The sequence below is a fragment of the Lissotriton vulgaris genome, chromosome 9, assembly GCF_964263255.1.
Source record: "Lissotriton vulgaris chromosome 9, aLisVul1.2, whole genome shotgun sequence".
Classification (NCBI taxonomy): domain Eukaryota; kingdom Metazoa; phylum Chordata; class Amphibia; order Caudata; family Salamandridae; genus Lissotriton; species Lissotriton vulgaris.
Window position 1 is genome coordinate 102857485 of NC_141697.1, and position 1153433 is coordinate 104010917.

At 46.7% G+C, this 1153433-nt stretch overlaps 3 protein-coding genes across 10 annotated transcripts; 1 reads left to right on the forward strand and 2 right to left on the reverse strand.

Moving 5' to 3' along the window:
- Window positions 1–371406: 371406 nt before the first annotated feature.
- Window positions 371407–372345, reverse strand: LOC147689671 (sperm surface protein Sp17-like). Its single transcript, XM_086936576.1, has one exon. The coding sequence runs from the start codon at window positions 372008–372010 to the stop codon at window positions 371537–371539; it is 474 nt and encodes a 157-aa protein (XP_086792702.1). The 5' UTR covers window positions 372011–372345; the 3' UTR covers window positions 371407–371536.
- A 205-nt stretch (window positions 372346–372550) lies between these two features.
- Window positions 372551–893900, forward strand: PACS2 (phosphofurin acidic cluster sorting protein 2). Of its 8 annotated transcripts, none has more exons than XM_086937135.1 (24): window positions 372551–372906; window positions 748199–748286; window positions 765854–765943; window positions 769181–769306; window positions 777857–778019; window positions 787254–787327; window positions 804867–804947; window positions 820579–820638; window positions 824043–824200; window positions 827926–828016; window positions 828691–828768; window positions 829230–829369; window positions 832023–832155; window positions 833250–833354; window positions 834269–834375; window positions 835603–835757; window positions 836351–836461; window positions 839881–839989; window positions 873626–873668; window positions 874970–875012; window positions 875131–875263; window positions 886762–886988; window positions 890269–890382; window positions 892184–893900. In XM_086937135.1, exons 1-24 carry the CDS (start codon window positions 372791–372793, stop codon window positions 892300–892302), a joined length of 2664 nt encoding a protein of 887 aa, XP_086793261.1. In that variant the 5' UTR covers window positions 372551–372790; the 3' UTR covers window positions 892303–893900. The 8 variants fall into 8 exon arrangements, with proteins under 8 accessions (XP_086793261.1, XP_086793263.1, XP_086793267.1 ...); XM_086937137.1 differs by having other exon boundaries at window positions 372553–372906; window positions 829230–829348; XM_086937141.1 differs by having other exon boundaries at window positions 372566–372906; window positions 804867–804923; window positions 829230–829348.
- An 87048-nt stretch (window positions 893901–980948) lies between these two features.
- LOC147689673 (matrix metalloproteinase-18-like) lies at window positions 980949–1069051 on the reverse strand. Its single transcript, XM_086937143.1, has 8 exons — window positions 1068538–1069051; window positions 1062237–1062384; window positions 1045680–1045861; window positions 1032925–1033159; window positions 1019753–1020124; window positions 1006399–1006562; window positions 1002487–1002658; window positions 980949–981195 (listed from the first exon to the last, which is right to left on the reverse strand). Exons 1-8 carry the CDS (start codon window positions 1068772–1068774, stop codon window positions 980951–980953), a joined length of 1755 nt encoding a protein of 584 aa, XP_086793269.1. The 5' UTR covers window positions 1068775–1069051; the 3' UTR covers window positions 980949–980950.
- Window positions 1069052–1153433: the final 84382 nt, after the last annotated feature.

A 1153433-nucleotide genomic window follows, 5' to 3' on the forward strand; every position in this document is an offset into this window, starting at 1 on the left:
TTATCGGGTCCGCCCGAGACCTTAAACTTTCCGTGTCCTCGGACACTTGTTTTAATTGTGCACTTGAAGTATTTTCCTAAGAGATTTGGTTTGTGCTTAGTACCCTGTCCTCATAAAGAGTACAGGGCTGTTGTGATTCTTAATAAATATCCTGTTTATTTTCATAACACTTGTGTGGTGTCCTTTCACTTGGTGTTCAAGGGGTACATGTGTGGTAAACAGCTGGCTTAACACGCCCTCTCGAGTCTTTAGCCTTAGACTGCTCGTATCCACGCTACTAGGATAGCTGGTCTTTAGGTTGACTTACAACCAATCATCATAAGGGTCGTTTGGAACGATACATAGCGGTCGCTAGAATAGCGAACGCTGCATATCGGGCCAACTTCTCACATTGGTGAGCAGCGGTTGGGATTTGAGCTTGCTGTTGTTTTACCACACGTATCCTAAGAATATCTTGTTGAAAGATCACACAAGTACTGTTAGTACATATAACTAAAGCTTAGAATACTCTGAGTTCTACTGAACCAGCCGTTGCAGCTCCTCAAGGCTTAGCACACCTTGGCTGCAACTCTTAGCAAGGGAACAGTAGGTAAACACATAGTGTAGGTAGGTGCATCACTTACACCACACTAGAAACAGTATGTCGGACAAAGGAGGAAACTCTGAGTCTACCCTTGTGTCAGTTGACCCTCCACAGGTCATCCCTTCGAGATATACTGTGCTGAGCTTCAAGGAGTTACGACAAGTGTGTCACTCCAGGAAGATCAAGCAGGGGTCTAACCCCACAACGTCCTTTCTGATTGGTCTCTTGGAGACTTATGATGCCAGAAAAGCTGAGACCCGTCCCAGCTCTTCTAATCCAGAAGGAGACATGCCTCCCCTCGAGGGAACCAGAGATGACCCTGACCTAATCCTCCTCGCAGCCGAGAATGAGAATGTGGAGGAAGATGAGGATGAGGATCTCTCTGGGGATGAGGCAGATAAGGGACAGGTAGAAGTCGTTAGACTAAGCAGGTCCAACTTGAGCAAACATGATAGTGGTACTGGGGGACCCCCAGCGCTACTGTCAGGTCCGCTTAACATTGGGAATGGACGAGCCCGATCTCTGTCGAGAGACTCTGGCAGATCCCTTCAAACCAATGGCTCTCACAACTCTTCTCAAAGAGGGATGACGTCCCCTCAGAGGAGAGTGTACGAAGCTAAGGAAAGGGCAGCTAATCTGAGGATCGAAAGGGAAGAACTTGCCCTGGCCAAAGAAAGGCTTGCCTTTGCTAGAGAGCAACAGTTAAGTGGGGTAGTCCCCACTGGTGGCAGCAATGTACCTAGCAATAGGGAAAGGAGTTTTGATACGAAACACCTTGGTAAGATAGTGCCCCCCTTTAAACAAGGGGACGACATCCACAAATGGATAACTGCTTTGGAGAGGGCCTGCACTGTGCAAGGTGTTCCCCAGAGTCAGTGGGCGGCTATCTTGTGGCTCTCCTTTGAAGGAAAAGGAAGAGACAAGCTCCTCACCACAAGGGTGGAGGATGCTAACGATTACCAAGTCTTGAAAAATACACTCGTTGAAGGGTTCGGCCTAACCACTGAGCAGTACAGGGTGCTGTTCAGGGATACCCAGAAAACGCAGTCTCAAGACTGGTCTGACTTTGTCGATTGTGCCACTAAGGCTTTTGAGGGCTGGTTGCTGGGCAGTAAGGTTACTGATTTTAAGGGATTGTATAATCTAATTATGAGGGAGCAAATCTTAAATAATTGTCAGAACCAGTTATTACTTCAGCACCTGGTAGACTCTGATCTGACCTCTCCACAGGAATTGGGTAAGAGGGCAGACAAATGGGTCAGAACCAGGGTTAGGCCTAAAAACCAGGGTGGTGACCAGAAAAAGGAATCAACCAAGCCTCAAGAGAAGGGTGGGGATAAATCCACAGAGAAGACTTCCCAAGGGCCCCAAAACTCCAACAAGGGTGGTGGGTCCCAGAACACTCCTTCAGAACAGAAGAAACCTTATTGCCATACCTGTAAACAGGTGGGCCATTACAAAAGTGATGCCAAGTGCCCTAAAAATAGCAATAAGGAAAACATACCCCCAAGTAACACTCCTAAACCTCCTGTTACCACTAGTGGTAATCCCCCAGGTGGTGGGAGTGCCCCCAAGAATGTGGTGGGCATTACTTTGGGCAATCAGGAGGACTATGGCTTAGCCAGGTTCCCTGACCACACTCTTGTCTGTGAGACTGGCATGGGGTTTGCCAACTTCACTACTGGACCCCACATTCTGGGGAAGTATAGACAAGAAGTTTTAGTGAATGGTCAGAAAGTTGAGGCATTCAGAGACACAGGGGCCAGCCTCACCATGGTGAGTGACCATCTGGTCCCCTCTGCTCAACTGACCCCTGGTTTTACTTATCAGGTGACAGACATTCATGGAGTGAAGAGAAGGCATCCCATGGCAGTAGTCAAGCTCAGTTGGGGTAATGTCACAGGGCCCATGAGAGTGGGAGTGACAGATAACCTACCTGTAGATTGCTTACTGGGGAACAACCTGGAACTCTCAGCATGGGCTGAGGTGGAGCAAGAAACTCACTCCAGAATGATAGGCCTATCCAGACAGGTTAGTGGGGCAGTAATAGCTACAGCCCCAGTCCAAGCACCATTCCTCCCTGAAAAGGTTGGAAGGGAAGTGGTAGCCACTGCCCAGGCTCAGACAGACTTTCCAGAACAGGATAGGAGGGCTGTGACAGTCACAGCCCAAACACAGACTGAGTGCCCTCCTGAAAAGGTTGGCAAGGTTGAAATGGTCTCAGCCTCTACTCAAACAGATAGTGAGGTTGTGAAGCCTGAAACAATGGATCACTCCACTCAAACAGAGAGCATTGAGGAGGAAGAAGAGTCTTCCCCCTCCCAGACACTAGGTGAGAGCCAGCCTCCTCAGGGAACTGACTCTACCCCTGTTGAAGGAACTGCCCCAGAGGTAGTCAGGCCTAGCCTGGCAGAGCCCCTGATGACAGTGGACCCTTCCCAGGTGGGACCCAGTCTGGAGCAGGTAACCTGCACCTCTCTACCCTGTCTCAGTCAGCCCAGGGCTGAAGAGATTAGGAGGCCAGTGGTGGACCCAAAAGGGCCCCCTGTCCAAAAGAACCCCTTAATCAGCAGATTAGGATCACTGAAGCTGGTAAACCTAGCCAAGTGAAAATAGAACAGACTCCTGAGGGATCCCCCTTAAAAGTAGTTAGGGAACTCCCACAGCTGGACACTGTTGGGCACAGCCAAACATGGGGCCTAAAAACCCCAGACCTGACCTGTCCCTCCAGTAAGCCAAACAGAGGGACTCAGCCTCCAGCTTTAGGTAGCCAGAGGCTGACCCTGAGAGCTCAGTGCATCTCAGCTAAAGAAAGGAAGGCACACATGATGAATGGTGATTGGAGGAAGTTGAGCCCAAAGGTAGAGGAGCCTCACTTCAGTACTCCATCCCAGCATCAGCCTTCTTCTTTCCCAAGACACACCAGAGACAGAGATTCCCTATGGTGGAGACCCTCAGATACCCTTAGGGTGAGGGGTTGCCTAGTGGACCATGACACAGGGGGAAACCAAGCCAGAGCTGGTCCTTCCTTATATGGCCACTTAGGTAATAGAGGCTTACCTGGACAAGGATAGCCTTATCTCCTTTCGTTTGGGGGGGGTTGTGTAGGAAGGTACCTCCTGACTATGGTTGCCCCCAACTTTTTTTGCCCTGTGTTTTAGCTGGTTTTGGACATAGTCGACCTGGGACCCTGCCAATCAGGACCCCAGGCCTACTGCTCTCTCTTTAAAATGGATTCCATGTACCCTTGGTGCATTTACCAATTGGTACTGGGCCACCTTATCAGACCCTGTAACTCAGGGCATAGGTGTACCCAGGGCCGCCAGGGGCTGCAGCATGTATTATGCCACCCCTGGCTGGCCTCCTAAATTTGACACAACTGGCTGCGTGACAGCTGGGGCGAAGTCGTGTAATCACACTTTGCTTTAGATATAGTAGCCCTATATCTAACCATACAATGGACACCCGAGTTCCTATCAGTCACTCCTATGGCAGGCCTTGACAATCCTGAAGGCAGAGTGCATGGGCTCGTGTGAACTAGGCTCTGGCCCGAGCCGAGCCCGGTTGCAGCTTGCGGAGCCAAGACCCAATGGCTGTTCCATGGTAACGCGTACCACATCGGTAACTTCGGTGTCGCGTTATCAAAACATGTCGAGTAAGGTGTCATACGAATCGGGATGCTGCCCTCTCACCAACTCTGGCGACGAGGTTAGCATTCCGCCCTTCTAGAGGGACACGACATGTACGTAACTGTGAACCCCGGTTAAAGTTAACTAAAGCCTCAGCTCCACAAAATGGATGCTGCCTCCACAGACACGAGTCTGACCTCCTGCTGCTGGGAGTCCTTCCAGCGAGGAGCGCTTGGACAAAGGGTTTCCTGTCGAGGGCGGTGTTCGCACCGTCCCAGACAGGGTTTGTGTATTCTGGGTAGGTAGGGCTTTTGCGAGAAGGTGACTGCGGAGTGGCACCCCGGTGCTCACTACGCATCTGCCGGTCAGAACCAGTTCCAGGGGCGCCAGCCCTGGCCTGGGGAAAGTCCGGCAGGGGAGAGGGGTGTAACTACCCCCCTTCCTGGTCCCACCCTTAGGGCAGGACCTAGTCATGTACCCACCCCTTTCTTTAGAATAAAGGCCGGAGCGGGGACCCTTCCAAATTAGATCATCTTTGAATCAAGAACTACTTTCTACGAAAGGACACTCAAGACTCTTCTCAAGATTTCTCCCTTGTGACTAAGGAGTAGTCACCCTGCATCAGTGGGCACCATCTAAGAAATCTGCGGTTTGCTGCAAGTCCTTCCTCAAGGATCCGACGGCCCAGCTCGACGAGAACCGGCTTCCCTGGCACCTCTGACCTCTACCCACGTCATCAGCTCAGCTGTGATCTGTGGGTGCGACGAGACCTCGAGGGACCGGCCATCATCAGAACCTGCACGCTCTTAACCAGCACGACCATCGAAGCAATTCTCTGGTGAGTGCTCTGGGGTCCGAGAAGCCCCGACCCTGAGCCGCTCCAGCACCGAAGTGCAGTCTCCCAGCATCTCCACGATCTGCGTGGGGCCCTTCTGCTCGCTGCTCAGCACGTTGTCTGGTCACTAGCCGCTGGCTTGTGCCCTTCTGTGACGACATCCGACAATCAACACTGCTGGTCTGGTTGCTCCAGACTGGCCCTTGCTTCCATCTTTGCGAGAAGCACCCCGGGCCCTCCTGGTCCACTCAAGACGCCATCTTAGGCCCACCACGTGGCCCTGAGATCTGCCAAGGCTTATTGCCCCATCCTGGGCCCAGCGACGCCGACAGCATCATCCTTCGTGGGACAGCTCGCACCTCCACCGTGGTCGCCGACAACGCCTCCTGGTCCGTGAGACTGCAGAGCCTAGCGTCGCCCACTCGCCTGGTCGAGGTGACGGCCAACCGGTGCCCTCCTGGTACCCTCTGACTACTGGCTCGTAGTACGAACTTGGTCCCCTCTGCTTTCAGGTATCAACGATCTCTGATCCAGGCTTGGATCTCTACGAACTATTCATCACTGGTCGCCGGCCAGCAACTCTTTTTCTTCCGGCTCCTGGCTCGTCAGCGAAGACCCCGACGCCTGTAAGACTTGTGCAGCCGCAGCCCTCGTGGCTAGGTAACTCGGCATTTCGGTGCCTGCATAGCCTCTTTACTCTAGGGTCCTGAGTCCCTCGCTTCCGACTTGCCTTATCGGGTCCGCCCGAGACCTTAAACTTTCCGTGTCCTCGGACACTTGTTTTAATTGTGCACTTGAAGTATTTTCCTAAGAGATTTGGTTTGTGCTTAGTACCCTGTCCTCATAAAGAGTACAGGGCTGTTGTGATTCTTAATAAATATCCTGTTTATTTTCATAACACTTGTGTGGTGTCCTTTCACTTGGTGTTCAAGAGGTACATGTGTGGTAAACAGCTGGCTTAACACGCCCTCTCGAGTCTTTAGCCTTAGACTGCTCGTATCCACGCTACTAGGATAGCTGGTCTTTAGGTTGACTTACAACCAATCATCATAAGGGTCGTTTGGAACGATACATAGCGGTCGCTAGAATAGCGAACGCTGCATATCGGGCCAACTTCTCACAATGGTGCTTAGGCATAATGAGTTGTGCTAAGGGCAGTGCCCTATTACCAGTTGATACTGGTTGTTCTCAACTGTGATGGTCATGCCTAAGAGGGCCTGATAGGCTTATGAAATATGCAGTGATAATACTGTGGTGCACTGCTGATCTAGGCTGTATGCCTAATGTGGTGTATACCTAATGTGATTATGCATACTGTGTTTATGCCCAATGTTGATGCATAAGGTGTTATTACCAGTAGTTACTGGTGGTTTTACTACTTGTGCTTTCTGATGGGTCTGACCGTGGCCCGATTGGCCCGGTCATGTCATTACCCCCTGTGAATTTCTACCTGGTACCAGTTGGAACAGTGTATATTTTGTGACTATGATTCTAATGTGTTTATGAAAATACAAAGGGTATTTTTGATATAACCTTGTGTGGAGTCTCTTTTGCAGTGTGCCTAGTGTGTTGCTGCTGTGTGCGTGTGTGTTGCGCAAACGTTTACACGTTACGATAAGCCTGACTGCTCGTGCCAAGCTACCAAGGGGGTGAGCAGGGGTCATCTTCGTTGTGTAACTCCCTTGCCCTGACTAGAGTGTTGGTTTCTGCCTGGCTTAGTCGCTTGCACTAGCCAACCAGAAATTCAATTTCTAACACAGGTCCTCTTCTCTCCTTCTGATTTCTTCCTTCTCTCTCCCCCTATCATTATCTCAGTCTTTTCTTTTCTTTCCCCCTCACACCTCACCTCCAAGTCCTAGAAGACCCTTCCTCTTCACCTCTGCAATTCACCCTCGCTGACCGGCTTCAGACAGGGAGTCAAGACCAGACTCTTTGATTCATACTACCCGCACAGCGCATGGATACGCTCTAGGGTGACAAGTCGCGCTATAGAAATACCAATTGATTGATTGACACACACACACTGCTCTCTTTGTCTTACTGTCTCTCTGCCTACCCCTCTCTCTGACTCACTCCCTCTTGTGCTCCGTCCCCGCACCCCACACTCCTTCTAGTTAACAAGTTAGACTATGCATGGCACCTTGGTTACGCCACTGCTTGAAAAGGAGGGTTTTCAAACCTTTTCTGTGGGAAACAGTGTGAACAGACCATTCTCATTTGCTCCTAACTCACACAAGAGGGGAGAGGGTCAAAAAGGAACTCCACTACCCCGAACCCCCTAAAGTAATATATAAACACATAGAGGGGTAAGGAGAAAGAAAACACCCAACGTGGACACGAGAGTGGCAAAACTAATATGTTTTGAAAACTACCCTCACTCACACACAAATGTGTGTGACATGCTTCATCATCGGGTCTGCTTACAAAACGCCCTGGCGTAGCCACGCTCAGGACGGAGCATAGGGAGCGGGGGAACAAAAACACAAACACATACACAAAATAACACAAATGTGACAAAACAGTGATAACACCGTGAGTATCACCCTGTGACTGGGTATCGTGATAGAACAAAGTGCAGCATAAGAAAGTGCTTTAAAACTGGCTCATGGATACCATCAGGACCTTTATTCATAGGTTCCACGACCAGGATTAAAATAGTGAAGGACGGACAGTGTTCGAAGAGAATATTACGTTCTCAAAACACCCCTCCTTAAACTGCTAGTGCCAACATGTTTCAGCCGATTTATGTGCAAATAATAAGTTGGTCACCCCGGTCTTCTTCAGGACGTCTATCTGACCCAACCCTAATGTCCACCTTACCTCAGTCAGGCAAATAGATGGAGTTAAAAGGATCATGAATCGATCATAAACGTGTGGAGGATAGTTCTGCCATCACGGGCTACAAATACTGAAAAAGAAGCACATCAAATCGTATGCTTTCATGTATTGTGCATGTTGTTACAAACCACCATTCAAGACTACATATATCTTATATCTTAATGATGTCCCCCTCAGTTTGAAAGGATCTAGGACTGTTACATTAAACAGACCCTTTTAGTGGCTCGTGAATACACTCACCACCCTTCATACCATAATACGATATCATCAGAAAAAAATTAAAATATACTGCTGCATAAGATACCCCACACTCTCCTGCAACGCGACCTGCTGTAATTATGATTTAAAAACCGACATTTATACAAGATAGTATAAGCCATCTGCACCCAAATCTTGCGGCCAACTTACTGAGTTTATCAGTGAATTAAACTCAAAAGGGCGCCCGGTAGGGAGGATGCCAAAGAACACAACCTGTGTTCATGGGAGGAAAAAAGAAGAAGGGGGAACCGATTCGTTTTGTAACCAAAGGACGGTAGGGAATCGTTTCCTGCAAACGACTGGATGTTCCCTACAGTCAGCGTGTATAATATTCGCGAAGTATTCTGTAAAAGTTATCCAACACTTTACGTTATGCCCCCCTATGGGGAGATACTCCTTACTGGTCCGAAGGACATCCACACTAGTCGTGCCTGCTCCTGGACCGCCGCGTATAATACCAAACGCGAGCCGGCTCCGTTAATTTATGAAAGTCTCTTCGGCATACGCCCCCTCGCACTCACTCGGGAGCGTGTGCGTGTCAGTACCTCTTTGCGTGGGGGGCTGCTGGGAGGTGTAGTCCCTCCCGGATGTTGTCATGGCAACCCGCCCGTCGTAATCCACGAAATAGTTAAATACTTGAACCATAAAGTTTATCAGTCGTGTTCTCTTTATAATACCAGTCTATTTTATAAGTCGTGTTCTGGTGCGCTATTTAAAATTCAAGCCTACTATATTCATAGCAATGGTAATTTTATTGTCAATAATGGATGTTCCGATCTAAGTATATACTACCCCTGCGCCACATGTTGAAAGGGGGACTGTAACCCATTCCACAAACAATGGATGTAAACAAACACATTTTTTTTCATAAGGTCTGGTAGGTACCAGTATCTCTAAGGCTTTTTAAACAAATCATACAGAACCGGCAACGGGGAGGGGGTATACTTGTGGTCACAAAAAGGAGGAAAGCCATCCCGAAATTCGAAGGTAGCCGTTTAACAAGTTATGTCAAGAGTGTATTGTCAATATATTTTCTTGCAGATCACAACAGTCCTCATCGTCAGCAGTTCACATTCAAACTCCGGATATCTATGTTCAAAGTCAATAAATGAAAGGAAATCACAATTCGTCTACTAAGAGCTAGCCACGGTATATCATCATTCAGTCCCACAATGTGGCTCTTAAGCCGATAGACCCATTTCTGTTCACGCAGCAGTAATGTTCGATTGTCATCCCCAGCATGCATACCCAACTGCAATTTCTCGATAACAGTCCACCTCAAAACTTCTGAGGTGTGCCCTACCTCTAGGAAGTGTGAAGTCAGCCTAGTATTACATCTGCCACATCTAATAGTGCTGCGGTGTTCTGTAATTCGAGTCTTCACCTTCCTACTGGTCAAGCCTACATACTGTTTGTGGCATGGGCACATGATCAGATAGATGAGCCCCTGTGAATTGCAATTAGTATGGGATCTCTGTTCCCAAGGGGAATTAAGTCCCAAGTCGATATGCTTAGTGTTAGAGGTTAGATGACAGACACTGCATGAGCCACAATGAGTGTGGCCCATCAGTCTGGGTAAACCTGTAATTTCAGAGGTGGTCCCGGTCTTGAGAGATGCCCGTGGTCTGGGTTGAATTAAAAGATCTTTGAGATTTTGGCTCCGTTTGAAAGAAAATAGTGGTTTGTCCACATTCAAACCACCAGAGTTTAAGATCTTCCAATTCCGTAGCAAAGTTCATCTGATTTTATGTGACGCAGTGTTAAATGTTGAAACAAACACTGGTTTGTTAATTGCTGGTCTGATGGTTTTAGACAAAAGTATTTCACGATCAACATGGGTGGCCCTCTTTCTGGCTCGTTTGATTACCCTAGTGGGGTACCCCCTCTGTTGTAATTTTTTGAATAAAGAATCCACCTCTGCCATGAAATCTGCCCGTTCTGAACAATTCCGGCGTATACGAAAGAATTTTCCTACCGGCAAGTTGCCCCATAGGGACCTAGGATTGAAACTGTCAAATGCCAGTAGTACATTCTTTTTGGTAGGTTTATGGAATACTTTCGTATGTAAGGTCCCTCCTCTTGGTTCTATGACTGAATCAAAGAAAGGTAGAATTGTTTTGGTAACGGTTGAGGTGAAGTGGAGTAGAGGATTTCTTTGATTGAGCCACTCCAAAAAGAGGGCGACTGATGGTTCATCGCCCTTCCAAACCGCCAAGATGACATCAATATAATGACGCCACAACTTCAAGTTTGGTCCCTAGGGGCAGGAAATGTCATAGATCATTGATTGCTCAAAAGCCCCCACATACAATCCTACCAAACGTGGCACAAAGACACTACCCATTGAGGTACCATGGGTTTGCAAGTATATAGTACCCTCAAATTCAAAAAAGTTTAAAATTAGGGCAATTTCTGCCAAGTGTAAAACAAATGCCCTGGGCGTTTGGTAAAGCCACTCTTCCGCAAACAGAATATCTTCCAGGACCCTCAGAGTTTCCCTTTGTGGAATATTAGTATATAAGGCCTTGATATCGAGGCCTGTAAGGAACTCAGTATTAGGGAAAGGCATGTCTTTCAAATGGTTAAGGATGTCAAGGGTGTCTCACAAGTAGGCAGGCAATTTTTGTACACGAGGTTTCAGATAGAAGTCACAAAATTGGGACAGAGGTTCCAGCAGGGACCCCATCCCGGAGACAATGGGTCTACCTGGAGGGGGGTCTTACTGCTTTATGGATTTTTGGAAGAACATTAAAAATAAGGCGTTTTGGTTTGCTTATTCATTAAGAATTCAGCCTCATGTCTGAAATCATTTAATCGAGCCGTCTCCACCACTGTCATAATCTCCCTAATGATTTCCTCAGTAGGATCCTTCGTAAGCCTACGATAGTTCCTTTCATCTAATAAAAGGCGGGCACATTCCTCATTGTACGTGTCTCTATACAGAATCACCGTGGTCCCACCCTTATCAGCTGGCTTCAGGACGATATCCCTGTTATCCATAAGCTCCTTCAATACCATTTTTTCTACATTAGACAGATTAGAAAAAGGGTGGTGTTGTGATTGATTTAAACTCTCCAAATCGTGTACAACCGCCTGCTCAAAATGTTTACATTCTCATTTGCTCACAGTGCAGTCTTTAAATATTTTCTCCTCATGGTACCCCCTGCATGGGCTGGCTGCCATTGGTCACTCCGTGACATGGGATTTGTACTCTGCCTTACGATTGGACTGTAGATGCTTCCGGAATACAGAGGTGTTTCCATTAAAAGACCATCAGAGGCTCAATAATATGCACATTAGTATCAGCAGAGTCACAAGTTACAGGCTTGAATTCTTTTGTGCCTTAATGATGTCCTTACTGCAATTGCTTTATCAACCTTCTCACTTTTTCAAAATTGATTGAAAGTGCACCATTTGCCCACTCTTTTTGCAAAATGTTCACGGGGGAAACCCACCCTATCCCACTTATGACAGTTCAGCCCAAACTTTTACACCTCATCACTTTCAAATGTCACCAGCCACCACTGCCCGCGCCCATATAAACACCATCCCTGCAACAATCCAAAGGGATACGGAGATGCGGACACAGCGCAATGGGCATGGCAGACACCGGGACAGGGTGATGCAGGCAGTCCATCCGAGAAACACAGACCCAGATTCAATAGGTCGTGTACACTGTGTTAGGAAGCCACAACACTCTGAAAGGGAGTGACAGACACAGGGACAGAAAAACACTGACATTTGGAGATAGTAAAACAAACACTGGAACAAAGTTACATGGACACTGGCATTGGCCTTGAAAACAAATAGATTGCGTTTGGGAAACACAGGCAACATGCACACCGAGAATGGGACAGGGACATATGACCAATAGGACAAAGTTAAACAGATTCTACAAAAGGAAGGCACAAGCACTTCATTAGTGGAGACACAGACTCTAGGGGAATAGGGCAAGAGGAAGTTTGTGCATTGACACAGAGACACTAAGATGAGCAACACAAAGACACAAACACTCTGAAAGACAGCATCAAAGAGACAGGGATAAATGAACACTGAGAGACAGGGAGACTACAAAATGGCAGGCAGCAGCGGCTGCCATAAACAAAGGGTAGGTGAAGGTAATGCAGGAGGGGTCGGCAGGAGGGTCATGCAGGGGGAGAGAGCGTTAGGAATACAATATTTTATTTTTTAACTTACCTTTAGCCACCGCCCACCTCCAGCGTCACACCACCTCTCCTCTTCCTGGGTCCCAGCAGCCCCTGGGACAGACTCCCATCAAATCCTAGTGTTGCAGAGTAGCGAGGGGATTGGCCTGAGCAGGCAGGAAAGACGCTCCTCTCAGGCCAGGGAGTCTATGTGTTTTCTCGAGCCAGGCTGTTTAATGCAGCTGGGCTGCAGACAACCTAAGGGCGCATGTGTGTCTTTTTTGGTCTGCCTGAGGCGGCCGGCCAAACACACATGAGCACTTATGGAGTGCACGTAGCACTCCTCCTCCCTCCTCCCATGCCTCTGCCCTGCCCTTCCCTTCCCTAAAGCATTGGCTAAGACTCCGCAAATGCAAAATAAAGCGATGCAAGAATGGTGTTTTCTTTTTCACTTGCTGGCTGTGAGCAAGGCAGTGGGGCGACGCTCCTCCGCCATTGCAGAGGAGCTGGCACTGGTGGCAGGAGGGACACGCAGACCTCCTTGGAGAACGGCTTATCTCCCTTGATAAATCTCTTAGCTGTTTGGAAACTTACGGCCTCTAGCACAGTGCACACCATCGAAAGATGACTGAAGCACCCCCTTCAAATCTGGTTAAGTAAAGTTGATTTTTATTGCGAATCTAAGTTAAAACATGGCCAGCCGACACATGTTTCGCACTAGGAGTTTCTTCAAGGATGCTGATTCAAAAGTCTATTGCTTGCTGGCTCTAACTATAATTTTTTTTTTAAAGGTAACATACAATAAACAAAAACAAAAAACTTTTCTTTCGTCATCAAGTGCTTCCTGAAATTGCAGAAGACGTTAAGTGGATTTATTTACATTGCGTGTGTCCTCTTTTCCCGCCTCCACCCCTGGGGCGATCCCTTGTCTATCCTCCCCCCCCCCCTCGCCCCCCCCCCTTGCAAAGCTAGCCCTGCTTCCCCTCGCTTAGTCTCACATGTTCCTTGAGTTACAGCAATTTACTCTCTATAGGTCTTTCTCCAGATGCATGCATGCACGCGCGTGACCTGCTCACTTCCTAAGAGGAGCAGGGATTGAACCTCCCCACCTCTTGCCACTCTATGGACCTTGAGACGGTGGCGTTGCCTTGAATCCTAAATATAAGGAGAATATGTATAGACATGGCCTGCGCGCCTCCAGCTTCATGCTAAATTGTACTTCATATCAGTTAATGCTGGAATGAGGACCCATGAATGGCCCTGTATCAGTCCACATGTTTCATCATAGTGACGTGTAAACTCGACTGCAGGAACTCGATACCTCAGCATGTGACCTACATTTGCAAGGTAGTTATGTATAATGGCAACCTACCGCCCTATCCAAAATGCAAACTCGCCTTAGTCTGGGCCATGATATTACTGCTTTCACTCAAGTCAGTGAAACTGATTTTATAGACAATTGCAGGATGAAACGTAGCCCCAAGCAGCTGACCAGGATTCAAATATGTACGCTGCCAATCTCTGCATTAGGCGCCTTTACCCACCGAACTATCTACTGATTAATTCTAAGTATAATTTCCATCCAAACAAACATTGCACTGTGGTCTCCTTTGCGGAGTTACACATCTCTGCATGTGCTGCGTTCACCCACTGAGCTATCTGCTGATTCATTGTAAGCACCCACTTCATCCAATCAAATACAGCAATGTGGCCGCCTCTGAGGAGGTGATCTTCAGGGGGGTTCTCGGTATTCCCAATGCACCTGGCCCACCCAGGTGCCCTTGAGGCATCTGCATTCGAGGACTGGTGACTCATTAGAAGATACCCATTGTTTCCTGCCCTCCACCCCAGGCTGTGACCTCTTGTAAATCACAGAGACCCCGGCAGTGTTTGCTGCGTCCAGCTGTGATGTGGTTTGTGGCTGGTGAAGGCGTGTGTGCTCTTCTGCATACAGACAAGATGTGTTTGTCTTGGGCAGGGACATTTGGGCCCATTCTCTCCTCATTCACCTGCCCTCTTTCCACGTTTGGCGCCAATTTCCCTCTTCGATCACCTGCCTTCATTCTAGGTTTGGCGACCCTTATCTCCTCATTCACCTGCCCCAGTCCACCTTTGGCGCACATTCTCCCCAGCATGCATCTGTCCTCGTTCCACAGTACCAATAGGTGGCCCAGAAGCAGCAAGGGCTACCCTGAAAGTGTTGAGCAAAGCACTTAGAAACCAAAGTCATCGGTGACGCCTGGCTTTTTAGCCTACAGCAACTTGCAATCCGGGATTTCCAGGCCGCTATTGAGAATGGGAAAATAAAACTACATGCTGCAGAATTGAACCGGCGTCTGTTGACTAAAACGCCAAATCTTTGGAAAACTGTCACACACGCTACAGGGCACGTTGCACACTTTTAGAAATATATGTTAAGGCTCTCGGGGGCCCATATCTATAAGCCACCGGTTTGGCTTGGCTGGTAGGAAGATGGAAGTGCGGTCAGCCGGGGACACAGTGTGCGGTTTTGCAGCCTCTCTTAACTGTTTTGCAACCTCTGCAACTTTTTCACTTCAGTTTTTAGGTCTCGCCTGTCGATGCGCATGCGCATCGAGCAAGCGAGACTATAGGGGCTCATCGACTCTTTTCTAGCTTGCAAGGAATCGTGGCGATTCCTTGCAGTGCCCGTGACTTTTAAGGTCAATGCGCATGCGCATTAAGCTTATGCGCATGCGCATTGACCTTAAAAGTCACGGGCGCGTGCATGTCCGTCTTTGTTTACCCGCTCCTCCCCTCTCCGCCCCCGTTCCGCCCCCTCCCGCCGTGTCGCATTTCTCCTCCCCCCTCCCCTCTCTTCCCTCCGGCTTCTTTTTTTTTGTTTATTTTACTCGCACCTCTCCCCTCTCCGCCCCCGTTCCGCCCCCTCCCCTTCCCGCCGTGTCGCATTTCTCCTCCCCCCTCCCCTCTCTTCCCTCCGGCTTCTTTTTTTTTGTTTAGTTTACCCGCCGTGTGACACAGATCCAGCATATACCCTTTCTAAAATACTAACCAGCTACCCCGTTCACTTGTTGTCCTAGGATCGAAGTACATCTCTGGTCTTTTTGCATGTCCCCTACATACATGCACAGGCCGCATGCTAAATCCTGAACTCACCAGCTATCAGCCTCCTCACCACGTCTTCTCTACTATGCTCCTTACGCCAAGGGAGCATCTTCACTACATGATGTCCTTCACAAGCATCCACACGTTGCAGCAACACTTTTCAGCTCTCCGCCCCCGTTCCGCCCCCTCCCCTTCCCGCCGTGTCGCATTTCTCCTCCCCCCTCCCCTCTCTTCCCTCCGGCTTCTTTTTTTTTGTTTAGTTTACCCGCCGTGTGACACAGATCCAGCATATACCCTTTCTAAAATACTAACCAGCTACCCCGTTCACTTGTTGTCCTAGGATCGAAGTACATCTCTGGTCTTTTTGCATGTCCCCTACATACATGCACAGGCCGCATGCTAAATCCTGAACTCACCAGCTATCAGCCTCCTCACCACGTCTTCTCTACTATGCTCCTTACGCCAAGGGAGCATCTTCACTACATGATGTCCTTCACAAGCTTCCACACGTTGCAGCAACACTTTTCAGCTCTCCGCCCCCGTTCCGCCCCCTCCCCTTCCCGCCGTGTCGCATTTCTCCTCCCCCCTCCCCTCTCTTCCCTCCGGCTTCTTTTTTTTTGTTTATTTTACTCGCACCTCTCCCCTCTCCGCCCCCGTTCCGCCCCCTCCCCTTCCCGCCGTACATTTAAATATCATTGGGAACACGATAAGCAAAGGCGGCTTAGAGGTAAAAGTGATATTAACATCAGTTACGTTGCTCTGGGACGTGAGTTTTAAAGGCGGCTTGGAAATAAAGGTTAATGCTCACTGTGCGTTCTCGCTGCAATTAAGGTGCGAGTGGAGTTAAACTAACTCATTTGTTTAAAATACATTAACACAGCGGAGCTCGCAGAGACACTTGCTTAGGAGAGGGTGCTCAAGGACATAGATGTTAAAGGCGGCTTAGAACTAGAGTTTAATGCTGACTCGCCATATATATAAAGGTAACCTGTTTCATTAGGTTACATTTAAATATCTTTGGGAACATGATGAGCAAAGGCGGCTTAAAGCTAAGAGTGGATATTAGCATAAATTAAGCTGCCGAAAGACGTGAGCGTTGAAGGCGGCTTGAAAATAAAAGTTAGTGCTCGCTGTGCGTATTCGCTGCAATTAAGATGCCGTGCGTGGTACTTGGGAAGGCTGCCCATCTATGCACTATCACTGGGTTATTGAAGCTGTTCCTTCTGCAACCGCAAGCACATGCTATCTCGATACACAGTTGTATTTGCGTGCTCACCCCCCCACGCCCTCTTCACTGCTTGAACCGTCCTCCCAACCCCTCTCTCATAGGGATGAGGGATAAAAAGCCTCAACACACACTTGCGCTGTTCTGTACAAAATATAATTATCCCAACAACCCCTCACCCTCAATCCCTCACCCTCAACCCCTCACCCACCCTCAACCCCTCACCCACCCTCAACCCCTCACCCTCTATCCCTCACCCACACTCACCCACACTCACCCACACTCACCCACACTCACCCTCACTCACCTTCACCCTCACTCACCTTCAACCCCTCACCCTCACTCACCCCCAACCCCTCAACCCCTCACCCTCATTCACCCTCACCCTCAACCCCTCACCCTCACTCACCCTCAACGCCTCACCCTCAATCACCCTCAACCCCTCACCCTCACCCACCTTCACTCACCCTCACCCTCACTCACCCTCACTCACACTCACCCTCACCCACCCTCAACCCCTCATCCTTACTCACCCTCAACCCCTCACCCTCACTCACCCTCAACCCCTCACCCTCACTCACCCCCACTCACCCTCAACCCCTCACCCTCAACCCCTCACCCTCACTCACCCTCACTCACCCTCACCCACCCTCAACCCCTCACCCACCCTCAACCCCTCACCCTCAATCCCTCACCCACACTCACCCACACTCACCCTCACTCACCTTCACCCTCACTCACCTTCAACCCCTCACCCTCACTCACCCCCAACCCCTCAACCCCTCACCCTCATTCACCCTCACCCTCACTCACCCTCAACCCCTCACCCTCACTCACCCTCAACCCCTCACCCTCAACCCCTCACCCTCAATCCCTCACCCTCACCCACACTCACCCACACTCACCCACACTCACCCACACTCACCCACACTCACCCACACACCCTCACTCACACTCACTCACCCACCCTCACCCACCCTCACTCACCCTCACCCTCATGCTAAAGATTTACAAAAAAAACCATTAACAATTCTAAAAGCACTAACTCTAATGCTGCGAGACCTATTGCATTTCTAATGCTTGTTTTTTTTGTACCGCACTCCTTGCCTCTGGTCCTGTTCTACAATGGTGCCTCAAAAGAAAATAGTCTCAGAAAAGAACAAGGAGAACCCTACTCACATAGGAACCAGGGCATGAATTTATATCAAAGAACAACAGCTCCCGTGGACTAGTACTACAAATATATCTTTTAACTATGGCTAAATAGCAATTCAAATAAACAAAGGCTAGCAGGGATGTCAAAAAAGGCCGCACCGTCAATTTGAGAGAGTACTCAAAAACTGTTTATAAACCAAATCACAGATCACAAGATTGTACAATTCTATGCAGCTTGTCACGTAATCATGTGAACACAAAGAGAAAAATAGAAAAATTGTGCACAGTGTCCCAAGTGTACATGTGAAACCAAAAACATTAAATAGACAACATATATAAATTACATACAAATAGGTTTCTCATACAATAACAAGGAAAAAGGAAAATGACCAAAATATTAATAGTGAATGGATAAAAGTGTCTCTAAATGATTGTAGGCACTAGTTGTTGGTTCATTTCCTTATGGCGTCGACGGCGTTTCGACCCTTAGGAATGTGGGTCTCATCAGGACAAGACAGTAGGGGACATCTACAATTAAAGAAGGCAACGTGAGAGTGAGTATGATGTGTGACATGGAAGAAAGAAAATAGAACAAACTTACCTTTAGTGTTTGCATGTTTGAATAGCTGTGCATTGTGTATATTATTCAAAAATATTATTTACTTGCTGCAGCCAAAATGTTTTAACATTAGCAAAGCCAAAAGATTTCACCGTTCACTTGTAATCATCGACAGTTTTACTTTGCCAATAGAAAAAATAATGTTTGCCCATTTGGAACAGCCTCAGCAACAACAAAAAATTGAAAAAAAGCACAATGATAAACGCGCAAGTATATATCATCACTCACGTGCATATAGGCGTCATTGTATTCTATTTGATTGTTTTTGCATTTATACAGCGCTTACTACCCCTGACGAGGGGTCGAAGCGCTTTTTCAGCGAGTAGCACGCTACTGAGGAACCAATACGGCAGGCTCAGCAGGATGAAATATACGCATGCATGTATCATGATGTGGCATTTGTGGGTTTTTTGTACCCATCTTAGAGCTGTAAAGTAACAAAAAATGTAAAGAGTGCCAACGCACATTTATTGCAGAAAGGAGGAGTTCGGCAGCAAATTGCAACGGCCAGGCCCTATAAAAAAAGGATGAAACATTTAAATAAAATAAAAAAACGAGAACGAGCGGCGAGAGCAGCGGGAGGAAGCAATGGAGGAGCTTAATGTGTTTTTTAAATAAAAAGCAAAAGCAAATAAATGTGGGGGACAGGTTTGGGAAAGCAGCAAAGGAGTAGCTTGGCGGGGATAAGCAACACAGAGTGCAGGCAGGCGGGGTTAGGAGGAGGGAAGCAGCACACAAGCGAAGAGTAAGAAAACACATGCATTCCCATGGGTTGCTGGAAGCAACATTAAAAAAATGTTTCCTGATGTGGAGCTGTGGAAGGATACAAGTCATCCAATCAAAATGATGATGAAGAAGTTGCACTTCACGGAAGGGACACACACAAGAAGGAGAAGGTAATCCACAGTCGGGGTCAAGGGGCAATAGTGCCAGTTCAAGTGATGTCAGCCAGTCAGGGATTTATTAAGCACAGCAAGTCACCTGTGAGTGTCTCAAGGAGTTGTCATTGCTAACTGCTTTGTGGTGATCTGTTCATTCGAGCAACCGGGTCTTGAGTTCTTTCCTGATTTGCTGGAGCGATGAGGTCATCCTGAGATGCAGGGGAAGGTTGGTTGCCAGGTGTGAGAAGGAGCAGCCTCCTCTGTTGCTTCAACGGATTCAGGGGGTGTCTGTGAGGAAGAAGGAGGTGGATCATAAGTGTCTGGTCAGTTGGTGGAAGGTCAGGCTTTGGTTGCTTGTATGCTAGTCCTTCGTTGTGCAAGGCTTTGTATACATGATCTTGCACTGGCATCTCTCGGGGATCGGGAGCCCGTGTAGCCTTTTCAGGTGGGGTATGATGTGGTTCCATCTGGGGAAGGCCAAGGATAAGTCGTGCAGATGAGCTTTGTATTGTTTGTAGCCTCTTCAGGAGGCGTGTGGTGATTCCTACGTAGAGTGTGTTCCTGTAGCCCAGCCTGCTGGTGACGACTGCCTGCTTGACCGTCCTTCTAATGTTGTTTGGGAGCAACCTGAAGATCTTTCAGAGCATGCAGAGGTTGTGGAAGTAAGAGACTGCCTTTACCTGCATCTTCATAGATAGCTTACTGGCCAAGATGATGCCGAGGTTACAGGCGTGGTCTGTTGGATAGGGGATGGGCTGCATTCAGCCGCCCACCATGCGTCGTTCTATGGCGAGGCGTTGTTCCTGAAGAGGAGGACTTCCTTCTTGTGCAAGTTGAGATAGTGACAGTTGTCTTTCATCCAGTCGGTGATGTTCATCATGCAACTGTGAAAGTTGGCTCTGGTGGTGTAGGGGTCCTCTGACAACAAGAGGATGATCTGGGTGTTGTCAGCTTAGGAGATGACGCTGAGTCTGTGCGATCTGACGATGTAGGCGAAGGGTGTCATGTAAGCGTTGAAGAGGGTTAGCTGAAGGTATGATCCTTGGGGGATGCCGGAGATGATCTTCTTGGGTTCTGAGGTGAACAGTGGGAGACAGATAGTATGAGGAGATCTATTTGAGGGTGTTTCCCTGTATTCCAATGTGGTGGAGTCTGTTGATCAAGATGTGATGTGAGACGGTGTAGAAGGTGACTGACAGGTCCAGAAGGATGAGGGCTGCTGTTTCTCCTCAGTCCAGGAAGATCCTGATGTCATTGGTGGCTGTGATTAGGGCTGTCTGTGCTGTGATTGGCTCGAAATCTGGATTGAGAGGGGTACAAGAGATTGTTGTGTTCCGGGTGTTCAGTGAGTTGCTTGTTGATTGCCTTCTCGAGAACCCTCACTGGAAAGGGGAGCAGGGAGATGGGGCGGTAGTTTTTCGGAAATGCTGTGTCGGCGGATGGTTTCTTCAGGAGGGGCGTCAATTCAGCATGTTTCCAGTGCTCTGGGAAGGAGTGCAGGACATTCTTGAGCTTGTCGCCAATCGTCTTGCTTCCGAAGTTGAAGACGTGATGGGGACAGTGGTCTGTGGGTGCTCCAGAATGCATGGACTTCATGATGGATATCGTGACTTGAGGTGTAAGAGGGTCCCAATGGGTGAGCAGGTGTTTGAGGTTAGTGTACATGGGTGTGAGCACGCTGATGCTGTCTGGAGCAGGTGTTGGGGTTTGACGTTTTTGTAGGTAACTGAGATTTTGCTGTGAAGAAGTCCACCAGGGTGTCGCATAGTTCTTGGGAGGGGTGATGTAGTTCTCAGCAGCTTTGGGGTTGGAGCACTCCTTTACATCATTCTCACATTGTGCTGTGTGCTGCAGGTTTTTATTGCATTTCTCATGAGTACCACCTGTTGGCAATGTTTTCTGTGTATCACCAGGTGATGTGCTTTTAAAACGTTGTATGACTCTAATATGACATGCCATACATGTTTTTGGCAACTGTTCCTGTATTTCCAACTATAGGATTACCAATTTGCTCCAGAAGCAAGTGAGTACTTTTGTATGAGATGAATGCATTTTCACCCCTTAATTTTGCAAATAGCATGCCATTGAGTCCTGATGAAAGCCACTTACCTACATAGCATATTAAATTAGCTGAAACATTTTGATGATGAATGAATGTAGGAGATACTAAAGCCACTGATACATCCACTATAACCCTTTTAATCTTGTCTGTAGAGTCCCATATAAATTATTATTGGATTATTAATCTAAGCAATTTTTAACATCCCTTTTTTCCCTACGTACTATCTTAAACACTCCTTCATTGAGACTAAGCCCACCCTCAACAGACATCACGGGGTGCCATCCGATGATGAAGCATGCCGCACTAGAGGGCGAGGGTCTCTTAAATAAAAGAAAATACTTTTCCTTTCTGTTAGAAATGAGGTATCTAGTTGGCTAGATTATGTCCCTATGCCAGGCAGAACCCACCACTCTAGTGGGGGAAAGTCAGATACACACCAAAGAAAGCCTGTGCTCACCCTCTGGCAGCTTGTATCAGAGCAGGCAGGCTTATCAGAGGAAATGTGTAAAGTGTTTGTGCAACACACTCACACAGCAACACAATGAATACACCACATGAGACTCCACACAGGTTTAGAAAAATATGAAATATTTATCTGTATAAAATTCGACCAAAATAAAAACAATCCAATAAGTAGATCAAGAGATATGAATTTTATATGAACAGGGCTCCTGTTATATCCTTTACGGTAATTCTTCTGGGAAAGAACGTCACAAGAACAAGGTTTGAATCAAGACTCAAAGCGTCTCTACGTGGCTTCAAGAGGGGACAGAAATGCAGCCAATTAACTTACCCCGCAGCTGCCCAGATGTTGCGTGGTCAGCATCAAGGACGGCACGGTGTCTGTGCACACAGAACCTTAGTGAATGGTTTCAGCCACTATGCAGTGGTCACGCTGCTGCACGGCTCACAGTTGAAGGCGGGACTGTGACAAGCCAATGGTGGTTTCGGCAGATCTCGGACACGTGGCCCACGTCGCTGTGCACTGAGTCGTGCTGCCAAATGGCTCCTAGACGAAGGGAGACTAGGGAAAGCCGCTGGTGGTGTCGGTGGGTCTCGGATTTGGGGCACATGTTGCTGAGCAACATCCTTCATTTCAGGTGAGCTGGAGTGGAATGAGCATCGCATGGCACTACCTGTTGCCTAGGTAACGTATCAGGCCGGGCGGGTGTCAGGGTGCCCGCAGCCGTGAGGCACCAGGTTCCTGATCGGCCACATGAGTGCGGTTCCTCACTGGCCAGGCCACTCATCAAGATTTTTTAAAGGAGAGGTAAAGTGCATATTTTCCTGGCTGTAAACTTTCCGCTTGGGCAGGGTGACGGACTGTAGGACGGCCCAATGGTGAGGAGTGTGCGCCGCCCTCCCTCCTCGCTCACACCAGCTGGTACTCCAATACGCTTCCACAAAACAGAGCCCTTGTCTTTGCAGAACAGCCTCTGCAATATGGGTGTGATTCAGAATAAGCAGATAGCGAGGTCTTTAATATCTCTGAAACTTCAGAGTCAATAGGGGGCAAGCCACCAAGCTCTTGGAGTCACTCTGGGGCTTAGTCCTTCGTCCTCTATCAGGGCCGAGGTCAGCAGGCACCAGGGCAGCTCAACAAAGCAGAGAAGCTGTTCCTTAGCACAGTCAGGCACAGCAGAGTGGCAATCCTTCAGCACAGCAGTTTTTACTCCAGCAGAGAGAGTTGCTTCCAGTAGTGTACTAATTTGATAGGGCCAGGGCCCTAATAATTATGCTCCGAAGTGCCTCTGATGTAGGGGGTGACATCAAAATAGCCTTCTGAAGTGCATACGGATCTCTTTCAGCCCAGCCCTGGCTCCAGACTACCAGTAGGGGGTAAATCAGCCCTGTTTGTGAGGGCAGGACACAACCTACTGTAAGTGTGACCCACCTCTCCCTCTACCTGTCCAAGAAGACTATCAGTATGCAGATGAATGCAGATGTATCCCCTGTCACACCCAGCCCTTCTTGTGTTGTGGCTGTTTGGAGAGTATACACAAAGTGTAGCTGCCACCCAGCCCTGATGTGCATTGGAGGCAGGCTGCAGGCACAGAGAGCTAAGTTAGGAGCAGCAAAATGTTCATTTTCTAAAAGTGGCATTTCTAAAATGATAATGCAAAATCCAACTTTATAACTAATGAGGATATATCAACATAACTCCAAAGATATTAAACATGAAGTAGCTACTCCTCTACAATCAGGAATTACAGCTTAAATGGAAGGAGTAGGCCTCACAGCAGTGAAAAACTAATGTAACTCTTTGTCACTGCCAGGACATGTAAAACTTAAAAGTGCATGTCCTGCCTTTTAGTTGCACAGCACCCTGCCCTTAGGTTCACTTAGCAAAACACACAAGATGATGGACGGAATTGCACAATGGCAAAACATTCACCCCCAGTCACAGATCTGGGTTTAATCCATCATTATTTTGCTCACCAAGCCACCCCAGTTCAGACATGGGCATATGCAAATCAGTCTTGACTCTGTGCCTCATGGGAACAGTCCAGCCCGAACTACCAAGCCATGTCTTCCCTGAACCGGAATCAAGCATCCTAGGGCCGGTTTCTGGCTATCAGCCATCTTCAGCCAGGATAGCTTGACTCCAGTGGAGTAGTGAGCATGGGACCCACGTCTAGGCATACCCTTCCCACGTAGGTTGAACAGCAAAACACACAAGATGATGGACGGAATGTTGCACAATGGCAAAACATTCCCCCCGGTTCACTTAGGGCCTGTCTTAGTTGTGACATGTGTAGTAAAAAGGGGAGTTTTACAGCTTTGTAAGTGGTTTTAAACGCCAAGACTAAGTGGCAGTATATTGTGCACACGGGCCAAGCAATGGCAGGCCTGAGACAGGTTTGACAGGCTACTTGTGTGGCTGGCACAACCTGTGCTGCAGGCCCACTACTAGCATTTAGAAGACAAGCCCTGGGTACATGGGGTACCGCTTTACAAGGGACTTACAGGTAAACTAATTATGCCAATCAGGTGTACACCAATGTCAACATGAGATAAACAAGATACCAAAGCACTCCAGAATCACTATTAAAAAGAACACTTTTCAATCTTCGTATTATTTTAGCATCGTTTGATATATTCACCCTACAATTGAAAACAAAAGTCGAAAGGTTTGTTGATCGTAGCTGGTATTGGAATCAGTAAAAGACAGCCGACATGTGTTTCGTCACACAATGACTTCTTCAAGGCTGTAATTACACATATGTACAGTTCTTTTCATTTATAGCATTTTATTAAACCACCATCACCATAGTGAATGTTTGATAGTGTGATTTATGGCAAATCTCTAGGAAGAGAGAGAAACCTTGTGTGAAATGCAAGAAAAGAGGTATGCTGTAAAGATGTTGTATCCAAATGGTAGATGTATCCTGTAGTTCAAACAGGACAGGAACATTAGAGGATAAGATGGTTGTAGTAGTATTGAAAGTTGTATCAGGAAAATCAGCCCCACCGGGAGCAGCATCTCTGCTGCTCAGCCCACATTCATCAACTGACAATTTCACTCAGACATACACACAGGGAACATTCTGTGACATCACTTAGACTGGCTGAGCAGCAGCGTACAGAACGCAGAGAAAGGACTAGACAGAGAAGAGAGCAGGATACTACACATTGGTTTCACCTTCATGAATAAACTGCTGTGTATAGCAAGCATTACACATGCATTATGTGTACAGAAAAGTTCCTGGTCCATATAGGTTATGTTGATTTCTAAAAATGAAATTTAAAAGCAAGAGGAAAAAGAGAAAACAGGAAAAACACTTTTCCCGACTCGACAAGCAGTCAGTGTGGATCCTTCAACGTGGAAATAAAAAGTTAAAGAGAAAAGGAGTCCTAAGTCCTAAGGCCAATAAAAATAAGGTCAGAAAAATAGGCGAAAGAAGGCAAGAAGTTTGGGGATAACCGTGTAGAAAGGGTCAGGTCCAACACTTTCCCTCTCGGTACACAAAACCCCGAATTTAAGATGCTTTAGTTGGATTAGGTAGAATTCATTGTGTGATAAAAGAAGTTTAAATCATCCTGTGATTTTGGTGAAATGTGCTACAGGGTGCTGGTGCTCGTTATACGGTGAACACCACAGCTGTGTACAGGGATTACATATGAAGACGTGCTAATTACAACTACTTACGTCATATGTTATTTCAGATTCAAGTCAGACATGCAGATTTGATCTGTCTGAGGTATTTGTGGGACTGGGCCAAAGGCTCATCTCCACATTCCCTGTTTAAAGCATGACTTGCTGCTATATTTAACACACATGCTAACATTCTCGATTTAGGCAGGAGACTCACAGTTTTTCTAAATGGTTTTATGTTTGCTTTCTCTCACTTATAACATCCTCCACTTCAATGCAATTAAAAACAGTTTTTGTGGCTAGCATCCAATGAATACTTGGCCCTGCATATGTTGGGAAGTCTGCATACTGGACAGGCCGCCTTCAGGGACTGGAAAGCCTCTGGAACCAGACAAATGTGCTCATCAGAAAATCCTTGAACTAAGAAGACCGAGCTTGCTAGAACCAGTTATTAAGAAGAGGCATCTAAGCTGGGTTTTGGTTAAACTGCTGTAACCCCTTTGAATCAGCATTAACATCCACATCAAGCCCTAAATAATTTTTAAACTCCTGTTGTTGAACCAGCATCATGCTTCAGCCTCAGAAAAGCGCCTTCACTTAGTTGTCCCATCACAGACATACTGGCCGCTCACAGAACCTCAACCTTCAAGTTCACCATATTCTAATTTAGAGCTACAGATGGAGGCCTTGTTACAAGTGGCCAATAAAATCCAGTGGGTCCGGGTAAAGGGAGCCCAAATCTCTGTGTGAAACTCCAGGGGAAACAAGGTCAGGTCGGCATAGAAACACAGTCTGTTCCCTGGAAATCCAGAGTGGAGTAAAAAGGAGGCTTTTAACAGGCTGCCTATAACGAGAGCCAAAGTGTTTGGTCAAAGCACATCCAGCTTCAATCTTTCCTTTTTTTTAAATAAATATTTTATTGGTGTCATAAAATACAAACCGGCGCCATCGGGTACCAAATTACGTGCTACAGTCCATCATGTCACTATAAAGGTTCATCTTTCACATTTTAATCAAATGAACATTACAGTTAGAAAAAGACCAGTATGTGGCTGATCAGGTCCATTGCTGTTCTATCCCCTTTACCCCCATCCAGCTAATCCCGATCTCCCATTCCACCCAGAATTCAGCTTTAAGCTTGTCTGGATAGGCTCTGCACTATGGTTTATCTGTAGTTCGTTCAACTACTTCCACACAGATGCTTTGACGCCTTCAAACCAAAGGTTCAACAACTTTAAGCCTGTGTCGACTGGCTGCAAGCCAGGGTACCCCCAACGTGGAGCCACCAGCAGCACAGTTAGATAAAGCCTCTGAGACCACCAATAGCTGGCTCGATCTGCTAGATTTTGAAACGCTGTGGATCAGGAGGGTACACCCATCTTATTAAAACGTTTTTGAAACGTACAGCCAGACTGTGCGATTCTGATTTGTTACATAGATAACGTTTGTCTCTCTTTGACTCATAGATTTACAACTCTTGAAGTGCAATCTCATGTACTCATTATTAAGTTTTTAAAATCTTTTACCAAACTTTGTGCAGACCTAAAGGGGCAGATTTACAATAACTGGCGCATCGCTAGGGATGCGCCAGTTATTGTGCGCTGCAGCTCTGCCACCCATGGTGCGCCGCATTTACAATGCGGCGCACCATGGGGCAAAAACGGCACAGATGCGTCACCATCTGTGCCGTAAAGGTGACGCATTGCTGGAGTTGTATCGCAAGCGCGACGCAGCTCCAGCAATGCTCTCGGGGCCCTATCTGTTCAATGCTGTGTCAAGCCCTACGCCTGCTTCAAGCAGGCGCAGGGTTTTGACGCAGCATTGGCCTAAAAATGACTGAGTGAAATCTTGTAGATTTCACTCAGCCACTTTTAGGAGGCGTTCCTGTGCAGGAACGCCCCCCCAGCGCAGGAACGCCTCCTTATGGCGCAGGGCTTTACAACGTGACACATCTCCCACATGTGTCACGTTGTAAATACCCCGCACCATGGCGCTTCTTTTGCGCTGCGACTGCGTCACAAAAGTGACGCAAACGCAGCGTAAAAGAGGCGCAACAGGCTTGTAAATCTGCCCCAAAGTTCTTTATTTCACGTCATCTGATGTGCTGCTACACAAAGAATCTCAGATTTTTATTCCATGGGAGATTCGACTTCTCTGGACTAGCCAACAAAGATGTATCAAAAATATTCAGGGAAATTCGTTCATCTCTGTGGAATGGCGACTAGGCATGCCAAACACAGTCCATCTCTCACAGGTATGGTATGTTATAATAGCATATCTGTGCAAATAAAACAAAACACTACCAAAGCGGTGTACGTTGCTACTCTGCAAATGACTTCTCAAACATCCCACTGAGGCACAGTAGTTCAGTAACGCTTCTTACAATCAATAAAGCATTAAAAGAATACAGTCTGGACAGTGCGACTGGCTATTTTCTTAAAGGCAGATACGTATTGTGCAACCTGTAAACGTCGCTGTCATGTAAGCCACCAAAGAAAACACTACTGCCTATTCAAATTATAAAGCTCTATTTGCGCCTTCATTTGACAATGGTAATTCGCTGGACATAGGCATCCAGGTTTACCTACTGGACAGTGTCGAGGAAATCCAAAACGTGGCTGTAGATCTGGCCAGCAGATTAAGAACAAGCACTGTGCACTGATACCCGTTACCCGAAAACCGGAAGTTCGGGAGCGTCACACTTGTCGTGGGGCGGGACTTCCGTCTTCAGCGGGAAGCCCGCGCCCAAGGAGTGGCTGGCCTAGAGGAGCAGTGGTGATGAGGGGCTCCCATGCCTGAGGGAGAGCCCCCCGGTGGCTGCAGAAGTCAGGAGTGGCGGCTAAGGTTGCCGATGCGGTGAGTGGGGCTTAGTTGTATGGGGGCGTGACGGGGGACAGGGGGGTGTGTGTGCGTGCACGTGTGTATGTGAGCATGTGTGTGTGTCTGTGTGTGTGTGCTTTCGGGTGTGTGTCTGTGTGTGCGCGCGTGTGTGTGGCCTAAGTAACGCGAAGCGAAAGCAGGGGGGGGCTGGTTGTGTGTGTGTGTGCGCAGTTACTGCATGCGAGCCTAAATTAACGCGCACCAAGGGAAAGCGAAAGCAGGGGGGGCTGTGGATGCGTGTATATGTAAGCACGTCTGAGCAAGCTCGTTTCAGAAGCACGTCCACAGACCCCAATAGGCGCGTGCCTTGGTCTGTACCACTTGGCAGGCAAGTCGATAACAATAGATCTCGCTGGCGACAGCGTTTTCACGCTGCATCGCCAGGCGAGACCTAAAAAAAGGACATTTATTTCTAAATCTCCCTCTTCTCTTTTGGCAAATGTCAGCATTTGTGTATTTAATCACTATTCATTTACACATTTTTATGTCTAACACTAATGTATACCAAACAGAGTTACAGACTAAATATTAAAAAAACAAAGGACCTTAATTACTAATATTTGATTTGCTGGGACCCAGTGCTCCTTATACAAGCAACATTAGAAAATATTTGCGCGCTTTACATGAGCACCAGTTCCATTACACAAGGTCAAATTCATGTTTTTTAGGCATGGGGTGATTAAGTGATTTTCCCAGAACCACAGGATGTTGAGCCAATGCCGGGACTCAGCCCTAGTTTCCCAGTTCCAAAGTAGGCAGTTCTGACCGTTATGCCACATGCTCTCCCCTAGATGGGTCAGGGAGTTTTTACCCAGCTGATGCCTTTTCAATAAGTTCAAACAACCTTTCGCCATCAGCCATCTTATCACACCTTTACTGTCTGTTGTTGTGGTTGTGTTAGATGCTACAAAGGTATTTGCCTGGTGTAATTCTCTTTTTTAATTGAAGTTCTTCTGAGGATGGAAGGGGGGGCAGTATTTTTCTTCGGTAGTGAAGATGCTACACTCTCGTCCTCGGACAACGGTTTCAACTAGTGGTGTAATGTCAGGAAGTATCAAGTAGTTGAAGAAACAAGACATGGATGTCTCTTTTCACTATTATTATTTGCAGTTCCTATTGAATAACTGGTATGGTTTATCAAGGATAAACCTAAATAACCTATAAGTATTTTCTCCCACAAGCCTGTACCTTCAATTTATCCATCCGATGTTACTAATCTGGAAGTGAACCTGTTCCCTGTGGTACAAGAGGCGCAGACAATTGTTGAACTTCTAGGCCCACATTTACACGTGTAACCTTTTGCATCATGGTTACACCGTTCTTTTGGCAGATTTACCAAGCCATGATAAGCCTGTTTAGCGTGGCTTTGTAAAAACAAAAGCAATGCAGCTTGCGTTACTTTGCATTTGGGATGTGTTACATTGGTGGAGCTTGGCCGTTTCCATGCATCCACCCACATATTTTGACACAAACCCAGAATTACTAAAGTCTGTAAACCTGGGTTTGTGCCAAAATGGTTTGTGTTATATCCTACATAGTTAGAACTTAGATGACTCCAGCCAGCCTAGTGTGGTACCAGCCCCACCAGGCTGGCTGGAGTCATCTAAGGTGTAACCTGTTCTGAAGACTGAATAAACTAGTCTTGAATATTCATCCTGGCTCCTGGTGTCTTTCCACTAAGGACACAACAGTTTGCCTACCCATAACGAGGAGAAATATCTTTATTCCTCCTCATTACTTCCTTTTTGCACATGTGCTTCATTCCACAGCACACATTGAAAGATGAAATAGCTCCTAAGAATAGGTAACCCTTCTGTCACAAAACTATTCTGACCACAACACAGGCACCCTTGCGTTGTGCTGCAAGAGGGCCTGGGTTGGCGCTACGATGCGGCAAGTGCGCCTGCACAGTGACACATCAGTAATACGCCATATCTCAGTGAAAATGGCACTTTTTCTGCTCTCTTCCTATCGGGTAACGCAGCATAGTAAGTCACCTTGGTGCACTGCGTTGCATGAAAGGTTATTCAATCCGGGCCCCAACTCACATCATCATTGATGATGTAAGGACAGACAATTTAATGAAAAGAGAAACCGAGATTTCATGATGGATGGATTTCATGATGGAGGATGACATGAGATATAATGTGTGGGCTGAAATGTAAACAATGGTGCTGCTGGTGTTGTAAGAATTATGCAATTTGTCAACATATAAAAATAGTTACAAATATTAAAAAATCTAATTTATGACAAATACAATGTATTCTTTTATTTTGTTTTATTGATAGTTCGGATCTTTGTTAGTGTTTTATTAATGTTTGTTCCAATTCTTATTCATCAAATGCTGTTTTAATTAGTGCCTAGAATTTCTTTGAGATGCTAATAATATACATTTGTTATACCGGTATTGGTGTGATCACTTATTTTCAGCGACACTGGGGAATATTTACAAGGAAACTGTCAGAGTCCGGTGTAAAACCAAAATTGCTAATGCTGCGCTCGGAAAATGTCAAAACACAGGGATGCGCCATATTTACAAGAATGAGGCGCACCCCTGCGTGTCCCCTAGTGCTGGTACGAAATTTTGCCTGCCTAGCGCCAACGCAAGCTAATATCAAAAAAAGAGCTGGCTCTAATCAGTAAGGCTGAGCACTAATACCAATATAACAAGAAGAAATGCCTAAACCGATACATTAGTCAAAACAGTAATTTAGCTCAAACGGAAGAACAACTCATTTCTACCGGAGATTTGCTATTTAATAGCTATTTAATCATTTTAAATAGAAAAGATGCAATACAAAAATTCATAGCAAATTACATACATAGAATCAAAAAATGAATTGGGCACAACACAATAAAGGATAGTAATACATACACATTTACACTAGTCAGACATATCACAGTCATTCAAATCACATGCATACATTCATACAAAACCTGACACACCCTAAAGTCACGGATGTGCCAGTGTAAAGGAAATGAAAACACAAGTAGAATTGCTCTGTAAATCAAACAAATGTTATAAACAAATATTTTACAAGGAAGCAGTACATACAGAAAAATTTGGTATCAGTAGTAGTTTTCACCACTAATTTTTGGTAGTAATATGTACAACACAACTCTTTGATTTGACATTTTAGGAATCCTCTATCATACACGATGTAAAATAGAAACACGTTGTTCCGTGGCTCCAAGTACAGGACTGAACTAAATTACCACGTCCCTCCGGTAAGACATTTACCTGTTCCTTTTTTGTCTATTAGAGGCCGGTTCATCCTAGACTTATAGATGTTAACGGAAACAAATGTTTTTTGCTTTCAGCAATTAAACAAACTGCTCGTCTTCTCCGCTGCCATTAAAAGACAACCTCCGGTTCCCCGCCTTTGAACTAAAAAATACATAGATGCCTTTGCCGTGGAATTTCTATTTTCACTGAGAGGTAAAATGTAACCCACACTTCATTCAGCATGCGTTTACCCCCCTTAATAGAGCAAGGTTAAATCCTCTTTTTCCAACTTTTTTTCTTACAGAACTCTGTCACGCAGCACCTTTAATTCACCTCACATACCAGAAGGGTAAGCTGTGTGGTATACTGGTGGCTTCCACTCATTGGTTTTTGATAAACACTCAGAATAGACTGACATGTAGAATTTATTTTTCTGTCTTTCAGAAATTCGCTGGCCCTAAGGAGAATCCCTTTTGTGATCTGTTGTGAGTCGAAACGCGTAGGCCTCTGTTCTAAGAGTTGCTCTAATATAAACTCAAGTGTCGAGTGACACTTCACTAGAGTTGTGTTGTACATATTACTACCAAAACTTAGTGTTGAAAACTACTACTGATACCAAATTTTTCTGTATGTACTGCTTCCTTGAAAAATATTTGTTTATAACATTTGTTTGATTTACAGAGCAATTCTACTTGTGTTTTCATTTCCTTTACACTGGCACATCCGTGACTTTAGGGTGTGTCAGGTTTGGTATGAATGTATGCATGTGATTTGAATGACTGTGATATGTCTGACTAGTGTAAATGTGTATGTATTACTATCCTTTATTGTGTTGTGCCCAATTCATTTTTTGATTCTCTGTATGTAATTTGCTATGAATTTTTGTATTGCATCTTTTCTATTTAAAATGATTAAATAGCTATTAAATAGCAAATCTCCGGTAGAAATGAGTTGTTCTTCCGTTTGAGCTAAATTACTGTTTTGACTAATGTATCGGTTTAGGCATTTCTTCTTGTTATATTAGCGCCAACGCAGGCACCCTTGCACCATAGTGCAAGGGGGCCTGCGTTGCAGGGAAGGAGTGTTCAAATGCAGAAAGTTGACCCTTCCTGCACATAAACAATCAATAATGGTCATTTGCTGTTTCTATGCGTGCAGCGAATCCGAGTGGCATATTGAAGTTTATTTCAAGAACTGCCTCATGCCAGTCTGTGTCATGCAGTACTGCTATAATCAAGCCACAGAAGGAGGATCCAGAGGGTTAATATCAGGCAAGAAACAATTTCCCCCAGGTGATCATACTCACTAACAGACAGTCAACCAAATCAAGCATAACTATTTCCCTCAGGTGACCACACTCACAAATAGACAGTCAAACAACTCAAACATACCTATTTCCCCATTACGACCTTCAAGTTTGAATCCACTAGTAGTCAATTGTGCAGACTTATAGTTTAGACCACTTTTTAGAAATAATCTACAATCAAGGAGTCACTCTTCACTCTTCCAAGAATGGAAACCAATTTTTTGAAGGTAACAAACATTACAATTTGCTTAGCAGCCAAGAAAATGCTTGGGCACATTCAGAGATTGACAGGTAAAACCATCTAGAACTCAGTGGTGTTAAAGCAGAAGTAGAATTATCTTGTTCAAAGTGTTCTTCATGTGGGACTGCCTAACCAGCAATCACCATTGCAAAAACAACAGTTGATGGACAGAATGCAGAACAATTTCATACATTCACCCCAGAACAGCCTAAATCCATTGTTTCTTTGCTCACCAGGCCATTCCAGTTTGAACCCAGCCATATGCAAATCAGTCTTGACCCTGTGCCCCATGGGAGCAGTCCAGCCTGAACTGGAAAGCCAGGTCCTCCCTGGACAGGAAACAAGCATCCTAGGACCGGTTTCGGGCTTTCAGCCCTCATCAGCCAGGATAGCTTGATTCCAGTGGCATGGCGAGCACATGACTCACGTCTGAGCATACCCGTCCCACTCGGGGTGACAAATGCAAAAACAACAGTTGATGGACAGAATGCAGAGCAATGTCATACATTCACCCCAGTACAGAGATCTGGGCCTAAATCCATCGTTTCTTTGCTCATCACGCCATTCCAGTTTGAACCCAGCCATATGCAAATCAGTCTTGACCCTGTGCCCCATGGGAAGAGTCCAGCCCGAACTGCCAAGCCAGGTCCTCCCTGGACTGGAAACAAGCATCCTAGGACCGGTTTGGGCTTTCAGACCTCATCAGCCAGGATAGCTTGATTCCAGTGGCATGGAGAGCACGGGACTCACGTCTGAGCATACCCGTCCCACTCAGGGTGACAAATGCAAAAACAACAGTTGATGGACAGAATGCAGAACAATGTCATACATTCACCCCAGTACAGAGATCTGGGCCTACATCCATCGTTTTTTTGCTCACCATGCCATTCCAGTTTGAACCCAGCTAGCCTGCTCTAGGATTCTTGATTCCGGTCCATAGAAGACATGGCTTGGCAGTTCGGGCTGGACTGTTCCCATGAGGCACAGGGTCAAGACTGATTTGCATATGGCCATGTCTGAACTGGGTGGCGTGGTGAGCAAAATACAGATGGATTAAACCCAGATCTGTGACTGGGGGTGAATGTTTTGCCAATCTGCAACATTCAGTCCATCATCTTGTGTGTTTTGCTAACCAGAAATCACCACCTCAGCCCTTCAATCACCCTAACTGTCACCTCCAAATATCAAATTAACAAGGAAGTAATTTCAACTACACCGGAGTTTCCTGGACCATGATTTTAAAACAAAATGTGGCGTGCAATATCCATAAAGCTTCTATAACTTGGTCTGCCTTTGCTTTTTTGGCAGTTTTTTATGGTGCAGCCCTGGTCGAAGGGCATTAGTGTTTTACAGTAGAACCAGACTACATTACACCTTTTTTGCTTTTATTAGGCATTGAGAGTGTGAATTGACCAGAACCATAAAATGTTGAGTTGAGGCTGGGAGTCAAGCCTAGTACTACATGTTCCAAAGGGAACCAACCTATAATCTCAGTGGTAGCTCTAAACATTAGGTCATCTCTCCTTCCCAGTTCACCCAAAAATTGGGATTTCTCCTTGAAAGGATGTAAAATGCAGCAAACAAGTAATGAATAATATAATCCCTGGGATACCAAAACCCCTACATTCCGAGCCTTCACCTAGTTATCTGTTGAAGTGGGAGTCAACTTTAAAAAAGGGTCGCCAGCTTCTCGGATGCCTCAACTGGAAGTACCTGCTTTCCTACAGGAGATAATAGGTATACCAACTGACCAGAACCCTGCAATCGGTCAGCAAGTCAATGATGTAAAGTAAGCCTAAGGGGCAACATTACTAGTAATAACAAGAATGCTGTGATTGGTCAATGAGACTCTACCTAAAGTAAATCTTCCGCACAAGGGATGTATGACGTTACAACGCATACCATTACAACTACCTACCATTACAACGTGACCATTACAACGCATACCATTACAACGCATAGCGCTTAGAGGTGCTGGATAGTGGTAAGTATAATTTACTATTCCAACTCCAGTCCCCGTGGACACTAGGGAAGGTGTTGGATAGTAAATTAAACTTATTCCCTATCCTAGAGCGCCCCCCAGCGCAATGAGTTGTAATGGTATGCGTTGTAAAAGTTGCGTTGTAATAGTAGGTAGTTGTAAAAGTTGCGTTGTAACAGGTGTATACCCCTCAACAGACGACTCAGCTTCTACACCCCACCCGCCAGCTCCGCTCCGCCGACCTCGCCCTTGCTACAGTCCCCCGCTTCCGAAGAGCGACCTCACGCGTCAGATCGTTCTCCCACCTCGCCGCAAAGACCTGGAACACCCTCCCCATCCACCTACGGCAGACCCAAGACCTGCTGACCTACAGAAAACTCCTCAAGACCTGGCTTTTCGAGCAGTAGCAGCATTCTCCACCCCAGCGCCTTGAGACCCTTACGGGTGAGTAGTGCGCTTTACCAATGATATGATTGATTGATTGAACCCTTCTCTGGAAATTGCTACTGGTCACCTAAACTCCACCTAGTGTTTGCCTGACAGGCAATGTTCTCAGCGGCAGGTGCAGAATTCTGTCCCTTCCAACTGACCTGCACATTATGAGTGGGTCATGTAGAGGACGAGTGGCAAACATAGTTTCTCGGGAGAAGGCTCATCATTGAGGTCATACTTGACTATCAACAACCTATGAGCAGTAATTCAGCCTGTATTCTCAGCTGGTATTCCTGATCAAATCTACAACCCTGACCCTGACCCTGCTTGTGACTGGTAACCCAAACCGTACTTGAAACCTATGATCCAGACAGTACCTGAGACTGGTAAGCTAGAAAGCACCTGGGAATGGTAACCTAGAAAGTAGCTGTGAGAAGCTGGCCTGGTATATGATGTCCACTTATGTAAGTGAACACCTAGCACCAGTCCAGACAACCCTTTTGGTTATTTAGGAGATCTTGGACAACCTTAGAAAGCTATCTGAGTGGTAGCTCTGGAGAGCAGCCTTCCGGCTTAGTCCAGAAGGAGTGTAAAGCAGCTTGTTTTACAAGAATGCAAGCTTATATTATAGATTAAGCGAAAAAGAACCACACCAAGTATTTATAAAAATATGTATTTACATTTCAATATCTCCAACTCGGAGATGCACAATGCACACAATACGTTAGCAAAGAAACACAGTAAATAGCACAAAATATACAGTCGCCCCAGGGGGACCAAACCATATACTAAGAAAGTGGTATAAGAACCACGACTCGAGTCAAGGCAGTGTCAAGAGGATGTAGGAGTGCCTGGGACACCAAGGAACCACCCAAGGCGAGTAGATAGGGACCCCACGGAGAGCGTGTGCAGTGTGGAAACACAACTGTATGCTCTGTACAACTCTATGTGCAAGTCGCGGTTGAATTTTTAAGGACCCTTCCCAATGGAGCCTGAAGAAACCCCCTGGAAGACAGAAGGTTCAAGAGCCACCCCATCCGTGGATACCCTAGTACCCATGTTACCTACTCCAGGGAAGCTAGGTGCTTACGTGTGAAGTGGTGTTCGAAACCGCCGTCGAACCCAATGGAGGACTTCAGCAAAGTGCTGCTGGTGAAGAAGGAGAAAGTGTCCGATGGAACCCACGGGTGGATTCTTGATGAGAGGTACCTGCAAGCAGAGGGAACAGAGTCTATGTCACACAGAGGTGACCAGGAGACTTGGAAGATGAATGCCCTCCGATGTCAGGTGTTGCAGGATGGATGACGATGACCTTGACTCTGCAGTTGTGAGGACCAGGCGATGCTGAGGAGGACCAGGATCCATTCACGAGCTGTCCCACTAAGGATATTGAGTACAGAGGGGTCGGTGTCCGGTTGGAGCACCAACAAGCCTTGGGAAAGGCAAGCCATGCAGCCATCAAAGAATGAGTAACCAGCATGTCCAGGGGCCTTACCAAAGGGAGGGGAGTCAGGGCAGGCCCGAGCAATCTGGGGAGACCAAAAGAAACAAGTGTGACCCTCAAGTAGACCCACAGGCCTGAGGCAGTGGAGTTGTGAGAGGACCTCATGCAGCTCACCAAAAGATGCAGGTCACGATGAACACGATGTGGTGTGGCTGAAGATTCTGGCCACTGGAGGTGCTCGAGGTTGGGGCTACTTGGACCCGAAGATCTTCTTGCAAAGAAGCCAACAAGCCTTTGCAACTGCAAGTTGGACACGGTGCACAGAGGTTGGGTTATTGCAACCCCCACAAGGGATGCTGGCCTCCATCTTGGTGAGGGCAGGGCAGGCCTCGGGCTGTGGAAAACCACTGCATGTGTTGCAGAGCCCACGGACTCTGGAGGAGCTCAGGATCTGCAGACCGGTCTAAATTAGAGATTTCTTCAGGAGTCTTTGATGCTTCACAGCCCTTGGAAGGTTCCTGTATGATGCACAGGCACAGACGATGCAGCAGACTGGAAGGGAAACAAAGTCAGGCCCAAACTAAGTCAGGCCCAAACTAAGTCAGGAGTGCCCAGACTGTAGAAGTGCAGTGGCGTCTGATCTGAATCTTATCCCACAACGAATTTAGGGACCTACACCCAGGTAAGCCCTTAAGTCCCCTAGGGAAAGGGTTGGGAAGATTCAGCGGACCCTCACAGGGGAGGGTCTGGACAAGGGGGAGGTTACTCCCATGTCCTTTGTGCAGTTTCATGCCAGAACGGGAGCCAACGGCTTCCAGAACTTATTTGAACTGGACTATGCACAGGGACACCGAATGTGCCCCTCTTGCAGACTTTCTGGCACTGACAAGCGCACTCACCTGGTCCCAATACACTAAATCCTGTCTGGGAGGTGGTCACACCTCCCTGTGATAGGATGCCTATTGTTCCACCTTCCTCTGCTCGAGCTTGGCTCAGCAGCAGGAGGGCAGAAATGTGTCTCTGGTTGGCAGCAACTATTTTGTGCTGTCTGGGTCTAGAAGGTTGGCATTGGGAACATTGAGAGCCTAACGGAGGGCTCTTCCAGTGCTCGGAATCAAACCTCCCACAGAATGGACTGCAGGGGTGTCTGGCTCATGCAGAGGCGCCCTCTCACTTAGAGCCAAGCACCCTGCCTTCAGGATTTGAAAGGCATGCTATAGGGGTGACTTATAGGTTTTAAGTGCAGTGTCACTAGATATAGGAAACCTATATCTTAAGTAAGTGGTGCAAGCACCAACTTACACAGGCTGCAGTGGCAGGCCTGTAGTTTCATTTAGCATGGTCTCTCATTGGTGGCATAATGCATGCTTCAGCCCATGAGAGACCTCTAGGGTACCTATGCCCTGGGTACCTTAGTACCATATACTAGAGACTGATAAAGATACACCAGTATCCAATCTGGAATGTACCTAAGTACTCAACACAACAATTTATGGAGAAAGCAGATAGACTGGGGTCCCGATTAGCAGGATCCCAGTAAGACTAGTCATAAATAGCATAGCATCACACAAAGCATAAAGTGGGGGTCACCATAGAAGCAAAGCCTACAGTAGCTGTGACAAGTAACCCAGACTGTAGCTGCAAATGGTAAGGCAGATAGTACCTGTGAGTTTTTACCCAGACTGTGCCTCTGATGAGTAATCTAGACCATAACTACAAGCAATAACCCAGACCATACCTGTGACCTCTATCAAGCATGTACATGCAACCAGTTGTCAAGTCAATACATGTGACCAGTAACCTATACTATACCTGCAACTGGTAACCCAGACCGTCTTTGCAACCACTAACCCAGGCAGCATCTGTAGCTAGTTAGTAGTTAGCCAAACTGTACCTGCAACTGGTAAGCAAGAAAGTAACTGCGACTAGTAACCCAAACTGTACGTAGAACTGGTAACCCAGACGGTAATTGCAGCCAGTACGTAGATTACTGGTTTTTAACCTGTGGTCAAGGGACCCCTGAGAGTCCATGAAGCCTACTCAAAGGATCCGCGACTGCTTAGAAAATTAAATAATGTTAACAGATTAATAAAGTGTATAAAAATAAAGAAGCAAAATGTACAACTGATCATTTTAGAATAGTCTGTAAATGTGAAGGAATTTGAAAATGAAGTCTGAAAATTAAGTTAGTATCCTCATATTGATTCATGGGAGCAATGCAAGTGCATAAAAAAGATTATAGTACGGATGATGAGGCCACAATAAAAAAGCGCCAACCTTCCATTAAAATTTTGTTTTTTCATATTTGTCTGTGAATTTAATAAAATACTTCATCGTGTGTTTATTTGTTTGATGAACGTTTTTTCTGTATTTTTTTTGTAATTTGTGATTCAAATCATCAAAAATGCTTAGGTCCCCTCCTTCCAGTAATTACTCAGTGGGGGTCCCCAAATTTCAATAATGATTCAGTGGGGTCCTCAGGTTCCAGTAATGATTTAGTGTAGGTTCACAGAAGTCAAAAAGTTAAGAACCAGTTACATAGAAAATGCTTGTGACTGATAATCCAGACCATGCCTTCGAGTGATAATCTAAACCGTGCCTGTGACTGCTACCCAGATGGTACCTGCGACCAGCGTCCAAGAACATACTTGCAACCGGTAACCCAGATCGACCCGGTGAGTGATATTCCACGCAGTACCTGCGAATAGTTACGAAGATTGAACCTGTGACCAGTAATACAACTGAACCTGTAAATGGTGATGATCACCATGCTTGGAGTATTCCGGGTTCTTAGCAGAAGTCTCTCTTTTCTGGGATTCTATCCCTTTCACCCTTCATGTCTGTGCAAACTTTATCTATAAATAATCCTAAAATAGTTCTCTTTCTCTTTAAAGTGGGATGACACCGGCCCTTAACAAGCCACCTAACCATACTGTTGATCCTAATACAAGCCTGCACACAACAATTGTTAAAGAGACTGAAAACTTACATTCTCCTTCAGAATCTCAGGCAAAATCTATGTCAAATACAGTACTTAGGGCTCGATTAGGATCGCGGACGTAAAAGTGTTCCGTCCGCCGAGGAAGGGGGCAAGATACTCCGGACCGGTCCGCGGATAAACCGCAATAGCGATTAGGATAATATATGAATGAAACACCGATCGCGGCGGACGGAGCACACCAAACCCCGTCCGCGGCGGTCGGAGTACACCTGAGACCGCCGCAAGCGGACGAAACCGAAAAAACACCGACCGCCACGTACGCACATGACCGCGAGAACATCCACATCTCCCGCTATACCTGCGTAGTGTCCGTGTCCGCAATTAGGATAACTCCGCAAGTAACAGGGAAAACCAAGTTACTCAAGCACTCTCTAAGAAATTGATTATCTGGAAATTTTCCGTGAAGTATTGATTTTCAAGGTTTTTACACCAACATCAACAATAAGTTTAATTGTAGTTAGAGGGCTTCAAAATATGGATCCAAAACAGTCGTTGTAGTTCAAAATCTTTATTTTCAAAACACATTAAGAGTTTTCCAGCTTTGCACCGCCGACACGTGTTTCGCCTACTCAGAGGCTTTTTCAAGGCTGGAAGCATAAAAATTACAATAAGTATTTCTAATAAATGTGAGCTAACAATATACACATATACACATTCCCTAATTTTATACAATAAAAATTATATGGTCTCATATTTACAAAATTTACAAGAACCTTCAACAGTCTGTCCTAAGAAAAACCACTAAAGAAAGAACAACTCATACTACATATAACTCCGCAAGTACCCCGGTAGCCACCGCGATCCACGTCCGCTGCGGTACCAATGCAACGAGAAACCGTGCTTCACAGCGGAAGGCCAACACGAACAACATCCCTACCATCAAACCAATGCCAAACAGTGCGACGGAAGTTAATAGCAAACATAGGAAAATGAACGACCACCCACCTGAAACATCAAAACCAATCACAAGACACAATGACCCACCCCCAAGTACCACATAATGCACACCAGTCAACACACCCACCTAGCACCTGACTGCCAATAACCATTCAGACAGGACCAAGACACATACTATAAAATAACTCCCACCCACTCCCGAAATCCTCTGCATCACAGCATAGCTGCTAGCAAGAGACACCAGAGAACATACAGCACACACCGATATAATACACATAACCAACACCCAAACACACCCACTACACAAAGACCCACCACACCATTCCTACACACCACACACCTGCACCTCCCAACTCACTCAAACCCACACCCCGAGCACCACACACCATGGCACCAAAAAAGAACCCCAAATTCACAGACACCGAGTTAAAGGTAATGGTGGATGAAATCATCCGTGTAGAACCCCACTTATTCGGCGCCCTAGTGCAGCAGACCAGCGTAGCCAGGAAAAACCACATGTGGGACCGGATAGTCACCAGGGTGAATGCGTCTGGGACCGTGCAGAGGACCAAGCAGGAGATCTAGAGGCGGTGGCATGACCTCAAAACCTGTGTCAAATCCATCCGTGCCAAAAACCATCTCCGGGCAAATCACACTGGCGGTGGAACCCCCCCGGAGCCCTTACCCTACACCGACTGGGAGGACAAGGTGCTGAGCATCCTGCACCCAGAGACCCTTGAAGGAATTGAGGATGGAGAAGAGGCTGGTAAGTGCAAACCAAGCACCACGAGCACAACGACATGGTGTGCCTCACACAACTCAGAAGACATCTCCCAGACCCCAACCCATGCATGCAGTCCACATACTCACCAACATCTAAACCACTCCAACAGGCCCCCATGTCCATAGGGATGGTGGTGGTGGGTGAGGTGTGTGAGAGGACGGCACTACAACTCCCAACAGGCCCCCATGTCCATAGGGATGGCGGTGGTGGTGGGTGGGGTGTGTGAGAGGTCACTAGTCCAACTCCCAACAGGCCCCCATGTCCATAGCGATGGCGGTGGTGGTGGGTGGGGTGTGTGAGAGGACGGCACTACAACTCCCAACAGGCCCCCATGTCCATAGGCATGGCAGTGGTGGTGGGTGGGGTGTGTGAGAGGTCACTAGTCCAACTCCCAACAGGCCCCCATGTCCATAGGGATGGCGGTGGTGATGGGTGGGGTGTGTGAGAGGACGGCCCTACAACTCCCAAATGGCCCCCATGTCCATAGGGATGGCGGTGGTGGTGGGTGGGGTGTGTGAGAGGACGGCACTACAACTCCCAAGAGGCCCCCATGTCCATAGGGATGGCGGTGGTGGTGGGTGGGGTGTGTGAGAGGTCACTAGTCCAATTCCCAACAGGCCCCCATGTCCATAGGGATGGCGGTGGTGGTGGGTGGGGTGTGTGAGAGGACGGCACTACAACTCCCAGCTGGCCCCCATGTCCATAGGGATGGCGGTAGTGGTGGGTGGGGTGTGTGAGAGGACGGCACTACAACTCCCAACAGGCCCCCATGTCCATAGGGATGGTGGTGGTGGTGGGTGGGGTGTGTGAGAGGTCACTAGTCCAACTCCCAACAGGCCCCCATGTCCATAGGGATGGCGGTGGTGGTGGGTGGGGTGGGTGAGAGGTCACTAGTCCAACTCCCAAGGGCCCCCATGTCCATAGGGATGGCGGTGGTGGTAGGGCGGGGTGAGTGCGAGTGGCGACTGAATAGTCAACAATATGAAAATAACACGTAATGCCCACAGTACTCATCTTCACAATTCTGTTTTGCAGGTGATCGTAATCTCACAGGTGGAACCACCACCCGGCCTCCAGACTCGCCTCACTCAGGACTCTCTGGGGACGATTGCACAGCCAGCTCCGGTGCGGAGGATGGTGCGGGCACAAGCAGACAGCCAGGGCCATCTGGCTCCCAGGTGATACCAGCACCGACTACTACGGCCTCTGCTATTCCCACCACACCGGCCACTGTGACCTGCACAGCCACCACCAGCACCACCACCACCACCTCCACCACCACCAGTACCACCACTCCTGCCCCTGCCACCCTGCCTAACCCACCGCACGACGCCGGGCCTGCGCCATCCCAGCCACGCAGGGAGAGTGTGCGGCAAACCAGAGAGGCGAGGCCACATCAGGCAGGCAGGAGCACAACGCAACGACGTTCTGAGGAAGGACACCCACCCAATGCCCTGGCACAGTCATTGGAAGCCCTAGCCAGGGTCCAGGAAAACTATGAACGTGGTCAGGCACAGGCAGATCGTGCCCACCAGGACTCTGTTAAGAACACCGAAATGTTGGGGGCCATTGAGAGGCGGCTTGGCCAAATTGTAGACATCATGTCCCAGAACACAACCATGTGGATGGGATGGATAGCCGCCAACACCACCCTCCCTACCCTCCCTCAAACAACGCCACGGGCAGCAACACCACCGCCACCTGCGCCCCTGGCGACGGATGTGGAACCAGAGCAGCCTGCGCCCCCAGCTGACTCCGTCCCGCCTCAAAGACGGAGGGGCCGTCCGAGGCTGGAAGTGGGCGAGAACAGTGTGGATGCTCCTTCCACACGCTCCAAGAGGAGCCGACAATGACTGTGACACTACCTGAACCAGCCATTCACCTTGCCAACTATCCTGTCCCACCTAGCCAATCATTGGCACAGGCCTGCTGCACTAGGCAGACACCACCCTATGTGGTGTCAGCACGGACATTTCAACTGCCATTACCTTTAACTCACACTCCCCCACCCCTTCACTCATTTGTAAATATGCACCAACACCAATGCACAATCTGTAAATAAATACCACTTACTCACTCAATGATGTGTTGCCTCCATGTTTATTCACATGATTGCATCAGAAACAGACGTTACCAGGTTCAGGGATCCAAGTCGTACAGAATCATGCCGCAGCGGGAGTGACCTAGGGAAATACAGAAACCGCAAAGACACGTCAGGAAACAGATTCACACTCATCACAACACACTGCAGTGCAACATTCCACAAACCACACTCATCACAACATGATTGGATGAGAGTACACACATCATGGAGACTTGCATGTCCAAAAAAATAAACACACACACACACACATGCATACATCACATTTCAGAACACACAGATGATGCACACCACAATGACACAACACCAGCAAACATACACAGGGCATACACAACCAGCACAAGAGGTGCACACTAACATTCAAGGGAAGTAGCGATCAATGAGCTGGCGCCTCTGGTCCACATCTTCCTCCTCACCACTATCCTCATCAGTCGACATGGGTGGGTCGGGAGGGCGAGGAACTTGCTGTTCATCAGGGTCCAAGAGCAGTTCAATGTTATTGCGCACAGCCAGGTTGTGGAGCATGCAGCAGGCAATCACGATCCTGCATACTTTGCCTGGTGAGTAAGGCAGGGCCCCTCCAGTCTTATCCAGGCACCGAAACCTAGACTTCAGCAGGCCAAAAGTACGTTCTACCACTCGACGTGTCCTTCCATGGGCATCATTGTATCGCATTTCTCCCGCTGTAGTTTTTTTTTTTTTTTTTTTTTTGGTGTAAGATGTTTATTGCACTTTCCATCACATAAAAAACATACATTGTATTCGCCTACAACCGCAGTGGGCCGGCTACATGTACCCACAACAGAGAAAATTGGTGTTAGTTGTACACAGCCCATCAGCCGACATCCAGCGGACCGGCGGCGTGTTATTTGATAGCCCACAGATTGTCGTCAGTGCTTTACTCGCCTACTTATTCGTCAGTAGTCTTACATTTTCACATTTTCTGTTTAACGGAACTAAACATAACAATATACTACCCAAATTGTAATTCTCCTCTCGCTACAAACACTCTGCATCACAGCATCCTCCCTCCTCAGTACCAATATTATACAGTCTTTCGCTCTATGTCCTCACCTTCAGATGTATACATTACTCAGTGTCCGCTTCCGATTCTGACGTACCATGTTCTAGTAAATAGGCACGCAGGTACCCCCAATAGTCTTTGGGCCTAGATCTGACTGGCAACTCCTCCTGGTATGTGTTGAGCGTGTCCCGACAATAAACCATATCCTCAATCCAGTGCTTTACCTCCGGGGCTCTCTTGCTGTTCCAGTGGAGAGACACCCTTCTCTTGGCTAGCAGTAGTGCAACAGCGCAGAATTTGCGTTTCAAGGCTCTAAGCTGCGGAACAATACCTAACAGACAGACTTTCGCCTCACACAGCATGGAAACTCCGAGCATTTCATTCAGAATGTGCATGACCTGTTCCCAGTATCCCGCCACTTTACGACAGTGCCATGCTAGATGCATGAAGTCCGCATCTTCTTGTTTACACCTGCAACATTGTGAATCCTCCCTCAAGCCGTATTTATACAGTCGCTGAGGCGTATGGTACACCTGATGTAAATACTTATAATGAATGATTTTCAAGTTACCGTTTGGTGTCAACATGCCAGTAAGCATGCAGGATGAATCCCATTCTTCGTCAGTTAGGGGTTCTATCAGCCTAGCGCTCCATTTGTCCCTAGCCTTGTGTGTATTGCCCCCTACCGCCCCCTGTATACTTGCATATAGCTTGGATACTAGGTGAGATGCTGTGGGTGTAGTGTGGAGCAGTCGTAGGGGTTCAAGTGTTTTTGGCTCTTCTGGGTGTGTAGGGTAGTGTTCCTGGAGTGCCCTCCGCAGCCTGTAGTAGTTAAATCTGAAAAGTGGGGACGGGTTGCTGATGTATTGTAACTTGTCCAGGGTCTGGAATTCACCATCTATATACAAGTCCCCCAGTGTGTCTATGCCAGCCCGCTTAAACAGATCCATGCCAACCTGCTCCTGTGTTACCGAAAGGGCCGGGTGATGCGCTAGTGGAAGCGTGGGCGCATAGAGTGGTAGGCTGTCTGCTGCTTTCCCCATCAGTCTCCATGCCTCCGTGGTAGCGTAAACCGGATTGATGTCGTGGTCGTGTAGCCTAGGGCGTTTATGCGTCATTATGCTGGCTAGCGGGATCGGGTCAGCATCGCCCGCTTCCACAGCCACATGTGTCAAGAAGGGTATGTCGTGGTACCAGAAGTGTGCGAATTGCGCCTGAGCGCATAAGTAGTATAGGTAGAAGTCTGGAACTTTGAAACCCCCCCTAGCATATGGCAGTGTCATGGTGCGCAGTTCCATCCTCGCCTGTTTCCCCGCCCAAAGCAAACTAAGTACCAGCGTTTTGATATTACGGAATACTGCAGCTGGAGGTTTTATCGGAATATTGTTAAATAAATACAGGAACTTCGGTAGAAGGACCATTTTGACGATCGCGGCCCTGTCCGCCAAGGATAGAGGAAGTCTGTTCCATCTTTTAATTTTGTCTTCAAGGGACGCTATGGTTCGCCCGTAATTTGTCCGAATGACCAATTCAGGGTCTCTGTGAAACCATATTCCTAAATATTTTGTTGGTTCCTCCTGCCATTCCAGCGGGTAGTCCAATTGTGTCGGACGTGTGCTGTCCGTCAGTGATAGGACAAGGGATTTATTCCAATTTATCTGCAATCCGGATTGTTGACCAAATTTTATGTATTCTCTTAGAAGCGGATTCAAGTGCTGTTCAGGATTTTTAACATACAACACCATGTCATCCGCATAAAGCGAGATGTGTATGGGCCGGGAGGGCATTTGAAGCGCCGAGTAGTGATGGTGTTGCCGGATTTTACAGGCCAGCGGCTCCAAGATTAACGCGAAGAGCATCGGTGAGAGTGGGCACCCCTGCCGAGTACCCCTGCATATTTGAATGGGTTCCGAGATGTACCTGTTCACTCTGATGCGTGCAGTTAAGTTTGTGTATAGCATCGATACCCATCCCAGAAAGATCAGCGGAAATCCCATACGCACCAGTACTGCTTGGATAAAGGGCCAGCCAATAGTGTCAAACTCCTTAGCAGCGTCAAGCAACACTGCCACAGCCTTCGTCTCCGGAGCCAGATAGTGCGCCAATGCGAACAATGTGCGGGTGTTATGCGTGGTGGCCCTATCAGGGATGAATCCGGATTGATCAGGCCTTATTAACAACGGCATAAGCGGTTTCAACCTATCTGCCAGCAGACTAGCTATGATTTTTGTATCCACATTTAACAGCGAAAGGGGGCGGTACGAATCACATTTGTCTTCCTCCTTGCCCGGTTTCAGCAATGCGATGAGCAAGGCTTCCCTCAAAGATGCCGGTAGCGTCTGGGCTTCATGTGCCGCCCCATATAGTTGCAATAAGTGCGGGGCGAGTAAGTCAGCATACGTTTTATAAAATTCCGTTACGAAGCCATCTGGCCCCGGCGCCTTGTTATTAGGTAAACGCCTAATGGTGTCTGTAACTTCTTCTACTGTTATAGGGCGCTCTAAGTATTTCCAATGCCCATCTGCTAGCCACGCCATTTCTATATCCTCCCTATACTTCAGTAAATCAGCCTGTGATGGCGACGGGCGCGCCTTATAGAGTGTGCCATACGAGTTCATAAACTCTTTCAGTATCCCCTTGACATCCGTAATCACCTCTCCGGTTTCAGTATAAATGGACGCTATATTTTGTGGTGGTTTACCTGAGCATATTTTAGCGGCCAGTTCCCTGCCCGGCCTGCACCCCTCACCATAACGCTTAGCAGTTGCCCGCTTAGTTACATACTGAAGCTCGTCTGTTGCAAATTTGTTATGTTCCGTCAGCAGCGTTTGAATGTCCCCCAGTACTTTAGTGTCTTCTGTCTGGGTGTATGTCCGTCCCAGTGCTTGAATGGCCGTCTCTCGTGTGTGCAGTTGCTGTCGGATATCTCTGAGGATGCCTGAGGTTGTACTAATACAGACTCCCCTAATCGTAGCGTTAAAGGCCTCCCATAACAAACCCGGGTCCTCAGTTGTCGGGCCGTTTAGGTCAAAGTAATCTACTATTGCCTTATGTATGGTGGTAACGTATACAGGATCTTGCAACGCAGCTGCATTGAAGCGCCAAGTGAAGGGTGGTGGGTCATATTGTGGGATAACAACCTCCAGCATCACCGGGTTGTGGTCGGACAGTGTTCGTGGTAAGTGTTTGATATCTACAACCCATGAAAGTACTTCTTGCGTACCCAGCCAGTAGTCCAGCCTGGACCAACTGTTGTTCACCGCGTGTATGTGTGTTGCTGTTGCCACCCCTGGGTTACGCACTCTCCACAAATCCACCATATGCAGGTCCTCCATGGCGTCCTGCAGCATTGTCCTGGCATTCCCATGCTGTTCTAAAGTATGTGTTGCCCTGTCTAGAGTGTCACGCAGTGTAACATTGAAATCTCCCCCCCATATTACGTGATTCGTCTGTAGGTCAGTGATGGTGTGCCATACCTTACTGAAAAACCCCGGGTCATCTACGTTAGGGCCATACGTGTTCACCAATAGTATCTTCTGTCGTCTAACCGTGCCTGCTACAACAACGCTCCTCCCATCTGTATCCCTGTGTATGCTTGTAATCTCAAAGTTTGTCCCCTTTCGTATTAAGATGCTCACCCCCCTAGAGTAAGACGAGTAGCTCGAGTTGGTTACAGATTCTGCCCATTTAGCACCTAGTGTGGATGTGCCGTCGCGTGCCAAGTACGTTTCCTGTAAGAAAACGATGTTAACATTTAATCGGTCAAAATAAGCAAACAATCGCCTAATCTTTTTCGGGTTGCCTAGACCCCGCACATTCCAAGTGAGGAATTTCAGCGTACTATTACGTGACATGAGCATGTGTGTGGATGGTGATTATATACGCCAGGCATTTAGCCTGCTTCCTATAGTGTGTGTGCGCAGTGTCACACCTCATAACAATCGAAGGCGACAGTGGTATACGTTGAATGAAAACATTGTTCACATGATAATACACGACTAAGGAGTTCGCCATGCTTCTCAGACACAGAGGTTGTAGTTGAATAGATCCTGAATTCTCTGCCCTCCCCCCACCCACTTTAGCACCCAAACTTTGCCAAAGCCATCCCTGAACAACCTTTAACTTAGGTAGCAAACATGTCTCGGGGTACACCCTCAGGGGGGTGTCACCAGGTTCACACATCTCCATCCACATAGTGGATGTGGACAGACGCTTGCGTAAGTATCAATATACAACATACGTGTAACCTTCTCTAACCCCCCCAATCCCCTTAATATAACCAACAGCGATGAAATGGCACAAATACAGTCCTCCATACCCACCACAGTAATGTGTCTCAGTTCATCGGATATGCGGAACCGTGCCACGGACATTGTCTCTCATGCTAGATAAGCTGTACGACGACAGACCCAGCCAAAGTGCCTGCTAGGGGCATTCGGCCCAACACCCCCATCAGCTGGCCTACACAGCGCCCCCCCATCACTGTCAGCACTCCTGATACTCACATCTTGATTGTCTCTGCAGCGGCATATCATTGTCAAGGTTCGTACTCACAGTAAGTTCGTAAGTGCATCGCCAAGCCATCGTCCAATATATTCGCAGTTGCCTTGCCACGTAGCAGTTCCCACAGTCGGTTGCAGCTTCTGCCAGCCTGCGTCTTTCATGTGAGTTCCGTAGCTCAGTCCAGCCTTGCCTCGAACAACCTTAATCATTCCACATCGCTCGTCGGTTCATTCCGATCTTGAGGTTTCCTTCACTTTCCTTGTTGTTTGATATACTCCTGTGCCGCCTGTACTGTCTGAAGTATGACCGGTTTCCCGCCATTGGTGATTTTGAGTTTCGCCGGATATAGCATGGCGTACTCCAGACCCAGCTCCCTCAGCTTCTTTTTCACCGGAGCGAATTCCTTCCGAGCCAGTTGTACCGCCATGGTGTGGTCAGGATAGAACTCCAGAGTGTTTCCCTGATGAGTGATCTTGCCCAGTTCTCTGGCCAGCCGTAAGATCGTGTCTCTATCCCTGTAATTAAGCATGCGAGCAATGATCATGCGTGGGGCAGCGCCAGGCTTTGGGACGGGTGCCAGCGAACGATGAGCACGTTCCACCAGGAACACTGGGGACAGTTTTTCGGAGCCAAAGATCTCTCTCACCAGTGCCTCGATGTAAGTCTCCATCTTCCCTGTGTTTGTGGATTCCGGCAGACCCGAAATCCGGACGTTATTGCGCCTGGACCTGGCTTCCTGGTCCTCCACCCTGGCTCGTAGGCTCTCCACTGTTTTCTCCAGGCCACTGCAGGTCTTCGACGTGGTTCTGTGGTCATCCTCCACCTTTGAGATTCGCTGCTCGGCTTCCACAATGCGCTCGTCATGTTTTTCAATTTTCGCCGCCATATTGTCCACCCTCTGTACCACGTTATCCAGTTTACCATTCATCTCCTGCAGGCTCTGCTGGATCGCCCGCAGTACCGATTCCATGCCCGTGCCTTCCGACAGCTCTTGGCCACCTTCCGCTTCGGGGTCTGTCGCTGTATTTTTGCCCTGTTTCCGAGTTTCAAACTGGAGCTTGGTCTGTTGCCTGTCCGGTTTCCCCATTTCGTGGTGTAGCTTTGGTGAACTGTGCCCGGTCGTCTTAGGGCTGCTAGCCGTCGTCGCACTGGCCGTGGAGTTGGCGCGATGTGTCGTTGCTGTGGCCCCCCACCTTGCTGTACGCGTAGTCATCAGCTGGTAAATGCGAGTGTGGGTATTGCTGGGCCCGTGATGGTAGGGCGCCTTATAGGTTCAATGAGTGTTGCTGTCTGGGGACCTCATGGGGCACAGTAGGAACAGATCCCCGCACCTCCGCACCTCCGCACCCCCTCGCTGGAGATAGTGACTCTCTTGGTCCGGCGGGGCTGGTGTGCTTTTAGGGCCAGATTGCGTAGGTCTGTGGCGCGGCCTCGGGCATCTCTCACAGCGTGCACTCCCCTTGCCCAGTGCGAGTCACAGTCCACCTCGCTCACCTCGTGGTCACCGCCACAGGAACGCCGTCCAGGGGTCCGCTGCGCAGCTCAGCCAGCAACAAGGGCAGGGAGCCCTCCGCACCCACACACCTCCAGAGCCCCTCACAGCCGCCAGGCATCAAAGGGAAGCATCACCGTGTCTGCCTCGTTCGTCCGTCGCCGCCGGTCATATGCGTTTCACGGGCGCCGCCATCTTGCCTCTGGTGGAACGCACAACAGAGCACAGCGCTTCTGCACCCAGCCGAGGTCCCCGATCGTCTCACAGCCTCGTATGGTGGTCAGCACCCTCAATCCTTGCGGCGCCGGGTAGGCAACCAGTCCCAATTTACTTGCGTGTCTCGTGAGCTCAGATCAGCCGATCCTCGCGAGCGGCCATTTTGGATCGCCGCAGTCAGCTCTTCGCCATTCGGGTCGGATCTCCTTCAAACAGCCCATTTGGTGTCACCTCCTTGCCATGGCGACGTGGGTCCCGAGTTCCGATGCCGAATTCTCGGTTTATTTCGGCGTTAGCGGGGGATTTAAGGGGTCAAAGGCCGCTAGGCTCGCGACCGTCCGGCGGAGCTGACACACCAGCCATTCTGCAGTGCGCCCTCTAGCGCCCCCCTTCTCCCGCTGAAGTTGGATTGCGTATGGGACTCAGCAGCCAAGGCCTGTTTGGGTAAGCCGAGTCGCCTATGTTGGTGGAAGAGAGAGAGAGACAGAAACATCACAACCAGAATTGGTGGGCACACCATGCCACACAGATATCACTCCTGTCACCACAGCATACTCACCAACATGCCACGCTTGTGCCGGACGCAGATTTGCCATCATTTGGGGACAATGCTGCTCCGCATGATGTGGGCGTCATGTGCAGAGCCTGGAAATCTTGCACACACATGTGATATTATGTTGTCGGCCTGGCACACCACCTGCACGTTGAGGGAATAGAAGTGTTTCCGATTCCTATACACCTGCTCACGTGCCCGTGGTGGAATGATAGCGATATGCATGCCATCAATGGAACCCACAAAGTGTGGTATCCGACCCAGTGCATAGAAGTCTGCTTTGACCGCTGCCAACTCTGCCGCCTGTGGGAAATGAATGTAGTCATGCTTGTACAGCATCATGGCTCTCAGTACATCCCGAAGTACCATGCTGAACATGGACTGTGACATCCCCCCGGCATGTCCAACTGTGTACTGAAAGGTGCCTGTAGCAAAAAAGTGGAGTGCCGCCATCACCTTTGCCGTGGGTGTAATGGAACCTGGATAGGTTCTTCGCGGCTGCAGGTGAGGAGACAATTGGTTCACAAGCTCCATCAATCGACGTCGATCCAGCCGGAATTTCCTGATCACATCCTCGTCAACCATATCCTCCAGCACAGTGTATGGGCGATGGACATTTGGAGCCCTCCTGTGTGGGAGTAGATGGAATGGAAGTCAATTCACATACAACGCATGTCTGTGCAACTCACTCACATGTCAACGAACTCTACCAACACGTAAAATGCAGTGTATAATTGTCATATGTGTGACATCTCTGATTGTCACTACAACATGGATTGACGTAGCAACAATGTGCAGCCACTAGCAACATGATGTGTCTCAACATGTGCAATGCTACTTTGTCTCAGGTCAACATTACTGCCAACAAGACATGTGACATGACCCAAATGTGTAGACGCCACATCACATACACATATGCAAGTGCATGCACACAAACGAAAAGATACACACACACCATTTCATCATGCACCAATGGCAACACCAATAATGGTGGGCATACGTACATCACATGCATGGTGACACAATAGGCAACACACATGCACTGAACACATGTGTACCCCCACCATAGTCATTATCTCACATATACCACACACTGACAACTGAATCAGAATGTGCCGATACATCCGGGATGTACTGTGTAGATGTGAGGTACTAGAAACTTGTGTAGGGAAATACCCGATGTCGACATGCACATGTGATGCACATTTGTGGCACACTGATGGCCATGGTATGGACACACATGGGATAGAGCAAGACATGTGGAGTCACGCAATCACACACACAACCGTCATCAGGCAGCTGCAGACAATAGAACAAGGTGCATCGTCAGAAAACATACAATCATTGGCGCCGCCATGGCGGTGCACTGCTTCCGCTGTTTACGACTGGGCATACGCGGCCTGCGTTCCCTCTTCCCATTGGCTGCATGTGCACGGTCCGTCACGGTCACACACCGGCAACTGCATGTGCTAGGCTCCGGGACGGATGCTTCACTTGCAACAATGTTCAATCACTGGCACCAACATGGCGGGGCACGTATTCGGCGGGGGAGGTGCAGGCGGTGGTTGCCATGGCCGGCACGGCGGTAGTGGACGGGGCATGGCACGGCGGAGGTTGATATGGCCGGCACGGCGGTGGTGGACGGGGCCTGGCACGGCGGTGGTTGACATGGCCGGCACGGCGGTAGTGGACGGGGCATGGCACGGCGGTGGTTGACATGGCCGGCACAGCGGTCCTGGGCCGGGCTGGGCCGGCCGGTGTACGGTGGATGATGCAATGTGACTGTAAGGGGGGGTCATGACCTGACATGTCCATTGACATCAGCTAATGGATGTGTTGGCATGCACCTCCCCCGCTGAATACGTGCCCCGCCATGTTGGCGCCAGTGATTGAACATTGTAGCAAGAGAAGCATCTGTCCCGGAAGCTTCCACATGCGGGTGCCGGTGTGTGACCGTGACGGTCTGTGCACGTGCAGCCAATGGGAAGTGTGAATAAGGCCCGCATATGCCCAATCGAATGTAGCGTATGCTGTGCACCGCAACACCAGGGCCAGTCATTGGCCCATTTCCAAACATGCATCCAGGGCTGACCAATGGCTGGCGCCGTATGCCACTGACATGGCCTCAGGGCCCTATATATGTGTGATGTGCAAAAGCACACATTCTACGATGACCACCGACTGCTGCTTGTAACCATCACCTCCACCTGCTGCTGCGGAGCTGACCACTGACTGCTGCCTGTGACCATCACCTCCACCTGCTGCTGCGGAGCTGACCACCGACTGCTGCCTGTGACCATCACCTCCACCTGCTGCTGCGGAGCTGACCACCGACTGCTGCCTGTGACCATCACCTCCACCTGCTGCTGCGGAGCTGACCACCAACTGCTGCCTGTGACCATCACCTCTACCTGCTGCTGCGGAGCTGACCACCGACTGCCGCTCTAGTGCCATACTCCGTGAACTTGCCATGTCGAGAGTCAAAGAGATCCGGTCTCGTCCCTTCACCGCCGCGGAGCTGGATGTCCTCGTGGACGGTGTGCTCTGCAACTTCGGACGGCTGTACGGCGCACCCGGACAGGTGGTAAGTGCAGTGGGGGACATGTTGGTGTGCATGAGGTGGTCCATTACACCTGGGCTCTGAAATCTTGGCGGTGTGATGTGGGACCAACACATTAGTCGAAATGTGCATGGCTGCTGAGAGATACGTGTTGCCCATATCTGTGTGACTGGCCAACTGTCCACTGACTTGCACCCTTTTGTCTCCCATCATGGTAGGTCAAGCTGCACCTTTGCAAGGACGTGTGGAGGAGCATTGCACGTGATGTACGGGCAGTGGGGGTGTCCAATAGACTGGGTTGATTGGGCGTGGCGCACAGCGTAATGTTTATCAACAGTTGTTGAAAGAGTAAGCAGGTATTGGTTTTAAGGTGCTCCAACAGGTGGCGTAACTGTTCGGTACGCCCTAAGTGGTTTAGCAGTTGAGTGCGCTACTGGGGTGTAGGTGCATCCCTGTGGTGGGCACACTTGTATGGGACTGTGTGTAACAAAACAAGACAGGGAGTTTCCAGACGGTTAGCTCAAATTAAGTTCCATTCGTGTAAGGTTTCAAAAGTTTTATTTTAGGTGTTTCATATTCAATTCATATGAATCAGCAGACCAACAGTTTAATCCATCAAATACTTTGAATGGCTCCGATGCATTTCGGACAAAGGTGTCCTTTCTCAAGGAGCACTAAAACAAAGAGGATATATAAAACCAAATCAATGTACTTAATCTCAACATAAATAACGTCATAGTTTGCATGACTGACTCAATGTGGGAACTATATATATCCAATAGTGAAGTAACAAGAGGAAAAACGTGCAAAGAGTGATGTCTCACCAAAGGTGTAAAAGCGAAATCTCACCAAGATACGAGCGTTAAAAAGCGGAGGTAAAAAAGGTAACCGAGGTGTTTTAAATGAAAGGTCAGAACCGTAAGTATGTGCAAGCCAAGGTTAATGAAGACCGAGTGGGACGTGAGGAAATGTAAAACGTGGCGGGATAGTGCGGAGTGAATAGTTAAGGGAAACGGAGCAGTTAAATAGTGAAAGTGACCGCTTTGAAAAGCTGCAAACCGGGCTTACTCGATAGCTTGTGGTGTGTTCAGCGCTCCTGAAAGGGAAATAGGATCACCGTTATAAATCCTGTAGCGAGTAAAAAAAGGTTGCCGAGTTATGTGAACAGCGTGAGAGACTTACTAGGTCTGCCGGGGTGGCGGAGCCGAGTAGATGGGTTCCGGGACGGTAAAACTCCGCGTAGCAGATGCGGAGTTTTGAAAGGTAGTGGAAGGGTGAGGGAAACTGAAAAGAGACTAGTGGAAAGGGATAAGAATGAATCACAGTGTTAGGTGAGAATGGTGGCCATATTGGAAGGGAGAATATCCGACCTTAAGGTCCCAAAGAGACGTGAGGGGTAAAAGAAATGACAAGTGAATGCAAACAGCAAAACACAGTTAATATGCATCAATGTATGCCCGAGGGCGGCATTATAGGTAACAACTTAGTTCAGTCCGGTCATTGAGACCAAAAGGTTTCTGTGATTGTAGCCTGTACATCCAGGCATTTTCCCTTTGTAACAACGCCTTGTTGTTGTCTCTGCCTTCTGTTTTAGGGACAATCTCGAGGACCATATATTTAAGTTGAGCCACGTTGTGGTTGGCTTCATTAAAGTGGGTGGCGATGTTAGACTTGATGTTTTTGGTCCTTATGTTGGACTTGTGTTCGTTCAACCTTGTCTTTATCTTCCTGCTTGTTTTTCCCACGTAGGGCTTACCACATGGGCACTTTAGAAGGTAAATCAAATTTGAAGAGTCGCATGTGGCGTCTACATTCAGTTTAATTTTAAATCCTCTCATGGGGTGACAGATCGTGTTGCCCTTCATTACATTATTACAGTTACTGCAATGGTGACATGGTCTGGTGCCAGTGTGAGTAGTTGAGGTACCGTCAATTGTTTGCTTGGCTAGAATTTCTTTAACATTCATGGGCCTGGTATAGGCAAAGATCGGTGGATCTTGGAAAAGGTCACCAAAATCCGGTTCCGATGAAAGGATGCGCCAATGTTTCATTATGATCTGTTTATATTTGTTGCTCGAGGTGGAATACCTCGAGACTAATACCATTCTCTGGCTGTCAGTCTTTGGCTTACTCATCAGAGCTTCTGTCCGGGAGGTTACGGATATGCGGTCCGTGGCTTCCTTGAGGATGGTCTCTGGGTAGCCTCTACGTCGGAATCTCGATGCCATACTAGCAATTTGGTTCATCCTGATGTCTGGATCAGAAACAATGCGGGTTACTCTCAGCATCTGGCTGTAGGGCAAGTGTCTCTTAAGAGAGTTACGATGGAAACTGCTATAAAGCAGAGCGTTGTTGCGGTCTGTGGTTTTTCGATAGAGATCTGTCTGTATGCCTTGTGGAGTGATTTGAATAAAAACGTCCAGAAAAGCAATCTCTTGCTGATTGATGTTCCAAGTAAAGTCGATACGATCATCTTTGGTGTTGAGATCCGTTAAAGCAAGTTCTAGGCTCTCCTGGGAGCCTTTCCAGATGAAAAGTAGGTCGTCGATGTAGCGTGTGTAGAGCTTAAGGTTGTCCATCCAGGTTTTGTTGCTGTAAATGTGGTTGAGTTCAAAATTGCCCATGTATAGATTCGCATAGGAAGGAGCCGCACAATTGCCCATAGCCATTCCGGACATTTGTAGGTACCAGGTTTCGTCGTGTTTGAAATAGCTATGGTATAGGGTGTATACCATCAGTTCAAGAATGAATGGTTTCAAGGTGTCACTGATATCAGATGAAAGCAAGGCTTGTTCCACCGCGTTGATCCCTCCTTCGTGAGGGATAGAGGTATACAAACTCCTCACATCGGCTGTACAAAGGATTAGTTTCTCATTCTCAAGAAATTCCATTGTAGATAGTTTGTTCAACAGTTGTGTGGTATCTTTAATGTAGCTGGGTACGTTTTGGACCATGGGTTGTAGGTAACGGTCTATGAATTGGTTCATGAATCGACCCTCTGGTCGAGACGATAGGACGGAATGGTGGATCCATCAAGTTTTTGTGTATCTTAGGTAACATGGTTAAAGAAGGACTCCGGGGATGTTCTGTGACCAGGTATCTTTTGGTTCTATCTTCAATGACTCCATCAGATGTAGCTTTGTTGACAATGGACAGTAATTCCATTTTATACTCACTTGTGGGATTACCATCAAGGGGTAGATAAACATTGCGGTCCATAACATGCTCCATGGTTCTCTGTTTATACAGTTCAGTGTTAAGGATGACGAGAGCGCCACCTTTGTCTGCTTTCACGCATTTTATGGCTGGATTTCGTGCAATGTTCTTAAGGGTATCCATGTCTTTACTGGTGATGTTCTTGTGAGTCTTTTTCCGAAAGTTGATTTTAGAGATATCCTGTTTCACAAGGGTCTCAAAAGTGTCAATGCTTTTATGGCTGACTGGTGGTATAAAAGTACTGGAAGGCCGTAAGCCCATAAGTTGATCAGGTTTCGGATCGGTGGTGGGATCAAGAATTTTCTCAAAGAAATGTTTAAGTCGAAGTTTCCTTGTGAGTTTGAACGTGCTGACGTCCAATTCGAGTAGGTTGGTGTCGCTAGTGGGAACGAATGTCATGCCTTTTTGGAGGATCTTGGTCTCATGATCAGTGAGGTGGATGTTCGAAATGTTAATTACTAACGATTCCTCCTGGTTTTCTTGTTGGGCTTTGAAGGTTGTTGGGTCTCTCCGTTGTTTTTTGCCTGCCCTCTTGCCCCGTCTGGGTCTGCGGTTTTGTCTGGGCCTTCCCCTAAAAAAGCCTCGGTGGTAGTTAGGTCAATGTTTTGGGTTGGAAGTGCTTCACTAGATGAAGAAACAGATGTTGGTGCTCCCGTTGGGGTTCTCTTCGGGGGTCGGTTGGTATTGTCGCTCCCTGAGGATGAGGTGTCTGTATTGGGATTGTAGGGTTTGTTCCTGCGACGTTGGGCATAAACATCAGCCCACGTGTATACCTCACCTAGTTTGTAGTCCAAGGTGTCCCGACGGAATTTGCGTATCTTACGTTCATTTATTTCTTTAGTATGTTTGTCTATTTGTACGTTAATTTCATCTAGTGTAGCAGTCAATTCTTCAGGGGTGCTCAGTTCTTTTAATTCACTTTCAATGGTGGTTATCTCATGTGTGAGTTCAGTTAGGATGCCAGACAATTCTTCCACGATTAATAAGATTAGATCCAGGCTGCACTTATTGAGGATTGCGTTCCACCGCTCAATAAATGACTTAGAGTTCTTACAAAGTGACGGTTTTAATGCGATCCGTAGGCCACGAGGAATGCGGAGTACCTTGTGGTACTTAATCAGAGTGTTGGCATGTAATTTCTGATTGATGCGGCGTCTTGATAAATATAGAAGTTGCTTGATGCATTGTTCCTTAGTTCTGCTGGTCGCAGTTTGGGTTAAGTCTTCATCGATTAAAGCGTATATCCTCTCTGTTGCGTCAGTATCGAAAGCTAAAGTTTCAGCTCGAGCTTCTGTTGATTTGGATATTTCTTCGTACTGCATGTTGCAAGGTGCGTGCTGCCTACCCTGAGAACAGTAAGTGTAAATATCGGCTGGGTTGATTGGGCGTGGCGCACAGCGTAATGTTTATCAACAGTTGTTGAAAGAGTAAGCAGGTATTGGTTTTAAGGTGCTCCAACAGGTAGCGTAACTGTTCGGTACGCCCTAAGTGGTTTAGCAGTTGAGTGCGCGACTGGGGTGTAGGTGCATCCCTGTGGTGGGCACACTTGTATGGGACTGTGTATAACAAAACAACACAGGGAGTTTCCAGACGGTTAGCTCAAATTAAGTTCCATTCGTGTAAGGTTTCAAAAGTTTTATTTTAGGTGTTTCATATTCAATTCATATGAATCAGCAGACCAACAGTTTAATCCATCAAATACTTTGAATGGCTCCGATGCATTTCGGACAAAGGTGTCCTTTCTCAAGGAGCACTAAAACAAAGAGGATATATAAAACCAAATCAATGTACTTAATCTCAACATAAATAACGTCATAGTTTGCATGACTGACTCAATGTGAGAACTATATATATCCAATAGTGAAGTAACAAGAGGAAAAACGTGCAAAGAGTGATGTCTCACCAAAGGTGTAAAAGCGAAATCTCACCAAGATACGAGCGTTAGAAAGCGGAGGTAAAAAAGGTAACCGAGGTGTTTTAAATGAAAGGTCAGAACCGTAAGTATGTGCAAGCCAAGGTTAATGAAGACCGAGTGGGACGTGAGGAAATGTAAAACGTGGCGGGATAGTGCGGAGTGAATAGTTAAGGGAAACGGAGCAGTTAAATAGTGAAAGTGACCGCTTTGAAAAGCTGCAAGTGTGCCCACCACTATGCGCTATACAAATCCCAAATTCATTCATTCATTCATGTGTCGTGGGTTGTCGGAGTCATTCCTGCGTGTGTGATGCTGGTGTGTATTTGTATTTACTTCAAGGCAGTGGGTTCAGATACATGTCACTCCCCCCTCCCTACGTCACGACCCTTGCAGGTGCTCCCTTCCACACGAATCAGTGGGTTCAGATACATGTCACTCCCCCCTCCCTACGTCACGGCCCTTGCAGGTACTCCTCTCCAGACAGCGAATGGTTTGTAGCCTACCTGCGTCGTCCTCGATGGTGGGCCAAGACTAGGACGTGGTGGATCGCGAAGAGTATCGGGTAAGCGTGTAGTGCTGGGTCCATGTCGGCGAGCAGCTCGTGGTGGGTATGTTCGCTGTGGGGCATCCGCAGTGTTCAGGCAGGTTGTTTTTCCGCAGCGCTTTTATGTGTATTTTCCGCCATCTTGATTTGGAGGACTGTCCTAGACGTCAGTCCGTACTGCAGAGTCTCTGGATTGGTTACGTCCGCCACGTGGTCGGGTGTAGTTGGGCGGCAGAGCGTGATCTTCCGGCGCGGACGGATTTTGGCCCATCTTTCCTATCCCGATCTGGCGGACGGAGTGTCCGCGACGGGCGGACGCAGAATAGGCATGTTCTGCATGCTCCGGGGCTGCGGAGGCACTTCCGTCCGCCATCTTAATGTGCCCCTTAATTTGAGCCAGTGGTTTCAGGTGCTTGACACCAGCACTTAATTGCCAACACGGTTACTTATGACATGGTGGTGCTGTTTGTCTAAATTAAAGATGAGCATACAACAGTTGCTTATTAATTAAATAAGCATTTAAAAAGACTACTACCTGTTTACCAAGCCATTCTCATAGCTTAGGGGGCGTGGAATAATCTAATTGGCACTGTTGTAGGAGTGCAAAGGTTACTAGTTGGGTTGGTACTGTCACGGCTGGCAGGGGCAATGGGAGGTGCAAGCTGTAGTGGGCTTCTGAGGAGGGCCCTGGCACTTATTTTTTCACAAAAACAACGATTTCCCTGCAGATATTTGAGTACCAAACTCCAGTGGATTTTACTTTTTTCGGCACATAAATGTGGAGTGAGTTGCAAAAAAATACCATAATTTCCCAGCAGAGACACGGCCAGCTTTTGCAGGGGGCAGTTGAGCGCATTACATCTGCGCCTTGCAGTGGGATTTCTGTATTTGCAATGTTGTGCCAGACAGTACATCACACATGCAGTAATAATATCATGTGGTTCTTAAATTTGGCAAATGCACTAAACGTGCAGTAATCGGGTTAGCATGCACAGTCACTTTTTTGGGCACTTTAAAGAAGCCCTTTAGTGCTGATGACAGTTGCAGGCCTCCCCATACAGAATCTAAAATGAAATACAAACCGCATGAGCTATAAAATGAGCATTTACTGGTCTTCCTTCAGTAAATCGCGTCTGTTTGTCATGCACCTGTGAAGAGTGATTACTTCCCGTGAATCCAGCTGTAACGTCTTCATATATTTACAGCTTTCGAGTAATGATGTTGTCTCGGTGTCCCTGGTCAGCTGCCTGACGTCTGATCTCGCGCTCGCCCGGATCGATAGCGCGCGCAGCCCGGCATCGAGCCGGCGGCGGATTACCGTCCGGGGTATTCATGAGTTCCTGTAAACGAGCCCAGGACTGCAGACCCGCTTCCCATACGCACGGCTCGAGCTTGGGAGCCGTAAATCCCGGGAGCTTGGATTCACTTGTCCATTTCCCGCGGTTCGGTGCGTGGCGCGCGCGGCCTCGCGGTCGACGCCGCTGGGTCCACAGCGCCCTGGGTCACGCGCCGTTAGACATGACTCCTGCAGCCGATCAGCAAAAGCCGTGTGAATGATACCAAAGGATTTTAGACCGATGGGCGCCTTGTACATGCATGTAGTGGTGCACTTCAGAATACTTCGCACAGGAGGCTGCCGACAGACGGATGGACACCTATACAGACCCCAATAAAAGCCATATGTAAAATCAGACAGATCAACCCTCACATATCCAAAGCAAAACATGCCATTGAGAGCCGGATGAACGAACAAATGGGATCGCAAACACTACGGTTCGAGCCTCTTCCAAGTTGCGAATTGGTACCATATATATCAATGGATTACGACTGGAATTCAGTCACAGATCACTGAAAAATGACAGGCTTCCAAGTTGGAAAGGTAACCCATTTGCAAAAGGAAAGAGGAGCTTTTAAGACCACTTCCCCTTTGTAAATTGGAGTAAAAGTTTCAGGGAGAGAAGGCAGTGATCCTGAGACCATAACCAACTGTCACTGACGCTTTTTAAACTAGCATTGGCATAGCCAATAGGTCTCACTTTTGGGACCTTATAAGTATTTAGTTATGCAGCACAATATTCTTGGTGCAATAACATCAACTGTTGCATGGCTAAAAACTTATAAGGTATCAAAGGCAAGACCTATTGGCTATGCCAATGCTTGTTTACATTATAAATGGAATGGAGGAGCTGCAGTACCGAAGACGCCCTTCAAAGATCAACTTTATAAACATGTTTTTACATCGAGATGCCAATAAGGAAGCATGCAAACACCTACAATGAAGGAGTCAGTGAGCGGCCCAGAACCAGGAAAGCCTTACAATTTTAGTGTGGCATAGCCATGTGAGAATTAGTCTGACTGAGTCAAGGGTCACTACACTGGGAACAGCCATAACCACAGAAAGTGAGCTTTGTATGCACTTGATGTTCACAATCTGCTCTCTCCACTTTCACACTCACAGGCCGCTATCGCTGAAACTCGAAGAGCTGGGTGGACAAAACTGTCTGATCAAATTCTGGTTTAGCCCTCCAAAATCAGCTCTTAATGCCCTTGCATAATAACTCAGTGTAGCAGTGCCTGAGCACATGCTGGTCATCAGAGATCATGTCCTGTGCAAGGAGCGCTTTGCTTCTCTGCCTGTGCAGGCCACACTTTTTTGTATTCCGCACCACGGCCATCGAATTCTCTTCGTACTGCCTGGCAATGCGGATTCGCTCCTGGCACGGAACAGCTTGTGAAAGCCTGATCATCAGCAGAATGATGGCCCACACAGGCGTGGTTCTCTCGGTGCAAACTACTACAGCTGGACAGGTCTACTTGCATCACCGAATGACTTCTGCGTCACATTCTCCTCAAGTGACTTTGGCGCAGGCGCTGTCTTTTAACACAGTGTGGGTTAAGTTAATCTATTCTCCATCCGCCTGCTTGTTCGGCCAAAGACCAATGTACTTCATAATTCACTGAGCACCCAGGAACCTTCGACCCTTCTTAAAATGTATATTTCACAACATTCGATTAACAGGTGTGTCGGTTGAGAGAGATTTTTCTTAGCCTTATGAATACGATGGTAAGTTATTTTTCACACAAAGAATTCATCGTGAATGTCTAATATTAAAGGGGACATCCTGAGTAGAAGAAAAAACACTTCTGTTTACCCACTGCAGCATCTCCAACAATAGGAATTCCATAAAGTTTGCTTGTTTTATTGTGGCTCTGTGACAGTTTAGAGCACTATTGTGACATCATTCACAGGATGGCAGTGTGGTATTGCGCACAGCAGAATACATTTACTACTGTTTGTGATTCAACAAAAAGTTTTACTACTCCATTAACGCCTCCCGTGCTCATGACGAGCTGAGCTCGTTGGAACGCTCAAACAGGGGCTAATTCCCCTGCTGTGCTGAGCGTTCCATTAAACGGGCGTGGTCGTGACGAGCTCAGCTCGTCATGAGCACACGAGAACCGTGGCTCATGACGAGCTGAGCTCGTCATGAGCTCTGGGGCGCTGTGCGCACCTCCCCTCCCCCCAGCACAGCAGGGGAATGTGCCCCGCAGCCAAGGGGTTAAGATTCTCATTATGAGTTGAGATACTGGAGCGATAACTAAGAGGGAAACCACAAATTGTATTTCCAAGTGCGTCTGGGCCCGGACGGAATAATTGGATTTGAAAATGCCAGACACCATAGTTCCAGGCAGGTGAAATCTTCTACAGGACATGGGCTGCGAGCAACCCAACACCTTCAACTTTATGGTGGGAGCAAAGCTCTCCCAGACAGGCATGAACACATCTGCTGTCCGCCCCCCTCCATGTGGCTAGCATCTTAACTTGCATGGTGGCGGCAGGTGCGCGAGATGTAAGCCATGGGAATCACTGAGTAACTGGGGTGGAAAAGGTCCTTCTACAAGCTGTTAAGCCCTATATGAAGAAAAGATCAAATGAGTCTGCTATAGAAGCACAGGGAAATGTACAGGGTTATTATGTTCTTTCTACACTCTTGTCCATCTTTTTGAATGCCCCTGAAGAATTACTCTGCAGTAGGAACCTGGACATCCAAAAGCTGTGCAATAAAAAGATATTCATGCGAATGAATTGCACAAGTCACCGGACAATTTCAAGAGCTTCTGTTGTTCCAAGGACCTACTTAACACACAAAAAACAAAAATAATGCCAATGACATCATCCCCACCCCTGAAAAAATCTGCAAGGATAGCCGGACAACCACTCAAAACTGTTAAAAATATGACTACCTGAGGATTTGTTTTAACAGCAAACTGACCTGGCGGGACCAAGTCAACAAGCATTGGCTGCGCAGCCGTGAAAGTGAAAGGGCCGCGCGGCCCGCGAAAGTGAAAGTGATTGCGATCAAAGACAGATGGTGGCTGCGCGTGTGCGCGCTCTCGTGAATGCAAGCGCTAGGCCACCAAAAGCCTGTGGCAGCACTTTGAAATCCCACACACTAAATTTCTCGCAGCACATGCGCTGGCTCAGCGAGCCCTAAAAATAACAGTTGTTTTTTTTGTTAACCCCTTCCGCAAGCGCGAAATTTCCACGCTGTGCGGGATGTTTCATTAGTGGGTGGGGATTCAGACAGCTGGGGGCCATCCTCCGCACACGCCCACTGTAACGTCACGCGCACACAAGGGGTTAAAGTAGCCTGGTTTCCAGTAAAGAAATCGGCTTCTTTAAAAAAAAAAAACACTAATTCACCCTACTAAAAATCAATCACAGACATCGGGGACATCGGGGTGTGTTGGTCCTTGCGTTGCTGTGATTTTCAATAACCAGAATGAGTTGCAATTTGCTACCTGCCTAATGAGTATTAATTAGGTAAGCTGGATTCCGACTCCCGGTTTTTAGGGTGGTTTGCAAATAAGTCTGTGGTCACAAAAAGGCTGGTATAAAATTATAACTGCTTTTTGCGACTGGAAAAATAGTACATCTGGTAAATACTTAGGGGCCGATTAGGATTGCTGTGATTCCGCATCCTCTAGGCCGGCGGAAGCCACCGCCGGCCCGGAGGATGCGGAATCACCGCAGCAGTGCCTCCAAAGACCCCCTGCTAGATTAGGATGGCTAGGGGGCATCAGCGGACGGGAAAACTGTCCGCCGCTTTTCCGCCGCGGTCGCCTTCCGACCGTGGCGGAAAAGCTCTAATATGGTGGCCGTGTCTACCAGAATCCGCCAGCCATATTAGGATGGGGCAGGAAACATGCTTTTCCACGGCGGCTCTTCCGCTGTGGAAATGCATGTGGTCTTTTCAGTTTGGGGGCCCGTTGCAGGCCCCCAGGGTGTCAGGGGGTGGGGGGTTCACATGGGGGGTACCTATGGTACCCCACTGCATTTACATGAACAAAGCGGGAGGCACTTTGTGCATGTAAATGAAATACATGCATTTTTAACCGCAAGGTTAAAGATACGGGATGTGACCGCCAGGGTGGCGGTCCCATCCTAATTTGCATGGAGGGACCGCTGCTGCCCCTGCAGACAGTCCCTCTACCTCGGGGGTGGCGGACGTACGCAGGTCTGTCCGCCATCCTAATGACCCCTTTAGTTAGGTATCATCACTGTCCCTACAACGGCATTCCACACCCGAACATGCAATGTACTCGCTTTAAAGAGAACACATTATGTCATAAGTTCTAACATACATCCAACATAGCGGCTGAAATATGGCATATACTATTCTACTAAGTTACTCATTATACACTCTGACACCAGATACCTTCTCCTGGCCTTTGGGCAAGCCTAATGACAGAGAAGATGCATAAATCATTTGTTACAGTTTTCCGGCCTCACCCATCAAACACCCGGAAAATGATGAATAGGATGCATTCTCCTGAGAGGGGAAGACACACAACCACACTACAGACAGAAAATCATCACAAACCATATCTGAGCCCCATCGGGAGCCCTCACACTAAGGCAGTGGTTCCCAAACTTTTCTGACCCGCAGCTCCCTTGGCCACTTGGCCATTGGCTACGGCTCCTCTTTATGTTTCTTTTTTTTGGCGGGTAGGATGAAGTAAGGGGGGATTTAAATCCTGCCTCTGGAGTACCTCCATTTTTCTCCCTGAAAATAATTGGAATGAAGCTGATGAAGTTATTATAATTATAGTTGTAACAAAATGAAAATATAACAGTTGTTTAATAAAAAACTTTAATTAGTTAAGTCAGAAACCATACTCTTCAGCACTGGGGTCTGCAAATGGAATTTTTAAAACTATTTTTTTGTTTTAAAAACAATACAGTGAAAGTGGTGATGGCTTCGCTCTTGATTCTTAGTGAACAGTCCTCCAGTGGGAACTGTGAGGATTCTGATTACAGCTATAATTTTTGTGCCAAAGCCAAGTTTCAAGCCAACAGGGGTAAATCATCCTGGCTGTGTCCAGGAGCTGAATGCCAATATTCGGACACATGCAGGGCAACTGCATTCATGAAGTGCTTCCTGTGTGGAGATGTAACCTTGCAGGTGGATTGGATGCTCTCTTTCCCTCTACATCCCCCAGCCAGAAATTCCTCACAGCATTGACAAGGCAAAATTTATTTTGTCCAAGTTGTGTCCTATCTGTGAACAGGTGCTGGGGGCTTGCCATCAGTGTATGTATGTAAACAAAAATACACTCAACCATTTATCTATCACATAATTATTAAAGGCATTGATTTTTGGCACTTATTAATAATGGTTTACTTACTACTACACAGTGGACCCAATTTAATCTACCTTAAACTGGCAGTCAAAATTAAAACGTACATGGGCTGTAACTTTTTTTGGGCAGTTTTATTTAGCGCGAAAACTACCCAAAGGTATTGGAGCGCTTTACACGAGCTTCAGTTACATTGCACAAAGACACATTAATTTTTTTTGTAGGCCCATGGAGATTAAGTTATTTGCCAAGAATCATAGGATGTTGAGCCGCGTTGCAGCAGCCAGTGGGAAATGGACCCCAGCACTAACGGAGCTCTTGAGTTTCCCAGATCAATGCACAAGTCATTTTTCCAGCACAGGCTTTTCTTTGCATTTTGGTGCTTGTAGTTTTGTTTGAGACTATAAATTCAGGACTACGAGTCCCAACATGGAAAGAAACAAGCTGGATTGGACGAGCACTTATGCATGTATTTCACAGCTGTACAGTAGTTAATGTATGTGGATCATTATTTCTGCCTGTCCCGCAGTAGGCTTGGAGTATACAATAGTGTCTCTATTTAGTGAGCCGAAAAGATGAAACTTAGGAAAACAAAATGAAACATTCTCATGTCTGGGCTCAGCTAATTTTTGCTACTAGCTTCCTTTTAGAAGGAACTTGTAGAGCTGTAAGTAGATGGTTTGGCGCATCATTAAGCTGCATGGGAAACCAAAATGTCTGGGGCCTCATTTATTAGGCCTTGCGTCAGTTTTGCGCTTCCGATGCGTCACTTTTTGTGACGCATCAGCGGCGTAAAACATGCCTCCTGTTGCTCACTATTTACAAAGTGACGCATCTAAGCAGATGCGTCACTTTGTAAACCCCTGCGCTACATTATACCTGCGTCAGGTATAATGTATGCAGGGGGGGGCGTTCCCCTGCAAAAAGCCTCGTAATAGTGACGCAGTGAAATCTATGAGATTTCACTGCGTCACTTCTAGGACGCTGTTGCGTCAAAATCTTGCGCCTGCCTCACAGCAGGCATAAAACTGACGCAAGCCCTTTCACATGGTGCTTGCCCCATGTGAAAGGACGCATTGCTGGAGTTGCGTCACTTTTGTGACACACTCCAGCAATGCGTCACTTTTGGGCCATACAGATACGTCAGAAATACTGACGTATCTTTAACTCCTTGCGGCATGATGCGTCATACAGTAAATATGACGCATCAGGTATGTCTCAAGGAGTACGCACTGAGAAGTGACGCCTCGCTGCTTTTACGCAGCGATGCGTCATTTCTCATAAATGAGACCCCTGGAACGGGAAGTCGGCTAAGAGTGTTTACATTATCACTTCAGCATATTCCTCCATCATAATCCCCTGTACACCATTTGCTCTCTACCCGCTTCGACTCCGCATTCATTCCCGTCTTCTCTCCAGATAATCAAAGTTGACAAGAAGCGGAATTCTGGCGCTAGTACAAAATAAATATATTTGGCAAACAGAAAAAAGGGGGGGGGGGTCATGTTGATCTACTATGTGTTTACTTTTCATGTTTTGATAACGAAGAAAGCCTTTTAGGAGGAAATGTGTGCACGGTTAGAGACAACATTTTGTTTCTGTCCATGAAACACAACATGAGAAAAAGGTTCGAACTTAACAACAGAGGGCATGCACGCTGTCTGTTTGGTCGCAGGTTTACTGTTTAAGGTAGAAGAGCTGAGGCGATTCCTTTTTTAGCATATGAATCCTATAAAACCCATTTCCAGCTGCTCAGTGCTCGCACTACCCGACCCATGCACTGGTCTCCTCGTGAACTAAGACAAGCTGTTGCGCCGCCTCCAATCAGGGCTCGTGGGCAGTTAGGCATTCACATGTAAGTGAGAGATATATGTTCTGTAATTATCCAGCTACCATTTACAAAGTGAATAAACATATAGTAAAATGTGTTGATACTATACTAATCCAGATTTATGGATGTAAATTGCACGGAAAAAGGCTATTTGGAATTATTGGTACTGGAGTCACAATACACCTAGTACAGTACAGTAGACAAATCCAACACCTTCCATTGAAGCCTTTAAGATAGACATTTACAGGAACTATACAGATATATGTCATTTCCTAACCTACCGCATACCTGGTGAAATGTTTAATGTATAGCTTTATATCTAACCTACCTCATACCATTGATTTGCCATGCCATATAAGATGTATATCGAACCTACCTCATGTAAATGTGAAGCGCTCTGATACCAAAGGGTCACATTTGCGCTATATAAAACTCTCTAAATAAAATAAAAATAAAATAAATAAAACAAGTCGGATGAAACAAAATTAAGTTACATTTTACCAGGTTATAATGTCACACTCTCAGCTCGCTGTGCTTCCCAGCTCTTGCTTACTTCCTTCCTCCCTCCCTCTGAGTCAGCAAGTGCACCACCTAGTGGGCGCCAGGTGCAGTGCACCCGGCCTACATACTAGCAGCCGACTGAGGACGAGATGTAGGTAAGTGGTCGCTCCCCTGCCTCTCTGGCGTACCGTGGTATCGTTGTTCCGCTTTTATACTGATTATCTGCCTGCAGTCTGCCCTGCTTGCCGCTTTGCTTATATTACATTTTTAAAGCGCAATTGTCTTTGTTTAAGCATTTTAATTGTATTAGCGCATTTCGCCCCAAGCGCTCCGCTCCGCTAACCCCTCCGCTGCCATTTTGGTTGTTGTTGTCCTCCTCCGTGACCCGCCCCGCCTCCCAGCTGAGACGCCCTCCCACTGCCTAGATACAGCGCTCCGTGTCCTGAACGCGCTGTGACTCGCTTCGCTCTCCAGCTGAGTGGTCGCTCCCCTGCCTCCCTGGCGTACCGTGGTATCGTTGTTCCGCTTTTATCCTGATTATCTGCCTGCAGTCTGCCCTGCTTGCCGCTTTGCTTATATTACATTTTTAAAGCGCAATTGTCTTTGTTTAAGCATTTTAATTGTATTAGCGCATTTTGCCCCAAGCGCTCCGCTCCGCTAACCCCTCCGCTGCCATTTTGGTTGTTGTTGTCCTCCTCCGTGACCCGCCCCGCCTCGCAGCTGAGACGCCCTCGCCCCTCCCCCTTCACTATCCATATATGACAGATGTTTTCGCGTGCAGCGTTCACGCGCAGCGTCTGCGCCCCAGCCGCGCCGAAGGTGCGCCAAAGGTAAGCCCGTCTACACCCGTCCGCGCCTGGACCGCGCCCAGCGCCATACCCCCTGCCCCTCGCGCTTCCCAGCCCTCCCGCTTTGCCTACGATGCCGCCGCCCTTCTAGCCCTTAACCCAGGTCGCGCCCCCAACTGCATCCAAGCCGCTCCTGGACACACCCATGGACCTTTCTCCTGCTACTCCTGCAAATTCAGCGGCACCGACAACATCTCCGCTACGATCACACCACAGACTCTCGACCCCAACCACCTTCAATGCATCCTTCTCAACACCCGATCGGTCCACAGACACGCCATCGACCTATGGAATCTACTAGACACCATCTCTCCAGACGTCGCCTTCCTAACAGAAACATGGATGAACGCTTCTTCCGCCCCAGACATCACCATTGCCATCCCTGAAGATTATAAGATCACACGCAAGGACCGTACCGGCCACACAGGAGGAGGAATCGCTATCGTCCATAAAAAATCAATCCGCATCTCAACCAGCTCTGACGCCAACCTCGCCAACTCCGAACACCTTCACTTCTAGATCCACATCGACCCCAAGACCACACTCAGAGGCACCCTCCTCTACAGGCCACCAGGACCCCGCGCAAAATTCAGTGAAGACATCACGGACTTCATCACTCCACATGCGCTCCCCTCCAAAGATTACATCCTTCTGGGAGACCTCAACTTTCACATTGAAAAGAACAACGACCGCAACACCACCACCCTCTTGGACAACCTCGCCAACCTCGGACTTAAACAACTGGTCACCTCCCCCACCCACATCGCAGGTCACACACTCGACCCCATCTTCACCTCCAGCAACCATGTCTCATTCAGCCACACTACGGATCTCCTCTGGACTGACCACAGCTGCGTTCACTTCACCTACAACCAGCCGAAACCCACCAACCACCTCCAACCAACTCTGCAAAGAAACTGGAACAAAATCACCATCGACCAGATCTCCTCATCGCTCCTTCTAAACACCCCAGCCCACTCTTCTAACCCAGACCAAGCCGCCGCCAACTTCACCCTATGGTTATCCAACACCACCGACATCCTAGCACCACTGACAAAAACGTCAAAGCAAACCTGGCAGCAAGAAGGCCTCATGGTTCAACGATGATCTCAAGAAGTCCAAGAAACTCTGCCGCTCCCTTGAGAAGGCCTGGAAAAAAGACCCAACCACCAGCACCAAGGACGCCTTCAAAAACGCCACCCGCACACACCACCAACTAATCCGAAAAGCCAAGAAAACAGCATTCAAGGATCGACTAGACAACAACGCCCACAACAGCAAGGAACTTTTCAACATCGTCAAGGAATTCACCAACCCCTCAGCCAACTCCAACGACATCACCCCCTCTCAAGCCCTCTGCGACTCCCTGGCTTTATTCTTCCACAACAAAATCGCAGATATCCACAACAGCTTCGACAACCAACCCGGAGACCAACCCACCCAACCATATGCTGGACATTCTCCCCCCTTGAACACCCTCAACGAATGGAATCCAATCTCCACTGAGGACACCATCCGCCTGATGAACTCCATCCACTCAGGATCCCCCACAGACCCATGTCCTCACCACATCTTCAACAAAGCTGACTCCGTCATAGCACCGCACCTCCGAGACGTCATCAACTGCTCCTTCAACTCCGCCACCTTCCCGGAGAGCTGGAAACACGCTGAACTCACCGCCCTTCTGAAAAAACCCACAGCGGACCCCAACAAACTCAAAAATTACCGCCCCATATCGCTCCTTCCTTTCCCGGCCAAAGTCATCGAGAAAGCTGTCAACAACCAACTCGCCGTTTTCCTCGAAGCCAACAAATCCCTCGACTCCTCACAATCTGGCTTCCGAGCAAAACACAGCACGGAGACCGCCCTCATCGCAGCAACAGACGACATTCGAACTCTACTGGACAATGGAGACACAGTCGCCCTCATCCTCCTCGACCTCTCTGCAGCCTTCGACACAGTCTGCCACAGCACCCTTTTACAACGCCTCAGAAACATCGGAATACAAGGAAAAGCATTGGAATGGATCACCTCGTTCCTCACCGGAAGAACCCAGAGAGTCCGCCTTCCACCATTCAAGTCCGAAGCCACTGAAGTCATCTGTGGTGTACCACAAGGATCCTCACTCAGTCCCACCCTCTTCAACGTATACATGAGCCCCCTTGCGGCCATCGCTCGCCAACACAATCTCAACATCATCTCCTACGCAGATGACACTCAACTGATCCTTTCTCTCACCAATGACCCCAGCACCGCCAAAACCAACCTACACGAAGGAATGAAAGAAGTTGCCGAATGGATGAAACACAGCCGTCTGAAGCTGAACTCAGATAAAACAGAAGTCCTCATCTTAGGTACATCCCCCTCTGCATGGGACGACTCCTGGTGGCCAGTAGCCCTTGGAAAAGCTCCCATCCCGACAGACCACGCACGGAACCTAGGCGTTATCCTGGATTCTTCACTCTCAATGAACAGACAAGTCAGTGCCGTATCCTCATCCTGCTTCAACATTCTTCGCATGCTCAAAAAAACATTTCGCTGGATCCCTACTGAAACCAGAAAAACAGTCACCCATGCTCTGGTCACGAGCCGACTGGACTACGGAAACACCCTCTACGCAGGTACTACCGCTAAAATCCAGAAGAAACTCCAACGAATCCAAAACGCCTCAGCCAGGATCATACTAGACATCCCGCGTAACGAACACATCTCTGGCCACCTGAAAGACCTCCACTGGCTGCCCGTCGATAAGAGGATCACTTTCCGACTGCTGACCCACGCACACAAATCACTCTACGACATTGGACCAGAATGCCTCAACTCTCGACTGTCCTTCTACACCCCCTCCCGCCAACTACGCTCTTCCAGCCAAGCCCTCGCCACTGTACCCCGCATCAACAAGACCTCTATGGGAGGAAGATCCTTCTCATACCTTGCGGCTAAAACATGGAACTCACTCCCCACTTACCTTCGCCTTACCCAGAACCACCTAGCATTCAGAAAGCAACTTAAAACGTGGATATTTGACAAGTAATCCTCCTCCCTTCCCTAAGCGCCTTGAAACCCTCTGGGTATGTAGTGCGCTATATAAATTCTTTGACTTGACTTGACTTGACCGATTCGTAAATACCGAATTTTACCGATTCGGTATTTACAAATCGGTAAATGCTATGTAGGTATTTTTACCGAATTAATTATCGAATCGCTAAAATTCGGTAATTACCGATTCGGTAATTACCGAATCGGTATTTGCCATTGATTCCTATGGGCCTTGAAGCCCATCAGAATCAATGGCAAATACCGATTCGGTAATTGCCGAATCAGTAAAAATACCGATTTTCCAAGGGGAACAGGGTGTCACTTTGACACCCTGTTGCACCCCTGTTTCTGGCTTGTGTGCCATATGACACACATACATGCCCTTAGGGCATGTATGTGTGCCACATGGCACAGGTGTATATGCACAGATGTGCACAGGGGTGCAACAGGGTGTCACTTTGACACCCTGTTGCACCCCTGTTTCTGGCTTGTGTGCCATATGACACACATACATGCCCTTAGGGCATGTATGTGTGCCACATGGCACAGGTGTACATGCACAGATGTGCATGTACACAGGAATTCGTTATTTACCACCTAATAGTATTGGGTGGTAAATAACAAATCCTTAAAGCCCTGTTGCACTGTTGACAGTGCTACCTACATCCTAAAATACAGATTCGGTATTTTTAACGATTCTGTATTTACCGAATCGGTAAATTTACCGATTCGGTTAATACAGAATCTGTGAAAATATGCCCCCTACATAGGAAAAGGCTTTTACCGGTCGGTAACGGCCGAATTCGGCCGTTACCGACCGGTAAAAGCCTACCTACATCTGGCCCTGAATTCCTAATGGATTCTTCTCAGCAAAAGTAACCGTGGCACCCCTGGCTGGTTTTGGTGGCGCACCGGGGTGCCGCGGCGCACAGTTTGGGAACCACTGCACTAAGGGCCTGATTTTGATCTCGGCAGATGGAATACTCCCTCAGAAACTTGACAGATATCCCATCTACCAGATTACGATTTCCATTTGATATAATAGGATCGTAATACGGCGCACGGGAGATCCGTCACCTTTGTGACAGAGTATTTTCCTCCTCCAAGATCTAAATCAGGTCCCAAGTCTGGAAGCTTCCATACTTCTCTGCTGCAAGGCAATACTAATGACAGAATCTGTGCTATACAATTGCCTCTCACGTAACATACCATAAATGTGAGTATCTCCACAGTAGTACTGCGCTGCCGAATGTTTGGTATTGTATAAGTAAGGTTTAGTGTCTCCTAACTCTGATGACTCACTGGAGCTCTTTTTAAGACTCAGCATACATCTGTCACGGATGGAAGTGAACCCTGGGCGGGTAAGGCAAGGCAGCCAAATCTTTTGACAAGTATCATTTAAGAGCATTTAACTCTGCATAAGTACATGTCATTATTAACAGTATCACCATTCCTTGATGACATGTTATAAATCCTGCAGAAACTATTAGTTTTGTTATAATCACTGTTATTATCATTGGGAGTAGTAGTTTTAGTAGCAGTAGCAAAACTCAACTTTTTTTGGTTAAATATGTGTCCTACTTGTATAGACAGTGCCAGGATACCAGGTAATTGCTCGCTTTAACATTGTGAGGAAATGTGGTATATTCTATGGTGTGGTTGTGCGACCTCACCATGTAATAAACTCACAGAACAGTCTTGGGTCCATTCAGGCTTGTTTGTAAAACCTTAGCTCAACCCTGGGTAGCTGGCTTAAAGCTGTCAGGCTTTAACAAACGAACAAGTGGGAAACAGTTATAAGTACCAAAACAATTGAATAAGAAAGAAACACGACCTACAGGAAAACTAACACCAATCTCTGCTTTTCACTTTAATTGCAGACAAACATTGGCAACTACCACACTTAGGGCCAGATGTAGGTAGGCGTTTACCGGGTGGTAACGGCCGAATTCGGCCGTTACCGACCGGTAAGAGCAATTTGACATGTAGGTCCCTGTATTTTACAGACTCGGTAAATTTACCGATAGGTAAATTTACCGAGTATGTAAAATACCGAGTCGGTATCATTACGGATTCCGGTAAATTGGTATGTAGGTGGGACTCTTCTGAGTCCCACAAGCAGTACAAAATCGGTATTTTACCATCAAATACTACTTGATGGTAAAATACCGTTTCTGGTGTGCATGCACATGTGTGCATGCACACCTATGCCATATGACAGGCAGACCTGTCCTTAGGGCAGGTATGCCTGCCACATGGCACCCGAGCCTCTTTTGGGGGTGCCAGAGGCTGTCAAAGTGACACCCCCTGCACCCTTGTGACAGTCGGTATTTTCCGATGTGGTAAATACCGACCGGTAAATGCCCAATCAATCCTATGGGCTTCAAAGCCCATAGGAATGAATGGGCATTAACTGGTCGGTATTTCCTGCATCGGAAAATACCGACTGTTTCCGAATCGGTAATTGCACATCTGCATTTACCTACATCTCGGTACTTTTATTTTCCGACCTCTGAAATACCGAGTCGGTATGACTCGGTATTTAAGAGGTCGGAAAATAAAATTTACCTACATCTGGCCCTTAGCGGTAACTTTGGAAAACGTTTGTAAAGTTGTGTACAGTTACTTCAGCTGACTCTGGGCAACCAAATCTGGCAGAGAGCACATCGGAGGGGGGTCAGTAAGACTTAGCAGGGCAGTTACCTTGCAGTCAAAGCAGTCTCCAGTCCAGATCCAGGCTCTATTGGCAGATTTCCAAAGACATCAATGGAGTGGTCCTGATGCAAGAGACATAGGATGCTGAGGGTGCTAATTCGGTCGAGGAGATCTTCCGTTGGCCATCCCGTTGTCCATGAACACTGTTTGGGGATTTTGGCTAGAGAGGTTGATGCCCCTCGAGTGCCAGGTGAAGTCTAGCGAAAAAACAAATGCCACTGGTCTCCCGTCACAGCTAAACTAGCAGTTATCTTTAACTTTTGGTCTGGGGCGACCAAACTGCACTTTGACAACTCTCCTGGGTCAGGCAGACTCACGTACAACTTTTGAGTGTCACAGTACAGTCTCCCGGGCTGCCCTTTGGCGGTCAGCGGCAAAAAAGCAAGAGTGGCTACCAACCTGGCCAAGGCAGCTTCTTCAACTTTTGGTGCCCTGGTGATGTAACAGGAAGTCAGCCAACTGACGCTTGGAGTTCACCTCTCCTGTCTGGGACTCAGGGATGACTTTTCCTTTCACAGGGCACTACTGGCACAGTTCTCTCTTTGCTAGCCCATGAGCAACAGATGCAGTCTAGTCTTTGGTGCATCCTCTCTTTGCCTGGTTCAGGGAACAGCAGGGCAGTCCTTCTTCGGTCCTCTCTAAAATGCAATGTCTGGGTGCCAGGGTTGCCATTTGTATGCCCACAACTTGTCCTCTGGGGTTTCAGTGACTACTAGCCAATAGGCTACCAGGTCCCCACCCGCCTGAAGATGACTCCCTGCAATGTGTGGCCTCTAGCTATCCCAGTGTTGCAGGAAATGTAAAATATTAACACAAAGTAGAAAATGTAAAAGATGAAAACATAGCGCGAAAACTGACATCAGCAGAAAACATACAGCTGTACGTGGCTTAGGCCCAAATCTTGCGCTGACAAGAGCCAAGTAAAAAAGTTTCCTTGTGAACACAATGGAATGAGTAACTTGAAAGAGTTTTAGTTAAAGGCCTTCTCGTGTTTATGAAAATATATATGGGTTTAGCAAACAGGATCACCGGCATGCACTTCATGCTTCCAAATAAATTGTAACCTGATTAGACAATTGGTGCAGGGAATTAAATTAGGCTAGGTGCACAATGATAAAAGTACACACTCCACTAAATTGCATTTACCAAGAATACACAATCATTCATGAGTAGAAGATTTAACAGGTGCTACAGTAGTTCTCTTAATGACCATCAAATTAGGAACTTTCTAATGAAGTGCTTTAGGGAAGCTCACAGTGCTATTGTTTGATTTCATGAAAAATAGGCACATAATCAATATTTCCAGAAGGATAACAAAGTAACACAAGGCTGGTAGTCGTCTACCCTTGCTATTTGGAGAACCCAACTCTGTGTGTGGTCCAATTGGTGATTTTTTTATTAATTCATGGTTAGCAAGGATCAAACCACATTTTCTCCACAGTTCATAATTTCTCCCAGGTGTCAATTTGCTATTTCCACTGCAAATCTTGCCTTATAGGCGGATTGGGCAATGGAACTAGTGAGCACAGTTTTACTTTAGAGCAGATTCAGTAGGGGGAAATTGGCTTCAAGGACCTTTCTGGCAGGTGCCAGGTGGGAAGATATCCTCAAGATTGACCACTTACCTTGAGATGGATTCTACTGTAAGAAGTTGTACTTTAAAGTGATCAGCAATACCAATTCATTGATAGTTCGTCAGCTTTCACCAAGCGTAATCCTTACCTTCAGGTCCAAAAATAAAATGAAAAGTTTCCTCATGTAATCATCTTTATCAAGGGTTATCCAACCTAAAGTTTCAAGTAAACAATTTAGCACCTTGATTGCTTATATTGTTCTCTGCGCTCCTAACTTGATTAGTTTCTTTGGCTGTGTAGGTGCTGATCCAAAGCAGGCGTCTTGGAAATGTGTTTCAAATGAAAGAATACATTGGCTCTGCAGTCCAAAAGATGACTACCAGCAGCAAAAGTATGTTCTTTGGTTTTGAAGTTTGTGACAGTTCTGTCAACCTTTCCCTGGGCATCTGAGAAATTGAGACGTAGGTTTCGATCTTGTCAATCTGTGACATTTACACATTATCCTCCTCTCTGTATCCTTAATATAATTATTTCTCACGAAAATTATGAAAATTGGCATTTTCCATCCAGTGAAAATTGTATATGCATACATTTTATGGCTACGCCATGAACAGTGACCATAAAGAAGCAGATGTCTTGCCTTTTAACTCTGGACTTTGTGAATTGGGTATCATTTGTTATGAAATATCGAATATGTGGTAGCATTGTAATATTGCGGTCAGGACCGCCGACCGGAGGTCAGTCAAATCTGAATCTGCGATGATGTCGGTTGGAGGCAACTCCGACCAACATCATAATCAGGGCCTTAATGTCTACCTCAGTAATATTACACCGTTGTTGCTCATTGCAGATTTAATTCATCTAAATCTTCATTATAAAGTGTAGATGGCATTAATGTCTTAGGTCATACGTCTGTTCTTCCACATAGAGATGGTAAGGTTCTATAATAATTTACCTCCTGGAACCATCTCCTTATTAATATGTTTAAAACTCAAATAGTGAACTTTGGACAGAGAGGAAAATACTTGAGGAGACAACACCTAGGTAATCATAACTCAGTGAAACTTCAATTACTGATATCTGGGGAAGCTCCAAGATAGCGAGTTATTACATGAGCCCCCAACGTGCCGCGATAGAGCTTGGCAAATATTCTCTTCTTACTGCTGCGTTGCACCATCAGTTTACACACAGTCATCTACAGAAGCCACTCAAGAGGGCTGATGAGACCAAACCTATGCCCTGGTTGATGTATAGGGTCACCTTTAGTTCCCAAATGCGTAAAGAAATGTAGATAATCTAAAAGTTGAGCTTTAGATTAGTGAACTGGCATTGAAGTTATTTTTCTTCTTCCCATTTTCAAAACACCCTACCTTTCACTGACCCCCAAAAGGTGTAAAGACAAATTAAAGGTATACAACTTTTATATCCTGGCAGCTGAGCTTAGAGAATCAGAAATGATTTTATGACTCCAGGACATGAGCACAGACATTCAAATCTGAAGTTCACTTAAGAATGAGTAAGTCACCAGCGTTGCCAGTTATGGATCAGTGCCAGCCATACACTCATTTAAAGTATTGTAATCCTTATAGGGAAGGAGGCTTGTTGGGGTATAAGAAAGTTTAGATTTTCGTGCAGTGAGAACATTTTGTTTGTTCAAGTTTAGGGCTCTTTGCTAGATTTATGGAGGCATGCATGATTCTGTCATAAAATAACATTTAATAGTGATACAACTGCACACGTAGTGAATAAGTGCAAGATTTACATTAATGACACAAAATGTACATCCATTCTGTATAAAACTCTTATATGTAAATGGTATTCAGGTCTTACACATAATTTCTGTATGACTTCAAATAATGTCCAGCATTCTGTGATACATTTTTGAATGAGTTTAAAGCTTTGCGTTAGAGTTTTGTGTTTATGTAGCACATGTGCTAATATGGTTTAATAGCAGAACATAATGTAAATGTACCTGACCCAAAAACTCAATAATACTTTTTCCTTCGCAAAGAAAATGATATGTTCAGGTAGATGCTTCTCTTCCCTCACTCCTGCGGTGTGAATTCAGGGGGTTGTTTTCACATCTGGGGAGGGCTCAAAAACTCCTTGTGTTTGTTTGTTTGTTTGTTTCTTTTGTTTCTTTCTTTTTTCTTTATTTCCTTCTTTCTTTCTTCATGCTTAATTAATTAAAACATTGTATACATTAAATACAAACATTAAAATGACTATAAAGTGATAATGCTTAGTTACATAAGTTAGAAAATATTAAAACACATTCCTCAATAATTTTTATAAATTCAAATAGTTCCTCGGGCCACTTTCCTTCCGAAAGCCAGAGTTTACAGAGCCGCCAATCATCTATGCACAGTGATTATTATGACATTAGTTTATTTTCAGCCTGTATCAAGTACTTCACATTGATATTTAAAATGGGATAATTTAGATTGAAAGCACTTATGTTAGGTTGTCGACACAATCAAATTTGCCTTTGGTTACACAAATGTCATAAAAGGGTCCGTCTTTCCCTCATGAGGCCTGAGCTAATACAAATTAAAAGCTGATTACTTCAGACATCAACCTGATAAAGCTGCTAACCTCCCCAAGACACTTTTCGAATTGGTCAAACATTAATTGGTCCAAACCTCTCTGACTCTGGATACGCCCTCCTTCATGTGACTACCTTGCTGCTTTCTTCATTGAAAAATCAAGACTCATATCCATTGATCTCGCCTTTAAGAAGGCTCTCCTGCAATAACTCAGAGGACTGCCTGAAAGGTACTTAATAGTACAGAACCTATGGCCTTTAATAGGTGGACAATACCTGTCGTATCAGACAAGTTAATGATACGATTTACCATTCCTGCGAAATGTAAGGGTCTCTGCCGAAGACCTTGCGACTTGAAGATCAAAAGTCTCTCGAGCGGAGGTTAATGGCACGTACTTATGTACAAGAATGGCTTTCATTCTGCTCAAAGCATCAAACCGTATTAATGAAACATTTAGTGTAGGCCATAACGGCGCCTCCCTGACTGGATGTGTTGGTGGAGACAATACTTGCGTGCAGCAAGTAAGCCTGGAACTCACAATTACCAGATATGTGATGCACGGAAGCATCCCACAGCAACCTTGATCGCTCAGCATCAAGTAACTCCCATTTGAGAGTAGTCTGAACAGTGGAGTGATCACGAAAGCTGGGGCACCCCCTTTAAATGACACAATAAGTTTGCTACTGAACTGTCACTGGCACCATGAAGCATTATATCCTGGCATATGAGTGATCCACTTAAAGCATTCTTGCAGTTTGTGCCGCTTAAAAATACTTTTTCACCACTCCGGCATCAAAACCTGTATGGTAATTCCGAAGATTCCTTGATGAATTCCCTACCCATTTCTTCATATCTGCCTGCCTGGATTTGTTCAAGGCAATATTAGAATTGAAAAGTTGTGACCGGAAGAGTTAGGTGGCCATGGATTAACCATTCCGTGGCCGGTGACTCTGCCACTGTAAAGGCTAATCTGTCCAGCTAATCTGTCCAGTTTTTCAATACGCAGCATTGTGTACTTTGCTTCCCTCTGTGCTCGCAGCGGTTGGTTCTGCCTTGGACTTTGGGGATTGCAGCGTCAGGGACTGCGAGGACCAGCAGCCCGTTTTCCTCACAGCTGTGTCCTCTTCCCGCATTGCTCACGCCCTCTGCCTGCACTTGAAAAACTGCTCGCGGCCCCCTCTCCGCGGGAGCCGCTCGCAGTGGTTGGTTCTGCCTTGGACTTTGGGGATTGCAGCATCAGGGACTGCGAGGATCAGCAGCCCGTTTTCCTCACAGCTGTGTCCTCTTCCCGCATTGCTTGCGCCCTCTGCCTGCACTTGAAAAACTGCTTGCGGCCCCCGCTCCACGGGAGCCACTCGCAGCGGTTGGTTCTGCCTTGGACTTTGGGGATTGCAGCGTCAGGGACTGCGAGGACCAGCAGCCCATTTTTCTCACAGCTGTGCCCTCTTCCCACATTGCTCATGCCCTCTGCCTACACTTGAAAAACTGCTCGCGGCCCCCTCTCCGCGGGAGCCGCTCGCAGTGGTTGGTTCTGCCTTGGACTTTGGGGATTGCAGCATCAGGGACTGCGAGGATCAGCAGCCCGTTTTCCTCACAGCTGTGTCCTCTTCCCGCATTGCTTGCGCCCTCTGCCTGCACTTGAAAAACTGCTTGCGGCCCCCGCTCCACGGGAGCCGCTCGCAACGGTTGGTTCTGCCTTGAACTTTGGGGATTGCAGCGTCAGGGACTGCGAGGACCAGCAGCCCGTTTTCCTCACAGCTGTGTCCTCTTCTTGCATTGCTCACGCCCTCTGCCTGCAGGTATTTCATTAACCACACTTCCCGCTTCGCGGAACGCTCGCGGGCGTGCTCGGGGCGAAGCCCGGGCCAAGGGCGGGCCCGTTTAAGCCCGTTGCAGCCCGGAGGAGACCGGACTGGGCCACCTCTCTAACACCTAGTCCTCTGCATCCTGAGCCGCTAGTGGCACTCAGCAAGTTTTATTCAATTGTATGTTCGGGTGTTACTTTCACTGCAATTTCTGGACGGGAAAGTCGGAGCAAGGCTCTCACCTCAGGTGGATATGTGACCGGGACCTTGGATAATTTTATAATCAGAGCAAACTCTTTGTTGGGTCATGAACTAACTCTGCTGGAGCGTCGGCTTTCTTCGGGCATCTCCGCAGCCAAAAGATCCTCTCTGGGTCATATTGCGAATGCACTCTCACCGGACCGTACATTGAGTACGTTGGCTACTGACGCCACTGATACCCTGGGCACCCCTCAACGCCCGGAACCATTGCAGAATTTGGGTACATTATCACCGACTGGCGCAACACTTCTACAAACTGTACTGGAGTCCAGCCCAGTATTAGACCAGGGGGATATGTTGGTTTCTGATACCCTACCAAGGCCCACTACACGACAGACACGGGGGAACCGGGAGGGGGCAGTCCCCAAGAGAAAACGTGGTCCCCAAAAGGGCGGTGGAAGGCAGCCAAAGCTTCCTAAACATTCTAACACTAGCGACCATATTGGTCTGAGCAAGGATATGGAGGCTCCCACTACCCCGGATATCAGTACACTAGTCACTATACCCACATTTAACCCAACAGAAGGGACCATCCCTGTAGTTACACCAGCTAGGGAGGACTCATTTATTCAAAAAATGGCGGATCTCTTTAAGTCCATTCTCCCCCCTCTCGAGTCGAGACTCCTGCAGATAGAGCTTAGGCTAGGCAACATTGAAAAAGTAAATTGCCTAAAAACTCCCATTCCTGCGGTGAAGGGTGTCACATTAAACAACACTCAGGGAGGCTTACCGACATTAAATCATTCTGTGCCACCACCGCCGCCCCCACCCCCCCAGTAGAGGCCGCCAGTCGGGACTCTTGCTTTGTCCCTAACCACAAGAGTGCAGCTATGACCATTAACAACTTCGCTGCAGCAGCTATTCTGCCGCAGCGCTAAGGGGGTGGGGCAGCCGCACGGCGGTTCCGTGCTTGTGACGGAACCGCTCCGTCACGGCTCGGGGGTGAGCTGTGCTTGTGACGGAATAGTTCCGTCACGAACCCGCCTGCCCATTAAAACGTCAGCGCAGGCGCGGAATTCGCGGCGCACAGGCGCGGCGAGCGGGCCGTGACGGAACCGTTCCGTCACAAGCACAGCTCACCCGAGGCTTGTGACGGAACGGTTCCGTCACAAGCATGCAAGGGGTTAAGGACAAATCCCATGAGTCACACCAGGGTTCGGTTCCAATTCATAAAATCAGAATGGATATACCCCCGGAATCTAGTCCTTACGTAGTGGTCCTCACTGGGGTACCCGAGTTAATAGATCCGAATGGGGAATCTTTTACTTCTCTTAAAAATAAAGTTGCTGAGGGGGGCGTGGCTGGCAGCCGAACATGGCGGCAGCATAGAGGACTAGCTCCGGCGGGGAAGCGACCTCTCCATCTATCCGCACGATAATCCGTGACTGTTTGTTACCTCCAACGGCGGCACTGAACGCCCGGGACCGGGCGGGACTGGCGGCAGGTCTCCAGACGATAATCGAACATTGAATGCCGGAGTTATCGTCGAAAGTCGAATCGACCGGAGCCTAGGCCCACCTCCGGGCCCTCAAGTGCTAGCTGAATCCGACCGGAAGTGCAGCCTACCTGGCAGCCGCAAACAGGAAGTGGTCGGTGCAGGAGCCCCACGCCCAGTAACGGTCCTGTCCTGCGTCATTCGACTTGCTCTCTTCAGCGACGTCTCACTGGACGGGTGGCCACAAACTACTGAAGCCACCGACCACACTTTGCCCGACAGACCGTGTGAGAGTCTAACTTTTAACGACAGAGGTCCTTCCGCCCGGCACCGGGAACAGCGCGGCAACAGCCCGTCTACCTGGCACCCCACCGGACCGACGAACTGTATTCCCTCCGTGACCGAACGATGGCCGGGAAAGGTGTGAAAGGCGGCACAACCCAGACTCGTATTGACCGCTTCACCAGCGACAGGACCGCTTCCCCTCCGGCGGAGGGAAAAACTCCCCCTGTGAAACCAGGCGAGTCCGGGGGGTCGAAGAAGGCGACACTGGACGATATCATGAAGGCTCTCACCCAGGTCCAGGCAACGGTGGGCTGTATCTCAACGGAAATCACCCTAATCCGCGCTGACTTTCATAAAATGGCGGAAAAGGTTGGCTCTCTGGAGCTCGTCACGAAGTCGCTGGTCGAGGATGTCTCGGAACTGCAGACGGCCATGGAAGCGGTCATGGCCGAAAACAAGCACCTTAAGGACAAACTCGACGACCAAGAGGGCCGCTCCAGGCGAAACAATGTGCGCATTCTTGGCGTTCCGGAGTCAGAAGGTGTGAGGGCTACGGATCTCTATGTGGAGGAACTCATTAAGACTCATCTTAAACCCAAGGGCCTGTCGGCTTTCTTTTCTGTGGAGCGAGCCCACAGAGTCCCGGGTGGTCAACCGAAACCAGGGGCCGCGCCGCGGCCGATCCTAGCGAGACTTTTCAACTTCCGCGACCGGGACATCATCCTGCAGGCGGCACGTGTCTCGCCGCCGGTGAAAATTCTTAACTCAACGGTAGCTTTCTTCCCGGATTACACGGCGGAGGTGGCCAGGCGGCGAAAGACATTCTTGGACATTAAAAGAGAACTTAGGAAACGGGAACTCCCATATTCTATGATCTTCCCAGCCAGGCTTCGGGTGGTGGCGGAAAATAGGACATGGTTTTTTGATGACCCAAGCACTGCGCGAGACTGGCTGGACGGCTGGCGTCCGGCTTCCCACTCTCGTCGCCCTGGACGGACTAAGACCGGCTCGCCTCACTCTGATTCCACCGTGGCAGGTGCCGAGGGTACGAACAGTGGCAGAAGTTCTCCGATACGAGACGAAACTGTTTTGAGTCCGGAGGTGGACCCTTGACCACTTGGGTGCACTGTAAAAGTTTGGTACTGCGGCTGGAACCGTCATGGACACTGGGCCGAGGGCCTCCGTGGAGGGAATGAGGGGCCGCTTATTCCGGAGCGCTCCTCACCCCCAACGAGCAAGTAACTGTGTGTTTTCTTTGGGGTGGGATGAAGCACTCTGCTAGATTGGGGTGGCGGGCAGTTTGGAGTCCGTGTAGCAGGGAAGCAGGGTGGGTGGGGTTGTTGGGAATGGGGGGGTTGTGTTGGTTGTTTAATTTGAAATGTTTGGCTCAACTTCTTATCTTGGTACTGCTGGTGCTCACGCTTGACCGTATTCCTTACACCGGGTATATCACCTCTGCTCCTCGATCAATGTATCGGTACTCACACACGCTTAGTTACGATGGCCTGGGGTTCTCCCTATTTGTTATGCCTCCGCCCCGCCCTCCGGGGCGCTCAACTGTCCAATTAACCACGATATGGCGGATCCCCCGCGGCCTGCTGTAGTAACGCATGACACTGGGGCGGTACCACCGCTTCGGGTAGTGTCCTGGAATGTGCGGGGGTTGGGTGATAAAGTAAAGAGAGGGCTGGTCCTACAATGCATTAAGAGACTGAACTGTGATATCGCCCTCCTCCAAGAGACACATTTAGTGGGGGTTGCCTCCAAAGCCCTGGATAGGAGAGGATACCGCATGCTGATACACTCAGACTTTACTTCGGGGTCCCGGGGAACTGGGATATGGGTAAAAAGGGCGTCACGTTTCATTCACCACTCCACAAAAACAGATCAACATGGCCGCTTCGCGGCGGTGTGTGGACAGTGGGAGGGCGTGCCCATCAACGTGGTGTCTGCGTATATCCCGCCGGCGCTACATTCATCGGCACTTCCGGCCCTGGGTAAATTTCTTTTGGAACTCCCGGAAGGGGATTTGTTAGTGGGCGGAGATTTCAATGCATTGGCTGATTCTGATATGGACAGGTTCCCGGCTCGCCCCCTCCCTATTGGCCCAACGAAATTCAGGGACTTCTTGGAGGCACAGGGTCTGGTAGACATTTGGAGGCAGCTTCACCCTACCGATCGCCATTATTCATACTACTCCTCCACTCATGCTTGCTTGTCGCGCATAGACTATTTCCTCACACTGGGGGGCGGTAAACTCACTTTTGACAATGTACACATCGCGCCACGGGGTATTTCAGATCACTCCCCCCTGCTCGCTACGCTGTCCTGCTCTGCCACGGCCCGCACGCGTCTCTTTCCCATCTACCCTGGCTATCTTAAAACTCCCCCGATCCGAAAATCCCTTAAAACTGCCACTAAACTTTACTTCCAGGAGAACTCCGGATCGGTATCCTCGCCGACGGTTCTCTGGGAAGCATACAAGACGGTGCTCAGGGGCCAGGCCATTTCGACCATAGCCGACCATAAACGCAAACAGAAACTGGAAATGGTCGAACTGGAACTGCAATTAGAACAAGCAAACGCGACCCACATGGCCACGCCGTCAGAGGCCACCAGGCACGCGCTGACTCTCTGCCAGCAAAAACATGACGAATTTCTCCGCTGTAGGGTGTTGGAACGGATCGAATCGACGGCGTGCAGAGTTTATGATGTAGGCGACAAAGCCAACAAGTTGTTGGCTTGGTTGGACAAAAAGCGGGACGGAGGCAGGCATATCCTGCAGTTGCAAGACCACACGGGGACGCTTCACACGCACCCTCCCAAGATAGTTGACCTCCTGGCAGACCACTTTCAATCTGTTTACACCCCAGAAGTGGTGGTCACGCCGAGACAGGCTGAACTGGCGCTCCAAGAGGTTGAGGTGGAGGGGCTACCGCCGGAGGCGCAAACCGAGCTGGAAGCGGATCTCACGGTGGAGGAACTCCGTATAGCGATAGGCGCACTGCACACGGGCAGAGCGCTGGGCCCGAACGGGATCCCAATCGAATGGTTCCAAACGATGTCCGACACGTTGGGCCCACCGCTACTGGCCATGTTCGAGAACTGTCGTGAGTCAGGAACGCTGCCATTGGATCAGCGCCTGGCAACGATAGTAGCAATCCCAAAACCCGAGAAACCTCCAGAATGTTGTGCGTCCTACCGCCCGATCTCGCTACTCAATGCAGAGGCGAAGATCCTGGCGAAGGTGATCGCTAATCGACTGACCCCACACCTTGGCCAGCTGATCCACCCGGACCAATCCGGCTTTATGCCTCACAGGAGTACAGCACTAAATCTCCGTAGAGTACACGGCGCGTTGGCGCGTGCACACTCCTTGACAGAGCCAGCAGCCATCCTGTCGCTGGACGCCAGGATGGCCTTCGACATGGTGGAGTGGCAGTACCTGTTCGCGGTCCTGCACCGGATGGGCTTCGGCCCGAAGTTCCTATCCTGGATCCGACTACTCTACACAGGCCCAGTAGCTCACGTAGCGGCCAATGGACATATCTCTCGGGCGATCTCCTTGGCGCGTGGCACCCGCCAGGGCTGCCCCCTCTCCCCATTATTGTTCGCGTTGGTCCTTGAACCCCTCGCGATCGTCCTCAGAACGACACCACGACTGAGAGGCATCAGGTGGACGGAGACCTGGGAAGATAGAATATCACTGTATGCGGATGATATGCTGGTATACATATCGGCGCCCGAACTGAGTGTCCCGATTTTACTGGCGCTTTGCGACAAGCACGGTGCGGCCTCTGGTTACACAATTAACTGGACGAAATCGGTCCTTTATGTACTGAAGGGCCCTCGCCCAGTCCTCCCGGACCATTGTCCGTTGGTGGTGACAGATGTTTCCTTCAAGTATTTAGGTATCCATGTCACTAACGATATGACCGTCTTCACCAATCGAAATCTAGCGCCCCCCCTCCTCCGTTTGAAGGCAGACGTGCGGCACTGGTCATCCCTGCCGCTCACACTTTTAGGCCGCGCTGCGCTGTTCAAAATGATGGCGCTTCCACGCTTCCTTTACGTCTTTGAGAATGCGCCTGTCGCGATTCCGCCCTCCTACTTCCAGAAGATTACTGCGATGGTTACCACTCTACTTTGGGGTGAGCGTCCCCCGAGGATAGCGCACCTCAAACTGAACCGCGGCTGGTACGATGGTGGCATTGCGCTACCGAACGTACAGCTTTATTACTGGGCGTCCCAACTTAAGGTCCTTAACCAATGGATCCATGCACCACACACTGACCCGGCGTACATGGCGGACAGGGCCCAACTCGGGACACAGAGTCTCCTGGCCCCCCTCTATAACCATAGTCTACTCAAGAACCTGGTTGGCCCCACTAAACACACAATCATCCTCTGGTACAGGGCACTCACCAAACTACAGTGGAAGGGAGTCATTACGAAGCTTACCCCGCTTTGGGACACTAAAAAACTGGGCTGCCTGAGGACCAGTAAAGGGTTCACCCAATGGGACAATATAGGCATTTCTACGGTGGGGGACCTCTGGACATCCACTGGGGTGATACCATTCGAGCAACTCCAACAACAATATGAGCTTAGCCCCACGGAAACGTATAGGTACGTCCAAATCAGGCACGCTCTCCTGGCGGTGTTGGAGCCGGGAACCACAATCCCGGAATCCTCGCCCCTAGAAGACCGGCTCCTCACGGATTACATGCAATCAAAAGCCACCTCACTCACCTACCGCAAATTGCTGAACAATCTCCCTGACCCCTTACAGACCCTGCGAGAAAAATGGGAGGATGAGCTGGGCGCTATGGATGAGACGGACTGGAACGCTGCTGTAGCATCCCCGAGGGAGGCTGGGGTTTCCGCAAGGTTCAGACTCATACAACTGAAAATACTGCACAGAACGTACTTCACGAGGACCACCCTACACAAAATGCACAGGGCTGACTCCCCTCGTTGTCTTAGAGGATGTGGGGAGGATGGCACACTACTGCACACGTTGTGGGGCTGCCCTCTCATTGCCCGGTACTGGCAACAGGTCATGCGCACGATTTCCCAGGCCCTTGACACTTCCCTCACACCCGAACCACGCCTCTGTCTCCTGAATGTTTGGGAGGGCACTGATCTTAACCTCAGACAACGGCAGTGGGTTACAATTGGAACGATGCTGGCTAAGCGTGATATCGCACAGAGATGGGGGGTGGCTGAGTTACCTACCTTGTCGCTATGGTGTCAACATATGGACAAACTGATGTTAACGGAACGAACTGTCTACAAAGTGAGAGCGAACCCAAGGAAATGGAACGGGGTGTGGGAGGCCTGGAATAGATATAGAGGGGACATATGTGACCCGCTTCAGGAGGCTGAAGACGAAGACTCGGAAGATGAGGAGGAGATGATTGGCTAACCTGTGGGCTGCCACGGGGCAAGACTACTACTGTACTCATATAGTGGGAACTCCTGTTTATGTCCTGCGGGGGGTGAAGGGGTTAGGCCTGGGTGGGGGGTCGGTGTGTTATACCAGCGTATTCTGTTCTATATTGCTTCGCATCTAAGCACTATTATTGAGCCACTTTGTTTGGTTTGTTTTCCAACGTTTTATACATGGAACAGTTAGCGAAAATTTTATTTAAAAAAGTAAAACTTCATGACTCCGATGTTTCTCTCCTGATGGTCTGCCGTATCGTCCTCATCCTTTGCTGCCGGACCGGAGGGTTGTCGGCTAAATAGCTGTGTATTGCTACAGGACATCGTGTTCCTTTCTCCTGTCATGATTACTGTGTAATTGTCTTGTTGTTAAATGGATGATGAACATCAATAAAAGTTTTTACACCAAAAAAAAAAAAAAAAAAAAAAAAAAAAATAAAGTTGCTGACTGGTTAAATAAGAACAGATCGCTTCCACTTTATGTCAGCAGTGAGATAATTATGGTACGTAGGGTCTCCTGAGTGGGCCATAGTTCAAAGACCATCAATGGCGATTGTGTTTTGGTAAATTTTAGGGATCCCCGGACAGTATCCCATATATGTGATTGGGCCCATAGTTATACCGTCACTGCTATACAACCACTTCCCTTGACCTACTTTTACCCTTCTAATTCCACATGTTATAACCATGGGAGGGAATCTGATTGGACGAGAGTGGCACTTAGAGGGGAGGCCAGGATCAATAGGGATAGGTTGACCCAACCACATACATTTCCCCACATTTTGACCTTGGACCGGTACAGCTGTTTGGATTTGGTGGATTGACTGTACCCCAATCAGGGGGTTATTGTGGGGTCCGGGCGTAATAACGGAGGGTCCAAACCACCAACTTCATATATAGGACGATTAGGACACAACCGAGTAGGCAGCTATATGGGTCACAGTAGGGAGAGCACAAATTTCACATCTTTGCAAACTCTACCATTACTTGTTAACAAGGACCCTAGTGATCTATCCCCAGTTGTCAAAACAACTGACCTAAACGTTACCCTGGTAGGAGAACCCATGACCCAAGGGAGCAGTGGGGAAGGGGTAGGGGTTGCTAGTTCCCCCGGGGACCCTATACGTTCTATACTTAGAATACTGTCCTGGAAAGTAGCGGGGCTGCCTAACAAATTGTTGTGCCCGGAATGGGGATCCTTTATTGATAAGAGTGATGTATGCCTCTTCCAGGAGACATGGGCCCGAGACGACCAGCTACCTAGGGGTTTTGCTTCCTTTAGCGTGCCGGCGAGTTGGGGAGGGAAGGGGCGCCCGTCAGGGGGCCTCACCATCTGGGTGGGTTCACACCTGGGTTGTAGGGCTATGACATTGACCACTCATTCTCAAGATGTGCATTGTGTTGTTCTTGAATGGCCTAATCTTTCCAAACTTGCACTTGTTAATGTATACGCACGGCCGGTCAGTGGAGCTAAGGAATCTCCAACCATCGAGGAGTTGTCGTCCTTTTTACACACTATCCCCAGTGATGTACACCTTGTGGTGGGGGGGTGATCTGAACTGACCCTACGAGCCCTTGGCTGGTCTAAGGGATGGCGTTTCGATGACAGAGGATGACCATTGGGCAATTCCGCCGCCCCAGGCCCAGTATCGGGGTCATGGTCTCCCCTAGCCATTCAAATCACATCTCTAACCCTGAACCACTCAATTAGGGCTTGTAACGGTCGCATGCCTTCTGACATTCCAGCAAAGTGCACATTCAACAAAGTGGGCCACGAGTCAGTCCTGGACTATTTTCTGGTCGAAACAAGGATGTGGCCTCGGGCTATTGACTTTGTGATCTCCCCTAGAATCAAGAGCGATCACAACGCTCTAATTCTGGAACTAAGCTTGGCTGGATTTATAAAACGAAACTCGTACGAGCTCCGTGGACTTAGACACCAGGTTGACCATTTCTAACAACAGGCGTAGAGTTAGGTGAGACAATTTGGTATCACACCTGGAAGAATTGCATAATCTCTACTTAGGGATAGTTCCCGTATTTGATGAGGTGAGCGCCCTAATTGCTCAACCTTGCCCCACCGACTACCACCACAAACTACAGGCACTCCATGCTGCCCTAGGAAGCACCTTGGCTGAAGTGTTCACCCCCTGGCACCAAAGCGGACCAAGAGGCCCTATCCGACCTCCTGGTACAATGCATCATGTAGAAAGTCCAAATCCAAGCTTATACAGGCACTTAAACAGAACAATAACAAACTCCAAATAAAAGAAAGGAGAGTAGAATATAGATAACTGCTTGAGCATGCTAAGACAGAGTGGGACCATGATAAATGGACAAATTTAACAGCTGTCCTTGCGACCAGAAACTACCGGGAATTTTGATTCATTGTCAACACTGGTTCTGGGGAGCAGGTGTCGGCAATTGAACCTAACATAGCAGCAGAGGTCTGGGAGGAGCATTTTCGCAGTCTGTATAGCTCAGTTGAGGGCCCTAAAACTGGGGGAACCGACTGGACCTTGTCTATATCTACCACGTCCGTGGAGGTCCTTGAATTCACACTACAAGAGGTCTATGAAGCAATTGGCAAAGTTATACCAGGCAAAGCCCCGGGATTGGATAAACTACCAGGAGCCCTCTTAGGACACAAACCAAGGATATGGGCCCCATATTTATCCATCCTGTATAATGCCGTCCTGAGAGACATGGAGGTGCCCTGTACTTGGCTGGGCGCAGAGATAGTCCCTATATATAAGAAGGGCTCTTCTCTGCTACCAGCCAACTACAGGCCCCATCAGCCTCATAACTGTCCCGCAAAAGATCTTTGCTAGGTTAATTCTAAATCATCTGCAGGACTGGATTGATGAGCACTCGGTGATGAGCCCCTACCAGGCGGGGTTTAGGAAAGACACGTCCACCATGGATCAAATCTTCCGTTTATCTCTTCTTTTCTGGAAGACGGTCACGTTAGAGGGTGACTGACAGCCTCTACATGGTGTTTGTGGACCTAAGTGCCGCCTTTGATCTGGGTCCATGCCAGAAATTGTGGTCTATGCTCTATGAGCTGGGTTTACCCCATCATCTTTTAAACATCTTAATTAGGCTCCATGAAGCGAACTTCGCCCGGGTCAGGTCTGGGAGAAATGGAGCTCTGACAACACGATTTTCCGTTGACAGGGGGGTAAGGCAGGGGTGCATTTTGGCACCGACCCTGTTCTGCCTCTACGTCAACGGAGTGATTATTCATCTGAATGCGGTTCAAAACATCGACGCCCCAAAGTTGGCGGGAAATAAGGTGCCTGCAATTATGTTTGCAGACGACACCCTCCTGCTCTCAAAATCCCCAATGGGGATTCAACGTATACTGGATGGATTCGAGTCCTTCTGCATTGAGCAGGGATTGCAGATAAATGCACTAAAAACAACATTTATGATTTTCAATCCACCGGCTACTACATGCCCCAATCCAAATATAGGCACTATTAGACTGGAGAGGGTCCAGACATTCGACTACCTAGGGGTAACTATTAATGAGAGCATGACGTGGCCCCCCCAGCAAACCAAGTCCAAATAGAAATTGGCACAATTGGCAGGGGGCATCCTAAAGCTTGCTAATAAGTCGACCATAAAGCCAATAGGACCTCCACTAGAGATTTATAAAACACAAGCCAGGGGTGCGGCGATGTATGGGGTGAACTATGGGGCCATGCCTGCAAGCCTGACAATAGTATGACCGAAAATAAATTTCTAAGAAAACTCCTGGCCCTACCACCCAGTACTCCACTCCTCCCACTGGGGTTAGACTTGGGCGTAAGACCGATTGCCCATGAGCTTGGCGTCAAACCTTTAAGGTTTTGGCGCAGGCTCTGGGCAACACCTGAGTTATCAAATTACAGGTTGGAACTGGCAGAAATATTAAGTATGCCCAAGATAAGGAAAATACCTTGGCTTATGTATGTCAAGAATGAATGTGGTAGGCTGGGTATACCAGCTTTATGGGATGACCCTTTGAATAGTTGCAATGTGATCTCTCGCAAACACCTTTCGAGGTTGTTTTATGACAGCAAGATGGACTCTGTCTTTACGAGCAGATGGTCTACTTCCTCCCCAAAGAATTGCTGTGGTTGCAATTGTGACAATGAAAATGATCTTCATGTTTTATTTTTTTTGTGCGGCTTATTGTAAGCCTTGGAGGTATTGGCTCGTACCTTTGTGTAAAAATCTGGGGTTCGTTCATTGTATGTATGCATTCTGAATACTTAAATCAGATGTGACAAGATCTACTGTATTCGCTGTATCAAAATTCCTGGCTGCTATGTGGCTTAAGCGACGAACATTATTGAATACTGTATAAATTGTTAAGTAGGATGTAAACCTTAGCTTATGAATTGCATAAATAGTTTTTGTTATATTTTTAACTGTTTTTAACATAACAACTAGTTCCGTGGTTTACCTTTTAATTGCTCTGTGTAACGCCACCAACAAATTATGGCTATAAAAAAATGAATTTATGTCATTTATGTTTGTTTTAATTATGCATGCTCTTCTTTTATGGCTAATATGCAAACATAAAGATTTACAAACTGAAAAGCTTCCCTCTGTGCCATTTCTATCGGTTTTTCTGTCAGATTGTACGAAGAAAACAGAGATGTGCTGTTTATGAAACGCCATGGCACATAGCCTGCACGCAAATTTTGCGGCATCCAGCTTAGTAACATAATAGAACGCAATTGTGATTGCCCGTGTTGTAATATAAACAAATCCTGCTCAATAGCAGAAGATACAATGTTGCCCAGTGAATATATCCTGGAGGTCAATGTCTTTAACCCATTATCGACCACTGTTAGAGCTTTCTCTAGATTTATACAATCTATTTCTCGTAATATTTATGCAGAATCTTGTTGTGATATTTTCCAAATATCAATATAGAGAGCATAATAGAAACGTTTGTGACGTGGCTTCCTAGGACCTAATCAAAAATCCGGTAGGTCCACATCCTCTGTAAGTAAGGATAAGTGTTGTTTTACTTGTGTGAGTGTTGAGGTCTTTAGCCAATCAAGGCATAACTTCCCAACACTGTATGATGTAACTATCCCTGGGTGTTGTCTCTGTACATAACATGGATCTGGCCTGTTTTAGACAGATTTTAAGTCTATGGTGCCTTTCCATAAGTCGAAACCTTGTTCAGACAATTAGGCAATAAAGAAAGCAGAATAAATCTGTTTTCTGTTTGTCAACATATTTTTCTGTGCTGGTGTTGGTGCAACCTTATAATAATATGAGGTTGGTTCTGACATGTTGAACCCTGAAAAATACGGAAATTTCTGTGCAAATATTTTTGAACTGCTTTTAGGTGGTGTTGGTCAATGTTCCCATTTCTGGCATTAGCAGATGTATGCAGAAAGTGATGACCATAATGTTGATAGCAATACATTGTTCCAAAGTCTGATGCGTCCTTCTAATAATTCATTATAAGAAAAAGCAGCAGAATTCTCTAAATCAGACAACATATTATTTACAGTTTCGTAATCCCAATCATTGGAAAATGTACTGGAGGTGATGATATCACTCAATAAAATTGTAAATAAAAGTAGTATTTTTAAAAATTCTGTCAGGCCAAATATATCGTAATCAACTTTGTTCCATACTATAGTATAAGAACTGCTGTAATGTTCACTGACAATAGGTCTTTCTTTTCACGATGTGATGATAGATTCAGTTTCAGACTCACATTCTTTTTGTGCTGCAGAGCTTTCTTGAAGATAAGTTCCATTTATAAGCATACTAAATACAGTTACTAGGCCTATCCAGAAAAGGAAGAGAAGTATTCCGGTAGATACCCAGAGTTCCACCCAAAGTGATACCAGGTAAGTCTTTTAAAGAAAGATCAGAAAATGTTTGCATCACTGTAGACAAGTTGTTGGGGCTGACATCGTTTCAGGTTCACATGGATCCAGTGAAAAAGTGTCAAAGTCAATGAAATAGCCAGATGTAGCTCGATCAGTTTTCGGTAATTCCGCAGGTCTTGTGGAAACTGTTGCTTGCTCTTGTTGTTGTTGGGACGTATATATCCGTGTTTGGTCGAATCGAAATTTGTCTTTCAGTTGAGTTCTCATTTTGAACTTCAGTTTCAAGTGGAACAAGTTCCATCCCATTGTTGCATAGTCCATCATTTCGTGCAGGTGACCCTTCAAACGTAATGAGACTTTCTGTTTGAACTTCCTGTATAGTTGTGAGAGAAGGGTGTCTGTTACTCCGGAGTCCACGCAGCCTACTACTCAGTATCGGCCACATAGTGTGGTTTCATTAGGTCTTTTGACACAACAAATTTCTCCTTTTTACTGACAAGAGGTGGCAGAAGTACTGTTCTTGTCCCGTCAACTGCCAGGACAGGTACTGTTTTTTTGTATGATGGCCCAAATTATTTTTTGTCTGCTATTTTCTCTCTGACCAAATCCCCAACTTTAGGGATCCAGATAGTTCTTTCTGTGACAGACTTTGTTTCCCCAGTGGCAGTCCTTTTCACCTGGACATCACTCTGTAGTAATAATATATCAAAAGGTTTTCATACGCCACTGTGCCTTCACAATCAAGATCAGCTACCCACATTCTCATCCCAAATAGGACCTCATCAGGAGTGACACCCCCTAGAGAACTTCTTGGCTGATTATTTAATGCCCTTTGACCTCCATACAGATCTTTTACCCAATTTCCACCCAAGCCTAATACTCTAGCTGGTAAAGCCTGCTTTAAGTGCCGGTTTTTCCTCTTCACGACCAAATTTCCCTCGGGATGGTACGGAGAGGAGTACTGCAATGCTACACCCAGACTTCCCATGGCTTCCTTGTAAGCCCTAGAGCTAAATGGGGGCCACGGTCAGTATGTAATGTGCCAATTTCGTATATCCCTATAAAGACTCACAAATCTTTTATAACATTTCTAGCATCAGCTGAGCGCAGGGGCCATACACATAGGAACCTAGAGCAGGAATCAACTGCAACCATGATATACTTGTAAGCCCCATCAGATTGTAAGGGTCTGCTGTGGTGCAAATAAACACATGCAAGTGGTTTGTCTGATATAAGTAATGGTGTCTGCACTGGACGTGTTACGTGGAGCCTTTCATCTGCTGACAGATGTCACATTTCAAGACGTAGTCCTTAGTCTGATTTCTTAGTCCTGGCCACCAGTAGCACTGTTTCAATAGAGAAACAGTTGCTGTAACTCCTGCATGTGCAGAACCCATACCCTCGTGTGCAGCTAGAATTAATCCTAACCAACAATCCATATTTGGTGTTACTCTATCCCCACTCCAGGCATTTGAGCAAATGGAACATTGTTTGCATCTAACTTGTAGGAGTCCTTGACTGGAAATCTTTTTGGTACTGCTGAGTTACTGCGAGTGGCATTATCGCAACCATTATCGCACGTCTATTCTCGTTTTTGAATGAGTTATTGCAGCTAAGGAAGCCGTGCGTACAGCCTCCTTTGCAGCTTCGTCAGCCAATGAATTTCCTCCAACGTGAACGCCATCACATTGATGACTCAGTGTGTGTATCACATGAGCCCTTGGTAGTTTGTTTTTCAACTCCACTACCTGTTCCCATAGTTTTTTGTGCTTAATTGTGCCACCTTTTGCATCTTTAAACCCATTCTGTCCCCAGTGATGTAAATATTTATTGTATGACTGCACACAGTAAAAGGAATCACACACGATTAGTGTGGGGAATTCTTGATCCGTATTCACCAGTGCCAGTAATAGTGCTTTTAATTCTGCCAGCTGTGCCGTGCAGTCTTCTAGAGACTGTGTTTTTGTACAACTCGGATGAAACTTTCCATCCTACATGAGTGCTTTAACGATAGCATACGCTGCGCTGTATTGCTGTTTACTCCCTATGGCCTGTTGAGCTGAACCGTCAGTGTAAATTATATATTCATACTGATCTAGAGGCATTATTTCATTTGGTAGAGGATATTCTTGTTCGTATTGCAGGAATGCTTGTGTTTTTAGACTTGGGTCGTACCTGTATTCTACATCTGTTGAAGTAAGAAAATTAGCCCATTGTATCCATCTTGGATGTAAGGCTTTAGCGTTGGGAACTCTAGCCATTGTCGCAGCCTCCAAGGCTGGAAGTGGGGTAACGACTTTTATACGCTTCCCTGAGCCAGGACTCTTTCTCTAACAACAGCAGTCTGTACTGCGGTTAGAATTATTTCAGTTGATGCAAAGCGCAGCTACCACAGAGCACCACCGCCAAAGCACCCAAACTAAGCCGACCATCAACGCCTCCCTCGAATCCAGCACATTCCCTGACAACTGAAAGCGGGCAGAGGTCATGCCCCTCAAGAAACCCTTGGCCGACCCGACGGTACTGAAAAACTACCGGCCCATCTCCCTCCGTCCCTTCGCAGACAAAGTAACTGAAAGATTCATCAACACCCAGCAGACCACGTTCATCGAAGAGAGCACCATCCTCGACCCATCCCAGTCGGATTCCACAGCAACCACAGCACCGAGACTGCCCTCCTCGCCATCACCGATGACATCCACATGATACTCGACCAGGGCCACACTTTGGCACTCATCCTACTAGACCTCTCCGCAGCCTTCAACACCGTCTCACACTGCACCCTTGCAGCCGACTCCACGATGCCAGTATACGGGGAACTGCCCTCAAAAGGATCCGCTCCTTTCTCGCCTGCAGAACCCAAAGGATCCGACTCCCTTCCTTCCTATTTGAACCTATAGAGATCAACTGCGGAGTACCCAAGGTATCCTTGCTCAGCCCCATGCTCTTCAACATTTACATGGCCCTCCACGCCGCCATCACCAGACAGCATGGGCTCAGCATAGTATCCTATGCTGACGACACCCAGCTCATCCTCTCCCTCACGAAGAACCAGAAGACACCAGACTCAGCTTCCAAGAAGGAATAAAAGACGTCACAGCCTGGATGAGTGACAGCTGCCTAAAGCTGAACTTGGTGAAGACAAAGGTCCTCGTCCTTGGACTCACCCCCACTGCATGGGTTAATTCCTGGTGGCCCCCTGCCCTCGTAAAATCACCCACTCCGTCAGACCATGCCCAGAACCTCGGCATCATTCTAGACACCCCCCTCACCTTGACCCACTTGATCAACACTGTCGCCTCCACCTGCATTAACACCCTCTGCATCCTTCGCAAGACCTTCAAGTGGATCCCTACTGAATACAGAAGGACCGTCAGCCACGCACTCATAACCAGCAGACTGGACCAGGGTAACGCCCTCTACGCAGGTATCAACAAAACCCTGCTACACAAGCTCCAAACCATCCAGAATACCGCAGCCAGACTCATCCTCGAAACTCTATGACACGAACACATGACGCAGCACCTACCAGACCTCCACTGGCTCTCCATCAAAAAGAGAGTTACCTTCAAGCTACTCACCCATGCCTACAAATGCCTCCACAACATCAGAACCAAATACCTCAACAAAAGAGTTTCCTTCCACGTACCCAAAAGGAACCTCAGTTCCGCTGACCTCACCCTGACAGAAACCCCACGCATCCGCAGAACCAGAGCAGGTGGAAGAGCCTTTTACTACATTGCAGCAAAGACCTGGAACGAGCTCCCAGTCAACATCAGACGCTCCACCACCCTGCACTCCTTCAGGAAGAACCTCAAGACCTACGTTCCCTCTAAGGCGCGCGCGCGCGCGCGCACCGCTGCTGACCTCACCGCGCACCACCTAGTGTGGAGCGCGCACACAGTCAGGAAGTCGCGCCGCCGGCCGCTTTGAAAGAAGCGAGCGGCGCGAATGCGGCGGAGCGGTCGTGAGGCGTGCAGGTAAGGAGGTGGGGGAGGGCTTGTGGCGCTAGAGGCTATGAGGGAGGGCGGGGTAGACTCTGGCCTTTTGTTTAAGTATTGCTGTTAATCAGAGCCCCTTCACGGGCTCCGATTAACAGTAATACTTAAACAAAAGGCCAGAGTCTTCCCCGCGCTTTCCTAACAAAAGAGTAGACAGTTTCCAAACACACGCTGTGTTTGGAAACTGCCTACGCTTTTGTTAGGAAAGCTTGTTAACTGACTGCACCACAAGGGGCTGAAAACAAATTACTTGTGAGGCGCTCCTAGTTTCTTATGCACGGTAGATCCCAATATAATTGTAGTAAGCCAGAGGTCCCAACAGAGACTAGATCCGATTCGAAGTGGATTTTGCGGTTGGAAAATAAATCTGATGAACAGATGGTGGTAATCCTTGTCCAAGAAAGCTCTTGAGTAATACATCATAGATAAATGTAGGAGGGCTTAACATGCTGTTATTATTTGGAATCCTGGATTCTGCACTATGTTAGAGTACATCTAAAAATATTGAAGGACACACATTTCCTTGAAGGATGCAGACAACCAAATATAGTTAGTATAAAACATTATTTGTATGGATATAAGCCATTATCATACCATATATTGATTTACACGCTAGCAGCAGTTCATGCACTCCGAGAATTTACCATAATTCTCCACTGCAGGGACGCAGAAATATGCAACAACTTTTAGCAGTGGGTTAGCAGTAAAGTTATTCCTTATAATTTTTTCCACTTACATGTTCCAAACATCACAAAATAGTATTTACCATGGCATGAAGGTTAGGGCTGTAGAATATTAGAGATTTCATAAAGGAAAGAGACAATGTTTTTCTGTTAAGGTATCCCAATAAATACATTAATGTGTTCCATTACCAACTCAAACTATCCATACATTCAAAGGGAAGAAGTGGATGCCAGCCAGATTCATTCTAAGGAATACAAAGATGTCAATGTTAGGTGGTTCTCAGGTTTTTATTATTTTTTTTATTTCAAAAACGTCAGCAAATAAATGCGTTAATGTGTTAACCAAATTGAACACTTTCCTTCCATACAAAAATACGGTGCTACTGATGCAGTGGAAGAATGTCAATGGATTCTCCAGGCAGAAGTAGGATACAGCGCCTATGGGAACCCAGCTTGCAGCTTCCGCCAGAAGTGCCAATAGAGAGGGATTCCCTCCATGCCTGGTGACCTGCCAGGTTTCCACAGTGATAAGAGCACAAAAAAAGAAAGATTTTCGCCATAAAAGAAAGAAGACTGTCATGAGCTGTTGCTCAGGTCCAGCAGCGTCCATTTAAAAGCAGATACCTTCCACCATCAATCTGCAGTGAAGTATCTGTATCCATAGCGTTGAATTCCACTGCATGTCACCATCTTGCCTCCATTCACCACAAATCGATGTCCGTTTTGCCTCTGGCCCCAACATATCAAAAAAAGGATGGCGCCCTGTGCCTTCATGAAAATGCACCTCAGCACCAACCAGTAGAATTGCAATGGCAACCATTCCCTGAGCAGTTGGCGTTTTCTCTCCTCATCTCACCCAGCTGCACAACTGAGTATTTTGATTTTCCCGTAGCTCTTAAGGGGAATCAACAAAGGGCCAATATGCTTTGGGTGTGAGAACCAATAGCACTGGTTCATGGAAGGGAAGCAAGTTATCTCTCCGAGGTTTGGATATAAAGGCAATTGATGGGAGTGGCCCTGTTTGTGTATGACATCTGTGTATTTTCCAACTAGGAACTAAAGATTTTTTGGAGAGGGGGGGGTGGTCTAAAATCTACTGAGCAGATTGTGATAAAAAAAAACCTACCACACAAATATTAATATATTTGTTACTCAACTGGTCTAGCGCTGGTGTCAGAAGGGTATAATTTTCCAAAAACGGAGTTCAATTTGTCTCATGCACCTCCCTTTCTCAGCAGTAACTGGAATGTAACTGGCTATAGGACGAAAGGTCTTCATTCACAAAGTTCCTCAACTGCTGCTTTTTGGCAAAAATGAGATTCTGTGCTGAGCACACTTCAGTGTTGTAAGCTGCAGCATCCCTACTAGTGCAGGGGACAGATTTTTTCCAGCCAAAGCACCAATCGCCTCCTATTGCACATAGAGACTATTGAAGGACGTGCTGCTGATTAGCGACAGCATGCAAAAACATACAGGAGAGACATAGTACCAAAACAAAAAAGTTAAAATAAGACTACAGCGCCCCGATAACCCTGCATGGCATTTGTGTGCACTGAAATTCAAATAAATAAAATTCAAAACCGAACTAATCCTCAAGAAATTCAAGTAAGGAAATGGAAAAGTAAACCTAGCAGAATCTTGAAATTGTGATTGCTCAAGCGGAGCAAAGAGTGCAGGGCACCAAAAGCGAGTGGGACAGAGGGCAGGAGGGCACCAAAAGCGAGTGGGGCAGAGGACAGGAGGGCACCAAAAGCGAGTGGGGCAGAGGGCAGAAGGGCACCAAAAGTGAGTGGGGCAGAGGGCAGAAGGGCACCGAAAGCGAGTGGGGCAGAGGGCAGGAGGGCACCAAAAGTGAGTGGGGCAGAAGGGCACCAAAAGTGAGTGGGGCAGAAGGGCACCAAAAGTGAGTGGGGCAGAGGGCAGGAGGGCACCAAAAGCGAGTGGGACAGAGGGCAGGAGGGCACCAAAAGCGAGTGGGGCAGAGGGCAGAAGGGCACCAAAAGTGAGTGGGACAGAGGGCAGAAGGGCACCAAAAGCGAGTGGGGCAGAGGGCAGAAGGGCACCAAAAGCGAGTGGGGCAGAGGGCAGGAGGGCACCAAAAACGAGCGGCATTTGGCGCCGCAGACACGCGAGGTTCGGTTCCTGGCGCACATAGCCATGGTTGCAGCGCACAGAGACCTTCCACTGCCGCACACAGAGGAAAAAAATTAGAGGGAACATTGCTCAAGACCTGGCTATTCGACTGATCTGGAGCTGCACCTCCCTCCTCCCCAGCACCTTCAGACCCTCATGTGTGAGTAGCGCACTTTATAACCTCCTGATTGATTGTGTACAAATGTCTCACCTTCATTATATGTTAGAATGGTGTACCCTGATTGACCTGCAACTACACGGATTGCCAAGTTGCGTACATTTACGCGTGTCTGTAAGTGTTTAGAAGCAATCATGCCAGCTTGTAAGGAACAAAGAGTATCTGTGTGTTACTCTGTCCACTGTCTAACTGAAAAGTTCAGGTTTTATTAAATCATAGAAAGGTTTTATTCTTTCTGCATTATCCAAAATGTAAGTTCTGCCAAAATTCAGGAATCCCAGGATTGATTGTAAATTTTTTAATGATTTTGGAGTTTGGAACAGCACAGACTTTCCTAAAAAGTTAGCTGCTAGGCTTTTCCCTTCATTTGAAAGCTCATATCCTACAAAAAGGACATTAAGGTGGGCTATTTTTGATTTTTTAACTTTGAATTTGTAACCCTCAGAGGCAAATCCCCAAATTATGGTATTCACTCTGTTCAAGTGATCTTCCAGGTCATCATCCATTAGTTAAATATCATCCACATAGGAGAATGCCTCTTCATCCAAATTTTGAAGTAATTCAGGTACTCTACCTGACAAATAACCCCGGGCTGTTGTTTTACCCCTGGGGGAGTCGACAAAATTGACTTTGTGACCCTAGCGCTGAAAATGCTGTTAATTATCTGCTCACAGCCGCTATATTCTGGCAGCAAAATCCATTTGAGATATTTATCGTTGGTTTTTATTTTTTCCGTACAATGTTATTCATTAATGCGGCACTGTGTGCATTTTGAACTACAAATGTCTTAGTGCAAGTGTTTAAGTGTAAGTAATCTAAAACCAAACAATATGAATTATCAGGTTTTGATATAGGAAACAAAGGGTTATTCAATTTAGAGGTGCAAGTTTCAATCACCCGTGGTATTCAAGTTGATCTAAGTTCTCCCTGACTTGTTTTTTGCTTCTTGTTTTACTGGATCCTGCCTTTGTGCAGTTGGAGTATTTTTAAGTGGAATGATGTTGTGTGTTGAATCCTCATCCCATCCAACATGGTTTTTGTATAATGCCGGGGCTTGGGCTATCGCCCACTCCTGCGCATATGTATATTTTAGATATTTGGGAACATGGTTGAAAAATGCTTGTAAAATTACAATTTCTCCCCTAGGGCAATCCATGACGAATGCTGGCAGCCAAATCTTGTCAGCTAACAAAATGTCATAGCCAAACGTTAGGTTCTCTCAAAAGAGACCTCTAACTGTCCTGTATTTGTCCCCCTCCATTTGGAGTGTTATTTCATACAAGTTATGTGGGACACTTACCTTAGTATCAGGTGTTTCCACCGTGATATAATCATTCAAGTCAGCTGACACCAGAAATTCCATCAGCAGTGGCGGCCGCTCCTTTAGGGTATTGGAGCACCACCGCACTGCTTTCTCGCAGTGTTTGTGAGTGAACGGGTTGGGTAGGAGTGGCTTGCACCACTCTGAGTGCCCGGACTTCTTAACCAAAGCAGTCATTGGCACTCTACAGTTTCTCTATGTAGGCTGCGTGAGCCTACATAGATTAAAAGGCGTCCCTATTGGTGCCCGGCTGGGCTCCGTCTGGCACTCCCCACCAATCACAACGCTGCCATTGCAGCGTTGTGATTGGCTTACAGGAGCAGAGGAGGCATGGGACACGGCCCAGGAGCAGAGGCAATGCGCGCGGGACCCGGTCAGGTAAGTCTTATTTCTTTTTTGTTTCACCCCCCCCGTGTATTGCGAGCGGCAACTGGACTTCACATGCAGCAAAAACAGTTAATTTCATATCGGATCACCCATCAGTAAAAGCTATAGTATTTTGAAAGTTGGCGTCGATGTGCTCAATGTATGCAAAATATATAAATTACTGTCTCATAGCTTGATGAACTGAACACCTTGCCTTTTGCAGGGGTTGTTTCCGGCTTGAATGTCGAACTACAGCCTTGTGACGCGATGTGTGAGAAAAAATGTTAGGATATCGATGGCGCTCGGGGGAGATACAAGGGAACATGTGCAGGTGTGGAGGGAGGGGGTGCAGTGTTGTTTTTTATTCAAGCATTACCGACAAGTCCGGTAGCAGCAGGGTTTGTGTGCAGCAGCCCTGGGTGTGAGCCGGAGGTGGGTGCACTTTTAAATTAAATAAAAGGAAAAATGGTTGAAGTGCAGAGACAAAGGAAAACATTTGACACAGGTAGGTGGGGGTTGCAACAAGTAAGCGGCACAACAGCAAGCAGTAAGAAAGTGGGGAGGGGGTCTCATAGCGACAAGTGAAGTATGCCGGACAACTGTGATGTGGCCGATCGATCACACACTTTAAAAAATATGACTTTTAAAGTTTAGAAATACAGATGTTAATTTTGAAAGTTGCTGCTAATTGCACTTCCGTTGGTGTGCGCTCTCATCACAATTTATAAACTTTAATGTAAAATTGTAATGTGCAACTCAGAGGTGACAAGTAATCTAAATGTAAAATTGCCGCTAATTGACCTCGCCCTTCCCCTCATGCCTACAACGGTTTGTTAGCTCTTAGAGGAGTCATTTTCAGTGATTTCAGAGACTCACTCACAATGCATTTTTGCACGTTAACTAACCAGAGCTGACATGTTTTGACAGTTTACGATTGTCAAAAATCTTCTGATCAGGTGAAAACGCTAAATTATATGCACATGTTTTGGAAGATTATGTCGTACTTATTACATATGAATCTTTTAAAAATTAGTTCTACTATCTACACCAAGAACCTCGTGACTAAGATTTTGAGTACTTGTCGAAAATTGTGCATCTCAAAAATTGCATTATTTAAAAATAATTGTAAAGCATTTGTGTTTGTAATTGTGCGTGCATGTAAACCAGTGCATTCCTTGACCGCCTGTGCATTTCAAAGTGTGCACTTCAAAGGCTACCACATGGGCGCAGGTGCTTGTGTTGTTTGAGCAGGCCTGAAGTTGTCGAATGTCTAGAGGCACCCTTTAAATGTAGTCTGAAACTTTTAACATCCAGTAACGAGCTTATAACTTTTTAGACCTCATAATACTCATACAAAGTTTTAGTTGTGTTTGCATACGTTAATGTCCATCAACAGGCTTTCCGGTGTATATTTTAAAATGTAAGTTTTAAATTTACCAGCAAAAATAAAATAACCTAGAACTTATGGTATCATGGATTTTCCCCAGACTTCCATAGTTTGTATGTTAGCCTGTGGTTTCATTATCAAATGTACATAACTGACCTTTTTGATTACTTGGCGTTTTTGTTATTTCTTTCTTTGCGGTGTTTGTATAGCAAAGACCTAGTCATGGAGAGTCCTTAAAAGTATAAGTTAAAGTTTATAAAGCTGTATCTGTCGATGGGGTTCAGTATTAGTTCTGCAGGAATGTCAGTGTCTATCTACTTAATCTTTTCCCTCTACAAATCATCTTTCAGTTCTTCATCCCTCTTGCTCTGTGCTTCTACTCGCTTTACCTAAACTGTCTTTCTACACCTCACTTCTCATTTTGTCACTACTCCACCTCTGCTTTTCATCTCCTTATACTTTTGGAAAACGATACATGGGAAGCCTTTGCAGTTACATGCAGGCCTTTTTTACACAGATTACTACTTGAAATGCATTCATATTTTCTGCACATTTTTTAAAAATGGCGTTTCATGTATGAAAACAGAAAAATAATTTAAGGAAATAGTGTCACATATTGATGTACAGCACTGCACAGTCAATTAATGTATTTATTGTATAGTTAAAACCATTACAAGTGTATCAGTGTGTTCAAAAGTTAATATAGGCAAAAGATAACATCAGCATATGCAAAGACTGTCCTCTATAGCTCATAAAAATTGACAGTTTCTATAATGATAAATAATTCAATCTTATTGCTTTATTAACCTTCCTGCTTTCTCAAATTTGCTTAAAAATGCATGATTTATCTACTCTTTTTTCAAAATGTTCTCGGGGGGAAACGCCCCCAAATCCTCAAGTGGGTTGTTGGGGGCTCCCTTGCTGCGCTCGCTTGCCACTGTGCAGCATGGCAATAATTTTACGCCTCACCACTTTCGCTGGCTGGACTGTAAGTGTCCTTATGACGAATTGCGTCATGTTTCTGTAAAGTTTTATTAATTCTTTGTGGAGTATGAGTAAGTCTCCTCCTGGCACTGTTTCGATGTCAAGATGTGGTGTGTAGGCCGCGAATATTGGCCATGTAGCTCCCTCTCTTCCGAGTGGACCGAGTCTTACTCTACTTCTTGTATGGGGTATGGTGCCTTTAAACTAGCATAAAGGTTCCTGGTACGTGAGCGGAACCTCAATGTCCTCATACAGACAGTATTCCGCTGGTGGTTTATCTTCTGTGTAGAAATTAAATGTTTTTATTCTTGCGTTTGCTGATGGGAATGTAACGCACAAATAACATACCTCAGTTCTGTATGATTTGTGTGCATCAATCTTGAAAGCTACTATGCCACCCCATCTGCATTTTTTTCTTCATCTGAGAGGTGCACATTTTGCACGACTCTATCCACGTTGTCTGTTTCTTCAGTCATTTTTTTTTAGAAAAGGAGAGCTTCATCAAAGGAACTAAGCTAAGGTGTTTTGCAAAATTTTTAGGAACACTGTGTCCTTCAAGCTTGATTAACCAACAGCGAATAAAAAGGATTTTTGCCTACTCAGCTGTGGCGGAGTTTTGCCCACGCACTCCAGACGTCTCTGGTGGTTTGTGAATAGGGATTTCTGAGAATAGCACGACTGAACTACTCAGATTCTACTGTTAAATAAGTACCCAACCAACATTGGCGGCGCCATGTCGTGTAGCTCCTATAAAAAATATACAGGATCTGCGCGTTTAGACAACATACACTGTAGGATTGGTGTCGGACTGATTCCGGACACCCCACCAGGTATGTTGGCTTCTTATACCAACTAGCTCAAAGTCCCATTAGAATCCCTGTTTATCAATGAGAGAATAGTTCTTGGTAACCATTGAACATGACAACCCTGATCCCTCAGGATCGCAAAAACAATATACTACTTTTCGCCTAGTCACTCGTGCTTACTTAGTCTGTCTCTGAGGGATACTCGGAATAAACAGGCTGGGCGTTTTCAATAAGCATTTCTTGAACAGTTGTTTAATCTGGTGTATACTAGATGAGCTGCAACAACCATTAGACAGTATAAGATATAATTGATTAACAGTACTATAAAGGTGAATGGATGGTATAGTTTTACCATCTTACTATAATCATGAATACATCAGAGTATATAAAACACATGATAAAAAGATGCATACTCCTACGATGCCTCCCTAAGTAGATGTACCTAAATGTACCTAGCCTGTGTATAGTTGTTAAACCACAAATTTCTCTAGGATTTAGTCAAACCCATTACCTTAAGTGAGAGACTGTGGGCCCCATCCTGGTCTCGAGCTGGACACCCGCGAGGGATGTCAGACCACTGCGAGCTAGAGTGTCTTCATGTAGGAACCTCAGCATCTCTGGTAAGTGTGTCGGCCGGGAAGTCTCGGTCTCTTCTAGCTATCTTAGCAAGATGTGAAGTATATATACCCATAGGTCTTCCCCGGGGTCCTACCTGGTTGTATTACTATGTCAGCCTAAGGATGACGTTGGGCATGAACTTTATACATAGATATTATACAGGAGATGGTAGTCCTGCTGTGGTTCCAAGAATCCTCATGCATAATGTATGAGATTTTGAACTAGGGAAAACCCATGTTCTGAATGCAGTGTCATATCTAGGTAAAAAGTCAGTCCCTGTAAACCATGACAAGTGTAATGTAGCGACGAATATAGGTGAAGGGTAATGAATTTACAAAGGCCTATATTATGGACCCTACATGGAATATAACATTGGGGGTGCTGTGTTTAGCACTGATTTATTATTGGAAAGATGAGGGACACTTTTGCCCGGTGGAAGTGAGAGAAACGGAAGAGGTGGTCCTGTGGTGTTGGGGCACCAAAAATGAGTGTAGCATTGGGCGCCACCAGTGCTAAAGCTGGCCCTGTGTGCAAGCATGTTTGATGAAACCACTTCTAGCTTGCTGTTACCACTAAATGTCCTTATTCATATCTTGGCGGGTTGCCTGGTGGGCCGCCAGATCACTAAAGGGCTTCCCACCCAGTTTAGAAATCCCTGCTTGCTGTGCTGCAGTTGCTCTGAAGACACAAGAATTCAGCAGGCGCCATTTTTTCTTCAGCCAATTGTAAACGTTTTTTACCCAAAGTGAAAGCGCATCAGTGAAAAAAAAATCTTAATTCCCATGACAATTAGGGAGTGTTCTACCCAGCCGCGGCCGCTGCAGGTAAAAGCAGTGGGGCCGGGTTAGCGGGCATTTTGAGAGACGACCACAAGGGGAAATTAATTATTTATTTAATTTTCCCACATGGTCATTTCTCGATATCCCTCCTCACCTGCCCCACTTCTCTTACCTGCAGTGGCCGCAGCTGATTCTCCCTGTGCATGGGGTACATTGACCGATTTCCATGCCATTGGTAGCAATGCTTCACTTACGTAGCATGCCAGCATCTAGTAGGGAGATATAGTTATGGTCTGAACCACATAATCTCAAATATGCAGAAAACCTTTCATATTGTATTACATTGGATTTGTAAATTTGGGAGGAATGATAGTCACTGTCGGAGGCAAAATTAATTTGTGCAGTTATAAGGAGTGTACGGCTCTCAAGTTGTCCGATGCCAAACATGAGTAACTAACTGTAATGGCTGGATTTCCTGTCTAGATGGGATCAGCCCCCAGGGGCCCCTGTGACCCAGCCAAAACGTACTCACCTTCCCTTCTTAGATCGTATTCACAATGAGTAGCTATACAGATAAATATACAGATTGCACCTAAGAATGGGGAATGACAATATACATATATGGAGTTTTTTACAATATCTTATTCACATCAGTTGGCCTCGCGGTCGCCCCGACCCAGACCGTTCTACCCTAGGGCAGATCTGACACACAATCCGGCGTGTCTACACACGGGCCTGCAGAACCCAATGCTCCCTTTTCCAAGCGTTCGCGATCCTGCGAAACATCCGCGACAGTGTCCCCCCTGTCGTTCTCATTTAGTCTTATACCACAATCCGGTGGCTTTACACGGCAGTATCCCTCCTGCCGTTCTCATTAACGCCGCATATCAACGACGACCACATTCCTATGAAACATTATTGGGATGATATCTCACCAGTCTACTTAGGATAAAACTAAAATAATAACTTTGGATATGAGTTCAGATTGTATAATGTACTCCGTGCTCATGACATCAAAGGTCCACTCACTCCCTCTTTATTTGGCTACCATTCGTTTGATCGGGATTTCTCATCCGTTCGTCTTAATAGTGCTCAACTAGAAGCCTCATTTACCAAGATTGAACATAAGCACCAGGTACACAATAATTCTATATGAATTAGGGTATTTATTAACAATAGACATAAATCACATTACTAAGTAGCATTACATTTGCAAAGGGAATAAAAGATAAAGATTAGGGTGCACGCACTATAAGAATAGGTTGGACTTCACCTGGTTAGTGGGAAATCGGGACTCGGCAGTCATCTAGGCTCCTGTCTCGTCTCTGGGTCCTGGCTCGCTTTGCAGTCACCCTCGGCCGTCACAAGTACACGTCTGCACCTATAGGCTCAAACTCGTCTGCTCTCCCTCAGGACCTCGGAACCTTGCTGTTAATTAGCTACCGTCTCTCTCTCTCTCTCTCTCTGCATTCGTGCGCTCCGCGCCACTTCTCGTTCAGTCTATCTTCAGAGAGTTTCGGTCTTAAATCTTTCTCCGACTTCAAAGATGGTGACTTGTCCACCATAAAAGTGAATAATGGCAGAGATGCTAACGGCGAGATGCCGCCTACGGACTAACTGACTCAAAGACTAATACCTTCGCTAATATCAAAGCCCGTTCCTTCATGGAAATTCACGGCCAGTAACCTGCCGCCCACCAAATTCTTGTACCTCCCCGTACCAAGGACACTTTCCCAGCCGGCCGGCCTGAAGTTGTGTCTTCGGAGTGGAGAAAAATACATTCCTTCGATAAGGGTCAGCCTGAACCGGTTCTCTCCAAGCGAACAACAGCTTGAAACTAAAACATTACATTTCACCTAGAAAGCCTTCTCGAGCTACCGGGCAGAAAGCAAAATGGAGTCTGTCTCGTTTAAGGCCTACGGAGCCCATAATATGCATAGCTCCACGAGAAACAGATCGGCATGTTAGCAAATGAGTAAATCATAACTAATACTTATATATCTAACCCCTCACTTAAATTCATAAGCCTTACTCTAAGGGAAATGGCACGAAAATACCCTTATATCTGTAAGACAGGGTCCCTGTCTATCGGCCTAATCCCTATGTTTATGGGGGTGATAGGCTGGAGTCACTCTCCATCATTCTTCTTCTCCAAAGAGCTGGCAGAAAGGCAGCCATTACATTACACCCCTTGACTCCAGTCTATTAACCACAAACTAAATGGAACTAACGTCAGTAGACGAATAATATGAAACAAAACTAACTGATCTATGAGCCTTAGTAAGTCTAAAATATTGTAGCAGGGAAGGAATACACTGAATAAAGCAACAAATCGCTATAAGGATGCAAACAGTAATAATAACCCCTCCCAAAATTTGTCGTAAAAAATGCATGTCAGGGAGCCAATTAAAAAGCCAGTCAAAGAAACCCTGATCTATGTGTTCTCTAATTTCTGCAGTCAAGTCGTGGAGTTTATTAATATGGGACTGGATATCTTTAGAATGGTCAGACAAATTAAAACAGCATAGACCTTCAAAATCAGAGCATTCATGCCCGTGTTTTAGCAACAAATAATCGATAGCGGCACGATTCTGCAAAATAGCTCTACGTTCACCTTGGGAATCTAATAATAAATCGGACAGAACAGTAGAAGTCTGGTTGATCGATTTGACCATCCAGCAGGCCATTTTGCCGATTGTTTTGGCATTATAAACGGCCAATGCAGGAACACCAATAATGGAAAAAGCTAAACCAAGATATTCTGATCTGGAATAAAGATGAACAGAGGAATCACAGTCTTCATGCAATGACATAGAGTCTCGAACAATACGGGAATGTGAAGGAGGATGTGAAGAAAACATTAGCAAACTTAATCTAGTGATGGCACATGGGCCACCAGAAATATTCGCAGGAATATAGGGCCAGGATGAATTCCCGCATGAAAAGAGCCACCCAGCCGGTAACAACATTGAACGATAATGGCTAGTGGCGACAACTAAACTTTTGCAAGTCATATTGTTCTTCACTGAAAAACATGAATTAGGAAGTCTTTTCATACATAATAAACGCTGATGAAATGAAAAAGTAGTAGCGGCTTGGAGTTTCAACCGCAAACATTCAGAGATGGCTTTAGGATTACAAGTCATCATGAAGCAAAGGTCACCAGGGGTAATGTTAAAAGTAGTGATTCTGGAATTAAGTAGGACATCCTGGTCTGGAAGAAGAGTACATGAGGGACAATACTCATGGGCCAAGAAGTCGCCCAAAATGACATTAGGTCGGGCACTGGATATATTGAATACATGACGAAGTGTATCAGTAGATGCGGGGACAGCAACCAAACAGGTTGATAAAATGTCAGTAACGGACTTCATGGGTGTAAGGCAAAAATGCGGAGAGTTCGTCACTCGCTTCGCGAGTGTGATCCAAAAATTGGAGGACTTCTGCCACGCGGACCGCGCGGCTCTTGTTATCCCATCACTCGGCGTCGGTAGATGCTCTCCTCTCCCGGCGTAGCAAGCCAAAAGGAGTCCAACGACGACACATCCTGCAGCAGCAGTCCAAAGAATGATCTAAAAGAATACAAACACAGGCCTTAATCATTCTCGTAAGTAACATTTATCAGCTGGGACAGCTTCCCAGCCATCTTGCCCTGGCCTCATCACCAAAACGGTGTTGTCATGACCGGTCGCAATAATATCAGCCTGTTCAGGAGGATTTTTAGGCGATTGCACCCATATTTTAGCTCCAGGAAGATCAGATGATCCGAAGCCTTTTTGTCCTCGCACAGTTAGCAACGTTGGGGCAGAGCCTTTTTTGATCTCACCACTGAAGACAGGCATAATCAATAGCTGAGCAACACGGTCAGACTTTTTGATAAACAAATCCGTCTCACTGCTATTAAGCAAGAGAACCTTAATCTCTCCCTGATAATCACTGTCGATCACGCCACCAAGGACTTGAACACCTTTCAGGGCCAGGCCAGATCTAGGGGCAATTAATCCAAAACTACCGGCAGGTATAGAGACACCTATGCCAGTTTCAACAATGATTCGATCCTTTCCTGGGAAGTGTGCATCATTTAAAGCATGCAGGTCGAGGCCTGCGGAACCTGGGGTTGCTCTACATGGAGCCATAGCACCGGGGGTAATTTCCCAATAAGTCACAGTGGTAGCAACAGAATTAGGTTTCGCATCAACATGTGGAGGAAACAAACGCATCAGAGGAGATTCAGCATGCAACAAAGGACGATTATTCAATATTAATAAGGCTTGAAGTAAAACATCTCTCCACTGGCTGTAACGGTCATCAGTCAACTTGCGCAACTGTTCTTTCAACAAGCCATTCATTCTCTCAATCAGTCCTGAAGCCTGTGGATAATATGGAATATGAAACACCCAATCGATATTGTTCTCCATACAGAATTCCTGCACCAATCTTCCACGAAAGTGGGATGCATTATCTGATTGAATTTGGAATGGGACACCATAATATAAAATAATCAGCTCCAGGGTTTTAATTGTATTCACTTGGGTAGCATTCTTGCAAGGGAAAGCGACCAAAAGGCCACTATAAGTATCAACTGCTGTACAAATGTATTGACAATTTCTGCTCATAGGGAGCGGACCAATATAATCAATCTGCCAAATTTGGGCGGGCAATTTACCTCGATGTAAGTGACCTCGAACAATTTGAGGCACCTCTTTCTTTCTAGAATGCTGGCAAATGGGGCAATGTAAAATGGCATCTTTAATTAAAGAAAAGGGAATATGAATTCCTCTATCAGCAGCCCACCTGTTAGTGGCTTTCTCTCCAAAATGTCCTGCTTTCTGATGGGCCCATTTCGCCAATCCCGCCAAATCAGAATCTTGCATGTCAACCACTGCCTCAGAAATTTTAGACTGTTCATCTGCAATGTTATGGAAAAATTTGTCAAGGGAGTCGATTGGAGTATGAGCATCCACGTGAAAGATTGTTACAGTACTCTGCGGAAGCATTTCCCAAATTTCTTGCCACAACTCTTTACCCCATAATTCTTTAGAGTGCAATTCCCAATTGTGCGAATGCCATGTAGGCAACCACACCGCTAGTCCATTTGCAGTGGACCAAGAATCAGTGAAAATATGACATGTACCTGGTAACTCCTGTTTCAAAACTTGGTAAACTGCATAGAGTTCAGCATATTGACTACTCTTACCGTCTCCAGTTGTGCTCAACAATTTCTTAGTAATCGGGTTATAGGAGACAGCTTTCCAATGTCTTTTGTCACCAATGAACTTCGCAGAACCATCTGTAAACCACACATGTTTTCTATCCTCCACGGACAGATCATCAAATGATTTACCCCACTTCACGGGAGACTCCTGCACTACGGGAACCGAACGCTCACTCTCAGCTTCATTGGAGGGCGCCTGCGCCACTCGCTCATGTAGAACCGCCACACCTTTCGGACCCACACGTGCCCTGTCCTGAATGTACCATTTCCATTTAATCACGCTAGCCTCCTGAGCATGTCCAATTCGATGGGACTTCGGTGAACTCAAAACCCACTGCATGATAGGAATCTCAGGCCTCAAAACCACAGCATGGCCTAAAGTCAATTGCTCGGTATCCACCAGAGCCCAATAACAAGCAAGCAACTGTTTTTCAAAAGGAGAGTAACGCTCACCAGCCTCTGGTAGCTTTTTGGTCCAAAAACCTAATGGCACTTTTTGTCTGCCCTGCTTTTGCCACAAACTCCAATTGGCATACAGGCCTTCCATGGACACATTCAAATCCACATCACCTTCACTCACGGGCCACAAATCCAAAGCATACTGAATAGCTTCTTTAGCCAAATCAAAAGCAGTCTGTTGAGGTTCACCCCACTCAAACGCATTCTTTTTACGAGTGACTCGATACAGTGGAGCCAAGATTTGACTCAAATGCGGAATATGTTGGCGCCAAAATCCAAACAACCCAATAAAGGATTGCGCCTCTTTCCTATTTCTGGGAACAGCAAAATCAAGTATTTTACGTTTAACTTGTGGGATCACTTCTCTGTGACCTTCATGCCAATTAATTCCTAGAAATTTCACAGCTTGGGATGGAGTTTGTAATTTGTCAGGATTGATTTCCCAACCTTTTGCTCGCAAACAGTCAATAATCTGATCTAAATGAGACTGTACTTGGTCTTGCGTTTCACCTTGAATCAAAATGTCAACAATATAATGACAAATCTGAACTTGTGGAATCGAAGGCACTTCAGACAAATGTTCCGCCACCAGCCGGTGACAGATTGTAGGGCTATGTACATAGCCTTGAGGAAGACTCCGGAACGTCATTTGACGTCCATTCCATGTAAAACTGAATTGTTCTTGGCATTCGGGGGCAATCGGAATCGAAAAGAATGCATTAGCAATATCGATAGAAGCATACCATGTACCAGGATGCTTTTGAATTCTCTCGATCAATGTAACAATGTCAGGCACTGCCACAGTCAATTTAGGTGTATGTTTATTCAATTCTCGATAATCAACAGTCATGCGCCAAGAGTTGTCACTTTTGCGCACGGGCCAAACAGGATTATTCCAAGCGGATGTGACCGGAGTAATGACTCCCGCGTCAACCAAATCCTGAATCGTAGCTGTAATTTCTTCATGACCACCTGGGATGCGATATTGTTTCTGAGAAATCACTTTCGTCGCTAAAGGGATCTTAATAGGTGGCATGCGTAAACGGCCAACCCGTACGGGTCTGGTCGAAATGTACTGTCTAGTACCAAACTGATAGTAACCATCATCCAAATGCAAAGTCATACCTTTCAAGATGTCAATTCCAATAATGTATTCCAAAAGTGGCACAACCAACACAGAGTATTCTCTACGAGGAATCCTACCAATTTTAATCTCAAGTGCAGTTTGAACTGCGGGCGTTTCTTTACCACCCAGGCCGGTAATTGTAAAAGACTGTCCATGAAATTTCCTTGCTTTACCATGAATTAAAGTGGCCTCCGCCCCAGTATCAACTAACGCTCGGGCCCTTTGGATATTACGATGTTTCCAAAAAATCTCAATATCTACATATGGTCTGTAATCTCTGTGGGCCCACCTGCGTACCGGAGCTTGACCTATTTCCTAGTCCTTTTTCCCGCGTTCCGTCAACCAAGACAGATCAGGGTAGATGTTTTCAGTTTTCTTCGGTATCAGAATTTCTTGTTCATATCCGTCTCCAGTACGAAACGGATTAGTGTCAGGTTCAAAAAGTTGTGAGTTACGGTCAGAGAGTCTGTTACGATCCTCCCTCCTACGTACATCAGGGGAAAAACTCCTTGCATCTCTACGTCTGTTAGAACCACGATCATCTCTTCCCCTTTCACGATCATCCTCTCTCCCCCTCCCATCACTACGACGGGGGGAATCACCACGGTCTTGGCGCCGATCATCACGGCGATCAAAAGTCACACGTCGTCTCTCATCACCACTGTCATCCGAACCACGATCATAATCATTCTTTCGCACACGACGGGCACCTTCCTTCCGATCCAAACCACGCTTACGAAACATATCCCATAGGATATTATTAGGTTCACCATCAATCTCTTCCCTTTTGACACCATCAGCAATGAGAGCAAGAAACATGTCGCGCCTAGAGAACTTATAGTCCCCACCAGTACGACCCTCAGGTCGGGATTGTCTTTCAGGTTTAAACCATTCACCCAGCTCACCAAGCTGACGAACAGACTCAAGCACAGCAGACAAAGGATTGCCAGTTTGATTAATCAATAGTGTCATCATGACCTGCTTGTAAGCAACAGGAGAAGTACGTATAATGCGGTTACGCACGGAAGATGTCAACAAACCATCCAATAACCTGTCAGCAGTACTAAGGAAGATACACGTTTTCATGACTTCCTCCTTTAAGCGTTGCGACGCATCGCGCAGAGTATACCACGGCTTTTCATCAGAGGGCCAATCAGACTCTGTTGGATATTTATGATTACAGCCATCAGACGCAAGTTGGAGCAAAGAAGTCTGGACATTACCATTAAAATTTCGAAAATGGTCCTGAATAGTAGAATCAGAACTCAAAGAGCAAAATCGTAAGCAATCAACAGCATCGAGCATAATACCGGAAGCGCCAAGCTCATAAAGACGCACCATCCAGGTAAGCAAGGCCTCACCAGGCCGTTGTTTAAAACGTTGCAGGATGTCACTAATCTCCTGCTGAGTAAAATCTTCAATACAGTCAAGAGGGATGCCACCCGGATTACCAGGGGCTTGTTGTAATTTCCGTCGAAAGATCGGGTGAGCAGAAACTGCGGGAAGAGCTTCCGTGGAAGCCCGCATTTTAGATTTAACAGCACAATCAGGGCAAGCCACGTCATCCGCACGGGAAGAACGAGCACGGTCAGAATCGGTAGTCAAATCAATGCATGAAGCAGATTTACAATCACGTCCGGAGCGAGAAGACTCGCGCTTATCACCCTCCTCTGCCGAGGAGTCAGAAGTATGAGAATCCCAGATATTACCGTCCCACTCATCGGGGTTCCAATCCATTCCAGCTTTTGCTACAATCATACGCACTTTACGGGACGACACGCGCCCACGACGATGTTTGTATTTATATCGTGCAATACGGACCGCAGCTCTTTCGGCAATGGTCTGATACGTTTCAAGTTTGTCGGCAAGCAGTTTATTTTGACAACGTAAAAGAGTATGCGAATTTTGCAACTCAACACACTGTCCTTCCGTATCTTTAAATTGTTTCTGTAATTGAACAAACTTCTCATGCAACATTCTGTATGCAGTAAGAACAATCCACCCTCTGCGTCCTAAAATAGGAAGCTCATCACCCTTCACTACTGGCGCTTTCTGTAGGCACGAAATCACATCAGCAGGCTCCGCCTGCTCCAAGAATGAAGACCAATTTTCACTTAAACCAGTAGAATCGGCCCACTCGCGGGCCAAGGCCTCGTAAGGCGTAGACTCCCAGCCGGGAATCTGAATCGGCAATTTGAAAACCGACGGAGATTTTTTCGGAAACATATTAACACGCAAAAAATATATACACAATTATAAACAAAATTTTATACGTACAAGCCGAGCGCAAACCAACGAGATCAAAACAACAAAATACACACAGGCTTCGTAAACAGTTCGTGACGCCAGATGTAATGGCTGGATTTCCTGTCTAGATGGGATCAGCCCCCAGGGGCCCCTGTGACCCAGCCAAAACGTACTCACCTTCCCTTCTTAGATCGTATTCACAATGAGTAGCTATACAGATAAATATACAGATTGCACCTAAGAATGGGGAATGACAATATACATATATGGAGTTTTTTACAATATCTTATTCACATCAGTTGGCCTCGCGGTCGCCCCGACCCAGACCGTTCTACCCTAGGGCAGATCTGACACACAATCCGGCGTGTCTACACACGGGCCTGCAGAACCCAATGCTCCCTTTTCCAAGCGTTCGCGATCCTGCAAAACATCCGCGACAGTGTCCCCCCTGTCGTTCTCATTTAGTCTTATACCACAATCCGGTGGCTTTACACGGCAGTATCCCTCCTGCCGTTCTCATTAACGCCGCATATCAACGACGACCACATTCCTATGAAACATTATTGGGATGATATCTCACCAGTCTACTTAGGATAAAACTAAAATAATAACTTTGGATATGAGTTCAGATTGTATAATGTACTCCGTGCTCATGACATCAAAGGTCCACTCACTACCTCTTTATTTGGCTACCATTCGTTTGATCGGGATTTCTCATCCGTTCGTCTTAATAGTGCTCAACTAGAAGCCTCATTTACCAAGATTGAACATAAGCACCAGGTACACAATAATTCTATATGAATTAGGGTATTTATTAACAATAGACATAAATCACATTACTAAGTAGCATTACATTTGCAAAGGGAATAAAAGATAAAGATTAGGGTGCACGCACTATAAGAATAGGTTGGACTTCACCTGGTTAGTGGGAAATCGGGACTCGGCAGTCATCTAGGCTCCTGTCTCGTCTCTGGGTCCTGGCTCGCTTTGCAGTCACCCTCGGCCGTCACAAGTACACGTCTGCACCTATAGGCTCAAACTCGTCTGCTCTCCCTCAGGACCTCGGAACCTTGCTGTTAATTAGCTACCGTCTCTCTCTCTCTCTCTCTCTGCATTCGTGCGCTCCGCGCCACTTCTCGTTCAGTCTATCTTCAGAGAGTTTCGGTCTTAAATCTTTCTCCGACTTCAAAGATGGTGACTTGTCCACCATAAAAGTGAATAATGGCAGAGATGCTAACGGCGAGATGCCGCCTACGGACTAACTGACTCAAAGACTAATACCTTCGCTAATATCAAAGCCCGTTCCTTCATGGAAATTCACGGCCAGTAACCTGCCGCCCACCAAATTCTTGTACCTCCCCGTACCAAGGACACTTTCCCAGCCGGCCGGCCTGAAGTTGTGTCTTCGGAGTGGAGAAAAATACATTCCTTCGATAAGGGTCAGCCTGAACCGGTTCTCTCCAAGCGAACAACAGCTTGAAACTAAAACATTACATTTCACCTAGAAAGCCTTCTCGAGCTACCGGGCAGAAAGCAAAATGGAGTCTGTCTCGTTTAAGGCCTACGGAGCCCATAATATGCATAGCTCCACGAGAAACAGATCGGCATGTTAGCAAATGAGTAAATCATAACTAATACTTATATATCTAACCCCTCACTTAAATTCATAAGCCTTACTCTAAGGGAAATGGCACGAAAATACCCTTATATCTGTAAGACAGGGTCCCTGTCTATCGGCCTAATCCCTATGTTTATGGGGGTGATAGGCTGGAGTCACTCTCCATCATTCTTCTTCTCCAAAGAGCTGGCAGAAAGGCAGCCATTACACTAACCCAGACTTGTTTTCTATGATTTGTGGTATATATGTATTTGGGCATATATAATGGAGAAAAACAAAGCTATAAGTAACAGAATTGAAAAAAAGACAGGACTTGTCACATGGTTACATCAGGCCCAGATAGAAACACCATTTTACATGCTCATGTTGTTAAGTATCCTCTCTCCTTAAACAAGATAACATTTGACATACATTGATTTGCTTGCAAGTACAGGATAATATTCCATGAATTGAGCTTTGCTTACATTTCCACTTCATAGGCACATTATCAAATACCTTGAACATTCTGTACAAGGGCCAAGTTCGTAAAGCAAACTATTGTTATTTGTTTTGCCTGGTCTGTGACAGAGCTATCACAATAGAATAAACAATAGCAGCCTGACTGGGGCTTCGGCATGGTAGTATAGATCAAGTTATTATATATATATGACATTTATCCTTTGTTTAGACAGAGTATTTTGCTGACACTGAGAGGTCCACCCATGCTAGAACTCTAGCCCAGCTGATTCCTGTTAATGTCATTGAGGGATGCTGCCCAGCGCTCCACCAAGACGGGCAGCCTGATGACACTTGCCCACAGGCAACAGGAAGTTAGATCACCCTACAGAGATTTGGCAGATTCACCCACACTCGGCCTTCTAGGTTAAGAAGTCCTAGGCAGGAGTACAAACAATTACAGTGCTTATATGCAAGCATTTAATCTCTGTTATAGCAAAATGGTTAAACTGTTTACCTTCTTTACCATTCTACTTATGCTACTTACATTATTCTGTTTCCTATCAATGGATTATTGAAGCACAAATATTTTACTCGAGAATCACAATGCTTCAATAAATATTGAAACTGCATGTTGTGTATTTCTTGTGTAGCTCTTTGGGTATGCATGAGTAACCAGACGAAAAGGTTCTAGATCTGTTGCCATGATTTCCTTCGGGAATCAGGGTTGTCATATTCTGAGGTTGCACATTCCAGTTGTTACCTGATCAGATTTGGGGTACAAATGGTGCACTATGAGTGAGCAGGACTTAGGCCAGCATAATCTGATGGTGTACTTCGAATCAGTCCCACACAGTTTTAAAGTTTATGTTTTCCAATAAACGCACAGGGGCAGATTTACAAGCCACTTGCGCCCCTTTTGCGTCACTATTAACATGGGAAAAGTGACGCAAAAGTGGCGCAAGGGGCTTGTAATTCTGCCCCCCAGTTTTTACTGAGAAATTATAAGCCATATGACAGAATGAAATAACTATTTGCTCACAACTACAAGAGAAATCTTTGCATTGGCTCAGTATGACTGAATACATTTTCTCAAATTGTGGTTTCAAAGTGAAATGCTTTAAGGCACTCTTAAATATTTATGCTGGTGAGGGAAAATACATGCACAAAGTAATTTCTCCAGGATAACGCATTTTGATTAAATGTGGAAGCTGGGATTTTAGCCTGGTCTCTGGGTTCTACCGTTTGCTACAAAGCAGCTGCATGTTATGTATTCCAGTCAATCCGCCCAAGGAATTTCAAATGCAAATCCACCACTTTCTGCTTTCCCTATAGAAGTTGGGAACGAATGGTAAATGTGTAGATGGATGGCTTGAGAGGTGGACGTTACACTTTCTAAGGGCTTCCTGGATCTGCAAAACATACAGCAGTTCAAAAGCAGCGAATTTCCAACACTTCTTCAAAGGTGATTGCATATTTTAGTAGAAAACCTACATTTAACATTGGCTACTTCTGTTTTCTCCAAATATTCTTTTTCGTGCTATTTGTTTAGTAAAAGATGTTTTGTTAGATGGGGACAAAACACTGGATGAAAACAAAAACATTTATGTGGCAGCTCATATGATGTTTTAATACACAAAGTGTATCTTTGGTGAAAGTTTAATTTCCTACTGCTTATTTATTAAAATAAAAGTAATAGCTGTTCTGTTCAGATTAACAGAATTGTGGAAAGGAAAACAGAAATAAATGTTTCTTAAATGAGTGGTTCTTAATCTTTTAATTTATGTGGACCCCCACTGAATCACCACTAGAAAACGTGGCCTTGGCCTAAGCACTTTCTTTTTATACCACAAAAACAATATACAGAAATGCAAAATCGACTACACATCAAACCAATACAAACATTATGAAATATTTTATTTTATTCACTAACAAAAAATATACAAAAATTCTAATTTTAAGGGGAATGTTGGATCTTTTCAAAATTTGATATATTTTTAGTACATTAAATGATATGCTGGACTCTAACATAGCATTTTGTCTCTTAGCTCCTATTTTACAGTCTCTGTTTTTGGGCGCATACTAGCGCTTCAACTGAGGTTACCAAATGTCAATACTAGATTATGTTTGCTGTACTTGGGCTGCTCCTATGAATCAAGATATAAGAACACTGACTTAATTTTTAGCATCCAATTTGAAATTCCTACACATTTACAGAAGTAGAATTATTTAATTTCCCAAACATCCACTGACTTCTTGAGTAGATATCGCTGACTCCCAGCAGTCCAAGGACCCCAGGTTATGAGCTGCTGCCCCAAATCACTATTTGATTCAATTAAATGCATTTTGAATGTTCTGCTGTTTCTCAAATGGTGGAAAACAAGGGTGTTCTTATGTTCTAGGCCAGTGGCGTAACGAACGTTGAGGGAGCCCCCTTGCAAAGCACATGGAGGGGGCCCCCACGACTGCTAGACACACCACCTACCACTTTGCCCTACCACCCAGAAATCTAGACAGGAGCTAAACGACAAAGCCAAGAAGACAGGGGATGGAGCGGTCTTGAATGTATTTTATTGTTATATTTATAGAGGGCCTACTACCCCAATGTGGAGCACGGAAGCACTTGCCTACATGAGTAGCAAGCTACAATATGTGTAGGGTGTTTGGTTGGAAGGGCGTTGTATTTGTTTTGATGCTATGTTGGAAGTGTGCAAATTCCATGTTGTGCATGAGGACCACTGACTAGGGTGCATGCAGCTTATTGTGCAATAGGATGCAGCGCTTAGCATTGGCTTACGAGGTGAGAGATATGCACAATATTTTGTTTTTCATCTCTTTGCAGGCCCCTTTATGGTATTTATTTTGTTCAAATCCCACCCTTGTAATTACTGCACAGAGTCGTCCATTCTGAAAATACTGTGCCTACTAGTTAACGCCTTAACTGCGGCCGTTATTTCGGCGCAGTGCGGGCGTTCTGAAGAGTGGGCGGGGCTGAGTCGGCTGTTGAACGTTCGCAGCACCAGCCAGGTAGGGCTCCAAACGTTCAGCGGCCGAGGGAAGCACTGATAGGGTTAATGGTCTAGAGTAGGCATAGATTAAAGAGTGCAAAGTGAGTGATGCAACAGTGTGAGAGTAGGGTAAGAGGCGCGGGTGAGTGAGGTGACCATATGTAAGTGCAGAGTTGGACAAAAGAATGCATTGTTAGTGAAGGGCTTGTTTAAGTGAGTTTGCAGATTGAGCAGTGAGAGGGACAGGCGGGTGAAGTGTGACATGAGTGCAGGGTGAGTAGTGTACTCGTGTGACTGCAGGGTGAGGTACAGGGTAAACAGTGCACTTCACAAGTGCACTGCGACTGCAGAGTGATGACTGAGTGCAGGGTGAGTGTGTGAATGGTGTGAGTGCATGGTGGTCAGTGTGAGAGCATTGTGATTGCTGTGAGTGTAGAGTGAGCGTAAACGTGAAGGGCGAGAATGAGGAGTGAGTTGTGTGAATGCAAGGTGCATTCCCGGACACTTGAAGCAACTCAGCATGTTATTGACACCGGCACCGGGTTTCAGGTATAAGTTAAACTATTGTTATTCTCGCATTAATAGGGATAGAGGGCAGTAGGAAATAATGTGCTGATCGTGCAAAAAACCTCCAGTCTTATGATTAGGGTTGCCAGCTCATTATTTTGATGCCCCTACAGGACAAAAATAAACATCACCTAAAGCCGTATTTTCAGCACTTATCTGTGCATACTTTGAACAGCAAATATAAAAAGAAAACACTATTAATTGTGGTCTAGGGCTGCCTGAATGATCCATGACTGATAATTAAAGGGAACTAAGACAGAAACGTCACATTACAAATGAATAAATACATTTTTGTTATATCCCTGTTTAGTGTCAAGAGGAGGTCTTTCAGTGTCTTTAAACAACACATGGCTGGCATTTTTCTTTTGGCAACCCTACTTTATATTCTTTTTCATGAAATGCATTTTAACACTACAGCAGTAAAGGTACATTTCAAATGTAAGGAATAGGCAGAGTGGGGGCCCAGCGGGTACCGGAACCAGAAAAAAACTATGCCTAGATAACCAGTTTACAAAGGTATGTAAATATGCAACTGGTCTCTGGCCTCTAGGCAGTTGCCTTCAACCTCCTTGCTTCTTGGCCTGGTACCTTTATCCTAATCAACAACCTTTGATACTGTCTATCATCAGACACTACTACTGTGACTTGAGAAGCTGGACCTATAAATAAATGATCATCTCCCACCTCAGCGACAGATAAAGCTTTGTATCTAAATCAATATTTACCTCAGCTGCTCTGCGGCATCCCACAAGCGTCACTCATCTCATCAGTATTGTTCAACCTCTACCTTACCTGATCAGATCAATCAACCTCACTCGCTACAACTATGCAGATGACATGTAGATTATTCTAAAACTAGGAGACCCTACACGCGTCAATAGTCTGATGTTCTGTCTTTAAGGCACTTTACAGTTCCATAGAGACCTTCAAGGGGAAGGCACACAGTAGCTACAAGTGAAATTCCAATGGTACAGAGAAGAACACTACTGTTGAAACTACCACCTCAGCTCATCACATCTGCTAATTAAAAAAAGACCACTGGTGGAGCTACATTCTCAGTACAGGTGGAAAACACTTGACCTTCTTGCCAGCAAAGATATGAAATCTACAAGTCCACCTTAATTTCAGGAAGGGAGTAAAAACCTGTTTCTTCCAAAAATGAAAACGACAATAAATGGGTCCCCTGACTTCAAAACTAATGAACAGGACAGAAGAGAACACTTTAGTCAAGCATTCCGAAAGTCACAGAAACACCACCATTAGATTGCATGAGGGGTGTCTGCACACCGCGCAGGGTACATGAGAATAGTCCTCAGGTAGCACTGGAGTCTGACGCAATTTGATTCTATCACTGCTGAGTGTAATGATTGCAGGCTGGATGCTAATTATACTCTCTCAGTGGTGCCAAAATGTCACAGGACCATAACCATTGCACTGGCAGTTGGAGACTGAATGGTAAGTATACGGATTGCACATGGTGATAAATCACTTGTAGTTCAGCTAAGTATTACCATAACAGATCGAAACTGCAATTGGACACTGTCTGGAAACCACCAATCCACCGGAACCAAACCACTCAATACCAAAGAGAACATGCGGCTAATGCGTGAAGAGATCTGCCATATGTGGCTGCCATCTTTGAAGACTTTAAGATATTCCTTCCAACCAGAAGCTTCACCCTTCCAGTCATCACTGACTCATAGGACATGAATTATAATAAGCAAACCAACCAGGCAGATCTCTTTCTTTGCTGTCTTTTCTTCCTCTTTACTAGACATACAGGATTAAACTAGGTTACTGAATTGCAATTAGGCTTTTGTTCATTTAAAAATGCCTTTTTGCATTCAAAAAAGCTTTAAGAGTGCGGAAGACCTAATTGGTATGCTCAACAGAGGAAGTTGAATGAAAATTGTTTGTAATCACCATATACTACACACTGGGCTTCTAGAGTGAATTGTAGCTTTCAGCTATTTATAACAAAAGTCATGTGCCTCACTTACCCCTTCTCTCTTCACACTGTGAAGAGCTGTGACATAAGACACCATAAGAGCATTATTCTGGTCACACACACAAACATGCTGCCCACATAGGCTCATAGAAAGCACATCCTTCCAGCCAAGCACTCCCCTATAGTGTTGTGTGCTACTCATCCGACATTGCAATATGGCATCCTAAAGGGCATGAAGCGCCATATAAATGCAGCTTTGATTTAATGCAATAGAACGCACTGTCTATCCATGTGGCACAAAGTCCTTGCACCATTTATTTATATGCCTCAAGCTACATCTTATCTGTCCTTGGGTGCAATGTTTATGTGTGTGTGCGTGTATATATATATATATATGTATATATATATATATATATATACACACATACATACATATATACAGGAAAGTGACAACATTTTGGAACAGGGCAGTGGAAGATTTGGAAAATAAAATCATGGTAACCGATTTTCTCCTGTGACTACTAATGAAGCAGAAGCAATTTTAGGAGTGAGACAGGTGAAATAAAGCCTTTTTGGCTTTAAAATCTAGGGCCTCTCGCCTGAATCGGGTCGATTCTGTAGCATGCGTTTGACAGTTAATTCCATAACTATCTCTTCAATCCATGTTCGCTAGACAAACCACAAACAAATCACAGAATTCCCCAGTGTATTATATGAAATTTGTGTACTCTCAAGAGTGTTTTGCTAGTTGCAATTTGCTTTAAACTTGATAATAAAAACGTTTTTGTAAGGATGAAAGGCTGGCTGCTGAGGATGCCGCTCTGTTAATGCAGCCTCTTGCAAACAGGAGGTGGCACTCCTCGTTATGTGCGTGTCAAACACAAAACAAATATCACCTTACTGGTGCAGATCCAGGGTACTGCATTGCTCATCCTGTAGTCGACCCTGTGCTCCTCAGACTGTAAAGCATTGCCAGATGGACGTCCTCTATTCATGAGGGACCCAGGGCCCTTATCCTCCACTGGCTCCGAATGTTCCACTATGTGATTGGTTGAAAGTACTCTTACTTTTTGAGAGGCCTTGCTTGTTGCTCTTCCTCGTTTCCACATTGGTCCAGACTCTCTTGTGGGCAGGACAGCAGCATTCAGCAGGGCCGTCATAGGTAGCGCTCTCGCGCTATAGATGATTGACAGCCCTGCTCTGCTGCTAGTTAGGGAGCTACAATCATTTGATTGGTGGCGGCGCCGCCTCAGTCTACATTTTGCGCGCACAGGGCAAAATAAAAGCCCATGTTTCTGCATTCTGCCAGGAGAGTTATTTCCCCGCACAAATGGGTGAAGTATCGCCCATTTGTGCATGAAATAGCCTAGCCTGGAAACACTGTTAGAGGCCCGGGTGGGCTGCCGGCCAAGACGGCGAGGCCCGGGCTTGGAGACGAATGATTTATTAAGAGGCTGGGGCACCATTTAGGCTTGCTGTCTCTGCTCAGACTGAGGGGCCCCCCCGCACTGCGTGGGCTGCGTGGGCCTGTGTTACGCCCCTGTTCTAGGCTCACTACATGCTTACTTCACACTAATGGTGGAAGCTCGGCTCTCTCCTGGCATGCTTCTGAGCAGCCAATCAATCAATCAATCATACACTTGTAGAGCGCGCTACTCACCCTGGAGGGTCTCAAGGCGCTGAGGGGAGGGGGGTGGGACTGCTACTGTTCAAACAACCAGGTCTTGAAGAGTCTCCTGAAGGTCATCAGGTCCTGGGTCTGTCGCAGGTGGATGGAGAGGGTGTTCCATGTCTTGGAGGCGAGGTGAGAGAAGGATCTGCCACTAGTGGTCATCCAGTGGATGCCTGGCACAGTGGTGAGGGCGAGGTCAGTGGAGCGAAGCTGGCGGTGGGAGTGTAGAAGGTGAGATGTTTGTTGAGGTATGCTGGTCCGACGTTGTGGAGTGCTTTGTGAGAGTGGGTGAGGAGCTTGAAGGTGAGCCTCTTGTTGACGGGGAGCCAGTGCAGGTCTTTCAGGTGGGCAGTGATGTGGCTGTGGAGGGGGATGTCAAGGATGAGGCATGCAGAGGCGTTCTGTATGAGTTTAAGTATCTTCTGGAGTTTAGCCGTGGATCCCACATAGAGGGCATTGTAACAGTAGAGCCTCGTACATACTAAACTGGCAGTGAGGTCTAGTGTGTTTGTTACACCATGCAGGCAAAATAGAAACAGTGCATGCTAGCTGTCCTTCAGTGCCCTGTGCCCCACACCCAAAAACTGGGGAAGGGGTGGAATAAATCCAACCCACCCCACCATTCCCTCCTTTCCTACATCCATGAAAATGTCCCAGGAAAGGAAAGTATTGTAAATGTGACAAAGCAATGTGCAGTCATGGACAATGTTTTTAGCAAATGTGATTTTTCCTCTGCTCGTGATCTCGCGGGCGAATCGTCTACAAACTCAACAAAATTCTAACAAGAGGACCTTTGATTCTTTCCCTAATGATCAGCCATACACACCACTTCCTCCCAGTATCCCCGAGGCTCTTGGTCTCCTCGTGAATGTCCCATTAGTCCTAATCAGCATCTTCAATATGATCATCCAAGACTTTAAAAGATGTCTGGTACCTTCCTAATGAGGACTGCAAATGTGCCGCAGCTTTCCCAACGCACGCACTTCTAACGAAAACTGGAGACCAATATGCGCTCCAGCTCAAAACACACACCTCCCTGTGGGTTCCAGGGCTCGCTGGCTTTCTAATGAGAGCTTCCCCTGGGAGAAGACGGTGCATCCATTAGTAAAGTCTCTGTGATCACCTCAAAACATCACCACGCTAATGAGATGGCGGTATTGAAGAGACCCAAGTACAGCACAAGCAATGCTCCTGTCTCTCTCTCGTCACACTTTCGGAATATTTAATTTCTGTAGTTTCTACACTGTACTCAAGGGCTTGTGGTGGGAAACTCTGTCTAGCTAGGGTGCAATGTTTGATCAGCAGAGCTGACATTATCTTTCTAGCTGCTGGTTTTGACTCTTCTCGGGTGACCTTTCCAAAGCTTTAAGATGTGTCCAGGTTTTGCTGATCCAACCGGCAACCAAAGTTGACTAGAATTAGTTTTACCTCAGATCTAGGCTGTGGGACAACCAGCGTTTCGAAAAACTAAATTTCAATGATGGTGAGCATCGTCAATGGGTTAAAGGACCGGGTTGGTAGGATCGAAGAAAGCTACATTTACCTTGCTGTCGCTACCAGGCGATCCTTCTACATAACGCTGGCAATGAAACACCATTGCTTGCCTTATCTTTTGGAAACTCAGCAATGCTTTGTGTTTCTACAGTCAGAAAAACCTGCAAGAGGAATGTGAATGCAAACAAACATAGGCCTTTTTGGGTGGTCAACTAGTTCTGCTGGGTAGTCTGCCTTGAATGTCCTGTTTAGAGCTCTTTAACTGTTCACATCTGAATGGAAATAACCTGATTCTGTGACTCCGGATCTCAGAATTTCCGGCAGAATTTGTTTTTGCAAATCTAAATGTACTTCCTATGAAAGATATGAGTTACTTGGGCTGTCAATGGACTTGAGTAGGGGGTTGGCAGTCATCGCCAGTCAAACATCACCCATCTGCTGACAGTCCTTGCCACCACTACAAAAGTGAGTACCAGAGACAGCTAAGGAGCTAGATTATAGATTTGCTTCTCAGAAAAAAAACAACCCTATGCATATGAAATATGCGAATCACCCTGCGCATAGTAGCAATTTGCAATTTAAGTGACTCTTTCGTAAATACAGAGATCTATTCTGTTTCTTTCCACATATGTCTTTATTAATTTTAAGAATGCAGTTACATTGTGCCTTGAGACCCTTACAGGTGAGTAGCGCGCTTCACAAATCCCTGACTGTGAAAATATATAAAGGCCAGCCAACCCTGATGCGTGAACGTCATATTCAATTATTCAATTCATTCTGCTCCTCTCACCTTTGCTCGTTCGTACTGGCGTCAGCCAAGTGTGCCTTGTTGGTTTAAAGTTCAAGGTTCTCCGGCTTTATTTCACTTTAGTATTTGACAAAAACCCTTTTATTTGTGGTTATGCATTGGAAGAAATGGGTGACAGTGTTTAAAAGAAAAATAGGTCAAGTTGTACAAATTGAGGAACCACTAATGGCATGGAAGGACAGCAGCCACTTCATTCATGTGTCCACGCTACTGCTACACAGGATGCTCAGCTGTAGGACCAATCCACAGATGAAGTCCTTCTCTGCCGAATTCTTCAATTCCTACAAAATACCAGGAATGAACAGACATGTAAAACAACCGGAAATTCTCTATGACTTCCAACTTTCTTTCTTCGGACACATCTAAAAAGTCAAATACAAATGTTCTGAAACTGAAATTCTTCAACAAACTTAAATCCCATTTTAACCACTTCACCACAGATCACCTCAAATCCACATCAACCCCATCACCTGGGCTATCAAACACTCCTGGCTTTACTACTGTGCCTAGCTGTCCTGAGACCAAGACAATCTGACCTCCTGTCCTGCTGCTGGTCCAAGTTGCAGATACAAAGATGGTGGCCTAGAATTGACATTGAAACTACAACACAGGGACCTTGCACGGACCCCAGTGGTACAGGTTAGCTCCTAAAACCCATTAAAATACATGTGCACCACACACAGTCATTCAAAGCAGAGTTCAAACATTGCTAGCCACAAACACAGCACAAGCAGAATCTCTACTGTGATGCTATCTGACCTAAAGAAGAACAAACTCGCTCATGAGGTCACTCTTTCATAGTCCCTGGCTCTTCTCTAAGGAAGTCACTCTTCATACACACAACAATCCTACACTAAATGCAGATCTTTGCTCTCAGGCCAACCAACCCGCCCCATGCCATCAACCACCAGTCCTCCCAATACACAACCATAAACAGCATTTCATACAGTTCCCGGGCAGTAATCACCTTCCCGCCCCTCTTGCTTGATGTGGGAGTAGGCCAGAATATCGTCTACAGAAGTATCTTGTGCTAAATATAATTTACTAATTATCAAACCAGTGGGTGTTGATTTTCTATGTTTAACTCCAGTGGGGAGATATCTTTTGTAGCTGACATTAAGGACACAGTACTTAAGTCAGATAATATTCTGGTACAATGCCCTTGAGGTTTACACTGGAATGTGCTGTTCTGCATCCACTTCTGCAGAATGCTGTACAGTCTGGGGACACCAACCTGGTGGCAATGGCACAACCTTTCTCCTGGGATCCGCCTGCTCCAAGTGCTGATAGAATGAGGTGTGCGCATACCTCATTCTGCTGATTTTTTCACTTATTTTAATAAAAGTATTGTATTGTATGTTGGATTTATATAGCGCTTATAACCCAGGGGTCTCTAAGCGCTTGCCTTGGGAACCCGTCCTGGCTTTTCCCTGTGAGATAGCCACTACAGGGCATCCCCAAGGTGAATGCCAGGCATCCCACCGCAGGGGGACATTGTGGAGATTAAGCAAGCTTAATGCCCAGAGTTGCAGAGTGTGAACCCATGATTAGGTCAGGCACCGAAGCGAGAATTATCGAGTCCGTGGACATTTGAGCTCAAGACCCTGCCGCGTCGGGAATTGAACCCTGGTCCTGGGTCTGACCTCTGCTTCAGGGTCTGCCTGCTCTAACCAGTGAGCCACACTTCTCCACTAAAAAAAAGTCTGCCATTTACACTGCTGCTGGTCACCCAATGAAGCTTGTGGAATTTGAGTCCAACATATCTAAACTCTCATTAGTGATAATACATAAAGCTTTAAAAAATAAACATGTATGCTTTCAACCCATTGTTGCGCGCGTCAAATAAAAAATTATTACTTTTTTTACTTACTGGGAAGGATTTGATTATTTTCTTGCAAAGTCAATCAAAAAGATAATTGCAGGACCTAACCAGATGCCTTCCTCTGCACGTGCTTAAGGCGTCACCCATAGCTGAGGATGGGACAATGGATTTTTGTGGGGTGGGGTTTTGGTTTCTACCCTCCCTCAACTTTCTACTTAAAGATCTCAGGATTTTTCTAAAACTCTGTTTATTTGATGATCAGCTTCAGCCTAATTACGGTGCTAGTGGAGAAGATATTACCACACCCCTTGGAGTGAGGAGAGGGGTAAAAACGGGTCCTGTCCTCGTATCTGTACAATCCAATACAGAAAAAAGCTGAAAACGCCCAGACGCACACTCGTTCAGCGAGACACAACAACTTAAGTGAGGCGTAGGGACCATTAACGCATCCCATGAGCCTCCTCGCTGTTGACAAATTGTGAATTATGTCCAGTATTGCCTGCAGGAGAGTCATTCTAGAAACAGAACATGAGCCATGCACGCGGAAGTTCTGGTAGAGGGAATAATGGCGCCCTGGGGAGGTTAACTGTGGGTTTGTTATAGTTGGTGCATTGCCTCTTGGAGAAACTGTACTTTAGCAAATACTGCAACCTGCTTTTCAGTTTTCACCTGAACAGCGCACATGCGCTCTCAGTTAAATCTATTGTTAATAAAAAATAAAAAAAAACAGGCTTAGAGCCCGCCTATTACTTACCAATACTTAACATTGGTTGGCTTCCATGTCACTCTCGTTTCCATGCTTCTTATTTGTCACATCTCCTGATGCCTCCCAGCTGCTCACTTTCCTTCTGCTTTTGTCCCTGGGCTTCTGGCCCTGCTGTGGAGCATGGACCTATTACAGCGTCTGTTTGCAGCCAGTGTCCTTCCACTAGTGGGAAATGAGCCAAAAAGGACCAGGAAGCCAGCCCAAAGGAAGCCTCTAGAGATAGGAGAGATTCTTTGATGCTTCTTACAAGCTCTCCGCTTTCTTGCTTCCTGCCTCCCACACCTCCCCACCCCACAGTCCCCAGTGCCCCCAAACCTCTTTACCCCTCTTAGGACCTACTTAAGGTGGCCGCTGCGTGTACGTTAGCAGCTGGCTTGCTGCTGACATGCTAAAGGAAAGCCTTTCTGCGCCCATCCACTCCCCTCCGCACTTGAGCCATGCCTAGCACCTATTCCCTTGGTCCTCTTCCCGCCAATCTTTACCCTCCACGGTCCCTCATGCTCACAAACCTGGGTGCCTCGTGCAACACTGCTGCTGCACCACACAGCAAAGGTTGAGTGTTCACATGGGCCTCCTGCAAGTTCACATGCACTCTCTCACATACTACACCCATCACCCCACACCAAAGGCACTTAGTACCTGACTTCATCACACTCACACAAATCAGCCCCAAATACCAACCACACAGCATGCCACGCTTGCATGCATGATCCTCCTCACCTACTCACTCACCAAACAAGCCATGGAGGTATGGGACCTGCAGCACGACCACGCTCCAGACCTCATCTTCCTCACTGAAACATGGCTGAACCCAACCTCGGCACCAGCCATCACTACAGCCATCCTCGCCAACTACAAGATCACCAGGCAAAACTGTCAGCACAAACCTGGAGGCGGAGTCCATGGACACCTCCACCAGCTACATGGAACATTTCATATTCAAGCTACGTATCACTGCCATCTTCTCCCTGTGTGGAAACCCTCACATACCGACCTCCAGGACCACGCATCAACTTCTCCTGTGGCATCACAAACTTCGTTGCTCCCCTCATCATGGATTCCGGAACCTTCTTTCTCCTCAGATATCTGACCCTTCACCTGAAAGACTGCAATGATCCAAACTCTATAGTCCTTTTAGAAAACCTTGGAAACCTCGAACACACCCAGCACTATACTGGACCCATCCATGCCGCTGGATACCTACTGCACCCAATTTCCACCTCCTCTGTAACATCACAGTCGACAAGCCATCACTGATGACCTAAAGAGACATGTTACACTTAGTTTCACCTTCCGCAAACCTATATCGCCACAGAACTACCACCACCAGACGCACCTGCTACAGCTGAAAAAACATTGCAGAAGAGGACTGGGCTGCCCCCCCTCTCCATGCACTGGCCCAAGCACACTAACAGCTTGCCAAAAACCATCAAGTACTTCAACAGCTAGATTTATACATACGCCAACACCCTGGCCCAGCTCAAGCAAAACCCAATGCCAAGAGCCTGACCACATGCCAGCTTGTACACAGAGGAATTTAGGCTCACAAAATGTCACTGCAAGCATTTGCACCGCAAGAGGAGAATGAGCCAAGATACCCTGCTCATGGAACCATCTGCTGACCCAGCCATGGTCCCCAACTACATACCTATCTCCATTCTGCCTTACCCGGCCAAGATCATCGAGTCGCTCATCAACTGATGCCTCACCGATCACCTCAGCAAGCACCAGCTGCTCAACGCCACGCAATCTGGCTTCAGGCCTATCCACAGTCCAGAAACAGTGGTCATCTCCACCACAGATGATGTCCCTATGATCCTATACAGAGGAGATACGTCAGCCCTCATCCTCGTGGACTTCTATGCAGAATTTGACACAGTCTGACACCCCATCCTAATCCTCATAAGATACCTATACAAAATTGGTATCCAAGGACCCACTCTCTGCTGGATCTAGTCCATTCTAAGGGATAGATTACAAGCCCTCAGCCTGACACCTTACTTCTTGGAAGCTGGCCATTTCATCTGTGGAGTGCCTCAATGTTCATTCCTCAGCCCCATCCTCTTCAATGCATATATGATCCCTCTGGCCAACGTCGTCCATGCACACAACATCAACATCCTTTCCCACGCCAACAACATGCTACTCATTTTCACCCTCTCAGACAAGACCCCTAACACAAGAAAGAAGTTCACTGCCTGCATAATTGAAATTGCAAACTGGATGAAAGCTAATTGTCTCAAACTCAACAGTGGCAATACATAAGTAGTGATCTTTGGCAAGAACACCTCACCAAGTGATGCCAACTCGGACCCACATCCAGCATTCATGCCAGGAACAGCAAACTGGACATCATCACACAAGTTAACACTATCACTGCACTGTGCTTCCACACCCTAAAAATGCCAAAGAAGATCTTCATCCATGTCCTCATCACCAGAAGATGGATGATGGGAACACCCTCTATGCTGGTATGACCAAGCACCTCACCATAATCAGTGCTGAATTTGAACCGGTGGTTTCCGGTGCTTGACACCAGCACCAAATTGCCAGCACCGGGGCTTATGACAGTCTGCCACATGGTGGCGCTGTCTGGCCAATTTAGGTATGAGCACAACAACAGTTGTTTATTAGTTCAATTTACATTTACAATAACTAATACCTGCCTCCCAAGCCATTCTTATAGCTTTTGGGATTTGGAAAAGCCTGAATTGTCACACTTGTAAGAGTGTGATGGTAAGTAGCCATGTTTGTACTGCCATTGGCAGCTGGCAGGGGCACTGGGTGGTTCAAGCTGTCGTGGCCTTACAACAAGAGTCCTGACACTTATTCTTTTACAAATTAAGCACTGAATAATACACAACAAACCATCCAGAACTCAACAGCCAGAGCCATCCTCAGGCCATCCTCAGACCTCCATGCAGAGCTCCCATCACACCACACCTCAGGAAGCTCCACTGACTCACAAACAAACACAGTTCAAACTCCTCACTCACACGTTCACAGCTTCACACAACCTATGGACCTATACAACTTGAACAGTCACATATCCTTCCACCAACCTACAAGACACCTCCACACCGCAGAAATCCAACTTGCACACATTCCACACATACACAAAGCCAAATCCGGAGGATGGGCCCCAAAAACATGCAAAGACCTCCCACTGCATATCAGAGCCTCCTCCCTTCTTGAATTGCGCAAAAAGCTGAAGATCTAGCTATTTTACTAGCCACCATGCCCAGACAAGGCAAGACTACACCATCTGCCCAGAGCCAGGATACACTTGCAGGTGACAGTGTGCTCTACAAATACACATAGCATAACGGAACAGAACAAGATAGCGACTGTTCATTCATTTGGAACTTGAAGGATGCAATAGAGGGAAGAGCAGGCACTCAGGGGCAATAGCCCTTTATCCTTATTGATAAATGTTTCATTGAGCTAGTGGTCTCAAGAAAGGCAGATTGCCACCTTTATGCCTGGAAAATGAACTTGCCACTGTGCAGATAGGACCCTCTTACTTTAGAATAATCTTCTGGTGGTAGTATTGGAGAATATGACTTTACAAAGAATTCTCATACAAGCATGAAAGCTTTATTGATTTACAGATGCACCCTGTCCATGACATCATGTGCTCCATCAGGTGCTTCTCTCAAGCAGCATTAACTCCTCCTTTGAAATCTTCGCATTTTGACCTGGTGGATGGCAAAAGATACTGCCAGGCAGCATGACTGAGTTGACCCTTTCTCCAAGTCTTGGCTTCTGCTCTGGTTTGGTAGATGATGGAGCATGGAGAAACACAACTTCAGAGGCCTTGAAGGCTGGGATTGGAGTTCTCTCTTAGGGTAACTGTCTTCAGTGGACTTACATTCCCAGCCGGGTGTAGCTGACGTACCTGAAGAGAGGTAAGTTATAAAAACTAAATTGTTACAGGGTATCAGGAGGAAGAGATAGCTCAACGCTACGTGCCCAGATAACCACACTGAAGGATGAAGGAGTCACAAATCATCACAGATGCGTCCTCTTACACTGGATGCCCTGAGACACCTCTTCAAGAAAGTTTTCATACGTATTGGACAAAGCAAAATACTGTGTAAAAGAGAAACAGATAGGGTAAAAAAAATAGAGGAAGTGGACATTAGGCTAGGGCAAAGGAGGCTATGAAAGACAGATTATGATTAATTAAAATAGGGCTGGAATGGCATTATAAAGCGTTATTATAAAATACCTTGTTGGTGGGAGAAGGAATATGTACAACTCCATAAGACTATTAATAATGCTATCATTTCTTGCCATTCACAGTCTGAATGGAGCAAAGCATTCATCTAGCTCTGAAGGAATTCTTTTTTAGGTTGAGCCTACCAGACAGTGCAAGCTGTTTGGTTGCAAAAGACCTATTGCGGGCTCACCAAAAACATACAGGGGCTTACCGCACGCCCATTGCTTACTACTGATTGGCTTTATCGTCATTCTCATTTGCTTGCTTCTTATCTGATGGCTTTCCTTGTCCCAGCATCTAGTGTGTGTCCCTCCCCTAGAGAAGAGCATAATTACCAGCTCTCTGATTGATTGGCTTCCATCCTTCCACTACTCTCTTTTAGGGACTATTTTTTTCTTTTTACTTAAGCACTCCATGAGAGTGCATGTGTTTTTCAGCTCGCTTCCTCATGTTCTTTCCCCCCTCTGTCAAATACTGTGCCTGAGGTCCATGTTGGCGGTCGCCTCGTGTTGCAAGCTCTCTTGTGCGCTTCCCCCCCTCCAGCAAATCCCTTGCCTCCCCAACGTTCTGTGCTGCATTTTTGTTAATGTGCCTCTCACCCACCCCGTATTTCTCTCACTCTGGTGATGCTGTTCTCCTCTGTCTGACCTCCCCATAGTTCTTCCCACTCGCTCCTCCAGTGCCCTCCACACCCACCATCTATTGGCAGTTTAAACATTTTTGGGGGAGGAGGCAAGGCAGTAAATCATGCTAGTACTCCTTTTTAGGTCTCGCCTGGCGATGCAGCGCGAAAGCGTGGTCGCCAGCGAGACCTATTGTCGCTGACTTGGCTCTCAAGGGAGACAGGAGATGGGCACGCGCAGGCTCCAAGCCGGACTGGAAATGTGGACGCGCGCATGAACATGTGCTAGCATCCACTGAGACTGTGAGCCGTTGCCGTTCATTAACTTCATTACCTTTCACTTTCATTGCTAAACATGTACAGCTGGCGCCTAACGCTTGCTATCTGCTAGATTTACGGCCTGTACTTACTTTTGCAACAAGTTTCAGGAGAGGAAATAAGAGGTGCCCTGGAAGCCGCACGCAATTGTACGTTAAAGTTAGTTAAGCTCGCACTGCGGCTAGAAAGTTGGGTACTGCACACGGTTCTGTGTTTAGCAGTGTCGCTTCTCTCAAAATCACAGTCTGGTGAGGCGCTTTGTTTCAGTGCACTTAGACGTAGAAATCCCAGGCTGGTGAGGCGCTTTGCTTCAGTGCACTTAGTCGTAGAAATCACAGGCTGGTGAGGCGCTTTGCTTCAGTGCACTTAGTTGTAGCAGCGAGCGCTAACAGGCAAAGCAGTGCCATCACTCACCCGCCTTAGTCGCCTTCTGGAAGCTCTTCTCGGGCAGTCAGGCTCCTCGGCCGTGCAGGGGCTTCTTTTTTGTTGTTTTGGCGGCCCCCTCCCAGGGCCTCGCGAGCTGCGCAGCACTCCTCAAGCACATTGGCGAAGACCGCAGGCGTCGCCACTGGGCACAAGCCGCAGGCCACGCCGATGTGCATGCTCACGGCGTGCCTACAACGCGCTCATGGTGCTCTTTCACTTTCACTTTCACTTGTTTGTATATTGGTGTTACAGGTTCTTCACAGGCCCAGAGTAGACAAGAGAAACACGCTGCTGCTTGGGGGCCGTGCACGATCTGGTGTGAGCATGCCATCACAGCACCTTTTGAAATCCGGATTATGATTTGCCAGAGCAACGACGTAGAACTGTTTCCACAGGAAGTGACGAATAGACCAGGATGAAGTCAGCCAGGTTTGCACGAGGAAGTCTCTGACATGTCGGCTGACCATCAATAAACTGTTTATCTTTATTACAAACAACTAGTAAATGTATTTCCCTTTAATCCTGTTCTCCGAAAGGAGATGAGATCCGTGTAGGACTGCGGGTATTCTGGGTGTGCATGCGGGTAACCAGCAGTTAATCAAATCCAGGTGCGCAAAATATACATTTTTGTTTATTTTCAACACCTTCCCAATCTGAAACTAGCTTTTGAGAACAGCCGGGGCTCCCAGAGGGCACGTCCTGGCAGCCTTATCACGAGTGAATAGAGTGATGGGTAGAGCAGGGGTCTGCCACACACAGCAGGCAAGGGTTTTGGGGTACCCAGCACATTAGCGCTGCTCAAACTGGGGGAGGGATAGAGGCGAGAGAGCAGAACGTACGTTTAGTTACGTAGCATTTCTATGTATGGTGGAGTTGGGAGGGAGACAGCATCTTAGCAGGTGGCCGTTAATAAGAACAACATTAAAATATATTTACAATATAGCTTGCTGTATTACTAGTGAGGTTCGTGGTGCGGCGCTGCCATATTGGAGTGCTATAAGGGACGGATGCTTATATTATCCCATTGAACAGTACTCCGTTTACCCACCTCTTAAGGATGGAAAGCTGAGCTGCCTCGCCAGGATTCTTGAACTTGTGACGTGCCTGTCACAGTCGATGTCATCAGTGAGCACATATCTCACTGCGCCATCTTGCTGGCTTACTTCCCCTTCATTTACACAGCCTCTGAAGCAGCCGAAGTCGGTGAAGTACTAATCTTGGGTAAAGGCGTGACATGGGCCTTTCTTCTGCTGCACTTTATTCATCTGAAGAATGTGCCCCCTCCTGACATGGTCTCCTCCTCGGAACGCCACTTCCGCCTAAGAAAGCAAGGCTTGTGGTAAAGCTGCCCTGCTGATAATGCAGGGTTCTAAAATCAATCCTGGATGGAGGAAAGCTATTTCTTTGACCTGGGGAGGAGGGGAGAGAATGGTGTGTGGAAAGCCTGTGAGGTGAGCATTTCCTCCGTCTATGTGAGGACTGTCAGCTTTTGGAGGGGCAAGGATGGTGTGTGGAAGCCTGTGAGGTGAGCACTGCCTCCGTCAATGTGAGAACTGTAAGCTTTTGACAGAACAAGGGTGGTGTGTGGAAAGCCTGTGAGGAGGACATTACCTCAGTCTTTGTAAGTGAGATCTGGTTGCACTGTGGAGTGGACATTGGATCATGGAAGTAGGACCTAGTGGTATTGGTACAAGGCTGTTGATGCTTTTTATGTTGAGCCTGGGCAGCGCATGCCCTGCTCTGCGGCATGCTGTAATGGAGTATGGAATAGAAGCCCTGCCTACTCTCTACCCATATTTGCCATTGGCTTGTGTTATTGCTCTTCATGAATGCTGGCTTCTGATTCGTTAAAAGGCTTGTTAGTCCCTCCTTAGTACTGCGTTGTTCATTTTGTTATTTACTGACCCATCTCGTAATTGTGTAGGTCCACATGTGTAATGACGCATGTGTGCGCACACATCATCACACATGCTTTTGTATTTTAAAGTTTTTAAACATTTTTTTCCCTAAAGACAAGACCTGTTGGGTTTGCAAATGCTTGTTTGCCTCCCTCTGAATCCTGATGAAGCAAAGGCAGAATATCCAACATTCATGCAGAAGCATTTTTATTCAAGCCTCAAACATTCAAACAAAAACTCAAGCTCAATCCAGAAAAACACATCTAATGCCAGTCAACACCAGGATAAGATTGGAGCAACAATTTAATAAGAAGGCGAAAGGGGCAGGAAAAGGGAATGAGATGATGTGGTGAACGTGTTGAAAGAGCACACACCGTAACCTTGGGAGTTAGGGCAAAGTTTTAACCGTCGCAGAATTGGATCTCAACCCATTTATAATATATAGAATCCAAAAGCACTGAGCACGAGGCTAAAGCAGACCCGGTTGTCACTAAACTACCAGAGCCTTTTGAAACAAGGCCTGCAAAGCCAAGAGGTCTGGCTTGGCAAGTTGGCTATTTTTTCTATTTCCTTGTTTGTGCAAACATATGCAGTATACAAACCAAGCAACTCAAATATAAAGGGAGTGGCCAGCAGCACAGGGATAACAGCCCCGGTGTTGAAGTGCACTTCTTTTCAAGTCACTTTGTATATATAATCAGGTCAGATGCTGTTCACTCACAGTGCAAGGCATCCAATGGATGTAGTGGGATTACTCATAGCCTCATGCTATATCCTGTGGAGGGCAGAAGCAAAATGTGAATGGCATATAGTGGACCAATAGTCGAAAAGGACTGACGAAAAGCACCTGTATCAATGCATATATCTAAGAATCTTAATTATTAATATTTTTAGAGCACTTGAGGCTGGCAAGACAGCTAAAGTGGTCTATGTCCAGACCTATAAAGGGCATCTGCCCTTGATTCATCACTATCTGCAGTGGGAATTCAGCTGAGACATCTAAAAGAGGGATGAGCTACATTCTCCACATCTATAGATGCAAACATTTCTCTTTCTTTGAACTCAAACAAGCTCCCACATTACATGTCTCCCTCCTCACTTTAACACCAACATGCACCAGCACACTCACACAATCCTACACTACTCCCTTTAACACCAACATGCACCAGCACACTCACACAATCCTACATTACTCCCTTCAACACCAACATGCACCAGCACACTCACACAATCCTACACTACTCCCTTTAAGACCAACATGCACCAGCACACTCACACAATCCTACACTACTCCCTTTAACACCAACATGCACCAGCACACTCACACATTCCTACACTACTCCCTTTAACACCAACATGCACCAGCACACTCACACAATCCTACACTACTCCCTTTAACACCAACATGCACCAGCACACCCACACAATCCTACATTACTCCCTTTAACACCAACATGCACCAGCACACTCACACAATCCTACATTACTCCCTTTAACACCAACATGCACCAGCACACTCACACAATCCTACACTACTCCCTTTAAGACCAACATGCACCAGCACACTCACACAATCCTACACTACTCCCTTTAACACCAACATGCACCAGCACACTCACACAATCCTACACTACTCCCTTTAACACCAACATGCACCAGCACACTCACACAATCCTACACTACTCCCTTTAAGACCAACATGCACCAGCACACTCACACAATCTTACATTACTCCCTTTAACATCAAAATGCATCAACATACTCACACATTTCTTTTTGGGGGAGTTTTATATAGCGCAAACTCGACTCGAAGGTATCAGAGCACTTTATATGAGCACCAGTTGTGTTACAGACGGACATATCATTTTCAGGCAGAATCACAGGATGTTGAGCGTCCCTGCCAAGACTCGAACCAGGTTCCCCAGCTTCGAGGTCGACCGCTCTAGCCTCCCTTTTATATGCTCACACAATACTACTCCTCCATTCAACACCAAGACATTCCCACTATATATTTCTCAGTTTAACACCAACATGCAACAATATATGTACACAATACTTCACTTCTCCTCCTGTTAACACTAATAGGCACGAATATGCTCACACAATACTATTCTTCTCTTCCCTTCAACATCGTTGTGCTCCATCATAAATCATTGGTGGGCTTAGCTCCCCATTATGTGGCATCCAGGCTCTTAACCTACCCTCCTTCCAGAAATTTACGGTCTTCCTCTAAGAACCTTCTGGTTGTGCCACGTTTTGTCAGGAAAAAACATGGGGGATCAAGTTTTTCCTTTTTGGCTCCTAGGTTTTGGAATACCCTCCCTGACAACCTGCGATTTTCTCAATCATATTCTGAGTTCCGTAAAGGTTTGAAGACCTGGTTATTCATCAGAGCGTTTGAGGTCTAACTGCTGCCTGTTCTGTGCCGAACCGTTCAGCGCCATGAAACCTTTCTGGTAAACGCGCGCTCTATAAATTCCCCCAACTTCAACTTCAACTTCAACTTCAATATGCTCATTCAAAACTACACTCCTCTTACCTTTAACACCAATATACTGGCACAATCTATAGGGCTTATTTACAGGCCCCTTGAGCCACTGTTGCGTCACTTATTTTAAGTAGCAATGTGACGTACCGGCGGTGCATGGCGCTTGTAAATAAGGCCCTATATTTTCTCTTCCCTTTAACACCAGCATGCACCAATATGGTCACACAATACTGTTTTTCTCTCTTTAACACCAACATGCTCACAAAAAACTACGTCATCTCTCTTTAACACCGTGTTCACACAATACCACACTTCTCTCTTTAACATCAAGTGCTCCCATAGTTATACATCCCTCTTCCCTTCAACATCAACGTGCAAAAACATCCTCACAGAACACTACACTTCCATTTAACAACATTGTGCACAAAGAGACACACCTAATTACACTCCCCCTCATTTGAATGGCAACGTCTGCATGGACTAGCATAATCCCAGAATACTACGTCTCCTCTAATCTCTTTAATACCAGCATCGATGTGCTCACGCAGTGCTACACTTCTACGCCTGGAAGGAAATGCCTCTTTTTGCATGATCACCCCAAAGTTTTGGACGAATGCTGCTGGTTTTTCGACTCTGAATGTGCACTGAGTCCTGACCTCAGTCAGTGCCATTCCTCTAACCCTTAAAAGGTATATGTCTGATTGGTTCACCCACAATTGGCATAAGTTAACTTACTTATAGGTTCCTTGTATACGATGCCACAGGCACCCAGGGCCGTAAGCTTCAGTGTCTCTCTCAGGGCCTGCAGCACTAATTGTGCCACGTCTTTTTAATAATAATTTTATTGTGTAGTTAATTAACACAATTATAATTTGAGATACATATTCATGATAAACTTCCAGGTCAAGCAAAAGTACACACTTTTTTTTACAATTGACAAAATGGTAGTGCATATGGTAGACACGTAAGTTGGCTAAGACAAGAAACATGTTTAACTTTGGACCTTGTGGCTAAAGACAAAGCTGAAGACCCGTCTGAATCTAATTAACACTAAGTGCAATGCACAGTGAAGGTAACCGCTTTTGCGACCATTGAGGGCGCGAAGAGACTGTTGTGCACATCTGCAACAAAAGCATTGCAAGGAGTTGCAAGCAGGTTAGAACAGGCCACGTTAAAAAAGGCTTGTTAATTCAAGTAAGATGCAGAGTGCAATATCAAAATGATAGCAGCAAGATGTCATTGGTCGAGCCTGCCGCCATTGGGATGTCCAAGGACAACCTGTTATTCTCACCCAAGGTTGGCGCTAATGCCACAACAAGTCAGAGGGAAGGAGATCCGCGTAAAAGTACAAAATACCTGGTAAAAGGTACCAGTGGAACGGCCTTCAAAGTGCTAAACCAGTGGCTTGTATCACGCAGCACGCGGCAACATTAAAATAACAACAAACGTACACCACAAAAGGTGTGCGCCGGCAGCTGGTGAGAGATAAGTGCAAAGTGTAACAATTAAAATATCGACAGAGATTCAATAACATTTCATAAATGGGCATGGAAGTGAAACAATAAAAAAAGTTACACATCACGTCAGCCATTGATTTCATAGATACCACTCAAAAAACTAAGCATTGCTACAATCCAAGACATTCACCGCGTTTTTTTTAATTACCCATGATTCCGAGTAAATGCGCCTTTTTAGGTCGAGCAGACCTACCCTCAATGCGTGAGCATTGAAGGTGTCTGCTTCAGACCTATTGTGGCCCGTCGGCCTGTGTTCTTGGGAATGAGGACACCAATCTGTCACGAGCGTTTTTCCTCGCGGGAGCGCGCGTCTGACCCACGCATGCGCAGAGTACCCGCACATGCGCAGAGTAGCTCACTCAGACGCAGGCAGGCAGCCCCCACCCCTCTGCACGCACGCACACACAGGCGAGCGCATGCACACACAGGCACACAGACACTCGCTCACACACACCCCCCTCCCTCACAGTCACACACACGCACGCACACATACATACAAAGCCCGCCCGCCCCCCTCCTCGCGCGCGCACATGCTTTTCCCCCGCTCCCCGCCCCCCCTCCCCCTCCCCCTCCCCCTTCTCCTCCCCCGCTCAGCAACCCACTCACCGGCTTCCTTCGTGCGGCGGCTCTCCTCAGCTGCAGGGCCCGGCAGCAGGACTCTTCTTCCCTCCTTCGGCACCGGGGCGCAGGGTAGGCTCCTGCCTGCTCCGGTGCTCCAAACACGGCTCCGTTGAATCGCGGCTCTTCCGTGGGAGGCGGGGTAGGTTCTCATGTGAGAATTTCAAATCCCGTTTAGGGGCGAAGACACCCGGCAGACTCTGAAGCCCCACCTACCCCTCTATCGCCACTGTCCGCCATACCGGCCCTTCACATCTGCAGCGGAAGCAGGTCGCACTTTCCAGAGTCCTCAATATCTGTAAAGTAGTCATTGTATTGTATTGTATTGTAATTGCATTTATATAGCGCTTACTAAACCCGGACAGGGCGTGGAAGCGCCTCTTCGGCGAGTCACACTGACCGAGGCTGCAATCTTTGCTGTTCATTGACAGTTACTGAAGCAATGTTATCGTGGGCTTCAACGGATGACGTTGGAAATGCTGAAGAGCCCAGCCCCGGCCTGAATAGGTTTAGAAAGAGGAGGCAGGCCGCCTGTTTTTGGGCAACACTTGCATTTTCCTGGACCAAACAAACTTTCCATTAGATGCCCCTAAGTAAAAAAAGAAACAAATAATGGGCAATTGCTCCTGACTTGAATATGTAAAGCGAGCTTGTGGTCTCATCCACCTGGCGCTGACACCAAGCGGCTTGGGGTTTTATAGGAGTGTAAAGTTTAAGTTTGGTTGAGTGGGTTACTGGGCGTCAGGGAACCATACGAGCATGGCGCTGTGCGTCTATGCCACACAAGAGTTCAGGCGATCCCGTGCTACTTAACCTCCTTGGTAATCACGTGACAACTCTGTCCTTTATTCCACATCTTGCTTCGGTGCTAACACGCAGAAAAAATCTGTTGATACCACTCTTGGTGAGTGTGTGTAAACGGGAAAGGGACATCTTGAACATATAAGAATAGTGCCAGAAGCTGATTTTATTGCATTTCAGTTGTATTAATTTGTTTACATAATGAGGTCATGAGAAGGTGCAAGTTAAATCATTTTCACATGTGAATGTTGGATGTGGCTAAGGCACTAATCAGTCTTCACTCCTTATTATGTAAAAGCCAGACAACGCAAAATCAGTTATCTCTACTGGTACAGGGTTCCTCGTGGACTAGGGTTTCTTTGGTCATATCTCTATTACACATCCTAAGTAGTTTGTATTATAAAAAGTGTTGTGTATTTCGTCAATTCTTCTGCAATGTATGTCCCGCTGCAATAAGGACGGACTGGGGCAAGTGTATTTGCTACGTTCTGTATTACACACACACAGCAAGATAGTACCAACGATGTTCCCCTTGTTGATTGCATGGCTGCTTCTTGCAATAAGCTCGTACAGCATGTCAGGGGTCCGTGAGTGGAGCAGGATACGGAGGTAAGTGCCCGCGGTAAGACTGCAGCCCTGCCAAGGGTCAACCAGGGGTTAAACGAATGGACATTTGCTATTGTTATCCCATTCCCTCAAAATACTTTCGCATGCAATTCACAGCGCCAGTACTTGCTTGTAGTGTGTTGGTATTGCTATTGTTATCCCATTCCCTCAAAATATTTTCTCATGCAATTCACAGCGCCAGCACTTGCTTGAATTAGTGTGCTGGTATTGCGCTTTGCACAGACACCAACCGTTTAGAAGTCAGACTCCTGTGGCTCGCAGCATTCGACCCTGTTTTACTTTAATACTTATGGCAGTCCTGGCTGCTTTTTTTTCTTTTTTTGTGTGTGTGGTTAGAGGTGGTGCGCTTGGTGCAGGGCAGATTGTCTCTTAGGGAGATCTCGCCAGTAAGCTGTGCACCCCCTCCCTCTTCACACAGTGACATTTTATATACAGGTTGGCAGATCTAAGATCTGTATGAAATGTGCCATTAGTAGGAGACGAGGCAAACAGTGCGCTTGTGTTTCCTAGAACTCGCATGTATTCAGAGGGTAGGAGGCTTCTGAGTTTCTAAAAGCACTTTGCACTTCAGTAGGTATAGCCCACACAAGAACAGTTATCCCTCTTGAAAATCCTCCTTCATGAGCTGAATCGCGACTCTCCAGTTCAGGCGTGTGTGCTCTCTAGGGCTTAAGCATGATTAATTGTTGGCAAACTGGTCTGACACCTACCTAGGTTAGTGACCTCTCTGTGACAAAGAGCCATGCCTTGTGGACTACCAGATCCTGTACACCTGTGCTTGCATACATTCAGTTCATAGTGGGCACTTCACACACACTCTGTAAACACTGCACCCTCACACACTGTACACACTACACCCTCGCATACACTGCACACACTGCACCCTCACACACACTGCACCCTGACACACACTGCACCCTGACACACACCCTCCACACTGCACCCTCACACATACTGCACCCTTGCACACACTGCACCCTTGCACACACTGCACCCTTGCACACACTGCACCCTCACACACACTGCACCCTCACACACACTGCACTCACACACACTGCACACACCGCACCCTCCAACACACTGCACCCTCACACACAGTGCACACACTGCACCCTCACACTCTGCGCACCCTCACACGCCACATAATTACACTGCACTCAATTCAACATACACTGCAAATACCACTCAGTGCCACATAATTACACTCCACATAATTACACTGCACTCAATGCAACATACACTCCAAATACCACTCAGTGCCACATGATTACACGCCACATAATTACACTGCACTCAATGCAACATACACTCAGTGCCACAAAATTATATGCTACATAATTACACTGCACTCAATGCAACAACACTCCAAAGAATACCACTCGGTGCCATATAATATGCTACATAATTACACTGCACTCAATGCAACATACACTCCAAATAACACTCAGTGCCACATAATTACACGCCACATAATTACACTCTTCTCAATGCAACGTAAATACACTCCACATAACACCACTCAGTGCCATATAATTACACACCTCATACTTACACTCTACTCAATGCAACATAGATACACTTTATCTATCTGTCTATCTATCGCACTCACTCTATCTGTTTATCTATCGCACTCAGTCTATCGCCCTCACTCTATCTATCTATCGATCGCCCACACTCTATTTATCTATTGCCCTCACTCTGTCTATCTATCGCATCACCATAGCATCACTCAGCACCACCACAGCATCACTCAGGGGCACCACAAAATCACTATGCGCTACTACAGCATCACTGAACGCCACAGCATCACTCGTCGCCACCACAACATCACTCGGCGGCACCGCAGCATCAATCTGCGCAACCATTCAACAACAACTAGTTCAAATATGTTCTCTCAATGTTTCAAGCTTTATTACAAATGTCACAAAAAGATGTTAATATTTCGCTTCTGTTCTTGGATTTTCGTTAGAATAAAATACAATGAACATAATCTTCACAAAAGTTATTTACAAAAGCTATTGTCATTATAAATTACAATAAGTTTTATTTAAGTATTAATTATTCAAAAAAATAAAAGCCATTTCTATTTGTAATATCAATACATCCAAGTCACGTAAATACAACACATATTGCATTACAAATGCTTTAGGTGTCCCATTTGCGAAAGTTAAAACTATTGCCATTGTAAATGACAAAGCTATTAATTACGCTATTTTCAAAACCAACACATAAATAAAAAAATTGTCATTTACAATACCAATAGCTCAAACTTTCCTAATGCGAGACCTATTGCATTGCAAATGCTTGTTTTGGAGGTGGCTCATGTGGGCAATACAATAAGGGGCTGAGTGGGGCCTCCAGGCGGCAGAGTATCTTAGCTTCTAAAGCTACAAATGTAAACAGCAAACTGGCAGATTTACAAGCCCCTTGCGCCACTTTTGCGTCACTGTTAACATGGGAAAAGTGACGCAAAATTGGCGCAAGAGGCTTGTAAATCTGCCTCTAAATATTCAGAGCAATGTTAACAGGGGTAAGGGCAGGGCTCGAGTCGGGGTACCACGCGGGTGGACGGCGTCCCCCCCCCCTTATTTTACAGGGAGGTCGCCGTCCCCCCTGCCAAACAGCTGGACTTCACCTTTTTGGCCTCTCTGGGACGAGATCGGAGCCACCTTTTGTGACGTCACTTCTTGACGTGATGTCACTTCCGGTCACAGCGTCCCCCCACTTCTTTTATTAGGACTTGTGCCCTGGGTAAGGGCATCAATAATGGCCCACCGGCATGAGGCAATGCCCAGTTTGTTCCATTCCGACCTCCGGAGAGATTTTCGTTCCTCGAGTTAAGCTGTGGCAGCTGCAGACGATGTGTTCAAAGGGTTCATCATGCAGGACACACCTCCTGCACGTTGTTGATTCCGAACACCTGCCCCACCTAGCTAAATGTTCTAGGAATGGCCATTCCCCAATTCTGAGGGCCATGAATCTTACTTTTCTGTGTTTTGAAAACGTACAAGACAGATGGGGTGAGGGAAGCGCTTGGTGATAGGAACTGATGACAGCCCACACGTGCTTACGCTTTCCTAAAGTGTTCTTGCCAGCCTGATGAGAAAGGAAGTGCACACACTTCTTTTTTTATTCTTTTTTTATAAATCATAAAAATAAACATAGCACTTGCTTCAGAATCATTGCAGCATACATAGAATATGGGGGCATATTATCAAGGGGGTTTATCTCCGCTTTTTTGGCTTTAAAAGCCAAGAAAGCGGAGATAAAATTATCTCCCTATTACCAAGCTGTCGCTAACACCAGTTAGTGACACCTAGTAGGAGATAGCGACCATCTTGGGCCCCGCTTTGCATTTCAGTGATATTTATCACTAATGACATGCAAAGTGGGCGTGCCAAGATGTTAGCGACTGAAAACAGTCTCTAACATCGCTATCTCCTATTACCAAAGTTTGGAGATATTCGCGCTAAGTGCAAATATCTCCAAAAGCTAACACCTGCCCTGAGCAGTTCTTAGCCATGTTATCCAATGGGAGGTGGATAACATGGCTAAGAGCATTTGCTCGATAATGCATGAATATCGCTGACTTTTCAGCGATATTCATGCATTGCGGCCGTTTTTTATCGCATTTGTGATAAACCTTGATAATAGCAAGGTTTATCTGCGATAAAAATCGCCGATGTGCGGCGATAATTTTTGTCTCTAAACAAGTTAGAGACAAAAATTATCGCTAGTTGTTGGTAATATGCCCCTTAGATCGATATACATAAATGCATTGAAAACATAGCACTTTAAAGCCCCCCATTAGTGCACGCACTTCATGATACATTTATTTAAAGGCTCAAAGCTCTCTAATGTTCAAGGTACTAAGACAACCCTCAAAGTGCAGATGGTGACGTTTTCTAGAGCCACCAGTTTGAACCCCACCCCCCCAACAGGTCCTCTAGACAGAAATTTTAGTAAGGTCCTGCTCTAACCCCCCGCTGATCGAAGAGGCCCAATCCCAGCCGGGTCTGAGCAGCTGAGTAGATCTCAGCAGGCGAATGGCAAACTTGTATATCTTGGTGACAAGGTTAATCAGGAGTTTGCTGTCCCTCCCCAGTAAAATTTCACTACCGTATGTCAAAGATGGAATAATGTTTGCCCTCATTATGTTCAGGAGAGGGAGAAGACTTGCCCTCACAACAAACTTGATACTTTCGAAAGGGGCATCCGGAGGCCAAAGCTTCGATTTCAACTTCCTTCACTTGCCAGACAAAGGTGCACCTTGCATCACTGATGACCCCCAAGTAGTTGTATGACTGTTCCTTCGTGATCTTGATGTCATTAAAGTGCCTCCAGCTGCACTTGCTGGATTTCCTGCCCAGTGTTACAATTTTAGTTTTTCTTAACTTGATCTCCAGGTAGTTTGCAATTGTATAGGAGTGCAGTCAACTCTCGTACAACTAAACAGGGCTAGATAGTCTGCATAAAGCAAATTGATCATATTTTCTCCTCCTATCTTAGGGAGATGGCTGTTGATAATATCGAGGGCGCTGGTCAAGTCAGAGATGCCCAGGTTAAAGAGAAGAGGGTCTGACACACACCCTGCTTTACCCCCCGCGAGGTTGCTATTTTTCTGGATACACATTGGATCACTTACCCAGTTTGATGCGGGTCCATGTGTTAGCAGGCGCGGTGCGTCCATTGGGGCGTAGGGGCATAGCCCCACTAAGCCTCATGGACCTACCGCGTCGTCACTAAAAGCCCAATACAAATATTTTAAAAAATCGCGCTATCTGCCGGCCGGGAAACCGGGAGCCATCCGACTTTCCCGGAGTGCGCAGGGGGGTGTGGGGGGGGATGGAGGGGGCGAGGGGGGAGGATGGGCCTGCTGCAGCTGCGCAAGTGTATTTTTGGGCACAAGCATGCCCGCGCATGCGCAGATCGTTTTCCCGTGAATTCCCCCTTAGAGAGAGGACCAGGGGGCGGGCCGCAGCCCCCGGGGTTACACAGGGCAACTGGGCGAGGAGTCATGGTGCCCCCCCCCGCCAATCCTGGCGCTGCATACAGCGCCAGGATTGGCTGGTCAATACATAGCTGACTTTGGTGCTGGGAAACCAGGTTCGAGCCTCTTGTCGAGCCATAAAAATGTATAAATTACTTACTTTTGTGTTAAATAGATATTTTAAAAAACAAATAAAAATGATGTTCCGACTAAGGTGTGAAATTGGTGTCGAATAAATACATGTTTTAAAAACAATTAATATTAATCATGTATCATTGGCGCTGGAGTACAAGGTTCGAGACTGGTATTGAACACTGACAAGCTGTGTGCAAGTTATATGGTCATAAAAATACATGAATGATGGATGGATGCAGGATGGATGATGGGTGGATGGGTGGATGCATGAATGAATGATGGATGCAGGATGGATGCAGGATGGATGGCTGGGTGGATGGGTGGATGCATGAATGAATGACGGATGCAGGATGAATGGGTGGGTGGATGCATGAATGAATGATGGATGCAGGATGGATGGATGGATGGATGAATGGATGCAGGATAGATGATGGATGGGTGGATGGATGGATGGATGCATGAATGCATGATCGGTGCAGGATGGATGCAGGATGGATGGGTGGATGGATGGATGGATGGATGCATGAATGCATGATGGGTGCAGGATGGATGCAGGATGGATGGGTGGATGGATGGATTGATGGGTGCATGAATGAATGATGGATGCAGGATGGATGGATGGATGGGTGGATGGATGGATGGGTGAATGGATGGGTGGATGCATGAATGAATGATGGATGCAGGATGGATGGATAGATGGATGGGTGGATGCATGAATGAATGATGGATGCTGGATGGGTGGATGGATGGGTGGATGCATGAATGAATGATGGATGCAGGATGGATGCAGGATGGATGGGTGGGTGGATGCATGAATGAATGATGGATGCAGGATGGATGCAGGATGGATGGGTGGATGGATGGATGGGTGGATGCATGAATAAATGATGTATGGATGCAGGATGGGTGGGTGGATGGATGGGCGGATGCATGAATGATGTATGGATGGATGCAAGGTGGTTTGGGCTCGCTCGCTGCGGTGCAATATGCAAATTAGTTTACGCCTCACCACTTTCAAATGTCACCAGCCGCCCCTGTGTGTTAGTGAACAACTGAATGATAGCCTCCAGGAGTTTTTGAGGAGTCCCCAATTCCTTAACTTTATCCAGAGTGCCCCATTGGAACACAGTGAAGTGCTGCCTTGAAATCAATGAAGCAGAGGTGCAACAAGGTTTGCAAACTGATTGCCTTCTCAAAAAGCATGGATATGGCTAAACAATTTGTCAGGGTGGCAGGTTTTTCAATAAACCCAGTTTGGTTCTTCGGAATTATCCCCCTGGACTCCACCCATTGCTGTAGATCTTTCAGCAGCAGACTGGCAAAGAATTTTGCTTCATTGTCCAGAAGCGCTATCAATCTTTAATTACTGGGATCGGATGTGGAGCCTCCTTTGTAAATAGGTTGAATAATGGCCCCATGCCAGGACGGTAGAATTACCGATCTCCTCAGGCAATAGTTAAAGAGCAGAGAGCCAAAACAGGGAGATCCTGCTTAAAGAGGGCCAGGGGAGGCCACTGGGCCCAGAGGTCTCGCCCGATCAGGCATTAACCAGAACCTGTTGCAGTTGGCTGGTCAGAGATGGAATGTCTGCAATGGAGGAGTCCGGGCATTCGTGATCTCGAAAAGTGGCGCCGGTGACACTAACCTTGTTGGGGCCAGTATGGCAAGGCTCACCCCCTTGCTGGGAGATGTAGCAGTTCAGGCCATCAGAGTCACTAGACGTGAAATGCCTAGAGAGGAAAGATGACCATTCTAATTCAAGGATGTTTGCACAACCAGATCTGCCTGACCCATTCACTTGTCAGTTTACCAGGGCCCACAATTTCCATGAGTTTGTTTATTTACTTCCATGTACATGAGCCGCCCAGAAGTGGTCTTCTCTTCTTGCCTTCTCTGCCCAGACAGCTTGCTTCCATAGGTTTTGTGCCTGCTTGAATGCCATTGCTAACTCGTTATTGCCAGGGTGCTTAAGAGCTGTTCTCAAGGCGATGTTCTGGGCTTTCCTTACGCTTGAATCGTAGCTGTGAGGTGGAAAGACCTGGTGTCGCTCCGATGGGAAGTAACGCAGACGGCTGTGTGGGAATTTGGCGAGGAGCAAGGTGAGGAAGTTAGACCGCTCAGCTATCGTGCAGATGTTTCCGATGGTATCTGTTATGCATTCAGCCCTGATTTTGCCGCGGGTGTTCTCTCTCCATTTGAGTTGCCTGAGTGCGACAAAGCAAAGTATGACTCCCAGCTCACAACTGCTGCCTGGCAGAGCAGTGTTTGACTGCTAACTTGACTTTGCATTTTAAAGCTATGGGAAAGCCCTAACTTTCCTTATTAATATTTATAAGTTAGCCATAAGGCAGGCCTACTGAGCCCTAATGGCAGGGTGCATTATATTACAAACTTGGACATATGTCTCCTGAATTTACATGTCCTGACAGTAAAAACCCTGCATTGTTGTTTGTACTGTGGAAAGGCTACTAGCCCCATTGGCTATTAGAGGGTTACTTTCTGGCAACTCACCAGTGCTAACTTCTGAATGGGAGAGGTAGAGTAAAAGTCACCTTTGTCATGTGATGTGTATTCTATTTTACAATTGGTCGGCGTAATGTATCCTTCTCCTCACACCACAGTGACTGTCTACAGGTGTAATAAAAACCTTGATTTGGGAGAAGAGTCAAGGTTTCCCTGGCTTTCCTTGGAGGCAATGTCAGTCTTCCTATTATTTTAGGTTATTTTCAAGTTCCCTTAAATAGCAGACTCCATGTTGGTCTGTTAGATATTTCTCCTCGTTACTCATCTCTCGGGTGGGCACAGCATTTTGGTGCAAACCCAGGTTTACAAGTGCTTCTAAACATGGGTTTGCATGAAAAGTACATGGGTGGATGGACTGGGACGCCAATGCTCCAACCATGCAGCGCCTACTCAACACAAAGTGACACATATCTCGCAAGTTGACTTAGCATGGCTTAGTAAGGGCCAAAATGCATTTTGCTCCAGTGCTGCGCCACAGAAGTGAAGCAACCGTGACACAAATCCCCTCGGTAGGTGCTTAATTTATAAAAAAAAAAAAAAAAAAAGGAGCGTAAGGGCCCTCGTTACCAGCGCTGCCTATGCCATTACCAATACAATTACTATTCATCACACACAATTCAGCCTACTCTAGGCCCCCAAAGCTATGAGACAGGCTTGGGTGGCAGTCAACAGGCATTTTTAACAGCACCGCCACATAGCTGACTGGTGCATGTGCTGGTGTTGTCACTTAAGTTCTGAGCACCGGACAGCGCCGGCTCAAATTAAGCACCCCCTTTGCTGCCTGTACTGGCACTTGAATCCCCTCAGCTGCAGAAGCAGGTGCATGATGCCCCCTCCCGAGCTGCCTGAACTTCGGCCCGACGTGCCACGGGGACTCTGTGTTTATCATGGGCACAGACAGCCCCTGGGCCCGGGCGCGCCCGCTGCCGCCAGAGCAGGTCCGGTGTCATTTGCCCGAGTGCGGCTAGACGCGATGGAGACACCTGTTGCCGCAGCCTCGGATGGTCTCACGCACGCACGCACGCACGCACACACGCACACCTGGAGCTCCGCGCCTCCTCGGATCGTGAAGTAAATCCCCAGGGCGGCCCGGACTCCATAGCAACACCGGCAGCGAGACATCTGCTCGGGGCTCCCGGCACCAGGAGACGCTGCCGTGGCCCGCGCTTCATCTCAACCCGAAATAAATAAATGATGCTGCCGCGCTTTCATCGGACACCTCATCTAGATCGGGAAAAGTGCTCGTAGACTCCTGTTACTGCCTTTCACCATCTCGCAGACCTCCTTCTGCCCACCCGTGTTTCCTCCCTTCGATTCTGCACGCCCGGGCGCTGCTGCAACCGTAGCGCTTGGACGCTCCTGCGCTTTCGCGCTATGTTTTATTGTAATGTGACAATTGCCAGTGCGATATTCTCGTTCCCTGGACCTCTCACGCAGTCGCTCTGCCCAGCAGTTGCGGCCGTAGATTAAATGCCAGCGCGCCCAACCAATTTTTTTTTAAATGTTGAATTTGCTTAATTGAATCTGGTGCTCTACCTCAGAAGACGTCCAGGAGGCCTCCTATCTAAGTGAGAAATCACGAATTCTATGGGCACCCTCCGATCCTTACAAATAACTGTAAATAAATAAATTCCAAGCTGTTAACGAAGGGAGTGGTTTAATACAATTTTGAACAAATCACAACTTTTAGTACCTTATATAACCAATGTGGGATATTGGGTTCCAGGTTGAGAGGGGTGAAACTCGGCTCCAGCAGCAACCACAGTTCTTGTGAGAATGAAGCACAAGCAAACCCCAAATTAACCCCACCAGCCATCTGCACGAGCCGCAAAGTCTAATCTATCACACAAAAACACGAGTAAATGCATGGAATGGTTGTGTGAACGGAGAAGACTAATCCAAGCTACGGACGATAACCAATACCTCGAAATAACTAATAACACCAGACTACCCACTAACCTTGGGTTCTGGGGCTGCGAGCTGCCCTGCGTGGGGGTAATCAGTGCTGCATAAATGCAATTACAATACAATATTAAAGGTGGTCTGTCTTTTATGTCATTTGTCATAACCATATCCACATCCACCAAACGCAAGGTATCCTCAAGAGCAGTCAGGAGTATCCTACCCATTGCAGTTACTTCCCAAGAGGGGAGGGGTAGTGCCCGCTTCTCAAACTAGTCTCGGTCTCGCCTGGCACACTCTGCAGATTCCAAAGTATTTACATGTAAAAAAATTTTTTTTTTAATTGGCATAACTTGAATACTAAATTCAAGACTCTGCAATACTCATGCCTTTACCACCACATTAGGCCTTTTTTAGGCCGACAACAATCCCGAACGCCTTTTCAAATCAGTTGAGGGATCCTAGTGCTGTGCGTTGGGGTGGGGTTACCCTTCAGCGCTTGAGAGCCGGTAGATTCACGGTGGGGTGCTACAGTGTGAACTGGTTTTACTTCTGTACAGGAAGGACAGGTCCTCCTGGGTACTGTGGAAGACCACCACATACAAATCGAACATTTGGTCCCATTGCTAGGTTTGGCATGCAGTGGCGCTTGTGCCGTTCATGGCGAACATATTCTATTCTACTCTTACACTAAGTGGCTATGGTTTAGCCTCCTCCAATTGTTGGCTTCGTCAGCTCAGTAACCTTCAGTAATTGGCTAAGGCATTACCAATCCCATGTTTGATTAGGCCACATTATTTTACTCTCACCTTCTGGAGACCACAAGAAACAACAGAATGCGACCTTTGTGGTGCAGGCAAACAAGACATTATTCATATAGTCTGCATCTGTCCAGCCATGTATCAAGGTCGGCGGCATTGGCAAAGGATAAGCTCAATGAGCAAGGAGTACGCACCTGCCAGACTGCGATAGTCCAAATCCTATGTACAGTGGATCCACAGCTGATTTGCAGATCAGTTAAATTCCTGGATAGTTTTGTAAAAAAACGAGGCCTATTGTCATAGGCCCGACCTCCATTTTCACTTAAGAACTCTGTTATTAAAGACAATCTTGTGCTCTGAACAAATTTACTGAAATTTACGACAGATTCTCGGCCACACAGACTTTAAACTTTTTTTTTCTTTTTATTGTAGCACTAAAAGCTTGTTTTAAATATTGTGGAATATTATATATTGTAAGGGTTTAAACTAACCAAACAATAAAGAATTACTTACTTACTTACTCCCACCTTCTTACTTTTGGCCAGTTGGGCGTATACCTCTGCTTCCACTGGAATGCATGAGGGACTATTTTACATCTGAAAAGTACAGCCCGTCATTACACATTTAATTAAATACCTCATCCATGCACTAAAACCAATATTTGTTTCCAGTTGTTTTACACTGCAGTAGGCATTTTTATCCCTGGTGTCAGCACTTGACAGCGAGCGTCCCACCTATTGGCATTGTCAATGCTTGTTTCAAAATGTGCTCATGGTAGGGGCCTCCTCCCTCACCTCCTAAGTACATCAGCTGAGGGTTACACTTGCTGGCCATGCTTGGTTGCTGCATTATGGGCCTGGTTTTACATTTCCTCTAGCTGCTTTTTGTTCCTGTTCGGGTACACTCTTATTAGCGCCTCTCCCCGTCTCCGTAAATGAAATGAGGGCCAAGGAGCATTGCGTTCATCCCTCTCTAAATGGCTGACACCAAAGCTAGAACAGCCTGTACTGCACAGCAGGAGACAAATGACCAAGCCTGAGAGCGGGCGATGGTCGCTGCAGTGAACCCATGTACACAGTTCTAGACTAACGAGCGCCGGTGCCCAAAGCTCTGCTCAGAAGCCCAGGGCGGCGCTTTTAAATGTCGGCGCCCTTATTACCAAGGATGCGTAGTCTTGAATCCACCTCATGCCTCTTTAATCAACTACCAGATAGCCCAGTCTCTTTATCTCACTTTTTCAAGCACCTACTTTCTACCTTTGTGACAGTTTTTATCTCTTTCTCTTTCTCCTCCTTTCCCCTTTGTGTCTCTTTCGCTCTCTCGGGAAATGTCAGATGAGAAAAAACAAGTGCTGGTCCCCAAACATGAGTGGTGGCAGTGTATGTGGACATGTCAACTGATTTGTAGTTGTTCTTGTTTTGCTTTCCTGGATTTATATATAAATCCAAATAAAGAGTTATGATTGATTGATTGAGTGGCAGTGGGCCCCACCAGCAACCACCTACTCAAATTAAGCACTGCATGTACATTGGGAATGTTCTCCCTCCCTCTCCCTCTCCCTCTCTCCCTCCCCATCCCCCCTCCCTCCCTTGGATGTCCTAACTGTCTGGCACCATGGACACCACTGACCATGCTATTCTGCTGGTAAGGCTCAGATCTTATGCAATCAACAGTCAATTCAACAGTCAAGTGCAACACGTGAAAGTCTCCAGGCTCCTTCACCTGTTGAAAGGGGAAACAACCTTCACAACGCAACTTTTACAACGCACTACCATTACAACAAAATTTTTACAATGCAACATCGATTACAACGCATGCATTTACAACGCAACCATTACAACGCATGACACTACAACGCATACCACTACAACGCATGCCATTATAACGCAGTCATTACAACGCATACCATTACAACGCATAGCATACAAACACATAGTACCCTTACACTATCCAACACTTACCCTACTGTGGCACCCCCTGGAGTTAGAATAGTAATTGTTACCCCTACACTATCCAACACTTACCCTACTGTTGCACCCCCTGGAGTTAGAATAGTAATTTTTACCCCTACACTATCCAATACTTTCCTTACATGCAATGTAATGTTATGCGTTGTAATGGTATGCGTTGTAAATGTAGTATGCGTTGGAGTGGAATGCGTTGTAAAGGTAGTTTCAAAGAATTCGTGGTAATGGCATGCGTTGTAATGGTATTGGTTGTAATCGATGTTGCGGTTTAAAAAATGCGTTGTAAAGGTAGGCGTTGTAAAAGCATACATCTGTTGAAAGTCACCCTATTCAAATTTAAATAACACAATTGGCAGCTCATTTCTTTATAGGAGCGCTGACATCATCATCCACCCCCCCCCCAGCTGTATATATAGTTTCTTTGCATAGCAAGCAGTAATCCATGCCAGCACACATGATTTCCCCCCGCATAGAGCGCTCCCCACTACCCCAGAACCTAGCAAAACCTCTTTGCGCTGTCATCAGGCCTACAAAGCGGTAAAAAAGGGCGTGGTGATGGACGGAGCATCTGAACCAATCAAACACTCACACCCAGTCAAAAGATCTGTGTTTAATCCATCACCGTTCTTTAGCCCACTCTGCCACCCATCAGGCCTACAGCACAGAGAATCCCAGCATAGACATGGGTGTGCCTCTCCCTCATCCATGGATACCCCTGGACTATAATTCCCTGATGAGATTTAAGTAGGCCAAAAAGGGTCTGGGGTGGCCTATGATGCAAGTTAGAGGAGATTTGACTTGACAATTAGACCCAATGTACTCATTAGGACACATGTCCAGTCTGTGTGTGCAGTGGCACTGTAGGAGAATAGACTGGATGTGGCCCTGGTGATCACCAGTGACCGAGATCAATTTAAGCAATCCTTCCATCACCTTGTTGTTTGTTGCACTAAGCACCCAATACAGCCAGCAGGACAAGCTTGTGGAGGAGTGTGGCTCACTGATTAGAGCGGCAGACCCTGATGCAGAGGTCTGGCCCGGGACCAGGGTTCAATTCCCGACGCGGCAGGGTCCTGAGCCCAAAAATGTCCACGGACTCGATAATTCTCGCCTCGGTGCCTACTCTAATCATGGGGTCCCACGCTGCAACTCTGGACAATAGCTTGCTTAATCTCCACTACGGCGGCCCACCCGCTGCGGGATGCGTGGCTTTCACCCTGGGGGTGCCCAGTAGGGGTTATCTCACAGGGAAAAAGCCAGGACGGGTTCCCAAGGCAAGCGCCTTGATGCATTCGGGTGATACGTGCGCTGTATAAGTCGCAATACATTTACATTTACATTTACCAGGAGCATTGAGATTTAATTTTCCTCCTACAATCTATGCAGTACCCAGTCCAGATGGCCTGAATCACTGGGTACGACCATGTGGGGTTGAAAAAGTGCCCGGCTGGTTACAACCATTCGAAAGGCATTAGTCGTTCCCTTTGGAATGTCATCTATTGAGTAATAAATTCACTGCAGGATTTTATACTTTATCAATGTGTAGGGATTGCAGGGAGGATGTTGTTGCAACCTTACTGGGTATTACAAGCCCTGTTTCAAGTCAGGGCCTTCCAAAGTACACAAGGAAGACGACATCCTAGTTTGGAGTTTTTCCAGTGTGTGAGGTCTTGGCAAGTGATGTCCATACATCTGGGAGACAATTCCTTAGAGGTATCTAGTAGTTTATGTTACAGGCAGAGGCAGAAGCTAAACGTACCTTTTTCCTGATAAGAGTGTGTGAATTGAAGTTATCAGCAGTGCTTGCTAGGTGCTAAGTCATTAATCCGCACTTTGACTATCAGGGTTCAAAGGTCAGTATGCATGAGCTTCACCAGACCTCGCCCATGCTCGAAATCTGGCAATAAATCACGCAAACATCAAAGCAAAAGGTGATTAAAGTCACACCAATCAACATACCTGAAACAACGGAAAAGATTAGTTATGGGAAGGTGCGGTCTTATAGCTGACACAAGAAACAAGCATTTGCAATGTAATAGGTCTCGCATTTGTCAGAGTTAGAGCAATTGACGTTGTAAATGACAATGGGCCATACGTGTCATCAACCTGATTTGCGATTCTCAAATAGAGATTTTTAAGAAATCGGTATAAGAGAATCGCAAATAGGTATGTATGTACAAAATCGCATTTTTTTGCGATTTCTTAAAATTCCTTAATTGCGATTTGCAAATTGCGAATCGCAAATAAGGAATACTTTCCCATTCATTTCTATGGGCCAGGAGGCCCATAGGAATGAATGGGAAGTCATTCTCAATTTGCGAATCGCAAATTGAGAATAATTTCAAGGGTGCAGTGGTGTCCAAAGGACACCCTGTTGCACCCCTGAAATATGCATGGGGGCACATGTGGCGCACATACATGCCCTAAGGGCATGTATGTGAGTCACAAGGCACTTTGAAAAATGCAACAATGTGCATCTTTCAAGGAATTCGCAACTTACCACCAACTAGAAGTTGGTGGTAATTTGCGATTCCTTAAGGACATTTAGCAATTTTTTTTTGCTTCAAACATTGCATTTAAGGAATCGCAAAATTTGCGATTTCTTAAATGCAATTGCAAAATAAGGAATCGCACATTTTGCGATTTCTTGTTTTGCACCAGATTTTGCTTTATACATACCATTTAGCAAATTCGCATTCGCACTTTACGAATGCTAATTTGCTTGATACATATGGCCCAATGTCTTTTATCAGTGTTTTGGTTAGGAGTGTAGTGGATGTGTGAACAGAGGACTTAGAATGAGGAATTACCACTGGTAACAGAGACACAGCTGCAGCACTGACTAGAGGATTTAGAATGTGGAATTGCCATCGGGACCAGAATACCAGCCACCAGCACTGCCTAGTGGAGTTCGAATGAGGAATTACCACTGGGACCAGAGAAGCAGTTACCAGCACTGTCTAGGAGACTTAGAATGAGGAATTACCAATGGGACCAAAACAGAAGCAAGCAGGACTGACTAGAGGACTAAGAATGAGGAATTATCACTGGAACCAGAGACGCAGCTGCAGCACTGCCTGGAGGACTAAGAATGAGGAATTACTACTGGGAACAGAGACACAGCTGCAGCACTGTGTAGAAGTTTAGAAAAAGGAATTACCGACAGGACCAGAGTAGCTGTTAGCAGCACTGCCTAGAGGACTCATAATGAGGAATTACCAATTGGACCAGAGAAGCAGCTAGTAGCACAGTCTAGAGAACTTAGAATGAGGAATTACCAGCGGAACCAGACAAGCAGCTGGCACCACTGTCTAGAGGACAAAGACTGAGGAATTACCACTGGCACCAGAGATGTAGTTGCAGCACTGTCTAAAAAAACTCAGAATGAGGAATTACCACTGGGACCAGGTAAGCAAATGGAGCACTGGCTAGAGGACTTAGAAAGAGGAATTACCACTGGTAACAGAGACGCAGCTGCAGCACTGACTAGAGGACTTCGAATGAGACATTACTGACAGGACAAGAGGAGCAGCTAGCAGCACTGCCAAGAAGGCTATGAATGAGGAATCATCACTGGATCCAGAGAAGCAACTGTAGCACTGTTTAGAGGACTTACAATGAGGAATTACCACTGGAATCAGAGAAGCAGCTGCAGCACTGTCTAGAGAACTTAGAATGAGGAATTACCACTGGAACCAGACATGCCCCTAGCAGCACTGGCGAGAGGACTAAGAATGATGACTTACCACTGGGAACAGAGACGCAGCTGCAGCACTGTCTAGAGGAGTAAGAATGAGGCATTACCACTGGAACCAGAGAAGCGGCTGCAGCACTGTCTATGTTATGTTATGTTATGTTACGAGTTTGTTAGAGCGCGACAGCTGCCCCGGCAACGAGGCGTCCCGGTGCTGAGAAACCAGCACATAACCAACTGAGAGGGGGGGAGGCAAAAGGCTAAGGCAGGGGGAACAGATGGATTTTTATTGCCTTTCGGGAAGCAGATAAGTTGTCCAGGCGACGAATGTACAGAGGAAGAGAGTTCCAGAGTTTCGCTCCCAAGACTCTGAAGGAGCGACCGCCGACACGGAAGAGTTTCGTGCGGGGAACCACAACTAGATGTTGGCCTAGAGAGCGCAAATTGCGTTGGGGGGGTGTAGGGTACTAGGAGATGGCGAAGGAGTTCAGGGCCATCTGTTTTGAGGATTTTAAAGGCTGTGGTGAGAGCCTTGAAATGGATTCTAGATTCGACCGGGAGCCAATGAAGTCTCTGTATGGTGGCTCTAGCAGAGCATCTTCTAGGGAGACCCACTATGGCCGTAGCTGCCGAATTCTGTATCCGTTGTAGCCTTGTTAACTCAGCTTTGTTAGCGCCTAGTAGTAGGACGCTGGCATAGTCCAACCGAGAAAGGATGATAGATTGGACTATAAGCTGACGTGTTTTGGGATCGAAGAAGCCAAGAATGGGGTTGAGGCTTCTCAACAAGCCCACACAGGTAGCAGCCACTCTTTTAGTGTGGGTTTGGTAGCTCAGCGAGGAGTCTAACCAGACACCCAGGTTTTTTACCAGAGCTTTAGGTGGAGGGATGGGACCCAGCAAGGAAGGCCACCAGTGGTCGCTCCAACAGCTGGGGTTCCTTCCAAGGAGCAGCACCTCAGTTTTCCCTGCATTCAGCTGTAAGCAGTTGCCCATCATCCAGTGAGCAACTGCGGCCAGACCCTCCCTAAATCTCGTGGCAGAGATAGAGGGGCCCTCACTGAGGGTAATGACCAGCTGGGTGTCGTCGGCATATGACACCAGCGTGAGGTCCCATTCTCTGGCCACAGCTGAGAGGGGCTGCACATAAAGGTTAAAAAGGGATGGGCTGAGTGCCGAACCCTGCGGAACTCCCTGGCCGATAGAGTGAGATTGGGAGGTGAACGGGGGAGCTGAGACGCGGAAGGATCTACCCGACAAGAAACAGCGGAACCATTCGAGGGCCAGGTCACTAATCCCAATGTTTTCCAGGCGTTTCAGCAGGATGTTGTGGGAAACCGTGTCAAAGGCTGCGCTGAGATCGAGCAATATCAGCGCAGCACTTTGACCGGCATCCAGAATCTTCCGGAGATGTTCAGTGGTGGATAGGAGGGCGGACTCCGTACTGTGCCCTGGCCTGAACCTGTTCTGGGAGGGGTCCAAGATATCATTGTGGGTCATATGGTCTGACAACACGTTGTTAGCATGGACTTTTGCTAGTTTGGACACCCACGAGACCAGCGAAATGGGCCTATAATTCTCTGGCTTTGCGGGATCAAGGGTCGGCTTTTTGATAATGGGGGTGACCCATGCTTGTTTCCAGCAAGTTGGGACTGTTGCCGACGAAAAGGAGAGATTGAGAAGCGTGGCCAAAGATGGAAGAAAGAAGTCCAGAGACTCTAGAAATTGGGCCGGTCTCATGGGATCTGAGGGGGCGCCGGATTTAACCTTTCTACAGAGTTTGACTAGGTCCCCATGGGAGATATCAGGTAGGTGTAAAAGTCTAGTGCCTTTGAAGGAGGAGTCAGGGGGGTTAGTGGAATCAGGTGGGTTCTGTGGGAAGGTATTATAGATTTTCCTTACCTTTTCGATAAAAAAGGTAGCCAGATCCTCGCACTGCTGTGTGGAAGAGATACATGCGTCAGGATTGCCCTGGTTTTGTAGTTTTTGTACCAGTTTAAAAATGGTTTTGGTGGGGTTAGAGCTGGAGTTAATTTCTTTAGCGTAAAAGGATGCGCGGGCCGTGAGTATGGCTTTATGGTATATTTTTAATTTGGACAGGTAGAGAACTTTGTCCCTGTCTATAGAGTCCTTTCTCCAGTTACGTTCGGCTACTTTGCATTCCTTTCTCATGAGTTTCAAATTTTCATTATACCATGGGTTAGATGGGGTGCAGCGTCCTCTAGTCCATTTAGCTGGTATAAGGGTATCAAGTCCTTTAATGATCCAGTCCTGAAAAGCAGCATAGGACGTATTGACATCATTAGAGGTTTCGAAGTGGAGTGCTCCTAGAGTAGCAGAAAGATCCTCTTTTAGAAGTTTGTGCCAAGGTCTTTTAAGGCAGGGGGGAGGCGAATTTTTGTTGGGAAGAATGTCGGCCGATATCGCAAACTTAATGAGAAAATGATCGGTCCAGCCCATGGGTTTGGGTGGGTCAGCTCTGGCCTCCGGGATGTTGGTAAACACGGGGTCGAGTAAGTGACCCGCAGAGTGCGTAGAGGAGTGAATAAGAGGGATCAGCTGTAGGGCTGTTAAGTCCGCCAGAAGGTTTTTGATAGTGGGATCCGAGGTGGAGTCAAAGTGGAGGTTAAGATCTCCTAGAATAGTAAAGTTGGTTGAGGTCACAACCAGAGCGTGGGCTGCCTCCAGGAGTTCCTCCGTGAATTTGGATGTAGGGCCAGGAGGTCGGTAGATGAAGAGGCCTGAGAGGGAGAAGTGAGGGCTGGTAGTGATTTTAAAACGGGCGCACTCACATCCCATGATGTCTTCCTTCAAAAAGGAGCAGGTGTATAGCGTTCTGTAAATGACGGCTATGCCACCCCCCCTAGAGTCTCTATTCATAGAGAAGCCCTCCGGCAACGTAAGAATCGGAATGCTGGTTAGCTCATTCTGAAGCCAGGTTTCGCATAGGAAAAGTAAATCTGGGTTCTCGTCGAGTAGTAGGGTATTGACCTCCGGGTGGTGCTTTACAAGGGCTCTTACGTTAAGCTGGAGAATCGTAAGAGAGGTATGTTTTATCATATTGGCTATGTGTCCAGGTAGACATGGGTTAGGTGTGGCAAAGTTACAAGACTTACATTGAAGGTCAGTCTGTCCGAGGCACCCCACTAGCTTATCGCATCGTTGGCCCGAGTTCAGTGCAAGGAGGTAATCTTTATCGTAATGATAAACAGTCCGTGCAATTAGAGCAGGGTGACTGGCGAGAGGCGATGTCTTGGCGATGACGGGCAAAGACAGACTTGCCTTAGGCGCGCCTTCGGCGCGCAAACGGCGCACCCGCTGCGCCCGTCCGCTGCGCGTACGATGAATGCACATAATTTGTAGGGGGAGGGAAAGCAGGGGGCGTGGCCTCCAAGGGGGCGTGGCCTCTCTGCATGCCGGCAATGGCGTCGTGAATTGATAGTGGTTTCCAAGTCCGCTGACAGCGCAGAGACAGATGTGCGGAGTGCTCAGGATCCGAGTCCTGTGGTGCCAGGGGCGGGTAAGTGCTCTTAAAATCAGCAATAATACGAGTGACACACAAAGTTTTAAAAATTACAGCTAACTCCCGGCTTCCGCCTCAGGAGGATACGTGATTGTGGCAGACAACGCTAGTTTTCAGCGTTATATACCGAGCAGAGTGGGGGGCGTGGCCTCCAAGGGGGCGTGGCCTATCTGCACGCCGGCAATGGCGTCGTGAATTGTTAGTGGTTTCCAAGTCCGCTGAGAGCGCAGAGACAGCTGTGCGGAGTGCTCAGAATCCGAGTCCTGTAGTGCCAGGGGCGGGTAAGTGCTCTTAAAATCAGCAATAATACGAGTGACACACAAAGTTTTAAAAATTACAGCTAACTCCCGGCTTCCGCCTCAGGAGGATGCGTGATTGTGGCAGACAACACTAGTTTTCAGCGTTATATACCGAGCAGAGCGGGGGCGTGGCCTCCAAGGGGACGTGGCCTATCTGCACGCCGGCAATGGCGTCGTGAATTGTTAGTGGTTTCCAAGTCCGCTGACAGCGCAGAGACAGCTGTGCGGAGTGCTCAGGATCCGAGTCCTGTGGTGCCAGGGGCGGGTAAGTGCTCTTAAAATCAGCAATAATACGAGTGACACACAAAGTTTTAAAAATTACAGCTAACTCCCGGCTTCCGCCTCAGGAGGATACGTGATTGTGGACTTAAATGAGGAATAACCACTGGAACCAGACAAGCACCTATCAGCACTGGTGAGTGCACTAAGAATGATGAATTACCACTGGGAACAGAGATGCAGCTGCAGCACTGGCTAGAGGACTATGAATAATAAATTATCACTGGGACCAGAGAAGAAAGCTAGCAGCACTGGCTAGAGGATTAAGAATGTGGAATTATCACTGGGACCAGACATGCAGCTAGCAGCACTGTTTTGAGGATTAAGAATGAGGAATTACTACGGGGAATAGAGATGCAGCTGCAGCCCTGCATAGAGGACTAAGAAAGATGTATTACCACTGGGGAAAGAGACGCAGCTGCCACATATGTGACCAGATAAATAACAAGATTCACAGCCCTGTTTACAGAAACAGAGCAACGGAGATCTGTATGAGTGAAACATAAGTCTAAAAGCGAAAGTTTGGGTGAAAGGGAGCTAGTGAGTAAAGTAGCATTTCTAACATTCTGACTTGGGACTGCTCAGCTCAATCTTCATTGACCCGCTGCTAGGCTCGACCTAAAAAGCAAACAAACGAAGTTACAGTCACTTCTTGGGTAGTAGGATAGGAGCTGCAACTGGAAACAGAAGCTGTTCTTGGCAAAGAAGGGAAGAGTTGGTAGAAGGACATAGGCAGCAGAAGCGCCCAATGGTGGTTGGTAGACTACCCTTACGAGCGGCCAGGTCATTCACTCATTCTGGCTTCTCCCATCTTATTTGAGTTTTCCTGCTGTTCGGTTCCTACAATCCTTGGAACTCATGGTGGATGGGTTTCCTTGTGGTTGTTGGTCTGTGCTGCTCCTTTAATACAGTAGCAAGGAGCTCAGTTTCCGTCCCACCACGCAGACTGCTGGTAGCGGCATAAAGGGATTGTGTTCATAGTTACAATGGTAATGTTGGTATTCTCCTATAATAATAGCAAATTTTTACATCCTTATAGTATGGTGACTCTTGAGATGAACTCACAAGATACAAAATAGAGGTCTTCACGTGCGGAGGCTTCTGTGTCTCTCATTTTTCTCTTAGTCCATACCCTTTTCCGCTAACATAATCTTTGGAGTTCCATGTTTTCCATATCTTAGAACGACTCCAAGATTTCTGTGGGAGAAGACACATGACTCTTTCAGTCACTGATGCCAGTCCCTTCAGGGATATAAGTGCATCTTGGTTCTGAAAAGAGTCATTTGTGTTACCCCTTACTATATGGTAAGATGTGGGATCTCACAGGGATCCTCAATATTGCCCCATCTGTTCAATATTTACATGTACACCCTAATTAAAGGCTTACCACCTAGAGGAGTTGGGTTCCACAGTTAAGCTGATGACGCCTACATCTTCTTCCAGCTTTCAGGGAACTGAGAGAAGGATGCTTCAGCACATGAGAAATGCTACCATGCAGTCAAATCCTCATTGGCTGCCCTTAATGGAAGTGGGATGATATCATGATCCCTGGCACTGAATATTTGTAGAGAAAATAGCTCCAGAGGTGAAGTCAGATATACCAAAGTGTGACTAATTTCCAATGTACATAAATTTAAGACTTTAGCGGTAACGCTGCGTTCTTCATTTGTAATGCAAATAAAAATAAACAGTGTTGCCAAAATGGAAACTATTATTTGAGGTTGTTCATTACACTGCACCCATGGATACATAAGGATACAGCATCCACTGGAGCCAGGATAGACCCTTGTAACATCACTGCTTCATTTAGGATCACTAAAAAGACAAATTACTAGTTTTCAGAAGATTCGGAATTCTGCAGTGAAACTGTTGCAAAAATCCCAAAGTTCATTCATAGTTGAACTACACTTGGCAAACTTTTTCAAGAGGGTCACGTTGGTTTCTAGGGCTGAACAACTTGAGTGGAAGGGGGATAAATAATTATATAAAAATCTGGTGTTTCAGCTCATCCTATTCTTTGAACTAAACATTTCATTAATCTTTATAGATCCTTATTTTAACTCTACATGCCAGATACCAACGTCCTGTATATGTTATCAATATGAACCCCTATTTTTCAATGTATTACCTCTGTTCCTTACCTCTTGATTCTTGTCTATAGTACCCAGTAAATGTTTTTTTTAGTGTTGAAGTTTGTCCACCCTGAGATCAAGGAGAGCTCAAAAACACATTGACGCAATGGACAACAAACCACCACGTCAAAGAGCCTGGTTTCTGATGAGAAGTGGATTGAATCTTTGGGCCAATGCCTGTCAGTTCCTCAGGTGAGCACGTCCTGCTCCCTGAGAAGACACCTGGTTCTGGGGGAACCGCGTGCTTTGCAAGTTCTTTTCAGATGGGTTGTGGGGAGAGACTGTGCATCACAAAGGGACACACTTTCCAGAGATTCCCAGTGTTTGTTCTGTTGCACTTCCCAGAGCTGCTTGCCCAGTGGCTGCTACAATGTACATGAGGAGATTCCCAGGGCTGGTGCCTTGAGGCGACTGTACCTGCAATAAGCGCTAACTCTTTGGGTCCCACACTCTAACTGCCGGCACTCACCACATCCATTGGTACATGACAGAAAGTGTTCTATCAGTATCCTGCCCCACAGGCATTCTATGGCTGCCTTCTAGCACATTTCATTCCTCGACTCATGGTACTACGGAGGGTAGCCTGGCTCCCCACCCATAGAACTGCCCCTTGAGGACCAGCAGAGATCCCCAGAACATGCTGTCATACACCAGACACATACCTGTGACTCACATACATTATTACAACAAAGCTTCTCTTGCTCCTGTAAGGACAGAGCCTCACACCATCCCCTGCACGGGTGTCAGAGAGGTCCCTCAGTGCGCGGCATGGTTGTATGTCAATGCCTGTGATATCCTCCTTTTGAATGAGTACCAGCCTTAGTAGAGTTGGGTGTATCCTATCCTCTGTTCCTTAACGGTAAGCATCCGTTGTGCCCTCTCTTCCGTAGGAAAATGTTCACCATGCCGGCTGTGGCCCTATTCACCACCAGGTCCTTAGCATGTTCACTCTCGTACCTATATAAGTTTGGGAGCAAAGCGCAGACACATCTACCAGGGTAGCCAGGGTAAGCAGTCAAAAGCTTCTCAGTGATGTAGTGATGTAGTGTGGGAGGCAAGAACCCAGAACGCAACAGTCAACCAACAAACATAATAACATATTGCTTGGCCCAGTGCATACCTTTGGGTTGTAAGAACGTATACGGATTATTAGAACATTGGAATGTTGGTTGCTCAATTGAAAACAATGGAGTGCTCCGGGCTTATAATGGCTGGTATAATCCCGGAGCTCCAACATTCCAATGTTTCTTTGTTCACAGCTCTGGCTGTGAACAAAGGCTTCATGGAGCCTGAGAGGATTTCAATCCCCTCGTGCTCCCTGAGGCTTTGTTTGTTAGAACATTCTGCCCTCTAGTGGCAGAATGTTCATATAGCCTTATAGCCCTTCGTAGCAGGGCTATATGGGCTTTTAAAGTCCCTCTGCTTTGTTAAAGTCCCTCACCTTCGGCTCGGGCCTTTAACGCTGCAGCGGGCCTTTAATAGCTGGTATTGCCCGCTACGGCGGGCTATAAGGCTACAACATAGTACTACACAGCATTAAAAGGAGAATCAGACACAGTGTTGTGATCCCGTTTGCAGTCTTCCATGAGGCACTATACCCTTCGATACCGAAATCCCTCTACTGTGGTTCCCAAGCATCTATATTCCTTGGTGGATAATACAGGACCAGGCGTTGATCAGGTGCAGGTCATTCAGTAAACACCCAAGCCATACATGCACAAATCAAGTCTGTTTGTTTGCACCACCTTAAGTGTACCCCGTAACAGTCTCAAATTTGATTCGGAGACTTCAGCCTGTTTCCTTAGACTCTCATTCCACTCACAGTTTTAGAACCCACAGGGGCGTAACACAGGCCCCCACAGCCCCTGCAGTGCAGGGGGCCCCATAGCTGCAGGAGACCCCCTCAGCACAGTACTCAGGCCTGAGAGCTCCAGAGTGTACGTTGCAAGGGGGACCCCTCAACTTTTGTTACGCCACTGAGAACCTGCAATTACCTGCATTCTTCTTGTTGCAGAAAGAGTGCAGGAAAGGCACATGCAGTGTTCCTGCTTCTCCTGCGTTGGCTCGTGGGGCCATGGTGGCAGCTCTCAGAACTTGAAGGCTGGGAGATGTCAGTGTGACCCCTGAAATCGCGGCACTTGTCTTAGACGATAGTGTGTCACTTAACCCTGAGCTGGCGGGGACCTGAAATGGTAGGTGCGATCTCCATGCTGATTGTGCACACACAGGTACCTACAACAGATGTAGCCTGTGGCCTGATCAATCAGGACCCTCACTTTGGCAATGATGAAGTATTCCAACTCTGATTGGTGCGGTTCCTAACAAGAACTGGTCAGAGAGGCCAAGATACTATGGTTGCATGATGGAACAACACATGGAAATACTTTGCATGCCTTTACAACGCATTTTTTACCCCGCAATTTTTTTAGAACACATTTTTGAACACATGCCATTACCACACATTGTATATATATATATATATATTCCACCTCGTTTTTCGCGAAACAAACCCCCCAGCCACTAGCAGCGGCGGGCCGGGACGGGGTCGCGACTCCCAGCAATCCAACAACAATCGTTCTCACGTCGTTTTATATTTCGGTATAACTCAGAGTGAGTTATACGGAAATAAATACACGCTGATCTAGTGAAAAGTGGCCTGGATATCGTTTATTTGCTAAAACGAACGTGAGAATGATTGTTGTTGGATATATATATATATATATTCACTGAAAAAACCATAGGTTATAGACCATATATAGTTAGGAATTCGCATTTACAAAACCTTATTTTACTCACACAAAACCATTGAAATTCGCATATATAGTTAGTTGCACTAACTATATATCGCGCACCCGCAATCCACTGCTGATGATGTCACATATTACATCATTCATGACATGGTCAGTGACATCACTGATGACATCACTGATGACATCTCAAATGACATCACTGATGACATCTCAAATGACATCACTGATGACATCACTGATGACATCTCATTTGACATTACTGATCACATCACTGATGATATCATTCATGTGATAATACGATGAACCTTTTCAGACTCTAATATAACCTTAGATACAATCAGTGTAAACAGACACTCACAGACTGTCACTCATCCATGGAGTTACTCACACACCTAGTCAGTCATGCAAAGAATCAATCACACCTCCATTTCCTCAACTATACAGTTATACAAACTTTACTTATTCAAACATATACTAACACATATTTACTCTCTTATACAATCCCTGATACAAGTTCACAATGATCCATACAGCCACTCACACATTCACTGGCTCTTATGCACAGTTATTTATATATGTCAACTCTCACATGTACTGTGTTTTACATATGTACTTACTTTGACATGTAGCACTGAGATATCCATTCACTCACCAATACACTCATGCACACAGTCAACCGCCCATACAGCTGTTTCCACATGCACTTTTGAAACCATACATCTAGTGAATCAACTGCTCACACATCTATGCACAGAGTCATACACCTCCCAGCCACCCACACACACACTCAGTCTCCCATACAAATACTTGGGCAACCAATCAATAACCCATATAGTTACTCATATAGCTACTTATCAACACATGCAACAGTTTACAGAACAACAGACATAATGATGCACAAATTAAGACAGTTTAGTCACTAACCCATGCACTCAGTGAGACACATTTAATCACTCACTCATACAGTCAGTCATGCACCTACTAAATCCTTCATCCAGACACTTATACATCCACTCATTCTTCAATATGTAAGACATATTTTAACTTTACAGAAACATACAGTCACTGGATGTTGTCATCAGTGATGTCATCAGTGATGTCATTTAAGATGTCATCAGTGATGTCATCAGTGATGTCACTGACCATGTCATGAATGATGTAATATGTGACATCATCAGCAGTGGATTGCGGGTGCGCGATATATAGTTAGTGCAACTAACTATATATGCGAATTTCAATGGTTTTGTGTGAGTAAAATAAGGTTTTGTAAATGCGAATTCCTAACTATATATGGTCTATAACCTATGGTTTTTTCAGTGAATTTTCAAGGTTTTGTAAATGCTAATTCCTAACTATATATGGTCTATAACCTATGGTTTTTTCAGTGAATTTTCAAGGTTTTGTAAATGCTAATTCCTAACTATATATGGTCTATAGCCTATGGTTTTTTCAGAGAATATATATATATATACATACATATATAAACATATATCATCTGTATATCTATATAAATACAAACACAAATGCATGCATACATATACTTATATGCATACAGATGCATGTTATTTACATGAAAGTTGAAAAAACACTAATAAAAGCAAAGCTAAAAAGCCACCTCATTACAAACAGAATGGCTTTAACTTAAACGAGGGCGAGATCTATTGCATTTTCAATGCTTGTTTACTTTGGTTCCATCAAGAAGGCATTCAGATGTGTCACACATTTGCCATAAATTCTGAATGTTAGCACTCTAGTTGCACATTAGATCACTGTAGTAAAGCTACTGCTCACCAGGGACGTCTGCTGCTGGTATTCAAAGTGCATGTTTCAGTCTGCATGTCAGAATTTTTTTAATGAAATAGAAGAGGATTTGAGAAGTCACTCAAAATGATCCCTAATTTTTCTTTCTGAAGCACTAATCATACTTTCTATGGCAAAATTAACCCCCTCATGTTGTTCCTTTTTAAATTGAGTGTTTTCAGACTTACCACTTCATTCCAATCAAGATGGCTTCTGGTGTGCCATACTTTTGTCATAAGTAAGACTGTTAGCGCTCTAGTTGTTCTTTAGAACACTTTGGGGCATTCTGTCATTGGGCTATACTTGGGGTACATCTGGGTGATATTTGGGCTACATTTAGGCTCTTTTGTCTCTGGTGGCCATCTTGGGAGACTGTATGTCAGAATTTTTTTATGAAATTGAAGAGGGTTTGAGAAGTCACTCAAAATGTGCCCTAATTTTTCTTTCTGCAGCAATAATCATAATTCATATGGCAAAATATACCCCCTCATTTTGTTCCTTTTTAAATTAAATGTTTTAAGAGTTACCACTTTATTCCAATCAAGATGGCTTCAGGTGTGCCATACCTTTGTAATAAGTAGGACTGTTAGCGCTCTAGTTGTTCTTTAGAACACTCTGGGACATTCTGTCATTGGGCTATACTTGGGCTACATCTGGGTGATATTTGGGCTACATTTGAGCTCTTTTGTCTCTGGTGGCCATTTTGGGAGACTGTATGTCAGAATGTTTTAATGAAATAGAAGAGGATTTGAAAAGTCACCCAAAATGTGCCCTAATTTTTCTTTCTGCAGCACTAATAATACCTTCTATTGCATAATATACCCCCTCATTTTGTTCCTTTTTAAATTAAATGTTTTAAGAGTTACCACTTTATTCCCATCACGATGGCTCCAGGTGTGCTATACCTTTGTAATAAGTAGGACTGTTAGCGCTCTAGTTGTTCTTTAGAACACTCTGGGACATTCTGTCATTGGGCTATACTTGGGCTACATCTGGGTGATATTTGGGCTACATTTGGGCTCTTTTGTCTCTGGTGGCCATTTTGGGAGACTGCATGTCAGAATGTTTTAATGAAATAGAAAAGGATTTGAGAAGTCACTCAAAATGTGCCCTAATTTTTCATTCTGCAGCACTAATCATACTTTCTATGGCAAAATATACCCCCTCATGTTGTTTCTTTTTAAATTAAATGTTTTAAGAGTTACCACTTTATTCCAATCAAGATGGCTTCAGGTGTGCCATACCTTTGTAATAAGTAGGACTGTTAGCGCTCTAGTTGTTCTTTAGAACACTCTAGGAGGCTGCAGTAGAACACAAAGGAATCAACTGACAGTCTCTGTCCTTGTTGGATGTACATGTTTTACTGAGAATGTCAGACTTCATTTTCACATGACTGAGAAAGATAATGTGAATTTACAGAAAATATGCTTTCAGTTTAGCTTATAGATCCCCTTCCAAACCACTGTGGGAAAATCATGAGATATTAGTTTTCTTTCAAACAATATTCATGATATCACAGCAGAAGGTTTTTTCACATGGTAAAATCACCTTAGAACCCACCACAATTCCTAAAACGAGTATGGTACCATCAACAAATGATTTATAATGTAACTAAAGTCCTAAAACCCTCTATTAACTACAATGCTTTTTAATGAGGTGCTATCATGTATATTGGTCCCAAGATGGCTGCCAACACTTCTTGGATGAAGTGCTGACAGCCAATCAGATCAGATGTGTGGTTAGGCTCCGCCCAGATATATATCTTTTTTTGAACCTAAATTACTCAAAATCCACTGGAGCACATATATTGAGACCTAGCAAAGGCACATCGGGCTAACAGTCCCAACAATTTTGCCAAGTTTCGTGCAAATCCATTCAGCCGTTCGAGCTAAAAGTGAGGCCAACCGCCCTATGGAAATTAACATGGGAAAAACGCGTTTTGGGACCCCCCTTTTTTCTCGCCCCCCCCTTGATAAACCCCCCCCCCAAATTGTCAGGGGCTGCACAGAAACAAAATGTTCAATTTTCCTGAAAATTTCAGCCAATTCCGTCCACAAACGCCAAAGTTATTAGACATAGAATTTTCAAAAATCCCATAGAGAAAAAATCCTAACTATATATACCTACTGGCGACCGCCAGTAGGTAATATATATATATATATATATATATATATATATATATATATATATATATATATATATATATATATATATATATATATATATAACTGCATTCTGGGAGTTGCAGTCTTTCCACTTAGAACTACCACAGTGGTTCCTGCTGAACGAGGCACAGGTGCGCAATAAATCTACTTCAGATGAGCCAGTATAAAAGACACTAAGGATTGCAGCGTCAGTGGCAACTTGAAAGGTATTGCATCTGACGAAGGCGAAAGCTGAAACGCGTTATGCTACATCCTTTCCACAGTGAATTTTTAAATCCCGCTGTGCCCCCTTGTCTGCCTGGAAGGTGGAGGACTATTTTGCATATATATATATATATATATATATATATATCAATGTTTTTGTGGGAGGAGACGCCCCCACACATCCCAACTTACCTTCAATGCATGACAATAGCATGCGTTGTAAATGCATGTACGTGGTAAAAACATGCATGGTAAAAAAAAGCCTGGTAAAGGCACAACATGGTAAGAACCTTGTTGTAAAAGCTGTTTCCTGAGGCTGCTGCACACAAGGGTTGATCTGGGCTGCACTCCCTTACAGTTCTTTGCTCTCTCTGGTCCTTCCTCATTTTAGGAAATTGTTGGACGTCTCCTAATGGACAGTCTCTTCTGCTGAAGGGCCATGCACTCCTTCCCTCTCTCAGCAGACAGGCAGACCTCTCTCTAAGCAGACCCTCTGCTTCTCCAGCAGAAAGAGCTGGGTCTGGGTGACGCCCCCTCACCATTGAAAGACCAGCTGAAATGCAGGCACCAGCCTTGGCCATGAAGTCGTCCTTTGAGGACTCCGCAGAGCACTCCATTGGCAATGAAGAATTTTAAACTGGGAGAAAGAGGGATGGGTTGGATCCAACTTCTAGACAGATTTTTCAGGCAGGGGATGTGGATCCCGGGTTTAATGTTTCAGAACCGGTTTGTGTTTGTTCTCTTTCAAATGTCATTTTCTGGCTGTTCCTCGGACACAGCTTTGCTCGAGGTGATGGTTCACAGGTAGCACTGTAGCTGGCATGAAGCTGGAGTATACAAAACAAGGGCACAAGGAAGTCTGAGATCTCTGCACCTGGCTGTCATCAGCTTTCGCAAAGCAGTAATCACTGATGGACAAAAAGGCAGTCCCTTGCTACAAATGCCCTAACCTTGAACAACAGAAACTGCAATCACACTGCTAACCCCCACCATCTCGCAAATGACAACACTCAGGAAGTATTATTCTGCAACTCATTGCTGACAAGGCCCTCATTGAAGTTCTGCGGGGCACCCTGTCTGCATCTTACTTTACTTCAGTGTCTGGCTCTCCACCCTCCAACCAACGTAATGCAGTAACACAGCTCCACTGACTGGGGAAGCTGTAGCCGCCATCCATTCCGAGCCTTCCTCAACTAGGAGCCACCCAACATGGATTTCACTGGTCCCTGTACTCAGACTCCCATAACACACAGTCCTATGACCATACATGTGCCAAACACTCACTGTATGTACATGCACTTGACACGCACAGGGAATTACAGGTCAAGGATCTGGGGTTCACATAACAGCAGAACTTTACATGTGAGAGGTCAATAGACCCCACTCTCCTGCACATAGAGAAGAAAGTCTGGTCACAAAATGAATGTATTAAAACTCTGCAAACTGCCAGATCACTTTAAGTGACTCACCTTAAGCATGGCCATGATTCCTATGCCCGGTATGAAGATGTACGTCTGCGCACCTCCAGGACACAGGACAGGTACTGGACCGCGCACTAACACGGGCAAGTATAGATCTCTGTGCATGTTAGGTTAGCATGATGCTAGGGCCAAATAAAAAGTCAAGATTCCAGTTTCTTACGCCGGTTGGCGCTTGAGCTAAGGGTACACTCCCATTTACCATTCAGAGGGCATTCCCATCCTGACACTACCCCATTAATCCATTTCTCTACCTCCCTCTAGTCTTTAATTATCTATTAGATTGTGTGACTTCCTGCCAAAAACTATATTTTTATCAGGACACCCAGCACTTACTTCCCTGCTGCATTAAATATTTACATAATGTCCCTGTTTCTCATGTTGTGTTTTAAAAAGTTAATCCCCTCTCACTCTTGTCGCACAGTGAATGTAAACTGCTCCATGCCCCCTCAGTGTTGGTAACGAGTGCCATCTGAATCCCTTTGGCCTAGTGCCAGAGTGTGAACCCAGCTTGGAGTGATACCTTTCTTTTGCTTCGCTTTATACCTTACCCTACAGCTGTGGATCCCAGGGCTCGAGTCGGGGTACCACGCGGGTAAACGGCCTCCCCCCACTTATTTTACTGGGTGCTCGATAACCGGAGCAAATGGAGCCACACATTCACTCTTTGGCCTCTCTGGGGCGAGATCGGAGCTCATTCAGAACGCTGCTCACGCGCTGGCTTCTCTGACGCAATCGCATCTAAGGGGTGAGTGAGGGGAGGCAATGAGTCGGATGGTGCAATCCACCTTTCGTGACGTCACTTCCTGTCGTGACGTCAGCGTCCAACCACTTCTTTTTTTTGGAATTGTACCCTGGTGGATCCGGAGGTAAACTGGCCTCTGAGGCATATTCCTCCAATACCGGTAGGGCTGGGGTGGAGTCATTGACATCTCAGGCTGGTACCACTGCAGGTGCAATAGACCTGGGCTACAGTTTGCTGCATGTAAGGCCAGTAGGACTGGGGCAGCGTCAGTCACATATCAAGCATTAGATCGGCATCTCTAAAAGGCTGTGAAGCAGACACTCCCGTTAACTAATATCCATAGCAGCCAATAGCATCTAAGCAGTTGAGCACAAACATTTTGATCGATGATCATATAATAGGCATTATCCTTTTATCAATACACACAACAAACCCAAGATAAAGCAAACTATTTTGCCTAGATATGTTTCCTACATTGTCTATTTGTTTACTTTTATAAATGTGACTCTTTTTGTATTCCATTGATTGGCGAAGGTGCTTCCTTTTAGGTTTTTTCTAATTTCCTCAATTGTTGTTTTCTTTATGTCATTATCAGCTTTCCTTCACCCTCCCGTCCTGGGTGAGATAGATCCTTGGGCATCTGCTGAGGAAGGTGTGAGCATCCTGCAAGCGAAGGGAGTGATCTTGGTGGGGCTGGTTCCTCCCAGCGGCCAATGAGGTCAGTAAAACAACTACCAATTGAGCTCACAAAGAACAACAAATGCTATTTATTGCAGAGCGACACCAAGACAGGAAGCAATGCATGGGGAACATGCTTGACCTACTATTAAATAGCACAGATCTAGGGCCTGATGCACAAAGGTAATTGTTATTGCATTTATATAGCACTTACTACCACTACACGATGTGTTGAAGCACTTTTCGGCAAGTAGCGCGATACTCTGGAACCCAAAAAGGATTTCTGCATGCCAACTGCTTTGCAAACACACCTTCACTTTGCACTGCAACTCACCGACTGGTGCTCAAATTGAAGTGCAACATTTTTATTCACTTACATTATAGATAGTTGCAATTTGGGACTTAGTGAGACAGGTGCGCAACGCCCATAGGGCTAAAAGGGCGTCAGCCCCCTAATCCCCCCTCGTGGGTCTCAGCTCAAGCTGCTGTTGGCTCGGCTGGGCAGTGTCTGGAGTTTTATCTCAAGCACGCCTGAGTTTTTCACAGGTCTTTTATTACATACCTTTGTAAACTGGTTACCAAGACTTCAGCTAGAGAACCGGCAGTAAGGGATACTGGAAGGCCACACCACCTAGCTATACACACTTATTATTTATAGAACACAGATTCACAGTTGCCCACCTCTTTAGTCTACTGCCACAGGACTCACACAGTTGCTAAACAATATATAACATATAGAGAGGCAACAAAATAAAGTTTAAAGCATCATTGCACATGTAGTAAAAAGATCCGAATTTCTTCTTCGTTTCTTAAACACACTTCTTTTAATCTTGTCTTGTCGTCATACAGAGTGTCAAGAGATGTTACAAGCCCAGCAAAGAAAACAGCCAACGCATTTGGGCTTCCTCAGGGCAGACTTAACAAAGTTCCAACTCAAAGGGTAAGATATTTCAGATCCCCCTTAGATATTTCTCACAAACTATTTCAGAATTTATAAGACAGCAGCCGGTTGACAAGCGAGTAACACGCCTCTGGGAGCACTCAAAGAGTGCTCCCAGAGGCGTGTTACTCGGACCCCTTCCAGAGCAGGCTTCCAGCCTTGATTAACTCCAGGCAATTGATTTAATGACAGCCGGACCCCCCATTTTGCAGCAACTGTTTTGTCCATAAAAACTTCGAACCGACAATTGACCAATCGATGTGGCTCCGGTTCCAATACCCACTAGAGGACCCCTATTACAGTGCAATTAATTCACTTATAGGCACAAGAAAAGAGTCCGCCCTAAACCACCTTGCTGAACTAACCAGACCCAGCGATCTGACACACTTTTGAACTTAAAAGTACGCTTGTCAACCGGCTGCTGTCTTATAAATTCTGAAATAGTTTGTGAGCCTATAGGACTAACTACAGATTTCAGGAAGCTCCCCAGTCCTGATGATGATCTAAAATAATATAGATCGAAACGTCGTCGACCTACTCAAGGAAATATATTCCCCCCCCTATTGTATATATGTATGTGGTCTTTTACCTTGTTGTTGTGTGATATTCCGTTTTCACTATGTTCACTTGTGTCACGTTATGCACCTTGTCACTCATATGAGCACCTGAAACCTTTTTGATAAATGTTAAAAGAGAAAATAAATAATACATTTTTTTCTGTACCTACATCCTTCTGCTCCCTAGCGTGAATTATTCCTACGCTACACTTTCACACAGGACCTTATTAAGCCACCCTTGAACCATTGTTTTTTCAAAAAAATCTCCTCCCATCTGGGCATCTGCAGCGTCAGTCAAAACACAGTGTTCAAAAAGAGAAAGTCACTGAAGGTTTTGTTTGTTAGTGTGCCTCTGCTCGGGTATACTTAGCCCGTGACGGCGGCACGAATTCCGCCGCAGTGCAGGCAAATTAATCAGTGGGCGGGGTTCGGATGGCCCCCAGCCGACCTCTGCACACGCCCACTGTGACGTCGGACAGCCCATGGAACGGGTTAATTGACGTTTTGTAAGCAACCTTTCACTCCACAAATCTTGTTTCACCACTGCTGTTATTCGTTACAGTTTTCCAACGAAAACAAAAAAACACCACTGCTCCTATTATTAGTTACGGTTTTTAGGTCTCGGCCTATCCCATTTCAAAAGGAATGGATAGTCGAGAATTATAGGGGGCAAAAAAGTTCTCAAACCATCGGGCGGATTTCAAACAGTTCACGTGAACACAAGCACGCGCATTTCCCCACATAAAAGCCATCAGCCTCCATCCCACAGGCTTCCCGAGCGTGCGCAGTGAGCGCTAGCCTCAATTCTCCTCCCCCCTAATTGCTTTCACTTTCACAGCCACTTCAAAGGGATCCTTTCCCAGACGCTTTATTTTTCTTTTTTTGGTAGAATAGTCACCTCACTGTATGTCATCATAGACAGAGCTTTTTTCCAGTCCTGGACTTGCTTCTCTTTTTATATTTTGCAGTTTTATATAGCGCAAACTCGAGCCGAAGTTATCAGAGCGCTTTACATGAGTCCCAGTTGCATTATAGCCTGATACATTCAAGGCAAGGGGAAATTAAGTGATCTGCCCAGAATCACAGTATGTTTGAGAGTCTCTGCTGAGACTCGAACCTGCTTCCACTGCTTCAGAGTCGGCTCTTGCCGTTAAGCCACATCCTCTCCTGACAAACTATTTTGACCAGGGGTGTTAAAGGTGGTATGTGAGGACTGATTCCACACCACATTCCAGGATGACCGCAGATTATGCTAAAGACTTCCATTTAGGGTATTTATATTAAATTGAGACTTTAAAGAAAAGCTGAAGGGAGAGAGTTGTGATAAAATCAGTTCGAGCGGATGTTTTCATCTTTCACATTGGCGCTTTTACAGCAGTACTCGTGCTTCATGCTCTTGTGAAACAGTATTTCTTAAGATTATTTATCACTCGACAGAACGTTGGTTTTACTCAAATGTACATTATCCCTTAAAAGCATCTACATTTCCCCAAGGGAACCGCTCTCACTGTATCTATCGCCCTCTATCCATCTATCTATCTATCTATCTATCTATCTATCTATCTATCTATCTATCTATCTATCTATCTATCTATCTATCTATCTATCTATCTATCTATCTATCTATCTATCTATCTATCTATCTATCGCCCTCACTCTATCTATCTATCTATCTATCGCCCTCACTCTATGTATCTATCTGTAGCCCTCACTCTATCTATCGCCCTCACTCTATCTATCTATCTATCTATCTATCTATCTATCTATCTATCTATCTATCTATCTATCTATCTATCTATCTATCTATCTATCTATCTATCGCCCTCACTCTATCGATCGCCATCAATCTATCTATCTGTCTATATATCTATCGCCCCCACTCTATCTATCTATCTATCGCCCTCACTCTATCTATCTATCGCCCTCCCTCTTCTATCTATTGCCCTCCCTCTATCTATCGCACTTACTCTATTGCATCACCACAGCATAACTCAGCACCACCACAGCATCACTATGCGCTACTACAACATCACTATGCGCTACCACAGCATCAATCTGCGCAACCATTCAACAACAGCTGGTTCAAATATGTTCTCTCAATGTTTCAAGCTTTATTACAAATTTCACAAAAAGATGGGAATATTTCACTTCTGTTCTTGGTTTTCGTAACAATAACATACACTGAACATAATCTTCACAAAAGTTATTTACAAAAGTTTAAGCTATTGCCATTATGAATTACAATACCTTTTATTTAAGTATTAATTATTGAAAAAAATGAAAAGCCATTGTTATTTATAATATCAATACATCTAAGTCACGTAAATAAAACACATATTGCATTACAAATGCTATAGGTGTCACATTTGTGAAAGTTATAACTATTGGCAATGTAAATGACAAAGCTATTAATTTCGCTATTTTCAAAACCAATACATACATAAAAAAGGTGTTATTTACAATACCAATAGCTCAATCTTTCCTAATGCGAGACCTATTGCATTGCAAATCCTTGTTAAAAAAAGGCACACGTATGTGTGTGAATTACAGGAATGTGCTTATTTTGTAGGTTATGCTCGTCAGAAAACAAAATATATTTCTAATGTTGACGTTTTAGGGATTCGGGCACATTACATTAGAAAGGGGACTTCACGCTTTTATATTAGCAAATAAGAAAACATACATTTATTGGCTTGTATTTAGTTTTATGGATCATGGTGTAGGAGTTTAACTTTCTTTTATTGGGCAAACTCAACCGCAAGGTATCAGAGGCTTCACTTCATAAGCACCAGTTGAGTTACAGATTGACACATTCATTTTGTTAGGCAATGAGAAATTAATGACTTGCCCAGAAGCACAGGATATTTATTCAGCGTCCCTGCTGAGACTCGAACCTGGTTCCCCAGCTCCGAGTTCACCCGCTGAAGCCATCAGGCCAAATCCTATCTATTGACAGCACCAGGACACTTATCTTGTGAGGTTTACGGGCTACAAACATATGCCTCTAAGGACACAGGGGCAGATTTACAAGCCCTGTGCGCCACTTTTGCGCTGCCGTTGCGTCACTTCTGTGACGCAGTGGCAGCGTAAAGCTAGCGGCATGCTGCTATGGATTTACAATGTGACATATCTAGGGAGATGCGTCATGTTTTAAAGACCTGCGCCACATGAAACGTGCATCAGGTTTCATGTGGGCGTTCCGGCGTAGGGTGGGCGTTCTGGCACAGGAATGCCTCGGAAAAGTGCCTGAGTGAAATCTACAAATATTCAAATATGTTCTCTCAATGTTTCAAGCTTTATTACAAATTTCACAAAAAGATGGGAATATTTCACTTCTGTTCTTGGTTTTCGTAACAATAACATACACTGAACATAATCTTCACAAAAGTTATTTACAAAAGTTTAAGCTATTGCCATTATGAATTACAATACCTTTTATTTAAGTATTAATTATTGAAAAAAATGAAAAGCCATTGTTATTTATAATATCAATACATCTAAGTCACGTAAATAAAACACATATTGCATTACAAATGCTATAGGTGTCACATTTGTGAAAGTTATAACTATTGGCAATGTAAATGACAAAGCTATTAATTTCGCTATTTTCAAAACCAATACATACATAAAAAAGGTGTTATTTACAATACCAATAGCTCAATCTTTCCTAATGCGAGACCTATTGCATTGCAAATCCTTGTTAAAAAAAGGCACACGTATGTGTGTGAATTACAGGAATGTGCTTATTTTGTAGGTTATGCTCGTCAGAAAACAAAATATATTTCTAATGTTGACGTTTTAGGGATTCGGGCACATTACATTAGAAAGGGGACTTCACGCTTTTATATTAGCAAATAAGAAAACATACATTTATTGGCTTGTATTTAGTTTTATGGATCATGGTGTAGGAGTTTAACTTTCTTTTATTGGGCAAACTCAACCGCAAGGTATCAGAGGCTTCACTTCATAAGCACCAGTTGAGTTACAGATTGACACATTCATTTTGTTAGGCAATGAGAAATTAATGACTTGCCCAGAAGCACAGGATATTTATTCAGCGTCCCTGCTGAGACTCGAACCTGGTTCCCCAGCTCCGAGTTCACCCGCTGAAGCCATTAGGCCAAATCCTATTTATTGACAGCACCAGGACACTTATCTTGTGAGGTTTACGGGCTACAAACATATGCCTCTAAGGACACAGGGGCAGATTTACAAGCCCTGTGCGCCACTTTTGCGCTGCCGTTGCGTCACTTCTGTGACGCAGTGGCAGCGTAAAGCTAGCGGCATGCTGCTATGGATTTACAATGTGACATATCTAGGGAGATGCGTCATGTTTTAAAGACCTGCGCCACATGAAACGTGCATCAGGTTTCATGTGGGCGTTCCGGCGTAGGGTGGGCGTTCTGGCACAGGAATGCCTCGGAAAAGTGCCTGAGTGAAATCTACAAGATTTCACTCAGTCACATTTCTGACGCCGTTGCGTCAAAACCTTGCGCCTGCTTGAAGAAGGTGTAAGGCTTGACGCACCATGTTGTGTATAGGCAGGCCACGAGCATTGCTGGAGTTGCGTTGCTCTTGCGATACAACTCCAGCAATGCGCCACCCTTCCGACGGGAGAAGAGTCACGTATCTGTTTATCCGTGCGCCATGATGCGCCGCTTTGTAAATGCGGCGCATCGGTGGTGGCACAAGGGTAAACTTGTATGAAGCATCTTATCTGGCGCAGCTCTGCTGATTTGCAGGGATGCGCCAGTCGTCATAAATCTGCCTCACTGTGTTTAAAAAGGCACAGAATGTGTCGTTGCTTGTTGTATCTGTACTCCGGTATACTTCATTCATGTTTCACAAGCCACCTTTCACCCCAGGCATCGGGTTTCCCCACTGCTGGTATTTTTTATGGCTTTATATAAACAACACGCTTATTTCTGTGATTATCGACTAGAATGCCTTCTCGCTCTCTCTTCAATATGCCGTTCAGATAACACTCCCTGTGTTTTTTAAAAACACAAAGGACTAATCTGGTTTACTGGCTTAAACCTGCTCGTTTCAGTCCCCATTGTTTTAACGCGTATTTTTCGATAAAAGACACATTCAATACTTCTAGCCAAGGCTGGACTGGCCGTTGCGGGCACCGGGCAATCCCCCGGTGCGCCGCAAGGGTGTGGGCCGGTTTTGGGCCCCTGGGGGGCGTTTTTGTTACAGGGCCGTTTATGCAGCAGGTGGGTCGGGGGGGGGGTCCGGCCGAGCACTTTGCCTGGGCAGGTTTTGGTTCCCAGTCCGGCCCTGCAGTTAGGGGATCTGGACAAGTTCTTTCACTTTCTTTTTGCCTCGCTTTCTCTCAATCTCTATCCCAATCTTGCTCTATAGCCCTCTCTTTTCTCTCAGTGACTTTTGTGTCTATGTTCACTCTGCCTTTCCCTTATCTTTCCACATATCTTTCATTCTCATCACTTTCGTTCTCTTTCTTGCACATGTCACTCTTTCTCTCAAAGCCTCACTGTTTTCATCCTTTTTTCTCTCTATTCTCTATGCCACTTAGTTCTCTCACCAAATATCTCTGTATTGCTTGCTCTGCTCTCTCTCTCTTTCCTTATCTTTATACCTTGTTTCTTTCTCTTCACTTCACCTTTCCAATAGCAATTATATTTCCCAATTTTTTTTGCACTCTTTATCCCAATCTATACTACACATCCCTCCGTTCACTTTATATTTCTGTTCACCACTCTGTTCTTCAGTGACCTCTATGCCTTTTTTTTTGTTATCCATAGCCTTAAACTATACTTCTTATTGCCTGCTGTCCCTCAGCCCTCGGCGCTCACTTTCTGCCCCTGCCCTTTTCTCACTATAACCCTTGATCTCCATGTTCCTATGCATCAAGGTTGTATCTTTCTACATTCTAGGTATGCGTTATTTGCTGGGCCAATCATCATTAAAATTTGAAACGCAATAATGTAATTGGTGGTGTTCCATCAGGAAGGCTGACGTGCAACATGCACAGAGATGCTATCAGGCTGGGGTTGTGTAAAACATTTACACAAGCAAAAAAAAAAGCAGCTACCACGCCGGAAGCCCTTTGTTCATTATCTACATTCCTATCTTTTGGAAAACTGAACTAGGCACCCCGACACAAAAGACAAAGTACATTTAAACACATGCTCATACATTTTACATTCATTAGGGAAAAATCCGAGCATAGATCGGCATTATTTTACAACATTACTGGAAAAAACTTCTGTTTCTTGTAAAAACAGTGCTGATGCTATGACTATATCTTAAAAACAAAAATACCTTTGTTGCATTTATATAGTCCACACATTCTATTTAAGCACTGGTTTAAATATTTTTCTTTGTACAAAACAAAAAGCTTAGGGTAGATTGGGGTAGTAATGTGGGAATCATGAATAGACATCATTACAACCTATAGGTTCAGAAATTTTAACGTGAATATATTGTGTTGAAGGTCCATAGTAAAATTTCCGATTGATACTCCTTTATAGTGAATCCCCCAATGGTGTATTAGTGGGAAGATTGTGAACCCTCACCCATGTGCTGAATACTTAAGTGTTAGTTATTCATTTATTTATTCCTTTTTTTTTTTTGTTTATGGTTATTATTATTTTTTTTTTTCCCCTTTTTATCATTTCTTTCCCCCTCTTTTTTTTTTCCCTCTTGTTTGTTTTGTTTTTGTATTTTCCCACAATCTGCTTTTTTTTTTTTTTTAAATCATTCTTTTCCGCCATTTATTATTTATATTATTTTTATTATTTTTATTATTTTTTCCATTTTCCCATTTTTATTTAAACTCTGATTACAGAAGCTCACAAAAATGTCATCCCCGGTCCGGGTGGTTTGCGTGTTCGCTAATCTCAGCAAGCAGCTCGTCTGCCTCCAGGGGGGACTTAGCATTGTACATTTTATTATTGTACATTAACCTTAGAAAGGCACGAAATCTTAATTGCACTGTGGCTCCCAGGCTTCTGAACTTCTCCATCCGTTGACCCAATTCCCACTGCCTATCCAGCGTTGTTCTAGAGAGATCCGATCTCACTTCAAAAGAAAAATCAGATACTTTCACAGTCTTGGCTTTCAACGCTGCGGTCAGGATCTTCTCTTTCATGGAATATGTTAAGAAGTTTACTAAGATCTTCCTAGGCTTGTCTCTGCCCTGTTTAAGGCGGAACGGATCCCGATGTACCCTCTGAATATCTAGCTCTATCTCGGTCAAAGATTCGTCCAAACTCAGTGACTCTTTTAGTAGAGCTGCGACAAACTTTTTTAAAACTCCTCCTTCCTTTCCCTCCGGTATTTTTAGAAGTCTTAGGTTGTTCCTTCTGGAAAAATTTTCGAGAGACTCTACCCTCTCTTTGACTGAGTTCCCTTCTCGTCGTAGAGACTGGATCTTCCCTTCTGCGGCCTCCAATTTAGCCTTTAGCTCATCAACGCAATTCTCTAGTCCCCCGGTTCTTAGTGTAAGACCATCTACTTTAGATTCTAGATTTTCACACATTGTGCGGATCTCTGATTGAGTGTGTCTGGACTCTTCAAAAGATCTCTTTGACCCTTCAAACCCATTTCTGATCTCTTCTCTCATACTAAGAAGTATGGCTTGAATAGTATCGTCACTGCCGGAGTTTTCACTTCCTCCACTGTCTTGTTCCAGCCCTTTATTCTCACTCGCTGTTCCTGAGATCATTACTTGCTGTTCAGGCAAAGAAACTGCATTAATATCACCCTCTGCTGGGTCTCCCATCCCTGTGCCGCAAGTTCGCACACCAACCTCTACTGCTTCTCCTTCTTTCTCTTTCAATTGGAGTGTGGAAAGTGTGGAGAGTGTAGAAGTTATTGTGACCCCAATGTCACCTGCTCATGGGGGTGCAAGTAAAGTAGAGTGTGGGTTTTGGGGCTCTTGATTTATATTTAAGACCTGAGGGAGAACCTTAAAATACGACTTCAACGAAGGTGTAATTCGGGAGGTTTTACTAGCTTTTGTTATAGATCTCCCCTTACTCAAGCTAGCCTTATGTGGCAGCTCCTTCGGAGCAGTATACCGCAGCTGGCGTTCTTTTCCCCTTTTTGATACCCTTAACTCAGGAGGTTGAAAAATGTCGCCTGTTAACTCCCGCTCGAGTTCAGACCCGGACTCTATGGAGGGCTGCTCTTCTAGGGCTCACTCTGCAGCTAGTGTTTGCCCAGTATCATTGGGGTCTATAGGGACAGTTAATTCTTTGTCCTTATTGCAGCCCTTTCCTTTCCCCTTAGCCTTCCGCTTCCCCAGGGTTCTCTCAGTAGTTAAACACAGAGATTGTGCATTAAATCTAAAAAGACCTGGTGAAGGGTCCAAATTTTGTGAAGAGTAACAACCCCTTGTATCTATAGACTTCTGGATTTCAACAGGGTTCAGCTTCCCCCCCAAAAGGGTTTAACCAACTTGCCTGCTCCCTCTGTTGAGCCCCCTTACCGCACAATACAGTTGTTGCCAGCTTTTTTGATGAAGCGCTGTACACTGCAGCTCTTCTGCTTCTTCGAAGCTCCACAGCTCCGTTTCTGAACCTATAGGTTGTAATGATGTCTATTCATGATTCCCACATTACTACCCCAATCTACCCTAATCTACTGTTCTCCGTATTAGAGTATTATGAATAGTAATAATACGTCATGGAAGCGTTAATAGATAAAAGATATATGATTCCACCTACGAACCACCATTACTTACACCGTAATTATAGTGACCAGGAAAGAAAATGTAAAAGGTAGACATCTGGGTATGGAGCGGGAACATGTCAGAGATGACAAGCTGGCAAACCAGCATGCCAGAGTAAGTCGGGGGGGGGGGTTTCCAGGGGCGGGAGGGAGGGGGGAGGGAAGGCAAAGAATAAAAGTCCTCAAAAAACGAAGTTTACAATAACGAACAAAATAGATCCAATTGTGCCTCAAAGATATTGTTTGGCCAAAACTAGTAGTGATATAGTTCAGGATAAAATATCTGTTAAGATAATTAAGAGAATCAAGGACAGGGATATAGTGCTAAAGAGCTTCAAAATTAATGCCAGACATTACATTTTTATCTTGGAACGTAAATGGTCTGCGTGTTAGGACTAGAAGGAATAGAATTTTACAATACTTACGAGATTCACCCGCGCAGATAATTGCGATCCAAGAAACACATCTGAATAAACAGGAAATAACCGATATATTTAAGAAGCTCAAATGGGTCGATAAATTTATAACTACTGACCACAATGCTAGTATTCGTGGCAACGCCATTATTTTTAAAAAAACAGCTAAGGCCCAGATTATGAACTGGAAAACAGATGCTAGCGGTAGATGGCTGATAGCCAATGCTCAACTATATTCAAGGCCTGTTACTATCATCAGTTATTATGGGCCTAACCAGGATGATCCTTCTTATTTAAATATTTTACAAAACCAACTGATCTCTTGCCCTGACCCTATAATATGGGTAGGAGACTTCAATCTCGTTTTAGATCCAAAATTAGATAAATCGGCAACTTCTAGGGCCATAGTACATAGTAATATGAGGGAGACATTGCTTAGATCTATGTCAAATCTTGGGTTGATAGATTTATGGAGACAAAGAGCTGGGAGCGCTATGGCGTCTCATATCACAATTATAAATATAGACACAAATCGCGTATTGATTATGCCCTATTCAGTCTTTCAATTAAGGATCTGGTTAAAAACATAACATATCTGCCTCTACATATGTCAGATCACTCTGCCATTATCTTTTCGCTAAAATTAGAGCAGAAAGTTGCTCATCGATCCTGGTCTTTTGATAGAACAATTCTACTGGATGATGAGGAAGAAGAATATTTGATGCAGGAAACGGTTTTCTTTTTAGAGCAAAACATAGGTTCTGCCTCTCTGGTCAACGTATGGGAGGCTTGGAAGGCCTTTATTAGGGGTTGTATTACAAGTAGGGCTTCTTTCAGGAGAAAGAAATATGAAGAGGGGATTAGTCAAATAGAGCAAGAATTGTCACAATTAGAATCATCAGACCAGTTTTCATTCGATAACCAGGAGAAGAAAATAGAATTAAAGGCCAAGTTGGATACAATATTGCAGGAAAGGATAAATAAAAGATGGCAGGCAAGCAAAATTGCCCATTTTGAATATGGTGAATCGGCTGGCAAGGTGTTGGCTTGGAAAATCAAAGCTGATCAGTCCAGGAACCATATTAAGGAAGTGAGGGTTGCTGGGGAAGCCAATAGTAGGTCTACAGACACAGCTATTGGCGAAGCTTTTAATGAGTTCTTTCAGAATATCTACACAGAGGAGCTCAATGTTAACCTGAACGAAAGGAACGAATGGTTGAGTAATATAACTCTCCCAGAATTGGAAAATCACCAAATGGAAAAAATAGATAAAGCCATCACAGAGTTGGAAGTTTCTAACACCATTAAGCTACTAGCTCAGGGCAAAGCTGTGGGCCCAGATGGCCTCCCAGGAGAATTATATAGGGTACTTAATTCTACTCTTACCCCTGTCCTTACGAATCTTTTTAACAACATAATGATTAGGGGAGAGACACCACCAAGCTCCTGGGGAGAAGCCAATATAGCTTTAATATTGAAAACAGGTAAAGACCCAGCTGAGTGTGGATCATACCGCCCAATCTCGCTTCTCAATAACGATTACAAAATCTTTACTTCAATCTTGGCCGAGAGATTGGGAAGCGAGATTGGCACAATTATCCACCCTGATCAAAAGGGATTTATTAGGGGCCGGCAACTGGCCGACTTAACCTATGACTTGGTGGGAGCTGTGGATATTGCCTCAACTTTTGGTCTACCCCTGGCTATCATGACCCTAGATGCTACTAAAGCATTTGATAGGGTAAACTGGGAATATTTAAACTTAATTATGAAAAAATACCATCTGGGCCCTAAGTTTTGCAGGGCTATAAGTTTATTATATAATAATCCCAGAGCTTCCCTATTAATTAATGGTACACGGACCACTCCTTTTAAAATTAGTCGAGGAACAAGGCAGGGCTGTCCCTTATCCCCACTTCTTTTTAATTTGTATGTAGAACTTTTTGCTCAGTCTATTAGGGAGGATACTAACATACCACATTTTAATTTTTCGGGTTGGGAAAAAAAGATTGGTTTGTACGCCGATGATATAATCATTTACACAACTGATCCTGCGTTGGCATATCCAATTATTATAAAGAGAGCGGAGGACTTCGGTAGATTTTCAGGATATGAAATTAACGCAGGGAAAACCGAAATTATGGTCTGGAACATTCAAAATCTTCAGCTTCCGATAAAATCTTCGTTGAGGTATCTGGGAATTACAATCACTAAAGAGTTACAACATTTGGCCCAAAACAATTTAGCTCGTATTTCTCGAGAATCCCAAACCTTGATGAAAGCTTGGTCCTTTCTCCCGCTTACCATCTATGGGAGAACCAGCCTGATAACAATGAGTATCCTTCCGAAATTTACTTTTATTTTTAATTCTATCCCGTTATCTTTTGATACTAAACAGCTTGTAAAATGTCAGCAAAACATAAATTCATTTGTCTGGGGGTATAAATCCAGCAGATTATCCTGGAAAAAACTGAGAAGGAGAAGAGAAAAAGGGGGGCTCGCATTGCCAGACCTAGAATACTACTCCTGGGCATTCCATCTGACCCACTCTAGGATGCTGCTTAAGATCCCTTGGGAAAATGCAAATGGGCTTATGTATAAGGCTATGCTAATAGGTTCGGACCTTCCTGTGAACGGATTCCTTTTCAAGTTCGGGCACCAGAAGTTCTTCAAAAAAATTAGATTAAAAACATTATCAGGCACTGTAAAAGAATGGTTTCGAATAAAATCTAAAATTGGGATAGGTTACCTATCCAAACATGCCCCGATTTGGGATTTACCGGGATTAACATCACAAGAAGCCAACACAGTCAAAAGAGTTTTGTTAGATGCGGATATCACACAGTGGGGCGATATACTGGTGGAAAGATCAATCATAAGCTGGGATATTTTCAAGCATAAGGTAACATCAACACTCTCTTGGTTAGTATATTGGCAATTAAGTAGCTGACTTCGGGCTCAAACCAAGAAGAAAGCAATGATGGGCGAGGAGAGCTTGCTAGAAAACACCCTAGTTGAAAGACCTCCTGGGAAAAAGGAAGTAGCACTTTTTTATTGGCATATCATAGAGGATGGAGAGAGGGACCTCAACTTACCGGAAAAACTCTGGGGTGCGGAGGGGGAAGCACATATGGAGGACACATGGGAGGAATCTTTTCTCCTTCTTTATAAAATTATCAAGCCTGCATGGTTGCGGCGTAACCATTTTTATACACTTCATAGAGCATATTATTCTCCTAAACGCCTGTCAAAATTTCAACCAGGGAAGTGCTGTCCCAAATGCTCTCTTCCAGCTGCCTCAGACCTCCACATGTTTTGGGAATGCCCGAACATTGCTACTTTCTGGAACGAAGTTAGAGCAACACTTGAATCTATTCTTGGCTTATCCATCCGGTGCTCATGGCTGCTGATCATTTTTGGAACCAACGATAACATTAAGGGACTAGAAAGAGAATTTCTGTTTTACGCCATCTTATTGGCAAGAAGGGAGATCTGCAAAAATTGGATAAGCATAAACCCCCAATACATGCAGAGTGGCTGTCTTCATTATATGTAATATCAAAGCAGGACTTATCCAGAACATGTAGCCCCCGATCGGTGAGATTTTGGGATTTTTTGGTCAATTGGAAAAGGGACAGTTAGTCAACCCGGGGTTTTTTTTTTTTTTTTTTTTTTTTTTTTCTTTTTCCCCGGGTCCGATGATTAGGCCTAAAATCTCCTTGTCCAAAGGGAGGCACAGTACAGATTTTGGACAACTGGTCAAACTGGCCTGAAGGGAGAAGGTACGTCCAAGCTCTGCGGGCGACATCGGGGCGGACTTTCTGTGTACTGGGAGTTCACTGATGGGCTTCGCGGTGTTGAGTAGAGAGCCGCCCCGATGGCTACGTGGTCAGGAGCACAATTGGACCGAGCCAAGGGCTAATGAGGACACAAAGAAAAAAAAAAAAAAAAAAGGACAAAGGAAAAAAAAAAAAAAAAAAACAAAAAAAAAAAAAAAAGCTTATATTATGCTTTTTGCACATCAGAAACACACTGTATTTAGTTTGCACTTTTTGGCTTCGGTTCTGGCATTTAAACTTTTGCAAACTAATGTTTATTTACTTTCAGTACCCAAGAGTGTGTGGGAAAAGTTGCCGTTTTTGGGGGTTTCCAATCAGATCCTCCTTAAGGAGAAAAACATTTATTGAGTAAATGAAAACACAACATGCTTATATTGTGCCATTTGCACATTTTAAACATGCAGTAAAAGTATTAAGAAGCGTTATTTGCAGTAGGTACTCCGGATTCAGTTTATGCTTTTGTGCTTCGGAGGAACAATTGTCAATGTTTTGGCCACGTCATTACACTCTACTCCATACCACATAAATCCACTCCATATAAATCCACTCCATGCCATGAATCAACACTCCACATAAATACACACCACACCAAGCCACATAATACCACGCAACATAATTTCGCTAAACATCACACCGATTCACGCCACGCAATTCAAAAGCCACACAATTCCACAACACATTATTCCACTACAAACCACATGCATCCAATCTACACCACAAACATCCACCTCATGCCACAAAATGCAATACCACACCACATAATTCTACTCCATGCCACTCATGACAGTTCAGGGTGGTAAGAAGACAGAAAACATTGTTTCACCTCCCATAAAGTCTTCTACCACATCACCACTGTATATAGACAACAAGCATTCAACTCCACATAATTCAACACAATGCCACACAATTCCACAACACTCAACAAAATTACACTCGACATAATACTATGCAGCACCACATAATTCAACTCCACCTAATTACACGCTACTCAATAGCACATAAATACACCCACCCCACATAAATACACTCTAAGCCTCATAATAGTCCAGATAAATATACTCCAGACCATGCCACATAATTACACTCAACATAATTTCACTCAACGCCACACTGTTCCATGGGACACTATTCAACTTGTTTTTCAACAAAAGGTGTACAGAGTTCACACAAATCCATTTCACACCACATAATTCAATACCAGACCACATAATTCCACTCCACAACACAATTCCACTACACATTACATATATCCAATTCACAACACATAATTCAACTTCATACCACAACATTCAACAGCACACCACATAATAAAACCCCACTACATAACACTCCACAACACAAAATACTACTCCAAATAATTACACTTCATTTTTTTTTTTTTTGTAAAACAATTTTTATTGCAGATTCCAAGTTAAGTAGTACAGATAGTATGCAAGTACGTATATGCGGGATCCCAATGTCTCACACTCCTGCTAACAATTATTTACACAGCCTTATTACCCGCATCCCTGGGGCCGGGTGGCAATTGTCTCACATAGTGTATCATTGCCGCCATTACTCAATGGCGTATCCAGTGATCTACCGCTGTCTGCTTTTAGTTTTTTCCCCCTACCCCCCCCATCCCGCCTCCGGTCAGGGTGATCTGCAAAATACGATGTTGATGGGATGCTGCACCCCCCCCCCGCCTCTCAACACCCCCCCATCCCTCTGGTGTTCTATGGTGTCCCGTGCCCGGTTTGCAGTATTCTGAAGTGTGTTGGTGACCTGCGGAGTCTGTAGTGGGTTAATGAGTGTGTGTGTCCGTGGTAGGCGCTGGGATTGGCACCGTCACCTCGGGAACCCCCGGGTCTGATGCGTCCCCCTCCTCTTCACTCTCCACTGTACTATCCCTGAGTGCCTGGACTAGAATTTCCCACGCTAGTGCCGCTTCCTGAGCCTTCCCGTCAGATCCACGTCGTGCCAGTTGATACCTGATCGTGCTCTCTGCTGCCGCCCATTTCTGAAACTCAGCTAGCCATTTCCGGTGTGTCGGCGCTACCTTAGATTTCCATCCCCTGGTGAGTTCCCTCTTCGCAAGGAGTAGGCCCATGTCTATGAATTTGCTTGTCAGGTTAGTCTTACGTGTGTGTGGAAACCAGTGTAAGAGTGTAGTTGCGCCATCGTAATGTATTTCCCTGTCCGTGACCTCGTTCAGGGTGTCACCCACTTCTCTCCAGAAGTCCTGTAAGTGCGGGCAGTCCCTCAGCATGTGTAGCAAGTCCGCCTCTATCTGCGCGCATCTAGGGCACGCTGCGTCCACTGCTCCAAAGTATCGTGCTATTTTATTCGGGGTAAGGTAGGCTCTGTGTAGTATATAGAGCTGTATTAATTGGAATCAAGTGCAGTAGTGTGGCTCACTGGTTAGAGGCGGCAGACCCGAGAGCAGAGGACGGCCCGGGACCAGGGTTCGATTCCCGACGCGGCAGGTTTCTGGACCAGGGTCAGCGGACTCGATAATTCTCTCGCCTCGGTGCCCACTCTGATCAGCGATCACACTCGGCAACTCTGGGCATAAGCTTGCCTCATCTGCACTAACGGCCCCACCAGACTGCCGGGGATGCCTGGTCTCACCCTGGAGATACCCATTAAGGGACCATCTCTCAGGGAAGCCAGGAAGGGTTTCGCAGCGGTCGAAGCGCGGAGATACTCCTCCGGGAGTCGATCCTAGCGCTATATAAACTTGCAATTAATTAATTAATTAATCAGGCGTTTCTAGTGCTCTTCCTGGGCCTCTGAACCAATTGGGCCCATGTCGTATCCGGGATCTCTCGCTGCAGGTCAGTCTCCCATTGGGCCTTTAGGCGCGCTAGGGGCAGCAAGGTGCTCGCAAGTATTCTGGAGTGCAGGCACGTGACTGCTTTGACTGTTCCCGCGGCCATCATCACGTACTGACACGGAGGCGACGTCGCAGGCTCAATCAGTCCCTCACCCCAGTGCGCCTGGATCACCCGAACCACCGCTGCGTGCAGTAGGTAGTCCCCTCTCGGGAGGTCGTATTGTTCCCGTAAGGACTGGTACGGCGAGAGCACTCCGTCAGTGTAGAGGTCCCCCACCACCTGCAGGCCAGCCTCCTCCCAACCTTGGAGATTCGACCAGTCGCCGCCATGCGGCAACGCAGTAAGCATACCCAACGGGATTTCGGGTGCGTACGGGTGCCCGGGACCAGCACGCTTTTGCACGCGATTCCAGCATAGTCTCAGTGTTCGTTCCTCCTGAGACAGATCCCTGAGTGCTAGCCTCTGCTGCAGGGTGATATATGCCAGCACATGGCGGGGGGTGCCAATGTCCCTCTCCTGCTCCGGGCCCCGGTATACCCTTGCCACTTCCTGTGTGAGGAATTGCAGCTGGGCAGCCAAGTAATAAAGCTCGAAATCAGGGACTGCGAGTCCGCCCTCGTTCTTCGGGCGGGTCAGGGTCGCCAAGGCTATTCTCCGTCTACCAGGTCCCCACAGAAAGGACACCACTTGAGACTTTAGTCGTTGAAATACGGCACTCGGTATCCACACAGGCAGGGTCCGAAAGAAGTACAATAATCGCGGCAATGCGATCATTTTAAGCAGGGACACTCGGCCTGTCATGGACAAAGGGAGGGTGGCCCAAAAGGTCATGTTGCCCTGCAGCGTTCGGATACAACGGTTTATGTTGCCTTCTAGCAGGTCTGCGGGATCGTGGTAAATATATACCCCCAGGTAGGGCAGACAGGACGGCTCCCAGCGGAGTTCGGGACGGGTCAGGGGGCACCTCTCCGCCCTCCGGAGGGGAAAAAGGCAGGTCTTCGCCCAATTCACTTTCAGTCCCGAAACATCTCCGAAACGTGCCAGTAGGGTTTCCGCCCCCTCCACCGCCTCCTCTGCATTATCCAAGAACAGCAGGAGATCGTCCGCATATAACGATATGTGGTGATGAATCCCGCTCACCTCCAGCCCTTGGTAGGAGTCACCCTTCCTAGCTAGTGCCGCCAGTGGCTCGATCGCAAGGGCAAATAGCAAGGGAGAGAGTGCACACCCTTGTCTAGTACCCCTATGCACTGCATACCTATCCGATATCAACGCTCCCACTCGCACCCTAGCGCCCGCTGATGCATATAGAACCTCCGTCCACCGCACATAGTCATCCCCGATGCCAAAACCCCGCAGCACCCTGGACAAGTAACTCCAACCTAGGCTGTCGAAGGCCTTCTCTATGTCAATTGCCATCACCATAGGGGCTCTGGCGGACGGCGGAGGGTCCGCCACCAGCCTCAGCAACCTGCGAATGTTATGTGACGTATTTCTAGTGGGTATAAAGCCCGACTGATCCCTGTGGATCAAGTCTTGCATATGGGCCACCAGCCTATTGGCCAGGATAGTGCTCAAGATTTTATAATCAGTCGTGAGCATCGATAATGGTCTATACGACGCCGGGTCAGAGCTGTTCCTACGCGGTTTAAGTAAGGGAATCATGATCGCCTCACGCATTGAACAGGGCAGCTCCCCCTTCTCTTTCGCTTCATTGTATAGTATTTGGAGCCGTGGGGCAAGTATATCTATGTATTTACTGTAAAATTCGACGGGCAGCCCGTCTACCCCCGGTGTTTTCCTGCGCGCCATTCTTTTTATGGCCCCCCTGACTTCCGCTACGTCAATCGGGCCCCCGAGGGCCTCTGCTTGGTCCTGCTCTAGGCATGGCAATTGTATCTCAGACAACAAGGCCTCCAACCTCTCGGTTTGATCCTCTGGACCTCCCCTATATAGCCGCTCGTAATACGCTTTAAAGCATTGCAATATGTCCGGCTGGGTGTTATACGTGTCGCCTTCCGTGTCGGTCAGGGACAGTATTGAGGCAGCACCCCTACTGGGGTTCGCCAACCAGGCTAAGAGCGTCCCTGTCTTATCCCCCTCAGCGAGTGCCTTGGTTAAGTATGTCTTGTGATCAAAACAGCGTAGGCGCTCCACCTCCACCGCCACTGCTTCCCGCGCTGAACACACCCTATCTTGCATGTCGGGGCAATTGGGCCGGCGTTTCTCTACCTCCCTCAGGGCTTGTTCGGCCTTGTCCATGTCTTCTACGAGCGTTCGCCGCACTCCCGCGAACTTCCCTATACAGTGCCCCCTCACCACTACCTTGAACGCGTCCCATTCCACAGCCCTTGAAGAGGCAGTTCCCTCATTCTCGGCAAAGTATTGGGATATTCTATCTTCTAATGCTCCGCTGAACGGCGGGTCGTCCAATGTGTCTGGGTGAAGCCGCCAGGTTGGGATTGGCGAAACTTCGTTCATCCAGGCTAATGTGAGAAGTAAGGGGTTGTGGTCCGAGATCGTGCGTGCCAGGTACTCAGTTCGGGCAACCATTGGCAACACCGACTGGGAGCACAGGAAAGCGTCTATGCGGACGTGGAGGTCATGCATACCCGAGTAGAAGGAATAATCCCTGTCAGTTGGGTGTTGGATGCGCCAGGCATCCGTCAGGTCCCACATCCCCTGCCATTGTGATCTATGTTTTGCCAGTCTGTGAACTGGAGATGCGTGTAGGGGTGGGTGCGACCTATCGAGAATGGCGTCTTCCACAGAGTTGAAATCCCCCCCCAGCAGCACCGGTCCCGTTAAATAAGAAGCTAACTGTTTGGTCAGTCTAGTGAAGTATGATGCCTGTTCCACATTTGGCGCATAAACGCTGCAAAGTGCTAACTGACGACCCCTGAGCAAACCCTCAACTGCCATATACCTCCCCTCTGGGTCCACAGTGTGCCTAGTGACCTGGAAAGGAACCCCCGCCCGGATCCAAATCAATGTCCCCCTGGCAAACGCTGAGTATGTGGTATGGAACAGGTGACCCCTCCACCTCCTCTGCAGTGCGGCGCCCTCCTTTTTAGTTAAATGGGTTTCCTGTAGAAAGGCAATGTGAATCCCTCTGCGGACAAGGTAGGCGTGTACCTTATGCCTCCTTGCCATGGAATTTAGTCCCCGCACGTTCCAGGACACACATTTCAACGAACCCATATTAGCCATCACCCCAATAAGTGCAGATTAAGTCAATAACCGTGTGCTCCCGGACACCAGACACCTTCCCACCACCTCCCCCCCCCAACATCCCCCCCAACTCCCCGTCCCCAATTGTACCTCGAGTCACCCCAACTTCTCCAGGTCCCCCCTCCCCCAGAACAGGACCCAACCGCAAAGTAGTGGCTCCCATCCAAACTGGCGAGCAAACGTGCTCACGTAAACCTGTAGTCCGTAGTTTTCACCACGGAGGCCTTATGGGCCCTGTGGCGCGTGGGTTGGCTACTAAACCTTTCAAGCCTTGTTCCCGTGCCCCTCCGCCCCACAATACACCATGCGACTCATAAAAGAAAAGTCTCACATTAGTCCGTTCCTGTGTTCATGGAGGCGCCGCCTTCAGGTTCTTATCTCTCAGATACCGCGGACAGCTGTTAGGCCTCAAGGATTTCCCCCGAAGTCTGAGGGGTGACCTTCGGGCCCCTAGCCCCATCCAGCCCCGAGAAGTCAGTGTCTGAGCCCGTGGCCAGGGCCTCCGATGCAGATTCCCTTGCCGATTGGACCGCCGCCGATCCCGACACCTCTTTAACTGCCTGGAGCGCTGCTCTCCGTTCCTCTTCAGTTTGCGATGTGGACGGCTTCTTGGATCCCCGGTTGCGCCCTCGGAGCCTTCTCGATCGCCTGATCGTGTGGTTCTGGCGCTCCTCCTCGGCTCTAAATCGAGCTCCATCTGTGCCCGCCTTGTAGGAGTCCCACCAGGTCCATGCGTCCGCCGGAGTTTCAAAGAACAGTGCCTTGTCGTCCACTATCACTCGCAGCTTGGCTGGAAACAGTAAGGAGTATTGCAATCCCTCGGTACGCAGCTCTTTTTTGATAGGGAGGAAGGAAGCTCGCTGCTTCTGGGTTTCGAACGTGTAGTCCGGGAATAGTGTGACTTTACTATTGTCCACCTGAAAAGGGCCCGCATCCCTGGCCCGCTGGAGGAGCCAGTCTCTGTCCTTATAGTGGAGCAATTTGATGAGCACCGGGCGCGGTGGAAGACCCAGGCGCGGGGGTCGGGAAGGCACGCGGTGCGCCCGCTCCAGGGTGAAGAAGGGAGATAGACCCTCCGGGGCAACCACAGTCTGTAGCCAGCCGGTCAGGTAGCCCACCATGTCCGTACCTTCTATTTTTTCCGGCAGGCCCACTAGGCGCACGTTATTCCGCCGACTGCGGTTTTCAGCGTCCTCTGCCCTCTTCTCTAGGGCCTGTATCCGCTCCATCGCTTCCGTGAGCTGTCCCACCATTGATTTTTGGGCCGGCACGACATCCTGTAGGGCAGCTTCAGTGGCCTTGACCCTGTCCTGCAGCTTCGCGTGATCTGCTCGTAAGTGTCCAAGCCCCGTCGCCACTTGGCCAATATCGTGCTGCAGCGCCTCCTTCGTGGCAGCAATGGCGTCTAGAATCCGGTCCTGCATCAGTTGTAGCTCCGTGGGGGGTTGCGGGGAGTCGCCTGGCGTTTCCGCGGCCGGGCTCCCTTCCCCCCTGGGACCTTTAGGCTTCCCCATCCTGCACCTCTGAGCAATCCCGGATCCCCTGGGTTGAACCGGTGGCGACGGTGTCTCTCACTATAGGCAGCGCGGCAGCCTGAAGGTGGTCCTGCCGCCAGCCGCCGTCCGGTGGTGAGCCGAGTCTTTGGGGGTGGTGCTGCGGGGATCAAGGACGGCACCAGTGGCCTGTTAGGGCTCCGCAGTGTCTTCGGTAACCGGGCGTCAGGGGTCCGCTCCGGGGTCTGCCAGGCCGGCCCCGCCGCCACTCCTCTCGATCAGCACTCTCTCAAGCCCACCTCAACGTGCAGCAGTAACGGCGGTCTGGAGCTTCCCCTCGCTAAGGAAGCAGATCCCGGTCCCAAAGTTAGAGCGGGGAGTGGAGGGCGCGCAATTCCACAGCGGGCGCACCCCACTCCTTGATCCTGGTTCCTCGCTTCCGCGTCCCACAGGTCTAGAGGGACGGTACTGTGGCCAGACTCAATGCGCCCCTGGGCCCCTTGCAGTGATGGCGCCACAACTCGTGTCAGGCAAGGGTCAGCCGGCCTCCCAACCGGATCGCAGGCCCCGATGCCAGGCCGTCGAATACCACGTCCGGGCGGGGCTGGGCTTCCCCAGGGCAGCCCCCACTCCCGGTACCTCCGTGGGGATCTCCCAATGCGAGGCCGGCTATGACCCGGCAACGCACGAGCGCTTCGCTTGGGTTCAGGCCCCGGTAACACTCACGGGGATCACGGGCCGCAAAGCCGGGGTCCAGAGTTAGCCTCTCGCGGCTGTGGGCGGAGCTCCGCCAGCGCGCCGCTCCCGCTCGGATTCCACACTGACCTCAGGGTCCGCTGGCGCTCCGGGTAACCTCAGCTGTTATCCAGCGGTCCAGCGCTGCACGGCTCCCCTCTCAGCGGCAGTAGGTCTTTAGGGGCAGGTTCGTCGCTAGACTCCGGCGGCCGCCAGGCAGGATACCGCCATCTTGTTCCTGGACGTCGCGGGCGCTCCGCGCCCTCCAGCGCCCTTTGTGTGCATTTCTGCGGCGCGTTTCCCCAACCGGGACGGACCTGGAAGTTGGCTCCGGGATCTACCCGATTTCCACGGGGATCCCGGGTCTAAGGCAGGATTAGTGTCGGATGATGGGCATAGGGTCGGGAGCCTCGCTAGGCAGCGACCGTCCTCATCGGCTGCTGGCCACGCCCCCTCCAAATAATTACACTTCATGACACATAACACTCATATATGCTCAATAACACATCTGTAAAAGACATTGCAAATTACAAATCCAATAGCTCTAACAAACATGAGACGTATTGCATTTCTAATGCTTGTTTTTTTCACCCTTCTAGCTGTACACCCTACGCTTGAAAGCAGAATGTTTTATTTTTTGCCATTCCGCCCCCACACTGGCCCCACCCCACTGCACTCAGGATCACAGTTCCCATACTTTTTTTAAATGCACTTCGTCCACTTCAATGCGCTTTGACCAGTGCTTGGGTATATGTCCTGCGCTTAGAGGTGACAAAACAAAAGTTCAAACAAGCATTGGCAAAGCCACTAGATAGCGCCTGTGAAAGCTATTGGCTTTGGCAATGTTTTGTAGTAATGTTGTGCAGCAGCGCAGATGCTTTGCAGTGTGGCTATAACTAATTCAAAAAAGCGCTATGACACAGCTGGGGCTAATGCTTTTTTTAAGCGCATTTTTGCTGGATGCATGAGTCTTTTTAAAAAATATATTTTTTTTAATCGATGCTGCACAGCAGCCACATTGCTATACAACATGGCTACACATCATTGCCGAAGTTGCCAACGTCCATGCTGTACAGCCTGAACAAAAGGCAATGGCAGAGCAGTGCTTAATTTCAGCATTGGCACTTCATTTTCTACACTGGCACTTGTGACAGCCTGTCACAAGGTGGCGCTGTCTAGATAATTTAGAGATGACTAAAACAAAAGTTAATCATTAATTCAATATACATTAGAAATGACTATTACCTGCCCCCAACCCATTCTTAAAGCTTTTGGGCCTGAAATAGTTTGAACTGTCACACTTGTAGGAGTGTGATGATTAGTACTTGTGTTTTTACTATCAATGGTAGCATGGCAGGAGCAATGTGTGGTGCAAGCAGCAGTGGCCTCCTCAGGAGAGCCCTAGCACTTTTTTTTTTTTTTACAAATTAATCACTGTAGACAGAGTCGAAAAATCTCAAATGCGAGACCTATTGGGTATGCCAATGCTTGTTTTTTCTGGTTCCAGTACCCCCTGGGCCCCCCTTCTGCCTATTCCTTACATTTGTATTTTACATTTACTGCCATAGTGTGAGAATGCATTTCATGAAAAGGAATATAAAGAAGGGTTGCCAAAAGAAAAATACCAGCCATGTGTTGTTTAAAGAGCCTGCAAAAGCCTCGTCTTGGCGCTAAATAGGGTTATAAATAAAAAGGTATGTATTCATTTGTAATGTGACTTCTCTCTCTTTGTTCCCTTTAATTATTAGTCATGGATCATTCAAACAGCCCTAGAACACAATTAAAAGTGATTTCATTTTATATTTGCTGTTCGAATTATGCACAGATAAGTGCTGAAAATAAGGCTTTAGTTGACCATCTGGGACATCAAATTATTAAGCTGGCAACCCCAATCATAAGACTGGAAGTTTGTTGCAGGATCAGCACATTATTTGTTTCCTCACCCTTGATCCCTGATTAATGCCATAATAGCAGGGATTTAAGTGTGCTGGGTCCTGTTGGTGCTCAGCACCTGCAGTTCTTAAAACTAGGCCTCGAGACTGGTCCCTATCGAGCTCTCCATTCTCACCCTCACACTCAGAATGGAGAAAAAAAATCTTAAATCTGCAGCAGTTCACTGCAGCAGTTCACTGTTTTGATCTAACTTTTATGTTTTTGCAGTTCTTTATTGCTAAAGTTGAAGTGCTTTACATGAGCACCAACAAGGACATCTTCATTTATTTTTTAGTAGGCACGGACGATTTAGTGATTTGCCCAGAAACACAGGCTGTTAAGCCGGCGCTGAGACTCAAACCTGCTTCCTTTGCTCCAAAGTTGGCAGCTCTGACCATTATGCCACAACCTTGTGCGCAAGAACTAAAGCATTTTCAAAATTATATACAACAAAGCCATAGTTGTATGTATGCGTGTGGTATATTTATCTTATGTAACTAACAAGCTTTGACAAAGCCAATGTAGGGTAATGCTACTTATGTGGAGGCAACAACAGAAGCAGCGAAATACCAGTTGGCCGGCACATTATGCTGAGCACAGATTTTTGAGAAGAAGAAACAAAGTGCCCACACCTCTCAAAATAAACAATGATTCAAGAAATTGTACAAGTGTAACTTAATGACACATGTGGAGGTACTTTTATTTATACCCACTACTCATAATTTTTATATTTTTCAGAAATTTGTTTTGAAAAAGCAAGAAAAAGGTAAACCCACAAAAACGATACAGTGATTATACAAACGATTATAAACAATTATAAACAACAACAATTCATGGAAAACGTGAATACACAGAACAAAAATACTAACGTCACATTTAGTAATTCATGGTTACATATAAATGCCTGTTTTGAAACCACCAAAGCGAAGTGAAATAGCAAGAGCTTGCACAATGTTCATTAGCATAGGCACATTTAATGTATTGATACGCTCTTGCACAATGCCGACGCGTTTCGGGTTCGAGACAAACGTGTTCGAACCCTCATCAGGGCTTTGTGAGTTGTCTGTGTGAAAAAGAAAAAATGGAATAAAATTGAAAGCCAGGACTCACATGAATCAATGTAATTCATGAGGTTGTGAAAAAAGGGGGGGTACCTGTAATTATCAGGCTCCTATGAACTGATCGATGGACAGGGGGCGGCACCTCAAAGGTTTAATTCTAAAATAAATAAAGGGTGTATTGTTTTAGGAATTTCATAAACATACATTCTCATTTTACAACGATAAAGGGGAGGATATTGTGAATAAAAGCCTACCTCTATGTGCACCGTCCGGCGCCTCTTAGAGGGTGGAGAACGAGGTTGTATATCTTTAGATCCTATCAGATGAAAACAGAGGCTAGTATCGTCATGTAAACCTCACTAGAAAAAGTTTTTAACATTGTATCATTGAAAAAAGGGGAGCCCCGTACCTTGCGTTTTTTGTTCGATGGAGGGATTTTCTCTCTAGGATGATTATCGATCTACCTAAAAAATTAGAGTGAACGTCACAAAGGCTGCGAGTTGCAAACACTTGTTGGAAAAAATAGAAGCCGGGTGGACAGGAGCCTACCTGGGTTAGCTGCGTGAGTCGTGGCGGCCCAGGAGTCATAAACGGAGTGCGTGGATTTAGCTCCGTGTGCGGGGCGCGCTGTGAAAAGGGACAAAGGGGGGAAAAAATGAATGAATTCAAATATCGGGAGCGGTCGGATTGAAATGCATGCGGGCCCGGTGAAGGAGCAGTTTCTTACCTGTCCTCGGACAGTTAGTGTTCAAAATGCGAGGCTTCCAAACGAATGCCTGGCGTTACGTGGGCCCATTTTGGATTCACTAAATAAAAGACAAGCAGCGTCCCATTGAATTTTGGGATATGTAGTCCCGGATCAAAAAAATCTAAAAATCAGCGCGCCTATTCAAATAAATCCAATTTGTGCTTTTGAGGGGAGGTTATCAAAGATGTGGAAAAGCACCTAATTGGGAGGCAAAGAAAAAGGAAGGCCATTATTTTGGGCTCTTTGCGACTTAAAAAAGTGGGGGGTCTGAATTACTAAATGTGACGTTAGTATTTTTGTTCTGTGTATTCACGTTTTCCATGAATTGTTGTCGTTTATAATTGTTTATAATCGTTTGTATAATCACTGTATCGTTTTTGTGGGTTTACCTTTTTCTTGCTTTTTCAAAACAAATTTCTGAAAAATATAAAAATTATGAGTAGTGGGTATAAATAAAAGTACCTCCACATGTGTCATTAAGTTACACTTGTACAATTTCTTGAATCATTGTTTATTTTGAGAGGTGTGGGCACTTTGTTTCTTCTTTTCATAAATTACGGTCCAGCCCCCCTCAGTCCCGCTCAGGACCTGACTCCTTCTGTTCGCGAGCACAGATTTTTTGCATAAATGTTTTAAGCCACGCCCTTAATTATATCAGCCATACCCCTCCTTGAGAGACCCCCATAGTTTTTTCTTCCCTCTTAAAGCCCTGCATAATAGCAATAGTTTAACTGAAATCTGCCACCCTACGCCGCCCTCAAGAACATGCTAAGTTACTTCAAGTGCCTGGGAATGGACCCTGTATTCAGACAACTCACTCCTCATTCTCACCATTCACTTTCACGCTCACCCTGCACTCACAGTGATCCCTCTGCACTCACACTGATCACCATGCACTCACACCATTCACCCGCTCACCCTGCACTCACAGTGATCCCTCTGCACTCACAATGCACTTGCGCTGTTCACCCTGTACCTCACCCTGCTGTCACACGCCCACACTACTCACCCTGCACTCATGTGACACTTCACTCACCTGTCCTCCTCACTGCTCAGTCTGCAATCTAACTCAAACAAGCCCATCACTAACCATGCATTAATCCGTCCCACTCTGCACTTACATCAGCACCCAAATTCATATGGTCACCTCACTCACCCTGCATTCACTCCTCTTACCCTACTCTCACACTGTTGCATCGCTCACCATGCACTCACATGGGCACCCCTGCCACCCAGACAGCACAGAGGGTTAATGTGCCTGCTACAAAGAACGTGTACCATGCAGATCACAGAACTGAGTGTGAGTAAACTATGAGTAGCGCAATAACATTTTTTAGGTTTCGGCTACCGTCCCACTGCATAAGCAGTGGGTAGGCGGAGCCGAAATCTTTTGTTAGTAGTATGGGGGCCTGAAAACGCCCCTCTTCTCGATTGGCTGGCCTCGTAAATGCTGGCCAGCCATTGGAGGAGAGGAGCGTCACTGAGTTCAGGGCCCGCCTTGACGCGATTCGGGGGCGTTTCTGGGTCTTTTTTTAAGTCCCTCCCTCTCCTCTTCCCATTGGCTGGAATTTTACCTTCCAGCCAATGGGAAGGGGAGAGGGCGAAAAACACGCCCCCGAATCTCAAATTGACCTTGTTTTCTTTTCTGAATGCTGTACGCACGGGGTTACTTACTAATAAAAAGGATTATTCTACTACTTCCTGGTGTGTTGGCTCACTACATGCACTGTAGGTAAAGTGCAAGATGTAATTTAATCCAATAGGATGACACATGACCCACAAGTAGACTAAAGCAAAGCTGCGTCCAGCAAGATCTACTGTTCTCTGTAACTACCGCGGGGATCCGAACACCGCCACCCTTCACTCCAACACTTCACACTCCATGTACGAATACACTTACCTATACTACAACACATCACATGCACCACACACTGCACTGACCTCATCCAATTTTATCATTTCTTCTCTCGTCATTATTCGCGATTGAATTTAAACCAATATTAAAAGATACAAATAACGCTTCCAGTTTACCGCCAGCGTTTCACTCGAATAAACTATACCCAAGTCGGTGATCGCAGCACATACAAAGCTTTTCGATTGCCACCAGCTAAACTAATATTCGCTCTGCACAATTGCACTCGCTTAACCACTTAAAATATTGGAGGCTAGGCAAGGCAATCACAAGGCGACTTTCGTTTCAAATAAACCTATCCAGGGGACATCAGTGGCAGACTACAACACGGGAGACGGGCACGCCCCGCCAAGTCTGACCAATCACGTTGTACAAAAGGTGCTGTCCTCAAGCTTTCTGGAAAAGCCCGTCACTGAATCCGGAAGTGATAACAAACTTGCCACCCCCCACCCCCCACCCCCACCCCGTCTTCCACCGGTCTTGTTATTCGACCCAGAAGTGGTAAAGTTATTGAACGATTATATCCGTTGAAAGATCAGCAGGGTTTACCGTTTATAGTCTGAGTTTACAGATGATCCGTGTAAGTAGTTATATTTAGTATGTAAGTTGTGATTTGTGGCAATGCTAAGTGACAATGAAGTAAACTTTACATTCCGTTATCATCCATGTTAGACGAGTTCAGAAACCTGGACCTCAGCCCTAATTTTGGTTGCAAATGAACTACAATGTAGCTAAAATAGTGAAACCGTCTACTTATAGATTCTCTAGAGAGGGCGCTGCTGATTGCGTAGTTGTGTTTTAAAGATTGTTAGTAGCGTATTTCAATACGTTCATAACAATTGACTTGATCAGTTTAGAAAGCACAGTATTTCTCCAGGCAATAAATAAAGCATTTTTTTTAAACCGGGAAATAGTGTGATGCAATCACAAAAGGTTATGCTCAGAACTAGTATAATGTATAATATCGCACTGCATAGATTACCAAGAAACCATAGGTGTTTTGTGTGGTTATAGGGTTAAAAGTGAAGGCGAGCAGGACAGTCCATTTATTATCACTGACCTTATGGGACTTAGCACACAAAAAAACCTGCGTGCTGCCATAGATACGGTTATATTACACTTTAAGACCACTGAAAATGTAATGAAACTAAATTTCATTACAATGCGTTATTCAGCTGACTGGATATTGTTGGCCAGTTTCACTTTCTTCTGCCTTTAATTGGCTGCAAGTTCAGCGAAAGGAGGAAAACGCCCATTTTATGATTTCAGCAGGATTTTTTTTGTTCTTAAATTGCTTACTCGAGTAGGAGAGACTTGAATGTGAATACTGTTTCAGGACTACCTTTGAGCCTGCATTGTAACCACAACGAGTTGTCAAATTTGTGGCCTGAGTTGTGTTATTGATGTGGCATTAGGTTTATGAATATTGCACCTCGAGTATTTCCATTTTTTGAGGTTTGGTAACTGGTCTCACAACAGCTATTCTCAACCGCAGAAGAACTCATAACTTTTTTTTGTTACATATAAACAGTGCAGTTGATGATGCGATGTGATCAGTAACACTACAATTTATACATTTAGTACTTCTTTACATTGTTGTGCAATGCATTGCCCGTCAGGGAAATGTTTAATGTGCAGTGGGTGAAATAGATTTGTTATCAGTGAAGTTTTGGTCAGGTCTTCAAGCTGCAGAAGAGGGTTTTTAATGGCTACTGTGAACTCAGATCAGAGAAGGATGAGTTGTTAATGAATTGAATATATAGGGCATTCAACAAAACACGATAGCAGCATTAAGGCTCTGAATCTATAAGAGATAGACTCGGTTCAGGTGCAATCTGTCCCTTATTTTGTCATTGTAAGTATCTGTATCATTTATATTACGGAAACCCATCAAATAAACATTTGATTCTAAACGGAGAAAAGTTTAGGGTAATAATTATATTTATAGTGCGCTTACTGTGAAAGTGTCAGAGGGTTTATGCTCAATGAAACAGCAGTTCTTTCACCCCACGAGCGGACGCGTGTTTGTTTTGTAGGTTACATCGTGTAGTAGAGTTTGCAAGGCGCGCACTGTGAAACAAGCAGTGGTTTCTAGGCTTGCGTGTTTAGTGCTTTGTTGACCGGCGCTGCGAGATAAGCGCTGTTTCGTGCGTGTGGGTGTTGCTATCGTGGTGTTTTTCTCTGCATTTCCTAGCTGCCCATTCGTTTTCTGGTTATCAGTAAAAAAGCAGCAGGTGCCTTTTTAATGTCTTCTTCCATTGTTTTTTTTAGTTTCCGCGGTGACTCAGGCCGCAGGAAGGGCGTCCGCCTTGGCGGAGTGAATTTCTTGGATTAAAGCCATCCGTCCGCCATCCGGCGCGCACTGGTGTCTATCTTCTGAGTATGGCTCGCGGCCCTCATAGTCCGTACCGAGGGTGAGAATTAACTTCTTTGCATTTTATTTTCAAGCTAAATATAAACAAGCATTTGGAAAAGTTTGAGCTATTGGCATTGTAAATGACAACATTTGTATTTATGTGTTGGTTTTGAAAACAGATAAATAAATGGCATTGTCGTTTACATTGCCAATAGCTCTAACTTTTCCAAAGGCGAAACCGTTGCATTGTAAATGCTTGTTAATGTTTGTCAGAAAGGTGCTATAGAGAGATGAGTGCATTGTTGGTGAGTGGTAGTGAGGGAATTCATGGAAAAGAAGGAAATGGGGGAGGGCACGCCAAAAAAAGACTGTTGCACCGTGTTGGGAGTGTTAGTTACCCCCGAAGTTCTGGTCTAGTTGCGCCCCTTCAGTGAGATACAGACATTTGCGCACATTCACCCTTTTTAAAAGAACTCAAGCTGGGAGCAGAACCCATGTCTCTGGGGTTGCAATCTAGCAATGGCGTCTCATAAATCTTTATTATTGTCTTTTGTGCTTTTTGGAATCGGGCCATAGGGCTGACAGTTCACTTTCTGCTGGAAAAAAAGAACAGGTTGCACCTGGTTCCCCTAAAAATGTGCAAATCTGCGCCTGTAGGTTTACTCCTTCCTGGGGAGACAGTTGTTCACATTTTCAGGAGTACTCCCAGAAACCTGCTATAGTTTTACGTTTCCAGGAGGATTATTGGAAAAATATTGCTATTTACCAATTACTTGCAGGAGAATGTCTCCGCATGAGCGCCACTGCCATTTCATTCCCCCGCCCCCACCTTTCCACTGAATCCGCACAATTTCTAGGGATGTTGCTTCCATTCCGAGCGCGGAAATGGATTTAATCAGGGCTTTAAGTGACCCGGATCCTGCCGGTACGCGACATTTCTAAAAAGTAGGTGCTGAAACGGGTCCCTATCGGGCTCTCCATTTTTGCCCTCACCCTCGGAGAAAAAAGATCTTTACTCCGCAGCAGCGCCCCCCTTCACTGGCTTTGATACAACTTCAAAGAGACTCCTCATAGTACTTCCAGTCTCATCATTTCAGAACAGAAGCATTTTCAATGGTCCATACAACGACGCCATAGTTGCTGCTTTTTTAAATCTTATGCAACTAACAGCCATTGGTTGACAAAGCCAATAGTCCTTGCTTGTCATAGGTGAAATGTTACTTGTTGTATTATATATCTGGATGCAAGGACAGAAGCAGCAAAATACCAGTCGGGCGGCGCACTATGCTAAGCACAGATTTTTAGCTTACCTGTTTTTGAGCCACGCCCTTAATGACATCGGCCACGCCCCCTTGAGAGACCTAGATTTAATTATTTAGAAGTTTGTAAGTGATCCCACACTTGCCATGCTTTCGGCGCCCTGTAACACCCACTTAATTTAATTAATTATGCTCCGAGAGATTTGCTGACGTGTAATATTACATGATACTGGTTTATTATTAGGCACGTGTGCAAATTCACATTTTGTGAATTACAGACGTGAACTTGCACTAATAAGCTAGGCATGAAAGGTTCACAAGCTTGCTCAATCTAGACCCTGTTTCCATCCTGGGTTTTCCTTTCCCAACCATTGTTATCTGGTGATTGATTAAGTGATGTAAGTGGCAGGCCGGATTCCCAAACCTGACTGATAAAGAGTCCAGGGGTGGTGGCAGCCCATGGTTAGCTTGGAGGAGGCGGGGTGGGGAGGGGAAAGGAGTCTGACGCGCGCACTATGTGTAGCCCAGAGAGCTGTTTGCAAACCTGCAATCAGAGCTATCACAACAAGCCACTCAATGACCCCCCCCCCCCCCCGGCTGTGCACACAGCTCTTTGACCCAAAGCAAATATGTACTCTGGACGCAGATTGCCAATGCAGGCTTCACCTGTGGATGAGAGAGCGTGCAGATAAGGCAGCCCCTATTAGTTTGCTTCAGGAGAGAAAGCCAGGTTTAATTGTATCAACATGCACAAATATTACTCCACACCATGGGCCCAAACGCAGTTGTGCCTCCTGTGTCCTCACCTGTGTTGCTGTCTCCCTCCATGTTGTCAAGACACAATGGGCCAGATGTAAGATGCTTGCTTTTTGCGACTCGCAAATTGCGTTGCTTTGCGACTCGCAATTTTCGAGTCGCAAAATGCAATGTACAAAAGTGTCACAGACACTGTTAGCGATTCCCAATAGGGTCGCAAAATGCATCAATATTCATGAGGCAAGCGCAATTTGGAACCTATTAGGAATGCCTAGCACATCGCGGGATGGTGGCCTGCTGGGGTCAGCAGACCACCATGTCTGGGACTGCTTTTTAAATAAAGCAGTTTTAAATGCAGCCCATTTTCCTTAAAGGAAGGCTGCATTTAAAAAAGTAAAATGAAACTTTACAGTTTAATTTTTCAAGGGTAGGCAGTGGTCCCTGGGACCACTGCCTGCTCTTAAAAAATATTTTCCCGTTTGTGAGAGTCTTATCACCCTTTTGCAAAAAGTGGTAAACTGCGAGTGTTTTACGACTGCAAATGCGGTAGCAAAACAATCATACATTGGTCTGAGACTCGCTTTTAAGAAGAGACGTCCTTGGTATGCCCCTTCCTGATAGTGAGTCGCAAACCATATTTACAAGTCGCTAATAGGTTAGCAACTTGCAAAATATGGTTTGTACATGGGGCTGACCTATTTTGCGGTCGCAAACAGGCCAAATTCCCATTTGCGACCTCAATAACCAGTCATACAAATGCCCCTCAGTTTACAGGTCTGGACTTGTCTGATATAGATCATTGTTATCAGGCGCATCAGTTCACTTGACTTATCGGAGCTAACCTTTGACTACAAAATCCAGAACACACTGGGGTCCAAATGGAAGCCTAGGACTGGAAACATGGTGACTGTATGAGTGGCCTTCCAGGGAGTGATTCCATGGGAATGCATGAGCAAAGTACACCCAATCATCACTCTGTCGCATTGAATTCTATATTTAGTTAGCATTCTGTGATGAAAGTGACAATATGTGGATATTGTTTTCACCAGCAATGGCAATTACAATAGGAGAGGCTTTAATGTGATAACTTTCACCTGTGCATGCAAGGTATGTGTGAGCACACTAAACCAGACCTATTAGCTTTCCCAATGCTTTCTTTGTTGTAAAACCATATTGTGCCGTGAAAAGGGCTTCCTGGATAGAAACTCGACATAACCAGTTACTAACAATTTCTTCCTTCTCTAAATGCAAAACATGGGTTTTCTACATTGGGTTACAAACAAGCATTTACAATGCAATGGTCTCGGCATTATTAAAGCTAGAGCTATTGGCATTGCTCATGACATCATTTTTTTTTAAAATCATAAATAAATGGCATTGTCATTTACATTGCCAATAGCTTAATCGTTAAAAAAATGGCATTGTCATTTACAATGCCAATAGCTTAATCGCTCGCAAATGCATGACCTATTGCATTTACACCCACACAGAGCCACAGACACAAAGCCACCCACACACACATACAGAGCCACCCACACAGAGCCACCCACACAGAGTCACTCACATAGAGCCACCTACACAGAGCCACCCTCACACAGACAGAGCCACCCACACATAGAGCCACCAACAAAAAAAGCTAGCCACACACACACACACAGAGCCACACACACACACACACAAAGCCACACACACACACACACACAGCCACACACACACAGAGCCACACACACAGAGCCCCCCACACACACACAGAGCCCCCCACAAACCCACAGAGCCCAACGTACAGAGTCCCACACACACAGAGCCACACACACACAGAGACCCCCCCCCACACACACACAGAGCCCCCCCACACACACACACAGAGCCCAGCAGGTTGGTGGTACCTGGCTGTTTGAAGACCCACCTAATTAAAAACTGCAGTCAGGATACGAGGGAGCAGGCAGCGGAGCAAGCACTGCAGATAGGAAGCTCAACGCCCACCCCTTCCCGAGAAATCAGCGGATCAAACTGATCCAGGCAGTAGTTGCGCTAACCTCCATGCTGCAGGCAGCACCCAGAGCCCCTCCCCGGCTGTAGGCAGCAGTTCCCTCCCTGCAGCAGCCGCCATGGCCCTTCTCTACACTGTCATCAGGGTGCTGCTGGAGGTCTTCTTCCTGCTAGTGGGGGCGGTGAAACTGACGGATCACATCTCCGCAGAGATGAACCAGCAGCTGGTGAGTGGAGGGGTGTTGCAGTGACGACAGGAGGGTCAGCAGCCGTGTGCTGGTGGGGGCGTGGCAGTGTCCCTTCTTGTGGAACTTTTAAAATACAATTGGCAGTTTTGTTGTTAGCTCAGGCTGACCTCTCCTGGGGGGCGTGTGTGCTTCAGCCATGTTGATCGTGTGAGAGGAAGAAGTGCGTTTTAAGTGAACTTTTGTTTTTTTACCCTTTAACGGATTTACATTTTAATCCTGCTTGGCTGTATGTCTGTATATTTTTGTCGTGGGGCGGGGCATTAGTTTTCCCCCGCCTTTGTTTCAATGCCCTGATTGCTTCTGGTTTCCCAGTCCCCCCTGTCTGTGCCTCGGTCTTGGCGTGCGTTCCGAATGCTCCCCCCCTGTCTGTGCCTCGGTCTTGGCGTGCGTTCCGAATGCTCCTCTTGCCTGTGTTTGAACAGGGCGCTCCGCCGCCCCCATACCTCTTTCCTGGCCGGGCAGGCCGGGCAGCGCCTCATTGTACACACTGGGTTGCTACTGAGGGCAGGGTGTGCAGATAAGGACTCACAGGGACAGTGCGTGCAGGCAAGGGCTGGAGGTCTGGGGTGCACACACTGATTACATATGCATGTGTGTAAGAGCAAGGGCACACGCCACGGATGTGTGCAGTGGTATCGAACGTTTCGGTGTCTCTCTGCACTCATGGACAGACGGACCGCATGTGCCTACGTACCGGCTCTGAACGCTGCCGGTCTCAGCTCCTCCTTCACTCGCGGCGGGGGCAAGGGCCAGATGCGGTCGGGCAGAAATGGCTGCCGCAAAGCTCAGGAAATTTTCGGGATCGGGCGTGTTTTTTGGTGAGTGACGGAGGACTTCACAGATAGAAAGAACCTAAAAAACACGCCTGCGAATCCGAAAAAGACGGGGCTTAAAGGGAGTGATGCCCCTCTCCTCCAATGGCTGGCCAGCATTTACGAGGCCAGCCAATGGAGAAGAGGGGCAGGTTCAAGCCCCCTACACTAAGAAACATAAAATATCGGAGCTCTGCCCACTGCTTACGCAGTGCGACGGAGTTCTCGACCTAAAAAGGGCCTGCAGCAAACAACTGAAGATTATGTGTCAGAGTTGGGAGGAGAGGCCGAGTATTCTAAAAGTAATAACTATTCCTATATATAATTATCTACCTAAGTGTTCCAATTCATATATTGTCTCAGTGCTGTAAAAGTTAATTTGGTACTAAGTTTCTATTCTAAAATGTTAATTGTTTTGTTTAATTAACCTATATGCACTCGCAGGCACAAAAAACACATTTTATCACCCTCAAAACCTGTTCCAAGATGCAAGTAGAATCAACAAAATGTTCTCCACTAGTTCTGCAGTTCTTGCATGTGAACCAGAAAAAAAGAAGCATTTTTTTCAGAACCAATACTGACGCCATAATTTCTTATGATAATATCTGCTAAACTACAAAAATGATCCTTGGCGCATTTGGCGATTGATGATGGAGGCGTTTGGGAAGGTTGAGCATGGACAAGTCTGGTTTCCTCTTATGACAATCGCACATTTCAGGGAGAAAATGGTTAAAAAAGTGGGTCAGTAGTGAATTTATATGATGCATTTACATCACATACACAGCTCATGTTCTGCCTTTTTATGATGATTTGCCTTTTTTCTTGACGTTTTTTAGTGAGAACCTAGTTGAATGTAGGTTGGTTTATGGGATTTCAGTGACATGTTCATTCCACTGAAGAAGACTGTCGCAAAACAGACTGCGTTCAAAAGACCTGATCCAGGCACTGTTGCTGAACATTCATGACTAATGTCCCCACATTCTGGGAATTTTTTCACTTTTCTCTATATATTTCTCCTGTTTGAGACCAATATGGTTCACCTGGAAGACCAGGCAGAAAGGATGCTGGAAGAAATGGCGGTGGAGGGGCTGTCCTAAAATTGAAAACCTTTATGATGCCATTCCTGCCAGCTCTGGGTCACCTGTAAAGATATTCTATATGGCAGAGCTGGCATAGGCGACACCATTAGGAACCTGTCATCCCTGGCAGTCTGAATGAGGAGGGGAGTGAGATGAGGGTGGATGGGACATTCACCAAGAGTTAGGGGATTAGTGCTGGCTATATTGTTTCAAAAGAGCCTGTTTCAGGTCTGCATTAGCAGATGTCCTCTTTGCTAATCCAGACTTTAGAGCAGCTCTAAAGTACCAGCACACAAGTTTAATGATGCCACATACGTGATTTTGAGGAATACTGCTCCTGCGTAGCGTGTCTAACCCTGAGGTGCTAGAATAAATAATACATGAGTTTCCTTTCAGAATTGATTATATAATCTATTGATTTTTAAACAATAGCTTTGAAAAATGGTGTCACAAAATAAACCAGTTTAGCTGCAGATGGTCTTGTGAAAGTAGGCAGCCTGCGGAAAATGGTCCCCAGGGAAATAAAAGTCACGTCACGTACCCTCTTTTTGACTATCTGCCTTACTACGCAGCCATTGAAATACTTCTGGCAGAAAATTCGGGATTTCTTATGATTCCAAGAAGAACGGCTGATGTCAGCGTCCACGTCATCGCGGTACCGGGGACATGTAAACAAAAGGCGAGCCAATGTTTCTACAGCGGGAGCAGGGGCCGCTGCTTCCGCGTGCACGCATCTCTGTGGGATTTTTAAATCCCGCGCGTCACCGCTCACCATTTATACAAATATAGTTCAGTTCAGGAAGTCAGGTTTACCCCGTGTATTCAAAGACCCAACCGCTCGTCGCAAAAAACATTCTGCTCGAAGTATTTGAGTGTAAAACTGAAGCAATTCATATTTTTGGCTTTGGAAATTGGCCAGCTTTTAGGGCTGGTGAAAACATCTTGTGTACAAATTAAGGCTTAATTCAGGTTTCACCGTTCCCAGCACTTCGGGGTTTGGCTGATAAGAAAACGAGACAGAGAGATGAGCAGTGATTTGCCTGGAAACACAGTCCGATTAATCGAACGAGCAGGGAATACAGCTCGGGCCACCTGCAGTTTCACAATATTGTAGGTTTGATACTTTAGGTACAGGTTAGGCTCAAGACAATATAAACTTGATTAATAAGGGTAACACGCTTTCAGGACAAGGTACCACAATTTTACCAGGGGTAGGGACACAAAATTCAGGTTGAAGTGAAAAGTCCCAAGACTTGATCGACCATCCACCAACCCTTGATTTCGAAAGTCCTAACTGCACTAAAGGATTCTTGAAATGGATGAATATTGGAAAACATGAACAGACTGTAGCATAACTGGTAACCATAGCATATATCATGACCTAAAATAAGATATACCAAAACATAAGGTTTCATAACATATTCAAATACATAACATTGTAATATGACATATGCCATCAAATAAAATCTCATTACATATATATACCATGACATAACATTATAATATGACATATGCCATCAAATAAAATCTCATTACATATATATACCATGACATAACATTATAATATGACATATGCCATCAAATAAAATCTCATTACATATATATACCATGACATAACATTGTAATATGACATATGCCATCAAATAAAATCTCATTACATATATATACCATGACATAATATATTCCATAACATATCACAGCGCAGCATATCTCTTAAGATAATATCGACCATCACACGTCATAATACGACGAATACCATAAAATAGTATCATAACATATAGCATAAGATATCATACATATATCACATCTCTTATCAAACAAAAGTATATCATGGTGTAGCTAGAAGCCTGATTTGGAGTTTGACGGACAGGGTACTCCACCAAAAATGCCAAAATGATGGCCCGCTCACCCTATTGAAAGCTGGGTGGATCGACGCGTTTCAGGCAGCAACTCTGCTGGCTCTGCTGTCGGAAACCCTACATTATGCCATTAGTTTAGGTACATCAGACTGTCCACCGTATGTAGGGTGGGCGGTCAGATGTACTTTTTTCTGTTCAACATCGCCAGGGAAATCCTGATGGTCCAGAACAGAAAAAAATGAAAAATTACCCAGACACCCTGTGGGGAAACTTCCAGGGTTTCAGGGTCATTTAGTTTTTATTTTTCAGAAACAAACTCCCAGTTTGGAAGATAGTGTTTGGAAAACAAAAAATGTTTGTGAACAGCTGTCTAAAACATAGCAGCGATTCAACAAACTTTCAGTGCCTTCCGCCAAATTGCCGTGATGGCGTAAGATCTCTACCGGGCTGGCAAAGATCTCTAAATGTGGTGGGCGGTAGCCCAGCCAGGCTAGCGGCAGAACTACATCCACCAACCTGATAGACTGCATGCCTACCACCGTAGTTTAAATCAGGCTCTGTATCATAATTAAGGCTCCCAGTTTTCAATTTTTACTCATTTTTTCAGATAAATACAGACAGAAAGCAATGTGTTTCCTCTCTGTATTTATTTTCAAAAGCGGAAAAATACTAAAAATTGTGCTTCTAAAGTGTGAATTTCCATGCTGAGTGTTGTGAATTCCAAGACCGCAAAAAAAAGGAGAAACTACTGGTCTAACAGTGCAATACCATATGAACAAGAAAGCGTCTGTGGTGAAACTGTATGTGTCATAAGGAAAGTGAATGAATCCCATCAGCCCATCCAATGGCAGAGCTTCATCATCTGGGATTTATGTACAGAATGGTCTATACTCAGGCCACACGATGTTGCCTTGGTCATAAACCACCGGTGACGGATCATACCCACTAGTATAGAAAATGTGGTGAGCTTCAAATTTTGCAGTGAAAAACAAGTGTGAAAGAAAGGAAAATGTGATGTTTAAATTGACTACCAGGATATTAGAGAAACACATTTATTAAAGAGATACCATGGTGTCAAAGGTTAAAAGCAAGTGTAAACTGTTCGAAAGAATAACTGTTATAAGTTGGAAAATAGGGTCTACATGTTTCAGCCCTAGTGGGAAATGGTGACCCACTGGCTTTCGTTAGGACCTCAGTTACACTACTGCAAAAAATCAACGTGATAAATATATATATATTTTTTGAAGGTTCAATACATCCTACCATTCGTGATATCCGAAGTGAAAGGTGTATGTTCTCAATGAAGGATTCTTTTCCTGAAATAATACACAAGACAGATAGACTCATGCAAAAAAACCAAAGACACCTAATTTTACTTTTATCATATGTGTAAATGATTAGCTTATTCATTTAAATTATAATATTGCACAAAATCAAGTATTAAATAGTAACTCACCCAGCCTTTTGTGGGAGTATGCCTCACCTCGCCTGGCAACTGCTCAGGTGATGAGGCCCCGCTCTAGTTAAGGAAAAAGGGAGGGGAAAGGAAACATTTTTTTTACAGTAACCCTCTACCTTTGGCCAAACTGTTGTGATGCTTCTTCGTATGCAGAAAGGACAACTCCGACAACGTAGGCCTTTCCAGGTAAGTTTTATTGGAGAAAGCAACCTGGCATCTGATCACCTCAACAGCGCAGAACAACTGTCAGCTATCGAGTGTCGTATGCCTGACATTCCACAAAGAACACAGAAGATGAACAGAGCGTGCACAGAATCTTACAAACAGGTAAGATTCCAACATAACACATCCTCTTTCCTAGAGAATAAAAACAAAAACAAAACTGAGGAAAAAGATAAAATAAATTTATACAGAATCCATCCCACTCCTAGGGGAAGACAAAAAAAAAGAAAAAACTAAGAAGTAACATAATCTTTAGGATACGTTGGAGGTTTGCCTACTCTACGTCCAGCACACAAACCCTCATCCTGAGAAGGAAGAACAACAGAATCACACGCGGACTTTCGGGTACCAGAGTCTCTGAAATCAGAGTCAGGCATGAACATCGCACCCGAGCAACCCTCACCCTTGGAAGCTGGGTCATGGAGAGAACCACCCTTTTGATAAAGAGCAACATTCCTCAAATTCCACCTATCCCCACCTTCCACGATAAGAGAAAATTTGTTAACAGAAACAACACGGAATGGCCCTCTAAACTTATGCAGACCAGCTTTAGTTCTACCAGACTTTACTTTGACCCAATCCCCAATCGCAATCTTCCCATCAACAACCACCGGAAAACTCTCACCATCAGAAAGTACCCAATCCTTCAACCAAGCTGGAACCATTCTAGAACCAGGAGATCGCCCACGCATAACCTGAAAAGGGGATTGATGAGTGACACTGTGAAGAGTGGTCCTGTACGACCAAATCATATCGTTTGGGATCTAAATTGTTGGCTAATGCAAGTTGAATGTTACCTTTGATGAGTCTGTTGGACCTCTCGACCATACCATTTCCCATGGGATTGTACAAAGAAGTACGAGAGTGCTTGACAGCACATTTCTCAAAAAAACATCTAATTTCGTTAGAGGTTAACTGAGTGCTATTGTCAGTTAAAACCATATTGGGGAAACCCTCTAGAGAAAACAGACTCTCAAACACCTCAATAGTGGACTTAGTGGTGATATCTCTAAGAAACTCAGGGTTTCCCAGGATCTGAAATGTGACCTTGATTGCTTTGAAGTCCAACTCCTAATCTCTTCTCACTCTCCTTGCAATAACTACAGTTTTCTACCCAACCGCGGATCACATCATCCATGCCTGGCCACCAAAATTCCTGCTTTATTCTCCTAATAGTCATGCCCTGACCAAGATGTCCCCCATGGGCTAACTTGAAAATATGCAACCTTAAACCAAGAGGTGGTACAAAACGATCTCCTCTCATTATGATCTCAGAACCAGAAAGAGACAATTCATCCAAGAGTTTCCAATAAGGCCTGACAGCAACAGGCAACATACTCTCTCTGGAAGCACCTCTCCTTATAAGAAGAATCACTTCCTGCAAGGTAGAATCCTTCTTCATTTCAGACAACCACTGATCTTGAGAAAAAGCACCCAATGAAGATTCACACACATCACCAACCACAGCAACAGCCTCATCCACATTAGACCTCTCAAGATCCCAATCAATCAACAGACAAACGAGATAAACAATCTGCCTGAACGTTTTTCCAACCTTGGATAAAAACAATCTCATATAAGTATTCTTGCATTCTGGCAGCAAATCTGGCAAGTCGCGCTGAACCTTTGCCAGCACCACCACCTGACAAAATCTTTAACAAAGGCTTGTGATCGGTTCTCAAAACAAACTTGACACCCCACAAATATGCACAAAAATACTCAACACTCCACGCAGCAGCCAACGCTTCTCGTTCTATGACCGAGTAATTCCTCTCAGCTTGAGTCAAGGTCCTAGAAGCAAAAGCGATGGTTTTTTCAACTCCATGTTGAAGTTGTGAAAACACCACCCCAATCCCAGTTAAACTAGCATCCACAGCCAGGAAGGATTTGCACACAGGATCAAAAGGGGCTAAAATCCCAGCATTGCAAATATTGTCCTTAATTTGTTGAAATGAATCCTCTTGCAATTTATCCCAGATAAATCTACTGCCCTTTCTCAACAATATTCTCAAAGGTTCAGACAAATTTGCAAAACCCTTGACAAATTTCGAATAGTATTCGACTAACCCTAAAAAGGATCGAAGCTGGTCTCTATCTTTAGGTGCTGGGGCTTGACTAATGGCAACCAACAGGTTCTTCTTGGGAGCAATACCACCAGAAGAGATAGTATTACCCAAATACTCAATACTTTCAGTTAAAAAGACACATTTATCTTTATTAACAGTCAAACCTGTATCTTCTAACTTGAAGAGGACTTGGCGTAAAGCCAAATTGTGATCATTAACACTTTTCCCAGAGACAAGAATGTCGTCCTGAAAGTAGACAACTCCTGACAAACCTTTTAGCATGTTGGACATCATACGTTGAAAAACACTCGCAGCCGAGGTGAGACCAAACGGCATACGAGTGAATTGGAACGTACCCTCTGTAGTAATAAAGGCAGTCAGTGATTTGGAGTCAGGGTGTAATCTAATTTGATGGTATGCGCTCCTCAAATCGATTTTAGAGAAAAATCTTCCCCCACCTACTGATTGCAACAACTCGTTGATATTGGGAAGGGGAAAGGTATCAGTTATTATTTCTTGGTTGAGAGACCTGAGATCGATGCAAAATCTCAACCGACCATCGGATTTCAAAGTAATTACCACGGGAGAAATCCAGGGAGAAGCTTCGACAGGTTCAATGACTTTAGAAACTAACATGTCTTGCAATAAATCCTTCAAACCCTGTCTAACAGATAGAGGTACTCTCCTGAGTTTGTGTTGCACAGGAGAAGCATTGGGCTTCAAAACAATTTTATGAACATAGTCTTTGACACACCCCAATTTATCTACAAATACTCTATGGGCAGCATTTAAAATATCTTTAACCTGAATATCACTTTCAATTACAATACCCACATCAGGTGAGTTGGGATTGATCAAGATATTTAAATCGAACTGGTGCATCCAACGCAAAATTGGAGGACCTTCTCTGGCAACATAAACCTTACCATTGATACTCCTGGATTTAAATACAATGGCACCAAACATGTAAACTAAAACATCAATGGGTTTACCTTGGTACCCAACTGGACTAATGTCTTTTTCGGCCAAAGAAACATTATGCCATAAGGAAGAAAAGGTTGATTCAGGAATTATGGTAAACAAGGAGCCAGAGTCAACCATGAGTGAAACATTCTGACCACAACTAGTGAAAAAAGCGGAGGGTCTTGTTAACCTGGGAGAATCATAAGTTGCATTAACAAGATCATACTCAAGTTGCTGAATCATTAAAACTCTGTTGCTTACTACATTCACTTTAGATTTGAGTTTGTCAAGACTATCAGAAGATCTGACTTTATTGTTACTCTCACCCTGTTTACACATTCTGAGATAGTGACCCTTGCGACCACATTTTCTACAAGTCTGGTCTAAAGCATAGCACTTTTTAAAATCACCTAAATGGAATTGGCTTCCACAACGCCAACACTCTTTACTTTTGACCCTGGAAGGAAAATTGTTTGGATTATTTTTGTTAAAACGTTTTGAAACTGAATTAACTTCATAACCCTCTTCACAATCATCAAACTCAACACTCCCAATCTGTGAAGAAATCTTGTCTCTGCGTTCAAACTCTTTAATACACTTCTGTGACTCTTCAATAACCTTGGCCATGTCTATCGCATCTTTTAGGGAAGGATCTTTGGCAGCCCACAGCCTTTCCTGAATTTTCCTGTGTCGACATTGAACTATGAGCTGATCACGAATCAGCTCATCAGCCATGTTACCAAAACGACATTTGATAGAAAGTTCACGTAACCTGGAAACAAAATCGTCAATACTCTCATTTTCAGCCTGTGGATGAGTATAAAAACGGTATCTTGCCATAACTAAGTTGGCTTCTTTAGCAAATCTAGTCTCGAGCCTTTTCAGGGCCTCTTTATAAGCGTCATCCATAGGTTGACCATTGGGACCCAGAGCAACAGGTAAGTACTTAAAAACTCTCTGACCTTCATTTCCAAGTGTACTCAACAAAAGTGCCTTCTTCCTTTCAGGGTGAAAGTTTTTTCCATCCAGGGCAACGATGTAGTTATCCAACATTTCAACCCAGTCCTCCCAGTCTATCAAAGGTGTACCTGAGAGGATAGAAACATTGGGGGCATAACAATATTTGAAGCTATGATGGTAAAATAAGATTACGCAAATAAAGGAAGGCACAAAAGTTTTAAAATAAAGACGTGCAAACTTGTGTACAAACTTGGAATGAGAGGTGTGCAAATCACCGTGAAAGTGTCTGCAAAACAGGTGAGCAGATCACCGTAGCGATATTGTCAGCGTACGGCAAGAGAAGGGCAGGAAGAACTGTACGGCTTCAGGCTGAAGTCGTGAAAAGCACAATGGAATGCGGTGAAGAGCAGCAAAGGATGACGTGCACATTGCCTATCAGGAGGCAGGACGTTCCAACACGTTCCAACACGTAATAATGCCAAATGACGGTGCGTTTCAGTGACGCTAGATCGGAGGCGTCACAGAGCGTCAAAGCGTCAGAGCAAAACGTGAACGTGAGTTAAGTAGAACAGCGTGGCGCTTCACAAACGTCAGATGCGGTGCAGTGACGACAAACAACTGTAAGGCTTGGAACGCTGGGGGTTCAACAAGCGCGAGAGAAATAAAATTTAAGAGACAGTACCTTAAACAAAGGCAAAATCACTTGAAAACGGGAAGAGTCAACTTCGGGAAACAGCAGGACACACAGCGCCGAAGGAGATGACATCCGATCACCAGGTTGCTTTTCAAACAGAAAGTTGAGCAGATTGCCAGACGGTGTGCCGAGTCAAACAAGTCCGTGGGAGATGGAGAGCATCAGAAAACCGTCGCCAAAAATGTTGTGATGCTTCTTCGTATGCAGAAAGGACAACTCCGACAACGTAGGCCTTTCCAGGTAAGTTTTATTGGAGAAAGCAACCTGGCATCCGATCACCTTGACAGCGCAGAACAAGTCAGCTATCGAGTGTCGTATGCCTGACATTCCACAAAGAACACAGAAGATGAACAGAGCATGCACAGAATCTTACAAACAGGTAAGATTCCAACATAACACAAACCTAAACACCATTGGTTCATAGGGAGGTGCTTAGAGGAGGTAGTATGACATGGTCTCAAAGGGAACGACAATAACTAATGTCAGCCTTATAAGTAGAATCATGAGTTCTTACTGTAATTGATGGTTACCGGAAAGGCTGTCTAATTCTGCCTACAAAGTAAAAACTTAAATGCCTGATCTCAACATGGCATAAGAAATATAGAGAAACGAGGCACTCTGCTGAAAAAATGAAAGCTTATCATGATTCAGGTCGAAATATTGGAGAGATAATAATTATATTCCCCAATCTCGATGAAGTGCCGCTAAGCAGTTTGGACACGAAGGATTCCCGCTATTCAAGATCCATCGCCAGTGAAAGGCATCAGCGCGTCGTCTCACCTCTCCGTCGGTACCCCAGGCGAATCCTAAGCCGAAGGGGAGGTACCGACCGGAAGGGCAAGGGCGCTTAAATAATGCTTAATATCCAATCAAATCACTCTCGCCGTCTCGTCATCCCAAGAGCAGTAGCGGACCATAGAGTGAACATGCGAGTAGGAAAGTGCACATGCGCAGTCGAATGGGTATAAACGGACCAGAGAGGAAGCTTAATTTCACGATTTCCGTGTATGCGCAGTATAAAGTGCTAGAGCAGACATACGGGCAAAGAGCTGCACCTGCGCAGTCAAGTCAATGTGGACGGACCAGAAAGGAAGCTATCTTATATGATTTTCGTGTATGCGCAAAATGAAAATGCCCTTATGAGCCAGAAAGGGAACTGTCTCGACTTGAGAGAGCAAAGTCATACAGGGCATGCGGAAAAAATGGAGTTGTCAGCCCGAAAAGAACATATAGCGGACTGAGCATGCGCTTCATGCAAAAAGATATTGAACAAGGCCATAGAATTGGGATGGAGCCTGCAGAAAAAACCAAGGTACTCAGAGGACTTACCTCCTGTGGGTCTGACGACACTCATGCTGAAAAATAGCGTGAAGATGTTTTACCTATGCTATTTCTGCATTCTGGGTGCACCCATAGTATATGTGTACTACCAAAATACCAGTGCCTAATGTGTATTGTGCCTAGTTTGTGATATTGAAGGAGTTCTACAATTACAGATATAGTGATGTTCAATATAAAATAGTTAAATTAAATTACTATATTAGGTGCACACTGGTCAAAGCTCTGTTAATTGTACCTTCACTCTGTGTAGGTCATGTGTCATCGGCAGATAGACACTGAAGTTGAACAAATACACTCACTCGGGAAAATTCATTTTCGTATGTGTAGGCCTGATGAATTAACTATATAGATTGCGTATGATGATCAAATGGTGAGGACCACAGATATAGTGTGCCTGATGGTGCATAAAACATACCTGTGTGTATGCGTTAAATCATGACCCACGGGATGTCATCATTGAGTCCTTCTACATCACATTTGAGTTTAAAAATCCACTTTTGTTCTTTCAAAAAGAGGTAGCGTGAAATGTCACTTATGTGTTGAGGTATGTGCGGTTGCTCTAGGACAACCCATCTCATTTCCTCCGCTTTATGTCTCATTTGTATGAAATGACTAGTCAGGTGAGTGGATTGTTTGTTGCACCTAACTGTACTTTTGTGCTCATTTATTCTTGTTTTTACTTTCCTTGTCGTCATTCCCACATATCTCAAGGAGCATGGACAAGTGATTAAGTGAAGGACCTTCTCGCTGTTACAATTTGTATGTTTTTCCAAAACCCAAGGTCTCTCTGTACCAATGTCCACTGTCAATGTCTTCTGCGTTTGTGGACATGCAGTACATGACCAGTAGTTTCTCCTTTTTTTTGCGATATACTGTATTTGGGGGCTTTGATACTACTTGGTCTTTAAAAATTCTTTACCCTATGACTCCTGTTTAAACATTGTTTTTTTGCTGTGAATTCCAAGACACCAGATGAGCAGATAGACAGCATGGGGAGTTACAAAAAACAGGTTAAGATATCCTTAAATACATGCATATTTTAAAATATATTTGTAGTAAATTACTAATATTTACCTGTGGGTGCAGTGTTTTGCTATATTTGGCTGCTGAATTTGCTGAAAACTTTACAGATATTAAAGTATGAGTGTATGTTTATCAGTAAAATAAATGTGGAAATGTACCATTTTTTTACACCATTTATTTACAAACTACAAAATGAATATGGATACATACTAATATGATGGGCAGAAAATAAATATGGATAAATACATACAGAAATGTAAATTAAAAAAATCATAAAACCAGGATCCCTAATCATAATATAGCATAGATTATTACATATCATAACATACCATATAACAATTTAGAATGTCATACTACAATAGAAACCATAATTATATAGATAACACAGCAGATACATAACAGATTACTAAATAGCTTATACCATAACATAACACAAATTAACCTATAACATATTTTACACAATGGCATAGCTTAACATAGCATATAGCATGCATATAATATAACAAAACATAAAATGTAACATATTAGCAACTTTAAAGAAAGTATCTATCAAAAAAGATTTTGGGAGTACGCCAAATGCATATTAATTTAGAGCATTTCTACTGGGCATGCTACAAATGTCATTACCTCTTTGTGCTAATAACAGTTGCTACTACTGCCTAGCACAATGACACTCACTTTACTGATGACAGAATTACAAAAAAACTGAGACAGTATCTGGGTTCAATAGGTACAACGAGGACACACCCCAGCAGGGAATACAATAGCTGTCTGTGTAGCCAGGGCTTTAAGTGGGCCGGGTCCCTATGAGTTTCAGACCCAGTAGTAATTACATTGAAACGGGCTCCTATCTGGCCCTATATTCATGTCCTTAACATTAGATGCAAAAATACTGATCGATTTCTGAACAATGGGTGTAAAAATAGTTAAGGTCATAATACTTGTCAGTGATTTGATTCCTGTTTAAATATCATTTGTTTGACTTGATATCACATTCCCTAAGAGTGGTTGGTATTTCCATGATGTTGCTTTTCTGTCATTTTTCGGTGTAGCAGACTCTTGTATATTGCTTACTTTGAACCGAGTTGCCGCCACAATTGAGCGCTCTGGAGTTGAGGCAACAGGCTGCGAAAGTTTCTCACACTGCCTGTCAGTGGGTCTGAACGGTGTTGCGAATCCGTGGCCATCCAATCCTTGGCCTCTCTGCCGAGCCAAAGAGCAATGGTCACGCATTCTGTAGTAATTGTGGTTTGGTACAAATGAGTGTAAAGGAGGTACACCGTTGTGAACATATTGACAAGGTGAAAGTAAAAGAAAACGCAGTGCTTGGTGAAGTGAAAGGGATGCGAGGAAGTGCTTTCAGGAGAGAGTGAAAAGAGGGTGCTGAAGAGGAAAGATGAGGACAAGATATGCAGATGGAGGAGATGGGGAGAGAAAAAGGGCGGACACGTCTAACTCGGAGTGAATATAACAGGCGTGATTGAGACACTTTGAGCACTACCGCCGCTCCCACAGGAGCCGGTAATGTTTAATTTAGAGTCATAACTACGTAATTAAAACATTTTCAATATTAATTATTTACAACAAAATCATTGCTGTTACTCATTTATCTCAAACAGCTAACAATCATTGGCAAAGCCAATAGTCCTGATTGGTTTTAGATATATGTCAGTTGTTGAGTTATATATCTAGATGCAACAACAGAAATCTCAAAGAGGCACCAAAATGCTGGTTGGGCGGCATACTATGGAAGTCACAGAAATGTAGTTTGTGTGTTTAAGCCACTCCCTTAATTACATGTGCACCACCACTTTTAGAGACCCCACCTGCACCTTTTCATCCCAGTTCAATCCCTGTGTGTAGCCTACACTACTAAGTAGTCTTTCTGCTGTTTTATTGAATATTGCAAATACTCTTCTGAATGTTTCCACAGCGAATCATTGACAGTGGTTCATTGTATGCATAAAGGACATTCCTGTATTCATAGATGACATTACTGTATGTATTTATGACATTAATGTATGCCTAGATGACATTACTGTATGCATAAAGGACATTATTGTATTCATAAATGACATTACCGTATGCATAGATGACATTACTGTATGTATGTATGACATTACTGCATGCCTAGATGACATTACTGAATGCATAAAGGACATTATTGTATTCATAAATGACATTACCGTATGCATAGATGACATTACTGTATTCATAGATGACATTACTGTATTCATAGATGACATTACTGTATTCATAGATGACATTACTGTATGCATAGATGACATTACGGTATGCATAGCTGATATTACCTTCTGCATAGTCAACATTACTGTGTGCATGGACGACATTACTGTATTTACAGATGACATTACAGTGTGCATGGATGACATTACTGTATGCATAGAGGACATTCCTGTATTCATAGATGACATTACTGTATGCATGTATAACATTACTGTATGCCTAGATGACATTACTGTATGCATAAAAGACATTATTGTATTCATAAATGACATTACCGTATGCATAGATGGCATTACTATATTCATAGATGACATTACTATATGCATAGATAACATTACGGTATGCATAGCTGATATTACCTTCTGCATAGACAACATTACTGTGTGCATGGATGACATTACTGTATTTACAGATGACATTACAGTGTGCATGGATGACATTACTGTATGTATAGAAGACAGTACTGTATTCATAGATGACATTACTGTATGCATAGAGGATAGTACTGTATTCATAGATTACATTACTGTATGCATAGATGACATTACTATATTCATAGATGACATTACTATATGCATAGATAACATTACAGTATGCATAGCTGATATTACCTTCTGCCTAGACAACATTACTGTGTGCATGGATGACATTACTGTATTTACAGATGACATTACAGTGTGCATGGATGACATTACTGTATGTATAGAGGACAATACTGTATTGATATATGACATTATTTTATGCACAGATGACATTACTGAACGCATAGCTGATATATTTCATATTACATTATGCATAGATGACATTAATGTATTTATAGATTACATTACTGTGTGTATAGAGGCCATTACTGCATTCACAGATGACTTTACTGTGTCCATGGATATGCATAGATGACATTATTGTATGCATAGATGGCATTGCCGTATTCATAGATTACATTAATTTATGCATCTATGATCTTACTGTACGCGTAGCTGACATTGCGCTATGCGTAGATGACAATACATTGTTCATAGATGACATTACTCTATTCATGAATAACATTACTGTATGCATAGATGGCATTACTGTATGCATAGATGGCATTACTCTATGCATAGAGGACATTACTGTATTCATAGATGACATTACTTTATGCATAGCTGACATTGTTATGCGTAGACGACATTACTGTATTTATGGATATCATTCCTGTATTCATAGATGATATTACTTTTCACATATATGACATTACTGTATGCTTAGCTGACATGCTATGCTTAGATGACTTCACTCTATGCATAGATGTCATTCTTGTATTCATAGATTAAAATGTATGTATGAATACATTTACTGTATTCATAGATTACTTTACTGTATGCGTAGATGACATTACTCTGAGCATGGATCACATCACTGTATGCATAGATGGCATTACTATATTCATAGATGGCATTACTTTATGCATTGATGACATTACTGTATGCATAAAGGACATTACTGTATTCATAGATGGCATTCCTTTATAGATAGATGGCATTACTGTATGCTTAGATGACATCACTGTATTCATATATGGCATTCCTTTATGCATAGATGGTATTACTGTCTGCATAGATGACATCACTGTTCTCACAGATGGCATTCTTTTATGAAATACTGTATGCATAAAATACATTACTGTATTCATAGATGGCATTACTTTATGCATAGATTACATTACTGTATTTATAGATGACATTACTTACTTTATGCATAGATGTTATTACTATATGCATAGATGACACCATGGCTTCATAGATGGCATTACTTTATGCATAGATGACATTACAGTATTCATAAATGACATTACTTTCTTTATGCATAGATGACCTTACTGTATGCATAGATGACATCACTGTATTCATAGATGCCATTACCTTATGCATATATGACATCACTGTATTCATAGATGGCATTCCTTTATGCATTACTGTAAGCATAAAGGACATTACTGTATTCATAGATGGCATTACTTTATGCATATATTACATTACTGTATGCATAGATTACATCACTATATTCATAGATGGCATTACTTTATGCATAGATGACATTACTGTATTAATAGATGACATTGCTTACTTCATGCATATATGACATTACTGTATGCGTGAAGGACATTACTGTATTCATAGATGACATTACTGTATCTATAAATGATGCTACTGTATGCGTAGATGTTACTGTATGCATAGATGACATCACTGTATTCATAGATGGCATTACTTTATGCATAAAGTACATTACTATATGCACAGATGACATTACTGTATTTATAGATGACATTACTTACTATATGCATAGATGGCATTACAGTATGAATGAAGGACATTACTGTATTGATGGATGAAATTACTTTATGCATAGATGACATTACCCAATCCAATCCAAAAATTCTTCATTTCGGCCATATAGACCATAAAAGATACAGTACAAAACACAATAACATACATTTAAAATACATTTTTTAAGAAAATACATTGTGTAAAATTCCCTTCTCGTCCAGCGAGGAATAAGAAGTGTCATAACAGTATCCATAGTTTAGGGGGCTTTTTTCTTTCTAATTAGCCATACTGCCATTAGAAATTTGGATATGGCGAACACAATGTGACCCAGAGTGCTGGTTTTCATTAGTCTAAATGCCTGTGAGTAATTTCTGAACCCCAGGTTTCTACAGAGCGGCGCTATCCAATATTTTCTAGGTCTGTGATAGGCAGGGCACACAAACATGATGTGGAGGTCATCTTCCTCATGGATGTTACAGCATGGACACATTTTATCAACCCCCTTGGACCATTTGTGGGTAAATTCTTTGGTGGGGAGTGTGCCTAACCTCCATTGTACAAACAATTTCCTCGCCAGGATAGGGAAAATAAAATCCATAAAAGATTCAAATACATAAGAATTTTTGGACTCCAGAAACCGCGCGGTAAGGGTGCCGCTATTTTGAGCATTCATCAGAAGTGAAAGGCTCTTGTCTTTATAGATTTGGGTCAAGGCTTTACGTGAGATCCTTTGGCAGCCTCGCACGGGATCCTCCCATAACTCAAATAGGTTCATAGTGAGCAATTCATTTTTTACGAAAGCAAGCCAGGGGATTTTACTATTACGATTCAGGCTCATGACATGGATAAGGTCCTGCCTATAATGGTGTAATTCGTTTGTGGACCAAAGCCTGTGCCAGAACTTCACTGGCTTTGACACAAGCTCCTCAGCAATAGGGGGAAGACCCATGTCTAATCTCAATGGCAGGAGTGGTGTGCCTCGTGGAAGAGCTAATAGGCGTCTAAGAAAGCTGTTTTCCACTCTCGCCAAATCTTGGCCTGCTTTGTACCCCCATCGCTGCCTTGGCTTGAGTCCGATAAGTTTCAAGGGCCGGGCTTATGGGCTTAAAGGTGGAAGTGTTGGCCACCTTCAGGATTGCGCCCGACAGCTGGGACAGTTTAACCCTTGATCTTGTTATCTGACGGTCCCATGATAGATTTTCCTGTAGTGTTACCCCCAAGTATGTAAAGGTAGCAACCCTCTCAAGGCTGGCAGTACCCAGGGTGGGATTGGGCCTGGCTTTGTTTGGTGGATTGAAGATAATGGATTTGGTCTTCTCTGTATTCACCTCTAGACCATGTTGTCTACAGAAGAGACCAAATCCATCCAGAATCCTCTGGATCCCCATGGGGGATTTGGAAAGCAGGAGGGTATCATCGGCAAACATGATTACCGGAACCCTCCTGCCTGCCAAATATGGGGCGTCATTGTCCTTAACGTTTTCTAGATGTGATATAACGTTATTGATGAAGAGACAGAACAGGGTCGGTGCCAGGACACAACCCTGCCTCACCCCTCGACGGACAGGGAACCTGGACGAAAGGTTGCCATCCCTCCCACACCTGACCTGCGCATAATTATTCTCGTGCAGCCTGGTTATGATACTGAGTAACTGAGGGGTACTCCTAACTTTTCCATAACCTCCCAGAGTTTCCTGCGCGGGACTAGGTCAAAGGCTGACCTCAGATCCACGAAGACCATGTACAGCCTTCCCCCCTCTAACCTCACCGTCTTCCAATAAAGGAGGACGAGGCGGAAAATCTGATCCATGGTCGACGTGTTTTTTCTAAAGCCAGCCTGTAGGGGGCTCATGATATCATTAGCCTCCACCCAGTCTAGCAGATGGTTCAGGATGAGGTGCGCAAAAAGCTTTTGGGGAACATCTATAAGGCTAATCGGCCTGTAATTGGCCGGGAGCAGAGGAGAGCCTTTCTTGTATATCGGCACAATCTCCGCCCTCATTACATTACTGTATTCATAGATTACATTACTTACTTTATGCAAAGATTAAATTATTCGTAGATTACGTTACTGAATGTATAAATGATGCTACTGTATGCATAGATGTTACTGTATGCTTAGATGACATCACTGTATTCATAGATGGCATTACCTTAGGCATAGATTACATCACTGTATGCATATATGGCATTACTGTATTTATAGATGACATTACTTACTTTATGCATAGATGGCATTACAGTATGCATGAAGGACATTACTGTATTGATAGATGAAATTACTTTATGCATAGATGACATTACTGTATTCATAGATTACATTACGTACTTTATGCAAAGATGACATACCTGTATTAGTAGATTACGTTACTGTATGTATAAATGATGCTACTGTATACGTAGATGTTACTGTATGCATAGATGACATCGCTGTATTCATAGATGGCATTACTTTATGCATAAAGTACATTACTATATGCACAGATGACATTACTGTATTTATAGATGACATTACTTACTATATGCCTAGATGGTATTACAGTATGCATGAAGGACATTACTGTATTGATGGATGAAATTACTTTATGCATAGATGACATTACTGTATTCATAGATTACATTACTTACTTTATGCAAAAATGACATTATTCGTAGATTATGTTACTGTATGTATAAATGATGCTACTGTATGCATAGATGTTACTGTATGCATAGATGACATCACTGTATTCATAGATGGCATTACCTTAGGCATAGATTACATCACTGTATGCATATATGGCATTACTGTATTTATAGATGACATTACTTACTGTATGCATAGATGGCATTACAGTATGCATGAAGGACATTACTGTATTGATAGATGAAATTACTTTATGCATAGATGACATTACTGTATTCATAGATTACATTACGTACTTTATGCAAAGATGACATACCTGTATTCGTAGATTACGTTACTGTATGTATAAATGATGCTACTGTATGCGTAGATGACATCACTGTATTCATAGATGGCATTACCTTATGCATAGATTACATTACTTTATGCATGGATGACATTACTGTATGCATAGATGACATTACAGTATGCATAGATGTCATTATTTATTCATGCATAGATGACATCACTGCATGCATAGATGAGATTACTGTATTTATAGATGGCATCATTCCATCCATTGATGACATTAGGCCAGTGATCTTTGATACAGCCAGGTACAGCAGGTGATGGACAGTCACCGTGCTGATCAATGCAAAGTCGCTGCCTTGTTTTGTTTACTATTTGCATGTCTCTTTTTTCGCTTTCAGAAAGCTCTTTCGTGAAGAGAAGTTGAATAGTTCGAGGCTGAATATCCTCTGAAACCAGAGGCAGGCATTCCAAGTTTGCTAATTGGCAGCTCTGCGAATGGCCAGCAGCTCTGCCTTACCCACCCAGGAGCCCTGCTGAACCCGGGGCCCTTCCCCACCAGGCAGGGCCAGGGGAGAAACAAGGGCCCGCCCAGACCTGCTGGAGGCAGAGGCTGAGAGAGGCAGGAGTGAATGACACGTCACTGAGCAACACAGCAGCTCACAAAGGCCTTTATGGAGACGCCTTGCATCAAAATGTCACTTTTAAACATCCACAAAAGAGGAAGGCGCCATTCTGCAGACCGGCTTCCTTGTGACTGACCAACTGCAAGGAATGGGAAAAAAACACCCAGGGGCCACAAATCCTGCAGTGCGAGGAAAAAGGGCCAGTCTGCACACAGCAGAAGCCACAAATCTCATTTGTGTATACAGAACCCGCTGCAGGAGTCAAACTTGGTCCACACCGTGGCTGTTGCCAAGGGATTCCTAACACGTTCAGGCAGAAGTAAAACATTTTTTGAAGATACGCTGCTGGTAGAGACAAGATTTATCCACTGTGCTAATTTTGTCTCTAAATCGGACCCACCTTCCATGGCCCCTGGTGGAGGTACACTGCTTCACGAGAACCACATGCCTCGCTTGCGAAACCTTCTTTAATTCATTCCTGAAGGACTCGCTCCTGGAGCAGAAGCGTCTTTTAACTACACAATGCCTTCCTGGCAATCTTACAGACACGTTTAGGACTGCAACTCCTCCATTTTCAGGAGGAAAACTAACAAGCATTTGCAATGCAATAGGATTCGCATTTACGTGAGACCTATTGCATTGCAAACGTAAGGGCGGGTGGGAGGAGTACGATTAAGTCACGAACAACGGGAGTGGTGGGGGGGGTTGGGGGAGAAGACACGGACAGCGGGAGGCGGGGGCACGGGAACAAAATAGTGCTCAGAAAGCAGGAAGTAAAGGGGCCAGTAGCCATGGAAGGAGACATGGCCGTCATAAGGAGGGACTAGCAACCTATAAACCAATCGGAAGGCAGCATTTAGAAATTACAAAGCCACAAGCCAATGAAAAAGTGGGCGGGGGAGTGGGCTTTGGCTTCCCGCATGTAGTCCACAGATCAACCCCAGAGCAGCGCTTGCGCATTGGTTTAGGGCTCGACCTAAAATGGAGTAGAATCCACCACCTCCACAGTACTATCCCTGTGGATTTGATGTTGTATTTAGAGTTTCCTCTGAAATTGGAGGGTTGTCAGGTAGCAACCCTCTAAGGGGCATAATAACAAGGGCCTTATCTCTGCTTTTTTGCCTTTAAAAGCGGAAATAATCTTATCGCCCTATTTGCAAGCCGGTGCTAACATGCATTAATTAGCGCATGTTAGCAGCCGTTTTGGCGGCGCCTCGCTTTACATCTCTAATGAGATGCAAAGTGGGCGCCACTGGGCATATCCCTGACAGACTACCTTCTAAATTATCGCAAAATGCACATCGCAATATTTACAAGGTGGCCCTCAGGATTTTAGCAGACATCTGGTAAAATCCTGACTTACCTATTCACAACATAGGTGGTGGATTATGCTGATACGACCCAAGGTTATCGCCGTTTTCCATGGAACATCGTTGGAAAACCAGCGATGTTCCATGGAAAACACCGCTATTGCAGGAATAATTATCGCCATTGCGCTACGTGTTGTTGATACAGCGCTAGCATGGCGATCATTTCCTGCGATAGGCTGCGATAAGAAATCTATCGCTAAGCGCAGCCAGTGATAATTATCGCTGGCCGTTGATAATATGCCTCCAAATGAGGTCTTTACTCTTCTAGAGTTCGCAATTCATGTTCGATGTCTTTTTGATGGTGTCTTGATGCAGGTCAACACTTGAGATACTGTTATCTGCTAAGGTCAGCTGTTTCTCAACAAACATTCTCTGCACGTTTCGATCCTTCGTTGTGGTCTTAAACCCACTGAGCCCCACCCTGACCTTGTTTTTCACATCCATTAATGTTCACATCTGTGGTGTTAGGGTTTTTCACCCTCGCTCACTACAATCATGCTCCCCCATGTGTCAAGTTTCAAGTTTATTTTTATTTATGATTACGGAACTCCGAAGAGGTCCACAGAAAACCACTAAATCTTCCCCATATGTCCTGTCCTTCTTGTTTCGGATTCCCTGCCAATATTCATATCTGTTACCTTTGTGCCTATTCCCAACTTTGAATCACAATCTTAATTCAATCTACATACCATCCTGGCTGAATTTTTTTTTACCACCCTTAATTTATTAGGTCTGGCATTAGCCAAGACCCATGAATTAAAACAAGCAATGGCGTTGCCAATTGGTCTCGCAGTAGGAAAGTTGGAGCTATTACAATTGCAAATAACAATGCCTTTTATTTTTGTTTTCATTTTAAAAACATAAAGGGCTTTGTCATTTACAAAACCAATACCTCCAACTTTCCTACTGCGAGACCTATTGTGCACTGCACAGTGTGGCTGAAAGTGGCACTGCGTGGGTGTGAGTGGCTTTGAGTGAGTGGCGTTGCGTGAATGAGTGGCGTTGCGTGTGTGAGTGTTGTTGCGTGGGTGAGTGGTGTTGCGTGGGTGAGTTGCGTTGCGTGGGTGAGTGTGGCGTTGCGTGGGTGTGAGTGGCGTGTGGGTAAAAGTGGATTTGCGTAGGTGAGTGGCGTGTGGGTAAAAGTGGATTTGCGTGGGTGTGAGTGGCGTGTGGGTAAAAGTGGATTTGCGTGGGTGAGTGGCGTGTGGGTAAAAGTGGATTTGCGTGGGTGAGTGGTGTGTGGGTAAAAGTGAATTTGCGTGGGTGAGTGGCGTGTGGGTAAAAGTGAATTTGCGTGGGTGAGTGGCGTGTGGGTAAAAGTGGATTTGCGTGGGTTGATGGCGTGTGGGTAAAAGTGGATTTGCGTGGGTGAGTGGCGTGTGGGTAAAAGTGGATTTGCGTGGGTGAGAGTGGCGTTGCATGTGTGAGAGTGGGCTTGCGTGGGTGAGAGGCGTTGCGTGGGTGAGTGGCGTTGCGTGGGTGAGTGGCGTTGCGTGTGTGAGTGGCGTTGCATGTGTGAGTGGCGTTGCATGTGTGAGTGGCGTTGCATGTGTGAGTGGTGTTGCGAGGATGAGTGGCGTTGCGTGGATGAGTGGCGTTGCGTGGATGAGTGGCGTTGCGTGGATGATTGGCATTGCATGGATGAGTGGGGTTGCGTGGGTGAGTTGTGTTGTGTGTCTGAGTGGTGTTGTTTGGGTGAGTGGCGTTGCTTGGGTGAGTGTGGCATTGCGTGGGTGATAGTGGGCTTGCGTGAGTGTGAGTGGCTTTGCATGAGTGAGTGAGTGGCGTTGCGTGGGTGAGTGGCGTTGCATGTGTGAGTGGTGTTGCGTGGGTGAGTGGCGTTGCGTGGATGAGTGGCGTTGCATGGATGAGTGGGGTTGCGTGGATGAGTGGGGTTGCGTGGATGAGTGGGGTTGCGTGGAAGAGTGGGGTTGCGTGTGTGAGTGGTGTTGCTTGGGTGAGTGGCGTTGCGTGGGTGAGTGTGGTGTTGCGTGGGTGATAGGGGGCTTGCGTGGGTGTGAGTGGCGTTGCGTGTCTGAAAGTGGTGCTGTGTGGGTGAAAGTGGCACAGAGCCTTTGATGTGGCCTGGCGCAGGAGAAATGTTGCTGCTGCTAATTAAATATAAAAAGTGTTTAGGGAGTCACGGCTGCCGAGAGTAACAAGGCAGTCCTGGGAGGGGGGCTGCTCACCAACTGAAGTGCTCTGGTTGCACGGCCTGCGGCCGTGTGAAGTGATAAGCCTTTGAAGTACACAGGCATGCTGTGACGGAGGTGTGAGAGGTCTGGCAGGGAACAGATGGCCTGGCTGTGAAGCAGGGGGCGGGGCAGCGCTGGGGAAGCCTGTGGGAGGGTGATTGATGCCTTTGATGTGGGGAGGGAGGAGAGCCTTTTGCGAGCTTTGTGCAGGAGAAATGCTGCCGATGCGCGTGCATGTTTAATCACGTGAACTTCATGAAAACCGCGTCTGAAAGCCCTTGGTTTGACGATGATGTTGGCCACTTGAATTCTCGTTTCGTCAATGCGCTTGCGCGCATTGTAGGTCACGAGACCTAAAAAAGTATATAAATAAATTACTTTCAACCAGCCATCTTGATCCACTGGTCTATTATTATTTCATTCACATTTTTCTTCTGCCCTCTACAGCTACAGAAAGGGGAAGTAGGACAGCCCATTTCAGCCTTTGGCTGATTTCACTTTGAGTGACAACATTCTGCTATCGCACAAGTAGCACATCTGACGCAAAGTAGATCCCTACCATGCCAGGGACTACTGTGGCAATGTGTTTTTGAGACAAAAAAATGAATTTTTGCTTTTAGCCTATTTCTTTTTTTATTGTGGATGACCTATTGGCACGTAATTAGACCATTTGTGAAGCTCCAACCCACTGCCCATCGAATTGGCATTTCTACTGCAACAGTGGACCCATCCACTGCAACTTCTACTTTTCGGTGGGAGAGGGAGCATGCCGAACCCCTCACGGAGCAACTTCAAGTTGTGGATGCCAGACTGTGGAGAAACTGTCCATCTTGGCATGCGGCCTACTATGGGCTTCCCTCTTGTGCTGTGGATGCCCCATGCATCAAGGGCTTAGGGGCAGTGCTACATCATGAACGCTGATATGTGGTTGATTCCCCTCCAGCACAGGAGCCAGGGAGAGCAGTATTTGCCTAGGGAATGCCATTTTTTGGCATTTCTATGGCAAAGTCTTTAAGCATAGGATTAGCACAGTGCCATCCATGCCGAGCTGTAAAATGGCAAAAGACTTTTACGACTTCAGGCACAGTATTACAGCTTTGGATTGGTAAAATACCATCCAAGCCAACCTGGAATAAGGTTTAGCTTTGTCCAAACACAAGAGAGCACCTGGTATAAATCAAAGAAATATGGCACTGTGCTAATCCTATGCCTAAATACTTTGCTGTAGAAATGTCAAAATACTTTTTCCCTTTTTTGCTCGGCACGGATGGCACTGTTCTAATCCTATGCTTAAAAACTTTGCTAGAAAACCAGACATTTGAAATGAGCAGATTCAGAGTGTTGCTGGTGTTGCATAGTGCTCTATACAGGAGCTACTCTCCACCAAAACGTGATATCTACCCAGAGTTCACTGTTTCTTTTTTGCATAATGTATGCTACAATCTAAGCCTGAAAGGAGTTATATATATATATATACATATATATATATATATATATATATATATATATATTAGTTAGGACCTATTTTCCATAGGAAATCTGCAACATTCTATTTCCAATAACATTGGCGCCGGTCAACGAATCTTCGCGAAATTTTCAAAACGTATGGCCCGCTCCTGTCCGCTCCTATCCTGAGAGTCTTGGGGTGATTCGTCAGACGGGGGCCGAGAAAAAAGGGGGGTCCCAAAACATGTTTTCCCTATGCAATTTCCCACAGGAACCTTTAGCTGCAGCTACAGCCCGAACTGCTGAACGGAATTACCCCAAATTTGACAAAGAGGTAGTCCTTGGTTCAGACTCATGTCGTTTTGTTAAATAGTGGAAATCTGTTTAGTAGTTCCTGAGAAAATCAAAAGTAAAATCATATATATATCTATGGCCGAGCAGGATCCGCGCACCCTCCCGATGACAAGCTGTATGCTAACTGGCTGTCAACACTCCAAACCAGGAAGAGTTGGCAGCCATCCCACAAAGACCCCAAGGGCCAAAAAAATATATATATATTTTTTTTAAATCGGCAAAATCTGCGCAGGGTGCACGGATCCTGCCAATAAAAAAAAAACAAAGCGCGGGCTCCCACGTCTCCTTGGTAATTAGCCCCCGGGGCTTTTTTTCAATTATGTGGGGGGCTCTCAGGCCCCCCAACCCCGGGGACCGCCACCCCCCGGAGCTTCGGAAACTAATGAGTGGGGTGCTCAAAGGCTCCCCCAAGCCCCAGGGACCGGCACCCCTGGGCTTTTTAAAAGTATATGGGGGGCTCACAGCCCCCCCCAGCCCTTGGGAACCGCCACCCCGGGGCTTCTAAATATATGGGTGGGAGGCTAAAAAGCCCGCCCAAGCCCCAGGGACCACCATCCCTCGGGGCTTTAAGAAAAGAATGGCGGGGGCTCACGGGCCTCCTGCAGCCCCGGGGACCGCCACCCCTGGGGCTTTTTAAAAAAACAAATACCCTGTGTGGGGGGGCTCAAGCCCCCTCATACGCCCCGGGGACCAACACCTCCATGGGGCTCTAAATATTTAAATTGAGGGGTCTGTGACGGACCCCCCAGCCCCGGGGATTCCACCCCCCAGGTTTGTAGATTGTGGGAGGGGGGCCGCGCGTCCCCCCTCCTGGAGCCTTGTAGTGGCCCTGGGGACCGCTACCCCCCAGGGCCGGCTCCTGCAGTGTCCCGGGGTGCCTACCCCCAGGACACTATAGTTTGCTATTGCAGGGCGGGAGCCATGTGGCTCCCGCCCTGCCAAAGCAAACTTGGTTTGAATTTTGAAAGAGAGAGCAGTAAAACCTGCTCTCTCTTTCAAAATTCAAACCATATTGCTTTTCCACACGGGGAGCTGCATCTTAGCAGCACCCCATGTGGAAAAGCAATGCCCGCTCCCGAGGGACGCGGGGAGCCGGCGGGACTATGGGGGGGATTGGGGACCCCCCGACGGTACCCAATGGAGAGGGGTCCCCGGGGCTACAAGTGGCCCGGGAAGGGGGCCATAGAGCCCCCCATCCCCCAAAAATAAGCACAAAGGCCGGTCCCGGGGGATGGGGTCCCCGGGGCCATACATGGCCTAAGGAGGGGGGCAAGGCAGCCCGCTTCCAAAAAAAATGAATAAACAATATGGCCATACCCCGGGGGATGTGGTCCCCGGGGCAGATTTTGGCCTTGGGAGGGGGGCCACGCAGCCCCTTTCCCAACATTTAAAAAAAATTATAATTGGGGGTAGGCCCTGGGGGATGAGGTCCCCAGGGCCAAGAATATTTGAAAAAGAATTGGGGCCACACAGCCCCCTTTCTTTAAAAAAATTCAAAAATCTGGCATCGCGCCGGAGGCCACGCCCCCTCCTTTGAGCCCTCTGCAAACACGCCCCCTGGCGCATTTGCAGATGAGGACCTAATTCCCCTTGAATACTGGGTGTCCCTGGGGGCCAACTAGCCCACCAGGAACCTCCAGTATGCGCCAGGGGGCTGCGTTGCAGAGATATGTTCTGAGGCCAACACCTCTCTGCAACGCAGCTATGTGGCGCTTAATGGAGGTAGCTGGTGGGCTAGTTGCACCCCAGGGATCCTCAGTATTCAAGGGGAGTTAATCCCCCAACTTAAAACGGAAGGGGGCGGGACCTGAGTTGAAATGTGTGCAAACACACCCTGTGGCGCGGTTTAAGTTGGGGAATTAATTCCTCTTCAATCCTGAGGGTCCCTGGGGACCAACTAGCCCATCAGGTACCTCCAGTAAGCGCCACGGAGCTGTTTTGCAGACATGTCACTTCAGGCCACGCCTCCTTCCTTCACCACTGTGCAAACGCGCCCTGTGGCATGTTTTAAGTTGGGGAATTAACTCTCTTTTAATACTGAGGGTCCCAGAGGGGCAAGTAGCCCAACAGGTATCTCCAGTATGCGCCAGGGAGCTGCGTTGCAGACAGGTGTTCAGAAGCCACGCCCCTTTTTACACCTCTCTGGAACGCAGCTCTGTGGCACTTCTTGGAGGTACCTAGTGGGCTAGTTTGACCCTAGGGAGCATTAGTGGACTTAATCTATCAACTTAGAACAGGCTCAGGGTGCCTTTACATAGTGGTGAAGGGAGGGGACGGGGCCTGAGGTGACGTGTGCAAACACGCGCTGACGCACGTTTTAAATTGGGGAAATAATTCCCCTTCAATCCTGAGGGACCCTGGGGGCCAACTAGCCCATCAGGTGCTTCCAGTAAGCGCCACTGCGCTGCGTTGCAGAGAGGTGGTGCAGGCTGTGCCCCTTTTTACACCTCTCTGCAATGGTGCTTATGGGATGTACCTAGTGGGCTAATTTGCCCCTAAGGACCCACAGGATTCAAGGGGAGTTAATCTCCCAACTTAAAATGGCCACAGGGCGTGTTTACACAGTGGGGAAGGGAGGGGACGGGGCCTGAGGTGATGTGTGCAAACCCGCATTATAGCGCGTTTTAAGTTGGGGAAATAATTCCCCTTCAATCCAGAGGGCCCATGGGGGCCAACTAGTCCACCAGGTGCTTCCAGTAAGCGCCACTATGCTGCGTTGCAGAAAGGTGCTCCAGGCCGTGCCCATTTTTACACCTCTCTGCAACGCAGTTCTGTGGTGCTAACTGGAGATACCTGGCGGGCTAGTTGTACCCAAGAGACACTCAGGATTCAAGGGGACTTTATCCCCCAAATTAAAATGTCCACAGGGCGTGTTTGGCACATGTCTGCTCAGCCCCCCTCCCTCCCTTCACCAGTGTGCAAACGCACCCTGTGGCGCTTTTTAAGAGGTAGTTTTAATCCCCCTGCCCTATTATATACTAGGGGCTTACAGAGGAGGTCATGCTAATAACAGGGGTACCCCAACACATTGTGTTCCCTAGTGTGTGTAGGTGTTTTAACTGTATTCTAAGTGTCTTTTAGCATAGCACTGGCTCTAGAACTGCTTAGTCATAGTCAGTTGCCACCAGTACCCATCTGAAAAAGTTGAGGGTACTGGATGATTTTGCAACAAAGCTTCTTTCTGCTCCTCTGTTTGTTCTTTCTGCACGTCTTCCTTCTTCCTGCACTTTTCTTTATCTTTGAGGACTTCTGTTGCTTCTTTCTGCATTTCTTTTTCTTCTTTCTGTGTTTTTTTCTTCTTTCTTCACATGTCCAACCTCTGTAGGCATAGTTAGAAACTAGCATTTAAAAAAGCTTTGAAATTCACTTAAAAACCATAGGTTTCAGTTACGTTAAAGTTAGAAATGATCATTTAAAAAGCCTTTTAAATTCACAAAAAAACCATAGGTTTCACACATGTTATAGTTAGGAATTAGCATTTAAAAAAAACCTTAAAAATTCACTGAAAAGAACATAGGTTTCAGGGGCATTACAGTTAGCTGGACATTTCACTCGTACAAAACCATTGAATACTGTTATAGTTAGTTCAGCTAACTATAACTCATGCACCCGAAATGCACTGCTGATGACGTCACATATTACATCACTCATGACATGGTCAGTGACATCACTCATGACATCACTGATGACATTTCAAACCTATGTTTTTTTCAGTGAATATATATATATATATCTATCTATCTATCTATCTATCTATCTATCTATCTATCTATCTATCTATCTATCTATCTATATATATATATATATATATATATATATATATATATATATATATATATATATATATATAGATATATATATATATAGATATATATACTAGCTGTTCCCGGCCATGCGTTGCTGTGGCTCAGTCTGGTTAAATGTAAGAGAAAGAAAAGAGTAAGCGCACATTTCTAATATGTTTAATTTCACAATGCTTGTGGATATACAATATATTTTTGGCCATCCTGATGTATGTAGACTATTGTCTATATGCGTCCCTTGTATTTGTTGCGCAGCAACCAAATCGATATGATCTGTTTGGGTTGCAAAGTGACTCAAACAAAAATGGAGCTCAGAGGGAATACGGAAAGGGTCGCCCTCCACTCACAGTCAATAATACACAATGAGACCCAATCCAAAAAGCGAGCTAATGTATCAGTGACTCAAGGGGGGTCAAACACATCCTACTCCCCACTACTCTCTTATCAACATTATAATGAGATAATGCACTGTGCTCTGCCCTGTTTAAAATATCTGTTCTCCAAGACAACACAACAGAACAAAACACTCAGATTGACCCAAATCGTAGTGGTTCAAAACAGTCCACACCACACATTGGACCTTACTCTAAATAGAGAAAAAATGTGCGAGAAGCAAGTGACCCCTCACGGAAACACCACCAAGCGGGGTAACTGGTATGCAATTTCCAGACAGGCCCCTGTCTCATCATCGGTGGTCACTCGCTCCTCGCTTTTTGGATTGGGTCCCATTGTGTATTATTGGGTTGCAAAGTGAACCAACTCCTCCCCCCTCCCTCCACCCACTTACCCACTTCCCGGTCTGACGCGCTAATGTTGCAAAGTGAACAAACTCCTCCTACCTCCCTCCACCCACTTCCTGGTCTGCCATCCTGACACCAACTGTCCATCCTAATATATGTAGACTATTGTCTCTATGCGTCCTTTCTTAATGTTGCCAAGTGAACCAACTCCTCCCTCCTCCCTCCACCCACTTCCCGGTCTGCTATCCTGACACCAACTGTCCATCCTATTGTCTCTATGCGTGTATTGTAGTTGTTGCGCAGCAGCCAAATCGATAGGGTCTGTTAGTCCTTTTGATTAAAAACATGTGCGTATTTGACACACGCGTTTTCAAATCCAACTTTGTGTATATAAAAACACTTGCGTATTCGAATGCAACGTTGTGTCAAAATTTCAAAGCAATCGGTGAAGAACTTTCGTAGATTTAAGATTTTTATCAAACGCACATTAACATTTTTATTTATATAGATAGATATAGATAGATATGTATATATATATATATATATATATATATATATATATATATATATATATATATATATATATATATATATATATATATATATAAAAAAACAAAGGTTAAAGTAACGTTCTAGTAAGGTGACCTTATCAGTGACTGACAACATTAACACTTTGAACAAAACAAAAATAAATCATAAATTCACCAGTTATAGTTAGCAGAGCTAACTATAACTTCCGCCCCCCAATGCACTGATTATGACTTAACATATTACATCAATCATGAAATGTTCTATGCCATCATCTATGACATCACTGATGACATCCCAAATTACATAATTGATGACGTCACCCAAACATCTTTTGTATACATTGCTCTATAAACGGGTAGAGCGTTAGAACTCTGAAAGTTAGTACAAAATAGCTCTGAAGAATATGAAGCATCATTAACCCGTTTCGTGCTCCCATCAGCCAACGGCCGACGGGAGCACTCCCTCCCTGGTGCTGCGCATGACTGTTACCTGACGCAGCCCGCCCACCCTTCAAAATGCCCGCACTGCGGCGAAATGTTCACATCAGTAAACGGGTTAATGCCATCATAGCAACAACCCCTATAGGTGTAGAAAGCATGGGTTATGTGCCACATTGATCCAATACCATACGGGAAACAACTATTACAACGCGCATGTTACAACATGTTGCCATTACAACGCGGTTGTTACAAAGCAACTGCCATTACATCGCAATGCCATTATAAAGCATGGCATTACAATGCATATGCTTTTACCACGCATGCCTTTATAACGAATTTCGTTGTAAAGGCATATGTGTTTTACATGTAAGTATAAAGTAAGGATAGGTTTAGGGTGAGTTTGTGTTTTGTGGTGTAGGGGTATAGGTTTTGGTGTACAAATGTTAATTTTAGTGTTCAGGGTGGATTTTGGTTTTGGGGTGCCAAGGGCAATTTTAGGTTTTAGGGGGGCATGGGGTGTATGGGTTTTGAGGGAGCAAGGGTAACTTTAGGGTTCTGGATGGGTTTGGGTTTTGGGGTGTGTTAGAACCGGCTGTCTCTAGTTGGCAGAGGTATACACTTCTGACAAATAGGGACACTCCTTTTCTAGTCAGGGCAAGGGGATCACACTCTTTGATAACCCCTGCTCACCCCCTCGGTAGCTTGGCAGAGCAGAACAGGCTTATCTCAGAGGCTGTGCGTTAAGCAATTATGACCACATACAGTAACCCAGTGAATACACTACAAATGGACACGACACCGTAGTATTATAAAAATAAGTATTTTTATATAAGGCTTAGCACAAGACCAAATAACGGCAAAACTGTACACAATCGGAATAAATACGTTCGGGAAGGAAAAAGGATAGTTCAAAGGTAGTTTCTTCTTTAGCACAAAAGTCTTTTAGTATCAAGCAAATCTTCTTCTTGGAAACACAGTTCTTAGCAACAGGGTAACTCACACGGGAGCTACACAACGTCGAGGCAAAGATAATCCACAGGTGGGGCGTCGACCGCGAGGAGCGCTACGTCGGGCCTGGAGTCACACGGACCCCCAACAACACAGTACCTTAGGAAAATGAAGCACACGATGATCAGCGGCGTCGGGCAATCCGGCGTCGCGCCTTCGGTGTCGATCAGGCCTCAGCAGGCGTCGTCGATGAGGCGGTTGCACAGAGTGAGCAGCGCTCACGGCGTCGGAGGGCACACGGTTGATGCGATCAGCAGCGGGGCAGACACGAGGTCCTCTGGAGTTAGAGCCGTACTCCCACTCACTGGCGTTGCTGCTGGCGTCGGTCGGGCCCAGCGTCCGGTCGTCGTGATTGCTGTTCCTTTCAGAGGTGCTGGATTCACACTTCCAGCAAATAGCACTTTTAGCAGATGAAGTCCTTTAGCCCTGTGACTTCAGCAGGAGACTGGCACTCTTCCAGTCCTTGGAGATTTTCTTATCAAGCGTGAGAGTACACACACAGTTCCTCTCTCCTGGTTCCTTGGCAAAAATAAAGAAGCACTGCAGGATTCCCCCAACAACGGCACACTGGCAGAAGGGGTAGGCAGTCCTTTAGATCAGCAGGCCTCTTGTCCTTGGTTACAGGGTTCCTTGTCAGAAGTGATCTGATTTCCTAGTTCAGGGGTCCTTCTCTTATACCCCTTTTCGTCTTTGATCCCTTTGTCTATGCCGGGGGTTTCCCAACATCCTGGGTCTGTGGTGGGTGGAGCTAGGCAGTAGCACCTGGCCTATTCATTGAGCCGGGCCGGGTCCTCAGACGCCCCGCAGGAGGTGGAGCCAGCATTGATACTGGCAGGAGCAGAGCTATCGCCCTCCTGGCAGGAGGTGGGGCTAGGATCGTCCATGGCAGGCACAGAGCCATCAGTCGCTTGGCAGGAGGTGGAGCCAGCATTGTATCAGGCAAGGCAGGCTATCAACAACTACTCTCCCCCTACTCTCAACGTAAATGTCCCACTCATCCCACACTGACTCATCCAGACCTCTTGGAGCCACCCAGCTCCTGTCACACACACGCAAGACCAGCAGAGACCAGATATGGTTAGACAAGAAAATAGACACTTTCTAAAAGTACTATTTTCGAACCCAGAGTCCAAAAACCATCCACACCAACGGATGCGTAATTAAACCCTGAGTTCAGGGATACCAAACTCGACATTGCACCGTACTCTCCGAGCCAGCTAGGATCATAACCTTAATAATCCCGGCGGCCCATTCTAATCAATGGAGAGCAGGCTACCTCGCAATAGTGAAGCACGAAGATGGCGGCACTTCACTATCAGGACATGCCAACTTGGTCAGGCGTGTCCTACCTTACACTTACAATGCACCCTGCCCACGGGCCTACCATAGGGGTGACTAACATGAAGTTAAAGGAAGGTTGGAGGGGCTGGCAAGCAGGTATACTTGCGCAGCCGGCGTGACAGTACAAGACTGCACGTGGGTCTCGCAATGACCGACCCGTAGACATTCTTTTACAAGGCCGCTCCTGTGGGTGGCACAACACGTGCTGCAAGCCCACGAGCGGCATTTGTATTTACAAGCCCCGGCACTCCTGGTGCACTCGGCTAGGGACTGACAGTAAACCAAATAAGCCAAACATGGATACAATAGACACATCAATTTAACATCGGGAGCACTTGCGCTATGGCACTGATCAGCAGTGACACGGCGCCCAAAGCATATACCAGCAAAACATCGTAAAACAGTAGAGGCAAACAGAAAAAATGGAGGAGAGACTCAAGCCAATGATGTCAGGTCTAACACGGTGGCTAGGGTAATTTTGGGGTTCAGGGTGGGTATGTGTTTTGGGGTGCCAAGAGTAAGTTTAGGGTTCAGGGTGGGTATGGGTTTTGGGGTGCCAAGGGTTATTTTAGGGTTTAGGGTGGGATTGGGTTTTGGGGTGTCAGGGGTCATTTTGGGGTTCAGGGTGGGTTTGGGGTGCCAATGGTAATTTTAGGGTTCAGGTATGGGTATGAGTTGTAGGGTGCCAATGGTAATTGTAGGGTTCAGGGTGAGTTGTGGGGTGCCTGGGGTAAATTTAGGGTTCATGGTGAATTTGGGTTTTTGGGTGCCAGGTGTAATTTGGGGTTCAGAGTGGGTATGGGGTGCCAGGGGTAATTTTAGGATTCAGGGTGGGTTTTGGTTTGGGTTTTGGGGTGCCCAGGGTAATTTTAGGGTTCAGGGTGGGTTTAGGTTTTAGGGTGCCAAGGGTAATTTTACGGTTAAGTGTATGGGTTTTGGGGTGCCAGGGGTAATTTTAGGGTTCAGGGTGGGTATGGGTTTTGAGGTGATGGGTAATTTTGGTGTTCAGGGTGGGTTTGGGTTTTGGGGTACCAAGGGTAATTTTAGAGTTCAGGGTGCCAAGGGTAATTTTCGGGTTCAGGGTGGGTTTGGGTTTTGGGGTGCCAGGAGTAATTTTAGGGTTCAGGGTGGGTATGGGTTTTGGGGTGCTAGGGGTAATTTTAGGGTTCAGGGTGAGTTGTGGGTTTTGGGCTGCCAGGGGTAATTTTAGGGTTCAGGGTGGGTATGGGTTTTGGGGTGGAAAGGATAATTTTAGGGTTCAGTGGTATGGGTGTTGGGGTGGTAAGTGTAAGTTTAGGATTTTAGGGGGAAATTGGTACCGGGGTAGTAAGGGTCATATTAGGGGTTATAGGTATTGGGGTACCAAGGGGTAACAAAAAATATATAACTATTTACTTCCCTTAAGCGCCTTTTACCAAGTGTATGCCTTTACCACGCACGCCTTTGCGTTTAAATGGCATACGTGGTAAAGGCATATGCACTGTAAAATTTTGAGATATAATAGCAACACATTGTACCAACTGCGTTGTAATTGCATGCTATGTAATGGCATGCGATGAATCGTCATATATTCATACTATACAGTTGACGGGTAGCGTACCTCGCATTAACAATCAACCACAGATATATGGGAAACCCTCATTACATAGAGTGTTCAATCTGTATAGAGCTGTTCAGAGAAAGCCAAGTTCCTAAAAATAATGAAAGTCTGTTCCAAAAATAATGCCCTACTACGAACAGCTTTTATCTGTATCAAACCCTGACAGTCACCGAATAAACATGGAGAAATTAAGCTGATGAAAAGAAAACTGGGTAATGTGAACAGTTTTCCATCCATGGAGAGAGTTTACCCTGTACCACACTGTTTGCAGACAGTGAAACAATTGTGCGGAATACACTACAGAGTATTAAAAAGTATCTACTAGGAGCAGTGTACATTCTATGCAACACTTGGCAAAAAATACACTATTCTCTTAAATTAAACAACTTCTGAAGTTGCTAAAGATCATTTCATACTGTGGCAAAAACTTTACAGAAGCCCATCTTCTGAGGCTAAACAAGCACATGTGCGTAGCTCAAAACCTAGAGCACACATGTTGGGTGTTGTCATGCTGAGACAATTCTGTTAACTCAAGGCTGCTTATGATTAGTACGAAACAGCTTAGTATGTTGTATGTGGAAACTTTGCCCTGTTGCAAACCTAAAAACTTGCGTAGAACATGCTGGACGGTTGTTATCAAATGTCACCTGCACAGAGGGTTACTCCTCAATGCAAACATTTATAACAAGTTCAATACTTCTACACACCTATGATGCATTAGTAGTACATGCATTTGATAAACATTTACACCCATCAGCTGGACATAGGCTGTACAAAATTAGGTAGAAAAGTGATATGGTAGCTAGCAGTCACTATGTAAACTGTAAAACAAACTAAAACACTCCTTGGATTATGTCAACAATGAGGTCATCAATGATGTCATTTGAGATGTCTTAGGGACGTCATAAATAATAAATGGTAATAGAACGTTATGAGTGATATATTATGTGAGGTCACAAGCACTGCATGGTGGGGGCACAAGATCTGCTAAGTATAACTGGTGAATTTCTGTGTTTTCTTTTAGTTCAAAGTGTTATTTCTAAGATTTGATTTTGTTAAACAAAAACAGATCTTTTGATCACACCTGACTATAACGTTACTTTAACCTTAGTTTTTTTCAGTGAATTTCTAGGTGGTTTTTAACGTAAAGTAATATTTAATTAAAGACCATGCGCTGGGAGGGGTTGGCTGCACGGCCGGGCCCTGTGGCCAGTCGTGCAAGGTGGGGAGTTGGCCACAGGCCTGGCCTGCGGCCCTGTAGCCAACTACCCCGCATGCAACCAACCCTATGCCGCGCACTGTCAAATGCTTGCACAGTAGGGGGGTTACCCTGTGGCCAACCTGAGTAAAGGCAGCCAACCCCACACTGCGCAGGGCCATGTGGCCCACATCCACAAGCCTGGCCTGGGGACCCCATCCATCAGGGCCATTACTAAAATTTAAGGGAATTGGGCCAGGTGGCACCCCTGCTCGAGCTTTTTCAGGCCCCGGGAATCCCATCCCCAAGAGCTGTTTATTTTAATTAATGGGGAGGGGGGTGCATGGACTCCCAATCCCCGAGGGCCATTACTAAAAATAGAGGGGAGGAGGGGCACCTGGCCCCCTCCCATGAGCTTTGTTACACCCTGGGGACTTCATCTGGCTCCCCGCATGCAGCTGGAGCCAGCATTGCTCTCACCCTGAGAAAGCAGCTACTAATGCTGCTCACATATGGTGGGAGCAATATTTTGCATCAGTGTGGGCCAGGAAACAGATCAAAAGTCAATTTGCTGGGAGCAGACATTGTGTTTGCTCCTGGTTGGTCAGAGTTTTGAAAATGCTCCAGCCAAGTGAATGCAAGCACAGATTTCCTTGCCTGCACTGGTTGGGCTGGTAAACCGCTATGCCCAGGCTGGGCTTTCCAGGACATAGCATTGGAGCCGGCCTGGGACTTTTAACCCCTTCCACGCTGATGACGAGCTGGGCTCGTCATGGCGTAGCCTCCTCGCACGCTGATGACGAGCCCAGCTCGTCACGTAACATGCGTTTTCGCAAATCTCAGCGTGCAAGCGGAATTCCGCTAGCGCGCATGGTGTTAAAAACACAGGGAAGGGGGACTGTGCAGTACCCCTTCCCATTTTACCAAATTTTGGCCCGAGCATTGGCTCTCCGGGGCCTTTCGAGGCTCTGGGAGGAGGAAACACGTCCCCGTCCCCCCTCCCCCCTCGCCATATACAAGGATTTCAGCCCTTGGGGTGGGCTCCTTCGGGCATAAACGTAGTAAATGCAACCCGCTGCCATTTTTTCTTTCATAGTTCTGTGGGATCGCTGCATTTTTTGTTGTTGTTTTGTTTATGGCCTCGAGGTCCCTCTGGGTCTCCCCCATGGGGCCTGGGGGAGGGGGGCAGGGTATTCCTACCCTTCCCTCTTATATTATTTGTTTTCTATAAGTTCAGGACAGGGGACCAGGTGCCCGAGTCCTGTAATGGCTGGTAGCAACATTTTTCTCATGTTGCTGGCAGTCAATTAGAGAGCGTGTTCCTGCAGAAGTCTTACCCCACGGGAGTGAGATGGTCCAAGGGAAATAAAGCTTTCTGTGTCAATCAGAATGCTCCATTTTGAAATTATTGCTCCCGCAAGTGTCTCTTGAGACTCTTGCAGACCCAACCATCCAGATAAACAATTATTTTTAACCTTAATTTCTCAAAATATGAATAGATTGACACAAGATCACAAAAAAGCACAATCTGTGGACAAAGATCTAGCTTTTGTTCTGTGGAGGTTTGTCAAATGGTGCCAAAGGTATTAGCAACACAAAAAACACTTTTTCTATGGAACAGCTGCCCTAACTATAACTGCAAGTGGCAAGCGCAATATATATATATATATATATATATATATATATATATATATTACCTACTGGCGATAGCCAGTAGGTATATATAGTTAGGATTTTTTCTCTATGGAACTTTTGAAAATTCTATGTTTAATAACTTTGGCGTTTGTGGACGGAATCGGCTGAAATTTTCAGGAAAATGGCACATTTTGTTTCTGAGCAGCCCCTGAAAATTTGGGGGGGGGGGGTTCGTCAAGGGGGGGGCCGAGAAAAAAGGGGGGTCCCAAAACGCGTTTTTCCCATTCATTTTTCCATAGGGCGGTTGGCCTCACTTTTAGCTCGAACGGCTGAATGGATTTGCACGAAACTTGGCAAAATTGTAGGGACTGTTAGCCCGATGTGCCTTTGCTGGGTCTCAATATATGTGCTCCAGTGGATTTTGAGAAATTAACGTTTAAAAAAACAGATATATCTGTGACAGCGTCCTGGATAGCGCACCAGATCGCGTACTTTTCGCGTAACGGAGCTTTGCGAAGCGAAGCTGATTGGCTCTCTGATGTCTGTCAACATTCTAAACAGTCCAGAGCGGCCGCCATCTTGTCTCTCGGTAGGATCGAGAGACAAGAGGAGGAGAAAAACGAAGGGGGAATTTATTGAAAGGGGGCAAGGTAGACTCCTCTTGACCCCCTAGGAATGATGTTGGGGTTATTAAAGGGTCCCGTGGGGAAAATAAAAAAAATTAGATTTTTCGCGGTAGAAGCGCTTCCCGGTTCGCGAACCGGGCCGCAAACTGGTAGCGAAACGGGAATTCGCCATTTTGTGTTTCGGTTTAATTAAATTACAGGGTATAAGGGGGTACGGGAGGCGTATCCTGACCCCTTATGTTTTCTGAGGGTGGCTGAGGAGGCTCATATATGTTGATACATGTCTTCCAGCGGCTGTGCGTGAGCGTTTTTTTTTCTTGTTGCTGCGTGACGTCTGTTAACGTTCGATTCAATGGAAATCAGGAACTGTTGACCGCCATTTTGTCACTGCGAGTAAATATTTTGTTAAAAATAATTGTTATAAATTAATCCTTATTGATAAACATTGTCTGCGCCATCTTGCCTTTTTTGCAATGCCACACTTTTGTCGTGCACGGCAGCCATTTTAGATGCCTTGACCAGACCCACTCTCTGCACGCCGCCGATCCTCAGCATGGCTCGCACCCTCGCAAGCATCTCCCCCACGCACTGGTCACCCCCGCTCTCTCTCTCATGCATGGGCCAGAAACCTCCTCCCATCTGCGCTGTTCTTCTCTGAGAATCACACCCTGTGCCCGCCCGACACCTCCCTTTCACCCTATTCACTACCGCACTCTCTGACACTCCTCTTCCTCTGTGTCCGATTGTCCAGGCCGGTCCCAGGCTATCACCTAGCCCTGCAGATGTAGTTTATGGCCCCAGCTGTAAAGAATCACCCCTCTTCAAAGGAGTTACAGTAGATCAAGGCCCCCACCCGATGAGATCCGTCACACCACACGCGTTCCTACTATCTGATAACCATCCTGTATTGTGCTTGGGGAGGGGATTCTCACTGTGAGGGTGTGTGGGTCCGAGCCTGAAGCGGAAGATTCCAGGGATGCCTCTTTGTACATCAAAGTTTTTACAATTATGTGTCACATTAAAAATATATAGCACTCCAACAAAGTAGTAGGATTATAAAACTTTTATAACTTATAAATATATACAACGCAACAAAAACAGTAAATACATTTAAAAAATTTTTTGAAAAAAGAAGCAACAATGGTCAGTAGCTGTCTTTTGTGCGAATAGTCCCAAGGCAGCACAACGTGCTGAGTTCTGGACGGCACCCAGGTGATGTCACCTGGGTGCCGCACTGGTTTTGGTATCCTACAATGCTGCTCCAAAAAACGGCGTGGGGCGTCCCGGGGGGTGCGGGGGGAGGCCTCGTCAGTAGCGGTCTGTTGTGCGAATAGTCCCAAGGCAGCAGAACGCGCTGAGATGTGGATGGCACCCAGGTGATGTCCATTAAGTTGCCGCACTGGTTTTGGTATCCTACAATGCTGCTCCGAAAAACGGCATGGGGCGCCCCGGGGGGGGGGGTGGGGGGGGGGGTAGGCGGCGTGAACGGGCCTCCCCAGGTGGAGGCTCGTCTGCTGTAGTGGGGTGCCCCTTTACCGTTTCAGTTGCCATTCCGCCCGCTTTTGGTACACTGTGCCAAAATCCGCCATTCAGCTGAGTTGCGCCCACTCTTGCGGTTCAGCGATAGGCGGCTGCTACAGGACTCTCAAAATGGCGGCAGGCTCTTTCCTTTTTGGGCCTGGTCCACTAAAATGGCCCTGGGACACCTTGGAACTCGGACGCTTGTCTGCTCGGTCTTGGACCCCATTCTCGAAAGCGTCCCCTGAGCCTTGAAGATTCTACAAAAGTCTTGGGGGCCCCCGACTCCTGCAGGCTTCCGGTGGGGAGCGGCTGACATGATTGCTCGCGGAATGACCGCGACGGAGCCACGAGATGGTGGTGCTTTCATGCTGACGCCAGCTTCAGTCTGAAACATCCAGAAACAAGGTGGGGCTTTCATCGTTTGGGAAAAAAAAATTTAATCCAATCAAAAGTGTTATTTTTAGGTCATATGATCAAGCCTTCCATCATTAGGAAACCAAAAGTAAAATGAACCAATGAAAAGTTTTATAAACAAGTCACATGACCTGTTATGCGGCATAGGGCTATAAAAAGCGTAGAAAATCCGTTGGCACGTGAGGCGGCGTCAGTAGCGGACCGATGTGCGAATAGGCCGAAGGCAGCACAACGCGCCAAGATCCGGATGGCACCGAGGTGGTGTCCAGCAAGTTGCCGCACTGGTGTGGCCATCCTACAATGCTGCGCCGAAAGTCGGCGTGGGGCGCCCCGTTGGCCTGTGAGGTCGCGTCAGTCAGTGGGGGCTGTTTGAGGATCTGACTGCATTGGAAGGCAATGTGATGCTGTGCGTCGCCCCCAAGATGGAGGCTCCTCGGCTGCAGTGGGGCACCCCTTGGAGTTTCACTCGCTATCCAGCTGAGTTGCGTCCGCACTTGCGGCTACAGTAGGCCGAAGGCAGCACAACGCGCCGAGATCTGGATGGCACCGAGGTGGTGTCCAGCAAGTTGTCGCACTGGTGTGGCGATCCTACAATGCTGCGCCGAAAGTCGGCGTGGGGTGCCCCGTTGGCCTGTGAGGTGGTGTCAGTAGCGGACTGATGTGTGAATAGGCCGGAACCAGCACAAGGCGCCAAGATCCAGATGGCACCGAGGTGGTGTCATAGTTGAGAGTTCTGAGCAGCGCTTGTAACACTGTCTGAAGCTTATTTGCACCTGCTGCAGCTTCACTATTGCCCTGGTGTGGCCAAAGATCGCCCATGACATAGGCGGCCGGCTCCCGGGGTCCGGTGGAACTTTTTTCCTTTTCCTTTCTGCATCTTGTCCCACAATCCGTTTGACCTGAAGACACGACCAGGTCCCTGAATGTGTGCAGGGGGACGCTATTGATTGAATCAAAATGGCGGCTTCACACAAAGCTGACTCAAGCGTTGCTGCTGATGCTATACAGACAAAAACAGGTTTTCAGTTTGTACATTCTTCAGGATTTTTCCATCCAAAATGGCGCCGGTATAAATGGGACTCGTAACTCCTTGTTGTGTACTGGTTGCACAACCTTGATATCACGAGATACGTATGCAGTTTTGAAGCACATGGCGGGCGGGGACGAGAATTGATTGAATATTTCGACATCCCTATTGATATTAAGTTCTGATGTGTTATTGATTACTGTACTATTGAAAGTTCGAATTAACATCACCCATGGTACTTGCCCGCAAATGTATATCTAGATAATTTTATTGTAAGTGGCCCTATCGTATTTTAATTACAAAATGTACGTCCACCGATTCCGCAACTGTTAGACACCTTAGTTCTTGCAACCTAATGGCCCGCTCGTTACGTTCCTCTACAGTGTAAATGTCTCCTCATCATATACGATTCCAGTTTGCTCCGTGGCCGGCCCACGTGGTTATAGGCCCGTATTTGTATACTGACATTTTCACAATAAAGGTTTTTAAAACAAAACATGGTAGTAGTATTTACATTGGTAAAGTTTTTAATTTTAGTCACTGTTTTCGAATCAGTAAAAGGCAAGTGAAATAAAGCAGTCCAATTACATGACGGATAAAAGGTATAATACGCAGGAACGCAGTAAAGATAAATGGTCAAGGGCTGTTGTGTTTTCTACTCCTGCAACATAAAGTGATCGATAAGAATCTGATATTCAGGCGTATCGGCGACTAAGACAGCAGGCCGAGCCTCTTTTGCTCAACGGCTCCGTCATGGGACGAAGAAACGCCCTTTTTCTCGAAAAAGGAATATATTTTACTTGCAGGACAGTTGTAAATTTTCCGGGAAAGTACATTAGCCTGGAACATTATAACATATATGTTTAAGAAAAAATAATGTTCGAAAGCAATAAAAAGCGTAATTTTTAGGTCATATGACCAAGCCTTTCATCATTAGAATAACAAAAGTAAAATGAACCAATGAAAAGTTTTATTAACAAGTCACAAGACCTGTTTTGCTTACGTTACGCGCTGCGCGCCGCGCCCCGGATCGCTTCCGAGAAGCTGCGCTTCGCACACCGGAGCACTTCCGGGTGCGCTAACGCGGCGTGTCATATAACGCATTACGCGACAACGTAGGTCCAGAATATAGTCAAAATGTCTCCACCAACCAGCGGTCGGAACACAACCCCTTTCAGCAGTCTAAAAAGTTCTGTTAAATGACAACAGAAGGGACAGGCAACAAGAACCTTCAGTCAAAGAGGGGAGGGCAAGTTCTTCTCTATCGGGTCACGTTGGGGCGCTACTGGAACTGATCGAATTGGTAGTCTACAGTGTTTCTGGATGTTTCAGACTGAAGCTGGCGTCAGCATGAGAGCACCACCATCTCGTAGCTCAGTCGTGACCATTCCACGAGCAATCATGGCAGCCGCTCCCCACCAGAAGCCTGCGGGAGTCGGGGCCCCCAAGACTTTTGTAGAATCTTCAAGGCTGAGGGGACGCTTTCGAGAATGGGGCCCAAGACCTAGCAGACAAGCGTCCGAGTTCCAAGGTGTCCCAGGGCCATTTTAGTGGACCACGCCCAAATCTGAAGAGCCGGCCGCCATTTTGAGAGTCCTGTGGCAGCCGCCTATCGCTGCATCGCAAGAGCGGGAGCAACTCAACTACATGGTGAGCGAGACGCTGTAGTCGCAAGAGCGGGCGGTAAACAGCTGAATGGCGGAAGAGGCACAGTGTAGCAAAAGCGGGCGGAATGGCAACTGAAACGGTAAAGGGGCGCCCCACTACAGCGTGTCTTCAGGTCAAACGGATTGTGGGACAAGGTCCAGAATGGAAGAGTCATCAAAAGGCAAAAAGTTCCGCCGGACCCCGGGAGCCGGCCGCCTATGTCGGGGGCGATCTTAGGCCACACCAGGGCAACACGACTTGGGGAGGGGGCAGGAGCCAAGCGCCCCCTCCCAGTCCGCGCCACCACACCGTATGTTGAAAATCTGAAGCCATCGTTCTACAAACTCTCAACCAGCCTTGGATGGAAAAATCTTGAAGAATGTACAAACTGAAAACCAGTTTTTGTCTGCATAGCATCAGCAGCAACGCTTGCTATCAGAGTGCATGAGTTTCATGCTCGATCGATTGAGCTAGCCGGATCAGGCAACAAAAAGTATAAAATAGTTATGTAAATAGTTATTCAATAAAATGTTTCACCCTGTTACTTTGCTGGTGTGTTGTATATATTTATAATATTTGCATAGAGTTTATCGTTATTTTGGGCGGGGTGGGTGGCGGAGCCGAGCTGTCTTGCAGCCATCATGGTGTGGAGCTCAGTTCATCTCACTAGTTTCGTATTTCTCATGAAGGCTTGTTCCTGTCATCAGTGATGTCATTTGAGATGTCATCAGTGATGTCATCAGTGATGTCACTGACCATGTCATGAATGATGTAATATGTGACATCATCAGCAGTGGATTGCGGGTGCGCGATATATAGTTATTGCATCTAACTATATATGCGAATTTCAATGGTTTTGTGCGAGTAAATTAAGGTTTTGTAAATGCTAATCCCTAACTATATATGGACTAAAACCTATGGTTTTTTCAGTGAATATATATATATATATATATATACATATATATATATATATATATATATATATATATATATATATATATATATATATATATCCACAACTCTGCTCAACCAGGTCACATTCACCCCTGGGGGTCAGTGCAGAATAACGGGCGCAGAAAACCTGTTCACAAATGTTGAGTTTCTTGTATTTTGCACAAAAACAATTTGTTTGCAGGGATTTATTAACAGGTGACACGTTTCAACCAAGTGGTCTTTGTCACAGCGTAGATAAACAATGTGCACAACCACCCATAAATACATAGAAGAAACTCTTCAACAAATTATGTTTTCAATTCTGAAAAACAGAAATTTATCCCCCCAAAGAATCATATCAAAACAAAAGGAATTAACTTTACTAAAAAGAGATTTTACAAAAATTAATAAACAGTCAAATTAATTTCTTTTTTATGCTTCCACCATCATAATATGATCTCAATTTATAATTAATAAACATTTCATACCAATCTCATGTAAACTATAAAGGCATAGTGGCCATAGGTATTTGCATAAAACAGTGAAATGAAATAATCATTTCCATAGTTTTACCATCAACAAATTAATGTAACTACCTTCAAGAAACTGAGGAAAGACACCCATCTGTAGATATCATTAATTAGCACCCACTCATAATTAAAGTGCAATCCAAAGTGCAAAAAGTGCAATACAGACAAACCCTTGATATAACTGCATTCCTCACATATCATAGATGCGAATTTAATGCATTACGAAACAGAAAAATATTTAGGTCTGCAACTAAATTTTGAAATGAGGAAGTTCCTAATCTTCTTCCAGGCTGTTTGAGAGGAACATATGCTTCAACAGTAAAAATATATATATATATATATATATATATATATATATATATATATGAAAAAGGGAATTTTCTTATATAAACAAGTTATCCAATATGCACATGAAGCTCCTCCTCTGCATTCAATCCTTTCCGGCTCCTGGTATTGAGGAGGAAAATATATTTTGATTCCAGAAATCTCAGTTTCTTCTCTCTATCTCCTCCTCTTGGATTGTTTTGACCCTGCCAATCCCCAAAAAACAAAGAGTATCAGGATCGTGGCCATGTTTCAGCTGCCAATTTCTAGCCACCGGGCAGTTCTGGTCAGAATTTTTAATCACACTAGTGTTTTCAAGTATTCTTTTTTCTACAGGAAAAATCGTGCTTTCCAAATATTGTAGCCCACACAGACACTTTAATACATATATACAATAATCACTACTGCATGTTATAAATTGTTTTACGCGTGCAGTGAGGCTAAATTGTACTCTCTTCTGTTCGTGCTGCCTTTGCACCTTCCACAGTGAAAAAGCCCACCCATATATTTGAAAGTTTACCCAGGTAGCTTCGAGCTAGGACATTCCAAATAGACTTGGATTTCTGTTATGTTTCCAAGAGGTATGGGGTGACAAGGTGGGATCAGATCTCAACGAATGCCAAGGTTCGGTAAGTATACGTTTTAGCGTGGCGGACTCACTATTTAGGGGCTAATTACGATGTCGGTCGGACTTAAGTCCACGAGACACCATCTCAGTCCTGGGACTGACCGACCTCTGGTCAGTGGTCTCGACCGCCTAATTAGGATGCGACCGAGCATTGTTTGGTCACATTCCTACATTTCCCTATGGAAGCATGCATTACGGCCGTAAAACTGCCGTACTACATGCTCTTTTAGGGAAATGGGAGGTGCTGTCCATCCCTGCACCATGTGGCAGGTACCTCAAGGTGCCTGCCACGGAGTGCAGGGATCAACAGGGGTGCACCATAGATGCCCCCTCGGCCCCCAACCGGAGGCTGCGTACCCAAGGGCACCCTGCAGGGGGGCCCCCAAACACGCTTTCCAACATGGTTTTCATGTCGGACAAACCTGCATGGAAACCATGGTGAAACCGTGCATCGTAATCCCAAGGGTGGAAAGGCTCGCCCTTTGGGATTATGAGCCGGTTCCGACTGGCCAGCCAGCTCCTTGGGCCCGTCGGAAACCAGCCGGAATAAGCGGCCGGTTTAGTTTCTGACTGCCAGAATTGTAATGCGACTGTCAGAAAGTAAACAGAGGGGCCAATTACGATGAGACCTGGAAGGCTCTGATAGTCGGTCGTAGCTTTTATGGGTCGCATCGTACTCGGCCCCTAAAGGTCATGATTAATCCAACTTGATTAGATTCAGATGTTTGCTTTTTCTTTATCAAAAGACTTTCCCTAGATGCAACACTTACCATCATACTGCCCCCCTAAGTACCTTATTGGGGTAACCCCAGGCCTTATATCTCCTGATCATGTTTTGTTCTTCTCTATTAAAGGATTGTTCTGTACTACAATTGTGCTTAGCACTTAAAGACTCACCATAAGGTATACTCCATTTTAATTGCCTTGGCTGATGACTGTGTACATGTAGAGTACAATTGCATGCAGTGCTGTTACGATATAGGCTAGTATGCACTTAATTATCCTTAAACTGACGCATCCCAGAAAATCAATCATGGTTTTGTGTATTTTATGTGTGAAGCTAAGATTGCAATCATTCCTTGAGATATATGCAAGAACACTTGTAATTTGGCCAAGGAACCATCTGAGATAACAGAAAAATAATCTATGTAACAAGTTCATAGAACTACGTTTTGGCATCTCTGTATTAGTCTCAGCCCACACACATTGTTCATCCAATGAAGATCCCTGTATAACTTGGAGCAAACCAAATTCCCATCACTGTACCGACAAGTTGCCTGTACCATTGATAATTAAAAAAATATATATATTATTCAAGCAAAAACACATCTCAAGCAACATCATTGAATAATACATATAGATGGGCTTATCCCTAAAGGTCTAAAGGTTGCTCTAATCCCACCCGGAGGAACCTCGCTGTATAGACATGCAATCATGATGTTCAGATACCCCACTGTAACAACTGCACCTTTAACCTCACGGATGACAAAGGTACAAGATGTAAAACACTGGATATAACTACCTCCCCTAAACTCGATACAAATATCAGAGCAGGTCACTCCCTAGGCATGCCAATGATATATGGCTACTTTTGGAAACAAAAAACTGGGATATGATTTTCCTAACAGAAACATGGCTCAAAGACAGCACAACACCAGCTGTCTACTTGGCCATCCCTGATGACTATAAAATAGTAGTGGAAAATAGAGATGGGAATAAATTAGGAGGTGGCTTAGCTGTCATTGTCAAAAAGGAGTGGGAGCTATCATACATAAAAATAGTAACCAAAGATGTGCTGGAAGCTATCTCCTTTAAGGTTACCATCACCCCCACACTCAGTTTAGCAGGAATACTCATTTATAGACCACCCGGCTCAAAACCCAGCGAGTTATGGAAAATATGTGACCTAATAGCTGACCACTCTCTGAAGTATACAAACTATCTGGTCTTAGGTGACTTTAACATTCATATAGACAACGCTCACTGTTTCCTAGCGTCCCAACTAATTGATTCCTTTAAAGGTATAAATCTCAATCAAATGGTTACAACACCGACACATATAGCTGGACATGTTTTAGACCTTGTATTCACAAATATCCCTACTCTGGTGGCCGAGAAACCTATCCCCGTGATATGGTCAGACCACTATTTGGTCCCGTTCAATCTTAGCTTCACGACCAATCTAGACAGTAGAGAGAACAAACATGAGACTCGAAGAAACTGGCGGAAAATCAACCCAGAAACTATTAGCCCTATACTTCAGAATACTCCTCATGTTTTCTCGGGTGAACCTGATAGTGATGCAATAACTTTTAATCATTCGGTCACTACTGCCTTAGACTCTATTGCACCCCTGAAAGAAATGAAATCGGCTAGGCTTAAACCCTCTGCACCCTGGTTTACACAGGATCTTCAACTAGAAAAAAGCTGGTGCAAAAGACTTGAGCGATTATGGCGTAAATCCTACAGTATTGAAGCAAAAACTATCTATAGGAAGGCAGTGAATCAATTTTATAAACTAAAACACATAGCCATAAAAGATTACTTTGCCAGTCAAATTAAAGCATCCAAAAACTCCTCAAAAGAAGTTTTCAAAATTGTTCAAGGCTTTATGAAGCCAGAGGCCTTGAAAAGCAACATAACCCCTTCGGAAACTCTTTGTGAGAAGTTTTTTCATGGAAAAAATGAAGATATATATACTTCATTCACTGAGAGCGAGTGCCCAGTTACATCTAGGTCCCCAATCTTAGAAACTTGGACAGACATTGGCCCTTTTAGTACGGAAGATTCGCTAAAACTACTGCAAAAAACAAGTCTGGCTCCCCCCTGGATCCCCTTCCGGCCAGATTCTTCAGCACATTAGCACACTTGATTAACCCCTCATTAAATGAACTTTGGAATACCTCACTAACTACTGGCATTTATCCATCTCTATTGAAAACAGCCTTTATACAACCCATCCTAAAAAAAGAAAATGCTGATCCGGCCATTCTAAAAATGTTTAGACCCATTTCCCTTCTACCAGCCCCAGCTAAGGTTCTTGAGAAGGAGGTTCAAAAACGGCTGAATAGCTTCCTGGAATCCAACAAACTATTGCATGACACACAATCTGGATTTTGCGCTGGCTACAGCACTGAAACAGCTCTACTGAAAGTCACTGAATCTATCGGAGAATCCCTTGACAAAGGCTGCTGCACAATGCTGGTGCTGCTTGACCTGTCAGCAGCATTTGACACAGTGTCGCACAAAATTCTGCTTGACAGGCTCAGGCATTTAGGGATTTCTGGGACCGTGCTGGCCTGGTTCCAATCCTGCCTTGAAGTTCGGGTCCAGAAAATACGATTACAGCCATTTGTCTCATCATCTCGCCCCTTAATATGTGGAGTCCCTCAGGGATCGGCTCTTAGCCCGATTCTTTTTAATGTCTATCTTGCGCCACTAGCCCCACTCATTGAACAGCATGATGTTAGTGTCATCTCATATGCTGATGACACTCAGCTGATTTTTTCTTTCAAGGATCATTCGGAAGCAACCCTCACCAAATTTTGAGAATGTCTGGCTGATACAGCCACCTGGATGACCAGAAACTGTCTGCGGCTGAATGCCAAAAAAGCTGAAGTTCCTTTTTTTTAATCAACCATCACCTCCTAGATCTAATCTTTGGTGGCCCCTGGGACTCAATCCAGCTCCTTGTCCTGTTCCATCAGCAAGAAATCAGGGTTTTAAAATTGACGTGACTCTGTCATGTATAGCCCAGATAGCTCAAGTTTCATCCACATGCTTTTGGAAACTAAAAGCCTTGCGTAAATTTCTTCATCTGCTGCCGGTTGAATATAGGAAAACAATTGTTCACGCATTAGTGACATCCCAATTGGATTACGCTAATAGTCTATATCTAGGCCTGCCAGCCTACATGTACAGAAAGTTGGAGACAATACAAAACGCAGCCGCAAGGCTTATCAAAAACATCCCCTTAAGACATCACATTTCACCACACCTGCGTGCCCTTCACTGGCTCCCAGTAAGAAAACGCACAGAATTTAAGGCACTCATTTTCACGTATAGAGCAATAAATGGCTCTGGTCCGTGCTATCTAAGAAAACGCATCCAAAAACTAAGACACACAAGAAACCTAAGGTCAAACTACCTAGAACTTCTTGTCATCCCCCGTTTTTCAAAAGCCAGACTGGGTGGACGGTCCTTTTCAGTAAAAGCAGCCTCCCTGTGGAATTCCTTACCGCTACAAATCAAACTTGCCCCATCTGAACCCAATTTCCGTAAATTAGTGAAGACTCGCTCTTCAGCCAATTGTAGTTCAGTCGGGTCACACTATGTTGACCTCATTTCCGTTTCTCTGCTTAGCGCCGGGACACTCCCGTTGGGGGTAGCCGTGCGCTCTATAAGATGCATAATAATAATAATATTAATAATAAAGTAATGCCTACATGCTTCATTGAATACATGTTGGATACAAGTATAAAGGGAGGTAACATCAATCGGTGTCAGAATATAACTTGGATGAAATGGGATCTTTCCTACTTTGGTAATAAAATGTTTGCTTTCTCTACAGTATGACGGTAAGCTCAACAGACATGGAAATGTACTCTTATGAGACTTCATTGTGTCTTTGTATTGCTTATATTCTGTCTTCTTTATCTTTGTGTATTTCTAGTATATATTTAATCCGCTTTACAAATGAATTCTCTTTGTTTCTCTTGTCTTCCTTATTCTTCCCACTCTTCCGCTTTCTTTAATAAATCTTCCCTGTGTGTTATATATTTGTTGATTTTCTGGTCCTCATAGACCTTATGACTGATGGGTTACATATGGCATTGTTTTTAATTCTAAAATGTTGTCCAATGATGTACTCTGTTAACTTTGATTGTAATCATTATGTATATGTGTTGTATGTTTGTGTACTTAGTGGTGTTTTATTTGTACTCTTTCAGCCCTGATGAAGTTCCGAAAGGAACGAAATACGTTGGCTGAGGCCTTTTAAAGAGTGAAAAAATAAAGGACTTATTTTTCACAAAATTGAAAAGCTCTGGACTTTTATCTTTGGTGCACCATCCTTGTCTTCAAGACATGGAAAAAGGAAATGGTCCCGATATATGGAGGTATTCTCCAGAAGGCTCTCATATTTTTTTTTTATTTGTTTTTATTGCAGAATTAGAAACCACAGAATACAATAGCTCAACCAGTCCACTCGTAATGTCCCCCCCGTTCAATCAATAAGACGTATACCATACACAGCCATTCAGCCCGCATCCCGGAGGCCGGGCGGCATAGTACCTCAAATAACAGGAAGGCATCACGGTGAGTGTCCCTTAGGGACCATGGTCGAAAGAGCCTTTTTCGTATCTGCATTTTACCCCCCCACCCGCAACAAATAACAGCGTCAGCCATCCCACATGTGCAAGTCAATGCTATTAGCCGCTTCCAGACCCATCCCGCGCTCTGTGGGGCCTACCACATCTGATCCGCTCCCCTCTGCCACCTCCCGCTCATCGCCTACGCCCCACTGGCCCTCCTCAGCTCAGAGTCACCATCGCGGTCAACCAACCCCCTGGCTTCCGCCCCCCCCCGAACTCCCACGAACAACCCCCCAATGTCCCCTCCCCGGCAACTGCTAATGGTGTGTGTCCTGTACATAAGTGTAGTATGGATCCCCGCTGCAGTGTCAATGACATCTCTGAGTTAGAATGCCTCGCGGTGTCCACAGGTCCCATCCACTCAATACTCGTCTTCCACTAACGAATCACGCAAGGCTTGCACCACCAATTCCCACGCACGCGCTGCATCCAAGGCCTTCTCATTACCAAGCTTGACAGCCTGCTTCATTCTGAGCACACTCTCACAATCAGACCACCGCAACAATTCATTCGTCCACCTCCTCACTGACGGCCCGCCCCTGGACTTCCAATGCCATGAGATCTCTCTTTGTGCCAGTATCAAACCCAGGTCAATAAATTTGCTCGTCACCTTAGTGTGTTTGGTGTGCGGGAACCAGAGCAACAGACACGCCGCCATGTCGAAATCTACTTCCCTGTCGGTCACATCGTTTAGGAGGTCCCCCACCTCTGCCCAATAGGCCTCCAAATGTGAACAACCCCAAAACAAATGATCCATGTCCGCCTCCGGAGACGAACATCTCGGGCACCGTGCGTCCTGCACCTGGAAGTACCGCCGTATTTTTTCCGGGGTCAGATAGGCCCTATGTAGCACAAAGAAATGCACTTGTTGGAAACGCGCATTCCTCGTGCCTTTCCATGTGCGCCGTAAAATATGGCTCCATACCGTGTCCGGAATAGGCCTGCCCACACTCTCCTCCCATTTAACTTTGAGCCCCTGGAGCGGTTCCAGTCCCTCGTGCAACATCCTGTTATGGAGGCAGGTCACAGCCTTAAAGGTGCCCGCTGCCATCACCACGTATTGGCACGCCATTGTGGTGTCCGGTTCCATGAGCCCTCCCTTCCAGTGCTTCTGTATAGCCGCTAGCACCGCCGCATGCAGGAGAAAGCCCCCATCAGACAGCCCGAACTGTTCCTGAAGGACTCCAAAGGGCACCAAAGTCCCATCTACATATAGATCTCCCACCACCTGAAGTCCCGCCTCCTCCCATTCCAACAAAGGGGACCAATCGCCCCCGTGTGGAAGGGCCGTCAGCATGCCAATCGGTATTTCCGTCGCGTAAGGCCGAGTCGCCCTCGCCCTCCTAAGACTCCTCTGCCAGCACAGCCTGAGCGTCCGTTCCTCCATTGTGAGGCCCCGCAGCTCCAGCCTCTGCTGCATAACGATATAGGACAGCACATGGCGCTGTATCCCCAACTCCCGATCACACTCCGGTCCCTTAAACACCCGGGCCACATGTTGCGTGAGAACCTGGAGTTGCGCCGCCAAGTAATACAGTTCAAAATCAGGAACAGCCATCCCCCCCTCAGTCTTGGGGCGTAGCAACATGCTCAAAGCCACTCTACGGCGGCCATGTCCCCACAGGAAACCAATTATCATCGTCCTCAGGTCCTTAAAGATCCTCTGAGGAATCCAAATGGGAAGCGTCCGGAAGTAGTACAGGAGTCGGGGGAGCGCCACCATTTTCAAAAGAGCAATTCTTCCCAGAACCGTCAGCGGGAGGGTCGACCAAAAGGACATGCTGCCCCTCAGCGCCCGCACGCACCGACCAATATTGCCATCTAATTGGTCCGTGGCCACATGGTAGATACGGACTCCCAGATAAGTGAAACAAGATGGCTCCCAGACCACCCCCAAGTCACGAGCAGGGCAGGGCGACTCCGCTCTCAGCGGGAACACACAGGTCTTCGCCCAGTTAACCTTAAGGCCCGACAACTGGCCAAACTCCGACAACAGGTTCATCGCTCCTTCCAGGGCCCGCTCCGTATTGTCTAAATACAGCAGCAGGTCATCCGCATATAGCGAGATGTGATGTAGCCGCCCGCCGCTATGTATCCCCGCGTATCTGTCCCCCGACCTAGCATGGACCGCCAAGAGTTCCATCGCCAGAGCGAACAGGAGGGGGAAAGGGAGCACCCCTGTCTCGTGCCCCTACCCACCGGGTACGCCGCAGACACCAAACCACCCAAACGCACCCGCGCCGTCGCTGAGGCGTACAAGACCTTCGTCCACCGGCGGAACCCATCGCCTATGCCAAACCTCTCCAGCACTCCATCCAGAAAGACCCACTCCAAACTATCGAATGCCTTCTCTATGTCCACTGATAAGACCGCTTGGGTCCCATCCTCGTCCAGAACGGCGTCCATTATCCCAACCAGGCGACGGATATTCAATGCCGTGCTCCTCGTGGGGATAAACCCTGCCTGATCCCTGTGTACCAGGCCCGTCATGTGTGGAGCCAGCCTGGCGGCCAGAATCCGGCTCAGGATTTTGTAGTCCACCGTCAACATGGACAACGGGCGATAGGACCTCACATCCGTGGCATCCCTGCCGGGCTTTAGGAGCGGCACAATCAAAGCCTCCCTCATGGATCCAGGTAAACCCCCTAACTCATAAGCCTCCGTGTACACCACCAGCAGTCTGGGCGCCAGGCAGTCTACAAACTGCTGGTAGAATTCGATCGGTAGCCCGTCCACTCCGGGCGTTTTATTCCGAGCCATATTTTTAATGGCCGCCCGTATTTCAGTAAACGTAATCGGACCGCCCAACTCTTTCGCGTCCTCCTCGTCAAGGACCGGAAGCTGCCTCGCCTCTAGGTACTCCGTAATTTCCTGGGCCTCCACTCCCAACTGGCTCTGGTACAATTCCTCGTAATACACACGAAAGCACTCCAACACCGCTGCCTGAGAGTATACCGTCTCCCCCAGTGCGTTGTTGATGCTAAGGACCGGGCAGCCCCTAAGTTCAGGGTTAGCGAGTCTGGCCAAGAGCGTGCCCACCTTATCCCGTTCAGCATGCGCTCTGATGGCGTATTGCCTGTAGTCGTAACATCTCAACCGCTCCGTTTCGGTGGCGACCACCTCCTTCGCCTCCAACAACCGGGCCTGCAAGTCCCTCAGATTCTCCTCCGCTTTCGCAAGTGCATTCAACACAGTCGTGCGAGCATTCGAAAACCGACCCAGGCAAACCCCTCTCACCACCACTTTCATCGCATCCCATTCAGTGGACCTACACGTGGCCGTACCCTCGTTCTCGTCAAAGTAATGATCGATGCCCTGCTGGACAGCCTCTCTAAACACTGAGTCCTCCAACGTGTCAGGCCGGAGTCGCCATGTTGGAATCGCCGAGCGCTCCCGTTGCCACTGGATATGTACCAATAGGGGATTATGGTCCGAAATGGTTCTAGCCAAGTGTTCCGTGTGTGAGATCAATGGGGCCAGGGATCCGCCACAGAGCACTGAATCTATCCTCACGTGTAGCGCATGGAGAGCCGAGTAAAAGGAATAGTCCCTGGTGTCCCTGTGCTGTTCCCGCCACACATCCAGCAACCCCCACCTGTCCTGCCAATCCTTCCTAAGCATGGCCAACTTACGTACCGGGGAATCAACAAGGGGGGGGTGAGACCTATCCAAGACCACATCCGTAATCGAGTTAAAATCCCCCCCAAGTACCACCGGGCCCACTAGGAAAGAGGCCAAGGACCCAGAAAGGCCATCGAAGAATCGGGCCTGATCAGTATTTGGCGCATACACACAACAGAGAACCACATCCCTACCATACAACCGCCCCTCTACCGCCACAAACCTGCCATCAGGGTCCACCACTTGGTTCAGCGCCTGGAACGGTATCCCCACCCTCACCCAAATCAACACCCCCCTGGCATAGGCTGAATAAGTGGTGCTGAACACCTGGCCCCGCCATCTTTTCTGCAACGCAGCACATTCCTTTTTTGTCAGATGGGTCTCTTGTAGCATAGCAATCTGGACCCCCCTGCGCACCAGATATGCGTGCACCTTGTGGCGCTTGACCATGGTTCGTAGCCCTCGGTCATTCCACGTTAGGCATTTTAAATTAGGTAACGTCCCCATACCAGCAGCGAACAGTCCAGGTCAAAGAACGCCAGTTCACATCCCCACCAAAGCAGTTGCCCCCCCCCGAAACAAACTCTGAAAACACCCCAAACCCCACTCCCCAGGACAGAGCCCACAAACCCAGTGTCAGCCCCGATCCAAACCTCAAACCAACCACACATTCTCCTAACCTGTGGTCTCCACCACAGAAGGCCTTAAGGGCCCTAGGGGGGTGGGTTATCGCCGACCCCAGCTAGCGGAGCCCACGCCTCGCGCTCCATCCCGTCCTGCCCCCGTGGCACCCTACCCGGCAACCCACCCATCTCCAACAGGATACCGCCCTACCATCAGATCTTGTCCAAGTCCCAACACAGCCTCAACCGTGAAATATCCCATCAGAAGTCTGGGGGGTCACCACCGGCCCCTTCGAGCTTTCCGCTTCCGAAAGGTCCTCTCCTGTCCTGCTGCCCTCGCCGCCAGAGTCCGTCTCCGCCAGTTCACTTTCCTGCTGCGACCCCGTAATGGCCGCCGTCGCTGCGAGTGCATCTCTCTTCTCCGCAGCCATTTGGGCCTCCCGTTTCTCCCGCTGGCGCCTATTGCGGGACCGAATGCGTTGCGATTGTCTGATCTGAGGCACTTTAGGCCGATCTCGCCTACTTTTGTGCGACCTATCCATCCCCGCTCTGTACAACTCCAGCCACTGCCATGCCTCATCCGGAGTCTGAAAGAAGTGCGTGGTCTCATCCAGGATGACCCGCAGCTTGGCCGGGAAGAGCAAGGAGTATTGAATGCCCTCCTCTCGCAGCTCCTTCTTCACCGCCAGGAACGATGCTCTATTTCGTTGGACCGCCTGGGTGTAGTCCGGGAAGATTGTGACCCTGCTGTTCTCCACCTCAAACGGGCCCGACGCCCGAGCCCTCTGGATGAGGAGGTCCCGGTCCTTGTAATGGAGGAGCCGCACCACCATCGGTCGGGGGGGGCGGCCAAGACCCGGCGGGCGAGCAGGCACCCTATGGGCTCGTTCCAGGGTAAAGAAAGGAGTAAGCCCCTCCGGCGCCACCACAGTCCGAAACCAGTCCTCCATGTAGGCCACCGCATCCTCCCCCTCAATTCGTTCCGGCAGGCCTACGACCCGCACGTTATTCCTCCTATTGCGGCCTTCAGCATCCTCCGCACGTCGCTCCAGCGAGTCCAGCCGGGCCAGGATGTCCGTGATCTTATGCTCCGCGGTCACCACCGACGGTTTCAGGTCCAACAGCAGCTGATCATGGTCCTTGACCTTATCCGCCAGCTTCGCATGGTCCGCTCGCAATAGCCCCAGCCCCGTGGCTACTTGCGCGATGCCCTGCTGCAACGCCTCCTTGGTCGAGGCGATCGCGTCCAGTATGGCATCCAAGCGTCGATTCAGTCGCTGCTCTTGGTCCAACTCCAGCGGGGGGGTCTCGCCCACCTGGGACAGCGCCGCCCGGTCCCCCTGTCCGTGCTCCACGGCCACCGGCCCTCCCATAGCCGCCATCTTAGGGTACTGCGTCACAGGCCAGGAAACCCGTCCAGTCCCGGCACTTGTGGGTCGGTGCCAACTCCCCAATATCGAGCAGGATCAGGCGCCACCGCCGATGCCCGCAGCTCCAAGTGCCCAATGGGTGAGCACTGTCCGATCTGCCCCCTCGTGAACCTGGAGGAGGAAGGGAAGAGGGAGGGATAGCGGCCAGCAGGTGTCCTCAAAAGTCCAAGCGGAGCCGGGTCCCCTGTCCCCCGATCTTCAGGACTGTCGCCCCAGTCCTTACCGCTTCGATCTCTCGGCTGCAGAGCCCTCCACCAGTCAGCACCAAGGCCGCTCAGTTTCGACGTCCGGAGCCGCCCGTCCGCTCCGCCGCCATTTTCTTCTCACTCTCGGCGACACCTCAGCCGCCGCTCATCAGGGTCTCCTCGGGGCTAGCAGTCCCCCAGCAACTTTCTGCCGACGCCTAATGGTCCCCCTATACTTTGTAGGGCAGGAGTGTCGACCACGGGTCGCCCAGGGTGCAGAAATCAGGAGAATTAGCGGGATTCCGCGCGGAGCTGCGAGCTCACGCCGCCATCCCGATCGGCGTCCAAGCCACGCCCATTCTCCAGAAGGCTCTTATTGGCTGATATAATGGGTCTACCCGTGAATTCACCTGATCTTTGTGTATTTTAGGTAACATGTAAAAACATGGTGCCAGAGGTTTATGTACATAGAAAAACTGATATTCCTCTAGACTCAAGAGCCCTCTTTCTTAACAATTGTGGGACAACACTTGTAATATTTTGGGGAGGGGCCTGTGCCCTCCTACCCAGGAGCCTCTGAGAGGCACCGGAGACCCCATCCCCAGCGGCCGCTGTAGAAAAAATAACAGAGGGGGCACCCCTCCCCCTTTTAGAGCCGGATTTGGCCCCACAGGACCCTATTCCCTAGGGCCAAGTAATAATATGAATGTGGGGGTCCCACTGCTCCCCTTCCCAAACCCTAAAAAGACCCTCAGGCCTTCCCAGCAGTTAAAAGGTATGGGGGCTCAGTTACTGTATCCTGAAGAGCCCACCCCCGGGACACAATAATTTCCCTACCCGCAACAGTGTAGGCAGGGAAACATATGTTGGCTCCCATGTGGCAGGCGCATTTTTAAATCTCCAGCCAGATGGAAGCAAACATTCAAGTCTCCTCCCACCTGGCGGGATATTTAAACATGTTCCTACAGGCTGCGAGCAGACTTCTGTTCTGTTTCCCTGTCCTCACTCCAGAAGGCAGGGAAACAGAACACACATTAGTCCACATTGAAAGGGGGCAAGCATTTATAGCTCCTTCCTTTGGACAGGAGCAATGTCGGCTCCTGCACCATGCTGGGAGCTGGCTGGGGTCATGGAAGCCCCAGGGATCCCCATGCAGCCCCCAATATGTTGTTTGTGGCCCTGGGGGGTGGGGTCCCTGGGTTCCAAAAAGGTTGAGAAGGGGGGGCATGTGACCCAATTTACCCTTTTAAATAAGATAGGGCCCCGGGGCCTAATGAGGCTTGGTGGAGGGGTGTGAGCCTTTATTGTAAGTGGTATTTTGGTGGGTAAACTGGTTGGGCATGGACCGCCATCTACAATTACAGAGGCCCTGGAGGTCCTCGAGGCCTGGTAAGGCTTGGGGAGGGGGCCTGCACACCTCCCTACCCTTAAGATGCATGTTTTGGCACCAAGGGCTGGGTCCCCGGGGCCTAACGGCCAACCCTATGTCACGCACGCCAAAGGTGTGAGGCTTCTAACATTAGCTTGCCCACTGATGCATCCCAGAATGCTGATAGTACGGCCATGGTCAAAAGGGTGATGTGGCCCATGATTCCCCCTAAGTCAGACTTCTTTCCCCATCCTAGGAAAACCTCTGCCCACAATGACAGCAACCAACAAAGGCCAAAGAAAGCGGTCAGTGTCAAGAGTCAGGCACGGTCTTCCCTTCCAGGTGGACGTTCCAGTTTAGTGCTTTTGACAAGCTTCACCACCAGACAGGTAGCCGCCAAGCTGTCCCTCCTTTGCTTCTGAGATCTTGCTGGCCTCTTATGCGGGGGGTCTACGTTCTCAGGTGGTAGACACCCTCCTACTACTCTCACTTCTGTCATCTCAGGGGCAGTGTCTTTTGACTGGCTTCTCAGCCCAGGGCTGTACCCTGAGACTGACCTTTTGTCTGGCAGGCCAGCACTTTCAGGGGGAACCACAAACCCCCTCATGGCTGACACCCTGTCTGTGTCAAGCAGGGTTATTGCCTGGGGCAGGTTTCCTGTCCTCTGTCTCTGTAATAGCACAGGCAGCATCTTTAAGTGAAAAGTAGCCTCACAAGCGGCACTCTTGGGTGCTCCTCTCTCAGAACAGGTAACCACTGACCTACTGGTCCTTCCACTGTAGCTTGACTCAACTTCCACCCCGTATTGACAATACCCAAAGAAATCACAGTGGTGTGGGCACCCGGCATGGCCCCACACCCAGCTCTTCTCTCATAGTGAATGTTAATTACCACAGATACAGTCAATCGGCATCTGGGGACTGACAATGACCTTCCTCTGGGTCATTTCTCCCCCCTCAATTCCAGGGATACCAGGGAAGTAGAATGGAAAAAGCCCTGCCTGTGTGCCTGGGTAAACCGACATACCTATCATGGCAGATACTGCTCTGGGGAAAACAGCTTTTCCACCACCACCATGGTCTGGCTGGCAAGTTCTCCCAGAGCAATGACAGATCCCCCATTCACTGTAATCCAGTGAGAGTGATGACTCCTGCCTTCATGAACCACCAGCTTACCTTCTGGGCCCACTTTCAAATTAAAGGACACTAGGGCGCACTCTACCCTCTCCTCCTTGGAACAAACTTCCCCCAAGGCCACATTAATCACTGCCGTTGGTGCCCAAATATGGGTGTTTTCTTGGTACAGATTCCCCTTGCTTGTGCCCCGACAGGTAATAGTCATAACACCTGGGTTGGAAAAGGGGTGCCCTGCACATCTGCCAATCAGAACCTCCCCCATGTGCTCAGAAGGATTATATGAATCCTTTTCCTCCAAAATCCAATGAGGCCCACTTATCTCCTTTACTACTATCTGCCAGCTGGTTTTTGGAACATCCGCCAGTTTCTGAGTAAGGTATATGCCCAGATATCTAATTTTTTTTTAGCACCAGGAATCGGGGTCGGGATATTTCAGCACATTATGTCAGATTTTTCTTTGTTTATTTTATATCCCGACACTATACCAAATTCTTCTGCTAGCTTAAATATTCTGGGAATAGCCTCTACTGGGTTGACAGTATAAAGTAGGAGATCATCAGCATATAGTGCAGTCTTTAGCACTAGTTCTCCCATTTTAAATGGAATAATTACCGGGTCTAGTCTCAAAGAGCAAACAAAAGGCTCGATATATATATAGAAAAGAAGCGGGGACAAAGGGCAGCCCTGCCTGGTGCCTCTCTGGAGATGTAAAACCAGTTGGTCAGGCCGCCATTCATCAAAACCTTGGCACGAGGGCTCCTATATAATAATTTTATTCCTTTGATAAAAGAAGATGGGAACCCAAACTTTGCCATAGTCTCCCATAGAAAGACCCAGTTGACCTGATCTAATGCTTTTGCAGCATCAATCGCTACGATGGTAAGCGGCAGTCCTCTCTCCTCAGCTACGTCTATTGCTCCAGTAACCTGGAATGTGAGCTCATTCAGCTGACGCCCAGGTATAAATCCCCTCTGATCTGGGTGGATTATGGTCTTGATCACTTTAGCCAATCTAGTAGCTAATATTCCTGAGTATATCTTTAGGTCTGAATTAAGGAGGGAAATGGGTCTGTATGATTCAATCTTTTTGGGGTCTTTGTTTGGTTTTACTATCAGAGCAATGGTGGCTTCTGACCATGAGGGTGGAATGTCGACTCCAAGTTGGAAGATTCCATTAAAAAGTGACAGTAGTACAGGTAGAATTTCCTCAAGATTATCTTTATAGACCTCAGTCGGTATCCCGTCTGGGCCAGCCGCCTTGCCTCTGCTCATCTTGTTCACCTGTGCCCTTATCTCCTCCTCGGTGATGTGACTAGCCAAGATGACCTTATCAGACTCGCTCAGTTGGGGCAATACCCTCAAATTCCACCATTGCTCTAAATCTTCAACCCCCGTAGAGTTGTTTTCTTGATATAATTCCATCAAAAACCTCTAGCTTCTTCCCTAATGTCCTCATCTTCTTTCGCTGGATTAAGGAGTTAATGTTATTCCTGCTCCTCTCAGATCTTGAGCGCCGCACTTTTCTCCATACTCGAAATTCTTAAGCTTACTAATCTCCCATCTATCCTTGATAGCTTTTTCCGCTCAAGGTTTAAATCGCAACTGTAGTTCTAAGAGTTCCTTTTCTAATTTCGGTATATTACTTCTATTTTCCAAGGCAGCCAGCTGTAACTGTAGCTCCTTCTTTTTAATGCAGTCAAGGTCTTTGGAACTGACATAATGTGCTGGAATCTCCCGACCCCGATTCCTGGTGCTAAACAAAAAATTAGATATCTGGGCATATACCTTACTCAGAAACTGGCGGATGTTCCAAAAACCAGCTGGCAGATAGTAGTAAAGGAGATAAGTAAGCTGTTGACTAGGTGGGGCAGTCTACCCTTGAATATTAATGGTAGAGTTAACCTGATCAAAATGATCATCCTCCCTAAAATCACCTTTTTATTTAACAACTAGCAGCCCGCCCCGGCGTTGCCCGGGGCAGAAGGTGGCTGGGGCAGCATCGCAGCAGGAGAGGCGCAGCAGAGTGGCCGGGAGCAGCAGAGCGTACTTACAGTGTTTCCTTGCTCCGGTTTTGTTGGTCCTGGCCGCTTCTGCCCACGCTCGTGTCCGCTGTTCCCCCTGACGTCCCGACTTTGAGGAAAAGGCTTCCGAGCACTCATGGCCCCCGCCCGTCCCTCGGTGCGCACCCGCGGCTCTTGTCTGCTGTTTCCCCCGACGTCCCGACTTTGAGTAAAAGGCTTGCGAGCACTCAGGGCCCACGCCCGTCCCTCGGTGCGCACCCGCGGCTGCTTCACTTACCTCAGCCACCGCTCCTCCCCGTGCTGCTGAGTTTACCGCTCCACTGCTCCGCCGCTCCTCACCGCTTGTCCACAGCTCGCCGCTCCTCCCCGCCTGTCCGCAGCTCCTTTGCTCCTGAACGCCGCTCCTCCCCGTGCTCCCGATGTCATCACGCACGTCGAGGCCGGCGCTACTTGCAAGGGACTACTTTTTTTTTATTCCGAAATTTTTTAAAGAACGTATATTTTTTATTTTTATATAGCCTATGTCCTTCTGCTTGCCCTGAGGTTTCCAAAGATGTCTTGGGTGTTTGGATTGGTGGTGTACTTTTCGAGTTTACCTGGCTCAAAGGACACAGTTCTCTCTTTATAATAGTAATATAGATATTCCCCTGATCTTTAATCACAAAGACATTGGTAATCTTTAGGGGAAGATCAGGTCTTTTATTTGGGCCACTAAATCCCCTCGGATTGCGTGGAAGAAATTAAGAAGGGGGTTAAAAGTGGGGGACTGGCTCTTCCTGATTTGCTCTTTTACTGTTATGCTTTTCAGTTTAAAAATTTTAGACTCCTTGCAAACATCCTGGACTCCTCCTCTCATGGCCATCTCTTTCGAGCAATGTTAGCTGACCAACCACAAGGTTTAGAATTCTTCCTTTACAAATTCGGGAATCAAAAATTCTACAAAAAGGTTTGCCTTGAACTTCTACAAGCGGCACTTAAGAACTGGCAGTCGATATGCAAGATTCTGGGGATCCCATATTATAATGTTCAAGCTCCTATATGGGACTCCCCAGGCACCCCTGAATGTCTATTAGATCGACTGGCCCTCCCTTTAAGGGAGACGGGTTTGGTGAAATGGGGTGACCTCTGCAACAATTTCCAACAAATGGACTGGGGATCCCTATCGAATCTAACAGGAGTTCCCTCAAAAGATTTAAATATTATCAACTTTCGTCTTGGTGGGGGAGGCAGGGTTGGGGTAACGAGGATGCAATCCAGATCCTAGATTTAATCAATAGAGGGAGAGGTTGGAAAGGGGAGATCTCACTGTGGTACAATTCTTTAGTGGGCGCAAAGGATAGTGTAGAGCCTGAAATCACGAAGCTTTGGGACAACCTTTTAATCGATAACATCGATGAGATGACGAAGGTTTGGATAGACTCATTTATAATTGCACAGATGATTATAAAACCTGCCAACCTCAGAAGGAACCACTTGTTCACTGCATATAGAGTATACTGGACCCCGCAATATTATCAAAGATTTCCGGGAATCCATACTATTGCCCAAGATGTAAAATCCCTGCAGCGGACGACATACATATGTTTGTGGACTGCCCAGAGATTATTAGTTACTGGAGGCAGGTGGGTAAGTTTTTAGAAGAGGTATTATTAACACCAGTCATTTGCAGCTCGAGATTGATCCTCTTAGGCCTCCCACATGGATATAACATCAGAGACAGCGCCACACAGTTTCTATTCTATGTTATTGTCATAGCAAGGACGGAGATATGCAGAGAGTGGAAATCTGAGGCCCTTCCGAGATTTGCTGACTGCCTAAGAAACATCATGGCTATTAGTAAGTTTGATATGTTGTGTGGCGGAGAGGGCGCCACTAAAGTATGGTCTGCTCTGAAAGTATGGTCGAATAAATAAAGAGTCCAATGATTATGCCAGAGGTTTGTGGTCCGGTCCTCCCAAGGGACAAGGTATATCAGAATGGTAATGGGAGTTGGATAAGGAGACATCCTACCTCTGGGTGACCTCTGCAGGCCTAGCCCTAAATCCAGGGGCGGAATAAAAAAAAAACGAATGGCGTCAGTGGCTCTGAGAGGGATCCCATCTATAGTTGATACTTTCTGGTGATATATATGAGGACAAAAAAATTTCATAAAAAAAAAAATTCCAATGAGGCCCTTTGGCAAAATTCTGTTTTATCCTGGACCCATTACCCCCTCCTTCTACTGAGGGGGACCTGAGCCACTCTTCTTTGGGTCACTCCCAGGTACCTTTGCAGACACTATGGTCCTGATCCAGTGGGTTTTTTCCTTCACACGAGCTTTGGGGACGATGAGCTTAGAATCAAGACTGTGTTGGCGCAATTCTGCAAAATATTAGTGACCATGTGCTCCTTCAGTATTAATTTGCAAAGCCCATCATAATCATTTACTGTGGTGCCCTTCTCCCAACCATTCTGTGCATTACTGGAGTAATCCGCAAAATCAGCCCATTAGTAGGGGGGCTACTTCTGCCTATCCTTGAACCTCAAGTGGTATTTTCCTGGGGGTTAACCCAAACCTCACAACAAGGGCTTCCTCTATGAGAGCATATCTAATATTGTCAGCTTTCTCAAGGACTAATAAGGTATCCCTCACTGTAGTGGGCATGTGTCTCCACAGACTAACCTCCTAGCCATCCTCTGGGACTATTAGCATACACAAAGCCACCTCATTGGCAGGGCCGGACTGGGAACCAAAACCAGCCCTGGCAAAGTACTCGGCCGGCCCCCCTCCCCCTCCTTGGGGGTTGTGGGTGCCGCCGGACTCTTTGCCAGGGCCGGTTTTGGCTGAGTTTGTTACAGGGCCGCTTTTGCAGCTATGCTATCCTGCAAAATCGCCCTTGTAACAAAAACAGCCCCCAGGGGCCCCAAACCGGCTCGCCACCCTTGCGGCGCCGGTAGTTTCTCACCGCGAGCGGTCGCGAGCATACGCGACCACTCGCAATGAGAAACCTGACCTTCCAGCGATGAGAATCTCGTCAGGAGGTTTATTTTCCACGCTTGCGATCGGCAACTTGATGTTGCTGATCGCAAACGAGGAAAAAGTCTCGCTGGGATGTTGATTTTGCTCGCCTTCGGTCCAACTTGAAGTTAAGGACCGCAGGCAAGCAGGCGCTGGGGGGGTGCTACTGATCGAACAGCCAGGTCTTGAGTATCCTTCTGAAGGTCAGCAGGTCTTGGGTCTGTCGTGGGCTCAGTGGGAGGGTGTTCCATGTCTTGGCGGCGAGGTGGGAGAAGGATCTCCCACCGGTGGTTGTTCTTCGGATGCGCGGGACAGTGGCGAGTGAGAGGTCGGCGGAGCATAGCTGGCGGTTGGGGATGTAGAAGGAGAGCCATCTGTTGCGGTAGGCTGGGCCGGTCTTGTGAAATGCCTTGTGTGCATGGGTGAGGAGCTTGAAGGATATGCTCTTGTTGACGGGGACCCAGTGCAGGTTTCTCAGGTGGGGCATGATGTGGCCGTGACATGGTACGTCGAGGATCAGTCCTGCCGAGGTGTTTTGGATGCATTGTAGTGGTTTGATGAGCTTGGTCCGGGATCCCCCATAGAGGGCGTTTCCGTAGTCGAGTCTGCTGCTGACGAGGACCTGGGTGTCTGTCTTTCTTGTGTCTGTGGGGACCATCTGTAGATTTTGCGGAGCATGCGGAGAGTGTTGAAGCAGGAGGAGGAGACGGCGTTGACTTGCTTGGTCATTGAGTCGAGGTTGATTCCCAGGTTGCGTGCATGGTCGTGGGTGTCGGGGCTGTCCCCCAGTGCCATCAGGAGTCCACCAGGAGTCATCAGGAGTCCTCCCAGGCTGAAGGGTTGGAGCAGAGGATGAAGACCTCCTTCTTGTCCGAGTTCAGCTTCAGACGGCTGGTCATCATCCAGTCGGCGACGGCCTTCATTCCTTCGTGGAGGTTGGCTTTGGCGGTGATGGGGTCCTTGGTGAGGGTGAGGGAGAGGATCAGCTGAGTGTCATTGGCGTAGGAGATTATGTTGAGGTTGTGCTGTCGAGCTACTTTGCACGAGCGGGCCTGTAGTGTAGTTCCTATTTTCCCTATAGGCCCTGCGCATTGGAATAACATAAACAGCAGTGTAGACCTAGAAGTGCGGTCTTCTAGGTCTCTACTGACTATGTTAGACTTAATTGGGTTTGTACCAGCTAGCTCAGAGGTCACTGGAAACTTTCTTGACTGAATAGGAAGTGATCAGCTTCCCAGGCTCAGACAAGAAGGGATTCAGTTTTCCAACAACCGCATTAACATAACAACTTTGCTCCTCAGAATAAGAGTTAATCTCTAGAGTCGTGTGAAACAATAGACAGCTATTTCACTCAGCCAGTTGTGCAGATTACTTTCACCAGGATGCAGAGAATAGAGAGACGGGCGTTTTCAATAAAAGGTATTATTTATTGAACAGTCTTTCTTCTCATGCAAGAGAAATGAATTGCCACAATTGCAAGACTTGTTATTATAAAAAGTGCGTACAGTAAAAGGAGTATTGCGAAATAATACTGTAAAAGCATTGATATGGTTTCTTAGCCATACGATAGTTAAAATGAATAAAATATATACATTCATATATACATTTGGCTAACGTCCTCAACTGGTGCTTCAAACTACGCCTACCCCGGTGTACCTGACCTAAGCCTAATACATGGGAGGGAGTAAGTAAGTAGCAGTTTAAGTTAAGTTGGTTTTGCCAAGGGTTTGCTTCAAGAATTCTCTCTAAGGGTTTAGTCAACACCGTACCTCTGGAATAGAATGTTGGAGGTCTGGTATCTCCTCTCAGGACTCGATATTCCAGTTACACGCAAGGGTAGGCTGGAAACGCCGGAGCTGGATTTTCTCGGCAGGAGAAAAGACAGCGTCTTTCTCAGCGCGTCAAGGAGGAGGAGGGGCAGCGTCCGTGGGCTTCTCGCATCTGCTGGGCTCTGCAAGGGACAGCTGTTCTGCTCCTGTATTCACCACCACCATCGCGTTTGCTTAAGGCAACGTTGGTATTATTTATACCTGAAAGGTGCCTTGTTTGACGTAAGTTTTTGGACATAAGACGTCAATAAAGATGTCACTAAGAACTGGTCGTTCTTACAGTGCTCGTTAGAGTTCTATTACTAATCAAAACAAAGCAAGCGGGGCTTTCCCAGGTTGCTGGGGGTTTTATCTGTTGAAAGAACTCGGTGTGTTATCTAGGAATCTAAGATAGTGGCTTCTGCTGTGTCATGTACTTTAATGAGCTGCAGAGACGAGTTACTGAAATATGGCTCTGATTGTTTATGCCATTATAGGGATATGAATTGATTATAGCCGTATAGGGGCATAAGGTCATAATATTGATCAGGGTCCTAGATAAAACACAACACCCACTCCACGAATTTATGTCCATCAAATTACTAAAAACTAAAGCAATAAGATGCGCGTGTATTCCTACCCACCCCAAAATACATATTGCATTTGAAATGGCGTATTTGAAATACATGAGAGTAGAGGTACTGTACGTTTTTAAGCATAGAAATCATTCAAAATTATTGCATATGTAATCAGTTGAACAATTTTGCGAAAAAATTACACATGAAATGTCTCTTAATACAGAAAAGAAGGGCGAGACTATTTCATCACATATAAATGCAATTGCTGTAAAAATGTGCTAGAGGCCGAGGTAAAGGTTTTTTACTCTAGATCTACTAAAAATAGAAGTTCTGTTCTTTATGAATGGTTCTACTTTAAGCAAAAGTATTTGTGCCAGAAAAAAAGTAAATATTTTGAAAAATGTTCAATTAAAAAAAAAAAAATTCTCATGGTGAACGGGGGAATAGAGTTCTTAGTAGTTTTTGTTGATCAAAACTGAAGGCCGAATTCAGAGTTCATGGGAACGCTGTGCGCCGGAATGCTTTCAAAAAAATCATTGTTTCTGTTCAGGGGAGAACATCATATCAGACAAGCTCTCAAAGAATAGGTCTACATATTCAGGTGACAGTTCGACCAAGTTCGATAATGCTGTAACTTAGCAGGTGTGAGAATGATTGCTATCATCGATGTCTGGATCAGCAATGCTCACAGAAGGCCGTACCTGGGTGATGTTGCTTTTATGTATCGCTTCACTACCGCCACCTAGTCGTAGCGCAGGAGTCTCAACGAATGCCGTCATCAGGATTGGTAGCCGCTGGGGACAACACGAAGCATGAGCCGTTACAGGACTTAGCAAAGTATCGATATCCATTGGTACTGCTGATGGTAGTGCAAGACAGGTGTCTAACACGCATTCTTCTCCACATAGCATTCATCGAAGCACAGGTAAGATGCAGGTCTGCCATATAGGTCTGAATGAAAGAAACCAGGTCACGTTCAGATCTCTCAGCCTGGCAATCCAAGGACTCTAGTTATGCGGTCCCGGTAGCGTACTGCTAGGATTGTTTCTTCCATCCTTGCCGGAGTCATGTCTGTGTTTTGGCTTGCCATATCGGAGCAGGAGGGTCAAAAATAAAATGCCTGCTACAAGTCCCAAAATTAGTGGTATGGCGCCAAAGACTGAATGGACAAAATTGGGAATAATGCCCAGAATTGCTTTAAATGGTGTTAACAGTCCCAAAAAAATCGTCTTAAATACGTTTGAGATACCAATGGCATCCAACATATTTAGGATTTGGCTTAGCATTTCTGTGAAATGCACGGGGCAATTTGTTGATAAAAGTTCATGTATCTCCGATGCTGTCCTTGCAACTTGGAGATCATACGTCTCTTTTGATGACGTGATGGGCACTGTTGTCTGTAAAAGCACAGGCTTCATTCTGCGTAAAGTATCAATTCGTATAGAAGAGACATTCAAAGGAGGCCAAATCGGCGTCTCGGAATCTCCAAGGCCGTTTAGAAACAATGCTTGCATTCAGCAAGTGACCATGGAAGTCACGCTTACGAGATATGTTTTCCCTGGCACCAAGCCACAACAGCTGTGATCCGTTATTAGAATGTAACTCCCGTTAGAAAGCTGCCTAAAGAAGGGTTCTATCTGCGTTGTAGGTGTGACGTGTTGGTGGCATAAAAGGTTGTTTGAAGTTTCTTCACAGGCCCCGTGTAAATTAATACCCTGGCACAAAAGTATACCGCTTAGTGAATGTTTACAATTTTCACCACTAAGAAATACATTTTTGTTGTTGTCACTATAGCATGTGTGTGTATATGGTAATTTCCATGATGACTTAATGTACCCTTTACCCAATCGTTCATACTGGCTTGTCGGTATATACTCAAGGCAATTTTTACATCGGAAAGTTGTTATCGGAATTGTGATAATCCTGTGTATTATCCATTCAATGACAGGTCTTTCTGACATTGTCAATGGTAATCTCTCAAGTTTTTCGATGCTCAGGATTGTATAGTCTGCTCCTTTCTGTGCCAAACTGATTTGTTTATCAGTAAGGTTAAAGATGGAAAACAATGACGTGGTGTTGATTAAACGCCATGGCACATAGCCTGAACGAAGATTTTGCAGCATCCAGCCTAGCTGTACAATAGAACGTAATTGCGACTGGCCATGTTGTAACATTAGCAAGTCCTTATCTATTATATCGATGGCAGATGATACAGTACTGTCCAGTGAATATATTCTGGAGGACAGAGTCATTAACCCATTGTCCACAACAGAAAGTGATTTTTCCAAATTGATACGATCAATTTCTCGTATTTTTTCTGCTGTTTCAATTTGCATTACTTTCCATGCCTCGTTGTATGCCGCATATGCACTTGCCGCTATGAAACGTTTTTGACCCTGTTTGGGTGGTCCCATCATGAAATCGCGCAAGTCAGCACCATCTTTAAGTAAAGATAAATGTTGCTTAATTTCTGCTAGTATGGATGATTCTAGCCATTCAAGGCACAGTTTCCCTACACTGTATGTTGTTACTATCCCTGGATGTGGTCTCTGGGAGTATCTAGGGTCTGGTCTGGTCATTTTTAACCCCTGTGTTTTGTTCAGGAATCTATCTTGACAGTTATTTGTGTCAGTAGGCCAGATTAACCACTTTTTCCAATCAGGATGTGTTCTATTTAGATGTAACATTTTTGATACGTCTATTTCAATATCTGTTGTTGCATTATCAGGTATTGGCTTTGGAATAGACGGTTTGTTAAGGTCTTTAATCTTAGCTAGGCCAAGACAGGTTGTTTGGTGAATTGTGTCATTTAAGAACATTATTTGTTCTGGGATCATGCAGGCTCGAAATAATGCTTCTACACCTTGTACCTGCCAATCTTTTGTACCCCAGATGGTTTTTGTTTCAATGTTGTTTTTCCAGAAATCAAAACCAAATGTCATCATTTTTTCATAAAATGCTTCTGAATATATCAATTTAGTATTTGTCAGCATTGTTTTCGTCCCTGTTTTATCCAACAGTTTGTAATAAAACGTTTCTGCATCACTTGTGTTAAACCCTGAGAAGAATTGGAATTTCTCATAGAATGTTTTCGAACTACTTTTAGGTGGAGTAGCACAATGTTCCCATTGGTTATATTTAAAAACATTTCTAGGTTGTGCAGATTTATGTAAGTAGTGGTCCGCGTAATGTAAAAAGCAGTGCATCTGTTCATAATTAGACGAACCTTGTAAATAATCATGTTCTTGAAATCTTGCTGACAACACTAAATCCGACATCATATTATTTATACTTTCAAAATCCCAATCATCAGAGAATGTACTTGGTTTTACAAAGTCACTTAATGAAACCTTGAACTGGTGAGGATATTTCAAGATCTCGACCGGGCCATATACTTCATAGTCAGTCTTGTCCCACACTACCCCCCCCCCCGGGTATTGGAATGGCTGTGACATTTACTGATGATAGTCCTCTTTTCTTGACTTGAGATGATTTGTGTGGTTTCAGGGCTACGTTGATGTTCTGACTTGCTGTGTCCATTGAACAGTAATAAATCTACCTAAGATTAAAACCAAAATTAGGCATAGTAGGAGTATAAGTACCCCTGATACAATCCAATGCTCAAACAGTGGTGCATTCAGAAATGCTTCCTTGAGTTGATGAAAGAGTTCTGTTGCCTTTTCTTTAAAAGGCTTTGTTTCTGGCGTCACTTCAGGGTCGTTTTGATCTTCAGAAAAGTTATCGAAGTTGATGAAGTAGCCAGAGGCAGTTCTGTCAATTGTTGGTATTGTTTTCTCCATTTGCTTTTTATTAGCACATTCTGATGCCACATCATTGTAGACTGGAGTTTCATGACAAACTGTTTCAATCTGTGTTTCAAGAGGCACGAGTTCCATGGCATTATTGCATAGTCCCTCTCTGTGCACTGCAGGTTTATCAAATGTGATTAGTCTTTCAGTTTGAACCTCTTGGATTGTTGCAAATTTGGGTATTCTGTTATTTCTTGGGAGTCCACTTGGCCTACTGTTGATTATAGGCCACATGATTGTGGTTTTACCAGGTCGATTGATACAACTCGGTTCTCCTTTTTACCAGTAAGGGGCGGTAGTACTACTGATCTTGTTCCGTTGATTGCTAAGACAGGTACTGCTTTTCTGTAAGAAGGCCCAAATTCCTTCTTCACCGCTATTTTCTCTCTGACCAGATCCCCAATTTCTGGAATCCAGACAGGTCTTGCTGGGACTGGTGGTGTGTCTTCAGTGGTAGTTGGCTGTTGCTTTATTTTTATGTTGCTTAAGGATTTTCTTGTTTCATTCAAGTCCTGTAAAACAGCCAAACGATCTTTGATGTCAAAGTCTTTATTCTTATCTTTTACCACTGAAGCCTGACTATCAAGATCCTGAACATGCATTCTAGTTCCGAACAATAGTTCGTACGGGCTGAAACCTTTTAGAGAATTTCTTGGCAAATTATTTAGAACACGTTGGACACTTATTAAATGTTTGGCCCACCCATCACCCGAACCTAATACCTTCGCCGTTATAGATTGCTTTATGTCTCGGTTTTTTCTTTCCACTACACTGTTCCCCTCAGGGTGAAATGGACAAGAGAATCGCAACCCAATGCCCATACTGGTCATGGCCTCCTTATAAGCTCGAGAGCTGAAAGCAGGACCCTGGTCAGAATGAAACATGACAATTGCGTATGTGCCAATAAAGACTCACAGATCTTTTATAACAGTTTTGGCGTCAGCCGAGCGCTGGGGCCACATTTTTTTAAGTGAATGTAATCTTAAACAATTAATAGGACGCTGGATTGCATATAGACAGCATTACCCTGTCCATGAAGGGTATCTGGGCAACAGGCTGGACCGGTTCACTACTGCGATCTCTGCTGCAGTCTTGGCAGTTCTTTGCAAATATTTGATGTTGCACGCTCATCCCCGGCCACCAGTACTCTGATTGTAATTCAGTCAGAGATTCTTTGATCTTTTTGTGCCTCAGGCCCAATCCCATGTGTGCGTCTGCTATTAAAAAGATTCTCCGGTTCGTGTTTGGAATTACCCTATCCCCCACTCCAGGGATTCAAGCAAAAGGAACGGAGTTTGCATCAATTACGTATGTATAATTGAGTGGATAGTTCACGGGTAGTGCTGCACAGTCGCCTTTTAAGGACGTTTTTACTGCCAGCATGGTTCCCCGTCTATGTATTTTTCTGAACGCTTTTTTGTGGCTACGGAAGCCGGTTTAGTTGCTTCCGCTATGGCTGTATTAGCCAATGAATTCCCTGCAACGTGAACGCCATCACGTTGATGACTCAGAGTGTGTATCACGTGAGTCTTTTGTAGTTCTTTCTGTAAAAGAACTACCTGTTTCCAAAGCATTTTATGCTTGATTGTGGCACCTGTGTCATCTTTGTAATCATTTTGAACCCAGCTCTGCAACTCATTATTGTATGAGTGGGCACAAAAATGCGAATCGCACACGATTAGTGTCGGGAATTCACGTTCCGCATTTTCAAGCGCCATCTTTAAAGATCTGATTTCAGCTCGCTGAGCCGAACATTTTCTCAATGATTCAGTTTTTGTTATTTTCGGTCTGAATTTACCGCAGAGCCAGCGACCTTTAACAATCGCGCAGGCTGCATCGTAGGATTTATTTTCTACATTGTAATGCTGTACAAATCTGTCTGTATAGATTATACAGGAGTACTGTTGGATAGGAAGAATTTCGATTGGCAGAGGATATTCTTTTTCAAAAGTTAAATCATTTCGTTTTTTCATGTGCGGGGCGAAATAGTATTTCACGTCTTCTGCAGCAAGAGAATTTTCCCACTGTATCCATTTCGGATCCAGTGACACTGTAGGCAGGTTTACTGGGCTGAATAGTGCCTCGAAGGCGGATTCTGCTGTGAGAACAGTGATCCTTTTGCCGTGTGCTAGTTCTCGTTCATTCGCTATTGCAGTTTGCACTGCTTTCACAGTATTTTCTGTGAAACTGAATGTTTTTTCTGCTTGTGTGTACAAATGAGATTTGTAAGCTATTGGTACCGTTTCTCCCTCATTAGAGGTCAGGTACGTGAATCCGCATCTTCCTGGGATGACTCGGATTACAAGGTTGCGTGTATTGTCACGTGTTTCTAATTTTGTTTTTGCTAACATGTCTGTTTGCAGTGATCTCAAAATTTCTGTGTGTTTTTGAGTCCAGTTGATTGGTTTAAAATCAGGTTTAATTAATTCGTAGAGAGGTTTAACCCTCTCCGCATAATTTAGAATGTAAGTTCTTCTGAAATTCAGGAAGCCTAGAATCGATTGTAAGTTCTTCAGCGTTTTTGGTGCTTGGAGTACAGCGCACTTCTCAAAGAAGTTGTCCGCTAGGCTTTTTCCTTCACTTGATAATTCGTATCCTAAAAATAAGACTGTCAGATGGGCAATTCTTGACTTTTTAAAGTTGAATTTGTAACCCTCTGCAGCGAACCCAAGTATTATGGTGTTCACCCTTTTCAAGTGAGTATCCAAGTCGTCGTCTGTTAGATAGATGTCATCGACATAAGATAATGCCTCATCATCATATATTTGTGGTAACTCTGTTACTGTGGCTGAGAATAGTCCTGGGCTGTTCTTGAATCCCTGTGGGAGCCTACAGAAATTTTTCTGTGACCCCATTATTGAGAAAGAGGTCAAGTATCTGCTTTCTGGTGCAATATTTTGACAAAAGAAACCATTAGATATGTCTAATGTTGTTTTGTATATTTTTTGCTAACTATGTTATTCATTAGTGCAGCACTATGCGAATTTTGTACTGCAAATGTTTTGCAACATGAATTTAGGTGTCTGTAGTCCAAAACTAGACGCAGCCGAAAACAAATCGAAGGAAATCTTTTCGATTATCCATAACTTGGCGTTCTCGGACAGAACCTCCCTTAAACCTACTCCTTCACTGGATCTCTGTCACTCCCTCAATCACTTCTTTATCCAAAAAATCGCCATTATTAAAGCCAACATCCCCGCTCCTTCCCTTTCTTTTGTGGACCCACAGTGCCCTCCCCCTAAGGCACATCTCACTGTCCTTCCACTTCTTACTCAAGAATCTCTGACTGCTATAATCCCACTCGTCAAATCTGGTTCCCCTCTGGATCCCTGCCCGGCACATATCCTCCGCCACATCTTCCTTAGCTGTCCTGACCCCCCTCTCCACGCTCTTAATAGTTCTCTTTCTCAGGGCGTGGTACCTAATTCACTTAAATCTGCTGTTATCGTTCCCATATTGAAAAAAACGGGCGCTGACCCCTCAGTTCCAGCCAATTTTCGCCCCATCTCTCTCCTGCCGTTTCTGGCGAAAGTTCTCGAGCGCCATGTTACTTCTGCCTTGAGCTCTTTCGTGGAGAAGAATGGGGTCCTCGCCCCCCGCCAGGCTGGGTTCCGCCCGCACACTCTACGGAGTCCGTAGTACTTTCGGTCCTCGACAACCTCAGGGAGGTTATGGACACCAATCAACCTCAGGCCTTAGTCCTCCTCGATCTCTCAGCCGCTTTCGACACGGTGGATCATTCCATCCTGCTCTCCCGTGTCAGGGCGGCGGGGATCGGGGGTACGGCGCTGGTCTGGTTATCCTCCTTCCTGAGGGACCGCACCCAGGCTGTCCGCCTGGGTGACTTCACTGCGGACTTCCGTAATGTTCAGTGCGGGGTCCCCCAAGGCTCCTCCCTCTCTCCCCTTTTATTTAACCTATACATCTCCCCTCTTATTTTTTCACTGCAACAAATGGAGGTCGCCGTATTTAATTATGCGGACGACCTCCAGCTTGTCTTTAACCTCTCTTCCTCCCCTGACTCTGCTCTCAACTTTCAAACTATCATGATTCACATCCGTGACTGGATGAACCACAATCATCTCAAACTCAACCCAGACAAAACAGAGCTGGTGTTGACGGGTGGTTCATCCAGCCCCTGGTCCCCCATCTTCTGGCCCCCTTCCCTTGGTCCCCCACCTGCCCCCTCGACCTCAGTAAAAACTCTTGGCATCAAGCTCAATTCCAAACTCACTCTTCACTCCCAGGTTAGCTCTGTGGTTTCCTCTTCCTTTCTGGCACTGCGTACCATACGCAAGGTGTCCCGTTTTTTCTCATTTGATGCACTTAAACTGATTACCCTTGCCATGGTCGTGTCCCGCCTGGATTACGGCAACGCCCTATATGCAGGTATCCCTGCATATAGTCTTCGGCGGTTGCAGCAGATCCAAAACCAGGCGGCGCGCCTGGTGTTTAAACTCCCTAGATCCCATCATGTCACTCCCCTCCTGAAGTCCCTACACTGGCTCCCGGTCTGTGCCCGTGTCCAGTTCAAGCTTGCCTCCATCACTTTTCAAGCACGACTGGGCACGGCTCCGGCTTTCATTTCATCTGAAATTATTCCCTATGTTCCCGCCAGGGAACTGCGGTCCTCTACCCAATCACTTCTTACGGTACCACGGTTCCAGAGAAAGAAATGGGGAGGCTCTAAGTTCGCGACCCTCGCCCCGATTTTCTGGAACTCACTGCCTTTGGAGCTTAGAGCTTCCACCTCGTACCTACTGTTCCGGAAACAGCTCAAGGCACATCTTTTTGCAAAATTTCTGAACTAACACCCTCAGTTTTCCCCTCATGTCTAGCTCTCTGTCAGTTTAGCGCCATGAAACCGCTGGTGTACGTGCGCTGTATAAATAATTTTAAATAGAAATAGAAATAGATATGAGTCGTCCGGTTTGGAGACAGGAAACAAAGGATTGTTCATTTGAGAGGTGCATGTTTCAATCACCCCCTGGTATTCAAGTTGATCTAAAATCTCCTTGACCTGTTTTTTAGCTTCTTGCTTAATTGGATACTGCCTTTGTGCAGTCGGTTGACTTTTTAACTAGATTTTGTGAGGCAGAGAGTCCTCATCCCATCCTACATGATTCTTGTATAATGCTGGTGCCTGGGCTACTGCCCATTTCCTTGCATATATATATTTAGTATGAATTGGAATGTGATTTGAGAAGGCAGGCATAATCATTTTTTCGCCATGAGGGCACTCCCTGACAAACTCCGGGGGCCAATCTTTCTCTGCTAACAGGATATCATAGCCTTTAGAGAGGTTATCCCAAAATAGACCCCTTATTTTCCTAGTCTTATCTCCCTCTATACGCAGTGTTTTTTCGTATATCTTATGAGGTTCGCTAACTCTGGTGTCGGCAGTTTCCACTTGAATGTATTCATTTGTGTCCACTGTCTCCAGATGACTCATCAGGATCTTGCGAGCTATGGTGATTTCTGCTGCACTGTCTAGCATTGTCTGTGCCCACTCCCCGTTTTTCAACTGTGTCCTCAGTATTCTCGGTATGTTCGATTACTCTAATACTGGCTACCTTCTTTCTTGGAAATTGTAATTTTTTACTTTGAGCAGGTTCCTTGTCTTTGGACTTGGTGTGCTCTCCTGGTTTTGACCGTCCTCTTCTTTCCGATTTCTGCTAAAAAGATCGAGAGGGACGTGTATCAATACTTTGATATCTATCAGGCTTTTTCAAGTTATCCCTATTTCTAAGGTTATATCTTTTTCTCAAAGTGCTCCCTCTGGGGAGACTGGTGTTGTCGAGTCGGAGTTCTTTCCCTCCGCCGAGGAGACCTTCCTCTGGACTGGAAAACGTTTTCTTTGGGAGTGGATTGTTTTTTTCCATCCCAGCTCTTTTTAGGAGTGTTTAAATTATTTTTAATAAATAATTTTTCAGGATTTTCGAGTAGTTGGGATTTTACAGGTTTCCCACCTAAACTATCTCTACCTAATTCTTCATAGCATTTTTCTATAATTCTGGCAAGCTCAATTGGTTGATCTGTTATATCTGTTTCCTTCAATTTCTGGCAGATCGCCACAGATGCTGCTTCTCCTTTTATATTGGCTAGTAATATAGCCGAGATCTGCTTGAAGTCTTTCAGTAATTTAATACCAAGAGTTAAAGCAGGTTCTGGACCGTATTCATTCTGAATCTGTTTTAGCACATCTGGTATTACCGCCATGGATGGAACACCATGTGTTTTTGTGTAAATGGAAGCAAAAACTGTACCCCAAGTGTCACAGTCCTCCACATGTGGTGCGACCCCGAATGGAAGGCAGATGGTCAGAATTCTGTGTTTCTCAATAGGGGTAGTATTCGGAAATACTGCCTCTATTTGAGTAATTTTCTGCGCTAACCAGAAAGGAATTTGTTCCCGTTTTATGGGTGTTTTACCAAGACATGATTGTATGTTCTGTGGTGTAATTTCATTTGTGTTCCCCTGATGAGGGGTTTGCTGTGGAACATTAACAGCTGTTTGGACTGTTGCAGTCCGCATTACATATTGGACTAATTGTCTATGTATTTTAATTAATGTTTTTAGCTGTGCTAAAAGTTCTTCGCGAGACATTTTTGCAATGTTCGGATGTGGTGTGTAGCTGGCTAGAACCGGCCACGTTGCTCCTGGTCTACCTAGTGGACCGAGCCTGGTAATATGATCATTGTGTTTTAGGGCGCCTTTAAACCAGAGCAGATGCTCTTGGTATGTTAATGGGATTTCAATCTCCTCGAAAGGAGCGTACTCATCCGGTGGATCCTCTATTTTGTAATAGTGGAACTCGTGTGTTGTAGCGTTTGCCGCTGGAAATTTTATCCAAGAATAGAATACCTCTGTCTGCCGATATTCGTGTGCCTCTATCACGAAGACGACTGTGCCACCTTGTGTGGTCAATCCATTTTCCATAAGTTTTAACGTTATAGTTTTTCTTATGTTGACCAGAATGATAATCGCATCTGGTTCATTAATTCCTGTAACATCGGGACCCTGCTGAGTCGCATTTACTGCGTCTTCAGCGGTTCCGTTGTCTTCTACTGACATTGTATAAATGAAAGTTTTGCAGAGCAGGTCTCCAAGGAGACAAAGATTAGGTGCACAATATTTTGGAACACTGTATCCTTCTACGTTGAATAAACCAGAGCTTTACATAGGAATCTCTTCCTACTAAGTTTGGGCGGATTTTAACCTTTCACCCACTCCAGACGTCTATTGGAGTATTTACAGGAGAAAGGGTCTGTGTGAAAAAGCACGACTGAGTTACTCTAACGTCTTGCGTTAGTTTTATCGCCTCATGTAGTGTAGTTCCTATTTTCCCTATAGGCCCTGCGCATTGGAATAACATAAACAGCAGTGTAGACGTAGAAGTCCGGTCTTCTAGGTCTCTACTGACTATGTTAGACTTAATTGGGTTTGTACCAGCTAGCTCAGAGGTCACTGGAAACTTTCTTGACTGAATAGGAAGTGATCAGCTTCCCTGGCTCAGACAAGAAGGGATTCAGTTTTCCAACAACCGCATTAACATGACAACTTTGCTCCTCAGAATAAGAGTCAATCTCTAGAGTCGTGTGAAACAATAGACAGCTATTTCACTCAGTCAGTTGTGCAATTGCCACAATTGCAAGACTTGTTATTCTAAAAAGTGCGTACAGTAAAAGGAGTATTGCGAAATAATACTGTAAAAGCATTGATATGGTTTCTTAGCCATACGATAGTTAAAATGAATAAAATATATACATTCATATACACATTTGGCTAACGTCCTCAACTGGTGCTTCTAACTACGCCTACCCCGGTGTACCTGACCTAAGCCTAATACATGGGAGGGAGTAAGTAAGTAGCAGTTTCAGTTAAGTTGGTTTTGCCAAGGGTTTGCTTCAAGAATTCTCTCTAAGGGTTTACTCAACACCGTACCTCTGGAATAGAATGTTGGAGGTCTGGTATCTCCTCTCAGGACTCGATATTCCAGTTACCCGCAAGGGTAGGCTGGAAACGCCGGAGCTGGATTTTCTCGGCTGGAGAAAAGACAGCGTCTTTCTCAGCGAGTCAAGGAGGAGGAGGGGCAGCGTCCGTGGGCTTCTCGCATCTGCTGAGCTCTGCACGGGACAGCTGTTCTGCTCCTGTATTCACCACCACCATCGCGTTTGCTTAAGGCAATGTTGGTATTATTTATACCTGAAAGGTGCCTTGTTTGTTTGTAAGTTTTTGGACATAAGACGTCAATAAAGATGTCACTAAGAACTGGTCGTTTTTACAGTGCTCGTTAGAGTTCTATTACTAATCAAAACAAAGCAGGCATGGCTTTCCCAGGTTGCTGGGGGTTTTATCTGTTGAAAGAACTTGGTGTGTTATCTAGGAATCTAAGATAGTGGCTTCTGCTGTGTCATGTACTTTAATGAGCTGCAGAGATGAGTTACTGAAATATGGCTCTGATCGTTTATGCCATTATAGGGATATGAATTGATTATAGCCGTATAGGGGCATAAGGTCACAATATTGATCGGGGTCCTAGATAAAACACAACAGGGCCATGTAAATGTTGAACAGCGTCGGGCTGAGGAAGGATCCCTGGGGTATTCCACAGATGATCTCGGAGGCTTTAGAACAGAATGGGGAGGCGGACGCTCTGGGTTCTGCCTGAGAGGAAGGAGGTGGTCCAATCCAGAGCCTTGTCTCGGATCCCTGCGTCGTGGAGGCGTGCGTGTAGTGTGCGGTGGCAGCCGGTCTCGAAGGCGGCAGAGTGGTCTAGGAGGATGAGTGCTGCGGTCTCGCCGTTGTCTAGCAGGTCCTGATGTCGTCGGTGGCGGCGATGAGGGCAGTCTCGGTACTGTGGTTGCTACGGAACCCTGACTGGGAAGGTTCCAGGATTCTGTTTTCTTCGAGGTATCGGGTTAGCTGTCCGTTGACGGTTTTCTCGATGACCTTGGCCGGGAAGGGGAGCAGAGAGATGGGCCGGAAGTTCTTGAGGTCTCTTGGGTCTGCCTTAGGCTTTTTGAGTAGGGCGTTGATCTTTGCGTGTTTCCAGATCTCTGGGAAGGTCGCGGTATAGAGTGAGAGATTGATGACGTTGCGCAGGTGGGGTGCGATGGAGCTGCTTGCTCTGTTGAAGACAAGGTGCGGGAATGGGTCTGACGGAGGGCCGGAGCGGATTGTGCGCATTGTCTTGATGGTGTCATCGATGCTCACGCTGGCCCAGGCTAGCAGGGGGTCATGGTCGATGGTGTGCGGAGGGTCTGTTGTGTTGCTGTCTGTTGGTGCTGTCTGGGTGTTGAAGCTGTCGTGGATGACTGCTATCTTGCGGTGGAAGAAGGTGGCGAGGGAGTCGCTCAGGGCTTGCGACGGCGGGATGTCGTTGTTGGAGCTGGGGTTGGAGAGTTCCTTCACGATGTTGAAGAACTCCTTGCTATTGTGTGCATTGTTGTCGAGGCGGTCTTTGAAGAAAGTCCTCTTGGCCACCCTGATGAGGTGGTGGTGGTTTCGGATGGTGTCCTTGTGTGCTGCGTGGCTGTCTGTAGTTTGTTCACTGTGCCATTTCTCACTCACTCAGCTGATCCTCTTCTTCACCAAGGACCCCATCACCACCAAAGCCAACCTCCACGAAGGAATGAAGGCCGTCGCCGACTGGATGAAGACCAGCCGTCTGAAGCTGAACTCTGACAAGTTGACCTGTAAAGGGGATTTTTATCCTACTAGTCCTGAGTGTGGTTATTTATTGATTCTCATGGCTTATCAATGAATAAATGCTCTAGACATTTCGACCAAAAGGGAGCATCTTATTAATGAGTGAATCGGCCGTGAGTTTAAGGGATTCGGACAATATATTTAGCTGCTTCTGAGGTGTATTATAGGTTGCAATTTGAACACTGTAAGAAATGGGGTTACCAAATCTCCAAGGGGGTAGCATGGAACCAAGCGGCAGGCCAAACTTCGGAGAACATGTGAAGCACTCACGCAGTACCCACAGACAACACACCAGGCACACCACAAAAGAGGCAGGACACCAGTTTGAGTTGGAAAATTAGTAAGTAGTTTAGTATCTCCAACCTGCAAGGCAAAAATGCATCAACAGTGGTATCACAACACGGCGCCAACTGGCACAAGAACCAAGTGTATCAAGGGGGATTATTTACATGGGAAGTAAGGGCTGAGTCTTTAAGTCCAAAGCTGAAAATAAAGAAGAATGTTTACATTGTCATTAAACCTGGGGTCACAATGGTGGGGTCAACTCAGGCTCTCATCCTTGGCAGTGTAACTCCAACCCAACCCCTGTAAAGGAAAACTTCAGGGTATCACAGTAAATCCCAACCGACAGGAACACCTGTAATAAATCAGCAATGGGATATAACCAGGGGCCTGGAATGACACATCAGGCCAGCACCGGAGTAGGACACCAATAATAAAAGGGCACATCAATCACTAGATATCGGTCTCTTCACCTTAGGCCAGGGAGATGACCATCTCATCAGGGTAGTAGGCACCTTGTATGCAATTGAACCTTAGGCATACACATGTGTCATTAGGTATTTAACCATAAGCATTTCATCACTGGCGAATTATTCCTGAGCAATACCCTGGCATCTAACACATTGTGCACCTCACCAGTGCGTACATTAGGCTCACCTAGGCAGGTAAATAACATCTACAGGGGCCTACAACCTTATTTGTCTAACAGCCTGGAATCAGCGTAGGATCACCTAGCAGGCGGGAAACATTAATATGCATTGGCATCAGTAACATTAACAACTGGTCACAACCAATCAAACATTTCCTATAACCTGGTCACTATGCAGGTATAAACATTTCATTAGGGCAACCCAAAGGTCTCCTCAGGCGAATAACGCATGGGGGGGTGCCTACCATTAACAGGGGCATAAACCCTAGGCCATAAGCACACTGGACGCGAAATTCAGCAAAAGCACTGCCTTACGCCACACTACCACAAACACCAGGGCCTACACTAGCTGGCGATCACCTGGACTCCCAGGTAGGGGTTAACTAATGTCTTGGCCCAGTTCAGAGGCCTGGCAGTTCCAAAGGTACTTCTCTCTGGGGGCTCTGGTGTGCAATTAGGGCCAACGAACTCCAGTACAATGTCTCCCAGGGGGGGGGGCTGCTCTTCCTTTAGGCAGATTCCCAGAAGATGGGGAGGGGAGAGCACCGACCCTGTGCCCCGACATACACCCCCAACTCCCCTATCAGCAGCCCCACTCACCGGCTGCTCTTAGACTCTTTCCTCCCGCGGACCTCAGCAGGCGCGGGCATCAATGAGGAAGGGCAGGCACCGGCAATGTGCCTCGAGGCCCATTCCTCCTGGTTCTCCAGGCCGGCCCGGGCTCCGCTTTCCCCCTCGGGGCTCCCTCGACTCCACGGGGCCCTCTGGAGCTCTTTTTAGATGCGGGGGAGGGACGGACACCGACAGTGTGCCCCGCCCCCCCTCTCTCTCCTCCACCAGCCCCTGTCCTCGGGGCGCAGACCGGCGGGGTCGGCTACCGCTCCGGTCGCTTCTCCCGGGGCTCCCTCCTCTGCACAGGCTCGTCTTCTCTGACTGCCGGCCGGCAGCCAATCCCTGCGCGGCCTTCCAGGGGCACGGCCGCGCAGGCCAATCCGGACGCAGCGTTGGCGGGGGCGGGCCGATGACACAGCCGGGCCCCCGTCACGTGATGCGGGAGTCGGCGGCCTCAGGGCCTAATGCGGCCCTCTCTCCACTTCGGCGGCCCTCTCCTGGCACCGGGGGCCGCGCAACGTAAACCACAACAGTGGGGGTCCCTTCAAGGCAGCGCCGGGCCGCGGCAGTGATTTTCACCAATTTCCACTCGGCGCAAGGCAGCGCCAACACTCCTGGGGCTGCGGCGGTGATATCGGCGGCACAAGGGGTAGGCTCCCTTTAGTTATTTATTTATATTGCGAACAGCGCACCAAAACGAGGGTAGGCTCCTCAGTAAACGGCGCTATTCTCAGCGCGCTGCTCCTCCTTCTGCCCACACAGCTCTCAGGGCCAACAGCACTTCGGGGGCCACACCAGTCCCAGGGCACCGTGCTTCAGCACGCCAAAGTCCCTCGGGGGCACAATCTTCCCCGAGCGGTGCTTCAGAGGGGCCACAGCTTCCCAAGGGGGGGTAGACAGTCCCACTCCTCACCTCCTGGGCGCTTCTTCCTCGCAGCGCTGGCGTAATTCCAGATCCCCACAGTGTCAGGGACCTGGGTAGGGGCCCTCACTTATCAGGGGCCCAGGGGACAGCCGAGGGGGGGTTTAGTGGTGCAGGGCCCATGTGGCGGTAGCACCTCGCAGCAGGTCCCCTCTCTTCTTTGTCCCAGCTCTGACTGACTCTCTGGTGGCACTTCCCCCTTACTTATACCCTCCTCTCAGGCAGTGCCAGAGCCTTCTAGAATGTTGGCAAAGCTGGCCTAAACTGGCTCAAGGGGAGGGGGTGAGCAGCATCCTGGGTGCCAGGCTTTCCCTCCAAAAGCTAGGGGTGGCTGCGTAATATTATCTAGACCGCTGACCTGTGCCAGTCCAGTGGCAAAACCCATGGCCATGGCATCCGTTTTAAACATAGGACATTTCAGTCAGGTGCATTTTTAAAATGGGGAAATTTACAAGTGCTCACATCATTACATAACATTAAAATTTTAACAAGGTGTCTCACACCACTCATGGCCTATATAGGTTTAATCCCATGGGGGAGACATCCTAGACAAGGGGGTAAAAAGCAAAATATTTTGGGGGAAAAGGCCAAGTCCAACAAACACCAACTGTTAAAGAACCTCTCATGTATAACAAATATAAAAGGATAACCTTAGCACTAAGGGCCAACACACTGATGCAGGTAGTTCACTTTCATGATAGTAAATCATGTTAGCCCTTGGTAGTTAGGGGTATAGTCCCTATGCTGTGTGTGAACCATTTGAAATACATCCTTAGTGACGATTAGAACACAGAAGTTGGAAATCTATTATTGACATTCAAAAGCGCCCGTTATATGATCACCCACAGTAAATCTTCCATCGCTTGGACTACGATCATCTGACTTCAAACACATTGAAAGGGAATTCCGTTTGGGGGAAGGGCAACAATCTTAAAACCATTGTTCAATGAAATTTTGACTACTAATCTGATCTGGCATGAGTAGAGGAGATGATTACTAGTTTCCATTATCAAAAAAAAGTTATACTAACCGACAAGACAACTGCATTTTATTGAAGCTCTGATATTTGTAAAGCTGTTTTGTTGACAAGCTTGTACTATCCTATGTGTTCCCATTCCCTGTGGGTCTGTGCTGGTGTCTGGAATGCTTAGAGTGAATGATCTAAATGAATGCAGGTGTGTTAATTGAAGCAGAAGCTAGGAGGTAGGGACACAGGGGGACCCACCTCCTGTTGTTGTAACCTAAGGGCTTATCATGAAGTAAAGACCTTCCCTTCTCCCTGAGTAGCTCCAGACTCTTGTATGAAGGCCTTGTCCTTCAAATTCAACACTTTGGAAACAAGTTGTTGTTCACTTGTGTGAAAATGCAGTAAGACCGGTGGTGGCTGGGAGCCACTTCTGGCAAAGCAAGATACCTGTTGTGATGACATTGATTCATTGGTGGAAATGAAATAACTTTGACTTTTTACGAGGAGTATCTGGGTAAAATGTGACTCTAAGTTAACCCGAGGCCTGGCTATAAAGTCAAAACAAATACGATCCAAACTCTTGGCCACAGTCTTGTCAACTGCAATCATAAATTTAGAAATCTGTCCCAACGCACCAAAGTGCGGCCCGATGAGGCCAAAGTGACTTCAATTCGCATGCATGATTCCTAGCATTGGCTACCTAATTTTTCCAAGGCATTTGGTTGTACTTTGGGACAAAACTTGGTAGCTACTCTCACTGAGATCTACAATAGAGGTGTCAGACTGGAGTTTGAGTCAGGTCAGATTGGGTGGGGGCAATGACTTCCATTCTAAGCTGTTCTTTATGCTGAAAAAAAACACTCTCCTGACTGCCTCCTCGCTTGCTTCTGACTAGTATTTTTATCTTGCACCTGCCATATTTACTGCAATTTCATTCTGTACTTCTTGAAAAGGATCAAGCAAGTTAGTCTGTTATACGGTCTGGACTACGTCAATATATGATTTGCAAGACTTAAGAAGTCTAGAGCTGCAAACTTGCATTTCTAAAAGAGTGAATTGTTCAAGATCTGGGCAGTGGTTTTTAAACTGTTTACTATTGTGCAAAAAAAAATAAAAAATTATCAGCCCCCGCCCCCCAGAACGACAAATATTTTTTTCACAATTTCTTTATAAAATTGCCAACCCTAAACATACTTAATAGTTCCAACATTACAGTTATAAACCGCTATCCTTTTAATGAATGAATGAATGAATGAATGAATGAATGAATGAATTTGGACTTGTATCGCGCATGGCTACCCTGATGCCTCCCAGGCTGCTACAATCAAACACGACTGCCAACGTACTACAAGAAACCTGATCTCCCTACACTGGAAAAGTATCCACAGAGTGAGCCTTTATCAGAAGTGGGCTGGGGAATGTAGGGGACTTTAGAGTGTCCTTCCTTCCCTTTGATACCTTCTCCCACCCAGGATGTGAGTAACAAGAGAGGCTGGTTCAGTAGTAGATCAGTGTACAGAACACATCTTTGAAGAGTTAAAGTATCCTGCTAATATTAAGAACACTGCACCAGACTTGTACATTTGACATTTTATAGATAATTATGCACCACTTTGTTACACTGTCCAGGAGCAAGCAAAAAAACATCTCAAGAAAACTTGCAAAGCAGGCCACCTGGATGTTGAGATACAACAGTAAAGAAATAAGTGCTACAGTGGTATAACTCTATTAGGACCGCTTGCATGTATTTTAACAGCTTTCATTTTCAGTCACAGTTAAAGACTGAAGAAATCCATATCTTTGATTCATTTAAGTATTTCAACTCCATACTACAGAACAGCATATGTGTGCTATCACCTTAAAGATTAGCAGTAGCAAGCTTGACACTGACTAGAGTTGGAAGAAACAGTCTATCAACTTTAAAGGGTTAGTGAGGCGAGAGAGGGAAGTGTGACTTGGGTCACCCATGAAAATTCAGCACATGCCCAACTAGATGCATTGCTGGAAGTTGAAACGATGATGCAGATTTGCTTCACAGTGAGCACTCAGGGTCTCAATGAGTGCATACAAGGGTCCACAGTGGGCACTCGAGGTCTCCGTAATCACATACTTTGGGAGGATGCCTTGAAGAAACAAGGCCTCTATATACCCACGCCTTCACTGTACATGCTCCAAGAGCCAGCGCGCTATGTGAAGCAGTTGAGAAACCATGTAAGCTGATTCCTCATTTTATACCAGTGGCGGCTGGTGGACTTGGAAAGTGGTGAGGCGAAAGAAAATGAGGGCTGGTGGGGGGGGGGTCTTTATTTTAGCACAGCTCTCAAGCAGAGAACATGTGCCCCAACAGAGGAAAGCAGCAGTTGTCCTCAACGGTCAGGTCACTATAAAGGCAAACATGGCACCATTTCTGATGCACTACATACTCTCCCTGCCATAACGCAGAATACGTCACACACGGTTTGCAATTAAATGCATATTATCAAGAAATGTAGTGCTTTCTCTTTGAGAGGTCTTCCAAGACAGACATCCAGCACCAAAGACTTAAACAGGTACACATAGTACTTGCAAAGCGTCACACCTTTGAAGAAGATCTTCTTTTATTGCTAAACAAAAACATTCACTGTAGTGCACAATGCAAACTAGAAGCATTTAGGGCCAGATGGACTACCCTATTGTACTTGTGCAAAGAGGTCTACAACTGTGGATTTTGGGCGTCTTTTGGGGACCACCCAAAAGGTGTCACGGGTCACCCTATAGTCCACGGGTCCGTAATACAAACTTAGACCAACGCCGGAGCCAGAGAGAAAGGATATTTATTACAATCTCATGAGATGGAAAGGGCATCAACAACAGACACCCATAGCTGTCTGAGGAGGCAGTCTGCAGAATGGTCTTACTTTACATCTTATATACCCTCTATCCTGCCCTACGCATGTAAGGGAGTTACCAATAATACTTTAATACATTCGTAATCAATGATCAATGATCAATCTGGAGAATCAGCAGGTGAGTAGCCTTTGGCGGTTTTCGCAGGACATGGGCAAACATTATAATTACATTGTACACAGAGGTCAATCGGATTATTTGGTACTGCAGGGCATAGCATGATTACATGTCAAACAAATTTTAATCTGATAAGCACAGGTAACGGTGAAGCCCCTGCAGGGTGTAAGCGAAAAGCATGTTTATACAAATAAGTCCACAAATATTAGTTGTTTAGACCCCTGCAGGGCACAGGCGAGAGGTATGATCACACAGCAAGCAGGGATAGGCCTGTTGATGGACGCCTGAAGGGCGTAGTGTGCAGGATGAGGACGATAAACATCTGAGAAACTCCCTGTCCGACTGGTTGAGCACGGGCTCGTCGGTTTGTAGCAGGCCAAAGCACGAACAGGGTGTGAGTGTCCGTACAGCAATGTGGCAGGTCAAAAGTGGAGCTCCAGAGTTTTTGTGATACAGAGAGAAGGTCAGTCATGAAGAGGTTAGCACAAAATGGTGGAGTGACTCACAAAATGGTGGAGCGAATGGCAAGATAATAGACCCACTTTTCCACACAACCCTTTTGCGCATGCAAAATGTGAAAGGGTTATGTACAATTCCTAAATAGGGAGTCGCAATTTATTTGCGACTCGATATTTAGGAATTTGTGAGTCGCTATTAGGAAGGGGCGTTCCCTTCCTAATAGTGACCCCAACCATGTATGAATGTTGAAGGCAGTGGTCCCAGGGACCACTGCCTGTCCTTAAAAACTTAAACAAAAACCTTAAATTCTTTTTTTTAAATGCAGCCCCTTTTTCCTTTACGGAAAACAGGCTGCATTTAAAATAAAAACCTGCTTTGATTAAAAGCAGTCCCAGTGCGAGTGGCTCATTAACATTCATGAGCCTCACATTTTGCGACCACAATGGAATCGCAAATAGTGTCTGAGACACTGTTGTAAATTTCAAATTGCGACTCACAATTTGTGACTTGCAATTGAGCTCAAATTGCAAGTCGCAATTTGAGATGGTTATACATCTGGCCCTTAATGCTTTAATCTCTAGGCAGAATGCAGCCACATAATTATTCGATTCTACTGCTTTTTTTCCACATATGAGGCAGCCACACAATTACATAGGCCAGGCATTGAACACAATAAAATTATGACAGGCGTACGTATAGTCCTGTTGAAAAAAAAGGTGTCATTTAACATCTGGCTTCGTGCTAAGAATGCCAATAACTTTAGTTCAGAAACTTTTAGTCAAATATCAGAGGATGGCAAACTGCCCTATGCTACTCTAGCACCTTGTTTCCAGGCCTGAGTTTTCATTTAATAAATCAGTGCACTTTGGACTTTGCAGTCCTACTTTCTTATAATTGAGCATAAAGTAGAAACACATAAAAGTAAACATATGCAAATGAAAGGTTGTATCCGGGTGACACAAGTCATTTGGTAACACGACGACTGAGTATAGAAGCATATGCAGGGGCGGCTGGTGACATATGGAGGTGGTGAGGCGTAAAGCTTTTGATGAGTGTTGTGTCACATTGCGAACCGAGCGAGCAGGATTGTGATAAGGAGGGTTCAGGGGGGTTCTCCCATTGAGAAAATTATGAAAAAAGAGTGGGAAAATCATGCATTTTAAAGCAAATTTGATGAAGCAAGATGTACCTTGCATAATAAAGCAGGACATAAACATCCTGGAACCAACATCAAAGATGGACAAGAGAGAAACACCCCCTCTGTTTGCATGTGAAAACCGCATTTGGTGGGCCACCATTTTGTGCGGCTGCTTCTATGCAGTAGGGTAAACAGACATAATATCGATTCCAAAATATCGTTTGGACAAAATATCGAGTAAAAAATATTGACTAGCCAAAATATCGACCAGACATAATATAGACTACAAAAACATCGAGTAATATCGATATTAATAGCCAAAATATCGAATCAAAAATATAGACTAGACATAATATCGACTAGATAGAATATAGACAAAAAAGAAATCGAAAATAAGATAGTTATTAATAATTTTTAATAATTGTGTAATATAAATCTGTAGCGGGTTGTGGGTTTATAGGGGAATAAGGTGGGAAGTAATTTAATTATAATTAATTAATTATGTAAATTATTAATAATTGTTAATTAATTAATTATTGGTAAATAATTAAAATATAATTGGTAAAAAATAATAAATAAATAACAATTAATTTTTAGTAAATTATTTTCTGTAGCGGGTTGTGGGTTTATAGGGGAATAGGGTGGGAAGTAATTTTATTATAATTAATTATTTATGTAAATTAATAATGATTGTTAATTCATTATTAATAGGTAATTAATTAAAATATAATTCGTAATTAATTATAAATATTTAATTGATAAATAATAATTATTTAGTAAACTATTTTCTGTAGCGGGTTGTGGGTTTATAGGGGGATAGGGTGGGAAGTAATTTAATAATAATTAATTAACTATGTTAATTAATAATAATTGTTAAATAATTATTAATTGTTAATTAATTAAAATATAATTGGTAAATATTTATAAATATTTAATTGATAAATAAATAATTTTTAGTAAATTATTTTCTGTAGTGGGTTGTGAGTTTATAGGGGGATAGGGTGGGAAGTTATTTAATAATAATTAATTAATTATGTAACTTAATTAAAATTGTTAATTGTCAATTAATTAATAGTCATTTTAACCCCTACGCTATCCAGCGCTTTCCCTACTGTTGCACCCACTGGAGTGGGAATAGTAATTTTTACCCCTACGCTATCCAACGATTTCCCTACTGTTGCACCCACTGGAGTGGGAATAGTAATTTTTACCCCTACGCTATCCAACGTTTTCTCTACTGTTGCACCCACTGGAGTGGGAATAGTAATTTTTACCCCTACGCTATCCAGCGTTTTTCTACTATTGAATTCACTATAGTTGTTACAATAAATTTTAACCAATTTGCTATGCTACGGTAAAAATATTATATATGTTTAGTTAATAATATGTATTTATATATATATATATATATATATATATATATATATATATATATTTTTTTTTTTTTTTGTTATTTTCTCATCGATATTTTTGCAAGTCGATATTAATGGGCTCGATATTATTTCAGTGATCCAAGGTAGTCAAGCACACAGAGCAGAGAGGTAATGTTTGTAAGAATATCACTAAAACGTTATTCGCGCAGTTCCTTTAAAACTACTTAACAATCAGAGCACAGAGGCCTTTTCGAAGTAGCCCAACCCCTCTCTGAGACATAGTCACAGGTTGCAAACAGTATTGCAGCAACGACAGAACATTTAAGACCTCAGCAAGTGAAAATAATAACAGACTTTAGGAGAACACAAGAATCATATAAAATATGAGAGGCAAATCACACGCAGCAGTTCTGCTCAGGAGGTGGCCCGTAATGGCGGGTAATGGCAGTGAGGCCCGAGACTTGCTCTTGGTGAAGGATTTTTTATATACCGCTGTAATATGTTCATCAGGAATATGGGACAAAATAAAAGAGGGGGCTTTAGAAAGGCCCTCAAATCTGGAGGTTAGCTCACCCGAGTTTAAAGGACAGTGATTGTTTCACGAGCCTTTTGAGCATTCAGATTCAGACACAACACCAGGCACTTGCAATGCCTCCTGTGCTTCTCTCACCACCATAGTCATTGTGTCTAACCTCCTCTCTGACCTTCAGCTGTGTATTTTGAACCTAGTTAGGGCATGTGTACGTTGCACTGAACGAGTGAACCCCAGTCCCTTTCCATCCTAATTGTGTATGTGCGCATCCACAGTCTTGCACCTTTCCGTTGTGACTTGAAGTAGTGCAATTGCTCTTTAAATGACAGTCACAAATTATTAACCCTCAGAGTTCTGAAATATATTTGCATTCACAACACCCCTAAAATAATTAATTGTTAATATTTCTTTAATTGGACCAGGCTGTTCTTACCGCTGTTTACCATTCCCCCTCTACCTTTGACTCCCCTGAAGACGTGTGTACGCGCTAATAACTCATATTATTTTGTAATCTCATGTTTTTGTCTCCTAAGTCAATACTTGCCTATGTAATTATGTAACCTGTAACTCGCTGATCCTCATGTAAAGCGCTCTGATCCCTCTGGGTCTAGCCAACGCTATATAAAAAGTTGTGAGCAGTTTTAATTGCTACAATTAGAGATTTTCCATGAACTACTCAAATCTAGATAATTTTATTTTAGAAGATTTCAAAGTATGTTCCCACGGGCTTTGGTAACTTTTAAATTCACTCTTGACTTTAAGTGGTACTGAGGCTGTAGCTTCTAAATATACACATAAACCGAAATGAAACCACCAGCTGCACCCCGTTGTGCTCTTCACGGAGAAAGTGTGAGGATTCCTCAACAGTGCTTTACAGGGAGCAGTAGCTGATCTCCTTGGCTACCCGATACACACATTGCTACCGCAGTTTGAGCATGCATAGCCAGTGTCACCACCACTTAGGAGAGCAGTTAGAGCAGTGATATTCAAATCCAGGAGCCGCTTGCTGCCCTCTTGACCTTTACATGTCCCCCCCCCAATCACCAGCAAGAGATGCTGTTCAGTTGTTGAGAATTAATATTTAGGAAAAAATGTCAAGTAAACGTGCAAGCATTTATTAATCTGCAAATGAATGCTGGACAGTTTATTTAACATGTTTTAGACCTCCTTACACAATCCCTGAACCACCCCGACCCCCTATCACCACCCTGCTGGCATCAGCGTGGCCCTCCGTCACACTACAGACCGTCCTTTGTGACCCCCTGGGCCAATGTTTGTGAGTACCTAGGAGTTAGAGACTAATAACTTAACACCCACCATGCTCAAAGAGGCCCCGCAGAAAAAACACATCACACATGTGCTGCGTGTGCCTAATGTTCATCTATAGGCCCCCTGCAGCTTGCCTTGTCTGAGTACGTGTTTGTTTGCAAAGTGGCCCGCGCTCCTGGGAATCACAAACAAACACGCATTCAGACTGGCACTCTGTCTCTGAGGCATGCACACCAGTGCCCAGCAGAGGACCGTGGATTATGATTCACATGACATACATTATCAAAAGGAAATGTGACGTGTAATAGGTGGGCCGTATATATTTTTAAACACAGGAAAGTCGACACGGAAAAGCTGACACCACTGTGAAACACAATAAATCACCAATAAAAAGTCATCTTAGTTTTTTTGCCTCACATTTATGGTTTTTTGAACCAGGCTTTAGGCCTCTCTGACTCCTGTAGAGTTGGCGTTACAGTGGTTGCACGTCGCGTCGTGACGCGACGTGCCGGCGGCCATCATATAGGATGCGCGCGCAGCAAGTGAGTGAAACGGCACGAACCCGGGAGCACGGTTGCACGGGCTCGGCGCTCTCTGTATAGAAGAAGTTAAATAAATACAGCGTACAACTATATACAGCGTCCTGTCTTTATTGGAGGCATAGCAACTTTACAATGGCGACGAGGCCGGGATGAGACCTGCACTGGGAAAAAAAAAACTGAAGTTGCAGAACTGCACAGCAGACAAGCCTCAGCCAGAATCCAGGAGCCAGAAGCACCACAGGAGCGGGCCACCAGTAATTGCTACGCTAACAGTCAAGTGGACATCAGAGAGCGCGGCAGAGCCCACAAGCACAAAAGGGCAATCAGTCTAATCACCTGGGGAAATTGCACACCCTATCACCAGCTACGCTAGCCAACCAAGGGCAGGAGCACTGGCGACCCCTAGGAAGAGCGAGGGGGCAGACATAGAGATCCCCCAAACCAAGACAGAGGAACCAGAAGAAAACAGCGCACCAGGCAGCCCCAGAGGCCCCAGCAACACTTCACCCACGGTAAAGTGCGAAAAGATGAGTGCGCAAGCGTCAGCAGCGACGGCCTCGGTGCAATTCTTACCCAAGCCAGGGGAACCACTCATGCGATGGAAAGACTGGAGAGACTATATCGATAACTTCATAGAGGTGTTAGAGGACGAGAACGAAGAGAAATTCTCAAGCATAAGAAAGAGGCAAATATTGTTGCATAATTTAGGCCCGGAGGGACTCAGGATCTTCAAGAATCTGACACCCAAACAACGAGCGAGCACTGATGATGACGTGTATGCCCATGCAATCGAGGAATTGAACGAACATTATAAACCAACGGTGTGCGTTTCGATAGACAGGTATAACTTTCAGCAGCGGAAGCGAAAACAAGGGGAGTCAGTGGAAGAGTACGTGACGGCACTAAGAAAGTTGGCATCAACGTGTAGATATGACACGTTCCTGGATGAATTTATCAAGGATCAGATCGTGATGCACACCCAGAGCACCGCGGTGCAGGACAAGCTGTGGGCCAGTGGGGACGTCACATTACAAGAAGTAATGGTAGTGGTCAAGAGAGCGGAATTGGCGCAGAGATGCGCAGAAGCAGCAAAAAGAGAGGCAGTAACAAGTCCGATGGTGAACAGAATAGTGAAGAAGAGCCCCGCAAGGACGGAAGGAGCAAAGGAGCCATGCCGAAAGGACCGAATAGGTGGCAACAGAACCCGGGGCCACCAGGAAAACAGGCGGGAAACAGTAGGAAATCTTGCTACAGATGCGGAAGTTGGGCGCATGAAGCCAACGACAGGAAGTGCCCGGCGTTTCGCGCCAAATGTATGTACTGCGGAATCGTAGGGCACTATGAGAAGGTGTGCCGCAGGAAATCCTCCAGAAGCGTGGTCAAGTACATCGACCAAGAACAGGAGATGGGGAGGAAGATGACCAGGAGGAAGGAGACACCGTTCTTTGCATCTATGACCTAGTGTTGAGCGTAGACGGAAAAAGGTCAACTAAACCAGTATTGGGCATGACGATTGGAGGAGTGCCGATAAGCATGGTGGCCGACTCTGGTTCGCCTTACACCATAGTCCAGAGAACGGTATGGATAGAAACATTTGAGCCAAAGCTAGGTCCAGGGTTGGAGAGACTGGACATACGTCCGGTCACGTACAACGGAGACCGCATACCCATGCACGGATTCCGGCCGTTGAGATTTGAATTCAGAGGACGATCGGCCAACTGCAAGCTGTACATTTCTGAAAAGGGCCCATCGTTACTGGGATGGCTAGACCAGGGTGATCTAGGCATCAAGCTGGACCCGGGAGGCAAGGAACAGATCCTCCTCACCGAGCCGGAGGTGTGGCCAAACCTGGATAAGTGGAAGGAGGAGTACCCCAAGGTGTTTGGAGGAACGGTGAGCAAGTTCGAGAAGTTTGCACACAGAATTATCCTCAAGGAAGGCGCTATACCGGTCTCCCACAAGGTGAGGAACGTGCCTCTGGCAGTCAGAGATGCAGTACAGGAAGAACTGCAAGGACTAAAAAGAAGAGGAATCATTGAACCAATCACGTGCGCAAAGTGGCTGGTGCCACTAGTGGTAGTCATGAAGCCAAACGGAAAGGTCAGGCTATGCGTGGACCTACGCGAACTGAATAAGAATATTATGGTAGAGAAGTTTCCCTTACCAAGAATAGAAGAGATGCTGGCCAAGAGGAGAGGGGTCAAGTGGTACTCCACCATTGACCTGACCTCAGCATATCATCAAATCGCACTGCACCCGGAGAGCAGGAGGTTAACTTCATTCATTACCCACTTCGGGTGCTACCAATTTTGACGCATGCCATTTGGACTAGCATCGGCGGCTGCGGTATTCCAGAAATTGATGCACCAGCTGTTTCAGAAGGTGGGCGGCATTCAGTATTTCCAGGATGACATCCTGGTGGGTGCACAGACAAAATATCGACTCCAAAATATCGAATGGACAAAATATTGAGTTAAAAATATCGATATTATAAGATATCGATAAGATATTATCCTGCTTTATTTTTTTTTTTTTTTTTGTATCTGTACTTCTATCTCAAAATTTCTAATAAAAAATTTCAACACAAAAAATATCGACAATAATAAAATATCGATAACAAAAATATCGTTGGTCAAAATATCGAATAAAATAATGATAAAAAAATATCGAGTACAAAAATATCGACTCAAAAAAATTGACAAAACAAAATATCCATAAATAGTCAAAGTAAAAAATATTGATAATATGTAGAAAAAAGGTTAAAAAAAAAAATGTTTATTAATAGTAATATAAATTGTAGTTAATGTTTAGGAGCAGGATGTTGGGTTAATAGGGGATAAGGGTGGGGAGTAATTTAATAATAATTAATTAATTAATATATGTTTGTAAACATTTTTAATTAATAATTAATTGGTAATTAATCAATATTAATTAGTTAATTAATTAATATAATTTTGTACATATTTTTAATTAGTAATTAATTGGTAATTAAATAATATTAATTAGTTAATTACATTAATTAGAGTAATTTATTTATATATATAATTTTTTGTTATTGTTAATTAATTAATTGGGAAAAAATAATATTAATTATTAAATTAAATTAATTACAGCTAATGTGCTAATATATTTACTTTATTGTTATTGTTAATTAATAATTAATTGGTAATTAAATAATATTAATTAATTTTGGGTAAAGGGGTATTTTTAGGGTTTAGGGTCAGTTTTGGTTTTTTGGGTAAAGGGGTATTTTTAGGGTTCAGGGTCAGTTTTCAGTTTTTGGGTTAAGGGGTATTTTTAGGGTTCAGGGTCAGTTTTCAGTTTTTGGGTAAAGGGGTATTTTTAGGGTTCATGGTCAGTTTTCAGTTTTTGGGTAAAGGGGTATTTTTAGGGTTCAGGGTCAGTTTTCAGTTTTTGGGTAAAGGGGTATTTTTAGGGTTCAGGGTCAGTTTTCAGTTTTTGGGTAAAGGGGTATTTTCAGGGTTCAGGGTCAGTTTTCAGTTCTTGGGTAAAGGGGTATTTTTTGGGTTCAGGGTCAGTTTTCAGTTTTTGGGTAAAGGGGTATTTTTAGGGTTCAGGGTCAGTTTTGGGTTTTTGGGTAAAGGGGTATTTTTTGGGTTCAGGGTCAGTTTTTCCTACTGTTGCACCCACTGGAGTGGGAATAGTAATTTTAACCCCTACGCTATCCAACGCTTTCCCTACTGTTGCACTCTTTGGAGTGGGAATAGTATTTTTTACACTTCTGGTATCGTACGGTAATATAATAGTATCTTATTTAATTATAGTATGTTACTATATATATATGTTTTAACAAATAAGATTGTAAAAAATTATTTTTATAATTTTCATTTATTATTTAATTATTATAAGTTAATTTGAGTATTTTTAAGTATATTTTAGTAATTAAATTTGAATATTAATTTAATTTAACACTGTTTTTAATAAAGTCGATATTTTTTACAACTATATTATTGTAAACGATATTTTGTACTCAATATTTTTGTACTTACCTGTTTGTAGATACAAACTCGATATTTTGACTGTCGATATTTTGTCCACGATATTTTTGCAAGTCGATATTTTGTCCCTCGATATTATTTCAGTGATCCATCCTGGTGATGGGGCGAGACAAACTAGACCACGACGCCAAACTGACCAAGGTGTTGAAGGTGCTGGAAGAGAAAGGCCTCACGGTGGAGTGGGAGAAATGCTGCCTGGGCATGGACTCAGTGACCTACTTGGGGCACGAGATCGGAGTGCAAGGAATTACTCCCAAGGCAGACAACGCGAAGGCGATCTGTGAAGCACCACCACTGACCAACAAAGAAGAAGTACGGTCCTTCCTAGGAATGGCCGAATATTATAGTAAATTCGTGCAGCATTTCGCAACAAAGACACACCACATGAGGAAATTAACAAGGGAGAGCTCAGTGTTCAGCTGGACGGAGGATGCACAAAAGGAATTCGAGTGCATAAAGAAGGATGTGATAGGAGCAATACCCTTTCAAGGATACGATCCCCGTGGAAAGACTGTGCTCACGACAGACGCCAGTGAAAAAGGCTTGGGTGCAGTGTTGATTCAAGACCGGGACAAGGAACAATGGACACGCTGAGTTTTGCATCTCGCTCCTTAAGCGATACAGAGAAGAAGTACAGCGTCACAGAGAAGGAGATGTTAGCTGTGGTGTGGGCGATGACAGGATTCAGACAGTTCTTGTGGGGCACACGATTCACATTAAAAACAGATCACAAGCCCTTAGTGAAGGTCCTAACATCAAGTGGGCATGCGAGTGCCGCCCCCAGGATCTCGAAAATGACATTAAAACTACTGGAATTTAGATATGATGTGGAATATATCCCTTGAAACCGGAACAAGGTAGCAGACTATCTGAGCAGGGCGGCGGCCATGGAACCCGGAGAAGAAGACCAGATAGGAGGAGAAGAGATGGTGGCACTGACAGATGACCAAGAGAGGGTTATCAGCAATCAGGAGTGGAAAGAAGCATATGAGCAGGACCCTACCCTGCAGGAAGTGAAACGGTGCATAGTACAAGGATGGCCAGAGAAAAAACACATCAGCAAGAATCTAAAAATGTACTACGAAGTCCGGGAGGAACTATCGGTGGATGACCAAGGAGTGTTCACGAACAGAGGGGACAAGGTAATTCCCCCAGCTGACATAGTCCCAAACCTACTGGCGTTACTCCATGAAGGACATTTGGGAATAGTCAAGATGAAGCTAAGGACCAAACAAGGCTATTGGTGGCCAGGTATGGACCTAAGAGCGGAAAGGCACGTCAGAGATTGCCCGCAGTGCCAAGGGGCAGATAAGACACTCAAACCATTGCGCCCAGCGCTAGGAAGGTTCGATCCTCCACAAAACCCATGGGAAGAGTTGTCCATCGACATACTGGGCCCCATCTTGGACAGACAAGGTGTACAGAAGTACGTATGTGTCCTTGTGGATAGATACTCGAAATGGCCGGAGATGAAAGTGAAAGAGGTGATGGACACAGAAACTATACTAAAGTTTTTAAGCGGCACGTTCGTGAGGGAGGGCATTCCTAAATCCATCTTGAGCGACAATGGCCCTCAGTTCACCTCAGATAAATGGACCAACTTCATGGAAAGGAATGGTATCCTCTCCAAGCACACGTCGATATATCACCCGGCGGGAAACGGACTAGTAGAACGGTTTAAACTTGTGGTGATGGGATCCGTGTAAGCTGCGATATCCAACAACAAGGACTGGGAGAAGGAAATATGGCAAATGATATGGGCGTACAGGATTACCCCCACAGGAACTGGATACAGTCCCTTCCAAATCTTGAGAGGACCTGATCCCTTCAAGAAGGACAATAGAGTGTGGAAGGAGAAAACTATAATGAGCAAATGGTCTCCTGCAGTGGTGCAAGCAAACATGGAGAAGGCACAAGATGTCTACGCAAAGCACTACAATAGACGGAGGAATGTGAAGGATACCGGATTGGAAGAAGGTGAATGGGTGCGAGTTAAGTTGGCGACGATGCAAAGGAAAGGAGATAGCAAGTACAGCAAAGCCCTGCAAGTGAAGAAGATGTATGACAGAGCAGCTCTGTTGAGTGATGGTAACATTTGGTCCCAGGACCGTATGGCGAGATGCAACAAGGTACTGCAGTGGGACCAAGGAAGACAGGACCTAGAAAGTGTGGAGGAGTCTGAGGCAAGAGATGAACAATTCGATGGAGAGATGGACTTAGGAAGTGAAGAAGTCAGTAAGGAACAAGACAATGGAGGTAGCCCGGGAGCAGAGAGAGAGATGAACGGAAACAGGTTGACGGAGAATCAAGCAGTAATGAACAACAAGGGGAGCAGGGCAGAGACTTTGGAGCGAGAAGCCCTGACTACCCCGGCGAGACTGACCCGAAGGGGAAGAACAGTGACGAGACCAGCCAGGTTTCGAGACTTTGATATGAGCGGCAGACTGTGAGTTATACGTTTCATTGTTTGGGAAAAAAGGGAGATATGTAGAGTTGGCGTTACAGTGGTTGCACGTTGCGTCGTGACGCGACGTGCCGGCGGCCATCTTATAGGATGCGCGCGCAGCAAGCGAGTGAAACGGCGTGAACCCGGGAGCACGGTTGCACGGGCTCGGCGCTCTCTGTATATAAGAAGTTAAATAAATACAGCGTACAACTATATACAGCGTCCTGTCTTTATTGGAGGCATAGCAACTTTAAAACTCCGAGTGCCACTTCCAGAGACTCACCCACTACTGCTGTTACAGTCGCGAAGGATCAGCGCTCCGGAGACGCCGACCGAAACGAGGAGACTCCGTCCCTTAGGAGTCGAAAGAATACCTCTCAGCATCTGCCCAAACTCGTGTAGGACGTCTGATTTCCAAATTCAAAAGCCTACTTTGAACAGGCATCCCTGACCTCGTCCGTCTCCCCGTTCTAACCTTGATAGCGGACAACCATTTAGTCCCCGGTCCACTTTGATCAAGCAAGTGTGACTACGCCCTCTCCTCCAGTGAGCGCTACCCACCGCATCCCAGCTCTCTACACCTGTCAAGTGGCCTAGCAGACCAGTAGGATAACCCCTCCCGGCCCTGATGAGAGTCCTCTCATTGTACAGGACTCGAAACGCGTAGGCCCTCTGCAAAGTGCTGCTCTCTCAAAAAGTGAAAAACTTAAACAAATGAGAACTCGAATGCTTCAACCTGTATATACAATGTGTGATACTATTTAAGTTGTTCACGAGTAATCCCGTGTTGTGTATATATGTATAGATAGATGGTATATTACAGATGAGTATCGGTTGAGCAGCCTTTGTTTCTTTCTCTCTGAATTCTTTTCTTTCCCCTTTTTTGATAATTCTTTAAGTTATGTACATATGGATGTCTGATTTTGTATGTGTGTGATATGAAAGACTAGTTGAATGAGTGTTGTATAATATAATGGTGTAGTACTGTATAAAATGCATTAATTCCTTTGAAATAATTTTCTCTGAATTGATTGAATAAAACGCTATTTATTAGCAATATCGTAGGTTGGAATGAGTTTTTCTAGCTTATGAACAAAATTGTATGTTTAATTTACACATCAGTTTTGGCATTTTCTTCGGTTTATTATGTTACAGTCGCGGTTGGCATGATGACTCGCAGGTGGGGGAGGAGGGGGATTTCACGCGGAAAAGGGGGGGTTTAATTGAATAAAATAAAAGTAAACTTACCTTCGCCTTTGGTCCCGCATCGCAACTCGTCTCCTCTCTACGCCTAACGCTTTACAGGAAGCAAGCAGCCTCCCTCTCCTCCCCTTAACCAATCACAACGCTGCAATGGCAGTGTTGTGATTGGCTCGGATGCCGACTCCCACAGGCATCTATGGAGAGGCCATTTTCTCTACGTAGGCTGCATGCAGCCAACATAGAGAAATTGCAGAGTGTGCATGACTGGTTTTGTCAGCCCTGGGGCGAACCAAACAGTCAGCGCCCACAACAGTGGGCAAGCAACGCCTCCCCTGCCTGGAGCAGGAAATCCCACCCCCCCACCCGCCCTCCCCAAAACAAACCCCGCCTTCTGCTTTCTTGCAGTGCAAGAAGCAGAAACATAAAATGGTGAATACCATTTTATGTTTCTGCTTCTCCCACTGCGTGAAAGCAGTGGGTTGACACTCCTCCGCCCACATGGAGGAGCCGCCCCTGAGCATATGAGATGATGAGAAAAGAGTATACACCTTACGTGAAGCTGTGCACATTTCATTGGTAGAAGTGTCAGGAGTTGCCAAAATTACAAGAAGGCACAGTACAACTGGAGAGCCCATTCAGCATCACAGGGTGCGAAAGGCATTGAATAAATGCTATGTGTTACCATGTTGACACGGGATACCAGGAAGGCGGACCGCTACGATTTTTACAAGAGATGCTGACTATCCCCTCAAAGTATAAAGAGGAAGGAACCTTGAGATAAGCTAAGAGGAGATAAAAGAAAGAAATATCCTCGTTCAAGCAAGGTCAAGAACGAATTAACTTGAATATTATTTATTTATTTGCGAGTTTGTATCGCGCTGGCTTCACTCCCGAAGGAGTATCTCCGCGCTTTTGGCTTCTACGTACATATTGAGAGGGGAGGGTGCCATGAAAATTATGTGCGCTACTGTTTGAACAGGAAGGTTTTTAGCATTTTCCTAAAAGGAAGATGGTCTGCACATAGCCTAAGGGATATTGGGAGACTATTCCAAAGAGAGGGTCCAGCTATGGATAGTGCTCTCGTTCCGTGTCTTGTCATCTTTGCTCTAGGAACACACAGGAAGCCCTGTTCACTAGATCTGAGTGTCCGAGATGGTATATAGGGTATAAATTTAGTATTCAGGTATGCAGGACCCATTCCATTCAGGCTTTTGTGGATGGTACAGCATACCTTGAACTTTGCTCTCTGTTTGACCGACAGCCAATGGAGTTTTGTCAGCAGAGGTTTCGATGGCGTACGGGGAGGGGCATTCAGAACCAGACGGGCAGCCGTGTTCTGTGCCACCTGAAGTCTGTTCATAACTCCCTCGTTAGCAGACAGGAGCAAGCCATTACAATAGTCCAGGTGACTTAAAACAAGCGCCTGGACTAGTGTCTTCCTTATGCCTTAGAATTTACCGTATGTACTTGCTCTATTGCTCACTCTTATTACCTGGTTATGCTGCTTGATTACTACTGACACTTTGGTAATCTATAACTTATTACTGTGTAACCTATTGTATGCACCTGTTGTTTTGCACATTTGTTTTCCCGCACATCTGTACCACTATACTGCACTAGAGCACTCTCCCATACCCATCTAACCCTTCAACGCGACATGGACTCTATCGGCAAACACACATACAAAATCAACTACCCACCATCACTCACCAAAAAAGCCGCCAAACGCTTTAAACACAACTTCCTTAGGTCACACCCGGAAACGCCCTTTGCTGACACCTACTTCTCACCGGCCAATGGAACCCTGAACACTGATATCATCTTCCACACCACACGCAGAGCACAATGGAGAAAAGTGTTCCGCACCCTACTCACCGTCTCCTCCACCAGAAAATCCGCACATAGTCTAACACTCTCCATCACACCATCCCAAGTCTTCCCAGCCAGAGCCACCATCACTATTTACAATAACGGGATTGTCCTAGCACAATCGACAGACAGGAACCTGGAACTGCTAGACAACTTGTTCCCCACTTTCAAAGAACACCTCCCCAACTCACGGACAAACACTCACACCTCCCCCAGTCACACCAATCATGACCTCACAGCGACATACGCTTCATTCAGGGACATACCTACCACCCCTGACCTCCCATCCCCTACCCACAACCCCACTACCGCAACTCAGCTCTCACACACAGAGACAGTTCTCTCCCCCCCTTACACCGCTCTCTCTCCCGCCCCTTCTACCAATTCGCGGACCTCCACACATACCTGCAACACTCCTATCACACATACAGCGGGCATCAACACCCCGCTCGTCGCTGACAGCACGGCTATCACCCATAACACACCTAACGTAGTCCAGCACCAGAATAACACGCACTCCGACAAGTCCCCCCATTTATCCCCCCCATTCTCAGTCCTCAGTACCCTCCAACCAACTTCGCAGAACATACCCACCCTCTTAATTTAACTCCCCCCCCCCTCTACAGGACCATCTCCAACCCTACTTCCCCTCCTACCCTCAGCCCCCATTACCCTCCCTACACCCCCACCACGGCTATCAGGCTCCCAGTCTACACCTTGACCCCCCCGCCTACCTCCAATGCCCTCACCCATAACACCAACCTCCTCGCTACCTCATCCACACCCCTCATCCACACCAATGCCCTCACCCATAACACCAACCTCCTCCCTTCCTCATCCACACCCCTACCGCCCAAAACCCCTTGCCCCCCTAACTCCATCCCTCACACCAACACAACGCAGACCTGCTCAAACACCATCCCTCTCTCCCACTTGCACACGAATTCCCTGGTCAGCCATTCACCCTTGACGGTCACCCCCACCCCCATCACCTGCCCTTCGATGGAATACATCACGGCCACCCTCACTCAGATCAAAGAAGAGATACACGCCATCAAAGAACTACTCTCCAAACACCCCATACACCCCCCACCCACCTCCACCTCCCCTCCCAACTTGTCCCCTACTCCGCCGGCTGACTCCCACCCTAATCACGCCCCTCACCAGGCGTCAATCCCGGCTCATAGGCACAGCAACTGCCCTCGTCCCCCGCATCGCCCCCCGCATCGCCCCCGCAACCCCCCACCCCTCCGACTAACTCTCGCGCTCAGCTAACCCACCCCAATCCGACCTCAATCCCAGTTCTTAATCGCAACAACCGCCCTCGCCGCACCCACAATTCTTCCTCTGACCTCGACACACTCGCCCTTCTCCGCTCCTATGACCCAACACCCAAACATCACTCAACCACACCACACCGCAACATTCCCACAATACACCCAAATCCCCTTAGACCACCTACACTAAACAGCAGATCCTCTATCCCCGATAACCTTAGAAAAATCCCTCTCTCCATAGAATCATCTAACACCCTCTACACACCCAGCCTCAAATGCACTCTTCTCAACTGCAGATCGGCCACGAAACATTCCGCCGCCATTGCTGAACTACTCTTATCACAGGACCTTGATCTTATCGTCCTGACTGAAACGTGGCTAACTGAATCCTCGACACCCATAATGGACATTCTGGTCCCCCCCAACTATCACATTATCAGGCTCGACAGAAAAGGCCAAATAGGTGGTGGAATCGCATGCATCTACAGGGACAACCTCTCTGTTCAGAAAGTCAACTCCACATCCCTACCATCCCCTACATCCTGGGAATACATCTGCCTCGACATCATTAGTGAGGGCAAACCGATATGCTCTCTTCACAGCATCTACCACCCACCCAGGGACAATCTCACCTTTTCCCAAGAAATCATGGATATGATCTCAACCAACTCCGGACGGCAGCTCACCCAAATATACCTTGGTGACTTCAATCTCCACTGGAATGACCGCAACGACGCGGTGGTAAATGGTCTTAAAAATTTCCTCGCTGCCCTTAACCTCACCCAAATATGCAACAGCCCAACCCACAAGAAAGGCTCTACCCTCGACCTGATCATCTCCAAAGAGGAATCTATCCAACTCGAATCCATCCAACCCTGTGACTGGTCAGATCATTATATTATCACATTCTTTATCAATGAAAAAGTCAAAGTCATCCCGGCTCAACTCTCCAAGCCCAAAGTCTGGAAAAGAGACTTGAAAAAACTCAAACCAGGCTCTTTGCCCCCTAACAGTTGCAATCTCTTACTCCCACCTACAGGCGCCACGGACGTCCAAACTCTGACTGACCACTATATCAATGCTATGACCGCTATAATTAATGAGGTCGCACCTATGCAGCTAAAAAGAGTCTCTAATAAAATCTCCAAACCATGGTACGACGGGAGTCTCAACGAAGATAGACGAGACATGCGAATGGCAGAACGGACCTGGAGATCAGCCCCCTCTGCAATGCACCTACAAGATCTGAAGAAAAAGAGAAACGCCTACTTCAGGAAAATAAAACGCTCAAAATCCGACTTCTTCAGCCTCCAACTCGACCAAGCAAAAAACCGCCCGAGAAAACTGTTCGAGCTAATCAAGTCACAATCAAAAGAGCAACCGCAACCACTAAACACTGGGCGTGAGGCACCCTCCTGTGAAGACTTCGCTGCTTTCTTTATCCAAAAAACCGACAAAATAAAAAGCGATCTCCTCATTGACGCAAGCCTCTACTCCAAACCCCAATGCCTAGCACCCACTGAACCAAAAAACAATGCTACATGGTCAACCTTCAGCATATACTCGGAAGAAGAAATTGGCAAACTGCTCAGCACCCTGAAACCATCCAATCACCTCACGGACCCCCTCCCTGCCTCCGCTCTAAAAGACTTTACCCCTTTTCTTCTCCCTCTCTGGACTAAAATTATCAACAGCTCTCTCCAACAAGGCAGCATACCTGACTCCCTCAAAGTTGGCCAGGTCACACCTCTACTAAAGAAACCTACAGCCGACCCCTCGGATCTCAACAATTACCGTCCCATCACCAATATCCCCACTCTCGCCAAACTGCTGGAAAAATGCGCACAACTACAATTGTCTAAACACATTGAGCAATTCGATCTCCTCAACCCTCACCAGTCAGGCTTCCGAGCAGGACACAGCACAGAAACTGCTATGACTCACATAATTGACGACGCACTTCAAATGCTAGACCAAAACGACACCTGCCTCCTCATCCTTCTTGATCTCTCCTCAGCATTCGACACCGTCAAACATGAGAATCTACTAGAACTACTAAACACAAGAATGGGCCTATCTGGAACTGTCCTCAAGTGGTTCACTTCCTTTCTTCACAACAGGTCGCAAAAATTCAAGAGCAACAACCTGATGTCCTCGCCAATACCTGTAACGCTAGGCGTCCCCCAAGGATCTTCTCTATCCCCAACTTTGTTCAACCTAGTCATGGAGCCTCTCACCACCTTGCTACAAGCATCCAATGTACGCTTTCACATGTACGCTGATGACACCCAACTTTACCTCAAATTACAATCACCCAATGACATCCTGCTCCTGAACACAACGATCAGTTGCACCCAATCCTGGCTTGCCGATAACCACCTCAAACTCAATGCCCTGAAAACAGAGTTCCTTCTGATCTCACCTCCAGCTAAGATATCAACCACTCAACATTGGCTTAAACTCCTAACCGCACTCAATGTCCAACCCACCATCGTGGACTCAGCAAAATCTTTAGGCATAACACTCGACACTAATCTCAACATGCAGCAACATATCAGCAAGGCAACAAAGGGAGCGAACTTCCAGATCAATACTCTGAGGAAACTCAAACCCTACCTCCCGGCCAAAGACTTCCAAACTGCAGTACAAGCACTAGTCATCCCACAAATTGAATACGGCAGCACCGCCCTCTGCGGACTCCCCCTAACTACAACCGCACCACTAAAAGCTTCTCTAAATGCTGCAGCGAGACTCATCACTGGGTCAAAAAAGTACTCCCACATTACCCCTGACCTGAAATCCCTGAATTGGCTGCCTTTTGAAGGCAGAATACAGCTGAAAATCGCCTGCATGACACACAAGGCGGTACACCTAAACTCACCCGGCTACCTCGCTCAGAAGTTGACAATCTCTGGGGGAAGTAGAAACACGAGAGGCACAAACAATCTCCTGCTAAAACCTCGAAGATTTCGGAAGGAAAAAACATACAAGCGCTCCTTCTCAGGAATGGCGCCTAGGATCTGGAACTCACTCCCTCCCGAAACCAGGCTGATCTCCTCCACTACACTCTTTAAAAAAGAAGTAAAAGCTATCCTCATGGCTAAATACACTTGAGCTACTATTTCGAATCCCATTAACACCTTGCACCGTTCTGTATTACATGTTTGACTCTTGACTTATTTGTATGAGTTGTTTTATCATCCACATGAGTGGTTGTGTCACTTAGTAGTACTATTATACTGTGATTTATTGAGTTACTCGTCTGAATATGCTCCCCCTTGCACCCTTCTATGTAAAGCTTGATTTGCTTGTTTGACTTTGCTCCCTCATGTACCCGTCTATGTAAAGCGCTCTGATATCTGTGAAGATCTTGTTTGCGCTATATAAAACTCTTTAAATAAATAAATAAATAAATAAATAAATAGTGGGAAGATTTTCCGCATCATGCCGATTACGTAAAAGCAGGCTCCTGCTACCTGGTTGCCATGTTGTTTGAGATTAAGCTCATGGTCTAACCGGACCCCTAGGTTTTTAACAGTTTGTTTGGGGTTGGGTACTGGTCCGAGGTCTTGTGGCCACCAGTCTGGGGTCCAGAGCAGTTTTGCCTCCCCAAACAGCATTACTTCAGTCTTCCGAACGTTACATTGCAGATAGTTTGAAGACATCCATCGTGCCACTGCTTTCATGCCCTGGGCGAAGGAGTTTCTGACCTCAGGAATAAAGATCTTAAAAGGAAAGAGGAGCTGCGTGTCATCCGCATAAGATATGGGGGTAAATCCATATCTTCTCATGATGTTGGCCAGGGGTGCCACATATATGTTGAAAAGGGTGGGGCTCAGGCAAGAGCCCTGTGGCACCCCTTTAGAGATTCCGACCTCCTCTGACCTGTAGGTGCCCATAGCAACTTGCTGGGTACGGTCAGTCAGAAAACTCTTTAGCCATGCTAGGGCTTCCTGCTTCAGGCCAATTTTGACTAGCCTGGCTATCAAGGTGGAGTGGGAGACGGTGTCGAATGCCGCAGACAGATCCAACAGTACCAGGATAACAGAAAAACCCCTATCCTGGTACATGTGAAGATCGTCTGCGACTGACATCAGAGCGGTCTCCGTGCTATGTCTGGGCCTGAAACCAGACTGAGATGGATCTAACACTCCAGCTGACTCGATGTATTTGGACAATTTGTTATTTACATGTTTTTCTGCAATTTTGCCCAGAAACGGGAGCAGGGATATGGGTCTAAGGTTGGCTAGCTCTTCCCAAGGAATACCAGTGTTTTTCCTAAGAGGTTTTACCAGAGCCTTTTTCCATTCTTTTGGGACCTGGCCTGTGCTCAGTGAGAGATTAATTAGTTTTTGGATCATAGGTCCCAGGACCGTGGCTAAAATAGGCATAATTCTAGCAGGAATGGTATCTGTCGGGGAGCCACTCTCGCCACTAGGCAATAAATAAATTCTCTGATGAAATACAGACTTGAAGAGGAGGTCCATCAATTACTGTGACCCCAGGGATATATTTGGTACCCGAATAATTTGATAATAATAAAGAAGAATTGATGTTTTTAACCTGTACCATCCTGAGGAAGGTGTTCTATAAAAACGAAGCACCGAAACGCGTCGACATACAGATTTTATATGTATAAATATTGTTTTATTGGTGTACTGTGTAATATGTATTGATCCATTATATAATTCATATAAACTGAATGTAATGTTGCTATGAGAAATATGGATGATTGTTTTTTATGAATTGTTAACAAGCCTGTATCTAATTTGAAACTTCTTTTAATAATAATTACTAAGATACATATTTTTTTATGTTGTGATTACAATGTTGTGCACAGGGTTATATATGTAGTTTGAAATTGGTCTAAACAAATGGTGTTTTTGAAAGCAAATGCTAGTATATGATTTGTAACACACAGAAAGGAATTTCTTTACTTGATTGTGATACTTCCCGGTCCTTTCTGGGTTTATTTGGGAAAACTCTCTATTTTTAGAACCATGTTGACAGAAGTCAGTCCCTCTGCAGCAATCTAAGGAGGCTGGTCAGAACGAGCTCCACTCGAGTGTACCTCTAATAAATACCTTTGGTTTGTATTCTCTACTATCTGACTGACTCTTCATTTTTGAGGAAGGCTGAGAGGTGGTCGTGAGTGACCCTAATCGCGCCACTTTCTTCATTTGGCGCCCGAACAGGTACTCCATTGGGTGACTCATCCTTGCCCGCAGACAGGTGAGGAGGTCGGGCCACGTCGGGTCGGACTGGTGGACCGGGGATCCCTGCACCAGAGAGTCTGGTACTCGCAGCTGCCCTGTCTGTCTGACCAGGTGGTGCCTCACTCAGCGATCATCCCGACTGAGGTCCTGAACTGCAAAACCCTTGGATCTGACCTTTTGGTCCAAAGAGGCAGCCGTGGAGAATAACTTTGTTTGATCTGTGTACACCAGGTGAGTTTGCTTTGGTTCTTTGTGAATATGGCGCCATTTTGATTTGTATTTGACATGGTCTGAGGCCCATCTTTGGACAAGCGCTTGAATTTGTTTGAGTTCTTTATGAACATGGAACCATTTTTGATTTGTATGTGATGAGATTTGAGAACGGACTTTGGTAAGTATATTTGCAAATGTCTCCTAGACATAAATAGTGAACTTGATTTCTTTTGAAAAATGCTGTGTCTTAGTAAAGTGTTTTGTTTGAGTTGTTGTTGTTGTTCTGCTCAGGCTCGATTGGAAGAAAGTTACCCATCACCTCTAGAAGGCACTCCAAATTTCGATATGTACATTAAACATGGACTTGTCCCTATTATTTTTAGTACGTTATGGTACAAATATGCAAGGGACAATGCTGAGTTGCAGTGGTCATTGACCAGCACTTTTGATGAGCAGAAAATGTATTTTCTGCAGGAGAAATTGTTTGCGAGAAGGAGTAGGCAGTTGATGTGGCACTCCCTCAGAACATGGCAAATAGAGGCTAAACAGAGATGAATGAAAGCAGAGAAAGTGGCCCGGAAGGGGAGAATGCAGACATTGACTCAGAAAGCTGTAGCGTATGAAAGATAGAAAATAGAAAAAGGAATAGAGTGTCCTGATAGGAGAATTCAATTAAAATGTGAAAAGTCTTATGTTGCCAGAGAAGAAAATGACACATTTGTAGAGGAATTGTTAGATACTCGACCTCGACCTCCATATGCCCTGCAGAAAATATTCCCTGCCATGCCACAGCCTCAGTCATCCGTTCCTTCTGTCTCTGCTGCTTCTGTTTTTTCTGCTATTGATCAAGCTGTTTTGGCCACAGCTCCTTCTGTCCTGTCTTTGACTTCGCCCTGCAGCTACGATGACTGCCAGACTCCCTGCTACACCTATTGTTTCAGCTTCTATCTCTCCAGCCCTTATACTGTGTCGCAGCCGGCAGCGACGTTGGTGCCTGTCACTTCTGTTGCTACTCCCACCCTGTTCTTTCATCCCCGACGTTATTGAGTAGTAGAACGCTGGTACGAGGACATGGGGACGGAGGCTGGGCAACTGCTAGGGAGCGACTGGGGTGGATATTGATACGATCTGATGTGGCAGATGAAGAGAAAAGGATGGTAGCTAATCAGGCTGTCCAGTTGGCTCGTAACCCTATTTACAGTGTGGAAGAAGTGCGGAGTGTGATGAAAGATTATGAGCCATTTGTGCAGTAGCATGCCCTTAAGCACATGTCGGCTACTTTGATTGGACTGTAGGAACAGCATCTCAATGATGTAGCACCCTAGATTATTTATGATATTAGGGATCAGGTATATGCTGCTGATATGGCACCTGGTGAGGTTTTTAGTAATGTTGCGACGCTGATCACTTATCGAAGTAGGCTGCTCGAGAAGAGCCCGAAGACAGTATTCCAGGTTCCGATGAGGGAAGTCCATCCCATATACCACCCTGAAATACCAGAGCCACGGGATCAGCATAATGTTTTTACTAGACCACAGGTAGAGGCCCGGTTCCAAGAACAGTGGGTTTACATTCCATGGAAAAGGAGTGAAGTTTTATCTCTTAATACTCAATGGCCTGATCCTAGGAAAAAACAGACAGCGTATTATAAAGACTTGACTGAGGCTGCATCATCAACAGTTATGACTCTTGTGGATATTGAGATATTCTTTGGCTTGTTGGCTCCGGTTGATATTTGGAGACAAGTGCACACAAGATCATGTTGCAGAATCGGGGGTACCTGAGATCAAATAAAGGCATGAGATCAGGAGAGGATGCCTGGTGAGAAGCCTAGAGCGGAGATACTTGTCTTGTCAGGACCTATTATTACTTACATGCATTCTCTCATCCTGCCAAGAAGGTAGATTGGGACAAGCTCTCAGCTTGTTGTCAGAAGAAATACGAGAGTGTGTTGGATTTTTTCACTCAGTTTGAAGGTGTATTTCTGGACTACAGTGGGCAGGATTTGTCTGTTGATGGAGGTGTCCGATTGTTTGTTAATAGGTTTGTGTCATGTTTCATGTTTATTTATTTGTTTGATTAATTAAAATCTTACAAAACGGATACAAAATGTATACAATACTTAAATATTGATGCATTGCTTATATTCAAATACTTCTCATAAAACAATAAAAAGTACTCTGATTGAGTAACTAATCATCTTGACAGTAGTTAAACAAAATTCAAACACAAGCGTCCAATTTTTTCTTGGCCAATATAAGAAATTTCACAAATGCTGAATTATATGCTAGGTCTTCGGTATCTAAGCTTGCCATAAGAGCCTGTCTACAGGTCCTTATACAACGCTCATTAAATAGTTTCTTAAGTACAGCTTTTCTTTCGACTTCCAGGTTCGGTCAAAGGCACATTAGGTGTATGATGTTTTCTTGACCAGATTTACAAAGCGTACACGCCCCAAATTCTTCAGGTCTTTTCCATGGTGCCAAATGACATGAGCCTGGAAATATACCAAACCTAGCATTCATAAAGATTTGTTTATTTTTTTTCGTCCATGATGTTTCCAAATAGGTTTGGATCTTCTTTTTCTTAAAACCATTTACTATTGGCCACGCATGGTGTCTTTTAGTGAAATTATCTTTGTCCTTTATCATAGAAAGATAGTCCGTGATTTTGTTTACTGTCTTCTTGAAGCTCTCCTGTTTGACCGTGTTGTTCCAAATGGAAGCTAAACCATAGTCCTTGACTGCATATTTTAAATATTTAAAAAATAGTTAGGGAACGGTTGGTGCTTACTTCTTGCCAAAGAAGGCAGGACATTTTGTTGTCATAATCATTTTTTATTCTGTTCCACACCTTCATTATGTTTCCTTTTCTTGCACAAGATTGGTTGTTCAGACCAAATTCCAACCTTACTTGTGATTGTGAGGCATTCTTAGGGAGTGAAAATAAATGACGATAGGATTTTGCTACCGAAGTATTTATAATCTCTGTATCGCTCCCATTGAGCACCTCACTCCCATATGTTAGGGAAGGCAATAGTTTAGCTGATATTGATTTTAATAGAGGGCGATAAGACAAATCTCCAATGGATTTCTGGATAGATCTAAATGCAGCAGTAATGGAATTCGCTTTCCTTGTAATTTCACTTTTCTGATGAACGAATTTTCCATTATCACAGTAAGTTACTCCCAAGTATTTGTAATCATTTACTTGTTCCAGTTTTTTACCTTCCAAAAACCAGGTATGCGCATGCTTTAATCGAACATTTTTGGTGATTACCATAATTTTAGTCTTTGCGTCATTAATGTGCATACCGTTTTCCTTGGAGTATTTAGATATGCCGTTGATCAGTCGTTGCATCCCCACCTTTGTATAGCTCATTAGAACAACATCATCCGCATATATCAGGTTTGATATCGGAGTTTGAGCCAGCCTTGGTGGGTGGGCATTGATATCATTAAGGTCAGAAGTGAGATCGGATAAAAATAAGTTAAAAAGTAGGGGAGCTAACACATAGCCCTGTTTAAGCCCATTCGATGTTGGAATAATTTTAGTTACTGTTGAGCCATTACCCATCCTCACTCTAACCCAGGTATCAGAATGCAGAAGTTTAATCATTTTTAAAAGCTTGACTGGAATTCCTTGTTTTGCAAGCTTGGTCCAAAGAAGCTCACGATCAACACAGTCGAAGGCAGATTTAAAATCTACAAAACACAAATATAAAGGTAGATTTGCAATTATTGCCTTTTCAATAATATTGCTAAGATTAAAAGATTTGTTGTTGTACCAAGGCCTTTGACAAAGCCTGTTTGGTTTGGGGGTATTACCTGCACTTCTTTTGCCCACTCAGTTAAGTTCATTAAAAGAATATTGGCAAACAACTTTGCATCTGAATCCTGTAAGGTAATTAGACGGTAATTTTCTGGCTGTTGCCAGTTACCTTTTTTAAATAATGGGATTATAAGCGAACCTTTCCACGAGGCTGGTATTTCCCCTCTCTCGACCACATCATTAAAAACAGCTGTAAAATGATCTGACCAGAAGTCGGGCGATTCTTTAAATAATGCAAAGGGAGTGCCATTCGGCCCAGGGGCGCCATCTTTTTGTTTTTTTATCAATCTTGCCACTTGGCTGGGAGTTATAGTCACGTCTTTCACTCCTTCTTTGCAATTTCTTTGTTAGAGAACTTTCGACTTTAGGTTGTATCAAAAACCGTTGGTTTGGATTGAGATGAGTTTGTAGAAAAGTTACCCATTTTTCTTCGGATAAACTTGATCCAATTCCGAGATTCTTTGGTCTAGATAAGCCATTAATAAGTCTCCAGAACTCCCTTGAATTTGCCATTGAGCTTGCATGAAATATCTTTGTGTCGAATTTACTTCCAGAGATCACTACTCGGTTGCAGGCTTCTGAAAGTACTTGGCCCAATTCTTCCCCCTCTGTTATTTTGAACATGGCACAGTATTATGAGCATAGGGAAAATGAGGGCAAGGAGAAGACAGAGAAAAAGCATAAAGACTTGATGACAAAGGTGTTGTTGCAGCAAGCTTCTAGGGGGAATGGTAGAAAACGTGGTGGTTCAGACCGGCAGCTTCTGTGTACTAGCCGGAATAAAACACCCGTAGAGCCGAATCAGAGTGCGTATTGTAAAGAGGAGGGACATTGGCGTTGCGAGTGTCCGGTGTTGTTACAGAAAGTTGCAGCCACTAGAGGACGAGGTTCTCATGGACAGAGTCATGGAGATAGTGCAATGGACAGAGCTTAGCATGGCACAGCCTCACAGGACTGTCCCGACAGTAACTACTTCAATGACAATAGAGGCACAGACAGTATTACCATGATGACTATGACATAGATGAGGTGACAGGAATATCTCACAGCTTTTGGTGGATACAGGTGCAATGAATAGCTCTATTTCTCGTTCACTGGTCCCCGGGGCAGCTTTGTCTGGCCATAATAATGTTTGTTAAAAGCAAAACGACAATTATGAACATTACCTGCGCCATCTTGTCTTTCGTTAACATAAGCCGCAGTCATTTTGATCAACCACAGACATTTTGTATTCTGATGGTCACCTCTTTCTCACCCTGCCCTCACTAGCACCCATCTGGCCCTCTGACCAAACCTGATATGTGTGCTAAGGCCATAACTAACAGGCATGCCTTTGATGGTATCTTCAAAGAGACATTCTATTGCCACAACACCCCTTAGCGCCGTTTGGCTAAACCACCACCTCTTCCTGTCCTCGATAACTAATGAACTTATGAACTTTTGCATTCTTCTCCCCTTCCCTCCCCACACTTGTGAACTAACCAAAGATTTCAGATACTAAGATGACCCTTGCAGACATGATTTATTGCGCCACAAACAGCAAGACTTGTTTTCACCAACAATGGAACCTGTTTTATCAACGGACAGACTCTTAGATCTTGTCGGTATCACATGTTTTAGACCCTGAAGCAAGGCCCTGTTATACCATAATATTATCTGTTTGACCCGGGTGGGAGGAGAATAACAGGGGGGCTTGTTTGACAACACGCTTGGAGCGGGGACTCAAATCTTGTATAAACATGTTGATATAACAAAGGTCGGCTGATTTGACAACAATGCATTGTATAAAATCTGTATAAAAGGAAGAGCCCAAATGAGATGCAGTTAGAGCGCCTCCTGAACATAGCCCCGGTGTCTGAAGTGATGTACTCTCCTCTAGAGCTATAAACTTGTTCTTCGCCTTCCAACTTCTAGCGCCCGCCTCATTATTTTGATCACTAATCTTAGAGTGAATTAGAGGTGGTTTGCACCAAGCGGCATCGAAAGTCTTGGGAGTCTCGCTGCTTTTCATCAATTGGCGCACCAACGTGGGGGCCATCAACGACACGTGGGTCCGGTAGAGAGGTCCTAACGACGGAGTGAACGTCTGCAATGATCGGGAAAGTGCACCTGCCTGAAAGAGACCCTCGTCTGGCGGCCGATCATCTGAACTTCACTGGTTCCGAACGGACCTCTCTCGAGTGACCTACGGTCCTGACTAGGACCTTGTGGGAACGCTGCATCTTTGGAGTGAGAGGACAAATGGGCGCTGGAAGGGGACGACGAAGAAACTGTCCGTAACGGTCCGGGTAAGGTCGTGATATATGACGGAGAATAATTGTTTGATTGTATTGAAATTGTTCGCTCGAATACTGTTATTCCGTTCTTTGAAGTTATTGGTAGTAATTGAGGTATTCCCTGCTTGCAAACAAGTGTAGAATAGGAATATTCCCTCTTTGCAGGCAGCGAAGGACAGGTAGTGCGGACCTTTGTCCACGACCTATTGAGATATTTATTTTGACCGCTTGTACGTCATGCCTGTCTTCTCAAAATTGTTTGATTGTTTTGCACCCGACCGTTTGTTAGAGGTCAGTCATCCAGCACCGCCGCAAGGCACCCCTAACAAGGACATGTATGTCAAATATGGAGCAGCCATCGTCGCTTGCAGCAAACTATGGCACAAATATACTAGAAAGGACCGGGTAAATCAGTGGCCACTGACGGGATCTTTTGATTTAGCTAAAATAGAAATCTTAGAAATAGCGCTCCACAAAAAGAAAGCCACACCAGACATGCTTGCCAACTTTGGTCTGTGGCAAAAAGAAGCAACCCAACGAAAGAGAAGAAACTAAGCTAGACTGGATAAAGAGATGCGAAAAGCAGCTCACCAAGCTTGTAAAAAATTAGAAGAAGATATAAAAGAACGAGAGACTGATAGAAGTGAACAAGAATCAAAAATATCAGGCCAGTGCCCTGTTAGAACACCTTCGACTCTTTACCCCGAGTTACTGGCGAAACAAAGAATAGATGATGATTTATTATTAGGTCCCCCAATCATATACATGCCACCCGGTTACGCCCCTACTCATCCCGTAGTGCAATGCCAGGAACCCCAAAATATAGCCGCAGATGGCACAATTGTCTCGGTCTCCACCGACTCTGCGCCAACCGAGTCTCTTGCACCAAATGCCTCATCAAAAGATACAGTCATAGAAGTAGGATCAAAGGAAAAAGGGTTGCCTAGGGTCCCGCGGTTAAGTAAAAATGAACGAGCAGGCATTGACAAAATAGTTAAAACCCTCATGGATAGAAAAGAGACAGAAGAATATGTAACTGACATATGCAACTCCTATGTCAAAAACCACAAACGATACTTTATTGTGCGCCTCTGTTACCACACTCTTACTGAGTATGAAGAGAAATACCAGGATGTAGGGCCCGAGCGACTAGTGGCTCTTTATAGGAAAGTAGACACTGGAGATGAAGGTGACAACGACGTGACAGAACTTTTTTCATCCACACTAGAAATATTCTGTCATCTCATAGAACAAGGACGGATAGATAAGGACAGGACATCTAAAATGACAGGACTCCCGATAGAAAAACTAGATAACATGATGCCGATAAAAGAAGCTGCCCCTTATTGGGTTCCTCCAAGAGGACAAGGGACTAATGACGATATAAACCATCAAGACGCTAGAGGAAGGGTGGTCTACAATTGGGTGTATCAGCCATGGGACAGACAGGACATCTTGACATTCCGTAAATCTTTGCCGGATTTACGAAAGAACCCCACCGCCTTTTACACTGAGCTAGATACCGCTTTGGGATCAACAATAATGACACTTGCCAACATAGACTTGTTCTTTGGGTTATGTTTGCCAGCAAATGTGTGGAAACAGATTAGGAAAGTAGACCACACAGAACTGTTCGGTAATACCTGGGAACAACTCAGCACACTAGATAAACAGTGGAACCCTAGTCAAAACCCGGTTAAAGCAATATTGGACCTCCCCGACAAAATAGTGCAGAAGGTAAAAACGCTGATCCCAGAGAAAAAGATAGACTGGTCCATAGTAACCGCGTGCCGCCAGAAACCACAAGATGACGTCTCAGAGTATTTCTCAAGATTCGAAATTGTGTTCTCCGATTACAGTGGACAAGATATGTCCACCGCAACCGGACACCACTTATTTGTGCAGAACTACGTCAAAGGACTACTGCCAGAGGTATCCCAAAAATTACAGACCAGCGAAAGTAGTTGGGCAGCATCTAAACCAGCGGCCATCCTCCAAATGGCCCAGTACTATGAGCATCAGAAAAACGGAAATGACTGGGTTACAGAAAAGAAAAAGAAGGACTTGAAGGAAAGGGTAATGATAGCACAACTCCAAGGGGTGAATACAGGAAGGGAGCAATATAAGGGAGGATACCAGCAGAATGCCCCTAGAGTACAGCCACCTAGAAACAATTCATCGACATCATATGTAGGACGCCAAGACCTAGGACAGGATCAATGCGCATTTTGCAAGGAATATGGACACTGGAAATCCCAATGCCCGTCTTTATTAGGAGCTGGTAGGGGCATACGGACGAGGGAAATAGCAAGTGGGCAGAGAGGAAGAGGACGTGGGAGAGGGTACATGAGTGAAGCAAGCGAAGAAATGCCAGGAAGAGTGAACGCATTTGACCATCTTAGACAGAATCAGTACCAACAGACAGATTACAACAATACGTACGACTTTGCATAGGACAGCCAGGGGCAAGGGAGGGATCCAGTCGAACTCTATGTTGATCAGCAAGGCCCTTATGTTACTGAAAAGGTCCTGGGCACAATGTCGCCATTTTTGGTAGACATGGGAGCAACACGTAGTGCACTATCCAAACGACTGATTCCAAGGCCACCCTTGTCTGGCTCACATGTGACCTCAATAGGATTTGATGGTATGCCCTCCACCAACCCTTTGTCCAGACCAATCCCTTTTAACCTTGACAACAATATCATTAAAACAACATTCCCTCTCTATTCTAACACCCCAGATGTCATTATGGGTCTCGAACTTTTGAAACACTTCCATGCAACTATCAGATGCTCACCGGACGGAGTGCGTGTCATCCTGTATGACAACCACCAGCACCATAGAAATAACCCCTCTCAACACATGTATCCTATCTCTGAGACTGACGCATCCCTACTGGACACTTTGCCATCACACTTATGGGCAAGGGCTGATTCAGACGTAGGACAAATGATGATTGACCCAGTACACGTAACAATACGACAAGACGCAACCCTACCGAAAGTACCGCAGTACAAAATTTGGCCAGAGGGTGAGAAGGCACTGACAGAGATCATACATTCTTTGGTGGAAGCAGGGGTGGTAGAGGAAGTAGTGAGCAACATTTGTGACAGTCCCATACTACCGATTGTAAAGAGACAGGGAGAGGGAGACGGGAAAGCCTACCGCTTCATCATTGACCTGCGGGAGGTAAACAAAATTGTAGTGCCACAATACTCAGTAGTTTCCGACAACACAACAATTTTGACTTTAATCCCCTCCACTGCCACCAACTTCACTGTGATCTACCTCAAGAACGCCTTCTTTTCCATACCTATACACGAGGACAGCCTCTATCTTTTTGGATTTACCCTAAATTCTCGTTCGTATAGATTTTGTAGAGCACCCCAGGGGTACACAGAGAGCCCAAGCATCTACAGCCAGGCGCTTAAAAGACAGTTGGACGCCATACAATTGCCAGACGGAGTGGCTCTAATACAATATGTAGATGACATCTTTTAGCAGCAGACACCATACCAATAGCTGTCACAGCCACCATCAAACTACTCCATTTCCTTGCTGAGAATGGTCACAAAGTCTCCCGAAAGAAATTGCAGTTCTGTAAATCACAAGTGACCTATTAAGGTCACCTTTTATCAAAGGAAGGGAGGAAACTCACGCCTGACAGGATCCAGACAATTCTACACATCCCGGTTGTAGAAATCAAAAATCCACTTCTCAAGGGTCTCACTGATACTTAGTCCATTCAAACCAATAATAAAGAATTTGGCACAGAAGCTGAAATATAAAAGAACATTTTTATTAACCTCAAATGAGTGAGACTACGTCACACAGAAGCCTAAGCAACTGAATGAGGCAGTCTGCTAGAATGGTCTTACTTCACAACTTATATACTCTTTATCCTGCCCCAGGCATGTAAGGGAGTTGTACCAATTACATTCCTAAACAAATGGAAAATCTGGAGGGTCAGCAGGTGAGTAGCTTTGGGGTTTTAGCAGGATATCGGCAAAACATTATAATTACATAGTTCACAAAGGTTAATCTGATTTAGATGGCACTGCAGGGCATGGCATGATTACATGTACAGTATCCCAACCCAAAAGTTAATCATGAAGAATGTCCCAAATTCAACCTCCAAAAGCCAGACAAACCTATAATTGATAGCATAACCCATGTAATGAAGAAACATAAAAAGAAACAATAGCAGATAATGAACAAGATAAGGCATGTGCAGAAATTAAAAGTTAACAATATCCTGAACATTGATTGGCAATCTTAGACAAAGATCGATCATGGCAATTGACTTTGCAAGGTCAGTTTCAGGTGAAGAGGTCAGTTTCTTACAGTTCATTTCAGAGTCAAAAAGAACCCTTAGTTAATGTATACATGAACAAAGAAGGCCAGGCCACTTTATTCGCCAGCTACCTTCACAGGCCTACGTGAGGGCAACACAAAATGGTGGCACAGAGCAAAATAGAGTCAGACTCGAGAATTACAGAACCTCACTGTCCCCAAAAATCAGAAGCAAGTCCGCTCTTTGATAGGCCTCACCTCGTTTTGCAGACAGTGGTTACCAAACTTTAGCCTCATTGTCAAACCCCTTCTCTCCCTCCTAGCTAAAGACATCCCCTCACCTCTCCCCTGGACCCCTGAAAGCCAATCAGCCATCAAAGAACTACGCAATGCCCTTTGTCCAGCACCTGTCCTAGGAACACAAGATTACTCCAAACCACTCTTCCTCTACACACACAAAAGAGAGGGATGTGCATTGTCTGTCCTAACACAATCAATTGGTCACAAATAACACCCTTGTGCATATTTCTCTGCCACCTTCGATCCAGTAGCCAGAGCCCTGCCAGCGTGCTTGCGCGATGTAGCAGCTGCAGCAGTTTCAATACGCTAGAGCGAAGGAATAGAGCTCTCCAATCCAGTAACTGTATTGGTGCCTCATGCAGTCGACACGCTACTAAACCAGACCAAAACCCAACACTTGACTAGCGCCCGACTGACAGGTTATGAGTTGACCCTTTTAGCACCACACATTACCCTAAAGCAGAGGTCTTCAAACGTTTTGATGCCGAGACCCCCTTGTAAAACCTTTTTAGGCGTAAGGACCCCCTTCCGACAAAAGTTTCTAGAAACTGGTACTCCTTATCATCAACTTTTGACAACAATAAATGCGTCTGTTAGACCTCATCACATCCCTCCATCATTCATCCACCCACACTTTCACACATCCATCCATCCACCCTTTCATCCTTCCATCCATACATCCATCCTTCACCCATCCACCCTTTCATCCTTCCATCCATACATTCCTCCTTTACCCATCCACCCTTCCTTCCTTCCATCCACCCATCATTCATCCACCCACCTTTTCACACATCCATCCATCATTCATCCATGCAACCTTTTATCCATTCATACATCCATCCACCCTTTCGTCTTCCCATCCTTCATCCACCCAACATTTCATCCTCCCATCCATACATCCATCCATCCTTCACCTATCCACCCTTTCATCGATCCATCCACCCACCCTTTCATCCATCCATCTACCCATCATTCATCCCCCCACCTTTTCACATATCCATCCATCCATCATTCATCCATCCACCCTTTCATCCATCCATCCTTCATCTGCCCACCCTTTCATTCTTCCATCCATACATCTATCCTTCACCAATCTATCCTTCATCCATCCATCCATACATCCATCATTCATCCATCCACCCTTTCATTCATCCATCCACTCATCATTCATTCATCCACCCACCTTTTCACACGTCCATCCATCCATACATCCATCATCCATCATCCATCCATTCACCCATCCTTTCCCATCCACTTTTCCTTCCATCCACCCATCATCCATCCACCCACCTTTTCACACATCCATCCATCATTCATCCATGCAACCTTTTATCCATTCATACATCCATCCACCCTTTCATCCTCCCATCCATACATCCATCCATCCACCCTTTCATCCTCCCATCCATCCATCCTTCATCCTCCCATCCACCCTTTCATCCTCCCATCCATACATTCATCCACCCTTTCATCCATACATCCACCCACCCTTTCATCCATCCATCCACCCATCATTCATCCCCCTACCTTTTCACACATCCATACATGCATCATTCATCCATGCAGCCTTTTATCCATCCATACATCCATCCACCCTTTCATCCTCCCATACATACATACATCCACCCTTTCATCCTCCCATCCATACATCCATCCATCCTTCATCCATCCACCCTTTCATCCTCCCATCCATACATCCATCCTTCATCCATCCACCCTTTCATCCTTCCTTCCATACATCCATCATTCATCCATCCACTCTTTCATCCATCCATTCACCCATCATTCATTTCATCCACCCATCTTTTTACATATCCATCCATCCATCATTCATCCATCCATCCTTCATCCGTCCACCCTTTCATTCTTCCACCCATACATCTATCCTTCACCAATCTATCCTTCATCCATCCACCCTTTCATCCTTCCATCCATCCATCATTCATCCATCCACCCTTTCATCCATCCATTCACCCTTCATTCATCCACCCATCTTTTTACACATCCATCCATCATTCATCCATCCACCCTTTCATCCATCCATTCACCCTTCATTCATCCACCCATCTTTTTACACATCCATCCATCATTCATCCATCCACCCTTTCATCCATCCTTCCGTCCACCCTTTCATTCTTCCATCCATACATCTATCCTTCACCAATCTATCCTTCATCCATCCACCCTTTCATCCTTCCATCCATACACCCATCATTCATCCATCCACCCTTTCATTCATCCATCCACTCATCATTCATCCACCCACCTTTTCACACATCCATCCATCCATCCTTTAGCCTTTCATCCATCCATCCATCCATCCACCCATCATTCATCCACCCACCTTTTCCGTGCCTCTCTCATGGGGGGTGGGGGGGGGGGGCGGGGATCAGTATCTCTCTGCGTCGTCTTCCTTCTTTCCCACTCATGGGAGGGCATCTCTGTGCCTCCTTGCTGGGGGCGGGGGAGGTGTCACGGGACCCACAGCTCCAGGTGCGCAACATCCATTGAACTCAAAGGGCTACACTACAGCCCCCCAGCCCCCGCCACCCCCCCCCCCCCCCCAGCTCCCCCCAGCTCGTGTATGTGAGCCCGGCTGTAACAGCTTCAGGGACACACACACAGTCACACCCAAGTACTTGACAGGTCTTTAAAAGACCTTTTACTTGTTAATGAGGCGTTGATGTTTTTCACACCTCGGTGTGAATTAGGCCTCCGCCGTGAGCACCCTCAGCCCAATGCCAGGAACTGCACTCTGCAGAATCTGCGACCCCCTTCCCAGGACTCCACGACCCCCCTGGGGGTCGCGCCCCACAGATTGAAGACCGCTGCCCTAAAGCGATGCACCATCCTCAATCCAGCCACACTGTTACCTCTACCAGAAAATGATCCCAATGTGACACCACTACACGACTGTGTGACATTAACCGATGAGCAAACAAAGAATGAATGAATGAATGAATGAATAAATGAATGAATATAGATTCATAGAGCGCATAGTTACCCGAAAGCATCCCAGCTCTAAACCAAAACAGAGAGACCGGAGCGAAAACAAGAGAAATAAGTGCAGAAGATTTAAGGATTTGGGTTTTTAAGAGTTTCCGAAAGCGCAGCTGGCAGGATTCAGCCCGTAATTTCAGGGGGAGGGAGTTCCACAGTATAGCTGTGTTCACCGAGAATCCCCTTCCTCCTGTACGTGCCTTTTTCACTCTGGGCACAATGACCAGATGCTCGCCATCTGAACGAAGTGGTCTGTTGGCTTTGTAGGGTAAGACTAATTTCTTCAGTATGGGGAGCCTCTTACCCTGCAACAATTTGTGGGCGATACATAGGGATTTGAATTTTACCCTTTCGCGTATTGGAAGCCAGTGTAGCAGTTTAAGTGCAGGTTTGGCTGACATTCTGACTGAGGTGCCCGTGAGGAGCCGTGCTGCAGCATTCTGAATCTGCTGGAGTTTGTTAAGTGTGGTCTCTGGTGCACCGAGGAGGATAGCGTTGCTATAATCCAATCTGGACAGGATCAGACCCTGGATGAGCAGCTTCTTAGAGGAGTGTGGAAGAAGTGGCAGAACCTTCCGAGCCGATCGGAGGAGGCCAAAACATACTCTTGCCGTTTTTTTGGCTTGGGTCCTGAATGAGAGATCCTGTTCCATCCAGACCCCAAGGCTTTTGATCTCATTTTTCGAGGCAGGGGGGTCCCCCAGACAGGTGGGCCCGATGTTGGGGGGCGGGGAGGGCCCTTTATGCCCTAGTAGCATAATTTCGATCTTGGATCCATTCAGCTTGAGGGAGGACTCGCACATCCAGGTATAGATCTTAGATAGGCAGGAGCGGAGGGAGTCCGGGCACTGGGCATGTTGGGATAAGGAGACGACCAGTTGGGTGTCGTCAGCGTAGCTCACGATTTTGATTCCAAATGGGGCGACCACCTCCTCCAGTGGGGCCATGTAAACATTGAATAATGTGGGGCTTAAGGATGAGCCTTGTGGTACCCCGCAATGGAGGGGAATTGCCGCCGATTGTGAGTTGCTGTCCCAGACCTGGAAGGTGCAGTTGCTGAGAAATTAGGTCAGCCAGGACAAGGCGGTCCCTACTACACCCAGCTCTGACAGTCGCCGAATGAGGATTTGATGATTGACAGTGTCGAAAGCTACACTTAGATCCAGGAGGATCACTGCCACTGATCCTCCCGAATCCAAAATGCATCTTGTCTCCTCGACGACTGCCAGGAGGGCGGTGTCCGTACCCTGTCCAGGACGAAAGCCAGTTTGCGAGCTCCGGAGAAGGCCATTGGACAGTGGGACAGTTTTTGATTAACCAATCTTTCCATGACTTTACTAAGTCCAGGAAGAAGTGAAATTGGTCTATAGTTGGCCAAATCTGCCAGGTTTAGGAGAGGCTTTTTAAGAAGGGCTTTCACAATAGCTCCCTTCCAGCCAGGTGGAACCACTCCCTGAAGAAGCGAGGCATTAATGAGGTCAGTGACTGGTGTAGCAAAGGTGGTTGCGATCTGTTTCAGGATTCGCATGGGTACCGGATCACTAGGGGATCCGCTTTTGACAACGGCCAGGGTTTTAAGTACCCTGTCCACTGACACTGGACCGAATGCTTCAAGCTGGGTGTCGGGCGGTGCTGGTTGGCAACTAGTGTCTAATCCAGAATCGACTTGGGGCAGTGTGGCTAGGATGTTATAGATTTTGGCGTCAAAGTAGTTCGCCAATTCGTTGCATTTGGACCATGAGATGTCTTGAGCCACAGGGGGTTCGGGCACCTTGCGCAGTTCCTTGATGATAAGGAAGGTTTCTCTGGAAGGGTTCGATGAATTTTTAATTCTATCATCGAAGAATTGTTTCTTGGTGCTGCGCAGTGCAGTCTTATATGCTCTCATGGCGGTGCGGTTATCATCTTTGCTGGGTCCCGCTCAGTTTTTTCTCCAGGAGCGCTCCAGCTTCTTACATCCTTTTCTAAGGAGTTTCAGCTCGGGCGTGTACGATGGGGCTGAGTCAGCTCTCTTCTCCTTTTTCTGGATACATTTTTTTGGTTTGGGGAGAATAGAGTCCAGAGAGCTGGTAAGCCAGGTTTCAAAGTTAGCATCTGCAACCACAGGGTCGAGAGCTGGAGAGGGGTACGAGTGTTCAAATTTGCAGATCCAATTCTCAACCGAGAGTTTGGACCAGACCCTGTCCATGACATGATTTTTGGGGAGTTGTGGTGGCCTGGTCCTGACTGGCCAGAAGAAAGGGACCAGGAGGTGGTCTGCCACTGGAGAGGAAAAGGTGGTCTAGCTTTCAAAGCAAGAACGTTGGTGAAAATTGGGTCAAGCAGATGTCCTTTGTTGTGTGTCGCCCCTGAATTGATAAGTTCCAGCTCATAGGAGGTGAGGTCGAGGTGGAGGTCAGTCGCTACCGAGTCTAGGGAGTCATTAAAGTGGAGATTGAGATCTCCCAAAATCATGAAGTTAGTAGTAGAGGATGCCAGTACGGTAATAGTTTCTATCAGGGCACTAGCAAAATGTGTAGAGCATCCAGGTGGACGGTATATGAGTAGGCCAGAGAGGGATACTGTAGGTGAGAATTGTAAAAGAAAATGACAGCTCTCACAGTCGGCTATCTTTTGTCCTACATACGAAGTTGTCTCTATATAGAATGGCCAGACCGCCTCCTCTGCCAACGGGCCTGACCTGGTAGTGGATTAGGAACCCTTGGGGAAGAGCACGTACGATATCGGCCTCTGAGTTGGGTGTCAACCATGTCTCCGTGAGAAACAGGATATCCAGCTTGTGGTCCTGCAGTAGGAAATTGATCTCTAGGGAGTGTTTTGGAAGGGATCTTCAGTTCAGGAGGGCCATTTGAAGGGGGTAGGGTTCATCCATGGGGGGGCGGGGGGGGCTGCAAATAACGCAGTTGCGGAATGCCTTTTCTCCATTATGTATATAATGACAGTTCGTGTTTTTAATTGGTCTTATTGACATGAGGTCTCCTCGAGTATAGCTGATGTGTCCCCCTGGCGAATCGGGCATGGGTTTTGACCCTAGGCCCGGCTGGGCCCGGACGGGCACAGACAGGCTTGCCTTTGGCGCGCCTTCGGTGCGCTGGCGGCGCGCCCGCTGCGCATCTGGCTTATGCAGATTTTAATAGGGGGCCTAGCTGCCCTCGCTGATGGCGGCAAAAAGCTAGAGTAGAGTAGACCTCAGAGACACCGCCTGTCTAGAACCAGATGGAGAACTATGGGTGGATGGTTTGTGCATCAAACTCCCCGACGTCTCCACCTCAGCTGCATATGCTGTCACCACAGCCCGAACCATTCTAGAAACAGCCCGTATTGCCCAACGTTCCGCCCAGGCAGCGGAACTCATTGCCCTCACACGAGCATGTATTTTGGCAGCTGGCACGACTGTTAACATATTCACCGACAGCCAGTATGCCTTCGGGGTGGTTCACCATTTCGAGATTCTATGGAAAGAAAGAGGGTTCCTGACTTCACACGGTACACCCATCCTGCATGGAGATCTAGTCTCCGCCTTGACAGAAGCAGTCCTCCTCCCCAAAAAGCTAGCAGTGATAAAATGCCAAGCACATAGGAAAGTGACAGATCTAATTGGACAGGGAAATGCGCTGGCAGACGTTACTGCCCGAGCCACGGCAGAATACAGAACTACAACAAGAATGTATGTGACCAGGTCACAAGCTGAACAATGAACTGACGCTAGGACCACTGTAAGGGACATACAGACGACAGGCACACAAGACAAATTGACCGAGTGGGAAAGGGTGGGACTAAAAGACGAGGAAAATTGCTGGAGAACTAAAGACGGTAATAAATGGCTGTTACCCAATGCCTATCTAATTCCCATATTGACCATGGCACATTTACCAGCACACATAGGCTCCACCCTCATGATTGAACTAATCACCAGAGTATGGCATAATGTCAAGATAACAGAATCTGCAAAACGCCTAGTATAACAATGTATAGTCTGCCTACAACACAACCCAGGGAAGGGGACAGTAGTACCATGGGGAGGGTTTGGAGTCCCTGACCACCCCTTTTTAGTCCTTCAAATGGATTACATCCAACTAGAGAGATGCCATGGTCTAAAATATGTTCTGGTGTTTGTGTGCGCTTTTAGCAAATGGGTGGAGGCATCCCCCACCCGCGACAATACCACCTTAGCAACTGCAAAAGTATTGCTGAAAGAATTCTTCCCTCGGTATGGCCTTTGTAGAATTTTATGGAGCAACAACAGCCCCCACTTCGTAGCCGAGGTGATACAGAACATACTGAAAGGGTTGGGGGTAAAACAAAAGCTCCATGCCGTCTTCCACCTCCAATCAGCGGGCCTGGTAGAAAGACACAATGCATATTTTGAAAAACAGGGACCCCTACTTAAACTACATTTGGTAGTTGTAGGGAACTATAAACATTTATGAAAACAAGAGAGTGACACAACACTCCCACTAGCAGAACTTGAAGTTATAAACTGCCCATATATTGAGTAACAATCAAAGTGACCCTTCTTAATAGTGACATCAAATGATTATAGAAAAAGAAATTTGTTTGATTAAAATATTTTTATTTTGATTTTAGATATTTCCTGTTTTCTTTTTATAAATATATTGCATCTCTTAAATAATTCATTGATCAACATACATACATTACATACATTAATATATATATACAATAATCAATACAAAAATACACTATACAAAACCAAACACAACATCTCCGGTCGATGTAGCAGCGAAGTAGGCAAAGCGGTGGAATATAGCAACTACGCGCGTTTCGGCCAGTAGCCTTCATCAGGTTACCGTCATTGACAAAAAAACAAAACTTGACATAATACAACGTAAATTATTAAGGTATTTATATTTAAAATCTTGAATGGTTATTATCTGGTCTGTTCTGTGCCATAGGGTGGAAAGAGAATTCCGCACTTGTGTGGTGCCTTTTATTTTATCCAATCCAAAAACAGGAAGTATTTTGGACTCATCGAGTCGGTCCTTTATTTTTCTGACGTTCCAATTAGATGGTCTCAATTGTATTGGTATAAAAAGGGGAGGTTTTGAGATAAATCAGCAATCACGTCCTTATAAAGGAAATAGTGTTTTCTGGGTAATATCTCCCTTCAGAAGGAGGCCATCATTTTGTTGAGGTCCTCTGGTATCTATTCGGTCGTGCACGATTCTATTGTCTTTTCTTAAAATGCAATAGATAGCCTTCCGATATTCTTTATTAGTCATATGAGTTTATCTTTATAACGGGAAAGTCTATCCGTGCATAACGCCGGGAGTCCGCAACGATCAGGAAGCACCAACTTCAAGTTCTGCTAGTGGGAGTGTTGTGTCACTCTCTTGTTTTCAGAAAGACACAATGCAACATTAAAGTTAAAACTGGCCAAAATAGTTGCAACAACTGGGTTGAACTGGCCCGACGCCCTTCCATTAGCATTGCTATCAATGCGTTCCACCCCAACCAAACACAGACTGACCCCATATGAGGTGGGCTTCGGCAGGCCTATGAGCATTTGGGCGGCGCCAAAACCAACTTCCATTAACAATGTCCCGAACATATTAATGTCAGATTACTTGTATAAATTGACAAACGAGCTAACGATTATCCACCAACAGGTTCAGCAAGCCTTACCAGACACATCCAGGGACCCCGGACATGAGATAAGGCCTGGTGACTACGTCCTCGTCAGAAATTTCCAGAGGACGAAGAGTCTGGAGCTCAGGTGGACGGCCCCTGGCAAGTCTTGATCACCACTCGAACTGCCCTCCGAGTGGAAGGAAAACGAAACTGGCTGCACGCCCATCACTGCAAGAAAGTCCCTCCAACGCTGGCAACCTGCGAAGAGGTGGAGGTGCAAGAGGAAGTACTTGCAAAGGACCAACCAGCTCTGAGTTGCTACACACAAGAAGACACCCTCTAACTGTCTGAATTTCCCGACCCCACGGTGCAGCCAAGGAAGGGTACAACCTAAGATCGACAAAAAGGGGGAGCTCCAACAACCAGGCCACTAACTGAGTCAGTCTCAGATAGGTAGCACAAAGAAAGCTACCAGGAAAAGCACCAGACAAATGTCTGTGGTCCTGACAGTTGGTGAGCTCCTCGAAGATGATTGAAAAAATGGAACACCAGCAAAGCCACCGCAAAGACACCAAGATTGTTGAACTACACAGTACAAAGACAATTGCACTTGTAGCCGCATTTCTCACCTGCCTCCTGCTAATGGTCACACTCTGGATCATTGAATAGAATGCACCTGCATACAGAACATTGTCACCAACCATGCAACCAATCACCAAGAAAGAACACTACCTGGTATCACTGTCGCCACATCTCCGAGAACGACACAAGGAATTCTGGAATCATTATTTCGTGCAGATGCTGCACCAGCACAATCTTGCCACCAATACCACTAACTGTTGGATCTGTGGGCTGCTACCACATGCCACTGAACACTCCATCTCTTTCATCCCTTCGCCCTTTTCTGTTCACGGATCTTGCCTTGCCTGGATGATGCTCCTACAAGTAAGCTACAAAGACAATGCCACTTCCGATGGGAAGATTGCTCAATTCTACAGTGAGTTCTGGCTAAACAAAACAGGAAGAACAGCCGCTCCCTTCTGCCCTAACACCTCCAATGCGACATTCCCAATGAATGTCCCCTCCAAAGAACGAGTGGAAATGCAAGTGTTTAATAATCCTAACAGAGCCACATTTTCCTACTTAAAGAAAAGAACTGCTGCAACACTGACTGTGGCCCTATGTGTGGTGAATGTCTCTGGTCTTGTCTGCATTGAAGGCCGTGGGACTAAGAATGTGATTCACAGCACTTGTAACATTGTAAGGACTTTGAACACTGCCAACCCTCCAGCATTTGTTGCATCACTCAATATGTACTTTGTCTGTGGAACCAAAGCCTACACCTGGCTCCCAAGAAACTGGGGGGGACGTGCTACATCGCCTTTGTTTTGCCACCAACCTACATAGCCCCTGCAGTGGACCATCGAGAAAAACGTTCCAAAGACATTGATCAAGCAGACTCTGCTGCATCTCAGTTCCTCGACGCAGCAAAGGGACACGTCCCGCTATGGGGTACGATGGCAAACAGCCGAGCCATCAGACATCTGTCTCAAGCAGTAGAAACCTCCCTGAACATCACAGCTGGCATCCTCACCTACAACACTGCTGAGCTCCAAGCGGTCTGTCTGGTTGCTCTTCAGAATCGTATGGTCCTAGACTTGGTACTAGGGGATCGTGGAGGGGCATGCTGCATCATCGGTGCCAGCTGCTGTATATACATACCGGATAATTCACCTTCTGTCTATGAAGCAATCGAGCATCTCCATAGACTGTCTTCAGAAATCCATCAAGGAACAGAGACTGGGACAATTGGAAGTTGGCTTTGGGGCATCTTGAAGGAGTGGGGTTGGAAAATATCAATGATTCTCTTGGTCCCAGTATTAGCAATATGTGGTTGTTGTTTGGGTGTACACTGTATACCACCTTTGTGTTCTCTGTGCATAAGTTCCTTGCGCCCTAAGACTATGGACACTCAGCTAACAAAAATAAGAGTAATGTACGAGCAAGAGGTACAGGACATTATGGAGATTGAAATAGACTGACAAGCTGACTAGTTATGTTCAAAGGGGCAACTGTTAAAAGCAAAGCGACAATTATGAACATTACCTGCGCCATCTTGTCTGGCGAAAGTTCTTTCGTTACCATAAGCTGCAGTCATTTTGATCAACCGCAGCCATTTTGTATTCTGATGGTTACCTCTTTCTCACCCTGCCCTCACTAGCACCCATCTGGCCCTCTGACCAAACCTGATATGTGTGCTGAGGCTATAACTAACAGGTATGCCTTTGATGGTATCTTCAAAGAGACATTCTATTGCCACAACAACCCTAAGCGCCCTTTGGCTAAACCACCACCTCTTCCTATCCTCGATAACTACTGAACTTATCAACTTTTGCATTCTTCTCCCCTCCCCACACTTGTGTACTAACCAAATATTTCAGATACTAAGATGACCCTTGCAGACATGATTTATTGCACCGCAAACAGCAAGACTTGTTTTCACCAACAATGGAACCTGTTTTATTAACGGAACAGACTCTTAGATCTGGCCGGTCTCACATGTTTTAGACCCTGAAGCAAGGCCCTGTTATACCATAATATTATCTGTTTGACCCGGGTGGGAGGAGAATAACAGGGGGGGCTTGTTTGACAACACGCTGGGACTCAAATCTTGTATAAACATGTTGATATAACAAAGGTGGGCTGACATGACAACAATGCATTGTTTAAAATCTGTATAAAAGGAAGAGCCAAAATGAGAGGCAGTTAGAGCACCTCCTGAAGATAGCCCTGGTGTCTGAAGTGATGTACTCTCCTCTAGAGCTATAAACTTGTTCTTCGCCTTCCAACTTCCAGCGTCTGCCTCGTTATTTTGATCACTAATCTTAGAGTGAATTAGAGGAAGTTTGCACCAAGCGGCATCGAAAGTCTTGGGAGTCTCGCTGCTTTTCATCAGCTTGAGAGCTCCATTTCCAAACCGCTTACACCGTCTATAGGTCCTTTTACTATGGATTCGCCATTTTTGTTGACATCTAATTGCGGAGAAAATCTGATGGGCTTAGATTTATTAAAGAAGTTGCATGCTACCATTTATTATTCCCTGGAAGGTGTTTACGCGACAATGGGCCTGATTGTGGTCCTCCCTGTTGAATTTAAGGACTTGCTGCCCAGGAGTGGGCAATGGGTGACACGGATGTAGGACTGTTGAAGAAACCCCAGTTTCCATCACAATTAAAGCCAATGCCACTTTGCCTCATATTCCTCAGTACAAAATATTGCAAGCAGAGGAGCGAGCTTTGTTGCAAATTATGCAGGACCTGATTAAGTCAGGTGTTGTAGAAAAGACTACTGCTAATGTGTGTAATAGCCCCACCTTTGAGCTCCTCTGATGATCATCCAGATGATTGACATGCGCAAAGTTAATAAAATAGTGGTTCCTCAGTTCCCGGTGGTCCCTGACATTAATGCCCTTTTGACAATGATTCCTTCTACTGCTAAATTCTTCTCGGTCATTGATCTTAAAAATGCATTCTTCATTATTCCGATCAACCCAGATAGCAGGTACTTGTTCCGTTTTACACTAGCTGGCACAAGCTTTAGATTCTGTTTGGCTCCTCAGGGCTATACTGAGAGCCCTTCTATAAATAGTCAAGATTTAAAAGCCCAATTGGACTCCCTTGTGCTTCACTCCGGTAATGAATTGCTCCAATATGTAGATGTCCTTCTCATCGCTTCTGACACTGAAAATGGTTGCAAAGACAGTACGGTTAAATTGTTGTCGCATTTGGCACACCATGGACTAAAGTGTCCCTTTCTAAATTTCAATATTGTCAACATGAGGTCACCTACTTAGGTCACCTACTGTCAAAGGAGGGTAGGAGATTGACCCCTGAGCGCATCAATACCATTGTTAAAATGCCTATCCCTAAACCTCAGAGGGATGTGCGTGCTTTTATTGGCATTACTTCCTATTGTTGCCAGTGGATTCCTAACTACTTGTTACAAAAAAAACTCCTGCTTGCACTAACCACTAAAGAACACTTGCACTGGGTACCTGAATGTCAGCAGTCATTTAAGCAATTAAAAGTTGCACTTTGCTCTGCGCCTGTGCTTGGTATGCCTGACTATGTGAAGCCGCTCGTCTTGTACGTACACGAGATGGCTGGCTGCGCACTTTCTGTCTTAGCACAGACCTTTGGAGGTAAGCAATGGCCATATGCGTTTTTTTTGCCTTTCTTGACCCTGTTGCAAGAGCCCTCCCGAGCTGTCCAAGAGCGGTCGCGGCTGTGGCCGTCTCCTTAAGGCAATCGGCTAGGCTCGTACTTGATACTGAACTCACAGTCAAGGTCACCCATGCTGTGAATACCCTTTTGAATAATACCAAGACACAGCACCTCACCAGTGCACGTCTGACTGGTTATGAGCTAACTCACTTCTCACCACATGTCACAATCACAAGATGTGCCACTCTGACCCCAGCCATGTCGCTACCCCTCCCTTCTGAGAGTGAGGAAATTGACATATATGATTGTATTTTCCGGACAGAGGAAGAGACAAAAGGACGGGTAGATCTGACTGATGTTCCCTTATCTGACCCCCATGGGGAACTTTATGTTGATAGCTCTTGTTTTAAGTTATCATATGGCACTACAACCGCCGCATACGCAAACACAACACTGTACACTGTAGTTGAGAGGTCACAAGTTCCCTATCAGTCGACCCAAGCTGCAGAGTTCATTGTCCTTATTCGAGCCTGTGAGTTGAGTGAGGGACAAGCTGTCAATATCTATACTGACAGTCAGTATGCCTTTGGAGTCACCCATAATTTTGGACGGCTCTGGGCAGACAGAGGGTTTCTCATTCCCAAGGGATGAAGATCCAGCATGGCCCCCTTATACATAGGCTTTTGTCGGCTTTGACACTCGCTACGAAATTAGCGATAGTAAAGCGCAGCGCCCACAAGAAAATTACTGATGATGTGGGTAAGGGGAATGCCTTTGAAAACCAGACAGCTAAGGAGACAGCCCGAATTAGCAATATGACAGGAAAACACAACACATTTGGATGAGGAGAGGTGTTGGACTGATAAGTCAGGGAAACAGAGATGGATGCTACCAGATGCATATGTTTTTCCCATAGTCATCATAGCGCACGGGCCAGCTCATATCAGTGCTAAAGGTATTTGTAAGTTGTTAGACCCTGTATGGCAAAATGATAATATCCCAAAGACTGACGTTCATTTGGTTAAATATTGTATGGTGTGTATGACGTACTATCATGGGAAAGGTACCTCTACGCCACCTGGGTATTTTGCACCTCCCACTTTCCCTTTTGAATTCCTTCAGATAGATTCTATATAGATGGATCGAGTCAACAATTTGAAATATGTGTTAGTGGTTGTTGGTGTATTCAGTAACTGGGTTGAGGCCTATCCCATGAAAGAAAATACAGCCATAGCGACTGGAAAAGTACTCCTGAAGTAGTTCTTTCCTCACTTTGGCTTGCCCCGTTTGATTTGGAGTGATAATGGAAGTCACTTTAATGCCAAAGTAATCCAGTTAGTTTGTGAGGGACTACATATCAGACAGAAGTTTCATGCTGCAAACCACCCCCAGTCCGCATGTTTGGTTCAGAATTACAATGGTACTCTCAAACGGAAATTGGCAGAGATTCAGGAGACCACAGGGTTGCAGTGGCCAGATGCTTTACCCTTTTGTCCACAAAAACTACAGCACATTTTAGGACAGGACGGTTACCCTACGAGGTCGTGTTCAGGCACCCGGCAAATGTCTGGGGCGTCTCGAATCCTCGTAGGTTCTATGAAATTGAAATTCCTCTGTTAGTGGACTATCTGTTTGAGTTAACTAAAAGTCTGCGTTCTATTCACCAACAGATCCAGGATTCTCTCCCGCCAGTAGCCGAGGGGCCAGGACATTATACTCGGCCTGGTGATTATACTCAAATCTGAAATTTTCGGGGAAGAAGTTGGAGCCAAGCTGGAGAGGATCAGTCCAGGTTCTCCTTGCCACCCGCACTGCAGTCAAAGTCACTGCTGAAACCACTGGATTCATAGTCAACACTGCCGCAGAGTGCCTCTACCCTTGCCCTATGATCATTGGGTAAAGGAAGGAATGGGGGACTCGGGTGGGAGCAAGTCCCACGATTTGACCCCTTTTCGATGCCAAGCTCAAGTGGACCCAAACTGAGGCAGAGAACAATCAGGTTCTAAATACAGCAGTGCCCCCGGAGATTAAGGAAATTCAAGAGCCCCTTTCCACTGGCCCCTTTGTGTCTGAGCCCCTTTTTACGGACCCCTCTGTCCCTGGAGTAGCAAGGTACAATTTGCACCCCCGATGGAGGAACAGTGCACCAAAGGAGAAGTCAGATTAGCAGGATGGACTGCGCAAGTCAGGGTGTACTTTGCTTGTAGTACCAACAGTAGCTTAGGGAGAGGCGCTATTGCTCTTATGCTTAATCATTTTTAATCGAATATAAATATTTTAGTTTGTGTGCTCTTTTTAATCTCACAAGTTATTGTGCAGTTTGGGGGTTGTTTGCAGGGGTGAAAGTTTGGGCTATTTCAGTGCAGTGTTTCACTTACTAGTTTTCTGCCTTCTGCACACTGTGTTAGCGCTTTCTCCTGCTTCCCCCCCCCCCCCGTTCCGCAGCAGCTTTGTGCCGTTTGGACCGAGGGCATCACTGAACCAGCCAGCCTTGCGTTGCACGGCACTTCTGGGTTTTTCTCTACTTAAACCCATGCTGTGGTGGACACGCCTCAGTCAAGCCCGTCTGCCCCAGTCCGGCTGGGGCCAGAACCCCTGACCATTTTGCCTTGTAACCTCGTATCATCTACTCCTCTCAAGCTCTCTGCAGACTTAAAAATACCCCTAATACTCGTTAGGAGGTCTTTGCTCCTGATACAAGCATCAGGTACTGTTTCCATTGCCTATTTGACAATATCCTCCCCACTCACTCCTGGCCTGGCCCCCACCCTCCCTCTGTTAGGGAGGCCTTCCACATTTCTCTAGTCAACAAATCTATTCAGTGTCCACCCAAGGTTTTTCACTGTTTCAGTCTTAATTGTCTCTCTCTTTTCAAAACTCAGTTGTGCCTATTTCACTTCCTTGGTGACATGCATTTGGATGTCATTTTTTTAACTGAGACTTGGCTTCACGAGGGGTCCATGCCAGATGTGATTGCAGCGCTACCACAGAACTTTGCGCTGCTAGGTATCAACATACCACAGAATATTGGCAGAGGGATTGTCATTGTTTTTTAAAAACTCTATAATTGTAAAATTGAGGCACTCATGATCCCAAACTGTGAAGCCCTGTTTTTTTCTATTCCTTTCTCCTCTAAATTCATCCTTTCTGGTGCTCTCATTTACTGCCCCCAGGCCATCTTACAACTGGGATCTGCTTACTGAATCACTTACCCCCATGTTCTTCGGGTGGCAAATTTCTCAGTGCTCAGTGACTTGAATTTTCCTTTTGATGATCCTAATAATAAATCCGCCCTAACCCGCCTGGACCATCTGATGACCCTGAATCTCTCACTTATCAACTCCTTACCCACTCATGCAGCAGGGCATCTTTTGGATCCTATTTTTTAGAATCTCCCTACACTGTCTACCGCACCTCCTATTCAACTTGGTCGGTCGGATCACCTTGCTACTCCTTTTTTTATTGCTTCCTCCTTGGCTCCTTAGCCTCGTCCTTCTGTCTTTGAAACAATAAGCTGAACTGGTCTCAGCTTGATATGAAGGCTCTTAATGAGCTGCTTTTGAAGACCAATCCCTCCATTACATACATTGCAACTGGACTCAGATCAGCTCTTAGTAGATCACTGGTTGTCAGAGGCTATTGATTCTATTCTTCCGCTCTCCACCCAATCTCTAACTAGAGTGCTTTCCCCCGCTCCTTGGATTACTGACTCTCTTAAACTTGACAAAAAACACTGTAAAGCTTTTGAGAGACAGTGGAGAGAGCACTATGCACCAGACGCCAAAGTTGCCTATCTGGTGGCATTGAAAAAATAACAAGCTCTTTGTGGATCAACTCGTGCCTCCTACTACACGGTTACAATTATGACTGCCCAAAACTGCCATAAACCATATTTAAAGTTATAACAGAACTCTCTGCATCTAGCACATTCTTGCCGTACGCCACCCTTTCGCTACATCACTGCAACAAACCTGCGCTGTTTTTCCACAATAGTGCTGTGTCTATCCACTGCGTGCTTGAGTTAGACTCCTCCTCTTAAGACAACTTCATCTTTCCCAACACTCAACTCTCTGATCAGGTAAATACTGCTCCCCCTGATCTCTCATCTCTTGAGTCCTGTCAGTCAGTCAGTCAGTCAGTCAGTCAATCACTTTTATTCGATTAATAAAAAAATAAAAAAGACACAAAATACGAGTAATCACAGCAAATACGATACAACAGTACATCCAATTACAAAAGTGAGGAATAAATATAAATAACATGTCAAGGTTAAAATAAACATATCTCATGAGATCAGTAAAACATTTTAAAAACTTCCGTTTGGCAGTTAGCTTCAAGATTAAGAAGGCACCAACGCTAGTAGCGTAATTAAATTGTAATAGGTCTGTGCCGTAAATTAAAACGCTTTTTATTAATACGAACACCCGCAACTAGGAAACTTGCTACATGAAATGTTACACGTGCACCAGATAAAAGTTGTAAAAACAGAAGCGCTGGCCTAACCTGTAAGAAGCCCGCCTCCCGTAAAATAGGTAACAAATATTTTTTCCTGACCTGTACATAGTGTCCTGTGTGGAAAAGTGATCACAATCACATGGATTCACGTTTTCTGGAGTGTCCCAAGTAGAGTAGAAGCCAAGCATAAAATGTATCAAATTCAGCGGAATCTCGTTAAAAGAAACCAGTGAAACGGTCTAGTCACTAAAACAAGGTAGGGTTCAGGACCCGGAACAGTTATAAGTGCGTAATTCCTTCTAACAAACGTTTTTTTTATCTCTGTCTCCTCCCGCTCTGCCGTGAACAGGTTTACCAATGCAGATTTAATCTCCATGACATCCTCTTTTTTAATAAATTCTGGGAAATGAAAGAGCTCAGGTCGCCCCACATTTGTGAGCATCAATTTAACATAAACCAGCCATGGGATTCTGTGAACTCTGACCATGGCAAGGCAGTCTTTAAGGATCGAATGGTTTAAGGAGATTTCCTGGTTGAGCCATGTTTTTAAACAACAAATTAGAGGTGCGGATTTTAATAAATCTGTTACAAACCTCATGCCCAGCTCTGAGTGTATTGTAAAGGTAGGGGTAGAATGGGGAACAGAAAGCAGGGATCTAAGAAATTTGTTCTCCACCTTCTGAATGTTATCAGGGTTTGAATATCCCCAGATGGCAGAACCGTAGGTGGCTATGGCCAAACATTTGGCTTTATATACTTTAAGGATAGCCTCCATTGGTCGTGCCCCCATCCTTTTAGCAAAGCTCAACAGGGCTGCAGCCGATCTTGCTACTGCGTTGCTTTTTGACTTATATTGGGGACCCCACGTTCCTCTATCGTCAAAGACGGCCCCCAGATAGGTGAAAATTGGAACCCTCTTTACTTCTTTGCCTGTGCAAAAAATTGTTTTTGTTTTCTTTTTCCTACTGGCCGGTCCAACGATCATGTCCTGAGATGTTTGGGTATTGATTTTCAAATCTAATGAAGCCATGAAGTCGCTGAAGGAGGCCAATAGTCTGTTGAGGGCCACACCTGAGCGTGCCAAAAGAACGCCATCGTCCACGTACAGGAGGACCGGAATCTTGGTCTCCCCTGCACGCGGGACATCCACCGTTGAATCGGCCAGGGCTGGCTCAAGAGCATTTAATGTAATGTAAAGAGGAGGGGGGCAAGGATACACCCTTGCCACACCCCCCTCTCCGACTTGAAATAACTGGTGCACCTCCCCTCCCGAGGGACTCAAACTGAGGCCAGTAAGCCACAATGAAGGTCAGCTAAAAAACTAACCAGCGGGGGGTCAATACCCATGTCCAAAAGGACCCTCCACAGCCTCGACCTATTGACCAGGTTGAATGCTGAGGAGAGGTCCATAAAGGCCATATACAAAGACCCCTCCCTCGCAGTCGTGTATTTGCTGATAAGCAGTTGAAGGTTTAGGCATTGATCCAGTGTGCTCCTTTTCGCCCTGAAGCCGTACTGGGCATTTGACAGGGTTCCTCTACCTTCTAGCCATGTTGTCAATCTACCTAAAATGACTCTGCTCAAGATTTTGACGGCAGAGTCTATTAGGGAAATAGGCCTATAACAGGCAGGATCACCCCTTTGGCCTTTTTTAAAAATTGGAATAATGATAGACTTTGCCCAAGACTCCGGAAAGTTGTTATCTCTTGAGGCATTAAAAACATTGGTCAGTATCCTAGCCCAAAATTTCGGGGCACACTTATATAGGTCCGCAGGAACCCCGTCCGGGCTGGGGCCTTATTTTTAAGTGTCTCATTAATTGCTTTTTCCACGTCTTCCTCCCCGAAGGCCAAAACTGGCTCAACATGGTCAAAAGATAAAGTCTCCTGTGTAGGCCCATGGGTTGACTGGCTATAAATGCTTCCAAAGTGGCAAGCCACTGCTCATCTGGAATGGTACATTCCACATCCTGGTTCCCCACCCCAGAAAAATAGGGCTGATTAATAACCGCCCAAAATTTGGAGCTGTCCCGCAAGACTTCTTCTGATTGTAGGTCAGTCCAGGCCTCTTCCTTAATCTGAGTTTTACGACCCAGAATGGCCTGTTTATATTGTTTCCTGAGGGTTACTATATGTGCTCTATTTCTGGGTGTTTCCTTCAATGCTTTTAAAAGGGCAGAGTTGTGCCTTGAAGCAGTTTGAATCAAACCATCTTTTTCCTGTTTGCCCACCTGGTTTGGTTTTGGCCAGTAAATCAATACTCACTTTTCATTTTGTTTATTTATGATGGGAAGGAGCCAATGATGAGAAGTGGAACATACTGACGAGAACCTGTCAGTAGTTCCCTGATGGTTGCTCCCGTGAGGTGCCTTCCCATCGTCCACACATTTTTTCTGATCTTGATTTGATTTAACTGCACCTATCCCTCTCTGCATCCACACACGGGGCTGCACAAGCATAGCTTGAGTGGAGGGACTGTAGGCATACAGGGAATGACACACAGAGATTTTATGAGGACATTTTAAAGACAGGCATACCCTGTTGCAAACTCCTGGAGTGGGTGTAAGGTTAAGAATAACCGCACAAACGAGTCAACAAGAGGTATTATAAATATAATTGCCTGTAGCATAGTAGGACCAGGTTTTTGTGTATAAAAATGTTATGAGTGGAGGGTACCTGGGTCTGAAAATTTCCCTCTGTGCTCCTATTGTATGTGAAGGGAAACAAAAGCGTGCCAAGGCAACTGAAAAAGCAAGCAGGATGCCTCATTTTGTATGAGCTGGAGACGTCGGACGGAGGCTTTGTCTGCACCCAAGTACACTATATTACCATCAAGTCTGGAGACCACCGAGGCCTGCAAGACAGCTCTCTGGGCAGCTGGTTGGATTAGCTAAAGGATTTTATTTAGCCACTTGAGGCCTGCAAAGCAAGCAAGGGTGACTCCCAACACTTGGGCTACGAGAGAAAGCTTACTGCTGATGGTAAAACCCAAGTTCTTAACCTTAGGGACCGTAGCCGGTAACGGTCTTAAAGAGGCAGGCAAAGGGCTGGTTCTCCAGACCTCGGGACAGTTCCCCAGGATGAGGACCTCAGCCTTGGAACTGTTCAGCCTTAAAGCATTTCTGGACAACCACAAGGAAATGTTCCGCAGACCAAGCTGACGTAATGAAGAGTCCTAATGTTGAGGAGGTGACAGAGAAAAAAGAATCTGCATATCGCCTGCGTACGAAAAGATGGACAACACAGATTTTTCCGCAATGTCTGCCAAGGGGCGATCATAAAGATTAAAAAGCAGAGGACTCAGGATCGAGCCCTCCGGTACTCCAGATGTTGAGGCGACAGAGGCCGATTTAGAATCGTGAGAAAAGACTTGTAAGGAGCGATCTTGTAGAAAAGAGTTCAGCCACTGCAAAGCCACACCTACACTTCCTGAGGTTTCAAGGCGATCCACGAGAATGGAATGAGGGACCGTGTCGAAGGCAGCGCTCAGATCCAATAAAATGCCGTACCACCCCATTCAAGCTGCTGCCTAAAGGTTCTCCGTGACCCCAAGCAAAGCTGATTCAGTACTTTGACCAGAACGAAAGCCCAACTGTGATGGATGAAATAGCTTATGCCCTGTCATCAGAGCACAAGTCCTATTAAAAGAAGTGGGGGGACTGACAATATGCAAATTACCTCATGACGTCACGTGCTCACGTTGTTCCGGTGTCTGAAAATTACACCGGTACACATTCAGCATATTTCTGTGGGACCCAGCTTCTTGGCAAGGGGGACGGCATCCACCCTGTGAAAAGAGTGGGGGGGACGGTATGTACCTGCGTGTACCCCCGACTCGAGCCCTGCCTGTCATATGTGCAGAGAGTTGAGAATTAATATGTCTTTCCAATACTTTGGAAAAGGTGGAGAGAAGAGATATGGACCTGTAAGTAGACTGCAGAGGGGATCCAAACCAGTGTTTTTCAGCAAAGGGAGCACACGAGCATGCTTTCAGTTACGGGGCAGCTGCCCAAGATTTAAAGAGGAGTTAAGGAGATCAAAAATCACCTCAAGGGCAGATTCATTCAGAAGTTTGAGCTTAGATTGAGAGAGAGGGACATGTGGGAGCCAGACTTGATGTTTCCCAGAAAGTTTTTCAGAGGGATCAAATCTAGTGGGAGCCAGGCCTTAACTTGACAGGACTCAAGAGATGAGAGATCAGGGGGAGCAGTATTTACCTGATCAGAGAGGCTAGCTCTGTAACAGCTCCTCTCTACTCGGCAATTTGGTTTACGAAATTCAGTGAGTATTTTATAGAATTCTTTATTTGCACATTTAAGATTTTGAATTCTGTCTGAATAGTACCTCTTCTTTGCTTTTTTGATAGCGGACTTGTGTAATATGTTACTTTTCAGTAGGTGATGTTTGTCTTGCTTGGCTTTCTTTTGAGCCAGGAATGTTGCAGCTTTCTAATTTGTTGATTTATGTCTTTTATCTCTATATTTCTCCAAGGTACCTTTTTTCTTTTGTTCTGTTGTGTGGTATCATGATGTCAAAAGCTTCCTGTAGCCACTCATATACTTTTTGAACAGAATTGATTGTTTCCAGATCTGTACTGGATGTTAGTTGTGTTTCTAAGTATTCCAAAATGAGTTTGTTCCACGGTCGATAGGTGGATGCATGTAAGGTAGTTTTTGGTGAATCGCTTAGTGTTGTTTTATGTTGGAATGCAAGCAAATGGTGGTCTGACCATGTGACTGAAGTTATAGTTTGAAAGTTAACTAGTTCCGTATTAGCAGAAACTACATCTAGGATGTATTCAGTGCTGTGTATAGGTTTGTGGACGATCTGATGCAGATTCAGTGCGTCTAGGCCAGTGATTATTGTTTTTGGATGGAGCATATCGAGTTTGTCAAACCAAAAGTTGAGGTTTATATGTTTTCAGGGAATGGTGGAACATTATACCAAATTACTGCGACGGTTTGCAGAGGAGAGTTGGAAAATTAGAAATCGTTTGAAGAAAGGTATAGATTTTGTATGGGATAAGAGTTGTGAACAAGAGCTTGATGATATAAAAAAAATCTCCCTTTAATAATACAAGCAAATATAAGTACTGAACATTACTTAACACAATCTTTCAAATATTCTGGAATCCTGCAAAATATGTGCATCTAACTCAGTTCCTGTGCTTTCCTTATATGCACCACCCTCACATGCTCCTTCCAGATTTCACGTCCTCCATTTTCTCCTCCAACCACATCATTTCTAAACCCAACCCCTATGGAAACTTCTTTGCCATGCCTGCCCGAGTCTTCGTCATTGCCCATTAACATGAAGCTGCTACAACCATTCGCTTCACAATACTGTGTCACTGTTCTCCAATTCTATCATTCCCCATTTCCCAATACTGCAAAATAACGATGCACCTCTTACTTTAAATGGCCTACGATATTTTTTCAAACCACCTTCCACCTGGCCTGAACTTACCTGCACATAATCTACCACGCAGATGTTTCCTGTTCTCTTTTCTGCTCACTTACTTCTGGGAGAGTGGTCTTCAATTTCATTGCTTTTGAAACACTTCATCCATGCTGGCAACATCTTTGTGCCAGCTTTCCTGCCCCTCACCAACTCAAAGAGAACTTTTCCAGTAACTTCATTCTTAGTGTACATTTAGCCCATACTGCCGACCTGGCATCTTTTCTGTAAGCCACTGCTATTTGACTATCCCCTTTCACAATGTGATTAGCTCATTGCTTGCATTCTAGCATACCGGTGTGCGGTCTTTTGGCGGTCGAGTACTGCTACCAGTCCTTTTCTACCAGGAGCGTCACTATCTTCATCAAACCTCACGGGCAATGCTATGACCAGATCATCCTCCATAGTATCTTCCGCTCCTGGGACATCCTTTCTACTTTATCTTTAGGTGGATACAAAATATTCGTGCTAACAATTATACATCATTATTGCTCGCCTCCGGATATTTTATCAACTTGTGGAGATAAATACTCGCTTCCTTCACTATTGCTCTCATCACCTTACCATCTACTCACTGGAAGTTATCCTCGTGGAGGTTCTACAAATGTCAACACAAATAACGATCTGAATCTAAGCTACCTCCACTATACTGTTCTACCACCTCCTTTTCTCTGATGTCATAACATCATATGACAAGCTATAGGACTACATCGTTCCATATCTCAAGATCTTAAGAAGCTGCCTTTACCGACTGACCTTTTATATCCACGCCACACCTAACTGTGAGTCCTGGACTCTTTGAAACTCTAACAATAGACGGTCACCTGAAGAAGGCTCAAGAGCCGAAACGCGCGTAGTGGTGTCTACCGCTTTGCCTTCATCACTGTATATTTGTTTCATGTCTATTGATTTTGTATTTTCTCTTTTGTATTTTTTAATTCAAGACTATATAAAATGTAAACACATAATCACTTATAAAAACTATATATACAAAAAACAGTAGAAAACAAAAGAAAAATAGTCAACAACAATAAAGCTCTATCAGAAATTATTTTGCTCATTGGTTTCTGTACACAAGTGGACTTAATATACTGTTTCATTCTAGGTTTTTATTTACAAAAAAAACGTCAATTGTATTATCTAATCAATGTCTGTCACTTTGCTATAGACCTTTCCTAACTCTGTTTCTTCCCTATGTATAGCAAGTGCTACTATATTATATAGGGGTTCCCTTTTTCCAAATATTAGCTCATTCTAAAATGCCATTGGCTTGTAGGTTGTATACCCTAGTGGACAACGTTTGATAACACACTTTCCAAAAAAACGATCTTATCTCCTCCGAAACCAATTGTGTGCCATTATCAGTAATTAACTTCCAGGGACTAAATATTTCCTCTAGAGTCTTTATGGTAGCTTTAGTGGTGATTTCCCTGAGAAATTTCGCGATCATCTATTTAAAATGGACATCAACCACCACCAAGGCTAACTTAAGCTCCCCCTTCCAAACATCCCATTGGCCTTATAAAATCTATGCCACACCATCCCAGAATCATTTATCACACCTCCACATGCTGGACTACCAACTTTTAACCCGTTCTCACCTTCTTTACAATCACCACATCACTCAACACATTCCTCAACGTCACCATCCAACCCTGGCCACCAGAAATTCGCTTGCAACTTTTCTTTTAGACAAAGTCTGTCCTAAAAGACCCTCAGGAGGTACTTCAAACAATTTCAATTGAAGATTAAATGGAGGAAGAAATGTGTCGCCCTTCGTAATCAATAGTCGCCCCCCACCACGAACAACTCATCCAAAATGTTTATGGAACCTGCACATTCAACAATCTTTCCCTCCTGCTTTCCTTATTAATCAAGTCATTAACTTTAGTGTCAAACACCATTCCTTTGCACCACTTTTCATTTGATACAGCACCCTAAGTGTAATCACACACATCTTCTATACTCAGCCCTGCACATTCTTTCTCCCACGCTTCCACGTTAATCTTATCCACAGTTTGCCAGTTGAACTGTAAGCATGAAAAGCAGTAAGACATTCTTGCGCATGTTCAATGGGATAACAATACTCCTGAAGGAGATGCTAGCCTCGCCAATCTTGCAGATACCATTCCTGCACCTCCCGGTGGAAATTACTTTAACCAAAGGTTTGTGATCTGTGTGATTTGTTACTTGAATACCCCAGGTTATTATTATTATTAATTGGGTTTTGTAGAGTAACCTGGAAGCATCCCAGTGCTAAACCAAGACAGTCGAGAGAGTGGTGAGCCAGAGAGAAAAGGGAAATCAAGGGAAGAGGTGCGTTTTCCAAAGTCTCCTGAAACGGAGGTGGTCAGATTCCATCCTTAATTTCCGGGGGAGGGAGTTCCATAGGCTGGCCGTGTTCACTGAGAATCGCCGCCCGCCTGTGCGGGCCTTTTTCACTCTGTGGACTGTGATAAGGCGTTCGTGATCCGAACGAAGGGATCTTGTGGCCTTATAGGGTGTGATGAAGTTTTTGAGGATGGGGGGCCCTTGTCCTGCAAGAGTAGGTATGGGTACAGAAACACTCCGTTCCCCACTCTGCAGCTAGGGACTCCCTCTCAGTTATGGAAAAATTCCTTTTACTTAGAGTGAGTGACCTTGAAACACAAGACACTGTTTTGTCACCACTAGAATGAACCTGAGACAACACAGCAACACTATTTTGTACAGCACTGCCATCCACAGTAAGAATAGCTTTGAGCCCCATATCACATAGAGCTAAAACATCAGCCTTGGACATTTCACCCTTAATTTTGTCAAAAGTAAACTGCTGATTTTTTTCCCCCAAGCAAAGATACGTCCTTTTCTTAAACGTTTCCTCATCTCCTCCATTTTCCCTTCAAAATGTTTTATAAACTTAAGAGTAGTATTCTATAAGACCTAAAAACGATCTATGCTGATCTTTATGGACAGGAGCAGGTGCTTCCTTAATGGCTTTCAACAGTTCTTTCTTCTGTATCCCCCATCTTTAGAGAGTGTGTACCTAAGAGACTCAACTTATTCAACTAGAAAATGATATTTCTCCTTTTTAAAAGAGTTAAGCCCACCTCAGTCAGCCTATCTAACACTTAAGTTTGAGTGTGATGTTGTGACTTTCAATAGTTGCTACAAATACCAGGATGTCATCCTGAAAGACAATTGCAGCCAAAGATAGCCCAAACGGCATCCTAGATGCCTTTCATAGTTATTAAAGCTATAAGCCGTTTGGAATATATGCAATTTGATTTGGTGTAACGCACGTTTTTAGATCAAGTTTCATGAAAAAAGTCCCCCTTTATTAAATCAATAATACCAATTCATTTATGTTGGGTAAAGGGTCACAATATTACGATTAACACTGCACAGACCAATGCTGAATCTTAGGCCACCTTCTAATTTTTCAGTTATCAAAACTTAGAGCTTTCAGTAGGCTCAATGACTCCCTCACTCACCATATCATCTAACATTTTCTTGACCTCACTCCTCACACTAGGTACCCTCCTTAATTTATGTTGGACTACGACTGCATCAGACTTTAGGACAATGCTATGCACATATCCCTTCAATTCTCCTAATCTGACCGCAAAGACCAACAATTTCATCCAGTGAAATGTCATCTACCACCATAACCCAGTTATGGGCCTGTGGATTGACGACTATGTGAAGATCGTATTGGTGCTCCCACCCCAGGATTGGAGGTCCTGATTCTGCCACATATACTTTACCTTCAAATGATCTGTTTTAAACATTCATTTTGGTCGACATATGGCCAACAATATCAATCTGTTCTCCTTGGTACCCCTGGGACTTACATCCTTTGATAGCAAACAAACATTTGTTCACTCTCATGCAAGCATATGCCTGGGTATCTTCGTATAAAGTGAGCCTGGGACTACCTTGAGCTGAACAATTGTGCATTTGATCCCGAACTCTGCTTCTCCTAGAACATTAGTTTGTGTCATCAATGCAGAAGATTGATCTTCCTTTTTGTGTATCACATTCCCTTTGCATTCTTCACAGCAACTTTAGGTTTGGGATTAACTTTACACATACGAGCAAAGTGTCCTTTGCAAACACTTCCAGCAGTTCTTTCCCTCAGCGAAACATGCTTTGAATTCAGAAACTTACTTCCACACCTAGATGAACTTTTATAACTGGACTTGTGTTTTGCTAGAGATATTATAATGCTTTGTAGCTACCAGGACCTTATCCTCATCTGTATTTTCAACACAATTAACTTTTCCAGTCCCATTGTCTCTCTTGACCATTTCCTTTATCCAGAATTCTGATTGCTCTACTGCATTAGCTATTTTAATGGTGTCCTTTAGTGAAGGATTTGTAGCTGCCCACAGCCTTTCTTGCAATTTTTTTGTGTCTACACTGCAATATTTACTGACCACATATCAATTAATCTGTCATTCCCCCAAACTGACATTTGATTGAGAACTCCCTCAATCTGGATACAAAATCATCCACTGATTCTCCAATTTTTTGTGATTGGGTATAAAACTTAAATCTACACAAAACCACGTTAGTATCTTGGGCAGATGTATTTCCCAAACATGTCTCTGCTTCCTTGTAAAAATCGTTAAATTGTTCCCCATCCTGATACCTGGCAACAGTTAAGTACTTAAATACATGCTGACCCTCATTGCGAGTGTGCTCAAAAGAATTGCCTGTTTCCTAAATGGCAGATAAACTTCGCAATCTAATGCTTCCAAGTAGTTCTCAAATATATCTATCCACTCTTCCTGTTCAATTTATGGGAACCCTGCTTGCGTTAAAAATAGTGGTGGATGTATTATCCCTGAAGAGTTTGTAGAATCCATATTGATAGAAGTTATAATTTAGTAGCCTGAAATGTCTTTATGTTGTTGGAAGCAAAAATGTAGTCCTATTTCAGTGTGTATGGCTGTCTCTGATCCTTTGTCCTTTTATGCTTATGACCTTTTTTTAGGTCGAAACCTGCATTGCAGGGCATGGCCCTGCTGCAGGCAAAGACCTATTGTGAACAGGGGGATTTCAGTACTGCGTAAAACCACGCCCTCTTTTCCAATGGCAGGCCTCGCGAAACGGAGGCCTGCCATTGGAAAAAGCTCCTGTTTAGCAGATTTGTCTGCTTTGGATTCTGCCTCTCAAGGACTCCATGACCTGCCTTACGGTAGCACGCCAATATTTTCAGAAATATTGCCTTGGCAACCATGAGGCAGGTCAGGGAGTCCTGGAGGGGCGGGATTCAGTATCCTGTTTCCTCGGCGGTGGAGCAGGGGAGAGGCGGTGCTTGTTAAAACAGAACTCGGTGTTTTGTTTTTTTAAGTCGCAGCACCCTCTACAATGAGAGCCCGAGCCTGTAACTTCGTAGTAAGATCAATTACTTTCAGACCTACCTCGTTGTTCCAGTTTCTGTTCCAGCTCTGGTGGCCTTTGCCCCGTCCCCTTTCACCAGCCGATGCCTGATACAAAAGGGCATTAGCCATCCATTGATGACTCCATTCTTGGTCACTGGGAGGGTGAAGGGGCATCGTGGTTTCCTCCGCGCGCACACAGCAGTCGGCGGGGCCGGAGGTGCAGGTGAAAGAGGGCTTCTCTTGCTCACAGGAAACAATGGACCATTCTGAACCTGGCGGAAGTCACTCATGGCTGCGCGTTTCCCGGACCCTCATTGGGGTCCACTAGAGTTGGTCCATTCCAGAGCTAATTGCCGTCTTTGTGTCAGGGTGCCTCTGCCTTTCCACCATGTAAAGCCTCTAGGTTTTGTCCAGGCCCTTCACGCGTTACTTCAAGATTCCCCCTCTTGCTTTCACGAGTCCGACTTCCTGTGCCTTTCAGTGCTCCGTTCTTTCCAGCCCAACTCCCACCAGTAACAGGTGGGAGTCGTTGTTGTTGAATAAGCAGCAGCAAAGGATGGGTGGGGGTGGGGGGGCGGGAGAGACTACGGATGAAAACTCCATGCAAACCCTGTAGAAATATCTCACATGGACAACAACGGTGCCCCCAAAAGACCAAAAGAGCTGGGAGTGAGAAAAAAATGAAGGTTTAGCCATGTATGCGAAAAAAATGAAGGATTAGTCGTGTATATGAATGAGACTTCCCGAGCTCTGCCAACATCATCAGGGTCCTAGTGTGACATGCATGACTTTTGTATCAGATCTTTCAACCTTTGAGAGGCAGGGCCCTTCCATACAGGACACTACACCAGTGGCACGGGCCACCGATTTTAATGTCTCTCCATCCACGCAGGTGATCTTTCAGAATGTTATTTCACAGGTGCGCATATACCAGGAGGTTCTCGACCCCTGAAAGAACCGTCAAGTGCAGTTATCCCCACAGAAAGTGAGGCGTGTTCCGATCTTCCACTTTAAAGACCGAAATACTTGGTATTCTCAAAGAACAGGGCAGGGACATTAAATTTATGTTACCTTTCTCATATTTAAATGGATAGTACTCTTACAATGGGTGCTTATGGCTTTGTGGGGTCAGCTTTCAAACATTATAAGCAGGGATCTCTTAGGTTCAAGTCTGTTCCTGTCTGGATTTGGGCAATAGAGAGCACCATAGGCAGCTGTCGATTCACTTGTCTAAGGTCTCCTCTCCCTCTGTGATGACATTTTTACCTGTTGCATTTTTAATTGTTTAACTTCATTTTTTTTGTCTCTCATGTCTGTTAGTTGTTACTATAATTTGGTTAGCTTGATTCCATGTTTGTGGCAGCCATGCAAATTGTTAGCATTCCCTTATCTGTTACTAATATAAGGGTTACAGTAATTGAATTTGCTTATGTCACGTTTTATTTTCGTCACGTCCAAGGCTGAAGATGGGAGGAAGCCAACGTTTTTGGTGTGATTTCTGGTCTCTTCATTTGCAAGTCAGCTCAGCTGGTTGAGGCCGCCTGCAGAGATCTGGGTGAGGCTTATGGATCACAGCTTACATTATTATCAGGGAGACTTTCACCACCATAAGGCTCAAGCTGATGTTGTGAATGCTGTGGGTGAGGCAGCCTGTTAGTAATAGGTGCGCAGAAGAAGTTTTCAGAGGGCATTTATCAGAAGTTGAAGTGAGCAGGGATTAACAGGATCTTTGTTCCACTGCTTTTGATTTTACTGTCAAATTTTCAGAGTTCTGGTACTCTCAGTTTTCGAGTTAAAAGCATAAATCTTTTTAGCTTACAATTTACTTCAAAGAGGCATTTGTGTAAAATTGTATCACTGGTGCCCCTGATGAGCGTGGAGGTATATAAAGTATACAATGTTTTACCTAAACCCTTCCACGCACACACCCAGCCCACCAGTCACACTTCGACCTAAATTTTAGGTGGGTTCTCCAACTGCTAAAGCATTACTGCTGCATTGTACCTTGTTCTAATTATGTTCTTTGATTCAGTGGCTTGCCTTCAGGACTATTAAACTGTTAAGGAATGTGGCCATTGACAGAAGATGCCATACAGATTCATCTCAGTCATAATAGCAGTAGTCACGTGTTCCTGTATAGTCCATTTCATATGAAGCAGCCATACTGCTCATGCTCCCTCCCAGAAAAAAACAAGATCGAGGCTTGCTTTGATCACTCTCCCACACATCAACCGCTAGTGAAAGTCAGTGTTTTTGCAATTAATCATGGCATCATAATCAGGGCTCGAGTCGGGGTACCACGCGGGTGAACGGCGTCCCCCCACTTATTTTACTGGGTGCTCCATAGCTGAGTGCAAGCCACCTTTCGTGACGTCGCTTCCTGTCGTGACGTCAGCGTCCCCCCACTTTTTTTTTAGGACTTGTGCCCTGATCATAATAACTACATGAGCCCAATGTCTTCTTGCCACAACTATATATTCAGACTGATAAGACCGGTAATAATTCTTGCTGCCTTTATTTGGGAAAAAATTTGATCATCCTCAGCATTTCTTTGTAATACTTTGGATTTGATGTTACAGTTTAAATCGCTTTATTGGCATTTTCATATGAAATTGGCAACAGGTAGAGCGCAGCACTGCTGAGTCCCGGCCTCTGTCTCATCTCGGACCCCGACCATTGCCGGAGACTCGACCGCCGGCGCACTCACAAGCCTGTCACCTCTGAGTCAGAGCGCACGCTGCTGTCACCGTCCCTGCACTCTCGTCTCAGTGTCAGACTTCTCTCACTCTCGTCTCAGTGTGTGTCAGACCTCCCCCTTACTCTCCGCTCTCATCTCAGTGTCAGATCTCTCTCCCCTCTCACTCTCTGCTCTCTCTTCCCTCTCACTCTCCGCTCTGTCTCCGCTCTCACTCTCCGCTCTCTCTTCCCTCTCACTCTCTGCTCTCTCTCCGCTCTCTCTCCCCTCTCACTCTCCACTCTCTATCCCCTTTCACTCTCCACTCTCTCTCCCCTCTCTCTCCCTCCTCCCCTCTCACTCTCCGCTCCCTCCCCTCACTCTCCGCTCTCTCCCCTCTCACTCTCCGCTCTCTCCCATCCACTCACCCTCACCCACCCTCACACCCCTCACCCTCACACCCCCTCACTCACCTTCACCCCCTCACAACCCTCTCACCCTCACTCACCCTCACACCCCCTCACCCTGACACACCCTGTCACCCTCACACCATCACCCTCACTCACCCTCACGCCCTTGCCCCCCTAACCAACCCTCACACACCTTCACACCCCCTCACACACCCACTCACCCTCACACACCCTTACCCTCACCCCCTCACCCTCATACCCTCACGCCCCCTAACCCTCACCCCCTCACACCCCTTCACCCTCACCCCCCCTCACACACCCACTCATCGTCACCCTCACATCCTCTCACCCTCACACCTTCACTCACCCTCACCCACCCTCACACCCCCTCACCCTCACACCCCCTCACCCCCCTCACAACCCTCTCACCCTCATCCTCACACCCCTCACCCTCACACACCCTTACCCTCACACCCTCACACCCCCTCACTCACCCTCACACCCCCTCACTCACCCTCACCCCCCTCACCCACCTTCACACCCCCTCACACACCAACTCACCCTCACACACCTCACCCTCACCCTCACACCCCTCACCCTCACCCAACCTCACTCACCCTCACCCTCACGACCCTCTCACCCTCACACCCCCTCACTCACCCTCACACCCCCTCACTCACCCTCACACACGCTCACACACCTTCACACGCTCACACACCTTCACACCCCCTCACCCTCACACCCCCTGCACCCTCACACCCCTCACGACCATCTCACCCTCACCCTCACGACCATTTCACCCTCTCACCCTCACCCTCACACCCCCTAACCCTCACACACCCTCACTCACCCTCACCAGCATAGCATAACAAAACCTAGCATAGCATACCAAAACAAAGCATAGGATAGCAAAACCAAACCTAGCATAACAAAACAAGAAATAGCAAAAAACAACAAAGCATAGCATAGCAAAACACAACAAAGCATAGCATAACAAAACATAGCATAACAAAACACAACAAAACATAGCATAACAAAACATAACAAAGCATAGCAAAACAATACATAGCATAACAATACACAACAAAACATATCATAAGATAAAACATAGCATAACAAAATAAAGCATTGCATAACAAAACATAGCAAAACACAAAGCATAGTATAAAAAAACACAGCATACATAACAAAACATAGCATAACAAAGCATATCAAAACATAACATAACTTAGCATAAAACACAACAAAACATAGCATAACAAAACACAACATAGCATTGCATAGCATAACAAAACAAAGCTTAGCATAGCATAACAAAACATAGCATAGCATAGCAAAACATAGCATAACAAAATATAGCATAGCAAAACAAAGCATAGCATAATAAAACACAACAAAACATTGCATAGCATAACAAAACATAGCATAGAAAACACAACAAAACATAGCATAACAAAACATAGAATAACAAAACAAAGCATAGGACAGCAAAACTAAACATGGCATAGCATTACAAAAAAAGCATAGGATAGCAAAACAAACAGTAGCATAACATAACACAACACATAGCATAATAAAACATAGCAAAACACAACAAAACATAGCATAACTTAACAAAACACAGCATAGCATAACAAAACACAGCATAGCATAACAAAACAAAGCTTAGCATAACAAAACATAGCATAACAAAACATAGCATAACAAAACATAGCATAACAAAACATAGCATAGCAAAACAAAGCATAGCATAATAAAACACAACAAAACTTTGCATAGCATAACAAAGCATAGCATAGCAAAACACAATACCACTCAGTGCCACATAATTATATGCTACATAATTACACTGCACTCAATACAACATACTCTCCAAATACCACTCAGTGCCACATAATTACACACCACATAATTACACTCTACTGAATGCAACACACTCCACACAATACCACTCAGTGCCACATAATTACACTGCAGTGAATGCAACATACACCCCTAATACCACTCAGTGCCTTATAATTACACTCTACTGATTGCAAGACACACTCCACACAATACCACTCAGTGCCACATAATTATGTTACATAATTACACTACACTCAATGCAACATACACTCCAAACAATACCACTCAGTGCCACATAATTACACGCCACATAATTACAGTGCACTCAATGCAACATGCACTCCAAATACCACTCAGTGCCACATAATTACACGCCACATAATTACACTTTACTGTACTGAATGCAACACAGACTCCACACAATACCACTCAGGGTCACATAATTATATGCTACGTAATTACACTGCACTCAATGCAACATACACTCCAAAGGCCACTCAGTGCCACATAATTACACGCCACATAATTACTCTACTGAATGCAACACGCCACATAATTACACTTTACTGTACTGAATGCAACACACACTCCACACAATACCACTCATCGCCACTTAATTAAATGCTACATAATTACATTGCACTCAATGTAACATACACTCAAAATACCACTCAGTGCCACATAATTACACTCTACTGAATGCAACACACACTCCACACAATACCACTCAGTCCCACATAATTATATGCTACATAATTACACTGCGCTCAACGCATCATACACTCCAAATGCCACTCAGTGCCACCTATTACACGCCACATAATTACACTGCGCTCAATGCAACATACACTCCAAATACCACTTGGTGCCACATAATTACATGCTACATAGTTACACTGCACTCAATGCTACATACACTCCAAATACCACTCAGTGCCACATAATTATATGCTACATAATTACACTACACTCAATGCAACATACACTCCAAAGACCACTCAGTGCCACATAAGTATATGCTAAAAAATTATGCTGCACTCAATGCAACATACACTCCAAAGACCACTCAGTGCCACATAAGTATATGCTAAAAAATTATGCTGCACTCAATGCAACATACACTCCAAAGACCACTCAGTGCCACATAATTACACACCCCATAATTACTCTACTGAATGCAACACACACTCCACACAATACCACTCAGTGCCACATAGTTACACGCCACATAATTACACTGCACTCAATGCAACACACTCCAAATACCACTCAGTGCCACATAATTACACGCCACATAATTACACTTTACTGTAATGAATGCAACACACACTCCACACAATACCACTCAGTGCCACATAATTATATGCTACATAATTACACTGCACTCAATGCAACATACACTCCAAATACCACTCAGTGCCACATAATTACACTGCACTCAATGCAACATACACTCCAAATACCTCTCAGTGCCACATAATTACACGCCACATAATTATACTTTACTGTACTGAATGCAACACACACTCCACATAATACCACTCAGTGCCACATAATTATATGCTACATAATTACACTGCACTCAATGCAACATACACTCCAAAGGCCACTCAGTGCCACATAATTACACGCCACATAATTACTCTACTGAATGCAACACACTCCACACAATACCACTCAGTGCCACATAATCATATGCTACATAATTACACTGCACTCAACGCAACATACACTCCAAATACCACTCACTGCCACATAATTACACGTCACATGATTACACAGCTCTCAATGCAACATACACTCCAAATACCACTCAGTGCCACATAGTTATATGCAACATAATTACACTGCACTCAATGCAACATACACTCCAAATACCGCTCAGTGCCACATAATTACACACCACATAATTACACTCTACTGAATGCAACACACACTCCACACAATACCACTCAGTGCCACTTGATTACATGCTATATAATTACACTGCTATCAATACAACATACACTCCAAACAATACCACTCAGTGCCACATAATTACACGCCACACAATTACACTCTACTGAATACAACATACACTCCACACAATACCACTCAGTGCCACATAATTCCATGCTTCTCAATGCAACGTAAATACTCTCCACATAATACCACTCAGTGCCATATAATTACACACCTCATACTTACACTGCTCAATGCAACATTAATACACTCGATCTGTCTATCTATCGCCCTTACTCTCTGTCTATTGCAATCACTCTATCTATCTATCTATCTATCGCTCTCACTCTATCTATCTATCTTTTGCCCTCACTCTATCTATCGGTCTATAGGCCCTCACTCTACCTATCGCCCTATCTATCGCCCTCACTCTATCGCCCTCCCTCGATCTATCTATCGCCCTCCCTCGATCTATCTATCGCCTTCTCTCTGTCTATCTATCGCACTCACTCTATCTATCGCTTCACCACAGCATCACTCAGCACCACCACAGCATCACTAAGGGGAAATACAACATTACTAGGCGCTACCACAGCATCACTGAACGCCACAGCATCACTCGTCGCCGCCACAACATCACTCAGCACCACCACAGCATCAATCTGTGCAACCAATAAACAACAACTGGTTCAAATATGTTCTCTCAATGTTTCAAGCTTTATTACAAATGTCACAAAAAGATGTTATTTCACTTCTGTGCTTGGATTTTCGTCACAATAAAATACAATTAACAAAATCTTCACAAAAATTATTTACAAAAGTTTAAGCTATTGCCATTATAAATTACAATAACTTTTATTTAAGTATTATTAAAAAATGTAAAAACCATTGTTATTTGTAATATCAATACATCTAAGTCACGTAAATACAACACATATTGCATTACAAATGCTATAGGTTTCACATTTGCAAAGTTTAAAACTATTGTCATTGTAAATGACAAAGCTATTAATTTCCCTATTTTCAAAACCAACACATAAATAAAAAAAGTGTCATTTACAATACCAATAGCTCAAACTTTCCTAATGCGAGACCTATTGCATTGCAAATGCTTGTTTGGAAGCCTGGGAAGAAAGCGGAGTTGCTATCCAAAAGCATGGTTTTGGTCTGTGAGACAAAGCGGACGCCAGGTGTTCTCTGACAAGGGTGAGACTAACTTATTAAAGTCTCAATGTTACTGGTGCATTAAACCAGGTGAGAGTTGCACGCACTTGTGAGTGCTGTGCTTGGGTCATTCAGTAGATGTGCAGAGGTGAGGTGGTTGCTTGCAGTCCGAAACGGAGAGCAAGTTGTACATGCTCGCGATTGCCTTCCCAGGCAGTCAACAGACCACGAGGGTGCTCACAGCGAGCGTGTAAAGCTGCTAAATGCGGCTTATAGGCACGGGCAAGCGATAGCAGGGAAGAGCCGACAGCCCCGACAACGTTTAGCCTCCACAGCCTCAGACGGAAGCGGTGTACACACAGGGATTCATCTCCTTTTAGCCAGTCTGTCACAGCCAAATAATACCTTCAGGCACATGTGGGTGATCTCAAATGAGCCCTTGCTGAACAAGGCACACACGACTAAGTTAACTGGATCGCAGGCCCTCTTGGGAGCTGAGCTGGTGATTGTCACCAAAATCTTGTAAAAACTCAATGCTCCACAAAGCAAAGTTAAAACACTTCAGTTTTTTCAATGTAAAACGGCCTCATGCAGTCCTTTCCCCACAGGCCAGCTACCTAACCAACTGACTCATGCCTAACTCCTACGCAGAACTTTCACAAAACATTCAAAATGACATAGGGAACATTCTTAAGCTGGAATGAACCTACACCAACTCAGGTTACGAGTTACCTATGCTTCCAAGGTAAGACGTTGAGCTAGGCATAGTAGGACCTGTACATGAGGTAAGAAGACAAGTATAGGTTATGTCTCCGATACACATTTATGCCTAGTAGCCGTGGTGCCCTGCACATATGCAGTAGAGACTAGACATGTCACAGAGTGTTTGAAAATGTCTTTGGCAGAGAAAGAAAACACAAAATAATCTTAAAAGACAATGAAGTACAATTGGTGTCCAGAGAGAATGTGGTTAGACTTAAAAAATGAGTGTTGTATCATCCAGAAGCAAATGGAATGGTATAACACTTGAACAGTCATAAAAGACCACTGCGATGACAAAAGACAATGGAAGAGAATAGAAGGATGAAGTGAGAAGAGCAGTAGAGGTGTACCTACAGTCTAGAACAGGTAAGAGAGATGTTGAGTTGTTCATGGGTAGGAAGCCCAACAGTGTAGTTTCATCAGGGTTGATCCACCAGGATCAGGGTGGATGGGGTTCAGTATGACTGGAGGAAAAAAAAAAAAAAGAGTTGTTCAAAGCAAAGGAGAGGGGAGGTTTGATGTGAAAAGAGCAGTGACAAAGACGAGGGTCAAGGAGAATGATTGGATTTGCATATAAAACCTGTGAGTAGTAACGAGAACCCTATGTTTTCAAAGCCCAGCAGAATGATCAGCCTGTTTACAAATGAAGTGAAGGATCATTCATGCATTTGGCATCGCAACAGATCGATTGTGTTCAAATGAGAAGCGAGGGAGAATAAAAAGAACTGGAAATAATGTGGAAGAGAGAGGGACAAAAGTAACACTGTTGGAAAAGAAAGAGCTCAAAAAGAGTAACAGAAATAGAATAATTCTTAAGGGTTTGGGGGATTATAAAACATGATAGAACTATCCCATAGGAACAAGGAATAAGCTCATATTTCAATTTTAACTTTCCCCAAGAATTTGGATGATTATAAAACATGATAGATCTATTCTGTAACATGTGAACTCATATTTCCATTCTGTGTAACTTTTTTATTACTATGTAATGCTTTCAGGACTTCCTTTTATTAATTATGCAACATTACGTTTACAGGATGATCTTTCATTGTAATGGAAGTTTTGCTGCATTATGTTGTAGGATGGGAATGTGTGATATCTGGGGTTTGCGGAACACAAACAAGAACATCGAATGTGGTGTGTGTAATGACCAGTTGGAATTAGAAGGTAAGAAAGAGGCAGTTAAGTTCAGATGAGTTGGAATACAGGATAGTTTTATGGTTGGGACATTATTATTTGTGAATAAACATATGAAGTTAACCTAAATAACCCATGTCAGTATGTTCATGAGGTGGAAAACACTTACTTTGAGTTCTCGGGGTCAGCAACTCCCTAGCCTACTTACGGTCTCGAAATCATCTTATTTCATTAGTGTTAAGAACGAGGGTGATGTTGGTAGTGTTCTCAGCTGAAAACAATCTAGGACCATCCCCAAGAGAATCAGCCTGACAGGGATTTAGGCTGCAATAGTTTAAAGGTAGAACAAATCCACTATTTATTAGAGTGGAAGAATCCATATTCACCAATGCAGTTACCTGGATGAGCAATAAGGGTTAATGGTCCCTAAATGTAAGTGACTGGGACTACTTGATTTGGATCCCGGGTACTGAGGCATGGTCCATGGACTTACCACCGACAGAACGGGGCTTTAAATTCCTGACAACACATTATTTGTACTTCAAGCTTAGTGCTAAGGAGATGCCCGATGTTGTTTACAGTGCACATCCGTAGTGAATTCAGATAAAAAAAATGCATGAAGCCCCCATACTTATCCTTGAAGTACGTGAACTCATAAATGGAACTCCTATCCCCAAAATCCAATTAGCATGGATCGTAATTACTGCTTAAAGATGAGGCCATGACTTGCTCACTGCACGACACTGGTTCGTTCGATTGCCAAGATACATGGACAAAACGGAAAACAATATTTAGTAAAGGGTGGAGTTTTTCAGTGTTTCCAACTGCGACATTAAAACCAAAAGGGCAGTCAGGCCTAGTCAAGGCAAAATGTGAAGCAGGGATGTGGAATTCCTATAGCCCGACGTCCAGGAAATATTGTTTTGGGTCCAGGGCAACAAGTTTTCATGTGTAGTTTATCCTTGGGACAAGTAGACCCAACCCCCTACAGCACAAACCCTTTGGCTGCAAGTTTACAGTACCACTTTATAGATCAGGGAAATGCATTGACTGCAGTTAAGGTAATATGTGTGTCCAGGTCTTAATGCGGTTCAAACTTGTATTTATGGTTCATTAATGGAAAGCCTTTATTATTAGGATGAGCACTCGAAGTAAATGTTGTAACCTCAGACTGCAGTACTAACAGTTGTTCCAGTATAAAAACATCTACACATGTTTTCAATGTTTAGCAATATGAGGCTATGCATACTACTCCCAGAATGCGCTCTGCTTAGATGCAAATATTTGCAGAAGCTTGAAAGCAATATTGATGATTCTTTGCTTTCAAAATAAAATGTTCACTAAAAATGCTAAAACATTTCGCTAAACTACTGTAAAATTTTAGGCACCCTTTCTTTGCAACATCACTTAGTAAAATGTAATGATGTATGCTAGTATTTCCCAAAGAAATGTATGATGGAAAATCAGTGTGACCGTTTTTAATAAGATTATGGGAAACATAAAAATAAACAAGCATTGGTAAAGCCAGTGGGTCTGAAATTGTTGGTCAGCCTTTTGGTTTTGTCAATGACTGACTTGTTTTGGCATGGTTTTTGTAAAACCTTATTAGTGTGGGAACTGCTGGGTCCTCACAATTATAACAAACATTGGCAAAAGCAAAAATTGTTTTGGTCTCCAAAAGCACACATTGCCACAGTAGTTCCTCGCACTGAACAAAACGACTGTGTGATAATATGCTCCTTGTGAAAGTGACACCATTCTGTTCTAACAGTGAAGCTAGGAGAGAGAGAGAGAATGCATTTTAATACACACAAAAGGTCATGGTTAACGCCAGACTTAATTAGGGGCCCAATTATTAAATAAAGTCTCAAAGGTGCACCCATGTCCTTGCATTAAGTGCAGATATACTACTTTGTGAATTCACAGGACTTTACACAGGTAGGCCAAGAAATAGTACTTCTAGAAAACATTTGTGAACTGTATTTCAGCATGAGCAAATACCCAGGTGTAGATTTGCTCATGCGAAAATCTGAGTGTTTGCAAGTTCACTTTTCCTCTAACCACTTTTCTTCCCATCCCTGAAAGAAGTTTCATATCTGCCATTGTCAGGAGTAAATGTCCAATCTTTCTCAGTACGGGAAAAGATTAGAGAAGAGTTAGTGAAAACCTTTAAAACATGCAAGTTAGTACATTTGCACACACTCAAAATGGTATTCCAACCCTGAAACTGTTGCTTACCTCTACCTTCAGCCCCATGTACATCTGCAGAAACATGGCAACATAGGGGAATTGCTAGTATTCAAACCCTACTATGGAAGAAGTCATGGCATAATCAGAGAGGATATTTCAGAGCTCTTATATAATGAGATTGCTGCCATAATTTGTTGCTGCATTACATGCACAAAAGGAACAAGTGGCTTTTGTTACAGGGCAAATAGATTTATGAAGCAACCTGCCACATGGACAAGTAGATATTTTATTAAATTCCACACCCCTGGGAAGAGAGTATGAATCAGACAAACGTTATAGGGAAAGAAGTAAATCATAGGTCTAACCGGCAATTTAAGATTACTCATGAGATTACCATCTGAGATTTAAAAAACGTGTTTATTAAACGATCACTAAACCCATCTGCATTTTGGCATTCGGATACAATACATACTTGTCAATGTCCCTCGATTGTTATTTTGCATATTAAAAAAAAGGCTAGCAGATGTATGAGCTTCCTTTATTTCTTCAAAATGCAGTTGATTTCGCTTTCCATTTCCATTGTGTTTTAACCTTCCCTCATTTTCTGTACTTGTTTTCTAGCAAGAAACCCTCTGATGTAAGACTGGATTATCACGGCAGCCTGGTTTCTGATGAGGTCATTTTCAGTATCAGGCTCCTGAAACTGTTCACTCCACTCGCTGTATTCCTCAAATGGCTGATCCTCCTCAATTTGGGTCTCTTCAATTGCCTCCTCAAGCGAAACAATCGTGGGACTTTCACCAAATTCGTCCTCGCTCCCACTTGCCGAAGATTCCATAAACGCGTGGCTATTATAAAATCTGTCCTCTGATTTAGCTCCCCATTCGGCTGGATCAAAGTCCGTTTTTTCTCGCTGTTCTAGTAATGTTGTAAAATACATTGCAGCAAAAGCAGGGAGATCATTTGGTTGTTCTCTTAAAACTTCTCTAGTTAAACCTTCGAGAAGATTTCCAAATCCTTGGGGGACGCGGTAATGAGTGTTTGAGAACGGAATTGACATGATTAACAGCCTATCGCCCTTGCTGACCGCTTGTGAAGACTGGCTCTTTGTACCTGCTCTCTTGCTCCCTTCGCAGCGTTTTTCTCTCAAGCTACCCGCAGCTTTTGAACGTCTTCGACTTTTTTCCTGCCTTTTTTTTAAAGGTTTTCCTACTTTTCCTGGCGTTAGAACGGCCAGGATAGTTTTCCTGAAGCGTTGACAGGCAAACACGACCGTTAATCAGAACCTTCCTCTGGAATGCCTTGGCGTCATTTCCGGTATACGTCCAATCAACCCTCCATACTCTGTCCAGGCAAAGGTTCCCAAGGATCAATTGTTTTGGGTCTCAACTCCCAAGCTCCGCCCAACTGGTCAGGGACGGGGTGGGGCACTGCTCAACGCCCCGCCCACCCCCAATCTGCTGTCTGAACTGCCTTTGGGTTGCGAGCAAGAGGAGAACTACCAACCAATGAGACTCAACAGAGAAAGGAGCTTGCTGTCCAATCGTGTTCTCTGTATCGCGGGGACGTGCACTCCGGTGGTGCGCGAGGACCTGCGACCGTAGTCAATCCTCCAGGAGCGCGTGCTGGGCGGGACGGTCTCGCGCTGGTGAGGGAGCGCGCGCCGCTGCAGCAGCAGCAGCAGCAGACAGGGCTGGCCGGGCTGTGAGCGCAGAGCACGGGTGGTGCTGGTGCTCTGCGCCTCGTACGGGGAGATGTGACCCGCTACCTCACTGCCAGGAGCGGACCCTGCACGGCACCAGCCTAGGACAGCCGGAGCCTCCGGGCAGCACCCGGCACCATGGCGGAGCGGGGCAGGCTCAGCTTCCCCGGCACTGGAGCCCTCAACAGACCCGTCCCCATGAACCTCTTCGCCACTTGGGAAATCGACGGCTCGAGTCCCAGCTGCATCCCCAGGTAAGACCCGTCTCCTTGTGCTGCACTTTACACTCATGTCATCCATCCGCCCTAGCTCTACCCGAAGACAGCAACCCAGATCCGGAGAAAGAACTATCACCACAAGTGCACCATCACCCCTGGGTGCACCATGTGTGCGAGTCAGCACCCCTGATGGTATGCAAGCACTGACTGTAGACCCCCGTATAGGAGCACCCATGGGTGCCCAAGATAAGAACTGACACTCAAAGCTGCAGTCTGTACTGGCAACACCAGCACCAACTGCAGCCAGCCCTGGAGAGCGCCCATGTGTGCACAGGGCAGGCGAGCCAGCTGCCTGGGCAAGTGGAAAGGCTCATACAGTGGTACCCTCCGGCCAGCTATACTCATATGTTGAGATTTACCTCACATGTGCACTTTAACCAGCATCCATGTATGCAGGTGAGAGGAAAACACTCAAGAGTGAACCTGGGGATAAAATGAGCATCGGGAGCTGCACCCCGGATTATACTGCTGAGTCAGTTATTTTGCTCCTCCATAAGGTCAAATTATCACTGATACTGTTATGGTTCACTTCCCTGTTTGTGATGTGTCATGTCTTGTGAATTATGCTGTGTAATCCCTAATCTGGTCGCCTGTCCCAGTGCATTCTATCGAATTATGTATGGTGGTCCGTGGTCCCCAGGGACTTTGTCCTTCTATAGAAATATCTTAAACAATTCAAGGTAGTGCCAACTGACATAGTTAGCGCTCATGCAGGTACAGCCGGTCACTTCATTCCCAGACAAGGAGCTGGGAAGGGAACAAGAAACCCAGCAGCTGGGGATGTCCACGCGAACGGCATTCTCAGAACCTCTGGCGTGCTAGGGCGGGGAACCTGAGCCTATTAGAACTACACTCATGACAGCCCCTCTCAATGCCCGCCGTGCCATAAATCCGATCCCGTGCACCTACTGTGAAGGCAGACCCAGCGCAGACGAGGTGCAGAACCCTGGTGGTCCCTCATTGACCACTTTATCTGCGGAGAAGGCTGTCCGCGTGGACGACATAGAATCAGCCAGTCACAGAGTTCTCCTTCATATTGGGATGTTGACTAGAGTCTAGAGTGCAAGCGACCCCGTTTTGTTGTCAGTAAAAAGTAGCAACAAGGGGTGTACCCTTCACCTGATGCCAATCATGCCCTTTAAGTTGTGGTACCCATCACGAAAAAGATCCAAAGGCCCGTTGTGTTGACAAAAAAGTCCTTGCAGCTGATAAAGGGATACCCAGTATCAGAATCCATGAAGTGAAGATGCTACGAGTTCTCACACCAGGAGTCAGCGTATAATCTGTGTTCAGATATTAGAAAAGGCCCTTAAGACGTTGAGATGGATGGATATGCTTGTTGGTGATTAAGTTCAATGTCTGTATGAGAAATCAAGACCCCTTTAGAGGTGAAGCACCACGTGCCAGCTTGTGGTAGGCAGCCAAAAGGTGGTGTCCTGGGTGGTGGCTGGTGAGTACAGACCTGGAAGGTGCCAAGGGTAATGGGCCGGATTGGGAGCCAGAGGTTAGCAGTAGTGTCTGCTCCCAAGCCATGGCTGATGTTTCCCAGGTCAACAGCTTTCTTTTGTGCACAAAATCAGCTATATGCTGCTCAGCTCTAGGCTAGAAAAATGATTTAACATGGAGCACTGTGACCAGGAAGATGTGGAGGTCATTGGACGGGGTACATGCAACCCTAGAATCCCCTGCACGCGATCAACTTGCTGATGCCACCTGAGCAGCATCTGACCAGCTGCCGTTTTGACATTTCAACCAATACAGAACATATTTATGGCTAAATGTTTAGATTCTAACAATGAACTGTTTTCCACAGCCTCTTCTATAGATGTTTTTACCTGTGCTACTTCTCTTGTATGAGGATGTATTTGTTCAATCTCTTTGGGTTGGATACGCTTACTTGGCACCGCAGTGCCCATCGAGGGGGCACCCTCCTTCTCGTGGGTGACGGATTTGCTCTGAGCTCCGAGGGCATCGCTCTTGGGCACTGAGAAGACATGGCACATGCTCCGACCATTGGAAGGGCCTCTCGATCATTGAGCGGGCATGCCATCGAAGCTGTAACTATTAAGGTGGCACCAGACCGGCCTGGGCACGTGCTGACTGACCCTGAGGGCATTTCTTACTAACAACCATCATTTCTGTTCATAGAGTTGAGGCAGCCACTGTTGTCTTTCGGAGGTGTGTTGATAGTTTAGTCTTTGCTGTGATTTGTTTTTGGGTGTTTGCCTTTACCCGGTGGAAATGCCAATGTAGTAGGTTCCCGTGTACACGCTCACAAACTTGTTGTAAGACTTGTGTCACGCAGCAATGTTTTCATCACACCTATACAGAGTATAGATTTACCTGTAGACTGTGCTGGTGGGATTCGGAAATTTGTACCCTGGGATTTTAGCATTGCTGTTTTTGCTCTATTTACATTTAGTTTATATTCTCAGTGTTTTGTTCACAGGGCATTAAAATGCATGTATGTTTTGGTTTGCGCGTGTAAGGTGTGCACTGACTCCCAGTGTTGTGGAGTGGAATGAACTCGTTTCTTCATGCCGGGCGTGCATGTGCTCTCTGCCGGTCTCGCCGCCACCTGTTCTCCGGAAATCTGGAAAGATGACAGGCCGTGAACTTCCTGCAGGGGTGAGACGGCGTGAACGGAATCTAGCCTCATACTGTCTCGCTCTGCAATCCGTTCAACCTCCGCTCTTACTTCACGCCCTCGTTATTTCACGTATGCGTGGTGCTTGCTATAGTTAGGGTGACATGCCACCATGCCCTATTTAGAGAACTTGAAATAAAAGCAAGCTCAGGGCCCGGTAATATTTGGGCGTAGGGTCTGGTGGCCGCCGTCCTGAGATGTTTGTAGGGCCGGGCATGCCGCGGTGGCCTGTGGGTCTCCGGGATGGAATTCTAAGCAGCCCGCGCTGCTGTGGCGATGAGCAGAGTGTACCAGCTGTGCCATTGTCTCTGATTCCATGGATCCCTGGGCTGTGAGGCCAGTGGTTGGCACACACTCCAAGTGAAGTCACACAAAATAGTTTCTGTGTTCGTGGTCTTCATTCCTGTACATTGTTAGACAGGGAATGAAAATATGAAGACAAAAAATGGGGTGAGGGTCTCTCCAAGGGGCGTGGACGATCTAATTGACGGCGTGGCTTAAAAAACGTAAGGCTAAATTCTGTGTTTAGCATAGTGTCCACCCTGACTGGTATTTTGCTGCTTCTGTCATTGCATCCAGATATATGATACAACAAGTAACATTACACCTACAAGAAGCCAGAACTATTGGCTTTGTCAATGATTGTTAGTTTCCTAAGATGAACAAGCAACAACTATGGCTTCGTTGTATAGAACATTGAAAATGCTTCAGTTCTGAAATTATGAGACTGTGAAAGAAATATTATGTTATTACATTAGAGACTGTGATAGGTGGTAATGCTGCAGAGTTAAGATTTTTTTTTTACCCTGATGGTGAGGGTAAAAACAGAGAGCCTGTTAGGGACCTGTCTCAGCACCTGCTCTTTAGAACTGCTGGTGCTCAGCACTGACAAGACCCGGCCCACTTAAAGCCCTGTTTGGCAAGTGCTTGGCATGAGGCAACTGTAAAAACAACAGTTGATAGACGGAATGTTGCACAATGGCAAAACATTCACCCCCAGTCACAGATCTGGGTTTAATCCATCGTTATTTTGCTCACCACACCACCCCAGTTCAGACATGGCCATATGCAAATCAGTCTTGACCCTGTGCCTCATGGGAACAGTCCAGCCCGAACTGCCAAGCCATGTCTTCCCTGGACCGGAATCAAGCATCCTAGGACCGGTTTCTGGCTATCAGCCTTCATCCGCCAGGATAGCTTGATTCCAGTGGCATGGAGAGCACGGGACTCACGTCTGAGCATACCCGTCCCACTCGGGGTGACAAATGCAAAAACAACAGTTGATGGACGGAATGTTGCACAATGGGAAAAACATTCACCCCCAGTCACAGATCTGGGTTTAATCCATCGTTATTTTGCTCACCACACCACCCCAGTTCAGACATGGCCATATGCAAATCAGTCTTGACCCTGTGCCTCATGGGAACAGTCCAGCCCGAACTGCCAAGCCATGTCTTCCCTGGACCGGAATCAAGCATCCTAGGACCGGTTTCTGGCTATCAGCCTTCATCCGCCAGGATAGCTTGATTCCAGTGGCATGGAGAGCACGGGACTCACGTCTGAGCATACCCGTCCCACTCGGGGTGACAAATGCAAAAACAACAGTTGATGGACGGAATGTTGCACAATGGGAAAAACATTCACCCCCAGTCACAGATCTGGGTTTAATCCATCGTTATTTTGCTCACCACACCACCCCAGTTCAGACATGGCCATATGCAAATCAGTCTTGACCCTGTGCCTCATGGGAACAGTCCAGCCCGAACTGCCAAGCCATGTCTTCCCTGGACCGGAATCAAGCATCCTAGGACCGGTTTCTGGCTATCAGCCATCATCTCCAGGATAGCTTGATTCCCGTGACATGGAGAGCACAGGACTCACGTCTGAGCATACATGCTGTGAAGGCACCTTTAGACTCATGTATGGGGTGCAGAAGCCCTTTACATAACACATGTAAATAAGATGTAAAATGAGTAATGTTCTATAATGCTATAGACGTGGTCACCTGAACCCCGTGAGACAGCTTTTCGGCTGTGATGGATATTGCGCAATATGCCTGTTTCTATGTTACGCAAACCATGCAATTCTTCCCAATGTTTTGACATCTATCAGTAATTTATAGGAGTGGTGATTTTTTTTGTGGGAATTCGTGAAAGACACTTGGAATAGTCTTATAAAACAATGTCACCCTTATTAACCTGTGATGGTTTGTTTAATATTACAATGCCTGAAGGTTTAGGCACTGCGCATGTCTAGAAACAGTCACAGATGGTCACATGCTACACATACACACCATGCTCGCAGGAGCACGTAGATAGTTGTCCCGCAGAATTATTGGATGGGAACTAGCAGAGTTCTCACTTCCATTTGCCGTTTATTAATTGAGTCTAGAAATATATATATGCTGCATATACAATGTGCAATATGTAACCATGGTTTTAGGGAAACAGCTGTTATTGAGCGTTTAATAATAGTCTCATTCCTGGCGGCTTCAACTGTAAGTATGAGGTTCTGTGCTATCTGGGTTGAGGCCTGTGTCTTTGCACTTCGTGACGATTGGGTAAGTAATTCTAAAATGTGCTTGCAGTCTGATGGTTCACATTGTGTGGCAGTGGTTACTGCAATAGGCAACTTTTTTTTCCTTCTCATAGGCTGACTATTGCATGGAAACCCAAATTAAGACATATATAACACTTGGGATTCTGTAATTCCTGTATAAACAGCAGTCACCAATTCCTTGATAATTGGTGATGCATCAGGTCCCCGAAATAAAGAAAAGAAGTCAGAGCTAGACTAGTATCAGAATTACAGTTGTGTTCTGACGTCACAATGCCTGCTGCCTGAGGAACAGACCATGGGGCATAATTGACGCTGCTGCTTAACTCAAAAAAATGAACATTATTTTTATTTGTTCTGCTCTATTTTAGTAGCTTACAATGACAAGCAGAGAGAATGTTTGAATTTGCTCTCCTCTGGATATTGAAAAGCTAGAATCTTTCTTCTTGTTTGTGGAACTCCTTGGTGACTTGCAATATCATTAAAATGTATAGCAGGGGGTACTTTATACCTAATAATATATATTTTCAAAGCAGTAACTATTCCAATATCGTCTCGGAAGCTTGTTTTAAGCAGATCATAAATAGTGCACTCAGTAAACACATCAACGCCTACAATAATCTATTATTGACACCCACGTTTTCAACTTAGCAAGCAGATCATAAATCAGCCTTTTCCGTCTTCACTCTCTGGGTTTTGAGATGAGCATAGAAGCCAAGAATATGTTTGATGGTATAATAGTGGCTGTTGTCCAAGCACAATGGGGGCGGACATGTGCTCAGTAAAAGCTTGCCAAATATATATAAGGGCTCAGATATGTTGATATTAATCTCTATTCCAGGTGAGCAGAGACACCAGTGTACAAGCTGCGGCGTCTGCAGAAAAGTCTTGTAGCCGGAGAACAGGAACTCCAGCTGCATGTATATCCAGTAGTGCCTATGGCTTCTGTTTAGACTTTCCAAACACCTGCAGCGTCAATCCAGGTCACGGAATGGAGGCGCATATATTCTCTTCCCTTTACTGTATTGTAGCATGAGAAGGCATTCCCAAACCTCGTGTTAAAGTAAGCATCCCCTTCAATAGAAAGTCCTCTGCTGAAGTGAAGGAAACCCTGCAAAAGTCTTGAAAATTAAGAAACGTGTTATGAAGGTTCGAAGAAACTTTCAGAACAACGCACTTATTTGGTGTTGGGTAAACCATGTGCCCAAATCCATTTCTTGTCCTTGTTTGACACCTATGGAGATTGTAATGTACGTGTCTCTCACAATCTATGAAGCATTGAGGTCCGTGTAGGTGGTTGAACTTGCACTGACTCCCTGCCTAAATCACCTAATGCCAAGTGGATGTCTGGCATCAAGTGGGGGTTGGAGGCACAGTATGCTCCAATATCTTCTTGGGTAAAACAAATATAAAATTAGCCTGAAGTGTTATTTTTATGTGGGTTTGTTGCCACCAGCAATAAATCTGATGAACACAGTCGCTGCCTATACTTGTGACTTTGACCATGCAGTATGGATGGATTGAGGTAGGTGCATCTTTAGCGTAAGACGACAGGAGTCACCTATTCAGCACGTGGTGGGTAGCTGGGCTAAACCTTCCATAATAGGGTATCGGAAGATGAAGTATACAGGCAGGGTGATGGAGAAGGGAGTGAGAAGGGCAAGTGTGCTGACACTGAGCCACCTAGGGATCTGGTTCCATGGCGAGTAGCCCTAGTCCTGCCTTTTCATATCTCAAATGTACACACATGCCCCAATAGCAGTGACTTGTCCCTGGCGCGTCTGTGCCTTACGTTAAATGAAGATATCAAAGTTGCAGGATTGTAAGGAACTCTCTTTCTAAACTCTCCTCAAGAGCACGGTTCGCCTTCTTCTAAATTTTGAACGTTGCCCTGAAATCTTTCTGTTAATAACTTCACTTTTGATGTAACATGGACGCCAGGTACCTAACTCGAGAAAGAGCAAGCAGATCTGGAGATGTGCCAGGGGGTATGCCACCTTCACAATGACCCTTTCACCACGCAGCACCATTACTGGGCTGTGTGGTTCTTGCCTGCCTGATCAACCCTGTACCACACAGCCTATTTTAAAGGTACCTTTGTAGTGCGGTACTACACAACACAAGCATGTTTTTGTACTAACTGACGTAGTACACACACAGGTGTCCATAAAATGCATCCTCAGTAGAGGAACATCAGTGGCATCTTTCACTGCATACACCTGCATTCCTCACAAACAGAGCCTGTCGCTTCATGTTAAAGGCAATCACAAACTGAAAGATGAGCACCCCTGAGTGGGGTCCCATGTGTAACTAAAACACCTCAAATATGATTCCATGGTGCAAAGAACACATTTGCAAATGTTAACTAAATGTACCAAATTAACCATATCCAATGATGTTTTCTCTTCCTTTACTACATTTAGTGTGGAAGGTACCAAAGACCCAACTTGTCCCTGCAAAGGACCCCGATCTAGCAAGATCTGACAGATCCCCTGTTCCTAAACCTGAACATGTGTGCTAGCATTGGGCAAGGGGGTTGATGCATCTTATCAAAGTTGCACTGTTTCCAAGGAGACCGTTCTAAAAATAAGGCCACCACTGGAGAAACTTTGCAGGGTGTTAGGTGACCGCTTCTCCTAGCGACCAGATACCAATTGCATGCAAGAAAACAGGATAAGAACCGTGGCATGTTATTGTGAAAATAAATAGTAAAGCCATAGAGTCTGGCAAATTAGTTTAATCCATAGTCACCTCACTGAATACGATTTCCACCTTTTCTGTCGTGGTAATGCAGTCAGACATATGGCAAACTAAGGGGAATTCTCAAATTCACACTCGCCTTTAGAGAGTGATTTTACCTATTTTTATTTGGCGTTTGTATTTAACTGTCCGAAGCACAAACAAAATATTTCTGCGCCATTGAGTTGACGGTACCAAGCTTTAACTCAAAATTGCAAAAAACTCCTTCATTGTCGTTGAGGAATGCGTTCAGGTATTGAGAGATCGGTGTCTGGTAGCTTCCAAAAGTGTAGTAAATGCTGATGCTTTTGCACCCAGGAAAATATCCAGAAGTTGTTCTTTCACTCTCTCCTCTCACAGTGCTTTGCTTTTTTTCTTCCCCAAGTTAAGTCACTAAGAGGATAATAGTTGGAGGCTAAAGGTGGACCCCAATCTGTTGCTCTCCCTTCTTGAGGATTTGATTGGGTTGGTAAACTCTTTTGGTTTTCTGATCATTTCCAAGGAATCGTGTCAAAGTAGCCCAGATTCTGACAGGAGGACATTAGTGTTTGCTTGTGCATGGCCCACTTTTGTACCGCTTTTGGCCTCCATAAGTGTGGCAGGGTATGCTCAGACGTGAGTCCCCTGCTCACTTTGCCACTGGATTCAAGCAAGCCGGGCTGAAGACGGCTGGAATGCCAGAAACCGGTCCCCGGAAGCTTGTTTCTGGTCCAGGGAAGACATGGCTTGGCAGTTCGGGCTGGACTGTTCCCATGAGGCACAGGGTCAGACTGATTTGCATATGGCCATGTCTGAACTGGGGTGGCAGAGTGGGCTAAAGCACGGTGATGGATTAAACCCAGATCTGTTGACTGGGTGTGAGTGTTTGATTGGTTCAGATGCTCCGTCCATCACCACCCCCTTTTGTACCTTGTTTGGCCACTTATGTACATCACGTGCCCGCAAAGATTGGTGGTTGGAGATGCGAAAGTATCCGGGTAGAGCAACCGATGTCCTGTCCAGGTGGCAGATAGACTTTGATCGAAAATATAGGAGGGATCCAGGGTAACGGATGTTATTGGGCAGTCAAACAAGTCTCGGAGAAGAACAATGCGTGCTCCAGAAAGATCTACATGACTGCATCCACTTACGGAAGTCTTTCCCACAGTAGACAATAAATATTTTTAGTAAACGTTCACACACCTCACAAACCAGTTCAGACTGACGACCAAGGCTCTCACTATGGGTGCAGTGATGCAGAGCAAATCTCATAGCATGTACATCACGGCTCTATTGCAGTCTAATAACACCTTTTAATCGTATAGGATTTTCTCAATCTTAGTGTAAACTTGTAATTGAAGGGTAATTTTGTTTACTCTTATATGGCTAGATGATGGTTGATTTCATGGTGAAAATCTTCAGCATTGAAGAAATTGTTCGCGCATGACTCCCTTTTCAAACTGTGAAATGAATACATTTTCCATTTTTAGGTCTGCCTTGATGACGCTGCTGCAATTGACATGATGTTACAAATTCTTTGAAAGATGCAAAAAGTTGGCTTTGGCTGTACGCTGAGCAGTATAGCCCTCTAATCTCATGCTATTGGCCTGACACTTCGTGCGTGCACTAGAATATATGGGGGGATATTTTTCAACTGAAAAGTATACTGTCATCACGTTTGTTTGTCACATTGAGTCCTTTTTTAGGTCTGGCTGTACAGAAGATGCCTGTGGAGCTTGTTGTAATCGATTCTTTAAAAGATCCATATTGTGGGCCAAGGCTCCACCCACAGGAGTCTGACTGTCTCATCCTATTTTACATCTGAAAAGTACACTCGGTCATCACACTGTTTGGCACATTTAATGTTTACCTCCTACACATCTTATATGCAGCAGACAGTCATTTTTCACATCTATTTTCCTAGAATTGGCATAGAAAATATGGCAGACTTTACTGCGATAAACAGCAGTTGTGCATGCAACTTATGTAAACACTATTTGTGAACTCCTGCTTGCATCTGTTGGCAAATTAAAGCCAGAACCATTTGTTGGCTTGCCAGCACTTACTTTTGTTGTTGCTTAGCGCGTTATGCTGAAAAACAAAAGATGTAATTCCTGTTTAATTTATTCAAATGCAGACCATCTGGTAAATGTTCCAAAAACCATGTAAATCCCCACATAATTCTGTAGGAGACTCTTTACATTTCTGCCCTCAGATAACATTTGTAGAATGAGCCATTGCTCAGCAGAGATGCACGTGCACTCCTTTGTCATTGCGCTGTGGTCCTGTTTGCGGTACTTCAGTGGAGGCATGGTGCTTTGCAGGAGTATAATAAGGTAAATTGACACTGCAGCAGTATTCCTGCACGGGTCTACGGTTCTTGCTTAAAGTTGATTCTCCCCATAGTGCTCTCCTTCGTACAGGCGTGGCAGTGGACAAATAATCTTTCTTGGGGTGGGAGGGGAGAAGGACAGTGATATATTGCATAGTATATATTTATAGTGCTTCGTACTGCTAATCTTCTGTTTTAACCACTATAATTGAGCCACTGGAAAGATGCGACTTTTTTGTGTGGCTAGAGCTTTTACTGCACAAATATGGATTTGTTGGATTTGTCACATAATTCACAATATACAGATTTTAATGCACATTATTTTGTTTCTTGCTCAAACGGATCAAAAGTTGCTAAAAATACAGCAACGTGTTGCTGCACAGTGGCAGGCCCTTCGCAAATATTGGCTGGTCGTCTTTCTTTTGCTTATTGTTGTATTTGGATGTCAGAGTGGTAATAATGAGATGAACCATGTGCCCAAATAGTGTTGGCATGTGAAAATAACAAAATAATGAGGTAATACCATCACAGAATGAGCCACATTATGATGCATGAGTTGCGTTTTCTTGCCTCATAATTTAGTACGCCCTTCTCCATAATTCTGGTGGCCCGGGTTATAGTAGGCAACACTATTACCCTGTTTAATGGTACTCCGTTTACTGACCTCACCCTAATGCATGCTTGTGTTAGCCCAGGCAGGCTTCAAGGCACTGACATGGAATCTCAAAGACGTCAGTTGTGAACATTTACCTCACTGAGCCATCTGGTGGCGGTCACAGGTCTCAGGTTTTGAAGCAAGGGTCATCTTGCTTATCCTTTCAGTATGATTTAGGGTTTTCATGTGTAAAAGCAAAAGCTCAGCTGATCCTCACTACAGAGAGTGTGTTGCCCATGTTGTGTTTAAGACTGTTTTCTCTCCTCTTTACTAATATGTGTGATCTTGGACAAATGATTTCATCTCCTGGTGCCCGTGTCTGCCAAAGTTAGGATTGCTTAGAAATGGCTAAATGCTGGTTTGAATGGAAATGTACATTTTAATGAGCGAGTCCGAGCGCTTGAAGCAATAATAGGCCTGGTGAGGAACCTCTGGAGGGGTTACTTGATCGAAGCACGACCTATTTGTTTCGTTCATGATGAAGGTGCTTGGTGAGTTCACTAAATGCAAGACTATTGATTAAATTAGCGCGTTTACTAAGTTATACCTCAGGTGGCCCTATGTTCAGGGCCACTGTAATGATGCCAGTTTTGCGGCTTCAGCATTTTCCACATCATTCCGGATTTGCTAAATTTGCCACATAATCCATTATCTGGTACATAATCTGAAGGTGTCAGCCAAAAAATTGTTTCTGGCACAAACGGATCAAAAGTTTCTGAAAACTCGGCAACACCTATTGCTGCACAGTTTAAGGCCCTTCAGAAAGTTGACTGGATACCTTTCTATTGCTTATATTTGGGTTATAAAGTGGTACTATTAAGGTGAAACCTTTTAACGGTTGGTTGGTTGGTTGATAGCTTTATTTCGATATGCAGATATCATAAAAGCATTACATATGTATATAAAACAGCACATCATAATATAAAAGACTTTTTGGAGTTAAAACAAGTAAAAAGGAAGTACATTTGTACATAGAATAAATTAATTAAGGAAGAATTAAATTGAAATGGAAAGTCTTTTTAAGCGAATCAACCATGCCCATTTTAAAAATTTGGAGACAGCACAGACTATGGGGGGGGGGGAAGTGTTAGTTAATAAAATGCGTAACGCCACCATATACTGGCGAGTTCCCAATTGTCTACAAAGAGGTTTGAGCCAACGACTTCTTGGACGGGAGTAATCGAGGCACTCAAAAAGGAGGTGTGCCACCGTTTCGGGCCTGGTGGAACATAGGGCACAATGGGGTGATACCTGCGCAGGCATATTCCATCTTGAGAGTAGGTCTCCTAAGGGTAAAGTACCCACTCTGAATTTGATATAGAGTGCCCGATCTGCTGGTAATGTGATCAAATCCAGATAGGGCTCAAAGGCAACCACGTCTTTGATTTTTAAATAAACAGCGGTGGAATTGCAATGACGTGGTTTGCCGATAAGCTGGGCCGAGACCCACTCCCAGTAGAGTTTTTTTTAGGGTTGCCTTCGGTGGGGTGGATTTTGTAGTCCAACAAGACCCCAAGCCCAGTTCCCCCCCAGGGGGTTTTTGATGTCCCTTAGCCACTTGATCTTATGCCAACCACCCATTCCCATAACCTCTGACAGGCCATCCGCGTAGGATTTCAATTCAGGGACCCTCCACAGGCGTGCCCATAAAAGGAGGGGCTGCAGGCGAGCCTGGTCCTTGATTGATTTACATCCCGCGTCCAAAAGCACCGGGACTGTTGGAGTACTCAAAGGAATGGCCAGAAGGTCCTTCAAAAATGTATTTTCTGCCTTGGATAAAGCCTCCGAGTTTCCGAGGCCCCATAGCTCCGCTCCGTATAGTGATGCTGTGACAGCCCTGGCTTTATAAATGTCAATTACTGGGGCTACACATTGTTTTGATGAGTTCTGATACTCCCTTAACAATGCTCCCCCCACCCTTTTATGACTAAGGATCATTTTATTGATGTGGGGAGACCAGCTCATAGCGTCACTCGTACGAATTCCCAAATAGTCAAAATCAGAGACTCTCTCAAGAGGAACGGAGTTTAGGACTGGAGGACGACCAAGTTTCCGTGGGGGGGGGGTGCATAATGAAATATTTCGTTTTGTCCACATTGATGACCAGCCCTCTTTTTGAGCAAAAGTCCTGAAAGCGGTTCAGAAGCTTCTGTAGGCCCTGGGGAGTCTTTGAAATAAGAAGGGGGTCGTCGGCAAACAACAGGGTTGGGATCCGCACTCCCCCCAGGGAGGGTGCATCTGCTGGTTCGTCAAGCAGGTGCTCTACCACACCGTTAACGTACAGGGAAAATAGTGTGGGAGCTAAAACACATCCCTGTCGGACACCCCTATGGACCGGGATCCTATCGGTCTTTTCCCCATTCTGGCCCCTTCGCACCTGAGCGTAGTTGTCGTCATGTAATTTGATAAGGAGCAACAGTATGTAGGGGGGAAGCCCAAGACCCTGCAAAACCCTCCAAAGTTTATCCCTGGGAACCAGGTCAAAGGCAGTCTTTAAGTCTATAAAAGCCAAATAGAGACTGCCTTTGCCCAGCTCCACCACCTTCCAGTGAAGAAGCATCAGTCTGATCACTTGCTCAATAGTTCCCGTACCGGAACGAAAGCCTGCCTGAAAGTCTGACAATACGTGGTTTTCGTCCACCCAATGAAGAATCCTCCCCAGAATCGCCTTTCCCGCCACCTTCTGGGATGAATCTATCAGGATTATCGGCCTGTAATTCCCAGGTTGGTCCCGTCAGCCCTTTTTAAAAATTGGAACAACCTCTGCCCCTTTCCAAGATTCAAGGACCAGGCCTCTCTCTAAGATGGCATTCAAAAGAGCAGAAACCAATTTGCCCCATTCACTCGGGTAGGCTCGCAGTAAATCCCCTGGGAGCCCATCGGGGCCAGCTGCTTTCAGGGGTATCAGAGATTTGATAACATTTGTAACCTCCCGTGCAGTGAAGTGGTCGATGGCTCTGTCCAATGAGAATGGTGGAAGGGAAAATGGCTCGTTAAGAGTCCCTTCTACTGCAAAGTATAGGGCCCTGAAGTGGTTAAACCACGTCTGGGCTGGAATCGTACAGGTCCTCAAGGTGTCATCAGGACGATTCCTAGAGCCCACCAAGTTCCAAAATCCCTTAGCGTCCTTCCCTCGACTGGCGGCCAAGAGTTCCCCCCAAAAATTATCCTCCCACTCTTTTTTTGCCACTTTCATGCAATGGGAATAAAACTTCCTAGCCTCCCTAGTCCTTATTTGGGATTTAGATTTCACAGCTTCAATAAGGAGTGTCTTAGCGTCCCTGTATTTGTGGTTGAACCAACCCTGTCTTTTCCCTGGGCGTATCTTAGCCCCTGTGTAACTGGTTTGGACAATAAACAGCTTGCTTATGGCCTGGGTCAGATCACAGAACGACCCAGAGACCTCCACTGGCCCACCCTCCGAGGAATCCAAATTATCAACGACTGCGGCTAGAAGCTGCGTTATAGTGGTCACCTTCTCTACTGAAATTGTGAGCTTAGCCCACTTCAGCCGTCTGCCGCAGTTTGAAACAATGGCTTCACAAGAGACAGTGGTGCGTGGAGACGGGCCCCCTATGCCCTCCAGCCACCAAGGAGTCAAGGCAAGGGAGAGCAGATTGTGATCGCTCTCTACGGACGGTACAATCTCCATATCTCTCACCGCGCTCCATAGGTGCACGTCAAGCAGAATGTAGTCAATTCTTGACGTATGGTTAGGCCTATTAAACGTGTGGGCTCCCACTTTATCAGATCTTGTCCTGCCGTTAAGGGCCCTCAGGTCGAACTCCATAGTGAGAGTATTAATCTGGAGTGCCACTTCTGTCCATCTCTTGATTGGGGTTAGCTCCAGAGCCGGTATCCCCCTCCTTTGGTCGTCCTCCTCCTGTTCTAGGGTGACGTCCGAGCCGAGGGGCTCGAACGTACAGTTAAAGTCACCCGCGACCAGGGTGCATAATCTGTAAGGGGAAGACCTGAGCAAGCTCTTTAGGAGGGCTATAGTAGGCGAATGACTACCTCCCTTTGTGCCCCGAGCATAGACGTTATAAATGTTTAGAATGACACAGCCCCTAGAGTTTTTTAGGGTAATGTTGAGGAGATCTGGACTGTTAGTTTGATGCTCCTCAACCCTACAATTAAGGGAAGAGGCCACCCAGATAAGGAGGCCTCCCGAGGGACGTCCCCAACCTGATTCTGGGTGGACGGCAGGTATATAATGGGATGAATAACCCACCTTGTGGGCGGGCTCCCTGCCCCCTGGAACATGCAGATGGAATATTCCTCCACAAGGGTATTCCAGTCGGGCATGGCCAGCTTCCTATCTAGTCCAGCCACGTTCCAGCTGAAAACCCTGATAAGTGGGTCCGTCACAGCTGCAACACCACTGAACTCGATATCGCCGCCCGTGTCTGCCTCGACCGGACTGGAAGGGTCGCTATCATCTTCATCAATGTCCCTCCCCTCACCTTGTTCCTGTCTACCTATAGGGGCTACATGCTTTACTATTGGAGTAGATGGGGTAGTCAACATTTGGGTGTGATGGAGAGCCCCGCCAGATGTAAAATCACTCCGAGCCTCCCCGAGGGAATCAGCAAGTCAATACCCCAAAGGACCCCATCTCAACCTTGGCCATACTACATGCGGTTGGAACTGAGGAATCGCAGGATACCATTGGCTGCCAATGTTGTTTTGGCTGGTATCATAGGATGTGCCAGGGTAGTTTGTAACTGGCCGCGGGTAGAAATAAGATAAGTCCACCACATCAATGCCTGGGCCTCCCGCAACCTGATAAGAGTTGCAGATTGTGCGGGCAACTCTAGTATCTTGGAAGTTAACTACCACACAATCGCCTTCGAATAATTTCTTACCCTGTCCTACCCATCCTACCACCCTACGCACTCCAAGAATTAGACCATCCACATCCCTAGGTAGGGGTTTATTGGCTTTTAGCCAGTGCTTTTAACAGAAAGTGTTGGCATGTTTTAAAAAAAAAAGCCAAATAGTGAAGTCATGCTTATACTAAATGTGGCGCGTTACACCGCATAATTTGTCTTTTCTTGACGCATCATTTAGTAAACCCTGAGGCATGATTCGATCCTCCCTGACGCGGGATTCCAGTCGTCACCCCACGACCCACCCCCCCCTACATGATTCCCCAGGTAGCCCTGCTGGAGTTGGGGCTGCATCCAATCTTTGTAGGGCGGTGTCTGGTGATTGACAGATGTGTGTGTGGCGTTTGACGTTTGGTCAATCTTACACTGAATTGTGTGAGATGGTCGGTGATTAGCTGGTGAGGGAGGTGATTGCACGGCGGCTTATTGGATGTTTACAGGATTAGAATAATTTAGAAGATTTCTGGCTGCGTATCGATCAGATTTACGGAGGAGAAGATGCGAACGCCAAAGCGACTTTCCATTTGGATAAATTCTCTGGGGACCCCTCGACTGCCTTTCTCAACACGCAGAGTCGATGTCATGGTGGCAAGGCGAAGAACTCGAGGGGGCGTTTTTAAAATTTTTTTTTTTAGAGTTCACCCTCCCTTTGCAGACAAGTAATACACACGAGGAGCTTCTAGGTGGAGGCGCTAGCCGGGTCTGGTGGCTCAGTGATTGATTGATTAATGCGTCCATTGCAGGGGCCTGTGTTCGACCTCATAGTCACAGATTTAAATCCCGGCGGGTCCACTCAGCCTTTCATCCATCTGAGGTCGATAAAATGAGTACCACTAAGTTTGGTAACAGTAAAAATCTGTTATTCAGCGCCAAGATACCTGCGCCTTACAAATACACGCTATGTTGGTCAAGGCCGGCCTTTAGCATGCGCGAGCTGGGCCCACGCCCAGGGCGCCGATCACCAGCAGGTCGCTGGATCTCCCTGCGGCAGTCTCCGTGCACTTGTATACAAAGAAAGTGTATGTGAAATCTTTTTCTGAAAGCTGCCAGTGTCCTTGTCTGCTTTTTGTTTCGTTTTTCACGACTCTCCTCCATTTTGCCCCTTCGTGTACCTTCGACTCCTCTCAAAATATTAATATATATTATATTGAAGAGGACGAGTGGGGTGCCAAATTTGGGTTCGCCCAGGGCGCCCTCTGAGCAAAGGCCAGCCATGGTTCCAGATGTGCGTGGACCCCTGATGGGCGCCTGGCCAGGGCTTCTTGCCCGTGACTGGAGGACAGAAGGTGGACCATGGAAGTAAAGTTCTCTTTTAGGGGAGTGGGGAAGCACCTGGCCTCCTAGACGTCACTCAGAGCGAAGCTTGAAGAGCCAAAGTCTGGATGTATCTGCAAGGTTACGTAATACCTTTTCTTGGCCTTGAATCTAGCGGATTTACTAAATCTAGCGCCTAGTTCTTTCAAAACGGTCGCAAAAGCTTGTCCTTCTAACCAGAGCAGTATCTTAGGGAGCCGCTTGCCAAAATCAAACCCCTCCCATGGCTGGCTGTCGATGTGAGAACCTCTCCATGGGCTTGCTCTGCGCCCCCTGAAAAGCCCCCCTCCCTGGGCATCGCTGGCTGCTCCTTCCCCCGTCGCCCCTCCCCCCGCGGGAGCCATTGATTCCCCGCTATAAGAATGTCCCTCCAGGAATGCGGATGGTGTGATTATGCCGAGATGTGTGTGCGGACGGTCGCCAAGGTTCCCGTCCTCGGCAGCCTCAGCTGTCGCGGGCCTTCAAACGGCGACCTACCGGGCCTGGGACAGCCGTGGGCGGGTGGACCTTGTACCGCCCGCCGCAGGAGGGCACCCAGGAGTGGCAAAGTTACCCACCCAACTGCACCGAGCACCCCCGCCATCGCACACGTACTACCACAACGGCTGTGGGGGGCGAGCGCACCAACTCACGATTTTCAAGATATTCCCACAAGCAGGGCCAATGGAATCATGCTGCAGCCGCAGGTAGCAACCAATCATGCAGCAGGGTTTGCTAAATTATGCGTTCGAGAAAAGTAATATCAAACTGCAAAATGCAGCACATTTTGTTATGGTATTACCTCGATAATGTTGTCATTTCTGCACGTTGAGACTATATGGGCAGAGGTTTCTCTTCATTAGTCCCAGTCTGACACCCAAATGCAGCAATAAGCAACACAAAGATGACGTCGACTATTGCATAGGGCGTTCTGTTGTGCAGCAACAGGTGTTGCAGTGTTTTTAGTAACTTTTGATCCCTTGGAACAAGATTTTTTTTTGTTAAACTCTGTAGGTTATGTAGCAGGTGATGGATAAAGCGGCAGACCAATAATTGTGCAGAAAATGCAGCAGCCCAAAATCGCATGATTCCAGTGGCCCTGCTCATAAGATATTTTTATGTATAAGCCACTGTGCTCTGCAGATTTGCATCTTTGTTACCAGTATGTGGTAGATATCAGAGCCAGGAACGGAAGTGGGCACACGTGAAATGTATTACCTCATCATAGGAGCGCCCCAGCAGGATGACGTTCGTGGCCCAGTCTACAAACTAGTCCTAAAAAAAAGAAGTGGGGGGATGCTGACGTCACAACAGAAAGTGACGTCACAAAAGGTAACTTGCACCAGCAGACTCATTGCCTCCCCTCGCTCACCCCTTGGATGCGATTGCATCGGAGAAGCCAGCGCGTGAGCAGCGTCATGAATGGGCTCCGATCTCGCCCCAGAGAGGCCAAAGAGTGAATGTGTGGCTCCATTTGCTCCAGTTATCGAGCTCCCGATAAAATAAGTGGGGGGACGCCGCCCACCGCGTGGTACCCCGACTCGAGCCCTGACTGTGCCCAACGGTATAAGCTTGCGCAGAGTGCAGCCATTAGTAATGCTGATGGCAGGAGGGGGGACAGGGTAAGGGGAAAATGGGATAAACGTGCAGGGCTGGACGATAGATGCATTTGCATACAGTGAGTCCAAGTGGAACTTATTTACATAGTGGTCATCCTGAAAAACTGATGTGGATGTATGTGGGATACCCTTGCGCTCTTGCGAAGGCGAACCCTCAGTAGGGGTATTAAATGCACTGTCCCATACAGCACAATGGCACTCCTCGAAAAGCACTTTTGATGCCTCATCAGGGGTACCAAGCGCTCTATGAATGCAAACCCCTCCCGTCTTCTATCCCTCCACTATTCTTTACAACCCAAATAACACTCACATGTCAACTGCTCAAATAAATGTAATATTTTCCTAAATTAATTTACCACTAATCCTTTTTGGGTTCTGGAGTAGCGTACTACTTGCCGAAAAGTGCTTTGACGCCTCGTCAGGTGTACTAAGCAATATATAAATGCAATTGCAATTACGTATGCAAGGTGGAAGGAAGCCATCTTCACATCTTGCCAGATGGCGACAAACGCGTCCCAGGTTAGTGAAAGTGGGATCCTTGGTGGTGCGAGGGAGCAGGCTCACTACTCACTCCACGGGAGCAGCTCACTTCGTTGTTTCTGCTGTAGCTATTCAAACTGGTCCTCTAGGTCTAAGTGCGGGACTTTGTGAATATATTCAATCTTGCACTCCAACTGCCACTCGATTTATATTTTATTTTGAGTTGGAGTTTTCTTACTACCTCCCCATGTTGGCCCTAATCCCTGATAAACAAAGGAAAAATGGAAAGGAGGAGAGAGGCGGGGGGGGGGGGTAGGGGGGTGCACAGCTTCCTCCTAAACAGTCTTCAATCTTTCACTCAAGTCCTCCTCAAAAACACACAACTCTGAATGGATATGACAAAACAAGCAACCCTGAAAGGATATGACAAAACAACCAACTCTGACTGGATATGACAAAACTCACAACTCTGACTGGATGTGACAAAACTCACAACTCTGACTGGATATGACAAAACTCGAAACTCTGAAAGGATGACAAAACAGGCAACTTTGAATGGATATGACAACACGCAACTCTGAATGGATATGACAAAACACGCAACTCTGACTGAATATGACAAAACACGCAACTTTGAATGGATATGACAAAACACGCAACCTTGAATGGATATGAAAAAACATACAACTCTGAATGGATATGACAAAACACGCAACTCTGACTGAATATGACAAAACACGCAACCTTGAATGGATATGACAAAACACGCAACCTTGAATGGATATGGCAAAACACGCAACCTTGATTGGATATGAAAAAACATAAAACTCTGAATGGATATGACAAAACACGCAACTCTGACTGAATATGAGAAAACACGCAACTCTGACTGGATATGACAAAACATACAACTCTGAATGGAAATGACAAAACCCGCAACTCTGAATGGATATGACAAAACATACAACTCTTACGGAACTCTGAATGGATATGACAAAATACGCAACTATGAATGGATATGACAAAACACACAACTGTGAATGGATATGACAAAACACACAACTCTCACGCAACTCTGAATGGATATGACCAAACACACAACTGTGAATGGATATGACAAAACATACAACTCTCACGCAACTCTGAATAGATGTGACAAAACACACAACTGTGAAAGGATATGACCAAACATACAACTCTGAATGGAAATGACAAAACCCGCAACTCTGAATGGATATGACAAAACATACAACTCTTACGGAACTCTGAATGGATATGACAAAATACACAACTATGAATGGATATGACAAAACACACAACTGTGAATGGATATGACAAAACACACAACTCTCACGCAACTCTGAATGGATATGACCAAACACACAACTGTGAATGGATATGACAAAACATACAACTCTCACGCAACTCTGAATAGATATGACAAAACACACAACTGTGAAAGGATATGACAAAACATACAACTCTCACGCAACGATGAATGGATATGACAAAACCTGCAACTCTGAATGGTTATGACAAAACAGGCAACTCTGAATGGATATGAAAAAACATACAACTCTGAATGGATATGAAAAAACACGCAACTCTGAATGGATATGACAAAACACGCAACTCTCACGCAACTCTGAATGGATATGACCAAACACACAACTGTGAATGGATATGACAAAACATACAACTCTCACGCAACTCTGAATAGATATGACAAAACATACAACTCACATTACTCTGAATGGATATGACAAAACCTGCAACTCTCACGCAACTCTGAATGGATATGACCAAACACACAACTGTGAATGGATATGACAAAACATACAACTCTCACGCAACTCTGAATAGATATGACAAAACATACAACTCACATTACTCTGAATGGATATGACAAAACCTGCAACTCTGAATGGTTATGACAAAACACGCAACTCTGAATGGATATGACAAAACGCGCAACTCTGAATGGATATGAAAAAACATACAACTCTGAATGGATATAAAAAAACACGCAACTCTGACTGGGTACGACAAAACATAAAACTCTCACGCAACTCTGAATGGATATGACAGAACACGCAACTCTGAATGGATATGACAAAACACGCAACCCTGAATGGATATGACAAAACACGCAACTCTGAATGGATATGACAAAACACGCAACTCTAAATGCATATGACAAAATACGCAACTATAAATGGATATGACAAAACACACAACTCTCACGCAGCTCTGAATGGATATGACCAAACACACAACTGCGAATGGATATGACAAAACACTCAACTCTCACGCAACTCTGAATGGATATGACAAAACCTGCAACTCTGAATGGTTATGACAAAACCTGCAACTCTGAATGGTTATGAGAAAACAGGCAACTCTGAATGGATATGAAAAAACATACAACTCTGAATGGATATGAAAAAACACGCAACTCTGAATGGATATGACAAAACACGCAACTCTCACGCAACTCTGAATGGATATGACCAAAGACACAACTGTGAATGGATATGACAAAACATACAACTGTCACGCAACTCTGAATAGATATGACAAAACATACAACTCACATTACTCTGAATGGATATGACAAAACCTGCAACTCTCACGCAACTCTGAATGGATATGACCAAACACACAACTGTGAATGGATTTGACAAAACATACAACTCTCACGCAACTCTGAATAGATATGACAAAACATACAACTCACATTACTCTGAATGGTTATGACAAAACACGCAACTCTGAATGGATATGACAAAACGCGCAACTCTGAATGGATATGAAAAAACATACAACTCTGAATGGATATAAAAAAACACGCAACTCTGACTGGGTATGACAAAACATAAAACTCTCACGCAACTCTGAATGGATATGACAGAACACGCAACTCTGAATGGATATGACAAAACACGCAACCCTGAATGGATATGACAAAACACGCAACTCTGAATGGATATGACAAAACACGCAACTCTAAATGCATATGACAAAATACGCAACTATAAATGGATATGACAAAACACACAACTATAAATGGATATGACAAAACACACAACTCTCACGCAGCTCTGAATGGATATGACCAAACACACAACTGTGAATGGATATGACAAAACACTCAACTCTCACGCAACTCTGAATGGATATGACAAAACCTGCAACTCTGAATGGTTATGACAAAACCTGCAACTCTGAATGGTTATGACAAAACACGCAACTCTGAATGGATATGACAAAACACGCAACTCTGAATGGATATGAAAAAACATACAACTCTGAATGGATATAAAAAACACGCAACTCTGACTGGGTATGACAAAACATAAAACTCTCACGCAACTCTGAATGGATATGACGGAAAACGCAATTCTGAATGGATATGACAAAACACGCAACTCTGCATGGATATGACAAAACACGCAACCCTGAATGGATATGACAAAACACGCAACTCTGAATGGATATGACAAAACACTCAACTCTGAATGGATATGACAAAACACGCAACCCTGAATGGATATGACAAAACACGCAACTCTGAATGGATATGACAAAACACGCAACTCTGAATGGATATGACAAAACACGCAACTCTGAATGGATATGACAAAATACGCAACTCTGAATGGATATGACAAAATACGCAACTCTGAATGGATATGACAAAACACGCAACTCTGAATGGATATGACAAAACACGCAACTCTGAATGGAAATGACAAAATACCCAACCCGCAACCCTGAATGGATATGACAAAACCTACAACTCTCACGCAACTCTGAATGGATATGACAAAACCCGCAACTCTGAATGGATGTGACTGGATTACACTATACAACTCTGAGTCCTTTTCCTCTCTGCAGTGTCTCCTCTCCTGACTAGCCCCCTTGGGCCGGCTCTTTTATGCATCTCCGCTTTTCCCAGTGTCTTTGCCAGGAGACGGTTCTACACCTCCTCAGGCAGTCCCGGGGCTGACAGAACCCCACCCTCCATGCACTTTCTCACTCCCTGATGCACTCCAGGGCTCTGAAAGGATGGACCTCAGACTTTTCCCTGGGGGTCGAGAGGGTCCAGACATGAAGACGATCTAGGGTTGCTGCGGAGAAGACTGGTGCAACTGCAGAGAGCTACTGAGGCGTGGAGACTGAGCACCACGAATGGGTGGCTTGGAGGAGCCAGATCCCGACAATACGTCCAACAGAAGACGCTACCTGGCCAAACAGCTCTAAGGCAATCGCTTTACAAGATGATCATTAGTGACTTATCCAGGAGACCACTCTGGGTCCTGCTTTAACCTGCTGGCAAGGCTAAACTCCAGCCACATTGAGAGGGCTCACACAAGCTTCTCAGTGGAACAGTCTCCGTCATCCGCTCGCGCTTGGACCTTCTGCACCAGCTTACGAGGGAGGCCGAGCAACACACGTCAAGGGACAATACCGTGGAGGTGATTCCACTGTCCTAAAAGCAGCTGAAATAGCAAGACCTAACCATGCCTGTCTTGAACACTTGCTGTCCTAATCATCTGCTGTACCTTGCACCTTGACAGATGATCCACCCAGCGCTTGTGTGCTTTTTCCTAATTCACACCTGTATTTTTTGTCCGCGTATTAGAAAGTTAGTCACTTTCCAAAGCTCTGCCAGCAGAGGACAAAGTTCTGCTGGCCAGGGTTTACACACAAAATGTATCCGTGGCTACAGTAGAACATAACACAGGGAACCAGCCTCTTTCCTTGCACCCCGAGAGAGGAGTCCACAGATCCTCACCTCAGTAAGATCACTTCGATTTCCTACAGCGGTCTACCATCACCTGCTGTCCCCTACCTGAGCGGGGTCCTACGGCATCTCTGCATGCGGGCCTCGAAGCCTCCTGGCTTCTCAGAAAGCAAGATCTGGACAATCTAAATCTAATAATAACTCATGCTGTCAACAAAGTAACAAAGGCTTGTGAAAGAAGGACAGATGGAAGTTGATGCACAGGTCACTTGGTGGACATCAATGAGGTTCAAGTTCGACGAAAGGGCAGGGTCAGCTTATTTTTAATTCATTGGCGCGAAACAAATATATGTTAATGTTAATGTTAATGGGTGACTTATATAGCGCACGGCTACTCCAAGGAGTGTCCCGGCGCTTTCTGACCCATTACTGAAAGAAAGGAGAAGGACAACAGAAACAAAGCAGAGTTACTAATGAAAAAGCCAAGTTTTCAAGGCCTTTCTGAAGACAAACAAATTGGGAGTGTGGCGGAGATCAACGGGAAGGGAGTTCCATAATGTGGGGGCGAGATATTTAAAAGAACGTCCACCTATTCTGACTTTCTTAATAGGAGGTACAATTGCCAGGCCGGCCATTTCCGACCGGAGAGTTCTGGTGGGCTTGTAGAAAGAAATCCGTTTCTGAATGTATGAGGCCCCTACCCGATGGAGTGCCTTATGGGCCAGAGTAAGTGCTTTGAATATGATACGCTTCTTAATAGGAAGCCAGTGCAGGGAGGAAAGCAACTTAGATGATCTGGCATGCCGGGTAGGCCGAAGATGGCTCTTGCCGCAGAATTTTGGACAACCTGGAGTTTGTGCAAGAGATAGTCTGGCAATCCCAAGTAGAGGATATTTGAATAGTCAAGCCTGGAACAGATCAAAGCTTGAACTGTCAGCTTCCTGTGGGCCAAAGGGAGCATAGGAAGGAATTTGCGCATCATTTTTAATAGACCAAAACAGGTGCCCGTAAGGCCTGTGATCTGTGTTTTCAAGGCAAGGGTGTTATCAATTTTGACCCGAGGTTTTTAGCAACCAAAGATGAGGAGGAAGGGGGGGACATGCAAACCGGCCACCATTCCTGCCAAGGTGGTTCTGCCTGACAGCCGAAGAAGAGCACCTCAGATTTATCTGGGTTGCACTTGAGGCTGCTTCCCTGAAACCAGTTGAAGACAGCCCCAAGGCAGCCACGGATGCTCTCCCCGTCGAACTCCATGCCCTTCTTGCAGGTGAAGAGGAGCTGGGTGTCGTCAGCGTAAGATATGATCTGGGCACCCATTGACTCCGCCAGTACCGCCAAAGGAGTCATGAAGATGTTAAACCTAGAAGAGTGATCCTCGAAATCTCACATGCTGTTTTACTGCAAATCAAGTGCAGGTGTGCCCTGGGACTTTAGGCACTAGTGATGCGAGGAGGACCATAGGAAGACCCTACTTTGACGTCTGATGGAGTGAAGCAGACGCCGGTGGGTCCAGGCGAAAAACGCCTAGACTTCAACCTCTTCTCGAAAAAATCCAAAATAGTAAGAGGGGGTTGAGGGCAACTTACTTGAGTATTCCTATGAGGAGCCTGCAAGAAGAGTGGGCAAAAAAGGGCTACCACCCACTGTCAACATTCCAAGGGACAGGAAGCAGCATTCCAACCAAGTGGAATGTGGTGCTGGTGGGCAAGAGAGCCTGAAGAGGCACAGGTTGAGTTGCCAAAATCACAGCCTTTAGCCTTTTCTCCTTAGGTGCCCATAGCAGCAGCAACAAATGTCTGACCCTCCTTCTTTCGAAATAAAGATGGAGCAATGAAAATGTATAAAGGTGGTGGTGTGGAGATAATGGCCGTGAACAACTATGGTCTTTGTTTAAGAACTCAAATGTGTACACAACTGTAGACTTGGACAAACAACGCACACTAATCAGCTTCAAACAGTTCTTGCTAAGCTGCATTGAAAGAATGCCAAAGTCAACATCTAACTGGAAATGCTTAGTTGTGTTGCTTCAACCTTATTGTTTATTGTATGAAATGTTGTGGAAACTCCAGTTGCCATTCTGTAGCCGGTGACTATGGGCCTAAGTCACCTATTTGCTCTATTCGTCCAGCAGGCCAGGTGTCTTGCTATTGTTTATTCTAGCTCTTCAGAGAAGGAAGAGGTGCAGTTCTTAGGTGGTCACCTGGCCTGTGGTGCATCTTAGCGCATTATTTACTGCAGGGAGGAAAGAGGCAGCCATGCCTGGACCAAGGGCATGGAATCCTGACCTAAGCAATTCTTTCCTGAATCAAGAGGTATCCATAACCCTGCAGTAGAAAGCCACAAGGTTCAACCTTGAAACCTGGATACTGCTAAAAAATTCAATTCCCAAGGAAGCTTCTGGGGTGGCTGGCCACATCCCAGCTGTCGCAAGTCGATGCTTTTTCAAAACGCTATAGAGGAGGTTTTAGGCCAGGTACGAGAAGACGCAAGAGCGGCAGGAGGTGCCCTCTGGTCGGAAGACAAGGAACTGAATGCTGTTAGCATCTTAGGCCATCCAACAGCATTCGGCAATGACTAAAATACGATGTAATCACCTCATCATAGTTGACCACCAGCTGTTGAGGTGAGCCACACCCCACTGACCACCGGCCACGCTTGCATCCTGCTCTCGTGTTCTTTATAGGTATGTTGGTGCATTGCAAGTACCCTGCAAACATACTCAAGGTGCTGCTAGATCACCCGTACAATCACGTGCTCAGGGTCCTTGGGCCCGCTCTACAGCATCTGTACAGGCGCATGCTGAGGGGGGGAGGGTTTCAAGGCCCACTCTACTGCACCTGTATAACCGTGTCGGGCCCACTTTACTGCACCTGTATAACCGCGTCCTGGGGGTGTCGGGCCCACACCACTGCACCTGTATGACCACGCACTGGGGGTGTCGGGCCCACTCTATTGCACCTGTATAACCACGCACTGGGGGTGTCGGGCCCACTCTACTGCACCTGCATAACCGCGTCCTGGGGGTGTCGGGCCCACTCTACTGCACCTGTAAATTCACGTGCTGAGGGTGTCGGGTCCACTCTACTGCACCTGCATAACCGCGTCCTGGGGGTGTTGGGCCCACTCCACTGCACCTGCATAACTGCGTCCTGGGGGTGTTGGGCCCACTCTACTGCACCTGTATAACCGCGTCCTGGGGGTGTTGGGCCCACTCTACTGCACCTGTATAACCGCGTCCTGGGGGTGTTGGGCCCACTCTACTGCACCTGTATAACCACGTCCTGGGGGTGTTGGGCCCACTCTACTGCACCTGTATAACCGTGTGCTGAGGGTGTTGGGCCCACTCTACTGCACCTGTATAACCACGTCCTGGGGGTGTTGGGCCCACTCTACTGCACCTGTATAACTGCATCCTGGGGGTGTTGGGCCCACTCTACTGCACCTGTATAACCGCGTCCTGGGGGTGTTGGGCCCACTCCACTGCACCTGCATAACCGCGTCCTGGGGTGTTGGGCCCACTCTACTGCACCTGTATAACCGCGTCCTGGGGGTGCTGGGCCCACTCCACTGCACCTGCATAACCGCGTCCTGGGGGTGTTGGGCCCACTCTACTGCACCTGTATAACCGCGTCCTGGGGGTTTTGGGCCCACTCCACTGCACCTGCATAACCGCGTCATGGGGGTGTTGGGCCCACTCCACTGCACCTGCATAACTGCGTCCTGGGGGTGTTGGGCCCACTCTACTGCACCTGTATAACCGCGTCCTGGGGGTGTTGGGCCCACTCTACTGCACCTGTATAACTGCGTCCTGGGGGTGTTGGGCCCACTCTACTGCACCTGTATAACCACGTCCTGGGGGTGTTGGGCCCACTCTACTGCACCTGTATAACCGTGTGCTGAGGGTGTTGGGCCCACTCTACTGCACCTGTATAACCACGTCCTGGGGGTGTTGGGCCCACTCTACTGCACCTGTATAACTGCATCCTGGGGGTGTTGGGCCCACTCTACTGCACCTGTATAACCGCGTCCTGGGGGTGTTGGGCCCACTCCACTGCACCTGCATAACCGCGTCCTGGGGTGTTGGGCCCACTCTACTGCACCTGTATAACCGCGTCCTGGGGGTGCTGGGCCCACTCCACTGCACCTGCATAACCGCGTCCTGGGGGTGTTGGGCCCACTCTACTGCACCTGTATAACCGCGTCCTGGGGGTTTTGGGCCCACTCCACTGCACCTGCATAACCGCGTCATGGGGGTGTTGGGCCCACTCTACTGCACCTGTATAACCGCGTCCTGGGGGTGTTGGGCCCACTCTACTGCACCTGTATAACCGCGTGCTGAGGGTGTTGGGCCCACTCTACTGCACCTGTATAACCACGTCCTGGGGGTGTTGGGCCCACTCTACTGCACCTGTATAACTGCATCCTGGGGGTGTTGGGCCCACTCTACTGCACCTGTATAACCGCGTCCTGGGGGTTTTGGGCCCACTCTACTGCACCTGTATAACCACGTCCTGGGGGTGTTGGGTCCACTCTACTGCACCTCTATAACTGCATCCTGGGGGTGTTGGGCCCACTCCACTGCACCTGCATAACCGCGTCCTGGGGGTGTCGGGCCCACTCTACTGCACCTGCATAACCGCGTCCTGGGGTTGTCGGGCCCACTCTACTGCACCTGTATAACCGCGTGCTGAGGGTGTTGGGCCCACTCTACTGCACCTGTATAACCACGTCCTGGGGGTGTTGGGCCCACTCCACTGCACCTGCATAACTGCGTCCTGGGGGTGTTGGGCCCACTCTACTGCACCTGTATAACCGCGTCCTGGGGGTGTTGGGCCCACTCTACTGCACCTGTATAACCACGTCCTGGGGGTGTTGGGCCCACTCTACTGTACCTGTATAACCGCGTGCTGAGGGTGTTGGGCCCACTCTACTGCACCTGTATAACCACGTCCTGGGGGTGTTGGACCCACTCTACTGCACCTGTATAACTGCATCCTGGGGGTGTTGGGCCCACTCTACTGCACCTGTATAACCGCGTCCTGGGGGTGTTGGGCCCACTCCACTGCACCTGTATAACCGCGTCCTGGGGGTGTTGGGCCCACTCTACTGCACCTGTATAACCGCGTGCTGAGGGTGTTGGGCCCACTCTACTGCACCTGTATAACCGCGTCCTGGGGGTGTTGGGCCCACTCTACTGCACCTGTATAACTGCATCCTGGGGGTGTTGGGCCCACTCTACTGCACCTGTATAACCGCGTCCTGGGGGTTTTGGGCCCACTCTACTGCACCTGTATAACCACGTCCTGGGGGTGTTGGGTCCACTCTACTGCACCTCTATAACTGCATCCTGGGGGTGTTGGGCCCACTCCACTGCACCTGCATAACCGCGTCCTGGGGGTGTCGGGCCCACTCTACTGCACCTGCATAACCGCGTTCTGGGGGTGTCGGGCCCACTCTACTGCACCTGTATAACCGCGTGCTGAGGGTGTTGGGCCCACTCTACTGCACCTGTATAACCACGTCCTGGGGGTGTTGGGCCCACTCCACTGCACCTGCATAACTGCGTCCTGGGGGTGTTGGGCCCACTCTACTGCACCTGTATAACCGCGTCCTGGGGGTGTTGGGCCCACTCTACTGCACCTGTATAACCGCGTCCTGGGGGTGTTGGGCCCACTCTACTGCACCTGTATAACCACGTCCTGGGGGTGTTGGGCCCACTCTACTGCACCTGTATAACCGCGTGCTGAGGGTGTTGGGCCCACTCTACTGCACCTGTATAACCACGTCCTGGGGGTGTTGGGCCCACTCTACTGCACCTGTATAACTGCATCCTGGGGGTGTTGGGCCCACTCTACTGCACCTGTATAACCGCGTCCTGGGGGTGTTGGGCCCACTCCACTGCACCTGCATAACCGCGTCCTGGGGTGTTGGGCCCACTCTACTGCACCTGTATAACCGCGTCCTGGGGGTGTTGGGCCCACTCCACTGCACCTGTATAACCGCGTGCTGAGGGTGTTGGGCCCACTCTACTGCACCTGTATAACCACGTCCTGGGGGTGTTGGGCCCACTCTACTGCACCTGTATAACCGCATCCTGGGGGTGTTGGGCCCACTCTACTGCACCTGCATAACCGCGTCCTGGGGGTGTTGGGCCCACTCTACTGCACCTGTATAACCACGTCCTGGGGGTGTTGGGCCAACTCTACTGCACCTCTATAACCGCATCCTGGGGGTGTTGGGCCCACTCCACTGCACCTGCATAACCGCGTCCTGGGGGTGTTGGGCCCACTCCACTGCACCTGCATAACCGCGTCCTGGGGGTGTTGGGCCCACTCTACTGCACCTGTATAACCGCGTCCTGGGGGTGTTGGGCCCACTCTACTGCACCTGTATAACCGCGTGCTGAGGGTGTTGGGCCCACTCTACTGCACCTGCATGATGCGTACTGGGGGTGTCAGGCCCACTCTACTGCACCTGTATAACCGCGTGCTGGGGGTGTTGGGCCCACTCTACTGCATCTGTATAACAGCGTGCTGGGGGTGTCGGGCCCACTCTACTGCACCTGTATAACCACGTGCTGGGGGTGTTGTGCCCACTCTACTGCACCTGTATAACCGCGTGCTGGGGGTGTCAGGCCCACTCTACTGCACCTGTATAACCGCGTGCTGGGGGTGTTGGGCCCACTCCACTGCACCTGTATAACCGCGTCCTGGGGGTGTCGGGCCCACACCACTGCACCTGTATGACCGCGCACTGGGGGTGTCGGGCCCACTCTATTGCACCTGTATAACCGCGCACTGGGGGTGTCGGGCCCACTCTATTGCACCTGTATAACCGCGTACTGGGGGTGTCGGGCCCACTCTACTGCACCTGCATAACCGCGTCCTGGGGGTGTCGGGCCCACTCTACTGCACCTGTAAATTCACGTGCTGAGGGTGTCGGGTCCACTCTACTGCACCTGCATAACCGCGTCCTGGGGGTGTTGGGCCCACTCTACTGCACCTGCATAACTGCGTCCTGGGGGTGTTGGGCCCACTCTACTGCACCTGCATAACCACGTCCTGGGGGTGTTGGGCCCACTCTACTGCACCTGTATAACCGCGTGCTGAGGGTGTTGGGCCCACTCTACTGCACCTGTATAACCACATCCTGGGGGTGTTGGGCCCACTCTACTGCACCTGTATAACTGCATCCTGGGGGTGTTGGGCCCACTCTACTGCACCTGTATAACCGCGTCCTGGGGGTGTTGGGCCCACTCCACTGCACCTGCATAACCGCGTCCTGGGGGTGTTGGGCCCACTCTACTGCACCTGTATAACCGCGTCCTGGGGGTGTTGGGCCCACTCCACTGCACCTGCATAACCGCGTCCTGGGGGTGTTGGGCCCACTCTACTGCACCTGTATAACCGCGTCCTGGGGGTGTTGGGCCCACTCTACTGCACCTGTATAACCGCGTGCTGAGGGTGTTGGGCCCACTCTACTGCACCTGTATAACCACGTCCTGGGGGTGTTGGGCCCACTCTACTGCACCTGTATAACTGCATCCTGGGGGTGTTGGGCCCACTCTACTGCACCTGCATAACCGCGTCCTGGGGGTGTTGGGCCCACTCTACTGCACCTGTATAACCGCGTGCTGAGGGTGTTGGGCCCACTCTACTGCACCTGTATAACCACGTCCTGGGGGTGTTGGGCCCACTCTACTGCACCTGTATAACTGCATCCTGGGGGTGTTGGGCCCACTCTACTGCACCTGTATAACCGCGTCCTGGGGGTTTTGGACCTACTCTACTGCACCTGTATAACTGCATCCTGGGGGTGTTGGGCCCACTCCACTGCACCTGCATACCCGCGTCATGGGGGTGTTAGGCCCACTCTACTGCACCTGTATAACCACGTCCTGGGGGTGTTGGGCCCACTCTACTGCACCTGTATAACCGCGTGCTGGGGGTGTTGGGCCCACTCTACTGCACCTGCATGATGCGTACTGGGGGTGTCAGGCCCACTCTACTGCACCTGTATAACTGCGTGCTGGGGGTGTTGGGCCCACTCTACTGCACCTGTATAACCGCGTGCTGGGGGTGTCGGGCCCACTCTACTGCACCTGTATAACCACGTGCTAGGGGTGTTGGGCCCACTCTACTGCACCTGTATAACCGCGTCCTGGGGGTGTTGGGCCCACTCTACTGCACCTGTATAACCTCGTCCTGGGGGTGTTGGGCCCACTCTACTGCACCTGTATAACCGCGTCCTGGGGGTGTTGGGCCCACTCTACTGCACCTGTATAACCGCGTCCTGGGGGTGTTGGGCCCACTCTACTGCACCTGTATAACCGCGTGCTGAGGGTGTTGGGCCCACTCTACTGCACCTGTATAACTGCATCCTGGGGGTGTTGGGCCCACTCTACTGCACCTGTATAACTGCATCCTGGGGGTGTTGGGCCCACTCTACTGCACCTGCATAACCGCGTCCTGGGGGTGTTGGGCCCACTCCACTGCACCTGCATAACCGCGTCCTGGGGGTGTTGGGCCCACTCTACTGCACCTGTATAACCGCGTCCTGGGGGTGTTGGGCCCACTCTACTGCACCTGTATAACCGCGTGCTGAGGGTGTTGGGCCCACTCTACTGCACCTGTATAACCACGTCCTGGGGGTGTTGGGCCCACTCTACTGCACCTGTATAACTGCATCCTGGGGGTGTTGGGCCCACTCTACTGCACCTGCATAACCGCGTCCTGGGGGTGTTGGGCCCACTCTACTGCACCTGTATAACCGCGTGCTGAGGGTGTTGGGCCCACTCTACTGCACCTGTATAACCACGTCCTGGGGGTGTTGGGCCCACTCTACTGCACCTGTATAACTGCATCCTGGGGGTGTTGGGCCCACTCTACTGCACCTGTATAACCGCGTCCTGGGGGTTTTGGACCTACTCTACTGCACCTGTATAACTGCATCCTGGGGGTGTTGGGCCCACTCCACTGCACCTGCATACCCGCGTCATGGGGGTGTTAGGCCCACTCTACTGCACCTGTATAACCACGTCCTGGGGGTGTTGGGCCCACTCTACTGCACCTGTATAACCGCGTGCTGGGGGTGTTGGGCCCACTCTACTGCACCTGCATGATGCGTACTGGGGGTGTCAGGCCCACTCTACTGCACCTGTATAACTGCGTGCTGGGGGTGTTGGGCCCACTCTACTGCACCTGTATAACCGCGTGCTGGGGGTGTCGGGCCCACTCTACTGCACCTGTATAACCACGTGCTAGGGGTGTTGGGCCCACTCTACTGCACCTGTATAACCGCGTCCTGGGGGTGTTGGGCCCACTCTACTGCACCTGTATAACCTCGTCCTGGGGGTGTTGGGCCCACTCTACTGCACCTGTATAACCGCGTCCTGGGGGTGTTGGGCCCACTCTACTGCACCTGTATAACCGCGTCCTGGGGGTGTTGGGCCCACTCTACTGCACCTGTATAACCGCGTGCTGAGGGTGTTGGGCCCACTCTACTGCACCTGTATAACTGCATCCTGGGGGTGTTGGGCCCACTCTACTGCACCTGTATAACTGCATCCTGGGGGTGTTGGGCCCACTCTACTGCACCTGTATAACCGCGTCCTGGGGGTGTTGGGCCCACTCCACTGCACATGCATAACCGCGTCCTGGGGGTGTTGGGCCCACTCTACTGCACCTGTATAACCGCGTCCTGGGGGTGTTGGGCCCACTCCACTGCACCTGCATAACCGCGTCCTGGGGGTGTTGGGCACACTCTACTGCACCTGTATAACCGCGTCCTGGGGGTGTTGGGCCCACTCTACTGCACCTGTATAACCGCGTGCTGAGGGTGTTGGGCCCACTCTACTGCACCTGTATAACCACGTCCTGGGGGTGTTGGGCCCACTCTACTGCACCTGTATAACTGCATCCTGGGGGTGTTGGGCCCACTCTACTGCACCTGCATAACCGCGTCCTGGGGGTGTTGGGCCCACTCTACTGCACCTGTATAACCGCGTGCTGAGGGTGTTGGGCCCACTCTACTGCACCTGTATAACCACGTCCTGGGGGTGTTGGGCCCACTCTACTGCATCCTGGGGGTGTTGGGCCCACTCCACTGCACCTGCATAACCGCGTCATGGGGGTGTCGGGCCCACTCTACTGCACCTGTATAACCGCGTCCTGGGGGTGTTGGGCCCACTCTACTGCACCTGTATAACCGCGTGCTGAGGGTGTTGGGCCCACTCTACTGCACCTGTATAACCACGTCCTGGGGGTGTTGGGCCCACTCTACTGCACCTGTATAACCACGTCCTGGGGGTGTTGGGCCCACTCTACTGCACCTGTATAACCGCGTGCTGGGGGTGTTGGGCCCACTCTACTGCACCTGCATGATGCGTACTGGGGGTGTCAGGCCCACTCTACTGCACCTGTATAACCGCGTGCTGGGGGTGTTGGGCCCACTCTACTGCACCTGTATAACCGCGTGCTGGGGGTGTCGGGCCCACTCTACTGCACCTGTATAACCACGTGCTGGGGGTGTTGGGCCCACTCTACTGCACCTTTATAACCGCGTGCTGGGGGTGTCGGGCCCACTCTACTGCACCTGTATAACCGCGTGCTGGGGGTGTTGGGCCCACTCTACTGCACCTGCATGATGCGTACTGGGGGTGTCAGGCCCACTCTATTGCACCTGTATGATGCGTACTGGTGGTGTCGGGCCCACTCCACTGCACCTGTATAACCGCGTCCTGGGAGTGTCGGGCCCACTCTACTGCACCTGTATAACCGCGTCCTGGGGGTGTCGGGCCCACTCCACTGCACCTGTATGACCGCGTGCTGAGGATGTCAGTCCCACTCTACTGCACCTGTATGATGCGTACTGGGGGTGTCGGGCCCACTCCACTGCACCTGTATGACCGCGTACTGGGGGTGTTGGGCCCACTCCACTGCACCTGTATAACCGCGTCCTGGGGGTGTCGGGCCCACTCTACTGCACCTGTATAACCGCGTCCTGGGGGTGTCGGGCCCACTCCACTGCACCTGTATGATGCGTACTGGGGGTGTCCGGCCCACTCTACTGCACCCTCGCCGTCTTTTCCATTTGTAGTCTATACAGCCAGCAATGCATCTAGTAGTGCACCCTCTCACGCTCCCGGGTTTCCTCCTGCACACGGGCGCGGCAGAGCCGCAGAGGGGAGGTGTGTGCCCGGCCCTCCGCGGGGGGCGGGCGGCCCTGCTCGGATTGTGTCTTTTTAAAGTGCGTCTGTCAGCAGCGCGGCTCCCGGGCGCTTCCAGGCGAATCAATGGCGCTGCAGGCATTTTAAACATTTCCCTCACGTTCACCCCGGCCCTCGCCGCCACGCCCGGTGAACGACGGACGGGCCTTTCTTGTGGACAGCTGAGCAATGCGGGCCTGGTGCCCGCCCGGCCAGGCCGGGAGGGGACGTGCCAGGCACCGCTGCGAAACCCGGCGAGACCTAGGTGAATCTGCAACAAACAGGAGTTTGGGCCAACAGGGTGAGAAACAAGCAAGTCGATTAAAAATAAAATAGATAAATTGAGTGGGAGTGCAACATAGGATACATTCAAACGAAGTCTCGCGGTTAGACCTGGAGGAGCTGTGGAAAAACGGCAGCTGAAAAAGAAGTGAGCTGTCTCCTGGAGCGGCTGAGAGTTAGACCCTCGCACCACTGAGTAACCTTTTTGTTGAGGCGTGAACTCCCACTTACACCAAGGAACCTGGGGTTCGCTAGCCTCCATCTGGCGTGTTGCATAGATGGCCACCTTCGGCCCTGGGGGTGAGGCGGGTCTGTCTCTGAATGGCCAGGTCCAGAGTTTGGGACTGGACTTCAAGCCCAGCTTCATCTCAGATCACTGGCACTTTGTGGGCCAGGCAGACTTCCAACCTCCTCCAACAAGTTGCATTCCCAGGGGATTCTGGATCAAAACCTACTTTGATCCCAAGGTTTGGGGTAAGATGCTTAAGCAGTCTAGAACGCAGGCCTTCCAGTGCCTACAACCAGTCAATAAACCACAGAGCAGGGCCCTAAGGCCAGGGACAGCTCTTCCTGATCTACTTTTGAATGGTTAGTGGTGGAGACCGGCCTGCTTAATCTGTATTGCATTATAATTTTAGGGGTTTAGTAAAGTTATTCTATTTAAGAATCCCGCCTGGGCCTTCATATTTAATGTTTGTAATACTTGTGTTTGCGTGTAGCTGGCGTAGCCGTCTCATCTCTTCTTGAGCTAGCCCTTTGAGTGTTTACCGAGCTGCTGCGGAGAGTCTTTGTGGGCCCAGTTTTCCATCTCAGACCAAGTACCCCTTCATCGAGGTAGTTGAAGAGCAACTGCACCCCCCACCCCAGGTTTGGGATACGGCCTACAGTGCCAGTCCCAGCTAGTTTCCTGCTCTTTTCTTTCCTCCCCTCTACCTAGCTGAACTTGTTTTCTGCCAAATACCGGGAGACCACCTGGTCCTTTCAAGTGCCTAATGTTTTTTTGCACGCAGTGTCCTTGTTGAAGCCAACCCGGTTTCCACCGTTGGGTGGCATGGGTGCCATGGTAGGCACAAGCTGCATTTGGGTTCCCAGCGATGGACTCTGTTCACATCCTGGTCACTTCAGATACATCTTCAGTTGTAGGGGGTCCCCCACCTTCTCAGCATGTGTTTACTCTTATAACCGGGCAGGTATAGGGAGACCCGCCACCGGGCAGGTATAGGGAGACCCGCCACAATTTTAGCGATACCCTGGCTGGCTCTGTCCCACTGTGGGTTTTTGAACCCAGGTGAGAGTCTGATGTGACATTTTGTAGAACGCTGAACTGATACATATCCTTCTTCAAAACCTTCTAAGCCGCGTGTCCAACGCTGGTCCAGGAAGGCTGGCTCTAGACTAGATTTTCAAGATGGCCCCTGACCAGAAATGGTTCCTGTAAGAGGACTTGACTGCCTGTGAGGGAGCGAAGATTTGCTTTGAGGAAAAGGGAAAATAATGGCGCTATAATTCATTTCCTCTCAGCCTGATTGTCTGGTCTACCTTTTTATTTGTCTTTAGGGTATCTTTTTTATGCTTTATTTGTAATTCGATCAAGATGATTTACTGCTGCAAGTCACTACATTTAAAATCACTGTTATTCGGGAGCTGCGAGTGACTGCCAGGAGCACTTTGTTTGTTTGTCTTATCCGCTCATCTCTGGTGCAGTAAATATTAGTAAATCACAACCTTATTAAAACCGTTTCATGCAGAGACATTGGCTCAACATGAAGTCTTCCACTGAAACTGATTTTCCCAACCCCGGCTGGTCGGAGACCCCTAAGTGCAGCCCCGTGCTGTCCGCTGCAAAGCAGCCCTGGGGGTACAGAACTCCCTCGCCGCCACTGGCCCGGAAGGGACAGGTCACTTCAAGGCATAAGTGCCCCTGGGCCCACTCTGGTGGGTTCTTTCATCCCTGCTTTTTGCCTTTGTCTGTAGTTTCCTATATATTTTTGTTTCCTTCTTTCTCACTTTTCTATCTCTTGTTCTGGGTCAAACTATGGGGACATTCAAAAGTATATGCATTTATTTATGAGTTATTCCCATAGCGCCCACAATGTCAAGGCCACATCTGGGCACTGTCCAGAAAAAACGAGTCGTGCTCAAACATCACTCAAATATGCCCATATATATGTGAGTGTGTGTGTGTGTGTGTGTGTATATATATATATATATATATATATATATAGAGATCATTAAGTGAAATTGAAGCATACATGTTCTTGTCAATTTTAGTGATACAAGTTGTCAAACTAACGCGCCTTAAGAGCATCAAGTTAATACATAATGTAAATATATAGGAGACCAGTTGTTGACTAACTCTCAGAAAGAGGTAATTTTATAGAAATGGTGCTGGGTAGAGGACATTGGCTAGAAATAGTGCAAACTAAAAGATTCTGGCTACAACTAATGCTGAAAAGAGGCCATTGTCTAGAAGGGGTGCTGGATAGAGGGCTCTGGCTAGAAATAGTGCTTAAGAGGCCAGTGTGTAGAAGGGGTGCCGGATAGAGGACACTGACTAGCAATAGTGCTTAAGAGGCCAGTATGTAGAAGGGCTGCCGGATAGAGGACACTGGTTAGCAATAGTGCTTAAGAGGCCAGTGTGTAGAAGTGGTGCCGGATAGAGGGCACTGGCTAGAAATAGTGCTTAGGAGGCCAGCGTGTAGAAGGGGTGCCGGATAGAGGGCACTGGCTAGAAATAGTGCTTAAGAGGCCAGCGTGTAGAAGTGGTGCCGGATAGAGGACACTGGCTTGAAATAGGGCTTAAGAGGCCAGCGTGTAGGAGTGGTGCCGGATAGAGGACACAGGCTAGAAATAGTGCTTAAGAGGCCAGTGTCTAGAAGTGGTGCCGGATAGAGGGCACTGGCTAGAAATAGTGCTTAAGAGGCCGGTGTGTAGAAGTGGTGCCCGATAGAGGACACTGGCTGAAATAGTGCTTAAGAGGCCAGTGTCTAGAAGTGGTGCCCGATAGAGGACACTGGCTGAAATAGTGCTTAAGAGGCCAGTGTGTAGAAGTGGTGCCGGATAGAGGACACTGGCTAGAAATAGTGCTTAAGAGGCCAGTGTCTAGAAGTGGTGCCGGATAGAGGACACTGGCTAGAAATAGTGCTTAAGAGGCCGGTGTCTAGAAGTGGTGCCGGATAGAGGACACTGGCTAGAAATAGAGCTTAAGAGGCCGGTGTGTAGAAGTGGTGGCGGATAGAGAGCACTGGCTAGGAATAGTGCTTAAGAGGCCGGTGTCTAGAAGTGGTGCCGGATAGAGGACACTGGCTAGAAATAGTGCTTAAGAGGCCAGTGTCTAGAAGTGGTGCCCGATAGAGGACACTGGCTGACATAGTGCTTAAGAGGCCAGTGTGTAGAAGTGGTGCCGGATAGAGGACACTGGCTAGAAATAGTGCTTAAGAGGCCAGTGTCTAGAAGTGGTGCCCGATAGAGGACACTGGCTGAAATAGTGCTTAAGAGGCCGGTGTGTAGAAGTGGTGGCGGATAGAGAGCACTGGCTAGGAATAGTGCTTAAGAGGCCGGTGTCTAGAAGTGGTGCCGGATAGAGGACACTGGCTAGAAATAGTGCTTAAGAGGCCAGTGTCTAGAAGTGGTGCCCGATAGAGGACACTGGCTGAAATAGTGCTTAAGAGGCCAGTGTGTAGAAGTGGTGCCGGATAGAGGACACTGGCTAGAAATAGTGCTTAAGAGGCCAGTGTCTAGAAGTGGTGCCCGATAGAGGACACTGGCTGAAATAGTGCTTAAGAGGCCGGTGTGTAGAAGTGGTGGCGGATAGAGAGCACTGGCTAGGAATAGTGCTTAAGAGGCCAGTGTGTAGAAGTGGTGCCGGATAGAGAGCACTGGCTAGAAATAGTGCTTAAGAGGCCAGTGTGTAGAAGGGGTGCCGGATAGAGGGCACTGGCTAGAAATAGTGCTTAAGAGGCCAGTGTGTAGAAGGGGTGCTGGATAGAGGACACTGGTTGGAAATGGTGCTGAAAATAGGTCCTTGTCTAGAAGTGGTGCTGGATATATAACACTGGATAGAAATAGTGCTAAAGAGGACAGTGTCTTGAAATGTTGGTGCTGGACTGGTGACACTGGCTTGAAGTGGTACTGAAAAGAGGCCAGTGTCTAGAACTAGTGCCGGCTAGAAGTCGCTAGCTAGGAATGGTACTTAAAAGAGGTCCTTGTCTAGAAGTGCTGCCCACTGCCCTGTAGAGGGCACTGGCTGGAAATGGTGCTGGAAAGTGGTCTTTGTCTAGAAGTGGTGCGGGATAGAGGACCCATGGCTGGAAATGTTGTTGTTGTGGTAGAGTGGGGAGAGAACATTCCGTCGCTCCAAGAGGCAGAAAGTTAAAAGAAAGGGAAGTCTGTGTGTTCAGAGTTTGAAGCAGAATGGTAGGCCTTAGTTTTTAAAACCTTTACACGGTAATCCAGTCCTGCGGGGTATCGCGAGTTGTGTGCAAGCATTAATGTTTCACTTTATACAAGATTATCTACATGCTAATGCAAGCTATTTTATTGGTATGAAAGCCCCCAACCCCTACACCCGAGAAACGCCCTCATTTGAGCTACCCGAGTTTGTATCTTCTGCAATTAATGCACAAACAAAATTTCTCGAGCTGCGCGACACTGCTGCGCAGTGTACGCCAGTCGAGACCTAAAAATGAAGTCCTCCCTTGTCGTTGCATAGTTCAATCTTTCGCATGGATCTACCACAGACCAGATTACCTTTTGCCAGGTAAAGGGCTAGGCTGCTCGTGGGTGTGGCGTAGGGCTCTGCTGCCCTGGACCCCACTTTTCGCCTCCGGGTAGCAGAGTCTGCTACGCTGATGTTTCACACCGAACTCTCTGTTGCAGGTGGCAAACCCACTGTACTTTCTTAGAAGTGGTAGCACCGGACTTCTTGCTCCCCCCACGTGACTGCACCGTAGTCTGGGACACTCTTGGCCTGGAATGCACCAATCCAGGTTGGATGACTCTTCAATTTTACTGTCAAGTTTGGCGCAAAGTTCTGTTTTTAGTACCTGGGATTATTGATAAAGTCAAAGTAAATGATGAAATTAGGAATCCACTTCGTTACAGTTTTTTTTACCTGTCTGACAACTCAAAATTTTAAAGTACTACTAATATTTACTTCTTTTTGTCTATTAATTTGTTAACACGTTTTTACTTCATTGTCCTCCTTTTTTTTTTTTTCTTCTTTTTTTCACCCATTTAATGCATTTGTTTTTTCATACATCCTTTTCCCTTTTGTCCCCTATTTGGGGTTGCCTCATACCCTCTTTTTAGCACTCGCTGTTTCTTCCCTGGAGTATGGACCAACTACACATGTTCTTCCTAATCTTTGTTCTTCCTCGTCTTCGTTCTTTCTCGTCGTTCTGCAATGCAACATATGTATTTTTTTAAGGGTTTCAGTATTATTCCTGGATTATTCTGGTTTTCCTACTTTAACCACTCTCATTACAGCTATTGCTTTCACCCTGACTTCTGTCTCTATCGATACTTTAGTTACTTATACTCACAACTGTACTTCTTTATGCCACTCTTCTCTATGCAGCTGTACTCCCTTTCTCACCCACCCCTCTATGCCACTCCATACCATTCCACTCTATGCCACTGCACTCTGTGCCACTCCACTCTGTGCCACTCCACTCTGTGCCACTCCACTCTAGGCCACTTTACTATGTGCTACTCTGTGACACTATACTATGCCACTCTTCTCTATGCCACTCTACCCCACCCATGCCCCTCTACCCCATGCCACTCTACGCTGTGCCACTCTACCCCATGCCACTCTACGCTGTGCCACTCTACCCCATGCCACTCTACGCTGTGCCACTCTACCCCACCCCACTCTACGCTGTGCCACTCTACCCCACGCCACTCTACGCTGTGCCACTCTACCCCACGCCACTCTACGCTGTGCCACTCTACCCCATGCCACTCTACGCTGTGCCACTCTACCCCACGCCACTCCTCGCTGTGCCACTCTACCCCATGCCACTCTACGCTGTGCCACTCTACCCCACGCCACTCCTCGCTGTGCCACTCTACCCCACGCCACTCCTCGCTGTGCCACTCTACCCCATGCCACTCCTCGCTGTGCCACTCTACCCCATGCCACTCTACGCTGTGCCACTCTACCCCACGCCACTCCTCGCTGTGCCACTCTACCCCACGCCACTCCTCGCTGTGCCACTCTACCCCACGCCACTCTACGCTGTGCCACTCTACCCCATGCCACTCTACGCTGTGCCACTCTACCCCACGCCACTCCTCGCTGTGCCACTCTACCCCACGCCACTCTACGCTGTGCCACTCTACCCCACGCCACTCTACGCTGTGCCACTCTACCCCACGCCACTCCTCTCTGTGCCACTCTACCCCACGCCACTCTACGCTGTGCCACTCTACTCCACGCCAGTTCACCCTACACCAATCTGCGCCTCTCCACTCTGCGCCTAACCCACTCTGCTCAATGTCCTTTTAGTTTACACCACTCTATTCTGCGCCTCTCTATTTTATGCCTCTCCACTCTACGCCATGTCACTAACTTTTATCCATGCTGAACAGCTGCCAGGCTGCTGTACGACATGAGTAAAGGATATTGGCAAAGCCAATAGCTCTCGCATAGGCGAGACCTATTGATTTTGCCATTGCTTGTTTCCCTCTCCCCCTTTTTCACCCTGTTTTTGCAGATGTTTAAAATGTTTTTGTGTTGAATTTTTTTGAATAGTCTGTACGTTTTTCGAGAACTGGCTACAGAAAGCATCATTTCCACTTCTCTCGTTACAAATGGCAGCCTTAGGGCGCTGACCGCTCGCTCCCCTGAAGAGATGTATGCTGCTTTGGTTAGGTATCCTTGCCATTCGCAGGAGTTTGCTTTTCATTTTCGTCTGCCCAAAAGCATGGCCAGTTTCTGCATTAAGCCGCGTGCGTTTCATTTGCGGCTCATCCATGGCCTGTGTTATCAAATGCCCTCTCCGGGGACTGCTCGAGGAGAACCATCATGTATTTCCATAGTGCATGAGTAATTCTACCTGATGGGGACGCTCAGGCAGATCAGTCTGTGAAGGTACTGCGAGCTCGTCCTGCTGCTGTCTCCATTTCCATCCGGGATGCCTTGTGATGGCCTGTATTTAGCACCTGTCTCCGGCTCGCCTCGCGCCTTCTCCAAATGATGAAGCCAGGCCTTGCGCGAACAGCCATTCCAATCCATCTTTTTATGCCCATGAGATGTACACACATATTGATTTAAATGGCCATTTTGTTCATCTTCTAGTTGTGATGGATATTATCCAAATGCTAAAAGAGGGGTAGTTGATGGTGGTCAATGGAGCATTACTGGACAAAGAATACACAAAATAAATAAAGCAGGCAGCCGAACATTTAGGGAGTTCCCTGGACGAAGGCACTATTCTCCTTGACCCGAGCGCCGCATTGGACACTGTGTCGTATCAGATTCTTCTGCGGCGCCTACAGTAGATGGGTATCCGAGGGGCTGCCTTCAACTGGTTTTCATCATTTTTAGCTGAGGGAGCCTTTCAAGTGATCTCTCCTCCCTTCAGCTCCCAGATACACTCCGTGCGTCGGGGGGGGGGGGGTGCCGCAGAGATCAGCTCTAACCCCAGCTTTATTCAATATTTATATTCAACCTCTAGTGGCTGTTGGTAAGAGTAGGGGCCTCATTGTGGTCTCCTATGCGGACGACACTCCGCTTGTGATCTCTCCATCTATTGACTGACCAAAATGTGGCCAAGTTTCAAGATCGCAAATTGGGTGTCGACCAACTGCCTAAAGCTGAACGCTAATAAATAAGAGATTCTTCTCTTGGGTAGAAACACCCACCAATGGAGCGAGCGCTGCTGGCCTGCCATACTAGCCCCCCCCCCTCTGCCCAAGCAGACTGTAAAAAATCTGCGTGTCTGGGCCGACTCTGCTTTGACATATCAGGCACATGTTTCGGGCTGCCACGGAGACTCAAGCCATTGATTGGGTTCTTCGACGCCCATACCCCTCAGGTCATCATGCAGTCTACTATTGGACTATTTCAACTTCCTGTATTTGGGTGCCAAAAAAGCCGGGATCCACAGCCTACAGAGGGCACAAAACGCAGCAGCTCGGATGCTCTTCGCCCTTCCCAATTCTTGCAAAGCTTCCAACCTCCTACGAAAGCTCCATTGGCTTCCGGTGGAGAAAAGAATTCACTTCAAGGCACCTCCCACAGAATCATGCACGCCCAAGTTTCTACCATTTTAGCCAATCTTCTCACTCCTTACATCCCGAACTGCTTGCTGCGCTCCTCAGACCAACACTTAGCATGTGTTCCCTGTGTCAAAAGAAGACGGGCCGGAGGCCGATCATTCCGTGCTCTGGAAGGCCCTCCCTGGTACCATCAGAGGCATCCAAAACCATGGGGCTTTCCAGAAGGCAATAAAGGCCTGTCTCTTTCCAAGATAAGCCCTCCATCTTAGCCCTGACACCTTGTATTTTCTCTCTGTTGGCCTTTTCGAATCTTCTCTGGGACGCCCCATTGCTGGGGCAGCCATGTGCTTTACAAATCTTATAACATAACAGCAGCAAGATCTTTATTTCGCAGTTTGAATAGCATCATTATTCTGGTCCATAAGCAATAAAGTACTTGGCATGGTGAATTTAAAAGACAGAGGCAGCTTGACTTCTTTCTATTGCTTCCCTTGATGTATTTTTTTTGTATCCATTTTTAGTGCCATTTAAAAAAGACATGGTTATACATCTCAATGTGTAGTACACAAAGAACTTTAGATCAACTTTCCACCCCCACCCACGCCAGCCTCCTCCATTTAAACAAGTAGTAATGGTACAAAAATAGAACACTAATGACATGAGTGCATCCGTATGATAGATACTGGGACGCGAGTACATATAGGTCCACGTAGAAGTGAAATTTGAATGGCACCCATTCCATAACCACCACCTACATCTAGCCTCTGTAACACACCTCTAGCTCATGGGAGGTTGGGGCATCCGGGGACTCCAGATGTTCGGCCAGAATTGCCACCCATGCCTGCAGGTCATCTGCCAGTTTGTTCTCTCTACGAGTGCGTCGCGTATGATGACGTGATAACTGGGTACTCGGTTGGAATGAAAAAAGTATCCAAGCTTTGTCTTGGGTCGCCAGTGATCGTATCCACCATGTTGCTTCGTCCAGTGTCACAAAGAGAACTTCCTGTCAGTTGCAGCTGCAGCATGTAACATACGGACAGGTTCCCCCCCTGCCCCCAAGCCTGCATTGGACGGAAACGGAGGGCCTCGTACAGCCTTGGTTCAGTATGATTTTTTTTGCCTTTCTTGGGCTGAGATCTGAAGCTTATCCCTGAAATATGAGCAAATGAAAGAACTGTGTTGTGATCTGTGTGAGACCGATGCTGCCAATTCCTCCTGTGGCCTAGATCTTACCATAGGTGGAGGGATTAGGCGTTTGGTCAACGCTCTTCCAGTGCTTCTACGTAGGAACGACCTGTAAAATGTTAGTTTTTCCTTTCTACGCAGATCTTAGAAGACAAAACAATGCTTGGTTCTTAGAACTGTAGGCAGGTATGATGGGTTCTTTGAGACTATTTCAATATTCTTTGTATCAACAACCTGTGGAATATTCGAATTGAGCCTCAGAACTCCATTTCTACGTGTGGACAGACACCTAGGTGGTGGCGTATGAAGGTGAGCGCTGAGCCTTTGTTGCTGATGGAAATATCAGTGCTAGGTGGGACTTTCATGTGGAGGTAATAGGTTGATTTGGCTCGAGGATAGCAAACACAAGATGATAGACTGAGAGGTAAAACTTCTCAACCACTCAAGTCAAGGGATCTGGGTTTAATCAATCATTATTTTTCTTACCATGCCACCCCAGTTTAGACCCAGCCATATGCAAATCAGTCTTAACCCTGTGCCTCATGGGTATAGACCATTTTAACAAGCAAAATACCTCTGGCACCACTAATCACAATATTTCTTTTTGCCACACTAGTCCTTTTCATTGACTCAGGACATCAAATCTTAATTTTTCTTTTCCTTCAAACCTTGTATTCAAATTGAGAATCCCTTCATCAAATATATTTACATATCTCCAATGTTTATCACAACACATAAAACATTTATATACAAAACATAAACACAATTGTATCACTCTCTAGGCTGACTCGAAACTGATTGTATATGAATACACTCTTTGATTGAGGAATACAATACATGTGATATTTCTTTTACATGACACACTAAACAAACAAATTCACCGTTAATTTTGTGATAATTTTTTGGGGTGTTTGATTCACAAACTATATTACATAATCTCTTTCATGTTCTACTGTTTTATAAACACAGTGTCCTGGGACCGTATTGCGCTTAGCCCTCAGTGCTTTCTCTTTTTGTGGTCCTGTACAGGGTCGGAGGCTATTTTCAAGGACTAGTGTAAAAGAGCAGAGCTACTGCCACTTGACCAGTCCAAGAGGGATCAATATAATCTTTTCCTAGTTTACTCCGAACCACTGTGTAGTCAATGCCAACGCGTTTCGACCTTATGATAGGGGGACCAGAACCTCTATTTGCTTTAAAGTCTTCATCATGGCTGGACAGAATTCCGGTAGGACATCTTTTCACTGTTTCGTATTATGCATGCAGGTACAGTGGCTTCCTGCCGGGTTCACTGTTGTATAGATTCAATCTTCCCAGTAGTAATACCTCTTATACTGTATTGTGCGGTTCCTGTTGTCAGAAGATGGGTCTTCGAGCATGGAAATACTTCTCCAAGCGTGTCCACGGGTCACTGAATAAACAGGTTCCTCTGTGTTTAGTCTTGGGAATAGACCAGCCCAAACTGCCAAGCCAGGTCCTTCCTGGACCGGAAACGAGCATCCTGGGACCTATTTCAGGGTATCACCCCTCATCAGCCAGACTATATTGAGTCCAGTGGCACAGCCGGCAAGGGACCCACGTCTGGGCACACCCTTGGCCATTTAGGGTAAACAAGGCCTAAATACCGTGGCGTAAGATAGGTTAGGATTTCTTTTTTTTTTTAATTTCAAAGTATTTTATTACATTTTTACATACAGTTATCATCGCTTTACCATTACAGGTTATCAGCACAAACTGGCTGTCCTTGCCAAGGAGACAGGTAAGTGGTATACATGTTTGGCTGTCCCCCTTTCCACTGTCTTGCTAGAAGAATAAGAGTGGATGAAAGGATAAAGAAAGAGAATAGAAGAGAGAAGGGAGGAGATTGTATACAAGAAGATTGCTTCAGTCGTGGGTCTGTTCTGGGCCTGTGGGGATATGCTTTGTGGGCAGACACCCTTCTTCAGCTGAGTTCACGGGGGTTCGTAGGGGTCCAGGTACTCGTTCAGTGATGCCCACATTCCCCTGGTTGCTGGTCTCCCGGGTGAGTTCCGCAGGGCGGTACTGTCTGCGCCTCTGAGGTACGTCACCCAATTGAGCCAGCCTTTGAATGTCTCCTTAGCTGTATCCTTCAACTTGGAAAGTACCATTTTCACTGCCGAGGTCAGAAGGAGATCCAACAGGTCCCTGTTGTGCTGTGAATCTAGCTCTGTGGTCATAAACGCGGTGGCAAGGGTAGAGAACTCTGGTTTTAGTGTGCACCCCAGCGCTTTTTTTATGAAAATGAATGTTTTCTCCCAGAACCCTTTAATTTTTGGACAGTAGAAGATGAGGTGTGCTAGGTCCCCCTTTTAAGATTCTATTGGGTGTACAGTACACTTGAATTTTACTAGGTTTCTTGTGCACCAATGCAGGAATGTGTCAAGATGGGAGTTTGTTTCAGGGTTTTGGGTTCTTGAACGCACCACCAATAGGTAGCTGAGAGCATCACCTCTGAAGTCCCTTATTCACCTTTCATTCCTCTTTGAAACTTGTATTTATCGTATCTGATTGAAGCTAAATGTATAAGTGAACTTGGTGAGGACAAGGGTGCATTTCAACGGAGGTGCATAGTCTTTTGTTCATCATTGTAAATCTTTGTCTTAGAAAATATCTGGTTTTTAAAAAGGCGAGTAGCGCTTTGAAGTTCCGTCAAGTGTGAAGCGCGTTTGATCTTAATAGAATGACGTTTATTTTAATTTGGAATATGCTGGCTGGTATTGTCTTCATGCTGCTTTGTAGTGCTGTTGTGACCGGTTCTCCTCAGTCGCCTAGAGTGTGCTGCGAGCTGCTCTACAGCACCCCATTGTCACACTACATAAAAAATTGAAGTGGGAGGAGGTCTCCGACCTAATAAGTTCTTTCAGTTTTATCTAGATCAAATTAATGACTTTGGAATGAAATGTGTGTAATTTCTATAGCTTTCATGCCCTATCTGTAATGCCTTCTTCTGGGGACTTATATGACGCCCTTTGCAAGAATATGATTCATAGTTTTTAAAAAAAATAGTAGCGCAGAGCTATACCCAACCAATTTAATAAGGCCAGCACCAAGAGATCTTGCAGTTCAAGTGGAACTCGAAAACCTCCTTGTTTAAGGTCTGCTTTAGCTATTAAAAAGCGTAAATCCTGGGTTGCTACTGTACTTCTTGCGTGACCTTTCTTAACGTCTTCTAGAACTTTCCTACACTTTCTTTTACTCATGTCTCTCTTTCCCATCCTCCCAAGCTCATTTTCTGTTTTTAAGTTGAGCCTGGGCAGCGTATGCGCTGCTCTGCGAGGCATGCTGTATTTGAGTATGGGTTTGGAAGCTCCGCCCATATTTTTCATTGGCTTGTTATTGTCCTTTTGTAAATGCTGGCTTCCAATTTGTTAATAGGCCTGTTAGTTCCTCCTTAGTACCGCCTTGTCTTGATTTGTAACCTCCCATGAGGAGGCTCCTTTACTTCTGTTGTTACATGGTATGTCTTATTTCGTCTGTAAGCACTACTGTCTTTAGAGTTTTACTCCTACTGCAGGCACAACATGCTTTCCTACAACATTCAGTGGACCATGCGTGCTGTTACTTTCCAAGTAGCCCGGGACATTAGCAGCCGCTTCTTCGAAATGAAATAGGTCTCGCATGTACAAGAGTTTGAGCTATTGGCTTTGTAAATGACAATGCCTTTTCTTTAAGTGTTAACCCCTTCCATGCGGCCGCGATTCTGCATCTGTGCGGCAGAATCGCGAGTGGGCGGGTTTATGACGGCCCCCAGCCGTCATCAGCACACGAGCACCGTAGTGCATGACGGCTGGGGGCCGTCATCAGCATGCAAGGGGTTAATTATCAAAACAGATAAATAGAAGGCATTGTCATTTACAGCTCCAATAGCTTAACCTCTTGCTTTGCTTTGCAAGTGCTTGTCTTGCAAGCCCGATGGCCTGGTGTTTGAGTCGAGATGCGCTGTATAAAGCACATTAACAAACCCTGCCTGGGCTGGCAGTGCTGATTTGCATAGTTCGCCCCTCCCCTTGCGTTTGGTTTCATGTGAGGGAGGGGTCATATCTGTGCACCTCCATTCATGGCGACCCCCTGCCCCCTGTACTTGGTGTCAAGTTGTTCTTAAATCTCCTTCGAGGAGCTAAACAAGGCACAGTGAAGTGGCTGAGCTTCAAACTGGAATGCAAAGTACTTGGCTGAAGCCCCTCCCCCCCCTCCTTCAAGTGGATCATTCAGAATAATGAAAGGTAATGCTCATTGAAACACTCGCCCGGCGCCCTGTAGCTTGAGTTACTGCATTAAACCTTCCGTGGGAACACTGCTAGTAGGTTTTTTTTCTGACGGGTGCGTCAGAATTTAGTAGAGTTTCCCGTCTTGTAAGGTCGTTTGTTGGACGTGTAAGAACTCGACAGGCTTAAGAAACAACTTTACAGACTTGCAGTTTGGGAATAATGGAGTGGGGCCCTTTAAAACTTGTATTTCTCATCGCCAAACTTTTTTTTAATTACAATTTGTGACCTTTTACAAGTGTCTTTAGACTTTTCTTGTAAGAAAACTGGAATCCTGGTTAATGTTTGAGCCGAATAATGATTTGGTGGTATTTTGTTGTGTTGGGGGGACCCTTGATAAACCCAGTGTTGCCAACATTTGGAACGAATTTCCCGGGACACTTTGCAGCACAGGGCGGCTGCAGATAGAAAGTTCTTGTTTGCGTACCTGTGTGTAATAACGAAGACACGTTTCTGCAGCAATATTACCCGGAATAGTCTCCCACTTGCCGGGACTGTCCCTGCAAGAACAGGACAGTTGGGAACTATGTCAACCTCATGGAAGTCCTAGTCCGTCGTCGCCCTTCACTCTGCGGGGTCTCATTTGCATGGTGTGGGGTTTCAGCGAGGCCTGATTTGTCTGATTTGATAGCTCATTTGTCTGTTTATTGCATCGAATGCGTGGGATCGCCTGTCATGAGTTCCCTTTCACTGGCAGCCTTACCATTGCTTTTGGGAGCAGAGGAGGGCCGAGCCCATTACAAATGGAGACAAGTCCCCACTGGCACACGGCATGGCACTGCTCCAGGTGGTTGTGAAAACACGTCCTTTGTCAGTAAAAGTGAAGGCTGGGAGGGCCAGCTTGTTCTGCCCTATACACCTGTGCACCTGTTGGCATTGAAACGAGCGGTGATGTCAGCGGCTTTTCAAGAACTGTGTTTTCTTGTTACCGGTGGGGTGGGACCTTTTTGTGCTCAGTTATGAGTGGCGGGTCTCCGATTGCAAAAGGGACGAGCGCTGTAGTCTACTCTGGGTGCATTATTTTGGGGATCTCCGGTGGTGCTGTTCTGAGGTGAACAAGAGTCACATCTTGGGTTCCAGAAAGCTCATAATGGATGGTGCTGCTCTTAGTTGAACAAGAGTCACATCTTGGGTTCCAGAAAGCTCATGATGGATGGTGCTGCTCTTAGTTGAACAAGAGTCACATCTTGGGTTCCAGAAAGCTCACGATGGGCGGTGCTGCTCTTAGGTGAACAAGAGTGACATCTTGGGTTCCAGAAAGCTCACGATGGGTGGTGCTGTTCTGAGGTGAACAAGAGTGACATCTTGATTTACAGAAAGCTCACGATGGACGGTGCTGCTCTGAGGTGAGCAAGAGTGACATCTTGATTTACAGAAAGCTCACGATGGACGGTGCTGCTCTGAGGTGAACAAGAGTGACATCTTGGGTTCCAGAAAGCTCACGATGGGTGGTGCTGTTCTGAGGTGAACAAGAGTGACATCTTGATTTACAGAAAGCTCACGATGGACGGTGCTGCTCTGAGGTGAACAAGAGCGACATCTTGTGTTCCAGAAAGCTCATGATGGGTGGTGCTGTTCTGATGTGAACAAATGTAAATGTTTTTGTACTTGTATAGCGCACAGCTACCCGCAGTGGGTTTCCCGGCGCTTGTACGAATACCGCAAGGCAACCCTTCCTGGCTTTCCCTGTGAAGTGTCCACTCCTGGGTACCCCCATGGTGCAGACCAGGCATCCCTCACGTTGTGGGGGCCGTTGTGGAGACTAAGCAAGCTATTGCCCAGAGTTCCAGCGTGGGACCCATGATCAGAATAGGCACCGAGGCGAGAATATCCGGTCAGGGGAATTAATGAGCCCGAGACCCGCCGGGGCAGGAATCAAACCCTGGTCCCTGGCCAGAGCTCTGCATCGAGGTCTGCCTGCTCTAACCATTGAGCCACACTTCTCCACAAGAGTCACATCTTGCTTTACAGAAAGCTTGTGATGGGTGGTGCTGCTCTTAGGTGAACAAGGTTTACATCTTGGGTTCCAGAAAGCTCATGATGGACGGTGCTGTTCGGAGGTGAACAAGAGCGACATCTTGTGTTCCAGAAAGCTCATGATGGGTGGTGCTGTTCTGATGTGAACAAGAGTCGCATGTTGCTTTACAGTAAGCTCGTGATGGGTGGTGCTGCTCTTAGGTGAACAAGGTTTACATCTTGGGTTCCAGAAAGCTCATGATGGACGGTGCTGTTCTGAGGTGAACAAGAGGGACATCTTGTGTTCCAGAAAGCTCATGATGGGTGGTGCTGTTCTGATGTGAACAAGAGTCACATCTTGCTTTACAGTAAGCTCGTGATGGGTGGTGCAGCTCTGAGATGAACAAGAGTCACATCTTGCTTTACAGAAAGCTCATGATGGACGGTGCTGTTCTGAGGTGAACAAGAGGGACATCTTGATTTCCAGAAAGCTCATAATGGGTGGTGCTGCTCTAAGTTGAGCAAGAGTGACGTCTTGGGTTCCAGAAAGCTCATGATGGACTGTGCTGTTCTGAGGTGAACAAGAGGGACATCTTGTGTTCCAGAAAGCTCATGATGGACGGTGCTGTTCTGATGTGAACAAGAGTCACATCTTGCTTTACAGAAAGCTCGTGATGGGTGGTGCAGCTCTGAGATGAACAAGAGTCACATCTTGCTTTACAGAAAGCTCATGATGGGTGGTGCTGCTCTTAGTTGAGCAAGAGTGACATCTTGGGTTCCAGAAAGCTCATGATGGACGGTGCTGCTCTTAGGTGAACAAGATTTACATCTTGGGTTCCAGAAAGCTCATGATGAACGGTGCTGTTCTGAGGTGAACAAGAGGGACATCTTCTGTTCCAGAAAGCTCATGATGCGTGGTGCTGTTCTGATGTGAACAAGAGTCACATCTTGCTTTACAGAAAGCTCGTGATGGGTGGTGCAGCTCTGAGGTGAACAAGAGTCACATCTTGCTTTACAGAAAGCTTGTGATGGGTGGTGCTGTTCTGAGGTGAACAAGAGTCACATCTTGATTTACAGAAAGCTCATGATGGGTGGTGCTGCTCTTAGGTGAACAAGATTTAAATCTTGGGTTCCAGAAAGCTCATGATGGGCGGTGCTGTTCTGAGGTGAACAAGAGGGACATCTTGTGTTCCAGAAAGCTCATGATGGTTGGTGCTGTTCTGATGTGAACAAGAGTCACATCTTACTTAACAGAAAGCTCGTGATGGGTGGTGCAGCTCTGAGGTGAACAAGAGTCACATCTGACTTAACAGAAAGCTTGTGATGGGTGGTGCAGCTCTGAGGTGAACAAGAGTCACATCTTGCTTTACAGAAAGCTCGTGATGGGTGGTGCATCTCTGTGGTGAACAAGAGTCACATCTTGCTTTACAGAAAGCTTGTGATGGGTGGTGCATCTCTGTGGTGAACAAGAGTCACATCTTGCTTTATAGAAAGCTTGCGATGGGTGGTGCTGCTCTGGGTGAACTAGAGTGACATCTTTGGTTCCAGACAGCTCATGATGGGTGGTGCTGTTCTCAGGTGAAACAAGAGTGACTTCTTTGTTCGCAAAAAGCTTATGATGGGTGGTGCTATCCGAGTATGGGCGCGCGCTCAGCACTGATGTGCAGCATTGCACGTGCTATCTGTGTGCAGCAGGATGAGCTGTGCGGCTGCAATGGATGCATGGTTTAGAGGTTAGTTGAAGATTCGCAAAACTTCTTGCCTTCTGTTCTCCTGCTTGAACCAGACTCAGTTGTGTGTAACAAACACTCGTGGGGTTTTTTAGGCCTGCAAAATCATCACACCTGTGACATGTCGCCACTATTGTGCCCTCCGTAAAGTGACCAGAGCTTTATTTAGCGAATCGGAAGTACAGCCAGATTCCATCCACCGTAGAAGGAGGTCCGCGTGCATGGGAGAGGTATTCTGGTGCAGTTTTAATTTTCTTGGTCTATATTTCCATTTACGATAGTTCCTAATATTTATTACGGTTCTGGTTCCCATTGGTGCTGTAAAACCCTGCCTTTTTTATTTTACTGATACATGGGGAATGGTTTCAAACTCTGATCTCCCCAGCATACGACCACCCCAGCCCCCCCCCCTACAGTCTACTTATTTTTAGGTCGAGCTGATGTGGCATTCATGCGAAGCATGAATGCATCAGCTCGACAACTTATGCTGCCCGTATTTAGGAGAGCGGACAGCTATCAGACGCGCGCTTTCCCATTGTCAGATTTCACCTCGGGAGCGCGCGTCTGATAGCTGCGCATGCGCGGTGCAAGCCCTGGCTCTCACACAGACACAGGCAGCCCCCACCCCTCTGCATGCACGCACGCACACACACAGGCGCAAGCCCTCGCTCACACACAGACACAGGCAGCCCCCACCCCTCTGCATGCACGCACGCACACACACACAGGCGCGCGCATGCACACGCAGGCACACTATCCCCTGCCTCGCATTCTCTCAATCACACAGTCACGCATGCGCACACACATGCACACACACACACACACGCACGCACACATGCATACACACACAGGCCTTCACATTAGCCCTGGCCCCCCCTCCCCTCCCACTCACCGGGCTCTTTCGGCGTGTTCCGTGTCTCCTCTTCAGCGCTGGTCGGAGTCGGCCGGCTTCACTGCTTCCTCGGCGGCGGCGGGCGGAACTTCCTGCTGGATTGCAGGCCCCGCCCCCGTCTCGGCCAAAAGTGCCTGACTTCCGGTTTTCACGGAGCAGGGCTGCGGCGGTGATTTCGAATGCTCTACGTTATTGAATGGACGCAATTTACAGCACATCGTCACAATTGACGACGTCAAGCACGTAGACACCGGTGCAAGGTCACGCAGGGGGTCAAGAAACGTAACTCCATTTTGTAAAACCGGTAACCTAGCAACATACAGGAAGCACATCGGAACTCTTCCGTTAAATAAATGTAAGTACTAACAAAGCTGAATTACTCATCAGTGACACGCACACTGCGTGTCATTTTGGCAAACCATTAGTGACGCACACAAGGTGTCATTCCGGAAAACATTACCTCATCAGTGACACGCACACTGCGTGTCATTTCGACAAACCATCTGTGACACTTGTTTTTACAGCGTTCCATAAGTAAGGTTAACAACCCCCCACATACACACACACACAGACACAGCCCCTTGCATGCAGTTTATAAACGTAGCCCTTTGCATGCTGCTGTAAAGTAGGTTTATAAACTACACAGGGGAGGTGGGGTTGATTGACTGCATCTTGGAAGACCTTGTTTACCTCACTTTTAGGAAGGAAGCTGACTCGTGGTATCACAGAAATGTAAATATCGGGGTCACCACCAGCCCGAAGCATAGTTTTTTTGTGGCAAGATTTCAACTGGAGGCGTTCTGGTTACTCGCAGCAGGTGCATTAGCCGACAAAATTTTCTCTTGGCACGTTTCTCGCTGGATCGGCGTGACATCAACCTGTGCGTTGATTGGGTGCAATTTATCCGTGTAGTGCTGCAGGCTGCAATTTCGAGAGATGCCCCCTCTAGATAAACCTACCATATGGGTGGTTAATCTGTAATGCTGTGGACGTGACATCCTCCGCCTGGCTGAGAGATGTCTCTCCTCAGTTGTAAAAAAAGAGAGATTACAAGTCAGTCAACGGTGCTTGCAGTATTATGCACACTCCTGCACAGACAGGGCTCTCGAACGCTTGCGGCGCGCTGTTGCAAGGGCCCTGCGACCTCAAGGCGCTTTGCTAAGCCAGCCACCCGGCCATTAACATGCAGGTTGTCCAAAGTCCAGCGCGGTGAGGCAGGCAATCTGCTGTCATCCAGCTGTTACCATTCAAGAGGCACTTGCTGCAGCGGCGTAAGTGCACTTCAGCACAGGAAGTTATCTCCAAGGCCAGGCCAGGCAAACAGGATAAGCACACTCGAGTCTGCGAATAGTGCCTCTCACTCTGCCTCCGTCCCAAGAAGTCCCCTTTTTAGATACACCCTGGCAAGACTTTTCATTTTAAAGGCTTTATGCTTCTTAATAAGTTCCTTCCGTTTATAAATGTCTTTATTTTCATGTCCTTCTGTGAAACCTCTTGCCAGAGTGGCACCATTTTGAAAATCCGCTGTGAGTTATTTTTTCCAAAGGTCTGACTTTCTTCTCTTTTGCCTGACTTGTTGCGGACTCTCCCCAGCCCCACTAGCATCTCAGAGGTCTCCTTAATAGGACTTTACATGGTTTAGTACCTCTTCACCCTCTTTTTACGGTTCACTGTTAATGCAATAGGTCTCGCATTATTAAAGTTTAAGCTATTGGCATTGTAAATGACAATGCCTTTTATTTGTTTGCATCGGTGCATAAACAAGCACTTTGTACTTATAGTCCATGCTTATGAGAAGCGAGGCTGGCAGTCTCTGTTACTGCCAGCCTTGCTCATCGTAAGCAAGGACAGTACCTTCAAAGTGCGTGTTTATGCACCGATTGCAGATTTTAAAAACAAATGAATAAAAGGCATGGTCATTTACAATGCCAATAGCTCAAACTCTAATAATGCGAGACCTATTGCATTGTAAATGCTTGTTTTGTTTTGTTACACTTTGACACTTTGTGCTCTTATCAGGCTTGGTGCACGAGGAAAAACCTGTATCGTTGGAGTGGAATGGAATGTTGGATGAGTTTATAGCAACAGAGGTGCAGACACCTTCGATAGGGCAGCGATACATAACCTGTGAAAGTTGCAGCCACTAAAATATACGTTTCAAGGAAAAGACCAGGATGTGGTGAGGTTATATTGTGTGTTGGGTATTTACTTCTGGTCTTGTGCTACTAAATGTCCTTGCTAAGTATTGCTGTACTGCATGTTGAAGCGACTGCCTACATGCAGAACCGAGGTCGGGGGGAGGAGGGAGGGCTGAGGTATGGTTAGCATAGGTCTAGATACAAAGACAGGAAAAGGTTGTGTACTGCACTGCAACGTATATAATATGTTATATTCATAAGAAGAGATGACCCGGCTGGGACCAGATGTCGATTAGGGAAGAGACCGAAGGGTGAGCTGTCATTACAAGGGCGATCCCCAGGGCTGGGTCGATGGTTTACAAAGCGACACTAGGTTTCGTCGTGTAAACGTTGAGCATAATACAGAGGCGTCCACTCCAACCCCAGGTTACCTTGGTATTAATAGGGCTGATGGCCTCAGTGCACCAACCTACCACCCGTTTCACGCCTCACGCTCGCGTGGGCAGGATGCCCGTCTGGCTGGCGTTTAAGCCACGACTCCAGATGGTCGGCCACCTGAAGTTTTTGTGTGCACGGGGACCTTATAATTTCTCTAGTTCGGCCTAGAAGGAGTAGCTGAATTTGGGCCTTATGAAAGGTTGCACAGACGATACTTGGGTCACCAACATTGCTGGTCCAACTTTTATTTTGGCGTTTAAAGTACAACCTTAGGTGGAATCCCTGCCTATAAAAGGTTGCAAGGTTTCTTGCCATTTCATGGTAAGGATTTCTGTGATTCTGTTGTTTGGGTGTAAACGCACAAAAATACTCAGTGTGCAAAAACTACCACCCCCAGCTAGGATTACCTATGTAAGTGGAAAACCCCTTCTACTGACAGCAAAGAGAGGTGCTGCACCAGTGGTGACAAATCTACAAACTTCCAGCAGAACCCATTAGACAGACCACCCCCAAACAGACGCACCTCCCTGCAGCGAGTCCAAGGGGCGGGCTGCCACTGATGACAATAGCACTTCCAACCCTGATATGTGGTACACCTAAAGGGCAATGCACGTTTTAATGTGATGTTATGCTGTAGCACTTGCCACCTAGAAACAGACACTGCTTAAAATGTGCAGGGGCCCAGGAGTTCCCAGTGGTGCTCTTAGTAGCCCACTGCTGCAGTTGTTGAGTACCAAGGATACCTAGTCTTCATTTGTGTCTCTCTTCCCCCACCCTACAGTTCCCTTCTCTTTATGTCACTCTAACATGTTCTTTTTCATCATTGCTCTCCCCTTTGTCACTTCTTCTCTTCCTGCTTCTTTTCTTCCCCTTTTGTGACTTTCTGTCTCCTGCTTGTGTTAAAGACTGATGACAGAAATCAGTTCCAGTCCCCAAAAGTGAATGACGGCACCAGAACTCCTCTTTTGAGGTCCCCGTGCCCAGTACAAGTTTTTTTTCTTTCACTAATTCACCACCAGCTCAAATTAAGCACTCTACAAAAACACTTTTTCATTCTCGTTGACGATAATCTTCACTTTCACCTCTGAAGTAGGGTCAATAACCGATTAATCAACGTTGCAGCTCTGAAACATAAAGCCTTTTGCTGGCTTTAACGAAGTACCGAAATATGTTATTCTTAAGCACAGCCCAGATGCCGCACACTTTTAACAAGTGAACCCCATTTTAATGTTAAAAAGCAGCCTAGTAACCTGATTCTTTAACGATTTTTTAAAAATGTTTTCTTTCTAAAGCACCTACTGTTTGCCTGACAGTAGCCACTCAGCCTGGTTGGTTTCATCCGACCCTCCTTTGTTTACGCCTCTGAATCTGGCACAGCCAGGCGGCCACGCCTCTGTTTTGCTGCTAAAACAGGCTGCCTATAAAAAAGTAGGTTAATGATATGCGTGCACTTATATGAATTATGACTAACACTCCGAGTTCCCGTCGCTGGCCAAGACGGATTCCTGTTTTTATTTTTAATTGGGCTCCTAGACGTTGGCATCAGTGTTGCTAGTATTGCTTTGAGGTGTGCAGGTTTGGGGGAATGTGTTGAGCGATTCTTCTATACATTCTGTCCTGATTCGGTTCGTTTTGCGATGTGTAGGAATGCCTGCTCGACAAGGAGAGTGCCGCCCTGGGGCCTGAATGTGCCTCTTGCAAGAAGAGGATGGACCATGCGCACACTTATAACACAGAGGCACTTTGCAACGCTGTTTGCTTGTTGATTCCAGGCAGTGCTTTAAGTGGGCCGGTACTGAGCACCAGCACTTCTCATAAAGAAGCAGGCACTCTGGTACAGACTACTTGCACTTCTATTGTTCCATTGTTCCTTTGTTCCATTGTTCCTTTGTTCCATTGTTCCATTGTTCTATTGCTCAATTGTTCTATTGTTCCTTTGTTCCATTGTTCCTTTGTTCCATTGTTCTATTGCTTAATTGTTCTATTGTTCCATTGTTCCTTTGTTCCATTGTTCTATTGCTTAATTGTTCTATTGTTCCATTGTTCTATTATCCCTGATTCCATGATGTACAGACTGGACAGAACGCACATGCCAGTCGGTGCACCCTCCCCCTGGGTTCAAGGTCTCCCCCAGCAGAGATTTGTCCCTTGTCCTATTCCTCAGAAGTAGGATTTCAGTCCTGCGCTGATGGAAATGCATGTTTTCCCATGGGGCACTAAGGGGACCTCAAATTTTAGACACCCCCAAAAATGTTCAGAATGCCCACAATCCGATTAACCTGAGACCATATCAAACCTCAGTTGCGTGGGGCAATGTGTCCCCGAGTTGAGACACCTCCCAAAACGCAAACATTGGAAATACAGCCAATTGAATAAAAGGGTTAAAAGCCAATATCAGTGGACTAGTTAAAGGGTTTAATTACAAACATTCAAAAAAGTGGGCCAGAATCAATGCTGTAAAGACTCTCAGCAAATAGAATATTACAGAGGAATTCAAAGCCAAAAATATTCTGAGCAGCAAAATCAAGAGATAACCGGGCAGCGTCCCTAAAACTAGGAACCGAGGGGTTTAATACATTATTTGCGCATATGAAGTTATCAGAGCTGCAGACTCACTGTGGCAAAAAGTCACTTCTTTAGCAAATTAGAACAAAGTTGTTATTAAACATCTCACCTAAGCACTATTCCATTACATGAACAATTATTCTACCCATCTACGCTCATGCCACCCGGAGATGGTGGAACAAATTGGATACATAAACAATAATTAATATGTTGATTGAATGAATAAGGCCCAGTGAACCAGCGGAAGGACCTCGAGGTTATAGTTGCAGATTTTGACTGCACCTGGAAAAGTCTATCGAAAAGAACATCTCGACTGTGTACTTCAGAAATTGCGAGGGGAGTCGTGGGCAGTGAGGGGAGGCACAAGGTAAGCCATCTTGGTAAAAGGGCTAATAGGCCCAAATTGATGCCTAGTTAACCACGTCAGGAAAACACACTTCTGTGGAACTCTTTTTAAAGAAATCTGCCCAATATTAGTGTATACCTGTAGACGAGAGTTTACAACCACATTTTGCACATTATTAAAACACAAAGACACATGCGAAAAAATCTCTTGCATGGTGCAAGGCCTTTGGATCACTCCATGGTTGCCTTGGAGGTTAGCTACCATATTGAGAAGCTGTGATTTCAGAAGATGCTATACTCGTGCTTGTTACCATGTTTAAGCCGGCGCAATCTTAACAGAAAAAGCTAGAAATGCATGCAGGAAAGGAACCGTGCATGAGGGGACGTTTTACACAGAACTTATTAACTCCAGCTAGTGGGCAACGTCTTAAAATGTATAGTCTTGGTATGGCCTTGAGGGCAGGGTGAGGGTGCGGGTTAGAAATCCTTTGTCGGTCATGCCCTAAACTTGTAAAATAGCTTTGTGGAGGAGCTGGTGAATTGCCATCCTTTCACACCCCGCCCTCTGTCCAGCATTATCAGCTGACTGGCATGCATGTCCAGACACATGAGGCCGTGCTGGAGAGGCATCCATAAACCCTCCTCTCTCTGACAGCTGACGGACCTTAAACTCCGCTCTTCCAGAACAACTAGGCAACTATATTTGTATTTTTTTCTTGAAGGAAGAAGTGGCTCTCCCGTTACCTACTATTCCAGCTCACTTGGACTTCTTACTCCCGCTCACTTGAACCTCTTGCTCCCGCTCGCTTGAACCTCTTGCTCCCGCTCGCTTGAACCTCTTGCTCCCGCGCGCTTGGACCTCTTGCTCCCGCTCGCTTGGACCTCTTGCTCCCGCTCGCTTGGACCTCTTGCTCCCGCTCGCTTGGACCTCTTGCTCCCGCTCGCTTGGACCTCTTGCTCCCGCTCGCTTGGACCTCTTGCTCCCGCTCGCTTGGACCTCTTGCTCCCGCTCGCTTGGACCTCCTGCTCCCGCTCGCTTGGACCTCTTGCTCCCGCTCGCTTGGACCTCCTGCTCTCGCTCGCTTGGACCTCCTGCTCTCGCTCGCTTGGACCTCTTGCTCCCGCTCCCTTGGACCTCTTGCTCCCGCTCCCTTGGACCTCTTGCTCCCGCTCCCTTGGACCTCTTGCTCCCGCTCCCTTGGACCTCTTGCTCCCGCTCCCTTGGACCTCTTGCTCCCGCTCCCTTGGACCTCTTGCTCCCGCTCCCTTGGACCTCTTGCTCCCGCTCCCTTGGACCTTTTGCTCGCTTGGATGTCTTGCTCCAGCTCACTTGGACCTCTTGCTCTCGCTTCTGTTGCTCCTGCTCCTGCTCCATCATCCGCCTTAAACCGGATACTTAATTCTGGATTTTCACTTCTTTAATTAATTGGAGAACCTGATGAGGAGGGTACATTTGCAATCCTGTTGTGTGCCACTGAAATGAGTGATTAGAATCTGGTGTACATTGAAATTCCTACACCAGCGACCTCCAGTGTCACTCGTCACGAGTGAGATGCCCGCATTTAGAGGCCGTTTAGCTCTCATGCGCAGCAGGCGGAGTTTTCTGAGCTTCACTTATAACTTTGCTCGGACCACTTCTATTTCCAGGAGCAGCTCCTTTTAGCTGAAAAGACTGCAGGACTTTGTCACCGCAGGGGTAACTGTCTGACAGCTCTTCTGGCTTGGAAGGTGGGGGGAGAGCAGTATTTTGCTCGCAGCAGATTTCAGCTTCGCCTTTTAGTAAGACATAGTTTGTATATTTCATCAGAAACGCTACTCCTGTTCTACTTTCAGTGCTATTTCTCCAGTTTTAATGTGTCCATATTAGTAGGCCTTTTTATTACATTACGCTTATTTTGAGAATTTCATTTTTTTGTTGCTGTCAACTTGTGTGATGTAATCCTTGCCAAAGGCTGTTTCATCATTTCCTGTAATATCATCTATTCTAATTTAGTAATATTCCTTTTGAAACTTGATAACTATAGTTTAACCTGTTTGTTATGTGCTTTGGCCAACGGCCTTCGCGAGCACTACCGCCGTAGTCCTACGCACGTCCGTTGGCCGACGCGGCCCTGCCCGCACACGGAATTGTCCACACCAGAGCGGATTCTGCGCCGTGATTAAGGGGTTAAGAGCTCAGAATAATGTCCTATATAAAAGGCAGTGTTCTGTCAACGTGACTCGGCCAGCTACTATAAGGCCATTCGTGGAGATGTTCAACAAGCACAGATTAGCGTCGCCCTATTTGTGCCTTATCTCAAGCACTGATAGAATAACCAGCATTGGCAAAGCCAAGCTATTGGCTTGGCCAATGTCTTTTAATCATGTTGAGCAGCGCGGCTGATGTGCCACATGGCGAAAAGTTTATAAAAAGGCACTGCGGTTAGCCTAGCCACGTCATAGTGTTTTTTTCTTCTTATGACAGTTGGAGGTGGGCAACATGGACAACTGGAGAGCGGGTGGGAGAGAACAGGCAACACTGACAGCTGAAGTGAGGGAGAGAAGGAGACAGTTAAAAAAAAAAAAAAGAGCAATGATGTGGCCAGTGCTGGCTGTGCTGTAGCGCTTTCTTTTTCTTATTTTAGGAGGGGATGGGCAACACAAACAATAGAATGTCACCCAAGAAAACGAACAGGAGGAAGGGTGCGCCCAGCTCTTGCCACAACTTAGCGTTTTTGTTATTGAATTGAATTGGGTACTTATAAAGCGCATCTATCACTCCGGAAGGAGCATCCTGGTGCTAAGCGGGTGAGGATCAAGCTAAGCCGAGAGTGGTGAATTCCCATATGAGCGCTCAGCAAAAATCATCCGGGCCTCCATAGATCCAAGTCTTCAGTGCCTTCCTAAACTGAGTTTCTGTTTCCACGAGCCTCAGTTGAGCAGGATTGAGCTTGCCTGCTTTGGCTCCTAGGGAGGCCACCGATTTCACTCCCTTGGAATTGTACCTAAAGCAGGGAGGCTTATCGTGGGAGGGAGGCAACGCAGACAAGGGGAGGGTGGGTGTGGGATGGAAGAAGCCACATGTGCTGAAGATGGAGGGGAAGAATCAACATGGACAAAGGGGTGGGAGAAGAAGCAACATGGACAACGGCGAAGTGAAAGGGGGAAGAAGCCACACAGGTAACAGTTAGGGTGTGGAGGTGAAAAGCACCACATACAACGATGACCGGGGAAGAAGAAAAAACAAGGACAAGGGAAGAAGAAAGGAAAATAAAATATCAATCACAGTACGAGTAGTAGACTGACGCTAATCAAAATGAAGCAATCTGTACTTGATCCATGCTCCACAGGAAACAAGAGGAAGTGAGGCCGGCATGCACTTGCAACTTGTGTGGCAGCAAATAAGAGTGACAATGAAGCCAACAAATGTTAAGCCGTGGTGGTGGGTGCTCCAAGCTGCATGTTGTATAAGACACCTCTAACAAGCGACAGCGCGTGTGTTCTGTCTTAGGTGAGACCTAAAAACGTAGAAGGCCCCCATGACATGACGAGTAAACTTCCCTGTGATCTTTCTTATGCAGAATGGGGGTGTTTTGTGTTTTTTTTTAAATCACTGTGTAAGGGTTAGTTTAGTCTGACAAGAGCACACCCTGCTCCTTGTTAGGCAGACTATTTATTGACCGAGTAAGTACAACTCGCCTTTTCCCTCTTTAGGGTGCAGTTTTCATGTTCTGCGCATGCGCACAAGCAGCTGAAGCCTGAGCTGGGATTTACTCATTGCTCGTCCCAAACGCGGCTTTTAGGCGTCTGATCAATTATTGAAGATGCTTCGGGGCGACGGTCTGTAATGACAGCCCATAAATAATGGAAGGCGACGCGCTCTCCGCATCCCGGCGCTGCTTGTTTGAGGAAGATGGCGCTTTCTAAGAAGGCCAAAAAGGATGTGGTTTCTGAAGAAGAATTGAAGAGAATCCTGAGGTGCGGGGCTGATGAAAGGGGCTGAATGTCCTTTGCTATGATGTAGGACACCCCACAGGCTGCGCGTGGGCTATCAGAGACCTCAAATGAGCCGCCGTATCTGTTGTGTAGTAGCCAGATGTATATGTTTCAGTAACTGGGACGTAAGGGGAAGCTCCTATCACAAGTTGTACCATTCAAGCCGGGTCTGGTGGCTCAGTGGACTAAAGCAGCCATTCAGGGGCCTGTGTTCGACCTCATGGTCACAGGATCAAATCCCGGCGGGTCCACTCAGCCTCTCATCCATCCGAGGTCCATAAAATAAGTACCATTGAGTTGGTAACAATAAACATCTGTTATTAAGCGCCACGACGCCTACGGGTAATTGTGCGCTTTACAAAGATCTAGTATTTGACTTCTCAACTGAAATGGGGATATGATTTTTTTGTGTTTATTTCTGACATCAGGTCATTGAACGTATTAATTGACCATTGGATGTGTAAGCGGATGGTTGCAGAGGCTAAACGCTGTTAATAGTGCAGCCCACTTGGTCTCACCCCAGCTGGCTCCTCGTCACGGGTGCAAATGCTGTATTGATAACAATATAAGAGGTAATCAATACAGTGATTCTTAAGTTCCCAAGAGGTGAATTTCAGATAATTAGCTCGCCTGATCGTCATGGCTCTGAACTTTGTGCATCATCCCTTTGGAAATAAACCTGCAACAGTCGCTGTCCTTGGTTTTCAAAAGCAAAATATAGTTATTTATTTGCATTTTTATGTAGATATGCAACCCCACTGAAAAATGCTGCCGCTTGTAAGATGCTTCATCGCTCTCTAAGGCTGCCTCCGAGCCCCGAGGGAGACCAGAAGAGTGGAAGCGAGAGGAAGTCTGGAGCCTTGAGGACACAATGACCCTCTCCCCGACCTCTGACCTTGTGTACCTCACTGCATGGACCTCATGTACCTCATTCTATGGACCTCATGTACCCCACTCTATGGACCTCATGTACCTCACTCTATGGACCTCATGTACCTCACTCTGTGGACTTTATGTACCTCACCCTATGGACCTCATGTACCTCACTCTGTCGACCTCATGTACCTCACTCTATGGACCTCATGTACCTCACTGCATGGACCTCATGTACCTCACTCTATGGACCTCATGTACCCCACTCTATGGACCTCATGTACCCCACTCTATGGACCTCATGTACCTCACTCTATGGACCTCATGTACCTCACTCTGTGGACTTTATGTACCTCACCCTATGGACCTCATGTACCTCACTCTGTCGACCTCATGTACCTCACTCTATGGACCTCATGTACCTCACTGCATGGACCTCATGTACCTCACTCTATGGACCTCATGTACCCCACTCTATGGACCTCATGTACCTCACTCTATGGACCTCATGTTCCTCACTCTATGGACCTCATGTTCCTCACTCTATGGACCTCATGTTCCTCACTCTATGGACCTCATGTTCCTCACTCTATGGACCTCATGTACCTCACTGCATGGACCTCATGTACCCCACTCTATGGACCTCATGTTCCTCACTCTATGGACCTCATGTTCCTCACTCTATGGACCTCATGTTCCTCACTCTATGGACCTCATGTTCCTCACTCTATGGACCTCATGTACCTCACTCTATGGACCTCATGTACCTCACTGCATGGACCTCATGTTCCTCACTCTATGGACCTCATGTACCCCACTCTATGGACCTCATGTACCCTACTCTATGGACCTCATGTACCCCACTCTATGGACCTCATGTACCTCACTCTATGGACCTCATGTACCTCACTCTGTGGACTTTATGTACCTCACCCTATGGACCTCATGTACCTCACTCTGTCGACCTCATGTACCTCACTCTATGGACCTCATGTACCTCACTGCATGGACCTCATGTACCTCACTCTATGGACCTCATGTACCCCACTCTATGGACCTCATGTACCTCAGTCTATGGACCTCATGTACCTCACTGCATGGACCTCATGTTCCTCACTCTATGGACCTCATGTTCCTCACTCTATGGACCTCATGTTCCTCACTCTATGGACCTCATGTTCCTCACTCTATGGACCTCATGTTCCTCACTCTATGGACCTCATGTACCTCACTGCATGGACCTCATGTACCCCACTCTATGGACCTCATGTTCCTCACTCTATGGACCTCATGTTCCTCACTCTATGGACCTCATGTACCTCACTCTATGGACCTCATGTACCTCACTGCATGGACCTCATGTACCTCACTCTATGGACCTCATGTACCCCACTCTATGGACCTCATGTACCTCACTCTATGGACCTCCTGTACCTCACTCTATGGACCTCATGTACCTCACTCTATGGACCTCCTGTACCTCACTCTATGGACCTCATGTTCCTCACTCTATGGACCTCATGTTCCTCACTCTATGGACCTCATGTTCCTCACTGCATGGACCTCATGTACCTCACTCTATGGACCTCATGTACCTCACTGCATGGACCTCATGTACCTCACTCTATGGACCTCATGTACCTCACTGCATGGACCTCATGTTCCTCACTCTATGGACCTCATGTACCCCACTCTATGGACCTCATGTACCCCACTCTATGGACCTCATGTACCCCACTCTATGGACCTCATGTACCTCACTCTATGGACCTCATGTACCTCACTCTGTGGACTTTATGTACCTCACCCTATGGACCTCATGTACCTCACTCTGTCGACCTCATGTACCTCACTCTATGGACCTCATGTACCTCACTGCATGGACCTCATGTACCTCACTCTATGGACCTCATGTACCCCACTCTATGGACCTCATGTACCTCACTCTATGGACCTCATGTTCCTCACTCTATGGACCTCATGTTCCTCACTCTATGGACCTCATGTTCCTCACTCTATGGACCTCATGTTCCTCACTCTATGGACCTCATGTTCCTCACTCTATGGACCTCATGTTCCTCACTGCATGGACCTCATGTACCCCACTCTATGGACCTCATGTTCCTCACTCTATGGACCTCATGTACCTCACTCTATGGACCTCATGTACCTCACTGCATGGACCTCATGTACCTCACTCTATGGACCTCATGTACCCCACTCTATGGACCTCATGTACCTCACTCTATGGACCTCCTGTACCTCACTCTATGGACCTCATGTACCTCACTCTATGGACCTCCTGTACCTCACTCTATGGACCTCATGTTCCTCACTCTATGGACCTCATGTTCCTCACTCTATGGACCTCATGTTCCTCACTGCATGGACCTCATGTACCTCACTCTATGGACCTCATGTACCTCACTGCATGGACCTCATGTACCTCACTCTATGGACCTCATGTACCTCACTGCATGGACCTCATGTTCCTCACTCTATGGACCTCATGTACCCCACTCTATGGACCTCATGTACCCCACTCTATGGACCTCATGTACCTCACTCTATGGACCTCATGTACCTCACTATGTGGACTTTATGTACCTCACCCTATGGACCTCATGTACCTCACTCTGTCGACCTCATGTACCTCACTCTATGGACCTCATGTACCTCACTGCATGGACCTCATGTACCTCACTCTATGGACCTCATGTACCCCACTCTATGGACCTCATGTACCTCACTCTATGGACCTCATGTTCCTCACTCTATGGACCTCATGTTCCTCACTCTATGGACCTCATGTTCCTCACTCTATGGACCTCATGTTCCTCACTCTATGGACCTCATGTTCCTCACTCTATGGACCTCATGTTCCTCACTCTATGGACCTCATGTTCCTCACTCTATGGACCTCATGTACCTCACTGCATGGACCTCATGTACCCCACTCTATGGACCTCATGTTCCTCACTCTATGGACCTCATGTTCCTCACTCTATGGACCTCATGTTCCTCACTTTATGGACCTCATGTTCCTCACTCTATGGACCTCATGTACCTCACTGCATGGACCTCATGTACCCCACTCTATGGACCTCATGTTCCTCACTCTATGGACCTCATGTTCCTCACTCTATGGACCTCATGTTCCTCACTCTATGGACCTCATGTACCTCACTGCATGGACCTCATGTACCCCACTCTATGGACCTCATGTTCCTCACTCTATGGACCTCATGTTCCTCACTCTATGGACCTCATGTACCTCACTCTATGGACCTCATGTACCTCACTGCATGGACCTCATGTACCTCACTCTATGGACCTCATGTACCCCACTCTATGGACCTCATGTACCTCACTCTATGGACCTCCTGTACCTCACTCTATGGACCTCATGTACCTCACTCTATGGACCTCCTGTACCTCACTCTATGGACCTCATGTTCCTCACTCTATGGACCTCATGTTCCTCACTCTATGGACCTCATGTTCCTCACTGCATGGACCTCATGTACCTCACTCTATGGACCTCGTGTACCTCACTGCATGGACCTCATGTACCTCACTCTATGGACCTCATGTACCTCACTGCATGGACCTCATGTTCCTCACTCTATGGACCTCATGTACCCCACTCTATGGACCTCATGTACCCCACTCTATGGACCTCATGTACCCCACTCTATGGACCTCATGTACCTCACTCTATGGACCTCATGTACCTCACTCTGTGGACTTTATGTACCTCACCCTATGGACCTCATGTACCTCACTCTGTCGACCTCATGTACCTCACTCTATGGACCTCATGTACCTCACTGCATGGACCTCATGTACCTCACTCTATGGACCTCATGTACCCCACTCTATGGACCTCGTGTACCTCACTCTATGGACCTCATGTTCCTCACTCTATGGACCTCATGTTCCTCACTCTATGGACCTCATGTACCCCACTCTATGGACCTCATGTTCCTCACTCTATGGACCTCATGTTCCTCACTCTATGGACCTCATGTACCTCACTGCATGGACCTCATGTACCCCACTCTATGGACCTCATGTTCCTCACTCTATGGACCTCATGTTCCTCACTCTATGGACCTCATGTTCCTCACTCTATGGACCTCATGTTCCTCACTCTATGGACCTCATGTTCCTCACTCTATGGACCTCATGTTCCTCACTCTATGGACCTCATGTATCTCACTGCATGGACCTCATGTACCTCACCCTATGGACCTCATGTACCTCACTCTGTCGACCTCATGTACCTCACTCTATGGACCTCATGTACCTCACTGCATGGACCTCATGTACCTCACTCTATGGACCTCATGTACCCCACTCTATGGACCTCATGTACCTCACTCTATGGACCTCATGTTCCTCACTCTATGGACCTCATGTTCCTCACTCTATGGACCTCATGTTCCTCACTCTATGGACCTCATGTTCCTCACTCTATGGACCTCATGTACCTCACTGCATGGACCTCATGTACCCCACTCTATGGACCTCATGTTCCTCACTCTATGGACCTCATGTTCCTCACTCTATGGACCTCATGTTCCTCACTCTATGGACCTCATGTTCCTCACTCTATGGACCTCATGTTCCTCACTCTATGGACCTCATGTACCTCACTGCATGGACCTCATGTACCCCACTCTATGGACCTCATGTACCCCACTCTATGGACCTCATGTTCCTCACTCTATGGACCTCATGTTCCTCACTCTATGGACCTCATGTACCTCACTGCATGGACCTCATGTTCCTCACTCTATGGACCTCATGTTCCTCACTCTATGGACCTCATGTTCCTCACTCTATGGACCTCATGTTCCTCACTCTATGGACCTCATGTTCCTCACTCTATGGACCTCATGTTCCTCACTCTATGGACCTCATGTTCCTCACTCTATGGACCTCATGTACCTCACTGCATGGACCTCATGTTCCTCACTCTATGGACCTCATGTTCCTCACTCTATGGACCTCATGTTCCTCACTCTATGGACCTCATGTTCCTCACTCTATGGACCTCATGTTCCTCACTCTATGGACCTCATGTTCCTCACTCTATGGACCTCATGTACCTCACTGCATGGCAGGTGGAACAGTAATGCGTTGTGAGGAGTGCACTTTTGATGCCCGTGTCCTGGGAATAAAGGAGCTGAAAGGCAGTGGGGTGGAATGTGTGTGGGGTGCACGCTGCAGAACCCCATATTGTCTGCATTGAAGACCATGGGAGACTGATGGATATTGGAGGAGGCTAAACAAAAGTAGGCTTCCTTACCCTTTCCACAGTCTCTGTGAGGTGAGGTGGGGGGTACTGGGTGCATTTCCCTGTGACCCCAGGGGTGGTTTTGGTGTTCATGAACAGTCCAGCCGGTCAGCAGTTCCACGGACTTCTGGGATGCAATCCACTCATTTTAAGGTCGTGTTCACACGCGAGGCAGGGTCACTCGTAATGATTGGGGAACATCGACCACTTTTGCGGTCTGATAAGCCGGTGAAATGTCTTAATTAATTCAGTAGGGAAGAGGCTGAACACAGCTCAATAGTGCTGAATGAGTCCATTAAAAGCTGCGCAGGCAAAATTTGAGCCGGTAAACATGCCCTTCTGGTGGGTTTCCGTGCTATTGGAACATTCCCATCTGAACTGCTTCGTCAGGACATCTTGAGAGCTTCTGTACTTCTACCCCCGCCCATCACAATCCTGGCGCTTTTTGAATATGCCGTCTGAATACCTGTTCCATTGATGGTCCTATGGAATTCAGATGCCAGCCAATCAGCGCCTCAGAATACCCCTCCCATTGACGAAGCTCAGTAGAAATACTTCCTAACACAGGAGCGATCATGGAATAGCCACTAACTAAGGAGGGAACATCCGAGATCCTCTGAACCTGCATGTCGGGTGGTCATCACTTGAGCTTTGCATCGCAACAGCGCTGTTGACAACTACATATTGTGCTCGACATTCTTGTGCCGGGGACTATAATAGTCACAATTTGTATGTAAGTAAATCTAAGCATCAAAGTTACAATGCCAGCTAATTCATCAGATAGAATTCCCATGCCAATGAACTTTCCTATCACTGTTCCTGTTCTGGCACCCTGACCCTTGGAATTTCAAGGCAAGTTATATACCTGGCGACCCATCTCAGCCTTGTGAGCCTACAATAGCCAGGCATGTATAGTTCCAGTTATTGGTCACCATGGAATAAAAAAGTCTGTGATTGCGTCGAAACACGATAGGCAAAGTTAGCTCTGCAGCCACCCTCACTCAGGGGTGCACGGCACCTTGTTGGAATGTCAGTGCTCAAGTTGGATGGTCATGTCTTGTTTTCGTCTGGCCACTGACAAGTGCACGTGTTTTCTTTGAGGATGGGCATGTTCTCTGTAGAGAAATGGTCAGAATTTAGAGTGTGCTCCTATCGACTCTGCAGCGCAGTGTGGTGCATTAAAGCTCCGGCTCTCTGCCCGCCGCACCCTTCGCAATCCTAGTGCCTTAACACTGTTAGTGCAAAATGTTTCAGCCGCTGCATGCTGGGCTTCGATGGTATCTCAGCAACGAGAGATGATGCCATGAACCTTATGGAAATTCCTTAATGGGCTTCCTGGCAATGGAATAGTGTCAAGGAGTGTCGAAGCTTTCATTCTCAAGGGCATATAAAATGGCGACTTGGTACTTCATTCACCGAAGACATTCAGTAAAAAAAGAATTTTAGGACACAGAGTGGAGAGAACACTGGAGGTGCTACGTTGGTAGCAGTCATCCAGAACTCGCTGCAGAAACAGGCATTGCATGAAGCGGACAGAAAAGTTGTCCTTCATCAGGATACTCAAGACTTCATCGAGGAAGACAGTTTGTGTCTTTAAACCTGCAGGTGCATTGATGAAGCAGCAGTGAGTACAGCAGGGTGGGAGAGGGGAGCACCAGCAGACCAGAAGCCCCCTGCTCTACTGCTGGGTGCTCGGGGGCGAGGCCTGCTACCACCCTGCAGGTGGGGCAAGAACCTGAGCCCTGGAGACCAGACAGCACAGCAGTTGCTGATCAGGTGACAGCGCCCACACGCGCGTTCATATATATTAGTAGAAACCTACACTTTTTCTTAAGTGATTCGTTTCTAATTTTGAACAAACTAGTTGGCTCGTTTATCGAAAGTACTCAAAGACACATATTAAGTAGCCAATGGCAACAAGATTCACTAACCTCAAAAGTCTGGGTCTATCCATGTTTGTAGACCTGTATTCAGATTAATGTGTAAAAAAGCAAAGAGTTTTTTGGAACCAGGTAATTGCCTTTCTGCGAACATAAGGTAAATGTTTAGTGGCTGTGTATTACAACCTAAATTACTCACGATAAGTTTACAACTACTAGTTCCCTTTTCAGCTCAGTCTAGACGGCAGCAGGTAGCTCCTTGAGACTGCTATAGCTCCTCGTAATTGCTGTTGGTTCCCATTAAACTAAAAAAAAAACAAAGGAAATGATGGACGGAGCGTTGACAATACAAGCACTCACCCCCAGTCAACTGATCTGGGTTTCAGCCGTCTTCAGCAAGGCTTGCTTGAATCCAGTGGCAAAGTAAGCAAAGGACTCACGTCTGAGCATACCCTGCCAGAAACCGGTCCTGGGAAGCTTGTTTCCGGTCCAGGGAAGACATGGCTTGGCAGTTCGGGCTGGACTGTTCCCATGAGGCACAGGGTCAGACTGATTTGCATATGGCCATGTCTGAACTGGGGTGGAGGAGTGAGCTAAAGAACGGTGATGGATTAAACCCAGATCAGTTGACTGGTGTTGAGTGTTTGTATTGTCAACGCAACAAAAGGGGGTTCCTTTCTGTGGTTTTTAATTGTAGTTTTTTATGAATGAAACTAGTAAAGCAAGTTATATTTTAAAAACATATGAAGACAGTTTAAAAAGTCAGTGGCGAATACTTTGGAACTAACTTATAACAATATTCAGAAGAAAGAATATGCTTATATAAAAGCGACCTTGATACGCACCAGGCGCTTGGAAGAGTCTCCTCGAAACACTGCATAATTTGCATACTACCATCAAGTAAGCAATTAATCTAGACAAGGAAGAATGCTTGTATCACAGTGATAGTCTTATGTGATTCTGAATATGACTGTTATTCTATACATAGATCCTCTAGACGATCGAGCTGAGGTGTATAACACGATAAAGGTTATTCTACTCCAGGATCCAGATTGGCACAGCAAATTGAAAATGCTTAATAGTAAGACCTTATGTTCACTAGTAGCTATGACCCTGTATGACTCTAGATAAAGATAATTTTGTAAAAAAATCCTCATGTACTGTATATTAATGATGTGTCACATGTACTCTTTTAGATTCATGAAGTTTTTAACCATAGTCCTGAGGAAGGTGTTCTACCCAGCTATGCACCGAAACGCGTCGACAACACTGACTTTTTAAACTGTCTTCATATGTTTTTAAACTGTATAATTTGGAAGAAATATAATGTGTATGTAATTCTTTGACAAGAATATGTTTATGTGGAATTGTTTGAATGATTTGATATAAAAAACTTGTTCTTCTTCTTTTTAATAAATGTGATATTTTGATACAACCTATGCTTTATTGGCATATGTGTTACTGAGGACATTAGAGTTCTTTAAACATGTGTCTTGCTTTACTAGTTTCATTCATAAAAAACTACAATTAAAAACCACAGAAAGGAACCCCCTTTTGTTGCTATATCTCTTCCCAGTCCTTTCTGGGTTATTAGGGAAAACTCTCCTTTTTTTGGCTGTATTGTCAACGCTCCGTCCACCACCCCTTTGGTTTTTCTTGGTTCCCAATAAACTACCGTCCAGAGACCTGTCTTACTGTGGTACCCGGGCACACACCTTTGACTCAGCGCGCTTGTATCAGAGCATACAGTGCTAGTCCAGTTCTATCAACGCTGAGTCTTGCAGAGATGATTCAATGACATCCTACAAGTTATGACCGTGTTTCTGATATTAATGCATGTTAATGTATTAAGATTCATTGGTAAAATGTCTGACTGAAGTCCGTGCAGTGTTATATTTTGTCTGTGATTCAGCGCTTGTCCTCTCTCTTAGCCTAAGGAATTTTTGATTAAAAGAATAGAACTATTTATATTGTGAGTGTAATAATCCCATAAACTTCAGATTTTTCTGACTCGGGGAAGATGTGTGCGTGTCCCAGAAGTCTTCTGCAGCTTGAGATTAATTACATTGATTGAATGCGGTTCCAGGTGAATAAGTTGGCAAATGGAATAAAAACTTAGGTTAATGAATTTGCAGATAGGTGCATCAGAGCAGACCTGGGAAACATCTTTTGACGGGCGACAGCCCCATCTTTCACATACCTAGGGTGTCCGGCACATTCTCTGCAATATTTGGGGTGAAGTATTGATACAGTCCACCCCACACCCCCTAATTGCTTTGAAGTGCCTGTTAAGTTAAGTTTCTGCATTGCAGTTTGCTTAGACGCAGACACGTGACCCTAGTAATGTTTTATATAGCGCTTTATACTTTACTTGCTCTTTCTAACCGTTGCATGTAAGAGATATTACTAGTAACTAACATAATGGCACTAGAAGGACAAAAGGCGGAGTATGCCGTGCTAGAATCGGACTCTCAACTTGTGAGTAAGTCTGTGTAGGGCGAGGTGGGGGGGTGAGGGGGGTGTTAAGAGGCCAAAGTTGCTTATATGAGGATGCTACGTTTTCACCTGCCCCCCTGTATACTTGTGCCAAAGGACAGTTCTTTGTTTTCATTCCTTTCCTGCATTTGTTGCATCATTGACAGAAAGCCAGAGATTCTAAAGGTTTTCTCTCCGAATCCCATATTCAGAGGACTTATTTACCCATAGGGCCATCTATATTCCACTCCACCCTTCCGATTTGAACCAAAACCTGACGCCTTGAAGTTCTTTTTTTTTTTTTTTTTTTTTTTTGGCAGCGTTCTCCAACGTCTTTGGAAACCTTGACAGTTTTACGATGCTGTGAAGTTTTTATGCTTTTCCCATATAAATATGGGACAATGTGTCTCAGAAGATAAACTTGGAGAGGCAGTTGCATAATGTGCATTAAAAAACAACTGCAAAGAAAAGCTCTGTGTACAATTTCCATCTTGGCTGTTTCGATCAGGTTGGAAAAGATCTTGACGTGTGGCTCATATTTACACGGGCAAAGATGCAATTAAACTGAGGAACTTCTCCAACTTGAATGTCGTAATCCAGACACTTGGCAAAAGTAGCCAGTGTAAAAAAAAAAAACTTTTTTAACACCCTTAATTCTGACCCCTCCCAGTGCCAAGGAAACGCCAAAGCTGTGCTTCACAAATGTTGACAAATTCAGGTTTGCCAAAAACAAAAATTGGCTCCTCCAAAGCCTGACATCTTCATGTGTGCTAGTCTTTCCACCCTTTCTACGGTAGAACGTGCAGCGCATCTGGTCACTCGACCTCGCGCGGCCTTTCGCTGCGTCTGTAACTGACGCAGAGCGCCCTTGTCATCAAACCTCCAGTCAGGCAAAGCTCGTGCGTACTTTGCAAAGCCTTTGTCGCAGGAGCAATTATGCTCGTCCCTGCAGGATTATTAATGCGCCAAGCAGCCTTCCAGATTGCCTCGTGCGTAAATAAGACATCTAAACCATCATTTATTTATCTCACACTCGCGCCTTCAGCCTCCCCCGCAATATGGCCGCCATGTGAGAACAGCAGCACAGTTTTCGTCAGCATGCTCAGGAAATGTGTGCTTTCTTAGCAAAGCTCACCCAATGGAAAACTGTTACCAGTTATTGGATTCCCATATGCGTCCTCGGTCAGGTCAGCCATATTGGGTCCCAAACAACGCGGGACCAGCATATCTGAACCATCGCCTCTGACTCCACGTCCCCACCAGAGACCTCCCCTCCGCCCAACCAGCCCTGGCCATCCTCCCACGGATCCACAAGACCAGGACTGGACGAAGATCCTTCTCCTACCTCACCCTCAAGACATGGAATGCCCTAACTCTCCACTTCACGCAAGCCTCGTCTCTGACCCAATTCAGGAAGTATCTCAAGACCTGGCTCTTTGACCAAACCCCAGCGCCCATGCGGAGCAGTGCTCTCCCCCGCCCCTGTCTTCAAACCCACCCAGGAGAGTAGTCGTGCAATATAAACCATGATTGATTGATTGACTCGTGAATGACCTATGCACCTCTTGTCCAATCAAAATTCATTGGTGAGCTAGGGAGTGTAACCTTTGCGACTTCTTTGTGACTTGTGGATGTTGGATATGACACACTCCAGAACACAGTATTCATTGGGGTTGTAGAGTGGGGCGGCAGTCGCAGTTTGAACAAGCGTCAAGTGCCTGATGTCCACTGCTCGCAGTATAGGAAGCAATTTCTTTGCCCCTAGCCCTTGGTTTTTGCATGTGACCCTCCCTGGAACCAAGAGTCCAGTCCTGTTCTGTACATATTTTGTTTAATGAATGTTCCTTGTACTCCTAGGCCGTGTGCGTTAATCAATGAAGCCCGCTTGAGTGTGAGTTTGAGAGGACTACGCTACCAGCAGACCGCCCTCATGCTGGCCAGACTCACCCTGGACCTGCCTGTCTGGGGCCCAGAGGAGCCCCTTAATGCACTTGACACACTCACATCGCTGAACCCCAATAAGAACTAGGGCCCCTGACCTAGGGATCAGTAGCAGAATGCTGGCATGTCCAACCCTGCGTTCTTGAATATACAATTCATGGGATCCCACTCTGATTTGACTTCTTCCAAGGAAATTCTTGTTTCTTCTTGCACCCTTGTGGTGGACTAGATAAAGCAGTTCATGCCACCCATACGATTGTCCTGTAAATGGTTGTCTAGCGGAACTAACTGAATGTCTGTAGCTGGGCTTGGCTGATTTTCAGTGCCTTTCACTGCGGTACAGAGATGGGTAGTCAGTCAGTGGGTGGTAGTTTTGACTCATTTATTCAAAGTGTCTTTAGCCAACATTCCTACCAGTAGAGATGGCTCTTTGGTGCGGATTGGCAAGACCGCGACACCAAACTCTTTTCACGTAGAGAACGCAAGTGAACTTCGATCAATGCAACAGTGGTCTTATTGGAAATCGACTCACCCCCTGTGCCTGACCTAGAGATAATGTAGTCTCCTGCTAGTAGAAGGGAATTTTCAGTGAAGTTGCGCATTCAGCGCCTAACCCGCAACGCTGTTTCGATGAGCCAGTATGGAGCTGAAGTTGGTATGCACCCGCTCTGTCCATGGTGCTGCTGTTCGGTGCCGGACTCTACAGAAAGCTGCTTAGATGTGTGATCTTGTGCATACTAGACCTGTGTATGCTTGTCGGGGTCTCCCAGTCCTTTCTCCATGGGCACCTTTCTCTCAGTCGGTCGTGTGCACGTGCCTAGAATTGAAGGGCAGAATATTCATGTTGGTGATATCGACTTAGAATAATATTTCAAACACTACTTAGTCAACGTAAGTTATCATACTTATTTTAACACATCTACTTACCCAGTACGGTAAGTAGGTACGTCGGTGTAGTGGATGTGCTATTATGGACGTGATAGAACGTATGCAATCCCGTGGGGGTATACTGTGATTCGTCCATCTTTCACAACGTTTTAAATACAGATGCTCCGCCCCCCCCCTTTCCGGATTTGGAGACATACATTAACATACATTTCTCGTTGTTGAAGTCCTGGTGATAGGATAGCCCGGTCGTTGTAAGCAGGCGTGCAATTGAGAATCCGACAGAAATGCACAAAAATACATTGTCATTGTGAAGCAGTGTTTGGAGAAGAAAACGGGCTGTTTGAAAAGGTATGCGAGTGAATAAAAATGTCCCTAAGCATCGCTTCAGAAGACGTCCAGTGACGCCCCTCGGTCTCTTTGCCGGACGTCAGTGCGTGCTCTGCGTCCGCACTTGTCGTAGATGTATGTTTGGGATCTGAAGTGAAGGAGGCAAGACAGCGCAGCTGAGGGCCAGCTGTGTCACCATAATGTGTGTTCACTATCCCCTCGTGTGTAGTGAAAGTTTGTGGTGCACGTGACATTGTGACCAGTGAGCTCACTGTCTCGGTGAATGAGCCTCCCTGGATCCGAGTGCACACTGAATGACTTTCTTCGTAATCTTGGGCGCGAATCGAAAGCGATCCGAAGCTCCCCCCCCCCCCCCGCCCCGTTTACCCTTCTCCTACACGTGTGCCTTTTATGAGTGGGAGGCGAGAGAGGGGAAGTAGGTCAGAATTTAAGCACGTTAATCTGCGGCTGCTCCTGAATATAGTTTTGACATTAGAGTTGATATCAAGGGGTCCTAATGCTAATGCAGCACTGTCGTTCAGAGAGTAATCCTAGTGCGAAACAAGTGCTTGTGGCAAATCCTAGTGCAAAACAAGTGCTCGTGGCAAGTAATCCTGGTGCAAACCAAGTGCTTGTGGCAAGTAATCCTAGTGCGAAACAAGTGCTTGTGGCAAATCCTAGAGCTAAACAAGTGCCCGTGGCAAGTAATCCTAGTGCGAAACAAGTGCTTGTTGCAAATCCTAGTGCAAAACAAGTGCTCGTGGCAAGTAATCCTGGTTCAAACCAAGTGCTCGTGGCAAGTAATACTAGTGCGAAACAAGTGCTTGTGGCAAGTAATCGTAGTGCGGAACAAGTGCTCATTGTAAGTAATCCTAGTGCAAACCAAGTGCTTGTAGCAAGTAATCCTAGTGCGTGGCAAGTAATCCTAGTGCGAAACAAGCGCGTGTGGCAATTAATCCTAGTGCGAAACAAGCGCTTGTGGCAAGTAATCCTAGTGCGAAACAAGCGCTTGTGGCAAGTAATCCTAGTGCGAAACAAGAGCTTGTGGCAAATAATCCTTGTGTGAAACAAGCGCTTGTAGCAAGTAACCCTAGTGCAAAAAAAGTGGTTGTGGAAAGTAATCCTAGTGCAAAACAAGTGGTTGTGGCGAGTAATCCTAGTGCGGAACAAGTGCTCATTGTAAGTAATCCTAGTGCAAACCAAGTGCTTGTAGCAAGTAATCCTAGTGCAAAGCAAGTACTCGTGGCAAGTAATCCTAGTGGGAAACAAGTGCGTGTGGCAATTAATCCTAGTGCGAAACAAGCGCTTGTGGCAAGTAATCCTAGTGCGAAACAAGAGCTTGTGGCAAGTAATCCTAGTGCGAAACAAGAGCTTGTAGCAAGTAATCCTAGTGCAAAGCAAGTACTCGTGGCAAGTAATCCTAGTGCGAAACAAGCGCGTGTGGTAATTAATCCTAGTGCGAAACAAGCGCTTGTGGCAAGTAATCCTAGTGCGAAACAAGAGCTTGTGGCAAGTAATCCTAGTGCGAAACAAGAGCTTGTGGCAAATAATCCTTGTGTGAAACAAGCGCTTGTAGCAAGTAACCCTAGTGCAAAAAAAGTGGTTGTGGAAAGTAATCCTAGTGCAAAACAAATGCTTGTGGCAAGTAATCCTATTGTGTGCTCGAGGGAAGTAATCTCACTTTGGCTTTTGTGCTGATAGCAAGTAATCCTACCACAAACAGTGTTCATAGCAAGTAATCCTGACACTACCTTGGGTTTTATGCTCATAGCAGTGCTCCTATCACAGCCCTAAAGTTCATAGCAAGAAATCCAACCACGGACCTAGCGCTTAGAGCAAATAATCCCAGCACTGCCGTAGCTAACACAGCAAGTAATCTTACTGCAGCCTTAGTGCTTTTGATGAGTAAACTTACTATTTCCATACTGCTCATAGGTTGTAACCCCACCATGGCCCTGGTACTCATCGCAAGTAATTCTACCCTATTGTTCATAGCAAATACTTCTATAGAGGTCTAGTTGTGCTACCACAGTAGGCACTCGTGCCTCATCCCTTGCAGTCGCAACAAGTAGTCTTACTTCGACTCCAGTGCTCATAGCCGGTTACTTTTACTGCATCTCTAGCTCTCAGAGCAGGTCCGACTCCTGGTCCACAGCCACAACAGGAGACTTTATTTCAAGACCTCTAGCCATCATTCTGTATCGACCATACCAACGTCAGAAACACTGCTTTTCTCAATACGCATGCATTGTTTGTTCTTTCTCCCACAGGCCAGCGGTAGATGCTTGGATGTGACGGAATATACAGGCTGGGTGAATGTCAGTTCCGCCGTTCATTAGTATGATGAGCTCAGTCTTTACTATTTGAATTCAACTGGAGACTACAGATTTGCTTCAAAGTTTAGAAGGTTGAGCCTGCCTTCTGGAAGACTTAACCTGCAGTTTATTGATCTATTAACATTTTAAGTGAATATCTAGAGTTTGGTATTCTTAGAAAGGAATCTGGAGATTAAAATCCAGTCCAGCTTCAGAAGTGTTACCAGTTGTTCTACCAACATTTTGCTTCTGGATTTCAATCTTGGGAATGCTGAATAGTTACCAGGAACATTTTTGGGAAACTTCTAGAAGGATAGGCGTCAACGAGCTAGGCTAATGCTGCACATGGTTTTGGGGGCAACTGCAGCACGTGGATAGGACCCTCCGTAATACCTGCATGGGAACCACCACGGCATACAGTAGTGGGAGCTTCTTCTATGCATGAAGTAAACACTCGGGTGAGCTAGGGAGTGTAACCTTGCGACTTCTTTGTGACTTGTGGATGTTGGATATGACACACTCCAGAACATAGTATTCATTGGGGTTGTAGAGTGGGGCGGCAGTCGCAGTTTGAACAAGCGTCAAGGGCCTGATGTCCAATGCTCGCAGTATAAGAAGTAATTTCTTTGCCCCTAGCCCTTGGTTTTTGCATGTCGGGCCAGGAGTTCTCTGAGGCGATGAGAATTGTCTTTGGACGTTGGCGGACCCGGCTCTCTGGATACTCCCATTTCTGTTTTTTCTTTCTACACTTGCCACCTAGAATTCTAAATCAGCTGACTAATTTGGGGTAAACCAGGACTACATCTCTTATGATGCACTGAGAAAGGACAAAGTGCCCTGAAAAACCACCTGCCTGCATCTCTCCCTCTGCATCAGGGTCTGCCGCTCTAACCATTGAGCCACACTTCTCCACTACAGGGTGTGATTCTATTTATCTCCTAGGCTCTCCTTCCCTGTCAGATTTCTTGTGTCCATGTATTTGCTAAAGTGCCCCCACATAAGGGGAGCCGTGCTCATGGCAGGATGCCAGACCTGGGCGGGGATGGGGGGGGAATTAGGGGCTGGAGGATGCGGCATATGGCGCTCCCACCACCAGCCAACAGTGGCTACGGTGATTGGCCTTTTGGGCGCAGTTCGGAACGCTTCTGGTCCTTTTGGGCACAGATGGAAATGCTTCCAGGTCACCTCCGATTCGGCCACCTTGGGGCCTGCCCATAAAAGTGACGGCAGGGCGATGAACCGGTCTCTTTCCGATCACTGGTCCGGCCGTGGAGACGCTGCTGGTTCCCCCATCCAGGAGCACCAGAGCAATTTCATCCTAGCCTGGTTGATACATCGGCCAGTTGTTCATGACCTTTTTGGCGGGAGGATAGATAGTAGGTGAACTATCCTGGCCTGTGAGGTCAATATTGGCGGGGCACTTCCGGTCCATTGAAGGCATCCCTTTACTTTGGATAGGTGGAGACAGAGGTATCACTGGGCCCCCCATGGGGTGTTTGTAGCAAGTCGGCTAGAGGGTGTGTGAGTTTACGCTCCCAGCAAGCCCTTACGGCCGCATGGAGGCGTGGTCGCCAAGCTAGCAGCACAGGCCCCTGGGAAGATGATGAGGGCATAGGGAGCCCGAGCTAGGTAACCTGCCGGGCGGATGAGCCACCTGCACACGCTTTCTCTTGGGGGTGGGGATGGGCCCCCTCCCCTTAGAGAGGGCCCCTCACATGTTGACCAGTCATGATGTCACTCGTAGGCTCAATGCTGGATACGCTGGGACAAGGCCAGATAGGGTTAGGAATGGCCAAGTATTAGAGTCTATGTTGGGGTTAGCCATCCATCAAAATTGTAAATAATACTGTTTGGGTTTTATGAGTTTTCTGCGTATTAATTTTGTAAAATGATATTGAAAAACCATTTGATTTTTGTGATGTTTTTTCTGTTTGTCATAATAAATATGGCTGGGGGTTTACGACCACTAACCCAAAAAATGTCGAAAGAAGTTGACTTGTGCTTTTTTGTGATGGATGATGGGCACAGGAAGGGCAGGAAGACCTGGTGGGCATTTAATTGCAGGGGCGGCGTCTCAACAATACCTGGCCATATTGAGTTGCGCTGATAAAGTGCTTGGAAGCCTGTAGATTTACAGTGCGTGCTACAAAAGAGAACTTTAGTGCTGCCCAAGCCATCAACTGCTCATGGGGTGTTCTCCTCTAGGGCCACTTCTAAGTCCTATACATCTTGGTATGGAGTACCACAGGGCTCAATTTTGAGCCCACTCTTTTTCAACATTTATGTGCAGCCCCTAGCAATGATTGCTGAAGTGGCAGAGCTTACACTGTTTTCATACGCCGATGATACTCAAATCATCTTTTCTTTATCGGCTGATCGGAAACAGGGCCAGTCCACTCTGCAATTGGGCTTGCGCAACATTGCAGCATGGATGCACCTCAATCTGCTCAAGTTAAACTGGGATTATCTTTGGAAAAAGTCTGAACATTGGGGTCCTCCACATTGGCCAGATAAAATGGGCCCTTTACCTACGCCTTCCTCTCAGGTCCGTAATCTAGGCTTTATTATTGACAATAAATTGTCAATGAAACAACAGGCAGTACAAATTGCAGCCACCTGCTTTACCATCTTAAAATGCTTTAAAAAAATCTGGATGCTCCCTGTGGACACCCAAAGAACGGTAGTCCAGTCACTTGTAACATCTCGCCTGGACTACGGTAACATTCTTTTTTTGGGGTCTAACAGAGATGTATTGCGTAAGCTTCAGGTGGTGCAAAATTCTGCAGCCAGATTGCTATGTGGACTTCCCAGAATGTCCAACACGGGTAATGCTCCGAGAGAACTGCATTGGCTTAAAGTAGAACATCGCATAAAATGTAAAGCCCTGTGTTATATGTTCAGAATTAAGATTGGTTCTGCTCCTAAATACTTACAAGATCTGGTTCGCCCTTACCATCCTTTGCGACTACTTCACTCTTCTTCGGAGGTGCTTTTTGTGATTCCCAGGATTAAGCTGTCAAGAATGGGAGGTCGCTCTTTCTCTCTGCTGGGGCCCACTATGTGCAATTCCTTACCTGATGCGATGCGGAGGGAGAAGCTGCTCCCCAACTTTCGTAAACGATTAAAAAACTGTTTTTTTTAATCAACACTGCTAACTTCAGATGATTTTTGGAGTTTCTGTTGGCTTGCACTGGGAAACCCTTGTTGGGTAGCTGTGCGCATTATAAAATAAAGTAACATAACATAACATAACATAACATGCTCGGGGAGAGGATGTAGCCTTATGGCTAGAGCGGTCGACCTCGATGCTGGGGAACCAGGTTTGAGTCTCGGCAACGACGCTCAACATCCTGTGATTCTGGGCAAACCACTTAATCTCCCCGTGCCTAACAAAAATGAATGTGTCCTCATGTAACGAAACTGGTGCTCATGAAGCGCTCTGATACTCGATGTCTCTGGTCTAGTTTGCGCTATATAAAACTCTGATTTCTTTTTTTATTTAAATGAATAGCCCTTTGCGTGCACTACATTCACCCGGTCAGCGATGGGATATTTGAGACAATCTTTCTGTTGAAGGGAGATCTGTTCTGTTCATCCTCTCTCCGTCCCCTGCATGCCTTCTCCCCGCCCCCTGCATTCCGTCTCTCCCACGCCAATCAAAATTTTCATTCAGATCAGGAGGCGGCCTTTTCATGTATCCTGTTCACACGACATGGGGGTGGCGGTGATTGTGCAAAATGCACGTTTTTGGAGCCCACGTCGTGCAATCCAGCAAATTGCTTTCCTGCCTTCATCAGCGATCTCAACACCAACATTGGGCTCCTTTCATTTAGGGTTTGGGAGGGGCTTGGCATCAGGGTAACCTAACCCCCTTACCATGGATGCTAATTCTGGGCAAGGAATGTGAAAGTTAAGGATAAGGGGTCAATATTCAAGACAAAAATTCAAGATAAGAGCTCAATTTAATGGACACGAGAGAAGGCAAAGAAATAGTATAAAACTTAGTGAACAGCCAGCTGACATAAGTACAAGTCAAAAATAGAGTTGTTAATTGGGTTGTATAATAGGTAACAGCATTGAGCAAACATTCACACGTTGGTTGCTATAAAGTAATGACCAGTGTGCAATTATTGAGCCACTAACCAGAGAGCATGCTGTGTGTAAAGAGCACTAGGATTGGCTGGCTGATTTATAAGCCAATCCAAGGTCAACATACACTACACACTGTGGTCACAGTCGAGGGTGGCAATTGGAGGATGTGTTAAGATCAGACCCACTGGAATCATGCCGCAGAAGAGGGCCAAATTTTGCAGCAGGGTTGAGTAAATGATGTGGCAAGAAAAGGCAAATTATGCGGCACATCTTGTAATAGTTACTTCATTATTTCATCCATTTTATACTTAGTAACACTGTTTGGGCATTTGTTGCACCCCATTAGCACGATTTTAATACACAAATATAGTAAGAAGCAACAAAAAGGTGACCAGTCCAGCTTTGTAAAGGGCCTTTCAGTGTGCGGCAACACGTGTAGCTGCATTTTTTGTAACTTTTGAACCTTTTGAGCTAAAAACAACTTTTTTTTGTTTTGCTAAAATCTGTGGATTGTGTGCCAGATGATTAATTTTGTGGCAAATGCTGTAAATATATAATTATGTGAAAATCACTGCAGCTGCACAATTGCATAATTCCAGTGGCCCTGAGTAAGACATAATATTGACTTAAAAAAACAACATTAATTTTATAGACCAATGTCCAGTATAGGATCAATTATGGCCCATGGACAAGTCTGTGGTTTAAGATCATTCGACTCATACTGGCTCACAGTAGAAAGTGAACCAATGCTGAAAATATGGTCAAATTTTTACCATTGTCAGATCAATAAATAAACACCAAGCTCAATGTATGGCCAGTCCATTTAATCAGCAGACAGGTGGGCACCCTACCTCAAGAAGGCATTCAAGAAAGACACCCTAACTGCCAGATTGTATATCTACAGCTGGTCATGATATTTTTAGCATCATGCAATCTATGGGAATCTTTTTCTTCCTTATTGCTAACTTGAGTTTTTTATAAAATATTTCTGGTCATAAAATGCCAACAGGTTATTATCTTAAATCCACCTTCCCGTCTTATGCAACTCAAATATTGCAGAACCGGGTATAAAGAGAATTTTAGTGGGAAAGGAAGTGGCCTATACTCGGGGCCACTGGAATTTTGTGACGCTGTGGCTTTTTTCTGTATAATTATGGGTTTGCCACATAATCCATCATCTGCTACATAAACTTCAGATTTTAACAAAAAACAAAAAAGTTTCTAGTTCAAACTGTTCAAAAGTTACTAAAAACGTGGAAACGTGGGTCCGTTCTCAGTGGATGATTCTTTCTAAAGGTTAACTGGCCATTTTTCATTGCATTGTTTTCTTTATTTGGTTGTTAATCTGGTACTAATGAGGTTAAATCATTGCCTGGACAGTATTGCCATGTGAAAAATTACAAAATAGTGAAGTATTAGTATAAAAAAGGTGCAACATTATGCAGCGTAATTTGGTGTTCCCCTGCCGCATAACTTGGTGTTCCCCTGCCGCATAACTTGGTGCTCCCCTGCTGCATAACTCCAGTAACCCTGCGTATACTGGTTGTGTTGCATTAGGTGAACAACCCCATTAACAATGTGGTAGCCTTGGAGTTTTACCTTATCACTATCAGTTGCTTACTTGGACGCTCACAACAACCCATGAGAGCGTGTTTTGACCCATCAAGATCCATCCGCCAATCCATCTATCCATTTTTTTATATCCTTTTAATGTTCATTGCCTGTAATCATCCATCTATCTATCCATCTGTTAATCCATTAACCCACCATGATCCACCCATCCACCTATCCACCTGTCCGTATTTACATCCGTCTACACTCGCACCCATGTCAATATATTCAGCTCCTGACCAGTGCTAAAAGTCTGCCAATACTCCCATTAAAGCCCTCTACTCAAGCCCACATCCTCCCATCACTCTGTTCATCCATTCATTCATCAATCTGTACTGCTGTCCACCTCAAATAATAGAAACTTCAGCATGCGCAAATTAAATGAAAACCTGTGTAAGTGAAAAACTCGGGGGCAAATTGTGTGAGAGGAAAACAATAAAGAAAGAAAATCAACTAGATAACAATAATAACGAATCCAGAAAAAGCAAGGACAGGCAAAATGCTGGAGCTTTTCAGATGTCCTGGAATGTGTTTGTGTTTGGTTTAAAATCTTTGTACCCTTCAGTGCAAAATAACTATTGATTCTATACTAGAAGCACTTTCTGATATCCATTCTGAAACAGGTTCAAATGTATTACTTAGCTGCTCGCTGCATAATATGCCGGAAATCCAGCAGCAGCAGCCGGCACGGATCGGAGGTAAGGGGACTGGGGCGGGAGGGGGAGGAAGCAGTTTTTTAAAAATAAAATATAAAACTTACTGTTATGCTGCTATCATTTAGATTGTAAATTTACTTTAAGGCTCGTGGGAGCTCGAGCCTAGAATAGTAGTGTGTAGTGTGTTCCACGAAGACGGGCAGTTATTGCCTGGCTGCAGACCCCTTCGGATGTTTTCCTGGCACTACCTGTCCTTTTACTTATATGCTTAAATAAAGATACTTAAGCAATCCAGCTGTTTGCTTACTTAACACTTATCTTCTCGACGCTTCCTCGCCGCGTCTCTCCTCCATAGTCATGCTGGCTGATCAGGAAGCACACACAGTCTCCCAGTGAGCCAATCACAACGCTGCCTTAGCAGCATTGTGATTGGTCTAAGCGCCCTGTTTCGGCGCTCAGACGCTGACTGGGAGGCTGGACATGTTTCCCACGCAGTCTGTAATGAGCCTGCATGGAACTTGCAAAGTGTGCAAAACTGTTTGACCGGCCCGAGAGTCATTGCGCACTTAGGAGCGTGCTACCACTCCTCCCCTGCCCCCACCCCCTCGTGCAAAGCTGCCGGAAGTAGGACAAAGTAAAATGATAATGCAAGTTATTATCATTTTATTTTTCCTTTATTTCACTGCTAAAAGCAGTGGGGAGACGCTACTCCCCCTTAGCGGAGGAGCCGCCACTCGGGAAATTTGTCAAACGTAACCGTGTTGACATTAGGGACAATTGCTGTCTGTTTTCAGACCAATAACGGACCTCCGGCTGAAATTACGGACGGTCTCTGTCATTTACAGACAGGTTGTCCCTAGGGAGCATACTAGTCACTGTGGTTAATTTGTGCCGGTGGTGCGCACGGGCACTCAATTTTGGGGACTGTAGGAAATGGGACCCCCGGCCGGCCAGGGCTTGCGCCACAGCCAGTCAGAGACCACCACTCCTATGAAAAGTCGACCCCTGCTCGCCCTCTAGGTAACGCGGCGCGGGCAGCCAGGCCTATCTCGGAGGACATGTGAAGCATTTGCGCACGCACCCACCAACAACAACATCCCGGGCCTCCCACAAAAGGAACTCCACACCAGGTATATATGAGAATAGTCTTTGTATTAAGCATGACACATATAAACACACATTGTCCAAGGTGCCAGGGGCACGGGCAGGGGCTACAGGGAAGAAGGTACAGCGCAGGGCCAAGGGACCACTGCTAGGAATCACATACAGGGGACATCGTACATTTCAGGGGGGAAAGGACAAGAGTACATAAGCCTGCAGGGGTACCTGTAGGAAAGACACATAGAATAAATCTCAAGGAGCACAACTGACATTTAGTTAGTCCTCTCAACAGGCCAACCGACCTTCGGGGGCTGGGGCGCCCATAGTCTCAATGTCAGGGGTGGGGGGGACTGCAGGTACCCACCGATTAAACCTAAACGTGGCAGCGGCCCACGAAGTGCTGGGCAGCTGTAGATGCCGGGGGCATCACGTTGGAGCCTCGCAGGCTCGGCAGGACAAGGGACAATGGTGGAGCCTCTCGGGCTCGAGGAACGAAGGGGCCAGAGGTGGAGCCTCGCAGGCTCGAGGTACGAAGGGGCCAGAGGTGGAGCCTCGCAGGCTCGAGGTACGAAGGGGCCAGAGGTGGAGCCTCGCCGGGCTCGCGAGATGAGTTTGGGGGCCAAGGTAGAGCCTCGCCGGGCTCGGGAAAATGAAGGGCCAAAGGTGGAACCTCGCAGGCTCGAGAGGTTAGGGGGCCCAAGGTAGAGCCTCGCCGGGCTCTGGAAAATGAATGGCCCAAGGTGGAGCCTCGCAGGCTCGGGAAGGAATGGTGTGGGCAGGCGGGGCCCCCCCCTCCCTCGGGGGACCCGGCATCACCAGGGGCTCCCACGGGACCATGGAGCACACAGAGGAATCACTGGAGGGGAGGGGCGGGCACCGGCAACATGCCCCGACGCCCCTCCTCCCTGCTGCACTCACCGGTCAGTGGACGTGCCGGTCTCTCCTCGCTCTCCGGGGCTCCCGCTCGCTCCTGGGGGCCCCGGGGGGGAAGCGGTAGTTCTCCTGGGCAAGGGAGGAGCGCGGAGTCGGCTCCCGCTGCTCCTCCGTCGTCGCGCACCACCGGCCGGCCTTTCTTCTCTCCTTGGGCCGGCAGCCAATCACGGCGCGGCCTGGGGGGATGACGTCACGGATCAGTCCCGGGCCGGCGACCAATACCAGCGCGGCCCGGGGGCGGAGTTACGAGGGTCCCGGGCGGCGGTGGTGAACTCGGGGGAAATGGCGAGGAGTGGGCTCCCTCGAAGAATACGGCAATGCGGGGGGATAAGCGAGGTAGGCACTCGCTGGGGGTGTAGGACCTCCGTGAAACAGGGCAGATGCCGGGTGGGCACCGGCTTGTAGAATATAGCGCTTCCAGCGCTAGGACATGGATGAAGTGCCCCAAAGCGCTAGGGGGGCAGGGATCAGCGCTTCCAGGCGCTGGGCAGAAGGAACAGCGCTCCCCAAGCGCTGGGAGGTCAAAGAAAAGCGTTCACAAGCGCTAGATGAAAAATGACAAAGTCCATAGGAAGTCCAGGACCTCAGGTGGAGCATAGCAGCTCCTGGAAGAGGGAAGGCCATCCGAAGTCCAGGAGCAGGGCAGGGCCCAGGGAGGCAAGCCAACCCTGAGCCCAAGCAGCAACAGCCCCTGGTAGATTCAAGTTGAGAACAAGAACAAGTCCAGAGTGTCACAGCACCCTTTTTATACACACATTCTTGGTCTGAAGGGGCAGGCAGGGGGAGAACCAGCTGGAACTGGTTATGGGGGGATTCTTTACACTGGCCAGGCTAGGAACATCAGCCGCACCCCAGGGGGTGGAGCCAGCATTGTCTGGGGAAAACCCAGCCTCATTCATGACACTCAAACCAGACAGTCAATCCACAAGCAGACCCAGGCTCACTCCTCCCCTCACATCAGTATGCTAAACACTCCATTCACCACCGGGGCAGACCCTCCCAGATCCTGGGAGCCAGGCTCACCAGCCAGCCCCGGCCAATCATACGCCAGGCACATATTCCACAAATATGCCAACTTCCAAAAGGGGGACTTCTACACTAGACACACTCATACCTCATATACCGTTGCGCAGCATTCAATCTCACGAGTTCATACATACCAGACTTGACCCTGCACACCCTACGCATCGGGAACTACCGAGGACTCATCCATTCCCCATGCATTCCTATGGAAGGGTAGGTCGCTCTCTCCTCACACTCACTCAGAGGGGAAATCACCATCCCCAGGTTACATATACCATAAAAACTTCAGGGGCGGACCTGCCAGATGGGCCACGTCCTACACATGCCCCTCCCAGCCCAAACGCAGGGTAGACCAATCACTACCGTGATGGACTTCCCTGCTGCAGGGCGATAGAACATGGACGTGGCTCGCGCTACCGAGCCACCCTCCAGTTCGACGCCCACCTGGGCCGATAGACACACACAGGCTAAAAATTAAGAAAAATAAAAAAATAAAAAAAAATAATAAAGACATAGGTCCAACCAGGCTACCCCCCTGGCACGCCTTAGTTGTCCGTGACTAGGACCAGGCCCTAGGCCACCCAGATACCACTGGTCCCTGCAAATCCGAAGTGGGGGGTGGTAACCCCGGGCCCACAATAGCCCTTCTCCACTCCCTTTCTCAGGGTAGCCACGACTACCACTGTTCCTTCCACCTAGGGTCCACACCCTCAGGCTTGCCAGAGGTCACGGGCAAGAATGCCCCACCCTACCTCTACTTCTGAGGTTCCGCGTTCTCCCAGGAGAAACACCCTCAGAACACACTTTCCTAACAGTCTTGGAACTTCCTCCCTCCACTGGTCTTCCACCTGGGAACTAAGCGTTCAGCTCTCCCCAAGGCAAGCCGCGGCCGAGCCAGCAGGTCTTCCTTGTCCGGGATACAACTCAACATAAATTCAACAAAACGAGCCGCGGCAGTACTAGCCGGTCTCAAGGTTCAGCTCTCCCCAAGGCAAGCCGCGGCCGAGCCAGCAGGTCTTCCTTGTCCGGGATACAACTACCATAACTTTAACAAAACGAGCTGCAGCAGCGCCAGCAGGTCTCAAGGTTCAGCTCTCCCCAAGGCAAGCCGCGGCCGAGCCAGCAGGTCTTCCTTGTCCGGGATACAACTACCATAACTTTAACAAAACGAGCTGCAGCAGCGCCAGCAGGTCTCAAGGTTCAGCTCTCCCCAAGGCAAGCCGCGGCCGAGCCAGCAGGTCTTCCTTGTCCGGGATACAACTTTAACATAAATTCAGCCAGGGCGACACCTGACGCCTAAACCACATTCAGCGGGGTACGGAACGCATGATGCATCCAACACAATTAGCAGGGCAAAAAGGGGGGGGGGACACCTGACGCATCAACCACATTCAGCGGTGCACGGAACACATGATGCCTCCAACACATTCATCAGGATAAGGAAGGACGTTGATTCAGCAAGCTCCCCATCCCAGAGAACTTATACTCCATTACTCAGCATACCTCAACATTCATGCACATACCGTTCCCTAGACTGGTAGGACAGTTTTCCACCGCCCCTGATTCCTCAACCTGACCCTCGGGGCACAGGTACCATTACTCTAGGGCAGGGACAAGGACCATACATATTTGAACACACTTTTGCAACCACCACTGGATCCCACCCTTCTGGTGAATCCAGAAAACCATATTACACTAGGGAGATGATTTACCCTCCCAAGCTAGGGACACCTAACTCTCAGCATACATGTACATTTTTTTCTACAGAACAGATATTTAAGTAACCCTTAAAACTTTCCACAGGACGGGTATTTCTAACAATCTTTAACATTTTTCACAGACATTTTTAGCAACCTGACCTGACCCTATGTGGCACAGGTACCATTATTCTAAGGAATGGACAGGGACCATATACATTGAACCTAATTATGCTGCCACCACTGGATCCCACCCTTCCGGTGAGTTCCAGAAAACACATTGTACTAGGGAGTTGATCTACCCTCCCTAGCTAGGGCCATCTAACCAGAACACATCTTTCATAGGACGGACATTTACGTAAACTCTTAAAACAATAATCTCTTTTCTTTGCGACCATTTACAATACAGAGTTTTGTAGGGAGGCCAGTTATCATTGTGGTACTGCGCAAACACAAGTCCGGATCCCACCGCTAGCCACCAGTGTAGGAAATGGGACCCCCGGCCGGCCAGGGCTTGCGCCACAGCCAGTCAGAGACCACCACTCCTATGAAAAGTCGACCCCTGCTCGCCCTCTAGGTAACGCGGCGCGGGCAGCCAGGCCTATCTCGGAGGACATGTGAAGCATTTGCGCACGCACCCACCAACAACAACATCCCGGGCCTCCCACAAAAGGAACTCCACACCAGGTATATATGAGAAAAGTCTTTGTATTAAGCATGACACATATAAACACACATTGTCCAAGGTGCCAGGGGCACGGGCAGGGGCTACAGGGAAGAAGGTACAGCGCAGGGCCAAGGGACCACTGCTAGGAATCACATACAGGGGACATCGTACATTTCAGGGGGGAAAGGACAAGAGTACATAAGCCTGCAGGGGTACCTGTAGGAAAGACACATAGAATAAATCTCAAGGAGCACAACTGACATTTAGTTAGTCCTCTCAACAGGCCAACCGACCTTCGGGGGCTGGGGCGCCCATAGTCTCAATGTCAGGGGTGGGGGGGACTGCAGGTACCCACCGATTAAACCTAAACGTGGCAGCGGCCCACGAAGTGCTGGGCAGCTGTAGATGCCGGGGGCATCACGTTGGAGCCTCGCAGGCTCGGCAGGACAAGGGACAATGGTGGAGCCTCTCGGGCTCGAGGAACGAAGGGGCCAGAGGTGGAGCCTCGCAGGCTCGAGGTACGAAGGGGCCAGAGGTGGAGCCTCGCAGGCTCGAGGTACGAAGGGGCCAGAGGTGGAGCCTCGCCGGGCTCGCGAGATGAGTTTGGGGGCCAAGGTAGAGCCTCGCCGGGCTCGGGAAAATGAAGGGCCAAAGGTGGAGCCTCGCAGGCTCGAGAGGTTAGGGGGCCCAAGGTAGAGCCTCGCCGGGCTCTGGAAAATGAATGGCCCAAGGTGGAGCCTCGCAGGCTCGGGAAGGAATGGTGTGGGCAGGCGGGGCCCCCCCCTCCCTCGGGGGACCCGGCATCACCAGGGGCTCCCACGGGACCATGGAGCACACAGAGGAATCACTGGAGGGGAGGGGCGGGCACCGGCAACATGCCCCGACGCCCCTCCTCCCTGCTGCACTCACCGGTCAGTGGACGTGCCGGTCTCTCCTCGCTCTCCGGGGCTCCCGCTCGCTCCTGGGGGCCCCGGGGGGGAAGCGGTAGTTCTCCTGGGCAAGGGAGGAGCGCGGAGTCGGCTCCCGCTGCTCCTCCGTCGTCGCGCACCACCGGCCGGCCTTTCTTCTCTCCTTGGGCCGGCAGCCAATCACGGCGCGGCCTGGGGGGATGACGTCACGGATCAGTCCCGGGCCGGCGACCAATACCAGCGCGGCCCGGGGGCGGAGTTACGAGGGTCCCGGGCGGCGGTGGTGAACTCGGGGGAAATGGCGAGGAGTGGGCTCCCTCGAAGAATACGGCAATGCGGGGGGATAAGCGAGGTAGGCACTCGCTGGGGGTGTAGGACCTCCGTGAAACAGGGCAGATGCCGGGTGGGCACCGGCTTGTAGAATATAGCGCTTCCAGCGCTAGGACATGGATGAAGTGCCCCAAAGCGCTAGGGGGGCAGGGATCAGCGCTTCCAGGCGCTGGGCAGAAGGAACAGCGCTCCCCAAGCGCTGGGAGGTCAAAGAAAAGCGTTCACAAGCGCTAGATGAAAAATGACAAAGTCCATAGGAAGTCCAGGACCTCAGGTGGAGCATAGCAGCTCCTGGAAGAGGGAAGGCCATCCGAAGTCCAGGAGCAGGGCAGGGCCCAGGGAGGCAAGCCAACCCTGAGCCCAAGCATCAACAGCCCCTGGTAGATTCAAGTTGAGAACAAGAACAAGTCCAGAGTGTCACAGCACCCTTTTTATACACACATTCTTGGTCTGAAGGGGCAGGCAGGGGGAGAACCAGCTGGAACTGGTTATGGGGGGATTCTTTACACTGGCCAGGCTAGGAACATCAGCCGCACCCCAGGGGGTGGAGCCAGCATTGTCTGGGGAAAACCCAGCCTCATTCATGACACTCAAACCAGACAGTCAATCCACAAGCAGACCCAGGCTCACTCCTCCCCTCACATCAGTATGCTAAACACTCCATTCACCACCGGGGCAGACCCTCCCAGATCCTGGGAGCCAGGCTCACCAGCCAGCCCCGGCCAATCATACGCCAGGCACATATTCCACAAATATGCCAACTTCCAAAAGGGGGACTTCTACACTAGACACACTCATACCTCATATACCGTTGCGCAGCATTCAATCTCACGAGTTCATACATACCAGACTTGACCCTGCACACCCTACGCATCGGGAACTACCGAGGACTCATCCATTCCCCATGCATTCCTATGGAAGGGTAGGTCGCTCTCTCCTCACACTCACTCAGAGGGGAAATCACCATCCCCAGGTTACATATACCATAAAAACTTCAGGGGCGGACCTGCCAGATGGGCCACGTCCAACAGGGACCAAGGATCCTTTTTCATTAGACTGTGGGCAAGAGTGATAAAGTCAGAAAAGGGAGACCGGAGGAGGAGGATTAGAAATGTAGGAAAACAATGACAAATGAAGAGACCAGGCTTGTAAGAACCCACAAGCGATAGACACAGGACGTGTGCAGTAGCAGAAACAAGCTATGAGGTGAAATCAAGACTACGCAGTCTTGGCATCAGACAACCCCAGGGTTTGGCAGTGCTGGTGGTGGGGTTGAAAGTCAAGCGTGCTTGGGTCTTTGCTGTTATTACTAAACACTGATGCTTCTGTCATAGAGAACCTTGCGGACCGGGCCATATTGTTTGTCACTGACCTGGAGCCGCCTCATTAAAGCATGGGACCCAGCAAAGTGGCCATGAAGAATGGAGGAAGTGAATAATGCTGGATAAAAACACACCTGCTTCACCCTGGAACAATGGAGGAGAAGGAGCCTAGTGATTCAGTTCACAGTGAGAAATCAGGAAGCTAGATTTCTAGTCCCTTTTAACCCATTTGACCAAACCCTGTGACCAAGAACAAGTCACTTGATTTATTTGCACCTCACTTGCTTTATCTGCCAATCAGTAGTAGCACTAAAACTACCTTCAAAACTAGGCATTTCTTTATTTAGATGCATTTGCTGAATACGGGATGCTCCACTCGATGGGACAAAATCAGTGGATGTTTAGGAACGAGCAAATGCCACCTTTTAAATGGGTTTTATGGTCTGTCTTGACAGTGCAGCTGTTGCCAGACAATTATGTGAGCATCACTAGAGAGGGTCTTTGACGCTGCCCACTTATTGGGATGACAAATGCAAAAACCACAGTTGATGGACAGAATGCAGAACAATGTCATACATTCACCCCAGTACAGAGATCTGGGCCTAAATCCATCGTTTATTTGCACTCCACACCACCCCAGTTCAGACATGGCCATATGCAAATCAGTCTGACCCTGTGCCTCATGGGAACAGTCCAGCCCGAACTGCCAAGCCATGCCTTCCCTGGACCGGAAACAAGCTTCCGAGGACCGGTTTCTGGCATTCCAGCCGTCTTCAGCCCGGCTTGCTTGAATCCAGTGGTGTGGAGAGCATGGGACTCACGTCTGAGCATACCCATCCCACTCGGGGTGACAAATGCAAAAACCACATATTGGGAGCCAGGAGTACCTGTTTCAATTGGGCAGAAGTTGTGTGCTTCCACAAAAAAAGTGCTTGCCCGCCACACAGCTGTGATCAATTAGTTTATTTATCCAGCTGCCCGAGCTTGTACACACACGACAGTGTAATGCTATTAAATGCTGTTGTTTCGTGTATTGAGAAATTAGACACTGATGCATTGCTTGTTTGCAGTTAGTGCCATGGCCTGCAGCATTATGAGCGATGACAATCTAATTACATGTGGTTGCATAGAAATGAGAGCGAGTGAAAACGAAAAAAGAAAAATCTTACAAACCAGTTGTCCGCGAGCCTGACTTGCGGCTGCCTCTGTCCCAGCCCCGTTAACCTTCCTTAGGTTCCCCTCTGTCGGGCCATCAGAAACATGCTGCAATGAAGGAACAAGTATGCTGCATGGTTTATTAAATTTTGTGGTAGAAGGAAAATTATGTTGCACAGTGTGACATATTCTGTGGCAGTGTTATTTCACTGTTTTGCCATTTTAACGCACAAATAATACTATCTGGGTGAAAGTTTAGCCATAATTGTACCAGAGTAACATCTGACTACAACAAGTGGAAAATGAAAGGTGACCCACCGTTCAACCTTTGAAAGGGTTTGCCACTGTGACCCCCACCACCCACATGGGGAGCTTTCATTATTTTTAAATCACTTTTGATCCGTTTAGATATGAAACTGTTTTAGACCTGGTTTGGCAGTGCAGTCGTCTGCATACTTATTGTTTCAAATTCTTTAAACTACACACAGAGTGCGATTTGACTCAATTCCAGGGGAGTATTTTCTCATACTTCCGTCTATTGGCTGTGAGAATCACTTGCAGTGCAGTGCACGAAGGCCTATTTTACATCTCAAAAGTACTCTGAAGTATCACGCATTAAATGTATCTCATGGATGCATTGTATACAGAAAGCAGTCGTTTTTGTTTTTCAAAACTCTCCATTCAGGCTTTAAAAAATATATATTACTAAGAACATAACATTTTAAGCCAGACGTTTTGTATTTGTAAAAACTTTTTTGGTTGAAATGTGCAAATTATGCAGCAGATGGTGGTAAATTGGGGTGGCTTCGTAACTGAGAAAGACGCCACAGTGGAATCGCAAAATTCCAGTGTCTTGCTTATATTTCTGTGGGCGTATAGCCCTCTACCTAACATGACTGCTCCTTCCAGGATTTTGCTGTCAGCAGCCAGTCGTCTAATTTCTTCCTAGAGCCATCCGCGAGCTTGGCACGGACATGACTCTCCCCCAGCCCAGCGGCCTGCTAGAGTTTTATTGTGATTCTTCAGCCACAGGGTTTGCATTAGTGGATGGAAGGAAGTCTGTGAGAATCTACGGGAGACCGCCCCCCCCTCACCCCCCCCCTCCCCCCCCAGTAGCTCAGCTCGTCAATATTCCCCACAGGCCCGCTGTGGCTCCTGGAAGGGCTGTCGAGGCCTGCACGGGGCGCTCCCCCGCTGTCCTCACCAGCAGCCACACGGACGCGCCATCTTGGAGAGGTGGCCTGTGAGCGCGTGCCAGCAGTGCGCACAGTAGGCCGCACGCGGCCTGACCCACATTCTGGTCCGTCACCCCCCAAGGCCGCCCCTGGCACTGACAGAGCCACAGGGCTCGTTACCGCGGCAGCAGAGCCCAAGTAAGAAGAGTCGATAAGAGGCCTTTTTCCGTTGCCTCGATGATTCCATCAAACCGTTGTGGCACGAGGCGTCCGCTGCAGATGGACAGATTACAAACGTCACCATGCCAGTGGGCCTTAATGTGCCCCACTTAACAAGAGTGTCTGCGTTTTAAGTCGACCACAGCACGCACTTCGTTTATGTTGATGTGTTCAATGATGCTTGTTATCACGCAACTCCGTGGCCAATTATCACCTTTGAAGGATGAAACCCTGAGACCGCCTTAACGTGATGGGCTGAAAAGTGAAAAGCAAATCACGTGAAGTTGTATTTCTTAAAATCCAAATTGCTCTGCAAAGACACAGGTAGGGATTAATACGCTGGTTTCTGTCGCATCCTCATCTGAATGGTTGAGAAAGTTGCTCTGGGGAATCATCTGGAAAATGAACCTCTAACAAGTGACTGGCCGGATCGAAACTGCAGCTCTCGGGCTGGAAGCAGGCGACGTCCGCCGCCAGCCTGTTTACCGGCAGAGTCAATCTAATAAACGGCGCAGCAGCCTTCTCGGTGCTGGATCCGGCCTGGCCGGGCTGTAATCGGATTGCACCTCGCGAAGGCTTTTTAATTATGGCCTCCATTAATGAACCAAGTATCGATGCCGGGCTCAGGCGCATTAAGTTATGAAACAAAAGCTGCGCTTAACTCTCTGACCTTTGGCATTCCAAAACTCTTTTTTTTTTTTTTTTTTTTTACTCCGGAAGCATGACGATTAAATTGCTTTAATTGTAGGATGAGAGAACAGGTGTAGAAATTCACTTTCATGTGCGGTCAGGTATACATTTCCTAAGATCTACACACCATCCGGCCGCTGCGAAACATGATGCAGGGATTTTGAGAGCGCGAGTGTAATTGCGCCCCGCAAGGTGGAGCAGAGAGGATTGTGGGACGAAGCAATGTTTGGACGGCAGATTACCATACAGGTGTCTGGCACCTCCTTCGAAGCAGAGGGAGAGCAGTAGGGGCGCCAGAGGGCCTTATTCAGTCCATGTGCCTGAGAGCTATGGGAGTCTAGGGGCCCCTCGTCACATTCTCCAGGGGCCCCATCATGTTTGGGTACGCCCCTGGAGAGAAGCTTTGGACTTCAAAGTCTGTTAGTACAAATGTAAAACGCAGAGACATGCTTCCATAGCAGAGACATGCTTCCATAGCAGAGACATGCTGTGAACGTGAGTGCACAAAGTATTGGGAAGATTAACAGTAAAATGAAAGAACCCCAAATCGGAGGCGCGAGATCCCGGTCATGTCGGTGGAGAAGCCGCCACTCATTTGCTTTGATGATTCCAAAGTCCAGGATAACATCGTGCTCCATGGATTGGTCCCTTTAAGTCCTATTCCGCGCTCTCTCAGAAATGTTTGGTAACCACAGACGCACTTGTCCTGTATTAGAACTCGACGGTGGACTGCCTTTGCTAGTGTGTCTGACTGCAGTGAGGCTTGGTACCTTGAGAGTTGTAAACAGGTGTATTTGTTAAGCGCACGATTACCCGTAGGTGAATAACAGATGTTTATTGTTACCCAACTCAATGGTACTCATTTTATCGACCTCAGATGGATGAAAGGCTGAGTGGACCCGCCGGGATTTGAACCTGTGTCTATGAGGTCGAACACAGGCCCCTGCAGTGGCTGCTTTAGTCCACTGGGCCACCAGACTTGGCTGTTCAACATGTGCGTGGGATGAAAAGGGGTTCGCTCCCCACCTGTTACACTTAACCTCGACCCTGACCCTGTAAAGTAGTAAAGTGGCCCCACTTCTTTAACCTTGAGGAGTGCTGGAGCATTGGTGCCCGATGTAGCAGCGGGTCCCCACGTCGTGAGCATTGAACCCTGGACAGAAGGAAACAAAGGCCAAAAGGTGCAGAAAACAGAATGCGAATAATGTAACCGGAAAATAATGACCGTAGTGAAGTCAGCTGGTCTAACGGCACAAGGATTAAGTAATGAATGAAGTAGTAAGAGACAGTGGAATTTTAAAGCAAAAAAGGGGACATTTCACAAAAATAGAAGAAGGACTATACTTTTATGTTAAGCGAGCGCACAGAATGACAGCGCTCCTCAGCAGAGAATTACAAAACAGGCAGTAAGACCATTCATAAGATACCATTTTTAAACCCAGTAGCTTGCCTATGAATTAAATTGCTTTCTTGGAACAACTGCTAACTTTCCCCGCTTCGTAAAACACAAAAAAACACCTCCCCCCGTTTTTAGTCCACCCTCTCCAAAAACCAGGACATGAGCTAAATTTCTCTAAATCTGCCGGGACAGCTGGTGAGAAACTGGGACCGTCCTGGCAAATCCTAGCTTAAGGGCTGTTGTGACCCCTGTTTGTGCCCCTTGTGGCAGTTTGGTGTTATTTAAGCGGGTGCAGTGGCACGTCCACCACTTCTTTAGGACCGGTCCCGCCAGCACCATCCCAAGAGGGCATTCCCTCCTCGACTATCTGGTCATTCCTCACTGCACACTCGGGTGCCGAGGAAAAGGAGCTGTTAGAGGGCCCACTGTGCCCCTGTGGTGCCTCCTGGGTTAGTGCTTTATAAAACATGGGAGAAAGAGCCCCCGGGACTTCCAAGGTGGGTCCAGTTGCTCCCTACGTCATCCTGCAGGAGGATCTCTGCTCCCCTTTAAAATGTAGGCAGGGTGTGTGCCCGCACAGTGAATGATGGACCAATGGCTGCAAACACCGAATCGTCTTGTCCCTAATACACTGTCCGCACCTGGAGGTAGCGCTTTTCTGAGGATAGCGTCCACTGACCCGGCCTCCGTCTAGCACAGCGAGTTAAAGGGGCTGCACAGCGCAGATCAGGACAGTGTGCCCTACATGTAACATGGGCTATTGGCCTCATTGCATGGTGCAGCTATGCGCATATCAGTGCTAGGATATACTGTCCTGGTCTGCGCCGGGCCACACCTTTAATCGAGGGCACCAGTGCAAACGGCTACAGTGCACCCTGTTGCAACGCATGCGCTTCTCACGATGCAGGTGTAAAATTGCGCCTGCAATGTGGGCGGTACATTCGAGAAAGGAAGACTGGCTGTTTGATGCCACCGGTCCAGCTTTCACAGTGCAAGGGGCAGCACTGCCTGCATTTAAGAAGGGCAGAGATCTCCCTGCAGGCGGTGGTGGTGAGCGACTGCATCTCCCTGGGGCCCTAATATCCCTCTGTACCCCTCTTTTTAAGGGGTGTGCTCAGGAAGAGCACTGTTGTTCCTCTTCAATGTGGGACATAGTCCAAGGCTTCCTTGTCTCTGCGCCCACATGTGTAATATGGCACGGATGCAAACATAATGTTTCTCATTTGCACAGGGCCACGCTCATATACAAATGAGAACCCTCCCCCTTTAGATCTCCCCATTACATATGGAGCAAAAACATGATCTGTGTTACTGAAGGAAACCCTTCTGTAACACCATAGTGCCCTTCTGTAACACCGTAGTGCCCTTCTGTAACACCATAGTGCCCTTCTGTAACACCAAAGTGCACAGGGGCACAAAAAGTAGGTAACCACACTGTGGCACTCCAGAGCACTTTTCTGTGGTACGGGTGGACTCTGTTTCAGTGGCACGGGTCAAGCGGTTCTCTGGAGTCGGTGGGCCCAGTCTGTTCGAAGATGGGCTGTGCATTCTGTTATGCGGCACAACGATGAGCCTAAATTGGTGGTCGGGCCTGCCAGATTGCTGTGAGGAGGGTCAGTGGAGACTCGCTCGTTGTTAGTCACTCAGTACACTCACTGTGTTTCTCCCTTGACAACACGGCGCATAGGAACCCAGACAGAACACTTGCTTTGTGGGCGCTTGTTTATCAAGGAGCCACGCCGTTCCCACGCGGCCCTCGTTCCCTTTTAGCTTTGCAAACATTGACGCTGGATCTGCAAAGTGCTTATCCATTTAAAAGCTGCTGGTGGCGCGTGGCGGGCGGCGCGCGCCCCCTGGGCTCAGGTGCTTGGGAAGGTCATCCAGAGCGCCCTGAGCTCTGGTCGGTTTATGAGCAGTGTGCAAGTCCATATCCCTCAAAGCAGTGAAAGGTCACCGACTGCAGCAAGGGAGGGTTACTGGGTGCACGAGCCCGGTGTGCCTAGTCATGGGTCATTGGCTGTTTGTTTAGGAGGCGTTTGTTTCCCTGTGATGCACGCATTAAATGTCTGGCAGGGGCAAATCATAACAGGAGGATCCCAAATCGTCTATTTTAGCATCTGTAGTTTATTTCCGCATTGCTGCATCTCGTGTCTAGTGTGAGCAAACCCCTTTCAGGAGAATGACGATTCTCCAATTAATATGCAGAGAGAATCTTGATTTCATTAAAGACAGACGGATGCTAACATTATGCAAATACTTTTATTTGCTGCCCAAACATGCAGCCCTTTAAAGAATGTTAATACATCTTAAAACAAAGATCGGTCCTAACATCATAAGAAGACAGTGCACACTCCCATCTTCCTCTAAGGCTGCGATGACGCCAAAGAATGGAAACCGCGTGGCATTCCGACTGCTCCTAAGCATTGGTATCTGAGGACCAAAGGGAAAAAACACTGAATAGTAAAGATATAAAGAAAGGCTCTACTTGTATTTGCTGCCCAAACATGCAGCTCTTTAAAGAGCATTAATACATCATCCACATATAGAATGTTTGTGAACAAGTATAACTAACCAATGCGCAGGGCTGCCTTCCTTTTAAAACTGCGAACAAACAAGGGTAAAAGATCCTTCTCTGGTGCCAAGGAAATTAACTTTTGAAAAACCATGTTGAAGCATATCCACATTTTAAGTGGAATTATCTGAAATAAGAGAAAAGATTATATCGTAGGACAAAAGACAGTTTTATGTTTTTTTTTTACCATCATGCATATTCAAAGGTACTGAGCGCTACATTCTAACCTGCTCAATTGGTCTTAAGTAAAATTTGGCAAAGGTGTTTGCGTTAGACCAGTCAGCTGTTCCAAGTATCTCTGAAAGAGATCCACCTGACCAAAAAACCTTACTAGACATTGCCCCTCTGGATTACTGGCCCCCAAATCTTGCTAGATCTGTGCAGGCTTCACTTATTACGGTACGCATTCATCTAGCTAAAGTTGCTGAAGAGGCTGGTTTATGGGGTTTAACATAAGATAAAAGCAGTTAATCCACTCCATTTTCCCTAAATTGACCAAGCCCCTTTCACTTGCCCCTCTTCTCTCCTGCCCAGCTTATTGCCCCCCCTCCCCCAATCCCTTGATGTCCCTGATTGGTCTCATGATTGACCCTCTCATTCAGTGTTGTTATCACCCCTCCTTCTTACCTATGCCTATTTCAATTCAAGAACTTTTGTGTCTTCTACTTCTCAGTTTGCAGGCTCGATGATCCTCTGAGCATGACCCATCATAGGAATCCGTCTTGGAAAAAACATATTTTTTCCGTAGGTAATAACAACCAAACCAAGCTCATGTGTAGAAGATCCTTTGATCAATGCATATTCAGTTTGGAAGGTCAAACAAACACCATGTGGGTTATCTAGAAATCATGCATTCACCAAGAAAGATGGTTACTGAGTAGAGATACACGTGGCCATGTTAAATTTAACATATTGTAATGTTCAGATACCTTAATGAAATCAAATTAGGCCTGTTAACATATTTAAAGAGAGAATGTATCTAAAATCCCTACAAAAATAGTGATAAAACGTGTCGGGAGCACTGGTGTATAAAAGAAATGGAAAAATGTTTATAAAAACATAAGATTATGGTGGCTCCTTTCAACAAAGGTAAAAAACAAGAAAGAAACCGTTCTCTTTGGCCTCTTCTGCACCACCAGGAACTACCAATGACAAGGATTTTAGAATATATCTTTGGTCGATGAGGTCTGCTTGGGATTTGATGCGAAATTTGACATAATTTGCTGGATGGTCGAGACATCCTTGACTCACGTCTTAGAGCTGCCTTGGGGCGGCACATCACAGGATCTTGGTTGTATTTCTCTGACTCTTGGGCAGCATCTTCAGACCATCCAAAGATGTAAGAAATGGACCACTTCCTAGCAGACCACACGTCTGATGCCCTTTTTCTGATGTTAGAGCAAATTTAGGAAAATCACAATTATTATCTTGTTACAAACTCGACCCTTTTGGTATAGCTTGAAAAATGCATCTGTTGAGTTTAAAATAATATGGCCGAGATGGATGGTAATAATGATTTTAGGAGACCAGGTTTAGCCAGACTATGCCAGTTTATCCAAGATTAAATCTAAGCGGAGAAATGCTTTCTGAGAAAAGTTTGCACAGATTCATCAAACTGGCCAAACGTAATAAGCAATCCATAAAAAAGCTTTTCAATTTAAAAATGGTAGTTTTTTTATGGACTCTCATATCTACATATAACTTTATGCAATAAAAACAATAGGGTGATAACCACCATTAATGAAGAGTTTAAAACCATCAAGGATAACCGGTAAAAATGCAAAACCGAAGGTGGCCCAGGAATCTTTAGAGACCTCGGTTTCCACAACATTTATTGGGGAGCGCTGTGCAGCATGGCTATAGGTTTGCATAGTATTGTTTGGGTTTGTGAAGCTGTAAAAGGGTACCCCTAAAAACCGATGCGAGAGACTCTTGGCGGCGTTGAAGAGAAGGCTCCATGTGAATGGCACCCCAATGTTTCTACTTCTGGTCTCCCCTTTAACTAACAGATGTCCTGTGGGAGCCCAACTTCACTTCATTGGCACCAATGCAAGATCACAGCGGTGAATTCAAAAGAAGCCTCGGGGCAGGAGGCAGCGTCCCTTGTAAATAGTCATCTCGCACCCATCTCATCTGCCCGCTTCATAGCAGGTGAAGAGTTCAGATGCTATTAGAGACTCCTTAACCTCAACTCCTTGACTTGCGTTACTATGAGGCGCTTTCTGTTCAAGCGCTGTTTCACATCAGGGCGCTAGAGTCCTCTTACAAGAGCAGGGGATTGTTTTCCAGTGTTCATGTAGAGTTGCTTAGGGCGATTCCTGAAACAGGGTGCTCCCAGATATATGTGAGGTGCCCTGAAGGAAGATGAGGTAAAGGGCTGGTAATCCCGATTGCCAAGGAAATGCTGCCAGCCCAGCTGGTGGTGAGTTTCTCAAAGAACATATACAAGGGATTAGCACATCCAAGGAAGCTACTGAACCAGACGTGAGCCTCAACATCAGCCTTCTGCTTGATGTCACTGTGTAAGGGTGCTGCCAGTATTTTTTATTTTAAGTGCACTGGTTTTGCGAGCCATCCCCGTCGGTAGGAGGAGGCCTTGTTGTCCAAACAGACCCCGCAGTTGATTCACACATCGGGCGCCACCCAGGTAGGGTTGTGGCCTTCCTACGCGCTCCCGCGCTTTGATTCTGAAGCCGCTGTGAATCAGCTCCTTCTTCTGGACTTTTAAATGAAGCAAGCCCTGGAATGCACCAGTGGCCGCTGCATGCAGCGACAGGTAGCCGCCCGTGGGGCCCTGCAGTGCCCACTGTCCTCTATCTTTTTTACACACAAAGGAAGAGAGGCGCACGCGCCTGACCTGCACTTGACGCGTCATGAGTGTTGTTTCCCAGGATGTCCTCCATAGGGATCATTTCATCGGACCCGTTTCAGGGCCTGGCGGGACGGGCGGAGCTACCCCAGCACACCCGCTCCCCAGCACCATGCGACGTCTAAAGCGACAAACCAAGACGTCGAGTTTCCCGCGGTGTTCGGCGTCACACGAAGAATGCACCATGCGAAACCCAATGGGCCGTACACTTTTATTGTGCTCTGTGACCGTAGAACGTGTTCTGCTGGCCCGCTTTGAGGAGGAGCTCTTAACATAGCTCCTGAAAGTGCACTGTCTCCATTGTAGGCGCTCTCTAGGCAGCACGGAAACTTGGGCGGGTAGTGTATTTTGCACAGGATCACAGAGTGGCGTGGTCTAGTGAGATAGCTGGGAGTAGAACTTTCATGCGAATCAACAGATTTTTTTTCTGATGAGCCTTAAGCATTCAGCCTTTTAGGTCTGCCGGATGTGGCTGTGAACTGTAGCGCCTATGAATTGGACAACGAGACTCTAAGCACACAGGGTGGGCTGTGCATGCAAGGACCTGGAGGACCGATGCCCACATTGGTTTGGTTTCAAACATACGAGGATAGAACTTCGGCTGATGGTCTATAAGTGGCCACAGCCGTCGTGAACGAGCACAAGGATAGAAGAGATGTTTCTCTTGTTGTGAAGCTGCAGCCGTCGATGAGAGACATGCGTGCCAGCTTCTTATCCAAAGTGTGTGATCTTGGCCAAACATCGATTCCCAGGAGCAAATGAGTAATAAAGAAAAGGTGTTAATTAGGGCTCTCCGTAAATTTGGATGCATAAAACCTATTAGCTGCATAATGATATTAGGCCTACTTGGAGCACTTTGCACTTTACTTTCTTTATTTTGTGGGTGATATGGCAGACACTTGCACGCTACTTGAGTATTGATTTATATTCTGCATTTGTCAGTTTTAATTCGGCTAGAGCTTGTTCTCTATTGTTGGAAGCCCAATAACCTGTCCTCTTGACGGAAACAAGCTTTTCTTTCAGGCAGTGGCAGTGTATGCGGAGGGTCAAAGACCCTTCCTAAATTTCATGTTTACCCGAATTTGTCTCAAATGTTCGATTTTGGAATCTTTGATTCCGGCTCTCACCCAGGTGCTCGGTGCTTAGAATGCACTGTTGCACCACATATTAGATAGTGAGCCAGTCAAAAACAGTCCTTTGTCAGATCGGACTGCAGGGCGGTGTGGAGATAGTCCTTTGCTTCCTTCTTAAAGCTTGGTAGGATTGAGGCCTGGCGAGTCGCATCTCGTGCATACCTTCTGCGTGACCCCTTGTCCTCCAGACTTACTGACTTTTGCAAGGAATGCTCCGTGTTTTTTTTTAAGCAGAGCCCATCCTTTTGTAACATCTCTAACCCAGTAGACTAGTCAATCTTCGCTCTCCGTAGGTCCAGACACCACTCCCCGGCTTTAGCAAACAATCCCAAACATTCCTTTTAGCAGCATCCCTTAGATGAAGCTTAATGCCCTCTTCGGATTGTGGTCCCAAGCATCAGAATCCTAGAAGACACTGGTTTACATATGTGTATTTTGTGAAGTTATGGTTTTGTGCTGACCAGCTCTGGCTGGTACTGTGGTTCCTGTATGGTAAAATTGTTTACATTAAAATTCTTTATAATTTTGGTGTGACTGAATTGTAGACTATTGCCAGTAGCTGCAGACACAGTTGATGTTTAGTGTAAAAGTGCACTTGGTCATTGGTAGAAGGGATGTTCAAATATGGAGGATTTTGAGGTTTAGTGGGATGGGGTGGGGAGGTTTATCCGTTGCTTAATTAAGTAGAGTAGAAACATGTTTGTAGGAGGTGGGTAATAGCTGGTAGTTTATAAAGAGAAATTAAAGGTTAGTTTTGGAGTGTAGCTTGATGGTTGATCTGCGAGGGTGGTTAATACCCAGCCCCTACTGTGACAGAGCGTAAAGTTCTTAGTGTGTGTAGTGGTTAATGTGGAAGCACAAAACCTCACTAAAAGGTGCAGACATATCTGATGGTTACGTTAGGAGAGTTATTGCTTGTCTAGAGAAGTGGACATCAGCTGCCGAAGACGCATCGCGGTCGTGACTGTTACATTACTTGATGTTTGCCAGCGGTTCTATTTCAAACTGACTCGGATACTTATCCTTTATCACTTTCCTATAAGACTATATTGTAATTTGGATTAATGGCTATCGTGGATACTAGTTAGATTCACAGCTATATACATTTTTTGGCTTATTCGTTGAACCAATAGAATATATATAATATTTTTGGAAAATAGCAGATTCATCGCTCAGCTACATTTGGTACTCTTGTCCTATATTTGTTGAGACAAGTTTTGCTCAACTTTCGCGATGTTGACTCTTTAGTACTTCGTCTTCCATGCTAACCTGAAGCTTTCACTACTAGCAGAAGCCCTGAAGAAGTCCCTAGTTGGGACGAAACGCGTCGGCTGTATGGTGCTTCACCTGTTTTTCTAAATAAAGGAAACCAATCTGTGGAACTTCATGTTTTTGTGAATCTTTGAAATTGTAAATCATATGCCAAATGTTGTGGTGTATTATAATCAGAAGTGGACATCATACCTGGAATCCAGCCTGTCGCAGGGATGACCGTCCTCTGGTGGTTCATCTGGGAAAGCGGCGGTGTTCATACAGTTTGTTGCTCCTAGTGTGGTGTAGTCAGAGGTTGTTTGTAGAATTGGTGGCCCGCAGGGTGGCAGAGTGAGTCATCATTCAATCAATCAAAGAGTTCTTGTAAAGCGCGGTCCAGACATCCTTGGTCGAAGAGCCATGTCTTGAGCTTCTGTCTGAATTCTTCCAGTGAAGGACAGGTGCGTAGATAAATGGCGAGGTCGTTCCAGATCTTGGCAGCGAGGTAGGAGAAGGAACGACCATAACAGCGGTTCCGCAGATGCAGAGGGGAAGGGTGAGGGAGTTTGAGCAGAGTACCCTGGTGGATCATTGGTAGAAGGGATGGTACTATCTGGTGTTAAAACCAGCCGAGGGGCAGATCGTTGTCAGATTGAATTCTTACCATATTTCTAGTGGCTACTTACCCATTGGTAGGACTCCCCTTTTAGCCGGGGAGAGGGCCAGCTTGTTTGCGGAGTCGTTCTTTGTAGTAGTGAGAAACTGTATCCTTTGGTCAGTATTGTATCATATAGACTATTGTTATTCTTTTACTATATCATTCAACCCGCAATCTTCTCTTACCATTCCACACAATACATACACAAGAAGTTTTGGCCATATATTACCCACAGATGTTCTCAACGCCTATGGTGTTCGAACGATGTGAATCAATTTATTGTTAAAAATATTTCAATAAAAACACAATGTTGAAAATCAATTGACATAATACATACACATGCAGTTATAAATGGACGTTTGTTGGTAGAAGGGACATTCATAGTTGATTCTCCTGGAAGAGCGAGGCCTTGTTGGTAGAACTGGTGCCCATTAATGTGGCGCCGCCTGTTGGTAAAGAAGTGTAGTTGCCCTGCCTAGAGTTTAAGCGAGAGTGGCAGCTCGTTGGCTCTCCGGGAGCACTGTCAGTCACTCCTCACTGAAGATGCTGTTAATGGAGGTGGCACTATGGAAAACCATAAAAACGGGATAAGAGAGGGCTGTGCTACAGACGAGTTTTAATTGGGCCGATGAAGAAATTGGCACCTGTTTCCTGACCCCTGGGCAACATCACAATAGTGTCTTCTCCTACAGGTGATTTTATCACCTGTTGCTTATATTTAATATTTTTAATTTTCCTGGGTGATTTAAAATCGTGCGTAATTGACAACAGTGTTCTGGAAACTATCAAGTCACCCTGGCATATTTAATGTTAAGTACACGTTGGCAGGGGACAGGAAGCAGTGACGATATATTGGCAGTATTCACAATGTATATAGCGCTATAGGCTTTAGCTACGCGTGTCAACATCGGCCATTGCAATGATACTCGTTGTGCTGACCATGGAAGGATGAAAGTCCGAGCAGGCCGGAGTTTTAAGTGATGACATGCGTCTTACTGGAACGCATGTGCCGCGAGAGATCTACCCCGCGGTAGTGCCCGTGCGTAGCGAGGTTGCCACTCCGCCAGAGGCCGGGCTAGCATGCCACACGGCCCCTCCCCGTCCTTGGGAGGGAGGAAGGGGGGCAAGCACACCGACTACCATTTTGTGTGTGTAAAAGGCCGCTTTATTGAAACAGGTGCACATCACATTTATTAAACTGGCAACTGCCTTACAAAACTGAAACCTCTCTAAACATCGAGTTACCTGACCCCTTTTTGTTTTACTCCCCCCACCCCTACGATCCCCACATGATAAAATCCCCCACCCTGCAATATACAAACATATAACTCAATTACATCATAATACTATCCAGTTTTATCCCCTACCTCCTAACTCCAAAACCTCCCAAGACCTACCTTCCTATTTGCCTTCTTGCAACTGTAACTAACTACCCTCTAATGTCAACTCCCAAACTGGTTACGCTTTCCCCGCTCCCGTTTCCCAACTCCCCAACTTCACGAGAAAGTACCGAAATCCAGCCAAACTTGACCAACATCAAAAACAACTCCGCCAGCACCTGTTCCAAGCGACAACTTACATCTAAACACCCCCTGTGCACCTGTCCCAACCCAGCCACCTGACACGAAAAACCCCTCCTGTCCTCACCTTCCCAGCACAACCAAAATCCCAAGCCAAAACCTGGGGAGGGTGGGCGGGGACAAAAAGCTCCTGACTAAACCCGTTCCCAGCCACCAGGTCTCAGTATCTAAAATGGTGGCTGGGAAAACTCTGGAACGCTATTTAAGCCTTGGGCTTTGGGCTCCTTTTGGGCTGCTTCTGGTCCGACCCCAGCCAGCCCAACGCGGCAAAATGGCCGCTCGCTTGTTCTCCCCCCTTCCCCCTCCCAAATCTGCCCGGGGGGCAGACCTCGCGGCTCGGCTGCCCCCCAAACCCCCCTTCTGATACCTCTGAACCGGGTCCCTTTTTCGTGTTACTCTGAACTTCGCAAATAGCCAGGTGTTGTGTTGCATGAAACTCTAGCTTTGCTAGATAGCTATGTGCAACACGTTATTGTATGTCGAGGAGCCACAATAGTGTGACCCCGTGGCGCGTGAGGGTGGCCGGGTCCTGCACAGGTCACCGTCAACGACGACTGCACCCGTGACAAATCCAGAAGCGTGTGTCCTGTGAATTCTTGCGCGCTCATCTAAAAAAAAAATAGCCTTTTCTCATTATTTCACAATATTTTAGTATTCGATTTTTGGATTGAGAAGCCGTAAGATCACCACAACGATGAGCTGGCCGTTTCCCACCCATTTGCATTGCAGAAGCCCTAAAACTGGCGCTGATTACATCAGAGTGCCATGCTCTTCATTTTATTATTATTTTTTTTAAGTTGTTTTACCAGTTGTTTTGCTTTCTGTTCCCCTTCTGTCAACTGGAAACTGCTGTTGGCAAATACAGACGTGGCAGGGAAGAATAACCGAACCTTCTTATTCAGGGACTGTGGGAGTTGCGTTTTTACTGCCAGTTTAAGTACTGTTAGGGCTTGTCCAGGCGCCTTGGGAGCACAGGAAACGCATGAACCCTAATATTGTGTTCTTCATAAAATATTTCTGCGGTGAGTGTTCTTGGCAGTCTGTCCTGGTGGAAAGGCAGCCATTCACGCTTCAACCTATTGGATAAGTAACTAAATAAGTATTTTTTTTTTTTAAACTTGCTTACCCCATTGTTTTTAGGTCTCGCCTGTCGATGCGCATGCGCATCGAGCAAGGCGAGAGTATTGCGAGTTATCCACTCTTTATCCACACTGCAAGGAATCGTGGCGATTCCTTGCAGTGCCCGTGACTTTTAAGGTCAATGCGCATGCGCATTAAGCTTATGCGCATGCGCATTGACCTTAAAAGTCACGGGCGCGTGCATGTCCCCTCTCCGCCCCCTCCCCCGTTCCGCCCCCTCCCCTGTTCCGCCCCCTCCCCTTCCCGCCGTGTCGCATTTCTCCTCCCCCCTCCCCTCTCTTCCCTCCGGCTTGTTTACAATTGCTCTTTTTTCGTTGAAGCGCATGTTGGCTTTTTAACTTAATATTCCGTTATCGTGTTCGATCTGTAATTTAGCTCAAGACAGGCATCCGCGCGGTTTCGGAAAAACTGTAGCCAAAAACTTTAAGACGGCCCGCCACCACTGTTCCCCTTAACACTGCATCGCTGTATTTCTTAACAGTTCACCCATTTACTCACAGTTTTCCCAGTGCACCTAGATTCAGGCTGAGTTGGTGATCGCCACGGTTGCACGAGTTTCCTTACACCGCCATTCCTCTTACACAGACTTGGAAAGACCGAAAAATAAAATAATTAAAACAACATTTGCTGTTTTATTTGCGGATGACAAGGTTACTCGCCATTCCAATACTTTAGGCCCCCTCCCGCCGTGTCGCATTTCTCTTTCTCCTCCCCCTCCCCTCTCTTCCTTCCGTCGTGTCGCACCTCTCCCCTCTCCGCCCCCTCCCCGCTCCGCCCCCTCCCCCTCCCTCCGTGTCGCATTTCTCCTCTCCCTCTCCGCCCCCTCCCCTGCCCGCCGTGTTACGGTGAAAGGCTTGTTTTATAGTTGACAAAAGTTAATTTGTTGACACCAGCTGTCTTTTTCACCTCGCGATGAAATGTCACAAACGGGAATAGTCCTCAGTAAAGATACAAGCTCTACCTCCGCCTTGCCTCGCAGTTCCCCTTAACATTGCATCGCTGTATTTCTTAACAGTTCACCCATTTACTCACAGTTTTCCCAGTGCACCTAGATTCAGGCTGAGTTGGTGATCGCCACGGTTGCACGAGTTTCCTTACACCGCCATTCCTCTTACACAGACTTGGAAAGACCGGAAAATAAAATAATTAAAACAACATTTGCTGTTTTATTTGCGGATGACAAGGTTACTCGCCATTCCAATACTTTAGAAAAATAGCAACAGTTATTGTACTTACTGTTTTTTTTTTTTTATTGATTTTTTTTATTTTCATTACAATTATTGGGAGAGGTTTTGTGTACAGCTCCCATGTTTTCGCCTCGGGTACGCTCTGTGGTTCTGTGTCACGTGTCTTGAGAAGTCACTGCTTTAATGTTATATATATTTGAACGAGCTGGTAATGCGTCACCCGAAGATTTTTCTGATGTAACTGTGTTAAACCCTGCTCCTAGCCTTACTCGGCAGTAGTGTGAGCAGAAGCCTCTGGCATGTTGGTTAAAGAGGGAAAATGCACGCTTCTTTGTTCAGTGCAATCAGAGTGAAGCTCGCTGAGCTGCCTAAGATCCATTTCTTCCTTTCAGTGCAGGGTCGCCGTGTATCCCAGAGGTGGTGCAGGGCGAGGCGCCCTTGCAGCGAGTTGCTCCTGCGCCGATAGCAGGCTCTGGTGTTTGCGGTCTCCACGCTGGGCTCGCGCGGTTGCTAGGCCGTGTCAGATGACGCCTGCTCACATGACACCCGTTACAGAGAAGTGCGTGGCCAGCATTGGAGCACCCTTGCAGCCGGGGGCAGGGCAGGGCAGGGCAGCACAGCACGTCCAGGATAAACCTACCACAGCACAGCCCTCCTGGCAGGTCTTGTGACCGAGGGACTGACTGTATAATCCCACCCTCAACCCCTCACCCTCCCTCACCCTCACTCACCCTCAACCCCTCACCCTCACTCACCCTCAACCCCTCACCCTCAATCACTCACCCACACTCACCCCCACTCACCCTCACTCACACTCACCCACCCTCACCCACCCTCACTCACCCTCACCCTCACTCACCCTCAACCCCTCACCCTCACTCACCCTCAACCCCTCACCCACCCTCAACCCCTCACCCTCACTCACCCTCAACCCCTCACCCTCAACCCCTCACTCACCCTCACTCACCCTCACCCTCAACCCCTCAGCCTCACCCTCACTCACCCTCACCCACCCTCACTCACCTTCACCCTCACTCACCCTCAACCCCTCACCCTCACTCACCCCCACTCACCCTCAACCCCTCAACCTCAACCCCTCACCCTCCCTCACCCTCACTCACCCTCAACCCCTCACCCTCACTCACCCTCAACCCCTCACCCTCACTCACCCTCAACCCCTCACCCTCAATCCCTCACCCTCACCCACACTCACCCACACTCACCCCCACTCACCCTCACTCACCCTCACTCACACTCACCCACCCTCACTCACCCTCACCCACCCTCACTCACCCTCACCCTCACTCACCCTCACCCTCAACCCCTCACCCTCAACCCCTCACCCACCCTCAACCCCTCACCCTCACTCACCCTCAACCCCTCACCCTCAACCCCTCACTCACCCTCACCCTCAACCCCTCAGCCTCACCCTCACTCACCCTCAACCCCTCACCCTCACTCACCCTCAACCTCATGCTAAAGATTTACAAAAAAACCCATAAACAATTCTAAAAGCACTAACTCTAATGCTGCGAGACCTATTGCATTTCTAATGCTTGTTTCATTATGTTATTTTATTTTTGTCTTTTAGAGTTTTATATAGCGCCGAACTAGACCCGAGACATCGGGTATCAGAGCGCTTTACGCTTAAATATGTTAACATATTATCTGTTCTGGTATGCATAACACAATGTGCAACTTCTCTTTGTTGTTGGCTTCTCCATATCTCACACTCTGCCATTACTGTGGCCTGAGCGGGTTTGGTTGTCAGTGCAGCCACCCTCATATTTCTGAGACCTCCATTGCAGACTGTGGTGAGTCACCCAGTGGCACCATGCTTGGGTGTTGTGTTGTAACTTGTGTCTAGGTTGAGTTTCAGTTCTAATCTCTATGCTGTTTACTTTCTGTATCTAATTAAGTAAACTGTGAGTGAGTGTGTTTGTGGTTCCAGAGTTGTGGCTGGAACACTTCCTGGTTACTTTGCATCTTTCTTCGGTCGGTAGCCTGCTTGTTGGCCGGAAGTTAGAAATAGTCTTCACGTAGAGTGCGGGCCATGGGCTCTGCTTAAGCTGGCGGGAAGCAGGCATGTGTGTGGGGTCCTGTGAAATGTGTTCTTAGTGTTTATGAGTGTGATTGTGTGTGCTTCTATCAAGCGTGTTCTTGTGTGTTCTAGTGGGTGAATAGAGCGTGAGGAGTGTTGTCCCATGCTTCCTGTTGGTTGGTTGTGTTGTGTGTGTGTTTTTGATGGGCTTTTTGGGGACACTTTGAAGCAGACTAAGGCATGTCTCAGCTGTGTTTCATGAATAAGATGTATGCTGTCTCGCATCTCCTATTCGATGTTTGTGTGTCTATTCATTCTGGCCACTGGAATAAACTTTTACACATCTTTTATTGATTATTGTTAAACATTTCATTATTTAAAGTAGGACTTTAACAATCAAACATACAGATCGGGAACACATACGTAGCTCAACTGATCTATTCCATTCAGCCGGTGTATAGCATTGAGACATACAGCACATTTGAAATGACTCCCCATGGACTCCATACCTGCTTGTGCTTCCCCAGCAGCCTCACACTTTATACACCTGCTCTTCGGACTTTGCAAAGTGGCCAGTTCTTTGCAGCCAGTCTGCGACTGGCAGTGAACTGTCCTGGTCCCCATGACATGCTTGGCCACAATCATCCCAGTGGTAAAGGGGTCTTTTGCCCAACTGGAGCCACCCTACTCTCCCATATTTCCCAAATTGCTTTCTTCTAGTTCGGGGTGGTTGAAAAGTCCCAAACCTCCCTTAGGATATTTGCAACCTTCCCTGAGGCCGGGATCCCATATCAGGACAATCCTGTCTCTGCACTGGGCTTGATTCCTGTGCCGTCTTTTATCCATCCTCCATGGCCTCGGGAAAGCATAGTGGCATCTGTGGAAATATTGAACCTATTTGAGCCTCTGGTGGGAGTTCTCGCCCCGCCATTGTGAGGTCAGTAGAGCCTCCATCCATCCGTTTACCAGCATCTCCCTCCTCCCATCGGCCTCTTCATCCAAGCCTTGCGTCTTAGGTAGAGCTTACCAAGGAGCAGTGTATTCTAGAAGCGCCCTTCACCTCCAAGGGTGGTATGGTGACCTTGGGGTCCAGGGGTTCCATTTGTACAGTGAGTCTAAGCTATTACCGTATACCCTAAGCGCATGGCGGAGTTGTAAATATTCAGAAAATTGGGACCATTGTAAACCGTCTTCAGCTGCAGCTGCTCAAAGGACTTTGTGCGTCTTTGCCCAAACTTACCCACCTTCCAAATGCTAATTGGATTCCAGTCCATGAACCAAAAATACTTTTAATGTATTGCCTCGCAGCAAGGCATTTCTGAAACCCTTGTGACGTGGAATGCCAGTATAATGGAATACCATGCCTGGCATAAAATGTTAATTCTATTTGCATATCTCCAAGTAAAATGCATGGCAAGTAAAAGCTCATTTTTGTGTATGTCGTAGAAAAGTCCCACTTGATCATTTGCCCACCCTGCCCTCAGCTGCCTTCGAGTTTTTACTAAAGAATACAGATGTGAGCACGTGATATGTGGATATGCAGCATTGTATTAAAGTAGACTCGACACACACAAGCTCTTCACTATAAACCTGCAACCAGGTATATGGCTCGCGTCTTAAAGGGTGACACGAACCACTAACTCAACGCTCCCGAGTCATGCCTGGTTTTGCATTATATTTGCTTACTCACTACTTGGTGGGAGAGGAAAGGAGAACATCTTGAGGAATGCGACTGCAGTTCAACAAGATGTATCTTAAAGTGACGCATCACTCTGGATAATGTTCCCCTGGTATATGAGGAAGTTTCATGCCCTGGAGCAGCTGGATTACTCATGGGTCCGCTATCCCAGTTCCAGGTGCTCCTGGTTCAAGAGCCCTCCCCACCTAAGAGGTTCCCCTGGGGCCCTTCCTACAAAAGGCATTCGATGTGCCCCGTTGATGATCAAATATCAAATCTAGTTGATTGTATTCGTGGAACTGTTGTTTACGCTAGGTGAAGCGTGGGGATAGTTTACAGCTGGACAGCTTCAAAGGTTCTAGGAAAGCGAGCAGCCCGGCATCCTGTAACATTATACAGGCCTAAAGCAGGCCTTATAGTCTTCATAAATAAAGTGCCTGGGGATTTCTGGTAAACCTCTGCAGGTGGTTCTCTGCTGTAAACCATAAATCATTCACCAGTATTTGTAAAGCACGACTTTGCACCTGTGAGGGTATCCAGGCGCTAGGTTGCCTGGCTCAGCGCAAAACCTGGTCTTGAGCCTCTTCCTGAAGTCCGCTAGCGAGGGTGCTGTTCGGAGGTGGAGGGGAAGGCTGTTCCAGGACTTGGCGGCGAGGTAGGAGAAGGAACGGCCTCTGCTGTGGCTATGGCGGATGCGCTGTATCCTTGCGAGGGAGGCAGAGTGGAGGTGTCTGGATGGTTGGCGGAAGTCCAGGCGGTGGCTCATGTATGCTGATGCTTGGTGGTGGAGGGCTTGGTAGGTGTGTGTCTGTATCTTGAATTAACGTAAATAACAAGGACTCCCTGAGTAGTTGGTTCTAGCAATTCCTAGGTCAGGGACATAACATGTGAAAAATAACAACCTAGGCAACTACTATTGGCTTGTCTTATATAGTGACAGAGAGGAGAGAGAAAAACTAATGACAATTCAAATTCTGCTTTTTATTAACTCGATCAATATAAAAATACATATTACATAAAAAGAGTTTTTTTATATCTCGGACTCGAGTCTGAGATATAAAAAAACTCTTTTTATGTAATATGTATTTTTATATTGAGTTAATAAAAAGCAGAATTGTAATTAGTTTTTCTCTCTCCTCTCTATCGGTATCTTGAATTGACATCTTTTCTGGACAGGGAGCCAGTGGAGGTTCCTAAGGGGAAGGGAGATGTGGGTCCATTTGGGCAGGTTGAGGATCAGTCTGGCTGCTGTGTTCTGGAAACTTTTCAAATGATTCAGACCGGTATACAAAAGCATCTGCAGTTTACCTAGCTGCTGCTGGAAGTCCTCGTAAGGCAGAGACTGGCATTTGAATGATAGTTTCCCAGCCATATTGCCATTCAGGGGCAGGGTCCTTGCATGAAAATTCCTGATCTGCTGGTAAGCCAGTGACAGGGCCGGCTTTAGGGCTTTCGGCGCCCATTGCAGCAATGTTAGTTGGTGCCCCCAAATGACATCCTCCACCACGGATTCTCTCAATAGCACACTTTAACAATGACCAAGTCGCCATAACCACTTTCTCTCAGATGGATTGAATTAGTTGTATAGCGCCACTCATACCAGTAAAGGATGTCGGAGCACTTTACATCACACACACATTACACAGAGGCAATCAAACATACATGGATAAATCAGCTTATAGGAAATGTTACATAAGTAAAAGAACTGAAAGTGTAGGAGTCACATGTCATCCATACTGGTAGGCCATATATTTTAAGAGTGCTTGGTGTGGAGAAGCACAAACTCAGAGTCGGAAAAGAAGAAACAGCATAGTTGGGAGTTTTGTTTATTAATAATAATAATAATAATAATAATAATAATCAATTTCTACCCAAATGAACCCTTTTTGCTACATTAATCTATGCTCTAATGTATACTTTGCTGTGTGTATGCAGTTCTATGATGAAAATTAATAGCTCACTGTTCTATATTAGGACTTTAAGTTATAAATTGCAAGTTACGAAAGGATGTCTCTTTTAAAAGCAGTGACCTGCTGACCTATGTACAACATATCCGTTCTGTAATCTACATGGTACACGCTCTTTGCAGCAGACATATTAACCCTCTGCACTACCTTTCCATAAATCAAAACATCAACTATACAAAACTCCAAACTCTCTCCAGGAAGAACATTAATCACAGGAGTTCAGTTGACATTTTTGTGTGGCCTGGTAATTGCTGGAGGAAAGGAACACAGCAGCAGGTGCTTAAAAAACATAATAAATATGTAAATACGGCGCGCCCAGGAAGCCAGCAACCGGTGCGGTGGCACTTTGCGCACCGCCACTGGACAGTGATGCATTTCGTGCTAGGTGTGCCTCTGTGAAACGTGGTGATTCAATTCTTCGTAGCTGGAGCGCTACTGGGCACTTGTAGTCAGAAGATGAGCTGTGAACAAACACGGACAGACATGGTGGTGGTATGAATTACTCACAACAGGTCTAACCACTGGCAATCGCTCGGAGTAGCATTCTAACCCATCGTTCTTTTGCCCACCATGCCACCTCAGTTTCAGGAGAAGTGTGGCTCACTGGTTAGAGCAGGCAGACCCTGAAGCAGAGGTCAGACCCGGGACCAGGGTTCAATTCCCGACGCGGCAGGGTCTTGAGCTCAAATGTCTACGGACTCGATAATTCTCGCTTCGGTGCCTGACCTAATCATGGGTTCACACTCTGCAACTCTGGGCATTAAGCTTGCTTAATCTCCACAACGGCCCCCGCGGCGGGATGCCTGGCTTTCACCTTGGAGATGCCCTGTAGGGGCTATCTCACAGGGAAAAACCAGGACGGGTTCCCAAGGCAAGCGCCGAGATACCTTCCTGGTGATCGAGCGCTATATAAGAACATACAAAGAAAAAAAAAAAAAGAATAAAAAACGGTTGGACCGAGCATTGTGTAAACCATCCTCGACTCTTCCCCCCCCCCGGGTGGCGGGCTGCTTCTTCTGTGTTAAAGAGGTCAATGTGAAAACTAGACGGCGCCCCGCTTGTCCTTTGTGTACACGCCTCAGGGCCCCGCAGACCGTCATTAGTGTTCCCGATGTGGACCTTTGAAAATGCTGAATATATTGCTGTGCTTAATTTGTGCAGGTGTGGGGGCCCCTCACCTATTGGCGAGGCAGAGACAGGCGAATGAAAGACAACTATAGGCAAACAAGGGGGGGGGAAGTGGGATGTTAACATGCAAGAGTTGGAGACGAGACCGGAAGTGGAGAATGTTGGAGTAAAGAGGCCTGAGGCCTCCTAACAGTGCGGGGACCCGGTCCGATCCCCAAATGACGCACTGCAGATTTGTATAAATTAGTGTCTGGTGGGACAGGCAAGACGCGGTACGTGCAGTCTGAGGGTGACCCATGGCTCTGGCTCGTTGTTTTCACCACACCCTCTGCCTTTAACGCCAGGTGGGGGGCAGATGTCAGAACATGCTTTCTAGGAGGGGGGTGTTCCTGCACGACAGAAACACGAGCGCCGCTTGCCTCATCAGTGACGTCGCCGCCAGGGATGGGCGCAGGCTGGAAAGTTGTATTATTTCCATCTGACGAATGTTAATTAAACGCAGCCGTCGCGCGCTGGCCGGGGGTTCAGGCTTACACCACGCCTGCTGCTGCTGTTGTGACCATTCAGCCTGCATGTGTTTGCAGTGCGCCCTTTCTGACCTCCAATGCATTACTTTACAGCCAGTGGTCCTCTTTTGAGGGACGGTCCACGGTGGCTGTCGGTGCCCCCTGAAATGACGGGCCTAGAAAGAGTTTTCAAGTAGGAACTCCCGTGCTTTGCTTCCAGGACCCGCGCAAATCCACAATCGGGCGCAAAGTGTAATTTGATGTCCAGACTCGGAGTCCAACTGTTGAGGCAATCGTGCCCCCCGAGGGAAGTTTCCCTTGTGATTTGTGCCAGATAAAACCTGACGCGCCCTCTCCGAGATTCTGCACCTGGGAGCGGGGGCAGCGAGAGCTATCGCCGCCTTATCTTTATTCTTCTTCGAATTTGGGAATAGTGTTTAATTGCGCACCTGGTACATTTGGCTGTTCGAGGTATCCGTAGTTACTGGTGCCAGTTACGCATCGGGATTGCGCGAGGATCAAAGCACTCTGACATTTGAAGATAGAGGCCTGCACCTTACCCGTCGATGGGTGCTCAAAGTTCTGTTTTAATTTATTGGCGGTATGCCAAGGCCTGGGACAATTAAGATGGTTCACTGGGCAGTGCCAGGGACTGCAGATTGTTTCAGGGTACTTTTCTAAACCAGTCTAGCTCGAAAGCATGCAGTTGCCACCCTTAATGAAAAAAATCCCTGTCTTCAGAAAGACAGACTGCCGAGAGCTGGGCCATAATATTATTTGCTGCACAAACGTAAGTAACCAGTGTTGTGTCTCAACCCTATTGCAGTTTTTTTTGCTGCCAGCTACTGAAACCAATCCCTTGTCCTCAATGAGCCAAGAACCCACTGAGCTGGCTCGGTAGAAATCACCCGGGGATTTTTTTACCTGAATTATATGTGCTTTTGTCAGTGTAATTCAGGCTAGGGCACACCGCGTACTTCCCTTTGCACAGCTGCCAAGTTTAGAATGTTTGTTTGAGGTCATCCAGTCATTTCTTTTCAGTCTGGAATTAGCAGTCTTGTTTGTCTTATAATAAAATCAAAAGTATCAAGCATAGGTCAGATCAACAGTCCGGGCCTTGGCAAGGGCGATTCTTTTATTGGATATTTTTTAAGGGAATGTAAGCAGTGTGCAAGAAACACAAAACAAAAAACCTGGCAACATTTTCATCATGTATAAATAAATGAGATTCACTTAGCCGTGGCTCTGAAGTGCTCTCCTGGCCGTGGCTCTGAAGTGCTCTCCTGGCCGTGGCTTTGAAGTGCTCTCCTGACCGTGGCTCTGAAGTGCTCTCCTGACCGTGGCTCTGAAGTGCTCTCCTGGCCGTGGCTCTGAAGTGCTCTTCTGGCCGTGGCTCTGAAGTGCTCTCCTGGCCGTGGCTCTGAAGTGCTCTCCTGGCCGTGGCTCTGAAATGCTCTCCTGGCCGTGGCTCTGAAATGCTCTCCTATCCGTGGCTCTGAAGCTGTCTCCGAGCCGTGGCTCTGAAGTGCTCTCCTAGCCGTGGCTCTGAAGTGCTCTCCTAGCCGTGGCTCTGAAGTGCTCTCCTAGCCGTGGCTCTGAAGCTGCTCTCCTATCCGTGGCTCTGAAGCGGTCTCCGAGCCGTGGCTCTGAAGTGCTCACTTAGCCGTGGCTCTGAAGTGCTCTCCTGGCCGTGGCTCTGAAGTGTTCTCCTGGCCGTGGCTCTGAAGTGCTCTCCTGGCCGTGGCTCTGAAGTGCTCTCCTGGCCGTGGCTCTGAAGTGCTCTCCTGGCCGTGGCTCTGAAGTGCTCTCCTGGCCGTGGCTCTGAAGTGCTCTCCTAGCCATGGCTCTGAAGTGCTCTCCTAGCCATGGCTCTGAAGTGCTCTCCTAGCTGTGGCTCTGAAGTGGTGTCTTAGCCGTGGCTCTGAAGTGGTGTCTTAGCCGTGGCTCTGAAGTGGTGTCTTAGCCGTGGCTCTGAAGTGGTGTCTTAGCCGTGGCTCTGAAGTGGTCTCTTAGCCGTGGCGCTGAAAGTGCTCGCTTAGCCATGGCGCTGAAAGTGCTTTCCTAGCCATGACTCTGAAGTGATCTCTTAGCCGTGGCTCTGAAAGTGCTCGCTTAGCTGTGGCTCTGACAGTGCTCGCTTAGCCGTGGTTCTGAAAGTGCTCGCTTAGCCGTGGCTCTGAAAGTGCCCGCTTAGCCGTGGCTCTGAAAGTGCCCGCTTAGCCGTGGCTCTGAAAGTGCCCGCTTAGCCGTGGCTCTGAAAGTGCCCGCTCAGCCGTGGCTCTGAAAGTGCCCGCTCAGCCGTGGCTCTGAAAGTGCCCGCTCAGCCGTGGCTCTGAAAGTGCCCGCTCAGCCGTGGCTCTGAAAGTGCCCGCTCAGCCGTGGCTCTGAAAGTGCTCGCTTAGCCGTGGCTCTGAAAGTGCTCGCTTAGCCGTGGCTCTGAAGTGCTTTCCTAGCCGTGGCTCTGAAGTGCTCTCCTGGCCGTGGCTCTGAAGTGCTCTCCTGGCCGTGGCTCTGAAAGTGCCCGCTCAGCCGTGGCTCTGAAAGTGCTCGCTTAGCCGTGGCTCTGAAAGTGCTCGCTTAGCCGTGGCTCTGAAGTGCTTTCCTAGCCGTGGCTCTGAAGTGCTCTCCTGGCCGTGGCTCTGAAGTGCTCTCCTGGCCGTGGCTCTGAAGTGCTCTCCTAGCCGTGGCTCTGAAGTGGTGTCTTAGCTGTGGCTCTGAAGTGGTCTCTTAGCCGTGGCTCTGAAAGTGCTCGCTTAGCCGTGGCTCTGAAAGTGCTCGCTTAGCCGTGGCGCTGAAAGTGCTCGCTTAGCCATGGCTCTGAAAGTGCTCTCCTAGCCGTGGCTCTGAACGTGCTTTCCTAGCCATGACTCTGAAAGTGCTCGCTTAGCCGTGGCTCTGACAGTGCCCGCTCAGCCGTGGCTCTAAGAGTGCCCGCTCAGCCGTGGCTCTGAAAGTGCCCGCTCAGCCGTGGCTCTGAAAGTGCCCGCTCAGCCGTGGCTCTGAAAGTGCCCGCTCAGCCGTGGCTCTGAAAGTGCCCGCTCAGCCGTGGCTCTGAAAGTGCCCGCTCAGCCGTGGCTCTGAAAGTGCCCGCTCAGCTGTGGCTCTGAAAGTGCCCGCTCAGCTGTGGCTCTGAAAGTGCCCGATTAGCCGTGGCTCTGAAAGTGCCCGATTAGCCGTGGCTCTGACAGTGCTCGCTTAGCCGTGGCTCTGAAAGTGCCCGCTTAGCCGTGGCTCTGAAATTGCTCTCCTAGCTGTGGCTCTGAAAGTGCTCTCCTAGCCGTGGCTCTGAAAGTGCTCTCCTAGCCGTGGCTCTGAAGGTGCTCTCCTAGCCGTGGCTCTGAAGGTGCTCTCCTAGCCGTGGCTCTGAAGGTGCTCTCCTAGCCGTGGCTCTGAAGGTGCTCTCCTAGCCGTGGCTCTGAAGGTGCTCTCCTAGCCGTGGCTCTGAAGCAGTCTCTGAGCCGTGGCTCTGAAAGTGCTTTCCTAGCCGTGGCTCTGAAGTGGTCTCTTAGCCGTGGCTTTGAAGTGGTCGCTTAGCTGTGGCTCTGAAAGTGCTTTCCTAGCCGTGGCTCTGAAGTGGTGTCTTAGCCGTGGCTCTGAAGTGGTGTCTTAGCCGTGGCTCTGAAGTGGTCTCTTAGCCGCGGCTCTGAAGTACTCGCTTAGCCGTGGCTCCGAAAGTGCTTGCTTAGCCGTGGCTCTGAAAGTGCTCTACTAGCCGTGGCTCTGAAGTGCTCTCCTGGCCGTGGCTCTGAAGTGCTCTCCTGGCCGTGGCTCTGAAGTGGTCTCCGAGCCATGGCTCTGAAGTGCTCGCTTAGCCGTGGCTCTGAAAGTGCCCGCTTAGCCCTGGCTCTGAAAGTGCCAGCTTAGCCCTGGCTCTAAAAGTGCCCGCTTATCCGTGGCTCTGAAAGTGCCCGTTTAGCCGTGGCTCTGAAAGTGCTCGCTTAGCAGTGGCTCTGAAAGTGCTCGCTTAGCCGTAGCTCTGAAAGTGCTTTCCTAGCCGTGGCTCTGAAAGTGCTCTCCTAGCTGTAGCTCTGAAAGTACTCTCTTAGCCGTGGCTCTGAAAGTGCTCTCGTAGCTGTGGCTCTGAAGCGGTCTCTGAGCCGTGGCTCTGAAGTGCTCGCTTAGCTGTGGCTCTGAAAGTACTTGCTTAGCCATGGCTCTGAAAGTGCTCTCCTAGCCGTGGCACTGAAGTGCTCTCCTAGCCGTGGCTCTGAAGTGCTCTCCTAGCCGTGGCTCTGAAGTGCTCTCCTAGCCGTGGCTCTGAAGTGCTCTCCTAGCCGTGGCTCTGAAGTGCTCTCCGAGGCCTGGCTCTGAAGTGCTCTCCTAGCCCTGGCTCCGAAGTACTCTCTTAGCTGCGGCTCTGAGAGTGCTCACTTAGCCGTGGCTCTGAAGGTGCTCGCTTAGCCGTGGCTCTGAAGGTGCTCGCTTAGCCGTGGCTCTGAAGGTGCTCGCTTAGCCGTGGCTCTGAAGGTGCTTGCTTAGCTGTGGCTCTGAAAGTGCTTGCTTAGTTGGGGCTCTGACAGGGCTCTCCTAGCCGTAGCTCTGAAAGTGCTCTCCTAGCCGTAGCTCTGAAAGTGCTCTCCTAGCCGTGGCTCTGAAAGTGCTCTCCTAGCCATGGCTCTGAAGCTGCTCTCCTATCCGTGGCTCTGAAGCGGTCTCCGAGCCGTGGCTCTGAAGTGCTCGCTTAGCCGTGGCTCTGAAGTGCTCGCTTAGCCGTGGCTCTGAAGTGCTCGCTTAGCCGTGGCTCTGAAAGTGCCTGCTTAGCCCTGGCTCTGAAAGTGCTCTCCTAGCCGTGGCTCTGAAGTGCTCTCCGAGGCCTGGCTCTGAAGTGCTCTCCTAGCCCTGGCTCCGAAGTACTCTTAGCTGCGGCTCTGAGAGTGCTCACTTAGCCGTGGCTCTGAAGGTGCTCGCTTAGCCGTGGCTCTGAAGGTGCTCGCTTAGCCGTGGCTCTGAAGGTGCTCGCTTAGCCGTGGCTCTGAAGGTGCTTGCTTAGCTGTGGCTCTGAAAGTGCTTGCTTAGTTGGGGCTCTGACAGGGCTCTCCTAGCCGTAGCTCTGAAAGTGCTCTCCTAGCCGTAGCTCTGAAAGTGCTCTCCTAGCCGTGGCTCTGAAAGTGCTCTCCTAGCCATGGCTCTGAAGCTGCTCTCCTATCCGTGGCTCTGAAGCGGTCTCCGAGCCGTGGCTCTGAAGTGCTCGCTTAGCCGTGGCTCTGAAGTGCTCGCTTAGCCGTGGCTCTGAAGTGCTCGCTTAGCCGTGGCTCTGAAAGTGCCTGCTTAGCCCTGGCTCTGAAAGTGCTCTCCTAGCCGTGGCTCTGAAAGTGCTCTCCTAGCCGTGGCTCTGAAAGTACTTGCTTAGCCGTGGCTGTGAAAGTGCTCTCTTTTTCAGAGCGCTCTGAACATCTGATTAGGCAAAATGTTTTCACTCCCAAGACCAGATCATCTGTGTGTAGAACGTGCTGAACAACTGTGCCATGCTTTATTCCTAGGTGAGAGGAAGGAAAAGATGAAGACACTGGAACCGATCAATGGAGAGGGTTGAGCACAAGCCACTGTGTACAAATAAAATATTGAAAGAAAAAACACAAATGGGAGTTATGGTTAGGGATGGTAAAATATCTTAACATAAAAAAGCAGAAATTCCCCCTAAATAAAGTGACGTTATATGTGGATAAAAATATGTTATAACTAACGTTTTAAACTATTAAAAATACTGAAATTCCCTATTGTTAAATTAAGTAACTATAACTTGCGCGTCTGCCATGCACAGTGATGTCATTAATTATATAAATTCATGTCATTAATGATGTCATTTCATACGTCATCAATGATGTCATTTCATATGTCATCTGTGATACTATTAATGGTCTCATGAAAACGTCATGAGTGACATAATATGTGAGCAGGAAGGTATACCAAATATCCGCTCATGTAAAGGATCCGATTGTCTGAAGCCAGCACCCATGCTCTGAACGGCGTTATTTAAGTGCTATGAAGCGGATTCCTGGCCCTGGGTATAGTGCGCCCTTGGAAATATATAAATAACCCATGTGAAAGGCCTTTATAGTGGGGTGTGCCACCTCTATCACATAAATGAAGCCCCCTTGGGTTTAATCTGCCTCCCATGCCCTCCATGGACAGAGCAGCGGGACCCTCCACCCCCCATGGCCTTGTGTACATTCACGGCGCCGCGTGCACAGTCGCTGCCATCATGACCTGCAGCCTACGACCTTTGCCCCTCAGGTCACTTCCGAGGATGTCCTCGCTCTCGCACTTCCGGTCCTTCTGCCTGACTGCCTCCAGATTTCATTGGACCGTGGACGGGGCCTGTACATCTCTTTCCCGTGCTCGTCGCTCCCAGGGCCCAAGGAGCCCGGGCTGCGGGTCTCGAGCTCGCCGGGAGGAAGCAGGGGCTGCCGGGCCACATTCTGGGCTGTGTGGGGGGATAAAAACCTCGAGATGAGAGAGAGTATGGATTCCAGGCCGCTCGCCCCCACAGCCCCCACAGCCCCCACCCCGGCCTCATTCTTGTGCCCGGCGGTGGCCAGACTGCTGATGGCGGGCATTTCCGAGTGAAGGGAGCTGCTTCTTGCGGGCTGTGGGAGGCCTGCGCCGGGCCCGGGTATGCCGAGTGGGAGGCCGGCCCAGCGCGCCCCAGTCCGCGTTATTAGAGCGCCTTTCATTGTTTACAGGACTTGCCCCCTCGCTTTTCTCTGAAAAAGATTCTCGTGACTCCAGGAGCAAATTCAGCTCAGAGAGCGGCGCTTCCTTTTGTGCTTCTCCTTTTTTTTTTTTCAACTTTTATTAGAAAAGACATTTTTGGTATACAATACAGAGAAAGAGAAGGCAATGTAGGGCATTGTTATTGTGCTGTTGCAGTTACATTTGGCTTACACAACATATGTTAAGGCATCAAAAAACGAAAATAACTATTCGTGGCCCATGGCTTTACTAGAGTGGAGACATATTGCATTACCTTCGAGCGAGGAAAAAGAAAAGGTAGAGAAAGAAAGGATGATAGATAGGAAAGTGGTATTTAGTTAATTCCAAGGTCCCCTACTTTTGTGTTGGGAGGTGGATAGATCCAATATTTGGAGGTGTGCTTACTGCCTAAGGGGGCTTATGAGATCCAAGGAAGCTGTCTAGTGTGTGCCACATCTCTCCTTTTGAATGCATCTCGGGGGAGTATTTTAAAGTTATGTTGTCCGCCCCCCTTAGGAAAGTTATCCAGTTGAACCAGGTCTTGAAAGTCGCTTTCCTTGTGTCTTTCCAGTTGGGAAGAATTGTTTTTACCGCCGCTGTGAATAGGAGGTCTAACAGATGGCTATCATCTTGTGACTGGAGTTCTGGCTCCATGAATGCCGTGACTACACCATGGAAGTGTATAGGTGGTGAGTATCCTAGGATGTTGTGTATGAAATCCCTGACTTTCTCCCAAAAGGTCCTAACTCTGGGGCAGTGAAAAATGAGGGGTGCCAAGTCTCCCTTCTGTTCATGGCAGTTCCAACAAAGGTCATAATTACGGAGACCGACTGTTGTTAGGCGTACCGGGGTCCAGTAGATTTTGTGGAGGAGCCAGTATTTTGTTTGGGCTAGGGTTGGTGTGACTTTGTTCTTTGACGCAGATGTCCATAGCCGTCGCTTTTCAGTCTCGCTAAAAGAGCTGTTACGCTGAGTTTCCCAGTAATTAATTGTTTTGTTATTTAATCTCGATGTGCTCGGGCTCAGGAGTTTGTATAAGTGCGATGTTTGGTGGCCGATTTTGTTTAGGTTAGTCATGTATTGGAGGATTGACGGGACTTCTTTGCTAAGTTCTGCCCTTGTGAGGGCCGCCCTGATTTTTAGGAACCTGTAGAATTCTATGTCTGGGAGGTTATGTTTTTGTTTTAGGTTGGTGAAGGTGAGTGGGGTATTATTCTCTTCTAGCTGGCTCGGGGTGGAGATTCCCTTATTCGACCATGAGTTAAAGCTAAGTGTTTTATCCCTGTTTTTTTATTTTGGTGTTTGTCCAGAGAGATTCCCATTTCGTGTTCCTAATACTCTTCTCCATTTTTTTGTCTACTTTAAGTAAGGCATTCTTAGTGTTTTTGAGTATTATGTTGTTAGCCTCGAGGTGTTTGTTTGCCATGAGTAGGGCTAAGGGGTCAAGGCCGATTAGCATTGCTCTCTCTACCTCAAACCATACCGGCGTGTAATTCTGCTGTGGTGTCAGCCAGTGTATCCCCTGTCTAGCTAAGCATGCTGTCTGGAAAGTCTTGTAGTTGGTTAAATTAAGTCCCCCCAGGTTTTTATTAAGCCTTAGTTTTTGTAGACTTATTCTGGCTTTCTTGTCACTCCAGAGGAATTTGTTTATTAATAGGTCTAATTTCTTGTGGAAATCATCCGTAAGTGTAAGTGGGAGCATGCTGAGCAGGTAGTTGACCATGTGTGTTAGCACCATTTTTATTGTTTCTACTCTACCCCACCAGCTAACGTATTTTGGTGACCATGAATCGGTTCTATTCTTTAACTTGTCCAGCAGTGTTTTTTCATTCTGGTCAAGAGTCGATTTTAGGTTTCTCCCGAAGTAGATACCCAGATATTTTATATAACCTTTCTGCCAGGCCAATCCCGAGTTACCTAAAACACCTTTTGTTGTCTGAACATTTAGAGGCTTGCATTCCGATTTGTCCTTATTGAGTTTGTATCCAGCTACACATGAGTATGTATCAATGGTGTTCATTAGGGCTTCTATAGAGGTGCCCGGTTCTTCCGTTGTGATGAGTATATCGTCTGCGTATGCAGCAAGTTTGAACGTGTTACCTTTGATTGGGATTCCTTTTATTTCTGTGTTATTTCTAATCCTTGTAAGGAGTGGTTCAAGGGAGAGTAGAAAGAGTGCTGGGGATAGCGGACATCCTCGTCTGGTTCCTCGATTTAGGGTAAGAAGTTCCGAGGTGCCCCCGTTGATGACCACCCGGGCTTTTGGGCCACTGTATAGGGCCATCACCATTCCCTGGTACTTATCTCCTAGTCCAAATTTTAGCATGCACTGTTTGAGGAAGGGCCAAGACACTCTGTCAAAAGCCTTTTCAGCATCAAGGGCAATCATCACTGCCGGAATAGTGTTTGTTGTTGAGTGGTTTAGCAGGTGGCATAAAAGTCTTGTGTTGTCGTGAGGCATTCTATTCTTCAGAAAGCCCACCTGCGAATTGTGTATTAACTTTGGGAGCTGTGCATGTAGCCTAACTGCTAGGACCTTTGCATAAATCTTGCAGTCTACGTTAATTAAGGAGATAGGTCGGTAATTTTGCGGGTGTTGTGCCTCTTTGCCTTCTTTTGGGATGACTATTATGTTAGCTTCTGACATCGAGTGTGTCATTCTCCCTTCCATGATACAGTGACTAAAGACATTCCTCATTGTTGGTCTAATTAGCTGAAGAAACTGTTTGTAAAAGCATGCTGTAAACCCATCCGGCCCTGGTGCTTTATTGTCTTTTAGGGATGCCACTGCGTTGTCTATTTCTGCCTCGGTGATGTCTTGCTCTAGTGTGGTTCTTTGCTCATCTGTCAGTTTAGGTAGGGCTAATTTGTCTAGTAGTCTAGCTCCCCCATCCTTATTCAGATCCTTGTCCTTATTGTAAAGATCTTCATAGAACTCTTTAAAGACCCTGAGTATTTCTTTGTTTGATGTTTGTGAGGTCTTGTTTGTGTCAGTTATTGCTGCTATTGTCTGTTGCCTTTGTTTGCTTTTTAGGTATAAGGCTAGTTGTTTACCAGCTTTATTTGCTGCACATAGGTTGATGGCTTTGTACTTATTTATCCAGATACCTGCCCTTTCGCTTAGTATTTTGTTGAGCTCATATTTCTTGCTAGTCAGTTCAGTAAGTGTGTTCTTGTCCGATAAATTGGAGCGAAGGGTCCCCTCTAGGTCCTTGATCTCTTTTTCTAATTCTAGTACCCTCTTGTTTCTGTCTTTATTCATTCTTGCCTTTATGTCTATGACTGTGCCTCTGATTGTGGCCTTCATGGCGTCCAAGAGTATTCCCTTATCTACGTTTGGGGTATTGTTGTGTTTAAGGTATTCCTTTATGGCCTCTTCTATTCTGGTTACATTTGCTCCTACTTTTAGAATGTCATTTTTAAACCTCTGACGGCGGCTAATGTTCACGTTATGGCGCCCATTTAACGTTAGGCTGATATGGGAATGATCTGAAATTGTTCTTGGTGCAATTTCATTATGTTCGATGAGGTGTGTGTGCGTGGAAGACATGAGGATGTAGTCGATCCTGCTGTATGAGTTGTTTGGGTGTGAGTAAAAGGTATAGTCCCTAGTGTCAGGATGCTGTAGTCCCCAGGGGTCTCTAAGCTGAAATTTGGCGCACAGCTTTTTTAGAGTGGTTTGTGTATGCGTGCGGTGGCTGCTTCGTTGAGGATGTCTATCTATGTCGCAATCTAGTACCTGATTTAGGTCCCCCGCTACGATCAGTAGATCGTCTGTGGGGAGGGTGTTCAGCCTGTTCTCAACCTCTTCCCAAAAGGCGCTGTCGTCCGTGTTTGGCCCGTAGATGTTGGCTATATGGATCTTTTCGTCGCTCCGTTTGAAGCTTGTTATTAACAGTCTCCCATCCTCATCGGCATAGCACTCTTGTGCTGTTAGTATGGAGTTTTTGTTTATTAGTGTCATAACACCTCTCTTCTTGCCCACTGCCGGTGATACGAGTGTGCGCCAGCAACGTCCCGCCCCCCCCCCCGAGGATACTTGTTAAAACCAACGATTAAAACTAAAATAGGCGTTATTACTCTACTGTTCCCCCTTCGGATCCTGTTGGTTACGTCTATCCGGGTACCTCCCCATCCCCCGGAGTCACAGTTCACAGAACCCTTAATACTGTTATTTCCCATAAAGGATACTTCTGTCGCATGCTCCTTTCCTATGACCGCTTTCTAGAAGAGATATGAATAAGTATATTGAGGTAGATCTGTTGTATCTTGAGGTAGAACCTTGTTGTCTGGCTGCAGAGAGGTAGTAAGTTGTTTGTTAGGATGAATTGTAGCCCCAAATTGTCTATCTTGCCTGCCCCGAGCTGGAGGGGCCGTTAGCACCTGTATTGTCCGGCGACGCTCTCCTTTTTGCTGCTCCTTGAAGTTGGGCTTCCATATCCTCTGGAACTGGGCCTTGGAGATATCTTCTTAGCTCACTTGGGTCCTCAAATCTGTGTTCGCCATTTGTCTGTGATTCTCAATCTTGCTGGCCCTGCAAAGGTGAAAGCGATGTTATCTCTTCGCATCCTCTCCCTTAGCGCTAGGAATCCCTTTCTAGTCTCCACCGTTTGCCTTGAGAAGTCTTGCGTTATTATTATTTTGTTGCCGTTCCAACTTAAGTTCGGATTTTTCCGTGCTACGGCAAAGATGGCCTCTGTCTGCTGCGATCTTTAGGGTTTCCATATAATTGGCCGTGGGCCCTGTCTTTGTGCTGATTTTACTTCTGGCACTCTGTACGCTATGTCTAATTCAAATTGTTTGTCGAACTTGATTCCTGTTTGTAGGGGTATTAGTTCTTCCATGAGGGCTAGGCAGTATCCGGATTTATCTTTATCCCCTTCGGGAATTCCTAGCAGTCTTATGTTCCCTCTCCTGCTGCGGTCATCTTGCTCAGCTATCTGTTTTTGGAGGGTATTTGAGACTTTAGATATGGACTGTAGAGTCTTATTTGACTGTGCGTTGTCATCCTCTATATCGCGGATTCTTTTTTCCGCAGTGTCTATCCTGCTGTTCATTTTGTGTTGGTCCGCCCTTATGGCTGCTAGCTCTAGCTGCATAGTTCGTTTCCTTCATTAATTTTCCTGAGGATCATGTCCAGTGTTATTTCCTTCTTCTGCTTTAGAGGCGAGTCTGGTAGGCCCTTTTTGTATATCTTAATCTCGTTGGGTGTTTTGCTTTCTTGTCCTGCCATTGTTGTGACCCCTCTTCTGGCTAGGTAGCCTTCTAGTCTGTCGCCTTTCCGCTGTGTGATTTTTGATCTGGTCTGTTCTTCTTGTGTAGCTGGTAGTCCAGTCTATACCTGCTTGGCCCCCGGATGGACCTTGTCCTGGTCTTTGCACCTGCCAGTTCCTCAGTTGTCCCACTACTCTCTGTTGTGGTGTTTGGTTCTTGTTCTTGGCTGTGGTTTGTTTGTGATGCTTGCGCTCCTTTGCTCTTTGCACAGCGTGTTCTGCGGTAGCCACTAGGGAGTTATTGTTCCTTTGCGTCTGACCTTGTATTAATGGCAGTATTTCCTCCACTTTTGGTTATTCAGCCTATGATGTGGGTAGCTGAAGGGGATCCTTTCCTTTATCAATGTTCCTGGCCGAGAGCCTGGTGAGTATAGTGGCTTGGGCGTGTGGTTGATTGGTAAAACGTGTCTCCCTTGTTATGTTTAAAGAGCGTGGACGTATGGCAAAGAAACGATGTCCTTTTGTCTCTTTTTGGCTCTTCTTTTATTCACTTCGCCACGCCTCCAGCCTCACAGGTACAAGTTCGCTGGGTGTATAGTGGCAGCTCCATATGATCGGCCATTACGGTAGTTTATTACGTTCCAGCTGCAGAGTCTAGTTTAGAGTGGTGCAGTGTGCCTGTTGGAGCCGTTACTCTGCGCTGTTTCCAATACTAGCGATAGGCTTGCCTTAATTTGAAGTCCTACTTATGGCCAGGTAGGGTTTTCCTGGGTGACCCTTCTGCTATTGTGTGCATCGGCACAATGCAGCCTTGAATGCTGTGGCAGCACTTGATCAGGATAATGCCAGTGTTCTCAATTTGTTTAGATCACAGATGCCTGCAGCAGTCTAGTTGTTAGGTCACGTGACTTTAGCAAAATGGCGGCTCCTGCTCGGGTGCCTTCAGTTTCGTTTTCAGCCTCGGTGGACCAGTTGCCGCCGATTCTCCTATCCCCGCTTGCGCTTATTTGGGGCTTATTTTGAAGTTGTAGCAGCGGAGGACTGTGGGGTCAACGGTGATCCACTGCGGGCACTCACTCTGTTTCTATGGCTCTCCGCCTCTTTAGCGCCGCTATTATCATAAGTTGCGGGGTGTGGTTTTTAGCAAAATGGCAGCCCCCGCATGGGTGCCTTCAGTTTCGATTTTGCCCTCGGTGGATTCGTTGCAGCCGACTCCCTTTTCCCCCGTTTGCACTTACTTGGAGGCTTATTTTGAAGTTTGTAGCAATGGAGGACTGTGGGGGTCCGCGGTGCTCTTCCGTAGGCACTCACACCGTCTCTATGGCCCTTCGCTTCACACGGGCTGCTCTCTCTTTAGTTGCGGGCGCCATTTTGTTGTTTTCTTCACTGCTTCTCTCCCGAATGATGTCGCTGGGATTCTCTTTTGTTGCTCGTTGTTGGGGGGATTCCTTGCACACAGTGCACGCCCTAGGTGTTCCGAAGCCTCTGTGTATGCTTTTGGATCTGAAAGGTGCTCGTTTCGCTATTCAGTTAGCCGTTTTTCCCCTCGGTGTCATGGAGGTATCGGACTCAGGCGGCGTCCTCATTGCCGTCCATGCCACGCCTCCCTTTTGTGCTTTTACACTCACATTCCGGAATGCTTCTTTTTGAGACGAGCTGAGCTGCTCGTCCATGGTCACTGTGGACAAAGAAAACGCATTCCCGAGTACCCCACCCCTTCCCCTTCCCCTTCATCTGGAACTCCTCAGTTACAGAGCGTGGAACAGAAGTCCAAGTGCCAGAGTTTCAGGGTATCCAACAAAAGACATATAGTTAATATACATAGTCAATGGTTTTCGTGAACATTTGGCACAGATACAGACGTTGGACTCCTCAGATCCATAACATTATTTTTGAGTCCTTAAAAAAAGAGAAGTTTAGGACAGATTAATTGTCCTTCAATGCTCCTTAATCTGTCTATCGGGCCCTGGGTTTCAGTTCTTGGCCAGCTAAGAGAAAAAATAACACTCCCAGCCAATGTCACACAGAGGAGCTGCAACGCAACAGCATCTGAGGGCCCCTTGTTTTGACAGTGGTGAATCAACACGTTGGATAGCGTTGTTTACCATTGGCGTGTCAGGGCCTACGATACTATTTCATAACTGCATTATTCCCTTTGTAGGCTTAACTCTCCCAGGGTAGCGATAACAGACACTTTTTACTTTCACTTGTAAATTTTCCTTGTCAAGTGCTTTATTGCTCTTAGCCCAAGGTAATGGTGCTATATAAACTGGTAAACACATATCTGGTTGAGTTCTGATTTCTGTTATTCTCTGTTCTTTAAGAAGTAGTTTTCCATGCATAAAATGTTAGTTCACATGTATTAGGTTGCCCTTGTACTTGAGTAGGACACGCATCGATTGGAGGTTTCTTCGCCGGGGTCCCTTTTAGAGAGAGTCACGCTATCTTTTTCTTCTTCCTTAAAGCTCTGTCCATTGGTCTGTGCTGTGAGAGTCTGGGCTGCTCGGTTTTCTCAGCTAGTACTTTTTTTTTTAATTGTATTTTTATATATATATATATATAATACGTCAGAATACAAAATCCAGATAGTTCATTACAGTGCCCCCCACCCCCACCCCCTCCCGAAGCCCGTCGACGCAACCAGTAAATATTACAAGTAGTGAGAATTCAAGCAAAAAAAACCAAGAAAGTTTGGCAATACGTAGACATTATACCCTGCAATAAAAAAAACATATCTGTTTAAACAAGTCTTAGCCTGGCAATCTAAAATCGCAGGAATAAGAGAAAAGAAGAAAGTGGAAAAAGAGGAAGAAAAAGAAAAGCTTGTTCTTCTGATGTTTTGTAGACTCCACTCAATTCGTAATAGGTTCCATTTACTCTATCACTCCAAGTGCAGCCTGATACAGCTATTCGTGAGCTATTTTGAAAGACCATTTTTTTTGCTGATTGTATTCGACCAGTAATTTCCTAATGTGCATGTATTATGCGTTCAAGCAAGGAGATCTGCTCAGTCTGTGAGACTGCATATTTTATGGTCTGGCCTTAACCAAGAACATACGATTTTACTGAAATAGAATACGTAACATTCTCATTCGGGCTTTCAGTTAGCTCTCTTCATCCGTTGGTCTGCTGTGGTTTACGTTTTGTGTCCATCCACTGCGACATACAGCATGGGGCAAGGCGTTAACCCACTTCAGACATTGGCTAACTTTAGTGTGAGTTGCAGAAGGAGCATATCCGCACACAAAGTAGTTCTCTTCAGTTCCAGGCATTGTTAAAGCAATGTGGGCATTTTGAGAAAATACAATTTTTCCGGTTAATTAGATTTTTTATTTTTGTAATTTTTTAAAGTATTCGTGATGACCCAGCTGCGAACCAACAATACAGTTTTACAAAAAATATGTCAAAATAAGACCAGCATTGACAAAGCCAAAAGCTGGTTTATAATTGCAATTTGTTTTTTTTTCTTAGGGGATTATGCTTACTTTGGCAACAACATATAGGGCTGAAAGAGTATTTGATCAGCCTTTAAAGGGGCATATGAGAAAAAATAATAATAATAGTTGATGGACAGAATGCAGAACAATGTCATACATTCACCCCAGTACAGAGATCTCGGCCTAAATCCATTGTTTTTTTGCTCACCACACCACCCCAGTTCAGACATGGCCATATGCAAATCAGCATTGACCCTGTGCCTCATGAGAACAGTCCAGCCCGAACAGCCAAGCCACGTCTTCCCTGGACCAGAATCAAGCATCTTAGGACCGGTTTCTGGCAATCAGCCGTCTTCAGCCAGGATAGCTTGACTCCAGTGGCGTGGAGAGCACGGGACTCACGTCTGAGCATAGCCGTCCCACTTGGGGTGACAAATGCAAAAAAAAAATAGTTGATGGACAGAATGCAGAACAATGTCATACATTCACCCCAGTACAGAGATCTGGGCCTAAATCCATCGTTTTTTTTATCACCACACCACCCCAGTTCAGACATGGCCATATGCAAATCTGATTCAGCTGCACTTTACTACTTCTAATAAATCTGAGTTGGGAAAATAAACAGTGAGTCGTGGACTGATGTCACTGGGAGATTGCTGCTATGGCACAGCCAGTGGATTTGTACACAACTGGACCACATTTAAAAAGTGAAAGGCAATGCTGGTACTAATTATAGAAGTTTCCTCTTAAAAATGTAAACCATCCAGGATTTGTTGGGGGGGGGGGTGGGGGTCATGGTGGGGTGGGGGTAGCTGCTGGTGTTGCAGTGGGAAGTGCAAGAAACGACCATAGAAAGCAGAGTGAGGGGATCAGGAGACAGTGACAAACGTGAAAGTTCAATTAAGGATTTTTCAAAATCCACCAGCTGCCCCAGTGACTGCAAAGAAACACCTGGTACTCGCGCCTTGTCAATTTCCCAAAGCTGGTCGGAGAGCTCGTCACAAATATGTACACACATAGCGAGTGACTCTCTGGTGCCAACAACTATGTTCACTGCCACTGTAAATACAACTTTGCTGAAATGTGTCAACTAGAGAGATTCTGCACAGAAGCAAAATAGGATTCCCCCCCTAATCTCAAAATCCCTGACCGCATATAAACCTTGCCCAGATTAACAAATAGCTCCTCTGCATGCTTCCAAGGATAAACATTCGAGGTTTTGTTGACTTCAGAAAAGCTTGAGACTTAATCTGTTTCTAGGTCTCTCATTGAAACTACAACTTCCTCATAATCAAAACAGCCTTAACAAAATCAAAAATAGCTAAGCACAAACCCTCGATCTTTCAGTATATGGAGAACCTAAACAAAGTGGGCCACCAGGTGTCCCACTTATACATACTTCTCCGTCCCGGAAACTCCAAACTTAACGCCAAGAAAACCAGTTACTGGGTAACACAACTAAATGCCACACTTACTGAGCAAGAGTTACAAGCCATCTGGGCGTCTCCATCGAAAAACATCATCTCCCAGTGTTAGCGCAGACAACATTTTGGTTACTGCACCAAGCATACTGGACTCCAGCGCGCTTAGCGTCGATAGGTCTTAGAGAAAACGACCGCTGTTGGAACTCTGACTCAGAAAAGGGAGACCTAGCGCACCTTATCTTCCACTGTATTAAGGTTAGAAATTTCTGGAAAAAGGTGTTTGTGTTCATAAATAAGGCCCTAGGCTGTACATTAAAAGAAGAATTTGCCACAATCGCCACGGCACACATAACGGCGGACATAGCCACACAACAAGACAGAAACCTACTGGACTTCCTTCTAACGACAGCAGTCAAAACAGTGCTCGCAAAATGGAAGGACACAGCCAATGCCACGTTCAAGGGGTGACTGAATTGGGTGACATACCTTAGGGGAGCCGACAATACAGCACTAAGAAACGCACCATGGAAGAACCCCAACAGAGGGATGTGGATAACCCTAGACAAATTCCTAGACCCATACGAACCCCCATGAACAACGTAAATCAAGCTGCACTAGCAGTAAGATACACACACAAGGAAGCGGCTAAGGCTGAGCGGTGTAGTGGCGAGACTGGCAGACTAGAAAGTCAGTGGACTCAAACTTCCCCACTAGGCTGATGGTCAGCCATAAAACAACCGCCAAGACCTAGATGTTTTGTGTTATGTGTTGGAACCTCTTAGAACCTAGAACACCCGCAAATACCTACATGTTCTATGTTAAATGTTTAAAAGTCAGAAGGGCAAATTAGCGCAGGCAGCTATGCTCAAACCGTATGCCCCACATATACCTACAGCCAAAACTCCAGGACGAGGGCCCCTGCGCGATCAGCCGCGAAACGATGATATATGTTATATGTCATATATTGAAATGTGAAAATACCAATAAATATTTTGAGAAAAAAAAGAAACCCTTGAAAGCAATACTGGAAGGAAGGAAGGTATATAGTGCATTTGAGTGGGACTCCTAACAGTATGTAGTGTGAAAGTGAACATCATTAAGGTGGGCTCATTCACACAAGAACAGGAACAGGAGGGGCAATAAATGCAAAATGTACAAATGTATTGAACGTTTTGGGCAGGATGTCAGTATTGGAGGACATTGCGTCATTGTACTCTGTAGGGCCGTCACCCTGACCCCTTGGCATGGCTGTGTGGTTTCTTCACCGTTGTGGCGTCTATCAAGGCCAATGATGTAGATGAATTTCAGTACTGAGGGTTTGTCAGTGCACACAATTCCCTGCTGTGCTAGGTGGATGGCTGTAGATGCCCTAATTGGTGAAGGTGTACTTGTGTGCATCCTTTTTGTCCATCTGTAGACGTTTGGAAGTGGCCTCTGGGCCAAGGCATCTCCCCACATGCTGTACATCTTGCAAGAGTAGATTGTGGAGCCCGGCAGGTTAAAAGAGATGCCTCTTGTAGGAGAGTAGGGTCTGCTATCCTATGGTCACCCCAAATTTTTGCTTTTTGCTTCACTGGTTTCTGACTTAATGTGGCTGTGGGCCTGCTAATCAGACCCACAGCCTGCTGTTCTCTCTCTAAATTACTGCCAATGCACTTTAGGTGCATTACGAATTGGAACTGGTTCACCTTATGAGCCCCTGTATTAGTGCACCCTAGGTGCCCAGGGCATAGGTGTATCCAAGGCCTACCAGGGGCTGCAGCATGTATTATGCCACCCCTGACCTGGCCTCCATATTTGACACAACTGGCTGATCACTCAGCTGGGGTAAGTCGGTGTAACCACCTCTTACTTAGGTACAGTATGTCTGTGCCTAACCCTAAACTGGACACATATGTTCCTATCAGCCACTCCTATGGAAGGCCTCATCAATCCTGGAGGCAGAGTGCTTGGAAATATGTGAGATGGTGCTCTAGCATGAGCTGAGCCTGTCTGCAGCTGTCGGGAACAACTCCCTAAGCTGTTCCGGGATATTGCCATACCATATACTCTTAAGTGCATTATAATCCTCGCGGTTAAATGCTATCTTTGGTTTGGCTTTATCAAAACATGTCGAGTAAGGTGTCATACGAATTGGAATACTATCCCCTCGCCAATTCTGGCGACGGGGATAGCATTCCACCCTTCTAGAGGGACACGACATGTGCGTAGCCTTAACCCCGGTTAAAGTTAAACAGAGCCTCAGCTTCACAAAATGGACGCTGCCACCACAGACACAAGTCTGGCCTCCTGCTGCTGACCGAAACTCGGCAGATGGTGGCCTGGACAAAGGGTTTCCTGCCTTGGGAGGTGCGAGCACCACCCCAGACAGGATTTTGTGTATTGGGTAGGACAGGGCTGAATAGAATCAGACATGCCCGGGGCACACAAGGTGTCCCCGTGCATAGGCCAGTCCAAACCGGTTCTGGGGCCTTCCAGCCCCAGTCCTGGCGCGGAGCTGGACAAAGGAAAGGGGGTGTAACCGCCCCCCTTCCTGGTTCCTCCCAGAGGAGGGACCTAGTAGGTGATCCACCCCCAGTTTGGGAATAAGAGGGGGAGCAGTGCCATTGCACAGCAGATCATCCCGAAATCAACTTTAAACAAGAAGAAGACTGGACTTCGACATTCTGCTGCACAGAAGACTGAAGAGAATCTCCCTTGTGGCCTAGGAGTGGCCACCCTGTGAACACAGGTACCAACCAGCAACTCGATGTCTGCTTTGCCGCCGCCTCCCGCCGGAGACCGATCCCAGAGCCCGACAAGAACCAGACTCCCAGACCTCTCAGAGCCCGATCCACAGTCCCTGCGAAGAAGGGACCCGTGGAGGCACCGAGTGACGTGGGACCGGACCTCTTGAAAGACACTCGAAAAGCTGACTGCGCAGCTTCTGAGGCATCCTCGACGTTGTGCTTTGGGGATTGAGAACCCCCACCACCGAGCAGCCCTTGCACCGAAGATCAGCCCTCCAGCATCTCCACGATCTGCGTGGGGCCCTTTTGCATTGTGCCACTCGACGCGCCATCCCGGCCACTAGCCACGTGGTCAGCGGCCATCTTGGCGACGAACCCGAAGATTTACACAGCAGGTCTGGTTGCTCCAGACCTACCCAAGCTCCTGTGAAAAGGAGCACCCGCTCTGACCTTGCTGGTCCGAGTGAACAGCATCTTTCAACTTCTGCGTGGCTTGCATTTGCCAAGGCCTGTTTGCTCCGATCAGGTCGCCGACACCGCCAACAGCGAGAAGCCTACGTGGGACAGCTCGTGACCGACTCCTGGACGTCCTCGACCCCGGGTATCCACGTGGCTGCAGAAAGAAGCTACCCGACAACGCCTGTTTGCACCCGACATCGCCTGGTTCCGATCTGGTTCCACGGTAGTCACTGGCTAGTGACTTTGAACACTGTCCCCTCTGCTTTCAGGTCTTCACATCTTCAGATCCACCCTTGGATCCACCGGAACTCTTCTCATCGAGCCGCCTGCAGCATCTTCAGCTCCAAGCACCATCGACCAGCGTGACGAAACCCGACACAACTTCGACCCTGTGCACCCGCTTCCTGTGGGTGAGGTAACTCAGCTCCGCCGGTGCTCCTGCACTGGTACACATCCCAAGGGCCTGTGTTTTAAGTTTCAGCTCCGTAGGTCACTCGGAAGGTTCCTAACTTTCTAACTTTGTGCTTTTTACGCACCATAGACTTTGTATTGAGAAGTGCGTGCACTTTGAACACTGCACCCGAGTCCCGTGGGCCTTTCCCGACTTAGTTAACTCCAGTCTCGAATAGCTCCAGCGATTCCCAAGGCCCTAGGCCTCTTCACTTTCCTCCTGGTATCTCTTATACCACTTTCTTAGTATATGGTTTAGGTGGCCCCTAGGGCTCATCCATATTGTGCAACTTTTGTGTATTTTAAACTGTCTTGTGATTTAACGCTTGTGCTTCTGTGCTCATAAAGAGTCCAGGGGATTTTATAGTTAATAAATCAATATATATTTTCAATATATATCTGTGTGGTGTCCCTTTCATTTGGTATTCAAGGGGGTTGTGTATGGTATAACAGCTGGCTTCACATGCCTTTCAGAGTTTAGCCTAAGACTGCTTTGTCCACGTTACCACTAGGATAACTGGTCTACAAGGTTGAATTACAACCATCATCATAAGGGTTGCTTGGCATGATACAAAGTGATCACTAGAATTAGTGAGCATTATATACCAGGCCAACTTCTCACACCTCTTTCCTCACATGAGTGGTTGTGGTGCTTTACTCCTATTAAGTGTGTTTACAGACCCAGTGCACTCCCTTAATATAACAGGCTTGCCCTTCGGTCAGCATCAAATACCTCAATGGGTTGAGCTTCTGGGATTCGCTACTTAACATTTTTCCACTTCTGCATTTTCACAACGTTTTTCACATGTTCGACAGTAATTAAGTGTGTTCCGTAGTGGGCTGGACCACGCTAGCTTCACCTTCGATGACTGGTTTTTTAGCACAGGGCCTTTAGATTTCCACAGGAAAATTATTCTGTTGGCAAGGATGCACTATGTTGAGTCCTGAACTTGTAAAATATGTAATCACTTTTCGGTGGTCTGTAGCTTGCATTCCTGCAGAGGTGCAGCTGTCATTCCTAAAGGCACAGATTAAAACTTGCGGAATTGGCTGTCCCTGTGATGAACCTGGGGTAAACTTAGAAGGTAATCCTATTACTCTTTCCAGGCATAGAAATGGCTCGTTCCACCACTCCAGGCTTGCTTTTCTAGGTTAAATCCTCGGAAAAGTGTGGTGCCAGCAGAGAATACTCACACTAAGCTTGTTAAAGTTGGAAAACCGCCAGGAAGTGATGAAGAAGGCTGAAGATCATAATGTGTTCAACAGTGGCAAGCAGGGAAGCAAGACCCATTTCTTATTATGTTACATTCGTGTCCAGGCATCATGCCGCAGTCACAGCACCCGTCTCCGACGACCGTGGGACGTTCTAGTTCATTAGTAATTAACTTACTTGCCCCATAATTGGTCATGGTCTCTAGTAAAGACAATACGACTCAACATAGCGGCTACAGTGTTCACCATCTACACAGTACAACATTGCATGGTCACTTCATTTCATTAGTAGATTTCCTTCTTTGTGTTAAACTGCTGCCTTCCCAAAGCTGCTGGAAGCCTTATTCAGGTTCAACAACCACACTGGCAAGTGCAGGGCCTCATGTGATGGACGTTTCCCCTTTGACTAGTTCCTTTAAGACAGACACATGTCTCCTATTCTGTCCCGATACCATTCCTCACTGCGTCCTTGTGTCATGCTTGTGTGACTTAATAACCACTTAATGCTGTATTGTTCAACTATGACTCTTATGAATCAGCTCCGGTACCTCTTGTAAACATTATCACATAACATGTAAAGCGCTCTGGTACCTTAGGACCTAGACAGCGCTATGTAAAACTCATATGTAAAACTCAAAATAATAATAATTGAATCACTTTAGGAGCAAAGACTACCTTGGTTGTCCCATTGACTGAACTTTCCCATTTTATTTGCACTGAAGCTTCCGGTGCTCACCGCAACAGGAAGCCGATTGGGAGCAATAGGCAAACATTAGTGAACCACAAATACTTCTGTCAAACAGGCAGACTCCCTTTCAGCCGTGCTGCAGAGCCGCCACCATCCTAAAGCCCAGCCTGGGAAAATAGTAGGCTTTGTCTATGCTGTTTCCCTAACTGTCCTTTTTCATCAAGTAGAAGTTTAGGAGGACTTGAGTGCATGGAAATGTCTTGTGTTATGTCAATGTTTTGGCATCCTACTGAGGAGTGTAAAACTTGGCACTTTTGATACTGAGGGGTGACAGCACTTTTGTAAAGCCATGGTTTTTAGGTCTCGCCTGTCGATGCGCATGCGCATCGAGCAAGCGAGACTATAGGGGCTCATCCACTCTTTATCTAACTGCAAGGAATCGTGGCGATTCCTTGCAGTGCCCGTGACTTTTAAGGTCAATGCGCATGCGCATTAAGCTTATGCGCATGCGCATTGACCTTAAAAGTCACGGGCGCGTGCACGTCCGTGTTTGTTTACCCTTGCCTACTCTCTCTCTCCCCTCTCCGCCCCCGCTCCGCCCCCTCCCCTTCCCTCCGTGTCGCATTTCTCCTCCCCCCCTCCCCTGTCTTCCGTCCGTCCGTCTTGTTTTCGCACGTCCGTGTTTGTTTACCCTTGCCTACTCTCTCTCTCCCCTCTCCGCCCCCGCTCCGCCCCCTCCCCTTCCCTCCGTGTCGCATTTCTCCTCCCCCCTCCCCTGTCTTCCGTCCGTCCGTCTTGTTTTCTAAGTAAGTTGGAGTCCTTGCCCACCCGTAACTCTGCAGCCTTTCTTTATGCCGCCTCCATTAAGTTATTGTATGTGTCTTAGACGTTCGACCCCTTTTTATGTTCCTAGGACGTTTTCTTCCTGATCACTACTGACCCTCCGTCTATACCGTTTCTCCGTGGAGGCAATTATTCTACCTTGAGTAAGTACGTGCCCCTGAAATTATATTTCATGATTCACAGCAAATAATAAGCGGTTCTTGCCACAGAGGGCACAAAATCACGCGATGAGCAGCTGGTTTTCTGCACAGGTTAAACAAAAAAGTTAAGTATTTTACTTGCAAGGATTACCGAGCTAATACTCTTTACGGTGGTGTACCCGCCGTGTCTCTGCTGCTTCCCCCTGTCCTGTCTCTCCTCCTCTCTCTCTCTATACCCTCCCCCTCCTCCCCACCACTCCCATCAAGTCCCTCTGGCCCTTCCCTCCTCCCCGGACCCCTCCTCCCCTGCCCCCTCCACCCTTTCTTGTTTATTTTATGCCAGTGGAGTTAATGTCGCTGAGTGAGTAATGCATCTTCCGTTGAGATCTGTGTTTAATCCGCAGGACTCGCGCAACAAACCAACGCATTTCATCCTTCTAAGGTCGATACTTGGTCAAGGAGGCAACATCTAAAAATGCCGGCCTTCCTGATCATTATAGATGTTGAAGTTGCTGCTCGTCCGCATGTATTTGTATTTATTTTGATAGCGCTGACGTGGCGGTGAAGCGCTTTTCGGTGAATAGCATGCTACTTCGGAACCATGTGACACATTCCTTATTTTGTAGGACTGACCATCGTTATAAAAGTACCGGAGAGAGGTTTGGACCAAACTGCCATGAATTGTGGATTTCGTTCTACCAAGATAAGCGTCATTGGCAGTTTTAAAATGTATTTAATGATCAGATAGATTGCTGGCGAGTTCGTTTGCTGCAGCTAATATGCACTTAACGCCACAGGGGCACGGCAGTCCTCCTCACCCCCGCTGAATGGCTGAAGGAACACAGAATAGCAGCGTTTGAACAAATAACTTGCATCGTCTCTGATAGATTTTGCAATCTCCCCCCAGAATGAGAGATAGCAAGGCAGAGAGCGCAGCTCACTACAAATACTGCTGCTGATTCTGTTTGACGTTATACGTCAGTGGACTTGTATCCAAAATACTGTTTTCGGTGAATCGGGGATGACAACTCAATGTATGTTCGGTATTTGTATTACAGTGTTGTGTGGTCAGATTCTGGCGTGTTTTTAAAACTGCTGTATTGACATATGCTTCCTGATAGCGTGTGCATTGCTGGATCCCACTCGACCACACCTACATTATTGTTATAAAAACATGTTTTTGTGTGTGTGGCAGCTCTTTAAAAACGTTTGGTAAAAGGTCTGTGCATTCAAGGAACACTTACCATGTTCTTCAGAAGATCCGCAAGTTTGAGCAAACAAAAAAAAAGCACAGCAAATAATAAGCGGTTCTTGCCCCAGAGGGCACAAAATCACGCGATGAGCAGCTGGTTTTCTGCACAGGTTAAACAAAAAAGTTAAGTATTTTACTTGCAAGGATTACCGAGCTAATACTCTTTACGGTGGTGTAGTCCCACCCAAAATGTGTTCATAGATCATGTGTTTTTTAGGGCGGGTCCGACCAGGCCCTTACAGATGTTTAGAATGTTGTGCAAAACTAGAAATCGTGCAAAGGGGGTTATTGATTTAAACAAGTTTCAAGTCTATTTTTTTCCTCTCCCGCCGTGTCGCCGTGTCTCTGCTGCTTGCCCCTGTCCTGTCTCTCCTCCTCTCCCTCTCTATACCCTCCCCCTCCCCCCCACCACTCCCATCAAGTCCCTCTGGCCCTTCCCTCCTCCCCGGACCACACAGTCCAAGGATGCGCCAGCAGCAGCTCGGATTCCCGAAATACTTCCACTTTTTTCTCTTTAAACATAAAGCAGCTCGTGGCGTCCTTGGGGGTTTGGGGTCTTGGTGGAATTTTTCACTCACCCTCAACCCCTCACCCTCAACCCCTCACTCACCCTCACTCTCACTCATCCTCACTCACCCTCAACCCCTCACCCCTCACTCACCCTCACTCACCCTCAACCCCTCACCCTCACTCACCCTCACCTTCACTCACCCTCAACCCCTCACCCTCACTCACCCTCAACGCCTCACCCTCAATCACCCTCAACCCCTCACCCTCACCCACCTTCACTCACTCTCACCCTCACTCACCCTCACTCACCCTCACTCACCCTCACTCACACTCACCCTCACTCACCCTCACTCACCCTCACCCACCCTCAACCCCTCATTATCACTCACCCTCAACCCCTCACACTCAACCCCTCACCCTCACTCACCCCCACTCACCCTCAACCCCTCACCCTCAACCCCTCACCCTCACTCACCCTCACCCTCACTCACCCTCAACCCCTCACCCACCCTCACTCACCCACACTCACCCACACTCACCCACACTCACCCTCACTCACACTCACCCACCCTCACTCACCCTCACTCACCTTCACCCTCACTCACCCTCAACCCCTCACCCTCACTCACCCCCACTCACCCTCCACCCCTCACCCTCAACCCCTCACCCTCCCTCACCCTCATTCACCCTCAACCCCTCACCCTCACTCACCCTCACTCACCCTCAACCCCTCACCCTCAATCCCTCACCCTCACCCACACTCACCCACACTCACCCACACTCACCCACACTCACCCACACTCACCCACACTCACCCTCACCCACCCTCACTCACCCTCACCCTCACTCACCCTCACTCACCCACCCTCACCCTCACTCACCCTCACCCTCACTCACCCTCAACCCCTCACCCTCACTCACCCTCACCCTCACTCACCCTCAACCCCTCACCCTCACTCACCCTCAACCCCTCACCCACCCTCAACCCCTCACCCTCACTCACCCTCAACCCCTCACCCTCAACCCCTCACTCACCCTCACTCACCCTCAACCCCTCAGCCTCACCCTCACTCACCCTCAACACCTCACCCTCACTCACCCTCAACCTCATGCTAAAGATTTACAAAAAAAACCATTAACAATTCTAAAAGCACTAACTCTAATGCTGCGAGACCTATTGCATTTCTAATGCTTGTTGTAGACAGTCTTCACGAATACTCTGATGGGCCGGTTTCTACAAAAATGACAACGGACACCATTAGTCTGTGGAACAAGGGTACAGGGAACTTAGTTGTTGGGAATTGAGACATTTAACCAATAAAATTGGCAACAAATTGATGGATAGGAGAGGATGAATATCTTAACCCAATGTATTTGTTTTGTAAATTTGTCACTAATATCTGTATGTATGTGTGCACCGTACAAAGTCATACAAAAAACACTCTGTTGCCATGGTGTGGTGGCCGGGATCTGTAACACCAGAGTAGTAATGCCAGAAGGCTTTTGGTATGCAAAGGGGATTCAGCATGACTAGCGGCAGATATCTAATTATGAATGCTGTGGGTATGAGTGATGCTTTTAAGTTGCTTACCACATATAGGGAGGTTGATCTAACCCTAAAAAATGTCACACAGATTGGAAATATTTATGGCATGTTTGAGCACCTTCATGTTCTTTTTCAGTAGTCAATCTCAATAGATGCCTACGTGCCAATGTGTTTTATAAATACTTTTATTGACCTTCCATAACTAGTGAGCAGATCTATGAAGACTACATAAGACCAGCATGAAAACTGTTTCACCATGATGGGACATCAAATGAAGATATAATTATTAACATTTTAATACTTGATTGATTCACATTTGCATACGTTGGTTGTGTATAATGTGTGTTCCTTAAGAGTAAAAACAAAACAAAAAAAGATAGTACAGTGTTTCTCCCCTCATCCTCCCTCCTCATGAAATTGAGCAACAGAGCTTTCTTCCAAGGTGCTTATGTGTAAGACTCTTTCTCATGCCAGGGGACCTCTACTCACTGCTAGATTGGTCAGATCAAACCTTTTTTAAAGGAACCACCATTGATGAGATTTCCTTTGCTTGTTTAGTGGCTTTTAATGCCTGCAAATTCTGCATTAACAAAACCCTTCGCTTCTATTCATGTTGTCCTTGATATGTTAAAAAAATAAAAACAATTCAGGACCTAACGTTTTTCGAATTGCCGGGGGGTTACGGAATACCTAGGGTAGTCTTTATTCCATTTACTTCCTCTTTTTTCCAATAGTCCACACATTCTGCCAATCTCCCTCCTGCAAGTTCTCTTTCATCCCTGCTTTCTTCTTTTGGCACTGCCTTCCTATTTTTCCCTTCCACCCTTTTCTGCTTCTTACTTGCTTTGGATCAAAATCTGAGGGCTGATGCCCACCACCTGCAACCACCGGTACAAATGAATCACTGTGTTGATACCTGCTGAGAAGGGGCATTGTGAAAGGATAATCTGAGGTGTCTACCCCAAATTCTGTCTTAAAAACGTACTGGCGCGGGAGAAGAGCAGGCCACTCACGGAGCCTGGCAGAAAATTCCTTACGCCAATCCGATTCTAATGAGAGTACTCCTTAATCTGTCTCTCTGGTGTCTTTCCTACTTAGTTTAAATGCATGTCACTCATTCCAACCTCATCCTTTTTTCCCTGGATCTAGGCAGCAGTGCTCATTTGTGTTCAAATCTAAGGGCTAGCCGACAAATTTACAACATATTCCTCCTCACGAAACCAGTTGGCTCCAGAGATTGGGGGGAGGTCGCAGAGATGGGAGCCGAGCTGGTGTGTGTTTGTTTCTGATTATTTGCAGACGTTTCTGGAGAATACTTTTTGGAGCTTGAATTGTGGTTACAGCTGAAACTTACAGCTGTGTGTAAGGCTGTGGTTGCCCCAGCCACCCATCACGTGTATTGTATGTGGGAGGGAAAATGTCTATTTTTTACACATAGCTACACTTCTTCATTTATATTCTATCCAGGATGGCCATTCCGCCCCGCCTGTCAAACAAGGCTAGTTCAGGCTAATCACTTTGCTCGTAGGTGGACTTTATTAGCAGGCAAGTAAAGGAGGCGGAGGGAGAAAGTTATTTACCCCCGTTTTCAGTGTTAGAAGGGATTAATCCAGAATTTGAAAACATTGCTCCAAGGGAGACAGACTCGCTGCTAGGCCACATTTCTCCCCTGAAGGACACTGGTGTTTATGGGACTTGAAACTCACGAGCTACGATTTCTAAAGATTTATGTTATTTTTCCATACAAACTCTCAACTTTGCCATTGAATAACCACATCCCTGGAGCTCTGACTGTTCCATTTATTTTACGTGTGTTTTGCCTTGACGACTGGGATTGCCTCTATCAGTGTGTTCTTTTTATTGTTTTGGTTTACCAGGGAATTGCTGCTCTGCCCTGCAGCAAAAGTAAGTCTCAGTGCGGTTGCATAGTAAAGCTGACAAGAACCCGCCCTACGCTGGGACTTGGGTCTCCCACTTGGACTTCCCACAGTTGCAGCAAGATCACAGGTTCGACCTGTGCGAAGTAATTGGATTGCAAAACATACAAAAGTGAACAAAAATTGAGTTCATAATGTCGACGTACCATTCCCTGTTGGAAGTGACCAAACTGGAAACAAAAGCCGAACAATATATAAATATTCCAGGACCAACCCTTGTTGTTCCGTTTGAGAAGTTTAACAGGTGGTGTAAGCTGGAGTTCATGGCTGGAGGGCTGTGATGTAACTGGGTGTTGCTTGGAGGGCTGTGAAGTAAGCTGGGGGTGTTGCTTGGAGGGCTGTGATGTAATCTGATGTGTTGGCTGGGGAGCTGTGATGGGTGTTGGTTGAAGGGCTGTGATGTAAGCTGGGTTGTTGGTTGGAAGAGGGCTGTGATGTAAGCTTGGGTGTTGGTTGGAGGGCTGTGATGTACGCTGGGTTGTTGGTTGGAGGAGGGCTGTGATGTTAACGAGAGACTAGTAATCTCGCCTGCCACATGATTTGCTGCAATTATAACCTTTTTAGAGCAACGTGGGGGACCTCTCGTTTATTTCTGTCGAGGGCCACCTTTGATTTCTTTTATACTTATAAAGAAATATCCTACTTGGACAGCATATACATTATGGAAATGTCCAGGCTTATATAACGATTGTCCTCTTTGTCCTGATGAAGTCCCGCATGTGGAGGTAGTAATTACCCTTATCTCGGAAAATGAGTCGAAACGTCGACACTCTCTTTCTCTGGCCTGCATTACTACTTTTCGACCCTGGTTCAATGACCAGAGGTCATCCGAAGAAAAGTGAATTGATATTGTATCCAGGCTCAACGTTGTTTCGGTTAACAAAATCATCCCATCCAACCAGCGTTGTATGATAGGAAATAGGATATATTTTTGCTCATTATTTTTTCTGATTACCTTCTGTTCTTTCCACGATCACATTGCACATGAGCACTTCTTTCTCACTCCTTTTCTGACAACCGCTGATTGTTATAAATGATTGATTGAATACTGTGTTTCATGATAACTATATAAAAGATAAGATTTTTTCATAAAAACAATTGTGTCTTTTGTTTGTGTGACAACAATCGAATTATAAAATAACTCTATGTATGACCGTTTGAATACATTTTGCACCCTATGTGTGCTGAAAAGATACGTCTGGACCAATTGTTCTTTATACTGTATAGATTCCCAGGTCCCTGACTTTCTCTGGGATAACCCCATTAGTATTTATTGAAATGTAGTTTTGGGTAGACACCAGGTCCTGATCACCGGGATTCAATCTTTCATTTATTTACTTTGCGCTACGTATTGCTCCTTGAACTGGACAGCTCTGTGTAATATAGGCCTTGAAAAATAAACTCTACTTTACCACTTGCTAGTCGGATTTTATCAGGCCAAGCTATTTTTATCACCTACACCTCTGTTCTGTCAACTGAACTTAAGCTGAAAGGGAACAGGTTTTCTGTTTATTCAGAAAAGGAAAACGTGTTTTTAACATTTGCTGTCTGTTCAAGGGCAGAGGTCAAATGTCAGTTTGTCTTTACTAATTGTTTCCTATCTTATCCTGGAAAATTGTGTTTGCTTTTCTTTCTCTTATTACAGTTCAAGTTTTTTGTCAAGTGAGCTGTCTGACATTCATTGTGAAACAAAAGGCTGCAAGATGTCAGTTTTTTTCTAATACACATTTAAACAACTTGTAAATGAATAGCACAAGCATTTCAAACACATCAGCAATTACGAAAGAAATTTTTTTTAAATTCAAAAGTATGGTGCAAATAAAGATTTAAATAGGAGCAAAAGAAATCAGAACACTTTTCTTGCTGATGAACAAATGACAAACATTTGCAGAAACTCGATTTTCAAACATTATAGATTATATAGCTTTGTAAGTAAAACTCCGTCAGTGGGAAACGTTGTGGCCATTTCAATTGAAAATGTGCTGTTTGTAAATAAGTGCTCTACAACTTCATGCTTCAGGTATGTATTCATTAAAAGTGATAGTTTTAAAACATGATTTGTGAAACATTCCTGCCTCTGACCTGATGACAATGCAGGTAATTAAGAGGGAAGTCAGCGATCATGTGTATCCTATATGTGGCCAGATTCGTAATATATATGGTGCAAAAGTTTATTCTATTAAATCAAACAAAAGTGTTTTTTGTACAGCAGATATGCTGAACTCACGTATTTGATGGTGCTCTCATATGTGATAAAGAAGAAATCGGCAGCTCATGAATTAAAATATTTGCCCAGGATCACATAATTTGACACGAGTTTATGGGTCAAGAGCATTATAATTAGGTCACGTAGATTACTTAAGTCACTAAACCTGCACGTCTAGTCACGTTTTTATGATATGTCGAGGCCTATAATATCCTAGACTTCATGCAAATGCCTTGGAAGGGATCATTCATGCGTGTTGCATCAGGATGGTTTTGCAATGTCCCAGTCTGAGGCAGACCGACTTGAGTGACACGTGTAGGTTATAGTTAGGACCACTGCAATTATGCGGCAGGGAAGGACCTTCTTATGTAGTACTGTTAACTACATTTTTATCAAGAAAAGGCAAATGGTGCTGCACACTCTGGCATATTTAATGACACTATTGCTTCACTATTTTGTCAATTTTACACGACAACACTGTGGGAAAGGTTACACTTAAACGCCTAAATGCAGCAACCGAAAGATGACCCATCAATCTTTGGAGAGAAACTGCCTCTATGGGCAACACTTGTGGCAGTGTTTATTGTAACTTTTGATCTGTTAGAGCTAGAAAAATGTTTTGTTAATATCTGCAAGTTATGCAGCAGATGATTATGCAGTGAGTGTGCTACATCTATAATTATGTGGAACTGGTTAAAATCAGTAGCTCAGCTCAAGGAGTTTTACCACTGTCATTGCTTGATACTGTCATTTGATCTCCAGTCTGTAATCTGTAGTGTGACAACGTTGAGACATTAATTTTTGTGTAAATCTGCGGATATCTGAATGGTTTTCTCATTGCCTTTTCAAGCAACTCTCCTGCCGATTGGGTACTGTTTAATAGTGTTGCTCGGATATGAATTTACCTTAAAGAAATGAAAAGACAAGAGGCTTTTGGCAAAAGAGGAACACGTAGGTAATTAAACACAGCAGATGGGAGAGACTTGACAGAATGCATATGAGGAAAGTCTCTCGGTGTACAAAGTTTTGGCTGATTTATGTACATTAAAGTCATTCTGCATTCCTAAAAAGCATCTCAATCATAAATTAACACGTTTAGGCATCTGATAAGGACACAGATGGCTCTTGACCTCGGGGAGAGGAAATGTGGGCCAGTGTGTATAATTATTATTATTATTAATATTTTGAGTTTTATATAGCGTTAGCTAAACCCAAAGGTATCGCAGTCCTTTACATGTTATGTGATAACGTTTACAAGAGGTACATGAGTTGATTCATAAGAGGCATAATCAAACAATGCAGCATTAAGTGGTTATAAAGTCACACAAGTATAACACAAGAACGCATTAAGGAATGCTGTCCAGATGTCTGACAAGAAGAGCTTGTGATCACTACGTGTGGTGTGCATGTTTTGTCCTGATTGACTGAGTGTTCCTATCTACATGTGGTATCTAGCCTTTTTGGATTTTTGGGGAATGCTACCCTTTGGCTAAACTTGTTTTATTGGGGCTAAGTTCCTCAGACCTGTTTTGGGAGCAACTATCTAACAGTGGGATTGATCAGGGTTTTCCCTGGGTGTGCGTTTGTCTTTGGCTTAAGAGAGACTTCACCTGTGACCTGTTATTCAATAGCCATGGGTCGCAGGGCCTGTCTGACCATGTACCTCTGACTCGGGGTTGATGGGGAGGTCACCTTGCTAAATCCGACGGCAATGATGCAAGTTCACTGGAACTCCTGAAAATAATGTGGCAGTCACTGATGTCCTTTTTGTCGACATTCTCAACATTGCGTGTACAGTTTCATAACGCACATTGAAACTGTTTTTACTGATTGACAAAGTTTTGCATTACTAGATCGTGCCGGACATTGACATTGCTTTTACGGGTAACAACATTGTCTTTCGTACAAGGCATAAGGCATACATTGATATCCTTACTGTCGGTATCAGCATGGTTGTGCGAGCTCAGGGGATGGCACATGTTGACATTGCATTTAGTGGTATTGCCGTTGTTGGGCCTACACATATTACAGTATTCATTGACATCGTATTTGCCCGATCGAACATTCCCCCCTCTAGTTTATTCTTCAACCTCTTTGTAATGACAGTTATATCATTCAAAGGTGTGTGCCTGTAGTGTCTATTTTTTCCCTAGCTACGTGCATACTACCTTATTTGAGTACATCCTATTTATCCACTCAAACAATAGTCTTTCAGATAGTAGCTGTGAGGAGAGGACATTGTATGAGTGCATGTGGTCACCCACCGGGAAACAGTAGCTCTTCTAGTGGATCCTCCACCCACTCTTCTATGGTGGTCGTGTGTATAATATTCTACGAGGACAAGCCATAAGCTGAGATTTGGTGGCACCCTGAAGCATAAAAGTAGGGACCATGCTACGTAGACTATGTGCAGTAGTGGGACTTTGTTTTGTAAATATTTATAAAGCATTTGAATTCTGGCCACTACCGAGATTAGTTACGAGTGTGAATACATCCACCATGTCTTACTGGGAAAAGTTCAGAAGTGTCATAATCACTCATTTTGTGTATTATTGCAGTGACTTCTTTAAACTCTTTAGCAAAACGAGCCAAAAAGGGATCTTAACCTCCCCAAATTGTTCGCGTTACTGCTACTCTTCATTGACATTCAGTAAAGACGAGCTTCGTCATGCGACTAGCTCCTTGAATTGAGATGAGGACAGGTTTTTACTTCTTAACACCTTGCGTACTAGGATCTTTGTGGGGCTTGAGGCTGCCCTGATCTTGTTCTGCATGGAGGACGAGCCTGGTCCTGATTTGAGGCACTATCCTGTGGACCGTACTGGGCTTCTGCATTTTGCATTTTTTGGCTTTAATACATTTTCATAAAGCGTTCTAAGTCCTGCCATAGGGAAGGGTATTCAATCTAAGAGGGTGAATCCATGGATAACATATCAAATGGTATTGCTGGCTAAAAAAAGAATCATTAATTGCTGCCCTTCTTTTGGTTTTCATTGTACACATCAAAGTTAGTGCTGATCAAGACCGTTTATCAACCAGGTACTAAAGCATCTGTGTCCATGGACAGCTGAGTACACAACCCCTGCATCACACAACCCCTGCATACTTGCTTCCGAGGCAGTAAGGGAAAGTCTGCTGTGAAGGTCAGTGGATTAGACGGGAGACTCAGGAGTGCTCTGGTTAATGATTTATTTTTTCACTATTTTGTGCTAGTCGCAGCATTTGTTTTGCTCCTACTTGAAGGTTAACCCCTTGGCCGCGGCGTTAATTCCGCCACAGCGCTGGGGGTGGGGGGGTTTGCACGGCGCTGCCATGCTCCGTCACGAGCCATAGCCGCACTGTGCTTGTGACGGAGTGGTTCCGTCACGGCCCCGCCCGCTCAATAGAACGCCCGCGCAGGCACGGAATTCCTGCAGCGTGGGTGGGGGCGGCCGCGCCGCGACGGAACCACTCCGTCACCAGCACAGCGCGTCCGTGGCTCGTGACAAAGTGGTTCCGTCACGAGCACGCAAGGGGTTAAACCTCATACACACAGTGTGGGCGTAAATGCTTCAGGTCAAGTTCTACTAACAGTGTTGTGCATTTGTTTTCATTTAACTATATGGATATTTTTTAGTTCAGCTTCACAAATGTACATTTTTATTTTCATTTATTTTCAAAGTTTTATATAGCGCTGGCTAGACCCGGAGGTATCGGAGTGCTTTACATGAGGATCAGCGAGTTACAGGATACATAGTTACATCAGTTGAAACAGCGAGTTACATGTTACATAGTTACATCAATTTGAATCAGAGAATCACTGGGGGAGGAGGAGGGGGAGGGAAGGAGACACGAACAGGGAGATGAGAAAAAACAATGTCAGATGACCGGCTGGGTAGGTGACGGCAAAGGGGCCAGACTCCTCTATAGCTGTATAGGACAGCTCCACCGGACATCGGCCTAGGTTGCTCGGGCTCTGTGGTAGGTAAAAACAGTTTAGGGGTCCGCCCAGGGGGCACGCATAGTTCCATCAAAGGGGGAGGGAAAGAGACACAAAAATGTGGAGACAAGGAAAAAACAATGTCCGAAGACCGGCTGGGTAGGTGACAAGGGGCCAGACTCCTCTATAGCTGCATAGGACAGCTCCACCGGGCATTGGCCAAGGTTGTTCGATACATATTACCTACGGTTATATTATGTTTTACTTGTATATAGGTTTCTGCATAAATAAGTACATTTATCATAACTATTTGTCTACTATTGCTTGAATTATTAAATTAAATAAATTACAGTAAAGTCTGAGTTTATTAAATACAACTTAAATATAGATACATTACTATATATATATATATATATTAGTGGTGCAATAAGAATCACTTGGTGAAAATACTCCTGGAGTGTGGCATACCTCTCTTTGATGAAAAAAATGACAGCAGTGTGATTCCCCCCCACTTGCCAGCGCCAACTGTGAGCGCGTTGTGACAAGTAATCAATTTGATATATATCTTCCATCTGCTTATGTATCTTTATATTTATGACTTTACTCCTAATTTAGCATCTCCAATGCACTACCCTATATCTCACCCTATACCTGGCTCAATATATCCTCTACAGCCGCTCTCTGACTCATCCCAAACCCCATTCTACTACTGTATCCTTTTCAATCCAGCTAACAGACTCGTGTCCACCGCTCAATTAATTTCATATTTCCCTATATTAAGTCCCCACTAACCGTTTTTGGTTTTCGGAGTAGAGTGCTACTTGCCGAAAAGCTCTTCGAATCCGCGTCGAGTGTAGTAAGCACTATATAAATGCAATTACAATGTAATTATCCAGGATGCAGCTATCCGTGATGTTGTGCTGTTGACACTGGCCTGTGAGCAGGTCACCGGCGATGGCCTGTGCTTAGGTCATTGCTGAGTTTATGGGGCCCTTCTCACTGGGGAGTGTTGGGGGCGCCACTGGGGTCATATCCGACCCTTGCTGAGTGAGCTGTAACTTTCTGCCTCAAAGCCGTGCATTTATTATTTATATACAGCCATAACTCTGGGCCCAAGCCATCGCCCGGACAGCACTAGAATGAGACGATAAAAATGTAATTGCATTTAACGACAGCGAGGGCTGAACATTATACCAGCAGATTGCTTTGCAAAGCGGATTATGCTCATATAAACACAGAGGCATGGCTTTCGAAAAGTGCAGTATTGATTGTCAGACCATGAATATTTTCTGCACGCAGGCATCAGCAGTGTAAAAAAGAAAAATAAATAAGGCGTGTTTGTGTTTATATTTACATTAAGATGAACCAGTAGTGTCATTTTTTCTGTGTTTTGTTGGTTATTTTGTTTATTTACATTTTTCTGTTGTGCGGACATAAGAGGATGTTAGACACTTTATGTATTTATTTCTTTACTTAAAGATGTCCCAATGTGCTGGGTGTGACTTTATGGTTCCTTCAGTGAGGTTGGAGGAAATAGGAACACTGCAGTGTGATGAGTGATTTTGGGAAGGAAGGTGTCCAATCATGAAGTGGGGCGCCCAGAGCTGATGATGGGCGACGAGGCCCATGAGAGTTTGTAGGATCTATTTGGAAAGCCAGTCCAAACTGTTAAATATTCAGGAGTCCCTTGAAGCGCTTGTGATTGGATTCTGACCTCAAGGAGAGGTGGTGGCGTTGGACTTGTACTCCCAGGGGCCTACCTCAGTGCTTCATCTGCACTAGTGCTGGAGGAATACAACAGCTGATGAAGCGGGCTCTTGGCTGGGGTGTTGTGTAGTATTTGGTTTTGGGCCTTTTTTCCCCAGTAGACTTTGCGGACTGTACAGAGAACCTTGAATGTGATCCTGGCGTCCACTGGTAGCCGGCGAAGAGCTGTTAGACCAGGTTGAATGTGGTTCTGTTTACGTATGAGGCACATTTTGGCGGCTTGGTTTTGTACACCCAGTCAGCCTGGCAAGGAGCGTTTTGGGGAGGCATGTAGATGATGGTTCTAGGTGAAACTTGAGGAGGGCTGTGGTTCGCTCCACTCAGTGGTACATTTGGAGAAGCAGGATTGATTGGCTGCAGGCTAGGGTGAGCTGGGATGCTTTTACCCACTGAACTGACTTATGAACGAAACTGGTCTGAGTCACGTTGTCCCCATGTTTCTAGCTTGTGGGGAGGTACAAGGGGAGAGGGGTGCCGAGTAGCCAGAGGGTGTACTTTATTCCATTACACTTCTCTTAATCTTGGTTCAATTCATGCTGAGGAAACTCCGTCTAGCGTGCAGTCCAAGCACAAGGTGATGTTTTAGTATTCTAACTTTGTGTTGTTGGTTAGCTGGAAACTAAATATGACAACATCATACATGCAAATTTTTACTGTCTAATCTACAGCGGTCAAAGCCAGGAGAACAGTACATGTATATCACCTGTTGGCGGGCAGAAGCAGCTTCAGGTTGGAAGGACATAAAATAAGTTACATTTAGAGTAATTGGAGTGCCTCGCATCAAGACATTGGATGGATTCCCGAAGAGCTGAAAGTTTCATGAAGCCATGGAGGGTAGCTGGCGCTCTTGCTGAGAGAATGCAAAAGCGCCATTAAGTAGGCAGCCAACAGTTTGAAGACTAGGTGAGTTTATAGGCGGTTTTTGAAGGATGTGAAAAAGGGGGTCATGTGATACTTTAATGGATGTCATTCCATTTCATTGAAGAAAATCCTGAGCGGGATTCGGTTTGTGTGGGTGGACCAGTTCCAGATTGTTGGTGCTGGGAAGGTGTCTCCACCTGCCCAAGAAGTTGTATTTGTTCTTCAGGTGGTTAGGAGTGTTTCGTTTCAGACCTTTTCCTCGGGTCTGGTTTCTGCCTCGATCACGTAGGCCCAGTCGGCTTGTAGGAATAAAGCTATAGCATAGGACTCACTCTATACAGGGTAGAATTAATTGGATAAGTGAACAGTGTTTCTTCATACAGCCAGTGTGAAGTTGCACATCGAATAATATTTTGCCATTGAGATGTATCTTTTGATCTCTTTCCTCTTCCCCAAAGAAATGATAACATCAAAAGGAGATTTATTTTCAACTGAAAAACCTAGCCAATTTAATGGATGGAAATAAATGGGATTTTTTTAACTTGTTTTTTTATTAAGCACTGCATCAGAAGATATCTATAACATTTTTCATGCACATACATTTACATCTCGACAGTTGTTTTGTTGCAATAACTTAATAACATGACTTCACTTTTTCTCCGCACTCACTACCCGTGAGCCGAGTTCTAAGGAACATTGTATTTTGAATTGACTCTCAATCATAAAACCAATAATACAATAAGGATAATAAAAAATAAATTGGAATTTTAATTAAAAAGTAACAACAATTATTTTTTGGGGGAAAACAGCTGACTCCAAAGGAACCGTGCTTGGAGGGCTGCCACGTTTCTTAATGCTGTAATTCTGCTCATGGTAGAAATTATAGTATTTTCTAATGAATTAAGGGGAGGGTATCTCCTACAAATACCAGTACTGGGTCATTAAGTTACCTTTATGGTGCCTTTTGCTCTTCATGGCTTCTTGAGGTTGGGAGGCCACGTTGCACTCCTGTGATGTTCAAATAAAATGCAGTGCGCCTGCAATTTCAGTGTCGATAGTGGTCAGTTTAACTAATGCGGCTTCTTATGAAAGATCTTTCCAATAAAAAGAGGACAGAAAATACTGTGCACAATTATACTAGAGAGATTGCTGCTTGCTGGCCTAGCCGGTTATTAGCTCTTGATTAAAAATCTCCTCTGACGATCATAAATTTCCTTTGACCATCGTGGGAGCCTTTGTGACTCCGGGTTTCCTAAACGTTTGATTTGTGCTTGTAACCAGGTATTCTTTCGAAGAGTGAGTTAGTAGTAGTGTGAATTATATGTTGGTTAGCTACGTGGGTGCCTTTATGTGCTCTTTGAAGCGTTTAGAATATTATAAAAAAGCACTTTAACAATTAACTGGGGTCTATTTTAAGTATTTAAAATGACTCTGCAGGTTTTCTTTCCCTACGTTTTCTACATTTACATAATTCTACATAATTCAAGTGTGGTTTAATCGCAGCCCTCTGGTATTCCAAACTGGCAGCGCCCCCTGCGCCCCTAGTAGCGGAACAGAAGACGCGTAGTCAATGCGCTGCCAGACTTCTCACCCTTGTCATTTGCTTTTTTTTCTGAATGTGTTGTGGACTGTACCCTGCTTCTCTTCTGCTTAACAATTTCACGCCCTGGGGTTTCATCTCCATTCCCCTTGTATGTTTTAATTTGCATAGCTCTTGTTTTCTCTCCTATCCTCTCATTTCTTCTCCTCTGACAGCCTATGCCAACCACCCAGGACATTCATTCCATACACAACGCCTTATCACGCAAGTAGGCTGGAACAGCTGACCACCGCACGCCTACTCCTTGAGTGTGACCATCACATGAAGATATTTGGAGAATCATTTGCTCTGCCTTTGGAGCCAAAGAGACTCTCCCACCCGCTCCCTCTGATCACAAGAGGCAGGTTTTATTTTGAAGAGAAGTCCATTGTTTACTACAGAAGTTTGCAATGGTAGCAAGCACCAGTTAAGCCAAATGTGGACCGGGCACCCTCTCTAGGGGTCGCTGTCCTCCTATTTGGTCAGCATCACAGGCCAAATGCATTGAGTGATAGTAACCCATGACTGAGATAAGCCACTGGGTCATTTACCCACTTTCGTTCCATTCCTGATACTTTGATCCCATCTGGGCTACTCATTAAGGAGATCCTATATTTCTGTAAGGACCAATCCAAGTTCACAATTGCTGGATCCTGTGTATGGACAATCGATAACTGGACCCTTTTACCATGCTGTACCAAGGTGAAAAGGGGCCACTGTTGCTGCAGGCTCAGTATGCACCGTAGACAACAAATGGAATTAGCACCCATCATTTGGAAGATCACATTATAGTTCAATGAAGCGTACCATATCCATGACGGATAGTGGAAGAAGCAGATCCAAAATTCACTTATATTAGAAATAATTGTTCTTTATTGATTTGATATATTCAGACGTTTAAAATCCAACGAACACAAACATGATTCTTTTAGCCACTGCCTTTCGTCTCTGTCCAGACTTCTTCAGGGCTCAGAATCCAAAATTTGAAGTACAATTATGCCCCACTAGCAAAAAGAAAGTTCAGCGACATAAATAAATATAGTGTCAAGAGTAATCTGAATTGGATGTGCGGGAAAGAAATCACAAGGGTAGGCATGGTGGGCAGCAGCAATCAAGGACGTCTGTACTCGAAAGTTGCACCGTAGGTGAGGTCACATCTTAGGGCTGCCCAACTATCCTTAACGCCATCGTACTCGCTGAGCTAGTCTTTTCTGTTCTGTCTTAATTAGTCCTGATCGACCGACCCATTTGACTGTGGCTGATTGCACGACTAAAGCTCCCACCATCCTAGGAGGGTCTCCTGGTGTTGGTCTGAATACCATCTGGCCAGACAGAGGCCTCTTCAGCTTTTTCCTGGAGGTCAGCAGACAGATCGGGAGTCCTCACTCGGGCGACACCTTCTCTGCCAAGGTATCCTGTTCTGGATCTGTCTAAAGTCCTTCTTTGGCTGGAGGATGCTTCGGTCCACAGACCAGCATGCACAGGTAGAAGATGGATTAGTGCAAGTCCAGGTGCAGAAGAGGGCTCGCATGATCATAGGAGAGCACAAACCTGCAGCCTTCAGGATGCGATCTTCAGATAGTGGGCGCTTCAAAGAACCGGCTACAGCGGCCAACATTGAGTTCAATAGACCTGGACCACGGTCCAGCTCCCAGGCATCAAGGAGTATTTCTTTCAGTTTTAGCTGACCAGCAAGTGACGACATGGGGCATTTTTGTTCATTCGGTCCAGGTCAACGTCCTGGGTTTACCTCTGATCATTTCACCTTAGACAAGCAGCGCTAAATAAACTTGTGTTGATCTTTTTAAACAAATCTGTTTACCTTCGGACCTTTTGTTGCACTGAATAAAAACATTGTTACTCATTACTTTACATTATTAAACTAAAACATTACTAAAGCACATTAAATAAAGCTCAGGAACATTATTTTTCATCCAATTGCTATTTTAGAATTCACCTTATTTCTGTTCCTAAAATTTATTTTAGCCTCATATTCACCTATAGGGTTAATTTTTTTGTTTAAAGTAAACACGTTGTTTAGTACTTTCAACGGAGCACACATGAAGCAAAACAACTGGTTTCCTTTTCTTATTTATAAACCACAAAACATTTTCCTGAGTCCTTTGAAGTAGAAAACTGAGTCATTTTGAGACAAACCTTGGTTGGTTAGTGTCCGAGGGTGCGGCTTGTGAGCAGAGAGCACCTGCCTTGGTCTTTCCAGTCCACTCATCTTCATTGTCTGGTGTTCTTTTTCCTCTGAGAACCCTGGTTTAGATTGTTTTATTTACTGTTGAGAAAAGCCAGCCTGGGTCAGCAGTAATCCGATTTCTGAATCCTCGAGAAACGCTATTTATTAAGTTGTTGGGTTTATTTTCTTGGCTTGATCCGTTTTTAGTTGAAAGGAGATTTCTAATTCGCCAGCATTTGCTCGCCTCCGGAGCTCGCTTTGATCGGTCATGGCTCCGGATCCTGGCCACATCTTTGATGTCGGAGCTTCGAGCGGCCATTTAAGGATGTGCCAAATGTGCCTGATGAATATGCCACCTTACCACTCACGCTTTTTTTCCGCATGCAATTACAAGTCAAGTCAAAAAGGCTTTATTTCGATAAAAAGTTATCATAAAAGCTTCACATGCAATTACAACGCAGTCATTACAACAACCACGTTGTATCAATGCATGCCATTACTCCGCAAGCCGGAACAACGACTTGCTTTAGAGGGGGCGCTGGATGTTGGAATTGTATAATTTACTATTCAAACTCCAGTCTGTGCAACAGTAGGGAAGGAGTTGAATTTTAAATCCAACACCTTCTGAGCCCTCTGCAAGTCGTTGTTCACACTTGCGGAGTAATGTTATGCGTTGTTACAACGTGGTCGTTGTAACGACCGCATTGTAGTTGCATGCGGTGTTCCGGATTCGGGGTAAACTATGTTTACCGTGCCTGATATGAGAACTGGACACTAACCCTAGCGCTTTAATTTCTTTTCCTTACAGCTTCGAGCATCAAAGGATCCGTGTTACTCTATCTGAGCCCGGACTGAGCGATGGAACCCTTGGTCGCACCAGTAGTGTACACGCCGTCTCTAGCATCCCCACTTGTGTGAAATAGTGATCTAGAGCGTCGACAGGAGTGCCCCTCGTTTTTGTCAAATGAGTGCAATATTAAAACGGACAGCAACCAATCCAACAGGGTTAGGGCTTGTGATCAAGATAGATTGAGTTTTGTTTTGATGAATGTGGTGGGCCACTTTGGACTATAGCGGCTTTTGGAGGCAAAGTACAGATTATACTGTGAGTATTCCTTTTGCGAGTATGCCTTTTGTTCCACCTGAAATGCCCATCATCCTACCCGGCTGACTGCACTCTGTCATCCTACTGTACATTCCTCATCATCTGACCGAGTATGATGATGGCTGATTGCATGGCACAATATTGAAGAATGTGTCAAGAGGAGAAATTCTCCACTGGAGTATTTGTCACCTTTTTTAGAATTATTAAAGCAACCTGAATACCTTCCAAGAATTCTTCAGGTCTATGTGTGTAAAATCTGGAGACCTCTTCATACCCGGTGATGCTTTTCCTGTGACCTAATCAATCTTTGTTTTTTTTTTTGTTTACCTCCGTCATATCTTGAAGAAACGCAAAGCTTATGAAGCTTCATTTGTGGCTTCTATAAATGTCTCATGTCAGAAAGAATGGTCGCTCCTGATTACAGATTGACCAGAGTGGGCGCTTACATTCTGCATCTGAAGCCTTGGCATTGACGTGTGCCAGCACTAGAAATGTAGCCCCCTCTTCTTTATCTCTTACCCGAGTCTTGTTGAGATTGTACTGGATGAACCCAGAGAAGCAGTGGGTTAATGGATGCACCTTCCTCAGGTGTCCATCATGTTGGTCTGAAGTAACATCAATTTATTTGTTACTTCTGCTGTGGGTTTCCTTGATTCAGAATCGTTGGCCTTGGGGTGGGGATTAGCCCTATAAGTAGGTTTGGTAGCCTGTAAGTGAGCAAGCAAAGCTAGGAGCCAGCTGGCAGTGGCGCACAATATGGCCTACCCCCGACACCCGGAGTTGGGAAGCTGGGGATGTTAAGTCCAATTAGTGTACATTTTGTGTTGCAACCACGGGACACTTCACCCTAAAGGCAGAACAAGCCTTCGTTCACGCCTTATTATGAAACTAGCAGCCCGCCCCAGCGTTTCCTGGGGCAGAAAGGGGCTGGGGGTAGTACACCTGCTCCCGCCCGACCCCCTCCCATCCCGAATCCCTCCCCCCCGCACTCCTCCCGCCTGTCCCGCCTCGATTTCAATGACCATTTACTTTACCTGAGCTGCCGCTCCTTCCCGCGATCTTCACTTCAACGCCGCTCCTCTTCGCCATGACGCGCCCACGCTCTTCACTTCACCGCAGCTCCATGTCTCTCCTCCTCATCACGAACGTCCTCATCACGCACGTCGCGGCCAGCGCTACGTCGCGGCCAGAGCAGTGTCGCGGCCGGCGCTACTTCCACGGCACTACTTTTTTTTTTAAAAGTTATATTTTTAAATGTACGTTTTTTTTCATTTTTTATAGCCTGTGTCCATCTGCACACCCTGACAATTTCTACAATGTATCGGGTGTGTGGATTGGCGCTGTGGTTCACGAGTTTACCTGGCTCAACGGTGCGTGTTCTCTCTTTATAATAGTAGTATAGATATAGATATAGATGATGCTATAAAAAGAGCCCCTACAGCGAAGTTTTCTTGGGCACCATCTGCCTATTCTGTTCTAGCACATAAGGGTGCTGTACAGTTTATTCAGAACAGAATTGGTTAGACATGTTCATTGCATTTCCATCAAGCAAAGGATTTAAGCAGTTTGGCTTTGAACATATTGGTAGGAGCCTGGTATGTCTTCTGTGGGAGATTTCAGACCGAAGCCTGGTGCTTGGGTTTCCATTTTGTGCACAGGTTTTAAAAGCTGTCAAACAAAAAACTGTTTTTACAGCAAGTTGCAAGCTTTTGTTGAGAACAATGGAGTCTGTTTTCGGCCTTCTGTGTACTTCTAGTTCCAGGTGTACACCTGGCCCTTGTCAGGAATAGAGGAATGCTCTCGGATCTTGCTTCTTGGATGTGGAAGGGTCTGATTTCCAAGTCTATGCACCGATGGTGTACTCCTTGCACCAGTGAGCTCTTCGAGAACGTGTTGCCGCGTATTTTGTAGTTCTGTCCTCTTCAGGTGACAGAGGAGACATTTTAATTGAGGTCCACCCAAGTTACGGAGGTGACCGTTGGTCATTCATAGAGCCCACTTTCAAGTGCAAGTGCTTTTTGAGTGTTCGTGGTTGGTGGAGACGAGTTGTTTTGATTATTTTTTTATTAATACGACCAAGAAAATGGTAACTTTATTCTCTTTGGGATCAAGAAAGGGACAAGCTATTGCACACTATTACTGGAAGCTCCTCTTCTTTTGAATTGTGCACTGGTGGAGTTGATTGTGGAAAGAAGTTGCCTATCCACAACACAGCATTTTGCAGGAAATGTAATTGTATACTTTCTAAGCTAATGAGTGCACCATTTGAACCTATGCGTAGACGTCATTTAAATCGCTATTCTTTGAAGGAGGCTTTTGTAACCTGCATGGTTGCGATTTTTTTTATTTACCAGTTCCTCATCTGCAGTATTTTTTACAAATAGGTAGCTTTCTGAACATAGATTTTCTGCCTCAAACAATTTCAGTTCAATCAATTTGTTAGTCTATCAGTTCTCGTTTGTAAACCATCTTTCGCTTACTGTATATTCTTATCCACCTTTGCACTTCAATGTCACTGCTGTTGCCACCACTGTTATTTAGATGGACCAAAGACATCAGCACAGTGCGGAAACTCTTTGTGATTTAAAGAGTAAAGTTTTAAGGGCAAAATGCATGAAAGCAGAAAGCCTCTAAGTGAGCTGTTCGACATTGTTGGTTTCCACCACCTAGAGCTGACTGCATAGGGTTAGGCTGGCAGTGCGCAGTCCTGATGGAAATCTGCAAGGCAGCCATTTGGAAGCACCTAAGTACCTGTTGACCACATTTCTCTTTGTACACGAGTGGATAGTGTTGCATTGGCTGCCGGGGAATCTTCCACCGAACAGAGCATGGGATTCCGAATGGAATGAGGTTTGCTGAAGTTGGGAGACTTTTTGTAATTTGTGTTGGAAAGTGTTCGACCATATTGATTACTCAGAGTGTTGTAATCCCCGGAGCAGGAACAACGTTGCCAAGTAAATCCCTTTCTTATTGGAAATCCATGCCTTCTGAAGAGCAGAGCTTGGGCATTGATTCCTGCAAGTGCTGGAAAGGGCTGCATTTACAGTTGTCCAAGACCTTTGGCTTCTGTTCCTGCTTTGCACATACAGTTGGGATCTTTTCGCGGGTGATGGCGAACGTGTTATTATTATTATTTTTTTTAGATTATGCTTTCGATCTACGCAGAGCTTGCAGCTCCACCGCTGGACGTATACGAAACATGGAGCTGAAAAAGTCCGAAGCAGTGCGGATCCTCGCTTCCACTATTCTGAGTGAGGAAGGCCTGCTTACGTCCCTACTCACTACTTTCCACCTTGGGCCAGGAGTTGGCCACGTGGACCGCGTTCCTTATATCACCATCTCAGAGCGTAGCCCGCCACAGTCACCTCTGCATAATCTCAGACCATAGATAGTGTATACATGCTGCCCTGCGAAGCAGCGCTCTGTAATGATGAATTGAACATTTTTAATAATATTAAACATTTCACATTCTTAACCTTGACTAAGCATCAATCTTAACGGTGCTCTCTTGCTTCATCGGTTAAGAGTTTGCTGAGCGCTTTTTCCGTGTGCTCTCTGGGGATTACCGATAAATTTAGTAAGCTCATGTAGCAGGGACCGCATTCTCTTCCATGCTTGTAAAGCACTTTCACCAACATTCACTACACCTCGATGGGAGCTACCATTTTGACTCAGTGGTGTACTTCCCAGGCACTAGTGTGGGACATCAGTGCCGTCCTCCTGATGAATTGAGATTATCTGTTAAGGTAGGCGACTTGTGGACAAAATGGGTTCGTAAGGTAAGGACAGGGTGTACTCCAATAGCTGCAATGATCCACCCCCCGGTAAGCTCATGGGTATGTTCCTCCTGGCCCGCAAATACAAGTCCCTTATTGGCCCCATGGGGCAACCCTCAAATCCCAAACCACACAGACTCACTGGTACATCACACAAAAGACAGAAAAGTACATCTCTAAAGTGGCCAGTTCAACACCCAATTTACATATAAAATATGCACAATTAAATCCCTCCCACCCGTTCTGGACGCAATAGCACACCCGGCAACAGATGCAAGATGCAGCAGCACATACGCTGGAGGATAAAATGGCTTACTTCCATATAGCCACATAGGTCACTGCATTTTAGGCACAATCCTGTCACTACCCATCAGCCTCTGATGCGCAAAATGATACACCTCCTGCTAGACACAAGGTAGCCTTTCCTGATGTGAGCACCTCCTAATGAATTTGAAGGCACACCCCAGATGAACAAATAAGTGGTGCACTCCTGACAAATGCATGCATTCTAGACGCAATGGTACACTCCTTATGGACGGAATAGTATACCCAGGATCTACACAGAGGTTTACGCCAAGTGAACAAAATGGTTCACTCCAGATAGACCCAATGGCTCACTCCTTGGTGCACGGAAAGAACAATGCATCTCTTGAGTGAATCCAAAATGCTTTATTGTAAAGTTAATCCAGCGTAGGAATGGAGTATGCTAGGCATTATCCATGCTCTTTTACCGCTCACCTCACCAGTAACCGTTGGTCTCGTTGTGAAAGAGGCAGTACATGAACTTGACTCTTCTACATTTCAATAGATGAAAAAGGTAATCTAAAGTGAGAAAAGGCTGCATTGAAATTTGAAAGCAAAGGTGCATCAAAAACATCAATCCATTTCCGACCTTGAAATTTGAGAGATTTCTTTAATTTGTTATTAGACCTCAAACCTGGTCTCTTTAATCTCCGCAAAACGATTTGCTGGCTGTTGCTCATTGGGCAGTTGGTAGAGTCATCCGCCATACCCATTTACGTGAATGGCCACATGTGCTTAACACACTGTCCTTCCTTCTGTTTCATTCTCCTCATTCTTACATTCAGCCACCAGGAGTCATCGTGATCAATTTTCTTCAGTTGGAGTCTCTTTCACTTGTAGTCCCTATTCATACTCCATTTTATCAGCATCCTGAAAAACATTTCTAGATTCCGTGAATTTAGAAAATTTCTTGTGTATCTCATTTACTTATGATTACTGAAATGCCAGAAATCTATACACACTTCTTGTCTTTCGTAGTTTTTACCAAAGGAGACAGCTAGTTGAAAGCATCAATGTTTTTTAGTAATTGTTGTGCCTCTTTTAGTTGGCTGCTTACAATCACAGGCAAATATTTGCTTGAACTAGTGCAAATTGCCATGAGCTGTGATACATTTACAATTAGAAATTCTCAATATGTCTCTACTACGACCAGTGCTCACAATACACTTCTCTGATCTGGCCACTCACCAGAAGAGGGTTGCAGTGGAACATGGCAAATGCTGAGCCCTCCTTAAGGAGCTGTGGTAAAGAGATACACACGGTCAAATGCTATATTACTACATGATAAACTCCCAGTGTTTGTACGCAGAGGTGAACTCTGGATAAACGTGTGACATCAATGGTACACTTCCACGCATAGAATATAGCTATAGTAGTGGAACTTTGCAATATATGCTTTGAATTCAGTGTTATATAGTGAAATTCAAAGTGATATTTTCACATCGATGAGCTAGATCATGTCTCTCTCTCTCTCTCTCTCTCTCTCTCTCTCTCTCTCTCTCTCTCTCTCTCTCTCTCTCTCACACACACTCACACACTCACACACTCACACACTCACACACACACACCCACCCCCCCCAACCGAAGGAGCGCATGTCTCAGTGTCCAACCAAAGCCTGTAATTCTTTTACCAGGAGCAGCATATGTGCTCTTCCATCTTTTTTTCATCTCCTGTCTGACGCACTCTGTCTAGTAGAACCAATGTAAAGGAGTGGTGAACATTATGGTACTGGTGTTTGCAAGCAGTTCTTAGTTCTTGTTAGATTTAGAAGCCAACTAGGACTCCAGCGCTGTCCCTGGTGCTGAAGGTCACTACAGTTGCAACCTGGGAAGAAAATGCTGAAATAAACTCCAGATGCATTTCTCTTTGCTTGGTTAGGGACTGACCTACAGGTACTGTGAGCACCAAGTCAGGCGCCCGCACACGAAGGACCGCTCTGGCCAGCACCAAAAGCAAGAAACATATGTAAGAGATTTCCAGCTCTGGCAAATGTGTTCTGGTAAATACTTTCAATAAATATGAGCGGACAGAGTGCTTCGAACTACATTTATCGGAATGTATTTGTGAGGACTCGATCCGATATGCCAATCGGGCAAAAACTTGGAGCATTTGCTGCCCAAATGTTTGGAAATGATACAGTCTTCTGAGCTAATATAATTTTTTATAGTCCGCGAGGCCTAAGACTAATGTGTGAGATATAGTTACACACAATGCAAGCGCGCTTACCGGACTTTTTTGGAGAACTAAATACCAGGGAGGTGTTATTCCCCAGGGTCACACACGGTGTTGAAATTGCGACTCTGCGACCCATGCACTGCATCTACTGTACGAAGCAAGGCGCTGCCCTTTACACTGGAAACGTATCTGCGTTTTTTCGTCGGTAGTTACGTGTCCACTTTTTTACTGATTGCTTAACTCCGGTGTCCAGTTCGTATTCAAATGCTCAGTTTTGGCAGAGAATGGAACTGATGCAGGAGGAGAGGAACCAATTTGCTCAGAAATGCGTAGTGAGGTCAAGTTATGGGTACTCAAGGCGCTAGATCCATTCAGATCAGTGCATTTCTAGAATAATAATGATAATATTATTATAGGATTGTTAATGGACACAATTATACTTCCCCTAATTTTAATGTATTGGGAATACATTTCGTGCAGGGGTTCTCCGTAAAAGGCGCCCCCCCTGCAGCTGGGGTTGGTGCATCCCAAGCGTGGTGCATTTTACGTGCTGGTGCGTCCGGAGATTAAACGACATATGACGTAGGACGGGAGGTGACGCCACCACAAGACCTAATGAAGACCCAGGCACTGTCTGTAAGTAGCCTTTAGCAGACCGGAGGCGCTCGGGCCGCAATCACTGAAGGGAATTAACTGACTTTCCGCCCACCAGTTAATGAGAGCTGTGCTATCCTTCTTAGAGCCTCGTCTCAGCTGATTGGTGTCAGCCCCTGTCAGCCGGAGACGCTGAGAGGATTACCTCGGTGCTTATTGGAGCTGTCGTGAGCATGGAAAACGAGGAGCTTTACAGAGCAAGAGGATTGTTCAGAGGACAAAATGGCGCCCACCGTGACACAGCCAAGGCTGTAGTGTGTCCTTAGAACGTCGGCTCCATGCCCAGTATTACATGTTGTACTTAAGGTTTATTTACTGACCTCCTTTTACGTAACGTGACCCAGGCCTCTGAGGTCATCACGTAGATATCAGCCAGGCTCCACCCATCCTCCACTTTAGAGAATTGCTCCGGTCCCTGCCTGCCATAACAAAGTGTCATTTCCGGGTCGTCATGTTATCTCAAGAAATGTGAGGCCACTTCCCTGGTTGTTCACCACACCAGGACCTCACTGCTGTGCCACTTGTTTGAATGTACCCACACCTCCTTCTGTACACAATTCCCCTTTGGTGCGTAGCTAGGTTTATACTGTCTAAAATCTATATGAAAGCAAACAGTGAGCGGCCACCCAAGGGACACAGGTGAACTGGTTAACACAACAGGGTGTGCATGATGGAACAGAGTGGATAATACAGACAGAAATAGCGCTCAGAAGACCAACGGTGACTGCAGAACAGCACTATTCTCCATGTTGTCCGCTGCAGACGGCCATTGCTCTACTGGACACGCAAGCCGGGTGCTTGCACCACACTGGGTATATAGTAAGCTACAATGGCTCTGTCGTGGAGCAACTATTACTTTGTTTTGAAACGATAACGCCAGAAGAATAATCTTCGTAAAAGTATGCTCAATGTATAAAGTAATACTGTAAATAGAACAAATCAGAGCACGCGAAAAAGTAAACATAAGAAACACACATTACAGATAAAACAAACAAAAATACTTTGCAATAAGAATTTGTTATTGAATTATTCCATCAGATATCACAAATAGACTTTTTGTAGGGTTGTCAAAATAAAATTCAAGTATCAAAGTGACAGGTGTATTAAAGGGACATACGTGTTCAGTGTTGGTGACAAGGTGTATGTACAATTGTGAAGCTATGTACAAGTATACACAATTTCAGGAGTGGTCAGATCAAAGATTGACAGAGTGTCTCTAGTAATGGCAAGGTTGCTCTGCGTTGAGAACCAGAGGTGTGTACTGGCTGAACCCTCATTAAGCGTTGAAGTTTCGACCCTAATGGCGCGTAAATAATATGTTGTGGCGGGTCTTCTTCAGGACAGGGGACAGCCTCAGATTTGGAAAGGCGTCCCATGGGGAATGCAGGCTGCCAGAAGGATCTGCAATTGTCAAGGAAGACGCGAGTAGGCTCAATAACACGAGTGAAAAGTGGGGACCAGCATCACTGTTGCTGATCATATGGCAAAAAGTCCTGTGTGTTTAGTTACACATTCAGGATTAATCAAAACAGGTTTGCTGGCCAGTGCCCTGGGGCTTGTGGACCAAAGTGGGGGGAAATTCCAGCACCGATAATTTGTCCAGGCAAGGAGTCCGCCAGTGTAGCTTAGCTTCTTGCGCTGCCCATCACTGGGTTTGTTGTGTGCGCTGCCCATGGCTGGGTGTGTTGTGTGTGCTGGCCATGACTGGGTTTGTTGTATACGCTGCCTGTAGCTAGGTTTGCTGCGCGCACTGCCCCTTGTGGGTTTGCTGTGTGCGCTGCCCTTGGTGGGTTTTCTGTGTGCGCTGCCCATGGTGGGTTTTCTGTGTGCGCTGTCCTTGGTGGGTTTTCTGTGTGCACTGTCCATGGCTGGATTTGCTCTGTGCACTGCCCATGGTGGATTTTCTGTGTGTGCTGCCCATGGTGGGTTTTCTGTGTGCGCTGTCCTTGGCTGGATTTGATCCGTGCACTTCCCATGGTGCGTTTTCTGTGTGCGCTGCCCATGGTGGCTTTGCTGTGTGCGCTGTCCATGGCTGGATTTGCTGTGTAGTCTGTCCATGGCTGGGTTTGCTGTGTGTGCTGCCCAGTGCTGGGTTTGCTGTGTGCGCTGCCCAGTGCTGGGTTTGCTGTGTGCGCTGCCCAGTGCTGGGTTTGCTGTATGCGCTGCCCAGTGCTGGGTTTGCTGTGTGCGCTGCCCAGTGCTGGATTTGCTGTGTGCGCTGCCCAATGCTGGATTGGCTGTGTGCGCTGCCCATGGTGGGCTAGTTGTGTGCACTGCCCATGGTGGGTTTATTTGTGTGCTCTTGGCAGAATCTGATGTGTGCCCTGTCCATAGCTGGGTTTGCAGTGTGCCGTGCCCATGGCTGGGTTTGCAGTGTGCCGTGCCCATGGCTGGGTTTGCAGTGTGCCGTGCCCATGGCTTGGTTTGCAGTTTGCCGTGCCCATGGCTGGGTTTGCAGTGTGCCGTGCCCATGGCTGGCTTTGCAGTGTGCCGTGCCCATGGCTGGCTTTGCAGTGTGTGCTGTCCATCGGTGGGTTTGCAGTGTGCGCTGCCCATGGGTGGGTTTGCAGTGTGCGCTGCCCATGGGTCGGTTTGCAGTGTGCGCTGCCCATGGCTGGGTTTGCAGTGTGCGCTGCCCATGGCTGGGTTTGCAGTGTGTGCTGCCCATGGCTGGGTTTGCAGTGTGTGCTGCCCATGGCTGGGTTTTCAGTGTGCGCTGCCCATGGCTGGGTTTTCAGTGTGCGCTGCCCATGGCTGGGTTTGCAGTGTGCGCTGTCCATGGCTGTGTTTGCAGTGTGCGCTGTTCATGGCTGGGTTTTCAGTGTGCGCTGCCCATGGCTGGGTTTTCAGTGTGCGCTGCCCATGGCTGAGTTTTCAGTGTGCGCTGCCCATGGCTGGGATTGCAGTGTGCGCTGTCCATGGCTGTGTTTGCAGTGTGCGCTGTTCATGGCTGGGTTTTCAGAGTGCACTGCCTGTGCCTGGGTTTGCAGTGTGCGCTGCCTATGGCTGGGTTTGCAGTGTGCGCGGCGCATGCCTGGTTTTGCAGTGTGCGCTGCCCATGACTGGGTTTGCAGTGTGTGCTGCCCATGACTAGGTTTGCAGTGTGCGCTTCCCATGGCTGGGTTTGCAGTGTGCGCTGCTCATGCCTGGGTTTGTAGTGGGCGCTGCCCATGGCTGGGTTTGCAGTGTGCGCTGCTCATGGCTGGGTTTGCAGTGTGCGCTGCTCATGGCTGGGTTTGTAGTGTGCGCTGCCCATGCCTGGGTTTGCAGTGTGCGCTGCTCGTGGCTGGGTTTGCAGTGTGAGCTATACATGGCTGTGTTTGCAGTGTGCGCTGTTCATGGCTGGGTTTTCAGAGTGCACTGCCTGTGCCTGGGTTTGCAGTGTGCGCTGCCTATGGCTGGGTTTGCAGTGTGCGCGGCGCATGCCTGGTTTTGCAGTGTGCGCTGCCCATGCCTGGTTTTGCAGTGTGCGCTGCCCATGACTGGGTTTGCAGTGTGTGCTGCCCATGACTAGGTTTGCAGTGTGCGCTTCCCATGGCTGGGTTTGCAGTGTGTGCTGCCCATGACTAGGTTTGCAGTGTGCGCTTCCCATGGCTGGGTTTGCAGTGTGCGCTGCTCATGCCTGGGTTTGTAGTGGGCGCTGCCCATGGCTGGGTTTGCAGTGTGCGCTGCTCATGGCTGGGTTTGCAGTGTGCGCTTCCCATGGCTGGGTTTGCAGTGTGCGCTGCTCATGGCTGGGTTTGTAGTGTGCGCTGCCCATGCCTGGGTTTGCAGTGTGCGCGGCGCATGCCTGGTTTTGCAGTGTGCGCTGCCCATGCCTGGTTTTGCAGTGTGCGCTGCCCATGACTGGGTTTGCAGTGTGTGCTGCCCATGACTAGGTTTGCAGTGTGCGCTTCCCATGGCTGGGTTTGCAGTGTGTGCTGCCCATGACTAGGTTTGCAGTGTGCGCTTCCCATGGCTGGGTTTGCAGTGTGCGCTGCTCATGCCTGGGTTTGTAGTGGGCGCTGCCCATGGCTGGGTTTGCAGTGTGCGCTGCTCATGGCTGGGTTTGCAGTGTGCGCTTCCCATGGCTGGGTTTGCAGTGTGCGCTGCTCATGGCTGGGTTTGTAGTGTGCGCTGCCCATGGCTGGGTTTGTAGTGTGCGCTGCCCATGGCTGGGTTTGTAGTGTGCGCTGCCCATGGCTGGGTTTGTAGTGTGCGCTGCCCATGGCTGGGTTTGCAGTGTGCGCTGCTCATGGCTGGTTTTGCAGTGTGCGCTGCCCATAGCTGGTTTTGCAGTGTGCGCTGCCCATAGCTGGTTTTTCTCTGTTGCACCATCCATCTCGCCAGCGTTTCCCACGGTTGCGCGTCCTCGGCTCACCCCTGAATTAACTTTCACTCTGTTTTCTAAAATGTGTTTTTCCTTCACGGTATTTCCGCCTCGCAGGCCCAGCACTGCCCCGCGTCACGCTGAGGTCACCTCCACGGGTCTATTCACGCACCTCTGCCCTGTTGCGTCTACATCATAATGTTGTAAACGAAATGAAGACTCCAAATCCGGTAAGGTGGCAGACAAGTAGTTTAATACAGCAGACAGAAAAGTAACAGGACCGTATCCTCATCTGGCCAGGGAGTAACTGCCACAGAATGGAATGGCAGAAGGTGAGACAGAGAGAACCATGTAAGCAGTCTAGAAGGTTGGGGCCAGGGCAAGCAGGGAGAGGGCTGATAGGGAAAAGCAATGTACAACACATCTCCCCCCTTTGGATACAAAACAAAAATGAGAGAAAGAAAGAGCAAAACATCAGTAACAACCATTATTGAACATAGTCACTCAGGTAAGCTGGAGGATGGCGGGAACGAGGACACCTTGAGCAGACATTGGAAGGAGGAACACCAGAGGTAATATCAGAACTCCCAAGCACATCATCACACACAGATGAAGGAGCATCGCCACCACCCACCTCCCCCCGTACAGCAGGTGAACCACACAAATCAGAATCCCGTCGAGCAGACAACATATAGCCACTGCAGCCTGTCTCAGAAGAATTAAGATTGGAATCTTGGGCATTGGAGACTTCCTTCTGATATAAGGCAACCCTTCTGTAGTTCCACTTAGCACCATTCTCAAGTAGAACGAAATGAGGAAAAGCTTTCTTAACCCGGAAGGGACCACTGAACTTAGAGAGGCCCTTAGAGCAGCGACCCGGCTTAACCTTGACCAAATCACCAGTGGATATGGGAAGAGGGGAAGCATTTGAAGGAGGAGAAAGCTTACCATCATCCCTCAACCAGGAAGGAGTTAGCCTGGACACAGGGGAACGCCCACGCATCAGTTCAAAAGGGGATTTTTCAGATTGCCCATGGGGCGTTGAGCGGTAAGCCCAAACCAGCTCTTGCACACGCTCATCAGAAAAACACCCGCTAGCAACTGACATTTGTATCACACCCTTGACCAGTCGATTGACCCTTTCACACAGACCATTGCTTTCGGGATTATAAAGACAGGTGCGGTGATGAGATATACCACATTCACGCAAGAAACAGGCCATTTTGGTAGAGGTGAGCTGGGTGCCGTTATCCGTAATTAGAACTGAAGGATAACCCTCATTCATAAAAACAGACTTGAGGAAAAGAATAGTGGAGTCAGTTGTGATCTCCTTCATGAAACGTACAGTCAACCACTTGGAAAAGCAGTCAACAACAACCACCGCAAAACGTTGATTTAATGGTAGTTCACACATAGGGCCAATAAAATCCAAGCATATTGTATGCCAAGGCAAGCTTTTAAAGGAAATGCTGCCAACAGATTGGGAACCAATAACTTTGAGACGCTTCTCCCCTTCCATGCACAAGGAGCATTTGACCACACAATCAACAGCATCGCTGTCGATTGAGGGCCACCAAAAGTTTTCCTTTACGCGCCGCTGAGTAAGAGTTTGGCCCAAATGGCCCTCATGAGCTAAACTGAGGATCCTTCCCCTCAAAGAGCTTGGAGGAACATAGCGATCACCCCTCATGAGTACATTTTTCCCGAACACGGACAACTCATTAACAACTTTAAGAAAGGGTCTGACAGCTGGTTCTAAGGTACTTTCTCTTCTTGCCCCCTTGAGAACAAGATTAACTACAGCTTTCAAAACATGATCTTCATCCATGCCCTTGGACCACTCCTCAGCTGAAAAGGAACTCTCACACAAAGACACGACATCATGTAAGGAGGCAACAGCTTTGTCATCACACTGTTCACTCAAGGAACCCCCGGGTTCAGGGGAAGAAACCGGGAGGCGCGACAAACAGTCGGCTTGCACATTCCTCCAACCGTGAACAAATCCGACCTCAAACTGGTAATCCTGAAGGCGAGAAGCCAACCTGGCCAACCTAGGGGAGCCCTTGCCTGTACCACCGGGTGCCAAAACATTTACCAGGGGTTTGTGGTCCGTGCGAAGAACAAACCGAGAACCCCACAGATATGTTCTAAAGTAGTTAACCCCCCACGCAGCCGCAAGAGCTTCTCGCTCGATAACAGAATAGTTGACCTCAGAGGACGACAGAGGCCTCGAGGCAAAAGCGATAGTTTTTTCGCCACACTCATGTTTCTGAAGAAGAACAGCTCCAAGACCAACACCACTTGCGTCAACCATCAGAATAGAAGGACGTCTAATATCAAAAGGAGTGAGAACACCTGAGGACTTAAGTTCAGATTTGATGCAGTTAAAGCAAGACTCTTGCTCACTCGTCCAAGAGAACTTGACTCCTTTCTTTAATAAAATTCTTAAGGGAGCAGTCTTCGAGGAAAAATCTTTGACAAACTTGGAATAGAACTCAATTAGCCCCATGAAGGACCTGAGTTGTTCTTTATCTACAGGAGGAGGTGCCAGCTCAATTGCTTCTAAAAGATTTTTCTTAGGTCTTACACCCTCAGCAGAGAGACAGAAACCCAAATATTCAACCTCCTCAACCAAAAACGCACATTTCTCTCGGCGCAACGTGAGACCAGCATCTACAATTCTACCTAAAGCACTGCGTAAAACATCATTGTGCTCCTCCAATGTATTGCCAAAGATGAGAATGTCATCTTGGAAGAAAATAATTTTATCTAGCCCCTTGAACACTTCAGAAACCATGCGCTGGAAAACACTGGCAGCGGAGATTAGACCAAAAGGTAAGCGGGTAAACTGGAAAGTTCCCTCGCCCGTGATAAAAGCTGTAAGATGTTTGGAGCTATCATCCAGACGAATCTGGTGATAGGCGTGCTTAAGGTCTAGCTTGCTGAAAAACCTAGCTCCCTTAAGGGTGGAAACTAATTCGCCTATATTGGGTAAAGGGAATACATCGGCCACCACACATTTATTCAAAGAGCGTAGGTCAACACAGAAACGAATCTTGTTGTCAGGTTTCTGCGAGATAACTACGGGAGAAACCCATGGGGAGGCTTCAATCGGTTCGATGATACCTCCCTGTAACATCTCTTCTAGAACAGCCTTAACCTCAGCCCGCAAGGCAAAAGGAACACGCCGCGCTTTGTGCTGTACAGGAATACTGCCCTCCTTTAACAGTATCCTGTGTGTGTACCCTTGTAGCTCACCCAGTTCCTCACGAAAAACCTGACTATGACTGGCAAGTATGTCATCAATGTAACAATCATCCACAACAAGAACGGGTTCATCAGCTCTGGGATTAACAATAATGTGTAGATCGTACTGATGAGAACGACCCAGTATTGCGGGACCATCCACAGACACATAAATCTTGCCCCGGGTTGACCTGTTCTTGAAAACAATCATCGCATTGAAGTAACCAAGGAGGTTGATTTTTTCACCCTGGTATCCGGATGGAAAGATATCACACTCTTCCAAATCCTTGTTACCCCAAACCTCATGCAACATAGACGAGGGAATGATAGTCCATTTGGACCCAGTGTCAACCATCAAGTCAACCTTTTTCCCATCAATCAAAAACTTTGCTTTAATAATACGCTCTCTCTTCTCATCACATGCACACACCGAATCATACAAAATCAATATTTTGTTGACATCACGCTTCAACTCATTGTAGTCACACACTACAGTAACCCTCTGATTGGTTCTATTCTTACATACCTTAGCGAAATGGCCTATTTTACCACATTTTAAACATTCTTTGTTATTAGCGAAACAAAACTTTGCATCGGAAGAATGAGAATAACTCCCACATCTAGAGCACATTTTGGATACAAACTTGCTACCAGGCTGTGACTGTGGTCTGCTGAACGACTGTTGAGACATATTTTTCTTTTGTAACACATAACCTTTCTTTCTAACAATCGCAACAGCAGCAGCTTCGTCATCACTGATATCGCTATTCACCAATTTATGAGATACTTCAGCAACTTTGGTGTCAGAACCACATTTTGATAACTCCTTAATACATTTTTCGCTCTCCTCAACCACTTTAGCAAGTTCGATTGCTACTTTGAGAGTGGGGTTCTTAGCGGCCCACAAGCGCTCCTGGATTTTTCTATTGTTGACTTGTACAACCAATTGGTCTCTAATATGCTCGTCAGCCATTTGGCCAAAGTTGCATTTGACTGACAACTCACGAAGGCGAGCAACAAATTCATCGATACTTTCGCCCTCAAGTTGTTTGTTCTTGTAAAACCTATACCGTTGAAGAATTAGGTTTTCTTCCCTTCCAAATCTGTTCTCCAGTCTGGCAATAGCTTCTTCAAATTCATCCAAAGGTTGTGACGTGGCAGAGAGAACCTGAGGTAAATATTTTAAAAGTCTTTGTCCTTCTTTGCCTAATGTGGTCATCAAAATGGCTTTCTTTCGTTTGGCAGAGAAACCCTCCCCATCCAAGGCTTCAATGTAGTCATTAAACATAATGACCCAGTCCTCCCAAGGTGTGGAAGGATTGCCAGGTTCACTCAGGAATTGAGGAGGAAGAGCAATATTTATAGATTGCGCCATTATAGTCCTGCACCTAAACCAATATGAATATTGACCACGGGGTACTGAGAGTTCAGTATAAAAAAAAAATACATGTAATAGCAATGTCTCAGAGTAAGTACAGTTCATGTACAAGAATCCGTTTTTTAGAACTGAAGGCTTTGTCCACCAAATAGGCTCAGCGCTACACTTTCAAGCGTTAAAAGTAATGAATAAATGATATTAAATAACGTGCTTACTTGAGTAGTAAAACTGTTGCGTGCCAACGACCTTAAATATGATCGCGTAATCCTACAGTGAAGAACTGCTCGCATCGGACTGATGCACTGTTCGCATCGGACTGCAGAAGTAAACAAAGATGGCCGCCAGCGTATGTCGTCACGAAGGTCACGTTAATGACCTTACGTAGACAACGCGTAGCGTCCGGAAGTTCAGTAATCTAGCAGGTACGCGATGCGGTAATGCGTAGTCCAGGCACGAGACACCGCTCGCGGTAGCAGAAATTAGCGAGGCAGTTGCTATGGCTACGCAAGATACAAATGCGACGTTAGACTCGGTTGCTACGCACCTCAGGCTTGGTTGTCAGGTGACGTTGTCGGTAGCAACCACGGAGGCAAAAACGCTGAAACAGGAAGTAAAATCCGGAAAATCTCGACATCCGACAGTTGCAGGAGAAGAAGTCGTCGAGGATTCAAAGCGCTGACACTCGTGGGTTCGTCGAGGAACGGATCACTGTTTTGCTTGTCTTTTCTTAGGCTGTAACAGCATTTGGCCAGATGCTCCCGTCCAGAAGTCGCCAAAATGTTGTAAACGAAATGAAGACTCCAAATCCGGTAAGGTGGCAGACAAGTAGTTTAATACAGCAGACAGAAAAGTAACAGGACCGTATCCTCATCTGGCCAGGGAGTAACTGCCACAGAATGGAATGGCAGAAGGTGAGACAGAGAGAACCATATAAGCAGTCTAGAAGGTTGGGGCCAGGGCAAGCAGGGAGAGGGCTGATAGGGAAAAGCAATGTACAACACATAACTGTGAGCATTTCTGCTGCGTCACAGCCACAGATACCCCAGACACACGCTCCCTATACTGTGCAGCTGTTTCTGTTTCAAATGCACCCACACACAGGGTAGCGCTTTGAAGCGCACCCGCCGCGCCTTGTAACACTCATTTGCAGCCTCCGACTCTGTACACCCCAGAGTCATGCACTTACTCCCTATGTGTACCTCTACTCCTTCAAAGAGCAGCCCGTCCCCGGATACACGCTCTCTCAGCGCAGTGCAACACCCCTGGGTGCATAGTTTCTCTTTCCTCATCCTAGCGCTATATCGATCTTCTTACGTATGCTGCGGGATCAGGCGCAGTGCTACAACAGAGGGCGCCCCACTCCTTCTCAGCCAGGGCACAAGTCCTAAACAAAGAAGTGGGGGGACGCTGACATCACGACAGGAAGTGACGTCACGAAAGGTGGCTTGCACCATCAGACTCGTTGCCTCCCCTCACTCACCCCTTAGATGCGATTGCGTCAGAGAAGCCAGCGCATGAGCAGCGTTCTGAATGGGCTCCGATCTCGCCCCGGAGAGGCCAAAGAGTGAATGTGTGGCCCCATTTGCTCCAGTTATCGAGATCCCTGTAAAATAAGTGGGGGGACGCCGTCCACCCGCTTGGTACCCCGACTCGAGCCCTGCTCACAGCTGTGAGCGGCAGCAGTCTGAGTTTGTCGGGCACGTGAGGGGGGTACTGACCAGCAAAAACACATGAATTATGTTTAAAATGCAAGCCTGCAGCTGTACCACAACTACAACGCGTCAACAGCATCGGTAGTCATAGGCGTACGGTGGACACATACTGTAGTGTACACATCAATACGGTAGTGTAGACACCACGCCCACACGACACATACTGTAATGTGCTGAATAAATAAACAGTGATAGTGTCTCCGAAGTCAGCGCTCTGTATTACTCACAGTAAGGACTCTAGAACCTTCCTCAGAAACGCCTGCTGAGCTCGGAGCTGCATTAAAGTTGTGCAAGGTTTGGTCCCTCCCCTCCCCAACACATGGCTCTGACATTCATTTGGTACGATTTCTGTGTTGCGTACCATTCCCATTGTACCCTTCAAACTTTGTATCACACAGTGTACACAAGGGTGGGGGGGTTCTCCCGTTGATCTCTCCTGATGCCCCTCTCACTGTTAAAGATTCATTTCAGGCCCCCCAACACTTGACTGATAACTTGTTTTGTATACAGACCAGGCATGGGCCGTGAACTCCGCTCCGTTTGTGGAGTTTTCTGCTCTCCGCGGAGCATGCCCGGTTTGCTCAGCAGAGTATTTGTCTTCGCTCGCGCTCACCAACTTTAAGTTGGCGAGCAAGGAAAATCCAACACTAGACCTCCTCCCAGAGAGATTTCTCAACGCAGGCAGTCGCAGATGGTCGCTACCGCTCGCGTTGAGAAACCATCAGTTTGCATTGAGGAAGCTGCTGTTCGACTAGAATATCTACTCAAGTGACAGAATGAAGCAGCGTCCACCTCCAATGCCAATGATGCCGTTTGCGCTGATTTTCCAGCATGGGACAAACACCCGGCGCTAGAAATCAGCATGAACGGCGTGACCAATCTGACTCTGTGCTTGAGGAACTCCGCGTAGTGTGGTAGAATTTTTTGGTCACTTACTCCGCGATCTCCGCCCAGGCCTAATATAGACATTCTGATGCCCACTCCACACTGTTTTAAATGGAAATACAGAAGTGCAGGTACTCACTACTTCGAGTACCTGTTTTTTTCTGAGAAGTGCTGCTACTCTCCCATTACATGTATTTCAGAAATGCTGAGAAGTGCAGGTACTCAGTCCTCAATAGTACCTGCCCATTTTAAGCTCTGCCTCTCCAAAACTCTGCCCCTCCCAACTCTTTAAATACCAATTACCTGTTTTGAATATAATGCTTCATACTTCCACTTCTTTTAGAGTCTGCTGTTAGCCAAGATCTTCTGGTGTCTGTAACATTTTATAATCAGATGAGATGTGGGAAGAGAGGATAGCCAAAAGCAGAACTAGAGACCTCTGGGGCTTTCAATGCCTGTGGGAAGTTGCCCACAATATGCCGAAAGCTGCTCTAAGCACACAAAGGCAGGACTGATGAGGGGTCCTTTTTAATAGGATTCAAACAACAATTAATACCTTAGCTATCCATACTAACTCTCCGTTCCCGCAGCACTGCGACAGGACTCCCCGGGATAGAGTATGGCTACAGCAGAGAAGTGATGCTGCAGGAATTCCAAGCGCGAGGCTCAAAGAGCGCGCCATTAGGGCCCGGCCTCCCGGCTCCTCGCCACCCCCCTGCAACTCGAGGCGGCCGGGCTAGCCCAATTGGCGACCGGCCATGGGAATTCCTTCCGGGGGCAGCAGTGACGCACGTCCGGTGCAGGAGGGGCAGAGACTCAGGCCTATTTAGGCTTCTGAAGCCTAGGTTTGGTCTCTTTTCTCGCCTGAACCGGACTGACCCTGGACTGCGCCTCGTGTCTGCTAACTCCCACCCACCCGTCCTTTGGATTAGCAGTTTGATGGGGTCTTTGGCAGAAAAGAGGCCACAGAACATTGACTTACAGGGTTAACAGGAGTCCTCCTTGCGTACTCCCTAGGCCAGCACTGAGAGGAGGGACGGTAAGCTCTCCGCAGGGAGAATGGGGCCACCGGCTGGGGAGGCATGGGTGCCAGGTCACAAATTAGGGCAGGGGGCAGAGGCCCCTTGGTATTCCCTACCCTCCTGAGCTCCTGGGCACCCTGGTCGTCGAGGGGTGGGCCCCGAATATGGCAGACAAGGACCAGGCCCTAATGGCTCTTCGAGCCTCGCGCTTGGAATTTTTGCAGCATCACTTCTCCACTGTAGTCATACTCTATCCCCGGGAGTCCTGTCGCCTTGCTGTGGGAACGGAGAGTTAGTATGGATAGCTAAGGTATTAATTGTTTGAATCCTATTAAAGAGGACCCCTCACCAGTCCTGCCTTAGTGTGCTTTGAGCAGCTTTCGGCATATGGTGGGCAACTTCCCACAGGCATTGAAAGCCCCAGAGGTCTCTATTTCTGCTTTTGGCTATCCTCTCTTCCCACATCTCCTCTGGTCCTAGCTCACCATACAGTTTTGCATGTACCCCAAACGAGTTTGAATCCATACGTTTAAGTAAATTCTAATAGTTAGCGGGGAAAGCTCAAGCGTTTAATGTGAAGTAGTGGTGGCTGCTTCTCTAGCAGGTACATAGCAATGAACAATAGTTCCATTTACAAGGATAACATTTAGAATGTCAGTGTATGCTTAAAAATCATTTTCATCCGGTCATGGATTATTTTCTTTACAATGATTGTAAAATTAGTATATGAACTAATTAATGTAAGTGGACAAAGGCCCCCAAAAATTGATTGAATCAATATATTCATCTAGTACAATTTTCACACAGGCAGAAAAGTGATTGGTGTGAACAACACAGTGCTTAGTGCAGATAGTGTAAACACCACATAGGTTGTCAAGAACATGTTTAAGGCAATAGCAAAGAACTGCAGCATCTATAACATGTAGCACTACACTTATTAGGTAGGGTAAACAACAATGTGTTATGGCACTTCAGGTGTACCATATGATCCTAAAGGTCTTCTTAAGCCAATTATAGCAAGTTGAATGTTTCGACTTAGGCGTGTTCCAACAAGGGCCTTCATCAGGACTGAGCGTAAATAACAAAGCATCTGCGGTTAGTATATATATATATATATATATACACGCAAGGGTATAGCGAGATTTGAATTTGAAAAATTGTCCACAAGCAAATTTGAGTTGCTCAGGGACAAGTATGAGCATGAAGCACTGGGTAATATGTACAATTGATGAAACATCTGTGACTTGCTAAAAATAAAATAATAAATGTTGAGTGGGCCAAGGAACAGCATTGAATTGTGACTGTTCGTTATCCGCTGCAGTGGGTAATATGTTCATCTCAGAATGTTTCTCTAAATGTGGCTACTAGTCAATTTACTATTGATTTCCTTTTGAAAAACTACTTTAATGAATTAGCACTCTGGAAGGGTTTGACTGTGGGAAGCCATCATTTTTGTGGTTCGCTCTTTTTTCTTCTCTACCTCCCTCTGTTCTTTTGCTCACATGATCTTTAACGCTTGCTTTTACTTTTTTCCCCTCCCTTCCTTCCTTAATCCTTTGTTTTCCTCTTCCCACTCTCTATTTCATTCGTTGCATTTTTGTCATGTTTTCACTTTGTTCCTCTCCACCCCTTATATTCTGTTCCATTCTTCCGAGTGTCTTCTTTTATCATACCTTTTTTCTTTCTGTTTTAGTCTCTCATTGAGATTTGTTTTGACTCTCTTTTTCTTTCAGTCTCTCGTCTTCTCCTTCCTTATTTATTTTGGCCTCCTTTCTGTTCGGACGAATTTTCTAGCCAAAGCCTGCCCAGATAATTTCAGTTCACTTTTTTTAAGTAACTGCTGGCTCTTTAGTCATCGCTATGAAAACTGCTGACCTGTTTTAAAGTCCACCACCCTTGCAGAAATCCTGTTTTGGAATGAAGGTTTTCTAAGTCTGTGGTGCAGTACGCTTTGCCTCTTCTGTGGGGCTGCGCTCCAGGCTGTCAGTGTGACTCGTCCATATTTCTCTTTTCCACCACGTGAGTGGGTTTTGATTTCATTCCTTTAAACATGGGGAACAAGCTGTCCAATCATTAAGAGTTAAAAAGGAAAGGATTAGCATAAACAATTAATATACAGGGCGTGCGGGGACTGAAAGGTGCGAACGTCTGCCAGGTCCAGACATGGGCGCCAGTGTACATTTTAGCAGGTGGCCAACACCTGCAGGCGAGGTGGCCTCGTCAGCCAGGAATGTGCCGAGCGAGCTTGCCAGCCAGTCCCGGAGCTGGCATGGACGCCGCTCAGGTGGGGCAGGCGGAAGGCGGCCTCGATTTATTTAGGCCTATAAATTAAATTTCCCAGAGCATGGCTCGTTCAAGGAACAACACGTTTGACCTGCTTTTTTTTTCGTGCCCTGCATGCGGGTTAATCCTATTCTGATACTAAAATGTTCCAGTTCTTTCCTGTTTGATGTTTACTCAATTCTGAAGTAACTCGTAAGAATCCTGGGTGACTTCCTGTAAGATACAGGAAGCAGTCTGGCTGTGATGTAGTCTTGTGTTGTGTCAATGTTGGCCAACACTCTGTCCTCTAGTGGTGGAGCCCCGGAATCACGTGACAGCAGCGCAGCAAAGGTTCTACCACGCATGCGCGCAGGTTTCCTCTTAAGCCTAGGCCAGCTCATCTGTTGTATGAGAGGCCTCTATAATGGTACATAGCTGTGAGAACGATGAAACCAGGCCACGACTTAAAGATGAATGCAAACATCCTTAGACCGAGCACACCTAACAACTAAACACCACCCCATAACCAGCCAGGCCAACACTTTAAACACAACTCGTTACATGTCTCAGCAGCCTGTGACGTTGTGTCCGTGTGACCTTCCTGACGTCACCTTTCCATTATTTCCCATTATACCTTTACTGCAGCCTATTTCCCGATCATCTTCTCCTGGGCTCAGAGCTCATCTGCCTACCCCTCCCCTGCCCAGTCGTTCTTGAAGCCAACCCTTCTGTGATCTCTCCGAGCTGTCTGTTGTATTCGAATCTTACCTGTTCGTAAGATTCTCTCCTCGCTCTCCCCTTTCCCCATGTTCCGTGTGGAACATTTGGTACACGACACTCGAGAGTCGGCAGTTGTTCCTGCGCTGTCGAGGTGGTCGGATGCCAGGTTGCTTTCTCCGAATAAACTTACCTGTTCAAGGCCTTCGTTTCCAGTCTCCTGCTTTCCGGTGTACACGAAGCATCACAACATTTTTGGCGACGCTCCGATGCTTGGATCTGCCTCACTCGCCTTCGCTGTATGGGAAGCAACCTGGTGATTCTGCGACGTCTCCTCCAGCCCTGAGTTTGCCGTTTGCTGCCTTCGCCTGTCTTCTGCATTTCTTCGCGCTGATTTCGTTTTTGAAGGTACTGTCTTTTAATTTGCTATTCTTGCTTGTCGAACTCCTACGTTCCAAGCAGTTCCGTTGGCCCCACGTCACTGCACCGCATTTGACGTTGCTGCAACGCTTCTGACGCTTCTGACGCTGCCCTACGTCCTGGCGTGCTGACGTGTTGACGCTCCCACGTCTTCAGACACCGCTGCCTCGTCACTGGAGCGCATCGTCAGCCTTGACTATTGCGTCTGCAAGCAGAGAACGTTCACAGTTCCCCTTTGTTTTCCTCAGCTCTTCGCAGCAGTTCTATTGGGCCTTATGACATCACACTGACTGCCTTTCAGTGATTACCTGGTTTCACTCAACGTTCTGCAGACACTGCCACGGTGATTTGCACACCATTATTTACAAGTTTGTGTTTCTTTTTAGGTGTGTTTTAGTTTTGACTGCAGTCTCTCTTCACTATGGCCTCGAATATTGTTATGCCTCCGATGTTTCTTTCCTCTCCAGGTACACCTTCTATAGATTGGGAGGACTGGGTTGAAATGTTAGACAACTACATTATTGCGCTTGATGGGAAGAACTTTCATCCTGAAAGGAAAAAAGCGCTCTTGTTAAGCACTCTCGGCAATGAAGGCCAGAGAGTATTCAAATACTTACCAGTGGCCTTAGGTCCCAATGGTCAACCCATGGATGACGCTTACAAAGAGGCTCTGAAGAGATTAGAGACTAGATTTGCCAAGGAGGTCAACCTGGTTATGGCAAGATATCGCTTTTACACTCACCCCCAAGCTGAAAACGAGAGTATTGATCAATTTGTGTCCAGTTTACGCGAACTTTCCATCAAATGTCGTTTTGGTAACATGACTGATGAGTTAGTTCGCGATCAACTTATGGTACAATGCCGCCATAGGAAAGTGCAGGAAAGACTATGGGCTGCCAAAGATCCCTCCTTAAAAGAGGCAATTGACATGGCGAAGGTTATAGAAGAATCTCAAAAGTGTATCAAAGAACTAGAGCGTAAAGATAAGCCCTCCGCTCAAATTGGCAGTGTTGATTGTGAAGAATGTCTGGAAGGTTATGACGTTAATGCCATTTCTAACGTTTTAGCAAAAGTAACCCTAATAATTTTCCTTCTAAGGTCAAGAACAAAGAATGTTGGCGTTGTGGAAGCCAATTCCATTCAGGTGACTTTAAGAAGTGCTATGCTCTTGACCAGATTTGCCGGAAATGTGGTCGCAAAGGTCATTACCTTAGAATGTGTAAACTGAATGAGGGTTCCGATAAAGTTAAATCTGACACCTTTGACAAACCCAAATTTAAAGTGAATGTAATTGACAACAGGGTTTTGGTTGTTCAACAAGTGAGTTGTGACTTGGTCAGTACCACAAGTGACTCCCCCAGATTATCTAGACCCTCCGCTATATTTTCCATTTGTGGCCAAAATGTCTTACTGATGGTTGATTCTGGCTCTTTGTTCACCATCATTCCGGAATCTACCTTTTCTTCCTTGTGGCACAACGTTTCTCTCACTGAAAAAGATATTGATCCTGTGGGGTACCAGGGAAAATCTATTGATGTTCTGGGGTACATGTTTGGTGTCATCTCTTTTAAATCCAGAAGTGTCAACGGAAAAGTGTACATAGCTAGAGAAGGTCCTCCTATCTTAGGGTGGATGCACCAGTTCGATTTGAATATTGTGATCAATCCTTGTTCGCCGGATGTGGTTATGACTATTGAACGTGATGTTCAAGTCAAAGACATTTTAGATGCTGCTCATAGAGTATTTGCTGACAAGTTAGGATGTGTCAAGGACTATTTTCACAAGATTGTTTTGAAGCCCAATGCTTCTCCCGTGCAACATAAACTAAGGAGAGTTCCCCTTTCTGTCAGACAGGGTTTGAAAGATTTGTTACATGACATGTTGTCTACCAAAGTCATTGAACCTGTGGAAGCCTCGCCCTGGATTTCTCCTGTTGTAATTACGTTGAAGTCTGATGGGAGGTTGAGATTTTGCATTGACCTCAGGTCTCTCAACCAGGAAATTATTACTGACACCTTTCCCCTTCCCAATATCAATGAGCTGTTACAATCTGTGGGGGGGGGGTAGGTTCTTCTCAAAGATCGATTTGAGGAGTGCGTACCACCAGATCCGATTACACCCTGACTCCAAACCTTTGACTGCCTTTATTACCACAGAGGGTACCTTCCAGTTCACTCGCATGCCGTTTGGCCTCGCCTCGGCTGCTAGTGTCTTTCAGAGGATGATGTCTAGCATGCTCAAAGGTCTGTCTGGGGTTGTCTACTTTCAAGACGATATTCTTGTCTCAGGTAAAAGTGTGAATGATCATAATTTAGCTTTGCGACAGGTCCTCTTTAAATTAGAGGACACCGGTTTAACTGTGAATAAAGATAAGTGTGTTTTCTTAACTGAAAAGATTGAATATTTAGGGTATACCATCTCCGCTGACGGCATTGCTCCAAAAAAGAATCTGCTCCTTGCCATTAGCCAAGCCCCAGCACCCAAGGACAGGGATCAGCTTCGCTCTTTCTTGGGCTTAGTCGAATATTATTCGAAATTTGTTCAAGGCTTTGCTTGTCTGTCCGAGCCTTTGAGAGTGTTACTGAGAAAGGGTAACAAGTTTGTCTGGGACAAAGCCCAAGAGGACTCTTTCCAACAGATCAAGGAGAATATTTGCAATGCTGGTATTTTAGCCCCCTTTAATCCTGGGTGCAAATCCTTCCTGACCGTAGATGCCAGCCTTACGGGCATCGGTGTGGTGTTCTCACAGCTTCAGCATGGTCTTGAAAGAACTGTTGCCTTTGCTTCGAGAACACTTACTCAAGCTGAGAGAAACTACTCGGTCATTGAACGAGAAGCACTGGCTGCTGCTTGGAGTGTAGAGTACTTTCGTGTATATCTGTGGGGTGTTAGATTTGTGTTGCGGACCGACCACAAGCCTTTGCTGAAAATTCTTTCTGGTGGTGGTGCCGGTAAAGGTTCTGCCCGTCTTGCAAGGTTTGCTGCAAGGCTACAGGAATACTCTTATGAAATTGTGTTCATTCAAGGATGGAAAAACGTTCAAGCGGATTGTCTCTCTCGCTTGTCTGTTGACTGGAAGTTGGTTGATCAAGATCTGGAGAAGTGTGTTGTGGATGAGGCCGTTGCTGTGGTTGGGGACGTGTGTGAATCTCCAGTTGGCGCCTTTTCTCAAGACCAATGGCTAACTGAGATGAAGAAGGACTCGGTTCTCCAGGAAGTCATTCTTTTGATTAGGAGAGGTGCTCCTAGAGAAAGCATGGTACCTGTGGCTGTCAGGCCCTTTTGGAAACTCCTAGACGAGTTATCTTTGGCAGGTTCTGAGATCATCATGAGAGGCGATCGTTTTGTGCCACCTGCTGGCCTGAGATCTCACATTTTCAAGCTAGCACACTTGGGGCATTTGGGCCAGGGCATGACTATTAGGAAAATGAAGCAAGAGTTTTGGTGGCCAGGCATGGATGATACTATTCGTATTTGGGTGGAGAATTGCCCTTTTTGCAAGGAGAGCGAAAAAAGATTGAAGGTTGGTCTTCAAGCCAAACAAGGGCATATTTCTGATCCTGGCAAACCCTGGTACAACCTGTGTCTAGACTTCATTGGCCCCCTGTCTGGTCTTTCTCTTGATTTGCGTTTCGCTGCTGTGGTCATTGATGTCCATTCCAAGTGGCTCTGTGTGGAGTTTCTTAGAGATGTCACCACTAAGTCTACCATTGAGGTGTTTGAAAATTTGTTCTCTTCAGAGGGTTTCCCCAATATGGTCCTGACTGACAATGGTACCCAGCTAACCTCCAATGAGATGAGGTGTTTTTTTGAGAAGTGTGGTGTCAAACATTCCCGCACTTCCTTGTACAACCCCATGGGCAATGGTATGGTCGAAAGGTCAAATCGCCTGGTTAAAGGTACCATCCAACTCGCCTTAACCAACAACCTAGACCCCAAACGTCTGGTTCAAGATATGGTTTGGTCTTACCGGACCACCCCCCACAGTGTCACCAAAATTTCTCCTTTCCAAATTATGCGCGGGCGCTCCCCGGGCTCCAGAACGGTCCCTGCTTGGTTAAAGGATTGGGTACTGTCCGATGGCGTAAGTTCTCCTGTTGTTGTTTCCGGCAGGATCGCTGTTGGCGATTGGGTCAAAGTCAAATCCGGCAGAACTAAAGCTGGTCTGCATAAGTTTAAGGGCCCTTTTCGTGTTGTTTCTGTCAGCAAATTTTCTTTGGTTCTGGAAGGTGGTGACAGGTGGAATCTTAGGAATGTCGCTCTTTACCAGAAGGGTGGTTCGTTTCACGTTCCCACTTCTAGTGGTGAGGGGTGCTCGGGTGCCATGTTCATGCCTGATTCTGATTTCAGAGACCCTCTGTCTCAGGACTCCTTTTGCAATTATGATCCCTCCGCTTCTGGCTCCCGCGAGTCTTCATGTGATTCCCTTGTTCGTCCTCCTCCAAGTGTGAGTTTACCTATTGCGCCCAGAGTACGTAAGACCCCTGCTTATCTCAATGATTATGTACTGTCTTAGGAGTGATTTGCTCTGATTTGTTTTTTCTCCACCGAAGTGGGATGGGTCCTGTATGGGTTTCTTGTTCTTCATGCTTTCATACATACTCTGTTTCACTGTACCCTTCTTATGTTTGCATACTTCCTTTTGCCCTGTTTTCTTTTGTTTCTCTCTTTTCTAGGGTAGAGGATGTGTTGTATTCGAATCTTACCTGTTCGTAAGATTCTCTCCTCGCTCTCCCCTTTCCCCATGTTCCGTGTGGAACATTTGGTACACGACACTCGAGAGTCGGCAGTTGTTCCTGCGCTGTCGAGGTGGTCGGATGCCAGGTTGCTTTCTCCGAATAAACTTACCTGTTCAAGGCCTTCGTTTCCAGTCTCCTGCTTTCCGGTGTACACGAAGCATCACAACACTGTCCCACACCTGGATATGCGAAAACATAAGCAAACCTGCTCCACCCACAGCAACTAATACCATAACAACTCCTTCTCAAAACACAGGCCTGCCCATCAACAAAAACACCATTAAATAGTCTAGTTTCAAAAGACAGATGTACTCCAAGGAGCAAACCCTTACAAAAATACAATGCCAGCTCTGTGGGGCTGGTGGTAGGGAAAAAACTAATTGCTGCTCTATTTGGGGTGCAAGTGAGGAGACCAAAGGCCGACTTCCATGCGCATCACCCCTCATCCTCTAGCTAAGCCCACTCATGCCTGTCTACCACCGTTGGCCTGTACCACCACCCCAAAGGCCTGTGGCGAAACCTCCATGGTTTGCTGACCTGGCACCCACTGACCTGTCACTCTGCGCTCGGATAATGGCGGTCCTCTGAATCCAGCCTCTTCTTGATGACCATGCAGGAGGGTGGACCCATTGTTGAGTGTGGGCAAGCTATCAAGGAAGCTTTTGATTCCCTCATGCGCTACTTCTGAGCCGCCAAGTAAACTTTATTTCACTTTCTCGCTTTTTACAAGTTATGCACTTGCCTGATGCATACCTTGCCAGTTTAGCATCAAACGATGCACTACTTGCACTGAACACCTCCCTCGCTAATCCTGGCGGCGTGTGTATATGCATGGAAGGAATCCGTGTAACGTGAATCTAGCTGCAAAGAACAAAATGCTGTACAGGAGAGAGGTGTGCAACATAAGCATGCTTGGGGCGAGGGGTAACCATGGAAAATAGGGGTAAAGAAGGGGTTACATTTGTAGAGGATGATGAAGGGAGAAGGGAGTGCAGGAAAAGGGTGGCTGGGTCCTGTTGGTTGGTAGAGGGCTTAGTGGGTGAGGCGGCAGAGAGCGGGGGTGATGAGGCATGGGAGACCATGGAAAATAAGCTACTTTTCAGAGAGGTCCATGGTTTGCAGGTTTGCATTTTATAGTGATTCTTCCGCTATTTCGGGGAATACAGAACGGATCAGACTCTGAGTTATTTATCTATTGTGCTTTATGTTAACGTACACCTCTAATGAAGCATCCTGGCACTATGCCATAATCCAGAAATGGCTACCTAGACTAGCTAATTGCTCAAATAGAAATGTTAAACACTTTGGGGAAATACAGGTTTTAACAGCTTCTGATGAACAGATCCACATTTGGTAAAGCGCACAATCACCCGTAAGGGTCTTTAGGCGCTGGGGGCCGTTGGGAAGATTAAGCAAGCTATTGCCCAGATTCACATGGTGCTGGGCTAATCTGCCGCCGGCCCCGGGGATCGAACCGTGATCCCCAGATTCCAGAGTCAGTCGCCCTAGCCGGGGGCGCCACACCTCTTCCAACAGAGGAAGGGTGTTCCAATGTTGGCGAAAATCCTTCCTCCCGTTGTTCTGCAGTTTGAATTTTGGCACCGCCTACAATATTTCGTTTGTTGATACCAGTATTCTGGGAGGACAGTATCCTTTGATTCTGACATGCAACAGAATACGAAGAGGAGTGTACACCGCTTTGTGGACTTGGTGCATTGCTTTATCGAAAATCTGCTCTTGACAGTAAGGTAACAGAGGGATGCTACTGTCGGATATGGTCTCTAGAATTAAGACCCAGAGCTCTCAACTATTGTAGTCTACATAGCTGATAAAGAAGAAAGCCTAGATAAATCGAGTTGCAGTGCTCCCGCGTTGATGATACAAACGCATTCAGAATCTGTAATCTCTGAGACGCAGAGAACAAGTATTGGATGTGTTTCAGAAAGCAAAGCTGGAATAACTATGATTTTACCACTGCTGTGATTTGGTCAGTGAGAATTAGCTTACTATATATTTTAAACCCAAGATTTTCACCTGCCCATTTTTACGTCCAAGAATTTCTCTGTAGGCACTGGAGGGAGCACTGGCTTGAACTCCTGCGGCCAGAAGTGCAAATCCGAGAACGGTGAAGGGATAATGGGAAATAGTTTATACATTTCATTTCAAATGGTTTGCCCCCATCCAACTGAATATTTTTTCTTAAACAACTCAGTAGCTGGATAGCAGTGACCTGTTCATTACCAGAAATCTGCACCGTAATCTGAATATCATCTGCATATAGTTTCTTGATTGCTGAAATAACTGCTGCTGAAGCATTTAGACCATTAAAACATTTCTTAGCATTGTAGCTCTTGTTGGCTTTCCTTATTTCTCTTAGCCTGATTAATTTCTAACCATGGTTTCCTTGTCATCTCCTCAAAATTGTGGTGCCAGAAATGTCTAGCTGCACATAATGAGGATTAGAGGTCACTAGTTTTGATGAAACCCAGCCATTGGCTGCTCGGCATTTCAACAAAGGTAACCTCTTCATAATATTGATCGAATACCGTCTCAATTTCGTTGACAAAGGAGTGTATGAAAAGTTGTTCCACTTCCTGAAAGTTTATAGCTGCTATAAATGAATATTGTCAGGTCGGGCGCCTCCACAGTCACAAATGAACGGAAGACCAAAATGATCTGACCATGGGACAAGTAATGGTATTTAGACTTGGCATTATGGAGAATTTGAATAAATGAGGTCTAAAGAGCGACCTTTATTGTGGGTAGGAAGATGTAGATTAGGTCTGAAATCGTAAAGAGAGACAATAAGTCCACAAATTTCTGCGTTACTGTCTCTCCAGGACTATTGAAGTGGACATTTAAGACCAATTAGTTTTGCTGGACATAGTTTGTGTTAGTACAGTAGCCAAGCGCTCTTGCGCATCCCTGCTTGTTGTAGGGTCTATAGCTTAGTAGCAAACTCCATGGTATGTTACTTGGGGACTAACAACTTAGCTGCTAATTCTTCTAGGTCTGCTTTACCTACAGAGTTTAGTTTCGTTCATTTGAAAGACTTCATGAAAAATCCTTGCCCTCCACCAGCTCTCGACGGCCAATGTTTTTTGACTGATGCATATCTGGATCTGAAATGGGATGGAGTTCCACACCAAAGGTGCATATTAGGTGAGGTTTGGTGTCTCAGTTTTTAACCCTCACCTGGACGAAGTGGCTGTGTTAATTCAGAGGGACTTGGTTGGGTCTGTCTTTTTGAACAATCCTCTATGCAGAACATTCAGTGATGGAGGGTCAGTCCCAGGACGTGGATCAGAGAAGCAACGCTCCATAAAGCAGTTTCTAGCCTGGTCTGTGAACCCATCAGTCTTGGCATCCCCTGCCAATCATTATTATACCTATATTTAATCATCTTTTGCTAGAATTGACCTTCAGGAGGTGTTTTCCCAGTAAGTTTCAAGAATCCAGGCTTGGTTTGTGGGTTCCCTTTTCCTTCCAGAAATAGGTGTTATTCAGAGCTGGCTGTTTCGTGGCCTGAAGGTCGCTCCTATCTTATGGTCAGTAATCTTAGCTGTTTGCACACACCTGTTGGGATTCTGACCATATACAACATTTTGAACCTTTGTAGAGAGAATCGTTCATCCTGTAAGTGCTGCTGCACCTTTTGTTGTTTGTTTGGGCAAATTACTCGGTTTTGAATTCGAAACGGACATAAGGGCATGATTTAAATATCATAATGTATCCATTAGTAGTGTATTTTCCACTGATTGGCCATGGTGGGGCTCAGAAAGGGAAGGCGGCCAGGTGAGTTTACATGCTACTATACTGGGCTTTTCTTCTGCAGATCATTGTTTCCAGGTGTGTTGGTTCATTTGAGCAAATGAAGCGAACTTGAAGTACAAGAACCAGGATGCAGCAGTGTGTTAAACAAAAACCTAGAACTTCAGCCCAGCACCAGTAGTGGCATGGCCTCACCCGGTGCACACAAAAGGTATTGGGCTCTTGCTCTTGCTCATGATCTAAACCCCTAGCATTTCAGCCCATCGTAGCTTCCTCACTGTGCCACTCTAGATCAAGGCCCATCATTTGCAGATCAGTACTGACCCAGACCCCTCACGAGAGCAGTCCACCCTGAACTGCCAGCTGAGAATCCCTCCAGAAGAGGACACAAGCAACCCCGCACCAGATTCAGCCTCGTCTGATAAATTTATCAAAGCGGAGCCCGTTAGCCCTGTTGAGAATTCCAGGGCGCTCAACACGTGTATGTGCACAACCAGCGAAGGGATGTGTGCACATGGGAGTGCCTCACCTGTGCAGCTGGTGGGCACTGGTGCTCCCTTTTTGGGCCAACCTCTCAATGGGAGCACAGAGGGAATCAGACAGGCTCGCCCTCCACTCAAAACTAGACCTACAACAAGTCACTTGATTCTCAAAGAAAATAAAAAAGAAAGTGTCCAAAACAAACAACCAAAGAGGTGTAACAAACAGTGGAAAGCAGAAGCATCTGCTAGTGACAAACACAACATAAATCCGTGCACAAAACACTGCAACCAAATCCCTTAACCGATTTTATTCATAGGGAAAGAGGTGTGCTGTACATATAAAAAGGCTGATAGCTAATCCATCTTTTTTATTTTCTTTGAGAATCAAGTGACTACCGATGATGAGACAGGGGCTTGTCTGGAAATTACATACCAGTTACCCCGTTGGTGGTGTTTCCGTGAGGTGTCACTTGTTTCTCACACATTTTTTCTAAGCAGATATTTGTCCAACATTGTTGGTGTGGATAATTGGTACTGACCTTGAAGGGTAAGACAAGTTGCATTTGTTGTTCTGTGTATCTGTCAAGGAAGTTGGGCTTCTTTTAACATAAAAATTGGGGCGCAGTGCAGTGAATTACCCCCTTACAAACTGTAAGGGATTGGAATAGTTATCAATACACTCAGACTGTTCTATTTCTTAGTAACTGACACATTTGGACGTCCGTTCGACAGGGTCTTTTGTTGTAGCTCCCTTTTTGGGGCCAGGACTTGCATTTCATCATCAGACTTTGTCTCTGAGAAAGAGAGAGAAAAGTGAGTAAGGCAGATGAAGAGAGAGACAGGAGAACTGTTGCGAATGGAGAAAGCTTGCAAGAGTGAGAGAAATAGACAGGGAATGTGGTGGAAGATTGAGGCGTGAGGCAGAGTCAACACAAGGCAGCATTGGCATTTGTCAACCCCAGCAACTCTTCTGTGTTTATTGCTAAGTTAAGTACTGCATGTGCACTTTTATCAGCATCTTTGGCTACATTTAGCCACAGGTTAGTGTTGGTTTTTGCGATTATGGTAGGAAAATCTGAAAGTGCTATATTCTTCCCATTAGCCTCCTGCTTATGGGTTAATGTGTTTGAGGTTAGACTATAAATAACAGACATATTTATTAAATGGTTGAGGACGTTGCTTTGCTAAATATAGAGCTGGTGTGATGAACTCAGCTCGTTAAACACAGCTGGAGGGGATTCTTAAGGCCCTGGTCTGGGAAATAAACTTGGAGTTGAAAAGGAGCCAGGAACAGGGGATTTCTTCAAAAATAAAGTGTCTGTGTTGGTTTGCAGCTTTGACTCTGGTGTAAACAACTGGATGAGTGCTGTCATCGTTGCCTGGTGAGGACTGGCCTAAAGGGAGGGCAGGTGACTCAGCTGAAGCCTCTACAGGGCTGGTCGGGCTGGGGCAGAATCACGCATGTCGGCTGATGCGTAATGTAAGGTGACTCTTCCCCAGCCCATCCGACCTTTCTGAGAAGTCTACTCCATTGAAGGGGACCTGCGTGTGGCCACTTAACGTGCGAAGGTTACTGGTTGAAAAGGGATGGGGTGCCTCGTGGGTGCCAATGTGAACTTTACCCTTTTCTTTAGGCAGGGCAACTGGTATGAAGCAATTTTTTTTTTTTTTGCAGCTGCGTGGTTTTCCGCATATTTTCGGATTTGCCACCCATCCATCATCTACTGCATAATCTGCAGATTTTAACGTTTAAATTTTTTGTAGCTGCAGTGAATCAAAAGTTACTAATAACTCGCAATGCTTGTTGCTGTGCAGGGGAAGGACCTTCGCAAAGGTTGACTGCTCACCTTTCTGTTGCTTATTGCGTTGCTGGTGTGTTAAACTGATACTAATGAGATGAAACCTTGTGCAACAGGGTCAATTTGTGTAAAAGTGATAAAATAAATAATGCGATCAAACATTGTGCCAGACTACGTTGCATAATTTGCATTCTCTTGCCACATAATTTAGGCAACCCTGCTGCATAATTGGGTCCTTCCCTGTCACATAATTCCAGTGGCCCTGCCTTAAGGGTTGGCCTGTTGTTGTGTTGTTGTCTTAATATAAAGAACATTAGGACACAGTTAAGTTGGTAAATCACAAAACCACTTCTAAAAATGTCTCAGAACGGCCATGTACATCAAAGGTGCCAAATCACCTGAGAACTTGAGTTGAGGTTGCCCGTCCCCAACTATATACAGGATCATTGCTACTAGTGGGCGGTGAGCTGTATGGATCAGTCTTCGTGGGACAATAAGTCGAGGGCAGTGGTTTGCTCTATTTCGAAACTACCCGAGACCAAATTGCAGTTCACCGTGTATGCACAAACTTGCCCCAAAACTGTCAATAGTGCATTAGTAAAAGGTGCGCCGGCTGTTTGAAGCTGCTGTCCGCCTGTCCCTGCAGGTGGTGACCTGGTCTCGCTTTGAACCCGAAAGGGTGATCCGTTACTCCTGCTGGGTTGTACGACGGTACATCGCCTGCAATTACTTCGCAAGCCTTTTACAAACGTTTTTTAGCGCGCATGTTTTTACTGCGAAAATGCATTTAAAACGCATGCTAATACCACGCATTGTTTTTATATTTAAAAACAATGTATTTGTGGAGAGTGACCCCCAACTTACCTTAAATGCGTTGTATTGGCATGCGTTTTAAATTCATATTCGCTGTAAATATATCCGTGCTAAAAAATGTGTTGTAAAGGCTTAACGAGGTAAAAACCTTGTTGTAAAGGCTGTTTCCCCTCCCGCTGGCACGTGCAGTGAGTGGCTGCATCCACCTGCATATTGTTCCCTTGGATCCTCATGAATTCCTCTCAAGAAGCACTTGGCGGGCTTACTGACTTTGACACATTTTGTGGCACACTATCAGGGCGCTTCCTGACAGTTTCTTTGCCCCGTGCCCCCATCTGATTCGTGTTGCAGGCACAAAGGGTTTCTCATTTGCACGGGGTTATTTACAAATAAGGAGACATCTGCCTGTGTTCATGCTGGCACGATCCATATTACCCTAAGGCCTGAGCAAGTGTCTGTGGTGTCTCTTCTCTAATACCATATTGCCCCAGGGTAGGGTGGCCAGGCGTCCCGGATTTGCCAGGACGGTCCCCGTTTTTCACCAGCTGTCCGGGCAGATTTCGAGAAATTTAGCTCATGTCCCGGTTTTTGGAGAGGGTCAACTAAAAACGGGGGGGAGGTGTTTTTTTATGTTTTCCAAAGGGGGGATAATTAGCAGTTGCTCCAAGAAAGCAATTACATTCACAGGCAAGCTACTGGGTTTAAAAAGTGCATCTTATGTATGTTCTTACTGCCGGTTTTGTAATTCTCTGCAGAGGAGCGCTGTCATTCTGTGCGCTCGCTTGACGTAAAAATATAGTCCTTCTTCTATTTTTGTGAAATGTCCCGTTTTTTTGCTTCAAAATTCTGGTCACCCTACCCCAGGGGCACAAATGTCCATTGTGCCCCTGGGGCACTATACATAGTCCAGCATATGGACCGAAGGGGCTCTTCCCCTCCGTGGCATACCCTGGCCAGGAGATATCCGGTGGAGCTTGTGGTTTCAAGTGGGTGCAAGCGAACTCCCATGCCCACGCCATAGATTGGTGGTTGAGTAAGTGAGAGTGTTCAGGTTACCAAACTGGCCCATCCTCCGGATTGATATATTAAAAACTGCTGAAGGAAGCAACTGAAACCCAACCTGAGCAGAAGCTGCTTCCTAAAGCAGTACGCCTCCTCGCTGCATTTTGATTAAACATTTAGGATGCAGGAGCTCCCGGTGGGACCTTGCCTTGATAACTTACTGCATGCCTCGTTTGCTGGCGAACGAGCCGAGAAAGGTTCGCACAAGCACTAGAGAACCTGAAACTTTACAGATATCGGGCATCAGGCAATGCCTCCTGGTCTGAAGGCGGGCCAGCAGGCTCAGAGACCTTTCCTAGTTGCAGTGTGTAGGTAGTCATGAACCTCAGGCCTGGAGGGTGGGCTGACGCATCTTGCTTCCACATATGTTGTCTTGGTTATACAGTTGAACAACGTACTCACAACTACAGGGACTGAGTTAGACCTTTAACAAGATGGCTCTTTAAACAGATAAGACCAGTTACCATTCATAAAATTAGTTTATGTCTGGCATAGCAGTGTCTCTCGAAATACTAGTATTGCCTCAACTCTTACTCTGAGTTTTAGTGAGTCTTATGGGAATTTGCCCATTTTATGCTGATGTCGGGAAGAGCGGTCTCTTCCCCTTGAGATGTCTTACGGTTCTTACCCAACGCTTCTCCTTTAGTGAGATGCATGCATTGTATTCAGCGCAGTAATTTACATTTTGGATTCATCGTGTATAAGCTCTCATATGCCGAATGGAAAAACCCGCACACCACGGGCCTTTGAGATTTAGCAGGATCGTGATTTAACCAATTTTTTCTTTCTTTTCCTTTTTCGTAATCTCACTGCTTTTTCCCTATTGGCTCTTCGAGGAATGCGACTGCATCGACTTCTTTAGCAGATTTTGGGATCAACTCCTTCTTGCTTGTACAATGAGTTTTGGAATTTAGCTACATGTAGAGTATACCTTGACTGGCGACCTGAGTAACCTGGTGTGAGGGATGGTGTTGTTTCTGTTACTGCTGCCAAGGAGTCCGCTGGGGTCCTTTCATGATTGTTTTCTGTTTTCTTAGGGGCAGGTCAGGCTTCAAACTTCTGTAGACGAAATTGTTTAATCCCTTGGCTGCGGCGGCTATTCCGCCGCAGCGCTAAGGGGGCGGGGCGGCCGCATGCTGGTGACGGAACCGCTCCGTCACCAGCCTCGGTTGAGCTGTGCTCATGACGGAGCGGTTCTGTCATGGGCCGCCCCGCTCAATAGAACGTTCAGCGCAGGCGCGGAATTCACGCCGCGCATGAGCGGCGAGCGGGCCATGACAAAGCCACTCCGTCATCAGCACAGCGCACCCGCAGCTGATGACGGAGCGGTTTTGTCATCAGCGTGCAAGGGGTTAAATATACATGTCCCTTTGATTTTCTCCCACATTCCTTTCCCAATCCTCCTCCATCTAATGATTGGGCTTGCAACCCCTTCATGCTAGCTGTTGCAACCCCTTCATGCTAGCAGTTGCAACCCCTTCATGCTAGCAGTTGCAACCCCTTCATGCTAGCTGTTGCAGCCCCTTCATGCTAGCTGTAGCAGCCCCTTCATGCTAGCTATTACTCTTTTACTTGGATTTTTGGGAGGCGAAAGATGCCACTGACTATTGATACAGTGTTGAATCAAAGCTTTTTCCAAGCAACCTCTCTTAGATGGGTATTGAAGGAGTGTTGGTATGAATGCCAGGGTTCATGACACCAATGACACAGCTGACACTGCAGAAAAGTGACATTATGCAACGCAATCTGGCACACGGCGGTATTTCCTCAGGTTGAAATCTGCAAAGCAGCCACATGGACACACAGGGGAGAAGTTGGATCTTTTTACAGCCTTCTATGCGCTCCATATCCTGTAAGAAATGCCACGCCCTTTAGGGTGTATACAACTGTGTTTAAATGTCCCACTTTCATTGCCCTGATAGTGAGCTGTTTTTCTCATCATGGGAACCGGTTGGCGGTACTCCTGCTGTAGAATTATTGTTACAAGACAGTAGTTTAGGAATTTCTGCCACTGCGGTGTTCTTATTTTCTATTGTATACCTTTGATGCCTTCCAGGCCACTCACTCCTCCACCCAGGATCCCTCTCTCAAGTTAAGGCTTTCTCATCAGTTCCATTAAATATGCCATTATGTGATGTCTTGGGCAGATGCCTGTCGAGTGTGGTCATGTTCATAGGTGGTGTCCTCCTCTAAGTGGCATTAGTTCTTGCCCAGATGTCCACCCATGACTTGCCCGAACTCAGGAGGACCCTTCGTTGAGGGTACTCTGTTTTGCGGGATAACCCTACCGGAACAGGGAATAACGTTTAGGCCTTCCTGTTATTTCCTCAGTGTTAAGACTGATTATTAGTGGAAGAAAAGTCCCTCAAATATCTGTCCATCTGATGACATTTTTCGGGTACATTTCATTTCGATGAGCAGTTTCATCCCAAATGTTGTCTACTTTTTTGTGGACAAAACTTCTGTGGGAAAGAAAACATGGAGTTGACCTGTCAGAGCATCAGAGAAGGTTGTGTTTATTACTCGAATGCACAAGCCTTTAGTAAACCGAGGAACAAACATGTGTGAACAGCGTTGTAAAGCAACTTGCGCTGTAGTAAGCAGCCTTAAGTGAAGGAAAACTTAAGTGTGACGCTTAAAGAAAGTGATGTAGACAAGTTCTACAATCTTTTTTCAAACTCTCCAATGACAAGTGGCTTTTGAAGGAAAGTTTTCTAAAGCATGTTTGCTTTTTGGTTGCCATTTCCCAAAGGGTCGGCTGTCAACTGATCGTGATGAATGTCATTTGTCTTTAGGTGTTATGTTGGTTTTTGTGTAGCCCCCTGCATAGTTACCACCTGTGTCCTATTTACACCTGGATAACCACGAAAAAGTACGGTCTTGTCCCTTCGCCCACTGGGGTCCAGGGTGGCACTTCTTAATGCAATCGTCTCCTGGTCCTTTGGACTACGGCCTCCAGACAGCAGGTCGATGGCATAAGGTAATATTGGCACGCATGGAATATAAAACGAGGCATTAGTTAATCTGATCTTGAATGCCCATGCAGAGTAAGGGCTTGCGTCTGTTCCTGCGAATGCTAAACGTGCTGGGCTTACTTACTCTTACAACTTACCCTTACCCTGCAGGGTGTTTCAAGATCGGAATAACGAATTCCTTGTTTTACATTAACGGGACAATATTACTTTACATCATCAATACATTTCCTCCTGAAGAACCTTTTTGGATTTCGAATTCTAATCACTTTTACCCATACCAAATGAATTACGCCTTGCTAACGTCATATCAATGAAACACGTGTTGCCTGTTCCTTGTCTCATCATGACCATTCTTGACACTTCCATTGGGCTGTACATTTTGAAACCTTGCACGAGCAGAAGTTCAAAAGGACAGTTCTAAAAAGAATATTGTTGTATATTGAAACGTATTGTAAGCTTGACTGCCCACTAACAATTGGAGTACAAGAAATTAAAAAAAAAATATATATATATTTTTTTTTTTGGGGGGGGTGGGGGAGGGGGCCGGTTGTAATAATAAATGTATGACCTCCATGTCCACCTGCATTCTTCCGTTCACTCATAGGCTTGTGAATTACGTATTTGAGACTTTGTAGTTACTGTGTTGGGGTGCTCCGACGTGAAAGATCTTGCTTTGGGGTGGGTAATCTTTCCCTTTAGCCAAATAGCATCCTCATGGTGGCAAGATGCGTATCTGTTGTAGCACCAATGAATCACACCTTTTTTACTTGTATACTGTAAAGGATTTTCTGGACCCATTACAGTCTTTACTTTTGGGACGTGCAGTTCACTGATTCGACGATGGTCTGCTTCTGCCATAACCTTGATTAGGCTTTTGAAGGAAAGTTTGTCTCCGAACCAAAAAGTGAAATGAACCGGTATCCACAACTTTTTCAGAATTCTTGCAGCCACGCAGCAGACTTTCTGGCCTCCCAAACCTCCCCCACATTGTTGCTGTCATTTGGCCTTTGTGTAGCGCCCATCCTCACTACTGTGGTCTTGCAGCGCGTTATCTTGGGAAAAATGTCTTTGCAGAGTGGCCTTGATGGAAAGCGTTTCCATGTATGTGAATGCTTCACATGCGCGTGATTGTCTCAAACCGTGTGAGATGTAAAGGACACGGATACAAATACCTGACGGTTGTTTCTGATGCTATGTGTGAACTAGGTCCTTCCATGAGGCGAGCGAGGGCATCCTTTTTGTTTGATAAAAGCGTTCCGAACCTTTTCCTGATATAGGGAAGGCGTCACCATTCCTAGGTTAATCGTAGCTTCTGAGGTAGTGGTCTTCATTTGTCCGACATGTAGACCGGGGGATGCTGAAAAACAGACGAGCTAAGTATGCATCTGCTAGGAAGTAAAAAAGCGAATCCTAAAGCCTGGTATTGAAGAAGGCAATGAAGGAGAAAACAGAACAAATAGGTAAAACAAATGTTTAATTCCCAAATTGTCCAATCAGGTTGGCTAAGAGCATTGGCCAAGAAGAGAGCCCCTGAAAGCATGTGCTGTCCGCGTATGTATATTATCGGTTGTAACCAGGTGGTTGAGCATAGTGGTGGGAAAGTCCGGTTTAGATGGTCCAGTGTAAGATAAGTTGACAGTTTATTTTTCTGATGTGTGGTGGTCATGGATTGCCGAAGCATAGATGACTGTAGGGAGGGTGAAGAGTCATCTGGAATGGCGGGAATCTCTTTGCAGCTCTGATTTGGGTCTGGGTGTCTTTGAGAGTCTGAACCCAGGCTCGGGCTGGCCTGTCTTGAAATAGGGCCAGTTTAGTAGGATGGGCCGTACGGCGGGTGTAGGCTGTTTCCTTGTGCTGGCTACCAAGGTTCATTTGTGGCCCAGGAGATATGGTCACTTCATGGTTACGCCATGGCTAATGTAAGAGCTGAAACAGACAACGAGAGCAGTTAAAGGGGCTGGGGTGTGCCTGTGTACAAGCACGCAGCTGGAAAGTCTCTTTCGCCCGCTCACCAAAACAAAAATACTATCTATGATTCTCTCAAATCTCCATTCATGAATGTGTTGCACTTGTCTCGTGGGTGTTCATGCCTGTTTTGTCCCAGTGTACCCTCCTTTTGTTTTGCTAGAACAGGCGGCCTGCCTGCTGATGCATGCATGTATTCGTGATTGGACCAAAGATCTTTGGAAGACAGCCGTCTGGCCACTGACAGCCATTGGGAGCGACAGATGTGGTCCTCAGGACATAGGTTGCATGTGTAAAGGACACAAATGGAAGTTTGCTTTGGAAGCAGACGCGTTAGGTTATTATTGGTCCGTACGTGTTTTTGTCCTATAATACTTTTGCGTGTGGATGATGCTTTATAGGTTCATTAAACATTTTAATTTCTGACTGTCTTTTGCGATCGAGTGAGTTTCTTACAGAAACCGGAAGTTGCGGGTCCTCTTTAAAATGTCCCCTTCTGTCTCTCTCCTCTGAATTCAAAGTTGATGCATATACCTAAAATCATGCTTGCATCAAAACGTCTGTCGACGCAAATCTTTAATTAGGTGGCATGTTAATTTACGAATTCCGTACTCATGCAAAGCTCTCGACTTCCTAGCCTAGTGTTCCAAACAAATGTATTCTTTTTCCAATATTTTTTTCTGAAGCCTCTATACCCTGTCAGGATTATATCGTGTCAAATTTGATGCCGTTTATTAAACTAGTTTCCAGAAGGAGGCAACTGGATTTGTTTTTGAGAGAGTGTGTTCGGACCCTCTGACTCATTGGCAATAAAAAAAAGATTACCAGAAGCAAACAGTTTGCTGAAAACTGCAGAACTCGAATATTTCTCAAGAGACAATGTTTTTTTAGCAACATATTCTGCTGGTTGACGCATATTTTTAATATCTGATATACTAAGAAGCGGCTGTCGACACGCTTTTGATCCTCTGCACATCTAAATCTCTCATGCAGTGCTTCGAATGAAAAGTATTGATTTTCTTTGTAGTGGCAACTTTAAATACATGCCGTGTCTTAATTTTCTCCGGGGATGCTTGAAAGGAGTCCTTTTGGCTTCTCTCTTTGAGCGTTAAGTAACATTTCCTGGCGCGTGGGAAAATAGAGCACGCGGAGTGATGGACTCCAGCGAGGTTTGAGCGTGCACGGGTATTTAATCTGTTCTCGCGTCAGCGGCCCGAAAAGGCTTCTAGACTGCGGGAAACCACAAGGAGGGACCGACTTCGAACCTCTCCCTCGGGTGCCCCCGACCTCTCACACTGGCGGTGAACTGCCCCACACAAGATGGCGGAGGAGCGTGACCCGGCGCTCTTCTGGTCAGCCCTTTAGCTGCAGTGGGATGACAAATTGGGGTGGGTGGGGAGGGGGTCACAAAGGGGCAATGCACTGCTTAGTAGTGTGCCCCCTCCACTGGTATTTTGCTGCTTCTGTCATTGCATCAATTAATCAATCAATCATATAATTTGTAACGCGCACTATTCCCCCTTGAGGGTCTCAAGGCCCTGGGGGGGAGGGGGTGGTGGGTTCTGCTACTGCTCGAAAAGCCAGGTCTTGGGGAGTCTTCTGAAGGTCAGCAGCTCTTGGGTCTGCCGTAGGTGGGTGGGGAGGGTGTTCCATGTCTTGGCGGCGAGGTGGGAGAACGATCTGCCGCCAGAGGTCGCTCTTCGGAAGCGGGGGACTGTGGCGAGGGAGAGGTCGGCAGAGCGAGCTGGCGGGTGGGGGTGTAGAAGCGGAGTCGTCTGTTTGGTGTTGTGGAGTGCGTTGTGTGCGTGGGTAAGGAGCTTGAAGGTTATCCTGTTGTTGACTGGGAGCCAGTACAGGTCTCCCAGGTGGGGTGTGATGTGGCTGCGGCGAGGCATGTCGAGGATCAGTGTGTAGAGGCGTTCTGGATGCGTTGGAGCCGTCTCAGGAGTTTGGCTGAGGCTCCTGCGTAGAGGGCGTTTCCATAGTCCAACCTGCTGCTGACGAGGGCCTGGGTGACAGTTTTTCTAATTTCAGTGGGGATCCACTTGTAGATCCTGCGGAGCAAGCAGAGGGTATTGAAGCAGATATATAATACAACAAGTAACATTACACTTACAATAAGCCAGTACTATTGGCTTTGTCAATGGTTTATAGTTGTGTACGATAAATAAGCAACAACTTTGGCTTTGTTGTGTATATAATATTGCAAATGTGTCAGTTCTGAAATGATGAAAGTGTGAAAGTAATAGAACGAGTCTCTTTGAAGTTGCATCACAGGCAGTGAAGGGTGGCACTTCTGCAGAATTAAGATTTATTTTTTTCATCCTGAGGGTGAGGGCAAAAATGGAGAGCCCAATAGGGACTCGTCTAAGCACCTGCATTTTAGAACTGTCGATGCTCAGCACCGGCAGGACCCGGCCCACTTAAAACCCTGTACAAACCAATGGTATATACCTAAATAACGATGATTCCCAGAGATGCGCTCGACTGTTCATTTGCCATCAGCCTCCCTCTTGATTTTTTTTTTTTTGGTTGGGCTACAGGCCTAAGGTGGTGATGTACTGTTTTTTTAAAAGTACTACCTACCATATTTCCGCCAATTTCATTCGCTCTAAATAAAATGTTATTGCCCGCTTTGGTTATACTCTGTTTACCCGGCAGTTGCGGCTCCTCTGCAATGGTGGAGGAGCGGCGCTCCACTGCCTAGCTCAGAGCCCTCAAATGTAAAAATAAAACAATGCTCTTGCATCGTTTGACTTTACATTTGCCAGCTCTGAGCCTGCCGTTTTGGGATGAGAGGGGCAGGGATAGGCATGGGAGGGTGAAGTAGGAGTGCTACGTGCACTCCACTCCCTAAGTGCATATGTGTGTTTCGGCCTGCCATCTCAGGCCACCAAAACACACATGCACACTTAGGTTTTCTCCAGCCCAACTGCGCTGAGCAGCCGGGCAGGAGAAACCCCACAGACTCCGTGGTCTGAGCAGGGCGTCTTTCCTGCCTGCTCAGACCAATCCCTGTGCTGCTCTGCAGCAGAGGGGTCGTACAGGGAGTCTGTCCCAGGGGCTACTGGGACCAGCAGGCATGAAGAGGAGAGGCGGTGGGACGAGACATGACGGTGGATGTTGCCGACGGCAAAAGATATAACCACCGCCCCCACCCGCCTCACCACCTTTGTTTATGGTGGCCGCACTGGTTTACCGACCTCAGCAGCATGGAAGGTGGAGTCTGTCTCCATGGATTTCTAACTCGTGACCTTCACATACCTTCGGATAACCGCAGATGACAGTGGCGAGCGTCCACTCACAGAGCCATCCTGTTGGTTGTAAGTAATGCCGATAATAGTAATATGTAGCATAGTCTTTTGAGACCCATATCCCCTTTTCGTTAAGTCTGTAAGACTTTGTCTGCATTTTATCTGATCTGAAAGTGTAGGCACAACAAAGGAATCCCCCTGGTACTTTGTGTTCTGGTTCCTTCTCTTTACTCCTGCAGTGTCCTGCAAGTGGCCTTTTGTGTGGTAACGCAGTGGACGGTGCTTTGAATCTAGAGACTCTGTGGAAATATCTGTGTTTACTGTACCCATTTGTGTCACAATAGACTGCCGGAGATTCAATCTCTCATATTGACCTTATGATGGCTGAGAGCAGTCGTTTCACCTGGCGACGCCGGTAACGCCTTCTGAGGCAGACAGGAAGGTATGTCGTGTTGTGACGCCAGCGCCTTGGCTGCCAAGGGCAAAGATTTAATATTTTTACCTAAAAAACTGGTGCAGAGAAGAGGTCAACTGGATACAATTGTTAAACCTAACAGAAAAAACACTTACTTGACTCCCAGGCGAGCATTTTGGACTTTCTACCAGGGCAGCTCTGGGGAAAGGTACAGGGGGACTTAATGGTATGAGCAGTCCCTCAAAAGGTCAGGGAGGCGGTTTCTAGGCCAGTCAAATAGGAAATTCGTGGAGATTTTTACGAGATAAATTCCCAACATACCCAGCTTTGATCCTTGGATTTACGGCGTGTTTGAAAGTGCCTCCCATCGAAACATTGGTGTTAAAATAAATCAAAGGAATATTAGGGTAAAGTATTCGCCAAGCCAATAGCTCTGGTGTTGGTTGCCAGTCTTTTGGTTTTGTCGGTGCTTGTTTTGCTGTGGGCAAAACTCAATTGTTCTAGATGCTGCTGTGCTATTGTCAATTCAAAAAAGAAAAAAAACATTGGCTAAAAGCAAAAATATCGTCAGAGCCTCAAAAAGCACACATTGCTTTCGTAGACCCTGGCCCTTAAATGAACTCCTTTGTGTGGGGCAGAATGCCACCCCCTCACAGAGAAGACAGTTCATTGCTGAAGTGGACTGACCTATTGCAGTAAGTGTCTGCTGTAGTGGGTGGGAAAAATGTAAATGACACAATATCGGACTAGTGGGTGGACGGTGGGGGCTGATTGATGGCCCATATAAATATTTTTTACATATCATTTTAGTAAAACCAAAAGGTCTTGTCTAATGCCAGACCAACAGTATAGACAGTTGAAAGAGTAAAAAAAAAAATACATGTGGGAGGCTATAGCTGTCACCAATAGCATGGAACCTGTTGAGCAGATGCACCCCCATCCCTTCTAGTCCATTAGTGCGACCTATCCTGTTACTCAAACTGCCATTTCTTCAACCCATGCATTTGGGCTTCGACTTTCAACTCAAATAAAAGTTTATTTAAAAAGTAATAACTAAATGTTAAATGACATTACTTTAAACATAACAATGTAGAACTTGAAAAAAATGCGTTATTTCAATAAAAAAATAAAGGGGATAGAGTGAGGGAGTTTATATTGGCACAGTGCAAGAATGATGACAGACTCCACCCCCACCACCCCAGTGAAGAGAAGGAGGCGCATCACTCCTTCGGTTCTAGAGTCCCTGGAGCAACAGGAACCAAAAACAGGGCTTCCAAATTCGGGTAATGCATCTCTGCATACTTTGTCTCCCCTGCGGCCACCAACATTTTGGTACCGATCCACAGAAGATTATGTAAGAGGAGGACCTGATTTGGGTAGATGTAATTTACAGTAGAATGTTAATCCAGTATAAATGATGTTTCTTGCCGTCTGATTGGTTGATTCCTCACTTAGGGGTTCCTCCATTCTACAGTGGTACCTTGCCTGGTGTTCTGCAGGTTTTGCGAAGCACTATTGTGCATATGTGTTTATGCTAAACCCGCTCTCATCCTCATCGGATTGTTTCTAGTACCCGTTGAAGGTTAACTTCGAATATCGATTCCTGCCGTGGGGGTAGTCCAGTCCACCTTCAGACTGGGCAAACGCAATAAGGTATGTTTAAGCGTAATCGACTCTACCTCTCGCTCTCTAATTTGCTTCCGTCCCTGCCTAACGACCGCTGCATGCAGCATGGGAGCACCCCTCTGGTCTCAACGCATGACAGCAAAACGCGTCCCACATACGCCACACTATAAACGCACTTTTCTAACCAAGCCACATCTAAGGAACTAGCTTACTACCCGTTCCACAAAATGCCTTTTGGGTTTCCCTAGGAGTGTGAGGTGCTATGCAAATGCAACTAGAATGCAGTGCAGTAGCTCACTATCTGTTGTAGCTGGATGCTGACACTGTGTTTCTGCAGTAGCCAAGCAGTGGGGCCTGTGGCCCTGTCACCATCCCTTATTAGAAGGAGACCAAGTGACATTAATTCCGTTATACGTCTCTCCCTGACAACCCTCTGTTGGGATTCATGGCCATGCCTGGCTTCCAGGCTTCCCGCTCTATAAATCCCTCAAGCCTTTCGGCAGCTACTGCAGCTGATTATATTAAACCGGCAGCACTGGGCGTGCAAGATGCTTCTGCACCTAACTGTGAGGGGGGAGGGGGTGACATCTCTCTGAAGTCTTGGAGCAATGAAAGGCCTGTGACCAGAAGGATTGCAAAGTACAGGCATGAAATGAATCCATGCACATAACCTCGGTGTATTCTAAACACCAAGTAGAACCCAGTTGCAGAACATTCTTCTTTTCTGCATCGTCTGTCCAGTTTTTTCACATTTTTCTGGTCACTGTCTGGCTGACAGAATGTCTCCAATCACTGGCTAGTGCACAGCGCAATGCTGGCACCTCAACCACCACCACCACCTCCACCACCTCCTCAGAACATTCCAGGATCTGGGAAGACTAAACCTGAAGAAGAAGGTCCTGCTGAAAGACGACTCCTGGCAAACGATTCGGTCAAGGTCTCCTGAATTCTGCTGGCACCGAAGACTGAAACTGACTTCTAATGGTCAAGTGGCTGCCTCCTGTCCAGGGACACAAAAAGCAGACGGACTACTGACGCCCAAGACGGCCCAGCTGACCACCGAAGACTGGACCTTGCAGGTGACTTGGGTGTCCTCCAGAAGCCTTCCTCATGGAGCTAGGGCTGCAGGACTGACTTGAAGGAACTTTCCTGGCAGGTGGTGCCTTGAGGTCAATTCTTTGTTTGGGGATGACTTGCTTGCTGTATCCGACGTCTGCTCCATCGTGGTCAGCCTGAGTTACATGCATGTCCAAGTCTATTGCAAAGTGTTTTTCAATGGAACTTTACTTTTTCTAGAGACTTTCGCCTTCAACAGTCAAAGCTTCACATTTTGTGTTCCCCATTACCTATTTTAATAATCTTCATGTCTTTTTGTTCATTAAATGTTTATCTATTTTTCTAAATTGCTTAGGAAGTTTTATTCTATTTTCATTTGCTTAACATTTTTTGGTACTGCTTGAACTTACACCGTTCTCAAGGGATTGCCTGCTGCTGGGTCACAGCTAACAAGGGTTGAGTCTCTCAGAGCTGTGTTTTTCCTAACCTGTGGAGTGGGATTGAGTTGGTAGTGGTACCCCCTCCCAAATTAACAACCCCATTCCTGGCACTACTTGAAGCAAACACACAACCAAATTATTATTTCAAGAGACTATGCAGATCTTATGGGTCTGAATCCAATTTTGAGAGCTTAGGGAATGATAACTTTTATTATGCATGTCGAAAGTAGGCGTAGCAAGAATAGATTTGGGATTGATGTGCAGGAGTGTTGTCAGTAGATAATGGAGGGTATTATAGCATCACTGTACAAGTCACTGGGAAGACACCATCTACAGAGCTGTCCTGTCCTTGAAGGCACATCTCTGGGAAGATGGGATGTTTACTGTCCAAAGAGGACCATCTCAACTTCGATAGCGCCTCCTGGCCTGCGTGTGCCCGAAGTTTTAACCAAGACTTCTGTATTGGAGAGGGGCAGGTTCCTAGTACTTTTCAGTGAAGAAAGGGAAGTGTCGGTGGGGTCGATGGGTATTCAAAACCATTAAAGCAATGTACAGCACACTCGATTTTAATAGTAGCACAGGGTTCTTCGAATTGTATATCAGATCACGACACTAGAAGGGAGCAGAGACTCACGGGAAAAGTGTGCAATAGTTTCCAGGGAAAGGCAGTGACTCTATGTAAAAACTCTCCCAAAGGCAAAAGCTGTAAATGAACAAATGAATACACTTCTAGAAGCATGGGCACGAGTGCAGGAACCAAGGATGCAGGAGTTAAGCTTGAGACCACATTCAGCCCAGGTGTGAAGAGTATACATTGAGGTGGGAAGCATAGACGAGTCCAGAGGTTCTGATCTGCATTCAGAGAGCGTGCTGTCGTTTCTGTGTGACTTATCAAGCGGTGGCTACCATACTGCGAAGAATAGGGAGCGCAGAGCGCGCTTGAGGCGAGCAGCGCAGGGGACCGGAAAGTCCTGTTCCTCCTGCAAGCATCATTTGTTCACGTCGCCAAACGTATTGAGATCGATGGCTTGGTATACCCACAGTGACAATTACAAGTTAGTTATTATTAATAATGTACATGTCGGTATCAATAAATAACATGAATTATTGCCTTTGCTACAAGAATAAACGTGTTTAAAATAAGAATTTTACTTGTCCAAGAGCTGGTGAAAAATCGCCTGCGTGTCGTTCTCCCTCAAGCCTGCACATTTCTAAAAATCTTGTGCAATATGAATTATGTATAAAACTGACAGATGGCTATTTTTAATGGTTTTTGCATATAATTACTGATGCAAAAGAGTATGCTTCCCTACCTATATTTATTTATTTTAAGTCGAGCCTGGGCACCGCATGCGCTGCTCTGCAAAGCATACTGTATTTGACTATGGACTTGAAGCTCTGCCCACTCTCTGCACAGATTTGTCATTGGCTTGTGCCATTGTCCTTCGTAAATGCTGGCCTCTGATTTGTTAATAGTCTTGTTAGTCACTCCTTAGTACAGCCTTGTCTTTATTTGTAACCTCCCACGAGGAGGCCCCTTTACTTATGTTGTTACATGATGTCTTATTTATTTTTCTTTAATGAGTGCCTCCTACAGCAGGCGCAACATACTTTCCTGCAATATTTAGTGTGCCAAGCACTTTCACTTTCCAAGCAGCCAGGCACAATGGCGGATACTTCTTTGAAATGAAATAGGTCTCGCATTTAAAAGAGTTTCAGCTATTGACATTGTAAATGACAATGCCTTTTATTTATGTGTTACTTATCAAAACAGATAAATTAAAGGCATTTTTATTTACAATGACAAAAGTTTAAATTCACGCAAATGCGAGACCTATTGCATTGCAAATGCTTTTTTAAAATGGTGGCTTCGGTTTTTTATGTCGAGCCTTGCCAGTGCATGCGAGGCATGCTGCGTTGAGGTTAGGCATAAACGCTCCGTCCATTTCCTGCCCATCTTTTTAATTGGCTCCTGTTACGGTCCTTGCGAAATTGTTGCTTTTCATTTGTAAATAGGCTTAATAGTCCCTCCATGGTACCGCCTTGTCTGCATTTGTAACCTCCTATATCAACTGGACTCATTACTTGTGTTTTACATGGTCTGCAATATGTAGTCAGTGAGCACTATTTTCTTTAATGATCTTCCCCCCATTCCACCCATGATATCGCAGCATGTGGCACGCGTTTTATATTATTACTAATGTAATTAAATTACAGCATGGTCCACTTTTACTATAGCGGCCACGCTTATTTGATTATTCAATTTATGGCGCCGGTCCACTTTCACTTTAACGGCTGCAATTATTCAATTTACAACACAGGCCGCTTTCATTTTAGCGGCCACGCTTATTTAAGTATTTAACAGCGCAGGCTGTTTTCACTTTAGCGGGCGCTCTACAGAAGCTTTCTAATTAATTTGTTTGTTTTTGCTTTGGGTGAAAGCACCCCATACTCTCTTTAACTTTAATGTTGGCTGCACCCCTTTCTTTAGACACTGCTCACTGTAACCTTAATAAAGCAAGCAGCGTCTAAACACAGGGGTGCGGCCACCATTAAAGTGGTCTTGCATTTGCGAGAGACAGTGCTATTGGCTTTACAAATAACAATGCCTTTTATATATGTGTTTCTTTTAAAAACAAATAAAAGGCATTGTCATTCACAGTGACAATAGTTTTAACGCTTGCAAATGCGAGACCTCTTGCATTGAAAATGCTTATTTGATTGGCTAGTCATGCTGTCGCTCATTAATGGCACGCCAGTGGCTGTTTAGATTGACAGTGTGGGGAGTTAAAAAAAAAAGAGATTGTTCTAGTGAAGCTTAAAGTGATGCACCTTTACTAATGTAATGTTTTCAGAAGAGCGTACCTATACGCTGCGAATCGTTACTCGTATCACATCTGTTAAATACATATAGTAAAGTAACTGCTAATTATTTTTGTTGCACAGAACAATAAAGATGGATACTGAAACGTTGAGCTGAAAAGGACTGTGGTAGAAATGGAAATATAAAGTGGGGGGTCCCTGTGAAGCCAGGCCTGCTTCATTCTTCCCTCCTTTCATGCTCCTCTAAATGCAGTATTCATTCTGATCTCACTCAATGTTGAAAACCTGGTTGTTTTAGTCTCTGGTTGTTTGTTGTGTGCTGGCTGAGCGCCAAGATGTACCTTTTGGTATGATTTGTGGCGCTTTATCAATTTATATTAACATAACACAACATAAAGGGTAAGGGTAAGAAGCCTGTGTCCCATTGTACTTTGTGCCGGTGGGAGGGCTGTAGGACAGTAGATGGGGGTTTCCATCTCTGTTAGTGGGACTGAGGCGGTTGCGTTCGTGGACACAGTTGTAATGTCAGCCTTCCTCATTAGTGGGGTGGTAGGTCGGTTTACTGATGATGTTTCTTGAAGCATTCAGTCTGTTAGTGCCTCTGCTTCTCCTAATGCTACCTGTCAGAGGCTGTGTGGTTCACCTTCCACAAAATAAAGTCATTCTTGCAGAACCAACCTAAAAGGTGTCATGTGGTCCCTACCAATAAACACTGGTCCACATATTTTGGTGTTGGGTGGAAGACTTGTTTTTGGTTTTTTACACTTTGGTAGGCAACTGAACTTGTTTGACAGGTCAAAGGCTGTGCTTACATCAATTCAAATTGTGTGTCCCTTGCCACACTTAACCATCACTCAGTGTCACTCACTTTCATCTGAAGTGCTGTTTACTTAAAGCTCCACCTTTCATCCAACAGCAGCCCTACCAGGGAGGGGCGGGTGGCTCACTTAAGACCTCTGTCGTCTCATGAACTAAGGACCTCTGAAGGTATGCCTGGCAGGGTCCCTGAAAGAACACATAGGTCTCAAAATAAGGGCTGGCCCAAGGGCTGTCTGTAGAAATAATTTTTCCTATCCAGTTCAATTTCATCACACTGGGGCATCTGGCCGTTGCACCATTTTTAGGTCTCGCCTGACAGTGCACATTCGTTGATGCTGCGAGAAGTATTGTATGCAGTAAAGCTCTTCGAGCCTCACCATCGCTTACCATTTGCAGGCTTAATTGTCAATCTTTCTAGCTGCCACCTAATTGGCCACCATACGTCTGACATTGCTTCCTTTTATTTTTCGAGAGCATGGACAATGTACTAATCATTTAGTTTAATTTGTGCCGTTCCGCTACTGGCGCAATGCTTCTGAGAACGTTTTTTTTTTGCCAACACTTTTTTCATTACGGACCGGCATTTTTTTCGCATCGGCACTGCATCAGCATTTTCACCATTTCTAATCTTTCCACACCACACTTCACTTAGTTGTATGTCACTATCAATGGCACAGATTATTAAAGTAGTCTGTGTGACTGCATCTGAGAATTTCTTTTGCCAACAATTTTTTTTTTTTGTAATTCGTTTTGGATTGGCATTTTTTTTTTCATCTGCATTTTTAATGTTCTCACATTTCAGTTTGTTGTACATCACTCACTTTCTATCAATGGCACGGATTTTTAGCGCAGTCAGTGTGACTACATGAGTTTGTTTTTCTACCTTTATTAGTGTCGTTATTATTTTCCCCTCAAACGCCATTTTGTTCTCCGTGACTTTCTTTAGATGACACAGACTATTCAAGCTGTTGCAATGTCATCCATCCAAAGCACTTTACAGCAGCATCCAGCTGACACTATTTTGGGATCAGCATTTTTTTCTCGTCGCCATTTTTTATTGTTTTCACGTTTCACAATGTTCTACGTTACTTTCTTCAGTGTTACGGATTATTAAGGCAGTCTGTGTGACTGCATGTGAATCTGAGCAAATCTATTAAACTCCCTGGTCCCCTGACAGAAATTAATTTAATTATATCTAAATGTGCTGATCATACGCAATACCTTTATCTCTTTCCACAAACTTCATTCCAAAACGCTGTCCAGAGTCTTCTGGATAAAAATGCTCCCGTACGGCCAAAAATCACTCGCTCTTCCTCCTAAAGTGCTTTCAGATGTACTCTGCCTCTGTCTTAATGTAATCCATGTAAAGCCTTTAAAGCGACGTCCAGATGACAGCAATATTACGGCCTACGCACTATCCTTTCTTCAATAACGAGATTCCAGTTAAGTGGCTACTATGTGCACCGTGCACTTTAATTAAGCAAATCCCAATTGCACGGGCACTTTATTAAGACAATAAAAAATGGACTTACAAAAGCTGTTTTATATGCACTCTGCCTCTGTTACAATGTAATGCAAGCAAAGCCCTTTCAAGCGTCACCAAGTTCACAGCACTACTACTGTGTATGCAATATGTTTACTTTTGTGAATAGGCCCCACTCAGACGGATACTAGCTGCACGGTGCACTTTAATAAGGCAATAAAGAACACACATTATTTATTGCCACACTGTAGACCAGGATTAATAGCGCAGTCCTTGACCGCACGCGACTGCTAGCTGCGCTGCTTCTTTGCGCATAAGGAGTATCTGTGCGTTGAAAGCATACATTAGTCTGAACTCGACTCCCTGAGTGTCGTCACACAAGGAGGCCAGTCACATGCTTCAGGCCGGGTCGCTACTAAGCAACATAATCATTTTTCCCACATCAGTGCCTTATCAAACAAGCATTTGCAATGCAATAGGTCTCTCTTTTTTGAGCGTTTAAGATATTGGCATTGTAAATGACAATGCTTTTTTTAATGTGTTTTCAAAAGCAGCACATATATAAAAGGCATTGTCATCTTATGCCAATAGCTCAAACTCTCGCTAATGCGAGACCACTGTAATGTTGTCAGCGCCCCTTTCTTTAGACACTACTCCCATATTCGAGTAACAGTGAGCACCGTCTAAAGAAAGGGCCGAGGCCAACATTAAAGTGAAAGCGCGGTATGGGGTGCTTTCACTTAAAAAAAAGAAAGACAGCAATTTTCTGAAGCGTGAAAAGTGTAAGCGAACCACACTTTTTTTATTAAACAAAGAAGCGCGGCCGCTAAAGGGAAAGCGGACCACGCTGCAAATTAAATAAATAAAGAAGTGCAGTTGCTAAAGTAAAAGCGGATTGCGCTGCAAATTAAAAAACAAATACATTAATGAAAACAATGTAAAAACGGGCTGGTACAGCGTGGGTGGAATAGGGGAAGACCGTTAAAGAAATAGTGCTCACCGACTAGATAAAGCAGACCATGTGAGACCACAAGTAAAAAGTCCAGTAGTTATGGGAGTTAACAAATGCAGACAAGGCGGTACCAAGGAGGGACTAGTAAGCCAACTCACGAATGAAAAGCAACGATTTTGAAAGTACTGTAACAGGAGCCAATTGAAAAGATGGGCGGAGCTTTTATTCCATTCCTCAATATAGCATGCCTCGCAGAGCAGCGCATGCGCTGCCCAGAATCGACCTAAAAAAAAGTACACAGTATTTTTAAGTACATTAATTTTTGGGATTTTAAAGCTACCGGGTTTTCTTGGATAAAACCGGCCTCACGTATGGTGCAGCATCTTCGTCCTCCAATTTTGAGGAAATGTATTAGTCTCCCTGGATTTATGACTCCCATTAATATCACGAATATGATCACATATGCTGATCATATGCACTTGATTTATCTCTTTCTACAAAGTTCATTCGAAAAATGCTGTCATCTGCACTCGGAGAGTGGGGGGGGGGAGCTCCTGCAGTGCCAAAATTCACTTGCACTTCCTCCTAAAGTGCCTTCATATGCACTCTGCCTCTGTTAAAACGTAATCCATGCAAAGCGCTTTAAAGCCCTATCCAGCTATCACGCTGTTTTCAGATCAGCATTTTTTTTCACATTTCAAGTCCATTTGAAAACCCTGTCTTCTGCACTCGGGGCTAAAACATGCTCCTGCAGTGCCAGAATTCACTCACTGTTCCTCCTAAAGTGGTTCAGATGTACTCTGTCTCTGTTACAATGTAATCCATGCAAAGCGCTTTAAGGCCGCTTCCAGAAGACACTACTTTACCATCAGCATTTTCTCAAATCGACATATTTACTTTTTCCACATTTCACACTGTTCTAAGTCACTTTCTGTCAATGACACAGATTATTAAAACAGTCTGTGTGACTGCATGTGCTTGTTTTTTTCGATCTTTTTTCGTATCCGCGATTGCCATTTTGTTCTTGGTGACTTTCTTTAGATGTCACGCACTAATCAATGTCCTCCATGAAATGCGCACAAAAGCATCGTCATGCCGCATCATCGACCTCTGATTGTGAGCTAATCTATGCAAGTCCTTGAGCCTCTGACACAAATGTATCTAATTATTATAAGGAAATGCGCTAAGTGTGTAGGGTGATAAAAGTGAATGTGGCGCTCACAGTCCGACACTGCCTACTGGGGCTACTGCTTCTTCCCAAGAAGTGCAAAAAGAACAATTGATGGACAGGATGCAGAACAATGCCATACATTCACCCCAGTACAGAGATCTGAGTCTAAATCCATCGGTTTTTATGCTCCCCACTCCCAAGAAGAGCAAAAAAAGGCAAATCAGATTTGCTCAGCTGGGAATGGGATTGGTGCCGGCCAGAAGGTGCATATCCATACACAGTGCTAGCCTACCCCCCCCCCCCCCCCCCCCCTCAACGATAAAGCCCAAATGGCTGGCTGACCAACTGGAGTGGGCAGTTGCAGAAGAGTGCCGGCTCCGGAGAGTCTGTATCAACAATAAGGCGGAACAAGATCCGGAGATCTGCAGTAGTATGATAGATATGATAACCGAGACACCAACTTGGATGACCGCTCGGACACCAACTCAAGGGGGGGGGCACTAATCCCTCAACGCCATACGCTGCCCAGGCAGACCTGGACGGACTGATGGATCCCCTCCACCCCCGCTCCCCTGAGACCAGTGCTTTAAGCGGGCCGATACTGTTCAGTACCGAGTCCCAGCACTTTTTAATTTTGAGAGGGAGAGAACCTGCACTTATCAAGAGAGATGTAATACTTCTAATTGGAGAGTACCTGTATTTCTCAAGAGAGATGTAATACTTTTAATTGGAGAGTAGTAGCACTTCTCAAGAGAGATGCAATACTTTTAATTGAAGAGTACCTGCATTTCTCAAGAGAGATGTAATACTTTTAATTGAAGAGTACCTGCATTTCTCAAGAGAGATGTAATACTTTTAATTGAAGAGTACCTGCACTACTCAAGAGAGATGTAATACTTTTAATTGAAGAGTACCTGCATTTCTCAAGAGAGATGTAATACTTTTAATTGGAGAGTAGCAGCACTTCTCAAGAGAGATGTAATACTTTTAATTGAAGAGTACCTGCACTACTCAAGAGAGATGTAATACTTTTAATTGGAGAGTACTGGCACTTCTCTAGAGAGATGTAATACTTTGAATTGGAGAGTACCGGCACTTCTCAAGAGAGATGTAATACTTTTAATTGAAGAGTACCTGCACTACTCAAGGGAGATGTAATACTTTTAATTGAAGAGTACCTGCATTTCTCAAGAGAGATGTAATACTTTTAATTGGAGAGTAGCAGCACTTCTCAAGAGAGATGTAATACTTTTGATTGGAGAGTACTGGCACTTCTCTAGAGAGATGTAATACTTTGAATTGGAGAGTACCGGCACTTCTCAAGAGAGATGTAATACTTTTAATTTAAGAGTAATAATAATAATAATAATAAAGAGCTTATAGAGCGCTCAGTAACGCCATCACGGCGTGTCCCCGCGCTAAGCTACCAGTGAACCAACCTAGAACACCCAGACTCTATGCAGTATAAAGGTGAGTTTTGAGCAGAGCCCTGAACCGTAGTTCATTGCCCTCCAGTCGCAGCACAGGGGGTAATTTGTTCCAATTTTGAGCTGCTAGTAGCGCGAAGGACCGTCCACCTATTCTCGCCTTCCTGATCCTGGGGACTGTCAGCAAACCGGTACCCTCTGAACGGAGGGTCCTGGTAGGCTCATATCGGCTAACTAGCTCCTTCAGATATGTTGGTGACTTGTCCCAGACAATACGGTGGCAGAAAAGGAGGCACTTAAATAGCACACGCTTCTTCACCGGCAGCCAATGAAGCGCATCCAGTGCCAATTTCGAGCTAGCTCTCCTGGGTCTTCTTAACACCAGTCTGGCGGAGGAGTTCTGGATGACTTGTAGGCGACCTATGCTGCCCTCGGTTGCCCCAAGGAACAGAATGTTGCCATAATCTAACCGCGAGGTCACCAGTGCCTGCGTTAGTGTCCTTCTGGCCGATAAAGGGAGGGGGTCTAAGGTTTTGTTTAGGGTCTTTAGGACTCCAAAACATTTGCCCACAAGGCGCCTTATGTGGCCTTCATATGAGAGCGAGGGGTTCATCCAAATTCCCAGATTCTTAGCCTCCTGACATGGTATGGGGGTAGGGCCCAGGCATGACGGCCACCACTCATCCGACCATTTTTCGCTTTTTCCCCCTACCACCAGCACCTCTGTTTTGGAGCCATTGAGTTTGAGTACCGGCACTTCTCAAGAGAGATGTAATACTTTTAATTGGAGAGTACCGGCACTTCTCAAGAGAGATGTAATACTTTTAATTGGAGAGTACCGGCACTTCTCAGAAGCAAGCAGGTACTCTGGTACAGAGTACCAGTACTTCTATTTTTCCATTTCAAGCACTGCCTGAGACATCTATTGAAAATAGGCCACTATCGAGACGATGGACCTACAGCCCACTGTGGCGCACACCTCCCTAGATCTTGTGTGTTTGTGTGAGTGATGCTGTTACCCTCCTCATGGACCCCCCCCCCCCCGCCTTATAGACCCCCCGCTCCCCCCCGCCTTGTCTCCCCCAACCCCGGAAATGTGCACTGTGCTCCTGCTGCTTTTACACACTCTGTGAGACAATACGTGACGACGCTGGTGTTCCACTGTTTTATTTTGTGTTGTATTCTGTTTTCATGTGGTCATTGACTGGCAACATTTGAAGGTGGTTCCAACAGGAGCATTGCTCATGTATTTTATACACCTACGCCGTTTTTATCATATGACCTGCATTGTCTTAAAAAAATGAATAAAAAGATTTAAAAGCAATAATTAAATGTGCTGATCATGTGTAATACCTTCATCTCTTTCCACAAAGTTCATTCTAAAACGCTGTCCAGCGCCGTCTGGGAAAAAATGCTCCCGTACGGCCAAAAATCTCTCGCTCTTCCTCCTAAAGTGCATTCAGATGTTCTCTGTTAAAGTGCAATCCATGGAAAGTGCTTTAAAGCAACATCCACATGACATCAATGCTACTGCGGAAGCAATATATTTGACTTTTGTAAAGAGTCTCCACCCACACGGATACTAGGTGCACAGTAAACTTTAATAAAACGAATCCCCGTGCACTACCTTTTAACAAAAACCTTGGTTTTATAAAAAAAATTGTTGATTATTTTAAATATATATATATTTCGGATAGTTTGTAAGCACAAACAATTATTACTCTTTCACAATTGAATAATAGCATTTTTGCTAAAAAAAAATGAAAACAAATGTATGCTGAACATTACAAATATTACATCACAACACATCCCACTGCATTACAATAATACCATCAATCACATGTTAAAGGCGACGCCTATTGACTTTGCCAATGCTTGTTCAACACGTGATTGATATCTCTGCTCCTGTGAGTTCTCAACTCTCCACAGCAGCCTCTCTTGGTCACCTCTGGCCCAGCTCCGTCATTCCAAGGGAGTGTCGCTGAGTCCGACACTTTTTAACATCTATGTGTCGGACTTGGCGAGGGTCATTAAAACCCATGGAATGGGAGTGACTTCGTACGCCGACGACACTCAGTTGGTGTTAGCAGTGCATAAAAATGGGATCGAAGTGGCAGCCAACTTTCAGACGGGCATGAGAGCCATCAGTCACTGGATGGACAGTAATTGTCTAAAACTAAACACCGATAAGACCGAGGTAATGGTGTTTGGAGACCTAAAACCATCTTGGTCTCCAATCTGGTGGCCACCGGAAATGGGCAATCCACCCACCCCAGTTTCAAAGGTCAGAAACGTAGGAGTGTTGTTTGACATCAAACTAAGTTTCACCAATCATGCCAATGCAGTAGTCTCCTCTTCCTTTTTCACGCTACGAAAAGTGAAAAAGATGCTACCGTACCTTCCCCTGTCTGCAGGGAAAACCCTTATGTCCTCCTTGGTGTTATCCAAGGTGGACTACTGTAATGGGCTTCTGCTGAATGCTCAGGAGCAGGTCTTTAAAAAGTTACAAATGGTGCAGAATGCCGCTGCACGAATTTTGACCAAAACTCCCAAGTTCGCACCTATCTCCTCCGTCGTTTACCAACTACACTGGCTCCCAGTAAAAAAAAGAACCAAATTCAAGGCTTTGTGTATTATATACAAGGCACTGAATAGCCAAGGACCTGACTTTTTTAGGGAATCACTGCAGCTGTATGTCCCCAAGAGAGTGTTAAGATCTGCCTCATCCGCATCCCTATGCTTTCAATGGGTGAGAACAGTTACTTGGGGAGACAGACGCTTCTTGGTGGCCGCCTCGAAGCTCTGGAATACCTTGCCCCATCATATAAAAAGCAGCTCTTCACTGATGAGTTTCAGAAAGCAAGTGAAGACCTGGCTATTCATTCAATAATGCACAGGAGGTGCCTCTCTGTCTGCTCAGCGCCGAGACACCATTCGTGGTATTTGTTTGCGCTTTATAAGTTTAGAAATCAATAAATAAATAAATGACGTCACTGTGGTGCAACCTTCCCTGCACTGGGGCGTCCTGCCAGAGAGACCCTTAACAAAGGGAAAACCCCGAGAAATGATTTTCTCAACAAGGAATGAATCCGAGGTCATTTCGAAATGCGACGTAAACAACATTCAGTCACCATGTAGAGTATCAGCATTACTGCTGCTGAAACGGCCATTTGCATATAGGCGCTACGTTTGTTTTCTTGTACATCACACCTAATCACATGGAAATATTACACTTTAACAGGCATTTTCACACTGATACGTACTCTACCACAACAATGCTGTCCTCAATTTCTAATGTGGCTCGTTCACAGTGAGCCTTTTTTGAGCGTGACACATTACTGGGCTCAAGGTTTTTTTTAGATAAAAATATTACATTTTATGGACAGTTTTATTATTAACTCAGCAAGTCTTTTGAATACTCTGAGAAAATATCTGTCTTTTATACAGCAATGACCCGCATACCTATTCTGTTGTAAGTTGAATGCTCTAGTATTTTTGTTGAGTAAATAGATATGTTGATGCCAACTTCAGTGTAATGACCCATCCGGGTGGGGAGTGGGGGGTGAGGGGACTACTACCCACCTCCTCTCTTTTTTTTCTTTGAAGCGCCCCCTTACAGAGCATTTTTGTAGAATGTTTGACCCAAGGTCACCAAGGACGCCGTGCTCCAGGGGCTTTCCTCTTACAAATATCAGATGTGCTACTTTAATCCGTGCAGCTTAAGTGATCAGGACAACATCTCCCAGAATGCAATAGATTTTCTTTTGCCTAGTCCAGTGAATGGAGCCTTGGTGGCACGGAGTTTATCGTTTACCTTTGAGAGTTACATATTTAGACTTTGCAATCCCGCTGTGTGTAGTGTTGGATGTGAGCCCTGCACTGCGCCTTTCCGCTGTGTGGTAAAATCTTGACTAATTACCCAGAAGTGGCCCACTGAAAGGAGCATGTCTTGAATGACGAGAGCCCTTGCGTTGAAGTGGCCTATTAAATGCGCAGGGGGTGAGCGCCTCACTTCGTGGGAGAGGGCCAGCACTTCTCCTCAGCAAACACGTGCTTTGGGGTAACTACGACACACCCTTTCATGTGTTCGAGCACAGGTGAGGACCTGTATTGAGGGTCGTCATAACCACAACACAGACCGTACCATTGCAACAAAGAGCGATTCTATATTAATTTACCACTAAATAAGTAGAGCATTGTACACGCTAGCACAGGGTAATTTCCTAGCACATGGTTTCACATTTAAAACGCCGGAGTCCGGTTTGACCGACGTCCCGTGTGGGATCACCCACTCCTGTTGACTTGGACCCATAAGTGGTCCCCCAAGATAGAGGGAGCTTGGGCCGACATAAAGGCTGGTCCCCCAATACAGCCATGCCAGAGCCAACCCATCAGAGCCTCCCCCCCCCCCCCCCCCCCCACACACACACACAATCGGAGGTGGGCCTGAGCAATCGGCCGTGGTCCCCTGGTGTGTCAATGGTCGTCAGCGGCGCCCGGCCGACCCCCACTGGCCCCCAGTCAATCAATAACGGCTGTCTCCAGATGAGACCATGAAATTCAAATGACACGACCTTCGTTTGCTGCCCCCATGGAGCGGTCCTACCCGCCCACACCTGTGCCCAGGGCCTGCCAGTTTGCGCCGAGGGCCCCCACTGCCCACTGTAGTGTGCCGTGCGCAAAGCGAAGCCGCGACACCCCTCCGTGCCGGCAGCACACGTCTGTTCTTGATAGTCTGTACCCTGCTGACAGCACGGCTGCAAGCAAGCATTGGCTGTTGGAAGAGCGCGTGGGTGTGAAAGAGCCTTGTTTGTCACCTTTGTAGTATTTTTATCAGGGCGATAAGCGCTGGCGAGGTGAGTGACCTCATGTGGCCTTGGCTCCTTTGATAAGCACTCAGCCCTGCCTCTTGTCTCCGCCTCCTGAGCCTGGTAAGGCCTCAGTCCTACCCGGCTGGCGTCATGGCTGCAGGCGGCTGGTTTTCAGTGCCCGGCAGAGATGGGCACTCCCGCGTGCCTACCTTGGCACGGCCTGGCAGGAAGTGAGGGGCGCGTAAAGTAGGAAGTATTCTGAGCAGCAGACACGGGGAGAGTCCAAACCTGAAGTAGATGATGTCACAGTGGGCCCCAAAACCCAGCTGACGTCATCAGACAAGGGACCTGCTGTTAAGAGGAGGGACGCTGCAGCGATGACGCAAAGGACTTTAATTGCGCTACAAATTAAGTGTGTGCCCTCAGCGCCGGCCGGCTGGTCCGCTGGCATCGTCTGTAGAGCTCTGACACCGTGGTGGCCCGTGCCATCTAGAGCCACGGGGCAAGGCACGGTGGGGACGCGCTGGAGGCTCATCACACAGGAGCCGAGGGTAGACAGGCTGTCACCGACGAATAAGCTCTATAGCTACAGTCCTGTTTTCGAAGAGCACAGCATAAAGGCACTGTAAGCTAAAACATGACCTTGTCAGTCCAAAATAGACCTCTCTCAAATATATGTCCAGTAATCACCCTGTGTGGGACTTCACTGTGCTGTCTCTCCGGATGTGGAATGCCCAAAATTGCCATATTATTGGGACGGTGAGTACAGATGTTAGTAAATGCCCCGAATGTCTGGAACATGCAATGTTCACCGAATACATGTCACCGCTAACGCTATTGGTGATGGACATTGGACAGTCACTCCTTTTGTTTAGAATTGTTTTTCATTAATGAGTCAGACGTATGAAGCGCTTTCACTTAGAGCAGATTTTGAAGCACTAGATATATCTGCAGCAAGCATCACCTTTACAAGAAACGTGTTTTCTCCGTTTTAAAATATGATTGTTGAGCACACCGAGCATTGGGGAGTTAATCATACAGGGGCCGACTGAGCAGCGAGGCAAAGCTTTGCACAATTTACTCCCAGAGGGACTCGCTGCAGAAATTACATCTCACTCGAAAGGACAGGGATTCAGAAACCGATTTCGACCGAAAGGGACTTGTGCTATGATGTTCTTTGCATCTTTTTAAAATACTACCACTTGATGGTTTACGGACACTAGAAAGTGTGCAGTTGTTGTTGCCTTAATCGATCTTACTGGTTGAGTGCCCCGAGCTGCGCAGTGGGATTCGGTCCTTTGAACGGAGTCACGCCGATTCTCTGCAGTGGGTGCTCAGCCTACCAGGCTGTCTTAGAGGCTGATCATGCCCTACTTGGGCATGCCTCTCAGGTGGGCCTGTGCCGTCATGCGTCGTGACGTCACGGTGCCTCGGCACCCGCCAGCCCCCGACAGATGTGCCAGCATCCTTCACTGGGCCTCTTGGCACAGCGAGGAAGACAGCTGTGCGGGCTTATGCAGTTCCTCTCGGTACAATGTGCCTTTGTGATATTGACACGCTTGCGTCGCCCGCTGCGCGCGCTCTGCCAGCTCTACCCACCCCCGTTTCACGTGCATATTGTTATTGTTTCCTGTTCTTTGGCACCCCCACCAGTAGAGCTGTCCATGAGTTTGGGGTTGTGCTGGCTCAGTTCTTCCATCAAAGCCGCCTTTTCTGTGGACACATTCTTAGAAAAGGTTTTTAAATGCTGCGAGAGGGCGAAGAGCTATGAGGGCCACGCCTTTTATCCATTGGAGCGTTCACATTTAGGAAGAACTATAAAATGCTGAAAGGAGGCCCCAGGAGGGTTTAGATTCTGAGAAGGGTGGATTTTGTCGAGCAGCCGTCGGCTCTGAGGTTTGGCTTTTCCAGGTAGAGCTGATCTGCATTAAGCTTCCAAAATCCCTCCCGCTCAACCCGAGATTACACCCTGGAGTGTACCCAGGGCCAAGGAGCACACCGTGCGCTCGGCGTGCAGGCGCCGGGCATGAGAAGAGGCGGCGCATTGGTGGAGTTGTGAAAGGCCGTAGAGTTGGCCAACGATGACCAAGAGTGTGTAGGGTGCTCACCAGGTGTCTTTGTGCATGTGACCTGTGGTTAGTGGGGCTGGGGCTCTTTGAAATGCTTCTGCAGACTGTGGCAGTGTTAGTTCCGGGAGTGACCGTGGCACTGAGAAGGGCCACTGGTGCTGGCAAGACCTCAGTGGGCGGAAGTGGGACAAGATTATTATTATTATTTTTGCAGAGTTTTATATAGCGCGAACTTGACCCGAATCGGGTATCAGAGCGCTTTACACAAGCACCAGTTATGCTCCATCAGGACACACATTCATTTTTGTTAGGCACGGGGAGATTAAGTGATTTGCCCAGAATCACAGGATGTTTGGCGTTGTTACCGAGACTCGAACTCAGATCCCCAGGTCCGAGGTCGAGCGCCCTAGTCGTTAGGCTAGACAAATTAGTGCAGTTAAGTAGGTTGTGCATCAGTGCTTTTACAGGCATTGGTTGGTTGCGGTGAGGGTCTCTTTGAGTGCCCATTCGTCGCAGCGGGGGCTGTAGACCAAGCAACACCATGATGGCCAGAGGGATATCAATATTTGGGTATCGTTGGATGGTTGACCTGCCCTCCTCCGGATTCGCCTGATTGTGGCCTGGACAAGGGTTTGTTTGCGTGAATTTTGTGAGGGGTGTGTTTCAGTGTGGCTAAATGTGACTGTTCCCTGGGGGAAGTGACCATCATCACCCTTGCCGACACCTTCCGCCAACTTGTAAGCCAATAGAATCATCAAAGAAAAGTACGTGGGTGTTAATGACAGATGGCTGCAGCACCTCCTGGACCGACGCCACCAGTGGTCGGATTTTGAATACGGCGCACTTTACCTGTTTGCGCCATGGCTCACCTTTCTAAAGGTAAGCCGGGTGCAAACCGGGACAGTGCGCTGTATTAGAAAAAATTCAGAAAAGGGGGTGGTGATGAACAGAGTGTCTGAATTAAGCAGACCACTCTTACCCAGTCCAAAGATCAGGGCTTAAGCGTGGAAGGGTATACTCAGATGTGAGTCCCTTGCTCATTGCACCATCAGGATTCAAGCTAGCCGGGCCGACGACGGCTGAAATGCCAGAAACCGGTCCCCGGAAGCTTGTTTCCTTCCCAGTGTAAGAATTGGCTTGGTAGTTTGGTTTGCCCTGTTCCCATCATGCTCTGGGACAGGAACAGACTAATTTGCATATAGCCAGGTTCTGAGCTGGGATGGTGCAGTGAGCTAAAAAACGGTGTTGGATCTAGCCCTGATCTCTTGACTGGGTGAGAGTATTCTGCTTAATTCAGAAACTCTGTCCATCACCACCCCTTGTTGTTAAATATTGGAAACAATGTGCTGCTCTCAGGGCAATTGTGAACTCGTACTGCCCCCAGGACAGCACATTCAAGTGAAATACAGAGCAGCTGCTTAAAAGCTGCTCCGTGTTTCCCTGTGCAGGCGGCCACCTACCTTCACTTTCAAGAGGAGAGAGGGATCCCCTTTGCAGGTAGGTGCAGTGAGTGACTGCATCTGCCTGAAATGGGATGTCTGATGGGGTCTATGGGACTCTCCTGTCTCCCCTCCAGAGGGCTGCAGTTAGGAAGCACTACCATCATTTTGTGGCCCACTCTCCGTGCGACTCCTAAAGGCATGTTTGCCTCTGAGCCCGCATCTATAATATGGCGAAGAGGCAAACTGATACCCTCATTTCCTGCAAGTGAGTGAATGATGGTGCTTTTATGATAGCACTAGTGCCTCATGTGAACCAGCGCTATCAATATTACAGAAGGAGATGCACAAGCGCCTGCAGCCCCTCTGTAATACAGTTGTGCCTGCGGGCCCACAAAGCAGGCGCTCAGGCCCGTAGCTCCCCGGGGCATAATGTATACTACAGCCTCTGGGCCCGTATTACTGAAAGTGTCTGCAGGTGAAACAGGAGTTTGCACCCACTTTTCATGCCCCTGGGGCATTGTGGTATAACAGAAGGGCTGCGGACACTTATGTCGCCCCTCCTGTAATGCAGATAGTGCTGGCGCACATGTAGCGCCATCCCTATTGAGAGAGGGTGGTCCCTCATTGAGGCGTGGCCCCGTGCAAATGAGGGAATCACTTTGTCTCTGTGCGCACTCCATTGACGTGGGCACAGAGGTAAACATGGATTTAGGAGGCGCACTGAAAGACTTTCACTGTGCCCCCTGAGGGTAGCCCTCTCAACGGACCGAAAGGGGTCCCATTGGACCCCCTAGACTTCCCCCTGCAGGCGGGTACAGTCATTTCCAGGGCCATCACTAGGATTTTTAAGGGCCTGGGCGAAAGGGAATGTGAGAGGCTCGGACTTTAAAAGTGACACCTTCAGGGCACCAGAAGCTTCTTTGTGGAGATGTCTCCTGGGCCAGAGCTCCTCCTCTCAGCCTCCAAGCACCTTTTTTACAGCTCATATCGGGATGAAGGTGTGAGAATTGCTTGGAGGCTGAGAGTTAAAACTGTGGGGGCGCTAAAGTGCTGGATAAAGGACGTCCCGCAGTGTCTCTGAATGGGCAGCCCAGCAGCAGGCCTAATTGCAGAACAATCCTGCAAAATGTGTTTTGTTGCAACTGGGACAAGAGGGCATGTCCCCATCCCCTAGTCCTTCCCATGCCATTCTTGAGAGGCCGGGGAGGGGGTTGGCGGGGGGGGGGAGGCTTCCCTTGGGACCAATTGTTACGAGACACCTTTCTTTCAGTTGAGTCGGCAGGGGTACATGAGGACTGTGGTGTGTTGCATTTGTGCGAGGCCCCTTGCTGATGGGCTCAGTGCAAGGCCCTGTGCAGCTGCCCGCACTGCCCATGCCCTGCGCCGGCCCTGCTCACTACACCTACCTGCAAGGGGAGCTCTAATCCCTTTTGAAAGTCCAGGCGGGTTGGCACCTGTAGTTCTCTTGAATGTGCTGCCATGTGAGCAACGTGTGTTCGTGGCAGCCATGAGGGCAGCTCATTCTTTATAATAGGGGGCACTTTCGCTGTTGCACCTGGTGCACCTGCTCAAAGGTGTGCCGTGGCGCAAACAGAGAAAGTGCAGCCTTTCTGTAATGCAGGCGCAGGTGAGCATTAAACATATCATGCAGAGGGGCCCCTTGAAAGTCCTCATCCATATTTGCCCCCCACCCCCCGGGTTAACTTGTATCAAGGTGTAGTTTGGCCATAGCTTATCTTAAAGTCTCGGTTTTGTGGAGCCATGCATGGCTCTCTCTGCATGCTCAGCAATCTGCAGATGTGGGTTGGGGCGGGTTTTAGAGACCTTGCGAGAGTCCCACCCTGTGACTTGTTATTCTAGTCTGCATTTGAAAAGCTTGCATACACTGAAAGGTTGGTTTTTTTTGCATTGGAAGACCGATTTTGAAGAGCGCGTGAGATGGGCTGTAATGCAGCAAAGTCAGATGGGTCTCGCTGACCAGCCATAAAGGGGGTACAGTGAGCCCATTCCTCGGCTGCCGGTGCCACTGCACTTGCTGCAGTGTTATAGTTACATCTTTCAAACCGCAGCATTATAGGAAGTTCATGGGTGCGGACCTCTTGCCCCCCCTCATTCCCACCAAAGAAACACAAACCTGGCTGTTCCAGAAAAAAGGTAAAAATAAATAAATGTGTTTTTAGAGTGCCTTTTGAAAGGCAAGCCCGACAAAATTAATTGGAGCAGAGACATTTTTTTTATGCAATGGGAATATTTTTTTCTTGTGAGAAAATACTGTTTGAGGTGCGAATGCACAAACCCTCTAATTTAACACCCGCGGGTTGTCTGCTCTTCTTCAGTCGGGAGGAGTCCGTGTAGGGCAGCAGGTGCAGCTTTCTGGTTGTAGAAAGTTGGCAATCTCCCTCAGTCATAGGAGTAAACCTGCGGTGGCTGCTTGTCAGACTTTTACTAAACCTCTTTATTCTAGCCACCGTCACCCCATATGATTCATTACTGATTAGCACCGGGCAGTGTCCACCGATCGCCCGGAGCCTTGTCAGCCGTCCTCCCAGGACCACAGAGGGCGCCGAGATGCCCAACAGCAGACACTTTACAAATACTGCCAACAAGGCATTAAGCGGGTCCGTCAATGAAGGCGCCCTATGGGTAGTGTGTGGTATAAATGTATACTCCATTCACCGAATCAACCACATAGTTCTCAGGTGCTTGGTTTTGGTATTTGTTGTGCTTCAAAATCGAAGGCATGTGCCAAGTTTTTTTCCCCCGTTTAAAAAAAAAAATGTTACGTTCTATATAGCGCGAAGTCGACCCGAAGATATTGGAGCGCTTGACACGGGCAACAGTTACATCACACATGGTCACATTCGTGTTTTTTGTAGGCACAGGGAGATTAAGTGATTTCCCCTGAATCACAGGATGTTGACCAATGAGCCGAGGCAGAGACTCGATCCTGGTTCCCTAGCTCTGACCTCTGCGCCACATCTTCACTGCGTTCGTGTGTGAGTTGCAGCAATATTGACCTTGGCTAGGGGAAAGCGCCTTGATGCCTTTTTGAAAGAAGGGCATTATTAAAACAATATATATATATTTCTTTATTTGATTTTCTACTAAGTATGGTACAATTCCACAGGATTCATTTCGATGGTTACAAGATCAACTTTTTGATTTAGCAGAATGACAAGGCGCGGTCCTAATAGTTCACATCCGTTCCAGACAATGATAACAATATAGTTGGAGAACTCGAGGCCCCATGCATATTAAACAAAAAAAATACCTTTTCAAATAATTCGAACACTATGAGAAAAATAATAAGAAACTCGGCAGGGAGCATCTGAGGGCACCCTCACTGTGAGGTTTGAACAGGGAGTTGTGGTTGGACTACATCGGGCTTCACGTTTCATATTCCATTAAGGCGTCTCCAGTTTTGCAAACCTGATTATCATTGCATGCATTTTGAGGTCTGGCATAAGCCAAGACTTATTTTATTTACTAAAATCATATGTACATTATACTTGCGTGAAAGGTCTTTCGGCCAGCTCTCCTCCTCCGTTGCGTATTATTGTGTCTTTCACATTTTTCTTGGGCCCCTAGAGCATTCATCATGGGAAAATGTGTCAGCCCACTCCAACCACTAGCATGGTCTTTGTGAGTTAAGACATTCGACTCTTTCACAAGGAGCGCAATAACACATAAAATAGTTCCCTTTGGTAGCAGAGACTACTATGTCAATATGCTTTTTTTAAAGCAAAACATATTTTTACTTTTAGCCGTTGTTCTTTTTCTTTTTAGATTGACAAGAGGCCAAGAACTTTCCCAGGAATACAATTCTGCAAAACACTTGGAAAAAACAAAACAAACTCTTTCAAAGCTAAAAAGCTGCCCACATATTTGCTTTGCCAATACTTGTTCTACACTTGCCATTAATATGGAATTGTGAATGAACACTTTTAGCTGTTTGAGGGCAACGTTTCATGGAATCAAATAAAAATAATAATATTTGTTGAGCGCTGCAAATCATCCTGAAAGGGTCTCTAGGCGCTGTAGCTAATCTTCAGACGAGATCTAGGGTAAGGATATTGAAAATGAACTAAGACATATTAAAACAGCCATGTTGTAAGAGCTTTTTTGAACCGTCTGTAATCCGTGTTAGCACGGAGATGTGATGTGAGCTAGTTCCAGTATTGGGGGGCTAAGTATGAAAATGATCTTCTCCCATTTCTAACGGTATGAATAAGATAGGGATGTAGCAGGTGTTTCCAGTGGGAAACAACCTTTACAACGCAGTCATTACATCACACTACCTTTACATAGCAGTCATTACATCGCAACATCCTTTACATTACATGTCATTACAACGCAGCCATGACATTGCATGTCACTACAATGCATGTCATTACAATGCATGTCACTACAATGCAGGTATTACATCGCAAGTCATTACAACGTATACCATTACAACGCATAGTACCCTTACACTATCCGACACTTACCTTACGGTTGCACTCACTGGAGTTAGAATAGTAATTTTTACCCCTACACTATCCAACACTTACCCTACTGTTGCACTCACTGGAGTTAGAATAGTAATTTTTACCCCTACACTATCCAACACTTACCCTACTGTTGCACCCCCTGGAGTTAGAATAGTAATTTTTACCCCTACACTATCCAACACTTACCCTACTGTTGCACTCACTGGAGTTAGAATAGTAATTATTACCCCTATACTATCCAAATTTTACCTTAAATGCAATGTAATGGTATGCGTTGTAAAGGTATAATGCGATGTAATGGAATGCGTTGTAAAGGTAGTTTCTGAAAATGCAATGTAATGGCATGCTATGTAAAAGAATCCGTTGTAAAGGATGTTGCGATGTAAAAACTGAGTTGTAAAGGCATGCATTATAAATGTATGCATTGTAACGTCATACATTTGTTTCCCGCTGGATCTAAATTTAATAGTGGGGGCATACCGGCTAAGTTTATGCTGTAGATAATAAGGGCCGTTGCCATATAGGGATTTGTGGGCCAAACAGAGAAGTTTAAATCGTACACGCTTTTTCATTGGAATCCAATGTAGGCTTCTTAGAATGGGCACTGAGGGCAATAGGGGTGGAAGAATGCATATGAAGCGTGCTGCAGTGTTTTGGACCACCATCTGTTTTGACAACAATCCTTCGTTCATGGAGGCCATTAACACATTTCCACAGTCAATACGACTATTTCTCTGAGCCTGGATTAGTAATTTTCTTGTTTGCAGTGATATCCATAGAAATACTTTTCTTAAAGCATGCTTGATGCCAAAAAACATGTACCTGTGACGTGGTTTACATGTTCCTTCACTAAAAAATGACAAAAGCTAGAGTATGAAGAGGTTGTGCTTAAAACACATTATTAGTATCCTGAATCCCTTGTGGAATCCCATTTTTGCAAGAGAGAGCTTTCCAGATTGGTAAAGAAGCTTGAAATTGGAAAAGATTTGTAGGCAACGTGTACATTTGTGCGGCAGACTCACTTACACCATTGCACGGTTCTTCTGGAGGCTAGTAGTGAACTTTGGTGCCACTGTGGTTGAATCCAGTTTCACTTATGAGACTGCCAACTACAGGTTGTAGGAGATGGATGGATGGATGTCCGGGTTACTGCATCGGCAGAGGTCGCCATTTACCTGCTCTTTGCTGACTGGGTGGCAATGGAGCGACACTAATGTGCAGGGGGCATTTAGGTGTCATTACTAGAAACAACATCCCTTCCCCTCCCAGACAAACCGCAGCAGTCAGAACCAGTAAGTTGTCATTTCTGTCTTCTTACAGTTCCTGGCCATCCCAGCACAGTGATGCCTATGTCATCTCAAGGGGGTGGTAATGGACGGAGCATCTGAACCAATCAAACACCCACACCCAGTCAAAAGATCTGGGTTTAATCCATCACCGTTCTTTAGCCCACTCTGCCACCCCAGTTCAGACATGGCTATATGCAAATCAGTCTGACCCTGTGCCTCATGGGAACAGTCCAGCCCGAACTGCCAAGCCATGCCTTCCCTGGACCGGAAACAAGCTTCCGAGGACCGGTTTTCAGGCATTCCAGCTGCCTTCAGCCCGGCTTGCTTGAATCCAGTGGCAAAGTGAGCAAGGGACTCACTTCTGAGCATACCCTGCCACACTTATGGCGGCCAAAAGCGGTACAAAAGGGGGTGGTAATGGACAGAGCATCTGAACCAATCAAACACTCACACCCAGTCAAAAGATCTGGGTTTAATCCATCACCGTTCTTTAGCCCACTCTGCCACCCCAGTTCATACATGGCTATATGCAAATCAGTCTGACCCTGTGCCTCATAGGAACAGTCCAGCCCGAACTGCCAAGCCATGCCTTCCCTGGACCGGAAACAAGCTTCCGAGGACCGGTTTCTGGCATTACAGCCGTCTTCAGCCGGGCTTGCTTGAATCCAGTGGCAAAGTGAGCAAGGGACTCACGTCTGAGCATACCCTGCCACACTGGAAACAACAGCCCTTCCCCTCCCAGACAAACTGCAGCAGTCAGAACCAGTAAGTTGTCATTTCTGTCTTCTTACTGTCCCTGGCCATCCCAGCACAGTGATGCCTATGTCCCCTCAGTAGGCAGATCTCAAGTATCCGCTGAAATACACCCACAAAGAAAAAATAAAATAAACTCACGCACTCGCACCCACTCTCTCACACTCATACACTCAAACACTCTGACACACACACTGTCTCACCTATGCACCACAGGAGTCCCCAGAAAGTTTAGTAGTACACTTTACAGCATGTTGTCGGGAGCTATAACAAGCATTGGCAATGCCAATAGGTCTGGCTTTAACAGAATGTTGTATGGTAAAGTGAACATTCATTTATATTTGTGTGGAAGCAATGAAATGCAGAATACTATTGATGTAGCTTAAAAGGCCTGGTAAGTGTAGCACTAATAAGCCAAACCTAAAAATCCATGTAAGTTTACGACTTCCCTCCTCCCATCTGTGCTGCTGCCAGAGAAAAATAACATACATTATCTAGTTAGCTAAGACATTTTAATAGCATTGCGATGTTGTGTGTTCACCTGAACATCAAAGCTGAGGCAGCTGGATAAAGAAACAAAACAGTCACAGCTGTGTGGATGGCAAGCACTTTTTGTGGAAACACACAACTTCTGTCCAATCAGAACATGTCCCTCTGTCTCCCAACAAGTGGGTGGGGCCAAAGCGCCTCTCTAGTGATGCTCACATCATTTCCTGGCGACTGCTGCTCTGTCATGCCAGGCCATAAAAAGACACATAAAACAACAGAACGTTTCTTAAAAAATTGAAGCCCCAGGTTTCACTAAACAAACATTTGTGGGGTAAACTATGCCACCACTAAGAGAACATCCGCTGCTCAGAAATGTGCACATATGTCAATTTTTATAATTCCTTTGCCATAGGTAGTTTTTTATTTTTGACTATTTCTTATAATAAAACCTGTTACTCAGTAAGCTTAGAAACGGCGGTCGTGTGGTGTGAAGCATCGCATATTTGTTTCCCATCTTACCTCTTTCCTACTAATTTTCACCTGTGTCGAGCAACTTTTTCTGCTCTTCACCCCTAGACCGTCATGTTTAATAAATCTGTGTAAGCTGCAGCTGCCTCCATCTATCTAACAGGATCCGTTTGCGTCCAGGACGTGAAGTAATTACTTTTGAATTTCCTGTATTGTAATTGTATTTCTCTAGGTCTAGCTGATAAAAGGAGTTATTTTTGCCTCCGTGCGTTGATAACCCGTGTATGTAATAAAAAAGACTTTTGTGTTGGGGCTTATAAAGGAAATCTCTGAAAGGCTAAGGAAGGGCTTTCACTGGGTTTCTGAAGATGTTTAATTATGTCTGCTGGGATGATTTCCATAGAATTGTGGATTTATGCATTTATCTGAGCTGCTATTCTGTCAACTTTACAACTAAGCAATCACGGCTTCTTACTACACTGAAACGTTTAATTGGAAGAAAAAAAAGAATAGGTGAATCTTATGGCATCCAGAAATTGGCCCTTCCGGGTCAGAGGTCACTTCCGGGGTATTGTCTTCCAGATAGTTATCTTAATTGACCGACATTGTTTGCATGCCACGGCAGCTGTATTGGGAGCCGCCCCTGTGTTGCAGCATCTCTTTGGCTGCTCCAAGTGCCTTATATGCTGCATATTTCTTTAGGATCAGGTGAATCCCAATCAGGGCTCGAGTCGGGGTACCACACGGGTGGACGGCGTCCCCCCCACTTATTTTACCGGGTGGACGCCGTCCCCCCCCTGCCCAAAAGCTGGACTGGACAATGATGGTGTTACTTACCGGACCGACTGCCCCGCCGATCTCCCAACCTTAACGTACTCATCGCATCCTGCTTCCTCCTCCCTACACCCCTCCTGTCACTCTCCCCTGCCCACTCACTCGCTATCCATCTCATGCTCCCTCTCCTGAAGTCTGTTCCCCCCTCTCTACGCGCTCCCCTCTCACAGATGCTCCTCCCGCCCCCCCTCTTCGCGCTCTGTTCGTCACCTGTTCACGCCCCCCCTTTGAGCCTTCACACTTTCTTAACTACGAGGTGCGCATCCTTTCCCTATTTCTCGTCCCCTCACTCCTCTCTTGCCGTGACTTCATTCACCCCCCATACATCCAGGGGCGTAGCTGCTACTGGTGCAGTGGCACGGGGCCCACTGAAACGTAAATATTGCTGTATTTCTATGTTTTTTACCTTTCGTGACGTCACTTCCTGTCTTTGAGCGTCCCCCCACTTCTTTATTTAGGACTTGTGCCCTGATCCCAATACTTTAAGAGGGTTTTGCGTCAGCCTGTTGGTTATCGTAAGCTGATTTTCTAATCAATCCCAGATGCTTGCCTGTTATTATTTGACTTTCCTTCCTCTTCTTGTGTTTGTCCTTTCCCTGGAGCATAGCTTCTCTGCTATCAGCGCCTTGGGTGACTTGTATCCTTCCACTGCTAACATGCAGGGTACTACTTTTATTTTGCTTTTAGTACACCATGGGAGCAGGTTCTCCGTCACACTTTACCCTCCCAGGTTCCTCCTCGCCGCTTATTGGCAGTGTTTACTTGCTACCCTCCCATTCCCCTCTTTATCTGTTGCTTCCGAGGCTTAGCCTGCTCTAGTTGTTTTTTAACGTTTATTTATTTATTAAACCTAGTAACCCCTAGCAGCTTCAATTTTCTACTGGGCTACCCTTTCCCGACAATCTGCTTTCATGCACATTTTTTTTTTTACCATTGCAAGATGTTTTTTTTTTTGGCATCTTGGAACAGTAAATGGCAAAACATACAAAACGTTTACCATGTCATGTTAGAGAGCATGTTTTACTGATGCTGTTCAGCATCAACCACAAAATGTTTTTCATTTTTTTTTGCTGATGCAGACCAGCATTGGCAGAGCGGAAAGGTGCGTGAGGCCTTTGCCAACGCTGCTGCTTTTGTTTCATTTCCGTTACCGCATCTGAAATTTCATCCGCTTTTAGCTGCAGCATTGTGAATCGATGTAAATATATAATACTCATTCATCGATAGCACACCTTCAGCTGACCCAGTGTGGAGAGCTGCTCCTTTTGTTTCGTTCCCATGTATTTTCTAAATTGCGGCTTTAGCGTAATCCTCTTAAGTAATTTATCTGCAAACAAGATAATAATTTTCCCCTTCCCAGGATGCTTCACTTCTATTGAATTTTGTCTTTTCCCGCCACCCTGCCCATGTTAGGATGACTTGTGCTGTAATTAACTCTATATGTGCCTAGAAACGAAGTAATATTTCATCCCTAAATTTGCATAACAAATATGGCTGTGAGAATAACTTGTGGAGAACTTATTAACCCCTTCCCTGTGGGGGTAATTCCCCCACGGTGCGGGGGGGGGGGGGGGAGGGTGGGGGGGGTGAGCGCGGCGCCGTGGTGCTCGTGACGAGACCAGCTCGTCATGAGTCACAGTGGAGCTGTGCTCATGACTAGCTGTTCTCGTCACGACTCCGCCCACTGATTAATTCGCCCGCACAGGCGGGGAATTAATCGCGCGTGGGCAGAGCGGCGCCGTTATGACGAGACCAGCTCGTCATGAGCACAGCTCCACCGTGACTCATGACGAGCTGGTCTCGTCATGAGCACCGAAGAGGTTAAGTGAATTCCACAGAGTCATTCAGTGAATAGTTTTGTTTGTGTTATGTATGACATTAATTCTACCATCCCACCAGACAACTACGCCCCACCTCTCTTCCACCCTCATATGAACCCCCACTCATCTGCAGAAGCAAGCCAGGAGGGCACACCTTCTCCTTCATCGCTGCCAAAAACTGGAGCGAACTTTCTCTATACATCAGAGGCCACGTTACACATACAGCACATTTACCCTGATTGCGGCGGGCGCACCTTATAAAACGTGTGCCCGGCGCAGTCAATGAAAATGCGCCGTATTAGAGTGAATGCGCTGCCCCCAGGGCCGGCGCGAACTCCAGGGCAGCGCATTCATGTGAAAAATAGGGTGGCTGCTTTAAAGCAGATCTATGTTTTCACTTTCAAAGGGGATTAGAGGTCCCCTTGCAGGCGGGTGCAGAGAGTAACTGCGCTGGCCTGCAAGGAGATGTCTGGGGGGTTCATGGGACCCTCTCTCCCCCGCCAGAGGGTTGCTATCAGTGAGCGCACTTGCAGTACGCCACTTTGTAGGTGGTGCACTGTCAGTTCGGCACCTGAGAGCTTCTTTGCCTCTGCGTCCACATCTGTAGTTTGGTGCAGAGGCAAAGGGATTCCCTCATGAGCATAGGCCACGCCCCCATGCATATGAGGGAACGCCCTCTTGAGTAATCACTGGCGATGTATGTGCACTAGCCCTTTGGGTATTACAGAGGGGACACAGAAACGCCTTCAGCCCCTTCTGTAATACCATAGCACCAAAGATTCATGAGGCTTGCAAAGCAGACGCTAGGAATGGCTTCTCCACTCCTCAAGTTCCACAAGAAGCTGAAAACCTGGCTGTACAACTAGGAGCACCGCCGGGCCCACGCTCCTGGTCCAGCACCTGGACACCCTCACAGATGATAAGTTGAGCCATACAAATCCGCCTAACTTTGTGTGTTCCTCTTTCTAGGATTCGGGCTCTCCTCAGCCCATACTCTGCCCGCCATACCATCTTCTGATGATAGGATTTGCACCCTGAAATGGCTTTTCTTCACCCTTTTTCACAAAACAAATGCATCATCCACTCACTGGTAGCCCCCCTCTCCCAATATTCCTCTGAACAATCATGAACATTGGGGAAATATTTGTGAGATAGAACCTTCAGTGACTGTAGGGGGACTGAGTGTTGTCTGTAGTGTTTGTAAAATCTATAATATTTGTTGTTAATGTAATAGCAAAACTTCTGATGTCCTCCCTTTCCATAGGAAGCTGCCATCAGGAGCGGGCACAGTATTCAGGCTAAACAATGCTTAAAAAACATAGTTGCAGTATCCGCAACTTGCTTTGCCCCATAATAATGATTGAAATGGCAGCAAATCCTACCATGCATACTTATGGTCTAATTCGTGCAGATTTTTCATGTACAAGACGCTTACTGAAATGTGAGTCGGTCACAGCTGAGTCTGAAGTAAATCACACCAACTGACTGAAACATCTTTGTGAATCAATCCTTAGGGAACAAAGGTCCTGATTATATGCCCGCTATTGAGGCCAATACTGGCCATTAACAGCCAGCTCCAGAGTTAAAGGTCCGAGACAAAGGAGAGGGCCTTTGATAAGGGAGCGGACATTTAATGGCTGGTATAGCCTGCTACAGAGGGCTGTAAGGCTATTAAAACAGTATGCCCTTAGAGAGCAGAATGTTCTGATTAATAAAAACAAAGGCCTCACTGAACCCAATGGGATTGAAATGCCCTCCGGCTCCGTGAGGCCTTTGTTCACAGCGACCGCTGGAATATCGATGTTCCGGGCTTCTACCAGTCATTTGAAGCCCCGAAGCACTCCATTGTCTTCAGTGGAGAGCTCAACATTCTAAACGTTCTAATATAGCCTTAGAGCCCACAGTAGTGGGCTCTTCCGGCCATTAACGGCCTGCTTCAGGGTTCGGCTCGGGCCATCAACAAGGAATCAGGCCTTTAATGGCCGGTAAAGCCAGCTATGGAGGGCTCTAAGGCTATTAAAACATTACGCCCCTGCAGGGCAAAAAGTTCTAATTTGTAAAACAAAGGCCTCACAGAGCTTGAGGGGGTTGAAATCCCCTTGGGGTCAGTGAGACCTTTGTTGAACATTGGAATGTTGATGCTCCGGGCTTCTACCAGCTGTTAGAAGCCTGGAGCACTCCATTGTCTTCAATGGAGCTCCCGACATTCCAATGTTCTAATACTGAGTGGACGTTATGAGCTTTCTGCCCAAGACTCTGATTGGCCGGCCTGATTGGTGCATGCGTCCTAATCGAGAGGTTTGGTGATTTGCCAGGAGCGCTGTATTATACAGACTTTGTGAGAACGTGCGCGGATACTAATGTGGATGAAGTTGTGGGATTTCACGTCTGTAAATTTTTCGGAGAAAAGTTAACAAGTTTAATGACGTTTGTGATGTTCTTTTTTTTTTTTTTAAACCATTGCCAGAGAAAGTCTGCAAGAATAGGTTTATATTAGAAAAGAAATCATTAACATGAAAACTTTTACATATGCATTTTAATTTAAATAAGTTGAATATCCTTAGATGTTTTTAAACTTCGTTTGTTAATCCCCTTGTTTCAAATCGACTTTTTTTTTTTGTAAAATAGAATTACTCCGGAGCCATAATGACAATAATATAATTATTTTGTAGTTTGATTAAATGACTAAGGTTTGAATTTTGACCAGTGACTCTGTTGGAATGCTGTTTGTGTACCGCTGCTTGTTAGTGACTTGTATCTACCGTGAGACCACCTGCTGTGGTCAGTGAGACCAGATCAAGAAGGCACCTGTGGTCCCAGAGCGGTGCACAGCTGCTCTACGCAAACCTCTGTAACTTGATGTAGTAAACCTCTCTCTGTTGCAGATATTACACCGAAATCTAAACTATCTGACTGAGTCTCAATTGAATGCCCTTAATCCTAAGAATAATTGGTCAAAAATAGCTGTGACAGCCGAGGGGCAACATGTACATTGTTACCATGTGGATACCGCATGAAGCTCCTGGTCAGAGCCGATTTGTTCCTTGCCTTTCTAGGAGCTTGGATTTCGCATCCTTAAAGCTTCATGGTGTAGATTTATAGTTAATGAAATGTCAAATACTGTCGTCAATATCAATAGAGTGGAGAAGTGTGGCTCAATGGTTAGAGCGGCAGACCCTGATGCAGAGGTCTGGCCCGGGACCAGGGTTCAAATCCCCGCCTCGGCGGGTCTTGGGCTCTAAAAATTCCACGGAGCTGATAATTCTCGCCTCGGTGCCTATTCCAATCATGGAGTCCCACTCTGCAACTCTGGGCAATAGCTTGCTTAATCTCCACAACGGCCCCCACAACGCTAAGGATGCCTGGCCTCCACCCTGGGGGTGCCCAGGAGTGGACACCTCACAGGGAAAGCCAGGATGGGTTCCACAGCGGTATTCGTACAAGCGCCTTGAGACCCTTGCAGGTGAGTATTGCGCTATAACAGTATCAATTTACAATTTACAAGTATCAATTTACAATAGTTCCGCTACCCTGATTCAAACCTGTGATCGGCCCCTTTTAGGTACCGCTGCTTTTTAACATCACTTTTCTACACAAACTGAGAGCAGGGATTTTTAATCGGTAAATATTTCTGAGAGTGATATGTAGTTTGTTTTGGAGAGATCGCCGATAGCAGAGAAAAAATCCTTGTTAATATGCAACTTGCAATTGAACAAATAAACAGCCCTTTTTACATAAGTACATTGCAAGTTTAGAACCAAATTTTCATTTTTCACGCCCGTTAAGCAGCGCTTTAAAAAAAGATCAGTACCGTAAGGTACTGGGTACCGACATTTCTTTATTTTGAGGTGGAAAGTACCTGTGCTTCTCAAGACAGGTGCAATACTTTTAATTGGAGAGTAGCAGCACTTCTCAGAAGCAAGTAGGTACTCTAGTATAGAGTACCTGCACTGCTATTTTTCCGTTAGAATCACTGCCGCCAGGGATTTACAGAGGGATTCTTTGCGGGCGTAAATGCATTTACTACTGTGGATTTCTCCTCATGCGTGCTGAGAAATACACAGTAGTAAATCGCAGTCAAGCAGTGGAAAGTGGGTGTTACAAGGCATTTTTGTTTTATATTTCTTTAAAGTTTGGTAATACCCACAAATATGCACACTTGTGTGCATTCCCAAACTCCTCTCTAACATCTTCCAACATTTGACGTGGTGGTAGCGAAATTAAATTAAATCGAAATGGATTTATAAAGCGCGGATAATCGCCCCACGAAGGTATCCAGGCACTGAGAGTCAAGCTGCTCAGGTGGCATCAGTTGAATAGCTAGGGCTCGAGTCCCCTTATGAATTCCTGGAGGAAGTATGATGTCGGAGATGTAGGCGGAGGCTGTTCCAGGACTTAACAGCGAGATAGGAGAAGGAGTGTCTTCCTCAGTTTCTTGAGCGGCTGCGGGGGATGTGAGAGAGTGAGGCGGAGCACAGGAGTTTGGAGGGTTGGTGGAAAACTTAGGTGCTTGGATGATGTATGCTGGTCCTTGGTTGTGCAGGGCTTTGTCGGCGTGGATCAGAATCTTGAATTGGCATCTCTTGTGGACGGGGAGCCAGTGGAGTTTCTTCAGTTGAGGGTTGATGTGGGTCCAACTGGGGAGGCTGATGATGAGTCTGGCCGCTAACTTCTGAATGGTCTGCAGTCTTTTCAAGAGGTGTGTGGTGATTCCTGTGTAGAGTGCATTGCCATAGTCCAAGCGGCTGGTGACGAGGGCTTGAGTGACGCACCGGTGCCAATTGGGAGCCAATTGAAGATCTTTCGGAGCATGCGCACAGTGATGAAGCCGAGCTCATGAGTAACTCACCCTCTAGGAAGGGAATGTGAATGGATCCCCTCAAGATTTGGGGATGGAGCAGGAGGACTTTTTCCACAGGGAAGTTTTCTCCATGGAGAGAGAAAAAATGCATTGGGCAGGAGGCCAGTGCAGAGATCTCCATAGCTTCTCCCTTGAAAAATTCCTACGGCATTCCTACTCGCACGTCTAAAAAAATCTTAAACACGCGATCCGGCCTAGGTGTACATATCTGCCTATACATATGTTTTTTTCGTGAATAGGGTCCTTTGTTTTTACTATAAATTTGGCAATGTTATTTGGCCTTTATCCGTCTATAGGTGTCACTGTGCCTGCTTCGCTTAGCACTGGGTATCACTGAGTTCATTGGTGGAAATTCCCTGGAAAGTGCGCCGCCGCCTCCTGGCTGCTTCCTCCAGTGGACAAGGCCTGCTTCCCTTTTCTTACGGCTCATTTCGCAAGACTCTGCCATTGATTTTCTGACATGTGATATTCAGGCTGGCAGTTAAAGATTATTTTTTATTTTTAGACTGCAGTATTATGCTTTTTGCATCGATGCAAAAAGCTGACCAGCTAATGCATCTATTTTTTTTATCTGGTGAATGGTGCATAGAAATACCTCACTGAAGTTGATTGTCCAAAACAAGATCTAGGAGAAACTGTACATCGGAGTGAGTTTACTTGCATTTATTTGCGTGGGAGTGAATTAATATTCACTGTCTTAGTGAGGGTGTTACCTGCAACATGATTACCCCAACCCGGGCCTTATGCTCTGATCAATTCTCCCGTCCATCAGTCGTTATTGGTATAATTGGTCGGTTTCCACACAAAAATGTTTTAAATAATTTTGAACTGACAGAAATGAAGCTGTTAACGAGCATTCCCTGGCATATAATGTCCTCATTTCTGGGCCCCTGACCAATCAGGGTGTGAGATTAGTTTGCCATTGTCCTTGGTCACACGTCTTAGGTTGATTCATTGGATTGGACAGAGCGCAACCAATAGGAAACTTTGCAAGGTGGAGCTTCAGCTACCCATATTGTGTTACCTTCACTACTTCCAAATCTTAAGCAGGTGCAGTGTGTTACATCTAGCCCTATAGACCATGGGCTGTGAAATTCTGTGTTGTCCCAGAACCAGACATCATTCAATGTGGGCGCTGCACTGTGTATTACAAAATTAACATTTGCTACTGTCTGTTTCAATTTTTGACTATTTTTTTTATAACACTCTTTATTAGATTGTTTTAAGACCCATATATACAAAGATAGGTATTATAAGATTATTAAAAATAGGGACACTACAAGTGTAATCCCTTAATATCCTATGACGGGCAATGTTTGCATTGATTATAAGGAAATCACAATGTAATGTCTGCCGAATATCTGTGCCAATGCCCCCAAACTTTAGAATGCTTCCCTTGATTTGTGCACAGGCTGCTCTGCCTTGGCACAGTAGTCCATCCCACGGCGGCACTCCGCCACTGACTCTCTGAATAATGAACTTGCCCTTTAGTGCAAGTCCCTTCAATTGAAAATACTACTGAAAAAGACCATTGTAGGCGCCAACATCAAGAACATTGAGATCATTGTTGCACCTTGCGAATACACACCTAGGACCCAATTCTCAAACCTGTTTGCATACGTAGGTTCCGCTCCAATGCACAAGAAGATTTTAGTTCCTAGCAGGGTGGATAAGAATGAGGAAAAATGCTTCTTTGAGGTCTAACACAGTTATCAAATCCCCCTGACCGAGTAGTGGTTGATATCCTGCAGATTCGTCGCGTGAAATGGTTTGGACAGGATGAGGCGATTCAGCGACCTCTGATCTAGTGTGGAGCGGAGCGAGCCATCCTTCTTTGGAATGAGAAGTATTGCGAGTAAAACCCCCTGCGGGCCTGAATGAATAGTGCCTTTTATTGGAGCGCTGTGACTTCTTCTTGTAAGAGAGACTGCGGTTGGGACTATGTTGTGGTATGTTGGGTGGGATGGTGTGGAATCCAGGCAATGGTTGTGAAGGACGACTGCGAACACCCAGTGATCTGAGGGGATTTTCATCCCTGTCGGTGGATTCAACACCCCTCTGTTTTTGGCCACAGTGCAACTCATGGCATTACCATTTCATGTAAAAAAGAAGGACTTGGCAGAAAACTTCCACGAGCAATCCTAAAACCCTGAGACTTACCAGGCTTTCCAGGACTACGCACTGAAACTCATCAATAAATATGAAAGTCTACACCCAAATATAGAGAAAAGCTAGGGCTCAACTTTGACAAGTTTCTTTTGTTTGTGTATATACTCAGATTGCCCATACTTAAAGCTTTATTGTACTATTCAAGTTGGGACTTGATAAAATTACAAGGATCCAAGGCCGAACATTTGCTGGTTCTTATGTGGTTTTCTGCATGCCTGTTTGTTGTTCTGCATATGGAGATAGAAGTGAAAAGAGTTCCAGAGCTGGACGCCTTGCACAGCAAAGACAGGGACTCCCGTCTGGACAGTGTGAAATGGAATAATAATAGCCACTAGAGGGAAATGAATGTCCACACTCCCTGAACTGGAGTGGTACAGGGTCAAAGTACTGGATTTCAGACCCGTCAGTAGAAACACGTATTTACCAAGTGGCCTCTATGTCCCCCTGCGGGCGAAGAACCCATCTAGTGCTGATTCTGCTACTCTTCGACCTGGCAGTGGATTCCTTTATCCCCACACCTGGCTGTGAATCCCGTACGTTTTTATCCAGCTGTGAATCCTGCTCATCTCCCACCAGGATGTGAATACTGTCAGCCTTCCACATGGCTGTGAATCCTGTCAGCCTTCCACATGGCTGTGAATCCTGTCAGCCTTCCACATGGCTGTGAATCCTGTCAGCCTTCCACATGGCTGTGGATCCTGTCAGCCTTCCACATGGCTGTGAATCCTGTCAGCCTTCCACATGGCTGTGAATCCTGTCAGCCTTCCACATGGCTGTGAATCCTGTCAGCCTTCCACATGGCTGTGAATCCTGTCAGCCTTCCACATGGCTGTGAATCCTGTCAGCCTTCCACATGGCTGTGAATCCTGTCAGCCTTCCACATAGCTGTGAATCCTGCTTGCCTCCCAGCTTGCTACAAATCCCACTAGTCTCCCAACGCTCATTCCAGCTAGTTTCCCATCCAGTTGTGAATGCCACTATCCTCATACCTGGCTGTGCACTCCTCTAGCCTCGCACCCATCCATGAATCTCACTACTAGCCACCCCTACATTGAATCCAGCTACCCTTCATTCAGCAGTGACACACAGTGGATTATTGCCTTCTGGAATTCCCACCCAGCTGTGGAAACTACTGGCCTACAACCAAGTTGAAAATTACAGCGAGTGGCAGGTCCGTTGAAATGGCGGGTGGGTGTAAAGTCAACTGTTGCATGCAGTGCTTCAGATGGAAATACGGAAGTGCAGGCACACACTGTTTAGAGTACCAGTTTACTCCTGGTAAGTGCGGGTACTCTCCATTAAATCTAGTGAAGCAGGGCAGAGAATCGCAGGTACTCTCCCTTTCAAATTAAAGAAGTGCACATACTCCGTGCCGGACTGCGCCTGCCTGTTTAAAGCACTGGTTGTATTATCCAACTGCAACTCACATGCACATATGCTGTGATTTCCCCTTACCTGCCACCTGGTTGTAATTTCTGCCAGGCCGGTTACCCTCAATACCCCCTGGCCTGCCACCCAGCTTGACTTAGACAGTCCACCCACTTGACAATTAAATGGACCCTATTCTCTTCCTCCAAGCAGGAGCAGGCAGTACTTTTCTGCCTGTGAGTGTGAATATACCCTGTGCTGAATTAGAAATGTAAACATGAGTTGATTAATAGTATGGGGTGTCTTGCATCTGAATGTGAAGCATGTGTCTCAACCACGGCAAGAGGGGGCCAGGAGTCGTCACAGGCCAGGGGAAGCTTTCACAGAAAACAGGAACCAAGGGACGACTTGTTGACAAATCCTGTGATACTGGCAGTTCTCCACCGCCTGACCATTTTAGGTCGAGCCTGGGCAGCGCTGCTCTGCGAGGCATGTTGTTCCTAGAATATGGGCTTTAAGCACCCCCATCTTTTCAATTGGCTTCTCTTACTCTCCTTTGTAAATGCTGGCTTTTGATTGGTGAATAGGCTCCTCCCATGAGGACTGCCCCTGTTATGTGTGCTTTTACACTTCATGTTATTTCCGAAACGTCTAAAGCACTCTATTTTTGGTTGGCCTGCCACTGCTCATGTTAAGTGTTTTGTTTGGTTTATATCCTGCCATGAAATCTCTGTGGCCGCTTCATTTTTCAGCTTGGCCCATTGCTTAATCTCCCTGTGTTGTTCCCCACACCAACTCACCCATCCCACAACAGTGCATGCCTGCCCCCATCACCCCTCCTTGGTCGCGGCTTGTTCCTACTCGTGTCGGTGCTTCTTCAGCTTGGGTGCCTGTTGTGCCGCCCCACCCGTCGCTGCTTAAAAAGCCTTTATTTATTTAATATTTTTGACAAGCACGTATCCATCCGCCGAGTCAGTGACCCCACCTTTATCCAAAAACACAAACGCTTTTAAAAACGTAAATTTTTACTCTGAAGCTGCTCTTTCACAAAGCGGGTGTACAAAGGTGTATTTTTATTATGCTGTCATGTCACGCACATGCCGTCAATGACAAAACAGCGCCATTCAGTGGGAGCAAGAAGCGTACGGCAGTGTCGATCATTCTAAGGTCAGGCATTTTCGTTCAATTCTAAGTAGGAGAGGATCGACTGAACTGCATGACCGAAAAATGGCAGGCAGCTACTATCAAGAGTCTTTAAGGGTATCCACGTCCTCCCTCCCCCAGCAATGCGGGAGATTCACATTTCTGAGGTATGTTACCATGAATTGCTCGCGGCTCAGCATGCTCCTGATTGGGGAAAAGTAGAGCGCCATTTGAGAGTCTGTTTGCCATTGGTTGCGTGGAGGAAGCCTTCACAGAGGCGCGCACTCCTTCTGCTCTGGGGCGAGGGAGAGGCACCCGTGTGGGCCAGAGAGTTGGGGTTCAGAGTTTTGTGATAATTGTGGGCCGCCCTAATCCCAAATCCCAAAGTGCTCTTTCCTACAGGCACGAGAAATGCACTCTTTCGCACTACAATTAGGTATTTTCCGCTTCCATAACAACGCCAATAGCTCTAACTCTAAAAAAAAAAAAAAGAGACTTATTGCATTGCAAAAGCTTGTTTAACTATCTCTTAGAGAGGTACAAGGTACATAAGCTACTTTTCTTTTCAATGTTTATATGTTTTTCCTTTATTCAGCTTTGCGCCTTAGTCTCCAGGTTCCACCTATGTAATGCAAGAAAAGTGTGAGGTTCCGTTTCATGAAGCACATTTGGTCTCCTTTTAAATACACAGGACAGCACTTTTTAGGTTTCGCCTTTGGAGCGCTCGTACTGTGTTTGCAAAAATCTTGTAATAAAAAAAAAAATCTTAAAAGGGGTTAAAAGCCTGCTAATTAGTTACCATCCATAGGCTTCGCGGCCATTCTCATTTTCTTACTTCTCACTGGTCAGCAGCGTCAGGTCACATAATCAGGTTTCATTTCCACTTTCCTCTGCTGTTCCGTGGAACTTTCCGGCTCCATACGAGTGCATGTATTTGTACTCATTCTTCTCTTTCTGCATTATCCCCATCGTCCTCCTGCACCGCATTACCTTTTAACTTTTTATCTTCATTCAGGGCCTTTTATTTATTACTTTATTTTATTTGGGCGTGTTTATGTAGTGCAAATTCGACCAAAAGGTATTGGACTGATTTGCATGAGCACCACTGACACTACACAGCGACACTTTCATTATGTTTTTTTTGTTCTTAACTAGGCATGTGAAGGTTATCTGATTTTCCTAGAATAACAGAATGTTGTGTAGATGCCAAGACTCATAACGGTTCCCCATTAGCAATGTCAGCGACTCTGACCGTAGTGCCAATTCGTCTCACCATTTAAACTTGAAGCCATATTGGACTGCAGCCTGTACTGCTGTACAATATGTCTTAAGCAAGCATTAGAAATGCTATAGGTCTCGCATTGTTTTGAGTTAAAACTATTGGCATAGCTCAACAGCTACCGGACAGAAATTGCCACTTTGCAGGTGCTGAACAGCGCATTGCTCTGTGAAACGGCCTAAAAACCTAAAACGAGGTTGATAGCCTATAAAATAAAAATGCAGATCAGGATGACCAGGAGGAACCGAAGACGTATTGGGATGGTCAGCGCTAGCAAACAATGAGTGAAATCGCCTGGGCGTGTCCCAAGCACTCAAAGGCGGGTCAATCGGACTCAATGCACCAATAAACCCCCCGTATTTCTAAATGGCACAACAACAAACAAATGGCAATTCATGGGCATGCCAAAAGCCCTTAGAGGAGATGACAACAGGTCTTCCAGACAGCGCATGTGCGCTGCCTTGGCTCGGCCTAAAAACATTGACAAAGCCAATAGATCTCACATAGGCAAAACCTATTGGGATTGCTAATGATTGCTTATTATTTCTTTGTTGAACAGAAATTGTTGTTGTGGGTCAACGCCTGTGACCAGAAGAAACTGGGGTCTGACTTTATTTTCTTCTATAATTTGAGGGTTTTCTGTATCTGCTCAATGTAGCAGTTGTTGGTCGAGGGTGAGATGAACAGCCACTTTCTGCGAGCTGTTGTGCAGCACCAAGCCTTAAGCAAGTTACGACTTATGGATAGAGTGCTGATACATGCACACAATGCATTCTGTGGAGCACAGAGCTTGCCGGAAGATGTGGCGTGTATGTGATATTCAGGCATGGGGTTTGACCTTAATATAGTGGTAATGTTGAACTTTAGAATGTGCATTAGTGCCACTTCAGATGTCTTCATCTTAGAGGCGCAACACACAGCATGTTAAACAATGGTCTCTTGAAAGAATGAATTTTAAGAAAAGGGGATACCAATGTGTAAAACTTTCCCATGATAATTAACAGAACACACAACTCTCAGCATGCTTAGTTCTGTTGATTGAAATTGGAGCTGCTATAAAGCTTCCCATGTGACATGGGAGAGAAGAACTGACTGCTTTGGCTATATAGTTCAGCGGTGCCGGGTCACAAACTGCGCTTTTTCGTATGCTTAGTAGTACTAGTAACGTACTACAAAATGCTATTCACATATCTCCGTACAGAGGTCTACAAATCTGCGATCTATTATGTGCAGGCATCTCTGGCCTACTGCTGAAATATCTGCATGTGTACATATACATTTTAGTAGTAAATGTGGGACAGACAGAACAGAGGGGAGTACCACCATAAATGGCCAACCACTGGTACTGCAATATTTTCCCTTAGAAAGTAACATAGGTGGGGATTTAAACTAAAAACCCATAGGAGGTAATGAGAAAATGCATTAAAATATTTCAACTATTTAAAAATAGAAATGAAATGTATTTAATGTTCAGAAATTGTATATAAATAAGTGATTATTATATTACTCTTTTTATTTTAAAATTAATGTAACATAATTTAGCAAATAGGAAGCTAATTCTATACATCACTTATAATGACTTTTTTATACCTAATAAAAAAGTACTTTAAGTAGGATTTTTTAATTTCAACTTCAAAAAATAATTTTATTGTAATATACTCAAAATAATTTAATCAAATTATGAATAGTAGAACTTTTATATTCTGCATTTAAAATAAATATATAAACTTGATTGACATTACTATTTAAAATAAAATCTATTTTCTATTTCCTTTTTAAAGTTTAATAAGCGTTTATAATTTTCTCTGTACAAGGTGATGTCTGCCCTGATTGTGGAGGTCTCCAAAAAGTGTGTGGAACGTCTAATACATTTGTAAAGTTACTACAAGAAGTAACTTTATGGTTGTATTTGATGTTTTTACTGTCTCTATCCCTGGCGGTAAGACATGGAAGTCTGCACTCATGAGTAACATTGCACTTGTGAATGGTGAATAGCCAAAAGTAGTAAAGTTACTCAAAAGTATAAGAGTAAATTTACTTGTACTAAATCTACCTATGTAGGTTTACTTTTGTGAATAGGCCTTTGTGTGTTGTATACTGTGTACACTAGTAGTAGCATCTGCCCATTCATTCGGACAAGCTGCAGACTAAACTGTCAGGGCAATTGAGAACAAGTAATAGATGAGTTATTGCGCTTTGAAATCTGGTAAGTGAAGAGCATCATGACATTTACTTCGAGAAGTCAAATAGACCTATTGAGGCCTTTTAGTAGTAAATCTTGTGAAGAGCTATCTGCGTCAGACGTGATATGCTAAGCCAGCCTTTTTTTTGTCTTTTTGGTACTTGCATTCCTGCATCTGTAATAGAAAACCATGTTAAGGAACTAAATGTAAAGTAAAAATAACAGAAGTCTGTATGAACTACTCACGCCTGACAGGTAGAGCCCTTGAAAGCTCTGCACAATTCACTATGACGCTTATGAGCACTGCATTCTTGGAACTACCTTTGCATAGCAGCTGGCGATGAGCAGCGGGCTAGAATGTTTGAAAATGGATGAGTGGTCATGTGATACATGTGTTCTCTTGTGACTGGGTGGATTGTGACCGAATGGACCGCCTGAAATGACTGGCATAAAGGTTTCTGAGGTGATAAAATGAACAAGTATATGAAGTTGCGTACCTCCGTCACAGCCTCATCAACACCTCACAGGGTCTGGAACTGCCCTCTATCTTTATGAGAAAGGGACTCCAGGTCAAACACTCATATTTTCCACTAAGCTTGAATGTGAGCATTTGGCATAATAATAATAATAGCATCTTAGGGAATCTTTCTGGACGAACAGCGTGGCTGAGACCCTGACGCTGCAACACATCGCTGCTTAGCGCTTCGCGCTTTTTATTCACCGCATTTATATTATTTTTGTTTATTGTGTTTTACTTTACCCTGTTTTTAATAGGGACTCCTGGCCCTCACTGCACATAATTGGCTCCCGCACCGCTACTTAGCGGGTCTGGGTTTCCGTGGGTTTCCTAGCTCGCCGGTATCTGCATAGGCGCCATCTTGGGTGAGGACGTGCCGTCCTAGAGACGCCGGACCGAGCGCTCTAGCCTTGCGGCCCTCCTCCGCCCGCCCTACTTAAGCCCTGCTCTAGCGCGCAGCGGTGACGCGCAGCGGGTCGCGCCTTCTCTGCGCCTGAGTCGCGCCAGAGTCCTGCCCGTCTGCGCCCGTCAGCGCTGAGGAAGCGCTAGGGCAGGGCTCAGCACTTGGTCGGTACGTATAGCTGTTCTTTCCAGCCTTGCTGCTGCCATGTACTCTAGATCCGACCTATATCATTTCCGTCCTACCCCTGCCCCTTGTTTGCCCCATTCTATTTATCCCTTGCATGGCCCCTTCAGATGTCCAGATTGTTCTTTTACGCTTCCGCCACCGACCCCTATTTCTACTCTTTGTCTTGCCCCCTGCGTGTCATCAGAGCCTACAACCTTTAAGGTCTTTCATCTCAACGTCAGATCATTGGTTAAACACCACCTTGATATCCACGATCTACTTGATGAGTCCCCTGACATTCTTTTTATGTCCGAAACATGGCTCCATAACGACGCATCAGTTGCTATTAATTCTGCACTCCCCCCAGAGTATACTATTTATACCCTCAATCGTGACTCTAGAGGGGGCGGCATCGCTGCCGCTATTAAAACTATATATCCATGCACATGGAAGGCTATGGATATTGCGGGATGCGAAAGCGCCTACTTTACAGTTTCGGTCAATCCGCATTTTTCTTTCTCTGGCCTACTTATTTACCGGCCTCCAGGCCCCGATGCTGCCTTCAGGGCTGCCCTTCCCGACGTGGTTAGTTCTTTGGCCCTGAAAACTGCTAATTTTAATATCTTTGGGGACCTCAATCTGCATTTTGACTCTCCCTGTCCCTCGGCGGCCAGTAGCACATGTGCTGATCTGGAGGCTCTCCAACTTTCTCAATTAGTTCAACATAATACGCACATTGGTGGTCATATCCTTGATCCTTTTTTTACTTCCATAACATCGGCCAAAGTATTGCCCCCTAGACCTATGGCCTGGACAGACCACCACCTAATTGAATGCCATCTGCAACTTGAGGATCCTCCTGCAGTTGCCCCTACTCCCGCCATTCTCAGGCGCCCCTGGAAAAAGTTGAAACTCAATGATTTTCATCAGCTGCTAGACGAAGTTCCTTTGGCCCCTTTTACAGATGTGGAATCCGGCTACAACTTTTATTGTAGCTGGCTCACCAATGCGTTAGACAAGCTTATTCCTCTCACCCTGTCCAAACAACAGCGCACTCATTCCAGCCCCTGGTATGATGACACTCTTCGGCTACAAAAAAAATCGTGTAAACAAGCCGAAAGACTGTGGCGCAAGTCATATGATCCGGTCAAGAAAGCCTTGTACCGCGCCACCACCAAGAAATATCACAGAGCCATCTGTAGGGCCCGAGCCTCCCACTTCTCTCGTGAGTTCAATGCTAGCAACAACCCCAGCAAACTTATCTTTAAAGCATTGAAAGACCTTGCCACCTGCAGAACCTCTACCACTGTGATCTGCTCTCCCTCCCACTGCGAGGATTTGGCCACTTTCTTTGTTGATAAAGTGGAAGGTATTTATCGCGCCTTTCCCAACCCTACTGACCCTCGACAGAGTACCCCAGTTACTTCTAAAACCTCTATGTCACTATCCCATCTCTCAGAGCTTTCCATGGAGGAGTTTGATAAACTTGTTATCAGAGTGAAATCAGGCTCTCCAAAAGACCCCCTGCGGCCTGCACAATTTAGAGATTCCCCTTCCTTCTGCCTTCCCCCTCTTCGTGAACTCATTAATTTGTCCTTGACTTCGGGTTCGGTACCCCATGCCTGGAAACAGGCGCAGGTGGTCCCTATTCTGAAGAAACCTGCTCTGGACCCCAAAAAAGCAGAAAACTACCGCCCCATTTCGCTCCTCCCGTGGGCTGCCAAACTGACTGAGGCTCATGTCAATACCATTCTAGCAAACCATCTCCATTCTGCGAACATTTTAGATCCTACGCAGAATGGTTTTAGGCCCGGTCACAGTACTGAGACTGCGCTCCTGTATATGGCTGAACACCTTCGCATGTTGGTGGATTCGGGTCACACGGCGGCACTTGTGCTTCTCGACCTAAGTGCCGCCTTCGACACTGTCTCCCATGACATTTTACTCCAACGTCTGGTTGAGGCTGGGGTGGACAAGCTGGCTCTTGAATGGTTCAGATCTTTTCTATCTGATCGCTCCTTCAGGGTCACCACTCCCCCCTTCGAATCCAAACCACATGCGATTGCCCAGGGAGTTCCACAGGGATCGGCTTTAAGCCCCACCCTATTTAATCTTTATGTCCAGCCGCTAGCTGATGTCGCCATGCGTGGGAACCTTTCCATCGTGTCCTACGCAGACGACACTCAGCTGGCTGTTGCACTTAGTGGGGCTTCCGATCTCGAGGCAGCCAAGTTCCGTGAGGGACTTATATCTGTGGCCCAGTGGATGAATGACAATTTCCTGCAATTGAACGCTAAGAAAACCGAGGTGCTCATTGTGGGAAAACAAACTCATCTGTGGGGCGATAGCTGGTGGCCTCAAGAGCTCGGCTCCATTCCTACCCCCGTTACTGAAGTAAAAAATCTCGGGGTGTGGTTTGACTCCCAGTTGAGTTTTTCCACCCATACTAAAAAGACTGCTGCATCTTGCTTTGGGATTTTGCGTCAGCTTCGGTCCACTTTTAAATTTTTTGACGCTCCCACCCGCCAACTTATCGTGCAAGCCATGATCTTGTCCAAATTGGACTACGCCAGCTCTCTTTTTCTTGGAGTCAACCAGGCTGAGCTCTCCCGCCTTCAACGCGTTCAGAACGCTGCCGCCAGGGCTCTGGTTGGCTTGCCCAAATTTTGCTCAGCTAGGAGAACTATCTATAACCTCCATTGGCTCCCAGTGGCACAGAGAATAAAATTTAAAACTTTGATTTTGACTTTTAAAATCCTTAAATTCTCCTCCCCTCCAATTCTCCAGCAACTTATCTCTCCCTATGTGCCTACTCGCACTCTGAGGTCCTCTGTTCTCCATCTGGCCACAATTCCTCGTTTTAAGAGATCTAGGGTTGGCGGACGTTCTTTCCAAGTCCTTGCTGCCAAGCTATGGAATTCCTTGCCTGTCCATATCCGGGCCATTGAGGGGCTCCTCGCTTTTAGGAAAGCAGTAAAAACCTTCCTTTTCCCCTTGGCGCCTTAGTTCCGTTGTTGTTGTGTTGTGTTCTTTCCTTCTGTCCGGTCCCCTTGGTTCTGTCCTCGCGCCAGGACGCCCCTTCGCTGGGGCAGCTGCGCGCGTAATAAATCCGGATAACATAACATAACATAACATTATTAGTCATAACAATAATATATCGATATATATCTAACTATATAGAACGGGCACATTTCTGGCTCTTTCCTCTACTAACAGATCCACTCAGAGACTCATTCATCCACTTATGCAGTCACTCACAGACAGACAGACTGACTGACTGACTGACTGACTGACTGAGTGACAAACTCATTGAGGTAGTCGCAGACCTGCTCAAACACTCTCACACCCACTCAGACATTCACGCACCCACTGACACACCCGGTCAGATAGTCACGCATCCACTCACGGACCCATTTAGACACACATGCACTCACTCAGTCACAGACTGACTCACACACGTAGAGGTACTCGTAAATCCACTCAGACACTTTCACACCCACCCACTCACAGGCACACTCATGCTCCCACTCACACACCCAGAAAGATAATTATGCAGCCACTTCCAGGTCCACTAAGACACTCACACACCCACTCAGACACTCACACACCATGAGACACATGCCCTCAGTCACACATTGACTCTAAAAGGTTAAAGATAGGAAATACAATTAAAAAAGCCTTAGAAATGCACTTAAAAAACAATAGGTTACAGAGACGTTATAGTTAGGAAATAGAAATTTAAAAAACTTTGAAATTCACTGAAAAAAACAAAGGTTTCAAGGACGTTCTAGTTAGGCCTACATTTAACTCCTACAAAACCATAGAAATTCAACAGTTAAAGTTACATGAGCTAACTATAACTTGCTCCGCCGCAATGCACTGCTGATGGATGACCTTACATATTACATTTCTCATGACCTGGTCAGTGATATCACTGATGACATCTCAAAAGACATATGAAAAAGTAATATGGCCTGGAATTATGGACTGTAGAGATTGAAGTGGTGAACTCTGTTTACAGAACGATTGGTGGTTTGAGCCACATTAGTACAGATCTTCAGGATAATAATTTATTTGCACTTTTTTATATCAACATGGTTATGAACTGTAACTAGATTTAATGCATTTTGTCATACATATGTGCACCTCGTCTTCAAATGACATGGATAAGACATGGAAATTAGTGAATTATTGGATGTGTTTGCATTTTAGACTGCTCTGGGGTATGAACATGTTTGTGTTCTGAAAAACCAAGCCAGGCAAGACCTTTTATGGAATTTGTAATGAATTCAAATTTTATGTAAGCATGGGTAGAGATCGGCATCAGATCAAATGCACTTGCACTTTAAGATCTGAGATTACTTGAAAGTATTTGCACTTTGTCATACAGACTTGCATTTCAGTTCTAGTTGACAAGGACATAGAGCTGAGTGAATTGTAGCTCTTGAGGTCTGTTGACATACTAGCCTGGGGCATAGGTGCAAAAAATTTAATTAATTCAATATATTCTGGAAGAGAACATTCTGTAATAATATAATAGCACATAGACATTGGGCAAAGAAGAACTCCTGCATATTAGAACTGGCATTTAATATTGCCCCAAGCAAATTCTTCGAATTTTTTATATCCTCGGTAAATGTTGGAAAGCACATTTTCCCTTTAACATTGTTAATGTTAAAATCATACCGTTACTTTACCATGTATGTGAATCATATTGTATGACATGCAGTGAATTGGATATAATGTGATGCACACAGTTAAACAATGGGCTCTTGAAAGAATGAATTTTAAGAAAAGGGGATACCAATGTGGAAAAATTGATAGCCCCTTCTGTGCAGAGTTCTCCCTTATACTCTTGTGAAAAGAATAAGACGTGTCAGAGATGTATGTGTACAGTTGTAAAAAATAAAATGGTGTAAAAAAGAAAATGGTGACACTGTGAAAACAGCTAGAAATAAGGTTAGCTTTCCAGTTGTGGAACTACTTTGTTTGGTGCTAGGTAAAGGAGTGTTCCTTTAAATCGACACTCTATAGTAAGAGACTCTATGACTCTGTTAAAGGCTATGGGCGAAACGCGTAGGTCGCTTTTTTCTTGCACCTTAATGTAAATTAATAAAGTAAGGATTGCTGATGATATACGAACCTGTGGAGATGTATAAATGGATGCAGTAATGTGAGAAGTGTTCATGGGAATTGGTAGGATTTTTGTCCTGTGTATTGGGGGTGACATTTGCTGCAAGTTTTTAGTTGCATAGTAATAGTGCAGCTAACTTGTTATGCATTTATGCAGTTAGAATGATGAAGTACAAGAAATTCTTGCCAATTTGTATATAAATTGGACATAATGTATTTATAATGATGGATACTGGTACAGAAATTGTGGATAAGCATTCATGTAGTTAGATATTCACATTATAAGTTGTTTTAATGGGTATCTGCATTTAAGCAGTTAATATTAATTACCACCCATATATACAGTGTCAGTGGGCTAAATGTCCCTTGTTTTTTATACAATGTTAAGTATTTTCGAAAGAAACACATCGTAACATATTGATTTGCTGTTTCCGACAAATATTGGTCAAAGTAATTTTTCTATGTTCATGGCAGTAATATAGCGGAAGCCAGCATTGCCTGCAGGGAGCAGTCAAAACCTGCTAATTTCCTCAGACGGGAGCAATATTTAGATCAGTTTCCCTGCCCACATCACTACAGGCAGAGCAACAGATCTAAATGTTGCTCCCAGCGGGTGGGAGCATTTTTCAAGCTCCAACTTGCTGGGAGCGGACTTTAAGTTTGCTCCCGCTTGGCAGAAGATTTGAAATTTCTCACTGGGACATAGCATGTGAGTTGGACCTGGGAGTTCCCAGGGCCATTAATGGCTCTGGGAGGCAGGCTGGGCAGCCCACCTCCCCACTGGATATACAGCTGGACCCCGGGGGGATAGGGTCCCCGGAGCCGAACATGGCCTGCGGAGAATGGGCCACCTCTGCCCCTTTACATATATGGCAGGGGGATGGGTTCCCCGGGCAGAAATCGGCCAGGGGATGGAGGCTACATTGCCCTCCCCCCCATTTCGAATTACAGCCTGGTGCTGAGGCTGCAATCCGCCGGGGATGGAGGCCCTCTGCCCCCTCCCCCCTTACTATGAACCCGGGCCCCAGTAATGGGATCCCCGGGGAGGCGGCTCTGGGAAGCTGCCTTGCTGTCTTAGGAGTTGGATGTACACTGATGTGCTGTAGGAATATGCCTCCTTATAACGCCTGCCTTCACTCCGCATGCAATTACAACGCGGTCTTTACAACGACTGCATTGTAACAATGCATACCATTACCCCCCCAGTCGTCAAAACGACTTTCGGAGGGGGGCGCTGGATGTTGGAATAGTATAATTTACTATTCCAACTCCAGTCTGTGCAACAGTTGGTAAGGTGTTGGGTTTTAAATCCAACACCTCCCCACTCCGCAAGTCGTTGTTACAACGCACAACGACCGCGTTTTAATTGCATGCGGAGTGAAGGGTTTGTTGTAAGGGCTGTTTATCCTGCTGTAGCTATTTTATTGTTTTTAGTCCCAGGAGAATTGTTGGCCTGTAGTTGAAATTCCAAAAAAGACGTGGGAGCAGCTGGCGATTACTGTAAAGAGTTTTATTTGTAGGCGTACACCAACATGTAGGACTGTTGGTTTGGGTAACATGTTCCCCATGTGATATATGTTGGGGGTTGGTGGGTGCGGGGTGGGGCAGCTAACAAATTTCAGAATGCTGAATCAGCACTTTTCCCCCTGAGGCTGGCCTGTTGGAGATCTTTCCCTGGGTGGAAGATGTGGAAAATGCACACTCTTCCAACTTCGTACGCTCAATCGACTATAAAATTGCATTTGAATTGCGATGTTAGGATTTTTTCCCAGATTTCTAAGTTCAGGCTCTAGTTCCTAGTGAGACTAACTGGACATACGTGGCAGATTGATGCCCAGACCGTGGATACATCTTTAGATATAGTTTAAGTTCCTGCATTAAAAAAAACTAAAAATGAATATGAATGAATCGCACCCCACCCCTGTTGCTGATACCTGCCTTGTAACACCTAGGTGTTGTCTGAGTTTCCTAATCTGCAGGTACCGCTTTTAATATTAATTTCTATACAATGTTACATTTACGTCACTGAATCGGGGTTGTGTGTCAGAGTTTCTTACCAGTGTTTTTTTTAAGTTTTGAAAAAGGGTTGTCTCCCTGTTCCTATCGAAGTAGCAGGTTTTGTATTTGTATGCATTGTTTTTTCTTGGAAGTATTATTCTTTTAAGGTTCCAGATCCAGGCCCCTGTCCCAGAGATGGTTCTTGAGCAGCTGAGAGCGCAGGGGCCTCTCCCATGAGACGCGGATGCCAGGTACCATGCCTTGGTATGTACCAAGTATTCGCAGTTGTGGGGCGAGGATTGCTCCTGGGGTAGGTCTGGGGTGCAAATCTTCACCCCTCAAAATATCTGCAAGGCGAGCATGGTGCTGGTGGGTAAAGTTATGACTGTGAAAGCTTAGGTTGAGATTTTCCCACATCATAAATAAAGTATTGGTGACATTTTGAGCTCACATTGTATCACAATCACTCTTAGTCCCCCCCCCCCCCCCCCCCCCCCCGATAAATAAAGAGACCAGTGCCCCCACACAGTGCAGGACGCTGCAGCGTTCATCTGGTTTGATGCTGTTTGGTGCTCGTGTAAAACCTTTTACCTTTCAGCCCTTCTCGGTGGCACCAGGGCAGACCAGGGGCACCGTGCAGGCCGTGCCTGGTGGTTTGTTTCCAATTAGTACATTAATAGCGAGTGCCCCAGCTGAGACCCAGGTGAATGCCACGTACAGGGAAGGGGGCCTGGAAGCAGCGATCTTTCAGAACCCTAAGTGCTACACTAAATGTTTCATCCACATTGGAGTGGAAAAGCCAGGCTTGTTCTACACCTGCATTGAAGAAGAGCCGGTCACTCTGAACGGTCACCCCCCCACCCCCCTCCCGCCCCCCCCACCCAGCCAGTGGTTTACCCCATGGTCTCTGGGGAGAAAACTGTGCCCACCATGATATAGGGTATCAAGGCTGGCATCCATCGCCTGCCTGCATCTGTTCCAGGGACGTGGCCGCCTCCTTGGTGAATTCCATTGGCTTGGGCAAGCGCTAGCCCTCTCCGGAGAGGTATTTGGCTAGTGACAGAGGCTGGCCCGCATGCAGCGTGTTCTCTCATTGGCTAACTGCTTCCCCAAGTACACACTGACATTGGACCATAGCCAGACACAATTTATGCATCAGTTGTGGTCGAGAATCCTAAAATGAGCTGAACCATCTTTCAAGCGATGCCGCCCCGGGTTGGATGACACAAGGCAGGGTTTAAACCAATCACCGATAGATGGCGGAGGGGGCCACGGTGACCTCAGCCGATGTGTTCAGGGAGAAGAATGGATTTTATACGCCACTTAATTCTCAAAGCTGGCATTAGAGGAAAGGGCTGTAAAAGAAATGAAGAGACAGTGTATAATGTCTCAAACAAAAGAAGTGTACAGTAAAGGATGGAGGGAGGGGCGCGCCATTTTTTTCCCCTTGGATGCCATGAGATCCTGGGTCTACATGTAGAAAGGGAAGCGTAGTGCGGGCTGTGGTGCTGTGCAGGGGCGACCGTGTCTGATGGCCAGACTGTGTGCCAGAACCAAAAATTGGGTTGCGGCTATCTGTGTGTGAGAGCTGTCATCCGCTTGGTGTGCATCTTAGGCATGGTTTTAATGAAAGTGCGATTTCAGAGGTATTCACCCTTTTTAGGTCTAGCCATATCTGTCTGTGGTCGAAGACATATTGAAAACAATGTCAGTCCGTATAGTGGGCTTTGGGTCAACCCATTTCTTATCACTGGTTGGCTTTCTAGTCCATCTCATTTAGTTGCTTCCTATTCAGTCATAACACCATTCCTCCTTTTGTGTTTGTCCCTCCCTTGGACCATAGCTTCTTTACCATCCTTCAGCAGGGATTACTTGTGTCCTTCCACCTCTGACATCAGGGAACTACTTTTCCATTTTAAATTCCATGTGAGTGCATATGTTTTCTTGCTCTCTCTCCCCCTGTGCTGCTTTCCCTCTCACATCCCGCCTTCTGTGCACTCCATATTTCTCCACTCATTGCTGCCTCACCCACCCTTCCCTCTGACCCCCCCCACCCCCCTTCGGCTCCTCTATGCACCTCTTCCTCCCATTGCTCATCATAACTCCCAGCCATATCCCTTCTCCGTTGTTCCACCTGCTCTTCCACATGCTGTTTTTTAATTGTTTTTTTTATTTCTTTAAAAATAAATAATGGTAAAGAAGTTATCTTCCGGTGGAATGACAAATGTAGCAGGAGGAAAGCCAACTATGGGATAAGAAGCAAACATATGAGTGAGAAAGTCAGCCATTGTGGATTGATCATAGATAGATGGGCAGTACGCTCAGTGTGCATTTTTACTACTCTCCTCGAGAGACTTTTGCTGCCAGACAACTAAAAGTTGTCTGACAGGTGAGGCAAAAAAGTGGCCTCCGCAGTGTTGTGTATGTGAACAGAAATGACAACAAGCCTTGGCAAAGCTAAAAGGTTGGGTATGCCTTTCAAAGGGGGGAGCTTGTGACTTTTCCAGTGCTTATTTTAATTTCATAATATAAATGCTCCAGTTGGGCCAGGCAATGTGTGTGTTTTTAAAGAGAAAGCCTAGAAGCGCTGAAACAGCACACCCCACTACCAGCATAGCTACCATTAGCAATGCATGAAGATTGCTCAGCAGGTTGCGTGCGTACAGCACATCTTTGTTTGACCCGCAGGTCACAAGTTCGAATCTAGAAACCACCAGTTTGGCCTTTGAACCTTCAAGTAGGGGTTTACATGAACACCATTAAGTTATATTCTCCCGGTTTTATGGTATTTATTTTTTTACAACATTTCCATCTGTATTTATACTTTTTTTTTTTGCTCATATTTTCTGCATTTATTTATTTTTATTTTGTGTTTTCCGTATAAATGTAACGGCAATAGGTATTTTCCACATTTATTTGACTAGTAAATATATACTCTCATTGGAATGTCCAAAAGGTTTCAGCAGTATACAGTGCAATAGAGTTATCTGAAAAAGATTGCTTTGTAGAATAGCATAAAAAACTGTAGATCTGGAGTTTCTTTTCTGCTTAATTAGGAAATCTGTTGTCTTTTTTCAGCTCTTCTACTTCTCAGTTTGTACGCCTTCTGACCGGGCACTCATGATTGACACTAGAAAAAATCATCCCAAAAAAAGCCTATTTTCATATATTTCTGTATTTAAAAATAAATGCAGACCAGAAAGTATATCGTTTTCTGTCTGTATTTATCTGTAAAAATCAGTAAAAACTGGGAGCCCTAGTTATGTTATGTCTACCGTTCATGAAGCAGTAGGCATCATTATTTGTCAGTACTATTAATAAATTACATAACATTATGATGGAGTGCTGCTGGCTTGATACAAGAGGAAGGCGGTTGGTGCCAACCTGTCGTCATCTCTGGCTCTGCCACACCTGCAAAGAAACTAGAGGAAGTGCCAAGCTCCAAAAATAACAGCCGCAGCATAATTAATAAAAACAATTAGTTCTTTCCTGCCTTATTTTTCCATTCCCCAGGGTAGCGGGAGCTGTATGTTGAGCCAGTCTGTTGGTGCATCCACTCTGGCACCCAGCACTGTGTGCCAGGATGCCCCCCCCCCCCCCAGGGGTTTCAGAAGAAAATCGAGCCCTGTGTGCCGGAGCCCTGAGGGCACCGGCAGGTTTTTAGTGGCCAATTACTGTAAACAATTGCTGCCAGGAAGTGCAAGAAGCCAATGCTTTCTGTCACTATTTGCCAACTGATGCTCAGGCGGGACTAACGGGCCTCCTGTAAAATCCGGACCGGAACACAAGAAACCCTGGACCGGTTTTATCCCCGTTTGGGCTCCTCCGTGCATAGCTTGGTTCAGGGAGGAGTTGGCAGGTTCGGCTGTTCTGTTCGCATTGGAGCAGGGTTGAGACTGATTTGCATATGGATGGTTCCAAACTGAGGTGGCCTGGTGTGCGAAATAATCATAGATTGGGATTACTAGTGATTGATTAATTTGAGCATTCCATCCAACACTTTTTGTATTCTACAGTGTGTCGCCCAGACGTGGGCCCCATGTTCATTGTGCCACGGGGATTGAGCTATATCTGGCTGATGAGCCCTAATAAGGGGCAAAATGGTCCTGAGTTGTTTGTATTCCAGTTCAGGGAGGACTTTTTTTTTTTAATTTTTTTTTATTTTACAGAGTTTTATATAGCCGCAAACTTGACCCAGATCGGGTATCAGAGGTTCTCTACATAGCCCCAATTGCATTACATGCGGACACATTCATTTGTGAGGCACAGGGATATTAAGTGATTTGCCCAGAATCACAGGATGTTCAGCTGTCATTGCCGAGACTCGAACCCAGTTCCCCAGATTCGAGGGCGACAGCCCTATCCGTTAGGCCAACTCCTCTCCCCTGCTTTATCCTGGGCTTCTAAGCTAGAAATTATTGTTTTCAAGTGCCTTAGCCTCATCAGTTAAACAGGAACCAAACCAAAACCCAGAATGCATCAAATTGTGACCAGAAATTCTGGAATTGGAAACCTGAGATGTAGCCGCCCAGTACCACTCTTTTCCAAACTTATGTTAATAAAGACTTAAGCGTACGTTCACCTTGCTGTTACTTGGCGCTATTAGTCACAATAGGAAGACCAAGCATAGTACTACTTTGCATATTATGGTTAATGGTAAGTTTGCCTGAATAACCAGCTGTTGAGTTATTCCCGGAACCTCATAAAATCATATCAGGAGGCATACGGCCGGGACAGAGATTTCCGCATTATAGGAGCATGTACAGAGAAACTACCACCACCCATCATTTGCGTACTTGGGAATAGTCAGTAAGTTGGCTAAGGAGCAATGGAGATTCCGACTAGGGATCAATTTCTTAAATCTGATTTGCAAGAATTGAGGGCTCGTGCCAAAAAGGGCCTTGCAGGAAATGCAGCAGACTTTAAATATGATCCTTTATTTCTAGCAGGAGCCAATGAAGGTCCCTTGTTAAGGGAGTGATATGGCAATGCCTGGGTTAACTAAAGGTCACTCTGGCTGCCCGATTCTGAAGAATGCAATTGATTTTTAGGCAGACCAAGAAATAATGAATTGGCGTTAACTGTAGCGGCTGGCACGTATCAGGGGTGTCGGGGCAGGGGGTAAAGATTTAAAAAAAAACACTTACCTACTCTCATCTCTCTGCATTGTTCCTCGTCGTCGTTGTCCCTCCCTCCAGCCCGAAGCAGAAGCAGCCAGGTTCCCCTGACCTCAGCGTTGATTGGTCTGAGCGCCGTTGTTCGGCGCTCAGATGGGGAATGGGAGCCTGGGCATATTCTCCATGTAGGCTGTAATGCAGACTGCAGGGAGAACATGAAAAGCGCGCATGACTGTTTGGCGGGCCCGAGAGGGCCGATCAAACATTCATGCGCACTTTACAGAGTGCCATCACTCCTCTCCCTGCTCTGTGAGCAGAGCAGCCCCGCCCACAAAGACGCCGGAACAAATAAAGCAATAACATCCAGTTATCATTTTTTGTTTCCTTCATTTCCACTGCTGAAAGCAGTGGGGCGACGCTCCTCCGCCTCAGCGGAGGAGCTGCCACTGGTTGTCCAGCCGGGAGGTTATTCGAGCCGTGACCACCGTAATTAGGCATCTTGAGCAAGAAACCAGGATATCTTTGTAATGGTGCTGAGTGTAAAGAAACTCGTTGAGATCTCTGCTCCCATCTGGATTTCAAAGAAAGACTACCATCTTTGATAACACCCAGGCATTTGGCAGAATTTTTTGGGGTGTAGGGGTACCATCATTCAGAATGACAATCCCTATTTTTCCAGAGTTTTGATAAGTTGCTGCCCATCCAGGCCCAAATAAAGCGATTGGTGGATTGAAAATGTGTCCGAGAGGCAAGAGAGCCATCAAGTCTGAAGGGAAGCGGAGAATTGCTGGCCTAGTTATAAATGCTGTAGTTCAGATCATCCAGAGCCTGGGGGAGGGGTCTGATGCAGATATTAAATAAATGTGGCGATATCTGGAGCCCTGGCTAGATTGTTGATTTGTTGGATCAACTCCCCTCAATTACCAGAGGACGGGGCGATAGTTTGTGCCGGCAGCAAAGATTATATCCCAGGTTGACCCCAACAACAAAGTATCCTATACATTTTGCTGTCCTTCTATAATCACTATAGGATGGACAGTGCAGATGAAGTGAAGCTGGACCTATGAAGTGTGGACATAACCATAATGTTGGGTCAATGTAGAAGGGAGAACGCGTCCTGTACTCTCATCAATTGATCCCCTCCGGATTACTGTTCGGGGCTTGTCGATCGGTGACCAAAGGGTTGCCTCCTTTCTCAGGAAGAAAAGTGCTTCTGGCCTCTTGTTTATGTTGTCTATTTTTGAATAACCAAAAGCAGGTGGGTGGAAAAAAGCTGTGTGAAATTCTCCTTCGTAAAATGGCAATGATATCTCTGTTTGCTTTAATAATTCTTTTTAACGACTCGCAAATGCATTTTAATAATTCTTTCATACGTCTGCTGTTTAGGTTTATATTTCAAAGGGAATAAATACCGGATTTCACTGCTTTTCCCTTTTTTTTTTTTTTTTTACTGGCATGGATATTAAGATGCAGGCCATCTCAATAAAAATACCAGCCAGGTGGCTGCCACATTCCCCAGGCACTGCTTGTTCCATTTTGCTTCAGAAGCAGGTTCCCTTGAAAGCACAGGGGGTTGAGGACTGGGCAGTGTGTGTTGTGCTCTTTCCTTTTCTGATGGTGAAAGGAATACAGGAGCTCGCGTTTCCAGTGTCGCGACAGAGGACGTTGTTGGCTGTCTGGGTGAGCCGGGCCTAGAATAGCTGGCTTTCCTACTTCCGGGCCAAATCATTTGCCAGTCTAGACGTCTTGATGTTTTCTGGCGGCTGTACCGTCACTACATGCAGATAACACACACACACACACACACACACACTACCAACCCCCAGTTTCATAAGCAAATCGCTCTAATAAACACCCGCAATAAACAATTTTTTTTTCTTTTTTCCAATGCTGAAGAGTATCATCAAAAGGCATTGGCATTTTGCCAAGCCTTGGTAATAGATTATTTTATACTAGCCACATTACCAGTGCCGCCATTTTTGTATAGTATGCAGAAGAGGGACAGAAAGTTAAGAGGTTTGCCCCCTTAACCATCATACAGTGAAATTGTGATTACAACTGCTCATTTTAATAAGCCAACAATTAATTCGCTAGACTGCATCTCTTGCTGCAGGTGTGATACCTGCACTCCAGTGGTTCTGTGACACTGTGGACTACAGCGTGGACCCCAGAGCCCGTGACGCCTTAGACATCCGACCTACACCAGGGACGCTCTAAGGCACCATGGGCGTCCAGCCGACACTTCGGCTGATCTTTGACATGGAGGGTACCCAGTCTGGACCTCAGTGGTCCATGGCACAGTGGGCACCCATCAAGTAGTGTGGCTCACTGGTTAGAGGCGGCAGACCCGAGAGCAGAGGACGGCCCGGGACCAGGGTTCGATTCCCGGCGCGGCAGGTTTTTGGACCAGGGTCAGCGGACTCGATAATTCTCTCGCCTCGGTGCCCACTCTGATCAGCGATCACACTCGGCAACTCTGGGCATTAGCTTGCCTCATCTTCACTAACGGCCCACCAGACCGCCGGGGATGCCTGGTCTCACCCTGGAGATACCCATTAAGGGACCATCTCTCAGGGAAGCCAGGAAGGGTTTTGCAGAGGTCGAAGCGCCTTGGGACCCTCCGGGTAAGTAGTGCGCTATATAAATGCCTATACATACATACATTTACACCCAAGTGCCTGACCCTGTAGGCATGCAGGCTGCACACTCAGCAGCACTGTGGGCATTCATCTTGTACCTCAGCGGCGCAGTCATACCATGGGTATCCACCCGGTGCCCTTGCACCTCCTTGACTCTTTAGACAGGCCACCCTGCACCTCTGCGATGTGGTCATACCATGGGTATCCACCCTGCGCCACAGCAGCACTGTGGCACCATGGGTATCTATCCGGCGCCCTTGTACCTACTTGGTACATTGTGCAGGCGCCGGCAAGGTACAGGTCCTAAAAAAAGAAGTGTGGGGGCGGGGGGGCTAACGTCACAACAGGAAGTGACGTCACGAAAAAAGTGGCTTCCACCATCACTCATTGCCTCCCCTCGCTTACCAACCCTTAGATGCGATTGCATCAGAGAATCCGGCGCGTGAGCAGCGTTCTGAATGAGCTCCAATCTGGCCCTGGAGAGGCCAAAGAGTGAATGTGTGGCTCCACTTGCTCCAGTTAACGAGCTCCCGGTAAAATAAGTGGGAAAACGCCGTCCACCCGCGTGGTACCCCGCCTCGAGCCCTGGGCGGGCCACCATGCACCTCAGCGGCGTGGTCATACCATGGGTATCCACCCTAGGCCACCATGGGCATCCATCCGGCGCCCTTGCACCTCCTTGGCACCTTGGGCAGGCCAGCCCGCGCCCCAGTGGTTCAGTGATGGACGGGTCACTTCCGCCTTGCATTCCAGACATTCTGTATTAATGTGGGCTTCCGCCCGCGGCCCACTGGTGGGAGCCATATGTACGCATTACCCTGGCTCCCCGGCGGGCCTGCTGGAGAAGCCCCAGCTCCCGGCGTGTCCTCCCGAGACAGGCTAGGGGTGCCTGTCCGCAGCGTGAGGCGGCTCCGCCGGTGGCTGCCAGCTCTGCCCATGGCCTCCTGGCCAGCCCCCTCCTTCCTATGAAAACAAACACACGGCAACGCTCTTCCTCATCATTCCTCTTCTGGGGCAGATGGGTCGGCCGCCTGCGGGGCCGCCCACGTCATGAGCCGCGCCGTCGATATGAAAATATTGTGTTGACTGTAATGAAAGCAGATGGGGGTAGCGCTTGCAGGCCGTCTGCCGCTGCTCACGGCGCCTTCACTAATAAGCCTCAAGGAACGGCGGACGGCCGGGCCCGGCGCCTGCTTGAAGGGGACAGTTCTACCAAGGGACAGGGCCGTTCCCTGTGGCCCCCAAAGTACCTCATCACGAGGGCGAGCTGGACGAACCTGCCCAGAACTCGGCATCTGGCCGGAATGGACGTGTTTTTCACGGTTTTGGGGGTGAAATTTGGATATTTTCGGAAGTCTGAAACCCAAAAATGTCGATATTCGTTGTTGTCACGATCGGTATTTACCCGATCTGTGTATCAGCAGGGCGAGGGCACTCGTATGCGAGATGTTGTGTGCCGGAGGGCACGCCTCTCTGTGTGCTGAGATGTGCTTTGTAAAGGCCCAGCACGAGGTATGGCAAAACCCAGGCGGTGAGGATGGAGCAGACCTAAGCAGAAGGTGGTAAGAGGGGATAATTGGCGCGGCTGGCCACTCGGTCTCGCCTCTCCTCTGCCCCAGAGGCCTCCTCCGCTGACCCCTCAGCCTGAACTCTCCTCAGCCTCCTCTGCGCCATAGACCTCCTCCGCTGACCCCTCAGCCTGACCTCTCCTCAGCCTCCTCTGCGCCATAGACCTCCTCCACTGACCCCATCAGCCTGGCTCTGCCTCTCCTCAGCCTCCTCTGCGCCAGAGGCCTCCTCCACTGACCCCTCAGCCTGGCCTCTCCTCAGCCTCCTCTGCGCCAGAGGCCTCCTCCACTGACCCCTCAGCCTGGCGCTGCCTCTCCTCAGCCTCCTCTGCTCCAGAGGCCTCCTCCACTGACCCTAAGCCTGGCCTCTCCTCGGTCTCCTCTGCCCCAGAGGCCTCCTCCACTGACCCTCAGACTGGCTCTGCCTCTCCTCAGCCTCCTATGCGCCAGAGCCTCCTCCACTGACCCCTCGGCCTGGCCTCTCCTCGGCCTCCTCTGTGCCAGAGGCCTCCTCCACTGACCCTCAGCCTGGCCTCTCCTCTGCCCCAGAGGTCTCCTCCACTGACCCTCAGCCTGGCGCTGCCTCTCCTCAGCCTCCTCAGCGCCAGAGGCCTCCTCCACTGACCCCTCAGCCTGGCCTCTCCTCTGCCTCCTCTGCGCCAGAGGCCTCCTCCACTGACCCCTCAGCCTGGCCCTGCCTCTCCTCAGCCTCCTCTGCGCCAGAGGGCTCCTCCACTGACCCTCAGCCTGACCTCTCCTCAGCCTCCTCTGCGCCAGAGGCCTCCTCCACTGACCCCTCAGCCTGGCCTCTCCTCTCCCTCAGAGGCCTCCTCCACTGACCCCTCAGCCTGGCTCTGCCTCTCCTCAGCCTCCTCTGTGCCAGAGGCCTCCTCCACTGACCCTCAGCCTGTCCTCTCCTCTGCCTCCTCTGTGCCAGAGGCCTCCTCCACTGACCCCTCAGCCTGGCCTCTCCTCAGCCTCCTCTGCTCCAGAGGCCTCCTCCACTGACCCTCAGCCTGGCGCTGCCTCTCCTCAGCCTCCTCTGCACCAGAGGCCTCCTCCACTGACCCCTCAGCCTGGCCTCTCCTCTGCCTCCTCTGCGCCAGAGGCCTCCTCCACTGACCCTCATCCTGGCGCTGCCTCTCCTCTGCCTCCTCTGCGCCAGAGGCCTCCTCCACTGACCCTCAGCCTGGCGCTGCCTCTCCTCAGCCTCCTCTGCTCCAGAGGCCTCCTCCACTGACCCCTCAGCCTGGCCTCTCCTCTGCCTCCTCTGCGCCAGAGGCCTCCTCCACTGACCCTCAGCCTGGCGCTGCCTCTCCTCAGCCTCCTCTGCTCCAGAGGCCTCCTCCACTGACCCCTCAGCCTGGCGCTGCCTCTCCTCTGCCTCCTCTGCGCCAGAGGCCTCCTCCGCTGACCCTCAGCCTGGCCTCTCCTCTGCCCCAGAGGCCTCCTCCACTGACCCTCAGCCTGGCGCTGCCTCTCCTTAGCCTCCTCTGCTCCAGAGGCCTCCTCCACTGACCCCTCAGCCTGGCTCTGCCTCTCCTCAGCCTCCTCTGCGCCAGAGGCCTCCTCCTCTGACCCTCAGCCTGGCCTCTCCTCTGCCCCAGAGGCCTCCTCCACTGACCCCTCAGCCTGGCGCTGCCTCTCCTCAGCCTCCTCTGCGCCAGAGGCCTCCTCCACTGACCCTCAGCCTGGCTCTGCCTCCTCTGCGCTAGAGCCAGAGGCCTCCTCCTCTGACCCTAAGCCTGGCCTCGCCTCTCCTCAGCTTCCTCTCCTCAGCTTCCTCTGCGCCAGAGGCCTCCTCCACTGACCCCTCAGCCTGGCCTGGCCTCTCCTCAGCTTCCTCTGCGCCAGAGGCCTCCTCCACTGACCCCTCAGCCTGGCCTCTCCTCAGCCTCCTCTGCGCCAGAGGCCTCCTCCTCTGACCCTCAGCCTGGCCTCTCCTCTGCCCCAGAGGCCTCCTCCACTGACCCTCAGCCTGGGCTCTCCTCAGCCTCCTCTGCGCCAGAGGCCTCCTCCACTGACCCTCAGCCTGGCCTCTCCTCAGCCTCCTCTGCGCCAGAGGCCTCCTCCACTGACCCTCAGCTTGGCGCTGCCTCTCCTCAGCCTCCTCTGCGCCAGAGGCCTCCTCCACTGACCCCTCAGCCTGGCCCTGCCTCTCCTCAGCCTCCTCTGCGCCAGAGGGCTCCTCCACTGACCCTCAGCCTGACCTCTCCTCAGCCTCCTCTGCGCCAGAGGCCTCCTCCACTGACCCCTCAGCCTGGCCTCTCCTCTCCCTCAGAGGCCTCCTCCACTGACCCCTCAGCCTGGCTCTGCCTCTCCTCAGCCTCCTCTGTGCCAGAGGCCTCCTCCACTGACCCTCAGCCTGTCCTCTCCTCGGCCTCCTCTGTGCCAGAGGCCTCCTCCTCTGACCCTCAGCCTGGCCTCTCCTCTGCGCCAGAGGCCTCCTCCACTGACCCTCAGCCTGGCGCTGCCTCTCCTCAGCCTCCTCTGCTCCAGAGGCCTCCTCCACTGACCCCTCAGCCTGGCGCTGCCTCTCCTCTGCCTCCTCTGCGCCAGAGGCCTCCTCCGCTGACCCTCAGCCTGGCCTCTCCTCTGCCCCAGAGGCCTCCTCCACTGACCCTCAGCCTGGGCTCTCCTCAGCCTCCTCTGCGCCAGAGGCCTCCTCCACTGACCCTCAGCCTGGCCTCTCCTCAGCCTCCTCTGCGCCAGAGGCCTCCTCCACTGACCCTCAGCTTGGCGCTGCCTCTCCTCAGCCTCCTCTGCGCCAGAGGCCTCCTCCACTGACCCCTCAGCCTGGCCTCTCCTCTGCCCCAGAGGCCTCCTCCACTGACCCTCAGCCTGGGCTCTCCTCAGCCTCCTCTGCGCCAGAGGCCTCCTCCACTGACCCTCAGCCTGGCGCTGCCTCTCCTCAGCCTCCTCTGCTCCGGAGGCCTCCTCCACTGACCCCTCAGCCTGGCCTCTCCTCTGCCTCCTCTGCGCCAGAGGCCTCCTCCACTGACCCTCAGCCTGGCGCTGCCTCTCCTCAGCCTCCTCTGCGCCAGAGGCCTCCTCCACTGACCCCTCAGCCTGGCCTCTCCTCTGCCTCAGAGGCCTCCTCCACTGACCCCTCAGCCTGGCTCTGCCTCTCCTCAGCCTCCTCTGCGCCAGAGGCCTCCTCCACTGACCCTCAGCCTGGCCTCTCCTCGGCGTCCTCTGTGCCAGAGGCCTCCTCCACTGACCCCTCAGCCTGGCCTCTCCTCAGCCTCCTCTGCGCCAGAGGCCTCCTCCTCTGACACTCAGCCTGGCCTCTCCTCTGCCTCCTCTGCGCCATAGACCTCCTCCGCTGACCCCTCAGCCTGACCTCTCCTCAGCCTCCTCTGCGCCATAGACCTCCTCCACTGACCCCATCAGCCTGGCTCTGCCTCTCCTCAGCCTCCTCTGCTCCAGAGGCCTCCTCCACTGACCCCTCAGCCTGGCCCTGCCTCTCCTCAGCCTCCTCTGCGCCAGAGGGCTTCTCCACTGACCATCAGCCTGACCTCTCCTCAGCCTCCTCTGCGCCAGAGGCCTCCTCCACTGACCCCTCAGCCTGGCCTCTCCTCTGCCTCAGAGGCCTCCTCCACTGACCCCTCAGCCTGGCTCTGCCTCTCCTCAGCCTCCTCTGCGCCAGAGGCCTCCTCCACTGACCCTCAGCCTGTCCTCTCCTCTGCCTCCTCTGCGCCAGAGGCCTCCTCCACTGACCCCTCAGCCTGGCCTCTCCTCAGCCTTCTCTGCTCCAGAGGCCTCCTCCACTGACCCTCAGCCTGGCGCTGCCTCTCCTCAGCCTCCTCTGCTCCAGAGGCCTCCTCCACTGACCCCTAAGCCTGGCCTCTCCTCTGCCTCCTCTGCGCCAGAGGCCTCCTCCACTGACCCTCAGCCTGGCGCTACCTCTCCTCAGCCTCCTCTGCGCCAGCGCCAGAGGCCTCCTCCACTGACCCCTCAGCCTGGCGCTGCCTCTCCTCAGCCTCCTCTGCGCCAGAGGCCTCCTCCACTGACCCCTCAGCCTGGCTCTGTCTCTCCTCAGCCTCCTCTGCGCCAGAGGCCTCCTCCACTGACCCCTCAGCCTGGCCTCTCCTCGGTCTCCTCTGCCCCAGAGGCCTCCTCTACTGACCCTCAGACTGGCTCTGCCTCTCCTCAGCCTCTTATGCGTCAGAGCCAGAGCCTCCTCCACTGACCCCTCGGCCTGGCCTCTCCTCGGCCTCCTCTGTGGCAGAGGCCTCCTCCTCTGATCCTCAGCCTGGCCTCTCCTCTGCCCCAGAGGCCTCCTCCACTGACCCTCAGCCTGGCGCTGCCTCTCCTCAGCCTCCTCTGCTCCAGAGGCCTCCTCCACTGACCCCTCAGCCTGGCCCTGCCTCTCCTCAGCCTCCTCTGCGCCAGAGGGCTCCTCCACTGACCCTCAGCCTGACCTCTCCTCAGCCTCTTCTGCGCCAGAGGCCTCCTCCACTAACCCCTCAGCCTGGCCTCTCCTCTGCCTCAGAGGCCTCCTCCACTGACCCCTCAGCCTGGCTCTGCCTCTCCTCAGCCTCCTCTGTGCCAGAGGCCTCCTCCACTGACCCTCAGCCTGTCCTCTCCTCTGCCTCCTCTGTGCCAGAGGTCTCCTCCACTGACCCCTCAGCCTGGCCTCTCCTCAGCCTCCTCTGCTCCAGAGGCCTCCTCCACTGACCCCCTCAGCCTGGCCTCCTCCACTGACCCCTCAGCCTGGCCTCTCCTCAGCCTCCTCTGCTCCAGAGGCCTCCTCCACTGACCCTCAGCCTTGCGCTGCCTCTCCTCAGCCTCCTCTGCACCAGAGGCCTCCTCCACTGACCCCTCAGCCTGGCCTCTCCTCTGCCTCCTCTGCGCCAGAGGCCTCCTCCACTGACCCTCAGCCTGGCGCTGCCTCTCCTCAGCCTCCTCTGCTCCAGAGGCCTCCTCCACTGACCCCTCAACTGGCGCTGCCTCTCCTCAGCCTCCTCTGCGCCAGAGGCCTCTTTCACTGACCCTCAGCCTGGCGCTGCCTCTCCTCAGCCTCCTCTGCTCCAGAGGTCTCCTCCACTGACCCTCAGCCTGGCGCTGCCTCTCCTCAGCCTCCTCTGCTCTAGAGGCCTCCTCCACTGACCCCCAGCCTGTCCTCTCCTCAGCCTCCTCTGCTCCAGAGGCCTTCTCCACTGACCCCTCAGCCTGGCGCTGCCTCTCCTCAGCCTCCTCTGCGCCAGAGGCCTCCTCCGCTGACCCTCAGCCTGGCGCTGCCTCTCCTCAGCCTCCTCTGCCCCAGAGGCCTCCTCCACTGACCCCTCAGCCTGGCGCTGCCTCTCCTCAGCCTCCTCTGCCCCAGAGGCCTCCTCCACTGACCCCTCAGCCTGGCGCTGCCTCTCCCCAGCCTCATCTGCTCCAGAGGCCTCCTCCACTGACCCCTCAGCCTGGCGCTGCCTCTCCTCAGCCTCCTCTGCCCCAGAGGCCTCCTCCACTGACCCTCAGCCTGGCGCTGCCTCTCCTCAGCCTCCTCTGCCCCAGAGGCCTCCTCCACTGACCCCTCAGCCTGGCGCTGCCTCTCCCCAGCCTCATCTGCTCCAGAGGCCTCCTCCACTGACCCCTCAGCCTGGCGCTGCCTCTCCTCAGCCTCCTCTGCGCCAGAGGCCTCCTCCTCTGACCCTCAGCCTGGCCTCTCCTCTGCCCCAGAGGCCTCCTCCACTGACCCTCAGCCTGGCGCTGCCTCTCCTCAGCCTCCACTGCGCTAGAGCCAGAGGCCTCCTCCTCTGACCCCTCAGCCTGGCCTCGCCTCTCCTCAGCTTCCTCTGCGCCAGAGGCCTCCTCCACTGACCCCTCAGCCTGGCCTCTCCTCAGCCTCCTCTGCGCCAGAGGCCTCCTCCACTGACCCCTCAGCCTGTCCTCTCCTCAGCCTCCTCTGCTCCAGAGGCCTCCTCCACTGACCCCTCAGCCTGGCGATGCCTCTCCTCTGCCTCCTCTGCGCCAGAGGCCTCCTCCACTGACCCTCAGCCTGGCGCTGCCTCTCCTCAGCCTCCTCTGCTCTAGAGGCCTCCTCCACTGACCCCTCAGCCTGTCCTCTCCTCAGCCTCCTCTGCGCCAGAGGCCTCCTCCACTGACCCTCAGCCTGGCCTCTCCTCTGCCTCCTCTGCCCCAGAGGCCTCCTCCACTGACCCCTCAGCCTGGCCTCTCCTCTGCGCCAGAGGCCTCCTCCACTGACCCTCAGCCTGGCCTCTCCTCACCCCTCAGCATGGCCTCTCCTCACCCCTCAGCATGGCCTCTCCTCAGCCTCCTCCACGGACCCCTCGGCCTGGCGTCGCCTCGTCTCTCCTCAGCCTCCTCTGCGCCAGAGCCAGAGGCCTCCTCCACTGACCCCTCGGCCTGGCCTCGCCTCTCCTCTGCTTCCTCTCCTCAGCCTCCTCTGCGCCAAAGGCCTCCTCCACTGACCCTCAGCCTGGCCTCTCCTCTGCGCCAGAGGCCTCCTCCACTGACCCCTCAGCCTGGCCTCTCCTCGTCTCTCCTCTGCTTCCTCTCCTCAGCCTCCTCTGCGCCAAAGGCCTCCTCCACTGACCCTCAGCCTGGCCTCTCCTCTGCGCCAGAGGCCTCCTCCACTGACCCCTCAGCCTGGCCTCTCCTCGTCTCTCCTCTGCTTCCTCTCCTCAGCCTCCTCTGCGCCAAAGGCCTCCTCCACTGACCCTCAGCCTGGCGCTGCCTCTCCTCAGCCTCCACTGCGCCAGAGTCAGAGGCCTCCTCCACTGACCCCTCGGCCTGGCCTCGCCTCGTCTCTCCTCCGCTTCCTCTCCTCAGCCTCCTCTGCGCCAAAGGCCTCCTCCACTGACCCTCAGCCTGGCGCTGCCTCTCCTCAGCCTCCACTGCGCCAGAGTCAGAGGCCTCCTCCACTGACCCCTCGGCCTGGCCTCTCCTCAGCTTCCTCTCCTCAGCCTCCTCTGCGCCAGAGGCCTCGTTTGCCTCCAGCTCAGCCCGCCCTGCCCGCGAGCCCGGGCCTGCTCGGGTTACAGCTGAGCTCACCCTCTTCTAATGTGTTAACATTCCCTGGACATTTGTTCTGTTGGCAGACACTTTGTAGTGCTCAGTATTAAATGGCAGCGGGTGAGGGAGGCGGGGGTGCCGTGGTGAACAGTGCTCCAGAGCAGGAACCGAGAGTGTGCACGAGGCCCCATCAGTATCACGTGATTCACCATTCCACTTCCACACTAGCTCGGTGGGTTGAACCTCTGCTGAGGCGACCTGTTTCTAACATGTACGTCACCAGTTCAAAACTTGCAGAGAGGGCAGGGCATGTCATTCTTCTAAGGTATATGAGATGAATAGACTTCACTTGGTGTATAATCCGGCATATTGAACAGTAAACTTTGAAATGGGAAGGATTTCTTAAGAGTTAAAATATTTAAAAACGTTCCATTGGGGCACCTGTTATTTGTAACTCTGAAACAGTGCTGTATTGTATCAAGCGCTACGTGCAAGCACAGGTGGTTCATAGCGCCACAGCATGTGCTGCGAGTGGGAGCCGCGGCCCGGGCGGGCTCCCCCTGCTGGACAGGTGCCGTGGGCGCGCTTGGGCAGAGATGAAAGGAGGCCAGGCCAGCAGCTGCCACCCGCGGCCCTGCTGCGATGAGTGACGTCTCTGTTCGGGGAGGGCCCCACGGGGACCCGGAGCTGGCCCCGTGACGGAGGGATCGCGCCCGAGCTGTCGGATCCCATGTCGGTGCGGCGTGGGCCTCCGCGCCGGTGAACAGGTGACGTCCTTTGTCGGCCGGCTAGGCGGGCTGTGGGAGCTTAGATGAGGCGTCTCTGGTTACAGCGCACAGCTGGCGCCGCCGCGCGACTCCTTGGAAGAGCACTTTGTTTCTCCAGGCGCTGCCCCCACGCTTGAAGGGTGACACATCCAGGGGAGGGTGAGACAGGCACACCCAGAGCGGTCTCTGTAGGTCTCGGGTACCGCTTCCGCTCATTAAAGGGACATCCATCGAAGGATGCTGCGGTACATCGAGAGATGTCTCTTTCGGTGTTGGGTACCGCTTCCGCTCATTAAAGGGGCGTCCAGTGAAGGATGCTGCGGTACATCTAGAGAGGTCTCTGTTGTCTTGGGTACCGCTTCCGCTCATTAAAGGGGCGTCCAGTGAAGGATGCTGCGGTACATCTAGAGAGGTCTCTGTAGTCTTGGGTACCGCTTCCGCTCATTAAAGGGGCGTCCATCGAAGGATGCTGCGGTACACCCAGAGAGGTCTCTGTAGGTCTCGGGTACCGCTTCCGCTCATTAAAGGGGCGTCCATCGAAGGATGCTGCGGTACACCCAGAGAGGTCTCTGTAGGTCTTGGGTACCGCTTCCGCTCATTAAAGGGGAGTCCAGTGAAGGATGCTGCGGTACATCTAGAGAGGTCTCTGTAGGTCTCGGGTACCGCTTCCGCTCATTGATGGGGCGTCCATCGAAGGATGCTGCGGTACACCCAGAGAGGTCTCTGTAGGTCTTGGGTACCGCTTCCGCTCATTAAAGGGGCGTCCAGTGAAGGATGCTGCGGTACATCTAGAGAGGTCTCTGTAGGTCTCGGGTACCGCTTCCGCTCATTGATGGGGCGTCCATCGAAGGATGCTGCGGTACACCCAGAGAGGTCTCTGTAGGTCTTGGGTACCGCTTCCGCTCATTAAAGGGGCGTCCAGTGAAGGATGCTGCGGTACATCTAGAGAGGTCTCTGTAGGTCTCGGGTACCGCTTCCGCTCATTGATGGGGCGTCCATCGAAGGATGCTGCGGTACACCCAGAGAGGTCTCTGTAGGTCTTGGGTACCGCTTCCGCTCATTGATGGGGCGTCCATAGAAGGATGCTGCGGTACATCTAGAGAGGTCTCTGTAGTCTTGGGTACCGCTTCCGCTCATTGATGGGGCGTCCATCGAAGGATGCTGCGGTACATCCAGAGAGGTGTCAGTAGGTCTTGGGTACCGCTTCCGCTCATTAAAGGGGAGTCCAGTGAAGGATGCTGCGGTACATCTAGAGAGGTCTCTGTAGTCTTGGGTACCGCTTCCGCTCATTAAAGGGGCGTCCATCGAAGGATGCTGCGGTACACCCAAAGAGGTCTCTGTAGGTCTTGGGTACCGCTTCCGCTCATTAAAGGGGCGTCCATTGAAGGATGCTGCGGTACATCTAGAGAGGTCTCTTTAGGTCTTGGGTACCGCTTCCGCTCATTGATGGGGCGTCCATTGAAGGATGCTGTGGTACATCCAGAGAGGTGTCAGTAGGTCTTGGGTACCGCTTCCGCTCATTAAAGGGGCGTCCATCGAAGGATGCTGCGGTACACCCAGAGAGGTCTCTGTAGGTCTTGGGTACCGCTTCCGCTCATTAAAGGGGCGTCCATTGAAGGATGCTGCGGTACATCTAGAGAGGTCTCTTTAGGTCTTGGGTACCGCTTCCGCTCATTAAAGGGGCGTCCATTGAAGGATGCTGCGGTACATCCAGAGAGGTGTCAGTAGGTCTTGGGTACCGCTTCCGCTCATTAAAGGGGCGTCCATCGAAGGATGCTGCGGTACACCCAGAGAGGTCTCTGTAGGTCTTGGGTACCGCTTCCGCTCATTAAAGGGGCGTCCATTGAAGGATGCTGCGGTACATCTAGAGAGGTCTCTGTAGGTCTTGGGTACCGCTTCCGCTCATTAAAGGGGCGTCCATCGAAGGATGCTGCGGTACACCCAGAGAGGTCTCTGTAGGTCTTGGGTACCGCTTCCGCTCATTAAAGGGGAGTCCAGTGAAGGATGCTGCGGTACATCTAGAGAGGTCTCTGTAGGTCTCGGGTACCGCTTCCGCTCATTGATGGGGCGTCCATCGAAGGATGCTGCGGTACACCCAGAGAGGTCTCTGTAGGTCTTGGGTACCGCTTCCGCTCATTAAAGGGGCGTCCATCGAAGGATGCTGCGGTACATCGAGAGATGTCTCTTTCGGTGTTGGGTACCGCTTCCGCTCATTAAAGGGGCGTCCAGTGAAGGATGCTGCGGTACACCCAGAGAGGTCTCTGTAGGTCTTGGGTACCGCTTCCGCTCATTAAAGGGGGGTCCATCAAAGGATGCTGCGGTACATCGAGAGATGTCTCTTTCGGTGTTGGGTACCGCTTCCGCTCATTAAAGGGGCGTCCAGTGAAGGATGCTGCGGTACATCTAGAGAGGTCTCTGTAGTCTTGGGTACCGCTTCCGCTCATTAAAGGGGCGTCCATCGAAGGATGCTGCGGTACACCCAGAGAGGTCTCTGTAGGTCTTGGGTACCGCTTCCGCTCATTGATGGGGCGTCCATAGAAGGATGCTGCGGTACATCTAGAGAGGTCTCTGTAGTCTTGGGTACCGCTTCCGCTCATTGATGGGGCGTCCATAGAAGGATGCTGCGGTACATCCAGAGAGGTGTCAGTAGGTCTTGGGTACCGCTTCCGCTCATTAAAGGGGCGTCCATCGAAGGATGCTGCGGTACACCCAGAGAGGTCTCTGTAGGTCTTGGGTACCGCTTCCGCTCATTAAAGGGGAGTCCAGTGAAGGATGCTGCGGTACATCTAGAGAGGTCTCTGTAGTCTTGGGTACCGCTTCCGCTCATTAAAGGGGCGTCCATCGAAGGATGCTGCGGTACACCCAAAGAGGTCTCTGTAGGTCTTGGGTACCGCTTCCGCTCATTAAAGGGGCGTCCATTGAAGGATGCTGCGGTACATCTAGAGAGGTCTCTTTAGGTCTTGGGTACCGCTTCCGCTCATTGAGGGGGCGTCCATTGAAGGATGCTGTGGTACATCCAGAGAGGTGTCAGTAGGTCTTGGGTACCGCTTCCGCTCATTAAAGGGGCGTCCATCGAAGGATGCTGCGGTACACCCAGAGAGGTCTCTGTAGGTCTTGGGTACCGCTTCCGCTCATTAAAGGGGCGTCCATTGAAGGATGCTGCGGTACATCTAGAGAGGTCTCTTTAGGTCTTGGGTACCGCTTCCGCTCATTAAAGGGGCGTCCATTGAAGGATGCTGCGGTACATCCAGAGAGGTGTCAGTAGGTCTTGGGTACCGCTTCCGCTCATTAAAGGGGCGTCCATCGAAGGATGCTGCGGTACACCCAGAGAGGTCTCTGTAGGTCTTGGGTGCCGCTTCCGCTCATTAAAGGGGCGTCCATTGAAGGATGCTGCGGTACATCTAGAGAGGTCTCTGTAGGTCTTGGGTACCGCTTCCGCTCATTAAAGGGGTGTCCAGTGAAGGATGCTGCGGTACATCAAGAGACATTTATATTTGTTTTGCCCTCTGTTCTCACACATTAAAGGAGTCTTCCATGTTTCAGACTCTTTCTAGACATCAAAGAAAAGGACATCCTGGAGTCATGTTAGGGGTGGGGATTGAAGGGTGGACAAAGAGAATGGAGTGTTTGCCTTTGATTGGTGGCTCCTTTAGAAGCATCCTTGTGCTTCACTAAAGCCCCTTCCTGGACCTCTAGAGAGGTACCTCTGTCAGGGTAGCTGGTAATAGTTTGATCAGGAGAGAGCTCACAGCATCGATACGGTGTGTGTGCAAGTGGCTCTGGAGGAATCCAGCTGATCCTGTATTTTATTATGTGATCCCTTGGCGCCCCCTCCTGGACTACCTGGCCCAGAAACCCTAAACTCTTTATATATTAAAATAAGGAGACCGCTGGTTTGAGGGCCAGGCTTAGGCCTTTATTCAATGCAACCGGGGTGTGCTGCAGCAGGGGGAGGGGGGCGGACATCCCTCGATCTTGTGACATCCCTCGATCTTCTGAGCTCCTTGATGTCAATAACCCAATGAACTGGGGGTCTCTAAAAATGCCACCAAATGCCAAAGAACAAACACCAGGGAAGTGAAAGAACAGGAGTATTGTGAAGAACACGGGACCCTTGAGCAGAGCTTGGATTCCCATCAATTATCTGCATGATCAGTATTATCATCTGGTCATCCGCCCAGTTGAATGATGTGTCTCTTGATCATAGAGACTATCTTCTTGGGAAAACTCTCTCAATTAGGTCAACATAATAGAGCCGGACACAGTGAAAAAACACGGATTGTATGTTTCTTCAATCGGTGATCGCAGCGAACTCGTGCAGTGCATAGAATAGTGATTGCAATATTTTAAAATAGAGTTGTTGGGAGAAAGACAAGATTTATTATAAATATCCCCTCACACTTGGGATAAAAACAGCGCAACAAGCAGTGTTAACAAATAATTGCTAGCTATTAAGGTCGACATGTTTCAGCCATGTGGGTAAAAAAGCCCAAGGCTTTCTTCAGGACCTACGTTCGTCAAGGTTTGCTACTGCATCAACACACCAACAGAAAAACCTCTAAAGTGTAAAAAGTGAAAATATAATAAATGTCACCACAAAAAAAGTTGGAATAAATACAACCTTTCCTATTACAGATCCTCCGCTTCAAGGGATGCAGATGGCACCCGTCTTGATCAGGGACTGGACCTCACCTCACCTGGAACCTTCCTCAGGAATACGAGGCCCCGCTCTGTCGTTGCCTCCGGCGTCTTCTGAGTCAAGGATGGGGCTCCTTGATGTCATCAGTCATGCACTAATGTACGTCAAGGCCATCCGGACGGCTGGGCAACACACTTTCGGGAAACTACTCATCACAACTCTTACTAGCCCTGGCCGTGCAGTCAAAAGGGCTCCCGTGCCCTCCAAGTGCTTGCATCCCCGGATCAGGCCTAGGGCACCTGTACTTCATGAGAGGATTTACCTGGTGTCCATATCAACTAAGCCAAGGATGAAGGCCAACTGATGAATTCAGGGAGCGGCAGACCCTCATCTTGTAGTGTGTGATCCATGAATTCAGGGAGCGGCAGACCCTCGTGAATTCAGGGAGAGGCAGACCCTCATCTTGTAGTGTGTGATCCATGAATTCAGGAAGCGGCAGACCCTCATGAATTCAGGGAGCGGCAGACCCTCATCTTGTAGTGTGTGGCCCATTAATTCAGGGAGCGGCAGACCCTTGTGAATTCAGGGAGCGGCAGACCCTCATCTTGTAGTGTGTGGTGCATGAATTCAGGGAGCGGCAGACCCTCTTCTTGTAGTGTGTGGCCCATGAATTCAGGGAGCGGCAGACCCTCATCTTGTAGTGTGTGGTCCATGAATTCAGGGAGCGGCAGACCCTCATCTTGTAGTGTGTGGCGCATGAATTCAGGGAGCGACAGACCCTCATCTTGTAGTGTGTAGTCCATGAATTCAGGGAGCGGCAGACCCTTGTGAATTCAGGGAGCGGCAGACCCTCATCTTGTAGTGTGTGGCACATGAATTCAGGGAGCGACAGACCTTCATCTTGTAGTGTGTGGTCCATGAATTCAGGGAGCGGCAGACCCTCGTGAATTCAGGGAGTGGCAGACCCTCATCTTGTAGTGTGTGGCCCATAAATTCAGGGAGCACCAGACCCTCGTGAATTCAGGGAGCGGCAGACCCTCATCTTGTAGTGTGTGGCGCATGAATTCAGGGAGCGACAGACCCTCATCTTGTAGTGTGTGGCCCATGAATTCAGGGAGCGGCAGACCCTTGTGAATTCAGGGAGCGACAGACCCTCATCTTGTAGTGTGTGGCGCATGAATTCAGGGAGCGGCTGTCCCTCGTGAATTCAGAGAGCGGCAGACCCTCATCTTGTAGTGTGTGGTCCTTGAATTCAGGGAGTGGCAGACCCTCATCTTGTCCATGAATTCAGGGAGCGGCAGACCCTTGTGAATTCTGGGAGCGGCAGACCCTCATCTTGTAGTGTGTAGTCCATGAATTCAGGGAGTGGCAGAGCCTCATCTTGTAGTGTGTGGTCCATGAATTCAGAGAGAAGCAAACCCTCATCTTGTAGTGTGTGGCCCATGAATTCAGGGAGCAGCAGACCCTCATCTTGTAGTTTGTGGCCCATGAATTCAGGGAGCACCAGACCCTCGTGAATTCTGGGAGCAGCAGACCCTCATCTTTTAGTGAGTGATCCATGAATTCAGGGAGCAGCAGACCCTCATCTTGTAGTGTGTGGCCCATGAATTCAGGGAGCGGCAGACCCTCATCTTGTAGTGTGTGGCCCATGAATTCAGGGAGCGGCAGACCCTCATCTTATAGTGTGTGGCCCATGAATTCAGGGAGTGTCAGACCCTCATCTTGTAGTGTGTTACCCTTGAATTCAGGGAGCGGCAGACCCTCATCTTGTAGTGTGTGGCCCATGAATTCAGGGAGTGGCAGACCCTCATCTTGTAGTGTGTTGCCCATGAATTCAGGGAGCGGCAGACCCTCGTGAATTCAGGGAGTGGCAGACCCTCATCTTGTAGTGAGTGTCCCATAAATTCAGGGAGCATCAGACCCTCATGAATTCAGGGAGCGGCAGACCCTCATCTTGTAGTGTGTGGCTCATGAATGCATGGAGCGGCAGACCCTTGTGAATTCAGGGAGCGGAAGACCCTCATCTTGTAGTGTCCATGAATGCATGGAGCGGCAGACCCTTGTGAATTCAGGGAGCGGAAGACCCTCATCTTGTAGTGTGTGGTGCATGAATTCAGGGTCCAGCAGACCCTCGTGAATTCAGAGAGCGGCAGACCTTCATCTTGTAGTGTGTGGTCCACGAATTCAAGGAGCGGCAGACCCTCATCTTGTAGTGTGTGGCGCATGAATTCAGGGAGCGGCAGATCCTCATCTTGTAGTGTGTGGCGCATGAATTCAGGGAGCGGCAGACCCTCATCTTGTAGTGTGTGGCGCATGAATTCAGGGAGCGACAGACCCTCATCTTGTAGTGTGTGGCCCATGAATTCAGGGAGCGGCAGACCCTTGTGAATTCAGGGAGCGACAGACCCTCATCTTGTAGTGTGTGGCGCATGAATTCAGGGAGCGGCTGTCCCTCGTGAATTCAGAGAGCGGCAGACCCTCATCTTGTAGTGTGTGGTCCTTGAATTCAGGGAGTGGCAGACCCTCATCTTGTAGTGTGTAGTCCATGAATTCAGGGAGCGGCAGACCCTCATCTTGTAGTGTGTAGTCCATGAATTCAGGGAGCGGCAGACCCTTGTGAATTCAGGGAGCGGCAGACCCTCATCTTGTAGTGTGTGGCGCATGAATTCAGGGAGCGGCATGTGATGTGGGGTTGACGAGATCTTTGAATTGGAGTCAGTCGTTTAGTGGGAGACACTTGATATAGTGTGTGACCCTCATCTTGTAGTGTGTGGTGCATGAATTCAGGGAGCGGCAGACCCTCTTCTTGTAGTGTGTGGCCCATGAATTCAGGGAGAGACAGACCCTCATTTTGTAGTGTGTAGTCCATGAATTCAGGGAGCGGCAGACCCTTGTGAATTCAGGGAGCGGCAGACCCTCATTTTGTAGTGTGTGGCCCATGAATTCAGGGAGCGGCAGACCCTCATCTTGTAGTGTGTGGTCCATGAATTCAGGGAGCGGCAGACCCTCATCTTGTAGTGTGTGGCGCATGAATTCAGGGAGCGACAGACCCTCATCTTGTAGTGTGTGGCCCATGAATTCAGGGAGCGGCAGACCCTTGTGAATTCAGGGAGCGACAGACCCTCATCTTGTAGTGTGTGGCGCATGAATTCAGGGAGCGGCTGTCCCTCGTGAATTCAGAGAGCGGCAGACCCTCATCTTGTAGTGTGTGGTCCTTGAATTCAGGGAGTGGCAGACCCTCATCTTGTCCATGAATTCAGGGAGCGGCAGACCCTTGTGAATTCTGGGAGCGGCAGACCCTCATCTTGTAGTGTGTAGTCCATGAATTCAGGGAGCGGCAGACCCTTGTGAATTCAGGGAGCGGCAGACCCTCATCTTGTAGTGTGTGGCGCATGAATTCAGGGAGCGGCAGACCCTCATCTTGTAGTGTGTGGCGCATGAATTCAGGGAGCGACAGACCCTCATCTTGTAGTGTGTGGTGCATAAATTCAGGGAGCGGCAGACCCTCATCTTGTAGTGTGTGGCCCATGAATTCAGGGAGCGGCAGACCCTCATCTTGTAGTGTGTGGTGCATAAATTCTGGGAGCGGCAGACCCTCATCTTGTAGTGTGTGGCCCATGAATTCAGGGAGCGGCAGACCCTCATCTTGTAGTGTGTGGCCCATGAATTCAGGAAGCGGCAGACCCTCATCTTATAGTGTGTGGCCCATGAATTCAGGGAGCGACAGACCCTCATCTTGTAGTGTGTGGCCCAAGAATTCAGGGAGCGGCAGACCCTCATCTTGTAGTGTGTGGCCCATGAATTCAGGGAGCGACAGACCCTCATCTTGTAGTGTGTGGCCCATGAATTCAGGGAGCGACAGACCCTCATCTTGTAGTGTGTGGCCCATGAATTCAGGGAGCGACAGACCCTCATCTTGTAGTGTGTGGCGCATGAATTCAGGGAGCGACAGACCCTCATCTTGTAGTGTGTGGCCCATGAATTCAGGGAGCGGCAGACCCTTGTGAATTCAGGGAGCGACGGACCCTCATCTTGTAGTGTGTGGCCCATGAATTCAGGGAGCGGCTGTCCCTCGTGAATTCAGAGAGTGGCAGACCCTCATCTTGTAGTGTGTGGTCCTTGAATTCAGGGAGTGGCAGACCCTCATCTTGTAGTGTGTAGTCCATGAATTCAGGGAGCGGCAGACCCTTGTGAATTCAGGGAGCGGCAGACCCTCATCTTGTAGTGTGTGGCGCATGAATTCAGGGAGCGGCATGTGATGTGGGGTTGACGAGATCTTTGAATTGGAGTCAGTCGTTTAGTGGGAGACACTTGATATAGTGTGGAAGTCCATGAATTCTGAGTTGCCGCCCGTCATATACTACAGACTCATTTGTTGACACGGACAGGGGTCCTGACGCTTTGTTTGCCAGTCTTGAGTTCGCAGTGTGCAGTCCTGGATTTGATCGAATGTAGGTCCAGTCGGGATGAATTGGGGGAAGGACTGGCAGGGCCGACAGACCCATAATCTGTGAGGCACATCTATCAATAGGAGGAAGAGTCAACGCAAGTCCAAATCGAGCGTCAAGGGATTGCTGCACAGTATCTCTGTTGAGTTCTGCTCTGCTATTGGTACCCAGTTTTGAGTTACTGTTGTGCTCCAGTGGATAATCAAACACTCCCCTTGTGCTGTTGACTCCCCCAGGGTAGCCTTACCCAGCAGTCAAGAGTTTCTCCAAGCAGTGGTAGATCTGGCACTCGGATGTAGTGTCCCACCGTAATCATGTAGGAAACGTGTGGCAGTGACTGGGTAGCAAACAAAGACATGTGCAGCCTGTCCAGTGGGCACACTGGGGGGGAGCACATGGGTTACCTAAGAATGTTGAATGTGGGCACTGCGGTCGCTTAGTAGGTGCATTTAATACTAGAGTGAACCGCCATCCTGTCGAAGGAGATCCTTGTGCAGCATATTGAGGTAACATCCAATCAAGCGCTGGGGCTGCTTCCACTGTAGGCTACGGTAAGGTTGGTCCCACCAGTGAGAGTGGATTTACCCACCTTGAAACCCTCGCTGGCGTCTTTGTCGGTGTCTGGGGTGTCTCACCTGCAGCATCCCGGGCATAGGAGGCGCACGGCACCCATGTCTTATTAAACCATACTTGGTTTCTTCCAATCCTGCCTCTAGCCGCTTCATCGAGTCTGTGAGTATGGCTGCAGCCCTCACATAAACAAGATACCGAACTCTCATTTAATATAATGTTATGGTACACATTTTCTGTTTCGAAACTGGCATGAGATTCAGTTTTTTAGGTCTCGCCTGTCGATGCGCATGCGCATCGAGCAAGCGAGACTATGGGGGCTTATCCACTCTTTATCTAACTTGCAAGGAATCGTGGCGATTCCTTGCAGTGCCCGTGACTTTTAAGCTCAATGCGCATGCGCATTGAGCTTAAAAGCGCGTGCACATGCCCCCAGCCGCCTGCCTTGCCTACTCTCCCGCCCCCTCACTTCTTGATTGCACGGCCGCTAGGCCGTGCCTCCCCTACTCTCCTCCTCCTACTCTCCTCCCCTCGCCGTCTGTTCCCGCACTCCTCCCACACCCCCGCTCCGCCCCCTCCCCTGCCTGCCATGTCGCGTCTAACTTCACAAAAACCAAGACCTTGCTTAGACCATTTTGTGCACACCAAATGTAATTTGTATTATGGAGAATTAAGAAAGGATTATTAGATAGAGAAGTTTTCTAATTTGTATCATTGCGATTTGAACTGTGTACGAATTTCTATGCATAATACCAAGATTTTCAAGATTTACCAACAGCTCTATGTTAACATGTCCGATATCGGCGTAGATTCTGTATAGATTCGATTCTCATGATGGGGCTGTACTTTCAATCCTGAATGATCCGATTTGTGTCCAAATATGTGTTTTCAGCCCGTTACATCCGAAATGTTGCCTCATGTTAATCTTCACATTTTGTTTCTTTCTAATGCTGGCACACAAATTAATATTCTTTCACCAAGTTAAAATCCACTTCCTATATGTCGAATTTATAGGTTCCCTTTCTACTTTAATTGGGACTCAGGCTTCCCTTCTTTACCAACATCTGACCTTTACACACCAACCCTTCCATGCACGTCTTTATTTCTATTAAGTAAGCATACTATGTCACGCCCTCAGCAACATTCACTGAGGCAAACCCACAGCGAGGTTTACGTTTCAGCTGTTTTGATGCGGGCCATTACTCTAGTCACGGCAGGTGACTACTTAATCACTTCCGCTTCCAGTTTGGGTTCCACACACGGAATGCTCAGAACGGTGATACAGATACTTGTCGACCATCAAGTAAGTCTACTGGCACTCTGTGAATGTTAACAGTAACGTCTACGGCACCATTATTCATTTTTTCTTGCTTAAACATGGGAGCTTACCCCAGTCTCCCTTTATGTATTCATAGACGGCGCTGTGACGCGTAGAACGGTGATACAGATACTTGTCGACCATTAAGTGAGTCTGCTGGCACTCTGTTAATTTTTAACTGTAACTTTTACGGTGCCATATTTTAATTTTTTCTTGCTTAAACATGGGATCTTACCCCAGTCTCCCTTTATGTATTCACAGACAGCGCTCTCAAGGACACGCCACCTACACGGACGTTGTGCTCATCTTCGTGGAGCATTTACCTATGGAGAATGGTCATATATAGACGTTTTCCGCTACCCGATCTCATATTTAGGATTCTCATCCTCGCAGGCTAAATCCCTCTACTGGACCCCCCCCCCCCCCCCACCCCCCCACCGCGCCCCCTTGTTTTGTCACCACTATCTTTTCCCAACCCAGCGAAACGCTTTTATCAGGAACTGTGGACAAATCTGGTGAGCATAGATTTACCAATGAGTTTGCTGTCCTCACACAAATGCTGCACCAGTCAGCAGGTCGAATGCTCCCTCGGGATAAGCTGCGGTTTCTGGATGCTTAATGCGGTGGAAACAAGGAATGTTCCGTGGGTAACTGTCTCTAACGTGCCACCTTCGCTGCATGTCTGTGGGACGTCACGTTTCTCGTCCTAGGCTTTCATCTGACGCCCCAGTAGGTTCTGGGAGTTGTAGTCTTGGTATTGTTCCTATAAATCAACTGGACCTGCTTACTCAACAAGGCGCACTGTTGACAAAGACTGATGAGCCAACTGGTTTAACGAGGATAGCGATGTTGGCCACCCCTCACCCTCACTCACCCTCAACCCCTCACCCTCACTCACCCTCAACCCCTCACCCTCACTCACCCTCACTCACCCTCACCCTCACTCACCCTCACTCACCCTCAACCCCTCACCCTCACTCACCCTCACTCACCCTCCCTCACCCTCACTCACCCTCACCCTCACTCACCCTCACTCACCCTCAACCCCTCACCCTCACCCTCCCTCACCCTCACTCACCCTCACCCACCCTCAACCCCTCACCCTCACTCACCCTCACTCACCCTCACCCTCACTCACCCTCAACCCCTCACCCTCACTCACCCTCAACCCCTCACCCTCAACCCCTCACTCTCACTCATCCTCACTCACCCTCAACCCCTCACCCTCACTCACCCTCAACCCCTCACTCTCACTCACCCTCACTGCCTCACCCTCAACACCTCACCCTCACTCACCCTCACTCACCCTCAACACCTCACCCTCACTCACCCTCAACACGTCACCCTCACCCTCACTCACCCTCAACCCCTCACCCACTCACCCTCACTCACCCTCAACCCCTCCCCCTCACTCACCCTCAACCCCTCACCCTCACTCACCCTCAACCACTCACCCTCAACCACTCACCCTCAACCCCTCACCCTCACTCACCCTCAACCACTCACCCTCAACCACTCACCCTCACCCTCAACCCCTCACCCTCAACCCCTCACCCTCACTCACCCTCAACCCCTCACCCTCGACCCCTCACCCTCACCCTCAACCCCTCACCCTCACTCACCCTCACTCACCCTCACTCACCCTCACTCACCCTCACTCACCCTCACTCACCCTCACTCACCCTCACTCACCCTCACTCACCCTCACTCACCCTCAACCCCTCACCCTCACTCACCCTCACTCACCCTCACTCACCCTCACTCACCCTCACTCACCCTCAACCCCTCACCCTCACTCACCCTCAACCCCTCACCCTCCCTCAACACTTCACCCTCAACCCCTCACTCACCCTCACCCTCACTGCCTCACCCTCACCCTCACTCACCCTCAACACCTCACCCTCACTCACCCTCACCCTCAACACCTCACCCTCACTCACCCTCACAACACATATTGTGTTACAATAGGTGTCACATTTGCGAAAGATAAAACGATTGGCATTGTAAATAACAAAGCTATTATTTCGCTATTTTAAAAACAAGCACATACATAAAAATGTGTCCTTTACAATACCAATAGCTCAAACTTTCCTAATACGAGACATATTGCATTGCTGTGCTTCTCTCCCCTGCTGCACTCTCCTGCTCTCTAGAGATGTAGCATAACGACGAGAGCTGCCATATGTCACGTAAATACAAAACATGTTGCATTCCAAATGCTATAGGTGTCACATTCGCAAAAGTTATAACTATTGGCGTTGTAAATGACAAAGCTATCAATTTAGCTATTTTAAAAACCAACAAATAAATAAAATATTTGTCATTTACAAAACCAAAAGCTCCAACTTTTCTAATGCGAGACCTATTGCATTTCCAATGCTTGTTTTTTTAAATCGCGATCTTGGAAGGAATATTTTTCCTATTATTCGCCTATCGGGCTCATAAGTTAGCGCTGCCTTATTCGTATTTTTTTTGTAGATTGACCTTCCTGGCCTCGAATCTGCCAGTTTGAACAGTCCAGCAAGATCGACCATCAGATTTGGGGGAAAGCCCACCCTACTGAGAAAAGGCGGTTGTAGGAATGGGAACTTTGTGTTTTTGTGAGCTCCAAAGTGTGACGACCCTAAACTGTGCGCCTAAACCTCTCTGTTTATCCGGGAAGAGGGTCGAGCTCTGCTGGCTCTTGGCCCCAAACCTCCCCTGCCCCCAAAGGTTTGTAACTCTCTCAGCCAGCCCGAAGTCCCAAATCCAGAGCAGACATAGAGTACAAACGAACCGCACGAACGAGTAAAGTGCAATATATTTGCGCCGCCCACGCGCCATTCCATCCAGGTGCCTTGTACATGCATCCCCATGCAGAAGCGGAGGCATGCCCCCATGCTGCAGGCGGAGTCCTCGGTGTTTTGGGGGTACCAGGCTCTCTGGAAGGAAACAAGCTATCTATCCCTCGACGGATGCCACAGCCTCCGTCCCGTGCCAGCAGGGCTCGCTTCCAAGGGCATGGATGGAGTATCCCTGCTCCGGACACCTCAAGGGCGCATCTGTCATCAGGCGCGTGCAGCACACAGCCCTGGTCCCCCGAGGAGCTGTGCTGCGGCTCTGCAGCGCCTCTCTCCCGTGCACGGAGGTCTGTGCAGGCCCCGCGCTGCACGTGGCATCCTCCCGCCTCCTGCATCAGGATCAGATTATCTGCAGCTCGCGCCATGCGGCTGCAGCAGCGATGACCTTGAGGGATGGCTGCTGCTCGGTCAGCAGAAGGTGCAAGGAGCAATCCGCAGCTGGGATGCACTGGGTGGGGCGGGGCCGCCAAAGAGAGGAAACATTCATTCTGAGCTGCGCAGAGTGGGGTTCAGCTTCCAAAGCAGGGACACGTGATGCTGGGCCATGCAGGCTTCTTCCCTCAGGCCAGGAAACATGTGATGCCGGGCCATGCAGGCTTCTTCCCTCAGGCCAGGAAACATGTGATGCTGGGCCATGCAGGCTTCTTCCCTCAGGCCAGGAGACACGTGACGCTGGGCCATGCAGGCTTCTTCACTCAGGCCAGGGAACGTGATGCTGGGCCATGCAGGCTTCTGCCCTCAGGCCAGGAAACATGTGACGCTGGGCCATGCAGGCTTCTTCCCTCAGGCCAGGAAACATGTGACGCTGGGCCATGCAGGCTTCGTCTCTCAGGCCAGGAAACATGTGATGCTGGGCCATGCAGGCTTCTTCCCTCAGGCCAGGAGACACGTGACGCTGGGCCATGCAGGCTTCTTCACTCAGGCCAGGGAACGTGATGCTGGGCCATGCAGGCTTCTGCCCTCAGGCCAGGAAACATGTGACGCTGGGCCATGCAGGCTTCTTCCCTCAGGCCAGGAAACATGTGACGCTGGGCCATGCAGGCTTCGTCTCTCAGGCCAGGAAACATGTGATGCTGGGCCATGCAGGCTTCTTCCCTCAGGCCAGGAAACATGTGACGCTGGGCCATGCAGGCTTCGTCTCTCAGGCCAGGAAACATGTGATGCTGGGCCATGCAGGCTTCTTCCCTCAGGCCAGGAAACATGTGATGCTGGGCCATGCAGGCTTCTTCCCTCAGGCCAGGAAACATGTGATGCTGGGCCATGCAGGCTTCTTCCCTCAGGCCAGGAGACACGTGACGCTGGGCCATGCAGGCTTCTTCACTCAGGCCAGGGAACGTGATGCTGGGCCATGCAGGCTTCTGCCCTCAGGCCAGGACATGTTTGACGCTGGTCCTTGCAGGCTCATGTCCCAATGTGAGGTAACTTTTGGTACTGTGCTGTGCTGACTTCTGCCCGAAAGGAAGGAAATATTTGTTGCTGGGCATGCAGGCTCCTGCTCTGAAGCAAGGACTCATTTTGAGCTGGGCAATGACAGCCTGTGCCACAAAGCAAGGAAACATTTGAAACTGGACCATGCCAGCTTGTGCCTCAAAGCAAGGACACATTTTGAGCTGGGCCATGCCAGCTTGTGCCACAAAGCAAGGACACATTTTGAGCTGAGCCATGCCAGCTTGTGCCACAAAGCAAGGACACATTTTGAGCTGGGCCATGCCAGCCTGTGCCACAAAGCAAGGAAACATTTGAAACTGGACCATGCCAGCTTGTGCCTCAAAGCAAGGACACATTTTGAGCTGGGCCATGCCAGCTTGTGCCTCAAAGCAAGGACACATTTTGAGCTGAGCCATGCCAGCTTGTGCCTCAAAGCAAGGACTCATTTTGAGCTGGGCAATGACAGCCTGTGCCACAAAGCAAGGAAACATTTGAAACTGGACCATGCCAGCTTGTGCATCAAAGCAAGGACACATTTTGAGCTGGGCCATGCCAGCTTGTGCCACAAAGCAAGGACACATTTTGAGCTGAGCCATGCCAGCTTGTGCCACAAAGCAAGGACACATTTTGAGCTGGGCCATGCCAGCCTGTGCCACAAAGCAAGGAAACATTTGAAACTGGACCATGCCAGCTTGTGCCTCAAAGCAAGGACACATTTTGAGCTGGGCCATGCCAGCTTGTGCCTCAAAGCAAGGACACATTTTGAGCTGGGCCATGCCAGCCTGTGCCACAAAGCAAGGAAACATTTGAAACTGGACCATGCCAGCTTGTGCCTCAAAGCAAGGACACATTTTGAGCTGGGCCTTGCCAGCCTGTGCCACAAAGCAAGGACACATTTTGTGGTGGGCCATGTCAGCCTGTGCCACAAAGCAAGGACACATTTTCAGCTGGGCCATGCCAGCTCATGCCTCAAAGCAAGGACACATTTTGTGGTGGGCCATGCCAGCGTGTGCCACAAAGCAAGGCCACATTTTGAGCTGAGCCATGCCAGCTTGTGCCACGAAGCAAGGACACATTTTGTGGTGGGCCATGCCAGCTTGTGCCTCAAAGCAAGGACACATTTTGTGGTGGGCCATGCCAGCTTGTGCCTCAAAGCAAGGACACATTTTGAGCTGGGCCATGCCAGCTTGTGCCTCAAAGCAAGGACACATTTTGAGCTGGGCCATGCCAGCCTGTGCCACAAAGCAAGGAAACATTTGAAACTAGACCATGCCAGCTTGTGCCTCAAAGCAAGGACACATTTCGAGCTGGGCCATGCCAGCTTGTACCTCAAAGCAAGGACACATTTTGAGCTGGGCCATGCCAGCCTGTGTCACAAAGCAAGGACACATTTTGAGCTGGGCCATGCCAGCTTGTGCCTCAAAGCAAGGACACATTTTGAGCTGAGCCATGCCAGCCTGTGCCACAAAGCAAGGGCACATTTTGAGCTGGGCCATGCCAGCTCGTGCCTCAAAGCAAGGACACATTTTGAGCTGGGCCATGCCAGCCTGTGCCACAAAGCAAGGACACATTTTGAGCTGGGCCATGCCAGCTCGTGCCTCAAAGCAAGGACACATTTTGTGGTGGGCCATGCCAGCGTGTGCCACAAAGCAAGGACACATTTTGAGCAGGGCCAGGCCAGCTTGTGCCACAAAGCAAGGAAACATTTGAAACTGGACCATGCCAGATTGTGCCTCAAAGCAAGGACACATTTTGAGCTGAGCCATGCCAGCTTGTGCCTCAAAGCAAGGACACATTTTGAGCTGGGCCATGCCAGCCTGTGCCACAAAGTAAGGAAACATTTGAAACAGGACCATGCCAGCTTGTGCCTCAAAGCAAGGACACATTTTGAGCTGAGCCATGCCAGCCTGTGCCACAAAGCAAGGACACATTTTGAGCTGAGCCATGCCAGCTTGTGCCACAAACCAAGGACACATTTTGTGGTGGGCCATGCCAGCTTGTGCCACAAAGCAAGGACACATTTTGAGCTGGGCCATGCCAGCTTGTGCCTCAAAGCAAGGACACATTTTGAGCTGAGCAATGCCAGCTTGTGCCTCAAAGCAAGGACACATTTTGAGCTGGGCCATGCCAGCTTGTGCCTCAAAGCAAGGACACATTTTGAGCTGGGCCATGCCAGCCTGTGCCACAAAGCAAGGAAACATTTGAAACAGGACCATGCCAGCTTGTGCCTCAAAGCAAGGACACATTTTGAGCTGGGCCATGCCAGCCTGTGCCACAAAGCAAGGACACATTTTGTGGTGGGCCATGTCAGCCTGTGCCACAAAGCAAGGACACATTTTGAGCTGGGCCATGCCAGCTCATGCCTCAAAGCAAGGACACATTTTGTGGTGGGCCATGCCAGCGTGTGCCACAAAGCAAGGACACATTTTGAGCTGAGCCATGCCAGCTTGTGCCACAAAGTAAGGAAACATTTGAAACAGGACCATGCCAGCTTGTGCCTCAAAGCAAGGACACATTTTGAGCTGAGCCATGCCAGCCTGTGCCACAAAGCAAGGACACATTTTGAGCTGGGCCATGCCAGCTCGTGTCTCAAAGCAAGGACACATTTTGAGCTGAGCCATGCCAGCTTGTGCCACAAAGCAAGGACACATTTTTAGCTGGGCCATGCCAGCTTGTGCCACAAAGCAAGGACACATTTTGTGGTGGGCCATGCCAGCTTGTGCCTCAAAGCAAGGACACATTTTGAGCTGGGCCATGCCAGCCTGTGCCACAAAGCAAGGAAACATTTGAAACTGGACCATGCCAGCTTGTGCCTCAAAGCAAGGACACATTTTGAGCTGGGCCATGCCAGCTTGTACCTCAAAGCAAGGACACATTTTGAGCTGGGCCATGCCAGCCTGTGCCACAAAGCAAGGACACATTTTGAGCTGGGCCATGCCAGCTTGTGCCTCAAAGCAAGGACACATTTTGAGCTGGGCCATGCCAGCTTGTGCCTCAAAGCAAGGACACATTTTGAGCTGGGCCATGCCAGCCTGTGCCACAAAGCAAGGAAACATTTGAAACAGGACCATGCCAGCTTGTGCCTCAAAGCAAGGACACATTTTGAGCTGGGCCATGCCAGCCTGTGCCACAAAGCAAGGACACATTTTGTGGTGGGCCATGCCAGCGTGTGCCACAAAGCAAGGACACATTTTGAGCTGAGCCATGCCAGCCTGTGCCACAAAGCAAGAGCACATTTTGAGCTGGGCCATGCCAGCTCGTGCCTCAAAGCAAGGACACATTTTGAGCTGGGCCATGCCAGCCTGTGCCACAAAGCAAGGACACATTTTGAGCTGGGCCATGCCAGCTCGTGCCTCAATGAAAGGACACATTTTGTGGTGGGCCATGCCAGCGTGTGCCACAAAGCAAGGACACATTTTGAGCTGAGCCATGCCAGCTTGTGCCACAAAGCAAGGAAACATTTGAAACTGGACCATGCCAGCTTGTGCCTCAAAGCAAGGACACATTTTGAGCTGAGCCATGCCAGCTTGTGCCTCAAAGCAAGGACACATTTTGAGCTGGGCCATGCCAGCTTGTGCCTCAAAGCAAGGACACATTTTGAGCTGGGCCATGCCAGCTTGTGCCACATAGCAAGGAAACATTTGAAACAGGACCATGCCAGCTTGTGCCTCAAAGCAAGGACACATTTTGAGCTGGGCCATGCCATACTGTGCCACAAAGCAAGGACATATTTATGGGCCATGCCAGCTTGTGCCTCAAAGCAAGGACACATTTTGAGCTGAGCCATGCCAGCTTGTGCCTCAAAGCAAGGACACATTTTGAGCTGGGCCATGCCAGCTTGTGCCTCAAAGCAAGGACACATTTTGAGCTGGGCCATGCCAGCCTGTGCCACAAAGCAAGGAAACATTTGAAACAGGACCATGCCAGCTTGTGCCTCAAAGCAAGGACACATTTTGAGCTGGGCCTTGCCAGCCTGTGCCACAAAGCAAGGACACATTTTGTGGTGGGCCATGTCAGCCTGTGCCACAAAGCAAGGACACATTTTGAGCTGGGCCATGCCAGCTCATGCCTCAAAGCAAGGACACATTTTGTGGTGGGCCATGCCAGCGTGTGCCACAAAGCAAGGCCACATTTTGAGCTGAGCCATGCCAGCTTGTGCCACAAAGCAAGGAAACATTTGAAACTGGACCATGCCAGCTTGTGCCTCAAAGCAAGGACACATTTTGAGCTGAGCCATGCCAGCTTGTGCCTCAAAGCAAGGACACATTTTGAGCTGGGCCATGCCAGCCTGTGCCACAAAGCAAGGAAACATTTGAAACTGGACCATGCCAGCTTGTGCCTCAAAGCAAGGACACATTTTGAGCTGGGCCATGCCAGCTTGTGCCTCAAAGCAAGGACACATTTTGAGCTGGGCCATGCCAGCTTGTACCTCAAAGCAAGGACACATTTTGAGCTGGGCCATGCCAGCCTGTGCCACAAAGCAAGGACACATTTTGAGCTGGGCCATGCCAGCTTGTGCCTCAAAGCAAGGACACATTGTGAGCTGGGCCATGCCAGCTTGTGCCTCAAAGCAAGGACACATTTTGAGCTGGGCCATGCCAGCCTGTGCCACAAAGCAAGGAAACATTTGAAACAGGACCATGCCAGCTTGTGCCTCAAAGCAAGGACACATTTTGAGCTGGGCCATGCCAGCCTGTGCCACAAAGCAAGGACACATTTTGTGGTGGGCCATGCCAGCGTGTGCCACAAAGCAAGGACACATTTTGAGCTGAGCCATGCCAGCCTGTGCCACAAAGCAAGGGCACATTTTGAGCTGGGCCATGCCAGCTCGTGCCTCAAAGCAAGGACACATTTTGAGCTGGGCCATGCCAGCCTGTGCCACAAAGCAAGGACACATTTTGAGCTGGGCCATGCCAGCTCGTGCCTCAAAGCAAGGACACATTTTGTGGTGGGCCATGCCAGCGTGTGCCACAAAGCAAGGACACATTTTGAGCAGGGCCATGCCAGCTTGTGCCACAAAGCAAGGAAACATTTGAAACTTGACCATGCCAGCTTGTGCCTCCAAGCAAGGACACATTTTGAGCTGGGCCATGCCAGCCTGTGCCACAAAGCAAGGAAACATTTGAAACTGGACCATGCCAGCTTGTGCCTCAAAGCAAGGACACATTTTGAGCTGGGCCATGCCAGCCTGTGCCACAAAGCAAGGAAACATTTGAAACAGGACCATGTCAGCTTGTGCCTCAAAGCAAGGACACATTTTGAGCTGGGCCATGCCAGCCTGTGCCACAAAGCAAGGACACATTTTGTGGTGGGCCATGTCAGCCTGTGCCACAAAGCAAGGACACATTTTGAGCTGGGCCATGCCAGCTCATGCCTCAAAGCAAGGACACATTTTGTGGTGGGCCATGCCAGCGTGTGCCACAAAGCAAGGACACATTTTGAGCTGAGCCATGCCAGCTTGTGCCACAAAGCAAGGAAACATTTGAAACTGGACCATGCCAGCTTGTGCCTCAAAGCAAGGACACATTTTGAGCTGAGCCATGCCAGCTTGTGCCTCAAAGCAAGGACACATTTTGAGCTGGGCCATGCCAGCCTGTGCCACAAAGCAAGGAAACATTTGAAACAGGACCATGCCAGCTTGTGCCTCAAAGCAAGGACACATTTTGAGCTGGGCCATGCCAGCTTGTGCCTCAAAGCAAGGACACATTTTGAGCTGGGCCATGCCAGCTTGTACCTCAAAGCAAGGACACATTTTGAGCTGGGCCATGCCAGCCTGTGCCACAAAGCAAGGACACATTTTGAGCTGGGCCATGCCAGCTTGTGCCTCAAAGCAAGGACACATTTTGAGCTGAGCCATGCCAGCTTGTGCCTCAAAGCAAGGACACATTTTGAGCTTGGCCATGCCAGCTTGTGCCTCAAAGCAAGGACACATTTTGAGCTGGGCCATGCCAGCTTGTGCCTCAAAGCAAGGACACATTTTGAGCTGGGCCATGCCAGCCTGTGCCACAAAGCAAGGAAACATTTGAAATAGGACCATGCCAGCTTGTGCCTCAAAGCAAGGACACATTTTGCGCTGGGCCATGCCAGCCTGTGCCACAAAGCAAGGACACATTTTGTCGTGGGCCATGCCAGCGTGTGCCACAAAGCAAGGACACATTTTGAGCTGAGCCATGCCAGCCTGTGCCACAAAGCAAGAGCACATTTTGAGCTGGGCCATGCCAGCTCGTGCCTCAAAGCAAGGACAAATTTTGAGCTGGGCCATGCCAGCCTGTGCCACAAAGCAAGGACACATTTTGAGCTGGGCCATGCCAGCTCGTGCCTCAAAGCAAGGACACATTTTGTGGTGGGCCATGCCAGCGTGTGCCACAAAGCAAGGACACATTTTGAGCTGAGCCATGCCAGCTTGTGCCACAAAGCAAGGAAACATTTGAAACTGGACCATGCCAGCTTGTGCCTCAAAGCAAGGACACATTTTGAGCTGAGCCATGCCAGCTTGTGCCTCAAAGCAAGGACACATTTTGAGCTGGGCCATGCCAGCCTGTGCCACAAAGTAAGGAAACATTTGAAACAGGACCATGCCAGCTTGTGCCTCAAAGCAAGGACACATTTTGAGCTGAGCCATGCCAGCTCGTGCCTCAAAGCAAGGACACATTTTGTGGTGGGCAATGCCAGCGTGTGCCACAAAGCAAGGACACATTTTGAGCTGAGCTATGCCAGCTTGTGCCACAAAGCAAGGACACATTTTGTGGTGGGCCATGCCAGCTTGTGCCACAAAGCAAGGACACATTTTGAGCTGGGCCATGCCAGCTTGTGCCTCAAAGCAAGGACACATTTGAAACTGGACCATGCCAGCTTGTGCCTCAAAGCAAGGACACATTTTGTGGTGGGCCATGCCAGCTTGTGCCACAAAGTAAGGACACATTTTGAGCTGGGCCATGCCAGCTTGTGCCTCAAAGCAAGGACACATATTGAGCTGGGCCATGCCAGCTTGTGCCTCAAAGCAAGGAAACCTTTTTAGCTGAGCCATGCCAGCTTGTGCCTCAAAGCAAGGACACATTTTGAGCTGGGCCATGCCAGCTTGTGCCTCAAAGCAAGGAAACATTTTGAGCTGGGCCATGCCAGCTTGTTCCTCAAAGCAAGGACCCTTTTTGAGCTGGGCCATGCCAGCTTGTGCCTCAAAGCAAGGACACATTTTGAGCTGGGCCATGCCAGCTTGTGCCACAAAGCAAGAAACATTTGAAACTGGACCATGCCAGCTTGTGCCTCAAAGCAAGGACACATTTTGTGGTGGGCCATGCCAGCTTGTGCCTCAAAGCAAGGACACATTTTGAGCTGGGCCATGCCAGCTTGTGCCACAAAGCAAGGAAACATTTAAAACTGGACCATGCCAGCTTGTGCCTCAAAGCAAGGACACATTTTGTGGTGGGCCATGCCAGCTTGTGCCTCAAAGCAAGGACACATTTTGAGCTGGGCCATGCCAGCTTGTGCCACAAAGCAAGGAAACATTTGAAACTGGACCATGCCAGCTTGTGCCTCAAAGCAAGGACACATTTCGAGCTGGGCCATGCCAGCTTGTGCCTCAAAGCAAGGACACATTTTGAGCTGGGCCATGCCAGCTTGTGCCTCAAAGCAAGGACACATTTTGTGGTGGGCCATGCCATCTTGTGCCTCAAAGCAAGGACACATTTTGAGCTTGGCCATGCCAGCTTGTCCCTCAAAGCAAGGACACATTTTGTGGTGGGCCATGCCAGCTTGTGCCTCAAAGCAAGGACACATTTTGAGCTGAGCCATGCCAGCTTGTGCCACAAAGCAAGGACACATTTTGAGCTGGGCCATGCCAGCTTGTGCCACAAAGCAAGGACACATTTTGAGCTGAGCCATGCCAGCTTGTGCCTCAAAGCAAGGACACATTTTGAGCTTGGCCATGCCAGCTTGTCCCTTAAAGCAAGGACACATTTTGTGGTGGGCCATGCCAGCGTGTGCCACAAAGCAAGGACACATTTTGAGCTGAGCCATGCCAGCTTGTGCCACAAAGCAAGGACACATTTTGAGCTGGGCCATGCCAGCTTGTGCCACAAAGCAAGGACACATTTTGTGGTGGGCCATGCCAGCTTGTGCCTCAAAGCAAGTACACATTTTGAGCTGGGCCATGCCAGCTTGTGCCACAAAGCAAGGAAACATTTGAAGCTGGACCATGCCAGCTTGTGCCTCAAAGCAAGGACACATTTTGAGCTGGGCCATGCCAGCTTGTGCCTCAAAGCAAGGACACATTTTGAGCTGGGCCATGCCAGCTTGTGCCTCAAAGCAAGGACACATTTTGTGGTGGGCCATGCCAGCTTGTGCCTCAAAGCAAGGACACATTTTGAGCTGGGCCATGCCAGCTTGTCCCTCAAAGCAAGGACACATTTTGTGGTGGGCCATGCCAGCTTGTGCCTCAAAGCAAGGACACATTTTGAGCTTGGCCATGCCAGCCTGTGCCACAAAGCAAGGAAACATTTGAAACAGGACCATGCCAGCTTGTGCCTCAAAGCAAGGACACATTTTGTGGTGGGCCATGCCAGCCTGTGCCACAAAGCAAGGACACATTTTGTGGTGGGCCATGCCAGCCTGTGCCACAAAGCAAGGACACATTTTGTGGTGGGCCATGCCAGCCTGTGCCACAAAGCAAGGACACATTTTGAGCTGGGCCATGCCAGCGTGTGCCACAAAGCAAGGACACATTTTGAGCTGGGCCATGCCAGCCTGTGCCACAAAGCAAGGACACATTTTGAGCTGGACCATGCCAGCCTGTGCCACAAAGCAAGGACACATTTTGAGCTGGACCATGCCAGCTTGTGCCACAAAGCAAGGACACATTTTGTGGTGGGCCATGCCAGCTTGTGCCACAAAGCAAGGACACATTTTGAGCTGGGCCATGCCAGCCTGTGCCACAAAGCAAGGACACATTTTGAGCTGGACCATGCCAGCCTGTGCCACAAAGCAAGGACACATTTTGAGCTGGACCATGCCAGCTTGTGCCACAAAGCAAGGACACATTTTGTGGTGGGCCATGCCAGCTTGTGCCACAAAGCAAGGAAACATTTGCATTTGGGCCATGTCGGCTTTTGCATTTTGATTGTGCAGGGTGGTTGGTTACACATTACTTACGATTGTACGACGGAACAACGCAGGGAAATATATCCAAGTCTTAACCTTTTGCCCCGCATTTTTTTTACGCTTATGCTTGTACAACGTAAGCCATTACCACGCATTGTTTTTATATATAAACAAGCATTTACAATGCAATGGTTTTGCCTTTGTTAAAGTTAGAGCTATTGGCATTGCTCTTGACATTATTTTTATTTATGTTTTTTTAGGTTTAAAGTATTTTATTAAGGCATAAAAAACACGGGGAGGGGAGCAGGAGGTCAGGCAAACATACATTACAAAAAGCGAAACGTTGCAGCGAGTCAGAAGAAGAAGAGGGAGGCAGGGTGCCCCAGAGGGTAACAAGGCAAAAAACATGAGGCAGTAAGGCACTGTAAACAACCCCCCACAGGCCCCCACTCCCTAAGCAAGGCCAGTCAGAATAACACTCTGCGGCACAGCAAAAAAGAAGCATACCACACCACCAGCCCCTCGACCCCAGAAAAGGAGAAGAAAGAAAAGCAAGGAGGAAAGGAAGGAAAACAACACCCCAACATCCCCGTCCGAAAAGCAGCATTAGAAGTATATAGCCCCACTCCCCTCCCCCAGCCCCCGGTCCCCAATCTGCACAATCACTCCGCCGCAGGCGCCGGTGGAGTCAGCCTAAGGAGGCGCAAGTACCGTGGGCACGTCAGCTCGCGAAATTCCGTGGACAGCAGTGCCAAAAAGGGATGCCAGAGCTCCTCGAACTGGTCAACATTCCCAGCCACCATTAGTGATATCTTCTCCATACCCAGTACCTGCCAGAGCCTATGCAACCAACCAGTGATAGAGGGGGCAGTGGGGGTGCGCCAGAGGACAAGTATGTTCTGAACGGCTGAGCCGAGCGCAATCGCAATCTGCCTGCCCCTGCGGGATTTCAGCGGGTACATCAAGTCATTGGGGAGGCCAAGCAAGACATACGCGGGGAAGCGCGGGAGCTCAATCTCAAAATGCCTATCCACCTCATCTAAGACTTCCTTCCAGTAGGCCGACAGCACCGGGCACTCCCAGAGAATGTGCGTGAGGGTGCCCTCCTGTCCGCAGCCGCGCCAGCAACCCTTATCGCCTAGTTTGCGCATCTCGTAGAGCCGCTCCGGGGTGTAGTACCAATAGGTGGACACTTTAGTGAAGGTTTCCGTCAGCCCAGTGTGGTACGCAGAGTGCCTCGCCCGATACGCAATCTTGTCCCACTCCTTGTGGCTCAGGGTCCTTCCCAGTTCCCTGTGCCAGCGTTCCCTCCCCGGGTTATGGTAGTGAAACGGCGGGGGTTGGAGAAATTTATACAAATCAGTGATGAGTTTGGCGTCCGAGGCCCGGGTCACCAACCATCGCTCATAGGGTGTAATCGTACGGGCGGCGACGTCACGCACTGAGGGTTGAAGAGCCCAGTGGCGGACCTGCATGTAACGCAGTCTGTCCCCCTCCATCAGGCCAAACTCCTGTCGGAGCTGCTGGAAGGGGAGCACGCCCTCCGGCCCGTAGATCTGGAAGAGCGCTCTACATCCCGCACTCACCCAGTGGGAAAAGGCCCCCGGCTCCAGGCCCGGAGTGAAGTCCGGGTTGTCAGCAATGGGAGAGAACGGCGACGGAAAAGTGGTGAGCTCCCGCAGCTCACACACCGCGTCCCACACTCTTAGCGGGACCCGGGTGATAAAGGAAGCGTAGAGATTAGGCGGGCGGTGAGCGCGCCGTAGGAACGGGACCTCCTGGAGGGTACGGCCCGCAACTGCCTGGTCTTGAAAGAGCCAGTGTTTGTCCGATTCCCACCGGCTCCACTCCACCAGGTACCGGAGCTGCGCCGCCTGAAAGTACTTCCGGAGGTCCGGGACCCCGAGACCTCCCGCCTCTGGGGCAAGCATGGAGAGGACCCGCTTCATCCGAGGCTTACGGCCTTGCCACACAAAGCGGGAGATGTCTGCCTGCGCCTGCCGTATCCAGCCCACGGGGGGCTGAAGAGGTAGAGCGCGGAAAAGATACAGGATCTGGGGCAGTATCGTCATCTTCACCGCCGCAATACGGCCCAGCCACGAAAGCAGGCCCTTGTTCCAACGGCCGAGTTCCTCTTTTATCTTTGTGCCTAGAGAGGAATAGTTAGCTGCGACCATGGCAGGCAGGGTGGGAGCAAGCAAAATGCCCAAGTAAGGCACCGTGGAGGAGGACCACTGCAAAGGGAAGAGACTTTGAAGGTCCCGTCTGGTGTCGGCAGAGAGCGACACATCCAGTGCAGCCGACTTGGTCATGTTCATTTTAAAGCCCGCAACGCGGGCAAAAGCGTTCAACTCCTGGACGCAGGCAGGGAGCGACCGCCTGGGGTCATCTAGGGTCAACAAGACATCGTCCGCGTATAGGCTGACAGTGTGTGTGTATTGCCCCATCTTCACCCCAATAGCGTCCGGGTTGTCGCGGATCCTCTGCGCAAACGGCTCCATATAAAGGGCAAAGAGGAGCGGCGAGAGAGGGCAACCCTGTCTCGTGCCGCGCTCAATGGTGAAGCTGCTGGAGCTGTGTCCATTGACCCGCACTGACGCCGACGGTCTACTGTAGCAGTTAAAGACCATAGTGCGGAACTTCTCGCCGATCCCCAGTTTCCCAAGGACCAGCTCGAGGTATGGCCAATGAACTCTATCAAAGGCCTTCTCCGCGTCGACTGATAGCAGCATCCGCTCCCCCGGAACGCGTGAGGCCTTTTCCAGGACGTGCGTCACTCTCTTCGTGTTGTCGACCGTCTGCCTACCGGGTACAAAACCGGCCTGATCTGCCTCCACCAAACCTGGTAAGTGTAGACCCAATCTGGCCGCCAAGATTCCGGTATAAAGCTTGAGGTCCACATTTAGGAGCGAAATGGGCCGGTACGAGCCGCACAAGGTCCGGTCCTTCCCCGGTTTGGGGATAACCGACACAGTCGCCGAGAGGAGGTCCGGTGGGATGGCGCCCGGTTCGGAGAAGGAGTTGAACAAGCGAGCCAGGAGAGGGGCGATAGTGGGACAGAAGGTCTTGTAGAACAAGGCCGTGTAACCGTCCGGGCCCGGGGCCTTGCCATGCTTCAGCCGTGCGATCGCGGAGAGGACCTCCTCCACGTGAATGTCCCTCTCTAAATGGTCCGCCTGGGAGGGGTCCAAGGCCGGGAGGGTCACGGATTCCAGATAGGCCTCAGCCTCTCCCGGTGGGGAAGATTCTGAAGCGTACAGTGCCTCGTAAAAGGATCGAAAGGTATCCGCCACCTCCGCGTCACCAGAAACCGGGATCCCATCCACACCCACCAGCTCCTTCACCACGTTGCGTTGCTGCGCAACCCTAAGCCTATGGGCCAGGAGCTTACCGCACCTGTCTCCGCCGGTGTAAAAGGCATGTCTCAGGCGCAGCGCTGCGTATTCCGCCCGATCCAGATCCAGCGCAGAGAGGAGTTTCCGTGCCGCCTTCAGTTGCTTCCAAACCCGAGGTGCCCCCGTCCGGCGGTGGACCTGCTCAAGCTCCCTAACCTGCGCCGTCAGTTCTTCCCTCTTGCGCTGGCGTTCCTTATTTTCCGCCGAGGAAATGGAGATAAACTCTCCCCTGACGACCGTTTTCAAAGCCGCCCACTGTGTAGCCAGGGACGTGTCAGAGTTGCTATTGTGGGTCAGGTAGTCCTGGATGACCTCCTCCACTCGCTTCACCACCGATTTCTTATGAAGAAGCGTGTCCCGAAGCCGCCACATCCCTCTCGAGGGGGGGGGCGCCGGCCACGCAAAAACTCCGGAGACCGGCGCATGATCGGACAGAGACAAGACCCCGATGTCCGCCGCCGTAGCGGCCGAGCGAAGTGGGCCGCTCACCAAAAGATAATCCAACCGCGAATAAGTGCGGTGTGCGTGGGAAAAGTAGGAGTAGTCCCTATCGGTGGGATGCATGGTGCGCCAGAGATCATGCAGGTCCATCTCTGCAATCTGGTCCCGCACCGCTGTAGAAAGCTCCCCTGTCTGCGGAAAACGCTGGGCAGACCTATCGAGAGTGGAGTCGAAGACCATATTCAGGTCTCCCCCCAAGATGACATGGCGGTCGGGCGAGGCAGCAACGTCCACCAACACCGAGTCCAGGAAACGATCCTGGTGATCGTTTGGGCTGTAGACCGAACCAACCGTAAAGGTAACACCTCCTAAGCGCATGCGATACACTAAGAGCCTCCCCTTCTGCTCGGCATGTTTATACAGCACCTCCCCCCTAAAGGAACTGGCTAGGAGAATGGCCACCCCAGCGGTCTTAGTCGCAGCAGAGGAAAAAAGTTGCGTGGGGAACTTGGCAGAGCGCAACCTGTGGCAATCTCTGGAGAGTAAATGGGTCTCCTGCAGGAGGCAAATATCCGCCTGCGACCCCTCCAATAGGGAGAGGATCGCCCTACGCTTTACAGGGTTATTCAGACCCTTGACATTAAGGGTCACTACCTTCAAGGGTGGCATCGCCTCCAGGGAAACAGCGCGCTATGCAGCTGGCGGGGGATCAGCGGAGGGGGCGCGCGGGGTAGGGGCGCCGGGAAGGCCAGAGGCGGCATCGTACTCATTCGGACAACTTCGGACGGGACCCCCCCCACGACAAACCAACAATGAAACCCCCCCAAAAACCATTGATGGCAACCAGCCAAAACAAAAAGCAAAAAACAACACCCCATAGTCTCAGTCTAGCCCAGATGGGCGAGTCTGCAGAAAACAATCAAGTGGACGTCCAGCCACACACCACCCCCCCGCCCCCCAGCCCCCAGCCCAGCATCGTGAAAGCTAAGAGTCTCTCCCCCCGGAGAAAATTAGGCCGTCAAGGCCACGCCAGTAGATTCAGGCAAGTTCCTGGCCGCAGTCCTCAGGGCCTCCGCCATGTCAGCTCTGATGGTGGGCGAGTCCGGGCGACTCACCGGCGCCGACGATGGGCGCCTTCTCGACCTCCGTCGGCCCCGCCGCTCAGGGCGCCTCCATGCGGGTGTAGCCCCGTCCTCCTCCGTAGCAGTAAGACCCAGCACCCCGCAGACATCTTGTAAGGAGCGCAGCTGATGCAACACCCCATTCCATCGAAAGATAAGACGGAAGGGGTGACCCCAGGAGTAGGCTGTCTCGTGCTCTCGCAGGAAGTCCGTAGCGATGCGGAAAGACCTGCGCTTTTGCAGTGTGATGGCAGACAGGTCCTGATAGAGCGCCACAGGTCTGTCGCGGAAGGTCAATGGTTGCTTCCTACGGGCCTCAGCCATGATGCGCTCCTTTAGAGGGAAATCCGGCAAGAATGCCAGGATATCAGGCGGGGGTGCCGATGACTGGCGCTGGCGGCCCACCCTGTGTGCTCTGTCAATGCGGATGGGGAAATCCTCGCCCTCCTCCAAGATGTCACGGAACAGGTCCTGCAGATATGCCACCAGGTCCGCACCCTCATCAGCGGATGGAACACCTCGGACCCGGATGTTGTTCCTCCTGGACCTGTTCTCGAGGTCTTCCGAGTGGGCCTGGAGCTCGACACATTGCTCCCGGAGGCGGAGGACATCCTGTTGGAGATGGGTTATCTCCTCATCGCGGCGTTGAGCCGCCGTCTCCACAGTCTCGACCCGTTCGCCCAGGCCCTCAACTTCCCTGCGCACCTCCCGGACCTCTCCAGCCACTTCGGTCTTAAGAGTCTGAAATTCCTCCTTGAGGGAGGTGAATAAGTCCTCCATGAAGGACCGCGTGACCGGCGGCTCGCCCGCAGTTGCGTCCGTTGACGCCCGGGAGGCCCCCGGGGACGGCTGCGTCCTGTCGCGTAGTTGCTGGGACCTGCCGAGCATTTCCGGCAAGGTGCGATCACCCCGTGCCGCGCCACGTCTTCCAGTCATCTTGGGGCCCGGCAAAGCCCAGAATCAGTTGTTGTAGGCGAGCGCCACCGCTCGCGGGCACCAGATGTGAGGCCTTCGCCGAGGACAAGAGTAGTGCGTCACAGGCGACAAAATGGCGGTCCGGGCATGGGCAAGACGGCTCTCGGGCCAGCAGGGCAGGTAGCAATGTCCGAAGAGTAGGCCTCCCGTTTCGTGTTCCCAGGGAGGGCAGTAGATGAGCTGGCACCAGAACGAGTCAAGGCTCCCGTGTGAGAAGGGCGCGGGCAGGGGCCACCGGGCTCAGCCACACAAAGACAAGATGGCGGGAGGGTGGGACCCAGGAAGGCAGCCCGGGCCAGCAAGTCCGTGGGCAACTCTCAAATGATAACGGGTCCGGAAAGTGCGAACCCGGTGCCTCCCCTGATCACCAGTCGATTGCCCGGCACGGGCACTGCTCGGACTCCGCCATCCAGCGCCTCCGGGCGCGGAGTTCGCAAGGCGTCGCCCCTCGAGACCCCGGATAGTGGGGGGATCGCCGGTACAGGCTAAGGTCCGTCTCCCAGTAATGGTGCTTGCCCCCAGGGCACCGCCAGGAAGCCACCTCGCTCCGCGGAGTCCGTCTAGTCCGCTCCTTCGGGATCTCCGGCGTTCCGCTGTTCAGCACTCGGGCCAGCCAAGGCGCGCGGACAGCGCCGCGCTACGCTCCGCCTCCAGGCTCCTCTCCTTGGGGCGACCCTGGCTCTAATCCTCGGAGCGATCTCCGAATAAACTTTTCGGGAACTTCCCCCGGGGCTTCAGAAGTCAAAGTGGCACCAAAATGTGCCCCAGGAACTCCGGCACAACACCCTCGCCCGCAGTGCGGCCGCGGGGGGAGAGAGGCGCAGGAATCGGGGCTCGAGCTGAGCCGGGCTGGAGGAGCTACGGGAGGAAGCGTCCGCTCACCCCGCCATCTTGGCCACGCCCCCTATTTATGTTTTTTTAACATAAATAAATGGCATTGTCATTTACAATGCCACTAGCTTTATCTATCGCAAATGACACACACAAACACACACAGAGCCGCCCCACACACACCCCCACACAGAGCCCCGCACACACCCCCACACAGAGCCCCGCACACACAGCCACACAGAGCCCCCCACACACACAGCCACACAGAGCCCCCCACACACACAGCCACACAGAGCCCCCCACACACACAGCCACACAGAGCCCTCCACACACACAGCCACACAAAGCTTCCTACACACACAGCCACACAGAGCCCTCCACACACACCAACACAGCACAAGCAGGCAACAGGGGCAGACGGAGGCACAAGCAGGCAACAGGGGCAGACGGAGGCACAAGCAGGCAACAGGGGCACACAGAGGCACAAGCAGGCAACAGGGGCACACAGAGGCACAAGCAGGCAACAGGGGCACACAGAGGCACAAGCAGACAACAGGGGCACACAGAGGCACAAGCAGACAACAGGGGCACAAGGAGGCACAAGCGGGCAACAGGGGCACAAGCAGGCAACAGGGGCACGAAAACGGAGGCACAAGCAGGCAACAGGGGCAGGTGGAGAAAACACAATTTTCAACAGCCCACTTGGCTCTGCAACAGTTGCCTTTGAAAAGCAATACGGCGTAATGGGCATGATCAAATCCCGTCCCCTGCATAAAAAAAAAAACAACAGCCTGAGGCGACTGCTAACACAGATTTAGTACAAGGCATTAAACGGCAAGGGTGCTGCTGCCGGCAATTATCCTGGTATTTAAACAAATCTCTCTCTCTCTCACACACAGAGCCGCCCCACACACACCCCCACACAGAGCCCCGCACACACAGCCACACAGAGCCCCCCACACACACAGCCACACAGAGCCCCCCACACACACAGCCACACAGAGCCCTCCACACACACAGCCACACAAAGCTTCCTACACACACAGCCACACAGAGCCCTCCACACACACCAACACAGCACAAGCAGGCAACAGGGGCAGACGGAGGCACAAGCAGGCAACAGGGGCAGACGGAGGCACAAGCAGGCAACAGGGGCACACAGAGGCACAAGCAGGCAACAGGGGCACACAGAGGCACAAGCAGGCAACAGGGGCACACAGAGGCACAAGCAGGCAACAGGGGCACACAGAGGCACAAGCAGGCAACAGGGGCACACAGAGGCACAAGCAGAGCACAAGCAGGCAACAGGGGCACACAGAGGCACAAGCAGAGCACAAGCAGGCAACAGGGGCACACAGAGGCACAAGCAGGCAACAGGGGCACACAGAGGCACAAGCAGAGCACAAGCAGGCAACAGGGGCACACAGAGGCACAAGCAGGCAACAGGGGCACACAGAGGCACAAGCAGGCAACAGGGGCACACAGAGGCACAAGCAGGCAACAGGGGCACACAGAGGCACAAGCAGGAAACAGGGGCACACAGAGGCACAAGCAGACAACAGGGGCACAAGGAGGCACAAGCGGGCAACAGGGGCACAAGCAGGCAACAGGGGCACGAAAACGGAGGCACAAGCAGGCAACAGGGGCAGGTGGAGAAAACACAATTTTCAACAGCCCACTTGGCTCTGCAACAGTTGCCTTTGAAAAGCAATACGGCGTAATGGGCATGATCAAATCCCGTCCCCTGCATAAAAAAAAAAACAACAGCCTGAGGCGACTGCTAACACAGATGTAGTACAAGGCATTACACGGCAAGGGTGCTGCTGCCGGCAATTATCCTGGTATTTAAACAAATCTCTCTCTCTCATCAGGAAAGCGTTTAGTGAAGCAGGTGGAGCGAGACAGGCTGACATGGAGCACAGCTACTTATATGTCCCCTCCAGCAACTGCACTTTCTGAACCCGAGTCGTGTCAAATGAAACAACTGCACATTGACTTCACTTCTATAAACATTATGGCGTGATTTACAACTCTGGGAAGCAGTCGCTGTAATCATCTCGCCTCCTGCTAGGGTAGATGTGGACGTGTATTTTACATCAGCGCCTCATCGGGAGTAGTAAGCGCTATATAAATACAAGTCACTCGCAGCCACTCCAACCCCACTTACATATTACATAACGCGCAATTAAAATACATCTACTGCTCCAAGGCAAGTCACGCATGCTCACTCCAGGAAATCACAGGATCAAATCACCACCAGACCTAGTACTAAGAATGTGGAAACTGATGAAAACGACTCTCTTTGACGTTTTAAATTGATTGATATTCTCTCACGCTAAATACATTTTCTCTTTGGAAATACTCACTTTTAATTCATCAGCAGCAGAGCGGGACGAGGAGGGAAGGCACGGAAAGCGGCGGGCACGTAAACAGCGCGGGACTGTCTGTGGGATCACGAGAAACAGGGGGACACACACAACACGGGACTCTCCACACCTCTGCGGCTGCCGGTAGTGTGCGCTCTGCAGTCCCCAAACCACCACCACCATGCAGTGTGCCCGATGGGGCAGAGGGTCTGAAAACCGTCAGCATCTCCTGTCTATGCCCGGCTAGAGCCGAGCCCCCAGGGACATAAGAGAGTCAGACTTCCCTCCCCACCCAGGAGAGCGGCACCTCACCACACCCACAGGGGCGTACCTCAACACTCCTGTGTGCCCCCCACACCCACTGCTGCCACGGGTAGCGGGAGGGAGCCTCCCCTAGCCCCAAATAAAAAAACAAATCGACTCACCTGCACCTTGCGACGGCGGCACTTCTCCGGTCTCCCTCTTCGGCATGGGAGACCGGCAACGTCGACGGCGGCAATGTCTTGGGCACTTCTCCGGTCTCCCTCTTCGGCATGGGAGACCGGCAACGTCCTCCGCATTTCCCGGGGCTCCCTCCAGGCCACGGGAGCCGCCATACTTCTTGCCGTCTTCCTTCTTCCCCCGGGCTGCGGGGGGGCGGGCACTTCCGGCCGGCCGCGCTAGGATTGGCCGGCTGGCTAGTCACTTCGAAAAGGCCGCCATAACTCAGTTTCATATATCGCCCAAGTGTTGCAGTTTTGGGCATCTCCATGTGACGTAAATGCCTGCTATTTATTGTCCAATTAAAAGGCATCCCTTGTGAAGCTCTCGGTACCACCGAAACAGTGATCTGCACACCCCTGAAGGGTCGATGCACCAGTCAACACTTCGCCTCCCACTGACATCACTCTAGCACCCACTCGGAAGCTTCTGCTCCCCCTCGCACCCATCTAGTCCCCTCTGCATCTATTGCCACTCATCTGTTGCCACTCATCTGTTGCCCCCGCAAAACCTTGAATTCCTCTGTACTCGATCAAGTGCTACGGGCAGCCATCTGCTACCTTCCAGAGCCCCAGAACCGCTTGGCAGGGCTTTGCAGCTCTTCGCACGGCGACGGCGAAAGGGGGAGGCCTGCATCAGGAAACATGCGGGAGGGGGCGGGAAAGGGGGTGGAGAGACGCAGAAGACGGCCGGAGCAGGCGACGGCGAAAGGGGGAGGCCTGCATCAGGAAACATGCGGGAGGGGGCGGGAAAGGGGGTGGAGAGACACAGAAGACGGCCGGAGCAGGCGACGGCGAAAGGGGGAGGCCTGCATCAGGAAACATGCGGGAGGGGGCGGGAAAGGGGGTGGAGAGACGCAGAAGACGGCCGGAGCAGGAAGGCGGGTGCCGGCAATGCCGGACCAGATTCGGGGGCGTTCCCGGCTTTCGGCTGACGTCGCGTGACGTCGGCAAAAGCCAAAGAATCTCGGGAACGCCCCCGTGTCTCCTCCGGCATTGACGGACAGGCCCCTTGTCCAATGGCTAGGCTCCATTTATGGAGCCAGCCAATGAATGACGAGGGCCGACCCAAACCCACACTACAGTACTCATTAGGTTTTCGCCTGCGCGAAAAAGCTGCGCAGAGCGCAGCTTTCGCCAGGCAAAACCTAAACACTGTATTTGTGACGGAGACCCCCCACACCACCCGACTTACCTCAAATGTGTGGTAAAGGCATGCCTTGTAAAAACATACACGTGGTACAAACATGCGTGCAAAAAAATGTGTGGTGAAGGCACAGCGTGATATAAACCTTGTTGTAAATTCTGTTCCCCATTACTTACCTGCGATGTCGCTTTTTACTCATTGGGAAAAAAACTCACCTCGCTGCTTTGAGAGGTCACAAAACCAGCTGTCCATAAAGGTGACATCACTGTGAGACGCGAGGTGACTGCACCTGACGGTGTGAGCTATGTAGTTTCTGATACAGGTTTGCTATACATGAGGAAGGTTCCTTACAATAGAATCGCATGACATGCGCTGGAGAAAGATAGGCAGAAAAGGGCTCACGACTTCAGAAGCAAACTTGGGAGCCAGGGGTATTCTGCTGCATACTGAATGTTTGCAGAATCTCCTGCCTTAAAGCGCCTAGAGGTTCTCTATATAGCGCCTCAATGCCAATGCGAAGTGGATGTGTAGCTCACACAGTTTATCACTGGCTGTGCCCAACTGACAAGCCCTGTGATGTAGAATTTAGCAGCATTGATATTTGAGAGTCTATCGACCCATCTGTAGACAACACAACATCACCTTTGAATCTCTGAATTTGCACACTACATGCCCCCCCCCCCACTATCTGCAGCCACACAGATCATGCACCATCCTTCTTTCCAGAATGATGTCATAGCAGAAGAAGCGGAAGCTTTCTAGAGAATTTAAAGTGACAGAAATCTCCCAACACCAATCGCTGTGTGAAGTCTGGGGTTCTACAAGAACAGCATTACACATTAAGAGGGGGGGGGGTCATGCTTCACTGCAAACAATGCACCTTGCAAGACTTGGGTGCACATTGCTTTGCTATGGTACAATGAAGCCTGGCACAAGTGGCAGAGAGTGTTCTAAGACAATCCAGTAAGCATAGGTGCCAACCCTCCCGCTTCAGGCGGGAGACTGCTGACTTCAAGGCTGGTCTCCAGCCTCCTCATTACCTGCATGCACAAACCCGACTCCTAAGCGGGCTTCAGATAGCAGGGGCTTTTGTGTGGCTCGCAGGGGCATAGCTCCAGGGACGTGTTTGGAGTGTGAACCCCCTCTAATAAATGGATTCTGGTGTGTGTAGTGAGATCCAGGGGCCTCCAGTCGGACTAGCAGTGTCTGTGGTGGACTATTCACTCAGATTAGCAGCCTCCTAGCATAGGCACACCTCTCTATGAAACTGTGCCCAGATGGTATACACCCACCCCTCTCATCTCACACAAAACAGGCCAAGAATAAACACAGGACTGGGTGGCTCTAATGTGGTGTGGAGAATTTTTAAATGTGAGACTATTTTAATGCATTTTGCCATTTAAATGCAGTGATGATTGTGAATTCTCGGTTCCACACTTCCGAATCTAACTGACTAAGCTACACCCCTGGTGACCCGGATTACCTGCTCCTGCAAGAAAGTGCACACCATTGTTGTCGCACTTTCTCTGCCTGCCATACCGATTTCTATGTATTCCTGACAGGTATGGAAACAACTTCTATTTGAATTTCTGATTTTCGATCCTACATCCCATACAGTCGGATGGACCCCCGATACAGGCCGTAATATAAGTCAATGGGAAAATTACATTCTCCGAATTTTTAATTTTTTTATTTCCCACTTTCCTCTTCCAAAATGTTGCCATGTATGCCAGTAAGGCACCTTATAGGCCGTCTTGCAATGGCCAGCAAACCACGCATTAATTCAGCCAAGTTCACGAAGAATGGCTGTCGTGTCCCCATAGTAACCAGCATGCTGGTGCATTGACGAAACCACATCCTGAAGCGTGATCCTGCGTGCACGTGTACATAACCGTGCCATATGCTGTGGAGGTCAAGGAGGCACGTGGAGGCACAAACAGGGACAGTCCACGTGAACAGCAACATGGACTCTCTTCACCATCCTGCCCTGAGCAAACATCAAGAGAATACTTGTCTCTTAATGAAGAGCGCATGGAAGCCTGGCGGGGTCTCCTCATTAAGAACACCTGCTCCAGCCTGCCTTAGCATGACCTCCAATTAATTGGATGAGATCACTTTTGAAAATGCAGGCTAGCCAGTGGTCGTGGTTCGTATCCGTGTGGATCTTGTATTAGGAAAATGGCAGACTTTAATGCGAGCAGGACAATGTTCCATAACTCGATGGGGGAAATTGGAATTTAAGGATGGCGACCACGCATGTCATTGTGTGTCGTGCGGATTTCGCCTGTGGTTTAAATATTTATTTGAATGTTTTTCTAGGCCCACCTTCTAGATGTCAGGATAATGCACAGCATGTGAATTTAGATGTTTCTTAAAAATATTGCTACAGGTAAGTAAGATTTTGAAACTCCTTACTCTGGACATGCGGGCGAGACCTAGCACAGAAATGGGCTCAGCGCTCAGATGCCCTTCCCAATCAGACCACGGCGCTAGACAGACCCTCTTGCAGTGGCGGAACACCGCAGATAGCTTTACACTAAACTACATGGAGCCCCCATACTGCACAGAACTCACCCTCTCACTTTACCTCTCACCCTTTCATGTAATGGATGAGATTGATTTGAGAAGCTTGTGTATGCATTGTGGAGAGGCGGTGTGTGTTGTAAGGAATCTCTGGGTGAAAGCAAAGCGTGTTATGGTCATTAGCCCTGAAACAACATGATAGATGTATAAAATGTCTGACTTGTTTGATGGTTTTTGGCTGTGGAGTTAGCCAAGACTGTGATTTTTATTAAAATAGTATATGTTATATACTTCCAGGGTCTTTCACCAACCCATCTCCATCCATTGGTCTTTTGTTGTGTCGTTCGAGTGTAGCACTGGGGTGCCTGCAGCGTAACTGTTTGCGCTTTTTTTTTGAATTTTTTTTTTTTTTTTTTAAATGTATTTTTATTGTAGAGTTAGAAACCACAGAATACAATTAGTCAACCAGTCCACTCGTGACATCCCCCCCCCCGGTCAACAGTAAAACGTAAATCGTACACAGCCATTCAGCCCGCATCCCGGAGGCCGGGCGGCATAATACTCCACTCAATAGGAAAACATCACGGTGCGCGTCCCATAGGGACCATGGTCGATATATCGTTTTACGTATCTGCTTTTACCCCCCCACCCTCAACATCGCTCCCGTCAGCCATCTCAGTTGTGTGATCAGTGGTACCGTCCATGTCGGGACCTGCCCCGAGCGCTGTAGGTCTATCATGCCTGGCCGACCCCCCCAGCCATTTCTCACTCTGCACAGTACCCTACCGTCCCACTAAACTCAAGGCGCCCTAACAGGCAACCAGCTATTGGCTTCCGACCCACCCCAAACTCCCATTAACCTACCCCCCCGAGGCCCCCCCCCCCCCTGGCAACTGCTAAGGTGCATGCCTCGTCCCGACGTGTTGGATGGATCCACTACAGTGCAGATTACAATTCTGTTTGTGTTCGCCCCGCAGTGTCCGCTGGCTTAATTCCCACCGTCCTCATCCTCCACCAAAGAATCACGCAAGGCCTGCACCACTAACTCCCACGCACGCGCTGCATCCAAAGCCTTCTCATTCCCAATCTTGACAGCCTGCTTCATCCGGAGCACACTCTCGCATTCAGACCACCGCAGCAATTCATTCTTCCATCTACGCAGTGATGGCCCACCCCTGGACTTCCAGTGCCACGATATTTCTCTTTGCGCCAGTATCAGACCCAGATCAATAAATTTGCTCGTCACCTTGGTGTGCGGGAACCAGAGCGACAGGCATGCCGCCATATCGAATTCCACCTCCCTGTCAGTCACTTCGTTCAGGAGGTCCCCCACCTCCGCCCAGTAGGCCTCCAGGTGCGGGCATCCCCAGAACAAATGGTCCATGTCCGCTCCCGGAGACGAACACCGCGGGCATCGGGCGTCCGGCACCTGAAAGTACCGCTGTATTTTCTCAGGGGTCAAGTAGGCCCTATGAAGCACGTAGAAATGCACTTGCTGGAAGCGCACATTTCTCGTGCCTTTCCACGTGCGCCGCAAGATGTGGCCCCACGCCGCGTCCGGTATGGGCCGGCCTACACTCTCCTCCCATTTAGCCTTGAGCCCCTGGAGCGGTTCCAGTCCCTCATTCAGCATCCGGTTGTGGAGGCATGTCACAGCTTTGAACGTGCCCGCCGCCATTACCACATACTGGCACGCCATAGTCGTGGTCGGTTCCATGAGCCCCCCTTTCCAGTGCTTCTGTATAGCAGCCACCACCGCCGCGTGCAGGAGGAACCCCCCGTCGGGCAGCCCGAACTGCTCCCGAAGCGCTTCAAACGGTGCTAGCGCCCCATCTATGTACAGGTCGCCCACCACCTGTAGGCCCGCCTCCTCCCAATCCAGCAATGGGGACCAATCTCCCCCGTGCGGCAAGGCCGTCAGCATACCGATCGGGATCTCCGGTGCATAAGGCCGCGTCGCCTTCGCTCTCCTAAGGCTCCTCTCCCAGCACAGCCGGAGTGTTCGTTCCTCCATAGTGAGGCCCCGTAACTCGAGTCTCTGCTGTATGACAATATAAGACAGCACATGGCGTTGTATTCCCCGGTCTCGGTCCTCCTCCGGGCCCCTAAACACCCTAGCCACGTTCTGCGTGAGGACCTGTAACTGCGCCGCTAAATAATATAGCTCAAAATCGGGTACAGCCATACCCCCTTCTATCTTGGGGCGAAGTAGCGTGCTCAGCGCCACTCTACGGCGGCCATGCCCCCATAGGAAGCCGATAATCATTGTCCTCAGGTCTCTAAAGATCCCTTGAGGAATCCAGATAGGCAACGTCCGGAAGTAGTACAGGAAGCGGGGGAGCGCCACCATTTTTAAAAGAGCAATCCTACCCAGAACCGTCAGCGGGAGGGTTGACCAGAAGGACATGCTGCCCCTCAGTGCCCGGACACATCGACCAATGTTGCCCTCCAATAGATCCGCAGTCGCGTGGTAGATGCGGACTCCCAGATAGGTGAAACAAGATGGTTCCCAGACCACCCCCAGATCGCGACCAGGGTTGGGCGACCCCGCTCTCAGCGGAAACACACAGGTCTTCGCCCAGTTGACCTTAAGGCCCGATAGCCGGCCAAACTCTGATAGCAGGTCCATCGCTCCCTCCAGGGCCCGCACCGTGTTGTCGAGGTACAGGAGGAGGTCATCCGCATATAACGATATATAATGCTGCTGCCCGCCGCTGGCTATCCCCGCGTATCTATCACCCGACCTCGCATGGACCGCCAAAGGCTCCATTGCCAGAGCAAACAATAGGGGGGAGAGGGAGCACCCCTGTCGCGTGCCCCTACCCACCGGGTATGCCGCAGACACCAGACCGCCCAAGCGCACCCTCGCCGAGGCATATAAGACCCTCGTCCACCTGCGGAACCCCTCTCCCATGCCAAACCTCGCTAACACTCCATCCAGGAAAGACCATTCTAAACTATCAAAGGCCTTCTCGATGTCCACGGACAGGACCACCGGAGCTCCTTCCCCATCCAAGATGGCGTCCATTATTCCCACCAGGCGGCGAATGTTCAGCGCCGTGCTCCTCGTGGGTATAAACCCCGCCTGATCCCTGTGCACCAGGCCCGTCATGTGTGGGGCTAGTCTGGTGGCCAGGATTCGGCTCAGGATCTTGTAATCCACCGTCAGCATGGACAGCGGGCGATAGGATCTTACATCCGTTGCGTCCCTGCCAGGCTTTAGGAGCGGTACAATCAAGGCCTCTCGCATGGACCCAGGCAGTCCCCCTGCCTCAAAAGCCTCCGTGTACACCACCAGAAGCCTGGGAGCCAGGCTGTCGACATACTGTTGGTAAAATTCAATCGGCAATCCGTCCACCCCGGGCGTTTTATTACGGGCCATATGTTTAATGGCCACCCGTATTTCAGTGAGCGTGATCGGGCCGCCCAGCTCCTTCGCGTCCTCTTCGTCTAGGACTGGAAGCTGCCTCTCCCCTAGGTACTCTGCTATTTCCTGGACCCCCACTCCCAGCTGACTCTGGTATAAATCCTGATAGTACACCCTGAAACATTCCAACACCGCTGCCTGGGAGTACACCATCTCCCCCCGCGCATTGCTAATGCTAAGGACCGGGCAGCCCCTAAGTTCCGGGTTAGCTAGTCTGGCCAAGAGGGTGCCCACCTTGTCCCTTTCTGCATGTGCTCGTATAACATACTGCCTGTAGTCATAACACCTCAAACGTTCTGTCTCGGTGGCGACCACTTCCTTCGCTTCCAATAACTGGGTCTGCAAGTCCGGCCTAGCCGGCCTGCGGCGCTCCAAACCCCTCAAAGCCTCTTCCGCTTTCATGAGTGCATTCAACACAGTCGTGCGAGCATTCGAAAACCTACCCAAACACACCCCTCTCACCACCACTTTCATTGCATCCCATTCAGTGGATCTACTCGTAGCCGTGCCCTCATTCACACCAAAATAGCTGTCAATGCCTTGCTGGACAGCGTCGCTGAATACAGAATCCTCCAGCGTCTCCGGACGAAGCCGCCATGTTGGTATCGCTGAGCGCTCCCGCTGCCACTGAATGTGTACCAATAGGGGGTTATGATCCGAGATGGTCCTAGCCAGGTACTCCGTATGGGAAATCAATGGGGCTAGGGACCCACCGCAGAGCACCGAATCTATTCTGACATGCAGGTCGTGGAGAGCAGAGTAAAAGGAATAATCCCTGATGTCTCTATGCTGCTCCCGCCAAACATCCAGCAACCCCCATCTATCCTGCCAGTCCTTCCTGTGCATGGCCAACCTGCGTACCGGGGAGTCTACCAGGGGGGGATGGGACCTATCCAAAGCAACATCCGTGATCGAATTGAAGTCCCCCCCCAACACTATCGGGCCCGCCAGGAAAGAGGCCAATGACCCAGAGAGACCATCAAAGTATCGAGCCTGATCAGTGTTCGGTGCATACACACAGCAGAGAACCACATCCCTTCCATACAGCCTCCCCTCCACCGCCACGAACCGCCCATCAGGGTCCACCACTTGGTTCAGCACTTGGAATGGTATCCCCGCCCTCACCCAGATCAACACCCCCTGGCATACGCTGAGTAGGTGGTGCCAAACACCTGGCCCCGCCATCTTTTTTGCAATGCAGCGCACTCTTTTTTGGTTAGATGAGTTTCCTGTAACATAGCAATCTGAACCCCCCCTACGCACCAGGTATGCGTGCACTTTGTGACGTTTAACCATAGTTCGCAGCCCCCGGACATTCCACGTCAGGCATTTCAAATTAGGTAATGTCCCCATTCCAACATCGATCAGTCCGAGTCAAATAACAAAGGTTCACAACCCCCCCAATGCAGTTGCCCCCCCGAACACACCCTGAACAGAAAAACACCCCAAACCCCACTCCCCAGGACAGAGCACAAGAACCCAACGTCAGCCCCCATCCAAACCTTGAACCAACTTCCTACTCACTTACTCTGTGGTCTCCACCACAGTAGGCCTTAAGGGCCCAAGGGGGGTGAGTTACCGCCGACCCCAGCTAGCGGAGCCCGCGCCCCGCGCCTTCATCCCCTACTAAGCGCACAACCCCCCTTCCCGGCCACCCGCTCATCACCAACAGGATACCACCCTACCATGAAGTCTCAATCAAGTCCCAAAACAGTCTCAGCCGCAAAATATTCCATCAGATGTCTGGGGGGTCACTATCGGCCCCTTCGAGCTTTCCGCCTCTGAGAGATCGTCTCCCGTTCTGCTGCCTTCCCCGCCTGAGTTCGTTTCTGGCAGTTCACTGTTCTGTTGCGACCCCGTAATGGCCGCCGTCGCTGCGAGCGCATCCCTCTTCTCCGCCGCCATTTGAGCCTCCCGTTTCTCCCGCGTAACTGTTTGCGCTTAATCCGATTTCCATCTATTCATTTTTCTGCCCACGGCAATCCACAGCATGGAGCAAGCCCCCGTCCGCCCATGGCTGTCTTCACCTTGACTGACGGCACTCCAATGTTTCGCAAGTAGCACATGTGCACACAAAGGAGTTCCCGTCCGTGCCAGGAACTACAATGATACTGTGTGTGTTTTTTAGACCAAAAAAACTGTTTCACTTTTAGCCATTTTTTGGTAACTCTGCCCCACAAGAAAGTTTTTAAAAAAATGACAAACCAAACATAGCCAAAGACTGACTGCCAACGCCAGACCAGCTGGCTTACCAGTGCTTCTTATCTTTCATTTTTAATGGCCTTTTACTTAAAATGCTGCCACGCTGTGGTTGGTCACTTGCAAAGGTTAGCAGGTTACCTGTTAGTTACTTATTACTATATGTAGGTGTTAAGAACTTGGTTCTTCTCTTCACATAATTCCAGTGGCCATGCCTATGGTGCAGCCTTCTTGGCTAGCTCTGTTTCTTAGTTTACGCAACTTGTCATCTTGCTCTTTTCTGGATGTCATGAGGTGAGACGTTGTACTTGACTCGCCCATTTATTAATCATTGACTAATGTTTGGCAATCTTTGTGGTAACCAGTAATTAGTTAAGAGCATTTAGAAAGTGCAGGGAACTCTTAGGGACACTGCTTTCTCTAGGATTTGCGGTTCACGAGAATTTGCAAAACTGGCACTGACCCCTTGTTGTATGTTGAGGAGCATTACCACATAATAACATTGAGAGGCAATGTTTTTTTTAAATTAATTTCGGTGCCTTTATTGTAGCCTGCGGCAGGACGTCTCAAAAAAAGGGGATGTTCCTGATTGAGATCATTAGAGAAGATGTGGTTTAGTGGTTAAAAGTTGATTTTTAAAATCAGGAGACTTTGTTTTAATCCAGTTTACTGAAGTATACAAAAAATGCTTGGATTAATCTCAGACACTGGTAATTACTTAGGTTGCATACCAGTTCATTGTTATTTTGCACACCATGCCACCTCCGCTCAGACCCAGCTTTATGCAAATCATCCTTGTTCCAGCTCCAATGGGAACAGTCCAACCTGACCTACCAGGCCAAGTCCTCCATGAACCAGAACACAAGCAATCCAGGACCAGTTTTGCTCCTAATAGGACTCAACAGCTGGGTGTATCTGTAATCCCAGCTTTCCCATTTGTGACAACATTGTGTGATCCTGAGACAGTTACTGTTGCTTTGTCTCTAGCTCAGTTCCCATCTCTGCAGAAATGCGCGAGCGCTTATAAAGGACCTAAAGCCCTGCATGAAGCACTGTATAGCAGGACAGCTACATGCATAATTTTAAAGTAACATGGAGCTGAAAGCAGGGTACCTGTATTTTGCAAAGCCTGCTACCTATATCCTATATTTATTTACTTGTCCTCTATAGCACGACCTTGGACTTGAGGGTATTGGATCACTTTACATTGAGACAGAGAATTTAAAATTGAGGTTTACAGACATTCTAGGAACTGGGAAAGATGAGCTGAGAACTGATTGCCAAGCTCGATGTGTTCAGTTGAGGCCAGATTGTGTTTTAACTAAAAGCTTAGTCCTTGCCCTTCGGTTCTTTCCTTGTATTTGTCTTGTTGGAGTAACTACACTTTGTGGCTCGGAGGCGCCAACCTCAGCAGCAATGCCCAGCGAGGGCGGTGTGCCGGGCCCACATCTTGTAACGGTGCCAGGCTGTGCAGAGGGCTGCGCTGTGATGGCTTTGGCCAGACACACTGGGAGAGCCGCCAGAGTTGGCACGCAGACGTGGGGCTGCGGTGCATCCGCGTGGCATCACCTGTAATGCCCTGGGCATGGTTCACTGGGAGATGCCACTGCCGTGCGGTGCAAGTGCAGTGGTGGTCTCTAGAGGCATAAAACAATTGATAAAGATCTGCATTGAGATGGGGAGAGATCTGTGCTTGGATTGGAAGAGATCGGTGTTGGGATGGGGGAGATCTATGTTGTGGTTGGGGGATGGGGGAGATCTATGTTTTGGTTGTGGGAGATCTGTGTCGTGATTGTGGGAGATCTGTGTTGTGATTGGGAGAGATCTGTACTTGGATTGGAAGAGATCAGTGTTGGGATGGGGAGATCTATGTTGTGGTTGGGGGATGGGGGAGATCTAGGTTTTGGTTGTGGGAGATCTGTGTCGTGATTGGGGGAGATCTGTGTTGTGATTGGGAGGGATCTGTGTTGGGATTGGGGGAGATTTGTGTTGTGATTTTGGGAGATCTGTGTTGTGATTGTGGGAGATCTGTGTTGGGATTGTGGGAGGTCTGTGTTGGGATTGGGAGAGATCTGTGTTGGGATTGGGAGAGATCTGTGTTGGGATTGGGAGAGATCTGTGTTGGGATTGGGAGAGATCTGTGTTGGGATTGGGAGAGACCTGTACTGGGATTGGGAGAGATCTGTGTTGGGAATGGGGCCGATTTGTGTTGTGATTGGGAGACATCTGTGCCTGGATTGGGAGACATCTGTGCCTGGATTGGGAGACATCTGTGCCTGGATTGGGAGACATCTGTGTTGTGATTGGGAGACATCTGTGTTGTGATTGGGGGAGATCTGTGTTGTGATTGGGGGAGATCTGTGTTGTGATTGGGGGAGATCTGTGTTGTGATTGGGGTAGATCTGTGTTGTGATTGGGGGAGATCTGTACTTGGATTGGAAGAGATCTGTGTTGGGATGGGGGAGATCTATGTTGTGGTTGGGGGATGGGGGAGATCTATGTTGTGGTTGGGGGAGATCTGTGTCGTGATTGAGATCTGTGTTTGTGATTGGGGAGATCTGTGTTGTGATTGGGAGTGATCTGTGTTGTGATTGGGAGTGATCTGTGTTTGGATTGGGAGAGATTTGTGTTGGGATTGGGAGAGATTTGTGTTGGGATTGGGGGAGATCTGTGCCTGGATTGGGGGAGATCTGTGTTGTGATTGGGGGAGATCTGTGTTGTGATTGGGGGAGATCTGTGTTGTGATTGGGAGAGATCTGTACTTGGATTGGAAGAGATCTGTGTTGGGATGGGGGAGATCTATGTTGTGGTTGGGGGATGGGGGAGATCTATGTTGTGGTTGGGGGAGATCTGTGTCGTGATTGAGATCTGTGTTTGTGATTGGGGAGATCTGTGTTGTGATTGGGAGTGATCTGTGTTGTGATTGGGAGTGATCTGTGTTGTGATTGGGAGAGATCTGTGCTTGGATTGGGAGAGATTTGTGTTGGGATTGGGAGAGATTTGTGTTGGGATTGGGGGAGATCTGTGCTGGGATTGGGGAGATCTGTGCTGGGATTGGGGAGATCTGTGCTGGGATTGGGGGAGATCTGTGCTGGGATTGGGAGAGATCTGTGCTGGGATTGGGAGAGGTCTGTGTTGTGATTGTGGGAGATCTGTGTTGTGATTTTGGGAGATCTGTGTTGGGATTGGGAGAGATTTGTGTTGGGATTGGGATAGATCTGTACTGGGATTGGGAGAGATCTGTACTGGGATTGGGAGAGATCTGTGTTGGGATTGGGAGAGATCTGTGTTGGGATTGGGAGAGATCTGTATTGGCATTGGTAGAGATCTGTGCTTGGATTGGGTGAGATCTGTGTTGGGAATGGGTGAGATCTGTGTTGGGATTGGGGGAGATCTGTGTTGGGATTGGGGGAGATCTGTATTGGGAGAGATTTCTGCTTGGAATGGGAGAGATATGTGCTTGGATTGGGAGAGATCTGTGTTGGGATAGGGAGAGATCTGTGTTGGGATAGGGAGAGATCTGTGTTGGGATAGGGAGAGATCTGTGTTGGGATTGGGAGAGATCTGTATTGGGATTGGGAGAGATCTGTGTTGGTATTGGGGTAGATCTGTATTGGCATTGGGAGAGATCTGTGCTGTGATTGGGAGAGATTTGTGTTGGGATTGGGGGAGATCTGTATTGGGATTGGGGGAGATCTGTATTGGGATTGGAAGAGATCTGTGCTGGAATTTTGTGAGATCTGTGTTGTGATTGGGGCAGATTTGTGTTGTGATTGGGAGACATCTGTGCCTGGATTGGGGGAGATCTGTGTTGTGATTGGGGGAGATCTGTGTTGTGATTGGGGGAGATCTGTGTTGTGATTGGGAGAGATCTCTACTTGGATTGGAAGAGATCTGTGTTGGGATGGGGGAGATCTATGTTGTGGTTGGGGGATGGGGGAGATCTATGTTGTGGTTGGGGGAGATCTGTATCGTGATTGAGGGAGATCTGTGTTTGTGATTGGGGAGATCTGTGTTGTGATTGGGAGTGATCTGTGTTGTGATTGGGAGTGATCTGTGTTGTGATTGGGAGAGATCTGTGCTTGGATTGGGAGAGATCTGTGCTTGGATTGGGAGAGATTTGTGTTGGGATTGGGGGAGATCTGTGCTGGGATTGGGGGAGATCTGTGCTGGGATTGGGGGAGATCTGTGCTGGGATTGGGGGAGATCTGTGCTGGGATTGGGGGAGATCTGTGCTGGGATTGGGAGAGGTCTGTGTTGTGATTGTGGGAGATCTGTGTTGTGATTTTGGGAGATCTGTGTTGGGATTGGGAGAGATTTGTGTTGGGATTGGGATAGATCTGTGTTGGGATAGGGGCCGATTTGTGTTGTGATTGGGAGACATCTGTGCCTGGATTGGGGAGATCTGTGTTGTGATTGGGGGAGATCTGTGTTGTGATTGGGGGAGATCTGTGTTGTGATTGGGAGAGATCTGTACTTGGATTGGAAGATATCTGTGTTGGGAAGGGGGAGATCTATGTTGTGGTTGGGGGATGGGGGAGATCTATGTTGTGGTTGGGGGAGATCTGTGTCGTGATTGAGGGAGATCTGTGTTTGTGATTGGGGGAGATCTGTGTTGTGATTGGGAGTGATCTGTGCTTGGATTGGGGGAGATCTGTGTTGTGATTGGGGGAGATCTGTGTTGTGATTGGGAGAGATCTGTACTTGGATTGGAAGAGATCTGTGTTGGGATGGGGGAGATCTATGTTGTGGTTGGGGGATGGGGGAGATCTACGTTGTGGTTGGGGGAGATCTGTGTTGTGATTGAGGGAGATCTGTGTTTGTGATTGGGGGAGATCTGTGTTTGTGATTGGGGGAGATCTGTGTTGTGATTGGGAGTGATCTGTGTTGTGATTGGGAGTGATCTGTGTTGTGATTGGGAGAGATCTGTGCTTGGATTGGGAGAGATCTGTGTTGGGATTGGGAGAGATTTGTGTTGGGATTGGGAGAGATTTGTGTTGGGATTGGGGGAGATCTGTGCTGGGATTGGGGGAGATCTGTGCTGGGATTGGGAGAGGTCTGTGTTGTGATTGTGGGAGATCTGTGTTGTGATTTTGGGAGATCTGTGTTGTGATTTTGGGAGATCTGTGTTGGGATTGGGAGAGATTTGTGTTGGGATTGGGATAGATCTGTGTTGGGATAGGGGCCGATTTGTGTTGTGATTGGGAGACATCTGTGCCTGGATTGGGAGAGATCTGTGTTGGGATTGGGAGAGATTTGTGTTGGGATTGGGGGAGATCTGTGCTGGGATTGGGGGAGATCTGTGCTGGGATTGGGGGAGATCTGTGCTGGGATTGGGGGAGATCTGTGCTGGGATTGGGAGATGTCTGTGTTGTGATTGTGGGAGATCTGTGTTGTGATTTTGGGAGATCTGTGTTGGGATTGGGAGAGATTTGTGTTTGGATTGGGAGAGATCTGTGTTGGGAAGGGGGAGATCTATGTTGTGGTTGGGGGATGGGGGAGATCTATGTTGTGGTTGGGGGAGATCTGTGTCGTGATTGAGGGAGATCTGTGTTTGTGATTGGGGGAGATCTGTGTTGTGATTGGGAGTGATCTGTGTTGTGATTGGGAGTAATCTGTGCTTGGATTGGGAGAGATCTGTGTTGGGATTGGGATAGATCTGTACTGGGATTGGGAGAGATCTGTACTGGGATTGGGAGAGATCTGTGTTGGGATTGGGAGAGATCTGTGTTGGGATTGGGAGAGATCTGTATTGGCATTGGTAGAGATCTGTGCTTGGATTGGGTGAGATCTGTGTTGGGAATGGGTGAGATCTGTGTTGGGATTGGGGGAGATCTGTATTGGGAGAGATCTGTGCTTGGATTGGGAGAGATATGTGCTTGGATTGGGAGAGATCTGTGTTGGGTTAGGGAGAGATCTGTGTTGGGATAGGGAGAGATCTGTGTTGGGATAGGGAGAGATCTGTGTTGGGATTGGGAGAGATCTGTGTTGGTATTGGGGTAGATCTGTATTGGCATTGGGAGAGATCTGTGCTGTGATTGGGAGAGATTTGTGTTGGGATTGGGGGAGATCTGTATTGGGATTGGGGGAGATCTGTATTAGGATTGGGAGAGATCTGTATTGGGATTGGAAGAGATCTGTGCTGGAATTGTGTGAGATCTGTGTTGTGATTGGGGCAGATTTGTGTTGTGATTGGGAGACATCTGTGCCTGGATTGGGGGAGATCTGTGTTGTGATTGGGGGAGATCTGTGCTTGGATTGGGAGAGATCTGTGCTTGGATTGGGAGAGATCTGTGCTTGGATTGGGAGAGATCCGTGTTGGGATTGGGAGAGAGCTGTGTTGGGATTGGGTGAGAGCTGTGTTGGGATTGGGTGAGATCTGTGTTGGGGACATCTGTGTTGGGGTTGGGTGAGATCTGTCTTGTGATTGCGTCAGATCTGTCTTGTGATTGGACGAGATCTGTGTTGTGGTTGGGCGAGATCTGTCGTGTGATTGGGAAAGATCTGTGTTGGGAAGGTGCGAGATCGGTCTTGGGATTGGGAAAGATCTGTGTTGGGATTGGGTGAGATCTGTGTTGTGATTGGGTGAGATCTGTCTTGTGATTCGGAGAGATCATCTTTGGGCAGGAAGAAATCAACTGTGTTCTATGTAAATGGATGTGCTTTGAGCAGATTAGCAGACTTTTCAAGACTATGTAGAGAAATCTGCTTTGAGATATCTACCTACCTTCATTGGGCCAGGTGGAGGTCTCTGAAAGGTAAATAGGGATATTTGATATGTATGTTGAGGTGGCCATTTGAATGTATCTAGAAATCTGCTTAGGGATCTTCTTTGGGATCTGCTTTGGCATGTGTAGCAACCTTCTTTGGGATAAGCAGTGGTTTGCTTTCTGACATATGCAGAGGTCTTTGAGGAGTACGTAGAAGTCTGGTTGGAAATGTGCGTAAAGGTCTTTGAGGAGGACGTGGATGCCTTTGCGATGTAGATAGGGGTTTAGTATGCGGAGGTCTTTGGGGTGTACGTTGAGATCTTTGAGGTGTATATGGAGGTGTTCTTTGAGATGAATGTAGAGGTCTTTGAGGAGAATGTTGAGGTGCTTTTTGAGATGTACATACAGGTCTTTCAGGAGTACATGGAGGTGTTCTTTGGGATGTATGTAGAGGTCTTTGAGGAGTATGTTGAAGTCTTTGCAATGTACGTAGAGCTCTTTAAGGAATACGTGAAAGCCTTCTTGGTGACGCACATAGAGGTCTTACAGAGTACGTGGAGGTCTTCTTTATGGTTGCTCATAGAGGTATTTGATTAGTACATGGAGGTCTTCTTTGAGATGTGCGTAGAGGTCTTCGAAGAGTACGTGGAGGTGTTCTTCGAATGATTGTAAAGGTCTTTGATGAATACGTGGATGTGTTCTTTGGGATCTACATGGAGGCCTTTGAGGAGTATGTGGAGATGGTTTTGGGGATGTATGTAGAGGTCTGATGATTACATGGAGGTGGTCTTTGGAATGTATGTAGAGGTCTTTGAGGAGAATGTGAAGATGTTTTTTGAGGTGTACCTAGAGGTCTTTGATGAGCATGTGGAGATGTTCTTTGGGATGTATGCATAGGTCTTTGAGATATACGTAGAGGTCTTCGAGCTGGTGTTCTTGGGATGTATGTAGAGGTCTTTGAGGAGTACTTGGGGAGGTCTTGTGATGTATATAATGGTCTTTGAGTAGTACGTGGAGGACTTCTTTGATATGTGCATAGATGAATTTGAGGAGTACTTGGAGGTGTTTTTTTGGATGCATCTAGAAGTCTTTGAGGAGTACATGGAGGTCTTCTTTAACTCCATGGCTGCTAGAGCAATTCCCGCTGGGTGCTGAAATATTCAGAAACCCATGCTCCATGACGAGCTCAGCTCGTCATGAGTGTATGAGAGGTGTACATCATGACGAGCTGAGCTCGTCATGAGCGTCGAAGGTGTTAAGATGAATGTAGAGGTCTTTGAGGAGTACGTGGAGAAGTTCTTTCGGATGTATCTAGAGATCTTTGAGGAGTACACCGAGGTCTTCTTTAAGATGTACGTAGAGGTCTTTGAGGAGTACGTGGAGAAGTTCTTTCGGATGTACATAGAGGTCTTTGAGGAGTACACCGAGGTCTTCTTTAAGATGTACGTAGAGGTCTTTGAGGAGTACGTGGAGAAGTTCTTTCGGATGTACATAGAGGTCTTTGAGGAGTACATGGAGGTCTTTTTTAAGATGTACGTAGAGGTCTTTGAGGAGTACGTGGAGAAGTTCTTTCGGATGTACATAGAGGTCTTTGAGGAGTACACCAAGGTCTTCTTTAAGATGTACGTAGAGGTCTTTGAGGAGTACGTGGAGAAGTTCTTTCGGATGTACATAGAGGTCTTTGAGGAGTACACCAAGGTCTTCTTTAAGATGTACGTAGAGGTCTTTGAGGAGTACGTGGAGAAGTTCTTTCGGATGTACATAGAGGTCTTTGAGGAGTACATGGAGGTCTTCTTTAAGATGTACGTAGAGGTCTTTGAGGAGTACGTGGAGAAGTTCTTTCGGATGTACATAGAGGTCTTTGAGGAGTACATGGAGGTCTTTTTTAAGATGTACGTAGAGGTCTTTGAGGAGTACGTGGAGAAGTTCTTTCGGATGTACATAGAGGTCTTTGAGGAGTACACCAAGGTCTTCTTTAAGATGTACGTAGAGGTCTTTGAGGAGTACGTGGAGAAGTTCTTTCGGATGTACATAGAGGTCTTTGAGGAGTACACCAAGGTCTTCTTTAAGATGTACGTAGAGGTCTTTGAGGAGTACGTGGAGAAGTTCTTTCGGATGTACATAGAGGTCTTTGAGGAGTACATGGAGGTCTTCTTTAAGATGTACGTAGAGGTCTTTGAGGAGTACGTGGAGAAGTTCTTTCGGATGTACGTAGAGGTCTTTGAGATGCACGTAGAAGTCTTTGAGATGCATGTAGAAGTCTTTGAGATGTACTTAGAGATCTTTGAGGTGTTCGTGGTGGTGTTCTTGGGATGTATGTAGAGGTCTTTGAGGAGTATGTGTGTAAATCTTATCAGATATGTGTGTAGATGTCTTTGAGGAGTACGCGGAGGTCCTCTCTAAGATGCATGAAGAGGTCTAATATGAGATACAATTCTTGTAGAGGTCTTCTTTGGGATATTCATCGAGATCTGCTTTGGGATCTACGTAGATATCTGCTTTGGGATATATGCATGCGTGCAGTATATACAAGCACGGCAATGATCGTCACCAGTCAGCAGAGTGAGATGTGATTTGTTGAGTATCGCATGTTTTTTAGTGTGGTATTGAAACCAGCATTAGAATCCCTGTCCCCAGGTTTGCACATCTTCAGTTAGGTTACTGGACCACATGGAGAGGGAGGAGAACCAGACATTTGGCCAGAAATCTCACAATCCCTCCCCTTGACATCTGAATGACTGAATAGAATGCTTTTTAGTGCACATTTTACCGGTGACTCCAGCTCTAGGTTCTTCATCTCGGATTCTGTTTTTGTGGTTAGGGTTTTTTTTACTACCTTTATTTTCAGGTTTTTTAATAGGAAAAACATGAGTAACAATGAAGAATTTAGGGAGGACGTATATGGAAAAGGAGGGTGGGGTAAGGGAAGGAAGTGGGAAACAGACACTTGTTGCATTTTGACAGCTTCGTCAATATTACAGTTATAGTTACGTTTGTCTGTTCTTAAGTTAGCGTAGCGTCGCATCACCTGAATGCTTGAATCAGAGCGTACCTGGAGAGTCTCACTACACAAAGCATGGGTGCCTATTTGTTAGTACTGATCCGCTGCACCTTCAGTGACTGAGGACTGATTCACTGATCGGGTCAAATTGATATCGTCCTTGTAAATGGCTGCACCAATCTCTCTTAACATAGTTCTTGGACGGATCTCCAAATTGAATTATATTTTCATCAAATTTTATAATGCACTGATGCAGTAAATCTTCCCATTGTAGATTCGTTCCAAAGTTTGGCCCATCATTTCTGGTCAGGGGTTTTGATCATCTACAGCTGTGTTCTTGTGGTCACCACGTCAAGAGTGACTCGCCAATGGGGTCTTTGGTGCCTGATCAGCTGTCGGGGTTTCACCAGCCAGACCAGTGAATATTCTTGCGCTGCAGACCAAACTGGGCGATGTTGTAGACATTTCTTCGTATGTCAGGAGCCAGTCCCTCTGGCACGGCAGCTTGTGGGCTTGAGTTTCCCTCAGTGAGTTGGGAAAGGCCGCCTCCTTGGAGGATTGTACAGTAGGGATTCTAGAGACAGCCGATGAGTACTAATGCGCTCACCTTCTGTTTGGGATGCCCTGGTGCTGTATCTCTCAGCTCTGGGTCTCGTGTTTTGAGCAATCCTAACCCTAGGAAGTTGAAGTTACTTTTGGAAGTTCTTCTTTAAGTGCAGTGAATGGTGTGGCTCATGTGCTGCCTAACCTTGTGTACCCTTAGGAGACCTAGTCTGATACTCTGCTGGAACCGGTGCTGTGTTGCGGTTAGGATACCTAGGGACACAGGCTCTTTCTGCGGAGGTAAGTCCGATAGCCCCAATCTGCTGAGAGGACAGGGGTAGGACAATAGCCAGAGGCAGAGCATTACAAGTTAGGGGTCGAAGACCAGGGAGAGCAAGGAGACATTCTGAGATCAAGGCCGAGCTGAGGGGACTGGGGCTGAATACTGCAGAGGAACAGTGCACACGCATAGTCTTCAAGGTGCTATGATAAACCTTCCTTGGCGTGGCCCAGATGTGCCACCTTGGTCGTTCTGACCTTTTTTTTATTTTTACTAAACGTATATGCATATAATATACTTGTGTTTAGGGCTTTGAGCCTGCAATCTTCATCAATTAGTCTCTTGTTGTGACATTTACATTTTTCTTACTAACCACTACAACAAACTTAATGGGGCAGTGGGTCAGCACGTCTCAGCCATTGGCTAACTTCAGTGTGATCTTGGGCGTAACCCCTTTCACAAGGAGTTCGTCCGCCCACAATGTAGTTCCCATCACGGCCAGGGACTGGCATGCCAACGTGTGCTTCCTGAGGCCCGCATCAACATATGTTTGCATTCAGACGTGTTGTTCTCTAATGTTGAGTGCGCTATCGAGCCCGGGCCAGTATAGAGGTTTGTGGGGAGAGAAAAATGTCAAAACAAGGACTGTCAAAGCCAAAAGGCTGGTAGCCCACGTCAAACCGATTGGCTTTACCTTTGCTTGTTTAACAATGGGTTCTGTGGTCATCCAGCTGGGACAGAACACTAATGTTCTTGATCTTATGAGAACATTTTATGTGGATGTTTTTTCAGTAGTGGTTTGCTCCCATTTTCAGTATAAGTTTGGTTGTCAGTAGAATTTTTCGCAACTTGCAGGTGCTCAGCCCCGCCGCCCGTTCTAAAAATAGCTAATTAATTGACGTGTTATTAAACAAAATAATCCGCTCGGTGAATATTTTCCAAGCTGCGACTGATTAGTGCGTTAAATATCCCCTGTCAGGGGAGGGAGGGGGCTGTTGATTCCTTCTTGTCGCGGTGGGGGCTGTGCTCGCCGCATTGTGTCGAGGGTTGTGTAAACGCAGGGGTGTGTCCCGCCCGCCTCGGCTGATTGCCGGCTGCTTCGCGCTGCGCCGCATTGTTGTCTTGTTGTGCGGTGATTTATGTGCGCGTGGACCCAGACGTTCACGCGCCTCGCTCCAGACGCGTTCATCACGCCTTGCATTTTTGTATTAGCGCACATCATTCTAACTAGCATCAATCGTAGAGGTGGGTCAGCCAACACATTCCGGGCGAGCGAATGGTCTGTCTGGACGAGCCAAGCCGAGGGTCTGGCTGGACGAGCCGAGCGTCTGGCTGGACGAGCCGAGCCATGGGCCTGGCCCTGGCTAGACGAGCCGAGCCAAGGGTCTGGCTGGACGAGCCGAGCCATGGGCCTGGCCCTGGCTAGACGAGCCGAGCCAAGGGTCTGGCTGGACGAGCCGAGCCAAGGGTCTGGCTGGGTTCTAAGAGTCCGTGCACGAGCCGATCCCCGTGTGCTATGTAAACCATGCAACAAACATCACGTAACATATGAGGAAGTCTCTTTCAAATTCAAGAAAGTATATTTCTTTAACACGTGGAAGCTTTGACATTAGCACGTCACATGACTGCACTGGGAAGTACGTATTAAAAGTGATCTTTTGTTCGCGCTACATAAAACGGTACAAATAAAATAAATAAAAATACAAACAAAATAAATAAATAATAGGTTTTTGAAAACGAACCATTAGTTAACTAACCAGGTAAGACAGTTGCTATGTGTACCCTAAATGTGGGCACGATATTTATAGAACAACATTACTGTCTGCTAAATCAAACACGTTTTTTGTTTTTTTTGTAGAACTGGTATTCCGAGCTCACCTATTTGAAAGTGCTTTCATACCCGATCATGAAGATAAAAGGGGTTTTGGTGAAAGAAAACATTTGCCTAATATCACACATTTTAGGCAGAGGTGTCAGTATATATCCAGTTTTTCTGTTTTAACTTTGTTTGGAATAGCTACTGAATTGGTATCTATTTCTTTCTCTTCTTATGTTAACACTTAGTTTTTACTTCTTTGCGCTGTATGAAAACTGCAGAAAAATGCACAAACTCGACCCCAGAGGCATCTAAGCGATTTACAGGAGCACCAGAGCCATTGCGCAAGCTTGCATTTGGGATTAAGGACCACATGCATCAATATTAGGAAGAACAATGACCTAATTGGGGTTTTCTGCACATCGGTCATCGTGATTCCTAATGTACGAAACTCCATGAGTTTCATTAGGATTTCTAGAGGGTCGCATATTGACCTATCTCATGAATATTAATGAGGTAGATCACTATTTGCGACCTATTGGAAACCGCTAAAATCTCAGGGATGGTGGCCTGCAGACCAACCTGTCCGTGATTTCTTTTAAATAAGGCAATACATTTTTTTAATGCAGCCCGCTTTCCTTAAAAAAAAAACTGGTGCACTTAAAAAAAAAAAAAAACATTTTCTTTTCATTTTTAGGTCGAGCCTGTGCAGCGCATGTGCTGCTCTGCAAGGCATGCTGTATTCAGGTAGGGACTTGGAGCTCCACCCACTCGCCACCCATATTTTTGATTGGCTTGTGTCAATGTCCACTGTAAACTGTGGCTGTTCATTAGTCAATAGGCTCCTTGGTACTGTTTTCTCATTTTGTAACCTCACATGGCGACACCCCCTGTTACGAGTGTTGTTACTCGGTAGGCTTTAATTAGAGCTTCTGAGCACTATTTTTGCGAAATAGCAATAGGTCTCGCATTTGCGAGAGTTTAAGCTATTGGCATTGTAAATACCAATGCCTTTTATTTATCCATTAAAAAAAACCCATAAATAAAAGGCATTGTCATTTACAATGCCAATAGCTCAAACTCTCGTAAATGCTAGACCTATTGCATTGCAAATGCTTGTTCAAGATCAGGCAGTGTTCGGGGACCACTGCCGACTCTGAAAAAATGTTTGTACCTCCATTCACAAAGGGGGAAGGGACCCCTTTCCATTTTACGAAGGGTTGCCACCAAATTAAAGTTGGTGGTAAAATGCGAGTGTTTTGCGACTGCAAAAAATTCTTATTCCGCTGCAATTCGGTATTAGGAACGGACATCCTAAACATGCTCCTTCCCATCACCGAATCGCAAACCCTATTTGCGATTCGGTAATATGTTACCAAATTTCAAATAGGGTTTGGTACATAGGAAAAGCCTTTTTTTCCGGCCGCAAACGGCGAATTGGGCCATTTGCAACCTTAAAAAATGTACATACATGTGTCCCTAAGTGATTGACCTCAAATCTCTCCAGTAGATGCATCAACCAACTGAACTGGCTGAAGACTGCTGGAATGCCAGAAACCAGTCCTCGGAAGCTTGTTTCCGGTCCAGGGAAGACATGGCTTGGCAGTTCGGGCTGGACTGTTCCCATGAGGCACAGGGTCAGACTGATTTGCATATAGCCATGTCTGAACTGGGGTGGCAGAGTGGGCTAAAGAACGGTGATGGATTAAACCCAGATCTTTTGACTGGGTGTGAGTGTTTGATTGGTTCAGATGCTCTGTCCATCACCACCCCCTTTTGTACCGTCAACCAACTGAACTGTCTCCTTGGAATGAGAATCTGTGAGTGGCAGGGTGCACGCACTGATTTGCTCAGTAGCTGCATTTACCTACAGGGTTCTGAAATGGGAAGAGGGATATGTGGCATGCACACTACACCCAATCTCCACCAGGTGAACTCTTTCACCAGGATTCAAAGCAGCGTTTCACAAGTATCAAACACAAAATGCTGCAATCGAACCTTGAAATAGTTTTACTGAACCGAAGTGGTATTTAAAACTGGAAGATGCAGTGTATGTTTATGCGTACACTAGTTTTCTTAAAGCTTTTAGCCCTTGTGCCTTTTTCATGGTCTGCTCCTCTGGACAAGCTCTTGTTTTTTCTTTTTATCTGCCCTCTCTTTTCACCTTTTTTTTTCTTTTTCTCCTTCGTCTTCTTTTTCACTACACCCTACTCCCTCAAGAATCCTGCCCGGACATTGTATTTCCAGCTGTGCGCTGAAGGTAAAGCCAAACAAAAATATCACAATCCGTGCTGGCCCATTGTCATTCTCTGCATGGCAATGGCCCCGCTGGACTGTGTGAAACACGCCACCCTTCTTACACAGCAGCACCCGTGGATAGTGCAATATAATTCAGGACAGGTAGGAAAAAAACACGCCCAACAGAGTCATTGGACCATCGCCCGAGATTGACAACAAATAATTTAGTTTTTGCATTTTTGCGTGGCTCAACCTCGACCCAAATGTATTGGAACGCTTTACACGAGCACCAGTTATATTACAAAAGGTCCCATTCATGTGTTTTTTTAAGGCAGGGAAGATTAGGTGATTTGGCAAGAGTCTCGGGATGTTAAGCGGATGCAGGGACACAAATCTGGTTCCCCAGGTCCAAAGTCAGCGGCTCCGCCCCTAACGGCACATCCTGGGTAGAGGTGGGGTTGTACCGCTTTTGGCCGCCATAAGAGTGGCAGGTTATGCTCAGACGTGAGTCCCTTGCTCACTTTGCCACTGGATTCAAGCTAGCTGGGCTGAAGACGGCTGGAATGCCAGAAACCGGTCCTCGGAAGCTTGTTTCCGGTCCAGGGACGACATGGCTTGGCAGTTCGGGCTGGACTGTTCCCATGAGGCACAGGGTCAGACTGATTTGCATATAGCCATGTCTGAACTGAGGTGGCAGAGTGGGCTAAAAAACGGTGATGTCGAGGTCCGGTACGAGGGAGACACAGGTTCTAAGAGGGTGTCTGGCGTCGAGGTTGGTGTGCCAATTACGCCTCCAACCCCCCCACCGTGACCCATGGTGCACATCGCATTTTTTCTACAAGTGCAGAAACCTGAAATTGGCAAGCCTCCTAAACCAGGAGTAACCGGGAATGAGCAATTGCTCTTTCCTTAATGCACTTTTTTCACCTTTTTAACTTTTTTCACTTTCACGTCCCTAGGTTAGGGTGAGCCTTAGGATGCTCATACCGCCAGGGTTTAGCACATTTGATGGTACTGATGAATGCCTGGTAAACTTACACCGTTTTATAGGCAGAAACATGTTGACTGACGTTATTATTGGTTGGAATTAACCAAACAGTTAATTTTGGATAAATATTCCCAACACATAACTTTTTATCTGTGTCCTAGTGATCTACAAATAAAGTATATGTTTTTGATACACTTAAGACACTTTTATTATTATACTTTCACTGCACGCCTTTACACACAAAAAACCCGCTCCGCAGTAGACCTGGCGTCGTAGCACACTAAAGAGGCACTCGGCCTCTTTAGTGGGGCCCAAAGATGAAGCATGTCACCGACCAGGTCGGTGAGTGAGGGCTTTCTTTACTGACCTAAGTCAGGCCAGTTTTCATTCTCGCTCCATATTGTGGTTATTTTTATACCACTGACCTCTCTTTTTTTGTTTGACTAATTTCATAGAGTGACAGCTATCTTCCCTTTCACAAGCAGCACATCCTCCCACAAAGTAGTTCCCTTAAGTGTAAGGGACTACTAAGTCAACGAGTACTTTCTGAGAAAAAAACAACACATATTTGCTTTTAGACAATATTTTTTTAGCTGATGCAGGCCCGGCAGGTTCCCTATAATAACGTTTTGCAAAAAACTATGACGCAACAAATAAAGCACTGAAAAAGACAAGACTGGACGCCAAAGCCAGAGCAATTGGCTTTACCAGTTGTTGTTTCACTTTCAACTGATTATTGTAACATCATAAACCACAAGAACAAAGACCCGTTTTAATAACTACACCAAAACTCACAGATGGTGTTGTAGGTATAAGTTCTCAAGAAATGGTCAGTTGTGTTTTTGTGTGGCATAAACATATATTTTTTGTTTCCGTTAGCAGCAGTAAACAATATAGTACAGTATTTAGTAGTCCACTGCAATCAAAATAAAACTAATTTGATTAACTGTAAACCTAGTCGGTAGGAGGAGGTGCTTTTGAGACATGTGTATGTGTATAATTGTTGGCCCACATTGTTTGCACTGCATGGAACAGTCATTATTATAACCAAATTCAATTATATTAATTGTATTAACCTCGTTGAAAGTTGAGTTTTAGAGTTCGACCTTGTCTCCGGCAGGTTTTACGCAGATCTGTGAGTGCTTAACTCACTGAGCTACCGGGTTGAATGGTGCATCACTCTTTTGTGTACAGTCCATTAAAGAATATAGATTGGTGTGGGGACAAGTTGTACAAATTGACTGGTGAGGCGGAAGTAGAGGGGAGGGCTACTCACCGAGTGAGTGGCAACAATGCGTTGGAGAGGAGGCCGTAATGAAGTAAGAGCCATGTTTAAGGTCTTTTAATCATGGGGACATTGTGTAAGACTGGTTGGACGTGTGGACGTGCGTTATGGGTATTCATGCATTATTGAGGGAGCCTCGAGGTTCTTTATGTCTCCAGTGCTGTTTCCCTTGCTGCCAAACCTCAATTTAACATGGAAATTACAGCGGATGCTGACATCTGTCATGAGATGCAAACACGCCCCTTGGCAGCTCGCGACCCTTGGCAGCTCGCGACCCTTGGCAGCTCACATTTAGACTGTTTCTGGATGGCCACGTGCAAATAGTAACTATGCCAGAGGTTCTTTTTTTGCTTCTAAAGGAGTTGGGCCTCTCCCAGTGGCATCCATGGCCAACAATATTGGCTCCATTTAGGACCCCAGACTTGGCGCGCGCCCCTACAAACGCTTCTTTGTATTTCTAGCAGACTGCAGTTTTTCCCACAATGCCAGGTTTGGCTGAAGCTAAGACTTCGTCGGAGGGGTCACATCTCTGTCTTCATTGTGTGGGGAACCCTTTTTAGGGTGAATGAAAAAATGAGACTGCCGTAGACATAGAAATAGGGCTATGTTTTGGTCCGGGCAAGGATTACGGTCACAAAAGGACTGCACTAATAATATTTAAGTTCACTATCCCATATATATATATATATATGTGTGTGTGTGTATATATATACATGTTGTCTATCTGTGCCATGCATACCAGACTATTTAAGTTCATTTACGTTAGCCACGCAACAAATATAAAACTAAAACAGTTTATTTTGTCAGTACGCATTTCTGTTGTGTTATTGTTTTTTTAATCCTGCAGTAGCTCTGGCCATACTTAATGCAACATTGGAGTAAATTAAAAGTGCCTAGCGTAGCATACTTTAACTGCTCGCACGCACTGAACTGAATCCAGCTGAAGCAGGCCATGCATAATTCATCCTGCCTGTTTTGTGCATGCTTGTGGCCTGGGCCCGCCACCAAGTGCAGTCCATGCCAGACGGCTGGTGTACCACAGTCTGCAGCATGGTATTAAAACGCACTGGCACCCTAATTGCTGTGCTGCATCAGGGATCTTGCACTGGCAGCATTACAAGGGGCAATTGGGTAGCAGGCAGGGCCAGCCAAGCTGGACTTTAGACGCCCGCATCATGTGGCCTGTACAGAAACATGGAACGCGACAGTGACGTGACCTGCTGTGACCAGCCAACATCACTTCACGCCTCACGAAGCAGGTAAGGTAGGAGCAACGTTGCGTGCGGCACTTGACAAGGTTGCAGAGGATGAAAAATAAATTTAATCAGGAGTGCATCATGATTTATTTGTTTGCAGTTTGTTTACATAGGGTGAACTTGGCCCTAGGGAATTAGAGAACGGTAAAAGAGAGTGTCACACAAACATGGTACAGCTAAGAATCCAGCTAAGAATCCAGGTGTGATGTAACAAGCATTTGCAATGCAATAGGTCTCGCATTTTTGCGCGTTTGAGCTTTTGGCATTGTAAATGGCAATGCCTTCTATATATGTTCTGGGTTTTATAAAACATAAATAAAAGGCATTGCCATTTGCAATGGCAATAGCTCAAACTCTCTCAAATGTGAGACCAGTTGCAGTCCAAATGCTTGAAAGCATTGCTGAGTTGCCCCCTTCGGTCTGCCATGGCTCCTGAAGAGCTCACTGTTTGCTACGAGTAAAATAAGCAAGCCGGTGGTCACAACTGCGAACGAGCGACCCTCCAGCCCTTCTGCAGTAAAGAATATAGTGCTTACAGACTAAAGAAGACGTACCGTGTAACAACCGAAGTAAACGGGCCAGTCCTCATTGGAGGTTACAAATGAAGACCAGGCGGTACTACGGAGGGACTAAGAAGCCTAATAACGAATCAGAAGCCAGCATTTACGAAGCACAATGACACAAGCGAATGACAAATATGGGCGGAGAGTGGGCGGGGCTTCAAGTCCATACTCTAATACAGCATGGCTCGCAGAGCAGCGCATGCGCTGCCCAGGCTCGACCTAAAAGTGGATCGGTGTCTAAACACTGTCGTTTGCAGTAGAAAATATATTGGATTCGAGAAAAGTGAAGTGTTGCGGGCCTTAAGGGCTGTGAACAGGCAATTTCACTGTAAAATTGGGCTAGAAAGCCTTTATTGATGTATCCGTTGAGGAAATAATTTCCATCTCAAGTCAGGAAAACGGAACTTATCAGATAATAGTGTACAGAAATTTAAGAGCATATCGAAGATTCATTGAATTATATTTTATAAAGTTTTTTAAAAGTCTGTAAGAAATTTAATGGTAAAACAATAAGAACATAAAATAGTAACTTACCGCACATTCACTTAAATGTAAACCATGCTTTGGGCACCATGGCGTTCCTCACAAAGCATCTAGAGTTGTGACAATGCTATATGAGACTGGACAGGAACTGGGCAGACACCCCTATCTGTCACCTTTGCAATTGAATCCTCCCTCATCACCACGGTCACAGATTACCATTACCAACAGCCGTGCTCAACTCCAAACTCTTGGCTACAAACACCCTTATCGTCCTTTCGCCTTCACGAACGTAGATGTTGGTCAGGTCAACAGCTGGTGCTTATTTTGTGCCGATACTCATTTTTGGGGACCATTATCAGAGTAGACCCAGAACAAGACTGAGAAAGAAGGAGGAAAAAAAAGAAAGAAAAACTGTGAGAAAGAGAGAAACCGTGGAAGATAAAGAACCTACAAGAGTTGGATACAGAGGATAGAGTGAAAGGGACTGTAGGGTGACAGATGAAAAATGCGTGATGTGGAATAAAGATCCAGTTTGGCAATTCAACATTCTTGACATTTAATAGCACCGGACACTGGATTTTGAGAAAACGTTCGGGCCCCAGCACTTACTCATGTACAAATTAAGCACTGGGTAGGTGGTGCCTTTTTCTGTCTTTATGGGTGTACTGGGACATGATAGGAGGGGGGGTTCATATCTCTGTCTTTAGGGGGGTGTACTAGGACTTGGGGGGCTTAGCTCTCTCTTCTATTTACAGTGTGGACTGGGACTTGAGTGGTGGGGAGACCTATCTCTGTCACTAGGTGTGTGTACTGGGACTTGTTAGGAGAGGTCTTTTCTGTATCTTTAGGGGGGTGTACTTGGACTTTGGGGGTAGTGACCATAGCTGTCTTATTAGGGAATGGACTTAGTAGGAAATGTCATATCTGCCTTTGAGAGGGTGAGGGGGGGGGGGATTACTGGGACTTGGGAAGGATGGACCCCAGCTGTCTCTTTAGAGGGTGTACTTGTAGTTGTTAGGAGGGGTCATTTCTGTATCTTTAGGGGGGTGTACTTGGACTTTGGGGGGGAGTGACCATAGCTCTCTTATTAGGAAATGGGCTTGGTAGGAAAGGTCATATCTGCCTTTTGTTGGGGGAGGGGGGACGGGGGGGTGCTACTGGGACTTGGTAGGAGGGGTCCTTACTCAGTCTTTAGGAGGGTGTACTAGGTCATGGGGAGGAGGGACCCTAGCTCTCTCTTTATTTATTTATTTATTTTATTTATTTAGAAGTTTTCTATAGCGCTAACAAGACCCGAAGGTATCAGAGCGCTTCACAGTAGTGGGCATGAAAAAGAGAACAACATGAAACAAACCCAATAAAAGCAATCGGCGACAGACAATTTGGAAAGAAGAAAAGTTCGGACAGCAGGGCTTCTCAGTACTGGATTCAACAGTACCGCATGGATTCTGAGACGTTTGCAGCTCCAAGTTATCCATAACCAAGGGAGCGGATCAGGCTCAAGGATTTAAGTTGGCTCTTGAATCCTGCATAGGACGGTAGAGTTCTGATGTGCGGGGGGATGGCGTTCCATATTTTGGGGGCATTTCCTGAGAAAGAGCAGTCCGCAGTTAGAGAATGTACTTGGAGTTGTTAGGAGGGGTCATTTCTCTGTCTTTGGGGGTGTTGGAGGGTTACTAGGACTCGGTAGGAGGGGTCATTCCTCTGTCTTCGGGGGTGTACTGGGACTTGTTAGGAGCAGCCATTTCTTTGTGTTTAGGGCCGGGTCCTGGTGCCTAATTTACAAGTACATTTTGCGGAATCCCCGCCTCCCTTGAGTGTTCTCAGCAGTCCAGAATATTGTGGTCTCTTCTGAGCTGCACTGCAGAGTTCTGCCCCCCCCCCCCCCCCCCGCGCTGTAAATCTGTGTGACAGCAGCTCAGCCCAGTGTGACATAGCCAACTACCTGGGGTCGAACATCTGTGCAGAGCAAGATGCAAAGCTTGATTTTATTATTTTGTGTTTGTTTTTTTTCAGTTCAGAAGGATGCCGCCATCACTGTTAAGCACAAGTTTTCAACCCTTTGATAAATGTGTGTAGATATATTTCTGCATTTTTACTGCCCTCGATTGTTTGCATCTCTCGCCCTTTGGGGATCATTCGTGTTACACCTTGCCCGATTCCCGCACCCCAAGCGTCGCTGTTAAGACCCGCGGGCCGTGCCCATGGCCCCCAGGCTGAGGTGTCTTGGTCCTGAGCCAGCGCCATCTTTAAACATGTGCCCACTTCAGAGAGGCCTACCCGCGCACGCCTGTTCACGGCAACACAGCTGTAGGAACCGATCTGCTTGTTAAAAGATTACTCGACATATATCAGACTTGTATCCACTCTGTATTGTATAGCAGCTAAGAGCGTATTAATGAGCTTCGTATAAGTAAGTGCAAGGTGTAATTAATTCTTTGCAGCTGTCAGCCTGATTCATCAAGCCGAAATCGGCTCGCAAAGGGCCAGATTCTCAGAATCTGGCCCTTTGCGAGCGCTATTTTTGCATTTGGGATTCATCATCCCAAATGCAAAAATCGGTAATAGCGATTTCGCTATTTTGCGAGGAATTACATTTAAGGAATCTCTATTTGAGATTCCTTAAATGCAATTCATCATCCATTTAAAATATGCGAATTTGCAATTTCGGCCTGCTATTTACCGCAAGGTCAAACCTCGTGGTAAATAGCGAAAACTCAGAAAAATGCTTTTAAAAGCATTTTTAGGTCTCGCCTGTCGATGCGCATGCGCATCGAGCAAGCGAGACTATGGGGGCTTATCCACTGTTTGTCCAACTTGCAAGGAATCGTGGCGATTCCTTGCAGTGCCCGTGACTTTTAAGCTCAATGCGCATGCGCATTGAGCTTAAAAGCGCGTGCACATGCCCCCAGCTGTATTTTGCCTCAAGGCGCACTCCTCCCACACCCCCGCTCCGCCCCCCCCCCCCCCTGCCCGGCGTGTCGCATTTCTCCTCCCCCTCCCCTTCCCCTTCTCTGCCTTCGCCGTGCCTACCCTACTCTCCTCCCCCCTCCTACTCTCCTCCCCCCTCCTCCTCCTACTCTCCTCCCCACTCTCTCTCTCTGCTAATAAGATTAAATTGCTTCTAATCGTGCGTTTGAGTCTTGCAGTTTCACCTTGGCAGCATCCAGCACTCCGCTGCTAAACAAGCGCTGCCCCTGCAGTTCAAGGTTTCTCGCTGCCCTCCCAGCCCCGAGTGCGTCTGCATGAAGCTACTTCATTGTAGATATCACCTATTCAGTGCGTATGATGGGCCTCAGCGAGAGCAGCACCCCACCGAGAAACCCCCATTTTACATGTCTGAAAGCATCCGCTTTGCCCCCAGCCGTATTTTCCCTCAAGGCGCACTCCTCCCACACCCCCGCTCCGCCCCCCCCTGCCCGCCGTGTCACATTTCTCCTCCCCCTCCCCTTCCCCTTCTCTGCCTTCGCCGTGCCTACCCTACTCTCCTCCCCCCTCCTCCTCTCCTCCCCCCTCCTCCTCCTACTCTCCTCCCCACTCTCTCTCTCTGCTAATAAGATTAAATTGCTTCTAATCGTGCGTGCAGTTTCACCTTGGCAGCATCCAGCACTCCGCTGCTAAACAAGCACTGCCCCTGCAGTTCAAGGTTTCTCGCTGCCCTCCCAGCCCCGAGTGCGTCTGCATGAAGCTACTTCATTGTAGATATCACCTATTCAGTGCGTATGATGGGCCTCACGAGAGCAGCACCCCACTGAGAAACCCCCATTTTACATGTCTGAAAGCATCCGCTTCCACGACAATATGTATATTTAATGCCACTGCATAACAGGCTGAATTATATGCTGCGCACTGCCAGTCCAGATCGGCTATGCTCTTAAGGCATTACCGCAGATTCCCTTTCAGTCGTGCATTATTATTATTATTATTATGCCATCACGTTGAAGAGACCCCTTGAATATCTAACTTTCCACTACAGGGGATGCAAAGGCGCGCTCCTGCTATGCAATTCAGACCAGACGACACGTGAAATTCATGATTGCCTGTCGTAGCGTTTGTAGCTCTGTTGGTAAGAGGGAGAGAGGTCAAACGGATCTTTGTTTAAACCACCAACTTCACTACAGGTTTAATTGTTTAGATTATTTCAAACGTAGGATTTAACTCCTTTCTAGAAGAAAAAACGCAGCCAGCATTTACACAATTATTGGAGATTTATGTATTTTTTATACAGCGCCTAATACCGCCCTTCTGCAGTTTTCGGCACATTAAGTGACGGGCGCTACTAATACGAACTTTAATGCTACCGAGTTTAGCCACCTCCGAATCAGTCTTGCCGGATTCAAACTGAGGGCCTACAGATCGCTGCACTTGCATCCTGCCACCATGTAAAAAGATGTGTGCAAGGCCAGCTGATGTATGAATTAAAGTAGGTCAATAAAAGATTGCTCCCTACAACTATTTGGGATAAATAAAATACGAGGAATGGAGTATATGACGTGTACCACCAGAACACCCATCTCAGTAACACTGGCGAGGACATTTAGTGCAAGCGCACTTTCTTTACCTTAGACTATTCCACCCCCCACCACCCCCACCACCACCACCACCACATTGTCATTCACTCTGCAATGTAGTGCTTAAAACCCTAACGCATCAATCCGCCCTTCCAGAAAAGCCTACTTCCACAGCCAAGTTATACCACAACAGTACACCGGCCTCATGAAGCGGGACCTGTGGAGGGGAACTGACTGGTAGCAGTGGTGTCTATGACTCACCCTCACCCTCAAACCTTCACCCTCAACCCCTCACTCACCCTCACTCTCACTCACCCTCACTCAGCCTCAACTACTCTCACTCACCCTCAACCCCTCACCCTAACTCACCCTCACCCTCACTCACCCTCAACACCTCACTCACCCTCACCCTCACTCACCCTCAACACCTCACCCTCAACCTCAACCCCTCACCCTCACTCACCCTCACTCTCACTCACCCTCAACCCCTCACCCTCACTCACCCTCACTCACCCTCACTCACCCTCACTCTCACTCACCCTCAACCCCTCACCCTCACTCACCCTCACTCACCCTCAACCCCTCACCCTCACTCACCCTCACCCTCACTCATCCTCAACCCCTCACCCTCACACAGTGCAATAGGTCTCAGACCATTTCAGTTAGAGCTTTAAGAAATGTTTATGGCTTTTTTATTTGTAATTCTTTAGCATTGGCTACAGGAAACAAAAATGCTAAACATTTACAAAAAAAACCCATAAACAATTCTAAAAGCACTAACTCTAATGGTGCGAGACCTATTGCATTTCCAATGCTTGTTCTGAGTTGCATATTGCACACACACATGTCCTTTGGACGTGTGTGTGCGCAACACCTGTTTAAATTAGCATTTATGGGGTGCTACAGGGTGTCCTCTGGACACCCCTGGCACCCTTTAAATCGCTATCTTATTTGCGATTAGCTAATTGCTAAGGACGGCGCGAACCATGGGACTGAGGACGGCACAAGCCATGGGACTGAGGACGGCACAAGCCATGGGACTGAGGCGATGCGAGCCCGTGGGACTGAGTCGGTGCAAGCCCATGGGACTGAAGGCGGTGCGAGCCCATGGGACTGAGGACGGTGCGAGCCCATGGGACTGAGGACGGTGCGAGCCCATGGGACTGAGGACGATGCGAGCCCATGGGACTGAGGCGGTGCGAGCCGTGGGACTGAGGCGGTGCGAGCCCATGGGACTGAGGACGATGCGAGCCCATGGGACTGAGGACGATGCGAGCCCATGGGACTGAGGACGGTGCGAGCCGTGGGACTGAGGACGGTGCGAGCCGTGGGACTGAGGACGGCGCGAGCCGTGGGACTGAGGACGGCACAAGCCATGGGACTGAGGACGGCACAAGCCATGAGACTGAGGAAAGCACAAGCCATGGGACTGAGGAAAGCACAAGCCATGGGACTGAGGACGGCACAAGCCATGGGACTGAGGACGGCACAAGCCATGTCACGGAGGACGGCACAAGCCATGTCACGGAGGACGGCACAAGCCTTGTCACTGAGGACGGCACAAGCCTTGTCACTGAGGACGTGCGAGCCATGGGACTGAGGCGGTGCGAGCCGTGGGACTGAGGCGGTGTGAGCCGTGGGACTGAGGGGGTGCGTGCCCCTGGGACTGAGGACGGCGCGAGCCGGACTGAGGCGGCGCGAGCCGTGGGACTGAGGCGTCGCGAGCCGTGGGATGACGCAAGCCATGGGACTGAGGCAACGCAAGCTGTTGGACTGAGACAGCGCAAGATGTGGAACTGAGAGGCGACGCAAGCCGTGGGACGAAGGCAGCGCAAGCCATGGGACTGGGCGGCGCAAACTGTGGGACTGAGGTGGCTCAAGCGATGGGACTGAGGCGACGCAAGCTGTGGGAATGAAGTGACAGTCAGATGACAAGACTTTATCGATGCTTAGAGGTGAAAGAACTAAGGTGGTGCAAGTAACGGGACTAATGCGGCGCAAGTAATGAGACATGGTAAAGACTCATATGATGGGCTAAAGTGATGTACAGAGGTGACTGGACTGAGGGGATGCAAATGAAAGGACTGAGGGAACATTCGGATGAAGGGACTAAGGCGGTTCCTTAAATGTGTTGGGATTAGGTAGTGTTCACATGGGCAGTTCGAGGTTTATTGGGTTAAGCCAGTACTCAGGCCATGGTCTAAAATGACGGGACTAAGACGAAGCTCAGGTGATGAGACCACGAGTTCAGAAGTGACGCTTGGAAGTGAAGGGACTAAGGCGATTGTCAGAGGTGACAGGACTAAGATGGTGCTCAGAGGTAGAGGGACTGAGGCGCTAGGCCCATATTTTCTTAGCATCGCCTTAGGCCCATATTTTCCAAACATAGGGTGATTCGAGCTGGGACTGTGGTGACTCGAGCTGGGACTGTGGGGACTCGAGCTGGGACTGTGGGGACTCGAGCTGGGACTGAGGTGACTCGAGCTGGGACTGTGGGGACTCGAGCTGGGACTGTGGGGACTCGAGCTGGGACTGAGGTGACTCGAGCTGGGACTGAGGTGACTCGAGCTGGGACTGAGGGGACTCGAGCTGGGACTGTGGGGACTCGAGCTGGGACTGAGGTGACTCGAGCTGGGACTGAGGTGACTCGAGCTGGGGCTGAAGTGACTCGAGCTGGGACTGTGGTGGCTCGAGCTGGGACTGAGGTGACTCGAGCTGGGGCTGAGGTGACTCGAGCTGGGACTGATGTGAGTCGAGCTGGGACTGAGGTGAGTCGAGCTGGGACTGATGTGAGTCGAGCTGGGACTGAGGTGAGTCGAGCTGGGGCTGAGGTGAGTCGAGCTGGGGCTGAGGTGAGTCGAGCTGGGGCTGAGGTGACTCGAGCTGGGACTGAGGTGACTCGAGCTGGGACTGATGTGAGTCGAGCTGGGACTGAGGTGAGTCGAGCTGGGACCGAGGTGACTCGAGCTGGGGCTGAAGTGAGTGGAGCTGGGACTGAGGTGACTCGAGCTGGGACTGAGGTGACTCGAGCTGGGACTGAGGTGACTCGAGCTGGGACTGAGGTGACTCGAGCTGGGACTGAGGTGACTCGAGCTGGGGCTGAAGTGACTCGAGCTGGGACTGAGGTGACTCGAGCTGGGACTGAGGTGAGTCGAGCTGGGACTGAGGTGAGTCGAGCTGGGACTGATGTGAGTCGAGCTGGGACCGAGGTGACTCGAGCTGGGGCTGAAGTGAGTGGAGCTGGGACTGAGGTGACTCGAGCTGGGACTGAGGTGACTCGAGCTGGGACTGAGGTGACTCAAGCTGGGACTGAGGTGACTCGAGCTGGGACTGAGGTGACTCGAGCTGGGACTGAGGTGACTCGAGCTGGGACTGAGGTGACTCGAGCTGGGACTGAGGTGAGTCGAGCTGGGACTGATGTGAGTCGAGCTGGGACTGATGTGAGTCGAGCTGGGACTGAGGTGAGTCGAGCTGGGGCTGAAGTGAGTGGAGCTGGGACTGAGGTGACTCGAGCTGGGACTGAGGTGACTCGAGCTGGGACTGAGGTGACTCGAGCTGGGGCTGAAGTGAGTGGAGCTGGGACTGAGGTGACTCGAGCTGGGACTGAGGTGACTCGAGCTGGGACTGAGGTGACTCGAGCTGGGACTGAGGTGAGTCGAGCTGGGACTGATGTGAGTCGAGCCGGGACTGAGGTGACAGTCAGCTGACTGGACTAAGGCTATGCTTAGAGATGACTGGAATAAATCAGGGAGAGTGCGATGAAGGCGAAAACAGGCGTTGGGACCCTTTGCGACAGGTGGCGGGACTGAGGTGACACAGGTGATGGAGCAAGGGACACAGGCGATGCTGAGAGATGCTTCAGACTGGTCCTTGGCCGGCCACATTGGTTCTCGGGCAGTCAGAGGAGGGTTCCAGGTAGGGCCAGGGTCTGGGCAGGTCCTGAGCATAGCCCGCCTCAGCTGCGCGCGGCCCTTGAACAATGAGCCTGTATGCCAGTCCATCAGACCGCCAGAGCCCTGGACCCAAAATAAACTATTGTGCTCTGACTGCCAACAAAGGTCCCTTCTGCACTGTGTGCCCGGTGCTGACATCACGCACAGGCTACAAGGCCGCAGACAATGGGCGCTATCAAAGAGGAGCATCGCCCACTGCCGCCAAACCACTGGCACGACAGGGCCCTTGGCATGCACCGGACAAAGGCGCCCTTCTTCCACCGCAGGGAAGAAATAAAAGGCGCTATATTTGGAAAGTGATTGCCAGGCGAGAATTGAGTCACACCGCCAGTGCCCGCACGCCAGTCTGATTCTAGCTCATTCAGAGGGTACAGGGTGGGGGGCTGGCTGCCCCGTAGAGTGGCATAACGTGGGGTGGCAAAGTCGCCCACAGGTCTGTTTGTGCATTGGGAACGACTGGAGTGGCAAGAGATCGCCAGACCCCGAAATGTAGTGCATTATTGAAATGTCTATGTGTGTTTGTGTGTTTGTCATCGCTCAACTTGTAAAATAAATGAGTGCAGAGGACACACGGTTTTCATAAGATTCGGCTGCCGAGTGTCCACGTTGCTGGAAGTCGAGGCTGACTAGTCTGGGTTCCACCTCATTCCTTTTTTTCAGCCCCCTCGTACTTTGTGTCTTTCTCTCTCTAGTGAGAACTATTTCGTCATACTTTCTCTCTCTGTCACTGTGTTCCCTTCTTTCATTTAAAAAAAATCTTTCTGCCTCCCTGTCATCCTATGGGTCAAAATCGATGATAAAAAAGTAAGTTCCGGTCACCTAAGGGTAAGGGCCGCTGTCCAACACCTACAACAACCGGCCCAAATTAAGCCTCGGTGTACAGCCATAGAGTGCCGCTGACGCCAGCAGAAGTTGTAATGCATGTTCGCACAAATGCATGTATGCATTGTGTTATGTGCTGCACGTGCTCCAGTGCTTCCAATGCTCCCAGGGTAATCCCTGCTGCAGCTCCTGGCCCTGAGCCACACCCCCCTTGGAGCCTTGCCTCCCAGTGCATTGCTGGGTCTGCTGGCACCGGTGAAGGGCTTCGAAGGACAGCCGGGGCTGTATCCAGCTGGTTTATGAAGGTACAGCATATGCTCCATCAAGGTGCAGTCAGGGTGACCTTCTTCTCTTACTGACCACGAACTACCTCAGAGCCCAGACATTCTGCAGGACATCACCAGACCGTAGAAGCTCAGACCATGCCCATAACCTGGGCCAGCGGGGGGCGCCGGGTTCTTCAGCCACTTTTGGTGCCCCCCCCCCCCATGCTCCAACCATGACCGACTTCTCGGATTCTCTCACCACCACCGGGCAAAAGTAACCTTCATCTCTCCAATCATAAGATATTGTTAAACACAGCGCCCCCTGAGGTCAGCGCCCCCACCACAGGTCAGCGCCCAGCGAAGCCGCACCAGTCGCACTGCCCGAAAGGCGGTCCTGCCCACAGCACAGTCCCTGGGTCCTGCCTTCGCTTCTCAGTAACCAAGGTAATGCCTGCTGTGCTGGACTGGGTGGAGTGGGTGGGGTGTGGCTGGGAGAGCAGTGCTGGTCGACCATTCCTGCTGCTGTGCTGTGTGTGTACAGGGAGAAGCACAGGGCTCTCTGAGGCCAGGTGTCTGCCACTGAGGCCTGGTGGGCTCTTCTACCTAGCACTCTGTCTGCCTTTATATTACTGCCCCCCTCCCCCAGTCGGTCCCATCTTTAGGTCCAGTTGAGAATGAGTGCTTTCAGAAAAAAATCAGGATCTCGTGGGAGTAAAATAGGTTCATTTATTTTTGGTGCAAACATTCAGATTGAAATTAAAGGGTGTACTTAAAATGTAGCCACATGCCGATTCTATTAGATGACATTCTGTTTTTGAAGATTAGATAATGTGTCTCCAAGAACATTCTGGACTAGATAAACTATTCTCATGGTTTGTGAACCTACTCTACCTACGACTGGATACACCCTCGACTTATTGGTGAACCCATACTACACCTGCTGATTAACTTGGGAACTAGTCACTGTATAATTCGTCATCCATTTTCACTCAAACCACAAACAGCGACTTATGATCTCAAATTTTCTAGTGCAAGCATCTTTTTTTTTTTTATGGCCTTTTTGTCTGTCCAATCTTACAGCACACTTGGACAATACGAACTCCTAGTTTAAACCATTGAAGAACTTTTCGCTTTTACTGGGACCTTTTCATAGCAGAGTGGGGTGGATTTCAGCCAGATCTACAATCTCATGTTAGATCTTTCGACTCCATCTCAGATGTTGGTGATTGATGGGGTGGAACGTGTTAAGCTTTCTTCCGTCTGACGATCCGGTTTAATATTTGACGCCTATTAACAAGAGGAGAAAAAATGATAACTTCTTTTTATGTTCTTGTTTCATTTGCTCGAGAATAAACCCCTTTGTTTTTATTTTCTCTAGTTTCATGCTCACATTTTGCTGCTTATTATATTATTTAGAGGATCATGCGGTTCACGAAGATCCTGAAAATACCAAGTCGATTGACATGACAGATCGCTGTTATATTAAGATTTTATTCAATGTTAAATGTAGCCTCAAATATTTTTTTCTGTTCGTTCTTAATAGCAGCCACAATATGATGGTGTGAATTTAGTTAAAGCCTTTATAACCAGAATTTGTTCCAGTTTTGATGTACGCCGGTTCAACTCAACTCATACGCTGTTGAACTCTCTATTCGATCGTATGTAACTGACCTCTACTGCGTGATTACTTGCGTGTCACACATGGACAACTTGAACAACAGAATAGGTGATACAAAAAAACTTTGTTTCAGTGTGGTGCATACATTATTGGGGGTGAACTATCACACCACCCAATTGTCAAGTTATGACTACCGTAAATGTGAAAACCTTCTGCTACGGATGCTTCAATGAGCTTCCAGTAGGACTGTTATTGCTAAAATACGAGCTCAAGCGAGCCTCCTCGTGAAAGTAACAAAAACCCAATCTCTGGTTTTCAGTCTTAAGGTCAAGCCTAATGGAAGCCAAGATTGATGTCTTCCTCGAGTTTGTCTCTTATTCGTGAAGCATCTCCTCAATCTTGAGGCACTTCTAAGGGATCTCTAAGAGATTCCAAAGGGCAAGATGACATCTCCCGGGCTCGAAATTGTACAGAATTTGTAAGGAAGAGTTGCTTCAGATTCAAGTTTTAGTGATTTAAGACTTTTTTAAACATGGTGGTACCCCCCTGCCTGGATCCAAGCTAATTATGGTCTTTGAGAGAAAAGGGATTTATTTTAACTTTCGGACTTACAGTACTCTCTCTAGTTTTTAAGCTGATAAAAAAATGTCTAAGTGAAGTGCTTACCCAAGATGGCTCATCAATTTTTTGTAGGCCTTAATATTTCTAAAATATCGGTGTTGGCATCTATTCTTAAGAGCACATCAGTTTGGCAGTCATGCTGTTGGATGTCGCTCATGCAGGTAGTCAGGCCTTGTGCTGACCCTTCTGCGCGTGGGGCCTTTGATAGGAATAAATGTATTGTCTTTATCGGAGGTGATGCTCAAATGACCTGTTTCAGCATTATTCTTTATATCAATATAGTGTTGAAAGGTTCTACTGCCTTTGGATTTTTTAAAGCAAAACCTGTTCAGACTGATCTACCTTTTGAGGGATGTGTGTCAGAGTTGCCCACTCGTCTTCCTTCTTTCCATATCTTTAGACCCACCAAAGATAAAAATGAACCAACTATTGTTTCATTTGCTTATTTTTGGCTGCTTTACCAATGACTGCCTGTGGGTCATCAGAACTAGCTTTCGTGATATCTTCTCTGCATTCAGAGACTGTTGACTTTGCCCATTTCACGTTCTGTATTTGCATGTTCAGGCAACATATCTGGGGATAAACCTTCAAATTCGTCCCAAAAATGTGCTATGCTTCATATCAAGATTTCTTGTCTCTGTCAAGAGAGGCAACATATTTTCCTGGTATGATCTAAATTATTTTTGCTGGTATCGCTCATTATTTTTTTTTTTTAGCGAGTGCATACCCCACTTGAAAGAGTCACCTGAGATATTGTCATGAGGTTGGTTCGAGCAGGATATGTCCCTTAGCAAGACATTTTCTGTGCAGACCAGTCTCCCGCAAGAATTTAAACACGTGGTGCGCGCGTACTTAAAAGAATACTACGAAATGCAACCTAATGCAGAATTTCATGTAGCATTAAATTTGGGGATTTCGCTGGATTAATAATAAAGTTCATCAAGGCCTAGTTATACTATGCCTCTTCTGAGGTTAATTTATTTCTTTGGTGATGAAGGGAGCCAAGGTCTCCCAAGCCGTTAACTGGAAACAATTTGTTTGCAAATGCAGTCTCCCCTGCGATGAAGTTAATGTGTCATCTTCCACATGAAGGAACAATCCCTTTTTTCCCTTTTTTTTAGTATTTTATTTTAAATATTCGGCCACCGTTTTCTTTCAAGAAGATCATAATGAAGACTGAATATTCCATCTGTCATGTGCGGCATGAACAGCCGGATTTGGATTCCCAACACTGAACTACTACCTGCTTCTTTAGAGAAAATTGAGTATTTCTGAAGCTCTAATAAGCGCCGCTGCCAGATGCCGGGTGGCAGGGGATGTTTAGCCGGCGCCTCAGATCTTTGAATTTAATCATGTTGTGTTCACTGTGAATTTCCACATCACCAGTATTTCAGCATCCACAGAGACAATCATCTCTGCTGTCAGATTGAAAAGCATCCTTGCAGAAAGGTCTTCTTTTTAAAACGTCGATCAGCTTGGGATTTCTGCGATACTCAGCGTAGCGATGTAGTGACTTACGTGAGGTATGTAAGTATGGCATCATTTGGGTCTTCACCTCAAGCATCAGGGCAAAAGCGCGGTTTTCAGAGGAGGTAGACTGAACACGCAAGCAAGCAATTTTTCATGTGTCCCAGTGTAGGATTAATTAGAAGCCCTTTTCAGAGAGCCACTAAATTAACACAAATGATGCTATGTGTAAAAGTTGCAGTTAATTACTCTTCGTGTCTCATTGTGTTTTCAATTTTATTTGAAGAGTTTCATATAGCTCTGGCTAGACCCGGAGGTATCAGAGCGCTTTACATGAGAACAGATTGTACATAGTTACATCGGTTACAATAGTATACAATAGAAACAGATACGAGTCAATAGGAGCATGAGGATGGGTGGGGGGAGGAGTGAGACAAGGGTGTAGGCGAAAAAAAATCTATGTTGGGGAGTGGTGTCAAGCCTCTCTGTGCCCTTTAGTCGATGCAAAATCGTAGTCTTATTTTGATGTTTGCGTAAAGTCATGTTTTTTGGCTTTCAAAGTCTCATCAACGTGCCCACCTGGTTGTCCTTTTAGGTCTGGTTTAGCCAAAACTTTTTGATTAAAAACAAAGGTATATATAATAAACTTACTTTTAGGGGCATTTAGCCAGTCCATGGTTCAGCCACTTCATCCATTGGCTAATTTCACTGTAAGTACCGACATTCTCTTCTTTCACAAGAAGCACATGCACACCCAGTAGGTCCCTTCATGGTCCATGATTACTATACCAATGCATAATTGTTGAGACCAATAGTTTGTTTTGCATTTAGACTTTTTAGGTCTCACCTGTCGATGCGCATGCGCATCGAGCTTGCGAGACTATGGGGGCTTATCCACTCTTGAACCAACTTGCAAGGAATCGTGGCGATTCCTTGCAGTGCCCGTGACTTTTAAGCTCAATGCGCATGCGCATTGAGCTTAAAAGCGCGTGCACATCAGTTCCCTCAGCCGCACTCCAGGCCCCCGCTCCGCCCCCTCCCCTGCCCGCTGTGTCGCATTTCTCCTCCCCCTCCCCTTATCTGCCTTCTCTCCGTCTGTTCCCTCTCCCCGCTCCGCCCCCTCCCCTGCCCGCCGTGTCGCATTTCTCCTTCCCCCTCCCCTTCTCTCTCTTCCTTCCAGCTCCCTGCTCAGAGGGCCATGTCCCCACAACACTCGGGCACGGCCTCGCTCCCGCGTGAAATCAAACTGAAAATCACTCCTCGAGCATAACACCCAAATGGCACCGACTTCCGCTCTACCCTACCCTTGCGCAGCCTCTCAATGCATTTGGACGGCCCATTGACTCCTACAGGTAAGCTACTTTCATTTGCACTGCCAAACATTGACAAACAACTGCGTGGAGGCAGGCACAGCCCAACATCCGCGGTCCCGATGCCCCCTTCATCTCACGGCGACCTCTCCGGATCTTCAATTGGACGGCCCATTGACTCCTACAGGTAAGCTACTTTCATTTGCACTGCCAAACATTGACAAACAACTGCGTGAAGGCAGGCACAGCCCAACATCCGCGGTCCCGATGCCCCCTTCATCTCACGGCGACCTCTCCGGATCTTCAAGTCACTAACGTGAACCGGAGCCCTTCTCCTAAACTGACGACCCCCGCTGTGCAGACAGAACAAAGGCGCGTCCCCTGCATATGGCAGCGGGACGCTCGCACCACAAGTCACACATTTCTGTGAGGTGCCTCACCCTTCAAAGCTACACAAAGCGCGAACAATCTAAGAATGTAAAAATAATAGCATATTGCCCTACACAAAGCCAGGCTGTGGTCCGAGGGGACGTAGTCGATTACTTTAGCCGTGAGACCACTACCTCTACTCCACATTACAAACGAATTTACTGACAACAGCTCCGATTTCTGGGAAACCTCGCTCAGTGATATGTAAAGTTTTTTTTTTTTTTTTTTTACCGGTCGTTATCGAGAAACAACGCAACTACAATCTGTGCCTAAAATACAAATCACCGCCGTTCAACATCGTTAGCTCAGCGGCGTAGACGGCATGTTGCAGAAATCCACGCAACTTTCAGGTGATACAAGCCATTCACAGGAGCACCAAACAGCCATCAGATTTGAATTCTGGTTTCCAAATTAAGCCCGCTTTTCAACGTTGAACATACGATCCAGTGAGAAAGAATATTACATACGCCGGACATTGTGCAAAGTCGATATTGTAATATGGGTACTTTTTATTTTATGTTGCGACTTTGTAACCAATGTTCCCGAGTCCTTCGCTAGCTCACCTACCCTAAACTATGTTTGCATCAGTACATGAGCACATTGCATTACAAATGCTATAGGTGTCACATTTGCAAAAGTTAAAACTATTGACATTGTAACTGACAAAGCTATTAATTTTGCTACTTTCAAAACCAACACATAAATAAAAAAAGTGTCATTTACAATAACAATAGCTCAAACTTTCCTAATGCGAGACCTATTGCATTTCCAATGCTTGTTTATGTTTTGCCTACCAGACCGCTTAAGCTGTCTGATAGCGAAATACCTATTGTAGACTTACTAAGGGGCAGATTTACAATAACTGGCGCATCCCCAGGGATGCGCCAGTTATTGTGCGCCGCAGCTCCGCCACCCATGGTGTGCCGCATTTACAATGCGGCGCACCGTGGGGCAAAAACGGCACAGATGCGTGACGCATCTGTGCCGTAAAGGTGGCGCATTGCTGGAGTTGCGTCGCAAGCGCGACGCAGCTCCAGCAAGGCTCGGGGTGCCCTAGCTGTAAAATGCTGCGTCAAGCCTTACGCCTGCTTCAAGCAGGCGCAGGGTTTTGACGCAGCATTGGCCTAAAAGTGACTGAGTGAATTCTTGTAGATTTCACTCAGCCACTTTTGCGAGGCGCACCTGCCCCGGAACGCCCACCCTGCGCTGGAACGCCCACATGTGGCGCAGGGCTTTACAACGTGACGCATCTGCCTAGATGCGTCACATTATAAATGGGTCGCAGGGATGCGCCACGTTTATGCTGCCGTTGCGTGACGCAAACGTGGCGCAAGTCCAACATAAATCTGCCCCTAAGAACTTAAATTTTGCTTACAGCCTGGATTCTGCCCATTGCTTGCAATAGTAATCCAGATAATTTAATTGCCACTCTTCTTTGCTTTCTTCTTATTGAATGATTTTCCTTGTCCCATTTTGTGTTTTTGTCCAACTTCGGGAGCATAGTCGTTTTTTTCCTCATCCTTTTGCTTTTCTGGCTTGTATTCTTCCGCTGATGTTAGGGAACTCTTTTTTTGTTGTTGGTTGAGCATGCATACATTTTCCAGCTCTGCCTCTCATGCATCCTCTCCCCACCCTCCACCAATGCTCTCTCTGGCTCTCTTCCTCATGCTCCTCGCCCTCCCAAAGCACCCCTGTGCTTCACTGTGCTCTTTTGCTCGTGTGCTTTCCCCTTGTAAACCTCTCCAGGCGGTGTTGCTCTGGTCATCTTCTGCTTCTTCCCAGGCCTTAAAGTGGGGTGAAACAACTGGGTTGGGGTGGGGGGGAGTGGGGTCTCTCAAAGAGGCGTGGCCGATGTAATTAAGGATGTGGCTTAGAAACACGTAAACTTCAAATCTGTGCTTAGCATAGTGTACCCTTCGACTGCTTCTGTAATCGCATCCAGATATATAATACAACAAGTAAGAAGCCAGGACTACTGGCTTTGTCAGTGGCTGTTAGGTGCAGAAGATAAATAGATAAATAAGCAACAACTATGGCTTCATTGTGGAGCATGTTGAAAATGCTTCAGTTCTGAGATGATGAGACTGGAAAGAAATATAACGAGTCTCTTTGAAGTTGCATCAAAGGCAGTGAAGGGTGACATTGCTGCAGAGGGAAGATTTTGTTTTTTTCATCCTGAGGGTCAGGGAAAAAACGCAGTGCCCTAAAGGGAGGCGTCTCAGCAGCTGCTTTTTAGAACTGCTGATACTGACCACCGTTAGGACCCGGCCCACTTGAAGCCCTGTGTCTCCTCTCCAAAACTCCCCCCCCCCTCACGCCCCATGGTGGTCTCTCCCTTCCGTGCTTCAGCCCCTGCAAGGTGCCCACCCCATGCTCTGTGTTGCTCTCTCCCTCGTGTGCTCCCCACTCCAGAAAAAACAACCCCTCTCCGGTGCTTCTTGTTATCTTCCTTGTGTACTTCTCTCCCTGTTCCCTGTACTGCTCTACCTGAGGTGCTCCCGGGCTCTGTATTGCTCTCTTGTTTGCCTATCCTTGAAAACAGCATGTGCTCCAAGATGCTCTTGTATTCCCCCAACCCTCTTCAGAAAAAAAGCCCCCTCCTTCATGTGCTTCCACCCTTCTAAAAACACTCCAGCATCCCCTGTGGTCCATGCTGCTCTTTCCCTCAACTCCCTCACCCCCAAACCGCATTGGCGAAGCCAACCGGTCCAACACTACAGACAAATTGGCTTTGCGTGGGCCTGGCAGCCCCCTCACCAGTAAAATTTCAGGAAAGCCATGATACAACAAAACAAAAATTGATAAAGCCAAACGGCGGACAGCCAACACCAGACCTATTGGCTTTACCAATGTTTTTTTACCACTCCACTTTACTCCTGGCCTGCCCCCCGCCCCGCCCCGTCACATTGGTGCCAGCATTCACGTCATCTCTGACTGCGCGGTGGCTTGTGGCATGGCCTTTTGTGGTCTGATTCAAATCAAGCCTCCAGCTATACTTGCACAACAAAGAGAGGACTCTCCTTTCAACGACTTGTTTGTAGCCAGCAGTGTCTGACCAAGAGCATCTTTGCAGGCATTCATTATTACTTTAATAGAATACTGATTTCATTGGCCTTGGAATGGGAAAAGTCTGCGTAGGCCGGCCTGGTTCTGAAATTGTGATCTGCTGGTCAAAGTCCGATGTCGGCAGCGAGTGCTTAACTCATTCAGCATGATGTGGTGAGGCTCAGGCTACTTAAGTATCTTATATACACATGAGGCGGATATGCTTCGAACGATCTGCACATCAGAATGTCTCCTTTGTGTAATAATCAGACAATACACTAAATCAAATCTCAGGGGCAACCTTGGTGTCCAACACTCATCCACCTAGAGCGTTGATTCCTGAATTCACAATGAGTGATACAGGGCCAATTTAACAGTAAAGACACCAGAGCACATCATGCATAGGTTACTTTCATCCCTCGTGCACTTGGCACTCTCAGCAACAATATCATCATATCAGAAAAGAGCTCCACATCGATAGATATCAACGTAGCTGTAGATCAGTCACATTTTATTTCTTAATAGGGCACAACAGCCAACAGCCGACGCGCGTTTCATCCTGCCGGGGCTTCTTTACGGCTCACCAATAATATAGCTCGCACCCTGTTTTTCCAGTGAACACTGCAAATGGTTTTAATTCCAACAAAGATTCTCATATATCCAAAGTACTAATTATCTTTGTTGCGAAAGACCTATTGTGGGTTTACCAAGAACTTATAGTAGTGGGGCCCACAGCCGGCCCATTGCTTGGCTTTATTGTCAAGCTCATATGCTCGATTCTTATTAGTTGTCTTGTGCGTTGCCCCTCCTCTGGAGCATATCCTCTATACCATCATTTTGATTGGCTGACTTGTATCCAACAGCTGATCACTTTTATTGAATACCTTTTTCGTTTTGGTTAAGCGCTTCATGAGAGTGTATGTGTTTCCATCCCTCTGCATTGTGTTTCTCCGCTCTGTTCTGCTGTCTCCCTTGTGCTGCTCTCTTTTTGGCGTGCTTCTTCCCAGCCGTACTCCCCTGTCCTCCACGCTGCTCTCGTGTGCAACTTATCCCCTCCTGCCCCACCCAGCTTTATTTTTACTCCTCTCTCCCACTTGCTCCCCTGTTGCCCCCTCCAAACGCCCGCGGTCACTTTTCCTATTTTATTAGGTCCCGCCTGAGACAGCGCATGTAGCGCATACTCAGCCCCTGCAGCGCATACACTGTCACTGCAGTTCATTCTCAGCCCCTGATAGATCTCTTGTAAACAAACAAGCAAAGAAAACTTTAAAAGGCATGGAGCATTCTTACCACTTCCCATTGGGTGGCTTCAATGTCACTCTCATCACCTTGCTTCTTATTGGGCTGTCCCTCTTAGTTTCACTTTGACTTCCTCTGTTCAGCCGATCCGTTGAGCATGGACCAAGTACTGATAACTTACTTTATAAGTGTCCTTCCGCTGCTCGCTCTTGGATTGAGGCAGTTTTCTTTGTCCCCTGTTTTCTTTTCATGTTCCCACACACGCTCCCCCCACGCCATTGCTTGCCCATTGATGTCGCTTGCATGTCACATCTTCATGAGAGCTTTCTGTAGCGCTCACCATGAAATTGCATCATTTAATCTGCAATCACATATTGCCAGCATATTTGCATTTTATCACTTAAGAACTGCATCTATTCCTCAGCAACCGAGGACTGTCCGTAGCTTTAGGCCCCTCTCTGCCAAAAATATATTATTCATAATATCCAGACACTGAGAGCGAAGGGCTGGCATTCCTGGAAGCCAGGAAGACGGAGGATTCATATGAAGGCGCTGCCTCTGCAGAGATGTTTTCCCTCGGCTGCCATTTTGGGATGCCTGCTCCCCTCTCTGGACACGCCCCTTCATGCACACGCAGAGAAAAAAGGAATTGAAAGGGCACCCAGTGATAATCTGTGCACAACTTTGACTCCGAACGTCGGTTTGACTCAACTTTAAAATGGGGAATGACACACTCGGACACCAGGAAAGGTTGCTATTAAATGCTAATCGACAAGGCTGCGGCCTCTGACTTACAACCCCAAGGTGGCAGGAAATAATATTATTGAACACACCTGGATTATTGTAAGAAGGCGATACCTCCACATGTGTCGGCGGTTATTGCTCTTACATTTACAACTGAGCTATGGTGTGTGTCACACCAGTGCGTTATGCAAGGTCTATTGGCTTTATCAATGTTGGACCTGCCAACTTGTAAATACATTTCACTGTGTGAGGTGGGGGCGGAATCTTGTGCCCAGACCTACCTAAGAGGCACTCCGTTCCACACCCCCTCCCCCCCTCCCCACACCCCGAAAAACAAAGGCGGGGGTGGCTGCTGCATACTCCCACCAACGACACGCTGGAAAGCCACTTTGTGCAGTGGTTTCCACCTCGTCTTCCCTGCCACATTAGTGAATTTGATTCCTCACCAGGTGACCGTGTGAAAAGAACCAAAATCGTGTGATACAATATGTTAGTTGTCAGGTCAATGTTTGTCTAGACATGCTACACAGCAGTGCAGCTGCCATGCAGCATGGCTGAATAAAAAGAAAAAGCGTCATAGCGCTTTTATTTTTTTTATTTGCTGCACGTGCAGGGCAAAAGTCCTAAAAAAAGAAGTGGGGGACGCTGTCTCTGGAAATGACGTCACGACAGGAAGTGACGTCACGAAAGGTGCCGAGCTCCTCGTCCCAGAGAGGCCAAAGAGTGAAGTCCAGCTGTTTGGCAGGGGGGACGGCGTCCCCCCGGTAAAATAAGTGGGGGGACGCCGGCCGTCCACCCGAGTGGTACCCCGACTAGAGCCCTGTGCACGTGGCTAAAAAAAACATTGACAATGGCAAAAGATCTCACATAAGCGAGACCTTATTTGCTTTGCCAGGGCTTTTTTTTTTTTTAGTACCTGGCAGCAATTTGCAGCTGGCCTCCGTGCCTTAAAAAGAGTGCAGGATGTTATGTACATAAGCAAGTATTATAGGGTATTTTACCTGTATTGCCAATGGATTTCAAGCTCAAGTGAACAAAAAACTGAAGAATGATGAGCCTCTTATATAGGTAAACATTCACATCCTATGCTGTATGGTCAATTGAAAAAAGAAATTCTGTTTCTAAACTGTAATGAAATACATATTTAGGTCTCAGTGACAGCAGCTTACAAATTGTAAATTGTGAATTTTCATGCCTGATTGTCACGTGATACAATTAACTATGCACCGGTCACTTTAAATTTTGCACATTTCGATCTTGCCACTGTCATGTGATCAAGGCTCGGATGAGCCGAAACGGGTAATGGCGACAAAGGAGGAATACAATAATTGACAGCACGAACATGGGTCTGTGTCCGTACTTGTGTATATATATATATACATACACACACACACACATATTTGTTGACGGGGTGTGTGTGGTGACGCATGCACAGCTAGTATGATGACTCGTAGATCATCAAGTATTCGTACATCTACGAAATGACCCAGCGGTCACGTAATGACAATCTGTACCTTATTTCCAGTTTTTTCCTCATTCTGAAGCTGCACGGCATAACCCAAAAATGCTTTTTGCCAGTGTTGGAACATCATCACCCGAAAGCATGGTCCAAGCACACAAGTCCCAAGAGCGAGACTTATTGGTTGTGCCAGTGCTTGTTTTAAGTCTGTCGTACAGACTGCTTTAGCTGGATGTAATCCTTATCGAAATAAAAAAATAATAATAATAAAGAGAAAATACCTACATATGAGCATACATAGAGGGACTTTGGTGCTGCCATCTTCACTCATTGGTCTGTTCCTCAGTCATTTACATTTTTGGCCTCCCACCACAGCATGACGCAATGGATGAGCCCTCTTCAGCCATTGGCTCCCTTGCGCTGTCAGTGACCGCTTGTTCACGTCAACCTGCAACTAAGTGCATTGAAGTGCTAGGCTAGTATGTACTTACTTAACTTTTATTTGTTTGTTTTTTAAATGTTGTTGCCATCCTGGTGTTCGTGTGACGTGCATTTAAAATAAAAAGGGTTGGAGTGGTGTGGCTCACTGGTTAGAGGCGGCAGACCCGGGAGCAGAGGACGGCCCGGGACCAGGGTTCAATTCCCGACGCGGCAGGATCGTGGACCAGGGTCAGCGGACTCGATAATTCTCGCCTCGGTGCCTACTCTAACCAGGGATCACACTCGGCAACTCTGGGCATTAGCTTGCCTCATCTCCACAACGGCCCCCCACATACGCCGGGGATGCCTGGTTTCACCTTGGAGATACCCAGTAGGGACCATCTCACAGGGAAAGCCAGGACGGGTTCCCCAGCGGTCTACTGCGCAGAGATACTCCTTCGGGAGTCGATTCTAGCGCATTACAACCCCACAATTATTTAATTGCTGTACCTGTTCTTAGCACTGCCGCCCGCTAGGAAGCACTTCTACTATTAAATAATACTCCATGTTTAATTTAGTTTTACATGCAGAATACCTATTGCAAGGGCATGACCTCCACGCTTAGGCAGCTTCGTGTTTTCTTTTTTCCTTCTTTTTTGTGTGGCATATGAACGCAATAAAAAATGATATTTAAAAATGAACTATTGCTCGAGCTTGCCTAGGCCAGATCTATTGGATGTGCCAATGCTTATTCCCGTTATGCCCTTCTGCAGAATTGCTGCTAGGAATCCACCTCCCACTAGGGAGTCGCTGTAGATGACAGCTCAGGACGTCTCCAGACTGGTCCTCTGTCCAAGTGAGAAGCTGGATCAGTTTCCACTCGGGGGGGTGGGAGAGGAGGGCGGGGGGGGGGGGGTGCAAGGCCGTGTCCAGGCCTGCCCGCATTAAACGAGGCCTATCTGCTTTCTGCGTGGCTCCTTTCCAAGCTGCAGCGTCTCTTCTTAGATGTTTTCAATCCATAATAATGCGGTTTTAATGAGTTCTGACCTCATCTTGTTTCTTGGTAAGAAATCCGTATTGATTGTCCTGCTGTACCTTGAAGACTGCACCAGCGGGAAACGTGTTCGACGGTGACGTCACAGCAGAGCGTGGCGCTGCACAGCACGTGCTATGATTTTTATAAGCCCCAGAAGGATGAAAAGCTGTGAAACTTCAAATCGGTGACCTGGAGATTGCACTCACATCTCTGCAGCGGGTCTGGACCCCCTGAGATGCTTCCCTGGATCTGGAGATAGCCTCGACCCTGCGGAGCCGGGCGGCCTGCCCGAGGAAGAGGGACCCAAGGCCGGGTGCAATTACTGGATGGATGGCCGTTGTATTCATGAATTGATGCACTTAGAAGTTGCATAGCGCCAACATGCTGCACGTTAGGGCTACACACACAGAGTAATAAAATGGAGATAACTGTATGTTTGCTTCTATGTGCTTTTTGACGTGTTAGTATACTTCGAGGTGTTTGCTTGGCTAGTCTTTTCGTTTCTGGCATACCTGTGGGAGGCAGTTACAAGCGAGGTGTGTAGGGGGTGGACATTGTATGTGTAGCTGCCTGCAGCAGTCGTCCAGCTTTTCTCCTGGGATATCAGGGGTCTTGGATCTCTGCCATTTGATTGGCTGATCAGTTCTACTTCGTTAAGGTCAACGTTCAGCTGGAGGGGTAGAGGCCCATACTTTTCAGCGCTGACCCCACGAGTCTGGCCCTTTGTTTCACGCTCTTTAGCCGTGGTTGAGAGATGGTCCGTGCACTTGCGGTTCCTGGCTGAGAGGTAACGCAGAGGCCGCTTCTGGTCGCGGTATCCTCCAATGCTTTGTAAACGATGCATACTGTCACGATCGCTGCCTTAACTTGGGCCCGGGGAGTGCTGAGCCTCGGTGGGCCCGTGGGGTGCCGAGCCTGGGCGGGCCCGTGGAGTGCCGAGCCTGGGCGGGCCCGTGGGGTGCCGAGCCTGGGCGGGCCCGTGGAGTGCCGAGCCTCGGTGGGCCCGTGGAGTGCCGAGCCTGGGCGGGCCAGTGGAGTGCCGAGCCTGGGCGGGCCAGTGGAGTGCCGAGCCTGGGTGGGCCCGTGGAGTGCCGAGCCTGGGCGGGCCCGTGGAGTGCCGAGCCTGGGCGGGCCCGTGGAGTGCCGAGCCTGGGCGGGCCCGTGGAGTGCCGAGCCTGGGCGGGCCAGTGGAGTGCCGAGCCTGGGCGGGCCAGTGGAGTGCCGAGCCTGGGTGGGCCAATGAAGTGCCGAGCCTGGGTGGGCCCGGGGAGTGCCGAGCCTGGGTGGGCCCGGGGAGTGCCGAGCCTGGGTGGGCCCGGTGAGTGCCGAGCCTGGGTGGGCCCGGTGAGTGCCGAGCCCCGGTGGGCCCGGGGAGTGCCGAGCCCCGGTGGGCCCGGGGAGTGCGTAAACACCTGACACTAGCAGCCCAATCATCTTTTTTTCAATTAGCATTTCCTGTCAATGCTCCCTGAGGCACTTATTCCTTCTCAGGTGCTATTTTAGTTGATTTCAATGCACCGAGCCCCCCCTCTCACCCACCCATGGATGCTGCAGAACGCTTCTCTAACCTCCCCGACTGGAATAAGAAAGCCAGGTGGAACAAAAATGCTAATTTTGTGTCAAGTATACCTAGACAAATAAGCATGAAAAGTAGTTAAATTTACATAATTACGGTGCCAATGGCCTTACTGTTATTTTCATAGAATGTAAGTTGTGATGATGCAGTTCAACGCGCTCACCTATGTGCAGATTGATGGGGAAGATGCCTGCTCAAGGGCTCACCTGGATTGGGTGGGGTACATGAATACTTCCAGATTGATTTGTATATGGCTTGATCTAAACTCGGGTGGTTTGGTGAGCAAAAGAACGATGGATTTAACCCAGATCTGTGAGTGGAGGGTGAATGTCTGATTTGCTCTACATTCCGTCCTTCATTTGTTTGTCCCTAGGGTGGTATGCACTGCAAGGTGTTTCATCATGCGTGAGTGGTGAAGTGTGTGGCGGGCTGTACAGTGTTTGGGTGGTATGCATTGCAGGGCGTCGGGGTTTCATCATAGATGAGTGTGTGGAGAACTGTACAGTGTTTGGGTGGTATTGGGGCCCGCATTTTGCTAAAAAGAAAGGAGAATTGGTCAGGGTGAATGCCTCCATTTTCAATTTTGCCTCGAAACTGGGGAAAACAACCTACTGGTGCCATGCTGAAATTTTATAACGCTAAATCCGTGGCAACGGCTACATACGGTAGTGAAATATGGGGGTATGTTGGTGGTGAGCAGCTGCAGATTGTTGAAAATTTCTTTATGAAGCGTCTCCTGTGTCCCCCCTCAGGCACGTCCAATCTTGCAGTTCACGAAGAATTGGGGACGCAATACCTATGTGACATCTTTTCCCTACGCCCATTGACCTGCTGGATAAAATTGTGGTTGAATCCTGATATTCCATTGACCCACTTGATTGTGAGGGACTGCCTGTCGCCGGACAAAGCACTGGTTATCCCATGGATAAAATATCTGAAATCCAGCTTTTCTAGGCTGGGGCGTCCCGAATTGTTTGAACATCCTACTCAGATTGTCAAGGGGGACCGGGAGATAATTAAACGGGCCTTCCTCATGGATAGAAAGACCCAGAGGGAAGGAGTGGAGCTCCAGAAACAAAGTGTGAGAAAATTTGTTATGCTGAAAAAATGTGTAACTATCGACCCATATTTATTGGGCCCCCTGACCCCTCATGAAAAGTTCTTGTTGACAAGGTTTAGGTTGAATCTTTTTCATCATCTGCTGGTCAGGCCAAAAACGGTTAATTTTAATAGGATTACAGCACCCTGTGGCTGCGACGGAAAGTCTCCCCAGGATATGCTGCATTTTATATTCTTATGTAGGTTTTATGATTATCCCGCAAGCACTATCTGGTGACTCTTTTAAAAAAACTTCATTTTACTCAGATCAGGACGGCTCTAATGTAGCTACAACTTTTGCACAATGATGGTATTCTCCAAATTACTGAATTTTTAAAATTGACTGTTACATTCCGAAAATGTATGGATCAGTGGTGGACTTATTCAATGAACTTCCTAATCTCTTGACTTTTATGTAATGATGAAAGTATATCCTTGCACCTTTTGCACTTTATCAGATATGTGTTTTTAAGTACCTCGAACTGTATTATTACTGTATATGTACTTTTATGGTTTGTACTAAAACAGAAATAAAGTTTGAATTGAATTGGGTGGTATGCACTGCAGGGTGTGTTTAGGGTGGTATGCACTGCAGAGCATGGGGGTTTCATCAGAGGTGGGTGGTGGAGTGTGTAGGGTTGTACAGTGTTCGGGTGGTATGCACTGCAGGGTGTGTTTAGGGTGGTATGCACTTCAGAGCGTGGGGGTTTCATCAGAAGTGGGTGGTGGAGTGTGTAGGGTTGTACAGTGTTAGGACGGTGTGCCCTGTGGGGTATTTCAACATAAGTGAGTGGTGGAGTGTGTGGTGGGCTGCACAGTGTTAGGATGATGTGAATTGGAGGGTGTGTTTAGGGTGGTATGCACTGCAAGGTGTTTCATCAAAGCTGAGTGGTGGAGTGTGGGGTGGGCTGTACAGTGTATGGGTGGTGGGCACCGCAGGGTGTTTCATCATAGCTGAGTGGTGGAGTGTAGGGAGCACAGAGAGGGCAGATGATTGGTGGAAGTGGGTCAGGGAAAGAATACAAGTGGTTGGTGGGGAGGAAGTGGCAGAGTGGGTAGTGGGGTGGTCTGGCAAGGCAGGGTGGAGGCTGAGAGGTAGAGCTGGGCAGTTTCCGGGTTGGTGTGTGTCCGGTGGTCCATTGTTGGAGGGCTCCACCATGATTGGGTGAAGGGCAGAGCCTTGAACCTATTCCTGAAGGTGAGTGTGACTGAGGGGTTGGAGGAGTGGGTTGATAGCAGTGAACCTCCTGTCTTGTGGTTTCTCCTTCTGGTCCTTGCTTTGGTCTTGAGATGCTGCTGCACATCTTACACAATCCTCCAGATGCCTCGACTGTGGATGTTATGAGGGGGTCCCTGGCTTAAAGTGGATAGGATGGAAGTAAGGTGGGCCGGGCTCTACCCTGCTGGTTCATGGCAGCCCCATTGTAAGTGTTCGTCCTTCATTCGCAGCTCTCAAGATAGAGGTGTTTCTAAAGCTATGTTCAGCCTGGCCGCACCACCATCTGGAAAGAGCTTCGGGCCCTCTTGGACACCTCTGCACTTACAGCATTTAGGGCGGCTCGAGGGACATCCAGCACAAGCTGCCTGGGGGACACTTGGCCCAAGAGTGCTCGAGGGACCAGGACAGTAGCCCCAGGGCCGCTCGAGTGACACACCAGGCCAAGGACCGCTTGAGGGACACCCTTGCCCATGGCCCCTTGAGGGAAACCCTTGCCCATGGCCCCTTGAGGGACACCATTGCCCATGGCCCCTTGAGGGACACCATTGCCCATGGCCCCTTGAGGGACACCCACGGGACACCCTTGCCCAGGGCCCCTTGAGGGACACCATTGGCCATGGCCCCTTGAGGGACACCATTGAACAGGGCCCCATTGAGGGACACCCTTGCCCATGGGCCCCTTGAGGGACACCATTTCCCATGGCCCCTTGAGGGACACCCTTGCCCATGGCCCCTTGAGGGACACCCTTGCCCAGGGCCCCTTGAGGGACACCCTCGCCCAGGGCCCCTTGAGGGACACCCTCGCCCAGGGCCCCTTGAGGGACACCCTCGCCCAGGGCCCCTTGAGGGACACCCTCGCCCAGGGCCCCTTGAGGGACACCCTCGCCCAGGGCCCCTTGAGGGACACCCTCGCCCAGGGCCCCTTGAGGGACACCCTCGCCCATGGCCCCTTGAGGGACACCCTTGCCCAGGGTCCCTTGAGGGACACCCAGTGCTGCTCGAGGGATGCTCGACCCACGTGCAGTCTATAGGACACCCGCCCCGGCCCACAGGGGGTCTAGAGACTTGTGTTCCAGAGCAGCCTGAGGCTTCTCATCCCACCGCTGATACCAGGTCTCACTGGTGACCCCGATGGGTCAGCGCCTGCAGCATGTGCTACCCTTGTTAAACACAGAAGGCACCGCGGCATAAGTAACCAAGCTAGACAGGCGCAGAGGTGCCAATGCCTTCGAGAAGGGGTTGAAAGCGCGCGCACTGGGCGCTGTGAAATCCAAGCTTCGATGCTGCACCTGTTCACACTGTTGCTACGCATGCTGGGGGAGGGGGGCACCGTAGACTGCCTTGCAGGTGAAAGTGTGACCCTGATTTTAGGAAAGATTATGGAAACCAAGAAAGCTGGTTGTCCATCCCAGCGTGAAGTTCTTAAATACTTGGACCACAAAGAGTAACCGACCCGCCCCCTCCCTGGGAGCAGCGGACCTGCCCCCTCCCTGGGAGTGCAGCGGACCTGCCCCCTCCCTGGGGGTGCAGCGGACCTGCCCCCTCCCTGGGAGTGCAGCGGACCTGCCCCCTCCAGGTTACTGGCCTGCACACTTCGCCCGTTTGGCGAAGTGTCCATTGTGGGGCAGCTCGTCTGGTGTTTAGACCAGGACTTCAACAAATCAGTGTTTAAAACCAGTCCTACAGCAGCGTCATTGAAAAGACTTGCTCTGGGACTCTGGTAACATCAGTTCTCCAGCGGACAATTCATTATGGAAATCTGTAGTTTACGGGAGGTCCAGGGCTTTAAGTGGGATGAAAAACTGGTGGAGGTCTCTCAAAGGAGCGTGGCCGATGTAATTAAGGGTGTGGCTTAAACACTGAAAATCTATGCTTATTAGTGTGCCACCAGACTAGTATTTTGCTACTTATGTCATTACATCCAGATATATTACTGTTGTATTCCTACAAGTTGTTTTCCTTCTACATTAAAACTACTTGGTGGAATTCCTTGTTTGGACTCATCTCTACAATTACTGCAAATGACATTACACTCACAACAAGCCAGTACTATTGGCTTTGTCAATGGTTGTTAGTTGTATAACATAAATAAGCGTAGCATATTGAAAATGCTTCAGTACTGAAAAGATTGGACTGTGAAAGACCGATAACGAGTCTCTTTGAAGTTACATCGCAGGCAGTGAAGGGTGGCGCTGCTGCGGAGTTAAGATTTTTTTTTCCCGTCCTGAAGGGGAGGGCAAAAATAGAGAGCTCAAAAGGGACCTATCAGCACCTGCTCTTTGGAACCGCCGGTGCTGAGGACCGGCAGGATCCGGCCCACTTAAAGCCCTCGGGCGGGTCCCTATAACAAGATTTATATGGCAGGGTCTCTCTGTTCTATTTTTATACTGAGATTAAAGGAACTTTTCTATATTTGAATATGGAAATCTTATTTATATAGTTTTCTTCACCAATGTAGGGGTTTTTACTGCCAGTTTCGCCTTTATAATTTTCGAAGCGAATGCGCGCCCAGTATAAAGGTCCATGTATTTCCTAACCCGCCCACCATCCTTTTCACTTTTAAAGGGATCTTGGGCACGTGCCAGGTCGCACCACCGAGAGGTCTCCGTGAGCCGTATGTATAATCTTTATCTTTCGTGTAGGAAGCGTGTATTGGCCGCGCGTGTAAAGTTAAACACAGGAAGGGTTCCCCGCAGAGGCGGAGGCGGCGGCTCCTCTGTGCGCAGGGCGGCCTCTGTAAACCGAGCTGGTGGCTCAAGTGTTTCCTGAGAGGGAGCCGTGATGGGGCTGTAAACATGGCAGCCCTCCCGTCCATCCTTTATCACCAGCTGCCATGAGAGGAAGAGCGCCGGCGAGAGCGGGAAGACTGGAGCGTGACTCGAGGAACCCGTCGTGGCACAGGAGAAGGCCACGCTGGCTTCCAGAGGTGGCCTCGCTGGCTCTACAGTACTTACTGTACATGGATCACTGCCAAGTCTTTTTCAAACATGTTTTTCCCAACCCAACCAGTAGGTGGCAGTATGATGCAAAGACAATCTAGACTAGGTTAACTATGTAAACCATGGATCACTGAAAAGTTTTTTTCAAATGTTTTTCCCAAGCAATAGATGGCAGAATAGTGCACTGAATGTGACTCTAGGCTGCATTAGCAATGCAAAACCTTTCTCATAGGTAAAGTGCTTGTTTCTTTTTACTGGTAAAGCCACCATAACTGATGCCAAAAAATGTTCCTTCTAACCTGATAACTCATCAGCATAAGTCCACACACGTACTGTTATAGTTCAGTGGGCAGTTTTACACCTTAAACCTGTAGAACAGAACCTCCGCCCACCTTTGCTCAGATCATCTTTCTGCAATCTTCATTTAGCTGGTTCTTCCTTTCTGGCCAGAACTTGCTTGTGAAGTGAGTCACCTCCCTTGAGGGGTGCGCAGTTTCCCCAAACTTCTGTACAATTACTTGAACCATCACAGCATCCAGAACACCCTCAGATGAGGAGATCGTGGTGAAAAGGGGCCTAGGTGTCCCCGTCTCCAGCTGCTCTCATTGCCAGTTAGAATGGCTTTAGACATGAACTTCTCTGTAGCTTCCTCCAGTGATGATGAGGAAGAGGAGGACACTGCATGGAAACTGGCCCCAGAGCCTGACCCGGGTTGGAACCAGAGATGGTCTTACACTCCTGAGAGGGAGACATCCTCCCAAAGCGTCTCCTGCATGGGCAGAGGTGAGGCGACGCCACCCCAAGGGTCTAGGAAGGCCCTATTGCTCTCCACTCCACTTTTAAGATGGCGGTGGAAGGACGGAGGTCCAAACCCACCTGAGACTCAGTCAGCCATGTCCGACCTCTCTGGTGAACCGGAAGGTAAAGAAAGCAGCATGTTGGATAGGTCGATTCTCCTCACTGGACTGTCATGGAGAAAGGGGAATACTTGAATTCTGAAGAGTTTGGTGCACCGGAGGGCCTCTCTGGAGAGGTGGCATCACCTCGAAAGTAAGCACTGGCACATGAAAGGGGGAGGTGCATTATTATGTCCTTTCCATCAGAGTGATTGACAGGGCAGTCACTGTGTGAAACGTTTCCACTGACATTTCTGAAGGCCTGCTGCATTTTATCATCGCAAAAATACGACTCCGTGTATAAACGCATTGATTGGTTTATTTGAATAAAAAAAACCTTACCAGCCAGATTCCGGCAGCTTGATAGATTGCGTTTATTTTTTTGTTTCTTTTTTAAAAAGCTACAGATCTGAAGGTGTCTTTTTAGACGTTCGTCCATATTTTTTTGTGTTAAGTCGCTTGAACAAATGGTGAGGGAGTTGGAACAAGCATCCACAACAGTGCTACGTCACCATTAAAGCCCTATTTTTGGTCTTTATGATCTTGTTTTGAGGGAAGGGAGGTAAGAAAATACCTTGTCTCCAGTTTTGAATCTTTTGTTAACAAACCTTTTATTTTAGGAGTGTTACTCTAGTTAGTGCAATGGAAGCAAATCAAGACTGCGACACCCAGAATGCATTAGGTATTTCACGAAAGTACAGGGCTAGAGCCAGTGTCCGTAATGACCTTAAGGGAAGTGGCCCTCCCTTGTGCTGAGGACAAAAATTGGTCAGAAGTGCTAGTGTTGGCCCCAGCATCCTTTTACATGGGACCCAGGGAGAGGCGAGCTCAGCCCAGGTGTGGTCCTGCGTCACACAGCTTCCTAAACATGTTCATCTTAGAAGCTGACAAAGTGGGAGATTTTGGACACCTTCATTGAAGCAGCCCTAAGCCAGTAAGGGGACTCCAATGCCTGCATTGAAGCAGCCCTAAGCCAGTAAGGAGAACTCCAATGTCTGCATTGAAGCAGCCCTAAGCCAGTAAGGAGAACTCCAATGCCTGCATTGAAGCAGCCCTAAGCCAGCAAGGAGAACTCCAATGCCTGCATTGAAGCAGCCCTAAGCCAGTAAGGAGAACTCCAATGCCTGCATTGAAGCAGCCCTAAGCCAGCAAGGAGAACTCCAATGCCTGCATTGAAGCAGCCCTAAGCCAGTAAGGAGAACTCCAATGCCTGCATTGAAGCAGCCCTAAGCCAGTAAGGAGAGCTCCAATGCCTGCATTGAAGCAGCCCTAAGCCAGTAAGGAGAACTCCAATGCCTGCATTGAAGCAGCCCTAAGCCAGTAAGGGAACTCCAATGCCTGCATTGAAGCAGCCCTAAGCCAGTAAGGAGAACTCCAATGCCTGCATTGAAGCAGCCCTAAGCCAGTAAGGAGAACTCCAATGCCTGCATTGAAGCAGCCCTAAGCCAGTAAGGAGGACTCCAATGCCTGCATTGAAGCAGCCCTAAGCCAGTGAGGGGACTCAAATGCCTGCATTGAAGCAGCCCTAAGCCAGTAAGGAGGACTCCAATGCCTGCATTGAAGCAGCCCTAAGCCAGTAAGGAGGACTCCAATGACTGCATTGAAGCAGCCCTAAGCCAGTAATGAGAGCTCCGATGCCTGATTGAAGCAGCCCTAAGCCAGTAAGGAGAACTCCAATGCCTGCATTGAAGCATCCCTAAGCCAGTAAGGGGACTCCAATGCCTGCATTGAAGCAGCCCTAAGCCAGTAAGGAGAACTCAAATGCCTGCATTGAAGCAGCCCTAAGCCAGTAAGGAGGACTCCAATGCCTGCATTAAAGTAGCCCTAAGCCAGTAAGGAGTACTCCAATGCCTGCATTGAAGCAACCCTAAGCTAGTAAGGAGAACTCCAATGCCTGCATTGAAGCAGCCCTAAGCCAGTAAAGGTACTCCAATGCCTGCATTGAGGCAGCCCTAAGCCAGTAAGGAGAACTCCAATGGCTGCATTGAAGCAACCCTAAGCTAGTAAGGGGACTCCAATGCTTGCATTGAAGCAGCCCTAAACCAGTAAGGAGAACTCCAATGCCTGCATTGAAGCAGCCCTAAGCCAGTAAGGAGAACTCCAATGCTTGCATTGAAGCAGCCCTAAGCCAGTAAGGGGACTCCAATGCCTGCATTGAAGCAGCCCTAAGCCAGTAAGGGGACTACAATGCCTGCATTGAAGCAGCCCTAAGCCAGTAAGGAGAACTCCAATGCCTGCATTGAAGCAGCCCTAAGCTAGTAAGGGGACTCCAATGCCTGCATTGAAGCAGCCCTAAGCCAGTAAGAGGACTCCAATGCCTGCATTGAAGCAGCCCTAAGCCAGTAAGGAGAACTGCAATGCCTGCATTGAAGCAACCCTAAGCCAGTAAGGAGAACTCCAATGCCTGCATTGAAGCAACCCTAAGCCAGTAAGGAGAACTCCAATGCCTGCATTGAAGCAGCCCTAAGCCAGTAAGGAGAACTCCAATGCCTACATTGAAGCAGCCCTAAGCCAGTAAGGAGAACTCCAATGCCTGCATTGAAGCAGCCCTAAGCTAGTAAGGGGGCTCCAATGCCTGCATTGAAGCAGCCCTAAGCCAGTAAGGAGAACTCCAATGCCTGCATTGAAGCAGCCCTAAGCTAGTAAGGGGGCTCCAATGCCTGCATTGAAGCAGCCCTAAGCCAGTAAGGAGAACTCCAATGCCTGCATTGAAGCAGCCCTAAGCTAGTAAGGGGACTCCAATGCCTTCATTGAAGCAGCTCTAAGCCAGTAAGGGGACTCCAATGCCTACATTGAAGCAGCCCTAAGCCAGTAAGAGGACTCCAATGCCTGCATTGAAGCAGCCCTAAGCCAGTAAGGAGAACTCCAATGCCTACATTGAAGCAGCCCTAAGCCAGTAAGAGGACTCCAATGCCTGCATTGAAGCAGCCCTAAACCAGTAAGGGGACTCCAATGCCTGCATTGAAGCAGCCCTAAGCCAGTAAGGGGACTCCAATGCCTGCATTGAAGCAGCCCTAAACCAGTAAGGGGACTCCAATGCCTGCATTGAAGCAGCCCTAAGCCAGTAAGGGGACTCCAATGCCTGCATTGAAGCAGCCCTAAACCAGTAAGGGGACTCCAATGCCTGCATTGAAGCAGCCCTAAACCAGTAAGGGGACTCCAATGCCTGCATTGAAGCAGCCCTAAGCCAGTAAGGAGAACTCCAATGCCTACATTGAAGCAGCCCTAAGCCAGTAAGGAGAACTCCAATGCCTGCATTGAAGCAGCCCTAAGCCAGTAAGGGGACTCCAATGCCTACATTGAAGCAGCCCTAGGCTAGTAAGGGGACTCTTACGCCGCTGCCTGTCCAGGATTATCCAGATTAGTGTAATAGGCAGCCCGCCCTCCATGCATGCAACTCAACCCGCTACAATATGGAGTGCATTGAGTGAGAGGCTCAGGGCGCGCTTTGTATTTTTGGGTGGGGCGGGTGGTGTTATAGCCCCTGCCCGCACTCAACAATTAAAATAAATGCCATTTTGTGTATCGTGCGTCATCGTTGTGGTACAAGACACGCTTAAGCCTCACACTGGCTTGAAATCCTATAATTCACATGAAGGGTGCCTTTCCCAAAAATGACTGGTTTTAAAAACATTGTGGTCGGTAAATTAGCCAACTATTTTGAGCCTTATAGGCGGTAATTGCGCCTCTGTGGTAAAGGTTGAGTCCCGCTTACACAGGGAAAGCGGTTTCTTTTCTCGCTAATAGCTTTGGCTCTGTTTGAGTAAGCTCTGCTAAACTTTGCACATATCTTTGCAAGTGCATTATCTGGTGGATAAAACTTTTTTTGTGTGCAAATTAGTAAATTACAGGAGGCTCCTTTGTAAGGTCACATGACAATTTAAGATTTTGTGTTTAAACTACGATTAAATGCTTTTACTTTTACACGCGAAAAATCTTTTCTTTCACAGTGTTGGACATTTTTTAATTCTATTCCAAAGTAAAATGTTTCGGAAAGGTGATATTTAAAAAAATATATATACTCTCTATTGCTGATGGAAGTGCTACTCCAGAAAGCATTTAAATAGTCGTGCCTGACGTGTGTGTGCATAGGTAGACGTCGTATGATATTTATAGGACCCGTACCCTCCAGATATGCCCCCGCCTCCCCCTAATCTGACATAGACATGCAAAATCCCCACATTGAAATCACCAAGAGATTCGGGTGGGGTAAAAAGGCAATGTTTAATCTCGACACTGTATAAACATGACAAGCAAATGACATGCATATCTGATATTTACAATGACACTTTAAAAACATATCTTGCTCCTCTCACGTTCCCAGCCCTAAGGGAGGAGCCCCATCTGGCTCACATCTCGCAACTGGGTATCCTACGCCTGGTGCCGCGCACCTGCCCCTTAGAATGGTGGGCCCCCACCTCTGGTCCGTGTCCGCCATTACCAGGGCCCACCCCTCGACCACCAGGCTGCCCAGGGACGCCCAGGAGGCTCGAAATCTGTCGCCCTAGCCTCCCCAGCCGGTGGTCACTTCCTCCCAGCAGAGAGCTTACCATATCCCCCTTCAGTGCTGGCCTATGGAGTCCGCCAGGCGGCCTCCCATCCATTTTGTCAGTCACTGTTTACTGATCGCAGGTCTCTTCTCCGCAAAAACACCCTTTAAACCATTATAACTAAGGGACGGGTGGGTGGGAGTTTCAGAAGGCCGGCCTGGATCATGGTGAATGGCTTCGGTGCCGGCGTGTGCAGTCAGGTATCCTGGAGTGGTAGCGGGAATAGAGACCCCGGTCACAGGGAGTTGACCCTAAATAGGCCAAAGGTCTCCGCCCCCTACCACTCAGGATACGCGTCACCCCCTGACCCGGAAGTGGAGGCGGCCGGCTGCCGATTGGGCCACCCGGCCGCCCAACCACCAGCGACCAGGGGCGGGGTCCGGAGGAGCCGCGTCCTAAGTGCGCGCGTCCTGATTCTCCGCGCTTGTCAAAACACTTATTATGGTTTTGAAGTTGTTTTTGATGTTAAAGATTGGAAAATGGACATCTTTGTGTTGTTTTTTTTGCAGTAAAGAGTTTAAAGTAAGGGGGTTACAGGGATTGCAGAAATGCCACCACCTAGTAATGGCTGGCACCGCAGATCAGTGAGTGACGGGAAAGCTCCATGTGAAAGTACCTAAAAACAAAAATGCCGCCTAGAAGCAGAAGTGCCTTCAAGGCACCTCAGGGGCTGTGTGTCCTATACTAGCTCCTGCAATAATTCCTGTACCTGCATGGGGGTAGCGCAGACCCCTGCAGTCCGTGCGGCGGAGGGGCTTCATTGTGCCTAAGGCCAATAAATATCCGTGAAATATGGGAGGCTGTAGAGTTTGCCCTGGGCAATTAATTGCTGTTCGATGGCCGGTCCCCGAGTTGTTAATACCCGGAAAATGTGCCTTCACTATGTCGATTGTATTTCCTTGGACCGCGCAGGCGCATATCTCTAGTTTTATTCACCCCTCCCAACAGATATTCTTTTGAAAACACTTTATTTGTGTGCTTCGTAGAAACAAGATGATGAGATAGCACAGCGAGTTAAGACATTTGCTGCATAACTGCATGGAACGGTAACCTGAGGTTCGCAGGTTTGAATTTTGGCAGGGCTACTCGGCCTTTCATCCTTCTGAAGACTGAAATTTGTTTCGTCGTTTGGGGTAATAGCGAGAGGTTTTAGTTATAGCGCTCTGATGCCTTAAGACAGTGGAACCGAGCGCTGTAGAAATATCAAATAATTAACACCTGTTGTGTTCATTACACATGTATCCCTCATCGGACACCATCTTGTTTCGTATTCTTAACAACACCATCTACGGAATTGGCTGAGCCAATGAAAAGCATTAACTCCTGCTATTTTCTGGAATTCATCGTGTCCTGGGAGCATGAAACAGGCAAGACAATGTGGCTTATCTCTCCGCTTTGAGGTAGTGAGATTGGCGACAGCTATAAATAGCCTCACTGCCTCCATACTGTCAGGCGTTAACCACTGTTACTTGCCCTCTTAATGCGCCATCGCTTTGGGCCCATAATTTAAGTGTGGGCGTGAAATCGCTGTTAACTCTATCAACCGTAAACCCAACAAAAAGTGAGCAGTGCACCTAACAATACGTGCAGAAATATAGCGCAGTGACCTCAGATCGATCGATCACTGCCTTGTCTGTCCATCTATCAAATATAGATTTAGTTCCTTCTAATCATTGCATTGGCACATGATCAGAAAAAAACCTTGTTATTGTAGGCGAGTCACTGTTTCCCCAACAGCAATTTGATAACTTCACAGTAGTTTCCACAGTGAACAGCAGGGGGCGCTGCTCGTAAGTATCTACCTCGTGTGCTGCGTGTGGATGTTGTGAGAATGGAATGATGCATGGAATGTTGGTGTCTGTGTGCTGGGTGACACCCGGAAGTTGATTACAGCTGGAGGGAGAATGAAACCCTAACAGGACCTATCAGGCTGTGGCTTGAATTTAAGAGCCTAACATGGAATTAAGAAGTTACCTCATACTTGATTGGCTCCGCTCTCTTTTACAGATACCCTGCCCTCCAGCTACACCATCAACCTATTTTAAAACGTAGCCCAGGGTGCAAGCAGACGTTTAAATGGTGTTAGACTCTATTTCCTGAAAACGATAACCTTTACCATTAATTTCCACGGGTCTTCAGACAACAGAGGTGGTCTCTTGGGTATTATCTCGGATAGACTACTCAACGCGGTCTATCTGGGTATTCAACAAGGACTGTCGAAAAAGCTTCTGAGGTTGCAGTTGCTGCAGCCTGGCTCTTGAAAACTCTTCGCAAATAAGAATCTGCCACTGCCAGCAAAGGGCTCAGGGAGCTTCACTGGTTGCCGATCAAGAGCAGAGCTGCTTTTAAAGCACTCTGCCTGGCTCATAAAGCCCTGCATGGAATAGGGCTAGATTATATAAAGGTCAAAGTGTTATGGTGCACTCCCAATAGATATCGGCAATCAGCTTCCGCTAAGGCCATGCTAGCACCCACGGTTCATGCAGCTTCTTGGGGTGGCAGAAGCTGTGCACATGCCACTACTGCCTTGATATTAGGGGTGGGCAAGCTCAGGGAAACAGTAAAAAATCTCCGTGAGCACGCAAAATTTCCGCAAACACGCAGAATTGCTTGTTCCGCCCATTCGCAATGCTTTTTTCCTGTTCGGGAACGCGGTTTGCGTGCTCGGGGAGAAATATCTCGCAAACATGCATTTTTAAAGTGCGAACAAGCAAAAAATTCTGCAAAGCGTGAAATGTTTGAAAATTCCGCGTTGTCAGCGGAACTCGAAATTACGCTAATTCCACGAGCGGAACGCAATTCACTGCCCCGGCCTACTTGATATGGAATCAAATGCTTTTGCATCTTAGGTCCCAGCCAAACCTGTTGAGTTTTAGAAAACACCTAAACATTTAGTTATTCTCATGCTGAAGCCTTAAATTGTTTCTGCTCTCATTTATTTCGTACTAAAGCCGCTAGTACCAAGACGCCTTCGAGCATTCGTTGCGCTTTATAAATATTCATTTAATCTAATCTTCGACTTTAAAGGGCTTGTCTCTAGCAGTCTGCTCCCCTGGACAGGGATCTGGAATGGTGCAAGGTTAGTAATAGCTGCCGGGAGCATAGCGTCCTAAGCTGTGAATACAAAGTGCTGGACGACCCTCGCCTTTCCCAGAATACCTCGGGACTGTATGTACCGCCTCCTCCTTCAGGACAGGTGGGAAAGGAGGGCAGCTGGCACATGCGGTGAAATGTCTAGCGTATCTTGTGACCTGCGAGGCCCCACCTCTTCCCCTCCTACTTTACTTGCTGCCTCACAAGGGAGCTTCACTGGTGTGTGCTCCGAATCTCAAACTTTCCTTCATCGGACATAATACGCGAAGGTCATCGTTCGGTCTTTTGCAAGAAATCTAGTATATCCAGGGCACGAGTCGGGGGTACACGTGGGTGGACTGCATCCACTCACTATTTTCAAAGGGTGGACGCCGTCCACCCTGTCAAGAAGTTGGCCCCCCACGTAAAAATATGCTGAATTTGTCCCAGTGTAATTTGCAAACACCGGCCTGCACGTTGTTGTCTGCTTTCGATCCACAACAACGTGCAGGCGGGGACAGCTGGGGCTTTCTTATTTCTGACTCCTGCTGGGCCCATAACAAAGGCCGAATCTGAGGGGTCATCAGGCCTCCTTTTGTTCGAGTCTCCTGGCTGGGAACAGTCAGGAGCCTCACACCTAGATGCACATGCAGCAGAAGGGAAACCAAGGCACTCAAATTGTTAGCACTTCACACATATTTAATAGGCAGCTATTCACTTTGTTCCAGCTCTGTTTAGGAGATCTGCATGCACTGTAAGAAGTCAGATGTGTTGATCCTTCCCAGTATTTACACAAAATAAATAGCATTTATAGTGCTTACTCCCCCTGAGGGGGCGTTGTAATAACTATTTCTTCTTGTAAAGTGGAGGAAGTTTACTCAGACAAAAGTCAACATTGTTGTATGTGTAGCTTACAAAAGAGTGAATCTTCTGCCTAAATTACGAGGTTTTCCCTGTATACTTGAAATTTGCTCCAATGTACTCATGAGGGACATGCTAAACATATATTGCGAGGGTTTAAGATCTGATGTCACTTCTTATGATGCCACTTCCTTTGATGTCACGCGCTGTGATGTCATGCGCCCGTGACGTCACTTGCATACTGATTAACTAGGTTAGTCCCCCACTTATATTTTTAGGACTTGTGCCCCGAATATATCTAAAAATAGTCTTGTCACTCCAAACTACAGCACTCATTGCTTCATTCAAGCTTGCATCCCTACATTTGGGTTTTACACTTACGCATATGCGTGCATAAGATAATGCGTCATGTAACATTAGAATTGTTATGCCGCATAATTACTACTATTTCAACTTCAAGGCCACAGCCTTTACTCCTTCCAACCTCATGTTTTATGCGCTACTAAATGGAATAACAATATAGATGTCTGCTATTACAGTGATTATAGCGGGCAGAAACCATGGTAGCAGCTCTGTGCAGAACACAACATTTATTATTTAATACGTTTCCTCTGTGATATATCACGGTAGATGGTGTTTTTATTTATTGCAATCCATGCAAGTATTTGACTAATTATATAGGACTAAAGTAATGTAACTATTCATCAAACTTCTTTTGTAATAACTGTTTTTTTGTACATTGGGCACTCATCTTACCCTTTTCCCTGCTCTTGCATACTGGTTATATTTATGTGCATACGTAATCAGGAGATGGTACAGTATTACTTTAATAACTATGTAATCTGTAACACTTGTGATTACTTTTGTTTTCTTGTCATTAGTAATCGAGTTGCTTTCTTGGATAACTTAATCAACCCTGTTTCCAGGGACACTGCATTGTGAACATGTCTGTTGTGAAGATTTTTCATTTGTCCTTGTTGTGCAATCAAAGTAGCTAATAGACACCTTGTTCCCTCTGATTACTTCCAGGTTATGCAGTCTGACCCTGAAGAAGCTGTCCGTCATGAAGGAACTTGACAAAGAGCTGATCTCTGTCGTTATTGCGGTCAAAATGCAGGTAAAGCTTGCGCCGAAAATTGATGGCGACATTGTAACTATCCACTTCATCAGTCTGCATCTGTAGAAGCCCAGCAGGGGCCAAGACTCTAAAGAAAGTGCTATGTTTTGGTTTGTCTAAGATCACACCCTGTGTCAGTGAGCAACTGGGACTTTAACCTGGAGGTTATAGTCCTACACCAGTTAATAAATGAAGCTAAAAGGTCTGTGCTGAATCTCTTCCAGTGTCCAGCAGAGCTGGCGTGAGTAACCAGCAGGTTTACTGTGCGGATTAACACCTTGGCTGCGGCTTGAATTCCGCGCCGGTGCTGGACATTCCGATCGCGGGCGTGGTCATGACGGCTCCCAGCCATCATCAGCACGCGCCCACCGTGACTCATGACAACTGGGAGCCGTCATCGGCACCGAAAGGGTTAAAGTTCAGTCCTCCAGAATAAGATGCAATAATGGCGTTTGTAGTCCATATCCTATCTATCTGCCATTCATATGGCAAGCCTGGAAATCTGTACTGCATATGTATGAAACTCCGAATTTAGTCACGTATTTGTTATTGTAGAACATCCTTTTTCCATTTTTCACCGTAAGCCTCACCTAAATTGTACCTACCACTCATAACTCTTTATTCACCTTCCTATAAGTGTGTACACCTTGATCTAGCCTTTATTTCTTTAGAGCAGCTGTCTGCTGGACCTATTGTTGCTAATACTTTGAAATCTACAGAGTGCGCTTTGGCTCCATACAATTGAGTAGTCCTCGCTTAGCTTATCGTACTGGCTCTTTGGTGTATCATTACGCCTTCTTTGATTGCTTGCATTGAAATACATGAACTATTTTACATTCCAAAAGTACTGCCAATCATCCACATTATAGTAATTGTCTCCTAAATTTATTGTATACATTATTATTATTATTATTATTGCATTTATTGAGCGCACAGCTACCCGGAGGTTTCCCGGCGCTTGCCTTGGGAACCCGTCCTGACTTTTCCCTGTGAGATAGCCCCTACAGGGCATCCCCAAGGTGAAAGCCAGGCATCCCGCCGCAGGGGGGCCGTTGTGGAGATTAAGCAAGCTTAATGCCCAGAGTTGCAGAGTGAGAACCCATGATTAGAGCTGGCACCGAAGCGAGAATTATCGAGTCTGTGGACATTTGAGCTCAAGACCCTGCCGCGTCGGGAATTGAACCCTGGTCCCGGGTCTGACCTCCGCTTCCGGGTCTGCCTGCTCTACACCGTGAGCCACACTTCTCCACCATTAAGCAGTCCTTTTTAGGTCTCGCCTGAGACCGCACACGCACTGTCACATGCAAGACATTTTGTTTACTAACAAGGGGCTTTGAGCCAGCCATTGCATACCATTGGTCGACTTAATTGTCACTCATTTCCTTGCTTCTCTTTGGTCGGTACATGCTGGCTTCATTTCCTCTTCTAAGAGCCCCAAGATCAGTGCACTGCCGGGATGTGGGAGAAGGGGTCCTCTGTGGAGTTTGAAAAACTTAAGACGTGGCTCTTTAAACATCCGTCTGGTGGCCGGAAGTAGTCCTCTATGGCTGTTCCATGGGAGACCTAGGTTGGAGGGCAGGTGGGTGGCTCTGGCCAGCTGTCAATGTACTATTGGTGTTCTAGCGCGGGGACACTCCGTTGGAGTAACCAGGCGCTCTATAAGCTGTATAATAATAAATGCCAGAGAATAGAGCATTGTTGGTGTCGGCGGTGAATCGGATTGACTTGCCATTGGTTGAAAGCTGTGGCTGGAATTTGTGCAGATCATTGTTGTGGTATAATCTGTATCAGCTCTAAGCCAAGCATTACAAGTCTTCTTTCTTGTTTGATGGATAGAAATAGCAAGAGGACTTGCAAAAGCTAACAGAATTAGCCAGATCTGGGTCCTGTGCTGCTTGCGAGCAGAACTGCTGCTCTTTTGTCTGCTCCCATGGGGATGGGGGCAGGGTTGGTGCTCAAGTAGGCACAAGTAGCTAGTCTTCCCCCAAAAGATAAAAAAGAGGTAATACAAAATAACACGCACATTTCAGCAGGCCCCCTCCTCAGAAGATCATCACGGACTGATTTCATCAACCTAAGTGCTTAAGCAGATCCTCACACGATCAATTATATTTACATCTGTACTGGCCTAAAAATGTGTATGAGGCCTAAATGACTAGTAGTGAGAGTGGTATTAAAGTTTTTTCACACCACCATCCCCAATAACCCATCTGGCTGTGTTGATTGTCTATAGTTTGAACTCAGTTGCATTGATTGTGTAAATTATATCTATCAATCAAGTATTTGTATAGTGCACTTATCATCCCAGGGCCTATCCAGGTGCTGAGGTTCCGACGGCCTTAGTCGAAGAGCCAGATCTTGAGCTCCTTCTTGAAGTCGGTGAGGGAGGGAAAGGTTGGGAGGTGGAGGTCTGCCAGGTCTTGGCGGCGAGGAAGGAGCAGGAACGACCTCCGCTTTGACGGATGCATGGGACGTGGGCGAGGAAGGCGGAGTGGAGTTGTCTGGCTGGTTGACGGAAGGTCAGGCGTTGGTTGATGTATGTGGGTCCAATGTTGTGGAGGGCCTTATATGTGAGGTCCGGCAGCTTGAACTGGCATCTCTTCTGAATGGAAGCCAGTGGAGGCATCTGATGTGGGGGGTGATGCTAGTCCATTTGGGAAGGTTGAGGATGAGTCTGGCTGTGGTGTTCTGCATAGTCTGGAGTCGTTTGAGGAGCTGTGTGTTGGTTCTGACATAGAGTGCGTTTCTGTAGTTGAGTCGGATGGAGAGGAGGGCTTGAGTGAGTGTTTTCTTGATTTTGGTGGGAATCTATCTGTAAATCTTACAGAGCATGCAGAGGATGTGGAACCAGGGGGAGGACAATGCGTGACTACCCTTTTCAGGGTGTGTTGGCTGTTGAGGATGATGCGGAGGTTGCCTGCGTGGCCTGCGAGAGTCGGTGTTGGTGAGAGAGTTGGGTCGTCCCAGGGTGAGGTGTGGTTTCCGAAGGTGAGCACTTTGTCTTGTCCGTGTTCAGCTTCAGGCAGTTGGACCTCATTTAGTTGGCGATGCTAATCACGGCATTCCTGAAGTTGGATCTTGTGGTGGCTGGGTTTTCCATAAGGAAGAGGATGAGTTGGATGTCATTGTCATTATAAGATACTAATCACTGTGAATAAACATTCTTCACACCTGTTTCTCAAATTAACACTTAGGGTATGTCATGAACTTCTTCTTGTGATGACCAGACCTTGATTTTTGAGAATTTCCCTTGGCAAACCTATTTAGTTTCTATTTTCCTGTAACTTTAGTGTTTTTTGCTTCTGTTAATAGACGGACTGGAAATTACTGTATATTTTATTAGAAGCACAGCGCACATTGATTCTTCAATGTCTCTCAATGAGAATTCTAATCTTAAAAAGGATTGCCAGCACATTTTCTGACTTTTTAGGTCTGGCGTAGCCAAGACCTTTCGATTTTACTAAAATGATATGGAAGATATACTTAGAAAGACTGTCTACCGCTCTTTTCATCCATTGGCCTGTATCACTTACGTTTTGTTTCGACCCACTACAGCAGACATAATGGGACAGTGGATCAGCCTTCTTAAGCCATTGGTTAACTTCACTTTCAGTGAGTGTATTTTGCACTTTCACAAAAAGCTTATCTGCACACAAGGTAGTTCCCGTCAGTGTTTTTCTTTTGACTTTATAATTCTTATTTTAGTGTTGCCTTTGTTTTTAGAGCCGGATGTGATAGCAGGACATGTTTGTTACTAGCAAAACACATTCCAGCTTTATAAGTTCCTGTCTCCTGTCAATGGTGTTGTAAATTGCTTTTGGAGTGCCTTGTGTTTGTCTGATTACTGCTATTTCACAGCATAACAGTTTGTGTCCATTTGAAACTGTTCTGAAGTTATGCCTTCTTTCCATCTTATCATTTTTTCGGGTTTTTCTTATTTTTCTTTCTTTCTCTTCTTTCCCTGTTTCTTTCCCTTCTTTCCTCCCTTCCTTATTTTTTCCTTCTTTCTGTCTTTTTTTTCTTGATTGCCTTCTTTCTTTCCTGCCTTCTTTCTTTATTGCCTTGTGCTTTCCTCCTTTCTTTCCTTTTTCCTTGCCTATTTTCTTTTCTTCTTGCCTATTTTCTTCCTACCCTTATTTCTTTCTTTACTTCTTTCTTTCCTTTCTTTTTCTGTCATGTTTGCTTTTTCTTTCCGTCTGTCCTGCTTTCTTTATTTCCTTCTTTCTTCTTTCTTACTTTCCTTCTTTCTTTCCTTAGTTCTTCCCTTCTTTCCTTCTTTCTTTGTCAAAGGTAAGATGCTAGCAGGCAATGCCAGATTGACTGGCACTTTTAGAGCGGTGTTAGCCAAGGCCTTTAGTTTTTACTGAAATTATTTCTAGAACATAGTTATTTATGAGGTTTTCAGCCAAACTTCATCCACTAGTCTGTGGTTGTGTCATTCACAATTGTCAGGAAGCAATGTGTCAGCCCACTCAGAAATTGGCTGACTTCACTGCGAGTTACAACACGCTGCCCTTTCACAAGGAGCACATCCACACACACAAAATATATCCCTTCAGTGACCGGGAGTACTACGCTTGTGTGTGTGGTCGGGATTTTTATAGGATAGTACCCTTACCTCCGTTCCCTTGAAAAAAGATTCTCCTCCGCCTTTGACAAGGGGCCCGTCCACGATTAGAGTATGCTTTGGCGAGCGTGAGATGGCGGACGATGAAGCATGACACCCGGGGGAAGGTGGGGGGGAAGGGGTGGAGTCATCCCTTTACCTTTTATAAATGCTCCTGAGATAAATATTTCACCTGGAAAACGGGAACCATCCACACTTAAGGAATTCCTCACAAATTGGGTGGGTGAGCCTGAAATGTAGTCTTATGCTTTGTAAAGGGTACGTTTGTTTTATTGTGAATGAATATTCTCACCGGATATATGCTATGCGCATCCAAAGGGTGACCAACCGTCCGTAAATTTCACGGCCAGTCCGTAATTTGGACCTCACGTCCGTAGTCCGTGAGGATCCCTTTTACGGACGCCTTTTGTCCGTTATTTTGGGTATTGCAGGTAACAGCACTGCTCCCTGCATGAAGCCTCCGCACCCTAATGGGGCCGCCTTGCACTCCTCCTAGGAACACAAGAGCAGGCCCACCCCGCCCATTGCCATTCTGTCTGAGGCTGATTGCCACATACAGAATGATAATGGGCCAGTTTGGAGTGTTACTGTATGCAGTGGCCTCATCTTGCCACAGTCTAGGGCAGCACATTCTGTCAGATGGAAGGAATGTGCAAACACGCCAATGCTGCTACAGAATCCAGTTCATGAAAAGAAGCTGGTGAATCAAGTTAAAAAGAAGGAGCTAGAGTTCTTACAGTCTCATCATTTTAGAAAAGTGCATTTTCAATATTATATTCAAAGAAGCCATAGTTGCTGCATTTTTATTTTATGCAACTAACAACCATTGACAAAGCCAATAGTTCTGGCTTTTTGTAGGTGTAACGTTACTTGTTGTGGTATATATCTGGTTGCACTGACAGAAGAGACAAAATACCAGTCCGGCGGCACACTAAGCTAAGCACAGATTTTTAAATAGGTGTTTTAAGCCACGCCCTTAATTACATCAAACACCCCCTTTGGAGATATCCCCCCCTTTTTTTTCATCCCTCTTAAACCCCTGGAAACAACACCATGTCAGTCACCTCATGGCCTGGCACTGTGCATCATGCATGACTCATGACTCAGATTGCCTATGTGCAGGGACATAGTGAGCCCTACCCCCACCCCTTGCTTTAGGAACTACAGCAAGGGTGAAATTCTTGATGGGCCTCTTCTGTATGCAACTCTGCAGACAAAGGCTCAGCTCATAATTAATATGAAAATGTGGGCGAGTGAGTAAGTGAAGGGATGGTTGGCTGGATGGATTAGTGAAAGAGTGAATGGATGAATGAATGGGTGAATTATGAGCGAAAGGGTGGATGGATGAGTGAGTGGATGGATAGATGGATGAGAGAAAAGGTAAATAAATGGACGGAATGGTATGTGGATGGGTAGAAGGGTGGATGAATGAGTGAAAGGATGGATAGATGAGTGAAAGGGTGAATGATGGACGAGTGAATGGTTGGATGGATGAGTGATAGGGTCAATCAATGGATGGATGGATGGATTCAAGAGTGGATGAGTAGAATGATGGGTGGATGGATGGAAGGAAGGATGGCTAAGTGAAAGGGTCAATGGAGAGAGAAAGGGAGGATGGATGGATGGCGGAAAAGGTGAATGGGTGGAAGGATGAGTGACTGGGTGGATGGATGAGTAAGTGAAAGGATGGCTGGATGGGTGGAAGAGTGGATGGATGAGTGTATGGATGGATAGGGTGAAAGGGTGGGTGGATGGATGGATGAGTGAAAGTGTGGATGGAGGGATGGATGAGTGAAATGATGAATGGAAGGATACATGATGGATTGGTTTGCAAATGGATGAATATGTTTGGATATAGATGGGATTACTTATATGCTATTGTGCAACCTCCTCTGATGTGTCTGTAAAAAGGACCTTTTGTCCCGAAGTTTTGTCCTGAATTTTAACCTCCTGTTGTGAATTTTTGCCCTGAATTTTGACCCTTTGTCCTGATTTTTTACACTCACTGTCCTGAATTAGACCCATGCCAGTTGGTCACCCTACTCTGAGCAGAGGGAGCTTGCCGCGTCGGGTCATTTGTCATGTGTGGTAATCTTACACATGCCACAGAAAGGATCGTGAAACACTGTGCTCCCCTGTCTCGTGTTCACACCTGAAACCCGCCACGTGCCTCTGAAAGGCGGGATACCTCGTGCCCACTGTTCGTGTGTTTCTCACCTGAAACGTGACGTAGGCCACGTGGGGAGGGGGCGCCGAGGGCGTGTGCTCCCTTGCCGTATGCACGTGAAAGGGCGGGAATAGTGTGTTTTTTCACCAGGCTCACATGTCGCTCTCTTGTAGCTTGCCCCGAATATTTAAAAGGGCTCCAATTACCAGATCTGGGTCACTCTCCACCTGTCAGCAGGGATTGTCAACATGTTTTCTCGCTCTGACTGCGCGAGGTCCGTCTTGTGCCTCACAGCACGTGCAGGCTCGCGCCGCTGCCGTGAAATTGTTCGAGACGAAGGAACTATGAGCCAATATATTAAAAAACACATGTATCCGTCAAGTTGCTTTAATAGTATTATCGCTTAGTGCGCAGTAGACTGTCTTTAGGCGGAACTCCAGGTTTCCTTCTAAAGCCAGCCCTTTATTAACCGAGTCTTCTTGTTTTTCCTGTTCACCTGATTAATGTTTCGTGAATTCTTACACCGGTCTGTCCCTTGCTTCATTTCTACAGCCACAGATGAACTTTGCCGCATTTACCGCTAAAGCTGTTATTTTGCGTTTGGTGAACGGAAGTGGGTCACTGGACCTTTCCTGGTGGGGGATGTTTTTGTTCGAGAATAATGAAACCCAAGCGGGATGGCCCATTTCTCAAGCCGTGAAAGAGATATTGTTAGTTACAGGCTGGTGTTAATCCTGCCCTGTGCTTCCTGCCAAGAGAGAAAATGAAAGTCTTAATCCTCGTGGTCCCCGTGTTTACAAAATCTCGGGGTCGGCTGGGGACCTGGTTTCCTGCTGCAGTGCTCTGAGGTAGTGAGGTGATGATGCCCTGGAACACGTTGTAGGCTCTGTTATTGGCATGCTCGTGCAGGCGGCACGGGGCCAGACGTGCGTGCTGCGCTCCAGCTGTGATGGAGATGGGTATTCTCGGTACAAGGGCGACACCTGCAGGAGAAAGTCATACTGCAGCGCAACTAAATGTTTTAAGCCGGGGCCAAAGCCATGGTTGTACACGTTTCTTATAGCAGGCCAGCCGCCGAAGTGCACAAAAAAACAAGCATTTGCAATGCAATAGGTCTCGTATTTATGGGAATTTGAGATATTGGCATTGTAAATGACAATGCCTTTTTTTATGTTGTGGGTTTTAAAACATACATAAAAGGCATTGTCATTTACAATACTAATAGCTTTAAATCTCGCAAATGCGAGACCTATTTCAATGCAAAATGTTTGTTTATCTTATCAGTGAGACTGTGTCAAACTGTCCTCCTGCAGGAATGCTTTTATAAGTTTTTACCTATTCAGAGAGGGCGGGAAGGAGCCATGATGGGTTGGGAGATGGTAACAAACCCTGGTGAACTGTACATGGTACATGTTTCACCAAGGTGTCATGTGGTTATATGCACCAGGCTGCCGGGAACTCGAGGGCCCACCGGTATAATACACTGCTTAGCAACTGCATTTTTACCTGACAGTACCTGACATGCCTGTACAGTACCTGAGAATTGTGCTGAGGGTAGAACCATCAAATAACACCACTGGGTTTAGGCTCCCAACAGTAAGGCGAAGCCTCAGATAACTAAAGAACTTACTGGATGCCAATACTGCTAACTTATTTAAACTCTTTTTTGCGAGTGGTCATATTGAAAATTCAACAACATGGACCGCAGACTTCTTTTTCTGTCTGAAATGAATCTTTTCTTTTATTTATTTTTCACATATCAAAATTTAAACATTTCTTTAATCTTTTTTATCTTTTTTAACACAACACTACTAATCTTTTCTCATAAAATCTTCTACTCTCATTCAGCATTCTCCTATTTTCTCACTCTCATACTTTCTTCACACTCTTTACATTCATTCATTCGCTGCACATACCCCCTATATCTTCCTTTTTCTGAAACTTTTTAATCTCTATCTCTACAACTAGCCATAGTTCGCAGTATTCAACACAAAATTCTGAATATTCACAATAGTTCAGACTCTGTTTTGCAATCTTATGGCTAACAACACAGAATGGTCTACGCATTTCGAACTCATGCCCTTTCTAGAGTTCTCATCAGGACCACGCAGCTGAAACATAAACAAAAATGGTACTTAGATTTACTCTTGAACCCCACAACCTTTTCTTTCTACTTAGTAACTCATTGCCTGGAAAAGCTCACCTTCTCTTATTCTTGCTTGATTAGATGTGTGACTTCCAATTGCAGACACTGTAACTAAAACGAGTGAACGCATAGTTTTTAGTGAGTGTCCTTGTTCTGTCAGTTGTTAGTGCTGGCTACTAATTGGGGGGGAAACAAACAATACAACTTACATTGGTGTCGCAGTCTTTAGCCTTCTTAGAGGGTAGAACCATGGCGTCTCTTTTCATTTTACGGAGATTGCAGTAAATGCCAGGATGGCATATTTATTAAAGCACTCTATGCCACCTAAGTGAGCCTTCACAGTGCTTTAGAACAGCTTACAACACAACTGGATGGTACCAGTTGCAACGAAACCATGAATAAAAGGGATTAAAGTCATAAAGATGAATACATTAAAAGAAGTAAATAAATGTCAGTGCAAAGTGCTGCTCTAACAGCTCTCCAGTACCTAGGCTTCTTACGGTGGTTTGCAATAGACCAATGACTTCACATGTTTATGTCTGTAGGACAAGTTAGAGAACAATACTGTGTCTCTGTCTTTAAGTCTAATAAAAGTACAACAATCTTCAAAAATAAAATGGTGCTGTTTCCCATTTCGAAGCACTGGCTATTCTGACTGGAATGAAAGTGGGACCGCTGGGATTCGGGGGCACTATGTGATTGGCTTTCGTACAGCTGTGAAGCTGCCAGCTCTGACGTCAAGACTACCTCCCAGACAGCCGATACTCCACACGAAGCAGAAAACAGGAGATTTTACCCAATATTAAAAGGAGTCAGTCTGAAAGCGGCTGAATATAATGTGTTTTCATGAGGCGAGACTGAGCTGTAAATAACCATCAGTGAGTGCGCTTCATCCATCCAGAAACCAATGTACAATTCACAGCGCTTGCAATAAAGGGCGACTGCTTTCCAGGCGGGATCTCGTCAATTAATCTAACGCAACACCCTCACGACACCCTCTCTCTGGAGGTGCAGGCGAAATTGTGAACGCATATCCCTATAGCATTAAACACTACAAGGACAAAAGCAATAGGAAAAGTTTTGCATTACAACTGCTAGCTAAAGCAGCATCTGAAAAATACTTTTTACAAGCAATCACAAATCTGTAACCAAAACAAAAAGTGGACGGACAATGATAAACTCAACCAGAAAATCTAACAAAATTGAGGGGGGCTTGATGTGCTATCGGCGACCGTGGGCTGCAGTTCTTCAGTACCGGTTTCTGTGCAGATTGCCCAGGACTGGCCACCTTCCTCCATGAGAATATGATGCATGTCAACAGATGGCTCAGTGTTGTGGGGAGACTTTAAGCCTGTCTGGTGTCGTAGCCTTCGGCACTAAGCATGGTGGGACTTGTAGTTTCACTCCATCCACTGCACGTGTTTCCTACAAGTCTCAGGTTACACATGTAGCCAAAAGCCAGGTCAGGCTCAAAGTCAGAGGTTTGATATTACCCTCAATACCTCTGACATTTTGCAAACCTGGAAGTGTGTTAGCCCCACCCATGAGAATTTCACTGAATATACAGCTGCATAAACAAAATGCCAGCACCATCTCTGTGTCACTGTGTAACGCATGCCTGTGCAGGAAAGACTACGTGGATATGTTCACACCCATATCGTGCTCACACCGAGCCATGTGGCAGGACAGCCCTTTGATTTTCCATTTTTAAAAGTGCAATTCCTACGAGTATAAGCCTATTTCTCATTTTATCTGCACCAGACGTAAATCATTGTGTCCATTCGCTTTCTAAAACAGTTTGAAGTGTATATTTTCGAACACAGGCAGGCACTGTGCAGTACTGCAGTCCACCAAAATGCAAACATTGTTAAAAATGTAATTGTTCATTAGTCTGTTAATGGTCTGACACTGGTGGTTGGGGGTGGGTCACTTGTCCCACCTAGAGTTAGCCAGAGAGTGGATCGCACTCACCAATAAAGTAAAAAACAAAAAAAAGTAACAAAGCACAGTGTTCCTGAACCGGGCACGGCACTAAACATTCTAGTTATATATATACATATATATATATATATATATATATATATATATATATATATATATATATATATATATATATATATATATATATATATATATATATATATATATATATATATATATATATATATATATATATATATATATATATATATATACACTCGTTAGTCTCCCTCGCCACTGGTAAAGAAGACCTGAAGCACTCCGGGTATGGCACTAGATTTTATTCACGGCACACACAGCAAAGATGACAGACGGGTTTCGGACAGCAGTCCTTCCTCAGTGTGTGTGTATATATATATATATATATATAGGTGTATATGCGTGTGTGTGTATATATATGTATATGTGTGTGTATATATATACATATATATATATATGTGTATATGTATACGTGTGTGTATATGTATATGTGTATATATATGTGTGTATATATATGTGTGTATATGTGTGTATATATATGTGTGTATTTATGTGTGTATATATATATATCTATATATATATATATCTATATATATATAATATATATATATATCCCCACCTGACTAATGGAGGAGACAGTATAACGCCGCAAGTAAAAGATCCGTTCCTGATGGGCGGTCACAAAAGGAGACCGGGCAGTAACAAGGAGGGCCTAGGAAGCCTCGTATTGAATCGGAAGTCAGCGTTTACCAAAGACCATGCCACAAGCCAATGAAAAGTACAGGCTGGGCTTCCACAACACTTCCACAACTAACCCTACTCCAATATGCCTCGCAGAGCGAGCGGCGCATGCGCTGCAATGCTAGGCTTGACCTAAAGTATGGGAACTGTAATCCGGTACTCAGTGGGGGCGGGGTCAACGGCTTGGCTAAAAGATTTGAGAATATCGCCATTTAAAGCTATGACACTTCTTTTGGTTAATGTGATCACTGCAGATATCTGTGTTTGTAACCACAGAGCCACACAATTGAATCCTGGTTGGTGAAGACCGTTGTCTTTTAACAAAAAGCGGGAAATAGTTTTTGATTAAGATTAAAAAAAAGTATGGGGACATCATGTCCTCCTCCCCACGATGATCCCTGCTATAGACATGATTTTATTTCCTCCCACATTGTCGTATTTTCCCATATAGTGTATAATTTCTCCCATTTTACAGTTCCTTCATATGTACATCTTGCCCGTGACACATTAGTGCCCTGATTGCCCTGTGTGACACCTTTTAGCCCCACCTTTGACGTCCCTGCTGGTCCCCGCATGAGCCACCTTGGACTCAGCGTGATTCCCTGCTTCTCCTAGGAGAGGGCATTGCTCCTGCGTAACACTTCGTTGCTAATTCGCATAGAGACCCATCATCGGCCCCAGAGGGCGAAGGTTTGTAGAGTCGAAGACTCCAGCCACTGACCAGTGTTTCAGTGATGGTGTGGGCGAATTCATTTCTTGGTGCAATCCCCAACGCATCTCTGAAGATCACACCACACCACCCCTCTCTTTCCAGCCCTGTCTCACCTTCTGGTTTTGAAGCCCGCAGGAGCAGCGATTTCCATGCGAGGGTTGGAGGAGATACTCAGACATAGGGCCAGACCGGGAACCAAAAGCAGCCCGGGTAAATGTTATCACACCAGTCCCATACTGCATGTAGCGAGCGAGTCTGACCACTGGAAGGAGGGTTTGGGGTTCTGCCCCAAAGAAACGTTTGAAAAGAATTGAAAATATGATGTCTTTTACTGCAAATTTTTATTATAGAGCCTGGCGCAACTACTGAATGGATGAATGGAGACAGGACTGTATGGCTCAACAAATGAATAGTTGAATGGTGAGGTGCAGGTAGATGAATTAATTCAATGACAGATGACAGTGCAAATGAATAAAGACTTTTAGTTACATGGAACACATGTTTCAATACATTGACTGAGGGTGGGTGCGGTTGTTCTCATGCTTTTGCATTAAAATATCACCCTCCCAAAATAATACCACCACCGGTCCTTGTGGGACATCCATAGCTGTGATGGTTTAACAGAGGGCACTGATTTAGCACTAAGCTTAGGGCTAAAATGGGAGAGAAAAGGAGACGGCCATGTAGTGGGCGAATTGCACAACATGAAACCAGAAAGCCATGCCTCAATTCTTGCTTCCAGTTGACCACATTGAGTGATTCTAGGCAATTACTTTTTTTCAGTACCTCGTTTTCCTTCATCATGAGTGCCGTGAAATGCATCAGTTTGTGTGCCCTGCTCAAAAGCACGACTGTAATCTTACTCCATCTATAGCAACGCCATAGGCCATTAATAGGGGGCAAAAGACCGCTGACTTTCCTCTTGGTCCTCGAATAGCATCATCATGAGGGCAGCGGTGGTGCGTTATGAATGTTTATGATTAGAATACATCATTTCTAACGATTGCTACTCAAAGCAATGGTATAACACAATATACTACACTGAAATGCATTGCAAGAGTTGCATATTAAAGAAATAAACTAGACTCCCTGATCAAAGCACCAGCAGCCCCCTGGGGCTCCCCACCTCCTTGAGGCCTGAAGGCCGGGCTGCTCATGGCGATCCTGCATGATACTGGAATGCAAAAACAACAGTTGATGGAGAGAATGCAGAAGAATGTCATACATTCACCCCAGTACAGAGATCTGAGCCTAAATCCATTGTTTTTTGCTCACCATGCCATTTCAGTTTGGACCCAGCCATAAGCAAATCAGTCTTGACCCTTCGCCCAATGGGAACTGTCCAGCCCGAACTGCCAGGCCAGGTCCTCTCTGGTCTGGAAACAAGCATCTGGAATGAGCCAAATGCAAAGACATATGCGTTTGAAGCAATGCTGTACAAACAGTTTTTTGCATTGTTTATTTTTAAAGCACTGAAGTGCTGCAGGTATGAAATGTGCCTGTCCTGACCCTAGCAACAAAACCAGCTCCTACTCTACCAGCCCACTGGGAAAACGCCCAGTGCCCAATAGTGCCCATCCGAGCCGGCTCAGCCATCTTTTACAATGGAACACAATGTCCAGCTGGCTTTGATGCTCCCACCTGAGCTTTGGAAGGGTCTTCTATGAAGAGGGGCAGCTTGAAGGGAGGAAGGTATATTGTCAGAATAGGATGGGTTGTAATGCTGCTTCGGACAAGGGAGTTCTTTGCTCAGAATTTCCAATTATCAGGTATTCCGCAGTCAGTCTGTACCTCCTAGACCCTTGAATGTTAAGTTTGGGTAGCTGGCCCCGTGGACCACCTGGACAAGTGCAACAGCTGCCCTGAAGTATGGTTGTGTTGATCCGCGAATGCCCCTTTCCAACGCCTGCACTTGTAAGAATGTAATATGGCCATCCTAAGAGTCCACTGTGTGCAAGAGTCCACCAAAGATGGAGTCTGTGGAACTCCAGCTTGCACAGAACATCAGCGGTGATAGAAGAAAGAGAAACCTCTGCTTAACTCGATGGTGCAAGCAACGGGACCCCAAAATGGAAGGCCAAAGAGAAGCCCTGACCCTCAACCCCAGAGACCCAACACTGAATGGTGTGCAGCATTAATGGTGCTGACAGCATACTGGGTGCCTTGGTTATTTAGCAAACACAAAGAGATGTTGGACGGAGCGCGGAAACTTTTCAGACACTTGCCCCCAGTCACAAATCTGGGTTGAATCCATCATCATTCTTTAGCTCACTTTTCCACCCCAGATCAAACCCAGCTATATGCAAATCAGTCTTGACCCTGTGTCTCATGGGAACAGTCCAGCCCAAACTGCCAAGCCATGTCTTCTCTAGACAGGAAACAAGCATCATGGGACCGGTTTCTGGGTAACACCCTTCACCAGCCAGGATAGCTTGAATCCAGTTGCAAAGTGAGCAAGGGACCCACTTGGGCTGGACTGTTCCCATGAGGCACAGGGTCAGACTGATTTGCATATAGCTGTGTCTGAACTGAGGTGGCGAGGTGAGCTAAAGAATGATGATGGATTCATCCCAGATGTGTGACTGGGGGTGAGTGTCTGAAAAGTTTCAGCGCTCTGTCTATCATCTCCTTGTGTTTGCTCTGCCTTGGTTATGTGTTAGGACGGGGATTTGTGGGTACACCCAAGAACAGGATTTGGGGACACTAAAGGCTCGGTCACGAGTTGTGTGATAATACTGGGCTGAAAAGTCTGTTATCGAAATGAGTGTTTCTGTGCAATATCATGCTGCTATTACCAGGCAATTACGAGTTCTTGGAGTAGGAATAACACGCAGGTTGCAGAATGACTGCCCCAATAGCTCCACGTGTTACCCCAATACTTGGAACACAGTTTTACCTGCTTTTGTCGCGTGGAGCTGTGACCTGGCTTTACCACACCGAATATTTGAACGTGCAGAAAAAATGACAGATTTGTAATTTGTGAGTAAAGCTAGAGTTGGGCAAGCAAACAAATTAATAGGGAGAGTTGAGCCAAGGGGTCTGTCTCGGTTCTAAGAGCCAGTGCATGAGCCAAACACAGAAAATAGTTGGCATCTAAATCACGCAGTGAGCGTCATATGAAAATATGATGGTCAATTTTAAAAAGTATTTTTTCAGCATGCAGAATGTTTCATCCTAATACATCAAATTATTTTTGTACAGCGCACACCCTGAAGTCACATATTGGAAGTTGCTCCCATATCTGATAACAACGAATAAGGAGGGCCTGTAAGATAAAATATTTGCCTAAGATCATACATTTTGGTCAAGCGGGGAAGCCGGGATTGGTCCCATGCCGTCATATACCAAAGATTTGTGCTTTATTTTATTCTTCTTTTTAGCGCATAATCGTAGAGTATGCGTGGCATGCAGAAGTCACTTTATTGCTCGGCTCGTTTTGGGCTTAAGGGTGCAAGAGGACCTCAAGTTTAGCCAGGCCTCTGGCTCAAGCCTGACTCTAGCCCTAAGTGGCTCGTCCACCCCAAAGGCGCTGGCAATAGGGATGTGGGATGTGCTGCAGCACAACCAGAAAAACCCAAGCTGGAGTTTGGAAGGTGATTGAGCAATAAGGATGGTTTTAAATGTTGTTTATCTTGCCACATTTGCTGTGCATTCAATAAGGGGTCAAATGTCAGGCTGTGTCTTATGCAAATTGCTGCTTTTTCATTCAACATGGACTTTGGCGTATACTTTTCATTCAAAGTGAGAGGATTTTATAAAGGAAACTGTGTGGTAATTTTGCTGGAGTACAGAGAGTGTGAAAGGAGAGGCTGTAGGAAATATTTTTTTCTAACACAACAAAGCTTAAATTCCTATAAATGGACTGTACAAATATTTGAAAATATGTATAGTTAAAATATAAATGAAGCACTTTTTTTGTATTTCTGAATTCTGATGGAACCCAAAGAATGTAATAAGATCAAAACAAATCAATACACTTTACTAAGCAATATACACATGATAATCACTGAACCGCAATTTACATACAATGTGGTTTGTGCGCTATATAGTTTTATCAGTAAAATTGCATATCTGTGCAAATTTAGTGACCATTTCAAAGGGACATGTACTGTTTGTAAATGACAGTGTGCTCCCACACTATGCTATTGTAATATATTCATGATGGTGTGCTCAAACGCACCACCGGCTCCATACTGCGCCCCACCACTCTCCCGCTGAATGGGCGTGGTTCATTTGCTTCACTTGTTCATTGTGTGACACATGGATTTCTGACAATCCCTGTGACTTCAGCGATGCAGCATTGATGGCTGCACCCACACTTTAGAAATTGTTCCAGCACCACTGCCCACCCCTCTCTAAAGCAATTTCTCCTTCGTGACCCTGCCCTTAGAATTTCAGTGCTCTCCAGAAATATTAGCATTTTTTTCACACAGACAGACTCCTGTTATTTTAGTAAAACTCCAGAGTAATAACTTTGTAAAAATACCAGAAATCTTGTCAGCCCTGATTGTGTCCTGTCGCATGTTACAAGTTCAGACCCTTCATTATTTAACCCCTCCCATGCTCATGACGGAACCGTTCCCTCACGAGCCTAGGGTGGGCTGTGCTGGTGAAGGAACTGTCCCGTCACGGCCCGCCCGCTCGCAGCGCCTGCGTGGCGCGAATTCCGCGCCTGTGCTGGGTGTTCTAAAGAGCGGGCGGGGCCGTGACGGAACCGTTCCGTCACAAGCACAGCTCACCCGAAGCTCGTGACGGAGCGGGTCCGTCACGAGCACGGGAGCGCTGCGCGGCCTCCCCCTTAGTGCTGCCGCAGCGAAGGGGTTAACACTCGTGTAAGTGCAGTGTCTTAGACTCCAAGGGCAGGAAAACCCCCAGGGAGTGGAGGGAGCTACTTTATTCTAAACTAAAACAAACAAGGAAGTACAAATCAGGTTATTAAAGAAGTAGCTAATATTTGTAGTTTGTCTAATCTCATTAGCTGCAGAAGTGTTCTCCTCAGTAGGGTGAAAGCTGGGACTTCTGAAAACCTAGCTTGGCATGTGTGGCATTTACACCCACCCTGCAGTCTGCCCGGGCTGATTGTGTACTCGCACCGTTACTCGTCGCTAGCGTGGTGTGTGTCCTTGCCCGGGTACTGGCGGGCTGTACTGTACTGTAAGCTCTGACATGGTCCGTGTGTGCAACTGATGCAAATCTTTCTCCTGTTCTCTCACAGGGTTCCAAGCGGATACTGCGGTCCCATGAGATCGTGCTGCCCCCCAGTGGACAAGTGGAAACAGACCTGGCACTAACGTTTTCACTGCAGGTAACTAGTATGTTTCTTTATTCCCCAAACCTTTACTTTGCCTTCCAAAGGGGTGGTTTATGTCTCACCCTCAGGTTAGATGATGTAGGGACTCGGTCGTCAGTTGTTATACAATGAGCATTCTCCCATGTACATGGTTTCTTGCACTCACCTGTCCAGCCACCCTTCATCATCTGGAAAGTTTGTGGGGTGGGCACTCACAAACATTTTCTGAGGGGCCACAAAGTATGGTCTGTGGTATGCCCGAGGGCTGCATTTATGCCAGCATGATGGGACCGGGGCTTCGTGGAGGGGAAGGGACTTAAGGTGGCGTAGGGGAAGAGGGTCATGGTGTGGTCAGGCATTCATGGAGTTATTTTGAGGGGTTTATTCGATACTGGGTGCTAAATAAAGCCCATAGTCTAATCCTAGATTTCACAATACTGTGTTCTTCTGCATGTGAATCACTGCAACTCTACCGCACCTTGGGGTAAGCCTTCTCGGCTTGAATTGGAATTAAGTAGAATTACACCATGTGAAACCAGAAACCCTAGTATCAGTTCCGGCGTCCCCACTTGACTCAATTGTGTGATCCTATGCAATTGGCCAATTTCACTTTGCCTCCTTCTTCTTCATTATGACATACAAGAGCACCATGCAATACATGAGTTCAGGATATACTCTGTGCAAAACCACCTCTCGTGTTTGATTTATAAACTATAATGTTGTCCATGATTAATAACTACCCTGTCGATTACTACTTGTCAAGTAAATTGCCTTTTACTTCACTATTAGCACAATTGTCAGGGTGGGAGGAGGCATGAATGTTTCTACATTCATTTTTGAAAACTATCAATTTTAAAACCATGCTTGGATGTAATCTAATGTTCTAAGGTGAGACATTTCTGCCTGTTACTAAAAGACATTTTTTTTTAATTTTGAAGAGACCGCACCATAGTTTTACACATTGTTATAATAATAATAATAAAGGAATTTATAAAGCGCATGGTTACGCCATCTCAGCGTGTCCCCGCGCTATGGCGAGAAAATGTCGCATCTGCCCCGCTCCAAGGAACTCGACCGTACTTATCCAGAGAACAGGTGTGTTTTAAGCGCCTTCCTAAACCTAACTTCAGAAGTCTCCATCCGGAGATTTAGAGGGAGTTTGTTCCAATTCTGAGCTGCCAGATGCCTTCAAAAATGAATGTGTTCCTAAAGTGAAATGGTGCAGCACACCTTTGTTTATTTTCTTTTACTAAGTTAGTGTGTAAAAAACGCTTGCCTATTTAATTAACAACTTTCTGAATGTTCGTGCTCTCTTAAGTAAACAGCAGCCCAGTGCAGTCGTTCAGCAAGGGGCCACATATGAAGGTCGGGAGGGCTGCATGCGACCCCCGGGCCGTACTTTGCGTACCACTGGTTTTTGGGATCCATCCGTCTACTCTTGACGGCGCTTTGTGGTGCAATCATTTCATCTGAAAACCTGTCACTCCTTCCTTACCTCGTGAAAGGAATAATAGACCACTGCCTTCAGTACAGGTCAGTACATCTGTATAGTACAGCTGGACGAGATATCAGTTCGAATGTAGCGGCAATCCACGTAAACCCTACTTCTGACTTCATTCACCTAAGAGCTCTCCGCAAACTTAAAAGTACGGCTGAAGAAAGTCCACAAGGGGTGACAGGCGGCTGGAATGCACCAGGGAGTATGAGAGTTTTCTGCTAGCAGGAGCCCTTTTTAGGTTACATATGACTTGTATGTGATTGTAGTAGGGTATATTGAATCCGAAACATTGGTGGGTCACATCCTGACCACCATATCAAAGGACAGAATATTGCGCAGGTAAGTGCGCAGATGGAGGTGAGGATTCACTATTCTTAACTCTGCATCTAGGTAACTTGAATGAATAAACAAATAAATATACATATGTTTTTGTATTTTGGTGATATATATATATATGTGTTACGCCGATATTTTGGATTCCCAGCCTACACAATGTATGTTGCAACCAGTGTCCCTTTCATGAGGAAGGAAAACAAATCCTGTCTGCAAAGATAATCTGGTGGATGACTGCTGGCCGCACAGTGCCATCAAAATCATACCCACCAAGTCAAAAATCCATGTGAGCAAACGAAATGTAGCCCAAGAGAAGGCGTTCCATCAGGGGGAAACGTCCCGGGCCATAGGTAAGAATGTCTGCACGTTGAATAAAGAACATCAAAAGTCCAAAAGTTGGCATAGGCAAAAGAAGGATCCATTTGCCAAAAGGGGTGGGAATTGATCTTTTACATGTCAGAAGGAGAATTACAGAACAAAAGCAACAGGAATCTAGCCAATAAACACTTGAGGTTGGTGGACCGAACAATTTGGGACCAATGGTAAAGGATCCAACTCAGAAATCCTGGTAAAGTCTTGCTGGGGAGACTTTAGGAGGGAAAAGGTAACGGTGCACAGAGAAAACAGGTTGTTGAGGAACCTTTTCAGCTTAAACAAAGCAAAAAAAAAAATTCTGTCCTGTAGAAGGAAGCAATACAATAACAGCTTAATTTTAATTCTTGACAAAGGTACAAAATCTACTAAAACCTAAGATTGCAATAGGTGTTGGATCAGATTAAGCATATCTGCCCTTAAAGAAAGTTGTCTTGAGGCCGAATCTCTGATAACCTCATGTGTAAAATATACAAAAGCTCTGAGAGGGCACCGCCCACCCCTGAAAGTGTCAACCTTTTTGACACTAGTGAATTGGGATTGACCATATGGAGAAAAAAAACAGTAGATAATCTTTAAGCAAATATGGATCAGTACATATCTCCTCTTCTTCTGCTGTGGAACAACCAGGAGAAGGTTGCGGAGAGAGGTTATGTGGAAATAAAATCTATGTAAACGCGACCACTGTCTACAGAAAAACCAATAGCTTGAAAACCACCGTCATATCTGAGAAACCGGCTGCACAGAGGAAAAGATGAAGACGATTTGAGAGCAATCGTTGTCCACGATGTGGGCGAGGAGAGTTGTTTAGTCCTCAACTGTTTTATAAGACTGATTTAAACCACTTGAGCCAAGTCCACAGAATCTCCACATGATTGCAAATTGAATTTCATGCTGTTGTCTCTTTGCTTCTCTTACTTATACAAGGAAGGAATGACCTGATTTAAGTACACTTTTCATTTTTACTAAGAGGCTTGTCTTATTGATTGCTAATAAAACATACTAGTGTTCTTTTCTCAACAGTTATTAATAGTTTATTTTTACTGCAGTATCCACACTTCTTGAAAAGGGAAGGAAATAAGCTTCAGATCATGCTGCAGAGGAGAAAACGCTACAAGAATCGAACCATTCTGGGATACAAGACGCTGGCAGTGGGATCCATCAACATGGCTGAGGTAGGAACACGCCAGAGCAGGACAGATCAGGCTGTGGACAGATCAGCGCCTAGTGCGCGTTACTCAGGCTGTGGACAGATCAGCGCCTAGTGCGCGCTACTCAGGCTGTGGACAGATCAGCTCCTAGTGCGCGCTACTCAGGCTGTGGACAGATCAGCGTGTAGTGTGCGTTAGTTAGGCTGTGGACAGATCAGCGTATAGTGCGCGCTACTCAGGCTGTGGACAGATCAGCGTGTAGTGTGCGTTGTTCAGGCTGTGAACAGATCAGCGTATAGTGCACGTATCTCAGGCTGTAGACTACAGTGCTCTTGCTATGGAAAAACTGAACCGCTTTTTTACCCAAGCCAGACCCCAGCACTGGCCACCTCAGCATCAGTCGTATGTGCCTGTGGTTGTCTTTCCCGGACACATATCCTGTATCGTCTAACCCTTCCCTGCATAAGACTTCCCAGGCCTCTGTCTGTCTCTCAACGCCTTAGACCACCACCTCGATTCATCGTCCCCTCTCCCCATTGCTGTCAGCGCCCTCCCCGGACACTGGCATCCTTGGCCAATAAGTCAGACGTGCCCTAGCTGAGCTTGCTACCCTCTGCCCCCATCTTAACCACTCACTGCCTGCATAGCTGCTCTGCCTGGAGGGCACTTCCTGAAGCATTCCCAATCACCCCAGCTGCACCCCTCTCCTCTAGCTAAGGCTACTCTGGCTTCTTTAATTGGCACCGTGGGGGGCTAGCGCACCAGTACGAAGGCTGTCGCCCCTTCCCCTTGTCTGCAAAACCCATGCCTGGTCCAGCACGCTTGGCACCAGAAGAGCCAACCTACCCTCATCTTTCAAGGCTGATAAAGCTTCCACGACCCTGCTACCCACACCACCCATGTCTATCACTACTACGCTAACAAAAACCTACATTAGCCAAAGAGGCCACAACTGCCATCCTGCCTCACCACTCTAGGTACCTGCTTCGTGCTTACCACAGAAGAGGATCTTACTCCATAAGACCCTCCCACTTAATCCCATCTAGACCCCGCCCCTTCCCATTAGATTCCCGGCAGTCCCTGGATTGCACCACCTGCCCCAAAACCCGGGGGCACAAATTCTACGTCACATCAAATGAAATAAATATGAAATACCAGCATTTGTAAAGCACACAGCTACCCCCGGAGAGGTGTCCCTGCACTGGGGGCCGTTGGGAAGATTAAGCAAGCTATTGCCCAGAGTCACCGAACCGTGAACCCCGTGGTCCGGAGTCAGGCACCATATGGCCGCTGCACCACACCTCTTCCACATGCCCTCTAAATACCCATTTCTCAAGAGCAAAAGAGTGGAGGTCCCTTTGAAGTGGAGGCTTGCAGCTCGATACTACTTGATTGAACGCGGTTAATGGGACTAAGATCACTTTTTTAAATTCAGATCTGATGCCTGAGACTCAAAGCAAGCGGAATTATGATTTGGAGTTGCCAAACACCCCTTGTGTTGATGCGCTTCAATGCAAGGCCGCTCTTGGCTTGATCTCCTTATATTTCAGAAGAATGTACAGTTAACACTATATCATAGAGGCGTTTCTTGTTTTCCAGAACCGATCGCCATGAATGCTATTTAGAGATACCTTGTACCTCTAGCAGCTTCCCAGACGCACATTCACTGTCACTCTTGGCTGTCCTCATTTTCATTCTTCCAAAAAAGTGTTCATTGTTTTTATTCCGATTTGGCCTTTATGGATTTATTTTTCTTTTGCGTCACGTTTCCTGTCTAATTACAGAGAAAAAAAGGCAATGCACCGTTTGCTTTTATACTTTTTTGTGCAAAAAGCTTTTGGCGTGTTTTTTTGACCTACAGGGATATTTTAAAATGAAAATCCTTAATAATGAATGGTGTTACCTTTAGTACACCTTAATGCTGTTGTATGACATACTTTACGCCACGATGGGGCCATTTAGCCGCCCACGTCAAAACACTTGAGTCTCAGTACCTCAGTGCATCGGCAAACAAGTCTATTTTTATCTGTTTGCTGACGCAGAATAACATCTGCAAAAAGCATTGGCAACCCCATATGTCTGGCGGAGACAGTGTCCCCAGACAGTGGAAGTGTAATGACTGCAGTCTCTGACAGGAGGGTGGAGACCCAGACCCTGGACACAGGGTTCATTGCGGGCATTATTAGCAAAGGGCTACTCATTAGTCAATTTGAGCACTGCCACTTGGTAGAGGTGAGGGGCGAACACAGTTTTGTTTTTCAACCTGAAGAAGTTTCTAGGTAGTTGCTCGCCATGAGAACTTTTCTGGACACGGTCTGCCCTTTTGTCTGTCTCAAATGACTGCCTCAGGGAGGCTGATGACAGCCAGGTGCAGAGGTCTCGCACTCCATTGCTCCCTTGCTTTAGCTAATGCTGCTTGAAGCCAGCGCCATTGCTAATTGCTGTGAGAACCATCACCTTGTACACAGGCAGGGTCTGAGGGGGAGCCAGAACATGACATTTGACAGAGAACTCGCCCAAACTGGCTCTGAAACCTTACACTTAGCCCTCGCTTACAAAATATGTATAAAAGTGGGACTCAAAGTGTCCTACATTTTCCAGTTCCACGTTTTTCATGACCATGAAGGGAGTGCTTTGCAGAATACTTGCAGGCCAGCTCCATGACAGGATGGTTGGTGAATGCTAACAGAGGTATGGAGACATCAATTGAAGTTTGTACTTTTTGCTGGAGTAGCTGAAAGTCTGCCTGGAAGCCTCCCTGCCTTCTAAGAAAGTAGTGTTCCTGTCCTTGCAGGAGGAGAGGCTCAGTGTGCTTCTAGTGTGGGGAACAACCAGCAGAAGCAGACGCCTGAGAGTGAGTGAAGCCAGGAGCAACCTGTGTGTTGAAGGGCTCTCCCCAAGTGGTCCTTTCTGAGAACTGTGCAAAGACTTTGAAATGCCAAGCACTGTTGTATTGGCTGCATCCTGCTGCGTGCCCGACTGACTTGTGGTGCTGTTTTCAGATATTCCCCATCGACCTTATAGCAGATGCCCTGGTCGTCCTGGAGGGGGCGGAATCTGAAAACGCCCACCTATTGATGACCAACATGGAGGCCACTGCTGCCCATGGAAGCGCCTCATGTGCATGTGGCCTGAGCGACTGCGGTGCTGAACCCGCCCAGCATCCAAATCCTGAGTGAGGTCACCGCTGCTACCCCCGCTCCACAACAGTGCAAGAGCATCCGCCGCAGGAGCATTGACCCATTCCACCCCACCAGAGCACCACGCAGAGTAACTCTGGTAACTGAGGGCCCTGCCTGTGAGTGGAACTAGACTGAGGAGGCAAAGGGACTGATACTCTAATTTAAGACTTTTAAAAATGAACTATTGTGCACGTGTCAAGGTCCAGTTATATCTGAGTGAACTACACCTGTTCCTATTCTATGACTAGGACCTACGCTATACAGCGGGTTTAGGACTGCTAGTAAACTTGAACAGCAGGCCAGAGAGGGTTGGGGGTGGAGAATACTGAATGGTTTTAGCGCGTCACTAACGACAGCAAACAGGAGTGCAACATTGTAACTGACCCCTGAATCGTGCTGTTTAGTATTTCGTTTTGTTGTGTAGTGAAAGTACTTCCTTTTTAACCTCTTCGCCGCGGCACGAAGGGGGCTACAGGGTGAGCGCGATGCTTCCGTGCTCATGACTGAACCACGCCGTCATTAGTCACGGGCGGCGTTTGCTCATGACAGAGTGGTTCCGTCATGACCACGCCCGCTCACTAATTCGCCCGCATAGGCGGGGAATTAGCCCCGCGTGGGCGGAGCGGCAGCAGCATGACGGAACCATGTCGTCATGAGCACATGCCGCCCGTGGCTCATGACGGCATGGTTCCATCATGAGCATGCAAGGTTTTAACTAAAAGACGAGCGCTGGGCTGGACAATACATTACTTTGTCTGCACTTTGGCTGTGGAGTTCTTGCCCCTCACACTACCTTCACCGGAAGCTTTTGACAGCTTGTCCTCACTACCCTGAGAGTCAAGTGTGGGAAGGGTGTACTTGACCCACTTCGCAGTGCCGCAATAGCACAGAATACAGTGGCAAACCTCAAACTCCGTGGTAAAGCCCAGTATCTCCCGTCTGTCCTGTGGCTGTCTGAACAGGGTCTGGCAGCAGTGAAACTGATAAACTGGTATTAAAAACCACAACATGGTGCGGTCTAGTTCTCAAAGGCAATCAGTGCATGCGTGCCACCAGCCCCACCAAGGTATGCCGCCGCTTTGCCGCCACAGGTCTGTGCCAGCTTAACCGTTTGAGTTCCTGTGTGGACAGACACCACCATGTCTGAAGAGCTGCTGGTGTCCTGGTCTATCCTTTCTTAAGCTTAACTGAAGTCTGCTGTCTCTAATACTCCTCTGTTTCCTCTATCCGCAATCTCTCCTTTCAGTTCCTGGCTAGATCCGTCTCAAATTCACTTCCTCTAGATTTGTGAGAAGTGTCCAACTTTTTTACATCTAGTCGGCTTCTGTTACCACCCCTTTTTCCTATAATTCTTATTCTGACCCACCTGCTTCCTGTAGTCTATTATATATGTACAGCGACTGATTATGAGCATTTTGCAACTGAACATTGTAGAGGGGTTTTACATTGTGTCTCATGGCTGCTTCAGGGCACTCTGAGACTCTTATTAGAATCCAGAAATACCAAAACAAAGTGCTGTCCAATCACCTTGAACAAAGTGAGCCTTTTCATTAAGGGGTTTACACCTGGATGTGAGGCAGTCACCCTGATGGCCCATAGAACACTGCAGGTGACCCCCTGAAAGCCTTCAATGGCCACAAACCATGTGTGTTCTGCAAGAAGTAGGACAGTTTTCATTGAAAGTCTTGACACATCAGGTGTGCAGCTTTTGATATCTGGGGAATATCTCTGTTTTTCTTCACCCTTCACATTGTTGTACAGCTACCACCTGAGGGAGCCAGTAAGAGTTCAGAAGCCCACGTATTACCATATGTTGTTATGTTTTCTTTCAGCCCAAAAAAAGGTATCAAAACTTGGCATGTTTGGAAATGTAGACTGGCTGTTGGCTGTCTTTCTACGTAGCAGTAAATGTGAAGCACTGAAAAGGTTTAGTTTTAGTGTGTTTTTCAGGTTAAAACTGATTTGTGCCTCAATGATGAAATTCAAATACTTTCCTATGCGAGGGTAGAAAAAATATAAAACTTCAACAACCCTTAAAACGAGGAGTAACCTAATTATTTGCCTTATTTGAAGGGTTTTGTGTTTATGTTGGTATTGATAATTTATTCTTCGTACGTTCTAACGAACATAAACATGTTTTATAATGTGGTTGGTAAATAAGAAGAGTGGTCTTCTTTTCTTCTTTTTCCAGGTCTGTGATAAATCTTTTTGCAAGTCATGGGCTCACACACACTTGAAGCTGAGGCTCATTTGCTAGTATTTTGTTGCTTGTATTTTTTTTCTTTCTATTACTGTTGTGGCAACTGCTGGAAGCGCCAGTCAGCAGACCTGCCCACTGGGAATTTGGCGAACTGCTTCCACGCCTGTCCATGTAAAGTACCGGCGGACACTGAATCTAGAAATATTGGTCTGTTACCAGTCCATCCGGAGCCCTTCGACAGGCCTCTCTGATTGGTCGATAACATGCGATCTCCAGAGTCGGTTCTTGAAAGAGGCAGTTTAGCTGCCCTTCCACCATGGCGTGTGATCACTTGGCACAGTGATGTTGAAGTTGGCATTGTGTTTGGAGTTGTTTTGTAATAAGCATCCATTGTATCAAACAACAGTTCCTTGTTGTGTGCACAGCCCATCTGTAGGTGTTTTTATTTATGCATAAGCTGATCAGTGGGTCTTTGTTAAGCAACTCACTGACATTGGACAAGAGTTTCTCACCCCACATCTGTAGGCATTCAGATACACAGGAAGGGGCTCACGACCCACAACATGTTTACATACATAAACATTGGATTTTCTTGCTTTTCTCTACTATTCTGCAATTTATTCCCGGTTTGATCACTTGATCACTTCTTGCAAGGAAATCGACACTTCTGCTTACGACTTCCCTTGTTTTTTCCATATTTGTCTATTTCAATGTATTATGTAGTGTTATCCGTGTTTGTTGATATTGGTCAAAGTGCCACTGTGGCTGCCTGTCGTCGTGGTTCTAAAAATTGCCCTTCACATAATGACATTACTCAAAGTTAATGATGATTTGGAGTTTGATGAGTGCAAAACAGACGAATAGATGATTTCAAAATGCTGTGTTTTGATTGGCTCCTAACAGTTGATATGTACCCAGGAGATTCATAGCTAGGAGCCTTATTACAGTTTCAGCCCTCAGTAGCTGCTTGTGAAAATTGGAGTTCTAATAAAATAAATGAGTCTTCATCTAGCTCACAGAATGTGCCAACACTGCGAGACATGGTTCTGAAGAAGGCACCTTTAGAATTGTCCACTTTTCTCTGCTAAAGACTGAATATGTACATCAAAATACTTCTCATTCCTACTGCTACAGGTTCCTGAAATAAATGAACACCCAAAAACATTCCTTTCTCTGTGTTTGTATTATATATTTAATGTTTTTCCAACCTATGAAAATTGTGTAGTTTGTGATTACCTTTATGTAGTTAGTTATAGGTTATAAATATACAGAGAAACAGATTTATGTAGACAGTAGAAATATATCACTAAACATCGTTTATCGTTTTCTTTTATTTTTACTGACAATACAAATGATTTTGAAGCCAATGCATATTCATGCAGGAAGAGGAAAATACTGACAACAGGAAGTGAGAGAATGAAAAAAGAAAAATTACGTGTCTGAAATGCAACTTATTCAGAGGGACTCGCTAACAAAAAGGAGCACAAATCTGTACATTTTAAATATATGTCTGCAAACAGCTTCTAAAAAATATGCTCCAATGCTTTTAAGTGGCATTTTTTGACAACCTTTCTTAGTCAACCAGTATGTTAATATTTTAAGTTTAAGGAGGTATTAGCTGCAAAGAGGATGACTACATTACATCTCGTTTGGATTACTGCAACATTCTCTACCTAGGAAACACTAACAGTAATATGAGAATGCTGCAAAAAGTCCAGAATGCGGCTGTCCAGATGTTATTGGACATCCGAAGGCAAATCTCGGTGGGAGCGGCCTTGAGGGAAGTACATTGGTTACCGGTGCAGTATCGAGTAACTTTTAAAGCTGTGTTCTGCCATAGGATTCTGAATGAGAAAGGACCTAGCTACCTTCGGCCCTTACTCACCCTACAGACCGACCCAGAATCTTAGGTCTACGGGCACGGCTAAGCAGACAGTGCCTAAAATCCAAAAGGCACGTTTAGGAGGCAGGCTTTTTAGCAGCTAAAGCTTGAAATCAACTGCCAGCTGAGGATGCAGCCCTCAGAAGTGCTGTTCTGTAGAAAACTCAAAACATGGTTCGGTCTCCTCCAGGGGATTGGAGCTAATTTTGCTTTTTTTCAGACACGGATGTCTTAGCGCGGGGACACTTGGTTGGAGTAACCATGTGCTTTATAAGCTTTTAATCTAATCTAATCTAGTTTGCGGAAACAGATGTTGAAAGGGATGCTACACTTGGATGAGGATCTCTCCCTTTAAGTAGTTTGAATCCTTTAAAATATATTATGCCATAAAGGGCTGAATCCACTTACTTCCCTTCCATGTTTCTAAAACAGTATTCTAGAAAAATGGGGCAACCCAGTATCCCAGGGACCCGGGCCAGACAATCATCTACGAGGGAAGTGTAAGCTTGGACTTCCATGGCAATATTATCATCAAAAGACTTTTTATTACGTTTTTTTAGTTAAGCAGGCAATGCATTTAGCCATAGCAGTTAAATAAAAGAATTGCAGAAACTAATCAGGAAGAAATGACACATTATTTACGTTAGTCAAAAAGACAATGCGCTCCTCTAAAGCGACGATGCAGTGACCATGACTAAAGAGACTGAATACATTGCTTAAATCTAACTTGGCAAATAGATAATGTTTTTTTTAATTTTGTACTTGGAGATCAGGTGTTAATAAAAGTAGTGTGCCTTTGGAGACTGCTTTTCCGTTTTGTGACTTGTAAGATGGTACAATCAAATTCCTGGCTGAGCAGGACCCAAGGGAATGCTTAGACCCTACTCAGCCAGGAATTTGATTGTACTGTCTTTCAATTTCTCCTCTAACCAACAACTGGAATTGCCTTCCCCTAGGGATAACATCTGCTCCTTCTCTTTGGAGCTTTCGCAAGTTACTAAAAACTTTGCTCTTATCTAAGCCCCAACTGATATGACTTCTCCGGTTCTTTTTAGCACCGAGACGCCTTAGGTTAATTGTTTGTTCTTTATAAACTCAAATCAAAATCAAATCAGTAGCCCTTGACTTGGGTGCCAACTCCAGATTGTATTTACTCGCTGCTTCCTGCAGGCAGGGCTTGTTCGTAGGTGCACCAAGGTCTGAGCTACAGAGAAGCATTGCACCCAGTGAGGACCACTGTTTCTAGTATGTAACGTGCTCCTCCCATCTATCAAATATATCAATTTTGCTTTATTTTACCCCAAACGCAGGTCATGCAGCACCCGACGGAAGGCAGCCAAGTCCTGAGCCTGTTCAGTAACATCAAGGAGGCAACTGCAAAGGTGGCTGAGATCTGGATCTACTCACTCTCCAGCCAGCCAATCGACCACGATGACAGCAGTTTGCAGCCAATCCAGAAGATCAAATCCACAGGTGACGTGCTGCCTCCTGGGAGGGAACCAATCAGTGCGGTGGGGAAATGGGGAGCTTGCCGATGAAGCGGACAGCCCTGACCAATCATTTTACTGCTACTGTGGTGGTAGACCCTGCCTTCTAGCCAGGCCTCTGACTGCTATCTTTGCCAGCAGTCGGCCAGTCCCAGATACGTATGAAAATTTACTCCACCTTGTTTTGGGTTCATTAACTATTTGGGTCAATGAATTATAAAATTCACTTTTCAGAATCCGTAAATTCAATTTCCATTCTCAATGTTTTTTAAGGACAGTAAATTGGAAGTTTTATGTGTAATGCAGTATTGAGTTTCTTAAAAGATATAAATGAGTTTTTGGCTTCCAACTAACTCAATGGACTGTGATTAAGCCCTTGTTGCAAAAAAGATCTATCCGGACGCCTTGATGCAATGGCACAGCTTGGGTTACCCCACTTATTTCTCCTGTCACGTCCTGCTTGAGGTAGTTCTTGTTGTGGAGTTCATTCACTCAACGAGAAATTGCCTACTTTGGTAGGGCTATAGTAGGTGCTATTTTTAACGTTATTGGATCACGTGACCGGAGAACTGTTTTGCCAAACATGATGTGACTGAGAATCCAAAATTCTCCACAATCCCTGGGGTTTCAGTGACTCAATATTGCAGGCATTATTTTTAATTTTTTTATTTTTTTCTAGGTTTTTCCCCCACAAATAGCAATGTACTTCCCGCACAGTTTTAGCTTTCAAATATTTTTACACATAGATGTAGGTAAAAACCTATCCACTACCAAAAAACTGCAATTAGGTCTTATTTTCAGTATTTCTTCTTCCTGTCAATCATGACTGCAAGTTAATAGATATGCTTAATGACAGCACAAGAAGTTACAAAATAATAATAATAATAATAAACAGCCCCAGTAAGGCTAATAGGTCTGGGTTTGATGTTCAAACGCATGCAGAGTTATCACTTTAGAATTAAACACACAGGAAGCAGCCAGCAGGAGCCATAGAAAGGGCTAAAGTTGTAATTTAGCCCCTCCTGCTATTCAATGCAAATACTAGAGTGGAGGGGAAGGATACACCCATCAACCAGTAGCATAAGGTGAGAGATAAATACTTCACTGGGCTCTATCAAGATATGATTGACTAAGTCTCAAGCTATAGGGTGAAAGATGCTGGTAGAGGAGAGCCAATGGTGGAAGGGGGTGGAGCCAACCTCCACTCTCTGTATTGCAAACTAAAGGTATTATTGCAGCACTGTCCACACCCAGACCTAGTAAAAAAAAGAATGAAAAGGCTTTATTAAGTTTGACAGCTGCAGAGGGTTGCATATGCTAATATTTTCTGGTGAGTGTTCAGCACAATAAAACCCACATACATCAATACATGAGTGTACATGTATATGTGGAACAAGCGCACAAATAAAACAGATGCACCTTCAAGTTTTTGCCGACCAAAAGAGAGAGAGAGATATATATATATATATATATATATATATATATAATATATATATATATATCCCAATAAGAAAACCAAATGCCCAGGCAGCTGTCCACCCAGGTCTCTGGTAAGGCTTTCCGGGTGGTCTAAGGACACACCGTTCTATAGGAAGAGAATGGAGCCGTGCACTAGAATGAGTGCCTGGACAGAGGCTCCCTAAAATCAATCCAATGGAATCACAGCAGTGACTGGGAAGAAAGGTGCTGGTAGGAGAAATACGGTGCTCAGGCACCTCTTTGCTCCAAACACACCAACCCTGGAACCCATCCAAGGGAACAAGAGGCTGTGGGGCCTCAAGGCTGAGCTGGCCTCCAGTCACAGCAGTTTTCACGCGACAAGGTCACCCGAGATTTAATTTATGTTTATGTACCAATCTACTTCTGGAAATATCCAAAAATGTAACAGGATGTCCTCAAACATCACCAAGTGTCATGCTTCATCATAGGACTCCCCACGCTCTTCAAAAACCTGGTTTGATGAAGAACTGGCCTACACTGGTTGTGTGAAAACCTCTTTGCTCCAGCCATGGTGCTTAGTCAGAGGAAATGAGGAAAACTGACAATAAAATACCACACGGCCATCTCTGCTCAAACACATCAGGCCAGCCGTTGTAAACGCAAGCTGTCTCGGCCCTGAGTGCACCCGCCACCTCACACAGCAAAAGACTAACAGCTGCCTGTCTGCTCTTCATAAGGATGGGCTTGCGATGTCCAGTCAGAGCTGTAGGGACTGGCGCCACCTGTAGGAGGGAGGCGGTGGTGCAGAGCAGCTTGTGGAGAGTGGTGCCAGGTGCCCAGTTCCCACCTGGTGGGAGGTAATCAGAGTAGGGTGGAGAGTCACAATGCTGCTTGAGCAAGGTCATTCGAGGTCACAAGGTGGTGTCTTCTTATGCTTGTAGGAAGAAACCATATTGTGGTTGTTATGTCGTCATATGTGCATCTTGTCAGTCATTTGTGCCCAGTTTCTTCTATTGGTTCACATTCCTTATCGGTTTCCTGAAAGCTGCAAGCTTCCATTTCTCTCCTCAGACAAAGAAATGGCAACAACCAGGGCTTTAGGTAACATTTTAAGGAAGCGGGTGATATCTAAAAGGGGTGTGGAAAAAGCATAATTAGAAATGCTTCCAATAAGTGTGGCCTACGATAATGAGAATTATTTTTTTGTGAAAAATTATAATTGGAAATGTTTCTATTTTGAAAGTATGTGACTGTATTTAACATTACGAAGGTCTGTGGGGTGGGGGTAGTGGTCGTCAAAGGTTCTCATTCCTAATTTTTCCTATCTCTTTCCTTTGATGTCTCTCTGTTACACACGCCCTTTTTCTCACAACATTTTACTGAAATCCTCCATATGCACATCACATAGCTCATTTCTTTCCTCTTCGGCCCAAACTTTTCACTCTATTCCTGCATATATTTCCTTGCATTTTTCTACACTTCAGCATCCCCACACAACATACTCACCGGTATGCTCAGTTTTTTTATTTTACCATCTCCCTGACGTTATTGCGACATCTGAGTGCCTCCTTCAAACACTTTTGCAGAGAATCACAATTAAAATTGGCATACATGACCATTGCGCTATTCGTTCTGCACAGAGGCCAAGGACTGGATGAGCAATTATTCTGAACACATTTATGACCCACAGACATGCACTGTGAGAATCTGGCTTCAGAGCTTACAATCGTGCCCTATTATAAACACCCACCTAGAACCCGAACTCAGGCAGGGACATAGAAGTGACTCCGTTCACAGTAGGCACAATACAAGACTAATATGCTGCATGAAAGTAAGAATGCAATAGGTCTCGCGTTTACGATAGTTTGAGCTGTTGTCATTGTAAATGACAATGCCTTTTATTTATGTGTTGTTTTAAAACAGATAAAAGGCATTGTCATTTACAATGCCAATAGCTTAAACTCTCGCAAATGCGAGACCTGTTGCATTGCAAATGCGATTGGCACCCTTGCCATAAATTATTTTTAAAAGCATTAAGAGAGAGCAGGACAGCAGGCAGTGCAAAGCTATTTGAGAAAATAGTTCTCGGAGTACACCGGAGTGCACCGAGTAACAACACACGTAACAGGGGGTGTTACCATGGGAGGTTACAAAATGAGACAAGGCGGTACTAAGGAGGAACTACTAAGCCTATTGACCAATGAACATCCACAGTTTACAGTGGACAATGACACAAGTCAATGAAAAATATGGGCGGAGAGTGGGTGGAGCTTCAAGCCCCTACCTGAATACGGTATAAACATATGATATCCCAACTGGTATAATTCAAAGACAATTAGGAACGATATGAGTACAACATTATCAAAAGGAAGTAAGGAAACGCTGTTTGATTATTACATGTGCTCATGGCATCATTTAAGTAGAAAATTTAGGAAAAAGGCAATTGGCAGTTGTGACAGCACTGCGATATACAAATAAAACGATTGATAACAACCCAAATTGTGACTGGTGCTCAAGGTGTGTGAGTGAAAAACACTATAGCGACACAGGTGACAATGTCGATCAGCGAGGAAGGCGCATAGTGACTGGTGTATAAATATGTACAGTGAATGAATGACACAGTATGGTTCCAGGTAGCTTGGAAGGTTTGTTTCTATTCAGTTGGAATGTATTGTTCGTGAACCACTGTGTGAGGGGGCGCCTAAGATCGCTCTGAACGGTCGGCCGCATTTCGATCCACTTTAATCAGGACTTTCATCAGGACTGGGTTGGAAGCAGTGCTGTACATAGGGGGCAAAGAAAGAGGGTAAGATAGGGCAGGACGGAGGAAGGAGGCGCAGGGGGGCATCTGTGAGTCGCCAGGGGAAGGAGACAAGTGTTGTTGGCAAGACAGATGCGGTAACCATGCATGGCTAGTGGGTTGCAAAGGTATGGTAGTCAATTAGGAGTAGCAACAATGAGTAAAGAAGTGCTGGAAAATGGCGTCTCTAGTGTCTCAGAATAGTACGCGCACGGGTGAAATGGAACACGCACTGTGGTGTTAGAGGCAGGGCCGGGGGTAAGGCTGAATGGTGATGCGCTAGAAGGTATGGCGTCATCTGGAACTACGCATGGTAGGGGAAGGCTGAACATGTCCTGTAGTATTGGACGCGAAGTGGGAGGAAAGGTGAAGGCGCCGGTCACTGATTGATACTAACTAATGGTGCACTGGCGGGTGAGCGTCACCTGGGTCAAGCCTAGTATGTAGAGTGGTAAAGAGGGTGGCTCTAATGGAATGAAGGCCCTCTGGACTGGGGTGGGGAGCCCTGTCAGGGGAGCTGGCGTGCACGCGGTCTAAAGGTGACCGGAGGAGGGGGAGGGCCAGGGCATCAAAATTTACCTGATATGGAGGGAGTACACGTGGACATCAAGAGTCCAGTGGGGCAAGCCTGAATTCTGCAGAGGGAAAGTAGATGTGGGTTAGGGGAAGGCTAGGCAAGAACTACTGTCGCGGACATGCAGAGGACCAGGGCTTACCGTCGATAGCATGTAGATCCGCGGAGAACGGAATCAGGAAGCCATGCGTAATAGGAAGGACGTCTGGGAAAAGAGGGGTGGTATGAGAATGGGATGCGGTCAAAAAAAGGGGGGAAACAACAGGTTAGCGCGGATCCAGGTGAACAGACTTACCACGGCATAGCGGTGTAGATACGCATATGTGGGGGACTGATCTGAGAATTCCCAGCCGATCCAGCTGGATAAGGAGAGCAGGCAATGTCCTGGTGCCGATCCGACAGTGATCGGTATTACGAGACTAAATCTGTAAAACCAAAGGATGGGCTCGAGTAAGAGAGGGGTTGGGGGCGCATCGGGCAAGGCGATCGGGGGTCGGCTAGGGAAGGGCAAGCCGGAGGAGGACATACCTCTGGCGGGACGGCGAGCTGCGTGAGGCTCGTTCCGATGTGGAGTTTCCAAGGAGACGGCTGTGAAAACAGGAAGAGTAAAAGGGATTGGACGAGGGGAGGCGGCTCCGTGACGCGTGGAGCAAGAAGGCGTGAGGGCGCTTGTGATTGGTCGGCGGCTAGAAAAGGGAGTGTCGGAGAAGCAATATGTAAATCAGTAACTGTAAATGCGGGCCCGTATTTCAGTCATAGATCACCTTAAATTGATATGCAGGCAGCGTTGGGAACGGGCTGCCAATTTACATTGGGGAGACAGTCAGGGGACACAATCCTGGTCACGTTCAATTATGCATCTTGAAAAAACGTAATAACCATGTGGAAGCTAATGGAGACTAGTGAATACAGTAAAGGTGTACTATTCAGATTATACCTGCATGTGGGCTGACATGACTGTAAGGCTTGGGGGAACAGTATCATTGAAAAGACAGGGGTTGGATTGGTGAACACAGTCATGGTAACAATCAATAATACATTTTTAGAAACAGCGTAGTATCCGTGTGGTAATTAGCCAAGAGCCTGATGAAGACTGATAATTACAATGATAGTGGGCTATTCAGAATACATGAGCATGTGAACTAACATGGCTGTAAGGCTAGGGGGAACAGTTTCCATAGTGCTCATAGTTAACAAGGAGAATTAAAAAACAGTAAAAATACCTGTTGGAAGACAATATCTCAATGGCACAGCGGTATAGGTCAATTATCAGCAATCTGTGTTCATGTATGGTGTAGTGTGTCATATACGTGATTGAGACAGTAAAGGAATAAGGAAGGAAAGGAGGAAAGTGAAGACGTATCAGGGAGAGAACTATAGCAATGGTGCTATTCCACTCATCAATAGTGTTGAGCCCATTGTTGACTGAGTTACAGAATGTCATCCATTTACACTCGCATCTGTTCAAGAGAGATTTGATATCTCCACCTCTCGGGGGAGTGTGACCTGTTCAATCACTTGCCACAAGATGTCAGTGTCAAGGTGTTTTTTGTCCAGATAGTGTGACACCAGGGGGGCAGTGATGACTTTGCAGTTTATCCGGCTCTTGTGTTGGATAATCCTGTTCTTGATTGCTTGGGTCGTCTGGCCGATGTAGAGCAAGGCACAGGGGCATTGGATGGCATATATCTCGTTGTGTGATCTGCAGTTTGTATGGTTCTTCAGAGTGTGAGTTCTATTTTTGTTAGCAAAGATGTTGGTGTTAGTTGTCAGGTCGCAGACGGAACAGTTTTGGCACTTAAAATGACCAACTACTGGTGGGAGCCCCCATGCAGCAGTGATGGTGTGCTTGTCCCTATTCTTTTCGGACCAAGTAATGGCATGCACCAGGTGTGATGCTAAGTTGTCTCCACGTTGATAGGAGAATAGAGGTTTCTCTTTGAATGGTTCGAAGGGGCGAAGTACAGACCAATTCTTCCTTATGATTTTAGCCACTTTGTTGCTACTTGGGCTTAATTTGGAAACAAATGGAATTCTTTTCCAGGGTTTCTTGGTTTGAGTAGTGAGCAAGTGTTCCCTGTGGCAGTACCACGCTCTTTTACAGGCTCTAGAAATGAGTCGTTTGGGGTATTCTCTTGTAATCAGTTTTTTAGCAAGGACCTCGGCTTCTCGAAAATAATCCTTGCACCACTTGCAATTTCTTCTGATTCGAAGAAACTAGCCATACGGTAATCCATCTCTCAGTCCATGTGGGTGATAGCTGGTATACTGTAGGAGCGTGTTTCTTTCAGTCGGTTTCCGGAAGAGGCAAGTACCCAATTTACCCTCCTCTGCATGTATAGTAACATCTAGGAATGGTAAATCATTGCTTCGACAATTGCATGTGAAGCGTTGATGTTCTTGAGAGTGGTTGAGTCAGCCCACAAAGGAGATTAGAGCCTCTCTGGTTCCCTTCCAAAGCAGCAGGATGTCGTCTATGTAGCGACGCCACAGATTGAAATTGTTGGAGAAGGGGTTGTTGGTATGTAGAATGTGTGTTCTTTCCAAGTGGTGTACAAAAAGAATCTCAAAATTTGGGGCAAAGCAGGCACCCATGGAGACTCCTTTTAATCTGTAAATAAAAAGTTTCACGGTAAAGGAAGTAGTTATTTTGTACCTGAATACAGCATACCTCGCAGAGCAGCACATGTGCTGCCCAGGCGCGATCTTCAAACCTGCTGGGAAAAGGACACCCTTAACCCCTTCCATGCTGATGACGGCCGGGATCCGTCATGGCACGCAGTGCTTGTGTGCTGATGACGGCTCCCGGTCGTCATGACCGTCCCGCGATCGGAATGTGCAACACAGGCGCAGAATCGCGCCCGCGCCCAAGGGGTTAAAGATTGCAATATTAAGTAAAACGTGAAATGTACTCATGGACTGCTTCACTGCCATGCATTACATGAATACAGCGTAACACAGCAACATCAGAAGAGCTTTGGGGGATGATGCACCGGGCGGGATAGAGGCGCAGCAGCATCGCGCAATAGCTCCCTCCTGTGCTACTTGAGCCCCAGCAAGGTAAATAAAAATAAATTGTGATGCAAATGCCAAATAACATAAAGGAAAGAACCCTATCTCCAAGTTCAGCTCATACTGCAGAAAACAACATACACATCTGTGTAATGACCCAGGGACTCAGCCAAAGAAGCTGGAGGCTGAAAAGGTGGGATTTAAAGTCACTTGCGTATGTTGAGCATTGTGTGTGGAGCTGTCCAGAGCTGCGGTTCTTAACCTGCAGTCCCTGGATACGCCGAGGTCCGCAACACTTACTCAGGGGGTCCGTGACTGCCAGAAAATGAAATATTAGCTAATTTTAAAGAACTATATAGAAATAAAAAAGCAAACTGTAAATTTTAACATTTTAAAACATTATGTTAATGTGAAGGAGTTTGAAAGCGAAGGCTAAAAATGAAGTTGGCATCCTCCGCTTGACTAGTAGGAGCAGCCAAGTGCAGTATTCAGAATATGGAATAGAAGATTGGAGGCAGCAGTTGAAGCGTCAGAAAAGAGCATTCTTAAGGGCAGGAAAGACTGAGTTACTTGCTGGAGTTTAGCATATTGCTTCATCGTTTAAAACTGAAAAAGTATTTTAGAAAAGCTGCAACCTTCCCATTAAAATTGAATTTTTGGGTTTTTCAACAGTATTTTTATTTGGGAAGCAGATAAAATATGTTATCATCTGTTTGATAAATACTTATATCTTATTTTTTGTGTATCATTTTGAAGTTCAAATCATGAACATTTTTTGGGCCGGGCCATGACCTCCAGTAATGACTCAGAGGGGGTCCCTGTATTCCAGCAGTGACTCAGTGGGGGTCCCCGGATACCAGTAATGACTCAGTGGGGGGTCGCCGGATTCCAGTAATGATTCAGTGGGGGTCCCCGGATTCCTGTAATGATTCAGTGGGGGTCCCTGGATTCCAGTAATGATTCAGTGGGGGTCCACACAAATCAAAAGGGTTAAGAACCTCTGGTCTAGAAGTCTGCAAGACAGCAAAGGCCATTGGTAGCCAGACCACAAGATGAGTATGGATGGCTGAAGACGGAAGTGCCAAGAAACCTAAATGCTCTGACCCTAGTTAGCAACAATTATGTTGGGCTGCGTACATCAACGTGTAGGACAGTTGTTGAGTTGTGAGCAGTGGTGTTAAATCATGCTGTGAAGAGTAGCTGGTGAAGTATTTTTGGTGAGTCACTGACAATATTGTGCAGTCCAAAATTTCAAAGGTTCCCTTTGAAATTTTGGGTTGTAATAACCCCATTTCCCTTGACTAGCTTAAGGGGTACCTCTCTTTTTTCATACCCAAATATTGTGCAGTCCTCAATCTAACTTTGTGTTTTTTTTTCTTTTTTGCCACCAACAGATAATTACTCGGAGGAAGAGTATGAAAGTTTTTCTTCTGAGCAAGAAGCCAGCGATGATGCAGTTCAAGGCCAGGTGTGCAGTGATTTCTATGAATTAATGCCAGCATGCCTGTTTTATACCCCAGGTGTGAAGTACCTTCGGTCAGTCCCACATCCCACTGGTCCCTTGTTCGATGGTCAATCGCCCTGGCCACTCTCGACGCCCTGAGGAGAAGCAGCACTCGCCTGGGTCTTTACTGCAAGTCTTAACTCCTTTCTTGATGTTAGAGCGGGCGAGTTCTTGAATTGAGAGGGTGGGCCTGCTGGAGTCCATTTATTTGAAAGCAGGTTTTCTGTAGATGCATGCAGCTGTTGCAGGGCGGTGCAGGTTGTCCATAATGTTTTACTTTTTTTTATATAGAAAAGCAAAAGTTGAGGTGATCTATTCACAGGTGCCTTCACAAAGAGGGCAAATAAAGCCCTCCAAACAACAATATTTTGTGCAGCTGCATAGCGCCCCTTTTTGCAGCCACGGTTAAGTTTGGGGATAGCAACTTCAGAAATTATTAGTATTTCATCATTGTCAATCAATCAATCAGTCATTTGTAAAGCGCGCTACATACCCGAGAGGGTCTCAAGGCGCTGCGGAGGCGCTACTGATCGAACAGCCAGGTTTAGGATTCTATGCTAAGTTTAAGTCCTTCTTTTATGTTTATGCCTCCCCAGTAATATCATGCAGATGCGCTCTACAGTAATGACGCCTGCTGGTGATGAAAGGAAGTTTGAAAGTGAGACATCATATGTGACAATTTCAAGCTGATCGGGAGTTTTTCCGTGTCCTAATTTGTGGTCCTTATCATTGACATCAATTCTCCAAAATGACAGGGTAGCGGAAGTGACATCATCCAATCGTTCATCCACTGATGACATCACAGAAAGTGTCATCAGCTTACTTTTTGACCCTGATAATGTTAAAGGTGTTACCACGTGACTTTTGACATCATAGATTTAAAGTAGTCACACCGCTGAATTCTAAAATGCAACACTAAATGAAAGATTACACATAAATTGCCAGATAAATACAATGCCACAGATTTCTAAAGCAGATATATATATATATATATATATATATATATATATATATATATATATATATATATATATATATAATGTTTGTGTGTATATATACATGTGTATGTATATGCACACATAAATGGGTACAAAAATTGTTTTGCACCTTTTAACTGCTTTAGAAACATTTTGCATTCGTTTATTAATTTATAAATTAATAAGCAGCTAGGATACACAAAAGAATTAAAACGCACGAGCAACAAAAGCTCCTATGAGTCCCGTTTTCCTTCAGTTTTTGCCACTGCCTTCTCAGGCCAGCCTGGTGACCCCTAAATGACCTCCTTGGGACTAGCATGTCTGTGCTTGCTAAAATACAGGTATAAAGCTGGTTTACGACTCAAACACTGAGATAATTAAAACAAAATGAAGAACGGACACGCTCAAAAGTTCTCCTCCCACATCCTTTCAGAGTAGCAGCCTTTCACAACCCTGCGACCCGCGCTCATGTGTGGCTTTGCCACGCGGAAGGCCACAACGTATTTATAAGCTAAATACTGTGGGTTTGTAGGGGGCCGGGTCACCAGGAAATACGTTCAAGGAGGCCTAATTCCTGCGCGGCTATTTATTGAGCAAGTGCGCCCGAATATTGGAGGAGTCAAGGTCAACCAGCAGGTGGCGCTGTTCCATATGCCAGGCCCCTGCTAAGCTCCTTCTGGCCTGTAGGAGGCACCAACCTTCCGAATACAAGGCTGAACACGAGACCGGTGCTGGGAGGGGTCGGTGGTAGAAAGGAGGGGCTGATCTGGGTGATGGACAAGAGGGGAATCGTCTACAGACCCCACAAGCAGTGCTTAATTTGAGCCAGGTGGTTTCTGGTGCTCGGTACCAGTACTTCATTGTGAACACCAGCGCATGTGACGTTCTAGCACAAGCCGGTGGCGCTGTGGGACAATTTAGAGATGACCACAATAACAGTTAATTCAATATACATAAAAAATTACTAATTTCTGCTGCCCAAACCATTGGTATAGCTTCGGGGGACCTGAAATAGAACGAATTGCCACACCCGTAGGAGTGTGATGGTTAGTAGTTGTGCTGTCACTATTATGGGCAGCCTGGCCAGGGCAATGTGTTGTGCACGCTGCAGTGGCCTCTTGACTAGGGCCCAGGCACCTACGTTTTTAACACATTAAGCACTGCGGTAACACCCTAGCCAACAACCAGTTGCACTACCCCTGAGGGGGTGTCTGTCCCCTCACCCGTAGTTGGGAGGTTCAACCAGGATAATGAGGCTGCCCTTGTGACGTCTCTTCACGTCAGAGGTGCCCAGGGGAGCAGTGAGGGGGACAAAGAGCAGAGCGAGGGAAAGTGAAATTACTACATGCAAGGAATCAGAATAAGGTTGTGGGAAGCCTCTCTGCACGTGGCCTGTGGTCCCGTGCCGTTTTCTGACGTCACTTGGATGGAATGACCCAGGCCTCCGTGCTTTGACCCCAGGCTCGTGGTGGGTGATGTGCGGTCCGCGCCAGTGGCAAAGCTGTTGTGTCAGTGACCCTCGTGCAAGGAAGGACATGGGGGCACTGGCCTCTGGTTGAACTGTGAAATGGAACAATAATGGGGGTTCAGTGGGCCCCTCGGGCCTCTGGGCGCAGTGCAACGTCACCAATGGAAGCGGCGCCCTCAGTTGTCTTTACACTTACCCCTGCTTTAAGGCGCTAGCAAAGACACGTGTGCCGGAGGCTTACGCCGGGAGGTGCCAGTTGCCCCCTGACTCGGACCCTCAGATTGTGCCAGTTATGCCAGCTGTCGTCATCGGAAAGGACCTGCATGGGCAGCCGCTGTCACATGCCAGTGTACAAAGACCTGACCGTGACGTGGCACTCTGCTGGGCAAAACATCACCCCCTGAATCTGTTTACCATCCCAGGGCGTACATTGGGCGTCCGGTACCCAGGGCGCTCCGAGCCGGAGGAGAGAGAGGTCTGTGCCCGGCATGGAGCTTCTCGCAGGGCAGGTAAGGGCAGCTGGGGGGGCGGGGTCTGATTCTGGATGCTCGGACCCAGCTCTGGGGGGGAGGCGGTGGGGGGGGGGGGGGGGGGGGACTCTGAAGTTTCACTTTCATTTTCTGCATCGTCCATTGGAATGCACGTTTTCGGATGTTATCATTCGAAATTTACAATAACCAACCATATTTCTTATGATCAAAGCGACTCGAAAATGTGTTTGTTTATTAAGAAAATGGAAACATCCGCCAGTAGTTTGAATCTGCTGAGGTCAGCCAGAATCGGTGGATTCCGAATCCTGGAAACGGCAGCTCTGAGCTCGGCCTGTATAGGTCTGGTCGGACTGGTTCAAAGGGCAGTCTGGCGATGCCCGAGGGACTGGTGTGACCGGTCCGTGTGTGGGTCGATGTGTTGGCCGTTTGTTGTGCTGCATTGTTGTGGTCTGGCGGGCTGGTGTATGCTGTTGATATCCCAGACATTGCTCCAAACAGTGTCTGCAGGAAGCACAAAGGCATACGGCCTCCCGCCCCCCATGCCGTACAAAACAGCTGCACAACCTGTGTTCACAATTTCCACTATCTGGGATCGGTCGGTAATGCGGGCCACTTTTATTGTCGGTGTCCGGGCCTATTGTCAGTCGCAGACTGACCCTGGATGGGTAATGGTGTTTAATTTTCTTATTCTTTGTCGGAACCCCATTAACCAAGATAACCAGAGGTTCCTCTTCCACTTTCTCAACTCCAATTGTGTTAATGTTTTTGTTCAAATCTAGAGGCAAATAAACAACTCTTCCCTTTAATCCTCTCTGTAAATCTGCTGGAGGCAACTTCCCTGTCTTTGGGGCAAGTCGAGACGTGTCAAGGTTTGCACTGTTCCATGATTAAGCCGCATGTTGTCCTCGGCGAGTGGTGATGTTTGTTGACAGCGCTGAGCCCAGCATGCATTTTAGTAATGCTCTGTAGTGCCTAATACGCCCTCAAGAGTATCTAGACATTGCGACGCTGGTGGTGGTCCGAGCCCCGCAAGGATGTGTCCGCACAGGCGTAACGAAAATTGAGGGGGCCTCCCTGCACGGTGCGAAGAGGGCCCCCCTCCAGGCTCAATTAGGTGCTCTCTAGCCAGAGTGCAGTGCCGAGGGGGCCTTTGGAGCTTGGGGCCCCCGCACTGCAGGGGCCTGTGTTACGCCCCTGTGTGTCCGCTCTGCACTGGAATGAACTGGCCTTACTGGGCATCGCCCCGCCGCCCCCCTCCCTTAGTGTCTTATGCGCTCCTGCAGAGTCCGAACAAGCAGGCACACCACATATACCTCCCTTAACCACATAGCAGTCAAAACTCATTTAAGGGGGCGGGAGGCTGTTCATTTTCATTTAAATAAAAACAGTCGATACTTATACCTCTTTATGCAAATCATGGTAACATTTCGCATAAACTATTTCCCTATTTCCAATGCAATATGATTTTTTTTTCATAAAGCGCAACGTTTGCTTTTTCTAAGCACTGTATATAATCTGGTACAAGTACCCGCCGCAGTTGTGCCCAGTTTACCGTCCTCTGAAGAATGGGGGGGTTCGTTCGTCTTGCCGGCATTTAAACTCGTGACCTCGAGGGCCGTTTAACTCACTGAGTTAAGTGACATTTCGGTGGTCTCTCCAGTAGCAGTCCCGCCCAGCTGGGGGTGTGCTGACGTCAGCATTGCGTTCTGTAGAGGGTTAGCCTCAGCCAGGGCCCTGTTACGTCAGTGTTTGTACCGATGCACGTCCCGGTGGGAAACACCTGGACACATAGGAGATAAACTGTGTTTTCTCGTGTGCTGGGACAAGCAATGGAAAGTGATGACGCCCCTGCCTCCTTTCTAAGCAGAGCATTATCCCACCCTTTTGTGCTGATGCTGCAGCGTCAGGTTGGGTGGGGGGACGGAGGCACGCTGACCTTTGCCCTCCTGAGCAAGCTAAACACGCCTGCCGCCACAGCACCATATTGATGTACAGCCAGCCTCTAGGAGTCGGGCTCACATCCGGCCGGGATTTAAAAAGAGGTGGAATGGTGCACCCGGAAATGTAGTAGTCCACACGTTCACAGCTGCGTTTAAAAGTATTTTTTATTCTTCCTTTAATTCATATGCATAAAATTCCCATACGCATGGACATCCAGCCAACGCGTTTCATCCAAAAATGATTTTAAACTTCGTCAGGGCTCAAGTATATTAATATCCTTTATACTCCTGGAGCAGATGTTACTGAAAGCAGTCCACAAAATTCATAGGTCTGATCAGAAGAAAACTATAATTGGATGATCCCCATATTCATTAGGAAAACCCACTGGAAACCTAGTCAATTGGTCCAATGATATATGGGGAAATAGCGTCCCCAGTGTGATACTGGACTCCATATCAAACTGGACCCTCCACGCTTATTACTGCTCTCCTGAGCCTGCCCCAGGGCACCATTTTGATCTACAGTCAGCCTGGTTAGAGTCAGGCTCACATCCCGCAGGGTATCGGACATCAGACAGGTGTACACAATATAAGGTATAAAGTACCTCTGGCTATACTGTAGGAAGGTAGGATGCTTCTAGCATGGTTACCCCCACTTTTTGCCTGGTGTCAGTTTGTTTCTGAACTAGTCCGGTTATGATTCTGCTAATCAGGACCCCAGTCACTGTGCTCTCTCCCTAAATAGACCATGGTAAGTACTTATGCACATCCACAATTGGCTACTGTTGTACCCTTGTAAGTCCCTAGCATATGGTACTAAGGTACCCGGGCATAGGTACACCAGGGGTCTCCCATGGGCCAACCCTGGGAGTCCACTTAAAGTGTGACTACAGGCCTGCCATTGCAACCAGTGTGAGTTGGTGCTTGCACCTCTCACAACAGATATATGTTTACTTATATCTGAGGTCACTGCACTTAAAACCTATAAGTCAGCGCTACGGCAGGGTCTTCAGTCCTGAGGGCAAGGTGCTTGGTTATAAGTGTGAGGGTGCCCCTGCATGAGCAGGACACGCCTACAACCCCCAGAGTCGATTCTCCAGGCTTTGAGAGTTCTATCAGCCATTTCAATACATATAGGTGACATCAGTCATTACAAGATATCTAGCTATATTGTGGCTGCACCGAACCCAGACATGTTTAGTATCAACCCGGTTTAAAAGTTTTTTTTAACAAAGGTATAGCCACTCAAAGTCCAGAACATGCAGAGACATTCTTACTTCCATAATTACTTAAGGAGTGAAAAAAATAATCATGCTGCTATAAATATCTCCTTTCTGATTGTCACCATGAAGCTAGAAAAACAGAGCAGAAGTAAAAAAAAAAAGCAACATTTTATTTTCCTTCTTTAAACAGCTGCTTTAATTATGCTCGGTCTCCTAGCGTGCATTTTTAGGTCTCGCCTGTCGATGCGCATGCGCATCGAGCAAGTGAGACTATGGGGGCTTATCCACTCTTTATCCACTGCAAGGAATCGTGGCGATTCCTTGCAGTGCCCGTGACTTTTAAGCTCAATGCGCATGCGCATTGAGCTTAAAAGCGCGTGCACGTCCGTCTTGTTTTACCCGCTCCGCTCCGCCCCCTCCCCTTCCCGCCGTGTCGCATTTCTCCTCCCCCCTCCCTTCCCTCCGTCTTGTTTGGTTGTTTATTTTACCCGCTCCGCCCCCTCCCCTTCCCGCCGTGTCGCATTTCTCCTCCCCCCTCCCCTTATCTGCCGTTCCTTCGTCTGTTCCTTCTCCCCGCTCCGCCCCCTCCCCTGCCCGCCGTGTCGCATTTCTCCTCCACCATGCATTCGTTCCTCGAGGACCAGACGTCTCTGCAGAGGTAAAACATTTTGTCTGTGGCTTAAAGCGGATTTATCTCTTACCTCTTCCTGGATCTTTCTGCCTCTTTCTCCATGATTTTGTTGGACTACTTTTAGATCTCGTAATTACGTAATCTTCACGCATTTTCTTCATAAATGCAGTTTATACAGAAAACAATTATTTATGCTTTATTTGCACCGCAGAAGGCTTTAGTCTGGTCTTTAAATGGAAACCTATTTGCTTTGATTGTGCTTCTATTTACTTTTTCATATTTCATTTATTTTTGTTTTATGTATTGTAACAGTTCGACAGGTTTTTTTTTTTTAACTTCTTTGCATTTGCTACGTTTCCTTCTGCTACCACCCGCTTGCGCATATAAGTGAACTTTCCTGAATGTAGCAGAATAATCTCTTGCTTAGTTGGGAAACGAGATCAGGAGCCGCAGAACTGGAGTCCTGCCTGAGACTTGGCACATGTTTGACTCCCTTGGCAGCCAGGCGCCACAAACTGTCTTATATGTGTGCCATGTGATATTCTAGTCTACATGTTGATTAATTGTTGCCCTCCTTCCCCCTAATGTACGGTCCAAGGGATTTTATTGGTTTTAAGTCATCTGCTCACTCGGCGCCAAAAAACTACTCTCATTAAACCACCAAGCAGCAGAGGAAACTACAGCAAAGAGCAAGCGGGTCATATCATCCCGGATAGATTATTAACCAGAGTGGAATTGGCATGTCCTGTCGTAGCCTCAGAGGTCACCAGATGGGGCAGTAAACTCAACTACCAAGAACATCACGTGTTTCAGCCATATCACTACTTAAATCTAGTGCCTCAAAGTTACAGTGCTTAGGCACTAGAATAATGTTTGCGGTTTTATCTTTAAACCCTGTAATGTGATAGGACAACTTGATGATCTGTATTTCAGTTATATCACCGTGCTCTTCCTGTTTATGAATAAAGATCTATTTACTTTTATAGGCAAGTGCTCTGAGTAGACAATTGTTTTATTCCAAACCGATAACCACCTCTTACTGCTTGCCCAAACTCCTTTTAGGAGAGTCAGAAGTTCTAGGTCGTACTTTGTCATTTCAGTTGAATCACAATGGCATCCAAGAGCTGCGATGCTAGTGGTAAACGTCTGTCCTAACGAGGATACTAGCCTGTAAACACACTGTCTTAGGGGTTTGGAAACGAGGCAAAGGATGAGGTCACCCTCTTGGCAACAATAGAAACATTACCCTCCATTAGTGTTTCCCACCAAGTGGACTTAAAGGAAGGCTTCTGTGGCCAACTAGCCATCCCAAACAAATTGCTGCCATTGTGGGCTTCCCGTGCGCACATCACATCTGTGTACTCTTTCACAGGATGAACTATAGGGGGTATTTAGGAGGCCTTGCACGTCGAGCTTGCTCTTTTTATTCCTTCCTTAATAACAAGAAGTAAAGGTTTTGGGTTGTGGGGTGTGGTTTTTTTTTTGTTGTTTTTTTTAAAATTAATTTTTATTTTTATTTTAGCCCTGCAAGTGGAGTTATAAGGCGTTCTTAACTCCTGAAATACAAAACACCATACAACGGAAGATTGACCCCAAATGTTGTCTTCCAACCTTTGTGGACACCATAATGATCTTTATCCACAATTACAAGTTGCTATTACTGATGTTGGCTTTTAAACCCACTCCACTGTGTTTTAAAGGTGCTACAGCTCCATAATTATTTGGGGCAGCACCCCCCTTATAAACTAGTGGGCATTGCATGTTGATGTACTATGGAAGGTCTTGTATTCCTGGTGGCTCTAACGTTGTCATTAGGGTGGTTTTTCAGCTTTTAAAATTTAACACTGTACTAAACACCCAGTTAGCCTGAAGTTAACCCACCCACGTGTGGGTGAACGCCTTTGCCATATTGTTTCCCCCACAACCAAAAAGTTGCAATATCAGCTTTTGTGATGAGTAATATGTAAGTCTTCCAGGGAGGGTTCAGTAATGAAGGGATCTTGGGTTGGTAATACTAGGCCTTGTGCCCCTCACTCACCCTCAACCACTCACCCTCACTCACCCTCAACACCTCACCCTCACTCACCCTCACCACCCTCAACCCCTCACCCTCACTCACTCACCCTCAACCCCTCACCCTCACTCACCCTCACTCACCCTCAACCCCTCACCCTCACTCACCCTCAACCCCTCACCCTCACTCACCCTCACTCACCCTCAACCCCTCACCCTCACTCACCCTCAACCCCTCACCCTCAACCCTCACTCACCCTCACCCTCACTCAACCTCAACCCCTCACTCACCCTCAACACCTCACCCTCAACCCCTCACTCACCCTCACTCCTCCTCACTCACCCTCAACCCCTCACTCACCCTCAACCCCTCACTCACCCTCAACCCCTCACTCACCCTCAACCCCTCACTCACCCTCACTCATCCTCACTCATCCTCAACACCTCACCCTCAACCCCTCACCCTCACTCACCCTCACCCTCACTCACCCTCACTCACCCTCACTCACCCTCACTCACCCTCACTCACCCTCACTCACCCTCACTCACACTCACCCTCACCCTCACACAGTGCAATAGTTCTCAGACCATTTCAGTTAGAGCTTTTAGAAATGTTTATGGCTTTTTTTATTTGTAATACTTTAGCATTGGCTACAGGAAACAAAAATGCTAAACATTTACAAAAAAAACCCATAAACAATTCTAAAAGCACTAACTCTAATGGTGCGAGACCTATTGCATTTCCAATGCTTGTTCGTATGGCTGCTGGCTCTTGCAGCAGGCATTGTGACCTCTGAACCCAACTGTAACAAGTTCATACAGGTGGGTGACTATATCATTTCTTTGCCTATTACATTTCTTTCTAATAGGCAACTGCATGGTCAGAAGTCTCCTATTATAAAAAAAATTAGAGAGGCGTTTTTATGCAGGGATTGCAGAATCCTGTGTATTATAGATTATTTGCAGACGCATCCCTAGTGGGGAATTTTAAAATTCTCATCAGACGAGATGTTAGATGCTGCCTACGTCACTCATTCTCTCCCCCAGAGTGATGAACTGTACTCGTGTCTTGTTGCAGGAATTATTTGTACACCCCAGAAACGAGAGAGCCCGACTGTCAGCTGGTTTCCAGCGTGTATGGCTGTGGATAAACGCGCTCTGCATACTACTGCCATCGATTGTTGGGATCGGACATTTGCAACTTGTTTTTCCTCGTAGGAGTCTTTCTAGTCCCAAGATGTGACTCTCTACCTTACGCTGGTATCCGCACCCAGCTCCTTAGAATACTCCAGACCATACAGAACGCCGCAGCCAGACTCATCCTGTACCTCCTCAAATTAAACCATATTGCCCCCCACGGTAGAGACCACCACTGGCTCACCATCCAGAAGAGATGCCAGTTCAAGATCCTCACACACACCTACAAAGCCTTTCACAACCTAGGACCTGCCTACAGCAACCATTGGCTGATCTTCCAACAACCCTCCAGACTCCTGCGCTCCTCCTTATTCACCATTGCACAAACCCCCGCTTCCATTGCAGCCGCATAGGTGGCTACTCCTTTTCCCACATCACTGCCAAGACCTGGAACAACCTTGTCTTCCAGCTCCTTATGGCCCCCTCACTGACAGACTTCAGAAAGGCACTCAAGACCTGGCTCTTGGACACTGGCACAGCGCCCAGATACCCCCAAGGGTGACAGTGTGCGCTTTACAAATGCTTGATTGATTGATTGTTGTGTTGTGACTCCTCCCTATGAGGGAATGTACATGGGCACAGACTCCATGTTAGATTGTATTTTTTTCTGCCTTCGGATTAGGACGTTCACCAACAGGGCTCAGAGTTTGTCGTGTCCTGACCACGTTTTTTCGGACCCACTTGGTTATTTTTTGATACAGGCATGTACGAACAGCCAGTCCTAGTCTTTCGTTGCGCCTCCTTCTCACATTCCACTGAAGGTGCTGATGACCAACGCTGGATAGACCAGACTTCCACATGCCCTTCTGGGACCACATGCTCTTCTTCGGTCCTCAGTACCAGACAGTGCAGATCAGAAAGAGCAGATAGATCGCCTTTCTAATGTTGCCCCCAGTGGAATTCCAAATATCCGTGGTTGGTCCTGCAACTTGTCAAGATGATACCTCTTCAATCAATCAATCAATCACGGCATTTGTAGAGCGCGCTACTCACCCGGGAGGGTCTCAAGGCGCTGGGGGAGAGGGGTGAGTTACTGCTCGAACAGCCAGGTCTTGAGCTGCTTCCTGAAGGAGAGATGGTCTTGGGTTCGCCGTAGGTGGGTGGGGAGGGAGTTCCAAGTCTTGGCTGCCAGGTAGGAGAAGGATCTTCCTCCGGCGGTGGCTTTGCGGATGCGTGGTACGGTGGCGAGGGCGTGGCGAAGGTCAGGCGGTCGTTGAGGTACTTGGGACCCAGGTTGTGGAGTTCTGCCTCACTTGCCATTTGAAGCAAACTTTTTGAGTATTAAAGGAAAAGGCATTTAGTTTATCTCAAGGTGCACCAACAGGCATCCTCCGATATTTCAGCTCTCTTTGGGGAGGAAGATACCTTTGGCGCTGAGGAGGGCGAAGAGGCTGGCCCATCAGGAATCCTTACAGGGGAGGCGACTGCCAGTAAGTTAGAAGATTCAGGTCCTTTTTTGGGGGGAACAAGGGGAACCCAATGAATGGCCAGGGACCTTGGGTATCAAGTATATTGAGGGAAACAAGTGGTCCTCAGCATAAACAGATAGATTTAAGGATAATATATAGACCACGATGGGCTGCTATATGGTACAGAAATTCCCTTGCCCAGCCGGGCAGGGAATGTTTATTCAAAAATAAGTTGTCTCGATGCATAAGTAAAGCAGGTAACCAAAGACATGAAGGTTACTGTAGGGCACAGTCCTGTGCCGTACGTGAGAAAGGAAATTAAGAGGACAGTGAGTGCAAACAATATCAGGCAAACAAAAGTGAGCTAACAGGCCACTCATACAAATTCAAATAAACAGTGTGTCCTGGAGTGAAGCATCCATACATTAATAAAACAAATTCTAAGTATGGGACACTCTAAATGCAGTCGACGGGCGTTTCGATCCCTAGCTCAATTTATAGGGGGATCATCTTCAGGACTTTTGAAATAAAGACTTTTGCCTGAATTTAACCTTTTGACATAAAACCGCCAGACTTTTGTCTATTAGTGGGGTTTTAATCCTGTTAGATGTCTTCGCTGGTTAGGGTAATAGTAATGGCCCGACATCCATTTCAGAAATAGAATTCTGAGCCCAACTTCGAGGTTATGCAGCAGGGATGTGTTTCAGGTATCACAATGCTTTAACAATTCTGGTCAGACTTAGAATATATTCCTTGTAAGATAAAAATAATTGTCCCAATTTCATGCTCTTTTGAGAATTGTGATTATACTTCTAACAACCGGTCTGGGTTGAGAACTGTTTGGTTGTCTCAAGTCTGTCCATTCGGTCAATGCCGGTCTCCGTTTCAAGTGAGGGCTCCTAGTTTAGCTGTAGTAGGTGCTGTTCAAATTGCGGTTGGGACGTTCGAGCTGCTTGCTTCCGAGGCGGCCAGGGATGTGAAGGTCCGCTCTAGGTGACGATGGCTGTGGATGAGCCGATGGATCGCGAGTGTGAGCAGGATCGCGATCCATCGGCTCATCCACAGCGGTTTTATGTCAAAAGGTTAAATTCAGGCAAAAGTCTTTATTTCAAAAGTCCTGAAGATGATCCCCCTATAAATTGAGCTAGGGATCGAAACGCCCGTCGACTGCATTTAGAGTGTCCCATACTTAGAATTTGTTTTATTAATGTATGGATGCTTCACTCCAGGACACACTGTTTATTTGAATTTGTATGAGTGGCCTGTTAGCTCACTTTTGTTTGCCTGATATTGTTTGCACTCACTGTCCTCTTAATTTCCTTTCTCACGTACGGCACAGGACTGTGCCCTACAGTAACCTTCATGTCTTTGGTTACCTGCTTTACTTATGCATCGAGACAACTTATTTTTGAATAAACATTCCCTGCCTGGCTGGGCAAGGGAATTTCTGTACCATATAGCAGCCCATCGTAGAAGATTCAAGTCCATCAGACCATGAGGCAGTACAGGTCACCAAGATCACCCTAGTATATAAACTTCTGAATACATTTATCATGTGCTGGCAAACAGCAACGTTTTTTAGGTTAAGATCCTTCATTTATACCTCCCACATGACTGCCCCATTTTCAGCACGCTCAGGCCCATAAGTACACCGTCTGGCCCGAGACCCATGCCTACAGCCACAACTGTTCCCACACTAATGTAGAACTCCAAGCATGGACACAAAAAAGACGCCCCCTTTAGTGCCTCCACAGCCTTCGGGCTCTTGGCGGCAAGACTTCAGATTTGACCATGGCTCCATCCAAGGGGTTCGACCGGCACTAGTCCTAGAGCCCTACACATGCAAAGGGTCCTGAGTGTCACCTCTTGCACCACCAGGACAGTGCCGAAGACATGAGAAAAGCCAATACCAAAGCTCCTGTTGATTCCAAAAACCTTGTCAGCATCTGAATCCAAAGAATCAGAGGGCCCTTTCCTAGAGATGCTCCAGAATTAGCTTGACGCCAGGTTGAAGTCACCAGCAAGATATCGGCAAAGCCATCCCTGCAGAAGCCATCAGAGACCCTTCTCAGCAAGAGGAGACTCACCTTCGACGGTGGGCCTTCTTCAAAGCCCCCCTCCGCTGAGCCGGCACAAAAGACAGGCACATCAACCCTCTTCCACATCCTCCACCTACATCCCTGCCTTCACCACCAATTGCACCTGCAGTAGCACCTTGCTCATGCATACTGTCCCCTCTGCCTTCGCCAGAGTCAACCGAGGGGTCTCCTCAAACCTTTCCCACTCTGGCAGTCTTTGTGGTTCCTTTGACCTTTATGATCAATTCTTTGACTTCAGTCCCACCAGTGATTCCTGGGGTGACCCTGATTAGGACCTCTACCACCCTAAAACATCTCAAATGGATGATACTATGGCCTACCATGAGGTCAAATGACAGGCCGCAGCATTCTGTAAGGTTAATATGTAGTAATCCATCAAAATAATTATATTGTAAACTTATTGAGTCGCACATTTGCAACCGCCTGGAGGATTTTCTGTGCACTTGTTTGCTCTCTGCGGAAGTGTCTGTGTATCTCGACTAGGTTTGCAGTAGACCACTAGGAATAAAGACCGTTCCGAAGAGAGCAAACTTCAGCGATCTTGACCCTATAACTGGATTACCTGCACTAGAGAGGCGGTGGCTCATTCTTATAACAGATTTTCATACTATTAAATGGAAAAAAGCATTTGCATGCAAAAAAAGTCTCTTGAATGACGAGACACGTTTAAATATAGATGAGCTGTAGCATCCTTAATCATGAACTCACACAAATTGCAGTATAACAGCCAAAGGTCATCCAATGTGTTGATTAAAAGGGTTAATAAAGGGATAATAAGGAACGGAGGGCGGAAGAAATACAAATGTAATTGTCTGTGGATGATTAGGGAGAAGTTTGTAGAATGGAGTCGGTGTGGTGTTTCTATGGTCTTATGGGGCTTTGAGGTCTGCCAGAGATGAGACCCGCATCGAGGAAAGAAAGAGGTCGGGCAGAGCAACAAATGGCTGTGGGAGGAGGAATGAGGAAGCGTTGCCGCCCGCCATTGTGAAACTGAAAGCACGCATGGCTCGCTGAAAATAAAGACAAGAATCTGCTGCCATTGTTCAAGCAGCATCCCACAAATGGTGTGTGCGGCTGCCGTTTCTGAAGTGCTGGATGCTGAGCTGCTTAGAAAAAAAAATATTATTTCAAATCCAAGGGGGAGGGGGTGAATGCCACGCGAAAGCATTGCTTTAAAGAGGCAGTGTTGGGTCGGACTGGATATAAAAGAAGCGACTGCCATTGCTTTGCACTTGCCCAGCATATTGTGCCTGCTTCTACAAGACATTAAGTAAATGGTTCTCCTTAACTGCTAACGAAAGCTAGAGAGTAAGGACACATGTAAGAGGGGCTGTCCTTATGAGAGGTAACAGGAGAGAGGGAGGTACTAAAGAGGGACTACTAAGTCTATTGACAAATCAACAGCAATCATTTACAAAGGACAGGAAGAGGAGCCAATTGTAAAGATAGGTAGAGCTTAATGCCCATATCCTGAATACAGCATGCCTCGAGGAGACCGCCGCTAGTGCTGCCTAGGTGAGACCTAAAAAGAAACCTGGGATAAAATTCCCATAAAGCTATTTGTTTGGGGGCAAAAACAACCCAGACAAACTCTCATATTGTGGCAACACATTCCTACAAGTAAACGTTTGACAGGAAAACGTTTATGTTAGAAAGTTTCCATGCATGTAGATTTTTGCAAAGTTGACAAACTTTGCAAACTCTGTGTAGTTGTAAAACTTTGCCCAACTTTGTGGGTAAAAATTAATATTTAATATTCAGCTCTCATAACAATCTCCTGTGCTCCAGGTGAATACTTTAACCCCATTCATGCAGAAAACTGCTGAAACACACTGCTGAGTCCTACCTAGTTTTCAAAATTCTTGACGCACTGCTCTGGGATAAAACTCTCTCAGTCTGGGGTAAAATACAGCACACTTGGAACTGTGTAAACCACCCCATAGTCTGTCTCTAGGAGCTTTTGTTAAGGAGACAATTTAACCTGATATTGTTTTACATTTCTAAGACCAGGTGGTTGTGTATCATTTTTAATTTCTTTATTTAGTGCGATTTACACAAAGATTGTATTGAAGTAAAGCATTACTCCAACAAACATTATTTAGGTAAAATATAAATTTGCCAAGCAGGTATTCAGAAGTCAAATAACACAATAATAAACAAATCAGTGCCACTCGTGCATTTGACTGCTCTTAAAGTTTGTATGTTGAAACAATATGAAACATGTTCAACAAAGGGAAAGCGGGAGCAGGAAAGGAACATTTTCTTGCCAACAGTGCAGTGTTTCAGAACAAACCACAAAAAAAGTGTGAACGCACTCTATATTTCAATTTCTTAATCTGCTTACGTTTATAAGAATGTGGTTCAGATACATTACCTAGTGAGTACTTTTAGGTCTCGCTGATCCAGTGCATGCGCTGCTCTGCGAGAAATTTAGTGAGTGGCTTTTGAAAGGGCTACCAGAGGCTTTTGCTGGCCTCAAGCTTGCGTGCACGTGCGCAGCCGCCATGTGGATTTCTGTCAAGGCTTATTAGGCCTTGCGTGCTTCTCTCCACGCTTCAATCCCCCCCACCTCTCTATGCTGCAGCAGGCCATAGCGTGCTTTTAAAAAAAAGTTTCTTTTAGCGCATGCGCGCACACAACTCCCAGGCTGGTTTATTCCGGGAACCCTGTCCGGCTGGGCCTCTCAGGTTCCAGCAATCTTTTGCTGTCAGTGGATGCCACTTTCACTTTCACGGCCACGCGGCCAATGCTTGTGTAGGTCGGCCACCTGGCATCTCTGGCCTGTCATTCAGAAAATACAAGTTCTGCTCCTCTTTCTTTGTGTTAATGTACCAGCTGTGAATCTCACACTGCAATGAAAGAAGCCAATTTTACCTGGAAATTGAGCCAGCTCAGGCGTCGCTATCGCGCAGAAACCATTTTTTGACTGCCGGCCTGTGCCTGTCTCGCGACTGCCTTAGGTGCGGCAGACGGAGCGTCGCTTACTGCTAGTCAACCACTTAATGAACTCACGGAAGCCAATCAGGAGCCGCGAGCCACCCGGGGTTGCACGCCGCATTATTCCTCAGTGCATAGGAGCCCAACTGGTGATATTTTACCCTGTTTTGTAGTGTGTTGTTTGGATTCAGTGTTATGCTTGTCTGATCTGCCACCAACAGCCTCTTTCAACAGGGAAAACATGAATATGTACTCAAATGTGTAACCCAAAGGTGCTGGATTACGAAACAAAAGCATAAATAACGACCCTTTTGGCCAATGTAATGTCACAAGAGGTTTGATCAGCGCTATTTTACGTTTTCAGAAACCGTTAAAAAAATGTCATGTAAAAGGCACCTTTGTCATATTTTTCGCTAGCTATATGCTTACAGGGCATACAATTTCTCTTAAATATCCTGTCTAATTAAACCAGCATTGGAATAGCCAATAGGTCTCACTTTTGGGACCTTATAAGTATTTAGGTATGCAGGACAATATCCTTAGTGCAACAACACCAACTGTTGCATGGCTAAACACTTATAAGGTCCCAAAAGCGAGACCTATTGGCTATGCCAATGCTTGTTTTTTGTTGTTGCATAAACCGCCTAACACCCCAATTACACAGCTGAAAGTCAGTAGTTCCATTTTTTCCAATTTGTAGCATCTTTTTTTTTGCATTTATACTCATTTATGCTCTCTATCTTTTATGTTCAGTGTTACTTGTGCTTATCTTTTTCAGTGCTCAGATTGTCTTAAAACTTTAAAATAAATTAAAGTGGAAATTATCAGAATAGCTCATTATATAAACTTCTGAATAAATTTATCATGTGCTGGCAAACAGCAACGTTTTTTAGGTTAAGATCCTTCATTTATACCTCCCACATGACTGCCCCATTTTCAGCCCAAGATGCTTCTGTACCAGGCTCTTGAAACCAGGCTTTACCAGTGAAACCAGGGAACGCGGGTTTGTTTCCTGTTCTTGCACAAATGAGTGAAGTCTGCCACATTTCCACCTTGTCTTTAACCTAAGGCAAGTGAGAACCATTGTTTCCCACTCTAATTTTCTTCTCTTTCCTTAGGACTTGGATGACGATGAGTATGACGTGGGGAAGCCGAAGAAGCAGCGGAGATCGATAGTAAGAACGACGTCAATAACCCGGGTCGGTGGAGATTCATTTTACTAACAGGACGGGAGGGCGCATGCTTCATGGGTTGGGATGTTGTTTTGTTGTTTTTGTTTGACAGGCTCTCTTACGGCGACTAGAACTACACCACTTGTTTTGTTCATTGTTGGGACATACTTTCACCACTGATGGTAGGCGGGAAACCAAAAGTATGTAGTAGATGAACTTGTTTATTCACAGCTCTGCTGGCTTTTGTCCGGTTAGCCCTAATCCTCATCATGTAATGATTAAATAATGCATCTTAAAGGCAATTAACTTCATGAATACCAAGTCAGCCCTGCCAAGTGCCACGCATCAGGCGTTAGACTAACGCATTTCAGTGTAGCCTTATTAACATGCTTCTTATTTCAATTTCAAGGGTTTCCTGGGCTCCAATAGTCACATATATACTGTCACACACTCACAACATCTCTACAGTGCGCGGGGTGAACTGGGATGGTCAGACAGTCATACCCCACCACCATGTGTGCTCAGGAGCAGGATCCCTGATCAGAGCTCAAACAAGGGAGAAACACGAGGCATAGGACATCTGATGACTTCAAAGCAAGACATTTAAGACCCCTTTACCATAGGTGTCTGAAGCGGTTTGCGCCTCAGCAAGGACTCATTGAAGGGATCCCTATGATATTTTCAGAGTTGCTTTCACTCTTGAAAAACAGCCATAAAAAGGGGGTGATCGTTACCACAAGAAGGATGCTTAGGCCATGAATATTTTGAATCTACTGATCCTTCGGGGGGCTTGTGTTCAGGATGCCCTGTCCCCACGGTACCAGATCTCCACCACAGTCTGCTCTGCATCAATAGCGCCTAGATGCCTGGTGGCCACTGCAGCCCCTTTAGCCATCATCTGATTTTTTCTTGGCTTCCCGAGCCCACACTGGATTCCCTCAACAATCACACCCACCCCGTCCTGTCTAACACCTTCGAGTTTGTTTCCTGTACTACAACGCAAGACTTTGTTTCTGATGCGTAGAGTGTTTCGCTGCTAGTTTATTGGTATTGTTGATTTCCAAAGACACTTACAAAATAGATATTTACTGTCGATGGAGTTCTCTCGTACTACTTGAGTGTGAATCCTACTCCGCTGATGTGCCATGGGCGGCGCTCGATGGACCTCATCTGCTCTGTCCAGGGGTAAGACTTAGTGGAGGTCACCAGTGCAGGTTTTGGTTTGGGTAGAATTGGGGAGGTGATTCTGGCATCTTTAGTCAGATGTTGTTGGAAGCACCAGGCAGAGGGTTCAGCTCATTAACAAGTAGGCGAGTCGGAAGCTTAAAACCAGGATATAGTATGTATCTATTTGTGGCTTGTTTGCAGTGGTCACGGGGGATGTCTGCTGTGTCTGTGGGAAAGAGATGCCAACAAGACTGGTGGTTGTGCTGCATTAACTGCATCATGGTTACAAGAAGTTACCTAACTTTTACCAGTGATCTGGGGCGGTGCAGCTTTTGACATAGACTTGTAGGTGGTCCGTGGCTAGTGGGGTTGGTTTACGCCAGTATTTCTGATGTAGTTTTTTTAAATTTCTCAATAAGATCAGAGTCTATAAAAACACTGGCACCTTTAGCTGTGATTTTAGATCGATGACTGTACATGGGAACAATGCTCCTTCCTCCTTCTGCATCCACCATCTGATGCCCTGCTGCGGCCCATTGGTGTGCACTTTGAGACCGATGCATGTACCATAGGAATTGTGTCTTTCCTCTAAAATGCAATGCGTGCATGAAAGCATCTCGACTAGGTTTCTATATACTGGCCCTATTTATGTAGATTTTTTTATAACGTGTAAACTTTGCACCTTGGGGTTTTCAGGGTGCTCTAACGAAGAGCTGTCAGTGCTTTATATATGGTGTGAAGCCCTCAAGCATATTATATCCTGAAAGCTGTTTCTTGAAGTGCCCATTGTATTGGTATTTATAAAGTGCGTTCCATACCCCTTGCGGACCCTAAAGACCCCACAGCTTTCTATGCATAGTGTGTGAATCTGCAGCTCTACATGCCAAGAACAGATGCATACTGGTAAGTAGTATTTTCCTTATAAAGCGTGTTCCATACCCCTTGCAGACCCCACAGCTATTCCTCATATATAATTTATACTATGGAAACAGAAGCAGAATGAGATACTCGCGTGGTCCATGGAGGATACCCCTCGCGCAGCTCTGCACGCTAGGAGCTTGCTCTGTGCAGACTTGCCTGTGAGGTGTCCGCATCAGTTTATGACGTGACTTTGACCAAGAAACTGCAGTGCAGAAGGTGTCCTGCACAACACCACTTTAAAAAACACGCTTTCCAATAGGAATGGGGACACAAAGAAGTGTAAACACTTGCACGGACTACCACTAACACTGTAGTGATGTCCTTAAAGCCTTCAAAATGACTGGACATTAGCCCAATAAGGCTAATGACCAGCCTGCCTCAACATGGACATTTTGTGGTACAGTGCCGACCCTTCATGCCGCAGGGCCATCTCAAGGAGGGGGTGGCGTATGAGGCAGAAGGGTACTATGTCCCAGGTTCTGCACTACTTAAGCAAAGTTTATTGTATACATTTTTAAATGCAAGCAGCTTGCCATCTTTAATAACGAGAACTATGTAAACAAATGATGGACGGAATGCTTAACTAATCATACATTCACCCCCAGTTAAGAGATCTGGGTTAAATGCATCGTTCTTTTGCTCACCATGCCACCCCAGTTTAGACCCAGCCATATCCAAATCAGTCTTGACACTGTGCCTCATGGGAACAGTCCAGACCTAACTCCCAAGCCAGGTCCTACTTGGACCGGAAACCAGCATCCTGGGACCGGGTTCAGAGTATGTCACCCTTCTTCAGCCAGGCTAGCTTGAATCCAGTGGCACAGTGAGCAAGAGACCCACGTCTGGGCATACCCATCCCACTTAGGGCGAAGAGTATTACAGCAAACAAATGATGGACGGAATGCTGAATGAATCATACATTCACCCCCATTCAAGAGATCTGGGTTAAATCCATTGTTCTTTTGCTCACTGTGCCACCCCAGTTTAGACCCAGCCATATGTAAATCAGTCTTGACCCTGTGCCTCATGGGAACAGTCCAGACCGAACTGCCAAGCCAGGTCCTCCATGAACCAGAAACAAGCATCCTGGGACCCCTTTCAGGGTATGTCACCCTTCATCAGCCAGGCTAGCTTGAAATCAGTGGCACAGTGAGCAAGGGCTTGGCAGTTTGGTCTGGACTGTTCCCATGATGCACAGGGTCAAGACTGATTTGCATATGGCTGGAACCAAACTGGGGTGGAGTAGTGAGCAAAAGATTGATGGATTTAACCCAGTTCTCTTGACTGGGGTGAATGTTTTGATTTGTTCGGCATTCCGTCCATCAATTGTGTGTCTTTTGCTCCATTGCAATGAACCAATTATCACAGTCATGGCCATATAGCACAATCTTACCAAATTCCAAAGGAGGGGATTCTACCGCAATATAGACACCTAATCCTTTCCAGTCGCCAGTAATATAGTGTTAAGTTTCACAAAAGGTCAAGCAAAAAAAGCGCACAGAGTCCAAATGCTACACACGGCAAATAATCTGGGGGAATGCCATTTCCAACACGGTTTTAGGTGATTTTCCTAATACTGGCTGAGACATTAAAATCCTTAGTATTTCAGTATAAAAACAGCCAAGTGACAACCCTACCCGCGCCCCTTCAGATGTTTTTTCTAATTTACTACTGTGAAGAAGACTGTTATATTATCTGCAGCACACCAAGTATTTGCTGAAAGAACTTGTGATCATAGTCGGAGTGGGAACCAAAACCAACCCTGGCAAAAATCTTCAAACATCTGCCCCACCCCTTTCTCCATTGTCCTCTCTCTCTTCTTCTGTCTTTCACTTCTCTTGTGTCTTCCATTTCTCCTAAAGCCCCTGTGTGCAGCTATAATTAACCCGGGGGAGCAGGAGAAGGTGGCAGAGGCTCCCCCTCTGCCTTTGAAAACTGGTCACCAATGGCTCCAGCCTGTGGCGTAACAATAGCCACCACAGTGCAAGGGGGCCCAAGTTCCGGGGGAGGCCCTCTGGCACTCTGCATGGGTGGCCAGCCACTGGCCTGAGAGCACCAGACTGGTTCTGTTGCGTGGGGGGTCCCCTCTCCATGTAATTTGCAGGGGGCCCCCCTCAGGTTTCATTACTCCACTTGCACCAGCCCACAGCAGTCTTGTCAAGTATCACTCATCAGGCGTTAGACTAACTCATTTCAGTGTGGTGGTCCGCATCACAGTACTGAAATGCATTGTCATGCATTTATAGCGCCTCCTCAGCAAGCGGCTGTAGCACTGCTAAATAGCACCACACTGAGCAAAGCTCTTAGCTGGCAGCGTGCGTCTGCGCTGCTTCCAGCAAGCTAAGCTTGGGGGCTGGCTCATCTCGCTTTTAGCTTGGCTGGCTACAATGTTACGCCCAACAACATCCCGGCGCGGCACGTTCAGATTGACTCAGGATGTCACAAGTCAATTGTGATCAGTTGCCCAATCGCAACTGCCAAAACAGCCAGACCAGTGACACACAAACACCTATAGGTCACGGGCCCGGTTTCCCGCAGCACGAGCGGGCGGTTGAGGTACATTTTAGTGTGGTAGCCTGATTCAACTTAAACAACTGTAGCCATTAGCCCGCCACTGCAGCTCACACTGCATTGTGCCTTGTGGCTAGGCCTGGGCCCAGCGGTGTAACGAGTCAGAGACCGACCGTCGTTCACCACCTCCAACTCCCGGGACCGCGGCCTCCACGGAGTGGCGCCATGTGCCTCGGCAGTCTGGATGCCCCGCACTGCAGTCTAGTGCAGCCGAGTAATGAATGCAGCCGCGCGAGTCAATTCCTCTCCTAGACTGCGGCCGCGTGCTACCCGGTGCATGTCGCAGCTGAGCCTGCCATATTTCTTGAACATCATGAATCGGTGCACACTGACACAACACGGCCCTACCAAGTACTGGCATGGTTGGCATCTGCAGAGGAAAGCTGGGGGGCATTGCACCCACCAGAAGTAGACCTCTGAGTCAGCAATGTGCTGCCACCAGCCATGAATCAAACTGCAACGTGCGATGAGGGGGGCAGTGACATAGACTATGTATTGTTGGGGTAAGTAAGAAACTAACAGGAGGAGGGAGGGAGAGGAAGAAGTGGATTCTGTCTCGCCTAGCAATTTATTTAAACAAAAAGGAATCCACTCTGGTAGTGGTGGTGATCCCTACAATGGTGGGGAGCACACAGTGTTGTTTTAAATACCCCTCACACACCAACAGGCCCCTTGGTGTCATGCTTCATCATCGGGGTCTTCGCACCCCTATACGGGATGCGGCGTGCTACGACTCACGGCTACGTAGGAGCACTGAAGGTGGACTATGTGTTGATGTGTATGAAGGTAATAAAATGTGAGTGGTGAAAATTGAAAAGGTGCCGCGTTGAGGGGGAAGACAGCCTACCAGGCTATGCAGTAACCGTTCTGTACTATTAACGCCAATTGGGCGCAACAGACTTCATTCATCTAAAACACGATTAGGTACATTTCACCTTTTCAATTTTTGTAGAGCACACTTTGACATCTACATTTCCCATGTGAGTAAGGTGGGGGTAACCATGCATATCCTCGTCCTGAAGGTGTTTTCACACTCCGAAACATGTCGACGCACTTTCGAGGTTGACGTACCCTAACTAGTAACAAATCAACCTCACCCTGCACTTTTTTAACTATTCCAGCCGAGGGCTTAATAAAATGTTTTATTATTTTTTCTCCTATGAGCCAGGTATCTTTTAACCATCACCTTCCATCACCTCACCACTCACATTTTATTACCTTCACACACATCAACACATAGTCCACCTTCAGTGCTCCTACGTAGCCGTGAGTCGTAGCACGCTGCATCCCGTAGAGGGGTGCAAAGACCCCGATGATGAAGCATAACACCAAGGGGCCTGTTGGTGTGTGAGGGGTATTTAAAACAACACTGTGTGCTCCCCACCATTGTAGGGATCACCACCACTACCAGAGTGGATTCCTTTTTGTTTAAATAAATGGTTGGGGTAAGTGTCACTGATTAATCAAATGTAATTACTCAAATGTAATTACTTTTACAGGAGCGTGTCATCATTTAGCTGCTACACTGTACGTAAGTTAAGTTAAAGTTGCGGAGCAGCTCTGCAGGTCAGTCGCTTGAGTCTCTGCCGTCTGCACAAAGTTGTAAAGTTACTAATCCTATTTTAATGTACTCTTTGCAGGGGAGCGTTTGTCCAGTCGGGCAGGTCTTCATTGCTTGATTTTGCTCACGAGAAAGTGTCGCTCCTAGTCGTTGAAATGTCACTCATAATTACACTGAAATTATCAAAATGTCACACATGGCAATCTGAAACCTTGGCAGCCATGCACCCGGAAATGTTCGGTGGAATTAATGGGCAGTAATTGTAAGTGCTTCCGGTGGGTACAAATGCGCCTGCGCAGTAAGTGCTGTAACTCATCGGACGCTTGGGAGTTTGAACAATCATGGCACTTAAAAGAAGTAGTGGAATCGGATGAATCGATTACATTCCCCCGGCCTGAACTGCGTCTATCATTTAAACAGCTTCCCCAATTCGTGACAAGGTTATTGGTTATTGGAACGCAGCAGGAACTGCGTCGAAACCACAGTCCCTGTTGCATCCGAATAACCTTCCCTGGAGAAGTTATAGAGCGCCGCGGGCACCGCTAGAATAACCCTCTGATCAATAATTGTATCTGGAATACCATGATCTCATTTACAAGTCACTTCCGCTTCCCTTCAGTGTGGCCGATTGGTTCACGTTTAAGTTTTGAGAGCTGTGCACCAGTTATGAGCGCACTAGCATGGACTGAGTCTGCCCTCTAGTGGTCATTTAGGGAGCCAACAATAGTTCCGCGTTCGCGGTCAAGAAAACACCTGGGGCCTTATTTATGAAGGCCTTGCGCCACCGGTGCGTCACTTTTAAAATGGGAAAAAGTGACGCACCGGTGGCGCAAGGCCTTCATAAATGAGGCCCCTTGAAAGCTGCGTCACCTCGTGGGTGATCGGCGCAATTAGTGATTGGGATTTTAACCAAAGATGATGGTGCGTGTAGTGAAAATCGTGAAAAATTCTCTTGGAAAGAGTCAGTGCCGGTCAGGGTTATGGCCGGGGTTTTAGTCAAACAACTGATGTTTCCTTTATACTGGATGCGATATCTGCAGTACTGGGAGAAAGGCTGGGATGTTCTAGAAAAAGACAAGTAAAATATGTCTTAAAAGGGGACAACATCTCATTGGTGTCTGATTAGACCAATCATTTTCGTAGCCTTTGCAATTTGGCAGTAACTTGAGATTGGTGAATGGATGAATCTTTCTGTATTATGTAAAATTCGCCTCCATTTTTGATCATAAGTGCTGCCCTGCCCAGGGGGGGGGGTTCCAGTTGCTGCGTGGGGTAGGGCTTATTCGAACAGCCTGTTCTTGAGGTCCCTCCTGAATTTGGCGAGGGAGGTAGCGGTTCGGAGGTGGATGGTGAAGTGGTTCCAGGTCTTGGCGGTGAAGTGGGAGACGGTGTCTGTCGGCCCGGGTGCAACGGATGCGGGAGATGGTAGCAAGGGCCAGGGAGGCCGACCGCAGTTGTTTGGTGGGCTGGTGGAAGGTCAGGCGATGATTCAGGTATTCTGGTCCTGTGTTGTGGATGGCTTTGTAGGCGTGCGAAAGCAGTTTGAAGTGGCATCTCTTCTTGACGTGGAGCCAGTGAAGACTACAGAGGTGGGTCGTGATGTGGGATCGTCTGGGCCGGTCCAGGATGGCTCTTGCTGCTGCATTCTGGATGACTTGGAGTCGTTTGAGGAGGAGGGTGGTGGCTCCTGCTCAGAGGGCATTTCCGTAGTCAAGGCGACTGGTGGTGAGGGGATCCATCGAAAGACCTTGTGGTGCATTCTGAGGGTATTGAAGCAGGTGAAGGCGACGAGTTGACGTGACTTGTAGCTTTAGCCCCTTGGCAGAGTGAGCTAAGGGCCCACTTTGGACATATGCCTTCCAACTTAGCCGGACTCGACAGAGAACAAATTATGTGACATTGAGCTTGAGTTGGGCCAGTGCTTCTAACCACTCTAGCTAGAACCTTTAGTGAGTTGGTGCAACTATTCCATGATTTATTTGGGATGTGTGACTCTATAGTGCAGGGACAACGTCTGTAAATAAGCCCAGACCCTTAAACAATACATCTTTGGACCCTAACTTCTACTTAAACCTTATGCATTTCTGCTAGTCTGCACTTTGCAGGTGATTTTAGATTGAAACCCTGGATGCAGCAAACAAGAGGTATGTGTCTGTACGTGTCTCTCCACTAGATCACAGAAGCTGCCCAGGTATTAGGCGTCCACACCGCTACCCATGCACCTGAGTTTTGGTGGAAACCTCTAAGCAATCCTCCGAATCATAGAGCAGTAAGGCAATGTTCCTTCCTTCTCCTTCCTTCTCCTCTAACCTTCCTTCTCCTCTGACAGTGGTCCTTGTGTATCGCCCCCCCTGAACATGCCTTCGTTTGTGGCCTCCCTGCAGGAACTTCTTGCTACTTTGGTAGTTAACAACTCCTCGGTTCTGCTGCTGGGAGATTTCAATTACTGGCCCGGTGATCCCAGGGAGGATTTGGCGTCCAAGGACTTCACGGCCACCCTCCTGTGCCTTAATCTTCAGTCCCATGTTTCTGCTCCCACCCATATTCTTGGCCATACCCTGGACCAAGTATGGTCATCCCAAGATATTGTTTCTCCCCCTAGCATCCTCCCCTGTACCTGGTCCGATCACTCTCTTATCAATTTCACTCTTAATCTCGGTCCCCCTCACAAGCCCTCCCGCCCCAAGAACGTTTCCGCCCGCAGCTGGAACCGCATGGACCTCCCTTCCCTCTCTCTTGCCCTTGCATCTTCCCCTCCCGTTCTTAATGGTCTCCCTCTTGATCTCCAGGCCACTGCAGTCAGTAATTGGCTAGCTTCTGGATGCGATCAAGTCGCCCCTCTGAAAATAAGTCCATCCGCCCACACGAGGCCCATAGATGGTTCAATTCTGAACTTAGGGCTTTTAAATTGGAACTCAGGCGCTCTGAGCGTCTTTGGCGCCGTAGTTACTGTCCCGATCTTAAGACCAAATACAAACGTCTCCTCAACGACTACAAAAAAGCCATTCTTGTGTCCAAGACGAAGTATTTCTCGGACCAGGTTGCATTATCTGCCAACAAATCCAAAGAGATCTTTTCCTTGGTCTCTAACTTGGCTACCTCTGATCGTGCCTGCCCCAAGCTTATTCCCTCCCAGGCCCTCTGTTCTTCTCTTAACGACTTCTTTATTGAGAAGATCGTTAAAATCAAATCCAACATTCCAAACACCTCCTTCTCTTCTCCCTTGCCTGCCCCCTCCATGTCCAATTCCTCCTTCTCTTCTTTCCCACCTATCTCCTTGGATTCCTTCCTGGCTCTGCTTATCAAAGTCAAGTCCGGTTCCCCCTCTGATTGTGCCCCTGCTCGCGTTCTGAGAACCCTCTTTACCTCTTGCCCTACCACTCCTCTCTCCCTTCTTAATGCCTCTCTTTCAACTGGCTTGGTCCCTTCTTCATTTAAATCTGCGATCGTTTTTCCTATCCTTAAAAAACCTGGTCTTGACTCTTCCCTCCCTTCCAATTTCCGACCTATTTCTCTTCTCCCCTATCTTGCTAAAATTCTTGAAAGTTATGTCACCTCCTGTCTTTCCTCCTACATTGAGCAGAACCACCTCCTTGCTTCCCATCAGGCAGGCTTCCGCTCGGGCCATTCAACCGAGTCAGTGGTGCTTGCGGTTCTCGATGAGTTGAGGGCCAAGGCTGACACCAACTCTCCTCAGGCTTTGGTCCTCCTCGACCTGTCCGCTGCGTTTGACACGGTCGATCATACCATCCTTCTTGACCGTGTCAGCGCAGCGGGCATTCGGGGGCCCGCTCTCTCTTGGATCACGTCCTTTCTCACAGGACGCTCACAAGCTGTTCATCTCCCTGGTTTTTCTGCCCCCCCCCCTTCCGGTGTCCTGTGGGGTTCCCCAAGGTTCCTCCCTTTCCCCTCTTCTTTTTAATCTTTACATTCGTCCTCTTATTGTCTCTCTTCTCCACCTGGGGGTCTTTGTGTATAACTACGCAGATGACCTCCAGCTCGTCTTCGATCTTTCCTCTTCTTCTCATTCTCTATCTTTTTTTCGCTCTACTCTGGTTTTCATCTCGGGGTGGATGGGCACCAACCACCTCAAGCTCAATCCAGACAAGACTGAGCTTGTCTTGACCGGCGGCTCGTCCAGCCCTTGGTCCTCTGCTTTTTGGCCCCCTATCTTTGGTCCCCCTCCCACCCCTGTCCCCTCTGTCAAAACGCTGGGCATTAAGGTCAGCCATGACCTGTCAATGCATGGCCAGGTCAGTTCTGTTGTGTCCTCCTGTTTTCTTTCCCTCCGTCTTATTCGAAAAATTTCCCGTTTCTTTTCCCTTGATTCCCTTAAAATTATTATTTCGGCCCTCATCACTTCCCGCCTTGATTATGGAAACAGCTTGTTCGTGGGTATTCCTGCCTACGAAACCCGTCGCCTTCAAGCAATCCAAAATCAGGCTGCCCGACTCATCTTTCACCTTCCCAAAACTCACCATATCACCCCTGTTCTCAAATCCCTTCACTGGCTCCCCGTTTTGCAACGCTCCTTGTTTAAACTAGGTTGCCTAGTCTTCCGGGCTGTTGATCGCTCTGCCCCGGCGTTCATCACTTCCCTGATTTCCTCTCACACCCCTGTTCGTACCCTCCGCTCTTCTTCTTCGGCCCTCCTCACTGTTCCCCGTTTCCGCAAATCCCGCACTGGTGGAACCAGATTCTCCGTTCTTGCCCCCCGCTTCTGGAATTCCCTCCCTCTCTCCATGCGTTCTATCCCCATCTTTTCACACTTCCGTAAAGCGCTCAAAACATTCTTGTTTGCCCAGGCCTACCCCGCTTAACTTCCTCTGCCCTGTTTGTTCTGTCCAGTAGAGCTCAGCGCCAGGAAGCCGCTTGGCCACTGTGCGCTCTATAAATACTTTATTCATTCATTCATTCATTCATTCATTCAATGTGAATTGCATGTTGGCCAGATATAAATGGGTCCAGCTTGGGAACAGCTCCTGCAGTGCTGCTGCTCGGTGGCTGCGTTTTTAATGCATATGATTTTTTTTTGATAGGTAATTACATTCAGCTTAGAAACCCATAAACCTTTCCTCAGGGCTGCACACAAAACACCTTGAACCCATTTACAGGGTTCTGTTCAAATTGTGCTCCGAGACTTTCATCAACTTCCTTCCAGGAAGCCTGCCATAGACCGCTCATCAGCTTCTATCTGATGAACCGCTCTATTAATTCCATTCTAAATGCTCTTTGGGATTTGTCCTTCGAGCTTTGACCAAGCCACCTTCTAGGTCCTTCCACCGGAATGACCAACAGGCCCCTCGTTCCCTATCAACTGTGCAACACACAAGGAGCGGTACGGATCGTTTTATCTACCTACAACAAGGTATCCTTCTGGTCATTTTCATTGGGTCCTTTCCGAGGTTACCTGGGCTAGCACTTCTCGGGTTATGCCTGCGGTGTATTCCAGTTATACCTCCACTCTGCAATCAATCAATCAATCCGGGATTTAGAAAGTGCTGCAAATCACTTGTGAGGGTCTCAAGGCGCTGGAGTTGCTAACTGCTTTGTGGTGGTCCGTTCATTCGAGTAGCCATCTCTTGAGCCATTTCCTGAATTCCCACAGCAATGAGGCAGTCCTGAGGTGCAGATGAACGTCGATCCAAGCTTTGGTCGCCAGAGCGTCCTCGGCGGTTGCTTTGGTGGATCCGTGGGGTGTCTGCGAGGAAGAGGGAGGCGGGTCGGAGGTGTCTGGCAGGTTGGTGGGAGTTCCTCTACCATCTACCTCTAGGGTTCTTGCAGGGGCCATTATTGAGGTGTCCTCGAGGACTGTTCATATGGTTTCTGCTGTGGCCCTTCATGGTCTTTTTGACAGTCTTCCCCCTCTGGATGCATTTCTCCTGAGATGTCTTTCATTTCCAGAAGTTTTATTTGATTCCCTCCAGGGAGCATTTGCCAAGGAACCTCAGTGGTTGTGTAGCGTTCCTCTTCCCTTCTATCCTTCCCAAGAAGTGCCCTTTCGAGTCATTCCTGGGCAGCGACTGTGATCCCCTTGTTACCTAACATTTCAGTTCCTGAGATGCATTTCTGTCTCTGAACTTCTATTTGTGTCTCTGCCTGAGGGATCTTCCCTTTCCTTCCCCTGAGTCATTTACTGTCTTCAATGATTCTTGCTGTGATCCCCTTCAGAAATTGCCTCAAGGGGCCCACTCCTTTAGTCCTGTTATGGAGGTTTTGCATGGCAGAGGTATGCCTTTGGCTAGTGGCTGTGTGCCCTTTGTGGTTTTATCCAGGCATAGCACCTTCAATCCTCTCTCGGTCTTGTTATGCTTGTTAAAATGTTGTTTTGTTTGTTAAAATGTGTAATTTAGGCTGAGTGGGGGCTGTCTCCAGGGAGACTCGCTCCGGTCTCTTCCAGAGTCATCTCTTACCCTGAGGTCTCAGTGCTTCCACAACAGACTCCGTCTCTCTACACTGGGCGCATGTTGGAGGATTTGATTTGATCTAGAGTTAACAAACTGCTCCTTCCAGCAGAAGAGACTTTGGTGCCGGAGTTAATGATGTTTTTTGTCTTGCCGTTAACTCCTGTGGCACGTTTGCTGGTGTGTTTGGAATGTGTGTGGGACTTTTCGTACTCAGGCACTGTACCTTAAATATTCTCCTATGAGTATTAATCTGGAATATTGTTCTTGACACATGTTTGATATTTTGTTCCTTCTGTTAGACTCAGTCTTGTCAGCTTGGTTGGTGTCCTTTGAACAACGATGCTTTTGAAGGACAAGTGGGCTCTTGGGCTTTTCTCTGAATCAGCCTGGACTGTCTCTCTAGTGATCGGTTAAGGGCAAAGTAGAGCTCAAAGGCCTCGTCTAGTTCTCAGCTGTGTTACATGTGTTGCTACCCTTCATGTCCAAGGAGATGCTGGACCGGGTCTTCCCACCGGTGCAAGGGTCGATGGGATTCGACTTTCTATTAGCGATTCCACCTCTCGGAGTGCTCCGTGAACACAGTGGTTATGGCGCTGGAGAATGCTTTCTTGTGTTGCCTACAAGGTTTTTTGTGCATAGTGGTGGCTACCAACCGAGTTTGCTCTTCAGTGGTCATTTTTAAACCTAGCTGCTGATCGGGGACCATTTTGAGGAGATGCATAGAAAGCCAAGGTCCTTTATCACTCAGCTACACCTTCTGAAACCCTTTCCATGCAGGCAAAGCAAAAGCCTTGAACCCTGGAGTTTGCGTGGAGTGTATGGGTACGAGCCCCTTTTGAAAGTCGCTTAAGAAACGGCACCTTAGTCGCTCTCAGATCTAGTTTTGTCTTACCTCTGGCAGGCCTCTGAGTGTCATGGTTTCCAATAGTGGGCTTGGATTGTTTTTCTCTCCCTACTCGGTTGTGGTTACTCGGACACCCTCTTGCAGGAGCATGATGGAGCTGCAAAGTAGTCTGCAGTTTGAGGTTTTCATCTCAAGAGCTGTAGCCCTGCTGCTGAGTCTGACATGAAAAGCAGGATTTTCCCCTTAGAAAATGCAAACCTAGAGGGTCGATCTTCTCAAACACTGGCCCTTTCCAGCCACCGGTGCCATTTACTGGTCTGGCTGTCATCCTCCCTTTTTCCTCAAGGCATCCTTCTATCTTTATCTGACTCCTTGTGGGACCTCTGGAGTGCATTAGCATCCATCTTTGAATGGAGGGGGGAGCCTTCTACCTGGAGTTACTTCTCTACACCTGACCATTATTCCCAGTTAGGAGGAGAGGGGCGGGGGGACTTGAACATTTCTAGGTAGTTTTTGTCTCTGGTGAAGGACTGGAAGGATTTCACCACTGTGCATGAAAGGCTTAGGAGGAAAAAAGGGAACACAGACATTTCCCATTCCCTACTTTCCTCTGATACCCTTTGTGGAGGCTCAAGGGGATATCCTTCTCCGTCGTCTAAGTTGTTGTATTGGGGGGTAGTGTCTGGATAATGGTGTTTTGTTATAAAGACTTCTAGAGCTCATGGCTGCCCCAGAACAGGTTCTTCAGGTTGCATATCTTAATAAAGGGCGCACTGTCTTCCGAAAAGAGATCAGCAAGAGGAAGTCTTGCAGCTCAGATACTCTAATAAGGAGCCTTTTGTGTCCATGACTACCAATAGCTACTCGTTGGTGAGCATTTCCACTGAAAGGAGCTAAGTGGCCATTCTTGGGTGAAGTCCACAACTCCACAAGGATTAGCCTCTTCACGGTCAGCGACATTCTAGTGGTATGGTGTATATGCATATTATATTTGTAGAGCGCAAACCAAGGCAAAGCTGCAGTCAACATGTCATTGGAGGGGTAGCTGGTTTCGAATAACAAGAGTGGACGTTACTGTATCGTGGTGTGGTGTTCTTTAAAGAGGTGTGCCTTCAACTCTTTCCTAAAGCGGAGGAAGGTTAGAGCAGTCCTGTTCCTGATAGATGCAGGGATTTGTGCAGAGAAGTTTGGTCACAAGAGGCTTGTCTGAATCGCCTCGCCCCGGGACCTGAATTTGTCCACCTATTAAGGTGGATCCATCAGATCAGCCTCTTGTTCTGCTTCATGCGGATTTTAATCTGTTTGATATGCCAGTCCCTTCCTATGTCCTGCAGGTAGGATTTTATTTGTATGGATTGGAGCTGTGGTCCTCCTCCTGGCCAGGCGTCATTCATTTGTAATAGTTACGTATCTGGAGGATGGCGGTACCGGCTGAACCAGTACTTACACATTGCCTATACCTTAATCTGTCCCCTGTCCTTTAGATGACCAACCCCTCATTCTCTCTTGTGTGATCAACCTCTTGCTAAGAGTGGGGATTTAGGATTGGGCAGCATGGGGTGCGCATTAGATGCGTGTCATGGCAGCGACGTGCTGAACCTGTGATCAGGATTTCCTTTTTTGCATCAATTTGTTTGCAGGGTTACAAAGGTTGTCTTTTGTGGCCTGCTTCCTTGGCCATGCTTCAGTTCTGATGATGGAAATCTAATGGTTACCAGTGCAAGAGTTACTACGATGAAGAGCTTCTTCTGTTCTGTACAACATTTACAACACGTGCCCCTTTGGAACTTTGTCAGTACTATGAGACGAGAGCTAACATTGCTAGCTTCCACATGTAACCATCTTAATACAAATGAACTGCAGTCAGACCTGCTTGACACGCAATCCTTGGTGACGCGCGTTACTCAGAAGAGTTTTTTTTAAATAAAGCAGGCAAATGTATCTGAACACAAGAAGTCTGCCATCATGAATGCAGAATTCTACGTATCTATACGCGTGGATTAACCAATCATTGCTTAAGCAGATCTGATCGCATATTCCCCTCCAGACATGCATTTCTAATTCCCAGTTGCTACTATTAATTAACAGTTAGTGTTATCAGTCAAAAACTATTGCCCTGTGATGCTGCTATTGACATGTCTGTTCTTCATCCCACCATAATGATTAACCGTTCGTTTCTTTTCATAGCAACAAAACTTCAAGCAGAAAGTGGTGGCCCTTCTGCGAAGGTTCAAAGTTTCTGACGAGGTACGTGAAACAGTTTGCTCTCACTGATTAAACCACCTCATACCCAGCTGTGCATGATTTTGCCTTTTTTCCAAGATGGCGTTCAGCATGAAGTAGCTCCTTCCTGCCTGGCCAGAGTCCCATGATGCTTCACGACCTTTCACCAAGGTGGCAACACTTCTGCCTCCTATACAGACATTGGTTACTGTCAAAAAACAACAAATAGTATAAAATAGTATAAAAGTTCATCAAAGCCATTGTTGATCAAATGCCTGTCTTTCTGATCACATTAGATTACAGAGTGAGATACATGTTAAACTGATTTGGTGGAGAACTCACCTAAGTAGTTTAATCGTTTTCTGAAAAACATATTGTTAGTCAAGTTCTTAACATTTTCAGTTTCACATCCCTAACTAGCTTATAACAAACATACACATTATTGATTTAAACACTGAAGCCCACCATACCCTCATACCTCTGGAACTGACTGCAATGGAAGGTCATTCAGTTTGCCTTTTATTTGTTAAATACATGAAGCACCAAGACGGATTCACTGTTATTGCCTCTGTGAATGACCAGTTCATTGAGTCTCAACTTAAGTGAGACTTTTTGTCGACTGAATCGAATTACACGCTTACTCGGATGGCCATTGCTTTTTCACAATGTACAAATAAGAACGGCCGGGCAAATCAAGCCAAAGAACATTTGTCAAACGCTTATGAAACACTTAGAGGAAGTAAAACATCAATTGTTTATCCATTATGAATCGCAAGTACACCTGTCTTTCTTTCAAAGGGAACTAGGGCAGTCGATCACTCCTCAAGTGGGAGTTTAGCCTCAGAATAGTGGACAAAAAGTTACATTTGCATTGGTCTGTCCATCTGCCAAGCACTTCGCAAATTGATAGCAAGCTGCCTTGAAGTAGAGGAGCTACTACCCTGAAACCTGCAGGCACCAAACAGCAAAGTTCGGTCTACCACTCTGCCCTCTTCCCCTGCCCCCCCCCCCCCCCCCCCCGGTTCCACCAACACAGCAGCCACCCAAGGTCCGATCTGTCTTCCCAGCAAGTGAGTAGACGGTAGGACCAAGCGGAGCTGCACAGCACCAATACCCAGGGTGCCGATCCCTTGCAGCAACCAAATCCTGATTTTTTTTTTGTACCCTGAACCGGCGAGACCGGGAACCATGAGTGCCTGTGGTGTGCAAGCCCAGCCGACCTAACCACTCTCCACCCGAGCGCCCCAGCCCGATCGCCGAGAACCAACTGGGCTTCCTTGCTCCCAGGGCCCTCACGAACCAATCCGCCTGTTGGGAGCTCCCGGACTTGTCCTCAAGTCCCCCTCTACAACCTGTTTGTAGGTGCCCCCACCCCCCCTTGGTGTAGTGCGCAAAGCTACCAATAAGACCTGCACCAGGACACTCCAGGGCAGGTAAAGACTAACTGCTGGTGGCTCTTTGGACCATGACCCCCTACCATCATAACTCTTTGAAGGGGACCCCCAGATACCTATTGCAAGTAACTAAATGGTATAGGCCTTTTTCCCATAGGAAAGCATGGCAGCGTAAAGGCACATTTAAGTAAACATTTTTACTTACCTGTAAAAGTCAATATCTTGAAAAGTATTTCCTTTATTCCAGAGTTCTTGATGAGGAAATTTATACAAAAACTCTCAGATTTATTGTTGAGTGTGTGTCTCTGTGAGTACAACAAATGCTTAGCACTATTACCCTCTGATAAGTCTAAATTGCCCGCTCACACTACCACAAAAGAGAGCGTTTGGGTTTGTTACTTGTGATTCTGTAAACCAATTAGGGTAACCTGCACAGTGTACCTCGTTTTGGTACACTATATGGAGCGCCAGCTTCCTACATCATGGAATGCCAAAAATAAGTTCAAAGACTAAATTCCCATATAGGGTCAATCCCTAGATCCTGTGGTTTATGCACTTCCTTTCTGGAAATAAATCTCAACAGAAGTTCTACAAGAATTGCCTTTGATATTTTTGTTCGTTTTCAGAAGCATCTTTAAACTTACAATACACTGACACCAGTACTGTGTTTTCAGTTGCATTCTTAAAAAAAATCTTTTGTTTGTTGTCATAAGCTATTTAGATATTTCGTAATAGAAGTTATGTTCTTTTCTTTGTTAGTTCTTAAAAATGTAGGTGTAAGGATTTTTTATATACCACGCAAAAAATATTTAACTCACTCTGAACCTCTCCAAAATCGAGGGGAGGATCACTAACTACACTCAGATTTTTTATTCTTTTTTTACTTCCAAAATCTGCTACAAACATTACTTAGTTGAACACATGAAAAGCCCTCAAATACCATTTAGTGCAGTCCCCCAAATGTTGCATGCACCCAGTATGACTTATAGCCCCTCCATGCACCCCCCCCAACAATCCTTAGTTTTGCGGACAGTGAATCTCTGTCCCATGGGCAGTGTATTGTATTCTGCGGAGGGATTCTGATGGTTGCCCTCTCAGAGGTGCCCATTCTCCAATGCGACGAGACGCCAGTGGTGCATTACACTGCCGGCCTCGGCTCAGCGAGGGGAAGTTAGGGACCTGCATAAACACCTCTTCTTGAAATCCTTCATGATCTGTGTTAGATTAACATCTGGGAACTTGATTCTGGTTATAAAGTAATGGTTCACTTTACTATGAGACTTCACCACTTAGGAGCACCTTGCCCCTCTAAAGGCAGCCCTAAGGAGTGCAGCTGGATTGGTATTAGGGAGTAACAATATGTTAACAAACCTCCAAATCTTCTAACTCTTCAAAGGTCCCCTATTGACGTCAGTAACAAATACAGAATTGCCTGTAATGTGCTTGGAGCTCCCTTCCTAGCACTTTGAACTACTGGTCTCTGCAGCAGGTGCAGTTTTTTCTTCATAGTTCTGAAACCTTCTTCTTGAACACTCTACCTTGAAAATCAGAAGCAACTTTAAGTCGGTCCTTGTCAGGGATTGCTCCAAAAATTACGAACTCAGTTTTCCCCCTCTATCCACACTAATCCTGTTACCATTAATGTACATTTGTGTTGTTTTGCTCTTTAACCCCTTCACTGCGGCGGCTATTCCGCCGCAGTGCTAATGGGGCAGGCGGAAGAGCGGCGGGCGCACGCTGGTGACGGAACCGCTCCGTCACCAGCCGCGGTTGCGCTGTGCTCATGACGGAGCGGTTCCGTCATAGCCCCGCCCTCTCAATAGAACGTTCAGCGCAGGCGCGGAATCCGCGCAGGCGTTCTGAGCGGGCCGTGACGGAACCGCTACGTCATCAGCACAGCGCGACCGCAGCTGATGACGGAGTAGTTCCGTCACCAGCAGGGGAGGGGTTAAGAGCTCTGACACCCAAGCTTCTTGTTGGCATTGTATAAAACCACAATTAAATCAATCTGTCCGTGTATTGTCTTGTTCTCAGGTGCTCGATTCCGAACAGGACCCAGCGGAACATGTGCCGGAAGCCGAGGAAGACTTGGACCTTCTCTATGATACGCTGGACATTGAAAACCCAAGCGACAGCGGGCCGGAGATGGAGGATGACGACAGCGTCTTGAGCACGCCCAAACCAAAGTTAAAGTGAGGAAACCCATGCACAGTACACAGTGATGCTTGCACTAGTAGCTAAATACACTCAGTACATCAAAGCTACTGCTCCTCTGCAAGGGTTTGAGGCTACACTTTCTTCCCTGAGACACCTCTGACGTGTCTATCCTACACTCCACCTTTTTCTCATCTCCCTGTACTTGCACACACTCCTACCTACCCCATTCTCCTTTGATTCCCAGTACATGGATTCAGTTAGAATGCAGCTGGTCTGGGCAGTGTAGAAAAGAATGTGGCAGACTTAGTCAAAGAAATGCATTAGGGTTCGATATTTCTATCCATCACTAGGCAGGTACCCTCATCTTTACTGCTGGAAGATAATGCTGAGCCTAGTTTTTCATTTGAAAGTTTGTAACTCCTATTTTGTTAAATTCTTGTTCTGTTTGTATGTTCGTTTCAATTGTTCAGAGTTTCTTCATTCTCTTTATTGTATTTCCTTTCGATTATATAGACATTTATTTTATTCTTTTTCATTAAATGTATTTTTATATTTTAAAAAAACGAAGATAAACATAATAACCAGTAGATTTCCAGTTTTGCATTTAGGGCAGGACTCCAAATAAAAACTTATCTAATCATGCAAAAGTTTATCTGGTGTCAATGCAGCTGGCTGGTAGTTTTCTGTCATGGGCTTGAAGAAAATCTAACTGAGCAAGTTAGGAATGCTACCCACTGTGTGAGGCAGATACAAAGAAATGAGCGGCCTGACTTTAGGATTGGACCGCAGATCCCTGGAAGTGGGTTCACAGTTCAGCTATTCAAGTTAAAGAAAGAGAATACTTCACTCTGAAAGATAAAAATAAAAGCCAACCTAGCTGTCCTATGTTGTGAACTGCACCTCTTCTGAGAAGATACCTCGACATTTTGCCCAAATTGGAGAATATACCTTTTTGATGTTTTCCTTAAAGAAACGAGTAACTCCGTATTAAGATTTCAATAGCAAAAAGTACTAACCAAATCCCTTCTTCATTTAAATCTATATCATGTGTTGCAGTGTATAATATTATGAACTGTTTAAATGCAAGTATAGAGTAAGAATCCATACTTTGCAGTTCAAGACAGTATTGTTTGCTGTAGAGAGCTAAAATGTAATGTTGTTTGTGAGCCCATTAGAGAAAAGAGCTGCAACTACGTACTACCCACACAGATATAGATCTTAAAGTAAGAATTTGTTCCCTTCTCTTACATGAGGCAAGATGTAGTGCATACGAATGCTGCGCGTCCTCCGATATCCGCCTGGGTTCCTCAGAAAGCTTAAAAGGCTGCAAGAGCTACCGATAAACCCATGGAAACCAGGGTCAATGGTGTTTTAACTGCAACAAAGGTTCTCATTGGTTTCATTCAGACAAAACAAATAAATAGAGCATTTAATGCTAATGAACTTGTAAGCGACCCCCGCCATATAAACAGAAGTAGTTTATCACATTAGTTTATGCGACACACAAAATAAAGAGTACTTACAGAAACACAGTACTAAAACAGTGCAATGCGACTCCAGAGCGAAGTCCGTAACAACGCAATATGCAGCAAACATACTGCCGAATACGAAAAAGGCTAATCGATTGGTAACACACGATCCATAAAATGTCTTCAATGATCCATAAAATAACACTTCCTTAACTGATTAGTTTGTTACTTCTTTGTGTCAAATGACGTTTCGCCCAACATTAGGTACAAGGGTCTCATCAGGACTATTCTGATGTGGGGACATCTGTAACGAGGATAAAACCAGTGAGAAAGTGTGGTGGTCGACCAAAAAACACAGATTCCAAGATACTGTGAAGGATGTATGAGACGTCTTAAAATGACCCAACTATAACAGTGTCACCGCAGCGTAAAGATGAGGAATATGAAAGGTACTTAGAGGGACCAACCCTGTAAAGTTAAAATTGTGCCAGTAATTAATAACCTATGATAATAGGCTAGATGGAAATCAAAATCAAGGGCTAGTAAGTAACCCTTGGGGTAAAGCAACCAGTCCCCTCCATTCCTCCGAGGAGTTAACTTCCTGGAGGGATGGAGGAGGCTGGTTGCTTTACTCCAAGAGTGAGTCTGTTGAGCATACCGAAGGACCCGAATATCTCCTATTTTATGGAAGTCACCGTGGAGTGATATGATGATTTAAGATGATATTTTCCTGGTGTTAAGATGTTTGATTGTTCTTTCTCTCAGACACTTTGTTTTTTATTTCATTGATTTTATTTATGCCTATCTCTAAATTATTTGATGGTGTTGAGTTGGGACATGAGGTTCCGACGTGCTTATGTTTACGTATTTGTTCCATACGGATTATCATTCCTTCCCAATGATTTTTATTTTCTAGATTCCACACATCCTTGGGCAGTCCCTTTGCATCCTTGACTCGTCCATATTCTGTTGTGCCTTCCCTGGCCAAGCCTAGTTTTGAATAAAGTTAATAACACACTTCCACCAGGCGTGCGTCCGCGGTACTGAAAGGGACATTTCCGCCCTGTCTGTTGAATAGGAGCACTGTCTCCTCACCCCGTCTGATTTCTCAAGCCTCCTGCCATTCATTTTGGCTGTACTACCACAACATTGTATGAGGGCTCTCCATTTTATCAGAGGGCAGTTTGATTTGGCCTTCCACAGCCCTCCACGACCAGTGTAAATATAATTGGTACTTACTTGGGTAAGTGCCTTGTTGCTTACTAGCTCATGAATTTGATTTCCATTTAGCGTGTTATTATATATTATTAATTATTGGCTCAATGTTACCTATACAGGGTTGGTCCCCCTAAGTAAGTCCCTTTCGTATTCGTCACATATAAACTGAGGTGACAACAATAGCATATTTGGGTCATTTAGTGGCAGCTGTCCTGTAATGGACATCTCAGGTAGCATTCTTCCCAGTATTCTGGAATCTGTGTTTTTTAGTCAATTACCACACTTTCTTACTGATTTTATCCTCGTTACAGATGTCCCCACATCTTGAGTCCTGATGAGACCCTTGTATCTAGTGTTGGCCGACACATCATCGACACATAAGAGTAACAAACTAATCAGTTGAGGAATTTTATTTTATGGAGTATTGAATACATCTTATGGATCATTTGTTACTAACTGATTAGCCTTTTTCAAAAATCTGCGGTTTATGTTTGCTGTATATTGTGTTACGGGCTTCGCGCTAGGGTCATATCGCACTGTTTTCGTTCCGGGTTTCAGTACATGATCTTTATTTTGTGTTTCATATAAACTGTGATAAACTATTTCCTTTTATATGGTGGTGGTCTCTTACGAGTTAATTAACCTCTTTGGTGCACAGGACGGCCCCTGGCCATCCTATGTCACGGTGGGCGTGTGCTAAGGACGGCCAGGGGCCGTCCGAATCCCGCCCACTGAGGGAGAATTCGTGCAGCTCCGAAGGGATTAAGATTAACTGCAAAATGTTATTAAAACTCCAATTATTTGTTTTTTCTGAATGATACCAGTGAAAACCATTGTTTTAGATAAAATATGGGTTCTTCAAAAAGCCTGGCAGGGATAAAAAGTAATAAATGTTACCTTCATTTTACGCCACACATCCTAGGGGAAGGGTCTGACTTTATCGTGTTAAGTGCCCTTATAAGGGGATAAATGTTATCATTTATGAACATAATGGCTCCTTCAAGGTTGAGTTAAACCAAAATGTCACCAGCGTGTGCGCTCATTGTTCTCCCTGTGTTTTTGTTGCCTTCCAGGCCTTATTTTGAAGGTCTATCTCACTCCAGCTCGCAAACAGAAATCGGCAGCTTGCACAGTGTGCGAAGTCAAAGGGAACCCCCAAGTCCTGTAAGTCAAAGAAATAACTATTAATGATTTCATTTTTGTATTACTTAATAAAATACTTTGTTAATGATAAAGAAATTCATTTACAACCAGCCTGCAGGAGAATGTTGATCCCTAAATGGCAACAAAAAAAATATTTATTTGCGATTTCGTTGTAATGTACTTCGAAGAGCTCTTGACATATCACTTTACCATCACTTCACAGCAGTGTGACTGCAATAGTGTGTAAGCTGGTGGCTTTTACCATCCACATAAAATCTCTCCATGTTTGAGATTACAACTCTGCAAGGATCCCTAGTTGGCTTGGACTTTCCCAGAGGTGTGGGGTCTAATGAACTAAACACTGAGGCACGGCTCCTCATTTTAAAGGGTGGTTAAGAGTAGTCTCAGAACACACATTTCTGGAAGGCAAGACCTTGCTGAGCAGAGCCGGTCTTAGGTCTTTTTTGAAGATCATAAGCCTTTACATTTGTTAAGCACAATAATTGAGATATATGGCATTTAATTTATATAAAGTTCTCTAAAGCACTTAAATATTGTTTAGGAAATCCCACACATGCTTGCTGCTGTAAGATTAGTGCAACCGAACAGGATCTAGGCTGCCTGACCCTCAGTCTCATGAATGTCAATATTAGTATACTCATTAAAGACATGCTGGGTTTCTATCTTTTGTGAAGCAGGTGGAAGTGCCTGAAAAGACGAGGAGTTTGGGTAGCAAACGCCACTCCGATGAAGTGTCTGACTCTGTGTCTTTCGTAAGTGTACTTTACCTTTATTCACACCTTTGCACTTCCATGCTCAATTTCACTTGCAAAAATAGTCATTGAATAGGAGAACGTGATTATGGTACTCCAGCGGAGCTGAGAAAATAGCATTTCAGTGTGTTCAGGTACAAGTATCAGCACCTAGAAACTAGTCACCAAAGGTGGGGGGGGGGGAGTGGCGGCTTTGAGATAGCGTGAGCTTCCTGCTGCAGTGATCATACATTGCACCCCTAACCCGCTGCGTGTAGTTTAGGCTTTGCATCCTGCATGCATTCATTGGGTTCCCCTGCTCCCTAAATTGCCTATATGAAAACATTAAAGATAGAATCCCTGCGCGGAGTTCATTTTTTGAGTGGGTCCAGTTATCACATGTCCCAGTAAACAGATAGTTGTTGTGGTGTTTGGTAGTCTCCTGCCGATTGTCATGGGTTTTCTAATTTTCATGTTTCCAGGAGGCAAGTCAGCAAGAAGCACAAGACCTGGAACTCTCCACTCTGGACGTCTTCATCGAGCGGCTTCCTCCGAGTGGTAAAATCACCAAGACGGAATCGCTCATCATTCCGTCCACCAGGTACCACTGGCAGCATACACGGTTAATAGACAGTTCTATCTTAATAGAAGCCATTGACAATTATGTGCCCTCTAGGTCAGATCTCAAACCTTTTTATAAAATGGTTACTTTTTTACTGCATTGCCTTCATATGCTTCTAATTGAGGCTAATAATTGACCACAAATGTATAGAAGTATTTTGCATTGCATCTGTCTCCTCTTTTTATAGTGTGTATATATAGCTTTGGAAGTAGACGCGCAGAACCCCAATCACTTTTTCATTGCAGATTTTGCATCCTGTTCTCTTGGTTAGCTCTATGGTGCTTGTTGCACGTGCTAATGTGTAGGTGAATCTATATTTTATTGTGTTTCATGACTTTTTATGACTTTTGAATGTTACAGTACACATTCTTATGTTTCCATACTGCAGAGCAGTCACTTCCAAAGTGGTGTTTTGCCTCCATGCTGGGACATGATGAGTCTTCTCTTAACACTAAAATAAATCTTCACTGGTTTAAAAACTTGAAGTGCCTTTGTTTCTTGAACACATTTTTCTAGACCAGCTAAACTTCAGACCACACCAGTAATATCATGGTGCATTGGAGAGACTAGACCCTGCCAACGACCAATTTCATCCCTTTGTATATCCGTTAGGAAGAATGGGCAGGAAGTCTTTTTTCCTTTTGGTGCCCATTTATGTCCCTCTCAAGCGAGACACTGTGACTTAAAGCTTCCTGTCCTAAATTGGAAGAGGCCTGGTTTGATTGTGAGTTGCTTAGTTAAAGAATATTGCAGCCAGGATGGGTTTGCTTATGAAGGTGCATCCTCAAGTCTAGCTAAAGTTTCAGAAATCTTATTTATTTGAGGCATATGCAGTTTAATAAGGACAATTTCCATATTTTCTGACATTTGGTCTGCATCTTTAGTATTTTGCTCGGTGAAATGGAAATGTTCAGTTCCTCCTTGAACATTCACAAAGGCTATCACCAGATGACTGGCTTCACGTTGTCTGGTTACTCCGTCTGCTGTACCCAGGCAGGCCTGCAGCTCCCTTGCCATCTAGCTTCAGCTGCGTAGTGACACTGCTTGCACACTCACCATAGCTGTGCGAGTTCATGAAATCTGAAGTGCCACGTACCGCTGCTATTGAGCCGGGGACACTGATCTGCGATTGTAATCCAAAGTCTGGACAATGAGAGATGTTCAGATTGCACATGCAAACTACAGTGATGATAGAATACCTAGAACAGGTGAATAAAGATGGACTAAAGACGTATTACCTTGTTTGGGCCGCTATGGCAACTCGCCTAATAAACCAATGGAAATCAGCACGGGACTACTTTTTATACCTGCTGGATATAGACACAACATCGATAAGACTACCGACACTGGCATGATTGCTGTTCATGCTGATGATACGTAGACCATACAAGTTCAGGGCTAGGAGGGTTGGGATGTAATGGGTTGAAATGTCCTTAATTGTATTTTTGACGGTATTTTGATAGTTCAATAAAACTGCTCCTTTTTAAATGTACTAATGTACTACTGAGTTAGACCACTTTTATTGTAACTTAGTACATTGCTTGAACTGCTGTGGTTTTTCTCATCATGTCAGCGGTGTCTATTGAAAAATGCAATAAAATTTGTGTTAAAAAAAAGGTTGGAATTAAGAAACAGTCTCAGTACCAAAACATCTAGCTGCCTGGTCCACGGAGAATAGGAAGTCCATGATTGGTTACTGATCACTGGTGACTTCAGATGTCAACCCTTTCGATGTACCCAGAGAAGAGTTCCTAGTTCAGATATGACTAAATTTCCTTCAGGTTGAGTCAACACTTGTTTCCACTTCCTGGAAGTTATCATTATTGATTTGAGGACCCTAATTCCTTTATGGCGATAATTAAGGCTATTTTTTCCCCACTAGTGTCTTTGTGGCCCTAAGCTGCCTGTGCAGAAAACCTCTAGGACGCACTCTGTTTGATTTGAGGAGCGTTAAAAAGGTTCTCTCTGACTCCTTGTTCTGAGCGAAAGTTTACTTTGAACTCCTGAAATGAAAGAAACCTGAGGCTTGATGATGAAAATAGTCATAGACATTGCAAAAAGATAATCTGCATTTAGGAGAGATCTGTTGTGAAACCAAGAGTCTATCAGGCAAAGACATTGCACGCCACATGAAAAACTCATACATTTTCATGCATTCCAGGCAGGCTCCAGTTGGGTGCTTAGTGTTCTGTTAGTTGGGTTTACGTCTGCAGTGGGCGCTTTCTAGGAGTTGTACCTGCAGATACCATCTGTGTCCTGCAACTGAAGGCAGCCTGTCATGGCTCGAGTTGTTGATATTCCCATGTGCCATCGACAACACTGTCGTATTGCCCGCTTTGCAATTTACGTTGATTTATCCAAACTTCAAAAGTATCTGTTAAATCAGAAGTGTACAGTGACCAGCTTAGAGTAACCGGAAAGGTGCAGAAACTAACACATTTTACACATTTCCACAAATATAACCAATCCTTTACAGTGCCTTTCGCAGAGTTGTGGTCTTGGTAACTCTACACCTGTTGGGGCAAGCATATCACAGGGACCACTCTGCTAGGGGTGTCTCAGGTTATAGCCTTTGCATGCTGGGCCTAGTGCTGGTTTTGTATACTTGAAGGTCATTGTGCTAAAGTTTGAGTGATTTCTTTCGCTTTTGAAGGTCTGAAGGAAAGCTGACGGGTCGACGGGGTAGAAGCACATCTCTCAAGGAGAGGCAGCCGGCCAGGCCGCAGAACGAAAGAGCCAACAGCCTGGATAACGAGCGTTCTCCGGACACCAGAAACCACTTGCAGGTGAGATCATCACTCTGCTAATCTTCTTCGTCCCCTCATCCCTGTGCGGTGTCGCTAGCTCCACAAGTGTCGGCATTACTCAAAAACTGCATATTGGGTGTTATGTAAAACACTATCACCAGCAAGGGTATCCTGGTGCATCATCAGTGCATGCTTCTACAAATATACACCTGCTCCTGTTTCCAGACATAGATCAGCTGTAGCCAGTGCAGCCGTCAACTCTAGGTCTGGCTCTTGCAACATGCCGTGTAGTATCCTCTGATCTAGAATGCGGAGGACACAAGACTGCAAGTTGGTTTGACCTGGATGATGAAAATAGGGAACCACATACCCAATTCGTGGGCTTTCTTGGATTTGCTCCCTGTCAAAAATGGAATCCGATTCAGAATTGTATGGTTAGTCTTTGTGTGTGTGTGCGCGTAACTTGACCCTAGTTCACTAACAGAGCATTATATCTCCTTACAAATATGTGCATCTGTGTGTGTAGCATCCCAATGCCCCGGTATTTAAATTGTACACCAAGGCTGAGATACCCTTCTCAGTTCAAAGTGCTAAAACTCTCATATCACAAAGTTTTTAGAAGTTTAGAAGTTCCAATAAAATATTATTGATGGCTGAAGACTAGCCTGGTTCCATTGAGACCGGGCGGCCTTTACTCTATTCCAGAAACTGACTACTCTAACAGAATTACTTTGTTCAGCCCATTTGCAATCTAATGAGAATATTTTTTTTCTTAAGCAGTTTAACTGGTTCAATGCACAGAAATGTTTCGAAAAGAAGTCTGCAGTCAAGATACTGATGGACTCCCATATCAAACAACACTTCATGGGCTGAAATATTGGCAATGAGAGGATAACATGAGAACTGCTGTGGAATGAGTTTACATTCTTACAACTAAGGCATCCTAGGTAGAAAAACTATTTATAGACCAAGCCAGCACAGCCAGTAGGCCCCATATCCGATATTTAGGTACATGTTTCGCTTGTGCCCTTAAGTTTTATTCAGAGGAAGTAACTCTAAAGTCTCACTTGTGAGTTACAAAAGTTAGAGGGCTCTTTATGCCTTTTTTCACCATTTCTATTCTTGATTCCTAGATACCAAGGAAGACGGTTTATGATCAGTTAAACCACATCCTGACGTCTGACGACCACCTACCTGAAAACATTATCCTCATCAATACGTCCGATTGGCAGGGCCAGGTGAGTTGACCAACCAGTGCCCGCAGCCTTGCCAAATCTTCAGGTTATGGTTGTGCAAGCTGATATCCTGTGTGCTCTAATTGTTGAGTCCAGGGATGACCTCCTCCTGATAAGCAAGAAATATTATGTTTCCATCAGCTCATGCCTTTGTGTATTATCAAGACTGGCATGGTGGCCATCGAGGTGTGCCCTGCCAGGTGGTGGCCTGGCATCTCCTGTCGCGTTATAGGTAAGAACAGGCAGAGGGCAGAAAGGGAGACTTTTATCTAGTACAAGGAACTTTCGGTCTCAGAAGTGGCTCCCACATTGAAGTTATCTAAATAAGTTATTGTCTACAGCATTGTATGGTCTAATGCTTTTGAGTGTTTGGTAAGCGTGTAAAGCCTTTATTACTCCTTAACTACTTTTTTTCATCTTCTGAAGCTCTTCTGTAAGTAAATACACTGACTGATCCTTGTGCCTGTTAACCACAGCAAAAAAAGGCATCAACAGGGATGCTGGTTGCACCTCGTGGGGCGCTTTCTTTTCAGTCTCTTTTGACTGCTTGGTAATCTTTCTTGGGAGGCCACCAATGTGGTCACCGGAGTCGTGATCAGAGGGTGTTTCTTATCCGTTCTTTTGTGTCTATGGTTATGAAGCACACTATCAGACTGGTCTTAAGGAAAGCATGACAATTTAAGGAACAGTTCTGCCGCTCAAAGACTAGTGAGAGTGGGGTACGTGCAGGGAATCCCACCTTACCTAGACGAGCCTGTGTGTGACTTTATGCAGCATTTCCTTAGAGTTTTCAAGTGTAGCATATTGTTCCTCAAAACTGGAGTTGTTAGATACCTGTTTTCTATGCATTCAAATGGATTAGTTGTTCAACTAAATCATTGTTTAAGATATTCTATTTTTGTCATTCGTTTTTACAGTTTCTGTACGATATTTTGCAAAAGCAAGCCCTCCCTTTAGTTTGCACATGTTCGACAGCTGATATCCAGGCGGCTTTCAACACCATTGTCTCCAGGATACAGAGATAGTAAGTTCATTTTAAGCTTTACGATTATTTGTTTCAGGGATAGAAGCCAGGATTGATCGAGCATTCTATACACCTCCATCTTAATTACTGAGGCATCAAAGGTCTGCTTAGTTCCATGGGGAATCAGGCAGCCATCTTTGAATATCTAAAAATCTCATTAGTCACAAGTGTGACTTATCATAAAAGACAGGAAAACTCACACTCAAGACAGCTTTGTAGACTTTCATTTTTCAACAAAGTAATTTCGAGTCTGGGTACCTAGCTTGTGTAAGAGATTTTAAAAATGGGTCTCAAAGTTCTGCTTTTACTTTATTTTGATCAGTTTTATTGATCATATGTGGCAGAATGAAATGGCTATTACAACTTCAAGATGGTTGCAATGTTCGCGCCCTTGAGAGATGGGATTCTTCTGGGCCTATTTCTATGTAAGCAATGCTACTGTTGCTGTGGGATGTGCAGGGTGTTTTTAAGTTTTGCAAAATCATATTTACTCGTAATGTTGCCTACAGGGGAAGAAGTTTTGCTTTGAGTTGGTCAGTGGCTAAAAGACCATTTAGAGAAATCTACGAAGACTACACCTGTTATGACTATAGTTGTAAAATGTGGAAAACATCTTCTGAGATTTGACTTTGAAAACATTTTTATTATCAACGTTAGACGTGGTTGTCTCCAGATTGTCTTTCTCTGACAGCTTACACTAGGAATTCGAAAGCTGGTTGCAGTCAAAGCATGGGAAAAGTCATGTTTTGTGTGGAATGTCAGCATTTGCTAAATTTAAATGTTAAAAAATAAATTTTGAAATGAATTTGTGTAGATTATTTTCTGGTTTTAGATTTATTTTTTTATACCTCTTCGATCCATCGATATCCCTTTCTACATGAAGGTAAACATTTATTACGGGACTAATTGTAGCACCTGTTGGATTCCATATTTGAAGGATTAGGTGCTGATTCCATGAATATTTTCCTTTTTAAGGGCTGTAACTGTTTTTATGCATGCAGCGGGCAAGTCATGTTCTTGATTTCTCTAATATTCGTAAAACTATATATGTTAAGAATTCTGGTTGGGTTCCTTTGCAACTTTTGTGTGTGTCTTGTCTTTACAGGCACTCGTGAAATGTATGTGCATTTCACAGTTTTGCAAAAAGCCATAGGGTATTATTAATGCATGCCACCGAAGCATCCGCAAATTATAATGCAAAACCTTGATGCTTTTTCTCCATTTTAGCTGTAACTGCAACTCCCAGCCTCCAAACCCGGTGAAGCTGGCGGTGGCTGGAGCCCAGAATTACCTCAGTGCGGTGCTAAGGCTCTTCGTGGAGCAGTTCTCGCACAAAACCCCCGACTGGCTCAGCTACATGCGCTTTCTCATCATACCGCTAGGTACTCACGCTCAAGGTGGTCTTGCTCTTCTTCGATGGATGTAGCTACTTGAGGTCGAAAAGGAACGCCTTTCTATTTCAGCACTATATTCTGATGTCAGACAATAGTCATTGGTGGTTGTAGTGTCATGGAGGTTTTAGCTTAATTAATACTTTCTTTGTCTGTGTGTGTGTGTTTGCCAGAAGGGGATTGTTTTCTTTTTTAAATATTTTGTCTGGTCACCCAAACTTGAGGACCTTTTCAATCAAGTCAGGCCTATTTAGAGCTCTGTAAACATGCAACATGTGGCTAAAAAGTTCTCTTTATTAGCGTGTATGTAAATGAACGTGTTAATTGAGTAGAGATTGATGAGCAGGCTTGTAGAACTAATATGATTAAAGCAGTTATTATTTGACAGTAAGCAGCCATATGAGTGTTGTCTTTTTTAAAATGTCACCTGCTCCTCTATTGAGTGTGCTTGGTTTCAACAACACAGAGCTCTGCCTGGAACCTGCTGCCTCTGAGCTTCCTTCACATCACCCTGATGCTAAATCTCGCATCTGACGTACATCCTATGTAGTGCAGCATTTTAATTAAATTCATTTTTTTCTCAGGTTCTCATCCTGTCGCAAAGTACTTGGGCTCCGTAGACTACAGGTACTACAACTTTTTTCAAGATGCAGTTTGGAAAGATGTGTTCAACAAACTGGAAGCACAACCAGCAAGTAAGACACCGGGTTTATGTACATTTAGAAGGGGTGTTTGCTGCAATATAAACAATTCTGTACACCGCTCGATTGCTGTTGTTGTTATTTTTGTTATTAATCTGTCATATTAGACTTTGGTAATGACAACAACTGTTGGTCCCTTTAAAGTCAGACTTTCTTTAGTAGGTATGGTCTGCACTATTCTCTTATGCGAAGACTCATTTGCAATATAAAAAAATATGGAATATGGGCGTTTGGACCATATGTACTTTCTGTACTTTAAGATATATATGTTGGTATTTTTCTGTTTTTGAATCCTCAGCCAGTAGAGGGGAAATGGTGCACAAAATAAACAGTATACGTGAAGAATATTCATACTCGGTTCCTTCAATAATTCCTCATGAACCCTTCATCTGAGTCTTGGTGGGGTCATTTAGAGCCCCCATGTTGTTTGCAGCAGGTTACGTTTTCATTGTTAGCTTTTGGCCACGCACCCTAATGCACTCCTCCAGTGATGCCTATGCCAGTAAGTATCTGTTCAGGAAACTAGGGCTATCCTGTAATTCATATGAGAAGCAGCCAGCTGCTGAACACTTAAACTGGTAGCCATGGGGCAGGTGATAGATCTGTAGGGGCTGAAGAGCACCAGCTGACACGCTCATGGTTCCTTATGTGGGGGCAACCCGTATATGTGTAGGGGATCCTCTTCTACATCTCTGTTGACTAACCCAGAATTTTGTAACCTCCAGTGTATTGCCACAGTCACCGCTAGCTCTAGTACAGCGCAGAGGAAGTGTGAACATCCGGTCCAGTAGACAGTGGATGGATTGGGCCTGATATCTTGGGCATGCCCTAGTCAGCCATGGAATTCTGAGATGGAACCCCGGAGGTGGGCAGGGAAGGTCTGGTGGCATAATTACTCAGTGCTCCTAACTTCTCGCCCATAGCGTTCAACACTCGGTTGCCATTTTCATTTAGCCGCCTTGGTGAAAGGTCATGATTTTTCTCCTATTTTGTTTCTTGGATATTGTTTGGGATTTTTTTTTTTAATTAAGACATTCCTTTTTTGTAGTCCTTCATGCTTCCTGCTAGGCACACATATTCTTTTCTTTTTAATATAAATAAAAGGATTCGGAAATGGGCATTTAATTACCAAATCGAAGCTCTGATTAACCAAAGCAGGTTTTATTTTGCAAAGGTTTAGGCAAGTAAATTCAGGATTGTGTCTAGAAGGACACCTATGGAGGGCTGCATAATTTGTCATAGTCCCCTGCTCACATGGCTTCTGAAAGACTGGTATTTCTACCTCTGTTAGTACAAAGGGTGTGGTGTCAGTGCCAACCATGATTTCTTACCCTCACCTGCCTGGAGGTTCTCTGTGGGCATTCAGAGACTTACTCGTAGTACCTGCTTCCCTGCATTCTGGCTGCTCTGGCGTGCTTGTGTCCATATGGTACAGCCTGGCCCAGCGCTTGAATGGTTTACTGAATACTTGATCGGTCATTAGATCTGGGCACATTGCATCAGCCACAAGAACAGAACATCTCTGGAGGCCCACGCATGTTGGAGATGGATCCACTCACCAATCCTGCCCTCATTCCCAGGGAGCAAATAATGTCAGGCTTACAAAGAGCCAGATAATTTGTCATTTGAAGTGGACATGGGAAGGTCTCGCTTGTGACCGCGCATGCGCTCTAGCTTGTGAGAGATATCGTATGTAACAAGAGACTTGCAGCCCTCCCATTACTGTATAGAAGTCTGGCTAAAAATACTAATAAAGAAGGGACCATGATGCATCCAGCACTCCTGCACTTAAGAAACAAAGTGCATTAATCCTGGTTGTGTCATAGCACTTTTAAAATTAGTTTAGGAAACACTTTAAAGCACCCGCCCTGCTCTACAGCATGGCGACAAAATATTGCCTAAAAGGCGAGAACTATTGGGTTTGCCAAAGATGGTTTAAATCTGCGGGAAGCAGATGCAACATTTCAGGCAGTTTCGCCTGTTTTCACTGGCCTTGCATGTGTAAGCCCCAGATTTAAAAAGTACAGTGGAGTGCAGGCAGAATGCTGGGCACGTGCCCTGAAGCACAAATGCATGAGTATTTGTGCAGTATCCAACAGATAGGGGGCCGAACACTGAAATTATCTTAATGGTAGGTGCATTAATTTATAAGGTAGCACTGATTGGCTGTCAGTGTTGCCTGACACCATCAGAAGGGTCCTTTCTATTACTGCTATCTTGATGCCAAGGTTCAGACCTGTAAGACTGAGCCCGCACCCAATCCCCCCCAAAGTCTCTTCCTATTCCCGCTCTGTCACCCGGAAGCAAGTAATGCCTGAAGGCTTATGAGGCTACCACACCTTTGCAGCCCCTAAATACCACTCTGTTGCTTTAGCCGCTGTGTGAGTCACTAATATTGGCTTGTTTGCCCCTGTGAGTTGATCTATCTGCATTGGTAATTGGTCTCCAACTTTGCCTCAGCCCCAGAAGTTGCCAGCCCTGTTGTAGTTTGTGCCTTTTCTGTAGACACAGATGGCATCCCTCCCTTTAGTTATAAGGCTTTTTGTGGACTGCTTTTCCTTTACTATCCAGGACTCAACCTTCAGTGCCACTGGATATGGCTCATAAATTGGCTACACTCCTGTGCTTGTAAGTATGGTAGATTAATTTGGGTCCATCTGCTATACATGCTCATAAGTACTTTCTTACATTTAGATCTCGATGCAAAGCTTCTAAGTGGAGGAGACAAAAATGGTACAAGAAAACTATAAGAGGGCTTCTGTATTCCTTGCGCAACATGCCACTTTGCAACACATCATTGCTGTTTCCAAAACAATACTCCTTTTCAAGAGATACTGTGACTATATAAGGGTTTCATAGAGCAAAGCATGGCACATCTGGGGGTCTTGTTGCTGGAAGGGTGCTCGGGGAGGGATGAGCAGCAACAGGTCTTGGAAGTCCTACTTTTATGTAGTTTGAACCTTCCGCAGGCTGAGTCATAGGGTCATTCCAAGACCTTCAAAATGGTTGTCTTCATAAACTTTAGAGTTGATCAAAAAGCCAAAGACTTAAGTTTGTTTGACAATTATATAAAATCAATGGCTGATAAAAAGTCGATGAGCAGCGGCTACCGATGGAAGAAAGGGCAAGAGGTGGAATTGACTTCTGCCTCAGTTGAAGGCCAGCTGGGCAATCCTCTGTTAACTTGAAGTAAACAATCCATAGGCCTTGGCAAGCCGGTATGAACACCACCCTTTTCCTTGGTTTGCTCTTGCTTGTTGAGGAACAATGTTTCAGGCCTGTAGTACTGTGATAAAGTTTTGGATTGGAGGCTTTATTTGAAGTCGCCGGAACTGATCCTTTGCCTACATGTGCTTGTTGGGCTTGCTCGTTAACTGTTACTTTTCTGCATTTGTTTTATTGTGTTCTTGCAGTACAGGATATTCCAGACATTATATCCAGGGTAACGCAGTACATTGCTGGTGCCAACTGTGCCCACCAGTTACCGATTGCAGAAGCCATGCTGACGTACAAGCAGAAAAGGTATGTTGCTGCAGCAATGACGTGTTCTCAGAGAGTATTTCTAGAATCAAGCATCAATCAAGATAAATAATACATAGATCAATGTGTTAGATAACAGTGTTGAAAATCTATGCACTGTGACAGCACATGGGGCGTTCAATAGCCATTGCTTTATTTAACCACCCGAGCCTTGGCGATGGTGTTTGTTGGTGTATTTTTGTTTAGTTGAATCTCCACCCGTTGCAGTGATTGCTAGCATAGTCAACTTGCCTAGCATAGAAAACACTTAGGCTGCATACTAAAATACTAATGAAATTGCTGATTAACTAGAAAATTAAAAAATAACCACAGTTTCTAATTAAAATGGCAAACCAATTGCCACCTCTTGACGTGGACAGATCATGGTCTGTGGAGGGGTTTGGCCCAGAAGCAAGTTGTTTTACCTTTAAAAAAATTAAAAATTCTATTTAAGTATTTTTTAAGGGAATTGTAACTTTAACTCTGATGATCAGGCCCTGTTCTGGGAAGAATGCAGGAATAGTTCAACAAACAGTGAACCACCAAAAAACACAGTTCTCCCTTGTACCCTTTACCTTTCATCAGTGTATCAGTAACATTAACTTGAGGCATCAGCCTGGGGCAGTACAACATTTACAAGGTTTTCTGCGAAAAAATTAAAAAGAGACAACCATATTGAAAGAACAAATCTCTCCCCCCGACTCCATGCTGACATTCAAATTTGTATGCTGATTTTTGGAAAGTACTAAATCACAGATCTAAAAACTCAGCTGCTGTGTATGTAAGAGGGTAGGAAGCAGAAAAAATAGTTGTTTCGTCATAGGCTCCAAGTGCATGTGGTTGACTGCCTGTGTCTGTCTGAGTGTAAATACAGTCCGTGCAGCTTGACATTACCACTACTTTTTCCAATACCTGCTACATCTATCAGTTCTTTGTCCAGTTTCCAGTTTTCTAAATCTCCTGGAAGTCTTTCTCATCAGATCAAAACTATGTTTGCTTTACCTACTGTAAACAGTCTGTACTACTTTCCCTAGAGCCCTTTTGAAAGAGAGATCAGACCAGTTCACTGTCCCTTTTTTGTTGGTCTTGCGGGGAATGAGATTTTGATATCAATTTATGATCAATTTAATAACTTATCTCATTCATCTGTTTTGGACCGCTTGTATCTGTCATTGAGTAAAAGACAACCCCTGTATCGGTTTAGACAAACCCCATTAACGGACGCCACTCGGAAGAACCACTTACAACTGATAAAGTTTAAAAGTTTTATATAAAAGTCAAATTTAAATGCAAATACAATCCTCTCGGGATCAACCTCAAAGTATACAAAAGAATACAATATCAATTCCAATATCAGCAATTTAAAGCTTCGATGTGAAGTGGTTCCTTTGGCGTCATCTACAGAAAGAGAAAAGTATCACGTTAAATCTGTCCCTACTCTATGCTAAGTGACATCCCTATTTCGTTAGTTTCTTCCCTAAAAAGGTGTCAGCAGTTTGACTCCCAAAGAAGTTCAAACTCTCTTAGCCTCTAAAGGTAACTTGGGTTTAAAGAAAGCAGTACCCTCTCTGCCTACCCATCCGCTCTCTAAGGGTCCTCGGCCTACTGCTCTCTTGCGCTCTGATCTCTCAGCGCATCTGCTCAAGGCATCTACCCTTGTCTTCTCTCTTGAGCAATTCCCTCGCTGTTCCTAATCTCCAATTGCCAATTGCTACCTCCTCCCCGGGGTGCTGTCCCTAAAATACACAATCACAGTGTGGGTGGAACGCCCCTTGACGCCCACCACGGACTTTCCCCGATGATGTCAACTTCCAGCTTCTTCCATTACTTCATTTCTTTCGTCGTCCGTTAAGTTGACCTTTCTTCCTTAGATGTCATCTTCATCTTCTTATTGGTGACTTCATCCAATATTATAATTGACATTTCAGAGCACAAGTCAACATCGTCAATCAGAACTTTAAACTACGACTATGATGTTGACCCTTCTAGGTCCTGTGAATGGTCATTCGAAAACAAGTCTCAAATTCTAAGCGCTTCTTATCACGTTCAGGCCATAAACCTTGTCCAGCGTTGTCACCTTAAATCTAACAAGTGCTAGACTTCTTGGCTCTCATGTCCACATCAAGCTATTTACGACTCCTGTAAGTCCGCTAAATTATATACATTGGACTGTGTTCCTGCTAACCCTTGGTCAGTCAGGTTAGAATCACAAATGACCTAAACCCTTCTAACATTCTCACAGAAAGCCTTCTACACAGTATAACCTTTAACACACATTTATATATTCGTGCTTCGCAAAGGTCTTGATTATGCTTGAATACATTCGTACATAGAATATAAACTACGTAAGGCATAACTTTATCTCATCATTCGCTATATTGTTTTATGTATACTTTCTACGCACTTCTTCATATTACATTTCTCGCCGCTTCTCCGTTTAACGTTTCACACGTACATGAATTCTACTTTGCACGTTCTACATTTCGTAAGCATTTCTATATCATCTCTACATCAGCCCACTACATACACGGGCCTTCTAAATCTAATACATTCTAGAGTGAATACAGTTACATTTCCTATATTACTTTGGATTATATCAGTTAACTTTATACTATAAGTGTCAACTTCACATTACGATATACGTTTCATTCCTACGTTATACAATGTGCTTGTAAATACGGCCTATACATAATTCCTATTCAAATTTGCGCTCTCTCAGTCCCCCCTTTGATGACTTCTAGGAGTCATCACTAAATGCAATTTGAATAACATCTCTAAACAGAACTAGTTACAACATTCCCTCTTTTCATCGTTTCGAGAGCTCTTAAACTTTTATACTGTTGATCTTGTAAAGCAGCTAATCTCCTTTCTTGCTCTCTCATTGTTCGTTGTAACCGGTTCGACCTATACCATTTATACAATTTCACTAAACCTAATAATGTGATTATACAAATTAATACTATCAATACAGGCTTTAGTATGTACCATACTATGCTTTTACCAAGGTTGGCAAACCAACTCCCAACCTTTCCTACTCCATGACCAACTTTTTCCCAAACATTTATTTTTGATAAATGTTCGATCTCTTGATGAATCTGTGTAATGTTCTGTATGACTTTCTCAAGTGGTTTTGAATTATCAGGAATATAAGTACAACATTCCTGGACCTTCAAAGCCTTACAAACTCCGCCTTCTTTTGCTAGCAGTACATCTAAAGCAAGTCGGTTCTGAAGAACCATTGCTCTAATCGACTGCATCTCTCCTTCTACTAACATTAATGACCTTGCAGTACTTGCAGATAATCTATCCACAACTGTAGCCAGTCTCCTGATCTTAACATCGTTAAGTATTAAACCTAACATAGGAAACATTGCTCCAAATACATCTCCTACTACTTCTGCATCTCCTACTTCCCTTTTCGCTCTCCTCGAAGTCTTTCCTTCTATTATCGCTACATCCTTTGCATGATATATTTTGGGGAAGACAATTGCCAAGTAACACGAACCATACCAATTGTCAGGTAGTTTTACATAGGCATTTCTTCCGCATACAAAATATACATTCGGAATAGCTTGCATCCCCTTCATAAAATCTTTCGTGTAGTACTCTAAACGAAAAGCATGTTCACAATTTACTTCACCTACATATACACTCTCGTAATACGTTTTGCTTCGAGTTAAACATAACTTTCCTTTCTGAGTTCTATCCAATGCTATTGGACCATTGCTACCTTTCTTTTTATGTGCCTTTTCTTCTTCGGTCCAATCCGTTTTCCATTGCCCTGACATTTTTAGAATCTTCTGTCTTCTGTATCTATCATCTACTTGTCCTATGAACTTCTTCTCTACCTCTGATACTTTGCAAGTTAGATTATTTCTGCGTGCATATGATGTATCTAGCGTATCCCAAGGAAGAAAGAATTTAGCTAATCTATCCTCCTTTTTGTAATAGTCCCACTTATTCATTTGCTTATAATTCGGAACTTCAGGCAGTACCGAATCATAATTTGAAAAGTAGTACTCAAACCCTTCTCTACCATAAAATATACTAAGCAGTAAACTACATGTTATCCCATAAGTCAATGGGAGATGATGATATCTAATGCCTTCGTCTACAGAAGCCGGCAATTGCATACAAACGTAGCAATCTTTGGCCTCCATGGCATCGATATACTCGTACAATAATTTAGCATATGCGTTTGACCTAAAGTTTCCCTGTGACTCGTCTATGTGTAATCTACGAGCTTCATCTGCCAATAACGCCTTTTCACGTATCACATTGCTCTCCTCGTTCTTCCCCACAAGAGCAGGTCTCAAAGTCGTTATAGGCTGTACATTTGCTGTTTCTTTATCTGTTTCATGTCCTATTATGTATGATATTGTCACTACTGTAATTATGAGAAATATTACTACTGCTATTAGTGTACCTACTATACATCTAGCTTTTCGGTTTGGGTTTCCGTTCTCCATGTTATCAAAACAGCGTAGCTCCTTCTTTTGCGAAAAGTTTTTCTTTTCCAGTCTTTGTTTGCTTTATTTGCTTTCTCAGTCTGTAAAGTGCCTTTTTTATTAACTAAGTCTCTTTTTCGCAACAATGTCTTTTCTCTTTTAGCAACGGACAACCCTAACCCTTCTCTGTCCTCTAAATGTAATCCCTAATTTTATTCTTCTTTCCACTCGGCGCTAGGTTTTCTTCTTCTTTATAACTTTATATACAAAAGTCTTTTATGTATCAACAATTATTCTCGCACCTGCAGCTCGTGCAACAAGTTCCAACAATTCAAAACGAATGACTTTATCTTCTTCCTCCGATATTTGATGACCAAATGTTGGAAATTGTAATCTATTTAGCACTAGATCTTGAATTTGACTCAAATATGGGGGTATGGGAAGTGTGAAAGTCAGTAACCCCTCAGTCTCGAGTCTAGGCGTCAACATCCATGTCTCCACTGCCACAAATGGATCGAGATCGATTACTTTCACGCTCTTCACTCTCCCAGATTTCTGTCCCCAAGACATCTGCTAGATAAGTCCACTCTGGGGTGGCGTACCTTCTGCAGGGCACACGTACCCTCCTCGATCTCCTTGGACTTTCGGTTCCTGAATCTGTAGTTTCCTCCTCCTGATCCGATTCTTCAGCGATCGGGACAAGAGTTCTTTCTTGCTTTTCTTCTGAGCTTGGCCTTTTCTTTCTCTCCGGCCAACTGACTTCGTCTCTCTTTGTCCTTCTGCTCCTTGTTCTTGGACCAGTCTCTTGGTCACTCTCAGTTTGTTCGGTATCTGTGTCGGACTCCCAATTACTTTCTTCTCCTGAGGCGACTTCGGTCTCACTGGTATCCTGACCTTCGTCGACCTGTTCCGTCTCAATCTCAGCCTCTTCGCTCACCTCCACAGCTTGGCTTTCCCCCTCTATGGCTTCTCCGCTTTCCGCTGGATTCTCATCCGAGAGAGGAGCTGTTTCTTCTAGAGGTGTTGGCACTCTTCGGGTGTGTGAGGCATGTATCCAGTTTGGCAGTCCTCCACACTTTACTGCGGTATTCGTTACAAGTATAACTTGAAACGGTCCTCTCCAGCGCACGTCTAAGCAGTTCTTCCTGACATGCTTCTTCACCAGGACCCAGTCTCCCGGACTCAGGTCATGGCACAAGTCTTGTGCTGATGGAACCTCTGCAGCCTGGACCTGGAGGGACACAGAATTAACGGCATCAGATAGTCCCTTACAGTAGTCCAAGATCAAATCGTCTGTAATGTTCACTAGCGCTGCAGTCGGAACCGATGGCAATCTCATGGCTCTCCCCATTAGCACTTCATGTGGAGAGAGACCTGTTCTCCTATCCGGTGTGCTACGTATGCTCATAAGAACCACTGGAAGTGCGTCTGGCCAACTCAGGGATGTTGCTGAACAAACTTTGGCAAGTCTGGATTTTATCGTGCTGTTGATTTGCTCTACAATCCCTGAAGCTTCTGGTCGATAGCTGCAGTGTAACTTCTGATCGATATTCAAAGCTGAACATAGCATCTTCACTATTTCGCTATTAAAATGAGTTCCTCTGTCCGATTCCAAAGAGGATGGCACCCCAAACCTCGGTATTAACTCTCTAAGTAACAATTTTGCTACTGTAAGTGTATCGCACCTACGTGTAGGGTAAGCCTCAACCCATCTAGAAAATATGCACACAATCACTAAAACGTATCTGAGTCTGTTGCATTTAGGCATTTCAATGAAATCAAGCTGCATCCTATTGAAAGGCCCCCCAGACCTCCCAATGTGACTCAATGTAACTGGTGTTCTCTTTCCCACATTTAGTTGCTGACAGATCGTACATCGCTGACACACAGCTTCTGCCGCTACTCTAAATTTAGGATTGAACCATGTTTGTCTGAATACTCTCACCATAGCATCTCTTCCTATGTGTGCTGATCCATGCAATTTCCTTGCCATTGGACTAACAAGTTCATTTGGTAAAACTGCTCTCCCATCTGCAGAGATCCAAAAGTTCATTTCACTCCTAGAACAACCAGCTGTTTCCCAACTCTTTTTCTCCTCATCTGGTGCATTTTCCTGAATACTTCGTAATTCATCCCACGTATCTACAGTATCTAACAACATAGTCAATTCAGTTCTTTCTTGGATTCCCCCCACCTTCATATCAGTGTGAGAATATCCCTGTTCTGCACAATAACGCGCTACTTCATCCGCGTAGCGGTTTCCTAGTGATACAAAATCAACATTCTTTGTATGGGCTGCACATTTGACCACTGCTATGGCCATCGGTTTTTGCAATGCCTCTAACAAAAGTCTCACGAATTCTCCATTCCTAATGGGAGAACCCGAAGAGGTCATGTAACCTCTTTGAGACCATAACTGCCCGTAATTGTGAACTACCCCGAAACCATACTGGCTATCGGTGTATATGGTGACTCGAAGTTTGTCGCCCGCTAAGCAAGCACGAGTCAAAGCAACAATTTCGGCTACCTGAGCGGAGTGTACTCCTTCCAGGCAAGCGGCTTCTATTACTCTCGTAATTGTGCAAACTGCATAAGCTGCTCTCAGCTGACCGATATTGTCTCTTACACATGAACCATCAACAAAGAAAATTTCATCTGGGTCTGTCAATGGCTCATCTACAATATCGGGTCTCGGTTTGGTGCATAGTTCAGTCACATCAAGGCAGTCATGATCTGTACAATTTTCATCATCCACCTCATTCGGAAGTGGCATCAAAGTTGCAGGATTCAAGACGGAGCATCTTTTCAGGGTCACATTCTCGGCAGCCAGTATGACTTGCTCGTAGCGTGTGAGCCTGCTATTTGTCAGATGCTGAGTCTTAGTCCTGGTCATTAACAATTCTACAGAATGTGGTACATACACCTCTAACTGATGACCCATGACTACGCTTTCAGATCGTTCAATGCTGACACCCGTTGCAGCTACGGATTTGAGACATCCGGGCAACGCTGCGGCTACTGGATCTAATGTAGCCGAGAAATACGCCACTGGTCTACGCGCATCTCCGTGGATCTGAGCTAAAACTGCTAAAGCGCATCCCTCTCTTTCGCAGCAGTAAAGCAAAAATGGCTTCGTGTAATCAGGCATTCCTAAAGCCGGGGCACGACATAAGTCCTCCCTCAGCTGCAAAAACGCCATCAAACAATCTTTGTCCCATGGTACCGGATCACTTACTCCTTTGTGCGTCAGTTGTAATAACGGTTTTGCCTTCAGTGAGAAGTTGGCTATCCACTGTCGACAATAACCGACCATACCTAGAAACATCCTGACTTCTCTTTGTGTTGTAGGCGCGTTCATTTTCATGATCGCCTCTACTCTGTCTGGAGACACCTTCCGCTTTCCTTTTTCAATCCTATGGCCCAAGTATTGCACCTCAGTCTTACAATATTGCAATTTACTTGGAGACACCTTGTGCCCATTCTCGGCCAAGTGATTTAACAAGGTTATGGTGTCTTCTCTGCAAGCTTCCTCAGTTTCTGACGCAACTAGGAGGTCGTCTATGTACTGGACTAGAACCGAATTCTTGGGCAGTACTAGACTTTCAAGATTTCGTTTTAATAACTGGTTAAAGATCGATGGGCTTTCTGTATACCCCTGAGGGATACGACACCATGTTAAGACGCGATCTTCCAGCTTAAAAGCGAAAAGATACTGGCTCTCTTCATCTAAAGGTATCGAAAAGAAAGCCTGGCACAAATCTATCACGGTAAACCATTCAGCTTGGAACGGTATCTGAAATAATATCACTGATGGATTCGGTACCACTGGACAACATGAGACAACAATGTTATTAATCTTCCGAAGATCCTGCACTATTCTGTATTTTCCACTAGGCTTCTGCAAACCCATAATCGGGGAGTTACATGGACTTCCCACGATCTCCTTCAGTATTCCCTGTTTAATCATGGATTCGATCACAGGCTTTATTCCTGCAATCGTCTCTGGAGTCAACTTGTATTGTGGGGTTCTTGGATACTCAGCATTGGCTCTTACCAAGATTTTTACTGGTTCCACTCCTTTAATCAGTCCTATTTCTTCTCCAGTAAAATCCCACACCTCAGCTGACACTTTCTCCCTCAAATCCTGTGGAAGTTCCTCCACTGTTAAGGTAGGATATAGTTCCACGCACTCTTGCGAGTTTACAATTTTAAAATCGGCATCCTCATCGTTCGTCTGCACTTCTACTCCTTCAGGTGTACAATGTATTGTGCAATTCAGTTTGCACAATAGATCTCTTCCTAGCAAACACACAGGGCTAGAATCACAGATCACAAACTGATGTTCGTCACTGTAATTCCCTATCTTTACTGACACTGGTTCGGTCAGAGGATTAGTCATCCTCTTGTTTGCGACTCCTACCACCTGAATCGTCTCTCCCGATATTGGCAAACCTGGGACTACCGCTGATCTCAGCGTAGATCGAGTAGCACCCGTATCTACCAAAAAGGTTGTAGGACATCCAGCAACTTCAGCTTCTACGTATGGTCCTCTCTGATCTACTTCCAGGGCTGCACCTAGAGTACAGTCTTCCTCCCTGTTTACTCGTTGCCGTGTAAGAGGATCAACGTAATAGCATTCCTCTCCTCCTACAAACAATGGCATTTGTCTATAGGTTTTCCCTCCGTTTGTGATGCGAGGTGGTTGAGGAAACGGGGCTCGAGGAGTCTGAGTCCCCCCTTTGATAAACTTTCCCTTCGGGGCTGCAGCTCCCTTAACCACGTTATTCTGTACCTCTTCCTCCTCTTGTTCTAATTCCCCTGTCTCAACATTGTAAGGACACTCGCGCCTCCAATGTCCCACTTCGTTACACTGATGACACCTCGTTGTCTTTTTCAGTGTCGCGATATCCATTCTCGGTCTCGGTCTTTCTTCCTCATCTCTGCTCTGATTATTCTGCTTCTTTGCTTGCGTTCCTATTCCCTGTTGCCGCTGTCCACCCTTTCCAGCTGCTTGCATTTGTACCAGCATTAACTTTTCCTTGAGTTTCTTCGCTTTAGAATCTATTTCATCGCTACAGTACCTTGCATACCTCAGAATTTCGTCTAAAGGTTTGTTCTGCCAACAGATTAGATGTTGTTGTATCATCAGGCTTATGTCTGGTCTTAGTCCAAGAACAAACTTCGACACAAACTGTCCTATGTCCTTAGGATCCATTACATCTAACCCACTGTACTGCTTAAATGCTTTCAGCAATCTCTCATAAAACTCATGGACTGTTTCCTTCGGCTCCTGAGTTGTTCGATCTATCTTAACCCAGTCTATATCGTGCACTGGTACTTTCTCTTTCAGCCACGTTATGACTCTTTCGTATTTCTCCATGACTCTGACTGATGGACCATTCGACCGGGTATCTCTCGGAGGCTCACAAGTAGGCCATTCAACACTAAGCTTGCATGCCGTCCACAAATCTCCGGGTACTACGATATCGAACAATGTGTTCAAATCGATCCACAGTACCTTCGAGATCTTCACGAACCTCTCTACCTGCTTGTACCACTCAACTGGATTTTCTCTAAGCTTTGGGAAGGAATTGGTAAATGCCGCCAAATCCCCCCTACTCCATGGTACGTGAACGTAATTTCCGTTCGCGATTTCTCGCAAAGGGAATGCTTCCATTCGCATTAGGTCCGTATCCGGGGACCTTGTAAGTGAACTCCTTCTTACGGATCCCTTCTTAGACCATCTTTCCTCCCATCTATCCAGATCTCTCCATATTCTAATACTCTGAATCAATTCCCTTATGTGTACCTTCAGCGCGATCGTTCTACGCTCATCCAGATCCTGATCTGAGCATGTTAGCCTATGGTTCCCCTGTAAAGCTTTAGTTCGTGATAGGTCTATCATATATCTATTTGCTAAGTTCGATAAATTTTCATGAACTGACCTCGCTCTCCGAGTAACATCTTTCGCTAAGAACAATATTTCATCTGGTGCGTACAAGTCCAATCTCTCGATTGTTACTGTACCATCAATTATTTCATCCAAGTCTGATTTCAAACTCATCACGTCGAGCCGTTTTGCCTTTATTTCAGCTCTCAGTATGTCAGTCCTAGGTGGTTCGCTCATACCTCTCTCACCTCCACTATGCGCCCTACGCCTGAACATAGGTGAGTTATGAGGAGTTTTCTTTCCATCCCTTTGTTCCCATCTCTCTAGATCCCAAGCCTTTCCATCTTCCCGTGGGGTGTGGTGGAACATTACTCCATCCCCCATCCCTACATTGCGTCTCTTTGGCTCGGTTTCTCCAGATACGAGATAGGATCCACCGTTCTGTTCAACATCACTGTAACTCGCTTGCTGTCTGGTGTCGCTCAATAAACGATAAGGTCCTTCATGGCTCCCCATGCTTCCACGATCTCGGTCCTGATCACCAGAAGTATGGCGAGACGTTTCGCGACTCCCTACATTGTCATGATTTTGTCTACTATCGCCGGATGCATGTCGAGACGCTCCGCGACTCTCCATGTTTCCGTGATTCCAATGTTGTACTGTTTCACCCGGAGTATGGTGAGTGCATCTGAAAGTATTACGGTACTCCTGCGTCCTTTGTTCTCCTTCACTAAAGGTGACGCGAGGCACTTCGCCACACCCTGTACTCCTGTCTTCGCACATTTGCCTATTGCCGCTGATAGTAGGACAATTATTTCCCCTGCTTCCTTGACTCCCTCTCTCCCACTCCGGGCTGCTTTCGCCAGCTCCACAATGGGAGAGAACTCGGTTATCTTGGTCTCTCCATTCAGCTCCTGTTTCTACACTTTTATTCCGAATCTCTTCAGCAGTATCCCATTCTTTCAGATATTCCCTTAATTCCTTAAAGGACTTCGGTTTTGGTCCCCTTAAGTCCATTGGCCTTCTTTGACGCTCATGTTCTACCCAGGGACCTGTTGCTGTATCTAATGGAGTACTCCGACTCGTTGGTGCTAATATCTGTCTCTGAGGATCCCTATACTCCATCTCAGCCCTTTCCCTGTCCCATCGTGCCTGTTCCTCCTGCTGGACCCCTTCTGGGTTGTAGATCGACACGATAGGGCCTATGGTAACCGGTACTTGTAGAGCGTCTGGCATTTGGTAAGACCTTGCACGTTGTGTTTCAGGGATTTTCTGGACCACAAATCTTCCCACTACTCTCTGCTCGGAACTAGATTGAGGTACCTCCTCCTCTTTCTTGGCATCCCACTCTGATACTGGGATCGATTTATATTCTCCCCATCTAGCTCCGTCCTCTTGTGGTAATATAGGACTTGCGGCCCCTCCGCTGTACGGAGGTGGTCTATCTGTCAATAGCCTCTCTATCAGTTCCTCTTCTGTCTCGCTTTCCTCTTCTTCTTCTAGAGGTTTCTTTTCTCCCGTGGCTTCTATCATGGTGAACAATTTGTCCGCTTCTATCTTTTGTACTCTCCATTTCTTAGCTTCCTCATCCCATTTGGCATCCTGTACTGCCTTTACTGATCGTCTCACTCTTTCTTGGCGCCTTTTTACGCTCTTTTCGTGCGCTGTTCTAAACCATACACTAAGTGCTTCGAACTGTGTTGGCCTCGGTAGAGGTCTTGTTGCAAGCATTACCGCTTTTAGTTCGTTCAACACATCTAGCTTAAACGTTCCAAATCTCGGAAACGTCAGTTCCTTATTCCCTTCAGTTAGCTTATTCCACTCGGAGATCCATAATATCGAGTGCAAGCCTACATTCACTGCCATATAATAAGCTGGTGTGCCTTCTGGTGGAGCTTCCTCTCCGGCATATAAATTTCTTCTATTTCTCCTAAAGATTTTCCTTAAACCCTTAAAGCACTTCATTTTCAATAATCTACAATTTTCCTTTTACTCTTCCTTGTTTACGTCCCGATGACAACCAACCACCAATCCCTACGCGGCTCTCGCTAATCGGCCTATCTCAGTGCGACTCTTTGCTGACGTCTGACAAACTAACCAATCTCAGCGCGGTTCTATGCTGACGTCACTCGTTTCTTCTTGCAGCAATTCTCCTCGATCTTCAACTCGTCTCACGATTTCACATGCGTTTTCATTCATACATTGAAAAATGACTACTTCCGTCCAAGCGATCACTTTTCTCTGACTGTACGGCCACAGTCTAACTGTAATTGTCACCTCAACTGACGAAACGTCTTCCCTCTTACAGTCAGACGATCGCCTCAACTGATAGGTTACTTACACACAGTAAACGTACGACCAGCGTCCGTTACTCATTCACTCACTCATACGCTCCCCCTATCATCGGTCTGTCGGGAAATCAATGGTACCTCATGACCCCCTTTCAATGGTAGACAAATTACTCTGGGTGTTCGATACACCCGAACCACTTAAGTCCTCTGGACATAAGATTTCATCCGGTTGCGCGCGCTCACAACCTTCCCTCAATCACACTACAGGCATTCAACTCCACTTGACATTACAACACAGGAACAACATAAAACACCGCAATCTTACAACGCATGACCCTTATACTCACTCTCGACCGACTCTGCTGCTTTTTCTCTCGTCGCACCGTCAGCACCGTCTTCGGCTGAGATTCTTCTTCTGGTCGTCGATGACTAGGGACCTTGGGGTAAACTAAACCTAGCCTAGGTCGTCTTCCTCAAGAAGATAACCATCATTTCTCTGCTACCAACTGCGGGGAATGAGATTTTGATATCAATTTATGATCAATTTAATAACTTATCTCATTCATCTGTTTTGGACCGCTTGTATCTGTCATTGAGTAAAAGACAACCCCTGTATCGGTTTAGACAAACCCCATTAACGGACGCCACTCGGAAGAACCACTTACAACTGATAAAGTTTAAAAGTTTTATATAAAAGTCAAATTTAAATGCAAATACAATCCTCTCGGGATCAACCTCAAAGTATACAAAAGAATACAATATCAATTCCAATATCAGCAATTTAAAGCTTCGATGTGAAGTGGTTCCTTTGGCGTCATCTACAGAAAGAGAAAAGTATCACGTTAAATCTGTCCCTACTCTATGCTAAGTGACATCCCTATTTCGTTAGTTTCTTCCCTAAAAAGGTGTCAGCAGTTTGACTCCCAAAGAAGTTCAAACTCTCTTAGCCTCTAAAGGTAACTTGGGTTTAAAGAAAGCAGTACCCTCTCTGCCTACCCATCCGCTCTCTAAGGGTCCTCGGCCTACTGCTCTCTTGCGCTCTGATCTCTCAGCGCATCTGCTCAAGGCATCTACCCTTGTCTTCTCTCTTGAGCAATTCCCTCGCTGTTCCTAATCTCCAATTGCCAATTGCTACCTCCTCCCCGGGGTGCTGTCCCTAAAATACACAATCACAGTGTGGGTGGAACGCCCCTTGACGCCCACCACGGACTTTCCCCGATGATGTCAACTTCCAGCTTCTTCCATTACTTCATTTCTTTCGTCGTCCGTTAAGTTGACCTTTCTTCCTTAGATGTCATCTTCATCTTCTTATTGGTGACTTCATCCAATATTATAATTGACATTTCAGAGCACAAGTCAACATCGTCAATCAGAACTTTAAACTACGACTATGATGTTGACCCTTCTAGGTCCTGTGAATGGTCATTCGAAAACAAGTCTCAAATTCTAAGCGCTTCTTATCACGTTCAGGCCATAAACCTTGTCCAGCGTTGTCACCTTAAATCTAACAAGTGCTAGACTTCTTGGCTCTCATGTCCACATCAAGCTATTTACGACTCCTGTAAGTCCGCTAAATTATATACATTGGACTGTGTTCCTGCTAACCCTTGGTCAGTCAGGTTAGAATCACAAATGACCTAAACCCTTCTAACATTCTCACAGAAAGCCTTCTACACAGTATAACCTTTAACACACATTTATATATTCGTGCTTCGCAAAGGTCTTGATTATGCTTGAATACATTCGTACATAGAATATAAACTACGTAAGGCATAACTTTATCTCATCATTCGCTATATTGTTTTATGTATACTTTCTACGCACTTCTTCATATTACATTTCTCGCCGCTTCTCCGTTTAACGTTTCACACGTACATGAATTCTACTTTGCACGTTCTACATTTCGTAAGCATTTCTATATCATCTCTACATCAGCCCACTACATACACGGGCCTTCTAAATCTAATACATTCTAGAGTGAATACAGTTACATTTCCTATATTACTTTGGATTATATCAGTTAACTTTATACTATAAGTGTCAACTTCACATTACGATATACGTTTCATTCCTACGTTATACAATGTGCTTGTAAATACGGCCTATACATAATTCCTATTCAAATTTGCGCTCTCTCAGTCTGAACCGCTCTCAATCAGGTCATTGATTTTTACTCAAAACCATTTCTTCTGCATAATTGTGGATGGGGACTGTGGTGCCAACCATATAATTTTATATAAATAAAGGGGTTTGATCCTGATCTGCTTACAAATAATTTCAAATCAATGAAAGAATACAAAGCAACGTTTTGTGTACACATGATTCAATTTTCAGGTTTTTACCATAAGTAGTATCTAGATTCATGGCTTATGGTGGTATCTTCCCATTTATGTTGTAAACAATATATGTTAGTCCACAATTGAGCTATCTATTTTAGACTGTGATGTTTGCCAGGCAGGTAATTTTTTTAAGTGTCTTCTTAATTTAAAGATCTACATACCAATGGTGGCTTTCTTAGGACAGGTGTGCGGTGGTTGATGCTACGGGCAATGCTTTTTCTGTCCCTAGAACAGTTGTGTAAGCTTTCCCACCTGTTCTGGCTACCACAATATTAGAAACGTGCATTTTGAACTAGGGTTTTCAGAATTAGCCAGGTTCTTGCCACTTTTTCCTGAAATAGGCATGTGGCTAGTAGAGAGTCTCTAGACCTTCCATCTTGATAAGGGTGACCAGGATGGTTCCCAGGTACCTCGTCATTAAACTCTGCAGGGTAAGATGAGTTTGGTGCGGTCTACAGTAGGTAGATCCATAGTCCCAGTATAGAAACCTTATCAGTAACATGTGGGTAGAATTGGTCCCCAGAGTTAAAAGGGCCCGTACTGGCGGGAGAAGATTTTTAGTTAACACAGCAAAGTTGTGGAATTCGCTTCCTTTTGAATTGCGCGCTGAGACCTGCACATTGCGATTTCGCAAATGTCTTAAAACCCATTTGTTTTCTGCTTGATTGCACTAATTCTACCCGTTTTTATTATTTGATGGTGTCTGGAAAAGCGCTGGGATGCCCATGGGTAACTGCGCGCTATATAAAATTTTAATAATAATAATAATAATTGGCAAAGGAGGCTACATTACCAGTTTTGGGGCTATCTTAATATTCTTCTTTCTCTATTTTGTTGTTGTCGGCATTGATTCCAGATACAGCATTAGAAGAACTAGAACATGATGTCCATTCTGCTAGTATTCAAGTCTTTGAGCTCCTCCACTGTCATGGCGGGCAGGGGTAGGGTTTGGCCTCTGACCGGCACCAGTCTTTAACACAGAGGCATGGACAGGTTTGAAATGGGGATCCTGGACCCAGCAAGTCATGGAAATCACCCAAAGGGAGCCTATGTGTTGCCCTTGCTACCCACAAGTCTCATGGGGTCATGGAAATCGATGCAGTCAGAGGAAGTACCCACAATCCCAAAGCTTGGTCATTTTCCGTAGATTCCACTGATAACTGTTAACAAAGGGGTCGTCCGTTTGATGTCATTGGTGGGCAAACTGCATGATGTCACTTCTGCGGTCACTGGCAATTATGTGAATCAGCATGCACGCGTAGAGTCAATATACAACAGTTCACATGCTAGGGGCTGATTCATATTTTCATTCTTTGGCAGTCCTTGCGAATAGTTGATGTCCTGGCATCTGCCCCTCCCCAACCAGATGTGGCTTCTTACAAAGATTCGGTTTTTGATCTCATGTTCTGCTCACATCAGCTTTTCATAGCAACACAAACTTCAAGGGGCAGATGTACGACCATTTTTTGCTGTCGCAAAGAGGAATTTGGCCCCTTTGCGACCGCAAAAAACGTCTGCCCAATGTACTAACTCTATTTTGAGAGCCGCTAACCTATTAGCGACTCGCAAAATATGCTTTGAGACTCGCTATTAGGAAGTGGCATGCCATGGGCGTCCCTTTCTAATAGCGAGTCTCAAACCTATGCTTGACTGTTTTACGAACGCATTTGCGGTCATAAAACACTCGCAGTGTACCACCCTTTACAAAAGGCTGGTAAGCCACTCTCAACCGGGAAGAAGTCCCTGGGGGACCCCTTCCCTTTTTTGAATGGGTTTACAAATATTTTTAAGAGTTGCTAAACTTAATGGTGATACATCTGGCCACAAGTCTCATCGATGCAGCTTGCATCATATCTTGCGGTATATCACATGCTGTGCATTATCCTAACATTTATTATTGGGTTCTAAATATTACACCTTGTTTACTTGAAGAGACTGAGTATTGCTTTTAAAAACGACTCGTGATGAATAAGCGGAGGCCAAAAACAACCATGTTGATTCCACCTTAGATCACTTTTTATGCCATGGAGTTCAGATGTAATGTTAGGTGCTCCATCTTCGAAACTGCATTTTGCCTTTAAAAATAGAAATGTAAGCACCTGAACAAAGAGTGGATAGTACCAGATGGCGTCTTTTTAGGTTTTGCCTCGCCAAAAAGATGCGCTCTGCGCATCTTTTTCGCGCAGGCGAAAACCTGATGAGAACTGTAGTGTGCTTTGGGTCGGCCCTCGTCATTCATTGGCTGGCTCCGTAAATGGAGCCTAGCCATTGGACGAGGGGCCTGTCCGTCAATGCCGGACCAGACACGGGGGCGTTCCCGACATTCTTTGGCTTTTGCCGACGTCACGCGACGTCAGGCGAAAGCCGGGAACGCCCCCGAATCTGTTCCGGCATTGCCGGCACTTCTGCGTCTCTCCTCCCCCGTTTCCCGCCCCGTGACTGGCCGGCCGGCCAATCCTAGCGCGGCCGGCCGGAAGTGCCCGCCCCCCGCAGCCCAGGGGAAGAAGGAAGACGGCAAGAAGTATGGCGGCGCCCGCGGGGCTCCCGTGGCCTGGAGGGAACCCCGGGAGATGCGGAGGACGTTGCCGGTCTCCCATGCCGAAGAGTCTCCTTCTCCGTGGGTCTCCTCCGTGGCTAAAGACTTTCAGGTAAGCGGTTCCGTGTGTGTCTGTTCGCGCCCACCCCCCCCCCTCCCTCCCCCTCCGCTGTCAGTGTGTGGCCGTTCCCGCCCCCCTCCCGCTCTCCGTGCCTTTCCGCCCCCCCTGCCTTTCCGCCCCCCCTCCGTTGCATTGTAAATGCTTGTTTCTAATGCATTTCGAGAGTCAAGATTTAAAATGTTTGATATCTGTATGATATGGGAGCTGCATCGCTTTGTCAAAGCTTTAATCATATTGCAATAAATATACTGGAAAACTGAGGTAGTGTGTTTTAAGTACACGAGTCGGAAAATGTAATCTTCCCGCCATATCTGTTGAGAGCATGAGAGTTGTAACCCAAGTACAACTCGGAAGAAAACTTTAAATCTCAGGACATTAAGTTTTTTTTAACTACACAAAAATGAAGCTAATAAAAAATAGGCATCGGACTTGCACGGCAGGCCTCTTTCTTAAAATTGTTCTGCGATTAACTGTAGCGATCAGGGTTTAGAAAACAGTAGCCCAGGGCAGGGCCCTACTATTTTAATGACTGTGGTCTTGTTATGTTATTTTCGTGATATGGTGACCCTTTCGGAATCTAGGCTTTTTGTGCCTTTCTGGGCTGGGATTCTTGTTGACACACCTAAGGTGGCCGTTCGCTATTGTATTTGTTTCCTCTTGATTTGAGCTAAAGTCGGCTTTATTGGATAATGGCTGCTGGGGTTGGAGTAGGTGAAAGTGCTGCGGATTATATTGGACAGCGGTCAGCTGTATCCGGTTTTTAGATCGGATGCAGAGGTTCCTTTAATATTGGACCGGTGTCGGTGAGAGTAAGGGTGTCTGGAAGCAAGAGGGTTTTCCCAAAGTCCGGGATGTCAGTCTCAGCTTTTTGGATTCTGGCACTTGCAGTCCCACAATTTCAGGTGGGGAAGAGTAAAACCAGACCACACAGCATAATGCAAAGCACTGTGAGAGGAACAAAGGCAGGACTGGCAAGTTTGCACAGCAGACGTGCTTGCATACAGACAGTCTTCATATTCAGATGGATCAGACTTATGAAACATGCTTTTCTGATGTGCAATACCACTCTGTCGTTTTCAGGAGTTGGCGAATGAGAATTGCCTTCCCAGAATTAAAATGCACCCCCTCACATATTTCGCAGTGAACCTGGATATAGGATCGGCTTTCTGCACTTTATGGTTGAGTGATCATAAAATGATTTGCTCTGGTGTTCCATTATCAATGACGTAAAACCTATTTGTCGGTGTTTAGAAAAAACTAAGGATGAATGAAGTGCAAGTAAAACATAATCGCTTAAAAAAATCTAAGTGATGAAACCCTCGTGCCAGCATGCCTCTGAGGCAGCAGTTGCACTTTGCAGATGCAAATAATTGTAAAAAACCGGCAAGCGATGGATCCATATTCGAAAAACAAAATTACTTCAAATATCAGGCATGCATGCATATAAGCAAAATTGACAGATCAGATACACACACAGTTATTATGATTTATGCTCCACTTAGCTCGAGTGGAGTGCTGCAGCGTTAACTATTGCTTTTTGTGTGTGTGTGTGTGTGTTTTGTTTGCTCCTCTAGTCGTCACAGGCAGGTTTGTCTGGAGTGATGTGTCCCAAGGAATAAGTGAAACTCGCCATGTTCTGCTTGGAGCGCACCCCAGTGCTGGAGCAAGGCCAGAGAAACCTGTCTTCTTCACCTGTGCATGTTGTGGGCTTTGTAGTTCGCAGAAGGCTGCAATTATCTGATCCAGTAGATAATGTTCTGGGTAAACAAGCAGCCATGCCCTGCTAGCAGCGGTGGGCACTGCATTTTGTCTAGATGCATTAATAAGGAACGCTTGTCCGGTGGTCTCGTGTCACCTTGGACTATAAGCCAGTAAGGCTTTCCATGCTGGGGTTTGTAGACTTATGAGTTATACAGGGAACATTACAGAATCAAGGCACAATGCATATGTTGTTGACTAAGTTCTTTCATATAAAAGCCCTGGTTTGTTTGACAACTTGTAGAATCTGTAGTGCAAACTAAACACAACAGTAAGCAGTTAGTAATGTGCTGCAAAAATGCAATCCCTCAGAACATGTAGAGACATGCAGAGGTTCTATGTTTACTGCAATTACCTATAGAGTGGAAAAAATGAACGTGTTGCCATAAACATCTCCTTTCTGACAATCACTTTATAAAAACACCGCAGAAGAAGGAAAAGGCAGTTCCCTGTCTCTTTGCTTACGATGTGGCTGTAATTAGTTTATATCTAAGCAGAGTAACAAGAAATATAATTGTTTGAATCCGAAGGTTAGAAATTTGCCTGAAATATTATTTTCTGTCAGTATGAGACACAATGGGAATGATTGCTGAAGAACTACTGCACTCCTACCACTGGCTTTAGTAGTCTCACACGACCCTATGTAATGTCTGATTACTTCAGATGTTTCAGAAAATACATTATGTTTAAGCGGTTATGGGAAGAGAGAAAGTCTAACCATAAAATGTCCTTTTCTGTATGTTAAAAGAATAATGCAAGTCACCTTAGTGCTCCAGTCTGTATAAAGGAACTCCACCTTCGTCCTCTATATGATCACAAAACTACTCAGTAATTTGCATTAGCCTTCTACTGTATGACAGCAGGTACTTTATCTCATATAAACTGTGTGTGTATGTATATATATATATATATATATATATATATATATATACTTCTGAATGCAATAATATATGTGCAGAAATGTATGGCATCAGCATTATGCTTTCCCTAACGGGTGTCACTGTTTTTTTAGAAACATTTGTAAGCATTGTAGAGCAATTTCAAAGCCACCCTTACTGGAAATGGATGTGCTGGTCAACTTTGTGATCAGAAGTAACCCAGGCTTCTGTCATCCTGCCTTGCTCAGGTTGGACATCTTTTAGTATGTTCATAAATTACACCAGGGACATGCAGTAGTCTGTGTTCTTGATGACTTGTCCCCTATGTTTTAATGTTGTATATCTGTGGAGACAAGCCTTCCTCTTTGATTTTGATTTTAATTCCAGTAACATCTTCTAAACACTTTGATATTTAGAAGTTACTTAAAAAGAGAGATGTCAGTTAATGGGTCATAGGATATGATTTTATGAGAAGAGGGCTTTTTTTTTAACTAGAACTGTCAACCTCTGAATATTCTCTGGGAGCCTCTTGTGAAGATTCCAACCCCAACCCGCTTGTGCCTCCGTGTGCCCCTGTTGCCTGCTTGTGCCTCCGTGTGCCCCTGTTGCCTGCTTGTGCCTCCGTGTGCCCCTGTTGCCTGCTTGTGCTCCGTGTGCCCCTGTTGCCTGCTTGTGCCTCCGTGTGCCCCTATTGCCTGCTTGTGCCTCCGTGTGCCCCTGTTGCCTGCTTGTGCCTCCGTGTGCCCCTGTTGCCTGCTTGTGCCTCCGTGTGCCCCTGTTGCCTGCTTGTGCCCCTGTTGCCTGCTTGTGCCTCCGTGTGCCCCTGTTGCCTGCTGGTGCCTCCGTGTGCCCCTGTTGCCTGCTGGTGCCTCAGTTTTCGTGCCCCTGTTGCCTGCTTGTGCCTCAGTTTTCGTGCCCCTGTTGCCTGCTTGTGCCTCAGTTTTCGTGCCCCTGTTGCCTGCTTGTGCCTCCGTGTGCCCCTGTTGCCTGCTTGTGCCTCTGTGTGCCCCTGTTGCCTGCTTGTGCCTCTGTGTGCCCCTGTTGCCTGCTTGTGCCTCAGTTTTCGTGCCCCTGTTGCCTGATTGTGCCTGTTTTCGTGCCCCTGTTGCCTGCTTGTGCCCCTGTTGCCTGCTTGTGCCTCTGTGTGCCCCTATTGCCTGCTTGTGCCTCTGTGTGCCCCTATTGCCTGCTTGTGCCTCTGGGTGCCCCTGTTGCCTGCTTGTGCCTCCTTTTTCGTGCCCCTGTTGCCTGCTTGTGCCTCCGTTTTCGTGCCCCTGTTGCCTGCTTGTGCCTCCGTTTTCGTGCCCCTGTTGCCTGCTTGTGCCTCCGTTTTCGTGCCCCTGTTGCGTGTGCCCCTGTTGCCTGCTTGTGCCTCAGTGTGCCCCTGTTGCCTGCTTGTGCCTCTGTGTGCCCCTGTTGCCTGCTTGTGCCTCCGTGTGCCCCTGTTGCCTGCTTGTGCCTCCGTGTGCCCCTGTTGCCTGCTTGTGCCTCAGTTTTCGTGCCCCTGTTGCCTGATTGTGCCTGTTTTCGTGCCCCTGTTGCCTGCTTGTGCCCCTGTTGCCTGCTTGTGCCTCTGTGTGCCCCTGTTACCTGCTTGTGCCTCTGGGTGCCCCTGTTGCCTGCTTGTGCCTGCGTTTTCGTGCCCCTGTTGCCTGCTTGTGCCTCCGTTTTCGTGCCCCTGTTGCCTGCTTGTGCCTCCGTTTTCGTGCCCCTGTTGCCTGCTTGTGCCTCCGTTTTCGTGCCACTGTTGCGTGTGCCCCTGTTGCCTGCTTGTGCCTCAGTATGCCCCTGTTGCCTGCTTGTGCCTCTGTGTGCCCCTGTTGCCTGCTTGTGCCTCCGTGTGCCCCTGTTGCCTGCTTGTGCTGGGTGGGCGTGTGTGAAGGGCTCTGTGTGGCTGTGTGTGTAGGAAGCTTTGTGTGGCTGTGTGTGTGGGGGGCTCTGTGTGGCTGTGTGTGTGGGGGGCTCTGTGTGGCTGTGTGTGGGGGGCTCTGTGTGGGGGTGTGTGTAGGGGGGCTCTGTGTGTGTTTGTGTGTGTCATTTGCGAGAGAAAGCTAGTGGCATTGTAAATGACAATGCCATTTATTTATGTTAAAAAAAACATAAATAAAAATAATGTCAAGAGCAATGCCAATAGCTCTAACTTTAACAAAGGCAAAACCATTGCATTGTAAATGCTTGTTCTACTATGCCTCAGAAGGACATTGAATTCCTGCATCAATAACCACTGAGTTAGCTCAGGGGATGCCCAAAGTTGCAGAATATTCTGTACCACCGGATTTACCATCCCAATCCACAGTGACTCAGTCCAGCAATTTGACTCCTCAGGTCATAGGATTTAGTTCGCTTAACTTACCTTAAGAGCATACAAGTATTCTTAGGAAATACATTGCCTCATTTCCCTGACCTACTATTCGGCAAAATGGAAACATTTTCTTTACTACCGTGTGGGAACTGCCATAACGCTATTCCATCTTAAATACCTTTATTTCCTTAAAGAAGCAAGCTTATAATAACATTCTATCTGTAAACATTTATCTGCAAATGTTGCCTATTTAGAAAACAGAAAATCAATTTAACCTCTGAAGATTCCTCCTAACAAAGAACCCATGAAAGGGTTATCCCACTGAGGCCACCCTTGATACCCAAATAGAATCTTAATTTTATCTCAACACGCCTGATTGGCCCACCTTTTGAGCTACTACATTCATGCTCGCTACAAGCCATAACTTGGAACATCTTTTTTTTATGATGGCAAAACCTCTTTGTACAGAGTCAGTGAAATGTAAGTTCTATCAGTGGATGAACCTTTTGTTCAAGTTTGCACAGATAAGGTAATACTACAAACATATCCTCGTTTCCTTCCAAAGGTTTTATCATCTTTTCACCGTAAACAAACAATTGAACTTTCAGCATTCTTTACAAACCTTCAGACAATACAGAAAGAACCCTACATTCCCTAGACATCAAAAGAACACCGGCTCTACATTGATATAACCAAAACCTTTTGCAAGACAAAGCAATTGTTTTCTTTTCACCTGAACAACTGGCTAATCCCATTTCAAAAGGGGGCATAGTTTGACATGCTGGGCTGATGCATTCAGGTATACTATGAATGCTTAAGCACGCAATTGATTCCTCGGGATCATTCCACATGCAAAATAGGTGCCACCATGGCTTTCCTCAACAAAATACCACTGGTGCACATTTTTAAGGTAGCAACGTGGACTTATGCACACACTCTAACCGTACATTACTATGTGGACATTCACTCATAAAAAAAGAACACGTGGGCCCAAAGAGTTCTAAACACATTGATCACTACAACTACCTCATCTTTCCACCTGCCTCAGCATTAAGGGGATTAGACACTGCTTTCAAAACTGTGTGATGCCTGCAAGTCATACTGCATACGAAAAATGTTACTTGTCTGTAAATGAGTGGTTGCGGGTTCTGGTGTAAATTCACATGCATATCCCATGTCCTTTTAATTTTTTTTTTTTACTTAGCACGCATAAAGCAGAGTCACCTAGTGCAACGGGGGAAGACATAATAATCTAAAGTGCAGTCTGTGTACCTATGTATTGTGATTTTCACCTATATGATCACGTCAGCCTTGAAACCAACTCAATCTCTTTGAGTAAACCTGTTGTAATATTCTGAACCCAACACTAAATGTTGGGATAGTGCACTGTATATGATGTACACCACGACAAGCTGCAAACCAATTGGTTACAGGTAAGTAACAATTTCCTTCCTAGCTCCTCACTATCTCAAATTGTGCAATCCCAGAGTCTTTAGGCACAAGATGCCACAGGGTCCCAATCTACTTACTCCCAGCTGTCAACGATATGTCTCATTCACTGTAGGTAGCGATACAAATGAAAGGCCCAAATGAACCAATTTCCTGAGGGACTTTGGATCCAGTACCTGTCAGAAATGTGCAGGTGTTTACTTTAGAGATAGGGCCATACTGTCCACAACTGGTCTTTTCCTACACTAGTAGGCTTTCGGGGTGGCTAGAATCAATAAGCAGAGCTAATAAACTAATCACCAAGCCATAAAGACAGAGAAAACTGTGAATTCTGCAGGAATATTTGAAATAATTAGTCTTAAAACAACAAGATGGCTATACTGTGACCATGGAAAACCCTGTCATATGGAATATACATTGGCAGTAGTGCATTTGTGATCTTTTTTGTAAGATAATGTAATAATGTATGTGTTTCTATCTATTTTTTCCTTTCGGTCGCCTTCTGAAAAGGAAAAAGAGTTCTCATTTTGATTTTAACTTAAGGTATCGGAGTCTCTCCGGGTCCTTGTGCCTCCGTTCTTCCTTTGTTAGCTTCTCCGAGGCTGGTCTTTTAAGATTTATTTAAATGTTAGTTAGTTGGGAAGGCTGCCCTGATCCCTTCATTTCATTTCCCTTTACCTTCTTCTACTTTGCATTGTGTCAAGGGTCCCCTTTGTTTGATCATTAACAACATACAGTACTTGTTAGGGTGTGTATTTATGAAGGGCATAATATGACCCAGAACTCGGCCATAGTGTTGCATGCTTAAATAAGTTCTTATCCTGATAGTTTAACAGGAGAAACCATTCTTCGATATATGGAACATTATTGAGTTGTTCACGTGGTAGTGGGATTCATGCTGTACAACTGTCTGGCTTTTGTGCGATGACAGTATTGTGCTTTTCCGACACCTCTGATTTCATCACCAGAATTAATTTATTCTAGTACATAGGGACCAGTCCGATGTAGGGTGTGACCACCTGTGACTGAAGCCAGGACTAAAAACCCATCTTATGTCTCCAGTGTGCGACCCTACCTCGCCCTATTGTTTAGAGGGTGTATTTCTTGGCATTTGAGACCAATGGCACAATTTTGCATAATTAGAGGAGAAACGTTGGTGGGAGGAGAAGAGAGCTCTTCCTTGACAGCTGCTATTAGATATACATATTTACTAGAGGAACCATACAATATTTAAAAAATGTTATCATGATGGTTGACCAACTGGTGATTACTGCAAGGACAGTTATGTCTAGCAGAAGTACAAATGAAGGAAAACATTTTTTTGATGTACAAATAATTTAAAAATGAAGTTCAAAACTTGCAAACCATGTTCAGCAATGACTAATTTAGGACCAAGGCAAAGTTTTCATCCGATGACGTGGAAATTTTGATGTGTGCTGTCAGATTTCTTAATATAAAGGTAAAGTCTGTAGTCCAAATAAGGTTGTCAGATGACCACTAAATGCCTATTTTCATATCTTAGGAAAACCAATGGGAGAGCAAGGGTATTGTGGGAGCGCGTCCTGGTCCCTGGTCCCCTGGGTTGTATGATACTTAAACAATGTGGACGAGCGCACTAAGTGATGTGAATACTTGTTGTCACTGTTTGTGGCATGAGTTGAGACCCATTGGGTGTTTAAAAGACCCCTCACACACCAACCTGGTTGGTGTCATGCTTCATGGTGGAGAAGTGTGGCTCAGGGGTCAGAGGCGGCAGACCCGGAAGCTGAGATCGGCCCTGGACCAGGGTTCAATTCCCCGCCTCGGCGGGTCTTGGGCTCAAAAATTCCATGGACTCGATAATTCTCGCTCCGGTGCCTTCTCGACTCACGGGTTCACACTCTGCGACTCTGGGCAATAGCTTGCTTAATCTCCACAACGGCCCCTCGCGGCGGGATGCCTGGCTTTCACCTTGTGGATACCCTGCCGGGGTTATCTCACAGGGGAATACCAGGACGGGTTCCCTAAGCAAGCGCCGGGAAACCCTTTGTGGGTAGCTGTGCGCTATATAAGCTCAAATACATTTACATTTACATCATCGGGGTCCCAACCGGGTGGCCGAATGCCCCGCGGTTGTGCTACGACGCCTGATTACAGCGGAGCGGGTGTTGGTGCGTTAATGTGATGTGAAGTTCTACTGTTGAAAGATATCTCTGAGGGTCCTTGCCTCAACTTTATTATTGGTGGCTCAGGATATGGATTAAAATCTGTGTGATGCAACTAGTAAGGATTATTTACCTATCAGTTGGCTATGTGTGATGGTCTACATGTTTCAGCCTCTCTGTGTTGTTGGAGCGTGAATCTGGGGTCGGGTGGAGAGGCTCGACTGTGTCCAATTTGGAAATGAAGAGTCACCAGCCGGGTCCGCGGGGACCAGATGCAGGTTAATAGGCAGCGGGCTCTTAATTTCCAAATTGGACACAGTCGAGCCTCTCCCTCCGAGCCCCGATTCAACCTCCAACAACGATGACATTGAATTTTTTTGCCTAGTCGAAGTGTCAGTAAGTACGCCGACACTCTTTTCATAATTTGTTTACCACACACCTTAGCGAGTGTGTAGGTATTGCATTATCTTTATCACGTGGCTCTAATCACTTTCGCCACTCACTAATCACCTTTCCGGTCCTGATGAAAGCCCCTATTAACTACACAGAGGGGCTGAAACATGTAGACCATCACACATAGCCAACTGATAGGTAAATAATCCTTACTAGTTGCATCACACAGATTTTAATCCATATCCTGAGCCACCAATAATAAAGTTGAGGCAAGGACCCTCGGAGATATCTTTCAACAGTAGAACTTGACATCACATTAACGCACCAACACCCGCTCCGCTGTAATCAGGCATCGTAGCACAACCGGGGGGGCATTTGGCCACCCGGTTGGGACCCCGATGATGAGGCATGACACCAACCAGGTTGGGGTGTGAGGTGTCTTTTAAACACCCAATGGGTCTCAACTCGTGCCACAAACAGTGACAACAAGTATTCACATGCACATAGTGGGCTCGTCCACATTGTTAAGGTATTTTCATATCTTGCCAGTTGTTTTGCTTTTTAAACAGAAAAATAAGTAGGCAACGGGTTACGGGACAAGAGTGTGATCTGTTTCATCAAAGCAAGCAAGCCAAATTAGTACATTTCTGATTATCCTACGAGTTAACCAGTCATTCGGAAGAAGCTGAGCATGCAAGCCCGGTGGCTTGCGTTGCAAGCTCGAATGTACTGGAGGATTATAAATTTGAAGCTACTTCCACAAGGGCTGCTGAACATACACATTATTAGCCAACCAGCTGTATTTTGAAGATTGCATTGTATGATGACATCATGCGACAGTAATGGTGAAATAAGATGAGTAGGTGCCATCTTAAGCTTTCCCTCTTTTCTTTTTTTCACTTTATTAAGTGAGAATTTGTTTTACAGATCACCAATCGCTAACTATAGCAACAATGAATCAAAATGCAATGAAAAAGGAAAAGTACGTCAATAGGCAAAAATATGAGTTTCTGTATTGTTATGTTACTATGTTACTGGATACTTTTAAAGCGCACAGCTACTCCCTGGAGTGTCCCGGCGCTGGGAAAAAAAGAAACCAGTAGCAAAGCAGAGCAGTCCAGCCCAGGGCAGTTGACTTATTGTGAAAAAAGCCAAGTTTTTAGTCCCCGTCTAAATCTGATAAGTTCCTGGGCTTGACGAAAGTTTGGCAGCAAGTTATTCCAGAGCCGAGAGGCTACCACCTGAAAGGAGTGCCCGCCCAGGCGAGAGCGTGTGAACCTGAGAATCCGCGGAAGCAACTGGTTCAAAGATTTCAGGTTTCTGGATGGAACATAGTTTTGACATCTGTTTCTCAAATATAAGGCCCCCATATTGTGGAAGGCCCTATAAGCCAGCACCAGAGCTTTGAAATGTGTCCTCTTCCGTACCGAAAGCCAGTGCAAGGACCTCAGTAGGGGGGTCATGCGAGTCCTGAGGTCCACCATGAGCATGGCTCTTGCCGCGGCATTTTGCACTACTTGTAAACGGTTAAGAACATAATCAGGGAGACCCACATGAAGAACATTCACATAATCAAGTTGTGATAGAATCAGAGCCTGAACCACTGTTTTCCTGTGGGAAACAGGGAGTAATGGGAGAAAATTTCTCAACATTTTCAATAGGCCAAAACATGTGCCTGACACTGCCTGGACCTCGTACTTCATGGACAAGTTCGTATCCGTTTTCACCCCGAGATTCTTGACAGTTGTGGTAAATTTACAGGAGGAGACATATTATGTGGCCATCATTCGTGGCACTTTTCCCCCGGAGTATGACCGAAAAAGAGGATTTCTTATTTTTCAGAATTGCACAGTAGTTGATTCTGTTTAAACCACTCAAATACTGCTGACAAGCAGAAGTTGATCTTACTTCCATTCAGGGCCTTGTTCTTGCCGCACGTGAACAACAGTTGTGTATCATCGGCGTAAGATATCACAGTTGCGCCAAATTGTTCTGCTAAAGGTGCTCAAGGGCCCATGAACACATTAAAAAGAGTAGGACTCAAAATAGAGCCCTATGGTACACCTACATTAAGTGGCAGAATAGGGGCCGCAAAAGGAGGAGACTAAACTGTTTGCCTGTGATTATCCAGGTAGGAAGTGAACCACTGGAGAACCGTGCCCCCTATACCACATTCTTGGAGTCTGTCCAACAGAAGGGCATGGGGCACGGTATCGAAAGCAGTGGAGAGGTCCAACAGTATTAAAACAGACCTGCCGCCGCTATCAAGTGTGGTTCTAATAGATTCTGAGATTCCTAGCAGGGCTGTTTCAGTTGGTTTCAGTGTGTCACAGGCAGGGGGAACATCACTTACAACGCATTTTTTACAACGCACTACCATTACATCGCAACCATTACAACGCATACCATTACAACGCATTGCGCTGGGGGGCACTCTAGGATAGGGAATATATTTAATTTACTATCCAACACCTTCCCTGCTATCCACGGGGACTGGAGTTGGAATAGTAAATTAAATAATTCACTATCCAGCGCCTAAAAGCATTATGCGTTGTAATGGACTGCGTGGTAAAAACCGCGTTGTAAAGGCATGCAATGTAAAAGCATGCGTTGTAGTGACACCAATCCCACAGGCAGACATCAGTGTTTTGTCTTTGTGCACGGCACTACGAGCAGCCAGAGCAACAGGGCAAAGTGATATTTGCAGATGTGTTTAATGCATACAATATGCAGCCTTCGTTACCATCTCTCTCAACTGGCTTATTGACCGCTTGCAGTAACAGGAACTTTGGGGCGCGGACTCAGCCCTGAAGCTCCTGTGGTCCTTTCTAATGGATAGGTCACAGATAGTGGTTGTGGATCAGTTATATTCAGAGTCCATAGCTACCGCCTGTGGGGTTTTAAGGACTCCTACCTGAGCCCCAAATTGTTCAACTTGTATGTTTCCCCGCTGGAGAAACTGATAAGTTCCTTTGGGCTACAGGCCTTGTCCTACACTGGTGGCACACACATAATTGTGTCAATCACGAAGGACATAGAGGCATCGGCCACCAACTTCAAGAATTGCATGCAGGCAGTGGCCATCTGAATGGTAAAAAAAGACTTCAGACTCAATGGTGATAAAACTGAGGTCCTGATCTTAGGTAGCCAACCATCAATTTTGGCCCAATCTTGGTAGCTGGTAATACTGGGTCAATTACCCAACCCTGTTGACTCCACAAACAATCTTGGGGTTCTGGTGGTCAAAAACCTGTTCTTCAATCTTCAGGTTAACATGTCAGTCTAAACCTGTTTTTTGGGTGATTAAGACAGTCAGGAAAGTGTTTCCCTCTCTCCCTTCACACAAAAATATGAGTTTTCGGTAAGTGTGTGACAGGCAGGCAGCAGTGTTTTGTCTTTGTGCACTGCATTACGAGCAGCCAGAGCAACAGGGCAAAGTGATATTTGTAGATGTGTTAATGCATACAATATGCAGCATTCAATACCATCTCTCTCAACTGGCTTATTGACCGCTTGCAGGAAACTGGGGCGGCAGACTCGGCCCTGAAGCTCCTGTGGTCCTTTCTAATGGATAGGTCACAGACAGTGACCTAGACAAGCGGCCTTGGAATTCATTATGTCCAGGTTGGACAATTGTAACACACTTTACCTGGACATCAACAAAACTATTAAAGCCAAATCGCAACTTGATTCTTGATCTTCCCAAATCCCATTCAGCTTCTGAGGCGACCGGTAAATTGCATTGGCTTCCGGTTAGCAAACAAATTACTATCAAAGCCTTATGCATTGATCACAAGGCACTACACAATACTGGCCCTGACGGTATTAAGAATCGGTTCCAAAGATACATTCGATCTAGACGGTTGCGGTCTGCAGGACAAAATCTGTTGGTTAGTCCAGAATATCGAAAGGCAGAATGGGGAGGGAGAGCCTTTCGTGTGGCTGAATCCAAGCACTCGAACACTCTTCCTTATTCCATCTCTTGTCTGCAAGCCGACTTTCATTTTCACAAGGCTTTGAAGAACTGGCTCTTTTCTGTATAATATTTCATTTGGAGCTAGGACCATGTAATTCTTTGTCTTCCATATTAGACAACCCGCACTAACGCCTTGACGCCCGCGGGCGTTTGTTCGTGCTTTATAAATTGCCAAATCAATAAATTTTTGTATACACAGTTGAATTTTCTTTCCATGGAATGCCACCCCCAATTAATTGAACAGACAGTAGGGGTCACCTTTGACACAATAGTTCTTCATCCTTAAATATTTCTACCATGGCTGGGGGTTTTGTTTTTGCTTTACTATATCACATCCTGAAATCCACTCCATTAAACACGTTCTAGATATATGTGGGGAAGTAAGAAGGGGTTAACGGGTTAAAAAAAGACCAGCCTCCGCGTATGTGCCTTTTTCTTTCTTTTTTAATTTTCTCGCATTTTTCTTTTACAAGTTTAGTCCATCGTTCTGCTGGTATTTACTGGCTGATATGGAATGACGTGAACTCTGCTTTGTAACCTGGTTTTGGCAAATTGATTGTTGAAAATTCAGTAGACCCGACCCTTTCCTCTGCCTATGTTCCTCGCCTCTATTCGTCTCCCTCCTGCGCAGCACTGTATCCTTGGGTATGAGCACCATGGCGAATGACTCCAGCATGTCATGCCTGTAACCGATGAACTGCATATTGTCTGACCGCTTAACTTGTGTCGTCTGTTGCACTCCTTCTTTGAATATATGCATATTGAACTGCAGAACACCTGCATGAAGAAAACTGGGTAGGGACGCTGCAAGCAAGGTCACATCGGTGTCACTTACTGATGTGTACACAGAGGTGCACCAGTTTCCATCCAAGCCCTGAATTGAACACATGTTGTAAGGTTTTGGCCAAAGTATGTTCCTTCACTGGGGCCTTCTGGAATATGGTAGCAAACTGTCTTATTACAGTGCTGTGAGATTTTGCAACGACAAACTACCATGAGAGCATCCTGTCTTCTCGTTCCAAGCGGACACTGATGCTACAAAGGTTCATATATTCAGCTTTTACTAAGACCAGTGTTATTTTGTCCACAAGTACAGTTAGCCTTATGGTATCTCATCTAGCATTTTAAAGCAATCTAGACAAAATGTATCATTTGAAGATGGCTTTGCTCAGTGGTAATATGTGGCTTTAAAGTTTGTGTTGCCTCACATAGATAGGTAAAAGACCACTTGCTGTTTGTTATATGTGATTGGTGAGTTTGCACAATGTACAACCATGTGGTTGATATGGCCTTAAAAGTGTGCAGTCATCTTTGGTTTACAAGGCTAGCAATGTTGTGATTTGACACCTACATCTGAAGTAGTTTAAAATCGAAGATCACCTGCCAGTTTGTTTTCCAACAGAGCATTCATTTGATGTAAGAGTGTGGATAAAGGGGCGTGAGCTTGAGAACTGGAATCATATTTTTAAAGTTCCTTGTTGACATTGGGGTTAAAAAGTCTCTACCTTTACCTTAAGATATTACATCACCTAATAACAGTTAATAATCAAGCAATTGAGAGATTCATGAAGAGACCGCTTTTAGCTTTTGTGGGTTACTGTGGGAAACCAAACATAACGCAGGTTCCATTCTGACAGATGAAACTAATGCTCACCAGGTCCATTGCGGAAAGCAGCATTTACTACGCAGTCGGAACCACACATGTCTTTACAACTCGTGCGTCTTTACCACCAATTTTTTCGGTTTAGAGTGTGTGGGTTTTTGGGCGGCAAGAGTATTTTTAGGGTTTAGGGTGGATGTGGGTTTTAAGTGGCGCAGATGTTTTTAGGATTTAACATGGGAGTGTGTTTTTGGGTGGCAAGAGTATTTTTAGGGTTTAAAGTGGGCGTAAGGTTTTGACTGGCATGGGTAATTTTAGTGTGTACAGTTGGTATGGGTTTGTGGGTGCCAAGTGCGTTTTTAAGGTTTAGGGTGGGTATGTTTTTTTGGGTGGTAGGGTAATTTTTAGGGTTAGGGCAGCATGGGTTTTTGGGTGGCAAGGATATTTTTTGGGTATTTGGTGGGTGTGGGATTATAGGTGGCAAGAACATTTTTTGTGTTTAGGGTGGGTGTGGGATTATGGGTGGCAAGGGTATTTTTAGGGTTTAGGGTGGATGCAGGATTTTGGGGCAAGGGTATCGTTAGGGTTTAGGGTGGATGTGCATTTTGGGTGCAAGGGTATTTTTAGGGTGGGTGTGAATTTTTGAGTGGCATGGGTGATTTTAGGGTTTGGGGTGGGTGTGCGTTTATTTATTTATATAATTTGTAATGCGCCTGAATCACCCCAGATGGGGTATCTCCGCGCTAAGGACATATAGAGGTAAGGGTGCAGAGTTAAAAAGGCAGGGTTTTGAGTTTTTTCCTAAAGCCTAGATAGTTAGTGGTGAGGCGGATATCCAAGGGCAGTTGATTACATAATTTGGGGGCCAGGTAGGAAAACAATTTTCCTCCCAGTCTGGTTTGCTTGATACGGGGGATGACAAGAAGGCCTTTCCCTTCAGAAAGAAGAGTGGGAGGCGGTGTGTTTTTGGGTGGCAAGGGTCATTTTAGGCTTTAGGGTGGGAAAGGGTTTTTGGGATTGCAAGAGTAAGTTTAGGGTGGGTATGGTTTTTTGGATGGCAAGGAAAAATGTAGGGTTTAGGATGGGTATGGGTTTTTGGGTGGCAAGGAGATTTTGTTTTTTAGGGTGGGTATGGATTTTTGGTTGGCAAGGGTAAATTTAGTGTTTTGGTTTTTAATGGGCTTTTGCGTGGCAAGGGTAATTTTAGGGTTAAGGAGTGTCGCTTTTTAGGTGGCAAGAGAATGTTTTATGTTTAGGGTGCGTGTAGAAGTCTTGAGGCAAATAATTTCTCATTAAAATATTGCTCATTGAAATCGCCCAATTCTTGCCTAAGCAGATTCCACACCTGATTCTTGTAGAAGGTTGATGTGCTATTGATGTTTTGAAAAATGTTGCCTGCAAGGATGTAATTTTCTTTTGCATGCTTTAGGTGTATAAAATAATATTGCATTTTTTCGTATTCTTTCAACCGCTTATTATCTGCCTTTAAATATTTTGTTATCTCTTGCCTTTAGCCCTGATGAAGATTCCTCTCAAAAGTTTATTCCCTTCGTGGGGGTAAGTATAATTTGCAGGATAGTGGACACTGTCCCTTATCAATTGTTTTTCCCTGCAGTCCAGCTAGGAGCAAACTGCAGCTCATGGTGTAATTTGTCTCTATACATTTTAAACACCCTTTACCCTTTGTAATGTGCAATTGTTGGATACTGATGCACTGGACGTTTTTTGCAGCTTCTGTAGTGCTCATCTAGCACATATACCTTTCTCTTTTTTCATTAACTGATAAGTACTATAGAGTGTTCTGCTACAGTTGCAGTAATCTGATAATTTTTCAAGGGTCTACCTGGAAGCTGCTGTTGCATGTTCTTTGCTGAAACATTAGCCTCTGATTTCCTGAAAATGAACAAAAGGCACAACGAGCATTGTATGTTAAATTACGGTTCGTAACTGAAACACAGAAATTGAAAAAGTTACGAGAGAATTTAGTGTTGGAAAGTGATATATATAAAAAGAACAATGGTTCAAGGGTGGCCTAAGTAGGTCCAGAGACAAGAACAGTTATTTTGCCTAAAAACGAAATCAATTTTGGAGCAGAGCATGTAGGGCAACATGTGTAATTTTAAACGGGATTCAATCGCCGCGGTCCGGGACATCTAATGGCCTTCCAGGTCCTAGCTACAGACTTCCATTACGATGCCGCTGCGAAAAACCAAATTGAGACGACCAATCTCGTCTATTTTCTGTCACTCAGGCAAGATACGCACCTTATCACTTATGTGAGCACCTGAACGTACTCCTGTAATACCAAAATGCAAAAAAAGTACAATGATTAAAATTACACATGTTGCCCTACATGCTCTGCTCCAAAATTGATTTAGTTTCTAGGCAAAATAACTGTTCCATTGTTCTTTTTATATACATTACAACACTGGTTCACTTTACAGGGTACCCTTGTCTTTCTTATACTACTGTATTGTAAAGTGAGGCATAAAATCTATTGTCTGTTAGAGAACATGGAGATTCTGGTACTCTGGATACAGGGGTTGATGGATACCAGAGAGGAGATACTTCTGTTTAAAAACAAAATGTACAGCCACTGGCTGCTGAGCATCGGGAGCAGGCTCTCTGCTGTTTCCTGCTATCCCGCGTCTTCCCTAGAGAACCCTTGCTCCAGACCATGCTGGCAATAGATGGGCAGATACATTTTTTCTTAAAATATTAATATCTTTTCCCTGTGGCCATAGAAAAGGGAGATGGTTGATGTTTTACACTCCTTTGCAAGTATGCATTATCCAAGAGGCTGCACTAGAGCACTAAAGGCTGTTGCCCTTCATGCAACCTCAACATTTTTGTTTCAGGTTGTGAAGGTCGGAATTGTGGAACAGTCCTCTGCAACGTCAGGTATGTTTTTTCCCTTTTGCGATCCATCCTTCCCATGTGCAACCTTTTTAACTCTGCTTGTCATTAGTGGATGGTGTGGTTGGTTATCAACGTGCCTTTGCTCTCATCCCTTCTGAAGGTGATTCTGATGATGCAGCTCCCTCAGGCTCCAGTATCCTCTCCTCCACCCCTCCATCTGTTTCTCCTGCTACCAAGGAAGCTTCTCCAACTCCACCATCCTCACCATCTGTCACAGGCAGCCTCACCTCCTGGTAAGCAGTAACCACTTTCCAGGATCACTGTTCTGACAAATTCCTCAAACTGTTCTAGAAAATATACCAAAATTGTAAATAAGAATACAGAAAGCTTTTTAAAAGGTGACTTCACTATTTTCCATTCTCAATCATCTATAGAATCAAGGCATAATCAAGTTCAAGAATATATTGTTCCAAATATCAAGACCAAAGCAAAAAATAGAGTAACATATGATGGGCCTCCCTTAGCACCCTAAGAAAGCAATGTGGAGGAATCTTAGATAGTAATGAGTCTTAGTGATTTTCGACATTAGGTGGACAGTAACCTTGTCAGGACAGTGGTTCCTTTTGACCTACAGCAGCTTTACCACACACAATCATCAGCCACCACTTACCCGACTCATTAGAAGGTCAAATCTTCTTTTCAACAAGGGCCCAAATAATCTACATCCCCTCAATCCTGACAGTCACATAACAGGTTGAACCTCAGAGGACTCTCCGTATTTACTTTATCCCCCTTGTAAAACTGATGTGTAGTAGATTTTCCTATTCGTAATAGATACGCTTTATTCGATATAAGATTCATCATAAAAGCATTACATGTATAAAATCACAGAGCAAAATGGCCACATTTAGAAAAGAACACAGATGCCAAAGTAACCATATAGATTAAAACCATTAAAAAACCACACTATATACAATTTAAAAATAATGATTAAATTCATAAATCCATTCTCACAAATGCATAAAAGGAAGGGAATAGGAGCCGAACATTTTACCAACATTAAGCTGTTACAACAGGTCAATCGCCCCATATCTTTCAAATTTAAGAGCCCACTACGTTCATGCCTAAGGCTTTTATTCGTATTAACCAAGCGCACCCCAGATATTTGGCTACTCCACAAACCAGTGTCAGAGAGGTGTCGTCAGTTTTCAGGATGCGTAAGGCATCGACATGGCTCCTGAAGCCCAGTGCTTTACATACTGGCTTAAGCCACTTTTCTCTAGCATTTTTATAGGCCGGGTATGCTAGACAAAAGTGAGCAATAGACTTGTCAGGGTGTGCACAGCTTGGGCAAGGTGCAGGAACTCAGTTTGACCCTTTCCATGACGATGTTACAGTGTTAACTTGCAGGGTTCCAAATCTCATCTTCATATATAGAGTCCTGTCCCTAGGGACCTGGATGAAGTCGAGATAGGGTTCCAGTCTACAGATGTTTTTGTGTTCGAAGAACACCTCAGTGAGTTTCCCTGTCTGTTGGGTGGATAGGTCACGTTTCGACACCCAGTCCCAACAGGTACGCTTTAAGTCCTGCTTAGATGGTGGAATCTGGCTAGCCCAAGCCTCACTTAATCCAATAAGGCCAGTAAGATGCCTAAGGTCAGCCAACCATTTTATCCAGCGCCCTGTGTCAACTGACAACAACTCATCGACAACCGCAGCATAATTGGACAGCTCAGTAAACCTCTTAAGGCGGGCCCAGAAGAGCAAGGGGCGAAGCCTAGCAATATCCTGAATATGCCTCCTTCCTGTATCGTAGAACAAAGGCTTCAGGGGGGTGGAGGTAGGGAGTGAGGTAAGGTCTCTTAAAAATTTATTTTCAGACCTGGATAAATCTCCAATATTCTCCATACCCCAAAGTTCTGCCCCGTAGAGGGCTGAGGGTAATGCTTTCCCATCATAGATAGCAAGCACCGGGGCGACTGGCCTGCTCACAGAAAGATGCTGCTCTCTAACAATTGCCCCGGACACCCGTTTATGGTTTCAAAGCATCTTGTCTAGATGGGAGGTCCACTTCATGCTTTTCGAGATTCTAATCCCCAGATAATCAAAGGACTCAACCACGTCCAGTGGGACGTCGTTTAGGGTGATGTTATACCTAGAGTGTTTGGAGGGGTTGATGGTTAACCCCTGCTCCTTACAAAATGAGTCAAATCTATTCAACAGTTTCTATAGACCACCCGGTGACTTGGAAATTAAGAGAGTATCGTCTGCAAACAAGAGGGTAGGTGTCTTCTCCCCTGCCAACACTGGAGCGTCTGTTGGTTCCTCCTTGAGGTAGCCCACCACCCCATTAATGAATAGTGAAAATAGGGTGGAGGCCAGCACGCATCCTTGGCAGACCCCTCTGTTCACCACAATCCTCTCTATCACCTCCCCTTGGGTTCCCCATCTAATTCTTGCATAATTACCAGTATGCAATCTTTTTAGAAAGTCAAGAATATAGGATGGCATACCCAAATACTGAACCACCTTCCAAAGCTTGTCCCGAGGGACCAGGTCGAAAGCGGTCTTCAGATCTATGAAAGCCAGGTACAAACTCCCTTTCCCCAAAAGGACTGACTTCCAATAGATCATGAAGAATCTAAGGACCTGGTCCATTGTTCCCACCTTCTGCCTGAAACCTGCTTGGAAATGTGACAGGATGTTTCCATCCTCTATCCAGGTTCAAAACATCCCTACAGAACTTTTGGAGTAGGATGATGATCACAGTAAACAAGTATCTACATTATCCAAAGAGCATTCGAAGGATGAAAGAATCTCCATAATACAATCTATATATCATCAAAAATACTTTGTATGTATTCATTTTTATGTACATGTGCAGCTTTTTTTGTTTTGATCACATGCAGTGCACTAACTATCCTATCCTATTAGGTTTTGGGTTCAAAATACTAAAAGTTGTTTACTTAAAGTATTACATTTTGGAGAGTGAATTGTGATCATGTAGCTGAAACTCACAATGTATCCGATTAATATGTTTCCCCCATCGTGATCAGAGATAAAATTGATAGCTCCATCTTCAAAATTGTGTTGCAACCTGAAAAAGTGGATTTATGCGCCACAGCAAAGAAAACACAGCACAGAACAGCATCAAGAATTTCTGCATCGCATTGGACCTTGAAAAACATGAAATAAAGTGAACGGTGTAGATTTCGGGAAGCACACAGAAGATGGTGTATATTGTGGTTCCTTTGATGCCGAACCATGGAAAGCCGTTTATAGTTCTAGTGCAAAGTGCTGCAGAAAGTGGAGAATCCCTTTTTTATCTTATTTACATGAGCAACAGAAAATATGTGACCGTTGACCACTCAACATCAAAAAAACCTTCCATTGTACTGATCAGGCTACTAGGCCCTTAACTGCTGCAGTGCATTTTATACACAAACCTAGGGCCATATTCCAATGCATCAAGGCCTGTGCGGTATATATGTAATTTTACACAAATATTTAATAAAAACAATTCCACACTTGGAATGCATTGGCCAGCCAAGTATTGTACTCCTGGTGCCTGGCGATGTTCACACAGACACAATTCAAAGTCGGAATTTACCCAAATTGGTTGGTAATGCAACATATCCAAATTTGCAGCCCAGATCCACGGCCAGCTCCTGAAATCTTAGAAATTGGTTACCATAATTTACCATTGGAGCATCTGAGTGTTCTCCTGTGCAGGCCATGCAGCAAAGGGGGAATGGATTGTATATTATTGTGAACGATGATCTGTACATCCGCTCACATCAAACCCACCAAACACAGTGCAGGGTCCATCCTACACTCCTTTTGGTTAATTTGTCAGCTCTAGCCACATACCTACAAACAAACAAAATATCTGTTTTTAATGCCTTCATGGAAGGATTAAGAAGGATTCCAACGAGATCGCCCAGGAGTGCCTCCTTAGGATCTCAATATTGTCTTGAAGACTTATGGGCCCCCCTTTTCAGCCACTGCTCACATGGAAACATGGCCCTAACATGGAAAGTTGTGTTTTCCATAGCAGTCACTCCCTTGCACAAAGTTGGCGAACTTCAGAAACTGACAATGGAGGAAACTTACATTGAAATGCACAAAGACCAGGTTGGCTTGCTCACACGCGCATGCTGCCTTCCAGTGGGTGTTTCATGTTTTCATCTCTGTAAATCTATTAAAAGAACACTCATACATGGAATAGATAAAACCAAGTCTTAGTACAAAACAGCAATTTCTTTCCTTTGTTCCTATGTCCTACGTAGCCACACACTTTGGGCAACGCATTTCCAATGGGGGCACAGCTCGATAGTTGGTGCATTGCATTCAGGTGTGTTCTGCATCGACATGCAGACGGCTCACTGAAAATCCACATGCTTAGTCAACTCACAAAAAAGGTTTACTATGGGTTTCCTTGCCAAAGTCCCTGGCATGTATTTTTGCAAGGCAGCAGCATGGTCAAATACACATACATACACAAAACATTACTGTCCTGACATTCAGGCAAAAGGTGGTCTAGGTAAGCCTGACTGTTTTAACACATTATTTACTTCAACTCCCTCTGCTTTCTGTCCATCTCACTCTATAGGATATGGGGCTCTGCGTCTGCTACAACAGCAGGCAGTGCATACAGTAAATCTTACTAACATGTATCCAACAACTTGCCGCTTGTCCTGTTGCTGATTCATGTGTACCACCAGCCTCCATTGTGCATTTGAAATTGAGGTGGTAATAGTGTTCTATACTAAGCATTGTATTCTTTGCGTGCATAAGCATCTTTTCCCTTTGTGGAAGAAAATACAATTATCTAAGGTGGAATCTGCGTGCTGCTGCATTGTGGATTTCAGCTATCTGTTGCAACACATTCTCAAAACAGAACCTTAAATCTTGAACTAAACAACTTGTAATATTCTGAACGCAACATCCAGACAACAGAATATTGCACTGCACCAAAGCAAGCTGCAAACACTTGGTTGCAACTTATTAACGTTTCCCATAATAGAATAAAAGTTGTCATGCTTCACATAACAGCAACACATAAGGCCACTTGAACAACAGGTATATTAAATAGGTAGAAAGTGAATGAAGTAACAATTAAATCAAATAAAGAGGGGAGTTCTATCTATTTATTCTTATTATATGGCATTAAAAAGATACCAGATATCTTCATATTTGACATTGGCGTTTGGTCAGACGAATTGGGAGATCACTTGCTCCAACATTGGTTGCTAATCGATGTGAGAGAAACCCTGGCCACTAGACGTGTTACTCCTTGCATACTTTAAAAGTTGCACGTAAAAACAATTTAGCTTTCATTGATCCTTTTCCCTTCTTAGATTTCAACACCTGTGTTGTTTGATTGTGATACATTCTTTTTGATAAATGTGTTCTAACACAACAGTCGTTGCCATTCATGTTGTAACTCACTGGCCTTGAATGGGTTAGGGTTTCCTCTGCTGATAGATATGTTCTGTGGTAGGGGATCTCTGTGTATAGTCCTAATCATGTGAATTGTCCCGCCCATGTGCGTGGACTCCGGAGCACCTCAATAGATATAGTCTCTTAAATTGTTTTCTTCTGCAGTCCTGCATAGACACTTAAGAGATAATAAAAGACAATAATGCAGCCTGAAAACACTAGGCTACTCTGGCCATTACTTCATCCTGAAGTGAAAAAAATAGCCAGGTAACAGTTGAATGTAACAATTTTACTAAGTTTCACACATAGAGAAACTCCCCTTCACAAAAATCTCTTTTTCATGATAGAGATGAAGGGTTGAACAGACAAGCCCCATAGGCTACCATTATATGTCTACATGGATACCGTGCCTTTAAGAATCCTTCCAGAGACCCTCAGTATCCCATGATGCACAGCCAAAGGCCAGTACTTTCAGTTCTTTTTTCAGGCTCCTGCTAGCAGGACCCTGAAGAATTTAGCTCTTCCTTTTTTTGGTATTTCGTTCACTTTTAGTGATAAATTCTGGATTTTTTGCAGTTTCACGCAACGTCTTTGGCCTTTGTCTACATTCTGCTGTGGTTTTTTGGCAGAATTTCTGCAGTTTTCTTGTCCAAATGCTATCTCTATTTGGCAAGTGCCCTGACTGCAGTAGGAAAAAGGCCAAGTCTGGAGCTCACAGAGTTTTGTTTTCTGTGTTTGCCTGTGCCTTATGTATTTGACACCTGTCTTTTGTAAAATCTTTTCCAGGCGCCCTGCGGACAGGGAGAAGATTCGGCTCCCTGGGTTGAAGCTGGGAAGACAGAAGGCATCTTTTTCAGCCTCTGGGTGAGGAGAGGGTAATTCCTCTACCAAGTCCCATGCTGCGACCTCTGGGGGGCTCCCCAGCAGGAAAATGACTGAAAAACATTTCCGGCCCACGTCGAGGACTGGGACGTCGATGGCGAGAGCAGGTATGTCGACGTCAACTCGCCGGAGAGTCGACGTCGTGGAGAGTCGACGTCGTGGAGAGTCGACGTCGTGGAGAGTCGACGTCGTGGAGAGTCGACGTCGTGGAGAGTCGACGTCGTGGAGAGTCGACGTCGTGGAGAGTCGACGTCGTGGAGAGTCGACGTCGTGGAGAGTCGACGTCGTGGAGAGTCGACGTCGTGGAGAGTCGACGTCATAGAGATGGTCGACGTCGTGGAGAGTCGACGTCGTGGAGAGTCGACGTCGTGGAGAGTCGACGTCGTGGAGAGTCGACGTCGTGGAGAGTCGACGTCGTGGAGAGTCGACGTCGTGGAGAGTCGACGTCGTGGAGAGTCGACGTCGTGGAGAGTCGACGTCATAGAGATGGTCGACGTCGAGGAGCGCATCAATGAGAAGGTAGACGTTGAGGGGTCAATACCGACGCTCGCCGTCTAGGTCCCGTTTCCGGGCCTCGCTCCATGGTGAGCCTATCATCGTCGGCGGGGACTTCGTGTTCCAGGCAACGTCGACTCTCAACGCCGAGCAGTGGATCGACGTCGAGGAGAACTTCTGATGGGGAATCTGGGGCTAATTCATGTGGCAAGCTCGTAAGTGATTGACGTTGGTTTCTTCGCCTCGTTTGGAGTATTCGCGTTCCTACTCGCCATCTAGGTCGCCTCCTGCAACGCCTCCACTGGTGATACCACCGGGGATACCTCCGAATTCTCTCCGGCTCCTCTCCCACCCACCACCTCAGCACCCGGGGCCCGTGGCTCCTCAGCCTACGACTCCCGTAGAACCTCGATGACCAAGAACAAGGTCTCGTTTGAGACATTGGTCGCATAGGCTCCGCTGTCTTCCATAAGATCCCGTTGTCACCGTTATGGAAGGTCTCGGTTCCGGTATGCCAGGGGTACATCTTCCGCGAGTACGGGGAGGTTCTCTCCTACTCTCCCAAATTTCCCCCATAGAGGGTTTTTCACTGGTTGGCAGTATTTACATCTACCATGAGGTTCTGGCTTCAAAGCTTCCTGTACAGTCGACGTCAGTGATGTTTGAAACTTTACAGAAGAGACAAAAATGTTGTCCACTGCTTCCGTTGGTGCCGGTTTGGACACCTTCCAGGATATGGGAGACCTATTGCCCCCCCAGAGTCGGGCCCTGCCTTCCTCCGGTTGGACCCCACGCCTGACTTTGTCATAGGGGTGGCGGCACGAAAACTGCATGTTACAGCTCCGACTTCCCCGGTGCCACCGGATAAGGAGAGCCGTAAGAGGGATTTGGCGGGTAGGAAGACTTGCAAGTGGGAGTTCCTTCAACAATTTGTGGATCTCCTGCCCAGAGACAGGAGGAAAGACTTACAGGAGATAGTCATTGAGGGCCTGATGGTCTCGAATCCAATCGTCAGCGCTGCAGCGGATAATTTGCTCCTGGCGGCCCCCGGGTATTGCCACGGTATTACTCTAGGGCAACATGCTTGGATTCGTCTGACACCTCGGAGCCCTGCGGCACAGCAGTGTATTTCCAATCTCCCGTTCTCTGGTGCAACTCTTTGGCTCCCAAGCGGATGACGAGGTAGCCCGCATGAAGACCAAAGTGGAGACTTTGAAGGCTGTAGGTTTGGAGAAACCTAGAGCAGCTTAAGACCTTCTGCCCTTTCCAGCGGAAGTATTCCTCCCGGATTTTTCAGCGGTCTCGAGCCTCCATTCCGAACTGAGGAGGACATATCCAGCAGCCTGGACAAGGGACCAAGGCTCCTTCTGGTTCCAAGCCCTGAAGGGTTTCTTTCCCCTCGTCCGTTATCCACTCGGATGGGGGGCTATGTCCAAGAACATTTGGAGTGGCAAAATAATTCAGGACATTGGGTACTGAATATTGTGCGCAGTGGATACTCAATACTTTTTACAGGTTCTCCTCCATCAATCCCTCCAACTCAATCACGTTACAGTTACATACGCGAGTTATAGAGGGAGGCCAACACCCTCTTACAGAAAAGGGCGTTAGAACTGGTTCCTCTGGGGCAGAATGGAACAGGACTGTATTCACTGTTCCTTCTGGTGTGCAAGACAGACATGAACGAGTTTGGACCCATTCTCGACTTGCGACAAGCCGACACAGGGGTTCGAAGAGTACACATTTCGGTTGTTGTCCCTGCATCAGATTTCCCTCGTCTTCATCAGGGAGACTGGCTAAGCGCAATAGATCTGCAGGACGACAATTTTCACGTACCCATAGCGGGGAAAATGTCCAAGTTCCTGCTTTTCACAGGGGGCAACAACCATTATCAAAACGTCTTGCTGCCTTTCGGCCTTAAGTCAACACCTCGGACATTTTCCAAACAGGTACAGAGTGTTCGTCCACCCGTATCTGGACCACTGGTTGACCAAGGCAGCTATTTTCAGGAAGCACACCTGCATTTCAATCGGACCTCTGATCTCTTACTTCATTTGAGACTCCACATCAACCTCACAAAGTCTTTTTTGGCTCCTGTACCCTGTCTACAGCATCTCAGATCCATATTCGACGTACGCACAGCAAATGTGTGTCCTTCGAAAGAGAGACGCTTATCGATCCTTCGGAAGGCTCAAGTTCGTATGATCTTGCCCTCCCCAATGGCGAGGACGGTATCGTCTCTCCCCTGGCTTTATGGCTTTATGTATCTTCCTCTCTCCAAATGCACGCCTCCATATGAGTCCCCTGCAGGAATGTCTGGAGGATCAGTGGACCAGACACTGGGGTATTGGGAAGACATGATTCAGCTGTCATGAAGTGGTGTACTCCACAAAATCTCCTCCGGGGGATACCCTTCCCCAAAGAGATGCCCACGCAAACCATAGTGATGGTTGCGTCTCTACATGGCTGGTGTGCACATTCTGACCATCTTCGGATACAGGGACATGGTCCCCGAAAGAGACCAGGTACCACATCGTCTTCCTGGAGCTTCGAGCAGTCTTATGTGGCGCTGAAAGCCTTCCAGCCATTGTTTCACACCTGCTTCCTGCTTGTCCAGAGGGTCAATACGACGACAATGTTCTGCCCGACATGCTGGGGGGATCCAGATCTCGAGTGTTGTCTCGGGGATCCAAGACAATCTGGCTTTGGCTGTTAGCCAGGATCCTGACCAGCCTAGCAACTCACCTTCCCAGTGTTCAGATTGCTCAGGCAGAAGCTCTCAGCAGACTCCTTCACGTAAACCACATATGGGTCTTGAACGACGAAATGGTGCACAACATATTCGAAAGTTGGGGCTCTACGGAAGTCGATTGGTTCTCTACCGCAGAACACAGCAGATGCTGCGACTTCACCTTAAGGTTCTACCCACCAGGGTCTCTGGGGAAGGCTCTGTGGATTGATTGGTCAGGCGGTTTTCTCTACGTTTTCTGCCAATTTCCCTGATTCCGAAGGTGCTGATCAAGCTCTCTCTCTCTCACGGGCCTAGATGATCCTCAATCCTCCGGAGTAGCCCGTCAGTGGTGGTTCACAGACCCACTCCATCAGTTTCTTCTGCCACTTTCTCTGTCTTTAGTGCAGGCCGGACCTTCTTAAGAAGTTCGGCGGACAGATGGTGCACTCCAGCCTCTTGTCATTGCATTTAGGTACATGGCTCCTGAGTTAGTACAGTGTGAGCAGTTGAATCTCCGTCACGGGGGGGTCAAACTTCCATCTACGCGAATGTCCTATGCAAATATTAGACTAGTTTTTACATCTGGTGTGTTTGTAAGGACTTGGATCCTACCTCCTGTATGGAAGATGTCCTCCTTCCTTACTTACTGCTCTTGGCTCACTCTGGGCTTCATTGCCATTCCATCGAAGTTCATCTGACAGCTTTAACTGCTTATAGAAAATGTCCTTCACAAACTTCCTTTTTCCAAATCCCAGTCATATATAAATGCTTTACTTTATAAATGCTTGATTGAGTTGAGTCATCAAAGATTTTCTGGAAGGTTTGAAGAAGGTGTTAACTCCCATTAGGCGTCCTTCACCCCCATGGGAGCTTAATGTGGTGCTTTCTAGACTGATGAGGGAGCCTTTTGAGCCCATTCATAAGGCTTCTCTTCAGCATCTGTCCTGGAAGGCGGCTTTCCTTGTAGCCATAACATTGGCTTGCAGGGTGAGTGAAATCCAGGCTCTCTGTTGTCAAGAGGCTTACACTGTGTTTCGTTCTTCTAAGGTAGTCATGAGAAACCTAAATTCCTTCCTAAAGTGGTGTCAGAGTTTCATGTGAATCAAATGATTTCTTTACCCATGTTTTTCAGCATCCTTACTCTCCTGCTGAGAGGACCCTTCATTCTCTTGATGTTAGAGGGGTGTTGAAATTCTACTTAGACAAGACCAAGGAGATTCGTAGATCGGATCAGTTATTTGTTAACTATGGCTCTGTCAGGACTGGTCTTGCTACCTCTAAGCAATCCAACTCTAGGTGGGCTGTGTCCTGTATTCAATTTTTTTTATCAGAAAGACAATAAGACTCTAGGTAGTAAACCTAAGGCTCACTCTACTAGAGGTAAAGCTGCTACAGCCACACCCTCCTCCCCGGTGGATGAAACAGTGATATCCTGAATGCAACAGGCCTTTCTTTTGACGCCTTCAAAAAGAACTGAAAGTAACTGGCCTTTGGCTGTGCATCATGGGATACGGAGGGTCTCTGGAAGGATTCTTAAAGGCACAGTATCCATTTACAGACATATAATGGCAGCCTATGGGGCTTGTCTGTCCAACCCTTCATCTCTCATGAAAAAGGGATTTTTGTGAAGGGGAGTTTATGTGTGAAACTTAGTAAAATTGTTACATTCAACTGTTCCCTGGCTATCTTTTTCACTTCAGTATGAAGTAATGGCCAGAGTAGCCTAGTGTTTTCAGGCTGCATTATTGTCTTTTATTATCTCTTAAGTGTCTATGCAGGACTGCAGAAGAAGACAACTTAAGAGACTATATCTATTGAGGTGCTCCGAGGTCCACACACATGGGCGGGACTATTCACATGATTATGACTATACACAGAGATCCCCTACTACAGAACTAGAGTTACAGGTAAGAAACTACTCCTTATTCATGTGAAGGCCTACTAGTGCAACTGCTTAAGTGATTGTCTTCTCAGTGTCCTGTTTCAGAATCTTACAGGTTGATTTAGATGTTGGAAACTGATGTGGGTGACTTGTCTTCCTGATAATTGGGTCACTTGGTGCCTTTCAGTACCTGCAGGGCTCCATCATACGGATTAATTAATCATCTAATCTTCTACCAACTAGGCAAGGCATTTTGGTGACACATGGATGTATAATTAAGTCCAACAAAGATTTGCAGATTATCTCTACATCTGGGTTTCTGACATGTAACTCTTTTCATTGCTTGTGTGCACTTTCAGCCAGAGCCCCGGCAGCGAACTGATGGGACTGCAGTTGGATTATTGGATCGCTGCCCAACCTACAGAGAAAAAGAAAGATCTTGAGAAAAAGGACTCCTCCACTGCTAAAAACACACTCAAATGCACTTTCCGCTCGCTCCAGGTCAGCAGGCTGCCCAGCAGCGTAGAGGCGGCTTCTACACCCACCATGTCCATGACGGTGGTAACCAAGGAGAAGAACAAGAAGGGTAAGAGTTAAGACGTGTTGGCTTGGGCATAGAAATTGACAGGAGGCACTTCATGGACTATTATCGCAGCAACTTGTTTTCAAAGTATAACTTTTTTTCAGCTGCATTGGCAATTCTATGGAGTTTAATGCTGTAAACATCCCCTCCTCTCCCGGGACGATCTCTGCACTCAGACATTTTGAGCCATTAGAAATAAGTAGGTGGCCAATTTCTTAGAGCATTGGCGGTTCCAGGACATCCTTACACAGACTCCTTTAGATTACAATTCTTGGTTCACTGTCACCAAAACATCTCTAGACATTCAGCAGTAAATTTATAGCGTTATTAGCTAACAGCAATAAGGTGATGACCAAATGTGGGGTTACTGCATCTTTCTGCATTTGGGACCAGCATCTTTTCTTTCTACCACAAATAGTCCTTTTCTTATTAGTGCAATATTTTGATTTGTTTACCCCATAGCACTTTTCCCAATGTTTTGGCACTTCTTGTATTTGTTTACGTACAAAATAAACTCCCTTTGAGAGTTGTATCTGTGAAGGTACATGGCATTTCCTACCTGCCACAGCAAATGCATGTAGTCAGCCATTGGTGCATGAAACTTACAACTATCTATTTTGGATGGTGTTAAACAGACGCTCCAAACGACTCTTAGTGAGATAAGCCTTCCTTTTTAAAACACTACATGTGGATTGTGCCACGAATAGTGGCACCAGATTGCTGCAGAAGGTCTGAAAGGTTGCCTTTTATCAGTGTTTGATGATCACTCCGCATCACAAATGCTTTGCATTAGTCCGCCGTCTAGTGTTGGGCTCGGATGATTACAAGTTGTTTTTGTTCCAAGAAGTTTTGTTCGTGTCACAAGACTGTGTGACTCCTCCTCTTGGTAATACTTTGCATGGTCATCAACGCCATCTTCAGATTGTTTTCTCCACCGATGGGTTCAGCTGTAGTATCTCGCGTTCCACTCACATGAAAAATGCTATTTTACCTGGTGCACCAGCATCTTTTCACCATTTCACTCTTGAGGTGCAGCAGGCGTAACTTCTGAAGCCATACCCTGTTGCGTCTTTCTTCAGGAGTGCCCAGAGGATCTGTCCACTCAGGGATTAGGTGATTGGCATGATCGTATAGTGTGTCCCCTCTAGATGTGATAAACTTCAGTGGTGGCCTTAGCATGAACACCTGTTGATTTTAGAGAAACTGTCTTCAAGGAGCCCCTACCAAGTTTGGGTACGTGCGTTCTTTCTGTATTACAGTGTTAACATGCTAACATTAGCCAACTGGAATGCCAAGCAATAAGACATTTGTCTAAAATATTTATATAACGTTCTGAACTTGCACACAAGTGATGGTGTCCACACCAAATGAGAGCCTTCAGTGCATGTTGTATTTGTTGTTCTTGACATCATGAGATTTACTTGAAACATAGGATGAGCTATAGCAGGAGGACTGGTGAGGTCCATGCTCAGCTCCTATGTCTAATTGTATTAACTACGGACATCCACGGATCACTTATTTGTAACGCAGGAGGGGTGTGCAAGGAAACGTGGTCAGGGACTTACCCTCTCAATTGCACACAAATGCAGGCCACAGGGAAACAGACATCTCACTAAATGCACTACAGTTTGTGTTTACTGGATAAGTTATAGTTTTTTGCAGTGCACACTTAAGGATCATCTCACCATAGGTTCTTAAAGCCCAGCCCACTTAATGTTGCATGAAGATAATATATAGGTTTTGTAGAGCGTGCAAAGCCCAAGAAATGGGGGCTTGTGGGGTTGCCAAAGAAAGGGATGAGAAAAAAGAAGCACTGTTTAAAGTAAGAGGTTAAAAGAACTGTTTTGAAATAGGCTTGTAGAAATAAAGAAAGTTTTCTTGTTTGAAAACTGTTGATTTCTGCAAGCCTTAGTCATTCTCTTTTCTATTTTTCCTATGGTAAAGTCCACATATTGTATGCTACAGGGACAGCCTATCAATTAAATATATCACATATTCACTGTGGTAGTCATTGTACTTTGTGCCCGCGATCATCTCAGGCCCGCGTCTACTGTTTTAGACTCCGTTGTAAAGTTGCACACCGAGCAAGAGCCACAAGAACAGTTGAACTGTGGCTTAGGTACACTCCATTGGTTTGATTGGTCTTAGCAGTGGAGGGCCCCCATTAGGGCAGAGAAGCGTTGCCCCCACCCCCTGCTGCCAGTGCAACAAAAATGGGGGAAAAGGTAATAAAATGAATTAACATTTTATTTGACATTGCTCCTAGCCCGAGCAGTGTTTGGGGTGGGGCTGCTGCTGACTGGCAGCAGGGGAGTGGTGCTCACTCCAGCAGTTTACACTGCGCATGCCACTTTGGCCGGCTGTCTTGCGCTTGACATGCGCAGTGTAAACCTGTCCACCCGCTGTCTCAGACAGCTGGATAGAGAGCAGGCACAGGCCTCCTACGCCTGCTGGAGCGTCGAGACAGCCTGCTCCAGCCAATCCTAGCGCTGCTGCTGCCATGCTGCTCATCTGCGGCATGAAAGCAGCGATGGAATTTGCAGAAGGGCGTTGCCTGAGGCTCCATGAGGTGTGCCTTCGTGCAGAAGAAAGAAGAAAACGCTAATATATTCGAACAGTGGTCAATTCTTCTGCATGACTGCAAAGAGCTAAATCTAGTTAAAAACATGGTTGCACGCACAAGACTGTTTACTTTATCGGACCAAAGTACATCACAAATAAATAGTCCCTTCTGCTTCCCTGCCCTGATAACTGACTCAGAAATGTGGCCATGTCACCTGCTATTAGGTTCTGAAAAACTGTCAAATATTCCATGCCTTTCTTGTAATAGAATGTCTAACTGCATTTCGTAACATGTCCAGTGGCAGCCTATGCTAAACTGACAGTGACATGCTCTGCCCATTTAATGTTCAGTATCTTTGTAAAGTGTGCGGTTGACCATTTTGTGCATTTCAATTTGCACATACTATAGATGTACAAATATGTTTGTGTAAAAACAAAGAAAAAATGTGCTGTTAAGATTTGAAACAGGTTTCAGTGTAGAATTCAACATACAAGGTACATTTTAATTAAAGTTTATAAAAAATTATATTTCACAAAGAATGAAATGTAGACTGAAATTTTTAGTGAAGAAAAGAATTAGAAGTTTTATTTTACAGTATAAGATGGTTTGAGGTTGTGCTGTGGACTGTTGTCTCAAGCTTCAGATGGAACAGCGGTCAGGATTTTTTTACAATACTTAGTGGATTGAGTTTGAAAGTTCTTTCCTCTTAACCTCTTACAGTCATGTTTTTGCCTAAAAAAACGAAAGACAAGGACGCTGAGCCGAAGAGTCAGTGTATAGAAGGCATCAGTCGACTGATCTGCACGGCCAAACACCAGCAGAACATGTTGCGGGGTGAGTACAGCTGTCAGAGCAGCTGGTTCTGAGAAGTTGAAACCCTAACTCTTAGAGGCATTCATCTGTGGATTTATGAACTTAGGACCTGATTCACAAACTGCATTTCACAGTACGTAAAATAGAACAACAGTAGTACTAATTACACACCACAAAATGCAATTCACAAACCTACAGCAACAGACCAAAATAAGAGTTTGGGCAGGATATGTTAATACAAAATATATATACCCACAAAAGAATAAGAAAATTGCAGTTCGAAAAATACACTTATGAAGTTACAACAGCTATCAAGGTGTCAAAACAGGCTTAATTGTATTGCATCCCAGACTTTGAGTAGGCCAAGCACCACACAGACCAACTATTTGTACTACAACACACTCCCATAGAAAACAACAGAGGCAGGGGATTAACATAATAACAAAGGGAGTTAATGTTAAATTAAGTTAGTTTGAAATGTAAAATTAAATATCTATTTTAAGTGATAAAAAATAAAATATGTATTTAGATTATTTGTTAATTTAATAATTTGAAAAATGAATGAACCATAAACGTTTTTGCATTTATATAACTTTTAGCCAAGTTTATTAACTGTTAAATACAAATAAAGAGAGTATTTTTTAAATTACTGGTTAAAAATTTATATTTTTAAATTAACTTATTTAATTATTTGTATTATTTAATTCACATTTAATTTGGTGAGTTAATGTGCTGTAAAATTGTATTTTATTATTTCCAGGTTAATAATGCATGTTTTTATTAAATTAGTTTATATTTATATGTGAGAATATTTTTATGTTTTAAAAAAATAAAAATAAACGTTATTACATTTTTCCTATACTATGTCATAGAGAGATCTCCACCCAAGTGGCAGGGGTCTCCACCAACTGGTAAAAAGTTACGAGTGGCTATGCAAGTTTACACGTAGGTGTAACCTCTATTCGGAAATGATGAATAACAAAAAGGTGGAGAGTTACAGCTAGGTAGATAAGTAAATACATACATTAGCAAATATACTCTGGGTTTATATAGCGCAACAAACACGTCAATGGAGATTCTAAGCGCTGGTGGCCTCTGCAAGGCTTAACAGGAAACGTCATTTTTCTGATTCTGAAGCCAGGTTTTAAGGCTTTCCAGAACATGAGCAGTTCTCATGTGTCCTTGATATCAACCAGTATACAGTTCCAAGGTTTGGGCACTTGTATCCTATAAGCACAGCCTCCCGATATGACCACTAGAATGGAGGAGCAATCATTATTCTAATGTTGCTTGATCTTAGACAGGGACTTGGCCAGTATTTCTGACATTTGTGGCAAACGTTGCGGATATGCAATCAGATTGATGAGAATTCCCTCCCTGAAATGCCTCCTTTCCCTTGATATGCATCTTTTTCCTTGTCCCCGAGCCCCATGGTAACCATTCCCACACCTGTCCTTTCATATCCCAAGTCACTTAAATCTCCAGATCCTAGAGGAGTTTATTTGTCTTCATTTCAATTTACACCCACTCACCTCGCTCACATTACCTCTTTCCCAAATGTAAAACTTGTCATTTTCATTGTTAACTTTGAGATCTGTTTTTCCCTGCTCCATAGAGTCCTGCTGCTTTCCATTCCATTTGAACGTGTTTAATTTCCCTGACTCGGACACTTCCATTTTTGGCAGTGAACACAGTCTCCCACATTTAGTTCTTGTTCCCATGACATTACTACAGTGGACTATGATTGTTCAGCTTGCTGTGTGTTCCGATTGGCTAATTAGTTTCCTAAACAATAATATTTTTCCTTCTCCTCCTATGGCAGTGATGATTGATGGTGTGGAGTGGAACGACGTCAAGTTTTTCCAGCTTGCAGCTCAGTGGTCCTCACATGTGAAGCACCTTCCAATATGTATATTCGGACACTCTAAATCCAACTTCTAGCGTTCCAGGGAAGGGCGCGCAAGAGAGAAGTTTTTTTCTTTAAGGACTGGACCGCTGGGCGCCAGAAAACGAACGAGTGCCAACAATTTGAAACCACCACGCAATGTTGTTTTTTACTACTATTATTATTATTGTGCAGATTTATTTAAAGCTACGCTTGGATTACTTTTTTATATTAATTTTACTACAAGGGAAGGAAACCCTTAAAAAAAAAAAAGCAAAAAAATGTCTTAAGTATAGATTGCGCCGGTAACTTGAAAATAATGTAAGCACCTACGCTGAACAATCGGGGGAAACCAGAGTGGATAACTGAATAACTGCACTGCTTATTAACCTGAAGGGTGTTCTTATGTTTTATCATGATTGGGTGTTGAGCATCTAAGTTAGTTTCTTTTTTAATGCAATTTGAGATGCTGTAGGAGTTGTAAATGCAAGGTAAGGATGAATAGGTGACTGAATATTGCTGGAAGTTGTTGCGACCCTCTCTGTACCCTCGTTATCCAATAATATCCCCCACCCACTTCACTGTTCTCCACCTGAAAAGTGGCCTCTTGTTGCTTTTCTGAGTAGCCCACTTCTTGGAAGGTATACTTGACCTCAGACATGGCAGGATAGCAAGCCAGTTTGATGATGACAAAAACATATTTGATAGAATGTTTTTAAATATCCTTATTTATGGAAGGAATTTTGCCCTTTGAGAGCGTGGGGTTAAAATGTCTTGATGCACGGAAGACCCATAGAGACAAACCCACAACATACAGCCATATGTAGATTTTTTAATAAACTTTCCTAAATGTTTGTAAAGGAGATGCCAATTACTTGAAGGCCAAGAAACATCTGAAGTGAACCCTAACACTTAGAAATTACATATTGTTGGACACACAAAAGAAAGAGGTTGTCATCGTACAAGTCAATCCACAATGGTTGCATTGGGGTGTTTTATTGTCTTTAGAAATATTTGATTTCGCCCTAGGAAAAGATGCTGTAGCGTAGCTTAAACTTACAGTTTAAGTTCTTAGGTGCCCATTGTTATTTACGACTTTGCATTGTCACGTGTTCTGTTATAATTGTTCTCCATTTCCAAAGCTGAATGGCTGCTTAAACAAATGAGGGGTGGGTATTATATCAAGTTTACCCCTGAGAAAAACTTTTTTGCCAGTCCCTGTTGGGAAGAAATTGAGAAACCTTTGAGCTACTGTGTTTTCAAATGACAAATTTATCTGACACCGATATCACCATTCTCAATGTCAGATCAAAAGTCAAAGTGTAGCTCAAATTAATCACTAGAAATCTGCCATATTTGACCTTGAACTGATCTGATATTTCATTTGCCGAAACGTGCTAGAGATTGCACATTTTTCTAGATATAAGAAAACCTGTCCCAGATTACTCGTTGTTACCCCATCCTGTAAAGCCCTCCTTTTTAAGAATAAACTAGGCACTGCCTGCCCCTGAGGTTCCGAACAGAATTGCCTTTAGTAATGGGTTAATATCTCACCCAGCTTATGAGTGACTACTACCTATTGACTTTTTCTTTAGCCCTTATGAATCAAATTAGCTGTCTTATTCAGTTTTATGGTAGACCAATCCCCATGTTGAAAAAACAGTAATATCCCTTAGGAAAAAAAACCACTAATATCCCTGTGCACACTATCTTCTGCCACTGTTTACACCACCAGTGCACTGGTGGTGCACATTAACTCGAAAGATATCCCTATAGTCTGTTGAGGAGGTGAGCATGTTCACACAAGAGCTTCAAAGGATTTTAAGCCACCTGATTAGGTTCCTTAAATAATTTATTTGCCATGATAGAAAACCAACATCTACTAAATGTCTTTATTGCCAACAACATAACAGAAGAGTTGGGTTTCCCAGATTTCGCCTAAATCTCTCAGCTGATAGATTTATTTGGTGGAGCGATCATTTTCCCTTGATGAATTTCTGCTCTTTTCTCTTATTCTCTTTCCCCTTATTCTTACCTTAGAGTATAGAAGCATGAAAGACTGTGCCGGTTTGAAAACTTTCTGCTTATTCTTATTATTTCTGGATCCTACCTGGTAGTATTGGGGTCCTGCTCTCATCTCATACACTTCCCAGATAGTTTTTTTGATAAGCCTTGCCTACACTTTCTTACAAGAATATTTATAATAGTTTAGAACTGCTGTATTTTTATAATTTTGTTTTTTGTAGTAACACATTTTGTTAAAGAGATCTTCTCGCCATCATTGCTTGATTTTGCTAATTAGTTTTGGCAGTGAATGTATCTTGATTTGATTTAATAGGGTTGCTTTGGCTTCTTTACCATTGGTCATTTTTACTAAATCTCTTTAAAGTAATATTTTATTTAAGCAAGAAACTGGTAGAATGTTCCTAATATGTACCTCTCTAATTTCCTTTTAATTGTAATCGCAAAAGTCGGATTGAAACACAAATCTCTTACCTTTTTATGTTCGTATATATTTTCCGAAGCGGAAGCCATTATAGAAATATTAGTAGTTAGAAGATGTGCACTTCGCCTGAGCAGCTTTCTCACTTGGTGGGGGCTGAAGTGGGGGGGGGGTACGGGGGAGAAGAGAAGCGCGTGGTTGTGAGGTTTGAGTTCCTATAAGTTTTGAGCTTTTTGAAACTTGACTGGAGAAGTGGTATAGCTTCATCTTCTCTCTTGCTGCAAGCAGTCTCTTACTGTACGTTGCAAAGACTATACATATGTAAACATATTTTGGTCACTTCACATTGAGTCCACTTCTTGTTTTGTAGAACGTCAAATTACTTTTAGTGCCTGTGGAATTTTTCAGTTGCGCATACGAGGTTTCTGTTTTTTGTATAGCAACATATGTACTGCTTGAGTCATTGTAATTCTCCTTGTTAGTATTTAGAATTCATAATCTGTTTTTGTGTGTCATGTTGTTATTGTTCTGATAAATAAATTACTAGTCATCCACTAATAACTGAACAAGTCCAGAGTAATCCACACAGATTAGACTATTAAATTCACAACAAATTCTTTGCATGAGGTTCCTGTGAATGATTTTACATTCAATGATCCTTCCATTGAGAGAGAAAGGAAAGTTCAGTATAAACAAAAAATAAATCTAGATGCTGTTTTTGTTGAGCAGTCTAAAACAAGTTGGTGTCTAGCTTAACGCATATGAGCTATACCCTTCCAATTCAATTGTGTTTTTTCTTACTCCCCATTGGATAGTGCATGTGAGTGACACTTTGGTTTGTGCACAGCTGTTTCTGTCTACCCTGTAATTGCCATTCTTTCATCTAGTTACATATGTCCATTTGTTTACTTTGGTTCCTCGGTTTTGCTAGACGATAGCTTTACTACCCTAAAAGCCAGCCACACAGAGATAACGACTATCCATCTGGTCCACGGCTTATTTTTGCCGGAGTAAGGTGATCAAAGCTTTCCTGTACTGCTCCTTGGATATCTTCTGCATGGAGCCCCCTTCTCTCCCACAAAAAGAGTTTACTCTAAACACCTGAACCATCTCCAACCAACATAAACTTGTTGTAGCCTGTCAGGGGTCAAGGGTGATCTTGCCACCTTTTATGGTGGCAAATTGTTGAAATGTCTCCAAGTGGCTTAATGTAGCACTGAGACCATTTATAAATCAGGTGGCACCCTACGTATGCAATATTGTTCTGGCTCAAACATAGTGCATGACATGGTGTTTGGGTTGTCTTCAAATCTTATGATATTAGTTGAGCTTTCTCTGTTAGAGAATTACTTGTTGGAAAAATCAGGCTTGGTTGGTATATCTATGAATTTAATGATCTTCAACTGCTCCCTGGTTTAAAGGGCCCGACAGTGGTTCGGGCTAATCTGCACTGGTCCAGTACCTCTTGTACTGACTCATCAATGTTGTCATCTGCAATAATTCTCTGGTTCTTCTACAAAAGACCCACACACTTCTTCACAAAATGGAATTTTCCTGTTCATGAACTTTCCTTACCTCCACTCTGCTGCTGTTATTTTTACTTCATCCTGAAAATGGAGTGAGGTGTTTCCCCTCTCTCAGGATAGCAGTCAAACAAGCTTTTCACACAGACGATCTAGTCCATCCCTAATTTTCTTTTCAAAGGTTTGTGTTCTCCCCTCTTTTCAAACAGTCCCATTATCAGTAGTAATTGTTACACAGACCAACCCTCTGAAGCATACTCAACTTTGCCTGCAAAATAGGCAATGGATTATAAGAACCAGGAAGACTTGTCTTACTGTGTGTTCTTGCTTCCATCACAGCTGTGTCATCATTTGAAGAGCTCAAGATGTAAGAATAATCTACTTTTAGTAGGACCTCTGAAGAGCTCCAGTGCATAAGGCTTCAGTACTTACTTATGCATCTTTGGTCAGAGAAGGATCACTAAGCGCCTCAATTAAAATTCTGAAAATTAGCTTCCTCATAAGAGTTGCCAGCAATTTCATCACAGAGAAGGACATACGTGTAGGGCCGCTTTTGAAAAGGAGGCTTTAAAAGAGCACATCATCTTTCAATGTCAGTTCTGTGTTGTCCTGCACAATGCATTGCCTCACATGTCTGCATAATTGGATGACCATTTAACAACAGATGGCATTGCAACTACTGCTTTGAACACAAAGTCTTAGAAGTCTTTTTGTGGCTCTCTCTACGAACCGCCTTCATGCTACACTCATCTTGAGCCGATACCAGCTTTGATGATTCTGTTTGGCTGGACCATTTTACCAATAACTTTTTCTGTGACATTCCTTTTCCCCAGTGTTTATTTTGTTATAGTGCTCCAATAAGATTCTTCACAAGTTGAAGGTTTTTCCAGAAGGAAAGTATTATTAGTTTCAGGATTTGCTTGAGCTAGTAGGTGGAACCAGACGGTGATCTATGCCAGTAGAGCAGCAACGATCATCTGTCAAGACAAGCGATCTGAAGGTGGATACCCACTGCAAAGACCTAAAGTGTAATGAGTTTAACAACTGTTTAATTGCCTCAGGGTAGTAAACCTACTTCTCTCTATTAGTGAGGTTTCTAGTAGACACACTTTCCACTCTTATAATCTTCAAAACCCTGCCTTCTACTTACTTATAGGAGTTTTGTTTTCTCTCCATCCATTGAAATGCATGCATTACAAAATTGCAGGGGGTGATGGAAATGTCTTATGCGATGTTACTGACTAAACAATGCTACTTTCTGTGGCACACTGGAATTTCGTATATCTTTATTGCCAGTCCAAGATTTGTAGATATTTCCATTGTTATATTGTGGCTCCTTTTGAATAGTTAAACAGGCAGAAACTTTGCAGAGAAAATCGAGGTCTTCGTCATAAAAATTATTCCTTACATGTACGTTCACAATCACAGAAGACAAGGTATATTTTATCCTTTCCCTGGTTACCTAACATAGCACCAGGAATTTTGCTAACACTACAACACCTCAAAATGAGATGCGGAGGTGAAATAAATATTTTTCATTCTGCTCTTTCTGTCATATTATCCCTTGCTTCTTGCACCTTTCTGTGCTGCTTGATGCCACTGGATGAGTGTGTGGCCATTGGATAAGTTCTAGGAACTACAATGCTTTTTTCACTTACAATGGTACCCGGGCAGCATAATCTATTCTGCTTTATGGTTGTTGTGTTAACTTCCATAGGCTTTTATATACTTTTTCATGTCTCAAACCTTGAAAGCTATTTCAGGATTCTTTTTAATCATGGTGTACCATAATGCTTTTTTCAGTTGTTGTTTTAAATGTAGTTTTATAAAATTCTAAGGGACATCACTTTTTTAGTCTCGGTCTGTAAGCAATGTTATCTATAGAATGTTCAATTTGCTGCCTAGCATGCAAGAATTCCTTTGCCTGCAGGTTGGCCATGAAACTTACTGACCCAGCTTAAAGGGCAGCTTATGTTAATATTTGAGAAGTAGCAGTGCCATGTTTATATCTTAGCTACCTGGTTTCCTAAGAAAATATTCATATGGGGCCAGAATAATATCTCTCTGGCATTTATTAAGCACTTCCCACAGATTAGATTGTGGACTTATTTGATTTACACACATTTAAAAAAAGCTTATGGAAAGATGTGCTTCACTAAATTAATGTTGCTCTTGATTGCTTTTTAAACGTTGACTCATTTTCAGATTTTCTTGCTCTTTCATCTTGTGTATTTGGCTTTTATAAATACATTTATCTTAACTACTTTAATGCAAGAATGGTTTAATTGGTCCATGTACAGAATGCAGTAAATGTAGATTTACAGGAGATATGGATGATGTAGGTTTCTACACACTTATGAGTAGTGTGCTTAGCGCAGGAATAAAACTAGTGGTGGAGAGTAATGGGGTTAATGAATGCCGTGTTTGGAAGTTGCGTTGATGGCATGGCGGCTATGACAATTTTAAAGGATACAAGTCTGCAGTTGAAGAAAATTCTTTCAAATTCTAAATTCAAGCAGTTGTTTTAACCATACAATAACTTCCTGGTCGATACAAAAGCCGGAAGCAATTAAAACCGCAACACTCCAGCCTTTGCAGTGCATGTGAATGTAATATGTAAAGGCAGGGCTTGGAATCTTTGTTGTTTACAAAGCACATATTTAAATTAATTGTACATGTTTATAACGTATGCAGATTAAAAGTTATAACAATCTGTTATATTTCCATGCAGAAAAGGGTTCCTTCCCTTACTGGTAGTATTAAACAAAGAGATTGGCCCCCTGTTGGGTGGTGTCCAGGTTACGTATGTTTTGACTGAATACTACATTAATGCTATTTTAAAATCTCAGTTTAGAAATAATTTATTAAATGCACTATGTAATGGCTGTAGTTCACTCATTGATACTAAAATTCCTGGCTATGCATCTATTCTTTCTCGTTAAGGTCATATTGTTGGAACAGTTTCTCTGTCTTCTCACCTTTGCCCTTCTAGCTATACTTTTATCTGCAACCTAAATACTGGTTCCAACTCCAACCTTCAGGCTAGACACCCCGCTTTTCTTTTCCTGTCTTTAAAACTTTGTGCTTAAAGGATTTTCTCTTAAGGCAGACCTAGTTTTGGCCCCAAGTTTTGCACCATGGTGAGGTGTCTGTCTGCAACCTTCATGTTCACATTTGACTAATCTGTGGTGTTGGTTGGTGGGAGACCCACATGAAACCATAACCATAGCCGTGCTAAGATCTGTCCATGCAATAATGATAGTTTGTTGCCAGGTCTTTATAACTGCATGACGGTTTTCCTGGGTCCACCAATATTGGCTGTGCTAGTTGCTCCATATACACCATAAAATAATAAAACCTTTATACCAAAGTCCTTTTCTAAGTGTCCCATCTTTTCCACAGTGGGCCACCAAGGACTGTGGTGCACCAAGGAATGTACAACTGAAAAAATACATGGCCCAAATCACAAAGTTTTCTCTGTGAGAAGTTGTGTCTTACACCTGACTCAGTGGTGACTTCCGCACGACTTTCCTCGGTGTAAGTACCTCCTGAAATTGTTTTGTGAGTTGGTCACACAATGATAATCCAATTTAATGTAGGGCCTAGATCACTAATTATAGATGGCTTCTTAATATTAATTACTTGCCCATGGTGTCATTTCCTTCTGTCTCTGGCTCGAGATCACAGACCTCACTCCACTGAGTTGCTAAATCCCCTGATATTTCAACATTCGGTTCTGACCCACCCATACTCCCTATCTACTGTTTCCCCTCTTCGTGCAATAATTTAATTGCTAACTAAATACATGTTTGGTTTCTTGTGAATGCTGGTATTCAGTTTGTACTCCATCTTGGTAACCAGTGCAAGAATGACTTCACCGTACATGCTTTTGTGAGTCATTGTGTTAATACTGGACATGAAGATAAGTTGCCAATCAAAGTGCAAGAGGGAAGTGGATACATAAAAACATTTGTTGACCATCTTATTTTGTTGAAGAATTTGTTAAACCATGATAATGTGGTTTACATTGGATTTTCTTGGCTTTTGGGAAAAAAAATATGAATGTCATCATGGAGGTGATCTGTGTGCCACAGCGTCAATCTCAAATCATGGCTTCATTCCTTCCATAAATCAGATATTTAGCAACAGTTACCATATTCAGTTGAGTCTTGCCCTTGAAAATGGAGTTGATCGTGGTTAAAGTTCTACTCTTCCGTGGTCTTGGTGAAACGAGGCGATATATGGACATGTTGCACTTGGCAGGCCAGCGTGGTTCTATGCATGGTCGGAACTTCATGCAGCATGACAGCTAATTGAGTGAGCCCCACAAAGTCGTCGGTGTATTGATTGCCACCAAAGACTGTTTATTGCTTCACACAGAGGACTTTCATGGGGTTTCCTTTTGTGTTACAAAACTGGGGGCTTGTGAGAGCAGTATACTATGGACGGTGGCTTCTTCTGATACTTAAGTTCTCAAGAAGTTCAATGCACATCTAGCGGAGAAACTGGTTGACTTTTTGGGGTGCAATAATCCGAACACTGTGATTTGCAGGCGTCATCTGATGCGTCTCCACGACGGTGGTCTGTAGGAAGCATTATACAGTGTCTTTTATTACCAGCACCCCTCATGTTTGTATATCCTGCCCTTAATTGTATCCTCTTAAGATTAAGTGCACATTCTTCGACACTTTTTGCGATGTAACAATGGCATATGGTATGTGCTTCATTTGAAACTTAAAACTGTGAATTAATGTCCTTTGTACAAATGTTTCCTTCAATACAAGTTTAACATGACTAGTTTTACATGAATAAAGCACCTTATAACAGCCTGTGGCCGATAACCACTTGGAAGCTTGCACATTTCTTCCATAAATTGTCATTGATTTTCATTGTGTTTTTCTTGTATTTTTCACCCAATTCCTTGCTCTGCACCTGTCTTTATCATATTGCTTACCACACCATATTATTTTCAAGCATTATTTCACTGACATTTTCAGCCAAACTCCAATCAATACTGAGAGGTTTCGCTGAGGCCCGCGGGGGCTTAAAACACCTTGTTCTTGAAAAGTCACAGAGCTATTGTACTGCACTACTTATGCCTCTTGGTCATCCCTCATGGATCCCCAGAGATATGGCACTTCCCCGTTCATCCAATGCCTTCAGGTGGGTTACTGTGAATGATCCATTGATCTTGAAGACACTGCTGCCCCTCATACTCCAGTGTGTTATTAAATGGCTTTCATTGTAGTTTCAGTACCCAGTGATACCCGCTCCTTTCCGGCCTATAAACCCACTCAGCTCTTATCACTATATCAATATTTCCAAATCATTTACCCGTTGTAGTCAATGTCGACACCCGTCATAACTATTCAACTAAAATGTCATTGGTCACGTTCCAAAAAGCTGGACTCCACCCTTTTCATCTACAAGACCCTCCCTTGTGTTTATCATGTATACATCCTCATACTCACACTTTCACCATTTCCTCAAAAACTTCTTTTACACTTTCATATGATATTTGTTACCATTGTGCAATCGTTGTTTTAGAGGTGCCATTTCGGATATCCCAGGAGTCGGCTACAGGAGTAAATGACAAATGTATTTTTATTGGGGGTGAAGAATTGAGGGTATGATGTGCAGAGTTTCTGACCTCCATTCAGCTGTGCTGCAGAGGCCATTAAAATAATGGCATACACTACAAACTAGAGAAAATACATTTTCCTGTGTTCTGCAACAGTCAAAACGATGTGAAACCCCAGCATGCAGATGGTACTGTGCAACTGAATCGTGCAGATCTTGGACCCTGCCAGGAGAATTTGGTTGAAGTAAATTCTTATTTAATTTCTCTTCTGAAGTTTCATAAATGATAGTAATATGTATTGCCAAATATTTATAATAATATATTGCTTTTAGACTGGATTTTGACAGTGACAGATTGAATCAGTATTTTGCTGGTGCAGACTTTATACATTGCAATGTGATAAACCTAATTGGAAAGATACATTTTCCACACCCATTCTCGTAAGCACTTTGTTTGGCTCTATTCCTTCAGGTTAACAAGGATTTTCTGTAGCAATAAAGAGCAGCCATAACATTTAAGGTTGAGGTATTGGGAGATTGTGTTAATTTAAAGGATATCAGTAGTTCGACTCTCATTATAGTTTGAGTTCTTAAAAATTACATGGCTTTTTGTTTTTGTCTTTCGATCCTTGCAAGCTCATCTAATCAACTTAAAATGACCAGAGACTGGAGTAGTGCAAGGATCCCCTTCCATCTTATGGCATATGACTATTTCTCAGAATGTGCGGCAGGCGAGGATTCTGAAATGTGTGTGCAACAATGGAGGGAGATACTCCTTTGGAAGCCCAAGCACTTTCTGAAAATATTGGTAGAATGTTAGGACCTCTTTTGACATACACATCTCAACAGTGCCTAAAATATATAATATAAGAGAGGAAACACTAATTTATGTTCTATTTTTGTTTTTTGTATCCCCATGAAGCATTCACTGCTCTATTGTTACCTGGAGTAACTACATGTCCCATTCTAACACGCATCCTTCTTACAAGCTCTCTGAGAGGTTGTCCACATCATACAAATGAGTCTGACATGGACGCGTGTGCCAATCATAGCAGTTCTATGCTACGCAACCACGAAGAGCTGGGAAGCAAATTAAACTGCTTCAAACCAGAAGTATTCTGTCAGTGCAGCACGTCTAAAGCTGGTAGTTTTTGATGGGGCAATTGGACAGACATGCAATGTACTAGCTTTCTAAGGTGTCAATGGAGAAAAGGCAGTAGACTCAGTATACCACTGAAAAAAGTTATACAAAAATAATAAAGCTTTGCTTTTTGATGGAATACTTGAAAAAACGTAGCTCATCTAAGGCGGTCTCTAGCCATTAATTGTGTAGCCTTGCTTTGAAATATGGCCTTAATCTCCACCTTTGAGTTTATGGTAAAATAGCAGGAGCTGCTGTTGATGATAGTTTGTCAGATACGCCTTGCTGTGAACAAATCAGGGTCAAGGAGAGTGGGGATAAGTAGTAATCTTTTTTCGCCTATTCCTTGCTCTCCTGGGCGATCTTAGAGGCATCTCCATGACTCTTGTGAGTGCAGTGTACAATGGGTGTTGGCTTGTCCCTGTCTCTCAGTAATGTGCACAAGGGCTAGGTACAGAAGGAGTAGGTACGGTTGCAACTGTACAGAAATAATACATATGGAGAACTGTTACCACTTTGTATATTTGTACATTTTCTTTTTAGCTATGTTTGACAGCATTGCTTTTGGTAACTTTTGCATTTTTTGTGAAGACGGATCTGATGTAAATAAATTGTTTTTGTTTTCCGCACCTAGCAAATGTGCAATCTTGGACAGCTTTTACATTATTAATGCAGCACTAATAAATACTGGAAAGAAATTATTTCACTGTTTCATTATTTGCCGACCACTTGCATGGTTTTCAAAAGCTAGCCTTGTGTATTTAATCAATTATATACAAATTAGATGGGTTTGCCTAAATTGAGCCGCACATCCCAAAGCGTTATGCCAATTGTGATATGAACATGAATTAGTTACACAAATGCAACTGTGGCTAGGGTGCTTGTAAGGTATATGACACCTACCCACCAAAGTGTCATTCGGTCCCAGAATCAACCAGACCCTGAGTCACACATATATAAACAGAATACCTAAGCACACCATTATCATTATTTCCAATACTAATAATGCAAATATTGCTTCAAGCAGTCTGTAGAGTCTCAGTGCCCTACGCAGTTCAGTCCAAAAAAGGTCTGCTTTCTTCTTCTTGTGATTTGTGAAATTAAAAACAGACTTCGACCCATGAAGATTTGTTTGGATTACTTACTCATTTCCTCTTGAGACCTTTTTTGGACTGAACTGCGTAGGGCACTGAGACTTTACAGACTGTTTGAAGCAATATTTGCATTATTAGTATTGGAAATAATGATAATGGTGTGCTTAGGTATTCTGTTTATATATGTATTTAATCAATGTCTAGTTAAGTAATGTATTGAGCAAATTGTTGATAGAAAAGTGTTAAACACCCTTACTTAATCAGCACGCCTACCCCATTTCCCCTTTAAAGAAGTAGCCGTTCATTGAATCCTAGCTCTGACTAGATTGTCAAAATAGAGAGCAAGTCCCTCTGGGGAACTATTGCATCATTTCTTGCTGCATCACAGACATGTTCATATCTATTACAACGTTGCATACATTTTTGCAGTCTTACTACAGACAACTTTGCCAGTTGCAGACAACATTACAACCAATAATTTAAGGTATAGAATGTACTTTGGGTATGCCCTCTGTTCATAATTGTATGGCTTTCTTGTATATTCCAGTTCCTTTTTCCTGATGTTATGGTTTTCCTCTCCATTTATGTGTTTGTTGTTTTTGTACAAGAGGCAGAGAACAAAGTGATGGGAGGAATGCTTTAATTATTCTCAGCAACTGTCAATCGTTTGGAGCTGCATTCCACACTGCTGTTTTTCACCCAACTATTTATCCCAGATAGAGACCTGTCATATGCAAATCAGTCTTGGGCCTGCCCCTATAGGAACAATGGAGCCCGAAATGCCAGCCAGGTTCTATCCAAATAGGAATACAAGAAATCCCAGATCAGCTAATGAGAAAGCAGTCAAATAAATGCATTTTAAATCCCTCAAAATAATGAAAACACACATTTTTCTGACAAAAAACTATATAAAAACATTGTCATTTAATTAGAAACAAATGATAACAATTCGCTTCTTCCATATAAGGAAAAAATAAACTCTTACAAAGAATTTAAACAAATCCCACTTAAAAGCAAAACAGTAGACGGTGTATAAATAAAGAACTGACTAAACTGCTGCAGGTGAAGCCAACTTCCCAGTAGACTGTCATTTTGCCAGAGCAAAAGGAAACCAATAACTACTTCAGCAAGGGAAAACAGCAAATCACTTTAAACATCACTAAAGTAAGTACATAAATACACTAAAAAGATAAACCTAAAACAACAATACTCACAAATATACTAAATAAGTAAACAATTATGTTTTGTATAACATATTTCTCTAATGAAGACCAGAAAGCTTTAAAAGATAAAAAATAAATGTGATAAAAATAGAAACCTAAAAGTCCACAAACATCATCTGAAAAGACACACATGTAAAGTAAGTATTGAAATTTTAAGAGATGGTTAAACTCATTATGCTAAAAAGAATAAACACAAAAGATAGAAACATACAGTATATAGACTGCCTCCCTCCATCCAAGTTATTACAAAGGCCAATAGTCCTGAACTATTTTATAATAGCCTAATGCAATCTACTGTTGTAGTGTGTGTATAAATACATTGCATGAAGTAAATTAAGCAAACACCCATAAAGTAATAAATTATAGATTAAATGTGTGTGTCCTGTCAACACTATCCTTAATAATTTGAGTGAGGTGATCACCCTAATTTCAAAAATAAAAGTACAAAATATTCAAAAACAAATGTAAAGCAGCACTTTATTTACATATCCGAAATAGAAATTAAACAGAAAATGGAAAGAACCCCATGAGAGAAAGAAACCAACAGAAATCTTCCAAAAAAGAAGTCAAACTACAAAAATAGGAAAATAGTATAACATTCAATTTGAAAATTGTATCTAATTTAATTAATAACTCTAATATTAAAAATGCAATCTAGTTTTTCTATATTATTATTCACCTAAACTACTACATCAGATAAATCAATGTATATTATACCACACAAAGGGAAACTCATACTAAGTTACAAGGGTCATACCTTAAATAAAGAAAGCCCAAATGAAATAACTCACTGGACTTGCACTAATATGGCCGGGATACCCGTCACCCCCTCCCAACACAATCCCCAAGGATGGGAAGACGGACACAGTTCTTGAACTTTTGGAAGGCAAGAGGGAGTTACCCTCCCGGCCGTATTTATTAAAATATGAAACAAAATTAAAACATTAAAATAAGTTTCATATCATGTACAATTTTCATTTATACATTACGATGTTTATTGGCTAACCTTAACACATCTCTAATACAAAGGTTCTCCTAGCCGAGTCTAAACATCCTGCAAATGCATATTCTCTAAATAAAATTGTACATCCTAACATTACGGGCCAACGGCAAGGTCGTAACCGGTGTCAGATCCCTAATACCAGAACTCCCCCCTCACTTGTGAGGGGCGGCCGCACAGAGGACTGTACCTCTGTGCCAACTTCCAATTTCCCTTTTCTTAACGGGGCCCCTTATTTACTCGACGCCATCTTAGTGGTCGTCCGAGGACTCGTGTGAGGTGTCTAGAAGGTAGTGTAGACCCCCCTCCCACCCCACACTGCTTACCACATCCGCCGTCGCGGATGTCCTGGCCCCGGGAAATTCTTAGGAGGGGCCCGTAGCCGCCTCCTCCCCTGGGAGGGGCCTATGACCGCCTTCCCTTTTGGCGGCCCCATCCTTAGAGGGTGCCGCCTCCCCGTGTGAGGGGCCAATGGCCGCCTCCCCCCGGGCGCTCCCATCCATAATGGGTGGCGCCCCACCTCTAGGGATCTTCAAATTACTGCTCACCGATCATGACCTTACCGCCACAGGCCGGATAGTTTTTTTTTTTTTGAAAATGTCTTTATTGGCAGGATAAATGCAGTTATAGTAAGCAGTGCAGAGCATTTCGGTACATGAGTCACATATTTGCATCACATGTTCGCACTGACAGGATATACACATTTTTCCATTTTCCATTATGGTACTACAACACCCAAACTAAACTCCCCCCACCCTCGCCCTCCCCCCTTCAGGCACTTCCTGTTCACATTTATAGCAGCCCGCGGTGACGGACATTCTTACATGCATATACAGCGTGTGTTGTAGAATCCCTGCTGCATGCGTGTTAGGGGTATGTGGGGTTAAACACTGTCATGTTAGTGCCGTTCGTGTCTGTGCACCTGTAGGTTCGTGCGAAGGGTCTCACCTATTGGTGAGCGCCGCATATGTGTCAGTCTATGAGTTGGAGCCCAAGTCCACAGTGTGTTCTGATTCTGAATCGTTCCCCGACTCAATGGACCCCAGCAAAGCATTCCAGTCTAGGGAAATGGGGTGTTTCCTAAGCCCTCTGCGTTCTTCGCGCTGCAGCGTTGTACTTTCAGCCTTTCCCCACCTCACTAGCTCCGCCCTCCACATCTCAGGGTCTGGTGGCTTGGGGGACTTCCACCTCATAGTGATCGCACGCTTCGCTAATATCATGGCCAAGTCTGTGAACCGTGTGCCTACGCTCTTCCTCCGCTCCACAGGGCCCAGTCCCAGGAGGGCATATTCCAATGTGTTGTATGGTTTGGAAGGGACTAGTCTGGCCAGGTCAGACTGAACCGTGGTCCAGTAGTACCCCAGCTTAGGGCAAGCCCACAGCATGTGAGCCAGTCGGGCATCCTCCCCCCCACACCTTGGGCATGTATCAGGAGTATCTGGGAACATAGTGTGCAGTCGGTGAGGCGTCAGATATGCGCGGTGTAGGAGCATGAGCTGTATGAATTTAAACTTCTGGTTCCTCGATACCTTTTTGGGGTATTTCAAGATCCTGTCCCACTCCTTATCTCCGAGCGTTCTCCCAATGTCGTGTTCCCACTTATCTCGCAATGGTTGCAGCGAGATGGCCCTGCCCTCTCTTATGCCATGCGTTATCCACCTGGTCAGGTGGCTGCCAGCCCCCATTAGATATTGCATCGTGATTAGTGGGTTCGTGGGTGGCTCTGTCCCGTCAGGGGCCCATGCCTGTGCTATGTAACATTTCACATGTGCGTGTAGCAAGAACGACCTCCCAGGTGAGTGGTGTGTAATGCGAAAGTCCTCAAATGTCATCATCTTTCCATCATTAAAGAAGTCCCCCACCTGTGTCACTCCCAGGTCGTGCCAATCCGTAAGCATGTGGTTTGATAGTGTTCGTAGCCTGGCTGGCAACCCCAGTAGTGGTATCGTAGGGGCGTAAGGTGACGTGGGAGACGCGTATTTTACAGCCCGCCTCCAGTGTTCAATCGCTATGCGGAGAAGGGGGGGCGTGGACCTCGGGATCCCCGCCTTCGGGAGCAATAGGGCGTGAACCAATCCTCTGTTCCATTCTGAGTCAGACATATCAATTTCGTGCAGATTGCGTCCTGCCAGCCAGTAGGCGAGCCATTGCAGTTGACATGCGAAGTTATATGCCCGGAGGTCCGGGACCCCCATACCACCCGCAGACGTGGGAAGCTGCAACTTCTTTAGACTGATACGTCGCCTCCCAGTGCCCCAGACCAATTCAGTCACCAGAGTGTCCAGTGCTTTGAACACCGCGGCGGGGATTTTCAGCGGCAGCCCGGTAAAGTAGTACAACAGGCGTGGCAGGACCACCATCTTGGTGATAGTCACCCTGCCCGCCACCGCTAACGGAAGCGTGATCCAAAATCGCACCTGTGCCCTCAGCTTCGTGATTGCCCTTCCCACGTTGCCCTCTAGCAGGTCCCTTGGATCTCTATACACTTGTATCCCCAGGTAACGGAAGGTGTGCTCCGCCACCTGGAATGAGTAAGGTGCAAAGGGAAGATGAGTTTCCACCCTGGCTGCAGAGAAGAAAAACCCATATGACTTGGGTTCACTAATCGTAAGGCCCGACATAGTGCTGAAGGTGTTAAATATTGCAGGCACAGGGTCTAAGTCCCCTCCCAGGTCTCCAAAGTAGAGTATAATGTCGTCCGCGTACGCTGATACCACATGCGTCTTCTCACCCCTCCGTATACCTCTGTGTGGCGCGGACTCTCGGAGTTTGCACAGCAGGGGCTCAAGCGCTAGTATAAACAATAGCGGAGATAATGGGCATCCCTGCCTGGTACCCTTAGCCACTGCCAATTGTGCTGATATGCACCTGTTAGTTCGGACCAGTGCAGTCGGATATTTGTAAAGTAGTTTCACCCAACTAATGTACTCTATCGGCAGCCCAAAATATTCGAGTACCGCAAACATGTAGTCCCACTTGATGGAGTCGAAGGCCTGCTTCAAGTCTAGTGATACGCAGCCCTCCGTCTCCGCCTCTCCCGGTGTACCTAGCATGATTTGGCTGAGGCGCCGCAGGTTCATAGCGGTGCTCCTGCCCGGGACAAAGCCACACTGGTCTGGGTGTATAAGTGATGGAATGTATTGAGCCAGTCTGGTCGCTAGTAGCTTACTTAGTATTTTGTAATCCGTGTTCAATAACGATAACGGCCTGTAGTTTGCTATGCACAGGCTGTCCCTGTCTGGCTTCAGCAGTGATACTATTAGGGCTTGTAGTGTGGTCTGTGGAAGACCCCGAGCCTTAAGCGCCTCCCTGTATACCTCTAGTAGACGTGGTGCCAGCAGGTCTATGAAGGCTCCATAGAATTCCACTGGAAGGCCATCCGTGCCCGGGGCCTTGTTCCGAGGGAGGGCGCGAATGGCCTGTCGAATTTCTGCTATCGTGATAGGCCTCGCCAACTCTTTCCTCTGTCTCTCTTCTAGCTTCGGTATTTCCAACCCCCTCATGAAGTCCCCGTGGGCCCCATCCGCCATAGGGTCGTGCGGGCCGTATAACGTCCCATAGTAGTCTCGAAACGCCGCGTTCACACTCAGCTGCGTAGTTGCCGTGGTCCCCCCCTGGCCAAGTACCTCCATAATGGGCAAGTGTATCGGGTCGTCTTTTACCAGTCGGGCTAATAAAGGTCCTGCCTTATCTGCCTGTGCGTGTTGTTTACTCGTGTACTCACGGTAGTCAAGGACACGCAGTTCCTCTAACAGCTCAGCATGTTGAATGTGTGCTTCCTGTAGGGGCGTGAAAGGCACATTCGTGCCGGCAGCTTCACTCTCCAGTAGTGCTAGACGTCCCTCCACATCCCGGAGTTTGTCCATCACAATGTGCCTCATGCCCACCCGTGTGCTCATCGCTTCACCCCGTATCGTGACCTTAAAAGCATCCCACTCCACCTGGCGGGTGCTCGCTGACCCACCGTTTATGTCAAAGTAAGTCACAATGGCCATCTCCAGTGATGCGCGGAAAGTCGTGTCCTCTAATAGGTCTGGGTTAAGGCGCCAGGTTGGTATGGGAGTTGGGATCCTACCCCACTGGAAAGCGACTTCCACCGGGTTGTGGTCTGAGAGTTTTCCCCATGTGCTCCGCCGTTAAAACCGACCCTAAGAGTGGCGTGGTGCAGAACACATGATCTATTCTGGTGTGCAACTTGTGTGGTGGCGAATAGAATGTATATTCCCTGTCCAATACGTGTTTGCCTCGCCATGCATCCGTTAATTGCCAACCCTCTGCCCACTGCGCCAGCGCCTCAGCCTGTTTCCTACTTTCCGTGGCCTGTAATGGTGGGTGTGATCTATCCATTGATACATCCAGCACAGCATTAAAATCCCCTCCCAGCAACCAGGGGAAATCAGCCCAATCAGCCAGCACTCCGCCAATCGTCACCAGGAACGCTGATTGGTTCGAGTTCGGTGCGTATACACTTCCCAGCACAACAGGGGAACCATCCAACAACCCTCGAACAAATACATATCTGCCATTCGTATCCGCCCTCAGTTCCACCAGTTTGAAGGGGACTGAATTCCTCAGCCACACAGCGGCCCCTCTCGAGAAGGCCGAGTAAGAGGTGGCGAACAATTGACCCTTCCACTTTTTGAGCAATTTCCCACTTTCCGAGGTCGTTAAATGGGTTTCCTGAAGGCAGGCAATATTAATCTTCCTGCGGTTCAGTTGGGCTAAGATTCTATGTCTTTTGTGGACCGACCCCATGCCACGAACATTCCAAGTGCACAATTTATAGTCATTAAGGGTCCCCATCCCTAGCGGCAGCAGGTGTAGTCGGTAGATTCCGCACCACGGAGCAGGTATAAGTAAACAGCCAGAAGTCTCGTGCCCGTACAAAAAACAACCCCGTAACTCCCAGGTCCCCGAACAAAACCTTTCGGGATCCAAACAATATAGCCCAACGTGGGCATGCCTTACAGTGAAACATGTCTATATGGTGGGGGTCTGGGGCCTCTTACACCAGTCCAGAGTCTGTTGGTAGCACTCCATCACACCAAGAGCAAAAAAGTCCCTCCCCCCCCGACCGCCTTGCAGTTAGTTCATACGTTACCATCCGACGTTCTGCCCAGCCACAGTCACAGGTCATGTGCTTCTTGTGCCGTGATCTTGGGGAACAGTTGCAGGCTATCAGCAGATTCCGACACCTCCGTGTGAGTGGTGGATCGGCTGGCTGACGCGGCAGGGTCCCGGGCGTCGTGCTCAGCCAGGGCGGTCGTTGTCAGTTGCCCTATCCCTTCGGTCCCGGCCAAAGACGGTCCCCCAGAGGCCGCGTGTCGGTGCGCGTGATCCTTGGTGGCTCCCTTCCGGTTGCGACCTCCCCGGCGCGATGATCCCTCTCCGCGATCCTCCTCCAAGGGGTCCTGCGTGTTCGGGGGCGTTAGTGTTACCTCAATCCACTCCGCCGCCTCCTCTGGTGACTCGAAAAAGTAGGACCTATTATTGTAAAGCACTTTGAGTCGTGCCGGGAACAGCAGAGCGTACTTCACATTTCTGTCCCGCAACATGCGCTTAACTCCCAGGAACGTCGAGCGGGCCCTCTGCACCGCTGGGGTGAAATCCGGGTACACCGAAATAGTCTTGTCCTCGAAGCGCAATGGGGCCTTCTCCCTCGCGGCCCTCAGGACCGAGTCTCGGTCTTTGTAGTGTAATAGGCGGGCAATTAGGGGGCGCGGTGACGCTCCTGATTTAGGCGGTCTCGCCGGCATCCGGTGCGCTCTCTCCACACTGTATAGTGGCGTGAGGTCTTGGGGGTCCACTATCTGCTTTAGCCAGTCCTCCACAAATTGGGTAGGGTCCTTCCCCTCGCTTTTCTCCGGAATACCCAGTATGCGCACGTTATTGCGGCAGGCCCGCCCCTCCGCATCATCCAGCTTGTCCCATATCAGTTTAATCTGCTTGTCCATTTGTTCGAGCTTCGTAGAATGGGATGTTTGTTGTGGGATGAGGTCGTCTAGTGCTATTTTGTGCTCTTTGACTTTCTCCGCCAGCTTCGTATGGTCCGCCTTGAGCAGTGAGAGGCTCATCGCCATGTTGTCCATTCGGGATTCTAGCGCCTCCCTAGACGCCTTGATTTCAGCTAGTATAAGGTCCAGTTTCACATCCTGGGAAGTCTTGCCCGTTGGGGGGATCATGTCCACGTTCGAGGATGCCAGTGGGTCCTCCGAGCCCGTGGACTGAAGGTCGGTCCCAGCACCGTGGTCCTGCGCCTTGGTCCTGTTCCTGCCCATAATGCGTGTTGCAGGGTAGTGGCTGCAGAGCGTCCCCTATGCTACTGGTCTGGGCCAGCGAAGAGCGAGTCGCAGTCGAGTGGTACTCCGCCGGTGTCCCCCACGTATAGTTGCCAGGGAGAGGCCACCCGTCGCTGTCCCACCGCGTCTTAACGTGTGCAGGAGGTCTCACCAGCCCCCCCCCCAGGGTGCAGCAGGTACTGTGTAGAATCCAGGAATGGCGGTCCACTCTTTCATGGGCTGGTAGGTCGCGCCGTTATTATGCCGGTGTAAGGGGGGCTGGGGGGGCCACTCAGAGACCGAGTGCTATCTGCGGCGTTGTGGGGTGCCTGGTATTCCACCGTTGCTCCGTGCACTCGTCAGGCAGAGTCCACACACTGGGGGGGGCACTGTCCAGCCCACCTTTGTCAGTGTCTCGCGCTGCCCCTCCGGACAGCAGTACTCGGGGCAGGACAGCCTCGGCAGCGTCCTCAGGGAGACCGCAGAGCTCGGCGGGGGCAGGCGCGCTCAGACCTGGTTCACACGCGGTCAGCGTCGCCTCCTCTCTGGGCGGGCAGGGCTCTTCGGCGGGCCCCCAGGCAGTGTCCTCACTTGTTCTAGGCGTTCAGAGGGTGCGGCAGGTCACCGATCCGTACCATTCCCGCAGGCCGACCGCTGGTGTGCACCGGCTCACCGCCCGTCAGCGGCCCTTGTCTCATCCGCAGCGGACCCGGTCGGCTCCGGCCGCCTCCTCACGCCAGTCCGCCGCCGCACCACGAGGGCCAGGCCTCCTCCACACCACGGCCTGTACTCAGTCGCCTGCAGTCGTCCTCAGTCGCCAATCGGCGTCGGGGGTCCGCACCGCCTCCCGGGACCGGGGGGTTGTATCGTGGCAGTCGGGGAGGTGGGGGAATGAAGGATAAGTAGCTAGTGATGGTGGTCACGGACGGAGCCTCGCTAGCTCACGTCCGCCATGTTCGGTCCTTGGCCACGCCCCCCCCACAGGCCGGATAGTTGACCGGCTATCCGGACCCCCCACAAGCTCCTACTAAAGGTCATGGCTACACAAACCCTTTAACCAAGCTATGAAGTCTCCTATGAGTAAGACATTCCCCTCCCGGGACAAATGGACCCCATCTTCAAGATTCATGTGGTCCCCCGAATACATCCATGTGGTATACAATGCAACTGTCCTGAGCGAAACAATCTACTAAGTTTGTTATTGACTTTCTTTACCGACTGATTCAAAGCTGACACAGAGAGGGCCCCCCGCCACACCTTCCTGGGAATCATGTGTGACCATGCTATCGTGCACCCTGGAACCCTTCTCGCCAACCAACTAACAGAGGATAAAATCTGCTCGAGAAGTACTCGTCGACCAATGGTCACCAAATCATTGCCCCCAAGGTGTACTATGATTACAGACGGCGGTGACCTCGTCCGCCCTAACAGTCCCTCAATAAAACTTTGAAAATGGTCAATACAGAGTCCGCCCCTTCCGTGGAAGGTCACCCTGTACCCGTATTCCCCAGCCACGTGAATCATGTCACCTGCTTTGAATACGTCCGCGGCACGCCTCACGTATGAGTGGCCAACGACCCACACCACTCTTCCCTCAGCCGGTGATCTTTGACCGCTGGTCCCCAGGTGTCGGGTCAACTGCACAGTCCGCCCCGCAAAGCCTGCTCGCGAAACTGTAAACCAAACAGAAAACAAGAAGCGTGAGTGCATGACGTCGGCTTCACAACATGTGCAACCACACATACCTTTTATAACAGTTCGAGGACCAACGTCCCAATTGTTTCACCTTTTCAACACTCAGACCCTTGGCTGTAGCCTCTGTAGCAGCCCCTATCCGGAAGGAATGGGTCCCAAAATCGCTCGGGTTCAAGCCCGCTGCCGCGATTGCCATTGTTAGCACCCGCTGAAACTGAAACCTAGTCAGTGGGGTGGCGTCGGTGTGTCTCAGCAAGGTACCCCCCCATGATGCCGCCCTTTGCGCTAAATATTCCTCCACGCATTTCACTGGGCACATGGGGGACCCTAGCATGCGCTGGACAACCACACTGTCCCCGATTGCTCCCTGATCGGTTTTGGACCTGGCTATTGTGATTACCATTGTATCACCCTTGATCTGAATGTGTTCTCGACACAGACCTCCCCCCGTATCCTGCTTGTTCCTCGCTACCAATTCGCTTACCCGCATAGCCCCATGGAATGCTAATGCAAAAGCGGCCCGGAACCGCACTGTCTCTGACTGGGATGAACATGTCGCAGGGAGTACGGACATTAACAGGGACAACCTTTCCAGCCCAATCGGGCGCCTCTCGTCCACTCTACGACCCTCAAGGCGTTGCCACCCACGCAGTACCTTCTTTACCAGAAAGGACGATGTGGGGTCCTTGATGCCATGCGCCTGCGCCATGAAAGCAATGGCGGCCCGGTGCCTATTGGCCGTTGCCGCTGATCGGCCTGCCTGATGGAGTGATACCAGAAACTTCAGGACATACTCCTCCTGCCCCCAATGCTCCCCCCTCGCTGGACCCAAAAATGACCAATACGAACGGAACGCTCCTTCGTATGCCTTCCTTGTCCTGGGTGCTAGACTTGCTCCCACGAGGTCTTGTAGTCCGGGGCACCGAGTAACCAGAGAGCTTCGGGAAATGGTGCCGCCACCAAGTCTGCAGAAGGTAGATAACCCCTGAAGGCCTGCATGTGGGAACGAGAGAGTGCATCAGCTGCCTGGTTCAGCACACCCGGCACGTGTCTTGCCCTAAACTGGACGTTCAATCTCATACACAGTAGAACCATTTCTTTCAGTAATCTCAAAATCCACTTGCAGCGTGCTGCCTGATTATTGATACATTCAACTACGGTCATGTTGTCAGACCAAAATACCACTGTGCGATCACGAAACCCATCCGGCCATGTCTTCAAGGCCACAAAAATGGGGAACAGCTCAAGAAACCCAATGTTACCTGTGAGCCCACTGTCGTGCCACCACGTCGGCCATGTTCGCGCCGACCATTGATTACCGAAGATGGCGCCAAATCCCACACTTCCCGCCGAGTCGGTCCATAGCCCCAGCTCCTCGGAGGAAGCTGGTGGCTTATTCCACACGACGCGACCGTTGAAATCCGCCAGAAATGCCAACCATATGCGCATATCCTGGCGAACCTCTGCTGACAGTCGCGTGCGGTGGTGCCCTTCCTTGAGGCCAACCATGGCTTGTGCAATAGAGCGGGAAAAGGGGCGAGCCATCGGTATCACTCTAAGGGCAAAGTTAAGCTGGCCCACTGCTTGTTGCAACTGATGGAGAGTTACCTTTTTCTCGCAGATGCACAATTCGAGAGAGGCCTTAAATTTCATTACCTTCTCCTTGGGTAAACGGAAGCATCCCTCCACAGAGTCGAGCTCAATTCCAAGAAACTCGAGTGAAGTAGATGGCCCCACCGTCTTCCCTGGTGCCAGTGGCACGCCAAATTGTTTCATGAGATTGCAAAATTCCAGTAAAGCCTGTGCACATTGTGTCCCCGGCTGCCCCCAGGAACAAAAAATCATCAAGGTAATGCATAACCTGCGTAAAGCCCGTAGCTCTGGTGAACGCCCATTGCAAAAAACTACTGAATTTCTCAAAATACGCACAAGAGATGGAGCAACCCATTGGCATACATTTATCCATGTAGTAGCGTCCTTGAAACACAAAACCTAACAAACGCTGATCCTGCGGGTGTACCGGGAGCAACCGGAACGCTGATTCAATATCTGATTTTGCCATCAGCGCTCCGGGCCCCAGGCGATTCAACATGGCGACGGCCTCATCGAAGGAGGCGTACCGCACCGAACAAACTCCGGGGTCAATCGCATCGTTCACCGAAAGACCCCTAGGAGCGGACAAGTTATGGATTAACCTAAACTCACCTGGGTCCTTCTTGGGGACTACTCCCAACGGTGAACAAAAGAAGTTAGTAACTGGCGGATGCCCATATGGTCCAGCAACCCGACCACGGGCCACCTCCTTTGCAATCTTAGCTTGCACTACCGCCGTATTCTGCTGAACCGACAGTTGGTTCTTACACTGTGATTCCCCCCGAAAATCCCCCGCCGGGATGCGGAAACCATATGAGAAACCGTCTTGCAACACCCCGGCGGAGACATGATCAGGGTATTCGTTCAGCAAAGGGATCATTGCCATGATGTCCACGGGAGTAGGTAGCGGTGCCCCTCGGTCGACATTAGACCTGTTTGGCCCCTCCTCTACCCCCTGTATCACCATTCTTGGCTCTGCACGAACTCTCGGGGTGAGAAGATTGTCCGCACCCCGCACACTCATGCTTGAACTTACATGTCCCTTGTGGCCTCGTGCACTTGCCTCTGTTAAAGCTCCAACAGACCCCTTTTCTACCCGAGTTCCCACTACTCCTTGGGTGCTGATCACTGCTGGTGCCCGCCCGAAAGTGCGCCGCCGAATAATGGCGGGAGGGCTCCACCCCATTCCCGCCAAGCGAAGACGACTTTGTCGTGCTCGGCATGAGCTGCTTCTGCCAAGAGATGGAGTCGAAACAATCCCACGTCAGAGATGAGTCGTGCTCCTTGGCCTTACGAAACTTATTATCATAACCCAGCCATTGATTGCCTTCATACGTTTCATAGAAATCCATTATACGTGTCTGGTAGCAAGCCAATTCAGTCAATACCTCGGGCCTACGTTCCCCCATGATCGCAGTGAACATTGCAAACGCCCTGGCCCAATTAGCGATCGTCTCATCCACCCTGAATCTCGCCATTTTTGCACGCCATACACTCGGATGCAACAAATCCTTCTGACTTTTTACGTGCTCTACCTCATGGTGGTCGGTCAAGAGAGAAAACATGTTCACATATTTATCAGCCCAGATCAATTCTTTCGTGGCCATCGGGATATGTTGGACCACCCTTTCCCTTCTTGAGGGTAACGATCCCTCCCTTGCCATTGGCAATGGCTGCTTACCCGAATCGGTAGCTGGTCCTGCTGTTGTTCCAACGCCAGACGCCGGCTGTTCCGAGGGAACCTGAGGGGAAACAAGAGGAAAAGGCGCCTTCGCAGCATCTCTCGACTGCCGCAACTGCTTCATTAGTAACCTGGCCTCTTCGGCCGTGTCTCCTGGCGCCGTAGCACCCTCGGTGTTCTTGCCTAACCATGCAGCTAACTGGGCGGCCAACTCGGGAGGCATATCCTCCTCGTTAACGGGTGCAACCACAACAGGGATCGGCTGTCCCGCGTTCGGGATCGGAACTGGGGCCTCCACTGGACTGACCGGGCTCGCCGGGGGTGACTCGGGAACTGGGGCCTCCCCCCCTGCCGCCCTATTCCTGGCCCTTTTACCTCTCCCGGCAGGGACCACTCCCGGCAATGCTGGTCCGATGACTCTTCGGTCTGCCCGTATTATTCATTGCCGCCATCTGCTTTTTCATGTTCGCCATATCTTTCACCAGCATGCGAAGCATCTGTTCGGTCCCAACCTTCTTTCCGACCTTCCTGCCAGGCATCGTTATCGGATATTCGAAACCTGCTGCTCGACGAGGTCCTGGACCCAAAGATTCGGACTCACTGAAAAGAGAAGCACAAAATTACAAGTTCTCAAAATTGGCTCCTTGTTCCGTCGAGGGCTCACGTGCAACGAGGAGGTGCAGCTTCCAAGCACAGGAACAAGAGGATGCTTCTTTGGATTGGTGCTCCTTTTATTCTTCCTCGGGAGGGCGTGTACCCTCCTCTGATCCGCCTACAGGGCGTGGCCAACGGTGTAGGTGTCTAGGACAACCCCTCTTGGGCGGGAAAAGGCGCGCCCCGGCTACGCCGCTTCGGGCATACCAGCCGAGACACGCCTCCCGCCCAAAATGGTTTCCCGGGGGGGTCAGGGCACCCTACCATACGTTCGGGGGGACCGAGTGGTCGCCCCTTTCCAATATTGTTCCAATGGCTGCTATGGGAGAGCAACCACTGTTAACAAACAGAAAAAAGGAATATTGCTGCCTTCTCAATGTAATAGAAGTGCAAGACCGAACAGTAGTTCAAGACCCAAGAGAAGCAAGCACTAGTTCCCCTGCCCTAACATGAACAGTTGTAAAAGATATAATACCAAATATTCCTGAAGTAGCATTGTGACAGTTCTTAAGAATGTATAACCCAAAATAGCTCATAACTAGAACCAGAAGAACTGCCAGCCAAGCCACAACAGCTTTCAAAGAATTAGAAATTCCTGACAATTTGTCACTCATAAAAATCAAATCATTGTACTCTGCAGATGAAAACAATGATAAAGGTAGAATGGTTACTATACATCCAGTAGCCTACTATCCTTCACTGAATGCACTGCCTTGTTGATTAATGAGGCTTCTCAATTTTGCTCTCTGCCATTCACACAGATATACATAATTCATTGGGCAATACCATAATACTTATATACCCTTCAGATGTTTACCTCTATCCAACAACTAAGCTTCCCATACCACAAACTAGTATCAATCATAAAAGACAAAAAAAGGCATATTACAACCAGTTCTAAAAGTCTATTCCCACACAGCAATACAAGATGCTTGTTATAACTTCAATCCCGGTTTGTGAATAGATTATTCTAACAATGCCCACTAGAAATAAAGAAACAAATAGCCTTGCCCTACATTAACCCAAGAGAAGTCACATACTACTGTGACTTTCTTAACAGTCTTCATATGACAAAGCCAACAAATAAAACATTTCTCCCCCCCATTAGATTATTTTGAGGACACTTGGATTCGGCACATGAACTACTCAAGTCACTGGTGCCTCCCCCAGGTTTTACATCTCCTAATGGAATGTATACAGAAGTACAATTTCACTGTAAGTAAAAACTAGTGATGGGTTAACTCCTTCTACGGCACATCAAAAATCAGAACAAAATAACAAATTAATATTATAGTTAGATATGAATTTCATCTCTAAAATTACATAATCATATTTGATACTTACAAAATATCTAATGAACATCAAACAGTCAATGTTTAACAAATTACATTGGAAAATATAACAGATCATAATTTCTATAATACATTTAAATTATCAAAATAAATAATTAAAAAATAAAACGTGCATATATCCCAACCCACATTTCAAAATCAAGTAAAAAAGTTACTTACAGTAGAGTAGCTGAAGTCGGTGTACAATAATCCATAAATCATAATTGAAATAATAAACCCACAAAAAGAATATTCTGATAGCAAAAATCCAACAAATGTAGGTATCCATTAAAATGTAATGTATCAAAAAAATCTATTTCACATCCTTTGACTGCCTATAAAACCTAAACATATACTTTTAAAAAACACAATAAATGCTCCAAGAAAACTGCAAATATAAAAATCAAGGAATTTTTTTTGAAACTGTGGATAAAAAGTCCAACTTATTTTCCTTGTAATTAATCAAAAATAAATACAACCTGGAACAAAACTCTTCTGTCCACGATCGTAAGATACCTGTAATTAACAAACAATACATAACCCACCACAAAACAAACATTACCCATATAAAAAAAATCTTAACCTGTTGAAAGCACTTTGCATACTATGGGGCCTGGCTGAGTTGTATAATACTAGAGAGGTGGTAAATAGGTTCACAAAATTTTATACTGTGCGACACCTTTCCAGTATCGTATTATTACCAGTTGAACTCAAATTCACAGTTCCTTTTGGTTTAACACATACATTTACCACCTGCTCTGAGCATATGGTGCACTTATCCAGGGGACTCTATGTGGGGCCGTGGTGGAGGGATGAAGTGTGGGAAGTAGGGGAAGAAAGGGGCAGATGAGGTCTGGAGAAGGGAGCATTTGATGCTCGAAGGCCAGAAAAAAATCTGAGGATCAGTTTTTTCTGCTGCTACACCAAGCCTCGTGCAATTTTACTGGGTAAAATTACTGTTCATTAAATGAGGTCTGGTGTTCCAATGCCTACCAATTTTGGCATGGAAACACATTCCCACTCATGAACAGGCTTAGTGCAATTTCATGTGCTAATTCGACTCTGCCTGACTCATAATGTGTGCCAATATCTGCACCTAAAATGAAAATACGCATAAAACCCTAACCGCACCAACGTAATTAACGATCTGTTTCCCATCCCCATTAACAAAAATGCTATAACTATGCTAACATATACATACTAACCTAATAAATAACGCACTCTAATTAGTTTAGAAATAGTACAAAAAGGGTGTTCTTGCATGAATCGAGGAACAATACCCATGAACTGACAGTCAAAAGGACCCCCACCAAAAACTAAATAAGAAAAAGAACTACAAAACTATTCTGCAGTTAAAAAAAAAGATGTAAAAGGGGCATAAACTCCGTTTACATTACAGAAAATTGAGAAAAAATGTATATTACATGTTTCTGCTAATGTTTAGAAAATATAAAAATTGATTAAATACTGACAAATTAAAGCTTATTTACATACATAAAATGTACTTCACATTCTAAAATATATTTGAAATGGAATTCATTTTTTAAATGATTTGTTAAAAAAATGTACTTATATTATTTTACCATATTTGAAAAATAATGGAAATTATACTAAACAGATTAATTTATCAAAAATCAAACCATAATCTTGAAATCAACAATAAATATATCATAAAAAATAAAACAAAATTATAATAATAATATGCTACAATAACAAATGCATTTAAACTTTAAGAGGATTCAAATACATTTTTATCACACCAACCTAATTAGTAATAGGAAAAGTATTTAAGTTTGGAGGGTTCATTTTTATACTATTCCAACTCCACCGTAAGCAACATTGGAGAATATGGACTTACAGTGGTCAGATTTACAAACCTAAGTAACATTGGGGAAAGTGTTAGGCTTTTCGATTGTTATATTTACTATTCCCACTCTAGCCTAAGCAACTTTGGAGAATGTGTCAGACTTTGGAGTCAGATTTACCTTTCCCAATCGAACCCAGGCAACATTGCAGATTTTTTAATTGTATTTTGGAGAGCTCATACTAAACATTGTGTTATTAAATATAACAAGATTAAATTAAGTTCTTAACATTTTTGGGGTGGAAGATTTATTATTAACATTCAAAATGACCAAAAAAAAATAGAATTAAATTAATGCAATAAAAAAATGACATATGCTGACTCTACAGTGGGCTGACCCCTGGGCTTTCCCTTCTTGATCCACCTGTGCCCGCCACTCCTCACAGTCCCAGTCAAGCTCTTGTTCCCCTGGCACTCGTAGGTGGGCACATGAGGACAAGCTGGTTCCACGCACACCCTCCAGACTGTGTCCCTCTGGGGTCCCGCTGGTCGGAGCATGGAGAACCCCCGAGACGCGGTGAGCACTGCCTGCGGCCACTCTGACCCTCTATATGCGTTGCCCATTCCCGGCCCCAGGTGTGCTTGGCCGTGACACCGTGCAGTATTGGTCTCCTGGAGGGGGCCTGGCCTCACCTACTGCGGTATCTGTACCCGCCGCTCACGGGGTGGGGCAAGCCTTGTGGACCACTATCCTCCCGCCCCAGGGCCAGGAACCAGCTGGGCATTTGTCGTCAACATCACATCTGCGCCTCTCCTGAGTGCGTCCTTCGCCTCCAGAGACCCCTTGACTTACCCTTCGCCTGAAGCTAACCCAGGGACCTAGATCTAGTGCGCCCTTCCCTCCCCAAGCATGGGGAGTGACCCTAGGCCAAAATTCTCTGCCACCCACACACAAACTGAAATGGACCAATTCACCAAGGTGGACCAAAACCCCCATAGAGGGGGCAGTGTGCGGCCCATCCCTACAGAGCAATGACCGTGCCGCCATACTCCAAGCTATAGACGCGTCCCAGGCATCCGTAGAGGAGAAGATCGGGGAATTTCTAGGTGGACGTGTCCCTCATCAGACAGGACTTGCGTAATGCCACTGCCTGCATCTCAGAAGCAGAGTCTCACCTCTCCACAGTCAAAGACGTCGTCCATCAACTACAAGAACGGGTGGCCCGCTTGCAATCCCACACCACAGACCTACATAGTAGAGCAGAAGACGCGGAAAATCGCTCGCGTCGCAACAACTTGCCCTTGGTGGGCTTTCCGGAGGGCAGCGAACTGGGTCAGATAGCTACCTTCATCTAAACATGGATATCGTCCTGGATGCCTAAAGACACACTCTCTCCTTCTTTCGCGATCGAACAAGCCCACCGGTCGCTCGCCCCCAAGCCTCTTCCTGTAGCCCCTCACCGCCCGATATTTGCATGGGTGTTCAATTTCAAGGATCGAGATGCAATCCTACGCGAAGCTTGGACCCTGGGCCCACGGAAATTTCAGAATTACACCATCATGATCTTCCCAGACTACACCAAAGAAGTACAGACTCAGTGGCGCTCATACACGGAGATCAAGCAAAAGCAAAGGAACCTTGGTCTCTAGTACAGACTCCTCTTCCCCGCCCGCCTCCGGGTCATCTTCAAAGGCAAGACCCAATTCTTCGAATCCCCTCAGGCCGCTTGGACTTGGCTGATTGACGAGCTCCCCGTAGGGCCCCCTCCACTCCTCTCGCCTACCAATTCTGGCCTGCAGACCTCTCAACCACTGTCCCCTAAACCACGCAGGAGGTGCACTCAATCTCGCAGACGGTGAGGAGATCAGACAAGCGCGCCCACATCATTAAGCCCGACTAGCAGTGTACTTGGCACTGGGCCCTCCCCCTCCATTTCTCATTCAAGGCAACGGAACAGATCAGCTGATGATTCCTCCAGAGAACGCACTTTCCGGGGTGCCACAGACCGGGCGACCACAGACTCTGACCTCACCCGCAGTCCAGTAATCTGAAAATCCCCAAAGGGGAGACAACGCTGACACGGAGAGTCATCACTACCTAGGGATATAGGTCTATGTATCATGCAATGTTGTACTGTATAATTTGAAACTGTTGATGCTGCATTTACATCCGACATACGCGGAGGGGTACACCCGCATCTCCTTTACTAAACACTATCGTTTAGCTTGTTTCTAACACGTTATACTAACAGCAAATAAAGGCTTCGAATCCGGAAGTATAGGGCAGGGGAGAGGGGGGTGTTCAGGACCGTTGTCTTATTTTTTACTTTTGCACCACATCTTCCACTCCATTCAGCACATTTCACATTCACGACGCTGCATCGCAATCACTTGGTGACCCTGCACACTTGATGCAACTGGATGCCCAACGTTCATTTCACACCTCGGCCCACCGCTGCGCCCAAACCAGGGGACACTCTGTATCTTTCACCCTACATGACGTTCACACCCCTAGAACACTACTCTTTCCAAGTCATGTCATGGAATGTAAACGGTCTGCTTGACTGTATCAAATGTACGGTGGGCCTGAAGTATGCCCAGCGACACTCTCCCAACATCTTCCTGCTCCAAGAAACCCACCTCATGGGATCACGCGGTGCCTTTCTAGCATGCTATGGCTTGGACAGAGTGTGGCACTCTGGCGTTAGCAGGGGCTCTCATGGAGTCACCATTCTCCTCAGAAAGACCTTCCCATTCGTACTTTCTCAGGTCACTGAAGACCCACAGGGGCGCTTCGTGATTCTCTCGGGACGCTGTGTGGAGCTGTCCTTCACCTCTTCTCTACGGCCCACCCACAAGACTTCCCTCCACACTACAGCATCTCACCAATAACATCTCCAACCTACCCGAAGGTCAGTTGATCCTCGGCGGGGACTTTAACGCGGTTATGAAGGCCACTCTTGACTCTACAGGTGTCCCTTCCTCTGCCAGGTTGCTCCATGCCAGGAAATTGTCCGATTGGGCGACCAACTTGGGCCTATGCGATGTATGGTGGGTCTGGAACACCAGCACTCCACAATACACACACACATCAGCGGCACACCATTCCCACGCCCGAATTGACATGATTCTTATGATGGCCCCTGACTGTCAATGCGTGAGTGATGCCTCCATTCTTCCCCTCGGAATCTCGGACCACTCAGCAGTGCTCATGCATCTAGGCCACACCCCCGCTGGGCTATGCCCCATATGGCGTTTGAACGCCTGGTTCCTTCAACAAGGAATTTCACAAGGCTGTGGGAGAGGAGCTTAAACAATATTTCCTCACAAATCTGGGTTCGGTGACCTCACCTAATATCCTTTGGGAAGTGGGCAAAGCTACCATCAGGGGTGCGGCAAAAGGCCACCTCTGGGCGGAGCAACGGACCCGAGATAGTCACCTTGCACTCCTCGAACCGCAGGCACTACGGTTGGAGACCGACCTGACCGGATCCCTGAACGAGCCGCAAGAACGGCAACTGGCAGCCGTGCGGGACAAGATTAAGCAAACTGCACTGGAGTCTGCCAAACTGCTGTGGCGCTCATCCATCGCCCGTGTATACTGGTGGGGGGACAAAAATGGGAGACTCCTCCACAGGCTGACCTCCTACCCCCTGGCATCTCGGATGAGATCTGAGACCCCTCAGATCCCATCTGCCATACCTCCACAGAGATTGTGCAAGCTTTTGCCGGCTTTTACTCTCATTTATACTTGGCACGCCAGCTGAACGGCACTCTCGCTGACTTCCTTAGTCCCTTGGGGGTCCACATTCCCTGCCTGTTGCAATTGGTGCCGCTAGCTTGGAACACCCCTTTTCCCCAGAAGAAATAGGAGCGGCAATCTCCCTTCTGGCGTCACGGAAAACTCTGGGCCCTAATGGGTTTCCCCGGGAGTATTACACATCCTATCGCAACCAGTTAGTCCCCCACCTCACAGCCTTGTTCCATCATGTGGTGGAGGTCTGGGCTTTTCCTCCAGAGACAGACATAGCCACCATTGTGGTCATACCCAAAACTCAGCCACCCTCGCCATTCTGCGCGGACTACCGACCAATCTCCTTGATCAACCCCGAGATTAAAATCGATGCCATGGTTTTAGCCCAGTGTCTACGCCCACTCCTCGCCACACTGGTCCACGCAGACCAATGTGGCTTCATGCCTGCTCGTGCTACTAGACACTGTTTTACAGAGCCTCCACCTGGCACTCGCCAATCGTCAGGCGCTCACCCCCTATTTAACGCTCCTTCTCGTTGACTTCAAGAAGGACTACGATATGGTGAACTGGCGCTATCTCGAATGAGGTACTTAAAATGATGGGCATGGGTGAATGATTCTGCCGTTTCATCCACATCCTCTACTCCAACCCCCAGGCTAGGGTGTTGGTCAATGGCTCTCTCTCTGAGGTATTTCTAATACGGAGGGGCACGAGGCAAAGCTGCCCCACTTCTTTTTGCACTGGCGATGGAGCCCCTGGCGTGCCTTATTCGCGCCTATGACTTAATACAGAGCTGGTCGTGAGGGAGCCACCACGAGGATAAAATCGCATTATATGACGTGCTGCTCTTCCTCGTTGATCCCGGAGCACTCCGGCCCCAGATGTCTCCTGTCCCTCCAGTGCTTTGAGACGGTCTCGGGCCTCCGGCTGAACTCAGCCAAGTCAACCCTCGTGCCTCTCCACCCCTTCAGGGAGTGCTTCGACTGGCAGTCTACTATCCCCATTTAAATTCCTCGCATATGGGTGGGACTACTCCCTGAATTGGAATGGGTGCTGAACGTCACTCCGCTGGTTAAGTGGACCAGAACAGATCTCAGTCGTTGGCAAGCCCTGCCACTCAATCTACTCAGACAGGTTGCATTATTTAAAATGATGATCCTCCCTCACTTCTTATATATCATTCAAAACACTCCTTTTCATTACCCCCGTAGCTGGTTCCGGGAGATGGACTCCAAGATCACACAATTTTTATGGGGCACAGGCAGACCGTGCATGTTCCTCGACCGTTGCCTTGTCCGTCCTTTGGTGGAGGAATGGGCATGACTGACCTGTACCTATACTATCTAGCAACGAGGCTACTTGTCCTCCATGACTGGTTTACAGGGGGGTGGTCTGACCCCGCCTACCAAACCGAACTCTGGGACATGGACTTTCCTCAGACCCAAGCCTCCTTTACGGTTCCCCCGTCCCCCAGATGCTTCCAGCGGTGACCCAAACGGTCTTCTTGGCCTGGCGTTCGGCCTTGCGTTATACACATTGGGAAACTAAATTAACCCTGCAAACGCCACTCTAGCAGGGTACATGGCTCGGCGGGGTGGCAGCATTGCGAGGGTTTACACACTGGGATCACACTGGAATCTCCTTGCTGGGCGATGTGTTGGTAGGGGATCATATACGAACTTTTCAGGACTTACAGAGTCGCTTCTCCCTCCACAACTCATAACTCTACAAGTACTTGGAAATTCGACATGCCCTCAGTTCACATATCCCCGCGGGTACCACGCTTCCTGAATTCAGCCCCCCAGAAGCACAGGTCATGATGGGGAACCTCGGGAGGGGAGGCATATCGCACTCTCACAAACAGTCCCACATCTCTGGACCCGCTTAGGGCTCGCTGGGAGGGTTGGTTGGGACCCCTTGAGGAGGAGGCCTGGCGGAACACTCTGATGGCCCCCAAACCGATCACTACCTCAGGCAGAATACGTCTCATCCAGACTTACTACCTCCACACCACATACCTTACTCCAGACCGGCTGCACAAAGCAGGTCTGCGGGCCTCACCTGACTGTGCGCGATGCGAGCACCACCCGGCGGACTTCTTCCACACATGGTTTGGTTGGGCCCCCGCCTCGCAATATATTAGGATACAATAGAAGTGGAACTTACACACATTTTGGGTTGGCAAGTACCCCATGATCCCCTGGGTCTCCTCCGGGTCTCCTCCTGGGCATTACTGATGGTCTTGATGGACCCGGGCAGACAAATTGTTCCTGGGCACTGCTATCGTGGTGGCCAAATGAGACATTGCCATGGCCTAGGAGCGGCCTGACACCCCCAATCGATAAATGGCACTGAAGGGACTGGTGCGCTGCTCAGGGAAAAACCCTTATTTTAGGCCAGGGGTTGTCCAGCCAAGTATCAACAGGTGTGGGGCGAATGGGCAGACCAGATGGGTCAGGGGACCTGAGAGGAAGACACTTGTCCTTGTCACAATGCCAAAAGCCTGTCCGATGTGCCCACCTGGTGACTTCATATCCGATGCTTTCTATTGTCAAACATGTGATCTTGCATTCAGTGCTGTCAATGTAACTTTGTCTTTGTTCTATAAAATCAATAAAGTTGATTGTCAGGAAGGCAGGCTTCAGGGCATACCACAGCACGGAGCTGGTGATGGTATCCATTCAGAACGAACTGAGGTGTAGAGCTGATAAGAAGATCCCGGGGGCCCTGGTGCTACTTAATCTCTCCGCGGCTTTTGACACGGTGTGTCATAGTCAATTGCTGCTGCGTGTGAGAGACTTGGGCATCGGGGGCCCGGTACTAGGTTGGCTTACCTCCTTTCTGCAAGATAGATCGCAGAAGGTGCAGCTGTCCGACCTAGTATCTACATCAGCTGCCATCAAATGTGGAGTACCACAAGGTTCGGCCCTCTCACCGCTCCTCTTTAACATCTACCTTCCGCCACTGATCTCAGCTCTCAATCAGATGGAGTGTCAAATTTTTAATTATGCCGATGACACACAGATTGTTATTCAAATAGAGGATTCCCCAGGTGCACAAGCTAGGCTGCAGAATATTCTAAGGTTCACAGTGAACTGGATGTCTGCAAACTCCCTAAAGATTAACCCGGCAAAAACAGAGGTGCTGCCAATAGCCATCTCTGGCAGCCCCTGGAATGACGGGTTCTGGCCTACGGAGTTGGGCAGGACACCGGAGCCAGCAACTGTGGTGAAAAGCCTGGGTATCCACATTGATAGCACTCTGTCCGTGAAAAAACAGGTGTCGGGTGTGGTAGGCACGTGTGTGGGCCTATTGAAACAGCTCCGCAAGATTGCCCAACTATTGTCGTTTTCCACTTTAAGAACTGGGGTGTCAGCCATAATCTTGGGAAGACTGGACTACGGCAATGCGCTATACATAGGGCTGCCCAAGCAACAACTTAAGAGGCTTCAGATAGTCATGAACGATGCAGCGAGACTGGTTTTTAAGAAGCCTAGGAAAACGCATGCTTCACCTCTCCTGCGTCAGTTGCACTGGCTTCCCGTTAAACAGAGGGCACTGTTTAAGGGACTGTGTATTACACATAAGGCACTCTACGGGAATGCGCCCAGTTACATTAAAACTAGATTATCTAGTTATGTCCCGAGTAGAGCGCTGCGGTCCTCTGATGCCACCCTCTTGAACAATCCTCGCTTTCGCCTATCCACTATGGGAGGGCGTGCTTTTTCCACTTTACTTCCTGCAGCGTGGAATAAATTACCAACGGATCTTCGCAAGGAGCCCAACCTATTGTCTTTCCGTCGAATGCTAAAAACCATTCTTTTCCGGGAAGCATGGGGAGGGCTGTAAAGTCACCAGCTGTTTCTGTAGAGGCGGTTTCTCTTTCTCCTGTACAAGCGCTTAGAGACCTTGGGGGGATAATGCGCTATATAAGTTGAAATAGAAATAGAAATAGAAACAAAAAAAACTACATATGCACCAAAGAAAATTAGTTTTAGAAAATTCTATAAATAACTATTAAAATAATTAAAAACTATTAAAATTAATCCTGTAGAAAACTAATATATTATACCAAAATAAAAAATAACTGTATAAAAAGTAGATTATAAGTGTGTGTGTGTGTGTGTGTGTGTATATATATATATATATATATATATATTTATATATAAATATATATATTCACTGTAAAAACCATAGGTTTCACACACGTTATAGTTAGGAATTAGCATTTAAAAAACCTTGGAAATTCCCTGAAAAAACCATAGGTTTCACACACGATATATTTCGGAATTAGCTTTTAAAAAAACTTTAGAAATTCACTGAAAAAACATAGGTTTCACACGTGTTCTAGTTAGCTGGACATTGCACTCATACAAAACCATTGAAATACCATTGAAATTCCCCCGTTATAGTTAGTTCAGCTAACTGTAACTCGCGTGGCCGCAATCCACTGCTGATGATGTCACATATAACATCACTCATGACATGGTCAGTGACATCACTGAATGACATCACTCATGACATCTCAAATGACATCACTGATGACATCATCCAGTGAATGTTTTTTTTTAAATTTAAATATGTTTTCTATATGTGTATCGCAAGATCGATGAAAGAATAAATGGATAAATAAATGTCTCAATGGATGTTTTTTTTTGTAAAAATGATTGCATAACTGACTTATTAAGTGTATCTTAGTGAATACATGTATTAGCGAGTAATGTTTAAATATGTAAATATCTGTATCAGTGTCTCAGTCTATAATTGGCTCCATGGGTTCGGGAGTAGCTACATGAGTGTCTATATAGGTTATTAGTTGGTTTTTTGGTATCAGTATGAGTGTCTGTATGGTTTGTTGGGGAGTATTACTTAGCGCATAGATGCATGAATGAGTGACTCACTGTTTGTATGTGTTTTGAAGACAGCATATATGCAGGACTGTATGGGTGCATGAGTGTGTGTATGGGTGTGTTAGTGAGAGATTGACTGTCTCAATAGTTTCTTTGAGTAACTACATATGTTTTAATCTACTATATATGAGTATTGATGTATATAAGTGATTATATGTGAGAGTGAGATATTGGAAGAGTTCCTGTATAAATAAATGTGTTTCTGTAGGTCATTGTTTAAGAGAGTAAGTATATGTACGTTTCTGTAAAAGTAAGTATAGTGCTGTGTATATATCCTGTATATGCAAATAAATGGAGTTTATTTGCATGTGTGAGTATGTGTGTGAGTAAGTCTATGGATGAGTGTCGGTGTGTAACAGGATGTATAAGTGTATGAGTACATAGGATGAGTGAGTACATGTATAAGTGACTATATAGAACTGTTGGTGAATGAGTGGATGTGTATGTAGATGGTGGAATTACTCAATAGCTTGTTGGTAAGTGGTATTGGTATCTCCATTTTTTTTTTAATTTTTACTTTCTATTTTTGAAGGTGTGTATCAAAGGTTATATTACGCTGAGAGGAGGTCTGCCACTCTTTCACAAGGATGATATCATCAGTGATGTCATTTGAGATGTCATCAGTGATGTCACTGACCATGTCATGAGTGATGTTATATGTGACGTTATCAGCAGTGCATTGCGGGCACGTGAGTTATAGTTAGCTGAACTAACTATAACGGGGGAATTTCAATGGTTTTGTATGAGTGTAATGTCCAGCTAACTACAACATGTGTGAAACCTGTGTTTTTTTCAGTGAATTTCTACGTTTTTTGAAATGCTAATTCCTAACTATAACGTATGTGAAACATCTGTTTTTTTCAGTGAATATATATATATATATATATATATATACACACACACACAAAAACTAAACAGCCACTTCCCTTACAAAGAAGTACAAACTTTGCATGTCTGCAGCCTTTCTTATTTTTCACCTTATTCATCTTCTGCTCAATCAACACATTGTCCACACATACACACACCTACTTGCTCCCTTTCTTGGCTCGGGTTATCAATCATTCTTCTTTAATTCAAATTCAAAGTGCAGGCCCTTTATCAATGCTTTTTATTATAACAACTAACCCGGCCGAAGGTGCTATGAAATTTGCACACTTGCTCCCTTTCTTGGTTGCACTTATCAATTATTACTCAACCCACAACATGCGACTTAGGTTACCTCAGGTAAGGTAGATAACAAGAGCACTCTTTTGTTACAGTCTTACACCAGTCCAAAACAAGCACTAAATAAAGACACCTGCAACTTTCAAATGTTCATTTCTAACACCGTTAGCTCATGCCCAGTACCTTAGATAATACAAGCAAACATATTATCAGAAACAAAGTTGTCAGCATTGTCACTATTCCATAAAATACAAAGGGAGAAAGCATCCTATAATACAAAAGGGAAACAGATTTAAAATATACCTACATTTCACCCTCCCTACTTAGCAGGTTAGTTTATAAGTACAGAAGATCTCATATGACTACATAGGCAGACCCATGCCTCTGTTACTCAGAAGTAGTGGATCACATTGAGTTCTACACAAACTGTCAATATACAAATGTTCTCCAACTGTGTGTAATCATGCCTGCACAGTGCATTACTAAACGCACAGTATCAGAGATGCCACAGCTGCATATGTCTTATGGCTCGAACGTGCGAAGATCATTCCGAATAACACACACAGTATCCAAGATAACCTTGATGTTTCATGCTCTCACTATACACACTAAAGTAGCGAGACAGTCTACAAATGTAGTATATCAAATTATTCTCATATGAAGCAAAATACTCACCCTTCTCTAAACAATATTGCAAGTGCGTGTTGTGTGCAAAGCAGAGCAGGAAAACAAAAATGGCGTTTAAGCTTCTAATAAACCCATGCTAACTTAACACGGTGTAAGTGCAAAGCTCAGCCCACGACACCTTTCCTTGACCAAAGCACATAATATAAACGTGGGCAAATTACGAACGCAGAGTCCAAGCCTAAAAAGCAGAGTCAAGTTCAATTTTGCAAAAAAAATTATTAGATCTTTGATAAAAAGCAGTAACTAAATAATAAAGAATAGGTAGAAAAATCAAAGAGTCTTAATCCAACAGCGTATACGCACAGTATGTAGCAACAGCCTCCAAGAGGAAGTCCTTGTTCTCATCTGAAAACATTTCAGCCATCCAATTCAATAGTGGGAATGAACATACATGTTCCTCAACGACCGGAGCCTCTATCACCATCGGAGGAAAACTCGGGTCATCTTCAATGTAACTGCGTGCCAAGAACTCATGCGCCGCTGCAAAAACATTTCAACATCCCATTATTCCATGTATCGCTGCTAAGGCCATAATCCCGCCGCCAGAACAGAGCAAATCATGAACCACTAAGGGGCTCATCAGCTGGTCATAATCCGCGTTGGGAGACACCGTACTGCAGAGACACAAATCCAGGGCCCAGTCGAAATCGCAGCTCAGGCAATGAAAGACAGGTTAAACGCATGTGAAAAAGGAGAATCGAAACGATAATCCATAAGCTGCGCTCAATGTAGCCAGAGGCAGCGCTCTGTAATAACTAAGACCAGCAACAACAGGGACATATTCTCGTCTGCTGCAAGATGTGCATCCATATTTAACCCCTCCCATGCTCGTGACGGAACCGTTCCGTCACGAGCCTCGGGTGGGCTGTGCTGGTGACGGAACGGTTCCGTCACAGCCCTCTCGCCTGCGCTAACGTTCTGAAGCGCGGGCGGGGCCGTGACGGAACCGTTCCGTCACAAGCACAGCTCACCCGCGTGCCGTGACGGAGCGGTTCCGTCACGAGCACGGGACCGCCGCGCGGCCCCCCACCCCCTTAGCACTGCGGCGGAATAGCCGCCGCAATGAAGGGGTTAAGTAAACAAATTAATACAAGCACACCGGCAACTAATGTGAGCATTAAGGACAATCCACCAAAGATGCTGAAAAAATCAAATTAAAAAACACAGACAAGACACCAAATATAGTTTCTACAGAAGTCACAAGGCTATTGCTTATAACTTTAAAAAAGTAAGCTAACGCCCTACTCGAGGACGCATTAAAAATAGTCGAAATTAACTCCCTAAAATTCCGGGGCACGTCTGTATTTAATAAAGCATGCACTTCTGTGCGGGTGTTTGCTACATGAAGGACAAATGTTTCTCTAGCAGATGTAAGAGCGACCTCTTTTAGAGACAATAGCGCTCTTATACGGCTCATTTGGTTGACTCTTCTTTCAAGGTCGGAAACGACGGCCAGATAGAAAGATCCAGCTTCCCATGCAGAGGAGTAAACACAACTTTTTTATAGCAAACCACATGCTCAGTTACCGTAATCATGTAAGCGATGCCTGCTAACATCGCACAACAATCTGCATTATTTCAAAGTAAATAACTTCCGTTTGCCAGTAAACTGAACGTTGTTATGATAGCAGGTGTCGGAGTGTCTTTCAAAACTCAGGCCAAATTAGCCGCATTTTGATTACAAGAGCCATGCAATTGTAGGTGTCCACAAAGTAAGGAGTGATCTGGTGCTATTGAGCAATTCTCGCCATTCTGACAAACTTCTTTTTCCTCCCTCAAGCACCTATATATAAATGGTAATAACCAACCTTCATGGAGATAAGCGCTCCCTAAAGATTCATATCTGCCTATAGCATAGCATTTCATACAAACCTCAAACTTAAACAGGCTAAAAAGTAACGTTAGGATACCGTGGATAAGCCACACAGCTGAATCGGATTTCCAATGAGTGACATCTTCTAACCATTCTCATAGCGCGCCTTGTGCTCTGATTTGACAGTGAGAGAGTGATCGCACCATAGTTTGTCTGCTAATCATTCTCAGCATACGCTACAAATACGCTTCGAGGTTACGAGTCGCATCAAAGCTTACGTATGACGTCACGTACTGCGCCCCGTACGCGAAAGACGCGAATTTTATTTTTTATTTTTTTTAAAAACCTTTATTATATCGTTCAACACAAGATACAAAAGTAGCCCTGCAACAGCAGAGGCCGGTACCACATGTATGCAACACGGATCAGTAATGCCAATAACACAGCTATTCAGCCGACAACCCATGGGTCCGGCAGCGGTAAAGGATAGGCGGTGTATCGGAAACATTTTGAATCAAGGATATGAATAAGGTTTCATTTTATATTTAACCCCCCCCCCCCCCCCCCAAAGAATGAGATAAAGAAGAAAATACAGGATATCAGGAGCTACACACTCTGAGGTACTAAAATGCGGGTAGGTGTTAAAAGTGGTCGTTAATCCAAATAGACCAACAATATAAATGCAAGCGCCAGTTAGTTCACTAAGAGTAAAGAACAGAGCTACCTATCTATCATCGCAGCCACCCACCCCAGACCCCGCCCACTCATCTACTTCAGGATGAAACCGAAAGTTATCGCTACCGGACCCTGCAAGAAAAAGAAAAAGAAAAGGGGCCATGGAACACAACAAAGGCAAAATAACAACCCCCCTCAAACCCCCCACCCTGCTGCCCCGCAATGGCTACGGCCTACCCCACTAGCAGCGCGCCTGTCGCCCAGAGGAATACCCGAAAGAGAGAAAGAGGAATTAGCATTTAAAAAACCTTGCAAATTCACTTAAAAACCATAGGTTTAAGGCCTTATATAGTTAGGAATTAGCATTTAAAAAACCTTGCAAATTCACTTAAAAAACCATAGGTTTCAGGCCTTATATAGTTAGGAATTAGCATTTTAAAAACCTTGCAAATTCACTTAAAAAACTATAGGTTTCAGGCCTTATATAGTTAGGAATTAGCATTTAAAAAACCATTGAAATTGCTCCTACATAGTTAGTTGTACTAACTATATTTCGCGCACCCGCAATCCACTGCGGATGATGTCACATATTACATCATTCATGACATGGTCAGTGACATCTCTGATGACATCACTGATGACATCTCAAATGACATCACTGATGACACCTACATCACAAGGTTAGGATGTTACTTGATCCCATCTCTGAAAGAAAGGACATACAATGGTACCATGGTAAACACTGGCAGAAATGATGTGGAAGTGGGCAGAAATGTCTATTGGTTCAAGAAATATGTGGGTGAGATGGGTAGGTGGGGACATGAACATATTACGCTTTGCTACCAACCAGCCAGATAACTTCGACAGAGTAAGTATCTGTAACACGGAGAGGCTGTCACCCACGCAGCCCAGGAACTCTTCACCCCCATGTGGGGATTCATCATGTGACCCCCCCTCTTGTCTCTGCAGCATAACGATTTGAGGAATTCAACGGAGCTGTGCTACTCTCGGGACGATGAGGATGAGGACGGCGGTCTCTTTAACTGGCACACACTAGGCCAGGGGGAGGAGCCTATGACGACGTCAAGTACGGCAGCTGACGGCACACAGGTGTGCTTGTTCACCGGAGGAGTTGGAGGCGAGTGTGGAGTGGAGTTGAGCAAGGAGTCGGAGAGAGAAGCGAGAGAAACAGACGAGGGAGGAGGAACCGGTTTACCATCTACGGCAGAGAGGAGAAGAGACCCATTGGCGGCGCGGGAGCCAGGCCGCCATCGGCAACACGAGCCGCCCAGCCGCCCGCCAGGAGGTGTGTGGCTCTCAGAGGTACGGAGCCATATAGGGGGCTGGGTGAAGAGAAGGGGTAGGTCCGTCCCGTGACCTGATATCCTGTTGAATACCCCAGTATCCCCACCCGACTCACCCCCTGTCCCTCTCACCTGTTTGCCTAGTGTCGCGAGTGGTGTTCCCTCACTCCCCATCCCTTGCAGTAGTCACGAGCACGGACTTAGGACTGATACCTGTCCTTTCTTCCTTTTCTTCCATACGGCACACCTACCAACATCACGGACTAGGAAGTGACTCGTTCCCGTAGGAGCCCCCGAAGTAACCACAGAGAAGAAGACCGCACCAGACCGAAAAGGAGAGATATACGAAGCCGATCACCTCGGAGGCCCCCTGGGAGAAAAACGTGTACAGACTTTCTGTATTCTCATATAAAGCCTGCTGTAACAAAAACCTGCCTCCTGCCCTTTCCTGCGCAACCCGCTACACTAGTGGAGAATGTGGGCATTCCACTTTTTGAAAAGGTCTATAGCTAGTGAATTACCAGAACCTGAATAGATAAATACTACTATTTTGTCAGCTCACTAACTCTAGTATATAATCACCAGATATTTAGATGTATTCTAATTTCTTTTATTTATCATATATATATATTTTTATACATATTTTTTCATTTATATTTTTATCTTGAATATATTAACATTGCGTGCATTCCATCCATCTGTCTAACCGAGATGGAATCAGTAGTACAGCAGCTAGTGAAGGGACAAGAACGTTTAGAATGGTTCGTGGAACAGCAAATACGATCCACCGACGCCGACCGGGAGATGATGAAGGCAGCCATGGCCTCTAGAACGAGTGATCCCCCAACCAGCTGGCCGAGAACAGGGGGTGGTGAAGAACAGGGAATTCCGCATGGAATGAGCGGGGTTTCCCTACAAAAATATCAACCAGGGGAAGACCCTGATTCATTCATGCTGAACTTTGAAAGAGCCGCCAGGGCGTGTGGTTGGCCGGTGGCAAAATGGCCTTTCTTTCTCGCTCCACTGTTGGTAGGCGAAGCCCAAGCAGCCTACCAGGTGGCCAACCCGACGGGGGACACAGCCTATGCCGACGTGAAGAGAGTGATCCTGGACCATTTGGGCTTAGACTTCGAAGCCTATCTTTTGCGATTCAGGAGAGAAAGGAGGACCCCGGGAGAAAGTCCTAAGACTTTATTTGTAAGACTAAAAATGGCGGCTGATAAGTGGCTCACTCCTACCGTGAGCACAAAGGAGGAGATTATGGACCGAGTTTACTTAGAGCAGCTCCTGGAAGCTCTGCCATTTGCGACCCAAAAGTGGCTACGACAACACCATAACCTAACTACGGCGCAGGCAGTAGAGATGGCGGCCACCTTTTTAAGAGCTCAACCTAAAACCCCCTCCTGGGAGCTGGAGAAAAACTCACGACCTGGTCCAAAAATAGAGAAGAGGCTGACAAAGATCCCTGAGCCCCCTCGCCCGCGACCATGGAGACCGGAACCCCCTGCTACCGGTGGACCCCAGTGTTTCGAGTGTGGCAACTGGGGACACATACGGCCCACGACGGAAAAACACTGAGGAACCCATGGAGGTGGGATACCTCCTGAGGACAGTCCTATACTCCGCTGAGATGGGGGAACAGCTATCGAGTGAGTGTGAGGGTAAACGGGTACCCTATCCAAGCCTTATTAGACTCTGGCTGTAGGCAGTCAGTCGTTCAGTCACAGCATGTAGAACCCTCTCAATATGTCCCACAAGAAAGGGTTAATATCCGTTGCGTACACGGTGATGTTAAACCGTACCCGGCGGCCTATATTCCAATAGTTCCCCAACATGGGGACCCCTGCACCATAAGAGTAGGGGTTTTGTCCTCCCTCCCCGAGGATCTCATAATAGGGACCGACAACCCCTCGTTCCTACACATGTATCACCAATGCCTCAATCAGGACCCCGGGAGGGTATCTAAGACCGATGGGAATCCCACTCCCTTCCCTGCCTTTGTGACCCCGGAACCCTGGGTACTAGACAGAAGTTTTAGATTCTCTCAAAGTAATGATGCCACTCTGTTCAACGCGTGGGAGAGCGCCCATAGAACCTTAGGACAGGACCACCCGAGGTTCCCTAGATTTCTTATCAAAAACGATCTTGTATACAGACAAGGACAAAAAAACGAACCGGAGCAACTCTTGGTGCCTGTATCTTTCAGGGAACAGATATTGTTTTTCTCACATGCGCACCTGTTTGCTGGGCACACCGGAGTAGAGAAAACCACACAAAACATACTGCGCCACTTTTACTGGCCCGGCATATATAAAGACACCATGATCTATTGTCAAGAGTGTGATGTATGCCAGAGAAAGAATATGACTAAACCTCCTGACGTCCCGCTGCAGCCACTTCCCATCATAGGGACCCCCTTTGAGAGCGTAGGAATGGATTTAATAGGAACCTTGCCCAAGACCAGGAGAGGACATCAACACGTATTGGTGATAGTCGATTATGCGACGAGGTTCCCGGAGGCCTTCCCTCTGACCACTACTACCACCACCAAACAAGTAGCCGATAAGATGTTAGAGCTATTTTCGCGAGTGGGGTTCCCCAAAGAAATCCTGACAGATCAAGGGACCCCCTTCGTTTCACGATTGATGAAGGAGGTATGCCAGGTGTTAAACATACTGCAAATAAGAACGTCGGTATACCATCCGCAAACGGACGGGCTCGTGGAGCGATACAGCCGGACGGTGAAGACTACCCTCCGGAAGATGTTGGAAGTCGGCGGTGCTGAATGGGATCAACTACTCCCGCTGGCCCTGAAACAAAGCAGTCTAGGCTTCTCCTCATTCGAGCTTCTATATGGGAGGCAGCCCCGCTCTCTACTTGAAATGAGTAAAGAAGCCTGGGAACAAGAGTTGCCAGAAGAAACACTGAAGACCCTGGAATACGCCAAAAACCGAAGGTCCAAGCTCGGCAAACTACGTGACCTCGCTTACACGAACCTCGAGAAAAATCAGACAAAACAGAAACAAATATACGACAAAGGAAAAAAATGGAGGAGATTGGAGCTGAATGATTGGGCTCTGGTCCTTCTTCCCTCCTCCACCCAGAAGTTTAAATCTGAGTGGATGGGACCTTACCAAGTGGTGTCTACTGTTGGTAACACAAGCTAAAAATTGAGACTGAGTCCACGTAAAACACAGACATACCATATTAACATGTTAAAAAAATGGCTAGGACCCCCTCCGAAAGGAATACACCTTACCACACCTACGCCTAGTGAGTCTCAGTCCAAAATAGAACAGCTGGTCGTCAACGAGGAGCTAGGAGAAGAAGAGAGAAGAGGACTCCAGGCCACACTCAGGAACCACTCTGCGGTATTTTCAGACCGACCGGGGAAAACAGATTTGGCGGAACACCACATAGAAACCCCTCCGGGGAAGATTATAAAGATAAGGCCTTATCGGATACCGGAGTCAAGACGACAAGAGATACGAAAGGAGATACAAGACATGCTACACCTAGGGGTAATCCGGCCTTCTAAGAGCAACTGGTCCAGCCCAATCGTAATGATTCCCAAACCGGACGGATCACGTAGATTTTGTATGGAATTCCGCGCCCTGAACGAGATCTCTACCTTCGATGCCTACCCCATACCCCGAATAGACGAGCTCATCGAAAAACTAAGGGAGGCCAAGTACATTACCACGCTGGACCTGACCAAGGGGTACTGGCAGGTACCCCTGAGGGAGGAAGACCGCCAGAAAACCGCCTTCTCGACCGCCGAGGGCCACTACGAGTTTACAGTTCTGCCGTTTGGACTCCATGGGGCCACGGCCACTTTTCAGAGACTAATGAACACAGTATTGAAAGACATGACAACATATACCTCCGCCTATTTGGACGACATCGTCATCTTCAGCCCGGATTGGGAAACCCATCTAAAACACCTACACCAGGTATTCCTGACATTGGAAGAAGCAGGCTTGAAAGTGAATGCCAAGAAGTCCAGAATTGCTTACCAGAAGGTAAAATACCTCGGATACGTCCTGGGACACGGGCTCATTGAACCGCAGATAGAGAAGGTCAGGGCCATAGCCGATACCCCATTTCCCAGTACCAAGCGCGAGATGAGAGCGTTCCTGGACCTCATCGGTTATTACCGACGGTTCATACCTCAATTTGCTCAGATGGCGGCACCCCTCATGGATACCCTACGACAACAGGTCAAAAAGTGATGCAATAAGCGTTTCACACCTTAAAGCGCATAATCACATCCACCCCTGTCTTGTCTTCCCCGGATTTCACCCGTCCCTTTTCCCTACCCCCAGGCGCGTCCGATTATGGGATAGGGGCGGTAATGTCACAGGTGGGGGAGGACAGATTAGACCACCCAATCCTTTTTATCAGTAGGAAGCTCTTTCCCCGGGAACTCGGATACCCTACCATCGAAAAAGAGTGTTTAGCGATAAAATGGGTGGTAGAAACATTGACCTATTACTTAGAGGGCCACTCGTTTACCCTTTTCACGGATCACGCCCCTGTGCTATGGATGGCAAGGACTAAGTCGAACAATGCTAGGGTGATGAGGTGGTTCTTGACTTTGCAGCCCTTTGCCTTTAAAGTATGTCATCGGAAGGGTGTTGAGAACACAGGGGCGGACTTCTTGTCACGGAATCCCCTTCCCGAACGGAAGCGTCCAGGGGGGATGGTGTGTAACACGGAGAGGCCGTCACCCACGCAGCCCAGGAACTCTTCACCCCCATGTGGGGATTCATCATGTGACCCCCCCCTCTTGTCTCCGCAACATAACGATTGGAGGAATTCAACGGAGCTGTGCTACTCTCGGGACGATGAGGATGAGGACAGCGGTCTCTTTAACTGGCACACACTAGGCCAGGGGCAGGAGCCTACGACGACGTCAAGTACGGCAGCTGACGGCACACAGGTGTGCTTGTTCACCGGAGGAGTTGGAGGCGAGTGTGGAGTGGAGTCGAGCGAGGAGTCGGAGAGTGAAGCGAGAGAAGCAGACTAGGGAGGAGGAACCGGTTTACCATCTACGGCAGAGAGGAGAAGAGACCCGTTGGCGGCGCGGGAGCCAGGAGGCCATCGGCAACACGCGCCGCCCAGCCGCACGCCAGGAGGTGTGTGGCTCTCAGAGGTACGGAGCCTTATAGCGGGCTGGGTGGAGGCGAGTGTGGAGTGGAGTCGAGCGAGGAGTCGGAGAGTGAAGCGAGAGAAGCAGACGAGGGAGGAGGAACCGGTTTACCATCTACGGCAGAGAGGAGAAGAGACCCGTTGGCGGCGCGGGAGCCAGGAGACCATCGGCAACACGAGCCGCCCAGCCGCACGCCAGGAGGTGTGTGGCTCTCAGAGGTACGGAGCCGTATAGCGGGCTGGGTGGAGAGAAAGGGTAGGTCGGTCCCGTGACCTGATACCCTGTTGAATACCCCGGTATCCCCTCCCGACTCACCCCCTGTCCCGCTCACCCGTTTGCCTAGTGTCACGAGTGGTGTTCCCTCACTCCCCATCTTTTGCAGTAGTCACGAGCACGGACTTAGGACTGATACCTGTCCTTTCTTCCTTTTCTTCCATACGGCACACCTACCAACATCACGGAGTCGGAAGTGACTCGTTCCCGTAGGAGCCCCCTAAGTAACCACAGAGAAGACCGCACCAGACCGAAAAGGAGAGAGATACGAAGCCGATCACCTCGGAGGCCCCCTGGGAGAAAAACGTGCACAGACTTTCTGTATTCTCAAATAAAGCCTGCTGTAACAAAAAAAACCTCCTGCCCTTTCCTGCGCAACCCGCTACAGTATCGAAGTACCCAAAGGCTGAGTTCATATCCGTAATGAACTCTAAAAACGGCAAGGGGTGGGTGCTTACTATGTGGTGTGCATGGTTCTTTGAGAAGTGTCTTGTCCTTTGAGGAGTGTCTTTGCTTTGAGCGCTGGGCATAGACTTGCATGCATCATCATGAATTATCTTCAGTCTTTTCTAGGACTGTCATGCTTATGTATCTCTCTTCTACTACCCTCTTGTAAATGCTTCACAACATCTCTACAAAGTTACCTGCTCCACCTCTCACAAAATGTGTCTTATTGCCTAATGTTGTGTTTTATACTGTTTAGACTTGTACATCAAGGGTGGGAGCTCTTGCTATTTTGTTGTGATAATTGTGTGAGTCACTGCAGCTACAATGCATACTGAGGGCCTCATTTACAAGGCCATTGTGCTGCCTGTGCGTCACTTTTATGATGCACCGGCTTTGCTGTGTGCCTGCCCGTATTTACAAGGCCGCGTAAAGGCGCACCTTGCATGAATTTTCATGGCCTTGTAAATATGGGCGCCTTTCATGCTTTATTCTGCATGAAAGGGGCGTTCCATAGTTGTTCCTACGCAACATCCAAGGAACCTGACATATTCCATTGTCCCTTCCTGCACAAAAACAATCATCCCTGCAAAGCAGGCACCCTTGCAACATGATGCAAGAGTGGCTTTGTTGGCGCATGGCAGCCAATTGTACACCTGCGTAGGAGAAAGCACACGGATACATCGTATTGTTGATACAAAGCATCCTTGTGCTTTTAAAATGACACAGCTTGGTGCTGCAAAATGGTTTGCGGCGATGTGTCATTTCTTTGTAAATGAGGCCCTTAGTATTTATTTTCTGAGACAAGATGGGTTTGTGCTGCTTGTCCGAATAGGAAGTAAAAGAGAGAGCAAAGATATTTCACCATCCCTAGTAACACAGCAATATCTGCATTTCATGCAAGTCCTGCCATGCTGTGAAACTGTAGTGGTTGTGTATGGATTCATAAACCCAGCCTCATTTAGTGTCTCACAAATGTCTATTTTTTGACTAGGAAATGTGTGGCATGCAGATCCATAGTTCCATCAAAGCAAGGTAAACAGTTTTAGGGATATTCGTTTTTAAAATGTTTTAAATATGAACTAGTATGACCAGCCACAGCACGTGTTCTCAAGTTAAGGTTAGGGTTGAACCTGATCTCAAGGCATTCAAGTAAGCATGTGATTGGGTGTTTACTGTTTCTGTAAGTGCTTCAGTTTCCCCTCTTTGAATTGTAATCAGATTAATATTTCAGTACATCATTTCCTCAAGCATCTCTTTCATCTTACTTTGTCTGAATTAGGTGTATGAGATCCTGCTCTTGAGTGCATTTATTCTTGTGTTTCTCCAGCTGTATTGTTTCTTTCATTTTATCATTTCAGTACTGTTTGCTAAGAGTGAAAGAGCTTCAAAAGCTTTCCCTGCATGTGTAGCCATGCCATAGTGTGGTATTTTTCAAAGCCATTCATGTGAAAGAATTGTGGCCTCTTGGCGAGCCCTTCTTCAAGTCGGTCAAGGGCTCAACCAGGAAAGGCAAATCATCCACCTTTCTTGGTGTGGGACTGGAGCTGATAACTAATTTTGGTCCTACACAATCCCATAACAAACTATCAGATTTCCCCCATATGGTCTTGGCGGTCCACCTCGCCCATGGTGGTGTGCAGAACTTTATTCTTTATGCATGTCATTGTACTGATATCATTCCCTTAACTCTCATCTTTGCTCTTTTCCACCTCTTTATTAGCACTACCTTGCCCTTATGTGTTCCGAAGATCTGCTGCTGTAGCATGTAGTGCTAAGGAAATGCATCAGTGAGTACATCGGAAGAGGGTGACATAAATAAATATAAGCAAGAGTCTTCTGGTGTAAGGTTTTGAATATCTACTTTTCCCCCCACATAGATGTCAGGAAAAAAATCCATATCTGTGTCTTTATATAGTTTAGCTGGAGGGTGAGCATAGTTGGCTGCATGGCCATCCTCTCTTGTTCTTGTCCTGATTATTCCCAAATATTTTAACTGGATGTTGCCCGTATGACTTCAAGCTTAGGGGTACACAGTATGCCACTGATGTCTGCTGCTCCCCTTGTGAGTAGACATTGTTTGATCTGTAATCAACATAGATCCTGATAGTCAACCATGCTCTTCTATTACCCATTTATCTTTGTTGCTCCCCATTCGTTATTCCCTTTGTAAATGTGGAAGAACAGATGCCAGTCAGTTGGATCTGACCCCAAGACCACCCCAAATGGACAGCTACAGTTTCCGCTTCAATCCTAAATGAGTGTGTCCCAAAGCCTGGCGGACCCTTTCCCAGCCTGCGCAATGCCCTGTGGAACATCGGCAACAATTGGAAAGCAGTAACCCTATTTCCCCCTACATGACAGAAAACAGCCGCCTGCCACTGACCCGGCCTCTCCTTGAACTTGAGCCATTCCTGCATGGGACAAACCTCAGGACTGCCCCCTTTGCACAGCCATACCCACTTTCCTTTTTCGTCTTGGATCGTTGCAGCCAAATGCCCAGCCACACGATCCAAACGCACCTCCTCATGCAACACCCCCAACTCCCGAGCAGACTCAAACAGCTCTGACTCCCAGAAAGCACCAAAAAACATCCAGATCATACATAAACAGAAAACATACACCTCAAACCGATCATAACAGCACACAGTAAAAACAGCAAACAAATCTTGCAACAGTAATTGCATCCCGCAATGCAGACCTCCTCGCACACTTCTCCCTGCCCCTGTCAGAACTCGGCCCAATATCTCATGCTTGGCTGGGTTGAAACCACAGGATAATTTGCTATAGAATGAAAGTTCAAATGCAATGGCATCCCACAATGCAGACCTCCCAGCACCCTTCTCCCTGCCTCCCCTTTCAGAACTCGTCCCAATATCTCATCCCTTACTGGGTCGAAATCCCAGAATAATTTGCTATAGAACGAAACTCCGCCAACTTGCCCGCAATGGTCATGGGCGATAAACCTTTGTCAATGCAAAACAAAACGTAACACTCTCCCTTCAATTTCTGTCGCTTGTCCCTCAAACTTCCCAAACTAGTTCCATGCCAGACTGTAGCTCCTTCTGGAAGATTGAGCCAACGACCGCTCGACCAGACCCACTACTCTTACTCCCCCCAGGCCCAAATGTCTGCAGGGAATGGTGTCTTGACCTCATCTGCTCCTGGAGCCATTCTGTGAAAGCGCTACTAGTTCAGTTCAAAAACCTTTATTTCGGTCACTAGGACCTTAAAAGAATGCACAAATAAAAGAACTGACATTATAATATAAAACATACCACAATACGAGGACCTCCATTCCAAGGGAGTTGAATTGCCAAGGAGGTGGACATAATAGTTCCATAAAACAGTACAATGATGTTAAGACAAGGGGAGGAGCATATACACAGTTCGAGAGCAGTAATGCCAGTCGACAAACCAATTCGTTTGCTGTGACTAAGCACATGCACATTAGATAGCAGCAATATTTCACTAATAAATAATGAAAACTGCAAAAATCTGTCTATATACAATATAAAACATTAAAATTGCTGCATCCCGTTAGCCCAAAATAAAATAAGCATATACTGGACATTTATATTAAGATTGTAGACTGAGTTTTGTTTGTTTTTCCTTTTTTAAGAAAGCCCACCTCCTCCGCCACATTGCATTTAAGAACCGAGAAACAGCAAAGACAATGGGCTTGGAGGTGTCGTACTTTAAAACTTTAAAAACCTCCCTACATTGCACAAACCCCAAGTTTTTACAAAGTTGTATGAGCCAGCACCGCCTCGCTGCCTGATATCCAGGACAGAAGAATAAAACAGGCAGTTTGGACTCCTCCTGGTTGTTAAACGCAGGGCACCCATGATCGGGGGGCCCATCCCATTTCGCAGTGAAGGCCCGGAGGGGTAAGGTGCTATGTTTGAACTGCAGATATAACTTCCTAGCTGCATGGGGTAGGATATCGTCCAAAAGGGTTTCTAATTTGTAGCCCTCCTTCATGTTAAGAAACTGCCTTGCTAGGGCACCTAATTTCGAGTTTGTTTGTGTTGCCTCGAGTGTTAGGGTTCGATAAATTCTCAGAAGTGCAGCACGCGAAACCAGAGTACTGGTTTCGATTGGATTACTCCAGAGACTTGGTTTGCCTATCCTTATACATTGCTCTTTTACATGCGCAAACCAAACTTTGTTCAATACCCCTGGGTAAGACCACTACCACTGTAAGCGAGATAAGGTGGCTGCTATACCTTTCTTGGTACCCGGTAGATGCTTAGCCCTGAAACCATGTTCAAACATAAACAAACCAACATGAATCTCCGCAGCCACCTCAACACTCTCTAGTCCCCGGCCTTTTGTCCGTTCACCAAGTCAACCACCATCATGTTGTCCACATTGAATATCACTGTCCTGTTCGCCAATTCACCACCCCACACAGACAAAGCCACCAACAATGGGAAGAACTCAAGAAAAGCAATGGTGCATCCTTGACTTAACCAGTGTGCTAGCCATTGCTCCGCACACCATCTCCCATCCCAGAATAGACCAAAACTCTGAGCTCCCGCCACATCTGAAAAACTTTGGACCTGTCAGTCAGGGTTCTCATCCAAAACACAAAGCCACCCCATTGAGGTCTTCCAAGGTTTTTCATATGCAAAGATCAGCCCTGACAGCCTAAGCAATCTGTACTCTGTGGTGAGACAACACCACCCCTGACATAGCCATGCCCAGACGTCTGCTAAAAGTCCGTCCTTCCCGCACCACTCTGCAGGAGAAATTCAAAAACACAAGTAGCTTCTGCACCTCCTGTAACTCGGTTCTCCTCTCTCTGATCACACGCAACAGGAAACCCTGAATCTCCTGCACCTTTGCCGGCCTCACCATCACTTGTATGGTGTCCAACTCTATGCCCAAGAATGTCAAAACCTCGCTAGGACCCTCCATCTTTTCCAGATCCAAACACAGCCCAAGAACCTGATCTCGACTCAAAATTCTGACAGACCTTAAAGCAGCTCCTAGAGACTTTCTTCAAACTAACAAAAAGTCATCCAAGCAGTGAGACACTTGCTGATTGCTACTCAGCTTAGTTAAAACCAATTGCAAGAGTGTGCTAAAGGTCTCAAACAATGCACATGAAATGGCACAACCCATGGGCAAAACTTTGTCTACATAAATGGCACCACCAAATTGCATGCCAAGCAAGGAGAAATCAGCGGGGTGTATCAGCAACAGCTTAGACACAGTTTTGATGTCACACTTGGTTAGCTCTGCTCCCTACCCACACTGTCTTACCAAGTGAATGTGTTAGAAGGGGCGATCCCAGCGGCCAGGATGTACTCTCCCGACCACCCCGTGACCCACCTCTCCCAGAACGTGAGGTCCTCGCCGGGGAGGACTCCGGGTCTAAGATCGTACACACTGAGCTCACACCACACTTATGAACCGACACCACACCGTGGATTTCAGTAAGCAAGTTCTTTATCACACAGTAGAGTTTTAGGCAAAATGAACACTTATTTGCAAGCGATCGAGGGATCGTAAAGTCTCGGTTGTAAGGAGTAGGGAAGCGGGACAGTCTCAGTATTAGGGCAGTACGAAGCATACCCTGCACACAGCTCTCAATCCTCGAGCCGGGGGATATGGGCGATGGTGGTCGTACTAGCTGCTGTACGCACTCTTCTTGAGCCTGGTCATGTTGGTTGCGTCGATGGTCCAGCCGGACCAGAGTACTCCTCGAGCCGCAACGAGGTCAGCAGGGCTCGATCCGGAGTGAACAGAGTGTCTGTCAGTTCTTAAGGAGCTGCGACGATGTCAGCAGGGCTCAGGGTGTTCAATGAATGTCCTTAGACTTTCAAGAATGAGCCGCAATGAGGTCAGCAGGGCTCCGAGGTTCCAGTTCCTTCTTCACGAGGATGAGCCGCGTCAGCAGGGCTCGATAAGTTCCAAAGTTCAGTCTTCTCCCCAAGGGTTGAGCCGCGATCAGATCAGCAGGGCTCTCTTGTCCAGGATACAAATGCCCGCTAGTTCTTGGGCGCGCCTTGATATAGCGCAGTGGCCCTTTGATGTCCGGACCTCGCAGGCGGAGATCTCATGCCTCGGGGCTGGTCGTCGGAGTGTTTCGTCGGCTGGCCCTTTGATCCTTTTGAAGATGCGTCCGGGGATTCCCAGACGCCCAGCAGCATCTGGAGCCAGCTCTCGTGGAGGCCAGAGGTGCGATAGAAACCAGCCCACAGGGGAAGGCTAGAGGTGTGAGAGAAACCAGTCCCCCAGGGGCGGCCGGAGGGGCAATTGAAACTCTTTGGTCCTATCTCACTCAGGAAGCCCTCTACCCCCCAGCCGGGCCTGGCGCGTCTGCTGCTTAAGTTTCGCTGGGACCGGGGTCAGGCAAGGGCTATGGAGTCAGGGACCTCGGGAAGGGTAATGGCAGCCGGTGGCCCTGTGGGGTAATGCAGGTTCTGGCCGCCTGGTACCGGGAGGAGCATGCGGGGATGGTCGTCCGTTGGTAGGGTCGCGTAGGGAGCGGGGCGGACAGGGAACGGGACGACCAGGGGTTTCGGGGTGCAGGGCTGGGCTAACGGGATGCTGAGGAACAGGGGGAACCACGCCAGGAGGCCAGGTCCAACACGTGTCCCCCCCCCCCCCCCCCCGCTGAAAGGCAGAGAGAACTACCCATCCCCTTGGGGGTTCTCTTCACTGAGGCGGAAGACCCGAGACAGGCCGTCCGCGTTGGCGTGATCAGCACCAGAACGGTGCTCAAGAGTGAAATCCATCCCCTGGGGGGAGATGGACCAGCGTAGCAGTTTGGGGTTCTCTCCTCTCATTTGCATTAGCCACCTGAGGGGCCGATGGTCGGTTTGGACCCGGAAGTGAGTACCGTTCAGGTAGGGCCTCAACTTCTTCAGGGCCCAAACCACCGCGAAGGCCTCCCGCTCGATGGTGCTCCACCTCTCGAGGGAGTAACCTCCGGCTAATGAATGCCACTGGCTGGTCTAGGCCCTTATCATTCATCTGAGACAGACCGCTCCGATGCTATGCTCGGATGCGTCCGTCTGGACCACGAACTCTCGGGAGTAGTCAGGGGCCTGCAGTACTGGAGCGGTACACATAGTGACTTTCAATGCTTCAAATGCCTTCTGGCAGGCGGGGGTCCAGCTAACTCTCTTTGGCTGCTTTTTGGAGGTCAATTCTGTGAGGGGGACTACGATGCTGCCATACCCTTTTATGAGTCTTCGGTAGTACCCCGTGAGCCCCAGGAAAGCCCACCCTTCCGTCTGGGTCGTGGGGGCCTCCCAGGCAACGATTGCATCGATCTTGGGTTAGAGGGGGGCCACTAGGCCGCTCCCGACCTGGTGCCCCAGGTAGACCACTGTCCCTTGTCCGATCTGACATTTGCTGGCTTTGATGGTGAGGCCCGCTCGACGCAGGGCCATCAACACCTCCCAGAGGTGTTGTAGATGTTCGGTCCACTGGGAGCTGAACACCGCGATATCATCGAGATATGCGGCGCTGAATCCCTCCAACACAGCCAGTACCTGGTTATCCAGCCTCTGGAAGGTGGCGGGGGCATTTTTCATTCCGAAGGGCATCACCCGGAAGGGGTAGTGGCCATCCGGGGTGGAGAAAGCCGATCTTTCCCTGGCCCCCTAGTGAGTGCAATTTGCCAGTACCCGCAGGTCAAGTCGAAGGTGCTGAGATAGTGAACAGACCCTAGGCGGTCAATGAGCTCATCTGCTCGGGGAATGGGGTGTGCGTCTGTTCTGGTGACTGCGTTGAGCCCGCGGTAGTCCACGCAGAACCTCAGCTCGGGAACAGCGCCGGGGGCGGCCGCCTTCGGAACCAGGACCACGGGGCTGGCCCATGACCTGTCAGAGGCCTCAACCACTCCCAGGGCTAGCATCTTAGAGACTTCGGCCTTGATGCAGGCCCGGACTCGGTCAGGGACGCGGTAGGATCTGTACCGTACCGGAGGGGTGTCCCCGGTGTCCACATCGTGGACGCACCATCCGGTGACGCCAGGGATGAGAGAGAAAAGGTCAGAGAACTATCCTAGCAACTGGCGACAGTCTTCGCGCTGCTCGGGGGTGAGGGAGGAGGAGAGACTCACTCCCTCTACGGAGCCATCTTTTTCCTTCGCACACAGGAGATCGGGGAGAGGCTCTGTGTCCTCTTCCGCTCCGTTGTCGGTGGCGAGGAGCAAACCCAACTCGGACCGAATGAAGTGGGGTTTGAGGCGGTTCACATGGAGGACCCTCAAGGGGTTCCTGGGAGACTGCACATCTATGAGATAGGTGACTTGGCTCTTGCGTTCCACCACTTTGAAGGGCCCGGTCCACTTGTCCTGAAGGGCACAAGGTTCCACCGGGGCCATCACCCAAACCTGCTGGCCGGGCTGAAACTCGACCAGAGTGGCATTCTGGTCATACCAACGTTTCATTTCTTATTGGCTTGCCTCGAGGTTTGCCTCGGCAAGCTCCCGGAACTTCCGAGTCTTGTTCCGGAGGGCCAGAATGTATCGAAACACATCTGGGGGTGGATCCTGGGGTGCCGCTTCCCAACCCTCCTTGACTAGGCTGAGGGGTCCCCGGACGGGTTGCCTGTAGAGCAGCTCGAATGGGCTGAACCCCAAGGATTTCTGGGGGACTTCCCGGTAGGCGAACAGGAGGCAGGGTAGGAGGATGTCCCACTTGCGCCTCAGGGGCTCCTCGAGACCCATGATCATTCCCTTGAGGGTACAGTTGAATCGCTCAACCAGGCCGTTACCTTGGGGGTGGTATGGGGTGGTGAACTTGTACGTCACCCCACACTGTTGCCACAGGGACTTCATATATTTGGAGATAAAGTTCGTTCCTCGGTCGCTCACCACTTCTTGCGGGAATCCCACCCGGGAGAAGATCCCCATGAGGGCCCGCCCCACTACGGGGGCCATCACCGTCCGGAGGGGAATGGCCTCGGGGTACCAGGTGGCATGATCCACCAAGACGAGGATGAACTGGTGGCATAAGGAGGTCCGGGGGTCCAGGGACCACACGATGTCTATTCCCACCCGTTCAAAGGGGGTACTGACAACGGGGAAGGGTTGGAGAGGAGCCTTGCGCTTCCCTCCGCTCTTCCCGCTGGCCTGGCACGTGGGGCAGGACTTGCAATGGGTCTCCACATCGGAGCGCATACGGGGCCAATAAAAATGAGTGACCAGGCGGTGATAGGCTTTGTCTTGTCCCAGGTGTCCCGCCAGGGGCACATCATGGGCCAGGTTCAGGAGTAAGCCGCGGAAACTTAGGGGTACCACCAGCACCCGGGCCGACCCTAGTTCGGCGGACTTCTGTTCACTATACAAGAGGCCATTTTCCCAATAGATAAAGTGGGAGCCGGACTGGTCACCGGCAGCCTGGGCGGCGGCCTGCTGCCGCGGCCCAACTAGAGAAGGACAGGAGGTCAATTCCAGGCAGAATTCCTCTCGGGAAGGACCTCCTTCCTGGCGCCACTGGGCTAACTCAGGGAGGTCGCCCAAGGTTGGTGTCTGTTCGACGAGACCTGCGTCGGGGTCAATTTCTTCACCGGGGGGTAGTTCGAGGACTTCGGGTCGCTCGCTGCCCTCCGGGTCGTCTGAGACTGGGCTAGGGGTCTCTGGTTCCACCCCCCCGGGGGTGGACATCCTGGCAGTCATTGCTCGTGTGCTCACGCAGGCCCATTCGGGCATGCCCACCATCTCTAGGTGAGTCCTCCGCTCCGCCTGCTTCCACGGGGAGCTCTGCAGATCGTTGCCCAGTAGACAGTCCACGGGCATGTCGGTGCGGACCGCTACCTGTAAGTCACCGGAGATTCCCCCCCACTCAAACGGGACCTGAGCTATTCGGCAGGTGCGGACGGAATTGTCGGCTGAGCTCACCCTGCAGGAGGCGTGGGGATAATCTGGTCTTCTGTGACTAGGTGACATCGCACTGCAGTGATGCTTGCTCCTGTATCGCGGAGGGCCCCTATGCTGTGCCCGTTGACCGTCACCTGGTGATGGTATTTCTCAGTGTTGTCGGGCAGGGGGGCTCCTGGGACCATCTCCCTATCCCCGAGGGAGACTAATGTCATGGCTGCGGGCTCCCAACCCTCGGTGTCCTCTATCTCTTCTTCTTCTTCTAGCGCTACTGTGGCTATCTGGCACGCAGGGGGACTCGCAGCCACGGGTTTCTTATTCAGGGGGCATTGGGGATCACTGGCATAATGCCCTGGTTGCGGACATCTGTAGCAGGCTATGCTGGCTCGGGGACCCGGTCTACCTGAGGGGGGCCCTGCTCTAGTCACGGGAGGAGAGCTTTGGGACTGGTTTCGGGGGGGCTACGCTGGGGCCCGGACTGGGACCCTCGCTGCCTACCTTGACCTCCCCCTCCTCTCTGGCGGGAAGATCCTTGTTCGTTTCGGCCATTGTCCCCCACGGGCCCCCTAGGGACTCGGGTGTTCACCCAACGATCGGCCTCGACAGCAAGCTTCCGTGGGTCTGTCAATTTGCTGTCCAGAAGGTGCTGTCTCAGTTCCACAAAGCAGTTGGTGGATAGGTGTTCATAGGCGATGAGGTCGAATAGTCCTTCAAAGGTGGTAACCTTGCTGCCCTTGATCCACCCTTCCAAGGCTCGGCTGTAGAAATTCACGTATTCTACCCATGTGGTGCCGGGGAGCTTCTTGCAGTCACGGAACCGCTGCCGATATATCTCGGGAGTGAGCCCATATCGAGATAGTAGAGCGTCCTTCATGTGTGGGTGAGAAAGAATTCAGGACGGGGGAGGGCAGGTCCAGCATGGTGTCTCTTCCCTCACTGAGGAAGCGCCCCCACAATCCGGCCCCCCAATACTTTTCGGGCACCCGGTGGGAGGTCATGGCGACCTCGTATGCTTTGAACCACTGCTGGATGTCGTCTCCCTTGTAGTACTCTTTTACTACATCCTTGGGGATGTGTACTTTGGCCTCCACCGGGGAAGGGGTTTCTCGGTTCCCCGGGGGTCGGGTCTCTTCACTTCTTGCTTTCAGCTCAATTTCCTTTAGGCTGCGCTCATGCTCGAGCTGGAGTTTCTTTCCCTCATGCTCCCTCTGGAGCTTTTTTTCTTCTAGTTCCCCCTGTAACCGAAATTGTTCGACGGCCAACTTTTTCTCTGCCAGCTTGAGCTCTCCTTCTATCTTGAGGCGCACTAGCTCTAGCTCGTGGGTTCGGGTTCGCTCTCGGTCTGTCAGCTCCTCTTGTGACAGACCCCTTTCCGTGCTGGGACTCCGGGCCAGGGAGTCGGTTCTCTCACCCCCCCGGGCGCTGGGTTCGGTCTGCGGCCCTCCCTCTCCGCCGTCTCCTTCTGGTGGGGGGAGGAGGGCCCGGACTCTACCCAGGCTGTTAGGGCTTTCTGGAAGTCTTCCTTGGTGCTCAAACCTGTGGTAGCGATGTGAAGTTCCTTGCAGAATTGTTTCAGTTCTCTGTGGGTATAATCCTCCAAAAGGTCCTTTTAGAATATGGGCTTCCCGCTTGTTCCGGTAGAACTCATGATTGCTCTTTTCTTCTGTTGTTCTTGTGTCTTTGTTCAGGTAGTGTGTCAGTCATTTTCCTGTACGATCTCTAGACGTAGGCTCTTATCCCACAGCTTGCCACCAATTTTAGTATGGGCGATCCCAGGGGCCAGGATGTACTCTCCTGACCACCCCGTGACCCGCCTCTCCCAGAAATACTGCCGAGTCCTAACGTGAGGTCCTCGCCGGGGAGGACTCCGGGTCAAAGATCGTACACACTGAGCTCACACCACACTTATGAACGGACACCACACCGTGGATTTCAGTAAACAAGTTCTTTATCACACAGTAGAGTTTTAGGCAAAATGAACACTTATTTACAAGCGATCTAGGGATCGTAAAGTCTCGGTTGTAAGGCGTAGGGAAGCGGGACAGTCTCAGTATTAGGCCAGTATGAAGCGTACCCTGCACACAGCTCTATATCCTCGAGCCGGGGGATATGGGCGATGGTGGTCGTACTAGCTGCTGTAATCACTCTTCTTGAGCCAGGCCGTGTTTGTAGCGTCGATGGTCCAGCCGGACCAGAGTACTCCTCGAGCCGCGACGAGGTCAGCAGGGCTCGATCCGGAGTGAACATAGTGTCTGTCAGTTCTTGAGGAGCCGCAACGACGTCAGCAGGGCTCAGGGTGTTCAACGAATGTCCTAAGAGTTTCAAGGATGAGCCGCGACGAGGTCAGCAGGGCTCGATAAGTTCCAAAGTTCAGTCTTCTTCCCAAGGGTTGAGCCGCGATCAGATCAGCAGGGCTCTCTTGTCCAGGATACAACTGCCCGCTAGTTCTTGGGTGGGCCTTGATATAGCACAGTGGCCCTTTGATGTCGGGACCCTCGCAGGCGGAGATCTCATGCCTCGGGGCTGGTCGTCTGAGTGTTCCGTCGGCTGGCCCTTTGATCCTTTTGAAGATGCGTCCGGGGATTCCCAGACGCCCAGCAGGGTCTGGAGCCAGCTCTCGTGGAGGCCAGAGGTGCGATTGAAACCAGCCCACAGGGGAAGGCCAGAGGTGTGGGAGAAACCAGTCCTCCGGGGAGGCCGGAGGGGCAATTGAAACTCTTTGGTCATATCTCACTCAGGAAGCCCTCTGTTGATCGGGACCCTGGGCCTCCTCGTTAGCTCCCACTCTTCCTCCTTAGACCCCGCTTTTGCCTGTATATCCCTTTGTAAGAGCTTGAAAACATCGATGTACTCATGCCTCCATATCCTATTCTTTGTCTTGTCAGATACGTGTGACCCCAGGGGCATAGCTAACCCCATATAAGGCAAACTCTTCTTGTGTTGATCATCCTTGGTTTGGGCCTCTCCGCCAGTCCTCTTCTTTCCCTCTGTGTTCTCCGTCTGTACCCCCTTTCTGCCCACCACCATGTCGTTGCCTACCCTTTTGGGCGTCACTGTGAACTTTGAGTTGCCCTGAGCCTGCACTCCTGATGACCCTTCCAGACATCCACTGACTTGCAAGTCTTGCCGCCCACCCTTGGGTTCTGTTTACCAAATTGCCCACAAGTCTCCTTTACATGACAGCAGGCTGCCAATGTCCCTCTTCCCTCTGCAACATCCACCGCCTCTCTGGTCGTTTTGTCCATGGTGTTCCCTTTGTCCGCACCTGACTTTTGAAAAACACCATCTGCACATCCTGTTGCCTGCTCCTTCCCATTCTACCTTGCTTCTAGCATCCTCGTCATCATGCAGCTCACCTTCTTCATACTCATCGCTGCCATCATCATAGTTCTGCACCATCATCACACACATTCCTGCACACCTTCCCATCACTTGTCTTTTCAAGTACATTACTGTCTGGCACAAACTGCTGCTCTAACCAAGCTTTGGGAATGTGAGGCCTCGGTAGGGAGGGCCATTGTGGACCCCCCTATCTCTTCAGGCCAACGTTCAAGGGCTGTCAGGTGCCCCATTGGCATCCCTACCTGTCTGTCAGGCTCCATCCCCTACCAGACTGCACCAATCTGGGTTGGTCCCTCGCACCACTGGGCCCCGAGCGGTAGCAGCTTCCTGAAAGTTTGTGCCTTGTTCTAGCACCCAGAGCCAGCACACCGACTCTTGAACCCCTGACCTTGCACACCCTCCTCTGACACTTGGCACCCCGACAGGAGCTGCACATAGCGTAGCCTCTCTGGCCCTACACATGCTCTCCCAGTGCTCCTCAGTCTCCTGTACAAGCAAGTGCTGTTCCCTAATCGGCCCTCAATGGTCACCCCCTTGCCATTTGCTGGTATGGGCAAGCCCAGCCACACCTCTCACTGCCCCCCCTTTGTGCCCTTTATGCAACCACCCTGTTGGCACCCACCTCTCTCTTGGCCGGTGGCTGTAACCCCAGCCTGCTTTTGCTTCTTAGTAGCAGGGCCATTTGACCGAGCCATCACTACCTCACTACCCCCAGGGACAGGGGCTCTTCCATCCCTGAGGACTCATCAACTTTCCAGGAGGACCCTCGCTCCTTTCGTGTAAGCGCATCCTCTACAGGGGCTGGCCCGCCCTCCTCTGGAGCTAATGGTTCCTCATCCATGCTTCTCATTCAAGCGGGTAGGCTGCTGCGCCGCCCCACCTTCTTGGACACAGTCGCAGTGCACTGTGCTCTCCTCCCACGGCCCACACCAGCTTTCTTAATGCTCTCCCATGAGGGCAGGCAGGTAGGCAACCTCTGCTACGGCCACCCCTCCCAACGAGGAGGGCATCGGGCGTTGCATACTAACTCAGGCCTGGTTGAGCACATCAGGCCTAAGGAGGTCAGCCCTACCTGCTTCACCCAGCGCGTAAAGGGTGGCCCGCACGGCCTCATTTTCCAACGCGGCCATGTCCCTGCAAAATACGATCTGCCAAACAAGGCCTAATAAACTATGCTCACTACCTCCTTTTCTACCGATAACCCTTCTGGTGGTGCTTAGGTGTCAGGAAGAGGCTGGACACAACCTTCCTGATCTTTTTATAAAATCCGACACTATCCGACTTTTCCTTTTCACCTAACCTATCCTGCCCGGTCCTGTGCTTGATAGGCATGTACCCCCCCAGGGGAAGATTAGTCTGCGACTGCCACTACCCCCGAGGGCCAACATTCTGTGGTCTGTAGCACAGGATTGAGAACCAAATATCCTGTAAGACATTTGGGAACTATTTTTAAATGATAGCTGTGCAATGAGGAACGCATACACCCTGAGTCACAGCACGTATTATTATAGGTAGGACTTGAGGGTGTACCGAAGTTGAAGGTGCAGAAGATAAGGCAGAGCGAGTCGAGCAGCACCTTATTTCATCACTTTACTTTTTAAATCCATACTATTCCTTTTTTAGGTCTCGCCTGTCAATGCGCATGCGCATTGAGCTTGCGAGACTATGGGGGCTTAAACAGACTTAAACCAACTTGCGATTCCATGGCGATTCCTTGCAGTGCCTGTCAAATTGAAGCTCAATGCGCAAGCGCATTGACATTAAAAGCGCGTGCACATGAAAGTGACAAGGCTCCCTCCCACGGCAATCCCCAACCCCATCCGCCAGCACCTCCCCTCTCTCTCGCACATGAAAGCTACAAGGCTCCCTCCCACGGCAATACCCACCCCCAGCCGCCAGCACCTCCCCTCTCTCTCCCCGCACACAGACAGGCTTGCATTCCTCCACAGCCAGGCTGCCATTTCTCATCCCCCTCCCCAGCCACCAGCTCCTCCCCTCTCTCTCCCTGCAGTTTCACGGACGTGTCTCGTCTTAAACCCTTAAACATGCACAACTCACACACTGAAACACACTATTTTTAAAACAAAATTCGGCAGCCTTCGACATCTGTTCCCCAGCCCCCAGCCGCCAGAACCTCCCCTCTCTCTCCCCGGACACAGCCAGGCTCGCAATTCTCCTCCCCCTCCCCAGACGCCAGCACCTCCCCTCTCTCTCCCTGCACACAGCCAGGCTCGCATTTCTCCTCCCCCTCCCCATCCGCCAGCACCTCCCCTCTCTCTCCCTGCAGTATCACGGCCGTGTCTCGTCTTAAACACGCATTTCACTGCTTCGCATTGAATACTAAAACATGTTGAAAGCATCATGTTCTTAAAAGAATTTTTATTAACTAACACACATTAATTTGCCTTGTACCGAAAACCAAAAATACACTATCTACATGTGTGGTAGTGAACGGCAGTGTTCAAATGCTGGTTGCAAGTTGCAGCCCGTTCCTTTCTGCTGATACTTAGTTTGTATCGAGTGCCGAGGCTGCATACTTAAGACCAGGGCTTCAAACTAAGCCTGCAAAGGGAAGCCGCATTGAAAGCCCCCTCAGCCACCCACCCCATCAAGCCACACGAAACAGATAGAGGGCTGCCATTGTATCTTGATTTTGTTGGGCTCACCAGCATTTGAACGCTGGCTATTGGCATTGTAATTTATTGTTAATTATCTAAACTGATAAATGAAAGGCATTGTCATTTACAATGACAATAGCTTAAACTCTTACCAATACAAGACCTATTGCCCCCATCCGCCAGCACCTCCCCTCTCTCTCCCTGCAGTATCACAGCTTTCTCTCGTCTTAAACCCTTAAAACTTGTCTCGTCTTAAACCCTTAAACCTGCACAAATCATTTTTTGACCACTGAAACAGACTATTTTTTAAACACAATTCACCAGCCTTCGACATCTGTTCCGCAGCCCCCAAACGCCAGCACCTCCCCTCTCTCTCCCCGGACACAGCCAGGCTCGCAATTCTACTCCCCCTCCCCAGACGCCAGCACCTCCCCTCTCTCTCCCTGCACACAGCCAGGCTCGCACAACACAATAAACAAAAGACTTGAAACTGAAATCGCCGCCAAAAAACAAACCACTTCACAGACGAATTTCAAATTAAATCGCCGTATACATTTTGCTTTTTACACACAAATCAATCACCATCTCTCTCAGTCAACATCATATATTGGATACATTATTTACAATCGTAATCATACAGCCTCTGTCCCATTCTGCAGCATACATCAGCTCATACCATTTTGCCACAACTGTGTCTACATTTCGCTCTTTACACACAAATCATCCAGCATCTCTCTCAATCAACATCATACATTGGATACATTATTTAAAATACTATTCACCCAGACTCTGTCCCATTCAGCAGCATACATCAGCTCATACCACTTCGCCACACCAAAAACAGAAAAATTAGAGCAAGTTCGAGGCACAGGAGGGATGACTAGCTTTACTTTCAAAATACTTGTGTCAAAACGAAATAAAAGACACAGACTCACCCCCATTCAGCAGGCCTACTATTTCCTCCCCCTCCCTCTACAGCGTGCTACGGAAATTTTTGCGATTGTATCTATAGGCTTGCACCTAAAAAACATTTCCTATTTTGACATCATTGGGATTACGTTATTATAACCTTTACAATGCTTGGGAACAATAAATACATGCAAACATTTACAGTATGTCTGTTGGGTGAGAAGGGACATTGATTTTTACGAACGAATCAAACACAGAGCCTCTCTCCCATCCACTTGACTAAACACTCCACCCAATCCCCCAAACACCCAACAGTACGTCTTCAGAAACAACGCTTCACAACATTAATACATTTGAAGTGTACAATATTCACGACGAAAATATAAACACTTATAGCCATCATCACAACAACTCTCACTCACACCAACTCACACCCTCACACACCCTCACCCTCAGCCTCACACAACATCACTCATCCTCAAACTCCCTCACAACCTCACACACCATCACTCAACAACACACCCTCACCCTCAACAACCTCACCCTCACACACCCTCACTCACCCTCCCCCACTCACCCTCACACACCATCACTCTACATCACCCCCTCACACACCCTCACCCACCCTCACCCACAGTCACACACTCAACCTTAAAACTCGCACACCCTCACTCACCTTCACACACTCACACCCTCACAACACTCGCCCTCACTCACCCACACATAGCATCACACACACTCACACCCCATTACCCTCACCCCCTCATCTTCAGACACCCTCACCCCCTTACCCTCACACCCTCACTCATACTCACACAGTCACCCTCACTCGCCCTTACACACCCTCACACCCCCTGACCCTCACATCCACTCACCCTCACACCGTCCAAGTCCACCCTCCAACTCCACCCTACAACACCACCCTACAACTCCACCCTCCAACTACTAATCCACCCTCCAACTACTAATGCACCCTCCAACTACTAATCCACCCTCCAACTCCAAAAGTAAATAGCATTAGGCAACATTTAATTCAATAACAAAACATCAGATTACACACTTGTAGGTATTCAAAAATGAAAACTAAATGCATCGCAAGGACAGTGCACAAATTAATACATAAAAACGCAGAAAAGGATTGTTAAATATAACATTTTTTACAGAAAAAAATAAATCAAAAGAAAAAAGGGAAACATCTGAATACACAGCGAGTAATACACCAATTTAAAAGGGGACAACGACATCTAAAGAACACAAATTCACAACATAAAGCAGTCACTAAAGTAAGGGGAAATAAATAAACAATTAAACAATGGTAGAAAGAATCCACAAAACAAAAAAAGTGCGTAATGACAAGAGCACGAGACCTCACATCCTAATTGCAATTCATCCATAAGTACAAGAAAGTATTCCACTCAAACTACACAACAAAAACAATACAATTTTTAAAGGTGGCTTCATACTTATACTTTGCCACAATTAATGCACATCTGTAGTCGGAAATTTATAAGGAGGTAAACATTGTCTCGAATAAGCAAACACAGCCAAAATCAATGCACATCTATGTTAATGCAAGCCAAGCTTTTGCAGTGCAAATTGATGTGTACCTTACAAAAAAATGATAACTTTTTACATGCATTATATAAAAAACGTTACTGATGTGTTTGTTTTTTGATTCAGCGTTAACAACAGCATCAATCAACATTACATAGGGCAGGATTAGCTTCTCAAAAAACGCTTCACAACATTAATACATTTGAAGTGTACAATATTCACGGAGAAACAATGATCACTTATAGGCATCATCACAACGACTCACACCCTCACCCACCCTCACCCTCAGCCTCACACACCCTCACTCATCCTCACCCTACATCACACCCTCACACTCTCACAACCTCACACCCTCAATCACACTCATACCCTCACACACCATCACTCACCAACACACGCTCAGCCTCACTCACAACCTAAAACGCCCAGACACTCACATCCACTCACACTCACACCGTCCAAGTCCACCCTCCAACTACACCCTAAAACACATAAATAGCGTTAGGCAACATTTACCCTCACCCCCACACACACACTCACACACTCACTCATACTAAAACAGTCACGCTCAATAACTCTCACACACTGTCACACACCCTCAAACACCCAAACACTCACATCCACTCACCCTCACACTCACACCGTCCAAGTCCACCCTCCAACTACACCCTATAACTACTATACCACCCTACAACTCTACCCTCCAACTACAACTCCACCCTCAAACTCCACACATAAATAACGTTAGGCAACATTTATTTTAATACGTACTAATCAGATTACACACTTGTAGCTATTCAAACATGTAAACTTAATGCAACGCAAGGACAGTGCAGCAATTAATACACAAAAATCAAAAAAGGGATTCTAAAATAAAACATTTTTTTCACAAAGATCATAAATGCACACAAAATAGGCAAACATCTGAATACACAGCAAATAATACAACAATTTAAAAGTGGACAAAGCGAGCTAAAGGAAACAAATTCACAACATAAAGCACTTACTAAAGTAAGGGAAAATAAACCATTAAACAATGCCAGCAAAAATCCTAAACGCAAACAAAGTGCGTACTCACAAAAGCACGCGACTCTGGTGTTGCTCTAACTCATGCTGCTGTTGCACAAAGTGTTTTGGTGGTGCTAAGTGCACAACAACAGGAACAACGTACACCAAAACAGCATCAAACAGCATCAAAATAGCACAACTCAACAACACAACACTACTAACCACCACCCCAACACCACGAATCAACACAACATTATCACTCAGCAACAACACATTAACACAATGCACCAACACAACAACACTCAGCACATTAACATTGTCACACTGCAACACTACAACATCGCTCAGCAACACCAGAACAACACCCAATAACACCACAACATCACTCTCAAGGACCACATCATCACTCGCAAACTCCACATTAACACTACCCAGCACCACACCAACACTCCAAAATACAACAGTACTCAGCACCATCACAACACCACTCTGCAGCACCACATGGACAAAACAACAACACCACAATGATACTAATGTTTAAAAATTAATGCAGCTGTGTTGGTAAGTGTTGCAAGGCTGCTGGAAAGTGATGCTGCATGTGTTGTTAGCTCTCGCCCTCAATATACCTATCTAACTATCTATATAAATCACAAATTAACAACAACATCTATACAATAATAGGATTACACCACATTTAAATAAATAATAAACAATACAATAAATTCATGTAATGATGGACTAAATAACACGGCAAAAATAACACCTACACAATAAGATCTTGCTAACACATAAAAAACTCTTGTAAATTACAATTAAAATACCATTCCTGTAGATACGCCAATAAACCAAATCAATTTACAAGCAAAATATGCACTTAGAAAAAGGGACGGAAGTAATACACTCATGTTATTAAAAATACAAGACCAATACTGTACATACGATACCTGAAATAACCCAACACCTACTTAATATATACCGATTCTATCGAAGCATGACAATACTTTAATACATTACATTATTAATAATTAACAACTCGGAAACAAAGGGAAATACTATTAGCAAAAAAACACAAGAGTACACAATATCAATAAATGCATAAAATACACACTTTGACTATACCTTGAAATAAATACATTGCTATACATTACATAAAATTACATTACAACATTTCACATTCACAATTTAGAAAGTTCAATACATATTTAATAATATACTAAGTACATACGATAACGTAAACAACGTTGTGATACACAAAAGTCTAACATTAATAATAAACTGTAAAAATTAATCAAATACATCTCTACATAGTCTATAATACATTCACATCATACATTAAATAGTTGTAAAAAAAACCTACCTGTCAAACGACGCCGGAATAAGACAGCAACAACAACACGCCTTTCCCCCACGAAAGATCCCGAACATCTGGGGATTTCCCAATTAACCCACGTCAAACGCAACGCTACGTCACCAAACGTAGCCCTGCGATTGGCTAAGGATTACGTCATACATCAAACACATTCAGAATACACAAAAAAGACTAGAACGCTAAACACTTAACGTAAATCACGTAAAGGAAACACATAGCGCCCGCCATTTTTTTTTCAATAAAACTTTATACACAACGTTAAAACAAAAAACATTACAACACATAACACATACTTACAAATAAATACATAATAACAAGGACCCCCTGAGTAGATGGTTCTAGCAATTCCTAGGTCAGGGACCTAACAACATGTGAAAAATAACAACCGAGGCAACTACTATTGGCTTGTCTTATATAGTGGCAGAGAGGAGAGAGAAAAACTGATGACAATTGCAATTCTGCTTTTTGTTAGCTCAATCGATGTGGGAATGCATATTACATAAAAAGAGTTTTTTTAGATCTCGGACTCGAGTCTGAGATGTGGGAAAACTCTTTTTGTGTAATATGTATTTTTGTATTGGTTGAGTTGATAGAAAGCAGGGTTTTGGTTGTCATTGGTTTTTCTCTCTCCTCTCTATCGGTATCTTGAATTGACATCTTTTCTGGACAGGGAGCCAGTGGAGGTTCCTAAGGGGAAGGGAGATGTGGGTCCATTTGGGCAGGTTGAGGATCAGTCTGGCTGTTGTGTTCTGGAAACTTTTCGAATGATTCAGACCGGTATACAGAAGCATCTGCAGTTTCCCTAGGTGCTTCTGGAAGTCCTGTCCCCGTAAGGCAGAGACTGGCATTTGAATGATAGTTTCCCAGCCATATTGCCATTCAGGGGCAGGGTCCTTGCATGAAAATTCCTGATCTGCAGGTAAGCCAGGGACGGGGCCCGCTTTAGGGCTGGCGTCGCCCAGTGGAGCAATGTTAGTTGGTGCCCCCAAAGGACAACCTCCACCACAGATTATCTCAATAGCACCCTTTAACAATGACCAAGTCGCCATAACCACTTTCTCTCAGACGGATTGAATTAGTTGTATAGCGCCACTCATACCAGCAAAGGATGTCGGAGCACTTTACATCACACACACACATTACACAGAGACAATCACACATCGATGGAAAAATCAGCTTATAGGAAATGTTACATAAGTAAAAGAACTGAAAGTGTAGGAGTCACATGTCATCCATACTGGTAGGCCATATAATTTAAGAGTGCTTGGTGTGGAGAAGCACAAACTCAGAGTCGGAAAAAACGAAACTGCATAGTTGAGAGAATCGATTTCTACCCAAATGAACCCTTTTTGCAACATTAATCTATGCTCTAATGTATACTTTGCTGTGTGTATGCAGTTCTATGATGAAAGTTAATATCTCACTGTTCTATATGAGGACTTTAAGTTATAAATTGCAAGTTACGAAAGGATGTTTATTGAATGAAAGATATAAAACTCAGGACTAAATTGAAAGTATAAAAACTATATATTTTCTAATTCTGTGCAAAAAAAATGTATCTGCTGGTGCAAGTCAGACCTCCCTGGCTGGCTGGAAGACTAGGCAGAACATGAGGTTTGTCAGATTTTTTGCATTTTTCCTCCAAAACATGGTAAATCCCTCCAGTTTTCCTCTTGCAGAAATATATCCCTCAGAAGGCTAGTCCCCCAAGATGGTTCTTCTGGTTCTCCTGAGTATGGGGGTATCTGCATGCATGTGTTCGGGGTTCTGACAGGCAATAAAGTGGGCACAGGACATTTTACAAACTGGGAAAGCTACTGCTAGTAAAATGATGGCTTAGGCTACCTGTCACAGGTATCACCCCTTGGCTATATGTAAACATACCACCTTTATATATGTTCAACATGTACACATCTAAGGTTTCTGTCCCTGGGTGCCACACCTGCCTCTCCCTGAATGCTTGGCACGGACACCTCATTGGCTGTGCTGGTCCTGTGTGTTTTTGCCATGGACTTCCATGAAGCAACTTTTTTGGTCCTAATTCACAATGGACCTCAGCCCGCGTGGCAGAGGCCCGCAGTCGTGTTGGGGGGGGAGTAGGGGGCTGCACTTTTGATGGGACCTCCGCAATGATAAACTGCAGTGCGGAGTTCCTGCCACAAGTGCGGCCCTCCGCCATGACCACGAGGCCTCCGCCATGACTGCAAGGCCTCCACCATGAGTGTGAGGCCTCCGCCGGTAGTGCGGAGTCCCTTTGTGAAACGGGCCCTTTATTTTTAGCTTCCTTTGTCCAGGATAACTTTTATTGGTGCTTGGTTTGCATGTCTTCTGTAACCCGACGTTAAAACGGATTGGGATCCTGGCTTTGGCATTCAATCACAACATTTGACACCTGTGAAATGATGATCGGATCCGTCGGTTACCGGGTGTCTACCTACGCTGCGTCTCTCGGTGATACGGGCTTGCAGCCATGAACTGATCTACTCTATGGAGTTCAACCACACGCAATTCACAAATTTTAGCAAATTGGAAGGGACTGAGACACTTTGTGGATCAATACATTGCTGTTGAAAGACTCTGCGCTCGGACTCAGGGGGCACACAGAGACTTGAGGTATTTGTATTTCTCCTACCCGCCTGCTCACTTTTAAACTACCTCCTTTGTTCAAAATGGCTGGAGCCATAAACCTGTAACAATAAATCCCCCCCACCCTCACGGTACCTCTGTCCACGAGGCTCCTCACTTTAACTCCCCCACACAGAGATAAGCATTCCTCCCAGATAGCTGGAGCATTGCTGGCTCTGATGGAAAGTGAAATCCCTCCCCCTATGCCTAAAGTAACAGCAGCAGACAGAGGACTAATATCTCCACCTCCCCTGCATGCATGAAGGAGAAGGGAAACTGCTCTTCTATGCTAGTTAAGCAACAGCAACAAACAGAGGACTAATGTCTCTATCCCACCTATTTGGCGGACATGTTTGATTAGTCTCTCTCAGGGACGGACATCTTGGATTAGTCATTTCTTCTTTATCTGAACACTTGCTAAGAATTTAACACTCTAGACTAATCACAACTACTGAGCACTTGGCTCAGTTAGGTATCTACACCCTCTTGTGAAAGAATGCCTGCCTATTATTGTACCATTATACTTTTAACTATATTCTGAACATGTGTAATCCACAGAATGCTACCTCATATATGAAAGATGCCTATTATTGCAGTTCACTCCTAGCTTTACTCTGAACATTTGTAATGCACAGACTGTCACACCATATCGGATAGAACGTTTGCCTAGTTTTGCAGTATTTTACCGATACCTGTATTTTGAACATTTTTAAGGCACAGATTGCTACCTCATACACCTTTTACCGCAGTATTATTCCTCGACCTGTATTTCGAACATTTGTAATGCAATGCTACTTCATTTACCTTGGTTGCTAATTAATGTCATTTCTGATCTCTATGATTTTGGATTTTTTGATGGTGACACTACCTCATATATATATTTGGTTGATCACTAGTACCACTGTTGTACTCTATAACCTATAAAATTGTAACCTATTGTATGTATATGTTACTCTGCACACTCTTACATTTAGGATACGATCACTAGTACTATTCCTACACCGTGTAACCTACTGTATGTTTCTGTTTTCCTGCACATTTATGCCACTATAGTGCATTCTCCAACTCCCACCTAAACCATCATCGCAACATGGATCCCCCATCCCCCCATTCTCAGTCCCCATTACCCTTTCACCTCCTCTCTTAGTATAACTCCCCCTCCCCACAACATGACCACTCCCAATCCCATTTCCCCTCCTACTCTCAGCCCCCATTATCCTTCCTGCACCCCCACCTCGACTATCAGTCTCCCAGCACACACCCTGACCCACCCACCTACCATCAGTGCCATCACTCACACCACCAACCCTCTCCCCACCTCATCTACACCCCTCCTGCCCAAAACATCCCTTCTCCCTAACACCTTCCCGTACATCAATACAGCGCACACCTCCTCGAGCACCAGCCCACGCTCCCACCTGCAAACGAACCCCCTAGTCAGCCATTCTCCTCAGTCGGCCGCCCCCACCCCCACCACCTACCCCACGATGGACAACATCATGGCCACCCTCGCTCAGATCAAAGATGATATTCACAACATCAAGGAACTACTCGCCACACACCCCATACACCCCTCACCCACCTCCCCTCCCATCTTATCCCCCACCCATCCGGCTGTCTTACTCACTCAACACGCCACAAACCGAGCGTCAATCCCCGCTCTTAGACGCAGCAATTGCCCTCGTCCCTCTCTTCGCCCCGGCAACACCTCACACAACTACACCTCCCGCCCAACGGGTCCTCCACCCTACCGTCGAACTCTCTCACTCAACCTTGATTATTTTTATTAATTGTCTGATTGCTCACATGTTGGACTTTGTAGCCATTTACTTGTAATATTTTGTACTCAGGTTGGCTTTGTATCCACTTATTTGTACCATTTATACTATGTGACCTATTGATGTATCTGTCGGACTATGCTCCCCCATGTACTTCTCTTTGTAAAGCGCTCTGATATCCGCAAGGATATTGTCCGCGCTATATAAAACTTTCAAAATAAATAATAAATAAATACAAGGACATGTTAGAATAAAATTCATACATGCAACACAATAACACTCACACATCACATCTGACAATTGCTATAAAACAACAAACACAAAGCATAACGCTACAACATATAATACACTACATAACAAACATATATACAAAACTATTAATACACACCATCACAAGAACACAACGACTCAACTATGCAAAACACAAACAACACTCAGCACCAACACATCAACATGTCTGCAACAGGACAGCACCACTCACAAATAATCCAGCATTACTCCCCATCACAAACACATAAGTCAGCACAACGACACCAACACTCAGTTACAACACAAAAAGACTCTGCAAAAAACATGCATCCTTTAACAAAACACCAACATCACTGTACAACACCACAGCAACACTCCGCACCAGCCCAGCATCACTCAGGGGCACCACACATCACTATACGCAACAACAGCATATTTCAAACACCACAGCATCACTTGTACACAAAACAACATCACTCAGAGCAACAACATCATCAATCTGTCCAAACATATATATATCTATATATTCAAATATATACAACAAATGTTTCAAACTTTATTACAAATGTCAAAATAATAATAATTAAATGTTTTCACTTCTAATAATGTTAACACTTTAAAAATTGTGAAGGCAACACATGTAAGACAGGGGGAAAGTATATATTGTAACTTTACTAATGCTATACATGTCACATGTGCAAAAAAAAATATTGGCATTTAAAATATATTAAATAAGACTTTTATTTTGAGGAAATAATAAACAAAAATGTTCAACACTAAAAACTCAAACTCTCCTATTGCGAGACCTATTGCATTTCCAATGCTTGTTTTTTTTATTTCTTCTCTGTGCCTGTCATTGCACAGTTACCATAGCCATCTGTACAAGGCTTGAACATGGCATAATTATAGTAGGGCATTGAACATGCATGCATCAAAGGATAAGCCACAGCCCCAATCATACTGTCCAGTTTGAGATAGACAATTGGGTAAAGGGCCACACACACCTCAAGAGCAGGCCTGGATGGAGTTCTACTCCTTGAAACTCCTTGAAACTCCGTGAAGTGCCGGAAAAACTCTGCAGTGCTCTTGAGTTCCACCAGGGGCGGAGTCTGTTAAGTCGCGTTGCTTTCACTGATTTTTTGCATCCGGAGTATGTCTCGCACTGTTAAAGCAGCACAGGTGGCGCTATGCATTACGCCAGAGAGTGCTGCTGCTTTCTGCCATTCAAGTAGAAATTCTACTCAAATGACGGGTTCCTCAACTCGAGCAGCTGATTTCTCGACGGGACCTGTTGTGACAGCCCGCGTTGAGAAATCTTGCCGGTAGGAGGCCTAGCGTGCATTGTTTTCCACTTAAGAGATAAAAACTGCTCTGTGGCACTATGTGGACTTTTGCGAAACTCCTCCCACGGAGTGGAATTCTTCACCCACTTTTACTCAAGAGTACCCTCTTGTTATAGTCTGCCAGGCTGATCAACACAAACAGATAAACACCTAACAGACACACACCATTAGTCTGATACAGACATACAGATGCATAAACTCAATAGCATATAACATACCCACACATACTGTCAGTCGGGCTCACAAAGACGAAACCGCTATACAAATGCTACAATAATCTTAAGTACACCCATACACATTCAGACAACTACACTGACTCTCGGGAACAGCCCTCACAGACTTATTCACACAAAGACTCATATACATAAGTACATACACAGACACACCTGGAAACGGGCAAACACATAGATGCATACGGACACTGACATCAATAAAACCCAGACTCCTAAACACAAGCACAACCCAGTTACTGACAAGCAGACACTCACAGGCATATGCAAACCAATGCTTGCACATGTAACAGATGTAGGCACATGTAGACACAGGTAGAAACCAAGACAGATACACCCAGATTATATAAATAATCTGACATTCAGATCGCTGTTGCTTCTCCTGTTTCGCTCACGTTGTTTGTCGACTTGCTGCCCACTACAGAGCTGAAACTAAAGGTGCTAGGATGCTGTATTATGTAAACTAACTTTACTAGGTGAAACACCATGTATTCTGGGATATATAGTGCCCTAGATCTAAAGCTGTTTCAAACGCAAAAACAACAGTTGATGGACAGAATGCAGAACAATGTCATACATTCATCCCAGTCCAGAGATCTGGGCCTAAATCCATCATTGTTTTGCTCACCATGCCATCCCTGTTTGAACCCAGCCATATGCAAATCAGTCTTGACCCTGTGCCTCATGGGAACAGTCCAGCCCGAACTGCCAAGCCAGGTTCGGGCGTAAATGGTGTCTTTTGCTTTCTCGCCCTGAGTGCGCCAGGTATGCCCAGACGTGGGTCCTGTGCTACTGGAATCAAGCTATCCTGGCTGAAGAGGGGTGAAAAAAAAATCCGTCCATCAATTGTGTCTCTCATTAAGCTGTTTCAACCAGGGGAGCGGCTAGGTCATCCCTTTTTCAATTCATCTTTTGTGTTCTGGAACGTAGAGTCCCAGGCCTGTCATTACTAAGTAAGGCAGGATGCCTGTAAAATACATAGTCCAGATATCTCATTCGGTCCTCAGCCAGTCTGTTTTTTTTTAACACTGTTTTTATTACAATATCAGTAAATTTGGCAATGCAGACATTAATCAATTACATTCCAATATTGACTTAGATCACATTTCTCCTATAATAAACCATTTCGTTAAAGCTATGTGTACCTTATTGCTGTGTCGGTACCCTATCCTATTTCTAACCCCCACGTTATTCCCCTTCTATCTCCTCATCTGAGATATCTCCATCTGATTCTGGCAGCGGATCACAAATGTCCCCTCTGAAAGCATTACATGCCGCCCATATCTTATTCCATTTCCGCGGGCACTTTCTGGTGGCATATACTGTACGTTCAGTGATCATTGTTAGGTCCATGTTTCTGCACCATGCAGACAGTGTCAGCACCTCTGCCGCTCCCCATTTCTGTGCAATGTCTCTCTTGGTGATTAATATACCCTGTGTAGTCCATATCTGCCCACAGCGTGTGAGGTCGTTAGATTCCTATATGTTTAGCAAACATCTTCTCGGTTCTGGTAGGAGTGATGTTTCTGTTGTCTGTGATATAGTGCGTAGCACCTGTCTCCAATAGTTTGCTATTATTGGGCAGTCCCATACTGTATGAAAAAAGGTTCCCTCGTCCCTGCAGCCTCTTAAACAAAATGGGTGTGGTGCTCTCTGTATTTATGTAGGGTTGTCCTAGTATAATATATTCTATGCAGGATTTTAAGTTGCACTAACCTCAGCCTGGCAGAAATGCCTACTTCCTTAGGTGATGCTAAGGCTTCTCTCCATTCCGGGTCATCCATGTCACCTACCTCTGCAGTCCATCTCTCTTTCAATATACCTGTGGGGTCTATCAGATTGTTAAGTAGTTTTCGATATGTGAAAGAAGTGGCACTTTGGGGTATATGGTCCGTCAGTAGTCGGTCCTCTAACGGGGAAGCTTCAGGGACTTCAGCATCTAGTGGGAGTACCGTCAGTAAAGCGTGCCGTATTTGCATGTATCTAAATGTTTCATTCGGGCCTAGATTATATTGCTGCTGCAACTGTGTAAATGGTATAACTGTTCCTTTGTCCCATAGATCTCCCACTGTTGAGATGCCTATGTTGTCCCACTGTGTAAAGCCCTTACTCTGCCAATATTGTCCTAATGCCTTGGCGTCCCAGAGTGGGGCCAGTTTCGTTATCACCCCTCTCCATCCCAGCCGAGCTTGTGCCGCATACCAAATCAGCGCAGTATGTTTAGTAGGTCCCACTAGTTTCGCGACTAAACCTGTGTTATAGAGTACAGCTAGCATGTTATTTGTTCCCAATTGCGCCCTGTCTGCGCTGTAGGCTGGGTCGTCATGGGGTATGTGGATCCAGTGATTTATGACTTTGAGTTGTGCGGCCCAGTAGTACAGTTGGAGATTTGGGAGTGCATATCCCTCCGTCGTACTAGCTGTTATAAAGTTTCGCCTGAGCTATGCGGGCCGGACGGTTGCCCCAAAGAAGAACTGAAACTTGTGCCGCAACTTGCTTAAAATATCGAAGTGGGATCAGATCGGGCGTATTTTCAAGGGCATATAGGAACCTAGGGAGGGCCTTCATTTTGTATAACGCTGCTCTGCCGGGAAGTGTGAGGGGTAGTGATGCCCAATGCGTCACGTCACGCTTTAGCCGCTCCAGTGGGGGAGATAAATTCTTAGAGAAGAAGTCTGTTGTGGATTTAGTGATGTGTATTCCTAAGTATTTAAATGAATCTTCTGTAGCCAGCAATGGACACTCTGCAGAAAGTATTGGCTTCGGTCCCTTCAGGATGTACATAACCGATTTAGACAAGTTTATTGTATATCCTGAGAATCTTCCATGGGTGTTACATATATTAAGTAGTTCTGGTATGCCGCTCTCTGGTTCTGTGAGATAGACCAACATGTCATCCGCGTAGAGTGAGAGACGGTCTTCCCACCCCTCCTTCCAACTGATCCCCTTTAACAACGGGGTTTCTCTAATTAGTGTCGCCAGGGGTTCCAGCGCTAGTGCGAATAGCAGTGGCGATAGGGGGCATCCTTGACGTGTTCCCTTTGCCAGGGCGATCTCCTCTGAAATGTGGCCATTAGCCGTCACTCGAGCCACCGGTTTAGTATATAGGAGTCTTACCCATGCACAGAATTTAGGGCCAAAACCCATATGTGTTAAGACTCCAAATAAATATTGCCACTCCACCATGTCGAACGCCATTTTTGCGTCTAAGGACAATATCACAGCCGACTCTGCCAGACCTGTGGCCCGCGCTATTGCTCCTTGCACTCGTCTAAGATTGAGGGCTGTGTTCCTGTGGGGCATGAACCCCGATTGATCCGGGTGTATCAGCTGTGGCAGATGGGCTATCATTCTGTTTGCTAATAGTTTTGCTAGGATTTTGCCCTCTGCGTTTAGTAATGAGATTGGGCGATACGATGTACACTCTGTTGGTGGTTTACCAGGCTTTGGGATCGCCACTATCCTCGCAATACGTTGGTCTAATGGAAGTAAGGCCTTTTCCAAACTCTCTTTGTACATAGCCAAGAGAGGCGGGCCCACCGTTTCCGCCATTAGTTTGTACCATTCTATGGGTATTCCGTTCGGGCCCAGTGCTTTCCCTGATTTTACCGAATGTATTGCAGTTTGGAGTTCTTCAAGCGTTAAGTCCGCTTCCAACTCCAAGGCCGTTTCCGGTGTAAGGGTGGCCGTCTCAATGTGCCTGAGGGATTCTCGTATGTCCGTCTCTGTTAGGTCTTCAGTGGGGGTATATACCTCCCTAAAGTGATGCGCTAGGATGCTCACTATGTCTTCTGGGTTCGAGGCTAGTGTGCCTTCCCTCGTTCGTAGCTGCTGTATACCTCTTACGCCCTTCCCTTTCCTATCTAGCCAAGCCAACATTTTACCAGCTTTATCCCCTACGTCATATACTTTGTCTCTCGTCACCGTAATGTGCCCAACCGTCCGTATTCTCAGGTAATCTCGATATTGTTGCTGGCATAAATTTAGGGTGTGGGCTGTGTCTTGGGTTGGGTCTGCAGAGTGTGCTGCTTCTGCCGCCAGAAGCGCCACTTTCAGCTCTGCCAGTTCCTTTTGTTGTTCCCGTTTATACCCAGTGATTGAAGCTATTGCCTGCCCTCTAAATACCGCTTTATAAGCCTCCCATATTATTATTGCTGAGTCTACTGAGGTTGTGTTTTCTTCGAAATAGTTTGGTTGCTTTGCGGAGTGACTTTTTGATAGATGGAACCGTAAGGTATATGGGGTATAGGCGTCTGCGGGTTTTTTCTCGACAGGAGAGTGTAAGTATCATCAGGGAGTGATCCGATATGCCTCTAGGCTTTGTCTACGTCCTCAATATTTTGAAGTCTAGAGTCCAGCATTAGGAAATAGTCTATGCGGGATTGACTGTTGTGGACCGTAGAATGGTATGTATATTGTTGAGTCTTCGGGTGTGTGTGTCTCTACATGTCTACGAGGCTCATTGCTTCTAGAAACCCTCGGAAAACGTGAAAGCCCAGGTGTCTGTGTTCGAGCGGGGAACCTATCTAGTGCCGCATCAATTGTGGTGTTAAAGTCCCCTCCTACGATGAGATCCCCTTCTGGTAGCGCCAGTAGGAATTCGCCGAGCGCCGGTAGAGCCACTGTGTGTAGTGCCGGTGGTATGTAAACCGATACAACATTCAGGAGTCTGCCTTCCCATTGAGCCTTCACCGCTGCAAATCTTCCCTGATCATCTATTTTAGTCTGTAGGATTATGAATGTGGAAGTCTTTTTAATTAGAATACCCGTACCTCTAGATCCCGTGGAGAATTCAGAGTGTGCAGCCATTTTGTATCCCCACCTGTCCATTGCCTTACATGCTGACCCTGTGAGGTGCGTTTCTTGTAGGAGTGCCAATGCTGGGCTGTGTCGCTTTAGTGCCTGTAGGACTAATCCCCTCTTTATCTTGTCGCCCAGTCCTCTTACATTCCTAGTTACGATTTTAAGGGGGGTGACCGAGGTCTCTTGCGTCGTCACGTCAGCGTTACTAGGCAGTAGGTTGTGAGCCATAAGTATGGTGTTCTAATGATGAGGACATAAAGGGTTATGTCAGTATGCGTATTCGCGCAATGACCTTCCATCGTGAGTGCGATAGAGCAATTTCTGTATCGTGTAATGTGTGTTTGAGCTAGAAACCTATCTACTGATCGTCGTTCTTCTCTGTCTTTATTGCCTCTAACAATTGCAAACAAATTACGTAAACTGTTAACTTTCCCCTCCCTAAACCTCCCCACCCTCCCTGCCTCCCTGCTTCGCGGTATTACAACTTCCCGCCACCCCAACTTAGCAGAGCGCTCTCCCCCTCCCAACATTATAGTACTTGCGTGTCCGGGGTAAATGGACCAGTGGAGTCCTCAGACCTTCTTGCTCTAAGGCCGGCCATAGTCCGCCTCCATAGCCGGCTCAGCCGTGGTTTTCATTACGATGGTACTTTCTGCCGGTAGCCTCTTGTCTTAGTGTTGTTGCTTCATAGCCTACTCTTCTTCTTCATGGCCTGGCGAGTGACCTGGGTCCGGGTTTCTGGTTTATTGTGTATCTGGCTCCTCTTCTTCCTCACACCGGCGGTGATGATTTCTGTTTCCAGGATTACTGCTTCCCACTTGTCGCCATCCATCTATCCAGTCTTGCACTGCCTCTAGTGTCTCAAAGAACCATGTCCGTCCATCAGCCACTACTCTAAGCCTTGCCGGGAAAAGCATAGAATAGGGCAATTCCCTTGCTCTCAGCACTTTTTTGACCTCCAGGAAGCTCCTCCTGCGCTTGGACACTGCTGTCGTGTAATCCGGAAAGAAGGTTATTGTTGAGTTTTGTACCCGTATAGGCGGAGAGGTTCTTGCGGCCTGCAGGATGACGTCTCTATCCCTGTAGTTAAATAGTCGTGCGAGTACCGGTCTCGGGGGGCCCCTGGTTTCGGCCTGCCGCCAGGAACTATATGTGCTCGCTCCACTGTGAAAAAGTTTGAGAGCCCCTTGGGTTGCAGTCCCGTCTTCACCAATTCTTCCACGTATAGGTCCATTGCTTGCTTGCCTTCTGTCTCCGGAATTCCAATTATGCGCACATTATTGCGTCGTGCGCGTCCTTCCTGGTCGTCAAGTTTGTCTGCAAGCAGTTTCTTTTCTTTTTTTAGTAGGGGGACTTCAGTTTGTAATTCTGATGTGTTCGTCACTAGCGATTTTGCCACTATTTCAACTTCTTTCACCCTGTCTGCCATTTTGTGGAGGTCCGCTCGCAGGAGGGAGACGTCTGTGGAGATAGATACAACCGTAGTTTTGATATTCGTTAAGGCTGTCATAATGTCTTCTAGAGTGATCTTCTTCGCCCCTTCTCCCTCCTGGTTTTTGCCGTGGACGTGCGTCCTTCTGACTGTGACGCGGAGTTTTTTTCGAATGCGAATTTGTCCAATTTAGCTTGGGCGGCGGCGTTCCTAGGTCCCCTGCTTGCCATTACTTCTTCTTATGTGGAATGGGCTGTGTCTTGCGTGGTGGAGCAGTACTCTTCCGGTAGTGTAGTTTAAAGGAGGCTATTGTGCCTCAGTCTGCGTGTTCAGCTTTGGATGTGGCGACCTCTCCTCTTACGTTTATTTCCCACTATTCCTGCCGTTTCGGCGGTATCAGGAAACGTGGCTTCACATCTGATGTGTCCTTTATTCCAGTAGCTCGCCCCCGGCGCTTCCTAATGCCAGTGCTCTCCCTTTAGTTGTCATACAATGTCTTCCCTTATGGGCAGTGGGTGACTTTTTTCTGATCCGTTCTCTGCAGTAGCCCTGGTTGACTGATTGCACTCTGTGTATTTCAGTGCACTGTACAGCTGCTCGTTCTGATGGTGGATTATGTCTGCAGCCTAATCGGTGTCTTCCTCTACTCCGCCCACTCGCCGCGTGAGGTGGTGAATGTCGCTCATTGTAATTGTCCCCAGAGTGGCCTTTGTTCTAATCTTCACATGCAGTAGTAGTCGCAGACTGCCTTTCAGCTGTACAGAAATATTTCAATAAGGGGTTCCGCAATGTTCTAGCCGCGATTTGCCTGGCCCGGTGAAATAGGAGTGTTTTACTGTTGCGGTGAATGCTGTCACGTACCTTCCGCCTTTAATATGCCAAGGCAGCCTCTCCGAGTCTTTACGTCGCGTTCAGGTGCTGTCTGGGTCTTCTTGCGGTCCCAAGCCCTTACAACCGGGGTGATGTGTTTTCTGTTCGGATTCTCGGCCAGCGTCTGTAATTGTGGCCCTTCACTGCACCGCGTATGCCGTGGTGGTTTAAACTGGTTGTTACTCACTGCCGCTTCCTTGTTGAGCTTTCCGCGGCTGCTCCTCGCGGTCGCTTCCTTCCGGCGTGCGGTCACTTTGTTCGCATACCGGGTTACGTGCGCCCTGTGTCGGCGTTGTTTGTCACTTTAGCCCCCGGTCTCCGCTTTGCAGTTAGGCCGCTCCTTCGTAGTCGAAGATACTCCGACTTCCCGGCTGCGGATTTTTACCGGAGTCTCACCGGCTGTTGCCGCCCGGCCGCGGGTTCAGGCTCCGGCTCTTGGGGGTCAGTGTGATCCCGGATTCATGTGCGGATTGGTTGAAGGCCTGTGTTCTCCCCGGAGCTTCTGGGCTAAGCAGCCATCTTGGTCGGCTGGTAGCCACGCTCCCCCAGTCTTTGTGTTTTGATAGATGTAGTCCAGGGAAGATGGGGGAATCAGGGTTGCCTTCGTCAATTGTTGTATTGGCCTGTACAGTCTCTGTGTAGTGTCACTCCTTTACATAGTACTAGTTTAACCACACAATGGAGTAATGTGCCCATGGCATGTAGTGTGCTGTTATTACAAATCTTTGATTAAAAAATAAACCAGTGAAACAAGTGAGGTCCCCTATATTGGATTGGTGTTTGCACCGTCTTTTGAAGAACATTCAATATGAGCAGATGTGCATAAAACGTATTACTTCACACTGTTGTACTAGGATGGATGCAGATCACATGGAATGTGTGCCAGTGTATTGTACTACTTTTACTGCATCCTATTCGCAAATATTTAACATGCAATGTTCTGACAAATTACAGATAAGATGAAAAAAAAAGTGCCAGAAAAGGTAACGTAATCTGTGTTGTCCTCTCATTGACGAACCCTGATTGAGAGGGTTTGTAGAATGTCCTTAGTATTGTTACCGCGTCGTGTTACGGAATGTCACATGGTCACGTGATGTGCAGGTATTAACCCCATTGATGCTGCCATTGAACGTTCGGAGCACTGCCTGGCTGGTGCTGCGAACGTTCAACAGCCGACGCGGCCCCGCCCACTCTGTCGAACAGCCACACTGCGCCGAAATAACGGCCGCAGTAAATGGGTTAAAGCACTATCTTTGGGTGTGTCCAGCACGAGTCCGCCAGAGGGAGCTGGGTCCATGCCAGATTTTCAGGAAATTTCAGAATATGTGCACGTACACTTACGGAACTAGCGATGATCATGAAACAGTAGCACGGATCAGGCCCCCCTTGGCAGAAGTTGAACAACCTTCCTTTAACAAACATTTGGGTGAGATGCCATATTGATTGCGATGTGGTGCTATACATGAATCTGTTAGCAGATGTAGACTCAAGTGTGTGTCCTGCTTCCCCACCTTGTTGTCCATCTCCTTCCACCTCCCCCCCCCCCAAACACACCCCTTTGCAACCAACCAAGGGTGGGGTGTTGAGAGAAAGAGAAACATGTTTTTCACTAGTTGGTACAATATTGACAGTGTCTGCGAGCCTCACAATGGAGATTGGGTCCGGTTCCACAGGTCATGTCTGGGACAAGACCTTGTATCCAATGTTGAAGCCCATGTCCCCATGGCATAACTAGCTTTGGCAAAGTCAATAGGTCTCACTTAAGTGTGGTCTATTGGCTTTGTCAATGTTGTTTTGTTAGACATGTTCTACAGCAGCAAGGCGAAAACAAATTAAAAAGTACTATGAAATGGTCAACACTGATCTCTTTATAGCGCTGCTTTTTTTTTCTTGTACAGCAGCCTGGCTGCTGTGCAAAATGGGTGAAAGAAAAACAAAAAAGCACTATGTAGCATCCAGCGTTTACTGTGTCATAGCACTTTTTTCTTACACGTTCAGCCACGCTACACAGCACTTTAGCTTCTGTACAACATGGCTAAAAAACATTAGCAACGTCAATAAATCTCACATAGGTGAGACCTATTGACTTTGCCAGTGCTTGTTTACTCTAAAAAACTTCTAAAAATGAGAAGATGGAAGTTTGCATACTCAGAAGCACCCTATCAGCATGGGATAGCACCTCGGGGCCACCGCCCCCGGCAGCCCTCCGACTCCCACGGACCATGCCAGAAACCTATGCATAGTACTCGACTCCTCCCTCTCCTTGAACAAACAGGTCAACTGGAATACGGAAACGCCCTCTACGCCAGCATCAACAAGTCCCTACTCTGCAAGCTGCAGATAATACAGGACACCGCAGCCAGACGCGTCCTCGGCATCCACCGACACGAACACATTAGCCAACACCTACGGAACCTCCACTGGCTCCCCGTCGAGAAAAAAGTCATGTTCAAGATACTCACCCAAGCCTACAAATGCCTACACAACACAGGACCCCAATACCTCAACGAGAGAATAACCTTCCAAGCACCCAACAGAAAACCTCCGCTCCGCCAACCTCGCCAAAATCCTGGGCACCCGCAGAGCTAGAACAGGGGGAAGAGCCTTTCCCTACGTCGTGGCCAAGACCTGAAACAAGCTCCCTATCAACATCAGACGCCCCCCTCCCTGAACTCCTTCAAGAAGGCTCTCAAGACTTGACTCTTCATCTGAACAGAACTGCTGCTCCCCCCGCGCCTTGAGACCCTCACAGGTGAGTAGTGCGCTTACAATTCCCCGATTGATTGATAAAATTACCACAAACATTGCCTGTAGCAGGCACAAATGCTGTTTGCCCCTCGTCCCACATACCTTGCTAAACACCCGTATGCCATTTCTTTACAAGTTCAAAACTGCCTCGATTTACAGATGTAGGCACTTTGTATTTTTATGCCATCTGATTCACTAATGAGTGTCACTTTTATTTTGGGTCTCTCGGGGCCTTTTCTTTCCCAGTCTAACTCTGGAGCCTTACATCCCCAGCCTTATATGAAGAAACTGATTCACACACACACAGGAGCAGTCTCGTGCATTCAGGGGTACCTTTGCATTCAGGGGTACCTGTGCTCCCAGAGATGAGGCTCACACTTCAGTCTCAACGTAGGCTCCTGGAGATGGTTCCTGAAAATGGAGGCTTAAGCTTGTGCTGCACCGAGCCTGCAGACTCACTGAATGGAAAAGATTATACCTATAAAAAGACAGTCTGGACTCTAGGCTCTGATGGACATCAAACAAGGTGAGTTTTTTATTTAAAAGAACATTTATTGCTTAGAATATGAAAGTACATGAAAAAAACAACCTAGTTCTATAAACATAAACAACTGGAAAATGACACAAAACATCAGTTAGCAAGTTAGGGATAGCATCAAATTGAGACGTAGATCACTCAATTGGATTTATTGAAAGATTCATAGCTCAAAATAGACAGTCAGGAGTACAGTCAAATGTCTTCAGTTTATTTAGCACCCTCTTACGGTGAGGTCACAGTCAGTCGATGAGAACTAGAGTTTCATTGGCTGATGTTCAATACTGTCCTTGAGGATGGGCCAGACCACTTTTCCACAATCCTTGGGGGGCGGTCAGATGTAGGAAGCTTTGTGTCCAGATTCTGGGGCCAAGCACGGGGAGTCTAACCTAGGATTAAATATTTTACTGATGGTGCATCTATCAGGCACACAAGTCTGGCCAACATGCACCATTCCATGTGAGGGCCAAGGGCAGGGGGAATTGAAGAAAGACATGACCTCTGTCCAATGGAAGTTCTTGTTGATCTAGTGTATTCGCCTCTGGCTGAAACCAGTGGATCATGCAAACTCTTCCTTTATTTTAGGGTTAGTTTTAAAGGCTTGCTTATACTTTTCAGGCTACGAATTTTCAACTCCACTGGCGTAATTGGTTGGTGTGTTGCAGCTTGCGAGTCCCAACCAACCAACATTTTAACTATGAATGACCTGCTCAGACTGAGGTCCATGCTGCTTGTCTGCCTTTCAACAGGTTAATCTCCTAGAACAGGTCACCCACACTGCTTCTCCACCACTCTGGGCCCAGTATTTCGTGACTGTCTTAAAAGCCCCATTCATTACTACATGCTGATCAAAGGCGTAGATTGTCTAACTTTGGGATCAGAACCACCAAAGGTGGAGGCTAGCTAAGGTTCTCCAGTTCAGTGTCAGGACATCACCAGATAGCTACACAACTCACCACATCTTTTCTCATAGTCACCATTATTGCTGGGTTGGCACAAGTATTACTAATCTTATGAAGTCAAGCCTGACCATAGTGTCATCCCTCAGCTTTGGAAACAACCAGCAGGACATGCAGTGGACGAAGAAGACCTTCTTACGGTGACATCTGTTGTGTGCACAAAGAATGCATTTTGTAAACCAGTATGGTTTGATAGTGGATTCTTTTTTTTCCTACATTCAAATCACTTTCCCACATTCTACACATTTCAAGGTGTTCACTACCTGTAGAATTCATGGGAATGGACACAAAATAAAACACCTAGGGGCAGATTTACAAGCCCCTTGCGCCACATTTGCGGCACTTTTCCCATGTTAAATGTGATGCAAAAGTAGACTAACGTCTTATTTTACCTTTGTGAGTCGGACCCAATATGTGTAATATACATATATAAAAGTAGCGCAAGGGGCTTGTAAATCTGCCCCCTATGATTTTCTGGAATGCTGACTGAGGCAAGGCATAGTGCACCATGCCTGGTTGGTGAAAGCCACTCTGACTTTGATATTTTAAATTGGTGAACGCTGTTCCTCTCTTCTTGCAATGCTACGTCAGACCCAAGAATGCTACCAGGACTCAGTGTTAGGTGTTGCACAGTAGGCAAGGTACACCCCCCTCTCTTCCAGGCCCATGGGCTTCCCCACTCATGAAGCTCATCACTTGAGTGTCTTCCTCATCCTTTAGCACTCCACTGCCCCACCCACAGTATAATGGAAAGGTGGGACAAGAGGAAGGGAGTAATGCACCAAATCCTCTAAGGTCTGGCACCCTTTCTTCTAGTTGTCACCAAGTTATTGCCATTTTCAAGTCAACGGCAGCCAATTGTGTGTGAAAATATATCTGTTCGCCATTGGAGTATTGGTAACTTTCTAAGAAATAGAGGAACCTGCCAACTCCACATAATGGGCCCAATTCACAATGGTAAACTGACACGAAAGTCTAACTTTATGCCTTTAGGTTTTCACAAAGGGCATTTACGAGTAGTAAAGTTAGACGTTTGTATCATTTAAACTAAAGTTATGGTTTTAAGTTTAACTGAGACCAAAACTTTGCTACTCGTAAATACCCTTTGTGAATACCGAAAGTCATAATGTTAGACTTATGTCTCATTTTACCTTTGTGAGTCGGGCCCAATATGTGTAATATACATATATATATATATATACATATAGCAACATCAATTAAGCATGTGTAGTTCACCAACATACAGAGAACAGGTAAAACTACTTATAGCTGTTATTTGGGATCACAATTTATGAGCTGTTGTAAGTTCTTCGGTTGCTGGATGTTCGCATACACAGTGTCTTGAAGGTAGGTGAGAAGGAGAACTTTCTGGAACTTCTTGGCGCTGATCAGATAGATCTCATTCTTGTAACTGAGTGCTGCAGAGATGGGAGTCTGGGCGCCCACCCACTGCTCCAGCAGAGACTGCGGTGCAGTGCTGTTTCCGATAGCTGCATCATACAACACATACTGATCTCCTATTGGACAAAAACAGAACACGTCATTGATATCTTAAGAAGAGTCACCCAGTACATATCACTTGTCAGGAGAGGTATTCTGAAACAAAGTGGATAATCTTGAATGAGAAAAATGAAACCATGTTAAGCGACACTTATTTTTTTTTGAGTATACACAAGAACTCAGACTGCAAGACTCACATCGTAAACGCGGTTGCATACATCATGCTAAGGTAAAATGTAGTGATAGAACTTAATTTTATCTAACAATAGATATGCCGGTGAACCATAGAAGATTTTTAACTTATTTTTGACTGAATATGTTCCCGCAGCTTGTAGCAGGATGGCATAGGCCACAAGACCCTCTTGTATGTTCCTGTGATGAGTCTTCTGCACTAGACATTTTACACATCGTACTAATTTGCCCTAAATGGGCCAATTTGCTCCATAAATATATACGCCCATTATTTGCACATCTGAATTTTAAACAAGTGAGACCTGCCCATTTATATCTACAATTTTTAGACAATTTTACTGTTTGTTGGTACGTGTCGAGATTTTTAATAGCAGTGTATTACGGTTATGCTTATTTGAATTGCATAGTACTTAATTAATGACACTAATTGATGTTCTTAATATATTTGTATGATTGTTTTTACTGTACTTTTATGATTGCTAAAGTTAATTGAATAAAGTAATTATTGAATTGAATTGACATTTACAGTTATATTCTCTGTAACTGTTATACACAGGCCCCAGTGCGGTCAATACATGCAGTATGAGACATGTCTAGATGAGACTCCAAGTAAACGAGGACGGTTATGGGGACCCTGGCTTAGAATGTTACCTACCTGTAAAGGGGATTTACCAGGATAGATATTCTATTTTAGATTCCCATGCTATTGAAGATTCTTCCATGGTAAGCGGGGAATCGTCCGGAGCAGAACTTTCGACACATTTAACGGAGCCTTCCAATGGGGGTATTTCTACAAATGATTGGGCTCACTTTCTACGCCACACCACTGCATTTTAAGTGATCCCACTCCTAAGTGCCACCTTTGGTCAGATTTGGAGAACTGAAAAATCTAAAATATTAAACCTCTTTGGGAGACTTGTGGGATGGGATAGCAACAGGTATATCCACCTTTACGCACATGTAATTTATTCTCGATTTATAGCTTCACATACTGATGGAATCCAGAACAAAGCAGTAGCAACCTGAGAGGAGGTGCATCTCATTTGAACAAGTCTTCTAGAACTGCCTGTCGAGCTTGGGTTTCTGCCCATGTTTCTATCTCAAGGTGGTAATTCTTGCAGAAGGATTTCCGCATGGTTGCGTTGCATATTCCTGCTAGGCATGATGACAGCAACCATGTCTCTTCCTTTCCTCAAGTATGCATCCACCCACCCTGAAAAATGCATGTTTGCTTTCTGATATCCAAATCTTATGCACTCCACAAACAATCTGCCTGTCTTTGTCTGTCATGGCCATATGCAATGAGCAGTTGAGTGGTTGATCTTAGACGCTTTGTCCTATTAATTAGTAGCTCAAACCCCTCTTACCGTCAAGCATGTGGAAAGCATCATTTGTCGATGGCTTAAAGAAAACATCTGATTTAAATGGAAATGGGACAAAATCCTTGGAGTGAACTTTAGATAACTCTTCAAAGTCACTTTACCTGCATGAAACATAGCCTTAGGCTCCACTGAAGATGCCACTATGCACTAGCTCTCACAGTGGAGGTAATCACTATTAGTAAGGCCATTTTCCATGTAAGGCACTTGAGATCAAGATAATGCATTGGTTAAAAATGTGCTAATATCAAGCGAGAGGTATAAAGCTCAGCCCTCTCACTGGATTAGGAGCCAGGCCTAGAGGGAACATCCTTAATGGTGCTTTCATGATATCTTCTAAATGTTAAACAAAAAGAGTGCCATGACATGAACTTTCTTTTGTTGAGTGTCCTTCTCTGGCCTTTCCCTGTTTGAAACATGATTTTGCTGCCCAGTGCAATCGAATTGATGCCTGCTTGAGGTTTGATTTGATACTGCCTAACAAATCCTGAATGATTGTGTGTTGTCCACACCTCAGGCAGGACCTCTTTGACTACTGCAGTAGGGTGCATTAGTCATGCCTACTCTAGAAAAAGACTGCAGCTCCACTATACTGGCTGGCAAACCCAGAGTTGATGAGCAGGGTAATTCCTAATCTTCACAAGGGGCTAGAGAAAAAAATATTTGAGGAAGTAGAGATAACAAATGCCTTCACAGAGACTCGGGGGCATATTATCAAGACTCGAGTTAAAATTATCGCCGGTTTAGCGGCAGGAAACTGCCGCTAAAGCAGCAATAATGGGCTTGATAATAAGCCGTAGAGAATTCCAATAGAAGCCCAGGTTCACACCAGAACATGGGCTTCTATGGGAATTCACAAGGGCAATTATCGCTGATAATTTTAACGCCGTTTCTTGATAATATGCCCCCAAGTGACTTGATCGCTTAATAACTGATCTTCCAGTCAGGACCCTGATCCCTCCCATCATGTGGATCTAGACGTATTAATCACAGCAGAAGCTTTTTCAGAGGTCGTCGCCAGAATGCACTCAGCAAGATGTCTGGTCCCAACAGCTTTCCAATTAAATGTTTCAAAAAATGTGCTTCATTCACCGACCCCACACCTTTTGACCCTGTGCAATAAAGCAATACACACGGTAACTCTACCCAATGATTTATGTGGGACAATAACAAATGAAGCTTGCCATATCGCCCCACATCCTATCGAAAAATATGTCTCGTTAATTCTGAAGCAAAGGTCCTATCCAAAATCCTCACTGATCGACTCATAAAAGTCTTCACGCAATTATTGCACTAAGATCAAAGTGGCTTTATGCCCACTAGCTATAGCCTCAGAAAGCTGCACTAGCCAGGAGCCTAGGCCCTCATTGACTTTGACTTGGAGGTTCTTGTTTCAAATATTCAGCAAAATGAATTTTGTGGCTTACTTCACGCCACACATCAAGATAATCTACCCTGATACATGGGAGCAAGTAAACATGGGGGTACAATTGACACAATTCAAAATAGAAAAGGAAGCAGCACCTGCTTTTTGGCCCACTGATGAAGCCGCTGGCCAAACTGATTAGAAAAGACACAGGGCCCGATGTAGGTGGCCAATACCGGTCGGAAACGGCCGAATTCGGCCGTTTCCGACCAGTATTTGGCCTTTTGAGATGTGGGGGACCTTTTTTTGTCCGATTCGGTATTTTACCAATTCGGTAAAATTACCGAATCGGAAAAATACAGAATCGGTATTTTTACCGATTCGGTATCTTCCAGATGTAGGTGGGACTCTTCTGAGTCCCACAGGCCCTTCAGATTCGGTATTTTAACACCCAATCCAATTGGGTGTTAAAATACCGAATCCAGGTGTGCATGCACATGTGCGCATGCACACCTATGCCATGTGACAGACAGACATGCCCTTAGGGCATGTCTGTGTGCCACATGGCACACAAGCCAGTATTGGGGTTGCTAGAGGGTGTCAAAGTGACACCCCCTGCACCCTTGCAGAAATCGGTAATTACCGAATCGGTAAAAACCGATTCGGTAATGCCCATTGATTCCTATGGGCTTCAATGCCCATAGGAATCAATGGGCATACCGATTCCTTCCGATTCGGTAATTTTTAAAATAAAATTACCTACATCTGCCCTTCTCTTTTTTACCACTTCTTAAATACCGATTCGGTATGAATCGGTATTTATGAAGTGGTAAAAAAGATTTACCTACATCGGGCCCACAGTCATGAAACGGTCGAGAGGAAGACTAAGCATTCCTATATGCGGATGATGTCCTCATCTTTACGCAAGAGCCACTCCCCACCTGCAACATGTTAATGACAATCCTGAAACTCTACAGGAAGCAGCAAGAAAGCTGGGACTGCACTGATCACAGAACCGAGGGGTGCCTGCAAAGATGGCCCACTTTGTTCCTCTTGATACTGGGAAGACGCTCTCTGTACAAAAAGATAAGCATACCAAAATGGCTATACACCTATCCCTACAAACCAACTCAGTCAAATGAATCAAAGCCAGAGAAAGAGTCTTCCTTTTGGCGGGAAAACATCCTAGGCTCTTCCTTCTCAAATACAATCAGGCAGCATATGGCGGGCATGGGGGCAGGCAGCTGACTTACAGCTACCCTACTGGGTGTCTCATATGGACAGCATAGGTGAGTGGATTAACATCAAATAGAAAGACTCAGCCCTGTGCCTGAAAATTGATTTTTTTCCATCCAGGGGAGCATTCACGAAAACTTATACAAGGTGAAGGGTCCTGGAATCCTTCCCAAAAGTCCCAGAACGACTGTCAGAATCTGGCAAGAGACCCTGAAACATAAAGGCTGGGACAAGAAACTGTCTTAGATAATGCCCATATGGTCTGAAACCTGGCACCATGAAGTACAAAAACTAGACACATGTTTGACAAATAAGATGCTAGGAGCATATCCAATCTTGGGTATGTGTGGTACATGTGCACCTTTAATGAACTCAAAACCAAGGAAACCCTACACAACTCCCAGCTTTTTGCAACGATGGCCTAAGCAGTTGCCAGACTGAATTTACTAAACTTCCAAGGTGCAACCTCCTGAAGGCTGAATTAGTGTTGTGCACTCTGGGTAAGGGAGACTTCGAAAGTTGATGGTGAATGGCCCCAACGCAAAAACTCTACATGCTTCCTGGTATGGAGAACTCGGTTCCCTTGATGACGGAGGCTAAAATGGCACCACGCACCTGCTTCATCAGCCAGATTCTGTCTAGGCTATCTTAAACTTCTACACAGAATATACAACACCTCATATAGGATGTCCTTGTGTCCAACTATTCTAGAAACATGTTCAACATGCACAATCAGTAGTGAGCAAAAGACCCATCATACAACAAAAATTGCCCTCATGGGTATACAACATGATATAGGGGTACCAAGAAATGCACGTTAATAGGTCCAGGCTACCTAATCTCAAAAAAAGACATTGCATTGGGGATGGGGGGGGGACTCTCTCGCTCTAGGAGGACTGATTGAAAGGATGGCTCCTTGAGAGCGAGCGGTATAGGGTCTGGGGCAGCCAACACAAACATTATTGAGTCTGGGGTGCATGGTGGAATCATTGTCTCTCTGGGGTCACCTAGTTCTAAACCAACTCCAAAAGTAGAGAGTCATCATTGAAGATAGTCCCACATACTATGTTCAATCATACAACAACTGCCATAAAACAAATGTTGTTTTATTCATAATCACAAGTGAGGAATATACACTTTCAATAAGCAATGATTTTGCAAACATCCTTTATTTTGCTTTTATTAGAACAATGGGGCATATTATCAAGGACAGGCGATACATTATCAACACTTTTATCGGCAGGAAACTGCTGATAAAGCGGCGATAATGGCCTTGATAATATGCTGTATGAATTCCAATCGAAGTCCATGTTAAATGTGTTCACATCTAACATGGGCTTCGATTGGAATTCATAGAGCATATTATCAAGGCCATTATCGCCGCTTTATCAGCAGTTTCCTGCTGATAAAAGCGGCGATAATGTATCGCCTGTCCTTGATAATATGCCCCAATATTTTCCTCGATTTTTGCCATTTTATCCAGAACAAAGGGATAAAATGCTGATTGGTAATGACAAAAGGTAGTTATTTCTACTTTTTATATGCTGCCAATAAAGAATGCTGTATAAAAAGAGAAGAGAGACTGCATCTCCATGTAGGGTTATGTGTGAATGAATGATTGAATGAAAAGACATTTATAAAGCGCATGGATACCCGGGAGCGTCCCAGTTCTAAGAACCAACACAGGAGGGGTCAAAAAGCTAAGGAAACAGAAAAGTCTTGAGTTGTTTACGGAAGGCCTGATGATTGGGAATAAAGCGAAGGTGAGGTGGCAAGGAGTTCCAAAGTTTAGCGGCACTATAGGAAAAAAGCCGTCCGCCGCTTTTGGCCTTCTTTATTCTGGGGACCTCAGCCAGTTGCAGGTCATCTGACCGAAGTTTCCTACTTGCTTTATAGGGGCGGATCATGGCTGAATTAATGGGAGGACCTCTCCCTTGCATTGTTTTATAAGCAATGCACAGCGCCTTGAATTTGATGTGTTCCTGCACTGGGTGTGTTCAGAAGATAGCACCTCCAAGCCTTGCTAATAGGTTGAGAGATGTGGAATTGTAATAAAGGATCCTCACGAGAAGACTGCGATACAGTTGAAGAAGGAAGTGTATAATAAGGAACACCCAGATAGGCGATATCACAATCTCCCCACACAGCTATTCCTGCAGTCTTCTCACCAGGCAATGAACGAGTAGCAATGCTAGGCATGGATAAAGGACCTTTCCTGTTCCATCAATGGTTATCGCCTCTCATAGGGACTCTTCTGCTGCCTACCTGGAGGCAAAGAAAGAATATTTCGATCTTATGTGGATAAGACTGGGATAGCTGCCGCCTCACAGGTGAAATGGGTGTAACTTGTTTGTTTATCCCCTCTCTCATGGGATTCTGCACCTAGCTTGCCACTTTTTTCCCGCGAGATGATGCACCATCAGATAGATCAGAGGCCAGATTTATCATACTTTGATGGAGCACAATGCAACACAGCAAGACAATTTGTTGCGCTGCATCAAATGGAGAGGGCAGGAATGCGCCATGTGTACCATTATATAGCACATTCCTGATCTCTCCTTGCAATGATGCACAATGTGCTGCCAAGCGCTAACACACCCGCCCTTGTGCAAGGGTCCCTGCGTTGCAGGAAGGATTGTTTTTATGCAAGAAGGGACATCTTTCTACACAAAAGCTATACTTAGAGGCGTTTTCCACTTTCTCTGTGTGTTTTAGCACCAAGGAAGGTGTTGCAAAGGCAACACAATTCAGATTTACCAAGCAGCGCAAGGCCCCTTGCATGGCCCTGCATTGCTTGGTATATCTGGAATAGAGTAAGACCGTGCCCTGGGAAGGCGTTCCATGGGTGTAGCATGGGTGTTCTGCAGCATACTTAGAATGAGGAAAAGACCTCAGAGGATTATTTTTGTGCAGAAAAGTATCCTTTCCCCTGGTGACCCTTTCCCTTTTGCGATTGTATTACTACCCTCTTGAAGAGGGCGGTAAAATTGCGAGTGGTTTGCGACCACAATTGCATTTGCAAAACATTCATACTTGACTTGTGGGGTCACAATTAGGAAGGAAAAGCCCCTTCCTAATAGCGAGTCGCTAAACACTATTTTGCAAGTCGCAATTTATTTGCGACTCGCAAAATAGTGTCAGTACATGGCCCACAGGATTTTTGCATGTGCAAACGGGTCGCAAACAAATTTGCGCATGCAAAATCCTGTCATACATCTGGCCCTATAACAATTCTGTCTGTCACGCAGGCACAATGCACCATGGTGCAAGGGTGCAAGTGCATCAGCACAGACAGAGAGTAGGATTGCACCATATGTAAGTAATTATGGCACATTCCTCCTCTCTCCCTGTTATGCAGCACAGTAGGTTGTGTTGTGCTGCATGTCTTTTTAGTAAATCTTTGCCTAAATCAGAGTTCTCCACCCAGGAGTAACTGAATTATTCCCAGCCCAATTAAAACAGGAAAGAAAATATAAATACCAAGAGGGCGAAATAATGATGCAAAAAGGATTAAATGGTGGACGGTGGTCCAAGACCTCTGATTGAGTAGGAACTATTCATACTCGCATCCTCACTAGAACCAGCTAACTAGACTGTCAAATGGGAAACCAAAATCAGCTGTATTTTAGATTAGTATATACATCTTCAGATAAGGTTGATATTTGAAATAGGGAAAACATTCTGAGTTTTATCCTGAATATAAGGAAACTTTCCCAACTTATCTTCAAAGACATCACCTCAGTCTAGTCTAACAGTGTAAGTAGTGATCCGTCCAAAGACAAGCATTTACAATGCAACGGTTTCGCCTTTGGAAAAGTTTGAGCTATTGGCATTATGAATGACAAACTTTTTATTTATGTGTTAGTTTTGAAAACAGAGAAATAAATGGCATTGTCATTTACAATGGCAATAGCTTAATCTCTCGCAAATGCGATTTGTATTGCAACTATTTCACTTATCATTTTGCACTACAATGAAAACTGGCTTGTGCATTTACTCCTGCAGAAGAGTATCAAGAGAAAGAGGCCCTGTTGCAGACCCGTGGAGTTTCAAGTATCTGTTGTGCATCACCTCATAACAAACAGCATAATTGTAAACGGGACTGAGAAAACTTTTTTTTTTTAAGAGGAGTGCCCCTCTAAAAGAAAGGCCCCGGTCTCTACTGCTTTCTTTTACAAGGACGCACTTGGTTGTTGTGAGGCGCAGGTTGAAAAGAGAAATTGCGTTGTCAGTCCTCGCCCTGGTCCAGTCAGCAGGGCCACATTGGTGCTGCCATACCCAACCTAGCGCTGCCAACTGCATGCCCAATGAACTCAGTGCAGCAACGTGTGCCCACCCTCATGCTAAAGCAAGCCACCCTGTCCTGAAGGCAGCAGCCCTGGTTCTGCCGCGGTGTCGCCGCCCTGGTCTCCCTGGTCCAGCGGGTGTCTTCCTGCTGCGCCCGCTCTCTTATCGACCAGTCAGTCACTTTCCCTCATCCGAAGCCCTGCTCCGTGCTGCACGTGTTCCTACCCCGCTGCAGGTGCCCCTCACCCGGGGCAGCTGCCCTTCACTCCTTCTGCGGGTGCCCCATTTCTGTCTCCTCGTGCAGCTGCCCTTCACAGCCCCCCCTTGCAGGAGCCCCTTTCCCTGCTGCAGGTGCCAGTGTCTATCTCCCTTGTGCAACTGAACACCCCCACCCTGCTCCCCACGGTGGTACACCCCTCGCCCTGGCGAAGGAGCCTCGCTGCCTGACGCATGTGTCCTGCGCCCCTCTTCCGGGTGCACCAGCCCCACTCCCAGGTGCCTCGCCCTCATCCTGCTTCCCCTCTGCATCCCCTGAGCCCTAGTGCAGAAATCTCACTCCAGGCCTCCCTCTCTCCAGCGCAGTTAGCCCTGCCCCTGGAGAATGTGTCAACTCTCCCTGTGCCCTTGGTCCATGCTGATGTAGTCCATCTCGCCAGTAAACGTGTGTCAGTCTCTGAATGCAGCTGTCCCTCATCTGCACGCGGCAGTCTCTTTTTCCCTTTCGTGCAGGCCTCCCTTCACTTGTGCAGCTCTCCCTCTCAAGGTGGTTCTCCCCATGAACGGGCCCCTCTCTCTAATGCAGCAGCCCCTACCCCACAGGTCTCCTTTTCCTGGTCGAGTGCCCCTACCCCCTACTGGGAATGGGCCCTTCTTCTCTTATGCAACACCCTGTCCCCGGAGCGGTAGTCTCTCGTCCATGTCTAGCACTCAGTAACCCGCTGCTTTATGCCCCGGCACGGCTCGGCCCCGGCCTCTGAGATCATTTACACGCACTTTATGGCTCTGCTGGGCCGGGCGCATGAATTACCATACATTACCAACTTAATATGCTTTTAAAGGCTTTAGAGCACGCTTAAACCTATTTATCGTTATTTAGGACTCATAACGAATTAAATCGTGGAACTTAACTTCTCTAAGGGCCATATCACACACCCCTCCCGGGCGCATGCAAGAACCCGGCTGTGTAACTCCTCACGGAGCAGCGTTGCTACATTTTAGAAAAAAACCAGGAGAGACAAAATGAAAAGTGCACACACTGTGCTGAGGCAGATTACACTAGCAAACAAACCAAAGGGCAGGATTAGCGTTGGGGCCGAAGCTTGGCCGATCTGCTGCACCCCCTCTCCCTGCTGCCACAACACACACATACACACACAAGCTCCCAGGCTGGGACAAAGGGTTTTTAAGTAAGTGGATAATTCAGTTGCGGTCCAAAGGTGACGTGATCGAAGATTCGAATTTCAGAATTCCCAGAGAAATGCGAGTTTATTTAAGGAGATCAGAGGTGTGATAAAACTTTAAAAAAACACACCCAATATTTTTGTTTACGTAGTGGGGGTTTTGATTTCCTGCTTTTTTTCCAGCCACGGGAAAATGTTCCCTTGCTCTAAAATAGTATGAAAACAGTGGGATGTCATCATTTGCTTTTCAACCCGTATCATATCCCAACCCCCTAAACGAGGTGGGGGGCTATAATGGGCAATAAGTAATCGCAATCCGCATTTCTATCCCTAATCCAATATTTGTACAATGCACAACAGCTCTCCAATTGTTTTCGGCCTTGAACTGTGTGTTTCTTTCTCAACTCTTTGTCAACACTTTAAGGATGAACAGTTGAGTCGGCCCTCTGGTTCCCCAAACCACCCCCAAATCTCCCTGAGAGTAATGCAGTTACAACACGGCTCCTTACAGCGCCTGGAAAAGTCCGAGTGAAGGAAGGAAGCGCCTTCTGGTGAGTTTGTGTGAATCCTGCTCCTGCGCCCTCGGTGCCTGTCCTCCGCCACCTCCTCCCCCACAAGCTTCTCGGTGACGAGTGGCAGTTATTGTTCAAGCCCCGCTGCCCCAGCACCGACGGCCAGGTGCACTTCTACACGGAGGACTTTAAAAATCCTTTCAATTACTTGAATGTATCCCGGGAGAGTGCACTTGTCTCGGGGCACGACGGTGTCACGACAGCCCTCGTGCAATGGGTGCCCCCTCCCCTACACGCACATATATGCACACCCAGGCGGACACACACAAACAATACACACTCTCACACTGATACTCAACAACACGTAGACACATATGCAGAGACATGCAGACGGACGAGCTGACACGCACAGGCACACTCACTCAGACATACACAATGTGCAGACAAACATACACACATGAAGAAACCCGCACAGACCCACGTGCACAAACACACAGGCGCATATACATAGTACGTTCACACTGTTGAGCTTCACACGATACTCCTGATCTTATGTGTCTGTTTCCAGTTTGCCGAGGCAAAGACTACAGGGAGCAGGAACGGCACACGGACAACAGGAGGGGGGGGGCGGGAACCGCACACGGACAACGGGAGGGGGGGGGCGGGAACCACACACGGACAGCGGAAAGAGGGGGGGGCGTGAACGGCACACAGACAGCGGGAAGCAGGAACGGGCACTCACCTGGACTTCTTCCGCTTGCACACATTTTGCGAAATACAGTGACATCCCGTAATTTCTATGTTCCGAAACATCGGGATCAGCTGCGGCTCGGGAGGCGGGGATCTGCTGTGGGAGGGGAGGGGGAGGCGGGGATCTGCTGTGGGAGGGGAGGGGGAGAGCGGAGGCAGTGTTACAACGGCATCGGGACCGGCTGCGGCTCGGGAGGCGGGGATCTGCTGTGGGAGGGGAGAGGGAGGCGGGGATCTGCTGTGGGAGGGGAGAGGGAGGCGGGAATCTGCTGTGGGAGGGGAGAGGGAGGCGGGGAGAGCGGGGATCAGCTGCGGCTCGGGAGGCGGGGATCTGCTGTGGGAGGGGAGGGAATGCTGCCAAGACAATGGGACACAAGGGTTGTTTTGCTTCTGTGGGAGGGGAAGGGGACACGGACGGCCGGCGGGAAACGTGCACAGGACAGCGAGGAGGGGGGAGGGGGGACGGCGGGAGGAGGGACACAGAGTAAGGCAGGACAGCAGCAAGCACGGCCCGGCCGGACCAGATTCGGGGGCGTTTCCGGCTTTTGGCTGACGTATCATGACGTAGCCAAAAGCCAAAGATTCTCGGGAACGCCCCCGAATCTGGTCCAGCCATGACGGACGCCTCTCTGTTCCAATGGCTAGCCTCCATTTATGGAGCTAGCCAATGAGACAGAGGGGCGTGTTCAATACACCCATACTAGAAACTACAGATTTCTCTGGAGGCGGAGCTTACAGCTCCGTCCCCCAGCGAAACCTAAAAAACACATGGGTACTTGGCTCTCACATGAAAAAGCAAACCTGTTTTTTAATAAAAAAAATATGTTCTCTCCATGGGGAATCACAATAGAGCGACTAGAGGAAGAGAGAGACTCCACAATCCTCATGAATTCACAAGATAGGAAGTCTCAACCATACTCACAGTCATGAAGGATGACCACGGTGCAACACAGGAAGATGTTAATTCTTATAAAGATTATTTAATAACTTATAAACATGACTAAAGAAGGCAACCCGTTCTAAGAGATTTAAATGACCAAACATCAAAGAATGGGACTGGCTTGCTAAAGCTTAAGAAGCTGACCTCTGGCTTTACATCTGGCCCACACTTTTATAAAAAAAACTAAATGTATGTATTTTGGCTGTTTACAAACTTGCCACTCAACTATAATCTCTTGGAATGAGGCAGGTTGGGAGCGAAATTTACAATATGAAGAAGTAGCTGGACATAGTTGGGACCATGACATCTATAACTTGACATGACATGAAATCTGTTACAATATGAGTTTCCCAAGATTTTACAAGCCGGTTAAAAATGAACAACCATGGCAGACCACATGGTGGTTTGACAATATATGCATCTACAGCCTTACATGTTAGGGTACATTTGCTTTCCCCAAAAATTCCCTTCTGTCCAGCCTTGTTAATTAATAGTTGGCTATGTGGTCGAGGACGCTCCACCTCATTCCACTGATAAATTTGTATTTAAACTTGCACACATTCCTATTGTGAAATCGTTTTAAAGACACATTGAGACATTGACATATATCCACAAGGACACAGAAGTTATATTAAAAGGAGACTTCAAATTAAATTGGGTGTGTTACCACATTTATAATGAGGATTTAGAATCAATAGATACTGACTGGGGAATAAACAAGATGTTGATGCAAAGCTTAAAAAGGAGCCAGAAGGAGGTTTAATAATTGAACCACTACATGCATTGAATCTACAGTCCCTTGGTGGACATACAATATCTGGTACTCCATCTTAAAACTCATTACACACACATTTCCCCCTCTAGAGCAGCAGAATTGGTTGCCGCCTCCAATGCTATGTTCCTCCGGAATGATTTCCTTATTGACTGTGGTAGGAAAAGAAAACATGCAGCTGTAAGGAGTTAAATGGAACATAACATCTGGGGAGAATTTAAGAAACTGCAGGATTCTCAAGCTGAACACAATAGATTTAACTGTGAAAGCCCTGATGAGTATAACACTGTCTCATTTAGGGAAAGAATGATTGTATGCCTTAAATAGATCACAGACAAATCATACCTCACCAACTCAGAACCCATGGCAACACAACTAAAACCCATTGTAGGTTTTCTTCATCACTTAGGACACTTGGAAGAGATCTAAGAGCTCAACAAAGGCGTTTTCCATGTCAGGGTGTATAGTCAAGACATCCTGTCTAAAATACCCACATTAAAAAAAACCTATGAGAAAATGGATTGGGTTAGGAAAAATTAAAATACTAGATCCTAATGTGCGCATATTTACAAAATGTGTAATTCTAATGGCCAAAAGAAATCACGAGATTTCATTAATACCTTGGATGGCGTTGGACCTCTCTGATGAAAATTGTGTGGACCCAGATAGGTGGGTATGATATATTAGATAGCCCTGTACATGCACAAGCTACTCTGCCACAAAGCATCACTTTATAGATTCCATGATGATCCCCAACTCAGGGAAAGGCTGATCCTTCATCCTTTTCATAAGATGGACCCCCATTCAAAATCATCAAATTATCATTTAGTTCTATTAAATATGAATGCTATTCAAGGATACAATTGAAAGACAATAATATATTCCCATTTTTCCAAACAGGATTTAGACCCCAATGCAGTACTATTAATAGTGTATTAGCACTATAATTTTTTATATATCAAACAAAAAACATACTGATGGACAGCTTACGTTATGTAATGTTAATTGCAGTGTGGAATTAATGAGGTTGAGCGAGGTGTCCTTTGGAGAAAACCTATGGTTTAGGAAATCCCAAATGTTTTACTCGGGGCAAGTGAATCTTCATACACCGAGACCTGGGTGAGAGGCTCATGCATCTCAGAACACATTGAGAAAAATGGAGGTCTGAAGCAAGGATGAGCTTGGGTACCAAGGCTCTTCAATCTGAATACTACTGCCATGAATATAGCTTTTCTTCCACAGATTGGGATAAGAGAAATGTATATATTACAATATGCAGATTACATTTTGAGTATGGATAGACCCAAATAAGCCTAACTTGGTCCCTTACAGCTTTGGACATTTACAAGAAAAGTAAGAAGTTTAGTTTCCATAGAAATAAAACAAAGATAATGATATTTGGTAGAGAGTGGAAACCAGCACACATGGCGAATGGGGAATGTACCTATACTATTCGCCTCATCCTACCTTTGTTGACTTATGGCCAAGAGGCTTTCCCAAACATAACTTCATGGTGCTTTTCTATACAATACAATGCAGACTTTGGTGTGATTGAATAGGTAGGGTCTAGCCTGTAAGGCTGCCTTCCTAAAGTTGAGTCACAGAATCAGGAATTCAGAGAAAAGCTCATTCTCATGGATTTTATGGGAAATCTTGTCAAGAAAAGGGTTTAAAGTCGTAGGTGCAATGGTTACCCACATCTATAAAGGGTTCTGGAGTTGAGGAGGGCTGGCATGACAAGGCCTCATACACAGCCTAAAAGGACCCAATAAAATCATAAATCAAGGTGATATCATCGGCTCAAACCGGAGGTGAATTTGTGCAGAAAGGTGAGCAGTTTTGCATATCTAAGTCAATTAAAAGATCAACAAATAAAGAATGCCTAAAATGTGTTTTCTCAGCCTGCCAATGTAAAAACTAAGTAGTAACTTGGTAAAGTATTGAGGGTATTGCACGTTTTGCGAGTGCAAGAAAGAGCCTGTAATGCACTTTATCTCCTGTTTTAAAATCTTGGGGTAAGAATACTGCTACGATAAATATTCTTCAAAGATGGAGTTATAAAATGTAGTTAAGCAGTAAACTCTGGTCTACATAAATTGGATATTCTAATACTCAGCACCACTCCAAATTTCATTTTTAAGCTCAGAAGAATTGGAGGAGAAAGAAAACATTCAAACAATAGTTCAGTAAGCGAGAAGGATTGGGAAAGTGTTAGTCGTGTATGCAATAGGATTGCTAAACATGGGAGTTAATTCATTACACTGGGAAATTGCATCGATGTTGCCCTGAGACTTGAGTCTGCCCGATCAGCTATGACTAATCTCTTTTTTTCAATTCTGCATGGTAGTCCAGATGCTCTCTGTTGTTAGTTTTGTATTTTTCTGTTTAGAGTGCTTGTTATTCATGCTGAGATATGCAAAAAGGGAAGAGGTCACAAACAAAGCTCATGAATAAATTGCATTGAACATATAAGCATGTCTTTTGAAGTAGGTAACCACTCAGGTCTATTTATGAGACTTGAAAATGTCAGGCCAGATGTTGTATGCCAGCCCAGCTGCTCTCAGGTTTCAGCTCTCCATCTTTAAGTTTTTAAGTATGAAATTAGTTTCTTGAGCAGAGTGTGTTAGTAATCGCAAGATGCTAAAAAAGTTAAGAGGTCGCAAAAAACTTTAATTAGCCCCTGGAATCAAACATTTTGCGTAGGCCCAGCAATCAGAGTTTGCGTAGTGGGCCCCAACATGCAACTTCTCCAAGCAATTTCCAAAGGTATATTTGAACAGACCTACAGCAAAACCGGTGGAAAGGGAGTAGACCAAATTTGACGGAAAGCTAGACTTTTACCCAGAAAGCATGCTTTTTGTGATTTGATGTAAATCTGTTTAATCGTTTTTGAGAAATTAAGGTTCAAAATGTATAGATAGCTGGATATTTAGGTTTGCAGGAGTCCCGTGGGAATCCCACAGGCATGTAATTTCAAATAAAAGAGATGTGAGTGGCCGAGCCTTTTTTTCTGTTGGGTGCGTCACTGTTCAGTGGTACCCTGATTCCCTGGACCTTAAGAGGGGGCTGGTGGGGTCCCAAAATGAGCCCCTTGGGACCAAATAAAATAAATACTATAGGTTACTATGATCCTGCTGGCCTCTCCTGGGAGCCAGGACAATCTATCTTGCTCCTAAGAGATTGAAAATAATTTTTAAAATAACAAGTGGGATGGGTGTCCCATGGGGCAGGCCAGGCCCAGTGACCAACAGCATGCCACGATCAGTAGGAGTGTCTACCCCCGCAGTACACACAGAAAAGAGGGGGCGGTCTCGCAATAGCCTACAGCAAGAGACTAAAGATCAGTATAGTTGAATCACTCACCGCTGACTGGATTGAACTATGTATTTTTAGAATAAAAAAACTCAGTACGGGATCCTGGAGAGGGGCTCTCGTTTACAGAACTTTAGGCCTAAAACTAACTTTAATAATAATCAGATGGAACTTATTGCCCCCCCCTATTTTGGCCGCAGACAATTTTCTACTCCTAGGAGACTTCAACTATCATGCAGAACTTTTCTTCAGAAGTGGATAATAGGCAATTAATTACACATCTCAAAACCTTAGGGCTTGTTCAGAAGGTGAGTGGACATGCAGGGCGCACTCTAGATCTTTTGTTCACAAAGGAAGCAAACATCAGGGTGAACCCTCCCATCCCTTTGATCTGGTTAGACCACAGACTATTAAAGTTCCACCTACAAGTAGCAATACCCTATTAAGGCAGGATACCAGGTCAGAAACTAACCAGGTCCTGGAGAAAAATATAACAAGCCTCTTTTTCCATACATTTCAGTCCACCCACACTATCGGGCCAAAAGAACATAGACTTGGCACTAGACGTCTTTGAGAAATCAATCATACAATCCCTAGATAAATTAGCACCAGTCTAAAAAGTCAGCAGCATTGCAGCAAAGTCAATCACAAAGTCAGAGCCTCATCTTAGTTTACTGACTCTCTGAAAATAGAAAATTCGGCAAGCAAGAAAGCTGAACACAAATGAAGAGCAGCAAAAACTACGGAGCACAGACAAGCCTATAAAATAACTTGCAGGCAATACTTAAATAATATCAAAGAAGACAGGAAGACTCATATCATTAAAAGAATCAAAAAGGCAGCCAACTCTCAAGAGGTAATATATATATAATCCTAAAAGAATTCACAAACCCCTCATCCTGTCAGATCGTCATCCCTGCTTCACAAGACATGGTAGATGAACTATAAGTAAGCATAGAGAAAGACAAAATGGAAATCACCCGCACAGCTAGATGAGTTCACCGCACTAACCCAGGAGGAGGTTAGAACCGCACTCAATAGGACCAAATCAGGTTCACCAGAAGACCTAGCTCCACCCCACATTTTGTCAATTCTATCCCCTGTCCTATTCAATAGACTTCCATACCTTTTCAACATGTCTTTAAATATAGAGACTGAGCATGCAAAATGGAATTGAGCAAGGTTTAAACCAATCTTCAAAAAGCCAACGGCAGATCTGAACGAATTAGGTAACTTTTGGCCAATCTCCACGCTTCCATAATTCGGGAAAGTAATGGAATCATTGGTCAACAAACAACTTACAATATATCTAGAAGGCCGTCAACTGTTCAACCCTTGCCAGTCAGGTTTCAGAGCAAGACATAACACTGAAAAAACTCTTGTAGAGGTAGTAGATAGCATAAGACTTTCTCTAGAGATGATGGACAAGGCATCAATGCTGGTCTTATTAGATTCATCGGCCACTTTTGACATCATCTCTCACACAATCCTAACACAGAGGTTAGAGGAGACGGGGGTCAGAGGGAAATCCCTCAATTGGCGGAGGAATTACATGAAGGGACGGACAATCTCTGTACAACTAGAACCTCATGCTTCTCACAGCATAGTTGTTGACAAAGGAGTCCCACAGGGATCTGCACTCAGCCCTATGCTGTTTAACAATTACGGCACTCTGCTGGCAAGGGTAATCAGATCATATGCGTTTGAAGTAATCTTGTATGCTGATGATGCCCAATTGATAATAACCATGGGACCCAATCCACCCAACACCAAAATTGGACTTCAAAAACTGCATGGATCACATAACCATCTGGATGCAGAAAAATTGCCTTCAACTTAATGCATGCAAGACCGAGGTTATATTATTTGGAAAAGCACAGGAATTCTGGTAAGATGACTGGTGCCCGACTCGTCTTGGCCCTTGTCCCTCAAAAACAACAGCATGAAATCAAGGCGTAATAATTGATAACAAATTGTCTATGAAGGACCAGGTAAACCATATCCCGGGTACCTGCTATGGCATCATGCGTACTCCACAAAAAATCTTCCAATGGATTTCTTCAGAACCCAGGAGAGCCCTGGTACAGGGTTTGACAAATAGTCGCCTGGATTATGGAAACGCCTTAATGTTGTCCATAAATGAGAAACTATATACCAGGCTTCAGGTGTTGCATCTAGACTGGTACTACACCTTCCACCTCGATCTCTATCTGCCCCATCTTAAAATCCCTACACTGGTTACTAATAAGGAAACAATCATGCTTCAAGTTTATTTGTCTTGCACACAAAACTCTACATGGTAACGGGCCACAGTACTTATTGAGAAAACTTAACTGGTGTGCGCCAATAAGAAATCTCAGGTCAGTAGGAAAACATCTACTGGTAGCCTTTAGAGCTCGAACTGTCAGAAATGGTGGCAGATCTTTTTCCTACTTAGCCCCTCAATTGTGAAACCAGCTCTCTACATGCCTCCGAGCCATCGCAGACTAGTCAAAACAGAGCTAAAAACCTGGATGTTCTAAGCACCCCTAACTCTGTGATTAATATCTGCTAACGCTTTCGCACCAGCATAAGACCCTAACCCGGTGATATGTCTGCGCTCAATCAAAAAACAATAATAATAATACATTGGAAGTAAGATATTTTTACAATATCTAACTGTAATGTATATAGTATTGTAATTTATATAGCGCTAACTACCCCGAACGAGGCATAGGAGGGCTTTACATTGTGCTGCACGGTGCTCCAGAATCCATGGTCAGTGGCTTTTCTCTGTGGCTATTGTTGCTTATGGGGATTCGTCTTGTGTTCTTAAGCAAAACATCCCATGCATTTACTCCTGTTTCATGTGGTAGATTAAATTAATAGGAGTTAGGTGTGTTCTTTAGTGGGAGGGGTTATATGAATTTGCGAAAATGGTTGGCTGCTTTAATTGATGAGCTACAGGAGGCTAGGTATTGTTAGTTTGCTGGGGTATGAACTGTAATGGAGAGCTTATGAGCTTTGAAAAGAGAAGTGGGTAATTTGCAGAAATACAATTGGGATGATGGCAAACAGGCGTGTGACTTAAAGAAGGTTGTGCAAAGGAACCATGGAGAGGATGTAAAGGAAGGAGAGGCACTTGTAAGTTTTAAGTCAAGGTCAATTTTTATGGAATACAGAAAAGGCTTTTTTAAGTGTGCATGCAATCTGAGGATACAAAACTGTTGAACGAAATAATATTATTCATATGTCAGACGGGTACTTTTGATAATCTCTTGGAAGACTACTATTAGACAACAGCTTTAGCATATACATCTGATCAGCCCAAGGACTGAAAGCATGAAGTAATGGCTGAATCCATATGTTGGGAACTATAAAGAGGTTTAGGTTGTGCTCACAGCAGTAACCTTAAGATCAATCAATGTGAGAGTGTATACGGGGTAAATAAAGTAAACGCTGGAATGGAGATTCTCCAAATGCTTGAGCAGATGTCTTCTGATGCTCACTCTGAAAGTTTGGCTCACAATATTAATTACAAAAGCAAAGAGGGATCTATTTTGAATGTCCCTTGTTTTGCAATGGCACAAGATGGGGCGAGGAGATCTTTGAAGATGGTGGTAGTGTATTGCCTGGATTCTTCTTGCCGGCAGGAAGGGTGACGAACCAGACACTGAACTGAGGAGGATGAAGGCAGGACTACTTTTAGCAATCCCAAGAACCTTGGTAGCAAGGGGCTGATGATTAGTTCTCCCTGGGAACTGCTATGTGGCAGATGGTAGAAATGATGGGCGGGAATGTAGTTTCTCTTGTTCAAGATGAGGTTTCAAGGCCACGTCTGTCTTTTGTTGTCCCTAGTTGCTGCTTTAGAAAGGTTAATACCATCAAGGTGCAGAGATCTCACACTTCATTATGCCCATATTGTGGGTACTTCTGCTTGGACCCAGCCCCAGTTTTACATGTTGTGAGAAGAATCCCTCTACACAGAGGCAGAGAGCCTGTGAAGTGCACTTGAAAAGTACCAAACTAAACTGATCAATAAAAAATAATTGCGCTGAATATATGCAGAACTCTACTCTGTGCATCGCTCACCAATCTTGATTGTCTTTTCACAGCCACTTCCGAAGAAACTGAATAGTAAGACTTCGGATCTTGAGACAGGGTGCTTTTTATTTCAAACTAAAGGCACCAACTCTTGTGTGTGTAAGATACATGGGGTCCACTGAGCTAACCACACCTCCTCCTATTAGTTTACAAATCAAAATATTCATATAAATGCTGACCCCCTGGTGTAGGGCACTTCACAAACTCAATGGTCTCTTGGCACTTAAATAAGCAGATGTTTGTTAGTGCTAATGAATGGAACAGCTGTCCTAGACCTTGGGTTGGTTAAAGCAATTGAATACTTGACCAACAACCTGCCAACAGAATTCTGTAGGATACGATTAACAACGGACTCATTGTATCCCTATGTTCTTTTTGTAAGGGGTCTAGCCACCCAAATGCATCTTAAGTGCATGCATATAAGATACACTTTCCCAAAATAGCAGTAACTGTAGTCATTTTCAAGACATCATAGCATGATGGAACATGCAGACTGGTGCCACTTAGGTTGGTAGGTTGGTCGGTCAGTCGGTAGGTAGGTAGGTAGGTAGGTAGGTAGGTAGGTCGAGCAGTCTTTCTCTCTCTCTCTCTCTCCCTCCCACCCATGTTTGAAACTTTTTCTCTTTTCTGGGGGGTTGTGTATAATCTGCGACCAGTTCTTTCCCTCATATCAGGCTGTTCTAGGTGCTCCTGCTACAGGAAAAATATTCTCCTAAATAACTCTGTTGCTTCATGGAACTACTATTTCAGGTACCTTGAAATGAGACTTGGTCTGAGCCTACAACGTCTTCATGTCCGGTCTCCCTGCTGGAGACATCAGCCAGTTTCTGGGAAGCTTGGACTTCCATTTCACATCTGCTGTCCAATGATACTCAAGTGCAAACTCCCTTTGCTCACTGATGATATGTGCATGATATAAGTGTGTAATGGAAAGACGGAGATCATTCCCAGTGTGTAACTAATTGCTTGGTCAGTCAAAGCTCCCACCCCCAAAACTGAGTAACTATTTTGGGCAAATATGCTGCAGAAATCTAACAGTGGTGCAATTAGGAGACTTCAACATAGACCTCTTTCAGTACCTTTAATGAAGAAAATTCGTTCCCCTCTAATGACTTTTCCACTTTTAGCAATTATGGCCGGTTGGGTGAATGCCGCGTCCACGTTGTCAGGAACCCCAGGGAATCCATCTTTTATTTTCTTTGGGTATCCTGCTTCCATCTGATCTTGATCAAATTTCCAGTATTTGTCCCCCTGTTGGGTATAAAAATGAATAATACTCAATAATAAAAAAAAACAATAGACGTGGCCCAAAGGCAGCAGAATTGGATAAAATCCAGTTTCTAGGCTGTGGGAAAACAGTTCATCTCAGGACAATTTAGACCATCAACGTAACTAACTTATGAATGGTATAGCGAGGATCTTCTGAAGGGATGATCATTTTTTTTTTTTTAAGACCACAGATGTTGGGCATTTCCTCAGTAGTATCCATCTTGATGGTTCAGTGTATTAAATATTCACTGCTGATATTTGCCATCACATGCAGGACAATGTATACCATCCTAGGTTATTAGTTTAGAAACTTCAAAACCTGTGGTATTAAGCACTATGTTAAACACACATGTTTTGCCCAGTCAAACAATGCCCTTCCCTGTTGCAGATAACTATACTAGAGTAATTACAATTTGAGGTTGTGATTGGTATGGTACTGTAATATTGCATTAGAAACATAATTTACAAAAATGCTATTTTTATTTACATTTCTTTCTGTGGGGTGAGGGGATTTTACCTTAAATTTGTAAACAGGGGAAAAATGCCACCTCCACACGACTTCTTACCAAGTCCTATCACTACCATTTTTGCTTTAAAAAAGTCTTACTTAGATTGTCGCCCTGTTTCCCCATTGTCTGCATTGCAAGTGCACCACTCCCCCTTTACGATGTGTACGTTCCCGCAGCAGAAACTATGATCCTCTTCTTTCTCGTTCCCCTATTTACATGCTCCGCTACAAAGAAACTCAAGAAGCCCCTGACTTCTTACACAGAAGTCTTTTCTTCCTTTCTATATCTTCCCTCACAGGGCTGCTCCTGCCTAGTGAGGGTCCTCGTCCTCTCACCCCACAGCCACAGGCAGAGAAGATCATGATTCCTGTTATTTTTTGTGTATCTGCTGACAGACCTTCATGGATTTGTAGCCTTTGGTTGGGGTCCCTCTGTGGTTTATTCTGAGGGTAAGTGGCTCTCACCTGGATTGTGGTGCAGGTGGTCATTTGACCTGCTGTTGTCGTGAGTCCTTTTGAGCCATTCTCCAGGGACTGAGACTGGGTTTGTGCTTTGCTTCGAGAGCAGTGTTGGGTAGTTTTCGCTTCTGCATGGGCACTTTCGAAAGTTGTGGCTTTGGTGGCCCTTGGGTGTGGTAGGCACGGAGGGCCTTGTACATGGCAGGGCTGTCCATTTAGTGGGCAAGATAGAGTAAGTATCTTAATGTGGCTTTCTTCCAGCTGTTTGTCTGTAGAGTTTTTAGCTTTCCTGCTTGATGGCTGTTCTAGTTGGTGCCAAGATCACTGCCCTTCTCAGACTGTGCTCCTAAGATGGTCCAACAGTCCTGTGTGCACCCACCTTCACATCCGGGTGGCTTGTTGACCTCCTCAAGGACTTTTTGTAGTCCTTTCATTTGAGTCCTGCAGGTTTTCTGCAGCGTTTTTTCCCCATTTCTTTTGTGGTGATTTGGCATGGTTCTCACTTCATAACCCAAGTTTTTCTTTTTGCAATTTTGCCCGCAGTCTCCCTGATGCAGTGTTTTCAATGTTTTTTTCACCATGGTGCCTCTTGGGCCTTATCTCTGTGCCTTGGGATTTTAGGTATGGTCATTAGTGGGATTTCTCCATTCAGTGTGTGCTGTTTTCCTGCCGATCAGTGCATTTAGTTACATCAGGATTCTCCTTGCCCTCTGTTGACCATGCAATTTCTCTTGATATCTGGGACACCGATGTGAGGCTACAGTCTGGCTTTGGTCCATGCCGGTCTCTGGATCCCTATTTGGGTGTCTGCCTCTTGATCCCCCTCTCCTATGTTATCTTTGGTGTTGCATATGAGGCATTATTCAACAGTTGTGTTGTTGTATTTGTCCTGCTCGTCCAAGGAATCTCTTGTAATTGCGTTGTTTTTGTGAGGACATCAACTTTGGTTGATATGGTATCGTGATCCTTCCTTTCCTTGGGACGGTTGGGATTCTGCAACTGGTGGTAACTGGTTTCCAGTGGATGACGTTTTTGTTTCCTTCCATAGTGGTTATGCATCCATGGGATGTAATGCTTCTGAAGCTGGTTATGGTGCCTGGCATTCACAGGCTGAATTTGGGGGCTTTTCTAGTGTCACACTTTGCTGCTCGGTTTGCGAAGCACAACATTTGGCAGTGTGCTGCTACATGTAGATTCTCTTTGCAAGGGATTGAATGTTGCTGAAAAGCCTGCAGTCCTCTTGTGTCAATTTACTGAAAGGTTGATGGAGCCACGAGTTTCACCCCCTAACGTGTGATCTAATGATATCTGTCATGTGGTATCAGGACCGGCCACTTATCCTTTTTACTCTGTGCTACTTTCCCGCACTGTGTGTGGAGCTACCTTGGTGGTGAGCTGTAGTGTGTCTGTTGCTTGTGCTAGAGCAGGGGTGGTTATGGAAACATGGCACATCATCATTTTGGTAGTGTTTTCACAAAAGTGGGTTGCTATGCAAACTGTACACTTGTTACTGAAGCCTGGTGCCGATGAACCGTCCAACCAACTTCGGTGGGAGTCAACTACAATCATTGACTTCTCAGATAGTTGGTTTAGTTTATCCAAGAATAAACATCCCCATCTTTGCATCAACGTTATCTCTTGCATTGGAATTTCACCACCTTCAGTCCACCACGTCCTTCTTAATGACCACCTGACCTGACCTAGGCTGGGAAATAAGTTGATCCAAAAGACTATGGACTTACACATTGTTGTGTTTCAGCTTCCAGGGTGATAAAACGGTGTTAGTGAATAGTTTTGATTGCTAGGATTTAAGATACAATAACAATACATAACTCTTTGTTTGGTCTAGCCACTGCACTGTCAAGCAGAACTTTGTTTTTTAATCTGTTGTTTCTGTACTTAGACCGCCTTTCCTTTCTCAGTAGTTTGCTGCTCAGCTTGAGTTTGTGATGATGCTGTCTGGTGTATCTCCCACATCCTCGCCCTATGCATGATGGAAAGTCCACACAGTCTTATCCTGCTGGCTTATGGCTCCAGCTTCTAGCGATGATCTCACGTACCCAGGGGTGTTTTAGCTACAGCCAAAGACCGCGGAGAATTGCGTCCATGGTAAAGCAAGTTCTTTAGCTGATGATCTACCCAGAGTCATATGCATTGTTCGCTTCCACCCGGTCAAGGTTTCATTGCGGTGGGTAGAGGACCACCCATGCTTCTTGACGCTAAACCCTATTCACTAACATTAGTAGAAAGGAATTCGCACCAAAAACTAACGCCAATGAGAAGAGGTGTTAAAGTGCCTTTCCGACTTTGCACGTGTGCCTCACTGTGTAGCAAACATACAAAGTAGAAAATGCTTTTGGACATGAAGAGTATCGTTCCTGTACAAAACCTATGGTAGACTCAGGCACACACTTGGTGCTAAGGTGTGTTCTTGGCGCATGGCAGCTGAAATCAGAGCCAGCGCTAGGGAGAAGGGAGGAGAGAGCCATTTCTCTGTGAATATGGTGCTTTCCTCGTCTCTCCCTGTCAAGCAACGCAACGCAACGCAACGCAGCCTCTTGAGAGGCTGTGCTGCATTGAGTGATATTGTTCAGAATCTGGGCCTCAGTATCCCACAAAGGAGATCAGGGGGGACCTGGAAGAATCCAGGCAAACTCAAGGAAGAAGCAGTTTGTGCTTCCATTTCAAGTAAGGTCAGGCTGGTATAGAAGCTCTACTTAAGTTGATAGAAAAATACTCCTGTGAGATTCTTTACCTTGAAAAAGAAGATTTTGCCGTCCTGGTCCCCCGTGGGGTTCTGCATCCGTATTGTGGCGTCAATGGAAGCTGGGAGTTTCCACTTGGAAGTGATCAGCTGTGGGTATCCTTTCTTTGGTGTCAAAGTTTTGCTCAGCTGGTTCAGTTCCCAAAAGTGTTTACCTGTAGGTATAAAGTAAAGACATATAAAGGTAGCAACCAATGAGGTCCTATTCGAAGGCTTGATAGATGGCTCTGGTGACAGCTCATATAGTGGCTTTGATGCTAAATTCTTGGGACCTTCTTAAACAAGTAACCAATGTGTCTCTTCCCTCGGATGGCAGTCCAAGTATTCCTCAATCTGTTAAAAATTGTGCATGCTCAAATTAGTGACTGCCCCTGTGCACATGTCTTACACAGTCCCCTCTTCATTCCGGGACCCATGAAACCCCTACTGAAGAATGTTGCTGGAACCATACATTGTCATTATTCAATTTTTTAAAAGGACATAGAAGAATTTGATAGTATCAAAGTGGCAGTATTGTGAAACATCGTTCTTAAGTCATGTACACATAGTTATTTATTTCTGCCATCAGTCCCAGCTTATTACTCTCAGGTGGTAGGTCAATCAGTTATTGTGTGACTGTGGGCAGTGCTGTTGTGTGTTTGACTGATTACCTGGGTATGAGTGTGTGTGCAAGGGAAACTTTACAGTATTATAGTACATTGGAGTCAGCCGACCAATGGTTTCTGGTGTGAGTGGAATGAAGGTCACGGGTGGTGCCCATTGGTAAGCTCCGCCACGTTTATCAAGTGTTTAGGGTGTGGACCATAAGTTGCCGATTGGGCAGTTAGTGTGTGGAGCACAGTTGCTCATTACTAAGGGGGTGGATGGGGAGCACATGGTCAAGAGGGAGCTTCTACTTGTAGTCTTTTGCCCAGGGCCATTGGAACACACCTTTTCACACTTTTCAACTAGATATCATTAACTTAACCCCTCACTCTAGGTGGAGCCAAGAGGAATATTAAGGGAACCATCCCTCACTTATTTGAATGAGGAGTAATAATAATAATAATAATAATAATAATAATAATAGTAATCCAGGATTTGTAAAGCGCAAACTAATCACCTAAGGTTCTCATGGCGCTGGGGGCCGTCGGGGAGATTAAGTGAGCTATTGCCCAGAATCACATGATGCTGAACTGAGCTGCCGCCGGTGCCGGTGTTCGAACTGTTAGCCCAATGCTCTGGAGTCGGACGCTCTGTCTGCTGCACCACACCTCTCCCCTGATTTGATTTGATTTGATTTAGGATTTCTGGAGCGCGTAGCTACCCTTGGGCGTCCCAGCGCTATCGTGAAAGCTTGACAGTACTCCTGGGGATGGATTATTGGGGGAACAACCAGGTTTTCAGCAGTCTGCGGAATGAGAGAAGATTGTTTTCTTTGCGGATGTTGAGGGGAAGGCTGTTCCAAAGCTTAGAAGCGTTATAAGAAAAGCGGCGACCGCCAGTACGAGCTTTCCTTATTCTGGGTACGTTTGCCAGAAACAGGGTGTCCGACCTGAGCTGTCGGGAGGATTTGTGTGGCTTGATGAGGGGTCTCAGTATTGGTGGACCCTTGCCTTGTAGGATTTTATGGGAGATGCACAAGGCTTTGAAGGAATTGCGTTCTTGGATGGGAAGCCAGTGAAGAGCCTTGAGGGAGGGTCTGACTGAGCATCTAGATTTCGTTCCAGTCAGTAGTCTTGCTGCGGCGTTCTGGGCATGCTGCAGTTTTTTTATGACAGCTACAGGTGCACCTAGGTATAGGGCATTTCCGTAGTCTAATCTTGATATGATGAGGCCCTGAATCTGAATTTTCCTAGACTGGGGGGGGGGGGAATAAGCGGAAGGATCTTACGGGCTGCTCGCATGGGCCCAAAGCAAGTGCCGGCTGTCTTTCTTGCTTGGGCTCTGAAGCTGAGGTCCTGGTCTAGCCAGAAGCCCAGGCTTTTGATTTCTTGTTTTGGTATGGGGGGGGGGTGCCCATGCTAGCTGGCCAGGCAAGGGTTTTGGGGAGTTTGTTTGGGTTGCCCAGAAGCATGATTTCGGATTTCTCTCCGTTAAGTTTGAGCCTGGAGTCGCCCATCCATACAGATATGTTGTGCAGGCAGGAGACTAGATTATCCATTGATTGATCGGCCTGGTTGATGGAGACGACTAATTGTGTGTCGTCGGCGTACATGACCACCTTTATGGCGATGTCATCCAGAGGGGCCATGTAAACATTAAAAAGTGTGGGACTCATGGAGGAGCCCTGAGGGACTCCACAGTTCAAGGGGAGAGATCTAGAGTGACTGTGGCTATCGGCCACTTGGAAGGTCCTGTGTTCCAAGTAAGATTTTAACCATGCATAAGCAGTCTCCGAAATGTCCGTTTTTCGGAGGCGGTGTAGAAGAATGGTGTGGTCCACCGTGTCGAAGGCTGCACTCAAGTCCAGGAGGATCACTGCCACTGATCCTCCTGCATCTAGGATGGACCTTGTCTCCTCAGTCTTGGCCAGAAGGGCGGTATCAGTCCCCTGTCCAGGTCTGAACCCTGTCTGTGAGTGGCGAAGGAGGTTGTTAGACTCTAGGAATGTGGAGAGTTGTTCATTTACAATTCTCTCTGCCACTTTGCTAATGCCTGGGAGGAGGGAGATGGGTCTGAAATTAGATGGGTCCAATGGGTCTAGGTGAGGTTTTTTTATGAGTGCACAAACTACCGCACTTTTCCAGCTAGCGGGGACTATGCCGCCGGAGAGAGAGGCATTTATTAGCCTCGTGAGATGGGGAGCTATAGTGGGGGCTACTAATTTGAGTTTGCTCATGGGGGCTGGGTCATCTGGGGATCCACTCTTCACACGGTTGAGTGTGTCCAGCAGCTTCTCGGTGGAGACGGGGAAGAAGGCTCTCAGAGTGGGTGCGTCTGGGTCGATGGGCCCAGCTGGGAGGTCAGTTGAGGGATAGGTGTTGGGGAAAGTCATTATGATTTTTAAAATTTTGGCTGAGAAAAACTCAGCGAGTTGGGTACACCTGGCACCGGTGGGATCAGCTTCTGGCTGCGGTTCAGGGACTTTCAAGAGACTTTTTACTATGCGGTAGGTCTCCCTGGAGGAGTTGGAGGCAGCCATGATTTTCTCTTTGTAGTAGGAGGCTTGTGTGTTTTTGATAAGAGTTTTGTATTGTTCAGCATTGTAACTGTTAGCATAGGTTCATTGCAAGGGGTAACCACATATAACCCCTGCCTAAGTTCCAAAATGTTTGAATGTCAGCAAGAGTTGTATGACATCACGGTGTTCCAGGGAAGCACAGTCAGCTTCTCCTGGACCCACAGAGACCTCTACAGTGCTGTGTTAGCTCCACTACAGGAATAAAAAGAATATTCTTCTGCAAATAGAAAAGGTATTCAAGCTGTAAATGCGTTTTTATGGAAAGAGAACAGGTCTCAGTAACCCAGTAATGACTTATTCCTCACCTTTATATTTGCATTGTAGGTTTGAATTTCTTGGCTATGTACATAGGGACTATTGTAAAGCATTACACATACAGTAACATTTTCAAAATATGTATAATGGTGTGAGGGAGGGTGGAAGTTTAGTTTAACAAAGGTGCTCAATAAAGTTAAGGTAGTGTTTTAACTTATGGATTTCATGTCTTTTGAGTTCTTGTGCTGTATCCTATATACCCTAGTGTCACATCTATCAACCATAACTTCTATTTAACTTTCAATTATTTTAAGTGAATTTGATTGCTTTTTTTATAGATTCATAGATTTAATTCTAAATGCCAGTATTACTTTGAAATTCGTTTTAGTACTTCTTATGAACATCACGGTATAATGTTACTTATTGCAATAATATATATCTCTACTGTAAAAAAAAGTAACACAAACCAGCGTATAGTGCCGCTTTGCATTAATTCGCACCAAGGGAGTGTACCATGGTTCCCATGCAACCATCCAAAGTTTCTGATGCTAAACCCTATTCACTAAATAAAGTAGACAGGGTTTAGTGTCAGAAAACTGTGCCCTTTTGAAGTAGGCGCAAGGAAGTAGAAATGCTTTTTATTTCTCCTTCCTTTTCCGACTTTGCACATGTGCTGCACTTTACAGCGCACATACAAAGAGGGAAAAGCATTAAAGTTAGTCTAAGCATGGTATTTTGTACTCGAAGGCTATCCTTCCAGTACAAAACCTTTGCTACACTCACCGAGGCACCCTTGCACTATGGCGCAAAGGTGTCTTCGTCGCGCACGGCAGCTGATTTCAGCACCGGCGCTAGGGAAAGGGGAGGAGAGAGCCATATTTCTATAAATATGGTGCTCTCCTCCTCTCTCCTTTACACGCTGCGAAGCATTTGCCGCTGCTGCACTGGCACTGTGTGAGTAAATGGTAAATCTTGCCCCCTAGTGCACCGTGATTAAAAACATTGATACAAGTCTGATGCAGAATGCCCCAGTGTGTTTTTATTTATTTGTTAATGCCAAATGAAAGTTGTCATTTTATACTTTGTTTGCTTTTGTACATTAAGGGCCTCATTTATGAGACCCCTTGTGCTGCTGGAATGTCACTTTTTGTGACGTTCCATGGTGCAGGAGCCTGCTCCATATGTACGAGGAAGAACTAGGCCACTGTATTTGGCTTAAAGCTGCCTGGTAAATATGGTCCCATTTAACATAGTGCCTCCATTGGCGCACGGCAGCTCATTGTTTGCCGGTGCAGGATAAAAGGACAGGAATGCGCTGTATCTAATAGATGCGGTGCAGTCATGCCCTTTTCTTTTGCCGTAGGGCCGGAAAGCAGGAAGGACTGCTGTGCTGCCCTACAGCAAAACCTCATAAATGAGGCCCTAAATGCAAACTACTTTCTTCACTGATTTTGATTTTATTTATTGTTATGCTCTACATTTATATCTGTTTTATTATTTATGTTTGTTTAAAAATTAAACTTATTTTGTTAAATCCTTTTTCTTGATTGTCATTTTTGAAACACTTTATAAACCATATCTGTCACTTTCACTATATCTTTACACCCAAAGTCTTGTCGTCAGGTTTGTGTGTTTTGCTCCTCAATTTCTGTTATGCGGACCATCTGTTGTGTACATTTATAGTATGTAAATGTTATATTTTACAAACTAAACACAGTTTGCTGGAATATAATTTCTGTTTGTCTGGCTAATCTTAAAACAAGCATTGGAAATGCAATAGGTCTCACATTAGGAAAGTTTGAGCTATTGGTCTTATAAATTACATTTTTTTTATTTATGTGTTTGTTAAAATAGCTAAATTAATAGCTCTGTCATTTACAATGCCAATAGTTATAACTTTCGCAAATGTGACACCTATAGCATTTGTAATGCAACATGTTTTTTATTTACGTGACTTAGATGTATTAATATTACAAATAACAATGGCTTTTATTTTTTGTTAAATTAATTGTTAAATAATTTATTTAATTTGTAATGGCAATAGCTTAAACTTTTGTTAATAACTTTTGTGAAGATTATATTCAGTGTTTTTTATTGTGACGAAAATCCAAGAACAGAAGTGAAATATTAACATCTTTTTTGTGATTTGTAATAAAGCTTGAAAGCTTGAAAACAGCTTTAAACAGTGTCGCCTGTCATGAACTGAGGGCTGTAACTCACTGTGTAATGCACTATGTAAAGGAGACCACAAAATACAGAAAGTGTGAATTGAACTTTACAGGAAATGGGAGCCGAACAATGGGGAGAGGGATGGCGGGGTGATTTATGCTTCCAGATTATGAGGTGGAAGTGCTCTGGCGACTACACCGCCCCCTCCCCACAGTTTCAAGTCAAACTTGAGCGAAGAGAAGAACATGCAGTGTTGCAGATCCTGAGCTAACTTTTGTTTACCTTTGTCAGTGGCAGTGTAATCCCTGTCATAAAGATTACATGTTGTTTTTTATTTATTATTTACTTTGTGTTTCAGCCTGCCGCTAGTTGTGCTAGTTGTGTGTGTGTGTCTGAGTGTGCATGTGGGTGTGTGTATGTGAGTGCATGCATGTGAGTCTGTTTGCAAATGCATGCGTGTGTGTGTCTGTGTGTGAGTGCGTGCGTGTGTCTGTGTGTGTGAAGAATTCTCTCAAACATCTTTTTTGTGATTTGTAATAAAGCTTGAAAGCTTGAAAACAGCTTTAAACAGTGTCGCCTGTCGTGAACTGAGGGCTGTAACTCACTGTGTAATGCACTATGTAAAGGAGACCACAAAATACAGAAAGTGTGAATTGAACTTTACAGGAAATGGGAGCAGAACAATGGGGAGAGGGAGGGTGGGTGATTTATGCTTCCAGATTATGAGGTGGAAGTGCTCTGGCGACTACACCGCCCCCTCCCCACAGTTGCAAGTCAAACTTGAGCGAAGAGAAGAACATGCAGTGTTGCAGATCCTGAGCTAACTTTTGTTTACCTTTGTCAGTGGCAGTGTAATCCCTGTCATAAAGATTACATGTTGTTTTTTATTTATTATTTACTTTGTGTTTCAGCCTGCCGCTAGTTGTGCTAGTTGTGTGTGTGTGTCTGAGTGTGCATGTGGGTGTGTGTATGTGAGTGCATGCATGTGAGTCTGTTTGCAAGTGCATGTGTGTGTGTGTCTGTGTGTGAGTGCGTGCGTGTGTCTGTGTGTGTGTGTGAAGAATTCTCTCATGCTGTATTTTGAGAAAGCTTTTGTGTATGCTGTCTATGTTTGTAAGCGCTGCGTTTAAAAAACACGACGGAGGGAAGGCAGAGAAGGGGAGGAGAAATGCGACACGGCTGGCAGGGGTGTTATAACTTTGATAGTACAACATGTACATACATCCAAGCCCCCCTGTCTGAACGCAGGCGTTCATGTTTTATACATTTTTTCAAATCGTGCTAGCAAGATGAATTTGCAAATGCAAGTTTTACAAGTCTGTACCGAAGGCTGAAGGTGTTTAGGACTGGTGCGGATGTTGAAGCGAAAGCCGCATCCTTATTGGAGGCAGATGCGACACACGGTTGTCCATCATGGCGGTTCCGCGTACATAACGTACTCATTAAGCTACGCATTTGCTTCCGGTTCAGTCGCGCTCTGGCAGGCCGCGCGCCTTCCGGAGGTCGGTAAACAGAGTGACGCTAATCCCATCTGCTCGAGCCGGGTTATCCAAGGCGACGTTAGTCACCTGGAGTAGGGCTCTGGCAGACGAGCAGGGTTTACAGATCTCAGAATGAATGAAATCTATGCAAGCAAGTCCTTTCGGTATCGAACGTATGGCCCTCACATCCAGAGAACCAAGAGGGCGGGATTACGAGTTTCTCAAGCTTTGTTAATAAGGGGAGGGGGCGGGGCGGCGAGAGAAAGGAGAGACAGCAAGTGAAGACAAGTCCTTTCGGTATCGAACGTATGGCCCTCACATCCAGAGAACCAAGAGGGCGGGATTACGAGTTTCTCAAGCTTTGTTAATAAGGGGAGGGGGCGGAGCGGCGAGAGAAAGGAGAGACAGCAAGTGAAGACAAGTCCTTTCGGTATCGAACGTATGGCCCTAACATCCAGAGAACCAAGTGGGCGGGATTAGGAGTTTCTCAAGCTTTGTTAATAAGGGGAGGGGGCGGAGCGGCGGGAGAAAAGAGACAGCAAGTGAAGACAAGCTTTGTTAACGAGAGAAAGGAGAGACAGTAAGTGAAGACAAGCTTTGTTAATAAGGGGAGGGGGCGGAGCGGCGAGAGAAAGGAGAGACAGCAAGTGAAGACAAGACGGAGGGAAGGCAGAGAAGGGGAGGGGGGAGGAAAAATGCGACACGGCGGGCAGGGGAGGGGGCTGAGCGGGGGTGTGGGAGGAGTGCGGCTGAGGGAACAGACGGCGATTTGGTGCTGTGCACGCGCATTTTAGGTCAATGCGCTTGCGCATTGACCTAAAACCGCACAGGCACAGCACCAAATCGCCAGTTGGGTAAAGTTTGTTTAAAGCCCTATAGTCTCGCTCTACAAAATGCGCATGCGCATTGAGTGGCGAGACCTAAAAAGCAAGGATGAACTACAATCCTAGGATGGATCTTTCGCCATCTAATATTTAAAGTATTTGCAATGTATGGTGTTACCAATGGTGTAAGCCTTGATGACTAAACCAATACAGTAAAGAGGCAGAGATGTGTTACAGGTAGAAACACTAAGAGGGCCTGTTTCCATTGGTTGTGTGTGTTTGGCTTGGGGGTCATTTTGAAAGCAAATCAGTTAGAGGTTTGGGCACATTTTTTATATGTTTCTAATGTTTTCTTCTCACTTGTGCTTTAAAATGCTACATTTGGACCCTGTGTTTGCAACAATTTGCAGCAAATATGTGGTGTAAAAGCTACCATTTGAATCCATTTTTTGAAAGAATTTCTTGCGGTAGGAAAACCCTCCGCATCCTCCTTTTGCAGTTCGGGCTCGCTTGTTTCGCTCGCTCGTTATAGTACAATACCATTTTTAGCCCCACTACTTTCAAAATCTTCCAGCCGCCCCTGCAATGAACTTGTCATGCCTACTATAGATCAAATATCCATTTATGAATGATACTGATAATCAAAAGCAAGTGCGCTTGCTCACAAGAAAGAGGAAAAAATTATTATTCCATGATGATAGCTCATTGGGTCAACATCGTCAACCATACAAAAGAAGAAATAAAAAGAAAATCAACTATGTTTGTGGACACTGCTACAATCAAAATATACCAAATAAGCAAGTGTAATATTCAGCATAGTATTCTAAACATATAGGTCAAGTGCCCAACCAAAAGCAGCAGTCATGTAGCAATAAATAAATCCACTACGTCGCTAGCCATGTTGACCTATATAAGTTAGCAGAGCGATGAAATCATGCTCAAGCAACCGAGTCTCTCTTCTATAATTCACCCCTGGAAAACAAATGATGGACGTAAATCAGTCATAACATCCATCATTCAAACCATCGATGCAAGCTAGCATAAGACCACAAAACGAGGCCAGGACCGGCATCACAGACCATCCTACGTACCTAAAGTGACTAAGTGCATATTGTAAAATAAGAGTGAAATTAAATATGACTTTTATAATGTGAGAACACCCTGAGTGGAATGATAATCATCCCCTCACAACGAGGGCAAAGAGAACACAAGATGAATAGTCATGCTTTGAGCCAGAAATATAGATGGCAACGAAAGTAGTGAAAAAACAGAAGTATATTCAACCCACCCAATGAAACAGGGAAAGCAGAATTCCAATAAATCTCTCCTCTCTGCCATTGATGAACAGCTACGCTATACACATCTTTATTTACTCTCTTCTCCTCCTCTCCCCTGTGTTTTGCCACTGCAGAAGATGTTCCTCCCTACTCAATGCAGACACTGAAGTGTAGCCAAAGTACTGGCAAACAGGCTGCATGGGGCGGGGGGGTGGGGGGGGTTAGGATCTGTTGCACCCAGACCAGAATGGTTTCATACCCCATAGAACTACCAAGCTAAAGTCGAAGCCTTTATAATACCATCACTGCTGCCGAGCGGGTAAAGGCACCATTTGCTGTGGTATCGCTGGACGCAATAAGAGACTTGTCTCCTTGGAGTGGCCCTTCCTATTCTCAAGTGTGGAAAGAATGAGAATCAGACCAAAATTCTTGACATGGACTAAACTCCTTTATACGAACCCCAGGGCGTGAGTCCAACTAAACAGGGCCCTCTCCAGAGAATTCCCCGTCAAGCGGGGCATGAGACAAGGATGCCCTCTATCATCAATGCTATTCGCGCTGGCGATAGAGGCTCTGGTTGAATGGATACAGGTTGGTGCCCAAATACGGGTCTAGTGATGGGAGGATTCAATGGAGGAATGCATATCTCTGTATGCAGAAGATATCCTACTATACCTTGAGGAGCTGGAGACATCCCTGGGACAGCTTAGAAATCAGTACATCCACTACAGGAAACGCATTAAATGATAACCTGTCCTTACCATTATGGGTTTCCACCAGACACTGGGACATATGGGACTCTGGATATCCAAAGACGAGAGAACACACTAAGGAGAAAAACTGTCCTTGCTACTTCAAAGTCTGGAGAAGGATTTAAAACACATTACTGCTCTCTATTCTGGGCTGGGTGGTAATATTTAAAATGATAGCACTATCCAGATTCAACTACATACTGCAAAATAGCCCATATTCCCTTCTGCATGCGTTTTTCCTTACAATAATTAGATTATGAAGATCTCTACTGTGGTTGGATGTACCACCACGGATCCTGTTATCCATGCTCCAAAGATCTGTCTACGAACGGAGCATAGTGCTAACCAACATTCGTAAATATTACGAAGAAGCCCAGGTTAGCATCAAAATCGAATGGGCGTACGCACCACTAGATTACCCTGTATTTAGAATGGACAGGACTAAGCTGGGAAAGAAAGTCTACATACATATAATATATAGAGGGAGGGCAGAGGCTGACATCCCATTGGCAAATGCAATGGTCATATCCAACCGACACAAGCTGAATCGAGAAATGGAATGGGCAAAGACACTAACACCAAAAACTCCATTGTGGTTGGGCACTTGCCATGGCCCTGTGACAGAGGTACCAACGTTTAAAAAATGGGATGACATTGCCCTTTCCACCCTGGATGATATTTGGGACGCAAACCGTATCGTACCCTTTGAACACCTGCGGGCTGAGTATGAAATGCCAATGAAGCAAATATTTAAATACTTACAATCTCACTGGGAGAGGAGACCGAAGAAGACTTCCCACTAGAGAGCAGATTATTAAATGGGCACTCATCTAGAAAGGCTATTCCCCTCACATATGACTGGGGGAACTGGACCAGATGAAGGCCCCTTGGTCGAACGATATAGGGGAACTGAAGGAGGATGATTGGAGGGACGTGCTACTGACCCAAGAGAGGTGGCCATCAAGGCGAGGCTCTGCCTAATCCAATTAACATTTTTACATCAGTTCTACTACCCCGAGTCCTTATGCACAGAGCAGGCAGGTCCAGGGATGACAAATGCATAGCAAACTGTGGTCAGAATGGCATTTTCCTCCACACACTATGGGACTACCCAAAACTCCAAATATATTGGGTGGGAGTAGTACAAACATGAGAAGATGCCACTAGAATGCATACTGATGCACAAGCACCCTAGTGCTGTTGGGAATATAGGGGGACTCAGATACAAAGTTAAACAGACGATTCTTGATCAACTTAGAATTCATACTAGCAAAGAGAAAAATGGCGCAAAAGTGGGGCAGCACACTATGCCTGCGGCCTCAAGACTGGACATGGGGAATGGATGTGCGTGTAAGGCATGGGAAAAGATGATCTATGACGGAAGGGGATGGCTCAAAAAATTTGAAAAGTCTAGGTGGCTTATGGGAAATAGGGAACTAGTGATACGAAGACCTCGGAAGCGGAAATATAGACAGAGGAGCGGTAATGTCATGGACTGGAAAGAGGAAGGGCAAAGGAATAAGATGGGCACCCAGATACTTGGAACCAGAACTGTGTATGCAACCTATACCGTTGAGGTAGTGGGTGGGCAGGCATGTGCAGGGTCACTGCAATGTTTTGTGATTTTTTTATTATATGACAATGTTATGTTAACTTAAAACTCAAATAAAATATTTCACAAAAAAAAGAATGTTGATTTTCAGTAACTTTGTATCTGTCCTCATCTCATGCAGTAGTACAAATACCCACAACATTTTATGTGACATTTAAAGGAACACGGTTCATGGCATCACTGTTTTATCACTGTTTGATCACTGTCCGTCAACCTGAAGAAGAATAACATACTGCCTCATTGGTCGACGAGTAAGACAAGAGCATATGGATCCCAGTTGGCTCCTCTTGTGTGCTAACTGAATATTCCTACTAACTCCTACTCCTTGTTGCCCCTGTGAATGTGCATTCACACACAAAAGCTGCCGATGTTAATCTACACTGGCACGTTTTGTATCCTATGCCAGTCTGCATTCACAACCCCTGAGGCGGAACGGATTCAGCATTCATGCACTTATGTTCTCAATGAAAATGTATTCAATCCTCTTGAGTCCTGCATGAATCTGCATTGATACCAGTTGAGAGAACGCAAATCTGTATTCGCACTCCTTGGATGCTTTGGTGAATTTGCAGTCACTCCTCTCTTCTCCTTGAATCTTATTTCACACCCTTTGTGTTCTCTGGGAATCTGTATTTAAGCCCACCGAATCTCATTGCAACCACACCCACAACACTCATGTCAGTAGTGAATCTGCATTCACGTCTCTAATGTCCCAAGTGAATTCACATTTACTCTGCTTGAGTTCATACAAAATCAATATTCATAATCATCTGTCCCCAGTGAATATACGTTCAGACCCTTTCTCTACTCAGCAAATCTGCATTCACAGTCCTGTCTGAATCTACATTTTGCACTTGCTTGTGAATACTGAATCTGCATTTCCACAGTGAATCAGCATTCATAGCCCTTATATGATTAGTCATCATGCACTCACAGCCTTAAGATCACCTGTGAATCAGCATTCATAGCCCTTATATGATTAGTCATCATGCACTCACAGCCTTAAGATCACCTGTGAATCAGCATTCATAGCCCTTATATGATTAGTCAGCATGCACTCACAGCCTTAAGATCACCTGTGAATCAGCATTCATAGCCCTTATATGATTAGTCAGCATGCACTCACAGCCTTAAGATCACCTGTGAATCAGCATTCATAGCCCTTATATGATTAGTCAGCATGCACTCACAGCCTTAAGATCACCTGTGAATCTACATTCACACACCTTGGGTCTTAAGTGATCCTGCCTCCACGCACCCTCAATAAATCTGCGTTCACATGCATTGGATCCTCAGTAGATATAACCTTCACCTTTCTTACATCAGTAGTGAATCTGCGCTCACAGCCCTCAGATCCTCACCAAATCTGCATTGACCTGCCTTCATTCCTTATCTTAGATATTTATTAAATTCAAAGCGTCGTCCCTTGTGTCCTGAGAGTCTCTGTATTAACATCCCTTCTGCGAATAGCACTTGTTACAACGCGTACCAATACAACGCATTCCATTACAATGCGGATATTAGTACGTGTTGTCAATTACAACGAGATACGTTCTAAAAAATGCATAGTAATGGCTTCTCGATGTACAACGCATGCGTGGTAATGCATGCATTGTAATGGTATCGCAAAGTAAAACATTTTTTTTAAATGGCTGTTTACCCCCTTCTGCCCTCAGTGATGCCACATTTGCATCCTCATGACTATTATATTTATGACATTTGAATAATCAAATACAGTGACTTAAAAAAAAATATTTCTATAATTGAATATATTGACCTTGATATCAACTTCCAGTTCCCTTGAACACTCACCTTTAAAGGCATAGATAGCGCCCTCTTTGGTAGATATAAAGGTGTCAATAGCCTGCCCTCCACACAGGCTCACCACTGGTGCCTTGACCCCTTCTTTGGTGGCTTCTGACTCTACTTTGTGCCCTGTGCCAGTGATCGAGTCATTTTTCTCTTTCTTGGGTTCGCTGGCGGGAGAGACGACAGCCGGTGCAGGGGCGCTTGCGGAAGGCTTGCCATACGCTGACTGGATGGCATCGATGTCATCCTGGTGGAGCTTGAACTCCGGGTTGTAACCTTTATATGTTGGTGCCATGACAGCTTGAGGAATACTGGAGTGGTCCAGGCCCAGAGAATGGCCAACCTCATGGGCAGCTACTTGGAAGAGGTTAACACCTACAGGAGAGATATTCAAGAGAGGAACACAAAGACAAATAAGAAGGTAAGCTATAAAGGATGAGAAAGAGGAAAATTATTATTGGGAAACCTTTTATACCACCATAAAGGTTGCCTCCTCCATTCCAACCTCTAGATTCAATTTCCATTTTGGGTTTGCAACATTCATTCCACTCAAGCAACATCTTGAGGTCCAGATGTCATTCCATCAGGTCACAGCCACTACCTCTGTTTTCTGTTAGTAAATATGATTGGTAAAAAACATAAAAGGTTAGATCACAGGTCCCATAATGAGCTGGAGGTACCATTCAAAAAGGGAAGGCCACCAAGTTCAACCTTCCCTAGCCACTTGAACCATGGAAATTATGGCAGAATCCAGTGCCAGGCAGGGATAGTCTTTCAGGCATCAGAAATCAGACAAGGCAGTGGCACTCCAAAAGGAAAAGTGTCTCTATTCCCAGCACAATTCCTCGCCCATTAATTCACCCTTATCCAAAGAACAAGGCCATTAAGGAGTATTTTAACTATCTAAGGACAAAAAGGGCTTTATTCATCTAAGAATGCATTATAGCTCTAGCCCAAAAGTATTTTGTAGCCGATGATCACCTCCTTATGACAGACTATCAAATACTCATTTACTGCCCACATGGAAATGAAATCAGTGGAAGACATAGGAGATTTGCCATTGCCAGACCTCCTATATCTTTGAAACTACCTATATGGCAAGGCCAACCAGTCTTCTAGCCTTACAGGGTCACTGAAACTATCTCAAAAGATAGTAGAAATTTACCTATTATCACATTAGGGACCCGATAAAGAATTTCACTGCCTGGATGCCAACTCTGAACACATATTTACAGTTACCGTGCTGTAACACCTTACCAGTACCACGCAATTATGAGTTAAATCCCACACAATGGAGAATAACTGTACGGACAAAGAATTACTGTGCGGAATTCCTCACGAGTATTCCTCACTCCCTGGGGTTTGATTCACACATTTACCACCTGATTGAGCAAATGGTAAACGTACACAGGGACTGTCTGATATGAGGCAGGGGAGGAAGAAGGGGTCAGAGGTTATAGGATGAAAAGGAAAGAAGAGTCATGGCAGGGGGTGTACTGCCCCAATTCCCCTAGCCAGGAAAACCGGACAGTGGGGACTGGGAGGCGAGGCTTGGCTGCTGTTGCAGCCGATCCCTCAAGCGATTTTACCAGACCGACTTTCCAGTAAATACCGCACCTCAGGGAAAGGGTATATAGCAGGTATGATAGATACCCTACTCTATTTTGCCCTACTTTCAATTGAGGCCTTAGATAGTGTTTTCAAGGACCAGATTCCCGAGTGGTTTAACCACATCCGCGCTAGTGGAATTCTGGAGCTATGCTGAGATATTTAAAAACCCATGTTACATGACGAGCTGGGCTCGTCATCAGTGTGCGAGGAGGCTACACCATGACGAGCCCAGCTCGTCATGAGCCTGGAAGGGGTTAAGCAGCGTCTTCCCACCCTAGGTACCCACAAATGACTACACCACACACAGAGCTTAGTATTACATGACTTTATTCTGCTACGTGTAACTGTGAACTCAATATTCTAAAACTGGCATTGTGCTCTGACACCTATGTTACAGCTCTACGGAGTCTGTTAGAAGCCAAAGGGGTTCCGTCACAAAATATCACAAGACACTACATCTCACCTCTATTAAATAAAAAGCAGAATGTTTTGTACAAATCAAAATGCATTTGCCTACCTGTGAGCCTCGAGATTAAATGCCTCCTTGAATCCCCACAAGTGGTCTCTGTTTCTTCTTTGGGAGGAGCTGTTTTTGGACATTATTTGCGTGATGGCCAGCATCGCGCTGAGAGACCCCCGCATTGCAAAGTTGGGTGTGGTGCTGCTGGCTTCTGTTTCGGATGATTGCTTCTGTTCCAGGGTACTGGATGTTTTGGCCGCACCCAACCCCAATCCTGGGAGAAGTCGGGGTAGTGTTGTCGCCATTGGCTGCACGTCGGGTCTGGAGGATTTTTCCACAAACCCCCTGCCTCAAAGATCCCGTTTGGATTTGGGGGTTTATGCGGTATAGGGGACCAGAGGAGATGCACTGTTTCGGAGGGCACACAGACTTGGTGAGTTCGTGAAAATGTTATGACTTTACTTCCCCACTGACATTACATCCCACACGACTGTGGCATTCTGGGACCTGTAGGCGTTATCCAACTCGCCACAGTAAGATTCATGATAGGAGCGGAGTCACCAATTACGTAACCGGATGCAGTGGGATATTTTAATCTGCAATGTGAACTGCACTGCTTGTGAACAACACCTCTGGCACTGAAGAAGGCGGATCTTACTGCCGAAATGCATTTGCCTACCTGTGAGCCTCGAGATTAAATGCCTCCTTGAATCCCCGCAAGTGGTCTCTGTTTTTTCTTTGGGAGGAGCTGTTTTTGGATATATATATATATATATATATGTATATAATGCAGCGGCTTGGCGGGAGGAGAGCGAGGTGCCAAGTAGTCCCTAAGGCGGTGGAGGGGCAAGAAGTCACCTGATGGGAAGTGGTCACAGCAGACATCTATATGTTAACTGACCCCCAGGAAAATGAAAACCCACAGAAACCGACACTGATGAAGCTATTTGAGAGCACAAACGCATCTGCCGAGCGTTTCTTTGGACTTTGCACACAGAGCGGTTAAATATCAATAAAGTTATCTCCAGTCTATCCCTTTCACTGAAAAAACCATAGGTTTCAGGGGCGTAATAGTTAGTTGCCCATTTCACTGGTACAAAACCATAGAAATTCCTCTGGTATAGTTAGTTCAGCTAAATATAACTCTTGCGCCCGCAATGCACTGCTGATGACGTCACATATTACATCACTCATGACATGGTCAGTGACATCACTCATGACATCACTCATGACATCTCAAATGACATCACTGAAGACATCACTGTGGGCATTTTAAGTTGGGGGATAAAGTCCCCTTGAATCCAACTAACCCACCAGGTATGTCCAGTAAGTGCGACAGAGTTGCATTGCAGAGAGGTGTAAAATGGGGCATGGCCTCGGACTACCTCTATGCAACGCAGCTCTGTGGTGCTTACTGGAGGTTCATGGTGGACTAGTTGGACCCAGGGACTCTCAGGATTAAAGGAGACTTAATTCCCCAACTTAAAACGCGCCACAGGGCGTGTTTACACACATCACCTCAGGCCCCGTCCCCTCCCTTCACTACTGCGTAAACACACTCTGTGGCCGTTTTAAGTTGGGAGCTGAAGTCCCCTTGAATTTTGAGGGTCCCTAGGGTCCAACTAGCCCACTAGGTACCTCCAGTAAGCGCCACAGTGCTGCGTTTCAGAGAGGTGTAAAAAGGGGCAAGGCCTGGACCACCTCTCTGCAACACAGCGCAGTGGCGCTTACTGGAAGCACCTGGTGGGCTAGTTGGCCCCCTGGGGCCCTCAGAATTGAAGGGGAATTCTTTCCCCAACTGAAAACGTGCCACAGGGCGTGTTTGCACACGTCACCTCAGGCCCCGTCCCCTCCCTTCACCACTGTGTAAACACACCCTTTGGCCGTTTTATGTTGGGAGATTAAGTCCCCTTGAATCTTGAGGGTCCCTAGGGTCCAACTAGCCCACTAGGTACCTCCAGTAAGCACCACAGAGATGCGTTGCAGAGAGGTGTAAAAAAGGGGCATGGCCTCTGAACATATCTCTGCAATGCAGCTCCCTGGCGCATACTAGAGGTACCTGGTGGGCTAGTTGGCCCCTAGGGACCCTCAGTATGAAATGCGTTACTTACCTGTAACAGCAGTTATCCAGTATTGGTGTCTTTCATAGATTCACATGCCTGAATCATTCCCCGTCGCCGAGACGGGAGCCTCCGGTACATAAAAAAGTAATGTCCTATAGACCTACATAGAGAAAATAGGCCTAAGGCTTCCCCTTAGCAGCCTTTCCTCGTCCTTATGTAAAAAGGACCAAACTCTCACAGTTAGCCAATCAGCTCCGACCTCCCTCTAGAACCTTCTTGGGATGAGCCTCAGTCCCTCAGATTTTCGTACGCACCCAGCTGGCGTAATATTGTTAGAGAGGGATGTGAGCCCCTCCAGGGGAGGCGGGAGGGTCGCATGTGAATCTATGAAAGACACCAATACTGGATAACTGCTGTTACAGGTAAGTAACCCATTTCCTATCCAGTATTTGGGTGTCTTTCATAGATTCACATGCCTGAATCAGAGTAGCCAGCAATTATATATGCACAATTGTAAAGCAAGTAGGTCTGCAGACATGTCAGACAATACACAGATCATCAACAACATGGTAAAAACAGCGTAAGCAGAAACATACAATCATAATGAATGTGCATACCTGGATGGTGGGATGTAGGAAGGCTCACCTCACTGAAAGAGATGGCGTAGCACCGCCTGGCCCACTGCTGCATCCTTCTGAAGCTCAATATCCAGGCAGTAGTGCCTGGAGAAAGTGTGCGGAGACTTCCAGGTCGCTGCCCGGCATATGTCCAAGATTGGCACTCCAGCGAATAGCGCCGCTGACGTGGACATCGCCCTTGTGGAATGAGCAGTAACACGATCAGTCAAAGGCCGTCCGGCCTGGTCGTGGCAGAATGCAATCGCCGAGGAGATCCATCTGGAGATACTCTGTTTCGTAAGAGGCAGGCCCGTTCTTGGGCTGCTGTATGCCACGAACAGTTGTGTAGACTTTCTGAGATCCTTGGTTTTATCCAAGTAGAACTTTAGGCATCTTTTGAGATCCAAAGAATGCAGCGCCCTTTCCGCCGCCGTGGAAGGGTTCGCAAAGAAGGACTTAAGGACAATCGGTTCATTGAGATGAAAGTCCGAAGGCACTTTAGGTATAAATTTAGGGTTCGGTCTCAGCACCACCCTGTCCTGTCTGAATTGCATATATGGTTCCTGAATGGGCAATGCTTGTAGCTCGCTAACTCTCCTGGCCGATGTTATAGCGAGCAAGAGCGCCGTTTTCCAAGAGAGGTGTTTGATAGATGCCCGATGAATGGGTTCAAACGGATGTCTCATGAGCTGGTTGAGTACCAGATTCAGTTGCCAGGTCGGAGGGACCTTCCGAGGCCTCGGAAAGGATCCGTAGAGCCCCTTCAGGAATTGTTTGACCAGCCTACTTGACCACAGAGAAGGCCCTGAGAAAGTTCTGGTGAACCTAGAGATAGCTGCCAGGTGAACTTTAATGGAAGCATGTGCTAGTCCTGACTGTGCCAATTGTAGGAGGTATAGCAATATCTGTTCAGGGGTGACATCAAGCGGCCGCAGGCCCTGGTCCGAACACCAAATGCAGAACCTTTTCCACTTGAGCGAGTAGGTTTTGTTCGTACTACCTGCCCTCGCTTTCGCCAGAACCTCCCTGCAGTCCTGCGGGATATTTAGGTCGCAGAACTCTCTGTGCTCAGGAGCCAGGCCGATAACTTGAGCGAGCGGAGGCTCGGGTGCTGTACCTGTCCGTTCGACATCGTTAAGAGGTTCGGGTGTTGCCTCAGGTGAATCGGAGGCCTGATGGAGAGGCGAAGCAGATCCGAGAACCAGTGTTGTCTCGGCCAGAACGGAGCAATCAGGATCAGGGTGCAAGGTTCCGCTTTCATCTTCCGGAGGAGCCTTGGGATCATCGGAAACGGAGGAAAAGCGTACGCAAACACGCTGAACCAGCCGATGGAAAAAGCATTTCCCAGTGACCCCTGTTGGGGATGCCAGCTTGCGTAGCTTGGGCATTTGGCGTTCCCCTTGGTTGCGAAGAGGTCGATTTTCGGGACACCCCACTGAGAGAAAATGTGAGCCAGAGTGTCGTCGTTCAGTTCCCACTCGTGGGAGAGGGATCTCTGCCTGCTGAGGGCGTCCGCGATGGTATTGTCCTTTCCGGGAACATAGTCCGCCTTGAGCGAGATTCCGTGCAACACCAGCCAGTTCCAGATTTTCTGCGATTCGCGTGATAGAGAGAGAGACCGCGTTCCCCCCTGCTTGTTCAGTTCAGTGCATTGTCGTGGTGTTGTCTGTTTTGACAAGCACCGGGGAATTCTGGATGCGTGGCAGGAAGGCTTGTAGAGCAAGATATACAGCCCTCAGCTCCAAAAGGTTTATATGGAGCAGTTTTTCCTGATCCTCCCATTTGCCGCTGATCCGAAGGTCCTGGAGAACAGCGCCCCAGCCCTCCAGGGAGGCGTCCGTCGTGATGACCAGAGGCGCCGGAGGAAGTAGAAACGGCAAGCCAGTCGTAAGATTCTTTCGATGTCTCCACCATTGAAGACCTTTGGAAATGCTCGGCGTTATCCTTACTGTGTCCTCGAACGAGCCAGCACTTTGAGTCCATTGTCTCGTGAGAGCTTCCTGCAAGGGGCGCATCCTGAGCCTGCAGTGAGGGATGAGGAGTATGCAGGAAGACATCATTCCGAGTAAGGAGGTGTAAGTCCGGACTTTGAGGCGTGTCTTTGCTGCCACTGCCGTGGCCAGGGACAGTATCTTGTCCGTCCTTTCCTTCGAGGGGAAGGCCCTTGCGCACTCCGTGTCCAAGGTAGCCCCAAGGAAGGTAATTTTTGTCGTAGGAGTAGTGCAAGATTTTTTGAGATTGAGGATCAATCCCAGCTTCTGAAAAAGAGTGGTGCAGGCGTTGGAGGATCCGGCTGCACCTTCGGATGAGGGTGCCTTTACCAGCCAGTCGTCGAGGTAGGGGAAGACTTGGTGACCCAGCTGACGTAGAAAAGCCGCCATCGGTGCAAGGCACTTTGTGAAAATCCGCGGCGCGGTTTTGAGGCCGAACGGTAGGACCTTGAACTGATAATACCTGCCTGCTACCTCAAACCTCAGGAACTTTCTGTGACGCTTGAGGATGGGGATGTGGTAGTAGGCGTCCTGGAGGTCCAGGGAAGTCATGAAATCTCCCTTTTCCAGTGCGCCCAGGATTTCCTGGATTGTCACCATCCTGAATGATTGGCTCCGTAGGAAGGCGTTGGGCGCCCGGAGGTCCAAGATGGGTCTCCACTTGTCTTCCTTCTGTCGTACGAGGAAGAAGTGGGAATAAAATCCCGTCCCCTTCAAGGATGCTGGAACCCTTTCGATCGCTCCTTTGTGTATCATGACGGACAGTTCCTGGAGAAGGAGGCGTAGGTGCTTGTGCGCCCGTCTCTGGGGAGGCGTATTGGGAGGGATGTGGGTGAATTCGAGGGAATGTCCGAATCGTATCATTTGCAGGACCCACCGGTCCGTGATAATTTGTTGCCAATTGGTGAGGAAATGGGTCAGTTTTCCTCCAATTTGAAAGGATGGAGACGGTTGTAGGACTGGCTGGAGTAAACGGTCACTGGCGGCCGCCAGCGCCCTTCTTGGTATTTTTGCCTCTGAAGGTAGATCTGCCATAGGAAGATTGTCTACCTTGTTGCTGCCTTTGCTGGAACTGATTTCTGTTATTGTACGAGTAAGAGGACTTGTTCTGGTAGGAACCCCTATAGGAGGACTGACCTCTGGAGCGGCCGCCTCGAAAGGACTGGTTTCGTGACTGCAGGGTGCCTAGTGCCCTAGCGGTATCGGTATCCTTCTTTATGGCCTGCAGTGCCTCATCGATTTTTTCACCAAAAAGATGCTGGCCGTCGAAGGGCATGTCCAGCACCTTCGATTGAACCTCCTGGCGGAAAGATGTAGCTTTTAGCCAGCCTTGACGGCGGAGAACCGCAGCTCCAGCGAGCTGACGGAACCCAGTCATGGCTGCATCGATAGCACAGTCGATTATCTCCGCAGCGGAATTCTGACCTTCCACAAGGAGAGCCTTGACTTCGCTCTGGATCGCGTCGGGCAGTTCTTGTACGTAAGGGGCAATGTCCTCCCAGAGTTGTCGATTGTAGCGCCCCAGCAGGGCGATGGAGTTGGCCACCTTGATTGTCATGGCTGACGTAGTCGTGAACCTCTTTCCTATCGTGTCCAGTTTCCTGCCTTCCTTGTCAGGAGGCGCGGACAGCGGGGAGGATGGGTTGCGGGAGTGTTTCTGGGCCGCCTGAGTCACTACCGAATCCGGTTTAGGATGGCCGTTGAGGCAAGCCACCGCCGTAAGCGGGGCTTTATATTTCTTGTCCAGGCGTGGCACCACCGCGGGCACAGAAGCGGGCGTTAGCATCAATTTCTTGCCCTGGTCCCATAGAAACTCAATAATCGGAATAGATTTAGCCGACTTTTGGCAGTGCTCTTTGAAGTCATGCAAAAAGCATTCCGTTTCAGTCGATTCCACGACCATATGAAATCTTTTAGCCGCCCTGTCCACCAGTTTGTGGAAGCCGCCAATGTACGCCGGCACCGAGTCCGCTTGGCGTGGGTGCGGTGAAGCTGGAGCCGACGAAGCCGGGGAGGACGCTCCATATTCATCTTCGTCATGCTGGTCCGAGTGTACGTCCTGGACCTCTCCTTCCTCTAATTCTTCCTCCTCCTCCTCATCTTCTGAGGATTCCTCCGCCTGAGGTTGGACCTTGTCACGGGGTCTCACCACCTGAGGCCGGGCCTGTTCGCGGTTGCCGTGGGCGGGAGGGTGATTCGGGGCGGACGCCGGGGCACGTGTGACAGGTGTCTGCATCCCACTGTCCGCATCTGGGAAGCGTTGTTTGTAATCTTGTACTAGGTACCGCAGGTCATTGACAAGGGTCGCCGGTAGGCATATCATTGGGGTGACCTCCGTGCGGACACTAGTGTGTCCTCATGCTCCTCATCAGTACTTTGGCATTTGACGTTAAGGTCTGAGATAGAGGTAGCGGGACCTGGCTGGTCTTCCTCTTCAGACTCCTCACTTTGGAAGATGTCCTGAGGTGGCTGCCTTTCCACTCTGCTTGGAGACGTAGATTCCGGGGTAATCTGTGCCCTGGTAGTTTTGTCCGACGTGGACTGCAATCCTGCTGCCGTCGAGGGAGCCGTTGACGGTGGTAACGAGAGGGCCGACACCTCGACTAGTTTGGATTTCTTCCATGGCTCCGTGAGCGCCATCCCCGTCGACGGTTCGCTCGTTGACGGAGTTTCCGTCGTCGAGGCTGACCTGAGCGAGGACGGGGCAGTCGCCGGCACCTTTGTCGTGGGCGACGATTTCGACGTCGAAGATGTCGTCGCCGATGCACCCATCGAGGGCGAGCCCGTAATCGGTGCCTTCGTCGACCCCGTGTTCGAGCCTCCCGTCGACGTCTTCTTTGTCGACGGCGTGTTCTTTGACGACGATGGGCTCGACATCGCTGACGTCGTCGGCGTGGACTCCGTCGTCGACAGGGTCTTCGTCTTCGACGATTTCAGCAGAATGATAGAGGAAACAGGTCTACCTGAGGACGAGGATGTAGTCGTGGTTGCCGCCGCTGAGGGCGACGACGCTGACGTCGTCGACACGGTGGTCGTGACCGAGGTAGTCCTCTGTCTAGTGGTAGACGGAGCAGGCTTCTTGAAAGTTTGATCGTCTCGAACAGACACTGAAGATGTCGTAGATCTTGCCTCTGAAGACTTCTTGTGTGCCTTCTTAGGAGGAGTGTCTGTATGGCCAGGGGAAAGTACCCTGGGCCTCTTTTTAGAGACTTCCGAGGACTTGGAAACACTGCCTTCTGAAGATTCCAGAGTGTCTCTTTCCTTAAGCCTGTCGAGCCATACGAGAAGGCGAGCCTCTCTGTCCTTCACAGTCTTTTTAGGGAAGGCTCTACACACCCTGCATTTGTCAGAGACGTGGTCAGGGTACAGGCAATACAAGCACAGATCGTGCTTATCATCCGCATGGATCCGTTTCTTTCCACATGAAGAGCAGGCCCTGAAAAGGGCTTTCTTCTGCGATTCCGACATGGAAGAGGCCTTTTTCTGCGATTCCGACATGGAATAAGGCAGCGGAATGGCAACACGTACTGTAAGAACAGTGTAGTGAAGCAGTCTATAGAAGATTTGAGATCGAAGAAGTACTTTCAAAGAAAGTTCGATGATTTCGAAGAAAACCTGAGGAGAGCTCAGGCTGGAGACTCCCTAGCACGACGTGCAGTAGAAAATCTGAGGGACTGAGGCTCCTCCCAGGAAGGTTCTAGAGGGAGGTCGGAGCTGATTGGCTAACTGTGAGAGTTTGGTCCTTTTTACATAAGGACGAGGAAAGGCTGCTAAGGGGAAGCCCTTAGGTCTATTTTCTCTATGTATGTCTATAGGACATTACTTTTTTATGTACCGGAGGCTCCCGTCTCAGCGACGGGGAATGATTCAGGCATGTGAATCTATGGAAGACACCCAAATACTGGATAATGAAGGGGAATGAATTCCCCAACTTACAACTCGCCAGGGGGTGCGTTTGCACAGTGGTGAAGGAAGGGGGCAGGGCCTGAGGTGACATGTGTGCAAACGCGCCCTGTGGCACGTTTTAAGTTGGGGAATCAATTCCTCTTCAATCCTGAGGGTCCCTGGGGCCAACTAGCCCACCAGGTACCTCCAGTATGCACCAGGGAGCTGCGTTGCAGACAGGTGTTCAGGGGCCACCCCCTTTTTACAACACTGTCACAGAAGGCAACACGCAGCAGGGGATTGTGTGGAGTTACCACCCACCCGCCCCCCCGGCAGTGGAGGTGAACTACCTGCATTCTGTCTTGAGGGCAGAGACCACAGTGAAGTAAGGCACAATACAGACAGGGCTCCCGTTAGATATTCAACGAGGGCCTGTTAGAAATGGGCTGTTGAGTTCTTGTGTTTCCTGAACACTGCAGGTTTGGTGGATGGGAAGTGTGAGGATGAGACTGCGGTATCTGTTGCTCAGGTGGATGAGAGTCTGGGAAGGTCTTATTTTTTGTGTGTCTGATTGTTCCTACAGGAATTCGAAATGACAGTCAGATGCAACATCTTGTGCTCATGTTGTGGGTGCTGTAGGTTATAACCACCAACTCACTAAAACTGTCCTGATTATTGGAAGTAAAGGGGTGGAGCATCTCTAGCACATACATTAAAAATACAACATTCCTGTTTCAGTGGTGTCCACTAGCAGATTTTATGGAAAAATGAAAAATTGAGTACCATATGCATCTTTTTATCCTACCATTGTTTGATAACAATGTCCGCTGATTTGGGTAATTCTATTTAATGGTCTTTATTTTGGGGTGTTTGCAGGTGCTCCAATGAAATTTCAAAGTGTTTTAAATAATTTAGCATAGTATTTGGTCTACTATGTCACCTCGTATAATGCCCCATTTGTCAATGCAGCACCCTGTCACTTCTTGTGTTATCACAGCAACAGAGACAAAGGTCGTGATATCACTTCCTGAGATGTCATCAGGATCAAGTGATATCACTTCCTGTGAGGTCATAGAGAGTCAAAAGTTATATGATGTCACTTCCGCTACTCCTGGTATTTTGGTGAAACAACGTGCATGTAGATATGGGGTGATATTAACTAAGTCCATCCCAGCAGATCTCGCCAACATGTGTCCCTCTACCTTATGCCCGCTGAGGACCGTTGACTTTAAACTAAATATCGCAAAATATCTCAGAATGGACAACCCAGTGCAATAATTGTATGTTATCCAAAATGAGTTTGCTCCCTTTCAGTGGTAGTTTTATTCACAACTAAAAATCCTACCATTCCCCAAGCCTAACTCGTTAAAACATTGCATGTGTTCTGGATCGACTTGAGTTCTGTAGGGTGTGCTTCACACTTAGAAAGGTGTCTTCATAACTACGTTCCCACCAATGAGTCCAGGCGTCACAGCTGGAGAAGAGGGCCTGGCTCTATGCTCATGTGTGAGAGGAAGGTCAGCACTGCAAATCTTCAGGCCATGAATAAGGGCTTCCTTCCATCATACAATAAGTGTCATCCGTGTTAGCAAGTGCAATCACTGGAGATTAGTATGCACTAAACTGGTAAGTTTGTATAAGTTCCCTAGAATGAGGCATAACACCTGGACTTTCTTGTATTTTGGGGTTTCTCCTGAAGGATGTTATAGTGGAATTTCCTACACTCCAAATCCTGAATTTGATTCAACTCATCCAGCCCCAAAGGCTAACCTAGATGGGCATGGTTAGTGTTTGGATGAGAGACGATATAGTTATACCAGGTGATGTGGACTCAAACAATCTACTACCTCCTTTAGAAATAGTTTTCTTTTAAATATGTAAATGTGAAAGAAATTCTCAAGGAAAGCTTTCACACTACATGAAACTTTGTTTAACAGAGACATCTACTGAAACATTATTGCTCTAAGCAAAAGGATATTTAAAAAACACAACTTAGATATTCTGGAAGTCCTTACTGGTCCTTACTTTCTCTTTATACATTTTGCCAAAATAACTGCATTTAGAGAGAACCAAACTGAACAGCACTTTTATCAAAACTTTCTGTGAGTGGAGATTAGGCCAGAGTGGGACTGAAGTGCTCCTGTGTGTGGGGTTTCATCACCAAACACTATTTCTCCCACTTGTCTATAATCTAGAATATATTTATCAATTATCATCCTGTTGCAATGCCCCAAAAAGATATGGGCTGAATTGTATTGGCCTGCATTAGAATGCAACAGTGTCATCCTTTGTGGGACTTGGGAAATGTAAGGTTCCAGGATGACAGTAAGAGATAAAGATAGAAGGAGGGTGGCTGCGTTCATTAGCTGGTGTGAGCTCTGATCAACAGAGCTCAATAATTGGCACCTATTCATGTCTACCACATTTGAGCTTCCAACACATACAAAAATACACAAAAACATTGGAGAGGGGGAGGGAGTGAAGATGAAGGTCTGTGCATTGCTCCACTTTCATCAATGTTCTTCCGGAACATAACCTCTCTAGTTACCTTTCTTGACTTTTGTGGTCCAGTTCTCATCGTTATCCAGGTGCAAATCTCCATCAATAGGTTTGACGCTCGTTTTGGCAGGTGGGAAGAAAGCATGTCCTAGAACCCGTCCGGATCCATCAAAGGCGTTTCCACCTCCATCAGCGTGCACGCCCGCCACAAAGAAAATGTCAATGTCCGCGGTCTTGTTGGCGCCAACTTCCTCAAAGCGAATTGAGGAGACATTTTGCCACACCTGGAAGGAAAAGGAATACAACGTTCCACAGGTCTGAAAACTTTTTCATTCGCAACCAAAAAGCAGAGAGATTTCAAAGATAGAGTTAAGCTTAGACGGTTCAAGCAATGAACACTAAAAATAGTCTTAATGATGGATCAATACTCAGTCTGTGATCCTACTCTTGGTGGGGTATGAGTGGTAATGGGCACTGTTGGGATGTTGACAGCATTAGGCGAGAGTATAGTCTGATTCTTAGATAATATCAACATTATTCCCAAGATGAAGTGAAAGAGAAAATATGGTTCAACCACTACAGTCTGGATTTTCCTCTTCGTGGCATGATAGCAACACCTCCATGTTGATGGTACACACAAAGGTGCCACAGATACAAGTACAAAATCCAAAGATGCACGCGTCTCTCCCACGCACACCCTCCCCATGTGAGAAGTGCGTGCACTGAGAGGTCCCATCCAAACCTTCATTCATTTCTAACTCGGCGGGAACTCAAGGGGTGGAGGGTTTATTGTGATTAGACTAGATGAACCAACTTCTCCTACTCTTACATCCAGCTGTCTGTTGTGAGAATTAAAACTCAACCTGGAGATGGCCAGGGGTGGCTCTAGGCTCATGGTGGCCCTGGGCAGGGAGCGTAGGTAGGGGGCCCCGGAAGAGGGGGTCCGGGTGGGGCGGAACGCGGAGGTCAGTGAAGAGGGAGGGGTCAGGGTGTTTGGAAGTGGAACAGAGCGGAGGCCGCCAAATCCATGCCAGGGGCCGCCACACAAATATGTATCCATCCTCAGAGGATTATTATATTAAGGATATATATTGGCATGGTGGCCCTGTGCAGGTGCACAGCTTGCACATGCCTAAGGACGCCCCTGAGATGGCAACAGAGATGGACACTACGCTTTAGACGAGTAGGATTTATAGCACTGCAGCTTTTTTAACTGAGAGCCAGCCGTAGTAGTTCTTGAGTTCAGTGCGCATTCTGTATTCTTTGCACATTTTGTCAGTGCGTGTATACATTTTGTATTGTAGATGCCTTCGCTCTACCGAAGCGGAAACATATGCCTTCCAGAAAGAAGTCCATTTGAGGTAGTGGCATTCATAAGCTAGGCACATTTTTCACGATGCTATAACGATAACAAAAATCCCCTTTTTTAAGGAGTGCAGTTGAAAAAAGGTAATTCTACCAAAGCAAATGTGCTTCCATGGTCTTACAGAAGCTTTGCTTTTATGAGGAGGTCTTCATCTAGTCCTAGATGGTGAAATAACACATTTTTCACATAAGATTGACTTTTTGGTGAAAGTAATTTTTAGCTCTGACCTTTGAGCCAGCATTAGCTGGCTCACCAGACTATACTGTGTCCCAAAGTCTGAACCACAGCAGTTATCTGAAGTTACCTGCAGTTGCTGTTGTCGCACCAAGGATATTGTGTTGCATATCTAAACTCTTATAAGGTCCCATAAGCGAGACCTATTGGCTATGCCAATGCTTGTTTGTCCTGATGAGTGTAGAATCCAGCTGTGTTGGGATCAGTTCTCCATGGCAAACACTGGAGCATGCAGTAATATTTGAAAGACAGCATCTTCCTTACTTAGGGTTCAATAAATGTATGCATGTGGATGCTAGGGTACATAATCTCCTACCCAATGGTCAAACGAAAGGATGAGTGAACATTGGAGATGAGCGGGTGGGTCCTCGGTGGGCTTGTGGTACCGTGAGCAGAGCTGCTGGAATCTGGAGTTTGTTCATGTCATGTTGTATGTGGGATCCCCTCTCTGGCCCATCACACATCCTTGATGTTTAGAGTTTCTCCTGGGCCCGAGTAATAAAATTGTGCATAACTCTTCATTCTATTAATACTTTATTTTAAACTATTTTAGGAATATATATTTTTATTAGTGAAACAAATAGAAAAAGAATCTCCGTGCCATGAAAAGAAGACATAAGAGACAAACAACAAACTAAGCCAGTCACTGGGAGAGGCAAATACCTATTGACAAGCTGATGGCTTCCATCAAAAGATAAGCAACGCAATATAGCAGACCATCCGAACCGCGATCAGCGCTAAACCATCTTGGGCGCAATAGAAGGAAAGACAAGACGGTAAAAGGCCCAGCAGCTCAGAGGTATGTGGAAGGAAGAATGGAACCTAGGGGCAGGAGGGACAGCTGGAAGGAAAAAGTTGGGGGGACTTGGGAGATGAGGAGACCCACAAAGCCCTTGTCCTTCGCACTCATATGTCACTAACGAAACAAATTCAGTGGTGTAGAATACTGCGGCCTAGGAGGTCCCTTCATCATCAACACTCAGAGGGGTAGATTTTCAAAGATTTTGCGCCGGGTTAGCATCACAAAAGTGACACGAAGTAGCACAAAATGCTTTTTTACTATTTTACTTTCCAGCTCAAAACTTGTTTTGCGCTGGAAAGGTACACTGAAAGCAACGCAAAGCAGCGCGAAGCACTGATATGCGCTACTCACCACCAAGTGGGTGTTACATAGGTGGTACGTGGGCGTTCCCATGCAACCACCCATGCCTTTTGATGCAAAACCCTATCTACAAACCCTTGTAGACCGGGTTTAGCACCAAAACGTAACGCCATCTGAACGGAGACATTAACAGGAGACATTTTTTGGTTTCTCCTTTCTTATCTGACTTTGCACACGTGCAGCACACATACAAAGTGGGAAAAGTGTTTAAACTTGTGTAGGCAAAGTATTTTGTTCAGGAAGGTTACTCTTCATGTACAAAACCTATGCTAGTCTCGGGCACAAACCCTAGCGCTATGATGCTAAGGTGTGTGCCTGGTGCACAGCAGCTAAAATCAGTGCCGGCGCTAGGGAGAGGGGAGGAAAGAGCCATATCTCTGTAGATATGGTGCTCTCCTGCTCCCTCCCTTACACGCAATTCAGAGCAGCCTCTTTGGCGCTGTGTTGCATAACTTTTGGGAAAATCTGGTCCACGGTCTGCTCCGGTAATGTGATACTCTTAACGTTATCCTAGACTTCCTGCACCAGTTCCAAATTCAGAAAAACATGCGACTTGCCACCACAAAACATGTTGAACCTTATGAGTCCATAGCAAGGTATTAATGCCCAGTTTAAAAAATGCTGAATTGTTTCTGGGTGACATGTGCCTTCGGAAGCTCTTTCTAAAGGATTGGGGGGCAGATTTACAAGCCCTTTGCGCCTTCTTGCACCGCCATTGCGTCCCTTTTTTTGACTCAATTGTGGCGCAAACAATGCGGCCTATTTACAACGGGACACATCTAGGGTGATGCATCACATTGCAAAGCCCTGCGTCACATTATACCAGCGCCAGGTATAATTTATGCAGGGTGGGCGTTCGCGCAGGAAAAATGTGACGCTTCTCTACAGATGCGTCACTTTCTGGTAAATCTGCCCCTGGGTCTTTAAGACTTGGTCCTCACACTGCCACAACAACTGCACTGCTAGTGTTCACTATGTATCTTCTGGTTGAGCCAGACAGAAGTCAATATCCTGCATAACTAAATGGGCTCGCTCAGTACCCACATGTATGACTCTTGCAGAAACAAATGGACTGAATCTCGTCTGCAACTGATTGCCGTGTGGCCAGCTGGACTGAATCCTGACACTGCAGAAACCCAGATTCTCAGATCTGCTTGGAAGAAGCTGTACTGCTCAGTAAGGGAAGGACCTACACTAGGCCCACTTGACTGAAATATTATTGAAATCTGCCACAGGGAATAAGGCGCCAAGAGCAATAAAGACTTCACAGCTCAACTGTCCAGATTCGCCAAAAAAGCAACTTTGTGACCAGAGATTGAAGAGCTACGGAGACAACTACACCAAGTTTAGTCCGCATCATCGCTGATTTTAGAATTCCCCCCCTCACCTAAGTCTGAGGGGCATATTAATGAGAGCCTTGCATCGTGTTTGCACTACACAACGTGGCACATGCGTGACACAACCATCTAAGTCAGATTTTTGAAGCCACGCCAAGCCACTTTTTGTGGCTCTGAATGGCTTCGAAGTAACTCCGGAGTAACTTCGAAGTATCTCCGGAGTAACGCAATGCAGCACAAATTGCTGCATTGCATCACACTGCCCTAGAAAGACATTCCATGGGCATTGTGTGGATGTTACCACACTATTTCCAAGGATTTTGATGCCTTCACAGCTTGAAAAGAACTTGTAAACCTGGGAATGTGCCAAAATCTTACACCTAACTCTATTCCTCCACGTTTATTCATCTTTTTATGTGTGCTGCATTCTGGAACACTGTAGGAAGCTGTCTCTTTATATAGTATACCAACAAGAGGTAAACTGTGCACCCAGTCCAGGTATCCTGTATATGTGGACAGTGGCTGGCTCTAGCAATCCCAAGGTAGGGGGTAGTGTGGCCGAGCAGCCTTAGACTTGTCATGGAGGAGTGTTAGACATCTGCCGCACACACATTCAACAAATGATACACACGACTCAATAAGGAGATCCACATCCATTAACAAAAAGAACACACATCTTTATATAATATTTGGCACCAAAATCATTGCGATCAGGTAAGTGTGTTTTGAGATACAAATATTTATAGTTTTTAAAAGTCAACACCTAGTGCAATTGTCAGAGGCGGCACTGCTATCCTGTGGAGGAAAAACAAATACGGCATACCAGTTCTTCACAGCGACTTAATCGACCATTCTCCTGGACTTAAGATGAGTATGGGGCAAGCTCCAAGGTAGCACCAACAGGTCGTCTAGTGCACAAGGTGCACAGTTGCAATACAGCGTTGGGTCCCCATTGAAGTCAAGGGGGATCAGTCCAGTCACAAAAAGGTTGCAGGTTTGGACTGGGAGGCTCAGGTCTCACGATGCTCGGGGATGTGGGGACACCTTTGGTCCTCTTCTCCTCGGGCCAGCCGGGTGCAGAAATGTCCTGAGGCATCCGGTTTTTGTCACTGGAGATATCTGCAGTAGGGGAGGCCTGCACAAAGAGGCTTCAGGCATTGTCGGGAAATACACAGTTGGCAAACCCAAGGTGGACTTCAGATCTGGAGCATCTAGGACCACACTGGCACCATTGGCCCATTTCAACTTGGGCAAGGGTGCAGTGGTGCTTTCTGGTGTCTGGTTTTTGGCGGTCCGGAGTCCTCACAGCTCTTCTGGGGTGCCTGCAGGATGCAGGGGAGTAGATCTGCTACACCACAGGAGTTCCTGGGTAATGGTTGAAGGCTGCAAATCCATCAAGGCTTTCGAGGGCACATACAGCTGCAGGATGAGTCGTCTTTGGTGCAATTGTCAAAGACAGCAGGTGGGCCGGCAGGTTTGGTGCCAAGTCAGTTACTGGTCTTCTGTTCTTGGTTTTGTGACTCTTCAGCATCCTTTGTCTTCTTTTTAGGCAGGATCTGATTTTCTTGTTCCAGGGGCTTCCCTAAATACTAAATTTAGGGGTGTTAGGGGAGTGCCAATGGGCTACTTACCCCTGGGGTCACTATGCCCCTTTTATGATGCCATCCTTTGGAAAGTTGGCATAACCCTCTCCCAGAGTTACCAATTCTGCCTCTCAAAGATGGCAAACTCTGTAATTTCAGCTCCAAATCAGGTAGCCCACCTCAGGGGTGGAACTAGCCTCAGCGTGAACATGCCTCTCTGACTACAAATTTTCTCACCTGTCCAATCGCCAAATTTGCATACCAAATGTGGCATGCTTTTTAAAGCCTGCTGCCTTGGAATGTAGATTTACAGGTCATCCTGTTGGAAGGCGGTGTAGAACACCCTCTGGCGGAGCGGGCTTTGTTCGTGACCTCCTGAGAGCGTTGGCCCTCACCCATGGAGGTCAGAAACTCTACTGTGAAGGCAGGCAGGTTAGGACCAGGCAGCCAGCACACTAGTAGTTGGTAGGCTTTCAGGGGGCACCTCTAAGGTGCCCTCTGGGTGCATGTATTAATAAATCTATCACTGGAATCACTGTGGGTTCATTAATACAATATGTTTGATACCAAACATCTTTGGTTTCAGTGAAGCCCTCATTTAGCTGACAAACTCGTTTTCACCAGTGTCCAGCACAAGTACTTAAAATTGCTTGCATGGTTATTTGTACTGGCAGTACTTGAACTGGGCAGCACATGGGCATATCTGCTCATGCTAATATGTCCACACATGCAGTATGGCCTGCTGTTGGGGGTGACTTGCCCAGGTTGCGTGCAGTGTCTGTGGGCATGGCACACAGGTCTGTGTGCCATGTCATGTTTTCACTTTTCTCTGCATCAACACATTCAGCCTGCAATGTCAGTCTGCATGAGTTAGGTGAGGAGTCCCTTAGGGCTGTAGCCCTTAGGGACCCTCTTTGGTTTCCCAGGCCCCAGGTACCTGTGGTACCATTTACTAGGGACTTATAGGGGTTCCAAAGTTATAGCCAATTGGGGGAACAATTGTACAGTTTTGGGAAAGAGACCTGGCACTGGGGACCTGGATAGCAGGAACCCAGGGCACTTCCAGCTAAAATTGCATCAAATACCAGACAAAAGGTGTGGGCGACCGTGTCAAAAAGGGGCACTTTTCTACAAGCCCACGTAGAAAGATGAATATGCCTCCCAGGATTATTTTTGTGCCAAAAACAATCGTTTCAACACAAGCACCCTTGCACCATGTTGCAAGGGTGCCCGAGTGGGCGCTATGCTGCCAAAAGGTCACCAGTGCAAGGGAAAGGAAAGGAATGTGCCATATTGAATTAAATACAGCACACTCCTGCCCTTTCCCCGCCATGCAGTGCACCGCAGCAAGTTGTCTTTCTGCGCAGCACTGCATGACGTCTTCCAATGAGCCCCTAAGTCTGTAGCTATTGATTGTGATCAGTTTATCTGATTTTAGAACGGTGTAAAGGCTCAACTCAACCTATTCAGGTTAAAGATATACTGTTAATACTGTTTATGTAATTAATGGTTGGACCCTAAATGCCAGTTTCCAGCTGGAACTGGTTTGTCCTGACAGTTCACAGAATGCCCCGCATCCTGTGGGTGCCCTTGCCATCATAACTGCAACACTCTAATCTTTCTTTCTGTGCATCTCTCAAAAATCTTGCTCCCTTTGAAATTGTTAGAGGCCGGTCTGGTCCTTTCCGGATTCTCTGAAGAACTGTTTCACGCTGGATACCCTCTACAAGTCTGCTGGTAACCCCCTTACTCAGACTTGAAACCGAGTTTAGTTTTGGTAAGTCTAGCCTTGCACCAAGTGCCACACAGGCAGCTGTCAAACAAATCATATTGACCTGATCAATGTCTCCTATCCCTTCGCCACTGACAAATCTACAGTGACCAAAAGGCCCTCTGCGGTTTCTGAGAACACAGCAATGCTTCCCCATAGCAGAACACTTGGCATAGGAATCAGTGCTAAAGGAAATGCTGGTGCCTAATGGATGAATGCTATGTGATTATTTAGGGGTCGTATCTCTGACACAGAAGGTGCTAGCACAGTCTTGTTTTTTTTTTGTTTACAGTAAATATCTCTATTTTGTCTACCTGTAAATAAAGGCATTTTCTTCATATAGGTAATAGCTTTGCCTGGACTTTTTACACATGAACACCACTCATCCCTTAGCCCTAAAATCCCATACCACCCTCAAACTCCAGTCATCCCTAAACCCTCGAAAAACCCTCACAACCCCTGAAAACCACCCATTCATTTCTCAGAAAACCTCTCACCACCCCAACTGCCCCGTCCTTAAACTCGAAAAACTATTTTTACACATAGAGTACACCTATCCCTTATCTGTTAAAACTTCACACCACCTTGAACTCCATTGATTCCTGAACACTAAAAAAAATCCTTCACTACCCATCACTGAACCTTATAAACACTCGCCAGCCCTTATCTCCACCCATCCCCGAACCCTAAAAACCCTTTACCGTCCTTAAACTCCACTCATCCGTGAGTTTTAAAAATCTCTCACCACCCTAAACTCCACCCATGCCTGATCCCTAACATACCCTCACCACCCCTACTCTCCACCTATCCCTGAACCCTAAAAATCCCTCATCCTTGAACCCAAAAACTTTCACTACCTCTAATCTTCACTCAACTGTGTGATTTTGAATATTTCCTTAAGATTATGTTTCCTTCCATTTTTTATGTATTTGTATTTCCTTAAAATTGTTTTTTCATTACTTGGTTTCCTTCAATGTGATTTCTCAGTTTTTGTTTTTCCATTAATTCATATACATCAGGCCACTGTGCATTGCATTACCGAGCTGTCATCATAAAAACCCGAGGCATCATATATTTGGATGAGTATAAGAAAGAACAATGGTTGTAGAGGACAATTGGGATTAGTTGTATCAGCACTGTAAGCAATTATTGCATAGGCATCCCGAAGACTTGGTGCACGCAAGTGCTCGTGACACTCAAAGGTGAACGGCGCAGGTAACAAGTGGCAAAAAAACAGCGAGGGCACAATGTGAAAAAGTGACTGGTATATACATAAACGACTTATGGGTTAAAAAGGATTATTTACATAGATTTATCATATATTTCAGACATTTTTTGTTGAACCATTGTAAAAGAGGCGCTGGTATGTCGACGGCATTTCGATCCTAGTTACTTGGGATCATCATCAAGACCAGGTAACCATTTGAAGGTGCTGAGGAAGGAGGCGGTGTGATATCGGGTGGCAGGTAGGTCAGTGTGGCTTGTCCCACTGGGAGGGATGTGAATCAAGGTGGGGAGGCCCAAGGGTGAAGTACGTGTGGGCACAAGGTTACTGCTGGTTGACGGTGCCTGGTCGGGTGACTCTAACCTGGGTGGGGACTGTGCATCCGGGACCGAAGGAAGCCGGAGCGGGGCCAGCCATGGAGTTAATCTGGAGGCGTGTGCCTGGGGTTCACAGAGTGCATAAACCGTGTCAGAGCCCCGATCCACTGTTTGCAGGCTGGAGGAGCCGGGAGGAGCCGCCGGATGCGTTCACCCACAGTGTCGTGGAGCTAGCCGGGGCCGGGCGACAGGACAAATGACTCGTTGGGTCCTGCGTCAGGTCCGCGATCAGCGGAGGGCGGCCACACAGTGTGGCAACCATACATTTGCCGCTTTCCAGGATTTACCAAGACAGATAAACCTTGGAATGTGTCAATATCCTATGCCTTCCTGATGGAGGCCAAATATGTCTCCTAATTGTTCCATTTTGTACGTGTACAACATTCTGCAGCACACTTAGAAAGAGGAAAACACCTCTAAGGATTGTTTCTGCTTGCAACAAAGGCACCATTGCACCATGACGCAAGGGTGCCTGTGTTTGCACTAGGATGCCCTAGGTGCACTAGCGCATGAAGAGAGCGAAAATGTGCCACATATTAGTAAATATGACACTTTCCTGCTTTCTTCTTTTGACACAGCGCATCGAGTTGTCTTGCTGTGTTGCGCTGTGTCAAATAATGATAAATCTGGCCCCAAGGCCAAAAAACTCCCAAATAAATTGAGCTCTCTTTAGACACCAGGCAGCAAATTCTGGCTATTTTACATGCTTGTCTGTGATTTTCTATCCTCCAGCTTTACCATGAGCATTTGCTAATGCATATAGGTATGGGTTCAGGTGTACAATTTACTATCCTCATACAAGTGGTTTGAAGTATAAAGTTCCTGAAAACTGATTTGTTTCCCAGGTTGGTCTTTCATGTCTATAGTGTCTGATACATGTTTCTGGTTATTTGACAAAATTACCACTCATCTTCCATTTAGGGTGTGTAGCACCATTAGGTCTTAGAAATCCACTCCTTGGGCAGAGCACATCTGCCTCTTTTCTTTCACTATTCTATTCTAGGCTGTGGACCCACAAAAACACAACTGTCCAAAAGATGCTGCTTCAGTACTGGGGAACTGGGGTCACATCCTTTTCTCTAAATGAGTGGCAGGAAGGACTATTTTATTGGTAAAAATAACCTTCCAACAAAAATCTAGAACTTCCGCTGTTGTACCGTAGGGCCTGAAGTAGGGCCACTGAAAAGCCAGGCTCATGCATCACCCCTCTCCAAGTGGATTTCTTAGGAGAGCTGGCGGTCCGTAGGTACAAGATGGTCACATGGTTCTTTTACTTCCTGGGAGAGGGAGGCCACCTACGGTGGCTGCCACACACTTTCTGGTTTCTAACTGTCAAGTCATGATGACTGCTTCAGTAGCTGTAGTTTGTGGGAGTAGCTGCCGGGCGGTGGCGTGGGGAGGGGGAGGGGCAGGGTGGGGGTAGTAATCTATGGATTACAGAGGGTTACAGGTAAGTAAACATAGAAATAAATAAAACAAATTTTGTTGCGCGCACTGCATCCCCAAATGCGATGCAGCCCGCGCAAGGTGCAGTAGACGTGTAAGCGTGACAACCCAGAGTCTGTGAATATGCTGAGGCAGCAGGGTTTGGGTATGTCATCCTGTGGAGTGTTCACTATGGCTTTCATGCTGAATCAGCGTACCCTCTGCTCCCACTCGAGGAGGCAGAATTGCAACGCTAATTTGGTTGGCTTCTCCTTTCAAAAGAAAACAATATACAGGTATCAATACACACCACATCTAGGTTATTTGTGATTGGATATTCTTTTGAATAACCCCAGATTCCAACCACTGTGTAGATTAGGTTTTATTTGGCCCTGATGAATTGCCAACTGATCATTATTGACTTACCGATGGCGAAAAACATGTTGACCTTTTCAAGCTATCATAGATCATTGCGTCTTGAGATAGCCAACACGTTTTTACCCAGCCAAGTAGCCTCACCTATTAAAATATGCTACTTAGTCTATTTTAATATGCATTTTTTTAAACACACATATTCACTTCCACACACCAATCTACACAAGAGGCCCTACACCCACACTTCATTTGGACAAAAGAGCACCGATAAAGAACCCCTAGTGGGTACCCTTTGGGCATTGCACCGCCGGCCTGATGAGGAGCACGTCCTATAATGAAGCATGACACCTATCTGGGTGTGTGAGGGCTCCTGTTCCTAAGGGTGCGGACTCTGGCACGTCCCCTTAGTTTCTGACAACCTCATATTCTCTCTTTTTCCGGAAGTAACTGAGTACCCTTGTTGTGAAGACATTCTGGGCACAGCCACAGCTCTGGGAAGGCTGCAGTGACAAGTCGGTCAAGTACATCAATAGTGCTTAATACATTGATTGATAGACTCTAGTCTAGAGATAATGCTGATAGAAACTCCCCTCAGGCACTGGTGTTACTGGATCTCTCCTCTGCTTTTGACACGGTTGACCATAACATCTTGGTCAACCGTGTCAAACAGGCAGGTGTCCAGGGGTCGGCTGCCTGCTGGCTTGCCTGCCTTTTGGGGGGCCGCTCACAAGCTGTTCGCCAGGGACACTTTCTGCCATCCCCCCCACAATACCACCTGCAGTGTTCCTCAGGGCTCGGCTCTCTCTCCTCACTTATTCAATCTTTACATGGCCCCCCTGATCCAGTCTCTCAAAGACAGGCAGGTGTCAGTTTTCAACTATGCAGAAGACCTAGGACTTGTCCTCAGGGTTGATGGCCTGGACAGTTCTGTTACTGTTTTCCAGGACACCATGCTGCATATCCAATGTTGGATGGATCATAACCATCTTAAATTAAACCCCGGTAAGACAGACCTCGTTCTTACTGGGGACAGCCATGAATTTTGGAGCACACATTATTGGCCATCGGAGCTAGGACCCTCCCCCACTCCTCCCCTTCCACCTCGGCCAAAATACTGGGAGCTTTTGGTTGACAGTGACCTCTCATTGAAAACCCAGGTCGGTGCAGTGGTGTCCAAGTGTTTCCTTCAAATGCCCAAGATCAGGAAAATACATCACTTCCTCACCCAGGATGCACTGATCCAGGTTATAATAGCCACTGTTTTATCTCACCTGGACTACACTAATTCTGTGTATTTAGTTATGCCACATTACTTGCTTAAACGCCCACAGATGGTCCAGAACTGTGCTGCATATCTGGTCTTCCGACTACCCAGATGGCAACCAGCAACCCCACTGTTGAAGAAACTGCATTGGCTCCCTATTTCCCAAGGCTGTGTCTTCAAGATTGGTTGCCTTATTTTTACGGCTCTGCATGGCACCAGCCCTAGGTTCATTAATAGCCTAATCTCCAGGCACATTATCAGGCGAGACTTAAGGTCTGCTCATCTCCCCCTTCTCTCTACCCCGATGTTTAAAACGGGTCCGCCAAGGAGGACGCAGATTTGGCACTTTTGCTCCCAAACTGTGTAACTCCTTCCCGTGCGAAATTCGGTCCTGCACAGATCTCCTGCAATTTAGGAAATACCTGGAAACCTGGCTATTTGCACAAAGCTAGATCCTATGTCCCTATTTGACTACATTCAGAGCCTTTTAGCGCCATGAAGCCACCCGGCGTACGTGCGCTCTATACATTTTTATTAACATTAACTATTCATCTGACGGCAATATTGCCCATCAGACAATATTGTTCATATAAACCAGTCTTGCATCTATAAATCAGTGTGAGTTCGCGAAGACGTGTTCGTTTTCTAACCCACATCACTACCTTCTCAGATTGACCCTTCTTACCAAGAGAGCCTTCTTCAGCTCTGCTTTCACTATCTCCTCCGCCAGGCGTGAGGTGACATTGAGGATCTTGTAGGTGATGGTGGGCTTCTTCCATTTTGCCCCCAGCTTGAATGCCATGCGCTGTTCGTGCTTCCCGCATCGAGGCAGCCTCAGTGCTTCTGCCGTCTCGTTGTCTACCTTTCCTGTAGTCGAAAAAGAGACAAAGTTTGAGGACTCGCAAGGATGTAGCTTAAACCATGGTGCATGGTGTACAGCAAAGTTAAATGATGGGATAACAAACAGCATATGGTCTGCTAAAAGGGCGCAATCCTAAGTGGAGCTGTGAACCCTTTCCTTGTAAACATTTATGTCAGCCCCCTTGGCATACATGACCTAACAGGAGAAAGTATCTAGTGTATGGTGATAGTGAGTGGCACTTGTATAGAGATTAGAGAACTATTCACATAGCTCCAAATGTACATTGGAAAATGGCTCCATTTACCCCAGTTGGGAATTCGCCAAGGGAACCCAGGCAGGTGCAAATGGTTCACCACTGCAGATTTCTCCATCACGAGTGCAGACAAATCTACAGGAGTAAATCCCAGGAAGGGGGCGAGAAGTGAGAATTGCAAGATGCCTTGTAAGTTTGTGAACACCCATGAACCAGTGCATTTGTCTTTATACACAAACGTTGTTTTGCTCATAATGTCACAGATCAAAGTTCTATCAACCATGTGCACAATTGTGTTTCGCTAACTCTTTGCATCAGATTCTTCCAAGAATCCCTTGAGAGTTAAAGTGTGCTTTACAAGAAGTTTACAAATACAGACACATTTCTGATACAGAGGATTCCGACTGGGTGACCTTTCGGAGTGCTTTTGCCTCTTAGTTCAATGCCCTTCATTGGGAACCCTTTATCAGGAAGCAAATAGATCTCCAGAGGCTTTGTAAAGAGTATAACACCTGTGTGGATAAAACTGTGTGGCTGCTGTTAGTCTAATATTATGTAATGCCAAGAAGCTTTAAGGTGAATGTTGCACTGTACTAATACAATAAAATAGAAAATAAGATATTTTTTAACTAATTTAAAAAATAGAAAAAAAACCTCATTTATGTAATTCGGTAAAGAAAAAAATTGCTCCTGGGAGCAAAGTTCTCTTTGATAGAAGTGTAACAACAACGTGGAAACTAAATGTTCTCGAAAAGCTCTGTATTTGCCGAGCTAAGGTTGTGCAATGTTGCCAGAAGTCAAAAGGGCACCATAGCCCTCCCCGTAAAACAAGCATGCGTTTATCTTACTTAAATAGTCGGTGAACCTAATGCTGTGACCTGCTTGTTCACAAGGAACTTTTATGCAACTGGCTTCTTTGACTTTCAGAATTAAGATAATGGGTAAGGTATTAAAAAACAAACAATCTGTTAAAAAGTAGTAAGGTCTGGTGTCGTGTTTTGAGATTAAGCACTTTCGGACCCTTGTGGTCCTAGGCAGACTCCATCCAGGAATTGGTGTATGGTTAATAAAGAAGTCATGTCGCAGTGCGGTGAGATTGCAATTGTATGCTGATGAATAAAGACATCTGTTGTCCAGCTCCATGTGTGGCGTGTTCGTTCGTATGCTTCTGGGGAGGAGGGGGACGCTACACCTGGGAAACACTTGGGGGAACATTAGAATGTCGGGCGGATCGCCACCGCCTGCATGGAGGTGGCGATCCACCCGACATTCCCTCCCGCCCGCATGCCATTTCCCCCGCCATATTACTAGGACAGGGGACCCCGGCGGATGGAAAGACCGTCCGCCGGTTTTCGGCCTGGTTGACTCTACGAGGTTTTAATACGGTGGCGGTGTCTGTTAGACACTGCCATCCATATTAGGACACATGAGGGGATATGCCTTTCGTTGCCGCCACTGAAAGGAATGCAGTATTTTACATTGGGGGCCCGTAGCGGGCCCCCAGGTATTCTGGGGGGTGGTGGGTGCACATGTGGGGTACCTTGCGGTGCCTGTCGCCACAATGTTAACTCGTTAACCGCGGCGGTAATTCCGCTGCAGTGCGGGCGTTTCCGATCGCGGGTGGAATGCCGTCGGCCAATGGCCGACGGCAGCACTGGGGAGGTAGCGTTGCTGTCGGCCAATGGCCGACAGCAGCGATTAAGGGGTTAAAAATGCGGGATGCGCCCGCCAGTGTGAGGGGTGCATCCTAATGGTATGTGTGGGACCGCCGTATGCATTGCGGGCGGACCCATTTCCCGGGGCTATGGCGGGCGGACAAAGTCTTCCCGCCATGCTAATGATGCTTTAAAAGTTATTAACTCCATAATCTAAAATGTTCCGAATTATTTTATTCAATGCTATTTCGCTTATTTATTTTAGTTCTTGCTTTTGAACTGCAATGGATCAATCAGTAGCTTCAAAGTCTTGTGTGGACATGGTGTATAACGGTGCACGGGTAAATGCACAATAGATGACTTATAATGGGTTATGTGCATATGTCTGGCCGAAGATGTAGGTCTTCAAGGCCTTGCGCCATTTTCAGAAGTCATCCTCAAGATGAAGCTGAAAAGGCAGGGAGATGTTGATAGTAGAGTTTTGACCGCTTGAGGTAGTTTAAGGAAACCGGCCTCAATTATGAGAAGTTTCCTTATCTGGCAGAGAAGCCCAACCCACTAGTAGCAAAAGATTACTAAAATTGGATGTACCTTTAAAAAAACAGCTTAATGAAAGTTTTCGTTCTTAAATGCCAAGATTTTGAATTTAACCAACTAGAGGTATAAGGTGCAAGGGGAATGCTGCAGTGCAATTCAATGCAAAACTGGCTGGAAAACATGCAATCCTGAACCACATGACCCATGGGGTTCACATTCATTCCCTGCCAGAAAAACATAAGAATACTGTGGGGCTTACGTCTATGCTGGGAAAAAAAGTGCACCAGTGCTTCAAAACTCCAGAGAATCCAATGATCAGAAGAAGGCCTGTAGGCATTCCAATGGGAGTGTGTGTTCTAAGGGACATCCCGCAGATCTGAACACTCTTCTTCCTCCTGGAGATGCAAGGGCACCTGGAGCTTCATAGAGCAAATAGTAGCCCATATAAAGAAATACCCATCACCCCTCTGGTGCATGACATGACTCAATCATTTATTTATTTATTTATAACGTTTTATATAGCGCAAACATGACCCAAGAGGGTATTAGAGCGCTTTACATTTAGGATTGTTACGATAAAAGTTACATCAGTTACAAGAGCATAGAAAGGTACAGCACACAAAAATAACGATGCAAGAATTCATAGGAGGAAGGAAAGGGAAGGAGTCCGTAGCGGGCAGACGAGGAGGAACTGTGCCCAATGTCCGGCTGGGTAGGTGACGGTCAGGGGCAAACCAGGGCCCATCACCTCAATAGCTGTCTAGCAGCTCCACCGTATATCTGCCATGTTGCTCATATGTATATAAGATAAGATCATGCTCAGGATGCACACACACCCTACTATGAGAGAACACTAGATATGGAATCAGCACCCATCAAAAAGTATCTTCCATAGTCTTTAGTGTCTTTCAGTCAATTAGCAAAATAAATGAGACTTCTTCAGGGCTTATAAAACTGTCTTTACGAAACTATTGCATGGTAGCCCGAAGTAACTCGATCACCAAACGTGGTGCTGCTCCACGTTCGGTGATCGAGTTACTTCAGGCTACCATGCTGTTTTCCGTCTATTCAGGATACAGATCTGAATTGACAGATCAGCTAAATATTTGCTTGAACCAAGGAACCATCCTGTTTTGCAATAGTTTCGTAAAGATAGTTTTATAAGCCCTGAAGAAGTCTCATTCATGAGACGAAACGCGTCGGCTAAAAAAAGAAAAAATCTGTTGTAAAATTTGAACTTTTTATCTACTTTTGAATACCACAATAAAGAATTGCAAGCTAACTTCATTCAAGTCCGGACCTGTTCATTTGGAATTTATTTTGAGAGACTATGAGAGAACTTTACATAACTGACCCATTACTAGGACCTCACTGTTTCAAATATATTTGAAAACTACGCCTTCCTTTATCGCTCCTAAGAATCAGAAGTCCGAGCTAATTTTTCTAGTGCTAGCTAGGGGAGCGTTGGCCCCAGATACAAAAAGAGAATATGAGGGGACGCAGTTGTTCTGGTGGACCTGGGGGTAGTAGAAAGCAGCATACTGAGTATGTCAAGGAAGGTAGGTTCATCAAAAAGCAAACAGGGGCAGGTAGATCCACACACTGAGTAATAAAGCAAGAATTTGCAATCACTTTCTTTGCAGGATTGAAGTTGTACAGGATTCTAGGAAAGATGTCCTCTTGGCAAAGGCAATGAAGAGCTGGGGAAGATTATGTCCAGTAATATTAGCGCCCCATAGATATTAATGGTTTAAAAACCTCTCTAAGGATCCTTCCCCAGGTCTACTTGACACCTTATGAAGTCTTGTTTTTCTACCCAGCTGTGTCTTAGCATTTTATGGGTCATTTAGGATGTTGGAATTGGTTACAGGAGCATCAAATTGATAGGGCTAGAATTGACAAATAGTGTATTTGGCAGTCACGCCGGGGTTTCTGGTTTTCCCATTAGCCTAGTGAGACAATTTTCTCAGATCAAGCCCCTGGGTGGGCACCATATTTCTCTAGTATATGCCCACGTCATTCCTCTGACTTGTTTTCAATTAATCAGGGTTTGTCAATTAGCTCCAGACACACCAGGGGTGACTTAAAATACTTTTTGTTGCACTCCCTTAGGTTAGGAGACACCGGCTGCAGGGTTGGTGCTGTATAGAGAGAAGATAAAAGTGTTGGGTGGTAGAGGTCTAATTGCTTTGAGCACTATCCCGCGCTTTTGCCTGACACAGTGAGGAAGCATCTGACGCCCCCACTTGAGATACTTCCTCCTCCATTCCTACATTTAAATAATCCAGAGCTCCTCTAGTTTGTTTTTAGTAAGCACACCTTTATTTGCAGGGCAGCCAAATTATTTTGCAGTCCTGGGTGGAGAAACTAATGCAGGATTTGAGTATCATTTGCTCGGTACTGTGGGGGGCTAAGCCAGTTTCAGGGTGCAAGGAGAAACCCTAGCAGCAGGGTACATACCTAAACCTTCGCCTAAAATCCTACAAATTCATGCAGACGTTAAAGACATGCCACGGCTGGGGAGGAGGAGAATGAAGGAAGCTGTATTCTCATTGTTGTCTAAATTTCCAGGATTCTTCCCAAAGGGGGCTTTGAGGTGTCTGAAGTCATCCCCCCTTGGTGCCAAATCTGACTTCTCCAACGAGGTAAGCAAATCTGTTTAAAAATTCTGTCACTTCCTAGAGAAATGATTAGTCACTCTTCAATCGCCACTTTTCGTCACGGTCTCCTGCATTTGCAGAGTGGAAAGAAACAAAACTCCCACATTTTTATAAGTTCGTGAACTTTAAAAAAAAATAATGGGGAAAAGCTTCAACTTTCAGTGAGAAATATTCCTCAAATTAATCTTTCTCAGCAGAATAATTTTGTGATAAAAACATTTTGCAAGAAATTTGTTTTACAAAAACATATTTTTGCACATAAATCATCTCCTACAAACAAACTTGGACGAGGTAAGGACACAGATCTTACTGCAAAGTTTGCCAACTCAAGGGTAAAGTTTGAAACTTCACTCACCTGTACAACAAATATTTATGAAACTATATTTTGAAGATGTGTCAAATCAGGAGTTGGACATTTTGCGCCCAATACCCCATTCTTTAACTCATTGAGTTGGTTTCCTATTGAAGGTAGATCCAGTTATAAAAAAGCGCGCATTGATCCCAAACTCATCTATGCCAATCTTGTCCATTATCTGGCCAATAACTTAATGGTCTCTGTGGTTTCTGAAAACTTCATAGCTCTGATTGTATACTACTGGAAAACATCGGGATTCAACATAAGATGTACCTTAAACCAATCCTTCATAGGTGTGCACCAAGATTTGGAATTCTCTCCCTACAGCCAGTCACATCACATTTCTACCCGCCTTCAAACAAGAATTAAAACATTTTCTTCTCAACCTGAACTTCATGTCCTGCATATCACAGACATGTTTGTCTTCAGATCATGGACCCAGTTGTGTACGCTCCTTGTTCCTACCCATTGACCGAGTATCCCTGGCCTTCACCATACGGATCGAGCTACCCGTGCCTCTGAAGCCCTACTTCTACTTCCTTTCACACTTTTACTCTATGGACACATGGGGATGTGCCCTGTCATAGAACCAATGCTACGTACAGAGGGGCTTATTTATGTGTCCTTGCATCACTTTTCATAAATGAGGCCCGAGTGTTATAGCGGTCTTCAGTTATCAGGCGACTGCATTCACCCCAGGGTTTTGATGATACCCATCCACTGTTTGACTCATTCCTTTAATGATGGTTATCTCTTCTGTAACATACTGCTCCTACTCACCTATTTATTTTTGCCACTTTGTGTCACCACCTCACTTAACTATACTCATTTCATAAACCAGTAAAAGGAACGAAGGGAATACTTCCTTTCAGTGGCCCTGCCTAGGTTCAAACCCAATAGTTGGAAACTCAGCCAACCTTAACATTTAAATGATTCAACCTACCCCATGGTAATGTTTTAGTTTATGAACATTTCATTAACAACCCTATTGTAATATTTACTTGTGTCAAAAAAGACGGTGGATAAGAGTTTAGTTTAGGCTGGTTTTAATTCTATCAATGAACCATAAACATGTTTAGAGCCTTGTTTTTACATAGAAATTACTGGTATGCAAACCACTCAATTACCACTGTCATCCAACACCTCCTAACATCAATTCTGTTTTAACAGATATGTCATCCTTCACAGCAGCCTTGCAGTTATTATAAAGTACAGTCTTATTGGACATCTGCTAAAATTGATTCTAGTTTAACAAACATTGCAGGCTTCATACCAGCCAACATGTGTTTCGTGATATTGAAATCCCACTTCGTGTGGGTTTCAAAGATTGCATTGAAAAATATGCCTTCCTATTTGGTCTTCTAAATAGAATATCCCTAAGTTTCCATCCAAATGTTCAATAGAAAGTATGCAATGTAGTTACACTTTCGATATTTGACTGAACAGAAACAAGTTTCACCCATAACTAGGGGGGTTTCAAAGTCTTCTAATGTCTCTGCCCATAGGTAGATGGATCAGACTTCTTATGAATTTGAGAAAACATTGAGCCGATGATAGGGCCATCGCATGCCACAGTGGCAGTGGTTCTTCAAAGGTAAGGTCCTAGTATTGTGTGTGTTAAGTGAAGTTCTCTGATGCTCTTAAGCCTTGTACACACTATATACAAATTCAAATACATATATAAATTGAAGGCTAACTCGATTTTGAGATTTATTAATGTAGGAACACAGAATACAGTTTTAAACTTTCTCATGCAGACAACAAATTTTGCCTGCATGAGAAAGTGTGTCTATTGGTTGTACTTGAAATACAGGAGATGTTTTCTGAGTTTCAGATCAGATGGAAGTGAATGGTAAACACAGAGGAGCAATGAAGGAATGCTCTCACTGCACTATTAGTATTCCAAATTTGAATCAAGCGGAATCCCCTGAACCATTGCAACTCAAAGGGATTTCTATTTGCTCTCATCATGACTGCACGTCCATCATTGATTTACCCTGTCATATCTACAAATACATATCTTTAAAAACTGGGAAATTCTGCTCCTCCATCTCGAAGGGATTTCAAAAGATTATTTTTGGAAACCTTTACCCTGTTCTAGGTTAATAAAATGCCACCCATCCGTTTGTTTAAGAAGATACGAGATATTTGAATCCACAGAATATTACAGCCATCAATCCCTGTGTGGCTTTTACAGTATGTTGCAAGAGGGGTGTGTTTGTTTTTTAAGCGGTGGGTGTAGTTCAGAGATGTTTCGAAACCAATGTAAATAAATGTATCTTTGACTGCTTTAAAGAGACAGCTATCTAGCTCCCACCTTTTTCGAGCTACCAATTGTGAAAGGGCACTCGGTTTCCAAAAATGAACCTTCGGCCTGTAGACGTGACTTAAGATCTTGAGTAAACCTGCAGAATCCAGGACAGGCCATTCCATGGTGGACAAACAAGATGGCTTACCATAGTTTGTCCACAAGTCGCACCTGAATATCCCATAATCTTCTTTCTTCTAATGGATTGGTTGGAGAGGAAAGGCAGGGATTACAGCTAGCATCCCTTGCCTTGTACTACTATAAGAAAGATTAAGCATACATGGAGTGGAATTAAATATTCTGTTCATATATTCTACTAATTAAATTATTTCAACAACATTACCTTTCTTCTAACGCTATTACTTCTGCAAGTGACAGATGCTGGGTATTTTGGAGCAGTTCATTCCAGGAGGAGATCTATAGATCGTTTACATTGGTGGCATGTAACAAGCGCATGCCTGTGGGTCGCTCTTCTATCGCTTCTAGGCCCATACCTCATTTGCCACAGCTGCCTGTACAGAATGCATGCCTGGGGAAAGTTGTTCTTCTGCTCCTGGGTGGGCTCAATCCAGCATTTGCCTTGGACTTCATAGTTCATCTACCCTCGCAGGAAAAAACTATTTCTGACTGACAAAGGGCTGCAAGTAACACATGAGATGGGTGTAAGCCTTTGTTGAAAATATATATGAATATCCATACAAATTCATGTGTAGGCACTTCAAAAGATATCATGCTTAGATAAATCACATTAACATGAGGCCTGGAGCTCAAAAGGGCTTCCTATCTGACCTTGACTGGACAAGCTTCAACAAGCTATTCTGTACCCCCTTAGAGGACACTTTGCTTGTCTTGACTACGTGATATTTCTTAATCTGGTTGTGCAAGTTGCTTACACAGTGCCGAGCCAGCCTTTCTGGTCTGCCCATATCTGGCGGTTTATCATTTGCATGGTGCAGACATTGCACATCCATGTTAGCCATATTTGGCTTGGTGCCTTATTCTAGTTCCGCTGACATGGCATTACTCAATGTATAGAACACCTAGAAACTAGTCACTCTGGGAAAAAGTGGCCGGAGAGCCCCTAAGGTGGCTGGTCTGGCTTCTTCCTTGCTAATTAGCAATGAAGCATGTGTTTGGTACCAATAAATACATTTCACTCTGTTTCCGAGCAAACCTGCTATGTCTGGTGAGTTTCATTCATTTGCTCCTGGGAGGGCGCCAGTATTTCCCCATCAAAATTGTGTCAGAAAGTGGGACCATTGGAGGACTGTGAGGTCACTAGTTGGTAAGTGAGATGTAAGCTAATTAACTAACTTGCCTTCCTGCAAGTTACCTTTCAGTCTTTCAAATGTGTATTTAACATATGGTATTAATAAAAGGGGCATTGATTTGCATTTAAAACTGACAGGGGACTGTAGAGAATGTTTTTAATAATATTTTCTGTATCAATACACTAATTGATGTGGCATACACTGCAGTAGAGCCTGTGTTAGAGAATAATGTATGTCTACCTACACTTATAAGAAGTAGTGAAGCAGGTGACTGATAAGTAACTAAGTTAGGTTATGTCAATAAATATTGACAAATGGCTAGACCCTTTGGGGGTTTTACAAAATCAATTTCCAGGAGACCCTATGCTAGGAGGGGGTATTGATTTTACCCACAAAAAGAAACCCTCCCAGAATATATTGAGTGGAGCTTCTGATTTGCTGGTTGCATCGGAACACAAGGAATAATTTTGGAATATGCTTAGGTATGTCAGTGATGAATCACAGCATTGAAATAGGGTATTGATCTTCAGTACTGGACCTCTATGTTTCCGTGATTTATATAAAAAATGGAGCGCATTAGTGCATGAGAGAAGGAAATTGGTTTTATATGTGATGTCTCTGGCTGGTCCATAACTATGGATTTTCCTTTCGTCACCTATTCTATCCACTGCCTAACAACTTTTCCCTTGTAGGAGACCTTTTGAATGTATCTTTCAGGGTGTAAGCGCACATTGTGAGCGGAAAAAAAATCAAAATTTCAAAAGACAGGATCTCAGATGAAAATCATGGTAAACTCACTAGAAAGCTGTTTAAGAAATCGTCAGGAGAGAAAAAATCTAATGAAGGTAAGGATATGAATTATAGAAAATATGTTAAGTGGCTGCACTCTTCTATGGACAGTGAAGCAGTAACAAAGTATAGCATATAAAAAGAGACTGGATTTACATACATTGTCCTGTATTTCATAGAAGATATTTTCTGTTCGTTTCTGTACCTAATTGATGTCTTAACAGGGGTGTGGAATTTAATAAAATATCTACTTGTACATGAGGCAGGTTGCGTCATATATTTACTTGTCCTGTAACAAAATACACTTGTCCCTTTTGTGCCATGCAATGCTGTGACAAATTAAGGCAAAACCAACAAGATGATGGACGGAATGGTGCACAATGGCAAAACATTCACCCCCAGTCACAGATCTGGGTTTAATCCATCGTTCTTTAGCCCACTCTGCCACCCCAGTTCAGACATGGCCATATGCAAATCAGTCTTGACCCTGTGCCTCATGGGAACAGTCCAGCCCGAACTGCCAAGCCATGTCTTCCCTGGACCGGAATCAAGCATCCTAGGACCGGTTTCTGGGTATCAGCTGTCTTTAGCCAGGATAGCTTGACTCCAGTGGCTCAGTGAGCAAGGGACCCACGTCTGGGCATACCCTTCCCACATAGGGTGAACAGCAAAACAAACATGATGGACGGAATGTTGCACAATGGCAAAAAATTCACCCCCAGTCACAGATCTGGGTTTAATCCATTGTTATTTTGCTCACCAAGCCACCGCAGTTCAGACATGGCCATATGCAAATCAGTCTTGACCCTGTGCCTCATCGGAACAGTCCAGCCCGAACTGCCAAGCCATGTCTTCCCTGGACCAGAATCAAGCATCCTAGGACCGGTTTCTGGCTATCAGCCGTCTTCAGCCAGGATAGCTTGACTTCAGTGGTGATTTGCATATGGCCATGTCTGAACTGGGGTGGTGTGGAGTGCAAAAAAACGATGGATTTAGGCCCAGATCTCTGTACTGGGGTGAATGTATGACATTGTTCTGCATTCTGTCCATCAACTGTTGTTTTTGCAACCATCACTTCATAGCCACTACTGAACATTATCTCAGTGGTGGCTCACCTTTGCTGTTTTTAATTGTGACCAGATTTGGACTACCACTGAGCCCAATTTTAGTCTTCCCCGCATTATTCCTTCACATTTGTCACTCACATCTACACCACAAGGCCCTATACCCACACTGCAGCCGACTGCCTGGGATAAAAAGATCTCTGAAAAAGAGTCCCTCATAGGGTGCCCGTCAGGCATTGCAGCGCCGGCATGACAATGAGCATGCCCTATGATGAAGAATGATACCCGATCGGGTGTGTGAGGGCCCCATTTCCCAAATTAGGAGACACCCTGTCTCTACCATAGGGTCAGGGTGGTAGACTGACACAGCCTCTTCCTCTTCTTTTCTTTTCTCTCCAAAGAACTGCATACCGTTTCTGCTTGCTCAGTATACAGTCTGTCATACTTAGGGTGACCAGGCGTCCCGGATTTGCTGGGACAGTTCGGGTTTCCGTCAACTGTCGCGGCAGATTTCGGCAATTTTGGCTCATGTCCCGGTTTTTAGAGGGGGTCGACTGAAAACAGTGAGAGGCACTTCTATCTACCACAGCTTTAGAAGTAAGCAATTTAATTAACCGGTATGATGCTGGTTTTAGAAATTACATTTTATTTATTTCTAAGTGCCTCTTCTGGGTTCCTATGCTGACGAGAGCTGTCATTCTGCGCCCCTCCATTAATGTAAAATTGTAGTCCTTCTTTCATTTTTTCAAAATGTCCCTGTTTTTAAGTCCCAAGATCGGGTCACCCTAGTCATATTCCCATCCAACCTAACAGGAAATATCACAAGCAGCTGTGTCGGGGGTAATAGCTGTGTCATGCAATCAGATTTGTGTCGCTGTGTTTGAATGTATCCACAGTTTGCCGTATTAAAATTTTCTGCATTGACTACAGTTGTACTTTAACACACAGAATTGTGTACAGCAAATAAAAATACTGTCAACCGCTTTTACCACTCTTTGTGCTCTGTTTATGCGGTAGAGACAATAAATAGCTCGTAACAAGTAGTTTTAATAAATGTATGGACATATGCAGAGAGCACTAAACGCATCAGTGGTGCCCTCTGCTGGACGCACAGCAAGTCCTTTAATCTTAGACTGCGCCCATATGCGCTCATATGCGCTCAGCAATCTGTAGAGCTGAACATTACATTACACGGCAGGCGCGCAACGCCCATTGGACTCAAAGGGCTTCAGCCCCCCACCCGTTGTGTGTGGCAGGCCGGGCTGAGACAGCTTACCGGACACACACACAGCCGCACCCGAGTACTTCACAGGTCTTTAAACAACCTTTTGATTGTTAATGAGGCTTTAATGTTTTTTACCCCTTCTTAGAGCACATGCATCTCCACTCTGCCTTTTGCTTGAAGATTCAGCCCCCCCGGCCCCCCCCCCCCGGAATTTTTTCTTAGCCCCCCCACCCCTCCACCCACCCCCCCCGAAATTTGACTCTAGTTGCGCCTCTGTTACACGGACACCCTGATGGGCATCTGTGCCGCAATGCTGCTTCAAAGTCAAACACACAAAGGGTCATGACCAGGAATCGATTTTCAATGTGTAAACCCAGACCCTACACTCTGAGATACGGCCACAACTCTTGGGCAATCCTCTTCTATGGACATCCTGCCTCTTATTGGCACCGGCCTTGCTTCTGTGACTGTCTTGGACAACATGTTGCCCCCCCCCCCCCCCACCGTTCCCCTCCCGCACAGCCTCCCCCCCTGCTACCCTGCTCCTTCCGTCTCCCAAATAGTCACTTCAAACCCTCCAATGCAGTGTTTTTGTGACCCTCAATTGTAGCAGCTAGAGCTCCCGCCTAGGTTACTGCTGGACCAATGGGCTTCTAAGATGGATCCCACTAACAAAAACAATCATTCTTATTGGGCACTCCTACCTGGAAGTACACAGAAAACAAACTCATAACTAGGACTCCCGCTTTTATGGTATTTATTTTTTTAACATTTCCGTCTGTATTCATCCATATTTATTTTTGGGCCATTTTATCTGTATTTATCCATATTTATTTTGTGTTTTGCATATAAATGAAGGTGTAAAACTTACATATCCATATTTATTTAACTGATAGACGCACTCATAATTTGATAGCTGTCGTATTTTAGCTATTTAAGCTGCCAAATATTACATAACAATACATCCAATGGTAAATACTAGCATTATATTACAAATGTATATTGACACATGCCATTATTTAAAGAAATTCTATCCTGTTTTTTAATTTCCCATGCTGTCCATGTGCTCAGCTGTTGTGCTATAATTCATGAAAGACAGCACGGAGAGTCACTTAAAAGCAGTACAAATTACCTTATTTATCCACTTAAAAAAAATAAATGCATACAGAAAACACATTGTTTTCTGTCTGTATTTATCCATAAAAACAGAAAACAGGAGCCTTGCTCACAACTAACACTGTACATGAATACCACGACAAGTGAGGGTAATGGATTGACAGAAGAGTGAAAGAATGGTTGAGTGAAGGGGTGGATGGATCAACTGATGGAAGGCAACAAGGCTGAATGGGTGAACAGATGAATGGATGTGTGAATGGATGGATGGAAGATTGAATGCAAAAACTGGAGCAAGAATGGAAGGTAGCCAAATGGATGGATTGGTAGGTGACGAGATGATGATTGGGAGGGTGAAGGAAATCTTTCTAAGGAGTGTCCGGCTTACTCTCTTCACTTGCTCGTTGCAATTTGAAGTGGGATTCAAGGTAGGTGGGAAGGGTATTTTAACAGGAGTTCTGGGGGCGTGGGGGGGCTGCAGTAATTTCCCAAGTGTTATTAACTCATTCAAAATTATCACAAGTGTTTCCGGGGACACATTTTTCAGGTTGAATCTGCCTGTTTCGTCTGGATTGTTCCTATTGGAGACGAACAACAATTCGGAGAGGTGTGGTGCAGCGGCCAGGGCAGCTGACTTATGAGCAGAGGGCTCACGGTTCGATCCCCAGCTCCAGTCGCAGCTCAGCTCAGCACCATGTGACTCTGGGCAATAGCTCACTTAATTTCCACAACGGACCCCAGCGCCTTGAGACCAGTAAGGGTGAGTAGTTCGCGCTTTACAAATACGGATTTAGATTTTTTTTTTTTAACAACACAGATTTGCATGTGGCTCCGTCTGCAGTGGCATAGTGGGAGAAAAATGATGGATTGGAATGTGGCCCCAAGTGATCACAAGTGGCTGATATTCATTCAAGCATTCTTTCAATCACTCGGTTGTTCGTTGCATTAGATTCCATTAAGCGCGAAGTGTATGCCCAGATGTGGGTACTGCCCAACTGGCCTCCAGCTACACTTTGCAGACGAAGCCTTAGTAGGTTGGAACTGGTCTGGAGTTGCCGGTGTTCGTGCATGGAGGGGATCAGGCGGAGGCACACAGGTTGGACAGTTCCTATTGGAGGTGACGCAAAACTGATTTGCGAATGACAGACCTCTGTCTAGAGTGGTGACAGTGTGCACAGAGCAATGGACTGAAATGCAGCTCAAAGTCATCACCACTGGCTGAGAATAACTGAAGCATCCTTTCCATCACCTTAATGTTTGCTGCACTAGGCACCACGTCTGATGGTGCCGAGTGGAAGGGTAATCTGTTCCACTCAGTCAGCTGATGTCTGAGGCAGAAGGTGTCCCTAACATGACACTTCTGCAGGCCAATACGTCTGCTCCCTGGGATACTACAGGGAAACAAACAGCTGAATCCTGTGGAAAGTAAATGAGGCCCTGGCAAGCATTTCCCTTTGCATTTTCACGACACTTCCTTTTTCTTTTTTAATTCTGTTCAGAGTTTCTTCGAGTAAAAAGTATTACAACAATAAACCATACCATTTATAAAGATTAAAAACATTTAATTCAACATACAATTTCGATAAACCTTGTGTGTTTGCTATTTCACCAGTGTCTTAAAATGTTTTTTTTTCTTTTATTTTTTTAAACAACGTTGTACAGACAAACACTGGAAGAACCAAAAGCTCAGCACTCACACTATAAAGGCGGGACCTTTTGGCTTTAGTGGTTGTTAATAAATATGGCTTTGCACTGCTCCCTTCGCCTTTTGCCACTCCACGCCCACCCCAAGTAACGTGGAGAAGAGAAGCTATGTTATAATAAGGTAAATAGAGTAAAATAATGTTTTCAGTAGGCTCCTGAAAAAGAACAAAATCCTGTTTCTTTGCATGTAAATAAATATGAGTTCTGAACCCGGACAGCACGTTCACCCCCCACACCAAGAACCTCAGCGTCATCATTACAGCCAACTCATCAAGACAGTCCAAGTCAAAAATATCACAGCCTCCTGTTTTCACACCCTGAAGATGCTGAGGAAAATCTTTCTATGTTTCTTAACCAGCACCCGTAATAAAATTACACACACCCCCATCACAAGCAAATGTGACTACAGGAACGCCCTCTATGCTGGGATCAGCAAACATCTCACCAGACGGCTTCAAACCGTTCCGAATTTGGCAGCCAGAATCACTCTCAACCTAACTAGCCACACACACATCTCACCACATGTCCAGGAACTCCACTGTCTCCAGATACACAAATGAGACCATTTCATACGCCTCACTCACACACCTTTAAAGCATTACATGTGTTCAATCTACCTCAAAAGCCTTCTCTCATTCCACAAACCATCTAGGCACCTCCCCTCGGCCGGACTCCTAGTTTGACAAATCCCACTCATCTGGAAAATGAGATCCGCAGTCGAGCCATCTCCTACATCACTCCTCTAACCTGGAACAACCTGCTGCCACATATCAGTCGCTTCTTCAGTCCTCGAGTTCTGCAAGAAGCTGAAGACCTGGCTCTTCAAATAGATCTCCCCTCCAATCCGAGGCTACGCTAGAATTACACCTTCTTCAGAGCCAGGTTAAAGATATAGACGATCCTGTGCTCCACAAATACTCATAACATAACAAACTATAACATAACATGATTTTGAACTTATCCAATAGAGGTTTCAATTATATTCTATATATGGTAATGATCTACATATTACTCAACTTGAGCGAGCCAACAATGGCTGTAAATTTGTATAGTAATCTTAGAATGTGGTCTCCGGCTTTACCGTTCCGCTATTAAGAGTGAGTTGGAAAATGAATCTTATGCTAAGACCCCATTGGTGGTCTGTAAATAACTACAGGGGTTACCTTTTTACTGTCAGAGCACACCAGCCAACTGTTGTGGTACCAGGACTTTGGTCAGGTCCACCTACCTCCAGAAAGGGCAAATACTCTCTCAAGACTTAATGCGATGGAGTTCAGGCACAGAAGTGGGGGTACATGCCTCTGTCCTGGTTAGCCATCGGCTTCCATTCATGACCTTATGCAGCTTATAAGTTTGTGAAGGGCAATTATGGAAATGATTGATCGGTAAGCATCCTGCCCCCATTCACAAATATCTCAATCAAGATTAAACAAATTAATAGATTACCTGAAACTTTTAATCCGTTCTGTCTTTGGAACCATTCCAGTCCGCTGATGACCTCTTCCGGAAACTCGTCTTCGGTGATGAAAGTTTTGTTTGGAATGACGAACTCCTCACCTGTTTCTTGGAGGTATCCAAACTCAGTCAGGTAGTTCTAAATGGAAAAGGTGAAAAGTGTTAAGGACTTTATTTGAAGGGGGTGTGGCCTTTTAACCCCGTGTACCCCAGATCCTTAAGGACATAATGCATAAACATTGGTGACAGTTCCATGTTCATCTACAATGGATGACAGGCTGATGCTCTGCTGATCCAGGCAAAGGGGGCTTGTCCAGGCAGATGCATGCACACATCCTTAGGTTTTGATGTAACGCAGGATTACCACAACTGGGATGACCTTGCATCACTGTTGCACTGAAGGAGGAATCCACTTGATCCCCGATCCAGCAGTTATTATTCAGCTGGATCGGGGATCCATCTGGCCCCAGTGAAATATGCTGAATTGGGCCAGCTGTAACTAATTTACCAACACAATGACACATTTCAGCAGCCCCTGCATGTTGTCTGCTTTCTGTTTGCAGCAGCAATGTGCAGGCAGTGAGGAGGGCTTTTTAATTTTTGTATTCGAGGTTGGGTCCAAAACAAAGGGCGCAGAATATTTCAGATCGGAATTGGGGAATGCCAGAAACAGACCCTGCAAGCTCTTTGAGCTGATCAAACACCAATCTAATAAACTGGCTAAATCTCAGAAAGAATCTCCTAAATCACTAATATCCTCAGAGGAATTCTCCTCCTTCTTTACTGATAAAACCAAGGCACTAGAAACTGAACTCAATACCACCGATTACTCTCATCCCCCCTGACCACTCCCCCTTCTCTGCACTACCCACACTGGCCCCACCTAAAAACCAAGCTCACTGGACTGACTTTGATTACTACGATGAAGACTCCATCTCCAAAATCCTCTCTACCTTGAACCCCAATAACCACTTTAATGACCCTCTACCATCTAACTGCCTCACTGCGGTCACGCAAGCCATTATTCCCTGCTGGACTACAATAATCAATGCCTCACTTCAGCAGGGCTCTATCCCGGACCCCTTGAAAGCCGGTCAAGTCCTTCCTAGCCTAAAAAAGCCATCGCTGGACCCCGCTTCCCCCGACAACTTCAGACCTATTTCCAATATCCCTCTGTTAGCTAAAGTGTTAGAAAAATGTGTCCAACAGCAACTAAGTCAGCATATCAATAACTTCCACCTATTAGACAACCTTCAATTTGGCTTCAGACCGGGGCACAGCACGGAAACCACTATCCTCCACATCGTGGATAATGCCCTCCAAGCCCTTGACCAAGGAAAAACCTGCCTTCTAATCCTGCTTGATCTATCCTCCGACTTCCATGCGGTCAACCATGATAAGCTACTCGAACGCCTTAATCTCAGGATGGGGCTTGATGGTGTTGTCCTAGAATGGTTCAGGTCCTTCCTACATAACCGATCTCAGAGATTCCTCATAAATGGCAAACTTTCAGCTCCCACCCCAGTCACAGTAGGTGTCCCCCAAGGCTCAACCTTATCACCCACCCTCTTTAACCTTTACTTAGAGCCACTCACTGAAGTTCTCCGTACCGCCAACATCTCCTACCACATGTACGTGGACGACACCCAAATATACATCAATATTACATCACTTGAGGAGATCATTACCCTGAACGAGACCCTGAAACTAACTGTCCAATGGCTTGCCGCTACCCAACTGAAACTCAATGGAAAGAAAACCGAATCCCTCCTGATCTCCCCCTGTAAAAACCAACCCTGAGATCGAGACTTGGATCAAAGCTATCACAGCCTTAAATTGCCCGCCGACCATTGTGAACTCTGCCAAATCCCTGGGCATACTCCTTGACAGTAACTTGAACATGCGCGACCACATCAACTCAATGGCTAAATCAGCCAGATTCCACCTGAGCGACCTGTGGAAGTTAAAACCCTTCATAGATGCTCTAGACTTAAAAATGTTATTCGAAAACAGTGGTCCAAGACCTCTATAATTTATACGCTGAATGCATCAGTAGGTAATTCATTAATTAAACTAAGTTAGGAGCATATATACATTAGTCAGTTCTATGCAAAATTGCTTATGTTTGTAAAGCAAAAATATATATATGGGCATGGAATAGACAACGGTATCAAAAGAAAGAGCAGTATTTTAATGCATTGCTCCACAGTTACACAAGTTAACAATAATTATTAACTGCAAAACATTACAGTCCATAACGGTTGCCCCGACGGAGCGTGCAACAAAGCAAAGGGTGCAAAAAGAGGGATGTGATTGGGAGAAGGAAAGGAATCAATTAAGTGGTGACACAAAATATTCAAGTAAATTACTAGCACAGTAACGGATCATCAATCACCCATCCTGCAACAACCTGACCACAATGGTTACCCCATTATCATAATGGCTACCTAGACTCCAAAATGGCAGTCCAAGCACTAGTCATATCTAGACTGGAATATGGGTGTTTCACCCTCACTGGTTTACCCAAAATCTCTCTGGCTCCTCTAAAAGCCTGCCTCAATGCGGCCGCAAGATTACTCACAGGCACCAGGAAATTTGACCACATTTCTACACATCTGAAAGCACTAAACTGGCTCCCTTTGGAGGCCGGAATTCAACTGAAAATTGCTTGCATTACTCACAAGGCCCTCTACACAAACTCCCCTGCCTATCTGGCGCAGAAACTGGTGATGTCTGGAGGAACTAGGAACTCCCGGTCCGCTACAAACCTCCTGCTCCAACCTGCTTGCTTTCAGAAAAAAAGAACCTACAATCGGGCATTTCTCCTGAGCAGCACCAAGAATTCGGAACTCTATCCCGCCTGACATCGGAAAAATCCCCTCTCTATCACGCTTCAAGAAGGAGACCAAAACCTTACTCATGGGCAAATTTCTAGGCCAATGACATGCTTGCATCTTCCACAGTGTGCCTATCAAATCCATAACTATTGCCTCCTCCACTGTTTACCAACTCGCCCTGATATGTAATGGTTGGGGCTTCGGTTTCTGCTTCTACTGGGCCAACTGTAACTGTATCCTATGCTCCTCAGCTACCCTACCCCACCCCAAACTTTGCATATTTCTGCACTTGAGTTTATGTTGCTTTGTCATTTTGCCTTGTTGCTTTATTTACCGTGTAACTGTGTAAAGCGCTCCGATACCCTCACGGGTCAAGTTCACGCTCTATAAAATATTAAAAATAAAGAAATAAATAAAGCGCCATCAGCCCTCTACCTGTTGAGTAGAGTTCTGCCTGAAAGCTATCTGCAGTCTAACACCTCGATGTCTACGAATTGGAGATACAAAGGTACACAGCTTGTTATCACTGCACAAGTACTTAAGGGAAACTACGATTTGGAGGCAGGTTTTTGATTTTGTGTAATCCCTATATGTAAGAAATATATGCATGCCCTCTAAAAATGTCAGTTGTATCCGTAAAAACAAGTATTTAAACGAATAACAATTTAAATTGAATTTGCTAATTCTTGTATTTAATACTTTTATAGTGCTATGCATCCCACTGTATGGTGTCAGAGAGCTTTACATTACACGCCCACATTAGCAATAAATCATACAAGTGTATAGTGTTAATCAATGTACAGGATGATATATAAAATAAAGAGGGTTCAAGGTGTAGGAGTCCCTCATACATTGTCTTTGCTGGTAGGAATTAAATGCTAGAATTGGATAGTTGGGAGAAATACAAATTCAGGATTTAAAACGTAACGCAGTGCTTAGTGTTGTCCATTATTGCTACTAACCTAAAAATCCTTTTTAGCAGCCTTATAATAACAGACTGAGTCAAAGAACAATAAGGTTCTAAACCCATGCCTTGCAGTTTGCATGCAGATCTTTCATGCCGGTTCATAGCTCGCTGTGCTATATTGGGAGGATTGCAATTTATGAACTGCAAGTAATAAAAGGATCTCTGTGTCAAAACAGTGACCCACTTACCTATCTACGTAGCATAATAATCTCTCATCTGCATGTTACCCTATGTACTTTGAGGAAGGCACATTAACCCTCTAGTCCACTTTGAGTCAAAACTGTGGCTAAACAAAACATATATCTCTCCAGCAAGTGGTTTAACCACCAGTTATCTTTCCATAAAAATGTTTTGCAACCTATTAAGCCGGAACATATTTTCTTTCACGTTTCTCCTTGGTGCTAATTTCTGTGTCATTTTTTTTTAAAGTTTAAATTGACTGTCATATTGCTTTTGATGACTTCGCCCCTTGTGACTCCCCCACATTTTTGTTGCCCACCTTGACCCCCAATTTATGGGTTCCCAGAATAAATGTTTTCCAATCCCCGCACTGCCTTGCACCCTGGTGAAAGTCTCTGAGTGGCGCAATTTTCTATTTCTTGGAGAACCTGGCCTAAAGTTGTGAGCCGTTGTTTCTACAATTCACTCGACCCCTCACAGTCCGGCTTCCGAGCCAAACACAGCACCGAAACCGCCCTCATCGCTGCTACCGACGACATCCGAACGCTACTGGACAACGGAGAAACAGTTGCCCTCATCCTACTTGACCTCTCCGCCGCCTTCGACACAGTCTGTCATAACACCCTCATACAACGCCTCAGGAACGTCGGAATACAAGGAAAAGCGTTGGACTGGATCATCTCGTTCCTCGCCGGAAGAACCCAAAGAGTCCGACTCCCCCCATTCAAATCAGAGGCCACCGAAGTCATCTGCGGCGTACCACAAGGATCATCACTCAGTCCCACCCTCTTCAACGTGTACATGAGTCCCCTCGCAACCATCGTGAGACAACACAACCTCAACATCATCTCCTACGCTGACGACACCCAGCTGATCCTCTCACTCACCAAAGACCCCAACACCGCCAAAACCAATCTACACGAAGGAATGAAAGAAGTAGCCGAATGGATGAAGAACAGCCGTTTAAAACTAAACTCGGACAAAACGGAAGTCCTCATCTTAGGATCGTCCCCCTCGGCATGGGACGACTCATGGTGGCCACCAGCTCTGGGCACAGCACCCATACCCACAGATCACGCACGGAACCTGGGCGTCATCCAAGACTCCTCCCTCTCGATGACCAGACAAGTCAACGCCGTTTCATCATCATGCTTCAACATCCTACGCATGCTCAAAAAAATCTTCCGCTGCATCCCCACCGAAACAAGAAAGACAGTCACCCACGCACTAGTCACTAGCCGACTAGATTATGGAAACACCCTTTACGCCGGAACCACAGCCAAACTACAGAAAAAACTCCAACGCATCCAAAACGCCTCAGCCAGACTCATACTGGACATCCCCCGTCAAGCTCACATTTCCGGTCACCTGAAAGATCTCCACTGGCTTCCCGTCAACAAGAGAATAACGTTCCGTCTCCTCACCCACGCACACAAAGCCCTCTACGACCGAGGACCCGAATGCCTCAATAAACGACTGTCCTTCTACACACCCACCCGCCAACTACGTTCATCCAATCAAGCCCTCGTCGCAATTCCGCGCATCAATAGAACCACCATGGGAGGAAGATCTTTCTCCTACTTAGCGGCCAAGACCTGGAATTCTCTCCCCACTCACCTCTGCCTTACACAGAACCACCTCTCCTTCAGAAAGCAGCTAAAAACCTGGCTATTCGATAAGTAAGGCACCCACCCTCCCTCAAGCGCCTTGAGACCCTCTGGGTGAGTAGTGCGCTATACAAATTACTGAACTTGAACTTGAACAGGTCTTGCTGTCACCTAACTCACTGATCAGTCAGCTCACCTGAATTTAAAGTGTGACAAAGAGGTGGCAAGGAACTCTAGGCAGCATATTCATAAACCCACCAAGCTAACTGCAGTGCCACAAAAGGTGCTAGTAGTAAGGAGAGATTGCATTAGAGTTTGACGAAAACAAAAGATATTCAATTGGAATTTGGGCCCTCGTGTTTTTTCACATTTTTGTTCAAATCTTACAACTCTTTTCTGTGTAGCTCCTAAAATATGAATTTTGTCCAGACCATTTCAACGGAAAATGAAGGACTTGAGAATAGTTCATCAGTAGATCTTTGAAAAGTTAGCTTCTATCATTTAGCGTTGCCATATCCCGGATTGTCATTCGTCGTGGACTTTTGTGTTACAAACCAATACAATCAGGTACGTCAGGCTGTTTCATTCAATGAAAGACCCCCAGAACTACAAATCCCAGAATTCTTTAGGTTGTAAGTTAAAGTCAGGGACTGGAAACATGGTGTTCTCAGGGCACCAAATTTAATGGCACCCGCACTCACCACGATCATTTGAAACTCGCCGGCGGTGACCCCCTGGGACTCGGCCGGTTTGGGCCCTCGGGGCTGCAGCTGGGCCCGGGCATTCGTCTCTTGCGCCGACTCCACCGGCTGGTCCGAGTAATCCTCCGCGTCCGCGTCCGCGCCCGCGCCACCGTCCACCGGCCTCGCTGAAGCCAAGGGGAAGGCGAGGAAGAGAGCCAGGCACACGAGCCTGAGGGGAACACCGCGCGCCTCCATGCTCACTGCGGTCAGGGAGCTCGGTCTGCACCCACTGACCCCCGGAGCCCTTATCTAGGGCCCTGGCCACCAGCCGGCTACACATTAAACCTGTGCAAACACAGGGGTGACCCTTCAGAGAAGCGCAATCACCGCCCGACCTTCACCCCTGGAACGGAATGTAAACGCTGTGTCTGATCCACATGTGCTAAGAGGTGCCGGTCACGGCGAGGGGCGCCGGTCACGGCGAGGGGCACGCGCCGCCCCACATGCAGCTAATAGTCAGTGCTTGAAATGGAAAAAGTGCTGGTTTCTGAGCAGTGTCGGTCCCCTTCAATTAAAAGTATCATGTCACTCTTGAGAAGTGCAGGTACTCCCCCTCTCAAAATAAAAGGCACTGGGTACCTGCCCATTTAAAGCACTGCTAATAGTCTGTACTGGTTGTGAAATAGAGGGCTTTTATCAGTGCAGGGAGGACATGCAGTCCACGATCACACCTGTCGAAGCTGGGACAATCCAGCCATCTGCCCCCTTACTGTAAAACCTACCCACAATCCCCATAGATCAGGGCCTCCAACCTTTCCTGTTAAAAGAGCCACTTATGTTAGAGGAAAACTCATCTCGAGCTTCTAATATTGTTAATGGTGTAACAGTGACGCATCAGACAAGGTTACAGTAGTGGCCACCGATGTAATATTACCAGCAATGATAACCACCAGTGCATCAGGCTGGGTTGCCAGTAGTGAAGTAACAAGCATTGGCAAAGCCAATAGGTCTCAACTTTGGGACCTATTGGCTTTGGAAATTGCTCTTGGCGGGACAGTACAGCATCGAGACACACACAGTGAAGCCTCCTTTAACATTAAATGTAACAAAAAAACGTTTACAAAGTCTATAGCTCACACAGGCGAGACCTATTGGCTTTGCCAATGCTTGTTGTAAATACCAAACCTGCTCCTCGTTGTATTGACCTAGATGGATGAAAATACTTGCCAAACCTGCCACATTCAAAGGTATGTCCTGTAGGGGAATAAAAAGCAAGTGACCATCGCTGCTGCCAGCAGCTGTTTATTGTCCATAATAAACACAACCCTCTTTAGGACCATGAAGGAACAGGCACCGGAGAGCCAGCAAGCTTTGAAGCGCCTGGCTCCAGGCACCCTGCTGCTACACACAAAAGAGGGGATTCCCCGGTGTGTACAGCAACAAGCCATGACACATGTTGCTGTAGCACCTTCCACAAAAAAACAGCTACCACAGCAATTACATATTTGAGATTTTCTTCGTACCACAGTTACTGTGGTTGAACAAAACATTTTACGAACAAATCAGCCTTCATTTAACATCCTGCCTGTGTACCAGAATTAGTGAAAAGAACACTGACAACATGTTAACTATACATATGCCACTGGACTGCCCAAAATAGAAAGCATTGTGGAACACAAGATGTTTGTGCAAGGATCCAGGCAGAAGTGTTTGTGAAAAGGCAAGAGGGCGCTGAAACATCAGCTTTACAAGATATATTTAAATTAAAGTGGAAACCGTGTCTTGAATATACAAGCAATGGGACTGGAGAGGGAAGAGGCAGTACAACAGAAGGGAACATGATGGCCAACATGCACTTGCATAGACTGGTTAAAGTTAAAGAAAAAAGTACCTCCCAAGGGAAAAACAGTGGAAGGACACAAGAACTTGGGCTCTGCTCCATGGGAGGGTTCAACTGCGGAAATCACCAAGAGCTGACCAAATGCAAGCAGAGATATGACCGTAACAATAAAGCTAACAAATGGTAAGTGATGGGCAGGCTGTAAGTCACTGATGGTAAACAAAATGTCTTGACGAGACCTAAAAAATTGGGTTGCCAATTTGCAATGCCTTTACATGTATACATTACAGTCATAGCTATAATGCCCTCGGCATTAATATTAATGTTAGTATCATCCCTAATGCCAAAGGATTCATCACTCACATATCAGCTTTAAATATATTTCATATGCCTACTTTTGGCTCTTGGCCGACGGGAGCACTACCTCGCTAGTGCTGGCCAACGGAGCTCCGCCCACCTAATTGAACGCCCGCACTGCGGCGGAAAAACCGCTGCGGTTAAGGCGTTAATTCAGTATGATGGGCTGCACACAGGAGAGCTACTTACAAGTAGCTGGAGAGCTACTGGGTAGGTCATGAGCTACTCATTGGAGACGCCTGTTCTAGGTGAAGCCCCTTGGAGTGTTCAAGGGAACGTTAAGAAAATATGTAGGAATCCATTTACGGACACATCCTTTTCATGGTCTGGCTTGACTGTGCAGCTGTCGCCAGATAATTATACGAGGAACACTAGAGGGGGTCTTTGGCTTCGCCCAGATGTTGGGAGCCAGGAATACATGTTTTGATTGGGCAAAAGTTGTGTGATTCCACAAAAAAAGTGCTCACCCCCCACAGAGCTGTGATCATTTTATTCATCCAGCTGTCTGAGCTTGAACTTTTAGGGACACACACGTGATACTGTAATTCTATTAAAGTGTCTAGATAACTAGAACATGTATGGTGTTTCCCAGGAAGCTGCAATCATTAGCCTACATGGGTGGTTTCATTGGTCCCTCATGCTGATTCTAAGTAAAGTTTAGGTTCCACTTTATTATATTTTAAGCGCACCGTAAACTTTGTGTCCTTCCACGCTAGAGGGTTCCATGTGTTTGGGTTAAAACTGCATTTGGGATATGGATACCATCTGTGATGCTGGTTCTCAGTGTTAATTGTGGTTTTATAGGTTAATATATAGCACCCCGTACCAAAACTGTTATCTGCCCTCATGACCCACTCATGACAAGTGACCCTATACTTCGTCCTGGTTTTTCCATGATTGTTGTTTTTTCTCTTTGCTCATTTCCTAATACTTCCGATTCTTCAACGTGGTTGAGGCTCTTATTGGTTGGCCACAAGTTTATATATAAGACTCCCCCTTTTTCTTTAGCGGATTGTTTCTGTTTGGGTTTAAACTATATATGGGAAGGTGGTACCATCGGCGGTGTCTACTTTCATTGCCGGTTTACTAACCTGCTGTTTGAATCTCGTTTCCACGGTCCTATTTTCTGTGAGTTTTGTTTTTTTATTATACTGATATAGTTTTATTGAGTTGAACTTTTATGAGAGATTATATGTTCCTTATTGAGAAATTATGGTATGCGCTGCCTCCTAACGTTTTATGCGCTTTTTTTTGTCAGATAGATTTTATCATTTGATGTTCAGATATAAAACGCCTGGCATTAAGATTATGGGTAAAATAAATAAAATATGCTTTTAATATGTGTAATACAATACATTATATGCTATTCACTTGCTATGCCATTTAATTTTTATATGATGATAATTATTTTCAGGTCCTGATGAAGGGCAAATTCTCCCCGTTGCTGTACTAACGGTTTTAATATTTGTGAAATATTCTTGGAACCTACTTGACCTGTTCCAAAGAAGGAAGCACATCTATGCATCTTGGTATATATCGAATAATTGGAGCTCACGTTTGAATTACTTATGATATAAGGCAAATGAGTATTCTTCAACTACGATATATATGAGGTATGTTTGGACTCTCCATTTGTTTTTGAAAAAAAAGATTTCTGTACTTCTGAAATAATTTCATATAGTGAATGTTCAGATGATGCTCATGGTAAACAAGTTATATCTTTCCAAAATGTATGTTTTGATTAAAGCCATTAACAGGTGTAACAATTAATTTTATAAATTGATATTTTTAGTAATACTTTATCAGGGACTTAGAGTTGGGTTTGGAAATCTAGGTTTAATGTTTGCCACTTAGTGTTTTGGTGGTCTGGTACTAATATAATGTGTTTTCCATTGATGGGATATGCAGGGTTGTCCTTTGATGATGGTGCTATTATTTACGTTGAATTGTTGGGTGTTGTTATATGCCATCCATCCTTTTTTACAGTTTTGTTTATTGTGATATTCTGTATGTTATACAACAACAAAAGAGAGGTTACATGTGTCTCAGAAGCCACAGAGATGGAGCCATGTAAATAACAAGTTGGCCAGCCCAATTTGGGAGAATAGGAAGGCCCTCACACACCGACCTAGTCAGTGTCATGCTTCATCATAGGGCCCCACCTCGGAGGCCGAGTGCCTCCTCGGTGTGCTACGACGCCAGGAGACTGCGGAGCAGGTTGTGTGATAAGGCGTGCAGTGAAAAAAAATCTTCGAGGTCCGGTTATGAGGAGAAGCTAGGTGCTGATACGGGTGGCGAGCGCTGAGGGCGATGTGCCAGGGACGCTCCTACCCCCCTCCCGAGACCCATGGTGCATTTAGCGCCATATTTTGAAGTGCAGATACATCCTTAATCAGGATTTTTGGGGCCTAGACAATTGTCATCCCCTCTTTTTGCACTTTTTTCACCAATTTTTCTTTTTTTACTTTCACGTCCTCAGGTTAGGGTGGATGATTAGAGAGTCCATACCGCCGGGGTTACACTAGTCCTGATGAATGCCTAGGTAAATTAAAACCCCTTAACAGGCTGAAACATGTTGACTGACTAAAATATTCTGAATTAAACCAATGCATTACCTTTGGCTGTAAATTCAGATACATAAGACCAATTTTAACTGTGTTATAGGGATCTACCAATAAAGTATTTTTTGAGATACCCTTTAGACACTTTTAATTTATCTTTTTCACTAAACGCCTTATCACACAACCTGCTCCGCAGTCTCCTGGCGTCGTAGCACACCAAGGAGGCACTCGGCCTCTGAGGTGGGGCCCTATGATGAAGCATGACACTGACTAGGTCGGTGTGTGAGGGCTTTCCTATCCTCCCAAATTGGGCTGGCCAACTTGTTATTTACATGGCTCCGTCTCTGTGGCTTCTGAGACACATGTAACCTCTCTTTTGTTGTTGTATATCCTTAATCGGGGACCAAGAGAGTGTTTCGCAATCTCCCTGTCTCTCCCTTTGTTTCTTTATTTTGATATTCTGTATGTGCCAATTAGTCTGTATGTCTAAGTTATAGATTTGTACTATGGTGGTTGTTGAGAACTGTCTTGTTTGTTTTGTTTCTTACATATATTTTTCATGTTGATTTCAGCCCTGACGAAGTTCAAAACTGATATTTTGAACGAAACACGTTGGCTGGATTGTTTATATATACTTGTGGATTTTTTGTGAAAACTTATATATAAAAAAGAAAGAAGAAGAATAAAGAAATAAAAAGGAATATTTATAAAGCCTGTCTGAATGATATGATTATTTGGCTTTAATTAAGTCACACTATCGGTTCATTGAGAGGTAATGAAGAAAATGGGGATTGATGAAATAGAATATTTACCTAATATTGAGCAATTTCGTTGAGCGATAAGCAAGGTTTAATCCTGGTGTTTTCTTGTTTCACTTTGTACAAATCAGGCATTAAATAGGTATCTATTTCTCTGTTCTCTTCACCTCAAATATTCATACTTTGTTTTTAGCTTTATGCAGGAGGGCAGAGCGAGGGAGGCAGGCGGGGCTACATTGAAGCTCGGTTCGATTTGGGCTTGAGGTTCCAAGAGGACCTTCAGCTGAGCCAGAGTCCGGCATCTGGCTCAAGCTTACCTGAAACTTTAAGTAGCTCACCCACCTCTAGCAACAATGTCATTGGCGGAATTAATGCATAGCTCCATTCTTTGCTCCAGCACCATTCTACCTCACTGGTCCCAAGGTTAAAAAGGGGGTCAACATTTTGAGCACACCCTACATGTTATGTGCAAGAATCCCACCGACGCGCAGGTCAGAGTCTTATTTCTAGTAGGAGATGATGTCAAAGACCTGTTAGTTACTTTTCTCTCTTCTGTTGACTATAACATACAAAGCCTTAGTGAAGTGCCTAAAAACATTTTTGACTTCAAGCAAAACACTGATTTTGAAAGATCACATTCAATGCTGCGCTCTAAAGGGCTGATACGCCAATGGATGGCATTGTGTAAAATGAGTAACCTATTGTGAAATCGGCAAATTCAACCACGAGGAGGTCATATGCCACATGATCATTGAAGGTGCTACTCAGCCACATTTCCATGCAAAATCTTAAAGGAGACATTCATGGTGAACCTTTGAGTGGATGGGAGTGATGCAAGAGCGGTAACACGTGATCAACATGGAAGTAAGAAGGAACAGAAAAATCGGGCAAATACAACACTTGCAGGCAGGAGGGAAACTAAAAAAAAAAGAAACAGCCGCTATGAGCCTTAGGGAAGATGGCATGATATAAGTGTGGCCTCATATTTCTACAGATAGACATGTGCACTGCTGCAATTGCAGTAAAGATAACCATTTTGCAAGTGTATGTCGAGCAAGTGCTGGTGGATGCTCAAGGTGGACAGCAAACACCATGAAAAACATAGAAATAACTCACCCACCATATCATGCAGAAGGGCATGCCAAGCCAACCATCGCCTGCCAAGCCCTCCCCTGTGAGAGAGGACAGAAAGCACTTCTACTTGATGTCAGGTGCCCCCACACTGGGTCAAGTTGAGTGAATTAATTTGCTGGATAAAAAAAAAGGATCAATAAAACTTCATCCATTGCTCTGTGAGTGGTCCTGCACACCGCCACTTTCACATTAGACAGAGATGACACCTACAACATCATGTGTACCTCTAAATGTGACTTACATTGCTGCTGTACTACCGGTACCGAATAAAATGTTTGAGGAATGGGGCATCCCAACAGTGTTAGCCAAACAATTGCCCCCAATCTCAGATGATATTTCACCAGTTCATGGAATACCTAGGGTGAGGATACAGAAAGATCACACCTCTTTTGTCACTAGCCAACAACATGACTGTTAGACCTGTCAGCCTTGGGGTGGTCTTTCCCCATAACTTTGCCTCTCCTCATCCAATTTGCTGAACCTATTTTTCTTGGCCTTAAGACTTTGGGCACTTTACCACTGCTAAAGTGCTTGTGCTCCGTCCCTAGAACATGGTAAAATTGGCTTATACCTAATTGGCATATTTAATTTACTTATAAGCCTCTTGTGGAGTGCTATACCAAATACCAAGGGCCTGTAAATTGAATTCTACCAGTAGGCCTGCAGCATCTATTGTGCCATGAAGGTAGTTAGCACTGTAAAACATGTTCCAGGCCAGCCGTTGCAGCCTGAATGCAGTTTTAAACTGGCATATCAACTTGGTATTTAAACCCCCTTGCCAAGCCTTACACTTTCCTTTTATTACCTACATGTCACTCCTAAGGTAAGCCATAGGTAATGTATAGGGTAGGGGAATATGCATTTAAAAAGTTGGACATGTACTCTTAAGTTTTACATGGCATTGTAGTGAAAAATTCCTAAATTCTCTTTTCTCTAGAGTAAGGCCTACCCCTTCCACAGGATAACATTGGAGATTCCTTATCACATTTAATAATCTGTAATTACTAATTGGGAGCTGATGGCTATATCATGTTTGGTGTCTATGAAATTGTAATTTTAAATTGTAAATTGTTGTGAATTGTTGTGTCTTGTAAAGCGCACTGCTACCCGGAGGCCTCGTAGCGCTATAGACCGCTGGGGAACCCGTCCTGGCTTTCCCTGTGAGATAGTCCCTCCTGGGGGTCTCCAAGGTGAAACCAGGCATCCCCGGCGTTTGTGTGGGGCCGTTGTGGAGATGAGGCAAGCTAATGCCCAGAGTTGCCGAGTGTGCTCCCTGGTCGGAGTAGGCACCGATGCGAGAATTATCAGTCCGCTGATCCTGGTCCAAGACCCTGCCGCGTCGGGAATCGAACCCTGGTCCCGGGCCGTTCTCTGCACTCGGGTCTGCCGCCTCTAACCAGTGAGCCACACCTCTCCACAAGCTTTTTCTTGTCCTTAGCCCTTTTGTGCCTGCAGCCTGTCTTTAGTCACATGACTGGATGTAGCTGACAGTTAGACTTAGTGAATTCCTCCCAGAAGGTCACACAATAGAGGGATTAGGTGTGCCTGAGTAAACCATCTGCTGACAGTTCGGGGGAGGATGGATGGAGCAGAGAGCAGCCCCACTTACACCAAATATAGCCTGTGCTCGGCTTTCACACAAAGGGGCTGATTGAACTGCACCTCCCATTTTAGAATGGGAGCATGCATTCTGGCCGGTTTACGGCCGGAATGCATGTTCCCATTGTAAAATTTCAAAATGCGAACGAACAGTGTTCAGCCGCATCCTAATGGGCCGGTCGGGACCACCAACCGGGTGTCGGTTGGTCCCATGATCGATGCGATGTCGGGCGGAGGTGTTTCCACCTGGCATCGTAATCAGCCCCAAAGTGTCTAACCACCCTGCATTGTCACTTCTGCCAGCTTGGAGCCAGGACATGGGAAGCCGGACATTTTGTTGCAGGGATTCTGCTCAGGAATAGAACTATGCATGGGGCGATAGAACATCAGCATGTAGGGATTGAGCCACCTCAGTATCTGTGAGCCAGAGTCTGACTAGCTATACTGCCTCACTTGCCCTCCCAACCTTTCCAGAGAAACAAGTGAGTTGGCTCCCTGGAACACAACACTCTCAACACTCTCAGGGATTGCGGTATAAGGACACACCCTTTCGCTCTCTCACTCGAAGTTGTCCACAATAAGATAAATAAGAGACATGAAGGAAGTTTAGAAAATGTATTTGAGCTATAGTGCTCTAAGATGCAGTATTTGCGCAACAATTAGAAAACATATGTATACCAATAATATTGTTAACATGGTTAATAAAGGAGATACCATAAAATGTCCTGTCATTTTATAAGACTGATTAGCCAAACCCCCCCTTTCCTACTGAAGCTAAATGATTATATATATAAAAAAAATCTGGGATTAGTGGTGGACCCTGTACCGTAGCAAACGCAGATGGACGCTCTGCATCTCAGCTGACGCAGCAATCTTGCCTCAGGACCTTTGCTCTCATTGTGTGTTTAGAACTCCTGTCCTCAGTTATATGACAAGACATTTTGCTCATAAACAGCAGCTGAATTTTCATGTTCTGTCTAGTTGCTAGTGCCTGATCAGATAGAAAACAAGGGGCATTGTTGTTTGACCTTGTCTATGATGTCCAGACTAAATTCCAAGAAAAGAGCAGAGCACACAAATATATGCAGGTTCTGTGTGAAAATACAATGTGGTACAAAAACAAGCATGTTTATATTGTCACATGTGCAAAGTTAAATGGGCCTACAACGCGCACAACCAGGCGAGCATAGAGAAAACGACAATGGGCCATGCAGGAAACACACAACAATTTCATGTATTTCAAAACCACTGTTAAGATGCTTCTCCCACCTTCCAGATACTGTACTAGGAAGAAGGACTGCTGTGCTTCTACAAGGACGGCCACTCTGCCGGGCTGCTGTTCTACAGGAACTGCTGTCCTGATCTACTGCCTGCCATCTTGCCTGGGGAGGAAAAACTGGACCCGCAACTTCATCTTGAATCCAGGACCCCAGAGCAACTCTGCTGGCCTTCTGATCTGATCCTCAGTGACAAAAAAGGCTCCCCAACCAGCTCCTGGACCTAGCTGCAGGGAGTTCCTGACCCCCCCTCCCCCCCCCCCCCCAAGTGGTGCATCTCAGTTCTTGGACCCTTAGTGTGGGTCACATGCTCTTGAAATCGAGCTTTTGAGCTTTTCGCCACCACACCGAAATTCAGCACGAGCTGCTGCCAGCCTGTCTCTTCGCATAGCAAGCATCAATCGCCCGCGGCGAACCGCCACCATGTAGCACCAGCCAGTCCGTCAGCGATAACCGACCTGCTCTTCATGCCATGCTGCACACGGTTTGCAACACTTTCCTAGCTCCCAGTGACCCTCTCCAATACAAATGGGAATCTTGGCACAAAACTTGAGAGTGTAAATCTTCAGCAGGACTAATCTGGATTGTATCCAACCCAGACTTTATCGCAGTTGGCCTGAACTTGTGAATTTTACCTGGTCTAGAGTGACCCGATCGCTGCGTTGCCACTTTATGTTTTGGGCGCTATATTGCAGTTTTCTTTATAAAGTCACAACTCTGGTTTTACCGATTGAATTTTTGTAAATTTGGTCTTGTTTTTTTCTCAATTAAATTAATTTCTATTTTTCTAACCTGGTGTGGGATTGTTTGTGTGGTGTTTTCACTGTTTTACTGTTTGAAATGGTTCACAAATCTTTATGCCTGACTGCTTTATGCCAAGCTACCAGAGGGTTGAGCACTGATTAAAATGGGGGTTGCTTGTGCCTTCTCCTGACTAGGATTGTGGTTGCTGCTTGACCAAGGCCCACACCTCAGTCAACCAGTAACCCAATTTCTAACAGTTGCCATCAAGAAGACACTGCAGCAGGCCAAGTTCGCCCAAATATCATTCAGATAAGCCCTATGATGGGTTCTCAGAGACTATTGATACATCCTTACAGACTCCCATCTTTCCAGAAGTTGAACTCTTCCATCTACATGTATATCTCCAATTCTTCAATTTCCAATTCAAAATGTATTGGTTTAGAGGCCACCTGAGTGTAGCCCCCATGTCTCACCTTTTTGGACCTTACTACTACCTTTCTTTTGACCTGCACTGTTTTGGTTACCTTCTGTGACTTTAACTTACATGTTGATTTCCCCACCAACCTGGTGCTTTGTGTTTAGCCAAAGGCTGTCTCTGCCTCGACTTGACCGGGCACATGAATAGGCTAACTCACAGTAAAGGCCACTCTCTAGATTGATGAGCACATTTCAAAATGCATGTGTATGGGTATGGGCTGGGCTGACCAACCCTTCTGGGTATAGCCTGCCCCCCAATAAGATGCCTATTCCACGGTGACGTGGAAGACCTTGGGCTAAAGTACCGATAGAGAAGATTGCCTAGGATCAAAAGACAAAATTCCCTGCTATTACTGAGGATATTCAAGATAGCACCATAGCCTTAAACAACTGGCTTTAAGCAAAATTTCAAACGCCTTGAGCATAAATGGAGATCCAATTATCTACCCCAAAATAAAAATCTTTTATCTCTTAGCTCACCACAACCGTAGATTGTATTGGTATTTATATAGCGCTTTTCGTATCCCATGCAAGGCTCAAAGCGCTGGCTTTTACATGCATACATTACCTATGCTTACAACACGAGGAACCACAAGAAAGGCAGAAATTAAGGATAGAAAAAGCACTCTCCAATATTATCAGTTTATAACTATGTCTGCCAAGATGGTTTGCACAAGCAAGATCAGGTGCCACAATATCTAACTTATTATTTTAAGTATACTTTTTTGTAAATTAAAGCTCAAAAACTATTTTAAATTTCAAATTTGGAATATTTGAGTGGGGTCGCGCAATGTGTATCTTGGCTTTTGTCAACAAAAAAATTAAAATACCGATGGACTCCAAATGGACAAAATCTAACGCATTAAGGACATGTGACTTACCAGAAGGTGGCAGTAGAACCTCGTTAATAAAAAGACGAAGGTCTATTAGCAGCAGCAGGAGATTGGGGGTTGTGTTGTCTGTGCCAGTTTGAATAATGAAACACGAATGTCTCAAGTAGCGCGGATCTGTAAGACTCCCTGTTGGTTTAATTATTCTGCTGCTTAGCTGGAATTCCAATTTCCACTTTTATATTTGGTATGTTGATGAGTTTGCTCAGCTGGGGATAACAGACAATATCTAAAGGAAATAGAATTTTTTCTCAGCCGCAACGTTTTCTTTGTCTGATCTCCACCAATTGCTTTCCCTTTTTTCCTTCTCGTTCAAATGTGCACTCGCGCATACCACGGGGCAACTTGAGAGCTCTGAAAAAGAAAAATGCAAAGACAGCCATTCTTAGTAGTATGTGCTTCATGTCCATGGCCACTAGAATTATGTGGCAACGCATGACCAAATTATGCGGCAGAGTTGACTAAATTATGCAGCAAAAGGGGCAGATTTTGTGCAAAAATAAGGCACATTCCAAGCAGTATTTTGTCGTTATATTATCATTTTAACACCTATTAACACTGTCTGGTCAAAGGTTAAACCTCGTTAATATCTGCATAACTCTGGAGGGCAGCAATCAGCAGCTTAAAGGTGACCAGTTAACCTTTACAAATGGTCTGGAATTATGCTGTACCACACGTAGCACTTTCTTAGTAACTTCTGATCCATTTGCGATAGAAACAATTTTTGGTCAAGCAAATAGTGGATTGTGTTAAAATTGCACTTAATCCATAAGTATGCGTAAAACGCCATGGCGGCAGTAGCACATAATTCCAGTGGCCTTGCCTAAACTCTAAAGGCTGACGCACTGGAAACATGTGGTTCCAGTGCAGTGGCTTTTTTCAATGCAAATATGAACATGTTGCACTTGCTACACAATCACACCATCTGTTTCACAATTTAGAGATTTTTAAAACAAACAAAAACATCTTTTTTTCTCGCTCAAAGAGATCAAATGTTACATGTTGGGTCTCCACATCTGACACTTTACAACCTTTTTTACCTGTTGGTTGAGGGGCAATTAACGAGGTAATAGGAACGTTTTTGTCTACAACAAAGAGTAAACAAATTAAGCAGTTGAATGAAATAGGAACAGTGAAAAAAGAAAGGTTTATTCTTTATCATGAAAATATTTTGTTTCAGTAGTTACACAAATTCATGTATTCATCACAGACACTGCTTTCAAAGCAGCAGTAACTTTAAGAGGATAGTCTCTCAAACATATTGAACCTATTATTTTAATTAATACCCGAATGCCACTGAGAGAGACATGTTAAAAGATAGTGTGAAATGTAGTACTGTAGTGCATGACTATTCCTTAAGGGAAACACAAGGTAAAACTGAAACCGAACAGATGTTTTTAGAGCATAACTGGGATGTACTAAATAAAAAAGGCACACCTTGTATGACAAGAAATGGTAAAAGCTATTTGTTTTTCGGTAGAGTGCTACATTGTATATGATTTATATCATCTATATAATGCTGGCAGGCAGAGCAGATAGAATTTAAATAGTGGAATTCTCTGCTTCCTTGAAGGTTATTCTCTTTTATGGTTGGTGAATAAAAATGTGACTATGATCTGCTGAAGGTGCATTGTTTTCTTTTGTAAGACATCCATGTATTTGTTTTAAACACTGGTATAACTTGTTGATTTATGAATCTTAAGGTATCAAAATAGCCAATCATATCAAACGGATAAATGTTTTTCCTTTCATGCATATCCTGCATAATTTGGCTTTCCGTGCCACATAGTTTAGCCAAATCTAAAAATGTTGTCCTCCATGTGTCCTAATTCCAGTCACTCTACTGCAAAGGCCTCTCTACGCATTTAGATCTTTTGCCTAAAAACCGCAGATGCATGGTGTTGGAGACCCCAGCCAGCAGTCAAAAATTCCCTCCAACCACCCAACATTCTTTTTGGGCTGTATTTACATGCAAGATATCTAGGTTTTAAACACACCCTGACGTAATCCCAAGGCTACTACCTGAACCTCCCTCAAGACATTGTGCACAAACTCCCCCTTGCACTTTTATTTATGCAGTGCAGTGGGCGAATCAAATATTTTCCCCTTTTATTTAGGATTCACATTTACTACGGGTAATGTTACAAACATATTGTGTATTTGTAATGTGCACGTTCACCCTTGGGTCTTTTCCCACTGAAATGGTAACAGATGTGTGTTGTTATATAGCTCAATGGTACTGAAATAACAGACCCTTATTGTCACCGAGCTCAATGGTACTCATTTTATCAAGCTTGGAGTAGACTCACAGTTATTCGAATCTGTGTCTATGAGGTCAAACACAGATTCCAGGAAGGGCACTATTAGTACACTGAGACAACAGACCTGGTCACACGATTGCATTCAGTTCACTGGAAAACGAACAATTTTACACTAATGACCAGGCATTTTCACTCCAGGATACCTGTTGACCAACCAGTGTAAACCAGTTTGCACTGAGTGACCAGTCCAGGAACAACGTTTGCACCAAACGAAAACAGCTTTTAGCACTGGTTTGTTGGCCTGAATGCTAGTGAAAGTTGCTCAGTCACGTGTACAAAATTTCTCGGTTAAGGGTACTAAGCATGTGGGGTGTGGCTTGGCGACGATCCAAGATGGGCGCTATCTGAAGGAGCTACAAGGCGGTCAGCTTGAGGAAATGGGTGCGCCCGTTATCTGCAATCAATGGCATCTATAAAGTGAATGACCTGGCGTGGGAGACAAACCTGCTTAGCTGGAAGTAAGATTCACCGTATCATAGCCCTGGCATCCGTATGGCAGCGGTAGCGTCACAGCCACCATTTTGGAAGTCATCTCCTGAAGCACTTTATTTTACGGCGCAGTGTCAGAATATACCTGCGTCCACAATAGTTCTTCAAAACCTATACATCTAGATGAAACAAATCATATGGGGACACAGCTTTGTGCTGACTGAAGTTGGCAGCGCGCTGAAGTAGTCGGGAGGGAAATGAGGACCTACCCTGACTCTTTCACAACAGTGCTAAGTTTTGACACCATATCTCTTCAAGACAACACGACTGAGGGGTACTTTTCATTCCATGGTTCTTCTGCAAGACTGACATAATTTCATAGCGTCCATTCTCCAACTACTGAGGTTCCTCACAAGACAAGGGTACGTCAGAGAAAAAAAGTATCTAATTTAAGAGGGTTGAATGAAGGCAAACAGTGTTACTAAGTGGGGAGAAAAGTGCTCTCGTTGCATTGAAATGACTGCCAATCCCTTCTAATTTCTGTGGTCTAATGGATCACTAGTTCTCACAGAAGATTTTATTAACAATGCCTTCTCTTAAGTTTCTGTGGTACAATTTTTTTCATCTGCATAAGCCAAATGAAACTAAAGGCTCAAAGATATAGTGAGGCTCTCGTTCTAAAAATCATCGCTCTTTGTCCACTCCTTACCCAAGACCATTGTGGCGCATATGATAGATTCCGTACTCATTAAACACTTTTCCCACAGCATGAACAAATACACCTGTGAATATGGGAGCTCTAAAGCTGGTATGAAGAGGTGCGTCTCCCATCACTTCAACTTATGAGAGTTAAAAAAGGTCCACTTTCACCAGTAAAATCTCCATCCCTGATTTTCATGGAGATTCTAATAGATGAAATTCTGACTCCTAAGTCATCCATGGAGGAAATGAATCAGCAACCTAGATGACAAATAATCCTTGATCGATAATGGAGTTACTGAGGTAGAATGCAGAATTGGAGATTTACAAGATGCTACTTAAAATTTTTAGACTTAAAGTGGAGGTTGCCCTACTTAAAAAACATGTGAAAGACCTTGAAAATCATACCTGTAAAAATAACCTTTCCATGTATGGTCTAACAGGTCTTAAGGGTTTTGATCTCAATGCTTTTTTAAATACCTAAAATTCTTGATATCATCTGGCTCCCCTCAAGGCTTGCCCCTAACCCTGATCATGTTGTCCTCTTCCTGTGTTTCCACCATTCGTACTTATTGGTCGGTAGGTATGTTTTATTTGTCTTTCAGTTTTTTGTATCTCATATTCTTCACCTTTCTATCATTGTTCTTGTTTTATTATCCAATTTCTCCTATTTTCTTTTTTTTACTATTCTACTAAACTCTTTTTCTACCTTTATGTCTATTTTCATCATGAGCATACAAGTTTGAATTATATAAATTTACAGCACTTTGTGTATTATTTTTATATAAAATATAGCCCTATAACTAGTATTGTGAATACATGTTAATGTCTTTACGAATAACTGCTTGGAATGTTAGGGGGACAAAGACCTCTTATGAGTTAAACAACTTGTTGATAATAACACATGTATATCCTTCCAACAGGCACAACTACCCTATCAACCCCCACACTCTTTTAATTAGAAATATACATTAATGAAATATGCTTTCTTATAAAGATACAGATCCTACCCTCGTCCAATGTGTCTGAGGCTCCTACAGAATAACGATCACATCTCCTATCATCATCATCTTCTGCAGCATCCATTCTTTTCAGAGCCCTTAATGCACCCAATGCTTTATGAGATAAGACAAAAATTGAACTCTAATGGGTAGGAGATTTTAATGTTTCTTGACCATGACGGAATAAAATTTGGACCCATATTCGAATCCTCTAGAGTAGCAAACATTATTTTTTATATATAATAGACTTCTCCTTATACACATATTTTGAAATAAAATTAATACAAACATTTCCCCCAATTAAGGGTCTTGTAAAGCATCATTGGCAGATTCATATCATACTCTCTTCTCCTGCCCACTTACACATCAATTCTGATTGACAGTATGGAAACAGATTAATAATATTTTTCATAGCAATGTTCCATTTTCACTCAAATATATTTTAAGTAGTTTATTAGAAGATTGGAAATGTTCTGCTATGTCAGGATAAGGGGATTACAGTCCTTAATAACCCCTGCTCACCCCCTTGGTAGCTTGGCACGAGCAGACAGACTTACCTCTGAGGCAGTGTGTTAAGCATTTGTGAATATACACAGTAATACAGCAAAAACACTATAGATGGACAAAACACAGGTTTTATAAAAATAAGTATTCTTTATATAGACTTAAACACAAGACCACAAATGACAAAAATCCACAATACTACACTTAAGATTGCTTAAAAGATGATTAAAATGTTTTAGTTCAAGTTGTTGGTAAATGCGACAAAGTTCTCAACAAAGTACCTGGATGCGTAACGCAAAGTGAACAAAAGGCTCGCAAAAGGAGAGATGCGTCGGTTCCGTGACGCGGGGGAACGGTTGCGTCTTGCCTCAATGCTTGCGCAGAGTAGGGGACTCGTCCTGAGCCTTACCGGTGCGGAGGTTATGCGTAGATTCTCGGCCTGCGGGTCCGCTGCGGTGCGCAAGATGGCGCCTTGATGCGATGCGATGCGATGATCCGGTTGCGATGCGAGAAGATGGCACCCTTGTTGCGACTATGCGATAATGCCCTGGCAGCCTTGCGATGTCTCTGTACTTTGGAGCCGCGACAGGCCCTGCGACACGTTTCTCCGGTGATGCAATGGCGACTCTCTTGATGTTGTCACGCTTCTCCGGTGATGCGACAGCAGGCAGCTTAGATGAACACACGCTTCCAGGGAGAAGCGAAGAAGGCTCGCTTCTCCGGCGTTGCAATGATTTCAGCTGCGGTGGCAACAAACTTCTTCTCGATGCGTCGCGCTTCCAGCTCCCAGCGGAACGCAAGTGACTGGAATCAGAACTCCCAGCAAGTAAATTCATGAGGGAGTTGGAGGTGAAGTATTTTGTCCCTGAGACTTCCGCAGGAGGCAAGCACAATTCAAGCCCTTGGAGAATATTCTGTAGATGAAAGTCCTTACAAAGTTCCTCTCCTCTCCCTTGGCAATGTAGCAACCACTGAAGGCCAACCCAGCAAACAGCACACTGGCAGAGGGGCAGTACAACTCCTGCAGCTTCATTGGTACTTCTCCTTGGCAGAAAGGTTTCTTGTTCCAGAAGTGATCTAATTTCATGGGATTAGGGTCCCAATATTTATACCCCAAAATCCTTTGTTCTTTAAAGGCAGAGAGGCCTCTGCCTAGTCCAAACCAGTTCCTGAGCTCTTTGTTTACATGACTCTCTTCTTCCTTTCACTGTGCAGGGCAGAGACATAAGCTGCCCCACAGGAGGTGGAGCCAGCACAGGGGAGGGAAGATACAGCTCTGGAGCACTCTGTTGACATGATTCCTCCTCTTCTTTCACAGTGCAGGGCAGAGACATCAGACCAGCCACAGGAGGTGGAGCCAGCATCGTAGAGGGAAGGCCCAGCTCTATTCAGGTCCCAGGTGCAACTCCTCCCTCCCATCTAGATGTAGATCTCTCTATTCACCACTGGGCTGCCCCAGCCTGTCTCCTGGAATTACCAGCCATGTCACTCACAAACCCAGACAAGGAATATACAACCAAGCAGAGACAGGCTCAAATGGTTAGGCAAGCAAATACCTACTTTCTAAAAGTGATATTTGCAAACACAGAATATTAAAATAAACTTTGCTACAAGATGTACTTTATTATTCTGAGTTCAGGCATATCCTAAATTGGAATTTCTACCATGTTCCCTGACTCAGTTAGGATTATAAGCATGTAATAATCTAACTACCCATTCTGGCCTATGAGAACAGGTAGCCTTCAATAGTGAAAAACAAAAATGGCTGTAATTCACTATTAGAACATGCTACACACATCAGAGCATGTCTACCTTATACTTACAATGCACCCTGCCCTTGGGCCTACCATTGGGGTGTCTAATATGAAGCAAAGGGAGGGTTTAGAGACTGGCAAGTGGGTGCACTTAGCAAAGTCGACATGGCAGTGCTAGACTGCACACAGGCCTTGCAATGGCAGGTCTGAGACACCCTTTACAAGCTGATTCTGTGGGTGGCACAACTAGGGCTGCAACCCTACTAGCAGCATTTGATTTATAAGCCCTGGGCACACATGGTGCACTGTACTAGGGGCTGACAGGTAAATCAAATAACCCAATCATGGAATAACCAATTAGTACATCAATTTAACATATGGAGCACTTGCACCATGGCACTGATTAGCAGTGGCACTGTGCCCAAAGCATAAATCCAGCAAAAACATGTAACAACAGAGGTGGCAATCCGTCTAAATGAAAGGGAAACTCACACCAATGATGCCAGGTCTAACAGTGAGTAATAGAGGTTTCAGCACATGAGTTTATAAAAAACGCAACAGGCGACTAGTTGCTTTCTCTTCGTATGGCTAAAGCCAAACGTTAAGCATAGGCTGTCTAGATGATGATTTTAACAATTTGCAGACTTTTCACTGTGGGACGAACACCAAGTCAATCTTGAAGCCAATGTTTTCCCCAGGCAAATGACTTTTGATTGTATTTTTTTTTTTTACAGGTCCCCTCCCCACCTTCCCCAATGACATTTCACCAGCTCAAACTTCTGCACCAATTAATTCGGTGCTGCAGTGCAGGAATGAAATGTCGGTCAGCTTTAAAAATGTGTTAAACAGTCAACATACCAATTGTAAGAAATACCATACCACCATGTTTGAAAGGAAATAGATGATGTTTTCTTCCAGTTTTTGATTGAGTGAAAAGTGACTGCCAGTAAAAGATCAATAATATCTACAATATATCAGCAGTCAGGGTCCCTATTTGGACAAAGGTGAATACCATTGCCAACTAGAGACCCCCAGATCTAAAACTCACCATCCTTCACTTGACGAAGTCAACAAGCCTTCTTGAATGTTCCTATACATTACTGTTTCTCTCATATTAATGTATTTATTGCTTTTTAATGTCAGAGTTTATGCTATGCAGTAGTTTCAATTACAAAACAGATGACTTCTATGATGAAGTTGCTCTTCTATTGTGACCAACTTCTACTTTTATTTCTTACTTTCTTTCCTATCTTATCCTTTTTTCTCTTTTTTTGGTTTCTTTATATAATGCACTATGTTCGATTGTTGTAATTATATATTCGATTGATAGTTGCTTATCTGTTTAATGTGATGACTTGTTATGGATTACTTTTTCTCCTTTAATCTTTTAAACTTAAGAATGCTATGCATGCAATCGGGCCACAGTGACACAGTAGTGTGAACGGAGGTAAAGCAGTGCATATATGTGTTGAGAGCACGAACAATAGTCAGTAGGAGAATGTTGCGACGGGTCAGTTTGTGAGCAGACAGGAGTAATGTTATTTTTTATTTGTACAGTCCAGGATCGCAGATCTTCTTGGCGGTAGAGAAAAAAACTACTAAAACTATAAATATCTCCTCCCAGAATAAAATCTAAAAGAGAAATAATTATTGGAGCTAAATTTGATAGGTGGCGGACCAACCTACTAAAAACATTAACCAAAGCAGTAGATAATACAATTCTCTAACTAAAAAGAGAAATACTGAACAAAAGTTTGTACAACTAGAATTCTGAGGTGAGCTATATGATTGGGGATATATAAAGCACAGACCTAGCTACAAAGCAAAGTAGCTCTGTGAATGAGACCCATTCTTCTGGACCAGAGCTCCTGTAGCATAAGCTCTACATGAGGACACTCTCCTGCGAGGAGAAGACAGGCCACGAGCCCCATGTCCCCAAGTATGGGCGCATCCCTAATTACATCATGGCTGAAATCTGTGAGAGGCTGACGGCTGACATACTAGAGGGGAGCGAGGTAAGCCAAGGGTCAGTCTGGACTCTAAGAGCCCGTGCATGAGTCAAGCCATGAAAATAGTTGGGCTGTAAATCATACAACAAACTGTTGTATATTTATACTTCATTCAATATGGCTATGTCAGTAGTCCTTTCTTAGTGTTCATATCTTACTAATCTCGCATAGTACCTAAGGGTGTTCTATCTAGTATGTGAGGATTCCAGCCTTGGCAGTTGATGGTTCCTTCGTGTTCTGGAAGTCCATGAGGTCGTTGACCTCCTATGTGTTTTTTTTTTTTAACATCATTTTTATTGCATCACCAATATAAATGTACAGACAATACAATTATCAGTTATAATCCAACATGTACAGGCTTAGTTTGATCCAGTCGATCTCCATTCAGGGGGGTCACCTCAGCCTTGGCGCGGTTGACCTCATCCCTGCCCAGTTCTTGTAGCTCCTTACAATGCCTGATCGCTTCCTGAAGCAAATAACCCTGGGTTGCTTTTGCGGTTTTCACCCCTCCCCCTCCCCAAATTTCGGTACCCCAACATCCCTCCAAAGCAGCCTCCTACCCACCCTCCCCCGTGGTCGCTCTGCGCTGGACTAACAGTGTAAAAGTGTCTGGTGTGAGGCAGGAGGAAGTAATCTTTCACTAAGGTGTGTTCTCCTGTGTAGTGATGGGGTCCGCCCCGTCCAGTTCGCTCTCGCCATCCTGCCCCTCATCGTCCACATCCCGGAGCGCCTGCACCATCACTTCCCATGCAGTCGCCCTTTCCAGAGCTTTCTCATCATTCAACCTCCATGCCATCTGGTACCGTAAGGTACTTTCACACGCGGCCCATCTCAGGCATTCCCCATACCATCTTTTATACGTGGGCCCCGCTTTGGACTTCCAGTTCCTTGTGATCTCCCGCTTGGCCAGAATAAGCCCCAAGTCCATAAATTTACTAGTCATCTTGTTCCTAGGCGTGTGCGGGAACCAATGGAGGACACCAACCGCTTTGGTAAACTGAATATCCCTATCCGTCGCGACGTTAAGGGCCCGCCCAACTTCCTGCCAATAGTCTCCCAGAGAGGGGCAATCCCACAGCATATGGCACAAATCCGCCCCAACTGTATTACATCTGGGGCAGGCAGCGTCGGTCGCCCCAAAATACTGTTGGATTTTCCCGGGGGTGAGGTATGCCCTGTGGATGATATAGAAATGAATCAATTGAAACCTGGCATTTCTCGAGCTCTTCCGTGCCCGCCTTAGCAACTGGCCCCAGGTCGTGTCTGGTATCTCCACCTGAAGGTCCAGCTCCCACTTGGCCTTCAGGGCCGCCAAAGGCTGCAAGGCCTCCCGCTGCATCCTAGCGTACAAGCACGTGACAGCCTTAAAGGTTCCAGCCGCCATCATGGTGTACTGGCAGGCCATCGAGGTGCCAGGCTCCTGCAGCCCTTCCCCCCAGTGAGCTTGCATGGCGCCTGTGACTGCTGCGTGCAGCAAGTAGTCGCCCCTCGGAAGGTCAAATCGCTCCTGCAGGCCCTGGAACGGCAGCAAAACCCCATCTTCGTAAAGGTCACCCAACATTTGTATTCCCGCCTCCTCCCATCCTAGTAAGCGCGACAAGTCGCCTCCATGCGGGAGGGCGGTGACCATCCCCAGCGGAATTTCGGGGGCATACATAAAGCGGACACCCGCCCGCTTACGGGCCCGGTCCCAGCAAAGCCGGAACGTCTGCTCCTCGGCCGTCAGGTCTCCCACCCGGAGCTTCTGGTGCAGCGTAATATACGCCAGCACATGTCGCGGGGTACCTTCCATCCTCGCGTCCTCGGGGCCTCTATACACCCTCGCCACCTCCTGAGTAAAGGTCTGCAGCTGCGCGGCCAAGTAGTATCCTTCAAAATCCGGCACCGCCATCCCTCCATCATCTTTGGGGCGCAACAGGGTGTCGAGCGCTATGCGCCTCCTTCCCGTGCCCCACAAAAAGGCTATGACCAATGACCTTAGGCGTTTGAAAACAGAACTCGGGACCCACACCGGGAGCGTCCTAAAATAGTACAAAAGCCTGGGCAGGGCTATCATCTTAAGCAGGGAGATTCTACCCGCCAGGGACAACGGCAGAGTTGCCCAGAAGTCCATGGACCCCCGCAGAGCGTTGATGCAGCGAGTAATATTGCCATCCAGGAGGTCGGACGGGGTGTGGTAAACATAGACCCCCAAATAATGCAGGCAGCGCGGCTCCCACCGGAGTTCCCGAGCAGTGAGCGGGCACGGTTCACCCGGCCTCAGGGGGAACAGACAGGATTTAGGCCAGTTGACCCTCAGGCCCGACAACCGGCCGAACTGCCCCAGTAGCTGCCGCGCCCCCTGAAGTTCGGGGCCCGCATCGGCCAAAAACATCAGCAGGTCATCTGCGTACAGGGATATGAATTGCGGTCTCCCCCTAAATGATAAGCCTGCGTAGTGGCGGCCCAGTCTGGCTTCTGCCGCGAAGGGTTCCATCGCCAACGCGAATAGGAGCGGGGATAGGGAACAACCCTGTCTAGTGCCACGTTTAATCGGGTATTGTCCCGAGATCATTGTGCCCACCCGGACCCTCGCTACCGCCTCGGTGTACAGGACCTTGGTCCATTTTATATATCCGTCCCCCAGCCCGAAGCGACGCATCACCTCATACAAGTACCCCCATTCAAGGCTGTCAAATGCCTTCTCAATATCAATGGAGAGGACAAATGGGGAGACGGCGTCAGGCCAGTCCGCACCCATCAGTCTCGTGAGCCTACGAATGTTATGAGTGGTGTTGCGTGTTGGTATGAAACCACACTGGTCACCGTGCACCAGGCTTGTCATGTGCACCAGCAGTCTGTTGGCCAGAATTTTACTGAGGATCTTGTAGTCCGTCGTCAACATAGACAACGGACGATACGAGGACAGAGCCGCACTCTCTCTGCCCGGTTTCAGGAGCGGGATCATGAGGGCCTCGCACATGGAGCCCGGGAGTCGGCCCTTCGCCTGTGCCTCGTTGTACACCTCGCGCAGCCGTGGGGCAAGGTGCTCTAGGTATTTACCATAAAATTCGATTGGCAGTCCGTCGAGTCCCGGGGTCTTATTTCTAGCCATCTGCTTTACAGCACAACCTATTTCCCCAAGAGAGATGGGCCGACCTAGCTCTTCCGCCTCCGAGTCCTCCACTCGCGGCAACTGTAACCCGTCCAAAAACTCTTCAAGCTCGTCCGCCCCTCCCGTTCCACCACTCTCATAGAGCCCCTCATAATAAGCACGAAACTTATTCAGGATCCCGGGTTGAGTGTGGCAGGGCTCCTCCCCTGGCTCCTGGATCCCCATGATCGGCACACCCCTCCGGACGGGGTTAGCAAGCCAAGCCAGCATCGACCCCGCCTTATCACCTTCCGCATGCGCCCTTGCCATGTACTCCTTGTGATCAAAACTGCGCAGCCGCTCTAGCTCTACCGCCAGCCCCTCCCGCGCCCCGCTAAGCCCCTCCTGCAACTCAGGGTGATTCGGGCGCCTCTTCTCTAGGTCCCTCAGCCGCGTCTCAGCCTTATCTAAGTCATCCAGCAGTGTTTTCCGAGCCCCTGCCGTGTGTCCAATACAGTGTCCCCGCACCACCACCTTAAACGCATCCCATTCGACCGCCCTAGTGGAGGCCGAGCCACTGTTCACCTCAAAATATCTCTCAATGCGCTCACCCAGGGCCTCCCTGAACAACAAGTCATCCAGGGTGTCAGGTTGCAGGCGCCATGTAGGCACGCAGTTAACAGTCACCATCCATTCCAGAGATATCAACAAAGGGTTGTGGTCCGATAGCGTCCTGGCCAAGTATTCCGCCCCTCCCACCGCGGGGAGCACACACGCCGAGCAAAGAAACGCATCCAGCCTCACGTGCAGGTCATGTAGGTGCGAGTGAAAGGAATAGTCCCTAGTGGTGGGGTGCAACGCCCTCCATGCATCCGTGAGGGCCCAGCTTTCCTGCCATTCCAACCTACGCTTAGCGACCCTATGCACTGGGGACGCGCGCAGCGGGGGATGTGATCTATCTAGTAGCACATCCTCAACCGAGTTGAAGTCCCCCCCCAAAAGGACCGGCCCTGCCAAATAACCCGCCAGTTTGCCCGAGATGGTAGACAAGAAGGCGGGTAGGTCTACATTAGGAGCATACACATTACAGAGAGATATCACCCTGCCTCTCAGCCTCCCCTCCACCGCTACATATCTGCCCTCCGGGTCCACCACTGACTTCGAGACCTGGAAGGGGACCCCCGCCCGTATCCAAATCAGTGCCCCCCTTGCAAAAGCCGAAAATGTCGTGTAAAATAACTGCCCCCTCCAGCGCCTCTGCAGAGCAGCCCCCTCCTGCTTGTTAAGATGCGTCTCCTGCAGGAAAGCTATATGAACCCCCCTACGTTTGAGGTACGCCTGGACTTTATGTCTGCGCGTCATGGACTGCATACCCCGCACATTCCAGGTCACACATTTCAGCGCCCCAGTACTAGCCATCCCCCCCTACACAACCGGACCAAAGAGCAAAGAACAATGTCCGCATAAGTCCCGCGACCACGGGTCCACCCACCCACCCTCTCCAAACAGGAAGCTGAACCCCTCCAACAACAACTACCCCCCGAGCAACCCCAACTGCTCGCATCTCCCACCCCCCCAGGACAGGCCCCCCCGCAACTGGAAGTACCCCCATACAAACCAACACTCCCGACCACCCCTCAAGGAAAGGCGGCAATAGTCGCAGTCCCCACTGCGGTGACCTTAGGGGCCAGTAAGGCGTGGCTCAATGCAATGTAACCTCAAAACAAATCAGCCCCGCGCACTCCATCCCACAATCCCCACCTTACAGCTCCCCAAAACCTCAATCAATAACGTTCCATTGCTGCGGGCCCAGTGCCCCGGTGTCCAACCAACGAGTTCACTCCACCAGTTTAGTTCAACACGCCTCCAGTATCTCCCCCGAAGTCTGCGGCGTCACAATAGGGCCCCGGGCTCCACCAAATTCCGACTGTCCAGTCTCTGAGCCCGTGCCCGGGTCTTCCGATTCCGTGCCCTTCCCGGACCGACTCCTGGCGGTCCTAGATAAGTCCACTACCGCCTGCAGTGCCGCCTGCCTCTCCGCCTCCGTCTGCGACACCAATGGTTTTCCGGTCCTCTTGCGGTTCCTCCTGATCCGTTGGGATTGCCTGACCGGTTGCGCCACCGTAGCCTCCTCCTCCCTGGCCTTAGCACCATCCGTACCCGCTTTATAAGTGTCCCACCAGTCCCAAGCGTCCGCGGAGGTCGTGAAGAATAATGTTTTCTCATCCACCACCACTCTTAGCTTGGCAGGGAACAACAGGGAGTACTTGATGCCTTCCTGGCGGAGCTCCCGTTTGAGGGACAGAAAGTTTGCCCGGAGCCGCTGCGTCTCAAATGTATAGTCCGGGAACATGGTGACTCTGTTGTTATCCACTTGAAATGGCCCCGCTTCTCTCGCCCTCTGTAGGAGCCAGTCTCTGTCCCGGTAGTGGAGCAACTTAAACACCACTGGGCGAGGAGGAAGGCCCAAGGCTGGCGGGCGCGCTGGAACTCTATGTGCCCGCTCCAGGGAGAAGAAGGGGGACAATCCTTCCGGTGCCACCTCCGTCCGCAACCAATTATCAAGGTAGCCCACCATGTCGTCGCCTTCGATTTTTTCCGGCAGGCCCACTAGGCGAACGTTGTTGCGCCTGTTTCGGTTTTCCGCATCTTCGGCCCTCCTTTCTAGCACCTTCAGACGGTCCATCACGTCCGCTATCTGGGCCTTCATTGTGGCTTGGCCCGGGGCTAATTCTTTAACCGTGGTCTCCACGGACTTCACCCTGTCCTTAAGTTTGTCATGGTCGGCCTTCAGGAGGCCCAAACCCGTCGCCACCTGAGCTATATCCTGCTGCAGGGCGTCCTTTGTGGTGGCGATGGCCTCCAGGATACGATCCTGCATCCGCTGCAATGCTGCTTGGTCTCGCTCCGCTCCCTCCGCGGCCTCAGTATCGGTCGCGCCATCTCCCTTCCCTTTCGTCTTCCCCATCTGGGCCGGCTCGTTCGGTGGCCTTCGGGTACTGTCCTGGACGTCCTCCGTTTGCCGTTGGGTTCCACCCTACAGCAGGGCTCCCGGGTCCGAAGTTATCTCCAAAACGCAGGAAACACTGAATGACCGCAGCCCGGCCGGCGCCAGTCGTGCCAGGGGCCCAGGGTTCTCGTCGCTGGGTCACTATCGCACTGTCGTCGCCCCTACCAGGGGGAGTCCCCAGTCTCCGCCCGAGGGCGCGCCCAAGGTCCACTCAGCACCTGGGGGGAGAGGCGCGATGCAGCCGTCAACACCCCTGTGTCACCAGGGAGCAGTCCTTAGCAGGTCTCCAGGCAGATGTCTCCGTCGCTTCAGAGTCTCATGCCCTCGCCGCCATTTTGGGGTCCGCGACTTCTCGCCTGGGTCCAACTTTCAAAGCCAAAATATCGCCGTGGAATGGCTCGGTGTCGTCTTCCGTGGGCCCCGGGCCCTCCGCAGTGCCTTCCAGTACCGGATGATACAGGTTACATCGGGGTCCGATCAGATATTCAGGATATTTTCCGGGATCGGGCACGGAGCTCCGAGCTCACGCTGCCTACCTCCTCGGCATCCAAGCCACGCCCCCCTGACCTCCTATGTGTTGTATGTTTTCTTCTTCGTGTTTTCCATGCTTTAACTCTTACAATGTGTTTGAGTCTTTTATTTAGTTTTATTTGTAAAGGGAGAAGATATGTTGTATATGTTCCTATTTTACTAATCTCCCATAGTACCTAAGAGTACCTGGCAGTTGATGGTCTGGTTAGCTGTGAGGTTTACTGCTCTGCTGTGCTATCTTATACTATCTTAATAAATCTATCCTAATAACCTGAAGACGTGTCCTGCTGCCTACCTAATCAACCTACAACACAAACCTCATGTGAAAATATGATAGTCTCTTTAAAGTAAGGTATTTCTTTTAACAGGCAGAAGCTTTTTACCTTAGCATATCAGATTATTTTTGTACAGCGTACATCCCGAACTCACGTGTTAGAAAAAACTCTCATATGTGATAGCGAAGAAAAAAAGAGGCTTGGTTAAGGGGAGAAGTCAAGATTGGTCCCAGATTTTCTGGTTCCACATTCTGCAATTCGCCCACTTAATAGCGACCTCTTTCTTTCTTTTTCAATATCAAAGGTTATGCTTTGTTTTTAATTCTTGGCGCATGATGGTAGACCGTGGGTGGCAGGCAGAAGCCATGTTAAAGCTCGGCTTTTTTTGGGCTCAGAGGTCCAAGAGGACCTCGAGCTGAGACAGAGCCACCATCACTGGCCCTAGCCGTGTGTGGCTCACCCACCTCTATGACAAACCAGGTGCCAGAGGAGCATTTCAGTCGTGAGTCTAGACCCTGGCTGAACTGGATTCACATCACAACTGTGTTAGTGCAAATTGAAGTAACAGAGTGGTAGGGAACCTGTCTTCTAGATACATGTTGCTATCGGTGTCCCTCTATAAGGAGGCGGATGGAAGAAGGGCTGGACTGGCCATATGAGCACAGTGGAAAAACCCCAGTAGACTGAGGGCTGCATTTAGGGGTGGATCATCAGCTTGGGAACTAGTCAAACAACCCTGAAGGAATGCACGCAACTTCCCTGTAGGTGTGTATATAATTTACCTTCATCCCCCAAATATATTTCTGAGTTATTTGCTACACTCACTCAGTACAATATGGGGTTGGTAAGAAGACTTTTACCAGGGGCTGATTCCCACCACCACTGGACACAATGGGGATTGAAATACATGGATAACATTAATTTTAATTCATAGTGTAAAAACTGAGAATACCCAATAACGGAACTGGATCAGGGTTAAAATTGGAAGTAGCGTAGGTTTGTTTACACTTAAGATGAAACCCTCCAAGACACTATCTCACACTGTACTTTGAACGGATCTATTGGATTACTTTCGAATGGAGTTTGGTTATCAGCACTCAGATTTTAGAGATTGAGATTTCTGGAGAAATCAATGGTAACAGAAAGGTACTGTTCATACAAACTATATTTCAACAGTTATTGGTTGATTTATTACATTTAAATGATATAGTGCCAATACTTGCTGGTAGTCACATCAAAGTAATAAGCAAGGGTGGATACATGGCACCTAGGGTGGAAACATTGTATTTGCAAAGTAATCATATGCTACTGATGGTTTGCACCAACATGGGGTACTTAACTTTGATGTAATCCAAAAACCAGTTAGAATCAATGCGTCTTTGACTTTTTCCTGCATCGCACACACTCCGATTCGAGGACATAGAGGGAGTGTGATCCACAGGGAAGAGGCTCATACACAGATGGTTTCTCTCCTCAAATATTTGCATCTTAACGATGGACAGACAGACTGTTTCTTTTTGGTTGGCCTCCTTTAACGTTTGGTTGATTTGGTGTCAGCAGCTTGGATGGAGATGGGTGCATATCAATAACAGTTCTTTTTTTAATTTGTTTTTATTGAAAATTGAGAAGAAAACAATAAGACATCAAAGCAAAAAACAGTAAAATGTTACTGTTTTGCTTATAGCTGTTACATTGAGGGGTCAGTACTGAGCCTTTATGTACCGCCCTCCCCTCGTCCGTCCCTACAATCAATATTGGGGTGTCAGCAGCAGTGTGGGTCCAATGATTGTCTCGCTGGAATGTCGGATCGGTTTCTTCTGTACCTAGTCCCGAGAAGGCTCTCCTCCAGTCCCATTCCTTGGAGCATCCCATTCTCTCATACATCATTTTTTCTGCCCTCTAACACCAGTCCATATCTCACCACCAAGCATTCAGTGTGGGCGCGTCCCTCGATCCCTGGCACCCCAGGCCTTGGTGATGGTTCTTTTTGCCACTGTCAGTGCAATCGTGGTCAGTAGTCTGATGTATATCAGGGCGTAGTCCTCTCCCTGTATATTTAGCACATACTGTTTGGGTGAGCCGGATAGTCCCCCCCCCATACCTGCTAGCTTCATACTGTCTGCCATTGTGTTCCAGAAGGGTTGTATCTCTGGGCAGGTCCATTAATAAGACAGGAGCTGCCTGTCTATCTGCAAGCCCTCAGGCATAGACTGGTAGTGGTTCCCTCCATTTTTAGCAGGGTTTTCCTAGCATAGCAAGAGCAATGCATGAAAACCCACCTCTTCCCTTAAACTGTCTCTCCCCTTCCCTTGCTGACTCCTAGTTGTACTGATTTTAGCGCTGGGATACTTACGGGTGACTACGCGCTCTATAAAAATTAAATAATAATAATAATAATAATAATAATACCGAGCTGTACCAAGAGAACCCCTGTTTTTTATCACTACCTCTCTTGGTGCACGCAGGGCCTCCTCCCATTCTCCCTTCTCAAAACAACTGTATCTTCTTCCCACCTCTCCTTCAACTGTTGGGGTGTGGTTTAGGACCTTTTTATATGTCAGTGGCACTGCTTTTCTGGGCATTGTGTTACCCAGAATCTGTCCTCCATGGGCGAGGACTCTTCTGAGTTCGTGCCCCTCGCTATGATTGATCATAAGGCATGGCTGACCGGTAGGTATCAGTAGATCCCTGTGTCTGTCAGTTGGTAGTCTTTCATTAATTCCTGCAGGGGAATTACATCTCCCCCCAACCTCAGGTCCTCCATGGTCGATATGCCAAACAAGTCCCATCTTTAAAATCCTTTTGTGTCTCCCAATGTCCCCAGCTCTTGTGAGTCTCAGAGAGGGGTTGCTAGGGTTATATTGTTCCCTCATCCTAGATAGGTTGCCTCCTTCCATAGTTTCATCACTATGCTAGTGGGGGGAGGGAGCACTGTCCGCGGCTGTCTAGCATACACCACTGCTGGGTACCCCCCATCACTCATCACCCACTTGTCTCTTCATAGCACCGGCTCAGTCTGTGCTTTAAAAGCCCAGTAATTCACTGTGATCAGCTGAGATGCCCAGTAGTATTTCTGCACGTCTGGATGTCCCGCCCCCCTAACCCCTCCACTCCCATCATACCAACTCGTTGGCAGTTTGGCCTGGGTAATATGTGCTAGTTTGCAACCTATAGTACGAGGCCGATTTCCCAATCTATCACTTTATTGTATGTTTTGGGGACCTAATATGGTGTATTCTGTTGTATGTAGAGGTTCCGCTGTAGGGACATCATAGTGCATAAGGAGAGCAGTAAGGCCCTCTAGGGTCACACATCAGCTTTAAAGCTCTGCAGCAAAGGGGATGGACTTTGGGCCAGGAAGAAGTCGGAGTCTGTTGTTACATACATGCTGAGGTAGCAAAAGCCAGTTTGTGTTACTGTCGCCTTGCAGTGTAAATATTGTCGCGGTATATCTCCTGTCAGTGTGTATATCAGGGACTTAAAGCAGTTGATTATGTATCCCGAGTACTTGCTGAAGTTCTTGAGTATTTGCATTAATATGGCTACCGTCATCTCAGGGTTGGTAATGTAGATTAGAACGTCGTCTGAATACAGGGATATTTTATCCTGCCAGGTGCCCTCCCACTCCAATGGCCTTGAATAGTTCAACTGGAGTCTGTTGGGGTCCATGTCTTTCCCTGACTTGAACTCTTTAATCACCACCGCCATCTCCTCCGCAGCCAACTCCGCCTCCTAGCAATCTCTATCTTCTTGCATCAGTTGTGGGAGTCTGATGTCCTTGAGGAAGTCAGCCATTTCTTCAGGTGAGGTGCACAGCCCTCCACAAATGAGGTGTCCCCACTCATCCCTGACTTACAATACCCAGTTCCAGGCATGATCCCTTTTGTCCAACCAGGCCAGCAACTTTCCGGCTTTGTTCCCAACATCATAGAACCGCTGCATAGTGGACGCATGCGCTTTGACCACCACACTGTTAGCGAGGTCCCTGAACTCTTCTTGTTGAGGCTTAATCCATGCTATATGTCTATGTTCTCTGTGTAGCCTTTTTACAACAGTAGTATCTCCTTTTCTACTGTGGCTATCCTTTCTCGTCTCTTCTTCATGATTCCTGATACTAGAGATAGTGCCTGTCCTCGAACCAAAGTTTTATATAGCTTCCTGAGAGTAAGAGCAGAGTTCACCCTTCCTTCGCTTTCGTGGAAGTAGTGGTCCATGTAGTTCCTAAGTTTCTTCGTGACCCTCCTGTCCTTGAGGTACCTGGGGTTGAGTGACCATTGTCTCTCGCAGGTGTCCGGCAACAAATGTATTACCGCCCATATCGGTGAGTGGTCAGAAATGCCCCTCACCAGATGTCGGACCTCAGTTAAGTTTGTGTGTGTGAAGATAGCAAATAGTCGATGTGAGAGTGGCTACTGTGGCAGTTTGAGTAGCATATGTATTGTTTACTTTGTCAGCCCTCCAAAGGTCCATCAGCCCCATTGTGGACAAGGAGTCCCCAACCGGGGTTGTTTTTGTCGATGTCTTCTTGCCCATCAATCTGTTCCATTCATCCCTTGGTACCATATTAAAATCACACTCATGATCAATGTTCCCTCTGGAAGCTAGAGAATGAAGTTTGGGTGTGATTTAAATGGAGCAGATAGTCACTATCAGTCCCTGTAGGGTGCCAGAGAGCACCACATATCTGCCTTGCGGATCTGACTGCGCCCCATGGGTAACTAGTGGGAATGTTTTCTTAAGTTGGATGCCTGCTCCTCTGGAACCAGATGCAAACCCAACATGAGCTACCATCTTGTATCCCCATCTGTCTAGGGCCTGGTAGGAGCTGCCCAGCATGTGTGTCTCTTGTATAAACACTATTTTGGGTCTTTTACAGTATTGTAGGACCACTCCCATTTGATCTTGTCCCCCAGGCCATTGACATTCCATGAGAGTATCTTGAGCGAGTTCACTTTGGCCATGCAGTAACAGCACTGTCCTTCAATTTCGGGGTTCCCCTTCCCAGTTGCGCTAATAATCATTCTGCCGGGGTTTCCCTCTTGGGCAGTATGTTTCCCTCATGTACATGGTAAGACAGTGAAATCATGATGCAACAAAACAGTAGCTGGTAAATATTACTTCCTTGAAAAACTGACCTCTCCCTTCATCTCTGCACGGTACGCCCAGAGGTGCCCACCCCCCAAACTCTACAGAGCGCCCGTCATCGCAAAACTGTTGGATACCAAGCTGGTGTCATGACCATCAAGTCCATGTTAAGTATACCATTCTGCCTCCCTACCCCCGACTTACCAAGCAGCCTGTGTGCTGCAGCAAAGGCTGGTTTATTATAGTAACAACACACACCTACAAATTTGCAGCTCAGGCGTTCGCTCCCGGTCAATTCTGATAGCCATGTTTTCCCTCGAGGATGAACTTCAATCGCCGTTCCCTTCCTCACTAGAGGGTGTCGTTTGTCTACCCACATCTGGTCGTATTCATTGAGGTTGTTCCCTTTGCTCCTGGAGGCAACTGTGGAGTCCGGCCATCTCTGGCTGGTTGTTGGGACCGCTCGGATGTCAGGTTCCAGTGTGCGGGGATCTGTGGATTGCTTGCGTTGGGAGTGTTTGCCCTTGGCTGGCCACCATCCATCTAGCAGTCCCATGCTTCAGCCTGGTATGTAAAGTACAATGTTTTTCCTTTCACCACCACTTTCAACTTTGCTAGAAACATCATTGAATATATTTGCCTTTCTATCTCAGCAGTTTCTTGACCTCATTGAAGCTGCACCTCAATTTCTGTACTTTAAGCATGAATTCCGGGTAGATGCCGATAGTGACATTTTTACATTTTAGGGGCTTACTTGGATTGCATCCCAGTCTCTATGATTAAATATGCAGGCTATTATAGTTCGAGGTGGGGTGCATGGACGTGTGAAGGGGATGGATGCCCTATGTGCACGCTCCACAGAAAAGAATTTGGAGACCCCTTTTGGTTGCAGGATGCTCATGATAATGATTTCCAGCAATAGATCAACTGACGGGGTACCCTCAGATATGTACAAGGCAAACCCTACGTACTGGGCAAATATCCTGACTAATGTCTTCAATACCTCGGCCAGTGTAGGATTCCCTAAGTCATGGTCTCGTTCAATAATAATTCCAGTGTTTAAGAAGGGTCAAAGGGGGGACCCCAGATGCTATAGGCCTATATCTTTGCTAGATTCCTCCATTAAAATCTTAGGGAAGGTTATTCTAGCAAAGATAACAGGTTGGCCTTCGGATAACAACATACTGTCCGACGCCCAGTATGGCTTTAGAGCCGGGAGGAGCACGGAGGACCAATGTCTGAACTTACACCTAATTATAGCTAAATACACGAAGGCGGCAAGGGGCTCTATTTTTCTGGGCCTTATGGACCTGTCCACGGCCTTCGATCTAGTTAATAGATCAAGGCTGTGGACAATGCTCCTGGAGATGGACCTTGATTGGTCCCTTGTGTATTTTCTGGCCGAGTTGCATAAAGACTTAAATGCCTCAATTAGGATGACGAATGAGGGTAAATGCACGTCAAGTTTTAAGTCTGGTAGAGGGGTGCGTCAGGGATGTATCTTGGCCCCCATGTTGTTTACGCTGTATGTGAACTCGTTGGAGCCAAATTTGTTAACAGCCACTCTTGACATCCCGCGCATGGGTGGAACACCGATCCCGGTGCTCCTCTATGCCAACGATGCTGTCTTATTAGCAAGGACTCCGTTGGGCCTACAAAGATTGTTGGAGTCTTTTGGGGATTTTATGAAAAGCCTGGATCTGGTGGTAAACAATGGCAAATCGCATGTCATGTCGTTAGGTGCCTCAAAAAATAAAGTTAAGACCTTTTACTGTGGCAGTGAAGAAATCACCAGAGTAAAAGTATTTACCTATTTGGGAGTCGTTTTTGATGATAGGGGAACATGGTCCCCACAGCTTTCAATAAAGGTAAACGCTGTGAGAAGTTCTTCTGCTGCAGTGTTAGGATTCGCTAAAAGATTGGGGGGGAAACCCTATGAGGCGATCCTGGCAATTTATAAAGCCAAGACAATATCGATCACAAGGTATGGGGCAGCAATATGGGGGTTTACCAAACCCGACCCCATTCAAACAGAAGAAAACACATTTTTACAGTCCCTTTTAGGCCTCCCACAATCCACAGCTACCCACTCTGTCCATCTTGAGTTGGGATAGGATACATACCAGATATCATTAAAATAGCCCCTATCCTGCTATGGATCAAAATTTGGTTGAATTCGAACCTTTCCCTAAACCACAAGATTCTAAAGGACTGTATCAATTTAGATAAATTGAAGGAAATCCAATGGTTGTCCTATATAAAAACGTCAGCCATGCATATGGGGCGCCAAGAGATTTTTTTCAATCCAGAATCTTTATGTAAGGCGGACTTAGCGTGGGTAAAAACTAATTTTACTTAGCTAAGGGAGGCAGAGCGGGAAGCAGTAGAATTATCTAAACCATCGGTCAGGAGCCATCTCCTGGTTATTTTGTCATTAGCGATGTCCCCTTATTTGTCCATTGTGACTAATTCTTTTCATAGATGGCTATTGACAAAATTCCAGTTCAACCAAATACATATGGTATTATGGGATTTGCAGGCCTGGAGTAGGCTCGAGGACGCTGCTCCGTGCAAATGTGATGATTTTTCTCCCCAAGACACCTTGCATTTTATGTTTTTTTGTCCTTTGTACCACGAGGCTAGAAAAAGTTTATTCTTCCATTACTGAAAAAGATGAATTTTATTCAGTGTAAACCTGCTTTACTGTTTTTACAACTGTTGGAATCCCCCAAAATCATGTTTTGTGTTGCCAGCTTCCTTGCTGCGTCTGTCAGAAGCAGGAGGGTTAGACAGGAAGCTGCACAAGAAATGTAATCCTCTTAATATAATGTCTATGTATACTGATCATTGGCTTTAATCATGGAATTGATTGTTAATGATTTTTAATGCCTTTTGTACTGTGTTTTTATCTTGTATAACATATTTTTAAAAATATTTTTAACGTTTTGTATATGTATAGCATACTTTTATGATTTTAATTAATTGAATAAAGTGGTTTGACTTGACTTGACTTCCAGCAATAGATCAACTGGAAGTTGAGTTCTTCGGCACACACACAACTCTAATATTGTTCCTCCAGGGTCGTTCTTCTGCGTATTCAAGTGTGGCCCCATTCATCTCCACCTCTGCCAGGATCCGGGTGATTTGCTCTCTGAGAGTCGGTGTCTCATTGCGGAGTGCGGGCAGTCAGCCTAGTCTTCGGTGACGCCCCTCGCCCATGTCCGCCAGTATCAAGGAGACTTCTGTTGTTACAGTCTATTTTGGTGTCAAGAGAGCCTTGTACTCCTTGGATTGGCTCCATAATGTCATTCAGAGTGGGCTCAGTGTTCCCCTGCACAGAGCCTGTGTCATGGCGGGCGTCTTACCTGAGGCCAGCATCTCTTACCTTGTTTTGGGCATTGTGTATTTATCCAGTTTTGTCTGTTGCACTCACCTGCAGCTCTTGCCTCAGATCATATTGGCTGGGGCGGTGGGGAGAATGGATAGGCCGCCGCTGTTCACAGAGGGGTGTTACTCCCCACCACCCCTACTCTGTGGCCCGAGGCTTCTTGGTTTTCTCAATCCCTTCCGGGTTTTGTCCCTTGGTGCAATGTTCGCCGCATCAATAAGGTCCCGGAGGTTGCCACTGTGGTCTCCCACCACAAATGTTTGTTGTGGGGGGGTGCATCCAGGCCCACAAGAGCCACCTTGCCATTTCTCCAGCCACGGCTGTTGGTGGTGGGCTCGCTTCACTGTCTCGCTCTCCCACTCTGCCCAGAGTGAAAATGTCCAATAGAGTGGCAGCACCCACGGGCTCGCGGGATGTCAACTTTGTCTCTCTCATTCGGAGGCCCTTTTCCCTGGGGGGTGCTCCACACCTGTGAAGCTGGAATCGCTCTGTTGCTGCAGTCTCTTTCATGAGGGTCAGACTTCTCTCTGCGGTTGTGTCCCCCGCTGTGTCTACCATTGCTGTTCCATGGTTCAAGACACGCACTGATCTCTCTTGGAACCACTCTACCTCATCTGGTGGTGTGTGACCCCCAACTCTCTCCCTCCAGCCCCCGGGCCCCCCTACCCGCTCAGAATTGAGATCAGGTCCTATCAGCATCCGCAGACCACACTATGTCACCTGCCACAGGGCTACCTCCCCTAGGAGTTTTCCATGAGCTGGCAGTCTATCCGCACCCTTTCAGGCATTGTCAGGCTGGGCTAGGGAGCGAATAAATGTATGGATTACGGGGGATTATGGAGCAGTAGTTACAGAGTCGCTTCAGCAAGAGACCATTGTTGGTTGGCCATGCCCCCTTCAATGAAAATGCTTGTACACATGATAAAGATTAAAATTCAAGCCAATATCTGGGTAGGAGCCAATGGAGAGAATTTAAAGTCAGGAGACACAAAAAATGCGCTTCAATCCTAGGATCAAGTGAACAACACGATTATGCACTCTTTAGAGTTTAGCAGCCATTTTCTCAGGAAGAACTCCATGGATACTTTTGCAGTAATCTATTCTGAAGACGATCACAGCGAGTCAGAAGTACCAATGACAGGACTCCATGTAGGTAGCAGTAGGTAGCAGAAGGCAATCCGCCTTCTGCTCCGAAGCCACCAATATCATCTGCGGCATACCCCAGGGCTCATCCCTCAGCCCAACTCTGTTTAACCTCTACATGGCACTGCTCGCTCACGTCGCCCATCGGCACGACCTCAACATCCTCTCCTATGCCGATGACACCCAGCTGATACTTTCCCTCACCAAGGACCCCCACACAGCCAAAACCAACCTTCACGAAGGAATGAAGGCCGTTGCTGAATGGATGAGGAACAGCCGACTGAAGCTGAACTCGGACAAGACGGAGGTCTTCATCCTCGGATCCAACCCTTCGGCCTGGGACGACTCCTGGTGGCCGACCGCACTAGGAACCGCTCCAACACCCACCGACCACGCACGCAACCTAGGGGTCATTCTCGACTCCACCCTCTCCATGACTAAACAGGTCAACGCCGTCTCCTCCTCCTGCTTCAACACCCTCCGCATGCTCCGTAGGATCTACAAGTGGATCCCCACTGAAACGAGAAGAACAGTCACCCAGGCCCTAGTCAGCAGTAGGTTGGACTATGGAAACGCCCTCTACGCAGGAGCCTCGGCCAAACCTATGAGACGGCTCCAACGCATCCAGAACGCCTCTGCACGCCTGATCCTCGACATCCCTCGCCACAGCCACATCACACCCCACCTGAGAGATCTGCACTGGCTCCAAGGCAACAAGAGGATAACCTTCAAGCTCCTCACCCACGCACACAAGGCACTCCACAGCACCGGACCAATGTACCTCAACAGACGACTCAGCTTCTACACCCCCACCCGCCAGCTCCGCTCCACTCCGCCGACCTCGCCCTCGCTACAGTCCCCTGCTTCCGAAGAGCGGCCTCAGGCGGCAGATCGTTCTCCCACCTCGCCACAAAGACCTGGAACACCCTCCCCATCCACCTACGGCAGACCCAAGACCTGCTGACCTTCAGAAAACTCCTCAAGACCTGGCTTTTCGAGCAGTAGCAGCATTTCCCACCCCAGCGCCTTGAGACCCTCACGGGTGAGTAGTGCACTTTACAAATGATATGATTGATTGATTGACTTTGGTGGTGTTGTTTACCTGTGGGGTGAGGGACATATCTGAGACCAAGCTATAAACAGATAGTACACTTTTTGGGAACGCCAGTGAAACACCGAAAGATTGTTCTGATGCTTTGAGTTTTAAACATGTTAGACAGTCCGAGAAGAGTTGATGGTTGCAAGGATCATAGGTACTGATGATATGTACCTAGGTGTCATCTTCACACAGGATGTGGAGAGCTGGTAAACCACATCACATGCAGATGAGTGGTGAAGGAGAATCAAGACATCAGCCTGACAATTCTTTTTTTTAAGTTCTTTTTATTGAACAGTTAAACAAAGAAAACTGCAATGACAGTAGACATTGCAGATCAGTAAATAAAGACAGCAGCAGCAGCCAATGATAAAGACCCTGAAGGACAACTACATTTCGACATTGGACCATTGCAGAGGCATTCCACAGATCAGTGGTAAATTCTAGGGAAGCAATATTACTAAACATCTTCATCAGTACTATCCGAGGATCCACAAAGGTCTCCCCTATACACACTCCACTTGCCCCATATTTAAGCCCATTTATTCAGACAACCCCTTCCCACATATACCACACTCTCAGTCAGCATACACCAGTCATGTCTTTCTTCCAGTCCCCCATACTGTGGCTCCATTCGGATCTCCACATGCGAGCTATATTTCGCTTGGCCACCGTCAGTCCCACTGACAAATTATTTTGCTGGTCAGCAGGAAGACATTGACTTACCCAGTAACATATGTGTGACACCCTCCTCTGACATTTGTACTAAAAAGTTTATCAAAATGTCACAATAATATCATAAATCTGATTAACACATTGATGGAACAAAGGGGTGTTTCTCTGCTGCTCAGACTGGCATGCCAACTTGCTGAAGGTGGCAAAGGCTGACCCGGAGCTCATCAAACACCACAGACCAATGTCCAGCCCTCCTTGTCTAGCGAAGGTCAATTGGATGTTATCCAATTCTCTGTATACCTTGAACATAACAACAACAACAACTTCCAGTTTGGTTTATGTTATCTATGTGGGACACAAAACCACCCTAATGAATATAAGAGAGGATCTTCTTTGTGCACTTAACCAGGGTCAGGATGATGACTTTATTTTATTGCAAGACAGGAGGCTACCATTATTCAATAACCTTTTATTACTGCCCCAACGTGCAGCCCTCTAAAGAACAGCAATAGGTCATAAAGCATCAGAATATCCAGAGCATATACATATCTACTACACCCAGTCATCATCCTCTTTTGGGCTGTGACGGAGCAGGATAACATCTTCTTCTGACAATCCTTAGAATGAGCTGTCTGAAAATAAAAGAATTCCAAATGAATCTACAAACACATGATGCGTAAAACATCAACAAAAGTCTGATAACCAACTGCATACTCTTTATATACATATATATACATATATATATATATACACATACATATATATATATATATATATAATATATATATTTTAATTTCACTTTTCCGCCTCCTTCTCGCCTTCTCATAGGGTGAAGAGGGTGGGATAATGTTAGCCTTCATTATCTTTAATGAAATCAAGATCCTCTTTGCTTGTTAACAGGAGAATCTCCATTTCATTATAAGACCAGAGACTACCATTATATATGTTTAAAGGCATCTAACGCCACACAACTTACATATTCTACAGGCCTTGAATAGAACTTTGCAAAAGTATTGGCATTCAACCAATCTGCTGTTTTCAAAATCTCTGGTAGCGAATCGCTTGCTCAGAAAACTTTACTTGCTGTGGTGACCCTGTAAGAGTGGGCATCAAATCTGGAAAGATCCGCAACTGCTTCACTCATAACTAATCACACCCATCTAGCTGATGTAGTGTAGAGACTGCTTTATAAGGTTTAACATAAGACAATAACAGTTGTTCTTCACCATGTGCTCTACATTCCAAAATCTTGCTCTCATAGGCTCTCACACAATTCACAACACATAGCATTTTACAGTCATAAAAATAAGGGTAAAAGATCGAATCAGACACTGTTTTTGTCCTTTTCCAAATGTCAAAGTGTACCCTTTCAGGAAAATAGAATCTATTTGAGACTTTCAACGCCTTAACATCAGAAACCTTCTAAATGAAATCAAGCAAAGCAAAGCAAAGGAGACTTGTCTGAGAGAAAGATAGCTATCACCTGGCCATGAAGTAAATAACTTAAGCCCTTCATAACCCTTCTTATCAAAGGATCACTACCGATTGCAAAATTATTAACTAATCCATGACCAGCAGAAATAGCAGATCTACAACAGTTAATTGTCACCTTCTTCTGTGGGAGAAACATTGGGATAATATAGTATCTACCTGAAAACCCAAGAATTCTAGGTTCGGAGTGGGGACCAGGACAGACTTTTCTGCTTTTACTATGAAACCCAAACTCTCCAAAGTTCGATTGTCCAAGCCAAGTGTTTTAGAAGTTCTCGTCTGTTCTGGGTCATGAGCAAAATATTGTCCAAGTAATTATTAAACTGACGCCACTCTCTCGGAGGAAGGCTACCACTGGACACATCGCCTTGATGAAACACCACGGAGCAGAGGACAGCCGAAAGATAGGTAGAGGAACTGGTAAAGAATATCTCTCCATCTGAAGAGTAAGTATCTCTGACTGTCGATTGCCATAGGTATCGTGAAATATGTATCCTTTAGGTCTAACTTCACCAACCAATCGTTTGTCTAATAAATGTCTCTTGATAGATGAATCCCTTCCAACTTGAAATGCCTGTAGACCAGAAATGAATTCAGATCCTTCCAATAATGCCAACCTTTGTCCTCCATTTTCACTAGGAAAACTGTACTCTCGAAATCCGTAGTCTCTTCTGCACCTGAAACTTGAATCAAAGCCCCTTTTTCCAATATCTGGGACACCTCTGTGTCGATCAGATCCATATTTTCTGTGTCTAAGACCAATTCTTGGGCTGTCTGACTTGTACTTGTGTCTCCCAGAACTCTAATTTAAAACCCACCCATCATCTGTAATTTTCTCCCAATTGTGGATGAAGAATTTTAACCTCCCCCCCCCACTTTTACCTGGGAAGAACCAATAGAGGTCACCTTGGGATCTGGTGCCCTGAGGCCTTGATCTTCCACCACGGGATCTTCAATTTCTCCTTCTCTCAGGGTAGAAGTTTGTGTTGGGGTGGTTGCCCCTACTGTAATTTCCATAGTTTCTGTTATCCTGATGATTCTGATATATTGGGACCTGAGTCAGTCAGTTCCCTCCTGTCAGCCCGTCCGAAAATAGCCCTTGAGCTGAAGACTCTTCGCATGTTGCTTTGTGTCTTACTGAAGGCAGTAAAGGTTGAAATGTATTTACATAGGGACTTAACAAAGCTCTCGCCAAAAAGTAGGCCCTGAGGATCTCCGTCTCTAGTGGTAAAATCGGCCGAATGTAAGAGCGGGGGGATGGTGCTGGCAATTCCCAAGTTTGCCGCCCTGTGAGAGCTGCTGGTAAGTGCAGGGGGGAGGCCGCCGATCCAAAACTTGTGCCGCCTAGAGCAGACCCCCCCTCCCATTGCTTTACCACTATACCTCTCAACAGGTCTACGTTACCCTTGACAGTTTTGCTCCTGGCTTCTTCGGCCATATCAAGAATGTGGGTGAGAGGACCCAGCATATCAAGAACCTTGATAATCTTAAACAAAAATGGCATTAGCTCACGGTCTAGGTTAGGAGTAGAACAGGTCTTGTCACCAATAGAAGGTCTAGGGCACTCAGCCTGAAGCAAGTTATGGGTCTCTTTATCCAAGGACTTCCTGACCCAAAGCTTTAGAAACTTAGTAACATGGTCCATTAGCCACCATTCCGCACTCCGTGGATGTTTTATTGTAGTAGGATTCAACTTTTCTCCTCTGAAGGGGTCCTTTAGCAGAGGTAGAAGCCTGATTCAAATCATCACCTAAATTCTCCAAAAAGATCAGAGCTTTTCTGCAGGTCAAACACATATTTGTCTCATTCCATATTATCATAATCTGGATTTTCCTGTTCCACAGAGGAATTTAGACTGTCCTGCAACGCCTTTGTGCCATCAATGTTACTCTTTCTAAGCATGCCCCCATGGGCAACCTTTCTCTGAGCCCCGTCAAGGTGGCCTCTTCCTCTTGTGCTGCTATAAGCACCATTCTCTGTTGTAGCACACAGGCTACCTGCACAGTAGGCATGGTTTTGAGTCTTCAGCAACAATCACATCACCGACACCACCCTGCTCACAGCCACCAATTTATTTTGTATTCATTTATATCATTTGTAAAGCACCTGAATCACCCCAGATGGGGTATCTCCGCGCTGAAGATGTGTAGAGGTGAGGTACGCAGTGTTTAGAAAAGTAGAGTTTTGAGTTTTTTTCTAAATCCTAGATAGTTAGTGCAGAGGCGGATATCCAGGGGTAATTGGTTCCAGGGTTGGGGGGCTAGGTAAGAGAACGATTTGCCTCCCAATCTGGTTTGCTTGATGCGAGGGATGACAAGAAGGCCTTTCCCATTGGAACGAAGGGTACGAGATGGTGTGTATTTGACCAGTTTGTCGGCCAGATACGTAGGACCCATCTGGTTTAGGCCTTTGAACACTATGCAGCAGATTTAAAATGGATTCTTTTGCGTATGGGTAGCCAGTAGAGTTTGTGTAACAGGGAAAGTGAGGTAGCACAGTAGGGTGCACTGGTTACCAAATGGGTTGCTGTGTTCTGTACCACCTGAAGACTGTTCAGGGTGGATTCCTTAGCAGAGATCAGTAGAGCATTCCTGAAATCCAGGTGGCTAAGTACTAGGGCATGTATCAAGGTTTTGCGTGTGGAAACAGGGAGAAAATGGAAGACATTGAGGAGCAGGCTGAGGGCATGGAAGCAGGCTTGTTTGGTTGCAGCTATGTGCTCATCAAGATTAAGTTTGTTGTGTATTAGGACCCCTAGGATTTTAACTACTGGCTTAGGAGATGGTGCAGGGCCTAGTTCCTCTGGCCACCAGTTAGGGGACCAGTTGGTGACTGAGTCTTTGAAGAGCATTATTTCTGTTTTTCCTGCGTTTAACTGGAGAAAATTGCTGCTCATCCATGATGTTATAGCTTTCATGCCTTCCGTAAAAATGTTTTGAATGTTAGGGGTGTCTTTATTGTAGGAAAGAAGAAGTTGGGTGTTGTCTGCCTAGGATATCAGGGTGAAGCACAAGTTACTACTTGTGTAACGATATATCTGTAAGAGACATTAGTTAGTGATAGATTCCTTACCTTAGAATATCCCCAGGCGTCAGACTGGATCCGGAAATTTTTGCGTAGCAATACCCCTGCGCGCTGGTAGGCGTCGTCTGCGGCTCCGCGTCCGTCGTCGGCGTCGTGAGCGCCGGGATGACGTCATCGGAGTATATAGACGGCGCCCATGCGCGCTGACGTCAGTTCTGATAACACAGCTTTTCCGCGCCAGATACGCAGAGCCATGATAGAACTAACACTGGTGCCATTGAAACTAGGGCCCTGAAAGGGGATGACCTTAACCCTAAATATCGGTTCGCAGAACGGGGAGGATGGGAGGGCGGTAAGGAATCTATCACTAACTAATGTCTCTTACAGATATATCGTTACACAAGTAGTAACTTGTGCATCTGAAAGAGACACGTTAGTGATAGATTCCTTACCTTAGAATAGATACCCCAGCAATACCAACCCCGGTGGTGGGTCTGCGAACCAATATCACACCAGAAAGTCCTGGAGGACGGAACGGCCAAAGAAGCCATCCCTCCGGACTTGACTGTCCAGGCAGTAGTGTCTTGCGAACGTGTGCAGCGAGGCCCACGTGGCTGCCTGACAGATGTCCTGTAGGGGGGCACCGCGGCCCAGGGCAGTTGTCGTTGCCGTGGCCCGAGTGGAGTGAGCCCGCAGTCCAGCCGGGGGCTCCTTCCTCGCCATGGAGTAGCATGCTTGGATGCACAAGATGATCCACCTGGAGATGGTCCTCTTGTGTACAGCCTTTCCCTTCTTCGCGCCCACGTAACCAACGAAGAGTTGGTCATCCACCCGGAATTGGCGAGTGCGGTCTAGGTAGTAGGAGAGCGCACGTTTTGGATCCAGACGGTGGAGCCTCTCCTCCTCTTTCGAGGGATGCGGAGGCGGAAAGAAGGTGGGCAAGGTGATGGACTGCCCGATGTGGAAGGCAGTGACAACCTTGGGCAGAAAGGAAGGTCGTGTACGCAACACCACCTTATCAGGATGAACAGACAGGAAAGGCGGAGAAGAAGAAAGAGCCTGGAGCTCACTCACCCTCCTGGCAGAGGTGATGGCAACCAGGAAGGCCGTCTTCAGCGTAAGGAGACAAAGAGGACAGTTATGAAGTGGCTCAAAGGGAGCACACATCAGATAGGTGAGAACAAGATTCAAGTCCCACTGGGGCATCACGAAGGGAACAGGAGGGAACATGTGCGTGATGCCCTTCAGAAATCTACTCACTATAGGGGACTTGAACAAAGAAGGCTGATCTGGTAGCCTCAAGAAGGCTGAAAGAGCAGAAAGGTACCCTTTAAGAGTGCCCAGAGCAGAGCCCTGCTGGGCAAGGGAAAGAAGAAAGAGCAGCACTTCCGAAAGGGGTGCAGAGAGGGGATCCACAGCCTTTGCTGCGCACCATGCCACAAATCTATTCCACCGGCAGGCGTATACCGACTTTGTGGAGGGACGCCTGGCTGCCAGAATGATGTCACAGACTTCGGGAGGCAAGTCAAATGGCCTCAACTGCCGCCGCTCAATCTCCAAGCTCGTAGGTGGAGACTGGACAGGTTCGGGTGCAGGACCGTCCCCTGCTGCTGCGACAGAAGGTCCTCCCGAAGAGGCAGACGAATCGGGGGATCGACTGACATGCTGAGTAGCTCGGGATACCAGTATCTTCGAGCCCAGTCCGGAGCCACAAGGATAACTTGGGCCCGGTCGTGCCTGATCTTCTTCAGCACTCTGGGCAGAAGTGGTATAGGCGGAAAGGCGTACAACAGGCCGCAGCTCCACTCGCGACGAAAAGCGTCTCCGAGCGAGTGCCGCCTTGGAAACTCCAACGCGCAGAACTGCTGACATTGCGCGTTCTCTTCTGTGGCGAATAGATCTAACCAAGGCTCTCCCCACTGTCGAAAGAGACCTTGCGCCACGTCCGAGTTCAGACGCCATTCGTGATCCATCATGCACCGGCGGCTGAGTTCGTCCGCCCTGGCATTCAGAGAACCTGCCAGGTGTTGAACCACCAGAGTCACGCCCTGATGTTCCAGCCACTGCCAGAGGCGCAGAGCCTCCTGGCAAAGGGTCCACGACCCCACACCGCCCTGTTTGTTGCAGTACCACATGGCGGTGGTGTTGTCGGTGAACACTTGCACCACGCTCCCCCTGACAGAGGGGAGGAATGCCTTCAGTGCAAGACGAATCGCCCGCAGCTCCAGAAGGTTGATGTGGAGCCGGGACTCCGCCGGAGACCAGAGGCCTCTGATCTCCGCCTCTCCCATGTGGCCTCCCCAGCCCTGGAGGGACGCGTCCGTCACAACTACGTGCTCCGGCTGGGGTAGAGAGAGGGGTCTGCCACTGACCCAGTCGCGGTCCGTGAGCCACCACTGCAGTTGCTTCGCAGTGCCCTCCGAGATCAGGACATGATCGGACAGGTTGCCCTGATGCTGGGCCCACTGAAACTTCAGGTCCCACTGCAGAGCCCGCATCCGCCACCTGGCGTGACGCACCAGAAGGATGCAGGAGGCCATCAGCCCCAGAAGCCGCAGCGTCAACCTGACCGAGACCCGGGATAACGGCCCGAAGATAGGAATCAGAGCCTGAATATCCCGAACCCGCTGCTCGGGTGGGTAAACCCGAAACTGCGCCGAGTCGAGAACCGCTCCGATGAAGAGGAGCTTCTGAGAGGGACACAGGTGTGACTTCGGCACATTGATGGAGAACCCCAGCAAGTGCAGGAGGTCGGCCGTAGTCTGGAGGTGGCTGACGACTGTCTGGGGCGAGCCCGCCTTCAACAACCAGTCGTCGAGGTAGGGGAAGACTGATACCCCTTGCCTGCGCAGATGGGCTGCGACCACCGCCATCACCTTCGTGAACACCCGTGGGGCGCTGGTAAGGCCGAAGGGGAGCACGGTAAACTGAAAGTGCTCTTGGCCTACCGTGAACCGCAGGTAACGCCGGTGGGCCGGCAGGACGGGGATGTGGAAATAGGCGTCCTGCAAGTCCAACGCTACCATCCAGTCTCCCGGGTCCAGGGCAGCCAGGACCTGAGCCAAAGTGAGCATCTTGAACTTCTCCGTCCGGAGGAAGCCGTTGACGTTCCGCAGATCCAAGATAGGGCGTAGGCCCCCTTTGCCCTTCTTGGGTACCAGAAAGTAGTGGGAATAACAGCCACGTCCTACTTCTGGCCCAGGAACGCGCTCGATGGCCCTCTTGGCCAAGAGGGCCGAAACCTCCTCTTGCAGAAGTTGCAAGTGATCCCCCGACACACGGTGGTATTGAGGTGGCATGGATGGAGGGGAAGACTCGAAGGGGAGGGAGAAACCCCTTCGGACAATTTGCAGCACCCACCTGTCCGAAGTGACTGTATGCCAGTGGGAGAGGTGATGGCGAACCCTGCCTCCCACAGGCGTCACATGGGCCTGAAAGCACGGACTAGGAAGGTTTTGAGGCGGGGGCTGCTGAGGGAGGTGTGGACTGGCCTCGCCGCTGGCCCCGACCACCGCCACGGCGGTTCCCACGGCCGCCACCGCGTTGCTGAACATTCTGCGGCGCGTGGCTGACGGTCCGTGGTGGGGCGCCCCTTCCGTGGCCACGAAAGGAGCGAAAGGCACCCGATTGCTGGCGTGGGGCCGCAAGGCCCAAGGACTTGGCCGTGGCCCTGGAGTCCTTAAAACGTTCCAGCGCATGGTCTGCCTTGTCGCCGAAGAGGCGACGGCCATCAAACGGCATGTCCAGGAGAGTGGCCTGGACATCGGCCGAGAAATTGGCGGACCTCAACCAGGCGTGGCGTCGAACCGCCACCGTCGTTGCCATCGCCCTGCCCAGTGAGTCCGTGGTATCCAGCCCACACCGGATGGAAAAGCGTGCCGCATCTCGGCCGTCCGCAAGGGTTTGGCTGAGTTTAGCCCTGACCTCCTCAGGGCATTGTGGCAGCACCTCCGCAACCGTGTCCCACAGAGTGTGGGTGTAGCGGCCCAAGAGACAGATGGTGTTCACTGACCGGAGCCCTAGGCTCACAGACGAGAAGACCTTCTTCCCGAACTGCTCATATCTCTTGGATTCCCTGTCGGGCGGGGCCGACGGGAATGCGGTCTGGGAGTTGGAGGCCTGGATGACCAGGCTCTCGGGGGTGGGGTGGGTGGACAAAAAGCAAGGGTCGCCCGGTGCCGGGCGGTAGCGTCTGGCCACGTTCCTATCCACAGGGGGACCTGTGGCGGGCTTGGACCAAGCGCCCAGCAGAACGTCACACAAGGCCTCATTAAACGGCAGAAGGGGCTCCGCGGAGCCGGACTGCTGTTTGAGTACCTCAGTGAGGAGATTAGTCCTCACGGCCGCGACGGGTAGCTCAAGGTTTAGGGCCTTAGCTGCCTTCGTCAACACTACACTGTAAGCAGAACCCGCCTCCGAAGCCACAGTCGGGGGCGACGTAAATCCAGTGTCTGGCGAGGTGTCAATGCCACTGGCCTCCCCAAGCTCATATGTCCAGTCCTGATGAGACTGGCAATCACGTGCCAGAGGGTCCTCGGACCCCTCCCATTGCTCCTCGTCACCCGGCTCCTGGAGACCAGGATGAACAGCCAGGGCCTCCTCGTGGAGATAGAACTCTCCGAAGGCCGACGGAATCGGCGCCCAGCGGCGCCCCTCCGACACCTGAGCAGGACGGTAGGAAGCAATGGGGGCGGCAACCCCATCGGCTGCCGGGGACGACACCTGAAGGGACGGCGCCGGCGAGGTCGTAGGGTCGACCGGCGGGGTCCCGGATCCGGAGCCGGATCCAGCGAGGTCGTGCGGCGCCGGGACCGAAGTCGCCAGCGGCGCCGGGGCCGAAGCACCCGACGTCGTCGGGGCCGAAGCGCCCGACCCGGAAGGACCTCCAGACGGAGCCGATCGGCCCGAAGGCGCCACGGGGACCGACTGAGGAGGGAGGGCCCTCATGGCCATGAGGTACCTCTCGACCTCCTCCTGCGACGCGCCGTGCCCAGGGACCCGAAGGTGTGGGGCAGGCGGCGACGTTTGCGACTCCCGCGGAGCCGCGTGGGCGGTGTCGCCCGAATCCCCGGTCGCATCGAGCGAGCGACGGGGCGGGTCGGAGGACCGATGGTGTCGCTCCGACCTCTCATGCCTCTTACCTGAGGACTTGGAACCAGACGATCGGTGTCCACTCCCGGAACGTCGATGACTCCGACCTCGCGACCTGTCCCTCGACCTCCCGTGGGACCGGGACCGGGACCTGGAGCGGCGCGGGGCCGACTGCCTCAGCTCGAGACGCTTGCGGGACCGCTCCCGCCTAGCCTTCGACGTCAGGGCCCGGCAGTCGGAGCAGGTTCGATCGTCGTGGTCGAGGCCTAAGCACTTCAGGCACCGGCGATGGGGGTCCGTGACCGACATGAGTCGGCCGCACTTCGAGCAAGGCTTGAACCCGGGCATCCCTGGCACCGATAGTCGAGAATCGACTAACTAGAGGATCAAAAAGATCAAAAAAGTTTTCAGTCAAAAAGTGACTGGGGGTAGAGCTTCTTCCGGATCTGCGCTAGCTGGCGCGGAAAAAAGAAGAACTGACGTCAGCGCGCATGGGCGCCGTCTATATACTCCGATGACGTCATCCCGGCGCTCACGACGCCGACGACGGACGCGGAGCCGCAGACGACGCCTACCAGCGCGCAGGGGTATTGCTACGCAAAAATTTCCGGATCCAGTCTGACGCCTGGGGATATTCTAAGGTAAGGAATCTATCACTAACGTGTCTCTTTCAGATCCAGATATTCCAAAGGAGTGCTGCAAGAGGGGCGACGTACACATTGAATAGGGAGGAGCTGAAACAGGAGCCCTGAGGTACCCCTTTAGTTACTGTAGTGGTCTTGTATTTAACCCCTTCGATGCTGATGACGAGCTCAGCTCGTCATCAGCCACGGGGGGCGTGTGCGGATGACGTGCTGAGCTCGTCATCTAACGCGGCTTTTGCAAAAAAGCCACGTAGCGCAAAAATAACCGCAGCAGCGATGCGGTTAAAGGGTCCGAGGTTCACCGTTTGGGTTCTGTCTTTGAGGAAGTCCCTCAACCAGTCTAATGATCTGTCCTGAATGCCCATAGAGCGCAGTCTATCCAGCAGAATCTGGTGTGAAATGGTGTTGAATGCGGCAGACAGGTCGAGCAGTATGAGAATTACTGCTCGGCCGGCGTCCGCCTGCATTCGGATGTCATCTGTTACATTAACCAGGGCCAATTCAGTGCTATGCCTGGGACGAAATCCTGACTGAGAATGATCAGGACAGTTGGAGGATTCGATACATGCAGATAGATTCGGGTTAATGTACTTTTCCAACAGTTTACTGTGTAGGGGAAGCAGTGAAATAGGTCGGTAGTTAGTTATTACGTTGGGAGGAATTTTGAGGTTTTTCCTGAGAGGTATAATCTGGGCAGATTTCCATTCTTTGGGAAGTTTACCTTCTTTAATTGAGCTATTAAGAATGGAGCACAGAGGCTCAGCCAGTTCTGCTGCGAGTTTTTTGGCAGTTTTAGCTGGAATTAAGTTTTTGGGAGAGCCAAATTTGGCGGATTTTAAGAAGGATTCTGTATCCTGGATAGTGAGCAGAGGGAATTATTTTAAAGTGAGCAGTCTGAATGGGGCAGGGGCGGAATCAACAATCAGATTGTGACTGGTGTTGGTATTGGAGGTGGTTATCTTGTTGTAAATGTCATCAATTTGTGGTGAGAAATGGTCGGCTATGTTGTCACATAGTAATTGGGTTAGCTCTTCATCAGGGCTGCAGGTTTTGGGATTTATAAGGGTGTTGAGGATGTGAAAAAGAGTCTTAGATGTGTTATCCGTTTGCTCAAGTTGGGTGGCTATGTGATTTTTCCGAGCGTTTTTTAAGTTTTTGTGGTATGTATCCAAGGCTGATTTATACTTTCCCTTGTCCAGGGGGTCTTTGGTTCGGCGCCATTGGCCTTCAAGCTTTTTACATTTGCTTTTCTCTGATCAAATACCGGGGGTCTGGATGCGAGTGGGGGCCACAGAAGATTTTTTCAAGGGGATCAGAGCGTCTATAGTGGATTTGATTGTGTCCTGGAAAGCCAGCAGGCATTTATCAACTGTGTCCAAGGCTGATGGATAGGGCGGGATGAATGCTTCACGAAAGAGAGTGGGTGTTCATTTGTACCACTGTCTGTAGGTACGAATTGCTGGGACTTTTTTAACTACGTCAAATGACATCCAAACCCTTCTCGCCCTAGGAGAAACAGCAGCTTTGATCCTCTTCAACCTCTTTGCAGCCTTCAACACCGTATCCCACCACACACTGATCAAAAGACTCCACCACATCTGCATGCAGGGGATGTGCTCCTTTCTCCCCGGAAGAACCCAGAGGATCCACCTTTCACCTCTGAACCCAAGGAGATCACCTGTGGTGTCCCCCAGGGCTCATTCCTCAGCCCCACACTCTTCAATGCATAAATGACCCCTCTGGAAAACATAGTCAGATCTCAGGGTCTCAACATAATTTCCTACACAGACGACACCTAACTCATCCTCTCACTCACTGACGACCCCAACATCACCAGAACCACTTCCACAGATGCATGACAAACATCGCCGACTGGATGAAAAACAACTTCTTGCAGCTGAACACAGACAGAATGGAAGTACTGATCTTTGGCAACAGCAGCAACACATAGAACGACTACTGGTGGCCATCAAACCTAGGACCCGCACCAACTCCCTCCAACCACACCAGACCAGACCGGCATGACTCGCGGGGGGGGCTAGGGGGTGGGTGAGACGGTAGGGTTCGCGCAGGGTTTGCCTTCCAGTGTCGTCTGCTCCTGACCTGCAGGATCGGGAAGCATGGAGAAAGGCCAGAGTGCGCATGACTGGTTTGGTCGGCCCCAAAGGGCCGACCAAACAGTCAGCACCCTCAGCAGTGGGCAAGCCACTCCTCCCCTGCCCTAGAGCCAACCCGCCCGGTCGAACCAAACACTTCTTTCTTGCAGTACGAGAAGCAGAAACATAAAATGGTCATTTTACTATTTTATGTTTCTGCTTCTCGCACTGCGAGAAAGCAGTGGGGCGACGCTCCTCCCCCTAGTGGAGGAACCGCCCCTGCACCAGAAACCTCAGAATCATCATTGACAACAAGCTCACTATGAAATCACAGATCAACGCCATATACTCCGCCTGCTTCCTCACTCTGGGCATTCTACATAAGATCTTCAAGTGACTACCCCTACACATGAGAAGCACTGTAACACAAGCCATCATCACCAGACGACTGGACTGCAGCAATGCCCTCAACATAGAAATCGCTGCACACCTTCTACAGAGACTTCAGACCATACAGAACACCGCAGCCCGACTCAACCTCGGCCTTCCCCGATAAACCCACATTACACCCCACTTTAGGAAACTCCACTGACTCACCGTACAGAAGAGATGGCAATCCATACTGTTGACCCACGCACAGAAGGCTCCACACAAACAAGAACTTGCCTACATTAATCACCGCCTGAACTTCCACCAACCATCGACAAGACTACGCTCCACCTCCCTTTCACTTGCCCATAACTCGCTGCATCTACCAAAGCAGAAGTGGAGGATGTTCCTTCTCTCACAGCACAGCAAATACCTAGAAAAGCCTCCCCATGCACTTCCAGACCATCATCTCACTTCCGGAATTCCGAATGGGCCTCAATACCTGGCTGTTTAAATAAGCCTCAGGGCATGCAAGTGCCTGGATACCCTGATTAGCCACACTTTACAAATCCTGATGGATTGAAGGGGAGTCCCCATCAGATAAGGTAAAATAATTCTCCTCTGAAAGTGTGTCCTCCCCCTTCTTCGTGGCAAGCGTGGCATCCACTGCCTCTCCCACTGAGGATCAAAGTTCCTTCTCCAAACATTTCCTAAAGGAATCTCCCTCCAGATCAACCACAGGAAGAACCTGGAGGTTGGTAGGCTCCAAAGCAAAAAAAAACAGGCAGGCTTAAGTGGAAAAAAAGGAATAAAGATGCATCCTTAAGGGCAAGAGCAAACATAACTTTGCTTGGTAAAGCAGAATTCAGTCAGTTCAAATTGAACTATCAATCGATCAATTAACCAGATAGGTTTCAATGGGCCAAAGATCCCAAATCAGTAAAAGGATAATCAAAAACCACTTTATTCCCAAAAACTACCTTGAAGTACCTGGAAGAAATGGGCTTTTCCTGGATGAGATGCGCAAGACTGTTAAAAGTGAGCGTTTACAGATACAAAGTATCTTTTGCTAAGTGACGCCGTACACAAGTATGCTAAAAGTGGATCCTCTCAAGTGTCAATAGGCTGCATGGCAGCGCACTTTCATGAAGCAGCGACGCCAGGCCACCAAAACCCAAAATTTATGGAGCACTCGCAGTCTCTTTTCACCTTTAATGAGGCACGCGATCGTGGAGCCACAGCTTCCGCAATCGCGCCCTATGCCCTCAGATCACAAAGCAATGTCGCCGTGAAATGGCTGAGGTGGATAGAGAGAGAGAGGACTCAGGCCGCAATAACAAAGGCAGAAAGACCTTCTGAAATCCCCAACCCTGTATGAATGAATGGGAAAAACAGGCAAGTTTTTTTTTTTTTAAACAAGAAAAAATAGTTTTACTCAAAAGATAACTTACTATGCCCACCGTAAAATGGAAGGGCTTGTGTAAGAAAGTGCACTCTTTTTGCACGGTTGCCCCAACTTTTTGCTAAATTGCTGATGTACTTTGACTGAATGTGCCCTGGATTCCTGCCAAACAGGTACCCAGGGCCATTTGTTCTTTCCCTAAACTGCATTAAAAACCAAACCGAATTGGCACTCTTTGGCCACAGGTCAGTCCCTTGTAAATGGTACTGCAGGTACCAAGGGCACTGTGGCCAGGGAAGGCCTCTAAGGGCTGCAGCATGTATTGTGCCACCCTTAGAGGCCTGGTACCTTTACACACACACACACACTGCCTTTGCAGGCTGCATGTTTTGGTGAAGAACAAAGTAAAGAGTCACCATGGCACACATCCCTGTGTGCCATGCATGCCTACGACCCACTGCCCGGTCATAGGTCAGCCACCCCTCTAGCTGGGTGCACAATACCAGTGGTGAGGGTACAGTGTCTAGGCCAATTCTTAGACATTGTAAGTGCAGTAATGCAATTAGGAGTATTTGGTTTTGCTAGTTTTTTCATTACGAACTCCAGAGCATCATTATGGCTTTACTGAAAACTGGGAAGTTTGGTAACAAACTTTTCAGCACATTAAACCCACACAGATGCCAGTGTGGGATTTAATGAAAAAATGCACTGAGAGGGCATCTTAGAGATGCCCCCTGAAAAACGACCTAACACTAGTGTCCGGCTGAGTGGCTGCTTGCCAGCTGCCACCACCAGACATGTTTCTGGACTCCTGGGTCGAGAGCCTTCTGCTTTCCAGGGTCTGAAAAATGCACATCCCGGGACGAGGTGCCAAGAACCCACTCCCAGGATGGGCAGGGTCCACGAAGGGGAAGCTTTGAAGGCCTGCCGCCTTTGTGAGCTACCCCAGGTCTAGACTCTTTACTGCTTCCAGCAAATGCCCCCCAACGGTTCTGATCCCACTTTGGGCAGGAGAATCGGTGAGAAAAGCAAGTGATAAAGGGAGGTCTGCCCACCTTTGCCAACCCCACCCCCCTCAGGTGGGGGAAGCGAGGTGAAGCACAACTCTCAATCTCCGCCATCTTGCAGATGGGGGACCCAGCCAACCAGAGTGAGACATATTGTAGTGAGGCTGAGCCTTGCATTTCTACAGTGTTAAGTTAGCATGAGCGTATTAGAAGTTTAAACGCCATTTTACCTTTTTGCTTTCTTTTGCACACGACACATGTTAGTTATTGTTTCATGATAGGCTGAGAGTTTTGCTTCACATGGGAAATAACTTGTTTTTCCACATTCCTAGACTTGCCTCGTAAGCATAGTCTGAACAGGGAGTGCAGAGGCCTTCAAGGTTATCAACACTGTTGCTTTTGTTTGAACTGATCAGCGAACGTTCTAGACATAACATATATGCAGCTGTGGACAGCTCAGATACTGGCCCCTTTAATAATACACTGTGTAGGCATGATTGAACACACTTGAAGAACTTTCGTATGCTGAGAGCTTGTGCAGAACTCAATGTGATTCACCCCTGCTGAACTCTGAGGTATGGGGTCACCTATGCAAGCCTAAGAGACCTTCTGTAGTTATAAAATAACCTACTAGCAAGGGAGGGGGAAATATAGGCATCTATTTAACCTGTTTCCATTTAGCATTATAACATGCGTTCTCCCTTTGTATTTTATAGAATAGTAACTATGCTGACAATCTTATTTCTTATCATATGTCTGCTTGTATTAGCTAAGATGCTGCACCTGAGATCACAGCGTTGAAATAAACATTTTAAACTTGCTCATGTCTCCCTTTACTCCCTGTTCTGGACTGGTATGAGAGTATAACGAAAGAGTGCTCATGTTTCCCACCTGACCTGAGGTATCCTAAGTCGCATGTTCTGGGTTGTCTAATCATTGGTGACTTTGCTATAGGACGAAGAGCTAATGTGACACTGATGCTAGTCTGGTAGGGGATTTTGGGTACTAAGGTGAGTTTTGGCACACCCTAATTCACTTAGGTCCTGAGTCTCTGTGCACAGTTCTGTGACCGAGGAGAATCCCTGCAACAATATGCCCCCTCCCACTGAAGGGTGGCATAATAGGGGGTGTACCCACCCCAAGGAAGGGACCTACCTGTAATGTCACTAAATCTAGTATTTAGGGGAAACCCTGAACCTTGCCTCCTTAGACAAAAATCGACAAGAAGAAGAGCAGAAGAAGGACTGAAGAAGCAGTGCTGAACTAAAAAGGAGGACGTCTACTAACTTGGCCCCAGCCCTACCAGCCTGTCCCCACCTCGAACCTGCTCCAGCAAAATCCGGGTGTGTCCTGCAGCCAGCAACCTCAAGAACCTGGAGGACCTGCCCTGCCTTCCTAGACAAAGACTTTGTCTCCGGTGAGCACCGGATTTGCTCACCAACAGACTTTGGCCCCAGCCAAAACCGCAAGTCTGCATCAATTGTCGCGTTCTAATCTAGGACCCTGATCGATACTGTGACTTTATGCCCCTATATGGCTATAATCCCTTTGTACCCCTATATTGGCATAACCGATCAAATGCAATATTCAGAAACTCGTCTCTGGCCTCACACGAACAGAGCCACATTTCAGAATCGCTTCCTCTGCAACTTCCTTTGCAGCTCATTAGTGCAAATGACACAGCAGAAGCCACTATCTAAGATTCCTAGATTAACACTCTGAGTTCTTCAACAAGATAAAAACTCAGCAACCTTGGAAAGCCCCGCTTGCTATGTTTTGATTAGTAATAGAACTCTAATGGGCACTGAGAGACGATCACTTCCTAGTGACATCTTTATTGACGTCTTATGTCCAAAAACTTACGTCAAACCAGGCACCTTTCAGGTATAAATATTACCAACGTTGCCTTAAGCAAATGCTGGCTAGCTGCCTCATAGACATCGCTGCCGTTATCGCTGCTGATGCTGTAGCTGCGAACGAGCGAACGATGGTGTGGTGAACACAGGAGCGAACAGCTGTCCTCCTGCAAGAGCCCAGCAGATGCAAGCTGCCCGCGGACGCTGCCCCTCCTCCTCCTCTTTGAGGCGCTGAGAGAGACGCTGTCTTTTCTCCTGCCGAGAAATCCAGCTCCGGCGTTTCCAGCCCACTCTTGCGAGTGACTGGGATATCGAGTCCCTGGAAGGAGATACCAGACCTCCAACATTCTATTTCAGAGGTATGGTGTTGACTAAACCCTTACAGAGAATTCTTGAAGCAAACCTTGGCAAAACCAACTTAACTTAAACTGCTACTTACTTACTCCCTCCCAAGTATTAGGCTTAGGTCAGGTACACTGGGGTAGGCGTAGTTAGAAGCACCAATTGAGTACGTTAGTCAAATGTATATATGAATGTTTATATGTTTTATTCATTTTAAACCATTGTATAGCTAAGAAACCATATCAATACTTTTACAGTATTATTTCGCAATACTCATCTTACTGTACGCACTTTTTATAATAACAAGTCTTGCAATTGTGGCAATTCATTTCTCTTGTATGAGAAGAAAGGCTGTTCAATAAATAATACCTTTTATTGAAAACGCCCGTCTCTCTATTCTCTACATATTGTGAAAGTAATCTGCACAACCACTGACTGAGTAAAATAACTGTCTATTGTTTCACACGACTCTAGAGATTGACTCTTATCTGAGGAGCAAAGTTGTCATGTTGCACGGTTGTTGGAAAACTGAATCCCTTCTTGGCTGTGCCAGGGAAGCTGATCACTTCCTATTCAGTCAAGAAAGTTTCCAGTGACCTCTGATCTAGTTGGTAACAAACCCAATTAAGTTTAGCATAGTCAGTGGAGACCTGGAAGATCCGCACTTCTACGTCCATACTACTGTTTATGTTATTCCAATGCGCAGGGCCTATTGGGAAAATAGGAACTACACTACATTGCGCCCAACGTTTGGTAAGGCGATAAACTAACGCAAGACGTTAGAGTAACTCAGTCGTGCATTTTTCACACAGACCCCTTTCTCCCGTAAATACTCCAATAGACGTCTGGAGTGGGTGAAAGGTTAAAATCCGCCCGACCTTAGTAGGAAGAGATTCCTATGTAAAGCTCTGGTTTATTCAACGTTGAAGGATACAGTGTTCCAAAATATTGTGCACCTAATCTTTGTCTCCTTGGAGACCTGCTCTGCAAAACCTGCATTTATAAAATGTCAGTAGAAAACAACGGAACTGATGCCGCAGTAGATGCGACTCAGCAGGGTCCCGACGGGACTACTGAACCGGGTGCAATAATCATCCCGGCACATTTAAGAAAATCTATAATGTTAAAACTTATAGAAAATGGACTGACCACACAAGGTGGCACAGTCGTCTTCGTGATAGAGGCACACGAATATCGGCAGACAGAGGTATTCTATTCATGGATAAAATTTCCAGCGGCAAACGCCGCAACACACGAGTTCCACTATTACAAAATAGGGGATCCAGCGGAAGAGTACGCTCCTTTCGAGGAGACTGAAATACCATTAAAATTCCAAGAGCACCTGCTCTGGTTTAAAGGCGCCCTAAAACACAATGATCATATTACCAGGATCCGTCCACTAGGTAGCCCAGGAGCAACGTGGCCGGTTCTAGCCAGCTACACACCACATCCGGACATTGCAAAAATATCTAGAGAAGAGCTGTTAGCACAGCTAAAAACATTAATTAAAATACATAGGCAATTAGTCCAATATGTAATGCGGACTGCTACAGTCGAATCAGCTGTTAATGTACCACCGCTGACCCCTCATCAGGGGAACACCAATAAAATTACACCACAGAACATACAATCATGTCTTGGTAAAACACCCGTAAAACGGGAACAAATTCTTTTCTGGTTAGCGCAGAAAATCACTCAAATAGAGGCAGTATTTCCGAATACTACCCCTATTGAGAAACATAGGATCCTGACCATCTGCCTTCCTATGGGGGTCGCACCACACGTGAAGGACTGTGACACTTGGGGTACAGTCTTTGCTTCCATTTACACAAAAACACATGGTGTTCCGTCAATGGCGGTAATACCAGATGTGCTAAAACAGATTCAAAATGAGTACGGTCCAGAACCTGCTTTAACTCTTGGTATGAAATTACTGAAAGACTTCAAGCAGGTCTCGGCTATATTACTAGCCAATATAAAAGGAGAAGCAGCATCTGTGGCGATCCGCCAGAAGTTGAAGGAAACCGATATAACAGATCAACCAATTGAGCTTGCCAGAATCATAGAAAAATGCTATGAAGAACTAGGTAGAGACAGCTTGGGTGGAAAACCAGTAAAGCCCCAACTGCTCGAAAATCCTGAAAAATTATTTATTAAAAATAATTCAAACACGCCTAAACAGAGCTGGGATGGAAATAAACAATCCACTCCCAAGGAAAACGTTTTCCAGTCCAGAGGAAGATACTTGACCGCTTTCTCAGTAATGGGGTCACAGAAAAATTTCTGTAGGCTCCCACAGGGATTCAAGAACAGCCCAGGACTATTCTCAGCTAGAGTAACAGAGTTACTACAAATATATGATGATGAGGCATTATCTTACGTAGATGATATCTACCTCACAGACGACGACTTGGAGACTCACTTGAAAAGAGTGAACACATTATACTTGGGTTTGCAGCAGAGGGTTACAAATTCAACTTTAGAAAGTCCCGAATTGCCCATCTGACAGTATTATTTTTAGGATACGAATTATCAAGTGAAGGAAAATGCCTAGCGGACAACTTCTTAGAGAAGTGCGTTGTACTCCAAGCACCAAAAACGCTGAAGAATTTACAATCGATTCTAGGTTTCCTGAATTTCGGTAGAACTTACATTCTAAATTACGCAGAGAGGGTTAAACCTCTCTACGAACTAATTAAACCTGATTTTAAACAAATCAATTGGACTCAAAAACACACAGAAATTTTGAGATCACTGCAAACAGACATGTTAGCAAAAACAAAATTAGATACACGTGACAATACACGCAATCTTGTAATCCGAGTCATCCCAGGAAGATGCGGATTCACGTACCTGACCTCTAATGAGGGAGAAAAGGTACCAATTTCAATTAAATCTCACTTGTACACACAAGCGGAAAAAACATTCAGTCCCACAGAAAAAACTGTGAAAGCAGTAGAAACTGCATTAGCGAATGAACGAGAACTAGCACATGGTAGAAGGATCAATATCCTCACAGCGGAATCCGCCTTCGAGGCGCTATTCAGCCCAGTAAACCTGCCTACAGTGTCACTGGATCCGAAATGGATACAGTGTATAGATTCTCTTGGAGCGGAATATGTGAAATACTATTTTGCCCCGCAATTCAAAAAACGGAATTATTTAGAATATGAAGAAGAATATCCTCTGCCAATCGAACTTCTGCCTCTCCCACAGTACGCCTGTATAATTGATATAGATAGATTTGTACAGCATTTCAACGTAGAGAGCAAATCCTACGATGCAGCCTATGCGATTGTTAAAGGTCGCTGGCTGAGCGGTAAATTCTGACCGAAAATAACAAAAACTGAATCAGTGAAGTACTGTTCGGCTCAGAGAGCTGAAATCAGATGTTTAAAGATGGCGCTTGAAAATGCAGAACGTGAATTCCCGACACTTATCGTGTGCGATTCTCATTTATGCGTCAACTCTTACAATAATAAGTTGCAGAGCTGGATTGAAAATGATTACAAAGATGACACAGGTGCCACAATAAAGCATAAATTGCTCTGGAAACAGGTAGCTCTTTTACAGAAAGAACTACAAAAGACTCACATGATACACACTCCGAGTCATCAACGTGATGGCGTTCAGGTTGCAGGGAATTCATTGGCTAATACAGCCACAGCGGAAGCAACTAAACTTGCTTCCGTAGTCACAAAAAAGCGTTCAGAAAAATACATAGACGGGGAAACCATGCTGGCAGTCAAAACGTCCGTAAAAGGCGAATGTGCAGCACTACCCGTGAACTATATACTCAATTATGCATAAGTAATTGATGCAAACTCCGTTCCTTTTGCTCGAATCCCTGGAGTGGGGGATAGGGTAATTCCAAACATGAACAGGAGAAAGTTATTAATAGCAGACGCACACATGGGTGAAGGTCCAAGGCACAATGCAATGAGGGAATCTCTGACCGAATTACAGTCAGTATACTGGTGGCCGGGAATGAGCCTGCACCACTATAAATATGTAAAGAACTGCCCGGACTGCGACAGAGATCGCAGCAATGAGTCAAGCGCATTAATGCCATGGTAGGCATAATGCTGTCTACCTGCCATCCAGCGTCCTATTAATCATTAAGGCAAAATCCACTTACAAAATGTGGCCCCAGCGCTCGGCTGACGCCAGAACGGTTATAAAAGATCTGCGAGTCTTTATCGGCACATACGCAATTGCCATGTTCCATTCTGACCAGGGTCCTGCTTTCAGCTCTCAAGCTTATAAGGAGGCCATGGCCAGCATGGGAGTTGGGTTGCGGTATTCTTGTCCGTCACACCCCGAAGGGAACAGTGTGGTAGAAAGAAAAAAACGGGACATAAAGCAATCTATAACAGCGAAGGTATTAGGTTCGGGTGCTGGGTGGGTCAAACATTTAATAAGTGTCCAGTTAAGCCTAAATAACTTGCCAAGAAATTCTCTAAAAGGTTTCAGCCCATACGAACTATTGTTCGGAACTAGAATGTTAATTCAGGACTTAGATAGTCAGGTATCAGTGGTACAAGATAAGAAAACAGACTTTGACATCAAAGATCGTTTGGCTGTTTTACAGGACTTGAATGAAACAAGAAAATCCTTAAGCAACATAAAGTTAAAGCAACAGCCAACTACCACTGACGAGGCACCACCAGCACCAGCCCCAGCAAGGCCTGTCTGGATTCCAAAGATTGGGGATCTAGTCAGAGAAAAAATAGCGGTGAAGAAGGAATTTGGACCTTCTTACAGAAAAGCAGTACCTGTCTTAGCAATCAACGGAACAAGATCAGTAGTACTACCGCCCCTTGCTGGTAAAAAGGAGAATAGAGTTGTATCAATCGACCTGGTAAAACCACAAGCATGTGGCCTATAATCAACAGTAGGCCCAGTGGACTCCCAAGAAACAACAGAATACCCAAACTTGCAATAATCCAAGAGGCTCAAACTGAAAGACTAATCACATTCGATCAGCCTGCAGTGCACAGAGAGGGACTATGCAATAATGCCATGGAACTCGTGCCTCTTGAAACACAGATTGAAACAGTTCGTCAAGAAACACCAGTCTACAATGATGTGGCATCTGAATGTGCTACCGAAAGACAAATTGAAAGAACAATTCCAACAATTGACAGAACTGCCTCTGGCTACTTCATCAACTTCGACAACTTTTCTGAGGATCAAAGCAACCCCGAAGTGATGCCAGAAACAAAAAAGACTTTTAAAGAAAAAGCAACAGAACTCTTTCATCAACTCAAGAAAATTTACCTTATTTCTCCATGGTTAGAGTTCTGGTTTGGTTTAGGTATATTTTTCCTCCTGCTTTGGCTCATCATGGTACTTTGTTTTGGAAAATTCATTGAGGGAAAATACAATACAATGGACACAGCAAGTCAGAACATCAACTTAGTCCTCAAACCACACAGATCATCCCACGTGAAGAAAAGAGAACTGTCAACAGTAAATGTCACAGCCATACCAATACCCGGTGGGGTAGTATGGGAGAAAACGGACTATGAAATCTATGGTCCGGTCGAAATCCTGAAGTATCCTCATCAATTCAAGGTTTCCTTAAGTGACTTTGTAAAACCTAGTACATTCTCTGATGATTGGGACTTTGAAAGCATTAATAACATGATGTCTGATTTGGTAATGTCAGCTAGATTCACAGATCATGATTATTTACAAGGTTCGTCTAGTTATGAACAGATGTTCGGCTTCACACATTATGGTGATCATTACTTGCATAAATCTGCACAGCCTAGAAATGTTTTTAAGTATAACCAATGGGAACATTGTGCTACACTACCTAAAAGCAGTTCTAAAACATTCTATGAGAAATTTCAGTACTTCTCAGGGTTTAACACCAGTGATGCAGAAACGTTTTATTACAAACTGTTAGATAAAACAGGATTGAAAACAATGCTGACAAATACTAAATTTATATATTCAGAAGCATTTTATGAAAAAATGATGACATTTGGTTTTGATTATTGGAAAAATAACATTGAAACAAAAACCATCTGGGGTACAAAAGAGTGGCAGGTACAAGGCCTAGAAGCACTATTCCGAGCCTGCATGATCCTAGAGCAAATAATGTTTTTAAATGAAACAATTCAACAAACAACCTGTCTTGGCCTAGCTAAGATTAAAGACCTTAACAACCCGTCTATTCCAAAGCCAATACCTGAGAATACAACAACAGATATTGAGATAGACGTATCTAAAATTTTACATTTAAACAGAACGCATCCTGATTGGAAAAAGTGGTTAATCTGGCCTACTGACACAAACAACTGTCAAGATAGATTCCTGAATAAAACACAGGGGTTAAAAATGACCAGACAAGACCCTAGATACTCCCAGAGACAACATCCAGGGATAGTAACAACATACAGTGTAGGGAAACTCTGCCTCGAATGGCTAGGATCATCCACACTGGCTGAAATTAAGCAACACTTATCTTTACTTAAAGATGGTGCTGATTTGCGCGATTTTATTATGGGACCACGCAAACAGCGTCAAAAGCGTTTCATAGAGACCAGTATCTATGCGGTATGCAACGAGGCTTGGAAAGTCACACAAATTGAAACAGCTGAAAAAATACGAGAAATTGATCGTATTAATTTGGAAAAATCACTTTCTGTAGTGGACAATGGGTTAATGACTCTGTCCTCCAGAATATATTTGTTGGACAATATTGTATCATCTGCCTTTGATATAATAGACAAAGACTTGCTAATGTTACAGCATGGCCAGTCGCAATTACGTTCTATTGTACAGTTAGGCTGGACGCTGCAAAATCTTCATTCAGGCTATGTGCCTTGGCGTTTAATCAACACAACGTCATTGTTTTCCATCTTTAACCTTACTGATAAACAAATCAGCTTGGCACAGAAAGGAGCAGACTATACAATCCTGAGCATCGAAAAACTTGAGAGATTACCTTTGACAATGTCAGAAAGTCCTGCCATTGAATTGATAATACACGGGATTATCACAATTCCGATAACAACTTTCCGATTTAAAAATTGCCTTGAATACATACCTACTGGCCAGTATGAACGATTGGGTAAAGGATACGTTAAGTCAACATGGAAATTACCATACACACACACATGCTATAGTGACAGCAACAAAAATGTATTTCCTAGTGGTGAGAACTGTAAACATTCACTAAGCGGTATACTTTTGTGCCAGGGTATTAATTTACATGGAGCCTGTGAAGGAAATTCTAACAACCTTTCATGCCACCAGCATGTCACACCTGCAACGCAGATAGAGCCTTTCTTTATGCAACTCGCAAATGGGAGTTACATTCTAATAACAGATCACAGCTGTTGTGGCCTTTTGCCAGGAAAAGCCTATCTCGTAAGCGTAATTTCCATGTTCAAATGCTGTATGCAAGCATTGTTTCCGAGCGGCCATGGAGACATAGAGACTCCCATTTGGCCTCGTTTGAATTTCTCTTCTATACGAATTGATACTTTAAGCAAAATGAAGTCTGTGCTTTTGCAGACAACAGTGCCCATCACGTCATCAAAAGAGACGTATGATCTCCTAGTTGCAAGGACGGCTACGGAGATACATGACCTTTTATCAACAAATTGCCCCGTGCATTTCACAGAAATGCTTAGCCAAATTCTTAACATGTCTAGTGCCATAGGCATCCCAGGCATATTTAAGACGATTTTTACGGGACTGCTAACACCATTTCAAGCAATTCTGGGAATCATTCCCAATTTTGTCCATTCAGTCTTTGGCGGCATACCTCTATTTTTGGGACTTGTAGAAGGCATTTTATTTTTGACCCTCCTGCTCCGATATGGCAAGCCAAAGTTCAGACATGACTCCTACGAGGATGGAAGAAACAATCCTTGCAGTGCGCTACCGGGACAGAATAACTAGAGTCCTTGGATTGGCCAGGCTGAGAGATCTAAACATGACCTGGTTCCTTTCATTCACACCTATATGGCAAAACTGCATCTTACCTGTGCTACGATGTATGCTATGCAGAGATGAGTGCGTGTTGGACATCTGTCTTGCACTTCCATCAGCAGTACCAATGGATATCGATACTTTGCTCAGTCCTATAACGGCTCACGCATTGTGTTGAGTTCTTCAACAAGATAAAAACTCAGCAACCTGGGAAAGCCCCGCTTGCTATGTTTTGATTAGTAATAGAACTCTAATGAGCACTGAGAGACGATCACTTCCTAGTGATATCTTTATTGACGTCTTATGTCCAAAAACTTACGTCAAATCAGGCACCTTTCAGGTATAAATATTACCAACGTTGCCTTAAGCAAATGCTGGCTAGCTGCCTCATAGACATCGCTGCCGTTATCGCTGCTGATGCTATAGCTGCGAACGATGGTGTGGTGAACACAGGAGCGAACAGCTGTCCCCCTGAAAGAGCCCAGCAGATGCAAGCTGCCCGCGGACGCTGCCCCTCCTCCTCCTCTTTGACGCGCTGAGAGAGATGCTGTCTTTTCTCCTGCCGAGAAATCCAGCTCCGGCGTTTCCAGTCCACTCTTGCGAGTGACTGGGATATCGAGTCCCTGGAAGGAGATACCAGACCTCCAACATTCTATTCCAGAGGTATGGTGTTGACTAAACCCTTAGAGAGAATTCTTGAAGCAAACCTTGGCAAAACCAACTTAACTTAAACTGCTACTTACTTACTCCCTCCCAAGTATTAGGCTTAGGTCAGGTACACTGGGGTAGGCGTAGTTAGAAGCACCAGTTGAGTACGTTAGTCAAATGTATATATGAATGTATATATGTTTTATTCATTTTAAACCATTGTATGGCTAAGAAACCATATCAATGCTTTTACAGTATTATTTCGCAATACTCATCTTACTGTACGCACTTTTTATAATAACAAGTCTTGCAATTGTGGCAATTCATTTCTCTTGTATGAGAAGAAAGACTGTTCAATAAATAATACCTTTTATTGAAAACGCCCGTCTCTCTATTCTCTACATATTGTGAAAGTAATCTGCACAACCACTGACTGAGTAAAATAACTGTCTATTGTTTCACACAACTCTAGAGATTGACTCTTATCTGAGGAGCAAAGTTGTCATGTTGCACGGTTGTTGGAAAACTGAATCCCTTCTTGGCTGTGCCAGGGAAGCTGATCACTTCCTATTCAGTCAAGAAAGTTTCCAGTGACCTCTGAGCTAGTTGGTAACAAACCCAATTAAGTTTAGCATAGTCAGTGGAGACCTGGAAGATCCGCACTTCTACGTCCATACTACTGTTTATGTTATTCCAATGCGCAGGGCCTATTGGGAAAATAGGAACTACACTACACAATCTGCACCTGACACCTACGGCCCAAGTGGCCCAACACCACGAGGAGGTCTCCCCAGTGATCCTGTCCCGAGATATGTGATCTCTGACCTGCCTCGAATATCCAAGCGAAGCCTGCAGCCTCTTTCTGGAGGATCCCCCCGACCGCGACCGGAGCTGGTAAGACACCTAAAGACACCTCTGCACTTGACGCCCCACGGCCTTGGGTGGCCCAACCGACGATGTCCAAGCACCCTCAGGCATCCCAACTTACCTCTTCAACCGGTGGTCACCTCCAGAAGGTCTTCGTCCCGAGCATGCAGTCTTTGTTGCAACTGGAGAATCCCCATTGAAATCAACACTGCACCCAAAGCCAAAACAGCACCCTGCACCCAGCCGCCCCTGCGGGTGTACTTTGGGTTTTAACTCTGATCCCCCTTTGCCCTGAGCCTAACACCAGGAGCTTTGCTCCCACAACCTTGTGCCCTGCTTTTGAGAAGCCACCAACCGGAAGGCCCTTATCCCCCATTAGATAACACTGGGACTCAGCACTCTGCACCCGGCCGCGTTAGTGCAGCTGAGGGTGCTTTGAGAGTGCATCCTTGACCCTGGGGGAACGTTGGTTCTTACCTCAGACTACCTACTCCCACAAATAGGTACTTACCTGCAAACAGTTAACTTCATTTTTCTCCATAGCAATACATTGACTATTTTTCGTTGAAAATGGTGGAGTTGGTTTTGTATGAGAACTTCAAAAACTGCAAATAACTAAAAACTGCTTTACTTACCTTTTCTCTAGGAAATGTCCCAGTGTAATATCTAGGCACATCACACAGAGTAGAAAAGGTAATCTGTAAAGTAATCAAAAGTAAGCAAACAGTAATTTCCACTGTACTGAAAAGATTTACACACTTATAACAAATATATTTTCATACAGCTTGCTTGTATTGTTCATCCTGCTTTGAAAAGTGCCATTTACACTTACCTGTACCAGACGTGCTAGGTTCTAGAAAATAAATATAACAAATTAATATTTTTTATACAAACAACTTGGTATGAGTTTAGTCTTTGAGCGTGTCACATTATTTGCTCCCTGAGTGTGTACAACAAATGCTTAACACTACCCTCTGATAAAGCCTTACTGCTTGCCCACACTACCACAAATAGAGAGTGAGGTGCCATCTACTTTTACCTCTGCCTACCTTTGGGTTCCACTGGAGTCTGTGCACACTATACCTCATGTTGGTGTAGTATATACAGAGCCAGCTTCCAACAGCTAACCATTAAAATAATAAGTCAACAACAGAAACACACGTTTGCAAATTAACACAATCATAATAGACAAACAAAAATCATACTATTATAAGAAGCATAGCAATGACATAAGCATTCAACAAAAGGCATAACACTATCTTAGTAGCACTTAACTGTAGTGGAGCAGCCAACAAAGAGGATGATGACTGAATATTTATATGCTCTGGATATTCTAATGCTTTATGATATGTTGCACAAGTTACTACTTGTGTAACAATATATCTGTAAGAGACATTAGATAGTGATAGATTCCTTACCTTAGAATATCCCCAGGCGTTAGACTGGTCCCGGAAAGTTTTTCGTCAGCAGTACCCCTGCACGTTGGTAGGTGGTGTTGTGCGGCTCCGTGTCCGTCGCTGGCGTCGTAAGCGCCGAGATGACGTCAGGGAGACTACTTAGGCGCCACCCATGAGCGCTAACGTCAGCTCTGTACACGACTTTCCGTGCCAGGAACGCAGAGCCATTCAAGAAACTGACCACTGGGGCCATGAAACTAGGGTCCTGAAGGGGATGACCTTAACCCAAGTAGTAACTTGTGCATCTGAAAGAGACACGTGATTCCTTACCTTAGAATAGATATCCCAGCAGTACCAACCTCTGTGGTGGGTCTGCAAACAAGATTACACTAGAAAGTCACGGAGAACAGAACGGCCAAAGAAGCCGTCTCTCCGGACTTGACTGTCAAGGCAATAATGCTTGGTAAACGTGTGCAGCGAGGCCCACGTAGCTGCCTGACAAATGTCCTGCAAGGGAACGCCGCGTCCCAAGGCAGTAGTGGCTGCCGTTGCCCTGGTAGAATGGGCATGCAGTCCCACAGGAGGATTCTTCTTAGCCAACCAGTATGCTTTGATGCACGGAACGACGCACCGAGAAATGGTTCGCGCACGCCCAACCATTTTTGGCGCCCACGTAGCCAACAAAGAGCTGATCATCCACCTGGAACTGTTGTGTGCACTTCAGGTAGAATGAGAGCACACGTTTTGGGTTCAGACAGTGGAGCCTCTTTTGAAGGATACAGAGGCGGAAAGAAGGTGGGCAAAGTGAAGGTCTGCCCGAAGTGGAAGGGTGTGACAAACTTACGCAAGAAAGAAGGACGGTCCTTAAAATCACCTTGTCCGGGTGAACAGAAAGAAAAGGGGGTTTAGAAGAAAGAGCCTGGAGCTCACTCACTCTTCTGGCAGAGGTGATAGCTACCAGGAAAGCCGTTTTTAGAGTGAGAAGACGTAAAGGACAGTTATGAAGGGGCTCAAAGGGAGCGCACATCAGATAAGTCAAAACAAGATTCAAGTTCCATTGAGGCATTATGAAAGGCACGGTAGGAAACGTGTGCGTAATGCCTTTCAGGAAACGGTTAACAACCAGGGACTTAAAAAGAGAAGGCTGATCTGGAAGCTGTAGAAAGGCGGAGATGGCCGAAAAATATCCTTTGATAGTGCCCAGAGCAGAGCCCTGCTGAGCCTGCCATTGAAGGAACAGAAGGACATCAGAAAGAGGGGCAGAAAGGGGATCCACAGCCTTTGCTGTGCACCATGCCACAAATTTGTCCCACCAGCAGGCGTACACCGTCTTAGTGGAGGGATGCCTGGCTGCCAGAATAACATCACAGACTTCGGAAGGAAGATAGAAAGCTGTCAACTGTCGCCGCTATATCTCCACACATGGAGGTGGAGGTTGGACAGGTTTGGGTGAAGGACCGTCCCCTGCTGCTGCGACAGAAGATCCTTCCGAAGAGTTGGATCGGGGGATCGATCACCATGCTGAGTAACTTGAGATACCAGTATCTTCGTGCCCAATCCGAAGCCACAAGGATAATTTGGGCCCGGTCACCCTGAATCTTCTTCAGCACGCTGGGCAGAAGTGGTATAGGCGGAAAGGAGTACAACGGACCGCAACTCCACTCGCGATGAAAAGCGTCGCTGAGCGAGTGCCGCCTTGGAAATTCCAACGCGAAGAACTGATGACATTGCGCGTTCTCTTTGGTGGCGAATAGATCTAACCAAGGCTCTCCCCACTGCAGAAAGAGACCTTGCGCCACGTCCGAGTTCAGACGCCATTCATGATCCATCAGGTTCAGAGAACGTGCCAGGTGTTGAACTACCAAGGTAATGCCTTGATGTTCCAGCCATGTCCAGAGGCGCAGAGCCTCCTGACATAGGGACCACAACCCCACCCGCCCTGTTTGTTGCAATACCACATGGCGGTGGTGTAGTCTGTGAACACCTGCACTACACTTCCCCGGACAGAGGGAAGGAATGCCTTCAGTGCAAGTCGGATCGCCCGAAGCTCCAAAAGGTTGATATGGAGCCGGGACTCCTTCGGAGACCAGAGGCCTCTGATCTCTGCCTCTCCCAAGTGGCCGCCCCATCCAAGGAGGGACGCATCCGTCACCACGGTGTGCTATGGTTGGGGAAGGGATAGGGATCTGCCATTGACCCAATCGTGATTCGTAAGCTACCACTGCAATTGTCGTGCAGTGCCCTCCGAGATCTGGACATGATCGGACAGGTTGCCCTGATGCTATGCCCACCTGAACTTCAGGTCCCACTGCAGAGCCCGCATATGCCATCTGGCATGTTGCACTAGCAGGATGCAGGAGGCCATCAGGCCCAGGAGCCGAAGGGTAAAAACTGAAACCTGGGATTGAGGCTGAAAAATCTGAATCATAGCCTGAATATCCCGAACTCACTGCTCAGGAGGATAAATCCGAAACCGCGTCGAATCTAGAACCGCTCCGATGAAGGGGAGATTCTGAGAGGGACTCAAGTGCGACTTTGGCACGTTGATGGAGAACCCAGCAAATGCAGGAGGTGGATCGTAGTCTGCAGGTGGGAGACGACTGCCTGGGGCAAGTCCGCCTTAAACAACCAGTCGTCGAGGTAGGGGAAGACTGACACCCCTGACCTGCACAGATGAGCTGCGACCACCGCCACCACTTTTGTGAACACCCGAGGGGCGCTGGTAAGGCCGAAGGGGAGCACGGCAAACTGAAAATGCTCCTGGCCTACCTCTCCTTCCGGAGGAAGCGATTGACGTTCCTGAGGTCCAAGATAGGGCGCTGGCCCCCTTTCTCCTTCTTGGGGACCAGAAAGTAGTGGGAATAACAACCACATCCTATGTCTGGCCCAGGAACGCGCTCAATGGTCCCGTTGGCCAAGAGGGCTGTGACTTCCTGTTGGAGAAGCGCAAAGTGATCCCCCGAAACGTGGTCGAACTGAGGTGGCATGGCTGCAGGGGCAGACTCGAAGGGGAGGGAGTAGCGCCCCTTCGGACGATTTGCAGCACCCACCTGTCCGAGGTGACAGAACGCCAGTGGGGGAGGTGATGTTGAATCCTGCCGCCCACCGGCGTGGGGTGCACGCCAAAGCTCGGACTAGGAAGGCTTTAAGGCGGATGCTGCACGAGCGGGGGTGGCCTGACCCGCACGCTGGCCCCCTGAGGTTGGTTCTGATCAGGTAGCTGGCTTAACAAATGTGTAGGGGCGCCCTTTCCGTGTCCACGAAAGGAAAGAAAGGTAGACGTGGCCCGGCGTGTGGTGGAGAGACCCAAGTACTTGGCCTTAGCTCAAGAGTCCTTGAAACGCTCCAGCGCACTGTCTACCTTATCGCCAAACAGGCGAGTACCATCAAAAGGCATGTCCATGAGGGAACTCTGGACATCCCCGACAATACTGTGGACCGCAGCCAGGCGTGGAGACGTAGGGCCACCGTCATGGAGATCGCCCTACCCAAAGAGTCCGCGGTGTCCAGCCCACACCGGATTGCGAACTTTGCGGCGTCCTTCCCCTCCACAACAGCTTGGGAAAGTACAGCCCGAATCTCCTCCGGGCACTGGGGCAGTGTCTGCGCCACCGTGTCCCACACAGAGTGAGAGTAGCAGCCCAAAAGGCATGCAGTGTTGACTGACCGCAGTCCCAAGCTGGCAGAGGAAAATAACTTGTAGCCAAACTAAACCAGCTTCTTTGATTTCTTATCCGGCAGAGCGGTAGGGAATGCACTTTGGGAAGTGGAGGCCTGGATGACCAGGCTCTCCGGAGTTGGATGATTCGTTAACAAGGCAGGGTCGCTCGGTGCCAGGCGATGATGCCTGGCCACGTTCTTATCCACAGGAACCCCTGTGGTTGGTCTGGACCAGGTGCCCATCAAAACATCCGTCAAGGCCTCATTGAATGGAAGTAGAGGTTCCATAGAACTTGCTGCCGGCTGAAGTACTTTAGTAAGGAGGTTTTGTTTTGAGAGTGGCAGTAGACAGATCAAGGTCAAGGGCCTCAGCTGTTCTACAGAGCACCACAGTATGGGGCTGATTATGTGGGCGGACGGACCTGAGTCTGTCCGCCACCATAGAGTAGGAGGGAACCTCCGCATTGCCTGCGGAGTTCCCTCCTGTGCAATTAGGATGTGACTGCCACCCTGGCGGTCACATCCTCAATCTTTAACATTGCGGCGGTTGCAGCTTCAAGCTGCACCCGCCGCAATGCTAAAAATGCATGCACAGCATTTGCGTGCACAAAGCAGCAGGCACCGCGCGGTGCCTGCCGCTTGTCCACACAAATGCAGGGGGTTACCATAGGTACCCCCCACGTGCACCCCCCAACCCTCCTTCACCCAGGGGGCCCGCAACGGGCCCCCGAAGTGAAGCTCCGTATGCTTTTCCACGGTGGAAAAGCCGCCGTGGAAAAGCATATTTTGTACTCCATCATAATATGGATGGCGGTGTCTGATAGACACCGCCAGCCATGTTAATGCTTTTCCGCCGTGGTCGCCTTCCGACCGCGGCGGAAAAGCGGAAGACAGATTGTGAGACCAACCAGCCATCTTAATTTGGCGGTGGGTCTTTCAAGCCTCTGCAGCGGATTTCCCGCATCCTCCGGGCCGGCGGTGGCTTCCGCCGGCCCGGAGGATGCGGGAAATCCGCCATTGTAATGATCCCCTATATGTGGCGCCCTCCTCTTTGACAGCGGGAGGAGCCAAAAAACCAGGCTCAGAGGAGAGGTCAAGGCCACCTGCATCATCTGATCCCTCCGCTCACTCCTTTTCGGACTCGCACTGCCGTGCAAGAGGGCCCTCAGAATACTCCCAGTCACCCTTCCTCCTCCACGGCCCAAGGCACAGGCTGCTGCGGTGGGGGAGGGACAGGGGAATACAAATGCTCCAACAGCACCGGGAACGGCGCTGGTCCGGCTCCATGTCCCAAGTAGGGTCCCAAGCCGGAGAAAAATTGTCCAGAAACCAAGGCAAGGGCGGAGGTGGGACAAACGGGACCGATAGTGGCACCGGGAATGGAGCCGCAGGGGGCACCGGGGTCGGAGCCACCGGCGTAGGACCCTGAGGCACCGGTAGCTGGAGCCGGCAGCAAGCAAGCGCCCTCAACTGGGAACGCGGGGCGTGAAGGCGCACCGGCGGGAGCCCTAAGCCTGAAACGGTGGTCCATGGCGGCAAGAAATTCTTGCACCTGGGCCGGAGTCGCCAACGGACCCGGAAATGGTGGGTAGACGGCGGGACTCTCAGGCTCCAACAGAGCCGTGGGTGAAGAACCCCTGGCCCCCTCGTCCACATCCGGAGACCGACAGGGGGACGTTGGAGAGAGTAAATGCTTCTTCGACTTTTTCTTGTGATGTCTCTTACCCGATTCTGTTCTTATCCACAGGAACCCCTGTGGCTGGTCTGAGCCAGGTGCCCATCAAAACATCCGTCAAGGCATCATTGAATGGAAGCAGAGGTTCCATAGAACTTCCCGCTGGCTGAAGTACTTCAGTAAGGAGGTTTGTTTTGAGAGTGACAGTAGGCAGATCAAGGTCAAGGGCCTCAGCTGCTCTACGAAGCACCACAGTATATGTGGCGCCCTCTTCTATGACAGCGGGAGGAGCCAGAAAACCAGGCTCAGAGGAGAGGTGAAGGCCACCTGCATCATCTGATCCCTCCGCTCACTCCTTTTCGGACTCGCACTGCCGTGCAAGAGGGTCCTCAGACCCCTCCCAGTCACCCTCCTCCTCCACAGCCCGAGGCACAGGCTGCTGCGGTGGGGGAGGGACAGGGGATTACAAATGCTCCAACAGCACCGGTACCGGCGTTGGTACGGCTCCATGTCCCAAGTAGGGTCCCAAGCCAGAGAAAAATTGTCCAGAAACCCGGGCAAGGGTGGAGGTGGGACGAACGGGACCCATAGTGGCACCGGGAATGGAGCTGAAGGGGGCACCGGGGAAGGAGCCACCGGCGTGGGACCCTGCGGCACCGGTAGCTGGAGCCGGCGGCAAGCAAGCGCCCTCAACTGGGAACGCGGGGCCTGAAGGTACACCGGCGGGAGCACTAAGCCTGAAACGGTGGTCCATGGGGGCAAGAAATTCTTGCACCTGGGCCGGAGACGCCAACGGACCCGGAAATGGTGGGTAGACGTCGGGACTCTCAGGCTCCAACAGAGCCGTGGGTGAAGAACCCCTGGTCCCCTCGTCCATATCCGGAGACCGACAGGGGGACGTTGGAGGGAGTAAATGCTTCTTTGACTTTTTCTTGTGACGTCCCTTACCCGATTCTGAGGGTGAAAACTTCCACCCTGAGGAGCGATGATGAGGATGGCTCCGTGGGCGGGCCCTCGAGCGACCCCAGGACCTTGAACAGAGCGAAGACGACTGCTGGGCCTCCAGCAGCTTTCAGGACCGCACCCGCAAAGCCGTCGGAGCCATGGCCAGACAGTCGGAACATGACCTGGAGTCATGGTCGCGCTCCAGACAGTAGAGACAAACGCCGTGGGGGTCGGCCACCGATATTGTACGGCTACAAGCCCAGCAGGATTTAAACCCAGGCATCCATATGTGGCACCAGGAGTCAAGACTCAAAAGAAGTAGAGACTAAAGTCTCAAAAAAAGTTTGTTAAAAAGTGACTAGGGTACGTGCTCTAACCGGATCTGCGCTTGCTGGCGCGGAAAAAGAAAGAACTGACGTCAGCGCGCATGGATGGTGCCTAAGTAGTCTCCGTGACGTCATATCGGCGCTTACGACATCAGCGACGGACGCGGAGCCTCACGACCCCACCTACGAACGCGCAGTGGTACTGCTGGTGAAAAACTTTCCGGATCCAGTCTGACGCCTGGGGATAATCTAAGGTAAGGAATCCATCACCAACGTGTCTCTTTCAGATACTGTTCTTTAAAAGGCTGCATGTTGGGGCAGCAATAAATTGTTATTTTGTAATGGCAGCCTCCGGTCTTGTAATGAAATCAAGGCATCAGCCTGACCCTGGTTAAGAGCAGAAAGAAGATCCTCTCATATTCATTAGGGTGTTTTCGTGTCCCACATTGATGACATAAACCAAACCAGAAGTTGTTACGTTCAAGGTATGCCTAGACAAGCAGGGCCGGACATTGGTCAGTGGTGTTTGATGAGCTCGGGATCCTCGTTCAGCAAGTTATTTTGCCAGTCTGAGCAGCAGAGGAACATCCCTTTATTCCAGCAATGTGTTGATCAGGTTTATGAAATTACTGGGACATTTTGATGAACTTTTACTTACAAATATCAGAGGAGAGTGCGGGATGTAGCACACATATGTTACTGGATAAGTCAATGTCTTCCTGCTGACCATAAAAACAATTTGTTATGCTGTATTATCACAATAGGCCTTGATGCCAATTAGGTTCCATCTACTCCTCATATCTGTTTACTGCTTTATGTTATGTTTTTGCTGTTTGACTTGCATAACCCTTGAATCAAGGAGAAAGGAAATACAAAATGAACTACTACACAACAGAGAGATGGTCACTGTCCTAGAATGTGAGGCAGCCTTCTGCAGAATGGTTTCAATAATGAAAGGGTTCTATTGTTTCTATATACAGCAGAATCTAATTTACAGCCAGACTCCTCTGTTTACCTTGTGTCAGAGATTGCTTTATTAATTTGGAAGGAGGTACCACTATCAATTTAATACATAATCTCATTAAGCCACAGCAGAGTTCTAAGGGAATCTCTGCTCAACCTCTGCTAGCAATGGTACAAGCAGCAGGTAATTCTCCAAAGAAATGTGCAACACGATTGAGCAGTACCAAACATTTATAACGCTAAGAAAACAACATGAAGCAATTAACAAACCAATATAGAAAAATCAAGAAGCAATTAATATGCAAAAGACACCAAAACAAATAAAGTCAGATAAGAGAACCAGAGATATAACATTGTTAAGTTTTAAGTCAAAGAGCGTAAAGAAAAAGAAGAAAATAACTTACCTTCTTGAATCTTTGCTTTAGTACTGTTCATGTCATCCACTGCTCCACCAGTGGAACCCTGTATGGATGATGTAATATGGAATGTTGGTGTCTAGAAATTACAGTTGTAAATTGCCTGAGCTGCCTGCTCCTGGTGGGGCTGTATTACTGCTGTACTATTGATCTACAATAAATACTCCTAAAACATCTCAACCAGATTAGATTGATTACTACAATTTTATGACGAAGAGGACCTCAAAGAACCACACGTGTGTACCTTTCAAGATCTCCATCTTCAAGTGTGGAGCATCTGGTAACCTTCTCTCAAGCTGAAGCAACTCCTGTAACTACAGTTGCGGTTACTCTACTACTGGCACACATCAGCCCCACCAGTGACCTCTACAACAGTCGCCCTCTACGCTACAGTGCCAGCTCCTGTCTCAACTGCAGTTTAAGTCTGTTCCTGCTGCCCCTACAGCTTCTGTTTCAACTGCCGTTCCAGTCACAGCATGCTGTTCCTTCAGTGTCTCAAAAAGTCTGTTCAAGCTGTTCCTACATCCTGTCTCAACTGCAGCCCAAGGCTATTCATGCTCTGCCTTACTATCTTAATGAACCAATGTGTGAAGTATCACAGCTAATCTACTGTCACCTTGCTGTCACCTGGTAGACTTATACAGTCTAACAATACAAAAAGGAGTGTCAATGGTCCGTACAACTAATGGGGGCAAAGAAAAGAAAAATGTGACGGACTCTGTGTCTACCTGTAAGGTGTGTACAACAAAAAGGAAATGAATCCCATCAGCCCACCCATATGGCAGAGCTTCATCATCTGGGATAGAACCAAAGATGGTCCGGTTAAGGAGCCACACACCTGTTGGAATTATGTGCTTCTCCAAACCCAAGGAACCACCAGTGATGGATTGTACCAAAAATCAAAACAGTTTGAGATGGTGTGGGATATTAAATTGCAGTGAGAAAAGAATCAAAAAGTGAGATGTAAAATTGGCTACCATGATTTAAGGAAAAGTTTATTAGGGAAAATCATGGTATCAAGATTAAAATGAGTGTGAGACAGTTTGAAATAATAACTGTCTGTTAAGGATGGTATTTGGTCAACATGTTTCAGCCATTGTAGGAAAGTTTAAGCCTACCCGGCTTTCGTCAGGACCTCTTGAACACTACTGCAATAAAGCTTGACCTAAGCTTAGTGAAAAAAGCAAAAATTAACACAAATTAATGATACAAAACATCCTACCGTACAATGGATTTTCCAGACGGGGGACGTCTGTTTCATAAAGTATTTAGGATTCTTTCCCAAAAATGCTTGGGAGAAAGCCTCAGCTCTTCCTGGCCACTGCTCTGGGTTGGAGGCCCCGCTCTGTCCGTCGGTACCCCTGGACTGATCCTGAGCCGAGGGGCAGGACTTATACAGTCAACAGTCTCTCCAACAAAAAGGTTCTCAGTGGTGCAACAGGTTTGCCTATCGTGCTGTGCGTCCATCTCCGTGTTTACTACACCGGAAAATATGTTTTAAAGCCTGCCTACACCTTGCTGAAGAACCTACACCACAAGAAACGTCTATAGTGCCTTTTGTTGTGGGAGCTATGTTGAAGGTGCCAAGAATTGCTTTTGGTGTGCTACATGGTTCTACAAGGTGTGTAGAAATCTCTGTTTGTTGATTGGATTAGTAATGGTGCACTAAGGGTTAACGTCTTCCTCATCAATGAAACATCATAAGAAGGAGTGTTGTGGACTTAACACGAAGGTGAGCTGGGGATTTAACATGAAGGAGAGCTGTGGACTTTACTGACGAGTTTTAAGCAATTTCGTAATTCTCCCTGGCAGTGGCGGGCAGCACGGTGCCACGTGTAGTACATTTATGGCATATCACAGATGTAGTACCACAGGCGGGAGACTAAGGTGAGACACTTTTTGTCATTGTTTGTTGGTCTATTTTGAGATCTGATGTCTGCTGGTATTTTCAACTGCCACTTTAGATTTTTTAAATGAGGCACAAGTTATTAGTTGTGCGAGGAGGCTTACCTTCTTCGTGTGTGTATCGCGCTGTTCCTCACTTCGATTGTGACGTTTGAAGAAGCACCAACTATGCCCTTCTCTTTTAGAGGCAACGGCGTGCCGTGAGCTACTCGACATGATGTTATTAACGTGCCGCCATCTTGGGGTTGGACCTGCCTCATGTTGTTTGCTATTGCTCCCATTCAAAACTCCATCGCCCATTTGTTACAATGCACAATGTTTATTGTTCCTGTTTTACAGTGCACAACCTCACTTAGTCTTCATAATGTAATATCATACTGTGCACAATATCAATTGTTCCTGTTGTACAGTGCACAATGTTTATCGTTTCTTTTGGGTACGGTGGACAGTATTCTCCATTCGAGGTGCGTCCAGTGCACAATGTTTACCTCCACAGAGGTGTGTCCCACGGGTTTTAGTCCCATTGCTACAGTGCACTACCTGTGCACACCATTTTAATCTCCACTGGAGATTCCTTTGCACATTCTAATTGTTACCCTCATTGGGTGTATGGTTTGGGTTCCAGTCCCATTACCATAGTGCAAGGTTTACACTTCTAATAGTGCACATTTTAGTCTCCCCACGAGATTCCTTTGCACCTTCGAATTGTTACCCTCATTGGGTGTACTGTTTGGGTTCCAGTGCCATTACCATAGTGCAAGGTTTATGTTTCACTGCGCATTTGTTTTACTCTATACATTTTACGGTTTGTTTTATTGTCTACACTATAGTCCAGTGCTGTTCTCTATTTATTATTCTTTCTTCACTACATGATGGAGAAGTGGGAGTTATCATTTGTATTTCTCCTCTTCTCTGTTTTCTTGTTTCCTCTTTATGTGGGCTGCCTTCTCGCATACTTACCTGGCCAGTAGGTGTGCAGAGGGTAGTAATTTATGGTTTCTTTCTATTCTTTATTTCTTTTTCTCATTTATTAAAAGGAGGATGGGTACAGGTTATGTTTATCTGTTTCTTCTAGTTTCTTGGTTGTTTTCTTTCTCTCTACCTCTGCCCTGTTTCTCCCCGGTACTTTCCCCTCTATTTTGTTCTTCTAGTTTCTACATCTGATTCTATATTTCTCTTTTTCTGTTTTCCTTCTGGAAGAAAGGAGGATATGTTGTATCTTAGCTTTAGTGATGTTCATGTCATTCACTGCTCCACCAGTGGAACCCTGTATGGATGATGTAATATGGAATGTTGGTGTCTGGAAATTACAGTTGCCTGCTCCTGGTGGGGCTGTATTACTGCTGTACTATTGATCTACAATAACTACTCCTAAAACATCTCAACCAGCTTGGATTGATTACTACACTTCTGTAGCACTTTTCTGGTGGATACTCCACCTTACTGCAGATTTCTCACCTTTTGATTATTTTGCACCGTGCCAGCCAGGATCCAGATGCTTTTTCAGAAATACTCCTGTATACCTCTAAGTGCCACTGTGCAGCTCTATGTTGACTCCATTCAGCCCTGGAAATGACAGATTTAACAGATAAGTTGATTCTTTCTCTGCACTCAGAGACAGAACACGAAACAACTGTCAGTACAAGCGTGCAGATTCCTAACTTGGGACAATTTTAGATAGCAAAAAGAGGCCACACCACAGAATGGGAGTTGGCGGGCAGTGAGGAATTTCCAGTTAGTTTATCCACCAGAAAGAGCGTTACAGAATGTAATTAACTTGTTCTTCTGATAGATACTCCTAACTTCACCTTTAGAATACATATCAAAGAACCTCCCACAGCTGGAGGGGCTGTGTAGTGAACTCAGACCAAGATGTGCTGCAGGCAAGTGTGGGCAAAATGTCCTTCCCTCCGGACCTGGTTGAGAAGGCAATACTGCTTTGTGAAGGGGGCACCGATGTCCATGTCGCAGCCTGGCAAATGTCAAGGACAGGGACTCCAAGCACTGGTACCAGCCTTAGCCCTGGTGAAATGGGCTTACAGTCCTTGCGGAGGCTACTCTTTGGGCAGTGCGTTGCAGACCTAGATGCAGAGCTCTGTCTGCCTTGACAGTCATCTTCTGCATAGCATTTCCTTTTCTTGCCTCAGAAACCCCCCCAAAAAAGCTGACGGGTTTTTAGAGTCCAACCAATGGAATACTTTCTCTTTCAAGTGATGAGGAGGAGAAAAGAACGTTGGGAGAGTTATGAATTGCCCAGCGTGGAAGTAAGTCAGTTTTAGGCAAGACGGCATCCTCAGCACCAGTTTGACTGGAAAAAAAGGTGGTCTAGGGTGGTTGTACTTAAGTTCACGCACCTAATAAGTTGAAGTGATCGTAATGAGGAAGATGGTCTTTAGGGTAAGATGTCACATCAAGCAGCTGTGCATTGGCTTGAAAAGCGTACACATTAGAAACATAAAGACCAAATTAACGTGTGTCAAACATTTAACACCATCGCTGCTAGTGATATTTTGCTCCTGTGCTGGGATTTTCAAAAGTACATTATGTATGACGAGCTGGGCTCGTCATCAGCCTGGTAGGAGGCTACTTCATGACGAGCCCAGCTCGTCATGAGCCTGGAAGGGGTTAATAAACCACACTAGATCATGGGATTAAAACAAAGGCAGTTGTTCCAGCAAACTTATAAAGGACAAATGGCCAACAAATAACCTTTAATAGTTCCACTGCAAAGACTTACTGGGCCAAAGGCAAACCAAATAATAAAACATCCACCACTTTGGGCTGTAAATTGTCTGTTACGTGGCCTCCACACCATGCCACAAATGTGTCCCACCGCCTGGCGTAAATGGACTTTGTGTATGGGCGTCGGGTAGCAAGGATGGCATCCATAACTGTGGATGGCAGATCAAACGCAGTCAACTACCGCTGCTCAATCTCCACACATGGAGGTGTAGATTGCGCAGGTTTGGGTGAAGAACCCTGCTCTGCTGTTGCGACAGAAGATCCTCCTGAGTTGGTAGTCTGGCCACTAACCAGAGGACAGATGCTCATGTCCAGGAGTTACGGATATCTCTGTGCCCAACACAGAGCTGATCATTTTTAGAACTCTGTCTGGAGAGGCAGTAGTGGGAGGGCAGGAATCTGTATTCCATTCGAGCTAGAATGCAACTGCTACCGAATGTCTTTGTGGAAACTCAAACAGGCAAAATATTTCACACTGTGTGTTCGACAGTGGCAAAAAGATCTAGCCAGGGCTCTCCCCACTGCTGGAAGATGCCATGTGCCACCTCAGGATGTAGTTGCCATTCGTAGTCCGCAGGACACAGCCAGCTGACCTAACCCTGCCTCCAGGCAGGTTGCTCCACTCCTGGTGCAGTTCCACCTGATCGCGCCAGTGCTCCTAGCCAGACTCTGCCGCTGTTGCCAGGGTTCGAGGCCCGCGGTAGGACCTGCTCGTCATTTGGTCTTTTTCATCTCTGCTTTTGATCTGTGCTATTGCATCTCCTATTTTTGCTGTACTAGTCATTTGGACTCCTATTGTTATTGTGCCCTCAGCTGACCCCGTTTTGGCCCCTACTGCCCCCCCTTCTTGCCTTCTGTTCCTCCACACCACCCCCAACCGTCCCCGGCTCCTGCCGCCGCGTCCCCTGCGGCCCACCCCCCTCACCCTCCATTGGCCTCCCCGCTCCCGCCTCCCAGCTGCTCCTCCCTACCACCCACCCCATATATGGCACCCGCTGCGCGGCAGTAAGAGCGACCTAACCATGCCCCCAGGCAGGTTGCTCCACTCCCCGTGCGACTCCACCTGATTGCACCAGTGCTCCCAGCCAGCCTCTGCCGCTGTTGCCAGGGTTCGAGGCCCGCTGTAAGACCTGCTCGTCATTTGGTCTTTTTCATCTCTGCTTTTGATCTGTGCTATTGCATCTCCTATTTTTGCTGTACTCTTCATTTGGACTCCTACTGTTATTGTGCCCTCAGCTGACCCTGTTTTGGCCCCCACTGGCCCCCCCTTCTTGCCTTCTGTACTCCCTCACTACCCCCACCCGTCCACGGCTCCCGCCGCTGCGTCCCCTGCGGCCCCACTCCCGCCTCCGAGATGTTTCTCCCTCCCACCCACCCCATATATGGCGGCCGCGCCGAAGGCGCACCTAAGGCAAACCCGTCTGCGCCTCGACCGCGCCCGATCCCCTGGCACCCGCGTTGCCCGACTACGCTACGATGCCAGCACCCTTCACGCACTCAACCCCAGACGAGAACACACATGCTACAGAGCCCCTCTGAAGCGCACCCACAGACCCTTCAGTTACTGGACCTGCTGCTTCACCAGCATCCAGCCCACCAAACCACCAACAAAAAAGCCAACTACCTCAGATGCATCCTCCTCAACACCTGCAAACACGCCGTCGAACTCTGGGCCCTCCTTGACTCTACCTCCCCAGTCGTCGCCTTCCTGACAGAGACCTGGCTGAACCCCTCCTCGGCACCTGCCATAGCCATCCCGGAAGGCTACAAGATCACCCGCAGGGACCGCACCAACGGCATTGGAGGAGATATCGCCATCGTCCAGAGGAACACTCTCAGAGTCTCGACTAACACTGACGACACCCTCAGCACCGCCAAACACATGCACTTCCAGATTCACACCGACGCGAACACCACCCTCAGAGGAACCCTCGTCTACAGATCCCCCCGGACTACGACCACAGTTCAGCGACTTCATCGCCACCCACATCAGCACACACACCTTCGCCTCCACGGACTACATCCTCCTCTGGGAACTGAACTTCCACCTCGAGAACAACAACGACGACACCAACTCCACCACCCTGATCGACAACCTAGCCAACCTCGGACTCAGACAGCTCGTGACAACACCCACGCCACTGGCCACACGCTTGACCCCATCTTCACAGCAAGCCCCATGTCACCTTCACCCACACCACCGAACCCCACTGGACCGACCACCACTGCATCCACTTCACCTTCAGGAAGCCCACCATGCACCACCGCACCCAGCAGATGCCTCGACGCCGCTGGAACAACGTCACCGAAGACCAACTAACCACCACCCTTGCCCAGAGCCTACCCGCCGACCCAGACACCGCCGCCCGAATCTTCAGTCAATGGATCAACAACTGCGCCGACACCCTCGCCCCGCTCAAGGCACCCTCCAACAGCCACACCAGCAAGAAGGCTGCCTGGTTCACAAAAGACCTCCAAGCCTCCAAACGAACATGCCAAAAACTGGAGAACAACTGGCTCTGCAAACGTACTCCGGACAGCCGTGCAGCCCACAAGAACGCCACTCGCAGACACCATCAACTCATCAGAACGGCCAAGAGGGCTTCATTCAAAGACCGCCTAGATAATGCACACAACAGCAAAGAGCTCTTCAACATCGTGAAGGCGCTCTCCAACCCCAGCTCCAACAGCAACGACATCCCACCTTCACAAGACCTGTGCGACTCACTAGCCATCTTCTTCCACTGCAAGATCGCTGACATCCACAACAGCTTTAACACCACAACCCCCCCAGCACCTACCGCCCCCACGTCCACCACCCGCACCAACCACCTGCTCTCCTGGACCAAGATCAGCGACAAAGTCACCAGCGAGATCATGAACACCATCCATCTGGATCACCGCTAGACCCATGCCCTCACCACATCTTCAACAAAGCCAGCACAGCCATCGCACCTCAACTCCGGAAAATAATCAACATCTACTTCGAAACAGCAACCTTCCCGGAAAGCTGGAAGCACGCCGAAATCAACGCCTTACTCAAAAAACCCAAGGCGGATCCCAAGGACCTCAAAAACTTCCGACCCATCTCCCTGCTTCCATTCCCGGCGAAGGTAACAGATAAAATTGTCAACAAACAACTGACCCATTACCTCGAGGGAAAGAGCATCCTGGACCCGTCCCAGTCCGGGTTCCGCAGCAATCACAGCACCGAAACCGCCCTCATTGCAGCCACCGATGACATCAGGACCCTGCTTGACAACGGAGAAACAGCGGCCCTCATCCTACTGGACCTGTCAGCTGCCTTCGACACAGTCTGCCACCACACACTACGAACACGCCTCCACGATGCCGGGATCCAAGAAAAGGCCCTGGACTGGACCACCTCCTTCCTCTCCGGCAGAACTCAGAGCGTCCGCCTCCCCCCTTTCCGCTCAAATGCCAACTAGATAATCTGCGGTGTACCCCAGGGCTCTTCCCTCAGCCTGACGTTGTTCAACATTTACATGTCACTCCTCGCCCACGTCGCCAGACAGCACGACCTCAACATCATCTCCTATGCCGACGACACCCAGTTGGTCCTCTCAGTCACCAAAGACCCTCACACCGCAAAGACTAACCTCCACAAAGGAATGAAGGCCGTCGCCGAATGGATGAAAAACAGCCGGCTGAAGCTAAACTCAGACAAGACGGAGGTTCTCATCCTCGGACCCACCCCTTCGGCCTGGGGCTACTCCTGGTGACCGACCGCACTGGGAACAGCTCCAACACCCACTGACCACGCACGCAACCTAGGGATCATCCTCGACTTCACCCTCTCCATGACTAAGCAGGTCAAACCCGTCTCCTCATCCTGCTTCAACACCCTCCGCATGCTCCACAGGATCTTCAAATGGATCCCCATTGAACTAGAAAAACAGTCACCCAGGTCCTCGTCACCAGCAGATTGGACTACGGAAGTGCCCTCTATGCAGGAACATCGTCCAAACTCCTGAGACGACTGCAACGCATCCGGAATGCCTCTGCAAGTCTGATCCTCTACATCCCCTGCCGCAGCCACATCACACCCCACCTGAGGAACCTGCACTGGCTCCCCGTCAGCAAGAGGATAACCTTCAAGCTCCTCATCCACGCACACAAAGCTCTCCACAACACCGGCCCAGCATACCTCAACAGACTCAGCTTCGACACCCCCTCTTGCCATCTCCGCTCCACCGGCACCGTCCTCGCCACCGTCCCCCGCATCCCGCGGGCGGCAGATCCTTCTCCCACCTCGCCGCCAAGACCTGGAACACCCTCCCCTCCAACCTACGGCAGACCCAAGACCTACTGGCCTTCAGAAGACTCCTCAAGACCTGGCTCTTCGATCTGTAGCAGCGCACTCCTCTCTCCCTCCCCCCAGCACCTTGAGACCCTCACAGGTATGTAGTGCGCTTTAGAAGTGTCCTGATTGATTGAGCTGAGTTTGTCTGGCATTCAAGGATCTTGCCAGGGCTGAAACTGCTTCCATCAGAATCCTAATGCATTGAGGATTATTATACTCTGGTTTCCAAATACTCTTTGGAATAAAGTCTAGACCCCAACATGTGCAGAAGATAAGTATCAAAGTATGTGACTCATCTGAACGAATAGGGCTCCGTGTTTCGACAGATTTGAAAAGGAGAGGGCTGCAAACCAAAGATCTGATACATGACAGTTATTTATTGCACATTATTATTACTGTTTCTCAGGGTTACAGAGTAATCAACTTTATTCCGTTCCAATCACACAATGTTTTAGTGCACCTGCCTTGAGGAATTGTAGCTTCAGACTAATGCCCCAAAAATAGCATCATGGGTTCTGGACTATTTATAAAATTTGAACTGCAGCCCCACCTGGCTAGGGAAGTACTGTTTCAGAGCCCAAATTTAGCGCGAATGATCAATCCAAAAAACAGACTAACATATGCACAACTCAAATTACTTTAAAATTTTCCTCTATACTAATTCACCATGAATACTATATGGGTTCCGGAGTAGCGTACTACTCGCCAAAAAAGCGCTTCAACACGCTATCAGGGGTAGCAAGCACTATATACATGCAAACCTTTTTTCCCTCTTCTATCCCTCCACTATCGTTCTCAATCCAAATAACTGACTAACATATCCACCACAGGGGCGGCTCTAGGCTCATGGTGGCCCTGGGCAGGGAGCATAGGTAGGGGGCCCCGGAAGAGGGGGTCTGGGCGGGGTGGAGCGCGAAGGCCATTGAAGAGGGGGGGGTGTCAGGGTGTTTGGAAGTGGAACAGAGCCGGAGGCCGCCAAATCCCTGCCAGGGGCCACTACGCAAATATGTATCCATCCTCTGAGGATTATTATATTAAGGATATATATTGGTGTGGTGGCCCCTGGGGTGTTGTGGCCCTGTGCAGGTGCACAGCTTGCACATGCCTAAGGCCGCCACTGTCCACCACTCAAACCACTTTCATA

Coding starts and splice junctions, on each gene's coding strand:
- LOC147689671 (XM_086936576.1), bottom strand. CDS start 372,010: ATGTCAATTCCGTTCTCAAACACTCATTACCGCGTCCCCCAAGGATTT.
- PACS2 (XM_086937135.1), top strand. CDS start 372,791: ATGGCGGAGCGGGGCAGGCTCAGCTTCCCCGGCACTGGAGCCCTCAAC. Junction 778,020..787,253: donor CCAGAAGATCAAATCCACAG/GTGACGTGCTGC, acceptor TGCCACCAACAG/ATAATTACTCGGAGGAAGAG. Junction 835,758..836,350: donor CTTTCTCATCATACCGCTAG/GTACTCACGCTC, acceptor TTTTTTTCTCAG/GTTCTCATCCTGTCGCAAAG.
- LOC147689673 (XM_086937143.1), bottom strand. CDS start 1,068,774: ATGGAGGCGCGCGGTGTTCCCCTCAGGCTCGTGTGCCTGGCTCTCTTC. Junction 1,062,385..1,068,537: donor GCGAGTTTCAAATGATCGTG/GTGAGTGCGGGT, acceptor TTTTCCATTTAG/AACTACCTGACTGAGTTTGG. Junction 1,045,862..1,062,236: donor GAACGGATTAAAAGTTTCAG/GTAATCTATTAA, acceptor TTTCGACTACAG/GAAAGGTAGACAACGAGACG.